The sequence below is a fragment of the Typopeltis vanoorti genome, chromosome 8 (assembly GCF_054136105.1).
Source record: "Typopeltis vanoorti isolate ZY-2024b chromosome 8, IOZ_Tvanoo_1.0, whole genome shotgun sequence".
Taxonomy (NCBI): domain Eukaryota; kingdom Metazoa; phylum Arthropoda; class Arachnida; order Uropygi; family Thelyphonidae; genus Typopeltis; species Typopeltis vanoorti.
This window is the reverse complement of record NC_143556.1, coordinates 83,905,840-84,838,191: the sequence shown is the minus strand read 5'-3', so window position 1 is coordinate 84,838,191 and position 932,352 is coordinate 83,905,840. Positions and strand designations below refer to the sequence as shown.

At 33.2% G+C, this 932,352-nt stretch overlaps 1 protein-coding gene and 1 long non-coding RNA gene across 2 annotated transcripts; one reads left to right on the top strand and one right to left on the bottom strand.

The window, feature by feature from the left end:
- Positions 1-251,136: 251,136 nt before the first annotated feature.
- On the top strand, positions 251,137-760,830 carry LOC150104172 (glutamate receptor 1-like). Its single transcript, XM_090396414.1, has 15 exons — positions 251,137-251,170; positions 251,913-252,065; positions 424,324-424,572; positions 572,547-572,797; positions 607,304-607,468; positions 607,987-608,187; positions 623,767-623,874; positions 627,503-627,613; positions 662,615-662,830; positions 697,047-697,402; positions 712,852-713,050; positions 717,799-718,043; positions 718,670-718,778; positions 732,205-732,342; positions 760,807-760,830. The coding sequence occupies exons 1-15, from the start codon at positions 251,137-251,139 to the stop codon at positions 760,828-760,830; spliced, it is 2,559 nt and encodes an 852-aa protein (XP_090252540.1).
- LOC150104173 (uncharacterized) lies at positions 400,158-402,556 on the bottom strand. The gene is made up of 2 exons (XR_016548733.1): positions 400,644-402,556; positions 400,158-400,542 (listed from the first exon to the last, which is right to left on the bottom strand). It is a non-coding gene; the product is annotated as an uncharacterized LOC150104173 (long non-coding RNA).
- Positions 760,831-932,352: the final 171,522 nt, after the last annotated feature.

The window sequence follows — 932,352 nt, the reverse complement described above, 5'->3', positions numbered from 1 at the left end:
TGATGAAGACAACAGCCTGTAAAACGTTAACTCAATAAACCTTTAAAAATAAAAATTATATTTTTATAGCAAATGGCTGAAAAAATGGGGTTTGAAAGCTTCAGGTATTCTATTCCAGAGTATTTTGCTTATCATTCCATTTATTTGTAGTAAAAACATAGTTACATCGGGATCATACGTCCGGATCTGTAGTTAAAAGATCTATGCGATATTTTCCCTGAGACCAAATTCGTCTAAAAAGCAATAAATCTCTATAAGAGATTTTCAACTGAATATGAGGTAATAAAGTGATAAAAAAACAACACCTTTAGAGTCATGCTTATACCGATGTTACCCAGAATTTCTTTCCGGTACTCAAATATTTCATTATAAAAAATAAACAAACCTGCAGGAGAAGATACCCTAACATACCCTAGCAGTTAACAAACCCTAACATACTGGCTTCATAACATAATTCTAACTAACCAAAACCAACTAATCCAATGGCATGTATCAAAAGGATAAAGTTAGCAAATTAAAGACTGCAGGTGACCCACATAATTTTCAATAGCTCATATTTCTAAAAAAATCATTTACGAAAGCTGAATAATTTCTTTGTGTTTTCTTCATCGAAAAGAAATGTATGGAATAAATTAAATCCTAATTTTGGCTCATGAAATCTCAATAGGATATATATCTGACTTCGAATTAGCATATAATTTGAAATTCAGAAATCTGAATGCAGTAAACAATTTCTTCCAGAGAAATTGTTTTACTGAATATTCTTTCTGCGACGGAGATACAGCTTTTACCAACCAAAAGTGTCGTATAAAGTAATACATAAAAGAGAAGCCAATTCTTTCAAAATCCATCCTCAGAAATGAAAATAAATTCTGATCGTATTTTCCTGCACATTCATTATCTTACTTCATCCATATGAAAAATTTCGATAACAAAAGAGTTGGTATTAATTTATCACAGAAGTCGGTATGACTCTGAAGAAAATAGGAAATGGAATTATCTATTATTTAGAAACTTGTGATGTAGATAATGGTTTGGAATATCGTCTATCACATACGCCTGAAGAGCATCGGTTTACTGAATAAAAAAAACCCTGATTACTTCCTTCAAATATGAGTAAACTGTAAAAAGTGATTTCTAAATTTCACTGTCCTGTTGATTAAATTGATCACATAAATCATGCAATCGATGAGAGACTTACTCAATACAAATAATTTCTGACTTGAATTGATATGTTCATTTTCGTCTTGGTGATTTTAACAACCCCCTTCCCAAGCACACTAAAAGCAGTCAGAATCTGCATCAATAATGTTGTAGTCGATTTACTTTGCAAAGAGCCATATTAGCATTCAACTAAACTACTTTCACTTCTGACAGATGATACCATCGCAAAGATTCTTGCAACAGTCTGCCGCTTCCAAAGCCTCGTCGCCGCAAGATAAAACAGTTAACAATGCTATATAAAATATTACTACGTCACTCTCTGAAATGTCTTATAAAGAATGTGATGAATTCACAGCCATATATTCTAAATAAAAATCTGATCATTTAGCAGTAATGACATCAGCTCTATATAGAGAATGAGCTTGAGTTTTGAAGGATATTGTACTTCTCTCATACTGGTATAAAATAAACTTCGGAATATTTTATCCAATAATGCTCATATGACCAAAAGCAGATGAATAATTTTTAACAGTTAAAGTTCTGTGATACACAAAAGACCTTACGGAAGATAACACGTAGGCTAAAAATCTCTCACCATTCTTCAAGGAATGCAGATTTTAGGATCTGCGCGCTACATCTACCAACTTCATAGTGACTACAAAGCACGACACTGCACTGCCTGAATCATCTCATACGCAGTGAAAACGTGATGTACCTTGAATCCGACTCTATTCATACAGAAAGATACATCTTTAGAAACACTGGTAGTCACGATGAAGCTTTTGGACACAATCTTCCTTTTAACTTTGGAGAATGTGTAATTATGGTAATAAAGTAACGTACACATAGTTGAGCAGTATTATTAAGGCATCATATGATATATGTAATTTGACTTTATAGTCTCTTTAAATTATTGTACAACGATTAAATTTTGGAATTTCGGTGGAAAGACTATTAAACCTAGGCGGTTACATGTCAAGAATGTTCGTTATTCGCATTACTGCATGTATGGGTCCGAATAGTCTAAAGCAGAACACGAACAGGTTCCTCATGGAACAGCTTTATAAAGAATCATGCAAAACTGTTCTTCGGTTCCTAACTTAAACACAATGATCTTCGTCTATCTCCTTGGTGGGAGATAGCACGTTTTATTCAGCAAATCTTTCCTAATTTTATTTTGTCTAAATATATATAGTTTTTTTTTTAATAAGTTGGGAAATTTCCTGACCTTTTTAGTTATCTTACAATATCTACTTAGGTGGCTTTTTAAGAATTGTCTGTTAATATTCAATTCTCAGTACGTGTTCTTACTTAGGGGAAAATTCTACACTAATAAAATATATTAGTAAGTTTTTATCCGGTATTATAATTATTTACTTATTCAAATAGTCAGTCACATAAGGATATAGCAATTTTCTTCCTTCTGGAAATTTGTGTTTTTCTTCCTTCCTGCCAACATGTAAACTGGAAAGAAGAACACGCGATATCCTTGTTTATTGCGTTACGGAGTGCCATGCATTGATCTAGATGCTGCGAAACTTTGCAGGAATACATTGAACGTCATGCGGATTCGATAGTTGAGAAAAAAAGTAGTTCCAACATTTACTATCAGGGACATTGTAAACACCAAATGCATGGAATTTGCATATCACATAACTCGGCAGGTGCCAGGAGGATTTACAAAGATAGACACACCGAATTTTTCCTTTCATTCTGGATATTCATACTACCCACAATGATGGAGTAACCTAGAATTAACGTGCGTTGCTTTGTAAAGTTCTACTATCTAAAACATTTCAATGCTGTTGTTACATTCCTCGAATTTCTTCATCTGAAGAAATGTCTACGAGGATCCACTAATCTCCATTATATTTTGCAACGAAAGATTAGTCGATTTTAAGAAACCGGATGATTGGGATTAGACCTGCAAGAGATCGCATACCAATCAGTTCACAAAATGTGAAGGAAATTTCAACTACCGTTGTGAAGCAGGCCATGAATAACATCAGTGGTTCCTACAATGCGCGTGCTGTATACTGCACACATCAATGTGCAGTATACAACCTTCTGGAAAATTCTACAGAAGGATCTGCATTTCTACCCATTCAGGATAACTCTGACAAAGCAGGTGCATTCGCAGGACTTTGTAAATCGACTGACATTCGCTTTAACATTCCTTGCTCGAGTGGAGTTGGACGGCGTGTGGCCGTGGATGTTTTTTGTGGGGAGATATGACCCACTTTCACCTGAACGGAGCTGTGAATACCCAAAACTGTCGGCTATGGGCTGCACAAAACCCACATGCAATACAATACAATACAATACAACAAATTCGTTTGCATTCATTCCAAGTTACTGTCTGGTGCGAATTTGCAGCTTCGTTTATCTTTGAGCATACTTCTTTGCGGACTTTCAGTAACCTCTCTGTTAGTTTTATTGTGGATGTGACATAACAAAATTGTTTTGTTGTGCCACAGCAACAGCAGTTCTTGTGTCTGAATTCAGCCATTTTCATGCTGAATGGGGCCCTCCACACATCGGTCGATGGTTACAGGAGGTTCTTCGAGAACATTTCACAGAAGCCAGAGTGTTTAGCCGTGTGTTTCCCACTGCATGGCACCCTCGTTCATCTAATCTGACTCCGTTGATTTATCCCTCTGTGGATTTCTCAAAGACGGGGTTTAACGGGATAATTCTGATAACTTTCCAGCGCTGAAAGACAGTATGTGCGCAACATCAGTCCTGTCCAGCTGCGTTCTGCGGTTAAACACATTGTGCAAAGGATGCAGTTCGTGACATTCCGGGAAAGGCAGCACATTGAACAGTATAGCCCATGAATAGATAATAGAAGTGAATACAAATCTGTTAATTATGTTTGAGTAACTTTTCTCCTTCTTATACAAACAGAAACATGATTACATCTACATTCGGTATATTATTCAGCGTCCCTTGATGGACAGTTTTGAATATTTTTTTTTCATCTCAGATATCGCTTTCGCACAATATATTCCTGTAAAGTTTCGCAGGATTTGGATCACTTAATAGCGTTTTGCAAGGCCGTAAAACAGGGGTATGTTAATTTTGATCACCTTGTATATGATTAAAGATAAATTTATGAAAAACTCCTGTTCAACCTAATTCTTTACTCAGTGAAGAAGATATTAGTAGCACCTGCTTTATAGGATTTTTATACTGGCTTAATTTATTGTAAATTTCTTACCTAGTAATGTACATGTATTAATTCTTTAACCTGGATGAACAGATGAAATGCTTTACTCATTCATTAGTACTGACCTTCCATAAAACCTTCCGTGTACAATTATATTTTATCATTACAACTTTAAATATAATTCTTAGGAATTAAAATGCTAATTTAAAATGTTAATTTTCAAAATCTTAGTAATGTATTCGATCATATTATTTGGATTCCATATTGGGAATCACTTTCTGTTTTCTCTTTCAACCTCACTGACTGATCATCTGCAAAACATTGCGCACGCATAATTGTATCAATCAATAAGGTATAAATATAGGTCTTATGATTAACGCAGAACAAACTTGGCTTCCTTACAAAATTTTCTAATAATTACTTAGGTTTTGAACTAATAGAAGTGTAATTTTAAAATATAATCTTAAGTTTTAAACCGAGCACAATTTGGTATTTACATCCTGTAATTTGTAAAATTAAAAAAAATTAAAGAAATAAAAAAATGAGAATGAAACAAAATTTGATAGGACAGTTAAAGTTGTCTATTAAGTCAGAAAGTGTAGTTTTCGACTTGTTATTGCTAGAATTCATGTACCTAGGCACTAGCCATTTTAAAATCATTCTTATTTATCAGTTATTTTCGTTTTTGCATATCAAACATCGTTATGCATTAATACAGAAATCCAACTACACACACACAGTATTATGTAACATCATACGAAGTGTTATTTAATATACTGTGACAGAACTAATGGCAGAAATACCTGCTGAAAGATGCATCATGTAATTGGCAGAAAGAAAAGATAATTTGCATTTTTATGGATTGAAAAAGTAGACTGATAGTGAACAAACGAGTAGACAGAAAGAATCTGGAATGTTTGTTTGCATTATCTGTAGTCAGAATCATTCCAGATGTGTCTTCAAACAGTCTTTTCTTTTAATATCATCGTTTGGCTGTAGATAAAAAAAAATGAACATTATTACACTTCGGATTAGAGTGACAGTTGTCAGATATTAAAGTAAATGTACGTTTTAAAGGAAAATAAAAATATAATAAAATGTTATAAGGTAGAAGTGTACAGAGTTTCATTTAGACTATTCGGTCACATTGGTGTACTTCGCTCTGAATTCATGATCATCAACCTTCCTTTTATCAAAACAAAACACATCCTGATCAGTTTTCTGTATGATTAGTAACAAAATCGCAATGTAGGAATTCTGATTTGTACTATCATCCGCAAGAATTAAATTATTTTCAAAGAAAAAAAGGCTATTTCCAATCAGAATATGGTGATATGTATAAAAACGTAACAGAATATCTAGCTTAATTATTATAAGAACGGAGTTTCAATTAGTCACCCCCCCCCCCAACCGTCCACGACGACGAGATAGATGATTCTGGATACGAAACTCTAAAACCCATTGAATAACATGGATAAGAAGTGCAATTTGGTGTCACTATTTCATCCGTATTGGCCGGTAGGGAGGTTAACGAATAAAAAATTATAAACAGAAATGCTGACGTGTTTCGCCACAACAGACAATTGTCTTCTTCAGGGTAAATAAACATCAATATGACGATAATATTCAAATAATTGTAAAAATACTGAGAGAAAACGTTAGAATATTGAGAATCAAAGGAACGAGGAGCCAGGGAAAAGAGTCATCTGTTTTTTAGCCATCTCTTTATTAATGTGTAATGAGAAAGTTGTATGAAATACCTTTAAAAGTTTTAAAAATACATTATGATCATTGAAATTACATTGTCTTAAATATAAAAGAATAAAAAGATAACTCTTGGCTTCAGTTTCATCACTTTATTTCAGATAATCATTATATATATATATATATATATATATATATTTTTTTTTTTTAGATCTTTCAGTCATCATTGTGATTCGGATTGGTCATCCTGTTCCATTCAGAATGTAAAAATTAGTTTGAAAAAGAGGTAGTGTTCGTTTGAATTCTGCATCTAATTTTGTTATGAGCAAACTCGAGGATTTATCTTCTTTGCACAGAGCTCATTTTTCATAAAGGCAACGCATTAAAATGGACGATAAAAAACACAATACCTAAGTTTTGTAAAACTGTAGCGTTTTGTTTTTTTAAAATGCTACTTATTTTTAAACATAATGCAGTTTTCTAATTCTCTACGTAGTCAGAAAGTAGTAATGGCTTTGCATAGTAAATGACCATGTTCGAATATGAATTCAATTGATGTTGTAGAGAACTTTTTCTGTAGTTTTCCCCGGCGCCAGGTTAATTACTAATGAGAATTTTTCTTCCATGCGAATGTGACAACTGCACAAATGACTTTGCTTTGGGTAAAATGCATTCTTTTTTCTTCTGTCTTTTTTTCTTTTTTTGTGTTTACCACTAGTGTTATAGCTAACTTTTCTGTCTAGTCTATGCGCATAAATTTCGTCCGCATATGAGAGAACATATGCAGGAAAATCCATATTCTTTAAGTTTGGTTATTTAAAAAAAATAATACTTTTATCATAATAAAGATTAGAGAAGAATTCACGGGAATGATGAAAACTTCGTGTTTTATTGTATAATAATTAATGTAGTAATTAAAATTCAAAATAAACTTGAAGATAAAACATAATTCAAGTATAAAGTATTAACATTGTACAGTAATCACATTAGCGAATGTAACCATTTCAAAGCTTTCTGTTCTTAGCTCATCATCAGTAACAGCAGCTCACGTTCTGCTATCCACCGGAACCAGGCTGGCTTGGATAGCCTTCTGCTCTCTAAACAGACTGTTAGATGCCGTCCTACTGTGCTTGGATGTTTCAAAATTTTGTTTGGTGATTTTCTTCACCAGTTAGTAACCATCGCTCTGCTTATTGCATGGCGATAATTCCTCAATATACTTCACTTGAAAAACGAAAGAAAAGAATATAAGGGAAAAGCTTAATGAAAAAAAAAATCATCTCTTTATCCATTAAATTTCTGAAATGAATAAAACAACGAAGGAAGCAGATAAAATGAATTAATAGAAAAACTTTTAACTACAACTGATATAAATTATGTTCATTGCAAACTCTGTTTCTTTCGGTATTAACCTTCAGGAAATTTAAAAATTAAAAGGCGTATCGTTCCACTATAGCAATACATTAAAAGAATAATATAAAAACATTTCGATATTGTAAGCCAAACTTGAAAACCAGAAGAAAAATAAACAAATTCACAATGAAAAAAAAAAGTTTTTTTTTTTTTTATTCCTAAAGGTGAAACGAATGAAAAATCTGTGCAGAGAAAGACACAACTCTATTGATCCTGCAAAGTGCTTTCCCTTTTATGAAGAAACTAGCATCACCTGATTACAACCAGAGTTTCTCAGTGTGAAAACAACAAAAAAAAGCTTGGATAATCAAAGGAAAGATGAAAGTAAATAAGACAGAGACCAAACAAGCAGTACCGCACTCTTAAAAAAAATGTGCTTTCAGAGATGAAAGAGAAACATGATACCATATAAATATTTTTTTTAATATTCAGCAACAAAAATCTCTTCAACAGAAAAGGGTAATTATCCCTCTTATTATAGCATCATTGTGAATAGTGATTTTTTTATACTTTTAAAAGCATTTTTAAATTAAAATTTTTCTACTCTTCCTAGACTAGATTCGAAGTAAGTCCTTCAAATTAAAAGAACGACTCGATCAACTCACTTCGGATTCCCTGCTATACACCGAGCGGCCTCTTTATTTTAGATATTCATCTAGCATGTCAAACAGCTTCGAACACAGCCAGATACAGTGTCGTTGACTCTATGGTACTGGAAAATACATCATAATGATGACAGTTATGGAAGAAGAAGGTTGCGAATTCCTTTAATTCCATCATACTTGCTGATGGGTTGTTATCGCGAACATCTTGTTCTAGCATTTTAAAACGATTTTCAGTAAGCTATCAGGGGAACTGAGATAAGAAGGAATACATACAGAATATGATGATAACATCAAGTTATCATCATATTCTTATACCTCGGTGACATTTCTCTTGTGATATGGTACTTTTTTATGTTGGGAATGTCCCTCGCATACACGGTAAATGGCCATTTACAAGGGATCTATGGAGCCATACGAAAGTTCATCATTCATATGATGCATAATGAAGGTGATCTCTTCTGAATGTAATCCACAGCTCCTTTTGAAATCATTCAATTTAATTTATTAAATTATTCATCTCGACCTCTGTAATACTCTATTCAAAGTGGTAAACCGCTCTGTCTTTGTTTCTTAATATTACCTTACATAAACTTTTTTTATTAGTAAATAATATATAGAATTATCATTTAAAAACAATAATCGCTTTTTAATCCGTCTTTGACATTACACACAGATACTCGCGGGCAATTAAAGCAATACTTTTAACAGAATGAACTAAGTCGTTTTATTCTCTTGCAACTGAAATGTCGTTAATTCCTTACTAGAAAATGCACAAAGTGTGCATTCATGCAGAGCAAAACAGTTTCTCCCTCTCATAAACACATCGGTTAGTAATCCATTTCCAGAAATAACGAGTTTACTTCACTCCAAGAAAGGATTTTTATAGTCTAAAAGGATTAGAGAAAAGCTTTAGTGACGTTAGGAACAGAAAGGACACGTGAGCCGTCTATCGGCTAGAATGTATTATGCATTCAACTAATACAATAAGGAAGACAGGAATAACCATCAATACAAAAGAAAATCGCTAAAGCTGTCAAAATCTAAGAGTGCGCCAAACTTTACTGGCTGATGATTTTCTGTTAGTTGATGACAAAATTTTTTGAATGTTTCATTTCAGGTGTTCAATATTCCGAATCTGTACTGAAATGTTTGTTTCTATAAACGAATTAAAACAGAACACGTGGAAGAGTTAATATTTCTAATAAACATTTTAATAAGTATAAATTTTAATTTTTACTTTTATTCATTCATTGAGAAATTTTCACTGAAAACAGAAAAAATGCATTTATTGTAGATACTAATTACTAAAAACATCAGTAATTACTAAGAGAAACTTCTTCAATTCAGGTGTGCTATTAAAACAATCTAATTCCTTAAATACAACGACCGTTTAATATTTATTTACGATGCTTGTCGTACCTCTGTTTTTCTATGACCTTCTGTATATCGAACGAATCTTGGAAAACATGCTCACACGCATATTTCTAAACCATCAGAGATGCATACAGCACATTTCGAAAGATAAGGAAGACAAATTTAAATGTGCAATTCATAGAAAACATTAAACCTTTATGATTTTTTTAAAATTCTAGTTTATATTGTTTCAATTTTTTTAAAAAAATTTAATTATAATTTATATTTTAGTTCATACATTTGAGTTCACGCTACTACACCATATGCACGATGGGCCAAAGGTCAAGAAGGGATTTCAATATTTTATAACTCCTTTAATTTTTATTTTTATTTTGTTTTAAATTTACAATAACATAGCATCATATACAGCATATATAGAAAATAAATTTACTATATGTGAAAAATCAAATCTTGTAAATGGCGTCCATTTTCTGCTTTGCATAAACGTGCCCTTTCTAAGGAGTTTGTCATGACACCTCTTAGTGTTTCAGGTTCCACTGCACTGATTTCGGCCCGAATATTATTCTTCAGCTGTTGGAGTGTCTGAGGCTTCTTAACATGAATTTTTTCTTTGAGATAGCCCCCATAGGAAGAAATCAAGAGTCGTCAGATCTGGAGAACGCAATGGCCAGCTTATGTCGCAACAGCGGGAAATTATTCTTCCCTCCAAAATTAGCCTGAACAATTGGATTGTGGCCGTTGCTGTGTGAACTATCGCTCTGTCCTGTTGGAACCGCAGACCATGTTTATCTTGAACTGCTGGGAGTAAGAAATTTTCGATCATAGACCGATATTCATCTCTTGTAACATTGACAGGATTCCCAAAGTGGTCTTCAAAAAAGTATGGAAAAGCTTAAATAGGATACGCACAGGACATGGTATCTGTGTAAATCAAACGATCCGGCACATCATTGTGGAGAACTGCAGCATAAGAGCCTACCCTGGTGACCTGAAAGACTTTTTGAGGCAGATCCTTCAGCTCTTGATTGGCTATCTGAAATAGACTTAAAAATTTAGACTTTTTTTACCTGATATTTGTATATATGCATTACTTGTTTAATTTTTATTGTCTGCACAAATATGTATTTATAGTTAAATACATATTTGTGTAGACAATATTATATATAAAATTTCTCAACTGTTCTTTAACTGCTATCATAGAATTAGATATATAATTATATATCTGGTAGAAATATAATGAAAACAGAAATAAAATAAAAAGAAAAAATGATCATTCACAGATTGATGACGTTATTAGCAGAGCAGTCATAGTAAATCTAAATTAAAATTTTATCTAATTTAGGGGAGCTACTCTAACCAGAAAACTAATAATTTCAAATAAAAATCCTATACAAATTCATCAAACATTTATTTCGTGTGGTCTTTCGGATTGTGTTACATGTAAAGCAATGAATTTCAAACATACTACTGATATACAACACCTTTGTATTTAAGTTTCTGCTAATGATTCCTTATAATCCTCCCTTTACTAAAAAAAAAAAAAAGTGCTCGTTGTACATTCCTAAGACAACAACCAAAAGTAAGTTGCCTCGATAAATTTTAATATTCTAAAACATATGGACTTAAAATTCCATCGAGCCAGAATATACATGGTGGTCCAAAAGTCGGGCACATGAAAGTTGAAGCTGAGTTGCATTGAAATATTGTATCTCTAATTATTCGTTTCCCCTGTAGATGACACCCTTGGACTAGTGGCCACTATAGTGTGATCTATCCTCCACGTCTTTGGTATTGAGGGTCCATTGCTTGGTTTTATTTATTATTTAAGCGAAATTTTACCTTCCTAGAGCAACAAGTTTATTTTGGAATATCATTTTGCCTGTTTTTTTAACGCAAGTGTTGCGGAGGAGTTTGGTCAGAAGTATCCCAAGTTGTTCCTCAAAATTCGACAGTTACGAGATTAATCAAACACTTTCGGGAAACTAGATCAGTTGCAGACAAACAGCGGCATGGAGAGACCTTCCATTTTGACTGAGGCTAAAGTAATTTCGGTATACGACATGTTGCAATGTTCTGTTTGCCTTCAAAGAGTAATGCTGGAAAACTCTCTGCCCAGACAGTTATGCCATATGGCAATATTTGGAGATAAACCAAACAGCTAAAGCTTCGTCCATACCTTGTTCACTCCGTTCAAGAATTGAATCCGCTCGATAAGTAAAAATTGTGGTGTGTAATTGGTTACGATCACATCCAATAAATAATTCATCCTAAACTTAAAAGATAATCTTAAATACACCCTCTGTCCAAAAGGAAACCGAACTTTTCGAAAATAGAAGAAACTAGTGGCGCCACCTGTGTATATTTTTGTTGTTGAAAGCGGCAACCTTCATTAGTGCTGTGCAACTGTTTATGACATTTGTTTTTAGAAGCTGTGTTATAGTGCTAAGAGTGACAAGGTGTTTTGACGAACGGCCGATCGTCACGATATTCATGCCGTACGCGACGAATTCTCGCTATCAATCGCTTCAAAACTTCGAGATAAAACTTTTGGCCAGGCGGAATGAATTCTTTGTGGATAATACATTTGGAATCGTAAAAAACAAATAAGCATTGTCTTTACTTTTGACTTCTAGAAGCGAATTTTTTTCGGATGCCCCTCTTCTGGTAGTCTCCACTCAGCACTCTAGCGTTTTGTTTCAGGCTCATACTCAAAACACCACGCTTCCTCACCAGAAACGAACGTTTCAAGGAAGTTTTAGTTCTTACGAGCGGTTTTAATGAGGTCCTTGCCGTGTTCAATTCGATACATTTTTTGGTCGTCGGTCAATCAACTTGTGGGGAACAACAAATCGCGAATTCAATTTACGAAGGCCCAAACTCTAGGTCAAAATGTTGTGCTCAGTTGATTTTAGAATCCCCAATTCATCTTTAATCAATCTCACGGACGATTTCCGGTTTTCTTTGACGAAATCACGCTCTTTTTGGAGGTGACCTTCGCTCAGTCCAGTGTTTGGACGGCCTGCTTTTCGTCGTTCTCAAGCGTCTCACGACCACTTTGAAATCGCTTAAACCACTCGTAAATTTCAGTACGAGATAAGCCTTCATCAGCGTATGCTTCTGAAGCGTTTGATACGTTTCGGTAAAACGTTTACGAAGTTTAACGCAAAAGTCAATCGCAGCTCTCTGTTTGTAACTCATTTTCCGAGCTTTCGTCAAAACAAACTGTCGCTCTTGGCACTATAACTCGGCTTCTAATGAAACAAATGCCATAAACAGTTGACACAACACTAATGAAGGTAGCCGTTTTCGACTATAGAAAGATACAACAGTTTCTTCTATTTTCGAAAAGTTTGGTTTCTTCTTGGAACAGAGGGTGTAGATGGATAATAAACGCTGTTGCTTTATGAAAGCAGATTGCCACTTTTTAGTTTTCAATAAGAATACCTAAGATTGATCTGTACTTAACCAGTTAGACAAAGTTGTTCATTAACTTCCGTATGCTATCTAGAATTTTGTTAGTTGATTGATTTGGTGTCAATTTGTCTTATTCTAACAAAATTCTATAATCTAATATTTTTGTTTTGATTTCTGTTTCTGTTCTGAATTTTACCTGTTTCTTCTCAATAACAGTTAATTTGGTTACGTTAACTTTATGACTGAAGGTCCATACGAGAAACCATCAAATACTGGCTTCAACAATAATTAACTGTTATTTAAAAAGGAATGTTTAGATTCGATGATTAATTGCTTCTGTTTGTTTGTTTGTTTTTCAAGCGATTGCAGAATAGACCTCAACAGCCATGTGAAAAGGAAATACTTCGAACTGCATGTAAGCATTCAAAGTAAGTATTTTGAATCGTTAAAGCCTAAATTTGAGGCAATTTCTATTTTTCTGTATTTTAAGGATGAAACTTTAAATATTTATATAAACTTTCTGACTTCAAAATGATTTCCTTTATTTTTATATTTTATAAAGTAATTAATACATCACTTTAAGAACCTTTTAACATTTACAGCTTATCACTTTCTTTTCACAAAGCGATCGATTTCGATAGGTAATCCAAATACTATTCCTCTTATCATACTTTTAAAATATCCAAGAGCCAGCAACGTTAGCGAGACTGAAAACGGAAACATAATACTGAATGATTCATGTGGCTATCGAATATTTCCCTTTCTACGAGATATCACCGTACGACTTACAGTAAAAAAAGAAATTTCACCTTAAGGAAGCATCAGTCAACGGTTAGCATATTTCGCTTCAGAACAAACATGCAGCAGACGGCGTTGATCTTTACATATTGTTAAAAGATTTGGAAATGCAAGAGGTTGCATATTTGAAATTTCGTCAAAATATTTTCAAGATAATAATAATAAAGAGGATGAATACTTGCAGTAATATGAAAGTTGTTCGTTAAACGCAATCACTTCTGATTACTCATACGAAAATGCATTGACATATCGAATTACTCCTAAGCAATGATATGTGCGTCACGAATCTAGGCTTTCAAATTGTTTCTTTGTACTACGGTAAATTGATCTGCAAACAATTCTACAGATTTATTGAAAGGTCAAGAGGAAGTCCTTAAATCAATTCTCTTTTAATTATTGTTAGACAAAAGCAAGCGGAAATTAACTTGGAAAAAGTTCGCCTTGATTATTTAGATGAGATTAGTTATTAACCCAATTCTACTATATTGGATAAACCTTCCCAAACTTTACTCGCGAAACTTAACCAAACTTAAACGCGAAAACAACTCCAAAAATTTGGTCTGAAATTAAACGCTTTTTTGTTCCTTCATATCATTCAGTAGATTATTATTTATTTCTGTTTATTTTATTTTTATTTTCAATTTTCTTTCTCAACATGATCAAACGCATTTTAGAAAGAAGTAAAAAGTAAAAGAAACTTTATATATCGGAATCTATGTGCAGTAACACAATTTTTGTAACGAAATTGTCAGTTACATGAAACTGAAATAAATCTGTCCGGTTAAATATTATGATGACCATTCTTATAGTTCCTAACCTCCCTCTCCTTCTTGTACTGACGATAGGCGGAGTAGGAGGAACACTATAAGATCCTTCTCGTAGTATCTTCTCGTAGATCTGCTGGTGGTCCGAGAGTAAAGAAAGCCAAACCTCTTAACGTGATCAGGTAAATATGCTGTGGATTTAGAACCAACAAATTCGGTAGCCATGGTAACATCTAGAAGTTGCTGTTGTGTCTCTCGTAAAATAATACCAATTACGGGCGATAGCAAGTCATCCTATAACAACATTACTGTGTATCTAGAAAGATATCCACAACTAAGAGGATGTACCTCAAAGGAGACAAACATTTGAATACAGTAATAATACACAGTTTACGAGTGTCAGCACTACAAGAGATTTCTAGGAAAAAGAAAAAAAAAAAACACTACTCTAGCATAACGTTACAGCCGTCTTCCATTCCCTGTTTCCCAGGTTTCGTCCACCTCACTGCTAATAATCAATATGACACGGAAACAATGTTCATCCAAAAAGACTGTAGAAGTAGGCGTTTATAATTTGGCTTAATCTTTGGTTACGGGTCTCGGAGCCTTTTTGGGAGATCCAAAGGGAAATGTGTATACGTTGGATTGTAATATGGGAAAATCTGCAATTCGTCCTCTGAATAAATTCCATGCTTTTTCTTCTGTGGGCTTACACACGACAGATCAACCTGCGTCTACGAGCATCGATGATGTGTAGGCAAAGCCCACTGGCATAGCGACTACTAATATTCTGTCCAGTATTCTTAAGAGTCTGTGGTCGTAACGTGAATTTAAATGTGGTCGTAAGTCCATCAAAGATGGATTTACGATCAAGTTTAAACTCATTTATTCAAAACTAAATAGTCTTTAATGCTGGTGCAGAGTCCCCTTGAACTGCATCTAACTCGATTTGATCTGCACGGTCTTTCTCCATTTCTTCAAATAAAAGTTTATCACTGCACGAAACTAGTTTTTCTCTATTTTTATGAAAAATTCGAACACGGTCATTTTAAATGTTTGCCAAACAATAACTACGCGTCGCACGTGACTAACATTTTGCCATGGGTCGTGAAAAAGATAATACGGGCCGACACTGGTATGAATGAACGAATTGTTTCGCCGTGTATTGGAAATTTACCAAACTTTTCACACAACCGTGCAGTCTTGGAACATTTTAACGACAGCATTCTGAATGCAGCCTATACTACTGGGAGTTTCATTATTTATTTGAAGATGAATATGGATTGTAATGTAGCGGTTGAAGGAAGCTGTTATACTTCAACTTATATCTAACAATCCATGTCATGTTTCAAATGCCTTTTAGAACACCTTATTTGTCCCTGTAGATTTGCAACTTCGAATGAACCAACACCATTACACACACCTCTAGTATCATGCATTAGTTTTTTAATCTATATTCATAATTGTAGTGATGCTTTAAGGTTTCAGAGAGATTCTTTTTAATTAAATAGATCATCGTTTAGTTCATTTTTCATTTGTTAATATCATATCTCTGATTACAGTTCATTTTCTCGAAGAGCAGAATAAAGTACGCCTTACTAGTGGGTCTGATAAAAAAAAATGCAATTTGTTCAAGTTAGAAAATTGAAATGTGATGCATCATGCATTTTAAATTTTGGAATGAATCTCTCTCTCTCTCTCTCTCTCTCTTTCTCTCTCACTCTCTTTCCTGGTGTGTGTTTACGAGGGAGAGAGAAAGAGAGAGAGAGAGAGAACACTTTTTTTTTCGTAGTGAAAATCAAGAAATGTAAGCAACCAGCGGTTTGTGATTGAAATTATTGTGTTTTGTTTCTTTCAAATCTTTCAAAAATATTTAAACATCGTGAAACGATGAGCTACTTTTGCAAAAGCTGGTTTGGAATGACTGTAATGCAGTGTAGGTTCTGTTTCTTGAGATATAATAGCGAGTGGGCTTTCTTGAAAGAAACATTGAATGAATCTTTCATATTACCTTCAATTCCTATTATAGAAATTCAGTCTGTCTGAATTTTTATGAAGTCACACAATTTATTGAATAATAGATGTATAGAATTTAAGCAAGATATATGCGAGAAAATCATGTAAGGTTCATCAAAATAACAGAATAAGATTTGTAGACATCTATAAGTGGACTCTTAAAATAGCATCACAACTTTCAACAGACTTCAGAAAATCACCACCTGCGAACTTAGTTTTAGAAATGTGTTCGAAACTTTTCTAGGCTGGCATTGTGATCGCGGTGTCGGAAGTATTTTACAAGTTACATTTCCTCAGGGAATGAAAACATTGGATATATTTCGGTGAGGGGAAAAAAATGTAAAATTCCCTGTACAAAAGATAGCGTCGAATTGCTTATTACTTATTAAAATATCTACCTCTCTACATCATATAATATGAATAAATTCCTATTCATATGTCGTTCAAGTGATGACAACCGACACAGAATAAAGCAATCTGTCATCTGCTTTAAAAATGAATTTCATAATGTACTAAGAATCGTTGGATCCGTAGCATTCTCTGTAGCATATTTTGTAGCATATTATCGGCAGCGTCATTAGATAATATAGACAGAATACAAATATATTTTATTGTTCTAAAACTAAAAATGGTAACATTGACTAATTGACAATAAAGCGTGATAATGAATACGGTGAACCATGACTAATTTATAAATAATAATCTTAATATGAATAATTAAGAATTAGTAGTGGGTTCAAACAAGATGACAAACTGAGAATATTCTTTGCGAAGTTTGGCAATCACTTTCAAAACAAATCCCATATGCATGACAGGCTTTCTGTTTCCTTTGAAATTTTATAACATTTTTGATTCATTTGTAGCCTGTTTCATACTAATCCATGTCCATGCGTTGTGGTGGGCAATTCGTTTGTATTTTAATACGATTAGGAACTCATAATGTATCTAAAATGAACCTTTCGCTGTCCAGGAAATTCTATGATGGTTGTCGTTCATATGACAAAGTTTGAACTTTGTCATATGAACGTCTTGTCAGACAGTTTGTCATCTAGTGGGACACATATTTCTTTCCTTATGCGCGGATACTTGTCACGTGGAGTGACATTGTAGAACTATAAAACGCACATAGCACCTTATTCAACTTATACAGTAAATACGTACAGAAGACATACCATATTTAAAATAATAATTACTGTTGTTATTATTTTATTATATTAGGACATTCAACACCACACACACACACACACACACACACACACACACACACACACACACACACACACACACACACACACACAATCCCACCGTGTAGATTAACTGACAGATATGCACTGCACAATTACCTATATGCACAACACTACACTACGCCATCTTTTGCTAACCCGTAGATACATAATCCATTACCATCACACACTATATCACCCGTTAATCTCAAGTTAATAGAATTTCCTCTGTTAATTGAGTGTAACTCCCGCCAAATTTCTTGAAAATCATTCCTTAAATCTCCTAAAAATCCGAGTCGTGAATCCGTCTTTAATTTTAAGTATTCTGAAATTTTCTCAGTAATAACTTTTAAATTGGAATTAACAACAACAAAAAAAAAAACTTTCTACTTATATCTAGAGAAATAATTAAATTATTTATTAAGTAATAAACTGTTGTTTTTTCTTCAAACAGCTTCAGTTGCTTTATTTTGGATCATATTATTAATTCCGTGTACTATAAATTCATAAATTTTTATTTCAGTATTTCTACAATGCATTTAAATTTTAAAGAGCAAAATACAGTCTTGGATGTACAGTACTAAGTAACAAAATGTGTCCTACTGATGTGTGTCTTTCTCTTGCTCATGTAATTATAAATCTTAAGGGAAAATTGATATTCCCTTTTTCCAGGAGGATGTTTATATATGACTTCGTCTTTTTTGTCGGCTGTCAAGATGTGAGTTACTATTAATTATGTGTCCTTTATCTTCGTGTGAAGAGAACCTCATCATGAAATCTAATTTGCTGTAAGACTGCTACACTTTATTACTCACACTTGATATACCAGCTTTGACAATCATCTTTCAGCAGACGCATTTTCTTCTTATTATTGCTCTTGTAGTCACTACTTGCAAGTTTATTGATTACTGCATTGCGCAAATTACAGTGTCATCGTCTCTCTCTCTCTCTCTCACTCACTCACTCTGTGTGTGTGTGTGTGTGTGTGTGTGTGTGTGTGTGTGTGTGTGTGTGTGTGTGTGTGTGTGTGTGTGTGTGTGTGTGTGTGTGTGTGTGTGTGTGTGTGTGTGTGTGTGTGTGTGTGTGTGTGTGTGTGTGTGTGTGTGTGTGTGTGTGTGTCTTTCTCTCTGATGAAATTGTTTACTAAAAGAAAAACAATATTCCGTTAGTCTTAACTAATGTAAATTCTTCACAGCGTGGTTTATTGAAATATTTACTCCTACACATACGATGTAGAGATTCAATAGTTTCTATTTTGAATTGCGCACACAGAGTTAATACGGGTTCTATGATTGCAAAAACAGTTTTGCATTTTGGACTATTTTTTGCACAAACCTCGGCTAATTTGAAGCATAAGTCAATAAATTAATAATTGCTAATTGCACAAGGTATCGCTGTTACTTTACTTTACTCATAAAGTACAAAAATCGAAAATATGGAAATACACCCGGATTAAAGAAAACCACTGTTGCAGATTCTCAAATAAGAACCGTATAGCATTTCATTATCATAATATTATATATCCTCCAATTCAGTTTCATTGCGGCTTACAGGCTATAAAACACATAGGTTTACTAAATGTTTTAGATCGCCATATATGTTTTTAATCGGCATACTGGAACCTAACTCAGTTGGATTCTATGGATCCTTGTGGTTGGAAAAACCTTCTTTCGAATCCTATCTATGATGTGATGAACATTTATCAAGCCTTTTCAGTTTAAGGCGACTAAGCTGGTCTCATATGGCGATGGGAGGGATTTTTCCATGGAAGGAAAGTCTAGATTTTTTCCTCAAAACAGGCAAACTGGTCCTTGAACAAACTGATATCCACAGACATAATATAGTTGCCTTTATAGGATGTAGCAGAGTACTGGCAAGCTAGTTGTATTAATTACTTATAAACACCTAATTAGGAGCTAAACCAGTCGTGAACGAATGTGGAATGGATTTGGGTAATTTGTAGAATAAGAAGGCTGTCTTTTTATCGATTTGCCAAAGAGCACTTGACAATAAAATCATCTGTAGCCCATTCATTTTCTAATAATTTTGTACAAGGTTTGTTTTTATATAGTTCTATAAAAATTTGTATATGGCTGTATAAAAAAAATAATAATAAAACGGACTTGGAGAATTACAGAGGAATTTTCCTACAGAATTTTTCAGATAAAGTTTATGCAAGCACGCTTGCATAAACCTTATCTGAAAACTTCTGTTTTCAGATAAAGTTTATGCTATATGTAAGTTTTACAGATCTCTGGAAAAGATATATGACAAGGTACCAAAAGAAACGCTGTTCAAAATATTACAGCTATTGGGTCATTATATAGAACAATACATCTATATTGTTCAACAATATAGATTTGTAAAACAAATCTATATTTGAGTTGTAATTTGGCAGTTTCATGTTAAATTAGGCATGATACAAGCGTGCTAATTATCTCCTCTGATATTCATCATTATGAATGCTGTTATAAATGTGCCATTAAGCCTCATATGAAAATTCGAGATTATTTCTCAGGTACGAAAATAAGCCGGCAAATTCAAATCATCAACACTGAATGATGAACCTGTTGAAAAATGTAAAACATTTCAATTGTTCCGGCACAATTATAGTAATGATGACAAATTGAATTTGGAAATAGATTACAGAATATGAAAGGTGGTATGGTTCAAGTCATAAATGTATATGGAATAAAAGAAAAATTAGTCAAAATACTAAAGTATCTGTATATATACACAACACAGTGTTCAAACCAGTTTTAATTTATTGGTCTAAGAGCTGGGTTAAAAATGAAACACTTTGAACAGAGACGAGAGACTACAGATAATAAAGTACTGAGTAAGATTAGGAGGGTGAACAGATGGCATCAATGGCAGCATTATATTAAAAATAAATTATTGTGAAGGAATTTGCCTTTGTTAGCAATCGGGAAGTGTGGTAGAGCTAATCTTATGTCCACTTAAACAGAAAGAGAGAGGAAAGGTTAGAAAAACCAGTCTTTATTTTCAGAATGGCTGGAAAAAGACCGGTGGGTCTGTTTCCTTCCACTTACTAATTTTTTCTTAGTAAGAAATCATATTACACAACGACCAATGGCTTAATGAAAGTTAAAAGGGAGATATCTTCTTTGAAACCTTTCCCCATTTAAACACAATTATTTTTCATTATATTTTGAAGTAAATAACTGCATAAAATGGATAAGGACCAAGCATAACACATACACCATTTTGCAAAAAATATTGCGAGTATGATATAAATAGCAAGATAAACAACTACATTTGTATGAAGTCAGTGAAATGTGAAGTTAGTTTAGGATTAATTGACTTCCAGTACATAGTATCGCACGCTGCCTGGTTTCATCAATCAGTTTGCAGGATATGGATATTGTAACTTAAGATTCCAATCTTAAGTTACAATATTAATGACAATTCTAATTCATAGCTTACTGCTACCCAAGTCAGCACATAGTCGTTGCGAATGCCCTTGTTAGTATGATGGCTTGTGAATGTGTTGAGGTGGCAGATGAATATCGTTTCCCTGAGTGCGACCACCATTCTATTATTGAAGACCTGAAGTGGCAAGAAAAATTCCACGTTTGAACTTGAGATCAAAGTGTCTGGAATTCGCATACAGGGATCGCATTAGTGTACGAATATGTTTGTACTTTTTCTTAGACAGGAGACTCAGATAGAAAGAGAACTGTTGCTAATGCCGGTAGAACATGGAAACGTTATAGCAAAAAATCAAGAACAATCCGAAAAACAGAGTGAAAAGAGTTTCATGGAGGAAGTACGTACTCGTATATCTCTCTTCATGCATTAACTGATTCTAGTTCAGAGAATCAGTGTTGAGAGAGTTCATTCTTGTGAATATTTTTTACTCCAACAATATAAACTGAATATTATACATTGCTGAATTTGGAGTTGGGTGATGTGGAGCAACTTTAGATGAGATGAAACTGCGGTGCTCATTACGATTCTAATCAAATTGATGTACTCATTTTTAGCTGCCGAGTTAGAATTTTTACTATAATGAATCATCCCTGCTTTATCTAGTTATTCGGTTGCAAACTCTTGAAATATGGCTGAAGAAACTAAGGCTGTGAGGCCAATATATTATGCTTGTAAATTGAACTCGTAAAGTTCAATTTACAAGTTCAATTCACAAGTTTGTCAACAAAGTTTGGGAAACAAAGAAGTTAGTTCAACTTATAAAAGTTTTTCTGATTAAGAAGAGATTCTATCCAAGGTATTTTCAAAAAAAGGAATTTTTAGCACTGAATGAGATACGGTTGGTCTCCTACTATATGTAGATTCATTCTTAGTAGGATAATAGCAACAAAATTATTCATTAGCTGATATGAAAAACTTCCTGAGCGTTACCATTAGTTTGGTTACATGATATTTTTATTGCCATTTCAATATTTTAGCAAGAAAACTGCTGGTAGATAAAATGACCTGCCATGCAATGGCAGGCCACACTTCAATACCTCTCTCTGTCTTACTCTCTTATGTGGGTTTGTCAATATAATGGTTTAATGCCTACTTATGATTTTGTTGTTGGCAAAGGTCAGTTCCTCTTATGAAGTTTTTTCTTGTTTTAGATGAGATTATAACCCAGATCTTTTCAACCGAAGAGTGTGTCTTGTACAGAATGTGCTACGGTGAGTCTCTCTATATGCAAACGCATACCTAGCAGAAGAGTGGAGAAAAAATTACTCACTGGCTGATGAGTATGTGTTGTAAGTACAATAGTACGTCGAACAAATTCTGTTCTAACTATCACAATGTGTTTTCAAGCACACCAGTTTCGTTAGTCTTTTAAATTGCTAAGGGTTTATCTCTTTTAGGTCTAATCTATACTATTTTCATTTAAACAGACTACGTAAATTACAACATGACCCAATAGGCCGTGACGGTAAGGTTTAAGGTTACAAAATTAAACACATTTGGGAACAAGGTTAGTTACATTCTTTACATCCTAATTACAAAGTTATTGTTATTTCATCTGTTTACAGTGATGTGCATTTGATTTCGTCTATTTACAATGATGTGTTTTCCCATCTCATGAAATTACAAATCACCCTTCAAAGTTTGAAACACGCACAAAACAAAAATAATCAAACATAACACTTGAGCAAAGTAAAAGTTCACATAGTTATGAAAAGATGGAAACTAGTTCCATTATGCAAAGTAATTGTTATATTTATGTAGCTCAAATTATAATATATAGTTTTACATTAAAACTTCTTTCTCTGTAAAAACAAATCCATTTCCTTCATTATTTTCTCACCTATAAAAAGAAAGAAAAATGATGAAAGAAAGAAAGAATTTTCTAGTGCATTAAAGATCTGACAAAGACCGATGTCCATTATAAATGGTAAAACCATTACCCTGCAGGAAATCTTTGTTAACTTACATTACGTGAAGAAAAGAACCATATTCCTTCGGATGATCGATGTTTATCTTTACTCTTTCTTTCTTTTTTTATTTTTATTTTTTTCTAATATGAAACATTTTCACATCGTAGTATAATGATCGTTGATGGAAAAATTAAAAGCTTTCTGTAGTTATCCATCATTAACTAATAAAATTAAGATACATTTTGACATGTTTTATATATGGTAGCTTTTATTACTGTTCTTTTATGCACCTACGCTTTCTGTCAAATAATCTCAATAGAAACAAGCCGATTTTAAAACTAAAAATATGTAGGTAGTTAACATTATTTGTGCATCACATACAGTTCGATTATAATAATTTATGCAAAGCATTGTACAAGAAACATTTATTGATTTTTAATTTTTATTCTGTTAGGAAATAAAAGAATTCTTTTTATTGTTCAACCAAAATGGATGACTGAAGTTGAATAATTATTTGCTGTCCTAAAAAAAAAAAAAAAAAAAAAAAAAAGAAAGCGTTATCTTTTTCGAGCATTCTCCTTTAGACATCAATAATCTTGAAGAAAATTCATTTTAATCAGAAAATTAATAATATGCACGCTAATCATCGACTGATGAAGATTAGCGTGCCTTCATGGAATTTATGACCGTTCATACACCTGGAAGAAGCGCCTTTTCTCTTTCATTGCAATTGCTATCGCAACAATGAATATTCAACTTTATCTAGACAAGTACTTCTTAAACTGTGGGTCACGATCCCTCCGGCGTTCGAAAAAAAAAACAGCAAAGAATAATAAACGTGATTAATTTAAATATCTATTCAAGAACTATTGATTTTATTATACAAAAAAAATCCCTTCGTTCTACCTTTCCTAATTTTCTTGTTTTCATGTGCATATGTGAAGTTTGTAAACTATAAATATTCAGTTATATAATATTAAATATAATCGTGTGTGTGAAAGGAATAAACCGAACTTAACGGGTACTGCCAGGAGTCGCACAATACTTTCATCTTCTGTCTTGAGATATGGAAGAACATAAATATTAAGAAGCACTACTATGGGTAGTGCTTCTTAATCTGTTATATAGAATGTACAACTAGACTGATCAATATTTGTTATTTGATATTTCAAGTTTAAGAAGCACTACCCATAGTTATTAAACGATAATAATAATAATAATAAGAAGAAGAAGAAGAAGAAGAAGAAGAAGTTGTTAAATGTAGGTGGTCTATTTTATACATATCAACCTCACACTCGAGTGGTTTCAAAACCTATAATACAAATGCTGTGTATGGGGTTTAACAGGAAATACAGAACCTGTTGATATGTTCTTAAGCAGCTGAGGATTTAAGTCATCTAAGAAAATACTGCAAAATGGCTTTTCAAAGTAACAGAGGTAGATGGAAGTAAAGATGAACATAAGAAGTTCGTTCTGTTAGGGTGTTTACCAGCTGCTCTTATTTTAAAGTTCAAAGCAAAAGTGAAGGAATAACAGTGGCCACTTCGGTGAGCAGGCTAATTAAAACGTCCTGAAGCAGAAAAGGTAATTAAAAATTTAGTGCAGTAAGTCTATGAAAGCAGTCGCCTAATAACTGGTTCATCCTCTTCTGGAAAGCATTTTAGTGAGGTTTTTTTGGACATCATGCTCAATGTAAGAACAGTTTCCAAGGAAGAGAGTTTCTGGGATGGCACAATGAAAACAATTCTACAGAGGAGGAGTAATATTGTGAATTGAGAAGTACTCCAAGTTTTCTCAATTCAATATGATAAACTTGATATTCATTCATTGAGATCTGTATGAATTCTTGAAATTTCTCAGAAAAACAGCTGGATATACCAAGTGGGACCATAAAACAAATGAAGAATTTTACAGTCCCTGAACAAAATCCAATTAATTGCTACACAAGACAGCATAAACAAAAATGGATAGAACATTTTACTCGAATGGACAACAGCGAACTACCGAAATATTACACAGGTACAAAATAAGTGGAAAATGAAGAATCGGAAGACCAAGAAAGAGATGGCAAGAGACCGGAACAGACCACCTGGCCTAAATTCCATGTTAAGAATAAGAAGAATGTCTGTATATTATCAAAAACAATGAGAAGTGAAATAGAATAGTTATGATACAAGAAATGAGATGGGAGTGTGATTTGTAATCATTGCTTTGACCAGGCTGCTCTCAGTAGACTTGGAGAATGTCGAGTAGATGTTTGAAACATTAGTTATTGAAAATCTTGAGCTTGAAGTTTTTGAGAAGTAAAATGGAACTGAATCAAAAATGGTGATCAGATTTTAGATAAGAGAGAGAGAGAGAGAGGGAGATGCGTCCATCTAGAAAGAGCGTGGATTAAATCACCTGAGATATCTTGAATTGCTAAAAAAATCAAAAAACCAGAAATCACTCATGCAGTGAAGGATCAGAGGTAAACTGGCAACCCAGATTCATAAAATAGGAGGCACAAACCATAAGATGAGAGTGTTAACTTCTTTTATGCTATGCCGGATTAGACTGCTGGAAAATGTCAAGCCCGTCCACCAGAATTTCTTCACTACTTTTCATGGTTTGTATTCAAAGAGATCTGTTAAAGAGAATAAACGGAGAAATCCATGATGATGATGATCACTCATTAATTGGTGGGCTTCCAGTTAGTAGAGATCCTATTTTGTTGATTACTTTCTTCATTGTTTTCAAGAGGTCTCATAAAAATCATCGGTATGGGACAATGGCAGTGAACATCCCGCAAAGTATTTTAATCAAGAAAACATATGCATACTATAAAAATAATAAAGCAGCATAGCTGTTCTAAACATAAGTCAATTTAATACAAATGTGTACCTTTTCCCCTACATGAACTTTATTTTTCTTTCAGAAACTATAACAAATTCCATAGGGTTTCCGCTGAACACCGTTTAGAAAATACTGACGATTGAAATATTAAGGATTCTTCTAATTTCTTTTCTTGAGGAAATATCAAAGCGGAATTGTGGATATATATTACGGGTATAGTGGGAGTCTTCATCGTCTCTACAAGATTTGGAAGAAAATACTCACACTAGCTTTATCTTTGGGTAATGCTAGAATGGTGCCAGAATAGAGGGGGTGGATGCAGCTCCCCATAAACCTTGATCAGTCTGAGTACAAGACAGTTGCTATGATTCCGTTCATAGTTGAAAACAAACAAAAACGTTATCAAATTCACATCGCCGTAATTCTGTAAATGGTTTTAACAAAGGCGTAGCACCAGGCTCTTTATATATCAAGTTATTACAACAGCATCCGCGCGGTTAGCCAAGTGGCTATGCACTTCGCAACCATATGCCTGTGGAAGGAGTGTCCTAGGTTCGATTTTCGTCGACGACGTGAGGAGCTTAAGGATCTTTCTCAGCCATAGCCAAGTTAGCCAGGCTTGGACATGGACAGCAGCGTTTTCACCCCAGTTTATCTGGGGTTTTTCATCCCGTAAACAGGCAAACCGAACACGTGAGCACACAGACTACAGTCATAGGATATAGTACTTAATCCCTCATTAAGTGGGCTCAACCAGTCCTAAGGGACGTTCGAGGAACGGAAGGAAACCCACACGAATAAAAATAAATTATAATAGCATCATAGGGAACTATTTCTACAGGTACAACAATTAGCAGATAAATTCTTTTATCTTACAAGTCGCCGAAGGAATTATTAGGATGATTTGATTTTCAGATTTCTTTATGATTTTGAAAATGTGATTTCTTATCTTCATAAAACAGGTTCTAAAATTAGGGCTTTATTATTTATTTATTTATTTATTTATTTACCAATGTTTGATGAACATTAAAAACCATTTTAGATTACTTCAAAAAATATAAACTCTTTTATTTATTTATTTATTGCAATTATTGTTTTCCTGATTGTTTAGTGAACACTCGGATAAGCACACTTTATTTTTAAAATGTTCTTTGTAAAGTAGGTTCTCCAAACAAAGCTTTAATTTAACAACATGTTTGAAAATTAATTACACTTCCAAAATCCTAAAGAAATCCGAAAATCAAATGAAATTTGAAGAATTAAATCTCTCAACGACAATCAAGCTTAATACTAAGATCTGTTTACAAGAATTATCGAAAGACCTACGTTATTGCCCGTAATAGTGTTTCTTTGATAGACACAGTCTCCTCTCCGACTAAGTAGTTTATCAGCTTAATTACTGCTGGGGTCGTCGCCCGTTCTGTGATCCTTTGACTCAGAGGGTTACAAAGAATCAACCATCTAACGAATCTCGATACAAATAGCTTATTAGGAATACCAAAGATGGAATGATTCATCAAACATTTTAATTACATTTCTACATAACTAAAATGTACACATTCAGTTCTATTCATTAAAAGGATATTTAGAATTAATTAAAGGGTATTTATTAAACTAATCAAGACCTTTAATATTTATTAAGCTTGTTTTAAGTTTATGATAGTAACGGTTCTGTTAATAATGACTTAAAAATTATTGTGATATTCCGACAAGTTATAAGAATATAAAATTTAAACATCACTTTGTTTTCCAACGAAAAAATATTAGAAAAGAAATATATATTGGAAAACATTGAAAACATATCGGAAAACAAATAACAAATATTAATAATGAGTTTATTAATGTTATTTTATTGAATGTATATTTAATTATTTTAAAATACAATTTAAACATTTAAAAAAGTAAGAATATAATAAATAAAAATTAATTAATTTTTATTCTAATTTCCAGAGTTTAGTAAGATCTTCTAAGATTATATAAAGAATGTTCGCAGGCATTTTTAGCACATTTCAGTGTTTAATATGTTTTCATAAACGTTCCAGAAAAAAAATGACGGAATGAATAATGATATCAAAGAAAAATTGTGAGCGGCATCCAAATTAGAGCATCCACTAAGGAAAAAAAAGCGAAAAAAATCAAGTAGAAAAAATTTAATGCAATTCAGTTGTGTTGTTTATTGTTTTTTTTTCTTTCTAATATTTCACTTACATCTATTCAGCTTGTATCCATTTATCACCTGAAAGTCTGTCTATATTGTTGATTCAACAGACATTCCTGCAAGCTCTGTGTAAACAATCCAATCGGCATTGTTTAAATTCATCTAAAGATTCAGTATTATTATTAAACCTTAAGTGTATTATTAACATTAATATTAGCGTGTCTAATAATATTAATAAATTACCATTATTATTACTAGTAGTAGTAGTAGTAGTAGTAGCAGCAGCAGCAGCAGCAGTAGTAGCAGCTGTTGTTGTTGTAGTAGTGATGTAGTAGTACTATGAGTTCCGTGATTATGGACTGGTAAAGGTAATGCCTGGCGGACAGTCATTAACGTGTTTTGATGCACATTTTGATTTAGGTGAAAACACTGCTTAATGGCTTGTTTATTATATGTTGCGATTTTTTTAAAAAAAGTGATGCCAAAGAGAAAAGATAGAGTAAAAAGTTTTGTTTTTAACTGGGCACAAGAGCTAGCCAACTCATCTGGAAGCAGAGGGGGGAATTGAATGATGACTCCACACAGAGACATAATGTTTAAGACACAAACACCCGTTTCCATAATATGCTCCGAGCATACAGCGATTGATCAGAATAAAGACGAAAAATTATCATTGATAACATACGATAGTTATCAATGATAATTTTTGACCATTTTTCCTATAGGCATGTAATGAGGTCCTGGACTATTGTGGAGTAATAGCCACGGCACAGAGCCATGATCTAAGGGTTGGGATTAGGGCTCTGTGCAGGCCATTCAAGTTTGGTGACGTTCATGTCCAAAAATCACATAGTTACACATAGTTACAGCAGCAGCCTTATATCAACGTGCATTGTCTTGCTGAAAGAGACAATGGTCAGCTCCGAAGATATGCCAAAGTAGGAAGCATTGCATTGTTCAGATACCTTTCGGAGTTCATGTTCGTTGCATCATAAACAGATGTCAGAGGCCAAACCAGGAAAAACATCAGTATACCATCACAGCGTATACCCCAACTCCGAATTTCATAGTTGGGATTATGCACTCTGATAAAAGATGTTCACCGGGTATCCGCCACATTCACAATTCCATGTGCTTGGTAGAGGGTGCACGGTGATTCTTCGCTCTGCATACCACGCGTCGGCCGAAAAATGGCGGCTTTGTATATTATCCTGTGTAGCACCCTACAGTCACGTTTTGCGAGTGTGGTGAGTCGTCCACAGCTGGTAGCACTTGTAGTTATTCCTCTGCACTTTGATCTTAGCGTGGTATCGCTGATTTGCCCAAGGATAGTCCAATTAGTCAACAATTTGCCGACGCCTCTTTCAATGTGGTCAGTTCCCTTTTCGCATCCATTTCACCGGATACAATTGCACTGATTTGGGAGCATCATATTCTCCAAATTAAACCGCTACAAACACGTGACGCATTATATGGTACGATGCACCTTGCCCATGGGAATGTCCGTTAACTTTTTTCCCAAGCAGTCTATTGCATGAAAACATTTTGTGACGAATAGGAAAAAGAAAATAGAAAAAAAGTACGCCGGTACTCAATGAAGCAAAACTAGGCATGAAATGAAATAAATTAAATAATAATGTCAAACTGAATTTAAAAGGGTCAAGTAAAAACATCAGTTTAAAGGATAATATATTGTTAAATTACAAATCTAGTTTCATTATCGGTTATAAACATGAAAAACAAGATCTTTTTAATCCATCGTTTACATAATAATACTATCTTTGTTATTATAAACTTGATGAAGAGCTTTATTTTTAAAAATATCTTATCAGGATTACAGCAAATCCCAACTCTTTCTGCTGGAATGGAAGTTTCAAGAAGAAATGGCGGATAAATTGAAAGCTTAATGTGTAATATCTGTTTTTGTCGTTCACTTTTTATACCCAAGTCTGACATAAATGCTAGCTTAAAATGCAACTGCACTTTGAACAAAAATGAGGCTAATGACATTTGGTTTGAAACCGTAACAAGATCACAAAACGCTACTAATCCTAAGATTTTTCAAGATATCGGATAAAAGCCTTTTTCCGCATATAAAGGATTATATTTTCGCTCTCTTTCTAGGTCTTCCTAAATCCCTTTTCCCTTTAGATTTTTTTTATATTTTTACTTCCTTTGATAGCCTTTCTTATTCCATTCGTCGTGAATATTCTCTGCAATTCGTTTGGTATTATTTTATTATATCATTTATTTCCTGTAATTGTAATGTCTTTAACAACTCTAACAAATTTCGTTTAATCAGCTTGTATTCTTTTTTCTGTCTATTTTTCTGTGTATCCAACTTTATGAACGATAGAATGTATTGTTGGTATTGCCATGATTTTATAACATTTGAATGTGTTTCTTTTCTTGTTTAGCCTTTTTGCTGTTCTGTTAGTCTTTTATTACCACGGATTGCTTGAAAATGGCGTAATTTATTTATTTTTCTTACCAGATCATTATCTGTATTAAATAATATATTACATGCTAAATATTGAAAATCTGTTACTTCTTCTAGAGTTTGGTTTTCGATTACTATTTTTTTTAACAAAGATATTTAACAAAGAATGCTATAGTTTTAGTTTTCTCTCCTGAAATTCGTAAATTATTCACTAGTTAGTTGCCATAGATCAACGGATCTCCGTAGATCGTCTACTGAGTTTTGTATAATTTCTTGATCATCTGCGAAAAGTACTGTGTTTACTGTTGTATGTCGACTGATGTTTATTCCTGGGTATTACAGATTTCCACTGTCTTCATTTTTGATTTCCAATTTTGCATTTCAATTTCTTCATTTTGCCTGCGAAGTCTTTGTCAACGAATACTATGAGTTTTGTTTGTGATCGTTTCAAATAAAAGTAGAAAAAACTAAGTCTTATATTATGTTTGTTAATCGGTGTTCGTCTGTCCGGCTTGCATGTTTAGAGGAAAGAAAAATGCATCCATCTTCTTATGACACTGGCTCAATTCACCATCAGAAAGGCTCTTTGCATTCTAAGAAATTTTAACATCTTTCCATATAGACCGAGCTACGAAGGTTCCACACCCACTACAGCATTCATTTCCTTTGTTTGTCAGACGATAATTTCACTTTTGAGATACAACGATATTTCTGCATGGATCTTTAGCTTCGATAGGCATGACTGTGAGAGTAAGTTGATTAAATCTCCGAAGTCCTTTGACAATTTCTTTAGTCCCAATTCGATAATGACTATGACTTTAATATTGATTAGATTAAGGGGAAAAAGGCAAAGATGATTTTTTGGACATAATGGTAAGGTCTGTATTTGTAAGCACATGCGAAGAAATACTGATCATGATGTTGTTGTGAGATAAGTACTTGACGTCCAGTTCACTCTATCCCAATAATTGTATTAGAATTTATCTTTTAGTTTGCTCTTAATGACTGCGTAAATTGAATACCAAATACAAATACCGCACTTAAAATCTGTAGATAGGTTTTTGTGTTGCCTTTTCTCCATCTAACATGTCCAAAAATGAACAAAATTGCTAATGTAGAGAAGGAACTATGAACATGATCAAATGTCTCTAGAGATTTGATGTGCATCCAAAGAACCAAATATTTCTTAAAGCCAAATAGCTAAAAAAAGTCAACAATTCGATAATTTTGTTTACAAAAATATAATATTCGTGGTATTAAAAACAGCACAGCTAAGAGAGATAAGCGAAACACTTACTGGCAGCACCTTTAATTGAAAGAAAAATATATCATAAACAATCCCTGACGTACCAGCAAGTCTGGACACATGGTCAACACGCTCTTCAATGTACTTCAAAGAGAAACCAAAGGAATATTACAAGAGAATTTCCCCGGAACACTTATTGAATCACCAATATCATTTCTACAAGCAAAAAGGATACATGCAATGAGCGCGTCACGTAGAGCAGTGTAATCGTTTGAAAAAACAGGCCCAGGAAGACCCTGAATTACAACATTAACTTTGGTTAGGCTATAGAATGATGTATTGATATTACGACAATCTTGTGAAAAATACTTCAGAACTTTGCCGATGATCTTAATTTATCCTGATATAATTTCGAAATGTAATTAGTAAACAACAGAAAACTTTGCTATTCAGTTTATAGAAAACTAACGCACACAGGTAGGTACATGAATGTAGCATTCCATCATGACCATCTTCTTTAAAAAAATTATGTTATAAAACATTTCCAGAAAGAAGACAAGATATCTTATCCTTTTGAAAATTATTATAAAAATGGTAAAGGACATCCCAAAAGAGTCATGTAGACAGATTGATAGACAGAAACCTAGGAGCAATGACCTTAATCAGAACCTGAACAGCAGCACATACAGTAGAGACAAATCAAGTACTAGGGCAGCGTACACAAATGGCTTCGAGTGATTATAATTTATTTGCCAAAGTATTTAAATATAAAAAGAAATGTTATATAAAAAGAGAATCAATATAACAAAAAATCTGATTCTAGGTCATTTTTAGCCATCTTTCATCACAAACCTGATGCAGACAGATCTCAGATGTTCTACATACGACGTTGCTAGTCATCGTAATACACCATTATTCACGTGCACCCTACATTGTTAATCTATTTCAAATATTCTGAATTCGCAATTAGCTTGCTTATTGTAAAATAAGACCAATCCAATATATAAGATGATTCAAAATTCCACGTACAAACTTTGATGGGAGGAAGAGAACATCAAAATCAACCATATTCATATAGGAAAGCATGACCGGAAACGCAACCCGAAGGTAGGTGGCGCTGTTCGCCAGCGCTCCAGGTGAGCAATAGAGGCTTTCTCATTCAAGCTTTCGACGTCGTACGAAGAACATGCGTCGTGTTACGAACGCTGAGATAGCAGACATGCACCTCGTTTACCATATTATGTATCCAACTACTATTGAACTGTTCAGTTACGCCTAATAGAGTTTTTTAAACTACTTACTGCCTTGTGTTATTTCTGTATCTTTGTGTCTTTGTTAGTACCTTCCGGTGGCGGTTCCTGTTATGCTTTCCTATGTGAATATGGATGATTTTGATGTTCTATACTTCCCCTCAAAGTTTGTACGTGGAATTTTGAACTACCCAGTATAAGTTTAGTTATTATTATTATTATTATTATTATTATTATTATTATTATTATTATTATTATTATTATTATTATTATTATTATTATTATTATTATTATTATTATTTCAATGTCCTGAAGAAATGTACTGTAATGCAAACGAAACAACTAGGGATTAAAACTGAAAATGATCTGGTTTGGATAATTACAGTGCCATATAAATAAACATTGACAATATTTTACTCTAACATAAACTTCACGTTCAAACATCGTCATTGTTTGATTTAGCATTAAACAAAGAATATAATCATATTTCAAACCGTGATGAACGTTTACACAAGGTGATTGTTTCTATATCCTCTTAAATGTTATTTACTGAACACAATTTATACGTGGGAATTTAAATTGTCTTGCAATCGCATATTTCATGAGAGTATCTAAATATACGAGAATGAAACATTAATGATGATTAAAATAACTATACCCGGAGGGTAAACCACATCATCCTCTTAATGTGAATACTTGATATGCGAAGCGTGTGAAGAATTAATTTTGTCAAACATTATAGCTGTGAAAGGATGAAAGAGAAAGGACAAGATCTAGTAAGAACTAAAATAATAACAGATAACAAGAATTTAGAACAGTGAATACTTTAATGTTTAATCCTTTAAAATATCCACGAATCACATCTTTTATCGTGAACATTAATGGTCTCCTAAAATGCATTATCTTCAAAAGAAAAAGAATCGAAAGAACTCTCTTACAGTAATAAAGAGTCGCACAATATTTTTGGATGTAGTTTTAGCACAATATTTAAACAAAATGAACATATTTCCTGTTATTGTGTGAGTTTATTCTTTTATTTAATGAAGGGAATCTTTGGACTGAAGTTTAGATGAATGAAGCATGCGAATGAATAAAACCTTATTTTATATATGAGATCGAACTATTAGAAAAATCTCTTTCAGAAGAAATATTATATTTTCCATATTACAGCCTCCGTAGCTCAGTCCGAATAGACGAAGCCCTTTGAGTTAGCCGGGCTATACGGTGGTGGTAGAATTTTCCTCCCAGAAACTCGAGTTTTTCGTCCAGTAACCAGGCAAACCAGCCTGTAGAATAGACCCAATTTACAGATAAAAGAAGACATAAGCACAGAGCTAATTCTCTTATTCGCGAATTGCGGTTATGAAACCCAGTAGTCGCTTTCGTATTCGTTAGGACCACTAATTATGATGATGATATTATATTATTTCTTTACCATTTTATATATTACCCTTTATACTATATTACCAAGTTATCAATCGCTTAGGAGGTATACGACTATTATTGCAGTTGACCCGCATCCTATGGCGATCCAAAACTTCCTCCGGTTCCGCAAACTGCTTGATAATCCAAGGGAATGAACTTAATAGGTCGATTCAGGCAGTTCCCAATCAGCTCTTACCTACTTAGGGAGATAGGTCCTGCAGAGTTTCTGTGTGTTGTTGCTTAGAATTATTGCATAGCAAAGAAGTCTGTGAGACCCGTGTATTATATCAGTTAATTGGATGTGTCCTGGTTTGCTGATGTGCCTTTAGGTGAGATAGAAAATACATTTCTAGGAGAAAAATATCTTCTATTTCACTCCCTGTGAGTGTGGATAATCACACCTTTACTTGAAATGCTCATATAAAGATCTTTGGCCTGCTTGGACTGGATTAGAACTCACGGATTTCTACCCGAGTTCTGTTAGCGGTTCTTTTAGCTCTTAACACGAATTGTTAAGAGCTAAAATAATTTTATAAAAGCGGGATTATAGAAAAAATCCTTCCTTAAAAATCTATCAAAATCCTAAGAAAACATCAACAAAAAATACACTTCTTAAATATAAAACACATATTTCTTAAGAAATAGCAATGTTTTTGAAATCTCTTACAACCAGGAACTAACCCCTCTCTTGTAAATGGTGCAAACAGCTAAAGCAGCTGAGACAATGGTTACCGAGTATTAGATTTATAACTACAATTTTGGTTGAATTGATGCCGCTTTCTTCTGCTCTCCAACCAATAAGTTTCCCATTATAAGACAACTGCCACATTGCATGTTTGGATACTGAAATGGCTTTAAAATCTGTCCTTTGCTGGTCTCTATAGAACGAGTTTCCAGATACTTCATACTATATCACCGGAGGTCCAACCCACAAAGGGCGATAGGATTTCGCCTTTTGTGAGCAGGATATTATATAAAAAATAATCCTGAGGGTGAAACTGCTGGCATGTTTGCCCACACGCTGTAATTAGTCTGACGAAATACCAGTACAAAAACAAACAAAAACAAAACACAAAAAAAAACGATGAAAAACAAAGATAAATAACTCCCACTCTCCAATCATTAGATTGAAAAACCGCTACAACGCGTGTTAAGTGCGAAGAATTCGTTTATACCAGGCTGTAAGCGGAAATTTTAATACAATGTAAGAATGATAATTGAGTGGAGAAATGTTGTGGTATATAAGTGTTAAAACCATTAAACGGATTTTAGCGGGATTCCGCGAAACAAGGAAGAAGCCGAATATTGAAATACAGGTTAAAAATGATAACATTCCTTATTACAGCTTTTCTGTATTTTTATGCAGAAAAGTAATAAGTGCTGTATAACAAGAAATTACTTTTTAGGAATTAATATTTTTATTCAAACATCGATCATACATGTGGAACAGACTAATGTGAGGAATAAAGAATTAACAAATAAATGTTAACTGTCTAAAAACGAAGTAATACACAAGGTTGAAATCGGAACCGATCACAGATTTGTAATACAAGAAATAGAATAGTTATACTAACAGAAATATTAACTGCAAAAAATGTTTCGGAAAAAAATGATGGTGAGTTAACAGTAATAAAAGTAGAATATTAAATAAACAATCGTTTAATGAATAAAAAAAGGAAAAGAGATAAATGATATTTTATTAACAGTAACGAAAGATACCACATAGATAATAGCCAGAACAGCAAGATGTTAGGAGAAAAAATAATCAATCTGAACTAACAGAATAAAAGAATCATACGATATAAAGAAGAGATCTGACTGCAATTCAAAAGTTACGAAATACAACCAAATTCGCAGATTTCATAAAACATAAAGGAACTATGTCACTACTGCAGGAAGAAAGGAATCAAATAATATGACACGAAGTAAGAAATTCAATTGCAATTATTAGATAAACAATAGTTAATAGAGTTAAAATATAGGAAATAACCAAAACTAGAAATAACACATTAAAGGATACATAATAAGGGGATATTACGAAGAATTGTATCACCGTGAACAGCAATAAAGCATAGTGAAGAGAGGAAATTCGCCAAATGCATTAACCACAGTGAACAGCCAACGGTTTTTAGCGAGTTTCATAATGATAATATCATATTCAAATAAGAATATTTACAGACCTAAAAAAGTATTAAAACGCGATCCAAAGGTCTCCTTCCCGTCAGTAGAATCTCCTTCTTAAAACAAGAAGTATTAGCAATTTTAAATGTTTATTTAGCATTCTTGTGCAATTTCACCTTCATAGACAACATAATTTATCATAGAGTTAGATGTGTTGATTGGAAAGTGTCCTGCGCTGTCACTCTTTGAATATAAAAGCAATCACTAGTTCCATTAGAGAGAACTAGCGAATGGTTCCCAATTAAACTGGAAACATTGTCGCCACCTGGGGTGCATTTATGGATCAAACTTTGCTACACTCTGCAGCTGGTGATCGATAAGGATATCAGCGACCTGGTCGCACCTTCAGTTGACCAAATTCGCTAGATAATTTTAATTTATTTTGGCATATTTTCTTATTAAGTTCAGTAGAACCGTAAATTCTAAAAATGCATTATAAACTCTGCTATAAACTCAACTTCGCTAAGAACGAGAGAGAGAGAGAGAGAGAGAGGGGGGGGGGTAGCTTAGGCTGTCTGCTTCATGTAACAATTATAAGATCACTTATACTTTAAACTATATGGATATGCATTTAATTAATCGAGGAATATTTTATATCAGGATTTGAAACTATTATTTCTGTGTTTTTAAAGTATTGCAAATAGTTGGTTGGGAGATACTCTAATTAACTTCAGTTTTAGGAAAATATAATCGACAAATAACCGACAATATATACACAAGCAAATCCTTAGCTCCACCGTAATGCTAACGAACTACAGGTTTATGAAACTTTCGTGGGTGAGAACCGCATTAAAAAATCTATTATGATAGTTCTTTGTGAAAAACAAAAAAGAAAAATTAATGAACAGAAAGATTCAAACTTATTTTGGCATAGATGTCTTTCTCCCAGAATAAAAGCATGGTTAAATAAAGTTTGGAAACGTTGCACTGAACATAGATTAACCCACCCCATCTCTGAAACACAAACTTTGCCCTTCTACGTGTAATTAATGAGCACAGACAAGAATTTTGCCTTTGCTCATTAACTCTGAGTACTCTTTGTAAAAGAAAAGATAATTAAAAAGTATTATCAGGGTCAGTGATATTAGCAATTTCTTGGAAAAAATAATCACTGTAATATTTCTCACGTTGCAGTTTCATCCTTTAAAAATCTTGATAATGCGTGATTGCATAAGAGATACCATAGAAAAGTATTACTATTTGGTGAAGGAATGCAGTTATTTTTTCCCTATGAATGAAGGAGAATGTAAGAAGACTATCCATTTCGATAACTATGCAAATAGCTAACTACTATGTTGTTTTAAATAAATGCTAATTAGCTGACCTTGAACAAATGAGATAGAACGCATAATTCGGTAACAGACGATACAGAAGCATGAAAAGGGAGGTCAATAAAATCTATGAATTTAAGGACGTTTTTGTAATAACTTCTGAAACAAAATGCATAATATATCATGACTGAGTTGATCTGGGAATTATAAAGAGCAAATAGATATTTAAATGGAGATATAACTTCATAAACGAAGAAAAAGCTAACAATTTTTGGATACTAAAGAGTTATATGTACTAATTCATAAAAAGTAAAAGTTTGGAGTTAGCAAATGTACGGTAAATTAACTGGATTCGATTTTAAGAGAAATAAAAGCAGATTAAATTAAATGATTGAATTTAACACACCTCTGGATGTTTAAATTGTGTTTTGCATATTTTAAAGTGGTAGTTGTTTTGGGGATCGTATTAATTTTATATTGTAACGTTTCCAAAATTAAGAGGACTGAGGAATAGTACCATCGATTCAGCTAAAGATGTGATTCGTGGATATTTTAAAGAATTAAACATTAAAGTATTCACTGTTCTAAATTCTTGTTATCTGTTATTATTTTAGTTCTTACTAGATCTTGTCCTTTAAAGGTCATCATTTTTGATTTTTCTGTTGATATTATCATTCCAAATTCTTTGGCCATTTCATTTAAATTTAAAATATCTTTCTGTAAGATATCTTCAGATTTTTTAATTATTATCAAAAAGGAAACTGTGTAAGTTCACAGTAGGAGAAAGTTTAATACCCTGATGGAAATTTTTATTCCATTTTACTAATATTTTATTTAGATAAATATTAAAAAGAGTTGCTCAAAAGGGACATCCCTGTCGGACTCCTTGGTTTATCTCTCTCTTATATGATAGCTCATGATTTAATCTTATTTGTATTTGATTATTTTCATATAATCAAATTATTGCTTATGATTGCTTAATGATACTTATGATTGCTTTTAGAATATTATTTGGTGTTTGTCTTTCTTTTAATGCGTTAAATTAAATACTTCTTTTAACTTATTAAAAATTGCAATGTAATAGAATAAAATGTACTGAAGAATCTGGAATTTTCTCTCATGTGACCATCCAGAAAGGATATACTAGAACTCCAGCTTTTGCATGAGAAAAGATTTGACTTTTCCTGCAAGCCTTTCCTGCTTACCCGGTTGAAGGATATAGAGATATTAAGGACAATTCGTATCGGTTGCCGAATTAATTTTTGATCTGCTGAATTGAGATGAATAAAACCATTATTAAACTATAAATTATGAATGCCAAAACTGTTGTTACACTAAGACAACGTTTTGCTACAAACTCAACATAGCTAATAATAATCGCTTGGAGGCAAAACAGGTAACCGCAAGTGTGTTATTCATCGATCGATTACTCTGATCCATCCCTTTAAAGTCCCCTAATGAGGGATTCACGACGAAATGTAATCGGGACGGTTCGTCATTCCTTGCTGCATCCCCTAAGGGCAGTATTCATGACTAATCCCAGTGTGTGTTCAAGAGGAAGGTCGCCTGTTCCGGGGGGGGGAAGAAAAACCCGAGTTTCGGGTGAAAAATCCCCCTTTCTCCGTGTGAGACTGGCTTACTCACCTTTCGTCGAAAGAGACCAGATGAAGGTTCCTCACGTCACTGAGGAATCGAACCCAGGTCTTTCGAACAAATGGGGTTCATCTATACCGACAGAGCTACGAAGGTTCTAATTGCGTTATGCAGGTATTTTTGTCTGTTTGTTTGTTTTTGTAATCATATCTATTAAATGTTTAAATGTATAAATGTAACGGTATAAATCATCATAATAATGTTGAAGATGAGACACTTTTATAGTACCATCATCAGTGATTTATCTCTTGGTTTTTATGTCACGTTTTCTATTTCCATTGAAAAACTTTTCCATGCCTAGTTGTAGAAGAAATAGCATATTGTTAAAAGATTTCATTCTTTATTTTTGTTTAAAGAATTTTATCCTGGCATGCAAGACAAGGGTTGCAAAATCAGGTCGAGATACAATAATTATTATCATAGGGGCGTTGTAGTTTTTGATGAAATATCTAAATTAAACTTCTCAACTAATAAACATAACACTTGATTGTTGATAAATCTAAATGAGTTAATGACTTCGTGATGTTGCTTGATGATTAAGGATTTGAGCATTTAATAACTTCATGACATTAAATTACTTTATAATTTTATGACTTTAAATGTTCAAGTCTTTAATAATAAATTTCTTTCTTGAAAAGATAATTCAACACACTGTATCTTGAACTTTCAGTTTTTTAAGTTACTAATGCCCAATAATTATTGTATAATAATTGCTATTAACTAAGATATAATTAGTCATTGCATTAATGATTTTTAGAATCTCAGAGAAACTTAAATACATAAAGACATAACGTTTGGTCTCTTATTCCAAAAACAATTACCTGTTTTTATTTTATAATTAATTATTATTGTTATGGTCAACTTATATTTTGAAATAAGAAATATATATTTCTTTTATTTTGCTATATAGACTTTGTCTTATCCCTTGTTTATCATCCTCTTTTGGCATATGTTCAGCTTCAGTTGTATTAGGCTTGTGGACAATGTGAAATGGCAATCAATCACTTTTGGCATTTAGTCCACTATCTTAAGTACAGTTTACTTTGAGCATGAAAGCAACACTCAATATTGCAACAGTGAGTTTTCAGTGACGTTCTCGACACTTTTTGTCTTATTAGTAGCTTATTACATCCAGGTCACATTAATCACGGCACGACTTTTCCGGTTAAAAGGAAATCAATTTAGTTCCACCAAAGTTTAATTTATGGTTTTAAACCAGTGCTTGCATAAAGTACAATATAGTAATTAAATTCGCCATCATGCGAATCGTTTAATTTTTAATTAAATTGTTTTGTTTTCAACACAAGATAAGCATACATACGATATCTATGAAAAAAATTAAAGAAAGACGAAATAGCATGTTAAATAAATGGTATTGACATACTGTTCCGAGATAGTTCTGAACTAAGAAAGTAGCAAAAAAGCTTACTATTTTTCCCTAGTAATTCATCAGCTTGGTGAGACGAAATAATTTTAGGGGTTAATCAATAGAGGGTTCGACAAGATTGATAATTACGTGCCTGATCTTCATGGTCTTGTTTTTTAACCGCTTAACTACTACATTCTTTAACTGATTTTCAGTGACCAAAAACTAATTAGTATATGAAAATAAATCACGGAAAATTGGCCAAGTTTATTCTCTCAATGAAACCAAACTGCGAACTTATATTTGACTTTCTTTAGACTTATAGAATATTGTCCGCTTATAATGATTTACATCTCAATTTTAAAAAAAGTCACAAGAGATCGAAGTACCTCACATATATTCGTTTGAAAAACATTAAGATTAAAATTCTAGTCAAAATATCTCTTAATAATTGAAATTCATCAGACTTCATCTATATTACCACAGAATTCACCTATATTACCTCCTTAAACAGAGAGACAACTGCAAGTGCTACTCGCAGTGGACAACTCATTGCACTCACCTAACGCGATAAAGGATAATATGTAAAAACAGCCATTCGTAGGCCGAAACGTTGAATGTAGAGTTCTGGGCATGGACTGGTACACAAATTTCCACAAAGACATTCAGATTATCCCAAAGCTCAAAACATACGTATCCATGGTGGGACTGCAATATGCAAGCACTGGGTTTGCATATTGCAGTCCTACATTACTCGAATCAATATGCAGCCTCCTCTTTAGTTGTACAAAGTTGAGGCGTGGAAGCTTCGAAAAGTGTATTAGGGAGCAACGGATCATGCTAGATCCTCAACCCAGCAGATGGACGGGTGCGGGTGTGACGGATCAAAAGTCCCCAGAGTGCTTAACCCCAACTATGAAATTCGGGGATGGCGGTGTAATGATATGGTCCTGTCATTCCTGGTTCGGCCTCGGATCTTAGTTTTGATGCCTGTCACGCAATTTGAATCTCAGAGGCAGTATCTGAACATTCTGGGGAGTGCAATGTTTTCTACTTTGTGACGTTTCTACGGAACTGACCATCGTCAATTTCAGCATGATAATGTAACTTGCCATAAGACTGCTGCTGTAACTGCGTGGATTGTGGACGTGAACGTTACCACACTTGACTGGTCTCCACAGAGCTTGGTATCAACCTTATTGAGCAACTGTAGGATGAACTGGAGCATCTGGTGAGGTTAAGGGAGGACACGTCCGTTTCACAACCTTCTAGGACTTCATTACATGCCTGCAGGAAGAATTGTCCAAAATTCTCATTGATTGTAATCGATTATTGATCGCAATAGCCGCAGTTTGTGAAATGTACGCCCTGTAAGATTGCTGCAATCATTACAGCCTAAGAAAGGTCTTGCATCTTATTAAGATGGCACCATGGGTGTTTGTTTCTCACATTATGGTGCCTGTTGACTTCTTTTCATGCGGTGTGTATACAGCCACTGTATTAGAAACTTTTAATTTACGTATAGGCATGCGAATACCAATAACGATCCTCTTCAATTATGCGCATAGTTCGATGAGATATGAGTCGGGAACAGCCTTCATTAAATACTTTGGTCAATTGCTGTCCACAGAAAGTTCTGTTTGTCCATACAAGCCTTCCCAGACGAAGGCTATCTCGTTCCTGACAGGCTTAGAGCCACTTATTTTCTTAGACATACAGTGGGTTAATTTTCCACTGATTAAACACTGGGGATATCTCACTTTTTGAGAAGCCCAGTTAGCTGTGCTGTTTTCAAAATCGTGGCTAGAGGCAGAACGGCACCCACTATAAGTCCTTTATGAACTCCGAAAGATCTTTTACTTTTTCCATTGTGATCAACACTATTTACGATTACTGATCGGCAGCACTAATCATAAATAGTTGCCTAGACTTGTGGTGAAACGCTTCACCAAGTATTTTTGTATTTATGCTGCGTTAGCGACGTTTACATACATCTGCATAAAGATTTCTAATTCACTATCCGATATATGTGTTTAGGATGTTACATAATATAGGTATATCTATGCTTTCGTAGATAGGATATTTTAGATTCCTGCCTTTCCTTTTCATCCGTCCCTTAAGATGGGTCGAGTCCCAAAATGAGGCTTTTACGACGAATTAATGCAAACCAGCTCATCACTCGTATGACTGCAGATCCGTGTGAGTTCACAGGCCGCTTGCCTTTTCTGAGGGACAACTGCAAGTGCTACCTGCTGGTAGCACTTACAGGACGAAAAACCCAAGTTTCGGGATGAAAAACTCTCTACCTCCGTATGAGACCAGCTAACTCACCTTTAGTCGAAAGACACCAGATAAAGGTTCCTCGCGACTGAGCTACGTAGGCTCCATTTTAGATCAGATATTGATATTTTATAATTGAAGATTTATCTTAAACAAAGTATTAATTGAGCGTTTTCGTCTTGCCACCACATTTTTTACATAAAAATGGCAACGTGGTTTGAAATGAATATAAATAATACAGTATATTATTTTCTTTAAAATGTGTTTCTATTATTTGAATGCTTACCAATCATAAATAATTGCGAAACTGATTTCACTAATCAATCTTGTGTATCTTATGAGCTGTGTATGCTGTCTGATAGAAGATCTGACAAATAAACTGCTGCTAGTAAGCAATTAGTGAACGTCAAGAAAAGAATGATGGATTAACCAAACAACCTCCTTTATCGCTGACATTAAAATACAGCGTAAAGGAAGAAGATCCGGGATGTGAGAGTAAGAATCCATTGTTGACAAGAATAGTTAGTTAATGGCAACAAACAATGAGTTTTTTCAACTTTTTTTTCAACTTCAGAGATAATATTAGAAGTGCTTTTACTATTTTTTTATTATTAGTTAAAGTAACGTCATATATTCTTCTCTCAAATGACAAAATCGCCAATTAAAATTAAACAAACATAACTGTTCCTGGAAATACATTCAAAATATAATCTACAGTTTCTTTTAGTTTCTTGATATTCTTGAAGAGAATTCATGTAATATTAAGGAGGGAAAATACGTATTTCTGTGTGATTTTTATATAAACAAGAATGGAATAAATATAAATAAACACAAAGACAACATTTCAGCTGAATTTAGTGTACTAAATGTCAAGTTTTTTTATTTATTTTATTTTATTTTATTATCTAATATAACTGGAGACATCTCCATGACGGAAGTTCTCTGTAAGTTATGAATTCTGAGTGTGAACGATGAGCTCTCTTTAAGAATGTCTGACCCGTCGGACTTGCTGCTGGACACTGTCTCTGAAGAGGATAATGTAATAATAAGGACATGATGTCGTTACCGCGTGTCACCTTCAGAAACTGCAAGTCTGATCTCCAGACTTGTCTGACTTAGCAAGGAAATGAACTGTCTCGTAGATGTTTCTTGGACATTTTATATTTTTATGGAAAGTTTCTGTTTATATTTTAGAATTTCTAAATTTTTTTTCTGAAATATTAATTAGAAGTTAAGTGTATTATAATATTTATATTTAGATGTGTAAATATTATATTACATTTATTTAATACAGTATTTACATTCATTTATACAGTTATTATATAGTGAATTTTATATCAATTAATATTTAATGTCATTCCTACTAATCATAAAAATGACATCGGAAATAACAAGAGCAAAGTAGACATTGCGAAAATCTGATGGATTCATGAAATCATGAATAATTCATGATTTCATGCTGATTCTGACAAATGGTTGAGATATATCCAGAGGGTAACAGATGGCAATGCTGTAGCCAATAAAGTTTTAACTGAAACTCGGCCATTGCCGTTATCCCGCCATAACCAGAGCTTATAGCTCAATAACATCCTATCCATATATTTTCTTCTACAGATAACGGAAAATATGAAAAACTTCACCCATCTACCAAAAAAAAAATTAAAAAATATTTACATTTCCCTCATTAGAAACTTTCTATTTCTATTTCTTTTTCTTTATTTTGCGAGTATATTTAATTATATTCAATTATTTTGTTAATATTATTATACTTAACATGAATAAATATTATTCGTATTTATTTCCAAATATATTTTTCACTCGTGCAACATTGTCTTATAGATATCCTGCAATAATAGTAAATTCAGTATAAGCTATTTTATTTCAGAACTTCAAAACCTACTCTAAAGATTGGATCATTTCCCTAAAAATATTTGTGTGAATTTTTAGTTACTAAATATCAGCTGTATAATGCCATTCATATATATTTTCTTCACCTTCTTTTTTTTTTTTTTTTGGAGTTTCACACTACTTTGAAATCTATATACTTTATGCGAAAATTTCATAATACATTTGTGTTTTATTTATATTTTGTTATTACTGTATTTGTGAAACTTCAGTGTTTTGAATCAAAACAAAACAAACTCTGGAAGAACACATTCAGTTCATCCATATAATATAATATAATGGCCTCATTGACGTATTTATCGCTGTGTAATTCCACCGTAACAGTCCGAATGGACAATGTGTATTCTCTCTAACTAACAAAATGCGAATTTTATTCCCCGTGTGGTAATGGATATTTGTAAATTTTTTTGGGTGGTAGGTGACTTTTATCGCCCTGTGTGAGCGTGACCACTCTCTTTACCGGAAACATGAAACTGCTTCAAAGTGTTCGCTTTTTGATACGTAGAACAAAGTATTTTCATTAATTAACCTTTGTCTATATACGACACTACAACGTGCTATAAATTTCTAATATTCCTGGATGAGATTCACATAAAAACATTTCAGTCATAGTCTGTTATATACAAACACAACAGTCCAAAAATTAAATATACGACTATAAATTACTACTGTATAAAAATATCCTTAAAATTCACATCTAATCACAGTAGTAGCCAGAACAAAAACTGCAACAGTGAAGTCAAGATTAATGAGTTATTTTAGATTGGAGATTCTGGCTACTGTACTGTCTGACAATTGCGTATATTCTTCTGGCCGGTTTGCCTTTTCGGTGGGTAAAAAATCCGCTTTTCTTTAAAAAAAAAAAAATAAATTCATTCGATTATTGATAAATAAAATAATAATAATAATAATAATAATAATTTTTTGATGTTTAATAATTACATATTACATTTGATTACATATGATACATACTCGATTACATGTTTTTCTTTTAAAAAATTCAATCCGTTATTTTAATTAAAATTAAATTTAATATTGTGATTACATATTTACAATATAAGCTTAATTATTTACAACAGGTTTAATTCTTCATTTTTTTTTGTAAAAATTAAAATCGTACAGATTTTTTTCTTTCTTTTCTTTTTTTTCCCTGTATAATGTCTTAATAATATTATCTAGCAATCAGTTATATATATTTTTTTACAATTTTGATTTTTTTAGTATATTTAAGCCCTGTAACTACAGCACTGAAATGTGATATATGGGTTTGATTTTTAAATTTTTTTTTTTAATCTTGAATGCAATGTTATTTCTCAGCTTTCATCCTCAAAGCTTATTTGTAAGCTTATCTGAGGATGAAACCAGTTAGTTATTATTTATTGATTTGTTTGCTGTGTTGGTAACTTACGAGATCAAACATATGTTTAATAGGTTTCATTTCCACTGAAGCCGTTGATTGGGAAATTCGCGCACTCCATGCACAAACTCATACACACATACGATAATTTGGAATGTCTTGGGGCATTGCTGAACTGGAAGCTTGAACGAATATATTGTATTTCATTAAGTTTGTATGGCATTTTGGGTGCGTGTTTCTTGTTCATAGTATGTCCTTAGAGCTCTTTTCAGGCCATTGTAGTTTTTAAGGTTTCTGTATTCAAAAGGTAATTTGTTTATCATGTCTGGGATGTAGAAGTTTCGCGTGGCCCTTCCGTAGTGATTATTGTATTTATATGTGATATAATTAGTTGTCTGAGGTCTTGTTATGCAGTATGCATTTCTAACTGTCCTGTAGTTGGCATCGAAATAATGTACTAGTAAAGCTGCATAGATAGTGACATAAGTGTTTTGCTGTCAGTATTATGTGTTCTGACATTGCAGTGTATATAAAGTCGTTATTGTCTCTTTGTTCCCAAAAGATCAGTTTTATAATTTTGTACTGTAACGACATTAATCTATTTAGTTTGTAGGGTGCACAGAAAGCATACGTTGTTATAGCGTATCTTAGTATATTTTTGTATAGTGCTTTGTATAATAGTGTTTTCAGGTGTGTGGGAACTATGTCTTTTAACCTGTAGAGTTTGCCAGTTATTCTTCGGGGTTTGTTCTGTAGATGGTTTATGTGGCTATTCCAGTTCATATCTGCATCGAAGTAAATTCCAAGATATCGTATTATTTCAACCTGAGTGATTGCAGTGGTTTTGCTGTTCTGTGTGCTTTTTTATGTTGGAAAGTGGATGTTGGATGGTTATATATTTGTTATCAACTGGTCGAGTCAGTGAATTTCTGAATAGCATTAATTTTGTCTTATCTAAGTTTAGGTGTATGGAGTTTTTGGTTAGCCAGTCTATGAGCAGATTTATGTCATGTTGCATATTTGTTTGGGCTATGCTTGCGTTATTATGGATGGATAGTATAGCTGTATTGTCTGCGTATTGGAATATCTTACCTGTGAGAGATAGCTGATTAATATCGTGCCTATAAATGTTGAATAGATTTGGGGAGAGTACAGCACCCTGTCGACCTCCACAGGTTACTGGTAGCTCTCTGCTTCAGTTTGAACCGATACGTGTGATATGCTTTCTATTTTGAAGGTAGTTTGTAAATCACCTGTAAAGTGGCCCGTCTATTCCAACATGCCTCAGCTTTTCTGAAAAGGTTTGATGTGTGAATGAATCAAGTACTTTAGTTAGATCAATAAAGAATTCCATGGAAATTTTATTTTTGTCTAAGGCGGTATTAATTACTTCTGTAAAGTCTTCAAAGAGAGATGTTGTTCCATTATTTTTCTGAAAACCGTATTGTGTTTTGGGGATAATATGAAAGTTTTCTGTATATGCTGCGAGTTGTTTAATACAATCCGCTCTATAATTTGATTGATAATTGGTAATGTTGCTATGGGTCTGTAATTGCTGATTAAATTTTTTCCCATGTTTGTATATGGGTGTGATTATGGCGGTCTTTAGCATATTTCGCATCTGTCCTGTTTTAATTATTTTATTTATTAATTTTAGTAGAATAGGGCCTAAGCTAGTTGCATGTTGCTTGATATCCTTAGGTCTTATACCATCAATTCCTGGGCCTTTGTTTGGTTTGATTTGATGGATTGCAGAGAGAAGGTCTGCTTCTTTTATGGTTGGGAACCATAATGTCTGTTTTGATTGTGGTCCAAGTGGAGGGTCACGTTTTGTGATTGGGGGAATATTTCTGTAGAAGTTTCGCGTGGCTTTTCCGTAGTGATTATTGTATTTATATGTGATATAATTAGTTGTCTGAGGTCTTGTTATACGGTATGTATTTCTTACTGTCCTGTAGTTGGCATCGAAATAATGTTTTAGCAAAGCTGCATAGTGACATAAATGTTTTGCTGTCAGTATTTTGTGTTCTTACATTAAAGTGTATATAAAGTCGTTATTTTCTCTTTGTTCCCAAAAGATCAGTTTTATCATTTTGTACTGTAGCGACATTAATCTATTTAATTTGTAGGGTGCACAGAAACTATACGTTGTTATAGCGTATCTTAGTATATTTTGGCATATAATAATAATAATAATAATAATAATAATAATAATAATAATAATAATAATAATAATAATAATAATAATAATAATAATAATAATAATAATAATAATAATAATAATAATAATAATAATAATAATAATAGTAATAATAATCGTGAGTGCATTATCATATATTTATTGCTGGATGTCAATCTTATGAATATTTCTTGAGTGAGTAGTATTACAATAATGTAATTAATATATAAAAAATATTTGCAACAAAGTTAATAGTGGTTAAATAGATAAAAACAACGATATCAAAAACTAAATAAGGAATATAAATAAAATATGGAGCATATATATTCCGAGAATTAAAATCCAAGATTACAGTACAAGTAAGATGCATTTTTTATTTATTCGTATGAGGTTGCTTTCATCCCATCCCGTTCCTCGATCGCCCCTTAGGATTGGTTGAGCCCTCCTAATGAGGGATTAAATATATATTTTTTTAACTGTTGTGTTCACGAGCCGGTTTGCCTGCTTTGCGGGATGAAAAACTCCTGATAAACCGGGGAGGGGGGGACTTTGTTGTCCACACGTCCAAGAACGGCTAACTTGGCTATGGCTGAGAAAGATCATTAAGTTCCTCACGTCGTAGACAGGAATCAAACCTAGGACACTCCTCCCCAGGCAGATGGTTGTGAAGCGCATAGCAACTAGACTAACCGCGCAGACGGTGAGATGCATATCAGTAGCAAAGGAGTTATAACTCTACAGTACGGTTGAACTCACTACGAATCAGTTATTTTACTTTTAAAATTTCTTATATTTCTTCTTTTTATATTCATATTTCAGTTTGTTTTATGGTCTTATTTGTTCTTTTCAATATAATAGCGTAAATGTTTTCGAACTACAACACCAGAACCTTCTTACTGATTTCGAATTTTTTTATCATTTTTAATTTTATATTCTTATGGTGTATATTTGCTTATTTATATTAACTTTTGAAATTATTTTGAAAAACATTTCAAAATAATAATGAATAAGAAATAAGGAAATATTAATACAGACCAAATCAACTGATTAACATCACTCTGGTCGAAGGTTAACGAATTCTTATCTACGAATATATAACATATGTAATATACAATGAATTAATAAATGCTCCCTTCTGTTATTTTTCTTGGACTCAATGTAAAATATTATCTTATTGTCTTAGCTATTAAATTTTGATTTTCAACTGCAAAAAGACTATGCGTAGTCCCTAACAGGAATTTATTCTTCTAATAGTTTTGTCAATATCGACACTGTCTCTTCCAGATATCAATGATTCTTCCAGAATTGGCAACCACTATGTTGGAAAGATATTCTTTTCTGCCAAAACTGAATGTAGAAGTTATTTCATTTATCTCAACAAGAGACAGAAATATTTGTCTTAAAATCTAGGATTACACGAGTGTGAGATAATACGATATTGCTCACACTACACGCTATCCAGTTACCTGAACATAATAATCAATGCATTCCCTTCTCATAAACCGCTTCCTAGTAATAAATTATTATATACGAAGAAATGGAAAAACAAATATTCACTTTAATTATAAAACTAATGCACTTCTCAAAAATATGGAAATTATGATAAGTCAGTAAAGCCTATTTCTAATTTAAAACTTATAGTTTTGCTCACGGTGGCATTAAGTTGATCGCATAAGAAAGCGACTGAAGCAGGTATGCATTGTTATGGTTGTCTATCACATACCCTAAGTTTTGATTTCGAAGCAATAACACGAGACCTAATTATGATAAAGTGAAATACCAGCAATTTCACTTACAGTTATATCATTAAATATGCGCTCCATAACTCTAAATCACTTCGTTATTTATTCGGAAAACTAGGATAACTTGAAGTAAATACGAGTAACCTGGCAGTTATTCGTATTTCTCTGAAATAAGAGTGACTGTCTTACACTTGAGCCACTGCCCTCTTTAGGTAAAAGACCTACCATTATCAGATCACCACGTTCCTTATTCGGGTAAAGCGGCATAAAAATATACCATGTTTGGTTTCTAAAGCAGATTTCCCTCCTTATCTAAAGTTTAATTTTATGAGCTGACTAAGATGTTTCCAACTCCCACTCTTCGTAGGTAAGATCACAGAATCATAAAACGTCCTCTCTTTCTTCCCATTTTACTAATGAAAGACAACAGTTGTTGTCATCTACTGATCAATTTTAGAGATGTTAGTACGCGAGAAACAGACATATATCATATGTCTGTTTCTCGCGTACTAACATCTTTCACATTTGAAGGAAGTGGCTATCTGCGAACCTCTCATCGCATCTTGCTGATAACGTGCAATATATACAAACATAGGCATTCTCACTTTGTTGGAAAATTTGTATTTTTGATGGATTGAATTTTTTTCAAGTTTCAAGAAGTGCATTCAGTTTACACTGGTGTCCAAAAGCTAAGGATGAATTTCATTTGTACCTGTATATGAAAATGTTTTCATGACTACAGCCAAATGAGGACAAAAATTTATTGCCAGCATATTAATAAATTACATTACATAAAAATGTGTTATAAATTTCTTGCAATTTAAATTGGATTACGTTTTTGGTAAAAATTACAAATTTCTTAAGGACGTAGTTAAGGTACGGTGCTTACAAAAAAAAACTATGTGGATAGACATTTCAGTGTGGAATATGTGAGACAAACTGGTCCACTCCTCCTCCTTCATAGCAAGGATAAGGCCTTGTTTGTTTGCTGGAGGGGAATTTCGAGCAGCAATGCATAACCTTTTTACGTCCCAAACGTGTTCTATGATGTCTGGAAAGGGCGATGGCGATGGCGACGCGATTCGATTAATATCTTCGGCCTACAGAAGTATTTCCACTGCTCTTGTGCGATGTGGTATGGCATTATCATCTATAGAAATGAATTCTTCGCTTTCAGCACGACAGAACAATGGAACATGACGTTGAAGAACTTCGTTGCAATATCATTCATCGGTGATGGCTCCTTTTCCTGCGCTTGTAGCTCGGTGCATCCACTACGCATAATACATTCTCACACAATGACCTAAGCACCACCGTATCTATCCATTTCAAGAATATTCTCACGATGGTAGGCAGTACTATTTTCATGCCAGATCACGTGTTGTCTAGAATCGGAGGAAAGACTAAAATTACTTACATCTGTAAAGTGTACGTTAACCCATTGGTGTCTTGTCCAATTATATGGATCTTGATCCAATTATATAGACCTTGGGGAATATAGGCCTTCTTGTCGCAGACGTTTTGCCATATTTTCTCGAGTTATCCGCGTACCTGTACTTCAAATGAACTTACAAGCTGACCAGTTACGGAGCGTCGATTACGTTTTCTTGTACAGAGCCTGGATACAACTTTATGTTAGATTCCAAGCTCTCTGGCAATATCAGTAATTCTGCGTCCTTCTTCAAGCTTTCCAATAATTCTTCCCTGTGTGAAATCATCCAAATTATGTCGTTAGGACATTTCAACACATTCAAGTTTGTAACTTTATTCCTTCACGAAAAGATCTTCCTTCAAACACAATTCTCTTAGCTCAGACTTTTGCTTTTTATCCTATTGAGTACTACCACGTGGGTCCCTTTGCATGCAATTCGAAAATTTGAATGTGTACCTGCTTATTACTCGAAATAACTGACAAGTTATGCAAATTTCCACAAGCTATTTTGTCTGAATTTGTGTTTGCCATCTTCAGAAAAAGTTTTTGTCCCTATATTTCGGACACTAGTGTATATTTAAATTGATAAACCTAGTGGGCGTGTAACTTGTAACTGAATGTAAATTGTTAAATGTCTCCATAGTGGAGTCGAATTTTAAGGAAGCTCTGTGGTTGAAATTAGTACTTTTCTAATCTTCGCAGGACTCAGATAACATTCACAGACATAACAATCTGGGGAATATAATTAATATCCTTATAATAGCATAAATTTGGTTTCATTATCTCATTTCATCATCTTCTACTTAAAATACTGGGCTCCATGATCAGTCTTAGCAAAGTAATTGGATGTGGAATAACTTTTTACATCTTCCATCTGCGTGTATCCTTAAAATGATTGTTTAATTTATAGAAATAAAACTCTTCCATCTTCATATGAGACTCACCAAATTACTTTAAGGTGATAAGTCCTTATAAAAGGGCTTATCAACGGAGAGGGTTACTCTTATTTGATTGGAACTCGATTTAACTGCATATTTGATGTCGAATGATCTATAAAAGTCAAATTACTGGTAACGGGTCACCAAATATATCTAAAAGAAGACCAGTGGATGAGAATATTATTAGCTAAATCGCTCGTATAATATTTCCTTCGTTAATTACGAGAAAATGGAGAATATCGGAATAGATTTGCGAACAATAACAGAAAAAAAATTGTCCCAAAAATTAAAGTAAAAAATTTCTGTGATTTAAAAAATAAAAAGTTGTTTAGAAACATGAATCATAGCACTACTTTGAAATAAAACTGTTAGAACGTAGCGAGTGCGTTTAAAAAGAAAAACGTGTGTGTGTGTCGCTGAGTTTTATGATAAAAATGTCTGCTGTATCTTAGCTAAGCAGGTTAACGGAAAAGGTAAACAACCATTTATTTATCAATATTGCGTCAACGTGACCGAGAAGTCTTCACAATATTGGACAACACGAGGATTTAAAGGATTTAAGAGATTGCTGTGTGATGGTATAAAAGATGCAAAAATTTCGATGAAAGTCACTGCCTAGAAAGAAGAAAGTTGTTCGGATAGAACGTGTCATGAAAGATGAGGAGAAGAAGAAAAAAAGAATAGGCAGCAAGAAGAATTAGAAATTTAGGAGATTGCAAGGAAATGGTAAGAGCGTGATCAATTTGTAGGTGAAAAACTGCTTTTAATAAAATATTTCGCATAATCCATTTTTGTTGATTTTGAATGACTTGAATTTTTTGTTATTCATACTTCGTAACTTTTTCAATTCTTTGCAAATTATCTACAAACAATATTGTTTTTACATGTCATGTAAATATTTTGTAAAGAAGTTTAAAAATTGAATGAATTTATTTTGAAAATATAAACAGCAGGAAAAGGTTGCAAATAACAACAATGAAAACATTTTGTACTTCATCGACATAGGCAAAAGATAAATATTGATTCATCTATTACTATTTTAATTAATGTATGGTTATAGATATTAATATGTAAATTTCTTCATCCGTGTTTCAAAAATGCGTCACCAATTACTATTGGATAAAGATAAACTAAACATACTGGAATTGCATTTTAGTATGTTTAGGCTTCCTGTAGAGTTCCTATATAAAATAGAAACTTCCTATATTCCCGTTCTGAGTTTCTATTTCAGTTAGAATATTGACTTTCCTTGAGACAAAGGACAGCAAAAGGACTGATATCTGATATAAGAGGCCTCTCAGTTCCTCTGCTCTTAAGAAGAAACATTTCGATTATTAGGATGAAAACTTCAGATATGAAACGAAGAAAATATATGAATGATTTACAATGAAGTTGAAGAAAGTTATTCGATTATTCGATTTTTATGAATATCATCTAAAAAAAGACTGCAAATCTATGAGGCATTAGAGATAATATCATTGGCGGCTTGCTGTGTGTTAGAATCTTTGGGTATATCTATTTTACACTTCAGTATTCTTTGAACTTTCTCCTTGTCTGTTCAAACAAGTCCCTTAAAAATAAACTCATGACTTAATCGATAGAATTTGCTTTACTCTCTTCCATAGGTATCTTTACATTCAAGCTTAGGTACTAATTATAAAATCTGAAATTATACAAGGTCTAAGAAGTAATATATCCAAAAAACACTCATGTTTTTATTTTATTTATGTTTTTCTTTTTAACCTATTTCAGGTCTTCAATAAGTACTGCGGATGAGTCACACTGAAACGAAATTCGTTTTTTAACATCTAATGACGTTCATAAATATTCATATCACAGTAGGATTCCACAACTGTACGCCACAACTTCTTGGTTGGAAAGTACCTGACATCATTTTAATGAGAAGATTATTAAAAAGATAAATATAGTTCCTAAGTTGGATGCTCTTTCTAATCTTTCGATGTGCATGGAAGATAAACACATATATCTAACACTCATAGTCAGAAAGCATAGCATGTTCATAGCTAAGAAACATGACATTCCAATAAATGATATCATTGTAAATAATGGTGCTATTCTTATACGATGATGTCAATGTAAAATGAAATCCATAATATAATTCTTATACAATATTATATATGTTATACAATTCTTATACAATATTATACATGTTATACAATTCTTTACAATATTATACATGTTATACAATTCTTTACAATATTATACATTTTATACAATTCTTATACAGCCTTGTACATGCTGATGAAATAATATCACAGCGACTACGAACTACAAAAAATTTAGTGCAGTAGAATGTGACATCTGATTTTAGCATTTTATATGATAAAGTACTATAAATTTATCATGGCATTGCAAATGGATGTAAGTTTCCCAAAATCCAGCCAACCAGACTTGATACATATAATGAGAACTGCCGAAACATAACTAAACATGATTATCCCTTATTTTAAAACTTACCTAATCACATTCTTGACTTATTATTTTCATGAGTATTAAATATATCTCCAATGCTCAAAACACTAGTAATATATGGCTTTTAAAATTATATTGCTAAGTAATAATCTAAATTATTATTGTGTTTAATATTTTTATTTTTACCTTTAAAACTAATTTCTCATTTAAAAATCAAATATATTATTTTATTATATATATAATTATTATTATGAGTTTTAAAAAAATATTATATACATGTACATATCTGTATGCATAATTATGTGCATGTATACATTGTAAACATTATGCAAGAATAATAAAGATTAATTAATTGATTAAAAATTATTATTATTATTATTATTATTATTATTATTATTATTATTATTATTATTATTATTATTATTATTACAGAGGGCGCTGTGTAGGCACACGAATGGTTGCATGGTGGCATCGCTGGTCCCCTTTTTTATAGTTTTAATGTAGTTCTAACACCTGTTTTTAATCTAAAAGTGTCATAAAGTAACTCTACTTGTCACGCTGAAGATATTGATATATAATTCATCGAAATCCACCAAGTGGAATCCAAATTTTAATTATGCTGAAAATTGAACAGAGTTCACCGTGGTCACTAACGAGCATAGAACAAAGAACGTCGCCATCTTTACCGTTGTCCAAGGGAAGAAAGGTGAGTAATGAAGTGCAACAAGTGCCTGAAGGAATTATCTTCCGACGGAAGTCATATAACCTGCAGGAAATACCTTAGGAACCTTCACGTTACATGTTCCGGTTTTCAGAAACAACATGGCAACTCAAATTTAATGCCAAACGAGAGGAATAGAAGTGCCTATATTGCAGAGAGAACAAAGAAACGACACATCGGACGATGAAGTGAACAGACAAAAAAATACCAGTGAGTCTTATAATTTGAATTCCGTAAATTTATTACTAGAAAAAGGTTTACAGAATATAAAAGTCAGCTTAATAGATCTTATCTTTGATAAACAGAATAAACAAATAACAAAAAATAGCGAATATGAAGAGTTTGTTCAATTTAATAATTCAACAGTTGAAGAAGTCTTACAAACGGTAAAAGATTAAAACCAGCATTAACGTACTAACTGACAGGCAACACAAATTGATGAAAGACACATCCGGACTCCGTCAAGAACTTAATTCCCTAAAACTACAATACGAACTTTTAAATCAACAACAACATAAAGAAGACTTTGTCATAAACGGTCTTCCAGAAACTGAATCCACAGAAAATCTCAGATATGTAGTTTTAAAGTTAGGCCATGCAATTGACATCCCCTTACAGCATAATGATATTCAGACCATAAATTGGATTTCCAGGAAGAACAAAAACAAGGCTTGCGACGACCCGCACCAGTCATAGTTTGTCTGACAAGCAAGGCTACAAGAGACAATCTCATAAAAGCCAGCAGACTGAAAAAAACAACAACAGAGATTTGGAGTAGTGGTGTATTGTCGTCCGATGTCTAATGCATCGGAAGAAAATACACCAATCTTTCTATCTGAATATTTAACAACTTCCAATCAGAATCTGTTGTACCAAGCAAAAAAATCAAAAGCAGAAAAAAAGTACCAATTTTTGTTGATCAAAGACTTCAAGGTATTTTTGAGAAAGTCACAAACTTCAAAGTCTATACAAATAAAAAGCTCGGAAGGCATAGATAGGCTGCCAGAGTGAAACAAATGACTCCAATTTATTTCAAAAAGAAGACCTCAACACAACAAAAACGAATGTGAACCATCAGATAGATGTAATTATACCAGAATACACCAGCAATTGCACTTTCAACTCGCTTGTTGCATGGAAACAGCACAAAGTACTAGCGAGAGGACTCTCAATCTTGCATACTAACATCAGAGGCATCCAAAAACATTGGTTATTGTTACAGGCTTATCTGAGAAATTACACCGGTATTATTGAATACAACCTTTTGAATACAGAAACCTTACAAACTACAATAGCCTGAAAAGAGCTCTAAGGAGGAACTGTGAACAAGAAACATGCATCCTAAATACCGTACAAACTTAATGAAACACAATACATTCGTTCAGGCTTCCAATTCAGCGACGCATCAAGACATTTCAAGTTATCGCGCGCGCGCGCGAGCGTGCGTGTGTGTGTGTATGTGTGTGCGTGCGTGCGTGCGCGCGCAAATTTATCAATCAACGGCTGCAGTGGAAATCAAACCTATTAAACATAGATTGGATTTCGTAGCTTCCCAACACAGCAAACAAACCAATAAATAATAACTAACTGGTGTCATCCTTACGTAAGCTTACAAATATGCTTCGAGGTTGAAAGCTGAGAAATTACATCTCATCCAAGATAAAGAAAAAAGTATGTATATATGTAATCAAACGCATGTAATGTTGTATAATATGTAATCAAATGTATGTAATGTATGCAACATATGTAATAAAAAAATTACTATTATTAAAAAAATTATTGTAATAATCGTCATTGTTAATGTTATAATAATATACGTTGTAAACAATTATCATTATTATTCTTTTTAAAAAATAGTATGTACGTGCAAGTATTCTGTTATATATATATATATATATATATATATATATATATATATATATATATATATATATATATATATATATATACAGTTCTCAGAAGCCAAAGTGTTGTCTGTATCTTGAAATAGATAAAATTGAGTATTGTGGTTATGAAGTTCTTTGTAAAAGGTTTAACCAAAAGAAATTCATTCCAAGTTCATAAACGTTTACGGGCACTATTGTCCTTCGTTTTCGAGAAATGGGCTGCTGAGTTTTTGGCTTTGGATGACATTGGTATTGGATGACAAGCGAGTTAAAGTGTGTGAAATTGCTGAGACTATGGCATTTCAAAACAACGTGTAGGATATATTTTGCATGAAGAATTGCAAATGAAAAGCTTTGCGCAAGATGGGTGCCACGTTTGTTCACAGCAGATCAAAAATGCACTGGCATGAAAATCTCTGAACAGTGCTTCGAGAGTTTTAACAAGAATAAAACAACTGATTTTGTGCGTCGATTTATTACTATGGATGAGACTTGGATTCACCAGTAAACACCAGAATCAAAACAGTGGAAAGAAGCCGGTTGTTCAACACCAAAGAAGACAAAGTCGGTTCCATCAGCAGGAAAGGTCATGGCATCGGTGTTTTGGGACGCTAAAGATATTCTATTTATTTATTAATTATCTTGAAAAGGGTAAAACAATAAGCGGGGAATATCATGCTGATATTTTAACCTGACTAGACGAAAACATTCGTGAGAAAAGACCAGGTTTGCAGAAGAAAAAAACATTTTTCATGAGGACAATGCACATACCCACAAAGGTGTTTTGGGAATGGGAAAATTAAGGGATCTGCACTGTGAATTGTTGGAACATCCACTCTTTCCCCGGATTTGGCTCCTTCTGAACTATCTCTTCCCAAAATTAAAACTCTTCCGCGCTGGTCAGCGTTTTTCTTCGAATCAAGAGGTGATTTCAGCTGTAGAAGGGTATTTTGCACATCTTACTGAGAACCACTACAGGGATGGGATAATGGCGCTGGAGCATTGCTGGAATAAATGTATTAGTCCTAAGGGAGATTGAAAAATAAATATAATTTTGAAATTATAAATTCGTTTTTTCATGTTATGCCGAGAACCCTTCAGATCACCCTCGTATATAAAAATTATTATTATTATTTTATATGTGTATGTATGTATATAATTTATCTGAAAAATAATAAAACTTTAAAAAAGTTATTATTCAAAAAAAGTGGCCACTGTGTAAGTATACTAGTGCATGCACGCTGATATCTCTGCTCCCGTTTTGTAGTTTTAAGGTGTTTTTAATTTTAAAGTGCTGCGCGGTAATGGTAATTCTACGTGTCACGTTGAAGACAGAGATGTATAATTCATCGAAATCAGCTAACTATAATCCATATTTTGTATGCTGAAATTCTTAGACAAAGAGGGCTCTGATCTCCCACGAGAGAAGAACAAAGGACGTCGCCATTTTAACACACAAGATACAGTTGCTCAGGGGAAGAAAGTCAGAAGGTCACCGAAACACCGAAGGTCACTAATCACAATCTCCTGGAACAAGTGTACCAAACCATTAAACGATGAAGGAGACGGGCCGCATTGTTCTGGGTGCATTCGAAGACTACATTACCATTGTTCCGAGATCTTGGAAAGAACGTCGAAAGCAAAAGGGTCTGTGAAACGTATTGAATGGCGTGGTCTGCAATGCGTGAGAAAATGAAGAACAAAGAGCAGCCTAATACTAAGATTACATATAGCATAGATTCATTCAAACTCATGATTAAAGACATGCTAAATACACACATGGAACAAATTAACAAAACATTCGAGGAGTATGAACATTACATACAGTACAATAACGAGACGCTTGCAGAAATGTTAGAAACTGTGCGAGACAAAATTATATTGGCAGTCTAGTCACAACCATCACTGAGGCCCAGGAAAAGAGAGAGAGAGAGAGAGAGAGACAAACCACCACCAACCACCGTTCATTTTACCAGCAAGTCTGAGAGACCGCATTCTTGCGGCAAGCAAGATAACAAGGCTAACAATATCGATCCTAAATGACAAGAAACACCAATTTATATATGTGAACACTAGACTCCATACTTTAAAAATCGTTTATACCAGGCAAGGAAAACAAAAATTAGAGAAAAACTACAAGTTCCTGTGGACTGTGAATTCAAAGATATTTATGAAACAGAATGAAAACACTCGAGTTTATACAGTTGCAAGAGAATCCAACCTACACAGCCTACCAATATAATATATTAACTCTCCACATCCTTAAGAACAAGATTTAAATTTACTTTAAAAACCATATCATGGAGATCTCAAATCTAGGTGAACATATCCACTCAGAAAATATAAACTTCAAAGTCTTTGACTCTTTGAAGAAATGGACAGACAACATTTCCACGAATACCGACTTCACTATCATACACAGAACCATAAGTACAAAGAAACACTGGCTTACATTGGTAACACTGCTCAACTACACCTTGACAAACATAGATGTACTAATACTCAAAGAAGTTTCCATAAACGACACAGAAACTTATGCATAAAACATTAATAATTACCAGATCTACAACTTAAGTAGACCAAACAAAAGAGGAGGCGGCATCACGAAATTTATGAAAGAAAAATACAGTGTGACTGATAAACAAACTCGTTCCGAACATGCGGAAACACTAAATTTGGAAATCACAAAAAAGGCATAATGATGATAATGATGTAAAAGAAAATCTATGGAAAAGACTAAAGAATCACCTAGTAACACTCATCTATAAAGATTATATATATAAAAAGAAATCAACTAAAAAAAATTCGTAGGACAAAAAGACACTACTACTATCAAGAATTTATGGAATATAATGAAATCATGAAGAAAACATGGGCTACACTTCTCGAATTACTAACTAGAAAAAAAGAAAACTTCACCACAAGGTTTTATCGCAAAAAACTTTGGTCAGGATATGAACCAAAAAAACTTAGACCTATTCAACTACTCCACAAACAATATCACACAACTCAAAAAATTACTAACGATCAACAAAAGAGTACCAGTACAAAGTCAACATCAAACCATTTATTTTCGACTAGCGACAAAACAGGAACTGAAGGAAGCGCTCTTACAGCTAAAACCAAACACTACTCCAGGAATAGACAAAATAATACTCACAGACCTTTCAACACACTTTGATCAAATAAATCCTATAGTTCTGAGACTCGTGAACATAATATTCGACACGGTTACTATTCCACAATAACTAAAATGCGATAATCATACCAATTTACAAACATGGCAATACACACAGAACTACAGACCAAATAGCTAACCCGCCAGTCATCTTCAAAATTCTTGAAAAAATAACACACACACTAGACTAGAGAACTATTTACAAAAGTATAACATTATATCACAAAACCAATACGGCTTCCAGTAAACAAAAAGCACCATCACTTTATTATAAAATATTGCCGGAGACATAAACATAGCTCTCGATAAAAACAAGTTCGTTGTCCTTATACGTATTGATTTAACTAGGGCTTTTGATACATTTGAACACAATACATGATTGTTGATGAGTATTGTTGATGAGTATTGTTGATGAGTATTGTTGCTGATCAAACTCATTCAATCGGAATAAGAGGAGCACTGCATACCTAGTTCAAGAACTATCTCTCAAACAGAACACAAGTGACAAAAATAGGCACACACTACAGCCAGGATATACAGATAAAACACGGAGTCCCACATGGTGCTATATTATCACCTACCCTGTTCAACATATACATTAACGGAATTCACAACTTGACCCCATGAAGTAAATATATATCAATAAGCAGACGACACAGCGCTACTAGCATTCTACGGGGACATCAACACTTCTTTTTCCAAAGCACAACAAGACCTAAATGAAATCCCAACTTACTTTTACTAACACTCAATTATAAAGAATAGTACTAAAATGAAGATGCTTATTATACATAATCCGCTGCATTGACAATAAAAGTAGCTACCATTATCCCGAAATCACACCCATAACACATGAAAATACTACTACAAATGGACAAAACATATAGAATACGTATATACTAAACTCTGTATCATTGCAGGAAAACTTTCCAAGTAAAAGACAACGTAAGGAAACTTCTACATCACTACTCGGGTACGGCATACCAATGAACGTAAACACATCGAACAGCCATCTAGCGAAAATAGTAACATCACATCAGAAAATTATTTCAACAGTGATTTCGAGGCCTCACATGTAATAACTGAACCCTACATGGTAATGCACAAAATCCTGAGCATAAAAAAACTGACACTATTTGATGTTACTAAGAAATTTCTTGAACGACACCTACCGTAACAATAGAGACACATATTGCATAACGACCCAACACAACTTTTTACACTCCAAGATCCTTCAACATCTCATACAGTTCTGCAGTGAGATCACATTTCATACCCATGCTACTCAACGACCTACCAAGAAATTTAAAACACATAGACAATTACGGAGCATTAAAACACAAAATATGGATGTTATACCAACACAATTAATATTTTCCACCTGTTTTTCACTTCACGAACCACCAGCATCCAACGCCCGCGTTCCACCCATAAAAAATACCAAATATAAATAGTGTATGCTAATCCCAGTCTCTTCATAAATGCTAACCCTAGCTTCGAAGTAGATTAGCACGTCTTAATCAAATAATCCCATTAGACAATTACTACAATTAACTTCAAAGTCATAATACCGTAACTAATAATAAGGATGATAATTATTATTGTTGTTGTTGTAAATAAAATGTTAAATTCAGCATGTAATCATATCAACTACCTTGTGCAACTGTAAGCTATATTTGCAAACGATTACTGCGATAATTATTATTCTGTTGCATGAATTCCACATTATGCAATTATAAATATATTAAGAGTGAAACGTGTAACGTAAGCACTGTTGCCTAAATATTATAAACTATATGTCATTCTCTGAGAGATAATAAGTGAAAATAAAGTGATGTACCGAATTGCACAGATGGTTAGTACAGAAAGCAAAATTGTAAAGTTTCATTGTTCATTGTTGCTGTTCGATTTTTTAAATTTTAATTATTATTGTGCAAAGTGAAATGAATACATATAGCATTATATATTGCATGTTAATAAAAAAAAGTGATCCTTAATGTGAATTGTGAATAAAAATGAATTATAAATTTAAAATGTATATGATAAAATGCAAAAATAGCTGTTTAACTGTTTTGATGTAAAATTGTAACTATAAATTGTTTTTGTTAGGATTTCTATTAATTTTAGAATTACATTGTCTTAATCATAATAATTTAATAACATTTGAACAAAATGTACCTTATACTCATGTAATCTCTTTAAAAGATGTAAACTTTGGCGTTAAAAAAAGAAAGAAAAGTATTATGTACGTGTACGTCCCTGTATGCACATTTGTGTGCACGTATATATTGTAAATATCATGTATTAATAATAAAGTTTGATTGATTGAAAATTATTATTATTTTTATTTATTTATTTTTTTATAGTGAGGAATTGAAGAATTTAGTACATTTTTTTTTCCACAAAGAGAATTTCGTGTGAGATTTGTATTTATCAATAAAAGTGATTGGATACTTTATTAATTTTCTATTCAGAAGTGAATATTATTATGTATTTTCTATTAAATTAGTAAAACAAAGTATGAAGTTATTCCGACTATTAAAATAATTAAAATTAAAGTATTAATTCTTCAAAATCACTAGATTGTTATTCTCTTAACTTTTAATCATTTTACACATTTTAGGCTACTAACTTTAGCATCTGCAAATTACTTTTTATGTTATGACAAGATGTCCACTGATCAAAAAGCATTTCTTTATACCCTGGAGTTTTAGTGTGTTGTAAAAAATGTTGATTACTGTTTTGATATTGGTTCTTAACCGTGAAAGAGAATCGAAACTTCTACGATAAGAACTGCGCCCACCTCTCTTCACTGTGACTCAACTTCGTACGTTTTAAGGATGTTTTTAACTCTCAAAGTTCTTCAATTACTATGCTTTAAAAAAAAAAAAACGAAACCTTTTCTAATCATCGTGTCTGCTCTGACAAGCACTATCGAGGAAGTGTTATCGACTTTCAAAAGCTGCGACTTTTACACTGCCTTTGGGCAGCTCATATCCGTCTAATTTGAAGCTTACCTACGGTGCCGTGATGGATCTTATATAGTATTTATTACGAAGTGACATTTTGCCAATGGCAAGATAGATCTTGGGATCGACTTCAGAATGAGAAATAAACATTTTCATTTATCATATAAAAAGAGATTTGTTCGTAGGATTATTGCAAAGTTTCCTTCAAAATGTGCTGTGGCCATCTTACGTTGAAAAACTAGTTTTTAGATTTTAAAAAAAATAGGAGAAGTAAATAAAAATTTTGGTTAGTATAAATGATGAGTTCTCAGCTAAGTAACAACTTAATCCATTTATATATTGTTAATAACACAAATGTTTCATTGGGATTAATTGAACTTCATTAAAATATTTGTTTCATAAGAAAATTTACCGTTATATTTAATACTTGCTTGCATTAAAACTGGACCAGATAATTCTTACTCATGAAGCTAATTGATTACGATACAATGGTAAAATGGAATCCCCATGATTACTGGCAGCGAAAAGATTGATGCTGTGGCCAACGATCCATTCAAGCAGAGGGGAAACCTGAAGTCGCTGCACTAAGCTGTTTTGCTTCCGTTGTATCTAATGGCTATAAACAGAATGGGCTTCATCTGAATGATGTTGATATAAAAGTGTTTCATTGATCGTTGTAAGCTGAAAGCTAAGCAGTCTTCCCAATATAAATCTTGAATTGTACTCCCCCCTATGATACTTGATTTAAAACTTGGTTATTCTTTCAAGCCAAAAAATTTATGGCATTAATATACGCGTAGTAATTTTAATTTAGGGAAAATATTTAAGAAGTGTAATTTCTTTTATTAATAAATGTCACATGGAAAATAATGCATTCATTATCATTAATTAATTATAAATTAATTAATTATATAATGATTAAAGAATGATTAGATAGAATTAAAAAATAATTAAATAATAAATAATAGAACAGTATTTATTATTTAATAAATAATAAATAATAGAATAGTATTTATTATTTAATAAATAATAAATAATAGAACAGTATTTATTATTTAATAAATAATAAATAATAGAACATTTATATAATAATTAAAGAATAATTAAATGGAATGTATAAATAATTAAAGAATAATTAAATGGAATGTATAAATAATTAAATAATAAATAATAGAACATTATGTATTATTTATTATTTATTAAATAATAAATAATAGAATTTTTATATTATAATTAAAGAATAATTAAATAAATTATATAAATAAGTAAATAATTATAAAATAATTAATTTATTATTGATTGTCAGTCCAGAATGGAATAATATTATTCATGGATTATTCAAAATTGAAAAATTATATTATTTCATTTGTGGTCTAATTTCTACTTTTAGACTTGGATTTGATGTTCTAGATATAATTTACATCTGTCAGTCACGTTAAATTCGACATAATAATAAGTATAGTAAATCGAGTACAATATTTTAATTTTCTGGCAATATATACGAAGTGTAATGAATTCTTATGACAACTTTTTTATCAATAAAGGTCATATGGATTATAATTACTCATTATTCCTCACAATTGGTCTGTTCACATTATCTATTCAGATATTGTTCATTATCTGAATAGATAATGAACAATATTATTATTCATTATCTATTCAGAAATTAATAATATTATTCATGATTTAATTACTACTTTAAAGATTGGGATTTATAGTTCTTAGAAGATATCATTTATATCTGTTATTTATGTTAAAATATAAATATTTTAACATAAATAACAGATATATAAATTTATATAAGATATATAAATATGTTAATATTTATATATCTGCTATATCTGTCATGTTAAAAAGCTGTTTAGCAGTCAATTATATAACAACTTTCAGAGGAATATCTCAAAAATTTGCTTTCAAATTTCCTGTACCAGCTCATCCCGTTTTTTACGTATTAAGTACCACCGAATATTGTGATAAGAGCTTGATTAATCCTAAATGCAAAATATGGCATGTGTCAATGCATGCGTTTTCGTCCAGATTGTCGGTTAGGCAGGAAGATAAGTCCGAATTTTTCAGAGGAAATCTCCTGCTACATCCATATGATATGGACTAAATCACCTTCTGTTGAACAGCCTCTTATAAATTTTCGTCACCTTCTAGATGGAATTTTAAAACAAATCTTTCTTTTGATCCTAAGTATGTCATAACTATAGTATAAAATTTTTATTTGTAGTTTTCTCATTGTGATAAATGACCAATCGAAGAACTATGACAAAGTTTCGTAAGGACGTACTTGTAAAGGTATTATGCATTATATTAATATCCAAATAATTAATATAAGATAAAGGAATATTATCTAAATGTTACAAATGCATGTTATGCATTTAATCACTTTGTGACTTAAAACGTAGAAAAAATAAATAAACTCAAAAAAGAAACTAACTAGTTTGGCATGCTGGTAGTCAGCAACGATCAATTGCCCGTATCGGGTAAATAAAAGTTTAATGACACTACACAATGGATAAAAGGCGAAACTTCCAGAATGAGGTGCAATAAACTGAGACCATTCGCCGATGGACGAGGCGTGTTTCAATCGACTTTGTGGCTCACTCATTCTTCTCCACCAATAACGGATTCCCCCTGCGAGGTTGGCGCTGCGAATTGCGATTCATCAAACGACTAGACGAGCAGTTCTCACCGCTCTCTTTTGTAGGAAATAGTACAACCCTCTGCTTCGTGCCCACATCATAGTCAATAATCTCCAGCCCTTCGCTACAACCAATGTGATAAGCTGGCACGTTTTCAATACTCCAAACCAATCTATCATTATTAACAGTTTGTTCTTGCCCACGAGTACATATCGCAATCCTGAGTCATTCTTCTTTACACACAGGCTCAAATAAGACGTAAAGTAACTGGTTAGTCACGTTAAGAAAGACAGGGAAAGGTTTGGAGTGTTCTTTTATTAATGTGCATAGAAGAACTCTACCGGAAAATGGAACAGAAAAAAGGGAACACTTCATTTCGCATTACGTGCAGTCTATATTTTACTTCCACAGCTGAAATGGCAAATGCATTTTACCGAATTAAATTCCGCTGTTCTTTTACGGTTGCGAAGGCGAATTCTCGTTAAACTTTCTGATCAAACGCCAATATTATATATTATGAACATTATTTAAAGTTACTGTCCTAGATATCAAAGAAATATTCCAGCATAAGCAATAGAATGCATCAAGATTTTTGGTTGTCTTCGAAAAGGAATACGAACAATTTAGTTTAATATTCCATAAATTTAAATTTATATACGACTTTTTTTTTGCAAAGACGTGTTTCAATTTTTCTTAACGATTACTTTTATCAATATTTCTTTCTTTATTTCTCTCTCTCTCTCTCTCTCTCTCTCTCTCTCTCTCTCTCTTTGTTTCTGCTGTACGAATGTACATTTACTTCCTTCATGAAATATATTCCTTTTCTGTCCTGAATCATTTCATCATTTCATTCTTCTAAAGAGATACCAGACTTTTTGAATATTTTTTTTAGAAACATCATAGAGAAAAAAAGTTGGATAGTGTTCAGGATCGATGGCGCCATGACATTTGGGGAAAAACTTGGAACATCATAGAAAAAAATATTAAATGGATGATGTGTGCATTTTAGGTATGTTTTCATAGGAAAGCATATTTGGCATATTTTAAAGTACATATATACAAAGTTAATGTGCAATTTACACATGCATTATTAAATATCTTATTATGTATTAGCAAAGAAACTCAGTAAACAATAAATTGAAGGCAGGGAATTAGTAGAGGGATCTTCAAATATTTGGGACATAAACTAGGAGGAAAGGTCACATGGGTGGAAGGAAATGGGATTTATGTAGCTACTGTTTGGCCGAGTGGTTAGCGTATCCACTCTCCTAATCAACAGGTTGCAAGTTCAAATCCCGCTGTGGGCATGGATATTCGTGATTGTCATGTGACTGGTATGTGAGACCACTGTCCTAGTGGTCTCACAAAAACGGTTTCAATACAGCTATGGGATTAGACAGTATATCAACTCGTGTACTACTGAAAATGACCTAAGGAATTGTTAATGCTTTTGACTAGATGTTTAATTTGAGTTTGAGCTATGATAGAGCAACAAGAGAATGGAAAGGGAAGTGATACAGTTCCATTGCATAAAGGAGTCTCCAAGAGCGAATCTTGGAGCCTTTTGTAGCAAATCATCGATTACCGGAGATATTCCTTAGAGAAAAAAATCAGGAATGGATGGATAGGAATATGATACTGTATAGTGGGTAGCATGATTTTATGAAGGGGAGTCGTGCCTCAGTTATTAATAACTTTTTAATATAGTGACAGCTGAGTTAGATAAAAAAATAGCTATACAATGATACTGCTGGATATTGTAAAGGAAACGAATAGGATACCGCATGGTATACTATCTTATATAAATTGGATGAAATAGATTTGGATATGAAGCAAGTGATGTCGATAAGTGGGAGCTAACAGGTAGACATCAGAAGATACTTTATGAAAAAGTAGACGTTAGGAGAAAGCGTTTAACTAGATATGTGTCACAGGGCGATATAAACAAGTCTCTGTAGAAAACGATCGGAGGAAACGAAATATTCGTATTTCGAAAACGAAATATTCATATTCAATAAATGAAATATTTATTTATTGGCCGAAGATGTGAAACTGGATAGAGCAAAGTTTATAACGGTGATGTATACAGATCTTACAAGGCGATTTGTATAGACTGACAGTATGGACAAAGATGTAGCAAAGTGTAAGGTTATGCATTTTAGGATTAAAATATTACTAAGTGATAAGAAAATAAACCCAAGGGATTATTTTCTTATTGAAACTCCACACTGACAAGCAGAGATAAAAGAGGTTATTATACCTCTTTATAAACCCTTAACCTGTTCCACTTGGACTACGGTGCGCATATCTGACAGATCTGATCACCAGGATTCCTTGGAGATGTGGAACAGGAAAAAATCCAGACCCAACTGACCAAGATGGTGGAAAGTCTATGGGATGCTGCATATGAGAATAGACAGAAGATTAATCGGTTACGAATATTAATTGATATTCGTAACCGATATGAATTCATGAATATGAATACGCTGTGGTATGATAAAGATAAATAAGATGCTTAAAGGCTTTTATAAGGATTGATAGAGAGGAATTTTTTTAAGTACATGAATAGCGTGGGGAAAACGAGGAGTCACCCCGGAAATTATAACAACATCGTGGGGGACTGAATTATTTTTTTTGCTTTGAAAATAGTGAATTAGTGGAAAGAGTTGTCAGATCAGTTGTAAAAAAAAAAAAAAAACTGAAATTCAAAGTAAAATATCACGGGCACTGTAGAAACGATAGTGTTTTGTGAAACGCTAGAGCATTTCCCGAGATGAGTCTACGAATTCCATTGAAATGCTCATATAATAATAATAATAACAACAATAATTGTATTGTCACATTTTCTTGCAATTTTAGTTTTTCTTTATCGCATAAATCAACTGGATTTAAGTTTGGATAGAAATCTGCTATCTTACAGTTCTGAGTAGGGTATATCTCTTGCTTTCCTGGAATATTAATACGAACAATTAAATATTTTATTTAGGATGGACTTCATTGTTTTCAATGCGAATCTAACAGCAAGAAATTTAAATTCGAAAGTCTATTCGAATCGCGAAGAAAAAAAAGTGAGTGAGTGAGAGAGAGAGAGAGAGAGAGAAATTATCTAGCATACAGCACATACAAAAAGTGTATGCCCTATATGTGAATTACCAAAAAGTTACATCTTTTGGGATAAAACATTTCGAACGAAAAATATGATTAACACTTATCAAATGAGAGAGAGAGAGAGAGAGAGAGAGAGAGAGTGATTGTGAATATTTCTTCTTACCTGAAAGTTAACATAATGCAATTTAGAACTGGTATGATACAAACTTTTATATTATTCTTTCTTGCATATGTTCAAAAATAACTTAAAAAGTTGTTAATTCGAAACAAGACAGGTTATGATATGAAATGAAATGAATGATTCACTAAATAAAAACTTACTAAAATTTGATTTAAATATCCTTCGGTTGTTCTCATTTTTTCTGTATTGCATGTGAAACTAGAAAGTTGTAAAAAGGAATTAAACTATCTAGAATATAAATATAGATAAATCACACTATTTTAAATTTGTTGCAGAAATGTGACTCGAATGTTTTTATATTTTTATTTTAACAGCATTTTACAATGTTTGAAGTGTAATCGATAATTGTGATATCAAGCAGTTGTGCATTAAATGCGTACGGAAAAAACAGTAAAACGTGAACACGAAGACATGTAATAGAAAAAGATTATATAGGAGAAAGCTTCTCTCCTCCAAGAGAACAGCTCTCTTCGATTATTAAAATCAGTTTTCAACTTATAATGGATTACAAATCAAAGAATAATTATTTGCAATAAAAAAACAATCAAATGAAATTAAGTTTAATAAAAGCAACGGTTATTTTAATCCAAGACTCAAGACTATCAGGAATTATTATGAATCGTGCCTTTCGACAAGGAGATATTCTATCCATATTCGCATCCAAAATGAGTAATTAGAACTGTATGAAGGGGCAATTATGAAACAGTACCACCTGTTTGGATTAAGCCAATGATGCAGAAATTATAAAGATAACAACTAATCCGTGAATAAGATTTAGATTAAAGAAAACCAGAACGTAAATGAATGATAATGATTAGTGAACAAAGAATTAGATATGATTACCGTATAAATCGCCGCTAATACTCCACTATAAATATTCACAACACATCAGTATTACATATAGAAAATGTGCACCACTTGAAACACTTAGGATCATTAATAGTAAATACCGAAGAGAATAAAAAACAAAGCGAGAGGATGCAAATGATTGTAGGTATTTCTGTCTTCTAACAAATAACTAATTAATGTGTTTGAGCATACAAGAAAACTATCAGACAGAGCAAAGTGTCATTATCATCATAAACAAGGAAGTCAGGAATAAGTGTTCTTGGTTTCCTTTCCAAAGTTTATTAGGATAAGATAAGGAAGCCAGCAAACAAGAGTTCCTGGCTTCTTTATTTCATCATTACATTTCAGCATTAAAATGAAATGGAAAGTTAAGAATAAGATAACACCATGAGTTAGAAGATACATGAAATAATGTGGTGAATATTGAATAATCAAAGAGATCAGTATCAGATCGCTTAAGCATGTTAAAACAATGGACAAAGAAGAACTGTAAGAAAGTTCTGTGAGAAGGATCAAAAGAATCAAAGAAATAGAAAGAAACAACGATGTAAACTATAGCTAGGCGTTAACCAGAAAGATTACATAAACACAGCAGTTAGAGGATGGAAAAGGAACACTGGATTGTTAAAATATTCTTAAATGGAATGAGGTGTGTAATTTTTGCTTTCATTTTTTTTTCAGATAAAAGTTGTGAAGATGTGGCAGTAATATACTTATGCATTTATTGAAAGAGAGTTGTATCTAAAGATCACAGAAACACTTGATTATCATTTTTTTTCTAAGTGGAAAATTAGATTTGATCACATGAAGTTTGCGCGCTTACACCACAAACGAAAGAAAATATTTCATATCCGAATTTGCTTCCTGATTTCCTAAAAAAACGTCCAAGCCTATTTATTCAAGTTTGCATATTCAGTCTTATAAAAATTGCTTTTTTCATCGTCAGAAACTGGCACAGTGTTTATCTTTATTTTATCTACACTATTTTTTACTCATTGCGATTTTAAACAAGACTGCAAGGCAATATTTACATTTTCATGTAAGTTAAATGATTAATAGAAACCTTAAATCGATCCTTAAATGTTCTCTTTATTCTATTTATTCTGTTTAGGTATTATAAATTCAGGGTGGAACAGTAAGAACTAGCACTTCCATCTTCGGGATGAAAATGCCTGATTCAAATCCCATGTAGGATATAAATAGCATATTATTATTATCATGTTATAATGATGACTTTGCCATCCTCAAGGAAGCGAAAGAATATATTTCTCTTCTGTTTAATTACTTAAAACAGACTGGAGAAATAAATATCGATCATAATTGCGGAATTTAAAATAACTATAAAAGTATACAAGCTATTTGGACCATTCTAATAACCAAAATTATTCTGCAGTAAGTAGATAAAAACTACTGTCAGTTTAGCTGTAATATAAATAAATACAGGGGATTCATATTGAGATTATGTGGAACTGGGATGAACATTAATAACCAACTAAATTAACTATTTGCCCTACGACGTTTTGCCAGCTTCTTCAAGCATTATCAAAGGCACTTTGCACTCAAGAAAGACTGAGAATGAAATGGCATCGAGAACAAGAACAGCCAAATTTCTCAAGTTTTAATATCGAAATATGCCGTTTTTATCTTTATTAATGCTATTTATCCAATCTTGTCATTGGTAATTCTTTTGGTCTCTTACCAAGAATTTTCTATTTATAGTCTTAAGTATTCTGCCATTTTCAATACGAAAACAAGGTCCTGTCCACTGATACGTTTTGGATTTCATTAAACTAGATAAAAATAGTAGGTTCTTTATAGCATTAATATAACTCATAATTGTATCTGATCTCTTAGAAACCATAACAACAGCGCAGAATGACATAAAGGAAACCTGGCACCTGATTAATGAAATGCTGGACAATATACACAGAACCACTGCCTCAGAAACAATAAAACACAGCTTTACCTGCGACCCCAAATCCCTCAAACAGTTGGCAGACAACTTTAATCAGCACTTCGTGAACTCTGTCCAAAAGCTACAAGAAACAACCTTTCCTCACACAAACGAACATTCTCCACTAGGTCCACGAGCAACCCAGTCGATGTGGTTCCCCACAGTAACAAAAGAAGAACTATCACTGGCAATTCAACAAATTAATCCTAACAAAGGACCGGGGATAGACGGAATCAGACCAAAAGACATCAAGAAACACTCAACCGACCTACTTCCAGTTATACAAAAACTGTTAAATAAAATCTTCGAAACGGGACACATACCTGAAACACTGAAGACTGCATTAATCACACCCATACACAAACAGGGAAAAAGAAACATAATAAGTAATTACAGACCTATCGCCACGCTTCCTGTAATCAACCAAATCATGGAGCGCATTGTACATCAGAAACTCTTCACATACGTTTAAAAATTTCAAATCATACCCAAAACACAATATGGCTTTCAAAAAAATAAAGGAACAGCAACACTCCTGGAAGATTTCACAGATCTAATAAACGCTGCATTGTATAAAAACAGAATAACATTAGTGGTCTTCTCTGTCCTAACAAAAGCATTTGACACACTAACACATAAAACCTTGTTAACGAAACTTACCCATATCGGAATTGGAGGTCGTCTGCTCCTGTGGTTTAAAGCATACACGAAAAACAGAAAGCACATCACACGTATAGGATCAGCACACAGCAAAGAGGTACATGTAACCTGTGGAGTACCTCAAGGAGCTGTCCTATCTCTCATTCTATTTAACATATACACACACGACATAAGCCAACCCTCCCTAAAAAGTAAAATCTTCCAGTATGCAGACGACACGGCCATAGTATCCATTCACAACAATGCAAATATCGCTTACAAAAATATGCAACACGACATCAATCAAATCACTAACTGGTTAACCGAAAACGGCATATATATAAACCCTGGAAAAACAAAGCTAATGATATTCAAAAACCCCCAAACCCTGCCCATAGAAACTAAATATCTCACTATCAAACATTCATCCTCCTATACACAAAGTGCAGAACCTAAAATCACAACCATCACACAGCTGAAAACAACACGCTATCTTGGACTTCACTTCGATGCTGATCAAAGTTGGGATAGCCATACAAACTACCTACATACCAAGCTTAGGATAATAGCAAGCAAACTATACGGATTAAAAGACATTGCCCCAACCCACATAAAAATACTAATCTATAAAGCATTATGTGAAAACATTTTAAGATATGCAATCACATCATACGCATTCTGTGCAGACTACAGACTTAACAGGCTACAATGGTTGCAAGATAAAATGATAAAACTGATATTCTGGGAACAACCCACTCTTATGCAGGAAGCACGGACAAAACACAAAATATTTAAGGTGAAACACTCATGCCACTATACAGTCATGTTAAAAGATTACTACAGCCCAACATATAGAGTAACCAGAACAACATATCAAATAACAAGACCACAGTCAACAAACTACATAACATATAAGTACAACAATCATCACGGCAAAGCCACCCGAAACTTCTACGTACCTGACATGATAAACAAACTGCCGTTCGACAACAGAAACCTAGGAACATACAGAGAGCTGAAACAGGCACTAAATAAATATTATAGCGAGAATGAAAATTAGAGCAATTCCTGTCTCTCTCTCCCCCACCACACACACACACACACACACACACACACACACACACACACACACACACACACACACACACACACACACACACACACACACACACACACACACACACACACACACACACACACACACACACACACACACACACCTATGACAACCCCCCCCTCTCAAAAACTATCACTACAAGAACACAAAGAAACAAACACACCACGTCTAAATCCAACCCTATTTGCACAAAAATAAAAATAAAAAATAAAATAAAAAAAAGTTAAACTGTAATAGCAGTCGAAGTCTTTCAAGCATGTACCAACAAACAGTAAAATCAACACCTGGCTTGTGACCAGTATAGGAACACAACCATGAAACCACTACCCTCTGTCATCTATTATCTTCCTCAGATAAGCTCTGCTAAGCTTTGAGGAAGAAAATTACTAACTTGCAAGAATCTGTTATACACACTTGTAATGCGTTATAAATATTATATATACTGTATATAATCACTACAGCAACTATGTATGCAATTCTGAGACATCATCCCCTGTGCCAATTATTTTTCTAAGAATTTTTCGATTAAAAATGTTAAATCACATTCTCCACTCTAATTTTTTCCAGGTTTAAGATTCGTAGATAACAACTAGAAAAATCATTGATTTATATATTTCTACTCTTCTTCTAACGGATATCTTTTGAACTTCAGTTTTACCCATGAGGGATATTAAAAATACTGATTACCCCCCTGTTTATTCGAATCAGCATCGTCCTCATCTCATTTGTTTGACTGGTGATCATTACTTCTAAATATCTAAATTGTATTTTTTTTCTATTTCAAGATTCCTAATTTTCACATTCCTATCAGCTCAACTGATTCTGCTTGGTATTAATCATTATTTCTTTCTCGTTTATTCATTTCTATCAGCTCAATTGATTGCGCTAATGATGCCGTCAGAAAAAAAATGTCTCGCTTTCTTGGAAAGAAGTCAACGAACACACCCATGAGCAAGAATTATCGTGCCATGTAACAAGTCACGTGTTTATAACGGGTGCAAACTGCAGGAATAATACTCCCAAATCAGCACACCTGCGTCCGGGAAAAATCTCTGCGAAACGGGAACTGACAGAGTTTTAAAGAAGCGTTGTGATAGGATTCCCCATGTTGCAGGACTATCTCTTCGGCAAATTGAGCCATTCCAGGTCAACAATCAATGATACCATATTGAAATGGAAGCGTAAAGCGTTAACTGCAAATACTAGCCTCACCCACCACACTCACCGAACGCGATCACTATTCGTGAGCCGACACATTGAATGTGGAGTTCCGGGAATGAACTTGAATACGAATCCTCACAAAAACCTTCATAATCGAGGCTCACAACATGGTTTTCCATGATGGGACGTGAAAGCTTGGAAAACTGTTATGGAGCGAAGAATGACTCTGTCCGGTGAATGACTTAGCAGAGTACTTAACCACATCTATGAAATTCAGAGTTGCCGGTGTGATGGTATGGTCCCGTTTATCTTGTTCTGAATCGAACCTCTGTTTGTGATGCCATTTAGGAACGCCGAACTCTCTGAGGTAGTATGGGAACATTCTAGACATGGAACGCTTCTTATTTTGTGGCGTTTCTATGGAACTGACCGTTATCTCTTTTAGCAAGACAATGCAATATGTCATAAGGCTACTGCTATTACTGCGCGGTTTGTGTACATTAAAGTCACCATAATTGAATGTCCTCTACAGAGCCCTGATCTCAATTATATAGAACATCTGTGAACTAGACAGTCCAGTGAGATGAAAGGACGGTCGCCTCACAACAGTCCTGGACTGATTACATATCTACAGGAAGAATGGTCCAAAATTCCCATTGATCGCTATCGCATACTTGTGGAAAGTATGCCCCATAAGGTTACTGCGTTCATCGCAGTGAAAGGAGGTCCTACATTTTATTAAGGTGGGATCCACGCCTGTTTGTTCCATGGAAAGAAGTTAACCGAACTTCTTTCCATGCAACGTACACTTATCGGCCACTGAATTAGAAGCTTTCATTTTGCGTATAGGATGCGACTGCCAATACCGATCCTCTTCAAAGGGGATCAGTACCGATCCTTTTTGAAGTATAGTTGCATACAAATTACAAATTTTAGCTGGAACAATTAGTAGAGAAATTCCTCTGTAATTCTCACATTCAGTTTTATTCCTTTTTTTCTTTTTTCATAGATTGATACTATGAAAGCCTTACTCCAATCATTGGGAATTCGACCTTCTGAGAAGGCCCGCTGAATTATGTAGTGTAGCTACTGCAAATCTTTTATTCCTCTATAATCGGGCTGACTTCCACATTTCAAGTCAAGTTTTTGACAGTTTTTGTATCTCAAGTATTCTTATATACTCCTATTTGCATTCCTCTTGAAAATTTTCTATTATGGTTCTGTCACTGCTTGGTTCGTTTAACAGTCTATACAGTTTAACAGATCATAAAATTTAATTATGTCGGAAAGAAGAATCTTGATTTAAGAAATTCTGTGTGTAATGTGAATGGCTTGGCATAGCATGGCTAACAACTACGACAGACTTCTACATTTCTAAAAAGTTAATGTAGTCATAATATTGTTGGATGCTAATCTTAGAACGGTCAGTCTGTCCAAAATAACGAAGTCAACATGAACTTGACACCTGGAAGGGGAGAGAAACAGTAATTTGCCAATGGTAGGAAAGAGGGCAACTTCTGATCTGGTTTGAAAGTAGTGTAGATATTGTATTTGCAAAGAATCTCTGCTATTATTCCTGACGTTCCTATAAGGGAGGATACGGAGAATCTATAAACATCAGATGGTGTTCTGGCTGAGGGATAATAATTGTGTATAAATTTCTAGAAGGCATTTCATTATAACCATTAGTTCCAAAATTAGTTTTATTTTGTTGAATTTTATCAACAGAGCGGAATCAGAAGAGCAGATTGGGAGAGCTACCTTCACAAGTCTTAAAACTACCTGTCTTCTATAATGAACGGTGATGTGAAGACTGTTAGATGCATTTGCCTGTAGAAGTACGAATTATTTAAGATATCAATCAGAAATCGAATCCAGACATGAGTTTGAAAGTAAATTGTACTCACGACTCGGATGAAAAGCTAAAGTTAGCAATATAGGACTGTCCAGAGTTATTCCTTCGGTCCTATTTTACAGCTTATCCTGCCAATGAACATGCCTGCATTGACAGTGAATTTAAACAGGTTTCTAATGTTATCAATATAATCAGCTAACAAAAAACTGAAGAATTTCTGGATGTACTGTAGTATGTTGGTGAATCAGGAAACTGCATCAACGGAAACTATTATTTCGTTATCCAGCAGACAGATATCTTTAATTTTATCCTTTAAGTCACCGCTGTTTTTAATATAACAGCTGGTGTGGTAAATAAGGTTTTGAAGAAGAGAAGAAAGATATTTGTTAAGGACAGTAAGCGGGAATTATGATCACAATGAAATATAGGACGAAATGGATAAACCATCCTTATGAACCTTGAAAGATTACAGATAGGTGGTATAGATATGATAAATGGCAAATTCTCAAAAATGATAGCATCTCATGAAAGTACATAATCCAATCATTTATTTAATTTATTTGCGATATTCTGAGTGGGATCTCTACTGATCACGGTGTAGATTGATTGATTGCTAAATAAGATAACATTAATTCCTGAGTAAGTTCACGATTATGCGCTATGGTATCCATTAAAATAGATTAAAACAGTGGATTACCTTTAAAATCTTTTGTGATGATAATACTAGTGTTGTAGCGTAAAGAGCAAAGAGCTCGCAGTTCCGAGAATGGCATGTTCAAAGGAGAAGGTTTCGCTTTTTTATAAGGTCTGGAGGATTTTAAACAGTATTTTGCTTTGTCTGTGCGTATATTTCTGATGCCATTTTCCACACTTAGCCTAATTTCCTATTTGTCGAGGGAATAATACAAAATCGGAACCGTCGATGTAACAATTAGTTCTTCGTTTGTGAATCGTCTGCTTGTCAAAAATATAACCCAACTCTTAGGGACAGAGGAGAGCAGTGATTGAACATTGTGACTTCAAACATCGGAATCATTCTTCGGTTGCAATATAAATGCATCGGTCTAGAAGAGGATAAAGACATTATACAAACTAATTCAAGATGTTCTTAGATAGGATTATTTTGAAGGACTTTTCAAACTCAATAAATTGAGTAATATCTAAAAATAAATGTTTCTTAGTTTAATGAAATGTTTCATCAATCTCACTAGCAGGTATCTATCAAATTTCCCTGTTCATGTTTACTTTGTTATTTTGGACAGACTGGTAAGATTATAATCCAATGATACCATTTAATTTTTAATATTAGAGAGGTCTCGCCTTGCATCTCATGTCACTAACTCCCCACTTCTTGAAAGCAAAGCAAAATTCTTGGTTTTAGAAGATTTAAATTTGACCTTCTGTTCCTTGAAAAACTTGTGAAATTTTACGACATCGTTCGAATATTAGCCACTCATATGCCACTCTCAAACTTATGGGAGTAATAACATTAACTGCTGATATTTTTTGCAATACTGAAAAAATTATTAACTTTTTAATTATAGACTCTGTTTATTTGCTCTTTGAACTCTTGATTAACGCAGTCGCCTGATAATTTAGCGTTGACCAAGATACGAATCAGTAAGAACATGTTACGCGACTCATATCATGCGAGTCTTGTTTTGAATGTGCATAAAGTATCTTTTCTTTCTTCATAATGTATTCAATGTAACAGTGGGAGTTAAATATATTGGACTGTTAATAAATTCTATATTACTTTATATGCTGCTCGGAAAGAAGTCAACGAACACCATAATGAAGAACAAATGGCCACTACATCCATCTTAATAAGATGTAGGACCTCCTTTCGCTGCTATTACTGCAACAATGCAGATCAGACTTTCCAAGGGAGCCTAACGGTCAAATGGCATTTTGGACCATTCTTATTGAAAGCATGTAAATGAGCTCCTCAATCATTGTGGAACAGACATCCCATGACAACACTCGATGCTCAAGCCCTGATCTCCCTATTGACCATCTGTGGGATGGACTTGAGCATCGGGCGTGGTCATGTCACGCCAGTCAACGTAGTGACGTTCATATGCACAATCCACCCAGTTGCAGAAACCTTATGGCAAGGTGCATTGTCTTACTTAAAGAGACAATGGTCATTTCCCGAGAAACGCCACAAAGTAGGGAGCATTGCTTGTCCAGAATATTAAAATACTACCTCAGCGATTTCACTGTTCGTATTTGGCATCAGAAACAGAGGTCCAAGGCCAAAGCAGGAAAAACAGGAGCATACCATCACACCGCCATCTCCAAATTTCATAGCTGTGGTTAAGGTTTCTGGTAAGAGATGTTCGCCGGGCATCCGTCACACCCACACACTTCCATATGCTTTATGCTTGGTAGAGGGTGTAGGGTGATTCGTCGCTTTGTAACACACACAGCTTTCCAAGCTTACGCAATGTACACGCTCTTTGCACCAGTGAAGACGACGTAGCATGTTGGTTCGGGTAATGTGAGGCTTTCATATTGCGCTCCTATGTTGTGAGACTCGTTTCTGAATGCTTTTTCCAGATTCGTCTTCCAATCGATGATTGGAATTCTGCATTCAGCGTGTCAACAGATGAATGGCAGGTTTACATCTTGTCCGGCGGGTCGTCATCTGCGGGTAGCACTTCCAGATGACTCTATCTCAGTATGGTATCATTGGTTTTTCACCTAGGTTTGGCCCAATTTGCCGACAGAGGCATCCTCTCACCACGCCTCTTTCAATCTCTGTCAGTTCCTTTCTCACTGCAATTTCACCCAGACACAGTTGTACTGATTTGGGACCATCTAATTTATACCTGCAAAAAATAGTGACTTATGGCATGACACAATGCATAGTATCTATGAGGGGTTTCCAAGCAGTGTATATGTTAACCGTCATAAATATATAATAACATGTCTTGCATATGTTCCTTTAAATCTCCAATAGTTGTTCAGTTAACTGCTTTTCCATGAGTTGCGTCTAATAATTGTTCATATTAGTTTTTATGAATTCATAAAAACTCATTCCGTGAGTTTTTATGAGTTTTGTTTTTGGTGAATTGCTCAACAGGTTATTTTCACTAAACTCTCTCTCTCAACGAATTATTTTCGATGAACTGTCGTATAATTGACAGGGCTCTGTGCACGCCCCATAGAACTTGATTTGAAACAAACTGTTTCAAATCAGGTTCTATGGAACACGCTCAAGATATCGGTATTCGTGTCTTTATTGCAATAACCAATTATCTGAAAAAACGGTTGTAATTTTTCTCCTAATATGAACTTCCATATACTGTTTCTAATTAACAAAATATTCGCTACATCATAAACATGGAACACACATATATGCTATTGTGTGTATTTAAATAAGTGAGAGCAACGGATGCATATCGTTCACCTATAAATAGACAGCTTTATGCTTAGTGTATTAAAATTTTTCATCCGTAAACAGCGACACTAAATCATCTCCAGAACAAAGAGGTTTCCATAAGAACCTGTAGTGAAAGCCTTCAAGAAAAATGGATGTGTTTACGAGTGATTACATTGTCTTGAGGAGACAGCGAGTAGACAATCACGGTGATTTATTCCATCTATGAAATTTCTTTGCAAACCAAGACCAGAATGGTGAGAATAATGAATAACGCTTCTTCTTCTATCAGACAGCTTCTCTTCAAGTGCATTCTGAGAAAATAAGATTAAGAAAATCGCCTGAAGCACATGAATGACGAGATCACCAAACTCATCTAAAGCATTTTACTTCCTCTTAGCTATGAAATGTTGGTCCACATTTATGGCGCCTTCTCTATTGAGACTGTTCAAGGTTATCCATTCTAGAAAAGATCTATATTTCTGCGAGCTTTATGGAACTCATAAGGAAGGAAAGGCCTCTTACGTTATCTAGAGTGTTTTGAAGGTCATTCCGTCTCAAACGGTCGCTACTGTAATGAAATCAATGCATCCATAGATTTATGTATATAATATATGTTCGGTGATGTAATGACTTCCATATAACCTACAAACACGCACACGCATACACGCAAACCCATATCTTGGCAATATTTCATCTTTTTCACATTTCGAGTTATCAGGGATTCATGCATTTGTTGTTAATTGATTTACACGTTGCAAGTGGCAGTAGAACCATAGTAAGATTTCGAGAAATATAAATGGATTTTAATTAATAATGTATCTGGAAAATGCAATATTCTTGCATTTTTTTAGATACACTATTCTTCTTGTAATCTTCCATATATTTTGCCTTTCAAAAGCCTTTTTGGAATCAAAAAGGCTTTTCATAAGCAAAAAGGTTCTAAACATTTCTAAACATTTCTCAATTATCTTTCTCGGTGAAAATATTTCGTCTCTTTCCCTTTCTAAATCTACTTTTCTCATCTCTAAGTTACTTGTCAATCAAGTATTTTATAGAGGAATAAGTAATAAAATAATTCCCCTATAATTCTCACACACTGTTCAATATTTTTCAATAAAAAGACAAATTGACACTATTATACTTCTAGTGATATCAGTGGGAACTTTATCACCCTGACACTGTGATTATAAAGGCTCAGAATATCAGTCAACCAAGTCACTATACTCACTCTACATCCTTTAACATTTCTGCAGTATCCTTCTCATAGCCTGACAATTTAGGCTTTAATTCACTTGTGTCCAGTTCAACCCTTGCTAGTGTCATGAGACTGATATCAAATTGGGAAGCAATTAGTCTGTTCACTAAGGATAATTGAATCACAAAACAGAATAATGTATAAGATTATCAAAATGTCACCTTGCCTTGATGACATCTTTTCCTTCAACTGTATTCTTATCTTCATTTTTAATCACTTCACTTCACTTCACTCTGTTCTCCCTCTTCCTGCATACATTCTTAATAACTTCAAGTCGTTCTTCGTGATTATTCTCTCTAGCTGCATTCTTTGTTTTCTCTGTCATGTTTCTAAACCATGGATGTTTCGCTATTTTGAACTGTGCTTTTAGTTGTTCATTAATGTTCTTATAATTTAGGCTACTCTCTTTATTTGAATACTGCTCCAGCCTCTCCTTACGTTCTCCTCTTTGAGCGGTTAACTACATTGTCTCACTGATCAAATAATTCTGCATGACTTCTTTCTAATTCCTAAAACAGACTGACTGGTCTCATGCAACGAATGCTTCAGTGTTAAAAGAGACGATGATAAGTCTTCTTTTAAACTTCAGTTAAAATGTGATCTTAACAAAGTATTGGTCAGATCCTATCTCTGCACTTTCTTAAGCCATTGTGAGTCCATTTGTAATAATTAACTGGAGGAGTTTCTCATCTTTGTCATTGCCAATTATCAATTCCAATCGCCCCAATTACTCCTAACCAATTGCTGGAATGAATGCTAACATTGGTATTTAAATCTCCCCTATAAATGTTGTATTACCTAAAACTGAATAGTATGTCTTGTGGCTGATTAAAGATGCAGTCTCCCCCCCCCCTTTATCATCTAAATCATCAGGGTAGCGCAACTAACCATATTCAGAGCTTTAATCCCAGTTTTAAATTTACCAGTTAGGAGCATGGCATTTATATCCAATTGGAGCATTACTTACACTTCTGTTAAAAAACAGTCAGACGCCTTACAGATATTTGCCGTCCTCACATCAGAATATATGATTTGAATGCTACTCTTCCGAATGTCACCTTTTCCTATCCATCTTTCTTTTGTACAGCAAGAATTTGAAGTTGTACCTATAAAATTCTTCAGTGAAGACATCCAGCAAAACGTCCTGGTTCAGTGATCTTACGTTGCCGATTTATAGGGAAAGAAGTTTCATCAAATCTATGGAAGGATAATTTTTTGTTTGTTTTATCACAGCCAAATCAGTCCCGTAATTGTAGGCGGCATCCTTTAGCTTAAGCCACATAAAGAAATTTTGAATGACTCATTAGTTGAAGTTTGGCATTACTTCCAGAAGGTGAAGTCTAGGTACCTACGATGACTCCCGCTCCGAATTAGTTAGCAGCTGATATTTTGTATTCTGTGCCTCAGTCTACCTGAGTTGAGCAGCCCAAGCAAACAGAGGGACACAACGGAGAGCTCGTTTTTACAAAAGTTCATTTTCCTATGTCATACCAATAGAAGGTGGGTTTAGCAATTGGAAGAGAAAGGCTATATTTTGCGCTCCACCGACTGTTGTCTTTATGTAGTGTGTTTGTGTGCCATGTGGATATGAAGAACACACTTGAGTTAGTGACGAAATATTTGTACCTATTTTCAAATAAAAGTTTTGATTTTATGTGCCACATAGATTATCATCGTTCAATCTGAAACGCAGTAACTTAAGCCCAAATTCACGTATTTCGCTTACCTCCTTACCATTATGCCTGCGGACTATTCATTAATGTTTCATCTTGAAGATTAAGAACCTCTGGTATTGCGGTTATATGTGTTTATTCTTGCTAAAATTCGGATGCTCACACATATCAGAAACAGTATGGACACCAGTTAAATATGTGACAAATATAAACCTAACTGAATGTTATGTTTATATTTCGAAATAAAAGGGATGAATCTGTAAGAGTAATGTTTATAATTTGATTACTAATAAATGAATATGAATAGATGAATTATAATACTGTATTTTCCTTACATTTTTGCACTTTTCTTTCCTTTCTCGTTCTTCTGTAGGTACTTCAGATTGAATTTATTCAAGTTATTATAATAGGTTGAATAAATAATTCGCAACTGCAGGAAAATGAAATGTTTGAAACTAAATTGAAAACACCGCACGGAATAGTTTGATTTCAGTGGAAGATAATAAGGAATGTGTAACAATTGATGTGTTTTTTTTCTTCTGCTTGCCATAAATCAATCATGTTTCCATAACATCTTAAGTATAACATGCTTCGTTGAATGTCATAAAATAACAATAAAATACAAATTGCAATATAAATCCACGCACACACGAAATTAAAACTAAATGATTCGAAATCATGATTTTTTTTCTGTTCTAAGTAAAAGAAATCCATGGTGAGGTGTACATTGATATTGGATGAAAGAAAAATAAACTTAAAAAAAAAAAAAAAAAAAAAAATTTCTAGTCTTAGTAATAATATATATTAAAATAAAAATCGAAATTCTCTATCTGCATAATTCTAAATAGCACATTTTCTCTTTTTTTACAGAAAAGAATAAGCTCAGTCCTTAACTTCAACCCATGAAACTACACTCAGCAAATTATATAGAGGAAATACTCTAAATAAATAAATAAAATGTTAGGTGAAGTTTCAGCCACAAATAACTTCAAGCATTATTCAAACTATTGTTTTTTCGTAAAGGAAAAATGATCTGCCAGCAAACTAAATATTTTGGCAAATACTGAAGTTGATGTCCGATAGCTTCTTTCAAAAGTGTACATTGTATGGGTATGTTAAATTCCGAGGATTCATGGATGGTAACCTACCCTCCTTAGTCTTCGCTGTCCAAGAGAAAAATATAGTTCTCACTTCCTTGCTAAACACACTTTTACTCAATTCCCAGGAATCTCTTCTTCTTCTTCTGCTCTCTCTCTCGCCAATTACTTGAATATTTCCTCTGAATTAATCCTATAAATGACTTTTAATAACAGATGTTTCTATTATTATCTCCTTTCTACCAACCAATATTTTCAACCCCAAAACTCTTACTCACAGGAAACATTTCACAGATCACTCACCATTTGGCCATTCGCCTCTGCATACTTTCCCCTACTTCCTCATCTACAAGAAACCCAGACAGACAGTCCTAACTACAATGATCTAGAGGTAGCCGTATTAAGGTCTTATCAATTTTCACGTATACTAATTATTATTAGATGATTATCGAATGATTTATCTTGTCTCATTCACCAACTCTTCCTTGAAGGTTTCCTCACATTCCGTAAGGGGAATTGAGACTACATTCATTTTCAACTTGTCCCTGTCATGCACCATCGAAATGCACCATCCAGCACTTGCAGTACCCCCCCCCCCCGTTCTCTTCTAGAGCCTTGTTATTTTTCAGGGACTGTAATTACCTCGATTGTTTTCAAGTCTTAACTGAAAATTTTCATTTCTGTATTTTTATAGTTTTTCTTAATCATCATCTTCATATGAGATTTCTTTTGAAGTATTGGCTTCTATCGGGAACAGACCAGTTCCATAATCTTCTTTTTAATAAATTGTAACAAAATATGCTGATCGTAAAACAGTTGTTGTCTCAGATTTTTTAAATAAATTCCGTTTCACTTTGTAAGTATTTCTTTCTTTGTGAAGTACAAACTAAATTATCATATTCTGGTTTGACACTGCTTTTAATAACTTATAATAAACAGAAGATGTCTTTATTCATTATAAAAAGTTCGATTTGATTTTTTCGAAATTATAGGTCTCCTCTCTACTTAGTACAAAAACTTTCCAGAATAGTAGAATTATTGTCTCTATCTTAAATCAGAATATCCATCTTATCCACAGTGAGTGTATCGTGATGATTGCTTCATGGAAAACAGACAAAAATATCTCTAGTCCATAAATGCATTCACTTTTGCTGTAGATTCCCGATAAAGTACATAACGAAACTCTACTATACATCAAATCTTTCCAGAAATAATTTTTTTTTAAAAATTCAACATTAGTTTCTCCTAGTAATGTGTGGAGATCAGTATGATGTATCGAAATAAAAGGACGCAATACTTGTATTAGAAATTCAGAAAAACTACTAGCATCAGTCTATTGATGGAACAATTTTTCAGTCTGATGATCCACCACGAACGAAAATGAGATTTCTTTGTATGATGGTCAATTTTCATCTGTCATCTGTGAAATCTCGTCATTCATTTTTGGAGTTCTTCTATAATACAGTCAATTTTATGGAAAGGTCTTCAGTGCAAAATGCTTCATATAATTTCTACGCATTACATATATTACTTTCTTCAATCTTAGATAATGTTTTATTTTAACTCGCATCATATTAAATAGCATTAAGGCTATCATGGAATGGTGTTTAAGTTTATATTACCACTTTTCTCAGTGTGCATTGCTGATAACTAATGTCAGGAAAAACTGATCGATCTCTGTTATTATCTTCCTTTTATTTGAGATTTTAGTGCAAAGCCATTGCACTAAACACATTACTTTTTATGTACTCCTCTCAAAAAAAAAAATAGAAACAGTGCTGTTCTCTCTCTCTCTCTAACATAGAGGAATGAGCAACAAATTACAAATCATATAGAAAGAAATAAAGGAGTCCACGAGGTTAGCCTAGTGGCTTTGTGCTTCGCAACCATATGACTGAGGAAGGAGTGTCCCAGGTTCGCTTCTCGTCGGAGACGTGAGGAATTTGAGGATCTTCTTCAGCCATAGCAAAATTAGCCGGTCTTGGGCGCAGGCAGTAGGGTTTTTCCGCCTGTTTATCTGGCGTTTTTCATCCCGCAAGCAGGCAAACCAGCCCTAGCCAAAAATATACCCCCCCCCCAAGCGGCAGGCTAGGTCGGTTGGGAGTGGTACTAACAAGAAGTCGCATCTAAGTAACACGCGGGCCCTGCATAGGAAGCGGGAATAACGCGTAGTGAAAGAAGAAGATAGAAAGAAATAAAAGAAAACAGGAGATGAAACGGAAATTCGATGTAGTATTAATTATAAACTTCTTTTTTTTTTTCTATTTATAATCTTAAAGATTTTCTGTGGGATCATTACTAGAGAAGTGATCTTGAACAAGCTGTAAAATATTATTTTATTGATGAAAGAAAGCGATATTCGACCTGATTAGTCTTATCTTCCACTCCCCTAATCCTATCTTTCGGTTGTTGTTGTTTGCTAAGGCCCATGCAATTAAGATTATGACCAGAATATGGTATTTGTTAAGTGCGCATGCTATTCAGGCCAGTAAACTTACTTTGCAGGATGGGGAAAAAATAAAAAAAAGAGACGAGTTTCCATTAGGAAAAACACTGTCATCCCCTGCATAAGGCCTAATCTTCCTTAGTGTAACTTTCAATACTGGAAAAAAAAAAAAAGATAGAAAATAAATAATTAGCCGACAATATTTAGTTGACCAAACAAATGCGTCTATTAATTTGATAATACGAGTTATAGTAGTATGTCATAATCAAATAATATTCTTTCTGAGGAGTTACTTAGTTAATCAAGAAGCTTGCTGTTTGATTCATTAAACAATTAGAATAAACGATGAAAAATCTGATCACACAAGCTCAGCAGAGAACTGAAGGTAAATACGATCGTTGAACGAAGTATTAAAAAAATTTTTATTATAAAGAGCAAGAAAAGAATCCGTATATAATTAACACAATACTTCGGTCAATCTCTATGATTGTACCTGTTTTATAAACTGGTCCCCTCTTATTCTATCCCATTCTTTCCGCTATGAAATTATGAGTTTTCTGATGTGATCTAATGAATACATCGTATGATATTCATGCAAAATATATGGCTGTTGTGAATTGAACAAACCAGTTTAACCCAAATATTAATAACGCGATATGAAAATATGCAAACGCAAATTATGCATTTCAAAAGATGGCTGACATTTTAGCAGTTCAATGAAGCGTTTAACAAAATTACAATAAATATATATATATATATATATATATCTTCTACTGCGAATGGGTGTATATATTTTTTTATTTTATTTATAAATAATTAAAAATTTTAAACATAATTTTAATTATTTATTGTAAATATTTATAAATACATTCATATTTATAATTACTTTTTATATTATAACTATAAAAAGAGGAAATGTATTATATTCCATAGCCTTTTCAAGCTTCATCTTGAAATCCTTAGTACATTGTTGAAAAATTCTACACATATATTTTTTGCAGAAATGATAAACACTTGAGTGATTGTGCTAGCTACTCAAAAAATGTCTTGAGCCTCGCCTCTTCAGATTCAAGATGTAATATTAGAAATGTCTCTTTCAGCAAATCGATAATTTTCTACGATTTCATAACGCTGCTCTGTTCTCGAATCGTTAAATTTAGTTTTACATTAAAGAGATAGAGATTGTAGTATCATAAAGTGAGACGATATTGTTTATGTATTAAACTCAGACAATCAAACAACTGTTGCGTTGATAAAAACGGGGGAAAAAACGTGATAACGAAAATTGTAACACCTATACGTGAACACGTCGTACGTTGACATTGTGCTTTCGTTCACATTGTAACTGGAACGAACTGGTGGCGCCACCTATGAAAACGAATTCACACGATATTCCAAACATTACACAAAATGCAGTTAACTGATAAAATAGCGTAATATTTTCCAATACTCTGTTCACAATATGAATTTTTTTTTAAATTAGTACTCATGAATGGCTGGCTAAATACACAGTCTTAAGATTACTCTGAAAATATTTATTTTTATAAATTCGTAAGACACAAATGTAAGATAATGAAAGAAAAAACATAAAAAATATCAATCGTCTGATAATATTATAACAATGTATTCATCTAATAGTTCTGTTTATATTTCCATTTATATATGTATTTGTAGCAAAATACAAATATAAATCAACATCAAATGCAATAGTTTGAATTCTCTAACAGGACATTATTACGAAATAATTCATTTTGAATTAATTGAAAGGTTAAAATATATCTTAATTATGTAATTGATGCACTGTAAATTAGTATTTGCAAAAGCAGTTCTTTTTATTTTCCTTCTTAAGAAAAATCTATAAATTTCTTAAATATGATGGAATGTCTCTTCTTTGTTTATTTTATTTTGATTTTTTTTTTCAGTTTTATAGGTATGCATAAACTTTCATATATTTTACATAAGCATATTTCTATGAAAAAATAAATGCATGTTAATGTTTATTATTATTATTATTATTATTATTATTATTACGTGACATCTTCAAGGAGTCCCAGGAACTCAACGAAAGGTACTACGCTACACTCAACTTACCATCAACACTACTTAAATCCATGTACACAAAATCACAATCTATCAACAACACACAGCGCCATCTATCGCCACTGTCTTTTTTTTCAGTAAACTGCGTGTGTGCAACTACCGGTCTGTATTTTCCACAGAAATATATGTTCATGCAAAATTGAAGAGAAACTTTATGGAAATTATGCGCATTATTTATACTAATATAACCCTAGTTTGCACGACGAGCTAAATAACTTTAAAATAATTTAAAATAATTTTAAAACCAGTAAACGCACTGGTTTTAAAATAATATTATTAAATGTTTAAAATATTACTATTTACACATGATACAAATTACACACTTTAAAAATACGAATGCAGTATACAATAATGCATGTGAAAATCCTGAATTGATAAACAATGAGGTATCATACTTAGATTAGTTTAAGAATGGTGTGTGTGTGTGTGTGTGTGTGTGTGTGTGTGTGTGTGTGTGTGTGTGACACGTTATGTCCTTTAAGGAATATACATATATATTAGATGTGTATTCCTTGTTTTTATTTTTGGTAACATTATTTACTTCACTTCTATGGATTTGAATCGCTCCGAAGAGTCCCTTACATCATAAATGTAAATAATTTTTAAAATCCTCCGTAAACTAATATGAAATAATATTATTTATATAATAATATCACTTCATAATAATGTATCACCATATAATAACATAATAATAGAATTTAGTTTTAACAATTGTCAGTATTTCAGTATAACGCATATAAACTGTTAATTGCATTAGTTTCGACAGCATCTGCCATTCTGTCCTTTAAGCCTCAGAGGACTGTAATACAAGAACAGTTATGAAAATGATTTTCAATTATTTTGAAAATACCCCCCCTCATGTAAAAGAATAAGGAGTAATGTAATTTTCCTGAAATTAAGGAATGTTTGAAATTATCCAACTGTACTTATTTATGAACTTATATTCATGTTTATTACCCTGTAGGCATTAAGACCAAACTAATTAACATGTGACTGCCGTATTGAGTGTATTAAAAAAAAAAAATCTTAAAATAGTCTTGATGTTGAATTCATAAAAGTTCCTAAATATGGTGGTAGATACTCGAAACATATTCACCTTCAGAAAACTCAAGTTGATCATTCATACAGGTCTTCAATTTTTAAAACATTCATTCAAAGAAACGATTGTGCTTTTATGATCTAAGACACAATTAATCCACAAATGCTATTATCAGTGCAATTTACCTTACGTGAGCTCACTAATGCTACCATTATACAATTCGAATTATCTTTCACAAAAAACAAAAAAAATTAAATTAAAAAAATAAAATAAAATAAATAAAAAATAATAAATAATAATAATAATAATAAAGCTTGTATCTGCTTAATTCGAAGAAATTAGAGCTTATTGTGTTTCTGCTATTTATTTAGCCATAAAGTATTTTAATCGTTGAAATCTGATTATCACAAAACAATAAAGATAACAGACCGTTTTATTTTTAATTGCAGCTTCCATGACATACATTTTCCCAAATGTATTTTTGCACTGTTATCTGCAATAAAATATTTCCCATTGTCGATTTCTAACTGTAAACCTTAGCGAATTGCAACATGCGTCCATTTTATTTTTTGCCATTCTCTTTGTTTGTAGTAGGTAGCTGTTTAGTCAGGTAACTAGCGCCACTCGGTCATGCTTGTTTCCTCTTTGTAAGAAAGATCAATTTCCCTCGCCCTTCAGCTGAGTTTGGGCGTGCTCCCATGACGTCCTACTCTTATCGCTGCAACGAGGTTATGTTAACATGGCTAAGGGGCGGAGCATCCTGATGGCATATCATTGTTGACTTCTGACGCAGTCACGTACGAAAAGCGCATTTCTACACTCCAGCAGAGGTAACCATAGCAACAATTCTCAGCGGGAACATAAAGAGATACGAGAAATTTTGTAGGTAGCCAATGGGTTATTTTCTTATGCTTGTCTGGGGCTTCATCAGATACGGGTGAAACATTCTGTGATGGTGTTGTAGCTCGTGATGTGCACTTTCTGTGAGTGTTTAGCTAAGATGATAAGGGTCACGTCACAGACTAAAGAGAGGCGTATTCGTTGCTATCGAAAGGATGTGCGCTTCCGACGTGCTAATTTATGTTGCCCGTGAAAATTTTGCACATTTAGAATTCTAAAATTCAAACTTATTTGCAAAGATTATGAATTAAGCATACACGTTTATATACGAGTGTACAGCGCATTTATTATTGTAATATTAATACTTGATATGCTGCATTTCCACGGGAAAAAAAATAATTGAAAAATGCATTTATGCTTTTATCAAAATATAATAATATTTATTTATCAAATCTCAAAAGCAAGTATAAAGCTAGAAAATCAGGAAAAGGAATTTGGTATTGGGAGAGGTGTAAGGCAAGGAGATCCCATATCACTCAAGTTGTTTTCTGCCATTAGCAGATGTCGTAAAGAACATTTCGTGGGAAAATTATGGGAAAAGCATTAATGTAAAAAGTCTGAATAACCTACTTTTGCAGATGAAATTGTTCTTTTAGCAATAGATAACAAAAAAAAATAATAATGAAGAAGATCAAAATATGCTAAATAACCTTGATACATTGATATCAAGGATAAAGAAGAAGATGAAGAGAAAAACATTGTTCAACTATAAAGTGGGGAAAAAAGCAGGAAATTTCAAAGATTAATCTAACTAAAACCAAACTGATGACAAATTCAGACAAACCAAACTCAAAATTAACAGATAATCGCGTTGAAATTTTGGGGAACTATATTTACCTTGGTCAGTTAGTTTTAAGGAAAACAAGATAAAGAAATAAATAGAAGAATCACAGAAGGAAACAAAGCAATTTGACTCTACAAAGATTATCTGTTAGCAGATTTACCTAGATGCCTAAAAGGAAAGCTCTTTAATATAAGCATTATTCCAGTGTTTACCAATTGAAGTGAGACATGGACGACTACTGAAAAACAGGAAGGCAAGGTTCCTGTGGCCCAAAGAGTCATGGAGAAAAGAATGCTCCACACAACTTGGAGTAGAAGATATTGTGAAGTTATTGTATATATTAGCAGACTGCCAGAAGAAAGATTGACAAAATCAAGCACAGAGTTTATACCAAGAAAAGAAAAGTGAAGAAAAAGTCACCAAAGAACAAGATGGAGGGATGATCTGCAAAGGTTTGACAGAGATGGTGGATAAAGACAGACAAGACTGGAAACTTAAGGAGGAGGCCTATATCCTGCATGGATGGAAAGAGGATAAAGAAAAAGAAAAATATTGTTCAACTATATGTAAATATTATGCCTGATAATTAACCATTGTTATTGTTAATGAAATTAAAAGCGAACACTAATACGAAGCTTATGTCATATGAGTATTGGATTGTTAGCAATGCATGAGGAAAAAAAATGTATTTTTCCCGCCCAATCTATTATTCAATGATTTAGTGAGCAGGTGTGCAATATAACATAAGTTGTGCTAAGATTGTGATTTGATGAATGATACAAACCCAGATGATGAGTGCTTTTGGAAAATTCATAGAAAAAGTTCTTTAAGGAGAGATGGATTTACATCGTAAACAAATTATTTCAATAAATTGCCTACGATGACAAATTATGAAAATATGAAAATTATTTCATATTTTCTTTCACTTGAGCAATAACCGGAATGATCTATTAGTAGAACAAAGTGACTTTTTTTAATTAATTTTTTAAAGCATTTTTTGACTCCAACGCACGAAAAGTTGTAATCCTATAATACATAAGTACCATGGATAGAGTCAGCATTTTTTGCACTATTTTTAATTAATATTGTGTTTTGCACAGTCCGGAGTCAAATGTGCAGGTTTTCTCACCCGAAAATTCGGGTTTTTCGCCCCGCCTAGCAAATCGGCTAATAGAACACGCGCACGCGTGTGTTTATGTTCTATTAGCAATTTAATTTTCTTATACTCGAATTATGGTTACGTGATCCAAGGATACTTCGAAGATTGTAGGTGCTTAAATGCCTGTTAGAACTACTAAAGATGATGATGATAAGCCCTGCTTTAGCTACCAAACATGGAATTTTTGTCACGCCACTTCAGAAGTCCACTAAGAAGTGCTGTGGTCTCACACTGGGCGATGAAATTATCGTCCAAAGACAAACACAAATATCGATGCTCAAGACTGGATGCCTGTGAGATTGAGATCAGATAGCGGACATAGGTTGGATTTTGGCCAAACCAAAAAATAAAATAATAATAATTATTATTATAATATATATATATATATATATAAGCTTGGTTATTTAACTCCTAATCCCAAGTATGCAAGCAATTAAGTTTGCGCCGATACTTCGTTCGCTTATAAAACTACTTGGTAACCCTAATATACAGTATCCCCAAGTTAAAAAATTTAATCCCTGCTGTCCACGCCCAAGACCAGCAAACTTGGCTATGGCTGAGGAAGATCCTTTAGCTCCTCACGTCGGCGACGGGAATCGAACCTAGGACACTCCTTCCCCAGGCATATGGTTGCGAAGCGCAAAACCACTAGTCTAACCACGCGGACATCCAACTTGAGATTGCAGGTTCGAATCCAGCCTTAGGCATGGTTGTCTGTGATTACATCCGCGATGAGTTTCATTGCGGATGTGACGATACTGCTGCGCCCATCTGAGGTTCGAAGTGGATTGAAAATATTCCATGTTTAGCCTCTAGAGCGAGGTTTTTTGATTAATGAAAGAAAGAAAATAAATAAAATTAAATATGGAAAAACAAAAAAAACTTATTCTATCCACTGCAGTAATATGCTTTGGGTTTATAATACTCGTATTTAGTGGACGGGAGTGGCATAAAAATTATGAAGTGAATTGCTTATTATAAATTTAATATGTAATTCTTATTAATAGGCTTTTAATTAGCAGTGAATTTGAATAATAAATGCCACTACAGCACAAGCATTCAGGTTTTTCTTCTTTTTTTTTATTTCAAACAAACAGTCTTCACTGCTAAAATCGACTCGCATATGAAACATCCGTTTTCTGTGAATCAAGTATATTTATCCCCTATCTGTCTATTCACGCAGAACAAGGGTTACAATCCTGCTATAACAGGATGTATTTTATACATCCTGTTTTTTTTTAAATAAAAATCTATATATGAATCACGAAATATGTTTCGATATTAATGATGTTTATTATTATTGTTAAGGAGAATAAACAGTCGTGTACTTTGAATGGTGTATTAATCTAATCGTGAAAATATGACCTCAGTAATAAATAGCTGTCCTTTTTGCATGATTATAAACGTAAGATCATTATTAAAGTAACTGTAAAGTGAAAAAACACATTTGAAACAAACATCACGTCAGTGACCTTACTTCTAGCATCTTGATGAACTGCAACTTGAAAATTAACGCACTCTTTTTCGTGTTGGTGTAAATTGCTTTAGGTTTGTTTTTAAACATCAAAGAAGAACTTTTCTTATTGAATTTATAAGTCAAATTCACCATCTAAGTGTTCTACCCACTGCAAAGATCTTTATGTTGAGCCATTCCAAGAAACGCATTCAACGAAATTGATGAGCGAAGGCTGTTCTTGTCCACTATAATGATCCGGTCTGGGGAAGTCATGCAGAGTTCAAGTTTCTATTAGTACAACTTCGACAATCTCCTCCTGGCGTTGACTTTGCTCTTAACGAGATCAACTTGTCCGTGGCTATAAATATCTGCATGATGGTTCCTTTCTTTGTGTTGATGCCAATATACTGTATAGAAAATTCTTGTTATTTATTAATAACAAGAATCGAGTGTAACTGCTTTATACACGTATTTTATCGGAGGCATATAAATAATAAAGCAACATTAAGAATAGAAATATTTCATTACAATTTCATTATAATTCAATCAAATATTAGGAATTAAAAATATGGAGGTAATGCTAATATTTGCTTTTACAAACTTATAATACTATGTGGTAATCATTGCTTATCCACGTAGATGTACATGAATGGCCTGATTCCATGTGTGTGTGTGTGTGTGTGTGTGTGTGTGTGTGTGTGTGTGTGTGTGTGTGTGTGTGTGTGTGTGTGTGTGTGTGTGTGTGTGTGTGTGTGTGTGTGTGTGTGTGTGTGTGTGTGTGTGTGTGTGTGTGTGTGTGTGTGATTAGCATATTCAAGTTTATAAGGTAGTTTTTATTAGTTTTTGGGCTGATGTGTTTTCTGATCTGCTGTATTTGCAATTCTGTTCTCATGGACCAAAAATCCGAGTATGGGAGGAAAAAAAATCCACTACCTTCGTGTGAGAACGGCTAAATCACTATTTGATTGAAAATACCTGAGATGTGATTCAAACTGGGATCTTTGCAACCAAACAGCTCGTTTATACAAACTGAGATACGGCGCTCTTGGAGGTATTAAACCTTACCAATTTGATGTTCATCAAAGCATATAATTCTTGCACCTTCTTCTCTTTAATCTCAGAAAACCAGATCTGGTATTTTTATTGGAACGATTGTGATCTGTTCATTTTTTTGTTCACACAGAACAATATAGATTAAGATTTAGCTACTCCATACTCAAAAACAATAATCCACAAAGCAGCATGTTAAGACATTTCATTATGTGTTGAAACATCTTAAGATATCGAATGACGCAAACATCGGCTATGTTTTTATCATTATGGATGAACACGGTGATTATATGATCAGTATATTAGTAAATAGGAAGGATTGTTGTATTTACCCGATTTGGTCAGTATTATGATTGTTAAAGGTTAAACAAGATCGGAGAGAAAATAATTCCCTCTGTGATTCATCCTCTATTAATCCGATTCATCCTGCCTTGATGAATCACATCCTATGCAGGAGGTGATTCATCCAATAGATGCTACTATCTATTCAGCCTGTTTGATAAATTTTACATAGAGGTCCGTTATTTAATTTCTATATGTTCCAACACAGTAATAAATTGGCATGCACTCTGCAGTCAGTTTTCGTTTGTGGAAATGAAAACCCAAGTTTCAAAGAAAGCTGCAGCTAATATATAGCTCGCCAGACATTTAAAACTCCTCCCCGTTCTAGAGATTACTCGAACCCTAACCTTTTCATTAAAATGACTCATGTTATAGTTATATAAGGACAAAATCTATAATCATTGAAAATGAATGAACTAAAATCACGTTTTTTTCCCCACTTCAATGGAAAACTCGTAATAGAGTTAATTATTAGTTTTTATTGGACTAGGTTTAAAATTATTAGTGTAATTTTAATTTTTCTCCTTCAGAATTTCAATGGATAAAGTTTAATGTTGAAAGAAAGTATTAATAGATTTTAACAACAATTAATTTACCAGCCAGCCTGGTTGGCCAAATGGTGAGCATACACACTCCTCAACCAACAGGTCACGGTTTCTAGTCTCGCCGTGAGCAAATGGATGTTTGGGAATTTCTTTACACCTCCCCGCTTATTGGAGGTCTGAAGAGGCTTAAAAAAGGTCCATGTTAATTCTCTAGAGCAGGGTTTTCATTGTTAGGCCGATAACCTTTCGGCCTAACAATGAAAAAAAGAATTTATAATTTCGAAAACTTATTTTTATTTTTCAACATAATCTCCCTTAAGATTAATACATTTATTTCAGCGATGCTCCAGAGTTATTACCCCTTCTCTGTAGTGGTTCGCAATAAGATATGCAAAATAACTCCCTCTACAGCTGCAATCACCTCTTGATTAGAAGAAAAACGCTGACCAGCGAGGAAAAGTTTTAGTTTTGAGAAGAGATAGAAGTTAGAGGGAGCTAAATCTGGGGAAGAGGATGGATGTTCCAACAATTCATAGTGCAGATCGCTTAATTTTTCCATTGCCAAAACACCTTTGAGGGCAGGTACATTGTCCTGATGAAAGATGACTTTTTTTTTCTTCTGCAAACCGAGTCTTTTCTCACAAATTTTTTCGTCTAGTTTGATTAAAAGATTGGAATAATATTCCCCTCTTATTGTTTTATCCTTTTCAATATAATTAATAAATAAAATATCTTTAGCATCCCAAAACACCGATGCCATGACTGATGGAACGGGCTTCGTCTTCTTTACCGCTGAACAACTGGCTTCTGTCCATTGCTTTGACTGATGTTTGGATTCTGGTGTGTACTGATGAATCCAAGTCTCATCCGTAGTAATAAATCGACGCACAAAATCGGTTTTTCTTGTTAAGATGCTCCAAGCACTGTTCAGAGATTTTCATGCGAATGCGTTTATGATCTGCTGTGAGCAAGCGCGCCACCCATATTGAGCAAAGTTTTTTCATTTGCAATTCTTCATGCAAAATATATCCTAGACATTCTTTTGAAATGCCTATAGTCTCAGCAATTTCACGCACTTTGACACTCTGGTTATACAATAATCTTATAATATCCAATATATATCTTGCTCTTGATCAATGATTTTTGGTGTTGTTACACTTTTCGGACGTCCTTCACGTGGATCAACTTGAAGGCTGGTACGGCCACGTTTAAACTCGGCAGCCCATAATGTTAATTGTCGTGAACAAAGGAGAAGAATGCCCATTAACTTTAATTGACTTCGATTGAATTTCTCTTGGCGTTAAACTTTCTTTTACAAAGAATTTTATAACCACACGATACTCAAATTTATCCATTTCAAGGGATACAGACAACACTTTTGGATCAGACAACTGTATAAAACAAACTAAAGAACCGTTAATCAAAAGAGAATTCATCGAATGAATAATTAATCGAACGACAATTCGTCGAAAATGCAATTCATCGAGAAAAACAATTCACCGAAAATTTTCACTAAAATTTCATTAAATTGATCCAGCCAAAGCGGAATTGCTAATATCATTTCGAAAATGTTTTCGAAAATGTTTTGATAAAAGTGATTCATTTAGAACAAAAACTGAACCGTGCAGACAGTTTCTTGTACCGACAACTTCTACTAATTCCACTAAGTCAGAAAGATATTGTAACACATAATGTGGACACGTTATTTCTTTGTTGCCCTGAATATAGCTGAACTGAAAACTGGAACTGTTCGACATTTTGTTTTAAAAGTTTCAAATTGCGAATCTGAATCAGATCGCTATTTGAAACTTTTATTCATCCCATAATAACTGCTGTATTGAAGAAGTCGCAAATTACTTCTATTAACAATAATACTAACGAAGCTTGCGTATGCTGGGCTTTTTTTCCCATAAACAGGCAAATCAGTCACATAAACAGACATGAAACAGTTATCGGACAAGAAAGACAATAAGAAACCATATTGTTCTTTAATTATTCCCTATTAAAGTAGCATTGCTTTCTGATTCTGCACGGTTCAGTATTTATTCTTAAAGGATCACTTTTACCATAAAATTTTTGAAAACTTAAAATTTTCGGTGAATTGTTTATTCTGTGAATTTCATTTTCGACGAATTGTCGTTAGATGAATTATTCATTCGATTAATTGCCTTTTCGTTAAATTGTCTTTCGATGAATTGCCATTTGACAAAAAATACCAATTAAAATCCTTAGCCATCCACAGTATAAAATGTACTATAGGTTTTATAATAACCTTTCGTGGGTGGGAATCACACAGAAAAAAAGCGAAAGCTATTATCAGGCGTCAGTGAATGTTTGTTTCTAACAAATAATTCTCAAATATTATATTATTTAATTATTTGATATAGAGAGTCTGGACTGAACGTTTCAACATGACATGTATTCTATGAAATTAATCAATCAGATTAGTCAAACTGAAACATCACGTGTCATGCAGTTTATTAAGTAAATATGCTTAATGTAAAATGTAAAATTATAAAATGTTAAGCAAAAATTCGAACTATACAAGAATACAAGTGGTATTCACAGATTACCAAAACATTAGGCAAAGAAATAAGGTTTCGTCTCCTCTTTCTGAATTGTTCTTATGTAAGTCTCACTCATAACAGAATAATACAGTTTATTTAGTACCATAATCCCGGATAATCATACAACTTCGCCATTACAAGATAAGCAGTGATACCATGATTATCACTGTGAACATGGTGAAACTATGAAGCAAGATATTATCAATCGGAGATGATAATAAATACGAGATAATTAAGTGAAAGCACGAAACTGTTCATAATGCAATAAGCAGTAAAGTGTTAAACCAGCTTGGTGATAGCATGAAGCAAACCTTATGTCAACCAGTTCCGTGAAGAGAAATTATTCCCTTATCTCTGCCAGTGGAAATAGCTAGCGAATTATAATTATTTTCCGCTAATCCGACAGCATTTTTTTTTCTTTTATTTTCTGAGAAAAAAAAAAAAACTAAGGGGAAATTTACTACTTCGGAATTGTCAGGAGTGGAATTCAAGGACCATAAGAATATGTGATAAGAGTTATTAAGAAATATTTAGCGGACAAAGTTTAATTCACTTTTGGGAAATATATTTGGTACTAAATCTGAAATTCATTGGATATATAATTTCTCCTTTTCTTGAAACGTAGTTATAGAGAAAAAAAATATTAAAAAGTGTATAAATCTGATGAAAGTTGAGAATGATAGATATAAGCGAGGTCTAGTAAGAAATAAAAAAATTCGTTGACACAGTGGATATCGTATGGATACATGAATGCTTATAGGTGGTAGATGAATTTCATGTCGCAGTGTGAGATTAGTACTCACTTTTTATTCGAATCCTGAAAAAGTTCCACGTGTGCTCCTTAGAGCAGGATTTATTTAAATCTTTCCTTTCTCGTGATACTATTATAAAGCAGGTTATGTGAATCTTATCCCTTTCGGTAATAGGATTCACATAAACTCCCCAAACTGCTAATTATGTATTACCAAAGTCAACTTTTGAGGGTAAACGATAAAAGAATCAGGAAGTTTTACCGAAAGAAAATTGTAGCAGCTTTGTGTATTGGAATTTTTTATTAAAAGGTTCATAAAAGATGGGTCTCAGCGCGTTATTTAAGCAAATGCTTTACAAGTTTACAACTAAATATAATATTCAGAGGGTGGTCTTCTAAGAGCATTCTTCTAAGAAGGGGTCATTAATTATTTTGATTGTATTAAGTGAGAATTTTCTTTGTTTTCAATGTAAAACTGGACAGATTAAATGATACTTCAGATGACTTAAATTCTTTGTAAGATTAATGTGAAAGACGTGAACAGTAAATTAAGGTCTAAATGTAAACTTAAACTTATATATCTGCGATCTTCAGAAAGTATGATGAATGGACAGGCATTAGAAAGAAAGAAAGAGTCAAATGAATTTATGGATTTAGGTGTTTTGATTGACAGAGAATTCAATAGGTCAGGAATTCTGTAAATTTATTTAAGATAACTTACTCCAAAGTATGATATTTTACTTTGTGAGGGATAGGCCGATATTGGCCTACTGCTCACAACTTTAGTTGCTAAGACTTTTAATGGATGCCAAGAGAATCAAAGATAATTCGGGAAAATTCACAAAGTGCTTGGATAGATTTAATTGTGGCAATTGTAAGATCCCACTAGTTCACTAGTTTGATGTTATTTGATATACTTTTTAAGTTTTTAAATTAGTTAACAGAATATCAGCTCTTCATAACTTCCAGCCTATCGACATTTCCGCATGTTTTACAGTACATCACAATATCCTGAACTCCAGTCACCTCTCTAGTTCTATTCTTTCTAATTCTATTCGTCTTTGTCATGTTGAGCAGTCTTCTCACCAAGAATTTGTTTGACCACAGTGTAATCGGTCTTCCTGCTTATAGATAAATGCATAGATAAACACTGGAATATTGCCCATATTAAGTGGTTACTTTTTATACAAGCAAATCTCCTAATATATTATCTTTATACATCAAAAATCATTGTTTCCTTGTGTGATTCTTCTGCTTATTTCTTTATTTGTTTTTCCTTAAAGTTAACTAATTGTCAAGGAAATCTAATTGTTAACTAATTGTCAAGGAATCTAATTGTTAACTAATTGTGAAGGAAATCTACAACTACAACTTCAATAGGATTATCTGCTAATTTCAGTTCAATTTTATTTGAATTTGTTGTCAGTTTTGTTTTATGTTAATTTTAAATCGTTCCATAGTTTTCTCGTGAAATCTTCTTCTAATGTAGTAGAAAACAATTTGGGTGATATCGGATCTCTTTGGCTCACTCCTCTTCGTGTGAAACATTCCGAAGTGGGAATGTTTCACACGGTTTGAGTTCTTACATATAGTTTTTAATAACCTGGTATACTTTGCTAGTATAGCCTCTGTTTTTAAGCTGTATATTATTTCTGGCTGATATAAAGGATTTGTCTAAATTTATCAATAGTAAATATACAGGAAGATCATATTCATTTGCTTTTTCTATTGCTTAGTCAATAGTGTGGATATAATCTACTGTAAGGAATTTTGGTATGAAGCTGTTTGTTTATATGGCTGTGCATCATACAAAATCTTGTGATTCTATTTAATATCATGGATATAATATTATATCCATGATATAAAATAGACATGATATTATATCCATGATATAAAATAGACATGATATTATATCCATTTTTGTACACTCGTGACAACAAACTGATTAGCCTATCGTAACTAATATCATCTCTGTCGTCCTTTTTTATATAATAAGATCGTCACTGATCTATGCCATTGGAGTGGAATTTTTTTTCTGTAATTAAAAACAAAATTACAGTAAAGGAGGATCTGCATCTATTTCTCTGCCCGTGTCTAGAGAAACAGAAACAGATTTTTTATTGAATTTAGATGAGGCGGATGCAAATCCACCAATCGTGATAGAAGAATTATGGAAAAAGTATGGCCCTTTGTAAATTTCCATTTTTTTTTCTATGTTGCAGTATTCCTTGCTTATTTTTCATTGGAATCCATTTATTCACCCCATATAACCCTGGTTTGATAGTTTTCTGATTTCTTTTAATTGTTTTGAGCTCTTTTCCATTTTTGATTTCTTTCCTAAATTTCGCTTATATATTGATAATGTACACATTAGTGCAAACAAATAAATTTCAAATTTGAAAATAATAAATAAAAATATTCGAATAATTATAATATGCATTATTATAAATCTAGATAATGTCCAGCTGAAAGGGATCAGTGGTTTGTCTCAGGAAATTTTGTATGCAAATAAATAAATAAAATAAATAAAAATTAAAAAAAAAAAATTGTACCTGATATCATACTACAATAAAGTCATAGTATGCATGATTTTTCACTCCAGCCTTATGCGTTTTATGCAATACATTCTGGTATTTTCTGTTTATCGGAATTAGTAATTCAAAATATTTCCAGAGAAACCAAAAATATTCAGTAAAATACATAATTGTTGCCATTATGTTTACTATCAGATATGTTTAAAATAACATATAATTCGATATAGTTCATTCCCTGAATATTATTGAATAGGAAAATAATATTCAAGATAATTCATTAAATCAAATAACACTGGTTGATGTTTTGGTACACTACAAAATTTATTCCAGTTATATAAATCATTTGTCCCTGTACTCGTTCAAATTATTGAAAACTGAAACACTTATTCTCGAAGTAGGTCATCATTGTATATTAAACCATAACAATGAGTTTAAAAACTCGAATAGCAAATGGAAGAGATGCTATAGTTTTATAAGCTTTGATTATTTCCTTATTGGTGAACCAGTACAGTAGTAACAGATATATTTTAAATTTATTTTACTAGTTATCTGAAGCTGATTTAACATTTACGTGTGAGGATTTCCATACCAGAAAATTCACATTTTTCTTTAAAAAAAAAAAAATCGAGATTTCCATAGCCCAGAAAATTCAGCAATACAATACGGCCATCTCGTGGCAAATTGTGGAAATGTAAAGCGTATAAAGGATTTATTAAAATTAACTGAAGAATTTTAGTTTTGAAAATTTCAGCATTATTGTTGTAATTAAATGTAAATAATATGGAAATTGCAGCCGTTATATTTCATTAAGTAGAACAAAAAAAATTACAAATATTATTTTGTTTGCGTAAACATTGCTGTTTATATTTTGCAACTGCGCTAAGTTAATGGATAAATCGTTATTATTGAAAAACTACACAACACACTTCTCTAAAGAGATGATCAACCAAAATCAACTTGTAACGATTTCAATTAACCTGGGAAAATAAATATAAATATCCTTAGCAATAAATTATTTATTATGAAAAATACTCGAAAATACAGTTTTTAAATTGCATAAAAAAATCATGGATCATATTATTAATAAAAGTATTATTTTTATCCAAAATTAATTATGACATGTTTGCAATGTCATTTATTGATTGCCGCTACCGAGATTTGAAATGTTTAATCAATCTCAAAAAAGATAAATAAACATTTTTGTATAAGTAAAAATGGAAAAATTATAATATCCTAAGTCTTTTATGCAAATTAAATGCGATTTATTTTTTAAATATTATATATTTAAAATGATATTATAAAACATCATTACTGTTTTCTGTACGGTACCAAAGTTTGTTTACCAAAGTGAAATAAACAGCTCTTCCAGAAAACTGTAATATGATACTAGAAATCCCTAGCAAAACTTCGAGATTTTAGGGCACGTGGTAAGCCCGTGAGACTGGGACGAGGACATTGAATTTTGTATTTCGTATCGACTCCATGAGAGAGAACTGTTTTTTATTGGGGAGGGGGCGATTATTAGTTTTCGATGCGGAAAAATAGTAGGAATTACTCGGCCAGTTTCTTTATTAACGATAATAGTAGGAGAATCCAGTTTTTTTTTTGCTTCGAGATTTCAAAATCGAATTTCACGTAATTCGTTGATGGTTCTTTTGAAACTACTACGAGCTTTTGTGTAAGCATGCAAGTCACGTGTTGTAATTATCTGAATATGTGGATTGAAATGTTTTCTACCTCTCGGAAAAGCGTAGTCTGGATTATAGATAGAATATTACAGAAGAATGGAAAATGAAGATTGCCATTACATCTAGCCATATTTTGAACTTGGTTAGCTGTCAGTTTTTGACAAAAATAATAGTTCGTGAAAATAGGAAAGAGATTCATATATATTAATGAAGCTCATCATATTTGCCACTATTATAGTGATGGCAATGAAACCCGAAATAGTGATGTCAAGTGTTATCGAGTAAAGAGATGATATCTGGTCTTTTCAAAAAGTGCCTTAATGAAAAAAAAAGGTTCAATTTTACGACGAGGTTTGGCCATTATTCTAATATGTAGAAGGCTAAATTAAATTTGACAAAAATCTGTGACTGTGACACACACACACACACACACACACACACACACACACACACACACACACACACACACACACAAAATCGTTACATTTCCTAACTCTGCTTAATTTAAAAATATTTCACTAGAAGTTATGAATGTGAAACTTTCGGAGTAATTTTCATAGTTTGAAATTTCAAAAAAAAAAAAAAAAGAAAAAGAAAGAAAGAAAGAAATCTAGCAGAAAGAGTCAATGAATTTGGAACTTAAAAAAAAACACTGAAAGCGGGAAATTTTTAAAATTAGCACTCACTCCAGCTCATCATCCTAAGTCATCTCTTTTCGATCATTTTAGCTCAAGAATCCCTTGATAATACCTAAATGGAAGAAAGAGTAAAATGGAAGAGAATACTTCGGTGTTGAGTGGGCAGTGGTTGTGACATATGCTAGAAGAAAAAAAAAAGGATAAAAAAAGTTCCGTGAGCTTACTTACAAGAGAGTTGGATGACTCCAAATACTTAGATCAATCATTTTGGGATTGAAATGGTTTGTTATTTTTATCATAAATTCTATAAATAAAATTCTTAGGAGGATACAGAACATAGAATGTGGGGCAATAAAATCTTAAAAAAGCCACACACCCACACAGGTATCCTGGCATCAAAATCCCAAACCACAAATCACCATTCGAGATTCTTCCAGTCATACCTGAATAGGATAAATAGTAGCAATATGATGCAGTAGCCGGAAGTCAGGAAGCTTGTCCATCGATTTTTATTATTATACATTTTCTACTGGTCATCTGCAGAACTGTTTTACGCTGTACATTTGAATTAAAAAGGGATTATCTTTTTGCAGTTATAACAAGACTAATATGACCATAAAACCAGATCATTATTATTATTATTATTATTTGGGTCAATTCTCCAATTCCTTTACCTGCTTTCCCGGGGGAAAATCCGAGTTACCGAAAGAGTGGAAGGTTACTCACTTAAAGCACAATTTTTGTGTGAATCTATCTACGAAAGAATAATCTAATGTAACTCAATCTTTCTAATGTACGATTGGTTTGAATTACATTCGTAAAAATAAAGAGGAAAAAATATTAAGAGAAAGGGAGCAACTGCGGACTTTTTTTTACAATTATTTTTAACGCTATTTGAAATTTGGTACATTTAATAGGTAATGGTAACATTCATGTCAAAGATGAATGTGTGTTTCAATTAGAATGCAAAGAGTTCCGAAACTACACATCTATAGGAAATATTATTTCCTTATAAAAAGGGGAGACTGAAAATATGACTCCCATTCTGCTTACGGAAGACCTGGGGTGGCTTGAAGCAACGTCAAAGATTAATCTACCCACTATACTAAAGTGTTATAGATATGCAATCTGGAAGAATAAAATAGTTTGTTGGTTGGTTTCTCCATTTCAGTCCTTTTCCAACTGTAGGTATTGCCCACAAAGTACTCCTGGTGAGATTTTTACAGGGTAATTTATCATTGCTTCCCCTAACCGCCCCAATTTTATCCTGGCTCGGGACCAGCTGGGACGTATTTATGACTGTAATCCATTTGTGTCTACGGGGTCGATTTTCCTGTTCTGTGGTACGAAAAACCCGAGTTTCCTGGTGAAAAAAATCCCTACCTCCACCTAAGACCGGTTACCTCACCTTTAGTCGAAAGAGACCAGATAAAGGTTTCTTCACGTCACTGACGGGAATCGAATCCATGTCTTTTCGACCAAAGGGCCTTGTCTATACTGACTGAGCTACGGAGAATTACATCAATTTACCGAAGAAAAATTAGATGACAGTTCTACAATCAGTTATTTGAATATGAATCTAATTAAATAAATGAATGCAATACAAAAGGTGCAGACTATTTGAAACTCCGATAACATATAGTGAGACATGAGAAATGATAATAATAATAACAGCCATAGTAGTACTTGGATGTATGATGCTTTTTGAAAGTAAAAAAAAAATGTTATTTGGTAAATATCAAATATTTAACAAAAAAAAAAAACAGTGGGTATTGTTTATTCTGCCGAATTATTATTATTATTATTATTATTATTATTATTATTATTATTATTATATAGCGTGACACCTGCAGGGAGTCCAAAGATCCAAAGATTCATCGAGGGAGGGTACCTACCCTACAATTCTTTGTCTTTGCCAACTGCAATGAACTGCAATTATGATGCATGTAAATTATGAATGTTAATTGCATTTCTTCTAGCTGATGTGTTTTGCGGGAAAAAATAGTTTCATCCTGTCACCATTGTATGAGATCCTTTAGATGAAAAAGAAATTGTAAGAATCTCCTCCTTGACTGATGCGAACAAACTCTTTCAAAGCAAAGGGCAGACGGAGCTAACAAGGCCTCTGTAAGAAAAGCAACCAAAACCTACCCGTTAGTATTTATCAAAGAGAGAGAGAGAGAGAGAGAGAGAGAGAGAGAGAGAGAGAGAGAGAGAGAGAGATTCCTTTTTAGATACCAAATAGTGTAAGAAAAATCCAGTAAAAATTTCATATATTTGTTAACTTACGCTCTTTCTTCCAGTTCCCGAATTAGTAAATATTTGGTGGAAGAAAGAAAGTTTGGCTTTTAAGACTGAAGCCGAGAGAAATCGGTCGGAATTAATATAAAATTAAAATAAAAACTTATCTGATTTAAAAAAAAAAATAAATAAACATAACTTAGACGTGCAAGTTTTTCTACTACTTTCTTCACTCTTTTGCATTTTCTTCTGCATAGAAAGTGCACAATAAATCTCATATTTCTTATGCTTTAAGAAAGTATTCATTTTGAATCCTATATGGCTTATATCAAACATATTATCGCCTCTTTGTTTTTCTTTCCTAATATTGTCATTTCTGAATCTCTCTCTCTCTCTCTTTCTCTCATTCTCTCTCTCTCTCTTTCTCTCATTCTCTCTCTCTCTCTCTCTCTCTCTCTTTCTCTCATTCTCTCTCTCTCTCTTTAAAAATGCGTCTATTAACAGAGATATATTCTAAAGGATTTTCTTATTTATATGTGATGAAAACTTTGCCCAATCAGAACAGTTTAAGTCATCTAAATGATATATTTCTTTAACTGCTTACGAATCTTAATTTCATCTCATTTTCCAATAAACAGTTTTGTTAAGAAAGACGGCTAGAGTTTTTAATATGCTTAAGAAACTAAAGGAAATGGGTTCATTTGATAGCAGAAGCATTCCTTCCTTCGAAGGAATATCTTAGAAGACTTATAGTGCAGTCTGAGTACTTACATTATACATTCACATCTGGTGATAATGGCATGATTTACATTTCACACATTCTCCATGCTTTTTTTCCCTCATCGGCAAAGATCTACGGTTTTTTGAACTCTGCAGAGAGTCTCGAGTCTCACACAAATCGGATTTGTGGCTTAGATGAAAAGAGAATTTTTGTATGGAAATGAGGAAATATTTCTTGTCATTCAAAATAGTTGCTTTTATAGATTAACTACATAGAAACGTTCTTAGATAAATATTACAACCTAAACGTATAAATATAATATTGAGTGGATAATTATAAGCAATCAGTGCGAATTAATCTGTTAAATTTAATAAGAAAACTGTCTCTGATCTGCAGAAAAATTCATTGATTCAAAATCGTGTTTGCTTTGGTTTAAAATTTAGCATTATATTTACGCAATTGTGTTATTAACTTCAACATATTTGCTGTATTTGTTCTTTCCGTTCATTGTTTTCAGGATTATGTCCTAACTGAAGATGCCTTTCTGTAACAGAGCATCTTGATCTCTTAGTTCTGCCATACGTTTTCACCAAATATTTTACTTTTTTTTCCCCTTATGCAATGAAATCTACTAATTGAAGCAATTAGTAGAACTGATATCGCATAACTTCTTTCAATGATGTCATCGGTAATGCCTTCTTTGAATGACCTGTTTTTCAGCTTCAGCTTTTTTCGTTCTTTACTCCTTGGATACTTTTCCGATATTGCCACCAAAAAAAAATTAACTAAATCTGCACTGTGTTCAGTTAAAGTGACGTTCGTTACACTTCCGATCCTTATCAATGCTTTTCTGCTTTTTTTTTCATCCAATCAATTATCCATAAAGGTGTATCATACAGGAATATTCTTGTCTTTCAAAATTAATATTCTGTTGAAATTTTCTGAAGAAAAGTGAAGAAAAAAAGATCAAAAGTACTGAATTTTTCATGAAATAATTCAGAATTTTCCTAAAAATTTAACCACAGGGAGGCAAAATACTTAAGTATGTCGTACGATGTTTATATACTGGAATCAACAAATATGCTCGCCCACTCATACTGATTTATTTTTATGTAGTGTAATAATGGCATTATTTCTTAGCTACTATTCAATATAATCAAGTAAATCTTCGTCTTGTAATGAGACCACAGTCCCAGTTATTGGAAGTATGAAGTGACCGGAAAAAAAAAAACTCTCTGTTTGTTCTATAGAGAATTCTTCTGAATTAGGTAAAAATAAGTAAATATACATAAATAAATAAAATTAATAAATAGTAGAAACACAAATCCTTAACTTAGCGACAGTGAAGCATTTTCTCAAGCAAAAAAATTAAAACAGTTCCTGTTTAATATATTTAATTTAAAGAATATTAGGTTGACAATTTATAGATAAGAGCTGCAAATCAAAAAAAAAAATAATAATAATAAAAATCATGAATAAGACAAAATAATTAATGTATAAATAATCACTAAAGTATCTTTCTCGGATAGCGATTAATTTCGCGCTGACCTTTTTTTTTTTATTCATTTAAGTGATGTGTGGTTGAATTCTCACACTGCATTAAATATTTGACAGTCCAGGAATCCTGTTCTAGATATTTTGCTCTCCGTGTCATTTCAGTCCAGTAGTGAAGAGAGTGATGTTTCTTACCCACCAGCGAAAAAATTCATCAACGTACTTAAAGACATTCACAAACCTCTATTTTCTGGTGGAATTTAAAAGGAAAATCTATTCACTGTAGAGCAGGTTCAACATACTCTCGACAAAACAGACTGGTTGAGAATATTTTACGTGGCTTATCTGCTTTTCAATGTATATATTTTTTAAATAATGTAACATATAATATGTAAAATGAATTAAATTACAATTTATAATTTAAATGTTACATCATTATTTCAGAAAAATAAAATTAATGCTGTTTAACCTCATAATAGTGTAGTTACATTATGGCATAATAAATTTAAAATGGCCTTGGCTATGTTAGCCGTACAGTCAAGAATAAAAATTAAATATAAGCATATTATGCACGATGTATAATATTTATAGGCGTTTCATAATTCTCATTCCATTTCTTCTATTCCAGTCAAGTTTATTTAATAAAACCGCATTGTTATCCTTTGAAACATGTGGACACTATTCATTTATTTCTTGTCCTATTTTGAAAAGAATTTTTCCTAGTTTTCTGGCATTTTTATTAGATGTTGGCAAACAATTTAACTGTTTCAACCGGTGCTTGAATACATATGTTAGCAGGGTTCAGGAGCCGTGACACTTATGTTGACAGTATGACATGAAGTAAAGTTTTGCCTTTCTTATTCGACAAAGCGTGAAAATGTACAGCCCAGAGTCCATACATAATTCTCTTCGTATTCTAGTGTCCACGAGCAGCGTTAGTGACGGCACATTTACTGGCTCTGCGTGTTTCGTGTTTCTTTCATAAATCAGTGAGATTGACTTTAAAGAAAGAAGAGTTTTATAAGGAATATTTTTTTTTTTCAAATTAGAAATGCATAGAATAGTCTCAAAACTAGGTACCGAGTTATATATGTTGTAACTTGTCAACTGTTATTCTCTAAGACCAACGAAATACGAGATTCTTAAATACGTGTAAGACGTACTGATTTCAGACGTAATTGTCAAGCAAAAACCGACTTATTTTCCTGTATAAATAACACTATTAGAGTGAACGATTTTGTAGATTTATTGGCATTGTTATACAATTTTATGCATTTATTGCAATATTCCTTAATTTTTTTTTTCTTTCTTTAAGACTCGTTTTTCATGTGTGCTATAATATTAAGTCGTACATTTAGGCAACACGATAAGAAGGATTGTATAGTTATTATAAGTCATTTTACCAATCTCTCTGAAATTTATTGCGATATTAGAATTAGCTATAAAATTACGAAAGCAATATTGACATCATTCTGCATGAATAATCATAATTAAATCTGATGGTATAATTTATGATAACAAATCTGGTCTTATGTTTCATGACATAAGATCTGAGAACTAACGTGTTGCTGCTCGATCCATGTGAAATCCCTGTGATTGGAGTGCAAGTAACTTAATGTTAATATGAGGTATTCGGATATGAGGAAATGTAAATGAATATACTTCCTTCTGTCAAAAGCCAATGACACTCCTTTAGCCGTATCGTTTCAATATAGAACGTAAACCAATCTTTATCCCTTTCCCGGAGTATAAATGCATTTCCACGCTGTGCTAGATGAGATGCAATGTTCTAATCCTAACTAGTATTTACTGATAGTCCAAATCATTCTCCGGAATGATTTTTCTGAGTGTTCTGATGTGTGGCTAGAAATGTTTTTAAAAAGAGGAAAAACTAATACTTGCACTAAAGTTCGACTAATTCTAGAATCGGATCGAAAAAGAAACCTGGAATACATTCGTATAATCGATTAATAGAATCGAATTTGTAAGTCGCCCCTCTGTAGCTCTAGCATAGAAGAATTCATCAGGAAACTATAACTGTTCTAATATAATCGATAGTTTATTTATATTTATTAAATGGAAAATTAATGATGATATCTTTAGGATATAGAGGATTGGGAATTTAGAATACATAAGTAATATTTCAGGTAAAAGTATTAGTTGAACAATAACTGCAGTTTAAATGGTTGCATTTCATATTAATCAAGAAGCGAAAAGAAGAAAGGATAAAGAATTGCAGCGCTCGAAATGAATGTTTCCCCATTGGGGATAGATTTCATTAAATCAGGTGCTATTACGAGCAGGTATGCTTTTAACTATTGATTATAATTATTAAAACGGTTTTTGTACTATTAAGAAACTAATAATATAGCGAAACTCTTCGTGTTGTAGCAAATATGCGCGCACATCTTTCTTAATGGAAGTCATTGTACTTTCCTTGCCTCCCACTTCCTGTTGTAGCAAATATGCGCACACATCTTTCTTAATGGAAGTCATTGTACTTTCCCTGCCTCCCACTTCCTGTAAAATATTGGTTAATACATTAAAAACCTTTGATAACTTCATTCATAAAGATCAAATTTAGAGCTATTACTGATGACCGTAATCGACTCATGCTGTTTCTTTGTACAAACATTAACTGCTTTCATGTTTATTACGATAATCTTGAGATATAATTAGGTATTAAATACCTCCCTGTCCTTTTTTTTTTTCAGGTTTAAAAAATTCGGATTGCATTCTGTGTTATTTTCTTCAAATGGCCAAGATAATTAAAAACGAATTTAGATGATTGACAGAAATAGTCAAATGAACAAATAGCTTTTAAAGAAATTAAGCAGAGTATTTGTTTTTGCAATCAAAATCCTGATATCTATTCATTGGATTTGGCATATGAATTACAAAGAATTGGGGAAAGGGGGGGGGGGAACGTACCTTGGGAATACTCAGTAATGAGGTAGTTAACGGCGTTACAATTCTAAGTCAAGTCATTCATCTAATTGTAAAAGAGAAAGAAAAAAAATAATAATAATACAAAAAATAATTCTTGTTGAAGTCTGTACATTGACGTATTAGAACTTATTCCTCTCGCAAGATATCAATCATTCTGACAGTTTTAATGCTGTAAACTCTCCTAGATAAAAGATTGTTAATATATACATAGAACGAAAAAAATGTATTTCATAAATAAATTACCGGAACACTAAGTTACGCAGTATTTCTTAAGCATATTTTTTTCTCTTAGTATTAACCTAGATGGAAAGGAAAAATCGAAACTTTGCCAATGTTGTTTCTCATGAATAATTTTCGAACGGAAACCACATCAGGCAAAAGGTAATTCTGGAAATGCCTCGCTTGATAACCTTAACGTTCAGAAGCTTTTAGTGGTGGTGCTATCCACCTGGAGGTTCGCAGAAGCAATGATATGGCAAAAGTAAGAAAAATTGTTATCGCGTTCATATTTGTCTTTGTCACAGCTATTGTGGACAACGAGAGCGCGGAACGTGGGTCCTCATCATGTTCTAACCAAAATCAAGATGACGAATGACACCTCATAAATAACAACGCCTCATCATAATTTCCAGTGCACTTTATTTCCTCTGCTCTGTGCTTTAACAAACGAGGAGCAGGTAACATGAGATAAAAGTATTTCTGTTGTTTTAATTTTACGGATTATTTATGGACCTTCATCTTCTACTATTAAGGAAGTGGTATACCAATTTATTCAATATATCTTCTTATATAAGTAATGTTTCATCTCACGTGAGTGTGCATTAATTCTATCTACCATGATATGAAAATACGTTACATACCAGGTACTCGTTTATCAAAAGACAGTAGAAATTAGGAGAAAGGGTACTGTTCATCACATTATCATGCTTTTGTTATTCTATACACTAAATGAAAGTTATTCCACACCATAATTTATCAAGAATCCATTATATATAAAATATTCCTGGAACAGTGATTGATTCATTCAATCCAATACCCTTGGAGGTAATGGATGGCAATGCTGTAGCCAATGAAGTTCTAACTGAGGCTCGGCTATTGCTGTTACCCTCCTGCCATGATCAGAGCCTTAATTCCTCAATAACACCTTATCCATACACTGCCCTCTACAGATAACGGGGAAGATGAAAAGCATTCTTGCTTCGCCCCTTTAAGCCAGTCCTTATAAGGACTATAATAAGGTGTCCATATAATTTCAGACATTATAAAACACTAATTGGTATATTTATTTTCTGATTTTATTTATTACCTAAAATGTGGAGAAGCAAGGTTTTTGTCCGAAATATCGGATTTTTCATGCAGCAATTAGACTATACGGCCAGGACAACAGACGCATTTTACATAAGAATTTTTTTACAGGTATAACATTTATCTCCTTATCCTGTTAAAATTATTGTTACGGAAGTTAATAATACTTAATAGTTCATAAATCCTTACTGAGGAATTAATGTCTTAAACTGAGGTCAGCGAGAAAATCACGAGAGCTGTGTGAAGATCAATTTTCCCTTAAATATGGCAAAGCAAAAAACTGCCAAAAAAAACAAGTTAGCCATCTCCTATAGTTAAACATAAGGGATTTTTAACAAGAGGGAGATAAGACCAAACACTCTCCCTAAAACCTCGCATAAATGGTTGTGGAACAACCCTGATTTGACTTGTCAAATGAAACAGAGTAAGACACTTTCTGAAGAAGAGTGTTTATAAACGTTAGGGACCTTTAGATCAGTTGGGATCAACGTTTTGTAAGCAGAGCGCTGGAGGTGTGACATGAATATTCAAGAGATGATTGAAATTTTGCAACTGGGATATGGATACAGTAGGGTCCTAATAAACTGTTATAAACTCAAAACTGAATACTAATTGTTTAATTTGGGTGAACAATGTGATTTGTGGATTAAAACGTATAGTATCTACATATATTACATTTTGAGGAATATATTTTCAAAAATATCTGCATGAATAATCTCGATGTGGCTTTGTAATGTGACAAAATACGAAGTAGCAGTATCATATATGACACAGACCAGCAATATAGCAAGCAAATAGGATCACAGTAGTCACAGTATATTCACAGTACACAAGATTGGCCAGTTCATCAAAGCAATCACCATGGACATACTTACAGAAGAGCTATAAGTCAGACATAGAAGCAAAAATTTTTAAAAATATTAAAAAATGCCGCACTTCTGTGAAACAGAGTTTGGACAGTGGTCGAGAATGTTTCGTGGAATCAGTGGGATATGAAGACATTCATCCTGTAAGAGTTATTTCTGCTATTAGGCCTGAGAAAGTTTTTGGATCAGCAGAATGAAAAACTTAATCCCAAAAAGAAATAGTAGAAGTCAGTGAGGTCATCCATTACGCACCTACGTACTGCTAAAGGATTAAGCACTGTGAATGGTTGGGATAAATTGTGCACTGCAGTAAGGGAAGTGGATGAAATTGGACTGATTTACAAAGTCAAGGCTGACATCTGCAGAGTATTTTGAGGGACAGTGTTAAGAAAATGTTAAAGTTAGCTTGATAGCAAGGATTATCTAGTATTTCGGTGTGTATATGGGTATCTGTTTTATGGTTTAGGTATACGTGATTGCACTGTTACATAATTAATGCCATTAAATCTAGCACTGAGCCAAATCCGATTAATATGATTTTTTTTTCTCACGAAATATCTTGTGACCTTTCCAGAACCGAGATTAGTGTTCAGCTCATTGGTTATTTTCAGTTGCACGAGATCAATGAAGTTCTACTAGCCATTTTAACAGTTTTAAAACAAACATTAATGCACATATTCCCCTGTTTTATCATAAATCGTTAGAATTACCACAGAACATTTGGCTTTATTGATCAACCACAAACGACTGACTGACTGACCTCATACAGCAATAATCAGTACTGTAAGTAGGAAAATGGTTTAGATAATTCCGAAACTCCACTTGTATCGACTAAATATTTTTGCAGCCACTTCAGCCTTCCATTAAGAACGGTGGTAGATTTACCCGACACTGAAATTTATCTCGCACCTAAATACATGGTTAGACATCCATAGCAAAGTAGTATGAGACCGATGCTGTGTAGGGGAGCGAACATGCTATCCACTTGGCCAACAAGTATTAATTAATGATTAATTGGTTTAATAATTCATTTACACTTCACTTATTATTCATTATCATTTATTGAAATTAAATAATATTTGTAAACATTACATGAATTTTATATTTTACTGAAAATCTTCTCTGAGAAATCGTTACTATTTTTCCAAGTACGGTCAAATTAAAAAAAAAAAAAAAGTAAGACACTTACGATTTATTTTCTTAAAATTAAAGAAAAAAAAGGAGAACATTCCTCAGCTTCGTAACTATCCTGAGCAATTCATCAAGAAGCAGTCTGTGGGAAAGTAATAGACTTTAAACACATGATGAAGCATGCCTGAAAATAATTAAATCAATTTCAGCAAACTCTTCAACACAATAAGGTAGGCTTGCATCGTATAATGATGAATCTGCTGACTGATGATTTTCTACATAATGATTGCCAACTGTAGATGAAGAGTACTAATGTATTTTTTTCGTGTTCGCCCCTAATTTTATTATATTCTTAAAGTAACGAAATATGTAATGAAATTTTAGATAGGCTGAAGTTTGTTGACTTGAGTTTCTTGCTTTACTCGGTAGTGACGCCTAAATGCAACGCCTAAATTGTGTTTTAAACAATTCACAGAAGATAAAATGTTAAATTATTCGATCAGAAAGAAGATAATAAAAATTGCACGAGCATATAGGAAACAAGTAAGAATAAAAACTGTTATAAACTGCCCCACGTAAGGAAACCAGTTCTGTTTCGATCTATTAGTATGGTTTTGTAAAACTTCCCCAAAGTATGCAAAGAAATTACTGAAATTTTAAGGAAAGATTAATAAATTTATGAAGAGTCAAAGCACATCTATTATAAAAACATAAGTGAATATCAACGTAATCAAACAAAAATTATAATACTTTTCTGTGGTACCTGTTTTCATATTTTTATACTTTTTTGTGCATGAAAAATTATAAAAGGACAGAAATATAATAAACACAATAAATTTCAGGCAGTAGAGTATAACCTGTCGTCTTCAGTATGTGTTAGATATTGAATGAATTCACGTCAACGTTTTCTATTTTTCTCCACAACAAAACAAACTTTGTCTTCTGTTTTCATTCTCTAAGGAATTCCGTTTTCTCATCTCTCTCTTCTGAAATACATTTATTGATCTATCCTGTGCACTCGCTACGTGGATAATATGCAAGCAAGAAGCAATTGATAGCTACATTCCTGACAAAACTGCTGGTGGTGGTAACCAACATAAATTTTATTAGCAGCGAGCGAACTAAATACTCTCTCAAAATTGTCAGGTCCAAGGCCGCTCGCTGCACGTGATGATGGATGACTCTTCATCTTGAAACTTCTCATCTCATGCAGGAGAACTTCAGGGTTCTTTCTTTCAGCTACTTTTTCCCCTCTGTATATTAATGTTCTTCTTTCGTTGTCTGTAAATCTTAGAGTTCTGCCGATGAGAGCGTGCTCTCATCGGCAGAGCTGTTGGATTAAACATTGGCAGAATTCTGTCTTATTTGGCAAACAATGCACCACACAGAAAAAACAATTTAAAATATATTTCTTAGATTACTTTTTTTTCAAAAGTATTTTCTATTTTAGTGGCTTTTGCATTATTATTTTTTGGTATAATCATAATCCCAAAATTGGCTTCGAGCACCGAAAAAAAAATTGCCTTTCCAGGTAGTAATCTCTCTACGAGCTATAATTAATATTATACGATCAGCATATTTCTTCTACTAATTAGTGTACGTTTCATCTTACTCACACATGCCCTAGCTGAAGGGCACGTGGCACTTTTCATGGTGCTATGAAGGTCTTTTTGCTAATGAGATCAATGTGTAGTATGTTTGTTTGGACTTATATTTTTGGGATTACCTTCATCTCAATACAATCACTGACTTCATAATTCTTTGTTTTCCTATGTTTAATCTGTTTTTTTTTTTTTTTATAAAATTCGTAAAACTTCGAATTTCGAAAGTGATCATAGACGTTACAAGAATATAATTTTTGGCATCAATGTCTCTTTGGTATTAGACTATTTGATAATTGATCTACTACTACTGCTATTGCCTTTGGTTAAGGTCTGACAACAGTTTACGGGAACCACAAATAAAACTTACTTGAGCGAAAACCATATTTTTACTATTGTAGCAATCACATGCTGGACGCTTGCATTTTGCGCAAGTGAATTGTCGGTCAATTCGTAAATTTTGATTGCTGAAGAATTGTACTAGAAAGCTTCATTTTGGAGTGTAATGATACAGAATAAAAGTATATTAAAATTTGATATTCTTGCATATCAGATTTCGAAATAGAACCTTTGAAGATAATTTTAATTTTAATTAATTCATCCCTAGTTAAAAGCACTTATAAAAGGCGAACACACACATTCTCTGGGAAGAGTTGCTGTACGTGATGATGGATGACTCTTTCTGTCTTTAAATAGTGCAGTATCAAGATAACTCCGATTCTAAAGTGTATTCGTGTAAGATCTCAAGTCTGTTTGAAACTTTCAAACTTCAAATATCTGTGTATTAAAAATAATCAGTTTCAATATCCTATAATTCATGAATATATTTTTAATTAATTTTATAATTTTATTGTAAATTAAACGGCTCTGATTTAAAAACAAGCTATATATACTCAAGTTCCACTGTGACGTGGAGTTTCTAAAACTAACATTTGTCTTTGTATAACACTGTCACAGGTAAAAGAAAATATGTCATATTTACATTGATATAATATATATATTACTAACTCATTTTTTCCTCACAGAAACTTCTCTCTCTCTCTCTCTCTCTCTCTCTTTCTCTCTCTCTCTCTCTCTCTCTCCCCGGTATGTCTAGATTTCCACCGAACTGAGTTTACGACCTACTTTCTGACATCAGCTTATTTGCGCGCTAACTACAAATAAGCTGATGTCAGTTTGCTCTTTGTAATTAGGAGGAAAAAAGCAGAAAAATTGTAGAAGCAAACCATACAACCGCATCTTCACACAAACTAACTTGGATCCTAATAGAAAATGCTGTCAAAGCAGTAGCGGTGACAGGTGTATTTGAACTCACAGCGATTCAACAGTCATCCACTTTAAACACGTAATCTGTCAGCGATGACTTTCTTTCTGTTCTTATACATAGCACTTTTGTTTTGTTATTTGCAATCAATAATTATTCAACTGTGTTCAGTTTCCATATATATATATATATATATATATATATATATATATATATATATATATATATATATATATATATATATATATATATATATATATATATATATATATATAAAATAACGTACATATTGTTTCAACTGATCGCTTTTCCCTATAATATAGCGCTTCCTTGTTAAAAAAATCCAACTTTAAATGAAATTAATGACTTTTAATTTTCTTTAAATATTTCTAAAAGAAGAAACAATTTAATGGTAAAGACTTTCTTAAGAAAACGATTTCGAAAATGATGTGAACATTTCTTATCCGTGTGGAACATTCATAATGTTGAAATACATTTCTCGAAATGAACATTTAAATCTGCACGCGAAATGTCAATAAAATGAATCGTTAAGAGAGTTAAGCCAGAACGCAGTTGTAACAGAAAAATGCTTCCAACTCTGCCATATTCTTAGAGAGAAACGATGTTTTTCTTATGCTATTTTTATTTACTCTTTATATTTAAAATACAGAATTACTTTGCATGCCTATGGTCTTTACCAAAATAAATTTTGCATTATTTTCATGTACAATACCGTGTAAAATTTCATTATAATCGTAAAACTAAAAATGCGATAATAATTATGTATTTGTACTAATTATAAAATATGATATAAATATAAATAGAATAATCTAGTTTTACGAAATAATGGATATAAATATTACATTTAATATGAATGTTGTTAAATATTCATATTAAATATTCATATGCTGTTACTTTATAAATTCTGTTATTTATTAATAAATAAATAATTATAGAATAATAATAAGTAATAAAATAATTTAATAAATAGTATTATTTATTAATATAAAAATATTTTATTAACTTTTATTTAATTAACTTGTATAACAGTATCTCATCTTTTCAGCATGAATTTACATACGTTTAAGATGCATCCTACTAAGAATTTCGGTTTCTTTATAAGAGATGAATTTTTCTAGCTTTCTTATTCTCATTTGGTATAGTCAAGGTAAGAAATTGTGCTGTAAAAGGATTTTCGAAAATTTCATAAACCTTGGTATCGATATGATAACTTTATTAATAAAAGATAACGAATTTTTAAGCATTTCTTTCAAGAATATAAGCAAATACATAATTAAACGCTCTAATGAAAGTGAAAATTACAGACTCTTCGGAGTTCGTATCTTTTAAGAACAAGACTAAAACACTTCATACCATTAGTATATATATCTTTTAGTAACCGATTGTTGTTAAAATTTTAGAACTTTAAATCTCAGGTGTATAAAAAAAATATTATTTTCAATTCCGTTTAAAATGAATCTGACTGCCGGAATTTTTCGTATTTCTCATTTTAATCCATGATTCATGTTGTGTGTGTGTGTGTGTGCGTGTGTGTGTGTGTGTGTGTGTGTGTGTGTGTGTGTGTGTGTGTGTGTGTGTGTGTGTGTGTGTGTGTGTGTGTGTGTGTGTGTGTGTGGAGAGAGAGAGAGAGAAAGAGAGAGAGAGAAAGAAAGAGCAGCTAATTACCAACTTTTCTCCATAATGTATTTAATCCTGAAATGGTCTGAAAAAAAGTTAACATTTATTCTCTAGAAATTAAATAAAACATTATTTTAAAAAATAAAAATTCTAAAAAAATTAATTAAAAAACTATAGAAAAATCCGCTCTTTCCACTCCTGTTATTTAATTATCGCTTTCTTTGAGAGAAAACCAGTAGCTGAGCAGACCCCTGAAGTATGATAATCTTCTTGCTGTTGGAGCTGCGCACAAGGGGGGCCCAATTGATTCATATTGTTTTTGTCATATCTGCCTGACTTTTACCAACACTGTGAAACATCAGAGACTGAGATTGGTTTGATCCTGCAACAATCTTTTTTTTTAATGAAATCTTCCCGATGAAATTATTCTGTCTAGTCTATTTATCTATTTATCATGCTCAAGGCATTCTACGCGAGGTTCTGAGAAAGTACCTCCTCAGTATATCTCGCATGTGATATGTTTGCAAGGCCTTGGTAAATTTTGAACTTTCACTTTCTCAACTGAGTATAAATTAGCCAGTTTCTTAACAATGTCACAAGTAGTAGGGCTACGAGACAAAACAGTCTCGTAACCCTACTGCTACTTTGGTTGATCAATTCGCCTCTTTAAACAATAATCTGTGGGGAACTCCCCACAGACTATTGTTTGGAGAGTTATAATCACACTGCAGCCCTGAATGAAAGCAAATGGGTTCAGGGACTAAATGCTTTAGTTGGGTTTTGAGTTGTTTTCAGTTGCAGCAAAACGGATAAGACTATGAGATCAGGCCAGGGTGCTGGTTTGCATCTTTAAGTCGATCATAAAAACGAGACGGGAGCACTGACATGGAAACAGACTGGGTATCCCTCAGTAAAAGAACTTTAGGTACTCGAACTAAGGTTTTTCCAAAAAAAAAAAAAAAAAAAATGGTCAACGTCGTTATTGACCGAGCTATGAAAGTTCTAATTACCTTGTGCGAGACAATAAACCTGCTTATTAGAGGCCTGTAGTAGCCTAAATGCTCTATTTTTGAAGATTTCAGTAGATTAATTTTATATTTATTACAATAAATTTAAAATCGTATCTATTGTAAATAATTAGGAGTATGTTAGGAATATATTGTGATAAAGAGGCTTGGTTTCAACAAAAGAAAAAAAAATTCATGAAAACAAAAACTTACTTTTTGTTTTCCTTATTTTTTCTGTTTCTTGAAAATAACGTGTATGCCATTCTCAGCTTGGTGAAAAAAAATAAAATAAAAACGGCATTCTTTCCCTTCTGTGTGCAGAAACGAGGTAGAAATCGAAGAGGATTATCAATGAAAACAAATTAGGGATGGCGCGAAAAAAAACGCACTCATAAATCAGTTAACGCTAGTTTTCAGATTCTAAGACTTCCTCTGTCATAACATCATATATCATATAATGGATTCCCCACCTAAAATCAATAAGGTTGTCTAATAATTCTCCCTTGGTGTATACCGGCCACTAAATTAGAACTTCTTCTTCTTCTGCAGTTTCTCCCACTTAAGTGGGGTCACTGTTTATAATGAGTCTCCTCCACACCTTCCTGTCTTGGGCTGTTACCAAATCCAAGTTCTTCATCTTCAAGTCCTCTTCTACCAGCTCCCTCCATCTCTTCTTTGGCCGCCCACCCTTCCGCCTTCCTTGCACATCCATCTGCATGACTCTTCTTCCCACACATTCGTCCTCCCCCCTCATCACATGACCAAACCATCTCAATCTTACCTGCTGTATTTTCGCTCCTAAGTTCGTAACTTTCACTGTTCCCCTGACATAGTCATTTCTCAGACGATCCTTTCTGGTCACACCGCACGTCCACCTAAGCATTCTCATCTCTGCTAATTCCATCCTGCTGATGTTATTTTTCCTCAGGGCCACAGTTTCTATAGCATATGTCATAGCTGGCCTCACTACTGTCCTATAGATTTTTCCTTTCAGATTGATCGGCACCCTCTTATCGCATAACACTCCAGTCATCTCCCTCCAGTTCCTCCAACCCGCTTGTATCCTGCATCCCACTTCCTTCTCAACTCCTCCATCTTCTTCCACTGTTGAACCTAAGTATCTAAAGTCTCTCACCTTCCAGATGACATTTCCTTCCAGCTCCAGATCTGTCTCCTGTCCACCGCCCACTGTGCAACACGTATACTCTGTCTTACTTCTGCTCAGTCTCATACCTCTCTCTTCCAGTACTTTTCTCCATCTTTCCAGTTTAGTTCCCGCTTCTTCTCTTGAATCTGCACACATCAAGATGTCATCTGCATACAACATTGTCCAAGGCGCATCTTCTCTCACCTACTCTGTTACCACCTCCATCACAATATTAAACAGAAACGGACTTAATGCTGACCCTTGATGCAAGCCAACTGTTATTTGAAACTTTCTGTCTGTCCCAGAAAGGTCCGAACACTTGTCTAAATTAGATTTAGAACTGAATTAGAACCATTTATGCAAATATACGTAAATGCTATTTAGGCAGCGTATATGCAAAATACTTGGTCAGGTGCGTCACCACGTGTTCTAGGCAACTATTTAAAGAATGCTGCTGGTCAGCAATCATTAATAGTGTTGATCACAATGTAAATCACAAATCATATTTCGGAGTTCTATAAAGAGCTTATGGGGGCTGGAGTCACTATTTCGAAAACACAGAGCTGACTGGTTTCTCAATATATATATATATATATATATATATACAGTATATAGGAAAACAGATAAATATAGGAACACAAAAATTCTAAGGAATTCTCTATGGAGAATCTATAAGCCATATGAAATTCTTCAGCTGTTTAGAAACAAAGTGAAAATGCCAAATAACATATGAAAAAATAAAATATAACAAGCAAAACTTGTAGGACGGCAATCCAGATGATTAAATTTATATTAACGTTTGAACTTTTAACTTATTTAACTTATGGATTTGAGAGTCGGATGAAATGAAAATAAAATGGTTAATCAAAAACGAGATAGCATCTGAAGAACATATTTTCACCCAAACTACAAAAGGAAACTTGAAGTTTCTTTAGGATTGGAAAGTGTATTAGTAGTTCTAATCAAATGTGATGTGATTATTTAAACAGAATTGGAGAGGGGAAGTTATTAAAACATCAGAACCGTTATTTGATATCAGGGTTGTAGCTCAAAGATCTATGTGATGACCTAAGATCGTATCATTATCACTAGTAGGATGCATTTTTATCAGCACGTTCCAGTTAATCGAAAAGCGTCTATTGAATTGAAAATAGAAAGGAATAACTTTAGGCAACTCGAGTTTTTCTATGTTTTCTTGAAACCATGCCTCTTTCCACATCACGATTTTCCATGTTATAGTGTAGGTGCTACAGTGATATGAGTTGCAGTGGTCAGCATTCATTCTTAAGGCCCTATCACCAATAATCCGAATACGTTACCACCATTACCATCTCCAACTCCAATATTTGTGATGATCTTCTTTGGTTTACGTAACTTCATAGATATCCACCAAATCTATCGCTCTTTCGATCAGAAAAGGATTTAGCGAAATTGGATTATTCCTATCACGGATTTCGAACTCTCCAGTGATCAGTCTTAATGTATTGTAACCCATTATCATCCGCTGTTCTTATTGCCATGTTAATGTTTAATTTATATGCTAGTATTCTTTCTTACAAATAGAAACTGTTTCTGAAGAAGGATGCTATTCCATAGTGTTCTGTTACTAACCTGAATTCCTATAGACTGATTCTCTCTCTCTCTCTCTCTAAACTTCGAATTGATCCTTCCTACATTGGACTACGAACTATCGTTCTGCCTTTTAATCATATAATATTGGTTTTTGTGGTTCGATTCATATGTTTCTTGGCCAAGATTGCGACCTCACGCTTCCGTCGTCTGATAATGCTGTCCACAGATTATGTTGGATGATGGCATATAAATGGTTTATTTCTTCCTCTTTGTTAAAAGAAATAGACGATTTATGTGGGTTCTCATGATTAGACCTCTTTCAAAGTCCAGATGCACTTTTTTACGCGTCATTCACCAGATGTAGATGTTCAGGTTTATAAGTATTTAAATCTGTATCAGTTTTATATACTGATATATACCTCACAGGTTTATATCAGCATATAAACCTGTGGGATGTATCAGTTTTTCTTAAACACTGGTACATCCCACTTGTGATGACAGTAATACACATGCCAGTATGTTTCATTTTGAAAGAGAGATTGGAATATTCATTTCATTATATTGTAATACCAGGCGTTTTACTGATGAGTTAAAATTGAGGATGGTGGTTGCTAAACTTTGAATTAACATTTAGGTAGTTTTCAGGGTAACTAATTTTAGAAGATGCTGCACATACCTGCCACTGAATTAGAAACTTTTCTTTAATACCGTGTTGAACCTCCATTAACCAGTATTTCAGCACATGTGCGGTTTGGCATAGATTTCAAAAGCTGTTGTATTGCATCTAAGTCTACAGCATACCAATTATTCACCAGACAGTTCTTTATCTACCTCAGATTTGGCAGAAGAGGACATTGCTCCCGGATATGCCTTTCAAAAAATATTCCATACACCCTCGATGGGGTTCAGATCTGGGCTTTGTGGTGGCCATTGAAGAAGGTGGAAATCGCTGACAGGCTCATTGAACCACTGCCGAAATATTTTTGCGTAATGGACAGTAGCATTGTCGTCCATGAAATATAGACGACAATGCTACTGTCCTCTGTCACCTGCTGAATAAAAAATAAACATTACAGGAAGGACCTGATCGTCAACACGGTTAAGATATTCCTTGGAGGACACCCAACCATCTAGCAATATCATTCTTTACAATGGAAAATGTCCCACACCATAGTGTCACCTCCAGAAACTTGAGTTGTGTATACAAGATTAAGGTGGTTTCACTACTTCATGGGGCCCCGTCAAAGTATCTGCCTATGTTTGGTACTGAATAAGGTATACCATGACTCGTCGGACCACATGACTTTTTACAGTCTTACACTGTCCAGTCACGGTGTTCCTGACACCACTATAGACGAACTTCCAGGTTCTTCGCAGAAATCAGTGGTTTCGCATAAACGACTGCTAATACCTGTCTTCTTCAATTTCTTGTGCAGAATTCGGTGAAATATGAATGAGGAACATGCTTCATTAAATAATTCAGTCAAATGCTGCGCAGGAACTTCTATTTGTCCTTACATAGTCTTCTCAGACGACGGCTATATAATTCCCTGAAAGGACCACACTTAAGCCTCTTAGATAAGCATGTGGGTTATTTTTCCACTGACTAAACACCCGAATATCTCATCTTTTGAAAACGGCACCCACAATAAGTCCTTTATAGAACTCAGAAATATCCTTTATATTTTTCATAGTGATCAACGCTGTTAACGATTACTGACAGCAGTATTTTTAAGTAATCCCCTAGAACACGTGATAACACACGTGACCAAGTATTTTGGATATATACGCTGGGTAAGTAAAATTCACGTACATCTGCATAATTCAGCGGCCGGTATGATGTGTCTGTATATTTGTATGTCTGCATAATGCGGTGTAGCTGATACAATTGTGTTTTATTATATAATCCTACAATTTGCCTATATATCATTCGAGATATTTCAAGTATCACTATAGTATCTATCTGTAATCAACTTACTAGAAGAATAAATATTAAAATACTTACTCTTCCATCTTAATCCCCCCACCATAAATATTGATTATTAGGATATTAAGATAGTAACTATATTTCTTTGAAGATTATAATAGGGTTGATTTCTTTATACAATGAACGATTTATTTCTGCACTTTAATGTGCAGAAATCATCTTAAAGCTTTTCTTCATTTACCTAATAAATAAATGCAAGAGAGAGAGAGAGAGAGAGAGAGAGAATTGAGTGACACAGGAAAATGTCGAAAAAATATCTGTCAATATTACTTTTACATTACACAGCCTATTTACTTTGATAATCAGGTCTGCCCGATATTAATGAAATTCACACACACTGCATACATATTTGCTTACATCTTGTTTAAGTATAATTGGGAAAACTGTGTTTATACAAGAATTCCGGAACTTATTTGCTAAGCTTAGATTTACTTACCAAAGATTTCATGAGGTTTATTTTATTTCAGTAAATGAAATTAAATGAATAAAAATAAAATTAAAGAGGTTTGCTGAAGAATATCATTAACTGTCGTAAAGTTCTGAGTTTCATGATCATTTCTTGCAAAGGAAAAAAATGGAATTTTACAGAATGTACAGTAAGATCTGCGATTGTTTATTTTGATTTTCTTATATGATCCCCACTGACGAAATGTTTTTTCAAGTGGACGGGCTAAGCATATTTTTTCTACTTTTTTAAAAAATTTTCTATAATTTTTGTTTTATATATATATATATTTACATAGTGCGAAAACTCCTGCTGTAGAGACATCAGCCAATGAAATTCATCTCCCTCCTAAAGACACTCACAAGTTATCCAAAACAGAATTTGAAAACAGAAGGTCTGCAACTAATGGGTCTCGCAACCCATTAGTTGCAGACCGGATACGCTAACCACTTGGCTAACTAGACTGACATTTGCTTGTCAATATGGATTGTTACACCTCTTTTAGACTGGAACCTGGGGTTTACGAGCGTAGTGTAAACATATCATTGGCTCATCCTTTCGTGAAATTAATTAAAAAAAAACCCTGCTCACTCAAAATCAACAGGTGGCAATATTTTCAGCTGTTCAGAAATGTGAGGTTTCACTTCAGCTGTCGGATAAATCAAGAATTCCACACCAAGTCAGCCAAAGAGTGGTGGGGAAATTTCGATAGTCCAATGTGGAAATGATCAACAAGTAGTTTTAAGCTATACGTTAACCAAGGTAGTCAAGAGTGCACACAGTTATGGTGGAGAGAGAAGAGAGAGAAATCGGACTGATCAGTAGAAATTTCGTGATGTGAAGAAACCAATTATACTTTGCTATACCCTTTCCTATTGGATGGGGGATTGTGGCCAGAAGACCTTTTTCGAACGTCTGGTGTTCTGTTGCGTCATCTAAACTGTGAAATTTGATGGAAGAAGTGTAATACCCTTGAACTGTTTCTCCTGTTGGGGAGTCAGGTCCCTGATTGTTTCGATTGAAATGACGAACGATTATGGATAGGCATTGTCTTCTGGATTGTACAACACTCTAAATAATCTAATTCTTCCTGTAATATTGCATTTTAATGTAATAACGACCCATTTGTCTTTCTGCTTAAAATTCATTCTACCATTCTACCAATGTTTGTGCTGCATAGCTTCAGAAAGATGTGAAAATCTCGACTGCCTGTATAGATATCTGATCTCAATGATCCATTATAATGGATCATTGAGATCTTTGGATCAAAATGGAATGCTTCGTGCAGCCTACACTAATGCATCGAACAACACTAAGTTTGCTAGATGTGTGGAAGAAATGTGATCTAGAACTACCTGACTCATCACAAAGTAGGACGAAATTTGTGATTGGGAAGAGTAGAAGTTCCACACGTTATTGAGGCATACGCAGTTCAGTGTTAATCCATACTTACCTCATTCATCCAATGATTATTTGAATGTGATCACACTCATCAGCCAAAACTTTATGACTATCTAACTAGTAGCGTGTTAGGCCTCCTTTAGCAGACACCATTTACACTTTTTTTTGGCATTGACTCCGACAGATCACGTAAGATAGCCCTGAGATTTTCAGTACCATCTGTATAGAATAATGTCCTGGATGTCAATGTGCGAGGGAGACAATGGTGTAGGCCGGAGGATGCCATGTTCCACAAATGTTAGAAATAATTAAAATCAGGAGAATTATGCAGCCAGTGTGGGCACAATGAATACCTGGAGGTAATTGTCTAACCATGTTTGCAAAATACGCCTTGCGACACTGGGTGTTGTCTTTACCCTGCTGGCAAGATATGTAAGGCAATAATATGTAAGACATTAATCAAAACGATATTGTAAGAAGAGTGATGTAATGTAAAGTAAGAATTAGTGGTCAAGGCATGTTCATTGGTAGGTCAGAGGATACAATCATCACCATGAGAATAATCGCTATACGAAGATTCCGAAACGGCTGCTATCCGTATAGTCTCATTGCTTGGAAACAAGCTGGGTGGGCATAATATTTTAGTGTGTGTGTGTGTGTGTGTGTGTGTGTGTGTGTGTGTGTGTGTGTGTGTGTGTGTGTGTGTGTGTGTGTGTGTGTGTGTGTGTGTGTGTGTGTGTGTGTGTGCGTGCGTGCGCGCGTTGATGAAATATGTTTCGGAAGTCATCCAAAGCAATAAGGTACTAGCGACAAGGAGAAAGTGGAAAACACTACTAGCATCACATCATTGTTAGCGTCTGCATTCTACTCGACCTTCTTGCTTAAGTGCTATTTGTAGAATGTTATAACGGAGTCTATTGTTAGATAAAAAGCAAAAACTAAAGTCATGAGGTACCACTATTGCTTGACAATCTGCTAAAAAGTATTGTAATTCTAAATTTAATGGTAGAAATTCTCAATTTAATGGTAGAGATTCACAATATCGTTGCTTATTTAGCTTTCTGAAGAAAGCTACTACAATTAGAATAATATGATCTACTTCGACTATTTGATACTTCAATAAGATGTTTTGTTTATGCAAAGAGATAGAATGCTTCTGGATATTCTGTAACGTAGTATATGTTTCGGTCAATAGAAAACAATATTTATATTTTATCATATATGCATTTGAAACAAATAAAACTGTAGATGAATTGATTTTAAATGAATAATATACAAAGTCGCATTTTAAGCGTGGGGATATTTCCTTTTCTCAATCCATAAATAATGATATTTATATTTATATTTATCCAAAGATCATATATTTTTAATATTTATAATACCCAAATTTAGTGTAGCATTTTGATATACGCAGATCCAATTGTTTCTATGTTGAATAAATTAGTTTCTTTATTTTATTTAGAACACATCTTTAAGCTGTTTTTTCTTTATATGATCAAACTTTATGAAATGATTTATTATCAATAAATGTCACTCCTGCCTTGTCTGACGAACGATATAAATCTTTCTTCGAGCGTTTGGATGTATTACTCATATAAGTTGCGATATATTTCCCTATTGTAGAGATTGTGAGATAATGAATGTAAATATGATTATATAAAATATATTTAAAATTTTTTTAAGATTAAGAAATAAATATGGAGGAAGTTAAACTGATCCAAAGAACAAATGTCAGATAAAATGAATCGACGAATGAAAATGATTTAAGCACTTAAGTGGTTTTCATTCGTTTTCGTTTTTTCTCAGAAATTTGCTTTTCTGGGAACCTGTGTTTCTCATAAAGGATATATCTAAGAAACGCAAGTTTCTTGAAAATAGTAGGTATCAGCCAAACTTAAATATTGGCGTTATGTAAAATAGTACAATTTCAATAATTTGTTTGAATTAGTTTTGAACAGAGGTCGCAACACACGCGAAAACTTAGCAATGTTCTATATTTCGAAATATGACATTTGTATTGATATGGGTAATATCAATAGTTACCGTTAAATCCAATGCACGCACGCACGCACGCACACATACACACAACACACGAACGAACGATCGTTTATATAGGTGTTTTGTCTGTACAAACATTTGCGTCATTATCAATATTCTGTTATTATTCTTTCAAGGAAAATTTATACTGGGTAATTCCCACTTAGCAATAATAAAAAATAAGTTCGTATTTCATTTCAGTTGCAAAGATTATGTAAAACCAGTAACTCTTGGGTCAGCGATCAGAATTTTACTGACATCGTGATCCAACTGATTACCAAAAATTCTTTCTCCAACTCAACTCACCACTTCTATAATTTAACCTTTACCTCTTTAAACTGAGGATTTTTTGTACCAATGTAATTTTGTTCTTGAGAACCGAGTATTTCAGCTGTTTCTATGTTTAATAAAAACAAAAATGCTTCATTTCATGAGGTAATGCCTCCGTGTTACCATGACAACAATAGGTTCTGCTTGTGCCTGCTGGATGGTATGTGATAGATTAGCACATGAAAGTTTCTATTGTTAGCTGCACCACGTGTGACACGCCGCAAAAAAAAAAAAAAAAAGAAAAATATAGAAAAAAGTCAAGCCTTCTGTAGCTTAGTGTTAAACGCCCGCCACTGCTGCCAAAAGTTTCGTATTTCGGTTCAACTTACAAAAACGTTATGCAGCAAGGGGTGTAGCTGGTATAAAATAGTGATTAGTGACAAAGAAACCTTTATATATTAATTCTTTTGAATTGAAAATAATAATAAGAATAAGAATAAGAATAAGAATACCTTTGCAAGGCCAATTTCTTAGAGATACTGAGGACAAAATTGACATGAACAAGACGTGGCAATGGCTACAATATGGATATATTAAAAAGAAACAGAAGGATTTATTCTAGTAGCTCAAGAACAGTCATTACAAACTAATGCAATGAAATCAAAAATTTTAACATCAATAATAACAGCAAATCCAGGTTATGCGATCAGAAAGATGAGACGGTAGAACATCTAATCTGCATGCAGCAAGATTTCTCAAACTGACTACCGCCATGATCAAGTGGCCAAAATAATTCATTGGCACGTATGCAAAAAATATGGCTCTTCTACCTCTAATAACTGGTGGCAGCATAAAATAGAGAACACAATAAATCGGACATCAAAATTATCGAATATCGACAAGTTTGGATTATTGATATCGCAGTACCCAGTTATAATAACATTAACAACAGAGAACTGGAAAAAATTACTAAATATCGAGATCTGGCAATCGAAGTTGGCAGGCTGTTGCTTAAACACACTAAAGTCATCCCAATATCGGTGCATTTCGTGATTTCAAAGAAGCTATCCAACTATTTTCAGCAATTAAACATCAAAGGAGTGACACAATGTGACCTACAAAAAACAGCATTACTTGAAACAGTCCATATTTTACGACGCTACCTGACAGACTATTCTTAGATTCTTCGGTAGAATCTGAATTGTTCTATATCACCAGTCAAATTGTTGTTTAAATCTTGCTTTGACTGTGTATCAGTTATATGAATAAATAATAATAATAACAACAACAACAACAACAACAACAATCATAATAATAAATCACGAAATAGGCGATATCTTATACGCTTTACTTTTAATTTAAAAACTGAATTCTGTAATAATTACTTTAAAAAAAGCTTAACAGTAAGCTAAAGAAAATGTAATGGTCGCCACCATTGATTAAAAATGTGTGTGTGTAGCAGAAATTGCCTTAGTTAAAACCTGACCTAATGATTCATTAAGTTTTTACTTAATGTTTTACATTAAGGTTTTACTATACTATGTTAAAACAAATAAAAAATAAACATTTACAATAATTCAATATTTTATGGTGAAGTTCAGTAGTAACAACAATACCACCGAAAACCACTGATGATTTTGAAAACAGTCTGCTTGACAATGGGGACCTTAACAATGCATTAGTTAAATAGAGGGTTTTCGAGTTCGCGTCTTTTTATTATTAGGATATTGAGAAGTGCAGATATTATACATATTATTAGACTCAACAAACACATAGAGTTATCACCATTATTTTTTTCTTTACATTTATGTACAGAATGCCGGATATATTTATATATCTTAAGATTTCAAACGAAATACTGTATACGGTATTTTAATTCATGAAGCATTTTATACCAATCTCACAATGACCCTTAGCTACCCAGTGATGAATTTAATACAGTGGATAAGCTAAAGATTCAAATTCGAAAATGCCGCTCTGGAAAGATCAAACGTGAAGTTTTTTAAAGCTGCTTCAGTCCTCCTACAAGCGGCGTAGCTGCATAGCCTCACACCAGGTTGGGATCTTCTACCTAAACATTTCCGTAAAAAGAATATAAACAGTATCTGTAATTTCGTCTTTTATTTTATTTTCTTTTCCTAAACTATCATTAAACTCTGTAATATGTGAAAATAATGTGGAGATGTCAGACAGTTTCGGTTGTCTGTAGCCACCTTTATAACAAGAGCTGTGATGCAGTACATAGGTGAAAACAGAGAATGATATTTAGTAGTCTAGAACATGCTAGTGAATGTTTGTTGTTTATTACAGTTGTACTGTAATACATAGTCAAAAGAACACACAGCTCGCTTTGATTGGTTATACTTGGATTGGAATCGCTTCAACAACTGGAAAAATTTTACACCCGCCTTTTAACTAAATGTTGGTTTAATGACCACAATGCATTATCACATTAAAGAAGAAAATCTAGTGGGGGAAAAAGTAATGGAATTAAAGCAGAACATCTTGATACATTCAAAATAATTGCTAATACTCCGCCGTTGTTGTTTTTTTTTATTATTAATTAAGCCTTTAAAGAAGCCAAGGAGGAACAATGTGAAAGGAAACAAAATCTTCAAACAAATTGCGCAACAGTGCTTAGAAATTATACTTGTTAAGGAGAAAAAGATTTGTTTCGGATCAAATAATGAACTTTAAATTATCTGCACGGTCAATGAATGCAAATTTGGGGCACTAAGTTGCTAGCTGTGAATTTTCCTATTAGTCCATCCCGTGTTGGTCATTATCTTTTCTAATTTCCGCCACGTTGCCAATGGCACCAGATAAGGAGGTAAAATATATTTTCCCAGGAGAGTTCGTTGCCAGGCAACACCAACAGTGAAGGAAATGGGTATGCGGGCAACTCATCTGTTAATCCAGAAAGCGTCATTTTTAATTTGCCACTGGCAGACCTGCTCTCAGTTATTACACAAACTCCACTGTGGTCGTGAATACCAAGAATATTTGCCAATCCACAAAGATTTTCCTAATATATATATATATATATATATATATATATATATATATATATATATATATATATATATATATATATATATATATATATATATATATATATATATAAAAGTATACATTTGTGAATACCTACTGATAGATGTTATTCGTATAGTAGTTAAAACAGACCTTCAGAATTCTATTGAAAAGAAAAAAGAATTTATTTGACTCATAACTGATTTATGTAGCTATACGAAATGAAAGAAGAAAAAATTGAACTTTATTTTCAAAGCTTAGATAATCTTTCTTTTCAGTACATTTCTCTCAGGGAAAAAAATCCATCAGAACTACCACACATTTATATGAAAAGCTTTCTTATAAATGTTCAGTCGATCTCAAATATAAATGAAGGAAAGTAGAGCAATTCCCAGGAAATATATAAGTTGACCATCGTTGTCCTGTACAGTTTCAATGCACGCCATACGGCCAATGCCTGAAAAACACAAACAGAGTAAATTCCTCAAACTCTTCCTTATTCAGGATTGGTGTAAGTTCTATTAATGACGCCGCCTTCCATGGATGACTTTCGCACTTTCTTCCTCTTCTATCATATGAAAACTTGGCCTAATCAGTCAAATTTAAAATATAAACGACAACTTAAAGAATTTTCGAATTCCTTCGTAAATCACCAATTCATCTTAAGGATACGAGAAGCTGTTATTCACAACAGGAACATATACTTTTAACTCTATTTATTGAGCGCTAGCCTCACTTTTAAAACCTCATATTTTACAGTTACAGTCATCATATTTTATAAACGTGACTCTACCAAGTGCTTAATACTCATGTATGAATATCAATCCTACTCTGATGATACCAGAGTCGTAAATGAAAATAATAAAATGTTACTTTTTATTTCAAGTCTAGTCTTCTTTCCATAAATAAGTATTCAGTAAATGTATAATTTCTCTGTGCACTAGCCATGTCATGTGAATCCGTATATTGAAACATTATTTTAGTTACGATTAGTCCGCACATTAAACAAAAGTTTAGCTAGTACTTATCCTTTTCTTTGAAATATTCCCAAACGATTTCGGTAGGTCTGGATTCATCCACTGCTATACTGTTTAATCCTCTAATAAGAACCAGATTCTTTTTATGCCAGTTGCCCTTCAAGACTTCGTTCCTTAATAGGAAATGCCAGAAAGAAAGCAGACCAGCTCAACTTCTTTCTAAATAGCACCGTCAATTGGTTGAAGGTAGAACTAAAACCGTATTGCCCAATTTCCTGTTTTGAGATTTACTCGCCTCAATCTGCTGAAATTGCTTCCCATTCAGGAATTCTTATTCGGTTTTGAACACCAGAGCTAATCTTTCCTTTCTATGATCCGTATTACATGGATAAATTATGCTATTCTTACTGTAATACTTATGCTGGTTCTCTGTGCTAGGATGGCGATTATCTTCAACCAAATCTGCGTGGTCGTTATGAGGACATATTTTTTTATTAAGCACAGCCTGAGATTTTTTGGTATGATAAAAATACAAGTAACTAACAATATCATGATTATTCAAAATGAATTTATATAAATAACAGACAACATTGCGGAGACAAAAAATTATATATATTGAATAATAGCCAACATTCTTTGTTTACTATTTTTATTTTTTATTTTAAAGTTTATAGTTTTCATTCATACGCCAATTTATCTTCTATTTTTCGCATTAATCAATATTTTGGTTTATCCAATGGACATTGGTTACATTAAGGGGTGTTAATTACAAAACTACAGTATCTTTATAGCGGAAAAAAAATTTACCCTGATTTTACTGTAATTTAAATTGTTTTCTATGTTTCGTAATATGAAATTCGATATATTAATATTTGAACCAGGATACTAACAATAACACAATGTTGTTAAAACTATTTCTTAACGAAAAAAAACAAAGAGTAAAAGATTGGGAAATAACAAAAAAATGGCGCCACAAAGCGATAGAGTTAGGAATTGAAGCAAAGCGCCTGCCTTTGCTTCAAAGGTAGAAATGAAGGGCACATAGTACTCTGCACTTTTTGTATCAAAATTATTACAATGTAATTATTTTATCGTATTATTTAAAACGATGATAATGAATACATGAAACTGTCCATTAGTCAAAGAGGCCTTCTCCCCTCCCCCCTCCAGCGAATTATATCTTATTAGGGAGTTGAACGTGCCGAGGTCTCAGACCCTACTATTATTAGACATGATGCTCGACTGATAACAAGGTTCCAGTACGGTGGAAATGGATTATATCCTTTTTTTTAACATGTAGCTCTCAATATCGAATACTTTCTTCGAGAGATCTTTTTTAACAATGCGGGAACAAAGAATTCGGGACAAGCCTGGCATCTTCAAAAGAAAAGTCACTTCTATGTGATACGGAAATAATATTGTCCCATGTCTAGTTCGCACTCTTTCTCTCTCTCTCAAATGCTTTTAACGAAGTGAATTTTCGTTTTTGTTACTGGAATATACAGCAAAAACAGTTGAACAAGACTTATTAGAACAACAGAAAACGTATTCGTTCTCAACGGAGGAAAATCTTTTAAAAATCTTTTTTAAACACTTTTAATAAAACATGGGTCTTGTTTTAGCATGCAATTTTACTTCAAACTGAACGTGTACACTTAGAAGTGTATTTTAAAAGAAATTTTATGTTTAGCAAAAAAAAATGGATATGTTTTATAATTTTTGCATAACTTCACCTAAAAAAATATGTGATCGATATCTTATTTATTTAAGTTAATTCGAGTTGAGAATTTTCCTTTGTTCAATTAACACTGTCGATCGATCACATGTGGTACATCTCTTTTAACACGCAATATTTTTTAGAATTCAGGAACAACAGAATGAGAGAGTTCTCTGAGCCCTTGATTTTGTTATCAGAAGTGCAAAGAATGGTTTAGTTGCGCTTCTAATTTCCTATTAATACCAACAGACTAATAAGTGTAATTAGCGAGGAAGTATGTTTTATCTTTGCGAGGATTTCTCTTTTTCTTTTTTCTCTCCAACTCACTTTCCTTCCTCTTTTTGATTTATCAACTATTCCGCTGAATTTCATTTTATCATTATTTTCACATTGTCTACAGACACTAACATAGGAATGAAATACAACTATATTGAAAGCTTTAATTATAAGATTAAATTTCCTTTACCTATTCCACCTTAGCTACGTTGATTTTAATGCATCGATTTATTATAAATAAAAAGAAAAACGGGCTTCGAATTTTATTTCTCTAAAATTTGCATAAAAAATTTAAAAAATAATGATAATAATAATTCGTTCTTGTAGTCTATGTATATTTCATCTTCTGAAATATGCAGAATTTGGTCTGATCTTTAATAATTAAATAAATTATACATTAAATAACATATTGACTAATACAATGCGCATGGGCGGGCTGCATTATTTAATTGTTGAATTTGCTGTTGTGTTGTTCTTCAAAAATCTGTATTTTGATTGGTGGAAGAAACATGGATATAATTTAATAACGCGCGCTATTATTGTCGATAAAAAAAAACCACACATCTGTGCATAAGCTACTAATTGTTGGACATGACACAGTAAACATACGTTACAAATGTTCCTTCTGCTCCATATATCACTCTCAGCCCTCACGCGGTTCAGTAGCAAAACCCGTGCCTTCATGCTACTGTCACTCCAACAAAAGTCAACATCGCGCTACGGCTCATTTACTGCCGACTCGAGGATGACGACAATTCTCCTCCCTCTTCTGGAAGCATAAAAAATAAAATAAAAATTTAGAGATTAAAAAAAATGCTTTGTTCTGATGATAGTTTTATTATTTATAATAACTCGTTTAGGCTTTTTAATTATCAATAATTTTTTATTTGGCTCTCTGTGAGCAATTATAAGTTAGAAGAAAAAAATGACGCAACTTAACATTATTTTATTTGCTGTAAAATGGAAGTAAATCAAAAATAATTTTCCTATCCAGCCACCAAGAAGTTGATGGATCCCGCCAATAATATTGGCATGTACCTCATACATAAGTTCGCTGAGTCTGTTTCATGTAAGGTTACTGAAATTCTAAGTTCGATGCTATTGCGTATTGTGCTGCATTTTATTTTGTGGTTTTCTTGTGGTGAAAACACTTAGCATTATTAAATACTGCTCTACAAATGTGTGCGTGTGTGTGTGTGTGTGTGTGTGTGTGTGTGTGTGTGTGTGTGTGTGTGTGTGTGTGTGTGTTAATCATATAACTTAAGACTTTTATTTTTCACCCTAACTAAATGTATGATATAGGAAGTTTAATTCGTCATCATTCTCAAACAGAGCATACGTTTTTTTTTTCTTTTTTTGATATTTCTTAACTTTTTCAAGTAAGATCAGCTATATCTTACATACATCTATAGAATACACTTGGCTTGTTTTCTCCTATCAATGGAAACAATAATCGCGTGTGTGTGGTTGGTGTGCAGGGGAGAAACACTAGCTTACGACTTACCTAATTTTAAATTTTAAGTTATTCTAACAAGTTTCGCGAACCGAATAACAGCACATGCGCATTTTAAATATAAACTTCTACTGTTGTGTTGCTTGTAATCCAAGGAAATCTCTTGTATTAAATATCTTATGGTTTACTCAAAGCTTTCTCCTAAATTACTGATAAATGGCAACCGTATGCAGTTTCGTTGTAGATTTCTGTGTTCAAATTATCTCCATTCATTACTATGAGAAAAGAAATAAAAAATTTCAACCGTCAAAGACAGAGATATTTTTGTGTGCGCAAAGGAATGTACAATAATACTAATTTCCCGTGAACGAGATTTTCAGTGTTCCTCTCTGTGTTCCTGTCTGTTATATGAATATTTAGTTCATTTCGAAAGACCTGGTTAGTGACCCAAATGATCCACAGCGCTCAATAGATATAGACGAAGCCATTTAGTCTGAAAGACCTGAGTTCGATTCTACTCCAAGACGTAAGGAACCTTTATACGGTGTCTTTCGATAAAGGTAATGTAGTTCTTCTCTTTCTTCATTGAAGAAGAAAAATCCAATGAATATTCTTATGTATTTGTTTATTTCTTTGAGTGAATTAGCTTTTATTTTGTAAGAAATAACTTTGCATTTTTTGAAACGTTATTAAGGTTAGGGATTTTTTCACACCAAAATTTTTACCCATTACTAACCCATTGTTAGTAATGGGCTTTTCTTATGGTCTCAATGGTTTTATCACGTCTTGTCTTTGTTAAAGGAAGACCCATTGTTAGTAAAGCTAACTACCAATCCAATAGTACTACTATTGCACCAAGTTTAAAGCAGCTTTGCGTGGGAGAAGTTCAAATTATCAAAATAAATAAAAAATAAAATATATTGTTCGTTGCATTTTTTCTGTATATAGACTGTGAAAATGTTATTTGTTTACATTATTTGAATTCGAATTTGCAACGGATATCGTTATGATTGTTATATTCTTCTATAACTTTCATGGTTTTATTTTTCTTTCTTTCTTTTCATTTTTTATTTTTTATTTTTTTGTTTCTGTTTGTTAAATCATTATGCACAAACATCTGAAGAGGATTATGTGTCTGTTTTTTGAAACGTTATCTGGTTTTTTTTTCCCACTTATTTCCTTCGTAATATCTACTGTCTTAAGTGTATTTATAGTCAGTAATTTTAAGAAGAAGCAGTTTACAACTTGCTGAAGTTGTAAACTGCTTCCTAACTTCTGAAAGTTGTTTACTTAGATTCAGTTAGCTGATCTAACTGAATCTAAGTAAATAACTTTACAATTTCGAAGTCCTTAAAATGTGTTTAACAAGCATACGCACATCGTTTGCTTCGTACTGTTGATATAAGTTTCAAATGTAAAATATCTTTTATTCCATGCACGCTGCCCAGCTGAAAAGATCTTATTTCGTGAGAGTGCACTTAGCAGGTTGAAAATAATGATGTTACCTGCTATAGAGGACTCTACTAGAGATTGGATAATTTTTCTTTACATGGATATTCATAGATGTTTGCAACAAATTTGATAAGAGCTTCTGCTTTTCAATAACAAAGATATGTACAGCATTTAATGTTTAAAAATCATGCTAAACAAATGTATTGTTTAGAAAATACTATCTGTAACTATCTGTAATATACGGATTTTTATATTTTAACTTTTTTGGTGTTTTTAGTTCTTTCATGTGGAATTAGCAGATTTATTAATTTAGATTTAACAAAACCTGCATATATACACACATCACTTGAGATATTTCAATTTATTGAATATTGCATTGAAAATGCATGAAAAGCATTTTAACTAAAATAAACATGTTAAACATAACATTTTAAAACCTGATCTTCACAGTACGTCAAGTTTAGAGAAAGTATTGCCTATGATTTATCTATGTGTAGTAATTATATATAATCCAGTCCTTATAGGAAAATGTCAAGCACAAAAATTCTATATGCTGTTTTGAATAGTTTATTTTTATTCTACAGCCATACGTTCGTTTTGTAAATGATCTCTGCGAGATGTCCTTATTATCTGTGGCTTACTTACTGTCAAACATGGCGTCTTCCATAGAGAAGGCGGATTATTTATGGTTTGAGACCACACAAAGTCGGCAATGACGGTGTCGTTTTCAAATGGAGTATTGAGGGAACTATCGCCCATCTGTCTACGTTTGGCACAACCAATTTAGGAAAAACACGCTTACTTGGTCATCTTCTCGATTTTGACGACTACTCGGAATGATGAAGACGCTGCTCGTGCACATGCCATCTTCTTGATGAATCAGTATAAATGGGCTCGTCTATCGAAACCTGAGGGTATAATGTGTAGCGCACGTAAGTTAGCATCATATTTCTTTTTAAAGAAATGAGAAAAAGAGAACGTGAAGTTCGTTGTTTTTATTAATGTTCTATTTGTGGTTTCGCAGTTCTCAAACCACTTTCAAGTAATATTGAAATAATATCTGCGTTTAAATAGCGGAAATAAATAAAAAACGGTAAGAATTAATAGGAATTAAGAAGCTGAAAGCAATTCCATATATTCAATTGCTTGTGGATACTAGCAAAACGCAGAACGCAGAACATTGTTAGTTAGATGGGTGAAGCACTAATGCTTTTCATATTTCCCTTTGTCTGAGAGGGAGGTTCTTTCATTGAGTGTTACTGAGCTCTAGGTTCGCCCTGTGAGGGCGTTGAGATGAGCTGCATTCAGCAGAATGTAGTTCATCCGCTAAAGGCGGAATACTACAAATATAAAAGAATTCCGAAGCTTGTTTTGATCAGCCGGTTTGGATGATTACTTGCCATGATGAAGAACTTTTCTGCTAGATCGTGGAGAAAGGAGGAAATATAAGGCATATTGACTTGATTTCTCTATAAATCTGGGGGTTTCTTATGAACCATGGAGCATCCAGAATCATCCTCAGGTATTTGTTCTGTCCTCTGCAGTTTTTGAATATTTGTATTCGAGGTATGGCTCCAAGCAGGATATGCATAAGTGATAACTGGGCGTATTACCATCTTATAAAAAGCAGTTTGTTACGTACATCCACTTGCTTCTGCTAGATGTACGATTGACATCCAAAGCAATGCGCGATTGCTTTGGATGTCTTTGAGCCAATGTATTTTATATGATTGTTGTTTTTTGTCAAGAATAACGCCTAGATATTTAACTTCGGTCTGCATGGAATCTTGCCTCCTAATAGATCTATGTCCTTCTTGCTCTGGACCTTATATTTGGAAAACATTATAGCTATACTTTTTTGGTGGTTTAATTGAATCCTCCAATCCATCAGCCACTTTTCTAGTATATGAATACTGCTTTGGAGTCTGCTGATTGTCAGTCGAGGGCTGAGAGATCTTGCTTGTAGAGCGGTGTGATTGCACATAATGCAGTGATGGTTGTACTAGGGTTTTGGGGAATGTCAGCTATGTAAACTGAAAACAACAGTGTGGCCAAGAGAGAGCCCTGAGGCACACCAGCCAGGATCTTGCGTCTAGTTGAGGCAATTTCATTTATTTTGACGTCTTTAAGGTAAGCATCTATTATTTTTATTAGCTTAATTGGTATAAGTTTATAAAGCAGGTCCTGACCTTCATGCCACACCTTCATAATTGTTATGAAGGTGTGGAGTTTTGTGAATCGCAAAATCACAAAACCAATTTGTGATTTTGCGATTTGCTTTTTGTGATTTGCTCAACCAGTCTATGTATCTGTTGTACAGTATTCATATGGTCATTACGGAAAGCAAATTGTTCGTTTGGAATGATTCCTACCTTCTCCGTTTCAGATTGAACCTTGTGAGTATAGCTTTTTCAGCGACCTTACCGAGACAGGGTAGGAGGCTGATAGATCTATAGCTTGCTGGTAGTTTTTTTTTTTTTTTTTTCAATCTTTTTGATAGGGTTGATGTCTGCAGTCTTCCAGGTTGTGGGAAAGTGCTGAAATCTGAAAGTAGCGTTGATTATGTTGACTAAATGAATTACAGCTTTTCTGGGTAATAATTTGATTATTCTGTTGGTGATGTCATCTGGATCTGGAGCCTATTTGTTGTTCAGATGGGCTATAATATTTGTTATTTCTGCTGGAGAAGTAGGTGTGATACGTTCAGAATTGTGTTTTTGTTGTCTTAAGACTTGCTTGACACGAAGGTGAATTTTATAGATAAGGTTGATCTTTAAATTTTTATAAGAGGGGTTACATTGTGTTTCCAAGTTATCTATTAACGCTTCTGATTTTTCTTTGTCAGTGTGGGCTATTCCCTCCTTTTTCTGTATTGGCGGTATAAGTTGCCTTTTGGTGCGAAGAGATCGCAAGAATTTCCAGATGGAGTTGTCCTCTGGGTTTAGGTTAGTCAATTTGGTTTCCCGATCAAGGTTTCGGTGCTTTTGAAGAGCTTCACGAACTTGCAGGTTTAATCTGGTTTTTTTTTCTTCTCTTATTAGGTCCATGATTTCCTCGGAGATTCGACTGATCGGGTGAAAGACCGTAGTTTGGGTAACTGAATTTATTGATTTTTTGGACTGTTTAGGTTGTTTACAGCAAAGTCTATCTCCTCTTTATTGTAAATAACAGAGGCTGGACCGATCTGCTCTTGGAGAATTCTAGAGAGTTTGTCCCAAGATATAAATGAGTGCGGAGGAGTGAGTTGCTCGAACGTACCGAGCTTAAGCAGGATGGGACTGTGGTCTGAAGACAGTTTATTCAGTGTTTCCAGCTGAATACTGGTATCTAATGTTTCTGAGGATGACTATGTCAAGTACATCTGAGCTTCCAGCTGGACTGTGATGGGTGGGCTCTGTAGGTCTGGCTATAACTATTGAGTTTTGGGTTGAGTAATTGTTTAGTGTACGACCTTTATTGTTGATTGTGGAGCTGAACCAAGCTGTGGGTTTGGCATTGAAATATCCAGCCATGATAATGGAGTCAGTAGAGCCGAGAATGGAATCCAAACCAGGTGCCAACAGTGGGATGATGGGTGAATTGTCTGAGGCGAAGATTTTGATGCTGTCGGTATTGTTAGTATGAACTTCAATACCTGTTATCTCGAGGTTCTTGGTTTGTGGGTTGGTCAGGACGTTATGGCTTAAATAATTTTTATGTATATGCCTATGGCTCCTCCACCGGCGGTAAATCTGTCTGTTTTATACATCACGAAGCCCCATAATTGGGGATATTAGCTGGCCTAAGATGTGTTTCGTTAACTAACAGTATATCAGGATTGTATCTGTTGTGCACACTTGCAGTTCAAGAATTTTGTTAACAGACCATTAGCATTCCATGCTATTATCATGAGTGAGTTTGGTTTTGAATTTTTTATACATTGTATAGAGCAAAAGAGAATTTTTTATACATTGTATGGATTGGGTTTCTAGATAGAATCTCTTTCTGGAAGATAGTGAGTAGCTTGCTTTGCTGAATTCCTGCATCATGATGGCAAGAGAAGCAGTAAGAACTGATGTTAAGTTGGAGGTGTTTGCTCTTGAGATGAAGGAATCTGATTTTGTGCTGCTACTGCGTATCTTTTGGTCATGCATGAAGGTCGCGTTCCCTCCTATACTACTGAAGGTGAGGTATTTCGAAGAGGATGGCAATCTGCTTGGTTTTTTGTGGTATCATTAAGTGAGGGAGCAGGGTTCAGTCTTGCCAAACCACGATTTTTTGGTGGAAAAGGCACCCCTTGTAATATGAGGTCCTCTCCAATTAGCACAACAGACAGGTGTAGTTCTTGGCTTGAGGCAGGAGCTAGTCTGGTGGCCCTCGCCACATTTTAGGCATCTGTAGGCTGCTCTGCACAAATTTTGAGCATGCCCAAACTTTTGCCATCTATGGCATTGGCCTGCCGATGCTCTTAGATAAATCGTAGACAACCGTGTTTCTCGAAGGAAAAACCTGGTCTCCTCGAAATGAGACTGGCTAATATCTTATTCTGTTAAATGTCTGTGGGCTGTTTAAAAGACAAGTATTATTTTACTGATTGAGCGAATATCTGGGTTATTTAGAAATGAAAATGTCCTCGATTTTCGGCCATTACATAATATTTACAACACTTCTAGATCAAAATACTGCTACAAATGTCAGTGAAAGAAAAGCGTAGACTGTCCACCCAACTACAAAGTGTAGTAGAATAAAACTCCTGAAAATTTCTTAGAACAATATCAGGCATTTATTCAAACCTGGATAATGAATGTTGTAGTTTTAAAATGTCTCATACTTCAGAGTAATTTTAAAAATTGTAATGATTGTAAAGCATGGAAGCAAGCCTGTATCCAGTGTAGACGGATACAGGCTTGCTTATGATAACTGTCCCCACATATTATCATAAAAATTTCTTGCACCTCACTAAAAGAAGGAAGGATTAAATACGACCTGTCTGAATTTCTAGCAAGCTTTGATATCGTACATGCTGAAATGGTGCCCCAAGAAACTTACAAATGAATAGGATAACCATAACAACAAAGAAGCGCAAACATTACCCAACTGTGCATCAACACGTCTGATAAAATATAAAATATATTAACACAGCATGAAATAAAGGTAGCCTTTATCCGTCTACACTGGATGTTCTTATTTTACCTCCACATAAACGACCCCATTATTCACCCACTTAAAATCCCAGCATTCTGCAAAATGTACTTTTCTTACTGTATCCACTTCATAGTAAAGATGGGCCTGTTTGAATAGATCCTTATGTCAGAACATGAACTATGTCGAGAATAAAACATACGGCACGCCTAACACTTCGAACTGTAGATGAAGATTATGAAATACTCTGGAAACAAACCAAGAAATAATGCCTTGAGTTGCATCGAAAATTCAAGGACGTATCAGAAATGTTACGTATCTTTCCACAGTGTACCAGAAAACCAACCTCATTTTAAATAAAATGTAGTCCTCTGTTATGGAACATCTCCATCATGAAGACCTATGATATTATGGACATTGTGCTTTTCTTTCACCAAATTACATCACACGCATGATATTGATGTGCATATAATTGTTGAATTATTAACCATTTATACCTATACTGCTATTTCAATATTGTGTTTTTCGTTTTTTTACTATCTATATTTATATATAGATAATATAAATAAGTGCAAGGATAAAAAAATCAGAACTCCCTGGTGGACACAAGAAGTTAAAGAGGCAGTGAAGGAAAAGAAGAAAGCATATCAAAAGTTCCTGGCAAATAACTCAGTTTTTACTCTTACAGAATACAGAGACAAATGTAAGAAAGCTAAACACTGTGTAAAACTAGCTAAACAAAAGTCATGGGAGGACTTTGGCAAGAATATAGAAAATAAATATCAAGAAGGTGGCAAAATATTCTGGAGGTTGTTGAAGAAGCTTAGGAATGGAGGAAAGAGTGCTGTAAAAGGAGTTAGAGATGATAAAGGTGACATGAAAACAGGAGAAAAAAGATATCCTTGAAGTATGGAGTAATTACTTTGAAAAACTGCTAAATAAAACAAGCAGTGATGACAGCACAGTGATAAAAAACACTGACCAGGCATGCAGTCAGGAATACATATCCATACTTGAAGTAGAAAAAGCCATCAAAGGCTTGAAATGTGTAAAGGCAGCAGGAGCAGATGATATTCGACCAGAAATGCTGAAGTATGGTGGTATAAAAGTCTTACAGTGGCTGCACTGCATAGTTCAGAAAGCCTGGACAGAGGGACGAATTCCCGATGATTGGAGTAGAGCTCTCATAGTACCCATATATAAAAAGGGAAATAAAACTGAATGTGAGAATTACAGAGGTATTTCCCTACTGAGTGTTCCTGGCAAGATCTATGCAAGTATACTTGAGAAGAATTGTGGAAGAAAAGCTTGGTGAAGAACAAGCTGGATTCAGGCCAAATAGAGGCTGTCAGGATCAGATCTTCACTTTACGACAAATAGTCGAGAAAGCCTGGGAATATAACAAAGATCTGTATTTAAGTTTTGTCGATTTGGAAAAGGCATATGACAAGGTGCCAAGAGAGAAGCTATTCAATACGCTGCAGTTATATGGTGTCAATGGGGCATGATATCAAGCAATACTTAGCCTTTATTTGAGTTGTAAGTCAGCAGTTAGAATTGAAGGAAGTACAGGAAGATGGTTTAATGTTAAATCTGGTGTGAGACAAGGATGTACATTATCCCCTCTGTTATTTGTTATCTATATCGATCACATTATGAAGGAAAGTGGTATTAAACCTGATATCAAAATTGGAGATGTTAATGTTAGCTTTTTGCTTTATGCGGATGATGTTATACTTCTAAATAAATCCGTTACAAGTCTGCAAGATTCTCTGACTAAATTGAATAGCTGTTGTAATAGATATGGTATGAAGGTCAGCAATAAAAAGACAAAGACAATGAAAATAGGCAGAATCATTGAAAATGTCAACTGTGTTGTGAATGGAGAACCTGTGGAACAAGTAAAACATTTCAGCTACTTAGGCACGATTTTTAGTGAAGATGGTAAATTAAATATGGAAATAGACAACAGAATCAACAAAGCTGGTATGGTAGGAAGTCAATTGAATAAATTCATATGGAGTAAGAGAGAAATTAGTCGGAACACTAAATTGGCTGTATACAAGACAGTGTTCAAACCAGTTTTAACTTATGGATCTGAGAGCTGGGTCAGAAGTAAAACTCTTGACCAAAGACTAGAGACCGCAGATATGAGAGTCCTGAGAAAGATTCGAGGCGTGAACAGATGGCATCAATGGCAATATCATATTAAAAATGAGGATATTAGGAAAGAACTTGACATTGTCAGCATCCAGGAATGCATTAGCAGAGCTAATCTCAGGTGGTATGGTCATTTAAATAGAATGGGAGAGGAAAGATTAGCAAAACAAGTGTTCTCTGCCAGGTTAGCAGGAAAACGACCCAGAGGAAGACCAAGATATAGGTGGATCAATACGGTACAAAGTGCCTTAGACGATAGAAATATAAGATCTGATAATGTTGGAGTCTTGACAAGTGACAGACTGATTTGGAGAAAATTGTAGATAGGAAGTTAGTAATGATGTAATTTTTTCATGTAGTACTGTCATATCCTGTACACCCCTTGAGGGTACATGGCAGGAATTTGATGATGATGATGATGATGATATTTATATATTTCTCCTGAAGAAGCACATTGAATATACGCGAAATCTGGACTAGTAAGATATTGATACGCATCAAATTTGGATAATTTTGATTTATTATTACTGCGTATTAATATCAGCGATTCTTAAACATAGAAGCTTACTTACCAATCTATAATCTTACTTATTACCTGTTTTATACTCTTTACAAATAGGTTGCCAGTTTCCTCTCTGAGAGTATCATCGATTACTTGTCATCATGGATTGGTTCCTTTCTCCGGATACTTTTGCCCACTTTCCTTCCTATTTGCATAGATATAAAGGAGGAAAGACATAGGCAAAATTACAGATACTGAAGTACTCCAGCTTTCTTTCATTAACATCGGTTCTTATCTGTTGTTGCCACCACTTTTCACCTTGCCAACTGCTACCTCTGTATAAATATCGAAGCTAATTCAAAGTATCAAACTCAGAATACTCCTCTTCAATTTGTGTCCAAGCACAAAAAAATTTATCTCACAATATTTGTGCTACCCAGGTAATCACTTGCCTTGAGTTGCATCGAATATTAATACCCAGGTACATTTGACAGAGTAATGTTTCGATAATATATACATTTTGAGTAGAATGACAAGGGATAACACGTTTTGATTTTTTAACTAATAAATACGGAAATACATTCAGATAGACACGTGACACCACTTGAAGAAAGGGGGTTTGAACTGCCCGGTTCTACTTTTACGCGATTTTTTTAAATATGTAGGAATTTTTTTTAGAGATTTCGACAATTAAAAAAAAATCGCAGATGAAGCGCATAGCTTAGAAATATCGAAAAAAATTAAGGAAAAGTTAAGTATGTAATAAATGCAGAAAATTACTAATTTTATGCATTTATTATATTTATTATGAATTAATATATCTATACATAAGTCTATTTTATCATTTACTACCATAAAATATACACAAATCTATTTATAAAAAGATAAAAGTTATCAAAACTTATGCAAGCAAATACTTACAGACTGCACATGGCCATTTGCAAGCTAGAGAAATGTAAACAAACGTAAATATGCAGTGTTAAATCATAACTGCATAAAATTAACTGTTACAGAAAGTTTTTTACCTTGGGTATATAGTATATTAAAGATACCAAGCAATTTTATTAGCTAGGTTTTAATCCTTTACCACCTTTACCATGAGTTGCCTCAGTATAGCACTACTTGTAAGAGTTGCCTCGGTGTGGCACTACTTACAAGAGTTGCGTCAGTCTTGCACTACGTGCTGGAGCAAACTTCACATACTTGTCTGTTTGCTTACTTGGGAAAAAGGATTAAAACCTAGCTGATAAAATTGCTTGGTATCTTTAATTAACTGTTATAATTAGTGAATTAGTTAAATTAATTAATTATTATAAAATAAAAATTTTATAACGATTCATTCATTAGTGTATAAGCTAAGCTACCTTCACCAATCATATTGATTGCACTAGGCTACGATCAAACAGCTGCTTTTCGTTATGAATGCATGAATCGTTATACCTGTAAGTAAATATGAATTTCTTTTTCACATTATCTCTTCATTTTTGATGTCTAGTATTAGTAATATGTATAACATCTACAGTGTTTTTTATCTATTAAGATAATATTGATGTAGATACTAACATACGTAAGATTCTTCTTATAAACAGACGACGTAAACTTATTTACTGACTGATTTTCATTTTCAATCGTTTCCGACCGTAGGTGACTTTGTAGGCTTTCCCTACAAACCATTCCTAGTGAGATTTTCACAGGGTAGTTCATCATTGCTTCCCCCCCCCCACACACACACAATTTTATCCGACTATGGCTGGGATTCATGACTGTAATCCATGAGTGTTCACGGAGCTGGTTGGTGAAAAAAAAAAAAAAAAAACTATTTCCGTATGACACTGGCTAAAGGTTCCTCACGTCACTGACTCCAATCGAAACCAGGTCTTTCCGTCCAAAGTGTTAGCTGAACCTCCTTAGCTGAACCTCCATAGCATCGTCTATACTGACTGAGCTATGGAGGTTCAGCTAAGCTTATGGTAACGATAAATACTGTAAATGTTTTTTCACTTCCTCATGAATTTCTTTAATAACAATTCTTTTCCTCTAGCTTACTTTATTATAATACTATAGTATATAATACATATAACATACAAAATATGTGTTAATCGACTGTCTATGTTATCGGTATGACTTCCTGTCAACAGTAGGCTATTAGTAGTAAAGTTTTTTGGGGAGTCAAAAGTTATACGCGGATTTCTGAACAACGCGGTGGTCGGTGCCCCAAACCCTCGGTGTTTCTCAAGGACCAACTGTAATTCGATTAGCAGAATGAAAAGCATCACTCCCACCATGAAATTATCTAGAAATATTCCGTGCAATCGCCGGTATTGTTCCAGTGGATTCTACCTATTTAGATACAAATGGAGGTTTGCTTTGTCACGTTGTCCATTTCTGGGTAATTGAATGAGAGTATTTGACAAATCTATCCCTATGGAAATGCGAGTGGAATATACTCTAGCATATAAGATGCCTTTGGGCTTCGCTGCCATTATAGATTTTTCTTCTTTGCTTTGTTACTTCTCAGTTGGTTTTAGGTCTTGCTGCTTATTAATATAAGAGTACTTTAAATCTTCGTTGTTTTGTCTGTCCTCTTTCTTTCCTTTCTGCTCATTTGATATCCACTCTACCGATCGAAAATCAAAACTTAAGATATCTTAAATATTGATATAATTGCACCCCTCCGAGATAAAAGTCACCTATCAAACTATCTTTCACTGCCATGACGTTCTTTAAGAAATAACTGACCTGAGATCAACATGCAGAATCAAATTCATCACCGTTCATCAACTAATCGGTGACTTATCCATATCGATTCCGTCCTTCTATCTACCGCGGATCTAGTAGCCGCCTTTATACGCCTTTCGGCACGAGAATAGAACACGGATCTCAGATAATCGCTCTTCATTTTTCTTTAATTACTCTTCGACTTTGGAATAGGTCCACTTAACAAATTACGAACTTCTCTTCTGTACTGTTTTCAAATGAATATCAGATTTCTTCTCTCAGTGCACGTCATCAGATCATTATGGATGGATTGCTCTCTTCAGATTTCTCCAACTAGTGTTGGAGTTTATGGCATTCTATACATTTCCCCGCTATTATTCCTATAGATAACTAATCTTGTTTCGCTGTTCAAAAATCCTATTTCTAGTTTTTCTGATCTCTACGATCCTCTTCATTTGAAAAGTCGTGTTGTGTTCAAGCATCCCAACCTTTAACACTTTCCATATCACTGCCTTAAACACTAATATGCAGAGAAATCCTTCGACACTTTTTCCCATTACACTAAAAAATGTCCTCTTGTTTCAGGCTAAACATACATTACATTTAATTTCCCACTCATTTGATAAAGCACGCTCATATCCCTAAATAAGATCAAATTTCTCGTTTTCAAGTTATTTACGCCTTTTATGGCACAAACACATATCACCACAATATCAGTCATACGGCTAATAAGTATATAAAAAAATCCCCAAATCATATTCATGGTGGCAAACTCCCCCTAAATTCTTGATGATGATAGAATGAAACATTTAGGGAGAGTATTTTCAAGAACATAGTTCTTCTCAACTAGCTTCCATCATCCTCTATCTTGTTCTAAGGCTGTAATAACATGACAAATGCCGATAAATCAATATCGATTCACAGTCTGACTTCAAGCCTATCGAACCAATTTTTCATCTTCTTCTTTCATTCCATCAACTTCTGCCCTCAGGAAGATTCTTCCTTACGCTTTTCCAGGACTACAACTTGATGACTGTTCTAGAAACAAAATATTATGGTGTTTTATTATTTTCAACTATTTGTAAACATACGGTATATTAACATTTTCTGTGGGATGTGCATCTTCTTTATGTGCGGAAAATATAACAACGTGGAGAAATCACATTTAAAAAAAAAAAAAAATTCAGTACAATCGAAATAGAGCGATTTCGTATTTCTCTGGTAAAACGACATCTGCTTACTAAAGAATCAAATATAAGTTCATTGGATAACATTTTTCTTCCGCTTTACGTGCAGTCGGAAGTATTTTTGTTTATAAAGTTTGGACTTAAAATCTTACTCGTCTCAATTCATACACCATTTCTGGTTTGTTTAGGACACAATGAAGCTTTTTTAACCCAACGTTTTTCAAAGAAAAACTTTCATTTCACTAAAATATATTATAATAACAAAGTGAGATGAAAGTTTTTCTTAATCATCATCATCATCCTTTCAGAGACTTAGGCCTCTTCAGGTGGCCTCTTATTCAATGTTGTGTTGTTCGTCCCTTATTTCCACCTTCCAACTGGAAGGCATAGCAGTATCATTTAGGGTTGTCTTGAACTGTCCATTCTTTCGACATGTCCAATCCACTTTGGAATTCATGTATTTTGTCCAATGCTGAGTCCATTTTTAATTCTTTACTTATATCTGTGCTTCGTTTTTGTCCCATAGATTAAAACCTGTCGTTCTTTGTAGGAATTTTATTTTTTCAGTTTCGTTTTTTTTTCTTTTTGCAGTTTTAATGGCCCACAATTCATTTCCATGCAGTAGAGAAGGTCTTGTTACAAATTTATAAAGTCTTATTCTTGTATTCTTGGGACTTCTTTAAGTTTGAAAATATGATTGATCATCCCTATTATCTTTAAGAAGTTTGAAACTTTAATATTAATGTCAGCTTCTTTTTTATATGATGTAGTTCATAGAAGGTATTTCAAGAAGTTAATTTGTTCAAAAATTTTATTTTCAATCATGAAAATGTTTCGTCTCAAGAAAGAGGGAAACTGCTCAAAAAATACGTGCAGACGGCAATTGTTTCTATAACTGCTTCCGCCTCAAGAAACCTTTCTTTAACAACAAACATGGTTTTCTACTGGAACCCCAGTTCAGTTGGGTTCATAAATCAACCGCCTCTTATAGCACTACTTACACAATTAACGCGTTACACCAGCAATATTTAATGATATTGAAAGTAAGCAATTCTTCTAATTGAATAATACAATTTCTTTTCAACTCACTCCACTGTTGATCATATCAGTGTCAATCTTTCTTCATACTTTTTTATTTCCATATGTTATGTTTAACCAAAACTGCAATGACAGTCATTCACATTTCTCAAAACTTTTAAAACAAGATTAAACCCAGGTTTAATCTCGTTTAAATCCAGGTTTCAAAAGGAAACGGAATATGTTCGACTCATATTTCTATATGAATCACACCCAAGAAAGACTGCAAGCTTATAGTATATCAGTACCATGTTTTAAGTGGGGGTTGGATAATCACGAAACCCAGATCTAAAATTCAAATATGCAACAAAATTTTCAACCCACTTAAAGTCTCTAATAATTTTCTCTGTCTTAAAAAGTATTATTATATAGAGTATCATATTAAATATCAAAGGAATATCAAGAAAAAATTATAACTCGGTTGTTGTTCATGGATAAATTTGCAAATGCTTCTTAAGTACGTGTATTTTATCTTTAACGCTCATATCAGTAAGCGGATTTTACATCTGGAAAGGGTTTTATGTGTTTGAGAGTGACTTCCCAAATAGGTAATAAATCCTTTCACGAACCATTAGAAAATATTACGGTATCCCTTAAAATCCCTTTATCTTCTCCACCTCTAAAACACCATACCTTCTTCGAGCCTTCAAAGCTCATTTTGTATTGACGGATACGTTTAGATGAATTAGTTAAAATCAAATGGGATGGTTAATTAAGCTAACGTAATACTTTGATAGGACCATCAAACCACCCTTTTAGTTGAAAAGACCTTGGTTCGAATTCTTCCACCTAACTCACCTTCATATGAAGGTGAGTTAGGTGGAAGATTTTTTCTGCAGGAATCTCGATTTTTATTCCTCAAAAGCAAACAGGTTAGAAGAACAATTTATACACATAACACATAGCGGTGCCATCAATGTCTTTGTTGTTTGGGCTATAATTCCAAACACCAACACCAACAAGAACCGTTTCTCCTTCAGTTTTCCCCCAGAGCTTACAAACTACAATTCTTCAAGCAAAACGTAAGTTTGTTTTCTGTTGATTCTATAATCCATACTGATCATAATGTTTTCCAGGATATAAAAATCTTCCTATGTGAAACTGTATTAAATATTCTGATATCGACATGCGATGTAATTGTAATGCAGTATTGCTAGTTTATAACGTTAGTTATGGTTTGAAATTAGTAACAAAATAATCATATAATTTAGTTTTATAATTACGTGGGTTATTAAATTAACATACTTATTGGCAATGGACTTTTGTTGACATCAGAAATTAACTTATTAAGTTTAACGACGGAAGGAAAAAGAACATTTCCCGTTCCTCTTCCTTTCAGAGTCGTAACTCATTGAAATATTTATTGGATGAGTTATATACAAGATTACAAACTAGATAGAGGGCGTACTTGGAAGAAGCGAAGCGCGCAATTTCAAGTATAATTTCGAGATTATGTAGGAGAGGGTATGTCGGGAATTTACTTTCATTGTGAGTAGCTCTGAAGAAATTTTCGTTTAAGAAATTTATTGCGAGAAATGGTAAAATAGTGGAAGAAAAATAAAAGGAGGTTTACTATATTGATGAAGTGTAGACCTAGCATTTCTTAAAGAAGAAATTTAAAGAAAATTAACTGCGTCGAAAAGGAATAAAAGTACATTACGTCTATAGATTAAGTCATATATCTAGTCAGAAAATGCGCTTATGTTTTTAAGCATATAAAATAAAAATACTTTTCTTGACTCTTTCCTATTTCAAAATGTATCGTTATGTCCTCTATCACCTTCATTACATTTTTTTTTCTACTAACAAAAGTTTCAAAGATATTTTTTGAAACATTTCTTGCCTCATTAACCATCTTCTTCTTTGTTCTTCATGTGTTCAATTTACGTAACCTCTAAGCTTGTCTTTTATGCAGTTTGTAATCTCAAGTGACCCAGAAGTCTTTTATACGATCAGGAAATTTCTTCGAAGCAAATAAAAAGGGGATGTAAATGTTTCAGAAAACATGTTTACGTTTGCTTCCAGTAATTTTAATTCATACCGATAGAGAAACACCATAAGACTCAATTTTCAATCAGAAGGCATCATTTTATACAACCATATGTTTACAAATCGTCCATCAAACACTAATAGCTATAATGGAATTCTATTACGGGCTATTTTTATAGTTTGCTTCTGAACTTCAGCTACAAAATCTCAGTTTTCTGAGTATTAGCTTTGTGGCCTCGAGATGTTTGCGCACATTAAACTTTGTAACAAGACTTTATTTATACAGTGCATGAAATACAAATGTTTACCACTATTCAGTCAAGTAAGCCTGAAACTATCACAGGGGAAAAATACTGTTTGTACCTTCATATTCAAATATTTTCATTTAAAGTGATTAAATGGAACGTGCTGTTTAAAAAATTCCTGTCAAAAAATTGAATAGATTATCAACATTCCATTTGCTTCAAGCTGTATTCATTCCTGAAGGGCGCTTTTTCTTAATAATTGCACTAATCGTCACATAACTAATCGTGCAGTACAACTTTTTTTGAAATCATTCTTTGGATATTCCTATAAAATTTCTGAACGTACATGTTTCCATAAGGATGTTTTTTTTTTTTTGAAATCTTGGAGTTAGTTTGCAATTTGACATCTTCGCCTCTTAGCACTTTTTTTAGGTTTTACTTTTGGAAAGTTATTTTATAAAAAATACTCCTTATGTTCAATAATTATTGCTTGGTATTATTTCCTGGTATGGCGAATTTATTACTGAAAATTTGGTCTTCATGGCTTGAAATTACCACTCTTCTAATAATCAAATGTTTGTTTGTAGTCTCCGTTAAATGTACTCCTGTAAGCCAATTTTTCAATACCAATATACTAATAACAGCCTCTTCTCTCTCTCTCTCTCTCTCTCTCTTTCACTTTAAAAACAGGGTAGTCACTCTTCTTGTTGCTCTGAAAGTTTATTATTTTTTATCCTAAATAGTTTATTCTAAAATAGCCAATACTAGTCGAAGATCCAAGCATTAATAAATAAATAAATAAATAAATAAATAAATAAAAATAAAAAATAAAATGCAATAACTCGTTCTGTAAACACTTGTATTTCTTTCTGGTATACACAGAATATAGCATTCGTATTCTTTTCTTGTTCATTTATAATTTTTATTAATAAATTAATACAATAATATGGCTTAAAGGAAAAAAATATTTAAAACAATAGTATAAAAGTAGCAATAGAAAACTCAATTTTAATTCAGCTAAAATGAAAGGGAAAATGGTGTGATAAAGAAAGTGAATTGATAGTAAAGAAAGAAAAACAAATGATTGAAATAATTGAAATAATTGGCTTCATAACCCATGTAATATTCATGCTACTCATAGATACAAATGTCCGCAGGGAATATCATAAAGTAATTAAAGAAACATTTTTACGTAAGCAGTCAAGCAATTTAAGACAATTAGACAATTATTTTAAGAAATTTAGAAATCAAAAACAGATCCACATATGAAAATAGCAATAGTCAACACCAGGAATGGACAAAGATTAGCTTCTAGAGATGAAAACAGATGGAGAGAGAAAGAGAGAGAGAGAGAGAGCGTACTTTAAAAACTCTTAAACTTTAAGAACTTACTTTCAAAAGCTTATCATATCTATCACATGGAAATACTTAAGGCTTAACTAGACGAGGTAGAAGAAAGCATGAAGTACCTCGGACACAAAGGGCCAGCACAGCAATTGATAGAGCGAGTAGAAGCCGAACTCATTAAATATGGTGGTATTAATTAAAGAAAATAATAAACCTCATTTTGGAAAACCGATTCCTTCAGAATGGAAAGAATTATCTTTCCATCATTCCAATAAATATCAAGCATGGTTCCAAAGAAATAGATCGACTTTGAATATATTTTTCTATTATGAACAAGTTTAGAGAAAAATATGATTATAATTACTTTATTCGTATCCCATTTACTAGTTTTAAAAATTGTATGTTGGAATTCTGAGAAAAGAAATCTTTTGAAGGTAATTTAATCAAAATTTGCTCAACTATTAACAGGATTAAAACAAGATGCCCTTAAACTCATCCTGTTTAATTTCGCTTTCGAAAATGTATTAAGCAAATTATAAAAAAGATAACACAAACATAATGTAATATTAGGATACGCAGATGTTTGCGTATTCTGAAGATATTAGAAGACTCAGAAAGGAAATTCTGAAGATATTAGAAGACTCAGAAAGGAAATTCTGAAGATATTAGAAGACTCAGAAAGAATCAGAAGACTCAGAAGATTCAGAAGACTCAGAAGCAGTTCTGAGTTTTCAATTCAGAAAACTCAGAACTGCTTCTGCAGAAAAATTTAGGATTAGAAAACAACCATGATAAAACCGAATATTAAAGTGTGCAGAAACCACAACCAAGGAAGATAATAACAATTTACTTTTGATAATTATAAATTTAAAAATGACACTTCCTTCAAATATCATGGAATGTTAATTGCTCAATATAATAAAATACAATACAAACTATAATATATGCATTCAATACATCTCATCATTCACTACATCATTTATTATTATTAGACCTCCATGGAGTCGAGCACTAATCGAAGAAGGCCACACATCAAACACACCAGATCATACTTTCTCTTAAATTTCTTGAGGAAAGAGAATGAATAAATACAGAAATTTTCAAGAAAACAAATCTTCATGAATAAATTGATGCGGTAGTTCTTTATGATACCACCTTCAAAAGCACCATTCTCACTAGAAGCACTCAGCAGAATTAAAATAAGAAATATACACTGATTATCTAATAATTGTCATCTTGTATAGAGAAGAAATTCGGAGCCTAAAATGATCGAGAAAATCTTTGCTGATCTTTGGAATTAAAATCCTCGGAAAAGTTTTCGGACATGTAAGAGATAACACAACAGATGAATAGAAAAGATAACTATACCAACTCTATAGTTTCCCACTACTAATTGATGAAATCAGTACTTGCAAATTGTGACGGCTTGGATGTCTAGAAAGAATAGGATTAGAGAACAGCTAAACAAGCGTTCAAGACGAAGTCTGATGGAAAGTGACGTAGTGAAAGAGTATGGAAACCATAGAAAGATAACATCCAGAAAGGATTCGCTGATATTGAATTTTGGACTGGATCACCAGAGCTCAGGAGAGAAACATTATATGGTACTTTCACAAAAAGAAAGGCAGAAGATGAATCTAATCCTATTATAATAAAAGAATAGTATTTTTGCTATAAAGATACACTTTTATCGTTTCATTGCCGCATCTGATCCTAGTCACATGCGCGGCAAGGGTGTTGGTTAGGGTTGTTTTGATTTATCTCTAAGCAACTCTGAGGCCAGTGAATTGCTTTATGAATTTGTCTGTGTGTGTGTGTGTGTGCGTGCGTGCGTGCGCGCGCGCGCGCGCTTCTGGCCGATTTTTTAAGGGAAAACCACGACACCAGTGGTTGGTGAGTAGATCGTTAAAACTTTAAGCTTAATTAAGAATATGTTTGACGAGTAACTAGAAAGGGGTGGTTTGCTTCGAACACAGATTACCTTTGCACAATTTGAGTTTGAGACTTTCTCTCAATAGTGCTTTCAGCATTTTATCCAACCATCTGAAGCTAATCGTAATTAGCTGATGATTTAAATTATTAGCCATTTACTATTAGCTGATAATCGTTATTGGCAACCAAAACTAAGCTATGTTACTTTGCATATAATATACGAGATGAAAATCTACATTTCGGAAAGGGAAAATCATCTTGTTTCTATATGAGATTGGCTATCTCTTTAATTCGCTTTCAATTGAAAATAAAATTTCTCTTATACTATAACTAGGATCGAATTAGGGTCGTTCTTTATCAAAAGATATCACAATTAATGGAAGCAACTTTTGCTTCTGAATTACTGAATATATTATGTGCCAGTTGTGCTCTTCATAGCGAATAAGAGCATGCTGGAATTCAATGAACTTACAGAAACAGTACAGAATAAGTCGTATTATGGACATTCACATGGATTTGTTCCCAGTATGACCTCCACTGTAACTGTCTATAACCAAACTTCAAAATGTAATTCACCACATAGCAAAATTCACTAAAATAAATATAACAGATATTGGTTCAAAATATTTTAAGAAAAGAGGAGACCAAGCATCTGGGCCAATCTTGCTAATAACATCTCGATCCTTAATATAATTTTACAAGTTGACGAGAGAAGCAAATAGGCACTTTCTTGCTAGCGCTCTTTCTCTTCGATGTCTTCAAGTCCCACGTATAAAAGTCGAAAGAATGAACCTCCTTAAATATTAATCGCCGACTCTTTTCCCAGAGATGAGAGACTGCAATTTATTAACGATCTGCACTCTCTCTCTCTCTCTCTCTCTCTCTCTCTCTCTCTCTCTCTCTCTCTCTCTCAACTCCTTTTACGACTCTGCTGATTATCGGATTTTCACCGTGCAATTTCTTGAGGAAAGAGAATGAATAAATACAGAAATTTTCAAGAAAACAAATCTTCATGAATAAATTGATGCGGTAGTTCTTTACGATACCACCTTCAAAAGCACCCTGTTTGAAGTCAGGAGTGCAACACATTTAATTTTCTCTTTGATTTTAAATGCTTTGAAAAAGAAAATAATAGGATGGAGGGTTAAAGGTACAATTTGTCTATCTGCTTATTTAATAATACTACATTGGGGAAATCTCACACTTATTGATTGAAAATGAAAGTTGACAACTCACAAGTGGAAATGTTCAATAAAATGCAGCATATTTATTTTCGACTGTTAATATCCATTACATCTATTCATCATTTTACTTGTTCACGCAGCACTATTAATGTCCAGTAGGCCTCTCTCCAAGACATTGTTTTATTATTCTAGTACTAGTGAGAAATGAAAAATTTATTCCAACAATGTTAAATATAGGAAAACCTACTGTGTTCAAAATCTACTAAAGCTCCCTTTACAATGCATACGATAAGTGGCAATATTTGTATTTGTTCACATTCACAAAAATAATTGTTAAGATTAAAATATTTCATTGTTTAAAGGTATACTGTTTTTAACTTTAATCACTAAAAACAGAAATATTCACTCGTATATTTACGAGTATAGTATGTACTATTACCCAGCAGAATTATATAAAATTGACTTTTTTTTTAAATTCAGATTTCGATAGCCTTATAAGTTGCTAGTGGAACAGAATTCAAATCAAAATAACGAAGTATATTAGTTTTATTTTGAAATAACAATTACACTAAATAAATTTGAATATTCCTTTTCTGATATGCCAATATGATTTCACTTGTGAACATGAAGCGGGAAATCAGCAACAATGTTTGGTCTCCAGGCAACGTACTTTTTAGCCAAATCACCTGATAAATTACTATAGATTTTTAATTAAGCTTTGGTGAGGTAGGATTGACAAAGAGAACGATGCATGTTAAGTCAGTGATATTATTCACTCTGTTCATATTGCTTCACTTAAATAACTTTTTATAGTATGAACATCACATAAAATTCATTCTGGGTTGAAAAGGAAAATGATTTGACTATCTCAAAATTTAAATATTGGAATATTGTCGTCCTGTATTAAAATCTGATGCAGCGGTTTGAGAGAAGGGTTTAAGAAACGTGGTATATGACAAACAAACGCCATTCTTTTAACTATCAGTTCCTTCACATGAAAATAAAAACAATAAAATAAAAAAAAAACGCACGGAGAAAATTAAGTTGAGATGAATGCCTGAAATGTATAGCAATAGCTAATGATAAAATTAATGAAATCAAAATCAATTCAATGTGTAAAAAGGTTTATTATTAATGTTTCCGATTAAACGGGGATTTTGACTACGGTATTCGCTTGAAATAAGTACACGTAGAACATTCTAAGATATTTCCTGCGTCACATGATTTACGATTAAGATATAACAGTGAAAAAGAAACTGCTCTTTCTTCCTTTTTTGGCTTTCTCTTGGGGTTTCATATAACCTGCTTTCGTTTAGTTTCGGAAACCCGAGGCAGTCCAAAAACCCAAAGTACTTTACGTTATCTTCTTATCCAACGTGCGCTTTGCAGCTACCGCTATGAATAATTTATTCACTTTTTATGATGCTTTGAATGTAATGTCTCTTATACTTATTCTCTGAAGTCTCTCTCTTCTTGCTTTCCCTACCCCCTCCTCTTTTTACCAAACGTCTGCTTTGATAGTACACGTCCCAACTTTAAAGTATGCTGGTGTAGCTTCTTTCCATACGATTTTTAGGTCAGTTGCATGTGCGTTAAAACTCAAAGTGCAACGAAAAAGTTTTTGTTTCTGTGGACAAGCCGTTTAATGTATTTATAAAATGTTTTGGAAATTAAGTTTATAGAAAAAGAAGTGAACTAGATTTTTTACATTCTATTTGACCAAAAGAGGAAAAAGGAAACGAGCGATATTCATTTGTGAAAGAATAAAATATAAATCGTAAACAATATTAATTAAAGCCGCGCATAACCAACTAATTTTACAAATAACAGGAGTAGTTTTAGATATCGCATATTTCAGAATCATATTCTTGTATTCACCTACTTAGATTTTTAAAATACTATATGGCAATACTGAATCCAGATTTACAAATGAATCTTGTTTTCCCTAATATATACTAGGGATTAGGTAATACTCTCAAATTTGACAGTTTCACAATTGATATTCACAACTTACAGTATCCGAAATTCATCAACTTAGTCAAACTATTGGCTGCTACTAACGATGAGACCCTCAGTGAACGGAGTGAATGGAAGTGATTCCAAGCATAAATTGTAATCACATCAGTTAAAATTCATTAAAATGTATATCGTTTGGCGATATTTTTCACAGTTTCTGAATTGAACGATGTAAACCTGATTTTCGCCGCCAATACTGAACTGAGACCCTTTCATGGTGACTGCCTTCCTAGATGGCAAAGATGTGTTCCAACATGGCGCCTTCTCGTATTCATTCGAGGGTTGGTTCGCCAAACATCACCAAAACGTCTATAGAAGTTTGTCATGACTAATGAATTTGCTGGAAGTGATTCCCATAGAACAGCTGTGGGATTATGTGGATTGAAAACTCAAGTGTTTGATTTTTAAATTTCTTTACTCCAAAATGTCCATCATAATCTTTTGATAGAATATATCTCTGAATTCTATGAAAAACTATGTATACCTTCATAAAACTGTATTCAATGTACTATATTATTAAATTTATACTGAAATAATTTCTACCTCACTCGTGTGAAAATTGAATGAAAAGGTGTAGCGCATGTATTCCTGATATAGAGGGACGCTCTCATCATTTTATTAAGTTATAAAATTCCATAATATTCAGTTATGGAAGTATATGGAAGTAAGACTTCATTATTTTACCATTTTCGGAAACCACATCTATATTAAAAAGAAAGTAATTTGATTATTAACAACAGTGAAGTAATATTGCTTAAATATTTTTCATTGATGTCTGTAATTCGGAGCAGAAGTGGCCTGCTTTGTATTCATTAAATTTTGTAGGCTGCAATGGGGGGGGGGGAGTTATATAGTGAGAAGAGGAACAGAGCAAAAGTAATGGTAGCACAAACTATCGGTTGATGTAAAACTATTGCATTATTTAATCCTTGCCAGGCAATGATTCCGTTATCCTCTGACCTTTATTTGATAACGAAGTGTCTTTCCATATCTTTCGAAACTTTGAGGGAAGCTAGTGACAGTGATGGATTGTAGAATACCAACGTTTATAAACATGACGTTTTTTCCTTTAATATATTGAGGAAGACATTCCACCAGTACTCTGAATTCACTTCTAGTTAAAGACGAACTTATAAGAATGGCACTTAAAACTTTACAACTCTTGTCAGTGCACAGCAATCGGAATCATCCTTTTTTAATTATTTACTTGAATGTGACGTTTCAAACTATGGCTCAGTTTAATCATTTTGATCTATAGACATTGAGAGCTGTATTTTAGCTGTGCCGTAAAATACAGCACCGCAGAAATAAGAGTTCTCAATGTTCTAAAAATATATATATAACGAATAATCTTCATATTATAACTTATTTGCATAGCATGTGCAAAAGTTAAGAAGTTACTATGCTATTCAGAATACTGTACTATTCAAGCAATTCTCTATGTTGTGGCATATTTTTGACAAAGTACCATTTTCATAAATATTCAGTTATAATCAATCCATTGCGAAAACTGACTATCGACTCAAGACAAACGAACAAATGCAAACAGTATATGAAAAAGTCTAAACAAAACATACTGTAATATTAATGTAATATTATCATTTATATAATAATATATAAAGACATTGATAAAATAAAATACAATATTTTCATGTTAATTTTAATCGCCATTCAACAACTCGTTGAATGACAAATTTACACAGTAACTAAACGTGAACAAAACTGACTGCGAATACAAGGACAGAGTAGAAACCAAATGTATGAAATTAACCAATCCGTAGACATTGTACAGTAGCAAAGGTCACAATTTTTAGAAAGCAGATTACTAGAAATTGTAGCAAATTAAGTTATCTTTACTCTACATTTGATAAAAACTGATTTCAATCACCGAATTATTTACCTACACGACAACATACAGTATGAGGTTATGAAGGGCATCATAACCTAAATTTTCTTTTGAGCCGTGTACACTTTTAACATGTTGAATATAATAATTTAGCATGATAATAATTTTTTACTAATATGCATTAATAAATATATAATTAGAACTAGAATGATAACATTTATTGAAGTGGTTTGATAAGTAATGTATAATCATGATATATGAAGTTAAAGCATTAAAAAATACTTTGTGGATACCTGGAATAAATCAGATCGTCTTCATTTCAGAACAGAATAGAATATCATTGCTAATGCTTTTGTTCCACTAGACTTTTATAGTGCTTCATTCTTCCAAGATTAAGCATTTACAATGGGCAGTGACGGTTACTGCACAGTGCCCTTTGCAATCATTTTGACAAACCCATATGTTTGGGTATTTCAGCATGTTACGTATCTAGTTTCACTTCGGTAGTTCCTATTACCTTAACTAGAACAAAGGCGAAAATTTGCTTCATCAGAAATCTTAATGGGTTCCTAAAGTTCAGAGTCATCAAAGACCGTACAGGACCTTCTTTTCAAAATTCAAGTTTTGATATCTCCTATTAGATGCTGGAAATGTTAATTTCATTTTCAAATCATAGTAATGTTTAGAAGATAGTCTTGTGTTTTCTTTAAGCAGTAAGTTTTGAATAGATTCGTTTTCTTACATTAAGACCAAATTAGTCTTACACTTACTCGTATATAAGCTCAATGTATTATGCTTACTTATTATATACCTTTTACAAATTTTCGGAGAAACTTTAATTTAAAGAATTTAATTCATGCTCAAATTCTGCATACTTCACAAAAACATTTTAAACCTTCTTTTCATTATTTAATATTTAATAAAGATGGTTTTAAAAAAAATCTGAAAAATTTATCTATTGCCTCTTAAATGAAGAATAAAGTCTTCATTTATAGTATAGTCTGCAAATCACAGTATAGAGAGAAGCTGACACCCAAAAATGCAAATATTTATGATAGAGGGAGTAATTAGCCTCAGTCGGGTCTTTGGTTCTACAAATTAAAGCCACTTGGATCTTGTGTGTGCACACACAATTGGGCATCTGTTTGTTTTGGGGACAGGAAGCTAGATTTGTTACAGATCTTTGCTTAAAGCAAAGCAAATAAATCTGGAAACACCCTCCAAAGCAGAAGAATGCACTTGATACATAGCCAGGTCTGAAAGAGGTTCTAAACCAAATGTGATCATGTGTTATTTAAAAAAAAAATCTTTTGAATTCATTTTGTCGTATAATTATTATTCAGAAACAAATTAATACTTTCAACTCTCACTATTACCATGCAGGATTATTATTTTGGTATTTTATACGTTTCATGATTATATAAGATATTGGGACTTCTGCCTTATCTTGTGTACTTTCTTTTATTCGATTAAAATGAATGTGTTTCTTTTTCTTCTCTAACAATGTGACATTTTCAACCATTAGCACAAAATATGCAAAGACTGCCTATCCATTACGTTAGTCAATCCTGCTTTCCCACAGTGTATTTACACATGCGAGTCCTAAATACATGTATACCCACTCGGCTTTCAGTTGACGCGCTGTTCAGACGCTAAGAGCTTGGGGAGACGCTCCTTCTGTTATCCGCCTTTCACCAGAGGATTTGCCTGTGACAAGGAGATTTGGTCGAAAAGCTGTTTTCCCCTCTTCAATTTCCGCCAGATGACTTCACATGTCGAACAGCGGCGCTCTTCCGTAGCTACGCTTGCACCGTGCATGGTTTTTATGGTAGGAAACAGTAGGGACAGAAAGAGAAGACTGGATTTAGAGACGACAAAAAAATTTAGGAGGATTTTAGAAAGAAAACCTTCATATATATATATATATATATATTAAGGAAATTTACTACATCAAGAAAAAGAAAATGCAGAATGATAAATATAAATTATGAAACTGTGTGAGTCTATTTAATTCCTTCCAGAATTCCAAACCTTGAAATCTAATTGTTTATTATTGATTTCTGATTGAACACGAAAACTGAATCGCACCAATATTATATATATATATATACTGTTAATTACATATGTTATTTATATTTATATTTCGAATTACTTAATAAGTGGCATTAAATGTTAATATGTTTACAACATTGGTGTAATTTAAATGATTAATTCTGTCTTGAAAATGCGTTAAAATTAATGACTCGGTGTAATTAAAAGTAGATACAAGGCAGCAGAATATGGATACATTAAACATGCAGTAACAAACATGCATTAATTTTTAACAATGTGATAGCTCGTATGCTACACGTGATTTATAGAGAATGCGATCTTAATATGTTAATTGTTTGTGTGCTATCGTGCATAGATGAAATTGCGTTCTCTGCGAAAGAGTCATATCTGCGTTTAATTTGCAAATGAATAGCAAAACAGTATCCGATTAAAGTTGTAGTCTTAGTGAATGGTGAATTTTCTCTTTTCATATATTTATCGTAAAAAAAAATACAACGTGTAAAATAGCATGCACAGGGTACAAATTGATAACATTCCAACAAAACTGATACAAAACAGAACCTCTTGTCACGCATAAGATCAGTCTAATAAAAGAAAAGTCACTGATAAAAATTGAAATATTTTAGCCTACATCCGAATTCTTTCTACACGGGGAACGTAACCAACCTGGCTAGAATTAGTTATGAACTTTGTTTATAAAGTTCGACAGTTGAGGATTGAGTCATACGATAGTAACCTTAGATGAAATTGAAAAGTGACGCAAGGGTGTATTAATCTCGTAAAGAAATCACTTTTGTTTTTATTGGAATCCTATGCAAATTGTTATATAGGATGGATTTGGAATTTTTTTTTTCATATGCACGTTGCAAGAATGAATCAGTTTAAATTTTATTTGATTTGTGTAATTCCTATCTGTTTTAGAATACGTTGGCAATGTCTATTTTTTTTTTCGTTCCTAAAATAAAAAAGGAGAATAGTGAATTGTGATTAATCAGCCTAGACGTGTCCTTGAGTAAAATAACAAACTTTACTAACGAATTTAACACATCTGAAAAAAGACGAATACAGATAAGTAAATCTGTAAAAAAAAAAAGAGAGAGAGAGAGAGAGAGCTTAGAACTAATAAATGCAAAAATAACACTGAAAAAAAAAAAAAGCCGTGGCTTTTTTGGCGTTTGAAAGGAATACTATTGCTATCTGTTAAAGAGGATAAACATAATTTTAAGTTTCGTACTACAATAGGGAAGAAGTATTAAAAAGAAATTTTCATGAAAGCGAGACAATAGATGGAAGGGATTTATTATTTGATAGCCTTTCTCTGATTATGAAAAAATAAATAGCACAGTATGATGTAACGAGATTTTTTTTTTAAGCAAACCTTCTTATAAATTACTGAAAATAATGTTCGTATATTCGAATGAGTGTTTTGTTGCTGCCATTTTATTCTAACTGCAGTTTAGAAAAACAATTTGTTACGTAATTGAATGCACTTTTGCTTCAAGGAACAACATTTGTTTTCAACCAAGTTGGCCGTGTCAGTTTTACTACAGCGCGATTGTTTTTGTCAAATGATTCGTTCATTTCTGCATATAACACCAGTGAAAACAGCTTGGTTTTATTGCGTTTAAGTATTAAAAGAGGCAATTCATTCCAATATAAATCACATAAAAATAATTCCATTTCAATTCTGTTTTTCTCAAGCACTGTAAATTGCAGGTAAACGGCCCTGCTAGCTATCGCGTACTGAAAAATTTCGATGTATTTCTCGTTCTAATTTATATTTTGAATAAAGTTGAAGACAATGGAATTAAACATTCCCTGTTATTTCAGTACTAGTACAGTGGGGATCCCTGTTGTGCAAATTTGTATTTATTATGGTGTCCTTGTCTGCGAGTCTTACTAGTTAAAATGTCATTCTAAGAAAACAAGTTTAGTTAAATTAACGTGTAGTTTAAATTAACGTTTAGTTTAGTTAAATTATTTGTATAATAAAAAAAAATATTAAAGAAATTGGTTCAACTTGCAACATTGAATTTTTTTAAAATTTAATATAATGCCAATTCAATGCAACCCGATATTTCTATTATCCAAGTAAGCATCATTATCCGTTGGTAAGTCGATGACTAGGAAGCAAAGAATCATTATCAAAGATTTTCAATTGAAGGCCAGTCAATCCCAAACTAGACAAGTCGGCCAGGGAAACACTCAATTTTCATATAAAAATTATATATGTAAGCACACAATACTAACAACAGTATCGTAAAATTAAGGTTCCGAAATCCAATAAATTATGTCGTGGACCATAAAGGCCTTTAACTACTTCAGGGTATTTTATTTTTATTAAAAAAAAAACATTGAAGAATATTAAAAATGTTTTGCACAAATGCCGGAAAAGTCAACAAAAATGCGTTCCGAAAACAATTTATTCTTCTGACTTTCTGTAGATTAAATTTGTAAATGGAATGCCAAGTCAACTAACTAGAAACAGCCGACTTCACGTTTTCATCAATGAAGAAAAAACGTGTAGTAACTAACCTTGAAGTTTGGTTTTAAGTATATTTGTTTTCTCATTTCTGCTAGTCTAAACGAAATTTAGTTCTTTATTTTTTTCTTTAATTTTAAGTCTTTGTCCAAAGCTGCGCAACATTCAAATACCCGGAATTAATTTCAGTTCTGCTTCATTTGGATGATACAATTCCACATGGAGATAAAATTCATCTTAGCTAGAAAGGAAAAACCAAGTAGATCTCAGCAATATGAATTCTCGTTATATTTTTGTACTGTCTATGTATGTGTGTTTCAGGCGTATTGTTTATTTATATATATTTTTAATGTATGGGTATATTGCATCTATTGTTAATTACAATTCTAATTTCAACAAAATTAACTGTTGATTTATATATAAAATGAAGATGCATAATTAACAGATTTTATGGGAAAGCTGAGTTAGTTACATCTTCTACACTTTAAGGGATTAACACAGAACTCTTTTTTGATCTAACTTTTGCAAAGTCGTTAGAGAGCTGGTCCCTTAGCATTCACCGACAACTGAATGTACGGCTACTGGTGATTATAAACGAAATAGCAAGTGCTCTACAGTATGTTTGAATAAACTGATGGGTAAAACCTGCGTCTCCTTAATGGGATAAAGTTCCCGCGCGAAAAATCCACCAACTCAGGAACCGGTTAACAATAGTCCTAGAAAACGTTCCTCTAGTGGGTAAGTAGAATGAAACCTATCCATCTTTTTTGGAGTTTGTAGCATTACGAAAGCAATAACATCGCCCAAAAGACTTATAACATTCTGACTTTTATTGTACAATCATTTCATTATATCAACCTACCAGATATGTAATCAATATAAATCCTCTCAAACACGTAACTCTAATAATAAAGCTAAAATAAATTCATTAAAAACACACTTTGAAATTACTTTGACAATTCTAATCTTAAGCAGATTAAGGCCTTGTAGTTTGATATAGATATTAAAGTTGTAAGAAATGATCCAAAAACTTTGAACAAAGTAATAAATTTGATTTTTTATTTCCGTTTAGCCCATTCCAATAACACAATTTTACATACCAAAGACATAGAAAACAGTAGCTATTTGTGTTGTGCTCCGTTTCCTTATTGCAAATATAAATCTTGCACTGTTAGCAATATAGAGCAAACTAGTTTTCTCCAACCGAATAGATGTTTCCGGACTACATCGAACAAAGCGCTTAATATTTCAGCGAAATAAGGTGTATAGCAAGCAAAGCAGACTCGTATTTATTGAGAGACAAGCATAGTATATTATTATTTATATGGAAATATGTTTGCCTGCGATTTGGTAGACGTGTCACGCGCTTTGAATATTAGTATAGTGGAGTAAAATATTGAGTTAAATTTTGGAAAGAAATTCATAAAAATCGTTTTAACAACACAAAGATTACAATAGATTTAGCATTCGCATTGTTTGCTACCGTCAAACCTTATATTCCATTTCAGTAAATCACAGTTCGTCACGACACTCGTTACCTGAATTAAAAAAAAAAAAAATCGAGAACCTTTAATTTTAAAAAGTAGTATCGAAATAAATCATCTTTAAAAAGCATAGATTAACCTGACTCACCTATTGTTTAATAATTGAGAACACAGTTTTGTTTTGTAAGTCTCAATGACAACAATTAGACTTGAACAACAAAATCACGCAGCATTTTCATCTTGCTGCTGTTTTGTTGCCATTTTTTCTTGATGTTGTTCATTTCGAAGTAGCATTAGAGTATCAATGGTTGAAATTAGTATAGTCTGAATAGCAAAAATAAATAAAAATAAATGACGTGTGGAGTTTTAAATGTGGGATTCAAATTAAACTCGAACGACGCTTCTTACTGATGTCATAGCAATATACGTCATAGCCGTCTTAGAACAACAAAAAACGCAATTTAAAATTGCCGTTTGAGTAAGGATAACGTATATTAAACAATGGCAAACTGAGCATTCACTTCTGGATGTCCTTGTAAATTCCCAAGGACATCCAGAAACAAAACTAGGCTTTTTACTGGTTTAAATTTTAAAACCAGCCTTTAATGGTAGTTTATTATAACAAACTGGAATTCAGTTTGAAATGTAGTACACAGTGGATTGAAGCATAGCATATTGCTACTTGTTATTGTTAAAATATTGTTATAAGCAAGTGATATATATGCAGCGCGCATAATTATTATAAATTACTAGTATGCTATGTGATCATTATTACATGTTGTTGGCACATTTCTGCTCAACAATATACACGTGATAAAGGTACTGGTAAGCTTAATTGTTACGACCATCGAGTGATATATAATACATTAAATTTATTAGTTGATATCAAATGCTATTTTAAAATTACAATGATCTGCTAGTCAGTAATATTGTTAGTATAATGCGCATTGTTAAGACAATCACACAATTAAGCATTGTTTGCTTACAAAATTGTTACAGTTATGCTATTCGTTAAGTAAACAATTAAATAGCTGAATACGTAATAATTCACTTAAGCATTAAAATAAAAGAAACAAAAATATTCTCCGAAATCTGTAGGGAAATTATCCATTAGAAACCAAGAAAGAAATGCATCCGAGTAACGAAAGTAATGGGCAAGGTATGACTATTTCATGAGACCCCTAGCGCTTGTAATCCTTTGAGAGTAACGGGGATGACAGGAAGAGTGGACATTGCATTTCCCGTCTCATGACTCACGGCTTAGGGAATACTAATGCACACCAGTGACTATGGGAATAAGTAGCGGAAGCGTTACGTTTCTGTTCTTTATTACGGAATATTTCAGGAAGAAAATAAAATTATAGGAAAAAAAGTCTGTAGAGAACAGGATTCGCAACAATAGGCTTTCATGTCATATTATGGATGCTTTTAGGCCCAAAATTTTTAAATAAGATTTTGTAAATTAATGTAATACTTCGTTTATTCTAACACTTTACCGTGAAACCTTCTAAATAACTTCTTTTCTTTTTCTTTTTTTTTCTTTCTTTTTTTTTTTCCAAGTCTTAGTTTACAACCGTCAGTGACCCTGTATTTCAGTTCATTTTATTAATTACAACTTTAATGAATTGCATTTGCAGCTTCAACGAATCTTTTTTTTTTTTTTTTTTAGATTTTTTAATGTGATTAGAAATCTCTGCAAAAACTACATAAAGTTCAAATAAACAGTACTCTTAAAGACCGACGGTGTGAATAAGAAAGGAAATCCTCTTTAAAGACGTGCAGGAACATTTAGCGCGAAAGAAACAAAAGAAGAGCCACTTATATAAAAAAGAAGAAGAAAAAAAGACGTTTAATTTAAAACCAAATAGATAAGAACACGAAACTGAATAAGAAATACAAAGAAAAAAAAAGTTAAATATTCTGTATTTGTTGTACTTTAACAAGCAAAGGGATTTTTCACCAAAAAGTAAAAATAAATGGAATAAAAACATAAATGGATTATGACTTTTAAGATATAACGTTGGTAATGTATTTATGTTCGGCGTCCAGAATCGCAGCGATAAGGTACTGAAATAATGCATTCGCTCTCTCTCTCTCTCTCTCTCTCTCTCTCTCTCTCTCTCTCACATACACACGCGCGCGCGCAAATAAACTTGACTTTTCAAAAGTTTTATCAATAAGTTCTCGGCTGATTTTCTTATATTGAGGAAGTAATTTCGAACTAGAATCATGATTAAATCCGAACCTTAGCTCACGTTACTATTTTCTTCTTCACAGATAATTTTTGTCTTAATTTACCGATTCGCTCGATATTAACTTGTCTATATCCATCATTCTAGATAAATGAATCTCTATAGGTAATTTCCTGCAAGCACATTTTTCTACTTTTTGATGTCCCACGCACTTCCAATACAATTCGGAATTCTCATCTCAGCCAGTCTTTTCGGTTATTATCCCTGAGCATTGCCGCAATCTTCTGCTTTTCTCGATATCTTCCTCGATGCTTGTTAGCCATTCTTTCCCTCATTCTGTCCACATATTCAGGATATCTTAGCTGTATGATATTATGTTCTCAGTTAATAGGGGATTTATACAATAGGTATGGCTATTGATTCTCTCATTCATTCTTTTCTTGCAGCTCCAAAGAATTTATTAATTTTGTTTTCAACGACTGCAAAGATTTTTTTTTTAATCTTTTGCTTATTATTCTATAAGTTTCCACTTCATATCAGATTATCTGTCTAATAGTTGTTCTTTCTGTATATTCTAATATTACTTACATCTCTGGAACTTTAAGGAAATACATAAATAAACACGCTATCATTTCTACATTTTCTCTCAAAGTAATCTCTCGAATTGCAGAAACAACACTTAAGTTGGAAAGCGTTTCAGTTCCATATAGGAGAAAAGGGCATTTAAAAAAGGCTATTTTATCCTCAAGTGAAGCTACGAACGAACCCTCTCATACGAAAATGATAGCAGTTTTCCTTCTACAAAACATGGAACTATCCATGGATCTCATATCCATGAGAGAGTACGAAGAAATTTACCTGTAAGATCATCAACAAATATTATAAGAGTTTACGCAATCCAGTCGATCTGTCAGCCAACCATTGTAGTCAACTAATCTCTTTCGCTCGCTTTGATGAATTTTTCCTGAAGCATGAGATGCGTAATTTTTCTATGAATTCAGTGGAAGAATATATCATTATTTCTTTACAAAAATGTTAGAATTCTTCTATTGTTGCAGCCTTTGGAGTTCATAAAACTTGTATAATATATATAATGAAATTTGATGCAAGATTTCTTTTTCAAATAAAGAATAGATTTCATAATCCTTCTATTCTTTGATAACGAATGTGCAATAAAACGTTAATTTAAAAATATATTGGATTCAGTAGAACACAGCTCTCCATCCAGGTGTCACTTTATCTTAACGAAGCACCAGATATCTCAACAAAATATTATGTAATTATATATATATAAATTATATAATTCATTTATAATCATAATATCGATATGCGATTATAGGCATAAGATCTGTATTTAGACAAGCAGAGAGATAGAGGAAAATTAAAAAAGAACACCAGAACCATCGAATTTTCGATTTAGCAAATTCGATATGTTCTTAATCCATATTAATCTAATAAAAGTGAATAGCACTTAATCTCACTTCACACTAACTTCGAGAACGTGTAATGATTTCTACAGATTCCCAATATGCAGGAAATCAAGTTGGTATGCAGTGTATATCGTCATTCTGGACAAAATTCTGATAACTTAAGCGTTACTTTAAAGGCAATGGGACTTGAACTATTAATGCAGTTAATGAAGCTCCCGAAAGAAGTCCTATAGATTTATCGTCCTAAATAGAAATCTTACACGATAACTTTATCAATATTCCTGCTTGTTAATGTCTTGTTAATAGGAGAAAAGTATTCCTTAGAAGCCCAAAAATCATCAAACAAATTATTTATGGCTTCATTAAATGTCATGCAGCCAAAATAATAACCAAAATCATGAGATGATTGAACGTTTGGCATGTTATTGTCGCAGCTGGTTAATCTTCCTTGCCTTTGTATATTCATTTAAATTATACGGCTGGTACACATAAGCTGATGAGCTACTGAACCCTTGCAATAACACGAACATAGATATTCTTGCTAGGTAAAATCTAGAAATGTGACCGAAATCTAAGATCCATTAGTCATCCCAATACTGAATATGATTGCTAATTAATAAGAATGAGATAAGATAATGAAGTTAATTAGAGTTAATTAGTTAATAAGATAATGAAGAATCAGAGCGGTATGGCTGCCAAACAAACAAGGAAATACATAAGCTGATGAAATCGCAAACAATCCCACAAATATGAGTTTCGTGATCGTATTCTTATATAATGGCATCATTAATTATGATGTCTTATTTAGCCTTGAGTAATTAGGTACAATTGGTACAATAAAGAAATTTATTGTACCAATTGTGCGTATTGAAATTTAATGTAGTTTAGTATTTCGGATCAATGCTGACAATAAAATTTACAATTGGTGCAATAAAGAAATTTATTGTAAATTTCTTTATTGTAATTAATAAAAAAATTATTGTAAATTTCTTTATTGTACCAATTGTAAATTTTATTGTCAGCATTGATCCGAAATACTAAACTACATTAAATTTCAATACGCTAGGGAGGAATTATTTTCTAAGCAAATACAATTATAAAATGATTTTTTCATTTTATTTTTGCCGATAAAGCGAAAAAAAAAAGAAATGATAAAGAAGACTTGGACTTTTGTAAACCTATTTTATCGCATGTAACTCTATACATTATATAATCTGTTTCACATAAATTTGAGATTTGTTCCTTTACTCAACTATTCGAATACCAAATGGCTTTATTATTCTAATTTATCACGTGTATAGCAATCCTCTCAATATTTTCTATGTCCGTATACATAAAATAAAAAAGCCATACAATTTTTAAAAAGGTGTAATTGAAAATTGATTTATAGATTCAGTTTTTTTTAAAAAATCTATAAAACGTTATTTATTTAATTTATAACTTTAATATTCTATCTAATATTTATGATTTTAAAAAAATGCTAAAATATTACGGCTAACAATGTGATTCCTATACTTAGAAAGCACTAAAAACTGGCCTACACAAAAGTAAAAATTTTGACATGCAAAATATAAGGATCCACAATTATTTTTCATTTTATTACTATTAATGATATTCATATGCCACATATTCTTTGATAAGCCACGAAACCCCGAAAATTAGGGGTCTTCCAACGAAGAAGTCTCTTCCTACAGTAGTTTATCTGTATAATAAATTTTAAAGAATATTTGGATTATCTTTCCATGTAAAAATACATATTTCGTAACCATAGTTTAAAATTATTGAGTTCATCCATATAACTATACGATTTACATATTTATCTTTATCAATATTTAACATAGTATTAATCATCGACTTCAATCCCACACTCTTGAAGTTGGTAACCTATTATAGTCCATCGGCTCCTTATGTAAGTAAATTTAATGAGCGGCGACTGACTGAAAATCCCATATGAATATTTAACTTAGAAAAACATTTTATAAGCATTAACATCATGTATTAAAAGCACTAAAGCCTTTATGAGTAAAGCAAATTACTTCGATTGTTGTATCTCCTCCAAAATTGCACTTGTTCATTTAATTGCCTTTTGTTTGACTTAAAGGTTTAGTTCATCAAATATGCAGCAACAATGAAAAGTCTGATTAAATAGATTGATTTCTGACGAAGCCTTTTAGATCTCTTCTACCACATCGATTTCGTTTAGTATTGGTTTACTGTTAGACTCATACTCTCCACCAGATATCCTTTGCATCATTTATCTCTCTACATCACAGAATTACACCTTGGGATTACTCTTCGGTAAATCCCCAAACTCTCTAACCAGAGGAAGGAATTCGCGTTCTACTAGTCGGAAATAATGCAACAGTTCTCAATATTTAAATAGCCTCAGTTCGAATACTTTCATTGATTTTTACCTATTCGTGGACATTTTAAGCGTTAAAAAGTGTCACTATATACACTTTATATAATGTACTTATGAAATTAGCAACTTAGAACGACAACAAATGGGTTCTTTACTGTAATAGAAAGGAGTATTTGCGATAGGGGCACTGCCCTGTAAGAACAAATGTAACTAACAGCGGTTTCTTGGTGTGACAGGCTAACCTTATCACCCGAAGTGCGCACGTTATTGACGACTACACAGAAGCTGACTATACCGTGGTGTTGTCAATGTTGTCGTCGGGACAATGCGGCATAGGAGAAAGAAAGAGGGGAGGGTTTGCACGGCTGAGAGAGCGTCGTTTCCATGGATGAGCCCTAAGGAAAATACCATTAATGGGGGAAGTATGATCAGAGAGGAGGAAGGGAGGTCGAAGAGAGAGACGGGGGATACCTTTTGCGGAAAGCTAATGCAGAGAAAGAGCCCATCACGTTTCCCCACTTTGCTAGAAGGAGATTTCAGGATATCATTGAAGTAATATAAAATACTCGGAACCGAAATGTTTAACCGAAGTTAGGATGGAACTCTTGTTCGGCGATATGTTCGTTTTATTCTTGGAGAAAAGAAAAAAGAAAGTTTGCAATTAAAGTATCAAAATATATTGTTGAAATTTCTATCGGTATGATCGAACTTTTTTTGTTCGATCATACTTTTTTTTTGTTTATGTTATTGTGTATTGTCATATGATATATCTATGATTTGGTGTATTATAATAAGTATATCGAAAAGCATAATTATGAAATCGCGGAATGTCGTATTAGCTATACTGATTTAGTTTGTAGATGTTCCTAAGCATTGTCATTTAATTTCTATTAGCACTGAAAAAACATGTATATGCCTTCACCATGAAAAAAAAAAGAAGTTGGGAACGTTATTAAATTAGGTAATTAGTAATAAAATTCGTTTCGTTTGTTGTTGAATAAGGACATCGTGACGTCCAGAAACCCACAGCTCTCTTCTTTGCAATTTAAATTTGTTTATTTTTATTTATTTTATTTTATCCATAGTAGTTTACGTATTAGCAAACTGAACATCTTTATATTAATAAAAACTTTGCCAGATGAATAACTGATTATTTGTTCGTGATATTTTGAAAGTACAAAATACCCACTAGAAACAACCTTGAATTTTTCATCCTGCACATAAGAGATGACAGGTAATATCTCTTACCTGATATAAGAGATATTACCTGTTATCTTACCTTAGGAGATAACACGTAATTGAACTGCAGATCCGTGTAGTGAAATATCAGATAAGTTTGTCTTTAATAAAACAAGAATATCGGATTTATGGAATTTATTTAGATTTCGGTTTTGAGGTATATTCATCTATCATCTATTTCTCATGAGAAGTAACAGAATATTTATTAACCGGCTTTAATTGATTTCTTGTTCAAAATTTCTCAAAAATATTCTTACAGTAAATTGCGACATGAAGGAGAATTTCTCGGTGAATATCGGCATCCCATTTCTCTCCTAGTGCTATTTATCAGTATGCCATATGTATAGAAGTTTTATTTTTTCTAATTTCATTTAAAATCAGTGTACTTCGTTCGATAAATTATAAAAATTCAAAAATATCTTGAAACATAAAATGAAAAATATTCAGCCTCCGTAGATCGATGACTTTTTCTGGCTGGAAAGAAAAAGGGGAAAAAAAAACTGAACTCGAATCATCTCGTCTAGATGGGAAGAACTTGTAAGGACTTTTCATCTGAAAGTGAGTCGAATCCAGAAGTAGGAATTTTTTCCTCCGAGAAATTCTTTTTTGTTTTTTAAATCCTGCAGAACAGACTAAGGCTAACTGTCGAGAACACAGTCAATAGTGTTAATGCACTGTATTCAGTCTGCAATGCTTCGGCTATGATTCACAACACCCAAACAACGATATGAAATTCTTTTCTTGCAATCGTATATTCAAATTAATCCAAAAAATATAACATAAATGCTAAATTAATAGAATATTGATTACAAGTGATTTTGTTGAATTTTAATAGTTAGGTATTACAGATCAGCGGAATAGAATAGTGAATAGGTAATGCATTCTATAATCAATAAATTTCTATCCATCTTTTTATTATTAACATTTATTTAAAAATCAAAATAGGAATTTGTATTCAATAATAAATACCAGCAATTAAAATTTCAATACATGTATTTTGATAAAACAATTTAAACAGATGTTTGAATTAAGAAAATAGAAGTAATTACCCTGTTAAAACATACATTAGGTTTATAACGAGTTACTTGTGGTTTCAACATGCCAAGCATCTTCATTTTTAAAACTTAAAGTGGAATGGAAGATTCAAAGGAATAAATCTATAAGGATGACATATATCAGTAAATTTTACATTTGAGAGAATAGAGTAGATTCACTTTAATTACCATCCTAAAATCGGTTATCACTGATTTTTCATGTTTGCCTGATAAAGCCTAACGATCTGTATTCAAGAAAGAGGATGATGGACTTTGATTATTAAGTGCTATTCTCTTTATTTATTTTTAATCAACATTTGCTTTCTGTTTGTTTTCAAATGTTAAAATCTATACGTTGATTAAAATTAATTCTCTCGAGCATAAAAGTATTTCGTATCTAACAAGCCGAGCACGTTTCATGGTCTTTCAATACTACTTTATTGTAAACCTAATTGTTAACAAAATTCCAATTGTTAAGAAAGCATAGGACAAGTTGTTCCACTTTACTAAATGACTTTTGTAAATGGAATGTTCACTTTTGGAATGTGTTTTTATTCTTCAAGTTAGAAATTTCCCATCTCCCTGATTGTTATTTCACAATTACTGTTTGAGTCTTAACTAACGAAATCCATGTATTATAATGAAAAGCAATCAACAGCTTTAAGATTCGTAGGTTCAAATGGTTGTCTTTAGCTAGTTCCGGCTATGATTATATAAAAAAAAAAAAAAAAATAAATAAATAAAAAACCGCTGCTGTAATTTCTTTACCCACAATGATATCAACTCATTTCGCTCCAGCATTTCTTCCTTCTTTGTTTATCCGGTGACGTACGTTAAAATGTTCTTTAGAAAAACCATTAGAATTTGCATTACAAATGTAAAAAAAGAGAAAGCACGAGAAGTTAAAGGAAAACAAAAACCGGTAGCTCTGGCATCTTTCCTGTTCTTCGTTTATCCCAGATAAGTGAACGGATGGCTTTCCGGAAGATCAAGCAATCTTCAGTGATTGTTCTCCTTGAGGTTCTTCCGTTTTGCCTTGTCAGCAGTACTGCTCTTTTCCATTTGTTTATCACTACTGGTAACTCGATCTCAACCAAGTCATGGTACATTAATTTCGCTCGATTACTCACTATCCAATGACTATTATCATCATTATCGTCCATAACATTTATACAACCAACGTTGTTTACTGTGTTAATAAACACAGTACAGTACATTTCTACTCTCTTGATTTTATAAATAGAACTAAGATATGAAAAAAAAATAATGGTGTATCATTTATATATTTTGGATAAGCTACAAAATAAAGACGACCATCAAGGTAGTAAATGCTATACTGTAGTTCAAAAATATGTGAAATATATTTGCTAATGCTTCGTATGAAAGTAGAGGAAATAAATATAAGAAATCAAGTATATCTAAGCATCTCAATAAAACATTTATTGAGATGCTTTAATTTATAAATATTTGATTTATAAAAGAATTCTGAATAAAATTATAACTCGCAGGACTTTTTATTTGCAAAACCTTTCAGCGTATAATAGAAAAAAAATGGAACAAGTATGAAATAAAAATGCCGTTAATTAGAGTAATTAATAACATAATAACCCCTTTGATAATAACCGCCTCAGTTATTATCAAAGAAATTGCGGTGTGGCAATTTCTGTCAGTAGCAGTAAAGTATTGAGGTCATTTTTGCTGTGCCATAAGTCTGTGTTTCAGGTTATCTCCCAAATGCTGTTGGTTTCAGGAGGGACAATCTTTATTGACCACTGCAATGTTCCACTGTTATACTGGTCAAATTAGGAGTCCTGTTTATCATTGTTTTATGATATAAAACGGAATTGCATTGTAAGATGTAAGGGAGGGACAGTACCACAAAAGTGATTTATAAGACAATTTTCCGTGATAGCAGTGTAGGATACATCATTGCATGTAATCACTATGCTTCAACGATATTCTACAGATATCTTCAATGCCTAAACAAGTTGATCCAAATCGAAAAGGATGTAGCGTGCACCGTCCCTCTCCAAAGGATCAATTTTCATTACCCCCACGATCCGATCCACGCCAGTTGAGGATGCATATTCTCAATTGTAGAAACACTTGTTGATTTCTCCGAGCATCCCACATACCCAAACAGAATTTTGTAGTTTGGCAAGGCTAGATGATAAAGTAACCTTCTTCAAGAGTTTACTTCCGTCATCACTCAGTATTTTAGACCTTCCTTATCGTGTCTTTTTGGTATCACGCGTGGATTTAATTTCTTCATTTCCTCGACACCTATAGACTAGAGAATATTTCATTCTTTCTATATTATAGTACGATTCTGGTACCATGGCATTTTACCTAAATGGCATAAGCCATATTCCATTTGAAAAGTTATTATCCTCTTCTGTGTAATTATTATATAATATACATTGATACATTTGACATTGTGACATTTGGATCTTGTGATCGAAATGACCTGTAGTCCATGATGAACTAAATCAGCGATCAACTGTTCATTAATTTCCTTTATAGGCAGAATAATTTTCATATATCTTTGGCATATTCGTTTACTTTCAATCCGAATGGACTTAATATATGTAATTTGATTTAATGAGAGATTAGCAGTCATATTCTCTAAAGAGAAGTTCCACATTTTATCTATTCGAATGCTTCTAATATTCTCAGAAAAATGCCTGATTTCAGCAGTGTTTATTGTCCGGGATATATTAATCTGTCTCTAGAATATCGATAGTACTGCTCACCAATATTTGGAATTGTCTTGTGCAATAGAAAACCATAACTTGCTTTCTATATGGTGAATTTCCTTATTCATATACGTAAAAATGCAATGATGGTAGACATGATACTTTTCGGTTGCGAGTTCTTGTACATTTTACAGTATCTACTGTACTAATTGCAGCTTTTCCTTTTCTAATTACTATCGCAGTTTATTTGTATAGCTTTTTGCTATAAAATTCAATTTAATCGAATTTGTCCTTTTTAAAATAAATTATATTTTGTTAACAATCCTATCCACGAAACATAGATACCCATTGCGGTGTACTATAGGTGAATTACAAATTAAATTATCTAAAATTCTTACTCTATAAAGTAAACAACTTGTTCGAGCTTCATCAAGCTACCAAGAATTGTGATGATGTTTCACACCAGGCGAAGAGCGTCTGCCATCTTACAAGACTTTCCAATATCCATGCTACGGTAGAAGTATAACCAGATTACTGCGGAGCTCTATCTCCATTTTGCCAACCCAGCCTATCGTATCCATTTTGGTATTTCCTTCCATAGCTTTATCCTCTTGCCATCTCTTGACTTTCGTTAAAATATACGAAGGACATTCTCTTTTAGAAATGTCCATTGTTAGCATCATTAACTCCTGAATGCGTTTAATTGTTGATTTCTGTCAAGCTATGTTATAACTTATTTAAGGTGAAATGTAGATGGTTTTCTACAGAAACGCCGTATGTTTAATGAGAAAATTAAAGAAACCAGAGGAAAATAAATGGGACATTACATACAGTGAATTGATTCAGAGAAGGAGATACTGTGCTTCTTAAGATGCATCTCCCAAATGTATAACAAAATTCAATAATTAAAACTTTTTTTTCAAAAATACGTCCGGTTAATGTAATTTATCTTGAAAAAAGACTGATACAACTCTAATAACCAACTAAGAATTAAATTTAAATCGATATTTCTTCATCCGTTCACTTATCGCCTTGAAAACGAATCAATGAATTAAGAGGTATTTTGCTGAACTGATAACCTTTCTATTGCACACATACAAAAGGAAGAAAAAGCCACTTAAGCACAAATGAGGAATCTTTATTCGCGTTAGAGCAATAGTTCCCGAAACTGCTTTGAAATTTGATATATCATTCTGTATTTCCTTTTCCAAATTACATACGATGCGTTATTATTTTAATGCTATGTATTCTTTTCATTTCCATATATATGTAACAACAAATTCGACTCCAAATCTTATAAATTACCTCCAAGGTGAAAATAAATTGAATTTGTGATGCATTACTGGAATTCACGTCATAAGGTGATAAAAAGAAATAAAAAAACATTTTCTTTAGTCACTGCAGTCGAGTGGGAAAACAGCTATAATTTTGCACCTTCGTTTCTTTCATGGAGATCGATTTTGTGATTTTAAGTTGCTTCTATAATAGCTCCAGAAGAAGAAGAAAAAAGAAGAGAAAAAAAAACAATAGAAATAGAAGAATAGTTTCCTTGCAGTGGAAGCTACTTAGATTTTCAGATCGCGTGTATAATAAGACTTTCTGTGTTGGCGGAAATGCTTTCCTCCCCCTCCCCCCCTCCCAATTCGATCCGTCGAGAAAATAAGATAAACTATCGTTTGCGTTTAAGTGGTTTTCAGTTTTGTTATGACCACAAAGAGCTCATTGAGCTTTTAAAAAATATCGCGAAACAAAAATTACCTTTTAAACATACTTGAAATGAATTTTTCGCAATGAATTCAAAGTCTATGAGAAGATAGTGACCGCATACTTACAATGAAGTCATGTCGTAGCCAAATAATAAATACTTCAAGTGTATTTTAAATAACTGCTTTGATTTTCTTTCTGATTTATTTAAATGCAGCGTTGTTTAAGCATTTCAAAAAGATAGATTTGAAAACTAATAATCTCAAGCAAAGATCACATATATAAAGCAATGACGTTGACTAATACTTACCACGCACACGCGCGAGTACACACACACACACACACACATTGAGTTTACTGCATGTAAGAATAAAACTATACCAAATGTTCTGCAAACATTCTCTCTCGTGCGTTCTCCTAGCGACGATTGTTGGATTTGAATGGTCGAGTGTATAGCTCTTTCGCTCTCCAACCAGCCGGTCGTAGGTTTGCATCCCACGTGGCATCAATGCGTTTAAACAACTTGAGGTGATTGATCAATTCTGTCTTCTGATATGAGAATACACCGCCTGCATATTGGAGGCTGGAAGTGAAATTTCTGTTTGATGTCTAGAACAAGGAGTCCAGATTAGCCAACCACTTCTGGCCATTACATGCTAACGTGGGATAAATTTATATGGATGCCACTCAAGTTGCAACCTATTGTACATTGGTACTGTACGATGAAATTAATCTTAAGAGATCAGACTAACGCCCAGTGGGATTCGAACCCACAGCTACTTTTTTATGTGACTTTCATGCACGAAAAATTGTAAACGTATCGTACATTAGTACGTGAATCGACTAAGAATTTAATTAATATATTTTTTAAATGTTTTGCATTTTTAAATTCATTTTTACCTGGTTCAGAAAACCTGCCTTATAAGTCCAAGTATGGAACTTTTTTCAAACTAATTCTTTATGCAATTTTATACATTTTTCTACTTCTATAGAGGCGAATATACTGGTTCCTGGTCATAATTTGGCCAAACTAAGGCAACTCCGATGCCCGGAAATTTTTATAAGCTTGTCTAGTAATTTACGAAACTAAATTTCTTTCTTGATTTGACTATAAAACATGGATGGATCTATAATGTCTCCGTTTTATTATTATATACTTTACTTAAGACTAAATATGTGTGGGAGAAAAAAATAAAAACAAAAACGTTTAGTTGATGGGAATAACAGAAAAAAATAACTACTTTCACAACAATAGGTCAATCATATTTCGGAGTTTTGTACATCGTTCGAAATATAATCCATCTACGTAAAAAAAAAAAAAAGAATAAAAGTAAATACAAAATATTGGTTTATGACATTCCACTTCACAGTGATTTTCAGCTGTCATCTCCTGCACAAAGTAATTCAATAACATTCACTACATTAACCCTCTATCTTACCAGATGCTATCATAAAAAATGAAAGCGCCCTAACTTATCTTGTGCTGAAGCTATACGTACGGCCGGAAGTTTGCAGTCAACTGATTACAGGGTTGATGCTATTGACTAGTACTCCGACCAACACTGATCATTGCAGCAAATAGCTAGTACACGCCTTTCGTACGCTGATTCGTAGCGAAATATTGGCAAGCTGTCTAAGGTACTAATCGTTGTGACAGAAACACAATAGATAAAGTCTCAGCCCTGAGGACAGAAACATCACGACAAGCAAGCTAATGTCATTGCCTCGATGGAATATGAAAAGACGATATGCAGTTTTAGCAGAGTAAATATAAAAGTAGCTCTTTTCTGGAAAGTATAGTTGCGATATTTGATTCTTCTAATTTCTCAATAGATACAGAGAGAGAGAGAGAGAGAGACAAAGATCGAATGTTGTGCATTGAGTGTTCCTTTTAAAGAAATGTAATTCTAGGAACATTTTAAATTTTAAAAATGATAAAAATCAAAATTTCGAATGAAAAATAAAATGCAAAAAATGATACGTTTTGAAGTGTTTAATATTTAATGTTAAATATTAAATTTATTTAATATTTAATGTTAAAATGAAACACTTTCTTGTTGAGTAAGCTTTCTGTTTTGGAATATGAAGTTGTCATGACAACACAAGACATTATTGAAATTATATGATTCAATACTGGATTATGCAGATAATTTAACAATATCAAATTTGGTGATTTTAAAATACAATAACAGATATTATAAGTGTCAATTTTAATATAAATTCCGAGCAAATTATCCATTCGTTTTGTTTGCGTATATTTTATTAAAAATCCAGATTGGATATAATGGAAGATTAGAAATACTACTTTTAGGAATTTATTTATCAAAAGACATTTTGATATTGCTAATTTGTAGTGGTTTGCATTGTTTAAAATAATATGACAGGTTAAGGAAGAAAAGTTAATTGTAAATGGTAAATAATTATAAATTATATTAACATTAGACGAATTGTAATTTTAATCTGAAATTATTAGTAACACGAATAGAAACAAAACTACTCAAACAAATATTACAGATCGTAAAATCTGTACCTAATATTTCACGGTTGTAACTTTAGTGGAGAGATGGAAAGGATTGGTGAACGGTGTTCAGATAATTGGCTGGTAAATGACATATTATTGAAATATACGTGTTTTTTTTGTTTTTTTTTTAGTGAAACAAATGGTTTATGAGAAGTCAGTGAAACTGAATCAATTGATTTAGCATTTATGTAGTAAACAAAAGCTACTATGGGGTTGAATTGTGAACATATTGGTCAAAATCCGTTGATTCAGAGATAATTAACTCCAGTAATGTTTTCATTTATTTGTAGTCGACTTTGGAGGGAGAATCAGGTGAGAAATGGGATTGCCAGGGTAGAGCACGCTCTAATAACGAGAATTCCCATCACATACACCCAATTCCAAATACCTACACAAGTAATGACATAATTCACGTAGATGTTTATAATGTAAGAAGATGAAAATCAATTTCAAGTAGAATCAGACGTGATGCGTCATTAGTATTTATCTAAAGAAAATATATGAGATACTAAAAACGATATTTTCAAGATAAATATAAAGGACTTCTTAATTCTAGTAGAAAGGAATCCATTTCAGCGAATGGAAATTTTATTTGTAAATGTAATTAATCAGATGGCATTGACAGCATGAATATTAAGTATACCATGCACGTGATGGAGATCTGTTTACCGGTTAGATTCATTAGGAATATAAAATAATTTTATTGCTCTGTCGAAGTAAGCATTAATGAATCCATTGAGTTTGCTAAATCATTAATTTTACACGGTTGTACTGATTATATTTAATTTTCTAAAATTAGCATTAAAAAGTTCTCAAATGTGTGGTTAAAAATAATACAGGTCTGAGAATTCACCAGCTAAGTATGATAAATAATAATTATTAGCCAAATTGCCATTTAAAGACTATTAAGTTATTCGAATTGTTAACTAGAAAAGATGAGATTAATTCTAAACGTATTTGTAAAATGAGTAAATGGCAAAATTACTGAAAGATACATCTGAGATAACCAACTAATGAATTTTCTCCGACTGTTCAGATAGATGAATATAATTATTGGATGCAGAATTCAAATTGATAAGTCTGATATATAACTAACGAGAGCAACAATACAAGGAACTTGTTGATATTTTAAAACATCTGATAACTGATAACTCTACAGGTGAAGGTGAAATGGGGTAATAGTGTGTAAATATTTGTCGGGGTTAATTAAACCAGGGAGAACTGTTTTTAATGAGTCGATAACATGGTCCTTTATGATCGTAATTTTCGTTTGCATAAAGGAAATTCCCTAAGACAAATTACCTGTTGGGAAAATAAGATCAAAATCTAAATTTAGCAAACTTGATTGTCACTTATTAGCCCAACTATTTTGTTTTATTATAAGATGGACCTGACTTCGGAAAATGTGCTGAAATTTTATTAAGAAGACACGGAAGAAAATAGATAGTCTCCAATGGATACGATGCACTTTAAATAAATTTTATCAATATTGCAAATAACTGCTTATTAAATGCGACAAATGATCAGTGACAATTTGTAAGATAGATAGAAAATTGAATAACGTAAAGTATAAAAGCAGATTATGAATCCTTTATGTAATATATTTCTTAATTATTAGGATTCAGATTAAAAGAAATAAATGTTTGTTGTTAATGATGCTGAAAGAAGTAGAATAGTAAACTGTCCAGTTGACCTCAATTCTCTTTATGATGATATTGAAAAATACGAAGAGCAACTAGAAAAAAAGAGAGTGAAATTGAATATGGAGAAATGCCAAATGTATGCGATTTAATATGAAATAAATATTAAATGTACGCGAATGATTTGGCAAATGTAAAGCGCTACCGATGATAATGTTATATTGTTTGATCATGTTTGATAATGATATTACTTCTGGAATTATGCTGATAATCTTGTCTAACCTAACTCAGACAATTAGCAAAGTTAGAGAAGGATATCAGCATGTTAGACTCTGAGTGTGCTAGTGACTGGAGGAAAGACACTCGTGTTCGATGAAGTTTTTAATACTTGTTAAGAGAATCGGTTATTTAGAGAAGATGACTAAGTTTGTGGAAGGATGTATCATTGTACTTAGTTAACTGTATTATTTTATTACCATAGACGAACTAAGGATGAGTTAATGCTTAAATCACTAAGTATCAGTGCATTTGTCACTCAGAAAACAGAAAATAAAGAAATGAATTGGAATGAATCAATAGCAAGACGTAAGTAAAAAAAAAGATTTATATTCAGTAAAAAGTCGTTTCCTTGCAGATGCCAGAGCCGTTTTGTAGATATAATTATTCAAATATAATCTGCAAGTTAACAATATTAGAATAGAGAAAGAAAGAAATCTGTTATACAGATCAGGATATTATGAAGAGTAGGAATATAGATTTATTGGAACTGATTTTGAGACAAGCAGTAAGGAAATGATTATTACTATATCAACCAACGAGCAGATATATGAATGAGATGCATAGCCAGCGAAAAAAACATTACTAATGTATGATAAGGAAAACAAAAGTAGGCCAAAAATACCCTTGGGGTAATCTCAGGGCAGTCGCCAGATTAGATCGCTCCCTGAAGCAAACAATTAAATATCGCCCTGATGGATTATAAGACAAAAATATAAGAAAATCTCCAATTGCTATTTTGTTTTTATACAAGAGAAACATTAATAAAAAACGATTACATAATAATATTAATTAAATGTTTCCTCTATGGCGATATCGCACAATAAAACTGTTTATAAGCTCTTCTAAATTTTAATTATAAACTATGTCTGCCTCTATCGATATATTTGCTAGACCAACCAATCTCTCTTGGATCATTGCTGTTCGCAAATAATTTTTAATCAGTTTAAGCTTGGAAAAATTTCTTTCCGCACTTGCTACCCTGACAATTCCTGTTAGCGTAGCGACGGCGCCTACCGCAATATGGCTGAACGAGCGCCCTTATTAAGCCGCGCCGTGAGGCAGGCTGCCTCTATGCTACACCCTGTCAACGGTATATCATGACAAGTAGTGAGCTATCGCAGAGTAAGTGGACCGTTTCAAAATAAAAACCAAATAAGTACCTTGCATAGGCCGGTATTCTAAACCCGATCAAATACTCAGGGGAATATGAAATTCAACTGCCTCTTTCTGAACTACACAATTGTATATTTCCCAGAGTGGCTGATAAAGAAGATCTCCTGTGGGTGATCCGTGACGAAAACTGTATTGAAGATCGTTTATTATACAACTTGCAGGAGGAGTTGGACTTTACTACTAATGGATTTATCCATTATTTTACAAGCAATCCAGTGATATCTTAACTATTTCTCTCTGCTTTTCTTAATGCGATTCATGAAGATTCCTATTTGGAGCTATACAGTCATAGTTGAATGCAAGATTGTAGAAAAGCAACGTGAATTAGGGATAGTTCTAATACTCCAGCTAAAGATGTGAAACAATAGGAAAAATTCCTCTGAATCAGGTGCTGCATTAATATTTAAACTAAAGGAATTACTGGCCTGTTTATGTCAAAGGATGTGGGAATGAGTATAATTGGTATAGTTTAAAATTCAGGCCAAAGGTACTAAGGCTGGGTGTATTGACAGCTAATTACTTGTGCTTTCAGGCTGATTTATATATTATACGAGATAGAAAACCTTCTAAAGAGGCTGGAAGGAAAAATATTGTTACTCCTATATGACTGACTCAGCTGTAGATTATGAAACTACAGCTAAAACCACGCTACCGGCCAGGACGTATATATACGTCCACATTTCCATGGATGCGAAGTGCATATTAAAATTGTAATACCTTTGATATTACATTGAAATTTATGATGTATAGAAAGCTTTTGAGGATGTGTATTTGATCTTTAATGGCCGGTAAGGTGGTTAAAATGAATTCGAACCATCCTAAAGGCAAATGCATGTCCCGTCTTCCTCTCAGCGCTATTGAGTATACTATGTACAGAAAATTATGGTAGAAAAGCATTTCAGCATGCAGAATTTTTTGACCTGCTCTGAAACTTATTAACGAATTTTTTGAGGAAATAAAGTATTTCAGAAGTCTTCAAATTTCAAAATTTTGATTATAATTTTTAAATAAAAGATTTTCAGATTTTATATATATATATATATATATATATATATGTGTGTGTGTGTGTGTGTGTGTGTGTGTGTGTGTGTGTGTGTGTGTGTGTGTGTGTGTGTGTGTGTGTATTCTTTAAGATAAATCCTTCACGAAAAATGAAGAAATGGAAGTAAACATGACATTTGCTAAAAGGCTGCATGTAAAATAACCAAATTACTCACTGCAATTTGAAATAATTTACTCTTAATCTACTTCAACTGGATTGTTTATTAATTACGGAGTGCCCCAACTAGATTGCAATTATAATTTGCATGCTCTTGCGAGAGTTACACTTTTAATCTTCACATCGAATTGAGAGAGCCAAACAGTTGTTTACTAATCTCAATATTTCTTTTGTCATCTTCAAAAATTAGCAGTAGGTTGACTGTTTGATGTACAGTTGACATTTTACTGTTTTTGCTATTTATCAATAGTAAAGACATAATGTATCTATTACAAGGATACTCATTAAAATGAAAAATATAAGTAGAAAAATTATCATCGAGATGAATTTTTATCTATGATGTTACTGTCTGCTGAACTCAATACAGTATATAAATTTCACCACCTGCAATGCAGTGATGATGTCACGTGTCATTACGGATTACCTCTTCACAACTTTAATTCATTAACCACACTGGAGAGGCATAAGTCTCTCCTGTTTCGTATGGGGCTTCCTGTAATCACACAAGGAAGTTTATCTATTTAATCCGACAGTGTATAATTTGAAACTTCAGTATGATGTCATATAATGACGCCACCATCGGCTCAACCAATAGTGTTAGATGCTGCAATGAACAGCAAGAAGATAATACTTGGCTGACTAAATTATCTAGACAATAGTAGTTCTGCGCATAATTTAACAGGTATAGATATAGCCAAATTCAATTCCGATAAACTAACCGAGGAATTTTGTTGATTAAAACTGAATGTTTGATCCGTGTACTTTATCGTGATTTTTATCGTGATATCTTTGTCGTGATTTTCAAATAGATCCACTTAGTGAAATTTCATCAAAATCTGTTACACAGTTAGTGCATGAACATGAAGACACTTAACTATATGCTTCATTCATAAAGAACGATAATAAATATACTATACATGTTTCGTTAATTTTACTTTTGTGTTAAAGCAGATTTGCAGGCGTAAACCAAATATGATAAAAATTTTAAGTTAACTTTTTAAAAAAATCAACCCAAACAGATTTGAAAACGGAATAAAATCCGTAGTACAATAGCTTCGAACTTAAATCTAATACTTTAAATACTAATTACGAGTATTAATTCCTATTTAAGAAAAACTGCAATGAAGGTGTTATTTAGCATCAATAGTGATGCTAAATAAGCAAAGAATAGTGTTTCTTACTTTTTGTGTGAAGAGTGAGGGGGGTAATTTGCAGAGTGGGCAAATAATTGTTTCTGTCGACCAACTATTGCTTAATATTCCACTGCAACAGGAAAGTGCTGTCAATATCGTTTTGATAAACTAAATATTTCAGAAAATTTCAAGAATTGTTCAACTCTCTGAGAGATGACCCCATCTGGTTGCATGGTAAATACCTGAAATTGCACTAAAGCCACAAATGTTCTCCATAGCGCATTTCTAATTATCTGGAACCTAATAAACTGGGATTGAAAACCTAAATTACAGAATCACTAAATCGTATTTAGTGCTACTGTGATTTAGGTTTTGTACTCTTTATATTAAGTGTTCGATCTATTGCCCTCTATAAATTCTTTGTCAAAAATATTCCAAGCAACTAAGAAACAAAGAGGCACAGGCTATTCGTTGATATATTTATCAAATTGTGCGATTACTGCGGACACACGAACAGTATATAATAGAAGCATCTGTTTCGGTATGAAAGTTTCTTATACATCCCTTTGCACTTACCACCGTGTTCACGTTGTCGAAGTATACCAAAATCGATATCTTAAAGTTTAATGAAGTATCACTGAGTAATAAAAATGTCTAAAATAAAAGAACAAAATGATAATAGATAAAATACTAAAACATGCAAATGGCAGATAATTTCTTAAATCGGTTATTATTCCCGTTTACATGATATATTTTTTGGAATATCTAAGATGATGACATACCACTATACTGCAGAAGACTTGTTGATAACCTCTGCCCTAATGAATAGCCACGATGAGGAAATGAGCAAACCTATCATTACTTGCAGATGATGCTCATACCTAATGTGGTTTGCGTATGCACGGCCACAGCCGGCTACTGAGTAGTAGGTTTACAAATTTGGACAGTCAACAGTGAAATGCTGTATATACAATCATGGTAGAGGAATTGAACATCAAGAGTTCTAACACACTTGTCTCTACAACGATAACCAGTCCCTTTTGGTAAGTCTACAAGTCCGTAACATGTCGGTGAAAATTGCATTCAACGTTATTTCAGAGAAGTGAACTTGCATTGCAAATCACTTTACTGTTATGAGAGCGTTGTTTATAATAATAGTTACTCATCTCCCTTTTTGCACAAAAAGCACTTAATTTAAGCCACGCATATTTTTTCAGTAACTTCGGACAACTACTATACTTTGTCTTTATTTGCATGTACATAAAACATAATGCGATTTTGCATGTTTTGTTGAACAATCTTACCTTACAGCTTGTCAAATCATTGACGAATTGGCAGATTTCATCAACAAGAAAAGATAATAAGAGGGAAGAATGGTAAAGGTGCTAAGGAATAAAAGGAATAAAATACCTGAGCATGCATACCTACATCAACATGCACCGATCTTCAACATACATTATATCACTATTACATAAACTCAACGCCAAGTTTCTACTTGATATAACGATCCTGCACTAAACGTGAAGATGGTTTAAGAACGATGATATTAGCAGCTGAAGTTCTAGTTTGTCTTTCATCTCGTTCTTGAAGCGATTTTGAAGAAATGTCTTTTATATGCATTTAAATAAGGAATGGTTACTATAAAATTCTACTGTATCACAAGTAGTTATTCTGTCCACTGTGAATAGCGGCTGGATATTATACAAAGCTTAGTATTAACAGCATTCAAATAACAGTTAATCTGTCTTGTTATACTTAAAATTAAAAAAAAATGACATAACTATTAATTCTGTTAAAAGATGTCTGCATCCAATTTGAGAGGTTAAATAAACCTTTGTGAATATTTTCAGCTTTAAAAAGTGTGAAGTATTTTATCCAAATTTATACCGCTAATGTCCTTTGAAGCAAATATGATTTTCTCCGAATTTTATTTTCAACCAGCAGTTTACATAATGTGTGTTCTCATGCGAAATAATTTTCTATGAATATTTTATCAACGACACGACCTGCTATCGAAAATTCAATTATATTGTTTGGTCTACGCAGCCTAAGTTTCGCGTATGGTATTAAATGTGACATGCCTGACATAGAAAATGCAATTTTGTTGCTTTCTTATCCTGGCATAACTTCTATACGCTGTTTTCTTCAATTCCTTTCATGTTGATTTGATTTAGTAGATTTTCCAAAAAAGTTCTTTGCCTAAGTATATTTCGAAACAATGAAAAAACAACTAATTTTCTGAATGTAGGCAAAACGAATCCCAAATGTAATCAAGTTTGTGGATATCACTGTTCTTTTTTTAAAAAAAAATGTTTTGAATAAATAACTTTTTAAATAATGCATAAATTATTAAATACAATAATGTATTACAGGTAGACTGAAATGCAAAAGTTTTTGAAATTGTTCCTACAATGTTTTTATATTATATTTTATTATAATATAAAAACTAAATTTAAAACAAAAAAAAACTCTCTTAAAACAAAAATTATATTTTGTTTTAAGAGAACTTGCATTAAAGCAGATATCTCGAGCCATAATCTGAAACCCGCGCATAACACATAAAAATAATCATTTACTATAATGTAGATGCATTAATTCCTATAGTAAATAGTAGAAAAAGCTGATCAGGAAAGCTGCATCAGGAAAACGTATTTTATAATTTCAAATTTCAGAAATGTGTATATTTTCTGTGTTCTGTCCATTCTTTGCAGTTTTCAGAAAGTGGGAAGAGTTTTCCTATCTAAAAACTGCTTGTAATTTTCTTGAGTGTATTGACAGAAACTTGAAATTTTCTGTTTCTTCTCTTTTTCATTGTTATATCATCTTCCAGCATTAATTTGAGAAATTTGCTATCTTAAGCCGATTTTTACTAGAATAGGATAATCATGTCTTCACATCCTCTAGTCTTTCAAATATTAGGGGCGTTCCGGTATCCATTTTTCAAGCATAGGAGAACTTTGTCATCCTTTTATAACACGGGAAAATTCGCTCTCTCGTGGATCTTCTTATTTAGTCGACCTTATTCTATAGATGTGTTATATGATACCTTGATATCATTTCTTCTGTTTCTCTTAATATGGATACTCTCGTTCCATGTCTGTTCGGTTTCCTGAGTCTTTATTTCTATAAGTTCTTGCTAGGCTTTCTTTGAATATTGTTCTCTCCATTCCCGCATTGGTATCATTTCAGATATCCTGTTTGAAAAATGATTAAATTGTTTTAATTCTTATAGGTTTTCTTCTTTATTTTGTTTGTCGTCTTGTTTTACCGTCAGTCTTCCTGGGAAATGGAGGAGGCTTGCTGTTCGTTGGATTGTTAATTTGCAAACACCATGACTTGGCTCATAGTTGGAGTTAGTACAGAGATGTAACCAGACAATTTATTTTAACATGTTATTCATGCTGTTTAGAATCTTGTACAATATTTCCAGTGAGAGTGTGTACTAGAATATTATCGTGACATTTCATTTTAATTTCTTTCTTTCTGAGTCATGATGATGGTGTTTTGTCTTACGTTTTTTTTTCATTTTCATATTCCTTTACAGCCCTTCTTAATTTCAAGTACGTATTTGAAATTATAATGAAGTTTCCTTTGATTTTTCCAGCTGCTCAACATCACGCAAAAGTAATTGGATTTCGAAATAATTTCAGAAATGTTTCAATAGTTATTTATATCTCTGAATTAGGGCGATTTGTAATCTGTACTTCTGAATAACATTGTCCACCAATATAATAAACACTCGTCAGTTTATGTAGGTATATAACTGCTTCATTTCCTCAGTTGTCACAAGTTCCTAATTTTCCAGCTGTTAAATATTCTTGATAATGCAGATAAGTGATTTGAATCCAATTCAGTTCAACTTTTCGTTTACGCAAAGATTATATCTCCTTCCATACTCTATCAAAAACCTTCTAAAGATCTGAAAGAAAAAAAAATGACATATTATTTTCTCAAGTAACTGCAACAGAGTAAAAGCTGAATCCAGTATACATCAGTCTGTGCAGAATTCCTTTTTGCGTGCATGTTTTATTCTCGTTTTTAATATATGGTCATGGATCTTTTTGGACACTGAGAAGTTAACAGATCCTGTAAGGAACACAGTATTTATCCCTCCCATTTTGTACATATGAGTAAGGACTGAACTGTTTATTGATTAGTGTTTCCAAATAATCTTTGGTTTGTTTTACTAGTCATATCCATTCAATTTAACAGGTTGCGAGTTATCGTTTCCTATTTTTCTCCCAAATTTCATATTTTGAACAGGCATTTTCATTTTCCCTTTTTATGACATCTGTTCATATGATCTTGCCTATTCGGATTTTTACTTTCTTCTCTTCTTTCATCATATTCCTTAGGAGTGCATTGTTCTTATCGTTACTTCTGCTTATACCTATTATTGTTTAAATTATGCGTTTGACTTTTGTTCTTTGTACTTTTAAGATTCATACTCAACATTCGGTTTGGTTATTTTGCCACAATTTATCACTGTTCACCTCTTCCGTCTATCAAGCTTCTTCTTCTATTTTCTCTGATCCCCACATCTTTTAGTTTCCACGAATTCTTCTGGAAAACCGTCTGCAAGTTCTTTAGCTCTGCGTATATGTCTTACTACTAAATTTTAAATCCCATGTGCTATCCTTTCTTAAATATTTCTTAGTTTTCCTTTATTTTTAGTTTATAGACTTAGTTCTCTCTGCATAATTTTCTTTCGCGTTTTTCTTCTGTTACTTTGTCTATAATAAGCAAGCTGTGGTCACTACCATATTCTGGAAAGTGTCTCTGATAACCCTTAGCATCTCTTACACTTCGTAGTCCATTTTTAGCTATCATTTAGTCATTATCATAGGACTTTCATTTCTTCCTTTCATCAAAGTTGGTAGGAGTCAGAATGTTGACAATAGAAAAAAATTATTTCTTTTTGTTTAGAAAATTATTTTTTTTTGTTTGAACCTTGTATCTTGAGTTTTCTTCTTTTCCCCCTCAATTTGTTTTCATCCTTATTTGATTATATTACAGAATAAGTGTAATTTCCTTTTACTGAAAATATTTGCTGTCATTAAGTTTTATTGAGCAATGTGTAGTTGTTTATGACCAAAGTGATCTTTATACACTTAGGTAAGTAACATTAGAGCCTTGTTCATTATGATCTTGGTATAAAGCTGATCAACAACAACATGACTCCATCATATAACATTCCCTATCCTTGTCCTTTTTTTTATGTGTCACAGACAGATATTGTAATGACTTGCCTCTGATCTCACTCATTACTGAGTAATGTCTCGCCCTACCCTAATAGTGGGAGGGTAAGATTCTCTCTCTCATAAGTGACCCAGTCACTTGGAAGAAGTTCGAATCCAAGGCGGGATTCGAACCCACAACCTTTTATCTGGAGAGAGGATGCACTAACTCTCGGAACAACCTAACCGGCAGTAGATTTAGTATTTTTAGTTCATTAATTCTTTTTTTTTTTAATTTATTCGCCTGGTATTTTATACAAAAATTCGTTGTCCATTTTTTCACAAGTGTTTGAACTGAATTTCCATATGGTGTTTCTTTTCCGTTTTCGGGATGAACCTGTGGTGAAGATCTGGTGGCTCTTCTTGTCTTTCCCGTGTACCTTTTGAAGATGTGGTGGTCATAGTCTCTATTTTTCAAATGGGATTCTCATCTCCATATGAGCTCTAGTACTCTCTTTTCTTAGTTGGGCTTTGAAGAAATTCCCTTAATTTAAAAAGTTATTATATTCGCTTCCTGGACAGGATTTGTAATCGGATCTTTCCGTGTAACCTTCGTTAATCTACGCTTGAACCACTATTATTATATTTAATTTCAGTATTTATTTAATATTAATAGATAAATAAGTTAGATTAAAAACCTAATTAAGGAAAGCTGAACTTTGGAGGTATGTCAAAATGTCCATCAATTTTCATAAGAATTGGCCACTGTATTGCGCTCACTTTTGCAAAATAATTCGTACAATAATTTCTCTTTGGCTTAATAGCATTTAAAAACATTAGTAGAATATTTTATAGAAATGTAAAATAATATATAGAATAAATTAAAAGAAATCATGTCAAAGGTTACCAGAAGTTAAAGAGTAAATGCCTAGTAGAAAATCTTTTCTAGTAGTGCTGATAAAAATAAGTATACACGTGTAAACATGTCATTCGATAAAATTTCTCAAATTCAATGTTGAATAATTTTATAAAAATAAAAATCGATTATGGAGTATCAAAAAATACAACATGAAAAATTAATAAACCAATGCTGTTCAAATTCCTTTTTCATTGTTCTCGAAGAAATGTGTGTTTTGTGTACTGTAATGAAATAAATTTTGTAATTATTTACCAAGTAAAAGATTGACTTTCCAAAATCTTCCAATTTCTCCATGATTATGATCATTCTTCAATTTCCCCTAAAATTAAAATTTAAACACATGGTTATGTGCCTTTCTAAATTCGTATGTTATATCTGTGAAAAATATGTACCTTAATATAATACAATACTTAGTTTTCAAATTCCATTTAATTATTAACCTTTTTTTTCCCGCGAAGAGTTTTCATGCTGAACAATAAAATGTTCTACTGTTTATTGTATATTTTTTATGATACATTGGATAGTGAAGTATTGTAGATTGAAGCCTAGTTAAGATAAGAATTATGTAATGAATGGGACAACGATCGCAAATCATTGCTTTAATATTATCAATTAAAATGAAAGGTAATTTAATTTGAAATTATTTTTTAAGAAAAAAAAACATAAATAAAATACATGCCTTTAATATGCTATTTTTTTTTATTTCTATCTTTGTAGATTAGGCTTGAGGCAAAAATTAAGCTTTATCATTAAATAGAGTATTGATTTATTTTCATAATTTAAGAGAGTTCATCAGCTATTTTACCAAAAATGAATGAAAATGGTTTATTTATTAATTATTGCCACACAAGCAGCTTAAAAAATTTCGTGATTATCCAAGAATGCATTCATTGGTTTCCTTTTCAAAAGTAAAAAAGAAATAGATCAATATCTTTTGTTCTTTCCATTTCATGTCCTATTTCTACACGTCTCAAATATTATTTTCGAATCTCGTATTATGTCTGGTTTCCTTTTGATTTTTCATCTAGAGAGGCTGAATTGCGCTCTGATACCGAAGACTTGATCACGTTCCAATAAATATACTCCAAGTATATAAATAAATAATTCTTGTTTGTTCCGTTTTTTTTTTTTAAAAACTAAAACAAGAAAAAAATATATTTTCATTTCAAATGGGGAAAAAAATGAAAAGTTCGACCCATTTTGAATAGTTTCACATATATATTTTTTTTACATTTCAGAGTAAGATAATATCGATGATTGTAGTGAATGCTTGATGTTTCGGAAAAATTATACTCTTAAATGTTACTGTTTTTTCGATTAAACAGTAGATATAACTGTCCCATTTTTCATTGAATGTTGCGACAAAAAGAAGAATAACAAAACTTGTTTTCATCTGGAGTGCATTTATTTGACATACAGCATTAATGTAATCATTCTTGAGATGTTAACAGCGCTGACCACGAATAACTCAGTAAGATCCTCTTCTAATTACCAGATACTCTTCTAATTATCAAAGCCTTCAACGCATAGTCTCTGTTCATTATAATGAATCTCTAAGGGATGCTATGCTACATATCAGAAGAATTTGTTTACACTATCCTAATTTGCATCAAAGCTCATTTATAAACAGTAGCTTAATCTGTATGGTCACGAAATCTGCTTTGCAATTTTGGATGATTTGTATACTTGACTTGATGAGTAACTTCAGTGTCAAGGATAAGAGCAATGTAGGTTTCGCGACATACAGTAATGTTAATCACCGTTATGCGAATTTCACCTTTTATAAATGGAAACACAAACTTAGCAACCATCAAAATTACACCTAATCATTCTACTCTGATTTGTTTCCTTTCAGTACATAGCTTTTGGTGGATACCTTCTTAGACATTTCGTTCTCCTAAGCTTTACTAGTTGAAATGAAAATCAGTGAAACTTAGTTCAAGATTTATCGAATAGCGTATGTGTGCATCCTGTATATTGTTGGATTGTATAGAGTAGGTCTGAATTAAGGAGTAGAAATCTTCAGACCGCATTGTCAGTAGAAATTTTGATTTCAACACAAATTCAACATAATAAAAATTAATTTGTACATAACATTACCTGAAACTAAATTAAACACCAGTTTAGTACCACAATAAATATGTTAATTGACAGAATATTTATTTTGACAGTTAAAATCCGAATGTATCTAAAAACAGCGAAAATTCAAATTTTCGAAATGGCACTAGTTACCTTAGACAGGTTTAACATTTAGCGGTATTTCAAATGTATCGTAGTTGTCAGTTGTTCATCTCATAAAATTTTATGTGTAACACATGTCGCACGCCACGACGAACAGGCCGCATCAAAAAACAATATTCAGTTGTTTGTATTAATTATGTATCTTTTAATTCAATATAAAAGAGCCGCACTTTGTTCAGCCAAGAGCCGCAGCGGCGCTGGAGCCGCCGGTTCCCGACTCCTGGCTTAGTGGCTATGCCCTCGCAACCATATGCCGGGGGATGGAGTGTCTTAGGTTCGATTCTCGTCGACGACGTGAGGAGCTTAAGGATTTTCCTCTGCCATAACCAAGTTAGCCGGTGTTGGGCGTAGACAGTAGGGTCCATGAAAACTCCCAGTTTATCTGGGGATTTTCATTCCGCAAGCAGGCAAACGGGCCCCGTGAACACACACACACACACACACACACACACACACACACACACACACACACACACGAATACAGTCAGGAATACTTAAGACAGTCCCTCCAGTCATAGGTCTGAATTGCCACCTATGCCGGTCCCGAGCCTGGATAAAAATGGGGGAGGGGGTTTGAGCTGGTGCCGTACCTCCTTGTAAAGGGGGCTCACGGCCGTGGAATCACCATACGAAATGAAATGAATGAATGAACTTGGCGAACAGATCAGCTGTACATTCTGATATAGTCTAATTAAGAAAGATTTTGCTTAAATGCTTTTCTGAAACTTAGCATGTCTCTGTCTTTATTTAAATGGCACATCTTTCAACATGAAATGTGCGTGTTTATAATTCTCGATTAATTTCAGTGTTTACTGACTACAACGATTTTTTTCTGCTACTGAAGGCGAATAAACCATTGTTCTTTTATTATCACTTATACTTGTACATAATCAACAGAAGTCTCCTATCATTTTTCTCATTACTAATATTTGCTGTACTGAACAAATATTTGCCAAGAAATTGAATATATTCACTAATGAAATTATGAAAATAAAAAAAAACAGAAATTAATTAGAAAGGAGTACATTATTGTTATGACAGCGATTATTATTAAAATGGTTCTTAAATGGCGTCGCACTCTTCAGAGGTGAAAGCTCCAAAAATGTTGCTCATATCTAATTATGTTCATCACAAATTCTGGTATTTTTATTTTATAATTCCTTGGAAGGTCTTGAATTTTTAATTCGAAAAAACCATAACTAAATATTATAATAAAGCGTTTACAGACTGGAACTTCCTGAAAGTATGTTTATATTAGAAGTCGACCACATTGTGTTACACTATTATCTGCATTATTGCCTCTGCTGTGGGATATTATGTAATACACTGTATGTCACCAACCAATAAGTGTGCTGTGTCTCGTTGGTATTCCTTAGTGGTTGACGTGGTATTACGAGAATAATACTAATAATTAATGACCTTAAAAAAACTAGACATTTATCTGTATTTATAATAAATAAAGGGGCACACCTAAACTATGCTAATCATCGGATTCTTTTCATTTTAAAAATGATAAGTTCACGGAATGTTTATGATAAAAATGAACTCGAATATAAAACAAGAGTCTATCGAATGATTGAAAAAGAATAAACCAGTCCACTTTTAGAACTTTTTGGTTGGAAAGATTTGGATTAGAATTCGGTCTTATACGAAAGGAACTGCACTATAACTACTACTCGAACTGCCTCTCAGTTGAGTGCGTGAGTGAGTCGCTCTCATAACGAGGGACCAGATTTTCATCTCGAAACCAGCCAGAAGAACATACATAGATAGCACACATCATTGGCTTAACAGCCTTACTCGGTTCTGCAATATTTCAAATCATTATCCAACAATTTACACGTAGTATATACTGTAAGCTAATAGGTTTTTAGTAGATTAAGTGGACATAAATGCCATTTTCCTTAAAAACTTTGTGTAAACAGTAATATGATTAATAGCTTGCAATGTAGCGTACAGTTTGAAATTGGATGCCTATCTGTTGAGAACGTGCCTTATCACAAATAGAATTCTTGACAGTGCATTGAGAATACTATCTTGACAGTGAAGTTGACTAAATTACCGGGAATTAAACATTTCGCAAACTGTTGCACGATGCTAATTGCATTCGATCTTAACAATAATCACGGTACTTGTATATAGCTAGCGCCAATGTAATTCTATTATCATCATTCAGTCAGACTGTCAATGAGAATTTCATTTGGAAATTTCCCACTGGACAGTACTAAATAAACATTTCTAACGGACTTGGCAATATAAATTCCTAACGTTAGCTTACAAGAGTTGTTTTATAATTATTAATCTTTCCTTGCAATAATTCAATTATTCAATTTTTGATCTGAATAATTTTCATTCTTCCAAGTTCAGTTTTTTTTTTCCAGTTTACTGTAATAAATTTTTCATTGCAATGTTTTCGATAAGGAGAATTTTTATTAATTAATATTGTAAAGAGATCGTTCAGTATTACTTTTTTAAGACTTATGTAAATGTCAACAGTTGGTTGTGGAGTGATTGAATGATTTGAGACAACTAAGGCTACCGAAGGTTAGCTAATTTAGTGCAACCTTCAACTTCGACCGGTAAGGTCGAAGTTGAAGGTTGTACTCCGTAAAATTCTAGAATATAGCTTCTTATGGAAGTTACAGAATAAAATCAATATCGTAAAGTCAATCAATGGCCTTAAATCAATAGCTTAAATACCAGTTTCAACATTAAAAAGAAAATCTTACTAAGTGTCTTAATTCAATAGTCTAAGGCACTGTACATTCATTTCGCACCAACAGAACATGATCCACACAATGACACCACCTTCAGATCCTTGTTGTTTTTACAAGGTAAGCTTGGTTCATTGCTTCATGTGGGGTTCCCGCCAAACTCTCTACAGAACAAGTTGTACTTTATCTCGCTGGACCACATGACTTTTTTCAAGTCCTCCAGTGTCCAGTCACGGTATTTCTGACACCACTGATTTCTGCGAAGAACCGGAAAGGTCTTCGCAGAAATCAGTGGGTTCCATATGTGCCTAAGACTGCCACTACCGATCCTTTTCAATTCCCTGCGCATAGTTCGGTGAGATATGGGTCAGGAACAGACTTCATCAAATGCTTCCATCAATTGTTGCACACAAGAAGTTCTGTTTGTCCGTACAAGCATTTTTCGGACCTCGACGAACTCGTTCCTGACAGACTGTCTTAGGACCACAGTTACGCCCTTAGACAATCAATCTTAGACAAATTATTTTTCTACCCAGTATTTCTCACCTCTTGAGAAACAAGTCCCCTCTGCAGTTTTCTAACTCATGGCTACAGCCAGACGTGCAACCACAATAAGTCCTTTATTGAACTCCCAAAAGAGTCTTTATGTTTCATCGTGATTAAAGCTAATGACAATTACTGACTAGCAGAATCCTTAAATAGTTGCCTAGAAAACGTGGTGATGCACAGGAGTAAATATATTGCATATATACTGCGTATGTAACGTTTACGTATATCTGCATAAAGTTTCTAATTCAATGACCGGTATGTGTACTAACCAGAATGTAGTTGTTAAACATACAGAATATACACCGTTGTATAAGGTTAATCAAATAATTTCTCAGACAAGGGACACAAATGTTCACCATGACGAGGGTGTTAACATTAATTAATTATAACTTAAATTGTGTTAGTAGTTAATGATCCCCATAACACTAGTTGCTCTTTCTCAATGATTATTTTTTGTTTTGATTAAAATAAAAAGCTGGTGAATGTCAAGCAAAACATGCTTACGTTAATAAATCGTCTCAGTTATAACAATGTTTGTACGTTATTATTATATGAATTCTATAAGAAAAAAAAAACTACTTTTTTTCTTTTCTTTTTTTTTTTTTAATTTAACAGTTAATTTTAAGCATCAGAACTCAGTTTTCACACGCCATTTGTATAGTAACCTGTAGCAAAAGATTTCCATAACTAGTTTTAGGCTTTCTACCATTTATAGAATGCCAACGCTTTGGTAACATTGCACTTTTCATGTCATAACCGATTAGTCCAATTTTACGAAAGGCATAATTTCCATTAGTTGAGCAACAACTTCTATTTCTTGGGGGATACGATGAGCTAAATAACAACACTATTACACACAGTATATCGTGTTTGTGTTCTCTGAATAATTACCTGTGGCTAAATATGACGTCGTCCTTTAATTTACAATAGAATTTGTATTAAATCACATCGTGTACAATGAACGTTACTTCGAGTTAAACGGATTATTCTCGGGGTCGTAACTGTTTAGCTACATAATCATTATTACACGAGATAATGGTGCATTAAGTTTTAGTATGAAGCATACCGCTTCGGTACTTAGGTTACAGCTCTCTCTTCTAATCTCCTTAATTCAGCCCATTTCCCTAGAAAATCTATAAAACACAGCTAAAGTAAGTAAAATTAGAATGCCGAAAAAAAAAACAATTTATCCTTCTTTGTGTCAGTTAATCTTTTTTGCATCTAAACAAGATAACAATACGATTTTCATCATTGAAATCATCTGGAGAAAAAAATTAGGAAATTAACTTATTAAACATTTCCAAACAACGTTCATTAGAAAAATACCTGATTAAGCCCAGACCATTTCATTCGATTCTGAACGGATTACGTAAATGACACTGGATCTAATTATCAACGGATTGTAAAAATAATAAGGATAACAAACATGGAAAACAAAATAATTATCTTACAGCAGAATACATTAATGATTTTCAAACTGTAGTTCTCCTATCCTTACAGGTTCTTATAAACTCACGTTGTTTTAGGATTAAAAACAAAGCAAGGTGAATGAAAAAAAGAAAATAGATATTTGCGAACTTCATGTTTTCCTAATGACATTATTTTTGCATAATTTGCATAAAGAAATCTAAAATTTTTATAAAATCAAAAATTATAAATTAAATGGTTATAAATTAAATAAATCATGCCTAGGAATGAAACATTTTAAATTATTAGATTTTTTCGAAATACACCTAAATAAAATAATGCTAAATTTCAGTATAAAACATCACTGACGAGATAACTAGATTGATTACAGAATCAATCGACCGTGAGATGCGGTGATTAATTCATTCAATCCAATAGCCTTGGAGGGTAATGGATGGCAATGCTGTAGCCAATGAAGTTCTAACTGAGGCTCGGCTATTGCTGTTACCCTCCTGCCATGATCAGAGCTTTAATAGCTCAATAACACCTTATCCCTACACTGTCCTCTACAGATAACGGGGAAGATGAAACGCATTCTTGCTTCGCCCCTTTAAGCCAGTCCTTATAAGGACTATAAGGACTAGTTGGTATCCCGTGTGGTTGCCGGGTTAAGAATAGCGCCCACGTACGTAAATCCATGCGTGTGGTAAGAGGCGACTAAATGGACGCAGAGCTTCGAGAGTTTTGCTGTCTCAGGTTTCTTCCGGAATTTCGCTCCCGGTGAGGGGTGGGGGGCTTAGATTTCGCGAGGTTTTGCAAGGGAGCATATTTTGAGTCTCCGGGGAGGGTGTCCTCCAGCATGGCCCGCTGAGGGGCTTTGTCGGTGGATGCTTTTCCCTGGAATATGAGCGGTTCTGCTCGGTGTTAGGGGTGCTTCATCACCGAGTGGAGCCAACGCTGAGTTGGACAGTCTTTCGGCCAATATGGAGTGGTCTAGGGATCGTCCAAATTTTTAGAGGCGGCTTTACTTAAAAAAGCACTGTAGCCCATACATGTCGTACGAGGTGACTGAAATGGATGCCCATTAAGGATAATGGGTGGCAATGCTGTAGCCAATGAAGTTTTAACTGATGCTCGGCTATTACTATTACCCTCATACAATGATCAGAGCTTATAGCGCTATCTTGCCTCATCCATACATTTTATTCTACAGATAACGGGGAATATGAAAAGCATTCTTGTTTCATCCATCTAGCCAAAAAAAAAAAAATGATTGGTTTGCACACTCAGATGAAGAAAAAGTAGAAGCCCTAATTGACAATCTGGAAAATCAATGCAGTCCATCTTACGAAAACTTAAATAGCAATCTCATAAAGTTCATCGTCAAGTCAGAAAAGCCTTAAGACAGCCTAAGGATGATTCAGATCTCATCACCCCACTATTCCAACAGAAATAATCAACATTATTTGATAATCCTGGTCCACGATATCACCAATAGAATAATAAAATTACTCCAAAGGAAGGCTATAATTCATCAAGTTAATATAACCAATTCCATATTAAGACTCCAGTACTTTCCCACAGGTTGGAAAACTGCTGACATCATCCCTCTGAAAAATCCAGGTAATAACCCACAACTCCCCCATAGCTACAGGCCCATCAGTCTTCTTTCCTGCTCGGCAAAGTAACAGAAAAAGTCATCCTAACAAGGCTACAACTAGCAGTGGACAAACAAAAATAATCCCAAATGAGCAATTTGGTTTTCGTAAAGCTCATAGCACAATGCAACAAATTCACTGATTAACAGAACACATCATCCATGGTTTCAATTGGCACCTCCACATTGCTGCTGTGTTCTTGGATGTTGCCAAGTCCTTTGATGAGGTCTGGCATCAAGGCCTTATCTTCAAACTTATTGATAACAGCATCCCAATTAAGCTAGTGAAACTTATTTACTCATACCTTAGCGAAAGATACACGCAAGTAAAGCTTAACGGAATTGTTTCATCAAGGCGCAAAATTTAAGCTGGTGTATCTCATAGTTCCCTTCTGGCCCCACTACTGTTCACAATTTACGTATCAGACATCCCTCTAAATTCAAGAACAACCATTATAGCCCTTTATGCCGACGAGACTTCTATTCTAGCAAAGTCTCTCAGCCCTGGCCTAGCAATCAGTAGACCCCAAGGAAGTATCAACGCAATGGGAAAATGGTTCACTAACTGGAGGATTCAAGTAAACCCCCCTCAAAAGCTCAGCCACGTTATTCTGTAGAAAAAAGGTCTGCATTAAAGAACACATCTTGCTCTCTGGTCAAAAGGTCCCATGGCAATCAGAGACCAAATATCTTTGGGTACTACTGGATAAGAAACTCCTTTTTAACAATCACATCAATCTCATTTGCTCCAAGACATCCAAAGTAATAGTTCAACTTTACCCAAAGGTCAACCGCAAGAGTAAACTGAACTTACAAAATAAATGACTACTTTACCGGATGGTTATACGTCCAGTTATTACCTACGCCTCACTAGCATGGAGTCACACTTCTCTATCAGACATTTCAAAACTACAAAGAATCCAAATTAAGTGTCTAAGGATGATTCAAGATGCCTCACGGTTTATCAGAAATTCACAGATTCATCGAGAAACCGCCATTCCATACATCACCTCCCTTCTTCGTGATCTCGAAGAAAAATTCTTCATCAAGTCAAGTTCGCATTTAAACCCGCTGATCGCACAAGCTGTTAATTACAATGAAACAGAGTACTACAAATATAAAAGACCGAAGACTATTCTACTCCCAGCTGATCATAACTGATACAACTGCCCCTAGAGGGCGAGCTTAAAGCTCACAAAACTCCCTTTCCCGAATAACTTCCTTTACAGACAAAGGGGAATATGAAGAGCATTTTTGCTTTACCCATCTTGACAGTAGCGTTATACGTTATAACTCATTAATTTGATTGAATAACTTATAAAGTCAGTTTTGATTTGATTCTAAATTTTTTCTCGTTTTTTCTTAAATTAAATATTTAAAAATTCTATATATTTTGTTCAGGCTTTCTTTAATAATGCAATGAACAGTACGCAGTAACCTTTCAGCTACTTTTAACTAGAACACAAAATGAATTAATGATAGTTTGAGTGGCACTTCAAGATATGTTCATTACGTAAATCTCTAAGAAATTAAATATTCAACAATTGTTGAATATGTACTTTCAATAGTAGATGGCAGAAAAATCAGTAGTCACCGTATTTTTGTATGACTACTCCCTATCTGGGATTGGGGGGAGGGTAACTTGATATGAAAAATTGTTTTGTCGGTGTTCAGTGTTCGAATTCAGAACAACCTCGCCTACAATATAATGAAGTATGTCAGTTGGACTTGTGCTTTCCTTCTCTTTCTTAACACACTGAGTGAAAAAAAAAAAAAAGATTTCGAAATATCGGGATAATTGAAAACTTTAAGTTATATTCAATTGGAATTGTTGAATTTAGACCACACCCATTTCTTTAACTTGTATTTAAAGGCTTGATAGCAACTATTTTACGACAGTATGCCATTGCCGTTACCTTATAACCAAATATCAAAGCAAGAAAGATAAGCTCGTTATTTTTTTTTCCAAGGAAAAAAAAATTAAAAAACCATTTCATTGTTGTCAGATCCATGCTCTGAAAATAAAAACGTACTTGATACCTTTCATCCAGTGGGGTGGCGTGCCGCAAAAGCTGCGGAAGCAAACACAATAGAAGAAGATTTAATTGGTCCATGTGCAAAAGACATGCTTCATTGTATGCTCGAGTGAAAGGCAGCAAAAAATTTCCCATCGTTTTACTTTAAAAGACAGGAGTGTTCTTGTGAAGCCACTGCGTTATTTTCATGTTGAAATCCAGTTTCGGAAAGGATCAAAATGAGTAGGTTATGCATTATAATCGGAGGAGTTTACGGAAAACTTAGGCATGATATTTGTATTTGCATAGGATATTTAAAGAGTTCATATTATTTATTGAAATATAATTGTAGGTATTTTAGGCGTTTTTTTTATTTAGAGAAACAAAATAAAGTAAACTTCTTTGCTGGAATATTTATGCTAACAATAAAATAAAAGTTCTACTTTAGCTTTCTTTTACATGTTTTTACTCTTCCATCTAAAATTGATTTTTGGCTTAAAACGTGTTTACCCTGAATAATCGGTGAAATAAAGGTTACCAATGTTAAACTCTGAAAACCCCCCTACCTTCCCAGTACGTTTTTTTTTAAATCAGTAGAGAAATTGGTTATCTTCCTTTTGTTTTGAGTAAGAAATCGCTGAAATTGTAAAGTTGTCGAGCTCGTATTTAAGGGCATGAAATGATCTTTTGTCCACTTCAAAATGGCAATCATAAATTGATTTATTCGTTCTACATTTATCAGTAGTGTTTTCTTTATTTATTCATTTCATTAAAAATCAACCTGAATTGGTCATATCGGAGACATGCATTTCATCTCCTCCTGCTATATTGATATGTCAATATAGCAGGAGGAGATGAGAAAATATGTAGTTCTAAGAATTCCCCAAATGCTTTAGATGTTTCAGAATGCAGGGTTTCTTTAAAAAACGTATAATGAAGAATGTATTTAAAATAGCATTATCATTAATGTCCAACAACAACTTTAGAAAACAATTTAGAGTTCCTTATTGAAGATGGAGTCCACATCTTTTAAGAACGCTCTAATTTCTGTATTATAACTGTACACAGCAAACATGAGGAGTCATTTGATGTGAAATCAGCTGTCGATTATCGAATTCTAAGAGGTTTTTATTCAAAGGAATCAATGAACACAGTTTTGTATAAACTAAAATGTTTTTTTCCTTCCCAATTTATTATAGACTTTAAATGTGTTTATATTTGGTTATTCATCATTTAAAGAAAATTGTAAATATTCTGTAATTAAAAAAAAAAACAAATAAAAAAGCTTGTCTATATTAAATGGAATCCACATGTAACACAAAACTAACGAAACGTTTATACCGATTATAAATAGGCAATAGCTTTCTTGTAGAAAACTGCCTTCTTTCATGCGTGTAGGTCAACGAACACAGTTTTTGACTTCGGAAGGAACGGAGAATGATAGTCGGAGGCATAGTGTCTGGTAGGACTATCCCTTAAATTGTTTCTTTACTAGAATAGTCAAATGAAATAGCGGGTATACCGAGAATTGTTATGAACAGAAAACATAAAGGCAACGAGAAACAGTTGATCATTGCGAGAAAACAAAGAAGCGATCCACTTATTTAAAATCAGAGAGATATTTGCTATTTATGAAATGATGGTGTGGTAAAATTAGTAGTTACGTCTGAACACATCTGCTTCGGATACTGTTCCAAATGAAGTATAATAGCAGATCATCGTGGGTACCATGCCACCTCAACAAAAACAAATACGGCTGCGGCTAACGTGAAGATGGAACATTAGCATTGAACACAAGGAAAGTGGAGGAATGTAATAGGAAGTAATGAATACATGCTGATTATTTCATGGAAATGAGAGAGAGAGAGAGAGAGAGAGAAAGAGGGAGGGATGCGTCACTAGGGTTGTACGCATCCATCAGGATTAACCATAACAATGCAAGGCAGTAGCGCTATGATTGTTTGGTTCTTCCAGTCCATGCTGACAATGGAGTAATAAGTGAATGGTGTAGGTGTCCATCATACTCAAATCAAATGGCCAATGTGAATGGCCACTTTTGAGCACGTTCCATAGAGTTTACAGGAATATAAGAGCGACTGTTCCATTATAACTTCCTTCCCATCAATCCATCAATTATTCGATTTCAGTTTCAATGACTGCCTTTCAGATGAGATGGAAAGAATCCTGTCATAAATTCACTTTCTGAAACATCTGCAGCATTATCAAGATTATTCTTGAAGGGTTGTGATAGCTGACTACTTTTATAAAACTGGCCACTTAATGTATATAATATAACGCTTTCGTTGTTTTAAATATCCTTCAATAAAGTTGAGACTTTAGCTGATATAATAAGATATCTGGCAGATAATAAAAGAAGGTATCGTTTACAATGATGAACATATATTTAATATTGTTAATATTTATAGCGGGTTACTTTGATAATGCTTTGTTTTAATTACTTATGGTAACGATATATTGAGTTTATCTTGGAAATCACAAGATTATAATATATCACATTAAATCTCAATGCTAAAATTACAATAGGACCTTCGGGCACTTAATCTGATGTCACAGTATAAAGATTTCTGCTTAACTGCCCATACCGAAAGACATTACGTTCATACCATCGTATGCTTCAATTATTTCAAATGACTATTATATTGATTTTAAGCATTGACAATTTCCAGTTGAAGTAGTACTATCTAAATTCAGTACACAGTTGCTAATTACTATGAATAAAATCAAGGTGAAGCTTTAAAAACTGTACACAACGAAAGGCACGTGAATTAGATAAATACATTCATGTGCCTGCATTTGAAAAAAATAATAATACATAACTTAATTGTAACCTGTTAGACATGGCTTATTCTTCTAATTGTTATACAGATGGAATGTTGCTGCAAACATTGCCAATTAAAATAGCTCATTACATTGATTTCAAATATAAATTGAGTAAAAGTTCCTGTTTAGTTTGTTTATCCCAAGAAGGAAGTGAGGTGGAATACGAATATTTAGTTTAAAAGAAGTATATAAATCTCTAAAGACTGAGAATAGGCTTAGAGAAACGAATAAAATAACTAAACATATTCTCCGTAGAGTTTATCGAGCACTTAAAGATATTGGAATGTGAGCTATTTCCCTGTACTATTTGCAAAAGCATGTGATTTTAAAGTTTATGCCAAAGGTTTGTTTTCTGGTTTTCTTCAATCTTTTCTCACAATCGCTAGTAATAACGTGCATTTATTTACTTTTTTTTAATATCAATAACATCTATCCACCGATGTTACTGAATATATTTCCTCGCTTTGAGAGCATTACTATGCGGAAATTTCTGTCGATGACAGTGTGAAGAAACTTCCCTGGAGTGTTATTATATTTCCAAGCATCCGTTCACTTGGTGGTGATGGGAAAATACTATTCAGAGACATGTAATAAACTGTAAGTACTGTAGTCATTCGATCTATCAATGTGGTGTTCAACATACGACTTCTTTGGATGATGCTAGTAACTATGAATATATTGCTATTGGGATAGACGTGCTAATGCACGCGTAACGATCTCAATCTTTTGTTGAAGACAAAATTGTCAGTAATTTTGCGTAGAATACACTTAAAATGCAATAGTTTTCTATAATAATAAAAAATACGAACGGTAACACGGATGCAGGACTCGTTTCAATCATGGTAGGTGTACTGGCTGATCCAGGTTATGTGTCTATACACACATAGCCGAGTTTCGATTATTAGAGGCTTGAGAAATTCCAACTTTTCTTGAAATCTTTCACGTAGTGGAGGGGATTCCAGATTAACTAATATTAAACCAACACAAGATATTAATGTGCTATGTTTTAAGGTAATATCATAACAAATTGAAAATGTCTTGAGACGTAAATCGTTGATATTTTGAAGTACTTTGTCATGTAAGGTTGTAGGAGGAAGAGAAAACCATTTTTCATAACAATTATCGATGTTTTGACACACACATCCGCTATATAATAATCAGCATGCTTGCATGCTTTCTATATTTCATTTTTAGGACAATTTAAATATTTATAATAAGGACATTTATTTTCATGTATAAATTATTGGGAACTTCTATATCTAAGTTAATAGCTATCACACGCTTTGCTTGGATAGATTTGGTTTTGAAGAACTGAATGATTTCTTAATTGAAGGTGATAGTAGGTGTCATACAGAGAGAACAAGGTTGATCATCAGAACAGACAAAAAATACCACGAAAATAGGCTTAAGTATCATATCAAAGCATTAATGATGTTTCATAAACCAAGTGTTCGCGCGGTTAGCCTAGTGGCTTTGCGCTTCGCAACCATATGCCTGGGAAAGGAATGTCCTGGGTTCGATTCCCGTCGAAGATGTGAGGAACTTGAGAATCTTCCTCAGGAATAACCAGGTCTTGGGCGTGGACAGCAGGGTTTTCCCCCCTGGTTTATCTGGGCTTTTTCATCCTGCAAGCAGGCAAACCGGCCCCGTGAACACACAGGGATCTACAGCCATAAATACTTAACCGACCATGAAGGGGCTCAACTTGCCCCAATACGACGGGGGAGAAAAGGGAGGAAACTCCATATGAATAAATAAATAAATAAACCAAGTTATTTGGCCATGAGCTATCAAACATCTTAAGGTAACATAAATTATTTACATATGCATATGTGATTTTATTGATAGGAGTTCAAGTACAAATCATTATTGTATAATTAAGGTGCCCTTGTTGCCTTGTACTAATGGGGAAAAAACTGAACTGTATAACTCCTAAGCGCTGTCAGGTATAACCCTAAACAGTGCTAGGTTACCACTTGCTTGTGCCGAATAGAGTTCTACATCAGCGAACGGTAGATTGCAAAAGAGTTGTGTAAAGTGGCGAATCGCGAGATGTTCCTATCAGTTGCAGTTCTTTCGATTTCACAGACTCCAGGAGAATATGATTTTACACCATTTTATCCAAGTGTGAAAGGCAGCAGTCTCACATTGCATGATATGCACTAACAGTGGCAATTCTGTTATCTACGCTGTGCCATTTCTGTGAACATGATGAAGCTGAATATCTGAATGCTCTACTGCAAGGCTGACAGCAGCATGACTGTGGGAATAGGAGGTCAGTACAAGTGTCCCTAACTTTGAACACGATGAATCGTTAAAATAGTTATAGAAAAACCCTCATAATTAGAACGTCGATTGAAGATGAGATCAACACGCCGAACTTTATATAACCGTATGTTATATTAATGGAAGAATAAGACAAAATATGCATTAATATTTAGTGACAAGAGTACATTTACATGTCCTGTTAAAGTTGAATATTTATAATTATTTCCATTTTAAGTCTGAGTTGTATTTTGGCAGTCATTAAAAAAAATAAATAAGAAACACTTCAAATCTCATGCAAGTATCATTTAAGGCGGACCATATGAAATGTTACTCCATACGAAACATGAATAAAGATTAGATTTCGAGTTGACCTTCTTTAAAGAATGATATCATTGACTTCATTAGTTACCCTGGAATTCATGCAACCCCATAAATGTTGCATAAGATATAATCGCCTGAATCTCGTGCGAAAGAAATTGAATATCACCATTTCATAGCTTAAGTTTGAACAGCAAAAGTACTAGCACAGTTCACACTATTTGGTTTGGAAAGGCCTGAAGGCCCTTTATTTAACTATATGGACAATTAAAAAGTTTCCAATTTTCAATTGTCCGAATTAAAAATTAAAAAGATAATTGTAAAAATAATTAAAAAGAAAATGGCCTTGTATCCATCATAAACAAAAATGCCATGCGGGTTATCTACAATATTCATGGTAAATTAGTTTTCGATTCCTTGTAAAATCGATGTAATTGTCCTTTTTTAATTACCTTCATTAGAGAAGTAAGGATATTGGACTTTGATTCGATATTACTATTATTATTATTATTACTATTACGTGAAATTACAAGAACTCATCACTGGAGGGCATTGTAGTTCACGAAATCGTTTACATTTTTAATCCTCCATCTACACACGACTCTATCTATCTTCTCACTATTAGTATTTTTTTTTGTAACCTACGTGCGTTCTATGCCAATCTGTCAGTAAAAATTTAATGGTAATCATGTCGGGATTCTACTTAAAGCTCAATATATTTCATAAAATAATATGTCCACATAATTCAAAACACAGTCAAGTATATCCTGCTACCCAATAAAAATTGGTGCAATAAAATTTCGAGTATTTTTTGACTCAGTAAGAACTGGATACGTGGATTTGAATCGTATAGTAGCGACAAATTAATCAGAGCAAGCAGAATTTTATTTTCGTCAAGGTTTTAGTTTTGGTTTGAATTTAGTTTCATTTCACAATAGATTTGGTTTCGGTTAACTATTTTCGGTGTTGGTTTTAATTCACTATTTTGGTTGAGTGCTGCTTGTTTTAACTGTCTCTACGATGTTTATTAATACTATTATGCTTTTTAAGAGTGTAAACAAGTTGATATTCATAGTGTTTTATTCATTTTGTGTAGCTATAACATGGATACATCTCCAAGAAAGCGTTCAAAAATATGTACTCTTTCTCAGCACACGTCTATGACTCAAAGACAAACTCCCAATGGGTGTGGTATTGGTTTGGATACTGTTAATACGATTTTGAAGAGGTTTAGGGAGACAGGTACCTTTTCTCCTGACAGAAAAAAAATGTGGGCTAAAAAGGAAAAAACTAAGAAAAACAAAATGAATTCAAGATTGTCTACTGAGACTTAAATAGAAACTTGGCAGCTAGTAGGATTGCTGTTTTTGACATAACAATCCATCGAAGATTGTTGGAAGTAGGGAGGAATGCCCGCAGACCAAAAAAAAAAGAAACAACTGTTGACGAAGGCTATGCAGAAAAAGAGGCTCCGGTGGGCAAAAATTTACAAAAATTGGACTGTTTATAAGTGGAAGTAGTTCATATTCTCATATGAGAGCCATTTCTTTGTCCAAAGAGAGAGAGAGAGAGAGAGAGAGAGAGAGAGAGAGAGAGAGAGAGAGAGAGAGAGAGAGAGAGAGAATACCCTGTCCTCGCAAATCAGGGGCTGAGAAGACGTCTCCCGCCCACTTCAACAAATTCCTACACTCGCAGCTGAAAAGTAGCTAAAGTTCTAGGGTTGTTTTACATATGACAGTACAGGATTATTGTGCCTATTGACGGTATGATGAAAAGTGATCAGTACATAAAACTATTGGAGAAAAGAGTGGTCCCACTGATCCAGAAAGACAAAGAACTCATCTTCCAACAGGACCTGGCTACATGCCACACTTGAAAAAAAAAAGTGAAAGAGTTCCTCAAAAATCACAAAATTCAATTGCTTCAGTGGCCAGGTAACTCTCCTGACATTAACCCACGAGAAAATTTGTAGGCCATAGTGAAAAAAGAGATTTGGAAAATAAAACTGTGATAGAAAGGATAACTTAATACAGTCCATTATAAAAGTATGGTTTCGAAATTCAAAAATAAGAAAAATGCATTCTACGTTGGTAGAATATATGCCTAAGCGAATTAATGAAGTTATTAGGAACAGGAGAGCACATATAAAATATTACGTACAGTTTAATTTTTTGTACTTGTTTTCTTGCGAAATTAAAAATATTCTTTGAAATGTGAGTATTCGGATTAATTTGTTCGCTACTGCATGTATGATTATAATACACATGCAAAATGTCTGTCGCGATAATATCATTTTCTGGTAAAAAAAAAATAGATACAAATATTTGTCTCTATAATTATTTCAATATTTAAAATTAACGAACATATCTACTTTTGGGTGGTCTAATAAATATATGATGATAATGCATTACTAGCACACCTATCTTTTGCCTCCTTATGGTACGTAAAATGGTACATGAAAGCAATAATTTTAATCTTAGGTGTGAAGAATCCATAGAGTATATCATTTGGCAACAAATTATACTGTGTCTATGATCTACTCATCTTTCTACTTATTCCATATGAGACATATAACTAATTACTGGGAAAAACAGGTAATAAAAAAGACGTAGTTCAAGACGACGTAGAAATATATTCAACCCATCCATCCGAAGTGTTCACTAAGTAACAAAGCTTACTAAAACAAAGTAAATCCATTCTCCTCATGTTACAATTAAAAATAATAAATTTTGATTTTATTTGTAATCCTTAGTAATTACGTTATCTTTATTAAGCCAGTTAAAACTTCATTGGCTACAGCATTGCCATCCATAACCTACCTGTGTTATAGATGGCAATGCTGTAGTACCCATTTTAGTCACCTTGTACGACATGCATGGGCTATAGTGGCGTTATTCTTATCCTGGCCACCACACGGGGTTAATTTTGCAATCTTAATTTTTATATTGAATTATTTAGTAATTTTTATAAAGATGTAAATGACTTAACCATTGTTTTTGATGCCAAATAAAACTTTTACGTTAATTTCATCAATATATAACATTTAGTTTATTTGTGCACAATATCAAAATATATTAATACTCATACATTTTTATAGCAAAAACGGAAGAAAATGGTATGCGGTTTCATGGAATCAAAAGATGAGACGAAAGATATTTAGAATTACTGCCAGTTAAGTGCTTCAAAACTAGGTTAAACTGCGGTAATGGTAGCAGTTACCGAAACAATATTGTTACTTGATGTCTTCAACTAACCCGAAAACCCTGTTGTACAGTCCAAGCTATGCAACTTGAGTCAGTTCAGACATGGCAGGAAGCAAGACCCTTTATGCCTGGATTATTAAAATGATTTCTTTATTTATTTGAATAAATAAAGAACATAAGGTGGAATTATGGGATAGAAAAACAGCACGAACTTACACTAACTTAATGATATAAAGTACAGCTTCTACTATTTGAAATGGAAGCTGTACCTTATATCATTAAGTTCGTGCTGTTTTTCTATCCCATAATTCCACCTTATGTTCTTTATTTACTCAACAATACAAGACTTTCCTTGACCTCATTTGCCGCATTTAATTTAGTAGTTAGGATTCATTGTTAAAATTATTACTTAATCATATTACTCATTTATTCCTTGTGACTTCTATGTTGCTGATATTTATTTATATACTAAGAAATCTGTTTACTTCTTGAACTTTTTTTATATCAGTATACATAAATTAAAAAAAAATTATTAATTATTAATATAGATAAATTACTCCATGAGCGAATGAAATGTATATTTCGTTACTTATTTAATTATTAATATTTAATATATAATTATTAAAAGTATTTCATTTTTCCAACTTAATACAATAACTTCATTACATGCAACGGAACAACAATGAAATTCACTTGAATGTACTTAATTCGAGATACTTTGTTCTCGTGGTATACAATGTTTATTTAGCACGTGCTCAAAACGATAGCTTTAATGAGAGTCATTCAGTTTACTAAACATCGCGTTGGTATCAGCTCGCACACATTTCCTGTCAGAAGAATACGCTGTAAGATCTCACAATATTGTACTAACAGATGTGCGACGACAGTCTTTGTCTTCTCTTCCTTGGAAACTATTCTACTTTATTCAGAAACCTTCGCCATAATACTTACAGCTATTCTCTCCTGCTTTTGTCAGTATTTGCCAAACACCATTTCGTGAGAGACGCTTCTCAAGATAATAACAGCTCGTTGTCTTTATTAGTCATATATTATTAGTTTTCGGTAGTTATTTCAAGAACTAATCACGGAATGACGAAAAATTTTATGAAATTTTTAACAGCATCCTAGATTATTTTTATTAATATTTTGTTTACTTATCTGTATTTTAATTTAATTTTAATTAATTTTTTTCAAACTCAGAAAACCTTCATCAGCGTCATTCTATCCCAATGGCTTAAGGGCTTTAACAGGCCTTTAAGGCCCACAACCTTCCAAGCATGCTTGGATTTCGTAACCGAAATATGAGGATAGAATGCTCACTCCTATGCCTCGAAGTATTCTTGGCTGTATCCCTGTGTGTGTTCACGTCATTAAAAAGTTATTTTAGTTTACTATTTCACCCTTTTTTTTTTCAGGCTCCGCTTGGAGTTGCTAAATATTAGTTCTGTGATATGGGAGAGAAAGAGAGAGAGAGAGAGAGAGAGAGAGAGAGAGAGAGAGAGAGAGAGAGAGAGAGAGAGAGAGAGAACTGAAATACAAGAACCCACTGTAGAAACAATATTTTCAGCTCAACAATAGAGTTCACGTATATATAATTAGGTGGAGAAATTATGTGCTGAAAATTGATATTCAGGTCAATATAGCTTGATAATTTTTATTTTATTTATTTAATTTTATTTAATTTGTAATGTTCAATGTATTAAAGTATGCTTCAAGCCCAGTTTTAGCACAGTCCACAAACATTATCTACTACAGACTCACTACACAGCAAACAATGTGAGTGTGCGCGCGTCGCAGATACTCAATATAAACGAAATTTTGGATATACGATATGAACCGTTAAAATGAAAATTCTTTCCCAAATAGGAAAATGTTTTTCACACTATGATTTCATAACTTTGTTTCGCGGAGTCACCTCATCCCCCTGTGTTTACCTTCCAATAATTTTATAGATCTTTTTATCCCGCGCAATATTTTTAATTATTTGTATTTATTGATAAATTTTGAGGAAATCTTATTTGCTGTTTTATACAAAGAAAGAATGTGTAAAAAAATCTAGTTAGGACGAAAATGTACTTACTAACAGCCGAGTATTAAGAAATGAATTTTACTCAAGATAAAATACGTGGATTTCAATTTATATTCTGCATGGATGAAACCATTGCATTTGGACTGCATGGAAACTCCCAGCTTTATGATCAGTTAAGTGGGGGGGGGGGATAACCGTTTACTTTAACGTCTATTCGTCCATTTGAATAATAGAATTTACTTCATCGCCGGTTACCATTGTAAAACACTACTCTTCAAGACAAGATCAGACTAATTTATCTGGAATGATCGTAAAATCTATACTCTCTTTACATGAATATGGTTTATATTGTTGACTGGATATTGATTAAATCCCGTTTTATCCTGATTACTATTTAGGCTATAAAAACCGCTCGTGCACATTGCCGTAGAATAGACTACTGCTCGTAAACGTGGAACTATCCCGAGGAAATTGGATTAATCAATTAACCCCTTCTTCTCCTCACCATTTCGCAGGGATCGTTGAGGAGGCGAGGGACACTTCCGAGAACCCGCGAGGTTTAATTTCTACGCATTATAAAGAGACTTTCCTGACCAATCGGAATTTGCAGCTATAGTTCCGTTACTTGCCCTTTAACCTTTATAAAATTTGTGAGAAATATCTACTGTCATGCACAACAGAACCGTAAAATTGCCAAAATTTTTCGTTGTTTTTATTTGTATATGTTATTCAAGCTGAATTAAAAGGATTAATAGATTAATTAGTAACTGTCCCCCCCCCCAAGTAATTCAATACACTTCCGATCAGTGATTCAATTTCTATTGTACTCCGTTTAAGAAGGGGGGGGATAATCAATCCCCTGCATTGATATTCCCCTTGGGTCCTCCCACAAGGATGCCAAAGAGTCTTTAACGAAGACCACATCTCGATGGCGAGGGAAACAAGAGAAGTTGGAAAGGGAGGAGGAAAACTGTAATAAACCTTGCCTTAGCCTGGCCAGTTGTCAATACCTGATACTTTTCTGTCTACAGTCTGCAATAAAATTGTAGCGTCTGATATTCACGTTATAAACAGCTAGAAAAATCGTCTGACTTCGGGAGTGTAATTCGGAACCATGCAATAGTGAAATGGCCGATTTCATTGCTCTGTCTTTTTTTTTTTACTTCATTTAAAATAACTTGAAGAGGATGTGCTGTTGCGATAATCTACGTGTAGATTCGATTATAGCTGAATTCCAATTATGCGGTCAGTCCAAATCTATGGACCAAGCGCAAGTTGAACGCTTAAAATAAAAAGATGTGACCTCCTTAAACAGTCCAAAATTTTTAATTTGAGAGTAATTGGATTTGTTGAAAAATACTGGATTGGAAAAAGGTAATTTGACTCGATCAACGAATCACAAGTCCATGAACAAAACCGACAGTAGTTACAAGGAAAGATGTCAATAGGAGAAGCTAAAATATCGAAGGAAAATTACGAAGTCATTTGGTAAAGAAGGAGGGAGAAAGGATTCAAGAAATCATTATTTCAGCTGAAACAGCCTAAATACTTATTAAAAAGATTGACGTTTCAGTTTGCCGATAATAAAAAAATGAAAATATCAAAGCTCTAATTAGGGATGAAATTTAGGTTGAACCATGAAAACATGGAGAAAACATTCCTTAGAAGATGCCAATTTTGTTTGATTGTGGATTGAGGAGTTAGTTATCGGAGAGATAAACATTATCGACAAATTATTATTCTGAGTCATGCATAAATTATTCTTCATTCGATTCAATGAAATAATCATTAAATAATCTTGAAAGATCTATAAAATAAGATCTATAATTTCATTTCTAATATGCGGCTCACTATTAAAAGGCAGCCTTAAAAATTCAAGAAGTTATACAAGATTCTTTCTTTAAGCTTCCTTTAATGGAAATTTGTTTCTAAAAGCCAACTATTACCAAACACCTCACTATAAGAGTATTGGAACCTACAGCCTGTTAGAGTGCTGGTAATAGAAACCTCTCGATCAACTAAGCGATTATTACAATTAATCAAGTATCCTGATTGTTTACTAATTCACGTTAATAGTTTAACCGTAAGTCAAATAATAATAAAAGCTCTATATTCAGATATTTGAAAAAATGTCAGCGTATTGCCTAGTGAGGATTTAATGGATACTATAGCAGATATTGAAGTCGAGTTTATAATTTATTTTCTACAGCCTGTCTAAAGGATTATGTTCCGATTTATCGTTACAGTATATGAAAAATCTATTATTGAAATCAAGCATAAATATTAGAAATGTTAAAATGCAGATTATAAAATTATTTTACGTAAAAACAGACATCAGATAACTTTCTCAGTCAGCTTTGGTGTCTAGCATCACTTCATGCATTTCACTGGAGGAGGAGGAGGAGCTGGGGGATGAAGACCACAATGATGCTAGCCTGCTTGTTCATTTTTAAAATTTCCAAGTTGTCTCTAGTAGACAATATCTGTTCAATTTCCGAAGAAAACATTTTATATAATTTAAGAATCGATTGATAAAATTCATTACCTAACACACGGTAACAGTTACAGATACTCATTCCAAAAAAGAGTGTAGGATACATATGTAAATCACAAACGAATCTATAAATATTTTTAAAATAATAGGATTTATACTATTTCAACCTTGTAATGCCAATCAAAGGGAGATGCTCGCAATATACATTATTAACCTCCTTCCTAAACAAGTGGGGGGGGAGACATCATATAATACATTTGTAATAGGAAAACTAAACAGAAAAACAAAACAGGAATACATAAAATACTCGGTGAACTGGATATTTAATTTATTTGTGATAACTTTATAGATCTCTTCCAAAGCGCACGTATTCCATAACCATACTGAGTTATTTTAATGCGAAACAATAAAAATGCCATTTGCTTGAAAATATGTTTTATAAACTACAGTGTATTGCTATATAAAATCGCCTTCAAAATATTCATTTATCAATGCATTTCTTAAAGAACAATATAATATTTTTATCTTCATAAACAAGTTATAGGCACTTATGTATCAGTTAATAATATAAATATCATTCAATTTTTAAATAACTTTTTTTTTTTTTTTTTTAAATCCATTCAGATTATAATCATTTCTTAAACATGTAGGGCTAGATAGAGGTTGTTGTAATGATAGCAATGGCGAATCTTATAACATATCAAGAATCTCAGTATGTAGTCGTGAAATAACAAAATTTCATTTATTCCCATTTGTGAAGAACTTGGCTGAATATCAGAGATAAATGAACAGTATGATTTTGCCATGGAAACTGAACTCTTGGTATTTCTTTGTCAAGGGGAAGAGGGAGTGGGGGTGGACGAAATAGCCAATACTTCTTGTATAAAATACTTTGTCGCGTGAATAACCAATGTTAACACCTTCGTCAAATGTGCCTCAGGATGCACATTGTACAAGAGAGTCATAAAGGGACGCCGTGTTAGGGGAGGAAGTGGGAGTAACGGGCGAAGTGACAGGCACGCGCTATCTGCTCGAGCCGCTGCATTCCACGTTCGCTGAAAAACGTCTCTGCATATCGTTTGGAAAGTACGCACGAGGTGGCTTGTGAAGTGACAACCAGAATGTGGGGTGTGACTGGTGCCCAGTCTACCAACGTATCATATGTGTAAACAACTGTATATTGTGGCAATATAAGCCGACATCCACTCCATAAATCAAGAATGAGACCTCCCATCAACTTGCGCAACGCTGAAAGAGGCCCGAACTACAGACTTTGTTATGAGCATCCACAGCGCATGAGCAGATGGAACCTGTTCGCGGATTTCCGCAGCTTCAGTAGAAATTCCCATCACAAATGTGAAGTTGACCACTGTGTCACTGGGTTCTATGAAATTTCGCTGTAAGATTTGATGCTTCTTGCGTTTTTAAGCGATACATCGTGTTTTGTAGCTTTCCCGAAGCAAACATTATGAAGGGCATCGTACTCACATGGAAGCTACTATGCTTCACGTGCATTTTGGCTCTCGTGCGGCCTGTTCCGGAGAAGATTCCGATTGGTGAGTAAACTTACATTAGCTATCTATGCAAACAAAACAAAGTGACTATAAATAGCATATTTGAATTGATTCCCCTCAGACATTAGTTTAAGTGTCATTAATACGTCATAATTGGTTAGTGCATAAAAAAAAAAAATAATAATAATAAAAACGTTAGTTTTCCATGACTATTGAAATGTACTTAAACATCGGTATTATTAATCGAAGTCCTGAATTTTCTGTTTGGGGATTACAATTTCCGGTACCTAAGCTTTTCTATATGTAATATAAAAAGTGTCTTTAAAAAATAAATAACACTGATCGAAATTTGCTATTGATTATAATTGCGATTAGTAATTTTAATATAAGTTGTCGATCTATATTAAACAATATATATAAAATTTTGTCTTTTCTCGGAGTTGCAAGAAACTGCAATATTTGAGTTTTCAAAATATCTTTTAGCGTCAACTATGGCTATTTTCTTTCATAGCGAATCACATATTTATTGGTCGGGAAAAAAGAATTAATGTGATATTCTCCTTGCATATAGACTTTGCTAGTGAGTTGATAAACATTGCAGAGATCTAATGCCTTTTCTAGTTTTATGTACAAATTTTATTACTTTTATATCAATTCAATTCTTTATAAGTACTTCAATTTCAAATAGAAAACATAAATTCATTAATTCAATATCATACAACACAAACTTGACTATAAATTTTGATTCGGATAAGTTAATCGTTATATTTCATCAACTACTTTACAACGTGCAAATATTTTACACCAAATGTTATATGTACATACTCCATAATTATGTATTAGTAAAAGAATTTTATGTTATGCATTATAACTACAAAATTCCATGCTGATTCTCATATAATTCTGGCTAAAAACTAAATAAATAGTGGTATGTATATGATACCGGTTATATTTTGAAAATAACCGGTAAATAGCCTGTGACAAATATAATGAATCTATCGATCTTAGATACTAGTATAATCGGGATCTATCATAACATATTTCTTTATATTGGTAAACTCTTACAGCGAGATTTTAATTATGTTCTTCTTCTGGAACCCTGATATATTCCTGAATTCAAATACGCTATTCTATCAACTGTTTGTGAATGAATTCTTTGCATAAATACAACAATCAGAAATGATTTTACATCAGCGATATTAATTTCCTGTCTGCTAACAATGCGAAGATAATACTAGTTTGCTTGAAGAGTAATATTTCTATTTCCTACTAGAACTAAAAGATAAATAAAGAATTATATGAAATGAGAGAGATATATTAAATACTTTGATTTTTCTGTATACACTACAAAAGAGAAATCCGAAGTGTGGTGCAGAGAATCAAAAATTTATTTTTTCACACGATTTGTGTAATTTCATGTTACAGTAGATGTATTCATTCTCTATTAAAGCGAATTTGAAAGGCTTTCACCAAGGAGTGTACAATATTTCAGTTATCGTATATGTTAATCAAAATAGTTGTAATCATAATAATTGTAGAATTGCACATCATGAAAGAATGAAAATATACAGTAAATTCTTAGCTCGTTTTACAAATACATATGTACTTGAAATTCTTTAAACTAATATCGGGATTTCAGTAAATATTTAGTTAAAGTTTATGGCATTAAACAAGTAAACTCTCATTGAAAATGTGGGGTATATCTTGCTATTAAAAACAGTTGACAAGTCTACTAAAATAGATCATGTGTTGATTAAATAAGTATTTTTCAACTGTGCCAAAGCATATTCTTAAAGCTCTTTAGTATAATTAATCCTAGTTCTATACTGTTAATCATATATACAAGGTGTCTTAAAATGAACTGAACACTAACATATTATTTATTATTCAGTAACTAGGGTTTCATATGAATACATAGTGCATTGAGCATTTATAACAATATAACAATAACGGTGATAATTCCTTTACAAAATGGTTTAGACTATATGTTCTTATGAAAGCTAGTCACTGAGAGATATTTGAAAGCGTTTGATTTATTTCAAAACATCCTGTATGTTAAGGAGTTAAACCAAATTCTTGAATAAAATATGAGCTTCGTATATTGTTTTATATCAGTGCATTACGAATTTACATTAAACCTTGAGAATTTATAATTTTAAAGGAAATTCTCAATTCTTAATTTTAAAAAATAAAAGAAACAACTGAATCTACTTCCCTTTCACATACATTTCATTATTGTGTCCTTAACACAGTGAATGTTGATTATTTAGGATATCATAAAAGGAAGTTGAGACAAAATTTCTTCATTTGTTACCTTCATAATCTTTATTTCAATGTAGCTTAATTTTTTTTTTTGAATATTTTCCCACAGAATTTCTGATGATTAGTTCTATTATCCTACATAGTGTACGAAAACAAAGCAACAAAGTAACAAAGTGATGAGTCGTGTGTATTTTTATTTTTTTTTCAGAGATAACTTTCAGATTAAGGGAATTTGACTAATAAATGTGTGTATGGTATGCATTCTACTTTCAATAAAATTCCATTGAATATTATTACGAAAATAAGCCAGCGTGTTTATTAGATTGTTTGCTAACATTACTCACAAATTCTTTCCTATTATGTTAATAATCTGTCTAGACAATGTCTTCATACTTCTGCAATTCTGTTATGCAGTATAATTACTTACTATTTGCAAAAACATGATCATAATATATAGGACTAAAATTCGAGTTCACAAATAAATTTCAGTCAGTGTTATACTAAACATTTATCTGAAATTACGTTGTTAATGCATTACTCTTGAATAATGTACAAATTGATGACCATTATTGGTCATTGTACACTGTACTGTATCAGACATCAAACTGAGACAATAATCCTTTAAGGATAGAAGAAATAGCTGTTATGTCAAGCCTTTTCTTTAAGCAAGTATTTTGTTTACAACAATACAGAAAAAAATAAAGGACGCGTTATTTCTTTTGAAATTAAGAAGCGTATGATATCATTTATTGTGACTGCTACCTAGTGTACTAAACAGTTATTTTATAAAGAAAATTATATAAATTTAGCATATAGCCAGAACATTTTTAGAACACTTTTTAGAACAGTTATCTTACGTCCTTATAAGGACTGGTTAAAGGGGCGAAGCAAAAATGCTTTTCATCTTCCCCGTTATCTGTAGAGGAAAGTGTAGGGATAAAGTATTATTGAGCTATTATTAAAGCTCTGATCATGGCAGGAGGGTAACAGCAATAGCCGAGCCTCAGTTACAACTTCATGGGCTATAGCATTGCCATCCATTACCCTCCAAAGATATAATCACCGCATTTTAATCTCAGTTATCTTACGTCTCTCTTTTATAATTTTTATATTCTTCTCATATGAAATTCTAAAAGGTGTTTTAACATCTAAATTAATCTTAAAATGAGAGGTATCAAATATCATCTATAGAAATAAATTTGATATTTTGATTTACATATGAATATTAAAAAATATTTCTTAATACTATAACCAATGTCAAATTATTACAAATTATATAAATTTAAGATGAAGAATATCTGCGTTGATAATAATGTTAAGACTCGTGATTTCGTATTAAATTCCATAAGTGGAAACTGTGCAAGATCCAGAAGTATTTAAATTTTATGTTGAATTATTATTATTGTAGCGTAGTTTGTATATAGTAAATAAACAATGAAATCTCTAGTAGTTTTCTAAAATAGAATCTTATATCTAAGACAAAATTACAAGAAATAAGATTTTCTCCAATTTTAAGCACAGTCAGGAATCTGTATTATCTCTAGAATGCGAATAAATTTGTAAGTTCTATAAGATACGGTTCACTGTTGACTTGGAATGACCATATATTGCAAAATTTAATAATTACATTTATTTTGTGAGGATGGAGAATTATCAAAATGAGTCAGTTCTGCTGACAATAGGACAGTATTATTAATGAGTATTACACAACATAATTAATGGAGTATTTGGTAATGGAAAGAATTATGTCTTATATAATGCAGAATCGTTATTAAGTATCTAGAACAAGAATTATTACCATTGGAACGGCATTTTGATTAGAAAATTATCGAGAAATGTCACAGAGCAAGAAATATAATTCAAGTCAGTAACGTTGTTTAACAATCCATTGAAATGGGAATTTTTCAACGCTACTATAAGTGTGAATTTCTTTTAATTAACATTTTAAATTATTATAAATTACTTTGTGCTATTTATATTTTAACTTTTTTTTTCCAAAATATGTTAACAAATCTTCATATCCGTTCTGTCTTATTCAATATTTAAACTGTTTTACTAATTCAAATATATAATGAAAGTATCGGAAAACTACACAAATATATAAACATATGTGGCATATTGTAATTTTTCTGCTGCAATGATTTCTGTAAACTATACTTAAGGTATGTTTCACAAAATGTAAAGACTGTATCATATTTGGTTGCTTATATTATATCTGAACAAATAGGGAGTGATGTGTAACAAATGTGCACCTGATAATGATAAGCCCCTCAAAATTGTCTCAACAAGAGTAAATTTCGTTTCGCATTTAGATCACTAATGATACAAAGGATATTCACCCGTACAATATCTTATTGATGTTCTTTTTAATGTTCATCGTGAAAATTTGTTAGTATGTTTACTTTAAACGAATAAATTGTACATTTCTGCATATGCTATAAGCAAACAGTTGCAGCTCTCTAAACAGAGAGTGAATGATGTTAGTTAATGTGAAACAGGGTACTGGTGTCGTAAAGTCAATGTGAGTTATGAAATTAGCAATCTCGACAAGAAGAGGAAATGAAATGCTTGACATGTTACATACTCACTACAGCAGTGGTACATTGAATACATGGTAAACAGCTAGTTCTGTAGCTATAGTAGTGCGAACCATGAATTCTATAATTCGCATCTAGCTTGTATTGCTTTCTGTTAATAATATGCTAATTAATTACCTTAGTTATAAAGACGGAAAGAAATTTATTCGATGAGCCGATTAGTGATTAGAATGTGAGCTACCACCTATTTTAAATTAAATTCAGTGACCATCAGTAATCTTATGGTAATGAAATTACTGTTGGATTTATGACACTGAAAAAATCTTATTCAAGATGTTGATAAAAATATTACGAATGATAGTTATATTTTTATTAGTGTATTTTCCTTTCATTTAATAATTATAGATCTTTCAATTAAATATTTACTTTCTCTAGTTACAATAACTTTGCTTGTAAAATGGGTATAAAATATTAAGTTGCTACTGTGCAACAAGAAGTACAACCTACTAAGATTGCTTTCTGGGGAAACATAATAATTAAAAGTATAGTTTAGTTTATTATATATGTAACTCTATCAATAAATAAAATGGAAAGAAGGAGAGAAAATCAAAATCACTTCCTAAAATAAGAGAAACCTCGGCTGATAAGACAGAAAACAAAAATCAAATGTCTAGTAGACATTTCAATCTTTTTAGCTCTGTCGGTGATGACAGTGTCCATGATTGGAAAAAGATAAGTTCGAAATCCCTTTTAGGACGAGAAGAATTATGCCTATTAAATTATGGCTTCGAACGCCAAGGATATACTTTGCAGGTCATAGGTCTTCAAGGCCCAGAATAGACCAAAGAAGATGAAAAATATTCTCGTAGTATATTAGAATATTTTGGGACCTCAGATATGAATAAGTTTCTCTAAGTGGCATCATTCTTAAGGCACTTTATCCAGCCTTATTTGATTGGCTTGTAGAATAGTTCGGAGTTTAAAAAAATCTTCAGGAATCAGAAAATAAAAATGATATCCACACTGCCATTAAAATTGCACTTGTCGTTTCTGAAGTGTCTGAAGCGAGAATATCACTATCATGATATTTTGGGAATCATACATAAAAACAGTCATGTAAATACAGTAAATATTTTATCGAAATATTTATGCAATTTGCTTGCGTTAAATTAACTATATTTATTAGTATATTACCGATTATGAAATTAATTTGTTTTATATACTCGCACAGGTATTGTCTCAATTTCATAACACAACAATGTCGGATGTGAGCAAGTAGTTAGAGAGAGAGAGACAGAGAGAGAGAGAGAGAGAGAGAGAGAGAAGAAGAAGAAAGGAATCTGTTAATGTTTCTTTAAGATTCGGCGATTGCATTCGTTGGGGAAAACAACAATATACCCAAACTATTGTCATCTTTGGATAATTGTAAAAATAATTAACCTCCAATTTTATTTTTAATTAGGTCTGAAGTAACGTGCACTTTTTTGCTTAACTATTTGGAATCGCAATACATTATTAGCGTATATGTAATAATTAAAGATTCTCTGTTTTAAAAAATATTAATTTATAAAATAAGTTATAAAGTGGTGATTTCTGTTTCTGACATAATTTTTCTTGCATATGGAAAACGGCTATTCTTCCTAGCACGAGATGTGGAGATTATTCTTAAATAGGATAATCATTTATTCACGTAACGAAGTATAGTTTGAAACATCTGATGTTTTCTAAGTTAACGGAGAATATAGAAATCTGCACTTTTGAAGGAAAAGTTTCAAATCTTGATTTCTACTAGTATAATTTCTCTTCTTTCAATCCAGCAAGTTATAGTTTCATATATTTAACACTATATTCTGCTTAACCTGCTACTTCGAGTTTTTTATACTATGGACGATTATCAATTATAAATCTATCAGTAGAATGAGATCATCATAGTGCAATTCTCTGCGGAGATTAAACAGCAGTAGTGTGAAGATGGAGAGCAAGAAGTAACTTTATTGAATTATTAGTGACTCTAAATCATTTTATCTTTAAATATGAATAGTAAATAAGAAAATTAAATTTAGAGTCATTAGAGTGACATTACCTATCTTCTTTCATTCCACAAACTTCCATAGCAGTTGATAATAAATTTATTTAAAAATCAAATAAGCCTTGAGAACGAATTGGTCTTTAACAACTATCGAATATGATCCTGCGGCAGTCGTCAGAGAAATATAAAGAAAATGATGAAGCTCATTTAGATATCCTCAGAAGGCAAAATTAAATAACGTTTTTGATTTCTCGTCCTTAACTGACAACACAATCGAATACCAAAGGATAATTACAAGACCAGTGTATTTAATATATTTATATTATGTACATCGTTATGTTAAGAAAATGTATTTGACTAAATTTGCTGTAGTCAACGTTCCAAATCCTAATAGTGGAATAACTTAACGTTTTACTTTCATATCTGGGAATATATCACCGAAATATGACCAAAACGAATATACACATCGAGGTTATAAACGTAGTATCAGATAAAAAATTGTTTCGTAGCATTCATAAGAAATTTCGTCTCTCACAGAATTCGACTAATAAATTTATGGCTGTCTTACAATGTCCAGAAATTATTATTAATATAACTATTAATACTAATATATACTAGTAAATTAAGATAATTCAAAATATATTGATATTCATAGAATGAGATATTACAATGCACTGCTTTCTTACATTTCGTTTTCTTGTGTTTCTCCTGTAAATACTAAAAACGGCTCGACATACTGTATATAGATTGTCTACATACATACAGTATATGATTAACGCAGACATCATAAACTTTCAATGCAAGTAGCGACTACAGATGATTATTAAGATCAAAAATTATTATCAACAAAAATGGGGAAGACGGAAACTGATTAAAAGAAAAAGACTATTAATTTACCAAACTTGGAGAAAAACAGTTCTTCCAGAAAGAGATAGAAGAAAGTTTAATAATATTGATATCAATGAAGACTTCAATGAAAACTACCAAATAATAACCGAGTCCCTTCTATATAATGCCAGAGAGATTGATGGAATCAAACAAAAGAAGGACGAAAGAAACTTATCTGAAAAAACCCTAAATATGCTTGAAAATGAAAATGGAGTATTTATTAAAGACAAAGAACAGATAAGAAAAACAGAATCCTTCTATGCCAAATTATAGGATGATTCCCACGATTTAAACCGATATGAAAATAAAACTGTAATAATTTAAATTGAGGTAGAAATATGCCCTGATGTTTTAAAAGAAGATCAGTATGCAATGATTAGACAGGTGAAGAAGATTTAACAATAGAAATTCTGAAAGCACGTGATGTACCAGTGCTGATAAATTTTAACACGTGATGATAAATTTATACATCACCTGAGTATCACAGAGTTAGAGTTTTTTATATTTTCTTTTTAAATAGGGAGACAGAGAAAATATTAAAAATTACCGCATTACCAGTCCCCTTTCAAAAATATGCAGAATTTTTAGAAAAACTCATAGTATCAGAATAAAAAACAAACTAAATTTGCCAACCTACAGAACAAGCAGGATTCAGAAAAAAACTACATCACTATCAATGATATATAAATAATAAGACAAATCATTGAAAAAGATGAATGAATACCAGAAACAACCCTTAAGTCTCGCATTTGTTGATTACGAGCGTTTTATTAAATCTCAACTTTTGCTATTAGAGAAGCCCTAAAAGATCAAGGAATTGAAAAGAAAAACTTACGAACCTTATATGGATATACTTAGTCATATATATATATATATATATACACACACACACACACACACACACACACACACACACACACATATATATATTCAATTACACCTATAAAATCAGAACCAATTATGAGATGTCTTATAAAAAGGCAGTTAGACAGGAAGATGTCATTTCATTTAAATTATTTACAGCAGCCCTAAAGAAATTTTTAAAAATCTTACAATATACTTACAATACAAACGTTAGACAGAATATCCGTCCCCATAATATCTTAACTCCAATAAATCTAAATCACTTCCTCAGAAGAGACTGGCGACCATGCAAGCACCACAAATATAAAAAAAAAAAAAGGGGGGGGGGGGAGTTCAGATCCTGTAAGATGTAAACTTCCTGTCCCATTCAAATGTCAGGTTTAAAGATTTGAGTGAATTAAAGCCTAAAATATGTGAATGTCGTATATTTAAAAAAATTGGAGGAATTATACTAAAAATGGAAAATAATTTATTTATTTACGATTTGCTGATGACATTGTTCTTTTAGGAAACTCTACAGAAGAATTTCAACAAATAATCAATGAAAATTCAGCGAAGAAAGTAGAAAGGAAGCATTAAAGATAAACAAACACAACACAGAAACCAAACGCTCAGTATAAATGGAATAATTGGAAATTGATATAATATCCTAGAGTGCATATAGAACAAAATATCAGAGTAAAGGGAGGGAATGAAGAAATTATATGTAGAATTCCACTTGAAATCAAAGGAAAACACTGTGAGGCACTCATAAAAGAAAATTATTCGACAGTTCTATGCTTGACATATAAGTGAAACGTGTATTTTGACTAAAAAATTAACCAACAAGGTGAGGATTACCCAGAGCAAAATGGAAAGATCATTAGGTCTTATTACCATTATTCTAGATATAAAGCGCAATACTTGGGTCAGAGCTCAGACTGGGATGAAAAACCTTATAACAACCATTAAAAGATCCAAATGTCAACAGGTAGGCCATATTGCAAGAAATAACACAAAATGGCTGGGTGTTGATGATATACAATAATAAGTGATATTAATTTGACTCATCCGCTCGATTTATGCCATTTGGTCCTATACATAATGCTGGTCCTATACATAATGGTTTTTTGTTATATCCACGCTTGAGGTTTCTTTATTTTGGCAATACAAACATCTAAGTTGATAATAATTTCTATGATTTTTAATTTCACTTAATTGAGCTCAGCGTCTCAGATAAAGATGTATCTAATAAACACATTTCTTAATGCCTTGGGAAGATCGGATTTTCAATAATGAATTCCACGTACATGTTGCAGTGCAGTATAATTTTTGCAACTGCTTTAGCAATCTTGAAAACGTCATAACCATATAATATTAATATTTAAACAAAATATGATAAACAAATAAGAGTTTAACGCATTTATATTTTAAACAAACGTGAGACAAAATGGAACTACCATTTGAAAAAGATTTCATACAAATGAACAGGTTGTTTCACAAAAATTGTCAGCTATTTCACTTAGCATATAATGAATTTTCTGCTTTCGAAAACTTCTTTGTATTATAATTTTGAGAACTTTCTACCAGTTTTCAGCGAGTCATTGTGCAGACATCAATCCACCGATTCTAGACGCTCAATATTACCAATAATAAAGCATTTGTAAGAGTTAAATTCATCCTGAATTTAGTCAATCTGTATATGTAATACATGTTAGTTAATATGCATAAAGCATTAATTATGAGCTTAAAAACATTTACAAAACCTTAAAGTATTAGCTTTGGGCTAATTTACTACTGGATCTCTGAAACGGATTACCTAAAACTCTATCTAATTCCCCTAGCATTTGTCCACAGAATATGAGTGAACTCCATCTGACAGGCTAATAACGATTAACTGTTTCTCTTGAAGAAGGCTCTGTGAGAGTTCTGTATTTGTTTTAACAGATCCAATCTATTCTGGTGACCAGTCACGTGACTGACCAACAATGTGCCCCGCCTTCTCCTGAACGATTTGCTGATGGGCAACACCACATCCGTTTTCACATCTCCATTTATTATATAAGCTCGAAACATTTTAACATCTACAAGTTTAAGTTTTAGTTTATAGTTGACCACACTGCACAATACAGGACAATACCGTTTTCTGAAAGAAGATTTCTTTTCCTATGCGCTTTGTTTGCGCAGAGTGGAAAGGAACGATATAAAGTAACATTTAATACACATTTTTCGTTACTCTACTGATTATCAAAAAAGTATCTTTTTGTATCCATATGTGATATTCCAGAAGAATGGTAAGAAGGAAACGTTAGACAGAATATCCGTCCCCATAATATCTTAACTCCAATAAATCTAAATCACTTCCTCAGAAGAGACTGGCGACCATGCAAGCACAAATATAAAAAAAAGGGGGGGGGGAGTTCAGATCCTTTAAGATGTAAACTTCCTGTCCCATTCAAATGTCAGGTTTAAAGATTTGAGTGCATTAAAGCCTAAAATATGTGAATGTCGTATATGTACGCATAGATTACTTAACAGATTAATCCTGTTTTCTGAAAATTAACATTCTTCTATAGGGATTTTCAACTTCTCCTTTAAACTGAAGAATGAGATGTCTATAATGATATGGCTTTAGTTAAATTAGTCTACTTCTGTGTTTCCGGAATCAGTTAAATAATACGATCAAAAGTGCTGTCCTCAAAAACGTAGCCAAAACATAGAATCCGAGATATATATGAAGTCAAACATTTATTCTGAGAAATGTAGTCTCTTCCTCATCACTTTAAATCCTGTCTGCAAAAATAATCGGCACGAGTAAACGAAATGTTTATTTTTGCGTTCTGTGCAATCACTGTTACCTTTTAAAATACAATCGAACCTCGTTTAACGTCATTGGCGGTTTGCGTATTTTCGTTTAGCCTCAAAGCTTCCATTGGCCTTACATGCGTTCGTTCTTTACCTACTCCGTTTACTATCACGCATGCACATGATGCTCCCGTCAAGCCTGCATGATGACTGGTTGAGGCAGGCATGGAACATCGTTGCCCATTCAGTTATTTTCCAGGCATTTTGTTGATTTGTTGTGTCTCTAATTTCATATTTATATTTTTTGGGGGGGTAGATTTGCGTGACTTGTGATCATTGCACCGCGGTACGTACTGCAGTGTGTACTGCAAGTTAATTTAATTTTACGTTATTATTAAGAAATACATAAAATTAAACCCATGATTCCTAAAAGATCTCATTCTTCTGAAGCTAGTTCTGTAGGTAAAGCATCGAGAACGGCCATCAGTTTAGCCAAAAAACATAGAAATATTAAAAGGTCATAAAAGGGCTTAGTATTAAGTTAATGTGTAAAAAAAATAATAACATCGCTAGGACCACTGCAAATACAATAATTAAGAACAAAGTAGTCCTGCAAAAAAAATGAAAGAAACAGATTCCTCAACTAGATGTAAGGCAATTGTTGAAATGAAAAGACTGCTATCCTATCCTATCCTTTCCCATAGTCCTTAATGGAGAGTTGGGTCATTAGACATTCATGGCTGAGCCATGAATGTCTAATAGGAGATGAATTAAGACAGATGGCGCCCATCTCCTCTTCTGTCTTCGTCTATGTGTCTTATGGCTGTATCCTGTATGTTCACGGGTCCGGTTTGCCTGTTTGCGGGATGAAAACCCCAGGATAAACTGGGGAAAAAAACCTGTTGTCCACGCCCAAGATTGGCTAACTTGGCTATGGCTGAGGAAAATCCTTAAGCTCTTTACGTCTCCGACGAGAGTCGAACCTAGGATACTCCATCCTGAGACATATGGTTGCGAGCGAACAGCCACTAGGCTAACAGCGCGGATGGAAAGACTACTGGAAATATGAATTAGATAAAAGCAAATGAGGTGAGGGGTGATTCTGTTTCTTATGTCTTTATTTGTGAAAAGGCAAAGACTACTTTTAATGATTTAATTAGTGAATCAACTTCGGCATCAGATGCTTGATTCACTGAGTTTATTGCCTCTCATGGCTAGTTCCAAGGTGCAAAAGGAGGTCTGGTATTAAAATTAGTTTGAGGCATGGGGGAAGCTAATAGTGCCAACCAAGAAGCGGCAGAAGAGTTTAAAACTGATTTGCAGAACTCGTATGAAGAGGACTTTTATTTCGTAATAAAAGAAGGATTTTTATTACGAAAGAGGATTGTTTATTATTCAATCTATATAATACATTTTAATTAATATGCATAAAACATTAGTTAGGAACTTTAAAATATTTACAAAACTTAAATTAATAGCTCTGAGGGAATTTTACTAGTGGGTCTCTGAAACGGATTACCTAAAACCCTATTGAACATGTAATTCGTTTAATATCACTTTTCGCATAAAGTTATTCAACGAAGGTCGATTGTAATCATAAGTGGAAATAAACAGCTTTCAAATGCAAATAAAATGGATATATATATAAATCAGCTTTCACTTCTTTTTTTTTCCCAAACTAGCAATACACTATATTCGTATCCACAAAACCGTTCCTCATTAGCGAAATGAATAACACTGTAATCAATATGCTGTCTCGTTTCACGAGAGTGATATCCAATAAAAATGTGTGGGCAAAGATAATTGCTGGCATGATCTGCTTTTCCGTTCTATTTGATATTTGGTAGATATATTAATGAAAATATACACACTGAGACCTGGATATATATATATATATATATATATATATATATATATATATTTCTTCCTGACATATTTCTTCTTTTTTTTCTGATTCCATCTCAAAATGTTTTCTCATTTTTCCTGCGTTAACCTAGAGTAAGGAAATATCTCGTCTTGTAACATTTTTATGCATCTGCGATTGTAATACTCAGTAATGCGGAATTCCGCATTTGTTTTGCTATGGTTTGGCCACTCTTGCATTTTGGAGACTAATAATAAATCTTTTTCAAAAAAAAAGATAGTTATTAAGCATTTTCTAACCTTAAATGGAGTACTATTTTTGTACATATGCGGTTCAAAGTGAATTTACATCAATATGTGGAATATGCAAACATCGCAAGTAATCCTCAAATTTGCGTAGCTTAAATGCACCTAATGAAAATGCAGATATGAAAACCATTTCATAAATGTTCAGGTGTTTTTTGGAATTGACTGAGATACAATAAAAGGAATCATAATTAGTGTATCTTTCATACTATTTATCAGTATTTATTATACTATATTTATTATACTATTTATATAATGATACTATTACATACATTTATATAATGATACTATTACATACATTTATATAATGGTACTATTTCATACTATTTATCTTTACGAGCATGTGATAAGTTGAAAATTAATCAAAGGATTTTTCAACTTAGTATTACTAAATGTAATTTTTATAGTTTACCTGTTAGATTTCTTTCGTTAAGCAGAACTGAAATACAATATTAATTAATTTAAAGTATTTTTATTTATATATTTAAATTTTAATATAAAATTATTTTATATATTCATGTTGTAAAAAATTGGTTTTTCTAAAATTTTAGAAAATTTCAGAAAAATTTAAATACACAAATAATTTAACCGAATAAAATTGTTACAGGAATAAATATTAAAAAACCTATTAAAAAAAAGGAATGCTTTTTCTGTTCAATTTATGCAGTTTGAACTATTGCGCAATTTTATACGATTTAAAATAGAAGGATAAGCAGTGGTTATTTCTCGACTGTTTTTGAATTTCAATTGGATAACCATCCATACTGAAAATGCGTTTGAAAGGAAAGGTTAGAAACTATGCAATGCGTAACTTTAAAAGCAAGCAAGCAATAAATAAGTATTTAGCAATACGTTTTCTACGAGTATAAGACTTTGAAATGTAAGTGAATCGCAAGATAGAGAATAACTTTAACTTGCAAGTTGCACTACTGCTTCTCCATTTTAAGAAGTTAAAATGCGTTTCTGATCTCTGTCAGTCTATCTTCGCACTCAATGTGACTTAAACCCAGCTCACTGAAAACGGATAAAAGTCTAGACTTAATAAGCTAAGATGGAGTCAGAAAGACTTCTGATACTCAGGGCAGATCTGCATTTTGGAGCCAGTGAAATGCATTAGGCAAAGCGGCTTAACCTGTTTTTGAAAATAAAATGTTTCTCAGAATTTGTCTTCACTCCTTATTCAGAATAATCAGGAAACTAGTCGAAAAAATAGAACATAAAAAGGACGTAACGCGAGAACTCATCAGCAATCTGTTACATGAAAACACTAGTGAATTAAATTGAGAGGCCTATTCATGTTACATTATCAGATTTTTTCACCTATCAATAACTTGAAGCTGGTTTTGCATAGTGGAACTCCCTGATATGTCAGAAGTAACTGACGACACGGTTCAGATTCTTATTTACATATGCCGTTTTTAGGCACGTTCCACATAATGTGAAAACACTTCTTATCCGCACAAAAGCTATTTCAACTGATATTCTTTATATTCGATTCATTTTTTTTCCGAAAACGTTCAATTTTGTTTTAGTCACAGTGTTTGCTGAGGCACAACGGTATATTGTAGTGATTTAAATGACACATGAGATATCCATGTTATTCCATTTTCGGTTCAATTGGATAATTTTCAATGGAAAAAGTGAGCAAAACAATTCTAATTGATATTAGTAATTCACCAATAGCTCAATAGAACTCAAGCAAATTTAATATTTTTAAAAAATATCTATTAGGATTTGTCGAGTTCATTCTCGTAGTTTCAATCTGAACTATTAAAAACGATAGTTTATCAAAACAAAATTTTATAAGACAAAAACTGCTTAAGATATTGTGGTTTATAAACTCGAATTCATATACCAAATATTCTTTGGCTTAAAATCCTTTTAATTCAGAGTTTCATTGGTTCTATAGATCATTTGTCGCATAGCAGTTTACTTTGTTTAATATCATTTAAGAGTGGTTCAGGAAATATTCTTTAGTTGTGGTTCTTATTACTGCGATTACTCCATTTTTATTAAAAAAATGATTTGAAATAACATTTCTTGTTTGGTTTTATGAAATTTAAAACTTGTGTTTGGTATTGTTGTTGAAATTTATAGAAATGTATGGATGGGGTAATAGAGCGCTATAAGCTCTGATCATGGCAGGAAGGGTAGTTCTTGAAAATTCTAATATTTGAGAACTACAAGGTTTGTCGAATGAAAAGGAGGAATGGAGTGTACTCTCATTGGCAAAGCTATGGATAGGACTGGAAATTTGTGAGAGCAGGCCATATATAGAGAATGGATAGTTTCAATGGCAATGAATATAATGATATTCTTTATATTCGTTTTTTTTAGGGGGGGGAAATGGACCGAGTCCTTGACTTCATCTTATCCCTTCATCTGATTGAAGAATATCTGTGTGGATGTCGTGTTATTGAGTTAAGAGCTCTAGTCATTGCTGGGTAACGGCAATAGCCGAGCCTTAGTTAAAACTTCATTGGCTACAGCATTGCCATCCGTTACCCTGTATGGGTTATTTATACGCGTGTAGGCTTATGTGTTCGTCAGACATTTTTTGTAATAGATTTCACGGTTTGATATGAACACAGATGGATAAGAAAATAACTATTTATTAACTTAAAAGCTAATATTTCGCTGGTATTATATCCAGCATCTTCAGAGCACACAACACAAAGTTTGTTACAAATGCAAAACAACCACAATCCGGTGTAACAGTGTTGCTAATAAAAGTAATTGCAGCGTGCAACACAAGATTAAAGTCCTAATATGGCGCCATCTAGGTTTAAAAAAAAAATTCAAAGTTTTGAAATAGTAGTCCAAATGATATTCTTAGAAAGTTTGAAAAAATGCAATAAAATAAAAGTAATAAATATTAATTTGGTCTTAAGATGACTGTCTCCCAAATCTTTGGTAGATTTATACAACCATACTTGTTAAAGTTTGGAGTATGTTTTAAGGCTTCTGTTGATTCCAGGAACAACCTCACTGACTTGTAGATGCTTCTATGCATTACTTTTGTTTCTTTCCAATTGATCCTGTGTGCAGGGGTATCCAAAGCATGGTCTGCCAGACCCGACTTGCCATAGCGAAAGTGTCGGATATATTTTTTGTGTTCACTGAGACGGATGTCCACAGTTCTTCCTGTCTGTCCATAGTAGGCTTGATGGCAATAACAGGGAACTTCATAGACTCCTGGATGTGATAAAGGAGTGCATTTGTCCTTAGGTGAACGGATGAGAGTTGCTAATTTTACATAAGGTTTGAATACTGTGCGTAGTTGGTGTTTGTTAAGCACCCTAGATATCTTTTCAGATGTGCCTTTAATGTATGGGATGGTGATAGTTTTGTTGTAGTCTTCTGTGGTAGATATAGGGGATTTCTGGGTAGCATTTAGTATGTTATCTATTTTATGGGGATTATAACCGTTGGTTAAGAAGGTGTGTCGTAGGTGAGAAAGTTCAGCAGTGAGAGCAATGTCATTGGAACAGATTGCTCTAACTCTATGGGTTAGAGTTTTTTAAATACCATATTGTTGAGAAGGGTGATGGTGTGATTGTTTTTGTAAGTATCTCCTTTATGTGTGGTTTTCTATAAAGCGAAAATGATAAGGAACCTTCTGGAAGACGTGTGATCAGTGTGTGTCCAGGAAGGGTAGGCAGTCATTGGCTTCTACTTCCATTGTAAAATGGATTTTAGGGTGCTGGTTATTTAGATGCACTAAAAACGTATTCAATGTGTCTGGGCCATGTGGCCACATAGCAAACACATCATCAACATACGGGAGCCAGAGACTAGGTTTGAGAGTGGCTAAATATATATTAGCTTTTAAGTTAATAAATAGTTATTTTCTTATCCATCTGTGTTCATACCAAACCGTGAAATGTGTTGCAAAAATTGTATGGGTTATTTGTTAATTAACCACTGAAACTTCATTGCCATTGAAATGGATATAATAATAAAATTATTCAAAAAAATTTCTGGTATATAGGTTAAAAATATTTTTTTTCAGTGATTTTGAAAATAAATCATGTTATTGAGGTTATTAGGAAATATTTTATTATTATTATATAATTTTATATTATTTATCGAAAAATGAAACGTTGCATGTGACTAACAATTGCAAAGTAGTATATCTTCATATAAAAGCTTTTTCCTAGTATCATTATGTATAATGAAACCATTCATTAATAACAGCAGTTGAACCAACAAGTTTTTATGACTTATTGTACTAAGCATATATGTTTTGATTCCTCCTAATTTTGTTAATCAAATGATCAACAAATCAAAACTGAAGTCATTGAACAAATTTTAGCACCAATACTAAATGTCATATTTCATAATTTCTTCCTCACAGAGTGGATTTATTACTATCATTTCGAAATGCTTCTCAATTAAATCTAATTGACAATTGAATCAGAGATTGCAACCAATCGAGAGAAGTTGGGAGTTACTTTATAACGGTAGAAACCTATCCTAGAGACATAACTCAGGTAGTTCAATAATTTTTTATAAGGATCCCAGTTGAAGAATTTCAGATTAGGGAGTTAATTTGCATACGAATAGACAAAACGAATGGAGTACTCATTCAGTACAACGCACCTAACTAGTTAATACAGCTCTGTTATGTAGATTATTAAGCATTTTATCACGTCATCCTTGTTTGCATTTTTCTTATGATGAAAATTAAAAATGCCATTAACAAGAAGATAACAAAAATAAGCAATAAAATTCCTAAAATAGCAAACTCTACATATGAAGGAGCTGACCAATCAACCAATACATAGATTAAACTCCACAATGAAGCTAACTCGAATATCTATCTTAAAATGATAATTAACTTCACAGGAAACATTCAGCTAATTAATCACTGCTGGTGTTTTTTTTTTTTTTTTTTGAAAGACAAAATTAGAAAATTTTGTTCCGCTATTAAATCCATCAATGTGCGGAAATGTTTCGCAATTTTTGTTTTCTAATTCAGAGTAATGTAAGCTGTAGCTTTCACCAATAGCGCTGCAAAATGAGAGAAGAATGATTAGGGTATTTTTCTTCCGTGTCGCCGACAGTTATGGCTCGGTTCTTGGAGAAACGCTCTCGTACACCAGCTCGCAGTTAGTATCGTATAACTTCGTAAAATCGCTACCTGTCTGTTGCTGTAGAAAGTTAAAGGCGACAGAGCGTGTAGTCGGCTGTCACACAATCGAAAACGTATCGTAATAGCCTAACAGGGCTGATTTAACCAGTCTCGATATGGCAGAATGTGAAATTAGAGAACTTTTCAACATAAAAAGAAGTACATGTAAATAACATGAGAATTTTGCAATATTTATACGGGTTTACATTTTTAAAATAAAATAAAATAAAATAAAAAACAAAATAGCATTACTAGGATTAAATTGAAACACTATCCTAGAAATAACCTTACCAGATACTACCTTATAGTCCTTATAAGGACTGGCTTAAAAGGACGAAGCAAGAATGCTTTTCATCTTCCCCGTTATCTGTATCTGTAGAGGACAGTGTAGGGATAAGGTGTTTTTGAGCAATTAAAGCTCTGATCATGGCAGGAAGGTAACAGCAATAGCAGAGCCTCAGTTAGAACTTGTTTGGCTACAGCATTGCAATCCATTACCCTCCAAGGGTAATTAATCACCGCATCTCACGGTCGATTTTCCATTTTAAATTCGTGTTGCGCTTATGTCAGATTTTATTTATTTATAATTTTACTGTTCGAAGTTATATTAATTTATTTAAAATATTTCTTTGTATATTAGAAGTTTATCTATAAAATAACAGTTATGTGCAAACATACAGTAATTTTATAATAAAAAAAGTTAGTGTAAATTTTAAAAGGGAAATTTACACTTCATTCATAGCTCCTGGATCGTAATTCCAAAGATACGTCATAATTGTTTACAAAATTCATTTCTAAAAAGGGTCTAAATTAATTTCTCTCAGTCACAGTATTATCAATTGTTCCTTATTTATATAAAATAAATGTGAATGTTAAATCTATTCTATATATATTAAAAGATAAGCCGAAATTTGAAACGTTTTTATGTCACGTTTTTTGTCTCTTCATTGTTTTGAAACGTCCAACAATGTGTTTGCCTTCATGAGACAAACACATTGTTGTCTCATATCTCGAGTCATCAGAATTGAAGGAGAACTGGCTTACCAGCCTGGAACTCGGGGAGGGGAGGGGACGGCGCTGTCCCTAGTATGATATATAATTACAGAAGAATATCAGAAGTGATAAAATATGTTAATTTGTATTAGATATTTTGATTATATTTAGATATTGTTTTGCAAATAAATAACAAACAGAAATGGTTTATTCGTATATCTGTAATATGCAAGATAGAATTAATTTTAATTAGTTTCATAATATATTTTAAAATATTATATTCCTTCGTATTTCAAAATGTAAAGTGGAAATTTGCAATGTTAATTTAAAATTACGTATGTGTGACACAAAAGCGAATTCAAGTCAGTTGAACTTTAATTTCAGAATCTGGAGAACTGGTGCTGAGACTCAATAATAATTTAAATTTCATAACCTGAAGAAGCATAATTATCTATTTACTCAATTAATGTTAAAAGTAAGTGTTATTTAGCCTTCGAAAAATAAATAAAATTTAAATAATTAATAGTTTTTCTAAGTAATGACTTACTGAATCTTTTTAAACCTTTTTTACTGAACAAGATTTACAAATACAAAATAATTTAGCTCAGAAGTTTGGTCTAGAATTATATAAATAATATATTTGTAATAATGATTTTTCTTATGTCTAACTTTGTATATATAAATAATATATGGAACTACATATGTATATTATTTCTTCCGTATGTGCTTTGTAGCATCGTATTTGTTTTACGTAAGAAACTATTAAATAAATTTTATGAAGTGATAGGAGAAATAAGAAAAAATAGGAGACACTCATTTTAATCCGTATACTTTTCTTCCCAAGTAATTGAGTATTTTAAAGAGAGACATGGAAGAAATGAAAAGCTTAGTTTTGCAGTGAAGATTTAAGTTTTTTTAAACAATTATGATGTATCAAACGCTTACATCTTTCCTTGTTGTTTTAGTTTTTACTTCTATAATATGCTTTTAATTTGCTTAAGTTCTATAATAGAAAACTAAAGTCTGTTAGATTTGTTTCGTAAAGAGACGTGAGTTTCGAACTTTATATATCGCACGTACTATAATCTTAAATTTCTTAAACCCTTAAGATTTATTGCTATCTCTTCATCCTGATAAATCTATTAGCCTCTTGATGTATATTTGGCTTTTAACAAACCCAAGAAGAATTACTATAATTACCTTTCAGTTATGGGGACAGATAAACCAAATAATATGCCCATAGGACCAAACTTCAAATGAGTGTAATAAAAATTAAATAGATTTCTTTTCTAGACTGCATTTAGTGAAACAGTTTTTCTAACACTCTGCAAGATGAAAGCATTAAAATAATGGGATGCCAGAAAATCAAAAAGTGCCACTTTAAACAGATGTGCAAACGCTCCATATCTGTTTAAATCACATAATTAGAAGAAAAGTAGTGTGATAGAACACAATTAAAATTCCCAATAAATGATAGCAAAAGTTGATAGAATGAAGAACAATTTTAGAGGATTAGAATTACTACACCGAACCACGTGAAGGAGTTGGCTATTAGAACAGTATCTCGCTACAAATATCCAGCATTGAACCATTGAATATGAAGCATTTTTATGTCTGCAATGTGGTTCAAAGAATTATGTATATTCTAAATTTTTATATTGCATATGGCTTCGACAATTGTTAAAAAGTTTATTGCTATCGGGGATATCTCAAAAAACCACAGGGCTGAAACGAAAAAAATACTTTACAAATATTTTGTGTCCTTCCAATATCGACATATATTTACTTCAACTAAAGAGGATGAGAAGTGAAATGATCAAACAGTGAACAATGTGTGATCATTTCGCTAGAAAAATGGAAGGAACACCGTTAGGGATAACTATAAAGTATAAAAGAGCGAATGGATTCGACAAGAAGAAAAATTTATTGGTGCCATGCTGGGTAGAGGATAAGAGGTTAGAGTGGAAGCAGGTTGGACGCCAAGAGCGCAGAGGAATGATAACGGATGGACTAGGGCTGTCATAGAGTAAATGACAAGAACTGGTGCAAGAATGAGTAGCAGACAGAACAGAATATCCGAAGACGAGATTCCGATATCTGCGTCGTATTATTTGAATGTAAGACGTTATACTAAAAATGTTTCAAGAATGACTTTCCTTTTACAAAAACTGTACCACTTCTGTGTTGTATAAGGATTAACATTTATAATTATTTATTTATTTATTATTATTATTATTTTATGTTGGGCCCATATACTAGAAGTTGACTGGTCAAACTATAATACTTTAGTACCGTATATGGGTAAATTATAATTACAGTTATTCTGTTGAATAACTGTAATTATAATTTACAGTTATTCAACAGATTATGACTTCAAATGAATAGCATAAATAAAAAATTTAACTTGAAAATTCTAAATTTTATTTAAAAGTGTTTTTTTTTTTTATTTGAAAGATTTAAATATTGTTTTAAAAAAATTAAAGATTAAAGTGAAACATTTTTTTATAAACCAAAGAAAAAAAAAGATCATTTATTATTCACAACTCTGAATGGTTGATTTAGTTCAGTTCGTAATAATAATTACACGATTCGGAACTACAAATCTGCTTAATCCACTTACGCAAAACACACACATCCTAAAATATGTGGACACTGTTGCAAAACTAAATGACACCAAAAGTCAATTTGTTCATTGAATATATAATTGTGTGAGTTAGATGACTGAAATGCATTGTTGTCAGATATTAGATTTTAGTGTTTTAAAGCATTACTAATGACATAATTTGCCTTAGATCATCGTTGTCCTTGGTTCCTTTTCTCCCCTGCACTTTTTATTATTATTATTTCGGGCAATTCCAAGGAGACGACAGGCTCATGTCAAGAACAATTATTCGACATTCACACAGTATCTATCGAACAATTATTCGACATTCACACAGTATCTATCATATCTTGCCTTGAACTCATTCACGGTCATAGCGCCCACAGCAGACTCTGGCAGCTTATTCCACTGATTTGCCACACTCCAAGTAAAAAACCTAGCTCTAACATCCTTGTTAACCATATTCTTGCCCAGCTTCCATGTATGGCCCCTAGTCCTCCCACCACCACCACCAGTCCTATTCTCTAAAATATCTTCTGGATTAATCTTATAGAAACCCTTCAGTAATTTGAATGTCTCAATCATATCACCCCTTTTCCGCCTATCAACCAATTTTTGCAACCCACAAATCTTCAATCTGTTCTCATAAGGTTCATTCCACAGACCTGCCACCATCTTGGTCACTCGTCTCTGGATCCTCTCCACCTCCTCCCCATCAAGAAGAAACCCTGGCGCCCATATCTGGGCACAGTAGTCCAGATGGGATCTTATCAGGGCTCTATATAGAGGAACAATAACTTGTTTGTCTCTGCTTGTTAAAGTATTTTTCAGTAACCAAGTGATTTGATGAGCTGATTTAGTCACTTTTGCAATGTGTCCCCTAAACTTCAAATCCCTATCCACCAACACTCCCAAATCCCTGGTCTCATCAATCTCTTGGAGTACGGTTCCACTAATGTGATATACTGCTGCTGATCTTTTCACTTCAAAATGCATAACCTTACACTTTGCCAAATTAAATTGACATCCATTTTCCCTAGCCCAGTCCTCCAAATTATCCAAATCATCCTGCAAAATTTTGACATCCTGTGCACTCACAATTGCTCTGCCCAACTTTGCATCATCAGCAAACAAGTGAACACGTCCTCTCAGATCCTTTCCTATATCGTTAATGAACAAATTGAAAAGTAGTGGTCCAAGAACAGAACCCTGTGGCACACCACTAGTCACAAGCCGTCTTTTGGACTCCACTCCTGAATAAACCACTCTCTGGTATCTTTCCATCAACTACCCTCCTATCCATCTCACCAATCCTATATCCATCCCCATCTGCTCCAGTTTACTGATTAGAGTTCCATGTAGTATCCTGTCAAAGGCCTTAGCAAGGTCCAGTAGAATCACTGTAAACCTATTACCCTTATCCAGTTCAGCCGTCACTGTGTTATAAAACGTGAGCAAGTTACTGAGGCATGATCTACCCTTCACAAAACCATGTTGCCCCCATACAGTATCCCATTTTCATCTATCCAATCCTGTATTCTTCTCTTGACTAGTTTCTCCAAGACCTTGACAACGATTCCCGATATGCTAATCGGTCGGTAATTTACAACAGTATTCTTGGAACCTCATTTATGCAGTGGAACTATTTTCCTCTCTTTCCACTCCCTCGGGACTAACCCAGACCCGAGACTCAGATTAAACAAAATGGTCAAGGGTACTGACAATTCATTAGCCGCTTCACGTACGACACGAGCTGGTATACCATCCAATCCCACAGATGTATTGACATTGAGGTTTTGCAATAGATTACTCACCTCCACCTCATTCACCACAATTCCCGTGTAATCTATTGGTTCATTTCTGCCGGTCACCTTTCTCCTTAAATTCCCTCCATAGTTGTTTCTTTTTTTGCAGCTCAAGCTTAACGGTGTTATTCATCCATTTAACTCCTAATTGATTTATTATTCGGACTCTAGGTATACAGTCAGCCATTGCTTCATGCAAACTGTGTTAGGCGGTTAAAAAGTGTTTACTTTTTAACCGCCTCCCATGCACTGTCAACTTCTAGCCCTTGCAGTTGTACATGCCATGGCACTGTACCAATCAATTTCCTAAGCTTGTCATACTTACCAGCCCGATAAGTCCACATGTACCCTGTCTTAATTGTAAATTCCACGCCTTTTGCCACCTCCCAATTCAAAACCCCATGATCACTCTCACCAATTGGTGGCAACGTGATCATATTCGTTAGCCAAATTCTCAGATGCAATTACCAGGTCAAGCATTCTCTGACCCCTAGTATTTTCCATTACATGCTGTCGCAGATAGTTATCCCTTAATAACCGCATAAAATCCAATTCCTTCCTCCCATGTGTCCTCTCCTCCTTCCAATCAATGTTACCATAGTTGAAATCTCCCATAATAATTACCCTCCTTCCACTCATTTCTTCTATTTGCTTATGCATACTATCGCCACCATCTATTCCATCACCTGGTCATAGCAGCACCCAACTGTATATTTTGTTCTGTTAGTTTCAATCTCACACCAAATACCCTCAAATGTGCTCTTTTCTCTATCCTGCAGTTCCACTTCTATTCTCCTTGGCTGTAGCTCATCTGCTATCATTAATAACACACTTCCCCCATTTTATTCTCCCTGTCTCTCCTGAACACACCATACCCCTCACATTCAATCCCACGAGCTGTGTCATCTTCTGTCAGCCATGTTTCACTAATGCCCATAACCTGTGGTCTGGAAGTGCCAACCAAGGCCAAAAATTCTTCCCTCTTGTTCCTAATACTTCTGGCATTTGTATACATGAATTGCAGAAGCCAACTTGTCCATCCCTATTTTGATGCCTTATACTAACTGTCCTTCTGATTCGTGGTCTTTCCTACTCGCTTGGGCATATTTCACACATTCATACACTCAACTGTCTCCCTAAAATCTGCATATCGACTCCCCCCCCCCCACCTTAATAACTCTAGTTTCCCTGGTTCTGTACATTCACTTCCACTACATTGCCAATTTTGGCAACGAAACGTATTTTCCTAACTAGATGTTTCATTTAATATAGTTATGCTTTATTTTTAGAAGTTATGAGCAAATCAACTAACAGGAAAATAAATAAAAACCACCCTAGTATAACCGCCTAGTACACCGAACCTATCAAAAAAAAGAGCACTTATTTAAATTAAAAAAAAAACTGACAATAGCAATTAGTTTTTAATAAGCATACTTGTTGTTATCCTAGTGTAGGTAATAAAATGACATATATGTATGTATTGAATCCCACAACATGCATGGATATTTTTGAATGTCTTCAGGTGGAAGATGGATTTCATCTTGAGTGAATACCACTACCACCTAGCATATTGGAGACATGTGTACCTAATGCGTTTATTAATTGTGGGTGGTGGTCTCACAGTGGGTGATGAAATTCATCTCGTACCTAAAGACATGAAAGAGAGAAATCATAGTGGCATTCGAACTCATACTCTACTGGATAGAGGAGAAATACGCTATCCACTAGGTCAACGAATCATTTCTTCAAAGAAAAATTACATTATTCTTATGTTCTTGTATTGCAACATTTATGTTCTCATTTACCCTATACTTCCGAAATTTCATCGCAAAGATTAAGTGTCAAAATTGCATTCCTCCTGGTTTTTAATACAAAACGTATAGATATACATCACTCACTTTAAAGGATAATGTAAATAACAATACGCTCACATCAATCATACATCAGTTTCTAAATAAAAGTATTAGTATTATTTAACCCTTCAGCAAAGAGAAAGTAATCCGTCTTTGATATAACTTTTATATATGACCAGCACGCTAAAGGTTGGAAAAATCTAACACATTAGGACTGTATCTGGGTAAGAGGAAAGAAACACGTTTCTTGAAGAATTGAAGAGTTTCTTTGAAAGAGATTAGTGAGAGAGAGAGAGTTTTCCAATGATCAGAAGTGAATAGAATAAAGAATAGGAAGAAACGTTATACCGGTAGGTTTGGAGCTAGATATTAAATGTTGACCAGCAGCTGCGAGTGTTCTTATATTTGGAAGAAAGTGCAGTAGCCATGGTAGCCAATTCTATAGAATACTGTTCATGGTAGTATGGAAGAGACATAGGGAAGAAAATGTAGCTATGAAAAACATCATCAGTAATTGAAGTGAACCTGTTAGAAATTGTCATCGACTGATGAGATAGCCTCTTCTCTAAAGTATACTTCAATCTGAGGTAGGCTTTCGGTGCACCGTCCCAAATTTATAAAGCTATAGATAAGATTCATTTATCGCAAGAAACGTTGGATGCGTAAGTTAGTAAAAGAAAGAAATTTAATCCTGTTTGGAGATCTGGGTATTTTTAAATATAAGTGGAAGTGATTCGAGATCTTTCTTGAGAGAAATTAAACAAGACTGTGTTTTAGAAGTATTGCAGCTCATATGATTATCCCATCCCCGCTGAAGAATAGCAATGAGCGAACTTAGAAAAGTCATGAAAGATCTTAAAGCCTCTTAATGAAGAGGAATGAAGCATGCTATCATCAGAAAAGCAATGAGTAGATTTTGAAATAAGTGAGAGAAGATCATGTATGTTCGGGAGAAGAACGTAGATGACAGTACAGACCTCTAGGTTACTCCTGCGTTTGAGAACATATAAGTAAAACCATCTGCCACGACACAGTGAGTTTCCAGAGAGGAAGCTGGCGACCAGTTTCAAGAAACAGATGAAATGCCGTATAAAAGTCAAAAGCCACCATATGAGCTTCTCCATACTTTTCCAAGACTTATGTCCAAAGGTAATTTTTTATGTGGTTACCACCCATGAAATGTTTATTTGTGAAGTTATAGTACATTTGTACCATGGGTAAGTTAAGGATCTTATATATATAATATTCATTAAAGCATGATTTGCTTCCTCAGTCTTAAGAAAAGGCTGGTTATATTCCACTAATTCGAGCCCTATGAATTGTGGAAATACTTTCTGAAAATGAAAGCTGTGCCGAGCAAAGCAGCCTTTTGCAGCTGCCCAATTTTTAATCCATCTAACTCGAGTGCTTCTAGATGTTTTTTCAATGTTTTAGGGATGGCGCCTAAACCACCTATTATTATGGGAACACCTTTCGTTTTCTTTTGCCAGATTCGTTCAACTTCGATATATATATATATTTAAGTGATTTTGTATATATTTGTATTTTTCATTTATTTTTACCTGACACTGAAGCTCTGTTCTAGAGATCAAACATCGAACCTTTTCAAGCTAGTTCAGACTCCAATAATCAGGGTGTTGAAAGTCATCTCAAACCAAAAGAAAATAACAAACATCCATACCCACAGGGGGGGGGATACGAACCCGCAACCTGTTGGTTAGAGAGCGGATACACTAACCACTAGGCCAACTAAAGGCGAGAGATCAACTGTGGATCGATAGCGAGGTAATCCATATTTCTGGTTTCAGATTAGATAACAGTTGTCCATGTGGCTAAGTTGTTCAATGTTGATACTTTCTGAGTTAGTTGAAGTAACTTGATAGTTTCTGAGGTAGTTGAAGTAACCTATCTTTGGTTAATGTTACATTTAAACCATCCGAATAAGAGAACAGTGAAAAGAGAAATGATGGATAAGAATTATGTCCAAGAGTCTTGACAAGGTTCCAGAGGTCTCCACTAATATTTCGAGAGGAGAATTTAGATTTGTTAATGGTTTCTATAGTTACTCTGTAGGTTTAGAACTGCATCAGTCATCAGGTTTATTGTAGTATATAGTCAAAATCGAACCACAAAATTTGAATCTGAAATTATATTATATTTTAAGTGAAAACGAATTCTATGAGAATTTACAAATCCAGACAAGAACCATAGACCTGCTAACTCATTTCTTAGATTCTCAGAAAATGCAGTCATTGCTATTTAGAGATGGAAATACTAATAGTGCTGTTTAAAATGAAATTTGCTTGTGTTATCATGTCTGAAATTCGATTTGAATCTTGAAATCGCTTACATGTTTGTGGTCACTGGGACTGAATATTCCATCATGGGACAAGGAGATTGTGTTGATAAAGGCTTGTAGAAAACTGAACTAATGGCAGAGAAGCTGAATTGTTGAATATAGACTTGGATGTTGCATTTGCCTCGCAACATAACTTAATAGATATTTCTAGTGTAACTAATGGAGTTGTGTCAAACTATGAAACATTCGAAAATCGTAACAACGTTCTGTTGAACTTCACTGGACGCACAATGCCAGCTTCCAGAAATGTTTGGAAAGTACACACACATATGCACGAGGTACGTCCATCATTGTGTAGAATGCCTCAACTCCCCTGAGTACCGTTTATCACAACTGCCAAGGGGAGCTTTAGCTCTTTGCAACACCGTATTGGGTTCGTGGATTTGGTAGGATGCAGCCTGGGCTTGTGAACATCGAAATTGTTATGTGATATCCCATCTTTTGATAATTCTGTTGAATTTTCATTTGTGGAGAAAATCTTAATATTCTTAAGTATTTGCGACATCATTACAATGTGGTATTGCATGTAAATATTCCATCTGTACCCTGGAGGGCATGCTATCAGTGCGATAACCAAATATACACTTTGAATTATCGGTTGGCAGACCATAGATATGTGCATACGCACTTATATCGATATATACATGTTTGTATTCTGCTCTCAAAATATCAGAATATTTGTTGCAGGTAGCGTACAGGAAAACACGGAACCTAATGTAGATTCTCTTTCTTTATCTCTCACTCCAAGGCACTATCACTTATGGCATTACCTTATCGTAGCATTCGACTAACCGAAAAATACGGTTATTCAGTTTATTCATGACACTGATCTCGAGGGAAATATTTTGAGTTTATAAAGACCATGAAGATTTCATAAATGGAAATGCAAAAATCTAAAATGTAGTGAATATATTATAATCGTTAAGTGATCAAGATAAAAATAGGCCGTTAAGTAAATATGTCAAAGTAGAAGTGTGCACGTAGAGTTACTTTTGTTATCGATTTTTGAGACAAAAAGTATTCTTCATTTGAATGAAATATTTCGCTAAATGTTGTTATGGCATAGGTTGATTCTCTCATATTTAATGTCCAATACTAAATATATATATTTTAATGCGATACAGAACTTAAGAAGTATTTATGCAAAGTCCAAACGAACCTTATGCTGTGTTGCTAGAGTTTTTAATGTAATATTTTTAATGTGTCTTTCATGATAAGTATATACTATAGGCAGTTTTATATTGCGATAATTAAAACAGTTATTTAAAAATATTATTTAAATAAATGACTATTTTGCGATCTTTCCTGCTGTAAAACCAATTAATCCTAACTATCTCTTTTTTGTTGTGCATCTCTCATTTTACGAATCCCTCAGCTAAAATATATTTCAAAATATGTTTATGTTAAGCCAAATATGATTAGAATATTTAATTAACCATGAATAGCATTCAATCTTGAATGTTATTAGTACGTCGTTTAAAACGAAAACAAATGAGCATTAAAAGTTTGGAATAAATAGGAAAACATCTTGCAGAATTATCTTTCTTCTGTTCGCTTCGTATAAAGGAAAAACACAATGGGATACGCTCACATAAACAAACTTCACTCTCCTATTATTTGGGTACTATCATATCAGATAACCTGTCATCCTGATATGGAATATGGCTATCATTGTGCGCTGGCTTCGTAAGATGATGAATGACATGCAGCAACCGTGAATGGGGTTAATATCGCAAGAGGGAGACTTGATGACACTGACATATATAGAGCTTCTTGTTTTGAAAGAAGAGAATGCGGAGGTATGTCTGTAAGACCACACTCGAAAGAGCATAACAATGATGAGATACGAAACCTAATTTAAAAATTCCGTTCTCTCTGGGTTTTTGTTTATTTTTTGTTTCTTCGTTAGTGTATATAGGTTACCAAATGCTGACTATATTTCTAAATAAGTGTAGTTTAGCATTATACTCATTGATTTTTCTTCAAAATGACCTTATGTTAAAAACCTAACTTGAAGACAACAGCAAACATAAGTCATTTTTCTTGCATAATTTAAGTGGCTTTATCATCATTAATGATTTCATTTCACATCTAAACTTGCATCTAAATCACTCATGCAGTGAAAGTTATATGATTATATTCAGCCTCGAAATGGTCATTATGGCTTCATTTATGTTAATAATTTCCCTTGTTTCCTTCTCAGTTATTACCAAAGTCTCTCAGAAATTAATTTAAGCAGTATATCTTTATTATACGAATTAGCTATTAGGCGTTAATGCGATAGTAATGTCATTAACGGCAGCCAGTCAGTTTTATTCGATCCTGAGAAATTTCCAAATGTCATTAACTTTTGGACCTTCAGCAAATCAGCAGCATTTACTCATTCATACGTACTAAATTAGAAAATGAAACAGATATATTTACATTCAAAACTTAGATATTCGTTTTTATCTCTGAGTTATCCAATTTTTTTAAGTAGAAAGAACTCTGCCTACCATCAATTTAAAACAAAACAAAACAATGATCCTATAAAGCAAAGCACCCAATACGCTATCTCATTTTTAATTTAAACACTACTTTGCTATCCAAAATAAACCTACTCAGTGTGATCCGTTATAAGGGAATAAATAATATGCTAAACAAATAGTAATTATTCTATTTTCGGTTAAAAAATATGGTGACCAGGGACAAATTTAAAAATGACTACGTAGTCAATGATTATGGAGTAAATTGTATATACTGTGCTTGCTTGATATGAACAGTGATGTATGAAATATAGAACTCCTTAAAATGATAGATATGAAAAATTTGTGCAACTTTATTGGTATACATAGATAATTAATTTTGTTTTTAAATATTTTAGTTGAAAAGATTATAAAATATATTTAAATTATGGCACCCATTTGTTTACTGCATGCGGTGATTAATACCCTTTAAGGGTAACGGATGGCAATGCTGTAGCCAATGAAGCTTTAACTGAGGCTCGGCTATTGCCGTTACCCAGTCATGACTAGAGCTTTTAGCTCAATAACACCATCCACACATATTTTCTTCATTCAGATGACGGGATAAAGATTCAAGGACTCAGTCCATCGCCCAGTTCTTTTCAGAACTAAATGAATGGGACGAACATGAGATCGACCGTGAGATGCGGTGATTAATACCTTTGGAGGGTAATGGATGGCAATGCTGTAGCCCATGAAGTTCTAACTGAGGCTTGGCCATTGCTGTTACCCTACTGCCATGATCAGAGCTTTAATAGCTCAATACACCGTATCCCTACACTGTCCTCTACAGATAATCAGAGCTTTAATAGCTAAATACACCTTATCCCTAAGGTGTATTGAGGTGTATACAGATAACGGGGAAAATGAAAAGCATTCTTGCTTCGCCCCTTTAAGCCAGTTCTTATAAGGAACTAAATGATATCAGAAAATTAAAATTAAATTATTTTCTTAAATGAAATTAAATTAAATTTCCTTAAATGAAATTAAATGAAATGAAATGTAGGATGTGGAGTTGATATTCATTTCAGAAGTTAATCATCGGTTTTTGTTTTATTACAGGAGCAATATTTACACCAGGATCTGAAGAAATGCAGACTGCATTCAAATTTGCACTGTACCTACATAACACCAATGATAGCCAAGCTAGGTTCAAAGTGGATCCAGTAATTGAAGTTCTTGATAGTAACGATCCTTTTAAAATTGCTCGTACATGTAAGTCTTTAAAAACTTGTTTTCGTCTAGAAGTTGAATTAATGACAATTACTTATGAGAGGTATTAAAATGCGATGGAGAGGATGCAACTCGAGAAATGAGAATTGTAATGAAAGTGACAAAAGATGGTACTTACTTGATTTATGATGTAAACGGGGCGTGATTTCTTTTCATAAATATCGTGCTAGGAGAAAGCGAAGTGAAAAAAAAACATTTTAGAAGTGTTTTCGATATTTTAAAATACAGTACTTCCAACATCTGTGCTCAAACTTGTGCGTCTTTCGAAGTCACATAATTTGTATTTTTGTTTATTGTTTATATATAATGTTTATTTATATATGTTATTTATATTTATATAAATATATTATAACATTTAACATTAACATTTCTGGCTAGATGGGTGAAGCAAAATTGCTTTTCATATTCTTCTTTGTCTTGTAATGAAAGAACTTTGAATGGAGTGTTAGTGAGCTATATGCTCGCCCATTGTAGGCAGTGAAGTTAGTTGTGTTCAGCTGAACTTAGGATAGACTTTGGTCTTTTATATTTGTTGATTTCTGCTTCATTATATTCGGAGGCTTCTTTGATTAACGGGTTTAGATGGTTACTTGTCTTGGTAAAGAACTTCTCAGCTAGATTTATGAGAAAGGAAGAGATATAAGGGATATTAACTTCTCTATGGATCTGGATTATAAACCAAGGGGCATCCAGAATCATCCTCAGGCACTTATTCTGTAATCTCTGAAGTTGTAGAATGTTTGAATTAGCGGTGTGGCTCCATGCTGGGAATGCGTAAGTGATAACCGTTCGAATTACCATCTAGTAAATTGTTAATTTTGTTTGCGTGTCCAGTTTACTTTGTCTGTTGATCATAGGGATAAATAGATATATTATCAACCTGATGTTTATATATAATAATTTAGTATTTAATATAGTTTATGGTGTCCTTCATGCTAAGGAAGAAAAAAATAATATTCTTAAAATTCTTCTAATTAAAATAAAATATATGTTAATTATTAAAATAACCTAAATATTATTTTATGTTATCTATAAGTTAATAGTACTCTGTCATTAAAATACCTGCATATATAAGAGTATAAAAAGACCATGTAAGGATATAATATAATAAAACTTTGATGTATGAATAATAGTAATCATAATAATAACATTGGATTCTAGACATTTTTCTGCTTCTATAATATGTAAGACACTCTAAATAGATAGATAATGCACGGTTAAACAGAAGCAAGCAGTGTTTTGGGGGAGGAGAGAATGGAAAAAGATAAAATACATTAATATAATAATAATCGATCCTATAGGTATAGAAAAATATCACTTCTCTCGAACTATATGCTTACAGTTAAAAGTAGGGTATTTTAGGTTTAGTAAGAGGCTTTTTGCACCAACCTTGAATCATTTCAAAATTCATTATTATATATTCATTATTCTTTATATTGATATCAAAAATCAATCAAACTTTCTTCGCTATGAGAAAAAAGTTGGGAAAAAACTACAACAAATTCCTGTGACATCTTTCGCATCTCTAAACATATATGTGGCACCACATATCAAATATTCCTAGAAAATATATTCCTAACAGACAATAGGTTTGCAATTTCATTAAATTTTGTTTATCTATGTAAGTCTAACGGTTAATTTGCATCTATATTTCCTGAGTTTGTGTTATTTCTCTTGAAAATAATCCCCAGTGTAATTGGAATTATTAATCATTTTCTTCTCCGATTTAGTTTGTTTTTCTTTGTGTCCAATAACAATAATTCGTGAAACGGAGACATAAAACTAGAACTTTTGGATATGCAAAAAATACCAAAAAAAATTTGTCACAGTCTCTATTGTACTAATACTGTGGAAGAATACTAATACATTGCTAGAATCTTAGTCTGCATCCAATGAGAGTCTCCATAACTTAATGAAAATATCAGTATGGTTTAGAATCCCATATTGAAGATCAGGAACATTTCCAAGATCTTTTCTTTTGCTATTGATGCCATACAGAGATATCGGAATACATTTGCCTAAAAACTCGATTTTACTTCCCCCCCCAAGGAAAATAGAAGCGTTCCTAAAACACACGATTGACAGAATACACTTTCTTCACTATCTTACCACTCCTCGTCTCAGTGTATTTCTAAATAATAATAGGATTTCTTAGCACAAATTTTAGCCACCACAAACATATCACATGAGGGATGAACATTATTCTCTAAACTATTCAGTACGTTTTCATTAGGAATGTCCTTCATACATATTCGAAATCCAACCAGTTTTTGCAAATATAAATACTACTCTAGGACTCGAGTTGGTATTAGGAGGCTTCCACTGCAAATTAATTAAAAATACAGAATCCTAAATGGATAATTTTGGATTTCCTCTCAATTTTTGTTTTCTTCTTTAAAGAATTTTTTAATAGAAATGCAGTTGACAATATTCTATATAAGAAACGGATAAATCATCCTAAACACGCACGCATTCACACATACACTGGAACTGTCTTGTGTTCCAGTCTTGATGAATCTGTTATCGGTAACTTTAAAAAAAAATGCAAATTTCCTATCCTTAAAGAATTAAAAATCAAACATTGCAAATTAGCAGTTTCATTCCATATTCAAATTTAATTTCCTTTTAAAAAAGTATTTTTTTCATTATATATTTCTGATTTATTTTTAATTACTTAAATCAGCTTATTTTAAGTTTAACAATAAAGCATTCCACTATCAAGAACTTTCTTTTCCCAGTCTCTGTAAAAAGCACTCTGGTTTTTTCACTACGCAGTGGGAACCAACATCCTGCTTATTTGGAGACTTAAAGGAACTTAGAAAAAAATTTTAATAAATAAAACAATAAATAAATTAAAACTACGCTTGTTCTCTATAGAAATATTCATACAATTGTAGGTTTGTAACCTTTTGTGGGTAAGAAGAATTAACCATTGAAACAAAATGGATAAATCTAGTGTGATTACTGCTGCTTTTTATAAAAATGTCTCTATTTTTATATTTTATATACGCTTCATTCATTTTAAGTAAATGAAATGTTCATTTCAGTAAAAATATTAATCTATTATAATTGTGCGATTTGATTGCCTAAGGTAGTTAATCTGATCTCAACATCCTTATAAGGACTGGCTTAAAGGGGCGAAGCAAGAATGCTTTTCATCTTCCCCGTTATCTGTAGAGGACAGTGTAGGGATAAGATTTTATTGAGCTATTAAAGCTGTGATCATGGCAGGAGGGTAACAGCAATAGCCGAGTCTCAGTTGGAACTTCATTGGCTACAGCATTGCCATCCATTACCCTCCAAGGATAGTATTAATCACCGCATCTCACGGTGGATTAAATTCACTGATCTCAACAATGACCCAGTTTTCATTAAGAAATATTTTAATATTTTTTTAAAACAGGTGTGGCAATATAAAAGCACGGCTAAAAATAGAACTTCGTCAATATCTGTAAAATTTGATTGATATATTTATTTATTTATTTGTTCACTTATTATTTATAAAAATAACGCACAATCCAACCATAGTGATATCATTCTTCGTTATAAAAGTAGTGAAATTCTGTACTTCGCAATTTCACATAATTTTAGATGTTTAGAGCAGGTACTTTAATAATCCATTACGAAATGGCTATATTTGCTGCATTAATCGTTTAATATACTGTTATCTCTAATCTCTTCATTTATGCTGAGGCGACTTAATATGTTTTCCATGCAAATTTTAGGGAAGGAGGAATTATGCCAGGAATTTGCATAATTCTAGTTTCACAATTATCCCACTTCCTGCTAGACATATTTCGTAATTTTGCTAAGGCCAGTTAGAATTAGTGATGGGAATCTTAAGCTATATTTGCTTACTTGGCACATTAAATGACTGTTAGGATTTCAGAGTGCAGTTGAACATCAGCGTCATTTTTTAAAAAAATCAGAATAAATGCGTGAAAAAAAATATTAATTGTGAATAATTCTTCTTCACTGCAATGTGCAGCTCATTGAAACACAAGTGAAGCTTTTATGATGACCCGATTATTAGAAAACAGAAATGACCGTAAGTTGTGGAAAATCTCGAATTTTTGATTTAGTTGAATTATTAATTAAGATATATTTTATGAATGTAAATTCACTTCCGTTTATTTTACTATAGTAATAATAATTCAACAATCATAAAATAAAAAATAAAAATAAAAACAATAATCAATGGCCATGATTTTAAGTTTAGTTTTAAGATATTTGAGAATATACGCTTTGAAAGGAAAGCGATTATTCACGTGAACCTGTTATTAATGATATTTAATATTAGATCTGATGGAAAGGAAGAGATGGATGAAACGAATTATTATCAGGGATTCAAAATTTGATTAGTTTGTAGCAAATTTTAGTCGTAAATGTTAATCATTGAGTTAAAAATAAAGGCCTTCAAAATCCCTGCAAGTTCTTAATTTTATAGTTTGCTTTTTATTAATTTGATATATTTAACTGAAATATGCTCGAAAATATCTTCGTAATCATTCTGACATTAAGACGTGGAACAACTGTAGCATTTATCGCTGTATTATTACAAATGTATATATTAAATGGATACATTTTGCTTCCACAAGTACAAAGAACAATCTACTATAATTGTATATACTCTGAAAATACTGAAATTGAGAATATATTTCGTTTAGTTTCATAGAAAGTATATTTATTATAAGAATTAGAAGTATCTTATCTCTTATATCCTTTATGAAATTAAAGTATTTTTGTATTGAAGTAGTACCGAGAATAAAATCAATTAATTTGCCCTGATAATTCACTATGCAATAAATTGTTATGTTTTGAACTGGCCACGAGATTTTTCTGAGGGTCCGTTGGGTTTTAACGTGAATTGTTTGATTTTCATCGGACACACTTGGAAGATTCTCCTCATCACGTGGTTCCAGGCAGTTCTGAAAAATTATTAGAAATTGGATGTATTTGACCCAAAACATAAAACCTAAATGAAATTTTTATTCGTAACACCATTTATATTATGTAAAATTAATTTGTCGCTCTATAATTAATAGCAGAATGAATAATATCTATTCAGAATTAATTAAAAATCATAATTAGAAAAATGGTTAAATTTTTGACATTATTGAAAAGCTGTCATAAATAAGACAACATACTGTATATATCTTTAAGGAATTAGTTGGTAACACCATGATATGAGAAATAGCCAAGGAAATAATGGATGATCGTACTGCTTCTGGAAATCACGTGTCAATTCAATTAGCGTTTATTAAGACCAAATATAATATATAGAACTTTCATTACATTTAGATGGTGAATCAGAACTTAGAAAATTGCTATAATTGGGTTTTGGTAAGCACTCTTATAAACTTAGAATTGATCAAAGTAATCCAGATGATGAGGGTAAGACACCAATTTCTGACACCATAAATCCAAGATCAAGTGTTGTTGACTCTAATTGAATCTAATGATCTGGTTTTGATATTTGTTACTACGACTGAAGGAAGAAATCTTCGAATTGAGGTGTCTGCATAAATCCCTTTGTTGGTAATATTTAACAATTTCGGTAATTTGACAGTTATATGGATCCTGAGGAGCTAGACAGAAAATACAAGTTGACAAGAGCAAGTAGTTTTAGCCTGTGTCGCATTGAAATTGTATAGCGGACGCATAAATTTTAGTATAGAAGTATATATTAGCAAATGTGAAATATTTTATTCGTATATTTATAAGAAATGAAAAATAAATAAATAAATGAAAAATTTAAATAAATTGTTCAATCGTATTTAGTCATTTATTTTATTTAAACTATGTGCATTAACTAAACGCAGAATCTGTCAAAAATATCGCTATTGAATTGATCATATTCGAGTCATCTTGAAGATATTACTTCTTTTAATCGAAACTCACAAATAATAACAGTAGCCTTAATTTCGTTAGTTAGAATGGTCCACAATTGATTGTGCATTTTGCCGAAGTTAGAAGAACTGAATTACTCTATCTTTCTCTTTCTCCGCTAATTCTATTCTGAAGTTATTATTTAATCAAGTGTTATGCTAATACAAACGAGTGTCACGTAAACAAATGATCTGGTTAGCATAAAGTTCTACTTCGAAATACTGTCGGCATGAGCTATTTCATTATACTTACAAAAGATATGTTAAGCCTAAGTTTTCGATCGCTGCTATAAAATATTCACAGGATCATGTATCCGACGTCAGTTTGTCTATAATGATACTTGGTCAGTTTAATCAACGAAAGCGAATGCGTTTTTCTTCTATGTGGATTTCCGTCGTATGTATTTACTCCTCTCTTCCTCTCCCGCATCAGTAATCTTCTTATGCATTTCCTTTTATGTTCTTCATACTGATATGTAAAGTAGGTGGATATAGGCTGAATCCACTTGCCTCATCGATGTGCTCCTTCTTTAAGTCACACATTTATCTTTAGCATCATATATAAATTCCCTTTAGAAAGAGCAAGGGAACAGTCATTCTTTTAAAAAAAAAGAAAAATACCAAAAATATCCTAACGTATTCTGAATAATTAAATAAAAAAAAAACTGCATCATAAATTACATAGTGAATGCGTAGATAAATAGACTCAAGCATTACCGATGCTAATTTGAAATCACTATTTCCGAAGTGGACAGAGAGATATCTTACGATTGCTAAAACTCAAAGGAAAGTAGGTATTCTGAAGCAGCATCACGCGCAAGTTGAGAAAAGTTGCTCTGCTTATTGTCAGGACAGAGAGGTTGCTAACATAATGAGGAAGCAGAGTAGAATACTTACTTCTCATTATCTCTTTCATTTGTTCCCTCTTCCCTACTATTTTCCCAAGAGGTGCTTTGATAAATTAAATTCATTACAGAACTAGATTAAATTTTCAGATTGATTAGTAGTTCTACTAGAAATAGTTTAACAAATCAAACTGTATTAAATTATAAGATCATAAGGTCCACTCGAAATAGTGAAACATTATTTTTTTTTTAAATTTAATTTCAAATAACAGAAGTTCCACTCGGAATGCCATTCTCATTCTTGTGTCATCTCCTATCCAGGAGGTTGGCCACCATGATGTGGCTCATAGTTGACTACGGGCGTAACGACGTGTGGTGAGAACACCATCACTTCCACATATTCACGACTTTATATTCACGAACGGGGCCGGTTTGCCTGTTCTGAGAGACGAAGAACTCGACAATCTACTTAGTTATGAGACCAGTTAACTCACCTTTAGTAGAAACAGACCAGATAAAGGCTCCTCACATCATAGACGGAACCCATCCCAAACGAACCCAGGTCTTTCCGACCAAAGGGCTTCGTCTATACCAAATGAGCTACGAAGGCTCTCCACTCGGATCTCCACTCGAATCTCCACTTTGTATCTCTAAAATTTTAAAATTAGAGATACAAAGGTCTGCTTGAAATAGATGAACAGTAAAAAAACCCTTCAAATTGGAGTTCAGAAGTTCTATTAAAAAGAAATAACTTCTCCTCTATAAAAACTCGAAAATCTACCTTGTTTCTATGCTGGGAATAAATGGAAATATTATACTCAAGTATAGAAAAATGCGTGCTTTTTCCCATGTCTATAAACTTGACTTCCAAACACTGACTTTGCTTTCGTGAAAAAAGGACAAAATTATACTCATTAAAATATTATTACGTTGTAATTATCTGTCAAGTATTCGTAGATTAAAAAAAAATTAATTGCTTACAGATTATTGTCCAGATTTGTAACATTAGCTTTGAGTTATAAAGTTATTAATGCAATATCTGTATCCGTATTCTATCATAAATTTTCATGCTTCGAACAGATTTGGCAACATAAATCACGTCTACATATAAAGTCATTAGAGTTGTTTTCAAATCGCCCGATGTTTTAATTGCTGAATTTATTTTTCATATTCGAAACACTATAATCACCAGGCTGATCTCATGTTTAAAAGCAAACAACGCATAGTCCATAACTACAAAATTTTATGTTCTCCTGTATGGTACAAAACGAACATTATCCATGAAGCAGTGGTGAAATGGGTAAGCATAAGAATTTTACGACAACGCAATAATGAACCATCCATTTGGTGCACCTTATCTGTTTTGTATGTGCAACAGAAACTTTATTGCCCATAAAACAAATACGCCTGAAAGATTTTCATAATTCTTTTCTTTTTTTTTTATTTCTCAGAAAATAACTAGTATAATTGTTTATCTTTCAAAGAGTTTTCAACGTTGTGTAAAGTTTTGAATTTCAAGCTTTCATTTTCAAATAATAGGTGTATTTTCGAAATGTAAATAGTTGTTATATCAGAATAATTACAAGATTAAAACATGCATGAATGCCCCCTAAAAGTGAATCAAAAACGTAACAACAGATTTGAACTATATAAAGAGAGGAAGAGATGAATGAGAAGGAAATAAGAAATCAATGCGCTGAGAATTATAAAAGATTAGAATTTTAGTTATCGCCACTGCGTTACTGAATAGTCAACAGATAACACTGCCCATTGATACATATTGATTAGATTTTATGGACAAAAAAAGTTGAACACAAGCAAGAGAAATTTCTTCTTCTTTACCCGTAACCTATGTAGAGTGTTAGGGCACTATGAAGGTGACAGTCCTAACATATTCTCTCTCTCTCTCTCTCTCTCTCTCTCTCTCTCTCTCTCTCTCTCTCTCTCTCTCTCTCTCTCTCTCTCTCTCTCTCTCTCCCTCTCTCTCTCTCTCTGTCTACAGGTGTTTCTGTCTTGGGATCTTCTTAAGAAGGTCTAGAATAAAAAAATTATTCTTATTTTCTAATATGACAAATTTATTATAATTAATAACTTATAATATCTCTTACATGTGTTAAACCGGTTTTTCAAGTATTAGTATACATATATATTAGTAATATCGAATAATATTACTAATATATATATGTATATATATATTAGTAATATCGAATAATCCTACCATTTTGTCCTCAAGCGCAGAAGATATTTTAACCCTGTCTGATGGATATCCTATAAATATGTCAAGTTTAAATTCCCGTATTTCATTTTTGGGGATAAAATGCATATTTTGTATTTCATGTCTTTATTACTTATCGACACACACACAAGTCTTCTGTTTTCGTATTAAAAATAAATAAACTAGAGATTAGACACATTATTGTGTCTATTCTCTAGTTTATTTATCAGTGTATGATATATGAAGGATATATCACACACTGATATTTTTCAGATACCCGGTTGATAGTTTCCTTAATGCTTATCAAACATCAACGATATTAGCATTCACATCCATTAATATTAATTGAAACAATTATAGAAAATAGCGGACAAGAACTAATTTTTGCATTGTATTTTCGCTTGGCTTTGGTCAGCGCGCGCGCGCGCGCACGTGTGTGAGTGTGTGTGTGTGTATGTGTGCGTGCGTGCGTGCATGCTCGGGCGATAAAGAAAATAAAAGAATAAAAAAAAATTCAGTTTGTGTTGCAAGCTGAAATATGATACTGTATGATAATATATTCCATACAATTATCACCTTCTGGAAACTAATCATTATGTGGGGTATATCATTTGCATCTAAATTGATTTGTATGATATTTTTTAATTTGAGGACATTAATAGCCAGATACGTCTCACTGCAATCGCAATGATTTACATATTTCTGATCTAAGAAGGTCCGACGATGAAAGGTCTTCGATAAACTTTCACCGATGGGGAGGGGGGGGGCGGTTACCTTATATGAATCCCATTGATGAAAGTTTGTAAATATCTCACAATCAATATTAGCTCCATTAGGTGGCCTACCCGATACATTTTTCTAGAAACCAACTATAAGAAATCACTTTAGGACTCTAATTAATAAAGATGGCGGTTGTACTCTAGGAGATCAAAAATATCTACTATCTACAGACTCCTCTCAGGATAGTAATGACTTAGTTATGCTGTACAAAAGTTGATGAGATTAACTTGGGTTAAAATTTAAAGTAAAAATAATAGCCATCGAGATACTTTCAGATACTCAGAAATCACTTAAATATTCGCGGACTTGGATCTTCTCAATATCCTTGTTACTCTAAATTTCTTTTACTTAAAAAAAATCCCAAAAGTGCAATTTATTTAATTAAAGAGAAATACCATATTTGTCTCTATGGATTTCCTACCTTTTCTGGACGCTACTGGCGTTTAGAGAATAGTATAAAAATATAAATCTCAAATTTCTATAATTTGATATTTATATTTTGTAAATATTAAAATAATAATGATAATTAATGAACAAAGGACGATTATTTGCATTGTCATTTTAAATTGTTAAAAAAACGTGCCAAAAACTTTCTATCCGGCCAGTTGAATTGTATAGATCTTAGAGAGAAAACAAAGACCACTCTGTGCCTACACAGTTCTATAGATTTGTTCTAAAATAGTAGGATTCCACGATGCCCATTAGTTGAAAAGGCCCTCTAGGATTTGAAGAACCTTTATCATGGCTTTTCACTTGAAAGAGTTTTTTTTTTTTTTTCTCGCCGAAACTCGCATCCCACATTCAAATTGCCAGGAGAATATATGCAATTCACATACAAAGTCTGCTATAAACACAGTAATAACCGCCTTATCCTGGAATTATGAAATCCAAAGGACACTTTGAACAGTTATGGGACCCGTTAATAACTGTAGAAGAAGTTTCAAGTCGGATTCTTTGGCGCAATTCTTCACGTTTATTCTTATCTTATCCTAAACAAGTCATAACTGTATATTAAATATCTATTTGTTATTTTTGTGAGATCCATAAATTAACAAATAGATCTTCAGATCTTCGTGCTGTTTACACTAAAATGCTGTGTACAAAAATAATGTACTGAAATAATGAAGAAAGATAATATTACGAGAATAACTACATCAGAAACGGATAAATATTTGATGTTTTAAGGACACTTGTGACATAAAGACTGAATAATATATGCACGTAAACACAAGAAAGATATTTAATTAATCAAATATTTCGGTCTGGAAATAGCAGACCATCTTCAGTGGCACTACAAGAACAGTTTTTAAAAAAAAATACAAGGTGGAATACTAACAATAGATCATTTAAAAATAGAACAAGCCGCGTGATGTTATATCACTAAGTATTAAAGGGCATATTTTTAAGTAGAGACATGATTGAAATAAAGATATGAATTAATAATATTAAATAACATAAAATTAATATGAATTAATGAGTTATCCTGATTAGACTTTCCCAGATTTTTGATATAGATATACAGTCATTCCGTTTCAGGTTAGGACGATGGAGTAAGGACAAAAAAAAAAGACAAACGCTCAACTATATGTCTTCCTGGAGTTTATCAAATTCCCTGCAACTGTGATCTCTCCTATTTTGGACAAACTGGACGTTCTCTTAAAAAATGAATCCAAGAACATCAATCCTCCATTCATCACAACAAACCTGAAAAATCTGGATTGGCTCAGCACGGGATTGAAACTAACCACAACATCCTTTGGTCAAAAACTCGCCTGTTACATACGTAGATCCCGTTATAAATTTGAACGTTTATCCAAAGAAAGCGCAGAGGCCTTACTCCATCGTCCTAACCTGAATCGGAATGACTGTATATCTATATCAAAAATCTGAGAAAGTCTAATCAGGATAACTCATTAATTCATATTAATTTTATGTTATTTAATATTATTAATTAATACCTTTATTTCAATCATGTCTCTGCTTAAAATTATTCCCTTTAATACTTCGTGATATAACATCACGCGGCTTGTTCTATTTTTAAATGATCTATTGTTAGTATCCCACCTTGTATTTTTTTAAACTGTTCTTGTAGTGCCACTAAAGATGGTCTACTATTTCCAGAACGAAATATTTGGTTAATTAAATATCTTTCTTGTGTTTACGTGCATATATTATTCGGATAAATACTTATACATGATACTAACATGCCAGCAAGAGAAATACAGGAAAAACCCCGAAATAAACAATTCTATAAAGAATAAAAAGAGAATAAAGATTTCTATAACGAACAAAGAATTGATTCCATCTTTGTCAGGTGAAATTGTAGTAGACCTTGTGAATTATCATTACAGAATTACGATTCTTTTTGCTAACTAAGGGAATAATAAGGGATTACGAAATATAGTCCATAATCAGGCAGTTTCTATAACAGTTGAAAGCAGTTATTATCTTAGAAATGCACAAAATACAGTAGGATATATTGATAGTCTCGAAACAGGGATCCATCAACTGTATCATCATGTTTTTCAATAGTATATGACTGGGGCATTTTAGAACATAATCCCCACATAATGAAGCAAAATAAAAATGATAAGGGGGGGGTGATGAGTGATTGCTATTCCGATGTTTGACGAAAACAAAAGAGTAAAGTGAATCTAAAATGCGAATTACATTGATGGAAAACACTGATTTATTGCAGTTGTCATTTTATAATAGAAAATGAAATTGATCCAAACTAAAAATTATTCGGTCTACCAACATGCTTGCAGAAGTAATGCATTTCTATGGAGTACACTAAATTGCACGTAAGAAAAATTCAGTACGCAGCTAAAATCTAATCAAAGCATATTGCTGTATCGAGTGAAGTGTAAAAAAAGTGAACCTAAATACTAAGAAAGCAGAAGGCTGGATGCTGTTTAGAGGCGGCTAATTTACTGATATCATTTTTATTAACTGGTGATATACTCTTACTGTAGTTTTCCCAGTGTTGACTGATTTTCAAAGGGAAATTAATTCTCATCATAAATGAATATCAGCAAATTTATGCATCTAAATTGCAACCAATCTTCACTCTTTCACTATGTGGCTTGCTAGTTTTACATACAATATTTAAATACTTCTATTTAAAATTTTTAAATTTTAATCATATATTGATATGATTATGATTTTAAGTGAAGTAATTAAATAAGTAATGAATTGAATTATGTGACTGTAGGCGACGATTCCTCAGCTGTACATTTTAATTCGATCTGCGACGAATTTTGAGTACGTTTTGTGCATCGTACTGCTATTATTCAAATAATTTATTTCAGGAAGCATACTCTACCAGAGTTCGGCGATGAAATATCAATCTGCTATTTCAATATATTATTTATTTTAATCTCGTGTATAACCTAAATCTTTAATTTTAATCTAAGACTTAATCTTCATCATGTCATTGGATAATACATCGTAGTGTGCTTTGTCATTTACCCAAGGAAGGCATCTCTAAAGATGAAAAATAAAATGGGGTTAGTCCTTCATTTTTTTTCATCCTTTTTTTATCATTTTTTGTACATTCATTTTGTTTTCTCTTCAGATAATCTTTATGCCTGCAGTTTTTTCATCTAGAAATATGTTTTGGAAATTTATAATAAAATATCGGGAAAAAAAGAAAGTTATAAGTTAAGAAAAGTACTGATACTTTTTCAAGGTACTTTATTATAAATTTCGTAAATATCGTATATTTGTGAATTTGAAAAAAGGCAGTCAGAACAATTCTCCCCTTCTGCGCTAGAGCTGCATTGGGAATGAGAATATTAGAATATCAGTTTCTAGTTACCTATGAGGTGTTCATATGAATGTTTTGTAATGATGTTAAAGGATTCTCAATAGCTTACTCGTTTGATCGCATTGCAAAAATCGGAGTTTAGAAATAAAGTAAGCTCCCGCTTGGATGTATGTAGATAGTTGATAATGGATTGTAGACTGTTTATAATTAATTTTCGAATTCTCGAAATTAGAGTTGGGACATTTGAATTAAGACAGATGATATCAAAATAAAAACAAATGATTAAATTATATTTAACAACCAAACTTTAACGTTGCTGCCCGTTGACAGCTACGTTGAAGATTGTATGTAGCTGTAATATGCAGAAGCTTTAAATATTTTTGCTTTCACTTTTATTTTAATTGAATTTCGAATATCACTCTGTGGTACGAAAACTTTCCACTTACGGAAATGTATGTTCTAGTTTCCATCAACATTAAAAATAATTCTAAGTTTTTTTCCATTTTTTGAAATGGAAAATCAGATACATGAAACATAGTCTCATGTGAGAAAATAAATGTAAAAAAATGATGAAAACTGACATGTGATCAATGTATCATTTATGAAATATTCCAAAAGAATGTGTGCAATATCGCATTTCTACCAAAACCTTATCAAGTTTTATTTATATCTGCATTGACTATTCTTTGAGCTCCATTTGTTGTTGATCATAGCTGTAGAATATCAGTACTTCAAGAGTATTTATATTGCTGAAAACAGTGACGTAGAGATTTTTATTTCTTAAACTATGTTTCTCGAGCGTCAAGGGTCGAGAAATCCAGTCATAGTAATGTAACGGAGCATTCTGTTGAATGGGTGGTTTCTAAAATTGTGTGTAGATTTCGCTGCTCCTTGAAATTAAATTCCAGTCTGCATTGTTGGCATTCTGTTTTTTAGCTGAAGAAAAGCAATATTCTCAAAAATGAACTATACTTTTATGTTCATCTGCTAAGCATTTATATAAAATACGAATTCTGAAGCTCGCTTTTTTCCAGCGAACAGCAACGCATTTTGTCTGTTATCTGACAAGAGAGAAGACAAGGGGGAAAATAGTGTTATCCTTAACAAAACTGTTTAAAAGGTGCCGGAGTCAAATCATGTTATTATCTGACTTTGAAAAAATGCAAATTAAAAATTGTGCTCAGATTAGAATTTTTTTTTATCTAAAATGCGTTAAACGTTTTCGGGTAAGAAAAAACATGAACGAAAAAGGGCGTCTAATTTATTAAAATTAATGAATTATCAAAAATATTGTTGTTTTCAATGTCACAATGTTCAATCTAATTTTTTGTTTTATGTCTGTAATTTTAAATTACACGCATGTATAATTCATACATGTTATAAATATGTGTTTGACATTCGATGTTGAATATTTTAAGCTGGCAATAAGAAACATGGTTTATTCGTAAAAATTAAAGAAAGAATAATAAATTGATGTTAAATAACTTTAATGCTTACAATTTTTCTTGTGTATCAAAGGCACTTTCAGTACAATTAAGACAGATGATATCAAAATAAAAACAGATGATATCTAAAATTAACATAAATATTCTGAAATGCTCTGCAATACGCAGTCATTAAATTCCTAATTAAAATATCAAAGAATAGTAGATTGAAAAACAAAAAACTATGATATCGCATACGGGAGAAAAACATAGGCTCCAGATATAAGTTTGGATGACGTCATAACTTTCGAAGGTTTCCTTAGAAAGATGTTCTATAAGGAATATGCTGTTATGTAGGATATTTTTGTTTTATTCCATAGGACTCTCTGTATACTAAGTAAAGATGGCATGTTCAGCAAGGACAGATTGTTCAAGTTCATGATATGAGATTTATTTTCAACTCAAAGGGCAATTGAAGATATTACAAATTGTTCAAAATAAGATAGAAACACAAGAGCAAAGGATCTGATAAACTAAGTAAACTAAGTAAACTAAGTAACTAAGTAACCCAGTAAACTAAGTGGAGGAAGGCTGTTTTGGTGAAGAAAGACGTAGAGATTTTCTGCGAGGACAAAATACACGAATATCGAGAGGCTTGAAAATTCTCGCAAAATTTTAAAATTCTATAAAAATTCTTGCAAGAATTTTAATGAAATTAAATTCCGTTATTTGTACTACAAAGAGATACGAGACATGCTTTTTAACTATACAGTTACTCACGTGTATATCAGTGTTGGATTGACATCCATAAAAAAATCCTTGCTATCTATATATACCTAACAGTAGTTATCAATTTTGAGTCTCTAATAAGAGACTCAAAATTGATAACTACTGTTAGGTATATATAGATAGCATTCTCAAGTCGTTCCTAACGACAGATCAGAGTAAACATGATGTCCAGTGAGCCCATTTAACAGCATCACTAAATAAGGATGGGCTAAATTAGGACAGATAAATTCTACCCACTTACTACAACCATCTAACTCACCTTGAGTTAGATGGTCTTATCTAACTCAAGGGAATATCTTCAAGCGCTGATGATCTTATCTCTCAATGGAATATCTTCAAGTGCTGAAAAGCCGTATAGCTGTCTCTTAAGAGGCTTATATTTAGATGATATTATTAGTTGTTTATTTATGATTAATTTAGACAAATAGCATTAAAATTAAGAAATTCAGTCGTAATCAATTCTTTGGTTAGTTATTTTCTAAAATATCTGAAGCTGTCTACCATTCCTAATTTCAATTAGAACTTCTTGATGCCATACAAATAAGTTGACTGTTTTGCTAGACTCTCCCACAGCTCCTCAACACTTCAGACTAATAAGTGTCAGGAGAAGTGCGAGAATCTAAATCCGAGTGGAAAAGCGAGTCTTTATTCAGTGAAATAAGTAATCTAGCCTCTCGTTTCCTGACACCTCACCAAGTACTCTGAGCCCGACAGGAGAGCAGTTTTACCACTCTTGTGTTACATTAATTTGATCTTAGCTGTTTGTCGAGAACTAAGCCTCCAGTATAATTAATACTGTATTTGCTTCCTACTTTGACCTCACCTCTGTTAAGATGAACTTCAGTAAATTAGCTGACTTATAGAGATGGCGTATAACAAGTAATTCCTCCCACAAATGTTTCGCACTAGGAACTATTTTATGATCTTCCTTTGCATTAAATTAATGAATAGATTGAAGACTATTATAACTTCTTATTAAGTATAATATACAGACGTTTGTCATATTTGGAATATGGTAATATAATTAACAAATGTCAAACAATATTTTAAAGAAAATGGCTGCTTATTTTACTTTTGAATGTTACAAAAACGTTACATCAGTTATTGGTGCTTTTTTCCCTAAAAATAGCTTTCAAAAATGAACAATAAAAGTGCAAAAAATTATTTTAAAAATGCATTAAATATAATTTATTTTTATTTTGAAAAGTATCACGTCTTTATTCTTTTTCTTTCCTTAACCTAATGGTTAGTAGATAGCAATAATATATACTTTACTAGGGAATAGTAATTAAGAATAATATGGTTTCCCTTTGTTCATCCATGTCCAAATGTAAGTATTTTATGTCTGTAGATGTATGTTCCCCACCCATTCATTTTTCATTCGACTAAGACGGGTTGAGTCCCATGAATAGAAGCTTTGGGTAATTCAATCCAACCGGCTTGCCCTTCCTCTGCTGTAGTATTTTATAAATGTGAAAACAAAATAATTTTTTGTTTTCACATTTGATGTCCGTAGACGCCGTATGGTCACTGTCGTACCTCACATGGTTTTGGCAATGATGTCTTGCTAGAATAAGTGGTAGGGTCGCAGATTCCTTTTCCACACAAAGTTCGTAGGACAATCACAAACATCCATGCCCACGGCGGGATTCGAACGCGCAGTCTCTTGTCTAGAGAGCGGAAACGCTAACCACTCAGCTAACCAGGCCGGCAAGTTTGGTTGGCCGAGTTAAATAACCGAGGATAAAATAATCCAGGAAGGAAAACCCTCGTCTCCGTATGAGACCATCTAACTCGGCATTTCATTGAAAAGCCTTGTTCCTTACGTTCCTTACTTCATAAACGTTCCTTACTTAATAGACAGAATTCGAACCAGTGTCTTTTCAAATAAAGGGCTAGTCTGTATCAGCTGAGCTACGGAGACTCTATCTGTGTTCAAGGGATGAAAAATCATATTTAAAAAAAAAAAAAAAAGACAAGCCTTAAGCTTTATAAATTCAAGCAGCTATACAAGCCAAGCTCGTCCAGAGCAGGCGTTTACCGATATCCACTCCCAAGGTGGGATTCGTGAGAAGAGCAGATATGCTATCCACTCAGCCAACAAGTTTGCGGGTGAAATACTCTACTACTCCTATGAGATTTGTTAACTTACGTTTAGCTGAAAATAAAGCTTTTTCATCCTAGATGGGAGTCGAACCTAGCCCTTTTCAAAGAAAGAGTTTTGTCTTATACCGACTGAAGTACGGCTGCTCCAAGTCTTTATTATGACGAATAAATAACATATGTTTATATATGTTTCTTCTTCCTCTGAGTTAAATAGTGTACAATACATTTTAAAATCGTATCATGCCAATAGAAAAGCAATGCTACTGTTAATAGAAAATAATATGGAATAATCCCATTGATAGCTTCTCTGAATATATTAATATCAATAAGTCAACTAGTAAAAATTATATTTTTGAAAAAAATCCAGGATATATTCATATTATTTTCAATTTAAAGCAGCAATATATAAGCATTATTTTTAAATTTACGTGTTACAAATAAGTGCACAATCTTATGTATATGAAAATTTAAAAAAAAAGGAGAAGAAAAACTAAAAATAAGCCTATATGCATTTTGGTCAGCAGTACTTACATTTCTAAATAAGTTTTAAAGCACAAGTAGGGGCAATTATTAACTCTTGCTTAGAATACATAGCGCATTCAAGTTGAGATAAATTGCAGTGCTTAAAAAGGATTTAGGTTGCATTAAATAGAACTGTTATTACTAATGAAAATATATCGCTTCCTTTCATTGAAGAGACTCATTAATTCCCCACTGAACTGATGCATTTAATTTATTACTATTTCTAGCCACTTCCGTCTTAATTTAACAAACATGTAAAATATTCATCGGCTCATAAATTTCAAGATAAAGTGCATGAATCACTATAGATTTCTTAAAGAGTTCCAGGGATATATACTTGCATCCATAGAAACGTGATTAACTGAGTCGTTTACAAAGACTCAAGTAAGAAATTTGGTTCTGATTGATAATAAAAATTAGCATTTATTAAGACATTGGAATAAGCAATTTTGATCATTAGAAAAGAAAATAATATATATACCAACAGTTATAAAACAGTTCATGACTTTCTTGTAACCAGCATAATAGTTCTATTCATAACCCCTTTATTAAATTTAGAGTAAATCTGCTCGAATAATTATCAAAAAGCATACATTTAAAAACTCAGCGACAACCTTATAAAATCAAATGAATATATTTTGAAAAATTACCACACCGTACTAATTTTAACATTTTGTTTTGTGGTATTACTGCAATTTTGAAATGTGCGAATATCCTGTTTTTATGTTTCTGAACAACTGAACTATTTGGAATGTCCCTGCTTGTTTCTCCTCTTGCTCTTCTGCCTTTTTTTTTTTATTAATTACGGCCAGCCAATTTATTTTCAACTGATATAGATTTACATGAGAACCTTCAAACCTTTTTTCTCTTACAAATTTTCACGTTAGAAGGAGGAAAATATGCATATGACAATAAAGCTTCACCATCAGGATGTGATGTTAATTCCAAATAATATTCTATCTTGTTAACTGACAAATATTGCTCATTTTCTCTGTTAATATCATCCTTCTGTGCAGATCGTTTTCTAGAAAATCGTACAAATGTGGAAATATTTTAGATTGTAGTCACACTTTGCGATCTTATATGTCTTTTGTACAAGGAGAGATTAACATTCCATTTTGAGAGGGAAAAATGAGATGATGTTCAAAGTTCTTACTGAATTTAATTTATGGCTTGTCTTAGTAGGAATTTTGAATATTATCTCACTGCGAGAGGTTACCATTTTATAATGGCAAGTATAGAAGAAATTATATACAATAGAAAGAGAGGTAGAGAGCACTTAAGCAAGTATTACCGTAGAGTTCATACTAAAACGGTTTCACTGTTATTTGCTCCTTTGCACAGACGACAGCATTGCTGCTAATACATCTCTCTGAATCCATCATGTCTAACCCACACTACACAAGGTTCAGTTTGAACATTTTCATGTTGTAAAAATACTGATATTGAATTTATTGGATATATCAGATTTCAAAAAGATGGCAAAATTCTACTAAGCATCACAAAATATCCATATTATTTGTATCCAAAGGTTTGAGTATAAGCATTAGCAATCCTGATTGCTAATGCTTATACTCAAAATGATAAAATACCTATAAAGCTTCCCGTCAGTGGTTTGAAAAAGATGGTGCTGAGATTAGTATCTTCTTCTTCTTTTGGCTGTCCCTTCTCGAGAACCTTAGCGAATGAATACAATCAACTGTTCCACATATTCCTTTGTGAAAAGACTAGCGAATATGCAAGGATGGCTTCAAACTGTATCACTAAACATAGTAATCCGAGCTGAATTCAAGCTATAATTATTGTGATTTGAGGTAGTTCATAGCACAGAAGGTGAGTTTATAATGTTCCAGTCATTTAGGATTAATTAGAAATAATTCGGTAAAAGTAAGACCAGGCAAGATGCAGTCAAGAAAGGAACACATTGTAAAGAATAGAATATATACAGAATGTTACGCTTTTGAATGAATTTCAGCCCGTAACGTCCACACTGTTGGGGTAATGGCCTCTCCTATTAAGGGAAGATTGGGTATACTTCTCTCGTGGTGACCCACTCCGTCTTGGGAGAGAGCATATACATATTTCTCTGAATGAATGAAGATGAAAGACAATCGCATACATCCATGCCCTAGTGGGGATTCGAACTCGCAGCCTCTTGGCTGGGAAAGTGGATACGCTAATCACTCGGCCAACCAGACCGGTTTTAAGTTATTATATGTTCAACAATTAAAAAAATTAAATAATATGCATTTTAATAAATCCCAATAATTTATGTATAAAATAAATGTGGGTTCGAATCCTGATACAGACATGCTTAGTGAAAGCCTTTAGGTAATAGATGAATTTCAACTGCAGATGCAAAGACAGCTACACCGATTATCGGCGAAATAAAATGATTTAAAAAGTTTCATATTCATTCGTACAATATAAACTCTTCGTCCTACCTACGGTGCTATAACTTTGCACATTTTATTGGTAGGTGTCACATGAAAATCTTTCAAAAAAAATCATATTAAATACGTATAAAAATAAATATTAATAACTAATATACTGAAAAAATAGAAATATGATCAAAATACTTCAAGATAATTTCATAAAGACAGAAGGATTTCTCTCTATTAAAATATACCGATACTGTAATAGAGTATATTTGATATATATTCGTATTTTATGAAGTACGTATAGTAGCAACCAGACTACGTAGTCTCATGGAATCAACAAGGTTGTCCTGAAAGCGCTCAACACTGAGGCTAGTTTCCATCATATTCCTAGTTGTTTCATATTGGACTGCAATATATTACTCTCTTGAGAAGCATAAATTACATCATCGAAGGTTGTTCGAATCGAATGACTGAAACAGAAGTCAGAGATTGGTTTAAAATCTGAAAGGATGATTCTATCTGTAGAAGAAGAAAGTTGAGATTATGGATGTAGCTGATTTTCCAACAGCGACTTATGGATGTGAGACCTGGAACCTAAAGAAATCTGAGGAAAAGGATAATTGCTTCTGAGATGTGGTGTTACAGAAGGCTTTTGAGGATATCATCTACTAATAGGCGAACAGACGGATACGTGCTAGAAAGGATCAGTAGAAGTTGAAAGCTCCTTAAGGATGTTGAGAGGAGAAAGATGAAATACTTTGAAAGGATGGAAGGTAAAGTGAAAGTAAAGTTCCTGGAAAAAGAGGAAGGGATAGACTGTCAATGAGATGGATGGTTTGTTTGGAGTAGCTGATCTTGACTGAGTTCAAGCCTCCAGTAAAGCATACGACAGGACCACCTGGCGCGTGGTGTGGCACATCATTGAGCATTTGAGTGACCATACGGCATTAGTTGATGTCCAGTGAATATATCGATGGAAGGTGGTTCAGATGAATGTCAATCGATCGGAGCAAGCCGGTGATGTGGAGTAACATCACTCTCTCCGCTAAAAGCATTCCCGAACAATTTGTCATTTGGCTTAGTGGCATTATCCTACAAAAAAGAACTATTAGGAGCGGATAACCTATGAATAAAAATTCATTAATCTATTCCTTCAAATAGTTTGTAACATGCAGATGCTGCTCCACAGATATAAAACTTGGTCTATGCCGAAATTACTACCCATGCCTTTACGCAACGAACATAATGACACAGTGTTAAACAACCACGACGATGCGTTCAATGATTCATACTATTATTGTTACATCCTGTTTATGTCATCGGCGCAGAGCATCTGGAGCGTAGATTCGCTTTGACAGCCCAGAAGGCCTATGTCCACTGCTCATCCTCCTATATCAGTGTACCTGAGACCAACTATGTTATCTTTCTTTTATATAAATTCTGCTTACGAAATAATATAAACCTGCGACTGTATTCTAAAGGAGAAGAATGCTACGTTTTCAGGCCAATTATTTTTTACAAATAAGCAGATCATCACGCACGCACACACCGGACAGCAACATTCATCTACTCTTTGAAGGCATTCAGAAATATCCATGTTCACGGTGGGATTCGAACCACCAGTGGCTGGGGTATAGCCTAGCAATCAATACGTTATGGCACAGCTTATTAAATATTAGGCTATCCGCTGAGACAACAACATCGTTGTGAGACAACGATCTTGTTGTCGACCTTCGTGTTGACAACAAGTTCGTTGGATAGCCAACAATGATCTTGTTGGTTATCCACTTATCTTCAGCCATACCTTATCCATGACCTGGTTCGATATGTTGTGCATTCTCATATGTTACTTTGCAGACTTCGTCTAGAGCTGCCATTTTTATTAGGTCCCATCTGTTATAATGCATTATTATTTGTGTTATCCTCTTCAGGCCTCTCACAACAACCTGTCTCTGGTAGGCCCTAGAATTGCTGCAGGGTGAATACTTTCTGATTGCTGAGCTGTTCTCTGTACATTCCTGAAATTAATTTGTATGAGTAACACCAACTTCAGTAATTTTTGCACTGGCGCATTTAACATGCACTAGTAACGCCAGTGAAATACGGAAAAAAGATGGAGCGGAGGGGGGGATCCGTTTTCAATTTCATTGACTGCTGAATAAAGCACTACACATCAGTTATTGCCATAATTTAATATAAGAATGAGAGAAAGAGAGAGAGAGAGAGAGAGAGAGAGAGAGAGAGAGAGAGAGAGAGAAGCAAAACAGTGATGAAGAAACATCGAAAAGTATATTGGAGTTATTAAAATAAAGCATATTATGAATCTAGCCATATTTTTATAGCCAAATATACGCCCAGGCATCTTACTACTTAAAAGACCTTGCTCTGCCCAGGAGCTGTATGTTCGTATTTTATTAGTGCTTAAGTTAGGGTTCTCTGACTTTACAGTTGTTTCGATCTAGTTGATTCTCATCAGAGACCAGGAAGAAACCCAGATAGCAAAAACTCTCAAACATTCAGAAGTTAAAATAAATCCTGTTTTAGAGAGCTTTTTTTTTTTAAATTAATTTTTAACATAAGGATCTTTATTTAATTCGGTTTCTATTTTAAATTGGGATATTCAGCATTTCCTATTTGCTGGTTCCCGAATCGATTTCGGGAACCAATTTTTGGATGGAATCAGCTGAATTGGACAACAAAAGCAATTTACCATTTCTTGATGGTAAATTGCCCCTCAACGGGTATTCAAGGAAAACTGCCAGTAAATGATATTTTAAATAATAAATAAATAATAAATTGTAGTCCACGACCGTATCTTGATATTCATTATAGAGATTCCATTTAAGAACACAGGAGTGCAGTATATTGAGTTGTTTTTAGTTCCGCTTGTGTTTTTGTGTTTTCAGGATGATTTCTTCATTCTATTTTCCATTAAAAAACTGTCACCTACGTATTAGCCCGGCTGACACTGGTTTTTGATATGAATATTGCTTCAATGATTACCTAAGAATTGTTGGCATTCGTCAAACCTTTCTGCATATAATTCATTAGAAAACTTGTCACTGCCAGCTGAATTCTTTAATTTCGTATTACTGTGTGATTAGCTTTACGTCTGCTTTCTGATGGTTTCTAAATCGAAAAAAGTATGCTGTCACCATGACTAGTCCTCAAAAATGCCAACTAGAGACTAAACTGCATCTCCTATCAAAATTGGTGACGCAAAAATAACGACATACACAATGACAGTTAACTGGCGGTTGTCAGAAGGTTTTAGCTAGTTTACTGATAGAAGATGGCAGTGCTGGTAAAAAGGAAAGGGAATATATTCTATCCCATTCATTTTTATGAGAAGGGAGGGAAAAAAACGGGTTACCAAAAAATGAAATAAAAAATAATGTAAAAAATTATTTATAAAAAGTTTGTGATAAACTTGAGGCTTCTATAGTATAGTAATAAATAAAAAAAATGCTTCTATGACTAAAACGATCTCATTAAGTTTATTTATTTGCTTTGAGCAATTTCTAATCATTATCGATAATTGCTTTTGTATTTTTAGCAGTTTAAGCTCCTGAAAGTGACGCCTGCCTTTCTCTCTTTAAGTCTATAAATAACTTCCTGTAAAGTTCTTTAACGATTCGTGAAGAATCGTTAAAGAAATTTACAATCCACAATCAGAAGAAACTAATTTCTTAACATTTTCTCTTTAGAATAGTTTTAAAAGAACGTAGATTGTTGTCGAAGTTTTCCTGAAAAAAAAAAAAAAGAGTTTGGTTATTTTTATTCCAAAGTCTCACCGTGCAGCGTTCACAAATTTTTCCTTGATGAGAACAATGAATTCTAATCTAAAAAAATAAATGATTTTTCGTAGACACTCAAAAGCATATCTAGTAATATGTGTTCTGAAAATTTATTTTAAAAAAACAGGGGGCGCGAGCATATCCGCGTCATGCACGCAGATAGAGAGTTGTGTTTGTTCATATGAGGTTATAGGAAGGATACTTTATTAAATTATATGTGACGTGTATGGAAATTTTGCAGCAGGATTTTCTATGCTTAACACTATAGATAGATATATATATACTCATATATATGGAAATCTCCAAAATTTAATTTTATACAATGACTTTTTCAAGCTCAAAAAATGGATGGTATCTATTGGTTATTTAAAATCTAATTCACTACTTGAAAATTCTGGATATCAAACACATTACGTACGTTTAAGAAGATATTTATCCATAAATGGAAGGAGATCGCGAATGAATACTTGATCATATCATGCTTGAATGAGGAAGGTATATGTATAATTCACGGCAGTGCACAGAATTCTGAGCAGATTAAAAAAATACAGGTCTCTAGTAAACATATAAAATCATTAAACAATTGCAACATTCAGTACCAATGGTAGTCGTTTACAGCCTGTATACAATAACTTCTTGAAAGAAAGACGAGTGGTGAATGGTTCGACCACACAAAACGGATGACCTACCGAGTTCTGTTTGCTGATATCACTTCCAGGCTTCATCTATAGTTGAAGAGGGTAGAAAATCCTTCGAATTGAATCCAAGCTAGTCTTAGTTTTGTCGGTCTCTTACGAGAAAACTAACGTTTTACAGAATGTTCCCTTTTAAGAAAATTGCGTACTCATTTTTCCAAAATCAGTGATAATTTAAGCTATTATGAATGTCGCGAATCTTTTTCCTTCAACGTATTTTTGTTTTTTTCCCGATTGATCATAAATTCTAGAAAGATTAGAAAGGTATGAAAGGTATATGTGTTTATATTGGATCTTAAAAATAACTCACACACTCTCCTTTGTTCCATCATAAAAAACCTGCCTAATTTCAGGGTCATCAATCAAGTATAGGATCTGTAGACCTACTCATATCCAGAAAAGAAGCAAACAGGAAGTTTGCCTATTAAAATATTTTATTTTAATCGCGTTTCTTTGATAAAAGGCAACATTTTCTCTAGTGAAACATTTCCTACCAGTCTTTGATAAATAACAAGTTAATTAATGCCAATGAATCTCAACAAAACCTAATTTAAATGCATGCAGGTTCAACTGGGACAACAAGGTAAACATTTGATCATCCTAGTTAGTCGAGCTCGTTCTATAATCTATATACTGATGTGCAACGTGCAACTAGGTCTCTCCCTGTGTGTGTGTCGTATTCTGTTCTCTATTTGGTAATGACATTACCATTAATGACGTACTAGATATACGTCAATGCTACTGAATAACGTCAATTCTATTATCATGTTATACTGTCAATAAAGGATTATAAATAAACAAAAAGAACTGTATGTATTATATAGTTACTTCTGTGTATAAATTAATGTGATATCTTATGTTTCACTCGGTATGATGTGTAAGATAGATTTAATTATATTTTTCTCAGTACCACTATCATCATATTATGAAAGTAACAATATATTTGTTGTCAAAAATGCTGCTATATTACAACAATGAAGACACATCAATAGGTTACTTATTTAAACGCAACAATCAGAACGTTTGCATTAGGAATATTCAAATTCCTAATAAAAACCAAATATTTTCAAAGGTAATTACTTAATTATTGTTAATTATGTAGGCTCTTTAATTATGCTGGTCATGAAATTAACGAACCCATCAAAAATTTGAAACAAGCTACGTTATATATAAAATACACCTCTACCGCTATTATATTAGTCATCAAACTATTGCATCACTTCTCTGCAGTTTCATTAAAATAACAATAAAAAGCCGTATATGTGTACGATTAAACCGAACCTAATGCTCTTCATCAGCCTCTCGCTATACTGCAAATGCAAGTGATCTGTAAGTGGGACAGCAGTTCAACTCCTGCATTTCGTAGCTACATCACGAAAAGAACTGCAATCAGTAAGGCCACCACCAGCGCGCGTAGTTTGGCTGAATGACCTATAACGGTATTTGCAGTAATTACAACCCACATTCTATCGAATATGTAGTTTTCTTTTTTTTTTTTTATTCCTGTTCTCATCTAAAATTCTGACGTCATTACTTCCAAGAGTGCTTTTTCTTTTCTTTTTTTTTTTTTTTTCACAAATGTTCCGTATGTTTTATTAAAGGTAAATACTCGGCGTCATTTCTTATTCACGGAAGAGCAGTACGTATTCAGCTAACGTTCTGATTTAGGTTGATGGTAGACTGCATCTTCGTGGTAATTCAAGTTCTAATTATAGCATTAGTGAACATTCTTCACATGAAAAACTTTACAAATTTTTCTATAAACCGACTTTCTAATCAGTTTTTTCATTTTTTTATTTTTTATGCACATACATTTCCAGTTTCTATAATTATTTTCATTTTTCCAAAATAAGTGAAGTGGTTATAGGGATGTTTTTTCTTCCCTTTGCTTGCTACTTTCATCAGTAGCCCCTACCATTTTGTGCTTTGATTTTCTTCTACTAATTACTTCAAGAAATTATTAAATTAGCAGATGACTATTTTCTTTCTTTTTTGTTAATTAAGAGTGGCTAGAAAGTTCTTAGAAAAATAGAAGTTAGAATTAAATTTTTGGTGTTTATCTTACTCCCCGTAAAATTCCTCCATTCTTTAAAAATATATACAAAATATTAATTTATTATTCATTAAATTATTTCTGTAATTTTAAATATTCATGTAATTCTATTATGTGCAACAAAAAAGCGTAATGTCCATACGATTTTTCGAGCCCAACAAATTTCTCTTTTGCTGTCTATCCGAATTAATTTTCATTTCAAGTAGGCAATTTTCAGCATGAAATCAAAACAAAACATATAAATTATATATTGCAATTACCTTTCCCTAGCTGAGTGGATTTATCCTTTGCAATCTGAAAATTATAGCATTTGAAACTAGAAATTGAATATTCGTGTGAATTCTTCTCCTTCAACCTGACCTTCCCTTAGGAGGGGTAAATATACCCGGATTAGGGGTCAGGGCGAATTGCTGCAGTCGACAAGCCGCTTCTCTGATGATTCCCCAAAGGCCAGGTATTTGTTCTGTAAATCTGTATATTAACGAAACGTGTTTGTTTGTTGTGAACATAAATCCCACGAATTTCCAGGAGAACAAGCTCTGAGACTGGTGAAATTATCATTTGAAAAGACCTGATAAACTTCCTCGCGTCACTGATGGGATTAGAACCTGGATCATTTTTACTATAGGTCTCCTCTCTACCAACTGACCAATTGAGGCATACTCCATATGAATTAAGATATGGGAATTAGGATATCCTCTTACTTTCATCCAACCCATCTTCCCTTTAAATACATGTTAGGTTCAAATGCCTGTCACGTCCAAGTAAATTGGCTTCATATAAATTGAATTAATACTCTCATAGGAAAATTAATTATATCTTCCTATGTCTTGTGAGATGAAAAACGTGGGATTCAATGAATGAAAAACCTCTTCCTTCTCTGCTAACCTTACCTTAAAATGAAACCTCTTATTCTTCAACCGAGACCTAGACAGGATTCGAAACCAGATCTCTCCTTTGAAAAACTATTGTCAATATTGGATGAGCTGCTAAGGCTCATCTACTAGTATCAATCCAGCTTTTATAGCAGGCATTTTGTCTCCTCTATCATCTGCTATTAGACCTATTTTAAATCTACCTTCCATAATCTAATTTTACTCTTAAACTACACTCATTTATATAAGCTTTTATTACAGCACGTGCATTTGGCATATATTCCACGAAGCGTTGGATTGTATCTACGTCTATAACATGCCAGGCATTTATCATACAGTATTTTAACTGGCTCAGATTTGATGGAAGAGAACCTTGATGCAAGATCTGTTTTTCTAATATATCCATATATTCTCAATGGTATTCAGATCCGGGCTTTGGAGTGGCCAGGAATCATGCTCGCTGAACCACTGCTGTACAATTCTTGCTTGATGGACAGGAGCACTACTTTTCATGAAACAACCGGCACTTGCTGGATAAAAAGCCAAACATTGCCGGATAGGCTTGATTGACAACAATGTTTAGATATTCCACACGTCCCAGCAATATTAGGGGATCTGACCATATTTGGTGTAGCATTAATCCTTGATTTTAATTGCATTGTGTAAGGATTCTAAGCATTTGTGAGGATTCTTCAAATTTTCTTGTAAAAGAGTTATAACCAATAAACAATATATTATTGTTTTTATTTTGATTCTCATTTTTATGTAACGGTTGTGAATTACGTTGTGTTAAACTTTTTTTTTTTTTTGTACCAGTCCTCTGATGATGTAAGTCGCACGACTTACGAAGCTTGTCGGGTTTTTTAATTACTTATTGTTATTAAACTCTTTATTTACAACACAACATAATAAAATAATAAAACATAAAACAAAGCAATGCATTTTTTGCGTAATGCAAAATAATGCATTGCTTTTATTTATTAATTAATGATTTATTATGAGCAAAACTTGTGCGAAAGTGTCATTTTCCTGATACTAAAAGACAACAATGCAATATATGCAACGTTGCAAAGTAATAAGTAGTTTGGGCTATTCGGCTAAACGATAAATATGAAATTAATTTGTAAATAATCGAATGTACTCCATCTTTTCAGTATATATTCTTTCCTGTTTAAATTGCATTCTGAACATTTTTGCATAGTTGTCACATAATCAAATGTATTATCTGTTCTGTGGAAATTCGGTTTATTCTTTTCCGCAAAAGAAAATATTATAGAGAATCATAAGCGATGCTTCCATATCTCCAAATCTTCACATAAATGGAAATGTAGTTTCTTTCATCGTATTATACCACATAAGCTAATGTCCTCAGAACTGATGCTAGCTAATTCGATTGTCACATACTGATATTTCAAAACATCGCATCTCTTCCGAAATCTGTTCTCTCTCTCTCTCTCTCTCTCTCTCTCTCTCTCTCTCTCTCTCTCTCACACACACACACACACACACACACACACACACACACACACACACACACACACACACACACACACACACACAAACGAATGTAGATACTCTCTCCTGGCATAACTATCGTCTATGGTCGAGTGTTATTAATGGATTTCATTTAGCATGGAGATATCTCTAGTACTCTGGCTAATGAAATAGAACACATGTTTGACTCAAAAATTTCATCTCCTATTTTGAAAACTTCAGTTTCCTGGGAAAATATTAATCTTAGAGAATTTGCATTAATGAGATTCTAATGAGGATATTTCATGTTTCTGCGTCCTTATAGTTGTTCGAAACGGAAAACTGTTGAGAATATTGCAAAATTCTCATAATATATCATGTCAATATATGAACTTCCTCGTTAAACCCACCTTATTGTAATTTTATAGTTTACTCCATTGTGTTCGGCACGAAATACATCATAACGTCAGTGTTCGGGAAACTAAGTTAGGGAATAGTTGGACTACTAAACCTAAGTTCGGCTCTTAATCAGAGAAATATTTTTTGTGTTCAGCTCAGCGAAAAATCGGCGTGTCAGACAGAATCAGATTATTTTTCGCTCCCCCTCTCTCTTTTTCCTTGCTTGTATATTTTATATTCATTTTTGATTCCACAAATGAAGGTAATTTACCTAATTCATTAACCTCCTCTCGTAGAAGGCTCCTCCCTGATCAGTAGGAATCAACTATGTTCTTTGATGGGAAAGACCTAGGTTCATATCCCGTCTGATATGCAAAGGAACTTCATAAGTTTTTTTCTCTAATTGAGAGTATGTTTGCCGTCTCATATAGAAGTGGATAGATTTTAAAACAGTCAAGTCGCACAGAAGAACACAACAAATTAATAGGCTAGCTTTATAGCCTTAACTGCTTCAACTGTAATCTTAAATAAATAATAATGGCCACTGATATATTAGTCAATCTTCGTCAGAAATCACTGAAGGTCGATTTCTGCCTTATTTTACCTTTCTATAGATAATTTCATGACTGCTGCTGTTCCACTGATTTTCATTATTGTATTTTCCCTTTATTTTCACCTAAGCACTTAAGAAGAAGCTACTTAACATTCATTGATAGTTTGTCCCATTCATCCACACTAAACAGATACCCTAGCCAGAACACGCAACTTATAAGACCTAATAAACGGACTTCCATAGTTTATTTGCTTCTGCTTTGGGTCTAAACATTTACAATCATAATCCAATTACAAATAGCTTCTCTTCCTCTCATATTCCATATTTTTTTTTCTTTCGTACATTTTACCAAAGAGGTCTACATTCGTTGTATATTCAAAAGGATCAGAAGATTTTTCAACTATATCCATATTGTTACAGGGCACTAATGTGTTAAAGTTACCACAACCTGTCTTACGTAGGACTGGTATGCTGAAAACGATAACGGAAATACTGAAAAGTATATCCTAAGTCGGTGTTACCAATGAGGCTGGCCGTTGCCTTAACAATTTTTTTTTTAAATCTTTAACATTACTGGTTTCCAAACAGTTCTGAAAATGCACATTAAATACAATGTCCTTATTTGTATCATTCCAGCTTATGACTAAGAAGCAGTAATAACATTTGGTGAACACACACACACACACACACACGCGCACGCACACACACACACACACACACACACACACACACACACACACACACACACACACACACACACACACACACACACACACACACACACACACACACATACATATATATATACATATACATACCACATTCTTAAAAGGAAAAAATATATAATTCAGCTTCAACTTATTTCAACTTCAGTATAAAACTGAATTCTCTCTTTTGTTTTTCCTTTTTGCAATTCACAATATTGCACTGACTACCAAGATATACAAACCCAACTTCTCTTATCTCTGTCCTTAGAGAAAGAACGAAATATGAGACTTTTGGTGTTCCCAGAATGTTCACACATTGTGACGTTTATCAGAGATGTCCCGATCCCCCTTATGTACGAGCAAATGCATATACCACACACACCACACGATTAATTGAAGTTCCGAGCATTTTAAGATCGGTAGGCCAATGTCAGCGAGCGAAGTAGAAGGGTTTTCTAGGCTTGAATTGTTTTTGCAGAGAACAAATGAATTATTTCAGGCGATTTTCGCATGCCAGTGTTGAATACCACGATGCATTGCAATGCTCGGCACTTAAGACTGCAGAAAATGTAGACATTCCAGAAAGAAATGTCCACATTTACTATCTGAATTGCCCTGGATTCTTGGCAACGTCCAATCAAACACGCACTCGCACTCACATACACTATTTAGTTCAAAAATATTTAGAGCCTTAGGGGTGAGAGGACGTTGTTCACTCTCCTTATACAGAGATCATCTCGCCATAGAAATAACACTTGTTGTGATACTGCAGAGCCACCAAAACTGGATAGCAATTCGTTCTAAACAAACTAAGAAAAAATAATGAATAAAAAACACCATCTTTGGAATGCTCTAATTACCCATCCAATGGCAGTAACTGCCAGAGTAGAATGAAAAAATTCGTTAAGGATTCATAAATTATTCGTGTACCTCTGTTAACAGAATGTATTATAATATACAAAAACATGTAGTGAAAGATTATTTTGTTTATTTTATTATAAACAGAAATAAATAAAGATGGAAAATCGTTTCAAATTCATTATAAATAATAATAATAATGGTTACCGCAAATAAGGGCGTTGATAAATTATACATGCTTTGATCTGTACATCTTAACTTCAAATCCCCTCCACAAAAACACACACACTCTCTCTCTCTCTCTCTCTCTTGAAAGAACATTATTCATATATTATGCTGAATCATAGTAGAAAACATTAAAACATAACTCTGTATATACATATGTTAAATCATATTAAAGTTATTTTAAATTATATATAAAATAACTCAGTTTTAAAAATGTGCAATTTAAAAAATGTAAAATAATTCGTTCTTTTAAATATCGGATAGGGGAAATGCATAATTTCATTCTACTTTCTCCAACAAATATTTTCTAAACCACTTTACTATATACTAAATAATTTTGTTAAAAATGTGAAAAATTCAAAATGAAGATAGGACGCATATATTTAAAAACGGATATAAAATCAGTCTGATGCTTTAAAACTATAATAGAATATGAAATAAAGATATTTTATTCATAATAAAATTTGCCAAATTAAACATAACGATGAAAATTTATTTTAACAAGGAAAAACGTTCTCACAGTGAAACTGTTCTTCATAGGAACAGCTGAGTTCTCTGTGAAGTTGATCAGTTGATAATTAGTTCTTGAATCTCGAGATTTTAAGTAAACCGAAAATAAATAGAAAAAATCATTGAAAATACAACAGATTGCTTATGTAAGGGATGTATTTTTTTTTTCATAAAATCAACTGGCATAAGTTCAAATTTTAGAGTTTGCTTGAAAACATTTTGTTGTTCTATACAGATCCAAAATGACAAGAATAATTAATCATTTTATTTTGTCTGAGAATAGTAAAGCAGACTTTCAGTTTTATTTCTTCTTCAAACTAAACTATTTCACATTTCAGAAGCAATTGTTCGATTACTTTTTCTTTGTTTCGACGAAAACCTTAATGTCTAATAAATGTAAATCCCTTTGCATTAATAAATTTCAATATTCTTGAAAGAGCTATATGATTAATTTATTTATTTCAAGTTTGTGAATAGGATTTTTCGGAAATTTTTGTGTAATGCGTCGTTTCCTAAAGTAACAATAACAAACGTAAGGCGATCATATATAAGCATACGTTTAAATATTAATTATTCAAAACTACTATATAGAAAGAAAATTCTTTTGACTCTTTACCTCTACAAAATATTCAAGGGAATGTTTTTGGGGAGAACAAAGGTATAATTGATTTATTTCCCTGTGATGCAGAGGAGGGGATGAACTGTTAGGAATTGCCGGTTAAAGCCGGTTGATAAATATTTTTATTACATTGAACATTGAACATTATATACATTAAAGAAGATTTCTCGAATAAGCTGGAGATTCTGTGATAATGCATATTTTATTAGTATATCGAGGACATTTTAAAATCTTTAATGAAAATTAAGAGACTTTGAAAGTAAATATTTTATTTTAAATATAACTCCCTTTAATAAAAAAAAAGCTCCATTTATATACATATAAACAAAAAACAGATCTGAAAGAGGAGAAAAATAACTGTTCTTCATATTTCTTCTGCCAGATTCTACACAACAGTCCATCACCATATAGAAAAACGTGGACTTACAGTTAAGTTAATGCTAATTGTGAGATTGTGTGTTCATAAGACTTCCTAGAAGAAGGAAGTGTAAACCCACACAATCAAAAAAAAAAAAAGATATGTCATGTTCAAACTTTAATCTTTAATCGGAATATTTTTGCATTTCAAACTTTTTTCGTATCTGAATATTTTCATTACTTCTTTAATCATTTCTTCTCGTATGTTCCTCTCCATAAGAGGAAGCAAACATAGTAGAGAAAATCAGAAGGGGAATTTTATTATGCGGCATTCTGTTTATTCAAATGATTAAAGCCACTATACAGCCATCTGTGAATTCGTGTGTTTTCCTCCACTATCCCTTACTATTAACACTTCCATGCGTTCAACTTGGCCACCATTCAAATACTATGCCTGTCTCTTCTTTCCTCCCAACACCTGATAACTTCCTCTAACCAATTTGTATCCATCATAAGAATTCTCCCCCCCCCCCTTCAATAACTAAACTCGGCATTCGGCTGAGCTTTTGTAATCTTGGTTACGCACATGTGCACCCATTTCAGCATTTGCTTATCTACTAGATATTCATGAAACCTGACATTTCCATTGTTGTTTCATATTCGTCCTGACCAACGACACAAGTATATTTCTATTCCGATTTAGCGTTTCTCAATATGGAAGAGTACTATGGGTAATAAACTTGCACAGGTGTTAAAATGCATTCCTCTAAACTTGAAATATTTATCTGCTGTTAGCTCCAGATCTTTGTCTCTCTTCCGCGTACATTCTACATGAAGCGCAGTTCCATCAATATTGTCACACTGCATTTAATTTTCTCTGGCTAAATCGCAGAACTTTACAAAATAACATTAGCCTGCAATTCCCACGTAACTACCCTTCAAATCCATATGACTGTTTCCATCTGAAGTGACATCCCATCCTGTTTTCTTTCTATTCGCCACTTAGAACCTGATTAGGGCGTGCACGGCGAATGAATGCACTCGTGTGTCCGACTCCTGCATCCCTTAAGGCAGTGCTTCCCAAACTTCTGCATGTCAGGGCCCCCTTTGCAAAAATTAAAATATTTCACGGCCTCCCTCGAAACAAAATCGTAATATAGACATATATTATTATTATATTTATTGGATTTATATTCAATATAAAACATACACAGCGAATATTGCAAAAACCAAATGCATATAATACATTTTTTGCCTCTTACCGTTTGGTTCTGAAGACGATGCGGGCTGTTCTGATAAAATATGAAATACTGTGCTTTTTATGAGTCTGTTTCTGCTGCTTCAGATTGTTCGCGGGATTTTTATTTTTATTTTTTATCAGCCACTTATCCATCTCAGGGTTAAATTTTTTAACGTAGAATAGATCAAATAATATCACCACTTATCGATACTGACACACACTAATTTCTGATAACATGAAATTAGTGAATATTACCTGAATAAGGGAATCCTCAGACCAGGAATATTTTTCGCTTTTGTGACTTTTCTCCCTTTACGGTAATTAAGCCTAACGCGAAACAGACAGCAAAGGCAGGTTATTAAAACGTGCATATGATTGGTGCGGTATTAACAAAATATCGCGCAACAGAAAGATAAAAGCATAGCTGACAATTGAGTTGAAATGCTAACTCTCTTCAACGGAATTCCATATGTGACACTGCCATAACATTCGTTATATATATATATATATATATATATATATATATATATTGTTGAGAAATATATATATTTGTTGAGAAATATATTACACAGACTCCTCATACCTTATTCACTGGCATAATAAAAGTACTTGTTTTTATTGCCTCCGCAGTATAGTGGCTGTTAGAGAGGGCGTGTTGTTTACCACTCCAAGCAAGTTACTATCTCCCCACATGAACTTGTTTAAGCTTTTTTTTATGTGTGAAGTATATGCGAAACTTTTATTGGTAACAGAAAACTAGCTCAGATGAGAGTAATAATATAAAACGAGTTTTGATATGTATATAAAGTCAATATCAACAGTTCTTGATATTAAAATATAAAAAATAACAAAAGAGAAATAATAAATAATAAAAGTTAAATACGTTTCTTTTAAAATAAAAAATTTACTTAGTCTTAAAACATTTTAAATTTGTTTTCGTTATTTCACGGCCCCCCTCAACAAAACCTAGGTCCCCAAGGGGGCCGTGGCCCATAGTTTGGGAAGCGCTGCCTTAAGGTACGCTTGTAGATCTGTATGTTCACGGAGCCGTTTTGCTTATTTTCAGAAACGGAAAACAGAGTTTCCAGAGAAAAAGTCTTCTACATCTGTATTGAGACCAGTTAACTCCATATTTGACTGATAAGACCTGATAAAGGTTCCTGGCGTCATAGATGAGATTCTAAGCCGGGTCTTTCCAACCAAAGGGTTGGTCTATACCAACCAAGCTGCGAAGGCTTTCTCATCCCATTTAATGTTCTGCAATTAATTAAAATAACTGAGTGGCATCTTTAAACACGTGACTATATTTCTTAACACTTCAGTCGATATTGTTTTTCAACATGTAAACTGAAAAGCAATTGTCCAGAAAACTGCGGAATATTAAATTTTATTTCCTATTCTAAATTGGATGATTAAAGATATTAGCAAGTTGTTCCTCCCTTATACAGCTTACTAATATCTGCAAGTTCACAAGTCTCGTGTGTAAGCCACCAGTCTGTATCTATTATGCTAACCTTTGAAATACCCACAAAAATAAATGAATGCATCTCCACTGTCCAATGCATTTTCCATGTCCTGTTAAAATATTTCCCTATTATGCAAATCACGTGAACAAACAAATTAAGTATATATGTTATTATGACAATTTCTTAATTTTTAAGTACATTGCATTATGAAGTTATAAACCTTTATATTCGAACATAATAAAACGTGAAGTAACTTGTAAGTTGGTTTCATTTTTCCTGGCAAGTAGGATTTTGTAAGGCGTACTACAAAGCATCATGGGTAATTTCTAATAACATGCATGATGCGTCCCACAGAAAACTCTTTAAATGAAGAGTTATATCACTAATACTCGCGTACAAGTTTGGATTTCCCTAAATAATGTCCCATCTGATTTAGTGAAGGAGAATTCAAATAATCTGGTTGCTGTATGAAGAAATAAACTATTACCCCCTAGTGATTAAAAAAACATTCTTTACAGCTACGTCAACAGCTCCTTCTCATCGTACTCAGAATGTACACAACACTACTCGAAATCAATATAAAGTAGATGATAACATCAAAGTCATGTAATACAATTTTTTACATTTAGATTTTTAAAATTAATCAGATTTATATTATTTAATTAAAATCAGAAATGTTAAAGCTTGCGTTGTTAAGTTAATAATTAACTAGATTTTAAAACAGTTACAAATTTGGTTTCAATATTTTATACATGGACCAATCAACGTAGTTAATTTGACTCTTACTACAGTGCAATCCAGTGATTGTTTTAGCAGCCATTATTCACCTAACATAAGCAAAGCAGTAACAATAATGACACACTTTCCTCACGGGATGATGAAGTGCAGGTGTTAAAAATTTTGTTTTCAAAAGAAGATAAAAATAATGTAATATATACAGTTTTTAGAAACATTTATTTATAAAAATTTTTAAAATACATTCATCATTGTTTACCAATAATTCCCTTCTTGATGGGATAATTAACTTTCTAAATTCATATAATTCAAATTTATTCCAACCACATAGTTGAATGTAATTTGAACCAACAATCAGTAAATCCCATTGAAGAAGCCCGGTCTTTGAAAGCTGCGTTTCAGAGAATCAAATATAAAGGTTTCGCCCAAAGTTCATTCGGAATGTTTGTACACTGCCGCTGTGCGAAAACGGTTTCTTTGTAGAACCTTCACATAACAAAATCACAAGTGTTTGAATAAGGTAAGTTCGTAGGCCAATTCTAACCGCAGTGAATTCACAGAGGAAATCGATTCGCAATGATGCTATTATCGAACATACATGCAGGTAGTCTAACACACTGTTTACCGAGTGCGGTCTTTTGCTTTTCAGGTTACGCATTGTTCAATTTCTTAACAGTTTCTTCTTCTTCTTCTTCTTAGCGTTAGTATGACATACGTCTTTCATGAAAAAGATACCTTTGAGTTAACTGTCTGGTAGGAATGTTACGTGAATAATAATTTAGATTATATTTTTAGACGATCCGATTGAATCCTCTGCTTAATAGTTTTCTATTAAATTTCACATCAGTTTTCCTTTTGTAACCAAATTTGAATTAAATTGTTAATGTATTGATTGGAATACTCATCTTTCGAATATCTAATAAGAAATATAATTAAAAATCACATTTTTTTCATTGAAAAGTGGGGAAAAATCTTTAAAAACTTTTCTATAATTTTAAGATTTATTAAGTCAGTCTCGACTACAAATTACCTTTTTTTGCATTCTGTAAAATAAAAATAAACATGCAACTCTGCATGTTAATAACTTGGCTTCATCTATTTGGATATCAAAATTTATGCTTACTTTTGCTTTTATCTGTACTTTATTACGAAATCAAATTTGCTGAATATATCACTCAAAATATTTTTTTCAACAAAGAAGTGATTTCAGATATAATCGATCATTTTTCCCCTTCTCGGTTTATTGTTATAATATACTGGCCTCGTTATCATAATTGCTTCGTCTATAATTCGAATCAAACATAAATCATCTCCAAGCTTGGTACTAGGAATCCAGAGAATTCAAATCTCTACTTCCTTGTTGGCATTAAAAAAAAAAAAAAAGAAAAAAAGGAGAGAAATTTGTAGGAGTCAATAAAGCCATATACGCAAAAAATTAGATAATGAACTATATCAAAATACTTAACATAATTCTATTGTTTTATAACTTAACCGCAGAAGTGCACTTAAAGCAGTTAATATTCAGCAGTGTAGATATGTTTCTGATAATTTAGGGATTATATTTTTGCTATTTATTGAATGGTATCTGAAAGCAGGCGTAACTAGCGATTATTGACTACTGTAGTTATATTGATGCATCGAGATGAATTTAATTATTGTGGAAAGAACTTTAATTCCATTGGATGACGGATTCTTTATTGCATTTTTGTAAATAATGTTTTATCTGCCAAGAAATGTCCTTTTTTTAGCGTGGTGTTTCTAAGATATAAAATTTCTGATTGCTACTCTTATGCTATTTTATTAATTACTTAATAAGAGGTGTACTATTTAATTCCCGTACAGTGATAACTACTTTTTTAATGCACAAGATATCTTCCATATGCAGGCCGCTGCACGAAACAAAATCCGTTCAGCTCTTGCAATATATAACATACATTTTGGCAAAATTGACTACAATTTCCTAATAAATGTTTGAGAATTCTCTCAATAAATACAATAAATTATTCATTAATCAGATAATATTGACTAATCCTGTATTTTTGACTTTGTAGTTATTTAAACCATAGCATAAAGAAACTTAATTCTCAAAATGCTCCGAAATTCTACGACGTGGTCATTCTACCAAAACGGATATCTTTCAAGCAAATTTATTATTCCGCCTACTATTGGAAATCTAACAACAGAATGGTGTTGCTCACATGTCTCTGCAGATCGAGAATGTTACTTGGAGAAAGCTGTTGCATGCTCTTGGAAATAAATACGAACTAGTTGGAAAACTTTGTGAAATTACATCAAAAACTTGCTCACTTTTGAACAGTAATTGATTGCGGGATTACATTTGTGTGTGCTGAGTTAATTAGATTCGAAAGTTGCGGTGGTTTTGAGACAATAGAATAGTTGTAACAGAAGACTGTTTAGACTGTTCAATTTAAATGCATTCCAAATTGGAATCACTTCTGAATGATCTGACATTTTTGCCCCACTTCCATTGAAATCAGCAATTTCGAATTCATATTATATGACCTCTCTTCGTTCAGTTTAATGCAACCAGATTGACTGTAGGGTTATTTTGTAGATTAGAATTGTGTAAAGCACTGCGCATTTAGCATTCTGTCTTTTCATTTATTACTTTCATGATGTAAATAGTTCTTGACATCGTTTATAGTTTTTAATAGCGCAATATGACGACAGCCCACACTTAATTTGTATTAAATTTTCACTAACGTTCGACATATTTTGTGTTTATAAACAAAACATTGTTTTGCTTGGGTACAAAATAATAACGAATATTTATTTATTCTTACTTTTAATTAGTTATATGAAAAGGTTACGTCGATGAGCACAAAATCTTTAAGCATTTTAACTGCAAATTTTGGTTGAATTGGTTTCGAAGGATCCTTTAAGTTCGAAAGGCCAGTCGACTCCTTGATTGAACAAAGAAGGCCACAGGCTGAGGAGAAGTACACAGTCGTGATATAAGCGTCTTTGTTTAGCAAATTTATGGTCGTTATCACTTAGCAATATAGCATTCTCTACAGCATCCTTATAATCAATCTCGATTACAGCCTATGAATATATATTAGCAGTCTCGTAGTTTATTAAATTTGGTCATTTACAATCAGTCAAGGAAAAGGAAATATCAGCGTATTAGAAATAAATAGGAAAATCAGAGTTTACGCAATTGAAACTTCAAGACAGTTTTAACAATTAATTGACACTATACGGAATTTCATGACCTTCCCTACTAGTTGGTTTTGTTATCGCAGAATATGATACGATTTCTGCAAAGCCTGAAATGTTTGTTTGCTCTTATTAGTGCCTTAATTAATACCCAGAGTAGAAAATGAAACACTGATAAAAGGCGATAATATAAACTGTTCAGAGATATCGTAAAAGTAGTGCAATACAACGGCGATTCGTGCCGAAGATTTTTTGGGTTTCGTATTCTGTCACTTTTTTGCTTAGCTAAAAAAAGTGACAATAAATACGGATATTTATTATCATTTCTATATAAATTTCCAATGTTTTATAAACATATAGAGAAGATAAGAATGTCTACAGAGTGAGGGGATTCTACTTAAATTCGCATACCCTAATTAATGATAATAAGATCTTCTGTCGTCGCTTGTGCTATTTAATAAGGTTATTATTATTATTGAACATTTTCTTCTTAGGTTTAACTAGCTTTTGGAAAAAGCTTCCTCTACCATTCACCAGAGTTGTATGTTGTCGCTAATTCATATTTTACAAAATATTCATTAATAATAATTTTACTGTTTTTAAATAGACATGCTTAGAAATAGAAATTTTCACATTTCTAACTACATTCATCGCAATATTGAATAATATATTAGGAATTGAGAAGGAAAAAAATCAAAGGATATGAAAATATATAAACATATTAAATACGATTATGAATATGTATTAATTGTGATACATAATTTTAATCTTATATTTGTTATTTAACAAAAAATGTTAATCTAAGTTGAACTTTTTCGGATGTAACGTGTTCATTGACGACATAGTGCTTTCGAAGATGTTAGTAACTTGTCAAAATCTTATGGAGATGTATGTTATTTTTGAATAATTTCATGTATAAAAAACATGAAAAACAAATGTCGGTCTACGTCATCGGCTTTTTAATCACAGTCAAAAAATATATATATAACATCAGATTTATAAAGTGATGCCTCGCATTTTGTTAATTTACTTTCTAAAGGCTACGGAACACTATTACTCCACGGGAAAGCACTTATTAAGGCAACTTTACAGGGAAAAGTACAGGGTAGGCTATTATAGACAGCTAAATATGATGTAGATACATGAATAAGTGAGTACCGTCTCTGAGCATCGCGTTGGATTATCTCTTCTTTAAATGGAACACGGTGTCTCAAAGTTCCAGATTATTACTTTTTTATATAGCTTCGGAGGCTTCAGACCACATATCATTCTGTCTTAAAACGGTGCAAAGAAGGAAATGACCCGCTGCTGTAGACGGGAAAAGAAAAACAAGCGACAGGCAATCGATCATCCATTTGTTTCCGGTGGGTGAAATGGCCACAAAATTGAAATTTCAAAATATTGGAAGGAGGATATGGGCTAAGTATCCCTCAGCGCCTTCATTTCGGACTGAAATTTCCAAACTGAGGATTTTTATAGTGGTTTTATGAAGGAATAAAAAAGTGGAAGATAGAAGGCGTCTGAAATAAACAGATGTTCGGAGCTTTTTTGAATGGATTACAAATGGTTTTACACAAGATTCCATGAATTATGATGTCAGGCAGAAAAAAAATTATTTGAATAATTAACAAGATATATCATGTCCCTACATAAAGGATACAAACTTGTGACGTTAATTAGAAAAAAAAACACATTTTTTAATCTCAAATAATAATGGAGACTGCAAATAGTCTGAATAAAAAATTATTTTTTTAAAAATAATTCAAGAAAAATTATTTTCTTGATGAGTAAAAAAACCGAAAAAAAAATTTAATATTGCATTTCATAAACATTGTAATGCAATTTTTTGTTTTAATTCGGTTAATGTTTCACTTGAAAAAGGTGAAATGTATTCTTTTCTTGTTAATCATCAACTACCCTTTCATCCTGATATTTCGTTTTTTTTTCATCGAATTAAGATAATGAAATAGTGAATTACTCGTTTTTTTTTTTTTTTTTTTTTTTTGTAGCGTAATAATTCAGTGTTGACCTTCGAGTCAAGTTTTGTTTCTGCGAAGATGATTACTGGATGGGATAATAATTAAGGACAGATCAATACGTCGTTCAAAGTAAATCTGAAGAATAATCTCAATGCGGTTATTCTTCACATTCACCTATTTAGAATTACTGATTTATTGAGACCGTGTCTGTATATATATATATATATATATATACATATATATATATATATATATACACACACACTGTGTGAATATTGAAACAGCGTAGGATAATTAAAATGCTCTCATATCCCTTTAATTATACGCTGATTCTTGTACTAAATAATTCTGAATGATTTTTATTCTTTTCCTGAATCGATTTTTTTCTATGACCGATTATCTGTAAATTTCATCCGTGTAGGAAATAAGATTGTTCGAAATGAAACGTGCGACAGATTTTCGGTTAATCTGCAACAATATGCCTAGAGCTTACTGTATACCTGTTCATTATTGATGAGCAACTGGAGAACTCGACATGCGACTGGTAACATAACACTGGCCTGTCAAAGTATATTTTTATAGTCTGGTGAAAAATTTTTGTTGCACACAATTAGCAACAAGACATCAAGAAATATAGAAAAATACTTCAAAGTTTAGACAAACTATTTGGGTGTCTCTCTATCCACTACATTTTAATGAAGGATATATATATATATACCTGTCAACCGAAAGTATTTTAGTAGGGCAGTTGGTAACGGTAACGTCTGTTGACCGATAAGACCTGGATTCGATTTCAGTTGTAAGATGAGAGGAATTTATAAAGTATTTCAACTAAAGGTGAATAAGCCAGTTTCATACCTGACAGATATTTTCTCTTAAATTCTTGGTTTTCATCTTATAAAATTGTTCACTGGTCTGTTTGCAGATATAATAATTCCCCAAAGCAAATAAGCTTTGGGCTAGATATAAAGAATACTTAATCCACTCAGCCTATTGACGATGTGAAATAACACAAATCTCAGATCTGATTTCCAGGAAAAACGAACTGAATATTCTGTTGGTTTTCTTGGATAACTAATAGTTCGACCTTAATTCGTTTTTTGTATAGGATTTAAAGATAGTTACATAATCGATTTAGTCTCACAATAAACCGTATTTACAATTGTGACTTGATCGTTTCCGTTAATAAAACCAATTAATTTCGATATTTTACATTAACGTAATGTAACATTACTTTACTGTAAAGTAATGTTACACTACTTTAATGTAAAATTAAAATTTTTAATTTTACATTAAAATTACAAATTGGGTTTAATTGTAATGAATTTGTCAGCATTTTAGGACCATGTTTTAAACACTAAGCTGCTAAATTTTCGAAATACAAAAATATACAAGACACTATAAAACTCAGATTCTTGCCTTGGGTAAAACATTAATTTTCTTATAAAACTAGTTTTTTTTTTTAGATTTTTAAATTGGATTTTAATATCTCATTGAATACTTTATACGGTACAAAATATATCTTTAGAAATGCAGACAAAAACTGGCCTGTTTTTCTTCTTTACATCATGTCGATAGCGTTTTTGATACAACCACTGGCAGCTTTCCCATATTTGCTAACGTAAGCTTCAATACAGTATTTGTCTTGAAAGAAAAAAAAAAGAAGGAAAAAGAAACCCGTTGCAGAAAAATATAGTGTACTATCTGTCATGTCAACTGAAAGCATTTTTAAAGAAACATATTGTGATAAATGCTGCCCTTCTCAATAATATCGTTGCAAGCATACAAAAAAGGTTATGTGGCTAAATTTGGCTGTTCTTTAAGGAGCAATTTATGGCCCTTTGAGGGTACCTATTATAAATCAATAGTCGCTTCACCCGTTGCATGTTAAATAATGATCATTCGCTGATACTTTAATTTTCTTTGAATTCCCTAATTTCCTTTTTCCTAATACCTTTATTTTATAATTTCCTTTTCATGAATCTATGACTTTTATTATGAATATTGACGTAGATTCGTGAAAAGGAAATATTATTACCACTACGCAAACATAGGTAACTATTAACTATTGAACACAATGTAATCTTCAGAGAGAAAAATATAAATGTTTCTTCTTCCTTTGGTTTTCTTAACTTGCCGTCTACAGCAATCTAAAATGTATATCCTAGTTCTACAAATGAACCCTGGAATTTTCTGCCATTTTTCTTGCTATAAAGATATAAGCAAAAAAATGTATGGTAATTTCCTGATTCTCCATTGATGGTGTTAAAGTCTTTTTATTGTCTATAGGAATGGTGGGGGGTCCATATTTTTTTATTTTAGAACAGAGTGATCGTTTCTTAGCCAGCGACAGTACCAGTGTGTTCCGTGCTAGGGCTAAAAAGGTTATAAACTTTCTTTGATGATGTTATTATATTATTTATATTAAATAAACTGCTTCAAATTTTAATTTGAATTAATCTATTTGTACATCTTGTAATTTTTCAAATTTCAAGATGTACAAATACGTCATTTTCAAAGCTTAATTTTTCTATGGTTTATGTGGTCTATGTCTAGCTAATAAGTTACTGCTCTTGTTATATCACCTCTTATTAATCTTCTTATAATTATTTTTAAAAAAATGTTATATTTTGGGGGAAAAAAACCTGCATATAACGATTTCGTAAGCATATTATTCTATACTACACTACATTTCCACGAAACTAGATATATCAACCATAACTTAAACATAGGCGTTTCATCGTATGTGATAGTTAAGTAATACAGATCCTTGAAACAAATATCAAAGCCTCCCTTAACATTATTTTTAAGACCACGTGTCATAGATAAATAGACACTCTTTTCAACGTAGATATCGGAGACACGTAGTCTTAAAAAATAATGTTTAATGAAGTTTTTTTTTAAATATGCTACTTGACACATACATAGGGAAAAAATCGAATCGTTTGCTAAGGGTTTATGCTTGTGGTGGATATGCCCGGTTTTGTTGGAGTATTCTTTGTGAAGTATGGTGTAGAATGCTACTTGCTTATGAGATCGTTATATATATCGTTATAAATATCGTTTTATTTCTCAAAATAACTTAAGATTTGAGATTCTGAAATCACAAACACTTAAGTAACGAATTATTTCTGATTCTTAGAAGGGCCAAGCGGTTATGGGCCAATGCACTGTGGTTAACTAACAACAAATGGCAATATTACCGTAAGTTAAAGTTATATTTCATTATCACTAATGATAATGAAATATATTTCATTATCATTAGTGATAATGAAACATTATCACTAATGATAATGTATCATTAGATGATAATGATTATTATACAAAAACTGTTATTTCCTTGTTATTTCCATTTTAATGTGAATATCATTAAAATATTCATCAGATAAAAGATCTGCATTTATCAGGAGATGCACAAATAAAATGAAAATACCTTTACGCAACTGGATATTACACATGTTCAAAGGAGTAAAGCAGAACAAAATAATTTTAGATAACAATTATGATCCACGTTTCAATTTTAAAGGCCTTTTTCAACTAGTCAAAAATAGGCACAAATTTTATTGTTTATAAAATTATGGTCACAATCGGCATATTGGAAAATAATTCTGATAAACGCACTGCAAATAGCTGGTGGTAAGGTTCAGAAAATTACGAAGTAAAACAGGATGTTTTTTTTTTCTGAAGTAAGTGAATAAATAATACAAGCAAAAATGTATGGTCTCTATGTAAGTTTCCGATACACAGTATCCTCTAAGGTGTAATTCATTTTCAACTGTTAAAGGAGAAAGTACTAATCTACACTTAGTCTCAAAAAGCAGTGGTGAACGATGTAATAAGCAGAGACGACATATGACGAACAATACAGGACATACTGAAGATGGAAACACACGCCAGTACAAAAAGAAATAAGTAGATTTTGGAGCTTCAGAAAGGTTTGATTATCAGGTCGGTAATGTAGCATGTGCAGTAATAAGCTGCATGGATCTTTTAAACTGAAGAATGGTGGATACTGTGAGAAGATTGAAATCCCCCCCCAAAAAAATTCTTTCATACATCAATAAGTTTCGCTTAATCTGGGTGGGGATAAGCAATGGATGAGCTTAAAAGAATTAGGACAGTCCACGACAAGCAATGGATGAGCTTAAGACAGATTAGGTGGTAGATTGATCTGTAATCTGATGTATGCTAATGATACAGGACTCCTTTGTAATGACAAGGAAGAACTGGAATGAAATCTTGACAAATTTAGTGAGATCAGTAAGAACAGAGGACTTCAACTCAGTCCTAGCAAAGACAAAGATTATACTTCCTAAAAGAATTATATAAAGGGAAGCTCCTGAGAAGCACGTGTACCGTAACGAAGAAAAAATTGAGGAAAACATCAAGATCAAGTACCTGGTATCCATTATTAATACGAAGAATTGATGATCAGAAGACATCAGAAGAAGAAGAAGAAGATTAGGTATGTCTAAAACAATGGTCTAAAATCTGGAAGGATGGATCTAGCTCCACGGGAACAAAGCGCAGCTTTTTTTCCCACGTATGGGTATGAGAATTGAAATCTAAAGAAGTCTGATAGGAAATATATAGCGCCTTTTGACATGCGGTGCTACAGAGTCTGTTGAGGATGTCATATACTAAAAGGTGGATAAATAGATGACTACTAGAAACGATCGGTATACCTTTGAAGCTCATTAAGGATATTAACAGAAGAAAGTGAAGCTTTGGAAAGGATGGAAGGAAGACTTCTCAAAACAGTGATAGAAGGTAAAGTTCCTGGAAAAACAGGAAGGGGTGGTAGACCCTCAATGGAATGGATGGGGTTTCTAGATAAACTGGTATTCAGAGAACTGAAGCCTCCAGAAAAGCATATAATAGGATCACCTGGTGAGGACTGGTGTGGCAAATCACTGAGCATCACAGTAATTGAACGATGATTGCAAAATTATCTTTCAGACGTATCATATAAGACTGAAACCGTCACATAACTCGCATCCATTATTTCTTAAATATAACCAAAATATAGAGATTTCGAATTCAATTAGGTTTTATATTAGTTTAAGTTTTTGAGGTCATTCCTTTCTAGTCGAAATAATCATCGTGATGTTCTTATACTATAAATAGAATGCTTTTAGACATAAAAATGATAAATTTCATGAAATGCTGCAAAAATATTGTGCAAATAATCTTAAGTTTCATACTCAAAATCTGTATTTACGAATTTGCAGTTCTTATACTGATTGATTACATCTGTACTAATATTACTAGCTTTCGAGTGCGTAATAAGAAATAGATTATAATCTAAAATAATGATAAAAATATATCTACCTGTATTTACTGCAAAGGGAAGACAACGAATTTTATAGCACTAGAATTCCAGTCTTTTCTTTTTCTCCCTCTCAGTATTATTAGCTATCGATGTTGGTTAACTTCTGTGTACATTAATAGAACATATACACTTTGATATTTTGAAAATGTTGACGTGTTAGTTGAAGTCATTAACTAATAGAAATGTATGTCGTGAATGCATTTATCTATGCATTCACACTATATTTACAAACAATTCCATTTATATTAGCGTGGAGCTTTAATTTAAAAAAAAATAAATTAATTAAAACTTCTAAGTAAAGATAAATATTAGAAATGCATTGACTTGAATCTCTTCAACAAATACGTACCTGTCACTGCATTGAATAGAACTTAGCGTTCATTTTGAATATTCTGTTTTTGACTGAAGATAATCAGCACATTTCAAAAACCAGTCCACGACAAGGACAAGCAGAAAATTAAATCATTCTGTTCTCAGCGTTGGCGAGCGTATGAAGTCAAGAAAGCGTGAATTCAAAATTCTTCATCCAGCGCAAGCTTAGTGAAGGCTGTTCTCTCGGTCACAGCACTTAGGTACACAACCGAAGCCTTTATAGCAGCATTTCGATCTAACCTCACTTACATAAACATCGAAGTGCAGCTTACCAGGTATACGACCCCAGAGAGAAATTTTAATTCAATTTATTTTTAGGAGGGTGAACGATTTTACGAGTCAAAAACTTTAACCTTTACTTAAAGAAATTGCTTAAAATGGGAACTTTACTACTGAAGTTTGCCTTTTAAATTCCACGTATATCATATGTGCATTTAAACTGATTGTATACGCTTATACTGCTACCATAAAATGGGCATCAGTTTCTTTCAATATGGCAATATAGCTGATGTGGGTGGAAAAGTATTAAAATATCTAAATAATTAAAAAATTAATAACAGAATTGAATATTTTTGGAAAAAAGTAACTATTAAGAGTTATTTGAAAAAGCACTCCTCTTTATGCTATTATTTTCTTAAGATAAATTTATCTTATAATGGAAAAATAGTTTACTAATTAGAGCAGGGATGGCACCGAATGACTAGATTTTCTCGCGAGTATATTTCTGGAAATTTATCTAATTAAAAAGCGAAAATAGAAATCATAGAAGTCCATTAAGTCAAAAAGGCTATAAGAAATCGTTTTTATTGTCAAATCCACAAGAATATAAAAAAAGCAAAAGAAAATAAATGAAAATAAATTTATATATCCTTATTTCATTATATATAATCACAATGATATTATTAGCCATTTTAAATATATGCATTTTGATATGAAAAAATGCAATTCCCCCCCCCCACACACACACAAATGATATTCCATTTTCTGGACAATGTACACAAATATAACGAGCATACACTGTTCTTTTGTAGTAAATCTTGTGTGCAAATTTACCATGACGTAGTTTTTGTCTTAAGTAATATCACTAAATGAATATTATGTACTGCACTTCATTTCTAAGTTATGAGGAGTAATTTGTCTTCCATATGCTTCCGGTGGCATAGTGAATTCCTAAAATAAATAAATATGTATGTGTACATATTCAAATTTTTAAAGAATTTAAGCAGAGAAATCACGCTTATAAGATAAAATTACATAAATTAACGAAAAAATATTAATTAAAATATTTAATAAAAAATGAAACAAAAATGCAAATACAAGTAAAAATGAAAGCATTTCTTATTATTATTATTACTGTTATTATATAAGAGCATCTCCATGGGGTCCTTAGTATCATAATGGGTGGTCCATTAATATCAAAACTAACCAATGTAGTACACAGCTCGTAATCATTTCACTCCAAAATTCATAGCCGTACACTTTAGTCATATTTACTGAAGTTTGTTCTCTCTTTCTACTCATATTAATATTCTATTTTAAACAGGCCTGCAAAATTTCAACATTATCTTCTGTCTATTGCTCTACCCAATTTTGCATCATTTGCTAACAACTGAATATTTCTTCTTATATCATTTTCTATATAATTAATGTACAAATTAAATAATAGTGGCCCAAATACAGAGCCCTGTGGCACGTCGCTAGTAACATGCCATCTATTACCGGATTCTACTCCTAAATAAAGCTAATAAACCATATAGTTTAAAAGTGAAAAACAAAAAAAAAAAACTGTCCCTCAGTTCAATTAAAATAATGGGATTAATTCCTAACTTCGAACTATTTGCTCTCCTTTATACAATTGCAAAATAAGTCTTATTTTTAACTTGTGTATTTTATCTTTTCAATGATGATGATTATATTCATTTTGGTTTTAACTGCATCTTGGCTCAACCTTTGATTTATTAGATTCAAAATGTATAAATGTTTTTGCAGCTGCAGCGGAGGTCAACACTAAAAATCGATATTTATTATTTTGATTTTTGCAGCAGAAAAACAAAACTGCACTATCATGGATTCGGTGGTCTATTTTTGAGTCACTAGCACAATATGATATGTATATTGTCATATATTCTATCTTAAAATTAATAAAATGTGTAGGAATATGATAAAGTAGTCATCTTTTAGGTGCCCTTTTTAACAACTTCCTATTAGCATAGAGAAATTCTACTTGGAAGTTTTTCATGAAATTTGACAATTATAACATTGACTAAAACGTTGTTGAATAATCAAGTTTTAGATTTCCCTTAAAAAACAACCAAAAAATAAATCAACATTACAAAAAGAACAAAATGTTGGATTTTTAAGATCATACGATATTTCTTAGTTTGGACACCATGCAAATGTTTAAATTTATATATATATAAACTGTAGAAATTTTGAAGTTTATCAGAGATCTTATGAGAATCATTATCTTAAACTCTATGATAAATTAAATTTCGATTCAATAAATTTCAAAATTTCTAAGCTTATCTTGAAAGCTTGCTATAAAATATGCTTGGATCTATAATATCATCCATTTTGATATCTTAGTTATGCCAATTGATGATTTATGGCTCTATATTTAAGTTAATAATGGCATGATTTCTGTGTTTTTTATTATTATATTTAAGCAATTTATGAGATTCCATATAAGCTTATAAAGAAATATTTCTTTGATCGCTTCTTACAAAATCTCATTGAAATATGATAAACCATTTTCAAATGTTTCATATTGCGTGATTTAAAGTTTATGGTGTGTCCATCCATCTACTGATAACATTCAATGAACACGGTAGTAGTGTTCGGTGCCACTCACACCACATAGAGTACATTAATTAGCGTCGTGTAAACAGACACTGTCACTGACATTGAGATGAAACATCCACTAATTAGAGCTACGATACCATCAAGGAACCCGAGAGATGTCACTTCATCCACAGTGCGCAGTTTCTTAATTAACCTTATCTCAGCTTCCAAACATTGCTTAGACAACAGCTTTTGCAACCAAAATACAGAAGTAACAAAACCTAAGCAAGCACCTATTGAGCAATTAACATTAGGACCATCAAAAAAAAAAGTCCTATGAGAATAAAAGTAGGAAGAATGTAAAGTGTTCTTCAATTAATCGTTTAATTATTTAAATCTCATTTACAGATATCAATGCATAACATTAAGCATTAGGAATCTTTACCAAGGCTCTCAGCAAACCAAACCATCAAAGTCCGCATACTATTAATTTTTAAACGATTGCCGTCGCATTTCTATTGTATTATAATCTAGAGGGAATAAATGATTGGACTCAATATTAAATAACATTCTTTCCAGTGCAGCATACCCTAATCGTCTTAAAATTAGATTTTATGAATTCCTTCTTCTTTCTCAAAAGCCATGAAAATGTAGCTATTTATCTTCCTTGAGTTCGTTTGTCATTCTTAGCTAACGCATGTTAACCTATGAGGGAAATTTCTTTGGTTAAATGAGTACATAGTGATAAATCGTTCACTTTTATATAAATATATTTTTCTAACTCTCTGACATGGGGGCATAGTCATAATATATTTTAGATGTATTTTGCGAAAATGAACACAAAATTGCATGCGTTATTTGTCCGTCCGTATGCACTTTTATATCCAGACTTTATCTTAATCGATTTGACTTGCATTTTGTGCATTTGACTCCTTACAAAAAAAGAAATGGAGCCATTCCGAATTTTATTTCAGTCAGAGCACTTTCAAGAGCACAAAGGGACAAGATATGTCGAAGTAATATATTGCAATTACTTCGATCTCGCCATGTGGAATTTAATGAAATTTGACATTCATGATGTACACAGATTAATTCATTCCACTGATTCGATTTGGTTTCAGTCAATAAATTTTTATCGGAAAAAACTGACAAAATGATTCCGAATAAATTTCTCTTTTCAGTTTCAATTTTGGTTTCAATGATCCAAAAAGATAAACAAGAGTTGACCAACCGAAATGATATGTCTACTGTACACAAGCTAAAAAAAGGAAAAAAAAAGCATAATGCTCGCATTATAAACGTTCAATAAATTTTAACACACTCAGGATATTTACATAAATCCACTGCGCTATAGATTTCTTTGAATAACGTGAAAACGCAACTGTAATAATGATGTATTGTATGTAAAGAAATAAATATCAGAGGAATTAACCCTTACACGAATGTAATTGATTGATTATTACGCTAATAAGCTGTAATTTTCGTTATTACAATACTGCTTGAATGCTTGCAGAGAGGTCATTTCTTGTTGTAAATAATTCGTTCACTGCAATTATTTTTACACATTCTTTATGGTAACATATTTTGCTATTCGTGATTCATTAATACCATCATTCCCCTTCACGTGTACAGTGCAAGCATCACGATCAATGTCTTCATATATTTGTTTACATCATTTTACCCCAGTGAATCAAGCTTCACGTTTAGGCTACGAGATCTTGCCTAAATGCTAACCAACATTGCCATTGTTACAGACACAATGCTGTTCCACAAACGTGACATTGTCTGAGTAAGAACTCGACCCTCAGTACCAATTGGACAATTGACTGAAAAGTACTTCTTCCAAAGGCGTGCGATCTATACAAACATTTTTCCCCGTGTCCTGAGGAGGTGGCAATGAGTTACTCCCAGATATCTTTTTTTCCCCTATAACGGCCAGAAAAACAAAGACAGTTAATTAATATAATATACGGCTTCATAGTCCTAGTTGCTTCGGCCACAATTCGAACGAAAAAAAAATCGAAAATATGAAGGCTTTATGCCAATGAGAATATTTCACTGAAGAAAGTAATCATTTCCGGTTTTAAAACGGAAATTTAAATATTAGACAACATTCGTGGTGTTCTTATCAGTAACAAAATGAATATATTTTATTGTTGTGAGACCCATACTGGTTTAACCTATACAAAAACACGTTGTTAACACGATAAGTTTGCACGCTAATAATAAAGTCAATTTGGACCAACATAATTTAGCCAATAAACCAAGATTACCTGGATGTAATACAATTATCTTCGGTTATGCAGTAAAACTGTATATTGATGAGAATGCATGTGACTTTATGGGATTGATGCTAATTTGCACTAAGCTTAGTAAATACGATTAAATTATTTTATAAAAACGTTATTTCCATGCAATATAATCACAAGATTTAAGATTTAAAAAAATGGATGCAAATCAGCAAGAGAAGTTCTATGACTCGACTGTCAAGGCATATGAGAAAACACTCGAAGTGATAAAACGATCTTTACTGTGTATTTCTCAGATGACTGAGTTAAAGCGCGAAGATGACATATGAGGAAATGGATTCCTCTGCTGTACACTCTGATAAAGTTTAGCAATGTTATAAGGAATCTTTAATAAGATATTGTGTTTATAATATTCTCAATGAAGTGAAAATTCAATCATGTGTGTATAAAAAAATTCTCATAACCTTCAACTCACAATGTTATTATTTTAAAGAAATAAGGTTTTAGATTTGTTATTCATCCATATATAAATGCCGCTCTCCTACTAGATTGATATCGTGGATTTTTTCCTCGCAATGACTGAGTCACTGAATTTGACTTACATTGGACAAGGCTAAAAATAATGAACATGATTTGAAACGATCAAAAAGTGCCTTTGAATTTTCCTTCCAAATCCCTATTTGGTTTTGGTATGAAAAGCGGATAATATAACCTTACAACCTTAGTTTCTTCGGCTATAATTCCTAATAGCCAAAAATTGATAACGATTTAAATTTCCCAAGTGAAATCAAAACTAAAATGTCTAGACACAATTGAATATAGATGCCAAGTACACAATCTCATAAAAATTCTGTTTACTCAAAAGCTTAGTATTTCATTAATATCCATAATAAATACGGTGCTGATATATATTTGAGAAATCTCTTCTTTTAAACATTACAAGTTCTTAAACATTCCAGGTCAGAAGCAATTAAAATATGCTTTTCTATAAATCTTTCATTTACGTTTCACTTCAGTAATTAATAAGAGCACTTAAGTTTTTAAATAATAGGAATAAATTGCACTTATCAAAACGAAATATGAAGTAATTCGACAGTTAAGTATTATAACTGATAGATTTCCTAACTATTCAGACTGTGAATAATAGAAATAACAAAAACGAAGAAAATGGTAAACAAAAATCCCGAGCTACGTTGATAATCATCAGTAAACAGATGAAGAAAGTCTACGTTGTATTGCAAGTGGCAAAAATATATCAAGTTAAATATTATTAGATCCGCAGATTGATCCTTCTGCTAATCTGGTTGACAGAAGGACAGCATCTCTACCATCAGATTTACTGGCAGAGCAACGTACCGTAGTGGTCTGTCACTTCAGAATAATTTATTTAAATGTATTATGTATTATAAATTGCATTATACTGATGAGAATTATACAGAATGCTTCCAAGTGTTAATGCATCGCATTATTACTTAAATATCAGTACAATAATGCAAATATTTAGCACTTCTGATGTTAGTGTTCGTATTTTGAAGTATATTGAAAATATAGCTTACAATAAATGCATGCAGTACTCTTCAGGACGAAAGCCTTGATTTTTTTTTTCATAACTGGAAATACCATTTACCAAAAACTGATTCTAGAATACTTTGAAATGTACGTCTTACCCATGCTACTTTTATGCGACTTTTTTTCTCAATTTTCTTCCCTACATGTGTCTCCTCTAGGGGAAACTTTCGAAAAGATTTGTATAGAAATTGGCTATTAATACTTAAAAATTTAAACGGATCGACAAAATGCGGGCTTAAAAGCGTCACATGAGTAAAATTGCCTTTTACCTTTAAGTGTATACATCTTGTAACGCTGTATATAAACTTGGGCCTGAAGCTTAGAATGGCTTTCAGAAAATCTATTTCGCATACTTATTAAAATAGCAGGGAGAGCAGAAATTCTGCCGTACCTCGCTAGATATGGATAAGTGGGAGAGGGTAAGAAAACATAAATAAGGAATTACTTTTTACATATTAAAATAACTTGATCTCAAAATGTATTTTTATTTATTATGTTATAGTAAGTAGTATTAGTAATACATTTTACAGAGTATGATGCTGTCTTGTACTTGGACTAATTTTGGAATTTAATTTACAAGGACTAATTCATATTTCATTTACATAAATAATGAAATATATATATATATATATATATATATTTGGAGAGAAACGAAAGTTGAGCTTATTGTTTGCGGATTAATAAAGGAACATAATCATAATTGATAGTGGTGAATTTATGTATTAAGCTTTTCTTCTGTCTGGAGTTGTTCTGGATGCTATACATATCAAAGATGAGTCTTATAAATTCGTGGAATAATTAATCCATCATTTTTGTTCAGATTTGGATGATGTTTCAGCATTTTGCAAGCGTGTTTGAATTTTTTTGAATTTTCTTTTAAACCAGGTTTTGATGCGGTGTAGGGATTTAGTGCTTTCCGGTCAATTCTGTGACATGTTTGGAGTGCGTGGTTTGATAGGCCCGTTTTACCATAGTGGAGATATTTAATGTGCCGTTTGTTCATCTTTTCTAATTGGGATGGTTGCTTCCTGTTCCACTATGTACGGTATGTTACAGGTACACTGAAGTTTGTAAACTCCTGGGTGGGCAAGGTATGGAAGAGGATCTTTGGAAGAGCTAAGTAAATTTCTTAATTTTGCCTATTTTTTTGAAAGTTGTCTTAATGTTATAATTAAATAGTGTTCTATCAATTATTTTTTCTAAAATGCCCCTGATGTAAGGTACGGCTATGATATTCTTGCAATATTTTTTACTTTTAATGGCATTTTTATGGAGGATCTTGTGAACTGTTTTTTTTTTATTGTAGCCGTTTTTTTACAAATGTTTGGCTGATAATTTCAAATTCTTGGTTCAGGGCTTGTTTATTGGAGCAAATTGTTAGAGGCTGTATTTGAGGGTGATGATGATTCCTAGATTTTTTGTTCGGTAGTGGGATGAATTTTCATGTATGTATTGGCTTCTGTGTGAAGGTTTGTGGTAGACTGTGAATGATAAGCAGCCTGAGGGAAGATATGTGACAAGTGTGTCTAGAAAAGAAAGAGAGTTGTTGTTTTCGATCTCGATGGCGAATTAGATACGTTTGTGTTATTTGTTCAGGTAGCTTAGGAATGTGTTAAATTTTTCGCGACCAAATGGACAAAATATCAACTTATCTGAGCCTGACTTTGAGCTTTAGGCTAACTGAATCTAGAGTTCATTGCTCGAAGTTTTCCATGTAAAAGTTAATTGGGAGGAGCGGAGGAGCCCATGACTGTACCTTCCTTTTGTAGGTAAAATTATTTTGCCTCGCGAAAATACCCGGAGCGGAGTACGTGGGCAAAGAGGGTCGTGATATCGGGTGGAAATATGTCCTGGGGGAGAGAAGAATAGTATCACTGATCGAGACATTAGTGAAAAGGGCAGTTATGTCAAAGCTGACTAATAAATCTTCGTCTGTGATGTTTCGAATTTTTGTTCATGAAGGGTTGTGTATTTTTATGCAGAAGGAGTAAATGACCTACCAACTCCTTGAGTGTGGCCTCTTTTCTTGGCTAAGTGATAATTCAGGCTGTCGATTCCTTCAACTATCGGGCGTAGTGGTGTGTTTTGTTCTGTGTATTTTTTGGCAGGCCATAAATTCTGAGAGCGTGGGCATAATGCGGTATTAGTTTTTTGGTTGTTTTCTCATGATCACTGATTTGATTAATTCTGTTGTTTTCTTTTTAATGCATTTTGTAGAGTTGTAGTTCACCATTTGGCACGTGTTGTGGTCAGATACCAAATGGTTCATTTTTTCAGGTATACTGTTCGATCAAGGATAGTTTGCTTTATCCGCTTTTGTAATCAATTCGGTTATTTTTTTAAAGATTTAAGGGCTACTCTTTCTGCTTTGGTTAGGTTGCAAGTCAGTTCTTTATTAGAGTTTAATATCTGCGATGTTTCCATTCATATTTTGTCGGCTATATTGGAGGGGAGAGATTTTAGACCTCTTTCAATGAGATACATGAAATCTAATTTATTTTGAAATAAAATCTAATCTGCTGCAAACCTACACACACAGTCCAATACACACATAAAAATTCATACTACCATCCAACAAAAAACTAGGGTTTATCAGCACCCTCAAATACAAAGGTCAGGTTAGGTGAAATAATTAAGAAACATTTAGATTCATCTTACTTTTGTATAGTGCAGTGTTATACAGCTTGTATTCTGTACATATATATGTTTTTCTGATGATGACCTCAATAAAGAGATCGAAACGTCGAATGTTTCTTTATTAATGTTAAGTAAAGTAATTATTCTAATAGAACACTGAATGGACTAGTGTTGGAAAATAATGAACGCAGCATTTGGTCTTGTGATAGAAGAATCCGTTTATCCCAGACTCTTCTTTATGCTCCAGAGACCTTTGTTAGAATTAACGGATGTTAGGATTCTTGATTAGAGCTAGAAGCAATATCACTTATCACCCCAATACCAGCACCTTTGTAGGTATTTCAAGGTTTAATCTAAAAGCGTTGTCCAACATTTTTCTTCTATTTCATGCATATTATTGTCATAAATGCTTCGAAATATACAAATAAAAGAATGTTTAAGTTTTTTTCATGACTCTGTTGCAGAGGGTGATCAGGATTTTCATAGTCGAACTACTACCACACCAGGTGTAATGCATACCGTCCTAGCTGATTATTGATTATTATATAATCTAGACGATTAATAAGCAATATAAAACTCTCAGCGGTGTTTTTGGTGCTCCCACGCCTACTACGTTGTGGGCTTAAAAGGTTGACGTTTCTTCAGATCTGACCTTTCGGCATCACTGACATCAGTCGGCTGTGTTGCAGACGCTTATATCATCGTTTTTAGACTCAGGTGTCATGCATTTCTTCCTCTATGCGGTTGTCTACAACAGCGTTGTTCCTTGGTAGTGGATGCAAATATGCAATACCATTAAAAGATCATCTTTCTTTCATTGGAAAATCCGACTGATTTTATATGTAAAAAAATGTTCATAAATACTTCGATTTGTTCTTAATAAGAATGTTTTCAAAGACACCATTTTGTCTCGTTCCTTCTGTTTGGTACCGTCAACGTCTAAAAATAGGCGCTTCTAAATGGCAGATGATTTCAACGTGCGTTATTATTTTATTACACCAGTAGGTGGCAAAAGCTTATTATGGGAAAAATAACCCAAAATAATTAGAATGGGAAAAATAACCCAAGTGAATTATGCCTGGCTGTGTGCATTTACCAGTTATTTGTTTCTGTTTCGCTGGAGAAAATCTACCGCTTAGGAGAGTTAATAAAAAAAAATAATTATAAATAAAATCTCAGATCTCCTGAGTCAGATTGATTCTTACTGAAGTATAAGGTCATGTTTGATCTTGTTTGATTTGTTTGTAAATCCTAACTGTGTCCTTCCATGCCTGAGCTGGGTTCAGTTCTATTATAGACAAATCAGAAACCCACTGATCTTTTTTTTTCCCTAGAAAGTGTCACGCAGTAAAACGAATCAGAAATAGAAATGTTGTCATAGAGATTGAATAATTACTAAAGTTTTATTAAACAAACAAAAGATTTAGGCAACATTAATGTTTTCGGTCACAAATTCTTTCTCGACTAATTAAAAAGAATATTTTGAGCATAAAAATTATCATTTCATTGGTAATGTGTTAACAAACGAAAAAAACTGAAGTTTATTTTTCCTTCCTGGATTAAAAATAATTTATCAGTGAAAAAAATAAAAAATGAAGCGAACGCATCTAGTTGCACACATTCTCCATATGAGTTTTGTTACATTAGAGTGGTTTATCAGCATTTAGTTGAACTACGTAACAATTAGCTCACGAACCACAGTTTTTATTGATCATGCTTTTAGTGGTGTGATGAACAGATAATCGTTATTCTTAATACAGATACGTTAAAGCGATATTTTACCTTCTTTTAACGAGTTAGTCATTTTCTGCAGTAAAAATATTATCTTTAATTATTTTTTTCATTGCATGGAAAAAATTTTACATTCTACAATTTCATAACACAAATTTCACGATAATCGTGGAATCAGACTAAGAAGAGACGGGGACACTTATTTAAATATGATCTTGAATAATCTCTAACCAGAGATTGCAGTTGAATTTAAACGATTTGTAGTGAGAGTTAAGATGTTGTGACTTTTCCAATAAATAAGTAATATATCGATTCAGAACAAACACTAAATTTTCCAGTGTTTATTTCTCATAATTTTAAATTTTCAATCATTTTCTTGTTTCGAGGGCAATTTAAAGATGAAGAATATAACAACAAAGTCAACAAATTAGAGTCCAGAAGTTCTAAAACTCAGATATTTGTCTTGAAGAATACCTGACTTATTACTGCTATACTTAAAGTATTAAACATGCTTTTACTTTCATTTTATATAATATTAGAATTTTTATGACATTTTGTTTTGAATTTTAAAGGATGCCAGAAATATTTACAAGGCATTCTTAATAGAACACAAGATAGCTGATCTAATATAAAGTTGCAATATCCCCCCCCACACACACACTCTTTGGAAAATCCGGCATGAGACGTGCTTAAAGACAACTGAATGTGGCGATGGAGTTAACTGTTCTCTTTTAGAGTAAATTAGATTTATAGAAAGTCAAGTTACTATGCCATAACAAGAATGGAGGCGAGATTGAAAAACTCACTTTATCTTTATTTCTTCAGGGATAAACCCTAAGAGAGTTACTTTCTTTACTATTAATATGGGAGATGTGAATTTAGGTACTACTTTCGACGTTTATAAGTTAATACGAGTAAAATTAAAACATAATAAAGTGACGCAGGATGATGAGAGAGGATTAGTATTATTGTAGAACAATAATCTTAAGATGTATAATTAATGATGATAAGATAAAAAAATTAATCAATGACTATCAAACATTAGAAATAACAAAAGAGTCCTGACGATACGATAACTAGCATTTGAACCACAAATATTATCAACCAATATTCGGTTATCTGCAATTGAGTTGCAATTGACAACTTAGTGAAATGTCATGTAACAGGATTCTCTCTGATGTATGAAAATTCCCTGTGTAGTCCTTTTGGATTTAGGTTCAAATCCCGTAAACGATGCACCGAACGTTTTTCTGTCCTTTATGTTTCGTCAGATCAGAGAAGGCTACGAACAAGCTTCGGTGAACTTTTTGCATTAGAATCGCTGAAGATCTCAAATTTTGTGTTAATCAGTTTGTTCAATGATGATGATAATATCACTTTTATGAGATTTACTAATAATAATTTAGAATTATTTATTTTTATGGTTTTAACAAGACAGAGAGTACGGTTTGGTTTCGGAATTAATTTGCTATTCATGATTTAAGGTGGTTAATATCTTAGAGGTGGAGAAGATGCGGGATCTGTGAGATGGTTGTAGACAAGGATCTAAAATTTCGGGGAAATATATATATATATATATATATATATATATATATATATATATATATATATATATATATATATATATATATATATATATATATATATATATATATATATATATATATATATATATATATATATATATATATATATAGTGGTAGGAAAATGCGAATGACTTGGAACCACTACTCAGTACGCAACAATATGAAAGGCAGCATTCTTCTCTTCATCTTTTTCAATCAGATAAGAATTAATCTTGCTTTTCACTGGCTCATATTTAATTCATTAGCGACAAAATATTAACCGAATTACTAGCGGTGCAACCATCCAAATGAACTTCTAAACCGAAATAAATGAATGAATATTAGAAAGACTCTAGTATACAGAATCCTGGGAAAAAAATGAAAAAAGAATTGAACTGATGATTAAAATAGTGATTGAAAGTTTAGTCATTTTTACTGAGATATGCTTGGTATAGATTTGTCCATAATTGAATACGAGATCAATTCTGTTATAATCACATTTTTAAATCCCATTACTGATGATTCTGCATTCAAGAACTTGATTAATTAATGATAACAACATTTATTTTTGTTATATTTTAATGAATGAACTAGATGGCGTTTTTATTGTTTGTTGTTTCGTTGTAAAAAAAAAAAAACAATTGCAAAATGTCATTTAATTAATTTACTCAACAACAATGAAACATTTAGTATTGTTGAATCATAGATTTTTTTTTATTTATTTGAATGCAGATGAAAAATCACATCGGCATAATTATAATAATCAACAAATTCGATAATAAATTAAGTGTATATCGTTTGGTTTTAATTTTTGAGGTGTTTCAACCAGTTATCTACTATATGTATCAGAAAGTTTTATGGGAAGTACATTGTTGGGTATTATCTAACTTTGTCCAGTACCTTAATTTTCTCAAACCACTCTTTCAAAGATCACGTGGTTTTATTAGATTTCGTTCTTTCATTGTGAACAACCAGTACTCCCTGCTGTCTATTATTTCCAACAAACTCAGTGATTGTACGGAGTTAGACTTATTATTTTTATCGAAAAGTTTATGATATTTTGTAAAATTCCAAATCTAACAAAAGAACATCGTGAGTTTTCTGTCGAATGACTGATCCCACGGTGCCCTACACTCTGCTACAGCTGTTTCTGCCCTCACGTTTGGGGAACAAGTCAGCTAAGAAGGTGTAATGTTTCACCATTAGCGAAATTCTCTGGAAAGTACGAAACCTTTGAACAAGAGAAGGAAACCAGAATAACAGTAGAAAGAAACTTGGATTTATAACATTTTTTTTTGTCTTTTCCTCATTCCCTGTTGACACGATTTTATTTATCGAATATATCCAGCCAGACGTTATTATGTATAGGAACTCTGATGTGGGAAGTTATTCTTTCAGATATTTTCATTGTTGTCAATTGCCGTCTGTTATTCAGCAAAACGAATGACGTCAGTAGATGTTTTTATATTTTGTTGATGAAACGATTTTTCAGACTTCTGGGTAGACATTTAAGATTTACAGAATTTTTATTTGCATTTCAATTATTAGTGGATAGTAAACAAAATATTGCCCTTATTATATTTATTATATTATTTTATCGTTTATTCATTACTTAGACTGCTATTTCGAATCTAGTTTAGATTCGAAAGTTTTTTAATTACCGATTAAATCATTCTAATAATTTAAAAGATTACCTGACACCAGGTATGAATCAGGCAACAACCCATCTGCTGAAAATAGACATTATTTAAAAACCATGCTATGTAACCGTGTGTGTTCGATCTTGATTTGTAGTATTTTGATTGCATCATCTTGGTTGCAGATATAATGATAGACTAAGATCCAGTAAAATAGTTATAATGTTTAGATGAAATAGAAAATCTTTGTTGGTTGAAATTAAAAGAGGTTTTTTTTTCCAATTTTTTATTTCAAAAAATTCTCCATGCAAGCAGAATGATTTATTTGGTACTTTTCCATACGTTTCACCTTCACTCGCTTTAAGTATTTTAACCATATTGAAAGACCGAATAGTTATTTATATTTATTCATAAAATTTATTCATTTTTGTTCCTGCTTTGATAATGGAAAATATGTCACTTAATTCTGTCCATTCAACCAAAATGTAATACGACGGATGTTTCAAGGATTAGATATTTCAGGAAGAACCTTCCTGAAATATTTAACCCTTACACACGCGCAGACACACTGAAAAGAACCTGAAAATCTTTATTCTTCTTACTATAAAAACAAAGTGTTATAAAAAGCAACAAAGTTGTCGTCAGTGTTAATTCAATAACCTCTGATTTTTATAATAGGGAATTCATATGTGCGCCATTTATCAGTATATCAATGTTTCGCTTCTGTTTTCTCTATTAACTTATTCAAATTTGGAGTGTATTTATAGCACATTAAAACAGTACCATTGATTTCGTACTATCGTCTAACAAAGTTCTCTGGTAACCAAAAAAATAAAAATGTTAAATATACATATATGTTTATTTTTAATCGTTAAATTTGGTATTAATGTTTATGGCATCAAGTGGGAGACCAGATGCTAATTTCAGTGTGTTGTGATTGGTTTGCAGTTAGCGTTTTTTATTATTATTTTTATTTGTTTGGTGGTTTTTATCGTAAAAGAACAAGTAGCATTATTTGAATTTTTAACCTAAAATATGCTCTAAAATCCGTATTTTCCAGTCCTGAGTGCTTGGTGTAGCCAGTTGCTAAACTTTGTCTTAGATATGCGGGTTTCAAATTTTCAGTTAAATAAAATAATCAAAACAATTCAAAAAGTACTATTACTTTATTAGATAAAAAAATAATAATAAAGATAATTGGGAGGCGATTAGATTTTTTTTTCCTGAAAATAATAATGTGATATATTTACGGTAACGAAAAGAATAACTTTGCGAACACCTTTACGATATAACCTTAATGCACTAATATAGACTTTTAAATAAAACGTGACTTTGAATGTGCGATACAATAGTAGTACAGGTCATGTAAATATGTAAATGTTGCTCATTTTTATAAAACTTTCACAATTTTCTGCATTCGTGTAAATTACACAGATCTATTGCTTATAGGTATAACTACCAACTGAAGCTTCCCTTGGCTCCTCTTTGTATTTTATAAATTTTAGTACCATTTAATGTGTATTTTCCCTCAGCCTACTGCTTGGTGTAGTAACAATGCCAGTTTACAAGTGAAATATTATAGGGAACGAAAGTTTTTTTTTATTTTCTCGCGAGTTCCCAGGAGAGAAATACCCTCCATCTCCGTATGCGACTGAATAACTCGGCTCTGATTGAAAAGCTCTGATAAAGTTCTTTACTCCATAAACCATATTCGAAACCACATGAATCCGTCGAAACCAACTGAGCTAATTAGGCCCTACGTTTTAATAGCAAGTGTTCTCCAAGCAATTGCACTATAGGCATGACGTGTTATTTCCCCTCCCTATCATATGAAACCAATTTTTGACTATCATTTTATAATAATACGCAATATGAAATGCTACATGTAGCCCGATACAAAGTAAATAGATACTTAATATAGTGTTTTTTTTAGTGTCTTCTAAAACGGTTGTTTTAGAAGACAACTTCTTTAACAACTGTTAAAGAAGTTGTCTCAAACTTCTTTAACAGTTGTACTGAATAATTGTGAAGATATGATCGGGAAATTTTCTTGTCGCTTTATTCAAGTGTTTAGAGATCCGATTCCTTTGTAATTCTCAGAGATATGTCATAAAGGCAATTTAATCGAATAGGATGATGAGAAATCTGGTGGTCAGAAATTAAACTAAAGAATCAGTTATCTTCATTAGAAATATGCACTGCTTATATAAAATTAACTATCACTAGTAGAACTGTACACATCTTTTTTCGCTTTGCATTTGGACACTTTCTTGGCTGAATTGCCTCTCTTCATTATAATAATTTTAATTATAATGAGAACTTCGCTACCTACCTAGAAAAGTTAGTTCAATGGTTTGTAAAGAATAAATCTTTTTAGACGGGAATGAGATCTAAATAAGATGGAAGATTTATTTTATTTTATTTTTGTCAAAGGTCGAATTTTCTCCTCTGAGAGGGCAGTCAAACCAGCATGTGAATACATGAAGTTTCAGCAGATATAATTACCTGAGAACATACCAGTGATAATATTTGAAGTAGGCGAAAAAATAACTATGATATATTGCTATAACACAGTCGTAAAAATGCGATTTGAATAGATGCAATTCAGAATGAAAACCCGGTATTATTCGTTTCGGACCACCTTATATTACAAAAATTGCATAATTATACCCCCTTCATTATTCTAATATTTTGAATAAAGAGGAGTGATGACAATGAACAAAAAAAAAAAAAAAAAAAAAAAACTAAATACGGTGATGAATTTTATTTTTTTTTTATTTAAAAAAGAAGTTACAAATTGTATTATTATGATTTTATAATGCTCGCTCAATCTGAAACCAATTATTTAAAGACTTTATATCAGTAAAGAAATTATAATAGTTGGCTGAAATGTATATCGCATACTTGGATACAAATTTCCTAGCATTGTAGTAATGCTTCGATTGTTATATGTCTGTCTTTAGATGATCATTTTATCCTGCAGCTTCCAAATTATTCAATGAAGTGCATATCCTTGCATTGCAATGGCCTATGTAATGCAATTATATATGCATACATGCAATGGCCTAAAAAAAAAAAAAACAGGAGCTAGAGTTGGCCGAGTGTAAGGTCACCCTCCTCTACCAATCCTATGATTTGGAAAGTGACAGTTCAGATATCACTGAACCTTTGATATCTGAACTGTCACAAAAAAAAACTGTCTTGGGATACGAATAAATATACCGCTGTATCAGTAAAAAAGCATCGTCTCAAAAACCGTGCAACTTATTTTACAAATTATAAGCCTTGTTTCTCCTTAATGATATGATCGCTGAACATGTCTACTCCGTTAATTTAGATCCCAACAAATCCGCACAAAAATTACCGAAAAATTTTTTTTTTTATATAACTAGCATTTCTGTTTAGCTCATTATAACGAATTGCGTAAAAAATACACTTATCGCAGGCTGTAAATTAATTTAAAGCAATTCTGCTTATATTCTGATTTAAGACATGCGTCCAACTTACAGCAAGTGTATCCGAAAATGCGAAAGCTATTGTTGTGAATTTTAAATGAAGTCGTAGCCCAATTATAATAAACTCGTTTTATGTTTTAAAACAACATGCTTACGTAACCATAAAACCTCATAAACAACCTAATATGATTTTATTACCTTACTGTGTACAGGATTGTCTAATAATATGCATGCTTCATGTTTTGCTCTCATAATTAGTGTAATATAGCATGCTTCATAAGACTAATCTCGTTAAATATGAAATTTTAAAAAGGGAAAAAACGAAGTTTGCTTTGCGCTATTAAAATAGTTTAGAGTTGAGCGAGTGAGGCATTCACGCTGAAACCACATATTGTCGTGGGTTGCAGTGATGTGCCAATGTTCGAGCAATTTCTCTGCTAACATCGATGCTGGAAAATTTTATAATTTGGTACTTTGCCAAGAAGAGAGAAAACGATGTGTTGATAGCCAATGAAGTAATCGAACTGTAGCCTCCAACTACTAAGTCATTGATAAAGCGAGTATGGTACTGCAGCATGTTCTTTTAGGGTGCATTATTCTTATAATTTTTTTCAGTGCTTGTGAACATAACTAGCTGTTTTATCTCATTTTTATTTCGGTTAAATCTTTTCAAAACAACGTCATTATTGAACTAAACAAATGATTTGTGATCTAGCTCTTTCTTGGTCGTTTTATTTAGCTATAAGGATAAAACTAACAAAATCTTATAATAGATACGGAAGGTACTCAAACAAATTTCCCTAAGGATGGTAGTGTCTGTTTGTGTCACGATTCTTTCTCTAAAAAGGATGCATGTATAGAAGAGAAATCTCAAGTTCCTGTGTTTGTTCAGTCAAGTACAATCACTGTCTCTCTCATATTTCTCGAAGATGACAGGAATGTCACTACCATACCAATGCTTTGTTACCAATGACACGTATCACCGTAGCGTGATGATTCTTGTGCAAAGGAAGCCATGACTTCTGTTCAAATTTTGATATCGCCGTACTTTAAGATATGCGTGATGGAAGGAAGAAAAGGCATGTCATCATATGCTGAATGTGTGTAACAAAAAATATTCAATAACTGCTGCATAGCTTATGGGGCTCTGTAAGAGTACTTTTTTTTTATTTTAAGATAAATAAATAAATAAACAAGTTATACACTTTTGAGAGCATGTCAGGAAATCAAATTTTCACAAGAATAAAACTGTCACTCTCTAAATATAACGTTGAAAAAAAAAAAAAATTAGACGTGTTTATACCAAGAAAAAAGCCAGATCTTTATGTTGGCTTCATTTAATTGCATAAAACTGATGTTAAGGGTTAAGGAGAAATGTTTGTTTAGTTTCAACTTTGCTATATTAGAGTAAATTTTAAACTAAGTTTGAGTAGAATATGTATTTTCGATTGTTCATTTTTAGATGATTGAAAAGTTCGTAGTATTTTATACAATCCATCTTAACACACACACACACACACACACACACACACACACACACACACACACACACACACACACACACACACACACACACACACACACACACACACACACACACACACACACACACACACACACACACGCGCGCAAATTGCATTTGGGAAAATATACAAATATTGTCGAAAATCTATGTTGAGTATTCATGTTTATTGAATATCTAGAATATTTTTCACCCAAAGTCTAGTTAAATGTAAATATACAGAAAACACTATTTCGACTAGAAAATTTGGATTTTTTTTTTTTTTTAACATTTTCTCTCAAGTTGAAATGAAAGTGCTCTGACGGATTTTATGGGAGCGCAAACTCTCGGAGAGATTTGTGCTACTAAGAAAATATGTGTTCCAGATTTTACTGGGAAAATTTTCTTCTCGTGAATGCCAAGTGACGTGTAATTGCATAGAGCGTTACCGAAATAGTGTGACGGCCTCTATGGTGGAAAACCTACATAAAGCGAGAATTTGATTCTGCGTATTTCAGCATCGCCATAGAAACACGAACCTTTTATATTTCGAAAACAAAAGACTAACGTTGATGCAATGGTGAATAGTTTGTGCATTGTTACAATGTAAAAGTATTGGGTATTATAATATATACTACATGTCATTAGTTATTTTATAGATGTGGGAATTAAATTCAGATTGAAAATTAATTTTAAAAAAAATATATTAAAATTTTGTTTTTTATTCATACATTCCTTTTATATATATATATATATATATATATATAAGAAATGTATGCATTTATTTGTGCAATTAAATGTTAACGAGCTGTATTTAAACCACATAATATATTATGTTAGAAAATTGACTTAATAATGAAAGGAAGCAACGAAATGACACTCATGTAAGAATAAGTTTTATTACTTGCAGAATTTTCTGCTAGGTTTTCTATCCATTGCATTGTCAATGCATACAAATGATAAAGAGATAAACAAAATAGAACAACACTTAAAATATAAGCATATGCGACAATATATGCTATTAAGCGCAGTAGGACAGCTCCATCTGTATCTATTAGAATTCAAAAACTAAATTATCATTAATTACGAAACAGAAGAGCGAAGAGTGTTATGTAAGATGCATTTACCAAAATTCCTTAAGTTTAAACCGTCTTTCTTGTTGAGGTTCGGTCGGTGGATGTGGTCTTTACAATTTTCTTTGTATATTCTTCTAAGTAAAAGTATATGCTTCTGTGTAAGACTAGTTTTATTCCAGTGAATTGTATGCCTAGAGGATACGGCGTGGCTTGCTAAAATCTGTAATTAATAGAAGGGAGGACAATTCAATTAATCCCCAGAATCTACAAACTAGTTCTTGTTTTTTATCCAGACAGAACAGATAAATTTGACCGCATTATAATCCTAAACCTTAATAGCCGTTTTTTTTTTTGTTTTTTTTTTTGTTTTTTTTTTTTTTAGCGAGGAGCTAAGTTAAAATCTGGAATTTCCAGGATACCCTATTGTAGGGCATACTAGTATGTAAATAGAATTTCCTTATATACCATTTCACGTCATCTCAAAATTTGAGTTCCACGCTAGTCTTTTTTAATTTCTCCAGAATTCTCATTCTGGAGAGAAATTAAACCTAACATCTGTCAGGGCATTTTTAAAACGATGAAAAAAAAAAGTATTTTAACTACCATGATTTTTCTGGCCTAGTGCGAAATCATTACCTTTCTTACTAGACACTAAAATTAAAAAATAAATAAACAAACAATAATAACATAAATACTAAATGGAAAAAATGTCAGCAATGTATGGGAATCTTTGAAAAAGTGCTTGAATGAGGCAGTATCTGAATGTATCCCTAGTGTTCGAAGAGTAAATAGGTTGGGTGTGAAATGGATGTGCAGCCTTATTAAGTTAGAAATCCACAAGAAGAAGATGATGTGGAAAGAATATCGTGAGAATAAGAGTGAGAAGAGTTATGAAATATATAAAGCTCAGGGCAGAAAAGTAACGAGTATTGTGAGAAAAGCTAAAACGGAGTATGAAAAGAAATTGGCCATGCAAGCTAAAGGCAATCCAAAAGAATTTTTTCTTTATGCCGCAAACAAAAGAAAGAGTGAATGTCGAAGAATAACTTTATTGAATGCAGATGGTACACGAGTGTAGGAAGCTAAGGAGATTTTTCAGTTAATCAGTGCTCGCTTTGCTAAGATATATCAACCAGGTGTATGTAATATGGTGTACAGTGCTATTGCTACATTGGATGAAGAGGTAGCGGTTCATGAAATGAGGTTGAAGAGCTTTTGCATAACCTGGATAAGAATTTGTCAATCGGACAGATGGAATATCTGCCCTTTTGTTAAAGGAATATTCGGCTGAATTGGCTAGGCCTTTCACACATTTGTATAACTTGAGTCTCAGCTCAGGAATGATACCACAAGAATGGATGGAATGTAATATAGTTCCATTGCACAATGGTCGGTAGTTAGACACATCAGTATTTCTCGTGTGGAGATTTTAGAGAAGCTAGTAAGAAGAACTCGCATATAGGAATGGGTACACAATCATTCTATACTCTGCAGGGAACAGCATGGGTTTACTAAAGTAAGGTCATGTTTTAGCAATTTGCTCATATTTTATAACAATGTTACGGCCGAGTTGGATAAAGGAAATGGATACACTATGATACTTTTGGATTACTCTAGGGCATTTGATAGGATACCACACGGTAGGCTGTTGCGTAAACTGGAGAATATGGGATTGGAACATAATCTATTGACTTGGATCAGCGGATGGTTAACAGACAGATATCAAAAAGTGGTATACAGTGGGTGTGAATCTGTAAGATTTAAGGTAACCAGTGGTGTATCTCAGGGTTCAGTCCTTGAGCCATTAATGTTCAATCTATACATTAATGACTTCAAGCAGGGTCTATCATCAGATTTGCAATTGTTTGCTGATGATGCGAAGATAGGCAGGACAATCAGGTATGCTATTGATATTCAGCAATTACAAAATGATTTTAATAGGCTGGAAATCTGGGCAAACAAAATTCGCTGTCAGTTTAATACACTTTGGCGTGATTAGAGATCAAGCGGCATATTATATTAGCGGGGTTATGCCACAAGTGACTGAAGAGGCAAGGGATCTTAGTGTATTGGTGGATAAGAATTTAAAGTTCAAAGGTCACATAGCAAAAGTTGCAAATACAACTCAGAGAATAATTTCTATGCTGAAGCGAACCTTGACATGTAAGGATAAGGAAGTAATTTTGCCTCTTTATAAGGCTTTGATAAGATCACACTTGAATTACTGTGCACAGATTTGGCCTCCCGGGTTTCAAGGGGATAATGAAGCTGTGGAAAGGGTGCAAAGAAGAGTTACAAAGATTATATCCGGATTATGGGATTTAGATTATGAGGACAGATTGCGAGTATGTAAATTACAGACTCTGGTTAACAGGAGAAAGAGGGATGATATGATAGAGGTCTATAAACTTTTGAATGGGTGTTATAGCATTTCAAATGATGAAATTTTTCGTTATATGGAAGGCGGGGAGAGAACACGGGGGGTATCCATGAAAGTTAACATTGTTCTCAGCCAAGAAAGGGATAAGAGCTAGGTTTTTCTCTCAGAGAGCAGTGAGTGAGTGGAATAATTTGCCCTTAGGGGTAGTGAGTGCATCTAGTGTAAATGAATTTAAGGGAAGGTATGATAGCTGGGTTGGGTAATTTACAGCCTCCCTGGATGAGTCCTTGACTCCCTGGAGGTCTCAGATAATAATAATAATAATAATAATAATAATAATAATAATAATAATAATAATAATAATAATAATAATAATAATAAAACCAAACATGGCTCTTTTTTGGGATGTGGGGAGTAGCCTGAGGTCTACTCAAATGTGCTATGCTATAGACGTCCACAATTTGGTAGGATTAGCATGAAATACAAAATAAATAAAAAAATAATAAAAATAAAAAATAAATTAAATATCGTGAGTAATACTCAGTACTAAGAAAATAGCTAGAAAAAGTTATTCTGGTCTTTAATAGGATGCATATTCAATTCTTTCTAGCCCTAAATCACGTATACTAATTCGAATACCAGTGATACTTGAGATGTGCTAATGAGTTACTGACGTTACAGTTCATGAAAATCATCACTGAAAACTTTAATAAAAACAATAGATACATATTTTTAATCTAAAAAAAATGTTAATATTATAAAACAATATATATCATAGCATGAAATAAATATTCCAATTTCTCACAGCTCATTTTTAGGCTATCACTTTTAACTAGTATAATGGGGTTGGGTGATAGTAAGCAAGGTGCGAATGTAGTATATCTACAAAAAAGCAGACTACTGCATACCTTTACTGAGTAGTGTTCCTTTTCACTGTTAGCTCATCTCTCTCTCTCTCTCTCACACACACACTCAAATAAAAGCAGGGACTCATTGAATCATATTATCAATCAGCAAGCCAGTATTCATATGATAATATAATTTTGGTTTCTTTCTAGAGAAGAGAGTTCCCGGATGATCATATAATTGCTTTTCCTCCCACACTACCGATATGCAATAAGTTTAGAATTTTTGTAAATCGAATTGTCATAAAGTGCTTTTCTAATTCAGAAAAATCGGGAGAAAGACAGAATCAATCATTTAGAAATTATGTAATAATTCTTCTGTGTTCTCATAAATACTGCATGAATCATTTTACTTCCCCGCATCAGTTACTTAATATGCAGAATCAAAGTTCTGCTTTTACACATTAGCGTAAATTGTAATATTTTTATTCATTTGGTCTGGCCATTAATTTTTTTCCCTCTCCATATGCACAAAACATTTTATTTCTGTTTCCATCCACTTTTATAGACTAGAGCGGTTGCGCGTACTGACTCTCGTGCATTAAAAACCCAACTCTTCTAACTTGAATTTTCTAGTTATATCTGTTATTATCAATATGGAACACTGTTGCTAAGTGAAATTCTAATATATGATGTGCTGAACCCTTTTGAAATATTGACGATTTATTTCTCTTTAAAATGCCTTGTTTTCATTCTATATTATGTGATCTGCATTAACACAGAAACAAAACGTAAGGTCATGTTATTTGCTACACCTATTATGGAGCTGAAAGCTTTTAACTTTCAGCTTGAGCTCCGCAATGGAACAATACAATACGATAATAAAAATGACATATCTTGCATTCATTTGCCAGAATATATTTCTAGAAATGAAAATTTACCAGAGGTAATAAACATTCGCTCGCATGTTTATCAACCAAAAGGCGTCTTTGTTACCGACTGTGAATACATTTATTTTGACCATGTACCTATGATCTTACTAAATTTTAATAATAATAACATAAACATCAACAACATGGATTTAAAAATTTTAGGGAGTGTGAAACCATCACCTTTGATTTATTGTTTCAAGTAGTAAGCCATCTTTTACACACCAGTATTAAAAATTCATTTGTTTTTCTTTTGTGTGTATGTGTTTCGGTTATGCATTATATAATCAAGAGCCCGTGTAAATAGTCTGCACGCATTTTGTTATATGGAAACAAAATCCATTCGACAAGTTGAAAAAAAAAATTATAATTGATCAGTGTAAATGAATTAAGTGGAAATATTCTCATCTAAATAACGATACAGCAATTAATCTTCAAAATCGTAGATATAAAATTTTACTTCAAAGTAATCTGCAGCTGACTTTGTGATCAAGTTCGAGCTATTTTTATAGGCACAATCTGAAAATCAGCTATTTTCTTGTTATTTATTTATCAATGCTTTATTGTCCTATGCTCCAGCCATTTGCAAATTTGCCTTATATCTCCCAATGTTACATATCACTCAATTTAAGCTAAATTAAACTCACCTGACTTTCGTTTATTTGGAAAGATTTATTCAAATATCCTTATCCTGCGATTAGCTATTGCAATTAGCATACGAGAAAATCACAGTCAGTAGCTCTGATTTAAATTATGTGTCTGTAATTTTATTTTTGTTCTCAATATTTATTTGTCTCTTGCCTTTCTTAGGTTTTTTTTCAGAATATTTTATTTGTTAGTTTGTTCATTAATTCAAATTTTTTAAATAATATACGTATAAAAATAAGTTCCATGTTAGTAACATACCAACGATACCTGAACTTCGCTTGCCAATCACACTTCCTGTAAGTAACTATTACTCTCCATTTGAGAAAAAAATCCACGGTTTCAGTACAAATATCCTTTCCCCTTTAATATGAAATGAAGTAATTCAACTTTTATTTGAGAAGCCCTTACAAATGTTACTTGAATCGTAAACTGGATTTGAACAGAAGTCATTCTGATCCAAGTGCATTTCATGATATATTTCGTTCGGACTTCCCTGGGAAAATTTATATTAATCGTTGTCATCATTACTGGTACTTTATCGATCCTTAAAGTCGAAAATATGTACAAGTTTCCTTGGCTTCAGAAACCGTATTCATTTTAAATAGTATAAGGTGGTAGTTTTATATCTGTTGGTATATTTGTATGTACATTGTCTGTATTCTGTTAGCCATTTGCTTGTTTTCAAAATAAAAAAGCCTGGTTTCCGAAAGCAAAAATCCCTCCATCTCATTTATAAGATCTATGAACTCAACTTAATTTGTGAAACAATTATTAATATTCTTGACGTCCTAGAGACGGAATTCTAATACAGTTTTTTCTAAAAGAAGTGCATCGTTGATATGTAATGAGCTACCGTGGCTCTAAGAAAGTATGTACAAGTAAACATATTGTTTTTGTTTTTCAAGGATTACATCAGTTATAATTTATTTTACTCTTTTTGTTATCGCGACTTTCTCTCTCTCTCTCTCTCTCATTTTACACACTGATTGCTTTAAATGAGGGCTTTTATTTTAATTTACGATTCCGCTTATTAAATATCTTTTAACCATTCTAGAAATCGAAATTTCGGAAGGATCACCATTTCTGCTACTTCTTTTGAATATCATATCTACAAAGACAGAGCTTTTCCATAGAAATCATCTCTTATTTCAATGAAAACAGGAGTGTTTCGACGAAATCATTTCTCGAAGTAGTTTTACATTTTCGTAAGCCTTTCTGGAAAATAACTTCTCTAACTTTTTTTTAAAGTCGAAACAATCTTCTATAAAAACAGAAAGTCGTGTTTATATTTTGGGGATAGGCTAGGAATAATATAAGTTAATTACATTTTCGCATGGAATGATAGGAAAATAACAGTTTTTGTTTTACAATCCCTGCTACTTTTAATTCATATCATAAATACTTGATATATAGATTGCATTTTAATATAGAATAATGCATCATGTATTAAATACTATTAAATCCTTGTTTGCATCGATTATTTTAAAAAAGATACATCGATAGATGATCGATATATCGCTTCTGGAATTACATTTAGTCCAGGTATTTCATTTGTTCATTATTTTATTAAGCAATAATGCACGAAAAATATAGAGAAAGGAGGAAACAAAGAACGACGAGAGAAGGAAAGAAAAAGAAAATCGTTCCCACAACTTCAGCATAACGATTTACTCTCAAATAGATGCATTTACATAGCGCAATTCTAGAAGAGATAGATACCTGGTTATCAACTTTACTTCCCTTATGTTCAATTTCCTGGTGGCGATGGCTTCTCCTTTCCATTTGTACAGCCTGCAAGAGACGCTATCAAAGAAGTTGAGTGATTTTTCTACGCCGACGGCACAATATTTAGTCAAAAACTGCTGTGGACTCCAACAACTATCCTCTATCTCAGAAACCTGACCATGAAATGAAACTTCTTTTTGGGCTTGGAAAGCATTGAACTGTTATTACTATGTCTAGAAATGCAGTCCGGTATAATTTGGCATCGGTTGTAAGGAAAAGAAACACATTATAAAACTACATTGCGTACAAACGATAGCAAAATTCCTTCTTTCAAGAATTTTGATAAAAAAAATTTCTCGAAAAAAAGAATACTTCGCTTAAAAATTACTGCTATTTATATATTAATGATGGAGAAAACCTCGAAGGATAGAAATAAATGTATTATGGTTGCTGTCTCATACCATCTATTAGCTCTGATAGGTGTTTGGATTAAGATCTATTAATCAGAAGTATAAAATAGAATATCGAAAAAGGAAATCAAACTCTCATTTCTGGGATGAATTTAAAATGCGATTTTTTAAGTGTTTTTATTGCGTTTAGCAATAATATGTTGGTGGAAATAATTCTATCATCAGATAACAGTTACGCGAACGCAGAGGAACGCGACTGTATGATGTTTTAATAACGTTCGTTTTAAATCGATCTGATAATTTGATCATATGTTTAGCTACGCTGTTTCCAACGTTAAAGCGAGGCAATCTAATTAATTTAAAATAATTGAAGAGACCAAATTTATAAATATTGGCCAATTACATCCACTCGAAATGAGTTTTTAAATTTGATTAGTGAGAAATATAAGTTTTTTTAAAAACAATTCATTTTTTATAGATACACACACACAGACACACACACATAGGAATCTTTACATAATTTTTTACTTTTTACTTATAGTTTAGTTCGAGTTTTCTAACATATGAATATAAAAAAATTTTAAAGTTAAAATAGGATATCCTGCGACCATCTTTCTTCTTTATTGTGAATTGATCATATCGCAATTGTAACCTCAATTTTTTTTCAACATTGCTTCCCTCAAGCATCGCTCGATGTGTATTTTTGTAACACAATGGCACTGTGTGGTTGCATTTTGATATGTATTTATAAAACGTTTAATGAATTTTAAAAAGAATGCTGCTTTTTCTATAGATGTAACTTTAAAAGTCAGATTTCGTTTTGTACGAATTTCGATATTGATAATACAATAACTGATATTTTGGCTTGAAATATGCCGAGAAAGTTTCCGAATCACTGCCTTAGTCTGCACAACTCCGTTTATGTACCTATTTTTCTATCTTTCTCATTTTTGCCACAAAACTCGAAGACGTGGCAACTCATTTGTAATAAGCACGCACTGACATTAACATAGTTGTGCATTCATTAGTAACTCTGGAAATATAGGAAGAAAACATATTGATATTGTACTTCCTGCTCCTCTCTTATCTTAAGTAAAGTCATCCTTGGCTTATTATTTTCTTGCACTATAAAGTTGCCAAATAGGATGAACTATGTAACTTCTACTATCCCTTTCCCTGATTGTACTCTTACTTTTGTTAGACTCTATCATTTCCAATAAAATATACCTCGAATGCCCACTTTTTATTAAAAACGTTAGTGTATAGCAATTTTTTTTTCACAGGAAAAGCGCATTTCCCCTGGTACAATGAATTATTTTCCTTTCTAAGAAATATTTAACCAGAACTTGCTCGAAATCAAGTCGCTAAAATCATTCTCTGTCTTTTTTGTGTCAATCGTGACAATAAAATGTTGCAAATGCGCCTTAGGACTGTAGCTGCTCTAAAAATTGTACAATGTGGAATCCCCCACTCTGGTAGAGACCAAACATTTCTGAACTTTTTCAGGCCATTCAGACTTCCAATAACCAGGATGGTGCTCTTGCATGGTGCGATGAAATTCACCTAACCTAAAAACATGCCATAAATAAGTTTGGATGGTTTGAATGGGATTATGCCAATTGGTTTGAAAACCATGCATGCGAAGTAGAAATCCTTTAGTAATCCTTATATCACTTTTGGATTGTTTCGTTGAACGCTCAGTGTCAAATAGTATATTTTTTGATATGTTTACACAATATATTAAAGTATTACTTCTAATATTTGAACTGTAAGATGTCATACTAATTTAGGAATGCGATTCTACCTTATTATGAGGTAAACACTAAGTTTAACATAAACTTAGTGTTTACCTTATAATAAGACTGAATTAACATGAAGAACAATATGATAAAAAATGTAGATTGAACTTCATGAAATAACTATAATACCTATCTTATTATATCAATTGGATTGCATTGCTCAACTATATGAACAGATATGATGAATTTTTGAAAAGCGTGAAAAGTAAGATATTATAAAGAAATGTGAATATTGAACTTAACATAGATGCATCCGATGTCCAAAAAATCATTCAGAATAAAATGAGATGGAAAGAATATCTTTAAAAAATGGAAGAGAGAATAATTCCAGGGAAAATGAGGAGGTATGTACCTTAGGGAATAAGAGTCGTAAAAAGAACAATCAGTTTACTTTAATAAAGCAAACAAAATTTAATTCCAGAAAAGGGAAAAAAAAAGACAGAATATTTAGCTACATATCAGTGACTAAGAGTACTTATCTGAGCCAATTAAGACCACTTATATAAGCTATAAAGAGATAAAAATCCATTATAATACAATACCAAAGTCCTTTGGTCAGGGTTTCTAGGCGAGAAATTTTCTGCCAAAGCAGTTTTCGTTTGTTTCTTTCTGTATTCCATAATATTTTTTATAAATGAATTTTCCCCTTAATGATACAATCAGTTGTTTTCATTATATGGGCAAAACGCATGTCTGAGTGTAAAAATGACAGCTGAAGCAATACAATTGCGAATGTTGTGAAAGAACTCTTACAATATTTAATGTTGAAAATAAATGTCTTATGTGGGAAACTCGGTGCTGAAGAGTTCTATATGCTTAGATATTAACGGCGGTAACAAATATTGAATGCATGATTATTTTTTTCTCTTGGCTTTTAGCTCGCAAATGTCAAGGAACTAAGAAAGTGAAAATCGTATGTAAAAAATTATTATGATATTGTTTGGTTTGCTGAGTGATGTGTTGTGTATTTTCTGTCATCACCAATGCGTACATGAATTAATTTGGTCTCGAAATTTTTGCGCTTCCGTTCTTGGTTAATCGTTTGTGTCCTCCCTACTCGCAAGAAGGACACACACACACACACACACACACACACACACACACACACACACACACACACACACACACACACACACACACACACACACACACACACACACACACACACACACACACAAAATTCAACTGACATAACTCGTATAACTCATTGGCCTCATTGCTTTACTTTGGTCGTAATTCAAAACAATCTCTTTCCTCAAGTGTGCCTCCGTAGCTCAGTTGCGAAAAGAACGTGGCGGTGCATTTACTTTCCTGTTAGAAATACGAGTTAGAGTCTCATCTAGAACTCTTACAATCTTCCTAAGAGCTTTTAAAAGAAAGTAAGTTAGTGGCCTCATACTCGAGGAAACGCACACAGTGGAGATAACACACTTAACTGCCCGACCATAGTTCCATTCACTTTCCAATATCAATTGAAATCCTCTTTTCATTGTATTAATTTTTCATTCATTATGACGCAGTTTAAAAGAATTAAAAATTGAATATTTTCAAACAAAATAAAGTAGGAATATAAATAAATAAATAAGATTATTTATACAGACTTCTGGTAAAAAAAAGAAAAGGAAAGAAAAACTACTATGATAATATTTCATATATTATCATATATTTCATATATTTCATATATTGGCCGCTATCAATATAAGAATATTGATAGCGGCCAATATATGAAATGTGAGCTAAAACTATTGCTTAGACTTCTGAAGTGAGTATTTGCTGGAGAACTCGAAACTGAACTTATGCGAGTTAAATGTGTGCTTTTTTGGGATTTTTAGACCATTATTATTTAGATCAAGAGGATTGATCAAAATTCACAGGCCTCCTTAATGCGTTCATACCAAGTTTTTACACGACGTAAGGAACAGGTTCCTTTCCAGTCGATTGCGTGTAGAGAGTTAAGAGCGTGATCCCGAGTTACAAAAATTGTTAAATTAAATTTTTCTTTATTATTCTTTTCCCGGATCGGAATAGTGTGTCCTGTTCACCAGTATAAGGTAAATAACAAGAGTATGGATTTTGATATACCCCAGGGTGGACCGGTGTGTGTGGTGTGTGGGGGGGGTATCCTTTTAGGTGTGGAATATATTTTCAGGTTTTGTAGGAAGGTTTAAGGTAGCATTAAGGCTGTAATTTTGTAGCATTCTATTAATTCATTTAATTCTTTTATGTATGGGCACCACCAATAATTGTTTGTTAGTATTCTCTAACCAAACAGATAACAGGACTAGCTTTCATGTACTGTAGTACTATTTTTTCTACCAAAGGTGAAGTCAGTAGTGGTAACAGCTGAACAGATTAGTGTTACTTCAGCTTAGTATGTGTATGTTATAATGTATATTCCTTCTTTGAATATGTATGTATATTCTAGACGAAGACCTTGATATGAAGTTCTAATCGTCGAATGGTTATATTGGTTTAAACACAATATTAAACTGAAATTGTTACTCTAACAGGGTAGTTGTTTCTCTCCAAAGCTTAATTATTAATGAATGCTGGTCACCGTATAATTATGAAAGAAAGGATAGCGTTAAAATTATCCAGAATTAGTAAATAATAATATTTAATAATAATAATAATATCCAGAATTAATTGAGAAATTCGAGAAATAAGAGTATATCCTGTTCTGATAGTTTCCTGTCAATAATATACACTTTAAAAAAAAGGAAAAAAAAGATGACTTAAAAATAACCAGCTAGCTTTAAAACAATCATATGTTTGGTGTTTTCCACTTAATTTACTTTTATGCTCGCCATCTAGTGTGAACAGTAAGAAATACTCAAGTTCATATACTGAGATATTAGTTTCTCAAGGAGTTAGTAATCATATTTACATGGGAATGTCAAGGGAGTTTTTTTATTAGTAAAGCACGCTCTCTTGTCATCATTTTTGATACAATTTATTCCTCCCAGAAATGCTGTCTGGTTTAATTTATTTCTTAGAGCTATTGGAGCGAAACTCTAAAACAACAACTTTAGCATGACGTGTATCATTAACAAGATTCCATTGTACTGTAAAGGTTTTCTGAACTCGAAATTTCAGACATTTTAATATTTAGTCCAGAGTGTGATTACTGCATCGAAATAGATTTATCATGCTTGTCTCCCTTAATCACCATCTAGCTACCTAATCAATGGCATTCCATTTGTAAAGAAATAAATGAAGCATCGCCTTAGATTTAGTGAAGTATTTGCCATTTGAAATATTATCAGTGCGTTTTCGCTTTACTTTGTAAAGCGAAACCAATGATCCACTACTCGCATAGAGGTTCTAAGCTCTACCTAATGCACGTGTGATCTCTAAGTATTATTGTGTACGTTGATTAGCAACGAAGTATTATTTTCGTTACATTTCATTATGAATCAGTGCATATTTTCATTAAATTAAGTATATCGGAAGGAATACTAGAAATAAGTGAACATTTTTGGAAAGGATCATCAGATTTTGGGTCGAAATTTCCAAATGGCAAGATATATAAAATATATACGTCAGGTGATGAAATATCAAGAAGAGGTGTAGCGTTTATTGTAGAGAAGAAAACTAATAAAAACATCATCCATATAATCAAAAAATTAGATAGAGTAATGGCAATTCTAGTGAAATCTGAACCTTGAGATATGCTGATCATCCAAATATATGGATGATCAGCATATCTCCTACAGAACAGAATGAGGAAGCAGAAATAGATATCATGTATGATGAAATATAAAGGAAGTCAGAGCAAGAAAGATCGAGTTATTTGTGCTATGGGTGACTTGTGTGACTAGAACGCAAAAGTTGGATCAGAGAGAACATCTACACACGTGGGTCCATTTGGACTAGGAATTCGGAATGAGAGAGGACAAAAGCTGATTTATTTCTGTAACAAGCACAATTTCATCATAACTAACACTTATTTTGAGCAAAAACCAACAGCAAGATACACATGGGAAAGTCCGGATGGAAGATACAAAAATCAATTAGACTATAAATGTAGTCAGTAAACGTTACTTCAATGGAATACGGAACTCAAAGGTGATGCCAAGTGCTGACTGTGGATCTGATCGTAGACTGGTCTTAATGAAGATGAATATTCGTCTGAAAACAATCAAATTTAAAAGAAGTCAACCCCTAAAATGGGATCTGCAAATGGTACAAAATCCGATTATAAAATCAAAATTTAATGAAAATATTTCAGATCTGCTGTCTGCACAGTTGCAAAACGAAAATGAACCGTCTCAGTGGAATAGACTAAAAGCAGCTATCATAACATCTGCTAAAAACCACATCAGTAAACAAGAAGAAAGAAAGAAAAAAACATGGATAACTCAAGAGGTAACAACCTTATTGATGAAAGAAGAACATGGAAAAGAGGAGCAAATGAAGAAGAAAGGCTAAGATATAAAACTTTCGATAAAAGAATCAAAGAGCTATGTAAAAGATTGAAAGAAAACTGGATAAATAGGCAGTGCACTGAGATATAAGAATTACAAAATAGGAACAAAACCAGAGAAGCATTCCTGAAAGTGAAAGAACTTAATAAGAAAACAAAATGCACACAGTCTAATAACATCAAGGACAAAGATGGAAGCATACTCATTGATAAGGAAAAGTTAAATGGAAGATGGGTGGAGTACTTATCAGATCTCTATGATGATGATAATGGTAACATGTTAGATGACTCGTGACACCTTAAGTTAAATGTAACAACAGATATCACTCTACCCACAAGAAAGGAGGTAGAACATGTAATTAAGAATCTTCCTAATAATAAATCCCCTGGATGCGATATTATTCCGGCTGAGCTGCTGAAAGCTTTGACTGACAAAAATAACAACTATTTAGTGGAATCCACTCAGGACATCTATAAAACAATACAGTTACCTGAAGTTTTTACAACATCTATCTGCATACCAATTCCAAAGAAACATAATGCACAAAGTTGTGAGGATTACAGAACTGTGAGCCTAATATCCCATGCATCTAAAATTATTTTAACCTTCGTTAACAAACAAATTGAAAGCGCCATAAACTCCAAAAAGCCAGAAAGTGGAGTGAATGAACCACAGAAAAGCTTGAGAAGAGGAATGGGAACCATTAATGCTATCCTGGAACTAAAAATACTAATAAAAAGATTACTTGAAAGAAATAGGAATATTTACATAGGCTTCATAGACTTTGGCTTTTGACCGGGTAAAACATAATAAAAATTTCAATATATTAGATAAATTAGACATAGAAGATCATGTACTTAAGATTATTAAAATGATTTACACCAAACAGAAAATGCAGCTGTTTAACTCTGAGACTTCTGAAGTGAAAATAAAAAGAGGAGTTAGAGAAGGTGGCACCCTTTCACCAAATCTATTTAATATCTATAGTGAGACAGTGATGAAAAAGACTGAAAAACAAAAAACAGGAATTTGTATCAATGGTATAAAATACAACAATATTAGATATGCTGATGATACCATTCTAATATCAGAAAACAGAAACAAATTAATCAAATTACTGCAGCTACTAATTGAAGAAGGTAAAGAATTTGAATTAGATATTAATCCAAAAAAAACCCAAATTTATGAAAATCTCAAAATAAAGCTGATCCGAGCCAGAAATATTTATAAACAATTAATATTTTTATACAAAAGAATACAAATATTTAGGCACCTACTTTACTGCAGATGGAAAGCGAGATAGAGAAATAAAAATTAGAACACCCATAGCTAAAGATGCATACTGGAAAAATAAAGATCTGCTCAGAAGTTCTGTGAGTATCGAGACAAAGAAAAGGATGATAAGAACATTAGTGTGGCCAATTTTCACATATGGAAGTGAGACCTGGATATTCAAGAAGAGAGTAAGGCAACCTATAGCACCACATTTCAAAGTAAGCCTTTGAAATGTGGTGCTATAGGAGAGCTCTGAAAATCCCATGGACAGAACATGCGACAAATACAGATGTCCTACAGAGAATGAGAACACAGAGATCTTTATTACAGGAAATGATCCAGAGAAAGATGAGATTGGCAGGACATGTACTGATAGGTTCAGCAGGACAGAGGATACTAACAGTTTTAGAAGGAAAAATGATGGGAAAAGGATCAAGAGGCAAAAAACGAAGGACATGGCTTGAAGATATAAGATCATGGACAGGATCACATGGCTATGCAGAAACAAAAAGGAAAGCCACCAACAGAGAGAACTGGAAGGACATGGTGCTGCACCCTCTCACTGAGGAAGCTACATGAAGAAGAAGAAGTATATCGGCATACTCATAATGACTTTTAAGTGATTTAAGTGCATTCTATAAAATACGGACGATTTCTCAATGGAAGTCAAGGGAAATGTTTTACATATTTTATAAAACAATATCAATATTTTTGATGCCTTTGGTGAAATTTAAACGATGTATTAAAATGAATTATAATATTTTATTAATTTTAATAACCTATAAAATTCTTAACAGAACATTAGAATAATAAGCTGTTTATTAGTGTTTTAAAATATTTATTGCACATCATAAATTTATATAAATTAATTCTATAATAGGTGGCACATTGGTTATTGTCGTAAATTTTTCAGTTCTCGTGTTTATATTATTAGTTTGTTGAGAATATGGATTATATTAGTAATCTATGTGGGATCAGCAATGCTTAAAATAAATAGTCATTTATTAACATAGTGAGTGAAGTCAGTAATCTGATGTAATTCTTTTCATTGATTCTTTCGTACATGTGCAGAGTTAAGTCTAACTTATAAGTGCATGACGATTAGCATTATATTGCAGGTAAAGACATAAATTCATTTTCCCCCTCGATATACTTATCACTTAAAAGTCATTAATATCTGTGATAAGAAGCTAGTTGTACTTTAAAATACGGTAATAGTTAACTGAAAAAGAAAAAAAAAGATTGTTCCTATATAATAAAGAAGGAAGCTCAGCAGATCTGATTAAAGAAGAATAATCAAAATTTCAATATTATCAAATGAAACTTTTGTAGATGTGACTTTACGTGTTGAAAGTAAGAGACTAAAGGCACATGAAATAGTGCTGTCAGCGTGCAGTTCTTTCTTTTATAGCATATTTCTTGAAGACTCCTGGAAACATTCTATTGCTATTCTCAAGGATATAAAATACACAGATTAAAAAATGATAATAGATTTGTTTATAGAAAGATGAAGCAAACATTTCACAGGACAAGCTTTTTACGCTACTTAGTGTGCTACTGAAACGTCTCAATCAATATTCAGATTTTTAAAGAATTGGCACATTGGGATACTATTAGTATTTATCTTCAGGAATAGTTCTAACAATAAAGGCATAAACATCAACGTATCATCAAGAATAAATGAACTAGACACACCAGAAGATACTAGCAGGCCAATAAACTCGTTCACAAGTGAAGGAATCTCAGTGTTGTCAGACACTAAGTCTGTGTCGAATTCGCTGTTGGTAGACGCATTGAAACAAAGTGAAGATACACTTAGAGTGACAATCTGCACCAAGGTCATATGTTAATTCGAGTTACAAGTAATACTTGTTCTTCATACGGTTGTGTTAGTTGAAACTCAACTACATGAAATAGACTCAACCATCTGGAGACAGTCATATACTTCTTGGGAAAAAAGTCAACAGATACCATAGTGTGAGGAACAAACAGCTATGGCGCCCACCTTAATAAGATGTAGGACCTCGTTTCGTTGCGATGACTTCAGCAATCATACGAGACATACCTTCCACCAGCGTACGTAAGTGATCAATGGGAATTTTGGACTATTTTTCCTGTAGATACGTAATGAGGTCCTATACTCTTGTGAGGAGGACGTTCCTTGTGGAAGATATTCCACAGATATTCAATAGAGTTGAGATCAGGGCTCTGTGGAGGTCAGTCAAGTGTGATGACTTTCATGTTCATAACATGAACATGAACTTCGTTGCAATCAATCGTTAGTTCCGGAGAAACGCTACAAAACAGGAAGCATATTATTGTCCAAAATTTTCAGATACCTCTCGGGGATTCACTGTTCGTGGCACCACAAACAGAGGTCCGAGGCTAAAGCAGTAAAAACAGAACCATACCATCACACCGCCACCCACACTTGTGCATATTCTTGGTAAAGCAATTAGCGTGATTCCAAGCTTCCACTGTACACGCTCTTGCACCATTGAAGACGATTCTGAATGTTGGTTCGGGTAATGTGGGACTTGCATATTGCGGTCCTACCATTGAAATACATGTTGTGATCCTCAGTTCTGAATGTTTTTCTGAATGCAGATTCGTGTTACTGTCGATGCCCAGACCTCCGCATTCAACGTGTCAGCTGACGAATGTTGGTTTTTATATATTATCCCTAGTAGCACCCTATGGTCATGTTCGGCGAGTGTGTTGGGTCTTTGACTAAGGGTAGAACTTGCAGTTGACTCCCTGAGCTTCTATCTCATTATGGAATCACTGCTTTTTGATCTGAGATGATCCAATTTGTGAAACAGAGGCTGCAACATGGAATCCTATCACAACGCGTCTTTCAAAGTCTGTTAGTTCCCTTCTCGCAATCATTTCATCCTGACACAGTTGGAAGCATCATATTCCTCCAATTTATACCGGCTACAAGCACGTGACTCGCTACATGGCACGATGCACCTGTCCCATGGGGGGGAGGGTCTGTTGACTTCTTTCCAAGCAGTGTATATACCAGCGCACGTCGGGAGTCACACCCTTAAATCAGGAACATTCTAAGCATGACACCATTTGAAACCACTTCAAGTCTTCATTAAACAGGGTGGTAGTGTTACACCGGATAATACAAATCATTTTTTCTCCTGAAGACATTAATATATAATAGTGGGATTAGAGCTCACAGCTGGAAGCGGACACACACTCCACCGGGACAACCAAAGCTGTCAATAATAATATTATAATTTCAAGATCGAATCGAATGCAAATGGGTCGACTATGGAAAACAAAAATAATTATGAAAATTTCTTTATTGTAATGATGAATCATTCTCTCAGTCTCCTAATCTTCAATTCAAGTTAAGCAGGCTATCCCGATTAGTAATAGTAGTAAATAACTTCAACGAAAAATAAGCTAAAGGTAGGTTAATTTTTAAGCTGCGGTCTCAAATTTAATACATAAATAAAAACATACGGAAAACTCTTACTAAAAACTGAACACATATAGTGGAAAAATGAAAATGAAGAATGTATTTAATAATTAGGTGAATATAACATTCAAGAGGGCATGTTTGCTTTAAATTGCAATAACACATAATGTGCAGTAACCTTTTAATTTATATGTAAAACTATAATAAGAAGGTTAAAATAACGAACTAATTTCGAAGTAATATTCTAAAGTTGTATGTAGGAAAAAAAAACGCAATTAATAAGCTCGATAAAATAATATTGAAAGAGAATTCAATCAAACAGCAAATAGACCAAACCTCCACAAATAAAGTGTAATATTAAGCTATTTTCTAAAATGCCCTCTTTTTTCTTTTCTTGTTTCTTTCTTTTATTTGTTTGCTATATTTATAAAAAAAAAAAAAAAGAAAAGAAAAAAGCCATCCACATCTAACTAGCGACCTGTCTACCCATTCAAGGCGAATGCATTGTTTATGACTACTGTGACTCACCATCTAACCTCTTGGGAAACACATCATGAGAGAAAAGGAGAGGAAAGACACGTCATATTCGCGGATATTGGAATCGGAAAAATGGAACTGCGAAAGTCAGTTTATGAATCATTGGTTCCACTGTTGTCCCAACGCGCTTTTCATCAATTTTTAGCGGTCATAGCAAACACATTAGGAAATGTAATTTTTTATTTGTTTGTGTGTTTGTAATTTCATGCCGTTCCTTTCCTATTACATCCAGTATTATTTGTATTAATTATATAAATGTTTAAGTTACAATAAGTTACTTTAAAAAAAATTCAGTTAAATGTTTGATGCTGAATTCTTAATAGTTTTCTTCTTTATGAAGCTAAAAATCGAATTTCAATTCTTCAGTGTACTGCTTTATTAAAATATTTTAATAAAGATATCAAAATCAAAATATCAAGATAAAAATAATAAGAATAAAGATTAAAAAAAAATATTAAAAAAAATTTTTTTTTGAGTAATATGATGCGAACCTATATATATATAGTACATTACTACCGGGATCAGGCTAAAGCTTTTTACAATTTTTGTTTTTAATTTTACATTGTCCGGATGTAAAATTATAAACTAAAACGAATATAAACAAAATTTTGCTCAAGAGAACAACAGACGGAACTTTTTCATCTTTCATTTAATAAAAGATACGAGAGTCAGTAATCTCACACCTAGTAATGAAATTCATCTAATACCCTGGCCCACAGCGGGAGCTGAACCCAAAGTTTGTTAGCTGGAGAGTGGTACGCTAACTATTCAGCTAACCAAGCTGGTTACGTGCATTTTCTGAATTTTAATGAAACGATATAAACAAATATTTTGTTTATTTATTTTCTTTTAATAAAAATAAATTTTATTATGATCTGTTGAATTTACGGCGTGTGTAGACACAGTTTATAGAAAGTACTATAGCAAGTTATGTTACGTACCAGTATATAAATATGCTATGGCATAATTTTTATCAAAGGAATCTGCCTCTATTGGATGGAGTGTTTCGAAGAATATAAAATATGTTGCAAACATCGTGATAGTTCTTGTAAAATTAACGGAAATATCGACAGTCGAAAACTCGACTCCGAACAGTGTTAAACTATATTGTAGTTTAAGCCAAAACTCAGTTTACTTGAATTAAGCGATGACGTCATTCTGCACGAATGCAATTACAAAAGGCACAGCTTATGATTGTCTTTAATTATTTCGTTACTTCTTGATTTCACTGATCGCATAACCATTGTACATCAAAAATGTATTTCCGTATCAGTTGCTAAATGTATTATAATACTCATATCGTTAAGAACTGAAACCAGCTCTTCTATTTTTCTAAAGAACAACATAAGAAACCAAAAACAATGATGTTTATTTATTTTATTATATTATGATGCATATTAATGCATCCTCCATGGTATTCATATTACAAATCATACAGACGAAATTCTTAAGTTAATACAAAGAGGGGAAATAATAGTAATTGTTAAACAATTCTGTGTAGAAATGGATCTTTAAATACGTTTAGCATTTATTTTTTATTGGTAAAGTTAGATGGCGATCCTACTTTACTACATCGTAGATTTGTAATAGAAAGCAGCAAGCGAGACATGGATAAGTCAGTTCATATTTTCTGTTTTTGGAAGACTGAGCGCATTATGCGATGCAGTGCATTCCTCGAGCTATTTTGTTTAATAAAGGAATGCGTTTGAGGATGAAATACTTAACGATACTTTAAAAGTCATTTTTATCCACTGAATACAAATAGGAGGAAATGCAGCATTTGAATTTAAAGCTTCAGTAGATTTCTAGTTTTTTTTATATGTTATTTTCATTTTGAACTATCATATAGTGAAATATTGCATAAAAGAAGATTATAGAGGGAAATTATAGAAATGCTCCGCATAAAATCAGATTTTATAAATGTTGCATTTACGTAGAGATAATAGTCTGAAGTTCCAGTCTGTTAGCTTATATGTACAGAATGTATGATGGTTCGTGTGGGATTCAATGGATGGGGGAGAAAAACACTCAAATGCTTTCAGCGAAAATCGGATTTCTTTTGTTACTCTCAATTTTTTTTTTTTTTTTTTTTTTTTTTTTTTTTTTTTGCTAGATGGATGAAGCAATAATGCTTTTTATATTCCCCGTTATCTGTAGAAGAAAATGTATGGATAGGGTGTTGTTGAGCTATAAGCTCTGGTCGTGATGGGGTAACGTCAATAGTCGAGCCTCAGTTAAAACTTCATTGGCTACAGCATTGCCATCAATTACCCTCTGGAATTTCCTCTCTGGAAGTGGAAATCCACCCTCAACGTTTGGATCTTGTATTAAAAGCTCATTGTGGTGTGGGAAAATAAAAGAATTCAAGTTGAATAAAATTGATTTTTCTAATACTTTTATTGCGAAATTTATTTTTCGTTATTAACACTAAATAATGGTATCAAGTATTTTTTAACACATGAACATCCCACTTAAAATGAGTCAATGTCAATACATTATTGCATAACTGATAGATTATAACGATGAGTAATACGATGCGATAACTACCGTGTGAAATTAATTTGAACACATATACACGTGGGCATAGCATCTCGACGTTAGTCGCTTTTCGACGATTCACTCATCTAATGTTCCATAATTAATGCCATTATATTAGTTTACACAGTGTCAAACTCAGTTATCCGCCAGTTCGGTAACCTATAATCAGTGCAATGGAAAACATTCAGTGGCGAATACTTTTGAAATGGTTCAAAATCTTGGTGGTTAACAGATAATTGAATTTTGGGAACACTTTAATGGTCTCATCTTTTTTACAACGAAAGTTTTTTTGGTGCGGGGATAATTTGACAATATAACAAACTATGCATCACGTTTATTAACTGATTCATCATCCAAAATAAGCGTTATTTTTTAAGAACTTAAAAATTATTTTAAAAGGGAAAAAAAGCAAAGTGACTGAATATTCTGTCACTATGCTTTTTTAAAAGAATTTTAAAAAATTCTTTTAAAAGAATTTTAAATCAAAAAATTTTAATTAAATAAAGTATAGTCACTGATTATTCTGTCACTATACTTTATTTATTATTATTCTGTGATTATGCCAATTTATTGTAAGTATTTAGGCATTTAAAGATAATATGGCAACTAGGTCTCTTATCAGAAGCCAGTTATATTACTGTTAAGGTAAGATAAGTGGGAAGAACACTCTGTCAAATAAACAATGATTGTATTTAGTGGTACAGAATTATTTTGTTCAACTCCATATTACTGTCTTTAAGAAGTCGAGAACATGGTTCGCTAATCTGTTTGGTCCATATTAGTTCTTTATTATATAAATTTAATAGTATTTTCTCTGTCTAGCATGAGATCTACCTGATTGACTATTTGAATTTTATGTTTATAATTTATAAGCCTACATATGTATACACAGTGCAGGCTTAGAAACTATAAACATACAATCAAATAATCAATTTAACCATAGTCGGTTCCTACAGATACGTCCTCTCTGTGTTACATTGATAATTTGTGTGCAGGTGCTTTTATACTAGCGTAATGTGTGGTACGCAATTGCTGTCTTTTGACCAGTGACGCATCCAGAGGGGGTGGGAGGGGCAAGCGGCCCTGGCACTCTCCAAGAAAATTTTTTGATTTATGTTGTGTCGTGTGCTATGAGTTAGAGGTCACATAAGGTGGGAATACCCTATAACTCGGGAATCACAGCCGCTGTGAACTCAAGGCGAACGACGTAGTGCTAGGGCGGACTAAGAGCTACTTCCTTTGCCCGAGTCGGGCAGGAGATCACGGGTATCATATATTAGCGATCATTGCAGATGCTCAGTCATTGGTCGTATGCGATGCGTAGCGTGTATTCTCAAATCGTACTCAACTCGGCCCCCCAAGAATAAATCCTGAGTGAGCCACTGATTTTGGCCAATGATTCGTAATGTAGGGATGGCATGCGAAGTAGCAGTATTATAAGCTTCATGTTACCAAGGGTGCATGGAACAATTAGATATGGAATGATGCCCATATAATCAGTACAATCAAAATGTTAATCATCACATCGCTAGGAAAAACATAAATTTGTATAGCCTGTAAATTTGTGATCTTCATTTCGACCTAGAGCGACAAAAGAGTTTAGAAGTATCCATAATTCGAAACATAACTAAATAAGTCAGGTTCCTCCTAAGAATGATAAAAGGATTTAGACTGTTTCTTAAAGATGTTAGGTTTCTTTCAATCATTTTCGTAGGAAAGTCTTCCTTTCTTTTTCATAATGTAGCTTTTCATATCTGTCAATAAAATGTTTTCTAGATTTTATTTGTATTTATTTATTTTTCTTCTTCCTTTTAACTCAGACTATAATAACAATAGATGTCTCAAGAAAAATATTTCAGTACCTTAACGAAGATTGTAAGAGAACAAATACAGTAAAATATTTGTTGACTCAAATATAGTTTAGTGATTAGATTTTAACTTCGTAAGCAAGGAAACAATTTATTTAATTAATTAGTGTGAAATTTTAAAAATCGCGTTCAATGATACTAAGCGTTGTCGTAATTTTGATGTCCAATCAGGTGTAGCCCTTCTGATACACGATCAAGAATAAGTCTTCTGAAAGAGTAATTTTCCTCTTATATGTGCGCTATTCAAAACAAATTTGTTAATTCTAGAAATGTGCTTACAGGACAGATGACAAGTTCAAGATTTGCTCCTCTATATATTACATCTTGTTAGAAGCACATCTAAAACTCCTGAAGGTAACCTTTGAACACAGAATCGGAAATCTTCATTAACAGAAGTTTTATATTACAATCGTAATATGGAATTCCGTGTTTCTTCTGACTCATTCTTATTCTGTTCTCCAAAATTAAAGTTGCCTGATGTGAAACCGTGAGTTATAATACACGATATTACAATGCAATGCGCATGTCCGATTTAAACATGGAGATTCCATTTCCTTACCGTCTCTCTCTCTCTCTCTAGGCAAAAGTGGCTTACGATGTGAGAGTAATTATCTGACGCGTTCCAGTAAGCCTCACAACCAGCAGGAGCAGTTCGTATTGTCCTCATTATTCGCACGAGGCAAGGAATGCTTTTTAATTAGGCTTCATGTGAGGAGTCAGACCTCTCCAGAAACATTGCTGAAGTTTAGAAGCCGCTCTTTGTCTCCATAAAAGGGCGTAGAAGTAAGAGCAAATGCAATAGAACACGGTATGTGAGCAGCAGTTAGGGGGCGGGGGGGGGAAATAAAATAAAACAAAAGCAGCTGCCTTTTAAAAAAAAAATCTGTTGAAAACTGAGAAAAGCCGTTTTAGTATTATCTATATTCAGAAAGACGTGAAATATGTAATAACATGTGAATCGGTGTTATAAACATAAATTATTATTGTTATTATTATTATTATTATTATTATTATTATTATTTATAATTACTTAGAATCGAATCAATCCCGGATTTCTCATTTGCACTTAGTTTGTTGTTTTATTTTTTTTTTGTTTGGATTATATGGTACACAGAGGAGCAAATAACTGAATGTTTTTCTACAATTATTCATTAAAAATACCATCAAATCTCTGTAAACATAAGAAGGCGATATTAAAGAAAGTAAGAAAGCAGTTTTCACTTTCAGAAGGATTTACTTTTTCTAAGACAATGTAAATAGCTGCTACATTTTGGAGTAATTTAGCTGCTCACTCTTCTTTAATTGATTGTTATTAAGTGCTGGGATTGATGATTTTTTTTGTTATCTTTTATGTGTCTCTCGCCCATGAAAGTTTGAAAACCTTTAGCACATCAATCTGAGGTAGCCAAGCTAAACAATTTTTCTTTCAATGATTGTTATTATTTTTTGTATTTTTAAGTTTCTTTTTACGATATCCAGAAACCCTGCTGTAGAAACCAAAGATAAAACCTTTTCAAACTACTTCATACGTTTAGTAACAGGATATTGTCACAAGGGACGAAGAATTTATCTCCCACCTAAAACCACCACAAACTATCACAACATGTCTACGGCTTGTTGGTTGGAGAGCAAGTACGTTAATCAGTCTTCAAATACACGGTACTTCAAATACACTTTAAATTCAAGTACGCTAATCAGATCAGCAAAAAGAAAGTACAGAACAACCATCGAATCCATTATTGGTGAACTTATTAATATATTGCAATTGCAGTTCTTTTGGAAGTGTATAGACATTTGAGCAAATTAGCTGTAACTCTGTGTTAAAGGATTCATTATGTGATATATACTGATGTAGAATGACGGTAATAGTTGATATTACCAAGATCAAGATGCTTATAAACTAAAAGTACAAACAGGAATACAACGAAATTATATCCTCTGATGATGGGAAACTTTATTCTGCAAATCTGGTTATGCTATTCACAAAGCTCTTGTTCTATTTTTTTAACTCTGAGAAACCATAATCTACTGCTTAATCAACAAAAACTGTTTACCGTTGAGTGTATCCTGAGAAAGTCAGTCAATATATTATTGTATTATTATTATTATTATTATTATTATTATTATTATTATTATTACACGACACCTCCAAGGAGACTGATCGTGATGAGTCACTCCATGCAACAGAATCTACTATCTACATTACTTAATCCTCTATACACAAACATCATTTCCACCATCTATCTTCCAATAATATTACATGATTTACAGAAACTTTTTATCTGTACATTGCTTGTGCTTTGTGGCTGTCTGTATGTGGGATTAAAAATCTGTGTTTCTGTGAATAAAACCTTCTTCTTCTGTTTGAGATTAGTTAACTCACTGTAAGTTAAAAAAAGTCCGTATAAAAATTTTTCACATCTTGACGACAATCGAACTGAGGTCTTTTCTAGGCGTATGGAAGTATGGAAGGTTCATACATACTGCGCTAAGGAGTCGCTTAATATTTGAATGACTGTTTGAAATTCTATTTTCTTATTCAATTTTGGTTTGTTTTCCTTTATCTTCTTTACCCTTGAAAATCCTCAGTTAATGTACTTGAAATATTGAATTTAAATATCGATTTGTTTACCATTTTGGTTAATAAGCCATCGAAGTTATTTTAATAACATGTATAACCACTGCGGAAGTTTAAAGAAGCACAAGACTTTAGAATTCCGTGTGTAAAACACGTAAACTTGAATCACGATACAAATTTTAAAATGATAAAATTCCAAAATTCCGTCAATGATGTCTATTGAATTTCTTATATATTTTATAATACAACCCAGTGACAAAAATTTCATATATTCAGGATTTTTAATGCAAAACTACTTTTGTGAGAAGATGCTGTGGTAATCGTAAATCAAATTAAATGATCTGTGTATGGCAGACAATTTTTTTTTTCTTTGTTTGTTTTGGCTGTACAACTTTAATTTATCAAATAAATAAATATTGTAACTATCATAAATTAATTCCAATTCTAGCTGCTTTCATAATGAAAACCAACGGAAGCATTTCTATGAGAAATTAATGTGGTTCATAGGCATTATTCTCAGTGAATTTGATGTAACGTAATCCTGCAATTTATCCAAGGAAATATTCAGTTCGAATCTATATACGAGTACATATTATGCTCTAGTTTATGCTGTTCTATTCTGTCAAGTGTTATATCCATACAGGAAGTTGGGTATCGTGCAACTCCATGTAATTCTCTCTTATGCTGCCTCTGCGCATCCAAAGCCTATTTATTCATATGGGGTCCCCCTTTCCTCAATCATCCCTTAGAACTGATTGAGCCTTCCTAATGAGGGAGTATGTATTTTACGACTGTAGCTTGTGCGTTCACAGGCCGGTTTGCCTATTCTGAGGGACGAAAAACCCGAGTTTCCGGGTGAAAAACCCTCTACCAGACCAGATAAAGATTCCTCATGTCATGGACGGGAATTAAACGCAGGTCTTTCCGACCAAATGACTTCGTCTATGCCGAATGAGCTACGGAGGCTCTAGGTAAAGCACAGATAGTATTTTATGTTTATGAACTATGTGTGTCGCTGTCTTCCTTCCACTTTCCTTCAATTATCCCCTCTAATAAATCTTTTTGAAGACTTTCATGAGTCGCAATATGACCCATATACGATCTTTTTCTTTTTCTTTTTTGTATGTTCTTTATCAGTAACTTCCAATTTAGTACTTATCATCTGCAAAACGTTTTCATTGTTTTCTTCTTCCAAATCCATGAGATCTTTTATGCTCTTCCCCATTTCAAAAGCATAAATTCTCTACTCTCTTCCTTGTTTACTTTTCATGTTTTTGCTCCATACAGAAAAATAGGTCAAAAGAAGTATTTAATCATTGTTAATCTAGTATAACTTTAGTGGTTGTTGTTCTTGTTTAATTTAATGTTATGCCATATTTTTTATTCTATGTATTTATTTTCACTATTAACTTCTGCAAATCTTCCCCTTTCACAAAAAATACAGTATCATCTGCAGAACGAAAATTATTTATAATTCTTCCTCCTATTTTACAACCTCCAGTTCTTCCATTCTCTGAAAATTTCCTTGGCTGTGTAGATTTTAAAATAGAGAAAGTACAAATCTCTGCTTAACAATTTTTGTAATTGGAAAGCTTAGAACAGTTCACTGTTAATTTTTATGTTTTTAGGCTTTAGTTCTAAAATATGTAGGATATTAATTTTTGTCATTCCAATCTATTCATTTATTAAATAGAGATAAGCATCTTTCTTCATTTCCAAGTTCTTTCTAGTATCATTCTGATATTGAAGATACCTTTTCTTCTTCGATATCAGAATGATATCGATACTGAACTAAACAAGAATAAAATGAAAACAACAAATAAATCCCCTTTGGATATCTTTTATTTTATTTGTTCTTTTTATTTTATTCTGTCCAATATAGTTCGCAATAGTAATTTTATGACACAGCTCATTAGGCTTCTCGGACTGTAATCGTTACATTCAGCTACCTAAGCTTTTTTCGAGATGTTTATAAAAATAGAATTCCTGAATTCATTAGTAACATATCTACTTTCATAAATATGGTTAAAACAATTTGTAACTCTTTTATTCCATTTTCTTCTGGGATCTTTCATTTTCTATATGAATATCATCTTGACCAGGTGCCTTCGCTGTCTTAATTTGCTGTATAGCTCCTAATATTTCTTCTTTTGGTATTGGAGAACCATTTTCAAGATTGTTAAACTCTGGTATTATACATTTCAGAAAATATCTGAAATGTATTAAACCCATTTTTTTTTAACTTTTTCCGTTTCAAGCAATGCTCCACAAAACATTTCAAGCAAAAGCAATGAGGGTAAATAAAATTTGTCCTCATTGCTTTTGCTTGAAATGTTTTGTGGAGCATTCATTTTATTGTTCATCATTTCTATTGATGTACCTCTCGAGTTTGTGGTTTTAATTCCTCTGTTTCCTTACATTTAATATTAAGCCATGTATTTTTTTTTATCTTTCTTCATGTAAGATTTATATTCTTATGTATTTTTGCTTGTGTTCTTTTGCTGAACAGATTTAATATACTTTCATTCATTCATTGTTTTCTTCTATTTTGAGTCTTCTTGGGGGATACATTCATAGGCAACATCATTAACAGTCTTCTTGAGGCTTTTCCATTCTTTTCTATATTACGTTTATCAATTTTCATTTCATGTTGCAAATGAAATTCCATAATGTGTTCAAGAAATATTTAATTTTTTTGCACACTTACTTTAACTGACTTTTTCGTTTAGATAATTGAAATTCAGAGAAGGTTCTTTAATTTTACTCTTCATATTTTACTGTTGTTTTTAAATCTGAAATAACTGGAATGTTGTCTGATTCTATATCTGTTCCTAGTTGTATTATGCACAATTCTATTTCAAAACTTTTTTCTAATCACTATATAAGAAATCTGGTTTCTGATTTCTAGTTTGGGACCAGCCTCATTAAAATAACTTTACATCCTTAATTATCTTCGAAATTAATAATATCCAATATCGTTGTGTGGTCATTTAAAACATTGAAGAAATCTTTTATATCCATTTTATAATATAATTATAACGCATAATATAATCTTATGAGTCCCTACATCAAAAAACAACAAATAACGATTTTTTCCTCTTCATTATCAGTTTATTGATAGATATATGGCATTTTCGAGGTGGAATTCCGTGTTTTTACTATTTTCAACCTACATGCGTAAATAGGAATAGTTATAAGCATTCTCTGAACTCCAATGATAAGGAAATTACTTTCAGTTAATCAGGTGAAGTATTTCAATAAGTGTAGAGTTGTATTATTTCTTTGTTCGCTAATGAATGATTTGACAAGTGTGACAATTGTTACCTATGAGTCAGATTGCTGACCTTCTAAGCATACTATTTCAGGTCATTTCGTCAGTAGAATTTAAATAGCAGTGACTACTTCAAATTTCAGCCATATTGTTAGTTTCTATTTGGAGTTATGACCAAAGCAACTAAAGCTATAAAGTCAGTGTAGTTATGTCTATTAGCTGAAAAGGTTCTCTTACACTACTTTATGAGACCAGCTAACTCACTTTCAGCTGAAAAGTCCTTATAAAAGGACTTCGTCTCCTAGACGGAATATCCGAACCCAGGTGTTTCTAACCCAAGGACATCATGGATACCTTCTGAACTAAGGAAGTCCAGTGTTGATGGAAGTAAATTGTCTAAAAGTTCGCTACTCTAGTTAAATTATTTATTTATTTTTATAGTTTAATTATTTTTGTTTGCTTTGAACTTCAGTTGCTTTAACAGATCGCGATTTCTTGTGATAACATATATATTTTGTTTTTAAATTGTCATTCGGTTTATATATTATTATATTTTAATAATAACAAAGACTGTGTTTAAGAATCAACTTACGGGTTGGAAATGGACTTCATTAACAAAATGTGTTAGCTATTATACTTTAGGGAAAATAATAATAATAAAAAAACTGCCATTACTGTCAGCATTAAAAATTGGTTGATGGGTTTAAAAGTTATTAGAGGTGACGAAAATTCTGTGTGTGTGTGGGGGGGGGAGGACAAAGCAAACTAAATACAATGCGTTAGATTAAAACTTGGTTAGGACAAAGCAAACTAAGTAACAATGCGTTTATTTCTAAGAAAGTGCTCTGAAATAATCAAGCAGTTCTTCTGAACAGTCATTATTTTCATTTGATATTGATTCTTTTATATAATACTTGCGGATAAAATAATGCCATCTGATGCTGATGATCCTTGAAAGGGCATTTAGTATACACAGTTGCGTTCGACAATAACTGTTTTGATTTTATAACAGGGCTCCTTTGTCAATAGATCATTATGTATTCCGCCCGTTTGAAACGATAAAAGAAAGAATGAATTAGTTTCTTCCCCTCACATTTGCATATCAAGCAGCGCTAACAAAACACAGATAATGTTTCTCTCCATTCCATTGCCATTTGCGTCTTCTTTTCATACAAAGATAACCATATGCATGTGACATGCCGTGACTGTTGTTAATGGCGACCGTTAGTGAACAGCGACAAATGGCTTCACGGCTCTCTACCAAGCATAACACTGCCAACACTCGAGCACGATATTTGAGGTAATGTACCGCAGTCACTTTGACATTGATGTGAATGATCACCGCCGTCTATATGAGTATTATTAATGCCGAAGAGGAGGGAAAAAACTTATCTTACATTTTTGGTAAATGGTGCATGGTTATTGCAAGATTATAACCAGAATTTATGCAATGATAGACATTAATGACTTGTGGCAGCAGACGTGATATTAGGTTTTTAATGTTGCTCCTTTTTTACAAAAGAGTGGGGTGCAAAAAAGTGAAAAATACTGTAGCTTACATGAAATGGCTCTTTACTTTGATCGCCAGTTTAATTATGAAAGAAATTCGAACTCCTGTAGGAATAATCTAAGCAAAAGATTCTCAAGTGTGGGTACAGTGGTTATGTGCGGTCACGAGAGATTTGTAACCACTTCTTGTTGTGAAATCTCTTTTAATGGTTATCTCTGGAGATTTTATTTCGAAATTGATAAAATAGTATAAAATAATCTAAGTAATCTGAAAATTCCGACTAAATAGACTGAGGTACAAATAAGTTCCGAGTTCCCCCAGGGCTCTTTTTATTTCGCATTTTCTGGAACAATATTAGAATTTTTTCTTAATTTTTTTTCAACGTTGTAAATCGTTGAAAAAAAAGATTCTCCTGCAAAAATGATTATTCTTGAGTATCCTTCGAGATCTGCAGACTGAGTGATTGTTACATAGGATAGTTACAAACCGTGCAAGGCATATTCGATATTTGCAAATGGAATTAAATTAAAGCCTTTACAGACTACGATAAGCATTTGATTCAGTTAAAACATTTGCAATAATAAAAATTCTTGAAACCCAGAGAACTGAGAAACCACATATAGAAACAATAAATCATATTTACATAATGTAACTTCTGTAATTAAATGAATTATATAAAAACAGTGAAAAGTTTCGTATAAAAAGGCATCCTGCAAGGCGATAGTATATCTCTCAAATTATTTACAGGTGCATTAGAAGAAGACTTTAGAAGCCTTGATTGGGAAACAAAAGGAATAAACATAAATGGAGAAAAACTGCATCATCCGAAATTTGCAGATAATATTGTCGTAATAGCAAATAATATTGAAGATCTGGAAGAAAGAATAAATCAGCTAAATGAAGCCTCCAGAGTAATTGGGTTAAAAATAAATAGAGAAAAAACAAAAATAATGATGAATAAATACATGAACCAAAGAACTGTCAAAGTTGAAAACCATGAAATAAAACAAGTCATCTCATATGTATATTTGGGCCAGTTGTTATCCTTTTAGGATTGCCAAAGAAAAGATGTTGAACGAAGAATCCACCTTTGGTTGATGGCTTATCGAAAAATGGGAGACATATTCAGAAGTGATATCCCTATGAGTCTAAAAAGGAAAGCTTCCAAAAGTGAATACTTTCTGTCCAAACATACGGGGGGGGGGAAACATGGACCTTAACAGAAGCCCTAAACAAAAATTTGAGAACAACACAACATCGCATAGAGAGAAGTATGCTAAAAATAACATTACGAGATAGGAAGACAAATACCTGGATAAGATCTCAAACAGGTGTCATGGATATTGTAAAATGCATTAAACAGGCTAAGTGGAGATGGGCTGGCCACATTGCCAGATGCAGTGACGGGAGATGGACTAGAAAAACAACAGAGTGGAGATCAATGAATGGAGCAAGACAAAGAAGAAGACCGAGAAGAAGGTGGAGGGATGAAGTGGAACAAGTTACAGGAGTGAGATGGATGGGAGAGGCAGAAAACCGAGTGGCCTGAAACACCATTGGGGGAGACCTTCGCCCAGCAGTGGACAGTACCAAAAGTTTGAAGAAGAAGAAGATTAGCCAGCGAATACGCATACGTTTTGAATACTAACAGTTCGATCAGCATGTTCCTTTCCTACAAACAAAAACTACGTTGTATTATTTAATGATTAAACATTTTCAAAATGTTATATTTTAAGAATGCCATTCACATTAATTCGTGATGCTCTTCAGGAAACAATTCCAACAGAATATACTTTAGAGTATTTTTATTATTGTAGAACAATGCATGGATAATGGCTATATCTTTGCAAATTAACAAGCGGGTACTACATGGAAAAGAAAGAACTTTATTTTGTTTGAAAATCATTATAGCAGCGTGGAAAGTGACTGTGGAAGTAATTACAAAGTCTTTACTGAATCTTTTATTACTTCTGGTGAGATCCAGTGCTAAGCTTTGAAGCGATTGTAAGAGATTTCTAGAGTGTAATTAGTACATTTTAAATATTATTATTTTTTTGTGGGAAGTTTTCGGAAGGAGCCAAACATTTGGTTACGATACACTGATGATGTTTTCGTTATTTGTCTTGGATCAATGGATGAGTTAATTAATTTCAAAGGCTATCTGAACAACTTCCATCCCAATATAAAATTCACTCTTGAACTGGAAGATAAAACAATTACTGTTCCTTGATATCCTTGTCGAAGTAAACAAATAAGGAAAATTATTATCATTTTCTGTATACAGAAAGCCTACCATATTTTTGCATTTTTAAATGCCGTTTCACACCATCATCTATTACAAAAGATAAGTATATAATATATCCAGCACTTCAATTAAAAGGAATGAGACATTCCTTTTAATTACCTGAGACAGAACACAACACAATCACCTCCTGAAGATCCCTTACTTAAACAAAATTTTAAGAATGTAATCACGTTACCTTACTTCAAAAATGTTACAAAGTAGCTGCGTTGCTCCGTGAGTACAACATCAAAGTGTCTTTTTTATCTTTGCATAAAATCAGATTATCACATTCACCAAAACTTCCACATCATCCCATGAAAAAAAAAAAAAAAAAGCATTGATGATATTCATTTCTCTCGTGGCATTTGCTATGTAGGCCAGAAAGGAAGGTCAGGGGAGATCCTAATGTCTGAACACGTAAAAGACATCGAAAAAAGAGGACAGTATAAATCAGGCTTGACATTCCACATTACTACCACAGCTCATCAAGTAGTTTGGCGACAAAAAAATGCCTTATATTGATCATAAATGTTTTACAAGAAAGTTCAAGGAAGCATCTGAATTGCTGAGGATTCCACAGAATGTATCAGAAATCAAGGCGCAATCCTACACCAATTTTGGTCTGCTTTCATTAAAAATTTAACTGCCGCAGACCTAGGATATGACACAGGTGATGCCACAGAACGTGACAACAACAGCTAGAATTCTTCCATCACACACATAAAGTAATGGATTTAATGTTATTTGTATGTACCAGTTGTGAAGTTATGATAACATCTAATATGTGTAATTAATTGTTAATAGGCTTTTGTGGTGTAAAACCTTTTTGTACTAGTATCCCGGATGATTTAAGTCTGACGACTTACGAAACTTGTAAAATTCATAATTGCTTATTTTTTAAACTAAATTCTTGATTTACATTATAATGTGATCTCAATACCGAAAACTTCCTACTGTATTGCCAAGTTACAGGAACTTTACGTTTCCATTAATCATTATTTCTTTTCTTTTATTTATTTATTTTTGTTTGTTTGCGCGAGTGAATTTCTTATAAGGCTGTGCAAATATCAGCTCTATCAAGGGTACTTCCAACACAACAATCAAACCAATAAACAATAATATTATTATTTCATATGATATTTTGAATTTGACAAATGGGAATATCCCACATTCCGATTTTCTGGCCCCGCAGGAAACGAAAACTCTGAATTAAATGAAGGAATAAGTTTATGTCTATTCAAACAGCTGGATTCCGTAATACGACAGCCATGATTTTTTTCTTCTTTTTTTTCGTGACAATCCAAATACGCAAAAAAAAATAATAATAATAAATCCAATGCTTAAAATACGATAGTCCTGCTGATATAAACATCGAGAATAAAATTATGAAAGTCTGAATTAAATAAATCATTGTACTTTTCAGGCAGCTCAGAAACGTTGTAATTTTTCAGCAAAAATAAGAGGGATAAATGAAGTTAGAAATAAACTAGCTTAGTGTCAAGTCGTAGTTTGAACGAAAGAAAGCGACAAAATAATAATAGTAACAATGTGTTGAGGAACATCGTTTATGAAAATATCTGCTTTAAATTTAAATATCTGATTTAATGCTTAGAACAAAAAGAATTTAAAATTATTTAAATATAAAGAGCCAATAGGCTTCATTTCGGCGATATAAACATAGTTAAATTTAAGGGGATATTAAATCCCACATTGTTTTAAAACCGAATAAGAAACTCAAGGATTGGAATCAGAGAGTTTCATGCCGAATATAGTATAATAAACTATAAAAGTATCGGCGATTACTAGCGTGAGCAATGCAAGTGACCCTAGTACGTAGTACAATCTCAGGCAACTCGTTGCAAAGGTAGGTAAAGTTCTGATCGCTATTCTTGGTATTATCCATAATCTAAAAACACATTTCCTAGGAAATGTATGTTGTTATTACATCATGGTGGGAGGTCACTATCCAGACCGGTTTCAGCCTTCTTTGAGGCTTCATCAGCGAGTAGCTAGACCAAATTGATACCAAAGGGTATTAGCGAAAAGAACTTATATACTCTGCTATACGAGTTGTCAAACAGATGCAACCATTAAGTTATTTAAATATAAAGAGCCAATAGGCTTCATTTCGGCGATGTAAAAACATTGTTAAAATTAATACCAAATGTATCAATGATTTTTTGATTTTTTTCTAAGCATTAAATCTATTCTGTGTTGAGCAGTTCTAAGATTTAAAATAATCAGTAGCATTAATGTCAAGATTAAGAATGAAGCAGAAATCTCAAGAAATTCAAATGCTGAGGAAGCTAATAATGTGACATATTTATATCAGGAAATCTCGAAAGAAAATATTTTTGACAATAACAGTCTAAAATTATAACTCTGGAATTTATGATCGAAATTAAGCGAATATGCATAGAAGTCATTTTGCGGGAAATAAAATTCGATAATATTTTCTTGATATAAGTACCGATGTTTTTTTTTTTTCCAGTACAATATAAAATGGTTTAGACTGATGTGACGTAATGCTCCATAGTAGCGACACTGATCAATGCGACAAGTGTGGCAAAGTATTTTTTTCGCTATTCTTCTCTGAAGGAGAATGTGGTAAAGGTGATAAAATGCGCATTATTATTTTTCTGTATTCTTACTTTGAGTTCAGCTTACTCACAATTATCCTTTTGAGGAAAAAAAATCATGAAATGATTCTTGTATTATTATGAACTATTTTGTTGTTTAAAGAGAAGCTTATGGATGTTCATAAAGTATCGGCTGTTTGTACTCTGTATAAGTTACAAACCAAAATACAAAATATGATGCAGGACCGAATATTAGAGATATTTACTGATCAGGAATCCAGTGGCGATTCCCAAAGGAAAATTGCAAATGACTTCTGCTATTTCACTCCATGTTGATAAGCACAGTCGTTACTCAGGAACACAGAACTAATATATTGATTACAAACAAGCTACTTGTAATCTGCTGGGATGCTCACCTTCACTTCATAAATTTAATTCTGATATTCAATCGATGTGTTTTCTAAATTATGCAACGATATTTTCGTGGAGTAATTATTCCTTCCCGTGCGGAGACCTCCCTAGAGTCTCTTTACCTCCACCAGAGTATATTCCTGACGTTGTGGGACCTATCGTCTTCACTTCAAAATATATTTCGCATCGTCTAATTTCAATGTTTTTAACTGAGCTTAATATTTTTAAATTCAATTAACATAGTTCGATGTACACTACATAAAAATGAATTATGACCAGTGTCGAAATTTCCAGTCTCCAGCAGTAGTACCATACATAGCATAGTATCATATGGTGTATTGTACAAGCAAAAATGTTTAAATTATTCTCATGAGAAAAGGTAGCAAAATCAGTTCGAAAAATGTGTGATCATTGAATGGGGGGGGGGTATTGAATCCCTTCATCTCGGATACGGCATGATAACATGTTGGTCAGTGACGAACCGTAGTGGTAAAGCTGTACAGAACTATGCTAAACATACATAATCATTCCTACCGACGAAACCGTAAAGTGATGCTGTTGTAAAGAGTTATTCGGTGTCTTGAGCGAACTAATAGACAGATATTCTATAGATAATTCCTGTCATAAGGATGTTGGTATAGATATTCTATACCAACATCCTTATGACAGGAAGAATCAGTGTTGCCATTGGTATAGACTGTAAAAGTTATCTTATGCATAAGATAGTCTTTTACACATTACGTAAATTCCTCACTAGATAAGTTCACCGATTCAAACCTAATATAAAAGTTAACATAAAAGAATCTATACATTTTATCTAAGCAATGGGTACGGTTTCAGAAATTCTCAGGACATATATATCCGAATTAGGCGAGGTCATTCAGTTTCACGTAAAAGGAAAACATAATGAACAGGAGTTCAACCTATCTATTTTACGTAGGTGGTCAAAATTCAACGTTATGTCAATGTATTTCTTTATGAGAAATAGTTCAGAAAAGGTTTCATCTCAATCTAATTTTTTAAAATACTTTTTCGTTCTTCGTGTATTGTTAATCTTGTATTCCTCTAGTATTTTGGCAAATTAAGAACTATATAATTATCGTAATCTATCTTCAATATGGTTAAAATATATTGTATTTTTATGTAACTTCCACTAACAAAAAGTGTAAAATTATAATATAGGAGTATCGTTGGTAGTGTAAGAGGGAGAGGAAAATATTTATTTCTTTGAACTTTTTATATAATCTGAAGGCCCAGCTCTTTAGATTAAATATCGAACTTTCCAGTTTGTCATTTAATTGACCCAGCTTCCAGTATATAAAAGTTTCATATATAACCTGAATAGATGTTCATTTTTTTTTCTTAAAGTCAGATTATTAATAATATCCTAAATTTTCTCAAAACATTCTCTTTCGAATTTAACAATAAAAATAAATGATCCCATTATCTGTTTTTTCTAGAGAGCAATCAACTTGAGAAACAATGCATATACTTATCCAAACTCACAAGTTGTTAATTTCTTCTGAAGGGAGCAAAGATATATTAAACAGCAAAAATTATTTTATTTTTATTTTTTAAATTTGTAAAAAAATGTTGACCATTTCTGTATTTCCATTCCTGTTTCAAGCAGCCTCTTCTATTTTGCTGAGTGGAAATTTACTGTGCATTACTTACATACGGGTATATTTAGTCGAAGGAATCAGTTCATAGGTTACTTTCTAATCAGCGATATTTGCGACAATTATCATAAATAAATGAATAATTTCATCCAATAGATAAACCTAATGACTGATTTTTTTTTTCATTTGTGACATTCAAAAATAGTCCTCGGTGACAGAGAAACATAAAGCAATAATCATAAATTTCTCTAATATGCAGTTTAACTACAATTTGTAATACAAAAAAGTAATACAAATATTATCAAAATAAGTATTGCAGATTACTTTATAAACTGCCCTGCTATAAACTTATAAATGTTAACAGAGTACTTCTAGTAATAGCCTGGCTTAACTTCGTTACATAACTTCCTTTTTACTGCGTCTAACAATAATCATCACCAAAGTTTCCTTGGTAGCCTAAAATTAACGAAACATTAGATCAGTATTATACTTCAGTACTTAACACTTCCTAATCAGAATAAGTGTTTTTAGTATGAATATATTATTTAAAAAAGTTAGTCGTGTGGTGTATATAGTTGCTTCCTTCAATGAGTCCTTGCACGTATCACGTAATAATACATAAAATTCTAAATTGAAGCATCAATTAATAAAGAAAATGTTACTAAAATTAATAAAGAAAACACATTCTATAATATTTTACCAAAACACTGAAGACACGTCCTTACTTTCTGTTTTCTATTTCTTGTAAAACTTAAGATAGACACTGCTTGGAAAGAAATCAATAAACACCGTAGGCAAGGAACAAACAGCCATGGTACACGCCATGATAATAAGTGTAGGACTTCCTTTCGCTGCGATGACTGCAGTCCTGTGGGGCATACTTTCCACCAGCGTATGATCAATGGGAAGTTTGGACCATTTTTCCTGTAGGCATGAATTAATGAGGTCCTGGATTGTTGTTGGAGGGGGGACGTCCATTGAGCTCATCCGACGCTCCAGTTCATCCAACAGATGTTCAGTAGGGTTGAGATCCGGGTTCTGTGCAGGCTAGTCAAGTATGGTGATGTTAAATCCGTATGATCAGTTCCGTAGAAACAAAGTAGGATGCATTGCATCTTCCAGAATGTTCAGATACCTCTCGGAGTTCAATGTTCGCGCTACTACTAATAGGTCCCAGGTCAAACCAGGAAAAAAAAAAGGACCATCACATCACATCACACCGCTACCTTCGACTTTCATGGTTAGGGTCACACACTTTTATAAGAGACGTTCAACATGTATCCGCCACACTCATAGCAGTCCACCTGCTAGGTTGAGGGTTTAGCGTGATTCGGCGCTCTATATGATAACTTTCCAAGCTTACTGTACATGCTCTTTGTACCATTGAGTACGACGCTGCATAACGGTTCGAGTAGTGTTGAGCTTGCATATTGTGGTCCTACCATGGAAACTCATGTATGAGCCTCGATACGGGATGTTTTTACGCAGATTTTTGTTTCAGTCGATGCTCAGAACTCCATATTAGCGTTCGGTGAGGGTAGTAAGTCGTCCACTTGCAGTTGACTCCCTACACTTCCATTTCAGTATAGTATCACTTGACCTGCGATGGCATAATTTTTCAACAGTTTTCCCATCAGATAGGCTACACCATGGCAAACTCTGTCAGTTCCTTTTCCGCCTATTTCACTGAGACTGAGTTGCGTTGACATGGGAACACCGTATTTTTCCGATTTATACTGTTTACAAACACGTGACTTGCAACATGCACATGCACCTGCCCACGGAGATGTCCATTGCCTTATTTGCAAGCAGTGTATATCATTTAGTCCAAATCGACACTTTTCTATTAAGTTCGTATTCATTGTTTTATGAAATTATTGACGCTCAGCGCACTCAAGATTGCTCTAGTTTGATTGCGAACGGAAGAAATGCAAGCTCTCTGATTGGCTCCACTTAAATATAGGACTAAATTTTTACATAACAACACTGATCGAAATGCAATATTTAGAAAAATGTAAATCTAAACTTTATATGTAGACTACTCAGTTTACTTGAAATTAAAAAGTTAAAATTCCTTAGAAAGACCACATGAAGACTACTGTTTTTGTCACTATCGTGGACCAGACTATTGTTTGAACAACTAGAAAATCTCTCTCTTCAAATAATGGAGCTTGTGCATAAAAAGGAAACGTCTGAACTGCGCAGTCTAATGAATGATCAAACTCAAAGATGTAACTATCAATTTAGAATATTATCTAAGATAGGAAGAATTTTTACAGGGACTTTTCAACTTAAGGTTGGGGTCAACTTCATATGGAGGTGGAAAAATTCACTTTATTTCCACCTTTTGGGAAACTTTTGTCTTGAAAGACACCGACAAAATTAATTGCCTAGTCACAGAAGTATCACACAAAAGTATTGCCTCGCCTTTACAGAAATTACACAGAAGTCGTGGCTCGCCTCACAGTAGTGCCTCATCTACTCATCGAGCTAACGCACAGAAGTGTGGCTTCCAAGCACAGAAGCATCGTTGCATTGTGCACTGATTACTTCTGTGATTGTTAATCATAGACGTATCTAATACATAATTATTATTGTGATATTGTCTCGTTGCTGTTATTGTGTCACGAGCGTTTTGATATAAGAATCTTCTATTGATGTGCACATAACGCAGTGCCCACTTGTCGTCAAGGGTATAAATTGAATTATACCGTCAAGAGCAATAAGCGATGTCCGCAATATGAGACAATAACGTTTTCGCAATAGCCCATTACTAGGTCGCTATTTGTTCTTGAGGACGTAGTTTCTTATTAGCGCACTAGTCGACTAAACTTCTATTTTTATACACTTTTAGTAGACAGCGAAATGAGCATTATTATTTCACAGATTTAAATAGTTTTTAAAATCTTCTGTGGAATTTATATTTATGCTCATTCAAGAAGATATGTTTGTTATTTTAATTTGATTATTTTTATATAGCGTATGAAACAAAGTGGTCAGAATTTTCTTTGGATCAGAATTGAATTTATTTTGAATAATAATCTAGCATTCTCTCCCATATTAAACGATTCAGCAAAATAAATAAACGAACATTTGTGTGATTTCTAGGATGGTTATTTATTTATTTATGTACGTATTATGAGAATCCACCTAAGGAAGGTTACCTTGTGAATATGAGTTTCCAGCACAGTTCCTTTCTAGGAACTCTCAAGACTTTGTACTTTTTTTCACGCCATTTTTCAGGTCTCAAATAAGCTATGTGGTGGTGGTAGTCTCATACTGGACAATAAAATTCATCTACCATCTAAAGTCATTCACAAACATTCATGTTCATAGCGGTATTCAAACCTGCAGTCTATTGGTTAGACGGATGCTGTCAACAACCAGCAAATGCTACTAGGTTCTCCCTACACAAAAAAAGATGGACACTTTCTACTCACTCTAGGTTTCCATCGAATGTTTAGTTGCTGATCGACGACTCATTACGGATTGCTTAGGGTTAACCTTCTCCATCAGAAACTTCCTGCTTTGCACTACTAAGTAAACAGATCTGTTTTCTTTTTACTGTGTTTAGATGTGCAAATAGAATTGCAACTATCTGTGTGTGGAATAAAGGACTTTATCGTATATAGCATAAAGAAAGGGGATCCTTTATATTTCTTTTCCCATTTAGCTAACTTAACCAAATTGCTCTTTCACCATGCCGGTAATAAGTTTTACGTGATATTTCGCTTCGGATCTAAACGATCCCTTACACCTTATCGTCCTTTTACAAATGGCGAAAGTTACTCTTGCTATTTAGGTAAGTGGGAGTCATTACGGAATTTTCTCCTTCTTTTTCTCGATTTAAGTAACTCGGAAAGCAGTTTACGATAATCGCAACAGTCCAAAATAGAGATAGATGCAGAGATCTCCTATTTTTCTTTCCACAGCTTATAAAGAATACCCACAGTCTGCCTTAGAGCTACAATTCTCTCTCTCTCTCTCTCTCTCTCTCTCTCCTGTGGGGGGAGGGGGAAGGAGAGATAATATAGGCAATATAGCAATATAATCACTCTAAAATTAGCAGTGTTTTACATTTCAAATAAAAATTAATCTTCGCTATATGCTGTATATATTCTTTACAGTAACCTATACTCTTAAGTATAATTACAAGTTATCATGATTTAGATGTATCAACAGAACTTTTACTGCCTGTTGTACTCAGTTAGTGTGGCTGTTTAATGATTATTTACAAAGAAAACTCACTCTATTCCTTGGCAGCACTCGTTAAGAAACTCTTAGCATTACGTACTTAAGCGGCATTATCTTCTTTAATAGCCTTGATTCCAAAATGCTGTTAGAAACTAATTTAAATATGTTAATTTAGTTAAGTTATAGGATAATAAAATGTCCCTTGTGATACATGCATTCTCAGAAGGTGAATATTCATTCCTACCGGTACACACATATACCAGTCTCTCTCTCTCTCACTCTCTCTCTCTCTCATGGTAATAATCATCTTCACTGGATGACGCTCTTCCAGCTAGCTACCCGCTAAGTTTCAACTGATCGTGATGGCCATATTTTAATAAATTTTTATTGAAGAAAACTTTTTCGTTCTACTCGCTTCAGACTTGCTTCAAGAAAGCAAAACATTATTTGACTTTGAAACTTTAAAAGGTTCCAAAGTGATCAAGTAGTTAAAAGAATACAAATCTTTGTCATTCATTTATTATTTATTGCTTCTCTTAAAAGATACGAATTCTATCTACAATACCATATATTTGACTTTTTTTTATTAGTGTATTTCATTGAGAATTTAATTAGTATGGCAGCAATTTGAAATGTTGGCATCATTTAGATTCAGGAGAATAATTGAAGTATATTTTAAAATATTTTGGCATCTTAAAATTTTTTAAAATAAATAATAAACCAGTTATCTATAAGTTATTAATGCATTTTATATTTCTTTATTTTTTAATTAAACATAAATCTAAAAGTAGTTTTTTTAATAATTATTGTTTACACACCAATTTTAATTTTACTTATGTAAAATACATAATTATGAAATTAAATTGCCACATCGAAATAGATAAATGCATACCTTCTTGAATTTGGATACTCGTACTTTATACTTTATTTGTAGAGAAAAGAATGAATAGTATTACGGTTTTAATGCGATAAATAGCATAACAAATGAGTTCCATAAATTTAAGCTGCCAAAAAGAGGAAAGGGAATTCGTCCTCAAAAAAAAAAAAAAAAAAAAAAAAGAATCTTTATCTTTATTTGAAACTGTTGGCATTTTCATTGTCTTCAGGACTAAAAAAATTATTTATGGACTTAACGTCTTCTTGAACTTTCCTCTTCAGTTTTCAGCATACTTTCAAGAAAAACTCTGGTTATTAATTCTGGTTAATCCATTAATGAATTCGAAGCCATTCAGTTAATTTTTATCCAATTCAGTATTACCCTAAGATTTACATTACTTTCCATTGACAGATTTATTCGGTTTTTGAAAGTTACTTACAAATATTAAACAATAAAACTTGGTCTTTCATGGCTTCTATTAGAATGTTAGGCAGGATTCTTCGACCTTTGCGACACTGTGAAGAAAAAACCAATTAACGATGGTTATCCTTTCCGTACTTTTGCTTTAACTGCTGAGATACTAAATGATCAGTATGACCCCTCCCTGATGAGTTATTTTCACAATTATAAAATATTTTATAATTATATAAGATCATGAAAAAATGTGTGCGAAAAACGTGTCCGAAATTCTTTTATCTACAGGGTGGCCATAAATTAACTTTCCCTCTTTGAAGGTATCTGTAGCTAAAACTATTACATGGAATGAGACCACATTTAATATTGAGACTTTCGAAGGCATGGGGAGATGATTTCTGCGAAAAAAAAGATTTAGCAACAAAAGTCGCCGATAGGGAAATATCGAGTTAACTCGATCGTAGCAAGGTCGCCATTTTTTTCGCACTTGAGTTTACTCAACCGTAGCAGTTAAAGGGGTAAATGTAATTCAAAAAATCGCTATTCCCTTGTCGTACCAGAAAACTTTCAGTTAAATAAGTTTGAGTTAAATGATGTATGAAGAAATGCTTTGAGAAAAACTGAACTTTTAAAATACATTTAATTGCACCTTTCAGAAATCACTAAAAGTCCGTTGTCATTTGCAGATTATATCGTACTTAGCTTATTTTGGAACTGGCACACAAATAGCAAATAACATGTAAATAACCTGTCCGTTTGACTTGACTGTGTATATCTGATAATATAGCTAGTACGCATGCTCCTAATAACCTGGTGTAATGAGATGTCAAAATGGACATTCTGGATATTTGATAGTATAATACTGAAAGTATTATTATACAGGAAGGCCCATAAATCACGAAGGGATTAAAACACTGGATACCTTTTTATTTATTAATTATTTTTTTTATTTTTCTTATAATGAAATGTAGAACCTGGCGATTTTTTATTAGTTATGAGCTATGCATATTAAAATTTAAATCCTTTCGTGATTTTTGGACCACCCTGTATTATGCTACTTATAAACCGTACAATAAGTAAATAATGTAATGACATGGATAAGAAATATTTTTCAAAATGATGCGGAAAGTTTTAGAGATTAAAAATTTAAAAAAAAAAATTTTTTTTTACAATTTTCTTTAAGAAAGTTGTAAAAATAAAGGCTTCAGAATTGAATCACATGAAATATATCACCTAATCAGTGTCCTATAATCATATGTTGTGTTATTTACTGTCTGTTTGCTATAGTTGTACACAATTTCAAATATCAGAGGCTTCAAATCAAGTGTTGTTGCGAATATCTCATAGGCAATAGAATAAAAGTGCAATGAAAAAAAATTATTTTTTCATTAAACTTAAATTAAAATGAAACTTTGATATGGAAAAGACCAGCAGAACTTGAGATAAATTATCAATTAATACAAAATAGCCTACTCATTTGCTGGAGAATTATCGCCTAGAGACAGGAATAAAGAATATTGAGATTCTTTCCATTTAAATTCTAGTTAAAATCTGTCTTATTTTTCAAAAAAAAAAAAAAGAGGAAAAAAGTACTATTTTTATTTCAGTACTTTTTTTCCCACAATACCAAAATACTCGAAATTTCCTATAAACATTTCTATGGTGTTACTGTTCATCATCTTGGTTATTGTTTACCTAACAACACGATAAGCAACCGGCACCATGAACTGCTTGTATTATATCTCACCTTTGGATGTAGCTTCTGCGGATTTGCATTTTGCAGGAGTGGGAAACGAGGAGTAATTGTGCTATCTTTGTGTGTGTGTGTGTGTGTGCGTGCGCGTGCGCGTGTTGCAATCAATGTTTATAGTAACTTTTAATAGGTATTTGCAAAACACGGGTTTTATTCGAACTCTTACAACGATACTCAATGAAATGTCATCGAAATATGATAGCTGCTTATGTTTCTCAAAATTCAACAATAGTGTTGAATTTTTTCCTGGCATACCCTTGTTTTGGCATCAGAAAATATCTTTGTACAGTACACAGTGATCTGCGTGGTTTAAAAATGCAAATATATAGTAGTTCTTGTCTTTCTATCAACGTATCTGCAAATAGTTCTATAGAACAAAAAACTGATTGGTGTGTACGCTGCTAAAATGGTTTAATTTTTGTATTAATGTCTTCACAATAGAATATTTTTAAGATAATCTCCCATAATTTATTACTTGTTTCTATTTTCGGGGATAATTACTGTATTTTGGGAAGAAATGCGACTCTTTTAAATATAAAGATACGCTTAATTGAGTAATATCGTTATGTAACTTTTTAAAAATATAAGCGAATGTGTTGAACAACTCTGAGAAATGTCTGTAATGTTCTGAACCCAGGTTCTTGCAACTAAAGAATGTTAAAGAAGGTCTTTTCAACTGAAGATGGTTTAGCAGGGTAGTTCCTCCAGAAAACTCGGGTTTTTTTATCCATCAGAACAGGAAAACTGACCATTAAAACAAATGCAGTTAACAGATAGCCTGGTCAATCGGCGTTAAATCCAAGTCATCTAATCCCCTGGAGCGGTTGGTGGTAACAACATACTTTAGTTGCAAAGACCTGCTTTCAGAACAGTCTAAACATATCTAAGGAGATCCTTCAACAGAAAGTCAGTTAGTCCTTTTCTCCTATGAATGTCTTTGCGTCCTGGGGGGGAGGGAGGAGGTGTTCAAATCCAAGCTTTTCCCCACCAAAGGTTGAATTGACTGTCAGTATCAACACTGTCAACTATTGAACGAATATTCCAATTTTTCCTGTTGTAGAGCAAAACAAAACAAAAGATGGACAAATAATACACTTATCGTATATAGAAGATCAAGGAAATACTAACTGATGACAATGAGAGTGGTCACTTTCTTCAATCTCATTACCAGAAGTTAGATTTTTTAAGTCACTGTGTGTTTTTATATTGATCCTCAATGGAAGAAAATTCAACTGTCCTAGAATTTTCATGAGTAACACAGGATTTTAAAGGGCCTCTCAGAGTACGTATGTCTGTACTGCATTTTCTGTTAGTCTGTATGTAAATTATACTGGGGGAAGTAATAATATGCTTCAAGGTCTTGATAAGAAACAAAATATTACTAGTTAAGTGACTATATTTTTTAAGACTGCTGTAATTAGTTTCAGAAAAGAAAATTTATTTGTGATGTGATGCGGTGTACATTGATTGGTTTTAACGTTCTTAATCTACATATTCCTAAATATTAGCATACAAAAATGACAGTCGTCTGGTGATTTTTTTCTCTTGGTAATGAAGTTTTGTTGGAAGTAAATAGCATTAGAAGACAACTGATGAAATTTAATTAGCTATACTTAGTTTCCTCCTCCTTGTACCCTAGAACTTTACTTTAGGAAATATCTGTATTCGATAAAACAATCTGCCTGTTAGTGTAATATATAAGATACACTAACAAGCATAGGACTTCAGAAGGGATATTTCTTCATACAGCGAAGAAGTATTACAAGGTTGTTTTTATGAGATAGGAGAGTTATTTCCGAAACAAGATGTGCGTCGGACTTCTCCGACGTAAAAGAGAGTGTGATACCGGTCTAATAGGCGCTTCTGCTAGAATTATACCCGGAATTACTCATAAAACAGTCCTGTAAAAGACAGAAGAGAATATAATGGGCCCATACAACACGTGAGTTGGCTATCTAAAGAGTGGCAACCTGTGAATTTGAGTGACAAAAGGTAATAGTAAACAGATGAGAGAAGGGTAGGAGAATACTTGGAATGCACCACAGCCATCTTAAATCATCCAAATAGTTTTAAAATATCGAGAACGGATATTGTATACTAGAGCTCGTTACTCTGTGTTTCGTCTTGAGACTAGATGTGATACTGGAGTCGCTACAAGTCTCTTCAGATCGTAATTCATGTAACAACACGAGTGGCATCAAATTTATCAATAATGATATACCAAACAATTTAAATTTTGGAAAGCGTGAAAGTGAATCCAATAGGGAATTTCATCTTCGTAGCGAAGCTACAGATTATGATATTAGAGAAAGATTTAGGTGTTCGAATTTCCCATCTGTGAACTTTTGAACTTAAAGTGAATTAATCGGTCTCATAACGAGGCGACAACAAATTATCGTTGCTAAACCTCGTATTGATCTTTCTACAAAAGAGACAAACCAAATTAAAGAAACGTGGTATATTCTTAACGGTAGTCGCTTTTACCGTTACATTCCAATTAACTAACCTATTCCACCCCAGTATGTATTTTTTAATCGCATTTAAAATGACATTCGGTTAAGAAGATAAAAAACTACAGGCAGGAACTGAAATGGCAATATTAAATGATACCCCACTTTAGAGACCGGAGTTGAAAGATATATTTGAAGGCATCATCATCATAGCACTAATTACGGGTATAGACCATATTGGTCTGTTCGGGTCTCAATGTATATCTAATATCCTTTTTTGAGATCTACACTGCCTTCTCTTTCTAATTGGCTTATATTTTAGTATTTGTTTAGGATGTCGGGTGTTGGCCATTGGGATTACATGTTCAAACCGTTTTTGTTTATAATTGTTCAGTTTTTCTTCTACTGATTTTGTTTTTAGTTCTTTTAAAATGTCTTCGTTCCTTTTTTGATCTAATAATGTGTATTTTGCAGTTCTTCTCATAAATCTCATTTCACTTGTTTTTATTCTTTGTTTATCTTGTTTGTTTATTACCCAAATTTCACTGCCATATAATGATGTGGGCACTGCTAAAGTATTGTATATTTTCAAGCGTGTTTCTTTTTGTACTATATTTGAGTGTTCTATCAGGCCTATAATCTGTAAAAATTTTTATAATAGTTTATAATTTATTATTAATAATTATTTTGCTTCTAACTGGAGTTTATCCACAAAATGCCATTGTTTTAGTTTTATCTATGGAAATTTTCATTACAAACTGTTCTACTATTATGTTTAAATTATATATTGCTCTTTGTAAATTGTCTTCCTTATCTGATATTATTACCTGATCATTTGCAAATAATAGCGTATTTATTTTGTTATTCCGGGAAATTTCTATACATTGATTGTTTAAGGTGTTCCACTGTATTAATATTTAATTAATGTAAATATTGGAAAGTGTTGGAGACAGAGGGCATCCCTGTCTTACTTTTTGGTTTATAGATTGTTTTTCATCCAGCTTTTCATTTATTTTTATTTTTATTTCATTATCTTTATATATATTCAATATTGCATGTAGTAAAATATTAGGTATATTTATTCTTTGTAATATATCAAACAGCATATATCTTTTTACTTTGTCAAATGCTTTTTCGTAATCTATAAACAAAAGATGAGTTTCCAAATTAAATTCCCTTCTTTTTTCTATAAGTAGTTTTAAACAGAAATCTGCATCCATTGTAGAGCGTCCTTTTCTAAATCCATTTTGACATTCTAATAATATTTTTTTCACTGTATATTTTTAGTTTTTCACTAAATATTCTGCTATATATATTTTTAGCATGCATTCAATAAACTAATACCTCTGTAGTTAGCAGGTTTTGTTTTATTCCCTTTTATAAATATAGGTATTACTATGCTTGTATTTCATTCTATTGGTATTTGTTCATTTGTATATATTTTATTTAAAAATTTTAGTAATCTTTGATGAACATTTTTTTCCAACAAATATATACAGCTCGGAGTTTATCCCATCTTCTCTTGCTGATTTACCATTTTTTTTTATTTTATTTAGGTTCTCCTTTAATTCTTTCATTATTATCATATTATTTAAGGTATTTTGTAAGTTTCTGGTGTAATTATTTTTGATGCCAGTATTATCCGTTCCAAAGATATTTAAAGTAATCCAAGAATTCTTTTACATCTATTTCACAATTTATATTTGAAGGTTCAGAAAGAAATTATATCGTGAAAACTAAACAGAATATTTGCATAAAATTTTATTTTCGTAAAATAATTAATGTCCTTTGGGCTAGGATAATATGTCATTATTAAAGACGAGCCACAAAAGCTTAGCTTCTGTTCAGACCTCATTGGCCAAGTGGTTAGTGCGCCAATTCTAGCCAAGAGTGTACGGGTTGGTATTCCGTCATTGGTATGGGTGTTTATGAAAGCCTTTATGGAAGGGATCGCTTTAATCTCGCTATGCGAGATCACTGCTTAAAGTGGCTTTAAAGAAAGTTCCATGTTTAGTAATAATAATAAAAAAAAAAAAAATTAACTTGTCCATAGTACTTAGATACCATTGATTTACAATATTTCGTGAGTGAGAGTCACATAAAAAAATATAATAAAAATTTTACTAAATCATGAGCACAATGCGAAACATGAAATGTTATGGTTGTTTAAAATTACAAAACAACCAAAGCAAATAAAGATTTCTGATGAATTTTAGCGGTTATATTTTTTCATCATTAGCCTTAAATAAATGTATTTCATTATTTGATCGTTAAACATGATTGTAAATTTCAATGTTTTAAAATATAGTTGGTTCTAATAAGTGAATTTCGACAATTCAGCTGAGCTCATTTCAAAAATATTCTTAAAATATTTCTATGATGTTACTGGTTTTTAAATTTATTTTTCTTTCGCATAAGAGTAATTTCATGTGTAAACGTCAATCCTGCAGTCGTTCATCTTACTGGTGTTTCGCCTTGCTTCGTATACGTCCTTTTCTTGAATGGTTTGATTTGTCTTTTCTCATTGTCTTTTGCTATCAGCTAACGATTGTCAGGAAAATAGTCCAAAAATAAGTTTAAGAAATGAATTTTATGATAAAACTGCAGCACATAATCTTCAGATTGTTGAAAATATTGTTGACAATATTTTACTAATTGATTTCCTTCGTATTTTCTGAAAATATACTAGAATGTTTTACAGTCTAATCCCCATTTATTTTTCGACACTCTTCGTCGTTCTTTTCAGCTGCTTATCCGAAATCATGTTCCCTTTTTCGAGAGTAAAAAAAAAAAAAAAAAAACTTCTCTAAGAAGAGAACATTTACCACACAGACATTTGAAACACTTTTCATCTTCGTCTAAGGCTTGTAAGATCTGCTTCATCAAGCTGAGTATTGTATGAAGAAGAAGCAATAACACGACTTATTGTGTCATGTTATTGCTTTGTAATAGTTCATGGATACCGAATGAGCGATAGACATTGATGCACATAAGTTCCGCAAAATTTCCGTACAAGTGCCCTCAAAATAACCAAAAAACAGTTCATGAAAATAAATTATCCAATCTTTCCAATAGTTTGGAAAGATTGGATTTAGAGTCAGATGAAGATCCTTGGTAGAGACCCTTAGCCTCCAATGCAATGAAGAAGAATAAATTAAATAATAATTCACCGAATGGTAATTTTTCTACAGACAATTCACCGAAAAGAAATTAATCAAATAAATGACTCAACGAATGGAAATTCGTCAGAAAATAAACACAGAATTCATCGTAACAACTAGATACATATTTTCTTGTGAAGTACTCTTTAAGATTTTCGTTCTCTTTTAGAAAATTATTCGGTAACGTGTATACAGTTCTTCCTAAAAAGACTGAAATTAAAATCATGGGCACTGGCATTATTTTAAAGTGTACTTATATTGACACTGTTGTTCTGGAACAGAAGGCGAAACGTACTCCATTAAAAATTAGTTTCGTTAATTGACTGGATGCATCGATGAATTGCTGCTGCGATCTATTATGTATGAAAGGGATTCAGTTATAAAAAAAGTTTAAAGAAATGTCACTTTGCGAAAAATCTGTTCGTGATAAACGTAAAGAGAGTTTTTAGCATCACACGCAGGGAGCACTACAAGACAAGTAAGCTATTTAAAACAAAATTATCATAGGCTTGTGTAATTAGTTGAGTTCTGAGAGATCTCATTTCTGTGCTTCTATTCTCTGTTTATCTTTCATTGCTAGCGACGAAGTTTCACTTCTGTAAATTAAAGTTTGTTCTGTCACCGCTTCATCTAATTTCAACATTTCGGTGTATTTTTATTATTTCATGTTTAACTTACGAGTTCTTTTCCTACACACATCACTAAAATCTGCATAGCCTTATCTGTTCAAAATAACAAACATTTTTCATATGAAGTTCAAATGCAAATGTTTGGTTTGTCTCTAATGTAATCAAATGATCAAATCTTAAAATTAGCTTCCGTTTCAACTGTTGAATGATTTTTTGATAGACGCCACTATGCTTATCATTAGTTGTTGGTCACTTTGTTGGTCACTGAAAAAGTAACTATTGCTTGACACTCATAAATTGAAGATAAATATTTCCAGTTTATTTTAATTACAAATATATATCCTTTATTCTTCATTCCTATTTAGCAAAGTGCTATAATTTGGATTCGAGAAAACCATTACACGATCTCTCTCTCTCTCTCTCTCTCTCTCTCTCTCTCTCTCTCTCTCTCTCTCCCTCTCCCCTGCATCTTACTTGGTTGCTGTTGATTGATTATAACTCCGTTACAAACAAAGAGGAAGAAATATATATTATATAAAACAATATAACATTACTAAAAGGAATATGATTATTGGTAAGTCGAAAGCATTAAGAAATGCTAAACTTTCCTTCATTACATTAATATAACTTTTTTATGGTTTTGAGACTTTGCTTAAATAGAATGAATTGGACTGTATTGGTAGAATTACGAAAGAGAAAATAAAATCCTGAAACTGTTATGTGCTGTCAGTTAATTGCAATTTTTCTGGAAAAAACCGGATTGGTCAGCTTCGCTTCAGTTGAAAATAACTTATAGAGTTGCCTAGCGTCTTCAACGGATTCAAACCTGGCACTTTGTGGCATAGCAGTATGGGACCATAAGACAGATTTTAAATATGTGAATGAATAGTGACTATATTGGAAATTATTTTAATAAATCGAGAATAAAAGTTTTTTCGCTTTATCATTATTATAGAGCGTAGTTAAGCGGTGTGGAACTAGAAATGTATACTCATTTCAGGATTGTAATCAACATAAACACAGAGCAATTGTATTTCATATTTAAAATGCATTTACATTGCATTTTATATAAGAAGCGCAAAGAAACGTAAATTAATCTGGCAGCTCATCACAAATATGTTGAGCAAATAAATATTTGGGGCACTGCAAATTTTGTAATAACTCAATAAAATCATTAATGAGATTATAAGAACTCAAGAAATGCCTTTATGCAATTTCAACAGATAAATAGAAAATAAAATAAAAACTCTCTGAAATAATATAACAATATGTTGTTTCAACATATAGATGTAAACAACAATAGATGTTGCTTTAACATCTTATTCTGCTTACTGCCAGGAAAAATCTAATTGAGTCGATCTATGCCACTAATGAAGATAAACAAGTTCAAAAACTGGAATTTTATTGGTTGTTTTTTGAACATGCGTGGTGAAACTGATTGTTCTTCAAATGTAAATGTTTGGCCTAATGAAACTAAACAGTCAGGAAAATCATATACAGTGGATGCATAAAATTACACATAACAAAGTCAGTCTACAGTGAGGAAGATTAAACTGTCCTTCGGATGAATGACTATTTCACTCAGAAGTCGCACATCCTATTGAACACTGCTACCGAACAATATCTTGCAGGAGCGCATTCTCACCATCAAAGTGAGAATGCGCTCCCACATTGCCATGCCAATATTAGTCATTCAATGATTAGAATATGATTATAACAGAGAGGGGAAAGCGGAATTGTTCAGAAAGTTGATCAGGAAAAAGTGGGAGATAGAAGTGTAGAGTTTTCACCATAATCATCTGACCTAACGTTACTAGAATTACACATTCCTGTGTCTTACCAGAAATTAACGCTGCCTATCTGAAACACGAACTCGTATCTTGCCTGTGCTGTTGTTTTAACATTTCTAAATGCTACATATAATATTCTATCATAGGATCTTATTCTTACTGAGTATCTTTGTGATCGAGTAACATCCGACTTCATATTCAAAACTGATGAAACTAATTCGATCTACGTAAAGCACTAACCTTTGAGATTCGTGTGTTATATAATAATAATAATAATAATAATAATAATAATAATAATAATAATAATAAAGCTATCCTAATTTCATAACCACAAACTGCATAATTCATAATTTTAATGTATAATATGAAGATTAATTTCTTAATAATAATAATAATAATAATAATATGTGTGTGTCATGAAAAAAAAAAATATATATATATATATATGGCATGAAAAGTACCTCAACCCTACATATTTTTAGTTAAGAATTAACTTGAAGTCAGTTTACTCTTAAAATTGTTATAAAAAATTAAGGAATTAAATAATACAGAAAATTTATCTACCACTCCCACTTTACAATATCAAAAGTATTAATATCACTGTCATATTAAACCATTAAATTTATGCATGGTATTATATGAATAATTGAACCATTTTGGTCATAGTTTACGCAAAACGCTTATGGTCTACTGTGAAAAGTCCCTGTGACACAACTGGGATAAAAGAGCTTTCTCTCTGGTAACTGTAGCATATATTAGAAAGGAATATAAACTATGTTTTTTTTTTCTTCATAAAGAATTTGGTATTTATAAATTTATAAAATTCTGAAACATGAGTTTCATGATTCCCAATTTGTAAGATTATATATGAATATAAGCTAAGCTGTGGTTAAGGAGTTACCTATTTTTATTATGGAACCCATCATAACATAACGCCATATTAGGCATTATATTAATGGGTTGTTTATTAATTCAAATTTAGATAGGAAAGAACATTAAATCGATATACTTGAATAATATGAAGATTACGTTAATGGTAATTGGATATTGGATTAATGCAGATTGGTATTTTTCCCATAAAGGTAGAAATAATGTCTAAATTTGGTTTTATGATGTAAATAGAAAATTTGAAGTTTTAATATTTGAAATTCAAATGATGTAGAAGGATAATTGGCGTAACTTTACTTAATCTCCATTGATATGCAAGCTCATAGATTATTTAGCTTATGTTAATAATTAATAACCAGAAATATTCTCTCAGGTATAGGAACAGATAATGTTCATAATCCAAATGATACCACACTGCGTTTATTAGAGGCAGTTTGGAAGAAAAATAACATGTCTGTTCTCTATAAGCAAGATTCTAGGATTGTCTAATAGTTAACAATATTTCTTTAGTGGAATTGTCACAACAACAACAACAAAAAAAAAAAAAAAGAAAAGGAAAGGAAAAGAAAATTCTTATGTCTACTTGACTAATAGTTGTTTCTTTTTCCTTATCTTTGTGAGTCTTCACTTATGTCGTGCTTGTTGCTAAGAATATCTAGCGAAGCTCTTTTTCTCTTCCTCCCTCCTACAGGTGTCGGTTGGTCCGCATATCGGATGTCAGTTTCTTATTGCTCCAGTAATTCTGGGGTAAAGACCTACATAACACGCACAGGTGTCAAATTTGTCTCATCCTTCACAAAATGCCATGATAGAAATTCCAGTGGCGATGTATGGGAGAAATGTGGGCACCATTGAGTGTACACCTCCTTACTTGACAATGTTTTATCGAGAAAGTCCTCGATGCTTAAATTTTGGCGTGAGAGAACATCATACTATAGAAAATAACACAGTAAAAATAAATAAATAAATAAATAAATAACTTATTATGTAGTTGCCTATGAATTTTTAAATGGATCAAGTAATAACAACTCAGAGGTATATTTCGCTAGACGAGGTTATTTATTAAAGAATAAAATGCAGAGATATTTCATAGGAAAGTGGAAGTAAGGTTATATTTTTATTTGACTGATGGTAGCAAATATAACAAATACAATTTTGGTTTCAGTTCATGTTTATTTCTTATCCTTGTTCTGTTCCACCATTAACTTCAGAATATATTACTTGCTCACTGCATTTCGAAGATAAGTTAAAATGGCTTACTATTGGTAAATGCCACACATCGGAGAAATTAATCATCCAACTGCACGCAACATGTTACTTGTCATGATATCTTGCAGGTATCAAATCCCATGGTTTCACGGTTCAGCAAGGCATTTCATGAAATATATTTCTCTAAATATACTGCCATTCCTTCGAGACTAGTCACCTATCAGCTGTATTCAAATTTATTCAAACAAAATTCCAGTCTTAAAAATGTAATTTCACACGTTGAAAAGTGTAAAATAAAATATACGGTATATTATGTTTTTTTTTTCACCAATTTCCTTCTTTACATCATACATGCATTGAATATTTTATGATACAAAACTTGCGCCATCATGCTTTGGACATCCTTCAACTACATCTATTAAACAAATTATAAATTAATGATTAATTATTTTTAATGGTATATTGAGCAGAGAAGGGCTTTATAAACTCAATATTATTATAAAAAACTAAACTTTTTGGAATTATGAATATTGTTTAAAGTATTATTCTATATTTAATATATTGCACTTAATATTCAGATATAGTGTCATTAGTAGATCTAGTTATGTTGTTTTCATGAAAGCGAATATGTCTCAATGAAAAAAACTTTGCTGCTACTATCTTTCACAATTGTTCTTTGAGCACTGAGCGAATGAAAATTTATGATTATGCATGAATGAAATAGACACTGCGTAATTTTTTACTTTGGTAAAGTCCTTTCCTAAGAGAGTTCTAACTAGCGGGCAACTCGTGTCTGTGTTACTATGTTAATTTTTTTTGCGCGTACCTTGATTGCAACGTCTTTGATATTTATTCATGAATGTCTTTAAATACTACAAGTATATTAAAGTTAAAATGTCAGTGTCTCAGAGAATATACAAGCAAAAAGTTCAATTTTAGACACACATAAAACCACCGTTTGCTATTATAAACCTAGTTTTACTATCACTTTCTATTTTGTTATGTGCATGAAGTAATATGTCAAATGAGAATTTCTAAAGCATCGTGATGTGATGAACTTTGCTATAGAAAATAAAATATCTAAAGATTAAGATTAAAAATTATATAATATATTAAAATAATTATTTCAGCGATTAATGTAATTATATTTATCTCATATGTTTTAAAAAAATTAATTATTTTTGTATCTTCTCAAATACACCTTTTAAATAAATGAAATAATTTTATATAAAATCTGGAAAAATAACTAAAATAATTTAACTATTTTAGAAAAATAACTAAAATAATTTAACTATTTTTCCAGAGCGATGGAAGCTTGCAGATGTCTTCCTAATTCCAAAACCTGGGGGGGGATGCACAACGCGCATATAGCAGAACGCGCTATACTAACAAGAATTCAAGAAGCAACAGATAACAACCAAGTCATACAAGACGAGCAATTCGGATTTAGAAAACAGCATTCTTCGACCCTCCAAATTTACAGAATCATTGAATACATCACCAAGGGTATGAACGGCACCAACATTCTGGCGCAGTCTTCTTGGACATAACACAAGCATTTGATAGAATTTGGCATCATGGTCTAATTTTCAAGCTACACCAAGTAGGAATCCCAATACCACTAGTTCTACTTATCAAATCATATCTCAGTAACAGAAAAATTTAAATAAAACTGAATGGAATCAGATCCACAGAAAGGAGAGTCATGGCAGGAGTCCCACAAGGCTCTCTGCTATCTCCTCTACTCTTCTCCATATACATGACAGATCTCCCCATCCATCACCGCTCTCTATGCCGACGACACAATTATCATAGCCAGATCTCTCCGTCCAAATCTGGCCACAAACAAGCTACAGAGAGCAGTCAACGAATTAGAGGACTGGTACACCAAATGGCGCGCATTGCCATTAATCCAGGAAAAAGCTCTGCAGTACTTTTCACCAGACGTAAAGCAGAACCGAAAACAAGCATACAAATGTTTGGAAAAATCATCCTTTGGCAAAACTCTACCAAATAATTAGGAGTTCATTTTGATAAACGCCTGAATTTCAAGACACACATAAATAGTATCTCCACCAAAGCAAGTCAGACAATAGCACAACTATATCCACTTTTGAATAGGAAGAGCTTCCTAAACATAAATAACAAAATCCTCCTCTATAAATCTGTAATAAGACCACAACTCACGCATCACCAACCTGGGGACACACAGCTAAAAGCAACATCAACAGATTACAGACGATCCAGAACAAATGCCTAAGAATGTCTTTTAATGCCCCTTGGTTCATGAGAAACCTCCAGTTACACCAGGAAGCCAACCTTCCAGATATCAAGACCTACATGACAGGCATTGCATAAAAATTCTTCACAGATACAGATAATCAGCTAATTCAACAGGCAGCAGACTACAAATCCTCAGTTCATTTCAAACATAAAAAACCAAAATCCTCCATCGCAAGATAAAGCTAATATAGCTTACATTGCTCACAATGAGCGAGTAATTTACCCAAAATAATCTTCTCATAGACAAGTTAAAATTAGATGAAGGGATAAAGAGTGAAGGACTCAGTCCATCTCCCACAGAAGTTCCCAGGTCCCAATTATTTTAGTGGTTTATTTAAGGGCTTATTATAATTTTTATTATATTATATAATAAATATTATATAATAAACTTCAGATGTGTTTATTATAATAAATTATATAATAAATATTATATAACATATAATAAATATAATATAATATAATAAACTTCAGATGTATTTATTATAATAAACTACACACGGAATTTCCCAGTGTTATCACGATTTTCGCTTTTGCACTTGGAAAATCAATAAGTACAATAACGACGTTTTTGATAATTTTTGGTAATATATTAAGTAAACACTCATTCGTGATATTGAGTTCTCTATGTCTACGTGGAAACATTTTTCACTGAACTAACATCTGCCCTTAAAACTCACTTTTAATGTAAATAAGCAGTTTGTGTTCCTTTCGTGACAAAATAACATTGCTCTATAAAACTTGGGAAAAGTATTTTCTTCTATTCGTAAAATTGAAAGATTAAGGAAAACATTATAGCTAGAAACATTTCTTTAATCTAGAACTTATTACAAAAACGTCCAATTTATCCTCCAAAGGATAAAATAAAGAAATAAAAAAATAGCACTTATTATCAAAGGTATCATTATTCCGTCGAAAACATAAATTGTGTTCCTCACAGTTCTGATATCTATCGAAAGAGTCGATGTTCCAAGAATGATAAAGCATCAGACTATCAGAACCATAGATCAGAAGGCGGGCCACTGGGAGAGTGTCACAAGCAGTAGGAGGTCTGCAGATGTCTCAAGGCAGAACATTTCTAACTTTCAGCCTAAGGCTGGGAAGCCACTGTCATCCATCACAACCAACGATGTCAGGAGCAGACAAGATCTTATGGACCTAGTTTGAGTCTTTGTCTTTAGTAATTGGTATCTATAGTAAAGCTTTTTCCCCTTTGTGTTTTACGGAGCTTTTCTAATGGCAAAGGAACTACAGCGTATTCCTTTCTTTAATATTAACTTTAGCACAGGTTGTTTGCTATTTTTAATGCACTGTACTTCGAAAGGTGTTTCATATTACGTATACCTGCTTAAAAAGAAAGAAAAGAAAAGAAAATGAACAAATTTCTAACTTGAACTCAAGTTTCATTTATTACTTGTAGTAATAATTAATTCACACTTTTAAAAATAGAAAAATATATTCGATTTCCTGGATTAACCTCCTATTCTCCATGACATTAACCTGAGTGACTAACTGCATTATTGTGAATAATAACGAAAAAAACACTAATGTTTGAAGAATGTAACAATGTGAGTTAGTTATGTATTGAAATTGAAATTAAAGTTATTTAATTTTTTTGTTTTTGTTTTCGTTTTCGGTTAATGAAACGTTAGTAGTAATAATTTCATGTCTCAACCAACACGTGGATGAAAACATTTTAAATTGACATACCAAAAGTATATTTCAACCGATACTTTTTCATGTTTTATGAAAAAACATGCAAAATATTTTATCAAATAACAAAATCCTCCTCTATAAATTTGTAATAAGACCACAACTCCCTTACTCATCACCAATCTGGGACACACAGCTAAAATAAAAGCAACATCAACAGATTACAGACGATCCTGAACAAATGCCTAAGAATGACTTTTAATGCATTCTTAGGCATTTGTACTTCTTTTGTACTTTTTTACAAAATATCAGCAAAATCGCTATATATAAAATCTTTACAAATTAAATTAAGCATGCTAAAAATGTTATATTTAATGAAGAGTTTTAAAATCTTTGAAATAAAAGGTATTCAACTCACACACCCTCAGGCGATTTGTACTCCGTTTTAATATCAATGCTTGGAACTGTTTCAATGGCCAGTTTAGGGGAAGGGTTTTGATCGACCGTGATGCCATCTATTATCCCTTGGAGGATAATGGATGGCAATGCTGTAGCCAAGGAAGTTCTAACTGAGGCTCGGTTATTGCTGTTACCCTCCTGCCATGATCAGAGCTTTAATAGCTCAATAACACCTTATCCCTACACTGTCCTCTACAGATAACGGGAGAGATGAAAAGCATTCTTGCTTCTCCCCTTTAAGCCAGTCCTTATAAGAGCAATAGCCAGTTTAAACAAATCGTTCATTCTAGACATTCTGGACAATGCAATGCTTCCTACCTTTTAGCATTTCTACGGAACTGCCCATTGTCTCTTTTAGCCAGACAATGCTTCAACATAAAGCTGCTGCTGGAACTGTGTGGTATGTGGACATAAATATCACCAGACTTGACTAGTCTCCACAGAGTGGGGATCTCAACCCTATTCAATATCAGTGGGATGAAATGGAGCGTCGGGTGAGGTCAAGGGACGTCATCCCCCACAACACTCCAAGACCTCATTGCATGCCTACAGGAAAAATGACCCCAAATTCCCATTGATCGCTATCGTACGCTTGTGGAAAGTAAGCCCCATAGGATTGCTGCAGTCATTGCAGTAAAGACATGTCCTACATCTTACTTAGGTGTGCGCTATGGCCGTGTGTGTTACTCACGCTATAGTCTCCGTTGACTTTTTTCCAAGCAGTGTAGTCATAATTACAAAAAGAAAGAAATCAGAAAATTGATAAACAAGCAAGTCTTGCCGTATTTGCATTAATTTGAGTATCAAGAAACAGACCACATCAATACTCAAACCACCATTAAAAAATTGAAATTATTTTAACTTTTATGAAATCGTCATCAAAGTTTGACAGCGTCTGTATTATGTGATATGTAAAATTATCTTTTTAAGATGTGGCAGGATGTTTCATCCCGGAAAACAAATGTTCGCTAGGAGCACACGAAGTTTGCAGATCAATATATTCAATAGACATATGGCTATGATCACCGTATCCTAATAAATTATGGTTATGAAAGCCAAGGACACTTCGTAGGTCGTTGGCCATAAAAATTTCATAAGTACTAATGATAACGAAGATTCTGTAATATTTTCTTCCTTTAGTGATCTATGTTTTGAATTTATATTAACATATCTTCAAAATTGTGATTATTTCTGTTTTTCACGATTCAATTCTCAGATTTTTCTATTGTTTTCCCACTTATTTAGATGTCATATGACAATGTTATTAATATATGGAAATCTTTAATAAGGTTCAGTGTCAAGACATAAACTATTTTAAGATTGATCATGAATTGACTTAGTATCGCACAACTTAAAAGATTTGAATTTGGACAATCTGGTATAGTTGTTTTAGTATTTGTTTTAAATGTGATTTCACCAATATCTTTGAATTGGGCGGAATATTTTCATGTACCACATAAATCTAAATTACTTCCTCATCTCTCATAGCATAAAGAAGGATAACCGTCATTTTTTTTAATTCCAGGATATTATTATTTTCCCCCATTTTCTTTGGTTTTATTATTATTATTTTAGTCTAAAATGTGTTATATATATATATATATATATTTTTTTTTTTCACTTTGTATTCCAACTTGAAGATGAGGCCGCATCTAGACTAAGCAGTACTGATTAATGGTTGAATCTGTAATCCGGGTTTCTAATAAGCTGAAGGGTGTCTCAGACATAGCAATGAAATTCATCTACCATTTAAAATGTCTTCAAATGTTCAAATATCTACGCACATATCATGCAGTGCAGCATAATGTAACTTCAAAAATAGTGACGCAAAATTAATTTTGACATGTAAAAAAAAGTAACGAGCTGGAATGGATTAGGAAATAAAAAACGTCATACTAAATTCTTGTTTGCGACTGGTTAGCCAATAAAATGAACACGATTCTCACTTTCCAATCAACAAACGTGGACTTGAACATTTATGAATGTGTTTAGGTGTTTTATAGCCCAGTGTGAGAACTGCCATCCGAGCTTGAAAAAAGAAAAATGCCTTAGTCGGTTGAATCAATACGTTTATCATGAAACTCACTGCAAGGTTATCATGAAAATTCATTGCAATGAATAAAGAGCTAAGATAAAAAGGACCCAATAAAATCCATGATGATTATTAAAAAAATAAAATAAAATAAAGCCAGGTTTCATATCCCTCTTTTGCTTATCATCGGTGCTTTGCTCCATTTACTTAAAATCATTCGCCTAAAATGTATCCTTCTTTGTTAGGAAATACTGCAAATAGGCGAAGAAACAGTACTTGAGTCTATGATAAATTCTGAGTTGGCTTTTTTTTCCCGTGCTTGTTAGATATGCTAATTTAACACGTTTATGAGGAAGATTAGTTATTACGGACTTTTCTTCACCTCGGAAGGAAACTATTAGAAGGACATTGTCAAAAAAAGTTGGCTTGAAATCCTGAAAAGAGGTGCTCCACCTTTTCGGTACCATGGCATGCATTCCCGTTGCAGTCAATGGCGATGATATACACATAAATGCCGTCTATTTCTTTGCATTTCTAAACATATAAATGCTGTGTTTTAGTATTTCTGTAATGAAGTATTCCATAAGCAGTTGCACGTATCTTGTTATCTTAATAAGTGTATGATTTAGTTTTATTTATATTCGCGATCATCTTATTCGAGTAACCAACTTTTCCTTGTTTTTTTTTCTCACAGATAGCATAATTATTTGGTGCTTTAATAGGAATATTCACATTCATTTTCTCGCCTGTATTTCGTAATTCTAAATGAAAGAATTCGTAGAAAGTCCTGGATTAGATTACCCAGGCAAAAGTATGTATAGTCGATGGAAAAGACATTTTAATTATATTTATTTATTCAGTGGATTAGTCACAAGCAAAGATCTCAGATGAATTGCTTATATTTATCTGCATTCCTTCGCTTACTTCATAAAGTTTTATTAATGAGACATAATTTACTGGGCAGAATATAATTGTTTGATTCGGTGAATGTAATATTGATGACGCTGTGTGGCTGTCAGAGAGGACTTGTAGAATCACTCTGCTTTAGAGATAGTCTCTGCGATTAAAGACTCAAGGGGTATTAAAGCGTATTAGTGGGGTTGCACAAAGCGCATTAGTGTTACTGTAACTAAGACCAATAAATCAATGGATATAATGAAGATAAGTTGCGCGAGTAGAACAGAACCCCAGTTGTTTCCCTATTTTAAAGTTAGGTAGTTTTCTAATACACTGTATGAAATTGGACTGTTGTATTATCGTAAAACAAGTACGGTAATAAATGCATCTGGACTGCGAAATATTCCTGATGTAATCTGTTTGCAAATGTATTGTGATTACGTCTTTTCAATCCATATTTCTCATTACGTTATACATGAGAACTTTTGTTCTAGGATGCTGTGTAAGTGCAATATTATATTAAAAGTAGTACTTCAGGTAAGCAAATACCTGTGTCATTTATTTAAATGATTCTTGATTAAGGAAAAAGAATTTGTAATATAAATATTGTGTAAAAATTATTAGTATCAGTTCACATTGTAAATTGTAGTTTTATTTATTTTTTTTTTTTGTGAATCTAATGAGATTCACATCCACGTTCACATTCACGTTCACGAAAATTGTAAATATTTCGAGGTACTTCGCTACCATGAGTGTACTAAGATTAGACAATCCGGTAACATGTTCTAAAAGCTATACATTGAAGATTTTTTTTTTCAAACCCCTTCATCCATTTAGTAGGAGAGAAATATCTCACACCGGGAAATCAAAATCGTATACCATGTGTACAATCAGAACCAGCCACACCTTATCTTGCATTAAAAGATAAGGAGTTTTACACCGAATTTGATTGTCCTGGCTTTTATTATATATGCTTGCATCCTTCAGTTCAATAGACCTGAATTCGATTCCTTTGTCAAAAAAACCTTTATCTGGGCTTTCAACTGAGGATAGGATAGCTGGTCTCATATGGAGCTGGAAGTGTTTTTTTTTTCTTTTCTTCTTTCCAGTAAACTCGTTTTACGCCCCGCAAAATGGCAAACCTGTCATCAAACAGAACCGGAAAACACACGCAATTTACATACAAATCACACAATTATCGTTAGAAAATCCAAGGTTACTTGGAAGATGTAGAGGCGCTTAAGGGTCTTTTAGAACCTTTGATGATGATGATGAAAACTAGAATACTTAGTTGCCTCTTTTCCTAGTGATCATAACTCAGCAAATTTCTTGCATGCTTAAAATTATGACAGAAAAAAAAAGCTAGTATATCTTATGTCATAATAGTATGAGTACAAAAATACGATATGTAACTTATAAATTACTAAAATCGTTTCATTTGTTTTATGCCGACTAAGATACAGAATCTATAATTTTTCAATGATGATAACAAATGATATGTTGCATGAAAATAACATGGAAACGGAGCAGTAATTTGGGAAAAACAGAAACTAAAAATATTGAGTATCGCTTGAAATGTTAATGGGTAACTGAAAAAAAGACTATATTTTAAAATACTCTTTGAAGCACTAATGTTAAAAATAACCATATAAATTAGTTGCATTTTAATGATCAGTGCAGAAGGTTTAAATCACACCGATAAGATTATTTTATCAATTAAAGTTAAGAACAATACATTCAGTATAAAAATATGTTTAGAATAACCAAGACAATCCAATACCCTTGGAGGGTAATGGATGGCAATGCTGTACCAATGAAGTTTTAGCTGAGGTTCGACTGTTGCTGTTACCCTCCTGCCATGATCAGAGCGTCAATAGCTCATTAACACCTTATCCCTACACTGTCCTCTACAGATAACGGGGAATATGAAAAGCATTCTTACTTCGCCCCTTTAAGCCAGTCCTTATAAGGACTATAAGGTCTATAAAAATATGTTTATTACGGATTAAAATGATTCTGTGTAATGCTACATTTGAACGCTAAACTAGTCTGAGAAATGATATCGAAGCATATACTGTATATATGCTTCGATTAGAAGGCCTGGTGCGAATCTCATGAAGGAACAGGAAAACATAAAAGTCCTTTTCAAACAAATGCATTATTCTCTTTATGATGTTAATGAGAAGTTTTTGCCCTCTTTGTTCATTCTCAGAGAATTTTCTTGTTTCTTGCAAAAAAGTGTATACCAGTAAGGAAGCCACGAGATTGAAAAGATTACAAATTCTTGCTCACTTATTCTTTCTAACCTAGATTAGAATACTGCATTGTTAGCTTCATTCCTGTATATTCATCCACGATACTAAAATGTCTCCACTCTCCTGAAATCATTGGGGTAAATATCTTATTTGCTTAAACCTAAATCATGAGCTAGATGCGTTAGCTTAATTAGCATTGGGTGATCCTGTTAACAACACCGCGGTTTCCAAAATTCGCATGCAATGCAACAGTACTTAATGCAACTTCTGAAAATTTGCAGAATTCAGAGTGAAGTTCTTTCTGTTGCTTTTATCGTTTGCGTGTTTCTTGAAGCAGAATGAAATATACTTAAAAATGAAATTAAGACTAATTGGTCGCATGTACAAATCAATTACTTTTATACTAATCCATTTCATTTATAAATGGCTTATACTGTCTTAAATGAAATGTTCATGATTCATGTGAAAGGTCACCAATTGTAAAGGGTACTGTACGCCCTCAGATGCGAGACCATTCGACACTACTGCGCATGTCAGAAAAAGGAGAAACAATTCCGATATTAGGGTAATCAATGCGTTTCATGGGATGAGTGTTTATTATTATACTTCGGAAAATCAGTTTTCCTTTTATGAAAATTCTAGTTTTTACAGTGGTAACTATTTTGCTTGTACAACAGTTGGAAAATTTACGTATAAAGCACGTGATTTCGCGTGTTGGTGACCAATTCGTACATACTTTATTTCCTGCTCCTCTTCAGCATCAATTGACTATTCTTGGCAGATTGCCAGACTGGGTTCTCTGAAGTGTGGGCGTACAATATTTCCATAGCTCCGCCACGAGAACGATATGTAATATTTGCTTTATAACTGGAACTAGCTAGTTTCCAATTGACGTTAAAACTTTATGTGTTTTACAACTGAAATGAGTATTATACAACTTGATATAGAGGATGCAAGGTGTTTGAGAGCAAAAAGTTGGGGTTTCGTCATCCAAAAGAGGCAAACCAGCCAGAGGAACACAACGCAACTAACATAAATATACTGGCTCTTTACAGCATTAGTTGCTTCAGCAGTAATCTCAAATAGCAGGAATAACTCAAGCAATTTTAAATAAGAAGAAACAAATTAATTCTTAAAATACATGTGTTTAATATCAGATAATTGATTAGAATATGTTTTAATTCAAATCTCTAAGTCCTCATTCACTATATTCATATCACGGGAATAGATGTTTGTTTATAAAATTGCTACATGTTAACGATATTTAATACAAAACAGGTTTTGTTGCAATGTCACTTAATAAATTAGTAACATTTTTCGGGATAGATGGAGCTCTTAATTATTAAACTGCTATGCAAACAGGCGATAAAGTCCAGCACGAAAGAAATGGCTTAATTAAACAGAGAGGTGCTTTGAAGATGATACTAAACATCAAGTGTAGGCAGTGTTTCGTGTAATATGTGTACGGAATTAGTCTAGATATTTAAACTCCTTAATTATTATTATGCTTCTTCTTGTATGGCTGATGATTATGCTGTCATTTCTAATTAGCTTGGGGGTTGAATCCCCTTTAAAAGTGCGAATTCCGAGCTCTTCCGTTTCCATTCCAAATGACAAAAAAAAAAAAAAAAAACGTACATCGACATGTTACTGTGCATTGGTAGCGTAGTTGGGATCAGTTTTGTTCTTTAATTTTCTGAACAATCAGAACAAAATGATTTACTTCGCTTAAAAAAATAAATAAATGAAGTGCAGAAATACATAATCGTCACAACATTATGGGACAAGGGAGCACAATATTTGCTTTCTTATTGTTTTGAGATCCTACAAAGAAGCTTATTACAATCACTCTTACTAGATCTGAGAGTGTGATTATCTGCACACGAAGAAAGTTTGAAGAATTTCATCTCGGGGAAGTTGCAACTAAAAAATACAATAAACATTTAGTTTTTATGATCCTTATAGTACAAACCAATTCATACATTACATGTTCATTTACGTTGCTCTTGTCCTTAAAATGTTCCATGGATTTTAGTATTTTACATAATGAGGTATTCATATTTGACATCAGTAGACGCTGCATGGTCGCTCCCGTACCTGGTAGGATTTTGGGGGGGGGGGGGCGGAGCCTTCTGCTAGAAGAAGCAGCAAGGTCGCAAATGCTCTTTCCACATGGAGTTAGTGGACAGTCACAAACATCCATGCCCATGGCGGGATTTCAACCCGCAGTCTCTTAGCTGGAGAGAAAATTCACTCTATCTACACGGCCAACCATTCCGTGTGGTTTCAATGTAAACAATGAAATTGTTTACATTGAAATTTTGAAGTTATACTTAGTGTAATTAAAATTTTTCATTTGCTATATTAAAGTTTCATGTAATATTTTTGAATTTGAATTATGATGCCATATTTCAGTTTTAATTCAAAACATTCTCGCGACTGTACTGGCATGTAGTTTTAGATGAATCAAAAATTGGTACATATATTCGATTTTTAAAATTAATATGCATGTGACACACACACACACACACACACACACACACACACACACACACACACACACACACACACACACACACACACACACACACACACACACACACACACACACACACACACACACACACACACACACGCACACCGTCTGGCGATAAATTCAACTGCCAACGACTTTCGAGAATATCTTTGACAAGGAATTTTAATCCTCAGTCCAAATCTACTAAATCCTTTCGTCTGGATTTACAGACAAATAAATTATAAGTATAAATGCAATAGAATTGCCAATCTGATTGGACGAGTGATTAACGTATCTACTCTCCAGTTAATCCGCAGCAGCTTTGATTCCTTTTTATCACATGAAAGTTAATCATTATCTTTAGATGGAAGATGAATTTAATCGAACTGTGCCAACTCTCTCCCCAGTTACTAAATTCCTGAAGCGACTTGAAAACGTTTCATGTTTTGTATCTACAACAGTGTATCCATACTATGTAAAATATAATACAAAAATTAATAAATAAAAATAAAATGGTATAAAACAATTCTTTGTCTGTCCCGCGGTATTCATGTATTATAGATTTACAATCTTCTCCGAGTGAGAATGTGACATTAAAAAAAAAAAAGAAAGAAAAATACATAGCGTTGCATTTCTTTTGAAATGAACTTCCAGAAGGTAGCTGTTTAAACAGTATTTTTTTTCTCGTAGTTTTAAATAAAAGAAGTTACTGGCATTTAATAACAGGACTAGTTTGAGCCAATGATAAAACAAAAACCAAAAAAATTATAATTTGTTTTTCTTGAAATTCCTGAGCTTCCTATATTCTACTTTTTTTTATATAAAATTCCTCTTTTTTTAATCAAATAAATTCTTTATAAACACAAGCTTGTTTACAAGAAGTTGACTAAGCAATTTACATCCGGCATTCAAACACAGCAGACTTATTTATCTTCACAGAAAAATGATGTACCTCATAAATCACAGACGAAAGTTAATGTTCGGTGAATAATATCTTAAATGCCTTCCTTTTAGAAGTCCTTCTAATAAATAATCGAGAATTATAAATCGGTTTTAAATTTTGAACACACGACGCAACAAATGTTTTGATTAATCTGTGGCTTTTAGCCAAAGTCCCACAATTTACTACAAATATACATTAGTTATACATCAGAACTAATACTCTAATCTCTGTTTGTAGAGGAAAGCTTGCAGTAAAATTCTAAACTCCATTGTTTAGTCAATTACACTAGATCTTGTTAGAATTACAAAAGCCATCTGCCGAAACGGTTTGTAATATCTAGATTAATCTCGCTGCTTTTCCTAGAAGCCTATTCAATTTTATTACCCTCCCAACGCTCTAGCCAGAAAAGGGAGTACCTTTTGGTAAAGCAATTTTCCTGCTTCTGAATTTACGAGCTAAATTTGTTCTAGTGAATCCCCCTCCCCTCTCTCCAGTTTAGTATTTTATTATCTTGTGACGTCAGTAGCTGAGACAGTGAAAGAATTATTACAGTTCTTTTCGTATTATGCGCAACCACTAGCGGTAAAAGTGATAATAATTGCTACATAAATTCAAAAGAGAGAAGCGCTCATATCCGTAAGGATAATGAAACAAACAAAAAAAGAAACGTTTATTTCAAAAACCTAAATGGAATATGATTCGAATAGAGGAGATACAGAATTTAACAAGGGTTTTTCGTTAGAGGTATGCTCTTATTTTATTAGGCCAGAAAACAGATGGAGATAAAAAAAAAGAAGAAAGATGGAATACTGTACTCCGTAAGCAGAATATATTAAACATCCAAATCTTTCTTTATGTCTTCACGTTAGAAATGAACTCAAAAGATTTTAGAAAATTAAGTGAAGCCGAAAGTTATAACATTAAAATTCTTGAATGATTTATTTTAGGAGATGAAACATGCAAGAGTTTTCACATTCATCTATTGTAAATGAGTGTTTACAATTAAATAAACCATTTTGGAATAAACAAAGTCTTCATCATGATAATCATTCGAACTTAGCAATGGAGATCTTTATTTCTGCAAACAGTAATTTTTCATCTAGGTATTGTATATTTTACTTAACAGTAGTGATACTAAACGACCGAATACTTTATTTTAAAATTTAATAAAAAAAAAAAAGGAGAGGCATTTTTTTTTACAAATTATCAGCTGTTATAAAAACGTATGTTGTATATATGAAACAATAAATAAATAAAATTTTGCCTTGTATGGTTTTCCATCCACTAAAAATCTATGCATTTCAAATATATATATGAAAAGTATGCTATCTCTGTTTAATAAATCCCAGAACAGAAATTTGTATTGCAATGGTGTCTAATTAAAAAGGTTGACAAGAGTATGGCAGACAACTGCTTTAATCTTTGTGGTCCTAACTCTAACTGTTTTTATTGTTTTAAATAAAGTTTGTTTTATGGTTTGCGCAGTTAAAACCCTAAGTTTCCAGCTAAGAAATAGAGAGAGAGAGAGAGAGAGAGAGAGAGAGAGAGAGAGAGAGGATTGCAAGGGCCAAAGACCGACTCAAACGGAAACTACCTGAGGACAAAGGAAAAACAAAAGCCTAGGAAATGTTGGGCGACTGGAATAGAACATACAATATAACGATCTTTCTCTTCTGCCGATGCTTATAGACACTACAATGAAGCTATATAGCACCTCCTGTCTTAAATTTAAGAGAGGAGATGTAAATCTATTTAAGGGTGGAAATGGGCAACGCGTTTTATTTTAAGTTATTTTGAAATACTTTGTTTGACATACAAAGAACGTACAATAAAACGTTCAGCGCTACCGACAGCGTGACGCTAGTGAATGTTTTCATTGCAATGTATAACGTATATAATATATAATTGTAATGAGATAAAATAAAGTTTAATACAGTGTTGTTTAATAATATAATGATGTGAAATATCGTAATCAACCTTTATGATTATGAGAAAAAAGTTCAATTCTAATTTCAAATGAGTCTACTAACAGAATTTAATGAAGCTATTTTTATGCTGAATGAAATGGTTACATTTTGTAGCATGCCTGGAAATATGAAAAGCCCTAAAGTAAACTTCGATGGCTCAGAATTCATGTTTAGTTATAGCAAGGAATTCTGCGTATTTTTTCTCTTTCATTTTTTTAAACATTTTAAATAAGAATTAGGTCAAAAATCACATACGTAACAGGGCATCACGAAAAGGCCTTAGTCTCTGGCAATTGGGGACAAACGTAGATTATCCATTTATTACAATTTAATCCCTAAGCTCTTTGCCCAACAGTGGGATAGAATTGTTAGCACGTGACTGATTTGGACCTCATCATAATTACACATTACTAGCAAACCTACTTAATAATCAGAGAAGTTCAGTAAATGAGCCAGGATTATTGTTCAAAAGTTTACTTACATATTGGTTAATGTTCTTCATTAGAAGAACATTCACATTTTTCCCAGCAGTGTACTTAAAAAAAATTGTTTAATCATTTAATTGACGATGTTAAAAGTTCTGAGCGATCACAACCAACCAAAAGAGTAATTGACAATATTTTTTTTCAACCAAAGAAAACTTGCTTCCAGTCCTTTATATTTCACAATGTTCTTGTGTTAATAGATCTTCACTTTGAATCCTGTTTAAGATGCGTAAAAAATCTTTAGAATAGATTTCCATCAGGAAGTATTTGCAGGTCTAATATGGTGGTGGTGGCAGCATTTTCTCATTTTCAAAATCGAGTATATTCATCCCAGCAAACCGTCTAGCTTACAGTACTTCCCAAACTTATGGATGTTAAGGCCCCCTTGGAAAAATTAAAATATTTCACAGCCCCTATTATTATTATTGTTACGGGAAACTCCAAGGAGTCGACAGACTCATCGAGTGAGGCCCTAACATCATGTCTGGAACAACTATCTGGAACTTCCTCCCCATCACGAAGAAACCCTGGTGCCCATAACTGGGCACAGAAGTCCAGATGGGGTCTTATCAAGGCTCGATACAGAGGAACAACAACTTGCTTCTCTCTGCATGTTAAAGTATTTTTCATTAGCCAAGTGATTTGGTGAGCTGTTTTAGTTACTTTTGCAATGTTCCCCCTAAACTTCAACTCCCTATCCACTAGTACTCCCAAATCCCTGGCCTCATCAATCTCCTGGAGTACGGTTCCACCTATGCGATATACTGCTGCTATTCTTTTCACCCCAAAGTGCATAACCTTACACTTTGCCACATTAAAATTCCCGTATAATTAAACTGACATCCATTTTTCCTAGCCAAGTCCTCCAAACTATCCAAATCATCCTGTAAAATTTTGACATCCTGTGCACTCACAATTGCTCTACCCAACTTTGCATCATCAGCAAACAAGTGAACACTTCCTCTCAAATCCTTTCCAATATCATTGATGAACAAATTGAAAAGCAGTGGTCCAAGAACAGAGCCCTGCGGCACTCCACTAGTCACAAGACGTCTTTTTGACTCCACTCCTGAATAAACCACTCTCTGGTATCTCTCCTTTAACCACCCTCCTATCCATCTTACCAACCCTATATCTATCCCCATCTGCTCCAGTTTACTGATTAGGGTTCCATGTGGTATCCTGTCAAAGGCCTTGGCAAGGTCCAGTAGTATCACTGTAAACCCATTACCCCTATCCAGTTCAGCCGTCACTGTGTTATAAAACGTGAGCAAGTTACTGAGGCATGATCTACCCTTCACAAAACCATGTTGTCCCCCATACAATATCCCATTTTCATCTATCCAATCCTGTATTCTTTTCTTGACTAATTTCTCTAAGACCTTGACAATGATTCCTGATATGCTAATCGGTCGGTAATTTACAACAGCAGTCTTGGAACCACCTTTATGCAGTGGAACTATTTTCCCTTCCTTCCACCCGCTCGGGACTAATCCAGACCTGAGACTCAAATTAAACAAAATGGTCAAGGGTACTGACAATTCTTTAGCTGCTTCTCGTACTACACGAGCTGGTATACCATCCAATCCCACAGATGTATTGACATTGAGGGTATGCAATAGACTACTCACCTCCACTTCATTCACCACAATTCCCTTATAATCTACTGGTTTATTCGTTTCTGAAATGTCACCACCTGGATGATATATTCTTGCAAAGTGCTCACTCAGTAACTCAGCTATCTCAACTGATTCAGTTACCTCCCTACCATCGGCATACTTTAAAATCATTCTGCCATGTACATTTTTCCTTTTACTTGCTACATATCTAAAAAATTGTTTAGGATTCTCTTTAGCCTGCATGGCCAATGTTCTTTCGTAATTCTTTGTTGCTTTTCTTACCACACTCGTCACCCTTCTGGCCTGCGCTTTATACCGTTCATGTGCCTGCCGGTCACCTTTCTCCTTAAATTCCCTTCATAGTTGTTTCTTTTTTTGCAGCTCAAGCTTAATGGTGTTATTCATCCATTTAACCCCTACTTGATTTATTATTCGGACTCTAGGTATACAGTCAGCCATTGCTTCATGCAAGCACTTCTTAACTACCTCCCATGCACTATCAACTTCTAGTCCTTGCAGTTGTACATGCCATGGCACTGAGCCAATCAATCTCCTAAGCTTGTCATACTTTCCAGCCCGATAATTCCACATGTACCCTGTCTTAATTGAAAATTCTACACATTTAGCCACCTCCCAAGTCAAGACCCTATGATTACTCTCACCGATTGGTGGCAATGTGGTCATATTTGTTACAGCCAAATCCTCAGATGTAATTACTAGGTCAAGCACTCTCTGACCCCTAGTATTTTCCATTACATGCTGTCGCAGATAGTTATCCCTTAATAACTGCATAAAATCCAATTCCTTCCTCCCGTGTGTCCTCTCCTCACTCCAATCAATGCGACCATAGTTGAAATCTCCCATAATAATCACCCTCCTTCCACTCATTTCTTCTATTTGCTTGTGCATATTGTCACCACCATCTTTTCCATCACCTGGTCTATAGCAGCACCCAATTGTATATTTAGTTCTGCTAGCTACAATCTCACACCAAATGGCCTCAAATGTGCTCTTTTCTCTATCCTGCAATTCAACTTCTATTCTCCTTGGCTGTAGCTCATCAGCTATCATCAACAATACTCCTCCCCCCATTTTATTCTCTCTGTCATTCCTGAACACACTATACCCATCACATTCAATCCCAATAGCTATATCATCTACAGTCAGCCATGTTTCACTAATACCAATAACCTGTGGTCTGGAAGTGCCAACCATGGCCAAAAACTCTTCCTTCTTGTTCCTAATACTCCTAGTATCCGTGTACATGAATTTAAGACCCCCATTAGCCCCAACCCTACCTTGATGCCTTATATTAACTATCCCACTCTGGTTTGTTGTCCTTATTTGCTCTAGCATATTACATTCATTCTTACATTCAATTGCCTCCCTAAGGACTGTATATCTACTCCCCCCCTTAACAAATCTAGTTTCCCTGAATTTGCACATCCACTACATTCAGCAACATTTTCTCAAGTCTTCTTACACCATAACCATTCAAATGCAAGCCATCCATCTTATATAGATCCTTTCGCCCATCAAACTCACTCCACACGTCCACAAATTTCACACCACTCGCCATACATAACCCACGCATAAAGTCATTCGCAATTATGGCCCTCCTTTTGAACATTTCACTGTCATACCGTGGCAAAAGGCTAATCATTCTAACTCTCTCACTCTTTTCTTTTGCTACCTCAAACAATTCATTCAGGTCTTCTATCATTTCCATTTTATCTCCTTTCAAATCATTCGTACCTGCCACAACAATCATTTCTTTCACCCTTTCCTTTTGCTCTCTAATAGACTCAATTACATCCTTTATGGTCGCACCAGGTTGGTACGATTTTGTCAAATCCTCTACTAACACACCTCGTACTAACGAGTCTCCATACAGCACTCTATCCTTCATTTTGTTCATGTTCACATTCATACGCCTATTTTTCCTGTCATACCTTTTATTATTGGTTGGTTCATTCAGTCGACTTTTGTTCATGCACTCTAGCTGCTGTTTTGCCCTTTCTATCGCACCATTCAACAACGCGATCTCATTCAATGCATCTATCTCATCTTTTTTATTCACTGAGAAACCATTTATACTATCATTCACACTTTCTACATTCCCACTCTCATAATTCTCATGTACAACCTTGCCGTTTCTTGTCATATCGCTATTTTCTTCATTCTGAAGTTTGACTTTTTTCTGATTTTTTTTTCTATCGAAAAAAAAATCGTAATACAGATATATTATTATAATGTTTATTGTATTTATATTCAATACAAAACATATACAGCGAATATCGCAAAAATCAAATTCAAGTATTACATTTTTAGCATCTTCCATACACACTTGACATAGCACACTTAGTCTTGAAACATTTTAAATTTGTTTTCATTATTTCACGTCCCCTCAACAAAGCTAACGGCCCACAGTTTGGGAAGCGCCTAGAAGGCCACACTCAGTTTACTGACAAAATATTCCAATCTAATGTACTTCGATACAAGGTTCAACTGCCACATGTTTATTATTTATTTATTTATTTATTTTATTATATGCAAATGTGACGCCAAACATATTATAGTCTGCAATCTATTACATGTGTGGATACAATAGTCGCTTTACCGTCATAAAATTGTAGAATGTCTTCACCACTCAACAGGGATCTTTAGAAATTCTCTTGAAAAGAACCAATGCAAACTATTTTCATATGATCTTAGAAAAAATATAATAAACACAAAAATGTTTATTATGATGACAAGAAAAATCGAAAAATCTCGCTTTTAAAAAAGCTTCTGAAGATGCTAATATGCAAATCATTGACGCTCTATTTTGTTGAAAAGGATATGGACTTCTCCGGAATTTTTATTTATTTATTCATTTTTATTATTTATTTATTTATTTATTTATTTGAGGGGAAGATATTCTTTACTTGTTTCCTGGCAGGGAAATTTCGTCCTCTTCATCATGCGTGTGTATGTCCATGATAAACTCTTACGTAAGCTAAAACATGTTTCACGATTTGTTTATAATTATCCTTTCTCTAGGAATATCAGGTTTATTTAGATAGCAATATGCTTGAATGAATCAGTATTCTCGAACGTGAACAAATCTAATTTTATATTTTTCTTGGCAAAAAAAAAAAAAGTTTATGCAGAATTTGCTAGTTGAGTTTTAAATTCGCTCATCGTAGGCTATGATTGTCAGGCTTCTTTGCTCAGACTACCTTTTGTATACACGGTCTTCAGTGTCCCAACTTAAAATGCAGTGGTTTTATTAGGCATGTTTGGACTACTTCTCTGCCGGGACATCCGGTTGTCAATACGGTTTCAATCATGTTCGCATCCCATGGGAAAGAATAACCTCCTTGGAACGAACTCAATCAACTCCCGGAAACAAGGTGTTCTGATCCTTGCCTATTTTGTTGTCATCGCTTTGTAACGATTCTCTCTCTCTCTCTCTCTCTCTTTCAGTTACCAGATGTAAAGGCTTTAAAAAAGTAGCAGTATATAGAACCCTGTTCTTGAGGTATAGGAATTTATTTAATTTTTATTTATTAAATTGTAAAATTAGAAATTAAATCAAAACAATTCAGCTCTTAAGAGTAGAAACTAAATCTAATAAATTCAATCCTAAAATCAAAATTAAAAAAAAAACGTTCAAAATGAAGAATCGGAAAGCACGTCTTTGGATTATTTCATTCAGATTTTTTTTTTAAATAGAATCACAAAAATTAGCAGTATTGAACATTCTGTAAAAATAGATATCTGTCTAGTGTAACAGTGTAATTTGAATATGAAATGATTTGCAATTGGTATGATACGCACAGGACTTTTTTCCAGAATTTTGTACAAATAACAACTTTCCCATAGTTACAATTTGCGTTTTGTGACATAAAACTAGAGACATACATATATATATAGCAAATAGCATCGCTAGTTTGATTGAGAAAGATGAATGTGGCATTTGCTTTAGTGTTTGCATGTCAGTGATAAACGGTTCTTATAAATAAAAACGTACAGTAAGTAAATACTACTATATTATTGGAAATAACATAAAGATTAAAAATATACAATAAGGGTGTGAAATGTGGCTTAAATTTATAAAGATTAAAGCTTTAAAGTAATGTGATTGGGGGGGGGGATCTTAATAATTGCAGATTTACTTAACTCTGAATATGGAATTACAGTTAGTTTCTCAGCTATCTTCTTATTCAAAAGTTAGTTCATTTGACTAATATTTCCGTACAACGACCACATGGGAGAGTTGTTGATATGTATGTAAATGCATATTATATATGACAATTCTATGAGTGCAGATTATGTAAGTCGGGCAAATCTTTCGACGTAATCTCCAATGATGAGATTAAAGTATACAGAAATGACATCGTGATACAATGTTACTAATGATATAGAGATTAATCTGTCATACTTTAACAGTAGTAATGTATGACAGACTCTTAAATTTTGGAAAGAAAAAAACAAGCAACGAAATCATGTTAAAAAACTCAAAAACAGTAAATCAATCGTAAAAACGAAATTTAAAATAAACTTAATAGACTTAAATAAGAGTCATTAAGTTAATATGTACATGAAAAAAAAAAGAATTAGAGTATTTCATGATTGTTACAGAACACAATAAACAATTCTAAGAACCCGTGCATTTTAACTTATGAACGATGAAAAATTATTACTCAGTCTTTGACGTGTACTCGTTGAATTCTAATGAATGTTTGTATTACACTAAACGAAAGATGGTTTTTTTTTCTTGTTTGCCTAAGTGATTTATCGTTTTGTCTGTTTTCCTACAGCTTTCAAACAAGAAATTTCTTTTTCATATATTATAAAGAAAAAATTTATCAAAAAAATAGAACAAAAAAGTAATTAAAGAATCTGTAAAATTCAAAAGTTTCTGTAATACCTAAAAGTTCTTTTCCCGCGAAGGAGATTAATCTAATGTACTATTTTTTAAATGTAGTTTTTCATCCTTCTTGAATAATTCCGAACGGGTAGATATAATTCGCTTTGAAAATTCCCTACTTATTGAACTTTCTTTAACTAGTTTTAATATCTAAATTTAGAAATACGCTTGTTATACATAAGAACTAAAGTTTCTTCTTTATTAATTTTGAAAATTAATAGCAAGCACTATATCTTTAGAGAATGAGGAGGACTCTTCATTCTACCCATTTTAGAATTTGAATTAGATTTGCATGCTGTTCGATATAATGACGATATCCCCATATCTATAAAGATTCGTTCTTTAATTTGCTGCCTTTGCCCATAGCTGTTAGTTGCTTATTGTTCAACGAAAATAATATCAACTACAGTTTACACTATTTTTATTGAATAATTGGGGAGCGTTGTACAAAACATTGTTTCCTTCTACTCCTAATGCAAACCATACGTTGATTCATTTGTGTTGATCAAAGTTCGATTCAATTTAAACTATGAACTAATTCATGTTACTACTGATTTATTTAGTTTACAATGGCGATGGCTCTTTCGAACAATTAATCAACAATTCACCGTCGGAAAAGAGCCATAGCATATTATTCTATTCATAAATCCGTGAGTTATCTGTATCACTTCTCAAAGTGGATCGGTGCTAATTTCTATCACAGCTAAAAGTAGATCTTGTCTAACGTAAATAATAGATAGCTTTCAATAATGATTGTATTGTCTATTTTCTTCTCTCTCTCTTTCGCACACTGTAGTCTTCATAGTTGATTCGGGCGCACTGTCTACACTTCAATTTGAAAAATAGAAATACTACAAATATAGTATCCTATTAACATTCTTATCATGAATAATCCACTCGGAGATCATCCTTGCTTAAAATATCTTCCAGCTATGTTACACAGGTCATTCATTTATCCTTCTTCATTTATGTTGTAGGAATGATTTACGTATTGGATATTTATGTACTTCTACTTTATTCAGAAGTATAAATAACCGGGCATCATTCTCGTTATACAAGGATTTAGTGCCTATTATTATAAAATTAAATATTAAACATATTCTCAATTCATTCGAATAGTGATAAAAAAAACGAATACAAAAACTCGATCAATAATTGACATTTTTTGAGGCAAGTTAACATCTTTTTGATTTTTGAGAAAGAGAACAAAAAAGACAGCTGTTTGGTTATTAAAAAAATATAATAAATAAATAAAACAGCTGTCTTTATTTTATGTAACACCGCTTTAATAGTAATTCTTCTAAAGACGCCCGCGTAGAGGCTCAAAGCAACTTCAATGTGAAAGCTAACATGTGTGCAGAAATTGCATTCAGTGAGAAACTATATGACCCCTTCCGGCCATTTTAAATATATAGTTCTCGGCATGCCTATTTCTTTCATGTAGCTGAAAGGCATTGGCAGCTGAATCGATAAATTGCCAGTAAATAAACCTAATAATTAAATTATCTGGTTAGTTCATGTTGACGTTACGTAATTTCCAAGTGCATAAACCCAGCAATGGCGTCTCCTACTGTATGACGAACTACACTGAACAATTTTCTATTACACTATCAGCGATTGAGATATAGAGTATAGCTCGTTTCTCAGATTATTCGCAGATAATCACATCCAGAGACATGTCCCCATAAAAGAGAGTTTCATATATTTCTAACACTCCATATTTAAAGCATTACTTCTTTAAAAAAATAATACATAAATAAATAAAATGCACAGTTAAAATACGTTAAAATAAATATATGGAATTAAAAAAAATCGTTTGGATTATGGAATATTACTGGAAATATAGCAAAAAAATTTAGGCACTAAGAAAGGATTTCAGCTAGATCACAGTTTGTTTTTAAGTTCCTCATTTATACACTATTTCCTTAAATAAATAAGGTGTATATTTATAAATATTTTATTTTTCAAATATCATACTCTCCCCGTGTGGCGGTTGGAATAAGAATAGAGCTACTGTAACCCATGCATGTCGTAAGAGGCGACTAAAATGGGATGAGTTTCGAAAGTTTCGCTCTCTTAGGTTTTTTCCGGAATTTTGCTCCCGGTGAGGGAGGGGGGGGGGCTTGATTTCGGGGATTTGCCCTGAGAGAGCATCTTGAGTTCTGGGAGTTGTCTCCGGGGTGGCCCGCGATGGGCTTTGTCCGTGGATACTTTTCCCTGGAATATGAGCGCTTCTGCTCGGTGGTGGGGGGCCCCGTCACTGAGTGGAAGCAATGCTGAGTTGGACGATCTTTCGGCCACTATGAAGTGGTCTAGGGATCGTCTTAATTTTTACAGACGACTTTACTTAGTTAGTAGCCCATGCATGTCGTACGAGGCGACTAAAATGGGTACCCAAGGAGGGTAATGGATGGCAATGCTGTAGCCAATAAAGTTTTAACTGAGACTCGGCTATTGTTGTTACCCTCCTGCCATGATCAGAACTAATAGCTCAATAACTTACATTGTCCTCTACAGATAACGTGGAATATGAAAAGCATTCTTGCTTCGCCCATCTAGCCACAAAAAAAAAAACATACTCGAGTCCAATCACTTAATGTAAGATCCAGGATAACGGATGACAATTCTGTAGCCAATAAAGTTTTAACTGAGGCTCAGCTATTGCCGTTACCCAGCCATGACTAGAGCTTTAACTCAATAACAGCCCATCCACAGATTTTCTTCAATCAGATGGAGGGATAAAGAGTCAAGGACTGTCCATCTCCCTTCCCTCCCCAAAAAAAAGAAAAAAAAAAAAGAAAAAATACCACACTCACCCCATGTGGTGGCCGGGATAAGAGTAGCCCCTCTGTAGCCCATGCATGTCGTACCAGGCGACTAAAACGGGTACCCAGGGAGAGTAATGTATGGCAATGCTGTAGCCAATGAAGTTTTAACTGAGGCTCGGCTATTGCTGTTAACCTCCTGCCATGATCAGAGCTTATAGCACTATATTACTCCGTCCATAGATTTTCTTATACAGATAACAGGAAATATGAAAAGCATTCTTACTTCACCCATTCAGCCAAAAAAAATAATAATAATAAAATACCATACATCCTTTTTCAAATACCGAAAAGTGCATAAATATCCTAATCACGAAAGTAGCAAATGTACATATAGCAATAAGTATAATCTATAAGTAATGATATTATAAAAATATAACGAGGAATATAATAATAATAATACAATAATCATAATAATAAGAAATATAAAAAAACACGTCCAAAGTTAGAGTTATTTAAAAAAATTTTAATTTTGAAAAATAAATATTTAACTGTGATTCCATTTTTCTTGGAGCATAATATGCTATTTCAATGCACTGTTCATTTCGTTATAATCAGAATGCAAAAACAGTAATAATAATAGTTTAGTTCTGTTCTTTTGTTCCTGATAATCCTATTCGTTACGTACTTTATCCAGTTAGTCCATCTCTTCTGAACTGTTTGCTGGCAATCAAGTAATAAAAGCTGGAGATACTTGGAGAGCAGCGAATTTTGGGTCGTAAAGGTCGGCTTTAGCAGTTATATTACTTCTAGTAGCCGTTGTCGTTGACCAGCAATAGGAGACGTGCTTTTTAATTAAAAGAGGAAAAAAGTCCCTAGGTGCAGTTGATGTATTCTGAAGAAAAAGTAAAAGATTTTTCATTAAGGATGATTGTCCCTTATTAAATTAAAATGATTGAAGCAGGCTACATAAAGTGCATCAGTATGCATACTTACATGCAGTTATTTGAGAGACCTTTTTTAATCCAAATTTACCAGCGATCTCATAAGTTCTTATATCATTTTCAAAGTCATAAGTATCTTTCTATATAAAATATAGATGGATCTGTAATACTCTCAATAATAATAATGTCATATTTTTGTTTTCAGGTAAAATTTCAGATTATATGCAAGAAATTCAACTACAGAAAAAGTTTTAATAAATGCGAATATTTTTCTTCAAATACCACAAAGGAGATGCAATGATTGATTGATTGAAATAAATTGTCCGGTTGGTGACGATGCACTTTAATTGATGGCAATGCTGTAGCCAATGAAGTTCTAACTGAGGCTACAGCATTGGTTACAGTCTAACTGAAGTTAGACTGTAGCCAATGCTGTATGAATTGGCTATAGCCATAGCAGTAGCCAATGCCTCAGTTAGAATGAAGTTCTAACTGAGGCTCGGCTATTGCTGTTGCCCTCCTGCCATGATCAGAGCTTTAATAGCTCAATAACACCTTATCCATACACTGTCCTCTACAGATAACGGGGAAGATAAAAAGCATTCTCGCTTCGCCCCTTTAAGCCAGTCCTTATTATATAAGTTATAAGTAAAATAAATTGTCCATTTAGGTGGTTACATACTTTCAGCAACGAAAATATGTATGTTTCTTTCTTGAACACTTTAGGATTTTAGAATCCCAAAATAATAATAATAATGATGATAATAATAATGATGATAAAGAAATAAGAAATGCAATGATTTTTGCGTTGTATTAACTTCCAGCATACTAATACTAAGCCCACCGTTAAAAAATCGTAAATACGTATTACAGAGAGAGAAAGAGAGAATATTATCTTTCTGTTTGGAACATAGTTGAACAACCTTAAAACTTTTAATGTAATATCTCTGAACACAAATATTCCTTAAGATATTTGACAAACGTTAATTTCCTATGAGAATAGTGCGTCTTCTTACAATTAAATTTTCGTAAAAATAAATAAATAAATAAAAATAAACAAATACAGAATAGATTAATTTATGTTTTATAAAATGTCATTCTGTATCATCTTTAAGAAATACATTATCTAGAAGCACATCAAAGCAAAATTATTTTTTGGCCAGTTATGAAACCTGAACAGTTTTATCATCTTTTCCGATGCATACCTTCCAGATATTTTTTTTTCTGTTGTGTTCTTTAATCACAAAGATTTTGCTTATTTGTTGTGTAAAAGTTTTCATAAAAATTTTTGCAAATAGTAAGGCGTATGAATTTGGATTATTTCTGCTATTAAGGAAAATTATTGCACAAATTCAAATACCTCAGCTAAAATTATTTTCTTGGAGAAAATGGTTTCACGTTAAACAGTCACCTTCTTTTGTGATATTATTTCACGAAAATATGAGAAGGAAGGAATTCACACGAGATTTAGTAAACTGAAACGAATTATCGATTTTGCTCATCAAGTCACATACCATGGAGAAACATTTAAGAAGAACTCTCATGAAAGAAGCAAGCAAATCTAAATATCTCGCCATGTTACGTATCCAGTGGCACAGCATTTCCGAGTAAGAAAAATAATTGCATCAAAAGAATACGAAGAACCTTTGAGACAACTTTTTATATAACATGATGTCTTGGTACTAAATATTTGCTACGCCCTATATCAGCGAAGAAAAGCAGGAGTTGATGCAAATATTAAGAGTTCATTTTTAGTGCAAGGTCAATTGGGCCTGTCAGAAGTGATAGCAAAACAGTTAACTAAAATAAATCTGAACTTCAGAAGTCATCACTTTAGATTTATATATATATATATATATGACTACTACTATTAACTCGGGGTTGGGATATGTTCATTTTTAATATTAACTGACTTAAAACCCGAACTGACTTAAAACCCGAGAATTATAACAAAATGAGATTTATTTGAAAACGCAACATGTTTCGTCGAGATTGACTTCATCAGGCGTTAAGAACATAGAAAGATATTAAAAGACACTGAAAATAACATTGAGACACTCTAAAGCTATACAATTATAAAGTTCTATTGTTGTACGCACAAGTGTACAACAAGAGAACTTTAACTTGGACTATAGCTCAAGTTCCTAATAACTGTAATTCACAGTCGAATATTATGACTTTATAATTGTATAGCTTTAGAGTGTCTCAATGTTATTTTCAGTGTTTTTTAATAGCTTTCTATGTTCTTAACGCCTGATGAAGTCAATCTCGAGGAAACATGTTGCGTTTTCAAATAAATTTCATTTTGTTATAATTCTTGGGTTTTAAGTCAGTTAATATTAAAAATGAATATATAAATATATATAAGGGTTACCAAGTAATTTTATAAACATGGTTATTTTACTCCTAATCCCAAGTAAGCAAACAGTTAAGTTTGCGCCTGAACGTAGTTCAAGTCTAAAGGTGGTGCAATACCAGGGCAACTCATTGTAAAGGTGGGTAAAGATCTGATCACTATTCTTAGTATTTTCCATAATGTAAAGCACATCTCACTAAGAGATGTATACTGCAATACATTATGGGTGGGGTCACTACCCAGACCAGTTTCAATCTTTTTTGAGGTCTCCTCAGTGAGTAGCTAGACTCAAAATACCAAGGTTAACATGACATCATTGGCAGAAGGGTGAAGCAAGATGATTTTATTCCCCGTTGTCTGATAGGGAGGATGATTTGAAGGAAAGATTTATGAGCTGTGAGCTCGCCCTGGGGATGCACGGAGATTAGTCATTGTTGCAAGTGTTCAGGATGGCTTTTGGCATCATGTATTTAAAGAGGTCGGTTTCATTATAGTTAGCTGCCTGTTTAACTAGATCGTTGGGGTGTGTAGAGATCTTTGAGAAGAATTTTTCCGCTGTAGTTAGTAGGAAGGAGTAGATATAAGGGATGTTTGTATCTCTATGCACTTGGACGTTCCTTACAAACCACGGTGCATCCAAGATCATGCGCAAACACTTATTTTGCACTCTCTGTAGCCTGAGGATGTTGGTGTTGGATGTGTGGCTCCAGGCTGGAGATGCATATGTCACTATGGGGCGGATCGTCAGCAGTAGAATACCAAGGTTTTAGTAATACAGAGCCTTATCAATTTTACCTATACAAGTTGCTACAAGGTGTTTTTATTTTGAATAAGAATCTCTGTAGGAGATATAGATGTAAATAAGTTTTTTTTTTTACCTTGGGTAATGTATATTAGATTATACATTACCCAAGGTAAAAAAACTTATTTATGTATATATATGTGTGTGTGTATGTGTGTGTGTGTGTATGTGTGTGTGTGTGTGTGTGTGTAAATCAGCGTGACCGAATATCCCGGAGAAATGCAATGCGCTTGCATATATATGGAGGAACAAAAATAAATAATTTAGATTATAGAATAATACTAATCTTTTGCATCATGGAATAATGTTATTCCATGATTCAAAAAATGTAAATAAGGCAATTATAATCTTAATAGAAATATGGATATACCTTATGAATTAAGAAACTTGAATTAATCAAATTTGTTTGAGTTCCTCACTTCTAAACCATTTATTAAATAAAGTAAGAATCATATAAATTATATAATCTAGTTATCACACCAATCCAGGGAATTAATCGACCGTGAGATGCGGTGATTAATACCCTTGGAGGGTAATGGATGGCAATGCTGTACCAATGAAGTCTAACTGAGGCTCGGCTGTTGCTGCAACCCCCCCCTGGGGCACATAGATTCGAGAGTTTGAGTTCGCTCTCTTCAGGTTTTTGCCTTAAGGAAGCAATTTGTGTCTCCGGGGTAAGTGTTCTCCGGTACGGCCCGCTGAGGGGCTTTGTCGGTGAATGCTTTTCTTCAGAATATGAGCGGTTCTGCTCGGTGGTGGCGTGTGGGTTGGAGGCCATCACTGAGTGGAGCCAACGCTGAGATGGACGGTCTTTCGCCCACGATTGAGTGGCCTAGGGATCGTCCGAATTTTTAGAGACGGCTTTACCTTTACATATGGCAGTGCTGTAGCCAATGAAACTCTAACTGAGGCGCGGCTATTGCTGTTACCCTCCTGCCATGATCAGAGCTTTAATAGCTCAATAACACCCTATCCCTACACTGTCCTCTACAGATAACGGGGAAGATGAAAAGCATTCTTGCTTCGCCCCTTTAAACCAGTCCTTATAAGGATAAGGACCAATCCAGAGATTAAAAGTGATGGCGGCTCGCGTGTTAGTGTTTCGTATAGTGTATTATTGATGGTGAATTTGACTGATATGTTTTTAGCGATTTATGCTTATTCATTAGTAATAGCAGTTAATTGCTTTCTGCCATAAACAGACACTTTATTTTTTCCATAGTGGTTTATCCAGGTAAGTCAATTGAATTTACAAGGGCGATACGCTAGGCCTACTGCCGCTAGTATCGCCATTGTTTTATATCGTGACATTTTATTGCTGGTAGACACTCCTTAGTGTGTCTACGGGATTTGCTAGTGGACCCTCAAAAGTCCACATGATTATCTTTACCTGCTCGGAACACCTGAGAGATCTCTACTCTTTCTCCATCTGTGTCTTAACACATTTCTAAACTATTGTCATGCAAAACTTCTGAATGAGGCCAAATTCGAGAAGGTATACCTGGAATTCCTCAGACTAGGAAAGCTGCTGAGTGATAATTGGCCAGGAAAAGTCAAACTCTTTGACACATTCTCCCTACAGCAGTCACAGAGGACAATATGGATGACATAAGTGAAGAGGCTATAACTCTGACGCAATCAGATTTTGCACAATCCCCAAATATGGAAGATGCTACATCCCAAGACAGCAGTTATCATACCTTGGAAACAGATACAGAGTTCCAATTGGTCAAAAAAGAAGAGGAAAATCACCAATGTTGGAGAACCCAAAACAACAGGGGTAGAAGCACTCAATGGTCCTAAAGAAAAGATACCACCAGTCATATTAAGGGTAAGGAAAAATGGATCCCTGTCTCATCAGCCCTCAGAGAACAAAACATCTCATTCTCATGGGCTAAAAAACTCAGATGAGGGAGTTAAAATACAACCCACTACTGTCTCGGATTACAGACAGATGACCAGATTTATGGACAATGCTGACGTCCCATATCACACCTTCACTTTACCAGCGAAAAAATCCTGAAAGTAGTTCTACGTGGGATAGCTGAAGGTATCACTCCTGAAGATGTGACCACTGATCTCTCCAGACAGGGCCTGTCCCCAGTGAAAGTGAGCAGAATGCTCATATCATATAAAAGACCAATGCCTTTGGTGCTGGTGGAAATAAACAACACACAAAAGTAGATCTATGAACTGACTGTAGTATGCGGTCTCAAAATTTCAACTGAGCCTCTTATGTAAAGAGTATCTGCAGGTCAGTGTCATAGATGCCAAAGGTTTGGACATGCCCAAAAATTATGTAAGGCAGCGAGGGAACACCAGACCATCACATGCACCAAAATACGCAGAACTCCAGCATGCTGTGCAAACTGCAGAGGACCTCACCCTGCCAACTACAAAGAATGCCTTTCCAATCCAAAAAATCGAGTATCAACAAAAGTCAATATTGCTCCTCCACGTAACAACGTTTTAAGCAACCAAACAAATCGTCCTCCAGTCCGAAACACCTTGCCTTCTACCTCACAGGAAGGAACAACCATGACCAAAACATATGCTGAGGCTGTAAGAACTAAGCCTCCTTCATCTCTCGAGCTAGAAAGCTCCAACATAACATCCGTTTTAACAGCCTCACTTGCCACTATGCTGCAAGTATTCGGCAAGACATGCCCCTCAACATCTTCCAGAAAGAGATTCCTGCAAGGCACTCAAAACATTATAACAGCCATCTGTCTGGAGTAATAAATTCAAACCAAAAGCTCTTAAGATAATCGATGGAATACAAATGGATTGATGAACAAGATTTTGGAACTTCAAGAATTTTCACCTCGTCTCAATGCTGATATCATCTTGATTGGTGAAACACACCTAAGACCAGCTAATAACCCAAAAATCCGTGGATACACTATGTACAGAAACGACAGAATTGGCACAAGAGATGGAGGCACAGCCATATATATTAAGAGTTATTTGAATCATAACACAATAGACAAGCCCAAAACAGTAAACCTGGAGGTGACCGGTGTGGAGGTACATACCTTCAATGCTGGAAGTCTCAAGATCTATGCTGCTAATAACCCTCCAAGCATTCCTCTTCTGACAACAGATCTGGACTCCATACTTGGTCCAAATGACTCCATAATAATAGCAGGAGATTTCAACTCAGAACACACAGCTTGGTGCAGCTCATCAACTAACACCAAAAGCCACACACTTTTCGACTATGCAATGCTCAACTCTGTTGTTGTGGCCGGCCCTACCGAGCCCACCCACTTCAGACCTTCGGGTGGCTCGGATGTGCTGGACATTGTCATCTTTAAAAATTTAAGATACCAATTCAAATTGGAATCAGACAACGAAATACCTTCTGACCACAGTCCCATAGTGCTTAATCTAGGTTCATCAGATCAATTCTCTCCTCTCCACACATTCGTACCATGGGACAAGTTAGCAAAGGTTCTTCCCGATCATATTGGTCTGGTGCCCAATATCAGTAAAAAGGAAGAGATTGACACAGCAATAAATAACTTAACCATACAAATTCAGAAAGCAATAGAATCAGTCAGGCAATCCACTGTCTTCCACCCAACCAATCGTATCCCTAAAGAAATCATGGATCTAATCAGAGCAAAAAATAGCGCCAGGAAGAGATACCACAATACCAGAGCCACCACAAGATAAAACAGTATTGAACAATCTAAACAGGCAGGTCCGAGAAGCTCTTCAAAAACACAGAAACCATCAATGGGAAACCAAACTGGCTAACATCAATACCGAAGATCATTCTGTATGGAAATTCTTAAGAGCAATCCGCACCAAAAACCAACTCATACCCCTATACAAACCAAGAAAGGGACAGTTCACAAAGATGAATAGATAGCCGAAGCACTAGTAGATAACCTAGAATCTCAGTGCAATCCATCTTATACAAATCTAAATATCAACCTTATGTACAAGATTCATCGTCATGTTAGGACAACCTTAAGACAAAACACTGTTAACTCCGAACATATCACTCCTACAAATCCGGCAGAAATGATAAATATCATCTCTCATCTAAACAATAAAAAAACTCCAGGATCGGATGGCATAACTAACAAAATAGTAAAACTACTTCCAAGAAAGGCCATAATCCATCTCGTCAACATTACAAATGCCATCTTTAGATTCCAGCATTTTCCTACTACTTGGAAAACAGCCACAATCATACCACTGAAGAAGCCAGGAAAAAATTCTCGCCTTCCCGAAAGCTACAGACCCATAAGCCTATTGTCCAGCTTCGGAAAGGTGACAGAGAAAGTAATCCTCTCAAGATTCCAAGCAGAAACAGATAAGTTAGGAATTTTGCCTAATGAACAGTTCGGCTTCCGTAGGGCCCATATTACAGCTCAACAAGTGCACCGGCTGGTAGAAATCATTACTAAAGGTTTCAACTGGAAACTCAATATATCTGCCATCTTCATCGAACCAGAGAAAGCGTTTCACAAAGTATGGTATCAAGGTCTTCTCTACAAGCTGATAAAATTTAACTTTCCAGTCAAGTTAATAAAAAGAATACATTTTTACCTGAAAGACAGATATATGCAGGTCAAGGTCGGCGAAACGGTTTCGACCAGACGCAGGATCACGACAGGCGTACCTCAGGGATCTCTTTTGGCACCTCTCCTGTTTTCAATCTATGTAGCAGATATCCCTCTGAACCCAAGAACAACATTCACTGCATTATATGCAGATGATACTGCACTGATAGCAAGATCACTGAGCCCAAAACTGGCAACTTAAAGACTACAAACTAGCATACACACTTTAGAAAAGTGGATGGCAGACTGGAGGATCCAAGGTAACCCCCAGAAAAGCTCAGCTATATTGTTTACTAGAAAGAAAATCCATACCATGGAGGATATTTATTTATTGGGAGTAAATATTCCATGGCAGACTGAAGTTAAATATCTTCGAGTGATTCTTGATAGTAAACTCCTATTCAACAAACATATTAGTTACATTTCATCAAAGACATCCAACGTCTTGGCACAGCTCTACCCTATGATCAACAGATAAAGTAAATTGGACACGCAAACAAAATTAACAATTTACAAGATGGTAATTCGACCGGTTATCACTTACGCATCCCCAGCATGGAGCCACACCGCAAATTCAAACATTCTAAAACTTCAGAGATTACAGAATAAGTGCCTGAGGATGATTCTGAATGCCCCTTGGTTTATAAGAAACACCCGGATCCATAGAGAAGTTAATATCCCTTATATCTCTTCCTTTTTCATAAATCTAGCTGAGAAGTTCTTTACCAAGACAAGTAACCATCCAAACCCGTTAATCAAGGAAGCCTCGGAATATAATGAAGCAGAAATCAACAAATATAAAAGACAAGTCTATCTTAAGTTCAGCTGAACACAACTAACTTCACTGCCCTCACTGGGCGAGCATATGGCTCACAAACACTCCATTCAAAGTTCTCTCATTACAAGACAAATGGGAATTATGAAAAGCAATTTTGCTTCACCCATATAGCCAGAAATGTTAATGTTAATGTCACATTAACCCAATCCAACCTTCAGTTGAAAAGCCCTTATAAATGCTTTGCTTTCTAGACCTGGTTCGAACCCAGGTTTTCCCAACCAAAGGGCATCGTCTATACGAACTGAACTACAGATACCCTTTTTTAATATATTTAAATAGTTTTATATTTCTATAAATATTAACTGTTTATTTACTACATGAATATAATTGTAATATATATATATATATATCAGTGTTGCCAATTTAGCTCTTTTGGAGCTAGATCTAGCTCTTTTTTTTCTTCCCTAGCTCCAAACATTTTAATCTAGCAGCTAGCTCCTTCAGATCACCTCTTTTTAGTTGTTTTTATAACTTACTGTTAAAGAAATTGTTTTAAAAGTTTTCCAAATGTTCGCATTTGATAAGGGATTGTATTGTACGTTTGGTGCGAGCGTCGTACACGTTTCAAATGAATGATGATGTCAGTCAGTCTCAACAGTCTGCCATTTTTTAGCCTTAACGTTGATAGCACCACTATAAGTTAGTCTTTGCACAGTGTTCTGGTTGGTAGTTACAATAGCGAGTGGGAAGTTTTCAAAGACTGATCATAATTCGTTACAGTAAAGAGTTGTATACCCTTCTTCAAAATGAGCAAAGAGAAAAATAAAGCTTACAAGCAAAAATTTAGGAAGGAGTGGTTGCAAATGGGAATGTTTAGAAAGTGGTTGTGTGAACGCTACAAAAGGCCACTGTACGTTTTGCAGATGTGATATAGCCGCTAAATATTGTCAGCTTGTAAAGCACAGCGAAACTAAGAAGCTTCTTGCTGCAGTTCCATACAAGGCTGTTCCTGTTACAAATATGCTTGCGAAAAAAGTCTGATGAGACCACAAACTTTGAAGGTAGGTTAACATTATTTCTTTGTAGTCACTCATCATTCAACAGTTGCGCCCATCTAGTAGATCTTTTCAAAAATATCATCCCAGACAGTCAAATTATGCCAAAAGTAAAAATGCACTGAACTAAGTGCTCTGCAATTGTAAAGAATATTCTAAGTGAGCATTTTGAAGATCTAATTGTAGACATCGGAGATGGAAATTTCAGCTTGCAAATAGACAAATCAAATGATATCACAGTGAATAAAATTTTAGGAATGGCCATCATTTATTGACATGATAGCAAGAAATTCAACAAAATTATGCATACATTTCTAGAAAAGTGTGACACTAGTGGTGAAAAAAGAGCTCTTGACCAAGAAACTGGACATTAAAAATCTCATTGCAATTGGTACAGACAACGCCACTGTTATGATTGGTGTCAATAATGGCGTTTATGAACAACTGAAGGCATATATTCCTCCTTAATTTTAATTTTTGGCAATGTCTCACACTTGTGCAAAATCTCTCCCAAGAAAATTAGACTTTTTAGTTGCAAAAACGTATAAGTGGTTTACACATTCTTCTTCAAGACAAGCAGCATACAAAGAGCTGTATCAAAACTATCAACGAAAATGATGCTCCACTGAAAATTGTGTAAGCAACTGTGCAACAAGGTGGCTCTCCATTGAACCTGCAGTAGACAGAATTCTCAGCCAGTGGTCGGAATTAAAAACTCACTTCGAAGTCGTGAGTGTGACTGAGAAATGTTACGAAGCTCAAAGTGTGTGGGAAATGTACAAAGATGAAAGGAATCTGTTGGTACCTTTTATATTTGCATCCCATCCTGTTGTAGTTCAAGTTCAGCAAGTTGACAAAGTTTTCTAATCTAACAGTGCAGATTAGATGAGACTATTTGAAGGCCTTTCTCGTTTGATTCGCTCCATTGCTAGTGCTACCATCAACCACAGTCGACCCTATAGAGAGTCAGAGATTGATGACTGTTTGGATCATCAATCTCTGACTTGATGATCCCATTCGAAATCTTGGTTACAGATTTGAAAGAAAAATTTCAGAGTTGATGATACAAAAGAAAATAACGCAAAATGATGAGCGAAATCTTAGAAATAGAGCAAAACAGTGTCTTCTTGGTCTCTTCAAACAGCTTAAGCAAAGGTTGCCCAAAAACTTGAATATTTTAAGAATAATGTCTTCTTTTTCTGTTGATAATATCCTAAAACATATAAAAGAACCTTTTACTTCCATCAGAAATAATGCTGAAAACAAAAAAAAAGATGTTGATGCTGCTGAATACCAGTACAATACTATCCACTTAAATAAATCGAGAAATATAGAAAACACTGAGCTATTCTGGACTGAAGTACAAGAATATAAAGATGCATCTGGAATGAATCCATTTAAAGAAATTGCTCAGTGTGCAATAAATTTATTAATACTGCCAAATTCTAATGAGGAAATTGAACGAATTTTTAGTTCCATGAATGCAGTTAAAAACTAAATTAAGAAACAAGATTGAATTGTCAATGCTGACATCTATTTTGTCGGTCAAGTATGACCTCAGGCGTAACAACAAGTGCTTTACAGACTACCATTTACCATCATCTACACCGAGTAATATTTCTCGGCCAATGATGGCCACATATGATAAAGCTGAAAATCTAAGTGTGTGTGTGTGGGTGAATTAAGCGCAGAAGACCACATGGAAGGTGTATTGTGGATTTAGCCACTTATATGCAAGTATCACTTCAACTTGAATAAAGTAAGAAACTTAAAAGTATCAGCTACTATTTTTAAAATTTTAGCTTCAAATTTTTATTTTTAACTCCCCTTTTTAGCTCCTTATTTTTAAAGATTTAACTGTTTTTAGTCATTTTCATTTAGCAACACTAATCAAAAGTCATCGCACAGCTCTACCCTCCAATCAACAGGAAAACAGCAAATTAAATATTAAAATCAAATTGATTCTCTACCAGTTGATGATCCGTCCCATTATTTCTGCCTAGAGCCACACTTTAAACACTTTAAACATCCTTAAACTGCAGAGAGTGCAAAACAAGTAGTTACGTATGATCCTAAATGCGCCATGGTATATCAGAGATGTTCAACTTCATTGGGACACAAATATACCTTATATCTACTCTTTCCTGCAATCATTAGCAGTCAAGTTCTTCTCAAATTCGTCCTCACACGCAAATGAATTAGTTCAACAAGCAGCAAACTACAATGAATCGTATTTCTTTAAATATACGAGACCAAAGGCCATCCTAGTATCAAACAACGATATATAACTTGCACCCACTCTGGCCGAGCACTTAGCTCATAAAGTTTTCCCCTACACAGTATCCTTTATCAGATAGCAGGGATTATAAAAGCATTATGCTTCACCCTTATAGACAGTAAAGTTATGCGTTATGCACACCAATCCATGGAAAAAGCTCATGATTTAGTTAACGAAAGTATCAACATCTTTTCTCATAGCGTATAAAATGTATAAAAATATCAAGTCAATATGGTATTATGCACTCTGTAGATTGGCATAAAGAAAGTATTTGTTTAAATTAGGATCAAAACATTGTCTGGGTTATGTTAAAACTGCTAATAAGCACTTAAGAATTCCCTTCTACATCTCCCTCTATATTATAAAAATATGCCAAAGAAACTAAATTATCACCTAGCTATTCCATGATTCAAAAAATGTAAATAAGGCAATTATAATCTTAATAGATATTCAAATATAAATAGGATAGGGGGAAAAAGCATAAAATGAGGCGTGGATATAATTCAGAAACGAAATTGGATTCGCGAGGAATTATTACAGTTACACTATATAGAAAACATACGACGTAGAAATTAAGAATTGCACTCCATTAGAATTCATAACACTACGCATTTACGTCTCCGTCCTACGGTTTAGAGGATTTTATTAGTTACAAAAAGGGAAGTTAAGGGACAATAATGAAGTTAACGTGCAGAATAAACTGAGAAGCCCTTAATAACAAATTAAAGAAACGTAAGATTCACATAATATCTTAATTCATCTCTTCTTGAGAAGTATGCGTCTCACATAGCTCCATCTGTTGTGATGGAAGATTTCTTCTAGGAAATGTCTTTCTTTCTGTCAGAAGAAAAAAAGAAAGAAAGAAGTTTCTTTTTTTGTTGTTGTTGTTGTTTTGTTTTGAAAAAGGAAGATCTGATAAAGTCCTCGTTCATGTATACCAAAATATTCAAAGCAATTCAGAGTCAGTTCTTATTGGGCAAGAAAAAGTTAGTAAATAAATGGACTACACGTCACTTATAGTCACTTAACTTGCATTTAAAACTTTTGAAAAGTCACTATATGGGAGGAACTATATCATTAATTTTCTGGTGACTTTTCCATGCGATTTCCTGCGTAAGACTCATAGTATTCTCATTTTTTTTATTAGAAAACTGAATTGAGATCGCTGAAATAGAGCAGTTTTTCAATACAACACATTTCCTTTTTGATAGACTAAAAAGGTTTGAAAATTCGTCTTAAAGAAAAAACAACTCAGATAGGCAATATATTTTAATGCTGTAGTCTTTTAGTAAAATATACTTTACTTGTACTAAATTATGCAGTTCGATTTCCGGTTCCCTTAATATAATACGTTTCGTATTCAAATTCCTTTTTTTTAGTTTGATTGAAAACAGTTCATTCTTTTCTTATGAATAAAAATTGTTGGACTTTTCTTTTGTTTATAGACTCTAAGATGCTTTCTTGGAATAACATACTGTTTGAGATAAAGAAACAATCTTTATCATCATCATTAAATTCCTGACATGCACCACGAAGGGGGTGTACAGGATATTATGATAGTATTACATGACGAATTTACATCCTTACTAACTTCCTGTCAACAATTTTCCTCCAAATCAGTCTGTTAACCTGTCAAGACTCCAATATTAACAGATCTTAAATTTCTGTCTTCTAAGGAACTTTTTACTGTATCAATCCACCTATAGCTTCGTCTTCATTTGGGTCTTTTCCTGACAACCTGGCAGAGAATACTTGTTTTGCTAATCTATCCTCTCATATTCTGTTTAAGTGACCATACCAACAGAGATTAGTCTGCTAATTCATTCCTGGATGCTAACAATGTCAAGATCTTTCCTAATATCCTCGTTTTTAATATGATTTTACCATTGATGCGATCAGTTCGCGTCCAATTTTTCTTATGACTCATATCCTCGGTTTCGGTCTCTAGTCTTTGGTCAAATTTTTATTTCTAACCCAGCTCTCAGATCTATAATTTAAAATTGGCTTGAACACTATCTTGTATACAGTTAATTTAGTGTTTTGACAAATTTCTCTCTTATTCTTTATAAATTTATTCAGCTGACTTCCAACCATACCAGCTTTGTTGATTATGTTGTCTATTTCCATATTTAATTTACCATCGTCACTATTAATCGTGCCTACGTGTAAGTAGCTGATATGTTTTACGTGTTCTATAGGTTCTCCATTCACTACGCAGTTGATATTTTCAGTTCTTCTGCCTATTTTCAAATTTATTACAACAGTTATTCAATTTAGTCAGGGAATCTTGCACACTTGTACTGGATTCATTTAAAAGTATAACATTATCTGCGTAAAGTAAAGAGCTGAGATTAACATCTCCAATTTTGATATCAGGTTTAATACCACTTTCCTTCATAATGTGAACCATATAGATAATGAATACCACAGGGGATAATGCACATCCTTGTCTCACATCAGATTTAACATTAAACAATCTTCCTGTACTTCCTTCAATTCTAACTGCTGACTTACAACTCAAATAAAGACTATGCAATGCCTGATATAATGTCCCATTGACATTGTATCAGGCATATCTTCGGTTTAATGAAAAGCGTTTTGAAAGCTTGTCTCTTGGCATGTGCTTTTTCCAGATCTACAAAACTTAAATACAGATCTTTGTTATATTTCTATGATTTCTCAACTATTTGTCGTAAAGTGAAAATCTGATTAAGACAGCCTCTATTTGGCCTGAATTCAGCTTGTTCTTCACCAAGCTTCCCTTCCAATCCTCCTAACCATTTCTCAACATACTTGCATAAATTTTACCAGGAACACTCAGTAGGGAAATTCCTATGTAATTCTCAGATTCAGTTTTATTTCCTTTTATGTATGGGTACTATGAGATCTCTACTCCAATCATCTGGAATTCGTCCCTCTGTCCAGGTCTTCTGAACTATGCAGTGCAGCCACTGTAAGACTTTTATACATCCGTACTTGAGCATTTATTTCTGGTCAAATATCATACGCATTATATATATATATATATGATAATATTTCATAATACTTCACTTATGGATAAGTATTCCTGATTGTATGCTTGTTGAATGCTTTTTACCAATTGTGCTATCACTGATTGTTTCAATTAGCAATTTTTCCGAAGCAATTACTCCATACTTCAAGGATATCTTTTTCTCCAGTTTTCATGTCACTTTATCATCTCTAATTCCTTTTACAGCATTCTTTCTTCCATTTCTGAGTTTTCTCAACAACCTCCAGAATATCTTGCCATTTTCTTGATATTTATTTTCTATGTTCTTGCCAAAGTCTTCCTATGACTTTTGCTAACTACTTTTACACAGTGTTTATCTTTCTTACAATTGTCTCTGTTTTCTCTAAGAGCAGAAGCTAACTTACTTGCCAGGAACTTTTGATATGCTTTTTGTTCTTTTCCTTCACTGCCTCTTTAACTTCCTGTGTTCACATGCAGTTCTGATTTTTCTATCCTTGCAGACAACTTCACCACATGCCTCTCTGGATAAATCACTCAATGTTTTCCTCAGGATTTGCCACTGAATCTCCAAGGTTTGATTTTTGTTCTCAAACTCTTTCATTTTTTCCTTCAATAATGTTCGTGTGTTTTAGTATGTAGTTCACATCTGAGAGCTGCTCAACTTTTATTCGTTTTAGAACTTTCTTACATGTTGTTTTCAATATGAAAATCAATTTTATCCTGCTCAAGACTAAATGGTGACCACTTCCAATTTCAAATCCTCTGTACACTCTGGTGTCCTGCACCAGGGAGAAACACATCATTATCAACAATAACACATAGTCAATGAGACTTTTCTTTTTCCTTGTTTCTTCTCTTCATGTGAATTTGTGCATATTTTTATGTTGGAACATGGTGTTAGTAATAACCAGTCCATGTCCTGAGCAGAAATCCAACAGGTATTTGTCATAATTGTTAGCATTGCTCTTTTCTACAAATTTTCCCAAAATATTAAAAATATTTTGGAAAATTTTCTTTAATATTTTATAAATAAACTAAGTGGTTAACGATTTGAATATTTCTACATTAATGCGATGTTTGTATCATAAATGAATTTTTGCTGTTGTTATTTTATTTTTCTTTAAAGCAGACATTTCGCACGTAAACAGTAAGAAAAAAAAAGGAAACAAAAACCAATTCAAATATAACATCCATTTCATATATAATATTTATTTCGTATACTGCTGTGAAATAATACTCATCCTATATCACTTGCACAGAAATAAATATTTACGCCATACATAGAAATATATATATATTTACTACGTACATGGACGTCATGTTTATGTTTAAGAAAAAGGTATGTTTAAGCAATCTTGTTTACACCTATATAAAAGTATTTTCAAAACATGCACTAAAATTATCTTGATTGATATTTTCGTACATTTCCTTATTTATAACATATTTTTTAAATGATGCATTATAATTAATGCTCTAAAAATATGCCGGTGGCATCTATTCACAATTCACTTAATAGAAATAGTGACGTCTAATAAAATATACTATATTACTCTGGTTAATTATGACGTTGGAAATCAGAAATTATGAACTTTTCTAGAATTTTTATGAAATGAACGGGAACGACGAATTATTGCAATTCGCTAAAAATGGACTATTATGATTAGTTTATGACTTCAGCTTATTTCTTCACTAGTTTTGATTTCCTCAAAATTGCATCAGTCGTTACTTCCTATCAAATCGTTATATTTGTTGATTATAATATCAATTCTAAGTATATAGTCTTTCTAAATATATCAGTTCGGCTACTAAATTGCTATCAGCGTGTTGTCGAAGCTGTCTGTTTAATGCCAACATCGTGTCTGTTATTGATATAAATATTGATTACAGTTAGAATCAACACATTGTTGCCCAGAATTTCCTCGCACGGTTCTCTATTAAACGATATTATATTCGGCAAGTGTAAACTATATGCTACGCGTGATAATATTTGTTAAATTGATATTATTATTTGATAAATATGAACAGAATAAAATACGTAACGTGCAGAATAATATTCAGATGATTTTGTGTAAATTATTTCATTTTCAGCGTACCTGATTATTTTAATAAAAACGGAATTAATTCCACATTAATTTGTAATTAATGTATAATTATTGCTGATCAATTAACAATTTCTTTACTCATTTTCCTTTTCTATGCAATGAAATAAATAAATAAATAAAACTTGTTTGAAATCATCCTGTTTCTTTTTACATTGCCATTCGTGATCAATAAAGGCAATTGTTTTCCTCTTTGTTGGGTTTTAAATTTAATATTTTCAACTTGGTCAAATTTATTCATCTGATTATTTAAAAAATGATTATACACAATAGATTAAGAGATAATTTCTTTCAGTAGTTTGTATTATTATCTAAATATTTTCAAGCAAATTTTAGCTACTATTTCCATTTAGTCATAAAATAAGTTCTAGTCGAATATTAATATTTATGTGCTTGCAATAAATTTTTCAGAAGAGTAATTTTTATAAATTTATTTCTATAATAATGATATACAACACATATACACTTTTTTTTTCGTAATATTAGAAGGTTAATTAAGATGCGCGTAGATAATAAAATGCTATCCCTTCCAGACATACTAACTAAATATGTCCCAGCAGAATTTTTGAAATATACATAGAAAGACATTACGTGAATTAAGAACGTGCTGTCTCACACCCATTTAGAACGAAAAGAAAAAGAATGCGAATTTTAATATTTCATTTTTATGTTTGGATTGCCAAGATATATTTTTCTACGGCATCCAGAGAGTAAAGAGCATTCTCCCTTCTGAACAATATGGGCATTATTCGAAGCAGTATTTGTTGTCATAATGTGTTGCATCGAAATGGCGATCCCTTAAAATTAGCATACATTTTATGGTCGTTCCGAACACATACGCCAGCATAAAATTTAATGTGTTGTGAGTTTATTGTTTTTCTTCATTTTTTTTCTTGTTTTTTTTCCCTCTCCGAGTAGAGCCAATGGCTGTTTATCACTCCATCGAATCCGTTTATTTGCTCTGGGCATTGTTATTATTTTTTTTTTCATTTTCTTTCTTTTGTTATGCATAGGCTCAGGGCGGGTAGTTCTAATGTCCCAGATGATTGAAAGCAACACAAAGACACTGTTAATGAGCCTTCCCCTTATACTTCTTCAAAAGCTGTTTCCAAGAGATGAAAGTTTGTTAACAAACATCTTTTCAGACAAACAAAGCGAAACAAAAAAATAGTATGACAGCTTTAAAAAAGAGAGAATGTCAGAAAACACACTCTTTTTTTCCCAGTGTTGCTTTTCCCCTAATTCACGTTTCTTTTATACTTTAAACTACAAAAATGTGGCTCAAAGGGTTTAAAGAAACTTTTCTCCCCTTCCTTTTAACTTATATAACAAGCATTGAAAACTTTTGTAAATTTAATAATTATGGAGAAAAAAAGAGAGAGATTTTAAATGTTAGGAATTTGCCCATCTACTCTATAAATCTGAAAACAGAGAAAATATCCATTAAAAAAATAATATATATATATATATATATATATATATATATTGTTGGTCTCTTACTCCAAGGGTAGGATTTTCTACCTGGAAACTCCAATTTTCCGGCCCAAAAAGAAGCAAACCTGCAAGAGAACATAGATATAATATACTCTCAACATAAACCTTAATTATTTTATAGTTATCTAAACAAACAATCACATCGTCTATTAGAACACCAGATTACAAATCTTACTAGCAGACAAAAAGTTCAGTAAACTCTCTCAAATATAATCTAAATTTGAGCTCTATAGTGCATTATCCAACAATTACTATTTTTTTTATTAAAAGTCGAATTTTGCAGTTTAAATCAAATGAGTTAAATTACCGCTAATTATGATTAGTTTTCCTTGCCTTATTTCGTAAGTTATTCATTTTAAGCATAAGACGAGTTTATATCGAACACAAGAGATAGACAAACAGTATTACATAAATTGTGATAAACTTAATAAATGGAAGCTACAGATGATTTTTATAATTAATTTTCATAGTACAAACCGATTACAATACATCTTAATGATGTAAATTTTATTATTGTAACTTTATTGAAACTAATATCGGAAGAATGAGCAGTTCGAGACTACCCAAAAAATATTCCGATACCATCCATTTGGAGGATATGGAAGTCACGGACGACCAAGGGAAAGATGGAAAGAGAGTGGAACAGGGATTTAGGTCCGCTGGACCTAAATCCCTGAAAGGATAATGATAATGATGATGATAACGCTATTGTGTTCATTTGTTTTTAATCGTCAGAAAACTGTGTTTCAAAAAGTATGCTGCAATTGTTTCACAATCCCTATTTTGAGGAATACTGCTAACAACGATTACAGATGTCAACTCCACCTGGATAGATTTTCCATGAATTATCGATCAACTAACAAGCCGGCATTCTATTTCCTCCCAAATTCTTTGTAGGGTTCTGATTGGGTTTTACTAGATAATATAATCTTTGCACTTTCGTTTCTTCAACTTAAACCAGGTAGATACAGTTCTTGGATTATGATGTAGTTTATTATCATGTTTATAACTAGCGTGGGAAGTAAGAATGTTAACATGATCAGTGTCAATGTTTCTAGGAAGTTCATCAACAAGGGGATTTAAGTGTCCAGATTAGGAACAATATTACCAAACCGTAACCACACCGATAGTCTCATACTACGTTTCATTTGAATAGCGTGCATCATCTAATTTTTCACAGCTTTCCAACGGTTGCAGTTTTCAATCAAAACGAGAGCTCTGAATCGCAAAAATAACCGGAATATTTTTATAAGAGAATTTCTGCTCTTGTACACTGTAATCATTCTAGTGAACGACGCAAACTGTGGATTATCTGCACTTAGTAATATTTTGGCAAAAACTTCTACAGTTTTGGAAGTATATCACGAGCTCCTGATCGAGAGAATTCACCTATGAATAATGCTAGGAATTCCGAACTATTTGAAACAACTCTTAACTCGTTTTGTTTATGTGCCTGAATGTTTTATTGGTGGAAGGGAAGGAAATTCTTCCATTGCATCATTCTATTGAATGGTGCCTAAGATGGCTACTTATAATAACACATCTGTTAAAGTGTTAATTTTAACGTAAACCTCATTCCGGTATGGTGCACAACTAGAATCGTTTATTTAGCATGCACTCCCGCCTATCCCTTGACGTATAATTTTATGTTCTGTTAGTGATCGTCAGTATTCGAGAAAAAAAAAAGGGGGTGTTCTTGCAATTAGTGTATACGGAATAAGTGAGAAATGCGCCGAATAATGCAATCCAATTTTGAACAAAATCGAATTTGTAAGGAAGTTTAGAAATCACTTCTTCCGATATTGATGTACCATTCTTTGATTTTATGGATTTTGGGATCTCCGTTTTGTATTCGTTGAGACAAGAAATTATGCCTTATGTGGTAAGACAAAATGCATTTTTTTGCAAAGACCTGTTCAAATAAATGGAAAAGATATCTTTTTATTATGGAACAACGACTGTAACTGCAATTATAATAACTTTTTTAGCACATGCTAACTTATCCGATTTCAGAGTAGGATGGTCGATTTATTTATTAAGAATAATGCTGGATCATCATTGAAGGATTTGGTCTTGAAATCTTGTTTATTCAAACGTCCTGCATTTATAAGAAAGCTAAGTTTATTTTCACTTCAGATCTACTTTGGTAACGTAGTAACTAACAGACGAATACGCATACTGAATGAGTAACAATAATGCTTAGAAAAAATATTGAAACAGAAATGGAAACAACCCTAGATGTCTCCACCGATCACAATAATAACACTTAAGTTATTTCTACTACTCAAATAAATTTATTTTTCTGTAATGTTACTTTTTGTTATCATCAATTTATAAAAATTATATAATACCATATATATATATATATAAAACATTCATCCATTCTGTAATAAATTATTTTTAAAAAAAGTATCTCGTCTTCTACTAAATAAATATTTAACTTATCTTCCATATTGGTGTATTTTAACTCAATAAACATCTACAGTTTTTATTCATTTAATTTTCATAAAAAGAATATAAATAGTTCAAGTGCTTGACTTCATCAAAAAGAAAATTTACTATGTAAACTGACAAGCATTATATCAAGTGAAATTAATCTACGGAAAGAGAAGTTTAGCTTTCTATAAAATATTTAGTAACCAAGTTCCCTAAGGTCCCTTTGAAGCTAGCACAATGTTTCTATACTCGTGCTGCAATACGTTGCTGGAGAGCAACGTAGACTATATCGCCCACAGATACTCATGTTCTGATGGAACGTGCTTCCGTGGGCATTTTACTACACTCTGCTGGAACATAATTCATTTCTACAATCTCCGGTAACGTTTACATTCCTTACACAAAACATTCCACCAATTGCAGTGCATAAGATGAGCTACTAGCGTAATACCAGCAATTCTGTCAGTCTTATGGGAAATGCTGTTCATCAGAAATGCTTTATAACACTGTGGACGTTTAGTGACATCATGCTTAGCAAACCAATTATATTGATCTTTCTATTTTATTAGCTAGACAAACAGTAGATGTGATGTTGCATTATCCTACAAGTGCACGCTTCATTCAGTGTATTTATTTCCCTTTAAAATTACTTAAAACAACTGACTGTTATTATTTTCGAGTTCAGCTAATATATAGTGATTTTATACCGAAAATCGCTTTCCACACCTTTAACGGATATTAAAAGGTATTTGTTACATTCTTTAATTACTATTCGTTAGTGTTACGATCAAACAAACTCATTGACGTTTATCTGATCATAAAGCAGACGATCAGACAAACTGATCATCTGTTTTACTTTAAAGTTATATATATATATTAAATTATATATAGAGATTAAGTCTAAAAGCAGTGCAACACCAGGGTAACTCGTTGTAAAGGTGGGTAAAGCTCTGATCACTATTCTTAGTATTTCCATTAATGTAAAACACATCTCACTAAGAGATGTATACTGTTATACATTATGGATGTTGGGTGAGGGGGGGGTCACTACCCAGACCGGTTTCAACCTTTTTTGAGGTCTCCTCAGTGAATAGCTAGAACCTGAAATACCAAGGTTTTTAGTAATACAGAGCCTTATCAACTTTACCTATACAAGTTGCTACAAGGTGCTTTTACTTTGAATAAGAAACTCTGGATGAGATAAAGATGTGAAAACTTTTCATATATATATATATATATATATATATATATATATATATATATATCCAGTGTTTCAAAATATAACAATACTTTCCACTTTTCAACCTTAATGAACGCTCTTATTTGGTAGCTAACCCAGCTTATTAATAGTGATACTACGTTCAACCATCTATTTTTTTAAAAAAAAACTGGATTTTATCAGATCTGTTCTCATCTAAGACCAACGCCATCTTAAATATTGTTGTTTGGTTTTGAATTATGACCGAAGCAACTAAGTCTATGTGGCCAGTGAATTGTCTGTCATTGCTTGTATTGTTCTCAGTTAGTCCGTTTTGTAGGATGAAAAACCGGAGTTTCTAGAAGGAAGACCTCTGTACCGCTTCTGACAGTGACTTACTCACCTTCAGCTGAAAAGCCATTATAAAGGTCCTTCGAATCATAGAGAGGAGGAGTTTGAAATCTATATCTTTCCAACTTGCGCCCGACAGAGTGAGTGAGAAAGAGAGAGAGAGAGAGAGAAAGAGAGAGACAGACGTCTAATAACTTTTTTTTTTGAAGTGCAAATCAAATTTAAAAATGTAAACTGTTTTGTTATGCTCCCTTCTCAGTAATAATAGTCACCCCATTTTTATAACTCCTTGAAGAGAGAATTGACCCATTTTCTCTATGTATAGTAACATTTAAAGGGCAACAGACTATGTAACGTCTCAGGGATATTATGAAAATATTTTGTTTACTTATTCGTAAAGCTTTTCGTGTATAGAGATGCTCTACATATCAAAAAACCTTCAAAACTATACCGTTAAAATATTCCTAAGTAATTGGTGACGTAGTTCACGGATTTTTATAATTTATAATTTCAAAAAAAAAAAAAAAAAAAAAAAACTGTTATTCAATTTTATCAGAGAAGTCATATAATTATATCCGTCATGTTTAAAAAAATAGTTTTAGACGCTTAAGTTTCACCAGTGTGAGCCTGTTACTTTTTGCTGTGTACATAAATGCTCATTAATAATTCATAAGCTACCGTTTGCTTTATTAAGAAATAATTAATTACTGTTTTTTTAAATGCTATTTTGTGATAGATTTAAATTTTATTATTTCCCCTATCCTTATGTACTAAGATACCTGCGTAGTTGAAATTGGTTGTAATTATATTTATTGAGCAATTCTTTTTCGTTGTGTATGGGTTCAAAAAAAAAAAGGTTAAATTGGTCCACTCTATGTGAGAATTGTACTTCAATTTTTTAATTTATTTTATTTTATTTTATCGTAGTAATTGAATTTTTTCCGAGTCAGCATTTTTACGTTTTTCTTCATTTCTGCTATTGATGAAGAAAACTTCTTTTACACTGTCGTCATTCAATTTCAGGAATCCAGTGATGAAAGAAAAAAAAAATTGCTAGATCTAGATTAAGTCTACTATTTTTGGCTGTAAGTTTGATTAAGGTTTTCCTTTAGTTCTGAAAGATTATTTTATAATTTCGGTCTCCGTATAGATCAAAAGTATATTATTAGTAGTAGTAGAGTAATAGTATGCCCAAATGTATTCTTAAATTATATCTTTGTCAAAGTTGGAAGTTTTGTAAAATTTTTAACTTCTCAGAATTCATACTGTTTACTCAGTGAGAGTAATTATTAAGAATTTCTTTGCTTTTCATGTAGTGTGTATGCAGATGAGTCGAGGAATATTTACTTTAGTTGCTCCCACAAGCGAGCCATCTTACGAAACCTTAGCAGCCTACACCAACACTTTCCATATGCCATTTGTTACTCCTGCTTATTCGCAAACTAACTTTGAACGTCCAATGCAGTATGGGATAAGCATGAGGCCCCTTTATTTAAAGGCTATTATTGACGTCATCAAATTCTACCAATGGAAAGCAATATTTTATTTGTACGATTCTGATGATGGTAAGTCCGAAACCTTCATTATATATTATTATTTTTGTTATTTGATATAAAATATAAGATTTAATATATAACCATTCATACATATATTCTATCCAGGAGAATTTTGTTTTTAATCGAATTTAGAAAATTAGAGTTGACTGCAGAAAAATTGTGAGTTTCACTTTTGCGTGTAATACTGGCTTCTTACAAAGATTGAAATACTTGTTTTCAGAGTGATGTTTAATTTTTATTCTCCAATGTAAAAATACATTAAAATTAAGGATTTCCATTGTTTATTTTTATTAGATTCAAGGTTTAATAACGATAACAATTACTGATTCATAAATTGCAGTCACGTGAGCATTTCTCATAGTGCATGCAACAATTACAATTTCACATAATGTAACAAAAATTGCAGCAGTTTTCTTTTTTTTTCTTTTTCCATTCGTTTCGAAAAGGATCTGATGTTATTTGAATCTTCAATATTTAATTTCTTCTCTTCATCTTCTAAGTAATCAATTATTATTATTAAATTTTTTAAAATAAATATGCATGATTTTCTTGTAAATGTCTAGTGTGACTCTCACCGTGGCTTATATTAATAGTCGCATTGGTGACAATGTTATGAATATCTTTTGTTTGGTAATAACTTTAATCTCATATTTCAAATCATTCTGCAAAATAATAGCATTTTATATTTAGAACCAAAATGAAAGTTTTATTGCTTTTTTCTTTCTTTAAATTTCTCTTTTAAAAAATTTAACTTTGATCTAATAAACAGGAGTTGGCATTACCAAACTAAAATATTTTATGATCTTTATGATAATTATGATATCCTGCTTCCGAGCAATACAGATTATTTGGTGAAATCCGAATAAGGTAGGAAAGAGTTGACTTTTCGATACGAACTTCCATATTTCTACTCGATTTTATACGTGCATCTAAAGATGATTCAAAGAGTTGCCAACGTTATATCTTTCAAAAAGAACTGATGAAAAGGAAAAATCCACTTTTCGTTAACAACTTATCAGAAAAGCATTTATTTTATTTTATTCTTTTTTTTTTACGCATGCTTTATTCAGGCATGCTCTGAGAAATCTCTCAATGTTCTTATTTGAAAACCTTCATTTATTATTAGTAAGCTGTGTGGTTGTTTTCTGAAGCAACTAGGGCTATAAGTACATTTTATTATGTGTATTAATGGCGTCTATCCTTCTGGTTGGTTTGCCTATAAGGAATTTAAAAAAAAAAATCGAGTTTCCCAGAATAAAATCCCTGTCTCCACTGTATAACATACGGTCAACAAGACTTTTGAAAATCTGTTTTAAAAACGTTCTTGGAATCCTATAGGAAATTAAAACCCAGGTCTGGAACATAAAGGTATCCGAATTATGCTATTAGGCTAAGAAATAAGAAGTGTTATTTTATTTTATTTTTTAATCAAATGCTTAGGTAAAAGGTTTCTCATGATCAAATCTTTTCGATAATAAGCTTGAAAAAATAAATCACAGTTGTATTTAATAATTTTTTGGTTATTCTGTGAAATCATTTCAAAGCGATGTTTTCATAATTTCCTAATGCTGAGTTTAAGTGAATAAAACGTAATCCAGAAAAAAAATATTTTACTAAGCGACGGTTCTTTCTTTTTTAGAAAACAAACAAAAATAGTTGTTTCAATGAAATTCTGATTGTTGCTAAAATGCCAATTAAATTTTAAAAAGCATTGTTGTAATAATAATTAGTATTTATTTTAAGTCTTTGTTTTTGTCTATTATTTTCAGTTATAAAAACAGCTATTCCAAATATTTAAATAGCATATTTGCTAAGTCAAAGACAGTATTTAAATTACGTTTTGGAAGTTTACCAGAATCAAGCGCCATGCGATTTGCTAAAGCTTTCCAGAGTCAAGAGATAAAAACTCAAATGGCAGTGGTGGTGGGGGAGGGGGGGGGGGGGGAAGAGAGGTTGCAGATGCACCAGCCGTACTATCACGGAGTCATACTAAACGCCAAAGTCGAGTGCGGTGCATGAAGTATGTACATAATTTATTACATCTGTTCTCGCATTCAGGAACAGTGAAAAGCCCATAACACAAGACGAGTTTATGACCCTGACGATACGAGAGGAATTTATATAGAGAGAGATCTGTTGCCACTGGTAGATAGCGGAACTCATTGAAAGTTCCGTAGAGAGAAGGAAAAGTAAAGTAGTCTCATTTATATCCTGTTTTTCATAAAAGCAAATAAATACCATTTTGTAACCGAAGAGATCTTCTTCGCCAGCAAAACTGCATATTTTTAATATTTTGATGGATGAGGTGACGCCATTCAACTACATGGATATGTATAAATACTTTGCCAGTTGACGCTTATTTTAAAGGCGAGAATAGAATCTTTTATGATATCTATCTATCTACAGAAAGAGCCAATCAGGTTGTATAATGTTAATTTGCAGTGGGATCAGAACAAGGTTTTTAAAAGCATTGAACGAATGCAAACTCATAGAAACTTCACTTTAAGTGTGCATTGATGTTTATGACTTTTTCTACAGTTATTCGAACAAAATCATAGATTTTGGATTTACGGGTTGTTGATATATTTAAAGTAATACGAAATAGTAAGAATATTATTCTGCCATGTTATGAAATGAGTTCGCTTGAATATATTTTTATCTGAGAGAAATTAGCACTGGCTTATTTCAGGTAGCAAATCCTTTCATTGAAAGTTTCTTTTATATGGATAACTGAATGGATATTGTGAGATCGTTCCCATCTTTCAAGTTACTGAAAAACATTATAATCACTAATTTTAACTCTTTTCGTTGTGTGTACCCCGATTTTCCTATTGTTTGCGCTTGTTAGTTATTACTTTCAGTATTAAAAATGTCCCCTGTAAAATTTTATCAGCTCCATATAAAGTCATTGTAGAGCTTCTGTAGATGAGCCAGTATTGCGATGTTACCATTATGAAAAAGACCTGACTGCGATAGAATTTTCCTGCTATGAAATTGAAAACTCACACCTAGAACACATACACACTTATCATTAGGTTAAAATAGCCTATTAATAAAATAATTTATCTTCTTAAAAACCTAATTTTGATAGAGATAATGATAAAACTAATAATGGTGGTGATTTATAATTTTGAGGTTAATTCCTGTTCCGTTTGCCAAAAGAATTTTCATGTCTGTCAGAGTGATGTTTTGGATGGAATGAGGCCGATTTATTCCATATGATTAGAATCGATGTTTGACCGAAATCTAGATATGAAGAACTGGTTTCGATTGCAAAAAAATAGCCCATGGACTAATAATTATTAAAAAGCCTCCCAGTATTATTGAAGGATTTAATATGTTTACAATGCATACAGCTAACTTTCTGTACGTTATCTGAGTTGAATGTCATTTGACATACATCGTGTATACTTCAATTACAGCCTTGTCAAAATAAATAATACTCTTATTTGTATAGAGGTGAGTTTTATTTTATTTTTTTCCTTGTTAAAAACTGATAGATCTTGAGGAATAATTCCTTTTATTTTAAACAAATATTAGCACTTCACCAATGCATTTAGGGCACACAAATCGGCTTAACATGAGCGACATTTCTTTTAACAGGAAAAAAAAACTGCGAGAACTTCTGGGATTTCTTAGTTTTCTTCTTTTCTGATTTTTTATTTTCTTATTCTTCCATTAAATGCTTTTTCAGCTACTTTGATTCACGATTTACAATTTTATAAAGAAGTTACATTAGAATCTTATTAAAGAAACGATAAAATAAACTGCAAATAAATGTAATCGCTTTTCTCTACCTCCAGGGTTTGTACAAATAATTGACGTGGAAGTCCAGACTGGTGACATAAGGGATAAAAAAATACAACTGACGTTCGTGAATTAGTTCGTTAACGATCTAATTCGTGTAATAGTTTGTTTGTTTTTTATTGATATCAAAGTAAAGTGAAGAAAGCCGAATATAGTTTCTTGCATCACTCCAACGGTTTCATTCATTCATTTTCAATACCCTAATTCCATGAAGGGTATTGAATGCACTTTGGGGGATAATCGGAAGCTCTCGGCATCGTATAAATTCCTTTTTTCTACCATTACAGTTTTTCTCATTGCAGAAGCCCACTTATGCTGGTAAATGCTCTTTCTAAACTTTTTTTTTCTATATGTGCATAAAAATTAAGTGAAAACACGTCTTTTTCTTATGAGATTATTTATTTATTCTCAGATAAAACAGGGGGGAAAAAAGATTTTTCTTTTATTTATTTAGTTGTAAGAATCGCATAATCAGAACCTCTGGATAAATGGTACATGTTGATTATTTTAATAACTTATAAATTTGAGCTTGTATATTAATTATATCATTAATCAGAAGGCAGGAATCCATATTTGCCACCAAACAACATCTCAACTACCTCTATAGTTTATCTCAGGATATGCGATAGGAATCACGTACACAGAAAAATTGAGTGTTTATAAATCCACAAGCCAAAATTGATACATTCGTCCTTCATAGAAAGAGAATTGTTACAGTAAAACAACTTCTGCTTTCACTAGTAATGAGAGAAACCTCATGCAACCTCAGTGTTTATCCATGTTTTTCAGTTACAAATAATGCTTCAGGCAATTTCGAAGAACAGGAAGAATAAAAGATTATTACAAATAATTCTTTCAGTTACCAATGGATATCATGATTTTTTACGTTATTGCTCGATCTCATGTTTTTCATGTAAATGCATTTATGCGTTCACATCTTTTTTTCTCCTATTTTTTCATGATCATGTTTTGTTTCATGTTTATCAGTTACAAATAATGCTTCAGGTCCATGTGGAACATTCACGCGTATGTTATAAATCCTACAGTACGTAAAGCCCATGTAGATCTTTTTTGCAAAAGCACATTTCAAATGTAATAAAATATTCTTATGAAAATGATCTCTAAATTGCTAATGGATCCATATTGAGATTAGAAGTAAAAGAGCCCTTTTTCATTGATTCATCCAGAAAACATATTGCCATGTTTGAGTAAAGCTTATGCAGTATATAAACTTTTAAGTTTATATTTTAAAAGTTATAACTAATAAGCTAAGGATTAAATGCATTTAAATGAAATACAATACTTGAGAATTCCTATTCGAATAATGCTTCCTCCAATTGCCCCACATAGAGATTTTATCTATTATTCTTCATTTTCTGTTAACACAATCCGAAACTAACGTTCACATGGTAGAAATAAAAGTAGTCTTTTAATAAACGTAGGCTCATATCTCCTTAATATGTAATATACAAAATGTTGGGTTTGCCCAGCTTATTCACAGATTGCCGTATTTCGCTTCATGTTTAATAGTCTGTCAGGATTGGCCTTCAGGCAGTTGAATAAATCAAAGCAATCTACATGTGGACAGTCTATATTTGTCCTTTGCGATTCATATCCTGTTAAACAAGTCTGTGTATGTGTGTGTGGGTGTATATCCATCTGCTCTGAAGCAAAGTGTTCTATATTTTGTTTTCTTTGCATTTATTACTTCATTTTAATTAAAATCGCAATACGGCATTTCTGTCATGTCTATGTATTAAATCTAACTATCCTAAAGGAACTAAATCTACAATATATAAAATAAAAAGAAATGAAATTAATAACTGTTCAGATGACCTTTAAACAGGGTCATCAATCCATGAAAGAAAATATGATGCAAGATTAAAAAGAAAAAGTTTCAAATTACAGCCTAAAATTATTGCTATTAGTTCAAGTGATCACCTACGAGAGTTATTAGTAAATATAATCTATATTTTAACACAACATATACGTATCTATATGCCCACAAAAGTAAATAATAAATAATAGTTCAATGGACGGACTAAAGATCACTTTTGACTACCCATACTACAATGTCTCTAATATTCACTGTAGAAGGCAAGGTGTGTTTTGTAATCATAATAAAAGTGGGGAATTCTCAGCTAATCTGTAAATAGAAGGGTGAAATTAGCCAGGATGGGATGAAGTTTACCAAAGACAGAGTTGGTGAAACAGTCACACTGTTATTTATCTCAATGTAATTACCCACTTTGATAGGTTTGCTGAAGTAAATTTGAACTCGTACTTTATCGTCCTTTATAATATTATAATATGTCCAGGGAATCGCTACACATTTAATGCTCACTTTCCCCTTTATTCAATATCCTGAATATTATATTGGATATCAAATAAAAATATAGAGAACTATAATCAGATAGATGAAGTTATATTCTGGACCGACAGCAACCCGTGAATGTCACAATAGCCTTGCAACGATGGCAGCTCTTTAATGATTCACCATGGAACTTTCCATCAAACTTCAACACGCCACTCTCATCCCTATTAACGCTGTTATAATACTTGTTGGTAATTTTTTTTCAGTGTATAGTTTATGATTGGAGTAAACTGTCGAATTTCGTATGCTTAGGCTTCTTCTGCACAATACAAAAAAATACGAGCTGATTTTTATGTAATTTAAAAGTTTATGTTTATTTCAAACCTAAAACTTTAAGTTACTTCAGTAATTTGACAAACCTGTATGCAGTGTTCTGGTGGCACACACAGATTAAAATTATCCACCGATTGTCATTCATAAATCTCCATGCGCGGGACTCAAATCCACAACCTACTGGTTGGGGAGAGAGAGAGAGAGAGAGAGAGAGAGAGAGAGAGAGAGAGAGAAGAAAAGAAATGTTGTCCCCCTCCACCAACTAGACATTTCTTCAGGTCATGTGGCCCCAATCCCTACCGCACACAGTGCAAGATGATTAAATATTACTCTAATATGATATTTAACTAATCCTTCTATAGAACTGCCATAGCGTACAGAACTCCATTGGTGTTTATAATGTCAAATGCAATCGAATGTTCAGACCAGGAAACGTATTCTGTTTTGTTTGTTTTTTTACCAGAATGTACTTATTCTGGTAAATAGCGTTCTCTTGCCACCCATCAAACCCAAATAGGTTCATCTAATAAGTGTTCTTTACGATTCTTCTTACGTATCACCGTCCATCGATCTATCGTCCAGTTACTGCACCAAAGTAGCCTATCTCAATTTAATTAATAATTTCTGGATTTTTGAAAAGATTGACCTCAAAATGCCAGGCAATAAATTAAGATTTCCATCAGAACTCAGATATATTGCCGTTTTTCCCTTAGTTACTTGTTGATTCATGTTTTTGTAGGCTGTATTTCAGCCATCCATGCTAACATGCTATATTTTCATAATTTCCCTTGAACATTTTGTTGAAAATTAAGTAGCGTTTTTTATTTTTTCGATTACAAATATGTTCTGTGGAAAACGCTAAATATATATATCAAAGTTAAGAACAAGCGAAAAGAATTTTTAGAGACATCACGTGAATTAAATCGAACTAATTCCTTCTCATTTGAGAACGATATGGTGATCAAAATTATAGAGTCATCAGATAATATTTTTCAATTGTTTATTTGCATATAAATTGCAATGTATTGCCATTAAAAACTGAAGAGAATTAGTAATAAAATATCATGAATAACAGGGAAAGAAAAGATAAATTAATAAATGGTAAAGATAAATGGATCTGGAGATAATTCAGCACCAATTGTAGAAAAGTCAAATGTTATTTAAGCAAATAACCGCTAGCATTTTACCATTAAGTTACGAGAAATCGCTTATGTCACATCCCAAATACTAAATGCTTATTAATTTATCCATGAATGAGAACATCAAAGAAGTTACACCTCCTCAAGACCTATAACTCAGTCCTCTGATGTTCTGCCTTTTAGAACCACTCAAAACTCTTCAAAAATGCAAATGCTGTTCAGCTAGACTCTTCCACAGTTTATGCGTAGAGTCAAGAAGGAGAGAAGACCATAAAATTCAGGTTACCGCCATTGATCGATAAACACTAGAGTATTATAAAGGTTAACATGAAGATAAAGAAGTATATGGACACCGGGAGAGATACAGTTGATGCACAGCCTTTTGCCATATTAGGGTACTTAAACGAGCAAATACCCAAGATACTATCCGAAGAAGTTTTAAATGATTGCTTGTTAGAAGTAAGTTAGATCGTAAAATATACACGTCGATCGAACTGCTAATCAAAAGTATTGTGAAGTAGTTCTTTTGAAAAGAAAAAGTTTATGGCATATGATAATAGTACAAGAATTATCGCATGTCGTATTTGTTGTAAATACTGTAAATGAAGGTCAGCCTTCTTGATGGGATGAATCGACAATATATTAAGTTATACATATTGAAGCTCTGTTATTAAAAAAAATATATTTTTGGAAAATACATTTCTTCCAAGATTCATATAAACAAATATTTTACTTGTTTTACTCAGCTCAATTGCTTTCTTAATTAATTATAATGCGAAATAATTGAATATGTTCAGCATTTCAATTGCATTTAATGAACAAGATTGAGAAAATGATAAAGCATTTCTTTATCTTATTATTTAATACGCTTTAAAGGTTTACTTTTTCAACGGCAGTGTTATTTTATTATTCTTTTTCTGAACAACTGTTAACCATACATATATCTAAAACCCAGATGAGTTTTCACATCTATCGGTAGTGCTTCTGAATCCGCTTTCAAACCACATTTACACTTTTAAAGAAAGCAATTAGGCTACTCAGTAGTCGTTCATTCTTCAGCTCACTTTTATCACTCAGATATTCTTCCCAATGTCTGGTTTTCAGATATTCAAGATCACGTGTTTCCTGAAACTTATATCCTCAGAAATTCAACTGTATCAAAATCTACAGGTTATAAGAAATTGACTTTCTAATATCCTCTCGGCGGGCGTTTTTCATTAATAAATCAGCTCAAAATGCAATTACCGATTCAACATTACTTCTGTAGTGCTTTTGTAACTGACTCTTGATTATTTATAGATTCATTTATTTATTAGTGATGACTGATAGAAAAATAAAGTTCAGGAAATTTATTTGAAAGTCCATATGTCAAAAATTCTAATACCAAATGCGAGTCTATTATCTTAAAATGAATTATTGAACCGGTTTGTGATTTATATTATGATGTTAGGGAATTTTATAGAGCGTGAAATGTGTAGCTGAAATATATTCCTCTAAGTAACTGATCAAACTTATGAAATTAATTAGATTTTATGTGCTTCCTTTGAGGCACTTTACACTCGAAATATTCACTCTAAAGAAACATCTAGTGCACGGAAACATCATTGGCACGTCGCTGCTCAAGATATATTTGCTTTAAATCTTCCGCTTGTTTGATGTATCCAAGTCTCTTCAATAATCTCTTATTCGCTTCCCTCTTCATCCCTCGCTTCCTACATATTCCTTTTCTCCACTAACGTTATTCAAATTAATTGACAATCTACAGCTAATTAAGTTGTAGCTGACAATTTGCAGAATTAGTTCCTTCATTAGTAATGATCGATGTCTTAATATTAATTAACAAATTATCTTCGAAATTTTATTATTATTTTTAAATGGAATTATCATCAAAATTTTTGACTTTCAAAATTTATTTCCGATATGTGTTTCTGTACAACAAATTTTGAATGTTCCTTAAAAAATAAATAAATAAAATAGCAATATTACAAATTTATTATTTTTTGTCACTCTCCCCACTGTCATTTTTTTCCCGAACAACTCGTGAGAAAAGTTCATTTCCAGAACAAACTGAACAATATTCATAATGATAATCTGAATATTGTGTGTAGATTAGAAGCCGAGTACAGAGTAATAACCTATTGGAATTATTTCTAAATTGTTAACAGCCATGATCCACTTTAGAATGTTAACTGAATCATAGCTTGTTTTCAAAGAACAGAGCTAGAAGTCAGATTGAAATAAACGAACGAGCATTAAAATAAAATATCACTGATATTTATTTATATATATATTTATTATTATATCGTAAAAGCATGGATTTCATCCTTCTAAACTGAAATATCTCTCCACTATGTTAACTGCATGGTAAAATATTTGTAAAAGTGTACCAAGATACGATGTTCGTCAACCTGAAGCCACTTCAGATTGGGAACGAATGTAAAATAGGATTATATTTTGCTACTGTAACATATTCTAGGTTTCTATCTAGCCTCCGAAGAAAACTCATATAATAAACAAAAGAAACCTTAATTTATGTCGCTTGTTTTAAACAATATAATCAAAACTGTAAAAATGAATTTCATCAGTGATGTTCTTTCGGTTATAGTAAACTATCATACCAGTGTAGATGTGCAGCATCTTTATCTAATAGCTTCAAAGAGGTTTCATTCCTTCAGTAATTATCAGCATTTCTTTCGCTTTAAGAAAGATGTTTTAGAGGCATAAGAAATAAACACATTGGGTTTTAATTTAAATAATGGATTGTAATTTAAGAAACATTTTAAAAGTTATCTAATCTAAAATTTGGAAGATAGTACATATTTGTACTATGTTACAACAAATATGTGTACTATTTTTGTACAAACAACAAATATATTTACTATTTTTGTACAAACAACAAATATTTGTACTATTTTTGTACAAACAACAAATATTTGTACTATTTTTGTACAAACAACAAATATTTGTACTATTGTATTTCTACATATTGTACAAATATGTACAGACATATTTGTACTATGTTCCTAAGTACATAGTACTTATTTGAAAATGCATTCAAATAAAAACAAATATTTAATTCATTGCAATTTCCGCTTTTCATTTACACTCAGAAATTATCACCATCGTTCGAGAAATAAACCGTCCAACTTAACGCTAAAAGAAAAACGAAAGCAATGTTATTTGTATGGGACGTACTATCTCTTTCATTTTTGTTGATTTCCCACTCACCTTTTAGCTCTCCGATGGCCGACGCACACACATAAAGCCTCTCCCTTGTAGACACCATAAAATGAAACGACTACCAGAAGTTCTCTTTACGTCTGTGCAAGAGCCGTCTCAAGAGAACTGATTCGCCACTGTCCAAACTGAGCAAGGAAATTTTTATGGTACTAAACATCTGAAACCACGTCAGTAAGAAAGCTGTACAGGTATGTAATGCCTTACTTCCAAAGAAAATCCCTGGCGAGGTGGTAGAAAGGCGGAGTGCTTAGTGCCGTAGAAACCCGATACATATAGAATTTTGTTACCGAAACTAAACTTATTGGAAATGTTTCCAAGCTTTGTTTATTCAAGTGAAATTCTGAATTTCCGTGCGTAGGAGAGAGAGTTCCTGAAACTTTTTAAGTTCAGATTTCTTAGTTTCTTTCATTTTTTGGTGAGAAGAAATACATATTAAAAAATAAATAAATAAATAAGCGAAACGAAACTTTTAGAAACTTGACACTAAAGCAGAAAAAGAATGATTCTGTCTTTTCTAAATAGTAGAAAGATAACTTAGGTTTATCTTTATTTATATCGAAAAAAAAAAACTCGATTTAATGGGAATATATTCATGGAATGTCTAAGTTCGTACATGTCTGATAAATAAATTAGAAATTAATCGATGTAAGTATATATCATTTGCAATTTCATAAATATTAGTTTTCTTTTTAATTCTTCACTTTGTCATTCAATCAATATTCTTAGTATAATATACAGAAGAATGAAAAAACGAAATTTGAAATAATACTATTCTCCGATTATTCAAAAAATGAATGTGTAACTGACCCTATCTATCATATTATAATAAAATTCTTCTTTGTTTGAGTAAGATGGATATATCATGTTTCCATGACTATATTCTCAAGTTTTCTATTGCTATCGCTCCAAGAAAAATTTTAGTTATCTATTTGGTGTTGACTTTCGCATTTTTTACTTTAAATTTAAAAAAATTAAAATAAAAAATGTGTATCTGACCTTAATAAAATCACAATTAAAAATTATCATAAATGAAGATTTAATTGATATTTAGTAAGCCCAGTTTCAAATGATAATACTGAGTTTATCTTTGCTCTTCCAACTGAAGCAACACCGACTTTGCCTTCGGGAATAAAGTACCAACTAGATATTCGGGATCATTATAAAAAGAGAGTTGCGTTTCAGGCGGCCTAAACTTCGATCCTGCTTCTGATCTATTCATACGCATACTTTGACCTGCAAATGAAGGCGTTGGCACTTCTTTTTTTAATGTGACTTCCACCAATTGTAAACTATAGTACAATCGACCTGTGAATTGGCTAAAGATTTTTTCTAATTTTATTAATTTTATATTTTCCTAAGAAATAATTACCAAAGTAGTATGTTATGGAAGATACTAGGGGATGGAAAGTGCTTGATCTCGTGATTGCCTCAGAGGATTTGTCTATAACCACGGTATCGGCATTGCTGCCAATAGGTGGGAGAAATCATTCAGTTTTGACATCGGGGTCACTACATGTGTAAACTTTTAAGTAGACAAAGGTTACATTGTGAAATTATAGAGCTAGTAATTACGACAAACTCTGGAAACCGCTACGAGAAATGTCATGGGAGAACAAACTGCGACAGAAAAATATTAGAGGTAAATGGGTGGTGGGCAAGGGATGTTTGAAAGAGGGAAGGAAAACTGCATACCTAGCATCAGGAGGATAAATGAAGTAGGAATTAAATAGATGAGAAGCGTCATTAACCAGGAGCTGTAGGAAAAAATAAACATTATAGGAAGAATTTAAAGAGAAAGATATCAGCAAATCTGTGGGCAGTATAAATTATAAGCCAGATTGGTTGGTCAGGATATATATCCAAAGCGACTAAGGATAGATCAGTCATTATTAATGTAAACTGCATGTATTCATCAGGCCTGTTCTGAAAATGAAAACTTGAATTTTCGTGAGGAAAACCCTTTCACTCCTATAGGATCGAATAACTCACATAAGCCAGAAGGGCAACAGTATTCTAAGAAAGGCAAAATCAGAATATGAGAGTAAATTAGCTGAGCGAGCCAAGGAAAATCCGAAAGAATCTTTCAATAAGCATAAAGTAAGAGGAATAATAACTGTTATAGAATAATTCTGATCAATGTTGATGGTGTGGAACTGACATGCAGGCAGTAGTTGAAATTACTGAGTGATCGCTTTGCAGTAATAGATGTGACAAAGTCTGATGTGGAAGCGGAAGTGGATGAAGTCGAAGTGACATTACAGAACTTTGTTGTGAAAACAGTTTTAGAATTAGATGATATGAGATCAAATATTAAGAAAATGACTTAGTGAACTAGTAATGCATTTGGCTAGGTTATTTAATTTGAGTCTGCTCTGGCAGGATTCCAAGGAAGTGAAAAGAGGGGGAAATAGTTCGTTGCATAAAGGAGACTCTAATAAAGAAATACTTTATTATCGACCAATCGGCATTTCAGGAATAGTGGTCAAAGTAGTAGACAAGAATAAAATACTGTATGGAAATAGCATGGCTTCATGAAGGGTAGGTCACTTCTCGGTAATTTACGCACTTTTTATAATAAAGTGACAGATGAGCTGGACAAGCTGAATGTCTGTACGATAATAGTACTGGACTTTGCAAAAGCCTTTAAGAGAATATCGCACTGAACTATGTTACATAAATTAGAGCATAATGGTTTGGATATGAGGCTGATAAGGTGGATAAGAGGGTAGCTAACGGATAGACATCAGAGAGAGTACTTTATGGAGGACTGTGCTTTGTGCAGAGTCTAGGAGAAGGCGTGTGACTAGCGGTGTGCTCCGCTGTACTCGGGCCACTGCTGTTCAGTTGTATATTAATTATAAAGGAAATGATCTGAGGAGAAATATTGAGTCATTTGCTGATGATGTAAAACTGGTAGAGCAAGAGTTAATAATTCTTAGGGAAACTTTTTATATAAATAAGTACCTCTCTAAGAAGGGTAGTTTGAAACCCCACTGGGAAGTAATGAAACTTTATAAGTTTTTTTCATTAGCTGGTGAAATAACCGATCTCTATAGAGGAATTTGCAAAAGAGCTTCACTTTCTAGATTCTGGGACGTACCGTCTTGAAAATATATACAAAATAAAATAAAAAAGGGTATCAATATTATAGTTAAAGACTAATCTGCTCCAATTAGCAAAACGTGGGTTTATGGAAGTAAAATTACGTAACTACTACTCCATAAGTCATAATAGTCATGCATTAGTGTATGGCGAGGTTAGACTTCTGATGTCACTGCCCTAGCAAGCATAATAATAATAATAATAATAATAATAATAATAATAATAATAATAATAATAATAATAATAATAATAATAATAATAATAATGTTATTCTCTTGAATGTAAACGAGGTGTACAAACTGTATTTACCTAAGAGATCAGATCTGATTTAATATTGATGGTTACTAAAATATCAAGTTTAAATTATTAGCAGTAAATAAAATTTCTGTATTCTTCTATTTTGAATCTCAGAGAGAGAGAGAGAGAAAAGCAGCTGCAAAGTTATTGATTTTTTGGGGGACACCAATTGAATAGAATATAATAAAATATAATTTTTACATCGATTAATTCCCAAAAGGACTAAGCATTTCCGCTATCTTCATGATAGTAGAAGCCGTCACATATTTCAGCGATTAACAGAAAATTATTAATGACACGAAGATATAATCTTTTATCTTTTAAATTCCATTCAGGTATTTGAAAGGTGATTCTGCTTCAGGCTTAGCCTCCGCCTCTGAGTATTACTCAAAGAACTCGCAGATGTCTTTGGCAGATAAGCAGAGTGTCAATGACAGCCGAAACACAAGTGATGAAGGAATTTCTCAGTTGGCAATCGAATGTGAAAAGAAACGTATTTTTATCCATTGTTTAACTAACTGTTGCACCTCTGCGCCAAAGATTAGTTTTGTATGTTTCTTTCTTCGTTCTATCGCTGATAAAATTTGTACTTGTCATTAAACTCAAAGCTTCAAGAAACATTCAGTGTTTGCTCTATCTTTGTTTGTAATGCACTCATTTTATAGTATTTATACAGCTTAATTTCACTGTACAGATGGGAAAAAACATACAGAAGGGGAAAATATTTATAACATAAATAAATCATTTAACTCCTTTTATTCCCAAAACGAGTCTGCAAAGCTCTGTTAGATAACTTTTAAGAATATTGTTGCGAATCTAGTCTCCTTCCTTCCTTCCTTCAGCCATCACTGATAGTGAGTTCCATGCTATCAAAGAATTAAGACTTTCGGAGGGGGGAGATAAATACGGTAGGAAAATGCTACCATCTAGTGAGCATAAATCCTAACAGATATATATTATGGCTAAAATAGTATAAATCCAACTGTAGATTTTTATTTATTTATTTATTTATTTATTTATTTATATTTTTGAGTAGCATGTTGGAACTCAAATTTCCAGGAAATTCTCCGCTTGCCTTGACAATGTTTTTTTTCCTACCGATTAATTCAGTGACTAACTGAAGGAAGGCCTACAAAATGTTCCCTTATTCTGCAACTAGAATGAAACCTAATGTCTTTCGGCAGCCTACGGTTTTAGAAGCAAACATCATTTCCACAGGGCATACATGAGCAACTAAATCAAATGTTTTGTATTTGGATTCTAATTAGATTATGGATTATTATTATAATAAATGGATTATGACCACTGTTCGTTTTGCAGTATGTTTAAAAGAAATTAATAGCATTAATACCATTACGCCACACAGCATCATCCTAAATCTTTAATATTGTACCTTATAACGCATGGGAAATATAATAAATTTAAAATAATAACAACAACAACATCAGAAGACTACGTATATCAGTCAGCGATCACATTTATCGCATGTTCCTTTAAGACAGGAATATTCACATCCTCAAAAGATTTGAGATATGAATATACAAAGACTACAGAAAGTATACTAATTTAGAATAATGCCATAATCGTTTTACGAATTAATTAATTTATTTATTTATTATAAAACGTGCTGAATGTTTCTTGTGTTACATAGAAACAGACATTCATTTTAAATTATTACGGTACAACAGATGCCTTCAATATCATGCCAAATATGTTTTTCTTCGAATCCCATTGTTCAAATAGATGGAATCAGGACATGAATCTTCAGGATCTGAATTCACCATGTCACATGATAATAGTAAAATCATTTTACATGCACACTAATAATCTCAACCTAATGAAGAAACTCTAGAGTAAACTTGCATATCTAACAAGACATTCTTCAAAACATTACAGTTAGTGGTATTAAAAAATACACTTCGTATTTTGTTATTTAAATTTTATTTTCCCATGTGTCCAGTTTTTGTTTTAATGTTTTTCCCTACAAGTTAGAATTGGACCTTCGTTTGGTGTGTATTTGCACTCTTCGCGAACATTAACTGAATTGTCGTTTGTTGCTGATTACATTAATTTTTTCTCCTGTTGGAGTTGATCTTCATTCAAGTCTTTATGAAATATTGATGATATTCACTCCCAAAAGTGACGTAATTTTCAAGAGAACATGGCAAGGTTTTTCTTTCAGGAAGCTCTGCTTTTTTACTTCCTGAAATCGTAAAACGGACATGAGAGTCTAGGTATTTGGGATATATAATAGACTGACATCTCGTCACCTTTTCATCAATGCTAGTCTAAATGAAATCAGTTCCTCATTTTCTCCCATGTCCTTCGTTTTCGGTTTGCACTCGCAGATGTTTTTATATGACATTGCTATTTTAGAAAAAAATTAATGGCAACTGACTATCTCAAACATTGAATCAAAAATCTCAAACATTGAATCAAACATAGTAATGACTAAAAGAAACATCCGCAAGTGTATATGAACATTACCCCTCTTTAGAATGATGATGAAACCTCTTTGAAAGAGCCTCATTGTTTATTATTTTCTTTCGTATGTGAACGGATTTTTATAAGGTTTTACAATGAGAACTAAAATGCAAATTATTTCATCTTTCAAAACGCTAGTTTTACGTACAGTATTCGCAGAAAAAAGGAAAAAACAACGAAACATATTACAGTAACAGTAGTAAGAGATCGACCAAACATTACACCCTCCCCCCTCCTCAATAGCGTCTGTTTTGTTAATTTAAAGGATCGTTATATTATAGATGTTTCAAAAATGTAGATGTCACTTTTTATAATATAAATCCATGAACACATGAAGCTGAGCAAGAGAATAGTTGGACAAGCCTATACATCAGCTTAAAGTTTTTATTTTTATTTTCCAATAAATTTATGTTAGTGGTGTATATTGATTACATTCTCCTTAATTAGAATTTAATTTGACTCTTCACGTCACTAATTGAAATTTAATTTATGGCGAATTTTCAAACCATATTATCATCCTTATCTCATTGATAGTTTAAACACCAGGCATTATTATCAATTGACGTCATTAATTAATATTCTTATTTTTAAACAGTGTCATCAGAAACCAGATAAAAATGTATATTTCAATGTAACGTGAAGATATACAGCTATATTATAGTTACAATGCAAAAAGAGAATAAATGCCACTATTCTATTCACTTCGAAATTTTCAGTAAATGTGTCAAATATACTCCCGTTCACCACACTGCTTAAAGTTCAAGTAATTTTTTTTTCTAAAATTTACTCCAAAAATTAAGTCCGCAAGTGCTGCACGATGAATAGCAAATTATAGCATTTATCACTCATGATGTAAATAAAGATATAGAATGACATCTCACGTATCAATTTGCTACTTTGAACTCTGAGGTGGAGCTGATGTTACTTCTCCAGTTCTGTTGATAAAAAAATAACATTACAATTTCTGCTAAGTAAAAAAATTTTTTTCTTCATAATTTTAATATTGATGAAGTAAATTATTATTAGTATACATTATCTATTATTTAAAAATAATTAGCGAATAATTTATTATTAAATACATTTATTTTATAGTAAGAAATCAAATATTGCAATATCATTCACTTCTTTGAGAAATGTGTAGTTCGAAGCAGGTTGTATATTTGTTATAATTATGAGTCGGGAGTTTATAATGTACTGACAAAATGGAACTGTAAGAAAAGAAGGGAGGAGAAAAATATCCAGGTAAAGTAGTGTTATGTGATTTAATTATCTCTCAATACCTCTACACATTTTCCAAATCAGCTCCCACAGAAATGAATCACTTATTAATATTGTTGCAAGAATAATTTAATGCAAGCAAATATCATGGTAACTATTCCTTACAATAAACATAAAGATATAAAATGGTGTCACTTTGATGATATTTATACCCGACTAGTCGTATACTTCCAGTATGTTATTAAAAGTACAGTATTCAAAACTAATTGTAATTGTCCCATGGTGCTCAGTCGGAATAATGCAAATTTCAAGTTTTTGGATACATAATGAAATGTTTGTTTTCAATGGGAAAAAAATCTAGTCACATGAGTTAAACAGAAAAAATAACCAGCAGCATGACCTTTTGGTATTTTCTAAATAAAAGCAATTTAAAATCATAAACCGGCATTTTCCTTAAACTCTATTGAGGCGAATTAACTTTTCAACACGCATGTCAGCAATAACGAAGCCAACTTTCGTAGCGTGTTCCCCAAAGTAATGCAATCTTTACTATATTATACGAGTGATGTTGTGTCTCTGCTTAACATTTCTGAATAACTCACATTTAAGATAAACGCAGTCTGCTTGTTTTGTAACCTCTGACTTTCAAATGCGATCCAATAATAAATTAAAGAAACGAGAGTTTCAAAGGTAAGTGCAAAGGAGAATTCCAACATATGCAGTTTGCGTTACTGTATTCCTTGATATAAGACGCTCATACCATGCTTCTGTTCATTTTTTAAACATCCATTACGTCTTAGTAGTTAACAAAACTATAAAAGGACAAAGGGTCAATGATTTTAAAGAATTATATACAGTAATAAAAATCCAATATTTATTGGTCAAAGTGTTGTTATTATTGTTGTCTTGTCCTTTGAAGAGCCTTGGATATTTCCATGACCTCCTTGAAGTGCTTTGGCTATGTCGATGATTTTGTTTGTATAGAGCTGCTTTTCAGGATTTGGGTCTATTGCTTGCAAGGCTGCTGTAATTGCTGAACAGGTAAAAATGTGAGTGGATGTCATTTCAGTGTTATGGCAGTTATTGCAGTTTCTGTATGTTCTCGTATCATCTGTATTGATCTTCATTCCTCTACGATTCCTGTTCGGAGTCTTGCTATCGTGGTGGAGGGCTTTCTTTTAGCATTCATTTGGAATTTGGCGTTGTATCCCTGATTTTAGTGGAATTAGTTTAGATTTTGCTAGTGCGTTAGCATCACAAAGAGTTATCATGTCAGTTTCTTGTATGAGTTCTCTGGTCTCTTTTGCTAATTTATCAACTGCTTCATTGCAGTCAATGTTTGCATGAGCAGGAATCCATTGTAAAATGCAACTTTTTCCTAAACACTTTAGTGGATTTAAGAGTTTATGGGTGTCTTGTGTGAGTTTGGCATTGTCATTTGTGATTGCCTCCATAGCTGATCTTGAGTCACTGTAAATTATAATTCCCTCGGATTGTTGAGATGATGATAATTTTAAGTAGGCTTCGAGTGCTTTATTTATTACATAAAGTTCGCTGGTAAAATTGGAAGCAATTCTCCCATATCAAACTTTTATTGAAAGTTTTTCCCCTTTCGAGATTAGAATGAGAACACCAGCGCCTCCGTTAATCATATTGGTATCTGATGATCCATCGGTATAACAAATAACCTGTTTGGAGGATGAAAAAAGATTGATAGTATTTAAGCCTTTTTCTTTGAGTGTTTCTTTTGATTCTTGTTTTGTACAAAGTTTTGAGGTTTATTTATGAAGGTAAAGGATTGGAAAATAGAGGTTCTTTGTTTATGTGGGCATTTAGATGATCATGACCTATTTCCTTCTTGATAGTGACATCATATTGTAAAGTGATGCTCTCTGAAGTCTGCATTTTCGATTCCAATATTCATAAGTTTTTAGGGAGATATGATCGCTTTGGTAGCTTCTGATATTATTAATGAATTTTATGATGGTAAATTTCCGTCTCTCCTCCAGCAGGTCAAGTCCAGATTCCTGTTGGGCTCTAATGTTGATAGTGGATGAGACTGCACCAATGATAATCTTGGATGTTTTTGCTTGTACTTTGTCTAATTTTTCCTTTACTAATGAAGCCGAAGGTGACCAGATAGGTGCTGCATATTCTATTATTGTCTTTATTAGGTGCTAAATTTTGTGGGTTGATTTTGAGTTAACGTTCATCTGACCATTTTTCTAATCCTCTCATGGATTTGTCTAGTATCTTTCCGATTCTTTGATTTTATCACTAGTGTGCCAGATGGTTATATCGTCTGCGTATTAGGCTACGTTTGTGTCTTCTGTAAGGCAGAAATGAATGTTATTGACGTATAAAAGGAATTGTAAGGGGCTGAATACCGAGCCGTATGGAACACCAGCCCAGGTTTTTCGCTCTCTAGATATTGCTGCATTGATTCTAACCTTGATTTTTCTTCCTCTCATGAAATCAGCGATCCAGATTAAAGCATTACCTCTAATTCCGATCTCATATACTATTTGTATTAATTTTTTGATCTAAACACGATCAAAAGCAGAAGAACTCCTTCAAGGAATATCGCAGTTGTCTTTTTTTGTTGTTTTTTCCTGAAATTATCTATTATGGTTTGGCAGAAGTAGAATAATTGATCAGTCGTCGAATGATGGGCTCTATAGGCAGTTTGGTAATAGTTAATTTTCTTAATTTTTTGTGAACCAATGCATGAGTCTGGAGTGTATGATTCTTTCAGTAATTTTACAGAGTATGCTAGTCAATGCGATAGGTCTATAGCTTTGATATTCTGCTGCATTTTTATCAAGTTTTAAGATGGGTACAATAGCTGATTTGTTTCCTTTCTTTTGTTTGCCTGTTCGCCATGAAGTATTAAGAATGTCCAGAAGTTGTTCTTTGGCATTTTTGCCAAGGTGTTTGACCATATGACAAAAGATAAGATCATTACCAGGAGATTTATTAGGTGCAGTTTTCTCGATTGATAAATTTAGTTCATTTAGTGTAAATTCTTGAGAAAAGATGTCATTAGATTGGTATGTTCTTGCTTGTTTTAGTACCTTACTTGTGAGTTTATTGAGGGTCTAGTCCTCTCTGTTATACTGATGTTTGGAGTTGTTTGAATATTTTTTTTGCGAGCGTGTTTGTCATTTCTTGATCTGTAATAGCTTTTTTTACCCAGCATTTATGATGAAGTTTGTTTTCTGTTTGCAATTGTTTTAAGATTCATATTGTAATTGTTTATATAATATATAATTATATAAACACGGCATAAAAATAATATTTCTATTTTTACAATTAATGGAAGTTTAAAAAGAGATCTGAAATCTGTAAAACAGCCTTACTTATTTATAGAAAAAAAAATCTGTAAAAAAAATCTTTATTTAAGCATATTCTTCTTACAAGATCAAGTAATGTCAATTTCTTTAGTAAAGCATAGTTCAATCTAATCAAGTGAATCCGAAAGGATTTCCACATTCCTTTTTTGGAAGTGGAAATCTTCCCCGACGCAAAACAAAGAAATGAAATTGTAGACATAAATATTATTTTATTATTATTTTTCTTCTCAATGTAACATCCATTGAAATATTTTGCCACTAATAATATCGTTTTCTGAGGTTGGTATCATTTTTCTTTACTTGCAGTATTATTTGTTCCTTTAATATTATAATAGAAAAAAAAAAGTTTACTTGAGAATGCATACTTCACTGATCTGCAAGAAACCATTTTGTCTTTCAGTTCTTCGTCTCGACTGTTTCTAACTGTTTTTCGGAAACATACAGTTGTAGAAAGAGCACGGTTCAGTTACCACTTTTCTCGTTATACTCTCTCTCTTTCTGTTTGTACGTGCTCGTGTGTGTGTGTGTGTGTGTGTGTGTGTGTGTGTGTGTGTGTGTGTGTGTGTGTGTGTTGGGAAGAAAATGTCAGCAGAAAATTATCCGACTTTTCTAACTTTTTTTTCTGTTTTCCCATTTTGATTTATTTACTTTGTTCAGAGTTCACACAAAAGATACAGGACGTCAGTTTCTCAAAGTACGGAAAGGGGGTTGGGGGGGTTGGAAAGTATCATTCTATCTTTCTCAGCAATATGCGTTCCAAATTCTTTACATTTCGACTATTTTAGTATGGGTAATCTAAGAAGTGTTTGGATCGCTGCCAGACTCACAACATGCATTCAGACTGCACACAGATTATAATTCCCTCATTATCCAAATATGAAATAATAATAAAAAAAAATTAAATAGGTTAAAATGCCTTAGATTGGTTATAAGGAAAAAAAAAAGTCTCTGAAAGAGAAATATTATGTTATATTTCAGTTGACTTCTTGTAAGCGAAACTTTTTCTTCTTGGGGAAAAAAAAAGACAAAAAGAAGGAATAGTCCAGAAAATCCAACAGTATAAAGCTACGTCGAAAGGTTTAAACAGTCTTCCATTAAAACATAATAAGCAATCCCTTTATTTGTGAAAGAATGCCATAATGTGCCAAAGAATGAAGATTCCCCAAGGACAAATATCTTTCATCCATTTGGGGCTGCTACTCTGTTCTTTGAGAGATTTTTTTTTTTTTTCGGAAAACAGCTCACGTGGGGAAACGTACAATGTAAGAAAAAGGTAACCTCATTTCCGTCATCCATTCAGCTAATGGTTCGCCATTATGTCATAAAAATTCCAAGCCACCATCAATTCCATTTGATGCTGCATCTTGTAGACGCAACTGTAACAATAACGAAATATTTCTCAAAAACAGAAAAGAAAAATCTCGTTATTTGTGCGCTTTATCAACAATAAATATACATCAGAAAGTCACTGCCGGGAAAAAAATCGATATTTAAGTAACTTGAGTTTTTTTTTTTTTTTTTTAAATGTTATCTTTACTAAGAAGAATTATTTGAATAGAGAAATATTAATATTAGGGAAGTAACAAATAAAGTAGTAAATCTATATGCAATGGCCATTATTACACTGACTTAGAATTGTGAAGCTAAACTGTAGCAGCAGCCCTATTTAATCTCGAACTTCTGCGGTGTAATAAAGTTTTGCACCGGGAGAAACAGTCCGCCAGAATACTCTGGTAATTGTATGCTTTTCTTTGCTGTGTTGCAAATCAAGCTGGAAATTTATTTCCCCGCGCCGAAAATCATTTATAAAATACTATTTAGATTTATTTTCATCATAGATGTTCTTGTTTTATAGACTTTGGTAATATCAGGAATATACAGGCTGATACTATTCTGAGTTCACCAAACAAAAGAAGTAAAAGACAGGCAAATGGGATTTTATTTTATTTCATTTTATTTTATTTTTATTATTTTTTTTTACATTTTTTCCTCCTTCATATATACACAAACATCCAATTAAAAGCCTAAGAAAATAATCTAAAAAAAAAAATCGTTCTAGCATCGAAAACTAATAACCTGAAGGACATGATAGTAAATATTTATTTTATAGTCAGGTGATCAAATGGTTGTATTTCAAATCTTCACAAGTGTCAAAAAGTAATCAAGAAATTTAAAAATAGAAATATTCCAATGGATTGATTTGATTGTTGCATTATGTAAATTACGAATTCTGTCCAAAAGCTAAATATTCATCTTTTCTCCGTACTTTTTATAATGTCTTTTACAAGTTACATCTTTGAATCAGGCTTAGGAAACCTTTTCGTTGGTCAGACATACCTTATATATATTAAAACATGCACTGCTCTCAAAGAAGTCAACGGACACCATAGTGTGAGGAACAAATAGCCATGGTTCCCATCTTAAAAAGATGCAGGACCTCCTTTCGCTGCGATGACTGCAGCAATCCTAGGGGACACTTCCTACAAGCGTAAGAGAGCGATCAATGGGGACCATGCTTCCTCTAGGCATGTAATAAGGTCCTGAAGTGTTGCGGGACGGACGTTCCTTGACCTCATCTGACGCTCCCGTTGATTCGATAGATGTTCAGTAGGATTGATATCAGGGCTCTCTGGAGGCCAGTCAATTGTAGTGATGTTCATGTCCATAAACCACGCAGTTACAGCAGCAGCAGCTTTACGATATGGTGCATTGTCTCTTGCTGAAAGAGACAATGGTCATTTCCGTAGAAACGCCACACAGTAGAAAGCATTGCATTTTCCAGAGTGTTCCTATACCTCTCGGAGTGCATTTTTCGTGACACCACAAACAGAAGTCCGGGGGCCAAACCAGGAAAAACTGAACCATACCATCACACTTCCGCCTCCGAATGTTGGGGTGTCGCACTCTGGTAAGAGACGTTAGGCGGACATCCACCACATCCACAACCGTCCATCTGCTCTGTAGAGGGTGTGTGTGTGTGCGTGTGTGTTTCATTCGTTCCTCCATAACACAGTTTTCCAAGCTTCCACGTCCAACTATACACGCTCTTTGCACCACTGAAGACGACGCTTATGTTGGTTCGGGTAATGTGGGATATGCATATTGCGGTCAACCATGGAAACCCATGTTGTGTTCTTCCTCGGTTTTGAATGTTTTTGTGCAGATTCAAGTTGATGACCTTAACTCTGCTTTCAATGTGTCGGCCGACAAATGGCGGTGTTTAGATATTATCCTTAATAGCACCCTACGGCCACGTTCAGCAAGTGTAATTGGTCATCCACTGCGAGTAGCACTTGCAGTTGACTCCCTGTGCTTCCATCTCAGTATGGTATCGCTGAATGTTGACCAGGGATGGGCCAATTTGTCAACAATTTACCGAACAGGAAGTCCTGCAACATGGCATCCTATCACGATGCCTCTTTCAAACTTCGTGAGTTCCGTTCTTGCAGCCATTTCACCCGGACACAGTTGCACTGACTTGGGACCATCATAATCCTCCACTTTATACAGGATACAAACACGCGAGTCGTTGGGTAACACTGCGCACCTTGCTCATGGAAATATCGTTGTCTTCTTTCCAAGCAGCGTATGCTGAATAAATGTAGACTTCTAAAACAATGTTCTGTTAATACTCAGAGGTGATATTAATTTCCAAGAAAGGTGTTGCTTATGAATTTGAACATATTCATGCTCTTAGTGTTTGTTTATTTATTTATTTAAAGATATTTTTAATATTCCATATCAGTAAACCCAATTTATTAGGTCTTTATTTAAGATCACTAGGAAATAAGACAATTAACTGAGTTAAAATAGCTTTTTGATTTTCGTTTTCTTGATGTATTAAATGTGACTTGTGTTCTTAAATAAATTTATCTTTAAGTTATTTCTCCCAAACCATACAACTCTATTTTTTGTTGTTGTTTCGTTTTTTAAATTAATATTTCATTGTTCAATTTATTTTTTTTTATGTAGGCCTTATATTCTTGATATCGTTTTACAAACTAATTGGATTTTGATAGACTAAGGTGTTTTTATTTTTCTTTAACGATTCAATTTCTGAATAATATTTATGATGAGAAAGGGAAAAATATAAAATTTGTGTGTATTAATATTCAGTTCTCTGTTATTAATATAATTTTTTTCCAAGACGTTCGAATATCCTTAATTATGTTTTTTTTTTCCAACAAATTAACTAACCTTACTCTGAAGCGAAATATAATCATGTTTTCGAATTCCCGTCAGATGTTTCGAATTATAAATGCAGACTTCTGAAACATTGTTCCGTTAACATATATATACACGAGCATATTGATTTTTCTTAGTAACATCTTCAGTTACTTCTGGCAAATTCCTAATGAGCTAGAACAGATAACAGACTGAAGCAAGAAAGAATTTCTTCATTGCGAAGGCAAAAGACTTCAAGTCTCTCTGTTTAGAGACTTTTAATCATATTGCTTTGACAAACGAGATCTATTTCTCATGAGCATTAAGGAATGTTAAGGCGCGACAGCGATATTTCACGTCATTAAATAGAAAAATGTCAGTCTTAATATAAATATCAAGCAACGGATAGTACATTTATCCCTGTTAAATATTTTATTAGTGTGTTGGCCTGAACGATGATTAATTTTAATCGATGAATATCTGACAGGAACATATGTCATGAATAAGAAAAAAAAAATTAATTAAATTAAATAGTGGTAACGAGAGTTATTATTATCACGTGACACTACACGCAGTCTCATCGCAAAAGAGCGTCTACATTTCTTAATTTTCTATTTATAATTTCTATTCTATTTATACTACCATCAATATTATTTTTGTTTGTTAATTGTTATGCGATTTTCTCTTCAATTTGTCTATATACAGTAAGCTTAATATATAATCATATATAGGTAAAGGTATATAGGAAAAAAACTCCAGTTTTTTACACAAAATTCAAACACCAAATAATTTTATTCATAAATAGTTTATTTATAATCTAAGGACTTCGAATGGTCTAGTGATGTTGATTTCTTTTTTTAATGTAAAACAGAGATGGCAGAACTGTGATAGTAATCATTTAATATGAATAAAATTTGCATTAAGAATCCAACAAATCATTGCTAGCGACGTATGAATTTTGTGTGGCTTTGGCCTTCGTAATGCGCCAGGGCATGGTCACGCTCGTGTTATTCAAGTAATAATTAATCCTTTTATTTAATTTTTCTCATTATTTTAAAACCTAATTTTTAAGGTATTCTATAAATTTTGATGGCTAAATACAAAAAGTTTTATTACTATAGAGTTCATATGCTTAAGATATCAAAGACGTCCTTTGGTTGAAAAGACATGGTTAGAAGCCTGTCTGAAACATTCAGAAAAGTTTTCTTAGTCAAAAAGTAAATGAAAACATTGCTGCTTGCTTTTGAACTTGAAGGTTCAAATATTTGATCCTATACGGTGGAGAAACAGTATATTTTCATGCGGAAAACTCAGTTTTAATCCTATAAAAGCAAAACTAAATCATAAATAGCTAAAGTAGAGAATGCACAGATAAATACCGGGCAGTTAATTTGAATCTTCTCAGAAATCAGTGGTTTCCGTATACACATGTGACTTCCAATACCGATCTCCTCTTAAATTCCTTACGACTAGTTCGGTGAGATATGAGTCTGGAACAGTCTTCATTAAATGTTTCGGTCAATTGCTGCACACAGGAAATTCTGTTTGTTCGTATAAGCCTTCTCAGACGATGGTGATCTCGTTCCTGATAGAATGTCTTAGGATCATAGTTACGCCTCTTAGACAAGAATGTGAGTTATTTTTCCACAGATTAAGCAACCGGGATATTTCATCTTTTGAGAAACCAGTCAGCTCTGCTGGTGTCAAAATCGTGGCTACAGCCAGACGGGCAACCACAATAAGCCTTTTATTGAATTCCTGAAAGATCCTTTATTTTTTCACTGTTATCAAGACTATTGACGAATACTGACCAACATTCTAAAATAGTTGCCTGGAACACGTGGTGACTCACGTGATCAAATATTTTGCATGTAGGTTTCGTAAGTAACGCTTACGTATATCTGCATAAAGATTTTCATTTAGGTGACCGGTATGTGCACATAAGATTAACTACTATATCGTGACGACAAACTAGATTTATAAAATTACGTATGTCATTTGACATATAACTAAAAGAAAATAATATGGTATATGCTTATTTTAATCATATATTCTCCAATTTTCTTTTATGCATATGTCCTTAATATCCCTGTTACGGCGATTAGCATACTTTGAGAATAACTACCCAATTTCATTTTAATATAGCTGATGCACTTGCGATGAAGAAGGAACAATGAAAGAACATCAAATGCGAAATATTGAAAGTCAATTTTAACGAAGAGATATTGATCCTTTCGACAGTAACGCAGTGTTCAATGCGGATGGCGTGTATATTCCGAAAATTAAGATATCAAATACCACTATACTCTCTGGAGAATATTTTATATGAATTAATCATCAGCATCATACTTTTCATTGATTTAGGATCTCAAAAGGTCCTCCTCAGAATTCCTTATTGAATCTCTTTAGAGAACGTCCTTTTTTTCCTGATGGCTTGTAATTTAATACTTATTTTGGTAATCTTTCTGTTTTCATTCTTTCAATGTGTTCCATCCATTTATGTTTATATTTCTTTATTTTTTTCTATTACTGATTCCTGGTTTAGCTTTCATAATTTCTTCATTTCTTTTATGATCGAATAGAGCAGGGGTCGACAAACTGCGGCTCGCGAGACACATGCGGCTCTTTGGGTACGTACATGTGGCTCTGAAATAAAATTGAAAATGAAAATAAACTATGATAGTTTCATTTATAAAATTTTTAAAGGATTTTATTCACATAATGGTGACTTCATTTGTTTTATAGGTCTCGCAAAACTTCGTGGCACTAAGATGCACGATGTCAGAGAGGGGGAAAGCGAGCGTGGAGGGGGTATACAGAGGGAGTGAAGGGGATGGTTGAGCACATGGTAGGCAGGGAAGCCAAACACAGTGACTAAATATTACTTTAAATTTTCATTATTTGTAAAAATATATTTATGGTTCTCGAATAATTTTTAAATTATTCTGAGGGACACGTTTGGCTCTTCCGTCTCAAAAGTATGCCGACGCCTGGAATAGAGTATACTTTGCAATTTTTCTCATAAACTTCATTTCAGCTATCATTAATCTTTGTTTGTCTTTGTTTTATTGTCAACTTCACTTCCATAAAATAGGACTGGTAGGGCTAATGTGCTATATACTTTTAGTCTGGTTTGTTTTTGAACTAGATTAGGTTTAAATACAGAGTTAACTACACCTATTATTATTAAATATTTCGTAATTTTTAGATTAATATCTTTTTCATTTTCATATGTAATCACCTGTTCTTAAATCTATTCTATTACAATTTTAGTTCTTATTGCATCTTGTCTTTTAAAAGCCATCGTTCTTGATTTCTCTGTTGATATCATCATTCCATAATCTTTTGCTATTTCAATGAAATGCAAAATATCTTTCTGCAAGTTATCTTCAGAATTTTAATGAATATTTGATCATCAGAAAAAAAGGATAGTGTTTAAGTTCACAGCAGACGAAAGTTTAATCCATTGATGAGAATTTTTATTCCATTTTATTATTAATTCATTTAAATAAATATTAAAAAGAGTTGCTAAAAAAGGGACATCCCTGTCGGACTCCTTGATTTATCTCTCTCGGATATGATTTTTCATAATTTAATTTAATCTGTATTTAGTTATTTTCACATATACTTATAATAGCTTTTAGAATATTATTTGGTATTTGTCTTTCTTTTAATATGTTAAATAAAGTACTTCTTTTAACTTTATCAAATGCTTATTCCAAGTCAATAAATGTGCACGCACTCTCTCTCTCTCTCTCTCTCTCTCTCTCTCTCTCTCTCTCTCTCTCACACACACACACACACACACACACACACACACACACACACACACACACACACACACACACACACACACACACACACACACACACTTTTACTATCTCTGAGGTATAAACAAAACCCTAATTTGGTAACTACAACCATTAATTTTGTGAGTACTCTAGTCATTTTACTTGTAAATGCAATGCTTGAAAAGAACTCTCGCTCTCTCTCATATGTTGCTAGCTTCCTTCTGTTTCATCCGTTAGCGACTACCTGATAAAGGGACATTTTCAAAAATGTTTCTTAAACATTACAGATTTTAGAAAGGCAAACTCTTCATAATAAATCGATACGACAGTTAGATTTTGGAGACTGTTTTAAATAGTCTCAAAATATTTTTTATATATTCTTTAAATGATCATGCGAAAATTTTGTAAAAATTTTGTTTACCGTTGCAAACTTGCTGGATAAATATTAATGTACAGACAAATATCGACAAGGGGTCATAATCTCCGTTTATGAGATGGCAGTAAATCACATTTGATGAACATTTATTATTCTGGTTACCACCGATGTACTGATAAAAAACGAAATTAAATTATTGTGAGGATTTGGGAAAATTTGAGACTAATTTTATTTTCAGAAGGTTTGCAGGAGACAATTTCCAAACGAAATTTTAAATATACATTTCTAATACATCTAAATATTTGCATTATTATTCATACTAATAAAATTAGTATCCGTTATGAAAATTATAAGCAGAAGAGTCGCAATTGTTGTACGGAAAGTTAAAGTCTGAGTATGAAAATAAACTGTCTCTGCAATCTAAAGAAACCCCAAAAGAATTCTATCAATATGCGGCAAGTAAAAGAAAGAATGAATAAGAAAGAATAACTCTTCTGAATGCAGATGGTGTTAGGGTGATAGATGTTCAACTAATGAGTGCCCATTTTGCTAAAAGCTATCAGCCTAGTGTATATAACATTGAGTTCACTGCAACGTCTTCACAAGATGAAGAATCTCAGATGTAAGAGGACGAGGTATTAGAGCTGTTTCAGAAACTGAGACGAATTCAGCAGTAAGAACTGATTGGATATCAGCGCGGGTGCAAAAAGAGTGTTCGCCTGAACAGGCTATTCGTTTGATCAGGCTATATAATTTGAGTTTCAGAACAGGAGAGATTCCGTATGGTAATCTCGTTGCACAAGGGTGGTGCAAAGACTGAGGAACCTAACGATCGACCAACCAGCATCTCAGGAGTGGTGGTGAAGATCTCAGAAAAATTGGTTAGAGCTGATATTCAGAAATGGGTTGACAAAGAATCTCTACTTTGCAATGAACAGCATGGGTTTACTAAGGGAAAGTCATGTTTAGCAACTTGCTCACATTTTATAACAATGTTACTATTGAACTGGACAAGGGGAACGGATACACCATGACACTTTTGGATTTTGATAAGGCTTTTGAGCAGAATACAACATGGTAGACGGTTGTATAAATTGGAGAATATAGATTTGGATTATAAAATATTAGCGTGGATAAGGGAATGGTTGACAGACAGATATCAAAAAGTGGGTGATGGGGGATGCGAGTCTGCAAGATTTAAGGTAACCAGTGGTGTACGACAAGGATCAGTGCTTGGTCCATTGTTATTCAATCTCTATATTAATGATATTAGGAAGGATTTGACAAGCAATATACAGCTATTTCTAATTAAGCAAAGATAGGTAGGATAATCAGGAATGTGCTGATATGCAGTATATGCAGAATGATTTGAATAGGCTGGAATTGTGGGCATGTGTAACGTCTCTCATTTCAATGTTAATAAATGTAAATTCGTGCACTTTGGCGTGATTAAATATCCAATGTCGTATTATATTGGTGGGATTATGTTTGAAGAAACTGAGATTATGGATCTTGGAGTGTTAGTAGAGAGGAAGTTGAAGTTCAGGGACCATGTAGTAAACATTGCAAATACAATTCAAAAGATAATTGCAGAGCTGAAACGAACATTCACATGTAAAGATACGAATGCCATTTTGCTTCTTTACAAAGCATTGATAAGACCTCACTTGGACTATTGTGAGCAGGTTTGGTCTCCTGCTTTCCTTTGTGATTCTGATATATTGTATAGAGAGTGCAAAGGAGAGTGTTAAAAATTATGAGGATTGTGGAATACTGATTATGAAGACAGATTGAGAATTTGTAGACTGCAAACACTAGTAAACAGGAGAAAGAGGGGGTGATATGATTGAGAATTACAAACTTCTGAAAGAGTCATACAGGATTTCAGCTGACGGAATTTTTCAATTTATGAAAGTTTATTAAGAAATAAAAAAATATAATTCTTAATGCATTCAAAGAATGAATGCGTTAACTAAAGGATGTGATCTCGAATTTTCTCTTAGGGTGGTGCGTGATTAGAGTAGGGTTGCCTTTGGATGTTATGTGCAAGCAGTGTGAATGAATTCAAGAATAAGTATGATAGATGTGTGTGTGTGTGTGTGTGTGTGTGTGTGTGTGTGTGTGTGTGTGTGTGTGTGTGTGTGTGTGTGTGTGTGTGTGTGTGTGTGTGTGTGTGTGTGTGTGTGTGTGTGTGTGTGTGTGTGTGTGTGTGTGTGTGTGTGTGTGTGTGTGTGTGTGTGTGTGTGTGTGTGTGTGTGTGTGTGTTAAGACTTTTAAATATTAATTTGAATTCATAGTAGTGATGAAGTAGCCGATTAAATCGCATATGTAATAATGCATAGCAACCAAAAAAATAATAAATAATAATAAAATTTCTGTTAAGTGCCATATCTTCCTTTTTTTCTTTTTTTCCATCACTGCCCGTCATTGATGACCAGAGAAGTGTCCTAACAATAACTTCGTTGTAGATCATAAATTAGCCGCAAAGCCTTTTAACATCATAATTAACAAGGTTTATGCCCCTACGATGACTCACAATGATGAAGAAATAGAAGATTTTTATAACAACTTACAAAAATCTATGCAATATGTAAAATCAAATGAGATACTCATAGTAATGGGTGATTTGAATGCAAAGGTTGGAGAAGGGGAAGAAAATCCAGTTGTTGGAAAATTTGGATTAGGTGAAAGAAATGAAAGAGGTGAGGGACTGATAATTCTGCATTCAAAACAACTTACGCATTAATGAATACTATACATTACTTGACAGCTATGAATATACCTGACAACATACTGGTGTTTAACTTAGAAATTAGGAAAAAATAAGATCATGTTGAATACAAAACAAAAGACAATATACTTTGTAACAAAGAGGAAATTGAAAACAGGTGGTCAAATTTTAGAAGTTCAATGTATACGACAGCTAACGAGGTAATTCCAAAAATTATATACAATAAGAAAAAACCCTGGATGACTGAATCAATACTAGAACTTATGAATGAAAGACGAAACAAAATTACACAACAGTATAGAATACTTAGTAGAATTATAAAAAATGAATGCAGGAAGGCTAAAGACAAGTGGCTAAATGAAAAATGTAAAGAAATAGAGGAATTGGACAAGAAACACAATAGTAAAGAAATGCATAAGTCAATCCAAGCTGACAAATAAAAAGAAAATTTTCAACCATAATCCTTGTATAAAAGATCAAAATGGAAAAATGCTACTAGAGACACAAGATATCATAAAAAGATGGAAAGAATATGAAAAAGAACTGTTTGATTCTGATCGCACAGATGCACCAGATATACAAAATATGGATGGTGAACCAATTACATATGAAGAAATAGAATACGCTCTAAGTCAAATGAAAACAGGTAAAATACCAGGCCCTGACCAGATCCCGATCGAATTGTTAATGAAAATAAATGAAAAACACTTAATGACCTAAAGATTATTTTTAATAACATCTATGATATAGGATACATCCCTGATGATCTAAGGAAATTCGTCTTTGTGACTATTCCCAAAATTCCAAGAACTTTTGAATGTTCAGAATATAGGCATAAGTTTAAGAATAAGTTTAACATGCCATGGCACACAATTGCTACTGAGAATAATCCTAGAAAGTAAAAGGCACTTTGTCAGTAGAAATAGAAGACACTCAATCAGGTTTTCAAAAAGACAAAGATACAAGAGAAGAAATTTTCAATTTGAAAACATTATGTGAAAGAAGCTTTGATAACCAGAAAAGCATATATCTTTGTTTTATTGATTGCACCAAATCATTTAATTGCATAGATCACAAGAAATCAATACATATCCTACAGAATAACGGGTTAAAATGAAAAGATCTAAGTGTAATTACAAATATATACTGGAATCAAATGGCCTCAATAAGATATAAAAATGCATATTCTGACAAATTTGAAATCAAAAAAGGAGTAAGACAAGGATGTGACTTATCACCCTTACTGTACAATATATATAGTGAGTAAGATTTTAAAAATATTTCTGAACTGAAGGGTGTAAAAGTCGGGGGTAAGAACTTCAACAACTTCAGGTATGCAGATGACACAGTCCTTGTAGCTGAATCTGAAGATGATCTTCAAAACTTAGTCACAGAAATTTAAGAAAACAGAAGCTTAGACATGAGATTAATTATTAACCTAAAGAAAACAAAGTGCATGATTATATCAAAAGAACCAATAAATAAGAAACTAAACATAACTCTTAACAAAAATAAAATTGAACAGGTTCAGTCTTTTACATATTTGGGACAAATGTTTACAGACAGAGGAAATTCGCTTAAAGAAATAAAATGTAAACTAGAGATAGCAAGAAAAGCCTTTATTGATATGAAAACTGTTCTAACATCCAGAGACATTAATATAGACACACGAAAAAGATTAATAAATATCTGGTCAAGCCTTCTCTACAACAGTGAAACTTGGGCTCTAAATAAAGAAGCAGAGAAAAAAAAATTAGAAGCTTTCGAAATGTGGACCATCAGAAGAATGTTGAAAATACCATGGACAGAGAAAATAAAAAATGAAGATGTTTCAAAGAAAGCAAAAATGAAAAGAACATTAATGAAAATAATTAAAGAACGAAAACTTAAATATTTTGGACATTTAACTAGGCAAGAAGGTATTCATAAATTAATATTAGAAGGGAAACTGGATGGAAAAAGAAGGAGAGGTAGACCAAAGAGAATGTGGTTTGAAGACATTAAGGACTGGGCTGGCTTGAAGTATCATAAATGTTCCAGAGCAACAAAAGAAAGAAAAAAGTTCCGTGACGTGGTTGCCAAACTCTTTCTAGGGGATGACACTTGAAGAAGAAGAAGAAGAAGATCATCAGTTGCTAACGCACTTAATATTATTGCCAGTTATGATCATTGACTTTCAGCAATTGATTTTTCTTCTATTACGAAAGTATATTTTTGCACAATAAGGTTTATCCTAGAATGTAATAAAGTGTAGCCTTTCACACGATATCTAATTTTCTCTGATGAGTCGGTTTAAATTAGTATACAGATGGAAGTGAATATTACAGGAGTTTATTTGAAATAGAAGAGCTTAACGTTTTTTTTCGCGAGAGAGAAAGAGAGAGAGAGATGTGGGGGGAAGGACGGTAGTTAAATTAGAACAAAATTAATTTTCTTTTCTGCCAAATAACTGTATACAATATTTATGCAACAGATGGGATTTTATTAGTAATGACAACCGGTTTTTGAATATTCATATAGATTTATTTTCAAGGAATTTCATTTTTCCTTCGTGTTGGTGTGCCATTTTTCCTCCTTTAGGAAACGGATTTTTATATACGCAGAAAACAGATCAACCTGCTCAAGAACACACACATACGTGCAGACGAGCCAAATACTGCTCATGACTCTTTATTAACTGCCTCATAAAAACTAAATAGTCACTATCATTGTCCTAATCTTTTTGATAACAATACTGAATCAATACAGAACCCACTCTTTCCGAATTTTCTTTACACCGAAAATCAATATCATCATAAGTTTTAATATTTTATGGGGAGGGATTCGCCTTACATAAACTTTCCCTTTCCTTGGAACATTTGTAAAAGTGCGTTTCTACTATGAAAAGCTATGCTCGTAATAGTTGGACCTGTACCGTTGGGATCTTGCACCAGTGAACACCACAAATGGAAACAATAATCAATGGAGCGTACATCGTTCCGCGCCCATGATAATATGTTACCGAGACTTCTTTGTCCGCTTTAAATAGAACTTGGTTTATCTTGACATATGTAGCAACGTGCACTTTCAGCCACTTGCATAGAGAGGGTGCTACCAAGATTAGTGTGTTTCTCTTCGTAAACATTTGTACAGATTTTTTTTATATATATTTCCCCTGTTTTTGTAATAAACATGGTTTGTCAATGATGTTTCCTGAAACGAATAAATAAAGGATTGCCGCTGACGCGCATATTGGGAAATTCACAAAGAATATTTCAAAATAAATACAAGAATAACAACGTTACGAGCTAGATGGGTGAAGCAAATATGCTTTTCATATTTCCTCCTTTGTCTAAGTAAAGAAATTTGTGAATGGGATGGTTTTGAGCTTTACTCGTCCTTTAAGGACAGTGGGGTTAGCTGTGTTCAGCTGGCAGTAGAACTGACTCGGGTCTTTTGTGTTTCCAGTAGACTGCTTCATCATAATTGGAGGCTTGTTTGATTACTGGGTTTGGAAGCGTGCTTGCCTTGATGAAGAAATTTTCAGCTAGATCGTGAAGAAGGGAGGAGATGTATAGAATTCTGGTCACTTGATGGATCTAGGAGTTTCTAATAAACCATAGGGCGTCCAAAATCATCCACAAGCACTTGTTTTGAATTCGCTGCAGTTTTAGAATATTTGATTTTAACGTAGGGCTCCATGCTGGGGAGGCGTAAGTAATTAAAGGGCGTATCACCATCAGGTATAATAGTAACTTGTTTTGTATGTCTAATTTGATGCTGCGGTTGAATCATGGGATGAAATTGAGTTATGGCTTTGGATGCAGAACCAATGAGTTTGATGTGGTTGTTAAATCGGAGTTTTTTGTCGAGTTGTACTCCGAGATATTTAGTTTCTATCTGCCATGGAATCTTTTCTCCAAAAAGCTGGATGTCATCTTTGATAGGGACTTTCCTTCTGGTGAATAGTATGGCTGAATTTTTGCAGGGTTTACTTGGATCCTTTAATCCGAGAGTCGTCTGATTGCCAAATGGGGACTGTGAGATCTTGCTAGTATTTCCGTATCATCTGCATATAGAGCTGTGATGGTAGACCTTGGGATTTGTGTGATGTATGCTACATAGATTGAGAACAGTAAGGAGACCAGAGAGCCTTGTGGAACTCCTGCTAGGATTTTGCGTCTGGACGAGACAGTTTCGTTGACTTTCACCTGCATGGTTCTTTCGTTGTGGTATGCTTCTATTAGCATTATGAGATTTGTTGGTATGTTTGTTTTTATGAGTTTAAAGAGAAGGCCTTTATGGCAGACAGACTTTTTCGGAAAAATACTGCGGTTGTGTGCAGGTTCCAGTTATATTCACCTGTGATCCTGTGATGTGTTCCACTAGTCGGTGGATTTGTTGTATTGTGCTGTGTTCTCGTCGAAAACCAAATTGTTCTTTTTGAAAGATTCCTAGCTTTTCTGTTGTTTCTTGTAGTCTTGAGAGGATGACTTTTTTCAGTGATTATTCATAGGGTGGATAGTAGACTGATGGGTCTGTAACTTTGGATGAGATGGAGATTATTTCCGGGCTTTTTATTGGTATGATATCAGCAGTTTTCCTGACTATCGGAAAGTGCTGTAATCTTATTATTGCATTAGTTATATTAACTAGTAATTAGTTATATTAAATTTATAATTTTGTTGGGGATACCATTTGGACGTGAACTTTTTTTGGTATTTAAATGCTTTATGATGGTGATCATTTCTGCTGGAGTAGTGGGGGGGTGATGCAGTCTGAGTTGTCCTTTGTTTGTTTTAAGGTACTCTTAACCTGTCTGTGTACTTTTGTAAATGAGATTAATATTTAGATTTTCGTACTATGGTCTGTACTGCTTCTCGAGGCAATCCACTAGAGCTTTGACTTTTTTCTTACTAGTGTGTGACATTCCGTACTTAGCCTGTATGGGAGTAGGGCTGACTTTTGATACGAAAGATTCTCATGAATTTCCAGATTATATGGCCCTCTGGGTTGAGTGCTGTTAGTTTATTTTTCCATTCTTGATTTCTGTGTTTTTGAAGAGCACATCTGACTTGACTGTTCAAGTTGTTTAGATTTTTTTTTCTTGCGGGACTCTTGTGTGATATCGCTTCCTAACTTTGTTTTTAGTTCAGATTAGATCCATGATATCCTCTGGGATCCGACTGGTCGAGTGGATGACTGATGCTATTGCTTTGTTGATTTGGTTTGTCAGGTTATTCGTGACTTTGTCTGTCTCCTTCTTTTTGTGGATGATGGGTGCTGGGCCGTTGTGCTCCACAAAATGTTGGATAGCTTGTTCCATGCTAGGAAGGAGTGCGGGTGTGGGGGGGGGAGTTGATCTTGCGTCCCTGATTTGAGCAGGATGGGGTTATGATCTGACGATAGCTCGTTGATCGTCTTTAACTAATATTGATATCTGATGTTTCTGAAATTGACAATATCTAGTACATCCGAATTGCCTAGGGAGCTGTGATGGGTGGCCTCGCAGGTCCTGCAACTACAGCTGAGTTGAGTGTTGTAAAATTAAGCAATGTGGGGCCATTTGTATTGCTTGTCGGTCTAAACCAGGCTTTATGCTTGGTATTTATGTCTCCTGCTATGAGCAATATGTGAAGCCGAAGATGGAGTCGAAATCTCATATCAATAGGGGGATTGCTTGGTGAATTGTAAGCTGCGTAGATTGTTAGTGTGCACTTCTATGCCGATTACCTCCAGGTTCATGGTTTGCGGGTTGGTTAAGACATTATGGCTGAGATGGGTTTTTGATATAGATGGCGGTGCCTCCACCTCTGACACCTAGCCTATCTGTTCTATACATGAAATAACTTCTAAATCTCAGATTATTATCTGGTCTGAGGGTGCGTTTCGTTGACTAATATTATGTCTGGACTGTGCTTGTGTGCAAACTCTTGCAGCTCCAGAATTTTCCTGACCAGATCATTTGCATTCCAGGCAGTGATCAAGAAGGAGTTAGGCTTGAATTTGTTCTTATTTGTGACTGAGGACTGTCAGAATGCAGTGGGTTCCTTGCAGGAATCTCTTTGTGGAGGTTGATGATATGCTGGTTTTACTGAAAGCATGAGGCATGTTGGCTAGAGAGGCAGTTAATATTGCTGTTAAGTTGAAGCCTGTTTGTTCCTCAGATGCTACATTTTTTGAGCTTACTGCCTCTGAGTGAGTTTTGATTGTAGTTGTGGGTTGTTTTCTTTCTTGAGTTATCGCAAATGGATTTATTTGAGTTGGAAGATGACCACTCTGTTTGCCACGAATGTCATTTTGAGGGGGGGGGATGAATGAGTAGTTTTCGGAGTTCAGGATACACCCTTTATAACTGGCGGGATGAGGTCCTCCACAATTGACACATCTGGCCGGCATGGATCTTGGGTTGGTATAGGTGCTGGTTTGATTGCTTTCGCCGCATTTCAAACACCTGTATTCTGCCTTACATAATTTTTGGGCATGGCCAGACTTTTGACATCTATGGCACTGCCTTCTTCCTGAGCGGCTCTGTTGTTATTCTGAGTCGGCAGACAGCTATCAACTAATGAATCCATTTCTGGATGTTGCCAATTTCTATCAGAATTAGTGGCATTGGCCTTTTATCTGTTCTAAGCATCTTGCTTACTTTATTTGGGGTCAGGCCCTGGTTGACGAGGTTTGCAGTGATCTCAGCAGTTGTGATGCCCTCAGCAACCTCTCGGAGCACCATCTTCAGATTTCTTTCACAAGCTAGAGTGAAGATGTGATAAGGCAACATAGAGTTGTCCATCATTTTGGTCATCTGTCAGCAGTTGGTGACAGTTGCAGTTTGGATTTACATCCCCTGATTAGTGTTTATGGCCCAGGAGTAGGCTATATTCTGTTCCATGAAGATCTGAGAAACTGTGGTCCACTTTTCCTTGTCCCGTAGAATAACTGGTGGAGACTCTTTCCTTGTTTTGCCTTGGACATCCTCTAGATGAGTCTTCCTCCATGTGATCATATACGGTCCTATGTCTTTTATTTGTGTCCCCCCCCCCGGAGTCCATCTGTCGGGGATTCTTTGGTGGCGGGATAGTTGAGATTTCCCCTTCCGTTTCCTCGTCTTCATGTCATCTTCTGGATCATTAGACTGGGCAAACAAATTAAGAATGCCTGGCCACTCTGACTCAACTTCTTCAAGAGCTTCTGCAAGATATCGTCTATCTTCTCCATACCGAATCGCTGCGCCAGCTAGTTGGAGTCACTTCCATTCCCTGAAATACTATGAAGCCGCTTCCCAATCTACCCCGCAGACCTGAAAGCCCACCAGCAAAATCGCGTACATCAAAAGACCTACCCCAAAAAAACCTTTAAAACCCCCAAAACTCTACTAGCAAAAGTTCCGTAGACTAAAAATGCGTAGTATTGAAGTTGGAATGACGTATTCCCACTTGGCCCTCAACTCTAATTTCCTACCTCCCTATGAAACTAAGTACCACCATTGGTCTTCTTATGGGTGGGGTCTACACATCCATTTAACCTTTGTTAAATAATTTGAAACATTTTGAAATAAAACAAGGAATTCAATTTATAGTTATTTAATAAAAAAATTAAGAAATACTATTTATAGATAATGAAAATTAAAAACAGTTTTTGAAAAAGAAAAAAAAAACATTTTAAAACATTTTAATGCTTTTAATATGAGAGAAGAACGAATGGAACACATGTTTTTTTTGTTTGTTTGTTTTGATTTTTTTAAATATATAAATCCGTTTTCTCCTTTGCATATCCCATTATGTTAAAATAACATATTTTTTGAACATTCTAACAAACTAGAATATAAAATAAAAAAAGAAAGAGGAAACGTATATAATTTTAGCAGTTCGATATAAAGGATATTTTCGTCTCATATAGATGAAAAAAGATATTTCGCACTTAACTTTTCACCAATTATTTAATACAAAATGGATTTGGTCGTGTTTGCAAGTAACTTTCAGAATAGTTACTTTTCGTTAGCAACATTATCAATTGGAAGAAATTTTGCTTTCCATTCAAAGTATCTTATAGTTATGGCAGGGTTTTCCTTCGGGTTTGTGCCGTACTACATATGACGCACACAAAAATAAGGCCTATAAAATAGACGAAATACATGCAAGGATTTCCAGGCTGCACACTTGCCTACTAACCTTGGATATTAGCTATTACCGATAATCCTAAATAACAATCTGTCATGTAGCAAAAACTGGAAGCAAAATATTTACTGATTTCACAAAAAAAAAGGTGAGAAAATGCTTTTCTTTCTTTCTTTCTTTCTTTTTTTTTCGAGATATGATTTACGTATAAAAAGAATAAGCACGAAACTAGTATCTGAAAGTTATGAGAGATTTACTCGCATTCCCTCCTCTGTTTATGAATTCTATTTTAAGAATTCTGCTCTGCATTATATTAAATTTAAGAGTCTCTGCAAATATCCATTTGATCTGAGGTTGCACGCCTATCCTAGGGCAACTACTTTTCATATTGTGTAGGCCAACTCCACAGAGATATATTCCCAGTATTTTACTGCATTGAACGAAGCTGCTTCAAGAGAGATATTTTGTCTTTCATTTTGTCCTTTGTTATTATTTTTGTTCGACTTTCTTTACCTTTTTGCTTTTGTGTTTCACGTTGTTGTTGAAAATAACAAGCCTTTTAAAATAGCCATTTAAGATTTTTACACTTTATATATATATATATAATCACCATTCGTTATTATTAAATTAAAGAGCTAAAATTCGGGAAAATAAATAGAATAAGAAAATAAAAATAAAATAAAAAACTCTTTATCAATTAAGCTCTCTGGTCAACCGGCCTTACGAAATTTTCATAGTTTCTACATTCAGCTTTGAAATAATGTTGGATCTAATATCCGCTTGACTTATATAAAACTTATTCGTTATTTTTATTCATTGCTCTCTAATAAAATTAAAACGTAACTTTTTAATTATCAACAAAATACCTTTTGTTAACAAAAATCATGCCGTATTCCTGTGAAATAATAATAATAATAATAATAATAATAATAATAATAATAATAATAATAATTGAAATAAAATAATTTGTTCTTACAAATAACTGCATGAAATTGAATTCCAGATCTAAACAATGCTAATTAAAAAATTATTACCTGATGCATTATTATACATAATGACAATCTTTCGTTTAGGATTCGCTTTATGAAATTTGTCATGCATTGGTCATGCATGTTTAATACAGAGTTCATTTATTCTCTTTTTTTTTTTTTTTAAATTGAATTAATTTAATCTTGTTCCATAAGCATCGTGTATAACTAGATTCAAATTGGTCTTAAATTTTGGTGTGGGAAGAAAAGTTTATTATTTTTAACAAATTTTAAAAATTTGCTTCATTTAGGTAATATTTTATGCATTATTTATGGCGCAGTAGAATTATATAGGAATTTTTCTTTTTAAAAGAAGTTATATACTATCATTTGAAATTAATGATTACTGTAGTGGCATAAGATATGACATTATTATAATTTGTATCATAATCAACTTATGCAAAGATAATTAATTACTTATGGACAAAAAATAAAAATAATTATCAAACCAACAATGAAAATAAAACAGTTATGTGACTTTTACAGTTTAAATTTTCAGCTGTATTTTCAGATGACTGCGAATATCTCCTGAGCGAAATCAAATAAAAAAAAAGTAAAAAACTAATTTCAAAGAAATCGTCTCCAGAATATTTTTCAAATTAATTTGAATGCCATTTGGGATGCAAAAATCGCCTTTCAGAGAACGGCAAGGTTTGGCCTTTCAATAAGAGACACAACTAAATATTACACTCGGGAATTTGGAGATCAGTCAGTAGAATTGCAATTTCGATATCAAGTCTGACAAGCTGAATATTGAAAAGACACAAGCTGTAGTTGTCAAATCTGTAAGTGAAAGTCGCGAAATTACTTCTGTTCGACGCCGCCGACGGCTGTTGTCCTCACCACCTTTCTCACACTCGACAGAACACCGTGCCGACCGCGAAAGCGAGACCGTAGCCTGCCTCTATCTTTGGCCGTATCGATCTTCAATTTGTGACTTCCCACTTCTTACATGTTTACAGCGCGCGACCCCATCGTCTGCCTACGCCGGTTTATCATCCAATCTCTCTCTCTCTCCGACAGCGGTGTCCTGTTGCAAAGTACCGCGCCTCATGTTTAAATTACAGCCGCTTCGGGTCACGTTGAAGATAACACGGTGTATTGCAATAATGAGCACTCACGTCGTAGCATTCCACTTTTATTAAACAAGCGAATGCAAGCTAAGTTGGGGGAGGATATTTTCTGTCAACGGAAAAGTAGCACTGAAATTAGCAGCAACCAGACTACCAATTGTGATCCGTAAAGAGACGTTCATTCTTTCCTTTTACATTTTTGAACACTTGAAGCATTTTTCAGCATCTTTTCCCCAGTTCAAAATTCTACGTGATGTTTAAAAAGTCATAAGTTCCCGACTACATTTTTAGCTTCTCGCCTCTTTCCCAGACTAGATTTAACATTATGAATGTGTATAAGAGCTTAATGTACGTTTTCTCAAGTAGATGGGTTGTACTGAATTTCTTTTAGACTGTTTTCAAATTTGTTTTCATACATAATGATCATACAACTTGTGTGCTCTAATAATACAGAGCGAGCTTGAGCTCTAGCGAAACTACCACAAATCTTTTGCAATACTCATTTCTAAACTTTGGCAAGAATGACGCGAATTTCGGCGATGAAAGGAGAAAAATAAAAGTTACAAGATTTTCCAAGTATTAAATCTTCGGTAGAAGTTTAAATATTAGTGAATTGGGAGGGCGGAATAAATAGAATAAGAAAATAAAAATTAAAAACTTTGTTTGCTCTCTTAAGGCAAAAACCTTAAGAGAGCAAACTCAAACTCTCGAATCTCTGCGCCCCAGGGAAAAACAGCCGAGCCTCAGTTAGAACTTCATCGACTACAAGATTACCATCCATAACCCTCCCAATTATGACTCTTACAGTCAGGAAGTTATTTTTGATTATATGGTGTACCAATTTCTTCCATACATTTTGAAGAAAAGAATAAATCTGCATTATAATTAATCTATTTTTTTGCAAATACTTTATATACAAGTTACAAGATTTTCCAAGTATTAAATCTTCGGTAGAAGTTTAAATATTAGTGAATTGGGAGGGCGGAATAAATAGAATAAGAAAATAAAAATTAAAAACTATTTTTAAAAAAAATTCCATAGTTTTAATACTGAATTTATGAAGTATGACATGCTTTAATTTATGATGTATGGCTACGACTGCAAACTGTGACCATATTTTTGTTTTCATTAGCACTTAAATTATTCTAAAGAAAATATGAAATATTTTATGTATATAAATAGTGTCTTCCTGGTTTGTATTCGTTATTTGACTAGATGAAAAACTCTTTCACCTCCGATAGAGAAGTGACAGAGAAGCTAAGATTATCTAGATTATCTTGCATATAAACGTAAGATTATCTTACCTTTATATAACCTTTAGATGCACAATTCTTATCAAGGTCTTGTATACTGGGATGCTAATTGAACAAGGCAAAGGTCGCTACCGATTTGCTATTGTAAACTCTGCTTCGTTATGGAGTAGAAGTATTGTTCTTTACCATTTAGTTTTTAAAGATTAATATTTTCAGATTATTTTTTTAAAAAAAGTATGGTATATAAAGTATTTACAAAAAAATACATTAATTATAATGCAGATTTATTCTTTTCTTCAAAATATATGGAAGAAATTGGTACACCATATAGAATATTATATTAGCAAAATAAATAAGTATGAAAAAATAATTTCAAAACACGCAGTGTGTGTTTGCCTTATGTTTTAATGCAACGCTTGATATCAATTACGGTTATAGGTGTATGACATCATCGCAACTAATGCTACTGAAATTTATGCTATTGTCCCTCTAATAGTCTGAAACTAAAGAATATCTTTCTATGCTTTAATATTAAGAAGGATTAGTTAAAATATTATATATAGTGCCTATATAAAAAACAATATTTGCTGTTTAATTTTTAAGAAAAAAATATTTATTTATAATTTTAAAAAAATCAGATATTCTCCAAATACAAAATTACAGTTTTTTTTTCTTTCATATTAATATTTTTCAGTATTAAATTTCACTATATCTTAACATCATTAACCCAAGTTGTTTTCTAAATTCAGTATATTTTACTTTAGACGTTTTAAATATGAAACTACCAAAGTAAAATTTTAGAAGTTTCATTTGAAACCTTTTACTTCTTAATAAACAATATCAACAACAAAAAGTATTCTTAAAAGTATAAAATGTACATTAAAGATAAAAGTAAATTGCTTGAGCAGAAACAGAAGTTATTTCAGCTGAAATATGATAGATGTTCATTTTCCCATCTGAAGATATGTGCTTTAGCACGATTATAACATCATAAATTTTCCAGACGTTTATTTTCTTTCTGAGGCTCAATAAAACCATTTGCTTGGCACCTTTCCTCAACACTTACAGTCGAGCGCTTATCAGATTTGGTTGGAAACACCCACTAAGTGCCACTCTGGCTATCAAAAGATTCACACAAACATGGAAAGAGAGAGAGAGAAAGAGATGCAGAAACCAATGTAATAATTCACAAACAGCTATATCGTATAACTACAAAATTTTTGAAAAGTTTGACTGTAACAAACAAAGAGAGAGAGAGAGAGAGAGAGAAAGAAAATAGACAAAGAAAAACAAAATAGCATCATTATATTCTTTGTGAAGTGCCTTATCAACATATACAATAGTATAACGTCACGAAAGTAACGTGGAGTTATAGATGTGGGGAATTACACTTAAATGTCATTGTACAGGAGATTTAAGTCGATAATTCCTCAGTTACTGTTCGAAATTAAACGCAACGCTTCAATCTAGTTGATGGAATCAATGTAACATTTATGACTTACAAATACAAGTGATTCTTGTTGAATTAACTTCTGTTCAATTATATCAAATGCATTAACATAAATTTATCATTTGGTTTCGCTGTGGTCATAAAGATAATACATTTCACTAATGATACATTTCTCTTTTGTTTATTGAATAATTATTGTCTTTCTAAGGTACCACTTACGATCTACCCAATATTTTATGTTACATCAGTAAGAAAGAATAATTAAAGATGTTCTCGTTCTATACATCAGGGGGAAAAAATAAGAAATAATAATTAAAAAAAAAACAGAATGCTTTATTGAAAAATAGAAAACATAAAGAGTACTACGCTATTTAGTTAAAAATCAATCTAAATTGGACGTTCCTGTATTTTGCTACTAGGAGTTTCCTTAATAAAATATCTTGCATGGATTTCTTTTCCTTTAAAGTATAAGGCGAAGCTTTGACATCCACCGTAATAGATCAAAAGGAAGTATCAGTAGTGACATATTTATCATTATTTGTTACATCAGTGATTAATGCAAAAACACAGAAAGAGAAAAAATTGTTTGTAAATCAACACCATACAATTAATGATTTTGTAATTATCTTTTTTTCCCCCCAACGATGTTTGATATCTGAAAGAAAACCGTTCATCATCAATAATGAAGAAAATTTCCGGTAATTATTAATCTGAATTCATTATGCAAAATCTGTATTTTTTACTTAGTTAGGGTTAAATAATTATGACCGATAATACTATAAGATGCCTGTATAAGATTTTATAGGAAAAAATAAATCATTATTGCAAAGATACAAAAGAATATGCGATGTGCTAGAATTCAGTGGGTCTTAACCTTTTTAGTGATCGGCACCCCCCTTGAATCTAAAAATAAGTTCTCATCCCTTTGAAAACCTGTGTTTCTATTTCTTTATTTAGGAAATTACATCTATTGCAAGATAATTTATTTATTGAAAAATAAACATATAGATGCTAAACAATATCTCATTTTTAATGGCTATGTTGTTGTTGTTTATTCATAATAATACTTTTGAAGCGAGGCTCCTTTTTTGAAAGAGCCACGCGTAAGTCATCACTTGCATTTAAGCGATTTCTAGCTTTTGTTTTTATTTGCTAAAGTGATGAAAATCCCATTTCAAACAGGTAGGTGGTGGCAAATGGTAAAAGTACACCAAAATTGTTCTAAGTCCAGTTTTTCAAATTCCATTTGAATACGTGCATTGGCTCGTATTTCAATAAGATCGTCTTTTATTAAATAGCTGTCGCCCATCGAATCTGGGTCAAAATTTAGAAACTTCTCTCACATCCCTGGAAATGCTTTCTCGCACCCCCCAGGGGTGCACCACAACTCAGGTTAAGAACCACTGTGCTAAATGCATAATATTCTTTCACTCGCTCATACACTTAAGGGTATTCAAAGCAGATGAATTAAATAAAACAATAAAAAACTTAATTGTGATTAGGAATAATTTATTTTATAACATTAATGAAATATTTAAATTATAATTAAAGAAAAGTCTGATTATAAATAGAAAGAAAAGTCTTCACGCATAGATAAATTAAATAAATACACCAGAATGAATCGTTGATAAGTGAATAATATTAAAGTAATAACCAATAATCATAACATAACATAACATCAATAACATCAAGTGAATGCTGTAGTCAATGGAGTTTAACTGAGGGTCAGCTGTTGCTGTTACCCCCCCAGGGGCGCTGAGATTCGAGAGTTTTTGAGTTCGCTCTCTTAAGGTTTTTGCCTTAAGGGAGCAATTTGAGTCTCCGGGGGAAGTGTTCTCCGGCACGGCCCGCTGAGGGGCTTTGTCGGTGAATGATTTTCTTCGGAATTTGAGCGGTTCTGCTCGGGGGTGGCGTGCGGGTGGAAGGCCCTCACTGAGTGGAGCCAACGCTGAGATGGACGGTCTTTCGCCCGAATGAGTGGCCCAGGGATCGTTCGAATTTTTAGAGACGGCTTTACCTTTAGATATACATATAGCAATGGAGTTTAACTGAGGTTCGGCTGTTGCTGTTATCCTCCAAGGGCGCTGAGATTCGAGAGTTTTGAGTTCGCTCTCTTAGGGTTTTTGCCTTAAGGGAGCAATTTGAGTCTCCGGGGAGAGTGTTCTCCGACACGGCACGATGAGCGGCTTTGTCGGTGAATGCTTTTCTTCGGAATTTGAGCGGTTCTGATCGGTGGTGGGTTGAAGGCCATCACTAAGTGGAGCCAACGCTGAGATGGACGGTTTTTCGCCCACTATTGAATGGTCTATGGATCGTCCGAATTTTTAGAGACGGCTTTATTTAGACATAAGGCTCGGCAATTGCTATTATGAGTTTTGCTCTCTTAGGTTTATTCTGAAATTTTGCTCCCGCTGAGGCGGGCTTGATTTGGGGGGGTTTGCCCTGGGAGAGCATTTTGAGTCTCTGGGGAAGGTGTTCTCACGGCATTGCCCGGTGAGGGGCTGTTGCTTTTCCCTGGAATATGAGCGGTTCTGCTCGGTGGTGGGTGAAGCCCGTCGCTGAGTTGGACGGTCTTTCGGCCACTATCGAGTTGTCTAGGGATCGTCCGAATTTTTAGAGACGGCTTTACTTAGATATAAGGCTCTGCTATTACCGTTACCCAGCCATGACTAGAGCATTTAGCTCAATAACACCCCATCCATACGATTTTTTTCATTCAGATGACGGGATAGAGAGCCAAGGACTCAATTCATCTCCCAGTCCTTTTAAGGACTTTTTCAATAACATCAAGGACCGTGAGATGCGGTGATTAATTAATACCCTTTGAGGGTAATGGATGGCAATGCCGTAGCCAATGAAATTCTAACTGAGGCTCGGCTATTGCTGTTACCCTCTTGCCATGATCAGAGCTTTAATAGCTCAATAACACCCTATCCCTACACTGTCCTCTACAGATAACGGGGAAGATGAAAAGCATTCTTGCTTCGTCCCTTTAAGCCAGTCCTTATAAGGATAAGGATAATAACATCAATTCTAATACTAATTATATGAAAGTATAATAAGTTATAAAATATTATTTATAATAAGTTCTAAATTATAAGACGAAAAATAAAATATAATAAATAAAATAATAAGTAATCAAAATACTAATTATAATAATAAAATATAAAAACTTAATGATGAAAAAAACTGAAAAGCATATTAAATAACATTTAAAATCAAATAATTAAAAACTAAAATAAACAAAAAATACTTGGTAACTAATTAACATTAAATTAAGTAATAAAACAAAGATCTAATATTATATAATATTTTATGAAAGAAATTAAACTATGAAAGAAACTTTCGAGAACATGATATTTTACAGGAGACTAATTTGCTTCCATGTTACAAATATAGATTTTACCAGCTAGCTTTATCGCAGCAATATGCCAGAGCTCGGAGAGCGGCTGCTATGACCGCACATCCGTGTCATACCCTTGTAGTGACGATGTCTCTCAGACCGACCGGAACTGTTATTAATGATGCTGACTTGCTTCTTGAAACTCCAATGTGCTGGGAACTCTCCTTCTGCCGGAGCTAAAATTGGAGGAAATAACTTTCCACCAAGTCCCAAATTCAATTTGATCGTCGTTTTCCCGTTCCTCATGCGCGGGTGATTAGGCATCATGGCAATGCCTAACGTTATTATTGCTTCTCGTGGGCCATCCTTGCCAAGCTACCTTATGTGAAATATCGCTGCGGTTTTGATAGGAACTACAGTAAACATAACGAAGGTTTGTTTTGGTGTTTCGGCTTATTTCAACACATCGATTTACATTAGGTGGTAGACAAAAATTTCACATGTATTGTGGAAAATAAGATAGCCTGGCGTATGTTGTTATTTTTAAAAAAGGAAATAATAATAATAACACTTTCTTTTCACTTAGGTAAAAAATTGATTCAAATGTTTAGTTCACATATAAAAAATATCATTCACCTTACTCTCATATTATAATAATAATTATATTATATATAATAGAATAGTAGCGCATTATAACATGTATTGTTGTTGTTATTATTATATCTTAAAATATTTTCTAAAATATTATAAAATAGAGTTCACCTTTAAATATTTTATATCACAATATTACAAGAATAACGTAATTTGCTATTTACTTATTAATTTAATTATTTTGAAATAGGTGTCGCTCCAGTCTTTATAACTTTATTATTAACGGTATATATTAACTTGATTGGATTTATCGATGAAACGAAGATGTTTTTGTTATCTCTGACTGTATGTTCAGTAAAATATTTTCTTGTCAAATTTTTTTAGATCTTTTAAAATTATTTTACAACTATTGTAAATAATGTCAAAGGCATTAAATCAGTAAAACGAAGCTGTATAGCTCTCAGTTCGTAAACTTCTTGGGAGAAGTATTGCCAAGACTGACCACCGCTAGAGTTGGTAAAAATTAGTGCTCCGTTTACTATCGGCGCTAGAGTAATTGCTCAACACCTCGGCACCGAAATAGCACCGGAGATTGCTGCTCAGTGTGATTAGACACAGAGAGAGAGAGAGAAGGTAGGGAATGAGATAGAGCAACTGCACATGTATGTTCGGCGTAAGTAATGAGTGTGGAGACCGTAAGAGACAAAAGAAGCAGAATAGTGGTTAACATTTATTAGTTGTTTGATAGTAGTAACAACAAACATCCTAAAGATCACGTATACCATTAAATAGTAAAGAAAATCGAATGGATACTTAACTACTTAGGAAGTTTCTTTGCGAAAGATCCAAGAAAATAGTTTCGAACGTAAATACGCAGAGATATATTTACAGACAAGAAGGAAAAGTATAATCTATAAATGTAATTCATTATATTTATAGATTTAACATAAACCTTTTAAATACATTCGATGTCATATTTTATTAGATATGTATACAAGTTTTATTGTATGGCTAAGATTATAATTGCTTTTTTTATATAAATCGAAAATTGATAATTTTTGTACCGCAATTTATTCACATGACCAAATCATATTAACAGTTTTATAAACTTATGTATATCAAGGTTGAAACTCTTCAAAGTAGAATTATTAATTATCGATGTGTTGTTGTTGTTGTTTCTTCAAGTACTATCTAAATCTCTATATACTTATATGTTACAGTATTCAAAGAGATCCATCGAATACTTCTGTGAATCTCTGATGATTAACTTTAATTTGTTTGTCCTCCGCAAGTTATTACTGAACTTTCAATAGATGGATTTTATTTGAGATTAGTTAGAATTCTCACAAAATTTTGTCGAATCGTCTCATTTTTTTTTTATTCGTACAATTTGTAAGGACACAAGGGGAATATCAAAAAAAGTAAATAAATAATTGGAGGATTAAAAAGATATAGATTTAAAATTTTCAATATATATATATATATATATATATAATTAAGTCTTTAGCATATTGTTGTTAATCCAGTGATTGGGTTATGTGTTAGATAATCCCGAAATGCTAGTCTAGATGCTAAACAGAACTTGTTCGTGCATTCACTTCAGGTTTCCAGTGTGATGGCTCACACCCTGCAATGAAATGCATCTAAGCACATTCCCCAAATGTCCATGTTCACAATGAAATCAAATTCAAAACCTGATGGTTGGTAAGAAGTTTACTTACAACTTGGAAACAAAACCAGGCCAGTTATGGCCTGGTTACATAATTCCTTTGCAACAAACTTCAGAGGTCACCATGCCCAAATGTATTAATAGGATGAAGAGAGTGTATATATAGATAAATTTTATTGTCCAATGTGCGACCACCATTCTGCTATTCTATAGCATAATCCAGTATAAAGTACTGATGTCAGATTATCCTACAAAATAGGAAACAGTAGAAGGCTTTCAAAGGTACATTTATTTAAACTCTGTTAGTGAAGCAATGTGAAAGAGTGTAGACTACACTTCTGCAACACTGTTTTCACATTTACCTGAACACCAAACATCAGTTTCCGCTGTCAGTAAAAAGGGAAAACAGAAAAAAGAAAAGAAAAAAAAAAACTCTTTTTTCTTCTTTACTTTCTTTTACCTGAAGCATTTCCGTCTGATCTGAAGCACGGTGTCTGCAAATATCACCGAACTTTTCCCTTTGAGAAATACCACTTGTCTTCTCTTCTGTGCCATGTTAAAGCAGAGAATATACAAATCGATGTAACCGTTGTGCTCTTTCTACGCTTTATGTTGTCTGACTACTACTACGAGCAGCACGAAATATAGCGACCTGGAGCTTATTGTGAGAGAATTATTCAACAAACATATTCTTATCTCGGAAAATGTGTAACATTCCGAATGTGAAGAAAAAGTAGGTCGGGTTCACACCGTTTCACAAAAATAATCCTATAATATTAAATAATAAAACTCTGATACGAATTTGTTCGTTGTAATTTTAGTTTAAAAGTTATTCAGCTGAATTTGTGTGTGTGCTTTCGTATATTTTAATCTTTTTCTACTTCTTGCTTTACCTCTACAGTAACAAAAACGATTTCCTGAATAAGGCACTTTTATTCAGAATGCCAATAAAAATGAAATAAATTTGAATTCTAAAATTAATTACATTCCAATTGATAAGAATCCAAAATGTGCTTAAAAAAACTTAAGAAATTCTTTTATCTCTAAATGTGCTAACCTCGGATTCTAAAATTTAATTCTAATTTCCGTATGTCATTTATTTACATTGTTACTTTACTAGAGACTTAATAAACTCTTTCAACTGGAAGTTGATTTGCTGAAATTAATTGCTTTACTATAGTTTACGAAACAATTCATTAAGCAGAATAATGAAGTAATTGCTGATCTAACAGTAGTTCATTGATTATTAGGAAAATCTCACTTCACAGTTTAATGGCAACAATTAAAACGCTTTGAACAATTTGAATTCTTATCATTCTTTGGCAAAGTTATCGTGCTTATCAAACTAGATAAGCAGTGGCTCGATATCGTTAAAATTCTTAAAATGGTCTGCTTTATATAGTTCAGAAACAGTTATTTCTTTTTCATAGCAGATATAGCCCTTCAGCCACACACATGAATCCCTAATTTAAAACTCGACCGGAGGATATTCAAATAATAGACATAACACTCTCACATCATGGTCATAGTACCTGTACGTAATGTTTCATAAGGATGTAGGCACTTACAGTTAAATATTACAGTTCACTATCGTCAGTCCCTCCTTACGCATGAAATATCCTATAGGAACTGTTGCATTCCAATTTTCGAATTTATTTTAGTGCAAAATTCTAATAAATATCCTCACCATATTCTTTTCCTGTTGAATTTCTTTGTCTTGACAAAAAAAAAAGAAAAAAAAGAAAAAAAAAAGGAACAAACTTAATAAAATTAACTTCGCAGTTGCTTACTTCTAAAGAAAGATAAACAGAAGTTTCATATAATTGCTGAGAAAATAATTTCTCATCTCGAAGTTGCTGAAAATGTAATCTTTCTTGCTTTTTTTTTTCGTCTGCTGCCCTCATGCTTTCTTTATTGTTATTGCAATAAGAATAATAAAAACAAGAACTCAGAAACTATGCATTAATAATTTTATTCTGTCATGGTTTGCACTCTTCCTGTTATATCGTTCATTTCTTTTTCTCATGTTATTGTTAGAAAAAGAACGTTATTCAAGAGCTTTTGCATCAGACTTTTTTTTTTTTTAGTGTCATGTTTTCCTCTCTTGGACGCATTTCTCTGATATTCTAGCATTTCTTGAATTCCAAGAAGACTCGATGGAATTTACTCACATTTCAAGGCAATGTGTTAGTAAAACAACGCTAAAATATTGTTCCTGTAAAACATGAAACTGTCACAAGAAATTTTATGTCAATACAAAGATATCGGAATGAAAATTGATTCTGCATTTTAAGCACATACACCCGCTACATCCCCAAAGTATGTTTCAAATAGCTATATAGTTTAGTTAAACTTGCCAGATTCAGACTGCTTCCAAATACATTGTTCGTACTACAATCAATTACACTCTAAATGTTATAATTATACGCAATTCTATTCATTAAAATATTTGGTGTCTTTATCTCTTTCCCATTTTCTATCAACTTCTTTATGCAAACATTGGATCAGTTTTCAATGTTTTTATACTTCTTTATATATGTTGTAATTTTAGTATAACATAATCATTATTTTTTCCATTATATTCATTGTTCTATCATTTTATAGAATTACATACTATGGCTGAATACCTGAATGTTTGTTATTGGTTTTCTGTTTGTCTCTGGTATAAAGAAACCTGTTTTTGCATGGAAGGACATTTTTTGAATGTTCTTCGTTAAGATCCAAGGCTTTACAAGCAATTTCAACTGCTCTTCCAGCTAGATTTTTCACAGTCTTATTAGGTAAGAATTTTTCATTATGGTCCATAGAGACAAAATCCTGTTATGGTTAAAAATATTTAGCCGACTAAAAAACAAGCTAAGAGACATTACCCTCAAGTTGCTTCTAAAATTATTTTCATAAATTATCCCTATATCAGTTTCGATGCATGCACACGCACGCACTGAAACTGTGTTCAAGACAACCTTCCAGTGTCACCAAACCAGAACATCCGGGCAAAAAAGCACTCACAATATTTGAGCCATCAGCTGTTCAGGAACTTATTCGACTGTACACAACTTTGTTAATTCCTTGTGTGATCCTAGACTGATTATAATTACCCAGTTCACAGAGATAATATTGAATTTCAAATATAGATGGAAGTTGTACCATATTTATTACTAAATTACTTAATAAATTACGCATGGCAGATATCATATCTGAATATAAAATATAGTTACATATTTGTCAGGATATACAAATTTCAAAAGAAATCTAAAATTTAGACAAAATAATAATTAAGAGTAATAAACTTAAGTATATGAAAAACCGGTTAACTATATACAGTAATTCATGTACATTATGCATGTGTTAAAATATGTAGTGAGCAATACACACACACACACACATACTGTCCGACCACAGTTGAGAGACCCATCGACTCTGCGCATGGAAGAAGAAGGGAAATCCATTCCGATAATAATGTGTTTCGTGGGATGAGTGTTTATTATTACACGTCGGAAAATTAGCTTTCATTTATGAAAATTCTAGTTTTCAAAGTGCTAACCATTTTTGCTTGTACAACATTTGGAAAATTTTACGTATAAAGCACGTGATTTCGCGTGTTGGTGACGAATTCGTACATTACCTTATTCCTTTCTTCCCTTCAACATGAATGGACTCTTCTTGGCACTGCGCCAACCAAGGTTCTCGCATCTATGGTCGGATCAGTATGTAATTCATGTATAACTATGCATGTATTAAATATATGAAATGAGTAATATATTAGGTTAAATATATATATTATTATATTTATTAAATATACATTATTATATAGAATTCATATGTATTATACATATATTAAAATATATCCAACGATAATATATTATATTTGATTAAATATGCAAAGAAGTCGAAAATCTATTCTGTGTATTAAAGAAATTATAGTGAATATGTAGTCGTTTATGAAATGTTAAAACTCCTTTAATTTTTTTAATGTATATATTGAATTATTTTCTATTTTATTATGCAGTATATTAAAATTACTTAATTATATTAAAAATGTACAGATAATATATGTTCTATATGAAATGTATTCGTGTAATGTAATTATAACCTGATAAGAATAGTGTTAGTATAAATAACTTCATACGTACAGTGTAATTATAATTCTCCATACGTAATGCAATGTAATATTTTCATTTGCCAAAAAATTGGCAATTATAAAATTTCAAAGGTTTATTGCAGAATATACATCGAAAATACAATTTTTCTTAGTGCACCATGGTTCCCCGATGGCAATATCTCAAGTATGTTCCTTCGATACATTATTTTCTTTCCATTATTGCTTCCAATTTGTTCATTTTATCTCATTATGGGTTTCCTATAGTTGCTTGATGATTTTCAGATAAATACTTCCCTCATCGTACTTTTTCGTCACCTCAAAAGAACCCTTGAAGCGTAAAATGATTAAAATTTAATGACAGGACTCCCGAAATGAACATAAAACAGCTAACTCCATTTACCTGTGTAATGAAGTGAAATCTTGTTATGTGCAGCCAGGAAAAGGACATTATTCACGTACTGCCTTCACAAAGGGGAGGTTAAGTAACAACCCATGAGCTATAATTAGGGATTTACTACATTCTATGGCACTATGGTAATGTTATTATCCACCTCTAAGCGAAATAACATTCTTCTTGCTAATGGCTTGTGGTACTTCATTTAGCAGTGTACAGAAGACTTCTTTGCCCGTAATTGCCTTTTCTGTATTCTACATTAATTCCCCGATTCGTCTAACGGGTGCATTTTCAAGAAATCGTAGCGATTATCTGCTTTGTTAATGCAATATCCTCTTTGGAAATCAATGCAATTGGCTCGGATGGCATAGTTTCTTTCAAAAAAGGCCCAAGGCTGAATAACCATACATGTATCATGCAATCATTGTCACTCATTTAATGCATTTGGTTATCTCAGGCGTATTAACTTAAATACCTTTTAAGACTCTTTCGATTAATCAGTTTTAAAAGCAGATTTTTGCTTACAAAATGGGTCTTTATTTTTCTTCCTATAATGTTCTATCTTTCTCATATATCAAAGTGCTTCGTCCCATGATACCGCTTTGTATTTTCTAAATTCTAAGAATATTCAATTATAATTTGTTTTTATCGTATGCTGCAGTATAATAAGAGGCATCTGGGGATTATCTATTTAATTTTTCCCCTATTATGAGACGCGTTTGTTCTGAAACAAACAAAAAAGTGAATAATAAACAATGGATTTCTCTCTTTCAAAGAATGGATTAAAATATCACGAAACGTTCAAAGATATCTAACACAGACCGATTTAGTCTTCTTTGTTATAGAACGTAATTCATCTGAAATGACTAGATTAATTTAGAACTCGGTAATTTTTAAAGGTTAATTATTAATTAGCTAAATTAACTATCATTGCACTTGGCTTCTAAACCTTTAAAGCACTCGATTAACCTCTTTAACTGCAAGTTTTTAAGTCAATAATAATAATGATAATAATAATAATAATACGCAGAGCTTACAATCCCATAAGGTCCACCACCTACGCATATTGTAATAATTTTAGGATGGGAGGTCGTCTAATGCCTAAGTTATACGTAAATTGCGTGTAAGATACGACTTATAAAATCGAAGATACGACTTTCCAATAAACTTCGTTGAACTGACTAAGGCATGGAGGTACTTTGTAAATTATTAGTAATGATTATTGCAATATTTTGTGTTTCGAGTACGATATTAACACTATATGTAGCTTTATCTGAGCTAATCTTTGATATGTTACGTAGCAAATATATTTTAGTTTACCAACCTCATAATAATGTAAATGTAATAATAAATACAACATATGCAGCTTAATTCGCTAGTGCATAATACACATAGACAATGAAAACCAATAAATCTTTTGATTTAGTATCAAGCTCTAAAATACAGTATCATAATATTCACATTTTACAGGCATTTTTAAGTTTGGCCTTTAATAATATTTACTTTTTTTTTACTTTTTTTTCCCGGATTTGAGCTGTCATATTTTGAATGTCCTTCAAAATGTTAATGTAAATGAACGCATTGTTTTATAAAATTATGTAGGTAGCAAATTCAACTATAATAATAATAATAACATCATATGAATACTGATCGTTGAAGGTTAACAAATATTGGCAAGCAGTGGATGGATTTCCATCTACTACTTACATAAACTCACTTGATTAATACCTAAAACATTAAAGAATTCAAAGCTTTCCAAAGTAATTGATTAGCTTTCCATTGTTCCATTGTTCATACTTATGTATGAACAATGGAAAGCCTTGAAGTATACCTTTCTAACTGGTTCTGATTTGTTTTGGAATACACTTAGTAGAGTAGTCGATAAGTCGAAGCGAATACATTCATATAAACCGTCTTCCATTCTTGATAGCTGAAAAAATGGCACTTTTTCAAATCAGAAGTATGATTAATCAGTATTTAGTTTTTCCACTTCCTTCATAGTAAACCTTCTAGTGTCGAAAGTAAGTGCTGTGTTCGGATGTGAATGTGGATGTATATCCTGATAGTTCTCCATTAATGACACATGGTCTGTTTTGAACATGGAAATACATTTGTTGTTGTATCAAAATACTGTAGATATATTGTGCTGGAAATCTTCGGTGAATTTATGCATTTTTCCGACAAATTCCATCCCAAAATCGAATCACTGCACCCTGTTCTTTGCGGGGGTGTAGTTAGCAAAGTAGCCATGTTCATTGGGAATAATTCATCCGAAGAGCTGAATAATAGCAGAGTAATCCATACTTAATAATGAGGTTTAACGTTTAGACTTGCTCTCATATATCTGATTACTATAAAAGAACTTGAATAAATCATGTTCTTTTATGCCGCTAAATACAATAAAGTAGGCGAATGATATTAATCTCGCTTATTATTTCTGTCTCTTTTTTTTAAATTATAGTGATCAATTTAATGTAAAGAGGTATATCCTAAGAAATGGATAAATCAGACACCTACATTTCTCCATTCTTCTATATCTTGTACACAGAATTTTATACGATATCCAGATAAGTGCAATCCAGCAACTGAAAACTGCATGCATGTAAGTGTTTTGTCAGCTCTGTGTGTAACTTTTGTATAAGACTCAGCCAGCTAAGAGTGCAGTAGGGGATAGTCCCACCCATATGTCACTCAAAGTGTCACTGTGTGGCAGTTAGCTGACAATTTTTGTGTAGGCTCTGAAGCTTATCAGTACGTATGGCTGCACGGAGCGTCACATAAGAAAAGGAGAGAACGCTTGAGATTTGCCCAAACTTAAAACTATGGTTTCTCGTCGAAAATCAAAACAATAAAAAGATTACTTAAGCAAAGTAGGAAAGAACATCAAAGATATCATTCGGCTTCAGAGAAACCAACAGAGCAAATGATATTATCTTGAGCATTTCTTTACTTATTAGGCTAAGTAGTCTATAATGGTCAAGAAAATTGACTTTATTGGAACCGAATTGATTCCATGATATGTCGGCAATGTCAGGGCAGGATTTACATATAAGCTAGACAATTACAGCTTAGAGCTTCACATTACAAGGGACTCTGCCTCAGTATAGATAATCTAAAGTTTACCCTACTATAGTTCGCCCACCGATTAGAGGTCCCTTGACACTTCTGCGCATGTCAGAAAAAGGAGAATCCATTCCGATAATAGAGTAATCAATCTGTCTTCTGGGATGTGTTTGTTTATGATTACAGGTCGGAAAATTTAGCTTTTCTTTTACGAACATTGTAGTTTTTAAAGTGTAACTATTTTGCTTGTATAACAGTTGGAAAAATGTACGTAGAGTATTAACAAAATTAAAAAAGGTATAGCATAAAACAAAAATTTAACTAAGTTTATTTTTAAGAAAGTTTTCTATAAAATAAAAATAATTATACAGAAAAACAGAAATTTTTTCAAATGAAGTTAGATATTCTAAACTTACAGTTGAAAGAACTGAGACACTTTAATGTCCTAAACCGATTAATTACTTATGACTTGTTGTGACTCTTTTAACAAACCCATGCAAAAAAAGGTTGGAAAAAAATACCATTATTAAATACTTTTAATCTTCATAGTCATCTGAATCGGTGTCCGAATCGCCATCACTTTCACTTAAACTGATCACAAAAGGTTCGCATAATCCTTCGATAATTCCGTCTCCGTCCCAATACATATTTTCCAATGAAGTGACATGAAAGCAATATTTTCCCCAGTTTTGAACTGAAATACTTTCAATCGCCTGTTCTGAAAGCTTAAAAAGTTTCGACATGTCAATATCCCCAGTTACGTTGCAATGGCGAATGAAACTTTTCACTTCTGCCCATACATATTCAATAGCATTAATATCGCAATGATATGGTGGTAGCCTCAAAGCTAGAAATCCATGCTCTTTGAGCATCGTGTCGAATTTAAATGGTTTAGTTGTGGGCGAGTTTCTTTTGACCAAATTAAGCAATTCAATTTTTCGCATATCTGGGGAATGAGAAATGTTATTTGCAGAAAGCCAATCCATAAGAACTTGCTTCTTATTAGACCAATTTGGAACTTTGTTTAATCGAATAGAGTGATATGAAGCATTATCAATTATAACAACAGCATTTTTAGGAAGGTTTGGAATTAGTTTTTCTTCTGCCCACTTTTCGAAGATCGTATAATTCATTTGCCTATGGTAATTAGCTTTGTATAGTAAGTTTGAATTCGGTAAAAAAAACCATTTCTCCACCCGTATACAAAATTATTATGCGTCACGAGGCATTTCCGGTTTGTAGCACTCCAGATTCTTCTTTAGACTGCCAACATTTTCCATAATTTAAATTACTATCAATCCAAGTTTCATCTAGATACACAATCGGTCTTTTCTCCTCCCTGAAACGTCTTATTGCTCTCAAATACTGCGTTCTAGATAAAACAATGTCACTTCGCTCCATGATAAGTTTCCTTTTATTCTGGGACTTTTTAAAACAAAATCACTTCATGAATATTTTCCTTAAAGTTTCTCTTTTCCAAGGAAAATTAATTTTTTCTTTAAGCACAGGAATCAATTTCGGAACAGTTGGCACTCTTTTCTCAACCACGTAAAATTCGTGAATAGTTCTTATAACATCTACATCGAAATCATTCAAAGCTACGGTTTCGATAGTTTTCTTTACTCTAGCGCTTTTTTTTTTAGGAGATTTCAATTTTGGCTTACCTTCACCTTTTGATTCCCTACGAATTCTTGTAACAGTCGACCCCGATACGCCCGCAATTGCACTTACACGTTTTATGACTTGAGAAAGGGAAACAAGGAGACGATTCTTTTTCGCAGAATGTCAGCACATTATTCAGTATTCTTTTGCAAGAGCTACTGGAACGTTTAACAACAGAACTTGTTGACTGTACTGGATCCATCATACAAATTAATAATAAAAAAAAATTATGCAAAAAAGCGACAACAAAAATCAAGCTAGTACAGTACAGCGACAGACAAGAAAGCACATGATTTCGCATGTTGGCGACCAATTTGTACATCCTTCACTCCCCTTCAGCATGAATCGACTATTCTTGGCAAAATGCCAAGGAGAGATCTACAAACGGTGGGTGAACTATATTAAAGAAGCCCAGTAGAGTTATAGTTCTTTACAGATCGATGTATGAAGCCTCATACAAAGCGATTATTAAATATCCTTGATATTTATTAATCCAAATAGCAAAACAAAAAAAAAACAATATTTCTACGCCAAAAGTTATTTTGTTTTTTGTCTATAAAACAATAATGGATATTTAATATGCTTTGTTTTAACAATAAAATAATCATTGGCATACGAAGAATATGATTTGGAAATGCTACGACGCTAAAATTGTGAAAAATATCCCGTGCTTGATTGTAGAAAGTATTCAAAATTTATTTTAAAAAATAACGATGTAGCTAAAGGCATGTTGTGTTGGTAGAGAACATGGTTGCTCATCGGAAAGAGAAGCAACAATATGACATGTCCTTAAAGGGACATGTCAAAATTGTCGTTTAATCTTCTTTGTAAAATAAGTTGAGATAAGCATTACGTATAAATGACGTTTGCCATTCTTAACGTTTAATAGGCTCCTAATGACACTGATGGTTTCTAGTATTCTAGATATATTTAATGATTCTAGTCCCTGTTAGCATTTTATATTTTTATTTAGTTAGTTAGTTTTGATTTTATAACAGATTGCGCCCTAAATGTTCTTCCTAAGTTGTGAAGTGTTAATTGCACCATAACGAATTTCACGTTAAACTAAAATCAATCTTCATGATAGTATATTTGATAGCGTAAATAATTACTTGTCGTTTGTGAATACATTTTATTTAAAAAAATTCCAACAATCAATTCCGGACTTGACAACTTTACAAAATGTCTACAGTTGTCATGTCTGGAGGTGCGAAATGTCAATCATTTATTTGTTCGTTAAACATCTAACGTCAATTTTCCATAACAGAGGGAATTGAGGCAAAGAAGAACTGCCAGGCTCAAGAACAAGCACTTGTTCAATCTTACATTAACATCACTTTAAAACATAAAAATAAAATCAACTAAAAAAAACAAACAAAAAAAGAAATGCCTTAAATTTTATACAACGAGAGCTGCATAACAAACGATGCGATATAAAGAAACTTGATGGAAATAAATGTCTCATAAGCATTGCATATCGAAGATCACGCAAGTGATTTGAACCTAAAAATATCACTGTCGCTAACCTGTCTTAAACAATGAATACAAATTATGATGACTCATCATTAGTGCTCGCAAGATCATGTATTTATAGATTTAAAAATAAATAAATAATAAAAGAAATAAAATCTAAAAATAGAATAATTGATCAAATCATATAAAGTTATGAAACATATCATTATACTACGCCATCTACCATAATAAAAGAAATATAATAATATGACATAATTATAGTGGGATTACTTTATTATTTAACCATTTAGTACCAAAAACATACGAAAGAAATATAAAAGTTTGGGTATGGAAAAGACAATGCGTAATTTATAATGTAGAATACGATCAAAATATTTAAAAAATCGAGTACATTATTGTATGCAAATTATATTTAAAAAATCGAGTACATTATTGTATGTAAATTATAAATTATTTTCACTCAGTATAGATCAATATTAACGGAAGAAAATCTAATTTTTCTTTCCGCAACACATGATGTTGTAGAACGAAGTGTACGATGTTTTGTTTATTCCCCCCCCCCTTCTTTTTTATATCGACTCTCACGGATAATCAAGATATATTATGTGCATTCGAAACCGATTACTCATGTTTACTTCCAGAAAATTCCCATCGATCATATTTTCTAGAACAGATTCGTGGCTATCATATCACAGCTGCCCCCACAAGAAAAATAGTTTTTGATGTAGATAACAGACTTGCTGAGCAGAGCAAACTAACGGCTAAGATAAACTAAAATAGAGTAGCGAAACACAATGGGTGAAAAAAAATTATATATATATATATGATGCCAAATAAGGGAAAAAAATATTAAATAAATCGAGTACATTATTGTATGTAAATTATTTAACATACAATAACATACAATAAAGTAATCTACTGATGACATACTGGCACAAAGTTCGCGATGTAAAACTAAATTTTTATTATTCATATATTTTAATTGTATTAAAATTACTATTATCATACAAATTAATTACATTAATATTATGTTATAATAAAATTGTAATTCTGCGGGGAATAAATAACAGAAGACTGAAGGAGGTATTTGTAAAAATAATATGGAATTCAAGTAAAAGTAGTGTATAAAAATTTCTTTTATTTTTAAGATATTCGTAACAAGGTTTCATATCTTTAGAATTACTCTTAGTATACATAATGCACAGAAATAATTATTTTTTTAATAAAATAAAATTAATAAATTTTTATTACACTTCATTTGTTTAAAAAAGTAACGAAAATGTCCAATAAATGATGTTTAACAAATGATGCAGTTAAAACAATTTAATGATGTGTTAAAATCTAATACACTGAGGCTCTGCATGTTTTCGTAAGAGTAAAGTTATAGCACTCTACAACTGTACTCGCGAATGTCAGTTATTAACGGGAACACGTGATATAACAACAATGGAAACTGAATTTCTATTGTTTCAATTGGAGCTACATTGTTTCGTAATTTCTAGAACAGAGAGTTAAATGCATCTTCATTGCCTATTGTGTGTGTTCTGAGAGTTGTACATTGGCAAAGCATCTTAAGCTCAAGTTCTCTTATCAGGATCATATCCTTCTGTATTTTGTGTTTAACAGCTAGCAAGCTAAAGCCTCCGTAGTCGCAGGCACCATACAATAACCAGGATTCGTGAATCGAGAGTTAATGGTGCAGGGTAAGCCAACAGCAACGCCTCGGGAGGGGAAGTTGGCGTAATACTGGCAGCTGTCACATCACCTCTCTCTCCCTAGTTTCTCTTGCTCTTCCCTTCAAGCTTTATCCACGATGGTGCATGCAGGGGTTCTTCCCCCCCCCCCCCCTCTTTACCTTACGATGACTGCTAGAAAATTTATTGTCCTGCCTCCACGTGTGTTTTTCGGGAGATTAGGTTGCTCACTGTATGGTCAGTAACCTAGGATTAATGTTGGCGGCTAGGGTTTAACAGTGCGGGAAGTCTTGACATGGTGCTCCCTTTTCTGGTTTAACGAGCAAAAGGGACTAAGGGTTATTTACTGTCTGTGTACTCATTGAAGTATCTCAGCTGCGAAGGTAAACTTTAAAGGTCACTGCTCTGGATTTTATAGACGGTACTTTCCTTTAGGCAATGCCCTAAGCAATTGCCGGATTAAATCAGATTTTATTTTCAATATGAATTACCATGATCCCTGTGATACTTTGATATAAAATTCCGATGTGCCTTACGGAAGGCAGAAACGAAGCAAACGCCTTGCAGTGAAGTTGCACGTGAAGCATCTATTTTTAATTTCCGAACTGTTTCAATAAAGGAATGTAGTAAGAAATACATTTAGTTTTCCAATAGTGACCCGTGCGGATGGCTCAGCAGTTTATGTTATTTTCCTTTGTTGCTGTAGTAATGCAGCTTGGTTTTCTTAATTAAATTATTTCGAAGTGTAACTGACTTGAACTTTTAACTAGAAACAAACTTTGCGTGCTACTATGGTCAAAATAAAGAATTTCACAGAATGTAAAACAAACAAACAAAAAAGACGGGTAGTTCTAGGAACGATATAATTTCTTCTTCTTCTTGAGTATTCTGCAATTGAGCAGGTTCTTCTTTTAGTAGCAGAAACTTTCCTTCCACTCTCTTCTGTTCTGAGCCTTGTTTTCCTTACTCTTCCTCTGGGTCTTTTTCCGTCTATTTTTCCTTCGATGGCATCTCTGATGATTCCATTCCCTCTCAGAATATATCCCATCCAGTTTCCCTTGCTTCTTTTTATCCTCCTTAACAGACTTCTTTCTTCTTCTACTTTTTTTAAGACCTCTTCATTAGTTATTTTATCTGTCCATTTGATTTTTTCCATCCTACTCTAAATCCACGTCTCAAAGCTTTCCAAAATCTTAATTTCTTCTTTCTTCAATATCCAAGTTTCAGCTGCATAGCGGGCAACACTCCACACATAGCATCTTAAAAGTCTTTTCTTTAGGTTTCTGTCCATTTTACCTCTGAATAAATTCCATTTTCTATTAAAGGCATCTCTTCCCATCGCTATTCTTGCTTTTATGTCACTTTAACATCTTCAATCACTGCTAATCATTTAAATGTGTTTACTTGATTTGATTTTCCCCCATTTATTCTGATATCCATATTTTCCTCTTTCCTTGCTATTTTCGTTACCTTTGTTTTTCTGATGTTAATTTTCATTCCATAATTCATACAGGATTCCAGTAATCTCTTCAACAGATGTTGTAGTCCTGTTTCAGTATTTGATAACAATGCCTTGTCATTTGCCTATCTTATTGCAAAAATCTGTCTACCTCCAATCTTTATTCCTTCTTCCGAATTCTCCAGTGTTTCTTTTAACATTGCTTCGGAATACATGCTAAACAAAATTGGTGACAGAGAACAGCCTTGTCTTATCCCTCCTCCAATGATACCCGGTTCTGTTGTACCATATATGTCTTTCACCATGGAAGTTTGTCCCATATATATATATATATATATATACTGAAATAATTTGCCTTCTGTCTTTCCAATCTATACCAACCTTTTCCATTACTTCCACCATCTTATCCCATTTTACAAAGTCAAAAGCTTTTTCAAAATCTATATAACAGATATTAACTTCTTTATTCACTTCCATACTTCTTTCGCTTACTATTCTTAACAGTCCAATCGCATCTCTTGTTCCCCTACCCTTCCTGAAACCAAACTGATCTTCTCTAAGAAATTCTTCCACTTTAGAAGCAATTCTTCGTGTTAAGATTCTCATAATGATGTATGGGAAATGAGGTTTATTGTTCTAAAATCCTTGCAGTTCACTGCATTACTTTTCTTTGGTATAGGTATAATTATCAAGGTCATAAAATCTTTTGGTAGTTCTCCTTTGTTATAAATTAAATTTATTATTTTGGTTTTTTCTTCAGTTTCTTTCTTCTGAAGTTGTTTCAGGAATTCTGCAGGTATTTCATCTATTCCTTCTGCCTTTCCATATTTTAGTTCTTTAATGGTCATTTCTACTTCTGTCTTCAAAATCTCTGGGCCTAGATCATCTTCATTTACCTTCTTTATATCTTCTAATGGCAACTCATTTGGTCTATTTCCCTTGTCATATAGATCTTCAATGTATTCCTTCCATCTCATTAGGATTTTATTTTCTTCAGTTATGATTTCTCCATTCTTATATTCTATGCCTCTAGCTCGAATTCCATTTTTCTTGTGATTCATGCTTCTTGCTTTAATATAATTTAATAGATTATTATTAGTAGTAGTAGTAGTACTAGTATTTCATATTGCTTTCTACTTTTTAGTAGAAAGTAGTGAGGTTTGGGATTTATGAAACTAGGCAATAAACGATTGCTTAGTTTCAAAGCTGTTTTAGAATCGCCCTTCCCAGTTATCAATATGCATAGTAAGAAGTGTACCATAGGGCATTTTAAATTAGTTTCTTTTAAAGTTTTCATGAAAGCTATAGTGATTGGAGCTTATCTTATTTTCTCCTAAAATAAATGAGTCCTTTTCTCTTTCTGTTTGCTGGAATCAATAGAAGAATATACAAAATATCTTCCTTTAACTCAGTAATTAAGGCAAAGAGTAAAGCTACGATCAATGGCTGAAATACTCATGTTAAATAAGGCTGCTAAGCGCCCAACCCAAGTATACTACGAATTTAGAAGCAAAATTAAAAATTTTCCTTTTTATGACAATAATACGTTTTTTGCTGTATGACTGTGATTTGCATTTGCTAATTTTAGTCAGGAAATTAACCATTTATTATGCACTGTAATACCAAGAAATTAATCTTTCAACAGTAATCATAAAAATCTCATTTTTTCCTCCGTATAAAAATATTGACATTCTTAAAAGTTAATAGTTATTTTTGACTGTATATCTGGACAAAATAAATGGAACACGAAACATTTAAAAGGGAGAGAGAGACACAAGGGGAATGTAGTATATGTTCAAGAAACTGAATATTTATACATAGCCAGACTGGAGATTACAAATTGTATTTTTTTTTTTATAAAAGAAGAGTCGAGTCCAATCCATGCGGTAGGGAAGCAACCTTGAACTGCACACTGAGCACAAATTTCTCGATGTATCAATAAATGAACAAAGGAAGGGAGTGTGGTTTTGATTTCCACCTTATTTCTTTATTCACAATGCAGTTTCTTTTCTTCTATCATTTATTGTAAAGGAGAAGATGCTTATCACTATTTCTCTGTTAAGAATGTCTTTGATTTATTCTGTACAAAGAAACTGGAGCAGTATTGATCTGAGCGATAGAAGTTTGCTCGCAACAGAACCGACTTTCTTAAAGTATATTAGTTAGCCAATAAGAAAACTGTGGATAAAATATTAATGACAAAGGGCACGACTTCAAACGAAAATTCAATTAATTTTTCTTTCCTTAAGAAATTAAAAATAAGTTTTTCTTTGTTGATACCTTCTTTAACAGCCACCTACCGCCTATGTTGGCTCGTATCTTTTTTCTTCTTTTTTTTCTTTTTATTATTTTTGTCATGTATTACACACCAGTCAACTAATCGAAACATTAGTAAAAAAATACTGCAAGTAATGCGTCATGGGTTTCCTTACAAAATTAGCCACGCGTATGAGGTACACTGCACTAATTACTGAAGATGACTGATATTTATCCTGTCCGTTACACAGGCCACAGACACGCCTGATTGATTGTGAAGTGTCGCGTCTACTAATGAGGCTCATCTTTCATTACAGGTTAGTCAAAGTAGAACCGCTATGCGAAACCTTGAATGCTGACCGAGAACTCAGCTAAAATGCTAAAAATATAACTTCCAGTGTTCTAAGACATACGTGGTTTACTAATAATCTTAATCATTTGACTTTAGACCGTCATTAGTAATATCCTTACATTAAGAATATTACAAATGCACTATTTAATACGCATCCCTAAACAGACGAACTATAGGTATTGTTGTGGATTATATATTTAATTGTTAAAACATTTCCTGATACATTTTTTGTGATTTTTTTATTTTATTTAGTTGTCACAACTGTTTTTATCAGTAATTTCAATATTCTTCAATACTACTTGAGCAAGTTATGAAGATAAAATATTTTCATATATATATATATATATAATGGGTTTGTAACTGAAATTTCCAATCAACACATCCTATATATAGTAAATTCTAAATTATATTCACTTATTTCTCTTTCTAATCTCAGTTAATGCATTTCTCAGAGAGCATTCTATTATAGAGCAGTTAGAAATAAATAAAAATAATTAACTATTATAGGGTGTATGAAACACACCCTGTAATAAATAACTCATTTAACTCTTTATTTACAAAAATATTGTACTAGAGAGATATCTAATTCATAATAGTATATTATGCGTTTAATCTCAATGAAAGAGGATGATGAGGCTGAGAAGGAAGTGGGATGCACTATACAAGCAGGATGGAGGAACTGGAGAGAGATGGCTGGAGTGCTATGCGATAAGAGGGCGCCGATCAATCTAAAAGGCAAAATCTACAGGATAGTAGTGAGACCAGCTATGATGTATGCTATGGAAACTGTGGCCCTGAGGTGAGGAAGAGTAACATCAGCAGGATGGAGGTAACGGAGATGAGAATGCTTAGGTGGATGTGCGGTGTGACCAGAAAGGATCGTCTGAGAAATGACTATGTAAGGGGAACGGTGAAAGTTACGAACTTAGGAAGCAAGGTTGAGATGGTTTGGTCATGTGATGAGGACTGAGGAAGCGTACGTGGGAAGAAAGGTCATGCAGATGGATGTGCATTGGAGGAGGAAGCGGGGAAGTCCAAAAAAGAGATGGAGGGAGATAGTGGAGGAGTACTTGAGGATGAAGAACTTGGATGTGGCTATAGCCCAAGACAGGAGGTTGTGGAGGAGACTCACTACAAACAGCGACCCTACTTAAGTGAAAAAAGCTGCAGAAGAATAGTATATTATGCGTTTTTAAAATTTTTTAAATATTTTTTAAATTATTAAAAAGTAAAATATTTATTTAACGCAGAAAATAAGTTATATTATTATTTCTAATGAAAATAAAAAATTATAAATAATCTAGAACATTGTTCTAGAGAACAAACGTGAAACTTTTTCAATCTTTTAATATTAGGCAGTGTATTACACAAGATGATCAAATTCCTCCCGACCTATACAATAGCAAACATCCGTGCCCATGACGGGATTCAAACCCACAATCTGTTGGTTGGAGAGCAGGTGCGTTACCCACACGCCCAACTAGACCGCCCCGGAAGGAGAGATTTCTCAGCAGATACAACGTATTCTGTTTGCTTGATATCATTTTCAAGATGATTATTTACTCAACAAAATCGACTGTAGACCTCATAGTATTTTAGACAATAATGTATTCTATTAGAGTAAATGACCACAAGATGTGGCAGTTTTCTGCCATTCTCTCATTCTCGCATGGGAGTTGTTATCACTAATAGTTTTGGGCCATTTAGTCTCTAATTGGCTAAGAATACATGCTAACTGTCCATTAGACTTCTAAAGTTAGTTAGGCTAAATGGCCTTGCATAACCCTTTGGGGAATAAATGGCGGGTTTATTTATTCAAACAGCTAAACCATCTCTATACTAAAATGATACAGATATAAATGCCTCATGTGATTAATATGAGGAATACTATAAATTTACAATTCACACTTCACTCAGTAACTCACTAAACACAGAGGGCAAAGAACTGGTGACTGATCACAACAGTAATGAACATTGTTTTTCACAAATCAGAAAAATATGAGCCAAACACAGGACCACGTGTTTTATTGATGCAATACATGAAAAAGTGTTTTTTTATAGAGGAGATGTGTCTCTGAAGAGGAGAATTACTAGTGTTGGTCTCATATGGTTCTCTCGTGATTCTACTGCTGTTTATTCTGTTTGATAATGATATTGTGAGTGGTTTGCAAGCGAATATTCAGTTGTTTGCAGCTGATGCAAAGTTGAAGAAAACTTTGGAATTACGGTGATGTGCTTATGCTTCAGAGCGATTTGCATAGGCTATATGTGGGCGGACACATTAGGATAGCAATTCAATACTAATAAATGTAAGGTTTTGCACTTTGGAACTCCAAAATGTAACGCTGTGTATCACATTAGAGGCTTGTATTACAGAGTGGTGGTGTGTGTGTGGGGGGGGGGGGGGGAATCGAGATATCTTGTGATATTAGTAGACAGAGAATTTAAGTTCAAGAGGCATATTTCAAAAGTGATAAAAAGCACAAAGAAATGCCGCTATACTAAAATGAACATCGACAAGTAGAGATAAGGAAGCAGTCATTCCACTATATAATGCTTTGTTAGACCACTTTTGGATTACTGAACACAGATCTGGTTGCCTGGATTTCTAGGAGAGAAACAATCACTGGAAAAAGTTCAGAGGCGGATAATAAAAGCATTGTCGGGTTTTGGAATATGACTGTGATGAAAGGTTGAGAGAATGTAATTTCCAGAGTTTGGTAAATAGAGGATGAGGGGAGATATGACTGAGACATAAATTGATAAGATGATTATACCAGGATTATTCTATTCTTGGAAGTTGTATAAAAGTGTTGTGCATAATAAAGTAAGTCATGGCATTTTTGCATGAAGAGTGGATGGAAAATGAAATGTTTTGCCAGATGCGGTGGAGTGCACCAACATTGAATCAATTTAAGATGACGTATGATAGATATTGTCTTTGTTAGACAATATCTAACAGTGTTGGTCTCACAAATCTTATTCAACAAATCTTACTCCTGTCTCCCTCATTGAGGGAGACAGGAGTATGATGTAATCTTTTTTTTTTTTTAAGATGCAATCTAATCTTTTTATTCAAAAACCTTTTCGTAAATTTCGTAATTACCACTTGGTAGTATTCTTCCAAAAGGAAATAAAAATATTACCAGCATTTTATATACTTCAGCAAAAACGTTGAAATTTTCAGAATTTCTTGTCCAAATTATACGGTTTACTTGTGTCTGGATGAGATAAAATTGCGCTTGGTTATTCAGTTGCTGGCTTATCGCCAACGTTACTTACAGAAAGGTATAATACAGTTAGATCAGAAACTCTATGAAATGAGGGAGAAGGGGACAGACGGCGTCGACTAAATACAAGCAATCTATTTTTCTTCGTATTGCTGCTAATCCTTATCTCATGCTTTTTTTTTTTCTTCCATATCCTTAGATTACACTTCTAGTTTGAGCAATAAGCTAATCGGATCGTTGCTCGAACTAATCTGTTGGAGTAATTAATCCGTTCTGGATATCCGACCACTTTTGTTTTTCAACAAGACCTTACATTTTCTGCACTTTAAATTCAGATATGAAGCTTTTTTTGTTTCTCTCACTAAGTCAATGAAGATTGTCCGCCGTTCATGTCTCGGTTTTTTTTTTTTTTTTCATGTAAAGTTGGTCGAGTATATTTTGGTTTGAGCATGTTTCCTTAGGTGTTAGGCTTACCGGTCTGTAATAAACAAATAACTTGAGTAACATAATTAATGCTATGATAGAGAAGTGTGTGCGTGTCAATTGTGTGTGTGATTCACTACGGGATTATGTTCCGTGAAAATAATAAAAAATAAAAAATAAAAAACCGAGGTTAGGAAAATTCTTTCTGCTTCCGTATTAGACTCACTAACTCACACATGAGAATTTAAAATAATAAATAAATAAATCTTTAAACTCAGTTACACGCAGCACTTTTCACACAAAACAATAAATTTCCAGTTAAAATTCCAGTCATAATGATTTCATCATGAGAATGTGGTGCCACCTGGAGAATGAAAGAGGAAACGAAATTCAGTTTAGTATGCAGCTTTCAGTAATGTTGACACTTTAAACTGTAGTAAATTTCGAAAACACTTGATTTCATTTATACTGTCGATGTATTTCTTAAAGAAAGAATTTCTTTTACACCTTCTCCAAACTAGCTTATTTTTATTTTTATTTTATTTTATTTTCTTTTTTTTTTTTTTCAAACATCATTCCATTGACTCTGCTTTCATGCCCAGTGATTCAACAAATCTCCAGTGAGACATTTCATATATTGTATCTGAAAGACTTCTTCAAACGCCTTTGCAGTCTGTGCTGGATAATTAGCATGTAAATGCAAGCAAATAGAATTACAGACACATCGCATGCAATTGAGAAGAACTGTAATATAATTGTTGTAGCAAAAGACTGTTTTTATTGTTGGACGACGTTGGAGCTGAAGATTTAATTTTAATGATTAAGAGAGTTCCCATAGTTACTAGATCTAGGCCCGTGACGCTTATTTATTAGCATTACAATTCTATTTAGAATGCATCTCAAGAGTAGCGTTGGTAGAAACTGAAGTGCTGCAGCTAATTATCCGCTGCGGACTCTCACAACAGTGGCAATTAGAAAGTCATTGTACGGTAACCTACGAGATACGACCGCTAATCACAAATACTCGTCGTAATTGCAAATCTTCTGCTTAGTGCAGAGTGGTTGCTCTAAGTCTTCCTTCCTTCCTTATAGGAGCACATCATGTTGCAATATTATGTAAAATTTAGTCGGCAAAGTGAACCGACACTTCACCACCACAATAATTATTATTACTATGTAAAGATGAGCCGCTGCTATGATGAACATAATGCATTAGTTGAATGCCTACCGGCACACAAGGTGTCCACCGTCTGTATGTGCAGCACACCCCAGGTAATGTCAGCTGGCTGTAATTAACAGTGATAGCAGGGTAGTCGAGTCAGAGCAGTGGTAATTATTTTCGCCAGTGTACGTTCTAAAATTTCGCTGGCGACAAGGGACTGAATTGAAAGAATTTTTAGTTATTCAAGAAAGCGGAGCTGTCGCTAATTACATTGAAGAGGTTATTAAGGTTTGTCCAGAATGTAGAATCCTTTTCTATGTAAAGGTGAACGTCATTATTATACACATAAATCTGAAACACTTGAACGAATCAATATAGTAGACTATTTTAAATTTATAACTAGAATATAAAATTACGTTTGGAAAAAAAATCACTAAAAATTAATATTTTTCGTTGTGACCAAAATAATGTTGATGGAAAAAAAAAAAATTTCTCTTCTAATCCAAGAATTTTAGAAGCATTTTCAATGAGGATAGAAAAGAATGTACACACACAATATATAAAAATTCCGAAGTGTTACGATTTTTGCTCCAAGGAATGATCATAGGATACTGACAGAGCTATAAATAGGAACAAACAGAAGCAGATGAGATCAAGTTCGTGAAACATTCTACTACGAACGTGCTACCTGTTGAAGGATCTCTTTGCACGATTCCTCACTAAAAATCATGACATTGTTTGACATTGATGTTTGTTCAAAGTCACAGTCACGAGACACGTTTCCCATAGCTGATATTATGACAATGGAAGAAGAGTCGTGAATTACAAAGTTTCATTGTAATCTGACAGGAGATAGTTCCACTGATAGAATAAAATAAGGGGAGACATTGACCTGGAACAACTTCACCATTCATTCAGATGAGCAGTATTTTATTATGACACTCGATAACGGATTATTGCAGTGTTTGTTTGCCTACTTGGAATGGGTTGAAGGAGGAGGAGGAGAGCGAATTCAAGCTTTTGCTGGAGGAAGTTTTGCCGAAGCTTATTTGCCTTTGTGAGTGTGTATATGCATGTGTGTGATCGAGATTACAGTACAAAGAAAAAACAGAACAAATCACAAATCCTCTTAACCTTGGGATACTGTTCTCGAATATGATGAAAATACACCTTAAACCTCTCTTTTAATTCTTGATGCCATTTCAGAAAAGAGAAGGTCGGCTAAGTGATACCCCCCCCCCCTTTCACAGACTATTCTCAGTCACTGTCGCATAGAGTTTCCACATTGTGCCTCTTCTACACATATCCGTATAGGCGCTGTGCAGCAGAATTAGCATTCATCTTATGTCCTATTTCTGCTACTATACTTACAATAAGCAACAGTTGCTCAACACCCTTTTACTGTTCAATTGCATGACTCACAAACCTGATACTTCCATTCATCTTTCTTTCATTCCGTCCATTTCAGTTCTGTAGGATACTCATGAAGTATTTCCTCGAGACTACAACTTTCGGCTCTTCAAAAGGGAATATTAGCAGTTTACTTTTATTTTGACGCCTGCCCACAGAAAACATTGATTGCCATAAGATTTGACGTTTCTCGTGTGTGGAAGTCATATTAAAAAAAAAAGAAAAAAAAGTTCATGTTTGTATAAACACAAACTTGAACCATTTTGAATGGGAATATTTAATATTTCACCCACCTTTCGTACTAAATTTCTCATTATAACCTTTCGTGGGTGGATCTCACATTAAAAATAAATTAAATAAATAAAAGCAAATACTAAAATAAAGAATATTATATTATAGATCCATATTTCATAACCAAATATAGAGTGAAACGTCAATTTTCCAGAGTTTATGATAACCTTCGACATTAAACATCTTGATAACGCTGGTATACACTAAGATATGAATATGTTCAATATTCAACATACATCCAAGAAGTATACAGAAGCAAATACAGTATGTTCAATAATTTTTTTTTTATTTTGGCTAGATGGGTGAAGCAAGAATGCTTTTCATATTCCTCGTTATCTATCGAAGAAAATGTATAGATGGGGTGTTATTAAGCTATAAGCTCTGGTCGTGGTGGGGTAACGGCAATAGCTGAGCCTCGGTTAAAACTTCGTTGGCATTGCCAGTCCAATTCAATAATCTTAAGTCCTTAAAAGGGCCGGCTTAAAGGGACGAAGCAAGAATGCTTTTAATATTCCTCGTTATCTGTAGAGGACAGTGTAAGGATAAGGTGTTATTGAGCTGTTAAAGCTCTCATCATGGCAAGAGGGTAACATCAATAGCCGAGCCTCAGTTAGAACTTCATTGACTACAGCATTGCCATCCATTACCCTCCAAGGGCATTGGATTGATTGAATCAATCACCGCATCTCACGTTAATCTAACAATCTGCCAGAAAGTTATATTTAGTATAAGTAAAATCTTGGTAGGTTCATAAATTATTATCAAGACTTAAAAGAAAAATTGCAAATTTCTTAAATAATTTTAAATTATAATATAGAATATTATAGATACCTTTATATTTTATAGCAAAATATAGAAATAATCTTAAACTGTTAGAAATTCACAAGTTATTTTAAATATGAAATACAAGTAATTTCTCAGATGTAAAAATTAGAAATTCAGGCTAAAATTAGCAGTTTGTCCGAATCATGTTTTTATCTATACCTCAATTTACCTTTTTTTTTTTTTTTTCCAGTCCATAATTATTTTTGACACGATTCTAATACAGTAATATCAGGTTATCTTTTAATTCAGTAAACTTCGAACTGCACACGAATACCAGTACTGTATACACATACCATAATATAAAATGAATTTAGCAATAATAAATAAAAATAAAAAAAAAAGTTTTAGCCATTTTATCTGGCTCATTTTCTTTTCACTAGTGTATCTTTCGCGTGTTTGGGCCATGAGCCATACAACATAAACAGAAACAGTGGTATAATGACGATTTGAAAGGAGAGGAAAAATCCGTCAATGGATTCTCTTATAGTTTTCGTGCCCACTCAAACACTAAGTTGCATGGCTTGACAGCATGTTATTTATACCACAGGATAACACGCCATGAAAATTAAATTTACCTGTTACTAAATCACTTTCTCCTCATAAATATATAATGTTCTTTTCACTGTTGGTTCAATTTTTATTACTTTTCCAAAAGTTTCACCTTTCTCTACTAAGTCTAAGGTACATTCACTCTAGATCTTCATAGTTGAAATCTGATATTTTGCTGGACTTTTTTATCATAGAAAATCGGTTAATTAATCATAACTACAGATACTTTTCAGGTATTTCACGGGATTTGCTTCTTCGTTATTATCCTGTAATACTTTTCATTTCAAATTAGATGTATTTATTTTTATTTTAGTTGTAAAGAGTGATTCTATTTTAAACTTTCCCTCGCCAAAACATGAAGTGTCCATCACGCTAGACTGTGTACACTTACAAAAAAAAAAAGTCCAATTACAAAGTGTTCATTATCAAGAGTTCTGTCGTGGTGGTATCCTAAAATATAATGTCGCCTTGTTAATCTCGTCGAAAATGTCTACGAACACTTTTTTCAAACAATGGAAGCATTGCACCAGCGAGTTATAATTATTTTTAGACATTTTTCTTATCCAAAGTTAATATTTATTTAAAATTTTTATTTTACTGAATCCTCAATTTACAAAGAAATAAACAAACAAACACAGAGAACCTTTGAAGGACTTAGGCCTTCAAAGGTTCTCTGTGTTTGTTTATTATCGTTTACTTATTTTCCACAGCACCCAAACGCTTTTCCGCACAAAATATTGTTATTGACAAAACAACACTATAGTACATACAAGTGTTTTCTAGCAACTTTCATTTCTTTGTGTGTTTTAATATCCATTCATACGTAAGGAGCTTATGAATATTTCTCCTTTCACTTCTCCTTATCCTGCTGCTCACCTCACTATCTCCAAATGTTATCTTCAATGCAATTTACAAACGAACGTCACTATCAGAAATCAAAGTTCCTTCTAAAACCCACCACCATATTTGAATGGAAACACAAAACGCCTAGGTTATAAAAGCGTTCTCCTGTTCATACGGAGTTCATTGTTCCACGTGGCGTGGCGTCCGCATTTGCCCGAATGCTGATAATCAAGTGTCTCCAACACTTATCACGTCACTGTTTACCCAGCACGTAACAAATTGCCGGGAACAGTAGCTTGATAATAGGCTTACAAGAGAGGGCGGAGCCCGGAGCAGCCACGCTAAAGGCTGACTGTCCCGCAGTGACTAACGGACCAGTCCTAGAGATTACCCACTGTCGATAAGGAGTGTAATAAATATGGTGAGTAATCCGATGGGGATTTATATTGACACACCATGAATAAGGAGTATAAACAGCTTAGAGAGCGTATAATAATGGAAGCGCATCGATCGGGCACGCGAACGTCATTTGGCTGTGATCTCGTGAGTCTCTCCCCCCCCCCTACGTACGTACGTACACGGAGTTCTTTTCAGATCGAGCACAGCGTGAGTTTTTAGTGACGACGAAACACTCTTGTATCATATAGCTTTTTTTTCCCCCTTCTTCCTTTGGGCCGAAAAAAAAGTGTGCTTGCTATTTACGGCACGTATGCGGATCGCCTGATCTTGATAAGACCGGATCCTTCTCTTATCCGTGATTGCAATGCAGTTGCTCTGTTTTAGCGTTGTTTCTCAGAGTAATCTTGCATCAGCAGGTAGAGGGAGAGAGAGAGAGAGAGAGAGAGAGAGAGAGAGAGAGAGAGAGAGATTCAGTTTGCATAATGTATATTTTCGAAATAAAAACTCGTGATCTTCTGTCTATCCCATGAGGATAGCCATCTATGCATTACTGCATCCCTGCACACGACCCGCCGTGTCGGATCTGTTATCGTATATCGCTTTATGCTTCAGCGGTTATCGCATTACGTTGTGCCAAGGAAGAACACTTTGCTCGGAGTGTGGTCGAGATGGCCATGTTTGAAAAATGAACATCTATATATTAAATAGCGGATGAATGATAATTCTGTGTGCTTAGAAGCCAGAAGAGAGTAAGATTAGAGACGAAATGTGCCACCCCGTTTCACTTTATAATAACGGGCCCTAATAATTTAACTTAATGATAAAGCTATAAACGCTCACGTCTTTCGCTACGGTTTCACCAAGCGCAGCAAAATATTTAATAGAAATGACCATAAAGCAAAGAGGACAATGGTTGTAATCAATTGTTTCAAATTATTCATCATTAAGGATTATTTAATTCTCGGATGGTTTTGACCTTTGTGCAAGCCGAGGTTATTGTTTAACTGGTTAACAGAATGCCATTTGTAGCTATCGTGAAATTTAATAATCATTGTTAAACAAAACCACTAAGGAACCAATCATAGGAAATAGCATTGTGTACAGTGACATCACTTCTCATCATATTAATTGAACTTAGTTACTTTTTGGATTTATCATTGTCCTTCGTAACACACGTAATTTTATCACTGAAATGAAACAAAAATAAATGAGATGAAATGAAAATTAAAATTCAAGAGACTCTACAAATTTTACTTGATATCCTAAATATCAAATTGCATTCAAATTTCATCGAGCCAGAGTTCAGTTATTGCTATTATTTTGAGTTGTTTACAATAAATATCGGCAGTAAATACCGAATTTCTATAAAATCAATTTAGTTAAAGCCGAACAATAAACAGCATAGGACGCAAAAAAAAAAAAAAAAAAAAAAAAAAACGAATGGATACTACCCTTTTTGATATTCACTTGAAAAAAATCTTGCTATCTCTCCAGCTCGGTAGATGCGGCTATGTAACTAATTAACATTCCTTTGGTTGTTCAAAATATTCTCTACCAAATACTAAAAAGAAATTTCTTACCAGCCGTTTGGTAAACTTGCTCAACGCAGAGTCATCTCCATGGAATTTTAATCACTTGCTTCATTTTTATTTAGGTTGATTAATTAATACAGACTATTATTGCACATACTACCGCATTATTTTTCTCACATCGTAGGATTTTAAAAATTTTCAGCACAAATATAGTCAGATATTGTCATACGTAGCAATATATAAGCCGAATACAGCAATAGTTTTTATGGCATCACTTGCACTGATAGAAAACTAAAGAACAGATAATTAGATGGACAAGAGGTGAAAAAATGAAATCAAAATTATAGGGTCAAAAAGGCTGAATGTGATATAGATAAAATAAAAAGTGGAAGATATTTTATTTCATCCATATTTTATAGCTCAATATAGTGAAATTAAGAAATATTTCATGGCTGATTTTAGAATGATAAAATTCATATTGTTAATCACGTGCTTTTAATAGTGCAATTTGGTGAGTCATCATTATTTCATTTTGTATTTTGACATTGTTGCAAATGCTAAAGCAGTTGATAATTATATTCACAGTTAAAAATAATGACTCACTACATTGCATTATTAAAAGTAAGCGGTTAACAGCATGCAATATCATTCTAAAAATCGGTCATCAAATATTCATTTATTTAATTAAAAAATAAATAAATAAAATGCAAAACTTTATATTAAACTTTGTTCAGATTTAATAGCAAACTTTAGAAACTGAATCTATTAGAAATTAGGTCGTTCTGCTATTGTGCCCTAAAGAACATTGAAGCGGTGATCTGTAAAATTTAAACATGAGTGCATCGGAGTATATGCTTGAGTGGAAAACATGTTCAAGTAGTTGAACGAGAAATTAATGGATAAGAGCGAAGCTCTTGGAAGAATCAAAAAAAAAAAAAAAAAGAAAAAAAAAGTAAATAGTACACAGCGCTAATATTAAAGTTCGTTTAAATTATGGAATATCTCCCTCCATAAGAATGCGCATGCTTTAAGATTATTACTAATGCAATAAATTGATAATTTGTTACGTGTTAAACAGTTAAAAGATCTTAAGAAATTACGTTTGTTGTCACATGACAACAAATGTTAGAATTGGTCAGAGGGGGAAACGGTGACATTTTCTTTGGAAAAAGCGTTGTTTTACATTGCAACCTATCTACCTATCCTTTTCATATCCGGTGGCTCATAAAGACGAGACCCATCTTCTCTAGAAAATCTTGTTTTATGCAACCAGTTCTGCTATTCTCCAACTAGCCCAACCAACCAACCAACCAGCCATCCTTCTTTCTTTTCTCCGCCCCCCCCCATCATTCTTATGTCAAGTTAGTTCAGGCTTTTCCTTTTTTCGCTTTCGCGATCCATGTTAAAACTACCCCAGGAACCTGTTTTGTGTTCATTTTCAATACAAATCATCTCTGGCTTTTTATTTCGCTGGTGATATTTTATTTTATTTATTTATCTATTTTCCTCAATCCGTTTATATAATTCATCATTCGATAACACATTCCATAATAAATAACATTAGCCCAAATATTATTAATATTTTGTTCAAACATTTTTTATTTATTTTTGTTAACTATTTAATTTAGATTCCTTTATTAGTTTCCATATCTTTCTTCCATATAATAACATTAAGCTATTTACATCACAGTTGATACCATTTACTTTGTTTTTATATTTGGATGATTTCCATATACTGTATTATTATTATTCAATCTTATGTCGGTTCCACATTCACTATCAAAATCAGCTTCCAAGTATGTAAAATTCTTATCTTCTCCTGCTGCATCTTGGTCAATTTTAATTTTATTTTTTGTTCAATTTAAGAATTTTTATTTTTTTTTCCTATTTATTTTTTAAGACCAACTTTTTCAACTGTTTTTTATAATGCTTCTGATTTTGCTTATGTATATCAGTTTATTTTGATGTCAAAATTAGGTCATCTGCATAATCTTAATATTCCACTTGTGATATAATATTCCATTTTATTCTTCTCCTTACACCTGTAACTTTTCTACTTCACAATCCAATCAATTACTAAGTTAAAAAAGTTGTAGAGACAAGACTCAACTCTGTATCATACCACATGTTATCTCAATACCATTCTGATATAGTTCGTTGAGCAATAACCAAGTTTTTCATATTTCTTTCTTTCTTTCTATATATTTCTCTTTCAACAATCTTCTCCTCTTCAGCTAGCAGCGTAACATTTTTTTTTTAATCCCTAATAGCATTTAACTGTTTTCTTCAAGTTTCAGAGCATATATTCCTGTCACCTTTACCGATGCTGGAGTCTTCTAGCCTATGCCATTCTGTCCACAAAATTCTTTTTATCTTTCTCACACACTTTTTAATCTTTCCCCACACTTTCTGAAAATTCTCTGAGACAACATTTTAAAATAGTATTTAAATTTTATATTTTACTTCTCTAAGTTTCTAGTCTTCATTTATAAGCAATCTGTATTCTTTATTACTTTAGTACCAAATATTCTATTGTCACCTCATTATATACTATCCTGAAATTTTCTTATCTCTTTTCTATCACGCCTTCTGAGCTTTCTTCTTTCTCTATTTCTAGTTTCTCATTCTCCAATTAAAATCGATTTTTTAACCTAGAAAAGTGTTCATGGGGTGCTTAAGAGTCAAAGCTGTATAACTGAGAAGATACCTCCACATAGCCTTTAACGGAATGCGGAGAACCGACCAGGGCTTCTGACCTATTGGGTATCTGCCTGGATATTGAATGAACGAGGATGGGCTGGTAGTTTGGGATTTAGCCGAAAAATTGTATTCTGATTGGCTTAAACCAAATTACAAAATGATGGTACAACATGACAAAATTTTATGCCTGCTGGGGCGTCGCCCGGTTAAACAAGGCCCCGTTGTTTTCGCAAGGAACCAGGGCGAACAGCGAAAAGTCATCTACTGGAACAAATCTGAAAAAAACACCCCAACTCAACATCACCAGAGTTAAAGATCGGTACTATCAACATAAGAAGCCTGAATGGCAAGGAAATGGAGCGAGCTGCGGAATTGGATAAGTACCATATCGATATAATAGGGGTGACTGAAACAAAAAAGACAAAAACTGGTGAGATCTTTTTGAGCACTAAATACAAAATGTTATATTCAGGAAATGACAATCAAGGATAAGAAGGAATAGCGATAGTATTCAACACAAAATACGAGGCTAATCTTCTTGAACGGCAGGCAGTCTCAAGTAGAGTGATGTGGCCAAATATCAGAATGGGGAACTGGACAATGAGATCTATTTGTGCCTATGGTCCCACAGAAGGTTCTACTAAGGTAGAAGTGGAGGAATGTTTTGAGGATTTAGAGAAAGCATCTGACACAATGAAAAAGGAAAAGTTGATCCTTGTTGGGGATCTAAATAGCAGAATAGGAAATGATTGTCAGACATACAAAAATATATTACGAAAATTTGTAGAAAAGAGCAAAGCTAATAATAATGGCAAATATTTGTTGGATTTCTGCTCAGGACATGGACTGGTTATTACTAACACCATCTTCCAACATAAAAATGTGCACAAATTCACATGGAGAGAAGAGGCTAGGAATAAGAAAAGTCTCATTGACTATGTTGTTGTTGATAGTGATGTTTTCTCCCTGGTGCAGGACACTAGAGTGTACAGAGGGTTTGAAATTGGAAGTGATCACTATTTAGTCTTGAGCAGGATAAAATTGAATTTCAAAGAATAACATGTAAGAAAGTTTTAAAGCGAATAAAAGTTGAGCAGCTCTCAGATGTGAATTGTAGACTAAAGTACACAAAGATTATTGAAGAAAAAATGAAAGAGTTTTAGAACAGGAACCAAACTTTAGAGATTCAGTGGCAAGCCTTGAAGAAAACCTTGATTGATTAACCAGAGAGGCATGTGGTGAGGTTGTCTGCAAGGATAGAAAAATAAGAACTGCATGTGAACAGAGGAAGTTAAAGAGGCAGTGAAGGAATAGAAGAAAGCATATCAAAAGTTCCTGGCAAATAAGTCAGCTTGTGCTCTTAGAGAATATAGAGACAAATGCAAGAATGCTAAACACTGTGTAAAACTAGCTAAACAAAAGTCATGGCAGGACTTTGGCAAGAACATAGAAAATAAATATCAAGAAAGTGGCAAAATATTTTGGAGGTTGTTGAAGAAGCTTGGAAATGGAGGAAAGAGATTTGTAAAAGGAGTTAGAGATGATAAAGGTGACATGAAAACGAGAGAAAAAGATATCCTTGAAGTATGGAGTAGTGACATGAAAACGAGAGAAAAAGATATCCTTGAAGTATGGAGTAATTACTTCGAGAAATTGCTAAATGAAACAAGCAGTGATAGCACAGTGGTAAAAAACACTCAACAGGCATACAGTCAGGAATGCATATCCATACTTGAAGTAGAAAAAGCCATCAAAGGCTTAAAATGTGGAAAGACAGCAGGAGTAGATGATATTCGACCAGAAATGCTGAAGTATGATGGTATAAGAGTTTTACAGTGGCTGCACTGCATAGTTCAGAAGGCCTGGACAGAGGGACGAATTCCTGATGATTGGAGTAGAGATCTCATAGTACACATATATAAAAAAGGAAATAAAACTGAACGTGAGAATTACAGGGGTGTTTCCCTATTGAATATTCCTGGTAAGATATATGCAAGTATACTTAAGAAACGGTTGAGAAGAATTGTAGAAGAAAAGCTTGGTGAAGAACAAGCTGGATTCAGGCCAAATAGAGGCTGTCAGGATCAGATCTTCACTTTACGACAAAACGTGGAGAAATCATGGGAATATAACAAAGATCTGTATTTAAGTTTTGTCGATCTGGACAAGAGAGAAGCTATTCAATATGCTACAGTTATATGGTGTCAATGGGGCATTATATCAGGTAATACTTAGTCTTTATTTGAGTTGTAAGTCAGCAGTTAGAATTGAAGGAAGTACAGGAAGATGGTTTATTATCAAATCTGGTGTGAGACAAGGATGTACATGAAGGAAAGTGGTATTAAACATGATATCAAAATTGGAGGTGTTAATCTCAGCTCTTTGCTTTATGCGGACAATGTTATACTTATCAATAAACCCGCTACGAGTTTGCAGGATTCCTTGACTAAATTGAATAACTGTTGTAATGGATATGGTATGAAGGTCAGCAATAAAAAGACAAAGACAATGAAAATAGGCAGAATCGTTGAAAATATCAACTGCATTGTGAACGGAGAACCTGTGGAACAAGTAAAACATTTCACCTACTTAGGCACGATTTTTAGTGAAGATGGTAAATTAAATATGGAAATAGACAACAGAATAAATAAAGCTGGTATAGTAGGAAGTCAATTGAATAAATTCATATGGAATAAGAGAGAAATTAGTCGGAACACTAAATTAGTTGTATACAAGACAGTGTTCAAATCAGTTTTAAGTTATGGATCTGAGAGCTGGGTCAGAAATAAAACACTTGACCAAAGACTAGAGACCGCAGATATGAGAATCCTGAGAAATCTTACAGTCGTGAACAGATGACATCAATGGCAATATCATATTAAAAATGAGGATATTAGGAAAGAAAGAACTTGACATTGTCAGCATCCAGGAATGCGTTATCAGAACTAATCTCAGGTGGTATGGTCACTTAAACAGAATGGGCGAGGAAAGATTAGCAAAGCAAGTGTTCTCTGCCAGGTTAGCAGGAAAACGACCCAGAGGAAGACCAAGATATAGGTGGATTGATACGGTACAAAGTGCCTTAGACGATAGAAATATAAGATCTGATAATGTTGGAGTCTTGACAAGTAACAGACTGATCTGGAGGAAAATTGTTGATAGGAAGTTAATAATGATGTAAATTTTCCATGTAGTACTATCATATCCTGTACACCCCTTGAGGATACATGGCAGGAATTTGATGATGATGATGAAAGTGTTAGTTTATTTTCTTCATTTTTATCATGGTCAATCATATTTTATTCTTCCATTTTTTTTCTAAATTTCTTATTCTTACACAACTTAAGTTTAGCTATAGTTAAATAACGATCAGATCCTAGATGAACTGATCGCGTTGCTTTAGCATTCAAGAGTTAGCTTTTAATGTTATCCTTGAATGTGATCAATCTAGCTTTTGTATCATCTGGTGATATTCTGTTATTTTATGAGTATTTTATGTTTAAATTAAATCACTATTCTCATTTATTTGACCACATGGAGAAACTCCAACTCACAGGTAGAGAAACACTAACATTCCATATTGCAATTAATTTTTTTTTAATATTTTGCCGTAACGATTTATTGTCATAATTCCTTTCGAATAATTTTGTATGAAAATTTTCATAGTGGTTCCGCAGTTTCACAGAAGCTTAAGAAACAATGGGGGGTAGTGCAACCAACGACGAAGCTTTAACTAGATTACTCCATAATTTTAGACTTCTGTATACATAGCTGAAACCGATTTCTGATCAGTGCATTCATTATTATTATTATTATTATTATTCGGTCGAAAACATTTTTATAATTGGGCCTCACTTCCTAGAAAGGTTCTTGCCGTCTAAAGAATACATGTTGCTATACACGTGCTGCATAGATATTCACATAAAAATGTAAAGAATTGAAATCATGCAATTTTCAGAGCAAGATTTTTTCATGCTCCAGACAGGGCAGTACTTACACTTTTCCCGAGGCGCTAGAGTGCTCCGGTGGCCCTATCTCATTGTTTGGGAACATTAATTGGTCCTAATTTTTCGGGGACACCAGCTAGAGCCTCGTGTGCCTGTGCATAAGTACGGCCCTGGCTCCAGATTCTTTTATATATTACAGTCTAAGTCGTGAGACCTTTCCCACATTAAGTTTGGAAATCCTGAGTATTTTACACATGAAAACTGTTGAGTCCAAAAAAAGGATTTTCGCACAGAGTTGAAGAATCGCGTAATTCCGATCCTGCAACATCAAATAAGTATTTAAATATTACTTATTTTTCAATAAAATCTCGACACCACACAGAAAATTCATAGAACTCTGTAGAAAATCTCGTGTAAAGTCATTTTCTTTAATTAATTAAATTTATTATAATATTTTGATTTTATTTACCCCTTAAGATATAATTTTAACATATCTGCAGTTCTGTAATAATTTATTAAATGTTTAATAAAGCATTTTCACTCTCTTATCTATATCGTTACATTTGTAGCTCTTTCTAAACAAAATTCTTTTAGCCAAGTTTTTTTTTTTTTTTTTTTTTTTTTCTGTGGTATGGAATATGAAATATAAATGTAATGGCCTCGAAGATGCTATTTTTATCTCCTGGAGTACAGGTATTTTGAACACTCATAAACATATATACGGTTGAAATGCTTGGTTATAAACCATTTTTCTCGGAACATCTAGGTAATTTCTCTCCTCCTTGAGAATCTGTAATGCCCATAAATGTAAAATATTGCACCGTTCCTTCATAAATTCCATCATTTTTTTTTTTTTAAACTTGCAGCACTCCGATTCTTGCACAAACATAAATACACGTGAACATTTTTATTTTTATTGCCAACATGTTTTCTTATTCAAAATGTCAAATCACAAAACTTTCATTTCGTGCTTTTGTGCACTAAAGATAAATCTTCGTTAATTTCGGAATAAACGACTTCCATCATAATATGAAGACCAACGACAGTCTGTCATCTCTAACAGAGCAGAGCTGTGTTTATACATAAGAGTATTTTACACGCCTTTAAGAAAAAATTTCCTACAAATCCCTAGGTGAAAATAATTTGGTAGGTCACCAAGAACCTTTTCTGAAATATTACGTTCTCATTATGATGTACGAAGTAAACTCGTGCAACAGGAAGAGAAAACGAGTGTTTAAAATAAATCTCCATGTAACATCGACGCACTGCATTAACTTACAAGGATCAAAACACATTTCCGCACAAATCACGAATGCAGTAACCGACTGGAGTTTGCGCCTTACAGATACTTCCTGATCCACAAACGACATGCTTTTAGGATCTTATCATTCGCATTAGAGACAGCTTTAGCCAACTCCCAAAGGAGAATTCTCAACGGGGAGTCGTGATGTCACCTTTCATATCTGACGCACTACATGGAGTTTGGTTTGGCATTTTACCTCGGCGTTATAGCACGTGGATGACCCTAGCCTTTTCCTGTATGGTCAGGAGGGAGAAAAAATGGATTACCCTTAGATGCGACATGGGAAAGGAACAAAAGATGCGCTCAAGATATATACACTGGTGTTCCACAAGTAAAGGAACAAAAGTTTGGATTATTCTTCGAAGAATAAATAAATAAATTCAATTGAAATTTAATTTGCATACATGCGTTCAAATTCGTATTTATCTTGTATAAAGCTTCAACCGAAGAAGATTTATTTTTATAAGTGCAAAAAATTATTTTTTTAAATACATTCTAGCCATTGGCGCGTACCTTTCTAAAATAATTCATTTTTTTTTTAAATTATGACGTAATGAAACAGGAGAAAGTTGTATCTATGATTTCTTAGGTACCATGTCTGATAGAAAAAGATAAAATAGCACGCAGTTATTAACTCAAGATGACTGAAGAGGATCAAGGAGATGGTTGCAGAGTAACTTATATATTCAGACTGAATAGAAATGCATCACACCGATCACCAATTAGAATTCAATTTCAATCACTGTTCAGCGAATTTGAATTCTGAGCATTACTTGCTGTAAATCAGATTTAGGATTGATATTAATGTGTAATAGAATCGTGTGTGTGTGTGGGTGGGTGGGTGGTGCGTGAGTGTAGCAATTATATCTTTCGTATTCGTCTTTTCGAAAGTGAATTCTACGATAAGTGGAAGTACCGGTATTTTCTTTCTTTCCTCTTTTTTTTTTGTTTTTTCCTCGAGTCTCTAGAGATGCAGACTGCTGATTGTCTCCAATTAGTAAGAAGAAACTATTGAGAAAAACCAAGTTGACTTAGAATCGTGCATTATGTGAATGTATTAGTAGAGTACTGGAGCCGATCTGCAATCTACTGAAAAAATTAAAAAATAATAATAAAATAGTCGCTGAGTTAAATATTTTCTTTCTTCATTAGGTGAAACATCTGAAGAATGAAGTTTATTCTTAATAATGGTAATAGGGCGTTCAGTATCTTGAGGCTAAGGATTAAATTCGGTAATCCTGCTCGCTAGACCGCAGGGTAATTTTTTAAAAGCCAATCGGTTCTTCAATAAGCAAGGCAGTGGTTTTATACAGAGCAGCGAAAAATCATCTTACAGCCTTAAGTACGTATGTTTAATTTGCATTTCTACAATTATAATGCTAAGGTCTTCAAAGAAAAGCGAATACAGTATATCTTAAGAAAATAAATAAAAACTCGCTGAAAAACTAATTTGTCAGTAAGTTCACTTTTATTAAAAAAAAAAAAATTAACTTTGAAGATATTTTTTAAAATATTTTAAAAGTGAAAGAGGACAAATTCGCTTTACATTTTCCTGAAAATAAAAGTGAACTTTTATTTTCAGTAAAAAGTGAACTTTTTATTTCTTTTTGAAATTCATGAACAAGTGGATTTTATCACAGTCCTTGTGAACTGTGGCTCACAATCGGCTTTGCAGAAGGTAATTTCGGGATGTTATTACGAACAGATAATGGCAATGTGAAATAGAAAGGGCAATGAATAATAATTAAAAAAAAACTATATGGAAACTTAATAAAATAATATTTGTAGGTAAATATTATTTTATTTATTTTTTTTAAAGAAAAAAAAAATTTATTGTTGCTTATTTTGTTGTTAGAATTTCAAATTATATTATTTCGAAAAACTTAGAATATTTTTATCAGGAAATTTTTAACAGTTCACAATATACAACATTTTAAATTTTCATCCTTTGCCGCATGCAACCTGATAAAATATCTTCACCCGAACTGGATAAACCACAGAAACAGGAAATGCAGAGTCCAAAGAGAAAAATCATTACTGAATATTATCTTAAGCTGCGTAGCATTTAAAGTCGGCAGTCTTTCATTTGGTGACACTTTGACTTCAAAGGACTTCACATAGACGAGCGACTTAATCCCATACGTCGAGGAAGAGCCATTAAGGTGATCCGGTCGCGTTAATGGCTGTACGTTTTGAAAGATCAAGTAATGTGACCGAACTTCTCGCTCAGAAAGACAGAAGCGATTGGCTTGCCTGACAAAGGTGGGAAAACAGCTCCATCATTGACTATGTCAAGCGCTATTTGTGACTAACAGATAGTGTATGCATTAATGATAACAACAGTCATTTAATTTCATTGTTAAGTCCTTATGGAACGTTTAATCTCATATACATCGAAAATATAAAGCTTTTATAACAGTTCTTTGTTGAGCCAAGTTAGTTTGCTAATGGATACTGTTAGCCCTTTCTTAGAATATCCCTAAAATACTTCACCGATCTGATATCCATTTGGGTCTCTTTCCTTGTCAGCCGAGGTTAGGAAGAAATCCAAAATACGTTGGATATATTTCTGGAAAAAAATAAAAAATAAAATAAATAAATAATAATAATAATAATAATAATAATAATAATAATAATAATAATAATAATAATAATAATAATAATAATAATAATAATAATAATAATAACGACAACAACAACAATAATATAAGCAATGAAATTAATATTTAAATATTTAAAAAAGAAATATTTCTTTAATATATACAAAAATATATTAATTTGAAAAAGAAGTGTAAAAAATCCAGAATAAATGGCTGGAGGTTATATTTTACTCGTTGAACAGAACTTTGTTTGTACAGACATTTTCCATTTATTCTCTTGTATTTTTTCCCCCATAATTACTCTTTTTATGTCATTATTCATGATGACTGAAGGGAAATAACAGTAAATCAACAGAAATTTGCTGCAATTTTTTGTATATTCACTCACTCTAAAAAACTTAATGTACAGAAGGAAACAGAATGGTTGGTTTAAGCATAAATGAAGATTGAAAGTGCGCTACCGTTCATTTTAGTTAGATCATTGTGCGTTTAGCATAAATAACTCATTCTACTTGAAAATTAATGAGGGAAAAAAACTGCAATTCTCTTTGTCTTTTTTTTTTTTTTTTTTTTTTTTTTTGCTAGATGGGTTGAGCAAGAATGCTTTTCATATTCCCCGTTATCTGTAGAAGAAAATGTATGGATGGGTGTTATTGAGCTACAAGCGCTGGTCTGGGCGGGGTAACAGCAATAGCCGAGCCTCTGTTAAAACTTTATTTACTAAAGCTTTGCCACCCATTATCCTTACTGGATACACATTTTAGTGGCCTCGTACGACATGCATGAGCTACAGTGGGGATGGTATGTAAGTAAAGCCCTTTCTAAAAATTAGTCGATCCCGGACCACTCCCTACGAGTGGCCGAAAGATCGTCCAACTCAGCGTTGATTCCACTCAGTGACGCCCCCACCCACCCACCTTCGTGAAAGTGAAAAGCATGTGAAGGTGAAAAGCATCCACCCTGTCGGTGGATGCTTTTCACCTTCACAAAGACTCAAAATATTCTTTCAGGGCAACCCCCCCCCCCGAAATCTAAGCTCTCCCCTCGCTGGGAGCAAAATTCCGGAAGAAACCCAAGAGAGCGAAACTCGAAACTCTGCATCCCATTTTAGTCGCCCTCTTGCAACATGCATGAGCTTACAGTGGGGATTTTTAAGTAAAGCCCTTTCTAAAAATTAGGGGTTATTCTTATCCCGGCCATCCCGGCCACCACACGGGGTCTATTTGTCATAAGTTCTGCATTTAAGTTCATATATTTGTATGTTCTAAATATTTTATGGTGTCTTCAAAAATAAACAAATAAAATTAAAAAAATAAAAAGTATTTTCTTCACCTTTTTTTTTAAAAAAAAGCAAATAGTTTTCATTTAGATTACAGAAAGATAATTTTAAACGAAGTAAAATAAATTTTTCAGAAATAAAAAAAAAAAATCTTTCTTTAATGCTGCAGATAATAATAAAAAAATGTCCATCTTTATGTGCGAGGTTTCACGGGAAGCTGGCAATCATTCTTAGTAATTTATATCAATTTCTATGGTAACTGCATGTCATCGTTGATAGAGACGTGTATGTATGAAGCACTGTTCAATTCATTTATCTTCCCTAATAAATGGAGATCTTCGTAGTTTCCTAAAATTATAATTTGTCATGGTTTTCGAAAGTCATCTTAGAGAAAAGTATGATAGATTAATTAAAACAGATCAATAGATACCAAAATGACAAGCTGGCTAATAACATCATAAAAAGTTTAATACTGGGTTTATAGTGCTATAAATAAACATGGAGGAGATACATGATCAGTCGATATTTCTTTGTAGGATTTCACTTAAATTAATTTTAATGTAGGAGAATGACGTCATTCTGAAAACAGTGTCGTTGTTCATGATGCTGCTTTTATTGTCTGAATAAAATGTAAATTTGATATACAAAATCTAGCGATTTAACATCACTATTTTTTAAATTTAATTTCTAATCTGCAGCTTAAATTATTTTCATTTCTATTGTTTTATTTATTTATTTTTGCTGACTTGAGCAAAATAGTCACAAGGCTGCAATTACCTTTTAAATTGTTTACTGCAAATTAGATCATAACATTATCGCCATTGTCTTCAGAAGTTTTTACTTTTTTTTGTTGTTGTTGTTGTAATAACCTGGGTTGAATCTCGTTGTGCTAAATATCAAGACTGATATTAGGTGAAGAAAGTATAAGAAAGAATAGAATTTCTGAATAGCATAAAATTATAAAGATGGTTTGGAATTGCAGATGCGAAGCGTTGTGTTACTCGATCAACCATATGAACATGCATTAACGAGATATGAACTAAGAATTGCAGTATTAATAAAACGTCTTAGAAAGAGAAAGAAGCAGGCGGAAGGGGGTGCGACAAAAGAATGTTGGAACTGGATAAAGATGATGATGAATATAATAAACTAGAGATTGAAATTAAAATTAAATCATGCCGACGAACTGTCGGCGGATCCAAGCGTAAGTGACCACTTAGTAGTGCCACACCAGGGCAACTCGTTGCAAAGGTGGAGCAAGTTCCTCACTATTTTGTGGGAAAACGTCGTTAGGCAGAACAGCGCAAAACTGAATATGAGCTTCCCGCTCGATTTAAGATTATGTATTAGGAGGAATTTGACTGTTTCTAGAGTAACAGAGAGTTGGCTGGTTCGAGATTAATTGGGAGTAATGTATTTTATTTAATTTGCCAAGAAGGCAATCGTTTATTTAATTGCCAACTAAATGTTTAGCTTTCGTAATTTTATTTCAAAATCTCTAATTAATTCCATTTATCGTTTATTTTATTTTTATTTTTTCACCAATTCTATTAACGTTTCATTTTTAGCTATTGAACATTTGTATTTAAGTTCAAATAATTCAACTTCATTCTCAATACTTCTTTGATTTGAGAGCAGGGAATCCCATTACCCAATATGCTTTGTTACCCCTTATTGTTTTTATACAATTGCAACAGGCAAATAAGTTTCAGAAAATTTCTTGCTCAAATAAGTATTTTAGGAATTCCAAGACGTGAGGATATTTCCGTGCAGCATTTGTTCCAGAACTCTATTATATTATTCTAATATAATTTGTACTTTGTAATTAAATGCACGCCGCCTTGGTTGGCCGAGTGCTAGCGTATGCGCTCTCCAGCCAAGAGGCTGTGGGTTCGAATCCTGCCATGAACATACACGCATGTGATTGTCCCACTAACGCTGTGTGGAAAAGACATCTGCGACCCTACCACTTCTTCTAGCAGAGGAATTCACTCCCAAATTCCGACGAAGTATGGGAGTGACTATACGTTGTCCATTGACCTCACATGTGAATAACTAACACTCAGCTAAAACACGAAATGATTTAGCTTCCTTCCTATGTCGGTACGCAATAAAGCAAATTGTCGATTAGTGAAATACAATTAGGAAAACACCACGTATTCTTCAGCATCAGTTCCATGTTGCCATTATAAACTGCAGTTGAAGTGGATGGCAGCATTCTCCTCGAATGCAAACTTATTTGAAATCTTTTGAATAAAAGTATAGAACATGTCAACTCGCTATCATTTTACAAAATCGGGGAACACTTGAGAGTATTAGATTACTTAGATTACGTAACTTGATTGTAGTACGCGATATTTATTTCCTTTCGTATATGCACTGTTGAAATAAATATTTGGATAGATTAATTTAGAGTGGAAACGCCGATCTGGCTTGCCCATTGGTTGACGTACTCGCTCTCAAAACGACTGGCTGCAGGTTCGAACATACCCCTTGATATGGACCTTAGCGATAGTCTTGGGAAATAAATTTAATGGTCTCCTTTGAGATGACTGCTCCCTTTATTGGAATCCTGAAGTTTAAAATTTTTCCAAGTTCTCTATAGTAGGGTTCGTGTACTATATAAAAATCAATTAAAAAAAAAAAAGAAAAAAGAAAATAATTAAAAAAAAAAAATCTTTAGTCGCCCACAGTACTCGGACTATACATTAACCTATTGTGGATGGGAAACACATACACAAAAAGTTCACTTTATTTTCTATATTTGTATATTTCTTATATTTTGCTTTGTGTGAGTAAGCGCGTGTGTAACTCTACTAGATATTTACAGAAAATGGATTTTTATTTTTATTTTTTTAAGAATGGAATGCGTTTCCTCGCCTTGATCTAGTTATTTCTACGTTAATATAAGATAATTTTAATCAATATAGAATTTGCCTAAATGAAATCTATTTTGATTGAAATATGTTCCTAAATTTTTCATTCGCTCTGTCTTATATGAGATAAAAAAAAATTCTGTTTTCGATTTCCCATTTATTAGTTAAAGATGAAGTAGAAAGAAAAAACTTCAAGGCATATGCTCCTTGAAATCTCAGTACTTATAAATATAGTTCATCAGCCTCAAAAGTCTTTTTTTTTCTTTTTTTTTGTGAGCGAGCAGTTCTTGAATTTCTTCTAAGAAATCTTTTTAAAAAAATGTTGGCACAGGCACAAAAAGCTGCTGAAGCAGAATACTTGAATCGGTCAGATTTAGTCTTTTACATTCACAACAAACACACTTAGTTTCCAGCAACTGAAAAAATAGATAAATAAATAAATATTGACGTATATAGCTGAGGTATGTTTTGAAGAATAATTTAGTTCTCAGAAAACAAGTTGATCAACTCAAAAGAAGAAAAAAAGAAATAAATAACCTATGAGGCAATATAATCAATCTTAATATACTGTATAGCATTAGAGTTAGATGAAACTCTTATACCTGTCACTCTTTATTTGATATATAAAATATATTAGAAATTGCAACTGCGTATCAGAACTGAAGGCTGTCAACCGTGTTTGTTACAATGAGATACAAGTGACTTTGTAACTTTATTCAATGTCCATCGCTTCTGAGTTTTTCATTTCAGTTTTTAATGCATGTTCTGAGAAAGCCGCCAATTTGAGCACTTCAAGAGATGTTGGCAATTGGGATTTAGATGAAAGCCCACGTTTTCATATTAGACGATAGTGAACTCTTTGAACTTTCTACGAAGTCAACAAGTTTAGTATCAAAAATAGGTTTTCAAATTGCCCCCCGCTAAATTTAATAAATCAGATCAATGAATAAAAATATTATACGTCTCTAATGAAGTTAATGGTGACAAATATAAACAAATCCTATATGTGTATAGCATAATACCTCTTAAATCCCTTCAAAATTTTAATCAAATTTGGTTAAGCCGTATTAGTTTATTGAACATCGTGGTAAGAATGGAGGACTAGTTCATAGAATTTCAACTGTTTGCGTTAGGAGTTCATTGAAATATGCAAGAGGTGTAATAAGTATAAATTAGAAATATGCTTGAAATAAAAAAAAATAATAAGAAAAAGTGAAAGCAAATCTTAAGATAGCCTTAGTGGGTAAGAGAAACATTGTATTTCCTAGATCGTATTCTTTTCAAATAAAAACTTCTCAACAGTGTGTGTGTGTGTGTGTGTGTGTGTGTGTGTGTGTGTGTGTGTGTGTGTGTGTGTGTGTGTGTGTGTGTGTGTGTGTGTGTGTGTGTGTGTGTGTGTGTGTGTGTGTGTGTGTGTGTGTGTGGCATGCATCATCATGCCATGAAGATTTGATAAGCAATTTACCATTCACACACACACATGGATATTCATACAGACACATGTTTAATATATATTTCAAAATATGTATTTGCACTCGTACGAAAAAGCTCGTATGAGTTTTTCGTATGAGCAAAGTAATAATCACAATAGAAGGTTGTCGGAAATTATAAAAAGGGTATCTTACTATTTTTAATGTGATAGTTATTGAATATATTCTATACTGCTTGAATTTCTAGAGAAAAATTTAAACTTTCAATCTTTAATACAATAACGTCAGTCAAGTTGCCACTTTTAAATTACAGTCAACGTCCTTCTTAATTCTTGATTTACTTTTTCTTACACATGGGATGTATTTCTGAGTTATTTTTTAGATAAAGTAAATAAAATAGTCAAAGAAAAAATTGGTGTAAATGGTTGAATAATGTGACATATATATGGTCTGCGAAATTTATTTTCTTCTATCACCTTTGTCATAACGTCCTCCGTTTTGTTCTCTTTTTTTCCCTACAAGAACTGTGAGGGGGAGTTAAAACATCATAAACAATTATGTTCCAAATTTTGTCAAAACAATTGAAAGATGCGATCTCTATTGATTCTTGAGAGGTAGCTACTTACTCTGAATGTTTTTGTCTATTTTCAAAATACTTTAATTTTCATTCATTGGATTTACGTTTGATATTTGGTTATCGGTGTCCAGTTGAATACTTTTGTCTAATAAAAGCGTCAAACTGATAATATTCTATTTACAGAGTTACTGAAGATCAAATGTTCGCCCTAAAGAATTTGTATTGTGGAACCAATACAAAGTTATTTGCCTACAGTGCTTGGCTTAGGAGTCACAGCTATGACTCTTCATATAGATAAGTCTAGTCTACTTCTCTCATTTTCTATCTTTCCCCCTTTTTACTTTTAATGATCCCTTGTTTCTTTCTTTGTTCACCTGTGTCAGTGCTAAGACGTTAAAGACGAAAAAGTATGGGTACACTTTTTTTTTTTTTTTTTACAAAGATTGTCTACTATTCCACCATTCTTCTCCTTCAGTACGTTTCTTCTTCCCTTTTTCTTTTATACCGATTTTTACTTCTTTCCCCAGTCGTTCACAATAATAATAATAATAATTAACATTACTCCAGCAAAGAGGTCCTGTCTGTTGCACCAACAGAACACAGGCGAATAACTGTAAAATGGGAATTTCACGTTAAAAAGTTTTATTTTATTATTTTTTTAGAAATTATTCCTAAATAAAATAGTCTCGTGCTAGTATAATTAAAGATATATTAGAAAGAAAACACTTTTATAAAATCATTTAAATCCTAAACAATGACAAAGTTAGCGAGTGTTAGTTAGTAGTCCTCATTTTTGCGGGCAAATCAATTATAGACGATACTTTTTTTCATTGCGTAGATACCGCTTCCCTAAGGGCACTCTTCAAATCAAAGATTTAGCACTTGCAATTCGGTCTCTTAAGTCATTCCCCAAGAGTTAAGCTACTCTTACAAGTTATTGTATAAATCAGAGAAAATTCAACTAGAACAAGATTCAATTAGTTTGAAGTTTTAAATCATAATTTAAAAAACACTGAAATGTATTCCATTAAAATGAAAATATTAAATAAATAGTTCTAATTAAAAGCAGCGTTATCTTGGTATAGGGATATTTTTTTAAAGTCGCTACAGAAATTTGCTCAAAATTTTGATAGTCCAGATCACACTAATTATTCTTATTATACAACTGGTTATCAATTTACATAACTTAAGATTATAGTAGCGAACTCCAAAAAAAATTTTTTTTTTCCTTTTCCATTTTTGAAAACAAACAGAGGACGAAAGTATACATTTTATTTCTATCTACTCTTGAACAGGAAAAAAAACAGAAAACTAGTCTGTTCACGTAAGATTTATGCCAAACAAATTGAAAATTATCAGTTCAGTTTAATATCATTACTAATACATTTATTTTAATAATAAAGTTACAGAAAAGGACATTTGAATTAAAACGGACATTTAAATTAAAACCAAATATTTTTTCTCTATTTTTCTTCTGATCGTTAACTAGAATTTTTGATATAAAAAAGAACAAAGTTTGTCAACAAAAGGTTTGTGTTTCGTCGTTAATTAATGGATTACAACTAAGATTTAAGCTACTTTATCAGTTAATGTGTCCTTTTTTTTTTTTTTTCAAATATATCTACTCAGCAACGTGAAGTTCTGTGCGAAGTCTTAATACAACTTTGCTTTCTGGCCATTGCGGCAACGATCTGTCTATAGCCTACCTTCCATTGTGTACATGCCTTAAAGGCATATAGCACGATCTCTTGGATTCATCTTACGATAGTTCGTTTACTTTTTAACTTTTTGTTTCTTCCTTCTCATCTCGATGACATCTAGATCCAATAACCAGTAGCAGTGATTTGTAGTAAATTTCATTACTGTCAATAGGAAAGGATAGCATATCCAAGTTTGTTTTTTTTTTTTTTTTGGACAGTAGGATTAAGATGCTGGTCAAGGGTACACACGAACTGCGGTTATTAGTGATAACAAAATTAGATTTTTAATGATAAATACTTTTCGAATAACGTGTCCGAATTTTTCAATAGATTTTCCTGTTTACAAATATTCATTTCATTTTGATATGCATTGGAAAATAAATAATTAAAGTTAAATTTATATTTCCTTAAGAGACTATCTAAGTAGCTTTTAGGGAAACTCTCATTTCTTCAAATATATTTCTGCAGAGTATTTCTTCAAGCAAAACATATGCATGATTTATAATGTTAACGATATTATCTGCTAATCTAACAACCTGCTTCAACATATAATTCAATTTTACATCCAACGTTGTGATGGACTCCTAGTATATATTCTAATATCAGACAAGTTCCTGAGAATATCTAGAATGCATTTTTCGTGCTCCACCTCTCATTATAAGTGAAATCGATTTTCTAAAGGAATGTTGAAAATAAAAATATTTTTCATGTTTTTGATGGTCTCTAGAGAATTAGATTGCAGTTAAGGTTATGAGGTTGTATATCTACGTATCGATAAATTTTGACGTTATTATATATCATGAGATACTGTCTTGGACAGTAAATGCATCAGAATGAGTCAGTTGGGCATAGATCATTATTTATGCAATGGGCAAAAAGTGCAGTTCACTATGAAATAAATAAAATAAGAGTATTTTTCTGTTACAAAATTCGCGAAATACTTTACATTTTGGATTATAGTAAACTTTTTCTGTGTATAATGGATTATATGTATTTATTGATAATATTGAGTTATTATTTTATGAAATTACTTATGGAGTATTTCATTTTAATACTCCAAAATAAAATGATGCCAGAGGAAAAAAAAATTCAAAATGCAAAATCGTCCAAAGGAACTTAGTAGATTGTTTTGCAAATAGCATATGACATCAAGATGAAGGCAATTTTTCAGTTAAGACAATAATATTTGGCAATAATCATGTGCAACGAATGTGACAGCATCGAAACAAAACCTGACGACTATTTTAAACTCAAATTATTTATGCAAAATAATTTTAAATAGAGGCATATTACGTAAGAACAATTGTAATGATTTGTACTGGTCACTAAATGAATAAAAAAATATTTAAAAGAGATTGTATAAAGAATCAGAATCTATCTGAATCGTGACTGAATGCGAATAACATATAAAAATATAAAATAAAAATACCTTTGATATTTTATATATTTGCCTATAACTAAATTTTCAGTTACTGAGGACGACAAGATTGAAATACACTAGTCAGATTGTAAAAGCAGTGATGAATATATTAATTACAATTTTTTTTTTTAAGTGCTGTAAGACTACTACTACTATTACTACTACTAATAATAATTTATTTATCATAAAGCAAAGAAAACGCAGTAAATGACTCTAAAATAATTGCAGTTGATCCTCGAATTTGTCACCGCCAGCAAAATAAACAAATACACACTTTTCATTATTTTTGTACATTATATTTAGATATGATATGATTTTCTGTTGGTTTGAAGAAACTTTTCTTGATTTCGTTAAGGTTCTATACAACGGTCTGTTTACGACGGAATACAAGTTAAAATTAATGTCCAATTCCTTTATTAGAACAAAAGAGGTCCTCTTAATATAACTCACATCCTCATTAATAAAAAAAAAAACTATCTTGCAAAATTAATAAGATCCTTTTAGTCGTGTTTGAATTTTTGATAACCAAATCAAAACCGTATTCAGAAAATCACCTTTCTTGGAATGAAGCTACTTAACAAGTTTAAGGTGTGTATAATTCTTTATTCATTATATTACTGGTAGTACAGTTCAATGTCCTTGTAGGCTTCAGTGCAAAAAAAATGCAAAGGAATTTTCTAGTATGTTAAAAGATTACTTGGGGAGAGAGAGAAATACAGCATAAAAGTGATCATACTTTACTGTTCATTTGTGAAGTATCATTTTTGTAGAGAGTATTTAAATGAATGTGCGTTCACGAGTTATGCTTTGTTAGCAACATTAAATACTTTTACTTTGCTTGAGAACTGATAATAACATAAAGGTATGGCTGTTCTCATTGTTCGAAGTTTATTGAGCGCAGAAGGATTTACAAATGTTATCTGAATAAAAAACGAATTCCTGTTTTGAATTTTTTACCAGCTGTAAATGAAGAATTTTGCAAAGATTCACGTACTACGAATAGTAGTGCTTTAGTGTAAGCAAACTATCATCTTCTTGGGGAAACCTATCATATTTAAAAGCAATGCAACAGAGAATCAATCGTACAGCAATAACTTCAGATATATTAAGGTTGAAACTCTATGTGCGCATATCAGGGATATCTTTTGGCTACGATATCACAGTGTCTTCTTTAAGACATCTTGATTACGCCTTTTATTATTAAAGTTATCGATATCGTATTTTTAATTATTATTTTCATTTTTTTCTCTTCGACATGTATCCAGGTTATTTGTTTGTCGTTTAGTAGTTTATATAAATTCTAATAATATCACACGTGGAGACTTGTTCTAACACTCCGAGCATTTAGGATACATTTCTGAGTGAGTAGTTAATGTTTATTGCTTTATAAATATGGTTTTATGATTTTCAAAGGTATATGAGCTCTACGCTGTTGAAATGGCCACCAACTTTCTTCCAATTTCCTTCAAAACTGAAAGAACACAACCTTGTGCTGATCAACATCCATTCACTGTTCATCTTCAAACTTATCGAACCAATTTCTCATCCTTCTCTTCCGTTTAACTACCTCTGTTGTCTCGGACAACTGCCATCACTCTGGCTTCCCCAAAGACTTCAATCTTCAACTGTTCCAAGAAACACATCAACAGTTGACTTCTTTCTTTTTACCTTCTTGTCCACATACGGCATTCATTTGTTATAGTCTTTGCTACCCGCTGCTGCCTTGGGCAAGTAAATTCCTGCAACTATCCCAAAATGTTTTTTCCCTGGTAAAATAATGATTATATTATCACGAAGCATTAATTTCAGAAAAATAAAAACGGATTCCCACTTCATACTCGAAGGTTAAGAGTTGAGAAATTAGCAGTTGTATAATTAAAAGAAGATAATATATGTAAAACTATTACTATATGTGTAAAGATTATTATATCATATCATTTATTTTTAAAGACTGATATAGTTAACGATAGTCTGCGGCATGTCAAAACAATTAGAATGTGCATATCACTTAAAGTCCAAACTAAATTAACTGCATGTTTTCCCGAAATTTTTCTACGGATGCTACTTGAAAAACTGAGCTCAATTCTTCTCTCCCATAAGAATTCAATAGAGAAAACTGCGCCGCCATCCTAAACTATCATTTTAAACTTCGAATCTCATTTATTTTAAGCAAGTTTCTGAAAGGAATTAGTATCCCTATATCCTTTGAAGACCTCCGTAGCTCAGTCAATTTAGACGAAGCCCTTTGGTAGGAAAGACCTCTGTTCGATTTCCATCAGTGACGTGAGAAACGTTTATCTGGTCTCTTTCGATTAAGGTGAGTTATCCGGTCTTACACGGAGGTGGGTATTTTTTTTTACCTGGAAACTCGGGTTTTTCGTCCCCCAGAAAAGGTAAACCGGCCCCGTGAACACATGCATCCACAGACATAGGACACACCAGGAGGCATAGGGCTAACCACCTTATCCTCGAAACGGTTGCGGTTGCAAGAATAAGAAACCTCGACACCGTAAAAATCTAGAAGAGGAGGATTAAGAAAGAAAGAAAGAAATATCCATTCAAATTAAAATCACCAGCGCAGGTTGCTCTGAACTGTAACACTACATATATCATTATTAGAAAGTTTAAGAAAACGGGAGACTTGAAAACCTGTGGAAGAAGAGGTCATAGCTTCTTCCTGGCGCATTCTTTTATCAGAATCTTTCTCACCGGATCTGCGCGATCACGCACGCACGCACACACACACACACACACACACACACACACACACATAGTTCTCTTGTAGGGGGGGGTGATAAGGATTTTCCTGTTAGAAACTTTTGTTTTTCTTAATATTTTTTTTTTAATCCTGAAAAACAGGCAAACCATTCAGAGGAGCACACGCAATAATTAAAAACCGTCGTTACAATTGAACTGTTTCCTTTCCGTCAGAACAATCATTCTATGATCCAGCATAATCTGTGTCATAAATCACTCGAATCACTTCTCCAACTTCATTCTCAGACGATACAAATTTAGATTGCTTTGGAATTATGACTGAATCATAAGATTATGAGACCAGTGCGTTATATCCTTTACTTGGACTGATTATATTCTTGGTAAAGACATCTTATTCATCTCTCCTTACTTAAAATGAGGAAATTGTTCCTATAACAGGTATGACATAAATTCGATGATGTAGATGCCGACTCTCATGACAGGCCTTTGCACACAGCATCGATGGGTCCAGTGTAGAATCAGTAGAATCAATGTTGTTTAACGCGATCTCTCTATATAGGTAATCATGGGAATGGGAACCAAAGCGGAGACGGTGTCTTTTTTCCCGTGAGATAGTTCTCCGTAGCCTGTATTAAACAAATAGCTACACAGAACAAAGAAGAACATTCAGAAACTTTGCAACTTCATTGCATGCATCTTTTTTTCCCCCCATGATAACTCACCTTATTTCATTCAGAAAATATTGAACTACAACCTTCGTATTGTTTACTACGGCAATACTTCATCAATTCCACATATCTAGGTCTCTCTCTTTCTTGACCCAAATGTAACAGTAATGATGATTATTCCTAAATTACGGAATCCTCACACAATTTATCTTTTTTTTTTCTACCTCCCTCACCACTAAGTATTTATGAATGTCTGCGGAGAATGAAAATACAGGGGGTTATCATAATAATGGAAACCCCTACAAACTTTTGTAGAATTTTTTATTAATAAGCTGTAAGCCCGCCTTGGAATGGATTGATACCAAGTCATGCATAAGATAATGGTAATGTTACATAAGATAATGGAATTTTGGACCACTCTTCCTGCCAAATATGTCCCAACTGTACCAGTGATGTTGCAGGCGGAAAGTGTGATTGAACCTTGGAGAAACGATTGGAGACAACACCTTGTCCATTTCAATACATTGCCATAATCTTTATACTGTGGCTCGTGCTATACCTACTTTCTGCCGTTTTGGTTACGGCAGCTCCTGCAAGCCCACTCCAATGATTACACTTTTTTGGAGGTCACCGAGGTCTGACGTTTTGCATACTAACTGCACAACAATCACAGAGAGAAGGTCATCCGCGATGTGAGGTATATAATACGGTGCAGTATGATATCGGCTGTCACATAGCAGTGCCATAGTCGATGTTGGAATAGCTGTTGTGCAGTTAGTATGAAAAATGTCAGACCTCAATGATCTCTAAAAAAGTATGATCATTGGAGTGCGACTTGCAGGAGCTGTCGCAAACAAAACTACAGGAATCGTAGTTGTGTCATGAGCCACAGTATAAATATTATGACGAGGTATTGAAACGGACAAGGCGTTGTGTCCAATTGGTTCTCCAAGGTTCGATCACACTTTCCGCCTGCCATATCACTGGCACAATTGGGACATATTTTGCAGGAAGAATGGTTCCAAATTCCATTATCTTATGTGCATGACTTTTGTCTGTCTATTCCACATTCATGGTGTTCTATCAGTTCGAGGTGGGCCTACAGCATATTAATAGAAAATTCTCCAAAAAAGTGTAGGCGTTTCCAGATATGAAATCCTAAAGTTTTTATCCTTGTAGAAAATAGAAATCTTGTTACCGGTAAAAGGATAAAATAGTTCCTGTTTATTCATTTATGGAAGAAATTACATGTGTTGGTAACCGAGGAAATTAATATTCCAACTGCGTACAGAAATGTACACTGATCGAAATTCTGTAGCTTAACTACTTGTCAATAATAAAGAAAAATCCCTTGATACTGAAAAAAACAAACAAACAAACTCTGAAAAACTCAGCAAAATCATTTGTACTCTTCCAATTGCAAGATAAAAAATAAATGAGTACTTCATGTGTCTATAAAAGAGTAACTAGCAAACAGCAATTCAGTTGCATTGGTAGGATTCAGTTGAAAAAGAATACGATCGTATATCATCATGTCACAGAGGATGATGTCCCAACGCAGGAAGGAAAATCCTACCAAATTCTGTTAAGAACAACAGCAAAAATAGAAATAAGACAAGCAAAAAAATTCATGTGCGTGTGTGTGTGTGTGTGATAGTACTCAAACGACTGGAGTTTTGTTTAAGTTATACTAATAACATTTTTAAAACCAAGTTAATCTATGTTTAAGTTAAGGGATATTGCATCCCATATCGTTTCTTAGCCGAATAAGAAACTCAAAGAGTTTCATGCCGAATATAGTAGAAACTATATAAAGTTCGGCGATTCCAAGCGTAAGCAAATACCTGGATACTGCAGCAACTGACCCTAAAGGTAGTGCAAGCTGAGGCAACTCATGTCTAAGGTGGAGCAAGCTCCGATCACTATTCCTAGTATTTACCCATAATGTGAACTTATCTCCTAGGAGCTGTATTTCTGTTCGACATTATGAGAGAAGGTCACTACCCAGACCGGTTTCAACCTTTATTGAGGTCTCATCAGTGAGTAGGTAGACCTAGTTAATATGAAGTTTGTAGAGAAAAGAACTTACTACCCTTCTATGAGTATTGCCGAGAGGTGTCCTAATAAATTATTAGATATATGAAGAGCCAAAGGCTTCAATTCGGCGACATATGACTTGTTTAAGTTATAGAATAGTGATCGGATCTTGCTCCACCTTAGACATGAGTTGCCTCAGCTTGCACTACCTTTAGGGTCAGTTGCTGCACTATCCAGGTATTTGCTTACGCTTGGAATCGCCGAACTTTATATAATTTCTACTATATTTGGCATGAAACTCTTAGTTTCTTATTCGGATAAGAAACGATATGGGATGTAATATCCCTTAACTTAAACAAGTCATATGTCGCCGAATTAAAGCCTTTGGCTCTTCATATATCTAATAAAATAATCTATTATTTTTTTAGTTATTCAATATTGTCAGAAACTGCATAAAATCTTGATCGTTTTTTTTTTCTTTACCACTGTGGCATCAAAAACTTGGCCTAATGCCACACATTTTGTTTGAGTGACTATAATATAGTTGATTAGCTCTATTCACATACATATACATGAATATTAAGACTAAGTTCCTTCGAGATGTCTTCATTTTAATATGATTCTATCATTGATGCCATATGAAGAAACAAATAATTCCGTCATCGATTCCACTAAATTTCCTCAGATTTCTCGTATCTGTGGTCCCCAGTTTGATCAATTGTTTAATTTCTAATCCAGGTATAAGATTCATAAGCGAAAACTGGTTTTCACAATGTCTTGTATACAGCTAGTTTAGTATTTTTGGACAAATTCTCTCATGTTGGATATATATTTACTCAGTTGTCTCTCTACCATACGAGATTTTCTGATTGTACTGTCTGTTTCCGCATTTTTGCTTTTTTCGCTAAAAATACTCTGTCTCATCATCATCATGATCATCATCATCATGCTTATCAAGAATTTAGGCCTAAAGTGGCCTGTTGCGGCATTGGAAGTCATCGCTGAATCTCTTTGGAGGACTTCCTGGTTTTCTTTTGCCTAATGGTTTGTAGTTTAAAGCTTGTTTTGGTAATTTTTCTATTTTCGTTCTTTTAATTTATGTTTTACAATTATGGTTATATTTTTAATTCTTTCTATTACTGATTCCTGGTTTAATTATTTCATAATTTCTTTCATAATAGAGGTATAAGTATTCTAAATTCGTGTTACAAAATATATAGAAGAATTTTAAATTACAAACTAATAAAATATTCTGAAAGCTTTATTTCAGAAGTACAAAATGGATTTAGAAAAGGAAGATCATGTATAGTCCCGGCGTTCTGCCTAAAATTAATAACAGAGAAAAGAATAGAATACAATTTAGAGACACATATTACATTTATTGAATTTGAAAAAGCTTGGATAAAATTAATACAAGTATTTTAATTAACATATTAAAAAAGACGTGTGGTTAGCCTAGTGGCTATGCACTTCACAACCATATGCCTGGGGAAGGAGTGTCCTAGGTTCGATTCCCGTCGGTGACGTGAGGAGCTGAAGGATCTTCCTCAGTCTTGGGCGTGGACAGCAGGGTTTTTCCTCCAGTTTATTCTGGGGTTTTTCATCCCGCAAAGCAGGCATACTGGCCTTGAGAACTTAACACTACAGGCCATAGGATACACCGGGGCATAGGGTTGACCACCTTATCCTGTAAACGGAGTGAGGTCCGATGATCAATGGACCCTCGACACCGCAAGGTAAAAAAGAGGGTATAAAGAAGATGAGATGAGAAAAAGACAAATGCCAAATAATATTCTAAAAGCTATCATAAGTATATATGAAAATAATCAAATACAAATAAAATTAAATTATGAACTATCATATCTGAGAGAGAGAGAGATAAAAACCAAAGAGTAACAAGGATGTTCCATTTCAGCAACTCTTTTTAATATTTATCTAAATGAAATAATAATAAAATGGAATAAAATTTTCCATCAAGATATTATACTTTCTCCTGATATTAACTTAAACACTTTCCTTTTTGCCGATGATCAAATAATAATTACAAATCCTGAAGGTAACGTACAGAAAGGTATTTTAAATTTAAATGAGATACCTAAAGATTATAATAATCAACAGAAATATTAAAACGATGGCCTTTAAAGGACATGATCCAATAAGAACTAAAATAGTAATAGATAACAAATTTTAGAACGAGTGAATTCATTAAACTACCTAGGATGTGTGATTACATATGAAAATGAAAAAGATATAAACCTAAATATTGCAAAATATTTAAAAATAAGAGGTGTAATTAACTCTATATTTAAACCGAAACTAGTTCAATAAAATACATTAGCCCTACCAGTCCTATTGTATGGAAATGAAATGTGGACAAAAAAAAAAAACTAAGATTAATAACAGCTGAAATGAAGGATATAAGAAAAATTGCAAAATATAGTCTATTTGATAAAAAAGAAATGAAAATACTCTGTATGAATACCTGAAATGTTTTACGTGTTCTGTGCTTTCTCCATTGAGAATGCGTTCAGATTTCTGATTATTTTCGTGTATATTTTTATTTTTATTTTATTTTTTTAAATAAGTTGGCTATTCTATTTAGTTGAAGCGTACTGAAAATGTATTTAAAAGAATAACATAATTTGCATAAAGTAAGGAGGAAGTTAATATGTTCAGTTTTGATATTAGGTATCATACAGCTTTCCTTCATGATAATATCAACGTAGATGGTAAATATCAGTGAAGATATCGTGTTTTTCACGTGAAATTACATAAAACAATCTTCCGTACCTCCTTCATTTCTGACTGCTGACCTACAGGTTAAGTATTCATGGCATCGTGTCATATGACTATTCGAGATACTTCTTATATTCCCATAATTTACTGACTATTTGTTTTCAAATCTAAATCTGATCCAAACAACCCTAGTTGGTCTGGATACAGTTTATTCTTCCGAAGTCTGTTGGTAAATTTCACTGTAATTCTCGCATTGGTCCTATAAGAATTACACCGCCAATCACCCATAATGCACTTTATAACCGAGTCTTCTGAATTATGCAAGTCACTTTTGTAACAATTTACACGCTATTGCGGGCCTTTCTGATTGAACGTCATCTTCTCTATCTATTTTTCCCCATTTCAGATTTTTGAGTCTCCAATGATGAAATTTACTTATGACTGCATTCGTTAACTTTTCTATAAATTCCTTAATATACAAACCTGTGTCAATTGTTTTAGAATGAACTAATTATATTCTCTTTTAATATTTATCAGCAAAATAATATTTATTTTTTCCATCTCAAATTATAACTCTGTAGAGCAAGACGCAGCTTGGCTTATTCTGATGAATTTAAAAGCAGATCTAAGTGATTATAATAAATTATTGAGGATGTTTTTTTTTCGTGACTGAAGGTATTTGATCTCTCACGATTTTGCTAGTTTAAAGAAACTGCAATATGGAAAAGAAAACGTCCTTAAGCTTTAGTTGCACGATAAGCTGTTATTCCTCGACAAGGGATTATTTAATCCCCTTGACCCAGCTTTATGATCTTGATGATTAATTATATTAAATTTCTGAAGCAAATCTTCTTAATCCCTTCGAGTTCCATTTCGGGTAAATTCCTCATCTACGTCAAGTGCATGCGTGCGCCTTTTCCCATCAAAGCTTTGTTTGCATTTTTTTTTCTTTTAAATGGAAGTAAAAAAAAAGCCCTTCAGACTTATGTATACATAAGTCTGAAGGTTTTTCTTCCTTTTTTTTATGAATTTAAAACCTGCGCTTGAGTCGTAGTTCTTTGTCTGTTTGTCGTGTGTGTGTGTGGGGGGGGGGGGTTCCCTTCCGTCACCTTCGACCGGTTGATGTTGTGCCCTCCAATGAGGGACTTCTAAGTATATATTTTTTACTATACACGTCTGTGTTCACAGGGCCGGTTTGCCTATTCTGAGGGACGAAAAATACTGAGTTTCCAGGAGAAAAAACCTCTACCTCCGTATGAGACCGACTAACTCACCTTTAGTCGAAAGAGACCAGATAAAGATTCCTCACGTCATAGACGGGAATCGAACTCAGGTCTTTCCGGCCAAAGGGCTTCGTTTATGGCGACTGAGCTACGGAGGCTCTGTCTTAGTTCTTTCACACATACAAGAGATGGATGTTATTTATTGATATATTTACTAATTTATTAACTGTTATTTAGTTTATTTCTTTTAACAACAATTATCACTGCTCTGAGTCTGCAGGAAACTATTCGATTATCACATTGGTTTTATCGCTTAACTAATTTTAGAAAACCTATCCCACTTTAAATCACAATAACCAATCTGAACATGAATTCGTCTGATCATGATTCCCCCCTCCCCTCTACATCAAAATATTTGGAACTACTGGCCACGTACAACTTTCTAAATGCCATGACAAATGCCTGTCGAGAGGAAATAATACCGCCTGATTAAAAAAAAAAGCCTCACTTAGAACTTCTTTGGCTACGGCATTGCCATCCATTACCCTCCCTGGATACCCATTTTAGTCGTCTCGTACGACCACGCATGAGCTAGATTGGTGCTATTCTTATCCCAGCAACTACACGGGATCCTTATAAGGACTGGCTTAAAGGGGCGAAGCAAGAATGCTTTTCATATTCCCCGTTATCTGTTGCGGACAGTGTAGGGATAAGGTTATTGAGCTATTATTAAAGCTCTGATCATGGCAGGAGGGTAACCGCAATAGCCTAGCCTCAGTTAGAGCTTCATTAGCTACAGCATTGCTATCCATTACCCTCCAAGGGTATTGGATTGAATGAATCAATCACCGTATGTGTAAGTAAAGGTGATATCTCAAAAATATCGGACGATCTCTAGGCCACTCATTCGTGGGCGAAAGACCGTCCAAATCTCAGCGTTGGTTCTACTCAGTGAAACTCGACTACCGAGTAGAACCGCTCATATTCCGAGGAAAATAATTCACCGGCAAGTACCCCTCAGCGGGCCGTGCCGGAGAACACTTACCCCGGAGACTCAAAGTGCTTCCTTAGGGCAAAACCTAAGAGAGCGAACTCATTTACCCAGGATAACAGCAACTGCCGAACCTCAGTTAAACTTCATTGGTTCAGCATTGCCATCCGTTACCCTATATGGGCGATTGATTCTCTCCCCGCCCCCCACACGGGATCTTGATTTCTGGCATTTGATAAATATATCTTATGTAAGAAAAATTTCGGTGTTTAAACGATTTTCTTTCTAACAGCAAATGTAATTTTCTTCTAATAAAATCTAGATTATTTAAACAAGTTATCACTGATTCATTGTATTCTATTTTTTTTTAATCAGCAAAAATTGTTAATATCTATTAGGAGACAGTTAATATAAAATTAATCTATTTGGATGTGAATAAAATAGGGATAGCTGTGTATATTCAACATATGTCTAGTGGTCAGTGTATCCACTCTCCAACACCATGCGTTCGAATCCCAAAGTGAGCTTGGATGTTTATGAATATCTATAGGCGGGAGAAAATAAAAATAAAACAAAAAATAATTTTAACTCGTTTCACTGTTTTAATGTTCTACAGGTTGATATTTTTTCGTGGGTGAGAGTCATATAAAAATGCTTATTATATTATTTTTTTAAATGTATTTTTATGCGTACACATATATGGAAAGTTTATTGGTCTTCCTTGTTAATGTATTGGTGCTATGAGTTAGCTAAAATTAGCAAGTAAATAAGTATAGTGCCTATATGTGGTTAGTGTATTTGAATGAATAGCACTGTTGTATTCAGTTATTTTCTGTACACAAGAAAGTCCTTACACATCTTATAGAGAGATTTATTACTTCATTGAAAGTCTATTCTGACTATTTCGAAACTTGAATATTCCAAACACCCTAGTACAAAAACACACTAGAATCAGACTATACAATGTCTTGTCAAAACGAAATCTACTATACGGAAGCGAAACATGGACCATAAAAAGGAAAGATGAAAAACGAATTCAAACAGCAGAAATGAAGTTCCGCAGAAAAACAGCTGGATATACTAATTGGGACCATAAAACAAAGGAAGAAATTTTACAATCTCTGAAATTAAACCAATAATTACTACATAAGATAGTATAATCAAAAAATGCTAGAACATTTAAATCGAATGGACAACAGCAGACTACCAAAAGTATTATACAGATACAAAATAAATAGAATAAGAAGAATCGGAAAACCAAGAAAGAGATGGCATGAGACCGAAACAGGCCACTTGGCCTAAATTTCATGTTAGGAAGAAGAAGAAGAAGATTCCAAACATTTAAAATTGCAGAACTAGTTTCAGAAATCGTGTGCCCTATGTTGGGAAACATTTCTATCTTCTTTTTTAAGTAATTGTTGTTTATTATGTAAATGTACTTAATTAAAAAATGTAATTGTTTTAAGCTTAAATAGTGAGAATAGAATGAATTCCCTAATAATTTGGAAAGCTTCATTTTATAAATTGTTATCGTTACACTTTGAATTAAAAAAAAAAAAAAATAGAAAATAAGAAGCTAGAGAAACACCTGGAAATGATCCTTCTCAGCAACTATTAGGAAGGTAGCGCAATAACAGTTCATTGCGTTATACATTCGTTGTTGAATTGTTTACAGTTTCAGTTGCATCATTTAACAATAACAAAGATTTCAACAGCTATCGCTGTCACGGACCTGTTGTACGAAAAAAAAAAAAAAAAACCAACACGATTGCCATCATTCAACAACATCGTTTCTCTTCAGGAAAAGAAAAGAAAAGAAAAAAAAAACCCGAAAGAGAGCGAAAGTAATGTGAAAAGGAAACCTGGAAATGAAAGGAAGCGGACTATCTGTGGAGAAGTCACACTGATACGCGAAGCAATTATCGCTATTAAATCTGAGTAAACAGTGTTAAAGTTAGTGAGTATATAATTCTGAACATATAAATGAAATTGCACTTGCTAACTATTTAAAATAAGTAAAAAATATTCTAAGGAATCTTTTTAGCCCTTTGAATCAGTCGAAATTAGAGTTCACAGCTCAAGTGGAATTCTTTTTGTCACACATAGGCTTGGTGATTTTTTTTTAACCTAATCTATTTGAAGATTGGACACTCCGACGAAATACTGAAAAAAAAAAAATCAGCCATATGGAATTTACTTCATTGGAATTGTTTACTAAACGTAATCTGTTCATCGTGTTATTTTTATAAAACATATTTTTTTCTTGGTGAGTCCTGAACTGCACCATTTTGTAAGGTAATAGTAACACGTTAACGATACAATTATTCTTATTAACCATTAAGGATATTTGTGTGTGTGTGTGTGTGTGTGTGTGTGTGTGTGTGTGTGTGTGTGTGTGTGTGTGTGTGTGTGTGTGTGTGTGTGTGTGTGTGTGTGTGTGTGAAATTCCGTATGCAATTAGGAGATTTCCCAAAACTAATGATAGGATTGTTTAAAATTAGTTATAGGTTTGCTATACAATTAATTTTAGGTACGCTATAATATACAAATTGTTTTTAATTAATGAGTTACCAAATTTTCCAGGATCCAATTTATCTTATCAATATTAGTTTTGTTTTGTTTTTCCTTATATCTTAACTAACATTTTATTCATTACATTTGCTTATCTTAGTGTCACAATTAAGATAGAATTCTAATAAATAGCCAAACATTATGCAATAAGAATTTATCGATAGGGACAGATGAAATATCAACACTTTTGCTAAAGGAATGTTCTGCTGAATTGGCTAACCCTTTCACATGTTTGTATAACTTGAGTCTCAGCTCAGGAATGATACCACAGGAATGGAAGGAATGCATAATTCCATTCTACAAGGGTGGTGCATTGTAGAAGAGTGTCTAACTACTGATTTGTCAGTATATCTGGTGTCATAGTGAAGATTTTAGGGAAGTAGGTAAGAACTCTCATGCAAAAATGAGTAGACAAACATGCTATACTCTGCAAGGGACAGCATTGGTTTACTAAAGGAAGGTCATGGTTTAGCCAGTTGCTCATATTTTATAACAATGTTACGGCTGAGTTGGATAAAGGGAATGGATTCACTATGATAATGTTGGATTTTGCTGTATCATTTGATAGGATACTACACGAAAAGCTGTTGCATAAACTGGAAAATATGGGATTGCAATACAAACTCTTGACTTGAATCATTCGATGATTGACAGACAGATATCAAAAAGCGGTATAACAGTGGGTGTGAATCTGCCAGATTTAAGGTAACTAGTGATGTACCTGAGGGTTCAGTACTTGGGCTATTATTGTTCAATCTATACATTAATGACATCAGGAAGGATCTAACATCAGATGTGCAATTGTTTGCTGATGATGCGAAGATAGGTAGGGCAATCCGGGATGCTACTGATATTCAGCAATTACAAAATAATTTGTAATTAAGTGTAAAATTATGCACTTCAGCGTGATGAGATTTCAAACAGCATATTATATTAGTGAAGTAATGGTGGATAGGAATTTGAAGTTAAAAGGTCACATAATGATAGTTACAAATACAACTCAGAGGATAATGGCGATGGTGAAGCGAACCTTGACATGTAAGGATAAGGAAGTCATTTTGCCTCTTTATAATGGATCACACCTGAATCACTGTGTGCAGATTTGGTCTCCCGGGTTCCAGAGGGATAAAGAAGCTGTGGAAAGGGTGAAAAGAAGAGTTACAAAGATTATATCTGGATTATGGGATTTAGATTATGAGGACAGATTGCGAGTATGTCGATGGCAGACTCTGGTTGACATGAGAAAGAGGAATGATATGATAGTCTATAAAGTTTTGAATGGGTGTTATAGGATATCATCTGATAAAATATTTCGTTATATGGAAGGTGAGGAGAGAACACTAGGGCATCAGTGGAAGTTAAGTTTTTTCACAGTAAAGAAAGGGTAAGAGCTAGGTTTTTCTAGCAGAGAGCATGAGTGGAATAGTTTGCCTTTTAGAGGTAGTGAGTGCATGTAGTGTGAATGAATTTAACGGAATGGATTACAACTGATTTCAGTGATTTATAGCCTCCCTCGATGAGTCCTTGACTCTCGGGAGGTCTCAGATAATAATAATAATAATAATAATAATAATAATAATAATAATAATAATAATAATAATAATAATAATAATTTACCCACAGAACTAAACTTTATCATTCGAATTTTTTTAAAAATAAAGTTTAACAAAAAAAAATAAAAAATTGTTAATATTTTTAAGATTTATTAAGTTCTGTTTTCCTCTCTCTGTTTTACGCTTAGGCACAGACTCACGTTCCTACCTTTTGAAAAGAAATCCGACGGAATAGGATGGATAATTCTTATTTTCGTAGTCGTCTAAGTCTGTATATTGCATGCGATCTTTTGGTAGGATTAACTGCTTTGCAGAATCATCCCAGTTTTTCTAAAGAGAAAAGAAAAAATAAATAAAATAAAACTCTTGCTTCTCCTTCTATGAAACCCGATGAACTGACCTTTAGATGAAAATCCCTGATAAAGGTTCTTCACCTTTTAGATGGGATTTGGACCAGATTTTCCCATAAACAGCATGGTTGAAATCGACTGAGCTTAGTTTTCAATTACTCCCGTATATGCATGCTATCAGTTGAAATGAGAACTCACTGCTACAGAAAAAAAAAATCTTAACTTGAAAAAAAATAGAAAACCTTGTCGTACCCCATCAGACTTGAATGTAAAGGTCATGATATAAAATTACTTACCTCAGAAATTATCCACTCTGAATAACACATGCATAGAATTCTGTTAATTTAGCAGTTTGTATAGACTGTCCTTCTGTCTTCGGAATATAGCTTCCTCCTTTTCTCCATTATAGGTAATGCAATTTGTCTCAGAATGTAGAAATATCAAATGAGCAACACTATTATCATCATCATCATCATCAAATTCCTCCCATGTACCCTCAAGGGGAGTACAGGATATAATAGTACTACATGAAAAAAAATTACATCATTACTAACTTCCTATCTACAATTTTCCTCCAAATCAGTCTGTTACTTGTCAAGACTCCAACATTATCAGATCTTATATTTCTATCGTCTAAGGCACTTTGTACCGTATCAATCCACCTATATCTTGGTCTTCCTCTGGGTCGTTTTGCTGCCAACCTGACAGAGAACACTTGTTTTGCTAATCTTTCCTCGCCCATTCTATTTAAGTGATCATACCACCTGAGATTAGTTCTGATAACGCATTCCTGGATGCTGACAATGTCAAGTTCTTTCCAAATATCCTCGTTTTTAATATGATATTGCCATTGATGCCATCTGTTCACGACTGTAAGCTTTCTCAGGACTCTCATATCTGCGGTCCCTAGTCTTTGGTCAAGTGTTTTACTTCTGATCCAGCTCTCAGATCCATAAGTTAAAATTGGTTTGAACACTGCCTTGTATACAGCTAATTTAGTGTTCCGACTAATTTCTCTCTTATTCCATACGAATTTATTCAATCGAATTCCTACCATACCAGCTTTGCTGATTCTGTTGTCTATTTCTATATTTAATTTACCATCTTCAGTAAAAATCGTGCCTAAGTAGCTGAAATGTTATACTTGTTCCACAGGTTTTCCATTTACAACACAGTTGACGTTTTCAATGATTCTGCCTATTTTCATTGTCTTCGTCTTTTTATTGCTGACCTTCTAACACTATTAAGAACGTATAATTTTCTCTTGAAAAAATAATGTTCTACCTCCAGTTTAAATTATGTGCTAACACACCTCAAGAGGGATATCAGTAGTAATAGTCCAATTTCTTAAGAAAATAACACTCTCCAAAAGTGTATTACCATTTATCCTGTATTATGACTAAACGTTATAATTAATTTTCTAATTTTGATTTTGTGAAGATGTACTTTCAAAATAAAATTTCCTTCATTCAAAATCCGATATTTTACATTAAAAAAACCTTCATTCAAAATCTAAATTTCGTACTCCACCTAATTCTACACTAAGCATAACAGCATAACTGCTATACTGATATTTTTACTTTATTTATTATTTTTTATAGCAGTACTGTGTATTGAATTTCACCTGCCTTATTTTAAATTGCAATTGCAAGAAGTCCTTAAGATATCAGTGAATTTTAAAATCCCACCTTGTTTAATTCCTGAAATTGATGAACATAAAATCAGCTTAATAATAAGAAATGCAACTTTATTTCATCTCTTCATTATTATTATTATTTTATTCACATAATTGATACACAGTCAAAACAAGATATCATATAAACAAAAATATGACTGCTGATTCAGAACAATTCAGATTCTACCCAAGAAACTAAGAATAGTCCGTCAGGTAGCGTCGTAAAATATGGACTGTTCCAAGTAATGCTGTTTTTTTGTAGGTCATATGGGGTCACTTCGTTGATGTTTAATTGCTGTAAGCTTCTTTGAAGTTGCACCAAGTGCACCGATAACTATTGGGATGAGTTTGGTTTAAGCCACAGCCTGCCAACTTCGATTGCCAGATCTCGATATTTAGTATTTTTTCCACCAGTTCTTTGTTGTTAATGTTGTTATCACTGGGTACTGCGATATCAATAATCCAAACTTGTCTATGCTCGATAATTGTGATGTCAGGTCTATTGTGTTCCAAATGCCGATGAATTTGTATTCTAAAGTCCCAGAGAATTTTTGCTGTTTCGTTTTCCAATACAGTCTCTATTTTATGCTGCCACCAGTTATCAGAAGTAGGAAACGCATATCTTTTACATACATGTCAAAAAATGTTTTGGCCACTTGATCATGGCTGTATTTATAGCGGTATTATTATTATTATTATTATTATTATTATTATTATTATTATTATTATTATTATTATTATTATTATTATTATTATTATTATTTATTTATTTATTTATTTATTTATTTTTAGTTTGTCATCTTAAATTTACTTTATTTATTATTATCTTTGATAGCAGGCGTTATATGTTTCCACTTTTCGTATGGTTTTAATAGCTCAGTCGCACAAAATATTTTTTATGGATTCCTAAAGCTCTTTCCCATTTAGAATTCAAACTTGTTGTATGCACTTTATTTTTTATTCTTGTGTTGGAAATAATATCTTTCCGAGTGATCTACACGATTTCTTCAATACTAAATGATGTCTTTATAAAAAAAATCAGAAAATTAAAAATTTTATTTAATATCTTAATTCTTTAAAATTCATTAAGATTTTATTTCAGGAATTCGATGATAATAATGATCTACAATTTAGTACTACACATCACCATTATATAAAAAGTAGTCGGTATTGGCATTCCTCAAATATATACTGTCTTTGTTTTGTTTTGTCAAGTCTGCAATATTGTCAACTCTAGCATTTTGTCCTTCTGAGGCACTAATAATAGCATCAGCCCATTACTGATCTTGATTGCTTTATGACTCTTTCTTATACCATCCTGGCGTCAAACACAAGCCTTGTTGACCCATTCTGTTAAATTGACCATACCACATTACATTAGTTCTCCTCACACTTTTCTGAATGCTAGCAATAACAGGTTCCTTTCTAATATCTTCATCCTTAATATGATTCTGCCACTGATATATTTTTTTTCACTTCCGCAAGTCTCAGATCTGTTTTTGACTAACTGTTTTATTTCTAAGCAGAACTCTGAGATTCATAAAGTAAAACTGGTTTGAACGCTTTTTCGTACATTGCTATTTTAACATTTTGGCTAATTTCTATCGTATTTTCATGTAAATTTATTCAAATAGTTTACCACCACACCTGCTTTGCTTATTTTGTTATCAATTTCAAATTTAATTTTCTGCCTTCACTAACAATTTTACCTAAGCATCTGAAATATTTCAATTGATCTTTAACTTCTCCATTGGATGCAGTTGTTTCCAGTGGTCCTACTTAAGTTCATAGCATTTATCTCTTTGTTGCTTATTTTCATACCAAACTTGCTACGGCGTATAGTAAAGAACAGTATATAAACCGTATAGTAAAGAACCAAATAAACTAAATATTTCCAAATATGGAGATATTTAGTTTATTTGGACACACACATGATATATATATATATATCATGTGTGTCAAAGTATCATGCATACTTGTTTTATATCTGATTTTACAGTACAAATATCAGCTTTCATTCCAACAGCTGACTTACAACTTAAGTAAGAGAATGTATCGTGCAGTATGTCAGAAGGAGGGGGGGGGATTTCTTACATATTATTAACTTACGTTTTTCCTTTTATCAAAAGAATCGTATTAGAATTTTTTTAAATTAGGACTGATTTCGCTTTAATGAGAATTATGTCATACGAAGATATTTAATTCTTCTGCACAAATTTTAAACTTTGACCAATTTACTGGTTTTCTACATACGATGCAAGATTAGAAATAATAAGTTTAAAACATCCGAAGTTTCCAAAATATTCAAAGTGAATTACTTTACTTATTTATAGTTAGAACTTAACTGAGATATTGTATTCCTAAGATATGCTGAGTGAAAATAAATTCGTTAGAAAATAATTATTTATTTTTGGATATTATACGGACAATGTATTCTTTATTGTTTCATACACAAGTTAACACACATTTTCCTTAATCTATAAAATTTTTTCTGATTAAAATGATATTTTAATTTTTCTGATTAAAGAGTTAAAGTTAGCTTACAGGATATGACTATATTAAATATATGTAAATTTCTAATACAAATACATGTACAGTATAATAAAATCTATGACTTTATAATGCATTTTTTATTTCCCTGCGTATCAAACGATATCCTTAACCCAGAAAATTCTTTAAAAGAAATAAGAACTGGCGTGGGATACATCATAATAAAAAATGTACGCTTAGAGAATTTTGTTTTATGTGGCGGTTGAGTGAGGCCTATAAAACTCCGAGTTATCGGTAACCTAATTACCTACCAACGTCATACAGGTGATCAGTTTTCATTCCTCTTAGTTCCAAATTTCGATAGCACGTGACATTTCCCGTTTCGCAGATACAGTATTCACTTAGTTGCTCATCACTTAAACAGAAGAGTTTCAGTCATTTATTAAGCTTTTTATTTTCTTCTTAAAAGTTCATACCACAGTTCTTGACTTGAGTGTATCATTTCTTTGTAATGTGGTAGTTATTTAAATACGAACGTTCTTTTTTTTTTTCTTTAAATAAAAATGGTGGAAGAAAAATAATGCACTGTCACAAGGATAAAAAAAGAAGCTGCGTTTATTTTATTTAAAGGAGAATGGCTTATTTATGTGATTAAACTAAGTTTACTGAAAGTAAAAGTATAATTGTAGCATCACTATACGTTTGGATTTTCCTCTGGACGTAATTTGATTATTATCCCTATTTTAAAATGGTTAACAATTTCGAAGTTAAAATAATAATTTTACCGACAACTCAACCATGTATCGTATCAAATACACACACACACACACACACCGGTCACTGAAATAGAAACATTTATGCAGATGTACGTAAACATCACTTACACAGAGTGTATGCAAAATACTTGATCACACGTCACTACGTGTTCTAGGCAATTATTTAAGACTGCTGCTGGCAGTAATCTTTAATAGTCTTGATTATAATAGAAATAACAAGATCATTTCGGAAGCCTATTCTACTAAAGAGATTATCGTGGGTGCCCGTCTGGCTCGGGCAGCGATTTAGAAAATAACAGAGCTGACTAGTTTCTCAAAAGATGATATATCCCGGGTGTTTAATCAGTGGAAAAATAACCCACATTGCTTGACTAAGGAGCGTAACTGTGGTCCTAAGACAGTCTATGAGGAACGAGATAGCCGTCGTCTGAAAAGGTTTTGTACGGACAAATAAACCTTCCTGTATGCAGCAGTTGACCGAAGCATTTAATGAAGGCTGCTCCTGACCCATATCTCACCGAACGGTGCTCGGGGAATTGAAGAGGATCGGTATTGGCAGTCGCATGTCTATACGGAAACCACTGATTTCTGCGAAGAACCGGAAAGTTCGTTTACAGTAGTGTCAGGAACACCCTGACTGGACACTGAAAGGCTGGAAAAAAAGTCATGGTGCACCTTGTTCTGTACCGACGGTAGGCAGAGAGTTTAGCGGAAGAGTTTGTATTTCTACAATAGAAATACAAAATGATCTTTGTATTTCTATTGTAGCGGGAGCATCTTGAAGCAATGAACTAAGCTTGTAAACACAATTCAAGGTTCTGGAGGCGGTGTCATAGTTAGGGGCATATTCTCTAGGTGCGATCGGGTCCTTTGATATTACTGGAAGGTCGGATGTCCTTCTGAACATTTTGAAGAATATCTGAACATTTTTGCCAATCAAGTCCATCCTGCAATGTTGACTTTTTATCCAGCAGGTGACTGTATTTCATGGATTACAATGCGGATGTCCATCGCGCAAGAATTGTTCAGGAATTTTTATTTTTATTTTTTTTATTTTTTAATGTTGAGCCCATACACGATAGGTTGGTAGATCAACCTATAGTACGTTAGTACCGTGTATGGGTTGGGAAAGAAGGTATTTGTTCACATTTGATTTGAATGACTGTATATTCTATTCCTATTCCTTAGGGCAGCGCTTCCCAAACTGTGGGCCGCGGCCCCCTTGGGGGCCGTTAGTTCTGTTGAGGGGGACCGTGAAATAATGAAAACAAATTTAAAATGTTTTAAGACTAATTGGGCCATGTCCAATGTGTATGTAAGATGCTAAAAATGTAATATTTGTATTTGAATTTTGCAATATTCGCTGTGTATGTTTTGTATTGAATATAAATACATTAAATATTATAATAATATATGTCTGTATTGTGATTTTTTTTTCGATGGGGGCCGTGAAATATTTTAATTTTTCCAAGGGGCCTTTACATCCATAAGTTTGGGAAGTACAAGTGCGGGAATTATTGATGTTATTTCAGATGAACATTTTCAATGGAAATATTTGTAGAAACACATAGTGCCAAGACCGACCGTCTGTGCCAAAGTGGGGGAAGTGAATTGGTAAGAGATGGGGCATTAATAAGTCTGATTGCTCTCCTCTGTATTGAGTCAAGCATTTGAAGGGAGCTTTTGATTATCCAACCCCATATGTGAGAGCAGTATTCGATGATTGGGCGGATTTGTGATTTGCATAAGGTTAATAGCGGTGAAGTAACGTCTTGAGCGAAAGAGAAATCCTAGTTTTTTAGAAGTTGAGGATGCAATGGTTGTTATGTGTTTATGCCAGGAGAGGCTTGATGTCTTGGTAATTCCAAGAAGAGAAATCTCAAATTGTCTGGAAATTTGGGTGTGGTCAAAAACAATACTGGGAGAAAATGGTTCTTTTTTATGAGAAATGAGAGAGAGTACTGAGTTTTATTAGCATTGAAATTGACTAGGTTATCTGAACCCCATTGGAGGATGGCTTGGAGGTCTGAATTGAGGGCAGTGGTGGTTGTTGTTCTGTAGTTGAGGTGAGTTGTATGGAGTAAGGTATCAAAAGAAAGGGAGGAGTGCAATGTGCCATCGTCTGAAACTGTGTATTGGGTTGGAGGTAAGCTGAAGTAGGTCATTGATGCCTAGTAGGAAGACAGTTGGTGAGAGGACAGAACCTTGGTTAACCAAGCATTACAGTGACTTCCACCATCATCCCTGGGCACACAAAGCCCTGATCTGAATCTCATTGAGTATGTATGGGAAATGTTACAAAAGAAGATCCGAGAGCAAAGTCCTCTTCCTACAAATCTGAGCCAGTTAAAGGACTCTCTGGCGAACGTGTGGTACGTTGTAGATGCAATCCAACACCTTGTAAATAAGTCTGTAAATAAAACCTGTAAATAAAAATTAAATAAAAGTTTCTAATTCAATGTTCGTTACAAGTATATACAAATGTTAAAAGTTAAAATTCTGGTGGCTTGTATCTATGTTTTGTTAATTACTGTAGATAACCATAAATATCATCTACCAATGTTGCGTGTATTAAGATTGTCGTGTTATGTGTAATCCAAGCATGTATTTAAGTTGTTAAATCATCTAACGGACAGCAGGTCTTAAAAATAAGTTGTAAGTTATGAAATAATAAAATTTAAAAAGTGTAATAAATAATAAATAGTAATAAACAGTAATAAATTATTACTAAGTAATGTATTATTATTATTGACCTTCCATTCAGTCATAAGTTCATGTGTGACTGCATGAGATCCACGAAATAACCAGCTGTGCATATTTATACGTGGATAGTAAAACTACTGTCAAATGTGAGCAAGATCTGATTGTTTGAATATGAGAAGAAAACCAAAGTAGTCGGATAAAAACCAATTTCACGGTCACATCCTGACTCGAAGAGAATGTTGAGAAAATAATAACAGCTAACAGCAGGTGAACCACATGCCTCGGTGATCATGACTGTGACCAAACCGACTTCCAACATGAAATCATCACCACCAGCACCCCTCTGTAGGTTTGGGGTGTGCATATTCATTCTCAGCTTCTCTCCCTCGTTCCCTCATATTTTACTGCTCTTTTTTTAAAGAAAAATTCTTTACTTTTTTTTATTTTTGTTCAAACATTTATACATAAAATACCGACATGTTCAATATTGCTAAATTAGATAATCATTATTCATCAATTTTAATTAACTTGTCCATAAAATTATAAAAACTCGATTTTCGAATGATTTTGCTGAAAAATGGTGAAGCAATTCGAAGATAATCAGGTTAATGCTTTGTTCGAGAATTTTATTATATAAGAAATTTGTAAAACGTTGGAAATATTAAGAAAATTTGATTGTTTTTCAATCATGGCAGAAGCAACCAAGTCAGATAATGCACTGTCGTCTATGAGACGACGGTGCATTATCTTTGTAAATTAAGCTTTGTGAGTTCTTCTGGGGGTGGTTTGCATGTTTTATGGGATGAACAGCTCTAATAAACAAGCCTCAAGCTATAAGATATTGCCAAACTAACGAAATTTTCTGAACGTTTGCACAGGAAATGTTACACATGTTCTATTCATATACTATTCGCAAGTGCGTGAATACAGTCAAAATCATTTGTGACACTTTACGAAACTTCTCAAGCTTCCGCAGCTGTCATTAATGAAATTTACAAATATTACGATTTTAATATGGTCTAGGCCTGTATTTTCAAACTGCGGGTCGCGACCCACTGACTCGTTAGTGGGTCGTGAAATCGATTTGGCGAGTCCCGCTAGCATTTTTTTCTTTAATGAAAAATATCAAATTGTATCTTATGGATTTCGTAACTTTAACACTTACACACCGACAATGTCACATTCCGCATTTTGCTTCAAGCGGGAAGTTGCTTGACGTATTATATCCCTTCTGCGTCAAGCGGGCGAATTTTTATGCATTTTAAAATTTTTATAAACTTTTAAACATATACAGAATTCTAGTTCGAATGTTTTGGATTAAAGTTTATTTATAAAATTTATAATTTGCGAACTGTCTTAATAATACAAAAAAAATTCAAATGCGATTCTGATTTCAAGTATATATATATATATATATATATATGAAGATTGATTTACTCCAGTGTTTCTCAACATTTTTTAGATTAGATCATGCCCCACCTCAACGTCTCAAAGATTTTGATGCCCCCCCCCCGCTCTAGCATAATAGTCAGCCAAGTTCTGAAAAAAGTATAATATAAATACGTACATGTAGATTTTTAATTGCCCCCAAAATATTCAAATTGCCCGCCTGTGGGGGCGTACGCCCCACGTTGAGAAGCACTGATTTAATTGAAACACTTTGAGAGTTGAGAAACACTGATTTATTGAGAAACACTGATAAAATATGTTATACATATTTTAAAAAAGAATTGAATGACTTAAACGAGAGAAATGGGAAAATAAATACTAATAAAATACTAATAAACCTTTTCCCATTTCTCTTGGTTTAAGTCATTCACTTCTTTAAAAAAAAAAAAAAAAAAAAAAAAAAAATATATATATATATATATATATATATATATATATATATATATATATATATATATATATATATATATATATATATATATATATATATATATATATATATACAGTATATATATATGTGTGTGTGTGTGTACTTTGTGTGTGTGTGTGTGTGTGCGCGCATTAAAAATTAGATATGTATATATAATTACATGTACTGTATATAGAAATAGAAAATATATTTCAAAATAATGAGTAAGCAGATTATATATATATATATATATATATATATATATATATATATATATATATATATATATATATATATATATATATATATTGTGCATATACACACACACACACACACACACACAGTTCATCTTTATTTACTTTTTAAAATTTTCTTTAAAAAAATCGTTTGTTTTCTGCACCCAATGACTACATTATGAACAGATGTGCCCACATATTTACTGCAACTGAAAATTTCAAATAGGTTGTTAGGAATGCATTTAAGTAAATATTGTGTTTGTCGGTACCATAAAACTTGTTTTCCTTGCCTGTATATGCAGTATAAATGCAATCTGTTTATAAAGTGTTGTGTCGTTACATATAGTACATAGACTCTAATTGTCTCCTTAGTGTATTTAGTGATAAAATGAAGCTAATTTTTTCTTGCATTTGCAGTATCATACCTGTTGTATAGGGGATATTTATCACTATACAGGGAAAAATTCGTTCCACTCTTTTAAAATAATGAGTGTAGTAAGCAAAAGTTAAAATCAATCTTTCTATGTTATGTTGTAACCATAATCATCGCATTGAAAAGAATATTTCCTATTTTTTTCTGTTTATTTTGAGTTTTTTCTTCTTTATGTTGTATTTATATATGTTTTTTTATTATTAACATTTAGAATGTTAATAAAAAATCTTGTTTGATATTAACTTTGTTATGCTCTTGTCTTTACTTTATTAAATGTAGTAAGGACACATATAGTTTTATGCAACTTATGTTTCAGTTTTATGTGTACACACACACACACACACACACACACACACACACACACACACACACACACACACACACACACACACACACACACACACACACACACGCAAGCAAGCACCCACAGTATATGTTTTTCTTTTCTTCCCGAGGGGGAAGTGAAGAGACTCAAGAGATAGTGCAATTCAAGGCGACTCGAGGCAAAAGTCGATCAAGCTCCAAACACTTCGCTGCATTCCAAAAAAAACAGTTTAATATCTTTTAGGCCCATATCAGATTTTAAGCTGATAAGAATGGATTTTCTTATCAGCTTTTCGTATCAGATATTTCCGTTTAATATTTGATACGACCCCACTGGGGCCGAAGATCTTAAAATGATTTTTGGAAATTGGTGAAGATTTTGAAACTTGCTCCACTTTACTACAATTTTCCTTGGTATTGTACCACTTCGATACCAGAGTAGGCTCGGTTTTTGGGCTGAAGATCAAGGTGCTACCTCTGTGTGCGCGTAGGGGGGGGTCGCGATAGGAAATGTACTTTTTATTGTGGATCCGGGTTAGAAAATTTTAAAAAAAATGGTATAGGTCTTTCCACTTCATCCTGCATCACATCGTTTAGACTTTGCTATAAACATTCTCTGTTTGATAAGTTTAATGATGAATTAACCTCCGATCTTCACAGAACTGTCTACAGTATAGCCAGTGATGTTAGAGCCTATAGTATATTCCACACTCATCATTCCATCCTCTCCAAAGGTATCCAGTGGACTGCGCAGTATGATAGGATGGCATTATTTTACTTGCATGATACCGCCGTGGAGTTCAATGACTCAAGACCGCTGTACCACGAAATCCACCGCCTAACACTGCAGCATCCACTGTCTTAATTTATTAACCTTGCGGAGGTCGCGGCTGATCTGACAGATACAAACAAATTGTTTTAATATATATATTCTTACACATATCCAGAGTGTATAGCTTGAAGGTCATGACTAGCTGTGCATGCATATATTACGAGCGATATTCGGCACTGTTTATGCCATCAGTTTAGTTTAACACGTGAATATGTAAAGGTTTGTGATATTTGATATCAAATTGTATCTGAGCGATACCGCGAACTCCGATGTCAGTATAGTATTTTTTTTTTAAATTTGCCGTTGAAAATGGCTGTAAAAATATATCGATTGGATAATCCATCAGATGTTGAAGAGATTCAGCGAATATTACTCGGGTCCAATGATGAGAATGATAGAGTCGAATGTCTGCACGGTTAGCCTAGTCGCTGTGCGCTTCACAACCATATGCCTGGGGAATGAGTGTCCTGGGTTCGATTCCCGTCGGTGACTTGAGGAGGTTAAGGATCTTTCTCATCCATAGCCAAGTTAGCCGGTCTTGGGCGTGGACAGAAAGGTTTTTCATCCCCCAAGCAGCAAACCGGTCCTGTGAACACACGCTGCTATAGTCAAAAATGCAAACTTAATCCCTCATTAAGTATATATTTATTAACACAAATAAATTAAAAAAAAAACAAATAGAGTCGAATGCGAAAGTGATATCTGATAGTAAATTATATTTAAGAGATACCGCGAACTCCGATGCCAGTATAGTATTAGTTTAGTTGTTTTTTTTTCTTTGTTTCTTCGTTCAATAATTTCTAGATTGCAACTGAAAATAAATAATCCATCATGTATTATATTTGCAGTGTTTTTTTTTAAGTTTTCTCGCATTTCAGTACATGCTAGTAATGACTGTATCTCTCGGATACACGCGACCCAAGCTGTAATTTTTTCGACTGCGACCTCCGCAGGGTTAACTATGCTATCACACACTGCACAGTATATTTGTCTGTTAACTGTGTGCGGCCTGCCCGGACAGAATTAACAGACTTAGCTGGTCATAACTAACCACTTGGCTGGCCAAGGGGTTAGCATATCCGCTCTCTAGCCAAGAGGCTGCGGGTTCGAATCCCGTCATGGGAATGGATGTTTATGATTGTCCCACCAACTCTATGTGGTGGGAATCGAATTCAGTTCTTCTTCAATAAAAGGGCAGATGCTATTTTATTTTTCAAGCAGTGCTATGAGGTACTTTGAGTAATGAATTGGTACTTAAGCTATGATTCCCACCTACTGAATTTTTATTCTGATCACAATTAAATCTTTGTTGAAAACATAAAATTGACGTTTTTCCCCCCTTACATATTGTTGGTAGGCTGAATGTGAAGTTAGGTTTTTAACTCGAGCCGCCAGATCTACTAGATATTATTATTCAGGGTGATATCTTCAGCCTGGTTCAAGATACATGCACACATAGGGAATTTAAATAAGAAATAAGTAATAAAAAACCTCACTGGCTATGTTATTGTTGATAGCGATATCTTCAAGCTGGTTCAGGACGCAAAAGTATAAAGAGGATTTGAAATCAGAAGTGATCATTATTTAGATTAAAGCAGGATATAAATGAATATCATGCTGAAAAGAAAAATATGAAAGAAAATTACATAAAAGAAATGAATTTAATTACGTTTCAAAGGTGAATGCAGACTCAAACATGCAAATATTATTGAAGGAAAAAGTAAAGGAGTTTGAATACAATAATGGAATCTTGGAAGACTGGACTCTATGAAGAGCATGGTTTTGCTGTAACTAATATCGTTTTTCACTTTGAAATCTTATAATTGCAAAACGTTGCTTATCCTGATCCTTCTGTAGATACATATCTTTCTATAAGGATATCTACACATCACTAGTGTCGAAGTATCTGTTTTCATCTTCTCTTCGCCATGCAAAGTTCTTTTGACAACACAGTATATGTGTTGTCAAAATGGGATGGCTCACTATCATAGTATGTGAGATAGTGAGCCATCCCATAATAAACTTATATATTATTCTGCCGGTTTCTAAATAAGAATCGGTAGTGTAGAAAATTGATCATTTTCATAGTTTGTTCAAGGAAAAAGTGACCTGCATTTTTATCTTGGTAACTTGCATGGATGGAATACACTACTCGATCGAAGTACAAGGAATCCATTTATATGACAAGAAAAGAGGATTATAATAAAAATTGGTAAGCGCTATATAGAGATTATTTATTCGGTTTCTTATAAATCTCAGAAATAATAACGAAAATAGATTTTTTGAGATAAATTCTAAATTTATAAATTTCATAAATTTATAAATCTTCATAAATTTTTATGAGAAAATTTTACATGACAACATGCAATGAAATCTGGAAATTTGATAAGGGCATTGTAAACAAGGGAGAGGAGATGGCAGCTCAAGTTTTTGTGATAAAAAAGAGAGGGGGGGTGCAGAATGCGTCGCCAAAGGAATGAAATGGCAAATGCTCCAACGTTTTTTTAAATTTAAAGGAAGCATAATTGACATTTTGATGGTTAGCGTTACCTTAGAAAAAGATTCATTTTGACTCAAAAAAAATAATACTTATAGTTAATTGATAACCATGTGACCGTCACATTGGTCATTGGTCTGAATTGGCTTCAAAGAGTTTCCAGTTTGGCCTCTAGAGCAGAATTTCCGCATTATTTGACTTCTACAGTCTACAACCACGTACACACTAAATGTGCTATAAATTTCCATTTGTGAGCGGAAATGACATTAAGAAATGCTAAGAAAAGACGTACTACATTTAAATATTTTGTAAACTTCGGAATTTCATTAAAATTCAACGAAAGTTTCAACATATACAATATACAGTAGAAGAGTTTCTTACAATTGTTCGAAGTAGATGAATGAATTCTATCGGTCTATTAAAACACCACTAATGTGATTCCTGTGAAAATATTATTAATCCTTATAAGGACTGGCTTAAAGGGGCGAAGCAAGAATGCTTTTCATCTTCCCCGTTATCTCTAGAGGACTATACAGGAATAAGGTGTTATTGAGCTATTAAAGCTCTGATTATGGCAGGAGGGTAACAGCAATAGCTGAGCCTCAGTTAGAACTTCATTGGTTACAGCATTGCCATCCATTACCCTCCCCCTGTGAAAACATCTTAAAGTTCTTAAAAGAACTGGGAGATGGACTGAGTCCTTGACTTTTTATCCCGTCATCTGAATGAAGAAAATCTGTGTGGATGGGATGTTATTGAGCTAAAAGTTCTAGTCATGGCTGGGTAACGGCAATAGCAGAGCCTCGGTTAAAACTTCACTGGCTATAGCATTGCCATCCGTTACCCTGGAAGTCCTAAAAAGACTATATCTCATCCCCTCCATCTCTCCTGTAAAAAATTCTGGTAAATATTTTCTCTCTAAAGTTAATATGCCATTAACATTACTGACAGGATAGGTGAAGAACTAGTGCTTTTCATATTCCCCTTTATCTGTAATGAGAGTTATTTGGGAAGGGGAGGTTTGTGAGCAGTTAAGCTCGCCCTCTGAGGGCAGTTGTGTTAGCTGTGATCTGTTGAGAGAAGAATAGCCCTCGGTCTTTTGTGTTTGTAGTAATCAGTCTCATTGTAATTGACAGTTTGTACGATTAGTGGGTTTGAATGTGAACTTGACTTCACGAAGAATTTTTCTGCGAGATTACGAAGAAAGGAGGAAATGTATGGAATGCCGGTTTGTCGGTGAATCTGTGAATTTCTGATGAACCACGGTGCATCCAGAAGCATCCTTAGGCATTTGTTTTTGATGATCTGTAATTTCGAAATGTTGGAACTTGAGTGTGACTCCATGCTGGCGAGGCGTAGGTACTGACTGGACGTATTACCATCCGGTAAAGAAGCAATTTATTATGTAGGTTGAATTTGTTCTTGCGGTTGATCAATGGGTAGAGCTGTGCTATTATTTTGGAATATTTGGAGCCAATGAGATTGATGTGCTTGTTAAAAAGGAGTTTCTTTTCCATTAATACCCCAAGATATTTGGTCTCTGATTTCCAAGGGATCTTATGACCAGAGAGCACGATGTCTTCTTTGTTGCAGACCTTTCTTCTTGAAAACAGCATGGCTGAGCTTTTGAGGGGGGTACACTTGAACCCTCCAGTTGGTGAACCAGTTTGTAGCTCATTGATACTTCCCTGGAGTCTAGTGATTGCTAGGCGAGGGCTGAGCGATCCAGCTAGAATAGCAGTGTCGTCGGAATAAAGGGCAGTAGTAGTTGTGCTTGAATTGAGAGGAATATCTGCCATGTAAGTTGTGAAAAGTATTGGAGCCAGAAGAGAACCCCGAGGTACTCCCGCCAGAATTTTGCGCCTTGATTAAACAATTCTATTGAGTTTTACTTGCATGTATCTTTCATTAATATATGAATATATGAGTTTCGCTAGTTTAATTGGAATATTGTTTTCAATTAGTTTGAAGATAAGGGCTTGATGTCAGACCTTATCAAAGGCCATGGCAACATCCAAAATTACAGCAGCAGTGTGAAGATGCCAGTTAAAACCATGAGTGATATGTTCTGTTGGTCGGTGAATTTGTTGTACTGTGTTGTGAGCTTTGCGAAACCCAAATTGTTCATATATATATATATATATATATATCATATCTATTTATATATCATATCATATCTATCATATGCATCATATATGTCATATCTATCATATATATATATATATATATGTCATATCTATCATATATATATATATATATATATATATATATATATATATATATATATATATATATATAAAAGAACTGGGAGTTGGACTGAGTCCTTGACTCTTTATCCCGTCATCTGAATGAAGAAAATCTGTGTGGATGGGGGTGTTATTGAGCTAAAAGCTGTAGTCATGGCTGGGTAACGGCAATAGCCGAGCCACAGTTAAAACTTCATTGGCTACAGCATTGCCATTTATTACCCTGGAAGTCCTAAAAATGACTTGATCCTCTCTTCCGATCTATATATATATATATATTTTTTTTTTTTTTTTTTTTTTTTTCAATTTTTTTCATGTAGTACTGTCATATCCTGTACACCCCTTAAGGGTACATGGCAGGAATTTGATGATGATGATGATGATGATGATGATATATATATATATATATATATATATTATAGTACTTATAAGGACTGGCTTAAAGGGGCAAAGCAAGAATGCTTTTCATCTTCCCCGTTATCTGTAGAGGACAGTGTAGGGATAAGGTGGTATTGAGCTATTTAAAGCTCTTTACAGCATTGTCATCCATTACCCTCCAAGGGTATTATTAATCACCGCATTTCACGGTCGATTCACCACACCTGCTTTATATTATTATCACCGCATCTCACGGTCTTTGTCTTTGAAAATGAAGGACACCTTTTATATATATATATATATATATAAGGTGTCCTTCATTTTCAAAGACAAAAACTTATAAAGTCTGAAATAAGTTTCTGTAATATAAATTTTATTTTGCATTTTAATATCACGATGTATTATTAAATAGCTAATGTATTAGTACTTAATATTCTTCTATTAATGCAGGCACACCTTCATTTAAAAGTCAAACAGAGGTGCTTTTACTTATAATAGTCACGATTGTTCAACTTTGAGAATAAAGTTTGAGTTTATAAGAAGAGTGCTTTTTAACTTACATAAAACATGCGCAATGTAAATCTGTTTGTTTATCTAAAAGATCACGAACTTTCCATTCTGGAGATAAAAGTAAACACTGTTTTCATAAGAAACCAGCTGTATTATGACTCTTGAGTTACACACGCAACAAATGAAATATACAGTAATGCAAATTATCGTGAGTTATTTTCTACAGCAACTGATTTAAAGCATCTAAGAATCTGCTTCTCAGTTTGATTTCAGGCACTACGTACAGTCAACTTTAAAACAAAATTTTTTCAAAATTCAAATGTAATTTCTTTTTAAGTATAGTTTATTTGTAGAATAGTTTAAAATTTTTGATATAATTTTAGAATAGCCAAATATTTTACTAATTTCATCATACACTATTTTTTTATAATACAAATAAATGCATGTATATATATTTATATATATATGATTTGTTATATTTCGTTAGGAGAGGGATTTAGGTAGAGAAACTCCTTTTTAGGACTTCCAGGGTAACAATTGGCAATGCTGTAGCCGATGAAGTTTTAACTGTGGCTCGGCTATTGCCGTTACCCAGCCATGACTAGAGCTTTTAGCTCAATAATACCCCATCCACACAGATTTTCTTCATTCAGATGACGGGACATTCAGATGACGGGATAAAGAGTGAAGGACTCAATCCATCTCCCAGTCTTTTTAAGGACTTTTTTTTAATAACATCAAGGACCCTGAGATGCAGTGATTAATTAATACCCTTGGAGGGTAATGGATGGCAATGCTGTAGTCAATGAAATTCTAACTGAGGCTCGGCTACACAGATTTTCTTCATTCAGATGACGGGATAAAGAGTCAAGGACTCAATCCATCTCCCAGTCTTTTAAGGACTTTTTTTAATAACATCAAGGACCGTGAGATGCGCTGATTAATACTCTTGGAGGGTAATGGATGGCAATGTTGTAGCCAATGAAATTCAAACTGAGGCTCGGCTACACAGATTTTCTTCATTCAGATGACGGGATAAAGAGTCAAGGAGTCCATCTCCCAGTTCTTTTAAGAACTATTTCGTTCTAAGGAAACTAGCTGTGTGTGAAACGTTTGTAATGCTTGTAATTTTTTCTATGCTTGTGACTTTCACCAAGCGTAAGTAGAAGAGTGTGCTAAGGATTATTTTTTTTCAAGTACTTGTTTTAGTATGTTTTGTTGCATAATACCAAAATTACTCTACAGACCAAACATGGGACTTTCTCAATCCACGTCTGATTTCTAAATAATAACAAAAATTCAATTTATTCAATAGTACTTAAATTTCAAGTAAACATTGTGAAAAAATTTAGTATAATCACTCTTCACTTTTTTTATTTTTATTTTTATGCCCTGTGTATCAGACCTTGTTCACTCGAGTGAAGCGAACTCCTACATCTACTTGACATGTTCCCTGAATTAACAATCAACTTCAATTAACTCTTCTCTCGTTTTCTGGTTAAAAAATAATAATAATATAATCTTTTCATGATAAAGTGTCCTTCCAGTCTGTTACGAAATTTTCACCAATACCTTCGATTCTCTTGATGCTTATTAAATACTTGGACGAGTAAATTCGAGCGGAAAATTTATATAAGTAAAATTATGAGCGGAGAGCGTAAATTTCAGGTTATACTACGGAGGTAGATAAGCTGGTTTTAATTAATTTAATTAATTTTTAGTAACCCAAAATCTGCTAATAATTACTAGTTATCTTATCGAACTTCAATTCTCTTTCAAACAAAATACCAAAGATTGTATTCATTAAATGTTTCTAAATCCTATTTATTCGGCCTACACCTGTCTAATATTATCTACCTTCTTATCAAATCGTGCTATTTACATCTGTTCGGATTGAATTTTAAATTTCACTTCTCGTTCCACTGTTCGAAACTTTGAAGATCATCCTGCAAAGAACTGAAGTCATTCTCACCAGCTTCGTTTAAGCAGCAAAGAAAGAAAGAAAAATTTAACCCCTAATTTATTACTTAGAGCGAAATAATAATTCCTTTTGTTTTGTGGGTTCAAATAAAACAAATTTTCTTTGTTCTATCGCTTCTAAAGAATAGTCATGGTGTTTAAAAGTAAGGCTTTTTTTTTGTTGGTTGAATCGCGTATTCTGACATTTCAACCCGGAGCTCAAAAGGAGTTTTTTTTGTCCTTAGTTTTCGTGTGATCCGATATTTCATACTACTATCTCCCATTCATTGGTGAGCATCTCTCTCTCTCTCTTATCAGTGCACTGCACCACAGAGAGCAACTCATCAGTCATTCGAAAGAAAGAGGGAGGATGAAGGATGGGTTAGAGGAGAATAGTTACCGCTGAAAAGAGTGAATATGATTTTCTTGCCCGCCTTGAAGGAACCATCAAGACATATGAAATGGAAAATAAGTAGATCTTAACATCCATTTTTAATAGACCGTGTATACCTATCAAATGAATGCAAAAAAGAAAAAAAAAATTTGTTTTTCTTTTTTGGCACTTATAAAGTGTATAATACTAAAACTGCTGTTGTAATTGTAATTAGATACATAATGATTTATAAAAGTGAACGCGTTTACCCTAAATCCTAATCTAAGGAGATACCGAAGTTCAGTAGAGAAGATTTTGAACCCTTTGGTTGAAAAAATCTAGGGCGCAAAGAACCTTTATTAATATTCAAGTGAAATCGAGTTATTATGTGTCATAGAGGGATTGCAGGGTTTTTCCCTCCCGAAAACTGGGATTTTTCATCCCGCAGGCAAATCCAAATTCACAGAAGCAAATAACAGACGTAATATTGACTTCATAGCCTGAGTTGCTGATCTAAACTGAAAAGACTAAAAGTAGCAAAAAAAAAACGAGAAGGGAGGGGAATAAACACAAGGCAGTTTCACAAATCGGAAGCAAAAATATGAGAGGGGGGGGGGAAATTAAACTAAAACAGAAAAAAATATTCAAATTGCAAGGTGGAAATCAATAACGGAGGTTAATGTCGATTAAATTCAAGCATTAATTTCAAGCATTAACAACAACCTAATTCAAGGAGACCATCGTTGCTCTTCCGAAATGACATTTGCCAGTACGGAAGAAGAATTTTGATAGATTAAAGAAATAATCACCAGACTAGTCAAGAGCAAATGATCAGAGATGAATTCTGCAAAATACTGAAAGTACATAATTTCTCCACTAAATGTTTCATAATCTGTATTGGGGTTCTTCTTCCCTTCACGTATTAGACGGGGGGGATGGGCTGTCCTTAGCCCTTCTAAACCGTACCCGTCCCGAGGATAAGGTAGCTAGCCCTATGCCTCCCGGTGTATCCTATGTCTGTAGATGCGTGTGTTCACGGGGACGGTTTGTCTGTTTGCGAAAGAAAAACCCTGCATTCCGCGCCCAAGACTGGCTAACTTGGCTATGTCTGAGAAATATCCTTAAGTCGGCTACGGGAATCGAGCTCAGGACACTCCTTTCTCAGGAATATGGTTGCGAAGCGCACAGCCACTCGGCTAACCCGCGCGACCGATTGGGGTTCTATTATCCTGAATTATTAATTCACAATTCTATTAGATTACTTTGAATTCCTTTTGAAAACACATGCATCCTTTTAAAAGTATTTTTAAAAGTATTCTTGCTTTAGCGCAGTTGAAAAGACTAAAAGTAGCAAAAAGAAACGAGAAGGGAGGGGAATAAACACAAGGCAGTTTCACAAATCGGAAGCAAAAATATGAGAGGGGGGGGGGGAAATTAAACGAAATTAAACTAAAACAGAAAAAAATATTCAAATTGCAAGGTGGAAATCAATAACGGAGGTCAATGTCGATTAAATCAATATTAAGAAAAGGAATCAGTGGTAATACGACTGGTGCTTTAAATGCAATCGAAAAAAAAAAAAACAGGTTATGATGAAGGTTATTTTCTTGATCATAAATTAGTAAATAATAATATTTTTTGGTTTACCGATCAAGTGTTGATCAATCTTTTTACAGTTATTCTTGTCAGTTTGCAGTTACGCATAATTGTGAGATTGTTTAAACCTCTATGTAAGCCCTGAAGATGCCAACAGATAAGTGTGGCGAAACTAGTTGGTTCAGTTAATAAAATTGATCAACACTTGATCGGTAAACCAAAAAATATTATTAAAAAACAGGTTAATTAAAAAAAAAGAAAGAAAGAAAATAAGAAAACGCGATCAGACGTATTCGTTGCAGCACGAAACTTAATTTTATTAGGCACCTCTAATATGGTGAAAAACTCTAGAATAATTAAAAAGTTTAGACTAAAAATAATTGTTGCATAGGCATTGTCTTCAATACGATTAATAATTATAATTGACAATTATGAAATTCTTGCTGTTATAATATATCAGTTAGGCTTAGTGAACAAAAAGTTCGTAATTCTGAATGAATTATTGATATTTTTTTGGCCATATTTTGTAGAAAAGTGCGTTCACATTTTCTACATTATGTAGAAATATGATGAAATATTTGAACTAAAGCTTATGATGACAAAGTTCAACGCGACTACGATTATGAAATGTATTTTTGCTGGTATCCATCATCAACTTTATTTTCGTAAAACGTTTAACCAATTATAAGAAGTTCTTTTCAATGTTATTTACAGAATAGAATAATGGAAGTGAGTGCATTAAAGTGTCTAACTTTAGTCAAGCACTCAAGAAAATACGATTTCCCGATATTGCAAAAGTAGAAAGTTGTGTAACGACATTTATATTGACAGACCTCGCAATTCATACCAATAAAAAAAAAGGGAGATAAATGAATACTGATTAGCTTCGTATTATCTAAATAGTCCCTTTTGATTGGCTGACTTATATCTAAAAGAGAATATCAGGATCTTTGATTTAGCAAAACATTTATCACATTATTTGTCATCATCGGTATTCTTCTCAATATAAATAATCATTTATTAGCAATATAACGAAATATTACTGAAAACAGTTTAATTTTTCAATTTACTGTATGCTTAATCATTATTCTCATATACTCATTATTCTGAATCGACTAAAATGAAATTTTATTAGTGAAGTCAATCCCATGGTGACACTTTTATAATTTCTATAATATAATATCATTTCAATTCTAGTAAAAAATGGATTCTAAATTCTGTGGATGAAAAATATCGTTAAATAAGTCTATTGTGCGAAACACATTAAATAATGCAATGTCATGGTTACTGCGCATGTCTGTGTTAAACTGCCTGCATTTATTTCAATGAAGATATACCGTACTTTCTTGCTTCTTAAAATGAACACTTGGCCCAAAACTTTAAAAAAATGAGATTTACTAATAACTTGCATAATATCTTAAAAGTTATTCATTAATTATTACATGATACCTCCAGGGAGTCCAAAGACTCATCGAGGGACCGCACTTACTCTACAACTCTGTATCCACCATTTTCATCAACGCCATCTACCGTCCACTACCACTTTCAGAGACAATTACAAACATCCATGCCCAAGGCGGAATTCGAACCCTCAGCCTTTTTGGCTGGAGAGCGGACACCTCGAAGGAGACCTTTGAGGCTTTGAAGCTCTGGAAAGTTCGTGTGCGAGTCTTTACACACATCCATGTCTTACATGGGATTTGAACCCACAGCCTGTTACAAACAGTTATAAGGCAACAAAGTCAATTTTTTACATACTAACATATCCACTTTACTATTCAGGCCGGCAATCCTTCCTTTAGACAAAATTCGTACTTCTATGTATATAATCACCAGGGGCGAATGCTGGTCTTGAAATTCACGCTTACTCTTGTTATCATTCAGGGAATGAGAGGTGTGATTGAAGTCTGATTAGCGGAATAACGAATTACTGACCATTTGAAACTATGTACAGGTAACTCTCGTATAACGCGGATGTTAGGTTCCGCAGAAATGCCGCGTTATATAAATCGCGTTATGCGAGTCTGAGATCACATAGAAAAAGTAGGCTTATATTCCGAATCGTTTTTTTTTTTTTTTTTTGAAATTACATAAACAACAATGACATATCCAACAAAAAATATTTTTTTATTTAATTCAGGTAATTCATGTAAGTTAAGAAAACATATAAACTATGAGACAAATACATAGTATAAAAAGTATAAAAATTACAAATTGTACGTAAGCTTCATTGCACTTAATGCATAAATGTTTTAGGCAAAATAAAATAGTGCATATTTTAATCTTTCATAGCACGAGGATTTGAGGATTGGTTAATAAACACTGGTTTTGTCATGTAATCACCTGATGCATTACTACAAAACAGTACAGTAATTCTATCTTTGGAAACTTTGAATCCAAGAGCTGATCTTACATTTTTCGAAATATAGGTGCATTTTTGCACTTTTTTCCAATATAACCCGGATTCATCAGCATTAAACACTTGGTTTGCACTATAAATGTTTATAAACTTGAGAGTTTTTTTGTTTAATAATATTTCCATCCATAGAAATTTTCTTTTGAGTTGCAATCTTCTATCGAAATCATTACAGATTTTTCCATTAGAATATCGCATACACAAGCAACGCTCTTTACACTTATCGTTAACCCAGCAATAAATGCTTTCTCGGATTTTATGTTCGTTTTGTTTGATTGTTCGAATTGTTGATTCATTTAAATTCAAAGTCCTTGCAAAAACTTCTGGTTTTTCTCCATTTTTCAACCGATCCAAAATTTTGAATATTTTTCTTTGAGAGAAATTAAGTTTGTTTTCAATGTTGTTTTTTCCCTTTCGTCGTAGTTTGTGGCCATTACTATAAAAATAATTTTTTACACAAAAAAGCAAACATTACATATCGTATGTAACTCACAGAAAATAAACTGTTCAGCTTGAAATGAACACACTTATGATTTTAAAGGCATTTTCCTGGCAGAAACGAGGACAATTTTCAACATTAAACGTTTTATACGGTAAACAATTGAGGTACATGCGTGCTAAAGGGCATTTCCCCTAATATAAATTCGCTACTTATAATTACATGCAGGATACAGGCGGACACAAATTTAACGAAGATGAAATTTGATTTTTAAGTCGCGCGGTGAAAAATATATGAAAAGATAAAGGGTTACTACAATTTGTAGACCGTATTTTTATCGGAACCGTGTTGTATACGTACCGCATTCAACAAGGGTCACTACAATTTAAGATCGCGTTATATCGAAACCGCGTCGTATAAGTACCGCGTTATACGAGGATTACCTGTATTTAGAAATGTATGTACATTTAATCATACAAATACAACATTTATTTTACAAATGATATTCTATCTTTTTCAGTTTAGCTACTTGAATACAAACTCTACCCTACGGTTCTTCTTTATGAAGTGATCAATAACATCGTCATAAAAAGTTGGTTGTAACTTAATTTTCCCAAGCAACACGCACACTTGTAAAGGCTGGCTGAAGCTCACTGGCTAAAGCTGCTTTGACTGCGTGTGACCTGTGTTTAAGCAACAGGGTGAGATGACGTGGAGGGAGCGGAAATGGCTATGCGCGCGCATGAAATCACAGTGCTGAAGCGAGGACCTGGCTGCTCCCACAACCGAGCAAGCCAAGGTAGCTTGACTAGCGTCGGCCTTCGATACACAACGCAAAGCTCAATTATTGCCGCGCAAGCTTAAAACGTCTTCTGTCTACAAAAAATAAAAGACTAAATAAATATTACTTCTTTCTCAATTAATGAGCTTGCACAGCAAGCATGGAGAATGCGCCACTGATATTTATAAGGTTTGCTCATCTTCTATTCCAAACTGCTCATTAATCATTCTTATTCCAAGTTTCAAATACGTATCTATATATTTCTATTTTTTTTTTTTTTTTTGAGAATTTTTCTTCCTAGACCTAGGTTCCATCTTTTAGGAGTCTCTGGCTCCATCTTTCCATCTATTCTTACTAGGTCAAGGTTCTAAATCTCGAGAACTTACACTGTTAACGCTCTGCACCCATATCACCTTCTGGTTCCCATTTTGTTACTAATTATTCTGACTTGTCTTTTACAGTACGTGTGTTATGACCAACCTTTATTTGCTAACGCTTTTTTTTTTAAATTTTTAAAATTTTTTTTTTTTATACAGTGTTAAATATTCCAATGAATAAAGATGGCGTACATGTGATTGTTTATCCAAGAAATTTGAAATGGTTTTCAAGCGATGTTGCATATATATGGATTCTTTTCGTCTTGAAATCTTTCCGCTATTTTTTAAAGCAAATATAACAAAAAAAAAAGGAGTGACTTATTCATTTTCCCCTCTTTTAGGTGACATGTATAATTTACTTTCTCGTGATGACAAAAGCCATAAATAAAATCTGTACTATTACGGTGACTACATAGAACCATAAATACATCTTTATATAAACCATAAAATGCAATTTCTCACAACTAAAATAACTTCTGAAATATTTTCTTATGTGGATAACAACTACTTCAGTACATGAAGAAAATAATACTCAAAGTACTTCAAACACTAATCGCAAAAGGAATCATTCCTCTCCCCATTATTATTGGAGCAACCATTCCTATATTTGTTCGTAACCTAAGAAGCGGAAGAGCATCAGTAAAATCGTAATGTGAAATAAGTTGAACAGAAATCAAATAAACCCGCATAGTGCTTTCAGAAGAATTTTACTTTTTTGACTGTTTTCTTTTATCTTATTTCTATGCCTGTCTGATAAAGTTTAACTTTATTGAAATGCTGTCTAAAGACATAGGATTTATTCATTATATATAATACTTTTTTTTTTTTTTGCTTTTTCTCAGACGACATTTGTTCCTGTTTCTAATCCTAAAATTAAAAAAAAACAGAATATTTTATAATAGAAATGGAAAGAAATACAAGAAACCATGAAAGATTTTTTTATTCATGAAGAATATTGACACTTTTTCCCCCAGAAACAATACACATATATCATTATATTTATTCATTAAACATATATTAATTTATTAAATTAATTAAATTATTTATTTGTACTTCCAAATTAAAATTCTTATTGGAATTAGTTAAAAATAAATAGTCAGGAAATACTGAGCATTAATGTTGAAAATTAAGAAAAATATATATTTAGATAAAATAAAATTAAGAAAAATATATACGAATAGATTAACTTAAAGACTAAGTAATAATAATAATAGCAATAATAACAATAAAACAACAACGACAACAACAACAACAACAACAACAACAATAATAATAAAAGAATAATAATAATAACAACAACAAAACTATTATATATGATTGCACTCAAATATCTGTGTAGAATAGTAAATTAGTAATTCATTACTTACCGTGTAATTTAAATTTCTAATTACTGACATTAAGCTGTTTCTTAAATTCACGATGATTTTGTATATTGGCAAAGAGTTATGGCGCATTATTGTTCAATTTGCAATTCTCATCATTGCGACAGTAGATTTTAATATTTTTCTTAAAATAGCCAGAAAAAAAATCAGAATAGCCGTTTCAATTATTTTAAAGAAGGTATTACATTAACTTTATTTTCAGTCTTCATCCAAAAATATTTTATATTTCTTGAATATTTAAATAAACAATCAGCAGTATTCTCCCTTTCTTTATTCTGCTGCCATCTAGTGGTAGCTATAAATATTATTTTGCTAGATTGTGGTGCCATCTCGTGAATATATTGTTGTTTATCCTGTAAACAGGACATTAATATTCAAAATAAGTGAAGTCAAAATGATATATTTTGAAAATATTAATTGCTTTAGAAATCATTTAATTAGTACTGATATATTAAGTTTAGTTCGAAATTAAATTAGTATTTAAAATATTTTTATTTTAGTTTTAAAATTAGAAATAATTATAATTATTAATATTTTACCCTTAAACAGTACTTATTTTATTGGATATATATCGTTTTGTTTCTTTATTGCCTAAGAGTTGGTAATTTGTCTTTTGACAGTATTTGTTATTCACCAGTGATAGCTATGTGATCGAAACTGATGTCTGAGTTATTTTATTTATTATTTAATTATTATATGCACGTTCAGGATAATCACCGTATAATTTATAATATAAATTATATAATTTATGGTAAATAATTTATGACTTGCATAATTTACGATAATATGAAATTTTATGCTGTTTATACAATTAAATATATATAAAAAATCATCATTTTGCATCTGTTCTTTATATTTCTGTAAGGTACACTCATCAGCGAGTTGTTTAAATGACGTCATGAAATCGTCAGTGGCTGATAACCAATGAATTAAGTTATTCACGCCAATTAATGTTCGATTTATTTATTGATATCTCAACTAATTATCATCTTATGAATATCAATATTTTTGTGTGAAGTTTTTTTTTTTTTAAATTTTTATTGTTAAAAAAATGTTGCATCTTGGATTTTTCTTTTAAATAAAGTTGTGAAGCATTTTGCAGAAGAGTTGTTCATTGATTACAGAAATATAGGAACATGTTTTAAGTGATAAACCACAAACTTACATCTTATTTGTTTCTTTCGTCCCAAGAAAGTGAAGCTATTTGTTATAATGTCAGTTCTTCAAAAATACAACAAATGAACATTAATTAATGAATAAATTATTTATTTATTTATTAATTTTTTTTTGTTTGTTTGTTTAATTAACAAAATCTAATTTCATAATTACGTCTTAATTTATAGCAGGAAAATCTTCCTCTTAAATAAAATTAAACGTATTTAATTCCTTTAAAATTCATTATTAGCCATTTTTAGAGCTCGTTGATTTTAGCTTTTCTGGTTTTAACTTCTTTTTTTTTAAATAACGATGCTTCATTAAAAACCTTAACGTAACTGCAAAACGAATAATAATTATAATTCTTTATTGATAAGTATTAGAAATAATATTATTAAAGAAAATTGCCTGTTACATATCAAAATGTTCCAAGTATTTGTCGGATTGGCGTGCACAAATATATTTCATTATATTGACTAAGTTATCCAATATATGTAGAGAAAAGAAAATAAACAAACAAAATATTCTAATACTTGATTGGCATAATGAAAACCTGTAGTTAGGTAATTATGTTTTTTCTAAACTGCTAAATACATAGGTTCGACTGTGAATTTCTTTTTTTTTCTTTTTGCTGGCACAGATGAAGGATCTCATGTAGTGAATCCCAATTAATAAACAATGTCTTTTAATGCTTATGGCTAAGAGACCCTTTCTAGAACGAAAGGACCTCGTAGCCATCTTTTCATCTTGGCCATCTGAATCGATGTTGAGATAGTTGACGTTTCTTCCTGAAATTCTATCTGTTACTTATACAGATAGAATTTCAGGAAGTAGAATTTCACTTCCCATTACGTGAGTTGCTTATGTGCAAATCTGGAGAGAAGTTATATAAAAGTGAAATGTTTTTTGTTTAAAAAGAAAAAAAAACTGAAACAAACCAATAAAACGTTCGCTAATATGTAACAATTTCATGTGGCTAGCACAAGATTAATGCAGAATGTCTCCTATTACCATGCAACAAGATCATTAACAAGAGAGAGAGAGAGAGAGAGAGAGAGAGAGAGAGAGAGAGAGAGAGAGAGAGAGAGAGAGAGAGAGAGAGAGAGAGAGAGAGAGAAGAAGGTAATAACATTTACTGCCTCGCATTAATTTGGCGTGGGTCATCAGAAAAGAAACCAACTGGGGCCATAAAAGCTTCCCGCAGTGATATTCGGCCAGTAATCTCAAATGGGATAGTTTCCCTTAATGGCCGCTGGTGGTTCCTTCCTCAAAACTGCGTGCAAGCAAACAACTGCACGTTATGGAATGAGAGAACGCACATTGTCTACGAGAAGAGAGAACTGAAATAAAATATCTGCGATCCAAAATCAAAATTGTGGCAGAATTAGATGAATTGTTGAGTGCAAATGTAATAAAAATAAATAAATAAACACGACAAATTGTTCACAGTGAAGTTGTTCCAGAAAATGGAATTGCTCTTTAGAGAAAAAGATTTATTTAAAAGAAACTATACTGCGAATTTTAATTAAAATTGATCATCCCCATAAAACGGACAAAACAACCAAAAAATGTCTCTCTTTAAAAGAAAATCCTTTTCCTTCTTTTTAATGTAATTTTTTATGTAAAGACAGTCATGCATGCCTATCCTTGGCGAGACTGGAACTCCTAAGCTGTTAGTTGGAGAGAGGATACGCTAACCACTCAGACAACCAGAAAAATAATTTTAAAAAAGTAATAATCGTTGATATCTTCGTCTGAGACCAGTTAATTGACAGGATGTGTTTAAAAATCATTTAAATTTAGTTCAAAACTAATTTGTTAAAATTTTCAACAATGACCCTAAGATACACAAGTTTCCAGCCACTTCCGTCTTAGACCGATTTACTTAATTTTATCTGAAAAGGTGATTTATTTTTTTTTTCACCCTAAATTTATTTACTTTAACTTGCTGGAGATTCACAAATGTGTCAGAAATTGGGATTTCTATCTGAAATGTATGAACATTATTATTATATCCATACAAGCTGCGAGGTCCGAATCCCATGGCGTCAATGGTATTTCTGAAAAAAAAAAAAAAAAATAGTTGTTACATAATTTTCAGTTCCCGGTTTAACAACATATTAGATCAAGGATTAAGCTTTATCTAATTTTAATTTTGAAACCTTTCTTGGATGGAAGGGGGGACTGGCATAAAAAGTTTCCGAGCTATCAAATGAAAGTGATTAAGAATGTAAACATCCAAACATAATTATTTTAACGACAAGGCAAGAGAGGAGGTTCTGTTATTTAATTTACAATGGTGGAATATGCATTTTATGAAATATGTTCGCCTCTTATGTGAACAGAATACTCTTTAGGCAACGTGACCCTCTGCACTGGTTATTTGTACACAGGGAAATTGATATTTTTCTCTTCTAATTTCTGGAGTATATATGCGCGAATGATTCAAAAATATGGGGCTATTTTTTTTTTTTTAAATTCGTGAATTTTGGTTTTATCCCAAACAAACCAGCCGAAGAACACTGTAACATTATTCGCATCGCCATCATATTAATTAAGCCAAGAATGATTACGATCAAAGAAATAGAAATCGATTCGACAATTTAACGATCCTAATAAGCCAACGTTGATATTACGAATTAGTTCCACTTGCACATCTAACGTAACAGGCATAAGATTAGAGGCTTAACCTAGTACCACTTGTTTCCGAACATCAAGACGACCAATCGGTAAGTCATTCAGTTCGATTTCTTAACAGTCACGCACTATAGCAATCCCTCACAAACCGGCGACTGTCACGCCATCGTAACAAACACACCGTCAACCTCATCTTTAGTTAGACAACTGGACGATTTCTACGAGCTACAATGTTAGCAGGTCATTCTGCTATTCTTCGCGAAAGTGTGTGGAAGCGGACAGGAGAGAAAATGGAGAACGCCAGGAAAACACCGAAATATACGGAGATAGTTCGATGATGTTTTCGACAAGTGTAATAAAGAAATATACAACTGCAGCACCCCCCCCCCCAATTTTTTTTCGATATATAAATATATTAATTAATTTATTTATATTTGCTTGTAATATTTAATTTTATCATCAACAATCCTATACAATTCTCTTTTTTTTTGTATAAAAAATAATAAAAATCCATCTTGTAGAACTTAGGAAGGCGAAGGACGCTAGTAGCACTCTGTTTACCACAGTTTACCTTATTGCTACGCGCGTGCAAGCATATGCACGTTATAATGAGATACGAGCCATTAGCGTAATGCGGCACTGTCCGTCGCGCAGTTCCATTGTTGTTTATATGCAGTTTGCGGCAGTAGTAGAGTGTTCGTAGTGCTTATCGTGTTTACTCCGTCTCTTTAAATATTTGGACGTTACAATTAAAGACATAAGATTTGTTATAGTTTTTATTTTAGAACATTATTGGGGTTATGATAATAGATTTTATTTTTAAGTAATTTTGACTTATACTAAACTGTTTAATTATATCGATAATAAAGAATATTATCATGAAACAAAACAAGAAGAATATAATTTATTTTGAAGTAATTTTTAATTATACCAAGCTGTATAATTTTATCGATAATAAATAATATTTTTTCATGTTTAATTTGTTTTTATTTTTTATCATAATTTTGATATTTTATCCAAACATTCATACAGAATGTCAAAGCTTATTTAACCCTGCGGAGGTCACGGCTAATCCGACAGATACAAAAGAGCCTGTGTAGCTCAGTGGATGTGGCGTTTGCACACCACCGCGCTAGGCCGCACGAAGGAAGTCTTGGTTTCGAGTCTAGTCGGCGACTAGAGGAAATTTTTCTAAGCCTTTTTTCGACCGGTTCCCGAGTTAGTCGATCTCTGGCACGGGCAAGCAGGTTTTTCCTCCCGGAAACTCGGGTTTTTCGTCCTGTAAACTCAAGAAAATCGACCGTAGAACCCACATTATTTTTCAGACATTAAATATATTGTGTTAGGGTTAGAGGCCACGAGATGGCGGCACATTTGAGCCGTCTCTCTTCACTGCGTACCGCTTAATTAGTGATAGCCTTGGGCCATCTGTCTCTGATTGGGTACCAGTGGAGATTGAACTGCCCACTCAGTCTCCAAAAGTTAGATAGGGCTAAATGGCCTCGCCTACTCCCGTATATACGGGAATAAAAAGGCGTTAGCTGATTTTTTTTTTTTTTTTTTTTTTTTTATATAAATATCCTTACGCGTATCCAGTGTACAGCTTAGAGGTCATCAATGGCTGCGCATGCGTATATTACGAGTGATATTCTTCACTGTTTATGCGGTCAGTTTTGGTTTAACATGTGTTATGCAAAGGTGTGCGATATTTCATAATAAATTGTATCTGAGAGATACCGCTATCCCCCATGTCAGTATAGTGATTTAGTTGTTGTTTTTTTCTTTGTTTCTTTGTTAGATAATTTCTAGATTGTAACTGAAAATAAATAAACCATCATGCATTATATTTGCAGTGTTTTCTTTTTTAAAGTTTTATCGCATTTTAGCACATACTAGTAATGAATGTATCTCTCAGATACACGCGACCTACGCTGCAATTTTTTCGACCGCAGAGATAAATGAATAGCAACCTTGACTGTTGACCTTGATCTTGAAACACTTCATATAGTGAGACGTTAATGGTTCATGAAGAATGGAATATCTGTTATCTTTGTGTTGGTAAGTGATTCATGCATAAAAAAATATATATTTAAAAAAATCACTCTTCATTAAATTAAATAGTGGATTAAAAAGGTTATTTAAATAATTTAAGGATTTTCATACTTTAATCATTTAAATTATTAAATTTTAAATGATAATTTCTTTCTTTCTTATAATTATATGAAAATAAATATATTAATTCAGATATTTTCCACTTTTAATATACTTTTATTTGGAAAGTATAATATTATGTAGTAAAGTATAAAAAATAATTTTTTTCTTTTCGTCAAAAAGTATTTATTTCTGAACTAGACTAGCACACCATTTTCTTATTACTATGGTTGAATATTACAAGCCCGCATGTGTGTTTTTTAATTTTATTTTAAGAAAAACATGTTTAACGTAAATATTGTAATTTTTTTTACGTTCAAATGCTTTTGGAAATAATTTACACACATATGCACGAAAGTATTCAAGCAGAAGAAACAAATGAAAATCAAAAGCTTGGTTAGCCAAAACGTATACTAAAATTCCATTATAAACAATTCAATAATCGATATAAAATGCATTAAAAGTGTCCAATGATGTATCTACTTCACACATTAAGAGTTCTTTCTTTCAACAATTGTTTTTCCAACAATGCATTTTCCAATGTGTTTCCTTTAAAATTTTTGCACAACAGAACGACTATTTCTTTCAACGTTTCTATAATATGAAACGTGCTTTCATCTCCTGTTTATGGCCATTTTATGTTTTTTTTTCCCTTAAAAAAAAGCAATCTTCTTGCATTTCTCTTTTTTTTTTATTTTATTTTATTTTTATTTTTTAGTGAAATTCTCCAACTTCTTGTCAGCCCTTTTGTTCTTCTATCCATCATGTCTACGCTGTTGTCATCAATCATGATATTTACACATGAGGATCCTTTCGACTTCATATCCAATGCAGTATTCTATTTCTTAAACCTGTTTTAGCCTTTTTATGTTTTTTTTCTCCCTTTAGTGACGTAGGGAACTATATTCAAAACAGCTTCTATCTCTTTTTAAATCCCATAAGAATTAATATTGAAGATGGTGAGCAGGTTCACAATATAACCGAAACACCTTAACTTTACTTTTAGTGTAAAAAAAGATGAAAAAATAAAATCGATTTTCATCCAGATTATATACATTCTATGTGATCTTAGCAAAGGAAGCAACAATTCTAAACTTATTTTAACAATTGGATACGCGAAACGAGTTGTTTGGAATTAGCTTATAACTAAAGCCATATGGCGTCACCTGTTTATGTAAATTTCATAATTAAATAAAATTCTACCAACGTGTGGAAGCAATGAACACCATAATGAATCATTATCCCTCCCGCCTTTTTTTTCCTTCTTTTATTTGTAACCAAATCCTCTTTTTGTTGGGAAATATCACGACTAGATTTTTAGTTCCTTCTTCGATTATTTTAAAATTTTAAATGTACGGTTTACTGAAGGAATAAATTATATATTTGTAATAAACAATAAAGTGAAATAAATAAAAATCTTGATAAATACTGAATAAATAACTTTAGAAATAAAATGTAGCGCTTAATTTCATTATTCCAAATTCAGTAAAGGTAATAAGAACATCAGACATGTTTCGCTTCAATTAGTACTCATGAGAATGCTGTTAATGTCTACGTCAAAGCGATATGCCCTGAGGTCAGTACATTACGTGTGTGTGTGTGTGTTCTCTGCTACATTTAGATGTTTTGATTAGATAATAATATAATATAATATAATATAATGCTATGCTATATATATATACTATATACTATAATATAAAACCAAGATATTAAAACCATGTTAAAATCTTATTAAACAATTTATTGTACTATCATTAGTATTCTCACTTAGTTGAAAGTTGAAAAAATTAAACATAAAAAAGATTAATTTTAATAGAGGATTTTTTTCCACTAAAATCACATTATTATAAAGTACCGTTTGCTATTCAAGAGAGAGAGAGAGAGAGACAGCTTAATAATGGCTCGTATGATCTAATTTCTTTCGTTTTTACATATATCAGCAGACAATTCCATCACTAGACTAGTGCGTCATTTTTAAGTGGATATTCACTATTTATTGCTCTAAGTGAAATGCTTTCTTCTCTTAGTGGTTTAAAATTCTTAGGTGAAGTAGATATTGATGTAGTACGAGACATGTCATTTGCCATTGACTGAGCAAACAGCATTGCGTGCAACATACTTATTCATCAGAGTGATTATCTAATATTTACATTCTAACATTCCTCGCTTATTGACGATCCTACATCAATTATCTTGTTAAACAACAGTGCAGTAATTACCAAGAAAATAGCATTTCATCTGAATTTGCTATCATTATAATAACAAATTATGATTATCCATTAAATAGCAAGTTATAACAGTAAATATAACAGTAAATATGCACTACTTTTAATTTTAATTTAATTTTAGATTCCTTATATAGTCCTTATAAGGACTGGCTTAAAGGGGCGAAGCAAGAATGCTTTTCATATTCCCCGTTATCTGTAGAGGACAGTGTAGGAATAAGGTGTTATTGAGCAATTAAAGCTCTGAACATGGCAAGAGGGTAACAGCAATACCGAGCCTCAGTTAGAACTTCATTGGCTACAGCATTGCCATCCATTACCCTCCAAGGGTATTGGATTGAATGAATCAATCAATCACCGCCTAATTTTAGATTTTATTATAATAACAAATTATGATTATCCATTAAATAGCAAGTTATAACAGTAAATATAACAGTAAATATGCACTACTTTTAATTTTAATTTAATTTTAGATTCCTTATATAGTCCTTATAAGGACTGGCTTAAAGGGGCGAACCAAGAATGCTTTTCATATTCCCCGTTATCTGTAGAGGACTGTAACACACCAAAAATATTTATTTATATTTTATAAATATTCCATTCCATGATTTAATTTTAGATTTTAAATCATGGAATGGAATATTTATAAAATATAAATAAATATTTTTGGTGTGTTATCGCACATACATATATAATATTTATTTATTATCTAAATAAAGTTTTTTTATTTTTATCATAATACTATTTTTTTTTACATTTTATTTTTATAGATTTTCATAAATACTGCGCGAAGTATTTTTATATATATATATATATATAGATAACTTTTCTGTATTTTCCACACGAAGCATTAACAGCCTCTAAAGGATGTCTTTATATTTCAGGTCTCCTAAAGTTACAACACATCTTCCAGCTGACAACCAACCACTATAAGCTGGAAGTGCGTGTCGTGAAAAGAATCGCAAATTCTTCTGAAGCTAACGATTTTCTTCGAGCTGTTGAAAACCACGATCCAAACAGCAGTAAATACATTGTGCTAGACTGTAGCGCCGCCACAGGCAGAACTATTATTGTTAATCATGTTCGTGACATTTATATGGGAAGAAGAAATTATCATTTTCTCTTAACGGATTTGGTGAGTAAAATACATAACTTCAAACATTAAAAAAAATAATAATAATATATAATTCACTGTAGTTTTTCAGCCTTCTCAGAAAATAGTCTCTTTCGAATGAGTTGAATGAAATGATTATTGCCTGTTTATAATTTAAGAAAATCACTATTTATGATAAATATGCCAATAATAATATGAAATAAATATAAGAAATTACATTTTGTATTCTAAATAAATGCCATGTTTCGGGTGTTAGCCTTATGTGAACTCAGGTTGCCATAGTTGCCAATAGATGGAGCCAGGAGTATTGCTTCGCCTCTGATTGTGGAATACTTCAGCTCAACAACATACGTACATCCATAGGCCTTTGCTGGAAGAAAGTTATTTTCTTGGCTTTTCGCTCTGAGAACACGCGATACTTCAATACGATCCTGTTTATTTTTATCACTAGGCTTAAAGCACGATTTACGTTTTATGTAACGGTAATGTTTAACTCTAGGCAACTAATAACATGAACTGCTGAGTATTTAATTTTTTTTTTTTTTTGAAATTGTTGAGAGAAAAGTGTTTCACATTTCTCGAGATTTATTATTATTATTATTATTATTATTATTATTATTATTATTATTATTATTATTATTATCCGATATCGGCCTTAAGTATTGAATTGAATATGGTAAGATTCTATTGAATATATATAAAAAAAAAAGGAAAACAAAAATAAAATAAAATACCATGTAAGATGTTAGAATTGTAAATCGGATTATTTCATTAATTTATAAAGATTTCGACAGTTGGCTAACATAATTAGGCTCTTATGTTTAGAGAAGTGCCTATAATGTTTACAACTTTGGAGTTCCTGCTAGTATGTGAATCTTTTAATTTACTTTATGTGAAAATAACTTGTATTATAAGATTTCGTAAGCCATCTTAAAATTCCCATTCTAATAAAGAGTAGCTAAAGGAAATATTTTTGCGGAAAAGTAGGCAATCATTGGAATAAACTTCCACGTGGAGTATTATTTTAATATAACTGGCATACCTAAAGGTTTATACATAAGTACAATACTTTTGATTTTAAACAGTTGCATGGACTATTATCAGGAGTCATTTGCTCCCAATGATTCTGTTGAGTTCTGAATTCGATGTGCTTTGTTTTTTTCTGGTGGTTTCCCAGATTGGTTTCAATTTTTAATGAGGTTATGTAACTCAATACATATATTTCGCATATCACCATATCTACAACTACAGATTTTTTTTTCTGCATTTATCTTTATTCAATAGTCTGTGGAATTTTTAGTAAATATTTTGTTATCCGTATTCGAATTTCGACAGCTAATGAAATTTAACTCGGGAATTAAATTTCACACGGGACTTATTTCATCTTAATAGTCCTTATAAGGACTGGCTTAAAGGGGCAAAGCAATAATGCTTTCTATCTTCCCCGTTATCTGTAGAGGACAGTGTAGGGATAAGATGGTATTGAGCAATTAAAGCTCTGATCATGGCAGGAGGGTAACAAACAATAGCCGAGCCTCAGTTAGAACTTCACTGGCTACAGCATTGCCATCCATTACCCTCCAAGGGTATTGGATTGGATGAATCAATCTAGCCCGACTTATTTCAAAACTCATAAAGCAGATGACATATTTTTATATACAATAAATAAATTGGTGTGTTAACATATTTTTTTCTATGTTCAGGATTTCCTAAAACATTTTTAAATTTATAGTATAATAAAATATTATAATATATTATTTTGTTACTTATATACAAGAAATTTAATTTTATCTGTAGTGTAAACTTGAGTATTTCCGTGTGTAGCTTGTAAAAATGAAATATCTAAACGCATAAGGTTAGTTCATCAATATACTCGTTCTCTGAAGTATGCTTTGCATTAAGAAATACCTTGTAACACACACACACACACACACACACACACACACACACACACACACACACACACACACGCACACGTAAAATATAAGTGTAAACAAGAATATGCAAAGTCAAAACTCACCATATATATATATATATATATATATATATATTCCTACGGTGCACTTTAAACGGCGTGCTCTTCCTGCTAAGTCTTTTCTCTCTTCCATCTTTTCTGACATAATCTTAAATGTTCTTTTCTTGATTCTCATCTCTCTAAGCATCCCCATTTTTATCTCTCCTCCTTCTCCAAGTATTTCCTTCATCATTGTGTTTGCTTCCCCTCAACACTTCAAGGTGTAATTACTGTCTTATAAACTCTGGATTTGATTTTCTCAGGTAGCTTCTTATCACATACCCCTGATACTTCTGTTGCTCATTGCCTTTCTTTACTAATTGAAGCCAATTTTCGTTGTCGCTCTCATTCTGCACTTTCTTTCTATAGGGTTGTCTCTAAGGACTTAAACTGTTCCACCAACTTTCTCTCTCTCTCTCTCTCTCTCTCTCTCTCTGCCGTGTTTAGTCTTCAAAACCATTGTCTCGTGTTCTGTCCCTCTAGTCAGCATGGTCTTTGTTTTGTCAATATTAATCTTTAAGTCTTCCCTGTTTCTTGGCTTCTTTACCACCGCAAGAATCGCTTTTGTACTTCATCTATTGTTTCTGCTGTAATGACCGGATCATCTGTACACGCCAATTCCCAGTTTGTCTTTTCCTTTCACTCGATACTATGCATTGCAATAAAAATCAAAACTGACTAGATGGTAATCCCTGGAGCGTGCAAGCTTTAATAATAAAGAAATCCGTCAATTAAAAAATAATCATAACAGAAAAGGCGCAGTTTTTCTTTTCTTTTTTTTTCTTCCTACAATGCACGTGCTATCTTTTTTTTATGCAAATTTATTTGCGGGGCACTAAAAAGAGTAACAATAGGAAAAATAATAGCCACCCTTTATTACTATTTTTTTATAATAACGGATGACTTATGAAAAAATATAAACCTTCCACATGAGTTGCCTTGGTATTGTATTCTTTAGATTACTTGGATTATATTCATATTTGTCATTTAAACTACCGATTCTCATCAGAGAATATTCATAACATTCCAACAGCATCCTGAGGTAGTATCCCGAGTTTCTTGCTGATCCCTAAATGAGGAGAATCAGTTCAAACCAGTTACGAGGTCTATGAAACATTTCATCAGAATATCTAATAAAATGTGAATATGTATTCGAGTTTTATTCTAGTTTTTATTTGAAGATGTGATTATAGCTTTTGGGTTGCGTTTATGTCTTTTAAGTGATGCAATACCAAGGCAATTCTTGCCCGAAGGTTGACGTTTTCGTAAATTCTCGATCACGTCAAAATTTCTGTAGTTTACAAAGGCAATCATTGTTTATTATCCTCCACTAATATGGTTTACTTCCAAGAGAATTTAATGCTGTTTTCAAGCTTTTTTTTTTTTTTTTCGCTTACCCGGAAAAAAAAAAATTGCTTGATGACTTCCACCTGACTTGAATGATGCGAATAACATATTCGTGTAGTTAGTTGGTGTTATCAAACTAGCTCAAAAATTGATGTTTGCTTGAAATGTGAGCAATTCACTCTAAAATATGAGAGTTAACTGATGACATTTTAAGTAAATTTATTTCTTCGTTTAAGTTGACTTCACAGAAACTTGCTGCTGGCTATTCAACCGATGCAAATATGTCAACCCAAATAGCCAGAATCTTCGCTTCTCAACCAAAAGGAAGTAGGTTTGCCCTAGTTGGATATCTTATATTTGTGAATAGAATGATATTCAATTGGGGATTGGGCCATAGATCTAGAGGAGGTAAAGGGTGAGTAAAGTCGAACCTGGAATCTGACTTCCTGGATTTAGGAAGTCAGAAATATTCAAAATTGGAACTGTGGATTGAAGTATTGGGAATTTAGGTAAATGAAAGCTATTAGGCAGTAAAAATGGACTCAAAATAACAATAAAAAAAGTAGAATGAAAGTGTCAAGACTACTATCAGAAATCTTTAAAAAAATGCTCAAGTTATTTATTGGTTTCTAAGTTTTCGCTAAAATATCCAATTTCGACCCAAAATGTTTGAAAACAATGCCCCCCCCCCCCCCAATCCTACCAGTAAGCAGCGACAGTCACTATTTCGTTCTTAATGCAGCAAATTCTCACATGCTATGCATTGTTACGTAGCAGAATCTATTGTTGCTATGGATACAAAGAGGCAAAATAGCATATCCGTTTTAGTCAAGCAAGCAAACGAAAGTAGTTCATTATGTATTGGAGAAAGTTTTGAATGGTATAATGTATAAACATTCTAATCAGATTGATTCTATTTGAAGTATGGTTACGATTTTTATAATTTTGAAAATTACCAATTTGCACGTGAATCGGTAAGTTATTCTGAAAAACACTGAAGCCATTTTTTTTTAAGGAATGTTTCATACTAAATCCACTTCTGCTTTGCCAAAAAAGAAAATAAAAGGCGGATTGGTAATTAAAGCCACCTAAATGTTCTGATAAATCCTGCCGGCAAGGGAATTTAAAATTTAATGGATCAGAAATTTAAATTTCATTACATTTTTCATTAAAATTCTTAATTTACATCAATGGAAACTTGTGTAAAGCTATTTCCTCATTTTTTTTTCTTCCTTTCTGTCTTGGCAATGACGCAGCAGGTTTACAACGTATTTTAATTGCTGCTTAGTGCTTAATTAAGGCTAATTAATATTCAGCTTCGCTCATTGCATGATGAGCTAAATAACTTGAAGTTCCCTCTGCAGAAGTCTTAGAGTAAGTTGCGCGCGTTCACGTTATACCATCAGTGATAATTAACTGTTTTAACTGACTTTGAACTATTTTAAGTTTTCTTTGAAGTTTAATAAGTATTCTAAATTTAGTTACAATTGATTATTGAATCTAAAGGGTATTATTTTCCTTTCTGTTCTAATAGATCCAATACTTCCGTTGGAAGTATTGGATCTATTAGCTATCACCTTCAGATCTGGCTCTACTTCACTTAAAACCTTAAAATATATTATAATATGAGGCAACACGTGGGTTCCAATAGAAGTGTATGTCTTCCATTATTTCTATTGTTAATATAGTAGTGAGATAACTTCTTTTGGTATTAAAAATAGCTACTAATTCCATGCCATTTTGTGGCTCTCATCCTCAATCGAAACTTTTGTTTACGATTTTTTTTTATTATTATTTTTCATTATTTTTTATTGGGTTAACTGATGAATTACAAGGCTGGATTGATATTTGCTGATAATCGAAAATATTTTGTTTGACCTGATCACAGGACTCTCTTAGGGTACAAATCGAATTTTTTATTTATTTATAAAATATATAAATCCGCTTATGCCTTTTATTCCTCATACAGATTAGGTGAGGCTCTTTAGCCCTTTCAGAAACGAAACTGGAAGGGAGGGACAGTCAATCCATTCTTTACCAAGTACTGATGCTAGTTCAAGAAATTACAGTACAGACGTTGGTCTAAGAAAGAAATTATCTTTCCAGCCAGATAAGCATTGTCTATACCGATTGAACCGAAGAATTCAGTTAAATAAATATTAGCAGTAATTATAAGTAAGCTATCTTATTTTTTTTATTCTGAAGCACTGAAATTTTTGGTGTTTCTTTGTGAACTTAGGATGGGCATTCCGATGAGTGCTGCTGTTTCGCTAAATGGCCTTCCAACATATTTTTTGCTGTAGCATGATCATTTTTTTTCCAGCCTTTCGTTTTTTAGACCACCATCTGTAGTATAATTTCTTGAACCACCATCTGTACTTGGCGAAGGGTAGATTGACTATCCCTTCCAGTTTCGTTTCTGAAAGCACTAAACTGCTTCAACGCACCCGATCTTCTACCAACAGGCTGTGGGTTCGAATCCCCTCATGAATATAAGTCTTCAGATGAGAGATGAATTTGATGCTTCGGTGTCAAGTACTGCCTCACTTACTGGAGACTTGTAGTTGTTTGCCAAGTCTCCATGTTTGTTTACCAGTGCAGAGTTTCTAGATTATGTAAAATAATCAATAAAAATATATAAAATAAGTACCATAAAAATAATCCTTCGCTCACTTACTGATGTACGAAAGGTTTACCAAGTTTCGTGGGTGAGAGTTACAAAATAAAAAAAAAAACTATTGGAATAAGGTAATTTGCAGCGTAGATGATGTTATCACACGAATGGAGTAACTGTATGTGAAATAATCAAAGCCATAATATCGCATAATTGAATGAAAAATAAATAAAATAAGTTTCCGTTCCATTTCATATTGGTTGCTGTGTTGTGCAAGAGAGAAGAGATTGCTGAATCCAGAATCACACTACCACGACTGAAGAGCTATCTTGTGTTGTTCAACTACATAAATTATTGTCCTCCATCAACACTGTGTGCTGGATTCATCAATTACAAAGTTAAAATACATTAAAAAAAGTATATTCATACAGCAGTTTTCCCCCCTTTTTTTAAGGAAATTAATGAGCCCACCATTTAGAGATTATCCTTATTTAATTACATAAAAGTAGTGAGTAGAAACAGGCTCACAAAATAAGATGAAAGAAGAGCAAGATGATAGCATACGTAACGTAAATATACAAATATTGCAAATATCTCGAATAAAATCACTTCAGTTTATTCTTAAATAAGAAAATTTTATATAAGCATTTTTTGGAATTAAATTGTGCTATTTTAAATACGTTATTACTTCTAACACCATCCAAGCACGCACGCACGCACGCACGCGGACACACACACACACACACACACACACACACACACACACACACACACACACACACACACACACACACACACACACACACACACACACACACACACACACACACACACACACACACACACACACACACACACACAGAGGGGGGAGGAGAAGGAGACGTACAAGTATGCAATTTTTTCGATAACGTATCCGCATATTTTGCTACTTCACAAAAACTATTTTCATAATGCTCGTATATAGGCGCTGATTATCTTGCACAGACGTTACAGTATCATTCTGATTATCTGCACACTTCTATAGAACTACGTTGTGAAAATGGCTGCTCACTTAGCAGCAGATGCTATTTTTCATTGCAAAATCTGTAAAGCGCAGCAGCTCGTGGGTGTTATGAGATGAAGAGCCGATTGATCCAGAGGTCTACCCACGGAGAAATGAGGAAATGAGCAAAAGAAAGGAAATGAAGTAGTCGTTAACTGAGTTTGCCTTCTTGTCTATTGATTGATGAAGCCACCTTAACTACTGTAGTTTGCCATCCATATCTTTCTTTCCTCGAGGCAAAAGAAGGACATTTATCTAGAGACTGCCTCGTCTAACTTCAACGAATACATCTCTAGTCTTGATCAGCCAATGGCTAGGATTTAGCGCTGCTTAATCTAGGTTAGTAGAACCCATTCTACACAGTAATGGCTCTATTTACGAGGTTGGTAGATTATAGGCTGTAATGGACTCATTTATTAGCAGAAATAGGAACATATTCACACCATACGCCTTTTTTCAGTAATACGAAATTGTTTTTTTTTTAAAGTTTGGCATTTAAAGTTGTTTGAATTCATATTTGTATTCACACGATTACTCACGTCTCATAAGTTGAGAATCAGCTGTGGAATCAGCTGGTTATCTGACGTAATCACAATGATATTAATTACTTTAATCACTTTCGGATGTTTTTATTAGATTGAGGAAGTAAACGATCAACCTTTGTTTTCCATACAGGATATGAGAGAACTTACGTCCTCTACATTTTTCTTCGAAAAAAAAATGAACAGAAAAATGCACCCTTTATAGTTATAATTCCACTCATCAGAGAGGGTACTTCGATGCAATCTGAAACAACAACCCCTCCCGAGAACCGAAACTAACCACTCACTAAACACAAAGAACTGAAAGATATGACATCAATTCCTAAAGATTTTAACTGTCTCGGCATTAATAATTAACTATTGACAGCTTTTCCTATTGAAATCAGTTCGACTTTTAGCCATAATTAGCAAGTTTTTACAAGCAGATATCTTACGTTCAGGCCAAGTTAATCAACAAGTACTATTTTGATTCTTGCATGTGAAGTACTGTTTGTTTGAATTAGGGCTATTTAGAATTAACATTGATTCGAAATTAAGAATTGAGGCTAATAAGTGTGCATTATATTATATAAAGTGTCTTTCAGGCAGGTTTTTTGATTGGTGAGAGGAAAAATAAAAATTTTAGGAATAAAATCCTTTTTACCTCCCCATGAGAATCTGTTACTTAGATCGTCTTGAACAGAACTATAAAAGGTGTTTTGCACTCTCTACCTTTCACCATGTGATCAAAGGAAATAACCAGGGGGGTCGAAGATGTATATTTTTAATTTTGAATGAAGCGAGTTACTTCGTACGCCTGTCCATTACATACATTACATCGAATTCTTTACATCGAAGAATTTTTTTTTTTTATTTATTTTAACTTTTAGATTGTTCCTTCATTCTATTAATTACGGCGGCCAGTTTTTATTTGACGAATTCACTGAATTTTCGGAATTCCATTTCCAAGTTATTCAATATCAAATGTTTCGTTTCCATTTTGGCTCAAGAGTTTTACATTTTGACTGCTTATTTGCATTTTCAGATAACTCTTTTCAAGAAGGCGGCATTTTTCTTTAGGTGTTCCCAATGCTCTTTTCCCTTCCTTTGTATTTTACCCTGCAAGCCAATTGTTGAATGCATGTTTCATTTCTGTGTGTTTTATTTACACATGCAGTGGAATAAGCATTCCCAAAAATCATTAATGCGTTTCTTTCACGAAAAAAAAAGAAAAAAAATGCTCCAAATTTGCATTAAAAACAGCTGACTTTGAAGCTAAATTTATGTAGGATGCCCAAATAAAAATTTAAAAATTTTATCAGAGTAGATGCCCTTGTAAATGGCTATAAAAATAAACGAAAATCATTTTTTCACTGCGTACTTAGTATACATCCACTTATCAAGACATACATTTTACGATCTGAGTGATATGAAACAATTAAAGTACGTGTTGAGAGATTTTACACATCACCAACATTAATGGAAAAGTAGCAAGAAAAAGCGCATTATTTATAAAAAAAAAAAAAAATCAGCTAACGCCTTTTTATTCCCGTATATACGGGAGTAGGCGAGGCCATTTAGCCCTATCTAACTTTTTTTTTTGGAGACTGAGTGGGCAGTTCAATCTCCACTGGTACCCAATCAGAGACAGATGGCCCAAGGCTATCACTAATTAAGCGGTACGCAGTGAAGAGAGGCGGCTCAAATGTGCCGCCATCTCGTGGTCTCTAACCCTAACACAATATATTTAATGTCTGAAATAATGTGGGTTCTACGGTCGATTTCCTTGAATTTACAGGACGAAAAACCCGAGTTTCCGGGAGGAAAAACCTGCTAGCCCGTGCCAGAGATCGACTAACTCGGGAACCGGTCGAAAAAAGGCTTAGAAAAATTTCCTCTAGTCGCCGACTAGACTCGAAACCAAGACTTCCTTCGTGCGGCCTAGCGCGATGGTGTGCAAACGCCACATCCACTGAGCTACACAGGCTCTTTATTATTATTATTTATTTATTTATTTATTATTTTTTTATGTGGCTCCTGCAAACGAAACATTTTTATGTAAACCCATAGTACATTAATGCCGTGGACAGGGTAAGGATTTTTCCCTATTTTATTATGTTGATAAACCTTTTTATTTATTTTTTTATTAACTCGAAAACTCTGATTTAGAGAAAAACATGAAACTTTTCAAGCCACTTCAGGCCTCCATTAAGCTGGACGTGGCCTCACACCCGGCGATGAAATTCATCTCAAATCTAAAGTTAGTCTGAAAATGCAAATAAGAAACCAAAAATTACATACTTGAGCATTAAAGCTGTACTAAAATAAATAAAAAAATTATCGTCATCTGGAAATAAGCTCTGATTAATTTTAAAACCATCCGATATCGTAAAAATTCTGCAGATTCGTCAAATCAAAATGGCCGCTATAATTAGTAAGAAGCCAGGAAAAGAAAAGAAAAGGATCTTCTAGCTAAATAATAGGATAAACAATAAAGCGTTTTCATCAAAATATAAAAACATGGAGCTTCAATTTATTTTCATTTTTTTAATTTAATGGTTACAAATGGAATGATTCGCAAAATAGTATACGACCATCATTCGGCATTATACCTTTTATTTGGCAATTGAAACTTCGGTTTTCTTAAAAATGAAACTACTCTTTTGATTGTTTTAAGTTGATAAAGAAGACAGATTCTTCTTCTTCTTCTTCTTCTTCTCGAAACTTCAAAGCATGGTACATATGGCAAACAAAGCCAGTAGAACATGTGGGAAAGCAATGCCAAACAAAGACCTCATGAGGAACTAAAAACTAGTCACATGGCACACGTCGAAGGAAACAGAGGAAGATTTTTAGGCCTTCAATGCTGTTAATCTTGGTAACAGTGAAAATATATTCAGTGTCACCATGCACTTCTTTGCAAAAGTATAGCATCGAGTTTACTGTTAGTTAAAAAGTAAAACGGTGGTCAGCGGATTCTACTTTTAAACTTCCTTCTAAATAAAACTTTTAGAGAAAATGTGGACTTTTGATGTCGAAACTAACACACAGAAGATGATTTTTTGCTGAATGTTTAAATAGAAATTATTTAACCAGAAATTATTTAACCTTACAGTTCGCCATACAAATATTTCATTAATCAATTCATTTTTAACAAAAAAAAAAAAAAAAAATTCTTTTCTAGTGGGTCTTATAATGCAGCATTTACATTACTGTATTATTATTTTATTTATTTTTTAATAGTACCATTTCTTTAATTAGTGCTCAGCCAAATTCTTTCCTTTTAATGTTCCCTACATCAGAATAAAATCTCGACAACCAAATTATAGTTTGTAATACCACAAAAGTGTTTGCATATGAAAGTTACACTTATTATTATTTTAATCACTTTTAATAATTAAAAATAATATGCAGTAAAGTTAAATGAAATCTCAATGCGAAATTTTATGTAACTAGTACACCCATTTGCCTTATGTAAGTTGTCTACCTGCGAGAATTCAAAATTTTATCTCTTCTTTTGAAATCTAAGGAAAAGAGGCGAATTTTAAGGAGAACAGAATCTTTATGGGTAACTACTGAAGAGATGATGCGATTTGCATGTTCAACAGTAGAAACTGTTGTATGACCCCATAAAAGGAAGTTGCGAGGCTGGAATTTCCCAAGTGGAATCGTAACAATGCTGACAGAACCCGTCCAATGCTATTACCAAAATGCTAGCTGCACACAGGAGATTCTTTGCTTTCAGGAATTCAGTCTTCTGACTAACCAATGCTGCTGGCAAGCTATTTTGTAAGCTCATCGGTAAATTGGAGTAGAGAGAGAATGCATAACTCTGCGGACAGATTAATGTAGTGAAAGATATCCATACCTACAGCGGCAGTAATATTTTATTATATTTTTAGTTTTTTTTATTATTATTATTATTAATTTATTGAATACTTAAGAGTTTGAGAGTGTGAATAGTAGTGTTAAATAATCACTCAAACCACTTTAGTATGCAGTCCAGTCTATTTTCATGTGACAATCTACCTTATTCTTGTCTTTCATTAAACTTTAAACATCTTAAATTTGCTGATTTATTTCATTTGTTGAATTAAATGATGCAATAAATCTCAGTGACTTCGAATGATACATTAAATATTATTAAATAATGGTTTGAGTGGCTGAACTAAACAGATATGAACTAAAATTAACAGATATTATTCATCATTATGATAAAATGACTTGAATAAGTTAGCATTAACATTAACATTTCTGGCTAGATGAGTGAAGCAAAATTGTTTTTCATATTCCCCTTTGTCTTGTAATGAAAGAACTTTGAATGGAGTGTTTATGAGCTATATGCTCGCCCATTGAGGGCAGTGAAGTTAGTTGTGTTCAGCTGAACTTAAAATAGATTTTGGTCTTTTATATTTGTTGATTTCTGCTTCATTATATTCCGAGGCTTCCTTGATTAAATGGTGTGGATGGTTACTTGTCTTGGTAAAGAACTTCTCAGCTAGATTTTTGAGAAAGGAAGAGATATAAGGGATATTAACTTCTCTATGGATCTGGGTGTTTCTTATAAAAACCAAGGGGCATCCAGAATCATCCTAATGCACTTATTCTGTAATCTCTGAAGTTTTAGAATGTTTGAATTTGCGGTGTGGCTCCATGCTGGAGATGCGTAAGTGATAACCGGTCGAATTACCATCTTGTAAATTGTTAATTTTGTTTGCGTGTCCAGTTTACGTTGTCTGTTGATCATAGGGTAGAGCTGTGCTAAGACGTTAGATGTCTTTGAGGTAATGTAACTAATATATTTGTTGAATAGGAGTTTACTATCAAGAATCACTCCAAGATATTTAACTTCAGTCTGCCATGGAATCTTTACTCCCAATAAATAAATATCCTCCGTGGTATGGATTTTCTTTCTAGTAAACAATATAGCTGAGCTTTTTTGGGGTTAACTTGGATCCTCGAGTCTGCCATCCACTTTTCTAAAGTGTGTATGCTAGTTTGTAGTCTTTTAGTTGCCAGTTTTGGGCTCAGTGATCTTGCCATCAGTGCAGTATAATCTGCATATAATGCAGTGAATGTTGTTCTTGGATTCAGAGGGATATCTGCTACATAGATTGAAAACAGGAGAGGTGCCAGAAGAGATCCCTGAGGTATGCCTGCCGAGATCCTGCGTCTGGTCGAAACCGTTTCGCCGACCCTGCTGCATATATCCGTCTTTCAGGCAAGAATGTAGTATTTTTATTAACTTGACTGAAAAGTTAAATTTTATCAGTTTGTAGAGAAGGCCTTGATGCCATACTTTATCAAACGCCTTCTCTGCGTCAATGAAGATGGCAGCTGTATTGAGTTTCCAGTTGAAACCTTTAGTAATGATTTTTACCAGTCGGTGCACTTGTTGAGCTCTACTATGGGCCTTACGGAAGCCGAACTGTTCATTAGGCAAAATTCCTAACTTATCTGTTTCTGCTTGGAATCTTGAGAGGATCACTTTCTCTCTCACCTTTCCGAGGCTGGACAATAGGCTTATGGGTCTGTAGCTTTCGGGAAGGTGAGCATTTTTTCCTGGCTTCTTCAGTGGTATGATTGTGGCTGTTTTCCATGTAGTAGGGAAACTGGAATCTAAAGATGGCATTTGTAATGTTGACGAGATGGACTATGGCCTTTCTTGGAAGTAGTTTTATTATTCTGTTAGTTATGCCATCCGGTCCTGGAGCTTTTTTACTGTTTAGATGGGAGATGATATTTATCATTTCTGCCGGATTTGTAGGAGTGATATGTTCGGAGTTAACAGTGTTCTGTCTTAAGGTTGTCCTAACATGACGATGAATCTTGTACGTAAGGTTGATATTTAGATAACAGTGTTCTGTCTTAATGTTGTCCTAACATGACGATGAATATTGTACATAAGATTGATATTTATTTAGATTCGTATAAGATGGATTGCACTGAGATTCTAGGTTATCTACTAGTGCTTCGGCTTTCTCTTAATCTTTGTGAACTGTCCATTTCTTGGTTTGTATATAGTGGGTATGGGTTGCTTTTTGGTGCGGAAATTAGCACTATACAATTTTTCTTATTTATTTAGGTTATGTTCAAAATATTTTGGTGTTACTATATATTTTACGATTTTTGTTGAATTTTTATGCAATTCTGCAATATAAAAAGATATTATAGAAGAATTTTAAAGTTAATTTTATTATAATAATTTAAAATACATTAAATTTAATTTACTAATGAAAATTAATGCTTACATGCATTGCTTACTCATATTTTGAAATATATTTTCTATTTCTATATACAGTACATGTAATTATATATACACATCTAATTTTTCTGCTTATATAAGTATGCATAGTTTATAGTAACTGAAATATAACTTCTTTAGAGATAGCATAAGACAGTCATACATGTAGCAGAACTATTTGAAAATTCTAAAGCGATTAAATTTCTTGGGCGATCTATTCTATTCTATTCTATTCTCTTTAGTAAAACATACTAAACAACAATGATATAAAATTTCAGATAATTAAAAGATCATGTATTATCTAATAAATTATTATTATTATTATTATTATTATTATTATTATTATTATTATTATTATTATTATTATTATTATTATTATTATTATTATTCAAGAAATCAAGGGATATTAGACATCAAGAAACACTCAACTAACCTACTTCCAGTTATACAAAAACTGTTAAATAAAATCTTACTGTTAAATTAAATCCATGCACAAACATGGAAAAAGAAACATTATAAGTAATTACAGACACATCGCCACGTTGTCTGTAATCAACCAAATCATGGAGCGCATCGTGCATCAAAAACTCTCCACATACGTTGAAAAATTTCAAATCATACCCAAACCACAATATGGCTTTCAAAAAAATAAAGGAACAGCAACACTTCTGTGAACTCTTTCAGGATAAACGCTGCATTGGATAAAAACAGAATAACATTAGTGGTATTCATTGACCGAACAAAAGCATTTGACACACTAACACACAAAACCTTGTTAACGAAACCAACGCATATCGGATTTGGAGGTCGTCTACTCAAGCATACATGAAAAACAGAAAGCACACCACACGTATAGGATCAGCGTTCAGCAAAGAGGTACATGTAACCTGTGGAGTACCGCAAGGAGCTGTCCTATCTCCCATTCTATTTAACATATACACACACGACATAAGCCACCTTCCCCTAAAAAGTAAAATCTCCCAGTACGCAGACGACACGGCCATAGTATCCATTCACAACAACGCCAATATCGCTTACACAAATATGCAACACGACATCAATCAAATCCCTAACTGGTTATCCGAAAACGGCATATATATAAACCCTAGAAAAACAAGCTAATGATATTCAAAAACCCCCAAACCCTGCCCATAGGAACTAAATATCTTACTATCCAACATTCATCCTCCTATACACAAAGCGCAGAACCTAAAATCACAAACCATCACAAAGGTGAAAACAACACGCTATCTCGGACTTCACTTCGATGCTGATCAAAGTTGGAATAGCCATATAAACTACCTACATATCCAGCTTAGGATAATAGCAAGGAAACTATACAGATTAAAAGACATTGCCCCAACCCACATAAAAATACTAATCTATAAAGCATTATGTGAAAACATTTTAAGATATGCAATCACATCATACGCATTCTGCGCAGACTACAGACTTAACAGGCTACAATGGTTGCAAGATAAAATGGTAAAACTGATATTCTGGAAACAACCCACTTATGCAGGAAGCACGGACAAAACACAAAATATTTAAGGTGAAACACTTATGCCACTACACAGTCATGCTAAAACATTACTACAGTCCAACCTATAGAGTAACCAGAACAACATATCAAATAACAAGACCACAGTCAACAAACTACATAACATATAAGTACAACAATCACAATGGCAAAGCCACCCGAAACTTCTACGTACCTGACATGATAAACAAACTGCCGTTCGACAACAGAAACCTAGGAACATACAGAGAGCTGAAACAGGCACTATATAAATATTATAGCGAGAATGAAAATTAGAGCAATTCCTGTTTCTCTCCCCCCACACACACATACACACAAACCTATGACAAACCCCTTCTCAAAAACCATCACTGCAAGAACACAAAGAAACAACCACACCATGTCTAAATCCAACGCTATTTGCAAAAAAAAAAAAAAAAAGTTAAACTGTAACAGCAGTTGAAGTCTTCCACGCACGTACCAACAAAAAGTAAAATCAACACCTGGTTATCCTAATATATATATATATATATATATATAACAAAGTTCAAGTTTAAAGATGATACAACACCAGGGCAACTCATTGTAAAGGTGGGTAAAGCTCTGATCACTCTGCTAAGTATTTTCCCATAATGTAAAGCACATCTAACCGGAAGATGTATACCGCAATGCATTATGGGTGGGGTCACTACCCAGACTGGTTTCAACCTTTTTTTGAGGTCTCCTCAGTGAGTAGTTAGACCCTAAATACCAAGGTTTTAGTAATATGGAGCCTTATCACCTTTACTTAAAAAGGTTTCAACCTTTTTACTACATCTATATCTCCTCCAGAGATTTTTATTAAAAATAAAAACACCTTGTTGCAACTTCTATAGGTAAAGGTGATTAGGCTCCATATTACTAAAACCTTGGTATTTAGGGTCTAACTACTCACTGAGGAGACCTCAAAAAAGGTTGAAACCGGTCTGGGAAGTGACCCCACCCATAATGCACTGCAGTATACATCTTCTAGTGAGATGTGCTTTACATTATGGGAAAATACTAAGAATAGTGATCAGAGCTTTACCCACCTTTACAATGAGTTGCCCTGGTGTTGTAACATCTTTAGACTTGAACTTTGTTTCAGGCACAAACTAAATTGTTTGCATACTTGGGATTAGGAGTTAAAATAACTAAGTTTATAAAATTACTCGGTTATCCTAATATATATATATAATTATTACAGTATCTATGCATGCAATTTATCTGAGACATTAAAAAATATTATTTAAGAATATTATTGACTTGCAAGTATCTGTTATATAATTGTTAAACGTGTATATATAATTATTACTCATCTATGTATGTAATTTATCTGAGACATAATAAAAAAATATTATTATTATTATTATTAATGGTTAATAGGTCCAAAAGAAAAGGCTTTCTTTTCAATTAGATAGGTTTTCCCAGGAAGTCTAAGAAGTCGTCGCGAGAGGGCATTCCTCAATCACCACCATCTCTTCTTAATTCCCAATCTACACACAACGCCATCTACCGCCCACCAATAGTACTGTTCTTCAGGAGATAATTAAAAAAATTTTTTTTAAAATTTAATTGAAAAAAAAAAATTGTCAACAGTTCATCATTATCAGCTAGACATTCAACTAACTAATAAATATACAATTTATTAGTTCATGCAACTGTGACCGTTTCAAAAAAAAAAAAATTGCATCCACTTTGGACACAATATTTCCTACTAGCAATTGGATATATGAAAATCTCCTCTTTTCCTTCATAACATGAAACCGCATACCGTGAGTTTCCTCAAATACCTTATCTCTGCATGCAATTCGTGAGATGCTGGCTTACAGTTATAATGAGTTCATGTCGTAGGAAAAGAATCCGTTTTATCAGCACAAAATCTGAATAATCTTCTGATATGTTTGCGTAGATAAACGATATGACAGTTCTTCCTTCCTTTCCCCCCCCCCCTCAAGATATCAAATAAACATATACTTTCACGACGCAAGGTCCAAAATTGCTCTACTTTTATTGAGTCGCAGTTTCATAGAACGCCGTATTATAGCTTATATTTTTCAAAATAGGTTGCTAAACCGTGTATCCTAATAAATATTAACACCACTGTTAAATTTTCAAAGTACTTAAATTTGCGAAACTATGTATTCACAGAAAATACTCCTACCAGTTTTAATTTTCTAAACAAAGAAAGAAGGGGCGGAAAATATTTCGAAGGCTTTCATTTCAATTAAATAGGCATTCCCAGTTCGCGTTGTATTGTTTTGACTGTATTGTTATATCAATATTCTATCTCACGATAGTTCGCTTGCATTTTTACGTCAAATACAATAATGAAGTCTCGTGGGACAGTATGAGAATTGATTGCAGTAGTATTAGCAAATGCCTTGCTTTCTTGCGACCTGTAATTTAGTGGGTGTTTAAATTCATTTTATTTTATTTATTTATTTATTTACCTATGGAATATAGGTAAGTGAAATAGTGAACAATTAAAAACATGAAAGAGAAAAATATTGATATTATTTATTTTTCTTGAATTAATGGTGATGTTGACAAGAACGAAACATTATTATAAAGGTTATGGGAAAAGAAAAAGAATTAGCCTTTAATTCAATTAAATGCAAAACTAGTGTTATCCTTTTATTTTATTTATTTATTTATTATTATTATTTTTTTTTTTTTTTAGTGTTCTGCAATTTAATTTTTAATGATCATCACAATGCTCCTTAATACAATAAGTGACTGTAATTACTTATACCAACGGTTATTATTTGATTAAATATTTGCTTAAAATTCTGAGTATTTTTCAAATTTTAGATATTTTTTTCTCCTCACGATAAGCATTTGAAATTCAATTCGATTTGAAAATTTCTCAAGACTTTAGAAACAGAATTGTTAGAAGGAAAATTCTAAAAATTCTAAAAGGCGAAACATTTTCGCCTTTTCCCCCCACCCCCCCTAATTTTGTTTTCTTTTTTTTTTTTTTTTCTTGATTCCTGAGCACAGCTTATCTTAAGAAAAACGGAGGAAAAGAAGAAGAAAAATAATAAAAAAAAAACGTTTTCTGCCTTATTTTAGCATATTACGACCATGACTCTGCAGAAAAAATAAAATAAAATAAAATAAATAACATGAAATAAAAAAATAAAACAAACGACAACAATAAAAAAGAAAATAAATTACATAAAATAAGAAATAAAAACAAATAAAATAAAACAAATAAAAAATAGTCCAGCTTATTCTGGTTTGAGATTAAACGGATTATGTAAAATAAAGCTTCTACATATTTTCCAATTTCTCTTAGACTTATACGCAGTTAAAATTACCTCCGTATTTACTTCACAAACGAAGAATGAATTATATCACACTGATTTATTACTGTGTACACCCAAACCTCATTGAAAATATTGATCTTCGATACTAGCAACATGGTCGAATTTCTCTGTAATCTGAGCTTTATCTTTTCCAAAAGAATAGGTTGCTGAATTTCCGCGAAGTTAGAAACATTTCTAGCGTTCCAAATCATAACGTGCATAAGACAATATCACTCACATCTCTCTCTCTCGAGCTCTGCAGCGTGCCACAGATTATCTGCTGTACATTATGCTTCTCCAGATATTATCGTGTGTTTGCCTCGGCAGAAGAAAAAGATTCGGAAGACTGCTCACGGTATATTGTTCAGACAATTATACATTGGACGCTATTGGATGGTGGATATTAGAGACTGGTGAATGTCATTTTTAATTTAATCACGCAGTTAATATTCTTGATTATGGTTATTAATATCCATAAACCAACGACGGAGGTCTGTTTTGATGAATAAAGTAACTCTATAACTAAAATCGCACTTCATAATTGAAATTAGGCTTATCTTCATCATTAAATTACGAAAAGTTTGAATAATAATTTTAAGAATATTTATAAATATCTGCGGTGATCCAATACAGAAAACTGTATTGGTGTTTTTTTATTAGAGAATGTACAAATGTAAGTTAATTTTAAATTTAAGAAATTATATTTATAAATGTTATTTTCTCCATTGAAATTAATATTAAAAAGCGGCTTCAGTGAGACTCTCACACTGTATAATTTCGGTGAGTTGTATCTCAAATTCATTTTTGAGTAGTCCCATTTCACTAGGAATCTGATTTAAAAATGCCGATGCAAAAAGACAAACAAAATACGTGAATGCGCACGCACTCACTCAATGAATCTGTAAGCAATTGTTGAACATACAACTGAATTATTAAACAGTCGTTATTTTGAGTCGAATTGTTTGTTTATATTCTGATTCTAATTTTCATTGCATTGTTATGATATGGTTGAAAAAAAAAAAACTTTTTGACCTGGAATATATTACATTAAACATGTCAAGAATTTATTATTCTTGTTTCATCATTTATTGTTTCATATATTCACGAGTCGATCAAAAGAAAATCATTAATTTTATTTTTAAAGAAAGATATTTCCATGATTGCAACAATGTCTGCAAAATAATAATAATTTTTTATTTATTTATTTATTTAATATTTTTATTATTTCTCAGATAAATTACATACATTATATGAACACAATTATGCATAACAAATACTTTCTCGTACATAAAGTTTTTCAAATAATAATAATAACAATAACTGTTTACAACGTATATTATTATAATATTCATAATGATGATTATTACAAATGTTTCTTTGCAAATTTTACACTCTATATATACAATATCAATAGATATAATCACTCTACATTGCATATTTTTGTTACAGTTATTACATACATTACATACATTTGATTACATATGATACCCTACTTACATTTGTTTATATATGATACTTACATTACATATATTTCTTTACATATAATACATACATTACATACATTGGTTTACATGTGATACGTACATTACATGCATTTGGTTACATATGATACATCTTGGATGAGAACTAATTTCTCTGCTTTCATCCTCGAAGCTTATATGTAAGCTTATCTGAGGATGACACCAGTTGGTTATTATTTATTGTTTTTATTTGCTTTGTTGGAAAGCTACGAAATCTATGGTTGAGAAGTTCGCCCGCACACGCACGCACGCACGCACGCACGCACGCACGCACGCACGCACGCACGCACACACACACACACACACACACACACACACACACACACACACACACACACACACACACACACACACACACACACACACACACACACACACGCACGCACGCACGCACGCACGCACGCACGCACGCACACACACACACACACACACACACACACACACACACACACACACACACACACACACACACACACACACACACACACACACACACACACACACACACACACAAATAACTTGCAATGTATTGATGCGTCGCTGAACTGGAAGCCTGAACGAATATATTGTGTTTCATTAAGTTTGTATGGTATTTTTGGTGCGTGTTTCTTGTTCATAATATGTCTTTAGATCTCTTATCAGGCTATTGTAGTTTGTAAGGTTTCTGTATTCAAAAGATAATTTGTTTATCATGTCTGGGACATAGAAGTTTCGCGTGGCCTTTCCGTAGTGATTATCACAATATTATATGTGATATACAATATTATATCACATATAATATTGTATTTATTTGTGATATAATTAGTTGTCTGGGGTCTTGTTATACGGTATGTATTTCTTACTGTCCTGTAGTTGGCATCGAAATAATGTTGTAGCAAGGCTGCATAGTGACATAAATGTTTAGCTGTCAGTATTTTGTGTTCTGACATTGCAATGTTTATAAGGTCGTGATTTTCTCTTTGTTCCCAAAAGATCAGTTTTGTCATTTTGTACTGTAGCGATATTAATCTATTTAATTTGTAGGGTGCACAGAAAGCATGCGTTGTTATAGCGTATCTTAGTATATTTTGGCATAGTGCTTTGTATATTAGTGTTTTTAGGCGTATGGGAACTATGTCTTTTAACCTGTAGAGTTTGCCAGGTTGTTCGGAGTTTGTTGTGTAGATGGTTTATGTGGCTATTCCAGTTCATATCTGCATCGAAGTAAATTCCAAGGTATCGTATTGTTTCAACCTGAGTGATTGTAGTGGTTTTGCTGTTCTGTATGTTTTTTATGTTGGAAAGTGGATGTTGGATGGTTATATATTTGTTAACAACTGGTCGAGTCAGTGGATTTCTGAATATCATTAATTTTGTCTTTTCTGAGTTTAGGTGTATGGAGTTTTTCGTGGGTCAGTCTATGATCAGATTTATGTCAAGTTGCATATTTGTTTGGGCTATGCTTGCGTTATTGTGGATGGATATTATTGCTGTATCGTCTGCGTATTGGAATATCTTACCTTTGAGTGGTAGCTGATTAATATCATGCGTGTAATAGAGTTGGGGAAAGTACAGCTCCCTGTGTACTCCACAGGTTACTGGTAGCTCTCTGCTTCGGTTTGACCTGATACGTGTGATATGCTTTCTATTTTGAAGGTAGTTTGTAAACCACCTGTGTAGAGGCCGTCTATTCCAACATGCCTCAGCTTTTCTAACAAGGTTTGATGTGTGAGTGTATCGAATGCTTTAGTTAGATCAATAAAGACTACCAAGGCAATTTTGTTTTTGTCTAAGGCGGTATTAATTACGTCTGTAAAGTCTTCCAAGAGTTATGTTGTTCCCTTATTTTTCTGAAAACCATATTGTGTTTTGGGAATAATATGAAAGGTCTCTGTGTATGGTGTGAGTTTCTTCAGTATGATCCGCTCCATAATTTGATTGATAACTGGTAAAGTTGCTATGGGTCTGTAATTGTAATAATAATAATAATAATAATAATAATAATAATAATAATAATAATAATAAAACGGAAAATGCAAAAATATTGCGATCAAAAACAAGTAGAAAAAAAATTATTTAGGCAAATCAAACAAAGATTTGCCTAAAATACAAACGCTTCAAAACTGAAATAATAAGAAACACAAAGAACAACAGGAGATGAAAATAGTTAAAAAAAATATTTGATGATGAAATTTAAGAAACAATTAAAAAGACAAATATGATTTAATTTATATATTAACACTAAAAATCAAAACATAAGTGTGAATATTGAAGTAAAAACCAGAATATCATATTTCATAAAGCAAAAGAAGTTAAAAATACACTCGCACAATCCTCATTAAGGAAGTTGAGTATAAATATTCATGAGTGTGTGTATATTCAATACACGGAATGAATCGTATAATGAAAAATAATGAATATTCAATACTTTTTTCATTAATCAAATTACCATCCAGCGGAATATGCTTTCTATCTATGTAATTGAAAAAATCCATGTAATTAAAATCATTTGAAATTGTAACTAAAATAGTTAAGAGTAAATCAATGCGATATTGATAGCTTTACTTATACATTTTCATTAAATTTTATTTACCAAAATTTGGAAATATAATAAATTTTTGTCCCACTTCAAAACGATTTCCTTCAGACTTATTAATATATTTCCAGTAAACGTTCCACGCGCACAGACACGTTATTTCTCTTGATCATTATAGTAATCTTAGTAGTTTATAACTCAGCGGCAAATCTATTTATCACTCTTCTGCACAAACTGAACACAGCTTTGTGTAAATGAAGTAATTATTTCACAAGGATGAAGAAACTTGCAATAACTGATGAAACAACATAAAAAAATCTCATAAATCTCTTGTAATTGTTCACGCGCGTGATACGTAGGTAAAGTTCGTTCACCTCTGTAAAATATGATTAAGAATTTCAAGGAGGAATGTTTTCTAAGAATACTTCGCACACATACAAGTTTTTTTGCATGAATAAATAGTAGAAAGCAATCACATTTTCTTATGCATGTCTGAAGTTGTCGTTTGAAACTGTCTTATTTGTTTTATGGTACGTACAGATTTTACATTAATATAACAAATTATTTTCTGCTATTGAATGATATTTGAGCTTCCGTAGCTATGCCAATATCGATATACCTGTTAGATTACAATTGGCTGGATATACCTGTTAGATTTCTGTCTTGGCAGCGAAGTTGCTTTATAAAGGTATTTTAAGGTCATTTTCTAATATTATTTTAAATTATTCATATAAAATCTATTTTAAAGAATAATATTAATAGAGATAAAATTAATTAAAACAACAGTTATTAAAATTCTTAATAAAAAATTTAAATAACAAATTAAACCAAAAATATTAGCATATAAAAATAAATCTTAATTATTTCTTTGTGAATTTTTTTTTTTTTTGTACTTAGCTGAACGTAATGATTTCACCCACATTGTTGGTGTTATTCTTCTTCCTTCCATGCTAACTTTCACATGAACTTTTCTTCGTCACTTTACCTTAACAGATAATGCACAAAGCATTAATTAAAATAAACGCTCTTCTTTACGCTTAATCGAGTTACAAGGAAAGCTCTTTAGCTCTTATCTTTCGGTCATGATTGTCCTCCAGAGGTTTGTTTACATATTTGGGCGGATCCTAATTGATGATAGTGTGAACATTTTTCTTCATTTCGGCCTCACATTGTTATGCTAAGCTTCTGTTATCTCATTTTCACTTGGATGCTACGAGCGAATTAACGTACGGTATCATTTAGCGATTATCTCCTCTGATATAATAAGAAGAAATAAACTAAAATATATTTTAATGTACTGCAAATAATTGTAAGTATTGTATAAGATATATTACGCGTGATACAGATTTTACAGAGATGATTATTTATTTATTTATTAAATATCAATAAATTTTGAATAACTTTTTAATTTCTTCATTTCATAAACGAAATACCCTCATATATATATATATATATATATATATATATATATATATATATATATATATATATATATATATATATATATATATATATATATATATATATATATATATATATATATATATATATATATATATATATATATATATATATATATATATATATATATTATTATTTCTTTTGGACATATTTTTCTCCAATTTATTAAATTAACAAAAGCGTTGTCTTCAGTTAATTTGAACTGATACGTCTGGACACCATAGGAGTTTAAAAAATGCAATTTCAGAAGGTTTTTACAGCGAATTAATTTAAAGGATTTGCTTCTGATATAAAAATGATAATATCCGATGAACAGATAAATTATAGGATTTTTTGTGTTTATTCGCAATGTTATTTTTTTATAAATCAGCATTGACGTATTATTTAGTTAAGTCTCTACTAAATACGAATGTATATCCTCATGCTGTACGCTGATACAATATTATTATATGATGACTGAAAAACACCTGAATCTTACTTAATAAACCTTTTAAGGTTTATAAAACAGAAAGTGAGTTAATCTGGCATCATCATCATTATTTTATTTTTTTCTTTTATATGCCGGAAACTTGATTTTTTCATCCCATAAGCAGGAAAATGAAATAGAACAATACACCTAAATAATAGACCATATTTTTCAACAGTTGTATGAAAAGGTTCGATTTTTTTCACTCGAGAAAAGTATAGTGGGGAACGGGAGAGCTCGCGCATGTGTATCCGTGAGTGTGTGTGCGGCTAAGATATCAGGCTATGAAAAAATGTCACTATCTCAGTGAAAATTAACTCTACGCTGAATGAAAAAAAAAATGAAAAAAAAGAAAAGAAAAGTTATACCATTTAATTAATTAATTAAAATATGTGTTTGCCTTACGTTTTCCTTCATGAACAAAAGTGTTTTGCATGCAGCTTTCCGCTTATTCTTTAGGGTTTTGCATTAATTTATTTTTTGTATATATAAAAATATTTTTCAAGCCTGTGGAAAGCAATATTATGGTTCAACATATCGCTTTGCGCCTTTGAAATTTATGTATTAGTGTGACAATGCCATGGCATTGTCACACTAATTATCACCTGAGGTCACTAACCTGCTTTACACTTTGGTACGATGTCGTCCTTTGCAGGCACAAATTATGTGCGCATAGCTTACTTTGGGACCAGATTTCTTTTCTTTCATTAATTTTTTTTTTTACTAAAGAATAATTTAGTAGCATTAGAAGGTAGCAGGTCTGCCCCCCCCATCTCCAGCTTCATTTCTTTTCCTTCCATGCAATAAAAATAAATCTCATTTAAAATGAGTTTCTTCTCTTTAGCATCCATGATGATTATTCTAAATCATAGATCCAACTTGCTGCATCTCAAAGACCAAAATGTTAGGGACATTCCCATACTAAATGAAATCCACCCGAACATGGGATGATGGTAACGAATCGATAAGACTGTCTCAGAATTATCTGCAATTAGGGATATTATTATTATTATTATTATTATTATTATTATTATTATTATTATTATTATTATTATTATTTCTTCAGATAAGCTTACATATAAACTTCGAGGATGAAAGTAGAGAAATTAGTTCTCATCCAAGATGTATCATATGTAACCAAATGCATGTAATGTACGTATCACATGTAAGCCAATGTATGTATTATATGTAAACAAATATATCATATCTAATCAAATATATGTAATAACTCTAACAAACTTATGCAATATAGAGTGATTATATCCATTGATATTGTATATATAGAGTGTAAAATTGCAAAGAAATATCTGTAATAATCATCATTATGAATATTATAATAATATACGTTGTAAACAGTTATTGTTATTATTATTATTATTTTAAAAAAATTATGTATGAGAAAGTATTTATTATGCATAATTGTGTTCATATAATGTATGTAATTTATCTGAGAAATAATAAAATGTTAAAAAAATATATTATTGTTTTGATAAAAATAGTTTAGAAATGACAAACATTGAAAGCTTGCAAAATTTTTACGGAAGAAAATAGGTTGGTATCAACTTTCAATATGTTAATGTTAATATCTAAATAAAAAATTAAAATTTTATATAAAATATTATTAAAAACTGAAATTGTTGTTTAAGTTTTAAAAATATGGGAATAATAATGAAAATACTTTAAACAGTATTTATTTTCAACAGTTGCATGAAAAGGTTCGATTTTCATGCAACTGTTAATTTGCATGAAATTAACAGTTGCATGAAACTGTTGCAACAGTTTGATGCAACAGTTTCATGTTGCATCATGAAACTGTTGCAACATGTTTCATGTTGCAACATGAAGTATTATTTATACTTCATATTCCATGTAATTAAATGTATAGATTGCTTATTAATAGGAGAATAGAAATTAACATGATCCAATACCCTTGGATGGTAATGGATGGCAATGCTGTAGCCAATGAAGTTCTAACTGAGGCTCGGCTATTGCCGTTACCCTCCTGCCATGATCAGAGCTTTAATAGCTCAATAACACCTTATTCCTACACTGTCCTCTACAGATAACGGGGAAGATGAAAAGCATTCTTGCTTCGCCCCTTGAAGTCAGTCCTTATAAGGACTATAAGAACATTTCAAATCATGTTTTAAAATACTGGTTAGAGGCATTTATCCAGTAAGGGAAGTAAAAAATCTTCCTTAAAATTATGAAAAGAAAGGAAAAAATTCAGTACATGGAATGCTAACCTGTACGAATACGTAATGTTGAGACTGTTGATTCGATTTTGCTCGGATTACGTATGATAAAGAGAAGTAAAAAAAAATTATTATTATTATTATTTTTTTTTTTTTTTGCTTGTTTAGAGATTACAGGAGTAGATCTTTGGGCTTTGTATCTCTATCCCAGAAATTTCAATATTTGTAGTTGCAGGGATCTTCGCTTGACTGTAGTGTATGTTTCGCTTAGCAAAGATCGCAGTACCCCCCCCCCCTTTCCTCCCCAGCATCTAGCCTATCATTTTAGTACAAAATGTACTTTCTTAAGCTTGGGTTGTAAAATGGACGAAGGGTGGGTTGAACTTTTGCAAATTGTATCATGCAACCAGGACCGGCGCATAATATTTTTCTTGTGTGTGCGATTAATGTTCGGCATCTTTCCAAAAAAGTTTTTTTTGAATAAAGTGTGAATAAAACGAACAGGAAATGAAAAACAAATGAAAACCGCTTTACAGTATAATGTTACCTACGGATTAGTCCTGCTTATACAAATTTTTCCAAGTTATATACATTTTAAAAATAATATAAAATAGTAATATAAAATTAAGAGACTTATTCAAATATTCTTTACATTTATTTTGCTAAAAGGGACCTCTGGCTTTCATTTTAGCGAAATCCTGTCGCAGTACATCAATATTGATAGCCTGAGCAATATTATTTTCTATTGAAATTAGTGCCAAACCGTTGCTTGATCGCGGGTAATTCTTTATTAATTGGAATTTAGAAAATGTTCTAATGAAAAAATAAAGAACTATTTTAGGTATATTTTCGTAAATTTTAATCAAAAATTACAGTGATATAATCGGGTCCAGGATACAATTTCAGAATTTGTTTGTTCGTTTCCGGGAAGATCTGAAGGGGCCCGAACGGAAAACGACGTACATTCATAATTATATGTACCATTGTGTACCATTCATTGTTCGTTTAAACTCTTATCTCATATTTTTGACATCTTTTAGGCGCCTTTTCTTCTGCGGCGCCTGTGTATATTGCTCACTTTGCACACGCCACTAGCCGGGACTGCATGTAACAAAGGAAATATTACTCTTGTGTGTGTGTGTGTGTGTGTGTGTGTGTGTGTGTGTGTGTGTGTGTGTGTGTGTGTGTGTGTGTGTGTGTGTGTGTGTGTGTGTGTGTGTGTGTGTGTGTGTGTGTTCAAAGAAAACGATCAAATCGTCTCTGTATTTAATATTGATATGATTTAAATAAAAAAAAATATTATTATTATTATTATTATCGGCTTTCCATCAGGTGAATAATGTCCTCCGAAGGTGGCATAACCTCCATAGAATACCAAATTCATATTTATAGAAGGATGTATAGGTGGCTAAAACAATAATATGTTCATAATCGGTTTCATGTTTTCGAGCGAAAAACTGGAGTATTCGGAGGAAAATAACCCCGGAGCCACAGTGTGAGACAGACTGGTGCAATGTTGGAAAAATTTACGTGTGCAAGTTCACTGAGGTTTCTTTTTCTCATTCATTCTCTTACATTTTTATTATTTTTTCTCCCTCACATTTATTAATCGTGACACACAGCAGACAGACGCATAACAATACCGATATGTTCAACAATGCAAATTATATAATTATTATTCTTATATAATTATTAACCACTCCTCTAGCCATGACAACCATGTAATTCAAATATCGAATATACCTGAGAATTACCGTATTTGCTGGCGTATAAGACGCACCGGCCTATAAGACGCACCCCCTTTTTTGTACACATTTTTTTTTTGCGGGGGGGGAATTAGATTAGATCCTCTTCCTGATTCCGCCAAGTTCTTATCATTTTCTCATTTGGGGGTGGCCCGAAATGCCTCTCAGCAGCCCTGTTTCCATGTTCTTTAGCATACGCAATCACACGTAGCTTGTATACAATATTGTAGCAATGTTGACGTTTTTTAGCCATAATTTGCCAAGAAATTTAGAGAAAATTTAACGGCAGAAATTTATCACCGTTCACAACAACCGCGACAATAATGGGAAAGTTTAAACGAACAGAAACACAGCTGTGATCGTCGATGACAGCGCATGCGCATCCACTGAACTCTACGTAACTGGAATGCTCTCACACACCGCAAGGAAGCAAGAAAGAAATCGCGTAACTCGGAACAGGGAAAATTTCCAGAAATCAAAGTAATAAAAAACTCAGTAGCTGCGAATAAGACTCACCCTGCTTTCCAGACCTATTTTCAAAGAAAATAAGTGCGTCATATACACTGGCAAATACGATATGTGATAAACAGAGAACACAAACTAAGTGCTGAGCATGTTGAAGTAGCTAACGGATTCGAGAAAGAGACAGAGAAGTGGATTACCAACTGATGCTCTCATTATTTTTTAAATCGCTACAGGCTACAACTTGGGATGCATCTGAAAGTATTATATGCTGGACACTGTCTAGACTGGTGAAGAACAGCAGATGGTCATTACGGATAAATGACCATCTGCTGTTCTTCACAAAAAAAAAAAAAAAAAAAAAAAAAAAAAATGCAGAGATACAGCAGATATTTGAGAACCGAGAAACAGTAGGTTACGAAACATATGCCCTAAATAATTGGGGGGGGGGGAGAGTTTATATCAAGGGATGAACCCTGTTCTTGCTGTTTTATGCAGTAACAAGCGCAAGTGTAGATTTGTTGAGAACCACACGAATAATCATGATTAGGCATAGAAAATAGTGGTCTGTGACCTGAAGAGCAAGGACGCAAGCCAATTACATGAATTTGTGTTGGCCGTTTGCCACACATGCGATGGAAATTTACAATAGTATAATAAGCAATGTCAGAGACCACGTGCTGTCCAGGAATGGTCATATGAATATGAAGTTTACACAACAATACACTTAAATCAACACACCTCAATCTCATTGAGAATCTCAGGAATTCAATAGAATCAGTGGTTCGTGGTAATAGTTCACTTAAGCAAGTCTGAAGAAGTTGTCGTAATTCTTAAGGTACGCCTCGGGTTGGATGCCTGTGAAGTGTTTTGGGACCATCATGAAGTCCATACATATGGTAATAATATAACAAGAATAAGTTTGGTGATCATTACGTCCATCTCTTGTAAATAAAAACTTATAAGTTTAATAGAATCTTACTGTTTAAGAATATACACTTGCTATTCAATAACTGATTTATGAACATGGTCTTGATATGGCCCTTGAATATTTATTGGATATTTATGCCAAGAGATTGTGCTTTACCATTGCTTCATAATCGCAAAGTGGAAAACGTGATTTATTTGAGTATGTGATCTCAGGTCTATAATAAAGAGAGGTTTTCAATTAACTTTGCTAAGTAATTTGCTGATTTACTTAATTCGATATTAAGATGAAAATTAGTTCCGATGTTAAATATATATTTTAAGCTTAAAATACTGTAATAACTCAGTTATTTTCTTTATCAGTTCCGCAATGATAATTCATTTGCCTATAGAAAAGGGCGTACACATACACTCCAATTTTATTGTCTGTCGATGAAGATAAAAGTCATTAATCTGTGTGATAATTTTAGGATTTCAGCCCAACTAATGAATTTCCGAAATACACAAAAGTCAAACTTAAGAACTTTTGTTCTTGGGAACAATATGAGAGGAAAGCCAGACATCTTAAGATAAATTTGGCTCAGCAGTTGATCAACAAAACCGATTACTACATATGCTGTCATTAAGTATGGACACCACAGCTGATGACCCTTCATAGATCAACTAAGATGGTGATTGCGGCTTACTCTTATGATGGGACATCCTTCACTTATGATCCCCAAAGTCATTGCAGATGTGTGTTATATACGTGGAATTCATCTGAGTCAGAGACTTCTAAGAAATATTAATTAACTTTCCTACTTCATCATCAAACTTATGAGTGTACATTCCATTTCCCTCAGGATCTATTCAGATCTTCCTTCAAGTTGCGCACAAATGAATCAGCTTTCTATAATTATAGTTGATATTTTTAACATTCACTATCTTATGGGGAATGATTTTGCAATTCATATGAATCTTTTTCGCAAAGTATTATTTAGGAATAAGCAAACTCCAGTTTTGTTTTGTTTTTCTTAACAAAACTGGTTAAGGATTATTCAGGATTATTTTATGCGATTTTTGAATTGCATAAAATAATCCTGAATTTTATATACATTTATGAAATTAAAATATTATTTAATTCCTTAATTATTTTAAATATACAAATAACTGTTTATAAATAAATATATTTTTATTATAAATAAAAAGGTATCTGTTATTATTTCTACAAGATACAACTCTTTAATCTTTATACAAGATATAAATCTAAATCTTTACACACCCTTCTAAGAATATAATCTCCGATGTTAATTGCGGTTAACTAAGAATAGTCCCACTGCAACCCATGCATGTCGTAAGAGGCGACTAAACTGGGATGAGTTTCGAGAGTTTCGCTCTCTTAGGTTTCTTCCGAAATTTTTTAATCTGGTGAGGGGGGGGGGAGCTTAGATTTGGTGGGTTTGCCCTGAGAGAGAGCATTTTAAGTCTCTGGGGAGGGTGTTCTACGGCGTGGTCTGTGAGAGGACCTGTCGGTGGATGCTTTTCCCTGGAATATGAGCGGTTCTGCCCAGTGGTGGGGTCCCGTCACTGAGTGGAACCAACGCTGAGTTGGACAGTCTTTCGGCTACTCGTAGGGAGTGGTCCGGGTATCGTCTTAATTTTTAGAGGTGGCTTTACTTAAAAATCCCACTGTAGTCCAGGAAAATCGTACGAGGCGACTATTTATATATATATATATATATATATATATATTTACCGGTAACCTTTCCAAGGCTCGATAAAAGACTGATGCGTCTGTAGCTTTCAGGGAGTTGAGGGTTTTTTCCTGGCTTCTTTAACGGTATGATATCGGCAGTTTTCCAAGCTATAGATAAATGCTAGAATCTAAAATTCGCATTAGTTATTGACTAGCTGAACTGTAGCTTTTCATGGAAGCAATTTTATTATTCTGTTGGTGATGCCATCTGAGCCTGGAGCCTTTTTGTTGTTCAGATGAGTTACGATGCTTATTATTTCTGCTGGAGTAGTGGGGGTGATAGGTTCTTCATTATCTTTATACTGCCGTAAAGCTTTCTTGACCTGGTGATGAATCTTGTAGATGATGTTGATGCTTAGGTTTACATAAGATAGATTGCACTGTGTTTCCAGGTTTCCTATTAGAGGTTCTGCTTTTTCTTTATCTGTACGAGCAATTTCTTTCTTGGTCTGTATGGTGATATGAGTTGTCTTTTGGTGCGGAGGGTTCTCAAGAATTTCCAGACAGAATGATCCTCTGGGTTGATATTAGCTAATATTGCTTCCCATTCATGATTTCTGTGTTTTTGAAGAGATTCACCAACAAATACACCGACTGGTGGAACATATCACAAAAGACTTCAAGTGGAATCTTCATATAGCTGCAGTTTTCATCGATGCTGGGAAGGCATTCGATAACGTGTGGTATCCAGCCCTTATTTATAAACTTATAGAATCGAGATTTAACATGCCAATAAAGTTAACAAAAATAATCCATGCATGCCTCAAAGATAGATATGTGCAAATTAAAATCAACGGAATAGTATCAACCAGACGTAAAATCCTGACAGGTATACCTCAGGGTTCTCTTTTGGCCGGCATCTATTCTCAATCTAGCTGACATCCCACAAAATCCGAGAACAACAATGACTGCATTATATGTAGATGACACTGCAATACTAGCAAGATCTATCTCAGTCCCCAACTGGCAATCAGAAGACTTCGAAGTAATATCAATACACTGGAGAAGTGGTTGGCAGACTGGAGGATCCAAGTAAACCCCCAAAACTTCTTCCATATTACAAAATGGTGCTATGTTCCAGAAAGAGGATCCTTAGCAAAAAGGACATTCATCTCTTAGGACTTAAAATTCCATAACAGACATAAGTCAAATATCTCGGAGTGCAAGTAGATAAAAACAACTCCAATTCAGCAAACATATCAAACTCATAGACTCGAAGATATCCAAAGTAAGTGCTCAACTTTATCCCATGATCAACCGTAGAAGAAAACTAGACATACAAACCAAGTGACTTATCATAAGATGGTAATACGCCTGGTCATCACCTAAGTTTCCCCCTGCATGAAGCCATACCTTGAAACAAATATTCAAAAATGCAGAAAATCAAGATCAAATGTCTGAGGATGATTCTGGATGCCCCATGGTTTATCAGAAACTCGCAAATTCATTGAGAAGTCAACATTTCTTCCCTTCTCGCAGGAAAGTTCTTCACCAAACAAGCACCCAAACCCGCTGATCAAATAAGCTGCTGACTACAATGAAGCAGAATACTGCAAATACAAAAGACCCAAATCAATCCTACATCTAGCTGAACACGACTAATCTCACTGCCCTCACAGGGGGAGAGCATAAAGCTCAATAACACCCCACCCATAGTTTTTCCTATCAGACAAAGGGGAATACGAAAAGCATGTATGCTTCACCCATCCTGCCAGTAACGTTCTGAGTTCTTTCTTTATCAGCCCACAATTCGATACGGGAATTTTAAAAATGTGGTAATGCGATATTCCATTTCTGTTTGCTCTTTGGTGAGAATGAATAGTTCAAACGAACAGCTGACTTTTGAGTGAAATTCTTAATCATAATGCTGGAATATATGGACCGTTGACTAGAGTTTGTCTTTTAAGTAATTCGATAAAAGGTCAATTCGCAAACATTGTTTACCAATTTAATTATAAAATAATCACTGATATTTATTATTCATTTTCATCGAAATGGAAAATTGGTAAATGGAAATGGAAAATTAATGGAAAAAAAGAGTATAAAAAAAGCTTCAAATTTTTATCGAAAATTATAAACGACGATCAAGTTTTAGACTCGATATTTTCATGAGTGTGTGAATACTCAAATATTGTTTGCGTACTTTGCATCAACAATAATAGCAATTTATTATGCCCATTTCTAGTAAGATTCGTTACCAACTTGAAGCATTTAAGTCTTATTTTTTTACTAGTAACTAAGAATTTTATAGGTTATAAAACTTCATATAATTTAATCATTAGCAAAATAATATAAAAGTTTTTTTTTTCCTTTTCATTTTTTCCTTTTTTTCCCCAATAAGATTGACTGTGCTCAATTTGGTACATTGATTCGGCAATTTTTATAAATCATTGCTATATTCAAATATACTATTCGATTCTATATTCAAATATACTATTCGATTCTATATTCAAATAATAAACTGAATGCTATATTTTAGTTAGTTACTGCAATTTCTTTCTATCTGTAACTGCCATACAAGTGAATATCAAAAGCTATACACTGGTTTCCATTCTTCGTTGGTTTTCTAGTTAACATTTCTTTTAGTATAGAAAAGAAAATACAAGGTTAAACAAAGTCTAAGAACAAAATCGTTTGCTTTCTAATTTTATCAAAAAAATTTCTCAGCTATTCTCTACGTGCACTTTCTTCTAGTGACCTCCCAGAAAAGGTTTGAATCAGTCTTAAGTGTATTCAAACAACGGTACGACTTTGTTATGGATCTACACATCTACCCAGGAGGCAATAAGGCGAGAAAGTAAGTATCAATTTCCCGACATACAGCAACACATGCACGTTTTTATGCAGTTTTTCCTTTCCTTTGTAATTTAGGTAATGGACGAATACTGGAACACAGATGTGCTAGAGTTTGGAGCAATAAATATTACAGGATTCAGGATCATGCAACCAAATGGTTTAGAAGTCCGACAATTTCTCAGCATTTGGAAATATTTGGACCCGTACAGATGGCCTGGAGCTGGAACAAAATATATTTCAGTAAGTTTTCTTTTTTATTTAACTTAACCACAAGTTAAGCGAAAAATTGTGTTATACATAATATTGAAAGCTGCTTAAAAGGGAAAGAAATTCATTAAGAAAATAAACGAATAAACCAAAAGAGACCATAGTGTTTGAAGTTTATATTGTTTTAACTGACTCAAACAATGACTAACTTTCTTTCTTTTTTTTGTTGCTATTGTTATTGAAATAATAGATAACAAGTGAAAATCATTTAAACAGAGTAAATATAACTACTTCTAAATGCTAATTTAATTGTCTTTTGGGATTTAAGTATTTAGTTGAGCATTGTTGCGAAAATATATCACGTGACTTCATTATCATTAAGTGCTCATATTTTAAAATCATAACTTCATGTTCCGTTATATTCGTTAACAGTCATTAATATATTAATAAATTTAATTTAGCATTAAATATTACACTAATATTTTTTGACAAATTATAATTTGTGTAATTAAAGAGTTTCATAAATTGAACTACCTCCTTTTATCTGATAGGCAGACGTGGCTCTGATGTATGATGGTACAAAAGTAATCTTAGATGCTTACAGTCGTCTACTGAAAAAGCAACCTGATATATTCCGTAATAATTTCAGACGAGGAGAAGTGTATAATAACGGCACAAAAGGAATCGATTGTCGTGCACTTCCTGTTGCGCCTTGGGAACACGGAGATCGGATTAGTAAATATATCAGAAAGGTAAGTTTTGAATTTAATGTTTATAAGATGATACAAATGGCTAATAGATAATTTTCAGTAGCTGTTACATGGATTTAAGGAAATGCATTTGCAAAACTTAATAAATGTGACTATAAAAAAGAAATAAATGTACACAGCAGAGATTTTATGATATATTCCGAAAAAATAATAAAATGCAAACAATGAGTGTTATATAAAGCTGATATTGTTACTGATAGCTTCCTGTCAATTTTTAGCATGTTTTTGATCAATGCTAAGGTAACTGACTTCTTTTAGTCTGAAAGAAAAGTCATTCTTCGTGAGTTTCTGTTTTCTTTCTCCCCCCCCCCCCACAAAAATTTCTGTGTAGGTATCTTTTGATACCATTGTGTAGGTATCCAATCATGAATGTTATTAGTTGTTCATTAGGTAATAATTCTCTTAGATTCTTCCCTATTAGAGGTTAATTGATATGAGATTGACTCATCTGTTTCTATGCTTCTCAACAGGTAATTCATTTTCAATTTCGATAAACCTTGAATTAATTAAACTACGCCGTAGTTTCCATTAGTTAAGCAAGGGCATACAGCTGTAATATATTTTAATTCATGTTTTTTTTTTAATTGTGAACCGAATTAAATGCATTATTCGTTCGTCCTCTCACACGAAGATGCTCAGACAAGTTCACCTTCTTCATAAACGAAAATTTTATTTTTGACTGTTTGGAGACTTCAGAGTTTTTTTCTTCTTTTTTTTCCTAAGAAAGTGACTTTCTGTCTTTACTGGTAGACATTTCCACTAATCTCATGTAAAAACGTGTATAAATAATTTATTTTGAAATGTGTATTTAAATTTATGAACTCAGGCTAATGGAACATCTCGTAATGCAGCCTTTGGCAACGATCATCCTATCGTTGGCGAAAGTTTGGGTTCATTTCCTATCTTAGTATGAGAAAACGTATTTTAAGACTTCTGAATATAATTCTGAATCAGTTAACGCTAATGCTTCTTCTTATTACGTGACACCTCCAGGGAGTCTAAAGATTCATCGAGGGAGTTCATCTAGTCTACAATTCTGTCTGCTCCACTCAGTCCACCAACTTCACCGAACCACAACTACCATCATCATCCACACCAACGCCATCTACCGTCCACCACTAGTATTTTCACAGAAAATCAAAAACATCCATTCCCACGGGGGATTCGAACCCGCACCCGTTTGGCTGCAGAGCGGATACGCTAACCACTCGAATATTTTATTTTCTCAAAAGCATCTATGTACATTCGGACGAACTATTTACATATATACAATAAGTACATAGCATGCTTATTTCAGTTAACAATTTTCATTTACAACATGATAATATATACAATAAAATAATACAATATACAATAACATATATGCAATAAGTACATGGCATGCTTATTTCAGTTAACAATTTTTATTTACAACATGATAACATGCCCAATATCTATTTTCACCTAGAGTCCTGTGCAATCTTTTGGGCAGTTAGTTTGCCATTTAACATCCATTGAAATATTACAATATTTTTATCTTATCTGAAAATTATAAGACATATACTTCCTCTTATGCAAATAGATATATTCATTACTATACAATATTTCTACACTTATATATACATATTTACATTATGTGTTTAGTTTTCTATTCCATTATTTTTCCTTTCAGAGCGAATTGTATTGGCTAGTTTTTATGTTTTTTTCTTTATGGTGGGTCTTTTATTTCCATTATTTGTATGTTTTCTTCATATTCTTCAGGCCTATCTTTCGCCATTGGTGTTTTGTTATCTTTTTTTCTCTTTATTGTGTCTGTTATGATTTCATTTAGTTGTTTGTTGAGTTTTTGCATTATATCTAGCCTGTATCTCTTCCATAAATTCTGTCACATCTGTATGTCCAGATGGTGTACATTGTTGCTATAATTATAATTGCTTCGGTTATTTTCATGTTTCCGTCCTTTAGCGAGAATAGTGTGTGTTCTCTGATTGGTTCTTTGTGTTTTATGAATTTCTGAACAGTGTTTCATATTGGAGAGGTATGGGGGAAGTATAACATTATGTGATGTAGTGTTTCTGGTTCAGGGCAGAAGTAGCATTTGGCTGGGGCTTGGAGTGGAATAACTTTGTATGCGCACCATAAACTGGTTGGTTGGCAAGCGTGGTGAACCTTGCTAGCCTACCTAAATTAATAAAATGTTTTTAATTTAGGGTATATATGTAATCTGAATGCCTTTTTGGGTGCATTGGATAATTTAATTTTACATTTTTTCAAACTCTCGGTGTTGTGGTGGTGGTAAAACTGCTCGCGTGAGAGTAATATGTGCAATTGATTTTGGTTTCATTTTGAGGAAATCTTTTATTGCTATATGATTATGAATGAATTTGTACCCCTCCGCAACTTCAATGAACATTTGTGGTATTTTGCCATTCGATTGTGGAAGGGAACAAATTATTTGGTGGGACATTATTCTTTGCATGTAGTTTATGATATATGCACTCCATGCTTTGTGTTCCGAGTAAGCTCTCTCTGTGATTTTTGCTCTTGCACTTTGAGTTTTTAAATGTACATTTATTAAACCAAGTTCTCCAGCTTCTATATCATGAAATATTGTACACCTTCGTATGGGTTCGTATTTCGAATCCCAAATAAATTTTGCACATTCTCTGTGAATTTTGTCAACTTCGTTGCCATTGTAATTAATGTTGGCTACAAGGTACCATATTTTTGATAGTAAGAGCTGGTTACATATTTTTGTCCTGCTTCTAACTGATAATTGTCTGGGTCTCATTTGTGAAATATTTTTGTAATTTTGTTATGAGCTACTTCCCATTGCTTGTTATGATGCGTTTGGTCCCCTATGCTGATTCCTAAAAGAGGGAAGTGTTCATTGATTTTAATTTCGTTCGGCAGGGTTGCCTTATTTGCCCACCTGCCGACGAACATCGCGTGACATTTATGAAAGTTGAGTTTTAATGCGGATGCCTTTTCAAAAGATTTAAATATATTACAAGTAATCATGAAGGACTCGGCTGTGGTTAGTGTTAACGTAACATCGTCGGCATAGGCTAGTACTTTTCTTTTATCTTTTTCTCTTATATGAATACCCGCTATGCCGGGATGTCCCGATATCGCTCGTATCACCGGATCTAAGGCAAGAGCGAATAGGATCATAGATAAGCTGTCTCCCTGTCTGACCGAGCAGTCAATTTTAATAGGTGCAGACAGTTTTTTGTTGATTATGAGTTGTAACTGTGTAGTGTTGTATATGTTTGACATTAAATTTTGAAATTTCTTCCCGAAACCTGCAGCTTTAATGACTTCTTTCAGGTAGTGGTGACTAACCGAATCGAAGGCCTTTTCTATGTCCAAACTTACCAACAGGCATGGTTGTTGTGTTGCCTGGTTGTGTTCATATATGCATCTAACTGTCAGAATATTATCTTCTATTTTTCTGTTTTTAACGTCGCAGGTTTGGGATTATGGTATTATTTTATGTATGTGTATTTGAATTCGTTGTGATATGATTTTGGATAAGATTTTGTAGTCTGTGTTGAGGAGTGTAATGCCTCTCCATTGTGAGTTTGCGGTTGAAATATTCTGGGATGCTTTCCGAATTCTGTATTTCGTTCAGCATTTTCACAAATAATGTCTCAAACGGGGGATAGTAAGCTTTATAAAATTCCGCAGTGAGACTGTCGGGTCCTGGAGATTTGTGTAGTGACAGGGACTTTATATTTTTTTTTTTTGCATTCAGTTTTTGTAATGGGTGAATTTATACTTTCAGCTTCTGACTTTGTTAATCTCGGTAAGGTTTTTAATAAATTTTGTGTTTCTGTTTTGTCACTTTGTTTTTGGGAGAAGGTACTTGTGTATTGTGAGTGGAAGAATTGGAGGAGGTTTGCATCTCCCTCGACCTCTGTCCCCTCATGTTTTGTTTTATGAATAGAGTTTTTTTTTTTGCTTTCTCTGCTCTTCAAAGAGCCAAGCTGCTTTAGACTTCCTTTCACCATGTTCCATTGTTTTGATTTTTGCACGTATCCAGGCCCCTTTAGTCTCTTTTATTTCTATTTGTTTCGATTTTGCTTTAAGAGCGTTGATAGCTATTTTATTTTCTGGGAGGGTTCTGTCTGTGTTGTACTGTCGTGTTAGTTCTTCTATTATGCTTCTTTTTTCTTGGTTTGTTGTATATTTCTTATATTTTCCTATTTGTATAGCAGCCTTTTTTTAATGTATTTTGAATTGGTTCCAGGCATACAGTGGATTTTCTATTTCTGTTATATTGTCTAATATTCTTCTGTTGTAAATGTGTCTGTGTTGGTTATACTGTTGTTCAGCTTCCAGACTGAGTAGTTTCTGTTGGAGTATGTATTTCTGTTGTTAGCCTGGAAAGTTTGCCCTTGACCATGTAGTGGTCACTAAAAGTCAATGGCAAGTGACAAACCTCCTTAACGGTTAATCCCATATATCGGCTTATGTAAATTCTGTCTAGCCGTGAGGCATTGGTGGGGGAATAATGAGTATAAGCTTTTCATGTTGCATGTAATTCTCGGAATATGTCTTTGAGTTGACATCGCTGTATAATGTGTGAAAAATTGTTTTTTGTTATAGTATTTTTTACCTCTCTGTGGTTTTTGTGTGTGTGTGTGTGTGTGTGTGTGTGTGTGTGTGTGTGTGTGTGTGTGTGTGTGTGTGTGTGTGTGTGTGTGTGTGTGTGTGTGTGTGTGTGTGTGTGTGTGTGTGTGTTCAGCCGGACCGCAAACGTTAATTAACGACACTATTTGATCTTCCCAGACTATTTCAACCTCTAGCACTTTGTTCTATTAGAGTAGAGTGTGATAATAATTGTATGCTACTTCTCTTACTTATCAAAGTCATTAAACCTGCAATGCCATTACTTTGGGCTTGTTCGCCAAGAATGTAGTAGTGTCACTGCAGATTTCTGTGTAGTTTTTGTTCTGCTTCTGAATTTTTTTTTTTTTTTTTTTTTTTTTTTTTTGTAATCTGGTATCTTGTAGCATTACTATATCTACTTGGTTCTGGTATATTGTGTTTGTTAGCAATTTTTGTGAAACCTGGTTATTCAATCCATTACAATTCATTGTAATTATCTTAATTGGCTTATTCTTCATTTTTTGTATATATATTAGCAGGCTTTATTTCTTTCTGTTTTTCCTTTTTCTCGTTTTGTTTTTAACATTAGGTATGAACTGGATTTTTTTACGTCTCCCTGGAGTAGAAACGCTGCGGTTTGCTTCATGTTTTCCCCTTTCGTCAGGTGTCATATTCTTTTCTTCTTCTTTTCTCATAGATACCTGACCTTTATCTGTTTCTAAACCAGTACTATTCCTTTCTCTTTCTTCCGTTGTTTTTTCTCCTTCTGGATCCACTGGTTTTTGATGTCACAATTGATATATTTTGAGAATCACCCCGCTCCGATTCCTCTTCGTTGGCACCTATTTGGTTTTTTTCTTCTAGATGATGTACAGTATTATTTTATTGTACATCATCTACTGACTCTAGCTCTTCTTCTTGGTTAGGTTGGTTTACTTCTGGTCGTTTAACCAACATTGATGCATAAGTTTGCCCTTTACAGTCTTCCGTATCATGTCCGATTCTTTTGAATTTATCACACTTAGGTGTCGTACACTGCTTTCGCAAATGTCCAATTTTTCTGCATCTGAAACATGCCGGAGGTCGTCCTGGAATTATGAATATTCCGGTCATTTTTTGAACCTTAATTACATACGGTATATCTTCTACTTTTGTATCTTCGTTCAGAGTTATAGTTAATTTTTTCTTATTAGAGAGAACATGGGACCACTCTTTATCTTTACAACTGGTGTTATTTTCTAAAATTTCAATTTTCCCGAATTTTTCAAAGTGCATAGCTTCTAATCTGTTTGATTTTTTTTTTTTTTGGAGGGGGGGGGGTTAACCAGTGTATAACAATGTCAATTTTACATCATTTACTAATGGGTATTATTTCACATTTTAAATTACGAACATATAATTTCTCTTAAGTTAACAAAATTGGCTTTCACTGATAGGTGTGTAAAAGATATTAGAAACACATGATTATATTTTAACGCACTTAGGTGCCACGCATCAGAACCTCTTACCTTTGCTTTTAAACCTTCTATTACATCCTCCTCTGTGTATGGGGCATTTCAATCAGGGTCGCATTTCAATATACAGGCTTTTGTCCAGTCAAGTTCTTCGGGTAAGTTTAGCACTATGCCAACCGACCCGGATTTAATAATAATAATAATAATAATAATAATAATAATAATAATAATAATAATGATGATGATGTTAACACTATGCCAACCAACCCGGCAATAATCATAATAATAACTTAATTAATTCTGAGCGATGTATGCTGCATAATAGCATACATCGCTCAGAATGTTATCTTAATTGAAAAAAAATTTCCCTCACACATCTGTCATTACCATACGAGTAGTGGAAACAGTCACTCTTGAAGTTCCTCCATTGTAAAGTTATTATTATTAACTTTACAACCAAACGAAGTGACTTAAATGAAGGGAGTCTACTCTATCCATTTTTTTCCAAAACACTAGCTTTTGTGACACGGTTACATTGACAGCAATGTTTGAGCACTTCTCTTTTAGAGTTCGTCGATTTTTTAACCATTATTACGCATAAAAACTACTCATAAAAGTTATTTCATAATATGCTATTTGCATGAACAAGACGGAAAGAAAGAAATTTATTTATTATTATTATTTTAATTTTCACAAATAGCGACGAGGAAAATCTATTACAAATAATAAAGTGAGGGTTGAAAAGGGCAATAAAAAAAGGAATTTGGGTTTAGTAAAATCCTACATCAAGAATGACTCATAAGCATTTTTCTGTAAATCGATAAAAAAAAAGGAAAAAGTTATTATTTATTTATTTATTTATTTATTTTTTATTGAGAATGAATTGCAGTTGTGAGAATTAAGGCTATGAGACCAGATATATGTGTGTAAATTTCGTCCATTTTTCTGGTCTATTGTGAAAAATGAAAATCCTGGGAGGGGAAAGTCTTCCCCAGTATACAACCGAGTGAATAAACCTTATAATAGCTCTTCGCATTGTAGACAGGATTCGAACCCAGCAGTTTTTTTTTTTTTTTCATCTCAAGGGCGTCGTTGATATCTACTGCGCTTTGGAAGCTAGTGGAGGATGGCTGTCACTTGTGTCAAAAAAAGATTGAAGACTAAAATTTTTCGGCGATTGAATTCAACGTGAATGTTTGATGTCTCTGAATATTTAACTACTCTACCCCCCCCCATTCTGGTAAATTTTTAGTTCAAAATGTTTGCGTGATTTAAACAATACTTTGATCCTCTGAAAAAACACGGTTTATCCATAGTAAAATATTAATATATTGACACTGACTGGTTTCGAAGACTCTGTCTGTACTTTGCTTCTTTTGAGTTACATAAAATATGTTCGAAACATATTAAATATAAAGAGTATAAACTACATCATTCAAAAGTTAAAAACAAAAGCCTTCTTGATAAAAGTGAACAGTTAAACTTGCGCATCGATGACGTCGAGCAAGAACATATTTACTCCTCCATCCGGGATATTGACATCACGTGTAGTATAAAAAGTCAATAACGAGCCGATCATAGTTGGGTGTTAAATCTCGATTCTTCTTGCACTCTGTAGATTAACAAATAAAGGTATTTATCCTTAATCTTAGTTTCCTTAGTTGTGTAGAAGGCTAATGTTCGCTAATTCGAATCCAGAGTGGCTAGTCTGTTCAATATAATGATTTTCAGAGGCACATAAATATTATAAAGAAAACACGCACGTAATATTAAAAAAAAAGCACTACGGCCCTTCTGATTTGATAAATTTATAATTGCAAATCAGCATAGGGGGAAAAGGGAAATAATTAGGAAGTTGCATACGAATAGGACAAGTTATTTTGCAAACTGAAGAGTTTCTTTACGAGAGTTAACACATAAAGACTTATATGGACAAACAGAACTTCTTGTGTGCATCAATTAACCGATGCATTTAATGAAAGCTGTTCCCAACTCCATCTCACCGCATTATGAGAAGGCCATTTAAGAGGATAGGTATTGGCAGTCTCATGCAAAATACGGAAACAACTGATCTCAGAAGTGTTTCTAATTTTACTGTAGACGTAAGACCTTTATGTGTATAAGGTTGGAGGACAATTTCTATGAGATTCTTTTGCGTAATGGTTTCTACAAGGTTAGACGAAAGTTAAGTGATGGCTACCGATTCGTTGGAGTAGCGGCTATGAAAGTACGTTTAGAAAATGTACATGACAGAAACTGAACGTCTATTGGAGTGAATCTGTGAGAGACGGTTCATCTATTAAGTACATCGCTCTCTTATGGATAACAATAATCCTTCCTAGGGAAGATTCTGGTGTCTCTCCCAAACGTGAGAATAGTGCTCTAAGGTAGAGTGAATTTCGATTCGTACAGTGCTAAGAGATGTTCAGGTGGGAAGTAATATCTTGAAAGAAAGAAAGAAAGAGGATGTTTTCTAGAGGTAGAAGAAGGTATGAAGCAATGTGTCTGTCCTAAGAAGAGATGCAGTTGTAAATTCTTAGATTTCATTTTCATTTCGTATAGTGATTCAACGACCGCGAGCCCCCTTTTACGGGGAGGAACGGCACCACCTCAATCCCCCCCTATTTTTATCCAGACTCGGGACCGGCATAGCTGACAAGTCAGACCTATGGCTGGAGGGATTGTCTTAAGAATTCTTGACTGTATCCGTGTGTGTGTGTTCACGGGGCTCGTTTGCGGGATGAAAAACTCCAGATAAACTGGGGGAAAAACTCTGCTGTCCACGCCCAAGACCGGCTAACATGGCTATGGCTGAGGAAGGTCCTTAAGTTCCTCACGTCGTCGACGAGAATCGAACCTAGGACACTCCTTCCCCAGACATATGGTTACGAAGCGCATAACTACTAGGTTAACCGTGGGGACAGTTCTTAGATTAAGACGAGAGATCTTATTATTTTTGGAAATATGAGTATAACCGAAGATAATAGAAAGTGAAGTGAGACTTCTTATGAGAAATAAGCAGAGCTGTGTTTTGGTAGCATGGAAGTTCACTAGAGAATGGCAAAGACATCAGAGTTTAACAATGCATGACGGATCTTGAAGTATTTGAGAAGTACAAAATATGCCAGATGAAGAATAGAAACGGATAGCATTGCAATCAGCGCAAAAATGCAAATGATTTGTGATTAGTGATAGGTCATTTTTAGGAAGAAGAATGTCGGCGAAATGACAGAAGCTTGATGTGTTCCGGCATTAATGGGGATAATCTAGAGAGGATACCCTCATCCACGCCGATTAATGATCGCATAAATAGGAAAACCCGCAATTGATTTGCAAAGGGGAAAGGGTAGTATGTAAGTGAATAGTCTGGTAAGAAGTTTTTTTTTTTTTTGTTAGATTCGATTAATATCTAGGAAAGGTCAAAAGCGACGTTAAAAGTGTTTCCAATTCTTTCTATAAGTGACTCCAAAAGTAGAGTGACAAAATTCATATTTCTTGTGAGTAATTAGTTGGGGTTCTTCAGGTACTGAAGACGTTGGCTATTAACTTTCTTGATTATGTTTCGAGAGACTTGAAGTGAAGCAATGGGATAATAGTTTGATGGTTGACTTCCATCTTTTTTTTTCTTGATTAGACAGAATATAAACTTTTACATTATGAGAGATAGAGAGCAGATGATTGAACGGTTATAAAATCAGTTAAGCTGGGTGCAAATTGTGGAGAACAAATTCAGAGTATAACTGATATATATATATATATATATATATATATATATTTACTGTATACTGCCTGGAAAGAAGTTAACGGATACCATTGTGGGAGGAACAAACAGCCATGGAGCCCACCTTAATAAGAAGCAGGCCTCCTTTGCTTGGGATGGTTGCAGCAATACTATGGTGCATAATTTTTAACAAGCGTACATTAGCGATTAATGGGAATTTTGGACCCTTTTTTTTGCAGGCATGTAATATGATCCTGGAATATTGTGACGCAAACATTCCTTGACCTCACACTAAGTTTCAGTTCATCCTACAGATGTCCAATAGCATTGAGATCAGGGATCTGTGGAGAACAGTGAAGTGGTAACGTTCATGTTCACAAACCACGCAGTTATTACAGCAGCAGCAGCAGCAACTTTATGAGCCTGTGCATTGTCTTGCTGAAAGAAACAATGGTCCGTAGAAATCACAAAGTAGGGAGCATTGCATTGTCCAGACTGTTCAGATACCTCTCGGAGTTCAGTGTTAGTGGCATCACAAGCAGAGGTTCGAGGCCGCCACCTCCGAATTTCATAATTGGAGTTACTCACTCTGGTAAAAGATGTTTACCGAGAATCCGCCACACTTACACCCGTCCATCTTCTCGATAGAGGGAGCAGTTTCTCCATAACACACCTTTCCAAGCTTCCAAATTCCACTGTACAAGCTCGTTGCCCCATTGAAGACGACCCTGTGTGTTAGTACAGCTAATGTGAGGCTTTCATATTGTAGTCCTATCGTGGAAACCCATATTGAAAGGCTCGGTTGTGAATGTTTTTGTGTAGATACGTGTTGCAGTCGATGTCTGGAACTCCGCCTTCGACGTATCGGCTGAAACATTGCGTTTTTTTACATGTAATCCTTCGGAGCATCCTACTGTCATGTTTGGTGAGTGTTATGAGCTATCCACTGCAGATATTACTTTCAGTTGACTCCCTGCGCTTTGATCTCAGTATGGTATTGCTGACTGTTCGCCTGGAATGGAAAATGCGTTAACAATTTTCCGAACAGATAGGCCTGGAATATGGCATCCAATCATAACGCCTCTTTCAAACTTCTTCAATTACTTTCTCGCGACAGATACAGTTGCACTGACTTGAGAGCATCATATTCCTCCAATTGGTACCGGCTAGAAACACGTGACTCATTATATAGCACGAAGAACGTTGCCGTTTTCCCATGTGTGTGTGTGGGGGGAGGGGTGTCCGTTGACTTCTTTCTAAGCAGTGTGTGTGTGTGTGTGTGCGTGTGTACACACACACACACACACACACACAGGTAATGGACAAAACAATTTAAACAGTGACATGTTTCGATTAATACGGCATTGGTCTGCCGTGGGCGTCAAGTGAAGCCTGTATTCTTCGTGAAAGAGACTTTATCAGTGCTTGAAAGTAAACAGGGGAAATTCTTCATCATATGTTCGACAGCAACTGGATCAATTTAGCTTTGTTCTTTGGAGGTGTGAAACGTTGCCTGAAAGCTCGCTCCAAAATGTCCCACAAATATTTTATAGGATTTAAGTATAGCGATTGGGATAACCATGGCAGACAAGACTCCTCACCGCAAACCACTGGGTGACTATATTTGCTTGATGAATGATAGCATTATCCTGCTGAAATGTGTCTGGTTGCGTAAGAGAAAAGTGTATGAACATGGGATGTTGACACACTTTTCTCCTATATCAGTGGTTCCAACTTTTTCCACTTGTGTACCCCTTTTAAACCCATTTCTATAAATTATACCCCTTGTATTTTAAATAGCTGTTTTTAAATACTGACATTTATTGTTCTATAATTAACGTTTTAGCGATTGGGATAACCATGGCAGACAAGACTCCTCACCGCAAACCACTGGGTGACTATATTTGCTTGATGAATGATAGCATTATCCTGCTGAAATGTGTCTGGTTGCGTAAGAGAAAAGTGTATGAACATGGGATGTTGACACACTTTTCTCCTATATCAGTGGTTCCAACTTTTTCCACTTGTGTACCCCTTTTAAACCCATTTCTATAAATTATACCCCTTGTATTTTAAATAGCTGTTTTTAAATACTGACATTTATTGTTCTATAATTAACGTTTTGCATTTTGTTTACTTTACTTGTTTTTCCGCCATTACTGATTATTTTTCGTGTACTCCTGAACCGCTCAGAACGTATCACCGGTTGGGAATCGATGTCCTAGATGATTACTTATGACTGAAAGATAACGTGTAGCATCCACTTTGCCTTCCAATACAACAAGTGGACCCAAACCATGCCATGAGAATGTGTCCTAGACCATTACAGAACCACCAAAATCTTTCACAGTTGGAAACAAGTAATCTGGCTGGTAAGCTTCCTTCGGCTGACGCCACACACGTATTCGTCCATTTGTAGCAAAAAGTGTGAATGGACCACATCTCATTCCTCCACTGTTAAGTAGTTCACTGCCTGTGATCTTTGCACCATTGGAGCGACGACGTGCGTTGACGAGAATGATCATAAGCTTGTGTAAGGCATCCTGACACTGTGATATTCAATGCTGTTTTGTTTCCGATTCAGAGCTTTCGCTGAAATGGGTTTCTCACGAGTAGTGTTCAATTTTTGACACAACTGCTCAGCAATAGCTCGACTATTTTTCGTGGTACAGCGCACTAATACTCGAACGTCCCTCTCTTGCAGTAAGCACTTTTGTCCACTATTTTTATCGACACGAACATAACCTTAGAGAGACTGTTCCTCGAATAACATGTGCAATTTCGCCTGTTCTGATCACAGAAGAGATGAAATTATCTGGATTCATTCAGAAGTCCTCTGTCTTGATTCATTCTAACATACAATAAAAGGCAGAAGGCCTCCACCTGCCTTTATACCCATGTCCTTAGGAATGTTCGGAGTATGTTTTGGGCATCGAAAACGCGACCCGATAGCTCAGTGTTTCCATTTTGTTTTGTATATATATATATATTGATATACAAGCTATTAGGGATCATCCCCAGTAACTTTCTGACGAAAGGACAAATAGGGGATGCAGTGAGTGTTTTTGGTACAATGGAAGGTGATCTACATTGAGAATCTGCGCAAGAGTTGAAGGAGGAGAACAATTCCTGGTAGTCAAGCTCATCATTGGACAATATTTAGATGGCACCATCTGGACGTAAGAACGCAAAGTATGGAGGAATGAAGATGCATTCAGTAGCCGTAACGAGGGACAAGAATATTCGATTGCCACATGAGAACGACTCAAGTTTTCTTGGTGATTTGGGTATTTCGAATTTGGATACGTAACGTATTTAAATCTGCTGTGAGGTATTGTGTAGATCGAATGCAACAATCAGTGTTTTCCCTCATCCCCCCCCCCCCTTTATGTACTACTTTGGTATCATGTTGGGAAACTGAAGCTAAAATATTTCCAATGGGCTCGAAAATGAATGAGAGATGATCATTTTCATTCTAGCAAAGATTATTATGGAACTTATGTGCATGATGAATTGCCTTTATGTAGAGATTTTTTTTAATTTGGTATTTGGCTACTTTTTTATGATTAATGTTCATGTATTTTATGTGAAAACGTTTGCCGGTTCTGGCAGAAATAAATACATCTGCATCAGAGGTGGACGGTCCGTTTTCCAATGGGTGTGCTGTGGTAAGGCAGCATTATTACAAATCACTAACTTTGTATATAAAAAAAAATACTTTAAGAAATCACCGCTGTAAATATTTCATCTCAATCCTACTCGTGCTGGTGAGAGCCTACATATCATTTTAATTCCCTCAGTGCGAATGCGCCAATGAATATGTGTGTGTGTGTGTGTGTGTGTGCGTGCGTGCGTGCGTGCGTGCGTGCGCGCGCGCGCGCTATTTAGTCTCCGTTCACCTTCAGCCCTTAAAAATGCAAGCAGATGCCTCATAGGGAATCACATTAGTATAAGTAGTCAAGACGTGCTTCGACAATATGTATAAGTAGTCAAGTATAAGTAGTCAAGACGTGCTTCGACAGCAATGCTCACCTTGTCTGATCTACAGTCGTGTCTGATTTAAAAATTTATTTCAAATAAATAACTGATATAAATCTAAAATATGGTTCAAATAAATAATTGTCCAAAAATTATTTTTTCATGAATATTCAAGGTTTACGGCGCACATCTAGCACACCCGGAATATACGCCCTCATCTGTATTCTTCATTTTAGACCAGAGAATATTCAAATTCTACACACACACACACACACACACACACACACACACACACACACACAAATTATTAATCACATATCGATATTATTAATCATCATCATCACATCATTGAGGGATTATAAATTAAATTTGCCTACTATACACATTAATTTTTCAAAATTGACAACAATATGAAAAAGTAGAAAAATTCAAAACTTTTGAAAATGCGATACTCTAGTCATAAATCTGGAGAGTAACGATTTACTGATGTTTTCTGAAAGTTAACTGTTTTTTCATAGTTTTCTGAAGTTTTGTTTTCCCATATTTCCATTTGGCTCCCTGTGAGTATAAAAGCGAATAACGAATAACATTTCTGGCTAGATGAGTGAAGCAAAATTGCTTTTCCTATTCCCCTTTGTCTGAAATGAAAACCTTTGAATGGAGTGTTTATCAGCTACATGCTCGCCCTGTGAGGGCAGTGAAATTAATTGTGTTCAGCTGTATTTAAGAAATGTTTTGGCCTTTTAAATTTGTAGCTTTTCGTTTCATTATATTCCGAAACTTCCTTGATCAACGGGTTTGGATGGTTGCTAGTCTTGTTAAAGAACTTCACTGCTAGATCTAGAAGAAGGGAAGCGATGTAAGGAATGTTGACTTCTCTGTGGATCTGGGTGTTTCTGATAAACCAAGAAGCATCCAGAATCATTATCAGGCACTTATTCTGCAATCTCTGTAGTTTTAGAATATTTGTATTTGAAGTAAAAAAAATTCTTAAAAGAACTGGGAGATGGATTTATCCCGTCATCTGAGTGAAGAAAATCTGTGTGAATGGGGTGTTATTGAGCTAAAAGCTCTAGTAACGGCAATAGCCGAGCCTCAGTTAAAACTTCAGTGGCTACAGCATTGCCATTCGTTACCCTGGAAGTCCTAAAAATGACTTTTCAATACTCTATTTTCTATTTTTCAAATTCTAATTTGAAGTATAAAAGAAGCATATTAATTTATTATTTAAATTAATTTAAAATAAAAACAAATTGGGTGTTTAAGAAAAATTTTATAAATTTTATTTTTTCTTCAAAATCTCAAAAATTTCTTAAAAGCTGCTCCTTAACTTTTTTATTACATAAATTTCTTAGAGATAATTTTAAAAAATATTCATTTCATAAATTTTAAAATATATTCATTGTATAAATTTTATTAAATACTTGCCAGTATTTGTTCTTTGCTTTATATTTCAATATAACATAAACAAACATGAGAATGATGCCATCGTGAAAGACATAAAAACGCATTCATTGAATATTGCAATGTAAAAGATATATTGCTCACATGAAAGTTATATTATTCTAGGCAACGACGAAAAAATAAAATTTAAAAGTATACTTTTATTTAATTAAATATTTGTATGCAAACATATCGATTCTTTATTGCTCTGAAACAATGCCTGTCATAAAAATTCCAGTTTGCACAAATGTCTTTCATCGGTAATGTTAAAGTTCTTTGAACTTTACATATTTTATAACAGCTGAAAATTCTTTATTGTTGAATCTTTCTGAGAGAACCGGAAATTAAAATATCCGATTTTATTGTTCTTAGACAGAGATAACTGGTTTAACTGGAAATATTAGCTTTGAGGACAATGGTTACAGGAAGAATTTTTCTGTTGATATATCAGAGATGACGATCAATACGGAAATGGCAAAGGTAAGTAATTCAGCTATCCTCCGTAATTTATAAAAAAATATTATTTCATTCTTAATTATTTTTGAGACAGGATTGATATAAATAATTATAATCACTGAGTCTTGAATTCAAAATGAGCTAGAAAATATTTATTCTCAGTTTAAATAAAATATCAATATCAGATAATTTCTTTTGTTTCTTTCTAGGTTAACCCCCCCCCCAACTGTGCATTTCAAATTCTTTATCTTTCTCCTAACTCAAAAACTCACTGGCCTTGTCTCATTAGCATTAATAACTTAACAGGAATAAATAATGAAGCATATAAATACCAGATCAAATAATATAGGTTCTTATCAGTGTTATTGATAATTACCCACTCAGAGGTTAATTCCAGTCATGTCTTAGTGCAGATTTTCATCTCAATGCAACATATCTATCATATAGATTATTCGTTAGTTATACTTTTTACGATGTTTATGATAATATGGATCAGAATATCTACCTATATTCAGATAGTTTTCTCAGGAATAGTGGTAAGCGGGAAAGTATGACTCATGATGTCATCCCCACCCACAAACCCGTACATGGTGTGTACTAGGAGATTTTACTGATTCATATACATGTGTAAGTCTTTTAAGTTATTTGGATAGGAAATATATTTTTACATCTTACAGCATCTATCCAATCGTTTATAAACCTATTCTTCTGAGGAGGGATGTTTTATATCACTCTTTTAACATTCTTCTGTTTTACGGATATCTACAGTATATCTTGAATATATGTGTAGATGAACACATCGGATAAAAAAACATTATGGAATGCTATTGGAAACATGTACATAATTTTAAAGTTGATTAACGTAAAGATGAACGTACATATAGGTAGAGTAAAACTAATGGAATATGATTACAGACATCTGAGCTGTGTATTTAATGCATCTATAGCATTCTGTATTCTCTTTTATAGGTACAACTATGGGTCATAAAGGTGAGGTTACCGGTGGCAGAAAGGTACCATTGTTTTTGGTCGGAAACATGGACATTCTTTGCAAGAGAAGACGAAGTTTCTTGTAGTGTGATAGCTCCCATAGGCAGATCAACCATGGTAGAAGTTCTATGATAACAAATCGGAATCGCAGGCGCTCGGGACGACTAGCAACAGTGAACATTTTCAAACTCATCAAGAACTGCTTCAACATCAACACTGCAGTGCTGGACCCAGTTAACCAGTTTCAGAACGAACACTAGGCGAGAACTGCATGGGTTAGGCATTTTCAGTTGTGTTGCCCCGATATGTTTTAAGTTAACAACTTCCCAGAAGAAAAATCACATTGCTTAGAAAAAACAGCAAGTTCATCATCATTGGACCATTGACCAGTAAAGACGAATAATATGATCTGCAGAATCCAGATTCTGCTTGTAGCCGTTCCAGCGTCATGCGAAAGAGAATCGTTTAACCCCAAATGTGGCCAAAGAGCCAAAGAGCTGTGCAAAAAGGAGGTGGCAGTGTCATGTTTTGGAGCTGTATTTCAAGTTCTGGAGTTGATCCATTCACTGAGGTGTCCAATCATATGAAATCCATGGATTATCTGACACCTTAAAATAATGAAGTATTGCCATTTTTCCAGCATGCCAAAAAATTCAAGCTGTATTTAAAGCAAGTAATGATATAACACTATATTAGGGAATAAAGTTTGCATTCCATAATTTTTTGTCCAATGTGTTTATATACTGTCCAGTATGTACTCCCAAATATACACTCTCCAATTAATATGATCTCATTTATTTGATATCGTTTCCTTTTAATATATTGACAGGAATATAAAGAAATACTATTGCAGTATGGTGGATTTCATCAACAGTCAAATTCTACACTTCGGAAACATCCACGTAATCAGGAATTGTAACTGTAGATTCCTGAATGTTAACGATCTTGCTCATATCTAGATAAACTCCATATACTGTAGTTTGGATAATGTAAGGGAGCTGCTGTAAATATCTCTAGATAATTCGATGGTCTTTGGTAGAAAGACCATCAGAAGAAGCTATCATTTTAAAGATACGTTTTCTGTGTTGATAGTAACAGAGTGTAATACCTTCTACATTCTACAACTTTCAAGATTTCAAGATTTTTTTTCTCTCTCTCTCTCTTGTAGATACGTTTGCAAGCATGGTTCATTTGAACTTATCTACTGCTATTTCTAGTCTCAGAATCTGTTGAAATCTCAGCAGTAATAAGACAACAATTTACAGTTCCTTATCAGACTCATTGAACGTAGCGTTCTGTTCTTTTCTGTCACTTTATCCTATGGTATAAACTCACTGAAGTATTTTCGTATTTTCAATAAGAAATTTGCTGCACAGCAATGTGCGCAAATCAAAAATTTGTCATCTTTCCATAGTCCGCCTTTCCTCATTGTCGTACATGAATCTCCTGTCTTTCATTGTAAAAAATGAGCCAGTTACTGTGAAAGCAAAAGGTTTCTGTAAATTTTTCTTTTTTGTGTGTTATGATACCCCTTGAATTTCTGAAGACAATAGATTTTTATAGAACAATTAAACTATAACGTCAGCCAATTACTGTTGTTAAATTGCAACACAGGGATATCTGTTACGTTTTACATGAAACAGATAAAGCCATCAAGAAATAATTGGAGGACATTTACTACGTAATGCGACCTGCAGAGGTCCTCGGAATTCTATATTCTATTTTCTCAGTAACTGGTTCACTTTTTTCCTGGAATACTCAGAAGAGGCTGAAGTGACGTAAGAAGCAACCATATTTCAAAATTTGATCGAAATCATTTGGACGATGCGAAAGACAGAGTTGTATGCAAAAGTAGCGACTCCCCCCCCCCCTCTCACAACTCCCTTTAATGTTTATTCAATTGAACAGAATTTTTCAGAGAATATTTCACTTTCTAAGACACAGTGATATTAGATTTAGTCAAAAAGGATTCAATAAACGTCCTTTACAAGTATTGGCTAAAGAAGCAAACAAGTTCCTTTGTTTTGGTTAGATTGCAACGACATTCTCAGAAGAGCATAAACAACGCAACAGTATTCTACATTTAATCGAAATCAATTAAGCCGTGCAATACCCAGATATATATTCAAGGAAGAGGAAGAGAAAAAGAAAAATCAAATCTTGCTTTATTAACCTTTTTTTTCTCGTTATTTTCAAAATGTTCTAGCTCTTAGATTGACTGCATTGAACACGTCCCATTCGGCAGGCGTGTACTGTTGGTTATCTCTGTTGAACACCAGTGTAGAGAAATTATAATTTTAAACTTGGAGATATAATTGGTCCAATATTGGCCCTAATCATTCGTGTAATAAGAGTACTGTAGTCAGTAACTTGCAGGGAGTAATTGGCTTAACGCTCACTACGTGACACTTGGTAGCGTATATCTCCTCTTAATTCTTTTTAAAGGAAAATAATATTTAAACCGAAGAACACTTATTTTATTTCATATTAAATTTTTATACAATTTTATAAATTTAATATAAGTATATTAAATAAATATGAATATAAGAATTTTTATATTCTTTGAACATGCTTTAGGTTTTGTCAGTAAATTTCTGATTTGAAGTACTGTAGAAGTTTTCTTTTCCTTTTTTAAATAATATTTCTTTTTTAATTCTCAAAGATTGCACAGTGGTCAGATATAAGAGGACTTGAACTAGTTCCCCCTAAATACAGAAGAGTGCAGGATACTGCTGGAGTTGAAAACAAAACTTATATTGTTACAAGTATACTGGTAAGATTCTTATTTTTGTGATAAGATTTTTGCATAAATATATCTATACACACAGTAAAATAGCTAAATATAATATAATAAAAATAAAATGAAAAATATATTTATTTTATATATTTTGTAGATTGATGGGCACTCGATCTTCACTATTAGTTATTGTCTGAAATAGTACGAATTCTATGATCATTTGTTTGAGTTGCGGAATTAAAATCCCGATTTTCTAGGAGATAAAATAAAACTATACATAGCAATGCCAGAGATCGACTAACGTGGATTACGGTCAAAGAAAAGCGAAACAAATTTTCTTTTCAACGATTAAAATCGAACTTAGAACGCCTTTTCTTCTGTGTCCATATCTTCTATCCATAGATAAAAGGCCTCGACTACTCCCTTTTGGAAATAAAAGGTGATCTGAAATTAATGGAAAAAAATATTGAAACATGGGACCGTCTGATACTCTGGTCTTATATTGTACTTGTATAAAAAATGCGAACTTTTGAATTCGGCGATGAAACAACCAAATCTGGTTTCTAATATTGTATTTAATATATATATATATATATATATATATATATATATGATGTTATCTAGTCATATTTATCTAGTTATATTATCTAGTCATATTCTAGAAATATGACTAGATAATATAACTGGATAAATATGACTAGATAACTGAAAGCTAGATAATTTTCATATTCAGATGTGAAACCGCTACTCTACTTATTGGTTTCCCCGGCATCTTCATCCAGTTGTTTTCTGCTAGTTCTAGGATCACTTCTCTCCACCCTCATCAACTATCTCTCCACCCCATCTACCATCTACTTCTGGATCTTTTGCTCTGGAAATCCAAATTGAAATAAGGATTTTTCATCTTGCATATTTCATCCCACCTTCATTTATTTTATGTAGAAGGTGTTCTGATTTCTATCGTTCTGAAGTATTCATAAATACGTCAGAATTAGAATTCCTCTAATTTAATATTTGGAAGGGAAGTAGTCACACAGAAATATGACTAGATAATATGACTAGATAAATATGACTAGATAACTGAAAGCTAGATAATTTTCATATCCAGATGTGAAATCGCTACTCTGCTTATTGGTTTCTGAAAAGTTCCATGTTTGATCTATGGCATATCATCTTGTTTGATTCAGAGGAGGAATACTGTATTATCTAACCCTTAGTCCACACATTGTATTAATATCCGAGCGGATTATTTCTGCTTAGGACTGACAAAAAAATGCATACTGTCTTAATATCAAAGTTCCTGGAGTTAAAATAAACTCTTATTCTTACATCCGAACTTTCTCTGTTTATCTTAATTGCTCTGTATCGAAACGATGCACCTCTGTCATCAAAATATCGCGTGATGTGTCATTTAAATTTAGTTGTCAATAAGTGTCAGCGTCGATAAAAGCCTACGAGTTTCACCCCGTATGGATGCAGCAGCTGCAACTGGGAAGGAATCGATACCGTTTTATCTTGCCCGAAGATTGCAACAAACAGAAACATACGTAAATGATAAGGAATTGGTAGAAAAGTTAGTATTTCTTCTTTATCCCTGTAGTGTGAGAGCACAGAGGAGTGACATTCAAAAAGGTGTCTGTGCCAAAAACTTTTTATCCTTTCGAATCATTTGGTTCCCAACCTTTTATTTTTTTAGTCAAATTTTTTAATGAACTATTATTACATTTCCCTAGAATATTGAACCAATCTAGAAATGCTCCAGTTAAGAAGTCGGTTAATTCAATCAGAGTTATAACTATTTATTATTTCAGGATTCCCCCATTGTCCTCTACTTCAATAATTGATTTTGAAGAAGAGATTATTAAATAGAACTATCCTGAATAATTTTTTACACACACCTGTTTGCGTATATGTATTAAAATTTAGCCTAACAGTTGTGCCAAATAGGGCTTGAAGGGTAGATAAGGTATATCCTATCATATACTAAGAAAATAGAAAAACAAAACATTAGTTTTAATGAGAAGGGCTTCATTGGATTTATGGAAAGTTTAAGTTGAATTCTAAAGAAGTTATGGCTCTCTCTTGACCATTTTTAATGAGCGATCGTAAATTAAAATGGATAAATATAGATAATGTTTCTAACTTCCACGGAATTAAAACAAAATGACTTCTACTGTTAAATATAATTGACAGAGGTTTTAAATGTCAAATAAATCATAAAGAAATCTCAATAAAGCTTAGTTTAGGAGAAGTTCTTTCTTGTTTACCAAATTAAGTCTGTATCATTCTATTATTTGAATAGATTATCTAATGTTAAACTGAAGGAAATAAGTTCAACATTCGAAATGTGTTATGCAATCGATGCTGTACTGCATAATCATCTTCTATACAAATTTAGGAAAGAGGACATTTAGAGCGATGAGTCAGCATAGATCGAAAGAAGATGACACTACTGAATAGCTCTGCCTTTACATGAGTCCTGTTGAAACTAAAGAGTAAGTCATTATTGATCTACTCTTTACCTAAGCTACTATTTAGCAAATTGATGCCTGCTATTAGTTAAGGATCAGAAAAATACCAGAATATGAAGAGAAGCTAGGGTGAGTACTGCAGCCTAATGTATTGGTGTCCCAAACCTAAAGACGAACCCTATTTCTGAAGATTATGACTGCAAATTCAGACGAATCAGCTGGTGCCAGTTTGTACAACCTACGATTTCGAGCGGAAAACGGATGCGATTTCGAAGTTTCGAATCGCTCGCAAGTGGATAACGTGGTAGCACAAGAGAATAAAGGGCAAAATGCTGCGCTCAGCGAACTGTATTTGAAGAAAGCACTTTTCATGAAAGAATAAAGATGCAAATTTGTAATGCTTCAAAAACACCATCTAGATGATTTTACGCTTTAAAGAATTATTGAAAAGCTTGAAGAAGGTCGCAGAATTGCTGATATTGCCACAGAGTTTGGAATCTCACATAGCGTAGTATCCAGTCACTGGACAGCATTTCACTCCAATGGAAGGTGTTCCTGACGTTTTCAAAGAAGTAATCCTTGTTATACCACAGAACACAAAAACAGATTTGTGGTTATAACTGCAAAACGTAATCGACGCACCACTGCAAGTCGGTTCCATTTAAGCACAGATACGCAGATATCTCGACAAACTGTGGCAAGATGTCTGTGACAAAAATCCCTATCGCCCGAAGGACCTGTAGTTTGCGTCCCTTTATCCACACCTCATCGTAAAGAACGTTTGCTATTGACTCCATGAAAATTGGACGAGATACCAATGGGCTAATGTACGCTTTACAGATGAGAGTGATTTAGTCTTTCTTCCGATTATAAACGGCACTTGATATAAAGCGTGAAACTGCTTACCATCATGAGAATATTCTTGAAAGGGATAGATAAGGAGGTGCTGGAGTCATGGTGTGGGGAGGCGCTATGATTAATAGACGAACCGAGCTACAAGTGCTGGAAAAAAAGGACTATGACTAGTGAACGGTATTACAACGTAGTCCTTCAACATCATGTTCGATTTTTTCCATGGTCCAGTAGGCGAAGATTTCATTTTTTGTGGATGACAATGCCACACCACATCGTATACGAGCAGTGGAGATACTTGTGAAAACTGGGGATATTAATCCAATCGAGTGGCCAACACGCTCTTCTGTGTCTGAACCCCACAGAACAGTTTTGGGACGCAATGGGATACACATGGCTGCTCGAAATTCCCTTCCAGAAAGTAAACAAAGCTTTATTCTTGCTCTGAAGCTGGAGTGGGGTAGTTTGCCTCAAGAACATCTGAATCAATTGGCGCTAAGCGTGGTATGAGAACTGTATCGCAGTTCGGGGTGGACATATTCCATACAGAAGTGTCTCCCCAGATAGTTTTCTGTAGGCATTGTGCACTAATTCCTTAACTATACTTAAAAAATTTGTAACTTTTTCCAAAACCGTATTGCAATTTAATTTGTACGATATTTATAACACAATGTTTGTAATATAATTTATTAATATGCTGGTAATAAATATATATCCACATTTGACTGTAGGTATGAAAATATCTTCATATACTAGTGTAGAAAAAAATTAATTCTAAACAATATGCTAGAGAATCTATAAATGCAAACAGGATTCTTTCGTAAATTTCCTGTTTGTTTTCTCATCATTGCAAACATTTAATTATCATCGTGTATAAAACAACATTGTGGTCTCATCCGGAATAACATATTCGTATTTGATGTCCTACTCTAAGAGAGAGAATAGAATATTAATATAACGGAAAAACAGGAGAGTAGAACAGTCGAGTTGAAATCCGCAGTGAGTGGACATTCGTATAAGGAAAGCCCAGTTGTTTACAAACTTTAGAAATAGTCAAGTAAAGGAACACTTCATCGACGTTTGTAAAAATGTTAACCGAATTGAGCATGTAAGTTGACTCACAGGGATAATTTAACATTTTCCCCTTGTCTCTCGCGTACTACAGGATCTAGTCTTAAACTAAGAAAGGGTTGTTGTAGGTTAGACTTAAAGAAACATTTTATTAGTGAAAAAGTACTCAATTACGGGAATAGACTTTGAAAAGTATTCTACTGGTGGAACAGACTAAATGAATTCAAAGATGTTTTAGACCAATATTTGTTTAGAGCGTGGATTTTTTTTTACTAAGGCAATGCTTTTATTGAGCGTGACTGTAGGAAACTTGCAAAGGAATATAGTTTGTTTATTGTAGCTTCCTTGCAGCGAATTTAATAATTCATACAAGTACATCTGAATTGATGAATAAACTAAACTACAGATCATAAGTGTTTTCGAGCTATAATGAGACTTTTTAACATTCATTTTATGATATTTATTAGTTTGTTTTCCCTTAAACAATATTCAGTAATTTTGTTATTGTTTCTGTTAGAGGAACACCATATTATTGCCCTCGAGTACAGAAGAACTTTAGGTAATAGAAATACATTTTGTATGTGTGTGAAATCGGAAACCTGTATTATTCGAAGTTCTTCTAGACTAATGTCCAAAATCTAAGGATAAATACTATTTCTGAAGATTATAATCACGAATTCAGACGAATCAGCTTGTGGCAATTTGTATAAGTGACGATTTCGAATGGAAAGTGGATACACATTCAAATTTTCGAATTACATACAAAGGGGGTCACGTGATAGCAGTAAACTTGATAAAAGGCTGCGCTAAGCAAATTATGTTTATTTGGATGTCTGTTTGAATGTCTCAAAAACATCATCTAGAATCTAAATAATTTCACGCCGGGAGGAATTATTGGAAAGCTTGAAGAAGGTCGCAGAGTTACTGATATTGCCAGAGCTTGGAATCTACTAGCATTGTATCCAAGCTCTGGGCAGAGTTTGAAACGAATGGAATGGACCTCTTAGTAGATGTGTTCTAAACGTCTACTAAGAGGTCGCCCTCGATCTATCACGGAGAATGAAGACAGAATTTTGGTTATAACGGCAAAACCTAATCGACGCACCATCGCAGGTCAGCTTCAATCAAGTCGGCTCCATTCAAGCACGATATGCGGATATCTCAACAAACATCGGCAAAATTGCGACGAGTAAACCTATATACCCGAAGGCCTGTAGTTTGCGTCCGTTAATCTACAACTCATCGCAGAGTACGTTTTAAATGTATTATCCATAAAAAGTGGACAAGACACCAATGAGCTTATGTATTTTTTATCGATGAGAGTCGTTTTTGTCTTTTCTTCAATTATAGATGACACTTGATCTGGCGAGAAAGTGGTACAGTTTTCCATGTTTACATGTTCGAGGTGGACATATTTCACACTGAAATGTCTCCCAGCATAGTTTCCTGTAAGCACTGCACATTACTTCCTTAACTACGCCCTTAGGAAATTTTTGACTTTTGGCATGTATCTCATTTGAAATTGTACGGAATTCATAACACATTTCTTACACATTTCTTGTGTAATATAATTTATCATAGCCGTCAATGAATTTATGTCCACATTTGGCTGTAGTAATGATAATTATTTTTCATATACAGGTAAAAATGTAGTTCGTCCTTAGCTTTTGGAACACCAGTGTATAATAAACGCAAGCATTGAATGAACGTTTTCCGAAAATTTTATTCTAACAGATGTGACTAATTTTTTGATTTAATTTTTTTTTATTTTATGAAATGCAGATGCCATTTATTAGTAGCTTCTTCAATGATTAATCAGAAGATATCGTCAACAAGATTTGCTGATATTTGCATAAATCATGCGTTCACTAATTCACAGGAAGATAGCGTCACATAAAAAATAAAAAAAAAGAAATTGCAAATATCTAATATGCTTTTATCTTACCAACTCGAAAAGGAAGTCTGGAAAAAGTCATTATTTATTAATTGCAAGAAAAGAAGCAAAGTGATGTAACATGATTGGAAAAATATATTAGTTTGTCCCAGATTTTTGGAGTACAGCCCACGAACGTTGCATGAGATTATACAGAAAACAGAGTAAGCCAACTAGTTCTCACGCAGCATATGAGTGCTATATCAAGAGTGCATTTTCGATATAGTAGTGCATAAAAGTGAAGATCTGACTAGTGAGTTTTTCCGGGTGATTTTCTAACATTACGAGTATTTGCAGTCCATAATATGATAAATATAAATATGTTTAAAATAATTAAAAGGGGTCTAAATTTCTATATTATTATTCTGGAAAAAAAGAAAAATTGTTAATTGATCATTTGTGTCTCAACAAACAATAATCCAGAAAGCGTTGTTTACCTTACAACGTTATCAATTGTAAGGAACTTTTAAAATACAGCAACAATCCTCGTGATTAATGATATAGTATGCGTACAATATCCGAGATCTTCGTGTGCAGGTTTTTTATGAAACTCGTCCAAACTTGGTCTAATATCATATCTTGTTTCTTGTTACACAGAATGGTCTTATTTTTATTTTATTTTATTTATTTATTTTTACATTTCCGATGATTCATTGACTGAGCTGACGAAGAAATTGTAATCAAAGTAGGCCATTTCTTTGTCTTTTAGTTAAATGTGCTGGTAATCCGATTTATGTTTTTTTATATATATATACACGTCCTTGATACCATATCAAGGCAGGTCTGTTTGAGAGGTAAATAATGCTAATTAAAGCTGGTAGAATTATCTCTAAAATTAGATAAACTTCAAATTTAAAAATTAGATCAAATTCATCTAATTTTTATACTAAATTTACGAACATTTCCACAAATTATTTATTTTTGGGACTATAGTCCTGGAAGTTATTAGATCAGGTATGATTTTCTTTATGTTTGTAAGCATGTAGAATATCGTAGGCTATCGAATGGGAATTCTTATGGCTTTTTTTTCATCAGGAAGTTTTTGTTCTAAGAGGAGGAACGTAACTTTAGGATCACAAGTTTCATCTGTACATACAAATTCAATTCGAAAGTATGTGAACAATTTGAAAAAAGTGGACGAATTTGAGAAAAAAAAATAAAACAAAAGAAGTTCAAGCCCGCCGGATAACAGAAACAGCCAGTTCCTTTTTCGGCAGTTTTCTTGAAAATCAACGCTTCCAGCAATCTGTGAATTACATCTACCGCAGTCAACAGTATGAAAGATTTTTCAGAAAACACAATGCTGCCCCCCTACCTCTCCCATGGTACACAATGCCACCCCAAGCTACTACGTTTTGTATTTTGCTGTGATAAGATGGACCGTCTTGGTGAAGATGAAGCCTATATGTACAAAATATACTCAAGCTAAGAGACTGAAGATTGAGAACAAACCATGGAAAGAAAACACTCGAACAAAAAATAAATAAATAAATAAAAGAAAAATAAAATAAACACTTTATCCTAACTCATCTCTTCCATAGAATCAACAGACTACTCCTCTTAAGGGGAAAAAAGTAAACCCAATAACTTGCGCTATAAAATTTTAAGTTCAGAAGCGAACACAAAGATTTCGAAGTTTTTCTTCTTAATAGTGGAAGCATTTTTCCCGGTGTTCTTTTTTTTTAATGCATTTTTGAAACTGCTTTCATTTGCTCTTCTTATATTTCATAAAAGTTCAATGCTGCCAAAGTTTTAGATAAAATAAAATTGGTTACAAGTTAACGTTAATTTTAAATATCAGTTTACTTGAACACCAATGGATACTTTATAATATAAGCTTAGGTTGCATATATAAATTTAGGCAAAACAACTTTCTATAGAAGTGCAAATAAATATGCATTTATGCGCATAATCTAAACTTGATCGGATATTACGTCATTAAAAACTGAATTAATTGTTCCACTCGATTTCTTATCTTAAAAATTTTTATAAAAAGGGAGAGGAATAATAAAATTCTTATAAATATTAGAAAAATTCTAGGGAAAATATTTTAGAAAATAAAACAAGGTTATTATTTCTGTACAGTGTAAATAGTCTCGTATACGAGGAAAATTTTGTATGTAAACTCATAATATATATATATATATATATATATATATATATATATATATATATATATATATATATATATATATATATATATATATATATATATATATATATATATATATATATATATATATATATATATATATCTTAATAAATGCATATTTATATCAATGCATATATATATATATATATATATATATATATATATATATATGCATTTATATAAATATGCATTTATTAATATATATATATATTATGAGTTTACATATAAAATTTTCCCCGTGTGGTTGCCGAGATAAGAATAGCATCAAATGTAGCTAATGCATGTCGTACGAGGCGACTAAAATTGGTACCCAGGGAGGGTAATGGATGGCAATGCTGTAGCCAATGAAGTTCTAACTGTGGCTCGGCTATTGCTGTTACCCTCTTGCCATGATCAGAGCTTTATAGCTCAATAACACCTTATCCTTACACCGTCCTCTACAGACAACGGGGAATATTAAAAGCAATCTTGCTCCGCCCCTTTAAGCCAGTACTTATAAGGTCATAAAATTTGTAAACTCGACCGGTCATCACTTATGCATTCCCCGCATGGAGCTACACCGCGAATACAAACATTCTGAAACAACTTCAAGATTGCAGAATAGGTGCCTTAGGATGATTCTGGATGCCCCTTGGTATATTAGAAACTCCTAGATCCATAGAGAAGTTAATATCCCTTATATCTCCTAGATCTAGCTGAGAAGTTCTTTATCAAGACAAGCAACCATCCAAACCCGTTAATCAAGGAAGCCTCGGAATATAATGAAGCAGAAAATTACAAATATAAAAGACCAAAGTCTATCTTAAGTTCAGCTGAACACAACTAAATTCACTGCCCTCAAAGTGCGAGCATATAGCTTACAAACACTCCATTCAAAGTTCTTTCATTACAAGACAAAGGAGAATATTAAAATCAATTGTGCTTCACCCATCTAGCCAGAAATGTTAATGTTAATGTACTTATAAAATTTGGAGGATGGCGGTGATTAATACCCTTGGAGGGTGATGGATGGCAATGCTGTAGTCAATGAAGTTCTAACTGAGGGTCGGCAATTGCTGCTACCTTCTTATCATGATCAGATCTTTAATAGCTCAATAACACCTTATCCCTACATTGTCCTCTACAGATAACGGGGAAGATGAAAAGCATTCTTGCTTCGCTCCTTTAATCAAGTCCTTATAAGGACTATAATATAATATTATATAATATAATATAATATAACCACGGTGGCCAAACTGCGGTTCGTGAGCCACATGTGGCTCTTCTTAAGTTTTATTACTGCTCAACTAACAAATTAAAAATATTTATAATGTTTTAATTAAAATGAAAAGCCAAACGGCTAGTTTTCTGGCAACTTAATAGAGATTAAGCGGATAAAAATCCTATGTTGTTATATAGCCAGTAAGTGAAACTCAAGATCGAGAACTACGATCTATATGACTTTCAATGCCGAAAAAAATATCTGCAAAGATAGTTTTTCGGCATTGAAACTTATATAGATCGTAGTTCTCGATCTTGAGTTTCACTTACTGGCTATATAACAACATAGGATTTTTCTTAATTTTCTTGCAGACATGGGACAATCACCAAAGTTTTTCTGAATGATGATAATAATTTAAAAAAACTCGAGGCAAAGCCAAAAAAAGATAAAAAAAATCGATGTTTTTCTCTAAAAATCATCGATGTTTGTTTGCCATACCTAATAAGCTCTATTTTGATGCTCGATTGGTCAATGTTTTTGAGTGGCTTGATGAAATTCGCTGTTCATATGCTGTTCGGCAATGTAGTTATATTTATATTACCTTGTCAGAATATTTAAAAATATACATTACTGAATTTCGTACTTATTTTAATAAAAAGCTAATAATTTAAATTGCAAATGATTTAAATATTAATATTTTATTTTTTAAATTTTATTATAGAATATTTTTCAGCATGACTCTTGAAAATAAACAGAAGCGGAAGTATATCGACGAACATAGAAATTTTATGGAAGAATGGGAAGAAACCTATGCTTTTATTGAGAAAAATAGTAAAACTTTTTGCCTCATCTGTAGTTCAACAGTGAGCAATTTCAAAGTAGGGAATTTAAAAAGTCATTATGAAAAATTGCATCTCGAGTTTTCGTCTCAATATCCAGAAAAATCTGAAATACGAATTAAAAAGCTTAAATCGTTGAAATCTTCAGTTAATAACCAAATTAACTTCACGGCAAAATTTACTAAAGAATCTAAAATTATAATAGAGGTTAGTTTTAAAATATCATGGAACATCGCACGTGCAAAACGGCCTTATACTGGATTCGGGACTGAAGGGGGGGATTTATTAAGTAAAACATTCTTGATACAATTGAGTCACTGGACCCTAATAATTCAAAACTTTTAAAGTTAATTACCGATATTCCTACCTAGTTAATTACCGATATTCCCACATACAATTGAACGTCTAATTTTAGAAATAAACGTGGTTTTATTATCAAAATTAGAAAACGACATAAAAGATTGTGTAGCATTTAGTCAGTTGTAACATCAACTGACATTGCAGACCAACCACAATTAGCAATTTTTATTCGTTTCGTTCTTGAGGACGGAGTGACACGAATAGAATTATTAGATTTAATAGCATTAAAAGATAATGCTCGTGGCGTTGATATTAAGGAAGCTTTTGATGTTGCCCTTTAAAATGTTCCAAAACGTAAATTAGTAAGTGTGGCTACTGATGGAGCAGCAGCAGCAATGGTGGGTAAGAATGTAGGATTAATTGGACTTTAAAAAAAAAGATGAAAGCATTCCCGATTTCATTCCAATTCATTGTATTTTGCATCGAGAACATCTTGTTGCAAAACACTTTAATTTTGAACATATGTTTACACCACTCATAAAAATCAAAAATTTCATTCGGACCAATGCAAAAAACCACCGTCAGTTTCAAAATTTTATTGATGAACTTGATTTGAATGAACAAATAAATGATTTATCGTTGTACTGCATAGTGAGATGGTTATCTACGTACGATGTATTGAACAAATTTGTAGCTTTATTAGAACCTATTATCGAATTCTAGATATAAAAAAGCAATCATATCCGCAATTAAAAAACAATCAATGGATCCAGGACTTAATGTTTTTTTACCGATATAATGGAACATTTACAAAATTTCAATGTGTCGCTTAGGACAAGAATATTTCAGAATTGAATCAGAGCATTTTTAGTTTTAAAAAAACATTACAATGTTTTCAAAAAATATAAGTGAAAAGACATTCAATCACTTTCCACGTTTGAAAAAAGCGACTTCAGGATGTGATATTCTTCCTACAGCCATGAGTAACTATCGAGCAAAATTAAACAACCTGTTGGACGATTTTTGAAGAATGATTTATAGACTTACAAGAATATAAAACCATCTATCGCATTTCTATTAAATCCGTTTGAAATTGATGTAATTAACAACGGTTTCCCGCTTTTAAAAAGCTCACTTCCTGGAACAGCATCAGAAGAAATGGAGTTAATAGAAATGCAAGAAGACAAAGGTCTTAAAATGTTACAGAAATCAGTAAATTCAATCAATAAATTTTGGAAATGTGTACCTACGATAAAGTACAGCCATTTAAAAAAATGCAGCATATCGTTTATTATCAATTTTTAGCTCGACGTATGATGTTGAATCACTGTACTCAACGATAAAATTTGTAAAATCAAAATACCATTCTCAATTAACAAACCAACATTTGAAAGAATTAATAAGAAGTTAAATTACTAATTACAAACCAAATTATCAAAAATTAGTTGCTAACTTAGAAATCCATAAACCCTCTACTAGTAAAGAATAAATAAAAAAATGTAAATACTTGTAAAAAAATATGTAATAATAAATATAATGTTTCAAAAACTTTTTTTCCTTATTCCTTATAAATGATATTGTATTTATGTGTACGTATATGACTGACATAGACCTTTTGAATGCGGCTCTTAACAATTTCTGGTAGGTAACTAGGGCTCTTGCTGCAAAAACTCTGGCCACCCCTGTGATATAATATAATATAATATAATATAATATAATATAATATAATATAATATAATATAATATAACATAACCATTCTTTTTTTTAGTTGAAAGCGAAGTCGTTTTCTGCATAGAGTAATATGGTCTGCAAACCTCATTTGAAAAATTTTAAAAAAATAATTCCATTTTTAATTTAAAGACAACGTTGCTTCTGTACACACTGTAAACAGTCTCGTATACAACGTAAACATAATTTGACATAATTCCGTTTTTTAGTTATTTAAATATTTAGCCGATTTAATATTAAATGTCTTTAAATTTGGTTTTACATTTTTTTTCTTGGACGATAGTATATTAAAATTATAAATTTATTAGCAAATTTTAATGTTCAAACAGTTAACTTGAAAGGTAATAAGAGTTTTCCTAAACCTCTATAGAGCAAAAGGCTAATTAATAAATTCCTATCGCATAATTTGATGTTTTCACAAACGGCAAAACTATTCATGATTCTGTAATAGATAGTTTGCTAAAACTGTTTTAGGACTAGTCTATAAATAAACAAAGATAATGGAAGTATTTAATAGATCTCGAGTACAGGCGACTCTCACAAATATTACACATAACCTCGAATACAATAGATGTCTTCGATTTTAAGCTCCAAAAGAACTTCCCGATCTACATTTTTCACACGAACATAACATAGTAGAGAAATAATTGCTCAGTTTTGTCGCTTTTGCTGTTTTTATTTGGGGCATTCATAATGGGATTTTTTTAAAAAATCATTTTGCTCTAATGTACAATGATTAATTGTTGAAATACAGTTAACCCTAATTATCCAGTAATTAACTAGCAATTAACACTTAAAACTTTTTTAATATCAAGTGTTCGCTCTTGTTCTCTATGTATGAAAGACACAGTCCTTACTTCAAGTATTATTTTTCTTCAGACGATCTCCAACAATAAAGATTAGCTTGCAATTTCGTGTTCATTATCACCCTTGTTAATTGCTAACAAAAATAAAATCATTAGCAGCAGAAGCATTATAGCTGGAAAATTATTTTTAAACACTTCCTAGTTTTAATAACTAGACTACTATTTATTCTATAGAATATGACAGAATTTAAGCTTCTTCAAGTTATATAATAATCTGTAAAATAGTTCTAATAAAATCTTCGCAGCAATAGCTGATGCTGTGGTAACTGCTTTTCTCTTCCAAAGCAGAACAAATGAATTGGAAGTGAATGATTTTTAGTATGCATCACTAGGTAGCAGCACAATAGTAGAACGGAATGTGCATTTGTTTGTAGCTTTTTTCAGCACACTAAAATGGCAACCGTGCTTGAGGAGTGTACAACTTTCAAACAGCATGATATCTCGTGGGTGAAGAACTTCCTGCCGAGGACATTAATATAGAGATGTTCATCACTATCAACCCGAATGAAAGCGTATTTCAATATAACGCAAACATCTCACTTCACCAGCAAGAAAGAAGTTCAAGATGACGCCATCAGAGGGAAAGCATATGTTTCCGTTTTTTAGAAAATTCAGGGAGTACTTCTGGTCCATTTTCTGAAATGCAATGTAAATTCCACATCTTAGTGTGAAATTTTACTGAAGCTTAGGGACGCATTTTGCCGAAAACATTCAGACCTACTGACAAAATGAGTATTGCTCTTGCATGATAATATGAGAGCTCATAGAGGCTACATGAACCCCGGAGACAATTCAAGTATTGTAGGAACTCCTTCAACATCCACCTTACCGCTTCGATCTATGCTCAAGAGAATTTCACTTGTTTGGTCCCTAGAAACAACATCTTTGTTGCAAACAATTTGTTGATGATCAGGAGTTGAAAATGTATAATACAGAAGACATAAGAATTCTGTGTTGCTGGTTTTGAAGGACTGATAAGGGATGCGACAAGTGTGTAAATGTTGAAGAGGATTATGTAGAGAAATAAATGCTCTTTTTTCGACGTGTTTATTTCACTTGTTTTATTTCCGAATATTCAAAGGAAATGTCATGTCAGAGAGAGTTTTTATCCACTTAACCTATCTTGAAGATGTCTATAATCATTTGTAAATTACTTATTGACTCCCCCCCCCCTCTCTCTCTCTCTCTCTCTCTCACACACACACACACTGAGATAGCAAGAGACATTTACATGAAATGTCTACTTCTAATAGCAACTGTTGGCTTGTATTATCAATTCCTGTGTTACAAGGAAGTTCTATCAAATAACAATTATGAAAGTAGCTGCTTACGATCATTTGTTTTGTCTAACAGTGGCGATAAAGTGTTAAATGAATAATCTGGACATTATTTATATGCAGAATATTTATAAGACGTTATCCATGTCGATAATCCAATTAAACTTTATTCTTTTCACTGTCATTCTGAAAACTTTGTGTGTGTGTGTGTGCGTGTGTGTGTGTGTGTGTGTGTGTGTGTGTGTGTGTGTGTGTGTGTGTGTGTGTGTGTGTGTGTGTGGCGTGGATGTGGGTGTGGATGTGGGCGTGGGTGTGGATGTGGGTGTGGGTGTGAATGTGGGTGTGGATGTGGATGTGGGTGGGTATGGGTGAGAGAGAGAGAGAGAGAGAGAGAGAGAGAGGTTGGCTATACTTTCACTCACTTTAATGACGCTGTGCTAGTAGATTACAGTTACTACACACTCTTCTTAAATATTGGTTGACAAAATGTACGTCAAATCTCTACGAAATTCAAATAAACGAACTGTATACTTACAAAGAGTTTTCGTTCATTTTTAATATTAATACTTGGATATTCACAATATGTCTGCACGTTCGTGGTCTTTAAGTTACTCTTTATTCTCTGAGCAGAAACGATTTAGAATGCATTTTAAATCGAAGACATTAGAAACCTTAATTCAACGTCTTTTCGAATTATTGCAAACACCTTTTTCTTTAGACTATACTATAAACAAATAAAGTTCTTTGTCTCGAATATTGTCAGAATTCAATTTAGAATTCAATTTACAAAACCAATTCCACCGCAACGTCGGTTTGCATCTTGCGAAGAATATTTACGTATCAAATCTGTTGTCTGAATCTAAAAGTAGGCAACACATTTAGAAAACTGGTTTTCGATATTTCTTGAAAATATCATTGGATAAAACGTTTTACACTCAATTTAAAAACAAAGTTATTTATAATGCCGTATATATGCATTCGTTTAGTGCAAGTTAAAATGATTGCTTTGCAAGGCACAAAATGTATTTTTTTTAAATTATATTTCGAGAAGATGTATAAAATTTAGAATTTAAGGAAACGTTTAAGTATTTCCAATTCTCTGAATGTATATCTTAAACATCTAAAAAGGCACAAAATTAAAAACACATTTCCTTTGTTTTTAATTATATGAACATAGGAAAGACCTATAACATTTCGTAGAACCGTGAATAGTATTTTAAAAACCATCTAGAAAATATTCTTTGTCCATTATTTTATTTTCTCAATATGAGCTAAAGTATGGTTTCTTTTATCTTGATCTCTCTCTGAGGAATACCAAAATATCCGGTTTGGTTTAATGGAAACCAAAAATTCGCATATTTTGGTAATCCTGAATAATTACTTTTAGAGTAAATAGTAAGTCAGTCAGTCAGACCGCTAGAAAAGCAGATTATGCAGTTGGTTGATATTTTAGAAAACTCGAAATGTGCTCATTAAAGTGACAATTCTGACCTCCTTTGGATAATACCGAAAGTAAAAAGTTACATAGCTTCAGATATTTGTAGATGAGATAAGTGATGCAACACTAACATCAATTTATCATTAATTAGCATATATGAAAAAAAAAAAAAACATCTGCATATGAGTCTAACTGACCAACTTTATCTACTTACTTTTGTTAAAAAATAACAAAACACTTAAGATTAGCACCGAGATTATAAATTTATTATTAATTCTTTCCATTCTGAATATTAAATCAAAAGAAAGAATAAATGTTCTATCCAGATAAGGGAAAAAAAAAACTTTTGTCTACTTTAATAAATTATTTATTCAATATGGGTATCCAAAATGGGCATATAAACTCTCAGTTTTAATTATTATTATTATTATTATTATTATTGACAAAAAGGGTACTAAGCATCATAAGATATAACGAAAACCTTAGGCTTTCCGTACTGCCTGCAACTTATGGATATATCAGTATGCATCAAATGGCTATGAAAATGTCTTCTTTTTAGGCTAAAGTGAAATGGCAAATAACATTTACAGTACTTAGATGTGATGACATCTTAGTTATTCACAGGAAGACATTTATTTGGAGAAGTAACTATATTCATATTTGTTCCAGAATACAAAGCAGAGGTATATTTTACCCATCATCGCATATAAATTACTAAAGAGTTTAGGATATTTTCGAAACAAGAAAACGTTATGGAAATATTCATTGTCTTATTAAGAAGAATAAATTGAATCGAAATCCTCGCTACCATATTTTTATTCGGCATATAACAGAGTTCGAACATTTCTGAATGAATAAATAAAACGATAAATAAACTATAGTACACGATAGAGGAATCAATAAATGTGTGCAATTTATACTAGCCGCTTATTGGTAGATGTTGTCTCTAAATAAGAAGCTTGATGAAAGACCTTTCATCCTAAGCAATCAAATGTAGTTGAACCCAGATGGGCTGTATGCGGTTGACATTGTTACGAAGAAGAGCATCTCTGACAGTAGTACGCAGAGAAACATTGCCATATGATTCAGAGCCGGTTTACCTCTTGCAGGAAGGAAATCGACCAAAAGTATTAGTGTCGCAAAACACACCGATATTACGAACAATCTGAAGTTCTGGGTCGGGTCGGTCTGATCTTTCCATATCAGTGTCATCATACTGTTCATGGATGAACTACTTGCACTACTAATTTAATTCTGCCTGATAAACAATTCTTCCTATAAACTGGGAGTCATCTGACGATAAATGTCATTTGATGTAGCATTATGGGAACACAAAATTATGCAAACGGTCTTCGTCTTTTTCTAGTGGACATTGCCAGAGAAAGTGATTATTATTATTATTATTATTATTATTATTATTATTATTATTATTATTATTATTATTATTATTATTAAAATAGCAGCATTATGCAACAGAGATCATTCGGGCATTACGTTTTATTGCATATTTATTTATTTCTATTAGGAGTGGAGTTTATTAAGTATATTTCATGGGAAAATGTTTACATAAGTGAAAAGTGGAAAAATTCCAAGTCAAGCCAAAGTCACAGCTCTCTAATTCTGTTCTATACACAGGATATAATTATAACATACATAATGGAATAAAAGTGAGACAATGTTTCTTTTAATTTGAGAAGCGAATTTCTGGTGGTGTTGTTAACTCGTGAGGAGAATTGCGATATTTTTTATCAGTTCAGTCGGAAGCAATAACTTAATTGTATTATCCTTCCTTTTATATATTGTTATAAACGGTATATGGATGAATTAGTTGCACTACCAATTTAACCCTGCCTGATAAACATTACTTCTTATAAACCGGGGAGTTGATGATGGTGGTGGTTCCAGAGGACACTTTTTCAGGTTTTTAGAACAAGAAAGTATGATGTACCATCCTATCAACATCAGAACAGCAGTAATATTGGTACACCTTTGATGAATTAACTTAAAGAATAGCGTGGGAAGTTATGATTTAATATGTAATTTTGTATTTGATAAAGGTGTAAGGATAAAGCACCTTTACATTCAGTCACCTCTAATACAGAAACTGAAACATTACTGTAAATAATAAAAGATCGAATAAAAATGAAGTTGACATAAAACATCTTTGTGTCAAATCCAGTTTAGTATGTTTGAAATGTTAAAAAAAAACAAGTTTGAATTAACTCAATATTTTTAAAATATCAACATCAGATTTATTTGATAGTATTCTCTTCTAAGTGCATTTCTTGATCGTGGCGGGGGGGGGAGTATACTGACAACGATGGTTTCTATATTGCCACTTATAAATATGCTGCGTGGTTTCAGGTTATTGCACATACGTTACCTCTTAATCGATTTCTGCATTATTCTAGGACAGATGGGATTGAGTTTAGAACACTGTTCATTTATCCTAAAGACAGTATATAGAGATAGCAAAGTGGAAATGGGCTGGATCTGAGCAATTTTATCTGCCGAAAAATAGCAACAGAGTAGTTGATACAAACGGTTTGAAGAAATAGAGAAATGCCATCAGGCTTTTCACTATTTTTTTTTAAACGAAATCGAACTCATATGTAGCAAACTCAAAGAAAATATTGAATAGAAATCGTTTATTAAAATAGGAACAGATCTGCTGACATCATCAACAGCAGATCTGATAATCATCTCGAGACGAAAAGTTGAAAATAAAGTTTGAAGGACATTAAAACCATGGTGGCAAACCCTTATCTACACAGTTTCAAAACCGCAAATGGACTTATTTTTTAAAATATGTCACTCATTATACTTTTGATCTCCACAAATTTAAAACGTAATTGAAAAATTACAGCTAAATAATCAACAGCTCTGAATTGTTTACAACAGTACTTGGATATTTCTGGATATAATTTATTTTTGATAATTAAAATTTTTAATATAAACAAAATTTTCTAATATTAAATTTTACAGGACACAGTGCAATGCACAAAATGAGATAACTGCAAGACCTGCGGAGTTAGGTTATTTAATCCACTATCTGTCTATACACCGGCAAATATTTCAATCATTTGAACAGCTCATGTTTCTTCATTATTAATTGAACCTTTATCAACATACTAATACAATAAAAGAAATAAAAAATAAAATTTGATTTTTTATTCCTATCAATGAAATAAACTTCCATCGAAACTGATTGCATGTACTTGTACTGCATGGATGGAGATTGGATTTTATGAATATTTAATCCTTTAATTAATTTATTTCTATTTTTTAATTTATTTTTACGCTATGGTTTTTTTTTCCACGCAAAAAATTATAGCGTAATAATGTTTTTGGTAATAATGTTCCAGAAAAATGAACTGCATTTGCATTCCATCCTCTTTTCATCTTTTATTATTTTGTTTTAGTTAGAACAACAAAAAGCATTATGGATATCTTACCCATTGCTCAGATAAGATACTACACAGATTACAGGGTTATCTAAACGATAAAATAAATGTTAAAATACTAGTATTTGTTTAATCCTTAAATAAACATGATCAGTATCTGATCATGTTTATTTAAGGATACATAGTAAGAAAGAAACACCATGCATAGTAAGAAAGAAAGATTCAGCATCCATTTAGTAACGGTTTTGTACAAATGTCTTTGGTATTATTCTCAGTAAGTGAAAGCAAGAGTCACTTGCTTCCACTGACTTCTTTGATTTGGTTGATTTGATTGGTTGACTGGTCAGTAGATGAGGTTAATTGAGAACACTCCTGAAAATAGAACTATGCTGTCAATATATTACGCCAATAGAACTTAGAGGTTCAAAAAATCAGGAAGAAGAACTCTGCCCTCTCGGTATATGAGTCCAGCTAAGTTATAAGTTCAAAATAAAGGGATTTTGCATCCTAGATGGCAAATTTGAACTCAAGCCTATTCAACCGAAGAGCAAATGTCACGAAGTGTTAAGGGATCATTATCCATTATATTTTACAGGTTAAAAAGATTTTGCTGTCGTTTATTCAATGATTTATGTAAGAGGGAAACAGACAGCTAGTTTTCCATACCAACTCGTAAAGATAATACTTTATATTATAGAGAGATTGATAGTTGTTCCATATAACCTAATCTAATTAGCTAATCAATTATCAATCTTCTTCCCATCTTCTCCTATCTGGGAGGTGACTACCATGATGTGACTCAGAGTTGACAAGAGGCGTAACGACATGTGGTGAGGACCGTATCTCTTCCACATATTGTCGTAAGTATTCAGGCTGTGAATCCGTGTGTGTTCACGGGGCGGGTTTGCCTGTTCTGAGGGACGAAAAACATCTAACTCCTTATGAGACCGGCTAACTCACCTTTAGTCGAAATAGACCAACGGTTCCTCACGTCATAGACGGGAATCGAACCCAAGTCTTTTCGACCATAGAGCTTCGTCTATACCGACTCAGCTACAGAGGCTCTTCTTACAATATAGAAAACATTGTAGCCTTAAAATTTTAAGTGCGACTGTAAAAATATTAAAAGCCATACTGAGAATTCCTCGTTAACTGTAAATTTATTGTTACCGACATTTTGAGTTTTGAGCACCATTCATGAGAAAAATTGAAAACATAAGGACAGAAAGTTTAGTAAAAAAAAATAACAGAAATTTTTATACACTTCTACCGGACGATGCATTAAATTTAAGATGAAATAAGTAAATTTTGCTGAAACAGAAAGATAACGTCTAAATTAAAAAAAAAAGAATAATAAGCATTGGACGAATATATGTATTTTGAAAACTAAAACATCATAGATAATAAAAGTTACAAATTAATTTGGGATTACATTATGGTGGTGTACAGTGTTTGAATAATCGTCCTCAAACAACAACAACAACAAAAGTGAAAGATTATATGAGGGCATCTTGCTCTTTGTAGGCCGTATCATAAAAGAACTGATTTGGTAAGTCAATTGGTTTTTAATTAAGTTATTCATAAACATTGCTATAAAAATCTTAACATTAGAAAACCAAATGCAATAAAAATATTGTTGCAAACATCTTTTTTTTTAAAAGCCATTTAATTTACTATATTTAACTGTTAATGTTATCGAGTGTAAATTATCGGTGAGTAAAAGTGTTTATTACGACAGCCATTTACAGCATTTTCTGTGCAGACACAGTAATCCTACACTGCTATATCCAGCTAACACCAAACTCCACGTCTGTAAAATAAAATGAAAGCCATTATCTAAATATCGTTGACACCTTTAAAGTGACACAGATAATTAAGCAATAATCCGTTTGTAGATTTTTAGAAGGTCAATCACCTCAAAACAGTATCCAAAAAAAATAAAAATAACGACATGAATTGCAATGAAGTTGAATATGTATAGCTAGTCGTCTGGATGAAGTCGGATATTATTGCTCAACTAAATTTGTGAACGGTGCTAATTAAGTCACCAGAGGCAATAAAGGATTACCATAACATCCTGTAAAACAAAAATTTATCGAACGATATTTGCATTTTCCTTATGGAAATGGTATCTACAACACTAAAGTCATTTTACAAAAGATGGCTCATTTATTTTCTTAAGAAAAGGAATAAAAGTGCGGAAGTACACTTTGTTCTACAGCCTCTTAATCTCAGAGTTTCTTTTTTTTTTTTTACGAAGTAATGTCTCCCTTAATTTTGCTTTTATACAACACGCAGTCAATGGCGAAAATCCTTCAATTAATTCAAGCAACCTTTCAGTGCAGGAGAGTACCTTGTAAGGATTTTGTAAAGAAAACAGCGTTCTTTGAACCAATTTTCTCTTCATTGTACTGGAAACCCTTTCAGTACAATGAAGAGAAAAACAACGTAGAAAGGATTTATGTTTAAAGATAACGAACTTATCTCACTAACTTCCTTTGCATCGGTAACGACTGGAACATATCGTATGTTATTTTCTTCTTTTTTTTTCTTCTTTTTAAAACCTTACAACAGATAGTTTCTAATAATTGTGTGATTAATGTGGTCCCGAATTCATATTTTTCCAATCATCTAATCCAGAGTGGAGACGAAGCTTCTCATTAGACTCACTGGGCTGAGCACAGTTTGAACATTAAGTAGGTTTTAAAAGGAATCCCTTGATGCATCTTCTGTAGAGTCTCTTAATGAACTTTTCATGCAGTCAGCAACAGAGTGATGACTGTGATATATGGTGCACGCGCTCATTTTACGGCTTCCGAAATTTCCGGATTAAAACAAGAGTTTTATCTCTCTCTCTCTCTATTTTTTTTTTACTCAGCCATTAGCGGGGAGATATATTTATTGTTCACTTTTTTTATGCTTCTGAATTTAAAAATGTGGGCTGTAAGAATATGGAACTTTTTTTCTTTCTCCGTGTTCATGCAATTAATGACTCATAGATTTAATAAAAAGTCTGATATGTTTAATAAATTAAGTGTGCCATCACGATTTAAACCATAACTTTATGGCAGTTCAGAAGGAAAACGATATGAGGGAGAAACTGAGGCATACATGATACTGACAACTATACATAAAGTTTAAAAATATTGCATTTCTTTTGACTTTAAGGAAGTTCGTTTATTATGTTTTCTTAAACTATTATAGGAAATGAAACTTATGTGATTATTATAATGCACGTGTCGTTTACTTTTTAAATAAACTACGCGATAATTATTGTCTTTTCACAGTCCTTAAATTAAAAATATAGTATGGATGCAGAAGATACAACAATGTCTCAAGAAAAAGAAGAAAGGGCACAAATTCTTCTTCTTCTTCTTCTTCTTCTTCTTCTTCTTCTTCTTCTTCTTCTTATTATTATTATTATTATTATTATTATTATTATTATTATTTCGTTTTAAAGCGTATAGAGAAAGCACTATTTGAATATTTAGTATACTGTCCGACCACAAATGCGCAATCCCGCGACACTTATGCGTATATCAGAAGAAGGAGAATTCATTCCGATAGTAAGGCAATCAAAAGGCGTTTCGTGGGATGAGTGTTTATTATTATACGTCGGAAAATTACTCTACTTTTATGAAAATTCTAATTTTTAAATTCACATCTATTTTGCTTGTACTACAGTTGGAAACGCTTACATATACCGAATATGACGAATTCCTACATCCCTTCTCCCCTTCAACATGAATTGACTCTTCTTGGAAATCTGCCAGCCAAGGGGATCTAGCATCTGTGGTCGGACAGTACACGTATTTTGTTCGATCAGCGAAAATATTTTCCCAAAAAGATTAATGTTAAAAGCCATCAACAAATGCTCACTGATTTCGAATGCTTTATGCAACAGGCTTATGTTTGCTTAAGGCTGGCCTTGTGTGCAAAACAAGAGTTAACACTGTCCCTTTTGTAGAGTATCCATTAGTTAGTGACCAGAATCCATGTAGATCCGCTGAACCTCTTTGATCGTTTACATGTCGAACAACTAAGATTTCCATACCACCTGTCTGATAAACCTTCGGTCGCTTGGTTTTAGTTGCGTGTTTCTTCCTCTGCAATTCTTGAATGAAATGCACCCTCATGTTTCCATTGGCTCATAATGATGCTAATAGATATTTCAAGTGCCTATGATGTCATAAAAGGTTAGGTCACCGATATGCACCCTATGATGATATACTTTCTAAATCTGTAATTTTTTATTTTTTTGGTCAGTCCCACTCAGATACATTTACAAACGTGTAGTACATTTGTATCATAGTAGATTTAGGATTAGATTATATGTCATTACTAGCGCTAAAATTATCGACGTTTAAAGAGATTTACTTAACCTTGCCATCCATGTGCCATTTGTAGGTAAATGAAAGTTTTTTTCTTACTCCTTCGGGAATATCAAAACCTCTTCATCCCAAATTGATGCTAAAATATTAGAATCGAGTTATTTCCGTACCATGTCTTATAAGAACGTGAAAAAATTTGTTGATGCAATGTTTAAGAGGAAAACACTGTTTTTCCTCTTCAAAAGCAGGAAGTGTGCCTGGTATTAGTCATTTTATTTCATTATAGAAATAAATGAATGAAATCTCAATGGAAAGCTTCAATATCAATAAGATTTATTAATAGCAAAGCTTCTTAACGCGAATTTAGCTTTAATATTTGTTGAAGAACGTCCATTTATTTTGTTTTTCGAATTTGGGTAGGAAGTATCGGAATAATACCATACATTCTTCTTTTTCCTTTCTTCTTACTGAACCTCTATTGTTTACTACAAATACCATTTTCTTTCTTGTTTTGCGCTCTTTCGAGTTCGCTTCCCATGAGGCCTCATCAAGAATGTTGTTTGTTTAGCCCTTCTGTGTTCTCTCATTTTTAAGCTATTTCATGTCCAAGACATTACAATCTTCAAGTTCTGATTTTCCTCAGTTAATAGTGAAGATCTCTAGAGTTGATATACTTCATTATGCTTTCTTCACTGTTCCTTATATCTCTTACTGCTCGTCCCAAGTACTTTTATAAGGATTTCATTTTCAAAGATCTTCAAGGATTTGGCATTTTGTTGTTACGTTCCATGCTTTTGCTCCATATAAAATAACAGGTATAATGAATTTCTTGTATATTTTTATTTTATCTCTAGATGAAATAATTTTGGAATATAATAAATGTTATAGTGAATGATAGGTACTAATGGAAGTATATTCTAGGTTATATTTCTGTACTGATTTTATTACCTATATATTTTCTAAGATATTTGAAAGCAGTGGCATTTATAAATTTCTGCTTATCTACAGGAAAACTGATAATTTTCGTCTTGCTTGTTGTTTCTACGTACTTTTTAAATATTTTTTTTTATCCTAGATGATTCATAATCCTAGTTTTTCAGGCAGAATGCTATCACATGTCTTCAACATTTTCTCTCACTAGGAAATATCATATATATAGCCTACATGCAGCCTGCAATTTTCCAAAATCACATTAAATAGGTGGGTGAAAAGGCACTGCCTTGCTTCAATCCTATTTTTATGTCAAAAGGCTCAGATCTATTTCGATTACCTAATATCACTATTCGGCTGAATGGTGAATATTTTGATTAAATCTATTAATTTATGAAGTATTCTAAGTTCATTTAATATTCCCAAAGGCTTCCATCCGAATGCTATCACATGCGTTTCTAAAATCTATAAATAAAAATTGGGCAGAAGCTGATTTATATTCCCATTTTTTCTTTAATATTTATCTTAGTATAAAAATTCAATCATCTGTGGACCTATTTTTTCGGAATCTTGCTGGGTATTCATTATATTTCCTTCAACTTATGATATGATTTTTTAGTATAATATTAGATAAATTTTGTAATCTAAGGAACTAAAATTTCTTTTATATATTGAGATGATTAGTGATTATTTCCATTCTTAAGATATCTCTTCATTTTCCCATATTAATTGTTTTTCTTGTTTATGTATTTCTCTGTAGTTAATTTACTAGTTCCAATAAAATGCATTCTGCTTTTTCTTTAATATCTAGAGAATCTTTCTATCCTATAAAATTACCTATTTTATAAACGATACGTGAAAATCATTTTTCAGATATATATTCCGTCGGTAACTGGTACTTTGTTGCCTCTGAGTTGTGTGTGCCTTTTTCCTACCTCGGATAATGAAAGTTAAAATATTTCTGGTAGCAGGTACGATAAGTTTCTTTTCAAAAGTGTAGGCAAATTCATTTCAAATTGAGAAGTTGGTTAAAGTACTCTCTTCACCTGTTATTTCATCTCTAGTAGCTAGCGTTTATCCACTACAATTGTTGATTATTGTTATTTTCATTTGTGGGCCTGTTGGTTTTGGTTTCTAATTTCTTAGACGAATTTTCTTTGGTTATTTAACTTAAATCGTTTCTGGATCTCTTCAGTCTCTTCATATCAAAATGGTTTCTCTTTTGTTGTCTAATTGTTTTATGGGATTCTCTTATCTTTTCTGTATCTATCACTGATGCAATTCTCATGCCTTTTATTAATTGTATGGACATTTCGTTAAATGTATATCCATCAGGAGATTTCCCCTTTTCTTTGTATATATACATATTCTTCCTCATAAACTCAGTGTTACTTATTATTAAAAATCTAGATGCAACTAAATTAATCGATCTCTTCCATTGAGTATGTCTATTCATGAATGCTTTAGTTTCCAGTAATTTTTATATATTTTTCCTTCTAACTTTTGTATTTAAATCTCCTAAATAAGAGAATTACTTGATTTCGTGGAAGTTTGAGAGGATTACTTCCAGTTTTTACATAGAATTTATCTTTTATTTCCTCTTTTGCAGTGGGTGAACGTACATTAATATAAGTTATCTTGAGTCATTTTTATTGTAATCTTAACTTGCATTGAATGCTTGTAATGAAGTCTTTACTAATTATGTTTATCTGAATATTTTCTCAACAAAGTAGTGAAAGATTGCCTTTACCTATCCACGTCAACCCTTGTATTGCAATTATATATAATTCAGATGTGGTTAATCGACAAGTGTGTTTCTGGAATTCTCAGAATCTATAAAACTTCTATGTACTATGACCCTAATCGCAATTAGTATTGCACTTCCAAAGATACCGCGAATAATATGTATTTTTAAATAATTCATCTCAAATCCATCCTTAATTTCATATCATAGACTCTATAGTCAAGATGAATATTTGGATGTGTTTTGCTTCATATCATAGGTCAGCTCTACAAATAAGAGACTCATATGGGACAAATGAAAATTCACTGTGTGTGTGTGTGTGTGTGTGTGTGTGTGTGTGTGTGTGTGTTCCATCCACGAAAAGCTGCAAACCTCTGAAATATTAGTGCAGTATCGAGATAGAGTTGTTATATTACTATTATTATTTTATGTATTTTTTTTCGATTTTTTTTAGATAATCGTAAGTCCTGTTCTAGAGACCAAGCACAGAATCTTTTTAAGCCAATTCAGGTCTCCAATAAACCGGATGGTATTCTCATAGCGGGCATTAAAATTCATCTCCCATCTTAATTTTAAATAAAAATTTCAGTATTTTAATTACTTCAAGAATTAATGCTTGTAAGATTAGCTATTTATAATGTTTCTCGAATTATATATTAGTAATTAATTTCAGGACTTTAATTGCTGCATTAATAGATGAATTTAAATTTCGAAGTCTTCGTGTTCTTTATTTAACAGTTTTTTTATTTCATAGCAAAATCATTTACTAATAAAACTATTTAATTGATTTTAAGAATGTTTTATTATTTTAAAACAGACAAACCTAGAGATTTTTTAAACAATAATTTTTAAATAACAAACTCTTTCATCTAGCATCTAGGGACACTTTCACTCCTATAAAATTAACTTTCTCTCCTATAAAATTAACTTTCTCTCCTAATATGTGTAAATGAGTACATTTTTCGCAAACATATTTTATTCAAGGAACCAGGGTGAACAGTGAAAAGCAGTTGTTGGAGGAAATTTCACATCAGCAGAACGCAAGGTGGTTGGCAGAATCAGCATAAGAATCATCCACGGAAAAGAAGTTGAAAAGGGAAACGAACTACGGTACTTTGTAGACTTAACTGGCATTACTCTAAAAAGGTCCCCGTGTTGGGGCTGGTAGTAGAACCCCAACAGCACTCCTGTGTATCGTAAGAGACGATAAATGGAGACCCAGTCCCTGGGGGATAGAACCATCCCCTTCGGGGGTTGGGTGAAGGGCTAATCACCCCTTCCGGTAAAAATTATCTGATTACGGAAACTACAAATCTGGATGAGTGCAGCCTTATGTGCTTAGGCACGGAAAGACTTGATGATGATGACTCTAAAAACGGAAATAAAACGGAACGCAAGAATTGCAGAGAAGTTTTGCCACTAAGTGTTTCAAGTGAGATTTATGCAACCTTGAGAAGAGGCTAAGAAAAATTGTGGAAGCGAAACTTGGAGATCTGAAAATGTTACAGTGCTGATAAGTGATAGACTAATTTGAAGAAAAATTGTATAGAGGAGATAGTACTAATGCAAATTTAATCATATAACACTGTTATTGAATCCTATACATCCACTTGTGTACATTTCATTTGGTGGTGGTGATGATGATGGCGATGGTGTTCTGATATATGAAGGAATGCAGATGTCCTCCCACATATCCATTTATGGTAGTCGAAAATAGAACAAGAACAGACTATTTACCAAAGTATTGAAACCAAAAGAGCAAATCAAACAAATGTTAACATATAAAATGGATTCCACTCACGAAAAGGTTGTGAAAGAATATTACATTGATATTAAAATATATGTACTCTTATTATAGTTTCTGTATTTGACTTTGAAATAATGCTGTATTTAATATTCACTTGATTTCTATACATTTTTCATCACTGAACTGAAGCCTTTTGGCTCATTATTTTAGTAATTGCATTAATAGCGTTGGATAGTGTGGAAAGTCTGGTGTCGAGGATAGCAGGTGAAAAGACGTAGTGTCAGAGAGTTCCTGAAAGATTTGTGATTTCTTTTTATTTATTAAGTGTTTTCTTAGATTTAATTGTGTATTTTTAGTATATTATTGTAGATTTTTAGTGTAGTTATTGTTCTAAAGCATTTTATAACATAATTTCAGAAATATAATTAGTTTTTACTATTCTTAAAAATGGCATCAAAAACTCTTCGTAACAAAGCAGTGACTAAAGCTAAAGTTGTTGCTACTGAGGAGAGCGTTTGTCCTGAACAAAAGCACTGCTTCAGTGATGATAATAATTTATCTGCGGATGCGTTGACATTAGTAATAGCTCGATTAAAAGAAATTATTAGAAAATCGAGCAGAGAATTGGAAAATGTGGAAAATCATTTTTGACTAAACTTCTACAGGATAAGAAAAAGGATGAGAACAAGAACAGACAGGAAAATACTGAACATGGAAATCAAAATATTAATAACAACAAGGTAAGTCAGTTAATATCTAATAAAAAAAGAGGTAATATGGTATGGTGACTCAATTTTAAAATATGCGCTTGCCGAGGGAGTCACCACTTCTAGTTTCCCGGGAGCGAAAATTAAAAATATGACAAACGTAATTGAAAATCAAAAAAGAAATGTAAAAGGAATGGTAGTACTGGTTGGTACTAATAATTTAAGTGTTAACAAACATAGTATGAGAGAAGACTTGAAAGGTCTGTTGGAAGAAGCGAGAAAGAAATGTGAAAGAGTAAAAATTGTAGGATTACTACTTAGATATGATGGTATTGAGTTAAGAAGAAGAGCGATGATAGCAAATGATTTCATGCGCAGGCTATATAGAAGATATGGATGTGAGTGTTCAGATGTGCGGGGTGTGTTTGATGGCAGAAAAGATTTGTATAAGAATGATGGCCTGCACTGGAATTCATTTGACATCAGAAACCTGGAGAAATTACTTCTTGATAAATGCAGAGCGTCAGGGAAACTATATCATCAAGGGAGGAATGGGAAAAATGTGTGTGAAAGTTCAGCTATGGTATACAAACGTGATAAAGATATGAATGCCTTTGAACATGGTTATAATATAGTTATAACCGTATTATAACCATGTTCAAATTGGTGGTAAAATAGCCATATAAAATATGGCTATTTTACCACCAATTGGTGACAGTGATCATGCTGTTCCTTCTTGGGAAGTATCTACTTGTATTGAAGCTCTGATTAAAACATACCTACATGCTGAACTACAAAGATGGAAATTATGATCAACTTAGAAGGATACTATATTTTTTGGTCCCATGGTATCAGTTACTGAATGGAAGACATGTCAGCAATGCATGGGAATCTTTGAAAAAGTGCTTGAATGAGGCAGTATCTCAATGTATCCCTAGTGTTCAAAGAATAAAGAAGTTGGAGAGTGAAATAGATATGCAGCCTTATTAAGCAAGAGATCCACAAGAAAAAGGCGATGTGGAAAGAATATCATGAGAATAATAGTGAGAGGAGTTATGAAATATATAAAGCTCAGGCCAGAAAAGTAACGAGTATTTTGAGAAAAGCTAAAACGGTGTATGAAAAAAAATTGGCCATGAAAGCTAAAGGCAATCCAAAAGAATTTTATCGTTATGCCGCAAGCAAAAGAAAGCATGAATGTGGAAGAATAACTTTATTGAATGCAAATGGGACACGAGTGTCGGAAGCTAAGGAGATTGCTCAGTTCATGAGTGTTCACTCTGTTAAGATATATCAACTAGGTGTATGTAGCATGTTGCACAGTGCTACGTTGGATGAAGAGTTAGAGGGTCATGAAAATGAGGTTGAAGAACTCTTGCATAACCTGAATAAGAATTTGTCTATAGGGACAGATGGAATATCAGCCCGTTTGCTAAAGAAATGTTCAGCTAAATTGGCGAAGCCTTTCACACATTTGTATAACTTGAGTCTCAGCTCACGAGTGATACCACAGGAATGGAAGGAATGTATGATAGTTTCATTGCACAAGGGTGGGTGCAAAAATGATGTCTCCAACTACCGACCTATTAGTATCTCTGGTGTGGTAGTGAAGATTTTAGAGAAGTTGGTAAGAACTCGCATACAGAAATGGGTAGACAAGCATTCTATACTCTGCAGGGAACAGCATGGGTTTACTAAAGGAAGGTCCTGTTATTTGATAGGATACGACACGATAGGCTGTTGTGTAAACTGGAGAATATGGGATTGGAACATAATCTATTGACTTGGATCAGAGGATGGTTAACAGACAGACATCAAAAAGTGGTATACAGTGAGTGTGAATCTATAAGATTTAAGGTAACCAGTGATGTACATAAGGGTTCAGTCCTTGGGCCATTAATGTTCAATCTATACATTAATCACTTCAAGCCGGGTCTATCATAGGATTTGCAATTGTTTGCTGATGATGCGAAGATAGGCAGGGCAATCAGGTATGTTACTGATATTCAGCAATTATAAAATGATTTGAATAGACTGGAAATCTGGACAAACGAAGATGGCTATCAGTTTAATGTTAGTAAATGTAAAGTCTTGCACTTTGGCGTGATTACAGTTGCTGCGGCATATTATATTAGCGGGATTATGCTACAAGAAACTGAAGAGGCAAGGGATCTTGTGTATTGGTGGATAAGAATTTAAAGTTCAAAGATCACATAGCAAAAGTTGCAAATACAACTCAGAGGATAATTACTATGTTGAATCGAACCTTGACATGTAAGGATAAGGAAGTAATTTTGCCTCTTTATAAGGTTTTGATAAGAAGACCACACCTGGATTACTGTGCGCAGATTTTGTCTCCCGGGTTCCAAGGGGATAAAGAAGCTGTGGAAAGAGTGGAAAGAAGAGTTACAAAGATTATATTCGGATTACGGGATTTAGATTATGAGGACAGATTGCGAGTATGTGGATTACAGACTCTTGTTAACGGGAGAAAGAGGGGTGATATGATAGATCTCTATAAACTTTTGAATGGGTGTTATAGCATTTCAAATGATGAAATTTTTCGTTATATATGCGGGGAGATAACACGGGGACATCCATGGAAGTTAAGGCTATTCTCAGTCAAGAAAGGGGTAAGAGCTAGGTTTTTCTCCCAAAGAGCATGGAGTGAGTGGAATAATTTTCCCTTAGGGGTAGTGAGTGCATCAAATGAATTTAAGGGAAGGTGATAACTGGGGTTGGGTAATTTCCAGCCTCCCTCGATAAGTCCTTGACTCCCAGGAGGTCACAGATAATAATAATTATATATATATATTTTTTGACATTTTTATTATTTCTCAGATAAATTACATACATTATATGAATACAATTATACATAACAAATACTTTCTCGTACATAAAGTTTTTTCAGATAATAATAATTATAATAATACACAGATAATAATAATTATATATATATATTTTTTGACATTTTTATTATTTCTCAGATAAATTACATACATTATATGAATACAATTATACATAACAAATACTTTCTCGTACATAAAGTTTTTTCAGATAATAATGATAATAATAACTGTTTACAACGTATATTATTATAATATTCATAATGATGATTATTACAGGTGTTTATTTGCAATTTTACACTCTATATATACAATATCAATGGATGTAATCACTCTATATTGCATACTTTTGTGACAGTTATTACATACATTTGATTACATATGATACATTACTTACATTTGTTTACATATAATACATACATTACATACATTGGTTTACATGTGATACGTACATTACATGCATTTGGTTACATATGATTCATCTTGGATGAGAACTAATTTCTCTGTTTTCATCCTCGAAGCTTATATGTAAGCTTATCTGATGATTGAGAAATTCGCACGCACGCACGCACGCACGCACGCACGCACACACACACACACACACACACACACACACACACACACACACACACACACACACACACACACACACACACACACACACACACACACACACACACACACACACACACACACACACACACACACACACACACACACACACACACACACACACACACACACACACAATAACTTGCAATGTATTGATGCGTCGCTGAACTGGAAGCCTGAACGAATATATTGTGTTTCATGTATGGTATTTTGGGTGCGTGTTTCTTGTTCATAGTATGTCCTTAGAGCTCCTTTCAGGTTATTGTAGTTTGTAAGGTTTCTGTATTCAAAAGGTAATTTGTTTATCATGTCTGGGATATAGAAGTTTCGCGTGCCTTGCCGTAGTGATTATTGTATTTATATGTGATATAATTAGTTGTCTGACGTCTTGTTATACGGTATGTATTTCTGACTATCCTGTAGTTGGCAACGAAATAATGTTTTAGCAAAGCTTCATAGTGACATAAATGTTTTGCTGTCAGTATTTTGTGTTGACATTGCAATATATTTAAGGTCGTTATTTTCTCTTTGTTCCCAAAAGATCAGTTTTATCATTTTGTACTGTAGCGACATTAATCTATTTAATTTGTAGGGTGCACAGAAAGCATATGTTGTTATAGCGTATCTTAGTATATTTTGGCATAGTGTTTTGTATATTAGTGTTTTTAGGCGTATGGGAATTATGTCTTTTAACCTGTAGAGTTTGCCACTTATTGTTCGGAGTTTGTTGTGTAGATGGTTTATGTGGCTATTCCAGTTCATATCTACATAGAAGTAAATTCGAAGGTATCGTATTGTTTCATCCTGAGTGATTTTAGTGGTTTTGCTGTTCTGTGTGTTTTTTATGTTGGAAAGTGGATGTTGGATGGTTATATATTTATTATCAACTGGTCGAGTTACTGGATTTCTGAATATCATTAATTTTGTCTTTTCTGAGTTTAGGTGTATGGAGTTTTTCGTGAGCCAGTCTATGATCAGATTTATGTCATGTTGCATATTTGTTTGGGCTATGCTTGCGTTATTGTGGATGGATATTATTGCTGTATCGTCTGCGTATTGGAATATCTTACCTTTGAGTGGTAGCTGATTAATATCATGCGTGTAAATGTAGAATAGAGTTGGGGAGAGTACAGCTACCTGTGGTACTCCATAGGTTACTGGTAGCTCTCTGCTCCGGTTTGACCCGATACGTGAGATATGCTTTCTATTTTGAACGTAGTTTGTAAACCACCAATGAAGAGGCCCCTCTATTCCAACATGCCTCAGCTTTTCTAACAAGGTTTGATGTGTGAGTGTATCGAATGCTTTAGTTAGATCAATAAAGACTACAATGGCAATTTTGTTTTTGTCTAAGGCGGTATTAATTACGTCTGTAAAGTTTTCCAAGAGAGATGTTGTTCCCTTATTTTTCTGAAAACTATATTGTGTTTTGAGGATAATATGAAAGGTCTCTGTGTATGCTGTAAGTTTCTTCAGTATGATCCGCTTCATAATTTGATTGATAATTGGTAATGCTGCTATGGGTCTGCAAAACAAATAATAATAATAATAATCGGTAAAGAATGTTAGACATTTTGAAGCCACTTTAGACTTCTAATAAGCAGCCTGACGGCGCTCAGAGGTGACGAAATTCGTCAACATAAAAACATTCACAAACATCCGTGTTTCAAAGTGGAATTTCACACGACAACTTATTTGTTGGAGAATGAATATGTCATCAATTAATCCGTGAGACTATTAAATTAGCAAGGATTTCCCAGAGATGTTCAAAACTTAATAACAGATTTCTAATTCTATCAATTCCAGGTTCTTTTTTGAAGCAAATTCGCGGTAATTTGCAGTTGTAATAAGGGGAACTGATTTCGTGTCGCAGATAAACAGTAGATCATAGAATCTAAGGTTTCCAACATAATGCTCTTATGGTGTATCAATATCATTACAACACCAAACTAGGCAAACATCCTCATCCTAAAAATAATGCATCCCTAAGAGAGTAAATTTTCAATTCTACAGGATCTTAGTTTTAGATTATAGCACTGTTACTACAATCAATTTTTTGTCGATGCTTTATCTCTTTAAGAATTTAATAGAATAAAAAAAGTATGTGATGCTCTTAGGTCTCTTTCTATGCGCATGTATGGCTGGTTAGTCAGTTTCATGTTTCAATATTGTTACAGCCTTTCATGCATGTGTGACGTTTCATAGAAAATAGTAATAAGTAAGTTAACAGTTTCTGAACTCTATCAAACTGCAATACGTCATCCAATATGGATGCAATATATCACTGAATTTCTGGTGCATTCCTTCTGCAGGTTTCGTATCTAATTGTAAAGCGAAATCCCCATTCATATCTAATAATGAAGTGTTATATTTTTTGCAGTATACTATACTATAAATAATTCACATAATCTCTGTAACATTTTGGTAGTGATGGTTCAATTCTCTAGGTCGTCTGTATAATATTGTACTACATTATATTTTTGTTAATATTAGTGATAGCGTTATTAATATTTGTTTTAACAGACATTAACTGAGATTAGTTTGCTATTTTTCTTACATAGGAAAAATATCGAACTTTTCTTTCTAGGAAGAGCCTTATCTAATGGAAAAAACGTCTGAGCCCGGAGAAATTATTGAAGGAAATGATCAATACGAAGGCTACTGCAAAGATCTAGCTGATTTAATTGCCGAAAATCTTAAAATAAATTATATTCTTAAATTAGTAAATGATTCTGCTTATGGTGGACAAGATCCAAATTCGCCTGCAGGATGGAACGGTATGGTCGGTGAGTTAATTAGGAAGGTAGGTTTACAACATTCTTTTGAATATTTTATCTGAACCTATATGTAAAAAAAAAAAAACTGCTAATAAGATTTTTAAAACTGCAATGAAAAGTTAGGAAATTAATTAAAATTAATTGAAAACTAATTTTCGGCGCTTCTAAAAAAAGTTACCTTTTTAAAAACAGGTAACTTTTTTTTTAAAAAAAAAACTAATATATCGTAGGTTTTATTTTAATTTGATTTTTTGCTTTACTAAGTTTAGTAGTCTCTTTTAAGATAACTGAGGTTCTATTGTAACTGTATCGATTAAACTACTGATAGCGTAGATTTTAATAAGATCTTACATAATTGTCAACGTTTGTCGCCTAGTCATAGTAAACGTATTTAATTATAGTTAATGAATTAGATGTTTGTAATTGTTACAAGGGTAATTATTAACTCGTCATTGTCGCAACTAACATTCGCCGAAGAATTTGACCATTGGGAGTTATTATATATTCGACTGCAATGTTCATTGCATTCATTAGAGAACTAAAGACGTAATGAATATTGTATAATGATAAACATGATCCTATGGTCTTACATGAAATGAATGTTGCAATTTTTTTCTCCTTATTTGCTTTGCAATTTTCATTTGTCAAGTATCGTACATGTTAATGAATATATGCTTATATTAAGTGTGCATCTTAGGTAATATCAATAGCAACGAACTGTAGAAACACACATTGTATGCAAATGTGGTTATTAAAATAATGTATAAAGAATTTTATCAGTGATGAATATTTAAAAAATGCAGTTAATCACAATGACTGATTTAATACTGCCTTCATAATATTTTAGCGTAAATGTAATATGTATAGGAACTGCGCGATCATTTGCATTTTTATAAAGAAAAATGCAAATATATCATCTAGACCAGGCCTGAATAAGACGTGGACCACAGTCACTAGTGTATTAACTGTCGTCATATCAAGTAACTAAGCAATTATTGGCTGTTAATTGCGCGTGTGTTATCATATAATACAAACCTTTTCTCGATAAAGAGCTTATTGCGGGTGCATCTCTGGCTGGAGCCACGATTTTGAAAAGAAGAGATCACTAGTTTCTCAAAAGATGAGATATATCCCTTTTGTTTAATCAGTGGAAAGATAACCTGTTGCTTGTCTAAGATCGGTAACTGTGGTCCTGAGAGAGCGTGTTAGGTATGAGATCGCCGTCTCAGAAGTCTTGTAGGAAAAAACAGAACTTTATGTGTGCAGCAATTGACCGAAGCTTTTAATGAAGGCTGTTTCCTTCCCATATCCCACACGAACTATGCGCAGGGAATTGAAGAGGATCGGTATTGGCGGTCGCATTCCTATACAGAAACCATTGATTTCTGCGAATTTTCTAATTGAGTGACCGTTATGTGTACTACAAATATTGTAAAGAATATTGGACTATTTTCATAATATCTAAATGGATAATTGGAAACTATACCCATAAAATAGAACAAAGAAGAAGCAGTTGGAATGATATAGGGGATTTATGACCATTTATATATTCATGCTACGTGTAATTTTTAATTTTGATAAATCTAAAATGTTTGTCTACTGCATATATGCTACATTCGTGGATAATGCAAAACAAATGCTATATTAATAATTTCGTATGAAAATATTTTAAAAAATGACATTTTGTGAAGAATATACATTGTGTTAGGATAAAAATTGTTATATTTGCTAAACTGTTTGAATTATAATTGTTAAATCTTTCATGCGCATAAAAACTAAAGATGCTTGTGATCAGAAAAGAATATTTAATTGGTTAATATAATACCATCACTATAATAATTGGAAGCCTGAAGTGACACAAAATATCCATATTTATTCTCTGTAAACGATTTTCTATATTGATCAACCCTATACCCACCACTGCTAATAATGAAACAGGCTTACAACCACTCATGGGTGCAATGCACAAAAATATTAAGAACAAACAAATTATTTTCACACTAAATATTTAGAAAGAGTCATTTTGTTATGCATTTGTTCAAATATGTCCTATATTTTTCACAATTCTTGCCCTTGACTCAAATAACTGCAAATTTGGCTTGATGATTTGTCCGTTGCTGGAGTTTCAAATACAAGCACATCACAAAATTCTTGACTAGATCTTTGCTATGTTCTATGCTATGCACTGTGTCTAATTCCTCTCTCTCTCTCTCTCTCTCTCTCTTAGAACTTAGAATGTAACTTGTCATAGCTATAGATATCGTATACGAGTTTAGCAAATTCCCAAGTTTCCTTTCATAAAAATTAAATTAAATGAAACAACGCACTCAAAAAACATCCGAAAAACCTTAGCGTTGTGAAATGTCGTCCACATGTGTAATCAATATAGAGAGTAAAGCTGATTGTAATCCGCGATGATATTATTAATTCCACTTACTTGATTAGAAGAAATGCATTTCTCAGGAAAATTAAAAGAGTTACCACGCTTTCGAAATCCATTACGTCTATTTCTATACATATATTCACTAAAATAAAGTAAACTTGTTATCTTTGCAATTGTCATCAAAAACAGCTACAACAGTGCTCATTTAGGCAGGAACTGTTAATAAGATCCTTCTGTTGTCATTATAAAATATCATATCAAAATTTCCTGTTTTGCCTATGGTAGTATTATTTTAAAAGATATGATTGAAGCGAAATGAATTCTCTTTATCAGAAAAAAAAGAGCGATTCATTTTACTCAATAGATTTTTAAAAAATTTATAAAGGAGTTCAACCTTATTATTTCAGCAGAGGATATGAAATAACAAGTAAATGCTGTTATCTTAGAGGGGAAATAAAAGTCCAACTTAAAAAAAATCAGAAAAAGGAACTTTATTTTTTTCAACGCGTGTGTTATGGTGAATTTAATTGTTGAGATTTCGTGCATTTTCATGGTCACTTATTACATTCATTCAAATGTCAAATATTAGAAATCACGCATCTAGTACTTTCAGTTGAAGTACTGATTACTATACCTGTTTTTGTTGCAGGCAGAACACGCAAGCATTGGGTTTCACATGTAAACATGAACAAATGCAAAAGAAAAAAAAAGGGATTTCCCCCAGTGAGAAGGTTATATTTGGAAATGAGGTGTAATCTTTGATGCAGCGCTAAAACCATATTTTCTCCATATACTTGTCAGTTATTGTTTGCTTCTGCTCTCTTTTAAAGTCCTACTGTAAAGTCCAATGCAGCTAAAAGGAAGACTGTTTTTGAACTAGCAAAAGGCTAGTTCAGATCCACCCATTTATTGGTACTTTTTAAATGAAGGGTGAGTTTGTCGATCTCACCACGGAGCTGTCAGGGCTTATTAGGTCTTAGCAAAGTAGACAAATCGGCTAAAGTTATCAAACGTACACTTTACACATATAGCTGCTTAAAACACGAAAGTAGATATGAGTATACGTAGTGGGTACCACTTCGACTACAGGAATATTTCACTCTTAAAGCTGCTTTCTTCTTCAGTTGGAGTGGAGGACACTTTATGCAAGTTTATATAATTCAATAAAATGCATTTCAGATGATGCTCTAAAAATACATTGACTGAACTTAACATTCCCCCTCTCCCCTCAAAAAAAAAAAAAAAAAAACTTGGATGATGTACAAAGTTCTTAAAATCAGACAGTAAGTGAATCTTTTAAATATATTGTTGGTACTCTGATGATTTTCTAATATAAAGGCAGTACAGTAACTTATAGTACGAAGAAAGTAGTTAAAAAATATAGACGCCGATGGAGAGAGAGAGAGAGAGAGAGAGAAAGAAACGATCTCTTGTCGCTGCCAATCTAGTGCACGTTCCTTTCTAATGACATGAAAGACGCAGTTTTCTTCAACGTGACGCTATAACCTTAAATAAGAAAACCTGCACTTAATCACAAATCATGCAAGCTGACTTCTGCCAAAGTCACGGATTTCTTTTCAACAGTGAGAGTTCAGCTACAGCAATACCTGACTACCGATCTTCTTTCTATGAAGGTTCTTTCTCTAGCAACCAGTACTAATTACTGCTTCGAGCAGTTGCCAGGATCTATGCATTCTACGGTAAACTCCGCAGGCACGAAAGGTCATATAGCATTCTCTCTGCTACTTCTTGCACGACAAAAGAATCTCCAATCTAAAGTCAGTGCTGTACTAGACTTTAAAACTCTTAAAGGAAATCCTGGGGTAATAAGTTTGGCAAACAAACCAGCTTTTATTACACTGCTTTATAATCCATTCTTACAAGGAGGTTATAAGGATTTCTTAGATGCACGCGGAAATAAAGTTTATATGATTGCTTGTCACTATACGCTATTCGGGTTTATTTGCTTACTTATTTTATTTTTCTTAATTGGGACCACTTCCAGTACTTTCATTATATTGAAAAATAAATTATACCCAAAGGAGGATTAAATAACAAATTAAACCTAGAATACATGAATAAATAGATGTAATGAAGTCGTAGTGACCTTCATGGCCAATGTTATGCAGAATTGGCTATTATTATTCCTCCTGTTTCTTCCAAGACTATAATAATAATAGAAGCTGATGGACAACATCCTTTACTGTCCAGCTACATTTTATCGAATCAACTTCTATTTTTTTTCTTTTCTTTCTATCTCTGTCCCTGCAGTAACCTTCCTCACTATATCTTCTCAAAAATACAACTTTCAAGTGTTTAACAAACACAGCAGATTCTGTGTACTATATATATATATATATATATATATATATATATATATATATATATATATATATATATATATATATATATATATATATATATATATATATATATATATATATATATATATATATATATATAAACTCGCCATGACTTATCTAACTCTAAAATGTTTTTATCCTTAAAAAGATTGAAATTTAGAAATAAACACACCTATGCAATAACATCAGTTCAACCTACTAGAAAATTGACACCAAACGTTTAATATTATGAACAAATCAGCCAGCAAATAATCAAGAAGAATCAGTATATATTACTCACTCATATTTTTGCTTAATGCTTTTAATTTCATTGTGGCTAAATTCATTCTCTCATTGACTATCTGTGAATTGATAGTCCATCGTCCACTTCAGTAAAATACTGTAGAATAAATGACTAATTCTCAATGGGCACACTAAACTATCAATAATCTTCACAGTAGATATATTAATTTAACTGTAATTTTCAAACTATGTACATTGGTCAGATGAACCTACATTCACTGCCAAATCAGACTCAGTTGTCGGCAGAGCTAATGACACAATATTAGTCATTCAGCGATTATAAACAAGATTCTTGTTTGATTTCTATTCTTCTAGTGAACAAAAAGTAAACGGAAGTTAACTTAAGAAAGTGTCATCTAGAAGGATTTTTTAAATTTAATTTATTTATTTTTAATTTAATTTAATTTAAATTAACTAAAATTAAATTAATTTTAAGTTTAATAATTTTTAACCCTCAGTGTTGTTATTATAATATTTATATCTGAAAATAGGTTTACTAGTAAAAATGTTTATAAATATTTTCTAACACAACACTTTATTCAAATACTTTATCAACGTAATTTAGTACATTGACTTTAGCGTCCATCCCCCTTTTTCAGAACGGTCGTTATTGTATTTTTTTAAATAAATAAATAGTGTGATTTGTTTAGATTCTATGCTGTTGAGTAGAATTTTGAAAGGATGCGAACTTATCAAATCTTTATGAGGTTTTTTTTTTTTTTTTTTTCATCTGAACTAGAATTAGTGACTCTGATCCAAAGTCACCTCTAGGTTTTGTCCTCGAAATACGAAATATGAGTTTTTTCAACCAGAAAAAAACAAAACTGGACAGAATAACACACGTGATTTATAGATATAATAAACTCTGTCGTCGCCTTAGTTGATCCAGCTGGAGATTAAAACAACTACTACCACAGATTCGTAAAAAATTAACAGTCAAGTGAACTTGATACAGTGATTGAAGAAACAATGTTGTGAAATATTTAAAATATGACACTTCAAATATGTTCTGTAATTAAAATTATTAATAATGGAATAACATTGGCAAAATAAACTTTTGACTGCCTGTAAGAAACTTGTGAGCACTCAGCTAATAAAATTTCTAAATAACTTATCGATAACGATCACAACTACCTGTTCAGCTCTGTAACTATGAAATAAGCTAATACCAAACCTTTAATATATGAATGCTCAAAAATGAAGGGTTATCTACTCTATAATATAAAATGATAAGGCTTTTTTGTAACATTTTTGTGTCACGTTTTTCGTCAAGTTATTTGAAATGTTTTGAAACTCAGGGCTACCCTGAGTATCGAGTTTTGAAAATTCGAGTCATCAGAATTCAAGGAGAACAGGCCTACCACTCCGAAACTCAGGGGGGTTTGGCGCCGTAGGGCAGCGCTTCCCAAACTGTGGGCCGCGGCCCCCTTGGGGGCCGTAGATTTTGTTCAGGGCGGCCGTGAAATAATGAAAACAAATTTAAAATGTTTTAAAACTAAGTTGATTTTTTTTTATTTCAAAAGAAACGTATTTAACTTTTATTATTTATTATTTCTTTTTTTGTTATTTTTTTATATTTTAATGCAAAAATTCACACATTGGTGTTGGTTCACAAACTTTGCTTCCTGCGTATTTCGGCGCTTAATGAATATTAGTAAATATTGCTTATTCATATGTTTCATTTCAAAGCAGTGGTTAATTGTATTTACTTCGAATGCTCTCCAGGGAAGCTCCAAATCTTCCTGTCCCTTTCATCACGCGTTCGTAATCAGGGACTGTTGATATTGACTTTATATACATATCAAAACTCGTTTTATATTATCACTGTCATCCGAGCTAGTTTTCTGTTACCAATAAAAGTTTCTCATATACTTCACACATGAAAAAAAGCTTAAACAAGTTCATGTGGGGAGACAGTAACTCACTTGCAGTGGTAAACAACACCCCTCCCTAACAACCACTATACTGCAGAGGCAATAAAAACAAGTACTTTTATTATGCCAGTGAATAAGGTATGAGGAGTCTGTGTAATATATTTCTCAACAAATAGTGCAATTAGAGACAACTGGGATAAAAACACACTAATTAATGAATCACATGTCCCCTCATACAGAAACTATGCTGTATAGACTGAAACAAAACCATATGTTGCATGGGCAAACACAGTATCTAACTAAAAACTATTGTTGTTAATTAGATGTGTGTGAGTTCGATTTCCCAAGGCAACAATAAAATTCAACCGAACGTGTTAAAATTCGTAAAAGTGTTAAAACTAAGTAATATATATATATAATGAATGTTATGGCAGTTTCACATATGGAATTCGGTTGAAGAGAGAGTTAGCATTTCAGCTCAATTGTCAGCTATGCTTTTATCTTTCGGTTGCGCTATCTTTTGTTAATACCGCACCAATCATATGCACGTTTTAATAACCTGCCTTTGCTGTCTGTTTCGCGTTAGGCTTAATTACCGTAAAGGGAGAAAAGTCACAAAAGAGAAAAATGTTCCTGGTCCGGGGATTCCCTTATTCAGGTAATATTCACTAATTTCGTGTTATCAGTCTGTGGTGTGCCAGTATCGGTAAATGGTGATATTATTTGATCTATTCTACGTTAAAAAATTTAACCCTGAGATGGATAAGTGGCTGATAAAAAATTAAAAAAAAATCCCACCAAGAAGCAGAAACAGACTCAAAAAAAAAAAAAAAGGACAGTATTTCATATTTTACCAGAACAGCCCGCATCGTCTTCAGAACCAAACGGTAAGAGGCAAAAAATGTAATATATGCATTTGATTTTTGCAATATTCGCTGTGTATGTTTTGTATTGAATATAAATACAATAAATATTATAATAATATATCTCTCTATTACGATTTTTTTTTCGAGGGGGGGCCGTGAAATATTTTAATTTTTGTAAAGGGGGCCCTGACATCCAGAAGTTTGGGAAGCACTGCCGTAGGGGACCCCTTTCGAGTCTTCAAAATTCGAGTCATCAGAATTCAAGGAGAACCGACATACCAGTCCGGAACTCGGGGGGTTGGGCGCCTTATGCGCCGGGGAGGAATCCCCCCCTTTCGAGTCTTCAAAATTCGAGTCATAAGAATTCAAGGAGAACCGGCCTACCAGTCCGGAACTCGGGGAGAGGGGGTTGAGCGCCGTAGGCATCAGAGCCACCCTAGTAGTATATAATTTTACATTACTATTACATTATGTTTGGAGACTCTTTAGTTCACTCTATAACGATGACGCCCTCTGGTTGGAAAGACGCAGCTGAGTAAGCCGATTTCACATTAAAGTGGGAGGATTTTCATCCTGAAAATAGACAAGCAGGCCAGATTGACACATATAGTCGAGGAAGATAATATACTTGCCGCATAGCTTTAATTGAGTAGGCAATAATTACAAAACAAACTTTATATTTCTTAAGTTTCTGCCTACTAATATGAAAACATGTGTGTTTTCATAGTAAAACTTTTCACACAAATCTTATAGTCTTCGGGCTTGTAAGATTACGTGTACTTGAATGTTAGTGATGATCTGAAAATTTTATTGTAGATAGTTGTCAGAAGAGCGTCCGTAGCTCAGTTGGTATAGACGAACCTTTGGGCGGAAAGCCCTGGATTCGATTCCTGTTCAAGACGTGAGTAACTTTTATCTGGCCTCTTTCGACTAAAGGCGAGTTAGCCGGTCTCATACGAAGGTAGAAGTTTTTTTAAACTGAAAACTGGAGTTTTTCGTCCCCCAGAACAGGCAAAACCGGCCTCGTGAACACAGCTAAGTCGTAGGACACACACCGGGAGGCATTGGGTCAACCACCTTATCCTCGAGACGGTCGAGATTGTGAATTCCACAGCTAAAGAACCTCAATGGATCATGAAAAGTTTAAGACAAGACAAGATAGTTGTCATAAGTAAATGATAATTTCTAAATACCCCCATATGAAAAAGCATAGGATTTAAGATTCACGGTGCCATACTGATTGTAAGGCTACATATGTAGTTTCTTCTACATATTTCTTACAAGCAGTAAATATATTCTTATAAAATCTTCAATAAATTATATTTCCAATTTTAATTTTAATATCTTCTTTTACATTATAATTCTTGTTTTATCTATCCCATAATGAGCTGAGTTCATTAGCTTATCACACGACCAATAATTGCCTTTGTATAAATGTATCCGATATTTGAAAAAACAGTTATTCTGTCTGTGTGTCAATATATATTATCATGTGGGATGAAAAATTAAAGTGGCCCAGAGGATAACGTCATATGGGACATCCTCATTCACTTTCAGCTAAAATACTCTGTTAATTATGCACGCTCCTAGAAAGGATTTGAACCGAAGTCTTCTCCACTTAAGACCATCGTAGCTAGTGAAGGAATTACAGGCTCTTTTTTTTATATTTGTATTAATTTTAGCAAATGTGAGTGACTGGAAGATTTAGATTGCTTAGGCTCTTGATAAGAATTATGGAAAAAACTTAATGTTTTTTCCATAATTCTCCGTGAGCTTTGGCTACGGAGAATCCTTGTAGAGATATTTGGCATTATAGTAAAAAAGAATAACTTTTTAAACTCACATTCCTCATTATCTATTATAAAACTTGATGGAATAAAACTGATGTAAAGTCATAACTAAAGGACAGATAACTATTGCATTTCACGGGAATACACCTACTTTTAATAATGTTGTTTAATTTTATATTTATATTTCGATAGTAGAAATATAAAGATGTCCCCCTTTAAATTATAGAAGGAAATGCAGAATAACTTAATGAAGATTATTAGGAATATATTATTACAGCGGAATAGTAACTGAACTTGTTAGAAATGAAAGAAAATTCTCTTCTTCTTCTTTCAAGATATAGGCTGTAAACTTGTTTCGTCATCTATAGGACAAATACTTCATTTCTTATATCGGCTTTCCTTTTATGGTTATATTTAATTACTTCTTTTACTAGTCTTCCATTTGCTTTAATGTTCTTTACAGTACGTTTAGAGATTCTTTATTGCTATTATTATTATTTTGATAGTTTAATACTAGACAACGAATAATTATACCTTTTTTTTTTTGAAATAGCACTGAGATTTTTCTCTTTTTTCAAACATAATTCAGTTTATTTTGTTTTTGACCTGCTCACTGGTTTTTTAATATATATATATAATGTGATGAATGAAATTGCCCAGTCTAGCCAAAAATAAATTATTTAAAAACATTAAAAATAAAGAAACTCCATAAGCATAACGTAGATAAATTACTGTACATACTTTTAATCATCATATCTACATATCCATTTATAATATATAACACGAACATTTTTTAAGATATTACTTTGAGAACCGATTGCTAAATTTGAATGTATTTATGGCTTGTTTGTTCGTTTTCCGAAAGTGCACTAGCCTGTAGTTTGTATTTTATTCAACTCTACTCGTTTCGCTGTGCGGTAGCAGTGGCGCCCAATTTTTTCTTTTCTTTTTTTTTAACTAAAAAATACCCAAGAACGTTTCCACCCAGTGAAGAAACATCAACCAGACTATGTTGCTCTTCCATTTATCAATGGTTGAAGCGTACAGTCTAACTGCGATCGATGTGTTCGGCTCACTGGTAATGGTGATAAAGGTTCTCAAGCAGGATTTCATTCGGTCCCCTCGTTCGTCAAGTGAAACGCAAAAGTCAAGTTGAACTGCTAAATAGTTAGAGAGCGAAAATGGACTGACTGATAACAGTAAGGAATCTACATTCTAAAAATATGTAAAGTTAGGTTGACATAAATAAACACTTCACTGACCTAGTTAGAACTTTGACACGAAAGTAACCCTGAGATTCCTACATTCGCTGTTTTTAAATTTTGACAGTTTCACGCCACATTAATTTTTGCTATAAATAAATAAATGTATATTTTTTTTTGCTGATGCATACGCTTATTACAGTATCAAGCGAAATATTTGCAATAATGACGTAATTGACAAAGTATTGTTGAAATTACGGCAAATATTAATTCCGTAGATATTTAAAATAATGTACATTGAGTTAGTTTTCAAATTTCATTTATTTCATTGACTTGAAGAATTACAAATTATTTATTTTATTATTATTAATAATTGTATTTATTATTATGGACTTATAGCCATTTTCATTTAACACACAATAAGACAATTGTATTTTACAGTGTTTACATTATAGTAAATTTTATATTATTTTAAACATCATAGCTGTGCCTATTTTTTCTTCTTTTTTAGATGCTAAAATCGAATTCAGTACATCTAGTATTTAATGAAAAAAGTCAAGCTTTAGCTTCGATAAATTAAATAACAAAAAAAAAAAAACACATTTTACTGTGTATATTGCGTTGTTACGTAATAGATCTCATGTTCGAGAGTAAACAGACATATGGTTTGAGACTAGAGGAATATAACGAATTACATACTGTTAAAATTTAGTAATGTGCAAAACTGACTCTCATAAAGTTTAGACTTGTCTTTTGAATTCACTTTTATATTTTAAACTAAATTTAAAATATTATTTTAAATTTAATAATTTATTAAATTTAAAATAATATTATTTTAAATAAAATAATATTATTTTAAATAAAATAATATTATTTTAAATAAAATAATGTTATTATTTTAAATAAAATAACAAATAATAATAATAGAATTTTAAATATATAATATAAATAAAATATTATTCCGTTTTTTTAGAATACTTTTGTATTCTAAAAAACGGAATTATATTTTAAGTCTAAAATACGTATTAGAATAAAAGTTATCAAATTAACATTAATAAAAATTTAATATTTCTGTGAAGATCCTTTCAAGAAATTATATAAAAGAAATATAAAGAATATTCTTAACTTCATTTCCTTCATGGTTTTCTGCCATGAGTCGCAAGACTATGTTGAGATAAAAACCCACGAAAAGAAAAGAAAAAAAAAAGCTCGTATGTTCAGAAATAAAGGATATTGCATTTAATAATCTAGAATAAAGGGGTTAATGTATTGTGAACCGGCTGGTTAGTGGAAACAATTGTGCACACACTCGTGAATCTGTAAGAAGCCGAGCAAAAAACCCCAGGTTAGTGGGTAATGAAGATTTTATTCAGGCATACTCAGCCATATGCCTGCATTTTGGGGCTGAATGACTCTCCTAAATGTTCGGATGTAAATTACTTAGGAGCGCTTACATGAGATGCTACGTTAGTAAACTAATGAATGGTTCATTAAGCAGCCTGTATTGATAAAGACGAAACATCTATATTAAACCATAAGAAAACTTTTCAATATTCCTGCCTGAAAAGATAAAATTAGTTCATCTTAATCACTTTTCACATAAAGGTCTCTCCATTTTAAGGAATAATGATATAAACTTGTCAGCATTCCGGGTTGACGATGTGATCAGAATTGAATCCTAAAAGGAAAATAAAGTTGAATGTAAAGAAACCATACTTTTATTGAGTGAAGTGTACTACTTTTCAGAGATAGGATTAATGGAAGCATGCATGAAAAAATCTTAGAGGAATTGGAAAAAGTAGGCTTAACAGGGATTACTAGGATCGGATATTTACTTAGACAAAAATGTAAAAAAAAAAAGAAGAAAATTTAATTCATTCAAATTTTGTGTATCTTTAAAGAGACATTAATACGACAAAATGAAAGGTATTCAAAACACAAGCTACGCATACTTCGTAAATAAAAAACCGCACACTGATTATTTCCCTAAATGTTAGTTTAATGATATCAAAGGAAATGAGCACAGAGATTTCAACTCAGTTCATCCCATCTCTCTTTTATAGGATCAGATTATTATTTCTACTCTTTTAATCTAAACACCTGTCTCAAACTAAGAATAACTGAAATAATTCTAATAGAAATAAGCTGTCATTCTCATCTCCACGCCGCTGTACAAATGTGTGTGTGGGTGTAATGAATGAAAATACGTGACTTATAGATATTTAACTCATATTTAGTACGCTTTTATTTGGCTTTGTGCTTAATATATTCGTCAGGCTATTGTGGAACAAGGATTTGACTTCGGTTACTTGGTTGGAGTTTGTGTTTTGGAGGAAAAGCTTTTACTTTCCTGGTCTTGCTTGGGAGAATAATCCCAAGAATATATACATGGTGTTTGATATAATGATGGAGTGTGGGAATCGTCTTCCCACCCTCCACATATCAACTCCATACATTGAAACTTATACAATGTCCACATACTGCTCTCCATTTCTAGTAAATGCATCGCGCAATAAAATTTCGCACGCACTATTCCAAAACAAATGGAAATTATGAAGGCAAATTATTATTACGTCATTTTTTCCTATAAGTATCGAAAGTATTAAAGAATATTTATAGTGTATAAAAACACTCATTTAATTTTTTTAATTTATATTAGCTTTATTTATTTACAAACTTTTTTCTGCATGATAAATATAAGAAATTAGTAGAGTTTTTTAAAAAATCATAAATATTTTAATGTAGAAGCAATAGTACATATAAAATATTTGAAGAGATTATACATTACACGACTAGATTATAGCATGTATATTTCAGTTTATATCCTCTATTGTTCTTATTTAATATGCGCAAATATCATACGCATGTTGAAATAATAAGTACAAGGTATGAAATATATTCGCTATGTACTACAAATTTGTCTCCTACCCATTCTTTACTTACACGGATAATCATAAAATTAGAAAACATTTCGTATAACATGTGGATAAAAAATAAAAAAAAAAAACAGGAACACTAATTATTTTTTGAACTATGATATACAAAAAGAGAAACTTTTAACTAAAATTTCTGTTCTTGTGTCAAATTTGCTCACGAACTGGTTAATTCTCGGATATCTTTAGGTAGCCTGCACATTTACTTCGGTTGCGTGTTTCTCCACTCCACACCAAGTTTTTATTCCTACAGATTCCAAACATTTGGGTTTCCAAGGCAACAGGGAAGGCGATAATTTATCCTCGGTGACACTAAGAAATTTATTAAAGTAATGGCGCTCTAATATGCTATGCTATTTCATATAATTATGTACAAACGTACCGGAGGGTCATGTTGGTCTGACATTGATCAATGTAGACTCCTGGAAGAGGAAACTTGAAAAAAACACGCACGGTGTGGGAAAGCAGCCAAAACAGTGTTAGCCATTTTCTTTGGCCTTGCCAACCTGCTAATAGGTTCGGAAGAAACAAGGAAGCATTTTGAATAAATTCCTTTCGTCATGTGCTTTGAGAATAAAAAATAGATTAATTACTTTGTTATGATGAAGGTTACAACATTTAGGATATTTTAGTGATCTCCGGTACACCTTTCAGAACTGTACACATACATTTTTCTAACAAACCAACTTTAACTATTATTCATTCTTGTATCAAAGAATTCTCTGTTTCCTAATTGCATTGTTGTAGAGTCTTTCAGCGCATGTCAGTGTAGCAGAAGATAAGTTGACAAATAAATACCAGCGTTTTGTTTGTTGAAGATTCATAGTAATGTATGGTATTTGATAAATAGACTAAGAAACAAGGTTTCGCTTTTTCTCCTTTAGCATAACAATTATATTTGAAAAACGTGTGGAGCTTATCCTCTTTTGACACCTTTAGTTATATTGTTATTTAAACGTTTGAAAATGTCTTCGCAAAATCAAATTTAGATTTCCACATAGAATTCTAGAATGATAATGACAATTAATTCACTTAAGTATTTAGAGATGTTTTCCGTAATTCGCTATTAAGAAAAAAATCTACAGAATTCTCCCTTACAAATATGGAACTTTTTTCCCCATTTCGACAGCAGACAGATTCTTTCCAATTAACTATGAATTCTAATGGTTTCAACGTATGTGCTGTATTTTTGTGTTTGCAGTGCGTGAACAAACTTCGGATTTAATGGGCACTCGACGAGTTTAAAATATCTCCACGCTTTCCAAAGTAAAAAAAAAAAAAAAACACAATTGAAACAAAAATGAAACACGTTTATAACTAAAGTAACTAGAGCAATTTTCATCCTCGAATTTAATCTGGATAATGTACATTTGGCAATGATGGCATTACATCATTCTGATTAATGAAATTTCACTGAAAAATAGTACTAATAAACTTTACCTGTGCTGCATTTTTTTAAAAGCCTATTTCAAAAAAAAAAGTTCATTCCATATAAATGCAGTTACAAAATACTCTTTAGAAGTTTTGACATCATCATTTCTAAAGGGTGTGCCTCAAATAATTCAGAAATGGAAGCAAAAGTAATATTCGTTTATATAAAATATACTTTTTATATGCAGTTCTAAGGAGTTTAGTGATTTTTTTTATGAAACATATAACTATAGTAATTAAATATCTTGGTATGCTGCCAACTTTCTCAGGTTTAGTTAGCCATGTAGCGAAAAAAATCGGGAAGCGTTGATTGGATAATTCATCATCGGTAGGCATACACTACACTATTCAAGATAAATCTTAATAACTTCGTTATCCATAATATGATGCATTGTCCTCTACTGCTCTCGCAAGATACAAAATATTGAGAATACTAAACTCTAATGCAGTGCTTAGGATCATATTAGGTCTTGATTTCAGTTGCATTTATGTGATATTTCAATTTGAAGACTCACTTTTAACCACCGTATTAAATATGTCTCTTCGTTTCTCATTCACCACGCCAACTCTGTTCAATAGGAAAGACTCTTTCACCATCTGTATTTTCTGATGCATACAATCCCGGAATTCAAAATCGTATCGAATTTGTTCCTATTATGTATTCCCTGGCTCACTAGCGTATTTACACACTGTAGAAATCTACAGTATTTTAACCTTTCTTGTCTGAGATTACTATAAAAAGCACTTTATGAAGCGATACACTGTTAGGAATACTAAACTTTCTTTAACTTTAGCAATAAATAATTAGTTCAGTTAAAGAAGAGAAATCGGCATCTAACTTCATTCTATTTTTTTTTTAATGGTAAATTTCACCATCTGTATTTTCTGATGCATACAATCCCGGAATTCAAAATCGTATCGAATTTGTTCCTATTATGTATTCCCTGGCTCACTAGCGTATTTACACACTGTAGAAATCTACAGTATTTTAACCTTTCTTGTCTGAGATTACTATAAAAAGCACTTTATGAAGCGATACACTGTTAGGAATACTAAACTTTCTTTAACTTTAGCAATAAATAATTAGTTCAGTTAAAGAAGAGAAATCGGCATCTAACTTCATTCTATTTTTTTTTTAATGGTAAATTTTGACAAAGAAACCCGAAATTTCTAATTATCATCCTTCGTATAATTCTAGCTTGCAATATTAAAGCAGTTGCTTTAATATGCGCAGTAAGACAATGAATACTTTGATCTTATTAGAATCTCATCAGATTCCATGTGGAAGCACAGAATACTAAGTAGACCTTAACGAAAATTAAGCGAAGCATTATTTTTACAATTAATGTGCTCAGGAAAGGAGACTGTTTATCATAATTGAGAGATCTTTCTTAAAGAAAGAGCATTAAAACAGTTAAATTAATGACAAAAATACGAAAAAAAAAATAAGCCGAACTTATAACTCTGGTCCAGTACGAACACTGCAAAATAATTGTTATATACAGTACTAATTCCAATGCTGTTGACTTCTAGCAATTTATAATCGCAACTACAGTTCACTTCCTTTTTTTTTTTTTTTTTTTTTGCTGGAGTTTAGCTGCTTCATTACCGAGTCGAACAATTTGGCTTTCTTTTTAATGTGTCTTAGTTCAAAAACATGGCAATACATACTAAATTACTTTGTTTTTGTTTCTTTTTTTTTAATGTCGATCCTGTAACATAGATGAAACGTATTATTTGTATCAAGCCACCTAATAATTTACGCTACAGTGAAAAAAATAATCACAGTAATCTAACTGGCTGTTTATCCAAAACAAACATGAGATATTTGTTATTGTAGCTGACGGAAACTGCGGATTTCTCTCTCTCTCTCTCTCTCTATCTCTCTCGGTTCTCTTTTTCTGAAGGGATAATATCCAATTAGTCGGTGGTGACATAGCAGCTAGCTGCACAACCTGTGCAATTCAATTTCTGGGGGAAAAAATAAGTAGGTTTCTTTCATTTTGAAAAAGCTGTACGCATGATGTACATTACTACAAAGACAAAGTCAACACACACACACACACACACACACACACACACACACACACACACACACACACACACACACACACACACACACACACACACACACACACACACACACACACACACACACACACACACACACATAGAACATATTTTCGTGTGCTGATCTCCTGGTTGTTATTCTACTTAATCCTACAGTAACTATTTGCAATTTTATTTTAAACCCCTCCATCCTCTCTCTCACGAAAATCTGTAAAACCTGTAGTATATTAGTATCGCTACTAGATTAAGTTTTTATATTTTATTTGTTATTATTTTTTAATACAAAGAAAGTAAATTTTACAGAACCAATATTTCAGCTATTAGTTCCCCTCATATTATAGACATTATACCTGTTATAATCAGTTTGTATTCCACCTCGTTGTTCATCTTATTATAAAATATTATAAAAAAAACACTTCATGGTGTGAAAGAATACTTCCTAATAATACTATAAATGCGAATTCTAACTTGAATGCGATTTTATCTCCCTTCAGACTAGTCTGACAAACTTAATTATATTAGAGAAACCTTCTTCTGAACACGATTCATTAATTTCAAAATTTACGAAACCATTATCTTAAGAATATGCCAGTAATCCCCTCAAAACAGACGCGTGATTCATCTCTCTCTTTCGATGATTCTTTTCTTTTTAGGAGACTGACACATTTCATCTTCATAAACAGTTTCCCCTCTTACGGCAAAATCTCCCAATGGATGATATTCTTTGATGCCACATCTTTGCAGAAGAATAAAAGTAATAGCCACAGCAATTTCACGGAGATGATAGCTGCCGGTTCCATCCCTCTCTTTTAAAATCAAGAAAATCCAGCAAGCTTCCACTCGAGTATAAAAACAGGCACGCCTTTACTTACTTCGCTTTTCTTTCAATAGTGAAACCAGAAAATGCAACTGTAGGCTTGAGAATTTACCCGAGCAAACTTCTCCTTTTAAGTGTACAATTACAAAGTTGCTTATGTAGACTTTTTTAAACCCCTACTCTAGCGACTTTTATTATTTTCTCCTTGCTTTTTGTTTTTATATGATATATCTTCATTTATTATATATTTTCTGATAGGAATTCTCGACGGTTGGTTTAGTTGTGATTATTTTTATTTTCGCCCAAGCAACTAAGTCTATGAGGCTACTGTTGTTCTTTTCAAAAAAATCCGCCTTTTCAAGAGGGGAACCATGGCTCTCCAGTATGAGTCGACAATATTCGCCTTCATCTGAAATACGTAGCTCTTATCAGATATAAGAACTATTTGTGAAGTAGTGTATAGATACAAATTTCTAATCTAATATACAGTATGTATAACATTTCATTGTGAATGTGCGCATATCATCAATTCATTCCACTTCTCTAGTTCTGTTTAGGATACGGAGTCCTCATCTAGACCTTTAAGTAACATAACACAGTTACTTGAGATGATATTCTTATGATAGTCCTCCAGAGAGTAGGATTTCATTGCTATAAGATTCATTTTGCATGAAACAGAAACAAAAATCCAATTTCTTTCAATAATTTCATTATAGTAGGAATAATGCGCTAGTTTAGAAAGGTCCAGCTCATAATACAACAACATATTCGAATTATAAAGACATAAACAATTCCGGTAACTCTCCTAACAAACTTTCAGGTGTTTAAGCACATGATATACGGAATTCGTGATATATTTAAACGAAACCTTGCATAGTGAAATATGAGGACACTTCTACAAAATTGCAGTAATATTTTTAAAAATATCACCAAAATATAACGTATTAATTTTTATCAAAAATATAACGACTTTTTCTATACTGCAACAAGCACACTGAGCTTAGAATTTTATGTTTAAGGCTTATATCTCCACGAGCGGACAATGTGTAGAGGTTTGAATCCTGTTTGTGGTAAGAATATATGAGAGTGCATTGTAGAATTATCATAGTCCGCGCGGTTAGCGTAGTGGCTTTGCGCTTCGCAACCATATGCCTGGGGAAGGAGTGTCCCAGGTTCGATTCCCATCGAAGACGTGAGGAACTTGAGGATCTTCCTCAGGCATAGCCAAGTTAGCCGGTCTTGGGAGCTGGCAGTAGGGTTTTTTCCGCCAGTTTATCTGGCGTTTTTCATCCCGCAAACAGGCAAACCGGCGCCATGAACATACCTCTCTACAGTCCAGAATATATCCTCCCAGGTAGACTAGGCGACAGGTCGGTTGGGAGTGGTACTAATAAGTAGTCGCAGCTAAGTAACACGCAGACCCTGCATAGGAAGTGGGAATAATGCGGAGTGAAAGAAAGAAAGATTGTAGAATTATCATAAAAGTGCTGTCTTCATTTACTGTCCGAGTGGATAGTGTCTCCGCTCTTCAACAACAAATTCTGATTTGAATCCTATTGTGAAATGGATGTTTACGAAGGTTTTGCAAAATAAATGATTTCTTTGGTCAGTGTAAAACTGCTGTTTTGCCTATACTGAAAGGACGAATGAAGTAGTTTGTCGAATTCTTGGATTGTGTTATAATCCTTTCAACCAGGGTGTTAATAATTGTTTACATTTGATGGGTTTTAATTGGCATAAAATAAAATGAATAGTTTTCGTGTTCGAAAAAATACCAACATTGCTTTTGAAGAGGAGTATTGTGCTTCCTCAATGCCCCTCATTGCTTTTAAAGAGGAGCATTGAGGAAGCATATTATCTTTTAAAATGAAAATGCATTTCTATAATCAAATATCACGTTTTAAATTGAACTTCAATTTTATCTTTTTTATGTACTTATTTGATTCAGTGCTAGAGTGGTGCACAAACATACCATTATTATAACTAATGAGTCGTGTATAAATTTAATGAATTCTTGATAGTCATAAACATTAGATGGTTTTTACAGTTCGCGACCTTTTTATTTTCACTTCTTTTTTTTATTATTCCACTGTTGTCTGAAACATCAAAATCTGATAAGCAAAATTCGTTCCCCCCCAACTTAGCGTAATGTAATTACTTCTTTGTGTGTCTCATGCGGATACTCCGACAATGCGTGCAAGTTAAAAGTTAAGATAAAAATATGAGAAAAAAAAAGTTATAACTTTCATTCGCAATGGCGTTTCTCTAGAACAGTGAAGTGAGAAATAATCAAATTATGTTAAGATTATGGGATAAGAGGCTAATCTGTTTAGCGGGAAACTTTAAAAGCTGCAAGTACAGATTTCTGCTCGAATCCCAACAAACAAATGAAAAAAGAAAAAAAAAACCTAAGCTCTTCAAAATATACATTTAAGTAGATAACATCTTTCCAAAATCAAATTATGGACTGGCTGCGTCAACTTTTAAACTCTCCAACATGCTCATTTTAGAAAGTAGAAGAAAATGATTTGCTTCTTCGACATAATATCACCCCACATTACTGGCACTCCGGAACACGAAAATTTGTTTGAACACGCAAAGTTCAAGAGCACTTAAGGCATGTTTACTTCAAAATTAATCAACGTATTTAAAGTAGTTTAAGCAATATTAGTTAAAAAATGTACATTTCGTGATTGTAAGAAGAAGAAGAAAACGTTTCATTTGCTCTGATAATTATAATAATTAAATACAAGGGTTTAAATATTATTATCGACTTTAACTCCTAGCTCATTTTAATAGGAAAAATTGGACGTGTATTTTATATATACTCTTGGAAATCTTTGAAATTAAGTTTATATTTTATTATTATCAACTTAATATGAAATTAGATGCTTGTAATTAATACTTTCTTTTTCTGATCTTCCAAAAGAAGTATTATTCACAAATAGAAGTACTCGATTTTCTTAAATACTTTTTTTATTTTGTTTCCTGAATAATTTCACAACACGTTTATTGCTATTTGTCAGACTTTTTCCTTTTCATTCATAAGTCAAAGAATAAAATTCTTGTATGCATTTGACTTCAAGTTCTAATATCTGCAGTGATGAACGCTTAAATTACATCAAGAAAATCTGATTCCAAGAGGAATCAGAATCTGCCATGATCGCAATACGAAGAAAGTCAACTATATTATTTTTAAAAGATGTTAAGAATTCTCACCGAAACTACGAACTACAGATATATAGTTTAGCATTCATCCTCTAATCGAAAACACCTCTGCGAATTAATCACGTGCTACTGCAAATCGTCAAATATATGGAAGAGAAATAGCATAGTAAATACTATCTGAATATTCTTATTAAAAGATTTGAGCAAAAGGCAAGTTAGAAATATAATCCCTTCAAATAAAAAGTCCAGCGGCAGGGACATTTTTAATTCCTCCAGTACAGTACATCGCTAAAATTTAAGATGCCACTAGAAAAATAAAGTACAATAACAAATTGCCTGTTGCAGTTGCAAGGCAGTACATTCCCAGGAGATGTATAAGTAGCCAGAGTCAGATAGTAAGAAATACTGCATACTTACTACGCTCTTTTCACCCAAAGAAATCTTAAACATTTTCTACTGAGTTAACCTTGTCATTCTGGTCCCGTCTCCGAGCTGGAAGTTGGTGGCCATGGCCCTTCATTTATTCCTATCTTGTAGATCTCTAACGATCTGTATGGTACGGTCCAATGTTCAGTTTCGTTTATATAATATTTGTTTCATGTTAAGCAAGGCTGTTTTGTATTCTTCTTTTGATTTCTTGCCCACATTCCATCATCAGTGATTAGAGTTCCCATTTAGAGAAATGTATCTCCTTTACCCTATAGATTTTTATCAATCGCTTTACCTGTGATTATCAATATTTTTGTTTCCTATGCGTTTCTTTTAGTCCAAATTTATTATAGCTCTCTGTTAGTTTATTAAATATATTCTGCATTCTCAATGATTAGTACCGTATTGTTTGCATATCGTAAATTATTAATGTTTCTTCCACCAACTGAAATGCTTCTATTTTTGTGTGACCCTTTAGAGATCACAAACAATACTGGTGAAAATACACATCTTTTTAGAAGTCCTTATTTTATATCTATCGATTTTTAGAGCGTATTGGGGGTCTACATTCCAGTATGTTTTTATTAATATTATTATTATCCGTGACTATTTTGAGTACTGACTATATTTTTCTAAGATTCTTATTAATCATATTAATCATGAGAGATAGACATTCTCTGAAAGTTATAGTGAAGAAGCGAAAAAGAAACTGTGGTTAGCCATTATTATGGTCGCACTATCTCAAGATATCTGCTTTAATAAATTCAGAATTTTTTATGTACATTTTCAACTACGATCAAGTTCTTGAAAGAGCAAACCATAAAAGAAGATTACTGATCCAGATCAGGAGGAGGAAAATGAAGTTCTTAGGATATATGCTAAGAGAAGGAGGACTGGAAAATAATGCCTAATAAAAATGGCATTAGTCGATATAATTTGCAAAATGTAACGACTATTAGATTCATTTTGTCTGTGTATATGCATGTAATCAGTGTTCTAGTTGGACAACTTTTATTATTATTAAAACCGAAAGGTTGTAAATATAGTACATTAGAACCGTAAGTGGATTCATATTTTTTCTCTTTTTGTTACTTATATATAATTAAAACGCCTTAGATCATCATAACCAGCATAAACATTTTAAAAAAAATGAACTTTTTTTTTAAAGTTTGGGTTTAAATCAGACTATTTACAGTAAATTAAATAGACAAACGAATTTCAAATAAAATAGTCAATGCTAAAATGGCAATAACAAGCTAAACAATACATGCAGCCATCATTGCATCATCTTCGTGTGTTTAATAATGAAAAATCGCCTTTTTATAACCGTTTGGCTTATTTTATGCGTTTTATTTTTATTATTTTATGCTTTTTCTGTGCATACTGCTTCACTAGTTAATGTATATAACTAAATTAGAATAAACTGTTGCCTTTATAATTTATCATTTCACTGGCATTTATTCCTTTTACTTCGACTTGTGACTGTGATGAAAATAATCTTCCTCGTAGAATAAAAATTTAATTAAAAAACTGCGTTTGTAATTAAAATTGTGCTTATAATTTACTTTAAATATAATCTAGTAAAAGTTGGATCAAGATTGGATTGAAACTTTCCACACTAAAAATATTTTTGCATGTAAAATTTCATTTCGCCAAGACTGCAGATCGTAATTAAAATTTGCTTCCTTGTATAATAAGCCGTTCGATTTGGTAAAGGAAAATAATTTAAAAGTCTAATTAAATTTCCAAACGTTTTTGATAAAACATCAATCATCAGAGGTTTAATCTTTACCTCCCTTTTTCCTTCTTTCTTTTTTTTTCTTTTATTTTTTAAATAATTACGTACTTGTTATATAAGGTATACTTATCATTGGACATCAAGAAATCGCATATTTGATTAACATTAAAAATGGAATATTACACGAGTTTAAATTCACTATCAGTCATTTATAGAAAGTATCTTAATTACACTAGTTTTAATAAAATAATAATAATAATAAACAGGAACTAGATTTATCTATAAAATAAAATATAAAAAATAATATGTAGAAATTGTTTGAACAGGCTTAAGGGCATTTCTCTACGTTTGAATGCATACCAATTTTGGCTGCAGTGAAATACATAATTAATTTGAATGACGCATTAGATCGTCACGGATAGTATTAATATGCATTGGCTATAAATAGATCCATTGACGTTTACAGTCAGAACATATTAGTTTGCATATTTGGTGGAAGATTATTTGTCAGATGGATAAAGAGCAGCATAGGATGTCTAAAATGGCATTATTTTTAATTTAACTGCCATTAAATTAAAAATAATGTGTTAAATAAATAAAAAAAAACATAAATTAAAATTAAGTGTGTTTTATTCAACAATGAATTATGAAATAATGAAAAATTCATAAAAATAAAATAAATGATAAAAATGCTAAGTTCACCAACGATATTGATGTACTAAGTTTGAAGTGTTTCGCAGGTGGGGCGTCACTTTAGAAAAAAAAATCATCACTCTATATAGACGTAAAGAGATTTAAAGCTAAGGAGAAACATCGTTGTATAATAAAAAATAAAATAAAATAAAAGAAGGATAACAAGCTTTCGTTTCTGGTAAAAGAAGATTTAAAATTATTTCTACTTATCAGACAATGTTTTCATTCTTGCCTGTTGATTTAACTTTTATACACATAACTAGAACCATTCACAGAACGTTACGAGGAAACACGGTATTATTTAGGAGAACGGATTTGGTTGATAATTTCAACTGCACCTTCTCATGATTTTCAGTTTCAGTGATTGAGTAATTGATGAAATATTTATAAATTGGGGATACCCGTAGTAGGACAATTGTTATTTTATGGACTTTATGTAACTAAGTCTGTTATTTCGTTCTCATTCACTAGGCAGAATTTTCAAAACAAAAATACTTAGGAGCATTTGTATCCAATTTTTTTCAATGAGTGATAGGATAACTTTGATAAGGGAATGTCGATTTTGTATAGAATTTTGAATCGTTCAATTCTTTCCATTCTTTGCCGAGGAAGAAAGAAAATATGGAAAGCGTTGCATTCAAGTGATCGATACATTGTACCATCTTGAAATTTTCAAAAGGAAGCGGATCTATTCAACTTTGCAGCATAAGACAAGCATCTCTTTCTTTTTATTTTTCCCTTCTTTTATTTCTGTTTTTTTTTTTTTTTCATTCTATACAAGTATATTGTGATATGTACCTCAGATTTTTAGAATATTTGTAGAAAAAATGTTGCAACTGCTAAACCAAAATTAATTTTTAGATAAACTCCACGTGGTTACAACAATAATAACAACTTCATTGTTGTTATATTTGAGTTGTTTTCCTTTTTGGACTAAAATACGAACATATGTTTAAATTAAATGAGGAAAGATTTATTAATAATTAAATTATCATAAATTCATTGGAAATATACGGATTTTTGTTTAAGAAATCTGTTTTTTTCTTCGTACATCGAAGGGAGAAGATGTACGAAGAAAAACAGATTTCTTAAATGTCCCCCCCCCCATCACTCACTCATATTCAATCCAAACAGCGAAAAACACTGTTCACTCTTTATCTATTTGATGCGACTTTATATCATATGAGGTTTTTTTTTTTTAATGTTGGTCCCATGCACTAGAGGTTGTCTGATCAACCTATAGTTAATCAGTAGATTAATAGCGGAGCTGTACAGAATGTTTCTCTTTCTTGTTAAGTGCCCATAAGAAGATCTACTTATCATTTACATTATATTATACCAGGATCATTCAAAAGTGCTTCATAATCTATTCCTGTTGCTAAATTAAGCAATGTATTTACAGGCCTTTGATATAATCTTCATTCTGTCCTATTACTGCTGCGCAACGTTTGGGTAAATTTGCATTCCTCCCATTAATTGTTTTTTTTTTATGTGTTTCAGAAGTTGAGTCGCTTCAGTAGAAATCTCATTAAGTTCAAATAGTTCATTAGAAGATGCAGCTTTACATTCTTTATAGTTCAGATACTTCAAATATTAAGTCTTATTTTTGCAAATAGTCACCCATGCGTGGTGTTTATCATGAGTTACTAAGTCATTAAAACTAATAAAAACTAATAAAATCACGTTACTTCGAGATAAAAGTATGAGAGGAAGGCATCAGAACTTTCCAGTATGGCTGATATAACCAATTTTAGTGACGATTTTATTTATGTAGAAGTTCGAACGTATTAAATCTAAACGATAGTCTCATATACGAGAAACACTAAGATTTTTCCTTCTAGGAATTTAGATTATTCTTGCCAAGAAGCTGGCATACCGGCCAAGGAAAACACACTCAGTTAACAGATATAATATACTTGCTTCATGGCCTCAGATATTGTGGTCATAAATCCGTCCAACCCAGTCTAAATACGGAAATGCTAAGTACTAAGTTGGGAGCATGCATATACCCCCAAATCTCTAGGCTGTTGGTCATATGGAAATATATGTCAGATCGCATGTCCTTCTTCAAATGAAGAACATCCTCGAATGACATGGTGATGGAACATAGTCGAACATTTCTGAACAGAAACATCTTTTCTTAATTGTCAAATAAAACTTGGGAGCATGCATATTTCCTTCTTTTACAGTTTTGATCGTGAAATCTACTTTATTTTCAAAACAATGGAACTATCATGACAGATAGCTTTGTTATTAGTGTAGTGTAGGGAAATTACAATAGTCATTGCTCGCTATAGATACCTCTCCAGTTATGACAACTTTAATCTAGACTATTTGCCAGCATATTAGAATAATCAGAGAAATGCATTGCACATAAGAATGTCGTGCTATTCAGCTAAATTTCCCTCTTGAGTTAGAATCATCTATGCCGGTATTCAAATTTACATAACGACGTGGTCATTCATGGCAGTCGTCCATATGACGTCCAAGTCTCATGATGGAATGAACACACACACACGTGTGTGTGTGTGTGTGTGTGTGTGTGTATATATATATATATAATTATGTTGGCCAGACAAAACTTTGCAAGCTAGTTTGCTGTTTTCTGCGCTTTCCTGAAAACTATTTAATAACGATTATTTTCATGAATTAAATATTAAAAATAGGTTATAATCGTAATGTAATTTTCATATAATATTCTTTTGCAGTTATTATTTATATATTTATTCATTTTGCGTATACGTTTAGTTCAAATTCCTTCGACGTTCATCTTTAAATATTTTATGGAGTAGCAACAACAGGTTATGTCGATCTGTTGCTGCTCATTTATAATTTAAGTGAACATGATATTATTATAATTTAATGAATAAAGAGTACAAAATAAAGTTTAAATAATTATAATGAAAAGGCTTATAGGTTTATCTTAGTTTAACTGAAGTTAAACTTTGAAGTGAAAGTGAGTTATTCGGTATACTGTAGGAAGCCGGATAACTGACCTTTAAATGAAAAGTCCTTTGTAAAGGCTGTTCGAGTCTTAAACGGGATGTGAAACCATGTTTTTTTTTTTTGATCATATGATATCGTCCATACCGACTAACGCCTCCAAGCGATTCAATGAAAGAATAATAAACACGTTTGGGACATTAAATTTAAAGGCAATTCCTTTATTAATTCAACTCTATTATTATTATTATTATTATTATTATCATTATCATTATCATCATCATTATTATTATTTGCTTATTTTTTATGTATCAATTGTTTTATTATGCATTAATTTTTAAGCATTAATATTATGCTTGTTTATTAAAATATTTTCATTGCGTTATTTGGAGTTCCTGCATATCAGACAAGGTAATATTACCCAAGAAATATTTTCTTGCAAACCTATAGTGTTTACAAGAAAAGATATAACCCGGAAATGTATATAATTATATATATTTCCGGGTAAATAAATCGTATATAACCTCCGGGTATATACGATTTATTGAAATAAGTTAATTACGTATTGAAATAAGTAATGAAGGTATAATATTGTACCTGGAAAACATGTTTGATCGTTTGCAGCAATAAAGAGATTTAAAGTAACTTGAGCATTAAACGCCACACTCTTTTTCATTGATCGCTGTGAAACAAGGACAGGCGGTATTCTCAAGAAAGCATCTTAATGAGCCTTTTAAAAAGATGCTCACAATGACCATCGACCATAAATCACATCTCTTTCTTCCAATTAGGAATTTCTACGTTATAAACGTAAAAACGTTAGTAGGCTTACGGGGAACCATAAAATATAGTGTAATATTTATTTTCCTGGTGAAATTCTCCATCCTCAAATTCCGCCCCTCTCTCTCTCTCTCTCTCTGTGTGTGTGTTCGCTGTCTCGAACCATAATGGCAATTGCTTCAGAATTACCTGCCTCGGCTATTAACTCTAATAATTATAGTTGCTGATTTGCATATAAATACTCCTGTCTTCCTATTGATACCTGTTGTAGTCTTTTATAACCTAACGGTTGTTTTCTTCCTACTTATTTGATCCCACGAATTCTCATAAAAGAGGCTTTTCTTGTCATTGATGACTAATGGCATCCCTGGACTTTATGCATTTGTGGATTAAGTAACCTGAAAATAAACGACCTTTAATAACTCCGAAGACATAGACTCTCTTAAGAAAGCAAATGGGATTATAATCTTTCTTGGTCATTTATTTTCGCGAGGATAATAAGAGCAAAGAGGGATCAAGGTGTTTCGGACAATGGATTTACAAAACATTAGGTAATTGACAAGGATTATATTAATGTCTGCCTTTCGGCATCTGTTTCGACCTAATGCATGTGACTAGAGTGTGAATGCTGAACCTGAAGACGTAGACTTTCCCATAATGACGAAATTATTCAAATATAGGATTTCGACTAACAGAAATGGAAATATCATTGTGTATACGATGACTGATTTCTGCTTATTCCTTTCACTTCGATATTAGTAAAGAGGAACAAAATGTCAGCATGCTTATGATCTGCTAGAATGGGTATTTATGTAGCATTGAATAACTAAACACATCAGACCAGGAAAATCATATTTGATGAAACGCATTATTGCTGTGGCGATATGTTTTCAGTTTCTGATACATAAATCCAAACCATGTCTTTATTCCTGATTGTGTCCAAGGCGCACGAACAGATAAAGAAATCTCTTTGTGTCCTTCACTGATATAAATAATGCACAGCTTTATTTATATTATGATTTTTTTCCGTGTGCGTGTGTGCACATCAGTGGAGTATAAACAAATAAACAAAGGGTATTATATGCAATACATTTGACAGAATAGAAAAACGAGGAAAAAATAATCAAAAAATATATAATAGACAATAATCTCACATATAGACAATTTCTGAGTATATTTTCAAAAATAGAATTATTTGGAATATTTAAAGTAAATTTTCTTTAAATCGCACTACTTTTATTACCCTGTATTCTGATACAAAATGTTACATTCTAGGTATCATTTTCTACCAGGATTTGCATCCTTTTCTATTGTTAGTTACAATAGAAAATGATACAATAGGATAAATTAATTAATTATTTAACAGTAATATTAATTAAATTGAAACTAAACATAAATATAATTATTACAACTTTTATTGGATAGCGTGATTAAATATTGGATAGCTTAGTAAACGGATTTTTAAACATTTTTAATTTCAAAAATGGATTTAGATTGTATTTTAAATTTGTGTTGAGAAAAGTAACTTCGGGTTATTTCATTTAATCCTGGTCTAGAACAGGATTCATGCTATTGGAATCTGATTCTTAGCTTTATTTGTTGATGGTTTCTAAACCCCTTCTTGTTCTTCTCTTAAGAAAATCAAGCCGAACTAGATGGAAGACGTACACTTTTAATGATGTCCACTATTATTTTCATACATGTTAATTAATATTTCGTGAATTTGTGCCTCAAGTAAATCTTTACTTTGCAAGAAGGATAATTAGTACAGTGAATATGTGTTTGGTATTTTATTAATATATTAAAAACGAAAACATAAAAGTATCCTGGACTGAACTGAAAAGATGAACACGTTTTAATCAGCGAGAATAAGTGCGAAATGTGGCAGATTATTGGGCGATCGTACAGCATACAATAGACGTCCATGATGAGTGATCATGTCTATTTCTTTTCTTTCACATCCCTACTTAAGTCAAATTATAAAGGTTTGATGACTAACAGACAGCCATTGGATTAAATATTTTCTACTATGTATACTAAAATTATAAAAAAAAATAAGTAAAATGCTATTTTATAGAAAAATAAGTTATTGAAGTATTCAGGGATATCAGTTTATCGAAATATTTCACACTTGTCTTTTCATTGACTTCTCATTAAGCAGCGTTTCCTCAGAAGTAAGAATATAAAGGCTTGTTGTTGTTCCATTTTGAAATCAGCTTATTGCTTCGCCATTTGGGAATTTCAACTTGGAAAAGTTAGCCACAGAAAGTTAAAACGTGTTCCTAAATTAATTCCCTTCTAATCTATGGCATGGAGTTTTAGAATCTCCAATTATTACTTCAATGACGTACATTTCTCTACTAATAGCCAGAAATTATTTTCAGCAATAGAGAATTTACAAGAGGTAGCGAATAATGGAGAGATATATTTAAGTGACCTTTGCATATTTCTTCATTATTGTTTCGATTCTTTTAGATTTTCACCGTAAAGAATTCATTTAAGCTGTTTATTGTTAAGAGGAAATCAAGTTCCAGTTCAAAAGAATGCAGCATGCGTATTGCTTTAATGCCTTATTAATTCTTTCTCAAATGAATGAGATGTGCAGTTATGAGCATTTTCTTGCACAGTCTATGCATGAATATTAAATGTTTCCTGTTTCTCTACAATGAACAGAAGAGTTGAGATGAATGCAAATCTGGCAATTTAAATGTCAAAGAGGCTCCCTTTTGTCAGACTGTAATAAATGAAATCTGTTTCAAAGTGTGAATAATATCTGCACTTTCAGGATATATCAATATCATAAATTCTTATTTATGCAATTGGGAGCCTCTCTATAACGATCGAGATGACAAAATATTCAGCCGTCTTGTTGAAGAAAGACATTTATTTTTTTACGAGAAAAATTTTTACTGCATCAAACTTTAAGTCATATCTTTCGAAATAGAGGTTTTTCGATTGCTGGGTTGTGACTTTCATTTTAAGTTTGAAGAACTTTTTTTAACATTTTTTTTTATTCATTTACCGTCTGGAAATTTTTATTCATATAGGAAGGCAAGAATTATCCTAATACAACTTACAACGTTTACACAACTGAAAGTTAACATATTAAAAAGTTGAATTTATTATTTTTAAATTTCAAATATATTAAATATTAAAAATTACATAGCTCTACGTTTAATAGAACATTACAAATTCTAAAACATAATTTTTTTTATTTTTTTTTGGTTAGATGGGTGAAGCAAGAATGCTTTTCATATTCCCCGTTATCTGTAGAAGAAAATGTATGGATGGCTAATATAGAGCTATAAGCTCTGATCATGGAAGGAGGGTAACAGCAATAGCTGAACCTCAATTAAAACTTCATTGGCTATAACATTGCCATACATTACATGCATGGGCTGTTGTTGTTGTTATGTTCCGTCGAGTCGTTTTTGACTCCTGGTGATTCTATGAACATACATTCTCCATTTAGACCTGTCCCTGGCCATATTTTTCAGAATTTCCATGCGCATTCCAGTTGATTCTTTAACTCCATCCACCCATCCAATTCTTGGTCTTCCTCTTCTCCTGCTTCCATCAACTTTAGCAAGCATCAACATCTTCTTCAGACTGTCATTTGCTAGCATAATATATCCGAAGTATGACAATTTTTGCTTGATGATCATAACTTCAAGGGAACAATCTGGCTTTATTCTGTCTATCACTGATTTATTGGTTTGCTTTGTAGTCCATGGTATTCTTAGTAAGCGTCTCCAAACCCATAATTCAAATGCATCTATCTTCCTTCTTTCACTCGTTCTTAGGGTCCAACTTTCACATCCATACAGCACCACAGGGAATACCATTGCTTTCACGATTCTCATTTTTGTTGTGAGGCTAATATCTTTATCTTTAAAGATCTTGGTTAAATTTGTCATTGCTTTTATTCCGAGTAATAATCTTCTTCTAACTTCTTCGATACAATAGCTATCTTTATCAATTCGGGATCCAAGGAACACAAAATTCTTAACTGTTTCCATTTTCTCTCCATCTACTTCAAAATCATTAAGTTCACATGTTGCCATAACGTTTTTCTTTTTGAGGTTATTTAAGCCCTATTTAACATTTTCTTCTTTACCTTTCATAATAAGTTACTCCAAATATTCTTTGCGTTCTGCTAGCAACGTGTATAATCTGCACACCTCAAATTAATAATATTTCTTCCACCAATTTTAATGGGCTAGAGTGGACTATTTTCATCACAGCCACCACACGGGGTATAGTCCTTATAAGGACTGGCTTAAAGGGGCGAAGCAAGAATGCTTTTCATCTTCCCGTTATCTGTAGAGGACAGTGTAGGGATAAGGTGTTATTGGGCTATTAAAGCTCTGATCATGCAAGAGGGCAACAGCAATAGCAGAGCCTAAGTTAGAACTTCATTGGTCACAGCATTACCCTCCATGGGTATTAATCATTGCATCTCACGGTCGATTCAGTCGTCTCACACGGGGTATACGCCTTTCTGCCAATTTATAGAAATCTCTGATATAAGAAATTAATAGGTAGATTAAAATTATTCAAATTTTCTAAAAAACTTAAATAATTTTGAAAAATGTGGTATTTTTTTTATTACATTTTTATTACAAACAGTCTGAAAAGACTGTTTCTATATTCATTTAAATTTCTTTCCGCAAATCTTTGAAACAGCAAGTGAGTAGAGTATGTGGACGAAGTTCATGCAGATCATTTTCGGTTACATTTCCAGTTTCATATCTGTGAAACATGGAGCTTATGCAGGCAGTTACTCCAATATCTTCAACGTCTCTGTAGATTTCAAAATGGGTTTCCTACAAATCGGTTCACTGGACGGTAATGCTAAGTCTATTGTTACGCACCATTATCCTTTCGGTATACCAAAGAGGGCTTTTTGACTGGATGGATGGATGGAGAGTAGTGCTGTCATCGGAATATTCATCATTTGTTTTGGGAATGGAGGGAGGGAGGGAGAGAGAGAGAGAGAGAGAGAGAGAGAGAGAGAGAGAGAGAGAGAGAGAGAGAGAGAGAGCTTCCAGGAATATATAACAGGATAGGAATAAGGAATGTAATCTTTTCAGGCCGTCAAGCGACACCGCAATACACTGTTCAACGAAACTTTTCCACCAACAGAATCTTCAATAATGATCATTGTGAATTAGTAGACTTTTTTTATTTATTTTACACAAATTATACGATATGTTTACATTGGTAATCATCCCAAAGTCTGCTCAGTGTGGATTTGGAGATATGCTGGCATTAATTGGTGGAGATTACGTTTTCTTCCACGCTAGGCATCTGTAAGTATTACTTCGTGTTACTTCATGAGATAAAGGAACACGAAATTCTATTTAGCCTTTTCAACGGTTGTAGTCTTTTCGTATCTTGGAACCAAGATATGTTTACCCCTTTTAAGTAACTGCCTTCTTCACATCTTTGGCGAATCACTTTTATCCTTAATATAGTTGCAGCAGTGTCAACCTGGTAAGGCTATCTGTGAGTGATCTTTTGTCTTTCAGTTAAATTTATATTTACACATGCAGTTTTCTCCTGTCGTTTCCTAAAATGTTGTAGACACTGTTTTCGATAGCAAACCTGTTTCTGCTTTTATAAATGCTGCACGCACGCTGGTTCCCAATGATTAAGTCCCTCTTGAAGTCATTAATAATCATCAGTTACTTTCATGATGTTTATGGTACAGTGATGGATTCAATGTGGGGGTGCTTCTACTGGTTATATCCAGAGAGATGTGTGGTTTCTGTCAGGTTGCCTTTTCTGTATAGAATGACTGCTATATCCATGATTTATAGGAATTTTTTGCCGGTATTACTAAATTTCTGTCTTCTAGTAGAGCTTGAATTACTGAGTATACAGTATCCCCAGTTAAACAAAAACACTTATTCACAGATTAGTATGCATAAAAATTATTTATTAATATACCTGTATGAAAAAGAAATATCAAAAATTCTGTTTTAACATTTATCAAGAGTTTAGGGGGAATTAACCATTTTTTTAGCCATCTTGTTTATTTATTTTTGTTATTTGATTTACAAAATTGGGAATGTTCTTCCTAAGTGTTATCGATTCTTATCTCATTATAACTGTTATCTTAATTATTAAATTGACTTAATTATCATATTATTAGTGTTTCTGTATAATCTGCCCAGCTTTATTAATATATCATTAATTACCATCACAGATGTGCAAATCACAGCAACGACGATACTTTTTCTTATTAGTGTCGTAAAGTCATCAAGGATTTGCCGACTATGCATCAACAGTCATTTTAAAAATTCCAAATCAATCTTCTATATCTGCATGTATTTTACGTAAAAACAAATGCAGTGAAAAGAATCATAATGGAAATTTTGACATACTCTTGCATTTCGAGAATTGTTTTCTCGTTACAGTTATATATTTCAATGTCCAGAGACATTTGTTTTAATTCACTGCTTTCATTGCTTTCAGGAAGCAGATATTGCCATTGCTCCGTTAACTATAACCTCAGCCCGGGAGAGAGTAATCGATTTTACGAAGCCCTTCATGTCTCTCGGCATCAGCATAATGATTAAAAAACCGATGAAGAAGAAGCCAGGAGTGTTTTCTTTCATGAACCCGCTGTCGGAGGAGATCTGGATGTGCATAATTTTTGCCTATGTTGGAGTCTCCGTGGTGTTATTTCTAGTTAGTCGATTTTCGCCTCAGGAATGGAAGTATGAAGAAAACTTTATGGGTCCTTCAGCATCGAACGACTTTTCTTTGTATAATAGTCTTTGGTTTTCTCTAGGTGCCTTCATGCAGCAAGGATGTGACATTTGTCCAAGGTAAAAGAACAAAATAAATATTTTTTAAAAAACAAACTAAAATCATTTCAGCACACAGTTTAACCGTGTCATTTGAGTGAAATGTGGTTACAAAAACGGTGTATTTTTTATTGCATATATTAATTTTAAATTTAGTTACATTGCAATCTGTGTTTTGATTTGATTTCTTTCCCTTCAGAAATTAAAACGGTTTACCTTCTTAGAAAAGTGATCGCTTCCATGGGTTTTACTTAATACACTATTATAAAAGAGTGTTAGCAATTGTATTTCTGTTTAGAATTATAACGGGGAAGAGTTATGGCGGTGATTAATACCCTTGGAGGGTAATGGATGGCAATGCTGTAGCCAATGAAATTCTAACTGAGGCTCGGCTATTGCTCTTACCATCTTGCCATGATCAGAGCTTTAATAGCTCAATAACAACTTATGCCTACACTGTCCTCTACAGATAACGGGGAAGATGAAAAGTATTCTTACTTCGCCCCTTTAAGTCAGTCCTTATAAGTACTACAACGATAAGAATATGGAAAATGAAGTAACCTGCATTTTATAATTTTTATGGCTAATTTGATGTTTTCTGTACTTATACTTTTTGTTACAACAACAGCAACTGCATAAAGATATTTAGAAAAATATAAGGAATTCGTGATCGTTCACTTTAATAAAAAATATAAAAATAAAATAAAAAAACACTTTTCATTGTTTTTTGGATAATATGACAATTTGAAGCGAATCTTGAAACAACGCTTGCAAGCCATTTGCAATCTCGCGAAAAATATTTGAACTATGGCTCTGAAAGGACAATGGCACATTTACAACCCCCCCCCCTTCGATTGGAAAAGAACCGAGTTCAATTCTCGTCGTGACGAGAGGAATCTTTATATGGTCTTTTTTAGTTGAAGGTTTTGGATTTTTCATCCTGCATACAGGAAAATCAGCCATGAGAACACATGCAATTTGCAGACAACAAATGCTACTGGTGGTAGTGGTGGGCAGTGAAGGATCCCTCCTTTGTGTTGATGGTAGTAAGATCTTCTTGCTCTTATAATAATAAGTAAGGGAATATATTGTATTAAAATATAAATTATAACTTTGGCACTCAAAGCCAGAACTTCATCACTACGAAAGATATGAAGCTATCGTTGTAATAGAAAGTATACCATGGACGTCACAAAAAATAAATTATATCACTGATAGCTTTGCTTCAGTTCTCAATTAGTGTCTGAAAAATAAAATAAAACTGCATATTAAATCAGCAAAAAGAGCGAAACGAACACACTTGTTCCGTTCAAAGATTAAAAGGCGATTAAAGGTTGAGATATTATTTATGTTCGTATTATATCACCAAAATCGGATAAGTAATATTCAAATTTTCAGTGTTGGAAGTTCATAGAGTGTACTGCAATCACCAGCCAACGAAGAACAAAGGACGTCGCCATTTTAAAAGTCGCACTACAGTCGCTAACAGGAAGAAAGTCTGCCGCATTGTTCCGATGTAACAAAAAACAACACTCCACTGTTCAGGGATCTCAGAAAGCACGTGGAAAGCAAAAGGAGCCACGAAACAGACTGAATGGCGATGTCAACAGTGCCCTGAGAAAATTAAGAACAAAGACCAGACACCAAAGAAAAGTAACGACGCACATCAAGGTAAGCCCCTTCCGGATCTTAAAATTACAGATAACTTTGATTCATTTAAACTCACGGTGAAAGACTTGCTAAATACACACATGGAACAAATCAACAAAAAATTTGAGGAGTATGAACGTTACATACGGTTCAATAACGAGACCTCTGAAGAAAAGTTAGGAACCGTGAGAGAAATAAAGGCAAAATTAACGGTAGCGATAGAAACGCAAGAAACACTCCAGCGCGAAAATCAAGAATTGCGGAAAGAAGTAAACACACACTCAAGTGTCGAATGGAGCACATGCTACAAAAAGAAAGAAAAAAAGAACTCCAAATTTAGGGAATAACGAAAGAAAATACAGACGACTTAAGCAACATAATGCAACTGATCGGCAGCAAAATTGGAATTCAAATCGCAACCACAGATATCACTTCTATTAACCGAGGCCCACAAAAAAAACAAAGAGAGAACACCACCAATCATCGCTCGTTTTTACCAAGAAGTCTGAGAGACTCCATTCTTGCAGCAAACAAGAAAACAAGGCCGACAACAACGATCTTAACTGATAAGAAACTCCCAACACCAATCTATATAATGGAACACTGGACTCCATACGTCAAAAATATTTTATATCAAGCAAGGAAGACAAAAACAGAGACAAACTACAAGTTTCTGTGGACTACGAATTCACAGATGTCTATGAGAAACAATGAAAACACTCAAGTTTACATAATTACAAGTGAATCCGACTTACACAGCCTACCAACATAAAACACTAACTCTTCACATCCTTAAGACAAGATTAGAAATCACTTAAAATTATATAATGGAGATCTCAAATATAGGCGAACATATCCAGTCAGACAACACAAACTTCAAGGTCTTTGACTCTTTGAAGAAATGGTCAGACAACATTTCCACCAATACCAACTCCACTATCGTACACACAAACATAAGAGGTATAAAAAAACACTGGCTTATATTGATAACACAGCTCAATTATACCATGATAATTGAGCTGTGTTAACATAGATGCGCTAATACTAACCGAAGTTGCAATAAACGACACAGGAATTTTTTTATTTAGACATACAACATAAATAATTACAATACCTATAACGTGTGTAGACCAAACAAACGAGGAGGTGGCATTGTGGCATTTATCAAAGAAAAATACAATGTGACAGAAAAACAAACTCACTTCGAACATGCGGAAACACTAATTTTGGAAATCACAAATAGCCACAATAGTACCATTACACAATAAACACAATATACAGACCATCCCCAGATAATAATCCACTGAGCTTTCTTCACGAGTTAGAAACATGGCTAAGCGACATCGAAACCCGTACAACACACAGGCTCATCCTAATAGGAGACATTAATATAAATACTCTTGACCACGCTTCTTCAACCACTAACACATATCTTGATATACTAAGTCAGTACAACATAAACCGTACCATTAACTCCCCAACAAGGGAATTGAGAAGAAATACTCAATAACTCACTAACACAATCATGCATTGATCATATCAACATACGGGCTCCCATCCATACATATACATCATCAGTAATTAACGTCAAAATTGCCGATCACTACTTTGTCTCAACTTCGTTTTATTACGTTACCTACCCTCCTTCCCACCACCGCCACAAAACTCGATCATACTAAAGAGCACTGTCGATAACCATGTAAAAAATACAGACTGGAATTTCCTACTTAAAATAACCGATCCTGTAACATTATACGAGAATTTTCAACTAAAGTTCACAGAAATATATAAAAAAGAAACAAAGCCTACACAAACGAGGCGACAAATAGATAACAATCCATGGATAAATGACGACATACTAAATAGTATTACTGTAAAAGAAAATCTATGGAAAAAACTAAAAAAAGTCACCCAGTAACACACACATTTACAAACCTTATACAAAAATACAAGAAATCAACTAACAACAAAAATTAGTAGGGCAAAAAGACACTACTACTTCCAAAAATTCATGGAATATATCGATAACATTAAGTAAATATGGGCTACACTCAACGAATTAGTAACTCGAAAAAAGAAAACTTCAGCACAAGATTTCATTGCAAAAAGCTTCGGTCAGGACACAAACCAAGAGAAACTAGCAGACTCATTCAACCATGCTTTCACAAAAAATATCACAAACTCAAAAAAGACAAACTACCAACGATCAGCAAAAAACTACCGACACAAAGTCAACAACAAACAATGTATTTTCCACCCGTAACAAAATGGGAACTGAAAGAAGCTTTCCTACAACTAAAACCAAAGGCCACCCCAGGAATAGACAAAATAAGATTCACAGACCTTATAACACACTTTGAACGAATAAATCCAATACTTTTGAAACTCGTGAACATAATATCGACACAGGCATTATTCCACAACAACAAAAAACTGCAGTAATTATGCGAATATACAAACACAGCAAAAGAAAGGATACTCAGAACTACAGATTAATAGCTACCCTACCTGTCATCTCAAAAAGTCTTGAAAAAATAACACACACCAGACTACAGAGCTATTTATAGAAGTACATCATCTCACAAAACCAATACGGCTTTCAGAAAACAAAAAGCACCATCACTTTATTAGAAGACATCGCCGATGTCTTCTAATAAAAACAAGTACACCGTCCTTATACTGCTTGACTTAACCAAAGCATTTGACACACTTGAACATGACATACCACTCACCAAACTATACTCAACAGGTATAAGAGGAACACTGCATACATGGTTCAAGAACTACCTCTCAAACAGAACGCAAGTAACAAAAATAGGTACATTTCACAGTCGAGGTATACAAATAAAACACGATGTACCTCAAGGTGCCATATTATCACCCATTCTATTCAACATATACATTAACGATGTTCATAACATATCCATAAGAAGTCAAATATTTCAGTACGCAGATGACACTGCACTACTAGCAATCCACACAGACATGAACATGGCTCTCGGCAAAGCACAACAAGACCTAAATGAAATCACAATATACTTCCACCAAAACGCAATTATAATCAACGGCACCAAAACACAGATGTTGATAATACACAACCCAAGAATCATACGCCACGCATCACTACCGATACACTGTCACACATACCGCTGCATTAATAACAAAAATACCTGCCAGTGTCCCGAAATCAAACCTGTAACACATTCAAAATACCTAGGTCTCTGTATAGATTCCCACCTTAAATGGACAAATCGTATGGAATTCCTACACACCAAACTCCGGATCATCGCAGCAACACTCTTCCAAGTTAAAGACATTATTCCATCCAACATAAAAAAACTCCTATATCACGGTGTCTGCGAATTCCCTACTCAAATACGGAATAACAGTCTATGCAAACACATCAAACAGCCACCTAACAAAATTAGAAAGATTACACAGGAAAATCGTGTCAACAGTGATCCGGACACCTTACACGCAACAACCAATATCCGACAAGCACATGGCAATACAAAGAATTCTGAGCATTAAAAACCTGAAACACAACATGACATTAACAAGGAAATACTTCAACATCACCTTTCTAAACAACAGAGACACATATCGTATAACACGACCTACAACAACTCTCTACATTCCTACACCCTTCAACAATTCATACGGTTCTTTTGTGAGATCACATCAGATACCCACGCAGCTCAACAACCTACCAAGAAATTAAAACACATAGATAACTACAGAACATTAAAACACGAACTATGGAAAATATACCAACCAAGTTAATATACTATACTAATACTAATATACCCATCACAAATCACCAGCACCCAATGCCTACATCCCATAAATAAACAGTAGCAACAACATAAATAATGAAGCCTAAATCCCACTCTCTTCACAAAAGCTAACCCAAGCTTCGAAGTAGGTGGGATCAACTCGCCTCACTCAACCACACGTAATCCTTATAACCAAAGAAGCATAGTTATGTAATAAAATAGTAAAGTATACAACAATAAAGAAGATACTGACGATACTGATTATTATTATGTGATAATATCATTAATATAATACTCTTATGTAACATGAAAAAATAATGTAATAAATTATTCTTATAATTAAAAAATTATATTAACAAAAATTTATTATGTAAAAAATTCTGAATAATTTTCATTGTTAACATTAGAAGAACATGTATTGTAAACACATAATATAGAGGCAAAAAATACTATTAAAATTTTAGTTGAAATCAGTGTAGAAAATGCAGCACTTAGAGATGAATTCTTCAAAATTATAAGTTGTAATGCCATTCAAGATGTCTATTGTATGTATAAATATTTTACCAATCAATAAATTACTATTAGTATTAAAAAAATCATGCATCGTAAATAACTGAAAGAATTAACTTATTCTAAAATTCTATTATTTATTATTCTATCTCTTTTCGTATAAAGAGAAATCTCTGGGCTCGTTATATGATTAGCTTTAAAGGCATCGTTCTTGTTTATATGGTGTAATTTTACGATAGAGTTGCTCCATCTGGTGCAACGTAGAGAAGCATGAATCATATTGCAAATTTGAAAGGTCCAAATTATGCATTGAAATCACTGAAAGTAGAAGGTATTTGGCTCCCCATGAAATGCACTACAAGTGCTTGCTTGCATTGAATTTCTCATGTGGAAAAATACATGCAATATATTTTTACTGGAAGGGAAGACAGTATAACATTGGAACCGATCATCCACATCTTGGTTGTACAGACGATGCCCCTTAGTTGGAAAGATCAGGACCTGGGTTTGAATCCAGTTTGCAACCTTGAAAATCTATTTTCAAAGCTTTTCGTTCGAAGCTGCGTTAGAAGCCCTGATCAGGTGGTAATAACAGGGCTTTTACTCCCAAAAAGTCGGTTTTTATATCACGTAAAATAGAAAAACCGTCCCGAAGAACGCAGGCAATATGCGGACAATCCAAAAAACTGACACGAAAGGAAAACCAAACCATTGTAGTTTCCGAGGAACGAAGATAGTTATCAGTGGCAGGTCATTGAACCTAACAGGAAAGGAAGTCGGGATAGGAATTTAATTAGTGATCATTAAAACAATTTTGAAGCAAAATCATCGTTTTATTGTCAATGCTAATGTATTCCTGACCAGTTTAAGAGAGAGAGAGATTGTACGTCCTTCTTTTATATGAAACTTCCACCACCAGATACAATATAGAGTTGTGTGAGCGACATTTGATATTTTTATTTTATTTCTTATTTTTAATATAAGTCTGAAAACATTGCTATAAATGAAATAAGACTTTTATCAATGTTTTTTCCAATACTTTCGGTATCATTGTGAAAAAGATTCCTGTAAACAGAATCCTTAGCTCAAACGTCATAGAGTGCTATCTCTATTTATGTAATATATATTGCACAATGCATATTTCTGTGACTTAATAATATTATAAACACAAAGGTTTGACCCAGTGAATGCTTTTTAATTAGCTTTGAAACTGTTATGACAAACGAGAATGACAATCTAGACACGTTCTGATTTAATGCGCAGAAGTCGACAGGTTTGAATATCGGGGAGTTAGTCTGTGTTTCAGAGTTACGAGGGGAAAATTCAAACGCATATATTCATGTATCGGGATATTCTAAAGTGAACAGAAGAGGCTCTAACAACATCAAGACCTCCAGGAGCTAGTTAATAAAGCAGACTGACAATGTATAATATTTGATTTCAGACTTTCTACATGGAATTGAAAGAGGAGAGCACAAAAAAAAAAAAAGGTAGGCATTTTCTCTCTAAACAGAGACAATGATAATCAGAAAGAAACTGAAATAAATGGAAAGCACACCTGGAAAGAATGTCATATGAAAGAACACCCAGATCGGTATAGGAAAATGAGAATAAGGAACAATGTAAGAAATATGAAACACTGCATGCAGATGGAAACAGACTAATCTGGCCAAAATCAACATCGGAATATTGCAGAAATCATCACAACAGCCTACAATTTTGTGTGAAATAATTTTGCAGTTGCGATACAGATCTCGTCTCCTGCTGATTGAAATATGTCAAAATGCTACATATGTTTGCAGCTTGTCAGGAATGCACAATATTATTTTGCAAGAGTTGAAGAAAATAAACCCAAATGTTAAAAAATTACAAAGAAACCTCGGAGAAACGGGATTTGCAGACCTAACGTTTGTGAATGGCATTAGAAGCTACATGATTTTTTTTTTCAAAATGCAACGTTTTTGACAGAATCTGAAATGATATCGTGTTTAGTCTTTAGAACAGATCGCGCATTATTGACATCCTGAGTCTACCCACCATAGCAGCATTGGTTTGCAAATTTTCACTGGTGGGATCAAATAAAAGTCAAGTGAATGATATATTTTATGTGCTTTTTTCCCGCATTTCTTTTGGTCATATTAGGCAGCTTATAACCAAGATGCATAGTTCATTTGCAATATTAAACGACAAACCGATTAAAGAATGTCGACAACTGACATATAATACACAAACATCAATTTTGGCTTAGATATAAAAATATCTCTTGCCAAAGCAAATTCTGCTGACGTGTTGTGATCTACATTTCGAAACACATTCCGATTCTTGATTCTCCCACCTGAATTAACAAAGCAGGAACAAATTTCATGTTATATAAGTGAAGTATCGGTAGCATAAAAACTATAAATGAAAACTTTGGTTGATGAGAGAAATAAGGGAAATTAAACATTCATCCTAATTTCAAAGCCACAAATAAAAACAGAAAACTTGAAAGTCTCAGTAATGTTGGCTCGAGAGTTTATCAAAATGCAATCCCGAGCAACGGAGTTGCCTTAGTTGCCATGCATTACTTAAAATACATGAGCTGTGACCAGAAGTCCATATTTAGTTGGTGCTTTAAATAAGGGTTTCGCTTTCTTGACAACTGTGAAGACATATGCTGATATGCAATACTTGCGGAATGATTTGAATAGTCTGGGATTGTGGACCAGGAAAAAATGGATGTTTATTTCAATGTAGGAAATGTAAAATGATGACTTTGTTGTGATTAGATATCCAATATCTTGTCATATTTTTGGGATTACGCTAGAAGGATCAGGCTAGGAATCTTGGTGTGTTAGTGGACAGCAAGTTGAACATGAACCAAGATTGCAAATACAACTATAAAGATAATTGCAATATTGAAACAAACTTTCCCATGTAAAGATAAAGTTGTCATTTTCTCTCTTTATAAGGCCTTGATCATACCTCACTGGGACTATTGTGCTCACCACCGGTCTCCTGGTTTCCGTTGTGATTCTGATAATAGAGAGTCAGAGCGCCAAGGAGAGTGCTAAAATGATATCGAAGTGGGAAATACTCATTAGTAAGAGAGAGAGAGAGAGAGAGAATTTGTAGGCTGCAGACACCAGCAAACGTGAGAAATAGGGGTAAAATGAGACTTACAAACTTCTGAAAGGGTCATAGAGGATTTCAGTTGATAAAATTTTTAATTTTATTGAGAGTGGGGAAAGGACGAGAGGGCAGCCTTGGAAACCGAGAATGAAAGGCGCAAGGGAGGGGGTGATATCTAGATTTTTCTGTAAGTGGGTGGGGCGTGATTGGAATGCATTGCTATTGGATGTTGTGTATGCAAGCAGTGTGAATAAATTCAAGGATATCTGGTGCGTGTAGTATGAAGCCTCCCTCGATGAGTCCTTGAATCTCTGGAGGTCTCTCGTAATACTACTACTACTACTACTGCTACTACTACTACTACTAATAATAATAAGTTTTTAATTGATCTCAGAAATATTTACATATGTACAATAATCTTCTTAAGTGACATTTCATCATGTTATTTTACAACGTACAGCAACAAACTTCTGCAGATTATGGTTCATTTTCCCCATTAGGTTTCTATTAAAAACAATCTTTTTTATTATTAAATTACGATTATATATTATGATTTTACAACACATATAGTTCTGTTTTTTTTGTGACAATGAAATTCATATAAATTTTCCTTTTTTTCTGTATAATGTATTAATAGTTACTCTAGTTTATAGTTGTGGTTAAATAACATTGCATTTTTACAGCATCTATACAATAACAATAAGTTAGATATATTTACAATTTTTGCTTTAATATATTTAAGAGTTGTAACTACAGCACTTAAATGTAATATATGGATTTTTTTTTTTTGCCTTTTTGTTGGGCTTGGTTGAGATGTAATTTCTCGGCTTGCATCAACCTCGAAGCTTTTTTTTTTATTAAGCTTATCTGAGGATTGCACCAGTCAGTTATTGTTTGTTGGTTTGATTGCTGTGTTGGAAGTAGGCTGATATTTAATAGGTCTAATATCGACTACAGCAGGAGGTTGTGAAATTCCTTCACATGCACACGCAGGGTAGGATAGCACGTACGTACTCACGCATGAACGTCCCCACCCCACACGATAATTTGGAATGTCATGACACGTTGCTGAACTGGAAAGCCTGATCTAATATATTGTGTTTCATTAAGCTTGTAAGTTGTGTAGGGTGCGTATTTCTTGTTCATAGTTTTTATTTCTTAAGGCTCTTTTCAAGCTATTGTAGTTTGTAATGTTCCTGGGTTCAAAAGGTAGTTTATTTAGCATATTTGGCATGTAGAAGCTTTGAGTGGCCTTTCCGTAGTGATTATTATATTTATATGTGGTATGATTAGTTGTCTGCGGTCTTGTTATACGATATGTATTTCAAGCTGTCCCGTAGTTGGCATCGAAATAATGTTTTAATAGCTACATGGTGATATAAGATTTTTGGTGTTAGAATTTTGTGTTCTGACATTGCAGCGTATATAAAACTGGTGTTGTCTCTTTGTTCCCAAAAGATCAGTTTTACCATTTTGTACTGTAATGACATTAATCTATTTAGTTTTTAGTGTGCACAGAAGGCATAAGTTGTTATAGCGTATCTTAGTATATTTTGGCATAGTGCTTTGTGTATTAGAGTTTTTAGGCGTGTGGAAGCTCTGTCTTTTATGCTGCAGAGTTTGCCAGTTATCGTTCGAGGTATGTGTCTTTTAGATGGTTTATGTGGTTATTCCAGTTGATATCTGCATCAAAGTAAATACCAAAGTACCGTATTATTTCAACGTGAGGGATGGTTGTGGTTTTATGTTCTGTGAATTTCTTATGTTGAAGGGTGAATGGTGGATGGTTATATACGAGGGTAGTCTGAAAAGTTCTCGGCCTAACAATTACAAAACGAATTTATAATTTCAAAATTATTTTCATTTTTCAACATAATCTCCCTTAAGACTAATACATTTATTCCAGCGAAGCTCCAGCGCCATTATCACGTTTTTGTAGAAGTTCTCAGTAAGATCTACAAAATACCCCTCTACAGCTGCAATCACCTCTTGATTCGAAGAGAAACGCTGACCTGCGAGGTAGAATTTTACTTTTGGGAAGAGATAAAAGTCAGAGGGAGCCAAATCTGGGGAATAGGGCGGATGTTCCAACAATTCATAGTGCAGATCCCACGTATATATATATTATAAACTGGTTGATTCAGTGGATTTCTGAATATAATTAATTTTGTATTTGCTAAAATAAAGAGCCAAAAGGCTTCACTTCGGCGATACAAAAATTATAAAAATCAAGTGGATATTAAATCCAGCATTATTTCAAAACCGAATACAGAAACTATAAAAGTTTCGTATGAAATTTGACCAGAGAGCTTACGGGAATACACTCGCCGTCATCTATATCTATTATTTACAAGTTGCCCTAGCTGGACCATACAGGAGACATGCCCACTACAAGCGTCCATATATTTGCCTTCTGTTGGTCTATTTTGATAAGGTTTCACTAGCCTGACTGATGTTTCAAACTGATTGGTTTTCTTCAGTGTATCGTTGGTTTTCCGTGTGTATTCCCTTAAACTCTCTGGTCAAATTTCACACGAACTTTAATATTATCTGTATTCGTCTTTGAAAAATAATGTTGGATTTAATATCCACTTGATTTTTATAAATAAAGATTTATTTTTCTGTGACGGATATGGTATGTTTATTTATTTATTTATAATTTATTAGACAAATCATTATGAAATTTCGCTATCATTTCATATCAGCTTGGAATTATACTGCACTTTTCAGGATTGAGATTGAATCTAATCATGATATGTTATCACGCATTTTAACATTCTTAGTCGTCTAGAAGTTGTTTTTATTTCTTTTAACATTATAAAACACCTGTAACGTCTGAAGCATCTAAGACTGTTTCATGCCAATTAGGATTGCTCAGGATTAGATATTGTAGTTTAATTTATACTGAGCTTATTTCACGAGTGATTTGTGTAGGGATACACCATCATTTCAATGAATGTTGAGTTCACTGGGTTATGCAGAATATGGACCGCTTCCAGGAATAGTGTCTGATTTGAAACAGGATCTGTGTAGTAGCCTGCGTCTCCTCCACTTGATGAGATAGTCTCCATCCAAGGCATATTATGCTAGGCTGGTTTTCAGTCCCATACCAAAAAAGACAGTATTACTAAACTTTCAAGTTTATTAATACCATCACCTATATATATATATATATATATATATATATATATAGGTGATATATATATATATATATATATATATATATATATATATATATATATATATATACACACACACACAGCAGACGGTATTAATAAATTGTTCGCGTCGTCTTTGGAATAAAGGGTTGAATACCATAAAACCAAAACTCGATGGCTACCTTGATTTTTTTCTATACTAATATTATTATTATTATTATTATTATTATTATTATTATTATTATTATTATTATTATTATTATTATTATTATTATTATTATTAGTCATAGTTCGTCTTACAAGCAAGTCCACAAGAGACTCGCTTGTAAAACTCATAAAACACAGCAGACAGAAAACATCAGTTGCCAAGGGCTTGAACGCATTGCAAGACAATACACCAATCTTCCTATTCGAACATTTAACACCATTCAAAGTGAAAAAAGAGTCTCCTAATTAGTTCAAAAAGAAGACCACTATAAAAATGAATGTGAACCATCAAGACAGATGCAATAACAGACCAGAATATATCGGCAATTCCACTTTGATCAGACCTTTCAGATTGTAAAATATATATAACTTATTGTCCTATAAATGCTGTTAAAATTATTATTATTATTTAATTAATTAATATTTGATGTAAAGGTTTCTTAGAATAATAACATAATAATAAAATATATAGGAATTAAAGAGTAAAAAAAATAAAAAATTATTATAAAAATATATTAAAAGCAAAAATTGTAAAATATAACATATTGTTATACTATAAATGCTGTTAAAAATGTAATCTTATTCAATTGGAAACTATAAATTACCATCTATAGTAACTATTATTAACACATTATACAAAAAAAGGAAAATTTGTATGAAATTTATTGTTAAAAAAAAAATAAACTAGAACAACATGTTTTGTAAATGCATAATATGCATAATACGCAATCATAATTTTAATAATAAAAATCATTGAATTAAAAAAAATATATATATTATCCATACAGACGAGAGATTACAAAAATCTATTAAGGCAGCAGTACTACTCTTTTGGCATAAGAATCAAGTGCCAGAAAATATTTTTCTTCATAATCTGCCGAAGTGAATTTTCATATGACATTAAGTATGAGCTTCGAACATTCCAACGTTAATTGTACTGTTAAGCTATTCATTTATTGAAAGAGTCTAATGTATCTTGTAGTATACTAGGTCAACGCTTCCCAAACTGTGGGCCGCGGCCCCCTTGGGGGACGTAGGTTTTGTTAAAGGGGGAGCGTGAAATAATGAAAACAAATTTAAAATGTTTTAAGACTAAATAGATTTTTTATCTTAAAAGAAATGTATTTAATTTCTATTATTTCTTTTTTTTATTTTTTATATTTTAATCTAAAAAAATCACACATTGGTGCGGGATCACAAATTTTGCTTCCTGCGTATTTCACTTAATGAATATTAGTAAATATATGCTTATCCATATAAGTTTCATTTCAAGACAGAAATCTAAAAATTGCAGTTTCATATATTTCACCTGATATTGACTTTTTTGTGAAGCAGTATTGAAACACATCCATCACATTAAATTATTATTATACTTTTAAGTTTTTAATTCTTTCTTTATTACTAATCGGTTTACGTTTCATGTGCTTGTACTGCAAATGTACAATAACAATATATCTATCTATATAAAAAATGAGATAATGTTCCCATGTCAAATGTGTATGTAAGATGATAAAAATGTAATATTTGCATTTGATTTTTGCAATATTCGCTGTGTATGTTTTGTATTTAATATACATATAAAAATATTATAATAATATATATCTATATTAAGATTTTTTTTCAAGGGGGCCGTGAAATATTTTAATTTTTCAAAAGGGGACCCTGACATCCAGAAGTTTGGGAAGCACTGTACTAGGTCACGTAAAGGATGCTGCCTTTGAGTGAGATCACGTTTGCTACATATTCATACATTCTTGTTGATCACCAGGAGTATCCGGTATTTGAATACTTGAACCATGTTCTCTTGGCCATCGTCCATGCTCATAATTCCTCCCCCTCTCTCTTTTTCACACACACACACACACACACACACACACACACACACACACACACACACACACACACACACACACACACACACACACACACACACACACACACACACACACACACACACACACATCAATTTCAGCATAGCGTGAAACGCTAACACTACTTTTTTATTTTTATTGATAACAAATTGTTAATTGCAAATTAAATTTCAGAACCTGAATCTCCATGTAGAAAACATCCCAGTCCAGGTTCTGATATTTAATTTGGCTTGTCCTCATTTGCTGATGCTTTTAGCATATTTAATACATGGTGCTTCGCCGGTTGGGGATGGAGGGCATAAGAATGGTGCACAAAGTAAAAATACAGGCTTCCTCTTGCATTCTAGACCAGTGGCCATATCACTTGGCTTATTCTGTGATTCTTATTCTTATTCACAGTTAATAGTCACAGTACTATTCGCATAGCACTGTGACTATTAACTGTGTGTTTTTCTGGCCGGTTTGTCTGTTTAATGGAATAAAGAAAACTAGTTTCCAGGAGGAAAAATACTGCCATATTTGAATGAACGAAAAGAACATCATTGAAACCGACTTAGTATGAATGCTCTCTTTACCATTGTTTGTAATGTATTTTTAATCACATGTCGATCAAATGTAGCATGGTTTAAATTTCGTAATAGTAAAACTCTCAACAAAATTAATCAAATTCATTAAACAGTGATTACTGTTTAATGTAATAAAAATGCATAATATAAAATATTATTCATTTTTATAAACAATATCTATAAACATTGCATCTATATTTAATAAGAGATCAACAACAATAATAATATTATTAAGGTGATTAGTAATGTATTAATTTTTATATAGCACTTTTCATATTTTCTTTTATTTATTGTATAATTGATTGTTATCTGCTTAATATATTGTTACAGTATAGCAATATAATATATATTGCTATAATATAATATAATGTAATCAAATGATACTCATGATCCTTTTAAAAATTAAATTAAATTATTTTTTATAAATTAATATTGATGATCTCAAATAATGGAACAAAAATAAAATTATGGAAAAAAAATTAAATAAAAATTCATCAGTTTATGAATTTTAAAAAATTTAATATACACGAGATAGGAAATTTTAAAAAATGCACAAATCAATAAAGAAGTTATTTTTTGTGGCCGTGAAAGCAATAACGTGATTATTATCTCATGCCACAGATCAATATCGGGTCGTATAGTGGGTAGCGTTTGGTGGTTCTTTACTCTGATCATTATCTCATCGTACACTGCCAATCTTGCTGCCTTCTTAACGGTTGAGAGGATGGTGACTCCCATAAACTCAGCTGATGACTTAGCCAAGCAAACCGAAGTCGAGTACGGAACTTTAATGTACTCTTCCACGCAAGAATTTTTTAGGGTAAGTTATTTTAGTTCATTTTAGAAGAAACAGGAAAAATGTATGCTTAAAATGATAAAGAAAAAAAGTTTTTATTAAAATTTTTATTACAAGTAAAACTAATTAAATTTACCAGAGTTCAGTTTTGATATTGTTTGTAAGGCAACAATTAATTGATTTTGTCCTTATCAAATGATCTATTATAAACATCCTATTAAAGCATTGTTAATTCATTTCCTGTTTTTCGAAGTTGTTGCTTTTGTAAATGGTAACAAATAACTAATGACTATTCAAAATATAGTATATGCCTGTCCCCATGAAAAAAAAAAACTGTCAGAGAAGCCTTTGAGATTATGATTATTTTCAAATAAAATAATTAAAAAACCACACACATTTCATTGACTTTTCACTGAAGTTTTCTATTCATGATGCTGAACTTTTTGGAGCGATCGAGAGAGTTTTACCTTATCGAGTCCATTTTATCCATTTTGGAGCTTCCATCGAAACTCCAAAATGGATAAAATGAATAAATGGATAGTTAATCCTTATCCCAGAATCATCCTATCCCTGAATATTGCGTGTGTTCTTCCATCCGGTTTGCCTTTTTTGGGGACGAAAAACCTTCTACCTCGTATGAGACCAGCTGATTCACCAATTCATTGAAAACACCTGATAAAGGATGCTCACGTCATAAATAGAATTCGAACCCGGGTCTTTCCAACCAAAGAGCTCGTTCCAAACCAACTGGGCTATGGAGGCTTGCAATTATCTTATTTAAAAAAAACCCTTAAAAATGTGGTTCTCTTTGTGAAACAGATTCGAATGAATCTATTTGAATTTAAGAAATGACGACTATTAACGTATTATCATTTGAATCCTTATTTATGTAATTGCAACTTTTGAGCTTGCATTGTAGCATCACATATGTTACAAAGGCCTATATGAACTGCGTGAGGTAATTTGATCAACTGGTTCTTAGTATATGATGTCAAAACAACTTCAAGCCATGCCGTGGTTCGGGGAGATTTCTGAGCAAAACTCAATGGCATTCCTGCAAACGACTGCTCACAATCTTTTGAAACTTAACAAACTCAAGTTCTAGCGTGTTTGCAAGAAATCCGAAGCTTTGCATGATTTTGAACTCTTCAGTGCGCAGTGAAGAGTATTGTAGTCTCACAGTGGGTGGTGTAAATTATCTGCCACTTAAATCACAGTTCCTTTAAAGGATATTTATGTATTCATGTTCTGTACTTATTTATTTAGCGTATGGTGATGGTCTAATGGCTGCTCACATGGGAAGGTAAAGCATAATCTAATGAAACCAATATAAAAAAAAAATCTGTTGTAATGTATTTTTGTGTGTAAACTGCATATATTCTCGTGAATGGTTTTTTCTAGTTTCAGGACGAAGAACCCGAGTTTCCGAAAGAAAGAACCCTGCCACATCCGTATGATACTGGATAACTCACTTTCAGCTAAAAGGTCCTGATTAATGTTAGCTTGTATCATACGGAGGTGGCAGGGTTCTTCCTTTCGGAAACTAGAAAAACCATACAGGAGAATACATGCAATTTACAGACAAAAATTATTAGAAACAACAGCGCTTATCATTCCTCATATAGAAAGCTGTAATACTGTATTAACATGAGCTGTTAATCGCTTTTTATTCAAATCCAACAATCGTTATTCTTATTGTGGGCGAAAAGCTTTTTCTGCCTTTTTATATTTTTGACTTTTTTTCGTGGGGGGGGATATGAAATAAAATAAAATATCGTATTTCAAGGGATGATGCACTCATTTCAAAGAAATGAAAAGGTATCCGTTGTAAAACAACCCAATTTCTTTGAAAACCCAATTTCTTTGAAAATCGTTTTTAATTGCTATACGACATCAGTCGTTTACGGAATTCCATTGTACCAAGTTGTCGGTCAAATGAACAATTTAACAATAATTATCATAAATTGGAATTGATAGTGAGTCAGCCTTATTCATAAGAAACTTAGCGCTTTTACTTATGAAAACTCAGTTGTTTAATCCCGCAAAATAAATAAACAAATAAGAATAAATAAAAAGCAATTTTTTAGTATTGGGACAGTTTAATATTCTTTCAGCCATATACTTTAATATATCTTTTATTTTTGGAAAATTATTTTGCCTTTTGAATTCAGAAGTGCATATGTGTTTTTAAATAGTAATAGATTTTACGTAGTGTGTTGTATTCGGAGATTTTGCTGAAATTTCAAGCCCTAGTCATCAAAGTTTATATGTAAGGTTATCGACTTCTTAAACTGGTGGATTCGCTTCTTTAAGAAGTTTCCTCACTTCCCAAGTGATGGTAAAAGCGAATTTTCCTTAGCACGTTAATATAACCAAGTGTCGTTCATCAGACTACTTAATTAAATGTCGACATACAGACTTCCCTGATTTCATTCCAACCCGAACCGCTACTTGGAAATGTTGAGTGCAAGCTTTTAATACAGTCATAGAAACGAAACCCCAACACATCATTCCACAATTCACCTAGTTAGAAGAAGTGATTTATCTCGTTCTAAACAGGATGTTTAAGTCGCACCAACAGGCGAGGAGAGGCATGCATCTTTTCTTTATTAAGTACTTTCCTCTCAATAGACAAGGCTGATTAATAATGCATGTCGTTGTTTTCAGCCTACTGCGTTGAAGGACATTTGAAAATTCATGACACGTAATGCACATTTGGATCAAAATGGTTATATTAAACAATATGTATATATCACTCTAAAAAGCATCTATTATTAATATATAATATTAATTATATATTACTCGTATATTAATATATCATATAATATATAATACATTATATAATATATAATAGAATTTATAAAATATAATTAAGACAAATAAAAATAATAATATTATATTAATATATAAATTATACACCTTTTTAAATTAAAAATGTACGTCAATATATTTACCAGAGATATGCTGTTGCAAATTGCAGATATACTTTTCCATTCCGATTGTGTTAACCAGAATTTATAGAAATTTTGAAATTGCACAGTACTTTCTTCGAAAATAGTATTCTCTCTCTGGAATTAATGCAACTTGGATTGCTTGAAACCATTCGGTTTTTATTACTTCAATTTATCTTTATATTTTTCATTTTTAAAAAGACGAGCCTTATGAACTCAAGAAGCTATACATGCTCGTCCAGAGTTGTTTTACAAACACCCATACTTTACAGTGTGTACTCGAACACACAACCTGTTGTTTGCAGAGTGGGTGTGCTATCTACTCAGCCAACCAAGTGATAAAACAAACCACTTTATTTTCAAATGAAGAATAGGAAGACATTTATATTATATAATTAGAATGCATAATTAATAAAGCATTTTAGCATCTCTCTTTTATATAGGCTTTACATATGGGAATAACGTGCAAGTACCTAATGTGTATTTAAGAGTGAACAGTTCAAAATCGTCAATTATATGATCACAAAGTAAAGATATTAATTGCACACACACACACAAAATTTTGTTTGTTTTATGCGGGGTTTGTATACATAATTGTTAAATTTGATAATTACATTCTTCATTACCTAATGTTTCATTTTCCATAGTTGCTCCTGTGTTTGAAAACAATTGTCACAGACACATTATCTATTGGAGTTTAATTTTTTACTAGTCCATGATTAACATCTCGACTTCAGCTTTCGTTTCATAATCATCAAAAGAATGAAAGAAACATAATAACACCAGAATCATTTTGCACGAAACTCGAATGAACTTTTGAAGTGTCCATCTACCTTTGGATATTCTGTATAATTTAACACTCACTATTAGGTAACCAAGATAGATCAGCTCGTTGCTAATGGTAACAAAATATCTCAAGAGTTCGAATTTTATCAGTTCTTAAGTCAGTTAATGATCACGCATGAAATTTCCATACACTACAGAACATACTTGGGATATTGTCACGAACCGTTCGCTATTGTCTTAATTCTAATACCTTCGAAAGCATTCTCAGATTACAACCATTCATTATATAACCAGGAAACTAATTTACTCTAGTATACTGCAAGTCTCGTATAGCTATAGAATGGTTATTGTGTGTAATGTCCGACTCTCTTACGTAAGCGTGTTGCTAGGTATACACTGTGAATGTAATCTGAGACAGAGTAATGTGGAATTAGAGTAAAACAGTTGTGAAAGGCATTCGCTTGGTATTCAAACGATCCAGGTCATTTAAATTGGCAGCACAGTCTCAAATGATCTAAAACTCTCAAAATATATTTCTATTAATTGATGTTTAGTTCATTTTAAAGTTGTACTCGAAGTTATTTTGTAATCGCATTAATTGATAGTTGATTTATATGTAAAAATATATTCAAATAGATGAATATCATATATTAAATAAATTAGCACTCTATAAATATAGAAGAAAAGCCAACATATTTCAGGTACCTTCACAGTAACAATGGTCATGATGTCCTACTTCGCATCCGACCTGAGATCCTCGTTCTCAGCTCGTGGCTTCATTCACAGTAATATAAAAAAAGCGCCAGGATGCATTCCTACAGTGCACTTGATATCAAAGTGTTAATAAATCTAAACAATGTCGCATGTAATATTCATTTTGAATAATTGACCAAATAAAAAAGCTTGACTAATTTTTAATAGATTATTTATTTCTGTTAATTAAATAGTATATTTGAATATTAAATTTTTACATAATATTCAGTTGTATTTGTAATAGAGTTTTATATAATTAAAACATGCATTCTGCTTTTGTAGAGATCTAAAATTACCGTCTATGCTCGAATGTGGGAGTTTATGAATTCAAGAAAACACGTATTCGTAGCTTCGTATGAAGATGGAATACGCAGGGTAAGAGAGTCCAAAGGAAAATATGCCTTTCTTATTGAATCAACAAAAAACGATTATATTAATGAAAGGCAGCCTTGTGATACGATGAAAGTAGGAAGGAACCTCGATGCTAAAGGATACGGTGTAGCCACTCCTTTAGGATCCAATATAAGGTAATAAAGAGGTAATATGATAAGATTATTTAGTGTTGCTTTCAAACTCACAGTAAAAATATTTCTTAAATGCACTTCGTTATTGTTTCTTACAATATTCATTAAAAATTATATTTATAGTGAACAATGCTGTAAATAGTGGTTTGGTAGAGCAAACATGATCATCTGCAATAAATGGATTATGAACAGGCAACAATGGAATGGTGTTGCCTGTCCAATTCATTATGCAATTAGTTCGTGTAGATCAACCATTAGCAACTGATTTCTTCTATTTTAGTTTTACTGGAAATTTTTAATGTTGATGAAATAAAAAACAGTTTTATTGGAAATTTTTATTTTAGCCACGTTTTACTGCTCTCAAAAACAGAAAAAAGAGAGAAAATCTATCGCAAACTTATTAACTCATTTCATAAAATCCATACAGTGAAAAATTGATTGTTCACAATTTCTGCTTTATTATATTAGAAATATTAAGGTGTGCTTATTATACATTACTTTATAATTAATTCCTTTGAGCTGGTTAGTGGAATAAACATATATAACATTTATAATTATATATAAAAAAGTTATTTTATTATATGAATTATTTTTAATAAAAGTTCTGTTCTTTTTCTTGTTTCTTAAAGGGATCTTCTTAATTTAGCAGTCCTTTCTATGAAAGAGAAAGGCGATCTAGCTAGGTTAGAAAATAAATGGTGGTACGACAGGAGTGAATGTCGGAATGGTGATAGTAAGGTGAGTTATTTTAATCAACTTCACATTGTAATATATATATAATGATTCAATATGTCCTTGTGAGTAAAATTATTATTTAATTTTTCTCACAAGTTCCGAAGCATATCCAACTTCTTAGATCATTCCTCAAGGACAAACAGCTTTCTGAATCGATTTCTGAAATCTCATTTTTGTCATACTTTGTTCGAATGCCATGTTTACCAATTGGAAAGCAATATCAGAGATGCAGTTCATATTACCTATCGATAACAACTGATACTGTTTACATAATCAATATTGTAGCACCACTTATTCATTGTGTATATTAGAACAAACATTTCGCTGAAAATATAAAATTATTGGAATCGTTAGGGTTTCGAGTATTAAAAATCGTTTTCTCAAATACTCAATATGAGATCAGATCGATTGATTTCCAAATCTATTTTCAGGTATTTTCATTTATAAAAATCGCTAAAAGTCAAACTAATGCTAGATGGTAAAGAATTAAATGCAATTGAAATTAACGAAACTGTACAAGTCTTAGGCTTCCAGACAATATACAGTAAACACATGCTTCAACGAAATGTTAATAATTGGAAATAAGGAGTTTATGATTGTACAAAAATATAAAAATGTGCTTATTAGAACAGTTTATCATGGAAAACTTACATAAACACATTAACATGAAGATACAAGTAAGAATTGAAGGGCCATGAAAAGCAATCTCACAGAATCAAAGTTTTTATTATTATTATTATTATTATTATTATTATTATTATTATTATTTATTACGGTCTAGTTACTTTCAGTGTTATGCATTATATTGCACTCTACAGACTACGTACTCTCTGATCATTAACTGTATAACACTTTCACTATTAATAAGATGTCATGCATAAAGAAATTATGAATCCTGTTTGTGTACTTATAGAGACTAGCTTACGGATGTAGGCAGAACCAGGTTTGAACAAATGAATATAATAGTATAAAAAAGTTAGAAAAGAGAATAAGTTCAGATGATATTTCATTAATTTTAATAAAACTTAGTTCCTGTAAGATTAGAAATGATACAAATCTGACATGGGTATATTATTTCCAGTTTCATCCCTTGAGGGGAAAAAGGATCGTGTAAGAAAGAGAAACATAAAGATATCTAACTCATTTGGAAGAAGAGATAAATAACTTATGAAATGCATAATGACGCAGTAATAATCACCGAGAATGAAGAGGATCTGTAAAGAATAGGAAATAATGCTAGAGAACGGATTTGGTCTAAAATTAAATACTCAGAAAACAAAAACAATCATAATCACACATTAAAGCGATACCTAATTTCAAAACTCCATCCGATAGAACAAGTACTGTAGATAGACTGAAAGGATGAACAGTGATTATAGAAATATGTTTTATTATTAACAATTCTAATTTGAAATATTTATCATAAAAATTAGGAGCAAAATGGAAAATATGATTGAGAAGAATAAAAAATAAAAAAGAATAATATAAATAGACATAACGACCTATTCTAACATGAATAAAATACTAACAGAAATGTCAAAATAAACACAAGAATGCGACTGATGATTTTCCATGTTTATTCCACTTCAATGTATACCTCAGGAACATGCACTGTTGGAATATAAAAGCAACTAAATTACTAATGATTTTGAGATGTGGTTACTAAGAAGATTAATGAGGATTAACTGGAGGCAGAATAGATTACAAACAAAAAGAGACGTTTTCTAAAAAAAGAGAAAAATAGAATTCTTAGGGCATGTACTAAGAGCAGACACTTGGTACCTCCATATGAGGCAGGCTTGGTTAGGTGTGTATGAGGACCGAAGTTATTAAGGCTATAAGGCCAGTGTATTATGTCCATTAATTGCTGTATTCTTCTTGTCGATTTTTCTTGCAAGAGTAAAAATGGAATCAGGTTTACTTTCTGAGGATAAAACCCCTTCCACCTTATGAAATAGGATAACTGAACGTCAGGCTGAAAAGCCTAGAAAAGTTCTTCAACTATTGTACTGGATTTAGACTTCGATGTTTTGATCCAAAGGACACTATCGTGGCTTTCTGAGCCACTCTAATAATAGATTAGCAGGTCTCAAACACTTCTAACGAAGTGTTTGAGACCGGCTAATGCACTTGCAATTGAAAAGTCCTTTTTAAGGGACTCTGATTTTTTGTCGGACATATCACAACTGAAAAAATTTAAATATTATTAAATATGTTTAGATATCTTTAACTTTTCGAAACAAGAAATACAGAGGACAACTCTTCCTCCATAATGGCAGAAGCTTCTTGTTGTATGATTTACGACTAGTCTCGGTTGAAGAAATATCCTGTAAGATATTGCGTCACTTTCAGTCATGAAACCAACCCCGTACACTAATACGTTATTAGGTTTCACTTACTGTTTGTTATATTTGTATGCATATTTGATGATCTAATTCAAAAATAGCGAACAAAGTGCAAGACTCTTGAATCCACCGAAATATGGAAGGAGTTTTCCTAAGAAGTCAAACAATTCTCTGGAAGGAAGTAATTCTACAATGACATATTAATATTTTTGTTGTTGTTGTTTGATTTCTTTCCTAGAAAATTTTCAAGAAACAGTCCCTGGAATGTTGTGCACTGGAAACACTAACTGGTGTAATTGTCTACTGAATAAATGTATACGGAGTGGTCTGCAAGTAGTTTGAGAGAGAGAGAGAGAGAGAGAGAGAGAGAGAGAGTAATGTTTTCGTATGTCGAAGATACATTATATTATATCCTCCACTTGTTTTTATTTCAGCAATATATTCCCTTAAATACACAGCTTACTTTGTCACCTCTGTCTCTGGTTTGCGGGGAACTAGCTCATTTGGGCTAATTTCCCCGCAATTTGGGAAAAGTGAGCTAATTTCAAAAAATTAGCTCACTTTTCGTTCAGATATTACTATCCTTTTGAATAAAGGATAGAATCAAATTTTTATTTGATTGAGTCAAATAAAAATTTGACTCAATCAAAAATTTGATTGAGTCAAATTTTTGATAATATTTGACTCAATATTGAAAACAAGAACATTGAATAATGACCCATCCCTCACCAGCCGACAGATCGGCCATTACTCAACCCCAGAGACGTACAGTTTCTGCTGTACATTTTACAGATATATCCATTAACACCGTTCTTCAACTGAGAGCAAAAATTTTCCTAATCTTTTCTAAATATTTTATATCAGTCAGTTACTACCAATTATTAGAAAAAGTTCAAATCGATCACAGTTCAACTCCACACTTACAGAGCATTTTTTTGTTTTCTTTGTTCTTTTCTTCTACCTCAGTTCTACCCTCAACCTTCCCTCCAGCATACTTGCTAATCAGAACAACTTAAAATCTTCGTTTCCATTGCTAGCAAGTTTCTTTTTTTTCTTCTCAAACAAAATGCGTTTAGTGTGACCTTTTTTGTGATAATTAATTTCTTCACCAATGTTTCTTTTATGTGCTACTTGATTAATTTATTTTTTTTGTCAGTTTAATTTTAAGCAGTCCGTAAAACTGCAGCGTAAAGTACAAGAGACACAAAAATATTTCAAAAAATCTTCCAGGTAGTCTTTAGTCATCGCAGCTGTTGGATAATTTAAACATTACTGCCCTTTAAAAAACATGAAGAAGAAAAAAGAAAACAATTGTGCCTTCGTAGGTCAGTCGACGAAGCCTTTTTGGATTGGAAAGACCTATGTTCGAATTCCGAAGCGATTCCTCACCGGCTAACTCACCTTTAATTCAAAAGTTATCAAGACTGTTAAATTAAAGGTGAGTTAACTGGTCTCATACGGAGGTGGAGGACTTTTTTCGAGGAAAGTAGGATTTTTCATTCACCATTATGGGATGCACCCGTGGAGTTGCATACTGGTTGCATTAGAATGCTGTGACCCCTAATCCGAAGACCCTACCTCCTCGTAGAAGATGGGCGATGTGAAAAGAAAACGTCCCAAAAATAAGTTCTGCTAACCATGTTTACAGATAAATCTGAACTCACTGTACTTGACTCTTTTCATTTTATTACACACCTTTAAGGAGATACTCATCTAAATACATTGAAATCGATGCATGCATTCACAAGAATTCCTAATGATCTCAAATTCCTCTTGATAATGATATGGGAAAGGTTCATTAAGAAATTTGTCCGTAGTTAGTTTTAAATCTCCACTGATGCTAGGTTCTGTAGAATTTTTGTCTATCCCAAACGAGTCGTGTTAGTTTGCAATTAACATTCTAAATGCGACTAGCGAGGGGGGGGGATATCATTTCACACGTAAAAATTGCAGGTTCAAATTTTGTGGAAGAAATTATTAGGCATTTATGGCTGGGGCATTAGCTTTATCCTGCGACACCTTGGGTTTTCTGTTGAATATATTAATTCGACAGACAGTGAGTAGGCTCACAGGACTGACCACATTGTTGAGTTAATTCTAGATTTAATTCCAACTGAATTCTTCGAAAATTACGTTATTCTAAATAGAAAGACTACCTAAGAATAAATCCTTATTTTTCTTAATAAATTGCATTAGTTATTAAATTTATCCAAAATGTATCCTTTATCATATCGGATCTGTATTACCTTTCAAATAATTTTGACAGATATGATTTAGCAATAAAAGCAAGGTTTATAGAAGTTATTTTTTATTATTATTTTGATTTAACTTTTTTTTTAATAACATTGTATATGGTGTGAGCTCTAAAATGTTCGTAGCGCTTGCTTTGAAGTTGAAATATGTAATTTCTATCAGAGCTATAGTTCTGAATGTGCAATTCCTATTTTCCCAGTTAATTTAATTAATAGAAACATTAGTTTAGGACACTACCTTGCTAATCACAGTCTACAAAGATATAGTTGGTTTATAGCAGTGGGTCTTAACCTTTTTAGTGATCGGCACCCCCCTTGAATCTAAAAATAAGTTCTCGCACCCCCTTGAAAAATGTGTTTCTATTTCTTTATTTAGGAAATTACATCTATTGCAAGATAATTTATTTATTGAAAAATAAACACACATTTACATATATATACAAAACAATATCTCAATTTTTAATGGCTATGTTGTTGTTGTTTATTAAATTAAAGAAAATTAGTATTCGTTTCTGTGTCAAACCACCTCGTTAACGTTCGTCCTCAGAGTATGCGAACACGTGCGCGTATCAACCAGTTTTTTATTGTACTGCATGTGCTGGTAAGTACGATGCGCTGAAGCAAAGGTAGGAAGGGTAGGAGTGGGGGGTCCCAAAAGTCGAAGTAGCGTTCGCTAGTTTCTCACAGGCGGTCAGGCGGTAGTTTCCATCGAAAATTTAGAAACTTCTCTCGCAACCCTGGAAATGCTTTCTCGCATCCCCAGGGGTGCACACACCCCATATTAAGAACCATTGGTTTACAGACATTAACAATTCAGATGAGGAGTTTTCTATTCTTAAAACCATGTAGAATTCAATAAAAAAAATCTGAAGTAATAAGAAATTATGTGTATGCGAAATGTTCCCCGTCAATACATTTCTTAGTTTCCGCATTTAAGTATTTCAATGAAGAATAAATGTATAATAATTTAATAATATTTAGTTTTGTAAACTCGTATCTCGAAATGTTTGAAGTTGAAATATGTTTCCATCTCCAATCTTCATTAGTTTAAATAATTGAAATTTTGGTGAAGGGAGAGTACACAAGGATTAAAATACTAGTACTTTTTTTGATCGATTACTTGTTGTTTACTTTCCTTGCATTCCGAATGTTTCATTTTAAGAGATGTTCTTCAGTCTCTCTCTCTCTCTCTCTCTCTCTCCTTTGAAATATGATGTTTACATACTATTCCAGTATTTGGATAATGGAAAATTGGATGCCTTGTTTGCATTTAATTAGCTTTTTTGTTGATAAAAGATCGCCAAATTTATCTATTAAAAGCTACTTGAATGAAAAAAAAATCAGAATTTGCTGTTCACAGAACACTAAGTCCACCTCATTATAACATCTTTACCAACCTACCTCTTTCCTCGAACACTAATTAAGTCATGCGATAGAAGTATTATATTTTAAACCCAATATTTCAAAAGTGTAAAACCAGTGATCTAAAAACCATTAAAAATAAAATCCGTGCATGTTTATTTAAATTGTGTCAGAAGATTTCCTACAAAATACATTTAATATTTTATGTATAGTACGAAGCGAAACTTATTTTCGGAAAAACACATTCATTATTGTTGATATTGAGTACAACATACTATGCAGTTTTATCATAATAATCTACATTATTACTTTCAAGCATGAATTCAAAAATATATGATGATGAGGGTATTTATAAGTTAGGAGACACAAAATTAAATTTATTGGGAAAATTTAAAAGCAAAAACATTTCGTGGATTGAAATGAAAGTTTATGTAAAATAATAAAGGTTTTATTCATCACATAATCAAGATTCTCCCAAATAGAGCTCATACAATCTGCTCTTCTGATTCCCTTTTGAAAGAGAACAGAATAAAATTAAAAACAATCTGATATGTAATGAATACAACGAAATTCCCATTTAAAGTTATTGATAATTATCATCCGGCTACCAGATTACAATCTGATATGAAAATAATTTCAATACCCTACCTCAAAAGAACTAAGACCCAACAGCAAGAATTCTTTGCAAATTCAATCTATATACCTCCTTCACACCAGCATGGAAAATATCTACAAAGGATATATTACCACCTCTCCCCTTATCAGGTGTCTACTGGGTAGTCTGTTCACGTCATCTTTGCTGTTTTGAACAGACTCGCAGCTCTTCTTTGATTAGAATCCAAGAACATCAATACTATATCATATTTTTTTGGAATCCGACAAGTCTGGACCTCTTAATACATGGATTTTAATACATGCTACTGACGCCAGGTACAGAGTTGTTTGCAACCAGACAAAGATTTTTCTTTCCAGTAAGTTCAAACTTAATCGTTTTTGAATTCTAATAATGTAATCATTTCAACTCGGCTGCGACCGAGACACGAGCTAGTAAGCACATGCTTCATGACACTCATTCTTATGATTCATGTTTCGATAGTTACCGGTCTAGCTCACAGATTATGCCAATGTAACGATAGATGAAATACAATGGGGTTTTTGAATAAAAACCTATATTTTTTACATGTGCTAGTCTTCGCGAAAGTTTTTATAAATAAATCTATTTAAATATTTTTTATGTGAAATTATGATAGTGCGAGATTAAAGTCTCCAGGGGAAACATTCATTTAAATACAGTTCTTAAATTGACTGATCGTTAAATTCAAAGTTGAAATAAATTTTGTATATTTAATATGTGTTAAAACTAAATGACGTTTTTATGAAATTATCGATTTAATATTAAACATTTGAACACAACAAACAATGATGGTAGTTATAGCGGGAGTGATGGTAAAGGGATGTTTAAAGAAAGAAATAGCTAACTGCATAACAAGAATTAAGAACATTAATAATCTAGGAATTAAATGAATGAGTTACAGTATTAATCTGGACTAAAATGAAAGAGAAGCATTGGAAGAGATTCACAGAATACTTCCCAGAGAGCAAAGAGTAATCCGAAAGAGTTCTTTCAAAATGTGGCAAGCAAAATAAATAAAGACTACATTTAGAATGAATTTGAAAAACGCGGACAGTAGGGAAGTAACTGAAGCAGACGAACCAGTTGAATTATTGAGCAATCATTCTGCAAGAGTGTATCATCCAGGTGATGATACACTCTTGCACGGATTAATGGCGAAGGAAGTATAGAGGAAGGCTAGGTACATTGGATATTACAGACTCTAGATGTCAATACAGCTATGGGCTTGGAGACGGGATATCAGTTCGTGTATTACGAGAATGCGCTAGGAAATTGGTAATTCCTTTTATTAGATTGTTTAATCTAGGTTCCAGCTCGGGTAGAGTCCCAAGGGAATGGAAGGAGATAAAATAACATTGCATAAAGGTGGTTCCAAGACCGAAGCAGCTAATTATAGATCAATTAACATTTCAGGAATGGCGGTCAAAGTATTGGAAAAGTTAGTTAGTTAAAGACTATATTGAGGAAAGGATGGATAGGAATGGGATATTGTATAGGGAAAGCATGGTTTTGTAAAGGCTTCAGTAACTTACTTTCTATAATAGGATGAGAACTGAGTTGGATAAAGGTACTGGCTACACGACGATACTGTTAGACTTCACAAAGGCGTTTGATAGGGTATCGCATGGAATCCTGCTACATGAATTACATCAAATGGGTACAGACATGAACTTGGCAGTGTGAATAAGAGATTGGTTAATGTAGAGATACCAGATAGTGATTGATACAAGTGCATAGCCCTATAGAAGGCCTGTGACTAGTGGCGTCTCACCGGGCTGTGTATTTGGGCCACTACTATTTAATTTGTTCATTAATGATGTATGGGGAACTATGCAAACCAGTTAAGTTTGCATTATCAAAACTGAATAAATTTGATGATGCAAAATTAGTAAGAGCAACAGTCAAAGAAAACGTTACTTGATGATTTGAATAGATTTGCAGACTGAGCAAAAAAGAATGGATGTCAATTTAATGTGGCAAAGTTTAAGGTTATACATTTTGGAGTAAAAAGATTACCAGCTGTTACCATATTGATGGGACTGTACTCCAGGAACTTGAGGAATCCAAGAATTTGGGGGGTATTGGTGGATAGGGAGTTGAAATTCAGAGGGCATATTGCAAGAGGCTAAAACAGCTCAAAGGATTACCTGGTTATTGAAGGACACCCTGGCATGGCAAGAAATTATTATTCCATTCGATCAGGCTTTGACAAGGCCATATCTGGATTATTGCACAGATATCTGGTCGCCTGGGTTTCTAGGAGATGTGGCTGTGGTGGAGCGATTCAGAGGAGAGTAACTAAGATGGTAGCAGGACTCTGTGATGCTCCATATGAGGAGAGATTGAGGAATTATGGGTTACATAAACCAGTTGATCGGTGGATAAGGAGGGATATGATAGAGATATATAACTTGCTCAGGGGGGGATTATAGGATTGATATGGACGAAATATTTCAGTACATGAATATTGTGAGGAAAACTAGAGATCATCTAAGGAAATTGAGTGAGAGTGTGGTTAGGAAAGGAGTGAGGACTATTTAGTTTACTTGGAGAGTGGTGAATGAATAGAGCTAATTGCCAGAGTTAGTTATCCGTGAATTTGTTATACGTAAATTGTCGATGAATGATTTTAAGGAAAAATACGACAGATATTATACAGGTGTTGACAATTGTTGCTTGATGCTTTTAAAATGGACCTCAAGCAATGAGTATACAGACTCCGTAGAGGTGACTGTATAATAATAATAATAATAATAATAATAATAATAATAATAATAATAATAATAATAATAATAATAATAGCAACATGATTATTATTAATTGATTCATTGAATACATTGACTCACCTGTTTTAAATAGTTACCCTATGGAAAATTATTCCTATTTGGATGAAAATACGATGTTACTGAATTTAAATGTGATTTTAATATGAGATTCATTCGCCAGTTTCTGTAATTTTCAAAGATCGGGATATATTTTCTTTACTTTGTCCAATATGTTTAAATGAAAGGTTTAATTTTGTATATATGATGGTAATTTTATAAAAACGAGCATCTTCGTAATTCATTCTCTATCTTTCTCTTTCTCTCTCTCTCTCTCTCTCTCTCTCTCTCTTCATTTTTCGTTTTCGTGAATCGTGATACGAGGAGATTCTCAAATGATGATTATAACATTAATTTGAATATCCGGCTAAAAGTATCTGTTTTTATCATATGGTTATGTTTATCTACAATTAAATTAAATTTTTATAAATCTTTAGCAAGTAATTATGATAAAATTCGACTTGAATGATAGTTTTTCATCTTCGTTAAAAAAACTACCATTGAAGTTCACCAAAATAGCGTGAAGATATTCAATATTATAAAAGTACGTTTCTAGAGTGTTTGAAAAAAGTTCAAATGAGATTTATTTATTAATGCCGAATGTAAATATTGCATAGTGTTGATGTGGTTTGTAAATTACTTGTAAATCAGTATTCTAGTGACTTCATGACTTTTTATAGAAGTGTTTCTGTAAACACTTCTAATTATGAAGGCACGATAAAATTTAACCATATTTGAACAAAAATAAAAAAATAAAAATAAAAAGCAAGCTACTTAGAACAAGCAAAAATGAAAGCAGACTGAAGAACTCCCTCGAGGACCTCGCTGAGAGTATCTTCACGGCTAGCCACATTGAAGAACAGTGCTTAATTATGTGCTACTGCTTTGCTATATCCATAGATAAAGTAGTTAGGAAGTGTTATGGTAGCTAATTGAAACTTAATTGGACTCTTAATGCAACTACTGTTTACATTATCCTAACAAAACTTTAGAGAGGAAAAAAGACTAATTAGAACCTAATAAAAACAATGTGATGATGACGAGTATTTACACGCCATGGAATTTTTATTTTATATATTTATTTGCATTTGTTATATAATTTTTTGTTACCAGAAACATAATTTCAAATCTAAATATGCGTGATACATGTATTCATAGATGGTCAAATCATGAAGATCAAATAATAATAAAAAAAAAATTAAGAAAGATATTGGGAAGGTTCACTTATGGTCATTTGATCTGAATTATGATATTCAGGAAGAACGGAAACGACGTAACCCGTGGTTCTGTGTTTCATTGTTGGAGTTCGATATATTTGCAATGGTGTTGTCGTGTTCCGGAAATAAGGCATATGACGTTTACAGATGAGATTCTCAAAGACTGACGTTTATGATATTTTTAATTTTAACATGCGAATCATGCCCGTCATGACTGAAATGCATTAGGAGATTTATTATGTGAACGATCGTTGACCTCACTACTTAGCTGACTATCGATATTGTACAATGAATAAATGGTAAATTCCACAACACTTAAAGATAATAGTGTACGAGTACCAACAATTTTTACTACATATCCGCAGTGATAGGAAAAGCAGAGAATATCCATTATATTCATTTTATTTGAAAAACATTATTATTTAATTATTTTAGTTATTCTACAGAATAAACTATAATTTTATGTGTACAATACTCTAATTGGCATCAGTCATTTCAGATATATCAGTTACACATTTGTGTTATGTTAGGTCTTATATATAATTAGGAATATAATTCTTAAATGCGATTTATTGTTTTAATTTGAATCGTGAAGATTTTATCAACGGACATGGATACTTTTGCATGTTAATCCTGATTTTACTGCCTCACATCTGCAAATGTTGTTTTTCTGTTTATTAATCGGGGTTCCTTCTCTATATTTAATTTCTACAACTTCTTTTCTATTCTAAGTTATCGGAGCAATTTCAAAAATTTCTACCTGCCCATTACTAGAGTTAAAAATTTTAATACGGAGATCAAGGTAGATTGAAAACAGTACCTGAGCATAAAAAGCATAAAAGAAGAGTACGCACTTCAAATCGCTGCAATATAATATTTGAAAGTGTACTTTGTCATTTAGCTGATGTGACACGTTTACGTGTGTTTCTCCAAAACAGTAATGCAGGGAATCTTGCCTGATATATTATTCTGCTACTGTGGAAATAATAATCTCATGCACCCTCAGCAAACTGCCAGTCAATTTTAACCCATGGTCAAGTATTGTGCTTGCGTATAGTGTATAGTGCTTGCGAATTACCGATTTTCAAACTGTCTTGGATAGCTTTTGCTATATGGCGATGTTTTTGCCGAAACAACTAAAGCTATTAGGAAGTTATATTCTGTCTGATGACTGCTTTAATTATACGGCTGATTTTTTGCGATAAAATAATCACTTTTATTTCTTGAGTGAGAGCTAGTATTGTAAACAAGAACAGCATTTTCATAAATATCATTGTGTAGTAATTAGCACAATTTGTTTAGTCTATAGCGAAAAATAGTCTTATCAGAAAACCATCTTTTCTTGTTAAGGGAAGATGAGTTTTAGATGGTCTACACCGTAATGAGATGGTTTTTTTTTTCCTCAAGAAATTCTGATATCCAGTAGGAAAGACAGGTTAAAAATCATTTGATTGATGATAAATGGTTTCATTACGCAAAAGGCAGACAAATAGGACTGAAAAAAAAAACCTGCAAGGAATTGCCTGTTTGAAATATATGTATTATAATGTTCACTTTAAGGTTATTTGGTCACAAAGGATTAACTGTATAATGATAGAAACCAGAATCTGAAAAAGCAGAAATCTGGATATACTTTAAAACATGAAGCAAAGTTTTTGGAACATTATGTGGGTATCGTGATGCCTTCATCACGAAGCCATGTTTTTTTTTTTTTTTTTTTAAACAGTATTATGGCAATACTTGGATACTTTTAGTAAATAGTAAATAACAGGAAGAAAGAAAATTATATGAGATAATAACATATTGTTCTCGATAACAGTAAGTTTCCTTAGGATAAGAAGTTAGTTATTAAGATGTTCGAATAGTTCAAATAGAATGAAAGGAGATCGATCTTCTATGTTCTTAGCTTTAAAGTGGGCGATTACAAAAGCCATAGAGCGAGCATTTATTATACGAAATTTTACATCTTATTCACGTAATAAGAATATTTTTTAAATGCTAGAGTGTTATATTTAATATTTTCATGAACGTAATCATTATCATGCCAGTTGAACTGCTTATTTTTATTTATTTATATATTTACGTTTGTGAGTTAATAATACTTGCAATTGGAATATGTTGCATTTATAATATTCGTATAATTTTCATATACTGTAGACTTCACCGTTTACAATAAATACCAGTAACAGCTTTTATTATAATGGACGATAATATGGATCCAGTGATATTTTTAGCCGAAATTTAGAGAGAGAGCTTATGAGAATATAACCTACAGCATCGGAGCTGTTTTGTTATGCTCTACTTAAAAGACACAGCCTCTGCCTAGCAGCTCATCAGGTTTCACTGGCCAGGTTTAGTTGGTTCTCATTAGGGACCAGACAGAAACCTAGAGAGCAAAAACTCGGCAATTCTTTGGTTTCTGTCTAGTATCCGATGAGAACCGACAGTTTGAAACAACTGTCAAACAGCTAGCCAGTGAAACCTAATGTAAGAACTAATAAAAGGCGAACATGCGGACTCGTGGGAAGAGCTTGTCTTTTAAGTAGTTCAAGCAAAGAAACTCTGATGTAGAATTGTATATTCTCATAAGCTTCTAGTAAGTTTTTGAAACATTTTAAAAGTTTCTTTCAATATTTTTCTATAAAATATGACTGGATCTATAATATTCACTATTTAATTAATTTAATAAATTATTATATATGCTAAACTGAATTGTTTCTGTTCTATATTTTAGTAACAGTATTATTATTTTTTCATAATTATAATAATAGGTTAAATTTGTCATAATTAATTACAGGAATCAACGCAGAATGAGCTTACATTGAGCAACGTTGCGGGCTGCTTCTACATTTTAATAGGAGGATTAGTTTTAGCAATGATTGTAGCACTATTGGAATTCTGTTATAAATCGAGAATGGAAGCTGCAAGATCTAAAGTAAGAGAAAATTTAAGATATTACTTTAGTGGTAATGCAAATTTAATATTACATTTTAATTTATTCATTCATCTAAGTGCATGGTTAAGCACCATAAAATTCTTAAATCCTATATAAATTTATTAACTAGATTTTAAGTATTATTTGGAAAAAATTCAGTGAACACTTTGTTTAAAATCTATGGAAAACGAGTTCATTTCTTCTATTTCATCTGTTAAAATAGCATAGAAATATTATCGAATGGACTTTCATATTCTCTCTCTCTCTCTCTGTCCAAATTCCCAATATGAATTTAGTGTGCATTAAATACAGATTTTGTATCTCTCTTCAAACAATGGAATGCAATTTATCTAACTACATTTCATGATCAGCAGCGAGTTGGACGAAAGCTTTCATAAATTGTGAATTCCCTCATAATGACTAATAAACCCAGCACTTAATGCAGCCTACTTGACTTGCACAACACGTTTCGTATAATGGCTGTTACATGACCATCCTCTTCATTCGAGGATTTAGAGTTGAATCATAAATGAAAATTAAAACATCGCTCTTCACAAGTTGTATATAATCAGCTAGGATTTCGTTTCGAGGTCCGTGCCTGTGATTCATTTCAGTGAATATGATTAAGTGCTTAGGGAAACCATTTGTCATTCCTAACTCACAATCTTTCTTTAAACGTTTTACTTATTTATATGCATTCTCTCGACCTAATCATGTAATGTTCACGAAGATCAGATCTTTAATCAGAGAAAGGTATTGTTATATACACATTAATACTCTCGATACCAAACGGCTATTCAAGAGATTGGTTACGTTTGAATAGCAGAATTAATTACTTTTTTCAGAGGAAACCTTCCACGACTACATTTTCACTAAGCTACTAGCTTCTGCTTGTACAAAATGAAACGATAGAAAGTGTTACACATTGTTTTTTCAATACTTGTTATGCGATCCATAATAAATTTACTGTAATGATTATCAGTAGCTAACATCACCGACGTTCGCTTTTATTTAACTATCTATATTTTTAATAATAAAAAAAACAGTCGAATTACATTACAAAACTGAAAGTTCGAAGAGAAAATCGTCTACTACTTCATCCAAGTCTCTGGATGAAGTAGTAGACGATTTTTGTCACCCGATGTGAGACTGCTGTCCCAATAATTACATGTCTGAGGTGGATTGGAAAAAAAAGTTCCATGTTCAGTCTCTTAGATTAGAGTTTCAGATAATCTAAATGTTATCCTTCCTATAGTGTTAATGTAATGAGAAATTCCTAGTCTTTCGTAGGCGAGATTCACGTAAAAGAAATGTACATCCCATCTCATTCCACTTCTCGGTGAGACTTGTGCTACTGATTATACTGATTATATGGAAATAATAGTTCAGCGAATTATCATCAAAAATCATACTAAAAAGAAAATTCTGGATAAGTGTCATTTAAATAATATTTTTAAAAATTAATCGAAATAAATATTTTTTATTATTTATTTTTTTCTCCCGCGCGGTTAGCCTAGTGGTTTTGCGCTTCGCAACCATATGACTGGGGACGGAGTGTCCCAGGCTCGATTCCCGTCGAAGACGTGAGGAATTTGTCATAGCCAAGTTAGCCGGTCTTGGGCGCAGGCAGTAGGGTTATTTCCGCCAGTTTATCTGGCGTTTTTCATCCCTCAAGCAGGAACGGCCCCGTGAACATACGCTACTACAGCTAAAAATATATATCCCCCCCCCCAGCTGCAGGCTAGGCGACAGGTCGGTTGGGAGTGGTACTAACAAGAAGTCGCATCTAAGTAACACGTAAGACGAGGACCCTACATAGGAAGTGGGAATAACGCGTAGTGAAAGAAAGAAGAATCAAAATGATTTTTTTATTTAGAATTGTCTTAAGTGTTTATTTTATTATTATTATTATTATTGCTATTATTATTATTATTATTATTATCATTTGACACCTCCAGGGAGTCCAAAGACTCATCGAGGGAGAGTGTGCCAACAGCATCGAATGATTGGCCCCCTTCCACCTACACAACATTATTTTATTTTTATCAATAATAATTTTATTAAAATGCAAATTATTCAATATTTTAGTGATTATTTCACTAGAATATTGAAAAACAACATCCATATCACTTGGCATTGCTTTTTAAAGCCTGTTTACCTTAAAGAAAGTGACTGAACATCTTCTCAAACATCAACATTTTGACGCTGAGAAAAGATTTCAGTCCAAAAGTTATCTTTATTATAAATCAAATGCTATTTTCAGTATTCTGGAGACGATCAGTGTTTGCAGCTGGGTAACACTTGCTTTTCTATCAACACTTTTTTCAAATACTCTCTAGCTATTATTGAACACGTAACCTCGAAACCGGCCTGATGCTATTTTTATGGTAATGTCAACGACTGTTGCAAAAGGCAAATCCAATAGGGAATTTGAGGCAGTGTTTATTCCTAAACTCAGTTATGGTTTCATACCACAACGGACTACTATTGTGAAGTAATTATAAAAACATTAGAATGCAATATTATCGTCTTTCGAATAAATTATGACAACTGCAATTTGAATATTTTTTATGTTATTACTTTCCTGTTTTTCAAAAACAAGGTTATATATTTATTATTCACAGCGAACTACAAAAACATGTGTGAATTTAATAAAATAATACTGAAGTTTCACATATATTTTAAGAAAATAAATTTTGGACTAGACTTGTAGACGTAGTCCTTACAAAACTTGTGGGCAGTACATTTTTCACTTGTGGAGTTTACTCCTCTCGTTTTTGAATAACCCATTTTGCAATTCGTATTAAGGTGAATGTCTTTTATATGTTCAGGAGAGTGTCACGCAGACAGCAAAATGTATTTCAGTTTTCATATGACGTTTACCGAGATTTTCGGATGCCTTTTGAAGACAGTTCTTTTATATACATGTGAACTGGTTTATAAATACCACATCACCTACTGCAGATAAACAAAGTTTATCATTTTCGTGCAAGCAGCTGGAAGAGAATCCTTTCCATTGCTCAAATCAGATATTTTTGCTCTGCCTGTCAAAATTGTGCTGGGTAGAGTCTATTTTTTTTATTCACACTGGGTTCCAGCGCAAAGCAATTGCTGAAATATTCAAACTACGTAATCATAATTTACGAATTTGATTCAAGAACATTTGCAGTATAATATGCATTACTAAAATCAAGAGGCAAAGACTCTATTTTGGCAAACATAACTATTGAAGTGATAGGATATATAAATTTTATAGTCAGATTACAATTTTTCTCACAGCTTGTAAGAATATAAACGAATATAAGAGAGGTGGCTTGGTTTGCACTACTCAAAAGACACAAACTCATCCCACGAGTCTTTTCGCCTATATATTCGCCTTTTATTAGTGCTTTTAGGTTTGGGTCTGACAACAGTTTAGGACTGTTTGTTTCTCATCACAGAACAGGCAAACACATAAGAGAAAAAAACTCTCATTTGAACCTTAGCAATCATATCAGCAAGTTATATTGTTCTATAACAGTAGTTCATAGTAATTTATTTATGCATCTATCGAGAGTTCATTTATGAAGAATATGACTTTCAGACACGGATATGACTTTCAGACAAGATTCTAAAGTCAGGCGGAGAGTTTTTGCCCTTGTATGTTTCTTTTTGATCTCTGATGAGAAATAAACAGCTCAAACAATTGTCAGGCCAATGAAACTAAGCCAGCTATTAAAAGACGAATACTGAGCTCTTGGGCTGAATTCATGTACGAGGGTGGTCTGAAAGTACTCTTCCTCAACCATACATGTCAACACAATCTGCAAGATTTTTTATATATAAGTTGGTACATCTGTCATAAGAATACACGTGAAATTGCAAGTCATTCTATTAAGTAGTTTGTTTTATACAGCTGTCTGAAGCCAAAGTGTTGTCTATATATATCCCTTGAAATGGATAAAATTGAGTATCGTGCGGTCATAAAATTCTTTGAAAAAGAAGGTTTAACGTCAAATGAAATTCATTCGAAGTTCATAAAAGTTTATAGGCACTCTTCTCCTTCGTTTGCGACAATTAAGAAATGGGCTGCCGACTTTACACGTGGCCGTACCAGCCTTGAAGATGATCCACGTGAAGGACGTCCAAAAAGTGTAACAACACCAGAACTCATTGATCAAGTGCACAATATGGTATTGGATGGCCGGTGAGTCAAAGTGCGTGAAATTTCTGAGACTATTAGGTATTTCAAAAGAACGGGAAGGATATACTTTTCATGAAGAATTGCAAATGAAAAAGCTTTGCTTAAGATGGATGCCGCGCTTGCTCACATTCGCATGAAAATTTCTGAACAGTGCTTGGAGAGTTTTGACAAGAATAAAACTGATTTCATGCATCCATTTATTGCTATGGATGCGACTTGGATTCACGATTACACGCCAGAATCTAAACAGCAGTCAAAACAGTGGACAGAAGCTGGTTGTTCAGCTCCAAAAAAGACAAAGTTGGTTCCATCAGCAGGAAAGATCATGGCATTGGTCTTTTGGGATGCTAAAGGCATTTTGTTTATTAATTATCTTGAAAAGGGTAAAACAATAACGAATTAATATTATTCCGATCTTTAAACCAGACTAGATGAAAAACTTCGTGAGAAAAGACTCGGTTTGCAGAAGAAAAAAATCATCTTCATCAGGACAATGCACCTGCCCACCTGTCAGTATTCATAAAATAGACAGTTGTGTACTTGATAGATATTTCTTGAAAATATCTATCTTTGGGGTCCATTTAAAAATAAACTTTGGGGTCCATCGTTTGCCTCTGTGAATTTCGAATGTAAAAGTACATATTTTTGTAATTTTTCATCAATTAACCAAAGTCACTACGGATATTGACTCAAAGAATAACAGAATTTTGATTGAATGAAAATTCAGTTTATAAATAACATTACATAAATAACACGGTATAAATAACTAATGTTATTTATATCACGTCGAATCTTGGTTCACTTAGGATCAAAGTTTGGCAGGTAACACATTATATGCTAGTGCTTTCAAAGTCAATAAAATATATATTTGTTTATTATTCAATCCTTCGATTGAACCAGTCTTGGCAAATTTATATCTGACCATTATAAAAGAAAGACCAGTTTTTTTCTTTAGTTAGATGTACTTCATTTTGTCTAAGACGCAAGACGATGGACGAAGAATTGTTTTCTTTTTTTTTTGCCACTCAGATTCTCCGCCTACCCTTAACAGACGGACCAGCCAGAGATTACAACGCAATTGTATACTCTATACATGATTCTACTCCCTTAGCACAATCTTAAATAACAATAAACTAGGTCTCTTCCTGAAAGTGACATACTTTTGTATTTTTATTAAAAGAAATATATTTAAGAAATTCGACTGGCTGGTTAATGGCAGCAAATTACTTAAGGGATATAAAAATCAAACTACTGGCCTGGGACGAAATCCCGGATTTGAAGCACTAAATTTGGAAACATTGACTAGAATACTAGCACTCTATCTAGCTGCAGACGATCAGATAAATGGTTACTACTTATACTCTGAATAGCCAAGTTGTGCATCGACTACTATAACGTGTTCAATGAATGAAACAACTCAACCTCAGTTAATATAAAAGGAATCGTGTCTTACATATTCCAACTGAAACTAATTAAGAACAAGTCAGGCTCATTTTAACTCAGCTAGCTATGTTCGTAATTAGTTTCCAGTGAAGTACATCTTGAACTACATACTCAGATTATCAGTTATTTCACTGATTACCTCTTCGTGTATTTTAAAATGAAGGTCGAATTTATATAATCAAAGTTTACAAAATCACATTTTGTAAGCTATAAAAATAATATAATTAACTTTAAGCATTTAAATTACGAACAGACCCAAACCGCTTCATAATATTGGGCAATTTATAAAATTTCAGAATAATCCAATTCAAGAAGTTACAGCTACAAACAGATATTACTTAAAAGGCCATTCTCCAGTTCCAGCGTCTCAGTTAAAGAAAAAAAGAAAAACATTAAAAATCTGGAAGACAGCTATAGAAAATGCTATAAAAGGAAAACGAATGACATACAAATCATTCCTTCAAAAACATACAAAGGAAACAGAAGAAATATACAAAAACAAAAGAAATATAGCTAAAACCATAGCACCGAAAGCTCACCAAGATTCTTGGATCCGTTTTATTAATAAAATAGGAGAAGACATACTTGAACACAAGACATAGACTACAAAAATTAAGAAAATTAAACAACGATGAAAGAGGTTCAGCACAAATCAACATAATACAAGAGAAACAATGGATAGAACATTATAAGAATTTATGGTATGACCAAAATTTAATAACAGAAAATAATGATGAAGAAATCAGTGCTGACATAGAACCAATAAAACTGGAAGAACTAAAAGAAGCAATAGAGGTATAAAAAAATAGAAATTCAACCGGATTATATAACATAAATACAGAACTCTGGGAATATGACGTAGAATATTTACATTACAGATTCTTAAATTAATAAATAACTGTTGGAGGAAATGTGTGGTTCCATCAGACTGGTTGAAAGTTAAGGTTATATACTGTATATATATATATATATATATATATATATTTACACGAGGACTCAGAGACACGACGACTGGGGAAATTACAGAGGAATAAGTTTATTAAATACAAAAGGTTACAAAATTTACTGTAAAATCCTGAAGAAAAGACAGAAATATTGCAAATAGTCTACACTCAGGAGAACAAAACAGTTTCACACATGAAAGATCATGTATAGACAATATTTATGTAAAAAAAGACAAGAATTTAATTTAGAGACTCATATGACCTTTATAGATTAAGAGAAAACTTTTGATAAAATACACAGAGGAAAGGTATGATAAATGTCTCTTTACTCTTTTCCAAAATTTATTTAGTTAAATTTTGGGAACAGAAAACTCCTTTTGAGAATAAAATGATGTCGTGTGTGTGTGTGTGTGTGTGTGTGTGTATATATATATATATATATATATATATATATATATATATATATATATATATATATATATATATATATATATATATATATATATATATATATATATATATATATATATATATATATATATATATATATATATATATATATATATATATATATATATATCACATGTACATTATTGTGTAAAAGACATTGATCTTTTCCCTCAAAAAAATGCGACAGTGTAGGAAGCATTGAGTTATCTATATGCGCTGCATATGTGTAAGACGTTTTCCAGGCAAACATTACACTACCAGACGTCGTTGGTAAATGGGTGCAGAGAATCACTGATTCTTATATGGATTATTTCCTAATCTACAGAACAATGGCAATATATTTTATACACCAGAGTAATTTGTATTGTGGATTGACATAGTCGATGTCCAGCTGCTCTTTCGCTTTCTTAATCTATCTTTCTTTCACACAGTGTCCTATTACTTATATGTATCTAGTGGATATTGAACTCCTAGTACAATCTACTAGATACAGTGGATTGAACTTTTTACCTTTGATTGCCGACTTTTACATAAACTTCAGTATAATTTTGCTTCTATGGTGGTGGTGGTGACTTTCCATCTCTTCCTGTGTATATCATGGCTGGATTGACTCTATGACCTTTCATTTGGCTTGATAGTATTGCCTACAGTTGATTTTGTTTGATGCAGTAATTTTTTTATGAAAGAAGAGAGCAGCGAATAATAGCAATGCAGACTAGGCACGAATATTGATATCTGTATGTTTCATTGAAAATAGGTGTACATGTATATCCCATTATCGATATGAATGTTATAGTTAAGTTATAGTTATATATAGTTAAGCGTTATGATTCTTTTAAAAATATATTTTATCAATATAGTAAAACCTAGGTTATAAGTAATAATTTTTTTGCTCGCAACTCTCTTGAATTTATTTACTTACTGCAGCAACTTGGAGAGTTTGAATAAGTCTCATAATATCTCGTGTCGCATTGACCTTCGTGATGTGAGTAACGTGCTTTGAATCATTAGTGCTTCTGGGCACAGAAAAGGCGTTTAAAATATAACATTACTTCACAGAAGCGAATAGAGTGGAGGGAATTAAAGTGATGGAACTCCTTTTCATTCTTCACTATCTCCAAAAATATAGGATCATCTCATAAAGAGTGTAATTTCCTTCAATTATAGAAGTAAACCCTGATATCAAATTTAAATCAAGCATATATGCGGATCTTGTACTTTAATCTTTATAATCTTTACTACCTCGGTCATTTCATATTTATTAGCATGGAAATAAACTGCTTTAGCTTTGAAGATAAAAATATGATCAAAGCATTTTTTTTATATGAGAGCACTATAATGATTATACGGATGGACTGGAATTACGAAGGAGGAAACTAACACCATCAGTTATTAAAAATAAAATAAAAAGGTAGATACAACAAGAATGATTCAATACATTTTCATTTTAATAATACAAAATTCAGGTGAAACAATAATCAACACTAAAATAATAAAATAAACAAGAAATAAATAGACTTCTTCTTTCGCTATGCCTTATCCCGTGTTAGACGGAGTCGGCGTTCCCATCTTTAATTTTCTTCTTCTTCCAGATTCTAAGGTCCAGGGCATCTTCCCGACTCCATCCTTTCTCCCTAAGATCCTCTGCCACCTTATCCCTCCATCTGAGTTTGGGCCTGCCTCTTTTCCTCCACTTCCATATGCTCCACTCGTTTACCAACATACTCCTCACTCCTTCTCTCTACATGACCGAACCACCTCAGCCTGCTTTCTTGTACCTTCTTACCGATCGGTCCCACCTTGATCGTCCCTCTGATGTAGTCATCCCTTATCCTGTCCTTCTTTGTTACACCACTCATCCATCTCAACATCCACATCTCCGCCACCTCCATCTTCCTCTCCTATGCCTTTGTTATAGGCCACTTCTCCGCGCCATGGGAGCATCGCCGGACTCACCACCATCTTATACAGCTTTCGTTTCATCTTATAACTCACTCTCTTGTCGCACAGGACCCCACTCATCTTCCTCCAGTTCATCCAACCGCATGTTATTCGGTGCTGTATTTCCTCATCCAGGTCACCATTCCTCTCGACGACCGACCCAAGGTACTTGAATGTCTTCCCTGAAGTTAACCTTTCACCCTGGAGTCGTATGATCATATCCTCATCACTCCCCGTTGACATATATTCGGTCTTTGCCCAGTTAATTTTCATGCCTCTCTCCTCCAATACCTTTCTCCACTCTTCCAGGGTCTTTTTAAGCTTCTCTCGGGATGATTTGCAGAGAACAATATCATCGGCAAACATCATGCTCCCTGGCGCCTCCTTCGTGACGTCCTCCACTAGTACATCCATGACCAGATCAAAGAGGTTGGGGCTCAGAGTTGATCCCTGATGGAGCCCTACGACAATGGGGAACCACTCTGTCATGCCGACACTAGACCTGACCTGAGTTTTTGCTCCCTCATACGTGTCCTTCACCAACCTCACGTACTTTTCCGACATCCCCTTCTTCCTCATACACCTCCACACCTCCTGTCTTGCCACTATGTCGTACGCCTTTTCCAGGTCTATAAACGCCATATGTAGCTCCGCCTGCATCTCCCTATATATCTCCATCAATCGCCTTAGCGCAAATATTGCATCCGTTGTCCCTCTTCCTGGCATAAATCCAAAATGCTCCTCACCAATTTCCCGCCGTATCCTTCCTTCAATTACTCTTTCCCATATCTTCAATGTGTGACATCAGATTGATCCCCTCTATAGTTGACACAATCTTGAACATCTCCTTTTCCCTTGTAGATTGGGACGAGAATGCTTTTCCTCCATTCCTCTGGTATCTTTTCGTGATGGGCTATTTTCCTCATCAGATCCCATAACATGTCTACGCCCTCGCTGCCCAAGCTTCTCCATACTTCTCCAGGTATCTGGTCCGCCCCAACAGCCTTTCCATTCTTCGTTTTTCTCGATGCCCAATACACTTCCTCTCTGCTTATGTCTTGCACCGATCCTTCATTTTCCTCTCCATCCTCACACCTCTCTCTCTCTCTTGGGTTCACCTCATATAGTAGATTACGAAAATATTCTTCCCATCTTCCTCTGATTTTGTTCTCCTCTTGTAGTACTACTCCTGTGGCGTCCTTTATCTGCTTAACTGATCTTATGTCTTTCGAGGCCTTATCTCTAGCTTTCGCTATTCTCAACAACTTAGCTTCACCACCATTTCTCTCCAGTACTTCATAAACATCTTAAACTGCCCTCGCCTTCGCCCTTGCCACAGCTCGCTTTGCACTTTTTTTCGCTAATCTATATGTCTCCTTGTCGGCTCTGGTTCCAGTCATATCCCATTTTTTCTTTGCTCTTTCTTTTCCCTGATCTCCAACTGCACCTCCTCATTCCTCCACCATGCCTCCTTATCCTCGGGCGACCCCTTTCCTGATGTTATACCGTGCACCTCTTCTCCAATTTTTCTAATATTCCGACTATTTACGTCCCACCATTCTTCCACATACTCTGGTAACTTCATTCCTTCCAATACCTTTTCTTTAAACTCATTCCTTGGACCTTCCTCTTCCAGTTTCCACCACTTTATTTTCCTATCTTTCCGCCACTTCCGTCTATTCTTCTTTTCCTTTTTTATATCACAGTCTACCACAACCAATCTGTGCTGTGCCGCTACACTTTCTCCGTTAATCACTTTACAGTTTTTCATCTCCTTCAGATGTTTCCTTCTGCACATAATGTAGTCAGTCTGACTCATCCTATTCCCGCTCTTAGTATTGCTCGATTTTGTTTGTATTGAATTTTCACACGTTGAACATGACGATAAAAAAAAGTAATGTATGGTTAAAGTAAATTTATGTTATTATCGACATTATCCGCAATAAACAAGTTGCTATATATTAATCTTGAATGAATTCTGTGAATATTCATATTTCTTTTAGCTAAAAAGAGAAAAAATTTTAAAAGCCAGTTTGAGCAAACAAAAATTTTACAATTCAACTTACGTATTAATAATTTATTATTATTATTTATTTTAATATTATCATTATTATACTATCTTAATGGTTTCTATTTACCACTCCTGCAAGCCATGCTGTTCGAGGTTTCTAAAGTATTTGCTGATTACACACTCTTCCCCTGTAAAATCTGCAGAATGCCACTTTTTTTTTTCCTAAGTAATAATTTGTCTTTCTTTCTGGAAGCTTTCAAAACAGCCTCATAGCATTGCATCAAATTTAAATTTAGATTTCCTGAAGCGTCTTGCTATACATATAAGAAAGTTCTTTCGAAAAAAAGGGTTTTTTTTTGGTAACACAAAACAACATTTATGAAAGTCATTTGAAAAGTACCTAATTTAGTTTTCAAAAAATAAAATCGCACAGAGATCCTTCTTTTGATAACAAAATGTCTCTTGGACCACTAATTGGCTTCTCTTCCTTAGAATATTGCAGGTAATCATTCGCTTGGGCCCATTTTGACTTCTTTTCACTGACATCTTTTTATCACTCAGACGATCTCCCTCTATTCACCTTTTTTCCTCCTTGTACACCAGCCAGATTCGCATCACCTTACTGATGTGCTCCGTAAATAAGTGGGTCATACATAAATACATACATTCATTCATATACATGTACACAGACGCTCACGCACGCACGCACGCACACCACAGTCACTTGCTTAAAAAACTGTCTCGACATACTATATATCAATGACCGTCTTCTTGTTGGGCATCTTCTAGGGTAGCTCGGTACAGAAGACAATTTCTGTCCTGAATTTCTGGTGTCGCTCAAATTCGCCCACTTTCCCTCTTGTATGTGTTCCTTGTCTGCCAGCAAAACAAAGGATTAAATTCATCCGCGCTTTGTGTTGCAGCCAAATGTATCCTCTGGTAATGAATGTGCTCCTGTTGATTAACGTGTGTTTGGAGGTTTGCCCATTTCAAACCACGTTAAAAAGTTTTTCGATATCCTCACATTTCCAACTGTCTTTTATTTGCTATTCTCATTTATGCTTCCACTGCCACGTGTTTCTATTCAGTTCTGGCAGTTCAAGAGTTTACATAGAAATGGCTGAGAGATGCCAAGTTTAGAAGTGGCTTTTCTGTAATTACTCCTTGGCAGCTTGTCAAAGCCTTTCACGCGATTCATTTTCTCTTGAGCGCTTAAATCCCTCCTCTTTTTTTGCGACACGGTATGTTAATGGACTTAAAAGCTGTTAAATCTCAAACGTGGTGCATTCGCGGAACGCGACCTGAAGAAAGTGAGAACTGACTCAAATCCAATTTTTATCAAAACTTATTCGCACATAGTTTCGTTCTGTGTGTGTGTGTGTGTGTGTTTGTATGACAGAAAGAGAGAGAGAGAGAAAGAGAGAGAGAGAGAGAGAGCTCATTAGGTGCATGCATATTTTTATTTACATTTCTGAGTAATGTATAAGAATTAAAATTAGAATCCAACTTAATATTGGTTTATAGGGTTTAGTTATAGTCATAATGAAGAATACCGAAAAATAACAAACTAAACAGACTTCATTAAGTGCGAGTACTTCATAGCTCAGGTTATAAGCTTTATTGTTTTGAACAATACAGAAAGAGGAATGCCCAGAGCGCTAGTTAATTAACAATGGAACTGTTGAACTCAACAACAATGAATTTGCTGTGTGGAACATTCAAGTGCTTTTTTTTATAGAATACAGACCTGTGATGCCCATGATGATCTCATTTATTCCTATCACTAATCGTAAAATATATATAATAATAATAATAATATATTAGCATTTGTGTCACAAGAAATGACAATTTTTTTATATTTTTTTAGAAGCACATTTTGTTTAACATAATGTTTGAAAACAATATCAAATAAAGTATACCTCGAAAAAAAATAATTTAAAATTTTTCTTCAGTTTCCCAACCAAAAGTGTTAATGCATACCCTTCTCGATGTTATAAACCAGAAACATTATCATAATGTTGTGATTTATTATTTTATTAATTGAAAAACCGTATCTGTATCAAACTTTCTTTCAAATAATGGATATTATAAGTTAAGTATAAGGCAATTATTAGTATTCTAATCTTTGGAGTGAACAACTCAAACATAATTAAATACAAATAATAATAACAATATTTCAAGTATTCAGAATTCCCAAACCTTCGCAAGTCCCGTTAGCTGCCTCAGCATGGCGGGGAATTTCCCTGGGTAGAACTGTCGCAGCACGACAGACGCGTATACTTTTGTTAGGACTATCCCGTCCAAGACGAGAAGGTGATTCCAACTTAGTCCAGTTAAATGCTAACAGGTATATATATATATATATATAAAACAGCAAGGCAGCATTGTTGTGAGTATTGGCATAGATCTAGCTGACAAGCTTGGCAACGCTAGACATATTGGCAAGCGTAGTCAAAAGATAAACGGTTGCAGAACTGCGAATTCAGAAAGTAAGGGGAGGAGGACTACTACAACCTTATTTTCTTATAAAGAGGAAATTTCAAACCAAGGGGCTCCGAATTCCTGAAATTCCTTTAATGGGAAAGCGATGTCAAGGAATCCCCGGCAACACAATTATGGTGATTGCCATAACGAAGAAATGATGGGAAAATACACAAATTATTTAGACAACGAAAAAAACGTATACGCCTGTTTCCAGCTGTAGATAGCTCTGCAGTTTCCATTCCGGTAATTTTCAATTTCTATTCCATATGATTTTACTAACCCTCAATAATTTCTACATCTTTAGCGGAGGGAAAAGAACAAAAGGGTGTATGTGTTCCTAAGATTAAAAAGTACTTATCAACTGAACAACAGATTATTGATAATAACTCTGAGAATTGTGAGATAAAAAGAGGTATTTGAGCAACTAGAAGAGCTAATAACATCAGGAAAGATAAAAAGATAATTTTATTATAAGCGAAGTATTTAATCTGGAAGTTTGAGAAGACAGTAAATGTGAAGAAACTGGCCAAAAGAAGAATGACGCTATACATGGAAATGATCAGGATAAGTTGAACAATACCTGATTGACTACATGCTACTCAAAAAGAAATACAGCAACCAAGTCATATTACATCTATTCATGAATTGAAAAAAAAATGATCACTCGCTATTTGTTATTGCAAAATCTGAAATAATACATAAAAATATATGTAGAATAAGGAAGAGAAGATGAAATATTAAATTACTAAAGACCTCAAAAGTAAAAAAAAATGAAATGATTTTTTTTAAAAAAAGAAACAGATTGTAGTGCTAACATGATCAGTTCGAAAGAATGGATGGTCATAAAGGAAAAGTTAAAAGATCCAAAGACAAAATATATAAGATTTTACGAGGATTACAACAAGGAAGCTGTGGATTGCAAACAACATTTGATAAAATAATAAAGGAAAACTAAATAGAAAAAATATATCAACAAGTCGAAAATATCAACAAGTCGAAAATAAGATGCAGAGGAGGATCTAACAAAGCATATCAAATAATTGTTGCATAATTCAAAAACCAGTTAAGTAGTATCAGACAAAAAAGGGGGGAAAAGAGATAGCAGTAACAAAGAGAGAGAGAGAGAGAGAGAGAGAGAGAGAGAGATGGAAAGACTATTGAAGACATATAATAGGAAAAATATGAAGAGTGAAATTATCGGTCCAGAATATGAAGATGAAAAAGAACGTCATGGAGAGGGTGTTATTGGATGAAGAAATTAAAAGTACAATTAATGAATTACCAAACTGTAAAATCTAAAGGAACAGAGAAGATACTGATTGAATAATGAATAATTTGCTTATTCAGTATTCTTACCTCTAATCGTCATTTTTTTTCATCTTATTTTAATCTTTCATATCACATACCTGAGAGGAACTATTCAAGAAAATGGAAGAAGGACGTTGGAAATACGAAGCAGAATCCCTGTGGCGAACGAAGTAAGTATTAACGAAAAAGAGATTATCTATTACGAGCAATAGAAGAAAAAAAATTCATAAAAACACTTGTTTAGAGGTATCAAAGCCTCATAGTTTGAGATTTAGACTATTACTGAATAAGCCTCTAAAAGAATTGAATCACATGAATTGTACTCTTGGAGAGTATTAGTGGGAGTAAATTGACGAGAAAGAAAAAGATTATGAAGATGTCTTACACAAAATACATGAGAGTCGAGTATTGAAGAAGACAACCATAGAAAAGAAGATGACATTTCTGGGACACATATGGAGGCATAACAAATGGATTGTAAACATGTTAGAAGGAAAGGTATTAAGGGAAACACAACAGGATTACCTAAATAGACGTTATTCGAAGATATGCTTATAACTGGATGAGGTTATACGCTATTAATGAGAATATACAGAAAGAGAATATACCTGGAAGACAGAACTCACTACTGACCCAGGGATTTAACATATTCCTTAGAATCATGATGGCAAAAACAATCAATATTTATAAGTGATTCCAAATTAAAAGTAAAAAAGTTGCAAAAATTTGAAGGCAGAACATTGGATGATAGTGTGTTGAAGAGACCTCTGTACCAAATCCGACTATGCCAGAAATGGGAGGAACGCTCGCGTAGTTTCTCCAAACTTATACGTGTCTTGCGTTCAGAGGTTGAGTTGTGAATGCTAGATCATTTTATTTTCACGTCTTAGAAGGCACTCCAACTCAACTCTCTCTCACACACTAAAGTTGGAGGATTTCCGAGAAAACAATAATGCATTTTCTTTCAAACAACATGTACTTTTCATTCTTATTTCTGAATTTAGGATCTTAGATATTTTGGAAGCGCAATTTGCAAAAATTACATACTACTTACACACAGAGTATGGCATTTTCCATTCTTAAACATTGACCAGTGTTCTGTTTTATATTCGCCAGTATTTATTTATATGAGGAACACTAGTATATTATATAGGTTGTTGTGGGGATCAATTTTATTGCATATTGTTTAGAAATCTTTAATGACCAAATATTATTTAAAGTGGTTTACGTAGAGAACATAGGGATAGTAATTTTACGTATTTCATAATCACTTGCCTCACACTGTGTATTTCATATTGTAATATAGATTATACTACAAAACAGCATAGTGCACTAATAAATATGCTTGAAACAATTTGTCTCAAATAATTTACTCTGTACATGTAACACGTCTGGCACATCAACAAGCGCATTTTATCCTTATTTTATAAAGTACTTGCAAAGGTTTCCCATGTATTCCTCCAAAGCTGAGGCTGTAGTCTTGTTTTAGGAAAATGTTATGTACTTGTCGAATTTAATATCAGTTTCAATATATGTTTTAGTATAAGACAGGCGTTGGCAAACCTTTTTCTGAGAAGGCCGGATATTAAGTGTAGGTTTCGAGGGACATTATGGGTATCTATTCTTTTATTAAAGTTAGAAAATGAAAGTTAAAATTTGAATTAATTAACAATATACAGAATATTGAATCAGCGTTTCATACTAATACAGTATCTTCCTCACAAAAATCAGCTAGCTTTGTAATAACGTTGTTCCAAAAGTTGTTCTGTGTTTTTCTTCTCTATTCTCTATGTGCTTAGTACTAAGGGCACTTTGAACAAGATCGAGATAAGATAAGGAATCTTGACGTCATGAGTATGGAATGTTTGCAATTTCCCTTGGGGACACATCGGTGTGTGTGGCGTTACGTTGTGTCTCTTTTGGTTCGCGTATGGAATTATTATTATTATTATTATTATCATCATTATTATGGGTAATTGTGGGTAATTGTTCAAGTATGGAATTATGGGTACTGATAAAATCAGTGATGTTATTGTGTGATTAGATAAGTGACGTCATGAGTATGGAATGCTTGAAATTTCGCTGGGGGACACATCTGTCTGTGACATCACGTTGTGTTTTTTGTTTCTCGTATGGCATTCTGGGTAATTGTTCGCATATGGAATTGTGGGTGGAAATGTAGGAGGAAGAGTCAATATCATCGACAACAACATCACAGGAAATAATGTTTTTGAAAAATCTATAGAAAGACTTTACAAAGTGCACAAGATTCCCCATGGCAGTTACAATTCACCCTCTGAACTTCTGCAAGCAGTGCTTGATGTGAGTTCTGGGATTATTGGAAAAAAGTACCCAAATAACACCATTTCTCTGAGTGTCCCAAAAGATTATAACCTGTTGTTTCCCAAGGAGTCCCAGGGGTTGGATCTTCTACTGAGTTTTAATCAGATTGGTGTAAGACTGAAAGGCATAATCACTGGAAAATATAAAGATTGATATAAAGAGGGGTGTAGCTGCATATTTTGTTTATTCTGATTTAATCCAAGAGCAGATAGTTGGTGATATATGTGCACCACTCTTACGAGTTGTTCACTGCAGCACTGTGTTCCTTCGTTTTTGCACATCCTCATTATTTTCCGTTACGAAAACAAACATTTCAGTCAATCAACGTTGAAATTCGTTCTGACAGTGGAGAACTGTTTTACTTTCGTGGCGGAAAGACAATAGTTAAATTACAGTTCTGCCAAGTGAAGGATGACTGATTATCTCAGATATTACACACCGCAGGGCAGGTAGGGCTCAAGTATTTAATGGGGCCACAAATACAGAATGGGTATGGTTTAGGTAGCATTTTCAGAAGTGCCTTCTGCATTTTAACTCCACTTTTAAAACCTGCAGTTCAATTTGTTGGTCATCAAGCCTTAATAGCTGGATAACAAATGATAGATGTATTGGAAGGGATACCTGTATGTAACGCCTTTATAAACAGGGCATCAGAAGCTGGGAAAACCATTGCTGATAAAGCTTAGAGCCGATTACTTCAGATAAGTCAAGAAAGCAAGAAGAAGACGAATATTAAAAAGTGCAAGCGAGATGACATCTTTTGCTGACGATATGATGTCAGAGTTAGATCTTTTTTCCTGCCTTCATGTCAACTTATGTGTGGAAAGAAGTTCTTATGTCACCTACCAACCAATATCCAGTACTGACAGTGGAGGTACTGTGAAATTTTGTATACCAGGTACATCTGAAGAATACTTGGATTTGGGAAAATCATACCTACGCGTACGTGTGCGCGTCACTGACAATGATGGTAAACCTATTGAAGATTCTTCAATTGGTGTCGTGAACAAATTTCTCCATTCCCTGTTCAGTCAAATTGATTTTTCCTCCAAGACAAACTAGTGAATGTGGCATCAGACACGTATCCTCATAGGGCTTATATTGAAAACCTGCTAAATTATGATAGAGATGATAAACGCACTCAACTGGCAAGTGAGCTATTTGTTAAAGATAGCGTGACTGATATTAGTGATATGTTTACCAAAAGTGAATGCAGGTTGCGAAGAGGACAAACTCGAATTAACCAATCGAAAAGTGTCGAGATGCTTGGACGAAAAGTGCAAGACGAAAAGCACTAAAGTGCAAATTGAAGAGGCTACAATTTTTGGTCTGCAAAATCAAAATAAATCCAAAGATTTAACTGGCTCACCTGTCTGTGTTATACAAGTCAAACATGGTATATCCCATCAATCGAGTGCAAGTGTCTTATTTTTCGATTCCAAAGAGCATGTCAGATGCCACATGAGACAACCTATATCTAGGTGAAATACCATTAGATTAATTATTGGACTGATCGCTAGTGATGGATTTAATGGTGCTTTCAACAGATATCCATTTAATTTTCACCATTTCAATCTGAATGTTCTTGTAGTGACAGCTTATGGTATTCAGTATCCCTTGCAATCATTGATTCTGAACTAAAAAGAAGGGCATTATAGCAGATGTTACATGTCACAGTTCACATCACTCAGTAAGTGGAACAGAGACTGTGGTAATGACATTTCTTATGAGAAATATATAAAGGGAAAGTTCTCTATGGATTTGACCTATCACCAGATAAAAATGCCATTGCCTCCCATGTCAGCCTGTTAAGAAGAGGAAGTGTGTGCCTCGAAGTTAAATTTGCTCAACCTTTTCCTGAAAACATCACCGTGGTTCTTTATGCAGAATTTGAGTGTACGTTATCCGTAACAAAGGATCGTTCTGTGTTACTGAACTATGAACACTGAACAATTAGTAAGCATAATAGAGTTAAAACCCACCACAAGAAAAGTGGGTTAAGGTTTAGCAGTAACACAGTTTAGCAGTTTAGCATTAACACAGAACAAAGGATCATTCTGTGTTACTGAACTATGAACACTTAACAATTAGTAAGCATAATAGAGTTAAAACCCACCACAAGAAAAGTGGGTTTAGGAATTTGTGCTTGTGACGAATTGCCACTTCATCCGATCAGACAGCAACAGACAGTCGATGTTCGACTTGAACACAGATCCGATCTGGTTGCCAGGACAATATTGGCAAGCTATCTATATCAAAGACAAACATGGCGATTTTGTCGATTGCCTTGGTCATCCACCCGAAAGGGACATTGTTAACTTTCTGAATATCAACACTAATATATGGCATTATAACAGTGTACCTGTTCAAGCTAAGGAATCTGTTGCATGTGTTTTGCACCCTGGATATTTTTTAATATTGAGTCGTGATCCTTCTATGCAAAATATTATTAGCAACTGTTATTCTAATTATTCAAATTAAGTGAATATTTAATTATTACAAAGCCGAATAGAGAAACTACAAGAATTTCATGCCGAATACCATTCTAATGATTTGTGGTTAAATGCTATTCTTATCACTTATGCTGTAACAGATCATTTACTGAAAATGAAAAATAATTTAACCGCTTTACGAGCCATTAAAGATCAAATACGCATCCTCAAAAGCTTCGCTTCCATCATAAATTTCAATGTAATATCAATAGTATTACAATTTTAATATGCACTTCGCATCCATGGAAATGTGGACATATATATACATCCTGGCCAGTAGCGTGGTTAAAAAACAATTTATTTTTATTTTTTAAATTCCAGGGTGAAAACCCACACAGTTTTAACCCCAGAACTCGTGTTCATGACTACTAAAATACACAATACTGAAACATGACAATGATTTTTAGCAATAGGTTCAGTGTCAAAATAGATCATAGAAACTTGCTTATTCATGACCTCCGGTATAAGCACATAACATTTCTGTTTAGGGTGTTCAATCTTGCAGCATCGACAGTAATTTGCAGCTGGACACACGGGGCTTTTATCTGTAGAGAAAGTAGCCAAAAATTGCCAGCAATGATGGATTTTTGGACAAATATTATTTTTAGGTGAAAATTCAAACATTTGTTTCCATAGAAAAATCTATTGCATGATTCGCACAAAAGAAGATCCTGCACACTATAACTGGCGTTTTTGTGACAGTGGATCCATATTCTTAAATATCTATGCATTTGCATTTTGATAGAGTTTTTTAATGTTTTCAAGCAACTGGCACAATAATAGGAAGAACTCCTAAACAGAGCTGGGACACTGTGCACAAAATCATAATGAAAATTGGTATATAAAAGATATAAAATGTGTCAACTTGAATGAACAACTTATGGTATTGTTGATATGTTCTGCAATTTAAGTCAGACCATACATATTTTTTGAAGTCACAGTGAATTCACACACAATTTTTTTTGCTCAGTTATTCTGCTTAGAATTTGTATTAAAGACAACATTTAATTAGAAAAAAGTAATGAACTTTAAGATCTTAAAAGTTTAGACAACTCAAAATATTCGGATGAGTTATGTATATGAAAACAAAGTGTGTGTGTGCTTGAGGAGGGGTGAGAGGGATACCAGTGAAATCCAGTATTTAATTATTTTAGAAAATGTGAACATGAAAGAAAAAAAATGTGTGTGTGTGTGTGTGTGTGTGTGTGTGTGTGTGTGTGTGTGTGTGTGTGTGTGTGTGTGTGTGTGTGTGTGTGTGTGTGTGTGTGTGTGTTTAGAAAATATCTAACTAGTATCTAATGACAAGAAACGTGAATGTAAAGCAAAAAAAACATTGCTGGCACCATTTCTTGAATCTAAACTAAAACTTCCGATAGTCAATAACAGGAACGAAGTACCACACACTTATATTGGAAATTTCGTGCTGCCACCTATAGACAAATATTCTCATATAGTTCTACAATCAACCCAAAGATCCCAACACTTGACCAAATATCCTCCCAGAATTCCAATCTCTAATCATTACCCATAATGCCACAAGCAAACAGAAAAGCTCATCTGATGTCAATGACAAACACAACCACGTCCCAGAATTCCATGCTCCGACCATTACCCACAAGTCCACACTTGAACCTAACACAAAACATGACATCACTACTCTAATTCTTATCTTATCTACGTCTCAATCTTCTTAGAATTCCATACTCTAACCATCACCCAGAATTCCATACTCGAACAATTACCCAGAATTCTATACACGAACCAAAACACACAACATGATGCCACAGACAGATGTGTCCCCCAGGGAACTTCCAAGGATTCATACTCGATCTTATCTCTAACCTGCACCCACAATTCCATATGCGAAGAACTACCCAGAATACCATACACAAACCAAAAGGCACAATGTAACATCATAGACAGATGTGTCCCCAAGAGAAATTCGAAACATTCCATACTCATGACGTCATGGTTCCTTATCTTATCTTGATCTTGTTCAAAGTGCCCCTACTACTACTATTCTTCATCTCTAGTGCCAAATGGCCTTTTATTGGCAAGCAAATCGGCTTCATAGAAACATTAGTAATGTCATGAGAGGATGGTTTATTTTATCTACACATACACTGTTATATAACTCGAAATTTGGCTACTTTATCTATTTTACTGAAAAATCAAACTTTTTGTAGAGGAAAGCATTGCTTACCACTCTAGTGAAACCCTCTAATTTATTTTCAGCTGAAAAAATCTTTATTAAGGCTTCCAATATTTGTTTGGATGCTAGAGTGAATATTGAAAGGTATCGATAGGAGACTTGAAAAATCGTTTATTAATAATAATAAAAAAGATCAGACTTATTAAGGTTTTCTAATGGAGCCCTTTTATTGATTTTTATGTGTCTAGTAATTTTGAAATATCCACGAGAAGTTTAGCAGAACAAGTTCACTTCCACATCCACAGCAATTAGCACCAAATTCTCTCCCATCTGTGTCAATATTTAGGTTTGGAGGAAATGACCTAAGACTAGTTTTGAATCTGTGCAAATATATCTTTGTTAGATAACAAAGGTTTTTTTGCATGTTTGTAGCGAAGTATCTGTAACTCAGATATGACAACCCAATACTCATAGCTTGAATACGAGGGTGTTCTAAACAGTTCTCGGCCTAACAATGAAAAAAACGAATCTATAATTTCAAAATTATTTTTAGTTTTCAACATAATCTCTCTTAAGACTAATACATTTATTCCAGCGATGCTCCAGCGCCATTATGCTGTCTCTGTAGTGGTTCTCAGTAAGATCTGCAAAATACCCCTCTACAACTGCAACCATCTCTTGATTCCGAAAAAAACGCTGACCAGCGAGGAACAGTTTTAGTTTTGGGAAGAGATTGAAGTCAGAGGGAGTGAAATCTGGGGAACAGGGCGGATGTTCCAACAATTCATAGTACAGATCACCTTTGTGGACAGGTGCATTATACTGATGAAAGATGATTTTTTTTCTTCTGCAAAACGGGTCTTTTCTCACGAATCGAATTTTTTTGTCTTGTCTGGTTAAAAGACCGGAACAATATTATCCGGTTATTGTTTTACCCTTTTCAAGATAATTAATAAACAAAACACCAATGGTATGACCTTTGCTGCTGATGGAATCGACTTTTTTTCTTTGGCGCTGAACAATCGGCATCTGGCCACTGTTTTGACGGTTGTTTGGATTCCGGTGTGTAATCGTTAATCCAAGTATCACCCATAGTTAAAACTGGACGCACAAAATCAGTTTTATTCTTCTTTAGAGATTTTCATGCAGGTGCGTTTTTGATCTGCTGTGATCGTTTCAAGCGCAGCACCGATCTTGCGCAAAGCTTTTTCATTTGCAATTCTTCATGCAAAATACAAAATATATGCATGACGTTTATTTGAAATGCCTATAATCTCAGCAATATCACGCACTTTGGCTCGCCGGTCATTCAATAACATATCGTGCACTTGATCAATGATTTCTGCTGTTGTTGCACTTTTTTGGACGTCTTTCACGTCGATCATCTTCAAGGATGGTACGGCCACATTTAAACTCGGCCGTCCATTTCTTAATTGTCGAAAACGAAGGAGAACTACCGGTAAACTTAAATGAACTTCGAATGGATTTCTTTTGGTGTTAAACCTCTTTTACAAAGAATTTTATAACCGCACGATACTTAGTTTTATCTATTTCAAGGGATACATACAACACTTTAGCTCAGACAGCTGTATAAGAGAAACTGCTTGATAGAATGACTTGCAATTTTACTTGGATGCCTATGACAGATGTTCCAAATTAGAAAGTGACCATAGTGTTGTCATCTATGGTCGTGGCCAAGAACTTTTCAGACAACCCTTGTAAGACCGGAATCAAAATAAAACTGACTATAAATCATCGAAGAAACTCAAAACAATGCAATTCCTACATCCAATCTTGCAAAGAAAGTGCAAGATTGTCTGACCATAGTTCGTGCTGATATTCTTAGAATATGTATATAATGGAATCTAAATGACAAAAGCAGTACCTTTGAGAACTTTACAGTACTCTCTCTCTCTCTCTCTCTCTCTCTCTCTCTCTGTGAACAAACAAAATATCTTAATTGATCCAACTAATTTCAACATACTACCGACTTCATTCCTAATCTTCATCTTCCATCCATTTCAATCTCTATTCTAAATTAATTGAGCAGTTTTTATTAATCATTTGATGAGGTCCTCCACTGTATGCGAAATCCTGATCTAATTCTATCCCTTGTCTTGTGCATATCATATCAATTTGCGAATTTCTTCATTTGAATTATCTTTAATATTAACATCCATGAGAATTTGCCATTATATATAATTCACAAAACTGGTCCCTGAATCAATTTTCAATCAGTACTGAAAATCCCCAGAGAGATTTCGCAGACTTGAAATAAAACGATGCAAAATAATTTGGTGTCTGTGATTTTAAATACTTGTTTATAATTTATTTGATTTATATAAAAATGTTTTTCTAAAAACACAACAATTGCAGAATTCACGATTTAATTACCACCTAAAAATGAATTTATTCATCTGCGTGTAATTTCAGGTTTATGTATTCTGCATTTGAATTTGAAATTTATGTGGGTTTCAAATGTACTGCTAGTTAAGATTGGGTTAATATTGTATTAGTTTTCAATGAGATTCTTATTTACGGACTCATCTATAAGTTCTACGAATTGCAGTTTGTGAAGTCCACTTGATTTCCATATTTTTGTTCTTTTTCTATCTATTATTGATTTGCTTCTTGTCACCCGAGTTTATTTTAATAAAAAAAAATGGAGAGAAGGTGGTTATATATCAAACAAAAGTGAAGGATTAGATTCAATCGTGGTTGGTCTATTAATGTCTCATAATAACATAGTTTTCATTTCTTTTTTTTTCTCCTCTGTTAAAAGTCACGTGAATCCTTATCGAGAGAATAAAAAAATAGAGTCATGTACTGCTATTTCAACCAACTGAATTGGAATTAATTATATTTACGTCAAAAGGTAAACTGACATCCACCTTGATTTACCCGAGTTTGACTACACGGATAAATCAAGTTGGATTACGCCGTAATCATTTATTAATAAAACAGGAAAAACGAAAAAGAAAATATATTAATTTTAACCCCCTTTAATCATTCTGTTCGCTTAGTTGTCTAAATGAAATACAAATTTGTGTAATCAACTAGTCATAGTAAGTCTTAAGAGAAGGATGTCGAAAAGGAAATTATAATATTATGCTCACCGCATAATTAAAAAAAAAACCCTGCGGGAATAAGAATTGCATAATCAATTAAAACAGAGATCTTTTGCTGATAACTCACACAGACGGAAAATATCAAGATTCTTTTGAATCTGTGCCAAATTATCCGAAAACATTTATCATGAGTAGGTAACTGAATTTCGTGGGAAACAGCCAATATCCGACTATGCAAAAACTTGGCCCCGTTTCAAGTGCAATACATGACGATAAATTTAATCTCATCTCTGGGTTATTTTGGGTTTCAGAAGCCGAATGATGTGCTAGTAACATCGTTATTATCGTCTATTGAAGAGTGTCATGTAAGAGTCATTAATATTCAAATTTGAAGGAATTGTCATTTTCTAAATTCTATGGAATTATTTTAATAGAAATTCTGCCTTGTAGAGATGAATGTTTCATAGACAAAATTTGAGCTAACGTATATATTTTTCTATCTAATCCGCCGAAGCTCTAACTTTGTAGTAATGCCATAATAAGCATTGCAGTAGACTAGATGGATAATATCATAGCCCTGGAGTCGATGATTAAATTTATTATGCTATTTTTTTTATTCTTTATAATTATTATTTTTTCTGTGAATCGTGCCTACGAAATGCTGTTTTTAGCCTGTGTGCATTAGTATTATGTGTGAATTAAAAATTCGATAATCCAGACACCCTGCTTCAGATACTACATATGGAACTTTTTGAGCATATGTATTACTACATATTAATATCATAATAACTACAGTTAACATATTAATATCACACTACAGCGTACTAGCTTAAACTGTGCAAAACTTTAGTCCTTACTGCATCCAATGCCTATATATTGTCTAGGCAGAAAAAAACAAATTAAATAAAATAATAATAATAAAACAACTAAAGCAGCATATCTTTTGAAACTGAAAATAAAATTGCAAGCTTGCATTTTAATTGTTTCTCAGATTTTCATCTGCTAAATTAGATGAAATAATTTTTCCCCCGTGATTGATAGCGCGGAATGAGTCACGAGAACATTTTAACTATTGTTTAAGCATCTGTTTGTTATTGATATTACAGATTTATTGTTATCTGAATAAAAACCATTGGCCTCTCATTCAACATCGATCTGAAATAAAGAAAAACAAATATTCGGAAAGTGGAAAATAATTTCTTGTTTATTTGAGTGAATGTAACGCGTAAATTCAAAACTAAGTCATTTCAAGTCATGCATTTCTCCCAAAATTTCAATGCTACGATTAGTGTACTTCACGTGCTCCATTGTTTTGAATTTTAATTTGGTACAAAGGCGAAAAAATTATTTCCTTTTAGCTTTCTAATAAGTTGAATAGCTTTCCAAACTGAAGCATATTAGTTAGTGGAAAACTCGAAAAATCAACCAATGATCTTAAGGTGAAGGATTCTTTCGCTAATTACGGTAGCCAATTGAGCTAATAAAGAATTCCTCTGATATTATTAGCGCGTTTACTTAAAAGAACCACCTCTGAAAAGTGGAAAGAAAAAAAAAAACGTTCATTTAATTAGAAACGCATGCTTTGTAGTTTTTATTCATCCGAATATTTCTACGATAAATTTTAAGCATTCAAAACGCACGTTTCGGGTTTATTCAAGTATTAATTCACTTATATGCTATTAATTAGAAAATATTTATTATAAACTGATTGCAATATGTTAAAATGATCAAAATTGCTAACAAGAGTCACCGGTTACTTAAGTGTCATTTTTCCGTTTCTAAAAATGAAACGGTTTGTTGGCAGCCAAGGACACACAGCTCGTGATACATTCGGACAGCGCAAAAAGCATCACGCGATCTCCACTGAAACTACCACACCTGAAAAAACTCGACCTATTTCTCAAAACTGAATTATAACTTGAAATTTTTTTTTTTTTTATAAAGAGAGGACAGATTTAAACATACGGCATTTGAATTGCAAATACACTACTTTGAACTAATACATAATCATAAAAAAAAAATTTTAAAAAAAAAGAAAATTACTATAAAAACAAAAACTGCAATTGAAGGTTTGATTAGTTATATTTTAGCTCGTACAAAGCCTATGCAGTATTCACTGAATCCATACGTAAACACTACAAAGATTTTCCTAGTTTATCAAAAATGTGTATAGCTTTAAATTTTAGATTTGGTTTTTTATTTTGTTCTTTTGTACACTTCGCAATGAGATGTTTCCTAATTTTTGATTATGTTCAACTGCTGCTGCACAAGCCAGTCAAGTTTGTTTTCCTTCTTCTCGGTAACTAGATTTATATCTAATATTATATATACTGGATGCTTCTTATTTTGGAAGCTTAGTTTATGCTTTTCTATACTGCACCCTTTCATTTTTGTTTTATATAATAAGTAAAAAATTCAGTAAAATTATACATATTTCTTCTTATTTTGGAATGCTTCTTATTTTGGAAGCTTAGTTTATGCTTTTCTATACTGCACCCTTTCATTTTTGTTTTATATAATAAGTAAAAAATTCAGTAAAATTATACATATTTATTGAAGGGTTTTGGGGTTGCAATAGCTTGTCAAAGTTTGGTGCATTGAAATAACATAATAAGAATTACATACCTCCACCAACACTAAGTCAAGTAATGAAAGCTGCATCCATTTCGAACGAAATACGGAGAAAGATCTGTAATGGTTGCCTTGCTGTCATCATTGGTTTAAAAAAATCGATACTGGACCTTCCACAGGCTTAGAAATTCTGTGTTCAAGATGTTTGAAAAATACCACAGCAACCTTCGCTGACGCTGGTGGAGAGTGTTTGCCTTCGCTGACGCTGGTGGAGAGTGTTTGCCTTAGCTAAGGATAGCTGCAACTCTTTCAACCAATACACGATTACAGGAAACTGGAGTTGACTTTTATATTCTTGGGGGAATTTCAGCTAATGAAATAAACTTCAAAGATTCTGCTAGACTTTATCGCTCCAGGTGGATGTTCAATACTATCTACATGTTCACTAGTCAGTTCAAATTAACGAAGAAGGAGCAGGAAGGAATCTTGAATATATGCATATTCGCTGCTAAAATCTATGCTAAACTTGGTTCCAAGCTCCATCTTCTGTGTCTTCCTTCTAGGTGTCATATGCAGTTCCTGAAGGACTTGAACAACGATGTTTGCTGATTGGAATGAAGATGAGTCATTCTAGTCAGTAAAAAAAAATACCGTTTAGTGGATGAGAGTTGTTAACGATATTGCAGAAAGTGGTGTGACCCTGACGAACGAATACTGCGAACTGCACATGAACGATGAAACCCTCTACAGAAAGTTTCTTTTGTTGGTCATAAGTGACTACAGGAAGAATTTCTCCGATCACAGAAAAAGAATAAAGCTTCTAAAATAACAGCAGTAAAACCAGTAAATTTAAGAATTTGTAAACTCTATATTAATCTGTTTGAATAATAAAGAAAGTTTCATTTTTTTCATTTCTTCTATAATTGAAGTTGATTAATCAGAATTCTGTTCAATCACGTGAAGATAAATCCACATTTAAGGATACTGAATCAATAATAAGCAATCGATCACTGATCGATTTATTTATTATTATTATCATTTTCTTTTTTTAATCTTTTTTTTTTCATTTTAAAGTGCACACTTGAGAAACCACACTAGGATAATCCTCCTTGAATGTTTTCCTCAAAAACTTTCTCTAAAATTTACTGTAAAGGAACTTGACATTTAAGACTCTTAGCTACCATAAAGATGAAAATCGATCAAACTCCATTTTTATGAAGTTTATGTTGCGTGAATCAAGTAAGAGTTTTAGTGCTTTACGCTTGTACTAACTGTCAGCCACAATAACAAGCGTGAAGATCCTTTGTTCTTCGGAGCCTTAATACTTTAACCATACCTCATCTCTCAGGTGGGTTGTAAGTCCTTCTTTAGATGAAGAAAAAAAAATACACAGTGAAGCAACTCCTTGTATATCCTCTCAGATCCATATAACAAAAAGACCGACAATGCTGCTTTGATAAAAATTAAGTAAATAATACAAAAACAGCAGCTGTTATAAGTAAAAGAAACAACCGAACATCAGACAGAAAACATCTGGCAATTTCACTCTGAATTAAATATCTTCTACTCGAACACTTTTTTCCCCTCTTTTCTTTAATTTAACCTGTTAGAACGAAACCCAGTTAAATAGAATTTTAAACTTATAATGAGTTGAAATATTTCTTTTTAGTGTAGTCTATATTTTACATTTGTTTCTGCTAATTTTTATATGTCAAAGAAATTGGCAGTTTAATAATTTGTTTTTTATGGACTTGATGATTATGTGCAACTATTATTAGTAAATGAGACTGAACGGTAATATAGTTTTGAAGAAAACTTAAAAATGATAGCAACTACGGACAGGCTGATTCACCTTCACTTGAAAAGTCCTTATAATGTTTTTTTCATATCTTCATTAACTATAAAAATATAAATTAATTTTAGAAAAGCTATTCAGTTCAAATTTTCCATTAATTTTCCCCTACCCTAGACTTTCTTATGTAATTTATTATTTCATTTTATTTTTTAAAATTAACTCTTAAAGTATCTAACTAATCAATAAGCCAACACTATTGGACACAAGTCGTCAATATTGTGCAACTTTCAATCGAATTTTTGGTTTTCTGGATTTCTTTTTGCAATCAAGAAAAAAGATAGATTTTGATATTAATGGGTGCTATGTTTCTCTACACTTGAGATTTTGGGATTCACCATTCTGTCACTTCGGAATTAATTAAACATGTAAAACGGTTTAACGTTCAACGAAAACGTGAATGGAGTTACGAAAACTGTATTAAACAAAACATACGCTCGAAGCGAAAAAAAAAACGTCACTTAAATATAATTATTACGGTGCAAGCATTTCAGTTGATGAAAGCGGAAACATAGTACGTATTTAATTGTGAAGACAAAGGTAACTTCAGTTAAATATATAATGTAAATTTGTTCTCAGAGAATGCTAATATTATGTCTCAGAGAATTAAAGAACATGTAAGAGGAATTACATACACAGTTGACAGAAGAAGCATAGAAGAAAAATATACTCTGAAAGAAGGAAACTACTAAATGCTATAAGGGATAAAATGGTGTGCCGCTAATTGAAGAGGGTGAGATTGATGAAAGATGACGGAAGCATATTGATGGGATTTTAAATCTGGGAACAAATATAACTGACATAATAAGACGCTCAATAATCTAAGAATCTACAAAGTAGTTTAACAAGACACAGAAATACTGTATGCTGATCATAACTGTCTTATAAGGAAATTTAAAGAAGCCTGAAGTCCCTACATAATGTAACAAAAATCAAGGTTTAATCCTACACCGAGTATGCCTTCATTATACACTGAACTTGACAGCAACAATTAGACTTGTTGTTGTCACGTTCAATTATCATTGTTCCAACGCTTACATAGTAATAAATACAAATGTTATTATTATTTATTATTGTAACCTTCTTTGTATGTACTAGTTTTGAAGTTCTAATAATATCAGCTCTGTCTAATTTTTTCCTAGTCTTTTATACAAGTCTTGTATCCCTGATAATATACATCCTATTGTTTTTTATCTTCAAGACATAATGATATGAAAGCAAAATTCAAAGCATTGCATAAAACACCTGAAAACGTTGAACTAAAATAAATATCAGGAGAAAAAAAAAAGCTGTAAAATTGAAAAACAAACTCCAGAAAGAAATTAAAATTGACCATGTAGTAATAGAAGTTAAGACTTTTAAGGAAGCAAACAAGGGAGAAAATGTTGATACTTAAGGTTGAAACGACAATGATAAAACATAAAGATTGACAAGAGTAACTACTGACTTTAGTTTAATTTTAATTTAATTTCTACTTACTTTAATATAATATTCTTAATAATAATTGTAAGGGAGATTTATTAAAATTCATTTAAATATTTTCATTCATTAAATACGATAAAACATTTTATCGTGAAACATCCTGTTTTGATGACCGCATAAAAACAAACGGAAATGAATCTGTGTTTTGGAGCATGCGTATTTTACTTCAGTATAAAATATATAATTTTTTTTGCTTCAGTTGGTAAGGAAGATCCTCTCTTTGGTTGGAAAGATCTCGGGTTGGATTCTGCTTAGGAACGTTAGTACCATTTTGCAAAGGTTTTCAACAAAGGAGTTTGCTGATCTCATACAGATTGGCCTATAGAACGTATGATGCCAGAATTTAGCACGCATTGGCTTTTACTCATTTTTTCGGCTCTTAAATTAAAACTATCAAATCCAACCGAATTATGTTTTCAAAACGAAAGTTTATTAGATGTTTGGAAATATTAAAATACATGCATATCTATAAACATCGTTAGTAATAGCATTCAAATGATATTCAGATACAGATCAAATTATACAATAGTTTATTGTATAATTTGGTATGAGGCTTCAAACAAACTATTGTAGTTTCTCGTACTCTAACGAGAATACTAGCAATTTTTGCTTTGTCTCTTCCCGAATTTGTCTATATGAATTGCATTTATTTACTCTGCTTATACATATATATATATATATAACAGTCGTGATTTGTCACCATTGAATTACAATAAAATTTGCATTTCGAATCATTAACTAAATTTTGTCCAGCCATTTGAACTGTGGTTTAAATTATACATATTCCAATTTTCAGTTTAGGAAAAATAATGCTAAATTATTAAATAATGAATTATAAATGACAGTAAATAAGATTGAGACAATGTGATATAAGCGAAAAATGTCTGTGGAATAAGTTTGTAATAGATGACATCATTATAACATGACTGCAGTTGCGAAAAACCACTCTCCTTTTTATGATTATTACGTAATGATTGTTAACTTTCTCAGACAGCAGTAGTAAATAATTATGTGAATAGTATAACATTTGGTTGTGTCTTTTATTTCCCTCTGATATTGTCTATTTTTTTTTTTATCGGCAGACCTAGTTTTGGTTCACACAAGCAAGGTAATACGGCAAATACATATACAAATGAAAATTACATAAGTCTGTTAAAAGATTTTCTCTTCGCTTTCTGATAGGATATTAAATATTAGATAGGGTATTTAATATCCCTTAGGATATTAAATTATACGATAATATGATATCCTCTTATATATTAGATGATGAAAATATATAGGAGTTAATAAATGTATTATATTTTTGTGTGCAGTGCCAACTATGAATAATATAATACATTATTTCTGTTATTATAATCTCCTTAGAGTGCTAACAATCTTCATTAAATGCACCTCGAAAGAGGATAGAAAACAAGAAACTCAAATGAAAATGTAGTTTTCTGAGCTTATATGTCTTGCACCTTCTTTGCCAATTGAGATATTATACTAGTAATCTACGTACATGAATATTAATGTGGCCAGAAGGAAATGCCTAGTTTAACCTCTGGCTTCATGTCAAAACATTTCATTTTGCTATTGCGTACTTTTCTGAATGTGACTGTTGCAGAATTTTATTTTGATATTTTAACAAGATATGGAGAAATTAAGAAAATATTTCTGTTTGACATCCCTTTAAATTAACTGAAGTAGGTGAAATAGTTATTTCTAATTCATCAAAATAGATGAATATATCGTTTTTATATTATTTTATTATATATTATTTATAATTACTTATAAAGATTACACATGTAGAAAAAATATCGAATTTTGTTCAAAAACTCAGATATATTTCATCCGATGTAATATGCATATCATCAGTGCGAAATACCGGTAACTACGTTCCAAACATTGACCATAAGAATGAGTCATATAACAGATGCTTAGTAGCTCGTATTTCAATCACAGCTGAGTTGACAGAATTACCCTATTAGAGTTTAAAGGAACGATCGTTTGTGCAGATTAAAAATTATGAATAATTAATAATCACTATTTTCTATAATTTTGGAGAATAGCATGCAGTCAGAGTGGTTAAGGTTTGGACTATTTCGTAGCTTTTCTCATGTTACAGGGAAAACACCATCAAATTTCAGCCTGCTGGAATGAAGAATCATTTTTCTGATTCAGTACCTAGAGACTCAGTTTACTGAATCGCTAGGCGCACAGAGAACTCAGTGCCTAGTGTCAGTAGTAAAAATACCATGTATAATTTTCATGTTCTTCTAAACTTGAGCGGCCAATCTGTCCAAAATAGCAAGGATGTCATGAGCAGGGTACTTGATTGACAAATGGTAACAAGAGAAGTGGTTATGTATCCTTTGTAAGTGGTAAGTAAAAACACAGCTTTCAAGCTGGTTTTTACTTTCAATCTGTAGGAAATATACAGATTGAATTTGTGAAGAATCTTTTGAACTCTAGTAGTGTAATCTGTCAGCTGCGACCGAAACACAAGCAAGTACATGCTATGTGACTCATTCTTGTGCTTTAAATGTAGTTACTGGGCTTTTTCCCTGATGATGTACACTGGATGAAAAAAAATAAAAATGCACATTTTTTTGAATAAGTTTTATATTCTTCCTACATATGTAAGCCGTATTGTAAATATGTTTATTAAACATGTTTGCTTAAAAAATTGAATGTATATTATTTTTTGTTTTACTATTATCATTACTTTTATTTTATTATATACATTATTATTTAAATTATATTAAATAATATAATATGGATATTTTATATTAATTTTCTAGATACAAATACGAATTGACGCTGACTTAAGTACATACGCTTATATTTCACTTACATAAAGGGCTTGAATATATATTATTCAAGATATTGTCCTTATAGTCCTTATAAGGACTGGCTTAAAGGGGCGAAGCAAGAATGCTTTTCATCTTCCCCGTTATCTGTAGAGGACAGTGTAGGGATAAGGTGTTATTGAGCTGTTAAAGCTCTGATCATGGCAGGAGGGTAACAGCAATAGCCGAGCCTCAGTTAGAACTTCATTGCCTACAGCACTGCCATCCATTACCCTCCAAGGGGTATTGGATTGAATGAATCAATCACCGCATCTCACGGTCGATTGATTTTAACATTTATTTTTGATCAATTTAGCTTAACTATTCGATCTATGAAAATTAGCAGAATTTTAATTATTTTGATGAAATAATAAAAATCAATTTTTATCTTTAAAATTTAAACAATATTTTTAAGATATGAAAATTTTTGTTAATTTTTAAAAATTAGTAATAATATTAAGACATCATTTCTAATAATTTATTATGAATATCTGTCACTGTTTCAATTATTTACCACTTTTACTGAAATTCTATGGTGAGATTTGAGTATTAACAGAGATAATAAGTGATAAAATGGTTAATACACGTAAACAAAGTAAGATAATTCAATAAAGAATTCAATTATAATATTTTATTCAAAATATTTTAGATTGCTCTAGGCTGGCTACGATGCATTTTTTTAAAAAACTAGATTGTGACCGACCTGTTTGCAATGCAAATTTTATTGGTAATATATGAACAGAATAGTACAGAATTACCCCACACGAACCAATGGATTCATTTTACTGTTATTTTATATCAGAATTTAAAACCTATTTCTTGGTATATTGTGATCGGTGAAAATGATCATATAAGGGCGATTCGAAAGGGTCTTGATTGAAGTCATTCTTCTTATCACAATGTAATGAGATTCATTGTGTATATCTCTTACGAGATAAACAGAAATGTTAGCCGGTTCGTCTTGTTCGCGTCTGTTAAGTGCATCCTGAAAGGGAAAACGATTATCAACTTCTTTTCGATATAAATTTAATCCTGCCCGTAAAAATATTGATTTTCTCTAAAAACCGGATTAACTGGCCAACCCCACCGTCTTTTCAACGTCGAAATTGCGCAGGTGAGAAAAGGTGTGGAGGAGTTTTCCTTCAACGACGTTTTTCTTTGTAAAATAGTCTTCTGTGGAGAAATCTGTCACCGTGCGATCTGTTTGTTTGCAGGAGTTGAGGAGCATCTTGTGATGTTTATGTAGAGGGAGATGATGCTATAACTGATCATCCATTTCTTAGTGAATGAAACAGAAGAATTTGATTTTATTCTCAATATATGACGTTCTTAATATAGGACATTCTCTAAATGAACCGAGAAGTTTTGTGCGGTATTTCGTAAATACCGTTCAGTTTTGAGCGGTATTTGAATTGGATATAATAATGAGCCATTCTAATAGCCTGAGATTCATTAGCTTTATATTTTCAGTTTTTATAAAGGGAACAGAAAACTTGGACATTCAAAATATATTTGAAAATTAAAACCTTTTCTTAAATGCGAATTTAACTCAAATCATATGGCGACCATATGACTTGGTTCTAGCCTTCATCTATTAGGACTGGAACAACCATAGTCATTGTTTAAAATGTTGCGCTAGTTGTGTGAATCTATGTATATATACGTTTATAAACCAAAACTGTTCTGTGATCCAATGCTTGAGAAAAATTGTTGTGATGCAGACATTTAAATTTCGGTACGCGAAAGTCAACGGGTATATAGGATATTATAACAGCATTATATGAAAAATTTACATTATTAACGGGTATATTTTCCTTCAAATTAGTCTGATATTTCTCAGCATTTCAATATTGTCATATCTTATATTTCTGTCCAGGACACGTTTTATTGTATCAATCTGTCTCCCCCCCACCGCTACAATCTTAGCACCAAACAGTTTGCTAACTTTTTTTTATACTTGGAAATTGCAACCCTTCATTAGTTTTGCTCATTATCTGTCCAAAAGAAAATGATGTAAAAGATGATTTCCGTTTTTTTAACCCTGCTGGATAATCGGTTATTTTTCTCTCCGTTAAATTTAACAAGTTGTCCTAAGAACATTATCAAATAAGAAATAAAATACAAGGGGAAGTAATGTTTTTGAAAGTCAACGTTAATCCAATATACCCCAGTCACGATCTCGTCGCTGCATACTGAATCACGGCTTCCTCTCTCTCTCTAAAAGTTTAATTTACTTAATTAAGATTGGGTTGTTTGCAAATGTTGAAGCATTAGTAATTTAATGTAAAAAAAGCTAGTAGTAATCAAATATAGACATCTTGTGCTAATGGAAGGTAATTAACCAATAAGAAATGGTCAAGGAAAACACTGCCTAAAATAACATTGTTGATCGGAAATCATCCCAAAAATTAAACTGCGACTGGATCTGTAAAATAAAAATGTGCTAAATGATATCTCCATCTTAGAAAAGGAGTAAAAAAATTATTTAATTTCTAAACATAAAAATAATGAGTAGACAATTAATGAAGAACAGGGAGTAAGACTTTCTTTTGAATAAAGCTCATCAAGGAGCAAATGATATTTTTTATAAACGATGAAAGATATTTTTTTTCTCATGGCAAAACTTGTTTTTCATTCAAATGATAAAACTTTCGAAAGTCATAAAGAGCTTAGGAAAATACAAATCTTTGTTATAAATGTAATCTGTTTTACATTATTTGAAAAAACGTCACAAAACTCTGATAATATATATATATATATATATGTAGAAAGTATTTTAACCTTGGGTACGATAAATGTTAAAGATACCAAACTATTTTAAACCTGGTTTTTCTATTTTAAACCTGACTATTTTAAACCGGTCTGGGTAGTGGCCCCCATTGCCTTTAATACAAAACATCATACATCTCCAGGAGATGTGCTTTGCATTAAGGGTAAATATTAAGATTAGTGATCAGAGCTTATTCTACTTTTACCATGAGTTGCCTTGGTCTTGCACTACGTGTAGGATCAGCTAGAGTTGCAACACTTGCAGGCGCAAAATTGACTTGTTTGTCTGTTTGCTTACTTGGGAAATGGAGTAAAACCAGGTTTAAAATAGCTTGGTATCTTTAACATATATATATATATTTATATATATATAATATATATATATATATATATATATATATATATATATATATATATATATATATATATATATACACACACACGAGGGTGATCTGAAAGGTTCTCGACCTAACAATGAAAAAACGAATTTATTATTTCAAAATTATTTTTATTTTTCAACATAATCTCCTTAAGGTTAATATATTTATTACAGCGATGCTCCAGCGCCATTATCCCGTCCCTGTAGTGGTCCTCACTAGGATCTGCAAAATACCCATCTAGACCTGCAATCACATCTTGATTCGAACAAAAACGCTGACCAGCAAGGAAGAGTTTTAGTTTTGGGAAGAGACAGAAGTCAGAGGGAACCAAATCTGTGGAACAGGGTGGATGTTCCAGCAATTCATAGTGCAGATCCCTTAATTTTCCCATTGCCAAAACACCTCTGTGGGAAGGTGCATTGTCCTGATGAAAGATGATTTTTTTCTTCTGAAAACTGGGTCTTTTCTTACGAATCAAATTTTTTCGTCTAGTCTGGTTCAAAGATCATAATAATATTCCTCGGTTATTTTTTACCCTTTTCAAGATAATTAATAAACAAAATGCCTTTAGCATCCTAAAACAATGATGCCATAACCTTTCCTGCCGATGGAACCGACTTTTTCTTCTTTGGCACTAGTAGTAGGGGTGTTACTATGAATAAGATCAAGATCAAGATAAGATAAAGAATCGTGACGTCATTGTGTATGTGATGCTGTGTTTGACATCATGAGTTTGGAATGTTAGGAATTTCCCTGGGGGAACATGTGTCATTGAATCGTATCGTGATTGGTGGATCAGTTTAAACCAAATAGGGGTAGGGTGAATAGGGGAAGCGACGTTAGTGTCATGGATGTGTGTTGTTATGAGATGTTGATAAGTGACGTAATTTGTTAGATGCCAATAAGTGACACATTGAGTTGAAGTGGAAAGGAAGTTATAGTAGTGGATAAGGATTCGTGCCATGATAGGTGGGACACTTTAAACCAAATAGGAGTAGGGTGAATGGGGGAAGTGAAATCAATGTCATGGATGTGTTTTTTTGCGAGATGTAAATAAGTGAATGGTTTGCGTATGGAATTGTGGGTGATGGTTAGAGATAAGATAGAGTAGGGAATGTTTGGAATTTCGCTGGGGGCTCCCATCTGTCAGTGACATTCTGTCATGTGTTTGGTTCGCATTGAAATTGTGTGTGATGGTTGCAGATAAGGAATCGTGACGTTATAAGTTTGGAATTTTTCTGGGGAACATATGTGTCAGTGACATCACATCGTGTGTTTTTGTTTGTGTATGGAATTGTGGATGATGGTTAGAGTATTGAATCTTGGAAATTCCCAGGGTGACACACATCCGCCATTCACATCATGTTGTGTTTTCGGGTGTCTATAGTTGGCAGTACGAATTTTCCAATATAGGTTTGTGGTATTTCATTCCTGTTATTTAGCATAGGAATTTTTAGTTTAGAGTCAAGAGATGGTGGAAGAATTTAGACATTTTCTGAATAATTAATTATAGGCTATCATTGCTGTCCCCTTTCCCTCAAATACACACACACATAGGTTTTTCTTCTCAATAGACGAGTATGGGAATTCTTAGTTTAGAGTCAAGAGATGGCAGCAGCATTTAGACATTTTCTGAATAATTAATTATAGGCTATCATTGCTGTCCCCCCTCAAAGATACACACACACACACACACACACACACATACGTTTTTCTTGTCAATAAGTATTAGAATAAATATTAGAATTTTTAGTTTATAGTCAAGAGATGGCGTCAGCCTTTAGAGATAAAAATGAGTTCTTTTTTGAATGAAAAACCAAACGGCATTTAAAAAATAAATAAATAAACAGAGATTTCAAGAACTTTTGTATGTAGTCTAGAAAAATTCTAATGGTAATTTAGATTAACTTACATTCTCTCCAGATTGTCTCTTCTGGCACATAAATATTCCGAAATAGTTGAATCATAACCATATATTCACAGCACAAAACACACACAAAACATAAGGGTTGAAAGAATGAAATTACTGTAAATAACCTGAAAATCTAGTGATCTTGTTCCTTTAAATTTCTGTCCGTTTGGAACTCTTCATTAATTTCACTCACACTGGGGGCCATGCCCTGTTTTTCCCACAGTTTCTGTCCAAAGTGACATCATAAAGTTGAATTGGAAACGCTATTTTTCGTGTCTATGTGTAACAACCTGTATTTGGGTTTGGATCTCTCCGTTAGCGATTTCTTACTAGAAAATTCTTTTGCCAGCACAAATAAATAGTTATTTCTTATCATTTGAAACGAACAGCTCTGTAGTATACTTTTTTAATATCTATGTTACAAACTTTGAAACATTACAAACTTCCAAACATTTGAAACTTTATTGAGTCTTGTTCCTTTAGGTTTCTGTCCGTTCGTTCATTTCAGTCATTCTCATTGTGGCTCAAGCTATGTTTTTTTTTCCCACGGTGGTGAGTGTAAAACTCAAAGTGTCTGTTCATGACAAATATCGCCCAAAAAATTCACATCTCTCGATACAGAGTTTTGATATGGTTCTATATACAGGTAACACTCGTATAACGCGGTACTTATACAATGCAGTTTCTATATAACGCGTTCTACAAATTGTACTAATCCTTGTTCAATGCGGTACTTATACAACGCGGTCTCGATAAAAACATGGTCTACAAATATAATAACCCTTTATCTGTTCATATATTTTTCACCGCGTGACTTAAAAATCAAATTTTATCTTCGTTAAATTTGTGTGTTCCCGTATTGCACATGTAGTTATAAGTAGCGAATTCATATTAGGGGAAATGCCCTTTAGTACGCATGTTCGTCAATTGTTTACCGTATAAATGGTTACTACAATATTTATAGTAATGGCCACATAGAGGGTTTTTGTGACAGCATTGAAAACGAAATTAGTGAATTAATTGATGGGGAAATAGATTTAAATGAGGAGGAACTCATTACATGCAAAATGTAATGAGTTCATTACATGCATTATATTACATGCAAAAGAGTCTTAAGAGGAGATATCATAGTAAGCACAGCTCCATACATTTGATATTGCGTCAGTCTGGAAATGACACATGCCTCCCTAAACTTTCTGTATATTCTTTTGTCACCAAATATACACAAGAAGTTTTCATAAAATATTCATAAATGTCCCAAAATAAAGAATCTTTATTGAATTGAATAAAATCCTGAAAGTCTAGTTTTACCATTGATGAACTTAGATGATTAGTGATAATTTTTCCCATGATACGAATAGCTGGTAATTCAGTTTCCAAAAATAGTAAATGATTCTCAATGTCATACATTTTTGATGAAAATCTCTCAGCTTCTTTACAACTAATAGGGAAAACTTTACTTCCAACAGTTCCTGTATCATCAAGTATTAGTTTTCCATCTTGGCATCACCCACAATTCCATATGTGAACAAAAACACATGACGTGACATCAGTGACACACGTTCCCCCAGGGAAATTCAAAAAATTCCAAACTCATGATGTCAAACACAGCATCACACACATGATGTCAAACACAGCATCACACACAATGATGTCAAACACAGCATCACACACAATGACGTCAATGATCTTATCACACAATGATGTCATGATTCCTTATCTTATCTTGATCTTGTTCATAGTGACCACTACTGCTGGTGCTGAACAACCAGTTTCTGGCCATTGTTTTGACTGCTGTTTGGATTCCGCTATGTAATTGATAATTCAAATCTCATCCATAGTAACAAATTGACGTGCAATATCAGTTTTATTCTTGTCAATATGCTCCAAGCACTGTTCAGAGATTTTCATGTGAGTGCATTTTTGATCTGCTGTGAGTAAGCATGGTACTCATCTTGCCCAAAGCTTTTTTATTTGTAATTCTTCATGAAAAACATATCCTATGTTCTTTTAAAATGCCTATAGTCAGCAATTTCATGCACTTTCACTCGCCTGTCATTTAATACCATATCGTGCAGTTGATCGATGATTTCTGGAGTTGTTACACTTTTTTGAACGTTATTCACGTGGATCATCATCAAGGATGGTAGTATGGCCACGTTTAAACTCGTCAGCCCAAAACAATGAATTTCTTTTGGCATTAAACATTCTTTTACAAAGAATTTTATAACTGCATGATATTCAATTTTATCTATTTCAAGGTATATAGACAACATTTTGACTTCAGACAGCTGTATAAAACAAACTACTTGATAGAATGACTTGCAATTTCACATAGATGCTTATGACTGATGTGACAACGTAGGGAAAAATCGTGCCGATAGTGTTGCCATTTATGGTCGAGGCAGAGAACGTTTCAGACCACCTCATGTATATATATATATAATAGGTTTTTAATCCTATTTCCCAAGTACACAAACAAACAGACAAGGATGTCAAGTTTGACATAAGACTGAAGCAATGCCTGAAATAGTGCAGGACTGAGGCAACTCGTGGTAAATGTGGATTAAGATCCGATCACTTTTCTTAGTATTTTTCCCCTAATGCAAAGCACATCCCCTTGCAGAGATGTATGATGCTATGCACTAAAGGAAGGGGTCACTATCCAGACCGGTTTCGACCTTTATTGAGGTCTCATCAGTGGGAGCCAGACCTGAAATACGAAGTTTAAAGTAATGCAGAGCTTATATGAATTTTACATAAACAAGTTGTCACAATTTGCTTTGACTTTATTAATAATATATATATATAAAATAAAATATTTATTTCATGCTATACACGTTACTTTGATAGCATACAAAAAATAATATGTAAATATAAATATAAAACAAATAAATCACAGTAGGTATTTTCTTTCTGTAGGTTTTAATATTGCCTTTTCTCGTGAGAGGATCGGTATTATTATAAAATCGGTAAAATGGTTTGATACTTTTATACTAGTCTTCAGTTTCATATATTAATTTATGTGATCATCCAGTAAGTTTTCTTTAGAATTAAAAAAAAACCACTTAACTTTTGGAATATATTTAATAAATACAAATAACTTCTTCTTCTTCTTCCTAACATGGAATTTAGGCCATGTGGCCTGTTCCGGTCTCATGCCATGTCTTTCTTGGTCTTCCGATTCTTCTTTTCCCACTTATTTTGTATCTGTATGATATTTTTGGTAGTCTGCTGTTGTCCATTCGATTTAAATGTTTTACCCATTTTTGTTTATAATATCTTATGTAGTAATTAATTGGTTTTATTTTCAGGGATTGTAAGATTTCTTCATTTGTTTTGTGGTCCCACTTGGTATATCCCGCTAAATACAAATATTTATATTCAAAATATATTCATATAATAACATATTTGTATAATTACATGATAATTAGCATAATATAAATGCAAAATATCGATTATCCTAAAAATAGTTTACAATATACTTGGTTAGTATATTTTAATAAAAATGTTCTTCACTAATATGTTTAAGAAACTTCTGCTTGAATGTGAAACTATGGCTTAATCTTCTTCATTCTCAACTTCCTACCTTTCATCCTTTGTTCCACTTTTTACCTTGGCGAATTCAAAGGTTCAGAATTTATACTTGGAATATAAAACGATCCCTGGATTAAGCAGTTTTTTTTATAACTTCGAATATCGTCTTATACGCCTACATATATGCGATAATTGCTTTTTTGCCTAGCTTTCAAACAATTTGCTTATCTAGCGCGATTGAATGATGAAAGAGAGATTTTAAAGCGATGAAAGACTAACTAATTAAATATGCGCACTCTTCTCCTTCTTTATTTATTATAAAGAACCCACAAAATCTACATTGAATATGTAGACGGAAATTTTTGAAATTTACATTTCCATTTTTTCTCGTGTTTCATTAAGCTGAATATTACTTAGAGCTGTTATTATTTCTATATTTTTTTTTATTCTTATAAAAACAGCTCTCCCTTGAATGAAAAAAATTGGTTATTTAAGAGACGTATGAAGTGCTAATAAACCATTTCCTTCCTTTTATGTATGCTATCAAATGAAGTTTTACTTCTCTCAAAGAACTGAACTGTATCCATTGTTTGCGGCGGGTCTGTTTATTATTTATTGCAGACAGTTTAACTCAGAATTTGAATGCAGTAAGTTTTGTGAGACTAATAATATTATTGCAAAGTGGACAAAACTGACATGAATAAACGGGAAGAATACGAAAGCAGCTACTGAAAAGAAATTAATATGAATATTTCGAAATTACCCAGGGGAACCTTTTTGAAAGTGTATTTTAAAAAATGCAAATTAATTCCACAAGGTATTATGTAATGCTTCTAACATAACAAAGCACGATCTTTTCACTAGTTACATACTTCATATTCTTTTTTGATGTGGGCTCACTAGAGGCTGTATATTTCATGCTCGTTTCCATTCTTAAATCATTCTTAAAAGAACTGGGAGATGGACTGAGTCCTTGACTCATTATCCCGTCATCTGAATGAAGAAAAATCTGTGTGGATGGAGTGTCATTGAGCAAAAAGCTCTAGTCATGGCTGGGTAACGGCAATAGCTGAGCCTCAATTAAAACTTAATTGGCTACAGCATTGCCATTTGTTACTCTGGAAGTCCTAAAAAGGACTATGATACTGATCTCCTGCTTGATCGTTTCCATTTTTAACTGCTAAATTATTTCTACTATTTCTATACAAAAAACAAATGAGTAGTTGAATCGAAAATATATTTAAGATATAGATACTACTCAAAAATTATGTTCATTATATAAAATATGTTAACATATATCTTAAAGTATAAAAATATATTTACCTTTACAAAGCGAAATCTCTTTGATGTAATATTTGAAAGTTAAGTATGGTTAGTTACTAAACTGGAGAAAGAGAATCTATATTATTCAACGTGCAGTTGCTGAGTTACCAATATACAAAGTGCTACAAGAATGTTGGTAATTTGTGCTGATTATTTTTCTATTTGTGTGTATGTGAGCTCCCGCTCTATGCACAATTTCCTGTATTTTGATGGAGCATTTTATTGTTTTCATTTGATCTTATTGCATTCCATTACTGAAACATCGCTTTCTTTCTTTGTGCATATTAAGATTTATGAAACTGTCAGAGATTGTTAGCAACCCATGCCAATAACCTGTTTCGTCTTTAGCACGACAGCAATTACTATGACAGAAATTTGTAATATACGTCAGCTTTTGCAATCAATCAGATGTAATTCATTATCGCAGTGTATTCATTTAAATCGAATTCTTTGAAGTTGATATTTCCATGCGACTGTATAGTTTCGAATAAAATTAAGATTTTATTTATTTGATGAATCGTAAGAGATGAATAAACCTGAAAAGCACACGCGCGCGCACGCACGCACACACACACACACACACACACACACACACACACACACACACACACACACACACACACACACACACACACACACACACACACACACACACACACACACAGTACTGAAATTTCGACATCCCCCTTCAGCATATGTGCTGTGAGATAGCCGTTCGACTGCGCGTGTAAAATCTACGCCATTACACATAGCTGTAGCAATAGTATTGGCGTTGGAAGAAAAGACGTTCGTTATTGAGCATTATTTTCGTTCATACGGAGTTGGTAGAGCAAATAGTCCAAGCCTGGGTCAGGTTTGTGAGCAGTTAGTTCGTCGTTTCCGTAAACCGCCCAAGCAACAGTGTTACCATTGCCTTCATCGAGATGTTCCGAAGTAGCGAGAGTCTTCTGCAGCAATGTAAAAGGCATTCGGGGAGACCAAGAACTCTTAACACAAATGAGAATCACGAACGTGTGCAGGAACAAGTGTTACAAACGCAGTCAACGACGAAAAGCGGCAAAACTTGAAGTACCGACTCGGTCACTACAGAGAATCTTTAAGGAACTGGATACCTTTTCTTACGTCATTAGGGTAGATCAGTGTGTAACAGCAACGAATTATACTGCACGGCAGAGATACTGTGCACGGGTGCTGGCCAATGGCTATGAAGATCCATCCTTTCTCCATAATGCTTGGTTCTCGGACGAAGCTCATTTCCATCTAAGCGATCATGTAAATAGACGAACCTACATGTTTCTTGTTTTCTTGAGACCTAAATCTGTCCAAGAGAAACCTCTTCACAGCGAGAAGGTTACGGCGTGGTGTGCGGTGTACGGCCATGGCATAATTGGGCCCTACTTAATCGAAGAGATTGGTGTAACCAGTATCTTGAATAGCAAACATTGCATCGAAAATGTGTTTGTTCCGTACACCCAGGATTTGCATACGATGTGTCATGCAAAAATATTCCATTCCGTGCACAGGTATTTCAACAGAACGGAACCACCTGTCTCACATCACGTGGTTCTGGAGCCAATTCATCAGAACACTTTCCCTGGAGGCTCATTTCGAGGTTCATAGAATTTTCGTACTACCTTCACATTTTCTCGATATCTCACAACATTTGATGCCTTCGTTTGGGGTATATTGAAGGAATGGGTATCCCATCGTGACACGCCTTCAGACCTTGACGAACTAGAATAAAATTACACGATATGTTTAGCAGATGTCCCAACTTTGTTCTCCAAGATGACAGAGAACCTTCTCATGCGCTAAGAAACCTCTCTTAAAAGAAAGATGTCCGTAATCTATCGTCGTTATGCTTTATTCGACGAAGATTCCATCAATAGTTTTGGATGCAAACATATATTTCTTTGTTAATAAACCCGTTAGTTAATGTTATCCATAACATATATCGTTGTAGTTATTCAACAATGTTTTCTGCGCCATACTGTATTAAGTATTCCTACAAGATTCGTTCACATTTTTTAAATGCTACCTGAAATTTAATCCATTTTATATGCAGAATTACCATCCTTAACACAATGTTTAGAAAGAAATCAAATGACACTTCCCCCCCCCCCCCCATGGGCAAGGTTCATCGAGCCATGTAATAAGTCACGTTACATGGCTCGATAATGATTCTCCCAAGTCAATGTAACTGCGTCCGAATGAAATGGTTGCAAGCAGAGAACTGAGAGAGTTTCAATTATGAACGTTATGTTGCAGGTCTATCTAATCGCAAATTGTTGACAAATTGGGCCATCCCAGGTCAACAATCAGTTATACCATACCGAGAGGGAAGTGAAAGCATTCGACTGCAAGTGCTACTCGCAGTGAACGACCCACCAGACTCACCGAGCTTCACCGTAGGGTTCTATGAAGGATATTATGATAAAACCGCCATTTCTCGGCACGCAATCAATCGACACGTTGATTGCGGAGTTTCGGGCACCGGTTGGAACACGAATCTGCACAAAAACATTCAGAAGCGAGGCACACAACATGGGTTTCGTAAGACTACAATATGCAAGCTATACATTATCCGAACCAACATACAGCTTCGTCTTCAGTTGTGAAATAGGTGTAGAGTTGGACATGGAAGTTTGGAAAGCTGTGTTATGGAGCGACGAATCATGTTACACCCTCTTGAGAGCAGATGGATAGGTGTGGCAGATGCCAGGTGAGCGTCTCTTACCAGAGTACGCAGCCCCGACTATGAAATTCGGAGCTGGCGTTGCGATTGTATGGTCCAGTTTTTCCTGGTTTGCCCTGGAAAAACAGGACCTGAACAAAGCAATGCTTCCTGCTTTGTGGCGTTTCTACGGATATGACCAGTGTCTCTTTCAGTAAGATAATGCACCATGTCATAAGGCTGCTGCCGTAACTGCGTGGTTTGTGGACATCAACGTCACCACACTTGACTGGCCACCACAGAGCCCAGTTGAACATCTGTAGAATGAAATGGAGCGTCGGGTGTGGATAAGGGAAGATCTCCCCCACAACCATCCATGACCTCATTACATACCTACACGAAGAATGGTCCCAAATTCCTATTTATTGCTATCGTACGCTTGTGGAAAGTATATCCCGTAGGAATGCTGCAGTCATCGCAGCGAAAGGAGGCCTTACATCTTATTAAGGTGGGCGCCATGGCATTTTATTGCTCACGCTATTGTGTCCGTTAACTTCTTTCCAAGCAGTGTATGCAATGTTAATATAATATAACCTTAATATGAAATATACTTTAGGAAGATTCGAATTTATCCTAAGCTGCGTGTTTTTCCTTTATACTGGAATAATGCAGTACATGTTAGACTCAATGGCTTGTCACGGCCAAGTAACTTGTCTTCTTAGCGTACTAAGAAGTGTGTTCCGTGTATTCTTCTTCGGAGGTTTGCCCGTTTTGTGGGATGAAAAATCTACTTTCACTGAGAGAAAACTTCATGTTTAAGATCTTTGGTGGCAGTTTTCCTAAGGAACTTCACATCCTAGACCGGCTTCGAACTCAGTTCTTTCAAACGAATGTTATCGTGTATTACATTTATTGTATCTTCATTTTATACTAATCACACCAATGAATCATTGGAATACTAAACCATATTTTAACAGCATAGGCCATATATGATTAGATCATTCGGAAATTCTTCTCTTGAGTTCAAAATAATTAGAATATTTTCAATTTCGCATCTTACATAATTTTGCTATATTTATTTCTAATTTGAGAAATTTTGAGTTGTTTTACTGAAATTTCTAATGTGGATATAAACAACTCAACATGAAAAGGAAAAATACCGAAGCACATATGATAGCCGCGTATGTACAAATGATTGCACCTAAAATTCCACGTGACAAACAATAGAAAGATGCAACTGTTTGTGGCATTTCTTTCCGTGTACAAGTTATTACTGAGTGCAGTATGAGATCAAAAATGACTGTAGGAGATGTTCTTATTGGTATACATAATAAGGCAGCAGTCTTCTGAAATACTAGGAAAAGATTTCTTAAATAGGAAAACTAGTAATTATGTCACCACGGTAGCCGTTAGCGGAGAGGCACATAAACGAACCTGATGCGTTATGAACTCCATTAACTGTTGGGACGAGACTCCGCAGTGAAACCGGAGAACAGTACAGTCATATTTCTTGTTCTACCAGTAAACAGCTGGTGTCCAGTTCACTAATGGAATTAAATAATGTGGTCGGTCTCTTTTATCAAAAGGAGTCAATGCGCTTTTCAATATGTTTAGGAAACTTTTACACTTGTTATGATAAACATATTCTGGATTGTGTTTCATTTTTTAAGTCAGAGCATTTAACTGGTGTTTTGTACTTTCATTTATTCGTGGAACTAGTTCCCATGCGACTTGAGGCACTGGATTTGCACCATTGCAAATATCTGCAGAAACCCATATAATTTTTTTTCCTTGAAGGAATAATGACATCAAACTGTCTTCTATTGAATCCCAATTTCAATTTTGCAAACAAGGGGAAATTTGATATGATGCCAAATGGTGGAAGTGAAATAAACCCTGAACAGCAGTCGTTTTTTTTTCCTTGTTCAATACTTCAAATTATGCATCAAATTTTGCAAAACCAAGGAAATATTTGAGGAATTCTGTTCATCATGGAAAAAAGTACCATGTCCACTGTGTAGAGTAGAGCCTCCTGATTATTTTATCCCTACCTCGCTATAGTACTATTCTATAAGTTTCTAGCTTGCCGTGATTCATTTGTCATAAGTGTCATAAAAATCAACACAAACTTACGATTTTTATTTACATGAACTACACAGTTACACTTCGTGAGATAATATCTCATAATAGGTCAAAGTACAACTTTGAAACAGAAGGAGAATGAACTAACATACTATATTCAATTCATATTTAGCTGATTAATTTATATTAACGATTGGTGTCATCTGGTAGCATTTTTGATCGCATCTTATATTTATATTATTTATTCTCGTTTTCTTTCTAGATCTCTCTCTCTCTCTCTATGTGTGTATATATATATATATATATATATATATATATAGTATTTCTAATAATTACGGTGCGATTGTGATTTCTGTTCTATCGTTATTGCGAAGGGTAGAGTTTACCATCTGCCTCCATATGGTTTTTTTCAATAGATAGCAACGCTGATAATTATCGAACTTCTATTTATTTTCCCATCTTTATTTTATTATTATTAAACTTTATTTTTCTATCTCTCTAATCACGATTATTACTTCCTGTAATGGCTTTATGTGGTGGATTTTTCTACGCACTTTCAGACAAAATAAACTCTACTAATAGATAACAGACGCTCTTAGTGTATCATTAGATCAATTGCTCTATCTGGGGTTTAATTTCGGTGGGACGTAACTGCAACATGTAGAATGTAACCTTTATACTTGGGGGTATATATAATTAAGCTGATTTGTATCTAAGTATATAAATATAACCGAAAACGGAATCCTAATTACCTCACGGTAAGCTGTCTTGGTATTAGTGACGCTGTTGCCCTTTTCATTATTATTGTTGTAATCACGCACAGGAAATTGCCAAAACTAATTACATTTAATTAATTAACTCTCTCCCCAGAACAGATTCGTGATTTAATTCCTCGGGAGAAATAAATCCTTATGCTTGTTTCACTAATAACAATAATCTTTCTTTATGAGTAATAAAGGCTTACGATTGATGGATACTTTGTCAGTTTTCGGTTTAACTGATGTACGTTAATAAATATATTTCTGAAGAACTGCATCGCAAGTAAAGTTACCTCTAAAGATGCGTTTTTTCTTGAATCTCTTAAAAATACTGTATTATTTCATATTGAACTCAAAACCAACTAAAGTTAATAACGAGTAGTTCATTTATACGAATGTGTTTTCAGGAGAAAACCACTGCCACTACGTATAATAACTGAACTTCACTGAAAATGTCCCTTATAATATAATGTAATATAATATGCTATAAAATTGTTGTTTTTCTTTCTTCCCTACAAAGCCTTTAGTATAGATTCTAAAATATTCGCAAATATAATATATAATATAATATGCTATAAAATTGTTGTTTTTCTTTCTTCCCTACAAAGCCTTTAGTATAGATTTTAAAATATTCGCAAATATCTGCAAACAAATACCCGTTACTCACCAACTAACACAAACAACAACAACAACGTTACTAGCTTGCTGGGTGAAGCATAAAATGCTTTTTATTTCCCCCTTTATCTGTGTTGAGAAGCTTGATGGGGGAGGTTGTGAGACTTATGCTCGCACTTTGTGAACTGTGGAGTTAGCTCTGTTCTGCTGAAAGCAGGATTGCCTTGGGTCTTTTGTGTTTTTGATAGTCATGTTCACTATAACTGGAAGCTTGTCTGATTAGTGGATTGGGATGAGAATGTGCCTTGCTGAAGAACTTTTCCGCATGGTCATGAAGGAGAGAACGGATGTCAAGGGTTCCGGTTTCACTGTGGATCTGCGTGTTTCTGATGAACCATGGGGCGTCTAAGATCATCCGCAGGCATTTGTTTTGTATCCTCTGTAGTTTCTGGATGTTAGATTTGGATGTGTGACTCCATGCCGGGGATGCATATGTGATTACTGGTCGAATTACCATCTTATATAATAACAGCTTGTTGCGTTTATCCAATTTGCTGTTGCGATTGATCAGGGGATAGAGTTGGGCTATGGTTCTGGATGTCTTTGTGCCTATGAGCTTGATATGGCTGTTGAAATTTAGCTTTTTGTCTAGCTGTACTCCAAGGTATTTGGCTTCTGTCTGCCATGGTATCTTTTTTCCGAGAAGTTCAATATCATCTTGGATGAAGGCTTTGCGTCTGGTGAAGAGTATAGCTGAGCTTTTGACGGGGTTCACTTGTATCCTCCAGTCGGAGAACCATTTCTCTAGCTTTGTGATAGTATCCTGGAGACGACTGATCGCCAGGTGTGGGCGGAGAGATCTTGTCATTATGGCTGTGTCGTCTGCATATAGGGCTGTGATGGTAGTCCTCAGGTTCTGTGGAATGTCAGCCACGTAGATTGTGAAAAGTAAAGGAGCCAAAAGAGATCCCTGAGGTACTCCTGCCAGGATTTTGCGCCTAGTTGAGATGGTGCCATTTATTTTTATCTGCATGGATCTGTCAGTGAGGTATGATTTTATTAGACGGGTAAGGTTTGTTGGTATGTTGGCCTGAATGAGTTTATAGAGTAATCCTTGATGCCATACCTTATCAAAGGCCTTGGCAATATCCAAAAAACTGCAGCTGTGTGAAGGTTCCAGTTGTATCCTTGAGTGATATGCTCCACTAGTCTGTGTATTTGTTGCACTGTGCTGTGCATACGGCGGAAGCCGAATTGTTCGTTTGGAATTATTCCTAATTGGTCTGATTTTTCTTGTAGTCTTGAAAGGATAATTTTTTCAGCAATCTTTCCCAGGTTGGAGAGCAGGCTTATTGGACGGTAGCTTTGCGGGAGTTGCGGATTGTTTCCTGGCTTTTTTATTGGTATGATGTCTGCTGTTTTCCATGCAGAGGGGAAGTGTTGTATCCTCAATATTGCATTGGTTATGTTAACCAGGTGCATAATAGCCTTTCTAGGAAGTAATTTGATGATTCTGTTAGTAATTCCATCTGGCCCTGGAGCTTTTTTGTTGTTTAGATGTTTTATGATGTTGGTTATTTCAACTGGAGTAGTGGGGGTGATGCTGGCTGGTTTGTCTTCGGACTGACTTAAGGTACGCTAGACCTGCTGGTGGAGCCAACTAACACTTACCTTCAAACTTTTACTAATAATTATCATCAGAAATAAATCATACGGTTTGGGAAAAATTTACGCTGATTATTAAATCAGATTTAAATATTATATGATATTAGTTTCAATAACAATACAGAAAAATATTTTTACTTAATTTTTATATAAATATTTTGCAATGAATATAAAATATCTTTAGAGACTAAAAGAAAATACTATGAACATGCTAACTGAATGAGAGTATATAACAAACTCAGTGTACTAAATTGCCAAACAGATGTTAACCTTTACATATTAAACCTTATGTAAATGAAACCTTTAAAGACAGTGAAGCTTTTTTCTCCTGTTCCTTCCCCACTTTCAAATAAACATTAACAAAAGGTTTTTTTTTTCTAGCTGTATTTTCTCTTCTTTATTTGCTAAGTATGACTTTTTATCTTGAGGGAAGTATCGTACTGTCATCGTTTATTTATATTAAAATATTATCTTTATTGTTTAACCAGACACCATGAAAATGATTTTCTTTTATCCTTGTACTACTTTATCTGTTTATCAATATCTTATATTTCTTGAAATTCTTTCTCATGTTGTGATATATTATATATATATATATATATATGTATATTTTTTTTTCATTTCGTTTTGCAGTTGAGCCTACTAGAAGCGATGAAGGCAAAAGTGCGCATGTCCATAACAGGCGAACGAAATGGCGAGCGAGGAAGGGTACGGACAGGCTCTGTTTAAATTGGTATACAACACTTATTATCGTTTTGCTTGTTTTCATTTCAGCTTATTCGCTCTCTGATCTGACGCAGGCACAGCTGATCATTTTCTTAAGTTATGTGTAAAAACACATTAAAGAATTAGGCGCCACATTTAATCGGAATTCAAATATGAATGTATATATTTTTTCCTTATTTGCTTTCATAAACAATAATTTAATGAAAATGGTATATAACTTATAGATTTTTCTTCTTTTAAATTTTGTTTTTGCTCACACGGCGTATATAGTAAGTGTTTGAGTGAACGATAAAGATTAAGGTAAACCTAGTTTGCCGCTAAAGAAATGTATTTTAAGATACGGAAGCGAGTCCGTGTCTGATAGGACAGAACTTTATAATGAAATAATAACTCGTTTTTTCTTTCTTTTTTTTTCTGGCAAATATTTATCATTCATCGAATATCTAAATTTTCTGAGCATCTTCTAAAAGATGCTCAGAAAGGTTAGCCAGAAATGTAATATATTTAGATATCGGATTCCGTTTTTGATTGTGTTTATATCCCTTACAAACTCTATAATAGATGAGCTTCATTGACACTTTTCGAAAGGTCACTTGACTCAGTTGAACAGAGTTTAAGTTACTATGTTCCACTGAGCAATGTTACTTTTCTGAGTGAAGAGAATATTTTGTAAACTATACTTGTTTTCCTTGGCATATCCACTGGTGGCATTCAAAAACGTGCGTTGTTTTTTGCTCTTCGCAAAAGTTTCCAACTTTTAGTTCCGGATTTTACCATTGGCTACTATTACAGATTCCACTTCTCCTAGTGTAGTCTTTCTCCTAAATTGCGATAAAGGGACATATTTATGATCAAATGCTCAATCTAATCTAACAGTTCCCAAAAGTATGGTTCAGATCTACATCATGGGTAAGACATTCTAATTTTGCAAGACCATTTACTCAAATTACATTGAAAAATTGACAATGTCCCTGCAGTATGATGCAATGCTTTAGGATGGTGGCACTCCATTGGGTTCTTTTGCAAGAACTTTTTTAAAACAGTCTTAATCATGTTAGGTAATAAAAGGCTAATGCTTTTTTTTTAGCAAGAATGGACTCAGGATTTGATAATACAAGATTTCTGATCTCTAAAGACCAAGCATATAGACTTTTTCAAACAGCTTTAAACCTCAGATAAACTGGATGTAATAATTTCACAAAAGATGGTGAAAATCATCGACCATCTAAAGAGATTCACAAATATTCGAGTGGAATTCAACACTCAACCTGTAGGTTGGAGAGCATACTATGTGTTCGTCCAACAGATGGTTAGAGCGTAAGCAAAACCTCTGTATTCTCTATGCTCTAACAAATGACCCACACGCGAAGCATTGCCACAGTATAGCACCGCTGTTACCACACATAACGAACTGGAGAATACATCCCGATACTTAATGCTCCCTTGGAAGCGGTCAAATATCAACAGATCCATTTCTCACATAAACTTCAACTGATGTGGACATTCAAAATTTCTAGCACGAAACATCTAATGCAGGAATGAAGAAACACACATCCGTTTCAGCACTCTACTATTTCGTCCCCTCAGTCTATGCATCTGTATCTTGGTTCCTTTAGACCAGCACCCTTTCTTTCTTTTTATTTATTTATTTTTTCAAATTACTCTTTATTAATCAACATTTATCCATAGCAGGTTTTAACATGTAACAGTTATATATTTTTCAGTCACCGATTTCTTCTATAATAAAGCTGATATGAATGAGACTAAAGATAAGGCTCATAAGGTGAAGATCATTATTATACTGACTTCTACTTATCATTTTATAATTGAAAGTTGCAAAAACTGTACCAATCCCCTTGTTTCTAGAAGATTTAATACCAATGACAAAACCTGGTATAAAGATAAAGGGACATTACTGCAGTTGTGTACATTCCTATAGATGGGGAATGAGATGTAATATTAACTGACGTTTAGCTGAGTGTTGCTATACCCTGCCGTATTAAGCATGAATTAGTTGGAGAGATTTCAGCACAATTAAAGAATTAATTTTAAACTATGGATGTCATCAATGTCGGATTATGATTTATGGCTGAAGCGATTAAGTCTATGAGGACAATGTATAATGTCTGTAGCATTCGAGTCTTTTTCTGAAAAAAAAAAAAAACTTTTTTTGAAATTCTAAAAATCTTACTAAAAATAAAAGAGGCATTTTCTTAATTCAGTTAAAAATATGTTACAGTTCCTACTGTTATTATCGTTTGTAATCTTATTTTCATTTTAATCTTTCATTGATTCCACAATAATGGCTAATCACATTAAATTAGCAAAGAAATTAATTTGATTACAAAACCATTTCTATAATTCAGTATCTTCAAAACATAATGAAGCCATATTCAAATTGCTAAATGGATCACGAATCGCATGAATAGTAAAAATGCAATACAAGATTTAAGAGTTTTTATGGTACGATAATAGAGTTCAAGTTCAGAAAAGAGGTCAAACTGTAAAATGTTCCTTCGTAAAAAAGTATATTCTAGACAATACAGTGTAGCGCACTGTATTGTCTGGAATATACTTTTAACGGATTTTTTAGAATATAGCTGTTTGGTAGCGTTCTCAAGTTATACTACAAATCCAGACTAATCCATCCGGGATGAGAAATCGCATACTTTGTATCTTCTTTTATCTATTCGTACTGTGAGCACAGGAGAAGAATCACTCCAAATAACTGCTGGCCTTTAATGGCATAGGACATAATCTCGTGAGAGTGTTACCATATAACACAAGTCTGTTCAGGTCCATTTAGGAAGTTGCAGAAATCGTCATAATCATAATCTAAAACCATTTTTTAATTATGAAGATAAACTTAATGAAGAGATAAATCAAAATATCTTTTGGAATTACTCTTTTTAATTCAAATTTGAAGGAAAGTTTCGAAATTTCATTACTGTTTTTTTTCAAGAATAACCGAATAATTAAAAAAAAAACAAACCAACCAACAAATAATAAAGTTAGAGAAATGGCGCCGTCTTAATATTGAGTAATCCATTATTTTTATTTATTTTAGACTTCGTTTTCCTTAAATGAATTTCTTACATATTTAGTGTAATTAATTGAGAAACTTGTAATGAGACAATGATTTTTAACATTTCATTACAATCACAATACCCTTTTAGTAATAGTTTATAGTTTCTAATCTTTCTAATTGGCTTTTGGTTCGAGGATACATAGTGGTTTGTAGGCGAATTTAGTGCTCCTGTACAGTTAGTGATTTTTGTCTGTTTTTATTGTGTTTTCCCTTAGAAAATTAGTGTTTTGTAGTATACTAGTGTTTAGATTTTAGTGTTTTATAGTGTATTTAGTATTTTATCATATATTTTTATTAAGATATTTTAATATTTAGTATACGGTTAAAATGGCGCCAAAAAAGGGCAAGAAAGGTAATGCTAAAAAAAGCACCGCAGGCGAGAACAAGAAGGTTAGCCTGCCATAGGTTATTGTGCACATGGAGGAGGTTAACGAAAATGAATTAACCGCCAAAACAGCGAAGTTGAAGCAGATCATCAGAGAGACAACGCGGGAATTGCAAAAAGTTGAGAGATGTTTAAATGAGCACAGGGAGAAAAATAAAAATAAACAGGAAAATAAGAAACAACAAAGCAAAGAAACGGGTAAGTCAGGAAATAACGAAAATCAGGTAAGTGACGTTGTTAGTAAAAAGAAAGAAGTTATTTCGTAAGATGACTCTATAATAAAACGTGCTGTAGATGAGAGAGTTATAACATCGAGATTTCCTGGAGCGACAATTAAAAATATAACGCAAGTAATTCAAAAACAGAAAAGAAAAGTAAACGAAATCGTAGTTGTAGTGGGTACGAACGATTTAACTGGCGATAAGTTCAGTATGGGAGGAGACGTGAAAGGGTTGTGGAAGAGGCGAGAGTGAAGAGTGAGAAAGTGAAAATCGTTAGTATTTTATATTTTATCTCGCTGTGATAAAAATGAATTAGAAAGAAAGACTACGATGGCAAATGATTTAATAAGTAGGCTATGTAGAAGGATGGATATGTGGAGTGAGTTTGAGGGAAGATTGGATTTGTATAAGAGAGATGGCCTACAACCAGGGGCGCGCCGGCAATGTGTGCGACGCGCACAGGCGTCAAAGATTTCAGGCGAGGAGGAAATACTTAAAAAATATTATTTTAATTATATCAAAATAAATTACAATTTGTTTAAATTTTAATTATATTTTATAATTTGTCTCAAACTAATTATTTATGATCACTTATTTGTTATTATTCCTTAACATCTTATTTTATTCTGATCCTAGTTCTAACAAGTAGTTAGAACTAGGATCAGCGTAAACAAGTAAAAACTTGAACTTGCGTGAGTTTACTGTCTACAGGATGACGAGCGTTTGAATTTGTTTAATCTTGTTCAAACTTGCATTTGCTCTAAACATATATAAGAAAATCTGCTGCAGTTTTTAACTTTATTCTATATTCAGCTTTTTTAACGATACTTGTGACATAATGATTAGAAATATATACACGTTTGCACAAGAATAATGTTTAATTTGCCAAATATTTCGGTCTGAATATTACAGACCATATTACGAAATCAAATAAAGTTATTTGATTTCGTAATGCATTCTGGATATTTCTTATGTCAAAACAAATTTTACAACCAAGTGGAAGGAACGGCCATGGGAAGTCCACTTTCTCCTGCTCTTGCCAACTTTTATTTAGAACATCTAGAAGAAGTCCTGTTCTCATCTATATTCCATCTTCCATCCTTTTGGGTTAAATATATAGACGACATCTTTGCTGTATGGCCTCACAACAGAGACTCCTTACCTTCCTTTTTAAGCAGTGTCAATTCCTTACATCCTCATATAAAGTTTACCATGGAGATTGAAAACAAGTCATCTTTTTTAGACGTCCTTCTCATCCGTTCACCTTCTGGTATTCTTACAACAACAGTTTAAAGAAAACCAACTTTCACAGGTCGTTATATTCTCAAAGAATCTGCTGATCATCCTTGTCAAAAACAGGAATCATAAAATGTTTAATCCGACGAGCCAAAACTAACTGTTCAACTTCTCATTTATTACAGGAAGAACTCTCGACTATCAAACATCACATGAAACTAAATGGCTTCTCCGAAAAGGGTACACAACATCTTTTCGATTCTTACAATCCAACACAGAACAGCAAAGATTCAATACGACGAGTTGCAATTCCTTATTTCCGGGATTTCAGAACCAATTTCAAGAATTCTGAAGAAATATGATTTAGCAGCCTATTAACAAATTATCCACCCATTTTCCTTCATATAACTATTAATGCTCAACCCTTGTCTCTACCTGATGTGTATCAGGTTCCTTGTAATTGTAATCTTTCCTACTTTGGGCGTTCTATAGAAAAAAGAATTCAAGAGCATCAGTCATCAATTCAACACAAGAAACCTGAGAAATCTGGATTAGCTCAGCATGGATTAGAAACAAGCCACAACATCATTTGGTACAAGACTCTCTTCCTACACAGATGTCGCTACAAATTTGAACGTTTATTTAAAGAAAGTGTGGAGGCCTTACTTCAACGTCCTAACTTGAATCGTAATGACTGTATATCTATATCAAAAATTTGGGAAAGTTTAATCAGGATAACACATTAATTTTTTTTGTTTGTAAATTTCCTATATTAGTCTGTTATTTAAGATTATTATATGAATTTCTGAATTATTATCTTTAATTATGACTTTAAAAATGTTTACTCTTCTAATACTTAGTGATATGACATCACGCAGCTCGTTCTATGTGTGAATGATCAGTTGTTCATATTCCACCTTGTTTTTTAAAACTATTCCTATGTAGCCACTGAAGATGGTCTGTAATATTCAGACCGAAATATTTGGCAAATTAAACATTATTCTTGTGCAAACGTGTATATATTTCTAATCTATATTCAACTGTTATCAGCAGAATGTAGGCAACATCTTGCAATGTACCTGAATCGTCATGAGAAAACTTTAAATCATTTGAACAATTACAAAAAATGGACAGAATTAATTACATCCTTAAAAAATAAAACTTGTATCGATCATTTGCAGCAAACAGTTTTAGATAATGAAAGGAAACATTGGTATGAAGTTATAAAAAGAATAATTTTGTAGTAGTTTTTAGGCAAACAAAATCTAGCTCTTCGTGGTAAAAGTAATAAACTTTACGATCGCGATAATGGCAATTTTTTAAAATGCATTGAGATGTTAGAAAAGTTTGATCCTTTTATATCGGAACACACGCGACGTGTAGTTAATGATCCTGACTTTAAAAATATGCCCTCCTATTTAGGAGGTAAAATTCAAAATGAAATACTTCATTGGCATCAAATATTAAAAATAACGTTTTTATGAAGTGTTTTTTTAACGGGGGGGAGGGGTATAGGGGCGCCAATTAAAGTTTTGCACACAGGTGTCGGCCACTACTGACGCGTCCCTGCCTACACCTGAATGCGCTTGGTATCAGGAGTCTGGAAAAACTAATAACTGGTATGAGACCTATCAGAGAGTCAGGGAAACTAAATTATACAGGGAGGAACGATGTGAATGTAAGAGCGACAATGGTATATAACTGTGTTAATGACGGGAATGGGCTCGTCATGGAAATGTTGACGAGGCGAGCACGATTTCGGTTTGTGTTCGGACCCACCATATGTGTGCAAAGATGTCTACATGTGTAAGGCATTAGAGAAGAATAGAGATCTGCAACTTGTCCAACTGTGTCAGGCAGACTGCAAACAGGAGTATACAAAACAACACGCAGGTAGATTATTATGTCTGTACACGAATGCTAGGAGTATCAGAAACAAAGGGGTAGAGTTTTTTGCCTTAGTCAATATGTTGCGACCTCAAATTGTTGGAATTAGTGAGACCTGGCTAACGGAAACAGACTTACTAACTGGTATCGAGTGTCATGGGTATAGTAATTTTAGGAAGGATAGAATTGATAGGAGAGGAGGGGGCGTGCTACTAATGATATCGGATGACTTAAATCTAGTTAGAGTTGAGACCTATGAATGTAGTATTATTAATAATAATATTTCATGTGGCAGTGAGTTTGAAGCAACCTGGTGTGAGGAAGAATCTAACAAGACAAATTACATAGTGGGGTGTTGTTACAGACCTGGTGGATCGGTTGCTGGTGATGAAGAAATGCTTCACCAAATAGAAAAGATGAGCGCGAAAAGAGTAATCATAATGAGAGACTTTAATTATCGAAATATTGATTGGGTAGCAGCAGAATCTCATCAGAAGAATGAAAATGCATTTATTGAGCTGTTACTACTAAGGGAAGGTCATGTTTTAGCAGCTTGCTCACATTCTATAAGGATGTTACCACTGAGTTAAACAAAGGGGAGGGAGGGAGGAATCACAATGATACTTTTTGATTTTGCTAAGGCTTTTGACAGAATACAGCATGGCAGACTGCTGCATTAATTGGAGAAAATAGGTTTGGTTATACAATATTAGCAAGGATAAGAGTAGGGCTGACTGACAGATAAAAGTCAAAAAGTAGTATACGGGGGTTCTGAGTCTTCAAGGTCTAAGGTAACAAGTGGTGTACCACAGGAATCAGTGCTTGGTCCACTGTTATTCAATCTATACATTAATGATATAGGGAAGGATTTGACAAGTGATACACAGTTATTTGCTGATGATGCAAAGATAGGTAGGTTAATCGGGAATGCTGCTGACTTGCAGTCTTTGCAGAATGATTTCAATAAGATGGAATTGTGGGCATGGGAAAATGGGTGTCAGTTCAATGTCAGTAAATGTAAAGTCATTCACTGCGGCATGATTAGATATCCAATGTCGTATTATATTAGTAGGATTAGACTAGAAGAAACTGTGAGACTAGGGATCTTAGAGTGTTAATAAATAGGAAGTTGAAGTTTAAGGGCCATGTGGCAAAGATTGCAAATACAACTCAAAAGATAATTGCAATGCTGAAATTCTACATTGTACGTTAGCAGTACATTGAGATTCTACTGCTAGCGTTCACATATAAAGATAAGGATGTTATTTTGCCTCTTTAAAAGGCCTTGATAAGACCTCACTTGGACTATTGTGCGCAGGTCTGGTCTCCTGGTTTCTGTTATGGTTTTGATATATTGGAGAGAGTACAAAGGAGAGTGTTAAAAATGATATCAGGGATTGTGGAATACTGATTATGAAGACAGGTTGAGAATTTGTAGACTGCAGACACTAGCAAATAGGAGAAAGAGGGGTGATATGATTGAGACTTACAAACTTTTGAAAGGGTCATACAGGATTTCTATTTATGGAGGGTGGGGAAAGGACGAGAAAGCATCCTTGGAAGCTGAGAATGAAGGCCGCCAAGAAGGGTGTGAGGGCTAGATTTTTCTCTCAGAGGGTGGTTCGTGATTGTAATGGATTGCCATTGGATGTTGTGAGTGCAATCAGTGTGAATGAATTCAAGAATAAGTATGATAGCCGGTGTGTGTGTGTGTGTGTGTGTGTGTGTGTGTGTGTGTGTGTGTGTAGTATGTGGCCTCCCTCGATGAGTCTCTGACTCCCTGGAGGTCTCTCTAAATAATAATAATAATAGTAACCTGTGTTGAACTTATTTTCATTAAAGTTGCATAGCAGCAATTGTATCAACACTACATGAATTATTATGCAGTGTTAATAAGTCATGCATGATTTTTCATTTATTTTTTATTTATATTTTGTGAATGTTCTGTTACTTCTTCCAATTAAGGAATTTCAAGAATCCTTCTAAAATATTATTTTCATCTATTAATTAATTTAAAGGAGTTTAAAGAAATTAACATTTCGTTTAAATTTATTCAAAGAAAAATAAAATCTTGGGAACAATAATTTTATTTTTTATTCAAATCTTAAATTATTAAATAATTATTGCAAACATAATTATTGGGAAAAAGTCACAAAACCTTAATTATGGCATAGAAAATATTCCAAAAAAGAGACTAATAAATATTTTTTGTTATTAAGTTTATTCATAGAGATAATTAGGCTATCATTATTGTTATCAGGTATTAGTTCATTAACAGTGAAACTACTTAAAAGCATCAACCGCTGTTTGACTATAACCTGTGGGGAGAAAATAATGGAAACGACCATCGGGCGACAATTTATTTCCCTTGACAATTGTCCAGAATTTGCAAAAAAAAAACAAAAAGTCATATAGAATTTTTAGCTTATTCACAGTAGAAACTATTCCTTAATTTTATTCGTTTCTCTGAAATTTATAACATTATAAATGTCATAACTTAAAATAAAAATCACTAGAGAGTGTAATACGATAATCCATCTCAATAATGGATTGAGATGGATTTGATTATGCAAATTTCAGCTTAATCCAATCTACGAAATCTCATATAAGTTTTAAAACTAAAATGAGTATAGAAGAACAATAAGTTCCTCTTGATGAAAATCGGATTTCTCTCCTCGGCATAGCAGACACGCACAACAACAAACAACACAAAAAAGTCATTTTCTGATGAACGTGGAAAGTTACTCTTATAAATCGTTACCATGTACAATACGCAGTTAATGAACAGAATGTATAGCACCACCAAAAAGGCTATCGTCGGTTGCTCAGGCGCAATTAGGTCTATTGGAAAGCTTGGCTCGGTAATACGTTAGTGTCAAGAGAAGCTTACATGTGGAACATATCAACTCAATAGTGCCAGAGAATAACGCTTATAAAAGAAAAATTGCTGTCGAGTGGGATTGTTTGACGTTAAAGCAACCAGCTAGCGATTAATTGCTTGCAGAACCCGAAATCGGACAATGAAAAGAGTACTTGTGAACAGCTTGATTTTTATTGCAGATAAAATCAAAACACTCCATTAATAACCATAGAGAATCAGTGCCGTGGAATATCTAGTACTTTTGGGTACTCATAAATTGTTGAAGATCTTAAATTAATGGTTCAGAGATATTATTCATAAAATGAGTAAAAACTACGATACGTTTATACCCTACTTGGACACTTACTATTACAAAAATCCAAGACATCTTTAATACAGATGAGAGTAGACGAGAATTAAGTTATACTCAATTCTTCTGTGGAATTTTTCCGTATTCTGTGAGATAACACGGAATATGTACAGTAAAATATTTACATAAACTATTCAATTATGTTAAATTATTTAAATCCCTTAACGGGTTCTCCCTTAAATATGCAAATAAACCAACACATGCTATCATAGTAGTACACTTGGCCTCAGTCTGTGTCTACGGTAATTTTGTTCTAATTTACTGGTTCTCGAGCTTTTTTTTTCACCCTGAAAGTACACTTTTAGCTGACTGTCTGTACCGTTTGTGAGACATCATCCAAATGAACATACAGGGTGTTCGGGATAAATTTGACAGTTTCGTAAGGAAAAAGAAAATCTTCTTTGTATCTATTAAATTTAATGAATTGACAAAAAAACATTACAGGCAGAGTTAATTACAATACTATCAACAAGATTTACTCAAAATAACCACCATTAGCATCGATCACAGCTTCAATTCTGCTTCGGAACCTCGAACAAGCTGATGCTACAGTCTCCCTGGGAAGGGCCGCAAAAACTGTTTTAATTTTATCCATTAACTGGGCTTTTGTATTACTGGAAGTGCGATTGGTGTCTTTTTCAACTGCGCCCCATACAAAATAATCCATGGGGTTAAGGTCTGGGGAGTTTGGAGGCCAAACATTTGGACTGGTGAAGTCGTAGAAATTATCAGACAACCATTTTTGACTTTTCCCAGAGGTGTGGCAAGGGGCCGAATCCTGCTGGCATACATACGGCCTACCATTGCCTACCCTTGTTATCCAGGGCTTGACTACAGTTAGCAACTCCACGAACAAAGCCCGAATTCCAATGCCAGGGTTCTTCAACACCTGTTCCTGCAGATTTGCGAGGAATTCTGCTGTACGAACGCAATCAGATCGTCTGCTAGGGATCTTTCTTCTTGCTACATCCTCGTAGTCACCATTGCAAGTCTCTAGTTCATGCCTGATTGTTTTTACTGTATTCAGGGAGCATTGGGCAGCAGTCGTAATATCCTTATTTTGATGGCGGGCACGAATCATCATGATACAAGTTATTCTCTTCCATGATTCAGGTGGGTTCCAGCTATCCATCCTTTCTGACATCTTGTATGTGAATGAAGAAGGGTCCAAACTTTTAAATGAAGAGAAGTGTGTGTTAATACATGTAACTTACGGAAAAATATAATTAATTATAAATATGTCAAATTTATCCCGAACACCCTGTATACTTTTCTTCACAGCGCGTCTCCGTAACTCAGTGGATTTTGACTGAGCCTTTAGGTTGGAAAGACCTCGTTTCGATACATTTTACAGGCGAGGAACCTTTATCAGTGTTTCAATTGAAAGTGAGTTAGCAGGTTTTTAAAGAAGGTGTTTTTTTTCAGGAAACTAAGATTTTTCGTCTATAAAAAAGAGGCAAACCGCCCAATGAACACGCATATCTACAGACATAAATATGTGTTCTTAGTAGAAACCAGCGGATGAGTGGTATGATAGCTGCATTAATTACCTTTAACCCCAAATCAGGGACTCGACATGTCATGGACGGAAGAGAACTGAATGGAAGAAATTCCTTCACTCACATTTTAAATATATTTAAAAATTCTCTGAAGAATTTTAAATATTCGTATTTTAATAATAAATCTTCTAACGGGCAGTGGTTCCGTATATATAGAGAAATTTCAGCGATATATAGACATATCGGCCACTGAAATAGAAACGTTTATTTAATACAGTGTTGGATCTCCTTGAACCAGAATTACAACACATATGTCGTTTGGCATAGATTCCTCAAGGCGTCGGATATCTAGGTCCTCAACATACCAGGCGTCCACAAGGCATGAGTTCTATGAGAGAAAAGAACTTTCTCCCGGATCTCTCTTTCAAACGTGTCCCATATATTCTCAATGGGTTCAGATCCGGCTTTGTCGTCCATAAAACAACCGTCACCAACTGGATAAAAAGTTAACATTGCAAGATGGACTTGAACGGCAACAATGTAAGATATTCCTTGGAGAACATCCGACCTTCCAGCAATATCAGGGGACCAGTTCCTTTCCAACAGAACATATCCCACATCATGATTACCACCTCCAGAACCTTGAGTTGTGTTTATTAACAATGCAAGCTGTGTTCATTGCTTCTCGGAGCTCCCGCCAAACTCTCTGCCTAACATTAGTACAGAACAAGATGTACCGTGAATGGTCGGACCAGATGGTTTTTACCAGTCTTCCATTGTCCCGTCATGTGTTCCTCATATCACTGTAGATTTCTTAGCAGAAATCAATAATTTGTTATAGGCATGCAACTGCCAATACCGATCCCATTCAATTCCGTGCACATAGTTCGCTGAGATAGGGGGGTTGGAAACAAGCCATATGGGTTGTTTTTCCACTGATTGAAAACTTAGGATATCTCACCTTTTGAGACCAGTTAACTCTCCTATTTTTTTTTTGCTGTGGATTCCGACAAGAAGCTGTTTTCGGAAATCCGAAAGATCCTTTGTTTTTCTCTTTGTGATCAAGGCTATTGGTGCATACTGACCACCATCATTCGTACATAGTTACCTAGAACATGTGGGGATGACACGTGACCAAGTATTTTGCACATACGCTGCGCAAATGTCGCTTATCTACATCTACCTAAAGGTTTCTAATTAGTGGTCGATATATATATCGCTGAAACGCATTTTACGGAATGCTACATGAAAGGTATGTTTCTGATTCTAATTAGTATATATTAATGTGGTACTTTATATTCTCTTGTAGATTTCACTGATTTTCTAATAGAAAACTTCTTACTTACCTTAAAGATCGAATCAACTGAAAAATAATCTCGAAATAATTCTTTAGTAGGTAATTAGAATAAGCTTCTTTTTTTGTTGTTCTAGACCAAACATTATGGATGTTGCCACCAGATAAAGTTTGTGTGCACTGAAAATAATCAGAGAATTAAACTAGATTTGTTTTCTCATCCTATTTGGAATTGTTCTCAACAGATTCATCTGGAAATAAATTTATTTTCAGTTAAATAATTTTATTTAAATAGCAAATTAAAATATATGCATAAAAAGTTTTGAATACAGTGTACACAAAAAAAAATCCCACCTTATATAAACGAAGTCCATTTACATTATGACTTAAGTTTCGGACTTAGTCATATCCTGTAATGGAATTATGATGAATAATTCATTGGAATCACTTTTCACTTTCTATCCTTAAATGAGAATTCATGTCATAATTAGAAAATTAAACAATCATAACGATGCGTGTATGAATTATCAATGATTCATTATCTTACAGTGATATCGGTGGATTATCTAGTGGAAAGGTAGCTGTCGAAGTTATTCAGAGTCGTTTAATAAAATATTTCATCTTGTTCTTGAATGAATTGTTAGCAGATTTGGATTTTAATAATGTAGCATTTCTGAGCGAAACTCTAATAAAAGTAATGCGAACAGTTTGTAATTAACAAAGCAATTAAAACTTCCGCTGACGCTTCGAAACAGGATATCTCTGTCAGTTCAAAATATTAAGTATAGATTATTTTCATATATTTAGGATAGGTTTAATTTATATTAAAAGACAAAAATAGTTGTGATATCTTGTTTTCGATCGTTATGAGTTTTTTAACTAAAAATTCTTCCTAGATTCTTTTCAAGTAAATAAGTAAAAATAAAACAGAAAAGCGGAATGTATTGTTCACTGAATTATACCATGCTTATAAATGCCATGTTTAAGTATTTCTATCTCAACAGGTAGTAGAAATTCAATTCCAAATCTATCCTATCACCATGATTCATTACAAGTTGGTTCATTAGACTATTTAGACTGATTAAAATTCCTCCGTAATTTCTTATGAATATTTTTATTGTAGGTTTACCTAAACCAAGATGAAAGAATTAATTATCAACATGAAGAAGAACAAATTATGCAGTAATATGAGTAAATATCAACCAAGGTAATTCTTTAATGCGCAATGATAATGTGGTAAAAAAAAAAGATTATTTTTAGACCAGATGAAATCTTGAAATATGTGAAGAAAGTCAGTTCATATACAGAAATAAAAAATAAGTTTTATTGCTCTGAAAACGGGATATTCAAGTGTTCGATAAAATGTTTAGAAAAGCTCTGCTACATAAAATAATGACAACAGAAGCAGATCGATGCGTAGGCCTACCAGCATGTTCTTTCAGCTGGCGATGCTGAAATAGATTGTTCTATGTTAAAGCAGTGGTTCAAATTGCAGATTGAACGATGAGTTTTGCAAGTAGGTTATTTATATATTTAGCAGAGACACTATTTATTTCAAATCAATGAGTTTAAGACTAAAGGACTCTCTCACGATTTTTTTTACTTTTTCACTTTATTTAGATATCTCTGAATAAATTCATGATGTCATCCGCACATTTTAATACAGCTAGCTAGCGTACTGTAAAGGCAGCGTATTCCTATGCAGAAATATATTTGGGATTAGTAAATTGTCATTTTATTTAATTCGGAGCTTGCTGACTTTCCTATGACATATTATAAATGTTAATATAGACTATCAAAAGTGAACCCTGCATTCGCTAATAGAAGATTCCAATTTTCATGCAAACGGTTATTAACTTTAACCATCTTGATGACCGGCGATTGATATGCATTTTCTCAAAACTATATATGTGCTTTGTTCCACTGTTGTCTGAAACATTCTCAGATAATGGTGGGACCATGGGTCTCTACTGTGATACCATTTTATTAATTTATTGTTTAGACAGAATCTTTTTTTTTAATACAAATGAAGTACTTATTTTTCTCTAGCATTAATGAAATCTGTGTAGACTCAGCGATTCACTTTATTTAATTGTCCAAAAATATCGTTGACATGTTACCATAGCTTAATTTATTTCTTTGCTACTGAAAGTTTACTGATTACTCAAAAGCGATTATATTGTTTGTGTTTCTTGGCGATATACACAGTACTGTAAATATCCCATGACCACCTCCGTTATTTCACAATCGGCTATTCCATCCTACCAGGCGGCAGCACTTGAATTACCATCGAAATCGGTATTCATGATACTGGAAGTATCATGCATGTGACGTATACGTTGTCATTCGAAGTTGCACATTGCATGGATAAGCGAAGGAAGTAATCTGACAGACTTCGAAAAGATATGACAGTAGGATACACAGTGGGCACTCCTAGTGAATGCAGGTTGTACTACCTTGTACTAGCCTATAGCTTAAAAACTGTGAAACGGTTGAAATGAAATTTAACCAAAAAAATAAAACGCGGTTTTTCTCAGACCACAAGCCAACATACACTTGTCCACATGGGTTTCCAAAAGAGACTTGTATTCAAGGTGCCTACGCCTAATCATCAATAACTACGTCTACAGTGTTCTTCTGAAATGCGTCATCCTCACTGAACTACTGATGACCTGAGGATTATGTGAAAACCTGAGAAAGAAATTACTCTAATATCGTGGTCCATCAGAAGCAGTCAGGAGGAGGCTACTTTAGGTGTGTTTACCTTAGAATCTTTTGGAGCCCTGAAACCTGCAGAGAGCATTATGGATGCAAAACGTACCTATTCACTGTGACGAATAAGACATACCTGTTCATTATGACAGTCTTCTCAGATGGCTCAGGTTTGTTCAAGAAGAACAATGCTCCTTGGCACGTTGCCAGTATCGTTGGAGGATAGGTCGCCGAACACAACAGGGAATTCCAGGCAATAGCCATAGCCACCGAATTTCCCTAAAAACAGATTTGATTTCCATGGAACATCTGTAAGATTAATTGAATCGAGAGAACGGGCATTTGAATCTCACGTTCTGAATATTCGAAGGTAGATAGGAAACTATTCTGCCGATAGTATAGCATACATATCCTGCAACCTTCAACTGCTTTTAGAATCATGCCTACAGCGTAACTACTGTTCTGGCAGCAAGACAGGCTACGAAATATTAGCACTTCGGGGTTCATAATATTCTGATTGCAGAGTGTGCTTCGCGAATGTCAGCGTTTATAGGCATGTCCTTCCACTGTCTGATGTGTTTGCCTTTTAGTGCTGAGTGCGTCTCAGAAAAATGGCGGAAAAGATTTAGTTTCTAGCTAGTTCCAGTATTTAATGTCTTTTATTTACTATTATTTAAATTAAGGGGATATTAAATCCCACATTATTTCAAAGCCGAATAAGAAACTCAAAGATCGGAATCAAAGAGTTTCATTTCGAATATAGTAAACAATAAAAGTTTCGACGGATTGTACCGTAAGCTAAAGCATAGTTCAACACTAGGGCAACTCGTAGCAAATGTGGATAAAGTTCTGATCACTATTCTTAGTATTTCCCATAATGTAAAACACATCTCCTAGGAGATGTATGATGTTATACGTTATGATGGAAAGTCACTACCCAGACCGGTTTCGACTTTTGTATAGGTGAAGCAGGCTCTAAAAATTAGGCGAGCCCGAAAGATCGCCCATCTCAGCGTTGTTCCACTCAGTGACAGACTTACCCCATCACTGAGAACTTCTCAGCATTGGCTCTACCCAGTGTCAGGCTTACCCCCCCCCCCACCACCAATAGGCTTCGCTTCGGCGATGTGACATTATTTAAATTAAGTTGATATTAAATACCACATTATTTCAAAGCCGAATAAGGTCGAAACTGGTCTGTGTAGTGACCTTCCATCATAATATATAACATCAAACATTTCCTAGGAGATGTGTTTTATATCATGGGAAATACTAAGAATAGTGATCAGAACTTTATCCACCTTTGCTACGAGTTGCGCTATTGTTGAACTATGTGCTTTAGCTTACGCTACAATCCGTCGAAACTTTTATAGTTTACTATATTCGGCATGAAAATCTTTGATTTCGAACTTTGAGTTTCTTATTCGGCTTTGAAATAATGTGGGATTTAATATCCCCTTAATTTCAATAATGTTACATCGCCGAAGTGAAGCCCATTGGCTATTTATTTAAGTAAAAGTATTTTATTTACTATTTCTTTTCATTTGCACATTTGTAAAGTGAAACACCTTACAGTAAAATTATATTTTACAATAAATAAATAACTGCATTCACCGGTCTTGTTTTGAGAGCAAGCGACCTTTTCGAATTATGTCCGACCGCTAGCACCACTATTGCAGAATACAAGCAGTAATGCAATTGATTAGTTTTGGTAAAATTTTATTAGATTTGGCCAATGAATATGCAGGTCGCCATTACTGCTCTTTTGTGAATTTATCAGAAGCTGTTAGAAGCCTAATGGTACAGTTCGTCATTCAGATGGCTGTAAACCATTCTGTTCAGTGTTATGATAAATCCATTCATATTTTCTGCATTATTAAGTGGTTCTATTATAATATCGCCTATTGAAACTGTATTAATCTCTGGTGGACATCCGATTAATTTTAGGATTAATGGACTGTTTATAACAATTTTCGAATCGTTTAAAACAAACAAACAGGTGTCATCTACGTAGCGTAAAGTTAATACATAGCGAATTTCAACAGACTAACCATCAGGAGATTTATTTGGATATGAGCAGTGACATATCGTATAACGAATTATTAAAATTAAAGTTGAAATTAAATTATTTGCAACCGTTTAGTAAAAAAATGTCAGCATTTCGTAATACCTGTAATTTTGTTATGCATATTAAAAACACTACGTTTCGTTTAACTTACACATGACTGATTCAGGCGTACAAAAGAAGCAGTAAAAAATTAGCAACGTGGTTGCATTATATACAGTAACATATAGGAATCCTATGATTTGATATTACGTCTGACATACGAGCACGTTGAGCAAGGTGTGCGTGTTCACTTTCACGTTTGCGTGTTTGTCTAGCTACAGCCAGAATATACTCCAATAAATGGCACTCCAATAAGTTGATACTAATGTTATGAAGACGCTGTAACAATTCGGACTCCATAACACTCCATGTCTCTCTCTTTCTCTCTCTCTCTCTCTCTCTCTCTCTCAAAAAGCGTATTATTGGTCAGTTGGAGAAAGAACATGTGAAAACAGAGCTGAAGTCGCACTTCTTTGGTTTAATATCTCTGATATGTTCTTCAATGCGTTGTTCATTAGATTTCTCTGTCCAGAGTATGATTTCATATACTCATAGTCAATGCACACACAATGGTATTTCAAAGGGCCATGGTGAGGTTCTGTGGATTGAAGTATTGATTTAATCTTAATAAATAGAGTGAATTATGTTTCGATTTTATGTACGTTAAGAATTTTTACAAGTTTTATGGAAATAGAAGTAATATGCGGAAGAGAAATAAAACATTTGATTCCTTTTTCATTGAAATTGTCCTGAATGGTGTACTAGCTGAGAAGACTTGAGAGGATACGTTCGCTGTAGCTAATTCGTAGAAAGGTGTGTTTTAAAAACTGACATTCTTGCCGCTTGTGAAACGCTGCGGCAAGCTCTTGTCCTTGGTCTTTAAATAATAACCAGTTTTAGAAATCTCTAATGAAGGGAAGAAAATTTTAATTTACTGGATTCTTTATTTATTCACATAACTAGAAATGGAAGAGAAACCATTCTGTTCTACTTTAAATTTTATCATAGGATGTTGGCTATTGAGATATTCAAAGAAATTCAAAAGTGATAATTGTCCTTTGTTCCAGATTAAGAAGATATCATCGACACACCTCTTCCATAATTTAGGATTGGGATTGTATTCTTCTAGAATCTTGCTTTAAAATGTTTCCATAAAAAGGATTCGCTAAAACTAATGAAAGCGGATTGCCAATGGCTAAACCTGACTTCCATTTGATGTCATTGTATTTGACGAATCCAGAGAAGACACAATCTTTTTTTTTTTTTTTTTGAAAAAAATGTGTCTTATAGTAATGTGAATAGTTTTTCCTTCGGAATATTAGTAAATAAAATGAGTATATCAAAGATATCTCAAATGCTCTTGTAGATAATAATGTTACTAATGCTGGACACAAAGTTTTTATCGAAAGTAGCTGATTGTCCTGTGAGGCGGTTTAGTAGTTTAGCTAGATATTTGGCAATAAAATAAATAGGAAAATCTACCTTCAGATACCGGGCGAAATGGTATGCCTTCCTTGTGAGTTTTAGGAATCCTCTAATACAGGTATAAAATAAGAGGGTGTACAAATCTAGGTGAATGCTAGCCTTATATTTCTGCTGAATTACTAGGTTGTTTGTAAAAACGTTGTTGGTGCAATTTGAAGCTTAGTAAAATCATGGTTCAAAGATGGATTAAAATGAAATGTAAGCTGTTTTTTAGCTATTCATGAATATGCAGCTGAGTTGCAAGTGTATAATCCGGGCCACTAAAGTAGTCAGTTAAGATTAATTGTGTAAGAATAAGTGATTGAATGATGCTAACATTGTGTACGGTGAGTGACACTCACAGTCAGTATCGCAAGGGTGTGTCATCAGCCACATAAATGATGGAATGGGAATTGTTTTCTAGAAACACGTAGGAACTCAGATCCCACTTGGGTGACATATGTGCCAGAGCCAATCTAAACAATGCTACTTGTTAAACTTCATTCCTTTAGTCTATTCATCTGATAATGATGCTACTTTCTCTAAGATAACTCGACACTGTTATCAGGCACACCTCATTCCGAATGGTACTGCAGGTAAGGTGTGAATTTACAGCTCATTGGCTTGCACATTCACGGCATTTCAGTCCAGTGGAATGAGGTGGGAAACATGCATAGTGGTCCATCGAAGTCCGCATTGAGGCGACTACCAGCTTTATTATGGTGTGTTACATTAGGCAATTTGTGTAGTTCTATTCCCCTTAGAATCAAGAATTTGACCAGAAAATGTTTCTCCTGATATTGCAGTATCGGATTACTAGTATCATTATTGTTGTAATAGAAATTTAGGCTAAGAGAAAATTCCGGAATGAACTAGATATGAAAACGTTGTTGCGGAAAGCCATTACCATAGTATCCAGTTTCCAATAATTGGTTGCTGACAGAATAACGTGGATTTAAGAGTTGTAAAGAATGTCTAAAATCAATAACCCTATCTTTTTAAGAGAAATAAATTTTATAGGATATTGTATTCATGAAGGGTTATATATCCTGTCCTTATGTCGGTTTGGCTAATACAGTTCTACAGATAATTTTTGAAATTAAAGGATGAAGACAACTTATCTATAGCCGAGCAAATGCTTATGTCATGAGAATGCAGTATGGAGAGCGACTTGAATATCTCCTTCCCATAACAGACATTTTTCTATTTTTTTAATTATTATTATATTATAGATTGAAAATATTTTCAATCTGTAATAAACTACCATCATTAATATGTCGTCAACGATATTAGTATGCAATAGACAAATATTTGTGTTACACACTTAGCATTACACAGTACAGAAAGAAGATAGATACATACAGAAATTGCTACGTGCAGAAATAGATAGATGGTTAGTTTGAATGAATTACATTATGTAATATTTTGCAGCAATTTGCGGGAATGATTTACATAAAGTACATGTTAATAATAACAAACGGTGGCAGTGAAAATTTCTCAAGAAAACTACTGAAGAGGAACTAAAGGCTCTTTGTAATAAAGAGCGGGGTGAATCAATGGTTGAGCTCTGTTTTGAACAAAGTTAAAAACAGAAATTTGAGAAGAAGATAATAGATATGATTGTAAAGATTTCGAAACATACTCAGTTACTCTAGAAAATAACGAATTTGAAATTAATACGGAATTAATAAGTTAGAAAGTTATTTAATTCAATACTAAGCATTCAAATATCTGCGCTGTGAACAGATAAATTCCACGTGATTGGAAATTATTCCTTTTAATATTATATATCTTAAAGAAGGTTACAATTAAAGGAATTAGATATCGCCTATTATGTTTCACATTTTTATTATTCGTTCATTGAGAATTATGCATTATATAGAAAAATCCAAAATACTGCCTGTGAAAAATTTTATATAGCTAAGTTCTTTAGTTATAATCACACAAATTCGAAAGAATATTGCAATTATTGTCGTTAATAATTTATTTTATTTTTTTTTGTTTATAATGCTCTCTTCGTAGATTTAGACAAAACAAAAAGATTTACGTCTGTGAATTGGGGATGGATTGATTCCAACTACCATTCTTTCCAGCAAGTACTTGCATTTCATCAAAAACCAACGAAATCGATTTTCGATAAAATTCTGTTTTTCTTTTCATGTCATATTGTCATGAAGTGTTCTTCCGCTGGAGTATTTTCAGTTTTTGCATCATTCGTTGGTAAACTACTAATATTTTATTACCAATATTTTACCGCGTTTACTATTATTTATCACGTACCAATGTAGGTATTTTTATATCATATATTTTTATATCATGGAAAAATATTTTACCCTTGATTATTAATGCTGTGCCCTGAATGTGTTTTATTTTTTTTTCATCAAATGCATATGTAATTTAGAAAAAAAAATAGTGATATGTTATTGAAGTTCTTTTGGCATAACGGTTCAACAAGGTTGCTGCGTCTAGTTTAAATTAGCGTGCCAAAGCTATGGAATGCTGTTATACGAATAGGCAAGCTAAAAGTAGAATGCAGTATAAGTAGAGTAGAGTACAGAGAGCAAAGGTAGGTTCAGAGACCGTGCTCTCATATGCTGCAAAAAAAAAAAATGTAGAGAATGCATTTAACAAGAAAACTTTCCCGGAAAACTCACTATATAACTATTTAACAACAAAAAAGAACTCTCTTACTTTTGAACATTGCTTGGATGCCTTTCCGCAAGTAATAAATTATAATAATATCTTCCTGTATGAAAAAGAAATTTTTCAGACCTTCCTTTCGCCCCAGTCCTCCCAACAAAGTTTACTACTCGGCATTTAAGCTCTTCTCTGAACAACTAAAGATACTTAGAGACCCCCTAGTCGTTCGAAGAATCTCAAGAATAACAAAGATAAACACTCTCAAATACAGTTTTTACAAAATTTTAAAATAACAAGGATAGGACATTTTTATTTTGTGAAGACAGCTTATATAGCCAGAGAGATTTTCATAAAATCTTCTTACGTAGTGTATACTTCATCTGAAATGCAAGCATTATTTTAATTCTACCCTCGCTTCCAGTTTACTTACCTTTTCGATCTTTAATGTTAGTCACTCAAAGTTAAACTAAATATAAGTTGGGTTTAAATTTAAATTAACCATAACTTAATTTTCCATCAGAATGACTTTAAAATCAGTGGATTTGTCAATAGAATATGCAGTTAGGAGGACGATTAGACACTTGCCTTTCTTTTGGAAACATCTGAGTTCGACTCCCATCTTCGATGTGCGTCACCTTCATGAGGACCGTGGAAAAAGCAGTCCGGTCCCAAAACGACATGATTTTTATTCACCTAAACACGAAACCCTGCTATTTTCTAGATTTCTCTAAGGCTTTTAATAGACATCACGTGGCTACTGAGTTGTAATTTAAATCAGTTGCAGTAATACTGAATGAAGTGATTTGATTCCACTCTGATCCTCATTTAGATATTGTTCATAAAATCAAACTGTTTTTATAGTATCTACTAATATTATTACAGCAACGTTATGACCATCTTAGTTTATGTCATCTGGAATACTTCAACAAGTTTTTCCCATAAATAAAAAAATCTCTTTGACAAAATAGTGATGCACGTGAAATAAGCAGGTAGCAGAAATGTAGTGAATAATGAGAGATGAATTTCATCACCGGTGGGTGACAACAGTCATTCTTATTGGAGGTCTGAAGTGGCTTGATAAAGCTCCATGTCTGATGTCTAGAGTAGGGCTTCTGGACAATGTAAACATAAATAAAAAATATATAAAAGTAATCAAAATACGAAACAATCCTTAGCTCACACAGGGTATTAATGTACTGCACGTTTACAACCATTCATGGGTCTGAGTTACATAAAAAAACCCTCCAATCACACTTTCAGTGTTGATGCCCCAGTTATTTATTATAGGGTCTATTTTCCGTTTCCAGCGTATTATTATCTGCTGCTTTTATGAAGTTTTAATTGTGAGTGCTATGAGTATAGTTGTTATGTTGTGGGATATTGTGGGAAATGCAAATACAAGAATCGAATTGTGTTCTTTTCTTCTCCTTCATCTTATTGTTATTATTCTGTAGATGTAATTCCGCGCCTTTTTAAATATATTCACCTAACATTGAACTAAAGGGACAAAGCTCATATTATATTTCTACAGGACTTATGTTTATAACAATCCGCTAGATATACAGTACAATTTCACAGAATGAAACAGCGATAATTTATCTCGGTCAATCAGCAGATTAAAATGTTCGTTAAACTGACATCCTCATTGCTTAATATCAGTCCTAATCACTTCGATAATCTTGCACTGTTAGCGTAGCGCATTGTGACAAGTATAATTATCCAACGTGTATTAGCAGAATTAATGAGATATTAATATATACTTTCCGATTACTCTGAAAACGTGTAATTTTGAGTTTAAGGATTATATATAATTGCTGTTCAGCAACAACAGAAGCAAATTGAGGCAATGTATGTTAAAAATGTCACTGAAGTGATAACTAAATGGACCAAAGTTTCCCACTGCTTGAATAATTTATGCACGAGAAGACTGCATTCTGTAGTGTACCGAACCTTTGTAGCTTTAGTACCACGTGAAATATAAACAAAATGTTAGGAATATATATGGAACCTCATGTTTCTCAAAATAAAAGTGAAATACAAGTTAGAGATTTAAGATTACATCATATCAAACACAACCAACAATAGAAAACAAAAATATTTTACTGCAGTTTCTGAGAACAGTAGTTAATTCACTGATTTGCTCAATGCTCGTTTTTTTCGCGTTTTTTTTTCTTTTGGTTTAGTATTTCGCCTTCTGAATTCTATGAGCTCTTCAGCAATATGCTACTGTTATCACAGTTACAAAATATTTTTAACATGTATAGACGGTTATTTACATACGCATTTATGGGCATCCATGATCGAATATTACACACTCTACATTTTTTGCAAAACATTTACATTCTCTATGACCTAGTATATCCAAGGTCAAAATTAATTCATGATTAGCGTTGGGAATTCCATAGATCATCTAGTGACGCTTTAGTCTTACTCTAAAAGGCTATTAAGTAGTTTCCAGTTTATGATATCTGCAAGTTGGGTTTATTTTCGAAATGTGCTATCGCTTTTACATATTCGTATTTTAGGCTCTCCAAGGACATCCCAGTGTACAATTTATCGGAAATACATCTCGAAGTCGAACATATCTTTTTTTCTTTTGTATATCATTCCCATACAAGATGCAGCAAGGCTTATAAGAAATAAGTGTGTGTGTGTGTGTGTGTGTGTGTGTGTGTGCGTTTGCGTGCATGCGTGCGTGCTGGAATGAAGAGCAAATTAATCTGATGGTATTCTTAAAAACCTGCAGTTTGTAGCCCTCATTGGAAAACTTCATAGGAAAGATGTTCCCAGAAATTCGAGGTAGATAGAATGAAATACCACTGGGAGTAACAGTTCAGTGAGTCGGTCATTCAACTCTAAAAGGATGTTGGGCAGTTACTGCTCATGTAGGTTTAGCAGAAATGAAGGCATAACGGATTCTAGTTCTTCTAAACAGTGGCTGTGGAAATATCCGTAGAAGAGATAAAACGCAGAAACAGACCGTCTATAAGACAGTGTATGAAAGTGTCCGTGAGTGAGGAATCATCAATCAACCGAAACGCTCTCCTCTGAATTGCATAAACCTTATTTCTCTGGACAAAAAGAGAAATAATATCTGGAGCGAAAGAAGATTTTAAGGTATTTGGAAGCTGAAGATAATACAGAAGTGAAGTAATTATACAGGGAAAACTAAGAGAAAGAATCAGTCCAAAAATAGATCTGGTCTTGATTATTAAAGGAACAAAGTGAGTTGCCTTAGCTTGCACTGCTTTGATGCCGTTTATTGTATTCTTATAAGCTTTCTGGTCAACATTTCAACTCTTTCGAAGTTTCTACATATATTTGGCTCTGAAACAATATTGGATCTTTAATATTCACTACTCCTATATAATTTACGTTGTCGAAATGAAGCAGTATGGCTTGGCTCTTTGATAATTACTATAATCAATCAATTAATTGAATGTAATTTTCACTTATCAAAATCACGACTCTGACATAGAATTACTTTCGTATTGAAATATTCTTGCTCTCTTAAGTTTGGCTTTTGCGGATGTGAGGACCTCTGAAGTGGGCTCGATCACCCCTGTGGCCTTCATGGAATCCTTCAATGGATATCTTGCTCTGAGATGAGCGGTTCTTGCTAGCGCCTTCCGGCGGTTGATGCTTTGATTAGTGGTGGGTTTTGCCTGCCATTGTGTGGAGCTGAGGCTTTGTTAAGTTTTGTCTGGTGGAAACCACAGCTGAAATTAATCCTTGAGGTTACTTTATGAGGTTAGAGTGATTTGAAGGATAGCTTAGTTTTTGAAGAAGAACTTCACTTATACAATGGTCTGCTAATGTGGTCTTGATCAATTCGGATCACTTTAGATGCTTGCCTATAGTGTAGCTTCTATTCTATTGACGTGGCCTTTATCGGAACTTTTCGGAGAACGCTTTTTCCTGGGAGATGAACGGTTCTGCTCAGTGGTATGGTCTGCCTGTCACTGAGTAGAGTGATCTGTGGGATCGCCTAGTTTTTGGAGAAGGCTCTTTACTTATACAAAAGTCTCCGAAAAGAACGGTAGGCCTGTGCAATCTAGCGGTTTATCTGCCGCTTCGCCGAGAGAGGGCTTGGTGGGGTTATCGGTACTTGTCTCTGGTTGTGCAAGGATGAGTTTTGGCTCGGTGATCGGGCAGAATGCAGAGATTCATAAGAGTTTTTGGAAGTTAGCAATTTGAACCGATTGAATTACCTGTTCTCTGAACAGAACCAACTAGTTCGAAACAATTGTCAGCCAGTAAAACCTTTATCAAATGCACTAATAATAAAGCGAATTTACGAATGCCTGAGCATGGCTCGTGTCTTTTAAGTAGTTCAAGCTTTTTTTTTATTTTAAAGTTGGGCCCATATACGAGAGGTTGACCGGTCAACCTACAGTCCTTTAGTACCGTATATGGGTAGTGGGATGGGAAAGGAAGAACTTGTTAACATTCGATTTGAAAGTCTGTATATTGTATTCCTTGGGAAATACCTCAGGGGGAAGACTGTTCCACAGTACAGCAATAGCAGGGATGAAGGAGGAGGAGGAAAAGAAATTTGTTCTGTGGGTTTCAAGGTATACTGTGAAGGGATGTTGGGAGATGGCTGTACATGTTCCAATGGGTTTAGTACTGAGTGGGGAATTATTGATGTTGTTTCAGATGAGCATGTTCCATGAAAATATTTATAGAATATACAAATTGCAGATACTAAACGTCTATGTGAAAGTGGGGGGGAGTGAGTCGGTAAGAGATGGATCATTTATCAGTCTAATTGCTCTCCTCTGTATTGAGTCAAGCATTTTGAGGGAACTTTTAGGAGCCCACTCCAAATGTGAGAACAGTATTCGATAGCTGGGCGGATTTGCGATTTGCATAAGGCTAACAGCTGTTTTGAAGTGAAGTAACGTCGTGAGTGAAAGAGAAAGCCCTAGTTTTTTTGGAAGCTGAGGATGCAATGGTTATGACGTGTTTATGCCAGGAGAGGCCTGATGTCATGGTAATTCCGAGAAGAGAAATTTCATCTTGTCTCGAGATTCGAGTGTTACCAAAAATAATACTGGGGGAAAATGGTTCTTTTTTGTGAGAAATAAGACAGAACTAGGTTTTACTAACGTTGAAGTTGACGAGGTTATCTGAGCCCCATCGGAGGATGTTTTGGAGGTCTGCGTTAAGGGAAGTTGTGGTTGATGTTCTCTGGGTTGAAGTGAATTGTGTATGGTAAGGTTTATCAAATGAAAGGGACGAGTGCAATGTGCTGTCATTTGCAAAACTGTGTATTGGGTTGGAGGTCAACTGAAATAGTTAATCGATGTATAGAAGGAAGAGGGTCGGTGAGAGAACTGAACATTGCGGGACCCCAGCATTAGTTGGATAGTGGGAGGATAAGGAGCCATCTACCATTACACATAGTGTGCGTCCAGACAGGAAGCTGGCAATCCATCTGCAGAAGTCCTGAGACAGTCCAAATGATGGACGTTTGCTTAGTAAGCCTTTGTGCCAGACCAGGTCAAAAGCTTTAGAGATATCGAGTGCAACTACTTGGGATTCGCCAAATTTTTCCATGGTATATGTCCAGAGATGGGTGATATATGAGAGCAGGTCACCTGCTGATCGGTGTCGACCACCAGTACGGCGGAATCCGTACTGGTGGTCGCTTAATAGCTGGGTATTTTCAAGGTAGAGTAGCAGTTGAGAATTGATGGTTTTCTCCATCACTTTAGATAGGATTGAGGTGAATGAGATAGTGCGGTAGTTAGATGGCAGCGATTTGTCTCCCTTTTTGGGAATGGGTTGAATATAGGCCAATTTCCAGGCTTTGGGAATATATACCAGCGGAGTAAGATAGTGTGTACAGACGGCATAGGATAGTAGTCAGTTCTGCTGCCCAGACCTTCAGGACAATTGGAGGAATGCCATCAGGTCCAGGGTTTTTTTTGTGTCTAATTTTGACAACAGGTTTATGATCTCTTTCTGGCAAGAGGATACAGGAGCATTGTATGTTGGGCAGTTGGAATGACTGGGAGGCATTAGCCATTGTCGGTTATGGGTGCATTGCAGGCAAAGTGTGAAGCCAGGAGATTAGCTTTTTCTGTGGGTGATGTTGCAATTGACCCATATGGGTATGATAGGGATGGGAGTAGTGTAGGGCAAAAGTTGCGACCAATTGCTTTGGCAAGAGACCAAAAGGCATGGATGCCGCTAGGACACGCTGCAAGTTTCCTGCTTTTCAAGCTAAGGCAACTCTGATCTCGAGGATTGTATTCTCATTATCACTCTGGTCAAACTTCAGAATCTTCCGAAGTTTTTACATATATTCCGCTTTGAAATAATACTGGATCCTTAATATCCACTATTTCGACATAGAATATTTTTCTTTATATAAAAATATAACTTCTGAAACCTCGATACAGTGCTTGCTATTAATCATTCTGTAAACTCCTAACGACTTATTGGGAAATATCCTTTTAAAAATATCGGGTATCTTGGGCGAGTAAATATTTTTGCTCGAAATCTTAACGAGAAGGGTTTTGAGTAATTTGTCAAGCATTATAGAAGAGGACCGATGAAATAACAAAGCCCCGAGGAACACCAGCGTATTACAAATAGCAATTTCAAAAGGAAAGGGAAAGGCATACGATAGCAATGTGCTGAGAAGCCCTCTATACAGACCCATTCAAATGCCTAAAAATATCAAGGTTCAATCAATAAACTTGATTCATTAATTAAATAATGTCCATGTTTTCAGTAAAGACTAAATAATTCAGATTAGTGTGTCCATTATCAACACCTTTTGTTCTTGAAGAGTAGTTGAGATCTTGTAGTAAGGTTACAGAAGTATCAAAGACCATGAAGAAAATCTAAGTGCAATTGCCGCGTTAAGAATATCCACATGGAGGTATAAAGTTAAATCTAGATAACTTTACGAAGTTCTTGTGTTGTAACAATTAATAGATTGGTTATTTGTTGAACAAGATGTTCGGCATTCGCTCTCTTTGTAATGACATCATTTCTCATAGTTCTCTTTCTTCTTCTTCTTCTTCTGCAGCTTTTCCCACTTAAGTAGGATCGCTACTTGTGGTGAGTCTCCTCCACAACTTCATATCTTAGGCTGTAGCCACATCCAAGTTCTTCATCCTCAGGTCCTCCTCCACCATTTCCCTCCATCTCATCTTTGGCCGTCCGCGCTTCCTCTTCCCCTGCACATCCATCTGCATGATCTTTCTTCCCACATACTCTTCCTCCCTCCTCATCACATGACCAAACCATCTCAGCCTTGCCTCCTGTATCTTTGCTCTTAAGTTCGTAACTTCCATTCCCCTTACATAGTCATTTCTCAGACGATCCTTTCTGGTCACACCGCACATTCACCTAAGCATTCTCATCTCCGCTACCTCCATCCTGCTGATGTTATTTTTCCTCAGGGCAACAGTTTCCATTGCATACGTCATAGCTGGTCTCACTACTGTCCTGTATTTGCCTTTTAGATTGATCGGCACTCTCTTATCACACAGCATTCAAGCCATCTCTCTCCAGTTTCTCCATCCTGCTTGTATCCTGCATCCCACTTCCTTTTCAGCCTCACCATCCTCTTTCATTGTTGAACCTAAGTAGCTAAAGTCACTGACCTTCCTTCCTTATGACATTTCCTTCCAGCTCTAGATCTCTCTCCTGGCTGCCATCCACTTTGCAACACATATACTCGGTCTTACTTCTGCTCAGTCTCATACCTCTCTCTTCCAGTACTTTCCTCTAACTTTCCAGTTTGGCTGCCACTTCTTCTCTTGATTCTGCACATAGCACAATGTCATCTGTACAACACAGTCCAAGGCGCGTCTTCTCTCACTTCCTCAGTCACCATCTCCATCACAATATTAAACAGGAACGGACTTAATGCAGACCTTTGATGCAAGCCAACTGTCACTGGAAAACTTTCTGTCACTCCCAATAAATACCAGATGTAGCTACCGTTGCTTCTCTCAAAAAATGTTTTCCATCATCTGTCGTACCCCAAAGATAGCATCTGTGGCCGATCGACCAGGCATGAAGCCAAATTGCTCCTTTGCAATCTCCACCTCCTTCGTCAGTCTTTCATCAAGAACCCTTTCTAGGGTTTTCATTCTGTGAGATACCGACTTTATTCCTCTGTAATTCTTACAGTCTTGTGCATCCCCTTTACCCTTGTAGATGGGGAGAAGAGTACTTTCCTCCATTCCTCGGGTATATTTTCCTGTTGGCAAACTTTCATGAACAGGTCCCACAGCAACGGAAAACTATGCGCGAAAAACTGTCACCAAGGGTAGAGATATATGGAATGAAAGAAGAAGATGAGTTGTTTTGGTATATGTCTGGAGCTGAACGTTATGGATGTTACCAGAAGTTGCCTGTGTTCGTAAATAATAGAGGAAAGTGGAGAAATTATGAAGGATAGGTCTGAGCTAAGTGGTCAGTTTCTTAGATGTCTCCCCACCCCACCAACTAGCTCAACTCCTCACAGAATGTACTACAATAAGTACAGAAAGGTTACCCATATATATTGGCTCGTTCAGGCTAGATCATTTCCAGCAGTAACCTATGATGGCATTGTGGTATTTTACTGTAGCAAAGAGTGTTAATTTCAAGTCCACTGACTTACCTGATCAATCAAGTATGATGAAATTACTTTCATGCTCTTGAACCAATACACAGGTATATTGTATCTTATGAAATCACATGCTTGTTGCAATTTGGCACTTGGTCCATTGACACATGCTGCTGATATTGTTGTCATACTCTGTTGTCAGCGTCGACCAATTGAAACTAGGATTCTTCAGATTAAGTGATCATGCTCATCGTTAAATGTCCACTGTCTTTGTTTCCATATCCTGGTCATGTTTTCAATTGGCTGGAGTGGAATTCTGAAGTACCCTGCTAGCGTATCGCATCCGTAACAAGGTTTGACTCATCACTGATATTTACTTTTCGCGATCGCTAAAGGATAAATGCGATGACGTTTTCAGATGACCAGATACTCGATTGTTAGACCATGCTGCTCAGTATTTTATTCCTAGAGGTCTTGCTATTAATGAAAACAGGTTATGACAGGAAAACGAAAGTTCAGGATTACATATTTAATGTTTCCAACTGCCCTTTTAAAGTTATCGGTATTTTGGACGAATAGCGGTACTTGGGATTGATGTTTTCGACTGCCGGACGACGACCTTGGTGGAGTCAACTTTCAAGCCTCAGCAACTCATTGCGTTATTAAATCGATTGGTGTTATCTAAATTATTCCATTGTTTAGTATTAAGGAAACCAACTTTGACTATCCTGAATACATTATATAAACAAATACATCAAGAAGTTACATTTTGGCTGAGACTACCACATGATATTCCAGTTGCCAATCTTCATGCGGTCTTAAATCTAGTGGATTAGGAATTCCTGCAATGAGATGGATGGTTTCTGGCTTAAAATATCTAAGGTTAAATAAACTGAAACATTCGTCTTCACCTTTTGCCATAGCTGCCTTTAGAACTCCTTTGATTCAACGAGAATTAACTAAAACACTACTTTTGGCTTTGATAATGGAAAACATATTGTTTCTAACTTGAAAGGAAGAGATGGGAAAGACTTCTATATCTCGCAGTCGACGGGAAGCCCCTCACTGGCTCGGAGACATTTCATTCTCAAAATCATTGGGTCCATGAAGGAACAAGAATATTGCCTGGATGGGGTATATACTCGTAGATCTGGTCAGAACTAGGATGAATGCCCTTCCTACCAAGGCACATATAGCTCGCGGTGGGCATAATACTTATATAATATATATTACAGATATAGTGCTGGATATGGGTTTTAAAGGGGCTATGATATATATATCTCAATGTTGTTTTACAGCCCACGACTTTAGAGTTTAAAGACATACTGTAATATGCGCCATCATAAAGAAGACTAGAACAAAAAGGAAGGTTAGTCAAAAAGGAGCCAAACATCAGGACTGAGGTAGGCATAAGAAAGGCTGATCTTCTGGCAACAAGAGATGGTATTATTGTCGTCCTGGATGTTCATGCCTGTGGATCAAACTGAGAAATTAATCGGGAAAATGAAGATAAGATAGATTATTATGCTTCTACTTCGGATATTAGAAGACGTTGTTCAGAAGAATATGGCTCTCTAATGATTTTCTGTTCTTTTTTTTCCTGTAACATCTCAAATAGAGACGTGTAGTATGTATGGTTCCATGATGATACACAGGTGTTAGGTCTTAGTGCACAAGAATCAAAATATTTTACCTGAGCCCTTAAAGGAACATTGGTTGCATGGAGGATGGTGTCCTGTTAGTCAGCAGCGAATGACTAACAGGACACCTAAGGAAGGCGTTGGTTATCCTTCGACATACACCATCTACCGGAAATTTGAAGCAATTTATAAGTGATAACAGCAGGCAAACCCTAATATCGGGTATGTCCGCCTTTGACTTTGATCACCTCCGGGGGAAGGCTTTTCCGCCAATGTGCGGCAGACATCAGGTGGAATTTGTCTCCATTTTCCATCAAAGCAGCACAGAGTTCAGCGACAGATTGAGGACGTGCTGCTCTGCAGCTCAGTCACCGCTCCAATTCCCCCCCCCACACACACACACAGGTTTTTGATGTGGTTGAGGTCAGGACTCTGCGCAGACCAGGGCATTTAACACCCATCTCTTCACACTATTCCATAACAGGTGTGGATCTGTGGCATGGAGCATTGTCGTCTTGATAGTAACAGTGGTCCGTTCCATGAAACCTACACAGTGTAGCCAGAACCTGATTATCCAGAATATCAAGGTACTGTGCGGTCTTCATGAACTACGTACAACGACCAGTGGTTCCACTCCAAACCAGCTGAATGCGCCTCATACCATTACTTCTCCACCACCAAACTTTACTGTGAGTAAAACGCCCTGTGGTAGCAAGCAGCTGCCGGCTGCCGGCTGCCTCCACACCCACATTCTGCCATCGGACTGGAAACAGATTGATCTTGATTCATCTCTCCAGAGTTCTGTTTCCAGTGGTCAGTTGTCCAATTCACACGCTCCTTGCACCAGGCCAGACATGCATCCTTGTTCGTTCTTATGTTCGGCTTGCTTACCGAACATAAGAACTTGCTACTCTTCCGTGGAAACGCAGTATAGGAGTTCTTTTCGTACAGTACTAGCGCTCACAATGGTGTTACTGGTACTCTCGAGTTCATTGCAAATGGTCTGTGCCGATTGTAGCCGGTTTTTGCGTGCCGCTCGTTTTAACATCCTCCCATCCCTGTCAGTCATTATCGGCTGTCACCCTGGGTGTTTTCCTGCACTAGCGATACCAGAACGTCTGCATTTGTTGATCACATCGCAAACAGTTGATTTCGCATGCTCCAATTGAGCGGCAATGGCATGTATGGACATGTCGTCAATGTAGCAGCCACGATGACATCTGCAGCAGTTGAATATCACCTGTGTTCAACTGCTATGATGAAATACTGCTTCCTACTATCTGTACACTGGGTTTTCTTTCTGGATCCAGTGTGTATTCTCTGAGCCGTAAGTTTATAATTCTTTTAGATGTTAATCGTTGAGATTTCAAGAACTGCACTGTTTTTGAGAATTCAGTATTATTACTGCTTTCCGTTTCTCAATAAACTGGTTCACGTGAATAATCAAAATATACGTTTTCTTTTAGATAATTTATCTTGCTTTTCTTTTCTTGCAAAGAAAAATCCTCAAGATTGGTCAGCTATTCCGACAAATTAAACTGAATCCGATGCTTAGGAGGACCAATTATGCAGAATATGCTATAAATTAAAGAATCATACTCAGATAGAAATTCCTCTGATATTACGTTCGATATATGTGGCAAATTTGTGATGGTGGGAAGCTAGGTTTTGCATCTTATGATATATATACTGTATATGGGTTTTCTATATGATTCGGCCCAGTCACATCAAAGACCTCATTGCAGTGGAAAAAACTGATCTCATGCATTCTAAATTATACTTATATAGTCATGCATATTATTTTCTTGTTATATACGAATAGGTGGGATGAAATTCAATTGTAAAACCACCGACGGAATAGAGTGATAAAGAGAGAGAGAGAGAGAGAATGTGCATCTTATCCTAAAAAAAAGAGTGGTTTCAAATCAATCTTTAAAATGAATTAGTTTTGACTCCTTGGACTGTTTAGGAAACAAAACCTCAAATACACTGAACTGTATTGACACAATGATTCTCTTTTGAACATAACAATCACAGGTTTTCACTTTCTTAAAGATGGCGAGAGGTTACTATTTCAAGGAGAAATTATACTATAGCATTCATTCATTCTTCTTCAAGGGTTGTAGGGACAGCAGCTGGAGGAGGAACTTCTAATGGTCACGATCCCTCCGCCACCAAGCTAAGGTTTTCTGGTGGAACTCCCAAACGTGTCCACCCAAGGTTTTGGATATAATCTATCCAGCGAGTCCTTGGCCTTGCATGTGGCCTCCCACCCTCTGGCTTGGCAAAGAGGGTGTACTGGGGGAGCCTCTCTTGTGGCATTCTGACCAGATGACCGTACCAACGTAACTGATCTCTCAACATGGAGAAGCAGCGGTTGAGTATTGAGGGTTTCCCCGAATTGCAGAGCTTCTGACTCTGTCAAGTCTTGTCAGTCCCGCAACCACTCGAAGGAACCTCATTTCAGCCGCTTGGATTCGTGTCCGCATTCTTTCGGACATTACCCAACTCTCATGACCATAGGTGAGAATGGGGATATAGACTGTATTGAAGACAGCCAGCATTGCCTTCTGGCGTAACTCCGGCTTCAATACTACCGAACGGCCAAGCTCCCGCAATATTGCGCTTGCTGAGCCAATTCGAGTGTCTAGCTCTTCGTAGCAAGTAGAGGAAATTACTATTATTATGTAAGCCGATGAATAGTTAGTAAAATAAAATTAACTCACAATGGTTTAACGTAGTTATTCATAAAGTTAAAAAAACCGTTTAATTTTCTGGAAGTTCTGAAATGAACAGATAGGACCAAAACCATTTTCATAACAAATCTCGGAAATATGTAACAACATATTTAATATCAACTGAGACAAATAGAAGCATGCGAATTTGTTTAGAAAAATTTAAGAGGAAAAAAAATCTTCAGTAAACTTGCCCTTAAAATTAAACGAAAACTTCGGTTAAGTGGACGACACTTTAAAGAATAATGCTGCACCTATTTGGTATGCGACAACATGGAGTGCTTTGCTGTAACTACGTGCTGCTTATCGAGTACACACAGACACAGGGAAAGAGATTATGTGCAAAGAAGTAGTTCATGTTTTAATCGTCATTCACTTTAAGAATCTCTCAATTATGTTTTCAGTATTCAGTCTTTCCTAGCTGAAAAGAATCTTTACAAAGAAATGCCCCAAAGTTTTAAATCGCGCTCTGATTCCTAGCTTAGATGTAGGAGATGGTTGTTGGTTAGTCGTTTTGGAATTTGCGACGGAAGCAGCTAAGGATATGGTGCTAATGTATTATGCCCGTTAATTAAGCGGTCCTTCGGCCTATTTTGAGGGAATAAACACTACAGTTGCCGCGAGGAATATCTCCCTGCCTTCATATAAGACTTGCTCACCCACCTTCACGATATACACATTATAGACATATACACATTTACGAAATGCAAATAAATAATTCTAGCAATACCTTTTCATTCCTCCGAGGGAAAAGCATTATCACCTTTAACCTTAAATTTTTTGAAAATTGGTAAGCAGACAAACTACACATTTTATCAAGACTGAGGGCAATCCCAGGATAAGAAGGCATAACATTAGATAATAGTTGTATAAGATATGTACACCTAATCCTATCAGATGTTTACTTGTGCGTTCTTGAATGAGCGTTTTCAACGGTTGTCGGTCATGTCGGGTAAAATAAGGAATTAATAACCCCAAATCGACTAAGTCTACAGTCGAGTGAGGGAAATAAGCTTTGAAAATGTTCCTCTGGATATATATATATATATATATATATATTTTTTTTTTTCCTTTCCAGTGCAAGCCAGAATATGATATTCTATTATTCATCAGAAAACTGAGTAGCGCAAAGTATATGAGCAAACATGTATTCTTAAATTCATAATTCGTAATCAAAGGTATCTAATTTGAAATAGTAAAATGTTCCGGTTAATATGACCAACGAAAATTACTCGTTTCCTTAGAATTTAATAACTTGATTCCTCACAGAGGTCGATGAACTATTTTGTCGCAAAATTTGATAAATTAATTCCTCACATAATGTGTAATTTCTTTTATTGAGTTTCATTTTTTATTTTTTAGAAAATCCCCATGTAGTTGGTAAACAAACCATTGCTTGTTTAAACCATTGGCTTGGGTTAGAATCACGCGTATGCCACTATGGTTTAAAACTTTGCTGTGAACAAGGTGCTTAAGACTCATCAGACTCGGCGTGATATATTATTTTATTATATTTTTTATTTTTATTTTGTTTTGAGGTTATTCTTTATAAAAAAAAGAGAGATAAATTATTAGTCACCTATGGATAAGTTCAAACATAAAATATAGCCAATAAAGAAAATAATGATCATTAACAGTAATATTTATTTATATTTATAATATCATGCAGCATAAATATGAAATGTATACAGTTTAGAAAGACATAGTATTTAAATTATAGTATTATATTATAGTATCCCTGATCATAGTATTTAAATTATTTTTATCCATCACCCATTAGTAATCAAATTTGGTTGATCAGTCGGAAAAAGGGTTCAGGTCTTCAGGTATCATATTCGCTTTGCTATCATTGCAAGCAAGATAGACCACCTCTTCTTCTTTTTCTTCCTATTTCTCTACAATCCAAATCGATCCTTATCCTTCAGGATTTGTTGTCTTCAAGCCTTATGTCCACAATCTTACTTCTGTAGTTTGGACATTACAATATGATGCTGCTATCTTCTTGATTAATGGGATTTATCCATCTTATTCTTGGGCTTCCTCTTGGCCTTTTACTAAGAATTTTACTATTTATAGTCTTCTTAAGAATATTGTTATTTCCCTTACGAAAAGTATGTCCAGCCCAAGGCAACTATTGAACTTTATTAAATTCGATATTGCAAGTTCTTTACATAGTTCATATAACTCATCGTTGTACTGATCCTCCAGAGACCATTATAATTTTCTGTGCTAAATATTATATGAAAATCACGCTGTTTTTGAATATTAGGAACAAAAATCGGCAGTTCAACTTTTATCATGTTTAAGTCGTTATTTCGATTTTTTGATATTATTTTTTAACTATCGGTACATATTTTCTAATAAACCAAGATTTCAAAGGGCAGACATTCAAAACTAGTCTCCAATTAGTATGCACATCTAATTTTTCCATATATTAAGCGAATGGACGAAAAATAAATTAACATAAACCGTTGACTATTTCTACTTTACCCCCAGAAACTTACTAAAATGTTTTCTTCAGTGTTTTCTTGGATGATTACTTGTCTCTATGATTAAAAACTGAAACGTCCTTTTTATGTGCCTAGGGAATAAATTGTAGATGATTCTATAGCATTTTGTTGTCGCTTGCAAGAGTTTTAATTTAACTGATATCTGAAAATGTTTATATCCATATTAAACAACAAGACGTTGACGCTTTCTAATATTTCATTCACCATGCTTACACTTAATCAACGAACGAACAAAACAGTTTAAACAAAACCTCCACTCATAAATGCTTCAAATGGCAGATATATTTTTCTCAACTGAAAATCATGGGGATGTGTTGCAAACCAAATAAAAAACTATTTCATCTATTTCTTCAAAGTGCTTATATATCTATCGCTTGTGTTTATCAACAGATATTTGCCCTAGAGAATTTAGGCTACCGATACCTCAATACATATTTTCTTTTTGTGAGAATCGCTTTCCCCCTGCCCCAACGAAAAACGGCTTCACTATAGCCCATTAGTAAGATTATAGCTGGGAGAAAGGATTAGAAAGGATTGAACTGAAGACCAAATACAAGGCATTTTAAGACGTCAAAACCTGTATGGATATCCATCCATCCATACAAGTTTCGACGTCTTAAGATGCCTTATGTTGGGGGGAGGGATAATAGGCACCCTAGCGTTTTTTAATATGCTGCTAGTTGGAACCCAGATGTGAAACTGCATTTAACCCATAAAATAGCATTTTTCGAGAATTTAGTATTTTCGAACCCTCATTCGATTAAATACATGCATTTTAAGATACATAATTCCAAATGAAGGTTTTCCTTGAAAACATCGGTTCCTCAGACAGACTCCTATGAATTACATTTGTTTATTTACTACAAGAACAACAGGGACCTATATTTGCTGCATGACTAGATTCTATATTGAAATTTCGTGGCAATGGCAAAATGATCTAAAAACTGACATGATTACTGACTAAAAAACTCCAGGAGCATTTATTTCCAATTTTGTTGGGTAAACCAAATATCCCGGTTTTAATTATGCTTTGATGCGATACTAGCGAACCACTAGAATGCTTCTAAAATTCATGTAAATGTTTTTGATTTTGCTTCAATCGGGAAAAAAGATAGTATGCAAACGTGATATACCATTTTAAGAATAACATGAAATTGAAACTTATGACTTAGTATGGCTGTCATTACTAGTTATTCCTGTTCTATTTCCTGAATCATTTCAGTACCTGTTGGAATTCTAATTCCATTGCAATACACGTCATCCTGTCATATATCTTGGAGTTACTAGGGTAATGAATTTCAAGCAGTTCTAGAGAAGTTACCGACTTGCTTCATACAAATATTTTCATTATCATGCTATTAGTCAAAACAGTATTATAAATATTCACCTTGGTTTAATAATGAAAATGTTTTCGTTTTTTAAGTTGGTATGAATAATCCTACAGATAAACTTCTGCTTATCTAATTGATTTATGTCAGAACTTGTGTCTACTTTCTTTGCGTTTCTGGTTTCTTTATCTAGTTGTACAAAAAATGTTGCAATTTTTTTAATCTAAGTTTAAACTAGCTATCCGTGCAGTGAATCAAATCGATTTTACCGATTTTCTGAAGTATGTTTCTTTCCTATCATGTTTCCAATAAACAGGGTTGTAAAGTTCGAAATTTTGTACGAAAAACAAAAAAATGAGAGAGACTTAGGCTTATTTCAAATAAGGTTTCCATCAATCGATCTCTCTGATACATTCTCTACACTGTTATTTAAGTTTTCCAAAGCTAGCATAGCTTCTAATTTAGCCTCTAATATAGTTTCTATGGATGATGTTATCGTCTAACTTTAAAGGGATCTTATTTTTACTTTAAAGGAATTTCTTCCACCCCTCCTAAATTCTCTAAACAATGGCACTTTGCTGCTTTTTTTTTTCATAATTTTTCTTGTATGATTCTTTAGATTTAAATCGCGCTTTATGAAGAACAAAATAACGATTGGTGAAACTTTTCCATATATAAGACAGTTGATACGTGCTGGTATTTTCGATAATCCGTGCTTCCTGATTGTTCTTTTTCTTTAAAAAAAGTCATACTAAAACATTCTAATAAGTATCCTTTCCTTGAAATATATCTTTTATTTTTATTGTTGTATTTAATAAACACAACAAAATAATATATGTAATATAAAACTGGTCTGCATGTTTATTTTTAAGCATTTTATATAACCATTTATATGTCTTTATTATTATCTTGTAGCTCTACACACCGGCATCGCAGATGATTACAGTTGATGGATTATCGGATTTGATGACTCCTAATACCCACACGCAAGTATAGAAGAAGAGGATAAGCCAACTCAGGATACTGCATTCACTGATAAGGAAGATGAAAATGAGAGGAGAAGAGGTCATTAATAGAATAGTGTAATATTAATTTAACTCTGAGGAAATGCGTATACCACATTTAAAATTAGTGAGTTAGTTTCTTTTTAGCATTTAAAGAGCATATTAGATTTTACCAGTGTACGAGTTAATTATCCTATATTTTAATTTATTATAAAATACAGCCATACTCCAATACTTCTATAAATTTTTCAATTGCTAGTTTCCAACATTTAATTTCAGACATTTGACTACAGTGCATCCATTGATGACAATCAATAACAGTGGCAAGGATCATTCGTTTACGATTGGCCTTTGCAACAATGAATATGCTTTTGACTTCTATGCTTTTTTGGAAATTGATAACGCTTTAATGTTGCATATAAAAACATTAACAATTCGAAATATAAATCATGTTAAATAAGATATTTATGCATCACGCTTTGAACTGATGAGATACATCATCTCATTAGCGTTTACTCTATACGATAATTTTATTATAAGTTAAATATTACTTTTAAATATTATTCACATCAAAAACGTTTTATAAGCTTGCTAATGTTGCAAAAATTAAAAATCCGTGAATGTTCTGCAAAATTAAAAAGCAAAGAGACACCTTTTTGCAATGATTTCATGCTACATTCATTTCACTATATTTTTTTTTAGATTTATTCAAGATGCATATGAGATTATATATTTCTAATCATTTTGAAGCATCAAAATAACCCATTTCCCCCCTTTAAGAGGTTAAGCTGTGTAGTTTTGTTTCGGCCTTGAAGGGAAGCAAGATAAATTAGCAATAAGTGATTGGTTCACCAGAAAAACACATGAGCAAAATAATACTGACATTAGTTAAAGAAAGGAATGAATCCTGTTTAAACACCAACAAGGAATGAAAATTTGTTGGTGTTTATGTGACCATGTAAAAATATATAGGCTACCTGCTTATTGTGGATGAGAAACATAAATTAGGGAATTTAAGTAACTTAACTTCATATCAATGTACATTAGTACTCTTAAAGTAATTACAAGTTGTTCAATACATAAAATACATATAATTAAGATAAGCATATAGAGTGTCATTTAATGAAAAAATGTCAATCTCAGTTGATTAATGATATTTCTATCACTTAATTTAGAAAATTAATTTGTAAAATTAATTCGCACTCGCGCATAATAACAGGGAGAGTTACATGTAATAATCTAAAAGCAGGAATCACATTTAAGTATTAAAATGCTGTTTTTCACACACATACACACACACACACAGAGAGAGAGAGAGAGAGAGAGAGAGAGGTCTTGTGGAGTTTGTAGAAATTCTAAATCGATATCAAAAAAGAAGTTTTGGAGATCAATGTTTACAGATATTTTTCAGAATTTTGTTATACTTTCACATATTTATGTACAAATTTTGACACATTATGAATATTCTGTAATCTCATTTTGTAAATACAGTTCATTTCTGATCTGATTCTGTGGCTTCCTTTCTTTGGGGGAGGGTGCAGCTGATTACTAGGGAAATGGTGACGCAAGGTGGTTTCCCGTTGCCTTCCTTGCCGCATTTTTATGACTGTAGCGTTCATGGGTCCGGTTTTCCTGCTTCCGTAATGAAAACCCCCAAATAAACTGGTGGAAAAGCCCTGCTGTCCACGCCCATGACCGTATGACTTGGCTATGGCTGAGGAAGATCCTTCAGCTCCTCACGTCGTGGACGGGAATCGAACCTAGGACACTCCTTCCCCAAGCAAATGGTTGCGAAGCGCAAAGCCACTAGGCTAATCGCGCGGACACAGTTCATTATACTCTATATAGTGATTTATACTCTCTTATAACTTTATTAGATTATATCAAAATTCCACAATGAAATCATTTCTTAATTTCAAAGATGAATTCTTTGTTACCTTACATTGGGGTTTCTCCAACCATTAAAATGAGAAAAGCCAAATTTTATTATTTATTTCATCCTTTACGGTTAGGCGATGTCTGCCATTCAGTAGACTGTATTCTTGTTTCTCTTCCCGAAGATACATTTGTATCAGTTTATCTCAAATATGAAATATTGGCTGGCTATTTCAAAAGACAGACTTGCTTCTTTCTATCGATTTCTAGTAGTCGCACACTGTGGCTTAGTATAGCTGCAAAGGTTACACTATTCTTGATTCCGGTCGAATTTTCAGTCATAATATAAACCTCTTTCCCTCCATATACCTAAAATTAGACACATTTGCGTCAGAAAAATTAATCCCTTCATTTAAATCTCATTAATTAAATGCATATTGTTTTAATCTATATTTACACTTAAAGGAATTGTTATGTTTAAATTTATTTATTAGAAAGTATGATCTAGAAATAGTTCCCACATTTATTTGAACGTTTACTATTAAGTTGACAAGAGACTTGAAATAAATAGATCACGGGAGATTTTATTTCAATTAAATTCGTTTTTTTTAAATATATTTGATATTTCATTATGAAAAATATGAAGAAATATAATGTTTCTTCAAAATTCCTAGACTTTTTTAAAAATAAAAAAATATTTTATAATAAAATTGAGTGATATAAAACTTTTCGTTTAAAGCATAGAAAGCAAAGGCCTATGGTTATGGGAGGTTTTATGTACCTTATTTAATTGCAGAATGTAAAAAGGAATAACTAGTTTGTGTAAATTAATAGTGTCGATCGAATGCTATATTCGATACTTACCTTGAAATATTTAAACGAAATAACTAGCTTTCAGAAATCAATAGCTTAAATGGAGTGATATGTTTGATACTTAAAAAATTCCACACGGAAGCCTAAAAAAAAATCCGATTGAATGCAACTTTATTTCCTTTTTTTAGCAATTCTTGTCTTCACTTAGCATATAACGAAATCAAATGAAACGTGAATTTAACTTTCTGCAAATTTCTCAGGAGAATGGAATACAGAAGAAGAAAGTAGCACATGAATATAAATCTTTTGCGAGTTTGAGACCTGTAAAAGTCACATCCTCTTAAGTTCCTTTAATGCAATCTTCTTGAAAGAATGTAGAACACAAGAGATTTATCCAGTCAGACACAAATAGTATAAGATGTGCAATGTCTTTTGCTTACAACTACACGCACACGTGATCACTTCCTTTTAGGCCTGATCAAGAGCGATCTGCTATTCTTATTTGAGTTGCGAAGTGCTCTTAACTGAGTTAAGGCTGAGAAATGCCAGTCTTAGATGTAGGCGCCAAATGCGAACACCTGGATAAGGAAACCATAATGGAGCATATCGTACACGCATGTAATTTAGAAAATCTTGTAGCAAAACTTTTTTTCTATATCAAACATAAAGTAAGCCCTTGGATTTACCCAGAACTTCACAAAAACGGTGTTTACCGAGAGACAGGCACTTAGAGAGAAAGAATATTATGTTGTTTGAAGTAACTTTTTACTCTCACCAAATACCAAAGCGACGGAGCTAATAAATGCATGTGATATTTCCATGGGGAAGCAAGTAGCCTTCCACTAGTTAGTTCAACGAGAGAGTTTTGATGCTATGTGATAGCTGATAATGAGTATGATGGGATTAAAATAACATGACGGCCTGTCTAGTCTGATTACGTTTTATTTATTTAATTTCTAATAGTTGCTCAGATTTCGTTAAAAATATCATTCTATTAATAATACTATATTTTTTTTTCCCTATCTAAAAATGTTATTAAAATAAAGCTAGTTTAACTAATTTAGAAAAGGACACCAAAATCTAAATATCATAGACTTCAAATTACATAATTTTTTTTATTTTCATACATTTGTCATGGAGGGAATTTAGGTTAATCGACCGTGAGATGCGGTGAGTAATACCCTTGGAGGGTAATGGATGGCAATGCTGTAGCCAATGAAGTTCTAACTGAGGCTTAGCTATTGCTGTTACCCTCATGCCATGATCAGAGCTTTAATAGCTCAATAACACCTTATCCCTACACTGTCCTCTACAGATAACGGGGAAGATGGAAAGCATTCTTGTTTCGCCCCTTTAAGCCAGTCCTTATAAGGACATTTGTCATATGAACTAATAGTTCATATGACAAATGTAATATTAGGCCTTAAAATGTTAATTTTACTCTATTTAAGCACAAACGAGGTAAACAGAAGATGTTGTAAATTTAAAGTTCCAATGGCAATAAATGCCGTAATTACTAACCACGGATTGGGGGTAATGCTTTCTCCGAAGTTTCGATTTTTCCTAGAAATTTTGAAGTTCGAAAGCAGATTTCCAAAAGCAAGACAATGAGATTACAGTATAGACTTTTACTCTTTTAAAGAACAGAAAAAGGAGAACGTTCAGTAAATGACTAATGCAAATCTATTCTGATTGTTGGAGTTCGATTCAGGGAATTCTCTCCCTAACTCTTGTATATTCATTAACCTGATTAAAAGACTAATTCTCAGCAAGTGTGTATATAATTATGAATGAATAATTTCGGTTTCATGTACAGTGGTGACACACGAACGAAATATTATGAAACTAAGAACAATCCATGTTATTCATGTTAAGGATGCCTTTCACTTAGTGTGAGTTCTGCTTTTATAGACAATAGATCCTATACAATCATACCGTCCTTAGTACTATTATATGGTATTTGAAAGGATAAATTAAAACATTAATGTACACATTCTAACGTTCCTGATGACTCAGATGAGGTGTTGATCAATGATGAAACCACCGCTACTTGTTCTTGAAGGAAAAGAAGAAGAAAAGAAAACAACGTATTTATTGGAAGTTCTGCACTACACATTGCTTTAAAAGTGGATGAAGACGTATTGGATTGGAACATAAGTCCAGAAACAGAAGGATTATTAGTAGCCTATTCCAAGGTTTCCCAAATTTTGGGTTGCGATCAGAGTTGAATTTAGGTCGCAAATACTCCAGATAATTTTATTTTTATGTGATATTTACAGGCAGAAATAGAAATATTTTATATTTTACTACATTTTATACTGTAAAATACTGAACTGACAGAAGAGATATCTGATCAGAAAAACAAACAGTCCACAATGATCGTAGAATTGCATCGATATGGACTGGATGGCTTTCCTATGAAAGTACAATAAGTTAGCAGTCGTGCCCTGGCAATAAATACTTTGGGAAACCCTGGCACATAGAGTTTCAAACTGATTACGAAACTTCCCGATAAGATATATTTGCAAATATACTTATCTTTGTAAAGCAGTCGGGTAAGGATATTATCAGAGTAGGAATCTCATGGTAATAAACATTATGAAAGCCTTTGGCATATTTTGCTATTGGAAATATCTTTGTTTAAATAAAAATTAAGTTGAATGTTAGTGTGTTTACAAAAGAATATTACATTATTATTATTATATGATTGCAAATTTCAAAATCATTATTATTTATTCTCTTTATATTAAAAGATGTTTATATAAAATTATTTATTAGAAAAAAGCAAAGAAATATTTTTAGGATTATTTTGATAATCCACATTTTAAGAATAAAAAAATTTAATTAACAGAGCACACCAATAAAAAGTACAAATAGAAGCTTATTATTAGACATCTGAGACGACTTCAATCGACCATGGGGGGATCAATCGACCGTGAGATGCGATGATTGATTCATTCAGTCCTACCCTTGGAGGGAATGGATGGCAATGCTGTAGCCAATGAAGTTCTAACTGAGGTTCGGCTATTGCTGTTACCCTCCTGCCATGATCAGAGCTTAATTGATCAATCGACCTTGAGATGCGGTGATTAAAAAAATACAATTGAACAATTGCATTATCATTTGCCATCCTATTTACTTAATGGAATAAATGCAAAAAGTTACAAGTTGAAAAACAAAATATACTGCACATCCGAAATAGAGAATTTTACCGAATTATGAGTGAGTTATTCCACGAATTAATTTTTAAGTTTACATGTATAATTCATACTATTCGATTGAAATGAAGATATTTATACTTAGGTTTAGAAAAAATATTATGGTATGATATATTAGAAAAATTTGATGAAATTATTTTATGAAATTACACATTTCCTCAGAGTTTTAGATGTTTCAAAGTAGGCTTATAAATTGAGCTATCCAACTGACCTCTCTAAGGAACAACGATTTTTAGTTAGCCATTAAATCATCTAGAAATTTTAGTGCTCAAAACACACAACCATATCAGAGTGAATACTGAAGTGTAAATATAATGGATAGTAATGTTTTGTGTGTGTTAATGAGTCAGCATGTGAATCAAAGTTCCATTGATTTTATAAATGAACATAGCGACTAGAGGTTCAATCACATCAATTACTAATCATCCTTCTTTTATAAGGAACAGCCTATTAAAATTAAGAACTTTTAGAATATCAAAGTAGACTATCAGGTATCATTCATATATCCTTTAACCCACTTCTCATAATTATCAATACTCATACTTCATCAAAATATCATTTATTTGAATACTTACCAATTCAATTATATAAGTCCATAATAATCTATTCAAAGTTACTTTATCTTCATTACTATTCTATTTAAGAAGATTGAGTTCCAAGGTAACCATTCTTCTTGTTCTTCCTTTGCCTTGTATATTTTCATGTATTTGAACCATGCCTCTATATACGAGAATAACTTCCCTTCATATCTGAACTCGATGCTTGCATCATTTCTGGGCCTTATATTCAGTGTTCATTAGAATAGTTTCGAAGCAGGATGATCAAGTATACTGATTTGAAACACTGTCACAACAGACTCTTGCCTTCCTTTATTTAGAGAGCTTAGTTCAAATGATAGAAATGTTAAAATTTGTTGTTAACTGTACAATAGAAAATGTATATAAATATAACACTTCTAATAAAAAAAAACGAAATGCTGTTATGAATGATATTTCTCAATAAAATAATTAGTCTTTCAAAAATAAAGTATACATTAGAAATCTCTCTATATGTAGGCAACTAATAACAATTTGTTCTCAGTTTCACACTTACTATGATTTATAAATAATTGTATAGACATAAATAGAAATATGTATACAATCATGCCATTATTACGAAATGACACACGGTATAAATTAATTATTTTTCTTTTTTTGGAAACTAGATGTGCATGTATCTATAACCAGTTTTAGGTAGGAAGTTTATCTATTTTTTGTATTCTTAGTAATGGGCTTAAATTATATATTCAATAATTGATTATATAATTTATAATCAATTATTGAATATATCATTTGAGTTAACAACATCCTCAAAAGAACATTCTAATAATAAGTCATACGTTTTAAGACTCACTCTACAGAGTATTATAAAACCAGTCTGTTCAATAACAATTTTAAATCTAAATATATCCTAACAGTGAAAAGAAGGACAATAAAATTCTTGATAAACTTCATTTAATAACCATTTTTCTAATTAAATACATTCTACAGTTGGAGAAAGATACGAAAGATAATGAATGAACGTGTATTTCTCCAATGCTTTTTTTTTTTGCTCAATTTTTTTAGGAATGTATGAAAACTGCACGACTATAGAGCGATTGTTAAAATTAAAAGTGTAATTCCAAAAGGTGAAAATTAGATTTTACCTTTTCGTATTACAAAGTTGCTAAAGGCTATGAGCCCAGTATATTATTGTGTCATTACACAGTATTACCAGTATATTGAGTGTACAAATTATGTGTTCTCTGGCAGTTTTCACCATATGGAACGGCATGAATAAATAAAAATGTGTGTGTGTGTGTGTGAGAGAGAGAGAGAGAGAGAGAGAGAGGGGGGGTGAAAATACGACATTCATTATTGCATATCAGCCAATAGTAAGGTAAGTTCAACAGCAATCAACTCATTATTTTGTATCAGCATTATCAGTGCAAATATCTTATTTCTGTGTAACGAACGTGCTCAATGGATTGTAATTTAATGGCTCTCAAATCACCTGAGCATTTCTAGTAATAATTGCTATAACTTGCCAGTTTCTAATTGATTTCACCAATTATGATTTTTTGGATTTTTATCAACCAACCGCTAGTCAATATACAACAGCAGACAGCTATGAAATTGGCCATTTTAAGAAGCATAAATCGTTTATAAATTATTGAAATATTGACATATTTAAGAGTGACAAACGGTGCATAAACATCACCATCTTTTTGGAATCTTTACAATTAAAAAATTACACAAATTACAATTACAAAATTATAATTCCACGAGAATTACTTAAAATATACTGCGGGTATGCAGGTCTTAACATTTAATAATCATACATACAAAACTTTAAATGGCGTTAAGATTAATTTATAACAGCGACAATTGCTAACAGAACTACCTTTCTGGATATATTTGTTTTTACATAAAATATATTCAGAGAAAATATTTCCTTAGGTAAAACTGCCGAGTATAGTGTGAAAAATGAACAGAAAAAAGTAAAACAGAATAAACAGAAAACCGTTCTCACATAAAGGATATAAGAGTCTGGAAACTTTTGAAAGAACCAAATGTAAACAGACAAATTAAGTCTCTTGTCATCAAGTTTTTGTTTTGTTCACCATTTCTTACACTTTTCCATTTTAAATCATCTGAAATAATACAGTTTCTCACTGTGCTTTCTCCAGAAACGAATTTAACTTTAAGAGGCTTAAGATTTATATATTTAATGAGATGTGACACTGGGGATCACAGATGAAGAAATAGAAACGGTAATAAGATTTTGAGAATTCTTTTAATGCAGAACTTTAATGAGAAAGGAGACAACTTTCATGAAAGATAAACACATTCTAAAATTAGTTCTTTGGAGATGTAACCTACTGTATTTGCAATGATAAAAAGTAACTAAAATGGAATAAAGCATATTTAAGCTTGAAAAACTGTTAGGCACATTTAAACATATAGATTTACTACCATTTTGTTGAATTTCCGCACGCACGCACACACACACACACACACACACACTGAAGAAAGAGAGGAAAGAACAGTGAGTGAATAAATATGCCATACCAAAATGATTCACAAACTGATGGATAAATAATTAAGTACTAGGGCTGCATTCGTGTAGGTGTAACAGAAAAAGCAACTGTTTCAATCATTAAGTTACTGCAGGTTAGAATATACCGGTGGCAAGTTAATTAGAAATACTGTATGTCACTAATTCCGAGTTTAGAGAGTTGTGAGCCTTGAGAACAGCCTTGAAACGCTGTATTATTCACTTTTTTTTAAAGTTTATTGAAAATGGCCATATGTGTTTTATCCTAGATGAGCCATAATGAGTTTGGAATTTTAGATTTTCTAGATGTGGTCTTTCACTAACATCATGTTTCAACAATGAATGATTCAAAAAGCTAAGTTAGATTCAGAACTGGTGAATAAGGAAGCCAATCTATTAAGGTAAACTCTCTCGTTTCCTTGACCATTCCTGTAAAAGTGCTCCCTGTGTTGGAAGAGTAAGTCACTTGCAGAATAAATTGTAAAAAGGAATGAATGTATACGACTGACAGCGACCTTTGAATAGACTACATCATTCAGATCTTTCTCGCTAATAAGAGATTGGATGCTTCATCAGCTTGCATTGTCCCATCGAGGAAGAAGAGGTCCATGAGTTGGCAAAGTTGTTGCCTTTTTCTTCCGTCTTCATGAAATAACATGAACAGGGTCATACGATCCTTTTACCGTCCTACTGTATTCAATATTGATGTTTTTTTTTTATCAATAGGACTTGAAAATTCATGATGGTTATCTCCTATTATATTCGCAACACTGTATCATATATCGTTATATTCAGATTCACGCTAACAGTTACCTGTTGTATTATAATTATTATGTTTCTTGGAGTAAACAGTCCTGCCAGTTTTTCGTCTATCACTCAACAATCAGCTGTTGTGATGAATTTTTGCCAAAAGTATACTAGAGAACTATTAGGTTTGTAATAACGAACCACTTTTCTCAATTAACCAGGACAAGAAGAATCAACATAGCATTTCCATACTTCATACATACATAACACAACTCTGCGTTTTTTTTTTCATACAGTTCATGGCTGTTAATCACTACTGTTCAATGTTATCATTTTTAAACCTAGCTGAATGGAGACAAGCACATAAAAAGTTATTTAGATGCATGAGGACTTGAAATTTAATGTGTCCCAAATTGTATTAATATATTGATGGTGAAAATTATTAACAAGATGAGTGCAGATTTGACAAATATGAAAATTGATTTTTTAAAAAATTTTCCTCCAAATATAAGAGATAATTAATCTCTCATATTTTACTGAGAGATTATTAATACTTCAGTGAAATAATATATTTGTGCATATGAAACTGTATGCATAATTATGTTACTGACTTAAGGTATATTTCACGAATATGAGTGTCACAAATTTTTGCCATAACTACTATAAAGGGAAAGAAGAGTTAGCAAGATCCTCGGTTAGCAAGATCTCACTTACTGTTTTATATAGTTCACTTAAATATATATAAAGGGACTTGTTTTTTTATCAGTGAAATATCTACTCGCATTGCTGAAAAATAGGACTCAGTACTTGTGAAACGCCTCCGTACGTGTAGACATAGCAGCAATTTCACTCAACTCTACAAATCATAGACTGCATGAACATTTGAAATCGAAATACAAAAGATGATGCATAGGAGAATAAAAATTTAGGAATGAAATGCTCCTGTTTGCCTAACTTTAATCTCACTGAGTGGTCTTAAATCAATATACACCTTTACTTGCTTGTAAAGAGAAGTTTAAAAATGTACTCCTGCAGTAACGAGGAATTGTCTGGTTTCCTCAATTTATGAGTGGATTTTGAAATGTCATTAGGCGCTATTAAACAGAAAAATCGATATATATATATATATATATGACAATGAAGTTTTTTTAAAAATCAAGTTATGACAATAAAAACAAGTAACAAAACTATTAATTCCTCGAACATAATGTGTGTCTGGTAGAGGTCTTTTAACAGAGCATTTTAACTGCACAGAATGTAACCAAGTTTAATAAGATATTTATGGAACATGGTTTTAAAAGATTATTCGTAACGTATAGAATTCAGTGGCATAATAAGTGATTTATGTTTCTTTTTCTTTAAAAAATTACTTGTAAATGTAATTTTACAGACAAAATTACAGTAAAAAAAACAAGAACAAATGAAGAATAGAAATATAAGGCTTCTTTTGTTTTCCAAACGCAATAAGATGAAGAAGGCATAGAAGAAATTGTATATATACAATTAGAAGAAGATGCATATGTAGGCATAGAAGAAGATGTGTATATGTATATATTATTCTCATGTAAACCACAAGTACATTCTTATCGTGAGTGTAGTGATGAATTTTTTTATTAATTTAATTTAATTTTTGAATTTTTATTCATTTTTGCATAGCCTGGAAAACTTGCTGTAGAGAACAAACCTGGAAGTGCTGCAAGACAACACAGTCTTGCAATACGTGGAAAGGTGGTCTCACACATGGGGATGAAGTTTATTTCTCAACTAAAGACAAGCACAAATATCGATACCCACGACCGGTGTCGTACCCGCAGCCTGTTGGTTGCAGAACGGATAAGCTAACCACTCAGAACAATATCAAGATAAATCTTGACGGCTTTTGTTAATTTTTACATTATTAATTTAAGTTACCTGAAATATGCGTAAAGCAGGAATACTACTTCAGATGGAATTAATATTGAATTATTTCTAGTAGAACTCATTACACTGTTCAAGATATTAGAGTTGTATGAATATTACGAGGAACAATATTTCGGGTAATGATGAAATTTTGTGTAATAAAAAAGGAGCACATGATCAAACTGAATAGGCCATTGCTTTCAAGTGGCAGTTAATGTTGTCACATGATGTCACAATCTTCGTTTATCGGCGCCTGAAGTGACTTGAAAATGTTCGGTAGTCTCAATATCAGGATTTTCTGATAATTTAACTCTCATATTATCTAAATATAGCACTAAATATAGACAGACCCCCTTAAATACAAGAAATTTTCCGTGCGTGAGATTTAATAAAATTTCTCCATCAAGGCATGATCCTTAAAATTCACTGTCATTTAATTTTAGAATTGATCCAATTTATAGCATGAATGTTTCACTCATCTAAAATCGACAATTAAACTATGCCAACATGGCAGAGAACGCATATAAATGCTGTGAAACAAAATTGCAAAATTAATATATAATATAATTAAAGTCATTAAAAGATGGAAAAAATATGACGTAAGAAAAAATATATACACAAACAGACAACAAACCGGATAGATAAATGCTGAAAAAGGATTAAGAGCACTTTTTTGTCAAGCATCGATATTTTGTCTCCATTCAGGGAATCAGAGGGTAATGTCTAGGCGATGCCATCACGTATTGGTACGAAGAAATTAAAGAACTCTCGCGCGCGTGTGTTTATGCTTATCATTTACACGCTGAAACTTGAAACCCACATTTCTGAACTTCTTGAATAAAGATGAATGGTTATCTTATCTCTGTATCCCTGCAAGAAAAATAAATATTCAAAACATTCGCTACTTTGTTTTGTTAAGTAAATATTTCTTTGTTAATAAATTTCAACAATGACACGGCGAATTTGTAATCCATCTTAAAAACAACATTGGAAAAAAAAAAACGAAATGAAATGTAATAAATATATCTGGCTTTCTCTTAGAAAGTATTCCTTTCTTAGTATAAAATCCATTCGACGGAAAACTTGCATTTCTAATTGAAATTCACTCTATAGAAATAATCCCGGGTATCTTTTAAAGTAAAGACTTGAGAATGTTTGCTGGATTTTTATGATATCCTTCAGATTAGCGTGTAGGTATACGAATGTTCGTAATATTCATAGTAATGGTTCAGATATTTTGCATACCATTAGCATAAGAAAACTAGATTTCTAATTGCTATATTCAGATCTGGAAGCATACAATAAATTTAGTTGTCGTTACATTACAATTGAATATATTCTTCCATAGTTTTGCTCGTATTTAGTAGGATAACTCAACTATCATATACCATAAAGTTTTGCCATCTGTTCGGGTTCTGGAATTTTTCCAACAAAGAAGCTTAAGCACTCAGCTTCACCGTGGGGATTTAGAATATGAGATAAGCTGATAATGGATATAGCACTTAGAAAATAAAACAGATGTCCATCTGAATGAAAATTCGCTCGTATGTTAGCTCAGAAATGAGATGTCCGCATTTAGTCTCATAAAAGGCCCTCTCAATGGATTCCCAAACTGATTTGTTTTTCTGAGAGTAAATTAAAGTAATGCTGGTTTCTTTCTTTCTTTCTCTGGTTACACATCAAGGAAAAAATAGGAAATCGTATTTTTCTTTTAAATTTTGTTGTATCTTTTCATATTCATGATCTTTTTTTGTCTCCCACACACCGCAAATGCTAGGATATAGGACTTTAGTATAGTGGGGGTAACCCAATGATTTAAATAAAAAAGTTTTGTCCTTTTTTTGTTTTTTTTTGTTTGTCATTTGTTTTCAATGACCCTATTATACCCTTATTAGCAACGTTCTAGTTACTCTCCAGTTACTCAGTATTATAATAGTGACGATTTGTTCAATGGCCGGTCTAATGTGCATTAACTCACCATGAAAACTGTCTAGGAATTTTTGCAATATCTTCTTGCGTTATACTGATGGTTTAGCACTCACACTAATCATTTCGTATTTATGAACAGATTCAAGAACCACAACTGCAGAAAAAAAAGTCATTAGTAATTGATCGTGTGGTATTGTGACCTCTTTCGCCAATACCGATATGTACCGCCTACTAAAGTAGCCTTAATAGTAGTTACTAATTGGTGACTTGAAATAACACCTATGACGCTAATTAGCATCATCCAACAATGACAGCATTTTCGGCTGTCTTTTGCTTACTTTATAAAGCAAATTAATTTTATCGCCTGCTTGAGACTAATTCCCTGCTTACTGGCATTCCGAAGTGGCTTGAAAGTATGTCTCTACAGTACAGTTTAGGATGTCATCGAAGCCCTTTACGCTGAGGTCAAAGCATTATCTGATAACCGTGTTTTCCATATTTATTTAAAACTGGCTATATCAATCATTTGAAATGTGTTGGATTTTGGGATTATTTTACTCATCCTTTACCCCATGTTAATCATAAATGCAAATAATTGGCAAGTTTCAGTGTTGTAACCTGTGTTGTGGTTTTTCTATTTCTTCCTTTTTATCTTCTGTGACCTTCTCTAAGGCTTTTATTTGACCATTAATTGTAAGACTGAAATTCCAAGATGATTGGATGATTTTCTTCGACCGAAGTAAAACTTCCGCTTGTCTGAATTTTTATCTATCATCATCTTGAAAGGTCAAGGATCGACAGGTCAAGGTTATATATAGAAAGGAATTTAAAATTCCGTTGATTCAGTTTATGAATCATTCTATCGATTTAATAACGCCGCACTATTTATGCAAAATTTCAAAGTTTACTGAAATTATAATAGACTTCCTTTATTAAATTTCAAAGAAAATCGTGAGATATTTAATTTCTTAACGGAATCAAGGTAGCCAGAAACAGCCCTGTAACAAATCGACGATGTAAATTAAACTTTCCCACAGGACAATAATCGATTATCAGCAGTGCACTAAGCATACGGTAGCATGCTGTTAATTGCACACAAAGTTTAAAGAATTCTCCAGTGCCTGCATTCATTATTCAAAAAAAAAAGTAAGAATGAAAGAAAGCAAAAGAATAAAAAAGAGTTGATGTAGAGACTGACACTGGGTTTGCAGACCGGTGTAACTGGAGAGACCTAAAGACTCTTAACAGAATATATTAGCATAATTGCAACACTAAATTGTACACGCCTCCCTTACTCTTCAAAGCAAACAATGTGATCTTACAAAACTTAATAATTGTTATTTCGTTCCTAATGTCTTACTCCATTATGATAGATCTGAAGATGCTCACTGATGGTTTATTTACGTAGACAGCTGTTAATTCCGAATGTTGAAGTAATTTTGTTCTTGATTCCCATGTGCTGTATATTTTGCAAATAACATCACAGAAAGTCTTAGATTGATTTCATATTTCTTTAATATCGCGCTGACTAAGCAGTTTTGTTGATGTTATATCATTAAGCAGTACATTAAGTGAATTTGGAAGACAGAAATTATTGACAAACTTTAGTTCTCTAGCAGTTTATTCGCTACATTTCTCTGAGTCAGTGCCATTAAAACAGATGCAAAAAAAAAAAAACTATTTAGAGGAATTGTAGATATTTAAAATAGGAATTTTCTTTACACACACACACACACAAAAAAAAAGGACCATTCTCTTTAATCCATTTCTTGGAATATAATAAACAAACGAAGGACGTTATCTGAAGTTAAAGAAATATATTAAAAATATATATTTATAATAGAATTATCAAATATTATCTATACATTTCACTTTCTGAAGCATTTAACACCTAAATCAAAATGTCATTTTGAGAATTCAGCAATAGAGTCAAAGGAAAACAGAGGATGAGTTTGAGAGAGATGAGATCATAGTAATAGAGGAAATAACTGGCAGGAAATTGCGCGGTAAATTTAGAGAACAATGGAGAAATTTGGCAAAGGCCCTGGCCCAGCAATAATAGGCGATTGATAACGTTATCAATGTCAAACTCAAATCAAGCAACAATGACACAGACAACGGTCTCGAAGGTAGAGATCTCCGTAGCCGAAATGTAAACAGACAGAATAGCAAATAATGGCATACATGCATACAAGCGTTAGCAGTTGTATGAAGAAAATGAAAAAAAAAAAAATAAAATAAATAAAAGACATATTTATTTAATGACATATCTTTTTTTAATTTTTTTTATTCAAACACCATTCATGGCACGAATTAATTAATAATAACCCCTCCATGAAAATTGGAATATATATCTTAATGATATCTAATATGGAATGGCAATGTCTTTTTCTCCCTAACACAAGACAAAGAAATTTATATTAAATATAACATTCATTTGTAGTTTTGAGTCCAACTCCATAATAATCGGAGAACTGAACTTCATAAAAATAAGAGAATTCCAATATCTTAAAATTGATCAAGTTTGATTGTCGAGATCATACTGAATTTTGTTAAAATAAATATTAATGAAGAGACAATTGAGGTCGTGATTGTAATGTATGCTGCCTTCAAAACGCACGGTCCTTCTTATCTGTATTGCAGCTTGCAGAATAAAAACTAGAGTTCCAGGAGGAAATCTCTATGCCATCTAAGGATGTCAATGGATGAATCTTTCTGTAGAAAGCGAGTTACGTATCCAAAGGTGGCAGAGAATTTTCCTTGTTAATGTTCCTTCTGTATGCGGGATTTGAAAATGGGTATTTCCTGATTCGAAACTGCTTTAACGGCTCAGGGAGTTGCTAATTTCTAAGCAGACAATAGGAGTATACAAGTTTTTCTATATAATTGAATAGAATAGTCGCAACTGTTGTACAGAAAGCAAAGTCTGATTATGAAAAGAAACTGACTCTGTGTGCTAAAGACAACCCGCGAGAATTCTATCGATATGCTGCAAGTAAAGAAATAATGAATATGAAAGAATATCTCTCCTCTAAATCCAGATGGCGTGAGAGTTACAGATGCAGAAGAGGTTGTTCAGTTAATGAGTGCTCATTTCGTTAAAAGCTATCAACCTGGTGGATGCAACATTGAGCTCACTGTTACCTCTTCACTAGATGAAGAAACGCAGGTGTGTGAGGCCAAGGTATTAGAGCTGTTGCACAAAGTGAATGAGAATTCAGCAATAGGGACTGATGGAATATCAGCACGTGTGCTAAAAGAGTGTTCATCTGAACTGGCAATTTCTCTGACCAGGATGTATAATATGAGTCTCAGAACAGGGAAGATTCCGCAGGAATCGAAGGAATGCATGATAATTCCATTGCATATGGATGGTGCAACGATCGATGTATCCAACTATCGACTAATTAGTATCTTAGAAGTGGTGGCGAAGATTTTGGAATAATCGGTCAGGGCCCATATTCAGAAATGGGTTGAGAGTGAATCTTTACTTTGCAATGAATTACACGGGTTTACTAAGGGAAGCTCATGTTTTAACAACTTGCTCACATTCTATAACCATGTTACGATTGAACTAGACAAGGGGAATGGATACACCATGATACTTTTGGATTTTGCTAAGGCTTTTGACAGAATACAGCATGGTAGACTTCTGCATAAATAGGAGAAAAATGGGTTTGGGTTATACAATATTAGCATGGATAAGAGGATGGCTGACAGATATCAAAAAGTGGTATACAGGGAATCTGAGTCTGCAAGGTTTAAGGTAACAAGTGATGTACTACAAGGATCAGGGCTTGGTCCATTGTTATTCAATCTATACATTAATGATATTGGAAAGGATTTGATAAGCGACATACAGTTATTTGCTGATGATGCAAAGATAGGTAGAGTAATCAGGAATGCTGCTGATATACAGTATTTGCAGAATGATTTGAATAGGCTGGAAATGTGGGCATGGAGAAATGGGTGTCAGTTCAATGTCAGTAAATGTAAAGTCATTCATTTCGGCATGATTAGATATCCAATGCCGTATTATATTGGTGGGATTAGGCTAGAAGAAACTGAAGAGGCTAGGGATCTTGGAGTGAATAGATAGGAAGATGAAGCTTAGGCGCCATGTGGCAAAGATTGCGAATACAACTCAAAAGATAACTGCAATGCTGAAACGAACGTTCACATGTAAAGATAAAATTTGTAATTTTGTAATTTGTAAAAAAAAAAAGATGTAATTTTGCCTCTTGATAAGACCGCACTTGGACTATTGTGCGCAGGTCATCTGGTCCATTGTGATTGTGATATATTGGAGAGAGTACAAAGGAGAGTGATAAAATTGATATCAGGATTGTGGAATAGTGATTATAAAGATAGATTGAGAATTTGTAGACTGCAGACACTAACAAACAGGAGAGAGAGGGGTGATATGATTCAGATTTTCAAATTCTGAAAGGGTGGTACAGGATTTCAATTGATGGAATTTTTCGATTTATGGAGAGTGGGGTAGCTATGGCATCATTTTAAAGATGGCGACGTCCTTTTTTCTTCGCTCGTTGTTGACTGCGGTCCTATCTGTTCACTTTTCAACACTTCTAAATTTGGTTTCTTCTTAGCCAATTTTGGTGAATTTTTTATCACTGTCTTTGGCGTGACTGGTAGAGTTACTTGGGAACATTTTCGAATTAAAGCAGGAGTTGGAACCACTTTAAAACTATAGCTTAAAACTGACTATATTTTAATAAATTGCTCGATATGACTAATTTTTCCTATGGTTCTCCTCTTGTTAAAGTTCGTAAAATTTTCTTTCAGTACATTTATTTATTTATTTATTTGCCATTTTATACTTTTAACAAAATGTAATTTACCTTAAGCAGTAACCTGCTTTGTATACCTGAACCTACGGCTAAACTGGAGATCGTTTATCAAAACAAACACTTACCAGACAATAACAAACTCATTTGAAAACAAATTATTATTATTATTATTATTATTATTATTACATAACACCTCAAAGGAGTCGTAACACTCATCGCTAAGGTCACTATATGCTATGTATTCCGCCATTTGTTCACTGCGTCATTATCTCCATCGTCTATCTATTCAATCTACAGCCAGCTATAGTTTTATTTGTTGTGTGTGTGTGTTCTCAGGCAGATTTGCTGGTATGCAGAATGATAATATCGAGTTTTCAGGAGAAAAAAACCTGATAGCAAATTATCAGATCGGCTAGCTTAACCTTAGTTGATGAGCTCATATAAATATTCCTGTCCCCATGGCGAGAATCGATCTCGGGATTTTTCAGTCGAAATGCGCAATGTCCTATCGTTCTTTCAACTGTTTTCTTTGAACATTCGTTAACTGTGCAAATGGAACACTGCCATATTTGTACGATCCGATATCCTGGTCTAGGGAATGGAATGATGATAAATGTGGAACTCTTCACTTCCATCTTCTCTGGATTGAAATTTATTAGGCTTTTTTTGTTTGTTTGTTTGTTCATATCGCTATTACTCTCCTATAGCTCTGATAATTACTCCTACCTATTTATACCATTATTCCTGGAAGGTCGATTTTCTACAAACTGCCTATTCAGTTACGAGTACAGCTTTCTACCGGAGTTCAAACACAGCAAACTCCAAATGACATCCTCTTTTCCAGTTCCTTTGACTAAGCTAGAGCAAAATATCTGCAAGAAGTAAAGATCTAATGTAGTTCACCCACTTAATCATTAGAGTATTAGCTGCATCTGCCCAAAATTTTGCCCTTTATTAAAGATCTTCTTCCAGTTACACTGCTCGCACGTGGGATGGGAATCGAGCATTTGCGCCTGAATCTCGTAATCGTAAGACCACTCCGGTTTTGATTCCCTAGAACAAGCTTTTAATGGGGCCCTTAAGAACTTGAGGGTTTATATTGAATCCTTAGCACCTTAATTGAGAGCACGCGCACAGACACCCACATACGTGTTTGGTCTCAACAACAAATACGACCTATTATTAAAAATAATATCAGCAACAGCCTGGTAGCTACTTCTAGGATTTCTAATTATGGTCGTTTCGCCTCTGGTTTAGTCCACCGAAACAAATAAACAAATAAAAATTATTTTGTTTTCTAAACTTATATCGGGATTACAAATATTACATGGTTTTATAAAGGACTTTATCTAATATTAAGAGTGGAAATGAGGGAAGAGCATAAGAACATTCTTCGGAAAAGAAAGTACAATCGAGTGTATAGTTTGAGGTACGAAGAGCAGGGCAATTTTTTTTTCTGGAAATCCCCTCATGAAAACAGAAAAAAAAGGACAGGTGATTTACCTGTCCTTTTTTCTGTTTTCATGAGGGGATTTCCAGAAAAAAAAAATTGCCCTCCTCTTCGTAGCTCAAACTATACACTCGATTGTACTTTATTTTCCTAAGAATGTTCTTCCTTCATCTACACTCTTGTAGCTTAGAGAACAGTGGTGATAAACTAAGAAGGCCCTCATAAATTCTTATGGTCAAATTAATGTTATCATTAATAAATATTTTCTTTAACAATTGTAGCAAAAATTTATCTAAGAAAAAAAAATTTCTCGATGAACTGCAAGCCTAAAAATAGCTCATAAAAGCCAAGCAACAATCTGTTGCTATTTGGTGCCACGTTTACTTTGCTTCCCTACTCTCACAACAATACGATATTATGATAACATTACCAATACACAATGCTGAAATCCAAAATGATTTTTTTCAGATCTTTCACCGATTCTTGCATAAGCGATGATTTAAGGAAGTAATCTTCCACTATCAAGCAGAATTGAATTTGAATGGTACTTTGATCTTTCTCTAGAATAACATTGACAAATATTGAATAGCCTAGATACTAATACCTGTTTAGATGATGACAGAGTGAACTCTACACCTGTGCTCTATATCTTATCTACATCCATTCATACTCATTCAGAATCTATCCTGAATAATTCCAAAATAAGGGATACATTTTTATCATGAAAGAAAGTTCCATTACTCAAGAATAATGGAGATCTTCAAAGTAAATCATTTCAACATCTGGAAACAGATCACTTTATTACTGTAATTGATGACTATCAATATATATATATATATATATATATATATATATATATATATATATATATATATATATATATATATATATATATATATATATATACAGGGGTGGCCATAAAATAACTTTCGCTCTTTGGAGACATCTATAGCTAAAACGAATAAACGGAATGAGACCAAATTTTATACTGAGACTTTTGAAGGCATGGGGAGATGATTTCCGTGAAAACAATATGTATTACCAAAAGTCGCCGATAGGGGAAATTTAAGCGCTGGTGGTTCCGCAAACAAGCGTATAATTACATTAAAGGCAGATAAAATGGAATAATAACATTTCGACTGTATAAGCGACAGCCGCGTCACTCATTCCAGCTGGATATGTGGCACGTTACAAATATAATAATAATAATAATAATTAAACTAAAACAACAACTTGCAAGAGACACAGAAATTAATGAAGTGATTGAACTCACAGGAAATAATGTTTTATTCATCAGAATTAGGGTCCCCTGGACCACATACACGATTTTTAATGTGCTGACCTTTTGCGCTTGGACCAGTGCTGGTCTCTGTGTCGTCGAACACCGCAGTAGCAACGTCTGTTACTGTCTCTTCTTGCACTGCTTTCGTCCTCTGCCAGATCTAGCTCCTAGTGATCCAGTTTCTTCAAACTTCTTAATCATAGTTCACAGTGTACAGCTGACATAGGACTTGTACGCAGGTTATGAAGCCTTCTAAATTCCCGAATGGCCGCTACGACATTGCACTGTTAAAGGTAAAACAACTTAACAAGCAAAGCACGCTGAGGCAAGGTAGGACGCATACTGAGCACAATTCGTCAGTCATTCGAATACCTGCCTGAACTTTCCCAATCCCTTTTTAAGTGGAATTGGTGGCGCTGCTCTCACGTACGCACAGTAAAATTTGCATAATCCTTTTTACCTGCGCTTACTGCAAATATATGACTGCTTTTGGCTTCGCCAACGCCAAAATTCCCCCTATCGGCGAATTTTGGTACTAAATCTTTTTTTTTCGCGGAATTCATCTCCTCATGTTTTCATAAATCTCAATATAAAATATGGTCTCATTTCGTGTATTGGTTTTGGCTATAGATACCGCCAAAGAGGGAAAGTTATTTTATGGCCACCCACTTTAGTTTCGCAGGTGATATCCAAACCAAAATATTCATATCTGGACATATGAATGAAAGATATTGACGCTGTTTTTATGTTCGCATCTGATATTTCATGGGATTAGCTATAAATGATTATTTAGCATACTTCCATCTTATGTTATTCCTTCGATATATGATTTTTCAGGTAGCTAGTTTTAGTTCGTAGTAGCGGAAGACCTCCTTTCTTCAAGTTTTTCTGCATTACTCATATAGAAATGAACTTCACCCACTGAGCATAAATCCTATCTACAGTTGTGCTGATGATAATGCGCTCTGTTCCCCTGTTCATTTGAAAAGCCTTTCAGCGTTATTATTCAGGCATCTTCTATAACCAAAGAATTTAAAACGGAATGCCTGCCATTCTTCAGTGAGGAAGAAGCACAACTTCGTCAACATAGCTGCTGCCAAAAACAGTTCCTGTCTTCTTTCTCGAAAAAGATATCTAATTTTAGCACTCTTACTTCTGATGATAACCAGAGTTTCACACAAGATTAGATTTCCAGTTCTTGTATTAACTTCCACTTTAACCCTTACCTGTGGCAAACATGTCACTTCCATAGCCTGCTCACCATCCAAAAATTTGGTGAACTTTTCCGCTCAAGGCAGAACTTCTCACAAGTACAGCTGTCCCTATACAAATTACAAAATCCACTTCACCTTAGAATACCCCTCTCATATTTAAAGTTGAAGAAGGAAACAAAAACGCACTTGGTGGTCATTAGAAAAGAATACATCGATTAGGTGATGATCCGTCTCTCACAACATTTCTTCAACTATTTCTCAACTGTTCTACTGAAAATGAATTCCACAATTCTGCCCACACACATAAAGGTTTGTCTTGCTAAAAATCAGCATCTAATTCTTTTATTGGTTGTTAGATTCCTGAAAAATATTCTTATTATTCAAGAAGATGTGAATATATATCTCTAGGGGGTGGGGCATTGATTGTAGAAGTTGTAAATGCACTGTTTACTGTTTTTTTTTACCTACACAGCTTTAAAATTAAACTTTTTTTAGTTATTATTTACCATTAATACTACTAAAGTGCAGTCAGAATAATAGTAACGATTTTTTAAAATATTTATTCTCTTTATAATAAATTACATGTACACAAAAGTGGATAAACAAAAAAATAACAAAAAGAAGAAGAAAACCTAATAATGTTAGGCTTTTGGATTAGGCTTAGAACAGTAATATCGTGCAAAGTACTCTACAATAATAATAATAATGAATAATTATTATTAAACCATAGTTGTAACACTCTTACCAACTTTTCTGCTTTAAGTATATCGATTTAATATAATATATACATGTCTTTAGGCAGTATTATAAACGTATCTACACTTAGGATGTGTTTTTTGTTTCTCGTAAGCCATGTTTATATTTTATGTAATGCATAATTTTGTTCTTTATTTAATTACGTATTTCATTTGCTAGACTGTACTACAAACTTCCATCAATCATATAGTCTGATATATTTAACTCTTTGGTGCGATCTGATAATTTGGAAGCCAACTCAAAACGTAAACATAAATCTTTGTAAAGGAACTGAAAACAAATGAAGCTTTTCCGCCTGTCAGCTGGGATTTCTTAGTTAATAAGAATAAAAGTAAGATGTGTTTTCTACCTGTTTTATTTCTATCCCTCTCTCTATAGAACGTATAATATCAGAGGATTATTATACGTGCTGAGTCAACTTCCATTGAAATAATCCATATAAAGATTCCTCTTTCTTCACTATAAAAGTTAAACAGATCGAATGTAAGAAGGGAGTCTCTCTTAGATATAATTTATTGTTTGAACCTTGTGCTTAAAATGAGAGCTTAATTGATAAGTCCAAGAATTCTTTATTCCTTCACAGAGAAGTGTTTAAATTGTTCCAATGTGATATTTTGGAAACAAATGCAAGGATAACTGATTTTCTTTGCAGTGATACGAATATTATCCTCTTCGGCAGCTTATAAGTCTCTAAGGCAAAGAGACTTCTATCGCTTGTTTATTAATATAAATATTAATATTAATATGTAACACCTCCAGGGCCTACTCGCGGAAGAACACTGCAATCTCCACTACTTAATCCTCCATCAACGCACAACAGAACTACACATCATCGATGAACAACGTCATCTACCGACCACCAATAATATTTTTGTCCATAAATTGTGTCCATTTTCTGTTAATGTGCCTACATGCGGGATGGAAAACTCGAGTTTCTGGGAGAAGAAAGTCTCCTACTTTTGTATGAGATCGGCTAACTCACAATTAAAACTGAAGGTGAATAGATATTAATGTTGGGTTATCTTTTGGATTAAACTTAGAATATCCGTATTGCAAAGTAGTCTGGTTGGCCGAGGGGTTAGCATACCTACTTTCCAACCAACAGGCTTCGGGGTTCAAATCCTGCCGTAGGCATGGGTGTTTGTGATTGATTGTCTTTAGGCGGAAGATGAATGTCATCGCCTGCTGTGAGACCACACCGCCCCGCTTATTGGAGGCCTGAAGTGGTTGAAAAACGTCCCATGTTTGATCTCTAGAGCAGAGTTTCCAGACTATTTAAAAAATGAAAAATACGATATATATATTGAAATAGAAAAAAAAAATCTTTATCCCACCCACGGTATAAAATGTATTATAGGTATGCAAAATAACCTTTAGTGGGAGGGAGCAACATAAAAAATTCTCTAATTTTTTTTTAATGTTGATCTCTATGATTAGTAAATTTAATTTAGTGATCTCTAAATGATCACTACATTAAATTTCAACTGTTATAAAATCGTGCATTTCATGGTCCTCTCCTTGGCACAGTCGAGAAGATGTAACATTCACCTTCGATTAGAAAAGACAGGTTTTAACATCATCAATTACAAAGGCTAGATTTCATGAAGTATTTTTATGAAAAGTAAACTAGACTCTCTGTTTCACACGTAAGTTGTTTTTGTTTTATTTTCTACTTCTCGGAATATATGGTTTTTATCCCGCATAAATAACATGTTCTCAGAAGACAATCAATTAAATTAACAATTCAAAGCCCTCTTTTTTTTAATTGCTTTTGTCGCTTCCGCATAATCTAAAGGCGAAACAGCAAATACGATACGTTTTCAGTAAGATTTCAGTAAAACGATGATTGATCGCTGATTTTTATAATACGGACACATTAAGAAGACATATATCGTGTATACAAGCGGTTTTCTTAGAGATATTGAATAGAATTTTAATATTATTATTATTATTATTATTATTATTATTATTATTATTATTATTATTATTATTATTATTATTGTAGATTTCTTTAACATATAGACGTTCTTCCAATTGCCATTTTCTTCGACAAATAACTATTCGACAATTTTCTATTTAATTAAAGAAATATTCAGACTTCCACTCAAATATGTTCTTCATGTAATCCTGCTTTAAACGTTCATTCATATTTTGGTTCTTTGCGTTAATTTCATCTCCAGTGTGAGAGTACAGCTACGCTATTGGAAACCTTCAGTGAATTAAAAAAAAATGTTCATGTTTCGTTTCTAGAGCCCATGCTCTAGAAACTTTTCTAGATCATAATATTAAATGCAAGTTAATGAAAAAAATCAGTAAAAATGAAATCCTTAGTCCATCCATGGTACGAATGTACTATAGGTGAAAAAAAAAAAAAAAAAAAAAAAAAAAAAAACTTTCTTGTGTGGGATGCACATAAAAAAAAACATCACTACTGAAAATATTTTTCGAGTAGCGGATAATATTTTCTACAAAGAACAAAACCCTTTAATCATTTCTACAGATTCATAACGGTCAATAAGACCGAAGTGCAATTGTTTATTCTCATACATTTCCTGTTCTAATGTTCACACCCCCCCCCCCCCCGGAGAGTGAGATATTCCTCAGCTAGATACCGCATTACTTCTGTTATATTTTTTTTATTCGTTTAAATTATGTAGCATAAAGTTTGACTGAGTAGTATAAGAATTCCTTTGATGATATTTCCCTCCGTAACGGAGATGCATTAAGTAAACGAATATTGACAGCTACTTTCATATCGGAAGAGTGGGTTCGCTGCCGATAGTTTTTTCAACCTATAGCAGACAAATGGCTTTTGTTAAGTTCTACACTCAACACTACCCGTAGGCCACTGTGGGTTTTCCTACTTTACAGAATACAAGGTGCATGTAAATAAGTTACACTGAGAATTTTTCTTTTTATTTTCTATGGTGCATTATTCATATATTTCTTTGTCAAAGTTTTAATACTTCAGTATAGGATACTTGCCATATATGAATATGTATCATCATCGTGTTATACATTACACACACGAAAACAAGCGCATTCTAGTAATTTTTGTTTTTTAAAGAATCCGAAAAACAAAGATGAGCCTATTACTTGTGCATGATTCTGCAATATTGGAAATCCTTATTATGAACATAAATAATTCATACATGGTCATAATGTCTCTAAACAGTTAAAAACCAGACTCAGATTTCTTTACTTCTTTTGTTATATAACACTGAACACATGGCGTAGAACTATTGTAAAGGATCATCTTGCATCCTTACAGAGCGTTCATTTTGAGGTCTTCGTTCGGTTCATGTTTCAGATAATAACTTCATTAACATTTGTGACTTAATCTTAATTTAAAAGTGTATTATATATTTGTGTATAATTTGCCGGTCTGGTTGGCCAAGGGTTAGCGTATCCACTCTCCACCCAAAAGGCTGCGGGTTCGAATCCCGCTATGGGTATGGATGTTTTTGATTGTCTGTGAAAATACTAGTAGTGGTGGTGGACAGTAGATGGATGGCGGTGGTTCGCTGTAGTTGGTGGATTGAATGGCGGAGATGGAGAGTTGTAGAGTAGGTGCCTCCCTGGAGGTGTCAAGTAATAATAATAATAACTTTTGCTACATATACGAGGATGCAAAGCATCCTCGTATATGTAGCAAAAGATGCGAAGATATAGTTACATTCTAAGTTATATTTCATCTTTACATTTTGGAAATTCCATTTTAAATAATATTTTATTATATTTAAGTAATATTTTATCTTAGTAACTATTTAAAGTTTTATTTTGTCTCAGTTATATTTTAAGTTACATTTTGTTTTAGTTACATTTTAAGATACATCTTGCCTTATATTTTAATTTACAAGTTGTCTTAGTCACATCTTGTCTTACATTTTAAGTTGCATTTTGTTTAAGGTTAAATTTTGAGTATTAAAATATAAGGCAAGATGTATCTTAAAATGTAACTAAGACAAAATGTAACTTAAAATATAACTGAGACAAAATAAAACTTTAAATAGTTACTAAGATAAAATATTACTTAAATGTAATAAAATATTATTTAAAATGGAATTTCCAAAATGTAAAGATGAAATATAACTTAGAATGTAACTATATCTTCGCATCTTTTGCTACTCAAAATTATCACCCCTCAAAGGTGATAATTTTTCCCATTTTTAAAGAGTTAAATCTCCATTTTTGGAGGCACAGGTAAAAGATTGACTACAGTTTTTTGGATGGTGATAACTGTTTACTCAACGATGCCCATTGAACTAAAATTCTAAAGATTACAAAGTTTAGATTTTATTTTCTTAATTCAAAAATCATGACGTAGAGATGAAATCCCTAATATTTTCTTGTATTTCTGCAGTTAAAAAAAAGAATCTTTTCCTGCTTGTCATGCCAAATGGACCACAAGTTTTTGCTTTCCTTGTATACCTTTTATTGGATGCTATCGTCACTTTGGCACACTTCCAAGTTTCGTTTATTTTTCTTGTTTACAAGCGTAGGCTTACGGTACGTGAGCCAACGGTCGACATAATTTCGAAAGTCAATGCTCAAAAAATAAGAATCGATCTTCAAAACATAGATATTTTTGGTTTGATGGACACACTTATTTTGATCGCGTCATTTAACGAATGAGGATAACTGGACCGTTGCCATGGTGGCCAAATAGTGTTAACTTTTATATCGGTAGTTGTATTCCTAATCTATAAAAAAACTAAAAGTATTTTACCGGTAAGTAAAGGAAGAATTATTATAGAACTTCTGCAGAAAAGTTATCTGAACGTCTCTTTTAAATATAGGAACTTTGATATTGTCGTCTCAGTTTAAGAGATTACCATTTTCTTTTAATGTACATGATCTAATTTCGTGTAACGAACCTTTTGATATCGTGTTTTTATTTGAGTTCATGAATTTTCATTAAATTTGAACTTAGTAGCTTTACTAATACTTTACATTTGTTTTTATTTTACTTCAATGTGGATAGCATTTAATACCAAAGGAAGTATAAGGTTTAGAATGCTAATGCTATTAGAATGAATGGCATCACAAGCAAGAATACTGGAGAATTGATCAAAGTAATTAAAGCCAGATTAATTCATTTAAAAACAATCGCATCATTTTTGTTATGTCTTTGTTTCCTGTTCAGTGGCTTAGCCATAGCAGAAATGCATTAGTGATCATGTCAAGAAGAGCTTTATGTGAGATGGTCAACATCGAAAACACAATTTATTTTCTTTATTTTATTGACTTAATTATTATTATTTTTTCTAAAATTATACGAACGCTTACTTAAAAAGTGAAAAAAAAAAAAAAAACTCTGTATTCAGCATCACTTTTTTATATATTTTTAATATATTTTTATTATTTCTTTATTTTTTTCGGTTTTGAAACCCCCGGAAAAACTGCGCTCAAAGCAGAATCAATGTTATCGTTCCATACTCCATGAAACTTTAAAAAGAATGATGCTTGACTTAAAGGGATAGTGTTTTACGTTTTACTCGATTTTTTTAAATAATGTAACAATCTTCGCAATTAATGGAACATTACCCACATTACTGTTAAGAATTTGTAGTTATTTTAGGAGGTAGACATGATAGTTATCACACTTATGATTAAATTTTTATGCAATATATTTATTACTTATTTTTTCAGAACAAAAAGAAACAATGGACCCACAAAATCAGTTCCTGAGCCCGAGTAATCATCTCATGCGTAAAAAAAGGTGATCAAAATACAGAGGAAACAACAATTTGCTTCCTCTGTATTTTGATACGGAAGAAGCAAATTATTTCTTCCTCTATCAAATTATTGCTTCCTCTGTTGCTTTGGTACAGATGAAGCAAAAAAAGCAAATATTTTTAAATTATATTCAACCTTCAATTGAGTGAGAGATGATTTTATTGAGATATCACTTATTTTTGCAATCATTTTAAGGAGCTAAATGCTTCGGATTTGGCACGCCATTCCTGTTGAATAATTCTGTCAAATGAAGGGGGATAGATCGATTATACTCAACTTTAAATCGAAGTTATAACAGGTTGGATTTTACTCTCATTATTTCTGTAATGAGAGTAGTCGGTGACTTGCTATATAGTACTTAAAGAGTCACTGCCGTGAACCCTGATTAATAATGAACCAACCAGCCATCTTGATAGTAATCAAAAAAGCTAGCCAAGTCTGTGTGTGTGTGTGTGTGTGTGTGTGTGTGTGTGTGTGTGTGTGTGTGTGTGTGTGTGTGTGTGTGTGTGTGTGTGTGTGTGTGTGTGTGTGTGTGTGTGTGTGTGTGTGTGTGAGCACAAGCGCAAGTGCAAGCGCATGTTTTTGTGAACATACGCTTGCACTTGTTCACAAAAGCACTCCCTTTTAACTTATCGCTGAAATGAAAAACTGATAGAGCTGGAAGGACTAATGACAGGTAAATCAGAAAATTCCAACCATTAAGTGAATCTCTTCTTTTTGACGCTCATGCAAATATTTCACTATTCGAAGTGCAAATATTCATGACCAGCGCAATGTCTGCTTGTCATGATTCTTACTGTCAAACAAGAATTGCACTGATCATAAGCTAATGAAGTTGCAAAGAACGACAGTTAATAATAATAAACAATGATTTAAAATATCTCTAGGAATTACCCTGGTATTTTCTGAAATTGAGCACAGAAGATATGTTCATCCAAAGTTGGATCTTAACGGTAAACAAAGCCTGAATCCGCATAACTGATAGACTGTTATGAAGGATTCGTTGGTGTTGCTTTTTGTACTAAAACAGGGCACCTAAGCCCAATCGCATATCACGTCTGCGAGTCATGTGTTTACCCACCGGTTCATCTGTTTTGCGAAGTACCAAACGTTCCAGGAAGATAAATCTATCTTATATCAAGGTTATTAGTGAATTACATTGGAAAGGAATCAGTATTAGTCTGACGAATTTACAGTCTACATTTATGGAAATTACTGTTTAAAAGAAGGGATGTTGCCTTTATTGCAAACGAGCAGGAGCTAGATGCGTTGGGAATCACAGAGCACATAGTGAACTTATAATATCTGTCAGAAATCGTAGCAAACTACTGAACATCACCATGCTACAGGTTTACACACCAACTTCCAATGAAAGTGAAGTTGAAATCGAACAATTCTACGATTAACTTCAAAATGATCTAAACCAAATACAAAAGAAGGATCTACTGAACGTTATGGACGATTTCAACGCAAAAATAGGTGAAGGTGAAGCTGGTGATCATTTCGTGCAATTCTGACAGGAAAATCACTTCAGCATAGTGAATAGATGGTTTATCCAACCTAAACGACGTTTGTACATATGGACCTCACCAAGACGGAACCAGATTGACTTCATTTTATGCCAACAGCGTTGGAAAAGCTCCATTGCCAGGTGCTGATGGCAGCACAGATCATCAACTATTAGTGGCCAGTATGAAGCTCAAGCTGTGCAAGAAAAAGAAAGACATCATCCAGATAAAGTTCAATGTGAACAACATATCACTAATGTATGCTGCGGAAGTGAAGAACAGGTTTGACTTACTCAACCTTGATGGAAAAGATAGAGGAACAATATCGTGAGATTTGAACTGGTCAGCCATAAAAATAGCTGATCAGCGAAGAGCGGACAAAGCCAGGGGAATGAATGATGAAATCAAAAATGTGATCGCAATTCTCCAACGTAAAGCCAGAAAGGACAAGGAAAAACAGATAAATAGATGATGTCAACATCTAGAGGGAGAGCTGCTAACAGAAAGGGACATCCCAGAGCCCTGTTTGCTTAAGTGAAGATGATGCGATCCAGTTTCTCTGCACGACAAGGAATATTCAGGGACTGCAATGGAAATGAACTCAGCGACCAGCAAGAAATCAAGAACAGGTGGAAAGAATACACAGAAGACAACGAAAATGGCCTTATAGATAGAGAACCGAACATCTTGCAAGGAGATATAGCTTAGGCCATGAGAAAAACGCCAAACACGAAAGCCTCAGTATTGAAAATACCTGCAGAACTCCTAAAACCAGTGCCAGTCAAGAATTTCATAGCTTTGTGTCGAGAGATATGGTCCACTTACAAATCGCCTAAGAACTGGACAAGATCAACATTCATCCCATTGTCAATGAAAGATGATGCTAGAAATTGCTCCAATTATCACTTTCTCATGCAAGCAAGATCCTACTGAAGATTATTCAACAGCAGCTACAGCAGGTCAACAATCAGGAGGTACCTGACGTCCAAGCTGGTTTCAGGAAAGAGGAGATGCACTAGATATCACATTGCCGAAATGGATCATTAAAAAGACCCGTGAACACCTGTAGATGTGTTTCATTGATTACAGATAAGCTTTTGGCTGTGTAGAGCATCATAAGTTATCGATGGCTCAGCGAGACCTTGGTGTTCCATCTCACTTGATCAAATTTATTAAACTGCTGTATATTGACCAGGAAACAACACTGCGAAGAATTTATCGAATATATATATATATATTTTATATATTTTTATATAAAATATAATATATAAAATTTATATTTAAATAATATAAACATTTTATATATATATATATATATATATTATGGAAGAATATTAGTCTTATTAAATCTTTATAAGTAATCTCGGTTTTTAAGTCATTAAATCTATTTTTAAAAATGTATCACAACAACCGAGTTGAAGCATATAATCACACACACACACACACACACACACACACACACACACACACACACACACACATATATATATATATATATATATATATATAAAGACTTCAGCAATTTTATATAACAAATTGATATAAAAGTAATGGTTTGAAACCTCGAATTATATATATAAAAACTTCAGCAATAATTGATATAAAAGTAATGATTTCGAAACCTCGAATTAGCTTTATTTTCTTTCCAAATGTGAATAATTTCTTTCAGACTAAAGCTATTGTTAGATTTTATTCTGCAGTAGTAGATATGTTAGATTTTATAAATTTGTGTATATTTCATTCAGTATTTTGCTGATTTCGAATTACACTTATTGCACTAATTTAAATAGAAGCATAATAATAAGAACAAAAAAAGTAAAATAAGAAATTACTTTCTTTATTCAATTATAATTCCTTAATCGATTCTTATATCATCATTCTGGTAACGATTTTGTCTTTTTTATGTTTGCTTCTTCTGACCTATTTAATTGAAAAATAAAAGTCCTTTGTTTTAAGTAAACAAACCTCCATGTTTGTACTTCGTGCATTTCCACTTTAAGCTCTTTGATGATCTTCTTAAAGAATCCATTAGTTCTAAATCCAGTAAAGCATACCTTACTAAATGAAGCAAACAAGTTTTTTTTTTCTCTAGGAATATTTTAAATTTCACCTATGATGGAGTATTCGTTTAAAACTCTCAGCTGAGTTTGTGACCAGCATCTTGGATTTCAGGTGTTTTCATTACACTGTGCCCGATTTCCGTGTAACGTTTCGTGCTAGTTTCGTTTAAGGAATGCATCACAGTAATACAACCATTACTTTTTGTAATTTGTGTCCTGAAGAAAGATTTATGGATCACTCCTTGAAAGATTTCGTTTTGGAACGCATTCCGTTTGAAATATTGTTCATTATTTTATGCTGAATGTTCGGATGACGCCTGGTTTGATACTAATACTTATACCAACGTATAAGGCTGGATATATGCACCGGGCGAGTACGAAAATGTTCATTGATGCAACATTATACTGCGAAATGATGATACATTTTCCCGTACTCGTTCTATGCTCAGATTCATTAAGTATGGTAGAATAGAACCATAACAAAAACTCAAATAACATGCGTTCGTTTACAACTTAATGGAACTGAATTCAGTTATTCTCCAATAACCAAAATACTTGGCATCATTTAAGAAAATCATCGCATTGTTATTAAACGGCATTATGTTTTATTGCAATTTGCATGCAATGGTGTCACGATGGTCTATGTGATTCACGCAGGAATAATAAAAATAACAATAAAATAATGTGGTTATTGCATGCTCCTAACTACCATCCCCCTTGTGATGCATGCAGATGAAAATAACATGAACTCCTACACAATTCCATACGAGTCAAAGCGAAATCTCTTTTGCTTCCTGAGATTAGTTTCCAAACACAACAATACAGCATATTCCAGAACAGGGAATATTGTGTGTCAACATACCTAATGTAGCAACACCAGTTGGTAAATTTCTGTACTTAATACTTTTTTTTTTCGACTGGAATTTTTACTCCTTTCAAAACTGATCGAAGTCTTATCAGGAGAATGGACAACTTCTATCAAATGAGCACCCATGGCAACTGAGAGAGAGATTGTTTCGAAGCAGGTAACTTTTTTTTTTTGAAAAATATTTGATGAAATCTTTGTAACTGTAATCATAGTAACTGTAATCAAAGACCCCCATTGTTACGGCAATGTGTTTTAGTAATGCTATTATTCCTTTTGTGAATGTACTATTCTTGAAACTTTCATCACTGAATAAACAACATTATTTCAGAACTTGTATATTTTTGAGCAAACAACGCATAACAAAAATGTAGGTACATCTACAAAACAATGCGTGTCATCATTTTGAATTTATGCTACGAAATATATTCCACTTTCATCGTATAAAACTGATTATGTCCGATATTCTGCGTGATATAATAACACTATTTGTTTGCAGAAGTCTTCGCTGGATCGATTTAAATATGATCAATAGGAACTCCATCGGCTGAATCTCGTTACCGACCCTTCATGATGTTCGTAGATTTCTAGGTATTCTCTCCTCATTACCGATACTACTGTACATAACGTACCATAATGAAAGGATATTGCCTTGGAAAATAATCCTATATTTGTTCTGCTCTGCGACAGCACTTGAATACGTTGCATTATCCGACAAATTGAACAAATGCTATATATAAATATATTTATATATTGTCCATCATACCATTTCCACTACAGGCAAACACCAAATACTGTAAATACGTTATTCCCGAATCTTGTATATCATCCGAGAATCAAATAATAAATATCGTTGCAGATGGTTATTAGCCAGATATTTCATGGTTATTTCCTATCCTATTCTATCAGGCAGTAATGGTCGTCAGGTAAGTGTCTTTGCTTTTAGCTGTAATCCCAGATGATTTCCTTCGTTCTATCCATGGTAGAACGAATGGATTGCCTCTTGATAAGCGTATTACTATTGAGCTATATTAGCTTCATTAAGTATCATGCTCTCTTGTTAATAAAGGAATACGGTATTTATTAAATATTCATACAAGTTCCCTTAATTATCAGAGATCCCGTTCAGTAGGTTGTCGTTGCGTAAATCATCGAATTTTGTTAGTATTCAAACAACTGTATTGAACCTTTAATGCTCCTAATAACGGAATTATCAACTTCATTTGGTGTTTAAGATCTATTCCATTCTGCCTCGTTTCTCTTTGTACAAGTATCTATCTGGCTACAAATTCTTACTCCCTTAATTTAAATAGTGTCAGTGCCTTGAGACAATCCCTGCAAAAGTATTGAATTACTCTTTAGTTAAGTGTATTTCCTAGTGACTTTGCTGTGTGCGAAGTAGAAGAGACGCCTAGTTGAATTTACGATTTTCCATGCAAAACAAATGTTCGTCTTTTCTCAATTGTATAAGAAGGCTTTCCATTTGAATTGACAAAGGAGAAACGACAAGCACAGCATTGATGTCTTGAGCAATTAAGTGCTTACATTACTTGAACGATATGAAGCAATGTGTGAGAATGACAATGTAATGAACAGAACTAAGTGAATACAGATACGCAATCTTTTCATTAGCGGTTGGAAGTGTGCACCTTAAAATTAAGAAGGACAAATTAAATTGATAGTAGATGATAACAATCTATATTTGTCCATATAATCAAATAATAGATGTTATAACAATGAATTTTCTTCTTCTTCTTTTTCTTCTTCTTCTGGGGTTTGTATTTTTGGAATCACTTTTGGGTATGCAATTACTTACAACTGTGTTAAGCTTCACCAACGTAAAAGGTTGAGTGGCATATACCGAGAAGATAAATCGGTAGTTTCTTGGCAAAAGAATTGATAATCATAGCACACTTAAGCCGATAATATTCTTAAGCGAAGCGAACCTACTTAACTGATTCCTAAAATATTCTGACACATTTAAAATTTATTATGTACATTGCGAACTGATTATTCGCATCAGTTCTTCAAATTTCACTTAGGCAACGATCTATGATGAATTGGATAATTTACCACAGAAATCTCTTTCTTTTACCATTGTTAGTTCGGCAGAAGTAGTGCACACTTTGTTTTTTACTATCTTCTCGAGGTCAACTGTTTGTCCAAGCAAGCAGTTTTTCTTCAGAAAACTCTTCTTTTTAAGTCTTTAGTTCATAAAAAAACCCATAACACTCACATTTCTGACAGTCATTATAGTTAGGATTAAGAGAGCAGGAAATGCTAGCAGTTGACTACTGTGTTCTCTTCATCTTCAAGATATAAATCACGAGTGGAGGCGGTCTCAACTACAGGTGATGACTAAGAATGGGATTAAAAACTTTAGAGCCAAAAGAGTCCGCCTACTCACTTTGGGATATGAAAAGGTGGTAGTGGTACCAAACCTTCCTCCGCGCTGCTTATATCAGTCCCAACTATTTTTGGACAGCTCGAATTACTAGTTTATAATTTTTTATGGAAAATATTTTTTGAATCTATGGAACGGATGTCAGGCTTGGTATCAATGTAGGAGTTTAAGTGTTCTGGCTTTAATTCTAATCCATAGTGATTACATTCACTTACTCTATAGCAGAATGAAAGGATATCTTCACTTATCAAAAACAAAAAGAATAAAAAAGTCACTGAAGGTTCTTCTTTATTTATATATTCTGAAATGCATATAATACAAAAATACTTCATATTATATTAGGCTAGTAGGCCTAACACATAGAAGGGAGAAGAAAAAGATTAACCGATATTATTTTTGAAACTTTTTTCTTTTTCTTTATTTTATTTTTTCCTCCAAATCATAGAAGAATGAAGGTTTCCGAATATATTCTTTTCGTTTCTGAATAATAATTATAATATTATGTATATAAATTTATTATTATTATTATTATTATTATTATTATTATTATTATTATTATTATTATTATTATCCTCTCTCTTCAATTCTAATTTCTGTTTTTGTCTCTTAGTAGTCCAAAATATAATTTTTGGTTGTTTTTGCACTCTCTGCCAATACAGGGGCTATCTGATAATGTATACTAAATTTATGGCTTTATAAAAATTTTAAAAAATATTAAAAAATATTAATTGAAGGCCAGGTTGGTCCAGTGAATAGCATCTCTGCAATTCACTGGACCAACTGTCGATTCGAATCTTACTATGGTACGGATATTCGTGAATATCATGAAAATACAGGTGGATTTCAACTCTCAGCTTGAGATCATCGCCCAATTTATTGAATGGATGTCTAAAGGGGCTTGAAAGAGTTTCATGTTAAGAATTTCCCTGATTATCTGATCCTTATCCGCCAACAGCAGTATTATATGAGAGTTTTATAACCTTTAGCGGACGCAATTTATATCAAAAATACAACCCACGGGGGGGGGAATAATCTAGCTTAAGCAATGAAACAAGAATACATTACAATGTAGCCAGGAAGTTATATGATACAAAAGTAGATACAAAATCTTAATAAATAACTAAAACATAGATCATAATCAAAGAATAAACGTTTTCGCCTGTATTTGGAATAAATTTGAATATATTTTTCCAGAATTCTTCTGATGTTTAAGTTTTAATTATGAAACTACCTCACACACTGCCATGTACTAAAATGATGGTAGAAATTTAATAAAAGAATATTATGACACTTTTGTGCATTCATGTTTTCCTAATGTAGCACACAATACCTTCTTGGCATCAGGTACGAACGCTTGCTACGAAAGTCCCACGCAATATAAGACAACAAAAAAGCAGTGACATTTTGGATATAACTTGCTTGAGGAAAGTTAACACAAGTAAGTCAGTAACAGATCCTTTATTGTTAATCCAAACGCACGCTGGTTACTATCACGCAAAATAACATGTGGGAACATCGTTTCATATTTCTACAGCAAACACAGAGTGTTTCTTTCTGGGAAAAAAAAAGGTTGTAGTTTTTAAAAAGAAGTCGCCATATAAATTAGTGAAGGAGGCCAAAGATAAGGAAGAAGAAATTAAATTAATTATTAATTCAAAAGCGATTTAAGGAATTATTTGAATGTAAATGTGGTCGAGAAAATTCAGAGAATGCAGAAATACATTTAGAATTTGTGATTTATATTATTGAGAAGTTTATTCATTCGTTTATTAATTTTTAAAAATCATCATGATATACAGTTGTTTACAACAGAAATATATTCAAGGTTCAGCGTAATGCACGATCACCTAGAGTCTCATGCACACTAGGGCGATATCTCATTTAAACTGCGATGGATATTTAGTGTTATGAAAGCTGATTGGTTGGTTGGTTGTTTAGATTACGTCAAAGACTAAACCTGTGAGATAGTTGTATTACATATAAGTGTAAGTATTCTCTGGTGAATGTTCCTGTCTTGCGCTATGAAAAATCCTGATTCAGAGAAGGGAGACTCTTATTTCTTTATGAGATTGTGAAATGCTGTCATAAAAATATCTTATAATAGAGTGGAAAGAAGACTCCAAAAAGGAGAAAAAGTATGAATGAAGATAAGATTTTAGAAAGAATAAAAATGCATCGTTTGAAGAATTATAATGGAAGTTTCGAAATTTATAAATGAATTTCGAAAAAAGGAACACTTAGAAGTTTGCAAAAAGCAATAACATCAATTAAATATATTCAGATAAAAACGGTTTTCTTTAAAAGTGTTGTTTGTAAACGTAGTGTAGGTCTTCGATAAGCCTTAGGTCTCATTTAGCCACGTCTCAGTTCTAATGCATGATAGATGTACAGCCTCCCATGGGGTAGGATTAAAAAAAATGAAATAAGAATCTTTAGCAGTTTCAGATCAAACTTTTCTGTTGTTGTTTAAAACCGCTATTACATGTAGTGCCTTTAAAGAAAAGATCTCAAATCAGAAATCCAAATTAGCAATTTCTGAAAAATTCAGCATTTCCAATGGTTTTCTCCTTGTGGTTGGAATCTCTCCTTGGTAACAGATGTTTGTGAATGTCTTTAGCTACGAGATAAATATTATGGCGTGGGTGAGACCCCCAGCCTCTCTTATTGGAGAGCTCAGTGGCTTATAAAAGTTAAAGGAGAGTTTCTGGATTACACGAGTTGTGATAATCTCCATGAAGGAATTGAGATTGAACCATGTAACTTACACATTATTTTACATGTTCCCCAGGAAGTGTATAACACTTCCTGGGAAAGATGCAAAATAAATTGTTGTTACATATAAAATAATATGTTGTTACAACGCTATTGCATCGTTTAGAATCCTTTGAGAAAAACTCTCCCTTATTGCACAAAAAAGTCCTTTTTGTTCTAGGTTTTTATCAGAAGTATCTAGACTCCCTCATATAATTGAAATATAAATTTAAGAAAAATATTGAAATCATAAAGTAAGAAATATCTTAACGCACTAAAAATAATAACTATAAGTTTCAACCATTCGTGAGTGGGAGTTATGTCCTTAAGGCTTGACTTATATAAGCAATCGTTAAGAGAGTTTATTTTGCTATTATTAAAAAAAAAGGTATGCAGTGTATGCAGTAATATGTACTTTAGTGTATAATATTTGGAAAAATAGCAGTATGGTACTATACATTATTCTGTGTAGTATAATGTATCCAGCCACCGATTGTTTGGAATATTCCTGCTAGTTATTTCCTGGACAGCCATAGCAATCCATGAAATTACTCCTATGTGTATAAGGTACGACAGCCACAGTCCATTAATATACTACAAAATCAAATGTTCAAAGAAACTTAAGGTACTGAATTCCGAGATATCTTATTACATCCTCCATCCACCCCATATAATTAATATGTGTGGGACAGTATTTGAAATGCTCAAATACGAAACATCCACACTCAAAACACTTTTATTTATTGAATATAATTATCTCATGATAAATCCATTGGTATTTCTCACAGATCTTAATATAAAATCAATAAATATAGAAAACAAATCCTTGACCTACTCCCAGTATGAATGTACTATAGGATCACAAATAAACTTTCATGACATTGGTCCACATTAAAAAAAAAAAAACTGTGCATGAATGTATAATTTATTTAGTATAAATCATCGCCATTTTAATTTTATTTTGGGGGGGATAAGATTGCTTCAAATATTTATATAAAATTCAATAAGAAAAAAAATTAGAATATGTAAATAAGACTAAACAGAACCTCGATAAAAATTCATTACACTAAATTGTTTTCTTTTAAACCTGAAATAAAAAAAAGGATAGCATCGCTACAAAAAAGTAGTGTCATCATTTATTTTTTAATTTACTTCTTACAAAACACCGAGGTAGCATTGCTAATAGAGGTCTAGACATTTAACAGCCTTTGTTAATGAAATATTCTGTAGGGAGAACTCTTCACTCAATACGAAGTTTAAGCTTTTTGTTTTTATTATTTCCTTTTTTTTTGTGCATGGAACGGTTGAAAGAATCGATTAAATCAAACACAGCTAAGTAAAGCAAACTTAGAGAAACTTAACTGATAACAACAGAAAGTAGAAGTGTTACTGCTAGAAAAACTCCAACCCAAAGAATGAATATTTTTACTTCAACTGGAAATTAAGAATCTTTTGAAACATACGTGCACACATTAAGCTTCGAGATCAGGCGCTTTTCTACAAAACAAATAAAACTATTAACTACTTGCGGTAGGTTTTCACATAACAGAGGTAGCCTAATGATCCCAGTTTTGTTACGCAAGTTCTCACAATCAGGGAGCAATTTAAAAGTACTTAACGTTCATCGTCCCATTTCTTATTTCGCTGGGGACTTAAGCAAGTATCTTGCGAATACATCGATTCGTAGCTGATTCAAAGAATCGATATGATGCTCAACCTATTCGCCATACTGGAATGTTTCACAGTTTACAGTAAATGAGCTGAATACTGAGACCAATACCAGATTACAAAACTAGAGGAAGAATTTGGCGGTAACAGAAACAACCAAATTAAAGTACCTCCATTGGATTCTATTAAACCCTAGAGAAATGCTAAATTTGGAATAACCTTCTGGTTTGGATTGCGGTTCTTTCCCAAGCTGCGTTTAAAGCCGTAGTAAACTTCTTTAGAGTAGAAATTGACCAGTGTGGATGCTCTGAGATAACAAGATTCTCTATAAAGTACAACGAGCGAAGCCCTAACTCGCTGTAGTGAATTGATTCTAGTAAACATGGAAACTATCGATTTCCAGTGTGCGAAAATTCCTTTGATGCGGTTGTGTATAAGAAAATTTTCTCATAGCGGGACTGTGATACGGTTTCGCTTTTAGAGTAAAGAATGTCGAAGAAGAATGGATTTAGAACAATGTAGAGGGTTTGAATAACCAATTTGAACTCTTTTCTCGAGCTAAAAAACACTAGAGAGAATGAAACAAAACTAGTTTATCTCATCTCATTGATTTGCAACCTTTTCAAATGACATCTCTTAAATAAGTTGTCTTAATATTTAATATTCTCTCTTTAATAATTATAAAACATTAATTTTTGAAGTGGTCTAGTTTTAAAATTAATTTTGAAATTAATTTTTTAAATTTCTAAAACTTATTAATTAAAACATTTAATTATTAATTAAATGTATATTAAAAGTGAACATCACTTATTTGACAGAAATCAACATTGATTTCTAAAATATTTTCATAATTAAATTATGCTATATTTCTTTATATAATGATGAAAGATCATCGACGGATGTGTGCAATAAATTTGTTGAAACTTTTCTTGCTGATAGCTTCTTAGGTCTCATAATATAAGCTTCTAATAAACGGAAAAATATCACACACACACACACACACACACACACACACACACACACACACACACACACACACACACACACACACACACACACACACACACACACACACACACACACACACACACTTCTTTTTCTACAGCTTGTTCCACTTAAGTAGGGTCGCTGTTTTTGGTGAGTCTCCTCCACATCCTCCTGTCTTGTTCTGTAACCACATCCAAGTTTTTCATCCTCAAGTCCTCCTCCGCCAGCACCCCCCCATCTCTTCTTTGGCCGCCCGCGCCTCCTCCTCCTCCCCTGCATATCCATCTACATGACCTTTCTTTCCCCATATTCGTCCTTCCTCCTCATCAGATGATCAAACCATTTCAACCTTGCTTCCTGCATCTTCGCTTCTAAGTTCGTAACTTTCACCGTTCCCCTCACATACTCATTGCTCAGACGATCCTTTCTGGTCACACTGCACATCCACATAAGTGTTCTCATCTCCGCTACCTCCATCCTGCTGATGTTATTTTTCCTCAGGGCCACAGTTTCTATAGCATAAATCATAGCTGTCTCACTACTGTCCTGTAGATTTTGCCGTTTAGATGGATTGGCACCCTCACCCTCTTATCGCATAGCACTCGAGCCATCTCTCTCTCTCTCTCTCCAGTTCCTCCATTCCGCTTGTACCCTGCATTCCACTTCCTTCTCAGACTCTCTCTCTCTCTACACACACACACACACACATGGAGTTTTGAAATCTCGGATATTTGTCCTTTGTCTTTGGACTAGTATCCACTCGTCCAACGGTGATGGCTAAATCAACTTCAGTTGCAAAAACATTCCGGAGAAGATAAATACTTTCATTACTTTCAACGTAAATGTCCTTACAAAATTTTAACAATGATTTGAGAATAGTTGCAATCGGTTTTTGCCTAGGAAGAGGCAACTAAGTCCACAATGACAGTATTTTATGGATGTTATTTGTGTGCATTCTAAAGACTTTACCCAGTTTTGTGGAGGAAAAGGAAGATGAGATGAGATAAGATGAGATGAGATGAGAAAAAAAAAAACTTTGACATTTTTATACGAGATCGGTTTACCTTAAGAATATAAAAAACCTTGTTATAATATATATATATATATATATGTATATATATATATATATAGTTCAATCCACATCACGGTTTAGTAACCCTCTGAAATACACAGATTAATATTACTATATATTAGTTCGTAAAACTTTCACTGATATTTGATTATTAAAAATAGTCTGTAATAATTATTACATGCAATACATTAAACCTTTTAAGCTACCATTTCTCGAGAATTACGAAGCCTTCCTTTGCCATTGTGCTGTGCATATTATTCGGCAATGTGTACTAACATTTACAACAAAAATAAATAGTTGCGACAATAAAGTGTTACATAGAATGAAATAAATCCCGAAGCCAGTTTAAATTTATCTCTATATTTAACTGGAAAAAAAAATTGAAAACTTATCACATAAATGGAAAATTAGCAAAAAAAAAAGTCTAAAATCGTAAAATGAAAGGGGTGTTTTAATTTTTTTATTAACAGTAGATTTTTTGTTTATTAGATATAAAGTTATCTAGAGTAGAGCGATGTTTATTTGATTCATTAAAAAATGAACTGGAAAGAACAGATGTAATAGATGCTATAGGACAAAACTATATCGATCATACAAACATATCGCTGGTTAATAATGAATTATTGTGATATCAATAAAATGTTTTTCTATAGGAAGCATAAGATATAATGAAAAATTATGAGATTAATAAGTTTTAGGGTTATCGATAAAACAATTACGTAGTACTGATGTAATTAATAGGAGTATCTATTCATTTAATATTTCAGAATTAGAGTTCACATAATTCATGGGTTCTGATAATACTATAAATTTTAAAATACCATTGTGTACATTGTTTTCTATAATAAAAGGCTATCATAAGCAATAAATCTTGAAGACGGAGTGCTAATATTCTCCATACGTCACTGACTTGATAAGAAAAAGAAAACAGGTCAAATAATCTCTCTGAATTAAATTAAATGAAAAGATAATAGATATTGTTGTTATTTATATCAAAGTAGACAAATAAGACTTGGCCTCAAAATATTAAAAGTTTGCATTTTTGTAAATTGATTATGAAGGCTCGCAAAGATACAACTTTGGTTTAAGTTTCCTTCATATTGCACTCCTTCCAAGATATGGACTCTGCTTCGAAGTCCGTATACAGTATTTGATTAGTTGTTCTCATGCGAGCTCAACAAGGAATCGAGAATATCGTCTTAGTTCATGTTTGAAAAAGGGATTTTCATCGCTGACACGTCATATTTCAAATATAATTTACACAATTGCAATTTGACATATCAATTAATTCTGAAAAATAATTTGAAATGAAAACTCTCAATTTATAAACCTTTAACATTCAACAGACAAACTTTGGCTTATTAAGCTGTACTATAGCAATATCTATTTATTGTCTTTTCTTTTAATATGTTAATTCTACAATGAATCCTTTGCTGCCTCTGAAGTACGATTCTCGCACTATTTTACACTTAGATGTAGATTCACTGCATGCTACGCAAGCTTCCGAAATTAGTTCCGAATAAATAGGCTGGTTAAATCCTTATTCTCATAATTCTTATTCTCTCCCCCCCCCCCGGTAATCCACATTTAACAGAAATCTAGTGCTAAAGGTTCTTCGTATCCAATCCCGGATTCGATTCCAGGTTTTTCCAACTAAGGAAACATCGTCGATACCAAATCAACTAAGAGGGCTGTACATTCTAAGGTTACTATATATAAAATTATCTTAACATGCTCATCAGATGTTGCCTTTGCTGAAAGCTTTCTTTTTGAAAATAAGAAACACATCCACTTATAAAAAGTATTATATTATTACTCTTTATTAGTGCATTGTTAAAAAAATAAATATAGCAGCGAGAATTTATAATTTAAAAAAAAGGGAGAAATGTTAATTCATTAGCGCAGGATAACTTAGTTCAGTCACACTACTGTATTCTATGCATCCCGTCTTTTGGTGTTTGCAGTTTTTCCAGCTTAAGCCAACTTCCTTTATTGAATTATAGCCAAGCAGAGGTGTAAAGAGACAGACTGTACACAGTCGGGGGGAAAATAAAATCAGGAGAATTCGCACATGGGCTATAGGATGTTTCGTTGTGTGCCTTCTCCATCTCAGAATTTCGCAAAAAACACAACTGATTCATACATACGTACAGCCTGATCTTCATGTATTCTGTGATGGAGGACTAAAATGCATTACGTATTTTGATATCACATCGATACTTGCTACCTCCTCTTATATGATTTCGCTCACACACTGCTTATTAGTTCTACAAAGATCTTTTGAGTCATGTATTATTTACAAGAATTGATCAGAATCAATGTGATAATGTACAAGAAGTTATATTATAACGTACAGCGTACATGCTGTACTTAAAACGTGGAGTTACTTTCAAATTTCTTATCAAACTTACCGACACTCATGAATAGTTTTCCCTTAGTTTTTTCCCAACTCGTAGTTGTTGCAAACCCTTACCGACTGAGTAGTTGAGTCCTACTTAAGTGGTTGAGTAGGTGTTTCAAGATATAGGTGTTGGTAACTTTTAAAGTGCACTTAACTAAAAATAATTTTAATGGATATGGAAGAACCTGCTTTATTTTTACTCCAGATGCACAAGTACATCTCTTATTTGCATTTATACAAGTAGTTCGTTGGCATAGTATTTAATTTTTTTACTATTTTGTTTCAATCCTATTTAGAAAGATAAGAAGAGATTGTTGCAGTTTGGAAAATATGGTCAAAAATACTTTACATGTTCTGAAATGTTTTTTAAAAATGTAAAGAAGTAAACTACACTTCCTCTTATACTCTTTAAATATCAAAGAGAGTTTAGTTTCCTAAAAGTTTACTAATAACTTCCTCATTCCTAGTTTACATGTTAAAAGTTTTCTCTTGTGTGTTAATGGGATCGAATCTATAAATTCTCTCCTCTGCAATTCTAGTGTGGAATCCTACGCCCTACGAGAATACACAGGCTACGGAATTATCACTTTCACTTCGTTCTGTTAACAGATGTGGAAGAATAACTTTAGCGAATGCAGGCGGCACTCTTCTGTCAGAAGCAGACGGTATTGTTCAAATAATGGATGGTCACTTTGGTAACATATATCAGCCATGTAACACAGGGCAGAGTTTTACCACTGCATCGAGTGAAGAGATATAGATCCATGAGAATGAGATTCTAGGACTGTTGCATAACTTGAATGCGAATTCGGCAATAGGGCCAGATGTGATATCATTATGTGAAGGAATGGGTGGCCTACGGGTATCAGTAAACGGTATATGGGAGATGTTAATCTACGACATTTAATGTGACCAGTGGCCTTACATCAGTGATCAGTCCTTAGATCATTGTTATTTAATATATTCATCAATGATATTTGAAAGGAAATAGGAGATGTTAAATTGTTCGCCGACAATGCTAATTAACCAGGACCATCAGTGGTACTGCCGATTGATATCTTTTTCTTCTTCTTTCTCATCCGTCAGATAATGGGTTGAATCCTCTATGAATAAATTCTTTGCCATCCGACTCTATCTCTGTGGTTTCGGTCATCTCTCTGAAACTCGATAATTGAGACCTTTCCTTCAAATTCTGTAACCAAGTTAATTTTCGTCTGCCTCTTGATCGTCTTCCTCTAATGATTCCATTCAAGACTATATTTGGTAATCTCTTAAAGGACATTCTCTGGAGGTGTCCAAACCATCTTAGTCACCCAAATCATCTTTAAGAATTATAGCTGATATCTTCTCGATACTTTAATTTGGTTTGACTTCCTCATTTATTCTGTGTTTCCGACCGGTGAGTGTTATTTATTTTTCTTAAGCATTTCATTTTGATGCTCTGATTTCTTTATTTCTTTCTGATCGAATCTCCATGTCTCACTTTATACGTTGCTGTAGGTATAATAATGATTTTATAAAGTTTAATTTGTCTTTTTGAAATGCTGTTATTTTCCCATATTTTGTTTAAATTATTCATATTAGACCATCCTTTGTTAAGTCTGTATTTTACTGTTTCTGCGTTGTTGATGTTGCCAGTAACGAAACTGCAACGATAAACAAATTGCTTTACTTGTTCAAGTGAATGCTTTTCTAAGTTTTTTGAATAAACTTTTCCACCTCAAATCTTCCTATTTTCATTGTTCTAGTTTTGATAAGATTGATTTTCATTCCAAACGTTCACACTCTTCGTGTACATTTTTATCGTTTTTCCAACTGTGATTTAGATTCTGAAAGAATAATAATATCGTCTGCATATTTAATGTAGTTGATATTCATGCCATTTATTTGTAAACCTGGTTTTTCAGCTATGAATTTGCATATATCTTCGAGATAGATAGTAAATAAATTTGACGAGAGGGGAAGGGAATCCCGCAGGGCACTTTTTTCTGTCTTGAATTTATTCATTTTTATTTAATTAAATTTGAGAGTTGTTTGGGATCGTTATAGTAATTCGTAATAAATCTATTACGTTCTGAATCTAACGTAATAGATTTTGAGATATTGATCATTTTGTTCTTGTCAATGGAATTAAAAGATTATTTGCAGTCAATAAAACTGCAGTATATAGGCACTTTGTATGCCCAGTACTTTTCAGCCAGCCTATTAACTGTAAAAATATGGTCTGTGGTAGACTCTCTAGATTTTAAGCCTGCTTGATCATCTTATATCGTTTCATTCATTCAAGTTTTGATTCTATTTTGAATAATGCGTGTAACGAATTTTTACCTATGTCTTAGCAATGTTATGGATCTATAATTTTCTAATTGATATACAACATGTAAAGTGATTTGAAGACTAGAACAGAGCGCAGTGACAATGTCAATCAATTTAGTTTAGTAGGTATGCACTTTAGTAGGCATGCATTTTATCATGATGACCTTTTAGGCTATTATATTTTTTGAGATTATGTTACAATGTACTGATGAGGCTAGGGATCTTGAATTTATGGTGAAGAGGAAACTGAAGTTCAAAAGTCACATTATAAAAATTGCAAAATACAACTCAAAAGATAATTGTGATGTTTAACCGAACATCAACATGCAATAATAAGGAAGTAATTTGCCTCTGCAATGTCTTAATACGACTACACTTCCACTATCATGAACAGATTTGATCTCCTAGGTTCGGAGGAGATGAAGAAGCCGTCGAAAGGGTTCAAATATATTATCAGGATTACAGAATATACATTATGAGGACACACACAAACAGACTGTCATTATGAGGACACATGTAGGCACAAAATTTGTGTGCGCTTGTCTGTCTGGGTTGCCTAGATCCATGATAAAAAATATCTGAGTTTTCTAAGCAAAAATCCTTCCACCTCCGTATGAGAATCATTAAATTATCTTTGAAAAAATATTGACATAGGTTCGTCGTCGCATTGTAGGTGTAATACCAGCCTGTTCAGATCATCTAGTGTAAATCATATAAATAACCGTCCATGATAAGCTTTCAAATCGGAAAGAGCTATCGGTAAGATTTATTTATGATAATATTCGTGCTCGTGTTGAGAATATTGTATTTGTGAATAAGAAAAAATTAGATAGGATATAATATAAATTGTGGTTCCGAATTTCTCCGTATGCTGAGTTAATCGGCTATAGATGGAAGGATGCCCATATGAGACCACTTAACTAGAATCAATACAAAGTATTATGGTTACGCGAATTGGAAAATCCGAAAAGTCAGTTCATTTCTGCAGTTGGTCTTAATTACTAACTTTCGTGCTTTAAATATTTTGTGATCAGTTATTTTTTAATCCTTTCTGTTGATTCAGAAAAAGAAAACTGAAAAATTTAATTTCTGGTTGATGCAACCTTTGTCGTGACTCTTCATCTTTCTTCTCTAATGCATTGCGTCCAAGAAGAATGCTATCTATTATGGTTCTGGAATTACTTCATTCTCCAGAACTCTTTTAGGTCTTTATGACTTTGAGGGCACATTGTTCTTAAACTGCATACAATAACATTAATTGCAAAATAATGGCCCTTAATTAGAGGTTCCTTTAAGCTTTATGTAAAATCTTTAGAGCCTATAAAAACCAGACCATAACACTTTGCATTGATTCTAGTTAAGTAGTCTCAAATGGGCATCCTTCCATCTATAACCGATTAACTCAGCATACGGAGAAATTCGGAACCACAGTTTATCTTATATCTATCTCTTTTTTTTCTTATTCACAAATACAATATTCTTAACACGGGTACATGGGATTCCTGCTAATCTGAAGTGTCCAAACAATAACAACAATTCAAACACGTATAAGCATTTTGTGCATTTTTCTGTATTTTAGTTTAATTTTTAAATAGTTGATGAATGCATACCATAATCTTCATATTTTAGATTCTTGAATTTAAAATTTAGTTTTAATTAAAAATTGTAATTTATTGTTTATTTTAACTTTCTAATGTATTTATATTAATAAAAGCAAAGCGAAACTTCATATTTAAAAGCATTTTAATTAGAATAAAGTAGTGGTTCCTACGGTCTTCATCTAACCTTCGATAATCAAAGAACGTAATCACTTGAAAGATAACGTTTGAAGAGTAAAAAATGAAGACCGTAGGACCCACTACTTTATTCTGGTAGGTTTTTCCCATCTTAAAGAAAGCCAATAGCATATAGCTACCGTCCCCCCCCCCCAGCCGTATAATTGAAGGGAACCTTCCATTCCCTTCCAAAGAAAGCCTAGATCGTCTCGCTGGTCTTCTTTCTAAAGAAAAAAAATCTAGTTGTGTCAATTTTAAACCAACACACCCTTGTAAGAAGCCAAGAAAAAAGATTCAAAAGGAGAAAAAAAAGGTCCCAGAAGACGGTTGAGGAATGCAATCAATGCAATCTCAAAAGTATATTTAATCCACTACATTTTAAGATTCAAGGATTTCCTGTTCACTTTTCATCACATATAATTTAATTATGTAACAATATTATTCATAGGAAACAAAAGATAATAACCGTCTTGTTAGTACAAAATATTCGAAATTGTTGGCAACTGAACACGTTAAAACTTTTTTTACAATTAGAAAGGTCAGATAACTTTGAAAAACACTTCTACGAAACATATTGATTCCTCACATCCCTGATCATTAGAAATATCGATATCATGCAAAATAAATTCTTAAAAATAGTAGCATCTTATTACATTTGTGATTTTGCACTTAAAGACTATTAAGAAAGAAAATCAAGTCACGGACAGTTTTCCTTAAGCTGTTTACTGCACGCATTGCTCTATTCTTAGCAAAATCTTATCACTGAATTTTGCACGTAGATTCTAATTACTTTGGTGTGATCACTACACTCGAATCTTTGCAGTTTTCCTTAAATAGACTTGAGTGGGTTAAGGAAATCAAAGAAAAATATTTCTTCTATTGTTTCTTGGTTTAAATGTTAGTTAAACCACTATTTCAAATAGTAAGGAACAGAAACACAACAAAACAATTACCATACTCTCCTCTTCTAATTTTAACTCCATAGAAATAAGAATAATACGTCAGAATAGGAATAAATGCTTTCAGAAGATAACTGGATTCTTTAATATATTCATTTTCAAAAGAAAGTAAAATCGGCGAAAAGTTGACCGTGGATTCCTAGGAGGGACTGCATTTTGCTTCTTTTCTTTCTCGGAGAGGTGTGTGTGTGTGTGTGTGAGAGAGAGAGAGAGAGAGAGAGAGAGAGAGAGAGAGGCGTGCAATATATATCGTCTTTCCAATGGTAATCCTACACAACATCGACCAGCAAACTTATCCCCAATAACAAAGAATGCGAATTTCCGTTTGCCACAACTCTTTTTGGTGAACACACTAGTGACGAGTGGCCAATACATCTGAAGGAGAAGAGCTTTAGTGGAATGAGCCTCGCAAATGTTCCTTCGAAAACATCTAAACAAAGAACAAGTACATCAACAATGTATCTTCCCAAATGGCAATAATGCAATTTATTCGGTTACGTAACTGCTAGTGAACCCAAGGAAATGCTACATGGAGCAATAAATTTTAATAAATTTACCAACGTAATCTCCCCCTTTCCCTCTCGGACACTTTATTCTAACGAAAGTGGTGGAGCGAATTTCGGTTTACATCAATGGCAAGGTGTTGCGGCTGTGGGTTGAAAAACTCGAAGTAAATATTTTATGTGAGGGAAAGAAAAATTTATAATGTGTTGGATTCTGTTACTATCTTGGGTATGTTTCTCTGGATCTTATTTACGATACACTTTTAGAAGTAACTTTGGCTTAATCAATATTTATATATGTAAATAATTAAACCAATACAAATTGTTAAGATATAAAATGCAGAATATATTCTGCATTTGTGTATATTCTGCATTCTGCAGAATATGCAGAATATTCATATATTCTGCATTCTGCATGGAAAGAAAGGTAATGCGAAAGGTATTACATTAAGGAAATATCAGTTCCACATTTTCTTCCGTATATTATATTGAGTAATGAAATATCCAAAGTCAAAGAGAACAGTATTTGTTATTCTCCAATTCTCGATTTGAATCATCACTCATATGTTTTGCATTACTATCATTTACATATTCTGAAAGAAAAACTGCAACCGTTTTCTAAGCGCAAAGGCAAATTTATTTTATTTGATTAAAGATATGAATATTTAATTCATAAATAAAGCCAAGCCGAGGAAGTATCCTTCTAAATACTTTCTCGAAAATAAATATTTTTCCTAAATGATAATCATTAAGGTTTAAAATAAAAACAAATATTCTATAGAGATTTCTAGAAGAAATACAGATAAAGTATTAGCTGATCCAGAATACGTCGACAAACGAATTCCACTTTATAACAGAGGAGAAATGAAAATTTTGATGTAGATTCAGAAGGGCGAGTTTCTAAGAATGTTTCAGGAAGGTGGAATATTGAGCATAATGAGAGATTGAGGGAAATGCGGTTTGAAATACTTAGCAGAGAGAACGAGATAGAGAAGGGGATGTACTGTATGACCGAGAATTAGAAAATTAGTGAGAACAGCCATTCAGACATTAGTAAACGACTACGGATAAAGGAATAACATGTCTTAACAGACAACGTCTTCTTGATTATCAACAAGAGCGCAAGAAAATGTTGTGCAAGAATGGTGTTAGTGCTGAGGAAGTGGGGAGGAGGAGGAGGAGTGGAATAGCGCATTTTTTTGCCTGACAGATGGATAGAATATGTTACCAGAAGTTATAGTGAACGTGCCGACATCGCCGCAATATTCCAGGTAAGGTACGGTCAATACTGATGTGTGTGTGGAATGGAACTACTACAACAATCATAATAACACAACGCATATGCCTCAAGTTCTCCAAAGAAAACATTTCGTCTGAGCAAATTTATTTATTTATTCATATGGAGTTCTCTTCCTCTTTCTTCCCCTTCACATTGGGGGCCGGGTTGAGACCTCCTAATGAGGGATTTAGTATAAGTATCTTATGACTGTAAGTCCGCGTGTGTGTTAACAGGGCCGGTTTGCCTGTTCTGAGAGAAGAAACACCCGAGTTTCCGGGTGAAAAATCCCTCTCTCTCTCCGTATGAGACTGGCTAATTCACCATTAGGTGAGTTATCAGGCCAGGAATCGAACCCCGGTCTTTCGGGAATCAAACGGAAATCGAAGTCAGGTCTTTTCGACCAAAGGGCTTCGTCTGTACTGACTGAGCTGCGGAGGTCTGTGCAAATTATTCTGGTCCTCTTCGATGACTTCTTAAAGAACAGGAAAAAATGTAACCATTGAAGATTTTTTTTTCTTTCGAATAAAGAGTCTGACTGACCTAATAAGTGTCTCATTACGTTAGTGTTTATTGTGTGAGCATACAGCTTAGAAATAAAAACTGTTAATATGTTTCTAACACTTTTAGCAAAGTGCGTCAGCATAGTACTGGCCTTATTGCGTATCTACATAATAAGACCAGTACTATGCTCGTAGAATGACGATTCGCTGTGTAGAAATCAGAGGGGTACACATGTTGTTCATAAGTTTATAAGTTTATGGACTACGAAACTAGAATAGGATATGCGTAAGATCTCAGCAATATGAGGGACAATACTGAAAGTTCGCTTCACTAAATCTAGAAGTTAATTGGCCATGTAGTAGATGCTTTTTAGTAAAAATATTACTTAAGGGAATGAGTGAATGTACATATACACTGCGCAAATAATATATTGCTTAGTGCAGTACTTTTACGAATAGATACGAATATGATTTTAGTGGGTTCTTTCTATGAATTTTAATGCATGATTACACTTTGTTTATTGTGGAAGGTCATTACGGCAGAAAAATCCATAGCAAAATCTTGGTTGAAAACACCGGAAATATTAGTGGATAAACCAAGCGATACGTTCGTCTTAGTTGTGTTCACCGATGAGTTATGATTGCTTATAAGAGAACCACTGGCTGCAATAGACAAATGATCTGAAAAGCTAATTAATATTTTATTTATTGGTATATCACTTCTTGTTCAGACAAATGTTCGTTTCAGTTTGTTTCCGTACCAGTGATGGCGAAACTTACCGTAGAAATATACATGTATTTAGTAGCACTTGCTCTGCAGTTACTGTTGAGCTAAGTCTACTTTATTTAACGGACACTTAAAAAGATTTGGGAGCTCAGTGTGTACCGAGTTCCAAAAAAATCTTCTTTTATGCCATAGATTCGCCGGCACTTCTCTACGCTTTCATTGCTATCATATTACACAGTTTAGTAAAATCAATCAACAGTTAGTGATTTTATCGGAAACATGTGGACGGAATAATGGTATAAATTGAAAATCAGAATATTGGTATGTGATAGGGAGGGGGGAAGAAAATGCTTTGGGACAATGCCAAAAGTTTTCGAAACATGCCTTCAATGATCTTGCAGAGCAAGCCCAAATTCTCTGGGTTTATTAAACTCACTTGTGCTAGCATTAGTGTCGAAATAATTCTCCTAAATAAATACTCACTCAGCACAGAATTTCATTTAACTGAGTATGAGTACATGTGAAGTTAATTAACATATTATTCATCTTGACTGCTTTTACTCGTCCTGATGCTAACTTTATATTTACAGTTCTTATTCCAATACATTTAACATAGTGCAGACAAGGTTGCTTTTATATGCATTTAAAAAGTCGTTCTTTTTATACCAATAAATACTAGATTATCGAAACTTAGATCTGCCAACGACGAAGCTAAGCAATCAAAGAGTTGGATGTTCGCCAACTCCAATTGTGGACATCTACACGAAAAAACTAAAGGTTGCTTGGAAGCTAGAATAAAAGAACTGACAAATATCGTAGATTCTTACTACCCAAAAACGCAGAATATTATCCATGAAAATCATAAAGCAAGCCATCACTGTGAGGTTCGTTGTATAACGCAGTTACAACAGTGTTGAGAAAAACACCCATTAGTAAAATGTGTAAATTTCACTTTTAATTGGGATAAATATATTCAAGAAAGAAAGAGAGTTACACTTATAAGAGTATGATGCAATGACAACAGTTCATTGCATCATCTTTGGGCATTATTGCATCATTTAAGAATATAAAGGCTTCAGTTGCTAACGTAATCATGTACTTTTTGTGAGCATGATGTTATGGTAAACACCACTGATTTCTACAGTAATTTAGAGACGTCGGTAACAATGGATTGTTTTGTAAGAGACTTACTTAGTAAGAGACCTTAGGTCTCTTACTTTGAGACTGCCATGTTAGAGGCATTAAATGATTGAAAAACGTTGCGTTAGTTTTCTGCAGCAAGTCTTTTGGATTATCTGGCTCTTAGTTCTCCTGCGGTATTAAATATATAATAGATTTACTACCAGTAGTAGATATGATTCATATCAAACACGATATGGTCTCGGTACCGTCCCTGTAGAATAAATGGAAGAACGCTGGGAAATTGAGCTCATTGGTCGGGAATATTTCATAAATAGATTAGAATCAACCTCGAGCGATTTTTCTTTGATTGTTCTGATGTTATGGAGTCGGAAGTGTTACTACTAGTACACAGGATCACAATTACAAATAATAAGACAACATCCTCTACATATATTAGTATCCATAATACTTAGTTAACAAACGATACTTTTTATAAAAGAAAGTCATAAAATAAATGTATCTTTTATGATTTCTTGAATCATTTTCCAGAAAAATTTCCTTTTTATTTAACAGTTTATTTGGTTATCAGTTGATTTATCTCTAAGTGCCTTAGCAATATTAATCTGAGCAGAATATAAGCTGTTTGCAGTCATTTAACATTTATTACTATTTGTATTACATAATCGTTTCCATGTCACACGTGCTAATGGTGAACAATGATTTCAAACGTATTCATAATTATACAAAGTCAACATTGTATTATTTTACTAGATTTCGCTTATCACTGAATTTTCATTTTAAACTCAACTTTATTTATTTTTGATGAAATCAAACAAACGTTGTTTAGAATCTTCCATGAAAACTTTCCATTAAAGATGTGCAAGGACATTTCGTTGTTGCACTGCAGATTAAAGAGAAGTTCTTCTGTGTTCCTTAGTAGAGGGTGATCTTGCAATTCGATTTGTTTTTCTCAGATATATAACTGATCAGGTTTCATTGATTCAGAATTTCGTCTTTACTTGAAGTTTTTCAGACCATCTTTTTATGAGGATTCCTTTATTCGACACAATATGTAGTAATTGTATTTCAAACTTTTAACCAGAATTATAAACTTTATTATTTTTTTATATTTGCTCGTATCCATGTTTACTTTATCTTAAGTCTTGTACGAAATTTATTTACTAAAAGATTTTCCCCAAGTTTGCTGAGCTTTTTCGGCGTCCATGAACTACTACAAGATAACGTTGTCAAAGAGTAATAAAGTTTTCATCGATGTGCGATGGATTATCATGATATATGTTATAACAAGTGCTTTCCTTACTTCTCCAGGAACGAATTAAATTCAGTCTATCCCTCTCTCTCTTTGAATGAGGAAAATTTATTAAGCGTGAATAGAATTTGGTCTGAAAGAACGAAGGATGAGGCCAATATATAGTATTATGTCTGCTAAAGGACGGGCACTTCTAGCACTTTATTAAGGTTTATTAAGGCTATTTTAATCTGCCAAGCAAGTCAAATTTAGATGTCAGAAAATGTTGATTTTCAAAATTCAGTTCTTTCAAATTGATCTATAAAAATTCTTTTCTTTTTTAAAATTTATTTATGCTTAAAAGTTTAGCATCAGAGGTTTCGTTGATGATTGTCTATTAGCCATAGTTGTACAGAACACTTGCCAAGTTTGGTATGTAGAACCATTCATTATAAGGGGAGGGACAATTTAGCAAAAACTAATTTTAGTAACGAAGACGTTCAAACCTATCTGAATATTATGTCAGGATGTGTATTCCCTCGTTTATTTGTTTATGTTCAACGCGCTTCATACTTAATTATTTTTTTATTTGTATTTTTAAATCACAGTTTCAGCGAACTATAAAACTATAACACAGATGCTGTTCAGAACCAAATAAAAATTAACCTAACTCCATTATCTACAATCAAAAGCAGAGTCTTAGATCTATATAAGGGATTCAACTCGTCTATCAGCTTAAAATCAAATATTCATGCAGAGTTAGAGTCAGTCCTTGTGAGAGCCAAGTGAAGCACTTTTAATCCGGAAATCATAATTCCCAAAATAACTACTATCCTAATACTCTATGAAATGCACAGTCGCTGTCGCGAAATCGTGGTTAACTATGAAAGTGGAAGAAGTATTTATTTATTCATTTTGTAAATGTGCGACGCAACTAACAGTTTAACTTCAGAGGGATTGCATATTTGTATTTATTTATTTATTCTACTTTTGATTTCTTGTTTCTGTTCGATGATTCTAGGTCTGTTGAAGGAGAAGAGTTGAAGTGCCGTTAAAGATCATTAGACTGCCAGTAATTTAATTATTGGACATGTTCATTGATGTGGAAATTCAAATAATCTGAGAAAAATATATTATCACATTCTCAAAGAGAGTAAAATTCGAAATTTATAAAAAAAATAAAAATTAAAAGCGCTTCATGGATGTGCTCGAGAAAGAACTTATTACTGAATGAATGAATGAAGTGCAATAAGAGAATATTTTCTGTCGGATAAAACTGATGGATAGATATTATTTTATAACAGATCTGAGCAAGAATGAAGTAAATATTGGAACTACAGGAAAGAAGAGCATCTGATGCTAAGAATATGTAAATAGAAAATTTGGAAATGATGAAGATGTCGATCTGGAAGAATTTGGATTTAGAATGAATTAAAAAAAAGTTACATTGAACAGATCCACCTTTTTGCTCTTGATATCAAGGCTACGCTACTTAGCAACGGTTGCTGCTCAAACTTTAAAACGTGTAATGTGTGCTACTAGAATTAAGTACTTTGAAAGGTTAGATGTCGCTCCAGTGTGTTCGTCAGATGGGAGACTGCTTCTAAATGAAGGCGGTGGAAGCTGCGAACAGCAGTGTCTTATCTCATCTGTAAATTATGACCGCGAAGCGTGCGTGTGTGTCCAGTGGCGGTATTTTTGTGGTATGGACTTAAATTCAGATTTTTATTGATATTGCCATGAACAGAAATGCACAATGCTTGTTTGAATACTGCTTCGCTTATGGAATTCTCCAGAGAATTCTCAGCCAAAGATTCTTTGGCTGAGAATTTTCTTCTTACCTGCTCTAAGGAAATAATGCTATGTTCGCTGTGACACATACAGACTGACAACAAAATTACTTTGGTTTGAGAATAACAACCTATATCTTATGAAACTGCTAGCTTGCAGTTCCGTTCTGAACCCAGTGGAATGTTTTTGGAATGAAGCGAAACCGTGTGCGCGGACCTGTTCTTTCTGAAGCGATTCTGTCTGTCATATTGGAATTATTAACATTGGAAGGAACTAACAACATTGGCAGGAATCAAAGAAGTCCTGCGTATGAAGAATAGACGTGAATTTCCCGTGTAACTTCTGCGAGCGATGTTCAAAACGAATACCAGTCATCCATATGATATGATACAAGCCAAGAATGGGTTTACATCACATTAAAAAGAAAATATTATGGTCTCTTGCTGTGTCTTTCGGATTACCTGATATGTTTGAAAGTACAGTGTATATGTTTTGCAATGCAATTTCTTGCCTAATTGTTTTCCCTTTTTTTTAATACTCTCATTTCATATTTCTTAAAAATCCCATCTAATGGTGTTCCGCTTCATAATCAATGCTGTAAAGCACATTAGAAACATTTCCTCATAAATGAGAAAATGCCTTGTGAATGAATGCTATTATTAAAGAAAGAACATTCAATTCTCTTCGTTTCGATTATCTAAAGGATATCAGATATCCACACTGCAGTTTTGAATTTCTATCATTCAAACTCTGTTTTATTTTCTCATGTAATATGAGCATTTTTGTCTGTTGTTATTTATTTTCTATTACATGTCAGATCACTTTCAGTGACAAAGAATCCTAGTTGATCCGCTTTGTTCAATTGTTTTAGAATTGCCATAGAAACGTTTGTAAAATCATTCCAAAATCTTTCTATACGTTTCGTTTTTCATATGATTAAGTAATTCAATACTTAAAATAAGTCAATACCTCAATGAAATCATCACTGACAAACAGAATAAATGAATAAATCATCTAATGCGTTTAATTCCATAAAGAGATCAGGAAGAGCTGTTTACTCCGTAACTAACTTTTTGGAAGGTGGGGAGAGTGAAGGCAACTAGCCTTCACCCTTTGTTGATGATGACTTCAAAACTTATTTAATAGATTTGTTGATGATTTGATATAGATAATTTAAGAGTTCGAAGTGATCAGAGAGCGAGAGAGAGTATTATGGCAGACTGCTGTCTTCATGTCGTCTTGTGATTATAAACCGTCATATTCGTATTATTGTCTATAATAATATCAGTTCCGCTATAAAAATGTTTGAGATTCGCTGAGCAGGGAAACTTGCCTTGCCCCTATAAGGATTTTTTTTAATGTCGTGCTCTCTCTCTCTTTCTACATATACTCATCGTCTGATCCATTCAATGGTAGCAGAATAATATAGTGTCAGTTCTAAAAAATTATTCTCGTACCTTATATCCCATGTTTTCCTTGTTTTCTTTTTGATAGTGGACAATGTTTTTTTTGATATTTTCTATTACTTCCGGTTGTTAGCAGGAAATTTTAGAATAATTCCTCTCGAAACTCAATCTAAGTTAAGATTCGATCCTATTAATTTTAAATGAGAAAATCAGTGTTGTCTCTCTTGATAAAACAAGTTTTGTAGTATCATTTATTTAAGCGAAAATATTAACATATTGTTGGCAAATGCGCTCGCTTGTAATGTATACTTGACACTATCCAATATTCACTTATTCTTAGAAGGAGCTTCGTATACCTTGAACACGGTCAAATACTACCGAAGATAAATTTCGATTTATTCTAAGAGGCTCACTGAGAGGGAGTTAAAGCAAATATGAAGTCAAAGAATCTCGTATTTCACTCTACAAATACATTCTTTGAGAGTAATCATTATCGACTTCAAGTTTCTCTTTCTTGAACTGTTTACTAAATTTCAGCCATCTGTGCTTTAAATAGACTTCATAAGAATGATATAAGAAATTTATATTCCATCTACTTCTCCCCACCCCAAAAAAACACCAACTTCTTATTACATGCAGCTTCTTTGATGAGAGTGCTGTAGGAAATCAAATCCTTTAATATTGTACCAGTTTTCTAGAAGATTCCAACTTAATCTTAAGCAGAGTAATCAGACTAAAGCATGTTGGAAATGTCAAAAGTGAAGTGCCAGGAGCAAGAAAATCTTTTTCATATAGAATTTCTCTGAGTTTGTTCCATTACACGGCACCGCGCAGAAATTTTGAACGTGTGAAAAGACTACGTGCTATAAGAAAATTTTCTTCAAGTAGCAGCGCAAACACACACATATGTCCAAAGATACCTTCTGTACTGAAACCGCAAGCCATACACGCACTATTCGTTGCTCACCGATATACCTCAGATGTAGGAAGTGAATCCACAGAAAATGATATATAGACAGGACATTAAATTCAGAATGTTAGAGAACTTATATGATCAATTGTTAGTCCCCATAGAATTGCATTCAATTGCTCTAAAGTCAATCCACATCGGACTGTAGTTCGTTCAGAAAAGTCTCTATACCTACTGTGTGGGCATGTTTCCAACGGTTGCACACACACACACACACACATGAACTTGAATGTTACAATAACAGAATATATCCCTACATCATTTTCTGACAGCTGCTCACGACTAGTACATTTGTCTACCTGCGCTGCTATAGTAATTCACATTCAGTTGAAATTTTAGAAAGTTAAAGTAGGTAAAGAGTACAGAAGCAGATAAGTTATAGGAAACTCCGTGTACAGGTATTGTCCTTATATTAACTATTAATGGGATACAACAATTACAGATCAATAGAGATTCCATTATCTGTTTAAGGGAGTTAATGATAAGGAGTCGATTCTATCTGGATAGTGGGATAGTTCTAGTATTCGTTTAGGATTAATACAAACGCAATATTATTATGAGATACTTTCTATAAAGTCACTTAATCATTAAGAGGATCATTGTTCTCGTTATATTAAAGAAAAAATTAATTAAACATTATTTATTTTATATTATTTGCAGTAAATATTTGTTTTTTAAATTATATTTTCTTTGAATATTTTTTAAGTTTCGTGTTTTTTAAATAGTACACCATTTTTTTAAATGCATAAAGAATTATGTAATAGAAAAATCTGTGCACGGAGTGTGTTTGAATGACAAGCCATCATAATTAGAATTGCTATATGTGGTAGTACGTTTATTTCTTTTTCATTGAAATGAAATAAATGAAATATTTATCCACGTTCATATGAAAACAAATGGATGATGTACAGACTCCATCTGTTTTCAACAAAGCACACAGTACATTTCTTATCAATCATCACTGTATATCGCAAATTAAATCATTTATTTTTATCTCAGAAAATCTTATAGTCTTACACAGACAAAGCATATATCCGTAGGCGTCTGAATGCATTTTGCTGTGGCGATAATCAAATACTGCTTCCTGTTTTCGAAAACTTTGTGCAACTTTAAACAGTGCTTGTATTGTCAAGCTCCTTTTGTTTAAGTGGACGCTGCATTTTCTTTTTTTCCCTCCCCTCAAGAAACTCACTCGATATCATTAATCCTGAAGCTATAAAATATCCTTCAAATAATACATGACGGGTATAGAGCCAGGCTTGTTCCTGTCATATGTCTTCTATTGATCCACATTCTTGTACTGCGAGATAGTGAAGCTCTTCTCATACAGAGAGTCCGAGCATGCGCGTGAATAAACGTGGAACAATAGTCCTACGCAATTATGCATTATATCTGCTTTTTCAGAGAAGTAGTTTTTCAATCTCGATTTTTGATATTATCTTCATGCAATTTACAAATGCGATTTATGTTTGTTTTCGTCAATAGAATTCTCGATGAAAAGTGTAGTTGTTTTCAGCATTCATTATTTGGAAAAGAGATACGTATGATTTGATATCAGGGTTCTTCTAAATCGTTTATACTACAAATGCACAGTATTTCTTTTTTTTTAGCTTGAAAGCTTGGATTGCGATCTTACAGAACAAACATACTATATATTTTTTAACATACTATATTATTTGAAAATAATGTTGCCATTTTATTATTACACCATCAAATTGAAAGAAAACGTGAAATAAGTGGACATCTTGGATTGTATGTTCCATCCAACCAAGAAATAAATGAAATTTAATTGGTGCTTCTCTGAAGGTTTAAAAGTAAAGAATAAATAAAATATACAAGACTCAAGAAAGAACTAAACAAGTAATCATGAAGTAAGCAAGTAATAATAAAAACGTTACTTGCTTATTTTAAGTAATGTTTCTGTCATTACTTTTAATATAATCATTATAGGTGAGGATAGAATCAAACATGAAATAAGCTATTAAATAATATAGTTAAATAGGATATCATTTATTTATTTATTTCCAATGTGTTAATTTTAACGAATTAGAGCTTCAAAATAGATAATATAATTCCAACCATCTGCTTATAAAGCTTGTAATGACTGGCCTATTCAAGCAATCTATATTTTCAAAAGGAAGCCAGAAGGGATGATGAACTCAAGACAGCGAACGTCCAGTGGCAAGCATTAGTGAACAGAAAGAATAGTTTAGTTGCTAAAATAAACGATAAGTTGAACTACGAAATGTTATATTTTATGTTATTTATGGCTTTCTAGAAAAATCTTTAATCAATGTGAAATCGATTTAAATACCAAAATATGAGATTTTTGCACACACACACACACACACACACACACACACACACACACACACACACACACACACACACACACACACACACACACACACACACACACACACACACACACACACACACACACACACACACACACACACAGAGAGAGAGAGAGAGAGAGAGAGAGAGATACCTGGAAGATGGCAAGAGAGAGAGAGATACCTGGAAGATGGCAAGAGAGAGAGAGTTTGTGTTGTCGTAATTATTATATTTGTCTTTCTTTTAGTGACAGGATATTTTGTTTAAAACCTGGTGTCAATTTCAAAACAAAATTATACATCATACATCACGAAAAACGAACGAATGCAGGATATGGTGATGTGTGGATATGCATATTTGTTGATTATCTAAATGTAGCAGGAATGCGGATCCACTTTGAACACAATAGTCTGGGAAGATTATTTTAATATGTTTTGCATTTAACATGATTTAATTTTTACAACGATTACTCAACTTATTAGTGATCCCAGAGGATACAGAATTTAACATTTTTTATATAGGTCGTCCCCAGCTTAGAGGCGGCTTGCGTTCCGGAGGACCTTTCATAAGTCAAAACTTTCGTAAGTCGGATCAGTCTTCAAAGATGACTCTATCAGTCAGAAATTTACAGTATAAGCTAGAAATGTTTCTTATTGTAATGATAAGTGAGATAACAGAAATTTAAAAGCGATTATTTAGTACATGACATAAATAAATTCAGAGGTTATAAATTTAAAAAAATTATAATAGTGAATTTCAATGATTCAGATAATTTAGAATAGTAATATCATGCAAGCCAATCCTTAACGATCTAGCCAGTTCAAAGTCACGTGATAGGCTTGCAATGCTTTCGTAATTCTTAATAATATTCACTTTTTATCTTAAAATCAATTTTATTATGTTCATGACGGGGTGAACAGTTCATATTACTTTCTATTTTACTTCCATTATATAAATCTACAAATCACAGAATAGTGAACAACAAGAAAAAATGATAGTCGAACAAAGTTAGCTATCCTTTCAGTGGATACCAAAGGAAACGAATGCGTTTGTCATTGCTTGGACGATACATTGCTAATGCTATTTCTGAAACATGCAATTTAATTGAAAGTTTCTCTTAGATTGCCCGTAACCCCTGAGTGGATAAAGTTTCATTGGAAGCTTTCACAACATAGTTCTTCAACTATGTAATCTGCGTAAGTCTGGAACTTCCTTTATATTTTCCCTATAGATTTTCATTTTGCCATTTGACATATTGTTACATTTATGTTATGGCTTGCATAATATCCATGCCCCATTTATAATAATAATAATAATAATAATAATAATAATAATAATAATAATAATAATAATAATTATTATTATTATTATTATTATTATTATTATTATTATTATTATTATTAAGAGAGAGAGAGAGAGAGAGAGAGAGAGAGAGGGAGGGATCTCCATGAATCAGGAACTCATTGCAGGAGGCCACATGCTACCCGCACTAGCTGTCATACAGGTTCTTGAATTCATTCACATTAGAAGCACACACAACATCCAGTGGAAATCCATTACAGTCACGCACTACTTTATGAGAGAAAAATTTATAACCCCTTTCTTGACAGCATTCATTGTCAACTTCCAATGATGCCCTCTTGTCCTTTCCTCACCCTCACAAAATAAAATTTTTCGTCAACTGGTATCCTGCATAAACCTTTCACCCATCTTTCTCCCTTTTTTTTCTAGAGTCTGCAGTCTACAAATTCTTAATATGTCTTCATAATCAGTATTTCACAATCGTGATATCATTTTAACACTGCATCACAATCACCACGGAAACTCGAAGACCAGATCTCCTTCTCACAATGGTCCAAGTAGGGCTTAACAGGCCTCGTGAAGAGGCTAAATGGCTTCTATATCTTTACATGTCAAATTTCCTTTCAGCATTGCAATTATCCTCTGAGTTGTATTTTTAATCTTTTCTATATGGTCCTTGAACTTTAACTTCCTGTCTAATAAAACTACAAGATCCCCACCAAGATCAATTCTTCTAGCATAATTCCACCCATATATACAGGGTGTTCGGGATAAATTTGACAGTTTCGTAAGGAAAAAGAAAATCTTCTTTGTATCTATTAAATTTAATGAATTGACAAAAAAACATTACAGGCAGAGTTAATTACAATACTATCAACAAGATTTACTCAAAATAACCACCATTAGCATCGATCACAGCTTCAATTCTGCTTCGGAACCTCGAACAAGCTGATGCTACAGTCTCCCTGGGAAGGGCCGCAAAAACTGTTTTAATTTTATCCATTAACTGGGCTTTTGTATTACTGGAAGTGCGATTGGTGTCTTTTTCAACTGCGCCCCATACAAAATAATCCATGGGGTTAAGGTCTGGGGAGTTTGGAGGCCAAACATTTGGACTGGTGAAGTCGTAGAAATTTTCAGACAACCATTTTTGACTTTTCCCAGAGGTGTGGCAAGGGGCCGAATCCTGCTGCCATACATACGGCCTACCATTGGCTACCCTTGTTATCCAGGGCTTGACTACAGTTAGCAACTCCACGAACAAAGCCCGAATTCCAATGCCAGGGTTCTTCAACACCTGTTCCTGCAGATTTGCGAGGAATTCTGCTGTACGAACGCAATCAGATCGTCTGCTAGGGATCTTTCTTCTTGCTACATCCTCGTAGTCGCCATTGCAAGTCTCTAGTTCATGCCTGATTGTTTTTACTGTATTCAGGGAGCATTGGGCAGCAGTCGTAATATCCTTATTTTGATGGCGGGCACGAATCGTCATGATACAAGTTATTCTCTTCCATGATTCAGGTGGGTTCCAGCTATCCATCCTTTCTGACATCTTGTATATGAATGAAGAAGGGTCCAAACTTGTAAATGAAGAGAAGTGTGTGTTAATACATGTAACTTACGGAAAAATATAATTAATTATAAATATGTCAAATTTATCCCGAACACCCTGTATCATTGGATATCTAATCACACAAAAGTGCATGACTTTGTATTTATTATTATTGAACTGAAAGCCTCAAAATAGCTTAATAAATTCAGTGTCATTCTTCTCATAAGATTTTACTGCAGCCAATCAATGTTAACGTTCAGATAATACTCGAAAATTTCCCATTATGATTATCGTATCACATCCATCATCTTCATTTAATGATGCATTTCTTCGTCACTAGCAATTCATCCACTAGGTCAGCAACAACACCCCACTATGTATTCGATCTCCTTAAGCTCCACCTTACACCAGATAGCTTCAAACTCACTGCCACAGAAAAAACTGTTCTTAGTATTACAGTCATAGGTCTACCGGTTAGTATGTCTGCTTCTGATAGTTAAATCTTACTGATGCCTACAGTATGAGGTCCGAACTTATTGAATAAGGCAACAAACTATACCCCCTTTTTTCTAGGTATTCCTATCATTCGTGTACAATTATAAGAAGTTATTTGCATGTTTTTGTATACTCATCTCTGTAGTCTGAGTGACACAGTTGGATAACTTGTAGTCTGAGTTCTTATCTAGTGCCTTACGTTTGTATATGCTTGATAGGTTCGGGCCAAAGGAACTCAAAATTGTTCTCTCTTCATGATAATTTCCAGAAAAATGTCCACTACCATCAATTAACACAGCTACATAACATTGTCGCTCTTACACACATATTCTTATCATTCCTCCCATCATAATTAATTTTCTTTGTGTTAGGTCTCATACAATTTAATAGTTATTCAAGACTTGATATCAAACGCACGCTCAAGTAGGCCATCTCTCTTATATATACAAATCCATTATTCCTTTACACTCACTCCACACACTGCCATCAATTCCTTCTACAAAGCCTGCTTATCGAATCATTAACAGTGTTTTTAATTCATTTCTAATATATTTCATATAATTCATTTCTTTACTCCCTCACTTCTTCCAACAACCCTTTCATATATTCTCTAATACTTATCGCTAGTTAAGAGGTTTGTCCCTATTACAATTGCATTTGCTATATTTTTAAATTTTGCTCCGGAAAATTTGAAGTTATAAGCAGCTCATCAAAGGCATATTTTATGATGGATTCACCATACCAAATATTACCCTTCTTTTTGCGATCAACTTTACCTATTTGATTTTCTTTACGCAATAATTTCTTTATTACGTGCTTCACTGTTTCTCACTTTGGTGCTTAATCTTCTTATCCTCCCTATGTTTAAACTATTTTTATTATTGCAGTATCTCAAAAAAATATGGTATGAAAACTTCTATAAAAGCACGAAAATCTACACTAATGTACTGCAAAACACTAATTTCTAAGTTATAAAAAACAAGTAAAACAGATAAAAATCACCAATTTTACACGAATGCTAAATACACCGACTACCATTAATCTGGGAAGAATTCTAGATTCGAATGCTCTTTGTGACCTGGTAGTTGAATCTTTACAGAAAACGTGAAACGATGTTGTTATCCAAGGATTCGTGATGAAACAACCCGATCTCCGTAATCGTCTTCTTCTTGAAAATCGTTTATTAAGGTTCTGTGAGTCTTAAACAGGATTCGAATCCATGTTCTTTCCAATCAAAAGGACAACGTCTTTACCGACTGAGCTACGAAGTAACACTTCGCAAAAACGGTGTTGGTCTCCAACCAATGGATAAATTAGGATACCACTGGTCTATTTGATTCACAGAAAAGGAAGAAGCAAAAGTACTGCTAGTAAGATTTTATTTTCAGACAATACAAAAATCAAATATTCGCGTGCATAATATCCTTAGGAAAATTAAGAAAGAATTTTAATTCAGATTTCATGAAGCAGTGATTGTTATTTCATTTAGAAATAACATACTCACTTAGAAAAGAAAAACGATCATTTTAATTTAGTTTCTCAGAAAGTTCAGTGTTTATTTCACTTGTTCAGTGAAATAAACACAAAAGAGTGTCTATGTTAGTTAAAATCAAAACATCTCTCTCTCTCTCTCTCTCTCTCTGCGTGATAAGAAACGATAAATTAATTATAAAGATGTTTTAATATATATCCATGCAATGACGTTGATTGTATATAATCCAATCTTCATTTTTCTAGAATAGTACATTATCTATTATTCCAGTAATCTTTTTCTAGAAACTCATTGCAAGTAAATATTTTAAAGGTCATTTAACAGGTTCCATCCATCAATGTCATGTTATCTTCCACATCAGCAGCAATTTCAGGGTTATGCCTGTCACATAACAGCATTTAAAGATAGAAATATAAAAAGCAGCACGAAATAAACATTAAAATTACTAGATGGAAATTATATTTCTGGATTCTGCTCAACGCTCAGAAGAAAATAAATTAGCTTATTCGTTACAAAACCTATTGTTCATGATAGTAAATCTTTATGTTCTTTAATTTTATATATAAACTATCTCCCTCTGTGAATAATTGTCTTTATCGCGTAAAAATTGTGAAAAATAAGTATGTATTCTTTCTGGTCTATTTATAGTGTTTTAATGATATTCGAAGACCATGAATAAGGTAATTATTACTCATTACAGCAGCCTCCTATGCCTGTATGATGCGAGTGTTCTTTTCGCCGCTTTGTTGGTAAAGTGATACTCTTGTTATCTATAGCCCATATAATTCCTAAGAGGCAATGAAAGCAATACAGACTATGTAATTTACATGAAGGACTTATTCCTGATATCAAGTTGAATATTTGAAACTGGAAGACAAATCACCTGGGACGGAATATGTTAAAGATACCAAGCTATTTTAAACCTGGTTTTACTCCATTTCCCAAGTAAGCAAAGAGACAAATAAGTCAAGTTTGCGCCTGCACGTAGTGCAAGTCTAGCTGACCCTGCAAGTAGTGCAAGACCAAGGCAACTCATGGTAAAAGTAGAATAACTCTGATCACTAATCTGCACTACGTGCAGGCGCAAACTTGACTTATTTGTCTGTTTGCTTACTTGGGAAATGGAGTAAAACCAGTTCTAAAATAGTTTGGTATCTTTAATATTTATTATACTCAAGGTAAAATACTTTCTACATTTATATCTCCTCCTGAGATTTTTATTTAATAAGGTTAAAACACCTTATGGTAACTTGTTCTGGTAAAATATTTATAAGCTCTGTATTACTAAAATCTTGATATTTCTAGCCTGGCTCCCACTGATGGAGGCTGGCTTTGAGAGGCTTTAGGTGATATGTTTTTGCCTGTCTCAGAGTAGGGCCACCGTTGAGATTATGGCTTTGGCTGGTGGTGGGGTGAGCCTGTCACTGAGTGGAACAACGCTGAGTTGGACGGTCTTTCGGCCACTATGAAGTGGTCTAGGGATCGTCCTAATTTTTAGAGAGAGGTCTTTACTTAAATACACCTCAATAAAGGTCAAAACCGGTCTGGGTAGTGGCCCCTTGCCTTTAATACAAAGCATTATACATCTCCTCCAGGAGATGTGCTTTGCATTAATGGTAAATATTAAGATTAGTGATCAGAGCTTATTCTACTTTTACCATGAGTTGCCTTAGTCTTGCACTACTTGCAGAGTCAGCTCACTACGTGCAGGCGCAAACTTGACTTATTTGTCTGTTTGCTTACTTGGGAAATGGAGTAAAACCAGGTTTAAAATAGCTTGGTATCTTTAACATTTATTATACCCAAGGTAAAATACTTTTTGGGACGGAATATATAAAAGAAAACAGATTAGTTTTAGTTCTACTTCTCCCCACCAAGTACAATTTCTCTATTGGGTAACGCAATTCCGGTGATCCTTCATTTTTCAGTGCATTTCTGGTAGGCCTGTTTGAGAACAGGCGGTAGGAGGAGGAAAGAAAGTGGTTAGCTAACCATTGTAATGCTGAGTTTCCGTAAAAATTCCTGGACACCCAAATGGGATTAGCTAGAACATTATTGAATATCATAATAGATTGGCTGAGAAAGGGGAAAAACAATTTAAAAAGTATAAAAAAATAATTAGATAGATAGTATGCTCATTGCTTGGTCTTGGTGAAGAAATTGCTGAATCACATATATTCACTTTCTCGTCATAAAAAGAGGTCCGCATTCCTTTGACAATTTACCGGATTTGCTCTTGATCGACTCCGCGATACTTTTCATGGAATAACAGAGAAGTATTTTAACAGTCATTTTTTCGCTCATGAAAGTCCGATATATGGATTGTGCCAATCTATCTTAATTCACATTCCAGCTCCTTACTTACATCGCGCGCGCGCGCGCGCACACACACACACACACACACACACACACACACACACACACACACACACACACACACACACACACACACACACACACACACACACACACACACACACACACACACACACACACACACACACACACACACACACACACACACACACACACATACACACACAATCTGAGTCTATACTATGGAGAAGATTGGACAAAATGGTGGACTTGCTCTACACTATTCTGATAAATAATTGCAATGAGTCTGTTAAAAAAGGGCTTTCTGAAACGCTATTCTATGGTCTGATGAGATAAAGCAGCCTATAATCTCCTATTTGGTTTGGAAAAAAAAGTATTACTTGTGTGTTGTCGAGTAGATGATAAATACTGAGAATGAAAAAGTAATGGACGATCTAGAGTAAGTTTACATATAAATAGTTAAATATAGAAATATCTAAATAAGTTGCTAGAAAAAGAGTTGAGTAGATGCAGCGCATTTTAAAATTTCATTTAGAATCCGGATTTCAAAGTGAAGTGTTCTTTAAGGAGAGATTTATATACTCACTTCCAAGAAAATATATATCTCGGATAGATCAGACACCAAAATAATGACTTATCACGTAGATTTTCGGAAAAAGGTACAAAGGTTTTATCACCAGTTTGTGCAATGTCTGAGCGATGATAGTAGAAAAACTGAAATGAAAGCAAATGATACTCCTATTATATGAAAAGTAGACTAAATGGATTACAAGCTACGAAAATATTTTGCATATTACTAGATATGAACCTCTCTCAGTTGCAATTCAATATCTAACAGTAAGTCTCCGTTAACATCAAGATGCAATGAAAATATAAAATAGACTTTAAAAGACCTACAAATGATACATTCAATTAAAAGCTCATAATCATGATTATAACGAGCAGCAGTAATAGCTTTGAAACCTGAAAAAAAATCTTTTATTTCTTATTACAGTGTTTCAGTAAATAAGTTAATATTTTTAAGATTTAAGAGAAGTGAATATTTACATTATTTTATCCGACACATCGGTCTATTTGTATTCGTATATTAGCTAACTGGTCGCGTCACCATTTACTTGTTTCTGCAAATGAAAAGTTTGCTTTTTTTTTGTATTCTGGGCTTTGTTTTTCATACATATTTATATGTCTAAGCGTTGCTATTTTTATAATATTATTTCAAATGAAATGAAACCCTAAGGGAAGAAAATGCATTGACTGACTTTAGTTGTAGAATATTTTTATGAAGAAATGTGACTCTAAAGTTGATTGACAACCAGCACGCATCACTCCAAGATATTCAATGGTGGAAAAGACAGTAAAAGAAAAAGGCGAGACAGGTGATGGAATTTTCTTGAACTTTTTCATTTGTATACATCTCTTAACAGTAAAATGGTTGTAAAGCGAAGGCATATCGAGTAAAATATTCACAAAATTTCAAAGGTAAAGTAGTATTTACTGAGAATAGCATGATCAATAATGCTTCAAAGATAGAAAACTTGATTGACACAGCGGAGACCTGCAGGCAAGAAATGCCATGCTCGAGCAAATAATGGAAGGACGCAAGACGGATGCACGTTTGACCTTGGAACATTACTTTCAATCAAATGGTCTCAGAACAGTCCGAGAGACGGTGATAGCAACTGAGATTGAAGTAAGTAACAACGCAAAGAGCAGACATTTTAAAGCAATCAGAAATACTTAGACATAGTCTGAGTTTTGTAGACAATTATTCAGACAACTATTCCTCTTGAACAGACTGCAAATCTACCAGGTCTATCATTATCGAATTATCAGGAAAGCGGGAATGAGTATCTTGAGAAACGGACTACATTGACATAAACTTTTTTAAGACTTTTGTTAGAAGTAACGATCGAAAAGCTGAACATGCAAGAAATCTTTCTCTTGCGAATGACAACTATCTGATTAGTCAATTATAATTGTTATTGTTATTATCTTTAATCAGGTAAATGGATATAAGTCCATTCCCGAAATAACAGATGAATCTATTAATTCATTTTACATAATATTCCACTTAGCAATTTCAGTGAAATTTACTTGTCAATTTTTTAATTTATTTTATAATATTTAAATAAAGACTTCTCAACTTTTTTTAATTACTGAATATAATTTATATATCATATTTGCAATTTTTTCGTATCTTCAACAATAAATATAGCTAAATTTCATTCATGTATACATATTTATTTTAAAGTTTAATTTATTTTGTGAATATAATTTCTGTCACTGCAGTAGCACACCACACAGTTCATTGAATATTGTTACTAGATCCAGACTGTGAGTATTGCATATAATTTAGATCATAATCCCATCCTACTCAGATTAGGACTTCAAGACCAGCTCTCTCCCCATCATTCTTTCATACCATGGGACAAGCTCTCTAAGGTTCTTCCAATCCACATCGGTCCTCCCCTTGTCATTCGTAAAAAAGAAGAAATAGATCAAGCTGTAAACAATTTAACTAGGCAAATCAACACAGCAATAGCATCAGTCACTCAAACCACTGTCTTACACGCTCCTAACTGGATCCCAGAAGAGATAATGGACCTGATTAGGGCCAAAAACAAGGCCAGAAAGCGATATCACAACACCAGAGCCCCACAGGGCAAAGCAACCTTATACACTTTGAACAGACAGGTTCGAGAAGCCCTCCAGATCCACAGGAACTCCAAATGGGAAACCAAACTAAAGGAAATCAACCCAGAAGATAACTCCATGTGGAAGTTTGTAAAATCTCTTCTTACCAAAAGACAACCACTTCCCCCTTTAAAGACCAAACTTGGAGCTGCACACACAGATGAAGAAAAAGTAAAAGCATTAATTGACAATCTGGAAAATCAATGCAGCCCATCTTATGCAAACTTAAATATCAATCTTATTTACAAAGTTCATCGTAAAGTTAGAAATGCACTAAGGATGATTCAGAAACCATCACCCCCACATCTCCAACAGAAATAATAAATATCATTTCCCATCTGAAGAATAAATAGGCCCCCGGCTCTGACGGAATTACCAATAGAATAATAAAGCTACTCCCATGGAAGCCATAATTCATCTAGTTAATATTACCAATTCCATTTTAAGATTCCAATACTTTCCCTCTGATTGGAAAATCGCGGACATTCTCTGAAAAAACCTGGTAATAACCCACAACGTACCCAAAGCTACAGGCCCATCAGTCTTCTTTCCTATCTTGGCAAAGTAATAGAAAAGGTCATCCTATCAAGACTACAATCAGCAGTGGACCAACAGAAAATATTCCCAAATGAGCAATTTAGTTTTCGCAAAGCTCACAACACGGTGCAACAAATTCACCGACTAACAGAACATATCATTCATGGGTTTACCTGGCACCTTCATACTGCTGCTGTATTTTTGGATGTTGCCAAGGCCTTTGATAAGGTCTGGCATCAAGGCCTTATCTTCAAACTAATTGAAAACAATATCCCAATTAAACTAATGAAACTCATATATTCATATATCAATGAAAGATACATGCAAGTAAAACTCAACGGAATTGTTTCTTCAAGGCGCAAAATCCTGGCGGGAGTACCTCAAGGTTCTCTTATGCCCCCAATACTTTTCACAACTTACATGGCAGATATTCCTCTCAACCAAAAACAACTACTACAGCTCTTTATGCCGACGACACCGCTATTCTAGCTAGATCGCTCAGCCCTCATCTAGCAATCACTAGACTCCAAGGAAGTATCAATGAGCTAGCAAACTGGTTCACCAACTGGAGAATTCAAGTAAACCCCCTCAAAAGCTCAGCCATGAAGTTTTCAAGAAGAAAGATCTGCAACAAAGAAGACATCCTGCTCTCTGGTCAAAAGATCCCATGGCAATCAGAGACCAAATATCTTGGGGTATTAATGGATAAGAAACTCCTTTTCAACAAACACATCAATCTCATTCGCTCCAAATCTTCCAAAGTCATAGCTCAGCTCTACCCATTGATCAACCGCAAGAGCAAATTGAACCTACATAATAAATTGCTTCTTTACCGGATGGTAATACGTCCAGTCATTACCTAACCCTCACCAGCATGAAGTCACACTTCAAGATCAAACATTTCAAAATTACAGAGAATCCAAAACAAATGCCTTAGGATGATCCTGGATGCACCGTGGTTCATCAGAAATTCACAAATTCACCGAGAAACCGGCACTCCATACATCTCCTCCCTTCGTGATCTTGCAGAAAAATTCTTCGTGAAGTCAAGTTCACATTCAAACCCACTAATCGTGCAAGCTGTCAATTACAATGAGACTGATTGCTACAAACACAAAAGACCGAAGGCTATTCTTCTCTCAACCGATCATAGCTAACACTACTGCCCTCAGAGGGCGAGCTTAATTGCTCACAAATCTCCCATTCCCAAATAACTCTCATTACAGATAAAGGGGAATATGAAAAGCACTTGTGCTTCACCCATCCTGTCAGTAATGTCAATGGTCATATAACATAACGGTAGACTGGATTGATTCATTCAATCCAATACCCTTGGAGAGTAATGGATGGCAATGCTGTAGCTAATGAAATTCTAACTGAGGCTCAGCTATTGTTGTTATCCTCCTACCATGATCAGAGGTTTGATTGCTCAATAACACCTTATCCCTACACTGTCCTGTACAGATAACGGGGAAGATGAAAAGCATTCTTGCTTCGCCCCTTTAAGCCAGTCCTTATAAGGACTATAATATAACATAACATCGCAAGAGAAAGTTGATACAGCATAAAATGCTCACAAACAACGGATAAAATATCCACATTAAACCTCTCACTGTCAATCAAGAAATCATATAAAGGGATGAAGAGTCAAGGACTCATTCCATAACCAAATAAAGTTCCCATATAACATACAAGACTGAAAGAAGACCTAATTTATATATATATATATATATATATATATATATATATATATATATATATATATATATATTATTTTAATCAGTTTGATCGACAGCAAAATTTGGAGAGTGTTCACATAAAAACATGACAAATATGCATGCGTGCATGCACATGAATGAATTCCCGCACATACACAGAGAGAGAGAGAGAGAGATAATAAAATAGTCAAGTAGATCGGAACTCATTCTAATGTACATGTGATGTCTTGTTCTTACTGCACGCTTTCCTTACCCTCAATCTAGCATTAAGGTACTTTCCGTCATATTTTGTCAGGAATATTATCGTGACATTTACAGAAAATACTGACTGCTAGAATTGCGTGTCTTTTCAAATATTTCATATAAACTAGCTAATGTTTCAAGAAGTCATGATGATTGAAGTCATATGATGTAGGAAAGCTTACAATAATGCATTACAATAAATCCAACACCTTTATCTTTATTATAAAGTTTATTATTATTATATATATAGTTTAGGGGTTGGTGGTTGAGGCTTAGGCCAAAAGTCCTTTTCAGGACTTCCAGGGTAACAAATGGCAATGCTGTAGCCAATGAAGGTTTAACTGAGGCTCGGCTATTGCCGTTACCCAGCCATGACTAGAGCTTTTTAGCTCAATAACACTCCATCCACACAGATTTTCTTCATTCAGATGACGGGATAAAGAGTAGGACTCAGTCCATCACCCAGTTCTTTTAAGAATTATATAGTTTAGGTATGAGAAGAAGAAAAGACCTCAAATTCTGGGAGGGTAATGGATGGCTGCTTTAGCCAATGAAGTTCCATATGAGGCTCGGCTATTGCTGTTACCCTCCTGCCATGATCAGAGTTTTAATAGATCGATAACACCTTATCCCTACACTGTCCTCTGGATAACGGGGATGATAAAAACCATTCTTGCTTCGTCCCTTTAAGCCAGTCCTTATAGGGACTTATATAGTTTATTATAGTCTAAAAACTTCCAACATCTTTCTCTAAATCCAGAGTAATTTATAATAAGGTGAGACACATCTTGTCAACTCGTATAGGTAAATATGACTCTCATCATTACATTGTCCTCTACAGATAACGGGGAAGATAAAAAGCATTCTTGCTTCGCCGCTTTAAGCCAGTCCTTATAAGTACCACCACTTGATCTCTACTCCCGTGTGGTGGCCGGGATAAGAATAGCGTTGAAGTAACCTATGCGTGTCGTAAAAGGCGACTAAAATGGACGTTGAGTTTCGAGAGTTTGCTGTCTCAGGTTTCTTCCGGAATTTTGCTCCCGGTGAGGGGGGGTGGGGCTTAGATTTCGGGCGGTTGCCCTGGGAGTGCATTTTGAGTCTCTGGGGAGGGTATCCTCCGGCGTGGCCCGTGGGGGACCATGTTGGTGAATGCTTTTCCCTGGAATATGAGCTGTTCAGCTCGGTGGTGGGGAGGCCCGTCAATGAGTGGAGCCAACGCTGAGTTGGACTATCTTTCGGCCACTATTCAGTGGTCTAGGGATCCTTCTTATTTTTATACGTGGCTTTACTTACGTATCAGCCCCAATGTAGCTCATGCATGTGGTACGAGGCGACTAAAATGGGCACCTGGGTGGGTAATGGATGGCAATGCTATAGCCAATGAATTTCTAACTGAGGCTAGGCTATTGCTGTTACCCTCCTGCCATGATCAGAGCTTTATATAGCTCAATAACACCTTATCCTTACACTATCATCTACAGATAAAGGGAAATATGAAAAGCATCCCTGCTTCGCCCTTTTAAGCCAGTCCTTTTAAGGACTAGTACCACCACCTCTGGGTCACTCCCACTGACGAGACCTCAATAAAGGTCGAAACCGGTCTGAGTAGGGGAGATACTAAGATAAGGAGTGACGAGAGCTTTCCCACCTTTACCATGAGTTGCCTCAGTCCTGATGATCCTTAAGGCACAAACTTTGTTTGCTTACACTTGGATAAAGGATTAAACTAAATTTATTATAACATCTAGTGAATATTTCAATGAATATGTCTACAACCTTGATTATTATTATTAATTTCACGACATCAAATAATGCAATCTAATAATCCGAAATAGTAATAGCATTGCAATAGTAATTTCCATCTGTGTTTGCCTCTTTTGCATTATATTCAACATAAGACAATCTTTAATAATCACTTAAGGCACATTTGGAAAATGCATGTCATACAGACGGTAGACGGATTCAAATTTCGCCGAGAATTTACAACAAAAGGAGAGAGAAATTCTCAACTTTTAACTTGATGCTTGGTTAGTGGATCCCAGACGGAGGTGAACTGCAGTAATTTATTCTTTATTTAACAGACAAAACGAGTAACTCCACTCATCTGAGGAAAAAAAAAGAATAAATAAAAACTAAAGATATACTTGAAACTCCTTAAAAAACATTTCAACAGACTTAGATATTTATGTGAATGACTAAACTTTTTATTAGCTAGAATTAAAACACACTTAATTTTTATTTCTAATCCCTTTTCAATTTTACTTATGTTTTAAACATCTTCTATACAAACATCACGATATCGGAAAACATATTAATGGCACAGTAAGTAGTATTTTTTATTGAATCTATTTTTCTCTTTTCCTCTTCTATTTTTTCTGTTTCATAATTTTGCAACTTAAAAAATACATTAGTTTTGCTAAAAAAATAAATAAAAATCATCCGAATTGCTTCAAAAGAACAGCTCTCTTATTTTTTTTATCAATGTCTACAATATAGTATCATACATTCCTTCTTATATCAAAGTTCTTTCAAACATTGTGTGTGTGTGTGTGTGTGTGTGTGTGTGTGTGTGTGTGTGTGTGTGTGTGTGTGTGTGTGTGTGTGTGTGTGTGTGTGTGTGTGTGTGTGTGTGTGTGTGTGTGTGTGTGTGTGTGCGTGTGTGTGCGTGTGCGTGTGTGTGTGTGTGTGTGCGTGTGTGTGTGTGTGTGTGTGTGTGTGTGTGAGAGAGAGAGAGAGAGAGAGAGAGAGAGATTACATTTTAATAGAACTAAAAACAAAATCAATAGAAGAAAAACTAACCAATTATAAACAAAAATGGATTGAACATGTAAACCGAATGGCCAACATACCCCACATCCTAAACAAATACTAAAATATAAGCTAATTGAAGAGAAGGCAGAGTTGACCTCAAAAAAGGATATTGGATGGATAATGACACCGGAACAGACTAATATGGTCTACCCGTAATTATTGTTATGATGATGATGATGATGACGATGTAAGCGGCCGAAGTTTTGAGAAAATAAGCTTAATTTAGAGGAAGGGATTAAGTTTCAGATGAATTTTAAAGGAACGTCTATATAAAAGGATGAATGAGAAAACTAGCCAATCAGGTAATATGCCACCGAACACTGTATTACTCCGTAATGCAGTGTTCGGTGGCATAGAAGAGGAACTTGAAATCTCTATTAAGAGGTCTATCTATAGTTTAAAATATTAAAGACTAATACTTCTTTAATAAAACATTACCGGTACGTAGTTCCTCCATAACTTAGTCGTTAATGACAATATCCTTTAGTTAGAAAGAACTGGTCACGATCCCATCTAAGAGGGGAGAAAGATTTCTAATAATTTTCATCTGAATATGTGCCAGTTTCTTATGGTTGTAGTAGACTTTTTCTTCTTCTTTTTCAGATCTGGAGAGAGTTGAGAATTTGAATTTGAGTTTCAAGAACATTCTTCATTTATGAACCAGTTACTCTTTGCTATATTGTTTAGTGAATATTATCTAGGCAAGCATATTCCTCGAGAATGATGCATGATCTGTTTTACATAATGTATTAGTATGTTGCCTTTTAAATATATGTACATCGTATATTATCTGAACATGTATCTGTACTGTTTATTAAGATTTTTGAAGTAGTTTATTACAAGTGTTGTGTATATTAGGATATTATTTCAAATAAAACATTAAACTTCGCAGTAGTTTTGTAGAAAAGTAAGTTTTCTTAACCAGCAATACGTAATCATCGAAGCAGTATACTTAGCACTACGGATAGTGAAACAATTAGGCATGTTACAATCTTCTTCGTGAACAGAAAGCTTTTCCAAATATGAAGACTATGAATGATTCTTTTGCAGGTTTCTTGATGGAAGAAAATGCACTAACAGCTAAAGACTACTGAAAATCACTGTTTGTTTGAGATTAATCACTTTTTTTACTCATCAAGGAAATAGGTAGTGATAGATAACTTTAGATAATTTAGATTATTAGATTTAAAAAAAAAGAAAAGAAAAGAATATGTAAGAATAAAGCGTCACAGAGTGCTTGCACTAATGTTTAGCCATATATATCTACTAGTATTTAACCATATATCTGGAATTTTATCCGTCCTCGGTTCCATTTTGGCGTTAGGCTCAATTGCCCGTCACGGCTGGCTAAGTAACTGGCTTCTGAGAAACCTGATGGAAGGGTGGTTAATGCTCTCTGCAATGCCTGCTTTTCGGGTGAAAAAAGTCGAGTTTCCTGGAACAAAATCTGTGATGTTACTGTATAAGACGGGCTAACTGGCTAACCTTGAAAAGCCTTGATAAAGATTCTTCCTCCTAGACGGGATTCGAATCCAGGTCTTTCTAACCAAGTGCATCATGGATAACGATTGAGGTACGGTACAGAGGCGGTCCAGATATATGTTTAATTTAATATGGGGGTATGGTATATCAAAAATTAGAATTTTCTAATTCTAATTTCTAATACATAAATTAGAAAATCTTCTGATGCATTTTTCCTTTACCTTAATTGATTTTCTTTCTAATATGCAAATATAATGTCTTTAAGACTTCACACAATGGTTACTAATTAGAGTTAAATTAAATGAAAGTGAATGTTTTATGCAAATATTCAGAGGCTTCCATTATTCCCTTATTAAACATAACAGTAAATATTTTAACTTCTTCATAAAATGCTGTAATATTTCCCCCTCTCCTATGTAATGTTGGAAGTTCCATTTAGGGTTTCTTTCATTCCTCTATATAACCCGTATGAATAATAGAGTAACTCTGCTGTGTGTATTTATTTATGAAATTAGCTCTTTTCTCGACAGCAAAAGAAATTTGAGTACTTTTTCCTGCTTGGATATTACAACAACCTTGCATAAGCACTTTCCAAAATAACACACTTTTAACGTAGCCAAACTACATTTCTTTTCATTTCCTAAAATAAGAAGAAAAAAAAAGGGAAAAGAAAAGAAGAATGCAAAAGCTCCTTATGAGACCTCTACTTTCCTTTGCTAGGTAGTTTCATGTACCTTCAAAATATATTAAAGTCACGCAATGTAACATACCTCTCTCTCTCTCTCTCTCTCTCTCTCACTCTCTCTTTCTTTCTTTCTTTCTCTCTCCCTCTCTCTCTCTCTCTCTCTCTCTCTCTCTCTCTTTCTTTCTCTCTCCCTCTCTCTCTCTCTCTCTTTGAATGTGTGTGTGTGTGTGTGTGCTGGAACACGAACCATCAATAAAATATATAGTTCTCTGTACACGCCAGCAGGAGGAGAAGTTCATATGTCACGAAATAGTAATGTTACCAAGCAGGGAAATAGCAGAGAACAAAGACTTAATCAAAGAAACATGGAAGGAAATGGTATGGTAGAAATATTTCTTTCGGTAATGATGGAATCTTAAAAATTATGCCTGAAAAATACTCCCACCAAACTAAATTACTGGCAAAGGATGGGGCGCTAAATAAATTGCTTAGAAGTTAAGTAGTATATTTTTCAGGTACATTTCTAATGCACTTATGTTAAAGTGATGAAATAAAAGAAAAAGTGGGTAAATATTTAAAAATTTCACTTTTTACAGTGTTTTTACATTGTTTGGAAGCTTTCAAATATAATAACACCGATAATGTATAGTATTAAAACTCTGCATCGCACTCCCTAATTTTCATGCTATGCAAGAGCGCTAAGCTTGTAAGTGCCATTTTCTCTTGTAAAATATATTTAAAGTAGATTTTATTGATAAGTTATTATCGACATAAAGATTTTTTAGGGTGAAGGTATCAATACGGTCATTGTCATGACATTACACTACCAAACCAGTTGATTGAAGCATTTGATCTAATTCATTTTAAGGCATAGATGTTAATTAAATCCTGTTTTGCATCAACTCAAAGCTTTGGTAATTTATGTATTTATGTAACTACAGTAAAAAGTAAAAAAAAAAAGAAAATTAACTTAATTGAAAGCATTATCTGAAACAGAGATATGATCACGTTTGAAATATTTGTATTTTGAAATCGTCAACGTTTTTGAGAAGAAAAAAAAAGATTTGTTCATACTGAAGTCTCATATCATCCTTCACACTTGACATGCACAGTTCATTAAAATTTTTTAATTTTGTTGGAACACCATTTAGAAGTATAAATATAAAGGTGGAAACATACGAAGTCGAAAGTAATGGCGAAACAGATAAGGATAACTTGGAAATCCCATATAAAACATTCAAACAAACCATTGATATATCTTGACAAGGCCATCATACCTCAAATGTGACCAACATCAAATGAGATGGGATGTTCTTGCTTGCTGAGAAATGTGAGACCATCTAGAAGCATTCCGCCTGTTTTGATATTAATTATTTTCAAGATGTGATGTCCATCCTCTAAAAGATATGTCACGGTTTTCTAGTTTTTCTTGAAAAAGTCAAATCACGGAAAACAATTGTATGAAATACCTGTATCATTTCATAAGATATCCCTAGTAACTTCCTTATTTAATAAAGAATTTTGTAAGTTGTAACGCTACGGCAAGACAAATTGGAAAGATAAAGTGACGTATAGTATGAGTAGCCAATGATTACGTCATTTCTCTTTCTTGAGGGAAAGAGAAATTACGAACGACTGTTTTACAGAACGTTTTGCAGAACGACTTGCAAACAGTCATTCTGCAATCGTAACGTGAAATCCTGGTTAACGTCAAATGTAGTAGTAGTCAAATGATTTTTTTCTCTTCATTTCGGAAAAAAATATAAGAAAAAGAAATCAGTAAAAAATGAATATTTCAGAGAAAAGTACGCACAGCTCGTCTGAAGAAGTAAGATGCAGCTATGCACCAGCATAGCTGCATCTTACTTAAACCATATTATTTTAAGTAAAATTAAGCCATATTATTTAAAGTAAGTAATTAAAATATATAAGTAATTAAAAATTATATATACTTTATATTTATATTATATTGATATAATTTATGAAATTGAAATTAAAATATGTATTTATATAAATTTATATTTATATAAAATTTATATATATAAAATTATATAAATTGCATATAAATTTATATTTATATAAAATTTATATATATACAACTATATAAATTAAAGCAAAACTTTTGTGACACCACCTGCTATTTTAAATCAATATTATATTAAAGGTATATAAATTAACACATGAATGTTGATTGAAAGTGCGTCATATAATTTATAATGTACTTTCAGAATCACCACTAAAATCAACTTTCAATTGCTATATTTTAGGATTGGACAGAATGTTATAATTGCATTATATTAAGATAAATTATTGGGTCAGAATCATAACAAAAATGATGTCAACAAACGTAACCATATAGCAGCAAACCATAGCACGTACTTTGTCAGCGACACAGGACTAATTCGTTAAGATATATAAAGTGACCAGACGTATCTCGTTCAGTTAGCCGCAGTCTGGAGTCCCCAGAGGAAATGTATGTGTTTCGGTTTTGAAATTACAGTCGAACTCCAGCCTGTCAAGAACAAGTGAAGTTAGTAATAAACTATACTTTTGAATCATCAAGGTCTCTTGCAGGACGTATAAATTTAATAACAATTTGAAGAAAAAGTGAGTGCAAGACTATTTGTGGAACAAAAATATCAGCTACCCATGGGAATCCGTATGATATTAACAGTCATGTCAAATGTAACAAACAAACACATAGCTCCAAACACAGCCAGGTCTAGACAAACAGTTACGGCAATTTCTAAGAAATTGCTTATTTTTCTTTCAATAGGAAACAGTCTATTTGAGGATAAAACTTTAGATGAAACTGTAGAAAGAAGGATGAAGCAAATTGAATAAAAAAAATAATCCGAATAAGGATTCAATTCAATTTGAATTCGAAACCTAATATATAGCTAACATTTCATGCTAATAATCATATGTATTTAGAATAGAATAGAAAGTTGTTAAAATGTACATCACCATGCGGTGAGACCAATAGAAAGGTGAGATTATCTTTCGAAAGAGAAATATAATATCCGGTGATCCCACATAGACTTTCTGGAATTCATGTATTTTTACTGCATACTTCAACAAAGTGTTATCGTGAAGAATGGAGAACGTTGTGTTTTCTTTCCTCCAATCAATATCTAATTCATTCACAGAACATCGGCCTCTTCAGATGAAAGATTTGTAGTTGCTTCAGGTAATTCCGTGATGAACTCGATTGTACAGAAATTAGAGTTTATGAGAAGTCATCGCAGAATTTTAAATTATCTCTTCAAACCCTTCGGTTCTAAATCGTCTTTATCGGCACAGTGACAATGATTGACATACTGATACTGATCGTATTGATTATGTCGCATGCAGCATAGTCAACTGGACATCATCAAATATGAACACACAAGAATCATCGCTTCAGAAGTACGTGTTTCGGTACAGCAAGATTCAGTGACTTCGCTATTTGTTTTCTAAACACATAATTGATGTATTCCGTAGTACATTTCATGCGATTCTTCCTTGAGTTCAGTTCTCCACTTTTTTTCCAAACTTAGGACGGTTAAAACCATCACAGACTAACATACGATTTACACCTAATGGTCTGAATTACAGTAGAAGCAAGTTAGGCTATGAGGCGAGTATATTATATCTATTAATTATCTGATTCTTATTCTAAAGTATACTCTTTTATATGAGGAAAAACCGAGTTTTCTAGGATGGAAAAAAGTTTTGACACATCCTTAAGAGTCTGCCACGATAAGATTCAGACCTGTAGCCTATCCTGGTTATAAAGCGGAGACGGCATTCACTTGGCTTACCAGACCGGAAAATTGAATATAACTTCAAATGCCACTTTCATTTTGGTTTTTATATGATAGCCTAAAATTTACATTAGTTAAAAAGAAACTTGCATCTTTTAATTTTTAGTTAGGAAAACATTTCTTGCTCTTTCTAAGTCATTTTAAGATAACCATGTACCCTGTAATATGATAGATATTACATGATTTCCTTCAAATCTTAGTTGTTTTCCGACGATCAGGCAGCAAAGGATAGCTTTAGCAGTAGCGCATCCAGGAGGGGAAGAAGGGGCCCTGGCTCCCCAAAAGAAAAAGGGGAGAAAAAAACACTAGAAAATTTTCAAAAAATATTTTCCTAATTAAACTTCATTTTTTTATTTATGTTGTGTCGTGTCTTCTATTTCTACACTACTTATGTGTAGTGTGAATTCTCAAATCGTCTATTCAACTCGTTCCCCCCAAGATTAAATCCTAAGTGCGCCACTGAACTTTAGTGTATCATTAATTTATCCAACATCTGTTTGAATAGATAAATTTAATTGTATTTCCTACAACAGATCTATAACAATAAACAGCATTCTAAATAGCATATTGTTACATATTGATAATGAACCAATAATCTGCCTCCTCCCCAAAGCGCCAATAGTTAAACGCTAAAATTATAATAAACTTTAATAAAATTTCCAAACCTATGAGTGGGGAAAACATCAAACAGAAAGACCAAGAAAACAGTCCAGACATAAGAACAAAAGAATTGCAATTATATCTAATCATAGGAAAGAATTTTTCTGATGGCGATTTGTAATTTAGAAATTTTTTGGTTAAAAAAACTGAGGGCATTTTTACTTCTTAAGATGATATAATTAAATTGTATATTGCCAAATTCTTTACAGTTCCTTCGACGCTTGAGACTGTTTTGTTTAATTCTTAAAATTAGAAGATATGACTTTTTTTACACTTTCTATTAATTTTGTGTACAATTTATTACAATAGATATAATAAATCACATGTGTATAATAACTGACTTCTTTTTTGGTGGATAAGAGTTAACTATTATGTAATATGCTTATAAGGAATTGAAAAAAAAAATAAATAAACATATCTAGAAATTGTTGGTGTCTGATATTTTTGTAAAGGTCGTATATTAAAACATTTTACCTAACTGCATCAGAAAAATAGTTGTTTTAATATTTAGGTTATTAAATAATTTTAATGAACCTGGATTGAACGAGATTTTTCTCTGTGATGTTGAGTTTATAACGCAAGTGTGTGATGTTCAACCATGTTTGAGTGGCTATGTTTGCGATATTATTCTCCAACAGTGAAGCGACAGCTGTCGTAATCATATGGTGAATGAAAACTGCATGGGATTATATAGTACTATTGCATCACAAATGGTAATACAAGGTCTTCGTCATGAATCTTATATATATATATATATATATATATATATATATATATATATATATATATATATATATATATATATATATATATATATATATATATATATATATATATATATATATATATATAAGTACTCAAATTATTCTAAATTCAATTCAAAGACAATTTCTCACCAAAGAAAAGCCTGAATCTTAACACTCCTTCTACCAACTTTCATAGTCATGTAATTGTGACTTTTGCCTGCATGCCATTAAACGCTAGCGTCATAAGGTTATGAATAATACGTACGGTGATTAATCACTCCACGTGATGCCTTTTCATCGTTACAAATGCAAATTCCTGTGTTCCTAACATCAATAGGCAATATTTCATATTTGAATATCGCAGTTTATCCACTAAACGCATCAGAAGCTAATTACAATTTTTCATTTTATTGGGTCACAAATGTGTTGTTGCCTTAGATTCATTAGTTTCTTGAGTGATTGTTTCAATGTTTGACGAAAGTGATTTTTCATGTCTATTTAGAAACTTCCGATCAGACAGTAGCTAACAATAACACTGAAGTGTTATTGTTCTACCTGGCTATGACAGGTGTTCTACAGTTTTTTTTTGTTTGCTTGTTTCTTGTTTTTTATTTAAGAAAATTGAAACAAAATGACTTGCGTCTTCAGAAATACAGCAATAATTTTTGCGGAATGACCTGATACTGTTTTAAAATTCTACCTACGTACTCTTAACCTGTACTGTATACTTCATGTAACGTTTGATTATTATTCATAGCTGTTGAATAGATGTAAATTTTTATTTTTAAAAAAGCAGTATTAATTTGTGAAGTTTGTTCATGTGAAGAATAAAACTGAATTTAATAAATATAAGGAGAGTCTTCGGTATACACGATCTTCTCTGATTTTTATACTAACCACAAAAGCATGAATATGATATTGATAAGAGCATAAATTTATTTATAATTTTCCTATATTGTGTTTAAGTTTCTGCACTGCAAGTTTTATTTTATATATAAAAGCAAACGTAAGGACCTCGAATTTCTAAAAGAATTCACATACCCAATGGTTTTTTTTCAATATCCTGTGTTCCAATATTATCAATTCACTGTCGTTATTATTTATATTCAGTTCGATACTAGTTCATGTAAATTTTAATAAGAACATGAATGATCATCATTGGTGCTTAGGATATAGATCTCGTCTAAAGGCAGAAGAGCTACTGGGAGACAGTGAATAAATTCTTTTCTCTGTTATTTGAAGTAGAACATTAATGAAATATTGATAAGTCCTTCACTGAACTGGCATACGATAACCCCTTAGGAAGAACTATTTGATGCAGTCATGCAGATATAGTTATTTTTTATTCATTTCTATTTATTAAATGTATAATCCCCAAACTTCTGAATATTTTTTCGGACTTCTTATAACATTGGATAGAAATACCATTTTCTACGCACATATTTTAATTTACATTCTCGTTTATTTCTAGTTTGAAAACAATGTCAAAATGATAAGAAATGAATTTTAGTGAAATGACTAAATTTAAACCTGAAACGAATTAAATAAAAATGATAAAATTAAATCTAAAGAAATAAACAAATTATTAATAAACCTGAAAAAATAAACAAATGATAAAAAACCTGAAAAAAATAAACAAATGATATAAACTAATTTAAATCTAGATAAAATTGATCCGGAAACGCTATCTAAATACAGTTTCAGATATACTGCAATGTAGTCAACGATCTTGATCACTGGCTAAGAATTGTTAATGGAGAAACATGATGGATCATCTACCCAAAATATGGCATGCATGTTGCATTTGTATTTGGATATCAAAACAAATTGCATACGAATCCAAGATAAGATTTATTGAAATGAATAACTCACTTATTACTTAGATTAACAATAGGATTTGTAAACTTTGTCATCTGTTACCCTCCTTTCGCGTACCTATACTTTTTTGTTTGATAGTTTAAGAATGATGTAATGTCATGTTTCCATAACTTCATGCTTTCCTGATGTAAGGTACTCAGTACTTTTGGTGGTTCAAGTAAGATAATCTGGAAAATCTAGTCCAAAAATCAAGTACAGTGCTTTTATCGGGCAATTTCAGGCCTTAAAAAAGAAAGCTAGAGGCCTTATTAAAGATTAAATCTAAGAATAACTTAGATTATAGAAACCATATTCACTAGTTTTCGCTGTGGAATCCTTTGAATATCTTTCAGAAAATATACTCCTAATTGCTGAATATCGGATTCTTTGAGTATCTTTTCCTGATGTTTGGAATATAAAGATTTTTGAATATCCGTAGATCTGAACAATAAAACAGTAAACGCATTTAAAATGAGCTGCAAAGAATTAATTATTCAAAATTCTGGGGTAGTTTCATTTCACAATACATAAAATCGTTTGATGAAATATTCAAACATATTTTAATGAACACCAAAAAAGCGTTAAAAAAAGGCGGAAAAGTAGCGAAGAAATGATTCATTTATATCTGACAGTAACTTAATATATAAACAGAAGATTAGGTCTAAAGAAAGAAAGATAGAAAGAATTTAATTCTTCAGATGATAAAAAATGCAGATTAGGAAGAACTCAGAAGAAGATGAATGCACATAATGGTAATTAATTTGAATACAGATTTCTGTAATTTAAGAAAAGGGGAAAAATGTATATTGAAAACCTAAACGTTCCTCTTGATAATCATAAATTGCGAAGAGGAAATTTCAGTTTTCACTAAACGTTCCTCTTAATATGATCAGTAAATGATATTTACTGATCACGTTGTTCAATAAATATGATTCATTGTAATTTGTTTTTTAATTCCCTAGTTAAAGTTTTACCACTTCCAAAATATGTGCTCCCATTGTAGTGAAATTCATAACTGTACGCTGTTCAGTTCTTAAACTGAGCAAAGGTCTCAAAATAAGTAAACAAATAAAATAAAGTGAAATTATATACTCGTCTGCCATAAATAAAGTTAAAACTCTAACAATGATGTGAATTTCCGTTAAGTAGATGTTTTAAAAATGTATGTTTTATTAAATAAAAACAAATGCATTGTTATCAAACATAAAAGAGATTTCTGCAGAAAACCAGTCGCTGCTGAAAGAGATATCAGCAAACATAAAACAAGCGCGTGACTCATTACAGAAAGAAGTAGGCGAAAGCCAAATCTATTTGATTGTATGTTACACCTCCGTGTTTCGAGATAAGTATCGCATTATAACATTGAAAAAACGTTCTACAGTTTCAATGGGATGGAGTAGGTCTTTTCGATAGCCCCCTGTTATCTCTCAATACCGCTTACCCATGGATAAAAATAATATTTTTTTTCATGGTTCATACTTATACATAAAATTTCAGTAGATCCAATACCAATCACAATAAAATTCCAGTATGAATTATAATAAACGAAAATAATAATAATAGAACTGCATGGTTAGAAACAGAGGAAAGAACCGATCTAGCCTTGTTTTGCGTGTCTTACAAGTAAAAAAAAAAAAAAAAAAAAAAATCCAAGTTTCCGGAAGCAAAAAAAAAAAAAAAAAAAACTGCCATCAGGGGAAGAAATCTTATACTTTTTTTTTGACGAGAAAACATCGGATATATTATAAAATAGAAAAGGAAATTTTACGAATAGTATCTCAAGAATGATAAAATTAATAACCTGTTGTTAGTTTTTGATTTTTTCTGAGAGCTAAATGGAAAATTCTCTTTTATTATATTTTTCCTTCAATTACAACAAAAACGTATTCTATTTTCATTTTTTGTCAATTAGTCGAAACAAACAGATCCTTAAACGAGCAATAATTTTCCAGTTTGAAAGATTTTCAGCTTATGTGAAGAAGCTTAAGGTCATTATCTGACTTTTTTGTACAATTGGACAGTAGCAGCTTCAAGAGTAGGAACTTAATCTGATTTTCTGTTTCATTTATTAAATAAGTTTATTTGCTGATTCTCTCTCCTGGATATTTTCTCTTGGTATATAGTTCAAGAATCGGATGGAAAAGATTAGATGGATGGTGAAGCATTACTGATACAGCTTTGAATGTAATCTGGAAGAAGAAAGGAATAATTAATGAGTGAAAAAAAGAAAAGAAGGGTAGTTTGACTACAGCATAAGAAATGAATTATTTTTCCCATTCTTTTTTTATTAAAGGAGGGTTCGAGAAGATGGATGCTACATTGTTTATTGTTTTTGTACATGAACCACATATAAGCTGCTTAAAAGTGCTTCATACGTTTAGATTTGGGCAAAAAAAAGTCTTTAAGGAGAACAATTATGCCTATAATGCCTTGATCGTCATTTGCTATCCTCCTCCCACCCCCAATAGAACTTTTAGCAAAACGTCTACTTACTTCTTAGAAATTATGTACCAAAAAATCTAAAAACCAACATCGTAGTAAATGAGGCACAAAGGGAAAAATATTTCCACTAACAATATTCCACTGAGTTTGCCATCTTAAATTATTAGCCTGTGACGTGTAGAAACTATGTTTCTCTGTGCCGGCGCTGTTGTATTTCCTAATGAAAGAGGTATCTGAATGATCAGTTGTTTTTCTTAGGAACAGATATATCAACATCTGGCATTCTGAAGTCCTTAAAGATTTTTGTCTGTGAAAAATCAGCAAATTGCGATAAAACTGAACATTTAAGATATGACAGTAATTGATATCATCAACAACAATGTTAAACCCTGAACACGATTCTGTATTTCAGAAAAACGTAGTCCGGTTGATAAATGACATATTTTAGTTACACACTATCTTCAGATTCTTTCCCATAAAAGATCGGTTTTTTTTCTACAGATATTTACATGGCCATTGTTCTGCAGAACTAGCATCCAATATGCCTTATTTTTACCAGATCTACAGAAACTCGTCCAACAGCTGCTCTGCAACCTTTTACAGTCATAGTCTCCTTATGTGCAACTCCCAGTCATCTTTCATTTCTTCCACCTCAATTGTGTGGAACAGTAATGATCATCATGAAGCATTTCCAAAGAACTACAATCGTCAACTGTTTAAGAAGAACATTAACAGACCACACACCAAAGACAGAAAAACAAGTTCTTCTGTCTTTTGTGTGTGGGATAAATATAAAAAAAATAGAATAAGCACCAGAAAATTATCTCATTATTATCCAACTATGCAAACATATTTAAACACATTCTTCGGTATGAAACAACCAGTGGAATATTTCAAAAGAAAACCATCAATGACAATGAGATTATAAGCCAACCTTCTGTCTAAAATGGCTCCATGATATGAAAGCATTCAGGCTTTCTGTTTTAAACTAGTACACATTGCAGACCCTTCAATGATCCAGAAATAAGCAAGATATTTTTAGGATGAAGAAAGAGTACACTGATCGCCTTTCTTCTCTAGAAGCAAAAACTGTAATTGCACTTCACCCGTGATGTCCTAACAAGAGTCCCTTCCCCAGAATTTCTTTACAAAGGAAGTTAACGTAATGCTGCCCTCTGCTACCATGTAGTTTAAATGAGTAGAAATTACATAGAAAAGCAATGCATTTCAAAATAATAACATTTAGTAGAATAAATATACCATTACATAACCAATGCATATTTTAAGTTTTCGACAACTCTTTAAAATTAACAGTTAATATATTTTAATAAGTCTATCGTGAGCTTGATATTTACGAAATGCTGATTAAGAAATTTTTAAACATATATTAGACACATACTGGTCACTGAATTAGAAACCTTTTACATTTTACATAATACCGTGTTAGATTCCCCCTTTATCACGAATTACATCACTTATACGGTTTGAAATAGATTACACAAGGTGTTGGATTGCATCTGCGTATACAACATACTACGCCTTTAACACACAGTCCTCTTACTGGCTCAGATTTAACGAAGGACTGTGCTCTCTGATCTGTTTTTTCTAGCATGACCCTTACATTCTCAATGGGATTCATATCCGAGCTTTGTGATGGCCAGGGAAGATGACGAAAGTCATTCTCATGTTCGCTGAACCATTGTTGAGCGATTCTTGTGCGATAGACAGTGGCATTATCATCCATGAAACAACTGTCACCTGCTGTATAAAAAAATCAACATTGCTGATGGATGAAATCGGTAAGAATGCTCAGATATTCGTTGGAGGACACCCAACAGCTTAGCAATATCAGAAGGCTTGTTCCGTACCAACACAACATGCCCCGCACCAAGACACTACTTCCAGAACTTGGAGTTGTATTTACAAGGCCATCTGTGTCATTGACTCATGAGGCTTCGGTAAACCCTCTGCATACTGTCGTACATAACAAGCAAGATATGTACAGTGACTTCTCGAATACATGATTCTTTTTCCAGTCTTCTAGTGTCCAGTCACAGTGTTCCTGAGACTACTGTAGGCAAACTTTCCGATTCTTTGCAGAAATCAGTGGTTTCTTTAGAATGCGATTGCCAAGAGCGACCCTGTACAATTCTTTGCGCATAGATCTATGAGATATGGGCCGGGAACAGCCTTCATTCAATTCTCCGGTCAATTGTGCACACAGGAAGTTCTGTTTGTTTGCTCGAGCCTTCTCAGATGACAGCGATACCATTCCTGACAGAACGTTAGGACCACAGTAACGCCTCTAAGTCAAGCAATGTGGGTTGCTTTGCACTGATTAAACATCCAGAGTATCCCACATTCTGAGAAACTATCCAGCGCTGCTGTTTTCAAACACGTGGCTCCAGCCAGCCAGACAGGCATCCAATAAGCCATTTATGGAACTCCGAAAGATCCTTTGTTTTTCCTATTGTGATCAACACTATTGAACGATTACTGACCAGCAGCATTTTTAAATGCCTAGATACTTGTATATTTGTATATACTAGATATTCGTATATACGCTGATTAAGTGATGTACAGTACATCTGCATAAAAGTTTCTAATATAGTCGCTGGTATGTGAACATTTACTATATAAAGGTTATTAAGGTGTTCTTTTTTCTGTGCAGAACTGAAAAAAGTTCTTAGAATTGGACGCTGTATCCACAATACTGAGAATTGTATTCATCCTTAACATAATACGAACCAACAGCCACCGCTAAATATTGGAAACTAAACCTAAAGCATAAGAATCCTGAACAAGTGCATGCCTAGAAAATTTGTTAAAACGATCCCAATAACATGTCCTTATTCATTTTAGTTTTTATAATAAAAGTCTTATTATCACAATTTCTTTTATTTATATCTCATAATCCTTTACCGTTTTAAAAATTTTCTCCCTATTCTTCCGTCCCCTGTTTAGTCTACCTGTTAACACCTTGATAATCAACAACCTCGACATTTCCGTTCTTTTTCGATGTGTATTCCCGCCCCAGAGATTTGGCTGAAGGCTACTTTCAGAATTTCATTTCCGCAAATATTGAAAAATAAGATAGCGAGCAGCTCTTCCTTCCTTTCTCATCTACTAGTCTCTGCTCGTATTCTTTCTCTTTACCTCACCAACACTCCTAGTATGATGTGAGAAGAGAGATGTGGATGAATCTGCTTGTTCCCTTCCATGTCTGGTTTTTATTCTTTATGTTTTCATTATCTTTTGCACATAAAATTTTGATTATTTTATTCTTCATGTTAAAATTACTATAAAGTTATTATAAATATAAATTATAATATATTAATAAGTTATTATTTTTCATATTATAAATTACAACAACAGTAATAGTAGCTACAGGCTCTTAAGTCCAACGATGTGTCCAGGTACTTCTGCACTTGTAATTTTAGGATGTAAGGCGATTAGTCATATGCCTAAATATATATTCTTACGGGTAAACTTAGTCTGTTATTTAGGCAGGTATGAGGAATGAAAATCTAGAGTTTCAGAGAGGGGAACCTCCATCTCCAATATGAGACCCACAAACACTCACGTTCAAATGAAACACCTGAAAAAGATTATTCGTGTCTTAGATAGGTTTCGAACCCGGAGCTTTGCAAGCAACTGGCTTTGTCGTCTATCAAACATGCAATTATTTGATTGTCTTCTCCCATTGTGCGAGGATAGGTCTACTTCTCTCATCGTGACCTACTCCATCTTGGAAGAGTGTCTATATATTTGTATGAAATACAACTATTACTTACAACAATATATTTTATTTATATAAATTTGGTTGGTATCTTGAAAATAAAATTTATAAAGTATTGTTGTTTTTCTTATTTTTATTTAAATTATGATTCTAAGGTTTAAAGAATAAGGCGTAAAAACACCTTTATAAGAGTGTCTTTTAAGATAATGACTTTAGTAAGTTAAATTTAATTCCTATGCTAAGAAATAAGTTAACCAAGAATGTGTTTCAGATATAAATATTTCGTTTGGTAATCTATTATTACTCATAATGGATATCGGAATTTTATGGTTTTTGATTTCATAGGATTATCTGTAAAATATAGCCTCGCTTAGGAAACGTCTGGATACTTTCTTTTATTGATGAAACCCAGAAACTTGTTTCATCTTCATCACCCAGAATGAAACGAAGTGATCCTGATTAGTCAATGCAGATTAGAATATTGTTCATAAACAATATTCTAATCTGGTTATAATTAAGTGTATCAAGAAATGCTAATGCACATGCTCAGCTGTGACAAGTAACTGCGAAGTGTGAATGGGGAGGGGGTCGAAAAGAAAGAAAGAAATAGAAGACGTAAGGGCTTAATGAAACTCTCTGAGAGAAAACGTTGGCAAAGATTATTCAACCAATTGACAATGTTATCTCTCCCGACCATTGTAAGGCCTTTAGTTCTACGGATAAAACTGGAGGATCATGCAGTTAAGAAATCAGAAGAAAGAGACTTATCTGTAACTAGGTCTAAGTTGAAAGGAAATACAATAAGAACACTGGAAAATGGCTTCTTAGACGGATTTTATCCATTAGCTTTTGATCGATGGCTCCGAATAGATGAACTGATGATATGTGAAACCATTAAAATAGACGGAAAAAGTAATAAAGCTGATGTTTCGTTCAAGATATACTAAAAGCGTATATAAACACTTCTTATCGAACACCTACAGTCTTTTTAAACTAGGAAAGTATCATAAAATCTGAGTCAACATCGGTCAGTTCGTAAAGATGACGATACTAATTGATATGGAAAGATCCGGATTTGATTCCAGTCTACGATGCCAAAAAATCTTTATAATGAAATGTCAGCTAAAGTGAGTTTCAGATCTTGTATGGAGGTGGTAGAATTCTTCCAGAAAAACTTCCAGGAAAGTTTTTCATGAAGCAAAACAGCATAACGACCTGAGGTCATGCAAGAGTTGTACTGGTTAGTACCAACCGCAGTTAAATAAACTTTCATAAACTGAATAAATTTCAAAGCTTGGACAAAGATGTACAATAAAAGCTAGCTGAAAAACTGATAGCAGAAGCAAATCAGAAATACAAGCAAGCAGTAGCAAGAGCGCTGGTAGGAGGCGCCATCACAGCAAGCACGTTGCTAAGATACGTTTAAATATAGCCAACAATAAAGAACTCTTTTTAAAAATGAACGTATGTAAACTTCAGGGTGGATAAATCTGCAGTAAAAGTATCAAAAGCTGACCAAAACTTAGCTTATGTTTTTATTTTATGAAAAGATACATCTTTCCATTTGATAATGAAAACGCAATTCTATCCAATAAACTAATAACTGTAACATTATTCTCTTCAACCATTTCAACAATTTAAAATTTATTAATATTTTAGCTTAATGTTCAGCGTAGTTTTTCAGATCCATTTAATTTATAGATTTAGGCAATGAATTAGTTTCACATAAAAACGTTATCGATATTCAGTCATATAGCATATACGATAAACATATACGGTAAATAGCATATACGGTAAAATCATAAATCTAGAATTGTCACATGACTAGTGTTTCATAATTGGCAATTTTCTAAAGAATGGCGACCTAATTTAACTGCAGGATATTTCAGAAAATGAGCACATTCGCTTTAATTGACGTTAACGAATTCCTCGAATGCTTTCTAGAACTAAGAAAGCTATGATCAGCCAGTTATTTTATCTAAGAGATTCTGCAGTTACTAATGGGCGCATTAAACAGCATTTCTATAATACAGTGGACAGGCTTAAAATAGACCACCGTACATGTGTCAAAGGTAGAAATGCAGAAATTCGGAATCGCAAGGTAGTCCAGAATAGCTCTTATACTGCATGCGCGATGCGTAAAACTACACTTCGTTAATTACCTTCTATTATCGCACGACCACACAGATGTGGTCAGACTTAATTACTTTCGTAGTTCAAGTGCAGGAAATTGTTCCCAGGGAAACGATTTTAGTTTATGCTTTACTACTGCCTTGGCAAGAGCTGCACCAAACGTCTTAAACGCTACCCTGTTATTTTAATCTACAAAAATGAAATCTTGCCACGAATGGTTAGATGTTAATTCTAATAATAAAAGAAATCTTATAGAATACAAGATTTGTCAGCATGCCAAACTTCACACTCCTACAGAAATTTCCAAAGAAAATAGAATATTCTCTAAAATAAGTTTTCATAAAAATTAATTTTCTAGAATATTTGCTCTAAATTTAGAATTTTTAATTTAGAAAAATCGTATAATCTTCCTACATTGTTTATTTTCTAAAATAACATATAAATAAATTGCGGGTGGTTTCAAGAAGATTTTGGTTTATTAGAGTGTGAAATCCTATATTATTTTGCTAGATATTTTTGGAACGCGATAGACTCTTCGTTCGCTTAATGCAATGTAACTGTCCACCGCGATGGTCATCTTTAAACTAGGCCAAATCTTTTTAAGAAACATGATGCTTCGTTTATCGCGAAGCTGTTACAAAAGAGCTGAATGACAAGAAACGAGTATTTTTTTATTCTTACGAAGAATCTAGGATTTTTGAACTGAGTTGATCTACATTTGAAAACAAAATAAAAATATAAATGCAACAGATATTGTATGCTCCAAAACATTATATTCACCAAATATTATTAAATATAAAATGTGTTCCTTTTGAAAATATAACATAGAATAATACATTATTTAATATGGAATTTTATTTTTAAAATTGAAAATTATTTAAATATTTTTAAAATATTTTATAAATTCTTAAAACACCACTTTATATTAAAATTAGGAACTGATTATATTTCGATCCTTCATAAACACCCCATTCACACAGATTTTCTTCATTCAGATGACGGGATAAAGAGTCAAGGACTCAGTCCATCTCCCAGTTCTTTTAAGAACTTAATCTTAAAATGAAATGATTTTAATTACATTTCGTATCATATCGAAGCCACCGACTGTAAACTTGGGTCTGATGACAAAGCTATCTCATGTTTGAACTTCTCCATTTTCATTTTACTTCGGTAAAACGATCTTTTGTTTCAGTTTGGTGTACAAATACTAATTCAGTATCCGACATCGGATCCCTTCGCCATTTATACGTAATGAAAATAAGAAAAAAAAAATCATTAGTTCAAAATATTTCACTAAAACAGTAGATTTTTAATTCTGTAAAAGGATAAAAAAAATAAAATATATATTACGACAAATCTATCTGAATGCAAAAACTTATTTTCAAACATTAAAGTAATGCAAATAATACGAATATATCTACACTATCGTCGCACATGGTTCGATTTTGCCAGTACATCTATGTCGGGATGACTATGTGGCCATAATCCATTACCTTTGGAGTTAAGTGAAATACAATTGGATTTCTTTCGTCTATTTTTTCTCTGCTGCAATGAACTGCTCTAACTTAACTCCGTTATTTGATATCTTGAACTTCTGCTTCTAAGTTTTTCTTAATGATCACATGGAAGAACGAAGCTATCGGTAGCTACTATAGTGTTACTTCTCGATCACATCTCACCCATTCTTTTTCAAAAACGACAAAACACTAAATGAAATTTTTCCATTATTTCTTCACCCTACTTCTTGAAACACCATTTAGTACTTTGGTTTACGTGCGCCTCCATTACATGATTCCTAAAGACTGCAACGCTGAAAACATTTTTTGATGAAATACTAACAAGAAAAATTTTGTGTCTGTTCTTAGAAAATTCCTTATATGCATTGTGTTCTCGAGTGGGATTTTTGGGTCGTATGAATAATATTAAAGACAACTGTTCCAGTAGATTTTACATTATAATAACGAGTAGCATCACATAAGAAGAGTTGTGGGATTCGAATTCTTTTTCTTCTTATTTCCGGTAGTCGATTTCCAGATTTCCCTGGGGTTCTGTGGACGATGATTGGAACACAGCTTTTACGGCCAGTATGGCTTTCTTGATGCCAATCAGAGATAATAGCACTCATCGATCCTATATGAGTCATTCTGTGTAAACTGCATGCATATAAAAAAAGTGAAAAATAAACCAGATTTGTGCAAAAAAATCAAGTCTCCAAGCTAGCTTAGAAATGATCGCGAATGTGACTCAAATATGCTAGTAACGCATTAGTGTCAATCTCAATAAAATTTACACACGCCAGTGAGGAAGACAGAAGGAGACAATCCGAATATCATATATCACACCCAATAATAATCAGTTATATAAATGTAGAATAAATTTCTACCAGTAGGAAACAACTAAACATACACCCTTTAGATGATTGAGTTCCTCTACTGAAGTAACCTTAGAAGACTGAACTTTCTGTAAACTGATATGCGTTCTATTTATGAATATAAATGAAAACTAGCACCGTAACAGATGTAAATAAATCTGACATTATTCTTGTGTGTGTGTGACGGTGATCAACAATATCTTATAAACAAATAGATAAATTTTACATGAAAATCAGCCAATATCAAAGACTTTAGTGTATGAAGATTTGGATAAATGGAGAAAATAAGTAGTTGTCCCGTAACTACTTATTTTCTCAATTTTATCTTGAGATCATTTCAGTATTATCATCGTCAATGCCACCTACTTGAAATAATCTGTCCATCACCGTAAATATTTTCTAAAAATTCAGTAGCTGTGAATTGTTTTGCGCCTACCATTAAACGAAATGCTGTTCAGAATAAAGAATTTAAAACGATGTGTTTGTATGGAGAAAAACATGTTTCTCCAGTAGGAGTTATCAATGCTGTACCCATTTATAGAAGTAGAAAACATCTATACTGGTCGCAACTTCTCAGTTTAAATTTTTTGCAGATTCATTTAAGAACTTGCAAATATATTTGCATAGATTTGTTTAAATAAAAATGAATAAGTGACTAAATTGAGAAAATAAAAAGAAATGTCTATAAAGCAAAAAATAAACCGAATATTTTCTTCGTTGGTGAACTGATAGAACCAAACAACAAGAGTATTCATTTTCTAACTTTCCATCGATAAAGTACTCTAGAGATCACGGACGCGTTTGTTCATCTTCTAAGTAATCGGAGACAGTCTTTGTTTCCAGGTTATTGCACTAAGACAGCGAGAACTGTTCAAGACACCAATCGATTAATGAACGAAGCAATTACGAAACGAAACAAAGACACTATTAAAGGAAAATGACATGTTCGGTAATGTTTTTTTCGTAGTCTTGATTGAAAGGAATGGCTCTTATTTACTCGAATATTACCATGATGGCCATGCAATAGGACAAGCATTCACGTGAGAAATTACATTGTACAGAGGGTATAAAGGTCAAACAGAAATGTTAAAGAATCTCAGAGAAACAACAGTCACGCTCATATATTAAATTTGTTAAAGTCATTACGGTATGTAAATTTCCTAAGTACCTCACACAAAAAATGTAAAACAATAAAACATTTAAAATTGAGAATATGCCTTTGAAGATAAAAAGAATATTACTGAATGATTTCTTGTTGATTGCCTCGGTTCAGATTTCATTCATTGCTGAATTTTCTAAAAAAGGCACACGTAGATATTATTAAGAAATATGGATTTGGAAATAAACAATAATCAATACCAACATCCACTTCGTTAAATGATTTTTTTTCTTTCATTCCCTTATAAATTACGCTTAAGGGATTAACAATAGTACTTCAAACACTGCAATGGAAAGAAACGAAACGAAAATTAGTTGGATCCTAAGAAGATTCTGAGGAAACAGCAATTCTTAGACTGGAAAGGACCAACAGTCTAAGAAGTGATATCTCGTAGGAAGTACTGACACTGGTTCCATTAACTTAACACTAATGTGTTATGTTAGCGTAACCAGTATTTAGGTACATAATATAAGTGGTATGGACAGACTTAAAGAAAAATAGGAAATGATTTCTACAGATCTGAAGATAAAGCAAAACAAACACATAACTGCGTTGAATAAGAATTTTTAAGTTATATTGGATTTGATTTTTCATCTTTCTTCAACCCATTTGTAACCTTACAGTACATTTTGTACCATGGGCGTGTTAAAGAATTTTTGCGATATTTTTAATCAATGTTATAATTTTTGTACTTTTAGTTAATTGTTTTAAGATTGGCCGGAAACCTTACTCTAGAGACCAAAGATGAACATTTTTCAAGCCGCCTGAGGCCTTCAGTAATCGAGGCGGCGGTCTCATTATTATCTTTAGGTGAATTATCTTCCATCTGAAGATAATCACAAACATTCATGCCACAGCGGGACTAGAACTCGCAGCATTAGTTGGAGAGCGAATACGATAACTATTCGGCCAACCAGGCCGACAAAATGCGATCTAATGCAGTTTTATTGATCAACTTTATATTTCTAACATACATGGACATCTCGAAATTTTATTCTCTCTTTCTCATGTTCTCAGTATTATTTCCTGGTGTTCCTTTCAATTGACCTCTCTATGTCTCTACGTTTGACATCTCTTCCCCTCTCTCTCCCTCTCTCTGGATTTCCAGACCATTTTAAATCTTGGTAACTACATAGCATGTAAAATTTTCGTACATCCTCTGTTTTTTATGTGTCTCTGTTTTTGCCTTGTGTATGCTTTTATTCATAACATTATCCCATTTTCTCTTTCTCGCTAGAAATTAGCATTTGTTATCATAATTTTACGATACTATGGTTAGCATTGTACCTGCATACATATTTTTGTAGTGTAAATTGTTTTCCTTTATAATCTGATTTGTTAAGTTTTAAAATGACAATAATACTTAAAAAATAAAATTTAATATTAGAAACAAAACAAACGATAAAGAGCTGGAATATGTTACTTAAGAAAAATTAATAAACAGAACAAAGTAACGAATTCAACGAACAAACCGCAAACAAACAAACAAAAAGAAAGAATGTTAAGAAAACTATAATTATTATTGAATAATGTATGATCAGAACTAATGTAAGTTAATATTGTAATTTTTACAAAAGAGAGTGATTGATTGGAAGAGCCTCCGTAGCTCATTCGATACAGGCGAAAGCCTTTGGTCGGAAAGACCTGGGTTCGATTGGGATGGATCCTGTCTATGACGTGAGGAACCTTTATTTGGTCTCTTTCGACTAAAAGTGGGTTAGCTGGGCTCATAAGAGGGTAGTGGGTTTTTCGTCCATCAGAAAAGCGAATAATTTTCCGTCCCCTGGAATACACACGGATTTACAGCTATGAATAATTATGAGAATATGTGGAAGAGACAGGGTTCTCACCATATGACGTTACCCCCACCATGGGGCACATCATGGCGGTCAACTTCCTAGATGGAAGATGAATGGGAATGGGATTGATAGGATAATCTACACATTGAATCAAATTAAATTAAAAATAACGTGAAGACGTGACGAAATATATGATGACATGTTTGTGCTTATAACGCTGTGCTCGAAGTGCACTCAGAAAGGTTAGAAAACCCTAGTAAAAACTCATATATTACAAACAACATTCAACGGTTGCATTTGTTATTCTAGGCAGCTAGGTAGCATATTTTCGCATATACACTAAGAAGAAAAATCGCATTCAATTTGATATGAAATAGGACGAAGATCAGAAATTAAGGAATCTGAACTCGAACTGAGTGTTGGATATCATACTGCAAGATGGAGAAATTATTTCTGAGAAATTAAACTTCATGTACACAGTATGGAACATGGTACGAAAACGTAGAATGAATGGGAATGCCGAAACGGGAACAGCGGCCGGAAAACTATAAGCTACGTGTTGTCAGATTACTAGGAAGAAAGCACTGTAGGATGTAATGTCAAGCAGTGCCAAAAAAGTTGGTTGCAACTTATTCTTCCAGGGGGTTCGAAGAGCATTTAGAAGTGATCACTAGTGTGCGAACAGTGCACAGACAGAGCACTGAACATCCTGAATTTCAGTGATCGAGGTTTCTTCAAACTTCTGGCTTACTAATAGTAGCGGCATTACGTAAACTGCAGAAACAGCGCGAATAATCTCATTACTGTTTGTTTTCATCGAATAGAACAACCTCGTGTTGACACCAAGCAAAAGCTATAAATATTGACCCTAATACATGGTGGTTATAGAAGTGTGACAGGATTGTTGGGCTTTCTTTATGGTTGTTTTATCGATGCTCCATGAGCAGAAATATGTTCCTCCAGCTTCTAGATAACACTATACATCTGCCTTATTTCTAAAGCAAATAGCCGTGCTTATTCTACAAAGACAATGCTCCCTAACACAGCAAAATCTACTTAGATGTGTTTATGAATAACAATGGAATCTACTGGACAAGTCAGCAACCGCCAGTCTAAATCCATATGAGTTGGGACGACATATGAGAAACGTCACTGGAGAATAATATCATTAGTAAAAATCCAGAAGTCTTTTGAGAAGAACAGGGAATAGTTTTCCATGCAATTTTCCAGAAGTGCAAGGAAAACATACCATATAAATACGATTCTGTGATACAAGCAAAAGTGCTCGTATACTTTTTTTTAAAAAAACACGAAGATTATTTTGATTTTTAAATTTCGCGTTGTTCCTGCAAAACTAATAATACAATTATAATACCAGTACTCACAGGCCCTGAAAGTTTACGTCCTCTTCAGCTTTTGTGACCATAATTTAAACGCAAGATAGGATTTTTACCTAAATGAATATTGTTATGTTTAAATCGCATGTGTTTCGCTAGTCCGTTTATAGGGTAAAAAAACTGAGTGTTCAGGAGGAAAAAAAAAATCTTCTCCCGCTGTATGAGACCAGCTAATTCATCTTCAGATGAAAAGATTTGATAAAGGTTCTTAACACCTTGAATTGATATTCGGGGTTTCATTATGTTTATCAACACAATGAGGACTGAAGACATCCACGTTGTTTCAGATTACCTACTTAACAAGTAATAATCTGGAAGGAAACTGATAATAAAAATACCACAAACATGATATTGAGTTGAATGAAACCCTATCATTTATAGATTTTCGGTGAATATCATATTTGGCAAAATTATTATTATGAATAGTACAGGTGTAACAATAACTTTTTTTGTTCTAGAAATGGATTGCAATTTATTTTCTACGCACATGAATAACACTATTTACGTAATGACAGTCTTCTACATGAAATTAATTTAAATACTCCATTAAAGATTTTAAAATTCCTTTTAATTATGCTTCTTTTAAATGAAACCTTTATGATTTACATTTCAGTAATTAGTTATTCTTCTTTTCCAAATACAAAAGTTTGGTTTCTAACTGATAATTTACTTCACTACTGTATCATATGATAGAGACAACTCCCATATTTTTAAAATGACAGTTTATAATAGCACTGTTCTTTGCATCTATTTGTGTTGCTGACACTTAAGATATAATACTGTAATTTTTATATAACAACAAAATTCGATTGATCATTTAAATCATTGCATTTTCATTATCCTAAGCTTCATTTCAACTTGAGACTCCAGAATAGGCAAAAAAGAAAAAAAATCAGTTATTCTCTTTACAAACAGTTTCCTTTTTTTTAATAACACAACACATTAAACTCTACTAACAGAACGATGTACTATTCATTTAGTATTAAGAAAAACATATTAGAAAAGAGAAAATAGAAAATAGAAAAATAGAAAATAGAAAAATTGAGAAATTGAAAATAGAAAATAGAAAATATAAAAATTGAGAAATTGAAAATAGAGAATACAGAAAATATATTAAAAATAGATTGGAGTTTGAAATATGAAATTTTAACATTAACGATTTTGACGCCTTGTTAGTTATAATAAAAGCTTTTCTGATAATATAATATGAAAATTTTACCTTCTGAAATAACACTCCATATCAAACATAAATTGAATACCTAGGAGAGCCTCTCTTTCGTGCTTTCCCCCTGTTATGTCTACCAATATCTGATCCTCAAAATATCTTTCTTTTTCCAATTTCGGTTTTGTAACATTAGTTTACACATAAAGAAAAATACGAAGTTGATGACAACATTATTTGAAAGAAACTATATGATAAACTATTACCTTGATGTATGCAAAATGATTTCTGTATACATAGACATACAGGGGAGAAAAAAAAGAAACATCCTGCAAAAATGGGATATCAAAAAATATATGAAAGCGCAGGATGAAGGTTTAGGGGGTAAATAAAGACACAGAATACTTTAAGTTATATTACTTATGGATGATTTGTTGTTATGCTAGATACTGCTCAAGACTCATGGGGATATCCCGAAGGCAGGATGAGTAGTTGTACGATGCTTGTATTCCGTAGAGGTCCTATTTTTTTGTATGATGATTTCAACAGGAGTTGAGAGTAAACAGAACACGCTATTTGTTGCGGAAAAGATCATTTATAAGATAAAAACCAACAGTTGAACTTGTTCCATGCGTTTACTCTTTTTAATGTTCTTGATTACTGTCCAGCAGGTTTCGAGAATTTGCTGTGGCATTAATGAATTATTCACACTTACTATAATGTTTCTACAAACGAACTCACTTTTTTGAAATACATTTTATATATTTCGGATAGATTCAAAGGTGTATAATATAATTTAATAAATCAAAATGAAATATAATAATCACTCATAAAACTGACTTATATTCGAAAAAGAGTTATAATCCATAAATATTAAGTTCTTTACTGGGACGCGAAGAAATGAAAGTATTTTGTAAAATATAATATTACCAGAAGAGGCGGAGGAGATCATATCTAGCCTATCTAGAATTCAGCGATGCATCAAATGAGTCAAAGCCACTTCCCATAAACATTGTGAGTGTTCAACAATCTAAAGAGGGTATATAAATTTAAATTTCTACTCGGCATATTTATAAATTTCAAACGTTCTTCTCGCGAAATATATAACCTTAAAAATCTAAATATATATTTTTATGTGTTAACTTTAAATTGGTAAATATGTTCTTCTCGAGATATTTATTTTTAAAAGTTCCTGGAGACCTAATTTTAAAAAAAAAGTTATATTTGAAACATTTATAAGGTCTCGTTTATTTTATATAAATTCATTTTTGTTTTAAATAGTTCGTCCATGTTTAATTACCTCTACTGAAAAATACTCTAATTATTGAAAACCACTATATTTATATGGATCTTAAAAGTAAAGAGACTCACTATTTGAGAACGACTTTCGGTTTGAGAGCAAGCTTAGAAGAATGAATATTTTTCTAATAATAAATGAAATTTCATCTTCTTAAAGCAGTTGTTATCTCAGTTTTCCAACTACGCACTCCTTGGCTCATTTCGTCTCATGGTTGAATTTTTGCATGTTTTCTCTAGGATCGCTAGAGAAAACATGCACAAATTACCCTACTTAAAATCGCATCTCTTTGAAGTTCTTTTGGTAATCTTCCTTCTCAATTTAATTCGAATTCATTTGCTGAGTTCGATTGAATTTACTTTATTGCTTTCCTATTGCCTCCAGCCATTTCAACATATCTGATATATTATTATTTTTATTATTATAAAAAATATTATAAAAATAGATCGTGCCACCAAACAAAAAGACGGAATGGAATATTAATATTTATCGAACATAAATTAATAGCAAAAGAAACTGTCTATCAGTTTGAGCATGCTGAAACCATTTACATCGAAATCATTAATACCACCAATAGACAACATCCCATAACACTAAATGCTATTTACAGGCCACCAAACTTAAACATGATAAAATTTTTGCACGAACTCAACTGCTGGCTTTCACGGCAAGAAATATACTCAGCCAAATACCTAATAATAATCGGCGACATAAACATAAATATTGCAAACGAAAACCAGAACAACACTGTACCATACCTAGACACGCTGTCCATGTATAACCTAATACCAACAATAGCATCATGTACTAGAAAAGAAATATTCGGAAATACTATCATTGCTTCCTGCCTGGATCATATAAACATCCGATTACCACCAAACAGTTACACCGCATCCAAACTTTATGTATAACCAAACAGTTACACATAAAGTGCAAAGTAGCAGATCATTACTTCACGGCTCTAAACCTGCACAATAAGACAATATCCATGCAATGCCTCACAGATGAAAAGCAACAGAAAACAATAATAGACGAAGAAATAGTCAACCACGAAATAAGAAAAACCGACTGGGAACCGATAGCATCGAAAAACCGATGGCATCAGATTCGGCAGATCTTATACAACAACATTAAACACACACCGGAGGAACTAGCAGGAAATATATAAGAAAGCTGCAAAGAAAGTCAGAATTCGTTCAAGAACAACCCAAAATCCTTAGATCACACAAAACTTAATCCTAGAAATACACAGAAAAGACGCTCTATGGAAAGAATTAAAACGATATCCAAATAATACAGCTTTAAAAACTGGATAACAAGGAATCGCCTTACAACACAAATAAGAAATGCAAAAAGAAACTACTACAGAGACAAATTAATTCTGCACAAAACAACATGAAATAAACCTGGCATCTGATCAACGAGATGATAGATTGTTCACTCAATAACACCGCCTCTGAAACCATAAAACACAGCTTCATGAAAGACGCAAAACCTATCCAACAACTAGCAAATGACTTTAACCAATACTTTGCCTACTCCATCCAAGAACTGCACAGAAATATTACCTCAATCACAAAACGTGATCCTCCACTTGGACCACAATCAAAACAGATATTATGGTTCCCAACCATAAAAGAAGCAGAACTTCTCTCTGTAATACATCAAATCAAACCAAACAAAGGCCCAGGAATTGATGGTATAAGACCTAAGGATATCAAGCAACATGCAACTAGCTTATGCTCTATGCTACTAAAATTAATAAATAAAATATTTAAAACAGGAGAGACACCAAGTATGCTAAAGACCACCATAATCACACCCATATACAAACATGGAAAAAGAAATCTAATCAGCAATTACAGACCCATAGCAACATTACCAATTATTAATCAAATTATGGAGCGGATCGTCCTAAAGAAACTCACGACATATACAGAGAACTTTCATATTATTCCCAAAACACAATACGATTTTCAGAAAAATAAGGGAACAACATCTCTCTTGAAAGACTTTACAGACGTAATTAATACCGCCTACATACCGCCTTAGACAAAAACAAAATTGCCATGTTAGTCTTTATTGATCAAACTAAAGCCTTTGATACACTCACACATCAAACCTTGTTAGAAAAGCTGAGGCAAGTTGGAATAGATGGGCCTCTGCACAGGTGGTTTACAAACTACCTTCAAAATAGAAAGCATATCACAGGTATTGGGGTCAAAGTAGAGAACTACCAGTAACCTGTGGAGTGCCACAGGGAGCTGTACTCTCCCCAACAAGCACGATATTAATCAGCTACCTCTCAAAGGTAAGATCCTCAATATGCAGGATACTGCTATAATATCCATCCATAATAACGCAAGCATGGCCCAAACAAATATGCAACATAAAAAGATTGGCTCACCAAAATCTCCATACACCTAAATTCAGATAAGACAAAATTAGTTATATTCAGAAATCCACTGACTCGACCAGTTGATAGCAAATATATAAAACCATCCAAAATCTACTCTATAACATAAAACACACAGAACAGTACAGAAAAACCACTACAATCACTCAGGGGTTGCAACAGTACGACCTTGGAATTTACTTCGATGAAGATATGAACTGGAATAGCCATATAAACCATCCACACAACAAATTCCTAACAATAACTGGCAAACTCTACAGGTTAAAAGACATAGTTCCCACACGCCTAAGAACACTAATATACAAAGCACTATGCCAAGATATACTAAGATACGCTATAACATCATGTGCTTTCTGTGCACCCTAGAAACTAAATAGATTAATGTCGTTACAGTACAAAATGATAAAACTGATCTTTTGGGAACAAAGAGAAAATAACGACTTTATATACACTGCAATGTAAGAACACAAAATACTGACAGCAAAACATTTATGTCACTATGCAGGTTTACTAAAACATTATTTCGATGCCAACTACAGGACAGTCAGAAATACATACCGTATAATAAGACCTCAGACAACTAATTATATCACATATAAATACAATAATGACTTCGGAAAGGCCACACGAAACTTCTACATCCCAGATATGATCAACAAATTACCTTTTGAATACAGAAATCTTACAAACTACAATAGCCTGAAAAGAGCTCTGAGGACATACTATGAACAAGAAACACGCACCCAAAGTACCATACAAATTTAATGAAACACACTATATTCGTTCAAGCTTCCAGTTCAGCGACGCATCAAGACATTCCAAGTTATCGTATGTGTGTATGTGTTTGTGCTTGGAGTGCGCGAATTTCTCAATCAACGGCTGCAGTGGAAATCAAATCTATTAATGATAGGTTTGATTTCGTAACTTCCCAACACAGCAAACAAATCAATAAATAATAACTAGCTGGTGTCATCCTCAGATAAGCTTACAAATAAGCTTTGAGGATGAAAGCTGAGAAATTACATCTCATCCAAAATTTAACAAAAATCAAATAAAAAAATAAAAAATAAAATATAAAAAAAATCCAAACCCATATATCACATTTCATGCTATATTTACAGTGCTTAAATATACTAAAAAAATCAAAATTGTAAATATATATAACTCATTGCTAAATGAATAAATGATGTTTTATTATTATTATTATTATTATTATTATTATTATTATTATTATTATTATTAATACATTATACAGTAAAAAAAAGTAAAGAAAGAAAGAAAAATAAACTGCGTGAATTTCATCAAAAAAACAAACAAAACAAAACAGAATCAAACCTGTTGTAAATAGGTAATCTTTTGTTGTAAATATGTAATCACAATATTAATCGTAATTTTAATTAAAAAAAAGATTGAACCTTTTAAAAGAAAAACATGTAATTAAGTATGTATCATATGTATTCAAATGCATGTATTATATACATTTGTTTACATATGATGCGTATATTACACGTGTTTACATGTTTACATATGTATCATATGTAAACAAATGTATGTTATGTTGTATCATATGTAATAAAAAAAATAAAAATAAATTCCATGACACCTTCATGTACTCCAAAGACTGATCGAGGGAGGACACCTACTCCACAATTCTCCGTCTCTGTCACTAACCACAACTACTTTCGTCATCTACACCACCGCCGTCTACCGCGAATATATATATATATATTTAGGTCTGCTCTCTGACTTGCTTAATAATGAACTAATATTTCTTGGATTTTTAATGTTACGAAATCCAATCCCCTTTCCTTTCCCCGATGCACTAATTCGGCAAGCAGAGATGCCAAAGCTTCTGATAATCTCGCACAACTTTTTCACTACACACCTAATCATTTCCAAACCCTATAAATCGATTCCTTGCTAGTAACTCTCCTAGGCAATTCAAATGACAATCTGGTATTGAGTTATTCTCCTTTAGAGCAACATTTCCGCTCAGCTACTGTCATCTATGTGTTATCTGAAATTATAAAAATGCCAAGATGATTTTAGTGATTGTTGTGAGTTTCCTTTCACTGGTTTATCATTCTTCAATGTTTTGGAAATGTTGCATCAAAATATTCAAACATTTGACTGATGAAATGATAACTGAAACAATAATTATTGGAAAGGAGACCCGAAAAAATCATATTTTCCGTTCTAAATCGAATGCTTTTTCTCTAACCAGCCTCCCAAGAAGGCTTATCACAAGAAGAAGAATCAAGAATTGCAGTTGACGTTTATGTAAATTCCCATCTTACTTTTCTGTTTATATAAAACTTATTATCACTACATGTAAAACAAATGATTTTGAAAGGGCCAAAAATAGGAACTTACATCGTGTCCAAATGTCAGTGATGCTTTCTGATTCTCTGGCCTATGGCTCAACATTTTGTCCGGCACAGATTCATCACTCTTCACCTCGGTGGTTGTCCTGCAGCATTATTGGTGGAAATATCCCTTCTCATGGTTATTAATTGCTTACTCATTTGATTATTTGATTAATGATCTTAGTAAATGCATTATTGTCATTCTACACACCCTCAGCATTCAATGCCACCTTAGATTTTATTCCTGAAGGAGTTTGCTCCATAAGTATCTTGTCGAAACAGAATATTAAAACGATCTCC

Coding starts and splice junctions, on each gene's coding strand:
- LOC150104172 (XM_090396414.1), top strand. CDS start 251,137: ATGATAGATATGAAAAATTTGTGCAACTTTATTG. Junction 607,469..607,986: donor CTGGAACAAAATATATTTCA/GTAAGTTTTCTT, acceptor TTTATCTGATAG/GCAGACGTGGCTCTGATGTA. Junction 697,403..712,851: donor GGATGTGACATTTGTCCAAG/GTAAAAGAACAA, acceptor CTCATGCCACAG/ATCAATATCGGGTCGTATAG.